This window comes from Musca autumnalis, unplaced genomic scaffold (assembly GCF_047663935.1).
Source record: "Musca autumnalis isolate F117 unplaced genomic scaffold, ASM4766393v1 scaffold_3, whole genome shotgun sequence".
In the NCBI taxonomy this organism is placed as follows: Eukaryota; Metazoa; Arthropoda; class Insecta; order Diptera; family Muscidae; genus Musca; species Musca autumnalis.
This window is the reverse complement of record NW_027411866.1, coordinates 45,481,948-46,612,532: the sequence shown is the minus strand read 5'-3', so window position 1 is coordinate 46,612,532 and position 1,130,585 is coordinate 45,481,948. Positions and strand designations below refer to the sequence as shown.

General features: G+C 35.8%; 10 protein-coding genes and 2 long non-coding RNA genes across 29 annotated transcripts in view; 9 read left to right on the top strand and 3 right to left on the bottom strand.

The window, feature by feature from the left end:
- Window positions 1-46,510, top strand: part of LOC141398162 (uncharacterized) — a 52,683-nt gene extending 6,173 nt beyond the window's left edge. The window contains exons 2-17 of the mRNA XM_073975395.1: window positions 23,690-23,849; window positions 23,913-23,994; window positions 24,065-24,370; window positions 26,323-26,459; window positions 26,527-26,566; window positions 37,727-37,733; window positions 37,788-37,947; window positions 38,008-38,089; window positions 38,165-38,476; window positions 38,554-38,690; window positions 44,797-45,056; window positions 45,404-45,563; window positions 45,624-45,705; window positions 45,777-46,088; window positions 46,152-46,288; window positions 46,357-46,510. Coding sequence (XP_073831496.1) covers window positions 23,690-23,849; window positions 23,913-23,994; window positions 24,065-24,370; window positions 26,323-26,459; window positions 26,527-26,566; window positions 37,727-37,733; window positions 37,788-37,947; window positions 38,008-38,089; window positions 38,165-38,476; window positions 38,554-38,690; window positions 44,797-45,056; window positions 45,404-45,563; window positions 45,624-45,705; window positions 45,777-46,088; window positions 46,152-46,288; window positions 46,357-46,393 — 2,411 coding nt within the window. The 3' untranslated portion in view covers window positions 46,394-46,510. The remainder of the gene's footprint in view (window positions 1-23,689; window positions 23,850-23,912; window positions 23,995-24,064; window positions 24,371-26,322; window positions 26,460-26,526; window positions 26,567-37,726; window positions 37,734-37,787; window positions 37,948-38,007; window positions 38,090-38,164; window positions 38,477-38,553; window positions 38,691-44,796; window positions 45,057-45,403; window positions 45,564-45,623; window positions 45,706-45,776; window positions 46,089-46,151; window positions 46,289-46,356) is intronic.
- On the top strand, window positions 17,586-19,671 carry LOC141397789 (uncharacterized). The gene is made up of 2 exons (XR_012411504.1): window positions 17,586-18,959; window positions 19,102-19,671. It is a non-coding gene; the product is annotated as an uncharacterized lncRNA (long non-coding RNA).
- A 31,000-nt stretch (window positions 46,511-77,510) lies between the features above and the next one.
- On the top strand, window positions 77,511-84,731 carry LOC141397788 (alpha-tocopherol transfer protein-like). Of its 2 annotated transcripts, XM_073974511.1 has the most exons (7): window positions 77,612-77,839; window positions 77,993-78,155; window positions 83,197-83,356; window positions 83,447-83,528; window positions 83,704-84,012; window positions 84,302-84,438; window positions 84,508-84,731. In XM_073974511.1, the coding sequence occupies exons 2-7, from the start codon at window positions 78,065-78,067 to the stop codon at window positions 84,551-84,553; spliced, it is 825 nt and encodes a 274-aa protein (XP_073830612.1). In that variant the 5' UTR covers window positions 77,612-77,839; window positions 77,993-78,064; the 3' UTR covers window positions 84,554-84,731. The 2 variants fall into 2 exon arrangements, with proteins under 2 accessions (XP_073830611.1, XP_073830612.1); XM_073974510.1 differs by having other exon boundaries at window positions 77,511-78,155.
- A 10,186-nt stretch (window positions 84,732-94,917) lies between these two features.
- Window positions 94,918-96,736, top strand: LOC141397359 (alpha-tocopherol transfer protein-like). The gene is made up of 5 exons (XM_073973510.1): window positions 94,918-95,072; window positions 95,145-95,226; window positions 95,731-96,039; window positions 96,329-96,465; window positions 96,537-96,736. The coding sequence occupies exons 1-5, from the start codon at window positions 94,945-94,947 to the stop codon at window positions 96,580-96,582; spliced, it is 702 nt and encodes a 233-aa protein (XP_073829611.1). The 5' UTR covers window positions 94,918-94,944; the 3' UTR covers window positions 96,583-96,736.
- A 3,598-nt stretch (window positions 96,737-100,334) lies between these two features.
- Window positions 100,335-105,985, top strand: Pis (phosphatidylinositol synthase). Its single transcript, XM_073974509.1, has 5 exons — window positions 100,335-100,690; window positions 101,090-101,224; window positions 104,718-104,871; window positions 104,944-105,104; window positions 105,169-105,985. Exons 1-5 carry the CDS (start codon window positions 100,639-100,641, stop codon window positions 105,339-105,341), a joined length of 675 nt encoding a protein of 224 aa, XP_073830610.1. The 5' UTR covers window positions 100,335-100,638; the 3' UTR covers window positions 105,342-105,985.
- Window positions 105,986-108,141: 2,156 nt separating this feature from the next.
- LOC141397385 (mitochondrial inner membrane protease subunit 1) lies at window positions 108,142-108,984 on the top strand. Its single transcript, XM_073973533.1, has 2 exons — window positions 108,142-108,325; window positions 108,484-108,984. The coding sequence occupies exons 1-2, from the start codon at window positions 108,227-108,229 to the stop codon at window positions 108,889-108,891; spliced, it is 507 nt and encodes a 168-aa protein (XP_073829634.1). The 5' UTR covers window positions 108,142-108,226; the 3' UTR covers window positions 108,892-108,984.
- A 5,574-nt stretch (window positions 108,985-114,558) lies between these two features.
- CCT6 (chaperonin containing TCP1 subunit 6) lies at window positions 114,559-120,619 on the top strand. Its single transcript, XM_073974496.1, has 2 exons — window positions 114,559-114,886; window positions 118,881-120,619. The coding sequence occupies exons 1-2, from the start codon at window positions 114,750-114,752 to the stop codon at window positions 120,337-120,339; spliced, it is 1,596 nt and encodes a 531-aa protein (XP_073830597.1). The 5' UTR covers window positions 114,559-114,749; the 3' UTR covers window positions 120,340-120,619.
- Window positions 120,620-130,103: 9,484 nt separating this feature from the next.
- Hap40 (Huntingtin-associated protein 40 kDa) lies at window positions 130,104-131,299 on the top strand. The gene is made up of 2 exons (XM_073973121.1): window positions 130,104-130,261; window positions 130,321-131,299. The coding sequence occupies exons 1-2, from the start codon at window positions 130,176-130,178 to the stop codon at window positions 131,210-131,212; spliced, it is 978 nt and encodes a 325-aa protein (XP_073829222.1). The 5' UTR covers window positions 130,104-130,175; the 3' UTR covers window positions 131,213-131,299.
- A 2,188-nt stretch (window positions 131,300-133,487) lies between these two features.
- Window positions 133,488-135,880, bottom strand: Ns3 (nucleostemin 3). The gene is made up of 4 exons (XM_073974476.1): window positions 135,671-135,880; window positions 134,210-135,605; window positions 133,944-134,149; window positions 133,488-133,884 (listed from the first exon to the last, which is right to left on the bottom strand). Exons 1-4 carry the CDS (start codon window positions 135,767-135,769, stop codon window positions 133,666-133,668), a joined length of 1,920 nt encoding a protein of 639 aa, XP_073830577.1. The 5' UTR covers window positions 135,770-135,880; the 3' UTR covers window positions 133,488-133,665.
- Window positions 135,881-136,983: 1,103 nt separating this feature from the next.
- On the bottom strand, window positions 136,984-137,819 carry LOC141398161 (lamin-C-like). Its single transcript, XM_073975394.1, has 2 exons — window positions 137,231-137,819; window positions 136,984-137,159 (listed from the first exon to the last, which is right to left on the bottom strand). Exons 1-2 carry the CDS (start codon window positions 137,817-137,819, stop codon window positions 136,984-136,986), a joined length of 765 nt encoding a protein of 254 aa, XP_073831495.1.
- A 17,857-nt stretch (window positions 137,820-155,676) lies between these two features.
- Window positions 155,677-820,332, bottom strand: LOC141397778 (uncharacterized protein CG43867). Of its 17 annotated transcripts, XM_073974479.1 has the most exons (16): window positions 819,911-820,242; window positions 742,153-742,550; window positions 737,669-737,716; window positions 697,948-699,071; window positions 697,791-697,883; window positions 304,336-304,398; window positions 184,612-185,826; window positions 179,744-179,981; window positions 176,429-176,955; window positions 175,942-176,364; window positions 175,599-175,878; window positions 175,422-175,534; window positions 175,136-175,345; window positions 165,993-166,088; window positions 165,461-165,802; window positions 155,677-158,758 (listed from the first exon to the last, which is right to left on the bottom strand). In XM_073974479.1, the coding sequence occupies exons 4-16, from the start codon at window positions 698,932-698,934 to the stop codon at window positions 157,445-157,447; spliced, it is 5,901 nt and encodes a 1,966-aa protein (XP_073830580.1). In that variant the 5' UTR covers window positions 698,935-699,071; window positions 737,669-737,716; window positions 742,153-742,550; window positions 819,911-820,242; the 3' UTR covers window positions 155,677-157,444. The 17 variants fall into 17 exon arrangements, with proteins under 17 accessions (XP_073830580.1, XP_073830579.1, XP_073830582.1 ...); XM_073974478.1 differs by lacking the exon at window positions 742,153-742,550 and having other exon boundaries at window positions 818,613-820,332; XM_073974481.1 differs by lacking the exon at window positions 742,153-742,550 and having other exon boundaries at window positions 175,166-175,345; window positions 818,613-820,332.
- A 52,457-nt stretch (window positions 820,333-872,789) lies between these two features.
- Window positions 872,790-894,206, top strand: LOC141397777 (uncharacterized). The gene is made up of 3 exons (XR_012411500.1): window positions 872,790-873,053; window positions 893,809-893,913; window positions 893,988-894,206. It is a non-coding gene; the product is annotated as an uncharacterized lncRNA (long non-coding RNA).
- The last annotated feature ends 236,379 nt before the right edge of the window (window positions 894,207-1,130,585 follow it).

Here is a 1,130,585-nt window from a genome sequence, read left to right as displayed (position 1 = left end):
AGTAAATGAGCGATATAGTCTTGATCATCATAAATTTCTAAGTCGAAATAGTCATGTCCGTCTGTCCGTCCTTCTGTTGAAATCATGATACAGCTCGCAATTTTTTAGATAGAGCTTTATAATTTGGTCTCGAAGTTTCTATTACTCCTAGGATGTTTGGTATTGAAAAAATGCTATATCGGTCCACGTTTTAATATAGCCCCCTTAAACGGTACCTCCCGATTTTTCATATTTTGTATGTTGTGACCTGATTATCCCACCGAGCTGGCTGAAATTTGGTATTTAGCCTTCGTTGGGGGTATAACACTTCCCACCTGAATTTTTCGGTATATGTCCACGTCTTCATATAGCCCCCATAGAGCAGTACCTCCCGATTTTCGGTATTTTGAAGGATTTGGTCTCAATATACCACTGCGATGATTGAAATTTGGTATTTAGTCTTCGATGGAGGTACAAAACTTTCCATCTGAAATTTGTAGGTACAGTCCACGACCTCATATAGTCCCCATATAACGGTACCTTCCGATTTTTGGCATTTTGAAGGTTGCGGCTTCAACATCCCATCGAAATGTCTTAAATTTGGTATTTATATACAAGAAATTTGTCGGCATAGGTCATTATATGGCGCCCATAGAACGGCACTCACGGATTTTCGGTATTTTTTTAGCCAGGGTTACAAAACATTATAAACACGGTTGCCACAATTGGTAGAATATTACCAAATTTGGTGACTTTTTATAGGGTTGGTAACTTCGTTTTTGGTTTGGTAATGCCCGTAATTTCTAGCCCTAGGTAACCGGGTAGGTTGCTATCTATTAGTTATCTTTGCCTACGCGTTTGCTAATTTCTACGTGCCATTTACCGAGGCGTGTAAATTTTGAATACATGTGGTAACATTGGTGATTTTCATTCATGATTTCGTAAAAACATTGCCACATATAAGTGTTTTCAAATTTTTAACACATTGGCAACGATAAACCAGGCAAAATCCTTGGAGTAAGTAACACGGCCGTTTGACCCGGTAACGTTACCTATGGATTGAAATTATGAAATTTTGCTTAGACGGGGGATATCTATAACTTCGCGTAGAAATTACGGGCATAAGTCTTATGCCAAACTATGAAAATTTTCATTAACACGAAAATGAGTATAGGTAAGATGTGTGAAGGGAGTGAAACTCTGTAATTCTGTAATCTGAAATTATTCTTTGTTTTTAAATTCGTAACTCTCAAACCAATAAAAATATCAAAATTTTCATATGAGTTCATATATGTGTGTGAACGTCAATTAAAATTTAAAAGAGAATAACAAAGAATTTTTCTAATGAAAATTTTCATAGTCTGGCATAAGACTAACTTTTTTAAAGTTTGATTGAACAAACTATATATGCTCTGTTCCAGAACCTGCAAAAAGCTAATATTTTTACTACGATAATATTTTTTCCTTTATGTTATCGAAAAAATAATAAAAATTAGTAGATTCTTGCAGTACTGGAACATACCAAATATTTTTACTTTTCTTTTATTATTTTTCGCATGTAAATGTGCGTCAAATTGGTCAACGGCGAGATATGCAAATATCATAGTACGGGTCTTTCTTCACATCGGTTATGTTCCTGTTTTTTTTTTTTTGCACGATATTTCCTACCATCCGCCTAAAACCTTAGGAATAGCTAAAATAGTGAAATTATAGAATTGGTAAAATCCTTCAAAATATGTACCGAAAGTAGAGCGGCATCCTTCTAAGGGTGCAATATCAAACGATTTTCGAAAGAAATGCTTTATACACAGTAACTACCAAATTTGAGCAACTTCAGTTGGATATTTGAAAAAATTAGAAGGTACCGTTCTATGGTGGCTCAGTAGAAATAATTTAAAACAACAGCGAAAACTAATTACCAAATTACCAATGAAAGGTCATGAGTTCCTTTTCTAAATAAACTTTCGGGGGAACATATCTTCAAGTAATAAAGATATAGTCATTATACTAAAAATTTTACCATTTTTCCCGCAAAACTGTTGGTTCTATTATCTGATCATCACGTTAAGGCAGGCTTCTTCTACGTCGTAATCCCAAACTATGGATCAGACCATCATTGCGACTTACATAGCCGCTACAAAATCGGATTAAAAGCTTGTTTTTGGTCCCTAAATATTTCATGATCATCCCCAAAAACTAATCTTTTTATTCTGGTGGGAGCACGACGTCCATATAATTCGTAACGATTGGTCCAATATTGCAGCCTGCAGTTTGATTAAAATTTTTAGTGGACGGACACACATCTCAGAATCGCTTTATCTCGTCGAGATATGAATTTTGGTGTACTATGTCTACGTTTGCGACGAATATTTCGCGGAGTTACATGCATTTTATGAAATTCTGGATCTAAAAATGTTTTGTTTGTATACCCAACAGAGACCAAACACTAAATTTCAGCCATTTCGTAAAGATGCTGTGGCTATAACTTAAAAATGTCGAAAAACGGGAGGTACGTTCTATGGGGGTTACAGTCAAAAATATTCGATTTACAATTTTAGCAAATTTTTTGTTGCTGTGGCATTTAAAAAAATATATATAATGGATTCATGCAACCCTATAATCGAGAATAATAAATATCTATTTTGATTTCAATATTTCATGCTAATCTAGAAAAAGGCACATTTATATAAGGTAGAAATGACAATCAGCTGTATTTTTACTCTTTTTTGTAAATTTGTGATCTGTTCCAGAACCTGCAAGAAGCTACTATTTGTTGGTAACTTTTTGGTAATATTTTCGGAAAATGTTGGTAGACCATGTTTTTACCCGGTGGCAACCGTGATTATAACAGCTACAAAACATTCCTTGCAAAAAATCAGACAACATAGGCCCACGTTTGGCCAAAGGCCGCATGTAAGAGTATCACTCAATTTAGGATGTTTTGAAGATTTTAGTCACATTTCCCTATCGAATTGGGTGTTAATTGGAATTTTGTGTTCCCAAGAGATAGAAAACTAACTCGCAAAAACTATCCATATACATATATTTAGGTTCTAATCTAGCCACATGGACCGGCATTGCCCACTTTTGGGTCTATTCCAGAACTGCGAGAATCTACTAATATTTACTATTTTTTCAAAAAAAAAAAAAAACATAAAGGAAAAAATGTTATCGTAGTAAAAATTAGCAGAGGTTATCTCGAACCGATATTGGTTATACCCTACTCCACAAGGAAGAAGCTTGCAATATGAGATGGCGATCAGATAATATTTGGAGGGTTAAATGGGCCACAACTTTTGTGTGAAAATTGTGAAAATTTTTAATATACAGCTTATATCTTTATTCCTGGAAGAGACATTCCGATCAAGTAGGCTACAGTTGGAAGACGATCTTTTGACCTTTCCATTGATGTCAATTATGTTGATTCACATGATCAGATAACAGAGTTACAGCCAATTATATCCAGTTTTTTGTTTGTAGTGTTATCATAAACACAAATTTCGTGACTATTGCGACCTCTAGCAATTATAGTTCAATAGTGACGAAATTTTGCACGAGGTAAGATTTTAGGTTGAAGAAAATGCCTATAATTTTGCATGATGATCTGATATTATTAAGCGGGTGACATAGACCATTACTTTTGCATGAAAAATATCAATCAATCTTTTAAATCAGTTGCAATCTTTTAAAGTTAACAGTTCTGTGATTTAGATTTAAGTGCTGCAATATTTTTATTTACATTATTATTGATTATTTTATTAAATTATAAAAATTTGTGGTGTCCAGTTTTTATATTTTAATGGCAATATTTAATAACAATGTAACTAAAACTAATTGATTTTCATAATAAAGAACTCCTGTAGGCCTATTCTGTAACTTTTATCGATTGAAAAGTCGTTAAAATGTCTTTTGTTTTTGTAACAACTACAAAACAAACAAATGAAATTGTTGTAAAATAAACAATGAGTAAAGTTGTTAAAAAGTTACAGAATAGGCCTACTGAAGAAGTTGGAAACAGACCAACGAAACGTTGAGTTGAAAAATGAAATAAATTAGTTTTATTTTATAAAATACTCTGACCGAATCAGCCCGGTCGAAACACTTACCTGGAAATATCAAAATTTTATTTTAGTCCATATTTTAATTCCTGGGGCATATACCGGCAAAGTAGCTTATATATGGAAAATAACTACTGACATTTCCCCTGATGCAAATTGCAACAATGTGTCTACTAGATAACGGGCCTACTGCCTAATATATAATGGGTTTTGTTTAGAGAACCACAATTTCCTCCCATGCTACAAATTGTCTCGATCATGACAGAGATATTTTCAGTTCTGTTGTCCAATTGGATTTTTTATACAAATATTGCAGCATGGGGTCGCGTCGCCTATTTTATACCCTCAGCCTTAGGTAAAGGGAATATATACAAAATACGACCAAATATGTGCCTTATCGAAAAAATGGTTTTAGACCCGAAGTCGAGTCGATTTAGCCTTGCCCGTTCATCTGTCTCTCTTACTCACACGATAACTCCCGAACGGATCTACCGATACGGAAAAAAATTAAATTTAAAATATTCTCTGCATTTTGGCCCAAAAGATGTGTTAGCCCATACTTCGCTGCTTCATATCCAGGGCTTGCTTTCTCATTTTTTGACAAGTAATTTCTTGATGGTAAAATATACCTGTTTCTTCGACATTCATAATCTGATTAGCAGAATACCCTACTTTTACAATTAGGCCTTTCACCTAAGCTTAAACTTTTCTGGCTTTCCTTTTAATGCCACTTTATAAAAGTTTGCCCGTGCTTTAAAGATATCCACGTAGATATTTTCAAAAAATAAAAATAATAATATATTCAAAAAATAATTGTAAGGCTGCTATTAGATTAACCCCCATTATTTTAAGTCTACTGTTGTTATAGATGATTGGATTCGAACAGATTTAAAACGTTCCGGTTAACTTAAAAGTTAAAAGTGATAATTAAATTTGAAAGAAGACCTTCTTAGCATTTACATTTAATATGAAAATAAAATTAGTTCTTAAGGAAAAATATTTCTAAATAAAAATAAAATTGGTATTACAAACGTAACGTTTTACAATATTTTTACAGTGTTTTATTTAACTTGCTTTGGTGTCCGTTTATTTATATTTAACTTGGTTTCTTTCCTGTCTGTTTAGTTTAAATCTAATAACAGATTTGGACAATACATGAATATGAAACCAAAACCAATATGGGTCCATTTTTTTGATATAGCCCCCATATATCGGTACCATCCGATTTCAGGTATTTTGAGGATTTGATCTTCATTCTTAGCCCGAATTGACTTAACTTGGCATTTGGAGTTACAAATGATACAGACAATTCCACACCAAAAATAGTAGACATAGGTCCAGGTTTTGGTATTACCCCCATATAACGGTCATTTCAAAGTAGTTTTAAAGATTTTATCTACATTTTCGGCCAACATTGGCTGTAATTTGGTTATGAGTAGAGTATTGAGGAGGATTCAAAATCCATTAAAAAACTCAAATTACAAGTCATATAGTAATTAAAAGTATCAAATTACATATCTTAAGTAAACAAATGGGGTAAAAAGGGTCGCAGACTCATTTATAAAGTAAACAAACAGCATACCATGAGATGGGGTGACCGTGGGAAATTCTTGGAATTCCTTATGCTGGGGGAAGCATGTCCACTATCAACGTGGGCGGCTTCGTTTGTCCGTCCGTCTGTCCGTAAGCATGCTGGATCGTGTCCATGATCAATGTGGGTGGTCTCGTTTGTCCGTCTGTCCGTTGATTGATCTAATTATGATGCATTGACCATTGTTGAGGCATTGTGTTTATTATATGTTTGTGTGTATGTCGTTTGGTTCCTTTTGCTTTGCATTGGATCAGCAGCCACGATAGCTTCATTGTATGTTTGTGTGTATGTCGTTTGGTTCTTTTGCTTTACTTTAAGTCAGAGGACAAGTGTACTGAGTATTTACTGAGTGTTTGAATATGAATTCGATCGATCTTCTCGATTTGTTTATTATTATTATTCGATGAAGGCGACAAAGTCTTTAATATTTAATTGAAGGGTGGATTGAATTTTTGGTTGCTTCAAATTGATCTTGTCAATGGATATGGATATGAATGCAAATATGATTGGGAGAGTTAAGGGGGAAAGGGGGACCAATGTGTACAAATGAGAAATCGATGACCATTGTTGATGCATAGCGTTTTTGGTGGTACACTGGAAAAATATGTATGCATGTGTGACCGTGGGAAATTCTTGGAATTCAGTCTGTCTGTCCGTAATGTAACAAATAACACGTGTTACCATGGGGCAATCCTTGGAATTCCGTCCGTCCGTCCTCGGGAAATATTTGGAATTCCGTATATCCGTAAGCATGCTAAATCGTATCCATGATCAACGTGGGTGGTCCTGTTTGTCCGTCCGTCTCTCCGTCCGTTTGCCAGTTCATTGATATATTTTCCTAATGTTATGAAATAAATGACGTCATCATCAGTTGGGTTTAAATAATTTTGATTGAAACTGTACGAAACAAGAATTTCTTTGAGTGCGTAAATCGAAACGATCCAAATGAATTCATTTGGATCTTTTCGATTTGTTTATTTCAGAAGTTAAGTAAAGAATTGGCAAAGACTTGAATATTGGATTGAAGTTATGGTTTGGGATATTAAAGTATATGTGGGTGCGTGTGTATGTTTGATTCTTTGCAGTTATGAGGAATGTATTGGCATTATGTTGTAGCAATTTTTATGAGTAAGAGGTGGAAAGCGGAAAGCAAGCATCGAATGTTTTAAGATTAGCTAGAGCATTAACCATATGTTTGTATGAATGTTGCCCTTCGATTGAAGCAGTGACCATTGGTGAAGCATTGAGTTTATATGTACATATGTTTGTGTGTATGCCGTATGTTTCCTTTGCTTTGCATTGGATCAGCAGCCACGATCTCTTTATTGTATGTTTGTGTGTATGTCGTTTGGTTCTTTTTCCTTTGCTTTAATTGTCGCTTTGATTAGGGAAGTTAAGGGGGATGGGGGAACCAATGTGTACAAATAACAAATCGATGACCATTGTTGAGGCATAGCGTTTATATGTACGTCAGTCCAACTTCCTTTAAATTTATGCTGTGTATGTTTGCATTAAACCAAAAGAAGGAATCATTGAACTTTCATTCAGTATTACACAATATCGGATTTGTTTTGATTAAATGTTATGAAACTAGGTTATTGGACTTTTTTTAAGACGACACCACGTCTGGTTCTTTAAACCCTGTATGTATGTATAAATGTATGTATATTTGTGGTTATATTGACCTTGAAAATGAATATATTTAGATTATGACGTTTATTTCCTTACCTCTCTGTATGGAAAAGTGAAGATAGGTTTATTTTAGAGAGTGAAGGGGGAAAGGGGAATAGCGAAAAAAGAAATCAATCTTTACAAATAAGAAATCGACAAGAACTTTTAGTTGGCTTAACATATGTATGCTTAATGAATTCCACAATATTGTGAAATTCATGTTCGATTTGTTTATTTCAAAAGTCAAACTAGGAATCGTCAAAGACTTGGATATGGAATTGTAGGGGTGGTTTGGATATAAGTGGATCTTTGCAGTTGTGAAGAATGTATGGCATTAATGCTCCACATGAATTCGTTAGATTTTTTAGATATGTTTGTTTTGGAAGTCAAATAAAGATTCGGGTTATTGGAACCATACAAATGTGGGTGCGTGTGTATGTTTTATTCTTTACAGTTATAAGGAAAGTATGGAATTATGCTGCAACACTATGGTTTAAATTATGATTAAGAGATTTGAAGGGGGAATGCAGGGAAAGAATAGAATTTGCTTTAAGCTTTGTTCTGCGACTATTCGATTGAAGCAATGATCATTGTTGAGGCATTATTATGAATGACCATCAACTTTATGTTGATATATGTTTGCATTAAAACAAAAGGAGAAATCATTGAACTTTCATTCAGTATTACTCAATATCCAATTTGTTATTATTGAATGTTCAATAATATGGATTATTGGACCTTTTTTAAAGATATGAAATGTGGCTGGAACATCAAATAGAAGCAAAAGTATGCTTCAACTTAACCTTGAAATAACATTTGATAAATATGCTTATGTTGCTTTTCATCACAACATCTAAATGTCACCCCATTTCTCTGCAATTTAATACACAAATTATGAAAAACATAAATCTCACTCATCATTCAAATTTTCGATCTATAAATGCACACCTATATTATAATAATTTTATTAGTCAGAAACATACTTTCAAACTGTTACAATATGGATTCTCAATATATACTTCCTGAAATCTTCAAGGAAAGCACATTAAGGGAGTCGAAGGGTATCGAAGTTGACAAATATTTGTTAAGAATAACGGATGAAATTCAGGCGGAATTCTATATAACACATGGTTTGAAAACGGACAGAAACAGAATCCTTAAGCTTTTCAAAAGGATGGAGAAAATCACAAATGTCAATAATAATTGAATTTAAATGATTATTAATAAAAAAAAAACAAACAAATATTTTTGTTGCATATTTTTGGGGGAAGAGAATGCAATGGTTTATGTCTAATTTCCATCTTTTTATCTATAATTTTTCCCTGTGTTTAACAAAAATATGGCAACACTATACACAGTCACTATTTCGTGCTACAGCTCGATTTTCGTTTCAACAACTTATTATTATAGCTCACCCTATCCCTAATTTGGTTCAACAGCTCTCTCTTAGTGTTCAACCACTTCATATTATAACTCAAGAGCTCCCTAATCTTATTCAACAGATCCCTCAACCCTCTTCACTTAAAATCGAACCTCTTCATACAAGGAACACATTTTGATAGTTCTCAAGCATACCATTTGCTTCAAATTTATGAAAGTTTCAAAAATTACAAAGCGTACAGATATGATATTTTCAAGAATATTTATTTCAAGCAAATAAATATTAGTGTACCTAACTCAAATTGAAAATTCGAAGGAAAAGAAACTTAAACAATGCCATCTAGGGGTTGAGCTATCGATTCCTAAATTATTACAAAGATATTATAAATGCTGACTTATGTACATAACTGTACCATATTACTCATTAAAACAAAACAAAAATGAAATAAAAAACAATGATATTCAGAAGACCATAGATTGCATTTATTATATAGGACAGTCATTTCTTTTGATGTATTCCTTTTATATTTAATATAAACATTAAAACTCTATAAAAGTTGAGTTAGACTCGGAAACTATATTCAGTTTTCAAAATTCCTTTAATGGAGTGAGACATTTCTTCAAGAAAAGTAAGAAAACTAAAAATGGTCAATAATATCAACGGAGAGATTGGAGTTGAGTTCGAGAATGATGCAGAGTTCGAAAAGATTTGTTACAATATGTTAGACCATTACGAGGCAACACAAAATACACCACAACAAATTGAATTATTTGAAATGGACTATGAGTTCGAGGCTGCTTGCGTAAAAGCTGTAAATCAATTCGAGGCAAAGTATAATGAGTCTCTGCGAGTGGAAACCGATGCTGAAGGAAAGGAGAACGAAACCCGAACAAACCAATCTTTGGAGAATTCAGAAGAAGATTATCCTTATATACCAGAAGCACAAAACGTATGGGCATTGGATGAAAACGATCCATGGTTTATAGTTTAGCCGACGACACTCAAGCTTTTGATATGTATATTAGAGGTGCCTATAGCACCACTCTTTGTTTACTTCTGCATTTGTTTCTTCTTGAAAAATGTTGACATTTAAATAAATGAATAATATTGTTTGTCTACAAAAATATATCTTTATTCTGGGATAATAAACAATAGAAAAGGTGAATACACATCTGTGGGACTGTAAGTTTTAATAATCTACCACTGTTAATCATGCAATTATGACCGTCTAAGCAAAGTTATAAAATATTAAAGATTGAACAAATGTATACGCTGTTGAGTTGGGTTCAGGTTAGGTTGGGTTCAGGTTAGGTTGGGTTCAGGTTAGGTTGGGTTCAGGTTAGGTTGGGTTGGGTTCGGGTTACGTTGGGTTCGGGCTAGGTTGGGTTCGGGTTAGGTTGGGTTCGGGTTAGGTTGGGTTCGGGTTAGGTTGGGTTCAGGTTAGGTTGGGCTTAGATCAAGGGATACACTATTTATATTGTGACAATGTCCCACATTTAACAGTAGAACTCTAACTATGGAAGAAGAAATGTTGAAACGATTGGTTCAATCCCGCAATGTTTTGAAAAGAAAATTTCAAAACATTAAAAGGGGAGAACAAGCAAGAACAACCCAATTGGAAAATACCTTCAAACCTATAACAGATGAATTAAACAAATTAGTTAAAACAACAAGTGAAAATACGTCCAAATACGTCCAATACAAAAAATATGCATGAATATGATAAATCACCGTTTTCCAGTATGAAGAAACATAAGGAAGATATTAAAAACGAAATCACTGCAAACGATGAAGAGTACAAAGAAGATAATAATCAAGATGAGTCAAGCAACGATGAGGGTGGAGAAGAATCTTTTTATTCTGATTATGATTATGAAAACAATCTTCTTCAATTGAAAATCAATAATAATCTGGACACTGTATACGGTCCACATAAAGATGTTAATGGGGAATGGAAATTTGGAGATAAACCTTTAGAAATAAATAATGAAAAAATTATCGTAGGAAACCAGAATTGGGCACTCACACCCGGCTTATTTGAACTCCTATTTCATCAAAAACCCAAAAACTACGAAGAATCAGAGTTGGAGATATATAAGAAAATTTTATTGGGCTCAAATGCACATAAAGTAAACTACAGCCATAATGAACGAGTGAAATCTAACAAAGGATATAAATACACCAATATAATAAAGAAGATAATCGATGGTACTCATACTGGTAAAGGCCTAATGAGAGTAAATTCCGAAAAACCTCAATATGTATATTGGAACGACCCCAATGTTCTTGTTGAACGACTAAAGCGGTTGGTGGAATCAAATCAAAATGGAAAATATGATCATACAAATGACATGGTTTCTATAATTGAAGAACTACGAGAGGCAGATATTATATATTAATTATTCAAATGTGTACATTGAGGTTATATAATAAATGCAATCTATGGTCTTCTGAATATCATTGTTTTTTATTTCATTTTTGTTTTGTTTTAATGAGTAATATGGTACAGTTATGTACATAAGTCAGCATTTATAATATCTTTGTAATAATTTAGGAATCGATAGCTCAACCCCTAGATGGCATTGTTTAAGTTTCTTTTCCTTCGAATTTTCAATTTGAGTTAGGTACACTAATATTTATTTGCTTGAAATAAATATTCTTGAAAATATCATATCTGTACGCTTTGTAATTTTTGAAACTTTCATAAATTTGAAGCAAATGGTATGCTTGAGAACTATCAAAATGTGTTCCTTGTATGAAGAGGTTCGATTTTAAGTGAAGAGGGTTGAGGGATCTGTTGAATAAGATTAGGGAGCTCTTGAGTTATAATATGAAGTGGTTGAACACTAAGAGAGAGCTGTTGAACCAAATTAGGGATAGGGTGAGCTATAATAATAAGTTGTTGAAACGAAAATCGAGCTGTAGCACGAAATAGTGACTGTGTATAGTGTTGCCATATTTTTGTTAAACACAGGGAAAAATTATAGATAAAAAGATGGAAATTAGACATAAACCATTGCATTCTCTTCCCCCAAAAATATGCAACAAAAATATTTGTTTGTTTTTTATTTATTAATAATCATTTAAATTCAATTATTATTGACATTTGTGATTTTCTCCATCCTTTTGAAAAGCTTAAGGATTCTGTTTCTGTCCGTTTTCAAACCATGTGTTATATAGAATTCCGCCTGAATTTCATCCGTTATTCTTAACAAATATTTGTCAACTTCGATACCCTTCGACTCCCTTAATGTGCTTTCCTTGAAGATTTCAGGAAGTATATATTGAGAATCCATATTGTAACAGTTTGAAAGTATGTTTCTGACTAATAAAATTATTATAATATAGGTGTGCATTTATAGATCGAAAATTTGAATGATGAGTGAGATTTATGTTTTTCATAATTTGTGTATTAAATTGCAGAGAAATGGGGTGACATTTAGATGTTGTGATGAAAAGCAACATAAGCATATTTATCAAATGTTATTTCAAGGTTAAGTTGAAGCATACTTTTGCTTCTATTTGATGTTCCAGCCACATTTCATATCTTTAAAAAAGGTCCAATAATCCATATTATTGAACATTCAATAATAACAAATTGGATATTGAGTAATACTGAATGAAAGTTCAATGATTTCTCCTTTTGTTTTAATGCAAACATATATCAACATAAAGTTGATGGTCATTCATAATAATGCCTCAACAATGATCATTGCTTCAATCGAATAGTCGCAGAACAAAGCTTAAAGCAAATTCTATTCTTTCCCTGCATTCCCCCTTCAAATCTCTTAATCATAATTTAAACCATAGTGTTGCAGCATAATTCCATACTTTCCTTATAACTGTAAAGAATAAAACATACACACGCACCCACATTTGTATGGTTCCAATAACCCGAATCTTTATTTGACTTCCAAAACAAACATATCTAAAAAATCTAACGAATTCATGTGGAGCATTAATGCCATACATTCTTCACAACTGCAAAGATCCACTTATATCCAAACCACCCCTACAATTCCATATCCAAGTCTTTGACGATTCCTAGTTTGACTTTTGAAATAAACAAATCGAACATGAATTTCACAATATTGTGGAATTCATTAAGCATACATATGTTAAGCCAACTAAAAGTTCTTGTCGATTTCTTATTTGTAAAGATTGATTTCTTTTTTCGCTATTCCCCTTTCCCCCTTCACTCTCTAAAATAAACCTATCTTCACTTTTCCATACAGAGAGGTAAGGAAATAAACGTCATAATCTAAATATATTCATTTTCAAGGTCAATATAACCACAAATATACATACATTTATACATACATACAGGGTTTAAAGAACCAGACGTGGTGTCGTCTTAAAAAAAGTCCAATAACCTAGTTTCATAACATTTAATCAAAACAAATCCGATATTGTGTAATACTGAATGAAAGTTCAATGATTCCTTCTTTTGGTTTAATGCAAACATACACAGCATAAATTTAAAGGAAGTTGGACTGACGTACATATAAACGCTATGCCTCAACAATGGTCATCGATTTGTTATTTGTACACATTGGTTCCCCCATCCCCCTTAACTTCCCTAATCAAAGCGACAATTAAAGCAAAGGAAAAAGAACCAAACGACATACACACAAACATACAATAAAGAGATCGTGGCTGCTGATCCAATGCAAAGGAAACATACGGCATACACACAAACATATGTACATATAAACTCAATGCTTCACCAATGGTCACTGCTTCAATCGAAGGGCAACATTCATACAAACATATGGTTAATGCTCTAGCTAATCTTAAAACATTCGATGCTTGCTTTCCGCTTTCCACCTCTTACTCATAAAAATTGCTACAACATAATGCCAATACATTCCTCATAACTGCAAAGAATCAAACATACACACGCACCCACATATACTTTAATATCCCAAACCATAACTTCAATCCAATATTCAAGTCTTTGCCAATTCTTTACTTAACTTCTGAAATAAACAAATCGAAAAGATCCAAATGAATTCATTTGGATCGTTTCGATTTACGCACTCAAAGAAATTCTTGTTTCGTACAGTTTCAATCAAAATTATTTAAACCCAACTGATGATGACGTCATTTATTTCATAACATTAGGAAAATATATCAATGAACTGGCAAACGGACGGAGAGACGGACGGACAAACAGGACCACCCACGTTGATCATGGATACGATTTAGCATGCTTACGGATATACGGAATTCCAAATATTTCCCGAGGACGGACGGACGGAATTCCAAGGATTGCCCCATGGTAACACGTGTTATTTGTTACATTACGGACAGACAGACTGAATTCAAAGAATTTCCCACGGTCACACATGCATACATATTTTTCCAGTGTACCACCAAAAACGCTATGCATCAACAATGGTCATCGATTTCTCATTTGTACACATTGGTCCCCCTTTCCCCCTTAACTCTCCCAATCATATTTGCATTCATATCCATATCCATTGACAAGATCAATTTGAAGCAACCAAAAATTCAATCCACCCTTCAATTAAATATTAAAGACTTTGTCGCCTTCATCGAATAATAATAATAAACAAATCGAGAAGATCGATCGAATTCATATTCAAACACTCAGTAAATACTCAGTACACTTGTCCTCTGACTTAAAGTAAAGCAAAAGAACCAAACGACATACACACAAACATACAATGAAGCTATCGTGGCTGCTGATCCAATGCAAAGCAAAAGGAACCAAACGACATACACACAAACATATAATAAACACAATGCCTCAACAATGGTCAATGCATCATAATTAGATCAATCAACGGACAGACGGACAAACGAGACCACCCACATTGATCATGGACACGATCCAGCATGCTTACGGACAGACGGACGGACAAACGAAGCCGCCCACGTTGATAGTGGACATGCTTCCCCCAGCATAAGGAATTCCAAGAATTTCCCACGGTCACCCCATCTCATGGTATGCTGTTTGTTTACTTTATAAATGAGTCTGCGACCCTTTTTACCCCATTTGTTTACTTAAGATATGTAATTTGATACTTTTAATTACTATATGACTTGTAATTTGAGTTTTTTAATGGATTTTGAATCCTCCTCAATACTCTACTGTTATGGAGAAGACTAAATACCAAATGTCAGCAAGTTCAGCAAAACAATGTGGCTAACCTTCAAAATACCGAAATTCGGGAGGTACCGTTCCATGGGGGCTATATCAAAACGTCAATCGTCAATAAATACTAAATTTCTGATATTTCGGTAAAACCTGCAAAATACAAAAAAATGATACGCTTTTATTGGGGATATAGGAACCCGCACACAGTGGAACAAATGTGTACAGAAAATAAAAGTCGATGTTTTATTGTATGTTTATCCATAATTGTGATAAGAATAGCTTTAGATTGACAATTTTACTTAATTTATTGATATATTTGGCAGATTTGTATTATTTATATATTTTTTATATAACTCCTATAGGGCGGTACCTCCCGATTTATGTAATTTTGTTGGTTTTAGCCACATTATCCAACTGAAAAGGCTGAAATTTGGTATTTAGTCTTCGTTAAGGGTATACAATATTCCGACAGAGAAATTTCGGTACAAGTCCACTTTTTGATATAGCCCCTATAGGAAGGTACCGCACGATTTTGGAAATTTTGAAGTTTTTATCCGCATTATCCAACTGAAATGGCTGAAATTTGGCATTTAGTCTTCGCTGGGGTTATAAAATATTTCAGCAGAGAATTGTCGGTACAGGTCCACTTTTTGATATAGCCCCCATAGGAAGGTAGCACCCGATTTTGGTTATTTTGATGATTTTAGCCGCATTATCCAACTGAAATGGCTAAAATTTGGTATATAGTCTTCGTTGGGGGTATAAAATATTCCAACAGAGAATTGTCGGTACAGGTCCACTTTTTGATATAGCCCCTATAGGAAGGTAACGCACGATTTTCGGTATTTTTAAAATTTCACCCACATCATCCAAACAAAATTGCTGAAATCTGATTTGAATATACATAATTTATGGTGGAGGATGTAAAAAGAGTTCAAAATCAACCCATTCTGCACTTTTTGGTAATGAAAATTTGTATTTAACAGTTGGTTTGGAGACGCATCACTGCATTAATTTTCCTACTTCCACCCGTATCGCTGGAACCGACGGACGGAGTTTCATAGTTTCCTTCAAGTCCCATTTTGATTTTCTACATGCTAGATCAGTATTTTTCCCACTGTGCCGCGGATCTATACTGATAATTCTCTCTTGGAATAATTTATAACCCCATGGAAGACTAAATAACAAATTTCAGTCTTTCTGTGGGATATTGACGTCACAACCGTCAGAATTACGAAAATCTGGAGGTACCGTTCTATGGGGGCTATATCGAAACGTTAACCTATACCGATGAATTTCCGTCAGAATGATGTGATAATAAGGCTACTCCAATAAAGACTAATTTCCAAAATTCACCCATTTCGGTGGGTTAATGTGACCACAACCTTCAAAATACCGAAAATCAGGAGGTAAGTTCTATGGGGGCTATATGAATGCGTGGACCTTATACCGACAAATTTCCGGGAAAAACGGAAAACGAAGACTAAGTACCAAATTTCAGCCATTTCGGTGGAATATTGAGGCGACAACCTTCAAAATACCGAAAATTGGGTGGTACCGGGTGGCGTGGACCTATACCGACATATTGCATATGGAACGTTTAATACCCTAAATGAAGACCAAATACTAAATTTCAGCCATTTCGGTGGAATATTGAGGCCACAACAACGGAAATAGGAATGTACCTTTCTATGGGGGCTATACTAAGGCGCGGACCTGTACCGACAAGTTGCTGGGGGAAAGTTTGTACTCCCGCTGAAGACTCAATACCAAATTTCAGCCATTTCTGAGGAATATTGAGGCCACAAGCTTCAAAACATCGAAAATCGGGAGGTACATTCTATGGGGGCTATATGAAGACATGGACCTATACCGAAGAATTTTTGAGTGTAAGTTTTATACCCCCAACCAAGACTAAGTACCAAATTTCAGCCATTTCGGTGGAATACTGAGACCACAACCTTCAAAACACAGAAAATCTGGAGGAATGTTCTATGGGGGCTATATGAAGGCGTGGACCTATACCGACAAATTTCTGGGCAAAGTTGTTTACCGCCAACGAAGACTAATTACCAAATTTAGCCATTTCGTGTGATAATGAGGCTAAAATCTTGAAAACACCGAAAATCGAGTGATACCGTTCTATGGGGGCTATATCAAAACGTGGACAGATATAGCCTATTTGCAATACCAAACATCCTAGGAGTAATAGAAACTTCTATACCAAATTACAAAGTTCTATCAAAAAATTGCGAGCTGTATCTTGATTTCATCAGACGGACGGACAGACGGACGAGGTTATATAGACTTAGAATTTTACCCTGATCAAGAATTCATACACTTTATAGGGTCTCCGATGAATATTTCGATAGGTTACAAACAGAATGGCAAATTTAAATATACCCCCCATATTACGGTGGAGGGTATAATTAAGCTACAGTGTTTTATTTATAAATGCACTAAAAGCTAGAAAATAATTGTTCGTTTTAGCATCAAACAGTACATTCTTCATGATGGAATCTCTCAAATAAAACACTTGAATTTAAATTAAAAATGGTGACAAAATTAAACGGCATGCGTTTTATTTGAGAGATTCCATCGCGAAGAAGATACATCCCATTTAACCCAATTTTTTGTAAAAATTACGTTTTAATTATCTTTTAAGAATTTTTTTCCATATACATATGTATATAGTTTTGGCATTGTTACTGCTTTAAAATACAGCCCACTGCCACAATAGGGTTAATTATTTCTTATCGCATCAATGCTAAAAATGCATTTTATATGAAAACCTGTGTGGTTTGCACTCTTGTACCTATGAGTCAATAAATCCATCTAATGTAAACCCATAGGCATGGAATGCACACACAAATATTTCTTACTTGTATAATTATCGATTTGTGCTTTGTTTTTTTCTTATCGGCGTTGTATAAATAATAAATGTTATTTGAATTTTTACTACGTATTTATTTTGCAAATACAGTTGCGGATTTTATTGCAAAATAACGGCAATGAATTGACAAAATTTGAACTTAATAATTATATTGACGTTGTTTTTTATTTATTTTTTTGTTATTGTTTAATAGCATGACTGACATTTAAACAATGCAGCTTAATCTTCAAGTACAGTGGTAGTAAATAGACAAAAATACAAATCAAAAGTGAAATTTATAATACGAATGAAAAAAGCGATGTTCAAAGAATGCCAAAACTTTATTCTCCTAAAAAATTCACGTAAAATATTTGATGAGCATTAAATATTTTTAAAAAAAATACATTTTTGTAGAGCATCCGACCCTGAATAACCTATAAACGATACCTTCAGCATCTATAATTTAAGCAGACAAACGCAGTTCGTTTGTATAAAAAAGTGACGCAGACATCTTTACTATGCGAGTGGTTGCAAGACGCTGACTTTTTTTTCAATAATATATTGCTTAGCTATAATAATAAATTAAATTTCTTAGGCTACCCTTTATATAACAATTCTTATCAATTAACTCTATGTTCTAAAAATAGAAACATGAAATATCTTAGTGGTGCACAAGCAGAATACACAGAAACAACTAGCTCAACTAACACTGCATTTGGAAATATAAAATTCTGTTCAAGCAAGCTAGTTTGAAAATGCTGCTAGGGTTAGCTGGGCAGATAAAAAAAATTCAGCATGAAGGCATGTGCCATCAGTATGAATTGAGGCGACTGCATCGTCCAGATATTAAGTGGCGTAAAACCACTCGTGTTCGTCTTTGCAGCTGTCGTTCTTCTGCTGTGATGGATGGGACGTGGTCACCGAGTTCGGCATTCAACTTTATACTGCCTGCACAACTGTATCAGAGTGACTGCCATTCAAGCCTGCCTAATAGGCTCGTTGATCTAAAGGTTCTCCCAATTGTCCCTTTGGACCTCTCTCCCAAGATCATGGAGATCTCTCCTGTCGTGCCTGAACGTGACATGGGTGTTCTCGGCGATAATGTCCAAGCAGATACTACACCGACAACATCGTGATTAATTGATCTTCGTCTCCTCATGAAGAAGGGCTACTGATATCATGTCACCTATGTAGACATTTAACCTATCACATATGTCATCGACGATATGATACGATCTCCTTACGATCTTCATGCCGTCAGGAGGGTGAGGAATTCCAGAAAGGTAGAGCTTAAACAGCTCCGGACATATCAGCCCGTCTTGGGGAACTACCTAAAGGGCGTTTTTTAAGCTAGATAGAACTTTAAATTGTAAAAAGTAACACAAAAAAATTAAATTTTGATGAAACTTTTTTTATTTGTTTCAGTATACTCTGACAAATCATCATGAATAGACTCACGCTTGAACAACGCTACGAAATTATCCAAATTTACTTTGAAAATCAGTCGTCGATTCCGGAGCTCGCGTTACGGTCAATGGAGATCGTTACCGCACCATGATCAATGATTTTTTGTTTGAAAATATGGATGACATTGATCCGGAGGAGATGTGGTTTCAACAGGATGGCGCTACGTGCCATACGGCGAACGCAACCATCGACTTATTGAAATCAAAATTTGGCGATAAGTTGATTTCGAGAAGTGGACCTGTCAATTGGCCTCCAAGGTCGTGCGATTTGACACCTCTCGATTATTTCCTGTGGGGCTACGTGAAGTCACTGATATGCTGATAAACCAGCAACAATTGATGCCTTGGAGGCCAGCATTGTTCGTGTTATTCGTGACATACGGCCAGCAGTGCTCGAAAAAGTGGCCAAAAATTGGACGTCCAGAATGCACTTCGTCAAGAACAGACGCGGTGCCCATATGCCCGAAATCATTCTCAAATGTTAATGTCACGTATTGATCTTTCGAATAAAAAAAATTTGATTACAATTTAATTTTTTGTGTTATTTTTTACAATTTCAAGTTCTATCGGGCTTAAAAAAACACCCTTTATTTCACTCTATGGGTCTTAGGCTTCAAACAACTGTCGTTTTCAACGTTTTAGACACGGCTGAAAGAAAGTCTTTTCTATGTCCTCGAACAGCTTGGTATAGTTGACGATATTAAATAACTACGAATTTCGCGCGACATGGCCTTGTTAAGATAATTTGTGGGGGGTTTTGTAATGAGTATTTTTGCTGGGAGATGTTCTATCATTCTTCCTTCCCGGATACGAAAGTGATTTATCAGTTGCCCACAACTTACTCAAAATTGTACGAATTTTGCATTGCTTCAGGTGGCTTAACCGCTTTTTATACCCTCCACCATAATATGGAGGGTATAATTAAATTTGTCATTCCGTTTGTAACACATCGAAATATTCGAAATATATATATATTCTTGATCAAGCTAAAATTCTAAGTCGATATAACCAGGTCCGTATGTCCGTCCGTCTGTTGAAATCAAGAAACAGCTCGCAATTTTTAAGATAGAGCTTTATAATTTTGTATAGAAGTTTCTATTACTCCTAGGATGTTTGGTATTGCAAATGGGCTATATCGGTTCACGTTTTGATACAGCCCCCATGGAATGGTACCACCTGATTTTCGGTATTTTGAAGGTTTTAGCCTCATTATCACACCAAAATAGCTGAAATTTGGTACTTAGTCTTCGTTGGGGTATAAAACTTTCCCCCAGACATTTGTCGGTATAGGTCCACGACTGCTCACACAGAACGGTACCTCCCGATTTTAGGTATTTTGAAGGTTGTGGCCACAACAATCCACCGAAATGGCTGAAATTTGGTATTTGGTCTTCGCTGGAGATATACAATTTTTCCCAGAAACTTGTCGGTGCAGCTCCACGCCTTAGTATAGCACCCATAGAACGCTACCTCCCTTATTCCGGTATTTTAAAGGTTGTGGCCTCAATATTCCACCGACATGGCTGAAATTTAGTATTTGGTCTTCATTTGGGGAATTAACATTCCATATGAAATTTGTCGGTATAGGTCCACGCCTTAGTATAGCCACCTTAGAACGGTACCTCCATATTTCCGGTATGGTAAAGGTTGTGGCCTCAATATTCCCCAGAAATGACTGAAATTTGGTATTTAGTCTTCATTTGTGGCATTAAAGGTTCCATATGAAATTTGTCGGATATGTCCACGCCTTCATATAGCCCCCATAGAACGGTACTACCCGATTTTCGGTATTTTGAAGGTTTTAGCCTCATCACACCAAAATATATTGTTAAACGTATCGAGATGCAACGATTGCGTTGGCTAGGCCATATCATAAGAATGAGCGATGCTGAACCCACTAAAAAGGCATATAAATACGAGCCGCTTGGCGGTGCACGCAGAATTGGCAGGCCAAGGAATAGATGTCACAAACAAATGGATGAAGAGATGAAAAGGCGCGGTATCCCGGAAAGCGAAGCAATAAACAGAGAGAATTAGAGATCTTTTCTTAGTTCGGCCTATGGAACAATGTTCTGTAATGGGCCAGCTAAGTAAGTATCACACCAAAGTGACTAAAATATGGTACTTAGTCTTCGTTGGGGGTATTAAACTCTTCCCCAGAATTTTGTCGACATAGGCCACGCCTTCATATAGCCCCATAGAACGGTACGTCTCTATTTCCGGTATTTTGAAGGTTTTAACCTCATTATTCCTCAGAAATGGCTGAAATTTGGTATTTAGTCTTCATTTGTGGTATTTAGTCTTCATTTGTGGTATTTAGTCTTCATTGTCGGTATAAGTCCACGCCTTCATATAGCCCCCATAGAACGGTACCACCCGATTTTCGGTATTTTGAAGGGTTTAGCCTCATTATCACGGCGAAATGGGTGTAATTTGGAACTTAGTCTTCGTTGGGGGTATAAAACTTTCCCCCAGAAATGTGTCGGTATATGTCCACGCCTTCATATAGACCCCATAGAATGATACCTCCCGAATTTCGGTATTTTGAAGGTTGTTGCCACAGCAACCCACCGAAATGGCTGAAATTTGGTATTAAGTTTTTGTTGGAGGTAAAATACTTTCTGACTGAAATTCGTCGGCATAGGTCAAGGTTTCGATATGGCCCCCATATAACGGTACCTCCCGATTTTCGTAATTCTGATGGTTGCGACGTCAATATCCCACCGAAATACTGCAATTTGTTATTTAGTCTTCTATGGGGTTATAAAATACTCCAGAAGAGAATTATCAGTATAGATCCGCGGGTTCCTATATTCCCCATAGAAGCGTATCTCTTTATTTTCGGGTTTTTTAAGGTTTTACCGAAATATCGGACATTTCGTATTTAGTCTTCTTTGAGTGTAAAAACTTTCTGCCAGAAATTTGCACGTATAGATTGACGTTTTGATATAGCCCCCATGGAACGGTACCTCCCGAATTTCGGTATTTCGAAGGTTAGCCACATTGTTTTACCGAACTTGCTGAAATTTAGTATTTAGTCTTCTTCATAAACGAAAGGAAACTAATTGTTCCATTTTACTTCAATACAACCCGTGGTGGAGGATATAACAAGTTCGGCCTGGCCGCTAGTCCCGTCGGTTCTGTTGCGTAATTGGTCTAATTTCGGGTATTCGACCAGCAGGTATGTAGCGACCGGTTGCAGCTGTGATTATGTCCCGGAAAAATATCTAAAGCGGTGATTGCTAAATTCTCTGAATCCTTGCCAATCAGTTTTTCCATGGTTCAGAAAAGTACTGCGGTCGGGTGGTATGTTAATGGAAACGATAATCGGAAGATGGTCGGAGCAAAGGGAAGTAACGGCTTGCCAAAACACGTCATTTATCAGACCAAGGTGCCACAATGGTGATATATGGCAAACGCAATTATGTGTTTGTGTTCCTAGGCACTTGACTTCGACTTGGTTGAAGCATTACAGAAAAAAATATGGTTGAAGAGAGCGACTGGAAAGTCTAAGGTAAACAATACCGAAAGAGTGATCGCGACCAGAAAAGGTTCCTAAACCAGGATATATAAATATGTGATCAGCAGGATGTAATTTCAATTCCTAGTTTCGATTTCGCTTTGCAGAAGCAGACTTTATGGCCAAAACTCAATCAGTCCTTCGCTTTTCGAAGCCAAATTATATAGGACAACGACTGTGCAACGCAAAGATGCTCTGACATTTCTTTAAAATTTGTCATTTGGAAGGCGAAAAAATGAAGCGAAGGGCTGACTAAGTTTTAACCTTTACACTCAAATGTTGTTCACATAAATCGTGGTAATTAAAATGTTTTCAGAGGTCTTCAACATTATGGCTCCGGCACATACGGTCCGTTGTGAGTCGCGTCACGCGTTAAAAACAACAACCACATGAAAAATGTGTAAGTGATGCCAAGTCTGTTCTTCAATTTTCAATGTGGTTGTTGTAAGGCGGTGCTCAATGGACTGTATGTGCCAGGCCTTTAGGTTGGTTAGTGATATTAATGTTAATAGGCCTGTTCGATAACTTCGCAAGTAAAAAGTATTTGCAAGTGCTTGCAACTACTTCTCATTTCTCTTTTATTGAACAAGTGTGTTATCGAACAGCATTCTGTAAAAGTTTGTACAAATTTGTACAAACTTTTGGGTTATCGAACAGACCTAATATCGCAACCACACAAAGTAAAGAAAACAATACATACGGTCCTTTGTGAGTCGCGTCACGCGTTAAAAACAACAACCACATGAAAAATGTGTAATTGATGCCAAGTTTGTTCTTGAAGTTTCATGTGGTTGTTGTAAGGCGGCGCTCAACGGACCTATGTGCAGATCCCTTTAGATGCGCTTCTTGAAATAATCAATACAGCAAGATTGACACACAAAGACCCGATATTTACGAAATTAACAAACAGATGAAATATGGACTAATGAACAAATATGTCGATCGAACTAGTTCATTGAAAAGGGCTGAAGAAATTAAATGCAAAATATTACCGAGCCTTAGTGAACATAATACATTTCATTTTCAGATCGTGTTTTATTGACCCGCTTCTACTTTTGCATGCACAAAGATGAGGAGAAGACGAAGAAGTTGCTAGAAACCAATTACACAATGAGGCTAGCCAATCCATATATTTTTACCAAACGTGATCCAACAGATCAAGATACTAAAAACACCCTCGCCATAGCGTAAGTCGTTCACAACAACCATCCTTGATTTCATTCCATTTTAAAAGAGGTCAATTTTTTCAGAGATATAGTACCCCTACCTGGATTAACAAAGGAAAATTATCGCATAGTTGTACATCGTTTAAATAATCCCGATGCAAATTTGGTAAGCGTTTTTTCTCCCTCTCTGCTACATTTTTCATTTTCATCATATTTTTCTCTGGTTTCGCCCTTAGATGCATCATGCAGAAGATACTAAAACCTATATAATGCTAAATGATTGCCGCTTCAGTCTTCCAGATGCAGTCGTCAATGGCATGCCTGTCCTTTCTGCCGGTGATGTACACATTAGTGATATGTCCTGTCACAGTATGGCTCACATGAGACGCATGTCATTGCGTATTTTACGCACCATGCTTAAATTTGTACAAGAAGCATATCCGGTGCGAATAAAGGCCATACATATGGTCAACTGTCCGTCGTATATGAACAAAATATTGGCATTTGTAAGACCATTTGTCAGTAAGCGGGTTTTTGAATTGGTAAGTTAATAGTCTGAAGTATTTGCGGAACGTGCGAAGGTACCCAACGACGACAAAAATTTCTAGGACATAGAGTCTAGGACATAGAGACTCGAAAGCTTTTCGATCACAACAAACAAGATAAAAGCCGATTTTCATTATTTCCCACCTACACAAAGTTAAAGTCGACTAAAACCATCACAAAATCGGTTTTATTGCATTTTTATACCCTCCACCATAATATGGAGGGTATAATTAAATTTGTCATTCCGTTTGTAACACATCGAAATATTCGTCGGAGACCCTATAAAGTATATATATTCTTGATCAGGGTAAGCCGATATAACCATGTCCGTCAGTCCGTCTGTTGAAATCAAGATACAGCTCGCAATTAGCTTTCAGATAGTGCTTTGTAATTTGGTATAGAAGCTTCTATTACTACTAGGATGTTTGGTATTGCAAACGGGCTATATCGGTCCACGTTTTGATACAGCCCCATAGAACGGTATTTTGAAGGTTTTAGCTTCATTATCACACCGAAATGGCTGAAATTGGGTACTTAGTCTTTGTTGGGGTCATAAAACTTTTCCCCAGAAACTTTTCGGTACAGGTCCACGCCTTAGTGTAGCCGTCATAGAACGGTTCCTCCCGATTTTCGATATTTTGAAGGTTTTAGCCTCATTATCACACTGAAATGGCTGAAATTTGGTTCCTAGTCTTCGTTGGGAGTTTAGAACTTTCTCCCAGAAATTTATCGGTATACGTCCACGCCTTCATATAGCCTCCATAGAACCTCCTCCTCCCGATTTTGGGTAGTTTGAAGGTCGTGGCTACAGCAACCCACCGAAATAGCTGAAATTTGGTATTTAGTCTTTAAAAGCCTTTCTGACTGAAATTCTTCCATATAGGTCCACGTATCGCTCCATACCTCCCATAGAACGATACCTCCCGATTTTCGTAATTCTGAAGTATCCTACCGAAAGACTGAAATTAGTTATTTAGTCTTCGATTGGGCTACAAAATATCCCAGAAGAGAATTATGAGTATAAGTCCGCGGGTTCCTATATCCCCCATAGAAACATTCCTCTTGATTTTCGGCATTTTTAAGGTTTTAACGAAATATCGGAAATTTGGTATTTAGTCTTCTTTGAGCCTAGAAACTTTCCGCCATAAAAGGAAACTAATTGTTCCATTTTACTTCAATACAACTCGTGGTGGAGGGTAAAACAAGTTCGGCCCGGCCGAACTTAATGCCATTGTTGTAAATATTGTTGACGTAAGATGGCGGCTTTTCAAAACGTTTTTTATAAGAAAATAGTTGGGAGGAAAATCGAAACCCGATCATAAAAATTCGGTTTTTTCCATAACCAAAAGTCGACTTCGATATTTAAGGCCTCGGTACATAAGATGCATTGCCTTCTTGCTTAAGCCATTTCTGATAAAAAATAAAGAACGGCCGAGCGAAATTCAAACTAGGTTGACCTTTGCCTTTTAGTCTTTTACCAGAAATTATTTAAACAAGAAAGCCAGCCGATTATGTTCCGAGACCTTTACGGGCTGAGTACATAAGCTGCCTTGCCTGCTTACCTTGCTTACTTCTGATAAAAGAATAAAAAAGAAAAGGGCAACCCAGTTCGAAACTTCCTCTGCCTTCTTTATTCTTTTATTTTTATTATGTCAAAAATGAAGCAGGAAAGCAAGGCAATCAGGCAAGGCAGCTTATGTACCCAGACCTTTAGACTTCTCAACGCAAGTCGAAAGTCGATGCATATACGTATTCCTACTACCGCAGCTATGGCCTCGGTACATAAAAAGCCTAGCATTGTTGCTTTAGTCAAAGAATGACCGAACAAAACACGAGCTAAGCTGTCCTTTGCCTTTTAGAATTTTACCACACTGTCCCGACATTATCACTCCCACACTGTACCGACATTATCACTCCAAATATGCAAATTAATTTTATTTCTTCACAGATGCATTTCCACACCTCCGGAATAGAAAGTCTTTATGAATTTATACCCCAAGTTATGTTGCCTGAAGAATATGGTGGAACAGCTGGAAAATTGGATGATTTGAAAGCTCAGTTTATTGAAGCAGTTTTAAGCAAAAAGTAATGGAAACTATAAACATAAATGTAAACTACTACAACTTAATTTCTTATTTATGTTTTTTTGCAGGGATTATCTTATGGATCCACAATATTGGGAACTTGAAGAGGCCTAATGGCCAGTTTACCTAGAAGCTTATGGTACTCTGTGCTTCCTGTATATTTTAGCATGTTATCTAGTAAAAAAATATTATAAATATGTTCTATGATTTAGATAAATACATACAAACAGCTTTAAGTTTAACTGTGCCAAACCTTGTTTTTTTTAATATTTAGATAAGGCCAATATTTAAATGACAACTCTTGAATTTTCTTCAAATATGAATAGGTCTTAAGATCTCGCTTAAGATCTCTCCTCCCGGAAATGATTTACTGACCGTGACCTGTAAAAAGAATGTGCGGAGTGTTTATATATGATCTATGTCCACCATTTTTGGTAGAGGATTTTTTTACAAATTTGAACCTCAAGTGCCAAATTACATCCAATATGAGGCCAACAGGCTGAAGACATCTGCGCCGAGAAAATTTGTCGGTGGCGGCTTTAAGCCGGATGTGAACCGATGTTTACACATGGTAAGGGGTTTGGTTAGGTTTGAGGTGACTGCTTCAGTCGTAGACCGTTGGTCCATTGTGTCCATCCTAGGTAGGTCGTAGATGATGAAGGTAGTGTAAATATTTAAAATAATGATATGCTAAAATGATGATGACTTTAAGATGCAGATCAGGTGAAGTTGTAGGGGTTGATGATGTGGTGAAATGATGGAGTAGAGATGAAAATGTGCATCGTTGGCCAATTGATGTAATGGAAGTAGAAAGAAGAGAATTAGCATAGAATTATGTTAGTTGGGGACCACGATAGGTGCTTGGCAAAGTTGAGTAGGACAATGGGATCTATGTTAGATAGGAAGGTCAGAGTTTCTATCTCATATCTAACCAGTACTCGAAGTATTCTTGTTTGCAACCTGGGACACCTGCAGTCTCTATCTCCTCCGCATCTTCACAATGTCTGCAGTAGTCAATGTTACTGTCATCCCATTTTGTAGTTAGGGATCTCACTCTGCAGTGACCTGTTATAAGTCCAACCGCGATTGACTATCGACATATCGTCGGTGTCATGCTTAAGTGAAATGAACTTAAGCTTTCGGATCGAAAGGTGGATATCTTGGAAACTAGAGCAAATAGGAAAAAGTCTACCAAAAATTCAGAAAGAGCATACGCAAAAACTCTGGTATCCACGTATATCTCAAATAGTCAAAAATGGCGTATGGAACACTTGCGGATGACACCGACAATATATAGTCACCGGTCCTACAAAACTACCTTCAAATCTTTTCACCAGTTCTGCTGCTTTCCTGAGAGCAAGAATCTCCGCCTGAAAAACGCTGCAGCTATCGTCAAGCTTTTATGAGTATTTGACTAATGGGTTCTCGATGGCACCAGTACATTCCTACATCTTTGAACCATCTGTGTATATTGCCAGATCGTCCAGAGGAGAATTGCTCTCATCTCATGCATCCCTGCTTGGAAAAATAACGGATAGGCCGTCAAACTTGAACGAATTCGGCATATAATTGCTTACGCTACACCTGTCATTTGATTCAAGTCGACTGTCAATTATTTTAAAACTTTTCAATGTCCGAAATGTGAACGACCCGGACTCCGGGAATCTAAATGCCGTTTTGCCACCAGATATCAAGAGGTTGGATATCAAGAATGACGTTTGAAAACACCCGTAATCAGCAATGACGCGGTCCTTTGCACACTTGATAATTTAGAAAGCAAATGCTTGCCACCACACCACGATAGTATCCATTATTTTTTAAAAATTCAATATCTATTGATATTTTCGGATTAAAAACTCCTAACCAACAATCTATTAAAATGAATAGTAATTACACGTTTTTCGGTTTTGTCGAAGTAAGTCCGTTGTCACACGTACAAAGTTTTCAGAAAAGTAAATTGTATTTTTGTGCATAGTTTTATTTTCAAATTAATGGTGATGACAAATTAACGATAATATCGATGCAATCGATTTTTTGAAATGAAATATCGAAAGTATCTAATGTTTGGAGTATCTATAGTTTGCCAAAGTCAGTTCTCTTACCAACAGCAATATTCTACTAAATACCAAATTGTAGCTGAAAATGTACCTAAAAATGTCAAAATGCAGGAAATCGAGCGCTACGGTATATGTAGCTAAAATCTTCAAAATTCCGAAAATCGGAAGAGGTAAAGAGGTTCTGTGACCTCTCGGAGGTAGTTCGATCGAAAAATGTAGCTGAAATCCTCAGAATGCCGAAAATAAGGCGCTACCGTTGTACGGAGGCTACACCAAAACATAGACCTATGTAGACAATTTTTAGTGGAGAAGTTTTGTGACCACTGGGTATCTCAAATGTCAAATTTCAGGTAGTTCAGTCAAAAAATCAGCTAAAATCGTGAAAATACCGCAAATTGAGAGGTACCGTTTTGTGGGGGGCTACACCAAACATGGACCTATGTTAACAATTTTTGGTGAAGATGTTTTGTGAGCACTGGGAAACTGAAATGTGAAATTACAGGTAGTTCGGTCGAAAAATGTAATTACAGCTAGACCAGTTAAAAATTTTAGCTAAAATCCTAAAAATACCTGAAATTACAAAAATTCGGGAGGTGCCATTATATAAACAAAAACATGGACCTGTGTTGACAATTTTTGGTGAAGAAGTTCTATGACCTCTCGGAATCCGGAGTGTCCGGAGTGAAACTTTCATCATGATTTTATAAACTTTTGTCGTCAAAACTGAAAATTTTCAGAAGAAATGCGGATATCATGTAGTAGCAGCCATATTATACAGTGGTAAGTATTACCTTAAATATACGGGAATGACTTATGCGTAAAAATATACTTGTTGAAAAACAATTGCAAGCCTTGTTAGGCATTACACTTGATTGTAACAAGAATCCTTACCAAAGCAGGATATACGGTTGTATGCTTAGGCAGGAGGGATATACTTTTACTGAATGTTACTGAAAGTACTTCGTCTTCAATATAGAGTGACTATGTCCCAATTTACATTAGGCGAGTTTACTTGCGGCAATTGTCAGTTTGTAGGTGAGAGAGGGTGCTGAGAGGCAAAGGGTTACCATATGCCTCACCTCTCTCTCCTACAAAATGACAATTGCCGCAAGTAAACTCGCCCAATGTAAATTGGGACTATGCGTCGATATTCTAATACAGCCTTTCTGGGTTATATTCAAATAAGCCATTTTTTTATTCCAATTTGTCTACTTTATTTTGTTTTCGTTTTATAAATCTTATATAAATAGGATTTGAATACGAATGAATGACTGAGTTTACTCCAAGTACACGAAACAAAATATAATAAAACTTCAACACTTCATATCTTGCATAAATCGGGTAAAAATGGATGTTGAAAAAATTTTGTAGTGGGTTCAATTCAAGTGAGCGGCAGTGTATGTATATAACAATTATATGAGGATTTTCACCATTCTATTGATTTCAGTATACATAGAAACAGAAGTGTGATTCTTTAATTAATTTTTTGAGTTACCGAAAAAAATCGGTAGAATTAAAATGTTTATAATTTCGGTAATTAAAGATTTTAAGTTAGCGGCGAATAAAAAGTAGTAGACCCGCACTTATATATACCAAAATGAATGTCCCGACGGGATGAATCGATCTGGATATGTGTGCCATTCCCCCACTCTCTGCATCTAAAACCATCCATCACGCTACAGATCGCAATTTTGATCCGATCGTAGTCATCGGAGTTGCTGGAGTTGGGTACCCCAAAGAGAAAGATGAATATTGCCATATATTACGAGTAGTTTATTAACATAATTGCAGTAACTTTTAACAGAACAAGTAAAAAAGTATCAGTCGGCTTTGCCGACAGAGATATACCCTCAGCCTGTGTATATTGAAAAAAATTTTTCCCAAAATGCGTATGTATTCAGGGGGTTTTAAATATTTTGGGCGTTTGAACTGACAAAAATTTTGATTAGGATTAAAGATAAAAAGTTTTGCGGAGGAGATACTATAAGGAATGGATCGACATTGACCGTTATGTAAGTGGATCTCCAGCCACAACATATAGTGCCATAGGCGGTTTTGTACACTCTTCGGGCTGCTTGCTCAAGAAGTATGGACTTGCCCCTAAAAAACTTTTACCATCGAAATTGAGGCAGCGAATGCAAGTTGCTTCAACAAAAATTAAAGTGATTCGATAGCAGCTCTTCAAGTGAACTTATCCGAAATTTTGTGTGGGAGGTACCGGATGGAGTGGACAAATATAGTCCATATTTGAATCAGATCTATATCTGGTAGATATATTAGGATGTGTAAAGTATAGACAAATTCGGCCACTCCCTTCAAGAGTTACCGTACGAACAATTTTTCCGAACATTTTTTAACATTTGTGGGGGAGGTACCTGAAGGAGTGGACCGATATGGCTTATCTTCAAACTTAAACTATGTTTGGACAAAATATTACTAAGGCCATATTTTGGACCGAATCGGCAGATCCGTTCGAGAGTTATCTTGCGCTCCAACCACCTCACACGGTGTCATAGGGGTTTTTTGCAACTTTCCTGCTATTTTCTCAGGAAGTATGGACTTGCCCCTGATGATACTTGTACCGCCGTATGGAGGGCAGTGAATACAAGTTGATAAATCAAAAATCAAAGCGATTCGAAAGATGGTCCTAAACTGAACTTTTCTCAAATTTTGTGTGGGAGGTACCCGAAGCAGTGGAACTATTAAGACCACATTGGAACCTCATATTACTCTGGTAGAAAGTTTACGCTATACAATGTATGAACCAAATCGGTTACTCCCTTCAAGAGTTATCGTGCGCACAATTTTTCCGAACATTTTCGAACTTTTGTGGGGGAGGTACCGGAAGGATTGGACCGATGTAGCTCACCTTCGAACTTAAACTAAGTTTGGGCAAAATATTACGAAAGCCAAAATTTGAACCGAATCGGTTCATCCGTTCGAGAGTTATCGTGCGCTCCAGCCAGCAGGACAGACAGACAGACGGACGGACATGGCTAGATCGACTCCAAATTGTCTGAAACACATTTCGTCCAAACATACTTGGGGTCTAAAACCATTATTTCGATGAGGCACATTTTCATCGTATCAAAGTGTATATACCCTTCATAGCCTAAAGGCTGAGGGTATAAAAATGTTTTTGTAATACTATTTATTGGCCTTGAGGGCTTTAGTATTATTAAATGGATAAATAAATAAATATTATTACTTTTAGTGCTATAAAAACTTCAGTGTTTACTATTTCCATATAAAACATTGTTTATTTGCATACGCAAACTAGTAAAAATTGATTAATTAATGAATTCAGTATAACAAAACAGGATTGATTTTATCGTCGAGAAATTCAAGAAACTAATATGCGAATCCAGAAACAATTCGAGTGATCTCTGTTTGAATTTTAATGCCAAATAAAAAAATGTTGCTGTTAGTCATTAAAAATCCGTTCGCTGATTAACTTGTTTCCTTTATTTGTTAGGGAATCATTGCCGATTTTTTTAATGGAAGAAATGGGAGACCTAGAACAAGAATTAATTATTGATGAATTAGAAAAATGGTTTGAAAATAATCCTAAATTACCGAAGAAAATAAGTAAGTAAAAAATAAATATTAAAATTCCGCTTACGTTAAATGAAATGAACTTAGTATTTCATAAGAAAATAGAATAGGACACCAAACAAATTAACCATGTTCTGACACCGCTGCGTGGAAGAAAACAAAATAAACTAGTAAAAAAGTGTTAAGTTCGGCCGGGGCGAACTTTTTATACCCTCCACCACAAAACATTCTGAACTAAAACGGAATAATTATTTTCTAACCTGTCCACAATTTGAGGCGGAGATATTCTGTGACCACTGATACCTAAATACGGTAAAAATGCATATAGAAATGTCTTCACTCGGCTGGCAACCTTATATGGGGATAAATCAAAGTGTGGACCTATGTTGATAACTGTTGGAGGAGATGTTTTGTGACCACTGTCAAATTACAGCTAGTTAGGCTAAAAATTTTAGCTAAATTCTCAAAATATCGAAAATCGGGAGGTACCGCTATAGCAAAACATGGACCTATGTTGACGATTTTTGGTGAAGAAGTTTCATGACCGCTGAGAACCTTAAATGTCAAATTACAGCTAGTTCGGTTAAAAATTGTAGGTAAAATTCTCAAAATACCGAAAATCGGGAGGTACCGTTATATGGGGGGCTATACCAAAACATAGATTTATAGAAGTTTCATGGCTATTGAGATCCTCAAATGTCAAATTACAGGCTATTGACAACCTCAAATGTCAAATTACAGGAAGTATGGTTAAAAATTGAAGCTAAATTTCTCAAAATACCGAAAATCGGGAGGTACCGTTATATGGGGGCTATACCAAAACGTGTACCTATGCTCATATCTTTTGGAATATAAGTTTGTTGATCACTAGGAACCCTAAAGCTAATTCGGTTTGAAAATGTGACTAAAAACGTAAAAATACCTGAAATCGGGCGGTACCATTATATGAGGGCTACACCAATACGTGGACCGATATAGCCCACCATCGAACTTGACCTGCCTGCAAACAAAAGATGCATTTTTTCAAAATGTCAGCGTCCTATCTCCATTTTTTTTGGATGCTAGAGTGATTACCACAGACGGACGGACAAGCATGGATCGACTCAGAATTTTACGCTGATCAAGAATATATAGAGTCGCAAATTATTATTTCAATGCGTTACAAACGGAAAAACAAACTTAATATAACTTAATATACCCTCCATACTATGGTGGAGGATATAAAGAGGTCAAAATAGCAAAAAACTTAAAAAATATGAATTTTTAGAGAATCCAACTAAAGAACGTGGACCTATACCGACAAATCTCTGAAGAAATGTTTGACACCCCTATTGAAGATTAAATACAATATTTCCCATGTACATCTCCGAAGGGGGAACGTTGCCATACGATGGGGGCATATAAAGTAGTGGTACGAAGCTGTTGTCTACAAAAGGCGCATTCCAGAAATGAGATTATAAAAATCTTTGGTAGCAAAAAGGAATATCCGATTGCGTTTTCGATTTCTACATAACTAAAATTCAACTTCAACATAAGTTGTGTTCTACGGCCTAGAAGTATCCACACGATCAGTGCCACCGTGATGCAATGGTATGCTCACCAGCCTTGTACGCTGACTTCTATTCTTAGGCCATGCAACATCAAATTTTCAACGGTGACAAAATACCCTTAATATTGGCGACATTTCCTGAGTATTTCAGCCATGTTAGACTCCTAGTAAGCCGTTCGCACTCCGCGATAAACAGTAGATGACATATCATTGAGCTAATATGAATCGTGGTGCGCTCATCGATATGGGAGAAGTGTCCCTTGTTCCTTCCTTCAATTTCAAGATTTTACTCATGGTGTTGAATATAAAAGAGTATACACGGGTGCCACCGTGGTGCAATGGTATGCACGCCCGCCTTGCACGCAGAAGGTCGGGGGTTCGATTCCCCGCCAAGCAACATCGAACATTTTTCAACGGTGGCAAAATACCCCTCAGTAATGTTGGCGACATTTCCTGAGTATTTCAGCCTTGAAAAACTTCTCAACAAGTGGTGTCGTAAGACACGCCGTTCGGACTCGGCGATAAACAGTAGGTCCCATATCATTGAGCTAAATATGAATCGGGCTGCACTCATTGATATGAGAGAAGTCTCCCTCGTCCCGTATGGGATGTTGTGGAACAATGTTTTTTGTTTTTTGTTATATACATTTTTATAGGACCAGAAATGTGCCTCATCGAAATAATGGTTTTAGCAGCGTACGTAAAAATACTTTATGAAACATTTCCAATGGTTTCGTTTCGTATTTTCCATAGGTTACCGTCCTCAGCGTCCCTCCCACACAAAATTTGGGAAAAGTTCAGTTTGAGGACTCGTCTCGGATCTATTTGAAAATTTTTGCAGAAGGTTGTTTTCAGGTTCCCTATTACAAGGGAAACATTTTTCCATACATCCTGAGATAATTAGCCAAAAGTTCAAAAAACACCCTGCATGCACATATTAAAATGCAAGATAACTCTCAACATTTTCGAAAATTTCTTCAAAAGTTAGTTTAACGTAATTTAAAATTTCGAGTTCTCTATAAGTCAGAAGTTGGCTTTCTAAAATTTTTAGGATTATACGATGTCAATGATTTGGTATAGCCGCACTTCACATTACACAGCAAAAATTCGGATCCGTTAGTCATTGTGTAACCCATTACAAAGTGATGTAAACAAAAATAACTATGTACTTATATTACCCCTTACTAAGTTATGAGTACGGTGGCACAGAGCGTGTGTGTCCGACTACAAATCAGAGGATTGTGTGTTCAACGCTCACCGCCGGCCAAGTCCTTTTTGTTAAAAAAAAAAAACAAACAAACAAAACAAAGAACAGTTGGTGGTGCACATGCATGCTCTTAAGCAACCCTTAATATTCGTGTGCGTGGCCTAGTGTGTAGTGCGTTCGGCTACAAATCAAAAGTTCGCAAGATCAAATCCAGCAGGGGGCGAAATGAAAACATAAAATAAACAAGTAAAAAAGCATTTCATACCCTCCACCATAAAATATTCATTCCTGTCCCCAACTTTAAGTGAGTACGTTAATATGTCAGATAATGTACATAAAATGCTTCATTCGGGAGGTCCTTTTTTATGGTGCCTATATTAACTGTTGACAATTTTTGGTGGGCTAGAAATTGGGAGGTACTGTTATATAGGGGTTATAATAAAACATGGGCCTATGTTGACAGTTTTTGATGGGAGCCTTTAATGTCAAATAGCTCCTAATTCGGTTAAAAAATTTAGCTAGAATCCTCAAAATATCGAAAATCGGTACATAACGTGGGAACTTCAAATGTCATTAACAGCTAGTTCGGAGGTATCTGGGCTATACGAAAATATGAACTTAAATGAACAAATTACAGAAAGTTCGTCCAAAAAATAAAGCTAAGGTACGGAAAATCGGGAGGTTTGTTTTGTGGCTATACAAAAACATGGACCTACGTTCGGTTAAACATTTTAAGTAAAATCCTCAAAGTACCGAAAATCGGGAAGTATCGTTATATTGGGGCTATGTTGAAAATTGTTGATGCAGATGTGTGGTGACCACTACAACCTTCAAATGTCAAATTACAGTTAGTTCTGTTAAAAATTGTAGCTAAAATTGCCAAATTACTGAAAATTGGGAGGTACCGTTACGTGGGAGCTATATCCGAACATCGACCTATGTTGACAATTTTTGATGGAGAGGTGTTGTGACCACTAAGAACTTCAAATGTCAAATTACTGCTAGTTCGGTTTTATATTGTAGGTAAAATCATCAAATTACTGAAAATCGGGAGGTACCGTTATATGGGGGCTTTCTTGACAATTTTTGGTGGAGAGGTGTGGTGACCACTAAGAATTTCAAATGTCAAATGTTCAAATTACAGATAATTCGGTTAAAACTTGTAGGTAAAATTCTCAAAATACCTGAAATCGGGCGGTAACGTTATATGGGGGCTATTCCAAAACATGGACCTATGTTCACTAGTTATAAAGGTTTATTGACATTTAAGAACCCTAAATGTCAATTGATAGCTAAATCGGTCTGAAAATGTAGATAAAAACGTCAAAATGCCGTAAATCGGGGGTACCGTTATATGGGGGCTATACCAAAACGTGGACCTAGGTCCACAACTTTTGTTATATAAGTTTAGTTACACTTAAGAACCCTAAATGTCAAATTATAGCTATATCGGTCTGAAAATGTAGCTAAAAACTTCAAAATACCGTAAATCGGGGGTACCGTTATATGGGGGCTATACCAAAACGTGGACCTATGTCCACAAGTTTTGTCACATAAGTTTATTGACATTTAAGAACTTCAAATTTTAAATTATAGCTTCATCGGTCTGAAAATGTAGCTAAAAACGTCAAAATACCGTAAATCGGGGGGTACCATTATATGGGGGCTATACCAAAACGTGGACCTATGTCCACAACTTTTGTTATATAAGTTTATTGATACTTAAGAACCCTAAATGTCAAATTATAGCAAAATCGGTCTGAAAATGTAGCTAAAACCGTCAAAATACCGCAAATCGGGGGGTACCGTTATATGGGGGCTATACCAAACCGTGGACCTATGTCCACAAGTTTTGTTAAATAAGTTTAATGAGACTTAAGAACCCTAAATGTCAAATTATAGCTACATCGGTCTGATAATGTAGCTAAAAACGTCAAAATACCGTATATCGGGGGGTACCGTTATATGGGGGCTATACCAAAACGTGGACCTATGTCCACAACTTTTGTTATATAAGTTTATTGATACTTAAGAACCCTAAATGTCAAATTATAGCTAAATGGGTCTAAAAATGTAGCTAAAAACGTCAAAATACCGCAAATCGGGGGGTACCGTTATATGGGGGCTGTACCAAAACGTGGACCTATGTCCACAAGTTTTGTTATATATGTTTATTGGCACTTAAGAACCCTAAATGTCAAATTATAGCCAAATCGGTCTGAAAATGTAGCTAAAAACGTCAAAATACCGTAAATCGGGGGGTACCGTTATATGGGGGCTATACCAAAACGTGGACCGATATAGCCCATCATCGAACTTGACCTGCCTGCACACAAAAGACGCATTTTCCCAAAATTTCAGCGTCCTATCTCCATTTTTGTGGATGCTAGAGTGATTACCACAGACGGACGGACGGACGGACGGACGGACGTGCTCAGATCGACTTAGAATTTTACCCTGATCAAGAATATATATACTTTATAGGGTCGCAAATGAGTATTTCAATGCGTTACAAACGGAAAAACAAACTTAATATACCCTCCATACTATGGTGGAGGGTATAAAAATATAAAGTGTGTGTTGAAATTGAAAACAATTCCACCTCAACTGTTCTACAAATAGAAAAAAAATTGTTGCTTATAGCTTATTTTCCAACTTCCAGTGGTCATGGAATAACTAGTAATTCAGTGCGACATCCCTTGTTAAAATAATGGGATAGTAGGGGGATTTGTAAGTAGATGCGGCTGCCAAAAATCCCTTGTAAAACCCATTATTTGGTGAGGATTACTTTTTGCTGGGTACCTACACATTCCACCGATTTTGAAGCAAACTCGTGATACAAAACCAATATATTTTAATCACGGCATAATTACTGTGTTTGCTTCTTTTTTTGATCAGAGGCTGACGGTATAACCCTGCTAGCACTGCTGACTGATACTTTCTAAATTGTTTTCAATACAGATCGCACACTTTTGACACGCTTCTACTACCGCACGTGTAAGGATGTCAAGGAAACTAAGAAACTAATCGAAATTAATTATAATATGAGACAGAATGCACCCGATGTTTTCATACATCGTGATCCAATGGACTGTGACACCCAAGCTTCTGCTGCCTATGCGTAAGTATTTCTAAACTACTTATAATATCCCTCGGACGATATTCATTTCTTATTTTTAAGGGAGGAGGCATATCTTCCCGGTCTAACTCCAGATAAATATCGGGTATCAATATTTCGTATGACAAACCCAGATCCAAAAATGGTAAATTTTTCGTTAAATTGTTAACAAATTCTGAACCGTTCGCATTTCACTCATTCATTCATTCTTTAATTCCAGATGAATCACTTGAGAGATTTAAAACCTCATATAATGGCGTCTGATTGCCGTTGTGCACTACCCGATGTAGAGGATCCGACTACAGGCAAAGGTCTGCTGGCCAAGGGGGAAATTATGATTTTCGATATGGGAAATTTTACCATGAAACATATGACACGAGTTTCAATCAAAGCTTTTCGTATTTCCACCAACTATTTTCAACGAGCCTATCCTGTGCCCATAAAGAGCGTACATTACATTAATTGTCCGTCATATATGAACAAAATTGTTGCTATTGTAAGACCGTTAATGTGCAAGTCTGTCTTTGATTTGGTAAGAATGATTGGAATTCGTTTTTGTAGAGCAATCCATAAAAATATCTATGTATGTATGTATTTGTTTTATCTTAGTTCCATTTTCACAATGAGAATTTAGAATTGCTGTACAATTATGTTCCCAAAGAAATGTTAACCGAAGAATATGGAGGTCCGGTTGGCAAAATGAGCGAACATAAAGAACAGTCGATACAAGCGCTGCTAAGTTCAAGGTAGTTTAAGTAAAGATACATGTACCTGGGTATAGTAAGTAACATTTTTTTTCTTTTGGCCCCTAGGAATTATCTTATGGATCATGATTACTGGAAAGTGTGAAATAATTCTACTTGTTATGAATTTTTTTTTTTTGAAAAGAAATAAATTTTTTTTAATGTACAATAAACATAACACAACTTATAGTTTTAATTGATAGAGAAAGAAAATACAAACAAGGCAAAGACAAAGTTAAAAAAAAAAAAAACACGAAAACTGCAAAAAAATGCCCAAAGGTAGTGCATGGACCTTTGTACATGAAGTGAATAAACACACAAAAAGTTGAACTTTAATACCCTGCATGCCTTCACAGATTAATAGCGAGCCACCACGAGCTGGCCAAGACTTATTCCCTGGACAAGTCGATAACCAATGAGTGATCGATGTTTTCTACCCATTCAGCATCCGAAATATTCGGGTATGTTCTGAGACACACCTCACCTCTCACTTCACGCCTCTGGCATTTTGTTTACCCCATTTACTCCTATGTTTTGTGAATTTCTTGGGGCTAAGATTCATTAGGGTATTTAAAAAGAAGAGTACATCTTAGTCCGTGCATAAAATACTCGAAAAATAAGCGTAATTGGGGTGAACAAAATGCTTGAGGCGTAAAGTGAGAGGTGAAGTGTGTCTCAGAATATACCCGATTATGTTACAGCTATAACCACACAAATAGCGTGTGGGGAATATTGTGCTGACAACGAAAACGCGTTTTTATGGTCTATTAGAAACGTCTGAAATTAGAATTTTGAAAGGCGTCAGATAAGGCTGAGTTTTTGTAAATTCGAACTAGAACGACACGAAAAGTACTATAAGTTACTAAATATGGTAACATTTGTATTGGACAAACGAATGAGGATCACTGATGGAGTGTAGTGGAGTTGAGAAATTCAAATTATAAGTGTACGAAAAGTACTGACTAAAGTTTTGTACTAAATTGGATACCATTTGGTATTATTTGAAAGGGTAGGGCTAAAAAAATCGCACTTATGTGTACGAAAAGTACTGAAAGGTACTAAAGTTCGTACAATTTGTTCTTGGTTGAATTAATAGAGCTAAAATACTGGAATTTGGAAATATAGTTAAAGTTTGAGTGTAGGATTGGAATGTGGAGATAGCTTTGGAAATTCGTACTTATGTGAACTAAATGGTACTAAATTTAGTATAATTCGGATTTGGGTGAACGGTTAGAGCGGTAATTCTGTAATTTGGAATTAAGATTGCTATTGGAGTGAAGGATTAAGATGTGGAGATAGTTTTGGAAGTTCGTACTTATGTGTACTAAATGGTACTAAATTTTGTATAATTCGGATTTGGGCGAACGGCTAGATCGGGAATTCTGTAATTTGGAATTAAGATTACTGTTGGAGTGAAGGATTGAGATGTGGAGTTAGTTTTGGAAATTCTTACTTATGTGTACCAAAGATACTAAATGGTACTGAATTTAGCAAAGGTTTAAGAATAGAGTTGTAATTCTGAAATTTGTAATAAAGGTCGCTCTTGTTGTAAAGGGTTGATATATGGAGATGGTGGTACGAAAAGTTCTAAACGGTACCAAATTGGTATTGGACTTAGGAAAAGAAGTGGAAATTTTGGGGGACTGATGTGAGTCCCAGAGAGGTTCTTCCTATAGAGATATTGGTGAGAGTCAAATAATATTCAAGTGTCGGAATCTGCTAAAACTTAATGTGGAGAAAAATTCAAAGCTTTGTTCCGCTTCTAGTACACGTATTCCAAAAGCAAAGCCTGTCAATAGAAGATGAAGAGTTTACCTTTACAAAAATGCAATGAAGGTTTGCATAGATGGTAAAATAATGGAGATATCACAATAGTCGATAATATATCCCATAATCACACTACGGGTCTCAATTTTGATCGGATCATCACGAGGGTTGATGGAAGTACTTGAGGGAAAGAAGCCTGTTAATTTTGATGGTTGTTGTTGTAACAGTGTTTGTTATAATGTTTGTATGTTCGTTCTTTTGTTCAATCTGGCTCTGGGTCTATCTCCAGTTCCAGAAAAGTGGCTGCTTTGATGGGATGTAACCACAGATCCACTGGAGTCAGATGAGTATTGTTGGCTGGGCAGTTGAAAAAGTGTTTTGTGTCGTGCGGGCCCATGCCACATACTGGGCAAATGTCTTGCACGGCGCGGTCGATTTCCGCCCAATAAGAATTTAGACGACTGCAATATCCCGAGCGTAGTTGAGCCAAAACTACTCTAGTTTGTCGTGGCAGTTGACGCTCCTCAGCTGCAATAGATGGGGGATGTATTTCGAGGACTTTATTCACACTACAACTGCTTAAGGCCTTGGCAACTGCATCCGTGTGAATACTATTTAAACCTGCTTGATACGCTTGTTGATCTAGGGGTTCTCTCCAGTATCGTTGGACCTCTCCCTCTAGAGCATGGATATCCTTCCTGATCTGCCTGTATGTGCCGGGCCCACCCACAACATGGTGATTGGGATGGCTCACACGGTAACATCCAAGCAGGTACTGCAACGAAAGCATCTCATTGTGTTGCTTTACTGGAAGAATCTTTGCCTCTTCATGTAGATGGTCCACTGAAGATTTGCTGTTCTCAGGGCGGCATTCTGGCAATTCCAATTCGTATCACATAATCTCGGGGACCAGACTGGCGCCGCATAGCTTACCACAGACCGACCTATCGTGTTATATGTGGTCAACAAGGTTTCTTTATCTGCACCCCAAGTGCTGCCGGCTAGGGACTTGAGGACCTTGTTCCTACTTTTCAGTTTGTCGCAGATAGCTGTGGCGTGCACGCACGACGTGAAAGTAGTGTCGAATGTGACCCCTAAAATTTTGGGGCAGTTTGTGGCCGGAATTCTGCTACCGTCGACCACGACATTCAATTCTCTTCCAAACTGCGCTGTCCATGTGGTGAACAGAGTGGCTGTTGATTTTGTGGCGGAAATCTGCATATTTCTCGAATGGAAAAATGTGGTAAGATCGGTTAAATAGTTGTTCAGTCTCTCACAGATGTCATCAGGATAGGTACCCGACGCCAGGATCGTGCAATCATCCGCATACGTTACGATCTCCATGCCGTCTGGAGGGGGCGGAATACAGAAGAGGTACCATCACTGTTCTATCGCACGGCCGTCTCTGGTTGAGTCCTTGACAAATATGTGTGGTAATGGCGTACAGAGCAGTTGTCGTGCTGTGCTGCTTGCGAAATCCATGCTGATGATCGGCAACTTGATAGCTACTTGTGATACTGGAGAGGACTAAGGCCTCAAGGGTCTTTGCTACGGGCGACAAAAGCGAAATCGGCCTGTACGATTCACTTTTGCTGACATCCTTGCCGGGCTTCCGTAGTGGGACCACCCTGCCCATTTTCCACACGTCGGGAACAATGAGGGTGGATAGCGACAAGTTGAGAACTTTAGTAAGATACTCCACTTCAGCATTACCATGGAGATTCCATCAGGGCCCAACGCTTTGGTGGATTAAGCGTTCCTGATGGCATTGGCAACATCATCCATTGTAAACTGTGGTGGTTCCTCCTCGGCAGGAAGAGATCTGATGCGACGTAATACTCTTCTCTTCGCCCTGTCACTCTCGGGGTGCTCGACAAACTGTCGATTGAAATAACTTGCGCACCTCTTCGGGTAAGTCAACGTAACGTCGCCAAACGAGACTGAGGTCCTATCTTCCCTTCTTCCAGGGTTCGAGAGCGACTTAACCGTTGTCCACAATTCACCTATACCGGCTCCAATGTTGCAACTCTTCAGATGATTTAACCACTTGTTCCGCTTGTGCTCGCCGACCAGCCTGTTAACTTCCAGTGTCAGCTCCCTGACTCTGGGGTCATTGGGGTTGGTTCGGCGAAGCTCATCACGCTCATTTGCTAATCCCGTCGCCTCTGCTGGGAAGTTTGGTCTTACTTCGGGTATTCGACCAGCAGGGATATGGCGAGCGGCTGCAGCAGTGATGATGTCTCGGAACTTCCTTTCCGCTACCCGAACATCAGAAGGAACCATGAAGCGGTGATTGGTGAGCTCTCTGAAACCCGGCCAATCAGCTTTCTTATAATTGACGAATGTGCGGCGTTCAGAGGTAATGAAATCGGGTGGTCTGCTAATGGAGACAATTATGGGGAGATGGTCTGATCCAAGGGAAATGACGGGTTGCCAAGTAACGTCATTTGTCAGACCAGGTGACACGATGGTTATGTCTGGCGAGCTGTGACAATCTCCTCTAATTCTGGTAGGGGCGTCCTCATTGACAGTGCAAAACGTAGAGCTGTCAGTCTGCTCAGCTAGCGCTGTACTTCTCTGGTCGTTTCCGAGGGCCGAATGCCCCATCTCATGATGCACATTAAAGTCCCTCAAGACCAGACGATTATGACCTTCCAAAAGCGGGCTAATGTTAGGCACGTAATCTGAGATACAGCTATTTCTCGGCGGGATGTATACGTTCAGCAACTCTATCTCGGCAGTTCCACACCTGACAGCTACCTCCATACATTCCATGTACGGGTCATTAGAGACAGGCTCAAGTGAGATATGTCTGTATTGGACAGACTGGTGCAATAGGAAAGCTAATCCCCACGATCTTTCCTTAGCACATTGTAACCATCACAATGTTGTAAGCTACAGTTGTTGTTGAGCTTGGTTTCTTGGACCGCAGCGACCTTGATGTTCTTCCGACTCATGAAATCTATTATTTCCTCGATCTTACCTCGGAGTTCATTGCAATTAAATTACAAAAAGGATGCATTCTCTGGGATTGGGACAACAACGGCTGGTGTTAAAGGCTGCGCGTGCGGTTGTTGTCGAGGGGAGTGCGGGGGAGTTTCGTAGTCAGACGACGACGGAGTTTCGTAATCCGACGACGACTCACTGGGGACTGTGTCCACGCAGCATGCAGCAACATAGTCTCTGTCGTAGTCCCTCACGTGGACAAGTCCAGAGCAACCCCTTAGATGCACCCACTTTTGACATCTATTGCATCTCACCGAAGGTTGGATGTGGGTGAAGATGCGGATGTGACAAACTGAGCACAGATATATTGGTCCTGGGTTTTCCTCCGTCCCGGCACGGACCAAAAGAATTCGGAGCAGACATTCCAGGATATGATACTCCCAACACAGAAAAACGAAACAAATACAAACATATGTACACTGAGGTGGCAGCCGCTGGCCGGAACGATGATTTTGTGTTGTTCCGGGTCAATCCGGTACGAAAGAACCCGCTGCCCTGGGATTTAATTGATTTTGAATGAATTTTGATGGTGGTCGAATAATATTCATAGATCGGAATGTGCGAAAAACTTCTGTGAAGAAAAAAGACAAGGTATTATTACTACATATGTGAATATCTGCGCTTTAATACTGTATCGTATAAATTCGCAATAACTCATGTTTGTATTCTAGTATAATATAGAGTGACATTTGTATGTTTAGGAAGAAACCCATGATGATGAAGGGAACATGCTGCAATGCACCATGATTAGCAAATAACAAACTAGTTTGTTTAGTGGTTACATACATATATATGAATATATATACAAGATATTAAATAAATTCATCGGAGAGTTTGGGACTCTTTTTCCTGAGCTTCTCTTTCAAACGTAATTACAATAATACGTAATTAGAACTGCGATTATACATTCATAAATTAACATAATATATGTACATTAGGCTGTTCCAACAAAAGCACAGACTGATTTTATACATGCGCTTTTACATGAAACAAAGTGTACCAAACACAAAACAATTTCATCTTCTATTGTTTGCCTCTAAAAAGTTTTAACATTTAACTTCTACCTATCGACTGTGTTAGTGCCTGCGTTTAGCATGTATTCCATCTAATTTAATGTTTTCGCCTCTCCAGAGCCGTATTATACATGGAATATGTGAATTTTTATTTTAATATATCATTTTTACCTTTTCTTTTAAAATCAATGGTATGCAATTTGGTAGTCATTTCAATAAAAATATTGTTTTCATGGGCTACCCTAATGTAAATGTAAATAATATAACTATTATAAGAGTATATACAACATTTTAATGATCTCTGCATCGAACCGGGATTGATATTATCATCGACAAATTCAACAAATTAAGATGAGAATCAATGCAAAGAGAATTAAAAAACAATTCGAATGTATTGTGTTTGAATTTGTCATTCAAAAAAATTGCTGCCAGTCATTACAAATCTGTTCACTCATTTACTTGTTTCGTTTATTGTCGGTTTGTTTTTTTTTAATGGAAGTAAAAGGAGACCTAGAACAAGAATTAGTTATTGATGAATTACAAAAATGGTTTGAAAACAATCCTAAATTACCCAAGAAAATAAGTAAGTAAAAAATAAGTGGTACATTAAATTTGTATTCCATAATGAAAAGTAAACAAGTAACAAGTACTGGCCGAACTATTTATACCCTCCACCAGAAAATATTCTGAACTTAAGAGGAGTAATTACATCCTGTATCGAAAGTACCTATGTAGTGGTGGGGAAGTCTACTGGCAAAGGAAACTCCAATTGACAGCTAATTTGGTTAGAAAATGTAGCTCTGAAATACCTAAAATCGGGCTGTGCAGTTATATATACCAAAACGTGTAAACAATTTTCGGTGGAGAAGTTTTTGAAAAATATGGTTGCATATAATACGATTCCATTTTATTTGTTAACTTTCATTACAGATCGCACACTTTTGACACGCTTCTACTACTGTATGTACAAGGATGTCGAGGAAACTAAGAAACTAATCGAAGTTAATTATAATACGAGACAAAATGCTGCCGATGTTTTCATACACCGTGATCCAATGGATAGCGACACCCAAGCTTCTGCTGCCTATGCGTAAGTATTTTGCAATTATTTATAATATCCCTCGAACGATTTTCATTTGTTATTTTTAAGGGACATGGTATTTCTACCCGGACTAACCCCAGATAAATATCGGGCATCAATAATGCGTATAACAAACCCAGATCCAAAAATGGTAAACGTTTCTTTCAATTGTTAACAAATTCTGGATTTATATAACAAACTTACTCCTATCCTCATTCACAGATGGATCACTTGAGAGATATTAAAGCATATTTAATGGTATCTGATTATCGTTTTGCACTACCTGATGTAGAGGAACCGACTACAGGCAAGAGTCTGCTGGCCGAGGGTGAAATTATAATTATCGATATGGCAAATTTTACCATGAAACATATGACACGAGTTTCAATCAGAGCTTTACGTATTTCCATAAACTATTTTCAACGGGCCTATCCGGTGCGCATAAAGAGCATACATTTGATTAATTGTCCGCCGTATATGAACAAAATTCTTTCTATTGTAAGACCGTTTATCAGCAAGCATATTTTTGATTTGGTAAGAGGGTTTTTGGGCTTGGGTTTCGTAGAGCAATCCACTAAAATATATATTTTGTTCTAGTTACACTTTCATAATGAGAATTTGGAATTGCTTTACAATTATGTTCCCAAGGAAATGTTAACGGAAGAATATGGAGGCTCAGTTCGCAAAATGAGCGAACATAAAGAACAAATGGTAGAAGCTTTGCTAGATACAAGGTAGGATAAGTTAGATAATTGTTTTTTCATTGATATAATGATGTGCGTTTTTTTCTTTTGCCCCTTAGGAATTATCTTATGGATCACGATTACTGGAAAGTTTGAAATAATCCAGCCTATTGTGAAATATTTTAAGGAGAAAAATGATTACCTTTTTTAATTTAGAATAAAATAAACAAGTTTTGGCTATTGAATGGTCCGTTCCAGAACTGCAAGAATCTACCAACTTTTACTATTTTTTTACATCATACAGGAAACAGGTAAGAACGGCGTTAAGTTCGGCCGGCCCGAACTTGTTATACCCTCCACCACGAGTTGTATTGAAGTAAAATGGAATAATAAGTTTTCTGTCGTTTATGAAGAACACCAAATACCAAATTTCAGCAATTTCGGTAAAACAATGAGGCTAATCTTCAAAATATCGAAATTCGGAAGGTACCGTTATATGGGGGCAATATGAAGGCGTGGACCTATGCCTAGAAATTTCAGGTGGAAAGTTTTGTACCCCCAACCAATACCAAATTTCAGCCATTTCGTTGGATTCGATTGTAACCGTAACCTTCAAAACAACGGAAATCGGGTGGTACCGTTCTATGGGGGCTTTATTAAGGCGTGGACCTGTACCCACAAATTTCAGCCATCATGGAGAAATATTGAGACCACGACCCTCAAAATACTGAAATTCGAGAGGTACCGTTCTATGGGGGTTATATGAAGTCGTGGACCTATTCCGATAAATTTCATATGGAAAGTTTTATACTCCAAACGAAGACTAAATACCAAATTTTAGCCATTTCGGTCGAATATTTAGGCCACATCCTTCAAAATACAGCAAATCGGGAGATACCTTTCTATGGGGGCTATATGAAGGCATGGACCCATACCGACAAATGTCTGGGGGAAAGTTTTATCCCCCCAACGAAGACTAAGTACCAAGTTTCAGCCATTTTGGTGTGATAGTGAGGCTAAAACCTTCAAAATACCGAAAATCCGATGATATTCTATGGGGGCTATATTAAGGCGTGGACCTGTACCGACATATTTGTAGAGGAAAGTTGTATACCCAAAATGAAGACTAAATACCAAATTTCAGCCACAACCTTCAAAATACCGAAATTCGGGAGGTACCGTTCTATGGGGGTTATATGAAGGCGTGGACCTATTGCGATAAATTTCATATGGAAAGTTTTTTGCCAAAAACGAAGACTAAATGCCAAATGTCAGCCATTTCGGTTAGTTGTTGTGGCCACAACCTTCAAAACACCGAAAATCGAGAGGTTCCGTTCTATGGGCCTATATTAAGGCGTTTACCTGTACCGGCAGGTTCACAAGCTTCTTAATTTATCCTCTTAGGGGTCAATACTCACGCTAAACAATATCTAAAATATCTGGGTAACCATAGAATCTACATTCATAAGTAACATAAAAAGGGACATCGCTGGACCAGTGACTATCTATGTGGATAGTCAAGTGGCCCTTAAATCAATTAAATCCTACTATTTCCTGAAGTCGACAACTCGACCAATCCACCCTTGTGCCGTTTCATGCCGCTGATGTCAGTCTCCAAGTGAAGAACTACATCCCTACTCTACGTGAAAAAATCGAAATGAAATTAACGGTAGGAATTCTTGCCAATGGTCTAAAAAGGCTTCAGCGAGAACAAAATATTGTACCATAAAATGACAAACTCTCTCTCTCCTCTACGCCTAAATCTTCAATGTCTTTCAAAACTCTGTTATACATTTTTTTCCTTCTTTCCATAACACCTGTTTTTCTCTATAACTTTATTTTTAAGCATTTCATCAGGATAAATGAACACAATGGACCACAAGATCTCCGAGTAAAGTTTCGGTCAACCATGACAGCTGCGGGTCCTTTAAACTAACCTACAATCATTTATTTTGTAGATCAAGTTCAATAACACAATCCGTATAAATTTCATAAAGATTGGAAGTTTGGAAGAACTAAATCTCATAGAAAATCTAAGAAAAGCTACGCAATTTTTATTATTTTCCTATTTAAATGAAAATATCTTGAGATTCGTTCTGGGCTTGGTACTTTGGATATTTCCTACATTATGAATTCTATTTATGTATAAATTCGGTGATAGTAAAAAGCTTCAGTTTTAGGCTTTCACATAAATCACTGATTCCGGGAAATAACGTGCGAACGATTGTACGAGCCCATACCACAGTAGATCCACACATAGGCCAAAAATAAAAAAATGAATTTCAAAATTTTGGTACAACATCTGGCAAATCTGACAGCTATGACAAGGACCTTTTTAAAAATATATTAGTTTTTGTTTCATTCGAACGCGATCTTCTTAAGAATAGCTTCAAAAGTCGGAACATTTGACTAATATTTTTTGTGAGTACAACCTATATTTTAAGTGCAAGTAAATATATTCAAAATATCGCGAAACTAATATGTATAGCAAAATATTATAGTGGATTTTGAAGAAGAAAGTAATAACTTAATTTTCATTAAAAAATAGTGTTTTAGCGTGTTGTGGAATTCTAGCTAGCCGCATATTTTCTTAGTGTATTTTGTAAATGTGACCCAAGGTTTTAGTCATGATGCCCACCAGTGCCCTCTTAGGGAATAATTTTCCAAATTAGGCCATGGATTTAAGATTATTCAGTATTAAAATCAGCTGCCATCTAGTGGCAGACTATAAATGGTGAGTCGTTGACTAAAGCTGCCCTAGAATAGGGTTTCTATGAACATATTAGCGTATACCTCTGTTATCTGAACACGTACATTAACATAATTGGCATCAGTGGCAAGATGAAGAAATCTTCTTTCAAATTTGTCTTACGCTGACGGTACGTGCCTTCCAGGAAGAACGCTATAAGATCTATATTAAAAAATTTACCAATTTTCAGACAAAAATTTTGATTTTGTCAATACGCTAAATTGGTTGGATTTTATGTTGTTTTGGAGATTGTTTTGTTTCCCCAAGCCTATTTTTGCATCATAAGATAATCGGGAGCTTTGTTCATGTCATTTTGGATTAACAGCATAAAACAATTCTTACCGTATACTTCCTCCACTGGGGGAAAGGGGGAGAAGTTACGCTCATGGTTTATTAAAACACTCTTCGCAGCAGCACAAGGCTGTAACCGGTGCATTGGCTTGATTTTTACACTCTAAATATTTTTGTGGATCCACTGTGCATACGGAATTTCTTATTCACCCAATATAATGTCTGCTTCCAACCTTTTTCATTATAATTTTATATGGGAGACTCCACAGATGATTTTCAACTTCCCATTCCCATGAACACCCATCATCCTAGTGGCCACTCGTTTTGCTTAAGGATATTTATACTCTCAGCCTTCAGGATAATATGAGGGTATATAGACTTTAATACCTCATCGAAATAATGGTTTTAGACCACAAGTATGTTTGGACGAAATTCGTTCCAGACAATTTGGAGCCGATTTAGCCATGTTTGTCAGTCTGTCTGTCCGTTTGTCTGGTTGGCTGGTGCGCGCATGGATTAACCGATTCAATCCAATTTTTTTACTAAGTAATTAATATTTTGTCCTTACTTAGTTTAAGTACCTCCCCCACAAAAGTTCAAAATTGTTCTGTAACTATCGATGGGAGCAAACGATTTCGTCCAAATTTTGCTCATCGTATTATTGCTTCCAGAAATATATGAGTCCACTCCCACATGAAATTGGGAAAAAGTGAAGTTTAAGAGCTCCTCTCGCATAGTTTTTAAATTGTTTGCAGACGATTGTTTTCATGGTCTCTATTACGACGGTACATTTTTTTTTTTGCAAGTCCATACTTCCTGACGGCACCATCTAAACTGGCAAATCCACAACGCAACTCTCGCAGGGATTTTCTGATTGGTCCAAACTTTGTACTTCGTATTATTTTATCCAGTCATGTATCAGGTTGGAATATGGACTAGTAGCAGCAGTATTTATTAGTTTAATTCATGTTTACATAGTAGATAGCAGTACAAATAAAGCAAACTGAAGAATAATTGGTTGAAAATATCTATGACATTGACCTTTGGTCGTCTGTCCAATAAATTATAGTTATGATGTTCATTTCAGAGATATTGTAATTCAAAAAGTTGTTACAAATTATATTCTGAGAGTAAATTATTTCTATATTGATAAAAATTTTTCACGAAACTTGCAAAACATTTCCAGTTAATAATATGTCCATTAAGTTGATCTATTAGTTCTGGTTCAGAGAGAAATGACTTCTGGAAAAACATAAGACGGAATTCTTTGAGAACTGGACATCGTCCTAAAAAATGGTGACGGTTTTCCGTTTCATTGAAGTTACACATTAAACACGTAGGGTCCACGTTTGCTCCGAATCTGTTGGAATTTACTGAGAACATATCACTTCGGGCTTTCAAAATCCACATAATTTCGTTCTGTATTAGTGATTAAATGAAATACGATCCACCGAGAGCAGGCTGTAGCTTATTGTAGAAACGAAGTGAACTGTTAGCGCTTGTCCGTGCATCATTCATTTGCTTTGAACGTAGATTTAGAAGGAGACATTGTATGTAACCATTCTTGCTTTGTTAGACTGGTATTGAAATTTGTCCATATTGTTTTGTGATGTTAAAGTATTTATCTGTGATTTCCAAAATATCTCAAGACTCATAGTATTATTGCTAGTATAGTATATTGCTCATACAGTACTCGATTTATGTAATTTAAATTACTGTTTAAGGTATAGATATGGCCGTTGTCAACGCCAGTTTCCAGCTTCAGTATATATGTAGGGGTAAAACTTGGTATTTATACCCAACTCTACAATGTGGGAAGGGTATTATAAGTTTGTTTTGCTAAAAATTCATGTAACACCGCGAAATATTAGACGGAGACCCCCAATCTTCATATCTCGGCGAGATAAAGCGATTTTGAGATGTGTGTCCGTCCGTCTGTCCATTATAAATTGTAACTCCAGGCCGCAATTATGGACCGATCGTCACGAAATTTGGTATGGAGGTCGGTTTCATATCAGAATAGATCGCTATTTTAATTGGTGATAATTTTTATCCGGTTTTGTAGCTGCTCTGTAGGTCGCAATAAAAGTCCGATCGCCTCGATATTTTAAATAAGGTAAGAGGATATGACAAAGAAGGAGCTTGCAATTTTAGATGACGATCAGATATTATTTAGAGGGCTAAATGGACCACAACTTTTGTGTGAAATTTTTAAATATACAGCTTACATATATCTTTTTTCCTGGAATATACATTCCTGGAATATACATTCCAGTGTAAAATCCAAGATAAGTATATTCAGGGGTGATTGTGATCTCACTGCCATTATGATACCATTTTTCGTTTTGAAATATCTTTCCTCCTTTGCGAAATATCATTATTTTTGATTTTTCCATATTCAACTCCATGTTCCACATTTTACAATATTCTTCTAGCCTTTGGATCATATTTTGTAACACATACATATATTTCGTCTGGCAAGAGAACGATGTCGTCGGCATACATAAGAAGCCTAATATTTTGTTCATCAATACAGGTACCGCCACCAATAAAATCATGCAGGTCGTTTAGGTACAAAGTAAACAGAAGTGGTGATAGTAAGCATCCCTGTTTTACACCAATCTCTGTGTTAAACTCTCCCGATAGTTCATTTCCTGTCGATACATTTCCTGTTGATACACCAATGCTATGGAGCTTAGTCCCGGTCCACACTAGCGTGCATTTCATTAAAAAATTTCATGAAATTAGGCGTTCTATATCGAATTTCCCACTACAGCAATTTTATGATTTTACTCTACTATGGAAGTCGATCTAGAGACGCATAATTTCATGCAATTTTTTCAATGAAATCACTCTAGTGTGGACCGGGACTTATAGATCATTGCTTTTCGTGAGACGCGGTCGAAGGCTGCTCTAAAGTCCACGAAAAAAGGCATAGGTTTTCTTGTTTCTGTACCAGTTCAGGTGTGTAATTGAGGATAGATTAAATAAATTGTCAGCAGTAGAATAGTTTTTCCGAAAACCGGCTTGGTACTCATTAATCTTTCCATGCTTTTCTGCCCAATTAGACAATCTATCGGTGATAATACCCATCATAACTTTTGGTAGGCAGTTCATAAATGGTATACCACGATAGTTTTATGGTTGTGTGGTTTTTTTAAAGATTGGGTAAATAATGCTTTTTACGAAAGATGCGTCAACTTCTGGCATTTGGAGATAAATGCTGCAAGTGTGCACTAATTCATTAAAACAGTCATCGCCAGCGTATTTGTAGAATTCGTATGGGATACGATCTTCTCCCGGGGCTTTATTAAGCTTAGCCTTATTTAGTGCCTTTTTAACTTCCAATAAACTATTTTCTTTATCCAAATCATCATCTTCTATGTACATAAAAGCAGTCTTGGGAAATTTGCGTTTGATTAAGAAGTTTTTGAAAATATGACATTAAATCATTCACTTTCACATGTAGATCACAACCTTTTTCGTCGTTTCTCAGCTCTTTTACGAAGTTCCACCAATCACAAGAGTTGTTCACATTGTCTATCTTCGTTTAAAGTGAGTGTTCATATTCGATTTTAGACTTTTGACAAATTTCTTTATACTGTTTGTTAAATCTTAATTAGTTTTGCCGGTTCTCAATACTGGGGTGTTTTCTGAATATATTAAAATGCTGATATGATTTTTTCCTTGCATTGAAGCAAGTAGTGTTAAACCACTTTTCATGTTTTTGAAAACGCATGTTCCTTGTAGATACAGTTCGCTGTGCTTTATAGATTATGTTAGCTATTTCGTTAAAATGTAAGTGTGATTGCTGGTTAAGAGTTGTGAGAATTCTTGACACGTTATTTTGATACTGAATACATTTCCGATTATCCCACCTCAACTTTGGTAGCAGAGTGTTAGTTTCTTCCGGTCTGTTGGTTATTCTAAGCATCATCTATAAGACTATTGGCATATGTTCGGACCATGGTTTATTATTGACTTCAAATGTATGTATTTCCCATAGAATTTCTTGTGATATCGCACATATATCATTGACAGAAGTTCCAACACCGCTAACGAAAGTATGTTCGCCAAATGCATCCCCTTTTGTCATGCCATTTGTAAATATCCTTACGGAGAGCAAAGCAGCCACTAAAGCTATATCAACCAAGACAGTGAAATCTAGAACTGTCTTGGAATGTATTAAATCTATAAATAATTACTCCTAACACGGTAAGGTAAACATTATATGGGTACCAGGGCATACCGGGATTAGGGGTAATGAAATAGCAAACTCCTTGGCAAAACAAGTCAAGGAGCAACCCATGGTAAGTCTAGAAAACGCTAAGCGTTTAAAGCTACGCGACTAGAACTAAAGACATGGGCAAAAAATGCACATATATCCCTCTGGAGTAGTGAAGAGAAGGGAAAAAACACAAAAATCCTATGGGGAAACCCAGACGAGGACAAAACAAAAGAATTACTTTTACTAAGTAAAAAAGATATTAGTAGACTGATAGGAATCCTTACAGGTCACCTAGGTCTAAAAGCGCACCTGCACAAAATAGGTTGTGCAGAAAACAGTGAATGCAGAGCATGCGCAGAGGACGACGAAACGTTGGAACATTACCTCTGTCATTGTCAAGCCTTCACAAATCTGAGAACCCAGTTACTAGGGAATGACATTATACCAGGACTCGACCAAATAAGGACAATCGAGTTGAAAGAGATCAGAGACTATGTAAATAGGACAGAGATCCTAGACTAAGTCAAAAAAAAGATAATCTTCCATAACCCAAAATTAGAGCGCACAACAGGCCTACTTATGGCTTAAGTGTATGTCCACATGGGCATGTGGTGATCTAGTATCACCCCTCTTTTCAACCTAACCTAACCTAACCTAATGCCATTTGCAATCACCAAACCATGGTCGTAGCAGAAATTCAAAAAATCACATCCCTTTGTATTTATTTCCGCATCTTTGGATCTTCTTTCTTCAGTTCCAGCATGGAATTTTTCTTTAAATAAACCATCAATGTCTTTTTGCATATTTCCAATTCTCACATTCAAATCTCCTATTATTATAGGATTTTCTATGTCTAGTTCTCTGAGTATGGCACCGACTTTCGAAATATCTTGTTTCCATGTTGGGACCCTTGCGTACATTGGTATGAAATTTAATTTTAATACAGATGTGACAATATTAATTATACTCAATCCATTTTGAGTTTCATGTGTATACTGTATGTCGTGTTTTCTCAAACTTTTCCTTACTCCAATTAAGCAACCACCAATCCCTCTGCCAAAACGAGAATTTCTTGTAGCATATTGCCAAAATTTCTCAAAGTTTCCAAAGTACTTGTCGAATATATCGGATTTGTTAGCGCAAACGTGTGTTTTCAAGAGAAAAATTATATCAAAGCCGTTTATATGGAATATGGACTACTTGGACCACGTTTTGATATAGCCCCATAGAAGGGTGCCTCCAGATTTTCGGTATTTTGAAGTTTTTAACCTCATTATCACGCCGGCTGAAATTTGGCATTTATTCTCAAAACGTTCCTCAGAAATTTGTCAGTGTAGTTCCAAGATTTGACATAACCCCAAAAGAACGATACCTCCCGGTTTTCAGTATCTTTAAGGTTTTATCTTCATTATCATATGGAAATGGCTGAAGTTTGGTACTTAGTCCTCTTTGAAACCAAAAAACTTTCTCCGCAAAAATTTATCAGTACAGGTCCATGTTTTGATATAGCGCCCGAGAAGAGCACTGCTTGATTTTTGGTATTTTCAGGGTTTAGCCGCATTATCCTACAGAAATGTCTTCAGTTAAGCAGTTAGTCTTCCTTAGGGCCCCCATATAACGGTTCCGCCCGATTTGCGGTATTTTTAAGGTTTTAGCTTCATTATTACACCGAAATGGCTGTAATATTGTATTAACATATTGTATTTACAACACATTGCCCCCCATAACGGTACCGATATGATCACACATTATCTAACCGAAATAACTTAAATTTAATATCACTGTGAAACAAAATTATTTTTTTTTTTCAAAATGATGGGAAACCCCTTGTAGATTATGAAAGTAGAGGTACAAAATATGAGACACGTGTATCGGCGATTTCTGTGTGGTCTTAAATAATATAATGATGGGAGCAACACCTGCTTTAGAGAAATTTACGGAACTAACCCTTAAAATTGTATCATTAATGATTACAACAAATCCAGTTAGGACATACCTAGTTTTGTAAATTTCAAGGGTTAATTCCCTAAATTTCCCCAAAGCACGCAAAAATCGTGCATCTTAGGGCCCATATGTCACATATATTTCCACCAGACCATAGCCGTTGACCTCCCACTCATTTTCACGTGCAATATAAGAAACCCATGGTTTATCCTGATTACGTAATTTTAGTTTAAAGTACTAAAAATAAGCAAATTTTACAAAGTTCGATCTGGGTTTTCTATATTTTTGAAATATAAATTCAACACAAATATTAAAAAACTGTTTAGAAGGAGCGCGCAATATCTTTCGTGTTCTTTCGTTAAACTTCGTTAAAGGACCAAAAAGACCCCTTAGGTGAACCGTATGAGGGTTAATGATTTTAATAAAAATGTTCCCAACATCCTCCTGAGTAAAGTTGCCAAAGACACCATATATGTACCTAAAATGCAAAGGTTCCAAGAAATCTTAACTCGAATATTCCAAAAAAAAAAATATATATTAAAAATTGGCTTAACTTGCCCCTATTTAGGCTATTAACTTGCCGTCTATTTAGGCTACTTCCCGACGTAAACTTTAAAAACGCCGATACACGTGTCTCATATTTTTAGCCGTACTTTCATAATCTGCTCAGTTTTCCTCGTCATTTTTTTGTCGCACAGTATTTTTAGACCCAATCGGTAGTGTGAAACACTCTAGCAGAGAATTGTCGGTATAGCTCCACGTTTTGATATACATTTAAAGTTCCAAGAGGTCTTAAAATTATCTATGAAAATTGGCGGCATATGTCCACTAGGTTTATGAATTTTTGAAATTTTTCTAAAAAATGATTTCCTGTAGCGAGAAAGAATGAACTTTTGCCTATTAATGTCAAAAATAACGTTCATTCCATTTAATTATAAAAAAGGTCACGCACAAACCACTTCAGAAAAAAACCTTTTTTTGTAATGTGAAATGAAAAAATTGATATCGTTTTTTTGTTGACCTATGATCTCTATGTTTTTCTTTGTAATCTTTGTTCGGCTTGAGGTCATTATAATAAAACAAAGAAAGAAAGAAAAAAAAGAAAGAAAGAAGTTTGGAGTAGTCATTTATAGACATCTAACAATAAAAATATCCCTTATTATGATCGTCGAAGACTTACCGAAATATCGGAAATAAATTCAATTATAAAACAAAATAAAAGTTTGTTTTATTATAATGACCTCAAGCCGAACAAATATTACACAGTATAACATTAAAAAATTGCTCAAAAAATTATTTTCTGTTGTACAAATGAATGACCTTTTGCCTAAAATAACTTTTATTCCATTTAAACATTGAAAAAAGTTAAGCACAAACCAATTTCACTTGATATGATATATGGAATAAAGTTATATATGGGTATGTTCAAGTACTGCAAGAATCCACTAATTTTTACTATTTTTTCGATATCATAAAGGAAAAATTGTTATCGTAGTAAAAATTTGTAGATTCTTGCAGGTTCTGGAACAGACATTATGATATAAATGGATATATATGTAATGACATGGTGAGAAACAAAATCGTATGTCATTTTCGTTATGTCGTGTGGCTTTAAAGCTTGTTTTGAGTTATACATATACAGTGGCGGTAAGCTAATTAGGGACAAAAAATTCAGTTTAATATATTACTCGATTTCATTCAAAAATGTGAAGATTTTAGATTTTTAAGGATAAATGTACACCCAGTATTGAGCGGTAATTGCAATGTATGGTACGGAATGATATCTAAGGTTACTAGAAATATCATTTTTGTTTAAAGAACCAAATAAATCTGCATATTCGTGGTGTATTAATGGAAAATAAGGCCAAAAACACATTATTATAGATTATAGATTTGTAATAATTCGGCCCTTTAAAGGACTTGCGGTGGGGATAAAGCATGAAATCATCTGAATACACTATTAACTAACTAAATACAAACAATTCTGGCATAAAAGTGTGTTCCAATTAACGTTAAGTTGATTTTAATTAGCTGGCCAGGCTAATATGGACCATTTTTAGAAAAGTGGGATGTCCTTCCCCCACATATGGGGAGTCTCACAATGTTTTGACATCATTCGATAGTGCTTATACCAATACCTTATATACACAATTTATTTCATAAAAACCTTCACATTTTTGAATGAAATCGAGTAATCTATTAAACTGAATTTATTGTTCCTAATTAGCTGGACGCCACTGTATGTGCTTAAAGTGACCCCAAAAAATGTTCAAAAAAACTGATATATGAAAACTTTAAAAGTTTTTTGTGCGTGAGCTTTAATTAATTAAGATTTTATCTAATCTTAGGTAAAAGCTCATCAAAATATGATACAGGGATACGAGGTTGGAAAAAAGTCATAACCCTAATGTCCACATTTTCGTATAAGCCTAATGCATAGGTTCCTCCCTACCGAAGATGCTTGCATTTCATACAACAGGTTCACAGATTGAAAGGTAAGCGATACCGCCCCGTTTTAGGTATTTAAAGTTGTACACTAGGGTGGGGAGATTTTTATGGAAGGAAACAAATCCTAATGGCCGCTTCGCGTTTCTGATTTTTGGGATTGTATTGAGCATAAAAGTCGACCAGACTATATGTCTACGGCGAAAATCGACATTCCCGATCTTGACTTGACTATATACGTGTCGGCTAAAACTAAAGCACCCCCCTTGTAAAAATTTTCAAAATGATATTTTTTATTTTCAGAAAATAAAGTTATAAATTTATTTTTTATTTTTCTTTTTATTTATTTATATGGTTACTAGCAAAGTGCCCGCTACTTCGTATGCGTTAAATATACAAAACAAATAAACAATATATAATATAGAATGGTGGAAACATGTTGTGTACAAATACGTACCACTTTAGTTCGATTTTCGTTACGCCTACATATCAAGAGCAATCCACATTTTTTGAGATATTTTAATTGAGGTTCTCAGCGCAAATACGGCCTAACCTAACAACCGCCATCTTCATTTCCAACTCTATCTGTTCCCCCAAAACCAATTACAGAACTATTTAGTACTTTACATGCAAATACATAAATACGAACCTCTTCCTATTATTTCAAAATTCCCTTTACACAATAACAAATTGTACCAAATTCTGTGCCATTTACAACTTTTCTTCTATTTATGGCACATATTTCTTAAATCGGACGTTATAAGCAAATGATAACAGTAATCTTAATTCCAAATCTCCCGAATCCAGACCTATCCGTTCATCCAATACAAAATTGTACCATACATGGAACCATCTCGTACCCCTAAGTGTACCTAATTCCACATTTTAGGATTCGAGCGCTATAATTTCACCCAAATCCTAATTGTACAAAATGTAGTACTTTTTGTAAGCATAAGTACGCATTTCCAAAACTAACCCCAACAGTAATATCAACTCCAAAATTCAAGATTCGAGCTCTAACCGTTCGCTCAAATCCAAGTTGTACCAAATATAGTACCGTTTAGTACTTTTCGTACATATAAGTACGAATTTCCAAAACTTCCTCAATCCTACACCCCAACAGTAATCTTAATTCCAAACTTCAAGATTCCAGCTCTAGCCGTTCGCTCAAATCCAAATTGAACCAAATTTAGTACTTTTCGTACTCATAAGTACGAATTTCCAAAACTACTTCCATATCTCAATCCTACACTCCAACAGTAATATTAATTCCAAATTTCTTGATTCCAGCTCTACCCGTTCGCTCAAATCCAAGTTGTACCAAATTTAGTACTATTTAGTACTTTTCCTAACAGTAATATCAACTCCAAAATTCAAGATTCGAGCTCTAACCGTTCGCTCAAATCCAAGTTGTACCAAATATAGTACCGTTTAGTACTTTTCGTACATATAAGTACGAATTTCCAAAACTTCCTCAATCCTACACCCCAACAGTAATCTTAATTCCAAACATCAAGATTCCAGCTCTAGCCGTTCGCTCAAATCCAAATTGAACCAAATTTAGTACTTTTCGTACTCATAAGTACGAATTTCCAAAACTACTTCCATATCTCAATCCTACACTCCAACAGTAATATTAATTCCAAATTTCTTGATTCCAGCTCTACCCGTTCGCTCAAATCCAAGTTGTACCAAATTTAGTACTATTTAGTACTTTTCCTACCCATAACTAAAAATTTCCAAAACTTTAACAATCCCACAATGCAACAGGTATTTTAATTCCAAACTTGAGGATGGCAGCTACATCGGATCACCGAAATCCAAATTGTACCAAATTTAGTACTATTTAGTACTTTTCGTACCCATAAGTACAAATTTTCAAAACTACCTCAGTGCTATGTTCAAACAATAAGCTTAATTCCGAATTTCAGGATTCCATATATATCCGATAACGCAAATCCAAATTTAGTACCATTTAGTACTATTCGTATCCATAGTACGAATTTCTAAACCAACACACCAACATCAATTTTAATTCCGAATTTCACTATTCCAAATGTATCCTATCACTGAAATCCAAATTGTACCAAATTTAGTACTATTTAGTATTTTTCCTACCCATAACTCCAAATTTCCAAAACTTTATCAATCCTACATTACAACAGTACTCCTTATTCCAAATCTCGGGTTTCCAGCTATATCCGTTCACCCAAATGCAAACTGTACCAAATTTGGTACCATTTAGTACTTTCGTACCCATGAGTACGAATTTCTACAACTACCTCAATCCTACACGCCAACAGTAATCTTAATTCCAAATTTCAGGATTACAGCTGCATCCGATCACCGTAATCCAAATTGTACCAAATTTGATACCATTTAGTACTTTTCGTATCCAAAGTACGATTTTACAAACCTACCTCTATCAACACTCTAACAGCAATTTTAATTCCGAATTTCACGATTCCAAATGAATCCCATCATTGAAATCTAAATTGTACCAAATTTAGTACTATTTAGTACTTTTCCTACCCATAACTAAAAATTTCCAAAACTTTATCAATCCTACACTCCATTAGTACTCCTTATTTTAAATCTCGGAATTTCAGCTATATCCGTTCACCCAAATCCAAATTGTACCAAATTTGGTACTATTTAGTACTATTCGTACCCAAGAGTACGAATATCCACAACTACCTCAATCCTACACGCCAACAGTAATCTTAATTCCAAATTTCACAATTACAGCTGCATCAGATTACCGTAATCCAAATTGTACCAAATTTAGTACCATTTAGTACTTTTTGTTCCCATATTACTTTTGTTCCGAATTTCCAAACCTACCTCTATCCAGCACTCCAAAAGTAATCTTAATTTCGAATTTAAGGATCCCAAATGTATCTGATCACCCAAATCTAAATTGTACCAAATTTGGTACCATTTAGTATTTTTCGTTGCCATAAGTACGAATTTTCAAAAGTATCCCAATCCCACGCTCCAATAGTAATCTTAATTCCAAATTTCACTATTCCAGCTCTATCCGATCACTTAAATTCATATTGTACCAATTTTGGTATCATTTAGTACTTTTCGTACCCAAAAGTACGAATTTCCAAAATACCTCTATCCTACACCCCGACTGTAATCCTAATTCTAAATTTCAGGATTCCAGCTCCATCCGTTCCCCCAAATCCAAATTGTACCTTATTTGGTACTATTTAGTACCTTTCGTACCTATATGTACGAATTTCGAAAACTACCTCCATATCTCAAACCTACGCTCCAATAGTAATAGTAATTCCAAATTTCAGAATTCCAACTTTATCGGTTCGCCCAAATTCAAATTGTACCAAATTTAGTACCATTTAGTACTATTCGTACACATGAGTACACATTTTCAAAACCACCTCCTTATATCAACTCATCTTCTAAACCTTGATTTTCATTCCAAATTTCAAGATTTTAGCTCTATCCGTTCACGTAATACCAAATAGTACTAAATTTAGTAACTCTTAGTACTTTTCGTACACTTATAGTTCGAATTTCCAAAAACCATTTGGTACACCTTTCTAACTCTCCATCAATGAACCTCATTCAAAATTTCAGAATTCTAGCTCTTCGCGTTTGCCTAATACAAAGGGTACCATATTTAGTACCTTTTAGTACTTTTAGTACAGTTCTAGTTCGAATTTCCAAAAATCCAGCCTTATCTGACACCTTCGGACCAAGAGTGACCCTCACCCAAAATTTCAAGATTCTAGCTTTAGCCGTTTAGTCTGGGCGTTGATTATCAGTCAGTCAGTCAGTCAGTGAGTCAGTGAGTCATCATTACTGAACTCTTTTATAAGTATAGATTGTTGGAAACACAAAAATAAGGAATTCAGAATTCAATAAACAAAAGTTAAAATTCAAAACACATTTTAGGTCGCAAATACACTCCACGTCAGTAGAATAGAACACCTAAATTGTTGTTAATGTTAGCTTATTTATCTCAAAACGAATGTATCTACGTTTTTATTCTTGTAGGTATTTAAAGTCTATGATGTTCCGTATCAAACACAGAAAAAATTATGTTTCTAGCTCTTCGCGAAATTATTTTCTGATCCATTTTCCGATAGCAGTATGAAAAATAGGCATTTATTTTTGGTCATCAGGATAGAACAGTCATTTTATTTTCGCGAATTTTTGAGATATTAACGCCGAATGTTCTTTCAGTCGATAAAGCAAGGCTTTCTAATTATTTTTCACCAAAGAAAGCCTATAAATAATTCCGCGAACACCGAAATAACAGCGTAAAAGGGTTTAAAATTACAGATAATTGAAACATCTCGGAATATCAATAGGAGTCGCGCAGTAATGTCATATTTCTGCACAATAAGATAGAATATGACACAGACAACCTCCACGGATACAATCGAGTGCATTGGATGCTGATAATATTGAATATTTCCCAGATAATTATGAAAAACTTCAAAATTTCTTATAAAAATCTAGATGTTTTCTCCAATAAAATGATTTTTCCGCGAACAAGTCCGCCGTTTAAAGGTTTGGAAATATGCTCCAGATTTAGAGGAAGATAATCTGACATGAAAACAACCGCTATTTTAATACACTGAGGGAAATTTAATTACTTTTTGAAAGCAACATACGAAACCTAAAACCTCAATTTCAATGACTGTGTTTTTTCCGCGAAAACGGGGCTTTTACATATGCGAATTCAGTTAAAAAACTACTAAATCGTAAAATCCGGTATGGAGAGCATAACCTAGTCCATTTATATTGTAACATAACGCTGTTGAGAACAATCGCGGACACCGAAATAAGAACACATATAAAATTCAAAGTCCAAAAGTTGTGTTCAATTTGAAAAATGTGCTAAAATTTCCCACAGTGTATTAAAATAGCGGTTGTTTTCATTTCAGATTATCTTCCTCTTAATCTGGAGCATATGTCCAAACCTTTAAACGGCGGACTTGTTCGCGGAAAAATCATTTTATTGAAGAAAACATCTAGATTTTTATAAGAAACTAGCAAAGTGCCCGCCACTTCGTTTGCGGAAAGGAAATAAAAACAACAACAAACAATACTTAATACCGAAATGGTGAACACTGATTGTTTTGTTGTACTACTACCTAAAATCGGTCCATCTCACCCCTGCAAATCAGCAGCGAAGTATTTTAATTTATGGCTTTCTGTCCTCAGGGTGCAAAAAAAATTGTCGCATAGGTCTACGTTTCCAAATGAACTTTCTAATGCGTTCAGAATAAAAATACAATATTCAATACAATTTTTCTAACCCACGACCTTATCTAAAATTTTACAGTTTTATCCCTCCTTGTTCGCCCAATGCCTATTTCATTACATGTAGAAACATGCCATTTACATATTTAATGTGCGAATTTTTATAACCATTGTGATCTAAACCCAACAGTGACTCGTAAAACAAATTTCTTAACGCTGGATTTACCACTTCATTCATATCGGTGTTCCAATGTGTAGTAAAATTTAGTAATTCAAAAACATTTATTGTATATTACCCTTGAGTGCTATGCGTACACTAATATTAGTATTCCAAATTATATGATTTCGGCTTTAATCCTACATCCAAGACCAAATTTAATACTTATGGTAGCCTTATAGGAGGTATTTCCAATACCACCTCCACAGCTCAGTGCACAGAGACCTTCGTACCAAACTTCAGAATATCAAAATGGTACCAAAAATGCTACTTTTCGTACACTTGGGTATAAACTTCAAAAATTACTCCGTCTATAAACGCTATACACCAACCGTGATTCTCATTGCCAGCTCTAGCTGTTCACCTACTAAATTACCCCCTCACACCAACAGTGGCTCTAGTTTTTGAATTCGAACTCAGCCCCCGAATACCAAATTTAGCACTTTTCTTGTTTTAGTACTTTTCTTGTATTTATGGAACGTATTTCTACAAAATTGAGTACCACCCGATGTCAAATTTATTACAGCATAAGCATTAATTTCCGAGATTTCTTCCTCATCCCCATTCAACACACCAACAGGGATTCTAATACTAAAATTAAGAAATTTAGTTTTATATTTTAACAAATATCAAAAAGTTAAAAATTTTTGTTCCACTTAACACTTCTGAAACACATAAGTACGCATTTCCAAAACTACCTCTATATCCTACACACTAATCTAAATTTCACGATTCCAGGTATATCCGTCCACCAAAATTGTAATTGTACCAAATGTAGTACCATTACGTACTCTTCATACCCATAAGTCCGAAATTTCAAAATTACCTCAACTCTACACATGAACAGAAATCCGTTCAACCATTCAAAATTGTACCCATAAGTACAAATTTCTAAAACTAACTCAATCCTGCACTACAAAAGAAACATCAATTTAAATTGCAGCTTTCTAGATCTATCCGTTCAATCAAATCCGAATTGTACCAAATTTAGTACTTTTCGTACTTATGAGTACAAATTTCCAAAACTACCTCAATCCTATACTCCAACAGCAATCTTTATTCCAATTTTCAGCAAATCCAAATTGTGCCAAAATTAGTACTTTTGTACTCATAACTACTTCCATTCTACACTTCAACCGTAACCTTATTTTAAATTTCAGGATTCCAGGTCTATCCGTTCGCCCAAATCCAAACTGTACTAAATATAGTACCATTTAGTTCTTTTCGTATTCATTATAACAAATTTCCAAAACTACCTCAATCCTATACTCTATCAGGAATTTTTATTCCAAAATTCAGGATTCAATCTCTATCCGTTCACCCAAATCCAAATTGTACCAAATTTAGTACCATTTAGTACTTTTCGTATCCATAAGTACGAATTTTCCATACTACTTCCATTCTACACTCCAAGAGTAAAAATCGTTCAAACTTTCAGGATTACATCTCTATCCGTTAGACCAAAGTCTAATTGTACTACATTTAGTACTTTTTGTACCCATAAGTACGATTTTCAAAACTACTTCCATTCTACACTTCCACCGTAACCTTAATTCCAAATCTCAGGATTCCAAGTGTATCCGTTCACCCAATTCCTAATTGTACTAAATTTAGTACGATTTAGTACTTTTCGTATCCATAAGTACACATTTCCAAAACTACCTTCATATCTCAAACCTACATCACAAAAATATTCTTATTTCAAAATTTCAGGATTCCAGCTTTATCCGTTCATCCAAATTGTACCAAATATAGTACTTTTCGTACACATGAGTACACGTTTCCAAAGCTACCTCATTTTATGAACCCTTCTTCTCAATATTGATTCTCATTCCAAATTTCAAAGTTTTGACTCTACCCGTTTGCATAATACGAAGTGGTACCAAATTTAGTATATTTTAGTACTGTTCGCACAATTATAGTTAAACATAAGTACGAATTTTTAGAAGTACCCCCATATTTAAATCCTACACTCCAACAGTAATCTCAATTCCGAATTTCTGCATTCCAGCTCTATCCGTTCGTTTCAAATCCAAATTGTACCAAATGTAGTACTTTTAATAAACATAAGTACGAATTTCCAAAAATACCCCTATATCTCAAGCCTTCACTTCAACAATAATCTTAATTCCAAATTTCTGGATTCCAGCTCTATCCGTTCCGTAAAATCCAAATTGTACCAAATTTAGTACTTTTCGTACACAAAAGGACGAATTTCTAAAACTTCCACCATATCGCAATCCTATACTTCAACGGTAATCTTAATTCCAAACTTCAAGTTTCCAGCTGTATCCGTTCACACAAATCCAAATTTACTACCATTTAGTACTTTTCGTACACATAAGTACGGATTTCCAAAAGTACACCCATATTTAAATCCTACACTCCAACAGTAACGTTAATTCCAAATTTTTGGATTCCAGCTCTATCCGTTTGGTCAAATCCAAATTGTACCAAATTTAGTACCATTTAGTACTTTTCGTACACATAAGTATGAATTTCCAAAAGTACCCCCCATATTTAAATCCTACACTCCCACAGTAATCTTAATTCCAAATTTCTGGATTCCAGCTCTATCCGTTCGGTCAAATCCAAATTGTACCAAATTTAGTACCATTTAGTACTTTTCGTACACATAAGTACGAATTGCCAAAAGTATCCCCATACTTTAATCATACACTTCAACAGTAATCATAATTCCAAATTCAGGTTTCTAGCTCTATCTGTTCACCCAAAGCCAAGTTGTACTAAATTTAGTACCATTTAGTGCTTCATACACATAAGTACGAATTTCCAAAACCATTTCCTTATATCAACACCACTTCCCAAACTTGACTCCCATACCACATTTCAAGATTCTAGCTTTATCCATTAAAAATATGCAATTGGTACCAAATTTAGTAACTTTTAGTACTTTTCGTACACTTATAGATTGAATTTCCAAAAACCCTTGGGTACATCCTTCTAATTCACCATCAGTGACCCACGTTCCATCTGTTCACGCAAATACAACTTGTATCGAATTTAGTACCATTTAGTACTGCTTCGTGCACATTAGAACGATTTTCCAAAGCTACCTCCTCCTCAATTCTAGATTCCAACAGTAATCTTAATTCCAAATTTCAGGATTCCAGCTCTATCCGTTCACCCAAATCCAAAGTGTACTAAATTTAGTACGTTTCGTGTACTTATAGTTAGAATTTCCAAAAACTTTTCTTTGTTACTTTCCATTTGTGACCCTCGTTCCAAATTTCAGGATTCCAACTCAATCCGTTCACCTAATTTCAAACTGTACTAAATTTAGTACTTTTCGTACCCTTATAGTTCGAATTTCCAAAAACCTTTCATTGTTACTTTTCATCAGTAATCCTCATTCCAAATTTCGGGATTCCAGCTCTATCTGTTCACCCAAATCCAAATTGTACTAAATTTAGTATCATTTATTATTTTTCGTGCACATATAGTTCGAATTTCCAAAAACTTTTCCTTTCCTTACTTTCCATTAGTGATCCTCTTTCCAAATTTCAGGATTCCAACCCAATCCGTTCACCCAAATTAAAATTGTACAATATTGAGTACCATTTCGTACTTTTCGTACCCTTATAGTTCGGCCCTCATTAAAAATTTCAGGATTCCAGCTCTATCCGTTCACCCAAATCCAAATTGTACTAAATTTGGTACCATTTAGTACTTTTCGTACATTTATAGTTCGAATTTCCAAAAACCTTTCATAGCTACTCTTCATCAGTGACCCTCATTCCAAATTTCGGGATTCCAGCTCTATCTGTTCACCCAAATCCAATTTGTACTAAATTTAGTACCATTTCGTACTTTTCGTACCCTAATAGTTCGAATTTCCAAAAACCTTTCATTGTTACTCTTCATCAGTGGCCCTCATTTCAAATTTCAGGATTCCAGCTCTATCCGTTCACCCAAATCCAAGTTGTACTTCATTTAGTACCATTTAGTACTTTTCATACACATTAGTACGATTTTCCAAAACCATTTAATTACATCAACACCACTTCCCAACCTTGATTTCAATACCAAATTCCATGGTTCTAGCTATATCCGTTCAAAATATACAATTGGTACTAAATTTTAGTACTTTTCGTACACTTATAGTTCGAAATTCCAATAACCCTTTGGTACATCTTTCTAACTCTCCATCAGTGACCCTCATTCCAAATTTCAGAATTCTAGGTCTTACCGTTTGCCTAATACAAAGGGTACCATATTTAGTACCTTTTAGTACTTTTCGTACACTTCTAGGTCGAATTTCCAAAAACCCAGCCTTATCTCACCCCTACACACCAACAGCAACCTACACCCAAAATTTCAACTTTCTAGCTTCAGCGGTTTCGTCTGGGCGCTGATGAATCAGTCAGTCAGTCAATCAGTCAGTCAGTGAATACCTCACCTCACTGTTCTTTTATATATATATATATAGATTATTTATTATTTATTATTTACTATTTATTATAATTTCCGGATTCCAGCGCTTTTTCTCCATACAAATGCAATTTATACCAAATTTAGTATTTTCCGTACTTATAAGTACGAATTTCAGAATTACCTCAATCCTACACTTCAAAAGTAGTTGTAATTCCAAAGTTCAGTATTCCATCTCTATGCGTTAACTCACATCCAAATTGTACCAAATTTAGTACGTTTAGTACCCATAAGTACGAATTTCCAAAACTTCCTCAATCCTACACTGCAACAGTAACCTTAATTCGAAATTTCAGGATTCCAACTCTATCCGTTCACCCAAATATAAATTGTACCAAATTTAGTACATTTAGTACTTTCCGTTCCCATAAATATGAATTTCCAAAACTACCTCAATCCTATACTCCATCAGTAACCTTAATTCGAAATTTCAGGTTTCCATGTCTATCTAAATCCAAATTGCACCAAATTTGGTACCATTTAGTACTTTTCGTACACATAAGTATGAACTTCCAAAACTACCTCAATCCTACACTCCATAAGTAATCTTATTTCCAAATTTCAGGATTCCAACTCTATCCGTTCACCCAAATATAAATTGTACCAAATTTAGTACATTTAGTACTTTCCGTTCCCATAAGTATGAATTTCCAAAAATACCTCAATCCTACACTCCATCAGTAACCTTAATTCGAAATTTCAGGATTCCAACTCTATCCGTTCAACTAAATTTAAATTGTACCAAATTTAGTACCATTTAGTACTTTCCGTACCCATAAGTATAAATTTCCAAGACTAACTCAATCCTACACTCCAAAAGTAATTAAATTCCAAATTTCAGGATTCCAGCTCTATCCGTTCACCCAAATTCAATTTGTACCAAATTTAGTACCGTTTACTACTTTTCGTACCCATAAGTAAGAATTTTCAAAACTACCTCAATCCTTCACTCCATCAGTAATCTTAATTCCAAATTTCAGGTTTCCATGTCTATCTAAATCCAAATTGTACCAAATTTGGTACCATTTAGTACTTTTCGTACACATAAGTATGAATTTCCAAAAGTACACCCATATCTCAATCGTACGCTTCAACGGTAATCCAAATTCCAAATTTCAGGTTTTCAGCTCTATCCGTTCACCCAAATACAAATTGTACCAAATTTAGTACCATTTAGTACTACTCGTACACATAAGTACGAACTTCAAAAATAATTTCCTTATATCAACACCACTTCCCAACCTTGATTTCCATACCAAATATGAACATTGTAGCTATATCCGCTCAAAATATACAATTGGTACCAAATTTAGTAACTTTTCGTACACTTATAAGTCGAATTTCCAAAAACCCTTTGGTATATCTTTCTAAATCTCCATCAGTTGCCCTCATTCCAAATTTCAGAATTCTAGCTCTTCCCGTTTGCCTAATACAAAGGGTACCATATTTAGTACCTTTTAGTACTTTTCGTACACTTCTAGGTCGAATTTCCAAAAACCCAGCCTTATCTCACCCCTACACACCGACAGCAACCCACAGTCAAAATTTCAGCTTTCTAGCTTCAGCGGTTTCGTCTGGGCGATGATATGTCAGTCACTCAGTCACTCACTCACTCACTAAGCTCTTTTATATATATAGATTTTGAAGTTTTTCATAATTATCTTGAAAATATTCCATATTATCAGCATCCAATGCACTCGATTGTATCCGTGGAGGTTGTCTGTGTCATAGTCTATCTTATTGTGCAGAAATATGACATTACTGCTCGACTCCTATTGATATTCCGAGATGTTTCAATTATCTGTCATTTTAAACCCTTTTACGCTGTTATTTTGGTGTTCGCGGAATTATTTATAGGTTTTCTTTGGTGAAAAATAATTAGAAAGCCTTGCCTTATCGACTGAAAGAAAATCCGGCGTGAATATCTCAAAAATTCGCGAAAATAAAATGACTGTTCTATCCTGATGACCAAAAATAAATGCCTATTTTTCATAGTAATATCGGAAAATTGATCAGAAAATCATTTCGCGAAGAGCTAGAAACATCATTTTTTCTGTGTTTGATACGGAACATCGTAGACTTTAAATCCCCACAAGATTAAAAACGCAGATTCATTCGTTTTGGGATAAATAGGCTAACATTAACAAAAATTTAGGTGTTCTATTCTACTGACGTGGAGTGTATAAGCGGACAAAACTAAAGCATCTCAAATGGGTACAACAAAAAGTATTGAAATCAATATTTCGTTGCGTATCCTCTATTCTGGATGACACAATCACATCTTTTAGGCATAGAGGATAATAAATTATTAATTATTGCAGGAGAAATAATTGATTTTCGGAGAATTTAGCTTAAATCCTAAAAATACTGAGAATTGGGAGGTACCGTTATATGGGGGGTTATACCCAAACGTGGACCCAGGTCCACAAATTTGTTAGAAATATTTTGTGACTACTAGGAACCCTATGTACCAAATTACACCTAATTTAGTAGGAAAATGTGGCTTAAATACTCAAAACACCGAAGATCGGAAGGGGGCTATACCAAACCGATATTGTTCATATTCATCCAAAAATTATGCTACAGCCTCTTCTGGTCAAATACAAAATCGCTTAGATTGAAAAATTAGCAAAAGAACGATTTACAGAAGAACGGTAGACGACAGCTTATTCAGTCGACGACCAGCAAAAAAAAACTATCATATCGACAAAAAGTGAAGGTGCCGGACTGGAAATCGCCCAGACCCATCTGAAGCGGGGTATCCAAAAATGGAGAACTGTGCTGTTTTCTAATTAATCTAAGTTGTTTTTAAACGATTCGGATGGCATAAGGCATAGATCAAATAGGCAACGGTTAAATCCTAAATATTGTAAGGGCACTGTATAACATGGGGGCGGAACACAATGGTCTGGGATTTTTTTTCGGGGCAAGGGATTGGACCAATTCATAAAATTAATGGAATTAGGGAACGTTTCAAGTATCGTAACGTATTAAAAGACGTGATGTTGCCTTATGCTGAAGAAGAAATGCCACTTAGATGGATATTCCAGGACGATATCGAGTCAAACATGTATCGAAAGTGGTTAAAGAGTGATTTCAAAACAATTGGACAGAAGTTCTCCATTGGCCCACACAATACCATTATCTTAGCTCTCAAAAATCATCCGAAAAAAATTGAAAAACCAAAGAAAATTTATTTGAAACCGCAAAAATAGCTTGGGAAGCAATATCGCCTGTAATATTTAATTATTTGATATCCTCTATGCCTAAACGATGTGCTTGTCTCATCCAGAATAGAGGATACGCAACGAAATATTGATTTCAATACTTTTTGTTGTACCTCGAATTGGGGGGTGCTTTAGTTTTGTCCTTAAAATGTTTTTTTAAATTTTAACTTTTGTTTATTAAATCCTGAATTCCTTGTTTTTGTATAATAATATATGTATATATAATTGTTCCACAAATAAATAAATAAAAAGAACAATTTTACAATTTTGCTTTAGTTTTGGCCGACACTGTACGTATTTTATATGTCCTTTATAGGTTTTCCAAGGATTCCAATGAATTCTGATGAATAAAACCGTTACAAAATTATAAAAGTTAGAAGCAAATTAAGGAGTTGTGGCCACTAATTCAGCAAAAAAATATTTTTTATGAATTTTTACAAGAAATCTACCAAATTTTTTAGAAATTTTGTTTTTATCTGGAAGGTCACACCTTGAGCTACTTTCGGAAATTTTTTTGTTGAAAAAATGGTGAACTTTCAAAGTAAAATTTTGATTTTAACTAAAACAGGTAAGAAAAGCGTTAAGTTCGGACGGGCCGAACTTTTTATACCCTCCATACTGTATTTCAATCATTTCGGTGGGAAATTGAGTTCACAACCTTCAAATACCGAAAATCAGAGGTACTGTTCTATGGGGGCTATATGAGGGCGTGGACCTATACCTACAAATTTCTGGGGAAAAGTTTTGTACCCCCAACGAAGACTAAATACCACATTTTAGCCATTTCGGTGTGAAAACAAAACAAAAAATACAAAGTTACAACTGATTCTGTGGTCAAATGGGACTAATACATTCAAAATATCGTAAAGTGACGCGTACTATATACAAGGTGTTATTTGGGGGCTATACCAAAACGTGGACCTATATAAACAAACTTTGGTAGAAATATTTTTTAGTCTCTGAAAACACATAATACAAAATAACAACCAATTCGGTGGTCAAATGGAACAAATATCTTAAACATTTCTTAAAACGACGACGCGTCACGCGTCACTTTGTATGGTGGCTATACGAAAACGTGGACCTACATAGCCCGCTTTCAATACCAAAAGTCCTACGTACATATAATAGATTTTACCAAAATTTCATCCACCTACTTCAATCTGTTCGGACGCTAGAGTGATTTCCACAGACGGACGGACATCGCTATACCGATCTAGAATTGCACGCTGATCAAGAATATATATAGTTTGTGGGGCCTACAATGATTATTTCGAGTAGTTACAATCGGAATGGCAAACTTAATATACCCCCCATTTTATGGTGGAGGGTATAAAAATTTATAGTTTGATAGGCCTGTACACACAACTTCATATATATTTTGAGATTGTGTTTGCTTGAAAATACAAACATTTCCCATAATTTCCCAACATACAATTTTGTGTAATTTTATAAAACATCAAAACAAAAAAAATATTTATAAAAATATTCTACATCCACAGGATAAGCCTACAATAGGCGTGAATATTAAATATTTTCCATGGGATGCCGTTAAGATCATTTTCTAGTTATTACATTGCATTTAAAACATTTTTGTAATACGAGGGCGGTTCAGAAACTTCTTAGCCTATCAATGAAAGAGAATAGTTAGTTTTTTAAAAATATTTTTATTTTTCAATATCATCTCCTGAAACTTCAATACACTTAGTCCAACGCTTTTCTAGCAATTCTATCCCTTGATTAAAATAGTTTTCCTCAAGGTCTTCAAAATAGTGGTTTACAACTGTAATTGCATCTTCATTTGAGGTAAAACGCTTGTCAGCAAGGAATTTTTTTTAGATTTGGGAACAAGTAAAAGTCATTGGGAGCTAAATCAGGAGAATAAGATGGGTGGTCAAGCAACTCGTACTTTAATTCGTTGATTTTAGCCATTGTTAAAACACTGTTTTGCGCTGGTGCGTTGTCCTGATGAAAAATTATTTTTTTGTGTTGTAAGCCAGGACGTTTTTCTCGAATTTGTACATTTAATTGATCCAAAAGGTTGTCAATCAATAAAATACCTTTGAAGTCCCAAAAAACCGTTGCAATAACCTTACCAGCCGATTGAATTGTTTTTGCCTTCTTTGGGCCACTTCCTCCAGCTTCAGTCCATTGTTTGGATTGTTCTTTTGTCCCTGGAGTATAGTGGTGGATCCATGTCTCATCAACAGTTATGAAACGACGCTTAAAATCCATTTTATTTCGCTTAAAACGACACAAACAAGCTTGAGAAATGTTCATTCTTATGCGTTTTTGATCGACTGTTAACAAATGCGGCACCCATCTTGCAGAAAGCTTTTTCATCTGTAGTTCTTCATGCAAAATTAAATGGACTCGATCATTTGAGATGCCCATGATATTAGCAATTTCACGCACTTTTATACGTCGATCATTTAATACCATATCATGCACTTTGGCTACAATTTCTGTTGTTGTTGCTCTTTTTGGACGTCCACTACGTGGTTCATCTTCAATGCTTGTACGACCGCGTTTAAATTCAGCAACCCAATTTTTTACTGTTGCATATGAAGTAGCACTTTCACCTAACACATTCACCATATCATTATGAATTTCTTGTCCCGATAAACCTTTTTTATGTAAATATTTAATGACAGCACGCATTTCTAATTTTTCCATTGTAAAAAAAATTGCGGATGCGTCTTTTTTGAACACCGGTTTCTATATGAAGGAGTTGCCAGATCGAAACAAAATTTAACATGTGTTCATAACAGAGATGGAAGTTTCCAAAACACTTAACTTTTTTCTGTTTATACCGCGCTTTTGTGCTAGGCTAAGATGTTTCCGAACTGCCCTCGTACTATCTCAAGTACTTTTAGACAGGGGTGCCAAGTTGGTGGTTTTCCCGCTACTTGTGATGATTTTTGACGTACAAAAACCACTGTTTAAGCAGGAATGTCAACTGTTTTAAGGCAAAAATCGCTACAGACCTATGGTGCGTATGTGGCTGTAGCGATTTTTACCTCGGAACAGTTGACAACCCTGCTTTTAGTATGTTGGGTTTTCTTTTGCCATAGAAAGAATTTGTGTTCTGAAAATTTTCTCGCTTAAGGACAACCTTTTTATGTGTATAAAAATCCCACAAAAACATATGAAGATCGGATAATCTTTTTTCGAGCTATTGTGGACACCGTATACAAAAAGGCTATTTCGAGAAAACAGCTTTTAAAACTTCGATATTACATACAAATCACAATGAATTTTTCCTTTGCAACGCTCATATCTCAGCCAATTTTTGTCCGATCGTCCGGAAAAAATTTTGCAACATATTCTTTTCTATTTGTACTTTAAAATGGGTCAATAAAAATTTTTTCGATTTTGTAAAATTTGCAAGTGGCCATAACCCCTTAATAATAGTTATACCCCCTAGCGTATAACTATCATGCCATATATAACATAATTTTTATAAATCATACGCCGCACAATGTCGCGAGTTCATATTAATTGTGGCCAAAAATAGAAGGAGTTGTCGTAGGTGCATCAATTTTGGTACACGTACCTATTATTGACTTACAATCTTCAGGACAAAATATTGGGTTGGTCGGTCCACGTTTTGATATAGCCCCCATAGAACCGTACCTCCCGATTTTCGGTATTTTGAATGTTTTAGACACAATAACCAACCGAAAGTATTCAAATTTTGTGGTTAGTCTTCGGCAGAGGTATCAAACATTCCAACAGAGAATTGTGGGCTTAGGTCCACGTTTTGATATAGCCCCCATACAACGGTACCTCCCGATTATCGGTATTTTGAAGATTTTAGCCTCATTATTACACCGAAATTGATAAAATTTAGTATTTAGTCTTCGTAGGGGGCATTATATCTTCACCTTGAAATTTGTCTGCATAGGTCCACGCCTTCATATAGCCCCCATAGGACGGTACCTCCCGATTTTCGGTATTTTGGAGGTTTTAGCCTGATTATCACACCGACATGGCTGAAAATTGGTATTAAGTCTCCGTTGGGTGACTTATAACCTTCCACCAGAAATATGTCGGTATAGGTCCTCGTCTTCCTATAGCCCCCATAGAACCGTGCCTCCTCATTTTCGGTATTTTGAGTGTTGTGGCCTCAATATCCACCCGATATGACTGAAATTTGGTGTTTAGTCTTCATATTGTTTGTGAGCATATTGAATATATCAAACTCTTGTCTATATATATGAGAAATTTTAAAATATTTTTGACCGATTAGTGGTCAAAGAAACGGTCAATTTGTTGTAAAAAATCGAATTTTGATTTTCGCTGTTCACAATATTTTTAAAAATTGATATTTTTAAAATTCTCTCGTTTTAAAGCAAGATTATTAGGTACTTAATAAGCCCACAAAAGTATATGATGATCGGTTCATTCGTTTTCGCGCTATGGTCAAAACCGCGAAACGATTTGTTAAAAAAGGGGGTATCCTCTCAGTGAGGTGGTCGCTGAAAAAGAGAAATGACACATTCGTCTGCAAACCTCTGCAGCTGGGACCTTTAGATATTTGAAGTACTCATTTTTTACTACTCATGCAGCAAAAAATATCGATATACACTTTTATACCATATTTTTCCCAGTCCACTCAATTTAAAATTTGCTTCAGAAAATTAATAAACTAAGTAATACATGTTTGGGTAAATGTAAACACCATATGATTAATATTTACATGCAAACAAAAGTGTAGCCAAGTTTATTACATCCCAAGAGAACTTAGGAACAATTTTTGCAGCGACCGTTACTTTTAAATTTTAAGTATTAACGCATAATATAATTTATTAATTTTAGAAAAAAAAAACAGAAAAATACGTATTAACTAAAATTGTCGGATTTAAATCCTCATATAGCAAAAACTACTTGACGTATCAACACCAAAATTCAGATTCTTCTTAATTAATATGTTTTCTATCACTCCCCATCAATAAATTTGTTCAACGAAGTATTTTGTTTTTACCATTTTTGGCCACGGTCGTGACACTGTGCGCCGCACACTGGTCGAAACCACTGATCTAGCGGCGCGAAAGTCAAAAAATGCAACTATACAATTGCGAAATGTTTTCCATTACATCGATTACAGACACTCTGCTGACTAAAATTTTGTTTTTACTTTGTTGTTGTTGTAAATATTCATTCAGTTATTTACTGTCAAATGCAAGAAATTTTTCTGCTCAGATTTTAACAAAATTTTTGAAAAATATCTAACTTCATATTTGTTTAATTGTTAAACAAATTCGTAATAAAACTAAACTAAGCTCATTTTTATATGATAGGGGAGGGTGTAAGTTACTTTAAACAAAATTGTTTGGGGCCTGGAGGTACATACATACATAGTTATATAGCAATAAATTTTCAAAAATTATAATTTTTCTTATGTCTTTTAGTGTAATATACTTCTGTTGAATGAGGTAAAGTTCTCTAATGTCCAGCCCAATTTTTGTTTTACTGATTTATTTAGACTTCCAAGATTCCGAATAACCACAATTTAGCTGCAAAAAGCTGCAAATCTTACAGATAAATGGTCTGAAAAAATAGCTTAAATCGCCAAAATACCCAAAATCTGGCGGTACAGTTATATAAGGGATATATCAAAACGTAGACCTATGCTCGCAACAAGAGCCTCCTATACCAAAATTCAGCTCATTTGATCTGAAAATGTGGACAACATCAAAACATAGACCTACGTCCACAATTTTTGGTGGAGAATGTTTGTGTCGATTGGGAACCCCAAAAACCAAATTACACCTAATTTGGCCGGCAAATGTAGCTTTAAACCCCCAAATTTCAAAAATATATGACAATAAAATAACAAATAAAGGATGAACAATGTCCAAAAAATGCTTTTACAATGTAGTATAAAGTTCCTAATTATTGTCTTGGCTAAAATTTTTATCTTAGTATTGTATCAAAAATCTCAATAGTAATATGCTAAAATATCAAAAAAAAAAAATCATGACAAAAGTCTGATAAAAAATTTGAAGCCAAAATCAGGAGGCTCGATTTTCACCGGAGACGTATGGTCTAGTGGAATAGCATATTCCACTTCTACTAGGAATAACCCTTGACAAGACAGAACGGATTAGTACATTCCACTTCACTTCAATAAAACTCGTAATGAAGGGTATTAACGCCGTACTTACTTGTTCTTGTGTTTACTTAAACATTTTAATTCAAAACAAAACATTGATTTTAGAGTCTTTTCATCATATTAACTGTTATTTCTATCAAAGTAAGTCGAATTTGAAATAAGTGTATAACATTTGTATACAAAAAATTAGCTTGAGGTTACTGTTGATTTTTTCCAGTAACATTTATTATGTACATACAAAGACACGTCTAATAGTGTTGGTGTACGCATAATTACTTCACTTCAATACTATTTTGGACTTTGTATAGCTTTTTAAATTCATATTAGTGGAAATTATCATCATTACGAACAATGAACGAACGCAGACACGCAATCATTCAAGCGCATCTGGCTGTTGTTTTATAATGCCGGTAATAGTTGCAGAAAATTTATGAAATATTATTAACAATACAGCTGATTCGGTGATTCGGGACATTAAAGTTCGAACATGTGTGTTCGCAAGTTTGTCAAAACAAACTAATTACAGCTGTGCAAGCAGACCACCAACTAAAACTGAGTCTTGATTAAGTCCGAGAGAGAGAAGGAGAGTGTAATTCCGTTGTCATTGGAAATTGCCACAATGAGAGCTGCATGCGCGCGTTGACGATTTCAAGTGATTCAGTTTCAAAAGACATTCCTTTGCAGAAATAGGTACACAAAGAACCGCAACAAAGCGGAAAATCCCCAATACAGAAAAATAACAATAACATAAAACGTGCAAAATAAACAAATGAAATAAAGAATAAATATATAATTTTAAACTCAGCTTTGTAGTTGTAGAAATTTGTGGCTTTAGATTTACAGTATTTATGTGCGGACATTCTGTGCTTAAGAAATTCTAAAACAGGAAGTAAAAAACAAACCCCCAAAAACGCTATGCAAGCTAAGGGCGATGAAGAACAAGAAAAAAACATTGATTATTTGCAAAAATGGTTCGAAGACAATCCAAAGTTGCCAAATAAAATTGGTAAGTGAAAATTTATTTTAAATTGAAAGCGTTAACAAACAGAAAACAAATATTTGTTCTGGATATGTTGACCTTTTGGTCTGTATGAACTGTTTTTACTGCTAATTCTAGCTCATACAACGCGTTGACCCTAATAACCGCCAAAATGTGTATGTTAACGATAAAATATTAATTTATTCTCTAATGACATCGATAACGATAACAAGTGACATGATATTGGATGCCTTAAGTTTTATTTAATTTTTTAAAGATACATAATCTCTATGTTGGTAAATTGTTAACGAGAAGTTCGTAATGTGATAACTAAAATGTAGTATTTAGAATTCTTTTGTGGCTACAAAACCTTCCCCCAGAAATTTGTCAGTACAGGTCCACGTTTTGATAATAGGCCCCGTAGAATGGTACCTCCAATTTTATAGGTTTTAGCTTCATTATAGCACCGAAGTGGCTGAAATTTAGTATTTAGTCTTCTTTAGGGCTACAAAACCTTCCCCAGAAATTTGTCAGCACAAGTCCATGTATTGGTATAGCCCCCATAGAAAGGTACCACATACGATTCTGACATTAGCCCGCTTTTGGAAGGTCATAATCGTCTGGTCCTGGGGGACTTTAATGCGCATCATGAGATGTGGCAATCGGCCCTCGGAAACGACAGCGCTGGCTAGATAGCTCTACATTTTGCACGGTCAATGAGGACGCACCTACCAGAATTAGAGGAGAGTGTCACAGTTCGCCAGACATAACCATCGTGTCACCTGGTCTGACAAATGACGTTACCTGGCAACCCGTCATTTCCCTTGGATCAGACCATTTCCCCATAATTGTCTCCATTAGAAGACCACCCGATTTCATCACCTCGGAACGCCGCACGTTCTTCAGTCATAGGAAAGCTGATTGGCCGAGTTTCAGAGAGTTGACCAATCACCGCTTCAGAGAACTGCCCAATCCTGCTGATGTTCGAGTAGCGGAAAGGACGTTCCGAGACATCATCACTGCTGCAGCCGCTCGCCATATCCCTGCTGGTCGAATACCTGAAGTAATACCAAACATCCCAGCCGAGGCGACGCGATTAGCAAATGGGCGTAATGAGCTTTGTCGAGCCAACCCCAATGACCCCAGAGTCAGGGAACTGACACTGGAAGTTAACAGGATGGTCGGCGAACATAAGCGGAACAAGTGGTTAAATCATCTGAAGAGTTGCAACATTGAAACCGGTATAAGTGAATTGTGGGCAACGGTTAAGTCACTCTCGAACCCTGGAATGATGGAAGATAGGACCTCAGTCACGTTTGGCGACGTTACGTTGAATGACCCGAAGAAGTGCGCAACTTATTTCAATCGGCAGTTTGTCGAGCACCCCGAGAGTGACAGGGCGAAGAGGAGAGTATTACGTCGCATCAGATCTCTTCCTGCCGAGGATGTAACCGCCACAGTTTACAATGGACGATGTTGCAAATGCCATCAGGAACGCTAAATCATCCAAAGCGTTGCGCCCTGATGCAATCTCCATGGTAATGCTGAAGCATTGTTCCCGAAGTCTGGAAAATGGGAAGTGTGTCCCCGCTACGGAAGGCAGGCAAGTATGCTAGCAAAAGTGAATCGTACAGGCCGATTTCGCTGTTGTCACCCATAGCAAAGACCATTAAGGCTTAAGTCCTCCCCAGTATCAGGAATAGCTACCAAGTTGCCGATCATCAGCATGGATTCCGTAAGCAGTACGGCACGACAACAGCGCTGCACGTCATCTCCACATATATTTTTCAAAGACTCAACCAGTGACCACCGTGTGATAGAACAGTGATGGTGGCGCTTGACTTATCAAAAGCCTTTGATACAGTCAGGCACTCCACGCTGAGGACATTGGGCAGACAACCCTCCGGCCAAGCATGAAACGTTGGATAGTCAACTATATGTGTGGACGCCAGTCGTACGTGGAATTCAGGAACAAAAAATCCAAACCCCTTAGAATGAAACAGGGAGTTGCCCAAGGTGGGGTGATATCTCCGGAACTGTTTAACCTCAACCTCTCCTGTATTCCGCCCACTCCAGACGGCATCGAGATCGTAATGTATGCGGATGATTGCACGATCCTGGCGTCAGGTCGTGGTCGACGGTAGCAGAATTCCGACCACAAACTGTCCCAAAATTTTGGGGGTCACATTCGACACTACTTTAAAGTCATGCGCGCACGCCACAGCTATCTGCGACAAACTGAAAAGTAGGAACAAAGTCCACAAGTCCCTAGCCGGCAGCACTTGGGGTTCAGATAAAGAAACCTTGTTGACCACATATAACGCGATAGGTCGGTCTGTGGTAAGCTATGCGGCGCCAGTCTGGTCCCCGAGATTATGTGATACGAATTGGAAAAAGATTAAAACCTGTTAGAATGCCGTACTGAAAACAGCAACAGAGTGCCTCCTCAAGTCTTCAGTGGACCATCTACAGGAGGAGGCAAATATTCTTCCAGTAAAGCAACACAATGAGATGATTTCGTTGCAGTACCTGCTTGGATGTTAGCGTGTGAGCCATCCCAATCACCATCTTGTGGGTAGGCCCGACACATTCAGGGATATCAGGAAGGATATTCATGCTCTAGAGAGGGAGGTCCAAAAATATAGGGGCGGACCTCCAAGATCAACAGGCTTATCAACAAGGTTTATATACGGCACCACACGGATGCAGTTGCTAAGGCCATAAGCAAATATAGTGTGAATAAAGTACATCTCCCATATATTGCAGCTAAGGAGCGTCGCTGCCATGACAAACCAGAGTAGTTTTGGCTCAAATACGTTCGGGATATTGCAGTCGTCTTAATTCTTATTGGGCGGAAATCTACCGTCCCGTGCAAGACATCTGCCCAGTATGCGGCATGGGCCGGCACGACACAAAACACCTTTTCAACTGTCCCGCCAAACCTACTCATCTAACTCCAGTGGATCCCTGGTTACATCCCATTGAAGCAGCCAGTTTCCTGGAACTGGAGGTTAAAATAGAATCCACAGTATTTATGACGATTAGTTTTTTGACGTATACGCAACGTAATTTACATTTGAAATCCATTGGATTTCGTAAATCTAAACGTACTATTAGAATTTAATTCCAATTTAAATCTACATACTATTTTTAGATATGAGTCAGATTTGAAAAGCAATTGTGTGTCTGTCTAAATTGTATTCGATCAATGTCTGATTGGCTATAAATATGCAAAATATCGTCTCTCTGTTGTAATTAAAAGAATATTACTGAAAGCTGAATTGCGTAATAACGTCCGAAAACAAATATAAAGTGTGTTTTTTACAGTTATCTAAATATGGACATCGAAATGGAATAGATTACGCGTTTCTGTCATTAACTGGAATGACAATATAAATGAAAACTGTTAAAATCGATTTAAATGTAGCTGAACCAGTACTTTTTTTAATAGCAAAATTGTCAAACCATGTAGGGGAACGGAAAATGGCAGAAACGTCAAAATAACTGGAACAAATGTCAAAGTCGGCGTAGAAGCCGGCAAACATGTTGCACATTTTTGCTCGCCCAAATTTGTCGCGTAAAAAGTATATGCTCAGTATTTACATGCCAAAAAAGTGTAGCCAAGTTTATTATACCCCAGACAACAGAGAAATTATTTTTGTAGCGACCCATTGTGCAATGAAAACAGGAACCTTGTGCAATCATAGCTTTGTTCCTTTACTTTTTTAATAGTAAAAGTAGCAAAAGAGTGAAGTGTTCTCTTCTCTCAGAGAACTGTTACCCCCCGTTTACACATGCAAGTGGCAGTTCGAAAAACACAAATACACTCACACATATTCATTGCCACACCAACTAACAACCTCACTGCCGACAAAATTTTCTTGTCAGTAATCAATGTAAGTGCTTTGAAAGTAACTTCAATTTTTTTCCGAACGTCTACACATGCAAGTGTCAGTTCGAAAAAATTGAAGTTTCGACTATAATATGTATACACAACTGTCTGTAAGTTACTTGCATGTGTAATCATTGGGTTAAACAAGTTTTGCACAAAAGTAAGGAATCGGACAAATAGTAGACCCGGCAGCAATGTCAAAAAAAAAAACAAACATGGCTGCATAAAAAATTAACAAACAAAATAAATTTCAATGTTTTTTTATTTTTTTTTTCATTTCACTGGTTTAAATTTTTATTATTTTATTTTATTTCTTTTTATTTTGCTTTGACAACGCGCGTGGTTTTATTTTTTCCTTTTGCCTTAATTGTCAAATCTGCAGTTTGACAGGTTTTCCACTTTTTACACAACGAAATTTGTCGAGCAGAAAGTAGTAAAGGCCAGAACAGAATCAATCGTCGCTTGCTTTGCTTGCTTCCCAAATGTCAAATTATAATGGAATGCCAAAGCCTCCTAAAGGTAGAATTAGACGTGAAATTACCATAACGCCATAACCATAAAAAACCAAAACCCAATTGGTTTCTTATGGTTATGGCTATGGCATTATGTTATGTTACTACTAAACGAATGCATTGATTTCCATAGGTTTGGTTGAATCAGCTGATTGATATGGCCTTATGGCTTTATGGTTATGTCACGTCTAATTCTACCTTATAGGGGAACGCAGGCGGATTAAATTTTTACTACGAGGTACTCGGTTTTTACCATTTTTGGCCATCGCTAAAATTATGGACATAGGTCCATGTTTTGGAATACCCCCCATATAACGGTACCGTCCGATTTGCGGTATTTTTACGTTTCAGCTACATTTTCAGATCAAATTATCTATAATTTGGCATTTAGGGTTCCTGGAGGTCAAAAAACGCATCTAGTAAATTTCAGGTATTTCAGGGTTTTTTTCTACATTTTCGGAATAAATTTTCCGTAATTTTACATTAAAGGTTCGCAGTGATCAAAACAGTTTCCACAAAAAGTTGTGGTCATTGCCCCACCACGATTTTGGGTATTTTCAAAATTTTAGCTGACCGAATTAACTGACATTGGGTATAGGGAACATTATCTACTTCAATGAGGAATGGCGGTTTGACGTTTCTAATAAATGTACTTTCCTTCCAGATCGCATACTTTTAACTCGATTTTACTATTGCATGTACAAAGATGTTGAAGAGACCAAAAAACTTTTAGAAATTAATTATGCCATACGTAATGACTATCCACATATCTTTATTGATCGTGATCCAACGGACGAAGATACGGTCAATACATTTGCCTATGCGTAAGTAGAATAGAGGCGCAAAGAGAAGCAGCAAAGATGACAGTAAATCAATTTCTTTTTTTTATTAAAACACTACTTCAATTTCCACAGGGACATGGTACCGTTGCCTGGCTTAACTCCTGAAAATTATCGCATAACATTTTTGCGATTGTGTAATCCAGATCCGAAAATGGTAAATATCCTAAATGAGTTTTGAGTTTTATACAAGGTATATGTATTTTTTTTTACTTAACAACTACCTTTATAAATTAAAATACGAAATAGCAGAGCTATATATCACTTTGGTGCTCTGTGAAAGAATATCCTTCCCGGTTGATAAAAATGTAAATCACTTATTTTTCTTACAGATGCATCATACCGAAGATACCAAAGCATTTCTAATGATCACCGATTGTCGCTTCGCAATGCCAGACGTAATTAACGCTGACAGTAATCCATTGTTATCCGAAGGAGAAGTACAAATATTCGATATGAATGGTTACACCATGAAACATGTTACCCGTTTGTCAATTAGAACTTTGCGAACTTATTTGAAGTTTTTGCAGCAAGCATTTCCAGTGCGCATTAAGGCCATGCATATGATAAACTGCCCCTCATATTTGGATAAAATGTTAAGGGTGGTTAAGCCATTTATTAACAAGGAAGTCTTCGAATTGGTATGATATGAAAATCTTCAGATGATAGAACGAAAAGTTTTAATTGCATATGGGGCTTGACCGAGTCTACCTACTGAGAGTAGGGAGAAAAATACATTTTTTTCTCATTGCTCCTAACCATAAACACAGTTAATCAACCGTATTTCGAACGTAAATTTCCTGTAAGTTTTGTTTCTTTGCCGTTATTTTATTTAAAGGAGAGAGTGAGGAAACTCACAGGGGAATTTATGTTCAGAATAAGGCTGAATATCTTTTTGCACTATTTTTTAAAACAATTTCTGATTTTTAGATTCATTTTCACACTACCGGCTTGGAAACATTGTACGATCACGTACCCAAAGATATGCTACCCAACGAATATGGTGGCAAGGCGGGAAACTTAAGTGATTTAAAGAGCGAGTTTACAAAAACCCTTTTGGAAAAGCGGTAATTATCCGTATCTTATAAAGCAATTAAAAAAAAAACTAAAATTTTTCTTATTTTCTTTCTATCCAGGGACTATCTTATGGACGCCAACCAATGGCGAACAGAAAATGTTTAAATGTTATTTCTTAATTCTAAAAGTATTAAATGTTACATTTTTTCTGTATTAATTGTTGTTAACTGTATTATAAATGTTATTAAAGGTGTATATTTTTTATACAAGTTATATTAAAATAAAAATATGCTCAAACCAAATTTGAGGGGGTTCCAACATCCACATCTACTTTATATTGAAATCATTCGTGTTGTTATTCTAAATATACATATGTTTCCGTTCCGTTGCGTTAGCAGGTAAGCAAAATGTCAGCAACTTAAAAAGCGTTATGTTCGGCCAGGCCGAACTTTTTATATCTCCACCATGAAATATTCTGAAATAAAATATAATAATTATTTTTATTTCTGTTGCAAAAGTATTGTGGTGGGGAAGTTGTATGATCAATAGAAACACTAAATGCCAACTGGCTGCAAATTTAGAACGAATATATACATACATACATACTGTTTGTAAAGTAATTGTTTTCGAACCAAGAAAACTAATATTTTTCTGTATTAATTTATGAAAAATGACTGATAATTGTGATAAAAATGTCGGGTTTTTTGCAAAAAATAGTTGGTCGACTTATTTAAAGTGGAGTACACACCATCAGTCAAAACTGACAGTCAACGAACTTTTGCTACAATTTTCTGGCAAATAAAAACTTTTGTTTAGGTAGTAATGTTTGATATACAATGCGTAAAGTATTATTTAGAGGTTGGGAAAGTAATTATTCAGCTAGACTTTGACATTAACAAAATAGACCCCGATGACTGTCAGTTTTGTTGGCCGGTGTGTACTATGCTTAAGACAAGATAGGATGAATGTAATGCAAGTTGTCAAAAAAATGTTTTCGAAATGTAGTGAAGTTTCGAAATATCCCATATTTTTGGTAAATTCTTGAAAATCAGGACATTTTATGAATGTTATTCTTAAAAAGGGCTAACTACTAACAAGTATCAACAATATTAGGAATAGAATAACCCTACTAGGAGGGTTACCATGTGGAAAGCACTAATATTTATTAAAAACGCGTCTGTTTTTAAAAAAAGAATTTTAATGAATATTTATTGTTGAAACAAAATTACGAGTGAAAGTTCTGATGAGACTGAAAAAATTATGTTTAAAAAACAAAAAGTGTGTATACTATTTTCAACAAATGAAAACTAAAAATTCAATGGTTGCTTCGCCACATTACCCCCCTTCCAGTGCGAAACGCACCTTGAGCTTTCGTCTTGAGGACGTTTCGGACGATGTTGGTTGCGTCCGCTGCTATATAGGCAGGTTTGAGTCGATCAATGCTCACAGTATCTTCTCTTAACCCAATGCGAATCTTGAAATATTTAGCCTTTCGATCAATAACTGCATATGGTCCTGAGTATTTCGGTTGTAAAGGTTTCTGCACTTTATCACACCTTATCCATACATGAGAACAGTTTTGCAATTCCTTTTGTACAAACGGTTTATTCTTCGAGTGATTTGAAGCCTTAACAGGCCGTAACTTAGATAAATTATTTCTTAAGTTATTGCTTACTTGCTTAGCTGGCCCATTACAGAACATTTGTTCTATAGGCCGAACTAAGAAGAGATCTCTATTCCTCTCTATTTGTTGCTTTGCACTCTGGAATACCGCGCCTTTTCATCTCACCATCCACTTATTTGCGCCATCTATTCCTTGGCCTGCCAATTCTGCGTGCACCGCCATGTGGCATGTATTCATACGCCTTTTTAGCGGGTTCATCATCGCTCATTCTTATGATATGGCCTAGCCAACGCAATCGCTGCATCTCGATACGTTTAACTATATTGATGTCGTTGTATAGCAGATACAGCTCGTGGTTCATGCGACGTCGATATTCACCGTCAACGCAGATTGGTCCGTAGATCTTTCGAAGAATTTTTCTCTCAAACACACCAAGCACTGCCATGTCTGCTTGCGCAAGTACCCACGCTTCGGAGCCATACATCAGCACGGGTAGTATCAGTGTTTTGTAGAGCGTTATTTTTGTTTGATGAGATGTGGCTTTGTTTTTAAACTGTTTACTTAAACCAAAGTAGCATCTGTTGACCAATACAATTCTTCTTTTTATTTCACAACTGATGTCGTTTGTTGTGTTTACGGAGGTGCCGAGGTAGACGAAGTCTTTTACTACCTCAAAATTATAGGAGCCAACTTCCACAGTTGGTCCGAGCTCAATGGACGCATTGCGCGTCGACACCATTAACTTTGTCTTCTCATCGTTTACCGCCAGACCCCCTTTAGCAGATTCTCCTTCGACCTTCATAAAGATATCAGTTACTTCTTTTACTGATCGCCCCATGATGCCTATATCATCAGCATAAGCAAGTAACATGTGGCTATTGGTGCAGATTGTGCCACTTCCTTTAGCGTTTGCCTCTCGTATAACCTTTTCCAGCAGGATATTGAAGAGATCACACGAAAGGCTGTCTCCTTGTCTGAAACCTCTTTTGGTACTAAATTTACAAAGCCGGATGAGCTTTGCGGGGATACCAAATTCAGACATGGCTGGGAATACCTTTGAACGCAGAGGGCTGTTGAAGGCGGCTTTATAATCGACAAAAAGGTGGTACGTGTCGATCTGCATCTCTTGGGTCTTCTCCAGGATTTGCCGTAGGGTAAATATCTGGTCAATGGTGGACTTGCCAGGTCTAAAGCCGCATTGGTATGGTCCAATTGTCTCGTTGACCATAGGCTTTAGTCGTTCGCACAATATCCCTGACGCGATCTTGTAGGCAATAGGGAGTAGACTTATGCCCCTATAGTTAGAGCATACAGTCTTATCTCCCTTCTTGTGGACTGGGCACAGGATACTCAGGTTCCAATCGTCGGGTACTCGTGGTGCTAACTAGCTGATGAATACACCTTATCAGCGTGTCGCCTCCGGTTTTGAACAGCTCGGCTGGTAACCCAACGGCTCCTGCAGCCTTATTATTCTTCAGCCGGTTGATTGCTGTTTTTACCTCATCTTGGCCGGGCGGTATACATTCTATACCCTCTTCTGGGATTGGATCTGTGGTATCATCGTCTTCGCTACTATTGGATACCAGCAGATTGGAGAAATGTTCCTTCCATATCCTGAGCACGCTATCTGTATCGTTACCAGATTACCTTGCTGGTCTCTACAGGAGGATGTGACTGCACCAAAGCCATTTGCTTGGTGTTTCACTCTTTGGTAGAATTTTCGGACTTCATTCTGGCTCCTGTACATCTCGATTTTTTCACACTCCCGCTTTTCCATTTCTCTCTTTTTCCTACGGAAAATACGTTTCTCCTCCCTCCTTTTCTCCCGACAAGGTAGTGGTCCGAGTCTATGTTTGCTCCTCGGAACGAACGCACATCCAACACGCTCGATGAATGTCTTCCATCTATCACAACGTGATCAATTTGATTTCTTGTTTTCTGATCTGGAGACAGCCAGGTGCCCTTTTGGATGTCGAGATGTTGAAATCTGGTGCTGCTAACTACCATGTTTTTTGCCGCTTCGAAGTCTATCAGCCTCATACCATTGTCAGATGTTTCACTGTGGAGACTAAATTTTCCGACTGTTGGGCCAAAGATATTTTCCTTTCCAATTTTGGCATTAAAATCGCCTAGAATAATTTTAATGTCATAGGCAGGACAACGGTCATATGTTTCTTCTAAGCGCTCATAAAATATATCTTTGGTCAGTACGTCCTTGTCTTCAGTGGGTGCATGAGCGCAAATAAAGCTGATGATGAAGAATTTTGATTTTATTCGAATTGTAGCAAGTCTTTCAATCGCTGGTGTGAAGCTGGAGACCAGGTGTTTTAACCTCCGACCAACTACAAATCCGCAACCAAACTCATGCTTTATGTCATGGCAGCTATAATACAGTGCGTCACCTTTAGGTGTTGTTATGACGCCTTTCCCATTCCATCGTATTTCCTGTATGGTAACGTCGGCTTTGTACTTTTCCAGTACATCTGCCAATGCGTAAACTGCACCTTCTCTATAAAGAGTGCGAACATTTCAGGTGCAGATTCGCAGATCATGGTCCTTAAAACGTTTGCGGGGTCGTCAACTTTAGAGGGATTTGTTTTTTTTTTCTTTTGTTTTTTCATAGTAAGTTGCTTTTTTCTAGGGGAGAGTTACTTACCCTGCGCCCAAACCCAAGTTTTTAACGTTCTTATGGGTGAACGCGCGGCACATTTTAGCTCACTACCTTTAACGGGTGTTAAAGGCAGCTACCCCAGGTGACACCCCGGGGAGGTCAGTGTCCAATTGAGATTAAAGAAGGACCAATATAAATCCTAGACTTTGCCATGTTAAAGCCGGTCAGGACCGTTCCTTGGTATCTTTCATCCCCTACGTCACCCAATCGATAAAATATACAAAATTTTACATAATTGCTGAAATTCTGGTGAGTATCAGCTAAACTATTAGGAGTTGAACCAAGTAACCCTTTGCAAAAATATTCCAAATAAAGTTCTCAGCAATTTCAGAACATTCTTAAAATCTAAAATGCTTGAAAAATTTACTGAAAACATTGTGATAGAGACATTTTACAACAATGACATGTTCTGAAGAGTTGAGTATTCCAGCGAATATTTTTCCAGAAGAAAACATTATGAAAATATTAACGGTTTTGGAGATATGGTACAAAATATATACAAATTATTTTATATATAAATAGTTTCGATATTTTATAAAATTTGAGACAATAAATGTAGTTTTCGAGTTCTTTATTTCTACAAATATTTTACTCTTGCCCTTTTCCACAGATTTACTTCGGAGGTGAGATGAAGATTCACATAGGTTTCAGAGATATAGAATTTCTTTAAGAAGTCAATATTTAACCATGTTTAGATTTGGCCATAAAATGCAAGCTGGATCTGACACAACAAAACCCAACTAGGGTTTTTGTCGTTTGGGTCTGTACTTTCAAAAAATCCTCGGCTCAAATTATGCCCGTTCGTGTACTCGATAATTTGTAATAATAGCTGTGTCTTTTTACGTGATAATATGCCTGTCTGCGTACTCGATAATCTTTATATATAAAACTCAATTGTCGTTTGTTGGTAATTGAATCAGTTGAAAACGGCTGGAGCGATTTGGATAATTTTTTTGTGGAAATGTTAGTCATAGTCCAGTTGCAAAGATGCAAAGAAAAATTGGCTACGCCCATTTTTCCGCCCACTTTTATAAATATGTTATATCTACGAAACTACTCAACAGATTTTCCTGAAATTTTCAGGGAACGTAGAGTGATGGTTGAATTTCGGATCGGATGTAAAAATGCAATATTTGCAACAATTACAAATGTATCGCTTTGAAAATTAATTTCCGAGTCAATGGCGATTGTGTCTCCGACCTTACGTGCTTATTTGGGGCATTAAGGCTGGACAACGCCCACTTTTTTAAATATGTTATATCTACGAAACTACTGAATCGATTTTTCTGAAACTAGCGAATGTACAGGGTTAGTCCCCGATAAAAATAGGCGACATATTTTTTGACTTTCGGATCGGGTGGGTACTTCCCCTATGCCATATTTTTGTAAAAATATTTGCAAATATTTGTTGCAAATACGAATGTATCGGTTTCGGAATTTATTTGCGAGTCAATGGCGATTGTGTTTCCAACCTTACGTACTTATTTTGGGACTTAAGATCCCACCACGCCCACTTTCTAATTAGGTTATATCTACAAAACTACTGAAGGGATTTTCAAGGAAATCGCGATTTGTCTAAACTTTTAAATCTTTAAAAATAAAAATCAAATGTCGTTCGTTGTTCATGGCATCAGTTGAGAACGGCTGGACCGATTTCAGCATTTTTTATGCAAAGAAAATGTACGCCCACTTTTTTCAATTTTCAATTTTTATCATTTCTACAAAAACTACTGAACCGATTTTCCTGAAATTGCCAGGGAATGTACAAGGATGGCCCCCGCTTAAAATAGGCTACAAATTCATTTGAATTTCGGAAGGGGCGGGATACTTCCCCTATACCCTACTTTTTTAAAAATGTTATATTTACAATAATTACGTATGTATCTATTTCGGAAGACCTTACCCACTTTTTTAGGATCCAATGACTTAACCTTTAAAATATGTTACATCTACAAAACTGCTGAACCGATTTTCCTGAAAATGTCAGGGAATGTACGGGGATATTTTTTTTTTTTTGAATTTTGAAGGGGGCATATTTGAAATAAACGCCTTACCTTTATGAATAAAAATCAATAGCAGTCACAACCCAACTTAGGTTTTTTGAAAAGAAAAGTTTACCACGCCCCCCCCGAAAACAGGTTAAATATGCTATATTTAAAAAAAATAAAACGTTATATTTGCAAAAGTTAATAAAAATTTACGAATTAATCTACAATCTAGGTACTTCTTTAGGGCCTATAGGCCCGACCACGCTTTTTTTAATATGTCATAACTCCAATACTACTGAAGGGATTTCCATAAAATTGGCGACAGAAGCTCAATGTTTGCCGTTGTTATGTATATATTATGAATTTCGGAAGAGGTGGGGTACCTTCCCCATGCCTTTCTGTTAAACGCTATATATAAGCCAAATGTATGATTATATCGGTTTCAGCATACATTTTGGTAGGCAATGAAGGCCTACTTTTTTTAATATGTTATATCTTGAAAACTGATGACCACGCTCACTCTTTTCAAAAAATTATTTTTCCAAAACTACTGAACCTAATATTCAGAAAATGTTCAGGAATGTCCCGTGGTCCAAAATGCGTTATATTTGTAGACGAATTTCGGGGCCTATTATTTTATAATCGCTATATTTGCTAAACTTATGAGTGCATCGGGTTGCAAATTAATTTTCGAGACAACGGTGGTTGCGCCCCCGATCAAGAAAAACTATATATGTATTTACAAATTTACTTGAATGGTGAGGTGCAACGGTCCATCAGCCATGAAAAGTCTCAATAAGCGGGAGAATTCGACTTAACCACTTTTTAACCTTTAAAATTAGATCGCTTTAGGATAAAGACATGGACGATAATAAATCCTAAAAAGCATAAATTGGCGAAAAAATCCGACAAAGTCCGTAAGAGAAAAGAAAGGTTACAGACAAAAAATCCTTCTCGGTTTGACAATAGACCGAAGAAGTGAGGTAGAAAATACCTATTTTTGAATTTTCAAGCATAAAGTCGATAAAAAGTTGTCATTAAAACTCATTACGACGGGCCAGCAACGCGGACCGAGGTCTGCTAGTTTGTAATAATTATTACAAATGTTTCAAATTTTGACAGTTGTATAAAGGAAAAGTTGCTGAAAAAATTGTTTCAGCAACATTTAGTAAGTAAAAAAGACACACCAAATTAGTAATAATTATTACTAATGTTTCGAATTTTGACAGTTGTATAAAGGAAAAGTTGCTGAAAAAAGTGTTTCAGCAACATTTAGTCCCAATTTACATTAGGCGAGTGTAAGATCGAGGAGAAAACGATTAAAGGGGTGTTTACACTATCTATCAATATCATATGAGCTGTCACTTCTTTTATTCATTCGACATCCTTTATGTTTGTCAAAGTCCATACCACTTTTAGTTGTTGCCTTCACACTAGCATATAATTTCATATGACCACAAAATATAAATCACGCAAATAACACAATTTATATTGTTAAAAACTTTAAGGGGAGTACACATTGACAGTCAACGTACTTTTAGGACAATTTTCTGCCAAATAAAAACTTTTAATTAACAACAAATGTTTGCAATATAATATGTAAAGTATTATTTAGAGGTTAAGAAAGTAATAATTCAGATAGACTTTGATATTGACGAAATAGACTTCGATGAATGTCGGTTTTGTTGGCCAATGTGTACTAGGCTTTAATCGCAGTCACATTTTCGTTTTATTTACCTATTTCCTTAATTTTTTGGTAAAATTGTTTTCTTCTAACAATTAATTTCTCAACTGCATACGAAAACACATGGCCGAATAGAGCGCTCCCTAATGGCCCCGGCACATACGGTCCGTTTTGTGACACGTTGCGCGTTGAAAACAACAACCACATGTAAAATGTGTAAGTGATGCCAAGTTTGTTCTTGCAGTTTTCATGTGGTTGTTGTAACGCAACGCTCAACTCGCCGTATGTGCCGGGGCCTTAAAGGTCTCGGCACATACGGCGCGTTGAGCGTTGTGTTACAACAACCACATGAAAACTTCAAGAACAAACTTGGCATCACTTACACATTTTTCATGTGGTTGTTGTTTTCAACGCGCAACGCGTCGCACAACGGACCGTATGTATTTGGCCCATAAATGAAAAATGTACATATGAGTTGCCACATCATTTTTATAGATGAAAATTTTCATAGTGGTCACACTTGGTCTGTTCCTTTACTTTTGAAAATGGTGAAACCGGCAAAAGTAGTAAAAGTTGTAAACTGCTCACATGTGAATTGTATGGTGTCAGAAGTAAAGGAACGCTTTTCGAGTAAAAAGTGGCAAAACTTGAAGATTCTTGCACGTAAAGGAACAGAGCTACTATGTGTACAACATTCACAGGTAGCAAATTTGACATCTCATATGACATTCATAGATAGTGTAAACACCCCTAAGGCCTCGGCACATACGGCACGTTGAGCGTTGCGTTACAACAACCACATGAAAAAAGGGTAAGTGGCTGACGCATTAAAGTAAAAACAACAACCACATGAAAAAAGTGTAAGTGATGCCAAGTTTGTGCTTAAAGTTTTCATGTGGTTGTTGTAACACGACGCTCAATGCGTCGTATGTGCCGGGGCCATAATTTAACTGTTTTGGGACAACGCGTGTCCCAACGTGTCACTAAACGGACCGTATGTGTCGAGGGCTTAAAGAGTAAAATATATAAAATTAAAAAACTTGGCATCACTTACACTTTTTTCATGTGGTTGTTGTACCGCGACGCTCAACGCGTCGTTTGTGCCGGGGCCATAATTTAACTGTTTTGGGACAACGCGTGTCCCAACGTGTCACTAAACGGACCGTATGTGTCGAGGGCTTAAAGAGTAAAATATATAAAATTAAAAAACTTGGCATCACTTACACTTTTTTCATGTGGTTGTTGTACCGCTACGCTCAACGCATCGTATGTGCCGAGCGCTTTAAGGCCTCGGCACATACGGCACGTTGAGCGTTCCGTTACCACAACCACATGAAAACTTTAAGAACAAACTTGGCATCACTTACACATATTTCATATGGACCGTATTTATTTGGCCCTTTAGGTGTGTATTTTTCTGTAACACACCATAGCTCTGTTCCTTTACGTGCAAGAATCTTCAAGTTTTACCACTTTTTACTCGAAAAGCGTTCCTTTACTTCTGACACCATACAATTCATATAAGAGCAGTGCACAACTTTTGCTACTTTTGCTGGTTTTACCATTTTCAAAAGTAAAGGAACAGACCCCATATGATCAGTATTTACATGCCAAAAAAGTGTAGCCAAGTTTATTATACCCCAGACAACATAGAAATTATTTTTGTAGCGACCCATGGTACAATGAAAAAAGGTAACCTTGTGCAATCATAGCTTTGTTCCTTTATTTTTTTTAAAAAAAAAGTAGCAAAAGAGAGAAGTTATCTCTTCTCTCAGAGAACTGTTAAAATTGCTCTCACGAAACAAATTTTGCACAAAGGTAAGGAAACGGAAAAATAGTAGATCTGGCAGCAATGTCAAACAAAAAAACAAACATGGCTGCTTAAAAAATTAACAAACAAAATAAATGTCAGTTTTTTATTTTTTTATTTCACTGGTTTAAATTTTTATTATTTTATTTCTTTTTATTTTGCTTTGACAACGCGCGAATTTCTATTTTTTCCTTTTGCCTTAATTGTCAAATCAGCAGTTTGACAGGTTTTCCATTTTTTACACAACGAAATTTGTCGAGCAGAAAGTAGTAAAGGCCAGATCAGAATTAATCGTCGATTGCTTTGCTTGCTTCCCAAATGTCAAATTATAATGGAATGCCAGCGCCTCCTAAAGGGGAACGCAGGCGGATTAAATTTGTACTACGAGGTACTTGGTTTTTAGCAGTTTTGATTTCATTTGTAATTTCAAATAAAATAATTCGAATTACAAATGGAATAATTCGAATTACAAATGAAATAACTCCAATTACAAATGGAATAATTCGAATTTCAAATGGAATAATTCGAATTACAAATGGAATAATTCGAATTACAAATAGAATTCTCGAATTACAAATGAAATGTTACGAATTACAACTAAAATGTTTCGAATTACATCTGAAAAAGGTGTAGTAAATTTTCAAAATTTTAGCTGACCGAATTAACTGACATTGGGTATAGGGAACATTATCTACTTCAATGAGGAATGGCGGTTTGACGTTTCTGATAAATGTACTTTCCTTTCAGATCGCATACTTTTAACTCGATTTTACTATTGCATGTACAAAGATGTTGAAGAGACCAAAAAACTTTTAGAAATTAATTATGCCATACGTAATGACTATCCACATATCTTTATTGATCGTGATCCAACGGACGAAGATACGGTCAATACATTTGCCTATGCGTAAGTAGAATAGATGCGCAAAGAGAAGCAGCAAAGACGACAGTAAATCAATTTCTACTTCAATTTCCACAGGGACATGGTACCGTTGCCAGGCTTAACTCCTGAAAATTATCGCATAACATTTTTGCGATTGTGCAATCCAGATCCGAAAATGGTAAATATCCTAAATGAGTTTTGAGTTTTATATAAGGTATATGTAAAAATATTAAAATTTTAACTGGTATAATTTAATTTGTCGACCTTTTCATTCCTTATTTTAATTTTCAAGACCTTGTTTTGTTGGGCTTAAGCTGCCTCGCCTGCTTACCTTGCTTGCTTCTGATAAAAGAATAAAAAAGAAAAGGGCAACCCAGTTCGAAATTTGCTCGGCCTTCTTTATTCTTTTATTTTTATTATGTCAGAAATGAAGCAGGAAAGGAAGGCAATCAGGCGAGGCAGCTTATGCACCCAGGCCTTTAAGGTCTTTGTTTGTTAATGAAAAATAATGAATTATCCCTGAAGACGTTGAGAAACACCAACGAAACGTCGGATAAAAAACGAAATAAAATAATCTTTATTTTTCATTAACAAACAAGGACCTTGAAGCCCAATAAGACAAAGTCTTGAAAGAATATCCTTCCCGGTTGATAAAAATGTAAATGACTTATTTTTCTTACAGATGCATCATACCGAAGATACCAAAGCATTTCTAATGATCACCGATTGTCGTTTCGCAATGCCAGACGTAATTAACGCTGATAGTAATCCATTGTTATCCGAAGGAGAAGTACAAATATTCGATATGAATGGTTACACCATGAAACATGTTACCCGTTTGTCAATTAGAACTTTGCGAACTTATTTGAAGTTTTTGCAGCAAGCATTTCCAGTGCGCATTAAGGCCATGCATATGATAAACTGCCCCTCATATTTGGATAAAATGTTAAGGGTGGTTAAGCCATTTATTAACAAGGAAGTCTTCGAATTGGTATGATATGAAAATCTTCAAATGATAGAACGAAAAGTTTTAATTGCATATGGGGCTTGACCGAGTCTACCTACTGAGAGTAGGAAGAAAAATAACATTTTTTATCATTGCTCTTAACCATAAACACAGTTAATCAACCGTATTTCGAACGTAAATTTCCTGTAAGTTTTGTTTCTTTGCCGTTATTTTATTTAAAGAAGAGAGCGAGGAAACTCACAGGGGAATTTATGTTCAGAATAAGGTTGAATATCTTTTTGCACTATTTTTTAAAACAATTTCTGATTTTTAGATTCATTTTCACACTACCGGCTTGGAAACATTGTACGATCATGTACCCAAAGATATGCTACCCAACGAATATGGTGGCAAGGCGGGGAACTTAAGTGATTTAAAGAGCGAGTTTACAAAAACCCTTTTGGAAAAGCGGTAATTATCCGTATCTTATAAAGCAATTAAAAAAAAAAAACTAAAATTTTTCTTATTTTCCTTCTATCCAGGGACTATCTTATGGACGCCAACCAATGGCGAACAGAAAATGTTTAAATGTTATTTCTTAATTCTAAAAGTATTAAATGTTACATTTTTTCTGTATTAATGTTGTTAACTGTATTATAAATGTTATTAAATGTGTATATTTTTTATACAAGTTATATTAAAATAAAAATATGCTCAAACCAAATTTGAGGGGGTTCCAACATCCACATCTACTTTATATTGAAATCATTCGTATTGTTAATCTAAATGTTTGTTTCCATTCCGTTAGCAAATAAGCAAAATGTCAACAACTTAAAAAGCGTTATGTTCGGCCAGCCCGAACTTTTTATATCTCCACCTTGAAATATTCTAAAATAAAATATAATAATTATTTTTATTTCTGTTGCGAAAGTATTTTGGTGGGGAAGTTGTATGACCAATAGAAACACTAAATGCCAACTGGCTGCAAATTTAGAACGAATATATACATACAGTTTGTAAAGTAATTGTTTTCGAACCAAGAAAACTAACATTTTTCTGTATTAATTTATGAAAAATGACTGATAATTGTGATAAACCTTGGCAAGTATTTTTGGTGGTGGTGGAAAAAATACAGAGTGCGAGAAAACACAAGCATTAAAAAATCGAAAGGCCCAAAAAACTTGTGCGTGCACAATTGGCTTACGGGGACAAGTAACTCATTGATGATCTCTGCTTTGCAGGTTAAAAATGGTAGCAAATGGTAAAAATGGTAACCTCAGGTAAGTAAAGGCACAGCTAATGTGTGTGCTCGATAACGGGCCTACTGCCAAATGTATAATGGGTTTTGTGTATAGAACAAAATTTTCCTCCCATGATACAAATTGGATCTATTATGACAGAGAAGTACTCAGTTTTTACATTATTGCAAATGACGTGGAGCCCTACCGTGTTAATTGACTAATTGCATTTTTTATACATTCGTTGCAACATGCTTCGCTTCAAAATGTACTCAGTGTCGCTACCGTTAAACATTTATACCCTCAGCCGTTATGCTAACGAGGGTATATACACTTTCATAAGGGCAAAATGTGCATCATCGAAATAATGGTTTTATACCCCAAAATCCGTCTCAGATAATTTGGATCCGATTTAGCAATGTCCTTACGTCTGTCTGCCTGGCTGGCTGGCTTGTGCGCACGATAACTCTCGAACGGATGAGCCGATTGGGTCCAAAATATGGCGTTCGTAATATTTTGTCCAAACTTAGTTTAAGTTCGAATATGGGTCATATCGGTCCACTCCTTCAGGTACCTCCCCCACAAAAGTTCGAAAATGTTCGGAAAATTTGTGCACACTATAACTCTTGAAGGGAGTAACCGATTTGGTCCATACTTTGCACATCGTAAAATTTCTACCAGACTTAGATGAGGTTCCATTATGGACACTACCGGTCCATGTTTAAGTGAATTATCGCGATTTATTTTACTTATTGTACGTTTATGTATAACCGGATTTAACAAACCCACTGGGTTTCAAATGTCAATTCCACTGCTTATATTTCAAAAAAAATCCTTATAAATAAGTTGGTAGCCTAGACAGACGGCAGGCAGTCTTAATTTGCATTGCTTGTACAAGCCTCAATTTCTGTAAAAGAATAAAGAAATCCAGAATCGCATTTGTATTAGGTAGTACCTGGCCTTTATTCGTTTACATAAAATTGAACGTGAAGCAAGCAACAAAAGTCATTGTGTTTCTACCATTAAGTTGAGAACACAATGCGAAAATTCATGTTTATCCAAGCCTGAATTTGTGTAAAGGAATAAAGAAATCCAAAATCGTATTTGAATAAGGTAGTACCTGGTCTTCATTCATTTATTTTAAATTGATCGCGAAGCTAGCAACAAAAGTCATTGTGTTTCTACCTTTAATTCAAATTAATTTGAACATTATCCACATTTTTAATGCACAAAATCAAACTGAATTTATATTGAATTTAGCAATTTTAATATGGCAATGCTTTTAAAAATCAATTGTCTTTTGTCAAATGCCCATGTTTATGAACTTAAAAAAGAAAAACAAATCAGCAATTTTAGCGTTTCTTTCAAATAGTAATCGTTTTTTCGCGCCTTCTATCAAATCTATTTTTTAAATTTTTATTTTAACAAACATTTCATTACCCACCATGCCAATTGTATCGAAACTAATAGGTGTGCTCGTTTACTCAACAATTAATAGATGTGTTCGTTTACTCAATAATTTATACAAATTTGAACTTCTTGTAAGCGACTAAGGACTTTCGCATTGTACTGGAGAGTAAACGAACAACATCCAGTAACAATTTGTACAAATTTTGAGTAAACGAACACACATAATAAGTAATCGGCTAAGGTCTTTAGCATTGTACTGTACGAACAACATCCAGTAACAATTTGTACGAATTTTGAGTAAACGAACACACATAATTGGTCTGTTCCAGAACTGCAAGAATCTACTAATTTTTACAATTTTTTCCGATAACATAAAGGAAAAAATGTTATCGTAGTAAAAAGTAGTAGTTTCTTGCAGGTTCTGGAACAGACTAAATATCTTCTACACATATTTCTTTACAGTTTTGCGAAAGTTGTATAATAGCTCTGTTCCTTTACGTGCAAGAATCTCCAAGTTTTACCACTTTTTTTCCTTTACTTCTGACACCACACAATTCATATGGGAGCAGTTTACAACTTTTACTACTTTTGCCAGTTCTACCATTTTCAAAAGTAAAGGAAGAGACCAAATATTAAAAAGACTCAAAATATCGCGAATAAATTAATTTTTTTGCTTTGTCGTGGTAAAATGTCAATGGTAGAAAGTATATGTATTTGTTTCGCATATTTTTGCGAACTTTTGTATAACTTTATGATATGGTCTGCTGGGTACAAACAACACAAACAGCTGTTTCATAAATGCAGAAACTATCGTCTGTCAGGGTAAAAATTAATTCAAATTAAGGAATTTTTAATGCAAATTAACCCTGCAAAAAGCGATAACAAAATAGTGGGTTTATAAATAACCGGACTTAACAAACCCACTGGGTTCCAAATGCCAATTCCTTTGCGTACGTCAAATAAATCCTCATTAAGAAGGTTAACCATGCAAAAGACTATAATTGGTCTGTTCCTTTACTATTGAAAATGGTAAAACCAGCAAAAGTAGCAAAAGTTGTAAACTGCTCTCATATGAATTGTATGGTGTCAAAAGTAAAGGAACGCTTTTCGAGTAAAAAGTGGTAAAACTTGAAGATTCTTGCACGTAAAGGAACAGTGCTAATATAAAAATCGCCTAAACATGGCCTTAGAGCTTTTTGCCGAGTTAACTTCTTTATGAGGATTTATTTGACGTTTGTGCTATGGAATTGACATTTGTAATATATTATATGATAATATGTGTGTTCGTTTTCTCAAAATTTGTACAAATTGTTACTGGATGTTGTTCGTTTACTCTACAGTACAATGCAAAAGACCTAAAGGCCTGCGTACATAAGCTGCCTTGCCTGATTGCCTTGCTTTCCTGCTTCATTTCTGACATAATAAAAATAAAAGAATAAACAAGGCCGAGCAAATTTCGAACTGGGTTGCCCTTTTCTTTTTTATTCTTTTATCAGAAGTAAGCAAGGTAGGCAGGCAAGGCAGCTTATGTACGCAGGCCTTTAGTCGTTTACAAGAAGTTACTGGACTTGTACAAATTTGTACAAATTATCGAGTAAGCGAACACACCTAATGACAACTTTAATCCAGTGAATTTTCTGAACCACGCATCGTCTAAACGAAGTATTAAACCGTTAGCTGATCAACGTTAACGGCGTCAAATGGGACTAATCGACAGAACAATGTGGTAAGAATCTCTGTTACGAATGAGGTGAGAATCTAAGGAAAAAATAATCAGTCTGTAGACCCCTATTGACAAAGAACTCAGAACGAGAATTGTGAGAATACAATTGTCAAAAAGTATTGAAACGGAGAAGTTCGGAGCAGTGAGAAGCCCAACAAAGAAAAACAAATAATTTGCAAATACCAAGTTAATAAAAAGAAAAAACAATAGTCAAGCAAATAATTAAAGCCGGTATATCTTTCAAATTCTAAATCAAGGAAAAAGGAGATTGCAATGAATGTACCACAGCACGATAATATTTTTCTCTTCGTACCAAATTTAATTGGTGAGTAATTAAATAAATAACATGCTCCCCAAGAAAAACAGCAAGCAGTTGGGTAGCAAAAAACACCTGAAGCAACCAAAACTTATTTCTTCGTCTTCACAAAGAAACATTTCATAGGAAAATTGTGAAAAATGAAAAAAAAAAAAAACTGTATAATTTAATTAACGACCAGTGGAGAAGGCTGTATACAACCACAATACATCTTGGTGGAAAAATGATGAATGACAGTAGCGATGATGGTGGTGGTGGTTACGTTTATTTTTTCTGTACATGAATATTATTAAATTTAGCTTTTGCGCCCAGAAACACGTATGGAACTATGGAATTTTCTCGATTTTGATGTTCTATTATTGATGAATATTCTTGTTTTAACCTTTGCTTTGTTTTCTTCCATTCTAGGGTATGGCCGTATTGTGCTGGCTTTAATCGCTTTTTGGTGCATGTCCACGAATTATGTTGTAGCCGGTTGGTGTTATGCAATAAGCGCCTTACTGGATGCAGTGGATGGCCATGCAGCCCGTGCTTTTAACCAGAGTAAGTACTGGAATTTGCAATCGAATATTATGTCTTATTATTTATTGCCACCGCAATGGTCTTATCTTTCCGTTGTTTATACCTGTACTATATTGCCCCCGATGATTGGCTTGTTCGTATGTTTAGCAGATGGGGTGTGAGGTGTTTTATACCGTTTTGTTCGTTTTGTTAATGTTTAATCATCATAATATTGTGCTTGTTGTTGCTTTTATTATAGGTTTGATTTGTTTACGTGCTGGTTTGTTTGTTTCTCTCTCTTATAATGCCGCGCCGGTCCGGTTAGATTAATCTTATTTGTTATTGTTGCTGTCTACCCAATAGTTCTTGATATACAAATCGTATACGGCTATAAAGTTTATCATTTAAGTTTAGAGAACAAAAATGGAAAACTTATCAATATTACAATTCAACAAAAAATATCTATGATAATGGGTCAATTAAATCAATTTCTTGCATGAGAAACCTTTGTATCTAAATTGCATGTGGGATTGATATGAAAAAGGTTATTTTATAATAACTTGTGATAACAATATTTACGTAAAACAGAACAGTTTAGAATGTCTCCTTTTTATAGTTATTATTAGCATTGCATTGAGGTTCACTAATTCTACATGGTCTACTTATCGATAGCTATCAGTGTTTGATTTCTTATATGTCTTAGACCCAATTGAGATTTATTATCTCAATAATTCTATATCAGCAAGATATGAAATAGGTAAAATGAACAAACGTTGCCGCTAGTAATTCCCTGACTTTTTTTAGTGGATTAATGTAGTGATTTTTGTATTTGATACTTAAGTATGCATATTCAAAATTATTTCTGAAATAGATCATGGTTCTTCACTTAGATTTTCGAAGGGATACGAAATAAAGGAAAGCATTTAATCAACACTGAAAACAGTGTTTGTTTGGCGATCAATTCTTGTTGGTCGGTTTTATGCAAGTTACCGCTATAAAATTGGCGTTATGCGTGGGCTTAAAGCTACAATGTCTTTCACCCAATATTCTGGAAATGTTGAACGGGGGAAATTCTGATCGACCAAAGGTTATCTACTAAATGGCTATCATTAAATCAATGATGCATTGATCAGATTAAATAAACTTAAAAACAATTCTAAAATGCAGTGATGACTACATTTTTGCAATGTCAATGAATAACCGTATTGTAAAGACCAGGACTGGAGACAGCAAGCCTAAGGTAAATGGAACAGTAGCTCTGGGAGGGGACGGACAATATAGTCTAGCTATACAAAGACAGCTTCTAGCCTTTCTGAAGCAGACGCTGGTCCTAAGTCTCGGTCATAGTAGATGGAGATTGTTTTGTTGTATCTTCGACTCTAATATACAGTGTGGTCTTAACTCCGCGCTAACAACCGATTGTGTTGTTGAAACAGTGAATTGGTTTTTTCTGTTATTCTGGTTCACTCTCCAAGTCTAGTAATGTGCTGGGCAGATATTTTACACGATTTTGTTGAATATTCATTCGTTTCCATTCGTGAATACAGTGGTGCCGCATATTTTATCAATGACCGACCTATCGGAATACATGTGACAGTTGCTCTACCGTCGATTGGACATTCAGCCGCAGTCATGTCTCCACAGTCTAGGGTGATGGACAGTGTAGACAAATGAGGAATGGTCTATTAAATAAGAATTTAACTCTTTACAAATGTCATAAATATTGTTACCTAATCCATTGGGGGTTAAATACAGGAAGGATAGGGGTTAAACACTTCCGGGCCTTGGCTTTCTTGAATAGCATTCATACTGATGCAGTGGCTCTGGCTGTAGAAAAATATGCAGTGTGAATGGTGTACTAGAAGATCCATCTCTTTTATTGACCACATAAACCCATTAATCTCTCTCTATCGATTCTTTACCAAGGCAGTCCAGGCTCCAAATTTTTAAATTTAGACGCAGAAAAGCTATTACCGGATTACTGAAATTATACGGAATCAAAAATATTTGAGTTACTACAACAACAACATCGGCAGTTACTTTTCTGGGAACGACCACTTCTAGTCTCCTGTTGTTTAAAAAAAAGTTTCTTTTCTCGTCAAAAATCTCAATAATTATGCCATCGGAACAAGTCAATTTTATGGGCAACTCTTGGATCGGACTTAATCCAATCGGGGGAAATCAAAACTTCCCGATATAAAGGTCTTGAGGACAGGTCCAGCTACGAAAACAAAAATATCTTGTAAATTGTAAGTTTTCCTTAAGAGAGTAAGTTTTCCTTTGAACATTTGCAAAAGTCGACTAAGCGACCAATTTTTTCCAAAATTGTAAGTTTTTTAAGTCACTGGCCTTCGGTCGGGGATCAAGACTTTCTCCCATAGACAGGTGCAAAAGTACTCTCAATAAGCTTTAAAACTTTACCCATATTGCCCAAGTAGCTGTTTATATTATAGCTCTTTGACGGGTTAACCTTCTTTATGAATATTTATTTGACGTATACGCGATGGAATTGATATTTGAAGACCAGTGGGTTTATTAAATCCGGTTATGTTTTATAGACTTCCACAGTAAAGCTATATAGCTATATTGTGATCAAGGTCTCAAGAACTACCTATGGTAAAAAATTTAAGGAAGATCCGAGCGGTACCCTTTAAACGAAACTTAAGCCGAAAAATATATATTTTTAATCTGGTTGGCAAAACTAAGTAATTTTGTTGACGTCTTAATTATTTAAATAGGAACATAACAAAGGTGATGATGTCAATTTTCTTTTGTTTACTTTGTTACCATTGACGTCACTCTTTGAGTGTGTATGAGTGGATGCATCTCTTCTCATTTCCCTATCTATTGCATTTTTTCTTTTGTTTTTATCTCTAATCAACAAGTGTATTTTTATGCAGCGCATTTTTTGTTGTTATTGGTGTTGACACTCTCACAATGTTTTCGGTTGATATGTTTCTGTTTTGGGCTCTCACTGTTATTTACGGTGCCAATTAGGTTACGGAATGCAAATTCATTGCCATTGACTTGTATGCACAGTTCAATGTCAATGATAAGAGAATCGGCAATTATGAGAAAATATGTATGTAAACTTCATGTTGTGATCTCATATCTATTAAAACAAATAAAATCTTCTAATGAGAGGAGTTCAAAAGTATTAGGAATTGTTTGTTGTTAGTTTTGGAATACATTCGTTAATTTTGCTACACCATGTATAGGTACATCAGAGGGAATCTCCTATCAAATCAAAGAGTCAGTACTCGGTTGTCATTGCTAACTTAATGGTATATGACATTCAGGTTACAAATTAATAGTTGAATCTGAGATGATATTTATTCGCATCCGAAAACAGGGGAACAGAATAACAACTTTTAGAAATGAACAATAAGCAAGATGTACATATGTACCATTTCTTTTCAAATTCGTATTATAAACAACAATAGTTTATTGCCATCTAAATGATATTAAACATTTGTTATTTGTTTATTTTGTTTTTTGTTGAATTGTTTATTAATGTTATAATATCTATTTTTAGGTACACGTTTTGGTGCAATGTTAGATCAGCTTACTGATCGCTGTGGTACCATGGGTTTGATGGTAACTCTCAGCTATTTCTATCCAGAATATATGTTTTGGTTCCAGTTGTCGATGGCCATTGATGTAGCCTGTCATTGGCTATATATGCAAACGTAAGTTTTATTAACGTCGGCTGCCTAAACGATTCGTTTCTTATATTTACATTTATTTTATCCAATTTGCAGGAGTGTTGTTGTTGGTAAAACTTCACACAAAGCCACCGATGTCAACGAAAATATTGTTATGCGCATCTACTATAAGAAGGATGTTTTGACTTTTATGTGTTGCGTCAATGAAGCATTTTATATAAGTCTCTATGTATTGCATTTCACCACTGGACCATTGCGTAAGTTTAAATGCAATTACCATGTAGATATTTTATTAAATCTTATTTTTTTTTCTTTTTACAGTTTTTGGCCTTTCCTTGTTCAAAATCGTTGCTGTACTTACAGCTCCTTTGGCTGTATTGAAGGCATTAATTAGTTGCATGCATGCCTATGTGGCCAGTATAGATTTGGCTGCCGTTGATAAACGCGAACGTTTGGAGAAGCGTGCCAAAGAAGCTGCCAAGCGTTCAGAATAAGCGGCCAAATTGTGTATGCAAAAATTTCCTTATTAGCTTTCTAAGATTACCAGTCCAAGACATGCATACAACATGTCAATGTTTTTGTTGTTGTAGACAACAAAATATGATAACAAACAAAGAAACAAAAACAACATATTCCAATTTTATTTATTTTTTTATTTTGTAAAACAAAATCTACAAAAGTTACTCTGATTTTATACACATGTGGTTATTTTTTCTCTATACACAACACACTGATGCTACTAATCGTTGTATATTGTTTGTAGTTTTTAGATTATTCAATTTTAATATTACGTATTTTTTAATAAGTTATTTAAATTATTATCATAATAATTACATTTGTTCTTAAATTATTTTTAAGTAGTTAAACAATTTGTTTTTATAACTGTTTTTCAAATCATTTGATATTCTGCAACCAAATTTTTATTTCATTTTTATTTTCGTTTTTTTCGAAAACAGTGTTTAAAGTTGGAGATAAAAAAAGTATTGTGCAGAACTTTGTTTTTATTTTACTTTTAAAACAAAGTCCAAATATTTTGAGAACAAAAAAAAAACAATTTTATTGTTGTAAGCATTTTAAGATAAGAATATAAAACAATAAAACGAAGAAAAATATTTAAATGTGTAAATGTCAATCAAAATCAAGTGTGTTTTATTAATATTCTTTTTAAGAGAATTGTCACTGTTGACTTCTTTCGGGGCAGACAAGAGTTGACACAGGATATTTTCTTGACGGGTTTGACTTTAGATTACAAGCCTCTAAAAAACTCTAGCTTTTGTCACATCGATTTTTTAACTAGAAAGGTTATGGACAGGAATCCTTGTGATTATTACAAAAGACAATACAAGGTCAAAAACAAGGCTGACTTCATAAATACAATCAGCCTTATTACGGTTGGCGTAGTCGTATCCAAAATTGCAAGTTGACGTGTCGAAACGACTAATTGGCATTATGACAAAAATTCATAGAAGTGTTGGTAGATCATTTTTAAACTTTTAATCCAGGAGAAAAACCAACCCTACAGTAGTTTTTACGATCGAAATAATTGTTTGTCGTAGGGCATGGCAGAACAAGTATAAGGTAAAGTAAATACTACAACAAATACAACTCAACAACAACCACATAGAAATATGTTTTTGTTTGTAACGCTAGTGTCAAAAGTATATGTAAACAAAATAAGGAAATGTCTACCTATAAATTATTGGAATTTATAAAACTAATATTTTTCACATTTGATTGAATATTTTGGAAAACATGAATGAAAATTCGTTACATTTTCAACTTGAATGTTTCCACATCATTCCACTAAATGCATAATTTCTCGCAGAAAGTAGAACTCTTGCAAAAATGTTTGGGGTAGCTGGAAATTCATTGATAAAGGAGAAGCTGTCTCCAACTTTTTTTTGAAATCAAAGAATCATTTGAATCATCTGATGAATATATTTTTTCTTAAATAATATACAGTGGTGGCCAATACATTTGCAACAAAATTGCACGTTTTAGGAATTTTTATTTAAAATATTTTTTTGAAAGTAAAATTAAGTATTTTTTTGCAATTATTAATAGTTCGTTGTCTCAAATATAAGAATATAAAAAGATTTGACACGTTATACAACAACAAAATTTAAAAAATATTAAAATACATAACACGCCTTAAAATGTAATGGTCAAAACATATGCAACTGAACTAAATCCGATACAAAAATCTTTAATATTTTGTAAAATATGATTTTTTTGTATGATTCAAATCATTTGTATTTGCTTTGGGAAGATTAAAAGTGAATAAAATTTTGTAACTGATATCAGTCATACGTACTTCTTCGGGGGAGTGGCGGGTCGTACGGGAAAAGCATGGACATGGGTCCAAGGGTCAAAATTTTCTAAACTAATGGAAATTTTTTTACATTTTAGTTGTCAATTTAATAAAATTCAAAGTTTAGAATGCAGTTGCATCATTTTTCTTGAAAAACATATAGTCGTAGGGATTTGGTCCATATCAGAATGATGGATACTGATATATTGAAGTTTTACGGGCGGTATCATTGAAAATTTTGGATTCTATAAACTTAAAAAGTTTTAGAAAGCTCATCAAATGATAACTATACACACAAATTGAGCCTATAGACACTTGCAGAAAAACGAAACGCCGGTACCACGCCTCATACTCAAAATGGACGAAAAACAGAAGAAAAAGTCGAACGCTGACAAAACTAAATTAAAAACTTTGAAATAAAAGACGAAAATTGTTTTTTTATTGCTGCCAGATCTACCATTTTTCCGTTCCTTTACTTTTCTGGTAAAAATGTTAATGAGAGAGCAATTTTGAGCAATTTTGACACTTTTCTCTTTTACCACCCTTACCATTAAAAAAGTAAAGGAACAAAGCTAATATTTAATTCGGTACCGTACTACAAATCCAACGTTTGCTTTGTCATAAAGATTAAGGTAAAAACGTATTTTAACGTAAGTCCGTGTTTACACACACGGGAAAGTAAATTCAGTTTTTAGGCAATAGGGAGTAGGAAAGAGTATTGAGGAGCTCTTTCCTCTCCGCTCTCTCCCAAAAACTCAATTTACTTTCCCGAGAAATTTGTGTGTCTAAACACAGACTAACGGCCAACATAGGAATGTTAATATTTATATATAAAAACTGAAATTTCTGAATACTTCTGATAAATTATAGCCATGTCTAAACCGTCCGATTCCTCTTGTTCCTCCTCATTTAAACAAATCCATCAGCTGATTTCATTCATTTTCACCCTTTAGTTTTGTTTTGGTTACTCATTTTTATTGGTTGTTCTCTTTCACCTTCTTGTTCGTATCTTTCGTAAATAACAAAATAAATAAAAAATAATTAAAATTAATAATAAATTAATAAACTATGAAAGTGTTATCCCATCTAAAGGATATAGTAAAATACAGCATCCAGTATATGTGTGTGACGCATTGTTTCTTTGAATATGTGGGAGATTTTGTTGTGGTATGTGAAGAAATGGATTAATACCTGTGGATTGATTCCTCTTATGTCAGACATTGAAGGCCTCCGTTAAAAAAGAAACATGAACACATGAACTGCTTCAGTGCCTGAAAAACTTACTCTATCCACCATTTTTATTTAACACTATATTTCTTTTCCAGTGCAATGGTCCTTCAATGGAGCCCACACTTTATTCCAATAACATTCTTTTGACGGAAAGAATAACAACCCGCTTTTATAAACCAAATCGTGGTGATATCGTCATTGCCGTATCTCCCACAAATCCAGACCAGTATATTTGCAAACGTGTAATTGGTCTGCCAGGGGATAAAATAATTACCGATAAACTGCCCGAAAACAAAGAAGATGAATCCTTAAGTAAAACAACAGTAGACAAATATACTCCCACTTTCAATGATGAATATATCCCAAAAGGTTTTGTATGGGTTGAAGGTGATAATAGTACAAATAGCTCTGATTCTCGTTACTATGGACCAATTCCTTTGGGGCTAATCAGAAGTAGAGCAATTTGTAGAATTTGGCCTTTGAATGAAGTAAAAACTTTATGAAACATGTCAAACCAAGAATGAATGTTCTTGGAAATAAAGATGCAAATACATATGTTAATTAAATGATAACAACTAGAACTAAATTAGCAAAATTTGTGTTTTGGGGGTTACAAAAATTTATTGATAAATATCTTAGGCTTTTCACTATTGCGAAATCCTTCCTATATAGCAAAATATTTAACGTTATATTACAAATCGTCTCCATAAATCCCGAAGATGTAAAGGCCTGCGTACATAAGCTGCTCTGCCTGATTGCCTTGCTTTCCTGCTTCATTTTTGACATAATAAAAATAAAAGAATAAAGAAGGCCGAGGAAATTTCGAACTGGGTTGCCCTTTTCTTTTTTATTCTTTTATCAGAAGTAAGCAAGGTAAGCTGCCTTGCCTGATTGCCTTGCTTTCCTGCTTCATTTCTGACATAATAAAAATAAAAGAATAAAGAAGGCCGAACAAATTTCGAACTGGGTTGCCCATTTCTTTTTTATTCTTTTATCAGAAGCAAGCAAGGTAAGCAGGCAAGGCAGCTTATGTACTCACCCCTTTACTCCAGAAATCGTAATATCACCCATAATGTCTGTTCCAGAACCTGCAAGAATCTACTAATTTTTAATACGATAATTTTTTCTTTATGTTATCGAAAAAAAAATAGTAAAAATAAGTATATTCTTTCAGTACTGGAACAGACCAATAATTTATATATGAAAGTCGTTTACTAATTTTACAACTTTTGCCACTTTTACCAGTTATCAAAGTACGGGAACAGGTCGATAATTCTGTCGTTAACTTGTTACAGAATCACACTGCATACCTTGACCTTTCTTTCAGATGTTAAGGTCAGCACGAATGCCATGCTTCTTACATATGTGTCGAGGCCTTGAAGGCGTGCGTACATAAGCTGCTCTGCCTGATTGCCTTGCTTTCCTGCTTCATTTTTGACATAATAAAAATAAAAGAATAAAGAAGGCCGAGGAAATTTCGAACTGGGTTGCCCTTTTCTTTTTTATTCTTTTATCAGAAGTAAGCAAGGTAAGCAGGCAAGGCAGCTTATGTACGCAAGCCTTAAGAAATCATTGATTTCTGTAAGTCGAAGATCAGACTAGAGAGGTTTCGTCAATGCTGCAATTTTATGATTTTACTCTAGGGTGGACGTCGATTGTGGAATGCCTAGTTAAACGCAACTTTTTCACGAAAACTCTCTAGTCTGACTATCGACTAAGTTGAAAATAACAGCTGTGTTCCTTTACTTACCTGAGGTTCCCATTTGATACCAGTTTTAACCTGCAAAGCGTTCCTTAACCCCAAAAAGTGGTAAGACTGGCAGCAATTTTTAAGAGAGTGAGAGAGGAGAGAGGGAGCACATACGCCTTTCTCTTCTGCCACAGGCTACCAGACAAATTTCTTATTTCCTGAAAACTTAGAAATTAAAACAGCGCTACTCAGAGAATAGATCGCCATTCAAAATTGTTGTACCTCAGAACATATTTGATCAGATATTATCGAGAAATTGTTGGCCTCCTAAAGCATTTATAAAAGAATTTGTTGAAAACTCAGACAACTTAGCTCACATACCTCATAGACCAGAGTCGACTCCAAAAAACTAAACAATTCTAATTCAATTTGCTATCAGAACGTTAGGGGGGGACTAAATACAAAATTGTCTCGACTGTTCACTGATAGCTTCGATTTCGACTTTCAAATTATAGTATTCTCAGAAACTTGGCTGAAACCTTCTGTTTTAAATAGCGAAATATTATGCTCAAGATATCAAATTTTTAGAAAAGATCGAGTCAATAAAAAAGTTAGCGGTATTCTAATTGCAGTCGATTCCAAAAAAATTTCTGCAGGTAAAAATGGTAGAACTGATTTTTCTACGTTTGACGATTATTTCACAATGAAGAAAAATATGAGCGAAAAACAGAAGAAAAAGTCGAACGCAGACAAAACAAAATTAAAAACTGCGAAATAAAAGAAGAAAATTGATTTTTTATGTTTCTTTTTGACATTGCTACCAGGGGCTCAATTCTGTTTCTATGAAAATGTGAAATGAAAACGTTAGTAAAGGAGAAAGCTGTCAAATAAAAAAATATAAAGGAAATATTTTTCATTTCAAATTTTCATAGAACAAGAATCCAGCCCCAGATATACCATTTTTCCGTTCCTTTACTTTTCTGGTAAAAATGTTCATGAGAGAGCAATTTTGACACTTTTCTCTTTTACCGCTTTTACCATTAAAAAGTAAAGGAACAAAGCTAACATCAACACAGTTACCTGTGAGTATGTTGTTGGAATTTATTTAAATCATGGTATAAGTAAAGAGGTAGATTTAAAGGGAAAAAATCTATAGAACCCTTGTTTTTCCTGAATTCCTAAAACATCAACATTAGTAAACACAAAAGCAACAAGTGGGTTTGTTTACAATACCAATGTTGAGCATTTTATAAAAAACACGAAAAATGAATGAAGCGGATATGATAAAATGTTTGTTTCAATGAAAAACTGACAAATTTCTTCCATACAAATGTTCAAAACCATTGAATTCGATTGCTTTTAAAATTGTTTGGCATATTATTCAAACAGCACACACACATACAAACATTGTGTATATTGTGTTTACGTTTTAGGAACAGTCGAAAGAACAAAATTAAATTGTCAGGAAGCTTTAGCTAACCTTTCTTATTAAACCATGATTTAAATTGCTTAATGCTTGGTTTATATTTACGAAATCCACTCGATTTCAACTGCCAATTCCATTGCATAAACGTCAAATAAAATCCAATGGATTTCAGATGAGATTTCATTTGACGTTTAAGCAATGGAATTGACAGTTGAAATCGAGTGGATTTCGTAAATATAAACCAAGCATAAGTCTGGAGTATTCCATTATTTATTTCAAATATTTATTATAATAAAAAAAATTACAATAAAATTAAACAGAAATAAATGTATATTAGGGCTATAACCATGGTAGAATAAGAAAAGGTAGCAGCAATACACAGCTGACTGAACTGGGTTGTAACGTTAGTGTCAAATTTCATATGACATTTTATACATTTATTTCTATTTCGATGTACATTAGGGACATATATTTTTTGAAAAAAAAAAAATATATCATTCGGAAAAAACCATTTCCCAGAAAGACTTCTTCATATCAATGATATGTAACCTCCTCCAAGTTCGAACGATAAGCCGTAAGCATAAATCCTCGCTTGTAGAGGCGATACAACGTTCGTTAATATGTGAGGTATTTTGTTAAAATTTAAAAAAATAAAGCCCTAATAAACATGTGCTTCTTTGATTTCTAAAACAAAACATTGAAACCGCTTCTCCTTTTTCTATGAATTTCCAGCGACCCCAAACTTTTCTGCAAGAATTCTACTTTCTGCGAGAATTTATGCATTTAGTGGAATGATGTGGAAACATAAAAATTGAAAATGTAACGAATTTTCATTCATGTTTCCAAAATATTCAACCAAATGTGAAAAATTATTAGTTTTTTAAATTCCAATAATTTATAGACATTTCCTTGTTTTGTTTACAAATACAACTGGCAGTAACGTTACAAACAAAAACAAATTCCTTTGTGGTTGTTGTTCGAGTTGTATTTGTTGTAGTATTAACTTTACCTTGTATTTGTTCTACCATGGGCTATAACCAAAAATACCTCGTTACTACCATGTGGGGGATTTTGTCCTGGCCTTTTGAATTTTTTTCTCCATGAAAATTCTGGTTTTAGTTTTTTAAGAAACATTTTTGTGTATGTATGTTATACATATTTCAGTTAAAATTATACGCTTAAAATATCATATGACCAGTTTTCTGTTTTCTGGGATAGGGTTTTTAATAATTTGCTATAAAATATAATATTTTTACACACAGGAACAAAGATTCTGTTCGCAATTATTAAAATGTATAGTATATTGCAGAAAAAGTTCGAAAATAAAAGTTGGCTGAAAATTTAACAAAAGTTACAAAAACCGAATATTTTTGACGAATAGAAAACAGGGTTAACAATGTTTTCTTTGTTTCATACACTCATACACTTTTTAATTGCCATAGAACCAACATATTTTTAAGTATTTGGTTTTTTTGGTGTTGGGCATGGGCTGGCATGGGCTTCTAAAATACTGAGGTGTTATTATTGGTGAAATTGACAACCGAATATTTTTGACACTCACTGTATTTGCATCCTAAACGTTTATTAAAAACGACCTACAGCGATTCTGAATAATTTATATTTAAATTTTGATTCAAATTTGTTCTATTTTAAAGGTTTTTAAAAACGTATTTATGTTTTTCCGGAGAATATTTTTAGAACGACCCTATTATTCAATATTTTCTAATATTTTTTACTATGATAACATTCTTTCCTTTATGTTGTCGGAAAAATAGTAGAGTTGGGTAATCTAGTTCCTTGTACTAGTTCCAAAACGTATGAGTAACGTCATGAAATATAACGTGTGATAGTAAGTATACGCAGTTTGTTCAAAGAAAAGATGTGGGTAATTGGAACTGCGAAGTGAACTAGATAGTTCCATATAGTTCCTTTGGCACAACTCTAAAAAATAGTAAAAATTAGTAGATTCTTACAGTTCTGGAACAGACCATTAACTTTCAATAACAACAATGTTGTTTTTGTAAAAAACCCTGCGTTTACACATGACAGGACAGTTCAGTTCATGTATTGATTGTCAAAAACCCAAAACTTGCCTTTGAGACGTAGGCGTCCCGACAACTGCAAAAACAGTTATAAAATTATGAATGAAAATTATCGATTTCTTTTTGTTTTCCGTTCACATATTTTGTTTTTGATCATATTATTTTATTTTCAACACATTTCAATTATCGTTTCACTTCTTTTTACAAAAATGTCAAAAATTTGTTAAACCTACTGTCTCTGGAAAAATTGTGGACAGCTGGGAGACAAACGACAAATGTATGTATGTGTTAGTAAATCAGAGTTGTATTTGGAGACAAACTGTCTTGTGTAAACGCCTAGTAAGTTAGTTAATTCATGTGTCTACCTTCTACAAATGTGCGTTGGTTACCCTTGTGGTGTATGGACTTTTCTTTTATATAGACGGAAAATAAAGATGAATTTGTTGTATGAACACTATTCTAATAACGGATTAAAGTTTAAATTAAAAGAAATCTCCATGGTATAAGTAAAGAGGTAGATTTAAATGAAAAAAATCTATAGAACCCTAGTTTTTCCTGAATTCATAAAACTTCAAAATTAGTAAACAAAAAGGCAACAAGTGGGTTTGTTTACAAAATACCAATTTTGAGCATTTTATAAAAACGCGAAAAATGTATGAAGGGCCAAGGTTTCTCCACATAATCGAGTTGTGGATATGATAAAATGATTGTTTCAATACTAAGCTGAAGTATTTCTTCCATAAAAATGCTCTAAAAACAATTTTGAAAATCATTGAATTCGATAGTTTTTAAAATTGTTGGCATATTATTCAAACATCACACACATATACAAAGATTGTGTATATTGTTTTGACGTTTTAGGAACAGTCGAAAGAAAAAAAATTAAATTGCCAGGAAGCTTTAGCTAACCTTTATTATTAAACCATGGAAATCTCTAAATTTTGTTTTCTAATTTAATTAAAGGCGTTCCCTTATTTTTCCTCATACAAATACAACTCTGTAACTACACACTGAACATACTCTTTGCTTTTTTAACTGTTAACCAACACTGTCGCTCAGTCATTTGACATCTGCCATTTGTCTGATTGAGTGAAGTGAATTGGTCATCGCTTTGGATTTGGAAGAAACTTCATTGGTGTTAAAATTATTAAATAAATTTCTAAAGAAAACACATTGTGAAGTAATTCTCCATAAAAATAAACCATGGCTTCAATTAGTTTATTGAATCCTAAAGCTGAATTCGCTCGTGCAGCAAATGCTTTGGCCATTAATATCTCGGCCGCAAAGGGATTGCAGGATGTCATGCGAACCAATTTGGGACCCAAAGGAACAATGAAAATGTAAGTAAAATATAAAGTTTCTGCCATAATTATGCATTAGGATTGGGTGTTATATGATTTTTTAGGATTTTATAGTTTTAAAGGGTATTTTATTGAGCATCTGTCGGCATTTGATGGCTTCGTTGAAAAGTGAGGTTAATGTAGTCAAACGAATGTGTCATCGAATGCAGCAAACATACTTTGTAGTGTTGCAAAGCGAGAATGAGATATGAACAAGCCCTACAACAAATCATGTAGGAGGAAGGATGTTAAAAATTATCCATATGACTGAAATTAAAAGGATTATGGTTGAATTATACATGCAATTAAATGGTTATTATTATTAATTTTTAATGCTAAAATGTTATCTCTCGATATGCACAGTTTGGCTATGGATTATTTACATCACAAAGAGTAATTCGTGAAATAGATTGTGCCATAATAAAAATGCTTAATTAACTCTGAATATGTTATTGTATTCGAAATATCAATATTCGTACAATTTAAGCTACAACTATGGATTTAAAAAAATGAGAATCGAATTGTACATCTCCATAAGTTTTTAGGATTCAATTTGCATATCTTGGCTATGAATTATTTAAACATATGACAAATAATTCATGAAATAGATGGTGCTAGAGTAATAGTTTAATTAACTCTGAATATGATATTGTATTTCTAATATCAATATTCGTACACTTTAAACGACAAAATTTTGTAAGTACTTGAATATGTTTATGTTGAAGGGGATACAATTCAGTAGATATGGATAACAGTTTTCAATTTGCACATCTTGGCTATGAATTATTTACACCATAAAAATAATCCATGAAATAGATAGTGCTAGAGTAATAGTTTAATTAACTCTGAATGTTATATTGTATTCCTAATATTAATATTCGTACACTTTAAACGATAAAATTCTGGAAAGGGAGCAGCTCGACTCTAGATGCGCAATAATAGTAGAGTACAACTTTATAGAGTTCTCACGGACATTGGTTATGAGAATAAGACAATTTACTGTTTGTTGGCAGTAAGGTCTCTTAGAAGCGCAATTAGCCTACGAATTGTTGTATTATTAAACAATTTGTTATAAAGCTTGCGCCAGATAAAATGTGGATTAATTAAATTTGAATTGGTGGCCAAAACTAGGTCTCAGTTCGGAACCATTAATCTACAAATGAATTTCAATTAAAGACAATACATTTGTTTACAACTCTAACAATTTGTTATAAAGCTTGCGCTAGAAAAATCTTAGGTTAATTTAATTTGAAGTGAAGACTAATTCTAGTTGTCTCATTTCGGAACCATTACCCAACAAATTTTTTACCATGAAACAAGCTTATTCTTATTAAGTACTGATTTTTGCGCAATTAGCCTATAAATTGTTGTATGACTCTAACAATTTGTTATAAAGCTTGCGCCAGATTAAGTTTGGATTAGTTTAATTTGAATTGGAGACCAAACCCGGTCCCATTTCGGAACCATTAATCTACAAATTCATAGAAATCGGTATACCATAGCAAAGTTTAACCTTAAACTTAAGCGCAATTAGCCTATAAATTGTTGTATTTCTCTAACAATTTGTTATAAAGCTTGCGCTAGAGAAATTTTAGGTTAATTTAATTTGAAGTGAAATTTAATATGAAATCTCACTTCGGAACCATTAACTAACAAAATATTTTGACTTTGAGTGTATAATTTATGCGCAATTAGCCTATAAATTGTTGTATTTCTCTGACAATTTGTTATAAAGCTTGCGCCAGATTAAAAATGGATTAATTTAATTTGAATTGATGAACAATACTTGGTCGCAGTTCGGAACCATTAACCTACAACTGCAATAGTGAAAAAATGTAAATAACTTGTCTTTTTTCGGAACCATTACCCAATAATCTGGTATGTGATGCAAACCGATTTGAGCGGATTTGTTGAATCGTAATTGCATATATTTTATTTATTGGTCCAAATTTACATTAGGCAAGTTTACTTGCGGCAAAAATTGTTCGTAACGGAAATTTTCAGGCAATTCCTTTTATATTATTCACATTTGACATTATTATTAATTTTATTAAATTGCTATAATGTGTAACTCGATTTAAGAACTATAAAATGTGAATGTTTTAAGTGCAAGTTTCAGCGTGTGGCATAGGACATAAATATGGACATTTTTAAACGCAAGAGGCAAGTTTAAAGAGGAGCGAAAAAATGCCGCAAGTAAACTCGCCAAATGTAAATCGGCACTTATTTCAAAACTTGTTACCAGGCTTATTTGTCCATTTATTTAGGTTACAAGCAAACTGTATTTTTCTTAAAAACTAAAAAAAGCAACCAGATTCAGACTACTAAAACACGATAAATTTACATTTCCCTCGAAAAATGACTTTTTTAGCAATATTTTTAATTTAATTATAATAATGAAACAGCATATATGAAATATATGATTTCAATTTAATGCAAATCTAGTCGAACTGGGGTCTAATTACGGCAAGGTATTCGATCGAATAATTGCTCGTGAATGGAAAAAATCAAACTATGAAAACCTATGCGTTCTTCAAAGAATATTAAGAAGGTACGTGATAAAAAATGTGTTTATTTTTAAGCAAAAACTAAAAAACAAAATTATTAATGAAAATATTTAATATTTGTTGAAATCGATGAATAATACATTGAGTAATAATTTCGGAATGAAGTCGTGCTAGGAAAATGTACGAAATGATTTAGTCCCAATTTACATTAGGCGAGTTTACTTGCGGCAATTGTCAGTTTGTGGGTGAGAGAGGGTGTTTGAAAGGCAAAGGGTTGCCAAATACCTCACCTCTCTCTCCATCAAACTGACAGTTGCCGCAAGTAAACTCGCCTAATGTAAATTGGGACTTATTTTTGTAAAACTTTTTGACATTGTTGTAACAAACTGCATGGTAAATGTACGGTTGGTAGCGCGAATAGGTTTTCATATTTCGATTTGTTCATTGACGAGCAAATACTCGATCGAAACGAATGTCGTAATCAGGCCCCTGTTTTTCATCCCATACCTGAATATCTTTTGCCAATAATGGTATTCTATAGTTTATTGATTTTGAGCGCAATTAGCCTATAAATTGTTTTATTTATCTGACAATTTATTATAAAGCTTGTGCCAGATTAAATATGGGTGAATTTAATTTGAATTGATGTCCAATACTTGGTCGCAGTTCGGAACCATTAATCTACAATCGCTAAAATTGAAATCTGAAAAAAGTATATGTTGCATTAAATTATTCATAGCAATCATGAATACTCACGTAGGGAGCTTCTCACGAGTGAGTTGCGGCTCACTTCTCACGTCTCGACCTATCACAAATGACAAGGGAGGAGCGAAAAAAGTGAAGAAGGGTTCACAAGTTGGAAAATTGAAAATAGTGCCGCATTTTGTGAACCCTTGAAAATATAATTTGTGTTGCCATATCGTTATTTTATTTACAAATGATTTTGCAATATCTAAAAATAATCGTAATTTTTTATAAAACACTACTATATTTTAAATTAAATTAATATTTCTAAAACAAAATACTTTAAAAATACCTGGTAATTGATAAAAAATTACTAAATGTTTGACATGTGGCAGCATCTGTAACAGCTGTTTTTTTGTTTTGACAAATATGTAAAAATTGTTTATTTATGCCCGAAGAATTTCTGCAATTTTCAAAAAGTGATCAAACATCGTTTCCAAGGCTTTTTGACCCATTCTATTTGAAAAAAAGTCTGGATTAAGGCAACATTGTAGATTCGGAAAGATTTGCCATAAATAGCGCTTAAGACATTTGAGTGATAAAAAGGTCAGTCTTTTAAAGATTCACGTTTATTTTTTATTTATTTTTATGTTGCGAGTCTATTCAGCACTTATCCATAGTTCTTGTTTAAGGCTAGTATTGGGACAATTAGCAAATTATAAAATCTTTTGTTATCCTAGAATACTTATATTCTCTTGATGTTTTTTACGTATGTATCTAACTCGCTTTCTTTTCATTCGCAGGTTGGTTTCGGGAGCTGGAGACATTAAAATCACCAAGGACGGTAATGTTCTTTTGCATGAAATGCAAATTCAACATCCTACCGCTTCCATGATTGCTCGTGCCAGCACCGCTCAAGATGATTCAACTGGTGATGGCACCACTTCGACCGTTCTCCTCATTGGTGAACTTCTCAAACAAGCCGATATCTTTTTGGCTGAAGGTCTTCATCCTCGCATTGTCACTGAAGGTTTTGAAAAGGCACGTGAACAAGCCTTGGCCGTATTGGATACCATGAAAGTACCAGTTGAGGTGAATAAGAAAAGTTTAACCGATGTTGCTAGAACTAGTTTGAAAACTAAGGTCCACGCTGCCTTGGCTGATTTGTTGACTGATGTCTGTGTAGATGCTGTCTTGGCCATTCGTCATGATGAAAAGCCTGTTGATTTGCACATGATTGAAATTATGGAAATGCAGCACAAAACCGCCACTGATACTACTTTGATTAAGGGTTTGGTTTTGGATCACGGTGCCAGACATCCCGATATGCCCAAGCGTTTGGAAAATGCCTACATCTTGACATGCAATGTCTCATTGGAATATGAAAAGTCTGAAGTAAACTCTGGTTTCTTCTATAAAACTGCCGAAGAACGTGAAAAATTTGTAAAGGCTGAACGTGATTTCATTGACCAGAGAGTCAAGAAAATCATCGAATTGAAACGCAAAGTTTGCGATGGTACCGAAAAGTCATTTGTTGTCATCAATCAAAAGGGTATTGACCCCATGTCTTTGGATGCCCTTGCCAAGGAAGGTATTATGGCTTTGCGTCGTGCCAAGCGCCGTAACATGGAACGTTTAGCCTTGGCCTGTGGTGGTACTGCCATGAACTCCGTTGATGATTTGGAAGAATCTCACTTGGGTTATGCTGGTCTGGTCTATGAACATGTATTGGGTGAAAACAAATTCACTTTTGTAGAGGAATGTAAAAATCCCCAGTCGGTAACCATTTTGGTTAAGGGCCCCAACAAACACACCATTGTTCAAATCAAGGACGCCATTCGTGATGGTTTGAGAGCCATTAATAATGCCATCAATGATAAGTGCGTCATTCCTGGTGCTAGTGCTTTTGAAATACGTGCATTCAACAAATTGATGAAATACAAAGATACCGTCAAGGGTAAAGTACGCTTGGGTATTCAAGCATTTGCCGAAGCTCTCTTGGTTATACCCAAAAATCTGGCCATCAACAGTGGTTACGATGCCCAGGATACAATTGTTAAACTGACTGAAGAAGATCGCCTCAATCCTGATCCCGTTGGCTTGGACTTGTCCACTGGTGAACCTATGAAACCTGTTGATTTGGGTGTTTACGATAATTATGTTGTTAAAAAACAAATTTTGAATTCCTGCTCTGTCATTGCCAGTAATCTGTTACTGGTCGACGAGGTTATGCGTGCTGGTATGACCAGTCTAAAGGGTTAATTGTGCCATACGCAAAAAAAGCCCAATGAAATGAAATAAATACTACCCGCTTTTCTAACCATATATTGTATTAGTTTTTCTTTATTAAATTAAAAACCCTTTATCTCCTTTTTTAAAATTGTATTCTTTGCTAACATCAACACTCATCGTTTATTTTGCGGCACGCAACACCATTTTTGTTTTTAAAACACTAAACAACTCATTTTTTGATCGTCTCTAATCTCTTTATATGTATTACCGAAATAAAATAATAATGAAAAAAGTGATGCATTTAAAATAATTAACAATGAGTTTTGTTGAAAATAGAAAAGATAGTAAATGGGCAATTTTATAAAGTACTAGCAGACCCCGGTCCGCGTTGCTGGCCCGTAGTAATGAGTTTTAATGACAACTTTTTATCGACTTTATACTTGAAAATTAAAAAATAGGTATTTTCTACCTCACTTCTTCGGTCTATTGTCAAACCGAGAAAGATTGTTTGTCTGTAACCTTTCTTTTCTCTTACGGACTTTGTCGGATTTTTTCGCCAATTTATGCTTTTTAGGATTTATTATCGTCCATGTCCCTGTCTTTATCCTAAAACGATCTAATTTTAAAGGTTAAGAAGTGGTTAAATCGATTTCTCTCGCTTATTGAGACTTATATGTTTTAGCTTTTCATGGCTGATGGACCGTTGAACCTCACCATAATTTGTAAATATATAGTTTTTCTTGATCGGGGGCGCAAAGTACCCCACCTCTTCCGAAATTAATAAAATATAGACAACAACGGCAAACATTGAGCTTTTGTCGCAAATTTTATGGAAATCCCTTCAGTAGTATTGGAGTTATGACATATTAAAAAAAAACAGGCGTGGTCGGGCCTATATACATTCGTAATTATTGTAAATATAACATTTTTAAAAAAGTAGGGTATAGGGGAAGTTCCCCGCCCCTTCCGAAATTTAACTGCATTTGTAGCCTAATTTAAGCGGGGGCCATCCTTGTACATTCCCTGGCAATTTTAGGAAAATCGGTTCAGTAGTTTTTGTAGAAATGATAAAAATTTAAAATTGAAAAAAGTGGGCGTACATTTTCTTTGCATAAAAAATATCGAAATCGGTCCAGCCGTTCTCAACTGATGCCATGACCAACGAACGACATTAGATTTTTATTTTTAAAGATTTAAAAGTTTAGACAAATCGCGATTTCCGTGAAAATCCCTTCAGTAGTTTTGTAGATATAACCTAATTAGAAAGTGAGTGTGGTTGGATCTTAAGTCCCAAAATAAGTACGTAAGGTTGGAGACACAATCGCCATTGACTCGTAAATAAATTCCGAAACCGATACATTCGTATTTGTTGCAAATATTGCATTTTCACAAAAATAGGGCATAGGGGAAGTACCCGCCCGATCCGAAAGTCAAAAAATATGTAGCCTATTTTTATCGGGGACCAACCCTGTACATTCGCTGAAAGTTTCAGAAAAATCGATTCAGTAGTTTCGTAGATATAACATATTTAAAAAAGTGGGCGTTGTCCAGTCTTATTGCCCCAAATAAGCACGTAAGGTCGGAGACACAATCGCCATTGACTCGGAAATTAATTTTCAAAGCGATACATTTGTAATTGTTGCAAATATTGCATTTTTACAAAAATAGGGCATAGGGGAGGTACCCCGCCCGATCCGAAATTCAACCAAATGTGTAGCCTATTCCAACAGGGGGCCATCACTCTACGTTCCCTGAAAATTTCAGGAAAATCTGTTGAGTAGTTTCGTAGATATAACATATTTATAAAAGTGGGCGGAAAAGTGGGCGTGGCCAATTTTTCTTTGCATAAAAACCTAAACTGGACTATGACTAACATTTCCACAAAAAATTATCCAAATCGCTCCAGCCGTTTTCAACTGATTCAATTACCAACAAACGACAATTGAGTTTTATATATAAAGATTCGGGTGTACTTCTTTACGAGGGCAGATCGGAAACTTCTTAGCCTAGCACAAAAAGCGCGGCATAAACAGAAAAAAGTTAAGTGTTTTGGAAACTTCCGTCTCTGTTATGAACACATGTTAAATTTTGTTTCGATCTGGCAACTCCTTCATATAAAAACAGGTGTTCAAAAAAGACGCATCCGCAATTTTTTTACAATGGAAAAATTAGAAATGCGTGGTGTCATTAAATATTTACATAAAAAAGGTTTATCGGGACAAGAAATTCATAATGATATGTTGAATGTGTTAGGTGAAAGTGCTCCTTCATATGCAACAGTAAAAAATTGGGTTGCTGAATTTAAACGTGGTCGTACAAGTATTGAAGATGAACCACGTAGTGGACGTCCAAAAACAGCAACAACAACAACAGAAATTGTAGCCCAAAGTGCATGATATGGTATTAAATGATCGACGAATAAAAGTGCGTGAAATTGCTAATATCATGGGCATCTCAAATGATCGAGTCCATTTAATTTTGCATGAAGAACTACAGATGAAAAAGCTTTCTGCAAGATGGGGTGCCGCATTTGTTAAAAGTCGATCAAAAACGCATAAGAATGAACATTTCTCAAGCTTGTTTGGATCGTTTTAAGCGAAATAAAATGGATGTTAAGCGTCGTTTCATAACTATTGATGAGACATGGATCCACCACTATACTGCAGACAAAAGAACAATCCAAACAATGGACTGAAGCTGGAGGAAGTGCCCCAAAGAAGGCAAAAACAATTCAATCGGCTGGTAAGGTTATGGCAACGGTTTTTTGGGACTTCAAAGGTATTTTATTGCTTGACTATCTGCAAAAGGGTAAAACAATAAATTCAGAGTACTATTGCAAACTTTTGGATCAATTAAATGTACAAATTCGAGAAAAACGTCCTGGCGTACAACACAAAAAAATAATTTTTCATCAGGACAACGCACCAGCGCACAAGAGTGTTTTAACAATGGCTAAAATCAACGAATTAAAGTACGAGTTGCTTGACCACCCACCTTATTCTCCTGATTTAGCTCCCAGTGACTTTTACTTGTTTCCAAATCTAAAAAAAATCCTTGCTGGCAAGCGTTTTACCTCAAATGAAGATGCAATTACAGTTGTAAACCACTATTTTGAAGACCTTGAGGAAAACTATTTTAATCAAGGGATAGAATTGCTAGAAAAGCGTTGGACTAAGTGTATTGAAGTTTCAGGAGATTATATTGAAAAAATAAAAATATTTTTGAAAAACTAACTATTTTCTTTCATTGATAGGCCAAGAAGTTTCCGAACCGCCCTCGTATTATCTCACGGCATTTACATACTGGTGCATTGGTAATGGGTACTTTACGCGATATGTTTTTTTACATATGAGTTGTCAATTTTTATATGCAAAGTATAATACCCCGGGTACACTGAACCGGTTTAATCCAGTGGGTTTGAAATGTCAATTCCATAGCCAAAATGTCAAATAAATCCTCAAACAGTGGGTTAACGCGGTAAAAAAAACTATAGTGTAACCGTACTAAAACACAGAAACCATGTGCATGGGTTTCACTACTTCATACCCCTCGCCTAAAAACTTGACGTCGCCATGTTGAAATCGTGCTAGTCTGACCATCGACTTAGAAAATTCTTTGTTATTCTCTTTTAAATTTTCATTGACGTCCACACACATATATGAAATCATATGAAAATTTTGATATTTGCATTGGTTTGAGAGTTACTCTTGTGCCAGACACTGAAAATAATACATGAAAATATTATAGCTTTTAGGAGAGAGCGGAGGTGAAGGAGCTCCCTTCTTACCCATAAGCTCAAAACATTTTCATGAAAATTTTCATAGTCTGGCACAAGACTTAGTCCCAATTTACATTAGGCGAGTTTGCTTGTGGCAATTGTCAGTTTGTGGGTGTGAGAGGGTGTTGAGAGGCAAAGGGTTACCATATACCTCACCTCTCTCTCCATCAAACTGGCAATTGCCGCAAGTAAACTCGCCTAATGTAAATTTAAACACTAAGAATAATTTCAGATTACAGAACCTTGTGTACAGAGTTTCACCCCATTCACACCTCTTCCCTATAAACTCATTATTATTTTAATAAAAATTTTTCATAGTCTGCACCAAGGCAAATTTATCAGGCCTGTCACAGAAACCAATTCCTATCGAAAGTGGAATTGATTCCGTATTTAGCTTCTTCAGAAACCGAAAAACGAAAAATTCTTTCGGAATGAAACCACTTTTGGTTTATCAAGTGGAATTGCATTTTTTTGATAATATATCAAATTAAAACACTCCAAAAGCACTTAAAAATAATAAAAATATTGTTTTATTAACAAAACCACATTTAATTTCATATTTTTATCATTTTATTGAAAAAAATTTCAAATTTTCATTATTTCTCAATCAACAAAACCAATTATTAACAAAGTGTTGCCACATAATTTTTTTCGTGAAAATCACGTTTTTCTTCGAACAAAGATTTATCGTTTCTAAAAACTAAACAATCTGGCATTACGAGTGATAACTTAAAACAAACATAAAGAAGAACAAAATAAGAAAGAACTCAAGCACGGTATTTTTCAATGTAATAAAAGGGCACTGATTGCTCAAAACATTTTCATGAAAATTTTCATAGTCTGGCACTAGACTTACGAATTTAAACACAAAAAATAATTTCAGATTACAGAACCTTGTGTACAGAGTTTCACCCCCTTCATACCTCTTCCCTATAAATTCATTTTAATAAAAAGTTTTCATAGTCTGGCATAAGACTTACTATATGTGTGTTCGTTTACTCAAAACTTGTACAAATTGTTACTGGATGTTGTTCGTTTACTCTGCAATACAATGCAAAATATCTTAGTCGAATTCAAGAAGTTACTGGACTTGTGCACATTTGTACAAATTGTTGAGTAAACGAACACACCTTATATCACCTTCTTTCTTGCACCCAAGGCAGATTTATATAAGGTAGAAGTGACAATCAGCTTTACTTTTTTGTAAAATGGGGTTTCAAATTTAATAGGGTCTACTAAAATTTTAAAAATTAGAAACTTTCATCCAGAAAATTTCAAACGTGTAATAAAAGGGCACTAATTGGTTTAAATTTACATTTTGATTCAAATTTGTTCTATTTTAGAGGATTTTCAAAATGTATATATGTATGTTTTTCCTGAGAAAAATTTTAAGAACGACCCTATTATTCATTTTGAGTTATTTTATCAATCTTCATTTATTTCATAATTTAGTCCCAATTTACATTAGGCGAGTTTACTAGCGGCAATTGCCAGTTTGTAGGTGAGAGAGGGTGCTGAGAGGCAAAGGGTTACCATATGCCTCACCTCTCTCTCCTACAAAATGACAATTGCCGCAAGTAAACTCGCCCAATGTAAATTGGGACTAAGTTTATGCGTGGTACAATAATACAGGTAGCATTATCATGCCAGCTGATGGGAACATAATGTGTCAATTGCATTGAATTGATGTCAAATTTTGACATCTTATGTTGCCAACAATTGCCGATGCGGCTACCTGTGTATTTGTACCATGAGTTTATGCAAGGTCTAATATTTTCTGGATTCTAATTCACCACTAAACCCTTAAAAAACTGCATTTACATACAGTGAGTGTCAAAAATATTCGGTTTTAAATTTCACCAATAATAACTCCTCAGTATTTTAGAAGCCCATACCCAATATTCAAAAAACCAAATACTTAAAAAAATGTTGGACCTGTGGCAATTAAAAAATGTATGTAACATGGATCCATGGCAACCCTATAAGCGAGAATAACAAAGAAGAAGTTGTTAACCCTGTTTTCTATGCGTCAAAAATATTCGGTTTTTGTAACTTTTGTTAAATATTTTGGCAAAAAACCGGTCAATATCGAACTTTTTCTGCAATATTAGCTTAAATTTCAATAATTGCGAACAGAATCTTTGTTCCTGTGTGCAAAAATATCATATTTCATAGCAAATTATCAAAATTTAGGGCTAAGGAAAAACGCTATCCCAGAAAAGAGAAAACTGTTTATATTTTATTATAAAAACGGCAGAAACAAAGGGAATTTTTGCTTATTTTTGAATAATTAGCCGAATATTGTTGAAATAATGTGCAAAAGTCACGAAAATACAGAAATAATCGATTTCATGAAACACATAAGCCAGCCAAACCATGGACTGGGAGGGAAGGTAGAGGAATCTCCTGGAAAATTACGGCTAAACCGCCCTTTATTTCTGCCGTTTTATAATAAAATATAAACAGTTTTCTCTTTTCTGGTATAGCGTTTTTCCTTAGCCCTAAATTTTGATAATTGAAAACCGAATATTTTTGACACTCACTGTATATTTTATATTTGTCGATGGTCAGACTAGCACGATTTCAACATGGCGACGTCAAGTTTATAGGCGAGGGGTATGAAGTAGTGAAACCCATGTACATGGTTTTCTGTGTTTGTTGTGTTGCCTCCTCTTGTTCTTCGTGGCAAGATTTTTTCTTGAATTTTCTTTCATTTTTATTTTCTCAAGCAAACGTTAACAACAAAACAAACATAAATATATTTAATAAAAACATTTAATAAATGAAATAGTGAAAATTTAACTATTAATATTAATTTAATTATTAATGTTAATTATTTTGTGTTGTTTTTGGTTTATTTATGTCTTTTTTTGCAATTTTTTCAATGAAATCACTCTAGTGTGGACCGGGACTAAATGAGATTTGTTCCTCTGTTGATTGGGTTACATCTGGTCATGGTGGAATAAGAAGATGTTACATTAAATCATGTCAAACGTCAAATTTGCTCACAATAATGCATTACTGTGAATTGCTTGTTTACATTTTGTATGTGATTTTATTCACAATAACGCATTTTGACAACTGGTATGAAGATCAGCTGTTTTTGGCGTTACACCTTATTATTCCACCATGCATCTGGTGTACCTCAAGGGTCACTATTGGACCCAATACTATTTCTTATCTACATAAACGACATTATTACTAATATTTGCTCTGTTCCAGAACCTGCAAGAAGTTACTATTTTTTACTACGATAACATTTTTTCCCTTATGTTATCGGAAAAAATAGTAGAAATTGGTAGATTCTTGCAGTTCTGGAACAGACCAATTAAGAATCAGTTTTGTCAACCTTTTGTTTTTGCAGATGATTTCTTTTTACTATTTAAATCACAATCTTCACAAGAGTCCATAAATTCTCATCTGATTATTATATCAAAGTTAATGGAAGATAACAAGCTTAAAGTAAATCCTCTAAAAACTAAAGTTATAATTTTCCACAATAGAAATTGTGAGATTTGTTATACCAAATGTTCGTCTAAACGATATTCAAATTAATTCTGTTGACTCTATTAAATGTCTCGATGTTATACTGGATCAGAATCTGAGTTTTGATAAACATATTATGGGGTTTCTACACGGTATGTACGGTATGTTTTATACATAACGACTGTCACTTTTTACAAATCTGAATTTTGTACACGTGGTGTGAACCACACAGAAATTTCAACGTATGAAAGTGTTATGTGCATACATATGTATATTTTTCGAATAGAACGCGCTCTATTCTCGTCTGTACAACCAATGGTAAACAGCTGTTTTGTTTGTACGCGATATAAATAAAGAAAACAACAGAAAACGAATGAAAAATAAAAGTTTGCCGTGCAGAAGGAATTACATATGGTCGAAAAAAATTACAGATGCTATGCATGAATATGTAAAAAACATACCGTGTAGAAACCCCATTAGCTGTTGCTTTGTTTCAGAACTAAAAAGTTTTTACAATTTTTACGACTTTTACACATTTTACCCAAAAACCCGTTCCCGTACAGAAAAAAGTTGTAAAATGTTCACTTCTCTTTAAACAAAAATGGCGCTGAATGACGCTCTCTTTAAAAACTTTTTACTCGATAAATTTTACCGTGTAAAAAATAGTAACATGAATGCCGGCGTCTGATTGACTGGTACGCCGACTTTGACATTTGTTCCAGTTTTTTTGACGTTTTTTCCATTTTTGCGTTCCCGAACTTTTTGAAAAAACTGTTGGCCCTAACAGGCAAAATTTCAAAAAATAAAAAACAGGCTGAGACGGCTGGGATTTGAACCTACGTCCTTGAAAACATATCTAAAAATGTTGTCACGGCGTGTTAACGTTCAAAGCCAAAATTCATAACTTCAAAGGCAGCGCACAAAAAAGCGTTTGTCGTGAAGAAAATACATTTCAGCGGCCAAATATCCGCGTAACTGTATAAAACACATTTGCATTTGAAAAACGAAAAGTTCTAGGACAGAGAAGCCATTACATAGTCGATACGTTTGAAGATCTGCTTTACCACCAGTGAAACCAGGTAACGTAATTTGGTGACTATGTGGGTTCGAGTCCTTGGCTTTCCTTTTTCACTTGCAAATATTTTCCGATCATCAACCTTAACTCTAAACGAGAAAATTACTAACAAATCATTAAAAATGATCTTCGCCCTAACAGGCAAAATTTCAAAAAATAAAATATTTTAGCTTTTAGGAGAGAGCGGAGGTGAAGGAGCTCCCTTTCTCCCTTCTTACCCATGGTAGAACAAGAAAAGGTAGCAGCAATACCCAGCTGACTGAACTGGGTTGTAGTGTTAGTGTCAAATTTCATATGACATTTTATACATTCATTTCTATTTCGATGTACATTAGGGACATATATTTTTTGAGAAAAAAATATATTATTCGGAAAAAACCATTTCCCAGAAAGACTTCTTCATATCAATGATATGTAACCTCCTCCAAGTTCAAACGATAAGCCGCGCAGTAAATCACCGCTTGTAGAGGCGATACAACGTTTGTTAATATGTGAGGTATTTTGTTAAAATTTAAAAAAATAAAGCCCTAATAAACATGTGCTTCTTTGATTTCTAAAACAAAATATTGAAACAGCTTCTCCTTTTTCTATGAATTTCCAGCGACCCCAAACTTTTCTGCAAGAATTCTACTTTCTGCGAGAATTTATGCATTTAGTGGAATGATGTGGAACCATAAAAATTGAAAATGTAACGAATTTTCATTCATGTTTTCCAAAATATTCAACCAAATGTGAAAAATTATTAGTTTTTTAAATTCCAATAATTTATAGACATTTCCTTGTTTTGTTTACAAATACAACTGGCAGTAACGTTACAAACAAAAACAAATTCCTTTGTGGTTGTTGTTCGAGTTGTATTTGTTGTAGTATTAACTTTACCTTGTATTTGTTCTACCATGCTTCTTACCCATGGTATAAGTAAAGAGGTAGATTTAAATGAAAACAATCTATAGAACCCTTGTTTTTCCTGAATTCCTAAAACGTCAAAATTAGTAAACTCAAATGCAACAAGTGGGTTTGTTTACGATACCATTTTTGAGCATTTTATAAAAAACGCGAAAAATGAATGAAGTGTCAAGGTTTCTCTACATAATCGAGTTGTGGATATTATAAAATGTGTGTTTCAAAGCAAAGCTAACGAATTTCTTCCATACAAATGTTCTAAACACAATTCTAAAAACCATTGAATTCGATTGTTTTTAAAATTGTTTGGCATGTTTTTCAAACAGCACACACACACATACCCAGATTGTGTATTTTGTTTTGACGTTTTAGGAACGGTCGAAAGAAAAAATTTAAATTCACAGAAAGCTTTAGCTAACCTTTCTTATTAAACCATGTTCTTACCCATAAACTCAAAACTTTTTAATGAAAAGTTTCATAGTCTGGCACAAAACTTAGTTGTTGTAATTTTTACAGCTACCTTATATAAATGTGCCAAGCAGAACAAAAATCGATTTTTAAAACCCTATATTTTCAACAGGACAATATTTCTGAGAACAGAGACTTTTTTAAAAATCAGCGGAAATGGATAACAGTTACCCCAAGAATTTGGTGGACCATTATCTCAAAACGTCCGCCAAATTAAAGAAAATCGAGAAGGCTATGTTCAAGTAAGGTACAATGGGTTTATTCGTGAATAATTTTTTCTTAACAAAGCTTTTTCTCGCAGACGTTTCGGGCCCAATGTTTCTGAAGTTATGGATGACTATGCTCGCTTAGCCATAAAATTTGATGAGGCCGGAATTTATCAATACGCTGCTATGTGTCAGTTGGGTGTTGCTAAATGTGAAAATTATCTCCAAAACTCTATGGCAGAATGTCAAGCATTACTAAAAGCTGCCCGTTTGTTTCTTAAGGCCCATGAAGAAATGGAATCTTTGTTATTGAGATCAAATCGTCTGGAATATCGCGAAACTGCATTGCACTGCTTTACACAGGCCATCGACAAGTCTCCCGATGATAGTGTAATCAAAGCCGCCATAATCAGAGAAATGTCACCATTACAACCTCACTATGAAGGAACAAGTACCTTCAATTCACCGGCTCATCGTATATACGAATTGGAATTGGCCACAGAACAGAGTGTAAAGAACCGTGATTATTTAACTGCTTTGCAACAATTGGATGACATTGTGGATAACATTTATGAACGTAAAAGACAACAGCTCTATGAAGAGGTATTGGCGAGGTCAGAAATATATCGCGTTCTACTATTAGTTGCATTGACATTGCCACCCGCCCGACAAACTCCTGCTCATATAAAGTTAATAGAGTACTATACACAGTTGGCAGAATTTCAGCAAGAAGAAGATATTAGTCCCAGTCCATCTCAATCTCCTCGCAAGAATGTACCACAATTGTTTGCATATTGGCGGCCAGGTCTATTTTTAACACAATTCCAGAAATATGCATTAGCTGAAATTGTTTTGGCATGGCATCTGTCTAAACCACGAGAGCTTAGAGTGGCTCTGCAAGAGTTTCGCCATAGTTTTAGTTCCCTCAGCGATACCCAGAGATATCTTATTAATTGTATACTCGAGAAAGTTGATAAAATGTGTTGAAAGTATTAACTATGAACTATGTTTATATTAGATGATTTATTTATTAGTATGTTTATATGTATATAAATACAACATTCCCAATATAAATGTTTAGTTCTTTTCTGTTTTTTTCGAAATTGCAATTGCTTGGAGGAAGTTATCAGATTGAAGACATCTATGAGAGAAGTCTTCTTTGTTCCTTCGGGGATTTTGGAGGAACATATGTACACTAGGGTTATGACTTTTTGACATTTTTTCTCAAAAATGATTTCCTGTAGCAGGGATGAATGACTTTTGCCTAATAATCACTACGCTACCGTTTATTCCATTGAAATATAAAAAAAAAAGGTTCACGCACAAAACGATTTTAAAAATATAATTTTTTGAAAAAATGTATGAAATGAAAAAAAAAATTTTCAAGCCTTTACCTAATTAACTGCGTGTTGCGTGTGCGTTCAAAAATACAAAAACAAAATACATGTATTTCAAATTGAAAACAAAAACAAATACATGTATTTTGTTTTTGTATTTTTGAACGCACACTCAACACGCAGTTAATTAGGTAAAGGCTTCAAAAATTATTTTTTGTTGCACGAATGAATAATTATAAGCCTACTAATAACTATAATAATTGCTCTGTTCCAGAACCTGCAAGAAGCTACTATTTTTTACTACGATAACATTTTTTCCTTTATGTTTTCGAAAAAAATAGTAAAAATTAGTAGATTCCTGCAGTACTGGAACAGACCATAAATGTTTTGTTTTTTGTTAAAAAATTATATGCTAAGGTAAAAGCATTTACAATATTTTTACGATTGTTAGAATTGAAGAAAATTAGTGAGAAATAAATGTTATGTCAGTATAATTTAGTCCAGCATCCGGCAGAAAGGGGCACACGTGCCCTTGATGAGAATAACAACAGAATAACCACCACTCAGTCTTCGTTCAGAAGTCAATGAAGAAGGTTCTGCTGTCGCTTGTTTCAATGATTTTTAGTTGTAGCAATGCATTAACGCACACGCTGTTTGTGGAGAGAGCGAGAGAGAGTCGTATGCGTGAGACCGAAAACAATGCGTTTGTATTAGTGCCGATACCTGATTTAGTCTGTTCCAGTACTACAAGAATCTACTAATTTTTACTATTTATTTCGATAACACAAAGGAAAAAATGTTATCGTAGTAAAAAATAGTAGCTTCTTGCGGGTTCTGGAACAGAGCAATAATCTCATGTGACTCTTAATTTTATTTTCAATTGTATATCTGCTTACAGTGACTTCAAAAAATTGTCCATAATTTTGATAAATTCAAATTTTAAAATCATTTTGTGCGTGAGGTTTTTTCACCGAATCACCTTATAATTATGATTTTATGTAATCTTATGGCAAAACTCATCACGCTATGATTCAGGGATATGAGGTTGTAAAAAAAATTAATCCTAATGTACACTGCACCCCGGTTCAAAAAAATGAGGCAGTTATGCGGGAAGGGCAGTTACGAAAATCCGCATAGCTACCTCATGTGGGTAGTTATAAATATCTCATCTCAACCTTACAAAAAGTGACAACAACAATCGTCAAAATGCAAAACGGTGTATAGTAGAATAGTTCATTTCAAGTCTAAAAATATGTTATATTATTTAACCAATAAGAAATTTAGTAATCAGTGAGCATAAAATAGCACTGGACATCTTCATCACAATTCAGGTAGTCATCGAAATTGATTATCTCAGAAATACACCAGGGCGGGTAATAAACCAATAAAAGTATTATTAAATATATATGACGGGCAAATATCCGAACCGATATGTCGTTATAAGCGATAGGGCTATAAAGGGCCCCAGAGATTTTGGACTTTTGGATGTCGTCGTTATAACCGATATGACGTTATAAGCGATTTCGACTGTAGTTAATCGAGACAGTTTGAACTCATTTATATGAAAGAGGTAGATAACCGGGGAGCAGTGTATGTATGTGGTGACTTTCGATATTCAAACATACGCGTTATGGGCAGGTAATAAATAGTTTTGAATTGTTTCCGGGAATGGCGATACAATGTTATCATGACAGCCTTTCACACAGAAAATAGTGGGTTCGAGTCTACGACAAAACATCACTTCATTGCACCTCTCCTTCAAATGTATTAGTGACGAATTCTAACCAGTTGTAGTAGCGATGTTCCCTGGTCCACAAGCTTTAGGGTCTGCTTTAACTTAATTCGCTGTGAACAATTCTTGTTGATACATACATAGGCATTATTAAATTGATGGAAATTTTGCTATATGAAGAGAGTTTGCCAGGTTTATGTTATATAGATGTATTTATGTATTAAGGTTTCATTTCATTTATGTACATTTTCATTGAAGTCATTCCAGCTTAATTATTTTTAACTTTTAGCCCTTAAATATAATTTCATGTGGATAAAGATATTCAAAAACTACTTCAGAATTTTAAAATGTAGCAGCAAAAGACTATATTTTTAATGTTGATCCAAGTGTCCAAATTTTTTACGCAATTTTTCACGTCTTTCTTTTTTCACACTGCGCCATGGTTTCGCTGAAGGGTCTGTTTCTACGAGACTGCCATCATTGGCCAGTCTGATATGAGGGAAATTTGCTCGACCCTTGACATGGGCAGCGGAGCTCTGACCAGAGAAAAATTTGCTATCCAATTCGTTTGAAGAGGTGTTGGTTTTAACCTGGAAGCAAATATGCTCGATTATAAAGTCAACATATTTTCACTTTCACAGTTACTTACCCTCATAGCCCTTTGCTGTTGATGGGGCAAGGATTTTTCTTCCACTTCTTTGCGTACACGTTCCGGAAATGTGTGATACACTGATTGTTCAACAGTTGGAGGTGCCACACAATACAAAAGTTTACCATTAACATAATCTTTGCACACATAACGGGCAGATCTAGATTGATCGGGTTGGCCATTAGATGTCATGAAGCCACGATTATCTGAAAACCAAGCATGAAAATTATACCAGATTACGAGTTCAAAGTTTATCTACTACTCACATCCATATGCCAATAAAAGTTCTTCAGAATGCGGACAACGATTGGGATCTTCACCCTCAATGGGTTTGGCTATAATTATACCATATTTATCCTCAAGGACATGGCGTGGAATACGTGAACACAAAAGATTTACAGCTGGAACGTGATCTCTCATCTGATCTATAGGCAATATGCCATTCAGTATCATATCAGCTTTGGTTAGAACAAAACTTGGCATTACTAAACCGGGACAATCGCACAAAAGCAAATCCTTGTCCAAATATAATGTTTGGAAATGCTTTGTTTTTCCTGGCGTGGCTGACACGGAAACCTTTTTCTCTGTCATTAAAGCATTAATTGTACTACTTTTACCAACATTTGGATAACCTACTAAACCAATAGTAGTTACATTGGCAGTATATGTGGTTGGTCCATCGTAAACATTTTTGAAAAGTTCAATTAGCTCTTCGCGTGTTAGCAGCTTAGAACTGTTTTTCTTAAATACTTTTACAGAATTTTGTTCTTCCTTTGTGGGTAGTATTTGCTCAATTTTCTCCAATTTGGCTTCCAAGTTGTCCAGGGTGTCATTAATTTCTGAGGCTGCTTTTTTAAGTTCCTTCAAGGAAAGATCGGCAGCAGTATCTTCATTTTCTTCCTCAGATGTTGTTTCATTTTCCTCTTCGCGATCTTCCTCATTATCTTTCTCCTGGGCTTTTCTTTCCTTAATTTCCGTCTTTGCTGGTTTCTCTTCTTTGTTTTTGGCTTCCTCCTTTAATTCCTCTGTGGCCAAAGCTGCTGAAAAGAAGGCTGTCCTTATACCTTGCTGATCAAAATATTCCGCCCAATGTCTTCGTTGTTCTTCCGTAAGTAAATCCGATTTATTGACCAAAATCATGTTCATCTTTTGTGGATTCACTTCTTTGACATACTTTTCCAAATCTTCACTTCTGAAGAGCAATGGATTACGGGCATCTACAATTTGCACAATAACATCGGATCTTTCAACAACACGCCATAATTGTCGCCAAAATTCCAAATTCTTTTCGTATGGAGTCAAAATGATATCTTCATCTTCCTGTAGTAGAGCCAAATTACGTCTCCAGTCCAGGAAACTATCACGTTCAGCTTTTTGCAAATCTTCCGCCGATGTTTCGGGTGTCCATTTAGGTCTTCGCGGAATTTTTAATAAATCCTTATTATCTTTGTGCTTTTTCTCAATATTCAATCTCTCGTTTCTGGACAAAAGACCCACACCTTGCTTGGGGTTAATGAATTGTATATTCAATTTTTCAGCTTGAAATTCTGTTCCAGCCAATTCGGCTGTTCTCAAAAATTCTTGAAATGAAGATTCTTCAGTAACGGAGCTAAGATTAAGACGTCCCCAATCATAGCCATCCTGGACTTCGGTTGTGTGCAACTGAAAGAAAATTAGATTGTGGTGGAATATAATTCCGGAAGCGAAATGCACATTTTTTACTTTACCATAGAATCATTATCGACTTTTCGCCTGGGGGTATGCCCAAAACGATCCTTGATTAAAGTGCGTCCCAAATTACTTCCACCTTTACCTTTCTTACTCATTTTGTGTGAAGTTCTTTTATTACCACAATAGTTAATTGTTGTGCATATACTTTACACGTTTTTTCAACTGTCAACAGGAAAGTCAAAACAAAATCAGCTGAAAAGGGTTCTGAAACCTAATAATCGCTAATCGATTATTTTTGAAAAAATCATTTATCGAACTTGAAATTCAAGTGCAGGGTGGAGTAGAGCTGGCAAACTATCGATATTCCCATCAACAGATATTTTCGATATTTAATTTCAAAAAATCGATTGCTATCGATATTATCGTCAATTTGTCATAACCATTAATTTGGAATTGAAAATGGCAAAATGTCTGCTTTTTTGACATTTTGCACAAGTTGTTCAAAGAAATAGATATAAAGGAGAAAAAATTGATTTTATTTAATAAAAATATACAAAAATAAATTTTATTTTTCAGAAAAATTACATGTGACTATGGGCTTACTTTCTTACATCCACCAAACCGAAAGGCCGCTGATGAGGTCGACTCCTCAACCTCATCACTAAAAATGCAGCCCAAGAAAAACGAAGGAAAAATCCAAGAATAGAAAACACGCGGGCGGGCTGATGTTGTCTGTTTGATGGTTTTAGAGAGACTCAATTTTATTTTACTACTTTGTTACAACTAGACTAATGCACGATGTGCCTAAAGGTATATGCACTCCACGCAGTGCGTGCGTTGCGGGTGATAAGGAACAAAGATATTTTATTACCGACCCTTTCTATTTATGGCCGACAGCTGTTATGTGTAAAGATAAACAATTCTACAAAATTGTCCATACTCCCCGCCGTGAAAAGATCCTAATCTTTTAACAATTGTATTAGTATCTTATCTTTTACAACTAAATTTTTTTTTTAATATTACAATTACATTTCATTTTGTAACTGCTGAAGGCATAACTTAGATTCTAAACTAATAATATGAATGCAAACAATTATTATAACTTAATTCTAGGTGATGGCACCCAACACCTTCAGCAACCAGCTAGGACGGGCACTTCTTTTCCATTGCTTAATTACATGGTAAATCCATTTTCTTCGTAGAGGATGTTTCTCGCACCTAAAAATTTCTTCATTACATATACGATGACCTGACACATGACGTATAGTTGTACGCTTGACACGATCTGCACCGGCAACTTCTTCTTCATTGGCATTATATAGCGTTGTCTTTATGTTTTCTCCACTTTTCCATTTTCGTGGCTTCATCATTATTTTTGTTGTGGTTCTTGTGCTGTATCCGTTACAAACCTTTGAGATACGGTAGCACCGCCATCGATTTGCACTTCATTGGTACCTTTCTGTTGTACCCTTGCCTTAGGATCACCCTTGGAAATTTCGCTGTCATCCTCTCTGCTGTTGACAACCCATTCCGTTTGGCTACTATCTTCTTCGACACACAGTAGTTTGTCGTAAGCAGCACTTTCTTGTAGCTGCTGTGCCATTTCATCACGGCACCGTTGCGTTCAGCTTCCATATTGGCGAAATCAGTAACACGCCGTGCACGTTCATTGTCGAGCAATTTTTCTAAATCATAATTGCGGGCATTCAATGTAGCATTTGTAGCTTCCAACTCAATAATGCGATTCTTCAGGCTCCCAATACGTGTACGAGTGGCACGTAATTCTTCTATAGCACTTGGAGCTACAACGGACTCACGATTGGCTGCTGCTTGAAGATTGTTATTCTCTTGTTTGTATACAGTTTCCATTTTGCGCATTACTCCTACGTGTTGTTCACGCAACTCTTGCAGCGACTGTTGTAATTTGGTCTCATATTGTTTAGAGAGACCAGTGCGTAATTCATTAATTTCTTCTGAATGAAATTTTTCCTTGAAGGTCAGTTCGTAACGCAGACGTTGTATGTTGCCTTCCAACTCAATACGTGCCCGTGCTTCATCTTGCAAACGTTTATGAGCCTCTTTCATTTGTTTGCGTAGAAGCACCAATTCTGCATGCACCTCACAGAGTTCATCACCGGCTTCCTTGGTATAAGCATTTACAGCATCGTATTTGGCGTTAAGGTCAGCAGCTCGTGACTCGTACATACGAGCCTTCTTCTCAGCAATTTGCCAGTCCGCAGTTGGTTGACATCAATCTTTAATTTCCGCGAAACATCAACGCGAACGTTTTCATTCTGAGTTTCCGTAGTTTCCGAGTTCCTAACAACTTCCTGTGTAGACCCTACTCTACCTGAAAACTGTACATCATTATTTATGTTCACCTTTTTTGGTGCTATTCTTGAAATGCTCCCACTTCGCACTAATGTATAGTACACATTGACAAGCAAAACTGACAGTCATCGAGGTCTATTTCGTGAATATCAAAGCCTAACTGAAAAATTTATTTTGTAATCTCTAAATAATACCGTAAATATTGTATTTCAAACGTTTTTAGCTAAATAAAAGTTGTTATTTGCCGGAAAATTGTCCTAAAAGTACGTTGACTGTCAGTTTTGACTGTTAGCGTGTACTCCCCTTAAGTTGTCACAAATCTTTAAAAAATGGTAATGACTTGTGTAGTCATCCTCTTTCCCTACTACCTCTAAATATCGCACGTAATGTGACGATAATGACTGATAACTTTTTTCGAAATTTTCTTGAGAAAAGCGCACTTCTAATCTCCCCCAAAAACTCAAAAGAGGCATCTACTAAGTTAATTGTTTCCCTAATATTTGGCGGGTCTGTATGGAGCAGTACGGATTTCTTTCCAAACTGTTCCGATGAACTTAAGCTGTTCACCTCAGCTATAAAATCTACATTATCTAGAAGTGGCACTTCTATGGGCACAAACAAACCCATAGCTTCCATGCTTTCCTCTATTCTTTTTACCGCATATTGCACTCCCACAGCGAATATGCAATGATCGTATGGTACTCCATACGTCGGAGCTCCCTTTCGTTACCTAAAAAATTCTTTCTTGCTTCCGTGAAAGAACTAACCATTTTTGAACACTTTTCCCTAGTTTCTCTTACTACACTTATTTGAGCAATTTTGCTCATTCCTAAATATAGCGACACAATATATTCGCCCAACATCTTTTGATGTTGAATGAATTCTCCAAAATTCATCTTGACGAAATAATATATATAGCGGATAAATCCAACGCAGTAACTTTTTACTACGCGCTTATTCCGCTACTAACTTACGGATAGACTACAGCACTTTTCTTTTTTTTTTAATGTGAGCCTACCACGTCACTACACTAAACACGGATAGGCCTAACGAGTGATAAGAAACAAAGATATTTTATTTCTATTTATGGCCGACAGCTGTTATGTGTAAAGATAAACAATTCTACAAAATTGTCCAGCCGCTAAATTTATATTTATTTCAATGAATTTTAGGTTAGCGGTTTTAAGTCCGATAATATCGATAGAAAAAACTATCTATCGATATTGAATTTTTAAAAACATAATCGATATTATCGATAGTGCCATCGATTTTTTGCCAGCTCTAGGGTAGAGCTTAGATCTGGAAAACAATCGATGGCTCTATAGATAAAATCGATTATTTTTTAAACACGATCAGTTTTGACTGTCAGTTTTGCTCAAATAATCGGTTGCTTGCCAGTGTGGCCTCTCACTTTTGTCAGTCATCAGGCAACCAAAAAATATTTTGTGGTTGCTGGACTGTTTGACAGTAATCGATAATTCCGAAAAATCGACAGTCAAAACTGATCGTGTGTACCCCGCTTAAGAAAGTAAGTCCGTAGTCACATGCACTCATTTTTTTGGTAAAATAAAATGTATTTTTTACTTTTTTATAAAATAAAAGCAGTTGTTTATGCTCATTTACATTTCTGTAAACTACTTTTGCATAATTTCAAGAAAATAGCAATCGATATTTTAAAACATTACCCTGCAAAAAGTTTGCATCCGCGGATGCAGTTAAATCACTAGAACAATTGCCGCTGGAGTACATCTTTTCCTATGAATTTTACAAGAGAGCGCGCAGCTAGGATGCACTCCATTTTGCTTCCACGGCACACAGCTAGGATGCACTCCATTTTCGATCCAAATCACAGTCTTTGATGTAGTGTTTTGGATTGAATTTAAATGCGGTCTAAAGATGCTATAAAATGCAAGCCATTGCAAATATCCCAAAATAAATAAAATACATTGCTTATTCGTGTAAAACAAGAATATTAACTTTATTACATTAACACAAATTATAAAAACTCTCCATTAAATTTGTTCGTAACTTAGTTTATAGCACGGTTACACTACAGCTTTTTGCCGGGTTAACCCACTTCATGAGGATTTATTGCTTAATCTGGTCAAATCTGACCAGATTTGCCATACAAAAATTAAATCCTCTCACGACTGGGTTTATTTTAAATCTGACACAAATCCACCAAAAATACAGTGTTGTATTCGGTATTTGTGCAAAAAAATCCAACTCTACTCAAAAAGTACCAAAAGTTGCAACTGTCTTTGCAACAGAGTTAGTCGTGTTTTACACGTTTACGATTGGTCGCATGAGATTTTATGGAGTTAATAAATCTAAAGTTATTTGAAAATCATAAAATTATTTATTTTTTTACATTAGACACTTTTTTAACAAAAAGTACGCTTGATACCATGATACAAAAATGTATCCCTGTGTGTAAAATATACCAATATTAGCAAAGAGGGGACGATATCTCATACGAGAAATTGTAAAAGTGTAAAACACGACTTTATTAGTTATTTTGTATGTATACTTAAACAAACATCAGCTGACAGTTTATGTCCTCGAAAAGCTAAGTGTAACCAGCAAAGATTAACCCACTTGATCTATTAAACCCAGTGGGTTAACCTTCAATAGTGTAACCGGGGTATTACTTCCTCTACTCTGCTTTTTATGACATCGAAATTGATATTGCTTCATCATCCAAATGGTTTTTCATTTTTCCTCCTATTTCAGTTCAGATTTCCAAAAAACTCCAACTCCACTTCAAAAGTAATTTGCGTCTCGTGAATTACAGCAATGTTCATAACATTAGTTTGTATTTCTTTATTTTTTATAAAACAAATCCTTCGAATTTTAACACTCTTTCTTGTGTTCAGAAAAAAGACTGCGACTGTAGGGATCAAAAAATTGGCTTGCTTGGCTAGGGATCTATAAGCGAATGCTTCTAAAATGTATCGAGCGGAGTGCATTCTTCATAACTCCGTGTGGACTGCATCGAAATATGTATTGAAATCATAACTCTGCATTGCACTACTTCCAAACTTTTTTGCTGGGTTACATGGTACAATGAAGTAGAGGTAGGCCAGGTATGAAAATCACTGAGAAATGTTACCCTGCAGCCATGGCTTAAAACGTCAAATGGCATGGTAAAATAATAATGGTAGATGTACCTGCATAGCTATTCGTATTACAAAAACATATATCACTTTTTATATGTTAAAAGTGCCACATAGTGTAAAAACATTTCTTTAGCTAGGCTCCAGAATATTCTTGTTGGAAAAGTGTTCCAAAAATAGCAAAAGTTCTTCCCAAACTTATGACAATGAAAAAATGTCATTCACTTATTTTCTACTTGACAAGTTTGGCTAATCTGACATCGTGATTGCTGGCATCCGATTTACTGATAAATGTCAGCAGAATTTTTACAAAAATTTTAATTTTTACATTCCCGTACTTTTGGAACAAATTTAAATTAATATCAATATTTGATAAATTGTTCATTCGTAAGTTTTGCTAAAAAATCAACAATTTTATTTTGCCACGCGAATACACATTATTTGTCCTTGTTGTCAATTTTAAGATATAGTGTTACAGCCATGGTAGAATTACTTAGGTAGATGCCTCAGCCCAGCTGATCGAATCTAAAACGTCAAAAAACTAGGAATTCGCTATGAAAAATCAAAACAAACAACCATATGATTCGGTAAGTAAGAGATAGCATGTGTTCACTTCATTGTAAAAAGAGACAACAAGAAACCATTCGGCGAAAATTTTGACAGTTTACATTACAAAAAAAGTTGCTTTGTTGTAGCAATTCGCCGATGTTACTACCTAAGTAATTGTACCATGGTTACAGCAGAATTTTTTTGTTGGAACAATTCAGCGATACATCTACCTTTATGATTGCATAATGTCAAAAACAGTACAAAATGACAACCCTGCTTTTGACAGATGAGGCCATAAAAAGAAAAAAATTGTAATCAGCTGTTAGCTGTGGCCTACCTTTACTTTATTCTACCATGCTGGGTTATATCGAAAATATCAAATGTTGGGAATATCGATGGTTTGCGAGCTCTAGCCTGGATTCTTGTTCTATGAAAATTTGAAATGGAAAATATTTCCTTTATAATATTTTTATTTGACACTTTTCTCCTTTATAAAGGTTTTCATTTCACACTTTCATAGAAACCATGGCACAATTATGCCAAGTTTACACTTGCGCTCCAAAATCCACTGAATTTCACGAAATCCTGAAGTACACCCGGGTGTTTACACTTATTTTTTGTTGATTTCAAATATATCACAATGATCAAGGTAGATGCATATGCGCAACTGATCGAACATGAATTTTCAAAACAAGTTGTTGTAAATTGAATTAATCATCAAAAAATATACGACAATATAGTACTTTACAACTTTATTTGGAAAATTATCGTAAAATTTGGTCTGTTCCAGTACTGCAAGAATCTACTAATTTTTACTATTTTTTTCGATAACATAAAGGAAAAAATGTTATCTTAGTAAAAAGTAGTAGCTTCTTGCAGGTTCTGGAACAGAGCAATTATCTATATATATGGTATTAATTGTGTATAGTACTAACAAATGAAAAAATAAAAAAATGATTTTATCGTTAAGATATCATAATAATATTTTTTTTAAAGTTGTGCTCAGAACCTGCACAAGATTAGTACTTGCAGTAGTTTTCCCGTTTAGTGCTAAAAATGCGCTCCCGTAATTCGAAATCTAGCAAGACTTGCACTTCTCTTTAAACAAAAATAGCACCCTCTTCTTCTGTTTTCTGCCATACAATTTTGGCCTAGTAGAATTTTGGCAATCATGTTCATTGGCATCTAATATGATAGCTGATACGTTGATTTTGACATGTATGCTGGAGTTTTTGCAATTTCCGTCATTTTTCCGTTCCCGTATTTTTTAAGAAATTTGTATGGGGAAGCAATTTTTGACTATTTGCTCTTTCTTCCAACATTACCATTAAAAAAGAACACAATGAAAAATAGCATTCCAACAAAGTAATTTAATAGCTTTGTTCCTTTACTTTTTTAATGGTAAGGGTGGTAAAAGAGAAAAGTGTCAAAATTGCTCAGAATTGCTCTCTCATGAACATTTTTACCAGAAAAGTAAAGGAACGGAAAATGGTAGATCTGGCAGCAATGTCAAAAAGAAACATAAAAAAATCAATTTCGTCTTTTATTTCACAGTTTTTAATTTAGTTTTGTCAGCGTTTTCGGCCATTTTCTTTTTTATTGTGAAATAATCGTCAAACAAAAGTCGATAAATCAGTTCTGCCATTTGCTGGTAGCCTGTGGTAGAAGATAAAGCCATTTTCGCCCTCTCTCCACTGTCACTCTCTTAAAAATTTCTTCCAGTTTTGAAACTTTTCGGGGTTAAGGAACGCTTTGCAGGTTAAAAATGGTAACAAATGGTAACCTCAGGTAAGTAAAGGAACACAGCTAATATTTTTTCACATTGTTTACAAATTTTGATACTAAATTTTTTTGTTTATTGTGATACGTATAAAGTTGCAACACTTTTCACGTATCACAAGTCTGTTCCAGTACTGCAAGAATCTACTAATTTGTACTATTTTTTCCGATAACATAAAGGAAAAAATGTTATCGTAGTAAAAATAGTAGCTTGTTGCAGGTTCTGGAACAGAGCATTTTGTACTTTTTTAGGCAAAAGCAGGGTTGTATATCATGTGTACTGTGATTTCGATGTTGATTTCGCTGAAATCACGAAATGAGATGATTTCATTTTTGTATGCGAAATCATGATAAATTTTGAATGATTCCGCGCGAAATCACGAAACGCCTTCGAAATCACGAAACGACGCCGAATGTAAACCAAGCATTACCCAGGTAGTGGTATCGTAAAATTTTGAATATGTTATGTCAAAATTTTCTTTATGTTGTTGGGGAAATTACAAAAAAAAAAAAACAAGTAAAAAAGCGTTAAGTTCGGCCGGGCCGAACTTTTCATACCCTCCACCATAAAATATTCTGAACTAAAATGAAATAACTAGTTTTCATTCCTGTCCCCAACTTTAAGTGGGTACGTTAAAATGTCAGATAATGTACATAAAATGCTTCATTCGGGAGGCCCTTTTTTATGGTACCTATATCTAACTATGTATGTTGACAATTATTGGAGGGCTAGAAATTGGGAGGTACCGTTATATAGGGGTTATAATAAAACATGGACCAATGTTGACAGTTTTTGATGGGAGCCTTCAACGTCAAATAACTCCTAATTCGGTTAAAAATTGCAGCTAGAATCCTCAAAATACCGAAAATCGGTACATAACGTGGGAACTTCAAATGTCATTAACAGCTTGTTCGGAGGTATGTGGGCTATACGAAAATATGAACATAAATTAACAATTTTTGTTGGCTTTTAAATTTCAAATTACAGAAAGTTCGTCCAAAAAAAAAAGCTAATACGCCGTTTATATTATAGTTTTTTGCAGGGTTAACCTTCTTTATGAGGATTTATTTGAAGTATACACAATGGAAATGGCATTTGAAACCCAGACCCACTGGGTTAACCCGGTTATATGTAAACGGCCTATAAGGTACGAAAAATCGGGGGTTTGTTTTGGGGCTATACCAAAACATGGACTTACGTTCGGTTAAACATTTTAAGTAAAATCCTCAAAGTACCGAAAATCGGGAAGTATCGTTGTATTGGGGCTATGTTGAAAATTGTTGATGCAGATGTGTGGTGACCACTACAACCTTCAAATGTCAAATTACAGTTAGTTCGGTTAAACATTGTAGCTAAAATTGCAAAATTACTGAAAATTGGGTGGTACCGTTATATGGGACGAACATGGACCTATGTTGACAATTTTTGATGGAGAGGTGTTGTGGCCACTAAGAACTTCAAATGTCAAATTACTGCTAGTTCGGTTTAATATTGTAGCTAAAATTATCAAATTACTGAAAATCGGGAGCTACCGTTATATGGGAGCTTTATCAATACATCGACCTTTCTAGACAATTACTGGTGGAGAGGTGTGGTGACCACTAGGAATTTCAAATGTCAAATGTTCAAATTACAGATAATTCGGTTAAAACTTGTAGGTAAAATTCTCAAAATACCGAAAATCGGGAGGTACCGTTATATGGGGCTATACCAAAACGTGGACCTATGTCCACAACTTTTGTTATAAAAGTTTATTTACACTAAAGAACCCTAAATGTCATTTTATAGCTAAATCGGTCTGAAAATGTAGCTAAAAACGTCAAAATAACGTAAGTCGAGGGGCACCATTATATGGGGGCTATAGCAAAACGTGGACATATGTACACAAGTTTTGTTATATAAGTTTATTGACATTTAAGAACCCTAAATGTCAACTTATAGCCACATCGGTCTGAAAATGTAGCTAAAAACATCAAAATACCGTAAACCGGGGGTACCGTTATATGGGGGCTATACCAAAACGTGGACCTATGTCCTCAACTTTTGTTATATAAGTTTATTGACTCTTAAGTATCCTTAATGCCAAATTATAGCGAAATCGGTCTGAAAATGTAGCTAAAAACGTCAAAATACCGTTAATCGGGGGTACCGTTATATGGTGGCTATACCAAAACGTGGACCTATGTCCACAAGTTTTCTTATATATGTTTATTGGCACTTAAGAACCATAAATGTCAGATTATAGCTAAATCGGTCTGAAAATTTAGCTGAAAACGCCAAAATACCGTAAATCGGGGGGTACCGTTATATGGGGGCTATACCAAAATGTGGAACTATGTCCACAACTTTTGTTATATAAGTTTATTGGCACTTATATATTATAGCTAAATCGGTCTGAAAATGTAGCTAAAAACGTCAAAATACCGTAAATCGGGGGGTACCGTTATATGGGGGCTATATCAAAACGTGGACCTATGTCCACAACTTTTTTTATATAAGTTTATTGGTACTTAAAAACCCTAAATGTCAAATTATAGCTAAATCGGTCTGAAAATGTAGCTAAAAACGTCAAAATACCGTAAATCGGGGGGTACCGTTATATGGGGGCTATACCAAAACGTGGACCTATGTCCACAAGTTTTTTTTATATAAGTTTATTGACACTTAAGAACCTTAAATGTCAAATTATAGCTAAATCGGCCTGAAAATGTAGCTAAAAACGTCAAAATACCGTAAATCGGGGGTATCGTTATATGGGGGCTATACCAAAACGTGGACCTTTGTCCACAAGTTTTCTTATATAAGTTTATTGGCACTTAAGAACCCTAAATGTTAAATTATAGCTAAATCGGTCTGAAAATGTAGCTAAAAACGCCAAAATACCGTAAATCGGGGGGTACCGTTATATGGGGGCTATACCAAAACATGGACCTATGTCCACAAATTTTGTTATATAAGTTTATTGACACTTAAGAACCCTAAATGTCAAATTATAGCTAAATCGGTCTGAAAATGTAGCTAAAAACGTGAAAATATCGTAAATCGGGAGGTACCTTATATGGGGGCTATATCAAAACGTGGACCTATGTCCACAACTTTTGTTATATAAGTGTATTGACACTTAAAAACCATAAATGTCAAATTATAGCTAAATCGGTCTGAAAATGTAGCTAAAAACGTCAAAATACCGTAAATCGGGGGGTACCGTTATATGGGGGCTATACCAAAACGTAGACCTATGTCCACAAGTTTTGTTATATAAGTTTATTGACACTTAAGAACCCTAAATGTCAAATTATAGCTACATCGGTCTGAAAATGTAGCTAAAAACGTCAAAATACCGTAAATCGGGGGGTACCGTTATATGGGGGCTATATCAAAACGTGGACCTATGTCCACAACTTTTGTTATATAAGTTTATTGGTACTTAAAAACCCTAAATGTCAAATTATAGCTAAATCGGTCTGAAAATGTAGCTAAAAACGTCAAAATACCGTAAATCGGGGGTACCGTTATATGGGGGCTATACCAAAACGTAGACCTATGTCCACAAGTTTTGTTATATAAGTTTATTGACACTTAAGAACCTTAAATGTCAAATTATAGCTAAATCGGCCTGAAAATGTAGCTAAAAACGTCAAAATACCGTAAATCGGGGGTATCGTTATATGGGGGCTATACCAAAACATAGACCTATGTGCACAAGTTTTGTTATATAAGTTTATTGACACTTAAGAACCCTAAATGTCAAATTATAGCTAAATCGGTCTGAAAATGTAGCTAAAAACGTGAAAATATCGTAAATCGGGGGGTACCGTTATATGGGGGCTATATCAAAACGTGGACCTATGTCCACAACTTTTGTTATATAAGTTTATTGACACTTAAAAACCATAAATGTCAAATTATAGCTAAATCGGTCTGAAAATGTAGCTAAAAACGTCAAAATACCGTAAATCGGGGGGTACCGTTATATGGGGGCTATACCAAAACGTGGACCTATGTCCACACGTTTTGTTATATAAGTTTATTGACACTTAAGAACCTTAAATGTCAAATTATAGCTACATCGGTCTGAAAATGTAGCTAAAAACGTCAAAATACCGTAAATCGGGGGGTACCGTTATATGGGGGCTATATCAAAACGTGGACCTATGTCCACAACTTTTGGTATATAAGTTTATTGGTACTTAGAAACCATAAATGTCAAATTATAGCTAAATCGGTTTGAAAATGTAGCTAAAAACGTCAAAATACCGTAAATCGGGGGGTACCGTTATATGGGGGCTATACCAAAACGTGGACCTATGTCCACAAGTTTTGTTATATAAGTTTATTGACACTTAAGAACCTTAAATGTCAAATTATAGCTACATCGGTTTGAAAATGTAGCTAAAAACGTCAAAATACCGTAAATCGGGGGGTACCGTTATATGGGGGCTATACCAAAACATGGACCTATGTCCACAACTTTTGTTATATAAGTTGATTGACACTTAAGAACCCTAAATGTCAAATTATAGCTAAATCGGTCCGAAAATGTAGCTAAAAACGTGAAAATATCGTAAATCGGGGGGGTACCGTTATATGGGGGCTATATCAAAACGTGGACCTATGTCCACAACTTTTGTTATATAAGTTTATTGACACTTAAAAACCATAAATGTCAAATTATAGCTAAATCGGTCTGAAAATGTAGCTAAAAACGTCAAAATACCGTAAATCGGGGGGTACCGTTATATGGGGGCTATACCAAAACGTGGACCTATGTCCACAAGTTTTGTTATATAAGTTTATTGACACTTAAGAACCCTAAATGTCAAATTATAGCTACATCGGTCTGAAAATGTAGCTAAAAACGTCAAAATACCGTAAATCGGGGGGTACCGTTATATGGGGGCTATATCAAAACGTGGACCTATGTCCACAACTTTTGGTATATAAGTTTATTGGTACTTAAAAACCATAAATGTCAAATTATAGCTAAATCGGTTTGAAAATGTAGCTAAAAACGTCAAAATACCGTAAATCGGGGGTACCGTTATATGGGGGCTATACCAGAACGTGGACCTATGTCCACAAGTTTTGTTATATAAGTTTATTGACACTTAAGAACCTTAAATGTCAAATTATAGCTAAATCGGCCTGAAAATGTAGCTAAAAACGTCAAAATACCGTAAATCGGGGGGTACCGTTATATGGGGGCTATACCAAAACGTGGACCGATATAGCCCATCATCGAACTTGACCTGCCTGCAAACAAAAGACGCATTTTCCCAAAATTTCAGCGTCCTATCTTAATTTTTGTGGATGCTAGAGTGATTACCACAGACGGACGGACGGACGGACGTGCACAGATCGACTCAGAATTTTACCCTGATCAAGAATATATATACTTTATAGGGTCGCAAATGAGTATTTCAATGCGTTACAAACGGAAAAACAAACTTAATATACCCTCCATACTATGGTGGAGGGCATGGTACAATAAAGTAGAGGTAGGCCAGGTATGAAAATCACTGAGAAATGGCACCCTGCAGCCATTGCTTAAAGCGTCAAATGGCATGGTACAATAATAATGGTAGATGTACCTGCATAGCTATCCCGTATTACAAAAACATATGGAACTTAAAGCTTCACTTTTTACATGTTAAAAGTGCCATATAGTGTAAAAACATTTCTTTAGCTAGGCTCCAGAATGTTCTTGTTGGAAAACTGTTCCAAAAATAGCAAAAGTTCTTCCCAAACTTATGACAGTGAAAAATGTCATTCACTTATTTTCTACTTGACAAGTTTGGCTAATCTGACATCGTGATTGCTGATATCCGATTTGCAGATAAATGTCAGCAGAATTTTTACAAAAATTGTAATTTTTACATTCCCATACTTTTGAAACAAATTTTAATTAATATCAATATTTGATAAATTGTTCATTCGGAAGTTTTGCTAAAAAAAATCAACAATTTTATTTTCCACGCGAATACATATTTTTTGTCCTTGTTTTCTATTTTAAGATATAGTGTTACAGCAGAAGTTTTTTGCTGGAACAATTCAGCGATACATCTACCTTTATGATTGCATAATGTCAAAAACAGTACAAAATGTCAACCCTGCTTTTGACAGATTAGGCCTTAAAAAGAAAAAAATTGTAATCAGCTGTTAGCTGTGGCCTACCTTTACTTTATTCTACCATGGTGGAGGGTATAAAAACTAATTTTGTTATAAATTGAATTGACTTTTCATATTCGAAGCTGGTGTGACACCACTACCTTGGTATTTGTGCCATGATAGAAACAGAACTGAACCCCAGAACTCCAAGAATCTACAACTTTTTACTATTTTTTCGATAACATAAAGAAAAAATTGTTATCGTAGTAAATATTTGTAGATTCTTGCAGGTTCTGGAACAGGCATTTTATTAAAAATTAACAATTGTTTTTTTTTTCTCCTTTTTATTTCTGTGAAGTACTTATGCAAAAAGTAAACAAAAACATAGACATTACCTCAATTTTTATTTTGAAATTAATGGTGATGACAAATTAACGATACTATCGATTTTTTGAAGTGAAATATCGGACATATCTAATGTTGGAAATATCGATAGTTTGCCAGGGGCTGGATTCTTGTTCTGTGAAAATTTGAAATTAAAAATATATTTCCTTTATAATTTTTTTCATTTGACAGTTTTCTTCTTTATAAAAGTTTTCATTTCGAATTTTCATAGAAACAGAATTGAGATCCAGGTCTACCTTGCACTAGAGCTGGCAAGCCATCGATATTCCCAACATTAGTGGTCTGTTCCAGAACTGCAAGAATCTACTAATTTTTACTATTTTCTTCGATAACATAATGGGAAAATTGTTATCGTAGTAAAAATTAGTAGATTCTTGCAGGTTCTGGAACAGAGCATAGATATTTTCGATTAATGTTTTAAAGTATCGATTGCTATCGATATTATCGTTAAGTTGTCATCGCCATTAATTTGGAGATGAAAATGGCGGAAATGTCAAGGATTTTCTTGAAATTATGCAAAAGTAGTTCACAGAAATGTAAAGGAGAATAAACAATTGCTTTTGTTCTTTAAAAATATGTATATTAACCCCCTGTTTTTGTAAAAAATTTTATTGTTCTCACACGAATTGTCAAATTTTGTAGATCGATTTACTCGCCTTAGCGCAAATGCGAAACGCTGATTTTTGAATGAGGAATTCTTAACTATATATAGAACGTGTCTACGAAGAATTAGGTCTTTATGTCATCTAGGGGCTGAGCTATGGATGGCCAAATTATTACGAATATAGACGAACGAACAGAAAATAGTTACAAAAACAGGGGGTTAATTTTTTTCCAATTTTCACACAAAAGTTTCGGTCCATTTCATCCGCTGAAAACTTTCAGATTATCATGTAAAATTGCAAGCTTATTTTCTGTCATAAGCTCACACACTATTCAAAATTTTGCGCTGATCGGACTATGACCTACAGAGCAGATACAAATTCGGATAAAAATTTGGTTTTTGGTCCATTTCACCCCCTAAACATTTCACGATCATCACGAATAAAAATAGCGATCTATTCTGATGTGGAGTTTGATTACAATTTATAATGGACAGTCGGACACACGGACGGACGGATACACATCACTATATCGCTTTATCTCGTCGAGATATGAAAAATGGTATATAACATTGAGGGTCTACGACGAATATTTCGCGGTGTTACATGACTTTTTAGCAAAACAAACTTATAATACACTTCCCACATTTTGGAGTAGGGTATAATCATATGGTGTAATATAGCAATTAGCTGTCTTATCCTGCTCATTTTGCAGTACCTTTAGGTGTAGCAGGTGTCCTAGAACACTGCTAGCTTTTTCCATCCAGCCCTATTCTGGGGCTCAATTATTGTATGAAAATTTTAAATGAAAACTTTTATAAAGGAAATAAATGTCATATGAACAATTTTATAAAGAAAATATTTTTCATTTCAAATTTTCATAGAACAAGAATTCAGCCCTGAATTTCTTTTATTATGATTTTCACCCCTCATCCTTGGCTTTTGTTGCAAAAGAAAAACAACTGCTATTATTTTTATTTTATATATATTTTTTCTTTATTACGGTCTTTTTTATTGATTTGTTTTTATTGAATTGTGTATAATTTCCATTTCGAGTTATTGCCTACAAAATAAGAAAAAAATATGTGGCGTTGTTTTTTTTAATAATTCTTTGTTTTTGGTTTTCTTCCGAGTTTTTCTTCTTATTACGAAATATCATCATATAATAATATTTTTAATGAGTATATAATAAGTAAATTGTATAAACATTATATACTATATAATAAATATATGTTTACTTAGATTAGATGCATATATAGGAGAGGGGAATTTTGTTTGAGGAGAAAGATACTTATGTATACATAGAGATAGAGTCACATACAACATTTATATCACTAGGGGGTTATTAGGAAACAAAAAGAGAACATAAATAATAAAAGAAATAATATATTTTTTTATAATTGCATAAAAATAAAACTAAATATTGTGATTATAATTTAATACTAATGAAATAAATAAATAATATATGTATAATTTGTTGAGTGGTTATAACTTTGCGTGGAAAATAGGTGTTTTAAGGATTTAGTATTTATTTGTTTTTATTTTCTTTTGTAATTAAATATTTTATTTTTAGGTTTTGTTTTTAAGCGAAATCAGTTGTTTATTGTTTCAAATAAATAGGAATCTTTGAAGTGATTGTTTAACGAGTTTAATTTGCATTTCATTACTTGCTGTTGCTGTCTTCTTGTCTGTCTTTCGGTTTAAAAGCGAAATTTAGTTTAATGTGTCCTGCAGTGTGAATTTTGTTTTGTGTCTTTTGCATTTGGGAATTGTTCTCTTTTGAAGTAGATACATATATAATTTTATACTTTTTTTTTGATTTCTACCTGATAATTTTTTGTTTTGTTCTAAATTCAGCATTTTTGTTTTAAATACGTTTGAGTTTTTCTAATGAACAGTTTTGCTTTGTGTTTTTTAAACTTTGTCTGCTTTTGTAAATTTATCAAAAAATGTTTTTGGTTTTTTCTCTATGTGTATTTCCTTAAAGTTAAGATTTATTGTTAGAAAATCGTTTCCGTTTATTTAGTTGTTAATAATTTGTTTTAAGTTTTAATATTGTTTTTACTTAATTTCGTTCTGTGCGTTGTTTTTTAATTGAAGAAGACAACTCTTTTTTAAATTGTTTGGTACAATTAGCCAATCCAAGTAAAGTTTACATTGGTAACGTGATTGTACGAATATTTCCAGAATATGAGAAAAAAATTGCAGTCATCATTAGAGTATATTTGAAATACGTATCAAAGACATAGAACAACTAACACCTCGTTTTTGTAAAAGTTTTTATTCTACTCACGAATTGTCAAATTTTGTAGATCGATTTACTCTCCTCAGCGCAAATGTAGAGCTCTGATTTTAAAGAGGATTTCTTAACTATATATGGAACGCGTCTACGAAAAATTAGCATTTAGTAAGTAAATGGACTCACCTAATGCATGCAACAGAAAAAAAATGTTTAAGAAACAATGTATAGATACATTACCCTTAACAGAAACAATGCAGGTTGCAGGTAATTTAAAATCGCAACCTAGGAGAAAAATTTCATGTAATGGGTTCAGAAACAAAATTTATGAATACAATGATCTGTGCCAGAAGAACTCCATGTCATTTGAATCGTTAAATTCGGTTAAATACGTACAAAACGTAGAAAAGAAAATAATAGGTGTGTATTTTTACTTACTAAATGTTGCGGAAACATTTTTCAGCAACTTTTCCATTATACAACTGTCAAAATCTGAAACATTAGTAATAATTATTACAAATTATCACGTAAAAAGACACAACTAATTATTATTAGGTGTGTTTGTTTACACAACAATTTGTACACATTTGTACAAGCTCAGTAACTTCTTGTAATCGGCTAAGGTCTTTTGCATTGTACTGTAGAGTAAACGAACAACATCCAGTAACAATTTGTAGAAATTTTGATTAAACGAACACACACATTCTAATTATCACGTAAAAAGAAACACCTAATTTTATTTAACCATATCGTATAATTGCATTAAACGCAGTTTACACTTGCACTTAAAACAGGTATTTTGGGAGTTTACGTCATTTATTTGACAGAAATGCTTGGTTTACATTACGAAATCCTCTCGATTTCAACTGTCAATTGCTTTGCGTATACGTCAAATGAAAACTCACCTGAAATCCATTGGATTTCGTTTGACGTTTAATCAATGGAGTTGACAGTTGAAATCGAGTGGATTTCGTAAATGTAAACCAAGCAATAGTGTGTTAAATTAACAACTTAAATGATGCATGTTTTATAAAACATGCTAAATGTAAAATGCGTTCTATGTTAAATTCAAAAGCCATTCACTGATGAATAAATAACAATGAAATTGCCTATGTCCCGGGCCACACTAGAGAAATTTCAATGAAATTTTGACATTAAACTTTGCATTTTTTGGAAAAAACACATAATTTCAAGACACGGTTTCATGTGTTCTGCAATTTTGCTTTGTCCCGGGCCACACTACAGTAATTTCACTGAAATTTTGGCACGAAATTATTCGTCTCTAGATCGAGTTCCATAGTAGAGTAAAATCATAAAAATGCTGTGGTGGGAAATTCGAGCTAAGAACGCCTAATTTCATGAAATTTTTTAATGAAATTCATGCTAGTGTGGACCGGGACTTTGTTGCAATATTCGTATGAAACAAACAGACCGTTTTCTTTTACTTTCATGTTAAAATTTCAGTGAAATTATTCTTAGTGTGGCCCGGGACTATCTTGTTATATTTGTCTTTCTACGTATGTAACGCCATGTTTATATATTGTTTACAATTGAAACCAATTCCATTTATATGTAAACGTACTGTCAGTTCAGCTGTACGGATAATACCACAGTGGAATAAGAAGGTGTTACATCAATCAAATCAAACCAAACGTCAAAATTGTTCACAATAACGCAATACTGTGAATTGCTTTTTTACATTCAGTATGTGATTTTATTCACAATAATGCATTTTGACAACTAGTGTGATAATCTGCTGTTTTTCCCGTTGTATCTGTATTATTGTGCCATGGATAATACATTAGAAAATACGAATACATATAAGCTTTGTTCCTGTACTTTTTAATAGTAAAAGTAGCAAAAGAGAGAAGTTCTCTCGTCTCTCAGAAAACTGTGAAAATTACTCTCACGTAACAAGTTTTGCACAAAAGTAAAGAAACGGAAAAATAGTAGATCTGTAGTGGAATTCTCTAACGCATTTTTTGATTATCGACAAAAATCGTTAAAATTAAAATGCTTATAATTTCGGTAATAAAGGGCTGTTTACACCATCTATCAATGTCATATGAGCTGTCATTTCTTTCACCCATTCGACATTCTCTATGCTTGTCAAAATTGACGTCATCCATACAACTTTCAATTTGTGCGTTCATACCTACAAGTGTTATTTTCGCATGACATAACCTATAAATATAAAAACAGCTGTTTTTGTCATTGTTTACATTTATTGTTGAGTTACAAATTTGCGCAAATTTTTAATTTTGGTTGAAGGAAAATGAATATCTAGCATGTTTGTTGTGGTAGAATAGGTTTTTGGGGTTAAAGAGGCATTCATGTTTTGCCACAAAGCAATAATTTCCAACACTGCTCCTTTCGACCAATCGATCTGAAAATAACATTATAAACACCCTTTATTTACTTTTCTAAATACTTAAATATACATAACTTTCCATTTTCTTTTTTAAAAGATATTGTTTTTCAATTTTTTTGAGAATGCCAGAAAACAGCTGATAAATTTATGTTTACATACGAGAATGTCGTATCAAATAGAGCGCTCCCTAAATGAAAAATTTACATATGAGTTGCCAAATCATTTTGATAGATGAAAATTTTCATAGTGGTCACACTATGTGTACAACATTCGCAGGTAGAAAATTTGACATCTCATACGACATTGATAGATGGTGTAAACAACCCTTTAACGATATTATTCGGTATGTTAGCGACCTATAAAAATTACGCGCAAAGTTCTACCGATAGCAACAGTGATGTCAACATTTATTTGAACTTTTCAGTCATAAGTTTGCGTTTTAATTTGACCGATTTTAGTCGGTAACCAAAAAATGCCCTAGAGAATTCCACTACTGGCAGCAATGTCAAAAAACAAACATGGCTGCTTAAAAAATATAACAAACAAAATAAATTTCACTGCTTTTTATTTTTTTTATTTCGCTGGTTTAAATTTTTATTATTTAATTTTATTTCTTTTTATTTTCCTTTGACAAAGCGCGTAGTTTTCTTTTTTCCTTTTGCCTTAATTGTCAAATAAATATCAAATCAGCAGTTTGACAGATTTTCCACTTTTTACATAACGAAATTTGTCGAGCAGAAAGCCATTTTGGCTCTCTCTCCTCTCTTAAAAATTGCTTTCATTTTTACTACTTTTTGGGGTTAGAGCTTTCAAGGTTAACCTTCATTTTGAGGATTTATTTGCAATGTTATTGACATTTGAAATCCAGTGGATTTATTAAATCCGGTTATATGCAAACGTACTATTAGTTTTGGATGGTCGCTTTGAAAGAATCGTGGATTGATAAACATCATCATTATAATAGACAATAATGGCTCTGTTCCTTTACGTGCAAGAATCTTCAAGTTGTACCACTTTTTACTCGAAAAGCGTTCCTTTACTTTAGACACCGTACAATTCATATGGGAGCAGTTTACAACTTTTACTACTTTTGCCGGTTTTACTATTTTCAAAAGTAAAGGAACGGATCAAATATAAACCATTTAAGTTGTCAATTCCATATCTGTAAAATGAATGACGTATTAGCCCAAATACTTGTTTTGGGTGAAAATGTAAAGTGTTCTTCCAATGATGACTACAATTTTCTTCATTTGAAAACAAGCAATTAGTAACATTTTTTTGTTGCTAAAAACTGCTATGAAATTTCAACTGAAACCTTAGCGTTGTGGTATTCGTTCTATATTCTTAGTTCGTTAATTTCCTTAGGAAAACATCTCTTAACAATTTCTGCTTATATTTTATTTGCCATTTGTTTCACTTTCTATATTAATTACAATTACAAAAAAACTAAAGCCTACTTTTTTGGTGCTTTGCCTTGGTTTGTGGTTTGTTTTTGAAGTAAGCTGGTATTACTTTTCTTTTGCTTGTATAGATAGATTTTTGGCTTCATTTTATGTAAGCTTTAAGCTATGTGGTATAGATAGTTATTGGGAGGGTGTTGTTTTTATAAATGTGTGTGTGGGCGAGAGAGTTCTATACAATTGGGGGACAGGGGATATTCGAGTTTTCTGTTAAACATTTTACATACAAATAACAAAATCTATTTAAAAATATCAAATAATTATAAATTGAGCTTTCTTATACATACTAACACGATAGATTACAAAAATTAAAAAGAAGAAATACAAATTAAGACAAAATTGAAATTTACATAAAAATTACAAAAATAAAATAATTTTAACAAAACATAATTTAAAAAAAAAAGCAAAAATTTTGAAATAAAATATATTAAAAAACTATGTTTACAAAGCTTTGTGAAAACTATATTCCTTAGCCTACTTTCATTTGCAAATTATTACATTGCCTTAGCCTAATTTTAGGCTTCATTTCAATTTCTTCCTATTGTCTTTAATATTAAAAAATTAAATTTTGTGTCAATCTTAAAATCGTGTAACAAAAAATTATTCTAACTTAGGTTGCGGTTTGGAAAGAACTTAGATTCTTACGTAGTTCTTACATTTCGAATTTAGTTTTCTTCGAATCACTTGCCGATTTTTACTTAAAACTATTTATATACAGGGTGTTTGGGTTATAAAAAAGATTTATCGCTTTTGTTTTTGGTTGTTTTTTGATGCCTATTTGTCTAGGCATTTTATGTTTTGAAAAAAGTCTCTTTGTTTGTAACTTATATCTGCTGCTGTCGCTGCTATTTACAATTTTACCTTCTCTTCTATTTTATCCTTTGATGATCTGGCGTACTTTTCAAAATATCCGGTTGATGGGGATTGTGATGATGGTGATGATTTTGACTGTGAAGAGAATTTAATGTACCTTGATGTGAACCACCTTGGGATCTTGTACCGCCGCCGCCACCATGATCGCCACCACTATAGTGTGAGGAACTTAAGGTATGTGAGTGATTTGAATTCAATGTGTGGGTAGCATGTGAGTTGAGAGTATTGTGAGCCGTTGTGGTAGCATTTGTAGACATGCCAGCCGTGGTATTACCACACAGTGTTCCTCCAACTGTAGTGGCTCCCGTGCCACCTGGTGGTCTTGATCTTATAGATCTATGGGAACCATTGCGCGTCAAAGAATTCATGTGTGGGGTTCCGGGCACAGTGTGGCCCAATGCATTCATGTAATCAGCAATAAGTAATGTTATTTCCAATATCTTTGGTTTTGACATGGCAAACAGTAGCTTCTGTTCATGTGAACCACAAGAAGCCAAAGTATCTTCATTTGATACCACCAACATAAAATCATCCTGGCAACCACCAAATGTCATAACGGATGTATAAGGATACCTGGCCAATGGAGCCATCGTGGATAATTCCAAAACATTTAAAGCATCTTCTGACACCGCCAACCAAGCCATGGCTTGATCTGAATGTCTGGGTTTAGCTTGAAAGAGGCTGGCACCAAAATATGGCCACTTGCGACAACAGGTCAAATAGATGCGTACACAATCCAAAGTGCTGCGTCCCTTTAGCAATATCCATTTCGTTATTAACGACTCTTGTATATCCTTCAATTGGTCCGGATTCAAAGCGTCTCTATAACGATATGGATAGAATTTATCCAATGCTTTAATGCCCACATTTGTGGTGGCACTCTTGGACTTTTCATGCGAATAATCGCCCATATCGATTTGGGCCATTAGTGAAGCCAATTCCAAAGCTAAATCACGAGAGAGAGGAAAACGCCCTTGGACAATTTGACTATTGGTTTGATAGCATAACAGCAGGCGTTCCTTATCTGTTTCAAATTTAACAGTATGTTTCCAATACAGGCGATTTTTGTAGGTTAGTTGTATGACACGGGTATTTTCAAATTTGCCCGATCCTTTTTCGCGTAGAGCTGTTTCCCATTTTGAAATAACATCACATAGTTTGGCCATTGGATCGAGATAATGTTCCAAGTCTTTTTCAATGGGATCATCACTGAAGAGGCAAAAACCATTGGACGCGTCTCGGGTGCCAATTTCTTGAGCCAAAGTACTTTGGAATTCTTCGATTGTTGTGGAACCATCAAATGACACGACCTGGAATGGAAAGAAAGAAGGGGAAAATAATAATTAGAATATATGAAAGTAAAATATCCCAAATACGCAAACTGTTTGCCAACAACAACACCGATCACCTAATCATAATACCAACGCATAATGGGCAGGGGAATAGTGAAATAAATAAGAACTGAACATATTAGCAAATCAACCCCAGCCCGAAGTAGTGCGAAAGTGACGAACTATTGTTTCGTTGAGTCCATTAAAAAGGCGAAATATTTAGTATAGTTAGTAATATCTATCGATGAAAAGTTATCGAGTCTGTGTTAAAAAGTGAACGCGACTTAACCCAAAAACTTAAGAATAAAGAGGAGGTCATTGATCTAACTCTCTCCAATCTAGATGATTCTGTCATCAGAATCTGGGTGGTAGCTGAAAAATGTTAATTTTCGAAACATATGAAGATTCTTTTCGAGATCTCCTTTGTTGGAGTCCGCAAAATTCCTTATAGAAACCCGAGAAGAACAAATTGGGATAGATATACAGAATTAAGAAGCTCCCAGCTGACATCTATTGGAAATACAGAAACAGTGGAAGAGCTTAATAGAACTGTAAACAATCTTACTGCCGTTCTTTTCCGCTGTCATAAGGATGCCTATCCACTATCTAGCCCTGGTAACAAATCCCAACCGGAGTTGTGCAACAAGGATCTTGGCGAACTGAGGAAAATCACCAGAAGGTTATCAGGGCAATCATGAATGCGGAATTTTTTCCCTTTCCCCAATTTCATAATTTTTTATTCCCATATTTATATCCTAAAAGGGAATATTTTTGTGAATTCGGCTAAAATATTCCATAACTAAGTGATTCTAGTAGTCTTCAACTTTTTGAAATTATTTTCTGTACGGAAAATTCCGAGGGAAATATTCATGATTGCCCTGTATATAATAGGGCGCTTGAGACTAAACTCGATATTTATTGGGAATTAGATAACACTTCTCACCACAATAGTTATCATATAATAGTTGACCCACCGTAAATTGTCCACCTCAATTTACAGTGTATATCTAATTTTATTAAGACAAAAAAGGAATATGTCTTGTTCAAAGTCTAAGGCCCATTATTACATCCCTTCTGTACTTAAATTTTGGCCGGTATCGGACAGATAACCCTTTTTTTTGTTCTTACATGTTTCCTTTAATAATAAGTGTCAGATAAATTAAAAGGAGGTTTGTGTTCCAATCAGATTTGAGTAAATTTGAGGTGTACAGTCATTTTTGCTTGATATTGCCATACTTTTACAAAATATAACATTAAGTTTAAATGGAAGATGTAATAACAAATCACTGGTAATGCGAACTTTATTCCCTACTTTTCTTAAAGTAAGGGATAACAAAAATGGACTTTTTTGTTCTTACATGTTGCCTTTAATAATAAGTGTCAGATATATTAAAAGGAACTTTGTGTTCCTTTTAAAATTAAACTGCGCCCGAGAGTATGCTGCACCAAAAGTAAGAAAAATGGTCAGCAAATTGAAATCAACCAATCAGATTTGAGTAAATTTTATGTATACGTACTTTTTTGCTTGATATTGCCATATTTTTTTTTTTTTACAAAATTTAACATTTATATTTAGATGTAATAACAAATCCCTGGTAATGCGAACTTTATTCTTTAATTTTCTTAAAGTAAAGTATAACTAAAATGGACTTTAAAGACAAGATGTAAGAACGAGCATAACTGTAAAATAGATCCCGCCGACTTTAAAGAGTAAATTGTGACATGTTGGATCTGTTTTTCTAGCTATCATGCTAAGAGCGTTGAACTTGCCCCTCGAACAGCGGACAACCTAAGAGAAAATAAAGGACTGTAAAATTTATGGTGAGTAATTTTATTCGTTCTTCAGAAAAACACGTAATTTACTTCATTACGAAATGATCTACTATTTTTTCCTTTATTTATTTTACTTGGAAACATAGGGTATCTACAAGTTCATTCCATTTTACTTTATCCTGACAAATATTTCTTATTTCATTAAATGACAATCGGCAATTCAATCAATGAAAAATAAAAAAGCCGCCGGCCCTGATGAAGTACCCGCTGAAATTAATAGAAGATAATAACATTCAGCTACTGTTGAAACTCTGCAATCCTATTTATGACACAGGACAATACCCAAATGACTGGCTAAAGTCCACGTTTATAGCTATACCAAAAAAAGCAAATGCATGCGGTGATTACAGACTCATTAGTCTAATGTGCCATGTCCTAAAAATATTCGTTAAAATACTACACAAAAGAATATACCCCAAGTGTGAGCCATATATGGGGAAGACACAATTCGGCATGGGCACGCGAGAAGCACTGTTAAGTATTCAAATCCTTATCGAAAAATGCAGAGATGTCCAAAAAGATATTTTCTTATGTTTCGTCAACTACGAAAAATCCTTCGACACGGTCAGGCATGAAAAACTGATGGAAATCTTGGTTGAAACCGGTATAGCAGAAAAGGAAATAAGATGCATAAAGAACCTTTATTGGCAGCCAAATGCAAATATTCAAGTCGATGTAGAACTTAGTGACACTGTAATAATATCCAAAGGCGTTAGACAAGGATGCATCCTTTCACCATTATTATTCAACGTAATTCCAATAAAATATTTTACACAACTAACAGTAGTCTACATGGCCTACAGAGACTAGTTACCTTACTCAATGAAAAAAAGCGAATTATACGGTCTAAAAATAAATATTAAGACGACGAAATATATGGTAATAAGTGGAAGAAATAACCAAAACAGCACATCGCTCATAATAAAAAATGATGAAATAGAACGGGTAAGGAACTTTAAATACCTCGGGGTCCTCATAAATGACCAATGGGATCCGTCAAAGGAAATAATGTGCCGAATTGAAGTAGCCAGACTATCTTTTTTCAAATATTACAAACCTTAACATGTCATGACATTAACATTGCAACGAAAATGCGATTTATTAAATGTTACATATGGTCCACTTTACTTTATGCTGCCGCAACATGAACAATAAAATCAACGGACGAAAATAGATTGAACGCGTCTGACGCAGACATTGAATGTGCATACTTTAGTTTGGATGGATATTTGCGGAGATTTCCATATTTTATTTAAACGTCCAAAGGCCGATCTAGGTAAATGTGAGCGGCACACTGACAAGCAACCGATTATTTGAGTAAACATGACAGTCAAAACTGATCGTGTGTACCCCGCTTTACGGATGTTGACTTCTAAGCCGATATGTTTGCAGAGTGCTGTTAAACCGTTGATTTTATTATACATGTCGCTATGTTTGTGGGATATTAGCCATATGTCGTCTAGAAGTCTAAGTCTTCAAGATGACGTTGAAATCCCCCTACAATTCCTCTTTTTCTTTTATTATGTTAATTCGATGGATGAGGTCTAAATCCGGCTTGTTAGTCGCGTAATGAGAGCTCAATCGCCTGCAGCCTATTGTTGATGATTACTGAAAATACTTTATATTATAAATCGAGTTTAGAGGGATGATTCTCCGCGTCCAACTGTTTGGTAGTCTTTCTACCTGCCAAACTTCCATCAAATATGGATGTAAGATTGCCGCTGATGTCCTCGGTTCGATCTGTACCATTTCTGTTGGTATGTTGTCTTCTTTTGGTGATTTGTTCCTTTTAAGTGCCATAATCGCGTTTGAGATTTCATCTATTGAGGGAGGGTTCTAATTTATATCCGTGTTAACTGCTAATGCTTTCAAAAAAATGTTGCTTCAACCTTTCTGTTTGCAAGTCACCAATAGTTATTATATCACCGTTTGCATCCTTGATTTCTCTGTTCCTGTTGAATGATTTGTAAGATATTTGGCCAATGATTTTGGTATAATTTGCGCATGTTGTGCGCATCTGCTGCGTGTTCGGCATCTTTTGCCATTTCTTCCAGATATTTCCTCTTGTCTGTACTTGCTGGCCGTTTCACTTGCTCTGCAACGTTTTGATAGTAGACAATATATTAGCATTGTGGAGTGATTGAATTTTAGACGATTTCTGTCTTGGATCAAATTCCGGGTATTAATTGATATCCAGGCTTTCCTTTCTCTGTTACTGACATATCCAATTGGCGTTTGTTAATTTTTGGACATCAAAACGTTTCCTTGTTCTCTGAGTGTTGTGACTTCTAGAGAATCTCTTCAACTTAAGTCGGGCTATGGGCTATGACCAGTTCATGGTCGCTGTGTATATCTGCGCTTCGTTTTGTCCTGACATTCGTTTAAGAACTTCTCCATTGCTTCCGGATACAAATGTGGTCTATTTGATTTTTGTGTTACCATCCGGCGATGTCTAAGTATATTTATGGATTTCCTTGTGTGGAAATAGCGAGCCACCAATGATCAGATTGAAGGCTTGGCACATCGTGATAAAACGCTATCTACTATCCCTTACCGAAAAGTTTTCCGAGTATAAGGGGTTTTTCGACAAATCATCATGTTTACAACCATTTCTTCAGTCTCCTTCTGATACTCGTAAGTCGAAGGAACACTCAAGTGTGACCTTCGACTAAGAGAATATTATTTTTGAACTTCCTTCAAAAACTCGATTATTCGAGATCAAGTGATGCTATGCCTTCGGGGTCAATTCACATACCTCTAGGTTTACCCCCGCCATCTACTACTCCCTCAAATTCATCGAAGAATACATTAAAAATCGTACCTAAGACGAAAACTATTTTTGCCGACCGTTTTGATTTTGAAACCACACCACAGCAACTGAATATGTTAAATCCAGATTGAACCATGATATCAATATTCAAGGTTTCAAATTCAATCATGCAATGAAGAGAAGAAAAGTATAATTTAAGGTAGTTATCCCTGTGGAAGTATTTGAAACCGTTGAAAATCCTGAATTCTGCCATCGAATTCAATAATTCAAGAGTCTATAGAGATCGTCCTATTACAGATGCCGAGAGGATTAATCGCACTCTATTCGTGCAAGAATTCTATCAGAAAAGGCTTCAGTCTCATCGATGATATACTAGATGTTTAACACTGTGCACGGTGCTCTTGAAACTATTTTAAATGGAAGGTGCTTACACCTCGGAAGTTTTTGCGGATTCTGAAACTACAATGTTTATAGATGAGAAAAATCAAAAAACAAAAAAAAATCGCCGGAGCTCTTTTTAAATAAATCGCGATTTAAGTTGACATTTTTAGGGGTTGTTTAGGTTTTCACGATTTTGCTTAGAAACCGCAAGTCCTATCAAAATGAGTCTAAAGAAAATGTTGTAGCTATGAAAATTCTCTACAGGAGTGAACTTTATAGTATTCTCGTCGGTTTTACTGTTTCTGAGATATAGAAGTTCAAATTGGGACAATTCAAATTCAATTCAATTTTGTATCGCCCCCTCATAAATAAATGTCATGACTGTAAATTCCCAACTTAAACTTATATATCTACAAAAATGGTACAACTTAGGACAAGTTACTTAAGCCAGTCTTGTAGAGAATTTTTACAGCTTTAAGATTTTTCCCATATCGATAAGACTTGCCGTTTTCAAGCAAAATCGCGAAACCCTAACAAAAAAACCTAAAAATGTAAACTGAGCTTCTTTATCTCAAAAATGGTACCGGCTGGGAACAAATGACAAACGTCAGTCCTCTAGAGAATTTTACAGCTACAACATTTTCTTTAGCTCCATTTCGATTGGACTTGCGGTTTCCAAGTAAAATCGTGAAAACCTAAAAAACACCTAAAAGTGTGAATTTTGACCGCGATTTATTTCAAAATCCCTACAGCGATTTTTTCTTGTTTTTGGGTTTTTTCTCATCTATGAACATTGCTGTTTCAGAATTCACAAAAACTTCCCTGTGTAAGCGGTTTTCATCAAAAGTTAGTTAAGGCGCACCCTTCATGATATTGTTTTATAAGGGGGCGATACAGTCAGTGCATTGTCCCAATTTGAACTTCTATATCTCAAAAATGGTAAAAACTACGAAAATACCATAAAGATCGGTCTTGCAGAGAATTTTCATAGCTACAACATTTTCTTTAGTCTGATTTTGATAGGCCTTGCGGTTTCTAAGCAAAACCGTGAAAACCTAAACAACCCCTAAAAATTTCAACTTAAATCGCGATTTATTTAAAAAGCGCTCCGGCGATTTTTTTGTTTTTTGATTTTTTTCATCTATGAACATTGTAGTTTCAGAATCCGCAAAAACTTCCACTTCCTTCCATTTAAAATTGTTTCAAGAGCACCGTGTGTGGTAAGGTCCATCCTATGTATCTCTGTCTCTTGAACATAACGATGATTTTTCGTGTAGCGGAACATTTAATAGATGAATGTGACTGTGAGTCAAATAAATTAGAGAATATGTCAACGTACGAAATTGGGGTTGACACATTAAAGGCGATGTACATACATATGTATGTACATATATGGAGTTATTACAATTTTTCCATTTGTTATTTGAATAATTATAATTATGACAGCATTCGATACACTTACCCAGGTAGTGGCATCGTAAAATTTTGAATATGTTATGTCAAAACTTTCTTTATGTTGTTGGGGAAATTACAACAAAAATAATTTTTTATAAAGGGATTTGACTTTTCATATTCGATCAGCTGGTGTGATACCACTACCTGGTAGTTCTGCCATGATATCAAGTAAAGTTTATTGAAATATCGAATACAACCTTGTGAGTTTTAAGCTATAATAATCTTCTCTTATTCTCACTTACCTGATAAGTTGAGTTCATCATGTGTACGGGTATGGCATGTGGCAATGAATGATGATAGGGATTCTTTAATAAAATCGATAAAACTTCCATGCGTGAAGGTTTCGTTTCACGGCCACCATTCTTCAGAGTTCTTTCCAAAGCTCGTTCACAATAGGCAGCATATTTACCAGTTTCGGTTTTTGTATCAGCATTGCGAGACAAATGTAATTTTAAATACCACAATAAACGGCTGGACTTGGGCACAAACAAAGAGACAGCTAAGGCCAATAGTTGCCAGCCTTGGACGAAGGAATAGGCGGGTGGATTGGATTTGCAGTCTATTATAGGAGGAGGTACAGGAGCCTAAAATTAAACGAAAGAAATGGTGGTGATATAACGTAGAAATATTTTGCGAATACAGTTGCCAAAGAGAAATTGAAATTTGGGGATTAAAAATTACATGCATTTTGGATTAAGGTATTGGGGGGTTAGCTTATTTGATATTGTATTTGACTTAAACAAAAATAAAACTAAAACAACTCCTTTTCAATACCTGCAAGGATGTTGGTGAACTGCCATTTGCTTGAGCATTACCACTTTGCTGAGTATCACAGGCAAATAGACTTTGCGTGGCACATAATAGTAGTTGCTGTAAATTTGTATTGTTTGTTTTCGATTTTGTTTTGGAACCGAATTTTTCGTTCATGGTAACAACAATTTGGACATTCAATTTCGAAAACGTTACGATCGATTGTTCAGTTTGTTTTTTTTTTTTTATTTGGAATAAAATAGTAAAACAAGAATTGGCCAAAGAAACAAAAGAAGAGAATAGGAAAAAGTGCATTAAAATTTTGTTTTCATTTCAAAGAGAATTTTGAATAACAACAATTTTTTACAGTGTACACAATTTCCTTATATTATAATTTATGATTAATGGGCACAGTTTTTTATTTCTTGAAACAAATTGTTTTGGAGTAACTTATAAAACAAAATTAAATAATTATTGAATAAAGAAGCGCCAAAATGTTAATAAAATTCATAACACAACGAAAAAAAGAACAACAATAAATAATATTTGTATTTAAAGAAAATCCAAAACAACTTCATAAAACAAAGAAATAGAAGAAATGCACTGAGAAAAAATATTATGCTGAATGCTATTGTAAAAAGTATGTAAGTAGTGGCAAAAAAACGAGAGCAACACAGAAATAGTTTTCCTATAGTATATTAATTTTGTTATAGTCATAAAATATTTATTTTATACATAAACAATAAATAAAATATCTATTTATATATATTTTGCATAGAAAGCCGTAAACAGACATAGATATTGATAATAGTTGTTGCTAATATTGTTGCTTAATAATGAGTTATGAATAAATTTATTTGTTTGGTATAATTAAATAAACTATGTTGCTATATTTTTACAGTCTTGTATTTTTTTGTTCGTTTTTCGCTTTATAGAAAATCTGGAAATTTACAGCAATTACATGTATGTACGTGGTGTATGTAACTTGTTCATCTATTGAAGTTTTCTTCACTGTGAGTTTTTGTAAAATGTATGCAGTTTATTTAAAAATAGTTTATATTAAAAATATGTGGTAACGACAAGTTTAAACGGCATCAATCAAAGAACTATGTGTAAAGACTTAATTAATTTTTAAGAAATATACAAAACATTTTGTGCAGTCAAATAAATTCTCAATCTCAATATAAATCCAGCGGATTTTTTTTTCACGTATATGTTAGTCCGTGTTTAGACACACAAATTTCTCGGGAAAGTAAATTCACTTTTTAGGCAATAGGGGGTAGGAAAGAGTATTGAGGAGCTCTTTCCTCTCCGCTCTCTCCCAAAAAAGTCAATTTACTTTCCCGAGAAATTTGTGTGTCTAAACACAGAATTATGGAGTTTACATTTCAAATCAGCATATCGTTCGGCAAGAGGCGCCGACGACATCAAAATCATGAGTAGAATATTGCAATAAATCGTTGAACTACTCCAAAAATAATCATCGGTTAAGTAGATCAGCTAACTAACAGGTGAAGGCCACACTCCTGTCCACAGTATATAGGTGTGTTCGTTTACTTGATAATTTGTACAAGTCCAGTAGCTTCTTGTAAAGGACTAAGGTCTTTGGCATTGTACTGTAGAGTAAACAACAGTAACAATTGGTCTGTTCCTTTACTTCTGAAAATGGTAAAACCGGCAAAAGTAGTAAAAGTTGAAAACTGCTCCCATATGAATTGTATTGTGTCTGAAGTAAAGGAACGCTTTTCGAGTAAAAAATTGTAAAACTTGAAGATTCTTGAACGTAAAGGAACAGAGCTAATTTTACAAATTATTGAGTAAACGAACACACATAATGTCACTTGAAACCTGGGTATACGCAAAATGTTGGACGAAAAGATAAGCGTGAGCAACGTAAAGCTGAAAACACATCCAACGTTTGAGTAAAGTTTTGTGTCATTTCTGGCAGATGAATATAAAGTGCTACCAAGTTTGCCAAGTTAAAATTTTTCTTTATTCTTCTACCAGAAATGACACAACACTTTACTCAAACGTTGGATGTGTTTTCAGTTTTATTTTGCTATGCGACACAAATGTCCATAATTTTCTAAGGGGTAATAAGGACACCAACTACAGAGGTGAGTCAATATTCGATTTTATTTTATCAAATACATAATTTACACAAGCAAAACTGACAGTCATCGAGGTCTATTTCGTGAATATCAAAGCCTAACTGAAAAATTTCTTTTGTAATCTCTAAATAATACCATATATATTGTATTTCAAAAGTTTTTAGCTAAATAAAAGTTGTTATTTGCCGGAAAATTGTCCTAAAAGTACGCTGACTGTCAGTTTTGAATGATAATGTGTACTCCCCTTTACTTAAAGCAATAATCCTATCCACAACGCTTTAAAATCTAATCTCTTCAAACTCGCTTTTTTTGCTGGACAATTTTGTTATCGAACACATTCAATAAAAATTTGTACGAATTTGTACAAATCTTTGGGTTATCGTACAGACCTTATATATCTAACACTCTCCAATCTAGGTGACATCAGAAACTGTAAAGGTAGAAACACAATTAGTCTGTTCCCGTACTTTATAAAGAGGTAAAAGTCGTAAAAGTTGTAAAAGTCGTAAACGATTTTCATATAAATTTTGTGTACGGGAAAAAACTTTTTAGTTCTGGAACAAAGCTAATGACTTTTGTTGTTTCACGCTCAATTTCATGTAAATGAACAAAGGCCAAGTACTACCTAATACAAATGCGATCTTGGATTTCTTTATCCATTTGCAGAAATTCATGCTTGGATAAGCATGCATTTCTCATTGTGTTCTCACCTTAAAGGTAGAAACACAATCAGATTGTTGCTTGCTTTGCTCCAGTAAAAGATTAAAGGAAAAAAGCAACCTAATTCAAATTCGTCTTGGCCGTTCTTTATTCCTTAACCCAAAATGAAGCAACGCAAACAAGAAAAATCCATTGTGTTTCTATCCTAAGTTATTTGACAATAACGATACATTTCGAAATCCCTTTTGAGGAAGCTTGCCAAAATTCTTATAGGAACCTGAGAAGAACAAACTAGGATAGGTACACAGAACTAACGAACTCTCAGTTGACGATTACTGGAGAAAGCAGAAGAGCTTAATAGATCAAACCGCAGTTCTTCTTCGCTGTCAGAAGGATTCCAGTTCATTCCTGTAAAATCCCAACCGTTGTGGTGCATGGTAGAACAAATACAAGGTAAAGTTAATACTACAACAAATACAACTCGAACAACAACCACAAAGGAATTTGTTTTTGTTTGTAAACCTTAGTGTCAACGTAAATGTAAACAAAACAAGGAAATGTCTATAAATTATTGGAATTTAAAAAACTAATAATTTTTCACATTTGATTGAATATTTTGGAAAACATGAATGAAAACTCGTTAGATTTTCAATTTGAATGTTTCCATATCATTCCACTAAATGCATAATTTCTCGCAGAAAGTAGAATACTTGCAAAAATGTTTCGGGTCGCTGGTAATTCATTGAAAAAGAGAATATGTTTCAATCATTTGCTTTTGAAAACAAAAAAACACATGTTTATTAGGGCTTCATTATTTTCAAGTTTAACAAAACACCACACATATTCACAAATATTGTACCGCCTCTATATGCGGTGTTTTAGTGTGCGGCATGTCGTTCGGACCTGTAGGAGGTTACATGTCAATGATATGAAGCCGTCTTTATGGGAAATAGTTTTTTTTTCTGATGAATAGATTTGTTCTTCAAAAATATATATCCCTAATATACATCGAACATAGAAATAAATACATAAAATGTCGAATGGAATTTGACACTAACACTACAACCCAGTTCAGTCAGCTGGGTATTGCTGCTACCTTTTCTTGTTCTACCATGGTTGTGGTGGAACAAAAATCTTGGCGAATTGACGAAAATCGTCAGAAGATGGTCGCACACGACAAAACTCTACATTGATTGGGACTCGTATAAGGCTAGCTTCAATATAAGGGCCAGACAAACGCGCCGAGAAAAAGTCGTAGGTCTGCTTCTGCGAAGAATACTCCCCAAGGACCCTAAATCCTTTGGGAGCATCAATAAATCGGATGGTACGTGGATAGGTTATACTCTCGAGACTCTAAGCCTCCCAGCGGAGATCCATTTTTCCCAGGCTGCAAGGACGTTGGTACCGTCCGCACAGAGTGTGACGATTTCCAAAACCAAACGGATGTGGATATGGATCTTATTGAAAAGGTTGTAGGCAGAAACAAGATGAAATGGGCAGTCAACTCATTCAGCCGTAGAAATCACCTGATTCAGATGGAAATACACCGGCGATGCTCCAATTTGCCTCACCACGAATATACCAGATCATGTAGGAGTTTTATAGGGCTTGGAAAGGGAAAGACTGCATACTATCAGCTTATCCTCCTTTCTCCTCAAGACTCATCAATCTGGAGATTAGAAGCCATGTGGACACCGCTTCTTTTAGCAAGTCCCAACATGCCTTCATTAAAGACAAATCTGTAGAAACAGCTCTTCATGAGGTGGTTGGTTATACTGAAGGGGATATGGAAAATTCAAACTTTACCTTGGCTGCTTTTTTGACATAAAAGGAGCTTCAATACTGTGCCTTAACAACAACAACCAAATTTCATTCATAATTTTGCGTTTTAAATTTGCCGATTTTTTTCGGTAACCAAAAAATGCGTTCGAGAATCCCACTACTGGGCACTAAAATTGTCGCTTACGCAGATGATGAAGTTCTGCTACCTTATCAAAGTTGTCTCGATGGGCCACAGCAAATTGCCTTCGAGTTAATCTAGCAAAAATAGAACTGGTAGTGTTCACGAGATAGCGCGTAAATTCGGTAATTTTGCTACCAGTCCTGGATGGAGTACAACTACATCTTCCCCTCGAAGGTAGGTACCTACGTACAATTCTGGACTTTCAAGTACGATGTAAAAGGAACGTTGAGGAGCTGACGAAGAGAGTATTAATCGCACTGTAAGGACCCATAGATTATACACAGGATGTCTACCACTGTGGTAAGGCCCATCCTATTCCATGGACTTTGGTCCATATAGTACCCATTATGCCACAAATCGAAATCCAGCGAGTTGGAGAAGGCTGCATGAATTAAATCTTTTGCGCGCCAGCACCTATGGGCATGGATGTATCCTAAGGGAGTTACGAGACTTTAATGTGGAATCTCGTGGGAAATTTGGCGACTATGTATCACCAGTCTTGAGAATTGAAGATGTTGAGGTAGTTATCGCAACTGTGTCTTAAATACACATACAAGGTGGACAACGACTGTAGTATGTTCCAATCATTCCAAGCTGAATGATGTCAGCTGAATCGAAAAAAAGTCTGGATGCTAAGATCTTTGGATCTGTGTCTATCATTGTGAATGGCCAAGCAGCTTTTAAGCATCAAATCTGAGGCCACCTTGAGTGCAGGACTGCTTTGAAAAACTTAGCAAATGCTTTCCGACTATGCTGGGTACCAGGACATAATGGGAAACACGATGGCAGATGAACTAGCTGGCCAAGGATCACAATCAAATTGAAACCCCCGACTCCATTAAACCACCTACATATATGTCACTTTTTACGAAACGTTGGAACATTCTTTGATGAAAGATCTATGGCATAATGAACATAGGTCCCTGATGACCAAGACATTGCTCTTACGCAATACACAGCAGACAAAAAGCCATCAGCACTAGGGGCCAAATACATACGTCGCGTTACAACAACCACATGAAAACTTCCAGAACAAACTTGACATCACTTACACATTTTTCATGTGGTTGTTGTTTTTAACGCGCAACGTCGCTCGACGGACCGTATGTGCCGAGGCCTTTAGTTTTACACACCAACTCTATCTGCGCATTGTTCTTGTGCCGTATGAGATATGCTGACATCACGAATGAAATGTGGTTATGTGTTTTGTATATTTCTTTTTTATATAATGTTTACTACATTGTTATATAATAAACTTTTAATTAAGTTAATGATGGTTAGGTTTACTTCAAATTGAGGCATGCATTAAAACGTTTCTTACATTTCAACAAATACAGGATTTATTACAATAAAATAAAATAGGAAAAAGATTGTGTGTAAACATTTGTTAAATATTAAAACAACATCAAATCGGTAAAATAGTGAAAGCTACATAAAAGCTGTACGTAATTTAAAGAGAAGCTTTGCCGAATTTAATAAAATACATTGAGTATTACAGTTCAAAATTTGTAATTTTGTAGGTATGGTAATAATAAAGAAAAAACATACGATTCGAAAGATACAACTGTTGAGAGCAGATTTTTATTATTTTATTTATTAGAATATGCTCTTAATGAAATAATAATGGTCCTGTGAAGGTCCTTAAGTAACTTTTATGGACCTGATGTTGATGTTGATTTGAAAATGAAGGAAAAAGGCAACATTTTTACCGTTCGTAGTTCGAAGGTCGACACTGAAAATTTCAATACAAACAAATGCCACTGTAAAAACTGACTTTGGCAATATAGGTATGTTCCTCTGGTTAAACTATTGGTCTGTTCCCTTACTTTTTTAAACGGTAAAGGTTGCAAAAAGTTGTAAAGGTTGTGTATTGCTCTGATATAATTTGTACATTTTTTGGAGTAAGGCAACACTTTTCGTAATAAATGGTCAAGACTGGAAGATTCTGGCACTTAAAGAGCATATGATGCAGGTAGGACGTCGTTACGATACCACACGTGATTAAGTAATTGAAATATTACGAACTTCAGTAATTAGAGCATATGACAATAAAGCACAAACATCAGAATGTACGTTTGTACTTTATCCAGACCATGGCCCAATTATAAAGGTCCTCTCTCAAAAACAAATGATTTTGGTTTGAGCTGTCAAAATTCATATTTGTCATTTGAATTCGCTGTGAGGTAGAGAAATGTCAAACTGTAGAGGAACAGGTAGATGTATATCGAAAAAAGAAAACAAATCAACTTTATGTTGTACACGTAAAACGTCAACATTTGTTGTGGTTTGTATTAGAATTTAATTTACAATAACTTATTTTGGCAGCTAAAGATCGATCAGCTGGTATTTTCTGTTACGCCAAACAAAAATAACTGCGTCAACAACTTTTTCTCGGAAAATGTTATGCATGCATCTACCTTAATTGACAATAAAGAAATTCGCTTCAAACATATTCCGTGTCGGCGAAAACAAACTTTTCGCCTTTGTTTATGAATTTTGACATTTCAAATCTTTGTTTTTGTTTGAATTCGCTTGAGAGAGGACCTGTATAATTGGGCCATGATCCAGACGTACTATTATCCCCTTCTCCTTCATACTAAGTTTACATTTACGAAATTCTCTCGATTTCAACTGTCAATTCCATTGCTTATACTTCAAATGAAATCTCATCTGAAATCCATTGGATTTTATTTGACGTTTAAGCAATGGAACTGACAGTTGAAATCGAGTGGATTTCGTAAATATAAATTTTGCATTAGTGCCGGTCCACAATAGCGTGATTTCATAGAAAAAGATCATGAAATTATGCGTCCCTAGATCTAGTTCCATAGTAGAGTAATATCACGGAATTTGTTGTAGTGGGGAACTCGATCTAGGAACGCCAAATTTCATGAAACTTTTTCAATGAAATCAAGCTATTGTGGACCGGGACTAACTTTTTTAAATGACAAAAGTAGAAGTAAGGTCTCCACTCACCTATCAGTCATGCTGTCGGGCCGATTAACCCTTTTTGTATGTGTGTGTATGACAAGTGTGTAGCAAAGTCGATTCTCCAAATCTTGAAAGTTTCCTCAGAAAATGAATTCATTTTAAATTTTTCGTTGTTCCTTCACAAAGTCCCAATTTACATTAGGCGAGTTTACTTGCGGCAATTGTCAGTTTGTTGGTGAGAGAGGGTGCTGAGAGGCAAAGGGTTACCATATACCTCACCTCTCTCTCCATCAAATTGACAATTGCCGCAAGGAAAATTGCCTAATGTAAATTGGGACAAACATTATTATTTGTTTTTGAAAATTGTATGTTGACAATTTGAAAATAAACACAATTCACTCAGACTGATGGGGGTCATTTTGAAATCAAAACTCACACATACATATGTATGTACATTCTCAAATTTTCGAGAATTTACACATACTAGGCCTGTTCGATAACTTCGCAAGTAAAAATTATTTGCAAGTACTTGCAACTACTACTCATTTCTCTTTTACTATACAAGTATCTTGGCACAATGACATAGCCTTTTTCTTTATAATTAGCTTGTAATTTTTTTAGTTATAAGTTAATTTACTAATAAATAAATAATCTTGGCACAATAAAACAATTGTCAAAATACATTTTTGTGAATGAAATTACATACAAAAAGTAAACAAGCAATTCACAGTAATGCGATATTTTGACGTTTGGTGTGGTAAATGGTCCGATTATTGCGATGTAACATCTTATTCCGCCATGATAAATATGTTATCGAACAGCATTATGTAAAACTTTGTACAAACTTTTGAGTTATCGAACAGACCTACTATCACAAATGCTGTCGGGCAGATTGATAGGTGAGTGGGCGCCTGTACACAAATTGTGTATGGGAACGCTTTTTAAATGGCAAAACTTGCAGAGTTTTGTGAACGCAGGCGCTGAACACGTGCAAAATTTCGAATTAAATACGGCAGTTAGACCAATAAGGAAATAGGGTTTATCCTGTCACCAAAAAGTGTCTTCGTCAGTTTGACATACAATGACATTTACTATTTAAAACCTATTTCGTGCAAATACGGTTATAGTCTCTGATTAAAGTTGTATAGAAAATAAGTTCCATTTAAATATCGATTGAACCAAATAATCAAATTATCCAAATAATGTCTGCTCAGAATTTCTTCATTGGTGCTTTGTGTATTCGTAGTTGGCTTGATTCGCTTTCACTAGTTGTGATGTTTGCTAGGTTGTTTGTTAGGTTAGTGTTCTCTAAACTTTCTAATAGAGAAGTGGGTGGAGGTGTAATTGTTATTGGTTGGTAGTTTGTTCTCTAATAAAACACAAAACTAAACTAAAACAACACAACACAAAACATAAGACAATCTAAAACTAAATCGAAACTAAACGTTGAACTAAAAACAAAACTAAGAAACAAGAAGCAATTTGCAACTTAAAAAACTTACGCGCGTCTGCTTGCCCAGTTTCTTGTTTACCTGGACGCCAACACTAAGCTTTTGGCCCGTGTGCCGGGATGTTTGTTTGATTAAAATGCAAAACATTTCCGAATGCAATTCGGGCATATCCAGGCAATGTTGTAAAGCATTTTGGGCCAAAACGACATGATAATCGATGCCAGGTTGATTCACGGCCACGGACATGAATAATTGAATGCTCTGTGTGTGAGTGGGAAAAAGAAGATTTAATTTTCAATTTTTATTGCCGGAAGAAGAAGGGATATAAATTACATACCTTAAATAGTTTAATGGCTTCCTGATGCATGCTTTCGGTGTGCAGAGTACACATGGGTGCGGAAATTGTGTCTTTGGTGTGCAACAAAATGGGATGGCGCCAAATAACACAGTCTGTAAGAATAAGAAGAGGAAACATTATTACACGTATAAGAGATTTGATATCTCTATAACTTACTAGGATCTCCATCAGTTTCCATGAGTTTTTGCACCAATTGTTCATATTGGGTGCCAGCACTTGGTCCACCACCCGAAACCACAGTTAGATTGTATAACCAATTATCTCTTTCGGCTTTGTTGGGCAATATCAAATATGTGGGACCCTGATGGGCAGGATATATGGCCACCGTTAAATGGGCCTGACTTTGGGGATCTTCTCTTTCCTCAGAATCAGAATCAGAGACATGTTCTACTTCCTCTACACGGGCATCACGCATATTTATTTGACCCAAGGGATTCTGAAAGAAATCAAACACATTTAATATATCTTCATACCATTTTTAGGTTATGCTTATACGTACTGTTTCATTGGGCGCCTTAAAGTACAGAAACATTTTGCCTAATAGTACACACCAACACTTCTTGGCATGACCATTTTTAACTTTGGTTACCCATCCCTGTAGCGTGGGCTTTTGATCTTCTCTACTCAGCAGTAGTTTGGTTGCATTCCGTCTTTGAACATTTTGCAATACTCTTATCCAATCATCCATTGTGGCATTGGAATCGGCAGTGAGATAATAGACTTTTTTACCAGTATCAATTTCAAATGTTGAGGCACCCTCCGCCTTACTAATGCGACATGCCTCATCGAGCATTATTTGTCCTTGGGGTTTGCGATTTATGTCATGTTGACTCTTCCAATAGGTCAAGGTGCCATTTTTCAAAACAAACCAACGTTTGCGCCAGGTTTTTAGCTTACCACCCAATTTGGCCAAGTGACCAGCCTAAGGGAAAATAATAGATTAAGAAAGGTTTTTATGGGCGATATTGAGGAATTTTTCATTTTACCTTTTCTAATGACTCCAATTTCTTACTAGGAGAATCTACATAGGATTGCCTCATCAGCAGCGAGGGCATGCTAGCATCCATGGGGCACGTCGACTCGGATACAGCATCGGGCGGCAAAGCATAATCATCGGATAGGCCTGATTCAAATGAAATATCTGAAATTACTGTGCCACGCATTTGATGAGGGATACGTAGATGATGATTGTTGGCAGACGTCGATGTTTTCTGATATTGTGCCGGATTGGTTTGTGATGGTGATTTGCGCATGAGAGCATTTGTGTTATTTGGACTCAAATGGGAATTGTGGTTATGACTGTTGAGATGTGTATAGGGTAGGGGCATGGTATTGTGATGATGATTATTTTGTTGATGTTGATTATTGGTAATGGTGTTTTGGAGTGTGGTTTGTTTTTTACGTTGATGGAGTTTGGGACTAGGACTTTGATTGCGAATATGATGTTGTTGTTGTTGTTGGTCATGACGTTGATGATCATCTGCATGTTTGTAATGATGAATAATACGATTGACTATATATATTTACAGTGCAGAATAGGTTTTGTTATGATTTTAGAAGTTGTAGTTCATGATATGGAAGTTAGGGGAAGTTTTGAATGAGATTTCAATAGAGAGGGAGATTTGTCATGCATTGAAGACAGTTGTGCCAAGTGAAGGCGTAGTTTCACAATATGAAACAAGGTTTGGAGGGAGGAGTTTGAAGTTGTAAAAAAAATGCAATAGTATGAGAGAGAGAGAGAGTCATGCATCGATAGGGTGGGGTTATGTCAGGTCGCATTTGAGCGGGAAATGTAGTTTGTGTAAAGTGTTAGAATTTAAAAGTTTTGTTTTAGTATTCCAGTTTTTTGAGATTTGTTTTAAAAAGGTATTTTAGTTTTCATAATATGTAAGAAGTTTGTTGGATAGGATCGTGGGGAAATTTTAGGAATTTGAAAATCATAAAAAGTTTACTTAAATGAAAAGATAACTAGCAATTGGGATATATAATAAGAGATGACGTAGCACAAAAATTCGGGGAATACAAATATTAAAAATGTGGCAAAACTTTATAAATAGGAATAAATTTGTCTGCACTCCTACTGTATTGAAATTTGTAAGCAATCGACTAACTACGCTTAAGGCCAATACTCCGACAGCTCTTGCTTGGTTTACATTTACGAAATACTCTCGATTTCAACTCTCAATTCCATTGCTTAAACGTCAAATGAAATCCAATGGATTTCAGATGAGTTTTCATTTGACGTATACGCAAAGGAATTGACAGTTGAAATCGAGTGGATTTCGTAAATGTAAACCAAGCATAAGATTTCAAAAATTAAGTCCGCCATTGAATATCCGTCAAACAAAGTACGTATTTAGCCAAAACAACTATTTTAGGTCGAATGAGATGAACTAAAAGCCTCAGCACATACGGTCCGTTGAGTGGTTCGTTACAACAACCACATGAACACTTCAAGAACAAACTTGGCATCACTTACACATTTTTCATGTGGTTGTTGTTTTGACGCGTAAAACGACATTCAACGGATTGTATGTATTTGGCCCCCAAAGGCCTTGGCACATACTGTCCGTTGAAAGCCGCGTTACAACAACCACTTGAAAACTTCAAGAACAAACTTGACATCTCTTAAACATTTTTCATGTGGTTGTTGTTTTCGAGGCGTGATGCGACTCACAACGGGTCGTATGTGCCTAGGACTTAACATTGCTAAAACTTGAAATGACGATTGGTATCTTCCTTTACTTCTAAAAAGGTAAAAACTGACCAAAACTGGTAAAAGAGCAGATATATGAACAGTCAGAGTGTGAGAATGGATGAATATAATCCTTTTAATCAAATGTATCCAAAAACATCCCAGAAGGGATACGTAAGTTCATCCCGATTCATATTAACTCAATGATCTGGTATCTATTTTTCGGATGGTTTGTGACTTAGACACCTCCCGTGGAGAAATTTACATGGCTAAATAAATGTTAAACGGCGTTTGCTCTAAAGCTTTTTGCCGGATTCATCTTCTTTATGAGGATTTATTTGACGTTTGCGCTATGGAATTGACATTTGAAATCCAGTGAGCTTATTAAATCCGGTAAAGTGCAAACGGGGTATTAAGCCGAAAACAAAATCAACGTTTGATTTTTTAATAAAAGAATAAGGAAAAAATCGAACTTTGTTTCCCTTGCACTTAATATAAAAATGTTTATAATTTCGGTAATTAACGACACTTTTCGGAAAGTTTGCGATAAAAAGTAGTCGACAGCAACAGTGCTGTCAACTTTTATTTAAACTTTTTACTCATCATTTGGGTGCCACCGTGGTGCAATGGTATGTACACCCGCCTTGCACGCCAGGTGGTGGGTTCGATTCCCCGGCCACGCAACATCAAATTTTCAACGGTGGCAAAATACACCTTAGTAATGTTTGGCGACATTTCTTGAGTATTTCAGCCATGTAAAACTTCTCTACAAACGGTGTCTTAAGACACGTCGTTCAGACTCGGCGACAAACATTAGGTCCCATATCATTGAGCTAATATGAATCAGGATGTACTCATTGACAGAAGTCTCCCTTGTCCCGTCTGGGATGTTTGTGGAAGAATTATTACTCATCATTTGCTTCTTAATTTTAAAGATTTTTGTGGGTCACCAAACAAAGAGTATTGGGATTCCGCTACAGATCAGCTGATTTCAGTGAAACTGACAAAACATAAATTATGCATTTTATTAAAAAATTGTTTTATATAAATGCGCTATAACAAGTATGATTTTAATTGTTTTTAATACGTTTTATATAAAAGAGAAAGTTTTAAAATATTTTTTGAGAAAAAAAATCATTAACAAAAATAATTTAGCTGGGTAATGTATTAGGTAGAGGTATTTAAAAAAAAAACTAAACTATTTTACAAAAATAGTTTTTAAAACATATTTACGGGCTACTAAAAAATTAAGAGCACACTATAGGGGATAAATATTTTTTGGGTGTTTTTGGGATATGGGGAAATTCACAAACTTCATTTAGGATTTCGTTTCTTTAATTTTCAAATTTTTATTACCATTGCATCCACAGACTATATATGTACAAGCGAATAGAAGGGTACATATATATCAAAACTATGGAATTGCATGTGTATTCTGGGAGGACACTACCAACAAATCATTAACTACGCAGGCAAGTTTTATTTTATAAAGAAAAAAAAAAACAAAAATAACTCATAACTTGGAAAAAAATAGAAGTTATACTCTAGAAAACTTTGGAAAGAGATATACAATTAATTGGGGTTGGGGGTTTTTAATACTACAAACCTCGAGCTTTAGTATTTTTAGGACTCTCAGAACCACTACGTTTTGCAGGGCTTAGCGATGAAGAAGTTTTACAACTTTTCGATGGACTGGAAGCACTACCGGAAGTTGATGTTTCCGTATTGTCGGTACTCGATGAATTATGTGAATTGTGTGTTAGCATTACGGCATGATCTTCCCCATCACTGGAATCATCCGATGAATCGCCAGTAAATGGCATGGAACGTATTTGAGAAGCGCGCTGTAAATAAGAAATGAAAAAATTTTTAAATAAAAGTATGAGTTTGTGGGTTCTCATTATTCTAATAACGATATTTAAAATCCCATTCAAGATTCCGATTGTGTAGTAAAATATTTTGCCTTTCTTGGTGTTAAAACTCTAGGTTATCATAATTTATTTAACCTTTCAAACACATACGTGCTTTTCATTCGCCCCTCTTTTATTTCACAGCATACATTTAGGCTTTATCCTAATATCACGTATAAGGTTAACTGAAGCACCTAAACTTTAAAAATCTTTTAATTTTATGGCCAATATAATAAAACTTTCACCACCCATCACTTAACATTACCCATCATCTTAAACTTTCAAAAGTTACAATGACTTTTAAACTTTATTAAAATTCTGAAATGTAGCATACCTATAGGAGGCGGCAGCGGATGTAATAAAAAGTCCACTTGCCTTTATTGTTAAGTTTATTAACACAACTTAAGCATACTTATGACCAACTAACTCAATAGAAACTTCATCACGTTTTGGCATTTGAACAATAATTTCAACAATACCGGAAATGATGCGATGGGATAATTCATTTGAATTACACAAAATGTTAAAAGGGCCTACGGCGAGGGGTCAGCAACAAAAAAAGGAATAAAAAAGTTTTTCATAAGAAAAATGAAGAAATTGGAAAATTGAAGGCAAATGGAATGGTGTGGACAAAAGAAAAATACTTTTTACAAAATATTATTTGTTTGGGTCAACAGAATGTATACAAACACAACAAAATTTACATTTTTTTAAATGAGGCTCGAAATTATTTCCACAAAGGAAACTTTCATGAATTTCATGGTGTTATTTTGCATAATTTTCAGGGACATGCCATATTTTTAGAGGAACAAATTAATAAAGTGAAAAAAGTTTTTTGCTGATGTGGTATAAAGATGAATCATACACAACAGATAAAACGTTGCATATTTTTAGGAGTATTTGATATTCTTAGGATATTTAACGCACATAATTGGCCGGTTTAAATATGAGAAGGTATATATATATATATATATATATATATATATATATATATATATATATATATATATATATATTGTGCTAGAAAATAACAAAAAAAGCTAAAGTTGCTCCTCTCTTTAAACAAAAATGGGTTAACCCACTTCATGAGGATTTATTTGACGTTTGCGATATGGAATTGACATTTGAAACCCAAACCCACTGGGTTAATCCGGTTAAGTGTACCGGAGTATTACCAATCATATACGAATGTGAGTAAGTAATGAAACCAAAACCGCGGAAACGCTTGGTTTTAGGATCCTTCATTACACCAAAATCTGCAATGTTATCTCATTTTCCGAAATGCCTTCTCTTCAATAGGATCGTTATTTTTGAATGTAGAAGCTTGAAATGCATGTAAGAGCATGTATTAAATTCAATCAAAAAACGAATTTTAATTTTTTTTGGGTATTTATGGCGACGATATTTTTGACATAAATACGATTTATTTGACATAAATCGAAATAATGCACGTAATCATCGTATAAATGTCTACACCAAATTTAAAGTTTGTTTTTGAGTTTGCCGTTTTTAAAGTCGCCGAAAAGAAACTTTTCGTCTCTAATGCTTCGAGAAAATTGTATCATGTTCCTCTCAATATAGTCTATCTCGATAATCCTGTCTTATCTGCTGTCGAACTCAGCAAATAAGAAAAGAAACGATTGAGAGAAGGCTGCCTGACACGAAAAGTTTGCCGGGAAGCTTTACCATACAATAAGGCCGAAAGTTTAAATTAAACTGCAAAACAGTTGTATCCAGCCATATGAACCTAAGGAAAACTCTCGATGTTGAAGTGGTGAGAACAAAATTCTATGAAGATGCCGCAGAAGAACCTTTCGTTTCTAAAAAAAACTGAGAATAACTCCTCTCAAAGAGTATTTCTGAATATTTTAAGTTACTGCACCGAAAGCCCTCGTCTGATCTGTCCGATCAACAGGACAGTAAAGGAAACGAAGAGAGCTACAAATGACAGTATGGAGCCGCCATAATATTTTCTAAAATATAATATTTTCTAAAATCATGAAATTAGGTATGTTCGATAACCCAAAAGTTTGTACAAACTTTTGCAAAATGCTGTTCGATAGCAACTTGTTCAGTAAACGAGAAATGAGAAGTAGGTGCAAGTACTTTAAGCTATCGAACAGACTCATTATCGCTTAGTATTAATTTCCACTGTTTATTTTGTTATTGTTTTTGTTGTAATCCCTCCCATATTTGTTTTGATCATTCAGTTTTAGCTAAAATTTTTCTCCTATATTGTGACGTCATTCATTTTTACCCATTCTACACTCCGGATTTTATTACCTCTGTCCCATTTATTTTTTACATTCATCCGTCTGTTTGTATATGTATATTTGTGAATCTACTGTCATTATGCCTGACGATTCTAGAACATCCTAGATTAAGTATTCTAGAACAGTCTATGCATCAGAAAGCGGACATAAATACGGGAGAATAGCAGGTAGCTGATCCAGTTGTAAGTCTGCCGCGATGTTAGTGAGAAAGTAGAGTAAAGCTGTGTGCTTAGTAAAGTCTTGTGCGAATAAGTGATGTAACGTTAATAAAACATTGTAGAATCGAAGTCTAAACGAAGCCGAGTATTTTTGGTACAAACCGTGTCGGAGAATAAAACAACACAACATCTATATGGAATTAAGTTAAACCCAATTCCGTAACAAAATTTATATTCTTTAGTATGGCAAGTACAAGGATTAGCAGAAGCGAGAAAGTATCAGAAAATGCCAACGATTTTAAGTCATTGAACAAAAAAATCGAGTTTTTGCGAGACCAGAAAATCTTGGCAAAGTTAAAAAATGGTATGGGGACTAAAGCATTTATATAATGTTGATGTTTGGGAATTTCTGAGCTGCAAAACCATATTCTGAACGTAAATTCCCGGTGATTTTTGTCACTCTCACCTTTAAGTTGAAACGGAAGAGAGACAAAACTTACGATGAGTTTACATTCAGAATAAGACTGATGCAAAATAAATGAGTGAGAATATTGTGGCAGGTATATTGCATAGTTTTAGGGTCATTAATGTATTAATTTTTCAGAAACATATTGTTACGGAATTAGGTTTAACTAATCTCCGTGTAGACATTGTTTTATTCCCCGATAGGATTTGTACCAAATAAAACAAGGTTCGTTTTAGATTACGGTTCCATAATGCTTTATTACTCTTATTTCCAACCGACTTTAATTACTAAGCACGCAGCTTTCCTTTACTTCTGTAATCGTATGATCATTTTGACGTCTCAAACTGAATACCTAAAAATTCCCTTGTATTTATAGCCCAATAGCTTCTCGTTGCCGATTCCTCTAGAACATCTGGCAACATCTAGAGATCAACCGTGCAACAAACACACATACGTACACACACACAAACGGGCTAGAGGGCGACCAATGCAATAGACATTGACGTCACAAGTATCAGAAACAAACATGAAAGGGTACAACAAAAACAATAACAAATTAAGCGATAATTGCATGACTGTAGCAAAACAAACGTGAATAAATGTACATCAATAACATGAAATGTAAGAACTAGAATGATTGAGACAATTCTATTCATTACTAGGCGTTTACACCAGACAGTTTGTCTTCAAATACAACTCTGATTTACTAACACATACATACATTTGTCCATGGTACAATAATTCTTAGGTAGGCCACAGCTAACAGCTGATTACAATTTTTTTTTTGTTATGGCTTAATCTGTCAAAACCGTGCTGACATGCAGAGTTGATATTTATTATTGATCAAAAAATTCAACTCTGTTTTGTTTTCATTTCAACATTTCGTTCGTTCTTCTTCTTTGTTTACTCATCCGTTATCATTCATCAAAACAATTTTGACGTTTTAAGCCATAGCGACAGGGTTGTACTTTTTTGGCGATTCTCATACCTGGCCTACCTATGAATTATTGTACCATGCATTTGTCGTTTGTCTCCCAGCTGTCCATCATTTTTTCACAGACAGTCGTGTCGACAAATTTTTGACATTTTTGTGAAAAAGAAGTGAGATGCTAATTCAAATGTGCTGAAAACAAAAGAATATGTATAAAAACAAAATATGTGAACGGAAAACGAAAAGGAATCGATGATTTTCATTCATAATTTTACAACTGTTTTTGAAGTTGCCTGGACGCCTACGTCACACAGGCAAGTTTTGGGTTTTTGACAATCAATACATGAACTCAACTGTCCTGTCATTTGTAAACGCAGGGTAATGCCTGATTTAGACTATGCTGGATTTAGCAAATCCAGTGGATTTAAGCTGTCATTTTCATACAACATATGTCAAATAAAGCCAGATAATTGCTAAATCCAGCGTAGTCTAAATGAACTTTTAGTTGTTGTTGTAAAAATATTTAAACAAAGTAACTGTTCAATAAAAATGTACGTTAATGTTCAAATTAACGGAAATTCAACTGAATCAACTTAAAACTATCATTTACATTCGTAGCAATATTTTAATGCTGCACGCGACAAAAATGTCATTGGTTTAAGCTTCGAAATGATTTTGTACTAATTTTTTTCAAAGTGAAAGTCTTTAAAACATTATAAATTTCTTCAAAACTTACCCCTTTAACAGTAGCATATACGGGCACCGATATATCACAGAATCCACCACTGGCTGTTTGCTGTTGTCTCGTTGGCATTTGAGGTGTTCCCGGTGTTATGACACCGCCATCATTCAGCGAAGCAGGTGTATGGCGACCATGCCCAACATTATTTAAGGTATTCGAATGACTATTAACACCACTGGCTGATTCTTGGATATCTGGTGGTGGTGGCTGTGAATGACTGCTGGTGGCACCAACGCCACCGCTGCCATTCTCTGTACTACTAGCACCAGCCAAACCATCGTTGGCCACTTGATAAATTTTCGCTTCCCACGATGGAAAACGATGCAACGGTGGTGTTGGTGGCCTCGGCACCCCACCGATTTCACTTGTTGTCGTTGTGGTGCTTGTACCACCGCTGGCCATTAAAGCGGGATTATTTTTCATCCATGCTGGCATTTTTTCACATGATGGTGTATAAATTTCTGCATAATCATGGGCCGTATCTGTATCGGAACTATCGGGACGGCCATTTTTCACAGCCCCACCACTGGCGGCGGAAGATTGTTTTGATATGCTAGCTAAGGGGGCGAGTGTAAGGCCATCTACGGCCGCCACTAGATTACGTTCCAACTCCGTTGGCTCCATTGAAAGGTTGCGACGATGCTGGTGATGTGGATATGAGGCAGTTAGGGGACGATTTATAATCTCTTGGGTATCTAAACTTTCGCTGCGACGACGATTCTCCTTCGAGGCGGCAAACTCTTGGACATCTAAACTTAAACTATTTCGAACGGGTCCTATGACACTATGACGATTCGATTGATTGGCTATGTAATTTTTTAGCAGTTCCAATTGTTGATTGCACTTTTGATTTTGCTCACGCAATAGCTCATTTTGTTCCTCGAGATCTCGCAGTTTATTGTTGACCCACTCTTTGATTTTTGCCGCTTTCGCTTCGATTTGTCGGGCGTCCTGTAGTCGTAATTGACGTTGTTCTTCTACTTGAATTTCTAGTGAAGTTATGACTTTTTCGGCTTCAGGATGGGCTGGAAGACTTGTGGATTGTTGTTGTTGACTGGCAGTTACTGGTGATGTATTGGCTGGAGTTTGAGGTTGCTGTTGTTGAGCTTGTTGCTGTTGAAGGCCTTGTTGTTGATTGGTTGAATTTGTGGTGTTGGCTGTGGTTGGTGGTTTAGGCCATTCACTCAACCTTTGTTCCATAGCCCGCACCTGCAAAACAAAGGAGGAAAGAAAGAGAAAAAGCGTTAGTGAAATGAACCATAACAAAAATAAAAATTCTTACAGTTAAAGTTTCTAAACTTTTCGTAACGAATTCCCAGACATGAACATGTAATTTCTAAAAATATTCAACCACTCCTCCTATCTGGCGTGGAAAAGTTCTTTGCATTTGGCATTTCCGTTTCCTCTTTTGCCAGTTTCCTTCCATTTTCTACGGAAATACATTAACCATTTGTACTTAGAAAGCAGACTGCCATTGAAAATTAAGTTCTTATGTGATTTTCCACACTTGGCATTCTAAGGACTTTTTGTGTGTTTCCATTGCATACTTTAAAGGGATTTTACAAAAGTAATTAAACAATTCGCGTGTCTCCTTACAACGGTGATGGTGGTCGTGTCGTCTATGTGCACATTTCGTGATTTTATGCAGCGTGCAATTTTCAACTCATAAAATATGTTTGCACCACGGAACAACGAAAACTTTCCATCTGTTCTGTTGTTAAAGTAAACTCCCTTAGATATGTAAAACCCGGGGATGTTAGCTATTGGAAAAAATCGTTTTCTTATGTAGGATGAACATGAAAATGCCGAGATAATGTACCACCCTGGTATCCATAATTATTATGTTATCCTTAGACATCCGGAAAGTTTGTTAAGTAAAATGCGGGAAAGTATAAAGATAACCAAAATGTTAATGGCTTCGTCTTCTTCGCCTTCTTCTTGTTTCATGGCAGATTCTCATTTGTGAATAACAATGTGAAAATCAACCGGAACAATGAAGGAACAAAAACAACGTTTCAACAATTATGAATCCCCACACGTAATGTGGATAACACAAAGTATAACACACTTAAGACTCCTCCTGTTGGAAATCATAAACACCAAGAGGTAAGCGTTGCTGAAAAGTATTAAGGCGAAAAAGTTTTGAATTTATGGCTGCTAAGTGCATGCAGCATGAAATTCTAGGGGAATTGTAGAGTGTGCAAGTTATGCAAATGTTCCGCTGCCTACCTTGAATAAGAAAATGGGACGTAAGGATATTAATCCGTTCCTATTGGTGTCACAAAAACTAATATTTGGTTAATTCCCAGCAAAATGTTCGATGCCAAAGATGACATTCAATCATGGGTGCAAGTGATCTAGCATGTCATCTTTTTAGCATCTTCATCGATGAATTTTATATGAGCGTGGACCCCAAAAGATGACGTTCTTTTCTAGATCCTAAGCCTGTCATTTTAACCAATGCGTTGACATGTCATTTCCACCAATGCTTTGGCATGTCATTTCCACCAATGATTTGACATGTCATTTTCACCAATGCTTTGACAAGTCATTTTCACCCATGCTTTGACATGTCATTTTAACCAATGCTTTGGTACGTCATTTTCACCAACCCCTTGGCATGAAATTTTCATGTCTTGTTTGGAAAATGGAAATACTGTATTGAAATATGGTTTTCATGAAAAACAAAACTCTTTATTAATTCAAACGAATTCATGAAATAGCAACAATTAATTTATCAGTAGTGCGATTCTGTAACTTTTATTAATAACGAACCGACATCGGTAGTTAACAAAAATATTCGGTTGAGTTAACGAATGTGCTATTCTGTAACTTTATGTTAACGATTGTAGAAATCGTTAGCACATACCGACGAATATCGATGGAAAGACAAATTGTCAAATATTATATTTTGATATTTATTAATGTATTTTTGAATTAAAAATATTGTTTCTCCGCAAATACAGGCAAAAAACGCGTAAGGGAGGAAGAAAGGTTCGCTTTTTGAAGAAAAGCGCCTAACATAAGTATCTGCAAGTATTTCAACAATGCGTAACACAAGTCCACTTTCAACTTCTAAAGCGTCAAGTGTGTATGTATGTATGTACTGCTAGGAGGTAAATAAATCTCATAGATTTTCGTGGTTTTATTCCAGGATATGAATAAACGTGTCATTCGCATCCACGTATTAGCTCGGCAAGGCATTATAAGTTTGAAGTGGGCAGGACAGTGTAAACAGAATCATTGGTCAAAAGGTCACTTTGAAGTTATTTGTATTTTTATGAATGTACAGATAAATAAATTTTTAACACCGCAATAAAACGAAGAGTTATTTTTGCCATATGAATATATAGCTCCGAAATTTGAGATGACTTAAACCCCTACAATGATGTACGTGGATCCACGTTACCGTCATTTGAGTTTATATATTCACATATTCAATACACGCCCACATCAAATGAAATTTCTCATAGCGTAGTGTATAAAAAGTTCGGAAATCCGAACATACACGACATTTTTAGCATTCTGATTATTAGTGATGCTGAGTTTAAATCTATAATATTACCACAGAACAAAGTAGGTTGTAGGAACACCATACACGTTTTGGCCTCGTAGAAAAATAGTGTTAAGGGCATTGGTATAGGCCTTGAGTTCTTTTGAAGATTTAGCTAACGGTGTTCCTCTTTAATAATAAGGAAAGGGTAGCATGTGACAGCTTCGTCACTGTTGCGCATTCGTCAGAGCCGATTTAATTGATGCTACATGTAGATCCTCCAAGGGAAAGTTATGAGTTAATCGAAGATCTACCACTTCCTCTTTGGTGATCTTTATGCATCTTCAATAAAATCGGCGCCGGCGAAAGCACAACAGTGACGAAGCTTCCCCCTGTTATCCTACATAGTTAACCCTTATGTAAATGCCTTAAGAAGATTTTTCTCAATAAGGCGGAATTTACCTTGTGTACCGTCTTTATTGACATAGCATATGTTCATATAAAACGCCGTTGTTAAAAGAATTCAGCAAAATATTGCAATAATGTACTGTCGTTAAGACTTAACAACTACTTTTTTTTGGTTGTTAACTTAACAATAATTGTCGGTAATTAACGATAAAATTTACCGACAAAAATTGTTAAAATTGGTATACAGAATAGCACTTACCGAAAATTATCGTTAACTACCGACATTCGTCGTTAATTCTGTCGTTAAGGAGTTACAGAATCGCACTACAGTTTAGTTTTTCAAAAGTTTACATCCAAAATTGCAATGTAATCACCACCGCTGCAACGCAAAAGATTACTTCCTCCGTTCTCCGCAACTGATATTCTTTCATCTTACAAAAGGTTTTTTCAATTATCTTCCCATCACCAGTTCAGATTTCAACATGGACTCCAAATGCACTCCTTTAAGTATTTTTATTTCGTAAATTACTTTTATTTTATAATTTTGTTATTTTATAACAACATTTTGGTAATTTATACTCTTTTGTTTAGTGACGGAAATATGTAGGGATCTACAACCCGGCTTGCTTTAGGGATTTCTAAGAACAAAATGTAACGAACGGGGAGGAGAGACTTTTTATGGAAAATACCATTTATGCTTAATTAATTTAATTTTAATTGTTTCTTTCCAAAAGTAGTTTCTTCTTTATTTTCAGATTCTTGTTCCTTTTCGTTTCGGATTTTTTTCAAATTCCAAGAAGCGAGATTTGATTGATTCCATTCTATGTCAGATTTAGAACAGACAAGGGAACTTTTAAAATAGCAATGTGTGCAGTCCGATTCTATTTTTAGCTCGATAGTTGGGACTTCATATAATACCAATTGTTTAGAAGTTTTAGTTGTTTGATATGCAGGAAATGTAAGACAACATCACGGCGACAGTTCTAACAACTTTGGTCGGTTCCAGAAACTGCAAGAATCTACTTATTTTTACTACGATAACAATTTTTCCTTTATGTTATCGGAAAAAATAGTAAAAATTAGTAGATTTTTGCAGTACTGGAACATACCAAAATGAAAATAAACAGGTGTGTAAATAAAAACACAAACATCATCTCTACCCAGCAAAATGTTCGATGACAGATCATCCCAGAAAAATTAAATGGAAGTGATTCCATGTGAAATCATGATTTCACTGGTTCTTTTGCATGAGTGCGAAAGGAGTCGTGAAAGATCCCATCTTTTTCATCGAATTTTCATGAGTGCAACTGAAGTCGTGAAAGGTCCGATCTTATTCATCGAATTTTCATGAGTGCAATCGAAGTCATGAAAGATCCGATCTTTTTCATCGAATTTTCATGAGTGCAATTGAAGTCGTGAAAGATCCGATCTTTGTCACAATATTATCATGAGTTCAAATAAATTGATAAGTAACCGCACAATAAATTATCAAATACTCATATACCCGAATAATTGTGTACTTGCAAAAGTAATTGTTAAAATGAAAATAAAAGTCAGATGAAAGTGGTCGATAGTGGCAAAATTTATATATTTTAATTAAAAATACAATGTAAATTGATATAAAACAAAAGAAAAATATATTTTGTGTTTGGAAACCTGTTTCGTTTTGTGGATATTAAAAAGAAGTATGAAAAAGACCCGGTCTATAAACCACGAGCTTCCCCAGCCGACCAACACCGATATAGTAAAACATATCGAGCTGCAATTATTGGGTTGGTTGGGCCATGTTAACAGGATGGATAAAGATGCCACCGGCATATGAATACGTGCCATTTGACGTTATGCGACCCGAGGGAACAAAACTCCAATGGAAAGATCACGATATCACAAGCATGGCATGCAAAGTGAGAGAAGCAAAGTAGGAGATCGGTAAAATAAGTATAAAAGAGACCATAACGTGGTAACTATTACAGGATAAGCTTTTTCTTTTGAAATAAAATAACAGAATTCAAATTTATACTAGATTTCCCAAACGATGAGCTTGGTTCAGAGATTGACACATAATTTATCGAATAATGGAAAAACGGAACCCCCAAGTTGAAAGAAGTATCTTGCAGCCATCGGAAGAGATAAATATGAACTTGCAGATTAATATAATATATAATTTTGAAAATTACATACAAAATAAAGAAAAATAACATCTGGCGATACAAATCATCTGCGCATTGTATTCTTATTAATTCAACAAATTACATAATTGTATTGCGAATTTTATTTCTGATTGGCAAAACTCCGGATCCAAAGCATTGGTGCAAGAAGCCATGACGATGAACTGGTGCAAGAAGCCATGACAATGAACTGGTGCAAGAAGCCATGACAATGAACCGGTGCAAGATGCTATGACAATGAACTGGTGCAAGATGCTATGATAATGAACTGGTGCAAGATGCCGTGACAATGAACTGGTGCAAAATGCCATGACAATGAACTGGTGCAAAATGCCGTGACAATGAACTGGTGCAAAATGCCGTGACAATGAACTGGTGCAAAATGTCATGACAATGAACTGGTGCAAAATGCCATGACAATGAACAGGTGAAATCAGGTGTCACTCCCTTGTAAATTTCATCGGTGATTCACCTAAATTTGCACCTATGACAAGTCACTTGCACCTATGATTCAACTCATGATCTGTCATCGAACATTTTGCTGGGATGAGTTGAATCATAGGTGCAAGTTACTTGTCATAGGTGCAAATTTAGGTGAATCACCGATGAAATTTACAAGGGAGTGACACCTGATTTCACCTGTTCATTGTCATGGCATTTTGCACCAGTTCATTGTCATGACATTTTGCACCAGTTCATTGTCACGGCATTTTGCACCAGTTCATTGTCATGACATTTTGCACCAGTTCATTGTCACGGCATCTTGCACCAGTTCATTGTCATAGCATCTTGCACCGGTTCATTGTCATGGCTTCTTGCACCAGTTCATTGTCATGGCTTCTTGCACCAGTTCATCGTCATGGCTTCTTGCACCAGTTCATTGTCATGGCTTCTTGCACCAGTTCATCGTCATGGCTTCTTGCACCAGTTCATCGTCATGGCTTCTTGCACCAATGCTTTGGATCCGGATTTTTGCCAATCAGAAATAAAATTCGCAATACAATAATGTAATTTGTTGAATTAATAAGAATACAATGCGCAGATGATTTGTATCGCCAGATGTTATTTTTCTTTATTTTGTATGTAATTTTCAAAATTATATATTATATTAATCTGCAATATCATATTTATCTCTTCCGATGGCTGCAAGATACTTCTTTCAACTTGGGGGTTCCGTTTTTCCAATATTCGATAAATTATGTGTCAATCTCTGAACCAAGCTCATCGTTTGGAAAATCTAGTATAAATTTGAATTCTGTTATTTTATTTCAAAAGAAAAAGCTTATCCTGTAATAGTTACCACGTTATGGTCTCTTTTATACTTATTTTACCGATCTCCTACTTTGCTTCTCTCACTTTGCATGCCATGCTTGTGATATCGTGATCTTTCCATTGGAGTTTTGTTCCCTCGAGTCGCATAACGTCAAATGGCTCGTATTCATATGCCGGTGGCATCTTTATCCATCCTGTTAACATGGCCCAACCAACCCAATAATTGCAGCTCGATATGTTTTACTATATCGGTGTTGGTCGGCTGGGGAAGCTCGTGGTTTATAGACCGGGTCTTTTTCATACTTCTTTTTAATATCCACAAAACGAAACAGGTTTCCAAACACAAAATATATTTTTCTTTTGTTTTATATCAATTTACATTGTATTTTTAATTAAAATATATAAATTTTGCCACTATCGACCACTTTCATCTGACTTTTATTTTCATTTTAACAATTACTTTTGCAAGTACATAATTATTCGGGTATATGAGTATTTGATAATTTATTGTGCGGTTACTTATCAATTTATTTGAACTCATGATAATATTGTGACAAAGATCGGATCTTTCACGACTTCAATTGCACTCATGAAAATTCGATGACAAAAATCGGATCTTTCATGACTTCGATTGCACTCATGAAAATTCGATGAAAAAGATCGGACCTTTCACGACTTCAATTACTTACTTACTTACTTAGCTGGCCTTTTACAGAACATTTGTTCCATAAGCCGAACTAAGAAAAAATCTCCAATCCTCTCTGTTTGCTGCTGTATTTTCCCAATCTGGGATATGTAGCTTTGTGATATCTCGTTTCACTTGTTCGCTCCAACGAAGCTTTGGCCTTCCAGATCTGCGAGAACCTCCATGCGGCCCGTATTTATACGCCTTTTTAGCGGGTTCATCATCACTCATTCTTATAACATGGCCTAGCCATCGCAATCGTTGTATCTCGATTCGTTCAACTATATTGATGTCATTGTATAGTTGATACAGCTCGATGTTCATACGACGCCGATATTCGCCGTCAACACAGATTGGCCCGTAGATCTTTCGAAGAATTTTTCTCTCAAACACACAAAGCACTGCCTTATCTGCTTGAGCAAGTACCCATGCTTCGGAACCATACATTAGCACGGGTAGTATCAGTGTTTTGTACAGTGTTATTTTTGTTTGACGAGAGGTGGCTTTATTCCTAAACTGCTTACTCAGCCCAAAGTAGCATCTGTTAGCCAACAATATTCTTCTTCGTATTTCACAACTGATGTTATTTGTTGTGTTTATGGCGGTGCCGAGGTAGACGAAGTCCTTTACTACCTCAAAATTATAGGTACCAACATTCACAGATGGTGCGGTGTTTATGGACATATTACGCGTCGATACCATCAACTTGGTTTTTACGCCGTTTACTGCCAGACCAACTTTAGCAGATTCTCTTTCGACTTTTGCAAAGGTGTCAGTTACTTCCTTTACCGATCGACCCATGATGTCAATGTCGTCGGCATAAGCCAGTAACATGTGGCTGTTCGTGTATATCGTTCCATTTCTTTTGACCTTCGCGTCTCGTATGACCTTTTCCAGCAGGATGTTGAATAGATCACACGACAGGCCGTCTCCTTGTCTGAAACCTCTTTTGGTAGTAAACTCTTCGGAGAGGTTCTTTCCAATTTTAACTGAGGATCTCGTCTCAGTTAGTGTCATTCTACAAAGTCGAATGAGCTTTGCAGGAATACCAAAATCAGACATGGCTTGGAACACCTTTGAACGTATAGGGCTGTCGAATGCTGCTTTATAATCGACGAAAAGATGGAAGGTGTCTTTTCCAGGATTTGTCTCAAGGTAAATATCTGGTCAATGGTGGATTTGCCAGGTCTAAAGCCGCACTGATAGGGTCCAATAATTTCATTGACCATAGGCTTTAGTCTCTCACACAATATGCCAGATACTATCTTATATGCAATAGGGAGCAGACTTATGCCCCTATAATTGGAGCACACAGTCTTATCACCCTTCTTGTGGACTGGACATAGGATGCTCACGTTCCAATCGTCGGGTACGCGTTCTTCCTGCCAGATGGTGCTAACTAGCGGTTTTGAACAGTTCGGCTGGTAGGCCATCTGCTCCTGCCGCCTTATTATTCTTCAGCCGGTTTATTGCTGTCCTTACCTCATCTTGGCTGGGCGGTATACATTCAATACCATCATCTGGGATTGGATCTGTGGTATCTTCGCCGTCTTCACTGCTATCGGATACCAACAGTTTGGAAAAATGTTCTTTCCATATCCTGAGCACACTATCTGTATCAGTTACCAAATTACCTTGTTGATCTCTACAGGAGGATATTCCTGTACCAAAGCCATCAGTTTGATGCTTCACTCTTTGGTAGAATTTTCGGACTTCGTTCTGTCTCCTGTACATCTCCATTTGTTCACACTCCCTCTTTTCCATTTCTCTCTTTTTCCTGCGGAAAAGACGTTTCTCCTCTCTCCTTTTCTCCCGATACCTCTCTCGTGCGCTACGCGTTGCTACTGATTGTAAAGTAGCCCTATATGCCGCATTTTTTTCTTCGGTAGCAGCACGGCACTCCTGGTCATACCACGGATTCTTTGGTGGAGGTCTCTGGTATCCAAGTACTGATTTTGCGGCTGTTTGCATGGAGTGGGCAATATTTTGCCATTGTGCTGATATGTTATCGGGACAAGAAGCGCTATCATTAAGCAATTGGGTCAGTTGAGTGGAATATGCTGTGGCTATCTGTTGTGTTTGCAGCTTGGCGATGTCCAACTTTCGACTTCAATTGCACTCATGAAAATTCGATGAAAAAGATGGGATCTTTCACGACTCCTTTCGCACTCATGCAAAAGAACCAGTGAAATCATGATTTCACATGGAATCACTTCCATTTAATTTTGCTGGGTATTGGATCGATGGAATGGATACAAATGCTGATGAAAAGATCGGATCTTTCACGACTTCCTTTGCATTGGTTCAAATCCTAATGAAAAGATCGGATCTTTCACGACTTCCTTTGAACCAATGCAAAAGATGACATGAAATCACGTCATCGCAAAGAACCCCTTCCGCCAAATTTTGCTGGGTTTCCATTTAAGATCTTCCAAGGAGTGTAAACAATTTATGAAATATATCGTTGGCTCCTTCACAAAACGGATAATGTTACCTTTTTCATTGCCGAACTCTATTGATGACTAAAAGCTACCCAGCAAAATGTTCGATGCAAAAGATGACATTCAATCATGGGTGCAAGTGATCTAGCATGTCATCTTTTTAGCATCTTCATCGATGAATTTTATATGAGCGTGGACCCCAAAAGATGACGTTCTTTTCTGGATCCTAAGCATGTCATTTTAACCAATGCGTTGACATGTCATTTCCACCAATGCTTTGGCATGTCATTTCCACCAATGATTTGACATGTCATTTTCACCAATGCTTTGACACGTCATTTTCACCCATGCTTTGAAATGTCATTTTAACCAATGCTTTGGCATGTCATTTTCACCAACCCCTTGGCATGAAATTTTCACGTCTTGTTTGGAAAATGGAAATGCTGTATTGAAATATGGTTTTCATGAAAAACAAAACTCTTTATTAATTCAAACGAATTCATGAAATAGCTACAATTAATTTATCAGTTTAGTTTTTCAAAAGTTTACATCCAAAATTGCAATGTAATCACCACCGCTGCAACGCAAAAGATTACTTCCTCCGTTCTCCGCAACTGATATTCTTTCATCTTACAAAAGGTTTTTTCAATTATCTTCCCATCACCAGTTCAGATTTCAACATGGACTCCAAATGCACTCCTTTAAGTATTTTTATTTCGTAAATTACTTTTATTTTATAATTTTGTTATTTTATAACAACATTTTGGTAATTTATACTCTTTTGTTTAGTGACGGAAATATGTAGGGATCTACAACCCGGCTTGCTTTAGGGATCTCTAAGAACAAAATGTAACGAACGGGGAGGAGAGACTTTTTATGGAAAATACCATTTATGCTTAATTAATTTATTTTTAGTTGTTTCTTTTCAAAAGTAGTTTCTTCTTTATTTTCAGATTCTTGTTCCTTTTCGTTTCGGACTTTTTTTCAAATTCCAAGAAGCGAGATTTGATTGATTTCATTCTATGTCAGATTTAGAACAGACACAAGGGAACTTTTAAAATAGCAATGTGTGCAGTCCGATTCTATTTTTACCTCGATGGTTGGGACTTCATATAATACCAATTGTTTAGAAGTTTTAGTTGTTTGATATGCAGGAAATGTGAGACAACATCACGACGACAGTTCTAACAACTTTGGTCTGTTCCAGAAACTGCAAGAATCTACTTATTTTTACTACGATAACAATTTTTCCTTTATGTTATCGGAAAAAATAGTAAAAATTAGTAGATTTTTGCAGTACTGGAACATACCAAAATGAAAATAAACAGGTCTGTAAATAAAAACACAAACATCATCTCTATTGGATCGATGGAATGGGTACAAATGCTGATGAAAAGATCGGATCTTTCACGACTTCCTTTGCATTGGTTCAAATCCTAATGAAAAGATCGGATCTTTCACGACTTCCTTTGAACCAATGCAAAAGATGACATGAAATCACGTCATCGCAAAGAACCCCTTCCGTCAAATTTTGCTGGGTAGTTTATACAATAGCCTTTTACATTGATAAAGTTCATTATCTCGATTTGCTTGACGTCAAATTTATGAAAAAAAACAACTGACAAACAAATCAAGATAGAACCATTATCACTATAATAAACGCTATTATAAACGTACTTTTAGACGAATACTAAAGAAGAGTAATATCTTTATTAGTCAACGGTGGCGTATAAGTTGTGACAAAGTGTATACGTCACATAGTTTATAGCTGTAAAATTTTTTTCTCACACAAAAGTTGTTTGAAATAGTTCGGGAACGGAAAAATGGAACAAATGTCAAAGTCGGCGTATCAGCCAATCAGACGCCGGCAACTATGTTACTATTTTTTATTCGCCCAAATTTGTCGAGTAAAAATTTTTTAAAGAGAGTACCATTCAGCTCCATTTTTGTTCAAAGAGAAGTGAACATTTTACAACTTTTTTGCGTTCGGGAATGGTTTTTCGGGTAAAATGTGTAAAAGTCTTAAAAATTGTAAAAACTTTTTAGTTCTGGAACAAAGCTTATGTATACCCATATCACTTTGATGCATTACAAAATGTACTAAATTAAGATTTGTAAAAAGTGACAGGCGTTATGTATAAAACTGACGATGTAGAAGCCCCATTACACGCAGTGCTGCAGAAGTCTATTTAATTTCCCAGCAAAATTTGAAGGAAGGGGTTCTATGCGATGACGTGATTTCATGGCACATTTTGCATTGGTTCAAAGCAAGTCGTGAAAGATCCGATCTTTTCATCAGCATTTGAATCATTTGTACAGATCACTAGAAACAAACAAGTCGATTTGTACATCCCTACATGTAGCGACATCAAAACAAAAGAGTATACATTTCCAAAATTTTTGTTATAAAATTACAAAATTACAAATTAACCCCCAGTTTATGTATTTCGAAACGAAAATGTGTGCGCATGAAAGACACCCAAACTTTAGTTTTTGAAATATTATTTCATTTGCTTTTGCTTCAAAACAAAAAACAAATTTGAAATACACACTCAAATTTGGTAGTTTTTCTTCCGAATTCGTTTTCTTATCGACATACATAAACAGGCCCTTAATGTAGGTTCACGAACTAGAAATTCTTAAAGGAGTGCTATTGGAGTCCATGTCGAAATCTGAACTGGTGATGAGAAGATAATAGAAAAGCTTTTGTAAGATGAAACAAAATCAGTGGCTGAGAGTGGTCGAAGTAAACTCTGTTGCGGTGCAGCAGCGTGATAAAATTGAAATTTTGGGTGCAAACTTTATGCTGATAAATTAGTTCTAGTTATTTCATGAATTAGTTTGAATTAATAAAGAGTTTGGTTTGTCATGAAAATCTTATATCAATACAGAATTTTCCATTTTCCAAACAAGACATGAAAATGCCATGCCAAAGGGTAGGTGAAAATGACATGTCAAAGCATTGGTCAAAATGACATGCTTAGGATCCGACAATGAATATCATCTTAAGATCCGAATATGAAAGTCATCTTATGGTGGTCACGCTCATATAAAATTCATGAGTGAACATGCTGAAAAGATGACATGCAAGATCACTTGCACCCATGATTCAATAGCATCCCTGGCATCGAAGATTTTGCTGGGTTTGATCTAACCATACCGTAAAGCGATCCGCTGTTATTCCAAAAGTAACAAAATCAATCTTATAATTTTTAGGTAAAATACAACAAATAGATAAAGGCATTTAACGGGACTAACCCCCAGTTATTGTAACTAATTTTTGTTCGTTCGTCTATATTCGTAATAATTTAGGCATCCATAGCTCTTCCCCCAGATGACATACATACCTAATTTTTCGTAGACGCGTTCCATATTTAGTAAAGAGTTCCTCATATAAAAATCAGCGTTCTACATTTGCGCGAGTAGATCCATCTACAAAATTTGACAATTCGTGTGAGAAGAAAAAAAATTACAAAAACGCAACAAAACTAAGTCCTAATCAGACAATAACTGCCTCTTCAGCCTAAACTACAAGGGAACAAAAGCAGGTCTCGCAGCATCACTCTGTGATATTTCGTTTCTGACATTCTAAGAATCCATGCGGTTTTATGATTGATATGTTATTTGCTCTATAAATTTCGAGAAAGCGTTCCGGCCTTTGTTGATTCTATGGAAATTTTCACATCCATCGTGAATGCTTCATCTAATTCTATGCCTGGCTCTTGGGCCAAATAAAGATTAGATCAACTAAGGCTTTTTTTATCTAAGATTACATAAAATCTTAATTATAAAGTGATTCGACAAAAAAGCTTCCGCACAAAAAACTTTTAAATTTTTATTTTTTCCGAACTTTTGACAATTTTTGAAGTCACTGTATGCAGATATTACATAACCAAAACGACATAACCATTTGTTTCTCACTGTTTTATCATCGTATTATTTTATATATAATTTTATATTATATAACTTTATTTCATATGTCATAAAAATTAAAAGTGGTTTGTGTAGGACCTTTTTCAATATTTTAAATGCCATAAAAGTTATTTTAGTCATTAACAGGCAAAAGGTCATTCTTTCGTGCAACAGGAAATAATTCTTGGAGAATAAATATTTTTAATTTCATAGTATTTAAAAAAAATCAAAGTGGTTGCGTGATTTTGAAATTTTAAGGTTGCCAAGTGATATTTCCTGTAATATAAAAATTGAGTTGATTGCCCGCCATTTTATCTTTTGACAAATCAATGATATTTGAGATGTAAGCAATTGTCATCATGAACATATTATTTTGTATTACAAACTATAACACTCAAACATTTGCCCCATTTTCTCACAATAACGTTATATCATACTTTCGCACCCCTCTAAAATACTAACAATTTATTCATGTTTATTCATTGGCCAAAGAGAAATCAATTAAGTTAAGACAAAGGGGCTAGAGATTCTTTGATTTGTACTAGGAACAACTTGATACCGAAACTTCTGCTGGGAGTGGGAACAACGTTGATTTGTGTGTGGGGGAAGAAAATAAATTACAATGTGACTTAACTTCCCCGACCATTTATGACACTCTTATTGGGAACAAACATAATTTCATTTGATACTTTTCACTATCTGTAGTTATTTATTTAATTTCTCAAATATGGTTATATTGTGATTGTTGTTGTTTTTCGCCGAAAAAAAGAAAGAAAATTTAGAACTTCCCCTTTATTTTAAAGGCTTCTGCAGTTGTTTTGTGCAGACTTTGCTGTGTAAGCATCCGCAACAAATAAATTATTTTGAGTGTATCTGACTTAAATACATATATGTACTGGTATACATGAGCACAGTGTTCAGAAAATTCCTCTTTTATAAGAGGATGGGGAAAAATATTGCTGAAGTTAATCCACCAAAATTGCTTTAGATAACCAGCAACTACAAGAAAGCAACGTTGGGCGCCATTTCTGATTTTAAAAAGTAACTGCAAAGTCTCCGAGAAGTAGTTCTCGTAAAAATGTCTTATCATTTTGCAAGCACTGTGCCAATATCTTTGGAGGGGAGTCTGACAGATGTGCTATGGAAAGCCTTATCAATGTGTTTGTTTATATTTACATCACTCCGTCACCCTTACCACCACCACAACCACGACATTTAAACGTCATTGTTTGCCTTTGTGGCTGCTGCTGCTGCTGCTCATGTTGCCGATATTAATGGCACGCGTTCTGTCATTTTCAATGTTCAACATAATAAAAGTCTCAAGTGTTTTTGGGGCAGTGCGTGTGTCATTACAATTCATACTTCTTAAAGATTTCTGTTTCTTATTGTTTTTTTTTCTTTCTTTATGTTTTTCGAACTTCATATTTACTTCAATCCATTATGTTAGATTTCAAAGAACAGAAATAACAACAAATATGGAAGGAGGAAAATAAATGGTGTGGAATACACTCTGCATTGTGGTAAGAACCCCTTCCACCCCTTGAACGATACAAAAAATGTTTGTTTCATATTTAGAAGTTTAGTCTAGAGAAACGAACCTAAAATGCTACTAAAATTGTAAAAAGAAGTAAGTTCATATATTATTTAGGGAAATTACCCCTGGGGTCCCAAAACTATTTACTCCCACGAAAAAGTGGATTTTTCTACTTGGCAAATAAATAAACTAAACCAAAAACTTAACATTTCAGAAGATTTATTGTGGCTTTTAGCTTAAAAATTGATTACAATTTGTGCTAAGCCAAGGGGTATGCCCATAATAAATAACACCACATTTATACAGTGTATACTTTCAGGAGGGTTAGTAATAAAACAAATGTTACAAGTCAGGCAGGTGTATGTAGGTGGCATTATAACATATTATAGAGGCAAATAAATCAACTTAAAGGTTAAATTTCAATTTGATATATTGAGGGATGTTGTTTATGCAAAAGTAAAGCATACTTCTAGGAAAATGTTATAAATAAAAAATAAATCCCAAAATATAAAATGAGTAACATGGAAGTAAATTGTAAACGATTTGATTTGATTTTCACGAACATCCCAAAAAGGAAGAGGGGAGACTTATTTTCATATGTGCAGTCCGTTTCTATTTTAGCCTTCAATATAGGAGTCCTCTTTCTTATCGCTATATGCTATCGGCGTATCGAACATAATACGACACGTATGATGTTGTGTTGCCAATGTTTCAAAGGCGCGACTATGTGTATGCAATGCGGATATACTAAGCATTGCTTGAAGGAAGTCACACTCAATATATCCTACTAGTAACAAAAAAGAAATCTCTTAGCTTAAGGCCTCAGTAGTAAGAGCTATCATATTTGTAATTGCTACTTATAAATATAATTACTAATAAATAAAGATAAATCGTGATCTAAAGCGTATTTTTGCAAACATTAAATTTTATTTAAATAGCAAAGAAAGTCTCTGCAATAATTTTGGGGTTTTGAACTACACTATGCCGCACTTTGTCATAATCATCCTACACATTTCCCCACATTTTGTCAAAACCGCCATAATCACCCTATACAATTTTAGCATGCCATGCCAAATATTTAAGCAAAAATTCATAGCATACTTTTTGGTATAACCATTTACATATTACTTCCATACACACCATTTATTTAATGGCATCTCATCATGAAATTGCATATTTACAAAACGCCAGAGAACAAATCACTTTACTCATGACTTAATTTTAAGTTCATAACACAAACCCGACCACATAATCTTTTAATAGCATAAAAGAATTTTAATACAATATCCAAATTATATACTGCCTACATATGTACATACATATGTATATAGAGAGATTGTAGAAATGAAGAAAAGTATGGAAATAATTTTCATGTCGTGTTTGTTTTAAGTAATTATACTTTGGACAGGAAATAAAAAATACTTAAAGTTATGTAGTTAATTAAGGTTAGCAATTACAATAAAGTAGTGTTCTGATCTAAGATGGCTTAGGGAGGGATCATCTAGAATTTGTATAATGTACAGACAATCTAGAGTAACAACAAAGTTTCCCACTGAGCTACAGACAATATTGAAACCCAAAAATACCTTAAGACAGTCAATATTATTGTTTATTTAATTTTTTTAATATTATAAGCATAAATATTTTTCTACATTGTGACGCCCCTTCCACTTTGTCTCGTATTTATTACCTCTGCCGCATTTGTTGCTCACATTCATGATCAGAGATTCCAACCATAATTATCTATTGCATACTGTAGGGGTGTCATTGTGTGAGTGCATGCTTTTTCAATGGATTGAATTGTGTATATGAAGAGAGAAACGTTCAATGAGCGCACGTGTGCGCTCTCTTGTGCAACCCTGGAATGGATTGTCATTTCTATTGACCATTGTAGAACATCCTAGATTGAGGATGCCAGTATAAATATGGAAGAGTAGCAGTTGGGTGAGTGAGTTGTAAATCAGACCGCGAATTAAAACCGTCAGTTAGCACATAAGGCAGTTAGAAGTAAAGTGTAAGTTACAGTGCTGCTCAAAACATTTGCAACTGAAATGACTAGTTCATATTTTACATAGTTCTGAGTTAGTTTGTGGATTTGAAATGCGAATATTTTTGTACGTTGATTATTTATTGGTTCCCTTTTAAAGATTTAAAAAATTATTTAAAAAAATTGAAATTGTTTTACAAAAATGTACAAAACACAGCTTGAGCTCATTTTTGGTTCTGTTCAAAACATTTGCAACTGAGAAAATTTGATTCAAAATCTGAAGAAATTATTTTTGTTTTATTTATTATATGGATACATCGTAAGGGGAACCAGTTAACTAAATAAATTAGCATATCCTTTGGAATCCTGTGCTCTAGGGATAATTGTTAAATACCAAGGTTTTATTCGATATTCAATAGTCTAGAGTCCAGATTAGAGTCCCGGAACCTCCTACATGAATTTAGATTACTTACGCTGATCGGGTCCGATAAGAGCTTCAACATATTTGCAAAAATTACTAGTTTTACGTTGTTATATACGCATTTAGTGGCGGCATTATGCCAAAGCATCCTGTTATACGACACTTCTGATGTGTACCTGGTGCGATTTCGACATAATATCTCTCTGGTTAATCATTGAGTCTAATAAATATCTCGACCTCATGCCTCCAGTACCATTTCTAACCATAAAAATACCTCCAGGTTAATATAAAACACATTCTACGTTTTGAGTCAACTTTTACGTATAAGGAGACAAATTCTATTATCTTTCGACCAGGTGATCAACTAAATTTTTTGCCTATTTTGGTATACCGGTATCCTTGGTATGTATCGGAGGGGTTTGTATAGATTTGTCGGTGTCAAGTCTTATTTTAACATCTGTTGATGACCTCTGAGAAATCTGCTCAATAATTCGTACAATTATTTGATCATCCCCTGCAGGAGATGTTGTTGTCCTTACACCTCCTTCCCATCTTATGGCGATTTAAGAACTTTTTACGCGGTATCCAGCACTGTGTTAGATATTGTGATGTTCCTATGTTTATTTTTGGACTTCGTTGAATCCACAATTTTCCAAAATTACCATTGTAGCAGAGCTTTGATATAAATTTCTGGTATAAATTTTCTTAAAAAATTAGACATGTCTTGTTTTCGGCATATTTGTCTGTCAAAAGTAAACATAGGTGGGATAAAATGTACTCCTAATGAAAGCTTTTTGTCCCCTTCTTCTGATTAAAAACTATCTGATGCCAATCAATACGAAAAACTCGTCAAAAATGAAATAATAGATATTCGACTTGAAAATGTTTTGATCAGGGTAAACCATGTGTTTCTCCGATATTTCGCACATTTTTGCAACATATGTGTTCATAACTGAATAATCATTTTTAAATCTTGAAAATAGGCCAATAAAGAATCAAATAACAAAAAACAAATATATTTCAGAACTCAAAATGTCCCTAAAAATAAATTGAATGTGATATTGGCATCTGAGTTGCAAATGTTTTGAGCAGGACTGTAGTTAACGTTAATAATGCATTGTAAAATCGTAATCTAAAGAACCGTCATTTTATTTGGTATAAATCGTATAGGCGATTAAAACAACGTCTACTCGGGGTTAAGTTAAACCTAATTGCGTAACAATATGTATCTATGTGTAAAGGGATCTATATACAAAAGCCAGTCATATCGCGAAATGTCTGATATGTCGGAGAGAAAGCGAAGGTAAGTATATAATTATCGACCTAAACCATCTTGGTTATACTGAGATTACTAGAGACTCCTAATGGAACAGCATCTGTTTAATATCCCGTTTATATTTTAAACATTAAATTTACCCAAAAGTTTGCCTCACCTTTCACCTAACGAGCATAATTTTTTTTCCTTTACATTTTTAACCTTTACTGCATTGGTTAACCTCATGGCTAAGCCAAATTGTTTCGTTTTTTATTTGTTTCTATTCCTTGTTTTTTTTTTTTTTGATAATATTCTTAAAAGTGGTTAACCTATAAAATGTTTCTGCAAATTTTTATGGTCTGGTGAAGTTTTTATTTTCCAAAGGTTTTTTTCGAAAACAGGGTCACTTTAATAAATTATGCCCGGCCAACAACTCTGGATGATGGTGGTGTTGAAAACGATTCTAAATTAACTTGAAGTTGGTATGCCTTGATTTTTGTTTCTTCACTCTCAAATTTATAGCCTACATCTAGGTGTTGTATTGAATTCAAATGCATGGCATACATTTAGGATGAAAACAGATTTATAGGCTCAAAGTTTTTGTTAGATTGCTTTGTGTAAAATACTAAATTAACTTGGTGGATGTTGAAAGTTTATTATACTGAATTTTGTAGTTTTGGGTTTTGCAATAAAAAGTTTTCAATACCATTACTTTTTAACTGATATGGAGAGCTATAAATAATTTCCATTTCATTTTTATAGACGTAACATAACCCAGAGAAATGAAAAACGCTTATCACCAACTTTCAACAATTTGCATTAAATACCTTTAAACGTTATGAGATTTCCTTGTTCTTTATTGGTACTTTTATCTTTTGTCTATCATGGAAAATTTAATATTTCTGATCACATACAATTTGTTTGATTTCCTTTCTTCAATGTACCGGCAGTTGCCATGAAAACGCTGGCCTCAGCTGCTTTTCTCAGCAATAAAAGTAATAAACATTAAATAGATTTTTGTAGCTAACAGCGGTATTTGGGATTTAAGCATCAGTAGGATAAGAATACAAAGGCAATAAGAACACTCTTCGCTAAAAAAACATATACCATTGGGCACCAGGTGAGTAGGGTAAAATTATTTAAAATATTTTTTAAATCTTAAAATAGATATTTCGAGGCTTACGTATTTTTTTTTATAAAATTTTCAATATGTTTAAGAAATTTGTTTCGTTTTTTTTTTGCCCCCATGGGTTAATATTAAGGAAGATTATCCTTTTTATTAAAAGCTTACGCACATGAAAATATTTTTTTGCTTTTTATGAGAAATTCAACATAAACACAATACAATCAATGCCCCAAGTATAACTTTTTGCCAAAAAGAGACAAAAAGGAATGAGGAAGGAGTAAAGAAGACATACAATAAACTCAACCTTTTATTGAGGAAAGCAACACCTACAACGAAACATGGTTATGGGGTGGTTATAAATATGACCATAATACCATACCGATAAAGTTGTATCAAATGGATTTGCCAAAAAAATGCCAACGATATCTAAAAGTATTAACACTTTGTTATTCCCCAAAATTTATGAGCAATTTATAGCCTGTGAGCAAACTGATAAAACCAAAATAAATTGGCAAAATGATATGGACTTTAATAAAAAATATTAAATATTGGCATTAAGGAGTCATTGATTTGGGAAAATATACATATAATTTTTCTACATAATTTTTATTTTAACTTATGCCTTAGAGTAGACTTTGATTTCTTTCAAGTTATTCCAACATTAATGGCCTGTTTCAGTAAGACGATTCGAATACGAATTTGTTCGAACTACTACTAAACTTCTGTTTTTTGAATAATATTTGAATTGTTTTTATTTTCAATCAAGCAAACATTCCCTACAACAACAGGAGTTTGGTAGTAATTCGAACGAATTTGAATTCGAATCGTCTTAGAGAAACAGGCCATAAATATCAATGAAGAATGATTATTGGCCTGTTTCACTAAAACGATTCGAATACAAATTCTTTCGAACTACTACCAAACTTCTGTTTTTTTAAAAATATTTGAATTGCTTTTATTTTGGATCAAGCAAACATTTCCTACAACAACATGAGTTTGGTACTAGTTCGAACGAATTTGAGAAACAGGCCATATATATCATGTTTTAGTAGACGTTGAAAAGTCAAGCCTGTTAATAAAAAATATAAACAATTCTAAAATCTTCTTCTCTATTCATAATCTCTTGACTTCAACAGCTCTATGGTATAAAAACCAAATATAATCCATTTTAATTTATGCAACTGCATGGCCAGCATATTTTCAATACATAAAATTTCCATATGCTCTGCGCTAAAGTTTATTTATTATGGAAATTTTGCTACATCATAAAAAACTCATAAAAATGTTGGTTTACTCGCCCCTCTTATAAAAAAAAAAACCAAAATGGAAAAGAACAAGAACAAAATACATAAGCACTTATTCCAGCATTTAAGGAATCCCAAAAACTTCCACTGCACACTCAAAGTACGTGCTTTTGCATGAATTTTGGATTGGCGTTTTGGTGTTGTTTTGTTGCTTTAATATACACATTCTTCTTTTTCATGGAAATCCCCAATGCAGTCGAAAATAAACGCATAACCTCATTTCATTCAAAATTTATCATTTATCAGCGGTGAATTATTCTCTGATTTTTTTTTTGTGTGTACTGAGATTGACTGTATTTGTGAATGAATTGCATCGTATGTATGGAGTTGTGTGGTTTGACGTTATTTTTTTTTTGTTCGTAAATTAACATAATTTATGTTTATCAATGTTTTATGTTTTTAGTTTTGGTTTGAATGGTCTATGAATGATACAAAAAATAGCAGAGATATTATCTGAAATGAACAATACAATTTATGGCAGGAATATATCATAAAATATGACAGTGAACATTATTTGTGGTCTGGTCAGGATTTGTTCGGAAACAGAATGATATTTATTTTCGATTAATTCAAGGAGATTATCATGGATTTTAAATTAAATTTTTTTGCACAAATTTGATTTTTTGTGTGTTTTGAATGCAATAATCTTTCAGTAATGAAGAGGAGATATAAGTGACCATTTCTTCCTGCTGCTGCAAATTCAATCAGCCAAATCATGAATATTCCCGAGGAATTCAATTCCCACGGAAAAAAAAAACATTTACTCGAGAGAATATGCCTATAACCACGAATAGTTTGGTACATTTAATAAGTGAATTTGGCAGCACTGAAGATTCTATGTTTCAAGGAGGTATTATTAAACGCATTTTTATGAAAATCTATATACCTGAGGAATCCATTTCCATTTCACAGAAAACATTTTATCGAGAGAACATTCCTCCAATCATGCATAACTTGGGAAAAATAATGAGTGAATTTGGCAGAAGTGAAGAGTCTTTTGCTTATTTTTGTATCCTTATGGGCCAAAAATATACGGTCCGTTGCGTGATGCGTTGTGCGTTGAAAACAACAACCACATGAAAAATGTGTAAGTGATGCCAAGTTTGTTCTTGAAGTTGTCATGTGGTTGTTGTAACGCAACGCTCAACGCGCCGTATGTTCAACGGCCTTTAAGCGCTCGGCACATACGATGTGTTGAGCGTCGCGGTACAACAACCACATGAAAAAAGTGTAAATGATGCCAAGTTTTATGAAAAACAATATGGTTGCCGCATTAAAGTTAAACATAATTTAACTTTTTTTAGGACAACGTGTGTCCCAACGTGTTACAAAACGGACCGCATGTGCCGAGGGCTTAAGCCCCCGGCACATACGGTCCGTTGTGCGTCGCGTCACGCGTTATAAACAACAACCACATGAAAAAAGTGTAAGTGATGCCAAGTTTGTTCTTAAAGTTTTCATGTGGTTGTTGTAACGCGACGCACAACGGACCGTATGTATTTGGCCCTTTAAAGCTGCAACGCTCAACGCATCGTATGTGACGATCGCTTTAGGGCTAAATAGCACATACGGTCCGTTAAGTGCAGCGTTACAACAAACACATGTACACCGTTGAGTGTTGCGTTACAACAGGTCAGTCTGGTTACTTTCCCAGCCAGAATTGTCCAGCAAGAACTTTCTCAGAGAGTAAGGAGTTTTTATTCTCTTTTGCAAGAAAATTGTAAAAAGTAAACAGACACCTTCCCAGCAAGCAATTAGCTGAGTTGCCAAAACAGAACAATTTGTCCGCCAATAAAGGAAAAAACGAAGCAAAAATGTTGTATTTTATTTAAAATAAAGAAGAAAATGACCCAAAAAGGAATTTTTCACATTGCAACTTTGTTCTCCGAAGAAACAATACAATTAGGCTTGCTATTTCCACAATAAAATTGTTTTTAATTTTCACAGTTTTCACAAACATAAATCACCGAATAATTAAAAACATCTGATTGATTGTTTTCAGTAAGAAGAAGAGTTTGCAAGTGCTTGCTAGTAGAAATTTGTCCAGCAAGAATTTGCAAACTCTCAGTAAAAGAACTGTCAAAATGTCTCTCTCGATTCGCCCTCTTTTGCTAGCTTTTTTCCTTTACTTGTTAATGGTAAAAGTGGTAAAAGAGAAAAGTGTCTAAATTGCTCAAAATTGCTCTCTCATAAACATTTTTACCAGAAAAGTAAAGGAACGGAAATATGGTAGATCTGGTAGCAATGTCAAAAACAAACATAAAAAAATTAATTTTCTTCTTTTATTTCAACTTTTTCTTTTGCTTTTCGTTCATTTTTTCTTCATTGTGAAATAATAGTCAAACAAAAGTCGAAAAATCAGTTCTACCATTTTTTACACTTTTTGAGGTTAAGGAACGCTTTGCAGGTTAAAAATGGTAACAAATGGTAAAAATGTTAACCTCAGGCAAGTAAAGGAACACAGCTATTGTTACAAGTTTTAGAGTAACCAGACAGACCTAACAACCATTCGAAGAAATATAAGTAATGCCAAGTTTTTTTGGAAAACAACAATATGGCGTTAAATTTAAAAATAATTTAACTTTTTGGGATAACGCGTGTCCCAACGTGCCACTAAACGGACCGTATGTGCCGAGGGCTTAAAGGCCCCAGCACATAATTTAACTTTTTTGGGACAACGCATGTCCCAACGTGTCACTAAACGGACCGTATGTGCCGAGCGCTTTATTGTTCAGAAAATGTTGTCTATCGCCAGTTTGCCGATTTATCGGCGTTTTGACGATTTTTAGACCAAAAAGATTTTACCCCTAAAATGTCGATTTTTAGTTATGGCAACTTTTTCACATAAAATCTGAAAGACAACTATGCATAAATCTTTCGCCTTAGTATAGTACGTTTATATATAACCGAATTTAATAAAGCCACTGGATTTTAAATGTCAATTCTATTGTGTATACGTCAAATAAATACTCATAAAGAAAGTTAAAACTACGTTTGCACTGGAACATTTTGCTGGGTTAACCTTCTTTATGAGGATTTATTGGATGTTTTCGCTCTATAATTGACGTCTGAACCCCAGTCGGTTTATTAAATCCGATTAAGTGCAAACGGAATATAACCCGCTATTAATTAACCTCTTAAAATATATTTGTATTAGTTTTGTTTAAAGGGTCACACCTAGTCGTGCAGTTCAAAATACAATGATTTTTTTCCAAGAAAAGTACCAGTCTTTTTTAACAGCTATTTTTTATGTGCAAAAACACATTTTGATCTACCTTCGGTAATTTTTTTGTTGAAAAATATTGAATAGTTTTGTGGCAAATGGCCATCTACGAGACACTGTTTTTTAAAAAAGCTCATCACATTTCTATTGGCTTATTAAGACGACGGAATTTAAAAATTGTCAATGTACCTCTTAGGTCATAACAACTCAATACGAAATAGAATTAATTAAAATATCACTATAAAATGACTTTCGCCTTAATAAGGCAAAACAAAAAGTAAAAATATTAATTTTCAAAAAATGGTGGATTGTCAAAGTCAAAGTTTGTTAAAAAAATTTGGTAGTTTTGTTTGCCAAAAAAATTTTCAAAATTTAAAAAAAAATCGCTTTTTTAAAGAAAAAATGTTTATGTACTTAATAAAATAGTATAATTGTTCCACAAACATCCCGGAAGCGGCAAGTGAGGGTTGGTGTGGTATTGTTCTCAAGAAGCCCACAAAAAATATGATGATCGGTACAGTCCTTCTCTACCTATAGTGAACACCGCTTTGAAAAACAAAAATAAAAACTGTGTTTCGTGGGTGGTAATTTGTCACAAAACTGTTTTGTTTTATGAATTGGTTATTGTTTTCTTTACTGAACATTTACCCCCATTATTACAAGTCTTCTTTTGTTATATTTTGGATTTACCGAACAGATTTAGAGCGTTCCGCTTAACTTAAAGTTAAAAGTGATGATTGAATTTCAATGAGGAGCTTCTTGGCATTAACTTTCAATGTAAAAATTATATTTTAATGCCTCCAAATTGTTTTATTTTGCGTTTTCAAATTCATCAGATAGTAAAAGAGCACATATAATAATGGCCCTTAATCTTTTAACTTATATAGTAATAATTTGACGATTTGAAATACTATTTTGCAGATATTGGCTCCCGAAAACTTATCTGGCATCACTGACTTCAACCATTAAATAACCATTAAAAAATTAATTACCTTCTTTTTGAATTTTTATTTATTTTATAACAAAACGTGGGTAATTTATACCCAATATTTTTGTCTTTGGAACAAATGTTGTCGCTGCTTGTAGGGATTTAAAAACTGTCTTACTTGTAGTGATCTCTAAACAAATGCTAATAAACTGTTTTTTCACGACTCCGTATGAACTGCATAGAAGAAATTTTTTCCTGCGAAATTATGTCCCAATAATAGGGTTGTACAAAATAGAATGGTGTTTTCGTATGTTGCTTTAAACAAATTACGATTCTATTGTTATTAATCTTTGTCTGGTAAATGAAGTAAACTTGTTCGAGTTTTAGTAAATAAATGACTCAACAGCTCTAAAGCCTGAATTATTTTCTAATGTAAATATGTACTTAGCACTTTGCAGGCAACAACGTCGGCCTTCAAAACTTATCCAAGCTCCAGTAGAGACAAAGGAGACATCTCTCGTATAAAAGGTGGCTGGTCAATTCAATTTTATGCAAAATGATATGAAACTTTCTGCTTGTCATCTAATCCAAAAAACCGTAAGATGTAAATTTTAGCCTAAAATCGCACTACATTATTTGGAAATAACATCTTTAGTTTTTTTTAATATTTTTCTAAATTCCATTACCCGCTAAACAATATTTCAAATATTTCATTAAAAGCGATTTATTACTAATTGAGTTAGCAATTTGTATAACAATAAAACACAATTCATTTCAAACGCCTAAGGTTATACTATAAATTAAGAAGACCATCTTGTTTGTGAAAAGTTAACATAATTTATGACCTTCATTATTGTTGTAATTACCATCATTCATTTTGAATAAAATTCAAAGTTAAAATTACCTCCCCCAACCTTCAAGTATAGCTAATTAGTATGTAACGCACATAGGTATGCAATACGTAATTGAAGTGGGCGTTTTGAACACGAAGAGAAGCGAATGAGAAATTTGTAAGAATAACCTTGGTATTTATTTTACTTGTTGGCAATTTGTTTAGAAGTAAGAAGCAAGTTATTGGAAGTAATTTAGTGGAATGTGCAAGTTTATAGAAAAGTAATTTCATTCAAATATGACGCCTAGATGTATGCTAATTAAGAAAATATTATAGAAATTTGGATACATAAGAGGAAAAATGAAGTTAAATTGAAGCATGGTGAAAAAAATTAGATATGATTAAATATATTGGAAATAACATAGCAGAATGTACATGTTTATTGACAAATAATGTCATTGAAGTATGACGCCTAAATGTAGTCTAATTAAGAAAATATTTTACTGCAGAAATTGTACAAAAAATGAAAAAAGGGGAGTAAAATTAAAACATGGTAAAGATGAGAATGGCAAATATAATTGAATTTAAAAACTGCAACTACTAACAATGGTAGAACTCAGCATAATTCTCCAGATTGTCATTGTCTGTCATATTGACATATATTGAATGAAAGTGACAACTTAAATCCACTGGATTTTCTAAATCAAGCATACGTACTGTGTTTTACCTATCCCTACAATAAACCACAGTGACGCATGCAAATTAATCATCAAAATTAAAGCTTCGTCTAAGAAAACTTAAACTGTCTCATTGTTTTGTACACAATTCGTTTACAAGTTTTTCCGATAATATATACAATTCACCAAATGCTTTTGTTTTAAAAATTTATAAAATTTTTAGACTCATTGTCTTCCGAGAAGCCTTATAACATTTTATAAAACTTAAGTAATAGAAAAAATGTTATATTATTGGTACAAAATGATAAAAACTACATTTCATTGTGACTATTATCACTCTTTTTTAACATTTCCATGTAAACTAAATGTATCTTTTTCTCTGAACAAACCACAGTTCTTCTTATCTTAATGTCATTCATGCAAAACCAGACACAATAAATTTCTTCTTCAGCTTTGTCAATAGCAAATAAATTAATTGAATAAGAATAACTAACTAAAATACATATCTAAACTCCTATATCACCAGACAACAATGCCAACAAAAATATTGTTTCCTAACGCCTGACTGGCTCTTTACATTCCATAAAATCCGCTGGCTAGCCAAATTTATCGAAAACCCCAAACTAGACGTTTTTGGCGTATTTTCAAGTATTATCTTACAAACCGTATTTTAAAATATAATCTCTTTGTGCAAAAAACCCCTTAAGTTAGATATATGTAATTATATGCACAAATGTATGCAATAATTCTTGTTTAAAACGAAACGAAAAACTTGGCGCTTCCGTATATGCAGTTTTTTCTCGTTTCTTCTTCTCAACAAAGTTTGCCAGCTAAACTTAAGCCATTAAAAAAATTCGAAAATAACATTAAAATCTTCTTGGAAAAAAGTTCTCACTTTATTTGCTCAGGGATTTCTCACGGAATCACAAGAAACAAAAGAAACAATCAAAATATTCTTGCATATTTTAAGGAGCAACCATTAAGGACTAAATGCGAGAGGGAAGTTTTTAATGTTATTTTTCTTCTATTTCTTTGTTATAAAACTCGATTTTGTATGTTTGAATTTTAAAATGACAATTTCTTTTCTACATTACATTTTTCTCAACAAATTTGTAGCATATGTTGTGGCGTGGAACATGACTTTTTTCCTTGTTGTCTGTCACAAATCCACCTTTTCTCTGTTTTCGTTTACCGAAGTTTATATTTGTTTCTCAGAAAAGTTTCTAATCGAATCGTTTTAATGTTTGTGGAAAATTTGAAAACTTTTTTTATTGACAAATTAATAAAAAAAGAAGTGCAGCATATGTATTGGGACTTTTTATAAAGGAAAATTTTGTGGAAGTTGTTTGAGGTCAAATAACTCAATTCATCAAACTAGATTTCGCCATAAATTTAAATTTGAAATGTTTAACAAAAAACAAAATTGAAAGAACTGTGTAAAATTGTATTGAAGCAAAATGGAACAAATGGTTTTCTTTTGTTTGTGAAAATACTAAGCTCTTCCGAAGAATTTCGCTTTCTTTTAAAGAAGGTGTAATACTAACGAGACTTCGATGTTTTCTACCCATTCAATATCCGAAATGCCATTTTACAGTCATTCCATTTGGACGATGTATGTATACATATCAAAATACGTAAAATCTAGAGGTACCTTTATATTGGGAATACATCAACAGTTCAGCTCTTTTAACATAGTTCATTATCCAGTCCAATCATTCGGATCAGAATCGTTCACCGGCTCTTAATCGTTCCCTTAATGAAAACGCATACATACACCAACTAAACAAACACATCACATTACGAAGGCATCACAAAACACAGATGACGGCGTCACTTTATGCATTTGTGAACGACATGTTGAACTAGAATGTGAATCGTTCGTTGATCGTATGGCCACCGACTGATTTTAGTTCAGTGAACTATTGAACTATAAGGAACTATATGGACTGATCTAGTTCATACTCTTGAAGCAATCCATATTTCAATAATTACACTTTAATGTCCTCTACATTTCAATAGTAACAATATTCATAGTTTTGTACCTTTGTCATTGTGAGTTTGTAAATATTCCAATTTCCCATTGTGATTGATTCATTGTATTTTAAAATTAACTGACAGAATGCAACTATGTAAATAATTGATTCTACTACTCTTGTAATACAAGTCATTATTTACTACTTTCGATATACCATTTTATGCAACTGTAAACTACTACTAATATATTTAAGCCCTACTATTTCTTCTCACGATTAGTACTTAGGCTAGAACAAAATTCAATAAAATCGCTCAGTTTGTGATCTACAATCTAACGTGTTACATAACCATCAGATAAGATCACAAGGGGTGATCTCCATTCTAACACGTTATGTAACTATCAGATAATATCACAATGAGACAATTTGTCTGTCCGGAAGTCTACATCAATCCTCGCTTGTGTTTTCCTGTACAATCTAAACAAGATTGTTATACTCTCTTTTAAATGAATCGTTCAATTGAACTAGCTCGTTCATGAACTACACAACTCTACAACAAATTAGAAAATACTGAAAATAATAAGGCATATTTATGTAAGGTAGATGCATGAATCACAACAAACAAATTTACAAAAACAACATTGTTGTTATTGAAAATTAAATTTCAAAGAAAATATCGAATAAAATGGTTGTTCTAAAAATTTCTCAGCAAAAGCATAAAGACATTTTGAAAATCCTTTAAAATAGAATAAATTTGAATCAAAATGTAAAAATATAGCATTCAGAACTGACGTAGGTCATTTTTTTGCACGTTTAGGACGAAACTAAGTATTTTCTAGCAGCAAATTTCGAAGTTCCAAATTTCATAAGTTGACCCTATCACATTGACCCTACATTAGTAACAATACAGGTGATTGTCACTTCTATCTTATATAAAAGTGTTTTGGAAAATAGGAAGGTACTGTTCTATGGGGCTATATCAAAACGTGGATATATACACACAGAGAAGAGATATTGGAAGAGCAATCATATTCTATGAACAAAATAGTGTATTGTAAAAATCTGAAAATATATATTGTTGGTACAACAATATATTTTGTGTCATTATGATGCCTGACACAAAATATATGGTTGAAACAACAATACATATTTTCCGATTTTTACAATACACTATTTTATTCTTAGAATATGCTTGATCCTACAATATCTCTTCTCTGCGTGTACTAATAAATTTTTGAGGGAACATTTTGTAACTCCAAAGAAGACTAAAAATCAAATTTCAGCCATTGCGGTGAAAAAATGTGGCTAAAGTGGTGTGTGGCTAAAGTCTTTTAAATATCGAAAACCGGGAGGCATAGTTCTATGGGGGGCTATATCAGCACGTGGACCAATATAGCCCATTTTCAATACCAAACATACTAAGAGTAATAGAAACTTCTATACCGAATTAGCTCTATACTCTATACTAGCTCGCAATTTTTCAAAAAGTGGTGTTTGAATTCCTTAATTTTTTGATGTTGTGATGCCAGCATCTTCTGGCGACGAAAATCGTTGACCACACCTTTTTTTCTTGATGTGCTGGAATCAAATGAAGTCATAGTATCCCGACTGTACGGCGCACGACCAATCAATTCCACGTTTTGTTCGCCCAAACAGGCGCTGGTTTCAACCGATGTGTGAGAGCTCGCATTGTCGTCTTCTCTTTATCGTTTTTCGAATTTCTCAGGAGACTTCAGGCAAACAAATTGTAGAATTAACCGTCCTACATTTCTCAAGCCGTATAGTCGCCATACGGTCAGTTTTCCCGATGAAACAGGCGACAATTTGCTTTTGAAAGTCTTCTCCCATGAACAACTTTTGTTGGATTTGGCTCGCTTCCGAAGACCCAAACAGCCGATTCTTGCTTTGTTTTGGGCTCCGAAGCGTAGATCCTATATTCGTCGTCAGTGACGATCTTACAAACGTCGTTTGAAGCACCGCGATCGATTTGTTGCACTATTTCTTTGAACCAATCCACAAAAGCCTTTTTTGAGCGATTGTCCAATTTTGCTGAATCTAACGAGAAAAATCCATTTTTGCTGCCAGGTGTTTATGCAATATCAAATGTCAGTTGTTGAAAGAAATGCACAACGTTGCCCTATCTCACGGTATATAAAATGGCGATCTTGCATTATCCGTTCAGGCACGGATTTGTTTTTTTCTGGCACAACGTCCGATTTTGGGCGACCCTCATCAACCTTCATTTTTTGGCGAGTGTCTGGCCACAATTGAATGGATGGTCCTTTATGGACATACATACAACGATTTTATTCGATCGATGCACTCTTGTCGTGATTATCCACGTCGAAAGTTGTGAAAAATTATCGGACAAAAATGTAAATTAAGTAAAGTGATTTTTTTCAAGTCACTGTAAACAACCCAACACATGGACATTAGGGTTAGTCATTTTTTCATTTTTTTTCGAATATCAAAATTCTGTGGAAATGGCATGTAGGGCAGGCAAAAATAGTAAGAATTGCGTTTTTACTTTTTCGAAATTGTAAAAAAACCTTCCGCACAAAATGCAATTACTTTAGCTAAAAACAAACTTTTTTAGTTTACTTTTTTTTTAAATTTTTAAATTTGAGAAATTTTTTTCTGCAATAGTTGTTCTTGGAAATAATTTTTTTTAGTTGGTTTTAGTGCATCGATATCAAATATGCAATTTGATCAAAAATCTGTCAGTTAGTTTTTAAGCTACATCGATTTTAAAATTTGCAACTCGGTTTCATTTCCCAGTTTTAAAAATTTTAAACGAGTTGCTCTAATAAAAGTTTGACAATACAGAAGTAATGTCATAATACATAATTTATATCGTTTTGAGTTTTAAATTATGTTTTCATAGTTTGTGTTCACATCGCCATGTCGTTTAAAAAAAGTTGCAAAAATGTCCAAAAGAAACAGTGATAACTGGGTCAAAAATTTTAAAGCAAAAATACCGAATGAAATAAAAAAGCTGTTTTGTTTTTATACGAATTTCCGAAAGAAATTTGAGAATTTTAGCTACAATTTTTAACCGAACTAGCTGTAATGATCGGTATTTTATTTAAAAAAAAATATTATCAAATTTTAAAAATCACAAAAAAAATTCAAATAAAAATGTTGGTTTTGAGCTAAAGTAATTGCATTTTGTGCGGAACGTTTTTTTCACAATTTCGAAAAAGTAAAAACGCAATTCTGCTTGTTTTTGCCTGCCCTATATGCTATTTCCACAGATTTTGAATCTAAAAAAAAATGACTAACCCTAATGGACATATACCAAACTGACCTGAGTACGGTTAGGCTAAAAACTGTCAAACTTTCCAAAAAACACTGCCAGTTGCCTAGGCCAGAAGGTTTTCGTATCTCTGGAACCGTTAGTAAAAAAAAACTCTGAAAATATACTGAAATATTTTGCAGATGAGCAGCATCCCCATAGCAAAAAAAAAAAATAAAATAACTAAATAAAAAATAAAGTAAATCAAGTACCACTTTTTGAAAAAGTGTCCGATTTCACCCAGAAATCCCCATATATACTTTATACCACGAATATTTCCACAGAATGCGTTTAACTTCAGTCCAAAGCACTACATCAAAAGAAGTGATATTATTCCACAATGGACTGCTTCCTAGCCGAGCGCTCTCTAGTAAAAGGCATTAATAAATTCATTGAAAAAGATGTAGTGCAACGGCACTTGTACTAGTGATTAAACTGCATTCATGGATGCAAACTTTTTGCTGGGATAGAGAGTAGAGAAGGTAAACTCAGTTGCGCTCGAATTTAATGGGGACAATTTATAATTTGTTTTAATGTAATGGAGTTCTTAATAATCGCGTTTTAGACAAATAATAAATGAATTTTATTTATTCTGGGATATTTCATTGTGGCTGGCATTTATATTCCATATCTAGACTAGCAGACAAAGCTCTACGAGATATTGTATGTGCCGGGAGCAAGCACATTTACAAAATCACGTTTTATACGTACACTGACGTTATTTCAATTTGTTAACATTCGCACATTATGGATATTAAAATAGTACCTTATAGTTTTAAGTTTCATTATTTATGTATTTGTTTCCCAATACCATGTGTAATCTTTGTTGTATGAGTATCAATAAACTTAAATCTTAAACTGATTAAGAACTCATTCCGGAAAAGGTCTTTAAATTTAATTCCAAACACTCAAGCAAAAGGCGTGCAGAAGGAGCAAAAAATGGACTGCATTACAGCCGGACCCTCTTATTTAAGTTTTTTGGGTTATCGAACAGACCTAGTATGTTAAGTATTATTCCTACTTGTTGCTCTGTTCCAGAACCTGCAAGAAGCTACAACTTTTTACTACGATAACATTTTTTCCTTTATATTATCGGAAAAAAATAGTACAAATTAGTAGATTCTTGCAGTTCTGGAACAGACCATGTATTTGTCTTCTACATATATTCAAAGATTTGATCATTAATTTAAAAGCTCCTTAGTTCCTTGAATTTATCACTTTAATTAACTTCTGCGTGTGCTGTGTGCTGTTTGAAACCCGTTCAGCTTAACAGGAAAAACAGCAGCTGCTGCTATTGACTAAAGCAGAACCCATTCAATGACAGAACAATGGATACGGATACTGAGGCTGACCCATCCATACCTTACTTGCTTTGGAATTATAAGTGTAACCAATGTTTAGAGAATTGTAATGATGCCACATTTCTGTATTTGTCACCTTCCATATTTCGAACTTTTTTTCCAAGTTGATGGTGTTTTTTTCGAGACATGCTAATAGGCGAACTTTGGGCTGTGAAATTCCTTTTTTCTAAATTTTAAAATTATTGTGGATGTGTAAGTTAATACGTGTAAATATGTAAGGAAACACCAGCTGGCGATTATTTTAAATGATCTCAAACCCGGTGAAAACGAACTTAATATATTTTAAAGATTTCTTCTAAGTTTAAACATTATATTTTGTTTTATAAGGACATCTTTTCTACAATGCAAATACTATTTTTATAATATAAAACAACCCTAAAATTATAGCTTAAATTGGGGGGGCAAATAACAGCCTAAATATATGTATGTATGCCATAAAAGGGTCACAATAAATTTAAATAAGGATATAATGAAAATTTGCTCTCCACTGTTTCTAATAAAACTTAATACATATTTTGCCTTTCGATGTTGAAATAAAGAATAATTTAGTAAATTTATTTATGTGGGGTATACTTTTAGGTGTTGAATGACATCAAGGGTTCTTTGCCCTTTTCTTTACCCTTTCTTAATCGATAATTTATTATAAAACAATAAAAAAGGTTTGGGTAAAACAAAATTTCAAAGCAATTCTCTGGAGACATTGAGTGAAATTTAAATTTCCATTATTTGGTTTCATCTTGTCACAACTCTCAACTGGAGAATAGACAGACATCAAACCAATCTTCAATTTGTTATAAATTATTTGTAATATAAGCTTATAGAAAATTCCTTTTGAACCATTAAATTTGTCATTTTCCAACTACTGCCATTATTTGTTAAGATGGTTTTCTTTACAAAAGCCCCAAAAAGAAGTAGAAGAATAAAGTGTTGTCCATGGGACAAGAAGATAGATCCTTTTTTGACATTTTTATTGTACCTTTAAGCCATCAGTGAAAATTGGAAAAAAATAAATACATTCTGCCAAGCATACATTCAACTAAGTAGATATATGTTAGAGGTAGTGTAAAAAGAAGAAGCTGAATATGTTTGCTTTTGTGATTTAGCTTGAAAACGTGTTTGTGTCCATTGTTCCGGTCATAAAAGATATATAATATGTTACCATATTTATTTTACTAGTCTAACCCGCGGGTTTTTCCTTCTTTTGTATTTATTTTTCTATAGTTGGTACTTTAGAAACATTTGGTGGTTATTGTGTGTGAATCATCTACTTAACTATACGTACATATGTACGTACGTACGTACATATGTTCACTAGGGCTATAACCAAAAAAATACCACCACATAGCCGTGTAGAGCATGGAAAACTATTATGAAATACGGCGTCAATTTTTCTCTATCGCGAAAAAAGTTTCCGCACCAAATGCATTGAAGTTCAGTAATGCATTTTTTAATTTTAGCTGTTATGACAACATATTTGCTTTTAATTAAAATTTTTATTTTTTTGTAATCTAATTTAAAATCATTAACAAAGCCTTCTGGACCAATTTGTTCCCAAATCGCGCCATTTCGGAGCATATTAGGAACTTTTGATACTATTGCAATTTTTGTTTTTTCTTTATAAACTCGTGAATTTTATGTTTATATATTTTGTACCTACCGGACAGAAGAATATGGGGTCATTTGCAACGAAGTCGCGAAAGTTACAGGCTGTTTTTGTTGACTTTGCCTGTGAGAATCGTATATGATTTTTACAAAAATACAACACCAGTACCACGTGGGGAATTTTGTCCTAATAATGAAAACGCGTTTCTAAGATCGATTCGGTGAAAAAAGTTTCCGCGCCTACTGCAATTACTAAAACCCTTTTGATATTTTTTCTACTTATAATTTTAAATTTGCTTTGTTTGAATAAATATTCATAGAAAAAAATACAATTCTCACATTCAAAATCATTAAAAACTGTCTGTAACTTTCGCGAATTTGTTGCAAATGACACCATATTCTCTTGTGCAATAGGTACAATAAATATAGACATAAAATTCGCGAGTTTATAAAGAAAAAACAAAAATTGCAATAGTGTCAAAAAGTCCTAAAATGCCCCGAAATGGCGCGATTTGAGAACAAATTGGTCCAGAACGCTTTGATAATGATTTTAAATTAGATTACAAAAAAATAAAAATTTTAATTAAAAGCAAATATGTTGTCATAACAGCTAAAATTAAAAAATGCATTACTGAACTTCAATGCATTTGGTGCGGAAACTTTTTTCGCGATAGAGAAAAATTGACGCCGTACTTCATAATAGTTTTCCATGCTCTACACGGCTATGTGGTGGTATTTTTGATATTTGCAAAAAAGTGCAAAAAGTTATAACCCTAATGTTCACATTTCTTCAAGTGTTTTATGTGTAAATGTGTGCTTACATTTGTATATGTCCTTTATCGTATTGTACGTATAATAGGTTTTCTCCATACTTAGCCCCTGGTTTAGGGATAAATTATCAATTTAAGTCTGTTGTGGACCATAAAATATATTTCGTCTGCTTAGGGGGGCGTATAAGTGTTAGAGGGTGTTTACATTCTTTGTTTGAATTGTACTCTAGTCTTTGATATAGCATTAATCATCAAACATATGTGTCTAACCACAGTAGGCGTTTTCCTTGTGGGTAGTGGTTTGCCCAGACATTTAGGAAGGGTAAGAACATGTTTCCGAAAGAATGCCGAAAATGCACTAATCATCTGAGTATGTATAACCCACTCTAATAGTACGTTTAGATTTCCGAAATCCACAAGATTTCAAATGTCAGCTGCATGGCGTATACGTAAAATAAAATCGAGTGGATTTATTAATACGAGTAAGTTTTGTTTGAGTTATATGAAATCTAGTGGAGATTTAAATCTAAACGTACTATAACCAAATATATACCCTAATATCATAATATATATACCCAAATATCATAATAATAGGGTGCCACCGTGGCGCAATGGTATGCACACCCGCCTTGCACGCTGAAGGTCGTGGTTTCGATTCCCCAGCCAAGCAACATCAAACAATTTTCAACTGTGGCAAAATACACCTCAGTAATGTTGGCGACATTTCCTGAGTATTTCAGCCATGTAAAACTTCTCTACAAGTGGTGTCTTAAGACACGCCGTTCGGACTCGGCGATAAACAGTAGGTCCCATATCATTGAGCTAATATGAATCGGGGTGCACTCATTGATATGAGAGAAGTCTCCCTTGTCCCATCTGGGATGTTTGTGGAACAATTATATTATACCCTAATATCGCATTTACATCAATAAACAAAATGTGTCATTTAAGTTGTAAATTTTATTGAATATCTGTCAAAAAATTGTTTTAGGTGTTAGTGTAAATTAGGACTAACCAGCTCTATTTTCTTTTTCGTATTTTGGCCTCAATGGGCTTTTTCGAATATAAACCTTTTATAGTGAGTGCAGGATAAATGCAATTAATAAGGACCTATAGCACTAAAAAATGTCCAAATAGGGATATGTAAGTGGACTTTCGATAAATAGATTAGTCGACTTTTTGCAATCAAAAGACTACAAATTGTAGTCGACTTTTGTCTGGAGGGAAAATCGCATAATCGATTGTCTTGTGATAGATTTTCGAGTTTGCCCATAGACTGTTGACTTGGCGGTTTTGGCGGCTTTACAGTTTCAAAAGAAAACTCGAAAATCGACGAATAATCGCTTTTCTGCGGTTATGAAAAGTCGAGATTTAATACAAATGAAATAATCGCCAGACCGAAAAATCGCGTTTTTAGTTTTACATTTGTTGTTATTTGCATTTGTTGTTATAAAGTACAGCTGATCAAATCAGCAGATCATAACGGCTGGTCAACAAGCTGATGATTGAGATTTATAGGGATCTAGAAATGTATGTATCGAATAAATCGATAACACCACAGTATGTACCTCGCTTAATCCTCTTAGCGCCGAAATTTTGTTTGTGAGGAAACTTAGAATTGTATAAGAAATTGATATTTTTGAGCATTTTTAACAAATAACTTTTTCTCTAAAACGTATAGTTTTCCTGCAATCGGGCCGTCTTTTAAAAGTCCCAAAAACTTTAGAGGGTAATATAGGTGTATTCTCATATGTCAATCCCCTGGTTTTTGATTGAGAAAATACTCTTACTATATTCCTAACAAATCCCTGACTTTATATGAATTTAAAATTTATGATTAAACGTTTAACGCATTTTTAAATTTTTCATCAAAAGTCGAAAATTACAAAAAATACTTTTTTTGAATAACATGAGTTTAAGGGCAATTGCGAAAAAATTAGAGTTTACGTCACTTTTTGGAACCATTTTGTGTGGCGTTTAAACGACCAGTGGCTTTATGTGGGTTAAGAGATTATAGTGTGATGCTATCGATTTCTTCAATATACACACTTCTAGATCCCTATAGATTCCAATCATCAGCTCGTTGACCAGCTGACTTGATCAGCTGTACTTTATAACAACGAATACTGCTTACACTTAAGGAAAAAGATTAAGAAAATACCGTTATGTTAAATATATAAGTCTCTTTAGACTGTTGATTTTTGCTCAAATATCGGCAATCAATTCTTCCGAAAAATCGACAGTCAAAGCTGATGGTGTGTACCCCGCTTTACTGGATTAAAGGTCCCGGCACACACGGTCAGTTGTGGGACGCGTCACGCGTTAAAAACAACAACCACAAGAAAAAAGGGTAAGTGCTGCCGAGTTTTTTTCTTGAAGTTTCCATGTGGCTGTTGTAGCGCGGCACTCAACGGACCTATGTGCCGGGGCCTTTAGCTTTTTGGTCGGAATACTTTATTTGCATTTCCTTGGAATTTCTTTTTAGAATTTCAATTAAAGATGTGACTTCAGTGCTTTCTAAAATCGTATTTGATTATCTTCAGGGACATTAAAAGCATACATTTTCCCTCAATTAATCTTCCGCAGTCATTCATCATTTCTCCCCTTTGTAATTTCCTTTATGCTGTCAATTTAAAACTTGTTTATTTGTTTGGTTTCTTTCTCAGCGGTATTTACTTTGATATCTCATTCCATCCCATGGCATTATTCTCATCATTGTCTAATCGATTAAAGTTTTCTCCTTTGTTGTTTTTTTGCACTGACTACCCTAAGCTATTTAATATCCTTTAAAACCCAAACTCATTAAAAAAATTGTTGATATGTTGTCTCTTAATTAAAAGCAAATAACTGTTTTCTCAACTTGTGGGGCTATTGAAAAAGTTTGTTTTCATTTCCGAGGAGTTTAGTGAATAACTTTGTTTTGAAATTAAAACGTAGTTTCCAATTAATTTAGAAGACCGTAACTTCCAAATGAAATGAGATGAGGCTTCAGTTGTCTGACTGACAATTTCCCTGTTGTCCGTTTGTTTATTTAGAAGCTCTTTAATGCCTTGAACTGTTTCCCTTTAATTAACTTCTGTGTGTGTTGTGCGGGATGCTGTTTGCAATCCGCTTTGCTTAACAGGAACTCCCCTTTTATGGCCAAAACAACAGCTGCTACTATTGACTAAGCCAGCAGAACCCATTCAGAAGGAGGGAGACGGATATGGAGTCTGACGATTCTAACCCCATTCATACCTTACTTGCTTTCGAATTATGAATGTAACCAATGTTTAGAGAATTGTAATGATGCCGGAGTTTGTTGGGGTTGGGGAGCAGCTATATAATGCCGGCAATAGCTTCTTAGTCAAGCAGAAAATACTTGACTTTAGCACTGAAGAGGTCTCATATGTTGTCATTTCTTGCATTGTTTGGATTAGCATCAAGCACTGAAAAAATGCTCTTACACCCACACATGTTAAACCAGAGTAGAGCAGCATCCAATCCTACAAAACATTCTGATAATGTCTCTTCTGTCGCTTCATTGCTGTTTATTTAGTGGCCTGCCTGCCCAACCCAAAAGTTGTCACCTCTTTTTTGCTTTTCCATTCTGTTTAAATATACCCACATCCGTTGGTTCGCCATTTAAATGCATGAGGATAATAAAGGATAATTCTCACACACAAACTTTTTCCAACATATTCTCTTGTTCTCTTGCAATGTGGATAGAATAGACTAGGCTCTGTACTTTCTGTTGATAGCATGTTTAATTAATCCACTGTCACCAACATTTACTTGAGCTGAGCAGTTTTTACAATGAAAATTAATGAAAATATTCCTTTAAACTCTGCCTCGTCTTTGTTGCGGCACTCCTGCTTGGAGCTCTAATTAAATGATGACAGCTAGTTAAAGTGAGACACATGCAGCTTCTGTGCCAGGACGGACATTACCTGTAAAGGAATTATGCTTTTCTGGCTTCACCACAAGATTTGCCGGCATTTTGCGGTCTGACTATGACAATGTGTTATTTTATGGTCGTTTGGAAATTAATTATCCTTAGATAATGTTGGGTAAAAGAGGAACAAAGGACAATTTAAGTTTAAAATTTAATTTATTAAGAGGGAGTTTTGAAAAGGATGTTAAGTGAAAAGTTTTTGTTTAATTTGAGCCAGTTTAAATTCGCAGTTGCACTTCAGCATATTAAAAGCGTTTACTAAGCTATCACAAATATTTGTCAAAAGTATATACTCGTGTTAACTTGATAATGACAGCTAATGTATTATTTATTTCCGAACAAGTAAGAACAGCGTTAAGTTCGGCCTGGACGAACTTGTTATTCCCTCCACCACGAGTTGTATTGAAGTAAAATGGAACAATTAGTTTCCTTTCGTTTATGAACAAGACTAAATACCAAATTTCAGCAATTTCGGTAAGATAATGTGGCTAAAACTAAAAAATACCAAAAGTCAAGAGGTATACAATTTTTTCTGTAATATTTTATAACCTACAAATTTCATATGGAAAGTTTTGTACTCCAAATAAAGACAAAACACCGAATTTCAGCCAGTTCGGTGGAATATTGAGGCAACAACCTTCAAAATACCGAAAATCAGGAGGCACCGTTCAACGGGGGCTATATGAAGGCGTGGACCTATACCAACAAAATTAGAGGGAATAGTTAAATACCCCCACCGAACACCAAATTTCAGCCACTTCGATGGATTATTGTTGCCGTAACCTTCAAAATACCAAAAATCTGGATGTACCGTTCTATGGGGGCTATATTATGGCGTGGACAATGGTGGCTATATGAAGGCGTGGACCTATAAGGACGAAATAAGAGGGGAAAGCTAAATACCTGCACCGAACACTAAATACCAAATTTCAGCCATTTCGGTGGAATATTGAGGCCACAACCTTCAAAATACCGAAAATCGGGATGTACCGTTCTATGGGGGCGTGGCCCCATACCAATTCTGGGGGATAGTTTTATACCCCAAATGAAGACTAAATACCAAATTTCAACGATTTAAGTGAAATATGGAGACCACAACCTTCAAAATATCGAAAATCGGGAGGTACCGTTCTATTGGGGCTAAATGAAGGCGTAGGCCTATACCGACAAAATTCAAGGGGAAAGGTTTATACCTCCAGCGAAGACTAAATACCAAATTTCAGCCATTTCGGTGGAATATTGAGGCGTGGACATACCCCGACAAAATTCTGTGGCAAAGTTATATACCCCCAACGGATACTAAGTACCAAATTTCAGTCATGCCGGTGTGATAATGAAGCTAAAACCTTTAAAATACCGAAAATCGGGTGGTACCGTTATATGGGGGCTATATCAAAACGTGGACCGATATAGCGCATTTACAATACCAAACATCCTATGAGTAATAGAAACTTCTATACCAAATTACAAAGCTCTATCTTAAAAATGCGAGCTGTATCTTGATTTCAACAGACGGACGGACAGACGGACATGGTTATATCGACTTAGAATTTTACTCTGATCAAGAATATATATACTATATAGGGTTTTATATGGTGGAGGGTATAAAAATAGCGCATTTACATCAAATTGGTTTTAGTAAAAAGTTTCATTTAAATTATTAACTCAATGGAATATCTGTCAATTCCCAGAAAGGAAACAGGAAGTCGTACGAACAAATTTTTCTGTAAAGTAAATTGAGTTTTTGGGAGAGAGCGGGATGAAAGCGCTTTTTCCTCCCCGCTCTCACACTAATACTCAATTTACTTTATCGAAAAATTTGTACGTGTGAATTCATACAAAGTAGAGTCGAGATTTCAATGCATGTTGCATTTGACTATCAGCTGTTTGGAGATCCCTATAAGCAGCGACATCATTTCCTTCAAAAACAATAGGTCTGTCGATAACCCACAAGTTTGTTCGATAACAAACTTGTTCAGTAAAGGAGAACTGAAAAGTACTTGCAAGTACTTTTTACTGGCGAAGTTATCGAACAGACCTAATGAACAGTGTATAAATATGATCTATAATATAATCCAAAAACTCACTTGAATTCAGTCCATTCGCGGATTTAATTATGAATCGTGTATCAGGCTGATTATAAAGGGATTTAGCAAATAAATCCAGATAATGAACTCATATCTAAGTGGCATATACTGTTACAGTATGTTTACATATAACTGGATTAAGTAAACCCAGTCGATTTAAATTGCAAAATCCATTCCGCATAAAAAATCCTCATAAAGGAGGCTAAAACGGGGTTTGCATCAGAGCTTTTTGCCGGGTTAACCTTGCTTATGAAGATTTATTTGACGTTGCGCTATGGAATTGACATTTGAAACCCAGTGAGTTTATTGAATCCGGTTATGTTCAAACGGGGTATAACACGGCAAAAATCTTTAATATAAACATGGCGTATGCTTAGTATTAAACAGCTGGTTTATATTAGGGTACTCTAGGTTGATGTATTGGTTCAAATCCATGATGATATTAGGCCTGTTCGATATCTTCGCAAGCAAAAATTACTTGTAAGTTCTTGCAACTACTTCTTATTTCTCTTTAACTGAAAAAGTTTGTTATCGAACAGGATTTTGTAAAAGTTTGTACAAATTTGGGCTCTAATTTAGCAGTTGTAACACTTATACCATTATATTCGTAATAGTAATGTATTTTCTGGAGTTTTTTTTATTCTTGTACTAAAGAGTGCGAATGAAAATTTTATGAAAGAAAAACTGTTCTCATTTACCCATTTATGTAATGTTTTTGTTTCTTTTTTGAAAACCGCCGATTTTGGGCGACTTAACCAAGTCACTATTGATATTGAAATGCCTGTATTTTTTTATCAGCTAGGTATTTTGTTAGTAATCATTTACTGGGATACGAAAGCATGTAAACTTTATCGTCATTGAAGATTTTCGAAGTACAGAGAAATCAAGCAATTAAGGCTTAAGAACAATGAAAATGACAAAAAAGAAATCCGAAAGCAACACTCAAAACATATTCTCGTTATGCTTAATTGGCGTTGTTAAAAAATAAAGCACGTTTCCAAAAAAAAGATTATGAAGTGCAGCCATTGAATGTTAACGGTAACTATGGAGAATACCCTTGATTATTTTTTTTGACAAAGAAATTTAAAACTTCATAACATGCACACAACAGAGTAAAAGAAGATACCAAAACAAAATATTAATGCCGAAGACAGTGGCCGCCTCTATGGCTAAAGAAAGAGTTCTCTCCGTGTGCGTTTGTTCACAGAACAAGATTCATTGCTCCCTTGTCAGACATTGTGTGAATGTGTGGTTAGTTGCCCGGGTAACAATATAACGTTTTGACATTGAACTCACTTAAATGAGGGGAAATGGGTGGGTGGCTGCTTAAGTAGCATAAAGAGTCGTATTAATTTTAATAACTTTTTGTTTTTAAAGCCGCTTATACTTATTACGCTCTTTACTGTCTTGGTTTCATTTCAACAGTTCCTTGGCATTCATTCATACAAATTGAGAAATACTAGTATAAGGGGGAAGACGAACAACTGAAACCGGAAACTTTCATTTACTATGCGCAAGGGGATTTTAAAGAAAGAAAACAGAGTTGAATTGAGTAACGTTGCTAGGGTCATGATTTTCGTTGATAGGAAAGAAATAGGATTGGTTTAGAAAAAAATTTCGATGTTTTAAGGCAAGTTTGTGATTATTTTTGCAATTGATAAACGCTTTAAGGTAGATAATAATACGAACGCGGAAGGACAGTTACGCCGTAGGTCAAACTACAGAGTTATGACGCGATCAAATTTCGCTTGTTTTTTTGTCATGTAAGTATGTATAGTTTGTCAAGAACGAATTCATTTCGCTATAACTCAGAAGTTTGACCTACGGCGTAACTGTCCTTCCGCGTTCGTATTATTATCTTCATCGACTTTCATCGCCAAAAGGAATTGTTAGCCCCCCAGCCTTTGATCTCCATATTTGCGCGTACTGATATTTTTCCTTAAAAACGGTTTTAAGAAATCGGTTTTTTTGTTCTAGAACTGCAACTAACAAAGTTTTCAGAAAGAAATTAATTTAATTTGATTGACAATTCTATAAGCTTTTTAGCGGTAGTCATATAAGTTCAATCGGATACTTAAAACCGGTTCAAAAATCCGTTTTAATGTCGGAATATCCGGATCAAAAATTGAGATAACCGGATCTATCCTCCAAGAAAATTTGTTATTAACGTGTTCACCATTACAAGAGCTATTTGTGGTAAATATTTCAGAAGCACCCCTGATGTCTACATAAGCAATAACCAACTGTTATGTCTACATACCAATAAATACCCAATGACGAATATACAGAAAAACAAAACATAGTTTATTTCTGAACCAAAACCGATTAAATGTCAAAAAGGACAATGAAAATGTGACAGAATCGATTAGCTGTCAAAGAGAACCGTAGCTAAAATCTTCTGATCAACATTTTTGTAGAATATTTGGATGCTGAAAAATCCCATCTTGTGGTACTTTCACTACGGTTCAAGAAATAAAGGACGAAAAGGACATGGAAGGCATTGAGTTAGAAGAATGAAATGTTCTACAAAAAGATTCGCCAATCGATTTGACTGAAGACATGTCACCTCAAAATGAAGCTACAACAACGCCAAATAGAGATATGGAGCTATTTTACCAAGTATTATAGGGAAAAAATCAAAAACTTCATCGCGCGATATCTCAGAAACTTGACCTATGGCGAAAATTTCCTTTTGGGTTCTTAGTATACTCATCAAGTGCTTTCATATTCAAAAGAAATTTTCCACCCCCCAGACTTTGAGTTCCATTTTGTGTCACAGTGTTATCATTCTAGTTGTCAAAATTAATTATTGTGAATAATATCACATACTAAACGTAAACAAGCAAGCAGTGATGCGTTATTGTGAACAAATTTTAACGTTTGGGCTGACTTTGAGCAACTGAAGTAACGCGCTCTTAAGGCCTAGGCACATACGATCCGTTGCGTGACGTTGAAAACAACAACCACATGAACAATTTTTAAGTGATGCCAAGTTTGATCTTGAAGTTTTCATGTGGTTGTTGTAACTCGACATTCAACGACCGTATTTTCCGAGGCCTTTATTCCGAATTGGCCATCATTTACTTCAAATGAACGCCGTTGAATTTGAATGTCTCTAATCTCAGATTTACTATAAGGGGATTCTTATGCTAAATATATTCTATATTCATATTCCATTAAATGGCATACAACGTTACTGTATTACATCTGCCTTTCCGTGTCATCTGTTACTGACTACCTCCACGGCTTATGCAAGCAGTAAAGTGCCTTTTGGAGTCGCGTCATGTTTAATTTACACTTGAATGCACATTTTGTCATAACTTTGTTTCTTCCTACTTCTCCCATTGCTTGTGTCTAACATTGGCGACAACACTTGGATTCTTTCACCCCATTCATAATAAAATTTAAAAATGTTTACATTATGGTGTCGTTGCTAGACAGAGTCCTAAGAAACGTTTACACCACGGTAGGGAGTTTGAAACATAAACAATCTCTCCCAACTCCTCTATCCTTCTTGGAGCTGGTATTGCATGTAAACCAATCCTGTTTTATTTTCTGTCTTACATTTAAAGTGTCAAATGAACGTTGGTGTACGTTGTGTGTGTTTTACTTGACAAATAACAGGCGCTTAATGCTAAAACAATATGACATTGTTTTAAAATTGTTGAAAAAAGAGGTGGCAGAGCATAAAAACGCTGAAAAAATATGAAAGCTATCACAACAATAGGACAGATTTTTAAGGAGCGTTGGCACTTAAGCAAAAGTATTACAATGGATGGAAAAGGGAAGTTTTAAACAGTGGAGGAAAAGTCGAGATAACATGACACAATGGCCTTAACTAACATTTTGATACCCCGACCATCGCGGATCCGGGATGACTGCGCCAGTGGATCCTAAACACATACCATAGTGGGAGAACAAAACCTCATTCTCCAGACCAGCCCCCATATTCAAGGCCTGTTTCTCTATGCCGAAAGAAAATGATTGCGAACGAAAGACAACTAAACTTTGGTCTTCATAGCAATATTGACTTTGTGTTTGCTTTAAAACAACTACAAAAGTTGGAAATCATACACGAGTTTAGTTGTTTTTCTTTCGTTTTCATTTTCGTTCGGCATAGTGAAACAGGCTGTCAGTAACTTTTTAACAACTTTACTCATTGTTTATTTTACACCAATTTCATTTGTTTGTTTTGTATTTGTTACAAAAACAAAATAAATTTTAAAGATAAGAGTTACAGAAACCATGGAGAAACCATGACACTTCATTCAATTTTCGATTTTTTTAGAAAATTTGTTGCTTTTGTTTTTAGTAATTTTGAAGTTTTAGGAATTCAGGAAAAACCAGGGCTCTATAGATTATTTTCATTTAGATCTACTTCTTTACTTATACCATGAGTATAAGTATACTCATGGTCGGCCACTTATACTTTCTGAAATAATAAAATGCTGAATACTCAAAATATTGTTAGGAATTTATTTTCACCCACTGTGCCTTCCTTCAAATGCAACTTATTTTCAAATCCTTCATGTTTTTTAAAAGGGAAAACTTTTAAGATCAATGAACTGTAACAATTTGAAAATCCAATATGTAACGAGAAGGTAGGTATAAGGGAACCATGTAACAAAACTTTTACTGTGGAATATTAAAAATGTTTTTCCAAAATGACGGATACGTTCCAAGTTTGCTAACAACTTTAATTGTCTGTAGTTTTTTTTTATTAAATCTAGATGGTTTATTAAGAGGGGAATGGGAATGAAAGGGATGTCAAGTTATATGAGTTTGAGATTGATGACCAAGAGAAGACACTCTGCAAAAAAAATAATCAAATTATTTTGTTATCTTAAATTGTACACAAAAAATAATTTGATATGATTTTTAAGTTAAGTGATTAAGTTATTTCTGGTAAAAGAGTAAAAGACAAAGGGCTACCTAGTTCGAATTTGGTTGTGACGTTCTTTATTCTCTTAATAGAAATAACATAATTGGGAATACCATACCCATAAGCAAGAAAGCCAGCCGCTTGTCACTTTGGATATACTAATATACAGAACAGCTGATGTCATACATATGAAAAAGAAGATGGTCTGATGACGGCCTAAAGGTCGGAACATAAGGGGCTGGCTTTCTTGCTTATGTTATCTCTAGTAAAAGACTAAAAGCGAATCGGTAACCTATCTCGTTCTTATTCTTTTATGACTCAAGCAGGAATACCATGCTTCTTATTTACCGAGGTTTTTATAAACCGTAAAGGCCAAATGGATTTTTCTTGCTTGCTTCGCTTCAAACTAGACTATCCTTTGCCTTTTATTCTTTTACCAGAAATAATTGACGCGAAGCAGAAAATTAAGCGAAGATCTGAATATACTTGCTTTGCTTGATAATAGAATCTTCAAGGCCTCGGCACATTAGGTGCGTTTAGTGTCGCGTTACAACAACCACATGCAAAAAGTGGAAGTGATGCCAAGTTTTTTTGAAAAACAAAAATATAGCGGCCGCATTAATGGGCCAAATACATACGGTGCGTTGTGCGACGCGTTGCGCGTTGAAAACAACAACCACATGGAAAATGTGTAAGTGATGCCAAGTTTGTTCTTGAAGTTTTCATGTGGTTGTAACGCAACGCTCAAAGCGCCGTATGTGCAGCGGACGTAAGGCCCCGCCCATTAGAGTTAAACATAATTTAACTTTTTTTGGGACAACGCGTGTCCCAACGTGTCACTCAACGGACCGTATATGCCGAGGCCGTTTCTCTTAAGCGCTCGGCACATACGGTGCGTTGAGCGTCGCGCTACAACAACCACATGAAAAATGTGTAAGTGATGCCAAGTTTTTTGAAAAACAACAATATGGCTGACGCATTAAAGGCTTTAAGCGCTCGGCACATACGGTGCGTTGTGCGTCGCGCTACAACAACCACATGAAAAATGTGTAAGTGATGCCAAGTTTTTTGAAAAACAACAACATGGCTGGCGCATTAAAGTTAAACATAATTTAACTGTTTTGGGACAACGGGCTTAAAGCCCTCGGCATATACGGTCCGTTTAGTGACACGTTGGGACACGCGTTGTCCCAAAACAGTTAAATTATGTTTAACTTTAATGCGTCAACCATATTGTTGTTTTTTAAAAAAAACTTGGCTTCACTTTTGTCATGTGGTTGTTGTACCGCAACGCTCAACGCACCGTATGTGCCGAGCGCTTTACATTGCAATATTTTGACTTGAACCTTGAATTGTTTTTGCTTATTTTTTTTAAATCCTTTGGACATTTTCATTTTCCGGCATATTACACTTAAAATCCTCTCAAAATTACTTTTTTCCTTTCCAACATCCAAAAAAGAAACTATCAAATCCGCTAACAAACAAACTTCAAATATTGACACTTATCGGTGTTGCCATGTTAATCTTTTCTCTAGTTTTTTTTTTTTTTTTCGTTTGTCACATTCGATATCAGCATCATAAGGCATTGACATAATATGCTGCAACAATGTTGCATACAATTTGCCAATATGTCAACCGCATTATGTGCGGTTAAGAAGAAAAAGAAAAAAAAACTGAGTGTCTGGAATTTTGTAGGAATATCAAAGAAGACGACAATGTGAAAATCATGTAAATGTAATACGAAACTTTGAACAAACAAATTGACATTGAAATGTGAAAGGTTTAGCAATGTAAAAGGATGGAGGAGAAGATACATTCACATGTCATGATATGCAAGAAAAAGATGGCACAGATATAATACCAAATAATTGGAATTTGCAATATGAAAAAATGGAGATGCAAAGTAACTTTTTTTAGAGAAGAGATTTGAGAAAGCACATTAAGGTGACAGAGTATATTATCATTTCTATAGTCATGCAGTCCATTACTCTGATTTTATTCAGAATATTTTAAAGCTACATATCTATATTTTGAGATTTATAACTATTGATTTTTATATTTTGAATTCAGATTTCTTTATTGTAGAGCAATAGTCCCAAGTCCAAAGTATGATCGCAGAACCCATATTTTGAAAGAATAATAGTTATGGAAACCTCTATATAGTTACTGTCAACATTGTTCATTCCAAATAAGAATGACGTGGTAAATATTTATCTCTGCGTCTGAGTTTTTAGTACACAATTTTAAACTTTGAGATTTAAACCATAATTTACATTGGAACCTAAAATGAGTAGTTGGGGCAAATGCGACATTTGTTTGACAGAAATTCAATGGAATTGACGTTTTTTTTAATTAAACCCGTTTAGATGTAAATGCGACTTAACTGTAATAGTGCAGGCAACCACTTCAACGCGCTGTGTGGCCATTCCAATTAGCATATTGTTGTAACAGTTTAACATGTTTCGTATTTCCGTTTCCTCCGATGACCTTCCAAATAACAACGGTTTACCAAATTTCAATTAGTTTGTTTATTTTTTAATTGCAATAATTTAAATAATTTGTTAATTTTCATTTCCTCTCCCCCTGTCTATTCAATTTCATGTAAATTAAGAATATTATTAGTTAATTGCCACTTAATTGGAAAATACATAAAAATACTCAAATTATATACGTACATGGTGAATAAATGTTCTTGCTCTTCATGGTGCAGGTGGTAAAATATATAAATTCCATTTTTGTTGTTGCTGTTGTGATTTGAATAAAAAAGTTCGTTTTTCAAATTGAAATTTTATGTTCAAGTGCAGACGCGTGTTTGTTTTTCCTTTTTTTTTCATAAATGTTTATAAACAGTAATGTTTATTTGTTGGTGTAGTTATTAAAATTTATGAGAACTCTTGAAACACTTAAAAAGTTTATTTGGTTTAATTTTTCAATATGTCTGTTCTAAACATTGATGTTATTAAATATGTGGCGTTCGGTATAAATGTTATTATTATCACTTTAGTGGTGTTCAATAATTTAAAGATCTAAAAGAGAATTAAATGTTTTAATTAGGCAACTGCATATTTAAACAATTAAAAGCTCAAAAGGGCAGAACCCAATGAATTTTTCTTGCTTGCTTCTTTCAGGCTTGGCATTTCTGGTAAAAGAATAAAGAACGACAGAGACAAATTCAAACTAGGTTGCCCTTTGCATTTTATTGTTTTACCAGAAATAATTTAAGCAAAGCTGAAAAATTATGCGAAGAGCTGAATGAGTTTTGGCCGTTAAAGCCTCGGTACATAATCCACACATTACTCTTTCTAAGGTCATTTTTGGTAAACAAATAAAGAACGAGCGAACTCGAGTCGGACTCGGTTGCCCTTTGCCTTTTAGTCTTATACCAGAAATGATTTAAGCGAGAAAGCCAGCCGCTTATGTACAAAGACATAATGACCTAATGTGTTGCCCGAGAATTAAACATTTTTTGCGGGAAAATATTTTTATTCACTGAAATCCAAAACTCAAAATTACAACGCAGTTATAGCACGGTTACACTACAGCTTTTTGCCGGGTTAACCCACTTCATGAGGATTTATTTGCTTAATCTGCTCAAATCTGACCAGATTTGCCATACAAAAATTAAATCCTCTCATGGCTGGGTTTATTTTAAATCCGGCACAAATCCACCAAAAATACAGTGTTGTATTCGGTATTTGTGCAAAAAAATCCAACTCTACTCAAAAAGTACCAAAAGTTGCAACTGTTTTTGCAACAGAGTTTGCCGTGTTTTACACGTTTACGATTGGTCGCATGAGATTTTATGGAGAAAATAAATCTAAAGTTATTTGGAAATCATAAAATTATTTATTTTTTTACTTTAGACACTTTTTTAACAAAAAGTACGCCTTATACCATGATACAAAAATGTATCCCTGTGGGGAGGGGACGATATCTCATACGAGAAATTGTAAAAGTGTAAAACACGACTTCATTAGTTATTTCATATGTATACGTAAACAAACATCAGCTGACAGTTTATATCCTCGAAAAGCTAAGTGTAACCAGAAAAGATTAACCCACTGGATCTATTAAACCCAGTGGGTTAACCTTCAATAGTGTAACCGGGGTATTACTATGAAAGCTCAAACCGTAATAAGGCGTTTACACCAGACAGTTTGCCTTCAAATGCAACTCTGATTTACTAACACATACATACATTTGTCGGCTATCTTCCAGCTTTCCATCATATTTTCACAGACAGTCGAGTTAACAAATTTTTGAATTTTTTATGAAAAAGAAGTGAGATGACATTTCAAATGTGTTGAAAATAAAAGAATATGTACAACATCAAAATGTGTGAACGGAAAACATAAAGAAATCGATGATTTTCATTCATAATTTTACAACTGTTTTTGCAGTTGTCTGGACGCCTACGTCACATAGGCAAGTTGTAGGATTTTGACAATCACTGTCACTTTTAAACGCAGGGTAAGGTAAGGAGCCAAACCAGAGCTTCGTTCCCGTACTTTTTAATACTAAAACTCGTAAAAGAGAGAACCGTAAAAAATTTTTTCTCACACAAAAGTTTTTTGAAATATTTCGGGAACGGAAAAATGGAAAATACAACAGAAAATCTGGAACAAATGTCAAAGTCGGCGTATCAGCCAATCAGACGCCGGCAATCATGTTACTATTATTTACACGCTCAAATTAGTCGAGTAAAAAGTTTTTAAAGAGAGCGCCAGTCAGCGCCATTTTTGTTTAAAGAGAAGTGAAGATTTTACAACTTTTTTGTGTACGGGAACGGGTTTTCGGGTAAAATGTGTAAAAGTCGTAAAAATTGTAAAAACTTTTTCTAGAACAAGGCTCAGTTGTATATAAAGGAATAGATTTGAAATAGCTCTCTTCCTTTACTTTTTCAATAGTTGGAAATTGTCAAATTGCTCTCTCATGACCAGTTTTACCACAAAAGTAAAGGAACGGAAGGAATGATAGATCTGGTAACAATGTAAAAAAAAATTCAATTTTCATTTTTATTTCACTGTTTTTAAATTTGTTTTGTCAGCGTTCGCTTTTTTCTTTTTCTTTTGTTTTTGTTATTGTTTTTTCTTCATTGCCAAATAATCGTCAAAAAATGTCGAAAAATCATTTTTACCATTCTTCACCCGAAGAAATTTGTCTGGTAGCCTATGGTAGAAGAGAACGCCGTTTTTGTTCCCTCTATTTTTTAAAAATTGCTTCCAGTTATACCATTTTTTGGGGTTAAGGAACGCTTTGCAGGTTAAAAATGGTAACCCCAGGCAAGTAAAGGAACGCAACTAATATCAAACTATAAAGAAATGTCAAAGCCAGACAGCGGCTACGGCGGGAAATAGTTCATTTTTACGATTCACTAAAAGGAGCGCCAAAATTATTTCCAACGAACCTATTGAAAGGGCCAAGGAAGGATATAGTGAGATTATTATAACATAGGCAGGATGAAATAATAAGGTGGCGTAAAATGACCAGATGATTGGTTTCAATCTGTCAAATTTTTTGTTATTGTGAATAAATTGTATGAAAACGTAAACAAACGTTTTGACATATTGAAGAATTTTTGGCAAAAACAGAGTTGTATTTGTGCTACTTACGTGACCTGTTAAATAGATCTTGCACATAGGTCACATTAGGCAAACATCTGCTCCAGCGACCGGCAGTGTGCGCTTACTGAGAGCAAGTGACCATAAATTTCAATGCATTATTTTCGCTCAATTGGTCTCAGTAAGCGCACACTGCCGGTCGATGGAGCAAATGTTTGCCTAATGTGACCTTACCTTAAGTAATATTTAAACGCGGGCCAATAATATATGTCCAATATGTATTTGAAAATAAGATACATACGGCATTTAGTCCCGGTCCACACTAGAGTAATTTCAATGAAAACAAATTTATGAAATTATGCGTCTCTAGATCACAGCCGACCAAGAAGAGGGCACACAAAATTCTCAATATTGGCAACTTTTGACAGTGTGTTAGTAACGTTGTATGCACGCATGTTGCAAAACAAAAACAAATCAAAACATTTGTGTGCTCTTTCGTTGCGTTCGGGTCGTGTGTGTGTGAATTGCTGAAAAACTTCGTAACTTTAACAATATCAAAGCACGACATTGCTCTAGATCTTGTTTCTAAGTAAAGTAAAATCATAAAAATGCTGTAGTGGAGAATTCGATCTAAGAGCGCCTTATTTCATTAATTTTTTTAACGAAATAACGAAATTCACTTAGCAAACATCTAAGATTTGTACAAGACCGGCTTGCACAAGGAGACTATGAAGCGCTGCATGAGATGGAAAACATTTTGAGTCAAATAAGTGGAAACTTATAAGGATCGACTCGAAGTTCGTTTTTTTTGTTAGTACAACATATTTCCAATCTATTGAAATTGTATATTTCAGTCATTTCAAGGAGCAGATTTGATTAGGACAATGTTGGTTTAGGTCAAATTTAACGTTTTTAAATTGCAAGAACATAGATTATTTCTAAAACAGTTGACAACTTTCTTGATTTTCCTAGTAGAAAAAACGACTTCTAAGTAATTGAATAATATTTTACCAATTGGAGGAAAAACAACCCCTAATATTTAATTTCCAAATAAGAATTGCCGTTTAAGAAAAAACACCCCAATTACGGCATGGGTCATTTTTCAAAAATATTGTTCAAACATGTGTATAGAAATTAAGGAAATCTTGTGGTGGTCTAAATAATATCCAAGATTATGAGTGATTTCCAATTAGAAGAAAGAATTAAAATTCTCGTTCAAAGTTCATTGCCTGGCGCAATAGTCATAGACCCCCTTCTTGCAAATTCATTTAAGGGATGTGAGGGGGTAGTTTCCACATACCCATAACACACAACACAAACATTCACAATCGTCAATAGTGACTAATGTTTCTTGGCATTATATTTAATGGTGTATTTTTTCCTATTCAATTCAGGTTCATGTTTGCCGCATTTAGTCTTCGGTATGGGGTGACAAAAAATAAATTCCATTTCAAACAACAATTCCGTCAACACAATTTGCAATGGAAAAGGGGGTTTGTTTTTTTCTGGGCTTCTGATTGTGACATTGTTTTGTTGTCGTCTGGTCTGGTTATTGTGAAACGTGTCCCATGAAATGGTGGTGGTTATACCTATTTACCAGCGAAGGGTTTTTTGGGTTTTATTTCAGCTAAATCATGTGTTTAAAGCCTATTTTCCATAAAAGTAAGAAAAAAAAACAAAGGGTGAGTTTAGTTGTTCATTGTTTTGCTGCTTTTGGCATGTTGTTTATTTTGGAAAGTTTATCCTGTGTGTGTTTAGACGAGTGTGCAAGGACTCGAAACGTGTTTCTTGTATTGAATTTAATTAAAATTATTGTTTGAGGTTGAAAACTAAGGAAAATGGTAAGGCTGGTTATGGTTAGAATGGAGATGATTGACATTGAAACTTGAAGACATTTAATAGGACATACCTGAAAAGGTATATTTTTTATATTTTCTGAAGGAATAATTTTCAAGTGAACAGAAAGTATCCAAGTAGTATACTTTCTGTTCAAAATAAATAATTAGACAAAGTAGATTCAAAATAAGAATAAGTACGTCACTGGATTTTCATAGCTTGTATTAATTAATATAAATGTTTAAAGGGAGAAATGGATAAAGAAGCGACCATGGAGAGCTTTTCAGATCTACTTCTCCGACCTACGACACGTTTTCCACTGTTATGTGCACCATTTTCTTGAAGACGAAATTCCCCATTTCAATTTTCTATAACTATTTATTGGGGCTCTTTCCAAAAATTTTGGATTAATGAAATACTAGTTTTTCGGCTGAAAACTTTGTATGGTTTGTACTTCACAAACTAGTCAGTCAAAAATACTACGACATCTACAACCATCTTTGAAGACTTGGTCGAGATAAATCTTAATTCCTGCACCTTTTCGTATTGATCACGTTCTTGTAATATAACATTCAGATTGCTACCACGGGATAAGCGGCTGACGCCAGCACATTAATTGTGGAAGTATAAAGGATCCGAGTTATTGAAGCCGTGCCCTATAACGATGTTCATTTTTTCGGCTGACAAAAAATATTGACGCATATGAGCCCGTTTGCAAACAGGTTTAGTAAAGTCCTAACTTCCAAGTGCCAATTCCATATACATTGGATAAAGCACATGTAAATTTGGTTATATGTACGCTTATAAAGTATTCGAAACCATGCCTGAGTTTAGTATCTTTGTAAACTTAAATTGTCGTATCAATTTAGCGCCTCTCCGATCATTATTAATGAAGTGCTTTGCGATTAGAATTGCTCATCTTGCGTTACACCTGTCCTGCATTACCGTATCTATCTGTATTTGTCTTTAGACTAATGAGGATATATATGGGAAATTCTGAGTGAAATCGGACATTGATAATTTTTTTTTAATATTAAATCGCGAAAATTGTATCCAAGCCCACTGTGCAATTTTATATTTTTATTAGATATCTGGTACAAAACAAAAAAAGATATTTACTATTTGGACCAATATTAAAGAAGTTCTGAGAATTTACAGTTTTTACAGAATTCGACTTTCTCAAGAGGCAATATCTCTAGAACTGGAATGTTTTGTTGATGAGAAGCATCAACACAGTAATAAATAAAGGAAATCAAAATGCACTTTTTGAAAAAGTGTCCAATTTCACTCAGAAATGCCGATATACTTTCATACGGGTAAAATGTGACTCATCGAAATATGGAGTCGACTTAGCAATGTCCATCCGTCTGTCTGGGTGGAGCTCACGCTAAGTCTCTAATGGATGAACCGATTTGGTCCAAAATTTGACCTTCGTAATATTTTGTCCAATCTTAGTTCGGGTACTTCCTCCACAAAAATTTCAAAACGGAGGCAGTTGGTCCATACTTTGCACATCATAAAATTTGTACCAGACGTAGATGAGGTCGCAATATGGACTCTATCGGTCCACTCCCTCGGGTACCTCCCACAAAAAATTAGGGAAAATTGCAGTTCAAGGCGTGCTCTCGAATCGCTTTGATTCTTCTTGCAAAAACTTGTATACGCTGACCCATTACAAAGGTACAAGTTTTTTCAGGGGCAAGTTTATATTTGCTGAGAAAATGGCCCGAAAGCTGTGAAAAGCCCTACGCACCAAGTGTAGTGACAGAAGCGTACGATAACTCTTGAACAGTTCAGCCGATTTGGTCTAAAATTTGGCCTACTAAAGTTCTGCCGATTCCTTCCGGCAAAAAATTCACTAAAATGGTATGCACGATTATTTTGAACGGAGCAACCGATTCGGTCCAAACTTTGGATCTCCTAATATTTTGTCCCAATTTAGTTTAACTTCAAAAATGGTCCGTATTAGTTTTCTCCTTAGGGTACCTTTCCCAGTGGAGTTGCCAATCTCCTACTGGGCGCGTGTTCCCGGGTGGCGGAAAAGGAAAGGGGTTTCTTAGTTATGTGGAGCCGGTTCTGCCTTTACATATATAAAAACTCTGGAGGTTTATTCTCTAACTTAACCTATGGTGACCAACTGAAATGACTGGCGGGCGCGATATCAATCGAAAAATGACTGCTAAAATAAGATGCATTTCCGATCCATTCTTCAGGTACCTACTCTGCAACACGTCTGAGCTTTAATTCAAATATATATTTTTTTCGGCAAGTTCATACGTCACGGTGCTCTTTAAACAATTTTAAATGGAAGGTGCTTACACCTCGGAAAAAATCGACGGAGCGCTTTTTAAATAAATCGCGATTTAAGTTGACATGTTTAGGGGTTGTTTAGGTTTTCGCGATTTTGCTTAGTAACCACATTTCCTATCAAAATGGGACTAAAATATGATATGAGATATGAAAATTCTCTACAAGATTGACCTTTATGTTATTCTCGTCGGTTTTACCGTTTTTGAGATATAGAAGTTCAAATTGGGACAATTCAAATACAAGCTGGGAACAAATGATAAACGTCAATCCTCTAGAGAATTTTGACAGCTACAACATTTTCTTTAGCTCCATATCGATTGGACTTGCGGTTTTCAAGCAAAATCGTAAAAACCTAAAAAACACCTAAAAATGTGAATTTTGACCGCGATTTATTTAAAAATCCCTACAGCGATTTTTTCTTGTTTTTGGATTTTTCTCATCTATGAACACTGCTGATTCAGAATTTACAAAAACTTTCCCTGTGTAAGCGGTTTTCATCAAAAGTTACCCAGCAAAAAGTTTGCCTCCAAAGAGGCAGTTAAATGATATGTACAAGTGATCTGGATGTGCATCAAATTATGCATTTTCACTCATGATTTTTACAAGAGCGTGACTACGGAAAGAAGCACTCCATTGCACTGCATTTTAACTGACCCTTTGGCACTGCATTTTAACTGACCCTCTGGCACTGCATTTTAACTGACCCTTTGGCACTGCATTTTAACTGACCCTCTGGCACTGCATTTTAACTAACTCTTTGGGGTAGAATAGGAGGCAGTCCAAAGCACGTGTTTTGATACAGGCATTCTGCGGGAATTGTGCAAGCCATTACAAAACATGCCAGAACAAATAAAATGCATTATTTGTGTAAAACAAAAATTTTAAGAACTTTATTACATTAACACAAATTATGAAAATTCTCCATTGAATTCAATCGCAAACATGCGTGTTTCCTCTGCTCTCCATTTAATCCAAGCTGAACTGTTTTTGCTTCATCTGCTAAATGGGTTGTCTTCCCATCACCAGTTAAGATTTCGACATGTACTCCATCTGCACTCCATTCGGAAATTTTCTTCTCGTGAGTTACCGGAAAAATGTTCACAAATTAAATATTATTTAGTTTGTATTAACAAATGTTTGGAAATGTTAACACGCTTATCTCTTTTTGGAAAATGTATGCCGCTACCTGTAGAGATGTACAAACTGATTTATGTACATGTAGGGATCTCTAACAACTGCTAATAAAATGTAGCGAACGGAGTGCCTTTTTCACGACTCCGTTTGGACTGCATCCGGATGCTGTTAAATTCTGAGGAATTGGAGTGCCTTTTTCACGACTCCGCTGAACTGCATCCGGATGTTGTTAAAATGTGACAAGTGGATGTGATTCTTTGGATTGCATCCAAATGTGGTTAAAATGTGAGGACTGGAGTGCCTTTTTCACGACTCCGTTTGAACTGCATCAACACATGCCGTGACAGAACTAGTCCACATTGCACTACTTCCAATTTATTTTGCTGGGTAGTTAAGGCGCACCCTACATGACATTGTTTTATAAGGGGGCGATACAGTCAGTGCATTGTCCCAAGTTGAACTTCTATATCTCAAAAATGGTAAAAACTACGAAAATACCATAAAGGTCGATCTTGTAGAGAATTTTCATAGCTACAATATTTGTTTTAGTCCCATTTTGATAGGAAATGCGGTTTCTAAGCAAAATCGCGAAAACCTAAACAACCCCTAAAAATGTCAACTTAATTCGCGATTAATTTAAAAAGCGCTCCGGCGATTTTTTTTGTTTTTTGATTGTTCTCATCTATGAACATTGTAGTTTCAGAATCCGCAACAACTTCAGAGGTGTAAGCACCTTCCATTTAAAATTGTTTCAAGAGCACCGTGACGTCTAAAAAGGGCCACTAAATCTGAAAAAACCCCTAATACGATATATGATTCCATATTTTCAATAAATGAAGGTTGAAATTCATACAGGCTGAGGTTATATCTCTGTCTGCAAAGCCGACTGATACTTTCTTACTTGTTTCATTGCAGCTTCAAACTTCTTCACACTCCAAACTTATTAACTCTTTCTAAAGTAGTTAGTTCGTTCAATGCACTTAAACAAGAGACCAGATAAGAAACAAGACCGATTGCATCCCAGCCGGACATCTACTTCCAAAAATCATGAGTGGACGTGAAAAGATGCAGTGATGGGACATATGTATTGTACTGGTGATTGAACAGCAGTTTTATATGCTATATTTTTGCTGGGTTATTATGATGTTTTCGCTATGAAGCTCATTTAAACCTTTCAATTTCAAAGATCAGCGATGGTATGACTGAGAACTGAGATTCCCCAATTTACCATCGAGATTCTTCCAGTTTATGCTGCAGGCTGATCACTACATGGGCGTAGCTTTCTCACTGCGATTAGAGCTAGAGTTGGGTAATCTAGTTCCTAGTTCCTTGTACTAGTTCGAAAACATATGAGTAACATCATGAAATGTAACGTGTGATATTAAGTATACGCAGTTTGTTCAAAGAAGAAATGTGGGCCATTGGCACTGTTCTTTTGGCACAATTCTAATAAGAGGTACGTATTCTTCTCTTCCGCTCTAAAACTAGTGAACGGCAACGTATTTTTGGGTGAAGGAAGGAGAGAGTTCAGATTCTTCCATTCTATGTTTTACTTGCGATACCACATGAAGGATCTTCGGGGCATCTCGTAACCGAATTAATTCTAGTTTACACTATTGGTATGTCAGTATGCACCTAATGGAACAGTTTAATTACCACCACAACAGTTTAATCACCACAGAACGTCAGTGGTTCCGTCCCTTTTTCCACATAGTGGAAAGATTCAATTATACCACTCTAAAACTTATGAGGGATTTAAAATTATATCTTGTTGAATCTCATAACCGATATACTTCCAGTTTCAGTGCCATGTGACCAGACGAGTGGAAAATCGCTGACAAGAATTGCAATATATGCCACCTTATTAGTAGAGCTTCCACATATCGTTATCAGAAAGTAGACAGCTTCCAATTAACATTACAGATCGCTCCACATTTTGTGGATGATTATTTTTTATATTTATATTTTGGATATTCAGTGAATAAAATACTTATTTGCAAAGGGGTTTCATTCTAGAATCACACAGGTCGTTCATGGCGTTCATGCTTATTTTAAAGAACATTATTTCTATAAAAATATTATTGTTATTATTATTATTATTATTATTATTATTATTATTATTATTATTATTATTATTATTATTATTGTTATTATGATTATTATTATTTGCTGTAATATGTTTCCTTAGAAATACCGATTCGTACATTTTGTTGTGTTTGTTGTAATCCGCATTTTTCATTAAATAGTTGTCACACAAATGTTTGATATTTCAAATATTTGTCAATATTTTTTTGAAACATCAGTCTTTTGACACTCCAAGAAAGATTATTGACATTTGTTTTTATTAATTATGGTTTATTTAAAATTTTATTTTTTCAGAGACATTTAACAATTTATTTAAAATTTTTTTCACATATTCTTCTCAAAACAATGTATTTTTGTGAGCTTTTTTGAGTTTGGTACCAAAAATAATCTTTAAAATTCCACTTCAGATTTTCTCCTTCACAAAACTATTTCCACCATACTTTGAATATTTTCAGTATATTTTTTCCATCCACTTCTTCTTTAGCTTCTTTAACACTTCGTTTTTTATTTTTAGAACATTTTTATTTTGAATATTCAAAATTCATTTTTTTGGTTTTGTTTTGAAAACCGAATATGGCCGATTGAGAATTTTGTTTTCCCATGCACACAACACAAATTGTATCCGGTGTTTATGTGGAACCCGTTATGCACCATTCGAACGTTTATTTAATACTAAAACTCTATGATTTCCCATTGAAGCTACAACCAATATTGTAAGGGAACACTCACGCACAGCACACACGGCCATACAAATAATACATGCTGCGCTCTCTATGTCGGCGCGGACACCACAAAAAAAACTTTACAACTTCCCCCGTTTGAAATGAACTGGCAGGGAATATGACAAGAATCTGAAGTGAGGAACAGCACACAGTGAGGAACAAGAATTTTTGGGGACAGACATTGACAATGTATAACGATAATGACGACGGCGAAGACGCATGCCTTATGTACTTTGTAAGAGAGAATAAGTGTAGCAGTGAGTGGGTTCCCATAGAACAGCCATGCACGCGTCTTTACGAAAAAGTTAACTACAACTCTCTTTCCCATACAAAAAACCAAATAAGCATTCTCTTCTTGTGCACCATTGCCATAGAAGCAGTGAGTGCTCCATATATTGTGCGTGGAGAGGAGCCAGGAATAAGGTTGCCATTTTAAACTGGGCGGAATATTGCTTTTTGTAATAGCTGTGTCTTTTTACGTGATAATTTGTAATAATTATTACGAAATATTACTAAATGTTGTCTTTTTAAACAAAAGTTCAGTAAAAGAGAGCGAAATGAGAGAACAATTTTGACAGTTGTTTGCTGAGAAATGGCTAAAAGTTGCTAAAAGAATTTTTCCCACCAACATTTAGCAAGTTCGATCAGATGTTTTTTAATCATCTGCTAATGATCAGCTGTTCAATGTTTATCTAATTTTTGTAATTATTTTATTAATATATTAATTATTTTTTATTTATTTTGCTTAAAATTGAAGAACTTTTTCATTGCTTTCATACAATGTTTTGCCAATGCCAATGTTTTTGTTTGGTAATCACCTGTTACCTTGCTAAAGTTTATTAAATGCTGTCTTTCTACTTTTTTATCTATTTTCGTATCAAAGTGTAAAATTTCTCTTACTCTCTGAAAAGAAGTGACTGAATAATTATTACTGAAAAAGTAAAAAGACACAACTAATGTTATTTTCCCATCAATTTATAGGACAATAATTTTGTGCATTATTTGGTCTGTTATAGAACTGCAAGAATGTACTATTTTTTACTATTTTTTTCGATAACATAAAGGAAAAGATGTTATCGTAGTAAAAAATAGTAGTATCTTGCAGATTCTGGAAGCGAGCTATTGATTGCATTGTAGTGGTAAAAGTTTACTACAGCATAGTAAAAGTTTACTTCAGCGTCGTATTATGCCCCACACGGCTTTCGGACTTTGTGAAGTAGATGCCGTATAATGGTGATAAGACTGGAATCAGAGAGCTCTGTTATGTTATTCTTAGGAGGATGGGGAAATAGTATTTTCCCCAATTGCGTTTTTGGTCGCTTATCACAAAGAGCAGTTGTACATAAAGGAAGATAAAATTTAATATGGCAACATTGTAATCCCTTTTACAATGAGGGTTGCAATTTGTTTCACAGCTGTCACAGAGAACCATAATATGAAGTGTCCGATTTTGCTACATATTTCATCTCTAAAGGGATATTTATTTTTTCGTTTGAGTTATTTTTGTTATGGGATTCCTGTTGGGATGTGAGTCGAATTTTCCATGGCATAAAGAGAAGTGAGTGTAAAGGAAACGAGTGGAAATGAAATCGAAAAGAAGGAAATTGTGTAAAATTCAGGATGCAAATAAGTGAGAGAAATTCTTTTAATGAATCAAAGGAAAACTTTTTCAGTGTTGGAAAGTGTTTCTTGAAAGAACAGGTTACAATAAATTTGGAGTGCATTCTAATAGAGAAGTAATCCATTCATTTGTGAAAAATCCCAAACAACTGCATTAATTTTTCATAGTATGGATATTGTTAAATTCCATCCTTATGCTAAGTTTACATTTACGACATCCACTCGATTTCAACTGTCAATTTCATAGCTCAAACGTCAAATGAAATCTCATCTGGATTTCATTTGACGTTTAACCGAGTGGATTTCGTAAATGTAAACCAAGCATTAGACTTTAAAAAATGTCGAAAATAGTAACGATTTATGTGAATATAACGAAATTTGGACCTTAAGGAGAGTATTATACGAAAAAATATTTTATTAACTGAGAATTCTTAAATGTCAGTCAAATTGGTAACTTACATAAGATATAGGTTACCCTACTTTGTGAGGATTTATTTGACGTACACGCAATGGAATTGACGTTTAAAACCCAGTGGGTTTATTAAATCCGGTTAAACATTTGAGTAAAGCTTTGCGGCATTTCTGGTAAAAGAATGAAGCACAAAGGGCAACCAAGTTCGAATTTCGCTTGGCAGTTCTTTTTGTATTCTTGCTTAAGTCCCTTCTGATAAAAAAACAAGTATAAAAAACCGACAGAGATATATCCTCAGCCTTAGTAAAGTGAAGGTTTCATTTATGGACAAATCGAATACCGAAGAATTTCAGAATTTTGCGCCTCTTTTTGGGCGTATGAAATTGTCGACGAAAATATGAATTTAGATTAAAAATTAAAAGTGTTGCGGAGGGGGAACCTGAAGGAATGAAACACATTGTCTAATGGGAAGTGAAACTTATTTTGGGAGTCATTCCATTATATCAGGAAGCATGGACTAGCCCACGAAAAACATAAAATCGTTATAAACAGGACTGCAAGATGTACCTTCGTTAAAAGTTTACAAAGGATCATCAAACAGACCCTAAACCTCACTTAAACCCAAATGTTTAACTTTTGTGAGGGAGGGTCTCTAAGTAGTGGACCGATATGGCCCACTTTCGAACGTAAGTTTGGACAAAAAAAATTGAGATTGAGGGAAATCGGTTGTTCCGGCACCGGAGGGAGTGGAGCAATAAGCACCATCTTCGAATTTTATCCAATATCCGAAGAAATATTGCGATATGCATAGTATCCGGTTCGAGAGTTGTCGCGCGCACCAGTCACTACACATGGTGATCGTAGGGTTTTTTTACAGCTTTAGAGTAATTTTCTCAAGAAGCATGGACTTGCCCCCAAAAAACTTGTACTATCGTAATAGGGGCCTCAAAAGGATTCGATGAGAGGATTTAAACCGCACTTTTCCTAAATTTTGTGTGGAAGATAGCCGAAGGAGTGGACCGGTATACATAGACCCTATTCGAACATGATCTATGTCTGGTTACGTACGATGTGCAAAGTATGGACCAAATTGATTACTACCTTCGAGAGTGCGCACCATTATAGAGAAAAATTTTGAACTTTTGTGATCTTCGAACTTGATCTAAGTTTGGACACAATATTACGACTGTCAAATTTTGGACCGAATCGGTTGATCCGTTCGCCAGCGAGACATATAGATGGGCGAACATTGCTAAATCGACAACAAATTATCTGAAAGGGATTTCGTCCAAACATACTAGGGGTCTAAAACTATTATTCTGATGAGGCTCATTTTGGTCGTATGAACGTGTAGGTTAACGTTTGAGTATATACGGACATCGCTCCATGTTTTAGAGTAGACCCCCTATATGTCCAAAATACCTGATATAGGGGCGTACCATATCAGGTATTTAGAACTCTATTTATCGATGTTTTCGGCCCAATTAAATAAAGTTTGACATTTTGCATTAGAAGTGGTAAAAATCTTTTTTTTTACCAAAAATTATCAACATCGGCCCACGTTTTAGAATATCACCCATCCATATAAAGGTACCGCCCGATATCAGGTATTTTGAAGTTTTTATCGACGTTTTTAGCCCAATTTGGATGTAGTTAGGCATTTAGAGTTCTTAGTGATTAAAAAACTTCTCCAACAAAAATTATGGACATCGATCCAGGTTTGGGAAAAGCCAACCCCTCTCCCCCTAAAACGGTGCAGCCCGATTTGAGGTATTTTTTTTTTTAATTTTTTGTCGATGCTTTGGAGTCCTTAGTGGTTAAAAAAAATTATCCACCAAAAATAATCGATCCACGTCTTAGAATAGCCCCCATATAACGGTACCGTCCGATTTCTGATATTTTGAAGTTTTTATCGACGTTTTCGGTCAAAATTGCACATTATTTAGCAGTTAGCGTTCGAAGTGGTCAAAAACTTCCATTTCAAAAACTATCAATGTTTGAGAATAGCTCCACTCTAACGGTATCGACCGATTTAGGGTATTTTGGAGTTTTTTTATCAACGCCTTCTGCCCAATTTGGATGTAGTTTGGCATTTAGGGTTCCTAGTGGTCAAAAAACTTTTAATTTTTTTCGGCCCTTCTTTATTTTTTTACTAGAATTGAAGTAACGCAAATAAGACGAATCTATTGACTTTGTGCTTTAGGGTTCGAAAAATATGGATTAAAAAATTTAAAAACTTCTGCACCAAAATGTGGACATAGGTCCACGTTTTGGAAAACGACATTTCGGCCCAAATTTGGTGTAGGTTAGTTCACTATCTAGTTTAATGGACTCCGGTATGTACGAGTATGTGTGAGCAATATCATCTCCTTGTTTGTGTGAAATAACTCATAGCCAACGAACTATGGTACTGAACTAGTTCACTAGATTTAACAACTCTAATTTGGTCTAATTTTGCATTTAGGTTTCCCAGTAGTCGGACAACTTCTCCATCAAAAATCGTATAATGGTGCCACCTGACTTCTGGTATTACGAAGTTTTCGGCAAAATTTGGTGTACATAACTGATAACTAGGATTCCCAGTGGTCAGTGGGTACCACAAATTGTGAACATTGGTTCTTTCCTAACAAAAAGAAAGCTAATTATTTAATTTTATTTCAGAATATTTCATAAAAATGTCAGCCCAGTCGAACTTAACGTCACGGTATCTCCCGATTTTCGGTATTTTGAGGGTATTAGCTACAATTATTAACCGAACTAGCTGTCATTTGACACAACACTACCTCACCAAAAATTGTCAACATATGTATGCCCATGTTTAACTGTAGCCGCCATATAACGGTACCTCCGGATGTTCGGTATTTTGAGGATTTTAGTTACAATAATTAACCGAACCGAGCTCTTAGACGTCACAGCACTTCTTCACCAAAAACTGTCAACATATGTCCATGTTTAGGTATAGCCCCCATATAACAGTACATCCCGATTTTTTGAGGGTTTTAGCTACTATTTTTATCCGGATCAGCTATGATTTGACATTTGAGGTTCTCAGTGGTCACGATACTTCTTCACTAAAAATCGTCAATATAGGTCCATGTTTTGCTATAGCCACCATATAACGGTACCTCCCGATTTTCGATATTTGAGGGTCTTAGCTGACGGAAGTAAACATTATTTGCAGTTACAAAACTTTTCCACCAAAAATTGTCAAGATAGGTCCACACTTTGATAAGCCCCATAGGTGGTACCTTTCACCTGGTTGAACACATTTTTAGATTAGATTAGATAATTTAGGCATTTGGGGTATTCGTGGCTGAAAATTGTTTGCACCTAACATTTAGGGCAGGAAAGGAAACTAATTATTCCATTTTAATTAGGAATATTGTTGGTGGAGGGTATAAAAAGTTCGGCCTGGCCGAACTTAAGGACTTTTAACTTGTTTTACTTTTCTTCATTAGAATTTCAAATGGAACGCATTGAACTGAAATTATCGAATTAGAATGTTTGGAATTAAGCCTGAATAAGGTGTAGTTTTAATAAGTTTCTACAAACCTGGTGGTGTATTTCTATAAAATTCTGTTTTACAAACCTGGAAGAAGAGGAAAAAAATATTTTATTTAGATTTATAGCAATATACTAAAAAAATTGAATGAAATCGAAAAAATTATTTATTAAGTCGAAGGTCACACTAGCTGGTTTCATTGAAAGAATTTCATGAAATCTAGGCTTCCTGGGTCGATTTCCATACTAGAGTAAAATCATACAGTTGTTGTAGTGGGGAACTCGATTTAAGAATCCCTAAAAGTTTCAATGAAACCACTCTAGTGTGACCTTCGACTAGACAGACATTATGTAAATCTACTACAAAGATATTGAGATGCATTTTCATTTTTGCAAGGATTTTAATAATAATCTGCCTACTTTTATCTTCCTGCATTACGCATATTAAGTAGACAAAATGTAAAGAGACAACTTCAAATGACGTCTGATTAATGAAAAACTGTCATTTGCAAGTCTCTTACGTATCCACAACAATATGACTTCAATATTTATTTCGTTAACATTTCCAATTTTGTAATGAAAATGAAAAAACGACACCAAAAGCACTTTAAAGGAGTGCATGAGTAATGATCTCGCATCATCTATACTTGTAGAGACATGCGAGCGAGACGCCAAGCCATAATGGCAAACAAATAAAATGAAATACGCTTAATAGCCACAATAATGATGCTGTTCATATGCCCAAGAAGGATGAAAAAAAAAAACAGAGGGGAAAAGAAGTTCTCCACCAGAAAAAGGGAAGTCTATGACAAAGACCACAATAAGAATAATACCGCTCTGACGACGATGATGATGACGATAATGTCATAGTAGCTGCTAAAATGCCACAACATAAACCATTTCATTCAGACAATTGGCTGCCATCCAGTCTAGGCGTCTGGCTTCAATACTAACAGCAGCAGCACCAGCAGACCAATAATAACAAAAACTCACCCAAATTGACAATTACGGCAAAAAAACCCCGACAAGAAAGGAAAAGGGCGTAAGTTACAACAAACAAACAAGGAAAAAGTTGAAAGAATTTTGAAAAATATGAAGTGTTGCAATACAGTGTAGATTTTTTTGTTGGATTGTAAAACAAGTATAAGTGTGCAGTTCTTATTTTTATTGAAAAAGATAAGAATTGACCATGTAATGTATGAAATTCAGTGTCAATGCAAATAAAAGTTTAGTGATTTTATTTGGTGTTTTGTTTTTGTTACAAGCACCGAAACATGGAAAGGAGTTTCCTGTGACATGTAGTTGTAGTATTTGTTTGTTTCAAAGACATTCTATAGGAAGGAAGAACGAATGGAATAAATGAATTATTCGAGCCGCGTAAACCTTCCTGGAGTGGAATTCTGTAACTCATTTTTAGAGTTACGGACAAAAATCGGTAAAATTAAAATGCAAATTTATGAATGAAAAGTTTTAATAAAAATTGACGGTACTATGTATTGATATCGGAGGACTTAACGACTACTATATTTTGATTGTTATGTTACCGAAATTATAAGCATTTTTATTTTACTGATTTTTGTCGTTAACTCGAAAATGAGTTACAGAATTCCACTACTCGTAGCTATCTATAGTTAAATGCAGCACGGTGGGTACTGGTTTTTGTGTCTGTATTGGTCTATTAGTTCTTAATGACATTACCCGTCTGACTGACTGAATGACACGATAACTCTTTAATATTTGACCAATAAATGGCGGGTGAGCACCATAGATATCGAAGGGAATGACTCCCAGCCATAGATCAAGTTTTAAGATGCTATTTGCTAGCTTAAGCGATAACAGCCATTCGCCACATCCAACGGTGATAACTTGTAGAGTTGTGTAGTTCCAAGGAACTATTCCGAACAAGGAACTATTGGAACTATATCCAGCTCTTGCGTTTATATAGTTCCTTTAGTTCATATAGTTCCTTTCGTTTTTCTGGTTCCTTCAATTTAACGCCTCCGTCGATCTTACGTTGTTGCTGTTTGTTCGCTGCAATTTATTTATTTTTATGTCAATTCATCCACCAAACCATCAAAACATTTCGGTCTCGGAACTATTTGGAACGAAGGAAACAAAACGAGCGACAAATGAGAAGGATTCCTTGAACTATTTCAATCTCGGAACTATTTGGAACAAAAGTAACGACGAAAGAGACAAATTCGATGAACCATTTCGGTCTCGGAACTATTTGGAATGAAAGGAACGATGAAAGAGATTCGTTGAACTATATCGGTCTCGGAACTATATTAAGGAACTAGTTCCTTTTGGGAAAAGGAACTAGAAGGATCGATCCGTTCCGGGAACTAGATTGCCCAACTCTAATAACTTGTATAGTAGTAGTAGGAACTTGTATAGTTGCCAACTTCTTATCTTATGTGGAGAGGATCGTAAAAGAAATGGGAAGAACATACCTTTCTTTCAAAATAGAATCAATGGGGCTATTATTGATAAAACTCTCGTAAACAAAGACGAATCCCTTATTACCTTTCCAGGCGGGATTCGTCTTTGTATCTGAAAAGTTCTCATTTTCGAATAACCGGACTTTGGCAAGTCTCCATTGACGGAATTCGGCAACCACCACATAGGTGTTCAAGGAAAACAGTTGGAACAAATTCACTGAACTGGTAAACTCTAAGATGAGGGTATCTCATTAACCTACAACAGCCATCGCTGTTAATGGCGCAGTTTACTGTTATTGTCTGCCGGCTGATTTAATATGTAGCCGGTCATCCCATCATTCTACTAACCCTCATAGTCCGGTCTATGGGGTGTACGAGTTCCCTACGATATAGGGAGGTGCCCCCCTCGGTCGGGTGTGAGTGGCGTGGGACTGAACGAAGCATTTAATACTGCAAACATACGTCTCCAGGCCAAGGTCCAGATGGTATCATTCCTGCAATGCTACATAAAGCATGGGATGTATTGATTCCACATGTGGAACACATTTTCAGAGCTTGTGTGTGTCTATCGTTCATTCCGGTTCTATAGGCTTTTTATAGAAAACCTTAGAAAGACTGCTAGACCTTGGCATCAGGGTCAGGCTTTCAAGTACTGTTATATGTCCTTCCCAACAAGTATACATTAAAGGTAAATCGGTGGAAACTGCACTAAATGAGGTCGTAGCTTTTATCGAGATGAATATGGAAGGCTCAAACTACACGCTAGCAGGCTTTCTTGACATAGAAGGTGCCTTCAATAACGTTAAACTTGAATCCATTCATAATTCACTCTCTAATCTAGATGTTTCCTCTACACTGATCAATTGGATTGACGAAATGCTTAGCAGCAGGGTAATGAACTCAACCATTGGTGAGTGGTTAACAGGTAGAGTTCAATTCGGAAATCTGTCGCCAGGGGCACACCACAAGGAGGTGTTCTAGAATTGTGGCTTCTAGAATTACTTAAAGATTTTTTTAAATAATTACGAATAAAAACGATTGCTTATGCTGACAAGATGTCATAATGATCAGCGGAAAGCTCACACAAACACAAGCGGAACTCACGAAAGGAACTCTAGTCAAACTATCGAGTTTGGGACCCAACAATGGCCTTGAAGTAAACCCATCAAAGACAGAGCTTGTTCTGTTTACAAACAAAAGGAAAGCCAAGCCATTCACCCTACCAACCCTAGATGGGGTCACCCTAGAGCTCTCTTTAGAAGCCAAATACCTCGGTGTGATTTTGGACCACCAATTAATGCGTAAAATCAATGTCGAGGAACGTGTCAAGAGAGGCCTACGAGTAGTAGCCACATATTCATGCAAAAATTCTATTGGTAAGAGCTAGCGACTGAGACCATAGGCCATCCATTGGATTTTTACGATCATAGTATGCCCAGTTGGGGGTAAGTTAAACACCATCCAAAGTGCGGGAGTAATACTAATTACTGGACCCATATATACCGATGACCCTATATGGAAACGGATACAGGTTGAACAAAATTGTAGTGTCTTCGAAGCCCAGATCAGTACAATCAAAAAAGCCGCAGAACTAAAGGTGGGCTGCAGGAATGCCTTGGTGACACTAAATCAATCGTTTCCTTGTGTTGGGTCATTGCAAAATCGAAGGAAATTATATAGCGAACTGGTGCGTTGGTGACAACCGATATGGAAGTCGGCAAATGAATCAAACCACCCTGGTACCTTTTCCTGTGGCACAATTAACCTAGATGTTAGGAATCCATGAAGAAATCTGACTTGAAACTGATGGTGGCAATAACCACGGGAAACTGCAGAATAAGATCAATGTCCTGCAAATGAAAAATAGATGATATTGCAGACTACTGCAGAGTAACCGAAGACGAAACGGAGACAATCGAGTTCTTATTGTGTTGCTGTTCAATGCTCACGACCCGAAAAACTGTGAATTTTAGGTGAACACACGGTCCAATCCGAGCCAACAAGTCAGCTTTTTCTTGCCAAGATTCTAAAGTGAATGCAGTTTGAATGAAGAAATCTGATCTGAAACGGATGGTGGGAATAAATTGTAGAATAAGATCAATGTCCTGTAAATGGGAAAGCTATGATATTGTTATGCAAAGATGGAAAAGAAACAGAGACAATAGAGCACTTATTATGTCGTTGAGACTGCGAATCATGGCTGAACACACGATCTAATTTCTAACAACCTTCTGCAAACCGAGCCAACAACTCCGCTTTTCCTTGTCAAGTGGCTGAAGTTACTGCAGTGAGAATGAACTACCGCGCTATAAAGCTTGACTCAAACTCTTTCTCTTTTAACATCTAAAATCTTAAATATTTTAAATACATTTTATTGTCATTCTTAAAATTTCTGTAATTTCCTCCTTTTGACCACAATATCTATTTTTCTTTAAATATATTTTCAATATATTTTATTATCTTTTTTAAAATTTCTGTCATTTCCTCCATCTGTCTACATTATCAATTTATCTTTAGGTTCAAATGTGAACCTCTTTTAGGATGATTACAATGGACCAGAAGGTCTTCGAGGAGGAATATGTCAGAACAACCATATTGTTACGGAATCAGTTTAATTTAATTCCGTGTAGATGATACGATTTATACCAAATAAGAAGAATGTTCGTTTAGATTACGATTCTACAATGATTTGTTAACGTCATTCACTTTATTTCTCTGCTAAGAACACAGCTTAACTCTTGCAAGCACACAGTTTTACTCTATTCATTCGCGGTGTGAATTACAACTCAATTCGCCTACCTGCTACTCTCCCGTGTTTATACTCGCTTGCTGATGCATAGAGTGTTCTAGCCTCCTCAATTTAGAAGGTTCTCCAATGTTCAGGTGAAATGCTAAATACACATACACATTCGTAAATACACATACAAAAAGACGAATGAATGTAAACAGCCAATAGGGAAGACGTAATAAATAAGAGATAGTAGAAGGGATCACAAGGAATGACGTCACAAAGTAGAAAGATAATTATGAGAGAAAAAGAGAGTTCAACAAAAACAGTAACAAAATAAACTTGAAAAATAATGAGTGGAATTCTATACAGTGGTTGTTGTTGTAAATTTGATTTAAAGTAAATGCTTAATAAAAATTTAATAAAGTTACAATTCAGATTTTTATATTAAAGGAAATTCATTCAAATTACTTAAACAACTTTCGCAACAATGTTTTGCGATCAAAATAAAGAATTATTTAAATTTAAAAAATATAACGTTGCTGCAACCATTACATTAATATCATTTTCAGACAAAAGAAATGCATGTTAATCCTACCATATACATTAGAGTGGCCCAAAAAAACAATTTTTTGGATTTCTTACCCCCCAATTTTTTTCCATTTGATTCAAAAACATTATATGTGAAATTTTATGGCGATCGGTTAAGGTTAACCCGTTTGTTTCCATAGTAATTTGTATGGGGCCAATGGCGCATTTTTAAAAAAATTCGAAAATCGGATCTGATTTTGATATGTGCAACACTAGCAACACTGAAAATGCAAACAACTTCTAGTATGCATTTTTTGAAAGTACATATTGAGACTACAAAAACCCTACTAGGGTTCTGTCCTGTCAGATCCAGTTCGGATTTTATGGCCTCATCTAACCCGGGCTAAAACTACAGTTTTTTGCATTTATCGGGCCTTTATCTCAAAAATGAAAAGAAGTTTGGCCCTGCAGTTTTTGGCAAAATTGTAGTCCTTAACTTGCTGAATTTATCTTTTGAACAGACCACATAAGAAAAACTCCATCTAGGGCATTAAAATCGATAAAATATAGAAACATTTGCATAATTGCTGAAATTCTGATCAGTATCAGCAAAACTATTAGGAGTTGAACCAAGTAACTTATACCAAAAATCTTCAAAGTAATGTTCTCAGCAATTCTTTAGAACATTCTGAAACTCTATCTTTTACAACACGTATTTCAAACACAGTTCACACCAACAGTTTATCCTCGCATTTCGGATTTCACCACATTATTGACATATTTATAATATCGCCGCTGACAAATATACTGAAAACAACTTGATATTAGCTGTGTCTTTTTACGTGATAATTTGTAATAATTATTACTAATGTTGCTGATTTTGACAGTTGTATAAAGGAAAAGTTGATGAAAAAATTGTTTCAGCAACATTAAGTAAGTAAAAAGACACCCCTATTGTTTGCCCAATATTACCTTAAAAATATTGCACAGTGCAATATTGCAATTTTTGGTTGAATTTTATGAATTTTTTGAATTTCATGTTTGTGTTTATTGTACATATCGGACAAGAGAATATGTGGTCATTTGCAACGAATTCGCGAAAGTTACAGTCAGCTTTTAATGACTTTGCCTGTGAGAATCATATTTGTTTTCTATAAATATTTATTAAAACAATAGAAAAAATATCAAAACGGCTTTAGTAATCGCAGTCAGCGGAAATTTTTTTCACCGAATGAACTTAAAAATCGCGTTTTCGTTGTCGGCACAATTTTCCCCACATGGTACTTAGGAGGTATTTTTTGGTTATAACCCTAATATACATATGTTTTCAAAATTTCTTAACTCAAGACGCTCTAATAGTCTACTATGTTTAGAAATTTTATTTATATTTCTTTGACAATACGAATAAATAATATAAATTAAGACATATTTATAAATAAATAGTATGTTTGTAATTGTATGTACACAATATGTGTATACTGTAAATTACGTACATATACGTAGATTTAGTATGTGTTTGCTAAATATAAACAAAGTGCTAAGAAAAAGACATACATCTCAATATAAACGAATTCACACGCACTTCCTTTTTAGCTGGAGCTTATTCAAGAGGGTAGTGAAGACAATTTTGGTAAGAAATAATAATTCAAAGGAATTGGTATGGCAATATGAATACAACACTTCACGAAATAGTTTTTAAAAAAATATATATATTCCCAGCAAAAAAATTGGAAGTTGTGCAATGTGGAGTCAGGATTTCACTACATCTTTCGATGCAGTCCAACAGAGTTATGATATATTGTAGTAGCAGTTGCTTAGAGATCCCTAAAAGATAGCCAGTTTGTTGATCCCTTCAAGCAGCGACATAATTTTTTGCAAAGACAAAAAAGAGTCTTAAGGGAGTTGAGTTGGATTCTGCGACGAAATCTGAACCGGAGTGGGAGGACAATATAAAAACCCTTTGACCGATATAGAAAAATCAGATGGGCTGGTATAAAATGCACGACGGAGGAAGTTAAGTCAGTTGCGATTAAATTTAAAGGATTTAAAGAGTTTGTTATAAAATAAAGAAATATAAGCTAAACATGAAAATTTTTGAACATTTAAAAGCAATGTCAGATGCGCTGGTATAAAATGCTCAGCGGGGGAAGTAAAGTCAGTTGCGATAAAATTTAAAGAGGACGTGTTAATTTGTACTGAACACATATACTGATTTAACAGAAACCGTGGACGGAAACTTTTTGAAGGGTTAAATCAGGAAAATATAACCATAAACCATATTCTAGAATCATCAGTCGTCCGATTCTCTAGCTCATTTTGCAGTACAGTACAATCGTAGTGCTATACGGTACCGTTGGTACAGTGCCAAAGAAGTTAAGCTAATGTCCACAGTGCATACTTTTAGGAGTCAAAAAGTCTAAGGAATATTTAAATAATGATAAATGTAGTACTACTTGTTTCGCATGAAGAGATGAAAATAGAGCTGAATTTTAAATGAACCCAAAAATAGTCCCTTAATTTTTGTGATCCGATATCTTTTACTTTTATAAGTTTTGCGCAATTTCGAATGCAATTTTCATAACACAAATTCCATTTCATCAAAGAACGATTTAAATTTCTATTCCCACGAACGATTTAAATTTCTATTCCCAAAATCTTGGAAGATACCAAGCAACGGTCCTGACCGGACCAGGATTTATCTTGGTCCCTCTTTCATCTCAAGTGGACACTGACCTCCCCGTGGTGTCACCTGGGGAACTGTCTTTAACACCCGTTAAAGGTAGTGAGCTAACATGTGCCGCGCGTTCACCCATAATAACGTTAAAAACTTGGGTTTGGGCGTCGGGCTAGTAACCCTCCCCTAGAAAAAACAGCCTATGTACTATGAAAAAACGAAAGAAAAGAAAAACAACCCCCTCTAAAGTTGACGAACCCCGCAAACGTTTTAAGGACCATGATCTGCGAATCTGCACCTGGAATGTTCGCACTCTTTATAGAGAAGGTGCAGTCTTTGCATTGGCAGACGTACTTGAAAAGTACAAGGCGCAATGTATTTTAGCTGCCTTGACGTAAAGCATGAGTTTGGTTGCGGATTCGTAGTCGGAGACTAAAACATCTGATATCAAGCTTCACCCCAGTGAATGAAAGACTTGCTGCAATTCGAATAAAAGCTAAATTCTTCAACATCAGCTTTATTTGCGCTCATGCTCCCACTGAAGAAAAGGACGAACAGACCAAAGATATATTTTACGAGAGCTTAGAAGAAACATATGACCGTTGCCCTGCCCATGATTTTAATTGCCAAATTTTAATGCCAAAATTGGAAAGGAGAATATCTTTGATCCAACAGTCGGGAAATTCAGCCCCCACAGTGAAACATCTGACAATGGTATGAGGCTGATAGACTTTGCAGCTGCAAAAAACATGGTAGTTAGCAGTTAGTTAGCAAAGCATTGCCCACTCCAAGCAAACAGCCGCAAAATCCATACTTGGATACCAGAGGCCTCCACCAAGGAATCCATGGTATGATGGAGTGTCGTGCTGCCACCGAAGAGAAAAATGCGGCATATAGGGCTACTTTACAATCCGTAGCAACGCGTAGCGCACGAGAGAGATACATGGAGAAAAGGAGAGAGGAGAAACGTCTTTTCCGCAGGAAAAAGAGAGAGATGGAAAAGCGGGAGTGTGAAAAAATCGAGATGTACAGGAGCCAGAATGAAGTCCGAAAATTCTACCAAAGAGTCAAGCATCAAACTGATGGCTTTGGTACAGGCACATCCTCCTGTAGAGACCAGCAAGGTAATTTGGTAACTGATACAGATAGTGTACTCAGGATATGGAAAGAACATTTTTCAAAACTGTTGGTATCCAATAGCAGCGAAGACGACGAAAATACCACAGTCCCAATCCCAGAAGATGGTATTGAATGTATACCGCCCAGCCAAGATGAGGTAAAGACAGCAATAAATCGGCTGAAGAATAATAAGGCAGCAGGAGCCGATGGCTTACCAGCCGAGCTGTTCAAAACCGGAGGCGACACGCTGATAAGGTGTATTCATCAGCTAGTTAGCACCATCTTGCAGGAAGAACGAGTACCCGACGATTGGAACCTGAGTATCCTGTGCCCCGTCCACAAGAAGGGAGTTAAGACTGTATGCTCCAACTATAGGGACATAAGTCTACTCCCTATTGCCTACAAGATCGTGTCAGGGATATTGTGCGAACGACTCAAGCCAATGGTCAACGAGATAATTGGACCATACCAATGCGGCTTTAGACCTGGCAAGTCCACCATTGAGCAGATATTTACCCTGCGGCAAATCCTGGAGAAGACCCAAGAGATGCAGATCGACACCTACCACCTTTTTGTCGATTATAAAGCAGCATTCGACAGCCCGCTGCGTTCAAAGGTATTCCAAGCCATGTCTGAATTTGGTATCCCCGCAAAGCTCATCCGTCTTTGCAAAATGACTTTAACTGAAACGAGGTCCTCAGTTAAAATAGGAAAGAACCTCTCCGAAGAGTTTGGTACCAAAAGAGGTTTCAGACAAGGAGACAGCCTTTCGTGTGATCTCTTTAACATCCTGCTGAAAAAGGTTATACGGGAAGCAAACGTCAAAAGAAGTGGCACAATCTACACCAATAGTCACATGTTACTTGCTTATGCTGATGATATAGACATCATGGGACGATCAGTAAAGGAAGTAACTGATACCTTTATGAAGGTCGAAGGAGAATCTGCTAAAGTGGGTCTGGCGGTAAACGGTGAGAAGACCAAGTTGATGGTGTCGACGCGCAATGCGTCCATTGAGCTCGGGCCGACTGTGGAAGTTGGTTCCTATAATATTGAGGTAGTAAAAGACTTCGTCTAGCTCGGCACCTCCGTAAACACAACAAACGACATCAGTTGTGAAATAAAAAGAAGAATTGTATTGGCCAACAGATGCTACTTTGGTTTAAGTAAGCAGTTTAAAAACAAAGCCACATCTCGTCAAACAAAAATAACGCTCTACAAAACACTGATACTACCCGTGCTGATGTATGGCTCCGAAGCCTGGGTAGTTGCGCAAGCAGACATGGTAGTGCTTGGTGTGTTTGAGAGAAAAATTCTTCGAAAGATCTACGGACCAATCTGCGTTGATGGTGAATATCGACGTCGCATGAACCACGAGCTGTATCTGCTGTACAACGACATCAATATTGTTAAACGTATCGAGATGCAGCGATTGCGTTGGCTAGGCCATATCATAAGAATGAGCGATGATGACCCCGCTAAAAAGGTGTATAAACACGGACCGCTTGGCGGTGCACGCAGAATTGGCAGGCCAAGGAATAGATGGCGCAAACAAGTGGATGATGAGATGAAAAGGCGCGGTATTCCAGAAAGCGAAGCAACAAATAGAGAGAATTGGATATCTTTTCTTAGTTCGGCCTATAGAACATATGTTCTGTAATGGGCCAGCTAAGTAAGTAAGTAAAATCTTTTCACTTCCTCCCTCGTTATCTTTATTTCTTTTACGAACTTCCATTAAAACAGTTTGATTCATCTTCTCGTCTTGGATTCATGTTAAAGAAAACATGAAAAATGACAATAGCATTTCTGGTTGTTGTCTTTTTTGTTTCGTTTGAAAAATTACAGACGTTCTGATGGATACCCTACCCCTTAGATCCACAATTTCCTGTAACTTTTATTTCATATCCAAGCTAAATTTCTGCCTTGTCATTGCGTGTGTGTGCGTGAGTCTGTCGCATGCATAAACATGAAAGAAAAACAACGAAGAGTTGTTTCGAAGAAAAGTTTAAGGTTTTTAGGTAGATATTTCATTGTTGCAACTTTTATAAAAAGAGGCAAAAGAAATGTAAGAATGTATTGTTTATCTTGCTGGCGTGTCGTGCCAAAGGGGGAGAGAATAACAATTAGCATTGCAGCAGATAAGTATCTGCGAATAGGAAGATGATGATTCATAAATTACTTTCCCGGTTGTTCGACTGGCGTCTAAAAGTATGCTACAAATTGTTGAATGTCTGTGGTAAAACAATACACAAAAACTAATCAATTAAAGCGTCATGGATCAGGAATTACTTGTAAAATGTCTTGTATTTATGTACATATATCTTAGATAAGGGAAATAAAAAGTTTTCTTATATAAAACCGGCAGACTAATTTAATTAAATTGTGGTAAAATATTCCCCTAAAAGGTATGTAATAGATATGTTTTAATAGGATACTGGCAATATAAAGGAGTGTATGCGAAGTGAATTGAAAGCCAAGCAAGCTAATCAAAATCAGTGAATGCTTATGACGTAAAAGTCAATAGAATGACGATTTTTGCATCAAGACGATTTATCATTAGTTGATTTTTTGACTGAAAAATAGAAGTCGACATTTGTTATTGGAATATTGAAAATCGATTTTAAGTTTATCGATGGACTAAAAGTAGGTAAATCAATATACATATCGTCACCTGAAATACCCAAAGACTTTTAAGGCCCGAATGGCGAAAAGCAAGTTTCTCTCATCAAGCAATGCTTACCTGGCATATTCTTTTCATCTAAAAATATCGGTGCGTTAAAGAGTAAAAAAACATGGACACATTTTAAGCAATACAATCAATTTCACAATTAATGATATGTTATATGATTTTAGTAGAAGTTTTCCCTTTTCAGTCGTCTTCTAAAATATCATTAATATTTCAATATTTGTATAACTTAATGTCCCCTCTTACAAATATTTATAGCTTTTCCTGCTAGTCAAAGACAACTTTTTTCTAACCGCTCATTAGTCTTCATAAATGTTTTTAATCATCAACGTCCCACACAATGTTGCATGAACACATCTATTCGTTTTTTTTCGTTACAATTTATAAGAAAAAACATAACTCAAAAAAATTGGAATTGAAATTTGAACAAACAAAAAAACAACAACAGAAAAATAGCTTCATTAAATTATTTCGACAAATGTTAATGAAGCGTGCATCCGTCATTACAGTGATATAAATGTGTCGACTAGAATACATAGAATACATTGAGACATAAACATGCAATAGAAAGATGGATGGATGGATGGATGGCTAGAGAGCTGGTTGGTTGGTTGATTCGAAGAATGAACAACTGACTGGACAGATAGGCAAAAGTTTACATTCAAAAGTACTTGGAAATGTTAATACAATACGGGCGCCTAATAATCTAAACAGAAATTTGAAATACTTGAGTATTTTTCTGCTTCTATTGTTGTTGTTTTGTATTTTTTTGCAGTAATAGTTAAATAATGAGATTGTTTGTTTTAAAAGCCAATTGGAAATAAACATTAATCTAAATTATGTGAAAAATGGAAAACAAAAGGAATAGCAACTAGAAACAAATGACATTTTGAAAAATGTGCTTTTGATTTATTTTTCGAAAATATGCTATTCTATATGAAAGAGAAAATTAAAAATTACCAAACATGTTTTGAATGGAATATGTGAAATATCGATGCCTTACTTTCACAATGTCGTAGGAGAAATTAATGAATTTTTTTTTGATAAATCGGTGATTGCATTTAAACTTTACGTAAATTCAGATGTACAAATTGCTTTTTATCACTCTTAAAATTTTTTAAGATACGAGGTTGAGAAAGTTATTCATCGATATTTCATATGTTCCATACAAAAAAAAAAAAAAAAAAAAAACTATTGTAATTTTTATACCCTTACCCTCTAGGCTAGATAAACTTTGATACGACCAAAAATGTGCCTTATCGAAATAACGGTTTTAGAAATTCGTTTCAGACAATTTGGAGTCGATTTGGCCTCGTCCGTCCGTCTGCCTGTCTGGCTGTTGCTCACGATAACTCTCGAATGGATCAACCGCTTCAAACCAATTTTTGGGTATCGTAATATTTTGTCCAAATTTAGTTTAAGTTCGAAGATGGACCATATCGGTCCACTCCTTCGGGTACCTCCCCACAAAAGTTCAAAATTCGTCCGTAAAATGGTGTGAACGATAACTCTCGAAGGAAGCAATCGATTTGGTCCAAACTTTGTATTATTCCTTCCAGGTATAGATCGGGTTAGAATATGGACTATATCGGTACACTACTTCTTGTACCTCCCACACAAAATTCGGATAAAGTGAAGTTTAAGACCTCCCCTCGGATCGTTATGATTTTTTTCAGTAACTTGTCCCTGCGGCTCACTTTACGACGATATATTTTTTTTCTTGCGCTGGTCTATACTTCCTGAGATATTGTCATGAAAACTCCAAGAAACCCCGACGCCACCAACCAAAATGGCAAATACGCAAGATAAATCTGACAGGAAATTTCTGATCGGTGCAAACTTTGCACATCGTATTATTTCATCCAGTCATGCATTAGGTTGGAATATGGAGTGGTATCGGTCCACTCCTTCGGGTAGTTCCCACACAAAATTCGGATATAAGTTTAAGAGCTCCTCTCGGATCGTTTTGAAATTATTTTCAGTGAGTTTTCTTTGTGGACATGGGTCAGATTTTGCTGTAGCCCCTTTATAACGGTACCACCCGATTTCAGGCAATTTAAAGTTTTTATCTACATTTTCGGCCTAAATTTGCTGTAATTTGGTTGCGGACTTCTTCAGTGGCAAAAAAAAAATTATTTACTAAAAAGTTAAAAATATAAAAATAATTAAAAACATAAGTTTCAGTGTTTTATTTATAAATGCACTTAAAACTAGAAAATAATTTGTCGTTTAGCCTCAATAAGTATATTCTTCCTCATAATGGAATCTCTCAAATAAAACGCTTGTATTTGAATTAAAAATGGTGGCAAAATTAAACGGCAAGCGTTTTATTTGGGAGGTTCCATCACGAGGAAGAATATACTTATTGAGGCTAAGCGACAAATTATTCTCTAGTTTTAAATGCATTTTTAAATAAAGCACTGAAACTTAATTATTTTTTTCTAAAGTTTGTTTTTTTTTTTAAATTAAATTACCGTTGGAGTCGAACTTAATGACCGATGAATTTTTGCAAGTGAAAAGGGAAAGTCAAAAGATTCAAGCGGATTTTTATTTATTTAAAAATTTTGCCTATTAGGGCGAAGATCATTTCTAATATTAATTTTAATTAATTCTCGTTAGAGTCGAGCTTAATGATGTTTTTTTGAAAGTGATAAATGAAAAGCCGAAGATTCAAATCAACACAATCACCATTATGTGACCGGTTTCGCCGTTGGTAGCGGCTCATCAGACATATCGGCTGTGGAGTGGCTTCTTTGTCATCGAACTTTTCTTCTCTCTAAATAAGTTTTATTTATATAGAACTGTTTTGATGTTTTATTTTGGAAACGATCTTAAAAATTTCTTCTTTTGTATTGTATAATAATTACTTTTTTCTGAAGTTTTTAAACTTTGTCAGTACAATTTTTTCCTTTATACCAGTGTGAAACATTTGTTATTTTACCAAAAAATAAAAAGTTTCTTTTTTAATTAATTTCCCGTTGGAGGCGAGTCAAGTGAAAAGGAAAAGCCCAAGATTTAAGCTGATTTTTATTTATTTAAAAATTTTGCCTATTAGGTCGAAAATCATTTCTAATAATAATTTTAATTAATTTCTCTTTGGAGCCGAGCTTAATGACCGACGATTTTTTGAAAGTGATAAATGGAAGCCGAAGATTCAAATCCACGCAACTGCCATTAGGTTTCGCCGTTGGTAGCGGCTCATCAGACATATCGGCTGTGGAGTGGTTTCTCTGTCATCGAACTTTTCTTCTCTCAAAAAGTGTTATTTATAAAGAATTTATTTGATTCTTTATTTTGGAAACAATCTTAAAAATCATAAAACTTCTTTTTTTTGTATTATTGAATGAAGTTTTTGTGCGCTCTCGATAGGTTTAGCCTTTGTGTATCTTAAATTCAAATCTTCTTTCGTATTTAAATAATCCTGTTCTGAGAAAATACCACTTTGCAAAGTTTCGGCCAAATCATATACTCACTTCGTAAGATATAGTGCTCATTAGTTATTTTAGTTCGTGTCGGCAGCAGTTTTTAACAACTTTTGCGGGGTTGGTACCTGAAGGAATGGACCGATATAGTTCATTTTCAACTTAATTTGAAGAAGATATAATTTTCGATAGAATTGGTATGGTGGGTAATGATATTTTTTGTGAAAATAAAAAATTTAAAAAGAGATTTGTTAGAAGGCGTGAAAAACGATCAGCTGCTATTCTACTCACGAAAGACCACTACTTATTTTGAAGAAACGCGAAAATTGCTGATTTTTTTCCATTTTTATTTTCTCAAACATGGAAATTTGACAAAAGACCGTTGATTTTCAACAGCATTGCCATATTGAAATTGCTAAATTCAGTTTAAATTTCCTTTGATTTTGTGCATTAAGAATGTGGATAATGCACGAATTATTTTGAATTAAGGCAGTTAATGCAAATTAACGCTGCCGTCTGTCTAGAGTATAAAACCATTATTTTTTTTTAATTTTCCTCAATTTACGTTAAAACAAATTTTCGAAATATTTCTTTGTAATTTGGTAAATTTTGTTTCTAGGTGACAAAAACCTCCTTCCTTAGGGAAAACTAGGGTGCATAAACTACACCTTTTTCACATGTAACTCGAAACATTCTAGTTGTAATTCGTAACATTTCATTTGTAATTCGATTATTCTATTTGTAATTCGTAATATTTTATTTGTAATTCGATAATTCAATTTTTAATTCGAATTATTCCAATAGCAATTCGAATTATTCCTTTTGTAATTAGAATTATTCCATTTGAAATTCGAATTGTTTTATTTGTAATCCGAATTATTTCATTTGTAATTCGAATTATTCCATTTACAACTAAAATTCACTCTTTATATACAATAATTTAAAACCTTTTCATTTGTGTTTCTCAAAATCGTTTAATATTTCCATTAATGCAATGACTGAATTCTTTATTAACGCCCTTATAATGTGGCTCTTTAAAATTTCAATTCGAATTGAAAAATAAAAATGTTTGATGAAAATAACTTAAGAATAAACCATTATAACATTTCATTAAAAAATTAATTTGATATTCAATGAAACAAAAAAAAAAAAAAAAAAAAAAAAAAACGTTCAACGATTTTGTATCATTTTTTATTTATACATATTGAATTTAATAGACTGTTATTATTTTGTTGCAGCTACGCTGAATGTGTGGCACTGGTGGTAATCAATCATGGAAATGCATTCATCATCAGTATCAATGGCAGCAGCAGCAGCAGAGAACAACTCTTTTGTGCTACAAAATCTGATAGGAATCCAAACAATTGCAGCGGTCGCATTGTGCCCCCAAAGAATCTGTGCACAATATTCATTAGGGAGTCAAGCAAACAACAACAAAACAACAACTGGCAGATTGTGAACTTTTGCATGGAGGAGTGGAAAATATAATGAAATGTTTTGAGGGGCAATAATCAATCAACACTTGATGAGAAGTGCAGTCAATTGTTTTTGTTTCTGTTTTGTTTAGATTGATTGTTAATTGAAAATGAAAAAAAAACGACTTGGCCCCAAAACGCTTATATAAAGTGGGGCACAGCCGTATACAAAACATTAATAACTGGCCAAGTGTGTGTGCGGGTAGCCTGAATGTGCGTAGGCTGTTTATTGTTATAGTTGGAAATATGAAATTGATAGTTAGCTGAATTACCACATGTGGGGTGATGGAGAGTTAAAATGTTCGTAATTGATCCTTAAGCTTCGCCATAGTGGCAGACTATAGATTTGGGTTAACATATGGTAAGATGGTGAAAAAGAGTTATTAGTACGTCAAAAATCCATGTGGGCGGTCCTTATGGCAATATTGAATATTGCAGCAGCAGAACAGTTTTCTCTTAAAATAATAATTTTATGCTATTTATATTAACATTATAGTCTCAGCCACACCCCACAACCATTAACTTTATTAAATTTTTGAAAATTTTCATATTTCGACAATTGCTTGTCTTATTTTATTAAAGTCATAAAATGGAGAATAGCTGTGAATGATGAGCATCACTTCAACTTTTTATGATGAGCAGCAGCATCACTTCATAAAATGCAATTTTGGAATTTCCACAATTCTAATGGCTTCTCAAGCCATTCGTTTTTTGGCTCGTTTTTTTTGTAAACTATTTTCAGCGTATTATGGCTCCGAAGAAGCTATTTTTAAACTGCAACCATGACAAAAAATGTTTTCAACAAATCCCTAAGAATTTACAAAAATAACAACATTAACATCAGCCATCAGCAATGGGGATAGAAGGAATGAAAAGAAAATCCCCAAGAAAATGCAAAGTGCATCCAAAGAAGCTCATCTCCGCACTCCGCACTCTTCGACTGAAAAATGAAAATCTATTTTCGTTTTTCATAAAACGACAACACACAAATGAATTATGGCCTCATCGAATGAAGTGAATGAAATAAGTGATGAAAATAATAAAAAGAAAGGCAAGAAGCACTTTATGTCTGTTTGTTTTCTTTTCTGTTGAATGGAAGAGGTGACAATGCACTTTGCTGCAACAGAACAGTAAAAAAGAAGAAATAGAAGAAGATGCCGAATATGGCCGCCGAAGCGTAAAGATGTGTAGGCCCATAGCTTAATTTATTTAATTTGTGTACTATAGTGCTGAAAACAGGATGTATGGAAGTGCAAATGAGTGGCATGGGTTATTTGGAAAATATTTGAACTTTCGATAATTAAGACATAAGGCAGAGGTTGTGAAGAAGAATGGCGAATTTTATGTGTTTTGTTTGGTTAAGACGAAGAGGAAAGTGAGATATAAACATTTAGAAGATGTGTATGTATGTCAGTATCATGGTCAATCGGTCAAGCTAATCAAAGGTCCGAAACGAATTTTTAGTGTAAGCAAATAACAAACAAAACTGAAGCAAAATATCCCTAGAGATTATATAAGGGGATTTCTGAGTGAAATCGGACACTTTTTCAAGATGAGGTTTTTGATTTCCTTTATACTTTGCTGTGGCGATGCTGCTGATTAACAAAACATTTTAGTATATTTTAAAATTTTTTTGACTAACGGTTCCAGAGATATCGCGCCTTGAAAAAGTCAAATTCTGTAAAAACTACATGCAAAGAAATACTCATAACTTCTTTAATATTGGTCCAAATTGGACCATCTTTTTTTGATTTGTTTGTTTTTTTATCAGCTATCGAAAGACATATTTAAAAGAAAAATGCACAGTGGGCTTCAATGCAATTTTCGGGATTTATTATTTAAAATCAATTTTTAAACATGATTGCACCCTTCGATTTTTTCAAAAAAATTTTATGTTAAACTACGTTCAATTACAAAAATTTTAAGCCCTATGTGGTAATGGGATTCGGAAGATTACTATTTTTTCTGAATTTTTTAAAATTTGTCAATACAACTTTTCCTTTATACCTTTGTCCAAAATTTATTATTTTATTAAAAAAATTAAAAGTTTCATTTATAAATATTTGTTTTGATTTTATATTTATGAATTTATCTCAAACATCTTAAAAACTGCGTCATTTTTCGATTTTGAAAATGCATCAGCGAAAATTCCATTAAAGTCCACTGTGGATTTTTTTCTATTCTTTATGATAAATATATAATATATAATGATAAATATGTATTCTTAGCTTCAAAAATACAGGAAATACAAATTTTGGACAAAGGTATTAAGGAAAAATTGTATTGACAAATTTTAAAAAATTCAGAAAAAATAGTAATCGTCCGAATCCCATTACCACATAGGGCTTAAAATTTTTGTAATTGAACGTAGTTTAACATAATTTTTTTTTGAAAAAATCGAAGGGTGCAATCATGTTTAAAAATTGATTTTAAATATTAAATCCCAAAAATTGCATTGAAGCCCACTGTGCATTTTTCTTTAAAATATTTCTTTCGAAAGCTGATAAAAAAAGAAGCAAATCAAAAAAAAGATGGTCCCATTTGGACCAATATTAAAGAAGTTATGAGTATTTATTTGAACATAGTTCTTTAAAAATGCGATAATTTCAATAGGCGATATCTCTGTACCGTTGGTCAAAAAATAATTTTAAAATATACTAAAATGTTCTGTTGGCTAGGAGCATAAATTGAACCAAAAACAATTGAAATCAAAAATTACTTTTCTCCGAACTGTCCGATTTCACTTGGAATTCCCCATAAACATTTTTAATATACAACAAGTAAGAAAATATCAGTCAGCTGTGCTGACGGAGATATACCCTCAGCCAATAACAAAAAAAAAAAAAAAAAAAAAAAAAACAAGAACAACAACAAAACCAAACCAAACACAATAATTATGTCGTATATAAAATATATTGATATAAAGGACTCGAAATATTAAATTACGTTAAACTAGGTTTGGAAGAAATTTTTGAAAAAAGTTTTAGGGTTATCAGGCAAGATTTTGGAGCTTTTGGGCCATTATCTCAGGAAGTATTGACTTACTCCGGAAATTGTACCGTTGCAAATAAGGTCGCTAGAACAATCTACTGAAAAAAAGAATCGAAACCATGCGAGAGGAGTTCTTAAACTTCACTTTTTCCGAGTGGACCAATATACTCCATATTCTACCAGGTACATGACTGAATGAAATAGTACGATATGAAGTATCTGCGCCAATCAGAAACTTCATGTGAGAATTATCTTGCGGATTTGCCATTTTAGTTGGTGCCGTCTGGATTTGTTGAAGCTTTTAGGCCAATATCTCAGGAAGTATGGACTTGCGCAACAAAAAAATTGTACCGTAATGGAAGCCGCAAGGACAACCTACTGAAAAAAAACGATCCGAAACTTAATTTTTTCCGAATTTTGTGTGGGAGGTACCCGAAGGAGGGGACCGATATAGTCCATATTCGAACACGATCTTTATCTGGAAGAAACAATACGATATGCAATAGTCCATATTCGAATCCGATCTATCTGGAAGAGATAATACGATATGCAAAGTTTGGACCAAATCGATTGCTCCATTCGAGAGTCATCGTTAACACCATTTTACAGAAAATTTTTGAACTCTTGTGGTTGATGTACCCGAAAGAGTGGACCGATATGGTCCATCTTCGAACTTAAACTAAGTTTGGACAAAATATTACGATACTCAAAATTTGGTTCGAATCGGTTGATCCGTTCGAGAGTTATCGTGCGCACCAGCCAGATAGACAGACGGACGGACGGGGCCAAGTCGACTCCAAATTGTCTGAAACGAATTTCGTCCAGACATATTTGGGGGTCTAAAACCGTTATTTCGATGAGGCATATTTTTGGTCGTATCAAAGTGTATATACCCTTTCTAGCCTAAAGGCTGAGGGTATAAACACTCTTCGTGAATAGGCTGGCTGATACCCATCCTGCCAAAAAATTGCTTGAAGCCATCCCATATGTTATTGCCTCCAATGCCAGCATATTGACCACCGCTTAGCACGATAAAGAAGATTATCCTATAGCAGGTACTAGGCGATGTTAAGGGCCAAAATTACAGTAATTTCCGTATTACTGATTTTGACGAACTTTAACGCAAAGATAAAGAAGGATCGACCTCTAGAGTAAGAAAGTAGCAGTCTATGGCAGTAAAAACTTTGACCAATAGGCAGATCCAACATTTACGACGCGAACAATTTTTTCTCTAAATAAAATCAATAATTTGGTTCGTAGCAGTAGGGATTTGTTGGAATATATCTCGGGAGTATGCCGTCGAGGATAACGATGATGACGCGATGCGGTTGCCTCTGTCACAATTTTCTCCATTCAAATCCAAATAATGAATAAGGGAAAATATGGCTGGAATAAAGATTAAGCCATTCCGGGATGTTAGCAAACTTTACAGTACAGTAACGACTATATTAGAATAATGTTTATATCCGCGCGACTCAAGAAGTTGCGGAATTCCTGTAATGTCAGTGGAGGGTTATGCCATGGATGATCTTAGCCCCTTTTAACAACAATTTTTTTTGTATGGAAGATAACAGTTTTATTAACAGAAAAAAACAACAAATTCTCTTGATATAATGACCATAGCAAATCCTTTGGACAACGCAGCACTCAGCGCAAAAACAACAAACAAAACAAATCTGGGCGGGAACGACAGTACCACATTGACAATGGGTGTCCTTACGGACGCAATATACTAGCAAAAGAAGATTTGCTCGAGTTCCCAAAGAAAAGTGCTATCATAGGGCTGGTAATGTTCATCCGAGAGCTACTGGTAAGACATTTCCTGCCTGACAGCGATGGATATACCATAGACATTACATCGCAGTTGTAGGCTGTGAATTATTCACAGCAGTGGTTTTGAAGAGTATCATACCAAGCAATCAGCAATAGCCGATAGGTAGTCTACAAGCGGATAGGTAATACGACTTCCCAATTATCCTTGAAAAATCTGAAAATCGAATTAAATTTTTAGTTTATCAAACATGATGGATTTTCGATTTTCCTGGAAACATTTATTAATTTTTGGACTGACGCCCCCGCCCTTGGCAATAATATTTATTAACAAGTAAGAACGGTGTTAAGTTCGGACGGGCCGAACTTTTTATACCATCCACCACGAACTGTATTTAAGTGAATAGAAACAATTAGTATTATTTCGTTTATGAAAGTACTAACCTCTTCATTTTATTCCTACAGGAGCAGAATATCCTAACTGACAATACTCGTTTTTTTTTCCAAAACATGGACCAATATTTGTAATTTTTGAATGGAGCTTTAGTATCCTCTGGTAACACACAGTATTAAATTTCAACTGATAAACGACGAAAGTTCAAGCAAAAAAGGACAGCAGGATGTTCTTAAGGTCAAAAGCACTCCCTCCACTTTTTCGAAAGCAGCAAGGGGAAAAATCTCTTGAAGGACATAGCACTGTTAAACCATTCAAGATGAAAAGAGCTTCCCACCTTCAAATGACCTGAGTAAACCTCGTCAAGACCAAAGAAGAGGAGACTGTCCCCAGTATCCTTTAACAGCGACCACAGAATCTTTAGGAAAATAAATACTGGGCCTTCCAGAAAAGAAAGACATGCGTGACGGAATCGCCATCCACTTATGCCAATGTACCCAAATAGCAGTGCACACGCAGAGAAAAAATATTTTTCGGTTTTGTTGGAACAAAAATATTTATTTTGGTTCCAAAAATGTGTTTGTTTTGTACAAATATTGTAATCCAAAAATACCATCTTTTGTTCCGAACATAGAAAACAAAAACAACTTTCGAATTTCCGCAATATTGTAAAAATCGTTAACAATACCGATTGTAGGAACAATCATAATCTAAATTTTTTACAAAACATATTGTCAGCCCTGAAGACCAGATACTAAATTTTTTGATTTGAGTGTATATACTTCTCATATACACTTTCCACACAACTTAGATGTAAATATCGCGTATAATATTACGAGCATTGATGAACGCAATACATGGTTTGCTACTTTAGTTGACAACAAAGACAAACAAAAAGCCACAAGCAGCCACCACAACATAAGGAATAATTAAACACCATAACAAACATGAAAAGGAAAGAAGAATGAAACAAAACAGAAACAAATAAAAACAAGAGTCTCACAAGTACATACACACAAAAACAAAGGTAAAGGCAGCATGTCATACAAACACACCACAACTCGCCAAAATTGTTTTTTCAACACGGCATCGAATAGCGAGAGAAGAGAAACAAATTTTCGAAGAAAAGAGAGAAATATTGTTCAGTTGACACAAACTATTTTTGGATTTACAATACTACATGAGGAATCCAACAATATGTTAACAATACATATTTTGCTCTTGGAATATTGTTGGATCAAACATATTTTTTCTCTGCGTGCAGAGATGAGGCTATGGCGATCGACACCAGTATCCGTCGATAAAATGGTCAACAACAAATTGTTGGTTCACATCCTTCAATAAACAATAAAAATAATCATCAGTGAGTTTAAGGTGGACATCATAACATATCACATGGACCCGTACGTGAACTCTGCCGCCATTGGGGATGTAGTTAGCAATATAGTAACTCCTTAGGAAAGTTGTAAAATTAAGCTGGTGGGAAAGGACGAAATACCTCACCTGACCAAAGCGGCGGTATACATCTATCACTTGATGCAAACACGAGACGAAGGACATGTTCGAGGTTTTTGGCGAACTAAACTAGATAAGAAGAAGTGAGGGGATTTCACTTTCCTTCTGGTGGGACTTGATGATCTCTCACTGCCCAGTCTGACAAAGGCAAAGGGCAGAGCTTACTGCATCTCCAATGCTGTCAACTTCAATATTGGAATGGCAAAAATCGGTGAGGAGGATGCCAAATAGGACAGTCAGGAGGTTAAACATTCGAGCGACACACAAGAGGGAGCCGAAACCATCAGCGAGTCCCAATAAGTCCTTTTATTGGAGCATCTAAGTCAATATGAACTTTTTTCAAATTTCGTAACGTTTTCTTCTCATCGAAGAGAATGCAATCTCAGCTCACGTGGTCGCCACAAAGAATGTGCTGACCAAAAACGTTTCTAAAAAACTTTGCGAACACCAGTTGTGTATGTGGCAATCGCCCGACGGCGGAACCATGACTGACACCGTCTTGTTGAACCCATTGAAGCCAAATGGACAGATGCCGAAGAATTAGTCAAACAAAACCTTTTGGGGTGAGAATGCTTCGTACACAGCTGTCACTAAGGCAGTAGGGCAAAAGATGAGCGGGAAAGGGGTTAGGAGCTCTAGCCGTGCAGAGAACTGCCAAAGAAGTCACTGCAGGGCCGCAATTTTCGTGTAACGCGATACTTAATATTCAACGTATGAATGGATTGAGGTGTATTGAGCTTCAAGGCGTGGCTCGCGGACTGCGCAAGCAATTGAACTGTAAGTAGTCAAGCTGATCTAAGGAACAGAGGAAAGAAAACTGACTAAATGTCACTGACTCTGGACTTCTTCATTGTTAGGATAGATGGAGAAGGGAATTTAATATCAAACGCTAACATTAACTGAATAATACACAGAAAAAATAATTAATTTTGTCTTTGTTCTGTGAAGTAATAATTGTTCCACAAACATCCCATACGGGACAAGGGAAACTTCTCTCACATCAATCAGTGCACCTCGATTCATATTAGCTCAATGATATGGAATTACTGATGGAATTACTGTTTATTGCCGAGTCCGAACGGCGTGTCTTAAGACACCACTTGTAGAGACGTTTTACATGGCTGAAATACTCAGGAAATGTCGCCAACATTACTGAGGGTATTTTGCCACCGTTGAAATTGTTGATGTTGCCTGGCCTGGGAATTGAACCCACGACCTTCTGTGTGTAAGGCGGGTGTGCATACCATTGCACCACGGTGGCACCCGGTGGTGTTCTGTGAAGATAAGGTGGAAACCGAGACTTTTGAGTATCACTTCTGTCGTTGCAAGCCTTACGGACATGCTGTTTGGTGCTATCTAGATCGTATCTCCTTCCTACTTCCATTGAACCTATAGTTTAAATTAAATACTCCAACAACTTAAAATGTATATGGGCAGAGTCTGGCTAACACTGTTTAACATTCGTACTCTACATATTTAATAATCGATTAAATTTTGTATATCAATAAATATTTATTTTAAACAAATCAAAGCTTCTCCATTCACTCACTTAACATTCCAAAATATGTAGAATTGCTTTCTTTCTTTCATACTTCTTCCATTTAGCTTTTCACAAACAAACAATTTCGCTTTTCCTTTTCGTTTTTTTAACAGTTTGTTTTCGTATATTTTCTATGTTGTGTGTATGTACTTTTGTTTGGCAAGTTGTTGCTATTTTTTCAGTTTCTTTGTTATTGTAATTCCATGACAAATTATATGTTCGGTTCAACGCAATGTCATTCAACTTTAACACACAAATGGCATTTTTATTGATCGATTTATGTGTGGTGATTCTTTTGTTGGTGTTTATCGAGTATTTCTTTTTTATACTATATTTCTTTGTGAAATAAAAAAAAATAATATTAAAAGAAAAAGGGTATGGGGAACGTAAACAAAATAGTAGCAAGTTTTGTGGCCTAAATGTATGCTATAATCTATAAAATAATTTTTAATATTTTACCTTTTTCCTATAGTTATCCATTCATGTAGCTTTTTCCTTGAACTTGTGGGAGATAATCAAAATATGCCTTTGTTGAGGATTGAACACAAAATTTGTGTCGTTGTTGTTATTGGTATTTGCAATAAAATAAATTCAAAACAAAAATATTTTTCTTTCGTTTGATATTACCATGAAATACTTTTACACGCACATATACACACGCCTGTCGCCAGTAAAGTGTGAACCATAACACACATTTACCCAAGCATATAGACACCACTACAATTGCATTTTTTTACACTGTATGAAGAGGATATCTTTTTTGGGAAACTAGAGTTGCGTTTCGTTATTTGGTGGTTTTGTTTGTCAAGGTTCACATTTTTTCCTTGAATTTTTCATTGTGATTTAGTTGGGGAATTTACAAATTTATTTATTATTTTTATTTAAATACATTTTGTTTGCTTCGTTTTCGCCTACAAATTGAAAGAAATTTACAATTTAATTTTTTTTCAATTTACTTTTTAAAATGAATTTCTTCTTTCATTCACACGTCTGTACAGAGGTTTTATTCGCGTAAATGGTGTCAAGAAGAATTTCTATTCAATAGTTGGTGTTGTTGTTGTTATTTTTCTTTCAGTCATGTTAAACCAAACATCAAATATTATTTGATGCTGGCAATGCCAATGGGAAAAGACATGCGCCAAAAGAAATCAGCAACCATCAAAAAATCAAAAATTATAAAAATATTTTTTATTTTTTCTTTTAAAATTGAAATGAAATGTATTTCTTATTTTCGTGATAGAAATTTAAAATAAAACTGTTTCCCTAGACATTTTTTTTTTATTTTATTAAGTCTACAAATGTTTATAGTTTTATTAAACTGTCAAAAACAGCTGTCAGTTTCCGTTTATTGCTTTCCCACCATTTCTTAATATGTGTGTAGAACAACATTTCATTGTGTATAAGAATTTGTTATGCTCTCGCTGGGCTCTTTACTAAGCTGTATTTTCTCTGTATAAGGCATTGTGTTGAATGTAATGTAAACGTATTTGTATTCTAACCCCTCATTTTTGTTGTTATTGCAAGTGCAGACAAATGAAGCGGTTTAAAGTTCGTTCAAGCCGAATTTTAAGTTCACTATATGATAAAGAAAAAATAAGTTCAATGTTTCACACTCATACCCACAAAACACATTACCTTATGATGTTTGCTGCATATTATTAGGCGTTGGTGGTAAACCGTAAAATAGGTCGCTCAGCAAGAACAGCTGATCAACATTCACGCTGTAAATATATAATTGAACACTATATAGCGAAGTACTTGGCAAGAACTTCTTTCAATGAGTAAATCCTATTCTAGGTTTGGGTAATTTATATAATAAAATACGATTCCACAATAGAAGAGTTTGGTGTGAAGTGTTGATTTTACCCATTTTATTGAAGAAGTTCAAATAAAGGCCTGCGTACATAAGCTGCTCTGCCTGGTTGCCTTGCTTTCCTGCTTCATTTTTGACATAATAAAAATAAAAGAATAAAGAAGGCCTAGGAAATTTCGAACTGGGTTGCCCTTTTCTTTTTTATTCTTTTATCAGAAGTAAGCAAGGTAAGCAGGCAAGGCAGCTTATGTACGCAGGCCTTAAGTTCTTTAAGCTTTCATTACAAGGAATTAACGAAAACTATAAGGCATTGATAGGAGACCTCAAAGGATGCCCTCTATTGAACATGTGGTCCTTTGTTGGTATCTTTTATTCAAATAAGAAACCTCAATATGAGGTCTCACAATAGGTATTGCATTCATAGGAGACCTCATAGGATTTCCTTTGTTGAATATTGGGCTTCGTAGAACTTTTAATTGCATTATAAGACCCTTAAGATATCAATCATTTGAATAAGACACCTCATAAGCGATCATTTGGTGAATGTGAGACCTCATAAGAGGTCTTGTGTTAGTAGAAGACCTCATACCATGCCCTCTTTTGAATATGAGTCTTCGAAAAAACTTCCAATTACATTAGAAACCCCTTAAGATATCTTTTATTCAAATGAGAGGCCTCATAAGAGGACCTTTGTTGAATATAGGGCCTCATAAAATTATCTATCACTGGGGACTTAATTGTGGTTCCCCTGTAGAAAATGAGAGTTGTTCTATTGAATTGGAGATATCATAAGATGTTTTTGTGGAATATGCGACCTCATGAAAGGTCGACAATTGAATCTAAATCAATGGTCTTCAGCACGGGGTTCGCGAGCTTTTACTGTGTGAACACACACAATCTCACTTGTGGTGAGTTCGTAAAGCTCTCCACCGATCATCTTCTTTGTTTTCTAACAAGAAAGCAATGAATTAACGCCCACAATGTTTATCGAGAGAGGGAGAGATTATGTCGTGTTTGTGCCCAACACAAACGAAGCGGTTGCATTTGTAGTTGTTGGTGGGCTCTGATTTAAATCCTCATTAGACCCTTGGTTGCAGTAAAGATATTATAAGAAGCGTACGGAAATAAACTTTATGAAACGTTTGCAATCGTTTTGTTTCGAATTTTCCATAGCAACAAAACGAAACATAACCCAAGTTGACCGAACTCGTTGTTTAGTTTTGTTTTGTTTATATTAGAGAGTGCAAACAAAACGAAAAATTAAAAGCTCTTCAACTTCACAACAACTTATAGAAAACGAAACAGTACAATACACATTGCAAACGTTTGCAAACGATTGGTGGTTGATTGCAACATCCACCGCAATATGTTCCAAGTATGTGATGTTTGGTTTGCTTATTGGGTTGTTAAACAATCAAATGTGAGTGTGTGCCTGAATTGATAATTTCACACAGCAAACGTTTGCAAACGATTCATTTTTTTCGTTCGTGAATGAAACAACTAGGAACAGCATAACCGAAGCAATCGTACCGTTTTGTTCTTCTTCAGTTGTAAAGTTTGTGTTTTTGTTTTGTTTTGAGAACGAAGCGATTCAGAAAAAATTAAAAGTTTGTGACTGTTTGTGAATGGTACGGGAATAGTTTCGTTTGTTTGCGTTCATTGATTTAAAGAGGTTCTCTGTTGAATATGAGGCTTCACAACACCGTCTACTGCATTGCAGATACCATAAGAGGTCTTTATTTTATAACAAAAATTCATATGGGGTCATCTGTTGAAAATGTGGTCACATCAGATGTCTTCTATTGAACTACAGACTCCTTAAGAGTTCCTTTGTTGAATATTGGTTCTTCTGTTAAATATGAAATCTCATAAATGGCATTTTATTGAATAAGAGGACATCTAAGAAGACCTCTCAGGCTTCCAAGACCAAGAAATGAGATTTCAAAAGAGGTCTTCTTTGTTGAATATGAGGCTATGATAGTTACGGATCATTCATAAGGGATCCTCCGCTGAAATTCATTTTCTTAAGAAGTCTAAGTTGACGACAAGGCCTCATAAATATGCATTGAAACTCTCATTAGAGTTCCTGTGTTAAATTTGATACATTAGTATAGCTGTATAGTTCACGAACGAAGTACAAGTTCAATTGAACGATTCATTCAAAAGATGGTAAGAACTTGATCAGTCGCGGCAGTTCATTATAGTAGTTCACTGAACATCAACCGAAAGATAAACGAACAATTACCTCTTAGGTCATAACAGCTCAACTCGAAAGATAATTAATTCAAATATCACTATAAAAATGACCTTCGTCTTAATAAGGCAAACAAAAAAAAAAAAAAGAAAACAATCTAGTTCATCACGTCATTCACGTACCCAGAAAGAACAATGGAACCAAAAGACATATGACTGGCTGAGCTTATTGACGAACGATAAAACTGCTGAAATAGTTCACTTAAAAAGGCTGAACTAAAAGCAGTGATCACTAAATGAACTAGAAAGTATAAAGGCCTAGGTACATAAGCTGCCTCGCCGGGTTGCCTTGCTTGCTTCTGATAAAAGAATAAAAAAGAAAAGGGCAACCCAGTTCGAAATTTGCTCGACCTCCTTTATTCTTTTATTTTTATTATGTCAAAAATGAAGCAGGAAAGCAAGGCAACCAGGCAAAGCAGCTTATGTACGCAGGCCTTAACTCTATTCATTAGTAATTCTGTGTTGTATGTGAGACTTTTCATTGCATTTTATTTCTATGTGGAATATAAGATCATATAAGCGGTCTCTAATAAGAAGTCTGACGTGCAATAGCAGACGTCATAAGATGTTTTCTATTGAGCAAGAGTCTCATTGAAGGTCATCTTATGCTAGAAAGAACCTTTCAATAAAATAGCCCCACCTAATAAGAGGTTCTTTATGGAATTTTAAGCGGCGTTTTATTGAATAGGAGGCCTCATAACAGGTGTTCTATGGAACACCAATCATTTTAAGGTCATCTAAGCACATAAGAAGAGCTACATACATCTGTGTCCACCAGGGTGTAAGGACCTGGGTACATAAGCTGCCTCGCCTGGTTGCCTTGCTTTCCTGCTTCATTTCTGACATAACAATAATAAAAGCATAAAGAAGAAAAGGGCAACCTAGTTCGAAATTGGCTCGGCCTTGTTTATTCTTTTATTTTATGTTATGTCAGAAATGAAGCAGGAAAGCAATGCAACCAGGCGAGGCAGCTTATGTACCCAGGCCTTAAATGGGATACTTGCATCGTACATTGCTCCCTGTACAATTATTTTATGATTTCTTTAGTGGTTCGTTGCCTAGTTCGCATAAGGTAATTTCTTCGGATACGACTACTATGTGTTTGATTTCGGTCAAATACAGGTCTCAATTTACACCGGCAATGGATACCGGCATATTGCATTATTCATCTAATGTCTACCATTACCGCCATTTTTATGCCTTCAGAGCATTTGCTTGGTTTAACAGAAACTGAAACTATTTCAACAAAATTCTTTTTGACACCGTTTTGTGACATGCGCATGACATGATAAGTAGTTCAGTTCGTATACAAATGACAGATATTTACGTACAACAAAACAAACACACAGCTACAATCCGCTCTAGTTTGTGGAATGTGGATGATATTTGTAAGATGATGATGGTGAAGAAGAAGACGGCGATAAAATTAACTTTTAATTTTATTATCCTTTAAGATGTTGTTTTTGCTCAATTCAATTTTCATTTGTTAGGAACTTCTTTCTAAATTCGTTGTAGTTATTTCGTTTCATTTATTTCATTTTGCTAATTGTAGAAAATGTAATAAATATTTTCACTGTAATTCCTTTGTGGTTTACATTTCTTCACTTCAAATGCTTCTTTCACTGCTTCATTTTTTTCTTGTCGATTTTTCACATTTCCTTTAAATATTTATAATTTTTCTAATTTGCTTCAACGCGTTTGTATTCATTTATTCACTAGTTATTTAATTATTGCTATTTGATTTTGGTTTAAAATATTATTTACAAAAAAAAACTTTCAAAAATATTCAACTTGTCGAACACACGTCGCGTCTCTACTCGATTCGTTGCTTGATTTGTTTCCTGTATTTTTTTTTCGTTTCGTTTTCTTTAAGTCCTGTAATTTCTGGATTTGCCGCTGTGTTTGTATTTTTAATATCAGTGGTAGTAGTTGTTGTTGTTATTAAGTTTTTTTCTATATCCTTTGATTCATTCTCCTTTTTGATATTACTTCTTGTTATCCCTAAATTGAACTTTACTTCCCTGTTTTTTTTTTGCTCTCTATAACAAAACCCACCCCATATACATTCCTGTTTTACTACAACTCCTTTGTATCCCTTTTCTATCTACATTCTTTGTTATTGTTGTTTTATTTTGCTTTGTTCCTTTTCATAACTCCACATTTGATGAATGAAATCTACTCAAATAAACATGGATTTTTGAGTCTCTCTCTCTCGGGAATGAGCTTCGTTGAAGCTCATTTTCGTATTTTCTTATTGGAGTACAGTGCTCATATCGTTTGGGGACACACATAGAGTTTTGCTCAAGAGGTTGGAGTGAAGATATATTTATGCAATTGAGAGAGACATGGGTTTTTTTTATAAACTCGAGAGAAAAGTTTTTAATACAAAAGGACCTTATCTCCGTCTGCTTGTGTTTAGGGTTACCACTTATTTTCATATCAGACCGGCATAAAATATTTAATGAACCACTTGTGGATATCTGTCTGCTGTTTTTTCGGTTTACTGTGGGCTGAAATGATGCAGACTTTTCCTCTCCCAAACAGATGGCGTTAGGTATGTTTTTGCAATGGACTCTGATAGAGGAAATCACAATTTTTATTTATTAGTCGGGCGAATATCTTGTTCGCGGCTGTGTTGGAAACCAAGCTCATCAACAACTGCTTCTAATAGCGTTGCGATAGTTAGAACGTACTAAGGAAACAGATGATTTCAAGCTTTCATATACCATCTTTCTGTTCTATACATTACTATCGCGTCTGAGCTTGACTTTGAAGTTTCGTGGTAGAGGTGCTTAACGAAGTTCTTATAAAAAGTCTTATATTGGATATGAGACTTTTTACATTTATTTTATTGACTATAAGAATTTATATTGTATTGAAGATCTCATTAGACCATTTCTAATAATAGGAGGTCTTCTATGAAAAAATAGGCTGCCTTTTAAATTTAAGGTATCTAAGATATTCTATTACCTATTATATCTCATTGCACACTTCCTCTACAGTTCTCTCTACAGGTCCCTTGTTGAATAACAAACTTTATAACCACTTTAATTTTAGTGGATATCTTACAAGAGGTTTTCTGTTGAATATATTCCCCTGTTGAACATAAGACCTCGTAAGAGATCATTTGTTGAGTATGATACCTTCTGTCGCTTTATATACCTCATAAAGGGTTGTATCGTGACCGAGAGATAACAAAACTACACGCACTTGTGTTACCTTCCTGAATTGTACTACCATTACTAAGAGATTTATAGGCGTCAGTGTATTTCCTGGCCCGTCTTACAACTAATTCTCGTTCACTCCGTAAACCCAGACGGATAAGATGTTTAGTTTTCGTCACTGAATTTGTTGAGTGCTGACGGTAAACGAAGTATAAGATAAGACGTGTGGCATAGAGTCACTTAAACCGAATCAGCCGTCAGCCCTGTAATCAGTTTGCTCCACCGATTCGTTTCTTGCGATTCGTCCGCTCCTTGCGATCCGTTCGCTCCTGCCGATTCGTTCGCTCCTCGCGATTCGTTCTCTCCTTGTGATTTGTTCGCTTCTTGTCGATTCGTTCGCTCTGTTGTCTAACCATTCCCGACTCTTCTCTTTACAGAGTGGTATTGCCGATCACCCATAGCCGAGCGACACTCACGGCGATGGCCAATGAGCCGACAGGCGAGCATCAACCCGATTACCCCAGAGCCGTGTAACGCACCCGGCGACTGCCGAGAGCATCAGCCCGAAGCTGCTCCCGGACTTACACCTGTCAAGCCAAAATACACTACCACACACCTAACTGCAAATACATTTAACCATGATATTTACTGAATTCTATCACTAAAGCCGTGAAGTAAAACTAATCGTTTTCCTTACTTAAGGTCTGAGGGTCCTTAATTCGACCCTGGCAGCGGCTGAGCGGGCTAAGGTTATTAGCCTTGATAAAACCACACGAAGTCTCTTTGCGGTTTCTCTGCTGAATATGAGACCTTCTATAGACTATGCTACCTTAAAACCTAAGCTATATTTTAGCTGGGTCTTATTAAATAGGATATATATCATAGGAGATATATAGAATCGGAATCATGTTAGATCCACCTAAGCAAAGAAGAGGCATAAAATAAAGAGATATAGACAAGGAAATGCTGAAGGTCAAGCAGGGTCAAGTAAATCAAACCGGAAACCAGATTTTAGTATTTTTTGAAAGGTCTGGAAGGTGCGGTTTCATTATTTATGGAAAAGTCCTCATCAGTCTTTGTCTATTGTGAAACATTGAGGTTTAGAAGTAAGTAAGGAAAAGAAGATTTAAAAGCTTCAATATGGTTGTCCAGGTACTTAGGCCAGGAAAAGAGGAATCAAACATACCGATTCCATTCCTGTTGTTGTCCATTCCCAGCAAAAAATTGCTTCTCAGTTGTCGATCACCTTTAAAGGATTTCATAAGGAAATTGTACAACGGCGACACTATTTGCCCCAAGAGTCAGTGAACTTACTCTTGAAGCCAACACGCTAGTAGGCGAGCATAAGCGGAAAAGTGGCTAGACCACCAGAAGCAAAGCTAAATTGGTACAGGATTAAGTAAATTGTGGGCAATGGCAGAACTGATGATACTTTCAAAGGCGTGACAAATCCGAAAAGGTGAGCGTTGTATTTTAACAGGCAATTTATAGAGCACATCGAGAGTAATAGGGCGAAGAGGAGTGTGCCTCGCCTCGCCTCTCTATGTTGCAGATGTCATCCTAAACACGAAACCATCCGAAGTGTTGGACCCACACGGAACCTCAATGATATTGCTTAAGATCCGAATTTGAGAAGTGTCCTCAAATTGTTCTTTGGTACCAGAAGCCTGAAAATTTAGTATAGACCGACCTCTTTTCGACCAAAATCAGCACGGATTCTGGAAAATACACAGCCATATCCACATGTCAGTTGAGGACTGAACCAGAACAGGCCGATAATCACCAGATAAACAGGAATTCAGAAATAAAAATCTACGACTCGTAGAATGAAACAGAGAGTTTCCTAAGGCAGATTGATATTTCCGGTACTGCTTGACCTCAACTTTTCTGTAATTCCACACCACCAGACGGCATATGGATGGTAATGTATGCTAATGACTGTACGATATTGGCGGTGGGGCCTATCGTCGATAACATATTGTCACCTGAAAGTGCATTTAAGGTGACAATATGTAATAGGCTAAATGACTTAGTGCAGTTCTTCCATCTGAGGAATACAATCCAATGCCACACTTGTTGCAACATGTGCGGCTGAAATGAGCCTAACCCTAAACGTATTGGTCGATGATGTCAGCGCAAGCTACAGCTAGCAAGATCAGAAGTTAACTCACTGGCCGGCAGGACTTGGTGTACTGGCAAAGAAACCTTGTTGACCTATTACAAAGCTTGGATAGCAGTTATACTGATTCAGTTGCGCAGGCAATACAAGATAAAGTGTAAATGCTTATTCGAACACCGATAGGGTCCAAAATGTCCTCGTTATATTTTGTCCAAACTCAGTTTAAGTTTGAAGATATCGGTCCATTTCTTTGAATTCCTCCCCAACAAAACTTCGACATTTTTCGCTAAAATGGTGCGCATGAGGGAGTAAACGACTTAGTCCAAACTATGTATATCGCAAATTTATCTTCCGGTCGGTCCACTCATTCAAGTACCTCCTCCACAAAATTTCAAAACTTTTCGCAAAAGTTCAGTGTTAAGATATTTCTTGGAGTGTTTTCATATTTTTTGCAGTATGTTGTCCTCGCGACGACTATTACCACGATACATTTTTTTTCTGGGGGTCATTATTTGCAATAATGGACCAAAAGCTCTAAAAAGCTCTCATTAGCTTGGAAGTCATTATTTGAAATAATGGACCAAATGCTCTAAAAAATCTGTCGGCACAAACTAATATGTCTGAGGACGATATCTTACGAATTGAGTATTTGATTTGATCAAGATTCAAGAAAGTCTATACCACAATAAGGCTGCACATATTCGGGTACCTCTCTCACAAAAATTCAGGATCCTTTTGGAAATTGTTACCGTATTTACCCTTTGTGGTTTTGTTTACATCAATATTACTATTTTTCGCGGGCGAGTCCATGCTAAATCCTGCCGTGATCATCTGAAATGAAAATGAATTAAATGTCTATCGAATGCCATGACTCTCAAAATAAGATGACTTCAATATCAACCCTCATAGGGAATACCAAGCCTCACCCTAAACCGATAGGTTGAGTCCAGCTTTTCGTTGGTATCACATTTTCACGAGTTCAATTGAACTCCAACCAAAGGAAAATTAATAATTGGCCTGGTAGACCTAGGGATGGAGACCAAACATTGCGAGCGCTAACTACCGCATTTGAAACAAAAAAGAAAGGCTGCGGCCATATTAGACTGGTTATAAAACCTATTTAACAACCTCGTGGAGAAGAAATAAAACCTTTGGGCTGAATTGCAGAAAATGAATAATATTGATGAAAAAATCCTTTCTTTTAATTTTAAATTTTTTGTTAAATTCATATCTTCTTCTTTTACGTTCACATTCGCTATACAGCTTTCCCTTTCATTTTGGTAATTATTATCCTTCATGTTCGTGGAATACTTTCATTTGAAATTTCAATTAGTATGCGTTTCCTGTTTTGTGAGTTTTCTGTCTTTTGTCGGAATTGTTTTGTAAGACTTCTTTAAGTTTTGTGATTTTTTAGGAGTTTTTTAATTTTCAATTATACCCTCAATTAATAGGAATGAGTATAGGGGTTTTGGTAATGAACGACCGCTTCTTTTCAGAAATTATCTGAATGGGGTGAAACTAGGAAGACATTTCAACAAGAATTTTACGTTACGCCTGCAATATATGCGTCTATAGTTTCGTACTTGTAGAGAACCAAACAAAGGACTATTGAAAACAGAAAGTAATTATTTTGCTACCAATTGGTTTGAAATAAAAAAAAAACACAATAATAGCTTTTATGCGGTCTAATGATTACGAATTCTGTGGTTTGCGTCACAATTATTAAATGGAAAAATTTCATCTTTATCTAAATGTTCTCTTAAATTAAACTATACCAAGATTTTTGGTAATAACGTTATTATTATTATTCGGAATATATTCTAGTATCTCTAGGTGATATTCTTTAGCTATTCTGAATTTTGTTTGAAATCAACACCTAACTTAAATTTAACGGACTTTATTTGAACATTAAAGTTTGATTAAAAACACATTATCGCCAGACCTTTGCCTTCAAACTCAAACTGAAAAAAAAACAAATCCAAATGAAAATCACACAAACCGTCCAGACTCATATATAATCACTTGAATGCACTAATACGAAAGGAGCATCATTATCATATTCACTGCTCATCTTCTTCATCATCATCATTATTACAATCATAATTATCACCAACAACAACATTTAACCATGACAACATTCATTTATCTTCCAACACATACTCCAACATTATGACACTTTGGCCGTTGTGCCACAGTGTCATTAACACCCTTTCCTTGAATTTGGTGAAAGGTCCTTTAACATGAAACTGAAAAGCCCACACACACTCACCCGCACAACATAACTCGTTGGCTGTAAATGAAAACATTTACTTTTTCACTTTGTTGCTGCCGTTGTTATTATTTATGGGGAAAACATTGGTTGCAGGACTAACACAAAAGTCAATAGGGGAGCAGCTTTACCCTTTTTAGAGGCAGGATGTTGAAAATATAAGAGCAAATAGTATGGTTTGAGTTGGTGTTACCGATTTCAGATGTTGTCACATGGGAAAACAACCCTGGCATTTGAGGCTTTCCTTATTCAATATCATTTCCGTTTGCCAGATGCTTTTTAGCTGCCATATTTGCTTAGAGCCGTTCCATTACCACCGCCTTTTTTAATGGCTTAAGCTTATTTGTTTGTTTGTTAATGAAAGCCAAACCGGAAATAAGCATTAAACACAAAATTGTTGCATATCCTTAATAGCACAAAATCACGTCCAAACCAACCAACCATTCGTTCTTTACATTAAATAGCCTCTGCAGCATTAGCTGTTAAATATTTGTACATGATGGAATATGATACGTAATTGGAAATTGACTGAAATGGAATGCTTTCAGTGGAATATTTGCAAACTTAATATGCCTAATAAAATTACCAGGGCTCATCAAATTTTGATTAATGGACAATTTCCCTAAGAGCGTTGTAACGTTATTGAATGTCAAACCTTAAGTGTTTCGTTTAAGTGGACTCAGTTGTAATTTATTTAAGATATAAAATTAATTTTATGTCTCGGAAGATAAAAAAAATTGTTCATTTGATCTAAAAATTCTAAATACGAAACATTATTGCTTTTGAACTTGTAAAATTGCCTATATACTAATATAATACTTGTTCCCATAAAGCATCCCAGAAGGGACAAGGGAGACTTCTCTCATATCAATGAGTGTGAGTACTTAAGACACCACTTGTAGAGAAGTTGTTTCAAGACTTCCTCGAAAAATAACATCACCGAAAATACTCCATCAGGCGGCTGTACACAAAAACGCCACATGGTGAGCTACAATAACAACTATTAAATAAGCAATGAAAGCAACCGTCACAATAAATCAAGTATGCCGAAACGAGTAATTCGGTACCGATAATATGTAAGCAACATGACGATTTCCGAGAAACGTGAAACGAGGACTTGTCTTTCTGAGATGCAATACGTGACGGCTTTGGGTGCATTAACTTGGGACAGTTGACATCCCTGCTTAAACCGTGTTTTTTTGTACGTCGAAAATAACCACAAGTAGGTGGAAAGCACCAAGTTAGCATCCCTGTATATACCAGGTAGCGATCTCCTACCTAAAAAGAAATCACCTGATACTGGTGCTTCAGGTTTGCAGTCTTATAAAACTCAAAAATACACCCAAAACAAAATAAAGCACCACCTGACAAATCTAAGACGACAATGGACGCTGTCAGACACGCCATACACTCCAAAGCAGGGAATTGCTCGATCTCATGAGAGAGAGTGACGCTCTTAAATTGAGCCAGGAGAGTTTCCCCTAAGTAACTGGGAAGCCATCCTCCTGTCAGATGATGAAATGGATACTATAATTATCCCATCCAGGTCCAGAGAGCTGCCTTCCTCGGCTGCCCAGAGAAGAACAGTAATACCAGGGAGAGGAAAGACGAGCAATTCTACAAAAGGACAGTGCAGTACTCCACAAAGATCATTGGCAGAAACACGACAAACAGTGATGTCATCCGAGCGGAATTCCGGGAGATTGGGTAGAAAATTCGATTCGTGCGGCGTTTTTAAAGGAAATGCCCTTACGCTGAAAAGTGTTTCCTCCCGATTGATCCTACAAAAGGGCAGTGCAGTACTGAACAAAGTTTGTTGGCAGGAACCCGAATGTTGTCATGCAAGCGGAATTCCGGAAGATCGGATTGAAAATGCTATCCCTGGGGTGTTTCTGAAGCAAATACCTTCATGCTGAGATGTGTCTCCAGGGAATTCTCGTTTTTTTGGGCTACGGGATTTTCCAGGGAAACAAAATCCTCTTTCCTGGAAAATCAGGAAGTATATATTTACATTTATCACAATTGATATTTAATGAATGTATAAACTATGTGCCCGGCTCTTTTATACCATAGGACCAAAATTCGACTAGCTTTTACAGAACCAAATCCAGAAGATTTGGAAAAAACGTTAACCGACAAAAGTTTTTTTCAGAGAAAAGTTTTAAGGGCCGCACCAAAAACTTGAACTATAATGACGCATTTTGGTTCTGCTTCATATAAGTGCGGGCTAAATCCGGACAAAATTCGTAATCCAATCCATTCATTTTTCCACAATTTTTGTCGGAAGCATTGATCCACCTTCGTATTTTAAAATTTCCCGGGAAATTCTGTGTTACCTGAAATCGCGATTTTGTGATTCCCGTTCCCCGGGAATGATAAAAACTGGGAAAACCCAAAATCCTAATCTCGATTGATCATATTCTGACTCGTGGTACGATCTCCAGCCCACTAGCTGCGTACCGTGGTACCAGTGCGGGCTAAATCCGGACAAAATTTGTAATCCAATCCATTCATTTTTCCACAATTTTTGTCGGAAGCATTGATCCACCTTCGTATTTTAAAATTTCCCGGGAAATTCTGTGTTACCTGAAATCGCGATTTTGTGATTCCCGTTCCCCGGGAATGATAAAAACTGGAAAAACCTAAAACCTTAATCCCGATTGATCACATTCTGATTCGTTGTACGATCTCCAGTCTCCAGGCCACTTGCTGCGTACAGTGGTACCAGTACCCTTCGAGGCAGGGCGCTCTGATAAATGAGGCTGTGGAGGAGAGTGTGGGCCGAAATACCCAACCACTAAGATCAGTAAGGCCAGGGAGAAGAAAGACAAACAATCCCACAAAAGAGGGAAGTGCAGTACTGTGGCTAAGTTCATTAAGTTTATTGGCAGAAACCCGTCATCCTAGCCGAATTCCGGAAATCGAGTTGAAAATTCTATTCGTAAGGCGTTTCTAAAGGAAATGCCCTCACGAAATGACAAGGCGCACATAAACCAGGATACAAGGTCTTAACCAGGGCGACTGCTTCATCTGCAACTGTTCCTAAGGCCGTAGGAGAAATAAGTCCTAGAACTGTTCAGGAGCCTCGAACTTGCAGAGGACAGGCCCACAGACCACTGCAATGTCGGCAGCTTTTGACAGTTCTAGGCCTTCAGGGAAATTCGAAGCTGGAAGGTGCAGCTGGAAAGAGGAGAAGGGAGGGTAAGGCGAAAAGTCAAGTGGCTGAAGCGACTGACGGTCCATCCACTTCAGACAGCAGCAGGCATGTGAGAACTAATCTTTTGAGGGTCCACAGCCTGATGCCAATATGATGGTGATGCTGCATCACCTGCAACTGTTCCTAAGGCAGTAGGGGAAAGAAGACCTAGATCTGTTCAGGAGCCTCAAACTTGCAGAGGACAGTCCCACAGACCACTGCAATGTCGGCAGCTTTTAACAGTTCTAGGCCCTCAGGTAAATTTGAAGCTGGAAGATGGAGCTGGAAAGAGGAGAAGGGAGAGTAAGGCAAAAAGTCAAGTGGCTGAAGCGACTGACGGTCCATCCACTTCAAGGCAGGCTATGGGAATATCGAAGAACTGTTCGCAGCAGGCATGTGGGAACAAATCTTTTGAGGGTCAACAGCCTGATGCCAATATGATGGTGCTGCTGCCTCACCTGCAACTGTTCCTAAGGCAGTAGGTGAATGAAGACCTAGAACTGCTCAGGAGCCTCGAACTTGCAGAGGACAGGCCCGCAGACCATTGCAATGTCGGCAGCTTTTAACAGTTCTAGGCCTTCTGGGAAATTTGAAGCTGGAAGATGGAGCTGGAAAGGGGGAAAAGGAGGGTGAGGCGAAAAGTCAAGTGGCTGAAGCGACTGACGGTCTATCCACTTCAAGAGGGGCTATGGGAATATCGAGGAACTGTTTGCAGCAGGCATGTGAGAACAAATCTTTTGAGGGTCCACAGCCTGATGCCAATATGACGGTGGAACGTCAGGCGGGCAAGGAGTCTGCTAAGCCTGGGAAGGCCAGCTAAGATAACCCGGGAAAAAACCAAAACCTTCTGGTAAGAAGCCACATGAGCCATCCAGACCGGCGGGGATGATCGCCCCAGACCATCACTGATAAGTCTGATCCCCTTGGTGGGATAAGTGAGGCTCATTGGTTGTTAGTAGAAAGTCGTCTGAGGGAGGTCAGAACAGCTTTAAGGATTGTAGGCATGGTATCTGATTGCTGCAAAAAAACCTGCATCATTGTAAAGCGGCGGCTGCGGAACTCCTTCTCTCCACTACAAAATCCGAAGTCGACATTGATTTGGTTCAGTACCCAATTTCTACTCTAAATTGGGGAGACTTTCCGAGAGTTATCGTGCCAACCAGTCATTTCTTATGGCTTTTGAGTCATTGTGTCAGTAAGCATGGACTTGGAAGAACTAGGTACCGGGTACCGGAGAGAGTTGTCCGGTCCAATATAGTCATGGAAACCAATCGGTTTATCCGTTCGAGCATTATGGTGCGCACCAGCCAGTCAGACATGCTATTGGCAGAACTAAATCGACTCCAAAGTGTCCGAAACAGATTTCGACAAACATTTTTGTGGTCGAAAACCATTATTTCGACTTGGTGCAGTTTAATCTAATAGACGATACGATACGTTAGCCAAAAGGCTGGAGATGTAAAAATATAATGATGGGATTTCAGTCACGAAGGCGACGCCATGTAGAGATGAATTGGAAGTTGTGGGAAATTGAAAGACTTTATTTTCTTCTTCTCCGTGAAAAGAATCAACGCCGGTCACGCCAAGGTGAATTTGACTAGAGCACCTTGCTTGAGTTCCAATATATGTACTCCTAGTATGTAAGAACTTTCTATTAATTATGATGACGATGACCTTGAGGCGTGCCCCTGGTATGCTACTTCCGAATGGAACTCTCAGTAATATGCAGACGCTATCATATGCCTTTGATGAGTCTTTCCCAACACACTATTGGAAAAATCGAAATCCGTATTTACTACCCTCTGCCCAAGTTGGATGTGGAATTAATGCAGAGGGTTTAGACCATTGTCGAACAGCCATTTGTCGCTGGTTACGAAGTTTTTTCGGCAATTTACACATACACGACCCGAACGCAAAGAAAGGGCAAATGTTTTGATTTGTTTTTGTTTTTTTAGCTTACGTGCATACAAACTTACAAACACACTGTCATATCATGCCAATGTATTGAATACACTCACATTTTTGGCTGTCCTCTTCTTGGTCGGCACTGGTTTAGACTTTAGTGTCGCTAGTCAGCAGAGCGAAATATTGGAAACAATAGTTAAAACCCCTGATACTGAGACAGGAAACGTACGGCGACCTGGCATAAAACACAACGGTAAAGCCCCGTTGGCTGTTTTGTCGGAAATGTAAACCTTTATTTTTTGATTTATCAAATTTTTAATACGGAATACAGTTCTTCAGACCACATTGACTTAGCATTTTAATTTCTTTTGTAATCGACTTACAACATTAACCTTCGTTGAAAAATTTAAAACATACGGCTGTGAAATACAGCGGAATCATCACCGGTACCTTGATAATTCGAAAACCTCAATAATTCGTAATAAGCTGGCAATACCTTAGAGCGGTTTCATTCGAATTTTAAGAGCGATATTTCGTAAAAATTGCCGGTGGCTTGGATTACAAATTAACGATTCTAAGAACATTTTAAATTAAGAATATTTTTTTCCACAAAATCTTACAATTTTTACTTTTTTTGTATAAATGGCGCCCAACGCGAGGTGAAGTCATAAAATTTATTACATTTCTTTTAACAAAAAAAAAAAATTAAAATATATAGAATAGGGTATCGAAAAGACCATAACGAACTGATGAACGAACTAATTCACATGTCATTTGGCACGTGTAGTCATTGCAAAATGAGATATTATTTTCAATCAGAAAAAAGAGGTGTGAGTTATCCAAGTGTTCGCAACGAATGAAATGAAAGGGAATTTAAACTGGATGATGAGATGTTGCGACAACGATGACTGTTGTTATGGATACGTGTACTGGCTTAATGCTCAGGGATTTTACAATACATCACTGCTAACAACGTGAGACAACAACACCACCCACCACCTTTGCCGTTCGATACCTTCAACCACCAAGCAGTGGTACAGCACAGCAGCAGTCGAGGAAAAGAACACAAATGTTTAAAACTTTTAAAGTCAGTTCGAGAATAAACACGAGATCCGAATTGATGCTAGCCGACTGTTTGTTTGTAGAAACATGCCAGATACCTTTAATGCCAAACGCAATGATATCCTTTCTACAAGGATATCATATCATATCCTACCTATTACAGTGCGAAAAGGAAAAACAAACGAACAAAATGTATAACACAACTTGAAGCTGTAAGAGTATGGAGTATGAATTTGTAGCTTACGTTTATTAACACGTCCCAGGGGTATGTTTTGAGCAAACAACAGCAACAACAACACCAGTGGCCAGCAAGCAACATAGGCAAATTATGCAAAACGATAAGAGTTAGGGTATTAAATACTGTATGGTTAGCTACAAATTTCAAATCCAACTTCTGTATTAAATAAGTGTATACTTTTAGGAGGAGTAATGTTTGAATGAGATTTACTTGAAGTAGTTAAGGTAGCGAGATTGAGTGTAGTTTTAGGGCTTAAGGTAACAACGTACAGCTGTTTCGACATGAATTGGGAGTAATGAGTGTGAGTACGTGTGTATGTTTGTGTGGGTGTTAACAAATATTCCCCTTTTTAATCCGTACAACATTGAGGTATGTTCAACGGATATGATTTAATCAGAAAAAATTGTAATGCAAATCCTGGCCTATCAGTCATGCTGACCCGGTGTGTGCGTGTGTGTCTCTTTCTCCACATTTGCAACACCCCATTGTCTTTCGAACAACAGCTCTTTGTGTTAGCCTGCGGACTGTGCCCAAAGAACATCAGTCATACAACCACCGTAACAAATTCAATTTCATCATGATTTAAAAGTATTTAGAAAATGTTCGAAACCTTTGTACGTTTTCATCTCCTCACACATCTCCTCTTACCACTTGTGCAACCATGGAAAGTCATGAATATTTTTTGCTTTTATATGAAAATGGAGAAAAATGCGTTACTGGCTGACTGGCTTGTTGGCGATGAGATAGTGATGTCAGGTATATAGAGACTTATTTACATTTATGCTGATTCAAGGATTATTGAAATTGTAGATTTAGTCCTCTTCCCACTCTAGCGAATTTTTTTAGAAAGAATTTATATTAAATTTACTTAGATTTACATTTAATGTGGAGAGAGGGATCAGCAAAAAGTTAAGTATGTTTAAAATATTTACATATCTGCATATTTTGCTGTGTAGTTGTTGGAAGAATATGAGGCCAGAGAAGTTAATATTAATAAAAAGATTCAATTTCTTAAAGTGATCTCATTAATATATATAAAGCATGTTGATTTATGGGAGTTTGTGTAAGTGGCGCCCAACGTGGAAAACTATGGCGACAATTATTATGTATTAGAGAGCAAAACAGTTTTTAAATTTGTATGGAAAGAAGAATAATCAAAAAGTTAAATTTGTTTAAAAGTTTCCATATCTGAATATTTTTCAGGAATATTATGAGCTCAGAGGGGTGAATATAAATGTGAAGATTCAGTTTCTTAAAGTAATTTCATTTATAATTGTATTGCAAATATGCAAAGCATGCTCATTTATAGAATCATTGTGTAAGTGGCGCCCAACGTGGAAAATCTATAAATACAGTTATTATGTAATTGAACGAATAAGTGAACAAACGTTTAAGTCTTTGAAATTTTCATATCTTGACATATTTTTCTGATTGTTTTTTTGGTGTCAATAATATGAGGTTGAAATGTAGGAGTCGAAGTCACGGTGATCTAGGAACAACATCTGCAGCCTTCCATGTTGTGTTGGATTAACATATTGCAAAAGGATCGGTTTGAGCTTGACCATACATTGAGTTATAAGAATTCTTATGGAATGTAATAATCGCCAGGACCTAGGGGACTTTAATGTCCATCACATGTTTCCACTTTACACCAACACCAGCTATTCGGATTAAAGGTATTTGTACACAGATTTACGAAACAAAAATCTATTTTTTGCGAAAAATTTAGCAAGAGAATCTGAAGTTGCGCAACATTGATCGGCTTTGTTATAACAAATTTCTTTCTCCCATCCGCACATAATTAATTCTTGGTTAGTGCACATCTACAGTATATGTATATCCCTTAACTACGTACTAATGATTTGGAGAGAGGTCTTTACATTGTCTTCATACCGAAAGTAGGGAAACGAACATGCTAAAGACTCTCGAACCGAAAGCCTTTCATAATTTCTGCTTAAAATTCTCTAAACACATCGACTTATATTCGTGAAAAGACGGATAATTCAAACAACGACATGCTTATCTTAAAGAGTGATTCACAGAAGCAACCCTACACGAAGTCGTTAGGACTATTATAACACAAACAATACATATTATCTGATTTCGTTCAACAAGTTTAATACCTCAATAAAAGAAGAAGTTCTAGGTAACTTTGGCTCAGAATCATTCATGCGTAGCTAGATAACCACGATACTGCAAGTAGACCCATTAATATACTCTAGGACATATCATACTGTCGAAGCACGTAAATGTAGGAACTCTACAGGGTAATGGCTTGGCTAAACAGGGAAACGTAGTCAGGGAAATGCTAAAAATAACAGACCCATAAGCCTTTCATAATACGAGGGCAGTTCGGAAACTTCTTTGCCTAGCACAAAAAGCGCGGTATAAACAGAAACAAGTAAAAAGTCGTTAAGTTCGGCCGGGCCGAACTTTTTATACCCTCCACCATAAAATAGTCTTAATTAAAATGGAATAATTAGTGTCCTTTTACAATTTTAGGTGGAACAACTTTTCGAAAATGGTTAGACTCCTACTGCCTCCCACTATTGCTTAAATTACACTGTGAACACAAATGTTGAGACAGAGATAATTCCTTTTGGAGATGAAAGCCCTTGGTGTGTGTATATTAAAAACCACGAAGGACAGATGCGCCGTGAATCGAACTTCCGCGTTATGGCGTGAGGAAATTTTTGGAAGAGACCCTGTAAGCCATCATGAATTAGCATTATATCTTTGTTTGTTGTTTTTGTAGAGCACTTAAGCAACAGTGAACAAAGATATAACGCTAATTCCTGATGGCCCACAGGGTCTCTAACAAAAATTTCATCACGCCATAACGCGGAAGTTCGACTCACGGCGGATCTGTCCTTCGGGGTTCATAATATACTCACCAAGGCCTTTCTTCCCCAAGAGGAATTTTCCGTGCCCCAGATTTTCACCTCCATTTTGTTGCACAGTGTTATCTGATCTAATCTAAAAAAATGTGTTCAGCTAGGTGAAAGGTACCACCTACGGGGCTATATCAAAGAATCAACCTATCTTTAAATTTTTTGGCAGAAAAGTTTTATAGCTGCAGGGAACTTCAAGAGTCAAATTGAGGGTAGTTTCATCAAAACAATGTAGACCCTCAAAAATGGACCCATGTTGACGAATTTTTGTGAAGAAATTTCGTGACCACTGAAAATTCCCGAAAATCGGGAGGTACAGTTATATGGGGGGATATACCAAAAAATGGACTTATATTGACGATTATTTTTGAATAGACAAAATTGTAGCTAAAATTCTCAAAATACCGATCATTACAGCTAGTTCGGTTAAAAATTGCAGCTAAAATTCTCAAAATACCGAAAATCGGGAGATACCGTTATATGGGGGCTATACCAAAACATGGACCTATGTTGACGATGTTTCGTTGGAGATGTTTTATGACCATTGAGAACTTCAAATGTCAAATTACAGCTATTTCGGTTAAAACTGTAGCTAAAATTCTCAAAATACGGAAATTGGGAGGTACCGTTATATGGGGGCTATACCAAAACATGGACCTATGTTGACGATGTTTGGTGGAGATGTTTCATGATCACTGAGAACCTCAAATGTCAAATTGCAGATATTTCGGTTACAAATTGTGGCTAAAATTCTCAAAATACCGAAAATCGGGAGGTACCGTTATATGGGGGCTATACCAAAACATGGACCTATATTGACGATGCTTGGTGGAGATATTTCATGACCACTGAGAACCTCAAATGACAAATTACAGCTAGTTCGGTAAAAAATTGTAGCTAAAATTCTCAAAATACCGAAAATCGGGAGGTACCGTTATATGGGGGCTATACCAAAACATGGACCTATGTTGACGATGTTTCGTGTAGATATTTCATGCCCACTGAGAACCTCAAATGTTAAATTGCAGATAGTTTGGTTAAAAATTGTGGCTAAAATTCTCAAAATACCGAAAATCGGGAGGTACCGTTGTATGGGGGCTATACCAAAAAGTGGACCGATATAGCCCATCTTCGAACTTGACCTGCCTATGGAAAAAGGACCTTCGGGTGCAAAATTTCAGCACTCTATCTCAATTATTGCGGACGAGTGATTACAACAGACGGACAGACGGACATGGCTAGATCGTCTTAGAATTTTATCCTGATCAAGAATATATATACTTTATAGGGTCGCAAATGATTAGTTCGATGTGTTACAAACAGAATGACAAACTTAATATACCCTCCATACTATGGTATAAAGTGTTTTGGAAACTTCCATTTCTGTTATGAACACATGTTAAATTTTGTTTCGATCTGGCAACTCCTTTATATAGAAACAGGTGTTCAAAAAAGACGCATCCGCAATTTTTTTACAATGGAAAAATTAGAAATGCGTGCTGTCATTAAATATTTACATAAAAAAGGTTTACCGGGACAAGAAATTCATAATGATATGGTGAATGTGTTAGGTGAAAGTGCTCCTTCATATGCAACAGTTAAAAATTGGGTTGCTGAATTTAAACGTGTTCGTACAAGCATTGAAGATGAACCACGTAGTGGACGTCCAAAAACAGCAACAAGAACAGAAATTGTAGCCAAAGTGCATGATATGGTATTAAATGATCGACGAATAAAAGTGCGTGAAATTGCTAATATCATGGGCATCTCAAATGATCGAGTCCATTTGAGTTTGCATGAAGAACTACAGATGAAAAAGCTTTCTGCAAGATGGGTGCCGCATTTGTTAACAGTTGATCAAAAACGCATAAGAATGAACATTTCACAAGCTTGTTTGGATCGTTTTAAGCGAAATAAAATGGATTTTAAGCGTCGTTTCATAACTGTTGATGAGACATGGATCCACCACTATACTCCAGAGACAAAAGAACAATCCAAACAATGGACTGGAGGAAGTGCCCCAAAGAAGGCAAAAACAATTCAATCGTCTGGTAAGGTTATGGCAACGGTTTTTTGGGACTTCAAAGGTATTTTATTGATTGACTATCTGCAAAAGGGTAAAACAATAAATTCAGAGTACTATTGCAACCTTTTGGATCAATTAAATGTACAAATTCGAGAAAAACGTCCTGGCTTACAACACAAAAAAATTATTTTTCATCAAGACAACGCACCAGCGCACAAGAGTGTTTTAGCAATGGCTAAAATCAACGAATTAAAGTACGAGTTGCTTGACCACCCACCTTATTCTCCTGATTTAGCTCCCAGTGACTTTTACTTGTTTCCAAATCTAAAAAAAATCCTTGCTGGCAAGCGTTTTACCTCAAATGAAGATGCAATTACAGTTGTAAACCACTATTTTGAAGACCTTGAGGAAAACTATTTTAATCAAGGGATAGAATTGCTAGAAAAGCGTTGGACTAAGTGTATTGAAGTTTCAGGAGATTATATTGAAAAATAAAAATATTTTTGAAAAACTAACTATTCTCTTTCATTGATAGGCTAAAAAGTTTCCGAACCGCCCTCGTATGGATAACTCAAACAACAAATCTTCCAGTCAACACACTAAACTTAAAGAGCGCTAAACACTTTAAACGCCTACCTGGATATATGTAGAAGGCGTCTTCCACAGCGGGAACACTTAGTAACTTCTGGATAACCACCGTCCTGTAGAGCACGGGCACGGAAATCGAGGAACTCCACAGGAAGGGATGATCTTGGATCCTTGTCGTTAATGAAATCTTATGCACTGAAAGCACTGGTCAACAAGAAGTGTCTTGGGGGTGAATCCGGGATAAACTGACATGGTGTTATTCACTACAAAAACAAAATATGCAATTCTCAATCTTCCGCGAATATGAGGCCAAGAAATAGCCTTTTCGAATCGAGCCAAATGCCTAGCCCTGATCCTAGACTCAGAATTGTCATGGAAACGAAACATTGTGTCGCAAAATGTTTGGAAAGTATACAAAGTTGTAAACGCCTCAAATATTTAAAATATTGTGATATTCAAAAGAAATCATTTTAAAGTGAGTGGAACGTAAAAACAAAGACATAAATACAACAAGATAAGACATTTCTTTTGCTATCATTCTTCAGTGAATGGCTTTTGAATTTAACATAATGTTATGTTACGATATGGTGATATAACATTTTTTTCTTTTGTACATTTTTACGTATTTAACCGAATTTACCGATCCACTTGACATGGAATTATTCTTGAATAGATCCTTGAATATATAAATTTCGTTTCTGATACCATTACATGAAATGTTCCTCCTTGGTGGCGATTTTGAATTAACTGCAACCTGTTAAGGGTAATGTTTCTATACAAAGTATCGTAAACATTTTTTTGTTGCATGCATTTTGTCAGGTCTTTATTACTTTATGTCTTTGGTAAAAATGGAAATTATCGGCATATTAGGTGAAACAGCTTTGTTGCAAATCTTCGGGCCGAAGTTTTTGGGCAACAATCTTTAATCATTTGTTGATCAGAATTAATGTTTGTTTACCTTCACTATGGGCCCAATGGCCGGTTTCTGTGAAAAAGTCTACTTTTCAAGTCATATATTTGAGTTGTAGATGTAGACGTGTGATGTATTTTTTATTTAGTTTGTATGGTAGTTTATACGTATTTTGGAATAGAACTCTCGTTATCGCTACGTATCCGCGAAACTATATATGTGTACGTAACTTAAAGAGCGCTAAACACTTTAAACGCCTACCTGGATATATGTAGAAGGCGTCTTCCACAGCGGGAACACTTAGTAACTTCTGGATAACCACCATCCTGTAGAGCACGGGCACGGAAATCGAGGAACTCCACAGGAAGGGATGATCTTGGATCCTTGTCGTTAATGAAATCTTATGCACTGAAAGCACTGGTCTACAAGAAGTGTCTTGGGGGTGAATCCGGGATAAACTGACATGGTGTTATTCACTACAAAAACAAAATATGCAATTCTCAATCTTCCGCGAATATGAGGCCAAGAAATAGCCTTTTCAAATCGAGCCAAATGCCTAGCCCTGATCCTAGACTCAGAATTGTCATGGAAACGAAACATTGTGTCGCAAAATATTTGGAAAGTATTTATACAAAGTAAAGTAAGTATACAAAGTTGTAAACGCCTCAAATATTTAAAATATTGTGATATTCAAAAGAAATCATTTTAAAGTGAGTGGAACGTAAAAATGGAAATTATCGGCATATTAGGTGAAACAGATTTGTTGCAAATCTTCGGGCCGAAGTTTTTGGGCAACAATCTTTAATCATTTGTTGATCAGAATTAATGTTTGTTTACCTTCACTATGGGCCCAATGGCCGGTTTCTGTGAAAAAGTCTATTTTTCAAGTCATATATTTGAGTTGTAGATGTAGACGTGTGATGTATTTTTTGTTTAGTTTGTATTGTAGTTTATACGTATTTTGGAATAGAACTCTCGTTATCGTACGTATCCGCGAAACTATCCATATGGACCCAAGAACTTATAGAATATTGCTTGCAGATAGCGTGACGCTTGAAAATTGGATATTTTTAAGTATTGGATTAGGCTGGGAGTGGGACTTGTAAATATGACACAAATTTGATAGTTATCTAAATCGAGTTATACCAAGCATTGACATCCATTATGTTCAACATCTTTAAATTCAGTAAGTGGCACCTTAAACCCTTGGTAAATTTAAAAATCTTAACCAGTAATTATAAAGTTTTCCAAAATCGGACGCGATCTCGGTATTCTACTTCCAAATCATCAATTAATGATAGAGGTCACAATTACCAATGTATTGTATACCAATACGTCCAATAATCTCTGGGATTTCGCGTTTGGCTATTGTGCAATTCATAGGGCCAATTCAAATACAATATAATCAATTCTAGCGTAAACAGCCACGGTCACGGGGCTATTGGTAACCATGCAAAGCATTTGAATCTACCACATACGAGTAAAGACCGCTGTGACAGCTGCAGAAACGAAGAAAAGCAGGTAACGGTTGAGCATCTCCAGTGTCCCTGCCCTACACAAATGCAACGAATATTTAAAGTCCTAGAGAACCGTCCCTTTATGATCTCACTGAGATAAACGTACGTAAATCGATCAAAAAAAAAAAAAAAGCAGTTCATTCTCTTGTGAGCGGTGAGCAAAAACAGCAAATTGACAAAATACCTCTCAGGGGGTTGGGCGAATTTTGGATTCCTTAGAATAATGCAATAGCGGTGCTGAGGTCAAGCCGAAACTCCAGTGTGGCAGGAGCTTTTTCATAACATAAAGCAAGGTCCTGATTTCAAATCTTTACCTTCCTGCAAACGTTTCGTTTCGATCAAAAAACGTTAAGCATATAAAAAATAGAAGACTTGCTGAAAACTCATATCATTTTTATTTGGCTTCTTATTATGAAAAATATTGCGTTTCATTTTTCAAGTTCTAAAAAAAAATAAATAAAACTTCCCAAAAACACATCCTTTAATCACGTCAAAACAAATTATGTTTGCACAGCGGGATGAACAAAAACTTTTTCAAATTTATGTTCACCACAAATATCTGAGACGGTGGCCAGCACGGGCTACAAAGGAATACATGTTTAAAAAAAAGAAAACTTGAACATGATGCTGCATGTGTACATAACTTGTTTCGTCCTCAACAAACATGATACCGTTAATAGTCTTAAAAATTGATATTTATTTATCTCTAGGCTCTCTCTCTCTTAACAAATCCTGTTTGAATGACGCTTTTAATAATTTCTACTTCGTTAAAGGAGGGGAAATATTGTGAAACATTGCCACAAATGTAAAATTTGAAATATTTAATGTCCTCGCCACGTGTGTGTCCTTGATTTTATTACTTTTCCCCCATCTATTTCTAACGGAGGCATACATTTTCGTTATTTAGCCCGTTGTTACTTATTTTTGGACTAGGCACAATTGCGCATCTTTATTGTGGCGTATTGCCATCATCATAAATAAGCTCATAAATGCAGATTTTTTTGTTTTGTGTGTTTTTGAAAAGATAAAGATTGAAATCTATGCTTAAGGGTAAGTAAGTAAAAAAATTAACTACGATACAAAGTTAACAATGCAGAGCCATATCTGCGTGTGTTAAGGGTTCGTAAACCCAGCAAAGAATGTGAATAGTAGAGGGAAATCAAATCAAAAACTCTTTTGTACTTCCCTCCTATATTGTAATATAAAAACAGAAAAAAACTGTCTAGCTAAAAACCTACCACTGTATATGTGCGCTGTGAAAGTGGTTTTAGCTAAGTCTATAAAGTGTAGCTTTAGTATTCGAAGTCTAGGCCGCAGTCGCTTTGTACTTCTTATTAAGAGCAGCGATGCGCCAAATGTCTCACCGTTGCTCTCATAAAAATCCAAAAATCATTGGTCAAAATTTTGTTGAGTTATGCATTTTAATGCGCCCTAATTTGTGGCTCTATAAATCTATAACAAATTTGTTTTCTGGGTTTTTTCCATTTTTATCGCTTTTCTTTGTTTAATTTTTACGTCATTATTTGGTTAATAATCCCATGTTCATATTTCGCTATTATATTGTTAATACAAAGTTGTTTGCCCAAACATTTTTAACGAAATACTTTTTTGGGGGTTCTGAACATTCATCCCTGGTCACGTCTATTGACTTTGATTTTCTTTTCAATTCGATTTTTTCTTCGTTTTCACTTATTAACAACCGTTAATGTTCCAGACATCATTGTACTTACCTTATCTTCAGCTTCTTCGGCTCGTTCCTCGGCTTCTATCACACGTTGTTCCAACTCCAACAGCTGTAAGTCAAGCGGCAAGGCATTGTTAGAAAGGGGAAGAAAGGAAAAAAGAATGAAAGAAAAGTTCAATGTTAATGATGACAGATATTCATGAGGAAGCAGTCATGTGGAAAGTTTAGATAAAATGGTTAATAAATGAAGAGAAAATTGTTTATGATGGTTTTTTGGACTTTTGTTTAAATGAAAGAAATATGAATAAAAACAAAGATTTGGGTTTTTTTTTGCAAATTTCAGTAATTGGAAGCCATATGTACCAATTTCTTAGGAATGTCCCGAAAAAAAAAAATTGTGAAACTTCTTTCGTCCCAACTGATACGGATTTTTTTATATTGTTGTCCGTTAGCGTATAGCGCTGAAATACTCAGAAATGTCGTTACCATTACCAGTACCAAACATTTATTCTATGAAAAAAGTAATAGTTCGAAGTCAGGCTCAGTCTGTTTATTTCCATATTTAACAATACAATATCACTGTGCAACACTGAAAATGCAAACAACTTCTAATGGGCATTTTCTGAAAGTACATATTGAGACTACAAAAACCTTAGTTGGGTTATGTGTTGTTAGATCGGGTCTGGATTTTATGGCCTCATCTAAACCGAGCTAAAATGAGCCATTTTCCACTGATCGGAAGTCCATCTCAGAAACTAATAAGAATTTAGCTTTGCAGTCTTCAGTAATATTGTAGCCCTAAAGTAGATAAACTACGAAAAACTGCAACTAGCGCATCAAAATCGTTAAAACCTAGTTTGACGTGTGATTCTGTAGAAGATTAATACAAGCTTTCGTTATGACCAGCATCTCCGCATATAAGTCACCCGAGCCGACTTTACTATTTAACTTAGAGCCGCCCGCGTACAGCTTGATGACCCTGATAATCGGTTATTTCAGTTATTCCTGCTTGGAAATTTGACTTAAAAAGTCTTATAAAACGCCATTGCAGGGGTGCAGTAACCAGCATTAACTGCTATCTGCCTCGGAAGTTTGAGAAGCACCTGCGGGTATGAACGCATGCTATATCTCTCCACATTTCTAGAAAACGTAGCCTTGCAGCATTACATTGATGTGTACATCTGTTGGCAGAATATGCATCACTATGTTGAGGGTTTTAGCCGGCCAAGTCCTCATTGCCTCTGTTATTCCGATGCATGGGGATCTTTAAATATTGTGTAGTTTATTCTGTATTGCTTTTCTGTGCATTCTTGGTCGCCACACTATTGATCCATAGTATAGGTCTACTTACGCTGGTGTACATCCAAATACACAATTTTAAAGGTTAAAGTCCCAATAGGTTCTAAACATTTTACGTCATGGATTTCGTTAATAGCAAACAGCCAAAACAGTAGCTAAATCACTCCATCCAGTGAATTTAGCTCGATTTAGGTGCTTTGACAGCATGTTATTTATCAGTGTGACCTTAAACATCGATGTTATCTAGAGCTTGTTCTATTGCTGAAGTACAAAATTTCTTCAAGGCTCCTTCTATACACTGGAAAGCGGCGAGATAATATTGTGTGTGCTCTTATCACTTCTCAATAATCCTAACAACATAAAATCATCTTATAAAGGGTGAACTCTTTAGCTTTGCTATGGATAGCTCTCAAAGAAATGTACTCTGATACATGAGCCCAATAACCCAAAATTATATGAGTCGTTTTAAGCTTTTTACTCAGAACACAAATGATTTCATCTCTATACGTGTGTTGATTAAATATATTCCTTTTGAACATGGCTTGTTAAGTTTGTAAATTGTTATACAGAAGGACAACTAAACATAATATATAGCACAATTTGTTCTTTCCCATTATTTTATTTTTAACTGTCATACATTACATACTTCATTTCATCATCTATTATATTTACCATCTTATTAATCTATATAACAGAAACATATAACAGTTAACTGTAAAAATGGGATATTTTATAAGAGTAAGTGACAAATGGCAACACCAAACAACATATGCTTTTACCAAAGACAACAATCTAAACGATATATTTCGGCTACTTGTCTCTAGGTGGCGCACATCTACCAGAAATACTCAGAGATGGAAAACTTAAATTGGCAAAACCCATATAGAAGTCATGATACAACTAAGCAATATAGTAAATGATATCAATCACAAAATATTTAGTCGGAAGTCTGGATTTGTGTTAACGTAGTATTCACCTTATTTAAACAACTCCAGACATAAATATAAAAGGGAATTGATATTACTGTATTGACCATGAACACAGCGGAATGGAAATATTACTCATTGTACTGAAATGAATGATTGTGGTCCTCTGAAACAGAAACCAATGCGTATCTCCGAAAATAAACCTGATACAGCAATTGGGAAACATCGATTAAATCCATGTTACATGATCTTTGTTTTGGCGGTGGGAATCTTGTATGCTCTTTGAACATGCAATGTCGCCCATGAAAACATTAAAACCCTCGTGAATTAAAGCATTGGTAAAAATGGTTACTAAGTTGTGAGTACGGTGGCACAGAGCGTGTGTGTCCGACTACAAATTCGAAGGTTGTGTGTTCAACACTCATCGTCGGCCGGGTACTTTTTGTTAAAAAAAAACAAAGAACTGTTGGTGGTGCACATGTAAGCGTTTAAACAACCCTTAATTTTCGTTTGCGTGGCCTAGTGCGTCTTGTGTTGGCTACAAATCAAAAGTTCGCATGATCAAATCCCATAGAGAGCAATTTAAACAAAATTCCCACCTCAACAGTTCTAAAAATAGAATATGTTTTTTAGCATATTTTTCTACTTCCAGTGGCCATAAAATAACTAGTTATTCTAGTGGTCGTATAATAACTAGTTATTTAGTGCGACATGCCCATGCTGCTGGATGAAAGACTAGCGACTATTCGGATTAAAGCTGAATTCATCAACGTCTGGAACTTTCCATTTTAATATACAGAGGTTTGGTCTTGTGGCAGGTACTTCAGTGGAAATAAATTTCCCTTCCGAATTTTCCAAAGATTTTCTTTCAATTTCGCTTCGACATTTCGTTCCAATATTATGTCAACCACTCCATATAACTTTCGTCTAATTTCGGATCCGAAATCGAACGTAGTATCCGAAATTCTTACCGATTTCGGAGTGATAGGCAAGCTGGGAGGTAAAGGCGGGCATACTGTGAAAATCTAATATTTAGGATCTTCTACAATCTTTGCGATAACTATAGCGTCTTTCAAGTGGGAATTTTAGCTATCAGAATGGTATACATATTTTTGGAGGATCTATTCCCAGTTGCAAAATGGTTTTGTGCGATATACACTGCCGCTCACTTGAATAGAACCCCCCTGCAAAATTTTTGTCAACCTCCATTTTTTCCGAATTATACAAGATATGAAGTTTTTAAGTTTTATTATATTTTGCTTCATGTGTTGGGAGTAAACTTAGTCATTCATTTGCATTCAAATCCAATTTATATAAGAATTATACAAGGAAAACAAAATAAAGTCAAAAATTGAAGTAAAAAATTTGGCTCATTTGAATAGAACCCCCCTTTTAAAAATTTGGAATAAAGAAAGATTGTATTAGAACATCGATGCATATTCACTCTATATTGAAAACGAAGTACTTTCAGTAATATTCAGTAAAAGTATATCCCTCCTGATTAAGGATACACCCGTATATTCTGCTTAAGCAAGGATTCTTTTAATAATCAGGTGTAATGCCTATCAAAGCTTGTTTTTTTCTTTCAACATGTTTAGTTTTGGAAGCGTACTGTCTCCTTTAGGCCTTTAGTTTACGCATAAGTCATTTGTATAATTCGGAAAAAATTAAGGTTGAAAAAAATTTTGCAGGGGGGTTCTATTCAAGTGAGCGGCAGTGTACGAATCTTCGTCAGTCTTTGATGCACTTGCTTTGGGTGGCTCTCTGTCGATGTATTTAAAGAAGAATCTGTTAAACTGCCGATTAGCTACTACATCGCCAAACTTTATAAGGCCCACTTTGAAAAGGCGCGTTGCAGGAGGCTTTTGAAATCTGAATGCAGACAATCCAGGTCAATTTGGTCTGCTATCTCTTATATTCTATCGACAAGCCAGATGTGAAAATCACAGTTGTTATCGTAACAGGCCCTTTGTGGTTAGATGTCTGCTTCAAAACGACTGTGTGGCAGAAGTACTATAGACTATAGGAAATCCACTTTGCAGCTGCTTATGTTTATGACAAAATTGGGCAGATTGCTTGGTAGATAGAATACAGATATTCCTGACAGACTTGGATTCCGTTAACCTTTAAAGCTCTGTTAAAGCCCTCTTGCGGCTTAGCTAAAGGACATAATCTCCTTCCTTTTAAGACCAACACGACCTCTAAATTTCATTCTTCACTATACTCGATATGAACTCAGTGTCTGGTAGTGGAGAGGCTGCTGCTATTCCCGGTCTGCACATCATTAAACATATGCCGAAATAAACACATCTATAAAAACGGAAACAACTAATTACCCCAAATGACATGAATAAATGTGGCCAAAACTGTAGGCTCCACTCGTTAATGGTTTGCTTCTATGTTTGCTACTGATGTTTTTATTTTGCCATTTCACTGATTCTCTCCATGACGTGACATTTCAAATGATTAATTGTTAGAATTGTGCTGGCTAAGCTTCAGCCAATATAACTGGTGCCAGATTGTTGTGATAGACATACAACTTCCGAAAAAGAAAAAACTTCCTTTCCAAAGGTTCAAGAGTACACACAAATAAAACTCATTTCCTTTATTGACTTGCTAATGGCAAAGTTTCGATACAAAATACCCTCAAATAATAGCAACACAAAAAAATGTATGTCAATCTTTATTGAACTATGTCAAAATAATATTGGAGCAGTCATTCCGACGCCTTCACCTTAAATTTCATTTCATGAACCCCAAAAAGACACAGAAGTCATTGTAGCGTGTAGACAGACGAAAATGGAAAATAACTTGCCATCAAGACATTTAAGAGGATTAGAGAAAAGTGTGTTAAACATGCATTTTAGCCATAAAGAGAACGTTCAACATGAAATTTAAATTAAAACAAATTTCCGTTAAGCATGTAAATGCTTGTCTCTGGGTCGTCGTCTGCGTCGCGCACAATGCGGAGACTACTTTAAGGCAAATGGCAAAAGAACACCACGTCATAACAAAAACAAACAACCCAAATGCCTATACTACAGTACTGGGTATTTTGGTTTGCCGATTTAGTTTGCTTTGGCAAGTTATTTACAATTTGCGTGAGCTGCAAACGGCTGGAATATGCTTTCACTTCAACGAGTTTTGATGATTATCGTGATAGCGATAATAACCAAAAGCGTGGGTGGGTGGAGCTGTATTAAATGTTGCCTGACCCCGCCAGGCCCAAACACACTAGCTGGATTGGTTTTTGTTTAAACATCTAAAAGTATGCTATTATATCAATGGGCCAATGAAATTGGAATTTTGTAGGCTTTCATGTTAAAGGTTATCAAACAATTTAGAACTATGATTGATTATTGAAAATTAAAATGTGGGAGTGAATATTAAACATATTTAAATAAATTTCAGGGAACAAATACTTTTGGGCTTATGCAAATACAAAATATGTAAAGTTTTTTTATAATCTAAGAATATGTTTGGTTTGCTTTGAGTTTATAAAAGACAGAGTATCAATTAGGCTCCTTCTAACTAAATTTAAAAATAATAACTAAGAGTATCTATTAAAACAATGTACCAACGATATTCAAATTATGCTGGCTTTCATGTTAAAACTTATCGAAACAATTTAAAATAAATGGTTCACAGATTGATTATTTAAAATGGAAATTTGGGATAAAAAATGAAACTTATTTAACCTAATTTTAATATGTTTGAGAACTCAAAGTATGCTTTCAGGCTTATGTTCAGAAAATATTAAATCTTGTATATACCTATAATCTAAGAAAAAGTTTTGTTTGCCGAAGATGTAAAAGACATGGTATACTTTTAGACTTCCTATAGCTACATCACAAATCTATGCAAATTTCATAACAAAAAAATCAATTTGTTTCAAATGTCATTTACAAAACCAATTTAATTCCCTGGGAGTTATCCAAATCATCCCTACACCCTCTTTGTGTAAAGTTAAAATGTGAAAAACGTGTTTCATTTAAATCACAAAATACAATTTCACGGAAATTCCTAGAAACAATTGTAGCAAAATTGTAACTTATTCAAATGAAGTGGAACATTTCACCAGAGACAATATTTTCATATTGTTGATTGTTACAATTTTCACGGAAACAATTTACTTTTTCCTTCAATATTGAATTTATTGTTGTTATTCAAATTATTTGAAACTTGCAGGGGAAATGATTTCATAAAACTAGGTTTGAATTAAGGATTTAGTGGCAAAAGTGCAAAAGCTTCATTTGGAAAATTTGGTATTAAGAATATTTTAATAAAATGAAATAGGTTCAATGAGAAACATCTTAAGGATATGGTAAGAATATTAAAAGTTCGCAACATTCATTCATACTTATTACAAGAAATTGGATTCGCAACATTCATACTATTTTCGCATCATTTCTGTTGGTAATATCAACCAATTTGGATTGCGAGTTTGTTTTTGACAGAAAAAAGGTTAGTCGTGTTTTGGTGTGCTCTTCGATTTTTGAGCAATTCTTGAGAAGTTTGTGAAAAACAAAGTCGCATGGACATCACTAAGGAGCTTTTGAACATCGGCAACGACTATCTCGATTACCTTAAAAAGGTAATAACTGGTGACGAATCATGAATGTATGGCTATGACATTGAAACCAAAGCACAATCATCCCAGTGGAAACATCCAGAAGACCCAACATCGAAAAAAGCAAGTAAACTTGAATGGAGGGGTGCATCGTAGTTCGTACCACAATGTCGTACGGTCAATAAAGAATACTACCATGAAGTTAGTAACGTTTGTTCAAAAAACGCACAGAATTTTGGAAAACCCAATCATGGATTTTGCATCATTATAACGCACCAACTCACACATCGATGGTTTTGCGGGGGTTTTGGCCAAAAACAAAATTGTTATTATACATTAACCCCCATATTCGCCGGACGTGGCTCACGCTGAATTTTTCCTCTTCCAAAAAGTGAAGACACCGTTGAAAGGAAAGCGTTTTGCTACGATTGAGAAGATAAAAGGAAAATCGAAACAGGAGCTAAAAATATTTTTTGAAAAACAAAATAAAATAACGGTTATTTTTTATTAGACCTCGCATATACACTTTGATACGATAAAAAATCTGCTCATTGAAATAATGGTAACAGATTATTTGGTTTCGACATAACCCTGTCCGCCTTAAATTCGGACTCCGAATATCTGTCTGTCTCTGAGATCTGTCTGTTAACATTCGAAAGGATCAACCGATTTGGCCCAATCTTTGCACATCGTAATATTTTGTCCAGATCAAGTTGGAAGATGGGCCATATCGGTCCACTCCATTGGGTAAATCCACCACAAAATTGTTCGCTTAAATAGTGAGTTATTGTAACTCTCGGTTCACACCTTCGGGTACCTTTCAAAAAAAATTTCAACTTTTTAAGCAAAAGTTCTGTTTAAGTGCATGTCTCGATCTTTTTGAAATTCTTTGTATTAGTTTGTCCTTGCGGACCATAAAAGAACGTTCTAACGGTCGGCGACATGTCCATACATCCTGAGATGAGGGCCTAAAAGTTCTAAAATCTTTGCCGAAATGAATTTAGTATCCGATTTGGCAAAAACTTGGCACATCGCACATACACACATATGTACACCAAGTTCTAAGATGTTATATATCAGGCAATACCTTCAAATACCTCCCTCACAAAAGTTCAACATTTAATTTAGATCCTTGTGACCCTGTTTACAGCGATTTGGTGTTTTTTTTTGTAGGTAAGTCTATGCTCCATGACATAATGGTCCAAAAGCTATAAACAAAATACTACCATGATAAACACAAATGGCTGGTGGTCATAGCCGATAATCGAAGGCTATCGGCTATAGCTAGTGCTATTTATACCCTACACCACCCTGTGGTAAGGGTATTATGTGTTAGTGCATTTGTATGTAACATGTCTAAGGAAAAGAGATAGAACCATAGTTCCATCTATGGATATGCGTAGAATCACTTTCTGAGTCGATGTATCCATGTCCGTCCGTCCGTTCGCAACGTACAGGTCGCATTTATTGTTCGATTTGGCTGAAAATTGGGGAAAATCATTTTTTTAGCCTTATGAAGAACGCTATTGCTTTTGGTGAAAATCGGTTCAGATTTGGATATAGCTCCCATATATATTTTCGGCCGATTTGAGGTATTTGATGCACCAAACACGCTGTATCTGTCCAATTTTGATGAAATTTGGAATGTGTGATGGAATTAGGTCTATAGATAAATGTGCCAAATTATATCGAAATCGGTTCAGATTTGGATGTAGCTCCCATATATATTTTCGGCCGATTTGAAGTATTTGATGCACCAAACACGCTGTATCTGTCAAATTTTGATGAAATTTGGAAGTGTGCCAAATTTTATCGAAATCGGTTCGGATTTGGATATAGCTCCCATATATATTTTCGCCCGATTTAAGGTATTTGATGCACCAAAGACGCTATGTATGTCTAATTTTGATGAAATTTGTAATGTGTGGTGGTGTTTGGTCTAGAAATATATGTGCCAAATTATATCGTAATATGTTCACATTTGGATTTAGCTCCCATATATATTTTACCTATTCACAGTGGTGTAGGGTATCATATAGTCGGCCCGCCCGACTTTGATCTTTTCCTTACTGGTTTTTATATAATTTTATTGTAAAATGTTATCATAATACAAATTTTAAATAAATAAATAAAAACCAGCAAGGAAAGGATCAAAGGCCGACTATATTATACCCTACACCACTGTGAATATGTAAAATATATATGGGAGATATATATAAATCTGAACTGATTTCGATTCCGTCACACATTCAAAATTTCATCAAAGTTGGACATATATAGGGTGCTTGGTGCAGCAAATACGTGAAATTGGGATTAAATATATATGGGAGCTGTATCCAAATCTTTTGATAGAGGTTCGCTTTAGTTGATCTTATATTCATAAAGGATATGTAAGGGGTCTCATATCTGTAGAACACCCCTCTAGCAGGTCATCTATCCACAGAAGACCTTTCCATCTATACAATACTCCTATAGAAGTTTTTATATCTACCCAGCAAAATAAATTGGAAATAGTGTAATGTGGATTAGTTCTTTCACGGCATGTTTTGATGCAGTTCAAACGGAGTCGTGAAAAAGGCACTCCAGTCCTCACATTTTAACCGCACTTGGATGCAATCCAAGGAATCACATCCAATTGTCACATTTTAACAACATCCAGATGCAGTTCAACGGAGTCGTGAAAAAGGCACTCCAATTCCTCACAATTTAACAGCATCCGGATGCAGTGCAAACGGAGTCGTGAAAAAGGCACTCCGTTCACTACATTTTATTAGCAGTTGTTAGAGATCCCTACAAGTTCATAAATCAGTGTGTACATCTCTACAGACAGGGGTATACATTTTACAAAAATAGATAAGCGTGTTAAAATTTCCAAAAAATTGCTAATACAAACTACAGAATATTTAATTTGTGAACATTTTTCCGGTAACTCACGAGAAGAAAATTTCCCAATGGAGTGCTGTTGGAGTACATGTCGAAATCTTAACTGGTGATGGCAAGACAAAATCAAACCCAAATATCAGATGAAGCATAAACAATTCAGCTTGAATTAAATAGAGAGTGGAGGAAACACGCATGTTTGCGATTGAATTCAATGGAGAATTTTCATAATTTGTGTTAATGTAATAAAGTTCTTAATATTTTTGTTCTCCACAAATAATAAATGCATTTTATTTGTTCTGGGATATTTTGTAATGGCTTGCACAAAAACACGTGCTTTGGACTGCATCCTATTCTACCCCAAAGGGTTAGTTAAAATGCAATGCCAAAGGGTCAGTTAAAATGCAGTGCCAAAGGGTCAGTTAAAATGCAGTGCCAGAGGTTCAGTTAAAATGCAGTGCAATGGAGTGCCTCTTTCAGTAGTCACGCTCTTGTAAAAATCATGAGTGAAAATGCATAATTTGATGCACTTCCAGATCACTTGTACATATCATTTAACTGCCTCTTTGGAGGCAAACTTTTTGCTGGGTATAGAACAAACGTTTTGCGAACCTTCTATCTACAGACGACCCTTTTAGGATGTCTTTTATTCATGGAAGATCGCCTTAGGATGTCTTCTATCTATAGAAGGCTCCTTTAGAAAGTTGTTTGTCTATTGAAGACTCCATTTAAAAGTATGCTATATACCCTATGGAAGGGTCCTTTCAAAGGTCGCCTATGTATAATTTTTTGGGAGGTTCCTCTATTTGTGGAAGAGCCATCATTGTGACAATGACTGCATTTTTGCTAGAGGAAGCCAATACTTTCTGAGAAATGGGTCCCGAAATGTACCGATTTTTAGGCAGTGTTTGTTACAACGCTATAATTTTACTCTCCATACTTTCCTCGATAATGGTTCCAAACACCACGCCCAAGTGGTACTTTTGGTAAGAGGGATTTTGTGTTTGTTTGGGGTAGACAGTGTTAATTGGGCCTATTAGTGGAATAATTCATCCCACTGTTTATCATATACACATATGGCCAAAATAATAAGTACATACACTAGTATGCATTTTTTTTCGTTCAATTCAAGAAATTTTCGTTCAATTCAGGAAATGTATTCACTGTAAAACCAATTTCAGTTTAAAAAAGTTTTGCAACATAAATGAGATTCAAAGCATAATTTTTGTGTAGAACTTTTAAATAAACGAACTTCTAAGTGCGAAATTAAGAAAAAAGTCATAAAAATTGATGGACAAAATAATAAGTACATTTTGGAAATCGTTAATTAAAATTAGTATATTCAATTGTTTTAGATTAGATTGTAATTTAGGATGTTTTTATTACTAATATTTGTTGATTCCACCTTTATTTTGAGCTACTTTTTGAATCCTTTTTGCTTATTGCTTAGAAATTTGCTGTAATTTTCAAAAGTAATTTAATACCACATTTTTTGCATAAAATTCCAAAATTTATATTTATTTTGGAAGGATTGTGTACCAAATCACTATTTTAAGTGTCCGCAAAGGTTTACTATTGGATTCTCTTCCGATAACTGCCTAGGCGAGGTAAGTAACTTCATTATAATGTCCTGGAACCAATCCTTATCATATGGGGATGCATGTTTTTGGAGCGTTGTTCTGCTGAAAAATCCATATAATAAGCATATTTTCTTCTGTTTGTAACAACATTCCGTTGTACAATAGGTTTTTGTATTCGAAATGGGTCCCAGTATCTGTAATGTGTTATATTGGATGAGGCTGATTGATTTTCCTGATATGGTCTTCTATCAGGAAAATCAATCAGCCTCACAACATTAGGTTGCCACCTCCGTTTTTAATTCGATTTTTGTAACCATTATATGAAATTCCTTTTCCTTAAGCTTGAAATTCACCTTGCCGGAATTGTTACCGAAGAAATTTATTTTATTTATTTTCATTTTATTGCTCTAAAAGAAATTTCGCCAATTTTTTCATCTACGTCTTTCCGAACCAACCTATATGATTGTTAGTGAAGGAGGACCTCATCAATATTTTTTCCGAAATAGTTGAACGCCTTTTGTTAATTATTCTAATAATTTGGTAGTCCTTAGTATTTTCCGAACAATTCGGGTTTCGGATGAATTTAATAGGTTTCTTTACCAAGAGCAACTATCGATGGTTTTTTGTTGTTTTTTTTTTGGCTTCAATGTGTTTTAGACAAAACCCATCGTCCTTTCCAGGGATTTGGCTGTAACCGAAGATTTTTTTCCCTCATTTCTTATTTTTGACCAATCTCCTTTCTTCAGGGTAATAGTTCTTATTTCGACCCATCCATCAATTAATTTTTATTTTATTTTTGTTTTATATTATTAGCACGGTTAAATTTCTAACCAACCTTTATTAAAATGTACTCGATTTTAGGTAAATAATAAAAAATCCAAAACGTACTTATTTTTTTGCCAACAAAATTTAGTAGAGTTGTACCAAAGGTACTATATGCGTATACTTAATAGCACACGTTACATTTCATGATGTTACTCATTCGTTTTGGAACTAGTGAAAGGAACTAGGAACTATAAAATTTAGGACTTTTAGACAAAAGTGACAAAGAAAAATATGTTACCAATTTTTTTTTTCGTTTTTTTGCTTGTTGCATCATTTACTGCAAATAGAAGTTTCGAAATGTAACGAAATTCACATCTTTCTCGAGAAAAGACTGATGATGAAGCACAACATCCAACATAAACTACGATGTACTTATTATTTTGGCCATATGTATATGTACAAATAACCCAATGATATCTACGACTAACACGCTGGAAACTTCCCCAACTTCTTATGTCGTCTATGAAAATGCTTTTTAATTTTAAAATTAGAAAACTGTTCATACTCGTAGTACATTTAGTACAATTCGAAGTCTGCATGTTATTCGCAATTTAAGTTTATTTTACTTAAGTCGCAATATACAAAGTCTTTCTTCTATCCTTCCTTCCTTCCTTGCATACCATTAACAATTAACGACTAATGATGTAAACATCGACATACGAGTGTTTAACTCTATTAAACAATATGTACACAACAAAATCCATCTCTCACATGTTGAACTCTTTTAATTTGAATATGTTTACCTTCTCTTTCAGGGCATGAAAAGCAATCTGTGTTCAACAATAACAACATGACAGCAACACAAACAATACCTTAAGCAATATTTACGAACATTTATCAAATTACAAAGTAAGCATATCACATGACTCTTCTTCAAGCTGTTGGAGAAGAAGATTTCTCATTAACAACAAACAGGCAACAATTTTTAATTTATAAATTCTACTTTTAGGGGTGAAATATCAAGAACAGAAATGTTAAGAAGCATTGGTTGTGTGTAGACCTTAAGGGGGGATATGATTATATTCTGTAAAATGTAAACAATATAAATATAAACACACAGTTTTCTCATATTACTTGATAAACAGTAGAGCCAAGCACTGGGATATGTCAGACTACATACTACCTACAACAAACATATGTTTTGGTTCTACAAATAAATGTTGTTGCATACTTTAAGGTCCTGGAAATTAATTTCTAGAAAGTAAAGCCTCTCAATGAATTTTGAATGCTATGGGAATGAAAGCAAATGTTTCTCTCTATGGAAGGGGGCGTGTTACAAAATATTAACATTTGTAAACCTTTTGATGAAATCAATTTCTAGAATAATAGAGTATTTTAAACCGTATTATACAGAAGAAATTGCCCGTAACTTAATAACAAAAATGTCTATGATTCTGGCTGTCTTATTAATGGTATTTTTATAAGGAACAATCGAAAATATTCCAATTTAAATCAACCGATTAATGTTATGACAATAAATACTCTGACAGAAAAGAACCATACTCATTTCTCATTTCCTTGAATTATTTTAAAGAGATCGCAAGTCATGGTTACCGCAAATCAATGAAATTGTATTAAATTGAGTTCTTGGAAATAAATTACATTATTTTCACGTTTGCATTGTGGCTTCTTTCATTAAATCAATTAGAGTTGATTGAAAATTTGTGAGAATTTCTAAGAAATATTAATTTTCTATTAAATAACTTGAACGTATTTTGAGCTGCACGCAAAACATTGCATACCTTTGGGAGTTAGGAAATAATTAAATGATAGAAATATTATGGTATATAATTGAGGAAACATTTGTAAATTTTCTGAATTGTATTATTATTTAAGGTACAAAAATGTACTGTTAAACTTGAATATGGGTAAAAATTTGTAAAATTGAGTTTTCCTTTTTAAAAAAATCAAAAAATTTTTTTGATGCTACATCAATGATTTTTGGTACATAGATAAAGAAAAAAATCGTCATTCCAAATATATTTTTGTTAATAACCTTGACCTTTGCACGCAAATGATATGACCGTTTTAATTTTAATATTTAGAAAAAAATCCTAAAATAATCGTGGTTTGATATAAATAAGCTGTTATATCTTATTACTGTTAATTAAATTTGTGCCCTTTACGATGGATGATGTCAAAATACTTCTAAGATTTTAATTTGAATATGTTGCCTTCTCTTTCAGGACATGAAAAGCAATCTGTGTTCAACAATAACAACATGACAGCAACACAAAAAATACCTTAAGCAATATTTACGAACATTTATCAAATTACAAAGCAAGTATATCACATGACTCTTCTTCAAGCAAAAGCTGTTGAAGAAGAAGATTTCCCATTAACAACAAAAGGCAAAAATTTTTAATTTATAAATTCTACTTTTAGGGGTGAAATATCAAGAACAGAAATGTTAAGAAGCATTGGTTGTGTGTACGCCTTAAAGTAAACAATATAAATATAAACCAGCCAAGATCATCCATATACGTTAACGTATATGAGAATAACAATCAGTCGTCGTTGAGCAGCCGACAAGTAAACATGTGCATGGATGTACGCATAATTTTAGTGGGGACACTGAATAAAACCGCACACACCCGCCTCATGTTTACTGGTTGCAGTTCTAACAACCACTGAATGCTGATACAAACTTTCTTGTGATTCTCTCACTACTTTACTCTCTTTTTTAGTTTGAGCATCAATGATATAAACACAAAATTTTCTCATATTACTTGATAAACAGTAAAGCCAAGCAAGGCACTGGGATATGTCAGACTACTACCTACAACAAACATATGTTTTGGTTCTACAAATAAATGTTGTTGCATACTTTAAGGTCCTAAAAATTAATTTCTAGAATGTAAAGCCTCTCAATGAATTGTGAGTGCTATGGGAATGAAAGCAAATGGTTCTTTCTATGGTAGGGGACGTGTTACAAAATATTAACATTTCTAAAGCTTTTGATGAAATCAATTCCTAGAATAATAGAATATTTTAAAACGTATTATACAGAAGAAATTCTGGCTGTCAATTGAAAATATTTCAAGTTATATCAACCAATTAATGTTATGACAATAAATACTCTGACAGAAAAGAAACATTCACTCATTTCTCATTTCCTTGAATTATTTTAAATAGGTCGCAAGTCACGATTACCGCAAATCAAAGAAATTGTATTAAATTGAGTTCTTGGAAATAAATTTCATTATTTTCACGTTTGCATTGTGGCTTCTTTCATTAAATCAATTAGAGTTGATTGCAAATTTGTGAGAATTTCTAAGAAATATTAATTTTCTAATTAATAACTTGAACGTATTTTGAGCTGCTTAGATACCCACGCAAACCATTGCATACCTTTGGGAGTTAGGAAATAATCAAATGATAGAAATATTATGGTACTTAATTGAGGTAAATATTTGTTAATTTTCTGAATTGTTTTATTATTTACGGTACAAAAATGTACTGTTAAACTTGAATATGTAAAATTTGTAAAATTGAGTTTTCCTTTAAAAAAAAAAATCAAAAAAAAAAAAAAATGTTTATGCTGCATCAATGATTTTTGGTACATAGATAAAGAAAAAATCTTCATTCCAAATATATTTTTGTTAACAACCCTTACCGTTGCGAGCAAAAGGTATGACCGTTTTAATTTTAATATTTAGAAAAAAAATCCTAAAATAATCCTGGTTTGATATAATAAGCTGTTATATCTTATTATTGTTAATTGAATTTGTGCCCTTTACGATGATGTCAAAATATTTCTAAGATGTTTCAGTGGATTCGCGAAAAATCAAATTTATTACATGTTGAACTCTTTTAATTTGAATATGTTTACCTTATCTTTCAGGACATGAAAAGCAATCTGTGTTCAACAATAACAACATGACAGCAACACAAGCAATACCTTAAGCAATATTTACTAACATTTATCAAATTACAAAGCAAGTATATCACATGACTCTTTTTCAAGCAAAAACTGTTGAAGAAGAAGATTTCTCATTAACAACAAACAGACAACAATTTTTAATTTATAAATTCTACTTTTAGGCGTGAAATATCAAGAACAGAAATGTTAAGAAACATTGGTTGTGTGTAGGCCTTAAAGTAAACAATATAAATATAAACACAAAATTTTCTCATATTACTTGATAAACAGTAAAGCCAAGCAAGGCACTGGGATATGTCAGACTACTACCTACAACAAACATATGTTTTGGTTCTACAAATAAATGTTGTTGCATACTTTAAGGTCCTGGAAATTAATTTCTAGAATGTAAAGCCTCTCAATGAATTTTGAATGCTATGGGAATGAAAGCAAATGTTTCTTTCTATGGTAGGGGACGTGTTACCAAATATTAACATTTCTAAAGCTTTTGATGAAATCAATGCCTAGAATAATAGAGTATTTTAAACCGTATTATATTATAATTGGCCGTAACTTAATAACAAAAATTTCTATGATTCTGGCTGTCTTATAATTGGTATTTTTATAAGGAACAATTGAAAATATTTCAAGTTAAATCAACCAATTAATGTTATGACAATAAATACTCTGAGAGAAAAGAACCATTCACTCATTTCTCATTTCCTTGAATTATTTTAAAGAGGTCGCAAGTCATGGTTACAGCAGAACAATGAAATTGTATTAAATTGAGTTCTTGGAAATAAATTTCATTATTTCCACGTTTGCGTTGTGGCTTCTTTCATTAACTCAATTAGAGTTGATTGAAAATTTGTGAGAATTTCTAAGAAATATTAATTTTCTAATTAATAACTTGAACGTATTTTGAGCTGCTTAGATACCCACTCAAACCATTGCATACCTTTGGGAGTTAGGAAATAATCAAATGATAGAAATATTATGGTACTTAATTGAGGTAAATATTTGTTAATTTTCTGAATTGTTTTATTATTTACGGTACAAAAATGTACTGTTAGACTTGAATATACATTATATACATAAATGCAGGTCAGTCTACGGTTGTAAGGAGTGTATATTCGGGAGAGCACGACATAGAGGTTAAATGAAATTCTCTACAATCTGGCAGAACAAAGTAGGCAACTATTAGCTCTTTTTGATAAGACTCTGGATCTGCGACTCACTCAGGGCAGCTCTCATCGGAACACAAAATATATGTGACTGGCATTCAAACGCAATTAGATGAGAGCGTGTTGTAGAAAAGTAAAGATGTGACTTCTAACCACATTAGTCCAGCATCGTAGTCTATGGAGAAGAGCAGTTTGTCACACCTCAGTTGGTAGGCCCGGTCTCCCTATACAAGATGCGGTCGACGCATGAAAGCGAGCCGATAATACATCATACTGCTCGTCCACGGAAATTCTCTATCTTCAGAGGCGAAGTATCTACGCGCAATTCTAGCCCATCAGATAACATAGAAAATAGATGTCGAAGCACACGCCAAGAGGAGGTTGATAGCGCCATATACATGCAAGAACTCCACTCTCAAATCTTGCTTATGGATTAATTAAACAGAGTCCAAAGGGCGGCAACATTAATCATCACCGTTGATACTAAGAGCACTCCGAAGGCTGCCCTGAACGTGCTTCATCCATTATATATTGTTGTAGAGGAGCAAGCATATAAGAGTGTCCTTCAGCTCACGGAAGTTAACTCAATACAGCCACGCTGCGATTCTATGTCGAACAAAAGTGAAATGAACACGAAGAGTTTAAGGGATTATATATCACTACAAATGAACTTCGAGGAAACAGCTGGGCACATCACCTCGGAACGGTTTAGATATATTTACAGATGGCTTTAAATTAAAAAAATGCAACAGGTGCAGGGGTATACAACGATACCCTGACCTACGATTCTGTTTTCGAAATTCAGAGGCAACAAGTCGAAGAGACGTAAATTAAATGGCGGAGCCATATCTCTCCTACTCTTCAACTTCTCTCTTTCCAAATTCTGTGATCCTCCAGCAGGCATAAAATAAACTCATCACGTAGGCGGATGATTGTATTACAGAAATACTCTGCAACCTTATACACTTCATACAGGTGAAACAGCACTTCAAAATCAAGATCGGAGATGGGACAATTTCCACAGCCTGTTTATATTCTCCGAGCATTCGTCACAGAAACGGAACAAGCTGGACAAAGTCATATCTGATACAGATAAGGTTATTCTTCTGGTTACTTACCTACCTTAATTACGCTGCACCTGTATGGACTTGCACACAACGCAAAATAATGCTCTGAGAACCGCAACAGGATGTGTCCAGATGATGAGTGTGGTTCATATTCATCAGGAGAACAGGATTGGATCAATATTATTCGAAAATCATCGAACTCAATAGGCTTCTTCCTCCCTAGGACCTCCATTAACCAACAAAATTTCGTGATGATCCGATAAAAATTGCGACCTGTAGCGTAAGCTGTCCGGGTCCCCTGGAAATCAGTGATTACATCACATCAAAGCTTAACTTCAGAGCGGCTAACATCTTGATTCCAACTAGTGTGAGTGACTGGAACCATGGAAGACCACTTCCACAAAGCTTTGCCATCTATACGGATGAATACAAAATAGAAGAGGACACTCTGGCCGGGCTTTTTTTACGAGGAGCTCGATGTCAGGCGATTATATAAGTTGAATCACGTCTTCTAAGTGGAAATGCTAGCCATTTTAAAGGCCCTGGAGCTGTCAGCTCTTTGCTAGCTCTATAACTGTAGCCAGCTATGTATAGCCTGCTATCCGATTTTTGCAAGCACCCCCGCTCTCTATCAGCTCTATAACTGTAGCCAGCTATTTATAGCCAGTTAACCCCTCTTTGACTGTAGCCAGCAATTTTTAGCCAGCTACCCGCTCTTAGCCAGTATACCCGCTCTTTGTCATCTCACCCGCTCGTTGCCAGCTCACCCGCTGGTTGCTAGCTCACCTGCTCGTTGCCAGCTCACCCGCTCTTTGCCAGCTCTTGACCAAATCCGGCTGCCCAGCTATTCGCTCGCCAATCAACGCTCGTAGCCCGCTGCTCGCCCTATTCACCTCTCAGCACCGTCAACGCTCGTAACCCGCTACGGCCAACTACTCGTTCATCAGTCAACGCACATAGTCGGCTGCTCGCCCGTAACAAAGCCACCGTCAACGCTTGCTGCCAGCTACTAGCTCACCAGTCAACGCTCGTAGCCCGCTGCTCGCCCAAGTCGAGTGGTAGAATTTCTTCCTTACTTCTACTCAACAAGGCAGAGATGAGAATTGCTGTAGGAGAGGACACTGCAAAAGATCGAAAACTTGTTGGTGGGATGAAAGCAATGCTGATTACTAAAGATATCTACTATGCCGCTATATAATCTTAAACAGCACTAGATTCAGACTCCTCGGCGCTAATGAGTTCTCGTCTGTGTCACACTTCGCAGTCATTTTTCTTTTTTTAAGAAGTCTCAGATGGCTCTGGTCGTCTTCAAACTTCTTCGTTGAAATCCCATCTATCCTTTCTAACTACTCAACATCTAACTTTATTTATTTATCTATTTTATACCACTCTTCCTTTTTATCTTTTCTCTTCTACTTACAGGATGAATACAATGAACGTTTGGTCTCCGAGTGGAGCGGCTGTATTTATTACAGTCGCGCTTCCTTAAACCTAAACATAAGGCCCTACCTGAAACATTGTTGGATTGTTATCGTCAGACACTAACGAAGTGTACAGGAGGTAACCTTCAGCCGGCCACGTAAGTGGATATCTTCATGTTCTATAGGGAGAAGAGAGTGATAAACACAAAACAGTGTGAATGCAGAACATAGATACCATTGACTTATTAGCTTCCTCTAGAGACAAGTTTAGTACTTCAGTATTTGTACTATGGGTGCAATACTGGACTAGTAGTGACAGCGGGACTACCAACATCTGTCTAGCCTGTGGCAATGTTCCGAAGGATAAGATACAATTTTTTTAACTACTGCGAGTTAAATTACTGAAATTTAATAAGCACTTGGATATTACAGAATAAAAAATTCTTTTACACCTGTTGCATTTGGAAACTTCATTCGATTATAATGCAGCTTTAAATTTGCTAAAATATTATTTAGATAATTTTTGTAAAAAATGTTCTTCACAGTTTAGGATTTGCAATATTTAAACACTCCTTGGTTGTCACTTTCAGCCCCATATGAACAAATATATAAAAATAACTTTTAGACAACTATATATCATTAACCTCAATCTTTTTGTAGTTAACTGAAAATATTTACAAAATACCACAAGACACACATATACACCACACTCAGTAAGTGTCAACAACGGATGTATGTTTTTTCTGTAATATCCTTTAAAAACCCCGTTAGTATATTTTTCATACATTGTTATTTTCAAAAAGAGACAGCCTAAAAGTAGGCAAATAAAAACACATTCTCTATGAAGACATTGCCTAGGGCCAAGTGCAATTTCTTAAGAAATGAAAATAGTTTTTCGTTGTTGTTAGTCTTTGCTGTTCTCATTCCGACATGTTATTTAGATTGTTGTTGTTGCTGTTACAACTGACATCCTTTTGTGAGGCGCAAAGTAAAGAAAAACACAACACATCCTAAAGGCAAAACTAAAGGAGGGGGACGGAAATCGTGTCAATTGTTTGTGTCTTCTTCTGTCAAGTGACAAAAGTAGATTCAAACATTTCAACCTTTATGCAAATGAAAATAGTTGCTCATGTTTTCTAAAAAACCTGCAATGTTATAAGGCAAAACGGTAGAACTAAAAAATAAAAATAAATAAATAATTGCTATTTGATCAAAAGAAAAAAATAAATAAATGGAGAAGAGTAGTATTAGATTCAATGTGATGTACAATGCTTCAAAGAGAGAGATTTTTAAAAACTAAAATACTAATTAAATAGAATAACAATAACTTGGAAGTCTTCGATGACTATTGTTCCCCAAATTGATTCCATTCCCTTTAAATGGAATTGGGAGGAGCTTCTTGTTTAATTCTGTTTACTGGCAATAATTGTAGTAAAGCCTAAAGGGTGCTGGGGCAATATTTAAGATAGGTAAAGAAATATTAATAAATAAAATAAGAAAATATCTCGTAATGTACCTCTTTATATCGAACATACAGAAACCATTCTCTTTTGATATTTCATAGAAGGAATCAACAGGGAAGGAAAATTCAATACAATAGTACTTTTTCAGTACCATTTAATTATGAAAAGTACCGAATACCCCCGCGCCCAATTCAGTATCATTTCATATGCTCTAGTCCCACAGGTTGAACAATGTTATGTGCAACTAAAAATGCAAAATCACACTTTTCTTTCAAGATTAAAAATTGTATATATGCAAAATGTATTGGAATATACCAAAATATAAACCTATATTGATCATTTTCTTCGTGGGGCTCTTCCACCCATTGATAAACCGAAATACCTAGTTACAGTTTCTAAAGTAGACTAGTCATTTAAAAGACTTCAAATCGAGCGGTATACCTCCTCTAAGAGGGCTAAATTAGTACTGGCAAACTATCGATAGTCCGACTATTGCTTTGATTACTGACGTAAAACAAAGTTAACATCGGCCACCAAAACAGGTTTGTGGACTATCTGTTACGAATTATTTAAAAAAATAATTTGATTAGAGTTCAATATGAACGAGGATTTACGACAGCGATCAAAACGATAGTGGGACTATCGATAGTATGCCAGCACTAGGCTATATTAAAACATGCATATATACAGGCACCATACTTTTCTATTGCATACTTTACGGGCCGTCATTGTGTGAGTGCATGATTTTTCAATGGGTTGAATTGGGTGTGTGGAGAGAGCAACTTTAAGTGAGCGCACACGGACGCCTAGTCGCCTGACGCTGATCTATACCAGCACAATGACAGCCCGAAAAGTATGCAATAAAAATTGTTTGAATTGTATGTGTGGAGAGAGCAACGTCCAATGAGCGCCCGTGGGCGCTCTCTCGCCTGACGTTGATCTATACTAGGCCTGTGCACACCAATACATACATTTTTTGTGGTTGTGTTTGTTTGAAAAGACAAATATTTTTGTAACTTCCCATAATGCCATTTTTTCAAAACAAAAACAAATGTTCTCTTGTCTAATTGTGTGAGTGAGCACATTGACACACACCGACAGTACGTGGGACCCCAATTGAACACTGCTAATCTATAACAGGGTCGTGCTTCTTTGCTTAGACCGTATAGTGAGGGCGCCCACTGAGTTGTTTTTGCATTTGCTTCTCTCTCTCTCACGTACAGTGTAAATGAATGAAAACAAACAAAAACATAATGTGGTTGTTGCTTTTTTTCACTCATACGTTCATACATGTCTTCGCTTTGGCTGTATTTCTGTGGTCGTCGCTGATCTATAACCACAATTCTCTATAGCAGAGGAGGGATTCTTTGCAAAGCAGTATAGTGAGGACGCCCACTGAGTTGTTTTTGCATTTGCTTCTCTCTCTCACTTACAGTGTACGTGAATAAAAACAAACGATAAACATTATGTAGTTGTTTTTTTTTCACCCATACATACACACATACTGAAACATTAATGGAAATAACTTGGGCGAAGCTGCTCTATAGCAATGTGAGGCATTGTGAGTTTCGCTCACAACTTGTGTAGACTCTAAGTCGGCTTTCACTCAGAGTAAATTTCTCACGACACTCACAATGCCTCTCACTGCTCTATACCCTGCAGGCAAAAAATATCGCAGAAGTGACATAGGCGTGTCGCCCAGGGCGATGAAAACAGTCGCGGCGATAGTCGCGGAAGTCACCCTGAAGTGACCTCCATTGTGAAGAAATGAACCACATCGGCGTGTCGTCTTGGAAGTTACTCCAGCGACACTTCTGGAAGATCATTTCCGCGATAGTTCTTAGAATTAAAAAAATATTTTAAAATACCGAAAATCGGATGTTACCGTTCTGTGGGGCTATATCAGAAGGTGGACCTGCACTGCGCGAAGACTAAATACCTAATTTCAACAAGTTTGGATAAAATGGTTCAAACCTTCAAAATATCGAAAATCGACAAGAACCGGAAGGGTCTCCAACGAATATTTTGATGTGTTATAAATGGGAACATAGTTAATTACACCCTCCAGGAAAGTATAAAAATATATGCGATATGCAACATTCCTCAAATTTCATAATAAAAGTCTTTGTTGTTGTTTTTGACTAAGTAAAATTTTTTTTTAAATAATTAAAAAAGTACATTTTCAATGAAAAATTACCTATTTGTACTTTTTGGAATTTTCCATCCCTGGGAATCAATACAGAAAGATTATGAATTGTGTGTGATATTTCCAATATTTAAAACTCCTCCCTCTCTCTCTCTCTCTCTTATATGTATATACATATATATATATACCATACCATCCTCCACTTTTTTTAATAGCGTAGCCACTGTACTCTCCATGTAAACCATGTTTGTATTTTGTACACAAATACTTGACTTGTTTAAAAAACATGTTCTAATTGAGGCTGGTTGTTGACACATGACCGCATGTAATACTCAAAAGAAAAAAACCATGGCGTAACAAATGTGTTCAACCCAAATTCTAACAACATTTTACGCTTGAAATATTTCTGTAATGTTGATTTGGTACAAACCGAAGAACTAGTTTTATAAAAGGGTTACATAAATTATGCATTTGTTGAGAGTAGAAAACTTGTCGCACAAACTAAACTTTTAAGGAGCTTTTGACAAATTGTGCGTATAAACAAAATATAAAGTATACTTTTAGAAGCAAATTAAAAACTATGAACTTTATGCTATTAGTTGATTTTGAGGATCAAACACTGTGCCACACAAATATTTATTACAAAAGAATCGGTCAGGTTATGAAAGAGGCGCAAAAAGCAGACACATGTATCTGCAGTTAACCTAAACAGGAGGGCCAATATTCTCCATGTTATTTTTTTTTTTTTGTGGAAATACTCGTAACCATGGTCGTCGTCAGTACTACTAATAACATCCCAGCAAAATAAATTGGAAGTAGTGCAATGTAGACTAGTTCTTTCACGGCATGTTTTTATGCAGTTCAAACGGAGTCGTGAAAAAGGCACTCCATTCCTCACATTTTAACCGCATTTGGATGCAATCCAAAGAATCACATCCATTTGTCACATTTTAAGAACATCCGGAGGCAGTTCAACGGAATCGTGAAAAAGGCACTCCAATTGCTCACAATTTAACAGCATCCGGATGCAGTGCAAACGGAGTCGTGAAAAAGGCACTCCGTTCACTACATTTTATTAGCAGTTGTTAGAGATCACTACATGTACATAAATCAGTTTGTTCATCTCTACAGGCAGCGGAATACATTTCCAAAAAGAGATAATCGTGTTAACATTTCCAAACAGTTGTTAATACAAACTAAATAATATTTAATTTGTGAACATTTTTCCGGTAACTCACGAGAAGAAAATTTCCCAATGGAGTGCTGTTGGACTACATGTCGAAATCTTAACTGGTGATGGGAAGACAATATCAAACCCATTTAGCAGATGAAGCAAAAGCACTTAAGTTTGGATTAAATGAAAAGCGGAGGAAACACACATGTTTGCGATTGAATTCAATAGAGAATTTTCATAATTTGTGTTAATTTAATAAAGTTATTAATATTTTTGTTTTACACAAATAATAAATGCATTTTATTTTGTTATTCAAAACACGTGCTCTAGACTGCCTCCTATTCTACCCCAAAGGGTTAGTTAAAATGCAATGCCAAAGGGTCAGTTAAACTGCGGTGCCAAAGGTTCAGTTAAAATGCGGTGCCAAAGGTTCAGTTAAAATGCAATGCCAAAGGGTCAGTAAAAATGCGGTGCAATGGAGTACCTCTTTCCGGGGTCACTCCCTTGTAAAAATCATGAGTGAAAATGCATAATTTGATGCACTTCCAAATCACTTGTACATATCATTTAACTGCCTCTTTGGAGGCAAACTTTTCGCTGGGATTTTATGGAATATTTTTCTGAAAAGCGTTTCATTGATGGGGACTTTTTTGGCTCATTTTAAAAAGGGTTCAAAACTTCTTCAAAAGTTAGTTCATATATTCTACAACTATTAAGAAAGAATCGGTCGTTTTTTAACAGCTAAATACCATCACCCTGTGACCACACAAAAAACCAATAGCAGCAGTAAAAGTAAATTTTCGTATGGGAAAGAAGTTTTGGAAGTCCCCAGCGTAAATTGTTAGTGACAGACCCAATCAAAAGAAAGAAGTGAAGGGTATTATCATTACGGAACCGACTGTGCGATAGCCTACGTCACTTCCTCTGTGCATAAGCCTTTTACGGATCAACATTTATTTTAGAGCGACACTAAAATTTTTCGCCACCCTGGATTATAATTCCAGATGACTTGAGACAAACTAAAGAAAAATTATTATAGTTTGTCTTCTTGATTAACGGTTTGTCTTCTTGATTAACGGGTTGTCTTCTTGATTAACGGGTTACATGTTTTTCGCCACTCTGGATTATAATTTCAGATGACTTTAGACAAACTAAAGAACAAATATTATAGTTTGTCTTCTTGATTAACAGTTTGTCTTCTTGATTAACGGGTTACATGTTTTTAATACACCAAATAGAAACAGCTATATTTTCTATTTAAATATACATAGATTTCAAAATATTAAAATTGGGATAACAGTGATATCCCAGCTAACAATTTTTCCGAATTCGAAACGAAACTCCACAAGTTTCCAATTCTGATACCGAAATCTGGACAAAATAGTGTTAATGTGACATTATTGAATGTTTGATCCGAAATTCGGAAAATTATCGCATGCATCTGGTGTCAGATCTCTCGGCAGGGAATGTTAGCTGGGATTTGAACACCAAGACCTACGCATTTATATTGATTTTTAGCTCCTGTCTACTTTCATTATGAGTTTTTTTTTTTTTGGAATAACACCAATACTCGTGGAGATATACATCAGAAATAAAATTCCACAAATTGGGATAGCTGAGCGTATTTTTCTGTATCTCCAGAATTAGACTACGTTTGGAACAAATTTAAAGTTCTGAAGGTTCTCTTTAATATTAGTCACTTCTATTTAAAAGTCCCCAACAAACGTTTAAATATCCATCTATACCATTAATGGTATGGAATAGAGACTACTGCGACATGTCCGTAGTAGACCCACCTACGTCTCATTGTAACGGTGAAATTTTGTACTTTGATTTCTTTTGGAGTATTGGCTGACCATCACCAAAATCAATCGTCTTATTCTTCTTTGAGATACAAGGTTTTACAAGGTTCAGGTAGACCGACCGAAGGACGGACACTCATAGCCAGATCTACGGAGCTCGTCGAGACATTCATTTTCCTTTAATCGTATATAAAAGCAAAGTTTTTGGAGCATTTGGACCGTTATCGAAAGATGCATACAGAATAAAATATGGACAAAAAGACTACTAACCTTAGTGCGAGAGCTGTATGAAGGAGTGGTTCTAAATAAAATCTCAGGAAGTATTGGCTTTCCTTGACAAACATGGAAAACACGATCCGAGAAGTGGCCTTAAACCAACGGTGTTCACTCACACAATTAGAAAAAAACATAATTCGAAAAGAGAGGGAAATGGTATGTTGGAAAACCATAAAAATGATTTTGTTTCCAACCATACACACAATCACAAAAAAAGTATGCATGTATGCATTAAACTAATTTGAAAAGCAAAATCTTCTGTTTCTTCTGGAAGTGGATCTTTCTTGGGAGTTATTCATCTCGATTGTTATAGTGACCACTAGCAATTTAGTTGGTTACCTACCCTAGAATATTTTAAGAGCTTTTAGGTAATTATATCAACAAGTATGCCTACTAAAAAATATATCGTTGTAAGCAGAATCACATATGGAAATTAAAAAAAATCGAACAGCCCAGTATGAGAATTCAGTAACTTTTATCGTAATCTTTTGTTTTTGTAACAACAACAAAACAAACAAATGAAATTGTTTTTAAAAAATAAATAATGAGTAGTGTTGTTAAAAATTTACTTTCACGTAAAGCTGGGTACACATTGTTAGTTTTGAATGTCGATATTTCGAAATTATCGATAACTGTCGAACCGTCCAGCAACCACAAAACATTTTGCGTTTGCATGATGAATGACAAAAATGAACGGCCACATTGGCAAGCAACAACAAAGCTGTCATTCAAAAGTGACAATGTGTACCGAACTTAAGCAATCATTTAGAATTTTTGTGAGGGAGGTACAGGAAGGATTTGTCCGATATAGTCCACTTGGAACTTGATTTATGATGTACAAAGGTTGGGCCAAAGTCAGTTACTCCCGGACTACAGGGAGTACCTTCTGTAAGAAGTGATCGCCGAACAGTCCTCAAACTGCGCTAAGGCGAAAATTTTAAACTTTTGTGGGGGAGCTTTAGGAAGGAGAAGGAGTTTGAGTGGTACCCCGCCAGTTACTTTAGGTAGTTATCGTGACCACCATAGGTTTTTAAAGGTTCTGGATTAGAGATGGGAGCGTGCCAAAAAAATTAGGCACGAACATGCACGAACACGGAACAAAATTTTTATGCACATTCACGCACAAACACGGCGTTTTTCAAGAAGGCACGAACATTATTTGTTAAAAAAATATTCATATATACTTCGAAAATATACATATTACTTATAAACTAATATTTACATATTCTTATTTTAAAACATTATTTCCAGATGTGGAAACAAAATCTCTTGCTCGTTGCTGAGTTGACGGTTATAGCCAAAATTTGCCTGGCTAATTGTTTTAAAAATTTTAGATTAGACTCTTTCCAAAAGTTTAAAACATCAGTCTGGCTAGATACGGCACCCGCTAAATATGTATAAAAGTGGTAATTTCCTGCTCATACTTAGAACACTCTATGTTCTCACTTTGTACATCAATTAACATTGTTTTTACATTAGATATTACGTCATTTCTTCTAATAAAAAAAATCATCTCCTTACATGGCGGAAATAAAAAAAACCGTATAAGATATGCCATGGGTGCAACCGTGGTGCAATGGTATGCACAACCGCCCTGCCAGGCAACATCAAAACACTTTTCAACCGTGGCAACAACATTTCCTGAGTATTTCAGCCATGTAAAACTTCTCTACAAAAGTGGTGTCTTAGACACGCCGTTCGGACTCGGCGATAAACTGTAGGTCCCATATCATTGAGCTAATATGAATCGGGGTGCACTCATTGATATGAGAGAAGTCTCCCTTGTCCATTATGGGATGTTTGTGGAACAATTATTATTATATAAGGTCTGCCATTGCTGATACAAAGCGTTTAAGCAATGTAAACAATCATTGCTTTCAAATCTTTAATTAATAGAGAGTCAATGGTATCAATTAAGCAAACTTTCAAAAGTTTTTCAGACCAAACGGCAAAAATGTGCATAGTAGGGTATTTTTCCGAGCTTAATTTTTCGGAACACTCTTTGCATATTTTGAGAAAACCCAATAGAGGTTCTAGCTTTAAGTCAGATATACGATCCAACTCATTCTTTTCTAGCAAAATACTCTTAATCTCATTTATGCTCTCAAGCATAATATATGTTGAATTTCAACGTGTTCTTATATATTGTTTTAACGTTTTCGACAATTTGTTGTATAGCTCTAAGTGTTTAAAATATCTAGCAAACTTTTTTGAGCAGTCAATCAGCTTTCTCAATTCGGGATGAGGATGTTTCTCAACAACATCATCCGTAATTAAGTTAAAATTGTGGCAAGCGCAAGGTATACGTTTAAATCTTTTAAAATCCGAAACAACGTTGGAACCATTGTCAGTTACAAATACAGAGTTTCCCAACTTGTCTTCAATATCAAATTTAGCAACATAAACAACTTATTTTCAAAGACAGTACGAGTATATTGCGTTAACCCGCTGAGTAGTTTTTGTAGTTGCTTCTCTCTCATGAACAAAACAAATGGCAAACAAACATAATTTTGTTGTTCTGTAGTACCGACAAAAACCGTAAAATTAAAATGCTAATAAATTCGGTAATTACCGATAGTTTTCGGTAAGTTAGCGACCAAAAGAAAGCAGTCGTAAAGTTCTTCCGATACCAACTGTGTTGTCAACTTTTATTAGAACTTTTCATTGACAATTTAGCGTTTTAACTCCAAAAATGAGTTAGAGAATCGCACTACTGGCCTCTCCATAACAAAACGGCAAAAAGTACCAGACTACATTTTCAAGAAGGCACGAACACGCACTACTCACAGCACGACACGCGCCCACCTCTATTCTGGATCATTATGTCAGAAAGCGTGGACTCGGAAAACGTTAGATCGCTGTAAAAATGAGGACAGTAATTAGTAGGTGCTCACAGGATTATCAGTATAGAAGTATAGACCTACCCCGATTCGACTTGTACCGCAAACAAATTCAAGACGATCTGAGAAATTTTGTGTGAGAGGTAGCCGAAGGAATGGACCGTTATAGATCATATTCGACCTCGGTCTATGTCTGGAAGAAATATTACGATTTGCAAAGTTTGAACCCAATTGGTTGGTTACTCCCATTAGAGAACAAAATTGAATTGAAATTTTCGAATTTAATTTAGGTTTGGAAAATATTACGAGTAGCAAAGTTTGGAACAAATCGGTTGTCTGACAGACAACGGGAAAATTTAAATCGACTCAAAATTGTCTGAAATGAATTTATTTCACATATACTTAGGGACTGAAACCATTATTTCGATATTTTTACGGCATTTATATCGCATTTTTTCCTAGGTGCATCATGAAATTTACATGGAAGTTCATTGTACGGGTATCGTGTCCAGGGCTGCCAGATTATTTTTTTGGAAAATCGTCAAAATGACGATTTTTATTTTAGAAATCGTCAAATCTATTTTATAAAATCGTCAAAAATTAAAATACGCACTTTTAGATATATATTAATATATTTCTTATTAAAAGAAACATAAAATGGGTATTCAAGAATGTGAACAAACATTTCGCCATTAAGTTATTTATTTTGTAAATATTTTAGTTTATCATCTTTAAGAGATCGGGCTTAATAAATATGTCATAACAATTGGTTTGTTCCAGTACTGCACATTTCTACACATTTTTACTATTTTTTTTCGATAACATAAAGGAAAAATCGGTTATCGGAGTAAAAATGTGTAGAAATGTGTAGTACTGGAACAAACCAATTATGTTTTGTTAAGTTTTAAATCATCTTTGGTATAAAGTATACCCTCCATTGAATCACTATGAAGAGAATTTTGATATTTTATTTTTTTTTTAAGATTTACTTGGCTGAGAACGCATTCAACATTTTCTGACGAATGACGTAATACCTATCATTAACTCCCACCAAAACTACCCCTTACAAAACCCCTTACTAACCCTTTATTTTAACAAGGGCATGTCGCGCCAAATAAGTAGTTATTGTTTGACCATTGAAATAAGTAGTTAAAAAAGTAGTCGCTTAAAGTCGTGACTACTTATTTAACTACTTATTTTAGTGGTCAAAAATAACCAATAATTTCGCGCGACATGCCCTTCTTAAAATAAAGGGTTAAAGATATTTTTGGTAGGTTTCCTTACAAATTTTGTTCTTATAGGAAATACATATGAGACATCACCACGTTTCAAATTGAATATTGCATTCCAAAAGCGAAATAAATCCGTTTCATTATTTTCAAACATTTCCATAATATCCAAAAATCTTAGTTCACGAAAGTTTGAATCCATTTTTTGTATTTCCTCCATGTTTACGAAATGTGTAAATTCTTTAAAGATTTCGAAAAACTAATAAAATTGCTTTCACAATTTTAAAACTTTCAGTTAATTGCTCTGTTCCAGAACTTGCAAGAGTCTACTATTATTGAAACTTTTGCCAATTTTCCTTCATAAATTTTCCAAAAAATTCAAAAATAATAGATTTTTGCAGGCTCTGAAGCCTAGCAATTGTATATTTTGCTTGGTTCACTTGAATCCTGTTTTGTTTTTTGTTAACAATTCCTTTGTGTATACACATAACTATATTAAATTATTGTCTACGAATTATTTATTAAAATCAACTAAGAATATTTGAGCAGTTTTTAGAAAATCGTATTTTAAAAAATTAATTATGACTTAATTAGCAAAATAACAAAAAATCGTCATTTTTTGGGCAAAAATCGTCAAATCGTCATTTATGAATTTTTGACCAAAAAATCGTCAAAATGATGATAAATCGTCAAATCTGGCAGCCATGATCGTGTCAAAGAAAAAAGAAATATTTTATATCAAAATTGACTAAAGCTTCAAAATTTCACTAAAAACAGCTCAATTTTTTCGGAACAGATTTTTTATGGATGATTTTCAAATAATTTCCATATTTCCAAATTTGTAGCCGAAAGTTGTGCAATTATTCACGTTAATATAAGTCAATGGATGAAATCTTCTACTCGATATAACTAAGTTGTTAGCCACATTTGCGCATTTGTGACGTATGGTTGTGGATGGACATCATACGCCACTGTGCCGCAATTGATTTTATGCTTCGAATTTTCTTTTTTTTTCCTAATAAAGGTGTAATGTGAATCTATAGAATTGCTTTTATTTATAGCAACATTCATATGATAATATGTTTTTAAGAGTATTGATATACCGTAATTAACAAATATAAATTGCAGAGTTATGCTATGTGCTTAAACATATTGTAAATACTAACCAGTTTAATTTGTTATAAACGGATTATATATTTAAGAGGGAAACAAATAATCTTTTTTAATTAATTTTTTTCTGCCTTAGTTGCTGTTGTAATACTCGTATGTGGTTTTTGTGTTAATCTCGAATTTTTACAACCAAATGTAAATATGTTGTAATTACATGCTACAGAGTTTGTTTTTTGAAGCTTTTTTTGCTTCTTACTCACAGTAGAATATTTCAATAGCTTAAGTGAGAACAGGTGGCGTATACATTATGATGTACATAATACCCTACAATGTTTTATGTTACCTTAAATTCATCGATGTAAATGAGTTAAGAGTTTATTTTACATAATAAAACATTTATTCTTACCGCCACATTTTATAACGCATATTCAGAATGTTAAAACAGTTCCAAAACGTTCATTGCCTTTGCAGCCTGAATTATTCATCTGCATTGTTGTAATAGAGTAAAATAGAAATAATTTACACTATGAGATTATTGAAGGAAATTAAATTCAAGCTTCAAGGTAATTTGAATAAGCATACATTGACGCATCTCTTAGGGGGTAAAGAACTTTAACTTATTATACTTGATTTGCAAATTTTAATTTCCTTTGGAGTTCGAGCACAGAAAGCAGGCATAAATATGTAGATAATTTTAAAATATTTCTTCAAAAATTATATGCCACAGACCAAAACATATTCATCTTCGAGTATAATTTCTTCCAGGTGAATAACCTATTTATTAATACTTAGGTTTGTCTATTAGGAGTCTTATAAAATATTCAGCCATAGTTTAGTGTATGAGAAAACTTAATTATATTTATTTTAGGAAAATGACAAAATTTAGAAATGAGAATTTTCTAGAGCTTGTCGAGAATAAAAGAGAGGGAGATTTAGGTGCACATGAGTTCCTTTCCAACTATATGTATACTGCAAGATATGTCACTACTTGCGGCTAACATTTTGGTTTGAATTTTCCATTTAAAAATCACACCCCTTATAGAGATTTTGTTCTTTAGATGTGATACAGCAGATAGTAGTAGGTTTCCAGTAATAAAATGTGTTATTTTTCTTTAATTGTTTAAAGGCTACAAGTATTATTTCTACACAATTTATTATGCAATTTAAATTAATTTTTTTTTGATTTGTATGGAGTGGCCACTTGAAAATTTTCATTTAAAGCTCCTTCTTGTGCATGTTAATTGGAAATTTAAAAACAGATTTATGTTAACACAGTTTTCCAACTCTCAAATAAAGTGGTAATTTCATTTAGTTTACCAGTCTGTATTTCAAAGAACATGCATTCATATGGAGCAATCAAGTGGCTTGTGAATATGGTTTCCATGTGATTTATATTAAAAGAAAAATATTTTTTTGCACATGAATGGATATATTAAGTGGTGAAAAAATAAAGTTGCCGCGTTGAAATATTGTACAGCAGTTTTAAATCAACAATTCTCAATACGGTTGATTGTTCATAAAAATAAAAAATACGCACACTTATTACACTGTGCAACACGAAAATTATTAACCATATTCTGACCATATTATTAACCATATGAAGACATGTGTCTCGCCGTTTTTTTCCTATCTCAACAAATTTCGAGGTTATAGGCCTCCATAAGTTTGAGGCTTTGATGTAGAAAAGGGGCATTTAGTCAGGACTATATCTTCTAAACCATTAGGAAATTTTAATTTATCTCAGAGGCAAAGTTGTAGCTGTTGTCTTAAAGAACAAAAGTTGTAAACACATATAATCCATCGAGCTTCATCTACAAGGTCAAAATCGCAAAGGTCAAATTTATTTTAAAATTTTTTCTCGGGTTTTGGTCTATAGCTATCAAACCGATCAAATTTGAAGCAAACAAGCAACTACAAAAATGTGCTTCAGATCTCAATAAACATCTTTTTAGAATATACGAACTCTGTATAGACGGTTCTTAATGGTCATAATATAAAGCAAATATGATTTGTATCCTGTTTTCTCTGGTTCTGGTCTACAGATACTAAACCGTTCAATATTCAAGAAAACAACCAGCAACAATAATGTTGCAAAGGCATCAATAAACAACTTTCTGGAACAATGCTAAATTTCTGTGCAAGATCAAGCATGATTTGAAGTGTTTTAGTGCTTCATAAACTCAAAAAACCTTTTTAGGAGGGTTGGCGTTTTTTATTTGGATTGACGACTTCTATTTTGTTTTTTAGGTAGTGCCAAAGAAATTCTCGATCAGAGTATTTCTTTGCACACGTATCTATTTGAGCGGGCAATTGACACTTGGGTATAAAAAGTTTCTTGTTGAAAAACAAAAAACAAGGGAACTGAAGAAGATCTGTGGCGAGATCTGAGACTATAATCTTCCCTGCCTTACCCCTTGGTAAACATCGCCAATTTTTTCCCACTAATAAATTAAAGTTGTTTTAATAAAATATTAAAACAACGACTATGGGATTAAGCCTGACTATTTTGAAAAACAAAAAAAAAACTTTTTTGTTGAATTATACCAAACCCGTAGTAAATGAGCTGTAACTCGATGAGTTTTAGAGATATCACTATGAAAATTTGATATAATATAAAGTAGAAGTCGTAGAAAAAAGAAATTGCTAACTTAAAAAACGCATTTTTGAGTTATGCCACTCTTTGAGTAAATGAGCGATATGTGTTCACAATTTTTGTTCTTTAAGACAAGAGCTACAACTTTGCCTCTGAGATTAATTAAAATTTCCTAACGGCTTGGAAGATATAGTCCTGACTAAATGACCCCTTTTTACATCAAAGCCTTAAACCTTAGGAGGCCTGTAACCGCGAAAGTTGATGAGATAGGTAAAAACTGCGAGACACACGTCTTCCCTTTTCATTGTTCTATCACACTGTGGAGACAGAATATGGTTAATAAAACATGGCTCCAAAAATTACACACAGTGTTATTAATCTGTTTTTAATAACTTTAGTAAATATTGATTCACTTTTCACCAAATATACGATTTATATCAAATTAATTTCCAAATATGACAAATATTTTAAAATGAATTTTAGATATCCTGCTCATCATTGGCCTTAGATTCCATGAGATTTCGTAAATGTAATATGTTTTTATACAAATTCAAACAATTAATTTAATTTGCCAGATTTTATTTCACTTTCAACTTGAATAATTGCATTTAACTTCCAACCTATAGATCATTTTATAGCAAAACATTTACTATTTTATAAACTAATTAATCATGCAACAAAATAACCATTATACAATTATTACCAACACACACAATGTGTATATTACAACACAATTAAATATTTAAATGCGTGCTTGTATTAAATAACAAATTGGTTTGTTTCACACAATCCAATGCAATGTGGCATTTTTATCCAGCATTTTTCAATACTACATAGTCATTTGACATTAAGTGCTGAATGTGCAGTGAATAAATCTGTGAATAAAAACGACGTTAGAAAGAGATTATAAATTTGTAATTAATTTCACCATTTGTTCACACTCATGGACACACACACAGGCAACATTTTAATCATAATCATATTTTAATTAAATTTGACAGGATAATATATTAATAACGAACATATATTGTAATATGTTGTTGTTTGAAATACAAAAGTGTAGGTGTTAAAAACCATTAAAAATACCACAAAATATTTTCAGGGATTTGTGTTGTGTTTTATGGGTGGCGTCTGATTATTATTATTATTACCTGGGAAGTTTTTTGCGGATTCTGAAACTACAATATTCATAGATGAGAAAAATTAAAAAAAAACAAAAAAATCGCCGGGCGCTTTTTAAATAAACCGCGATTCAAGTTCACATTTTTAGGGGTTTTTTTTTGGTTTTCTCGTTTTGTAAAGAAAATATTGTAGCAATGAAAATTCTGTACAAGATTGTCCTTTGTGATATTTTCGTAGGTTTTACCATTTTTGAGATATAGAAGTTAAAATTGGGAAAATGCCATCTACTTAGTACTTATTTAATGCTTTGCTGCTTTTCTTGATTAGCAGATTACACGTTTTTTTTTATTTGTATGACCATATACACCAAACTACAATGGTATGAGGCTGATAGACTTTGCAGCTGCAAAAAACATGGTAGTTAGCAGTACCAGATTTAATCATCTCGATATTCATAAGGGCACCTGGCTGTCTCCAGATCAGAAAACAAGAAACCAAATTGATCATGTTGTGATAGATGGAAGACATTCACCGAGCGTGTTGGATGTACGATCGTTCCGAGGCGCAAACATTGATTCGGACCACTACCTTGTTGCAGCAAAGGTACGCACGATGAGGAGTGTCGTGCTGCCACCGAAGAGAAAAATGCGGCATATAAGGCTACTTTACAATCCGTAGCAACACGTAGCGCACGAGAGAGATACAGGGAGAAAAGGAGAGAGGAGAAACGTCTTTTCCGCAGGAAAAAGAGAGAGAGATGGAAAAGCGGGAGTGTGAAAAAATCGAGATGTACAGGAGCAAGAATGAAGTCCGAAAATTCTACCAAAGAGTCAAGCATCAAACTGATGGCTTTGGTACAAGCACATCCTCCTGTAGAGACCAGGAAGGTAATTTGGTAACTGATACAGATAGTGTACTCAGGATATGGAAAGAACATTTTTCAAATCTGTTGGTATCCAACAGCAGCGAAGACGACGAAGATACCACAGTCCCAATCCCAGAAGATGGTATTGAATGTATACCGCCCAGCCAAGATGAGGTAAAGACAGCAATAAATCGGCTGAAGAATAATAAGGCAATAGGGGCCGATGGCTTACCAGCCGAGCTGTTCAAAACCGGAGGCGACACGCTGATAAGGTGTATTCATCAGCTAGTTAGCACCATCTGGCAGGAAGAACGAGTACCCGAGTAAGAACGAGTACCCGAGAACCTGAGTATCCTGTGCCCCGTCCACAAGAAGGGAGATAAGACTGTATGCTCTAACTATAGGGGCATAAGTCTACTCCCTATTGCCTACAAGATCGTGTCAGGGATATTGTGCGAACGACTAAAGCCTATGGTCAACGAGATAATTGGACCATACCAATGCGGCTTTAGACCTGGCAAGTCCACCATTGACCAGATATTTACCCTGCGGCAAATCCTGGAGAAGACCCAAGAGATGCAGATCGACACCTACCACCTTTTTGTCGATTATAAAGCAGCCTTCGACAGCCCGCTGCGCTCCAAGGCATTCCAAGCCATGTCTGAATTTGGTATCCCCGCAAAGCTCATCCGGCTTTGTAAAATGACTCTAACTGACACAAGATCTTCAGTTGAAATAGGAAAGAAGCTCTCCGAGGAGTTTTGTACCAAAAGAGGTTTCAGGCAAGGAGACAGCCTTTCGTGTGACCTTTTCAACATCCTGCTAGAAAAGGTTATACGAGAGGCAAACGTCAAGAGAAGTGGCACAATCTACACCAATAGTCACATGTTACTTGCTTATGCTGATGATATAGACATCATGGGCGGATCAGTAAAAGAAGTAACTGATACCTTTATAAAGGTCGAAGGAGAATCTGCTAAAGTGGGTCTGGCGGTAAACGGTGAGAAGACCAAGTTGATGGTGTCGACGCGCAATGCGTCCATTGAGCTCGGACCGACTGTGGAAGTTGGTTCCTATAATATTGAGGTAGTAAAAGACTTCGTCTACCTCGGCACCTCCGTAAACACAACAAACGACATCAGTTGTGAAATAAAAAGAAGAATTGTATTGGCCAACAGATGCTACTTTGGTTTAAGTAAGCAGTTTAAAAACAAAGCCACATCTCGTCAAACAAAAATAACGCTCTACAAAACACTGATACTACCCGTGCTGATGTATGGCTCCGAAGCCTGGGTACTTGCGCAAGCAGACATGGCAGTGCTTGGTGTGTTTGAGAGAAAAATTCTTCGAAAGATCTACGGACCAATCTGCGTTGACGGTGAATATCGACGTCGCATGAACCACGAGCTGTATCTGCTATACAACGACATCAATATAGTTAAACGTATCGAGATGCAGCGATTGCGTTGGCTAGGCCATATCATAAGAATGAGTGATGATGAACCCGCTAAAAAGGCGTATAAATTCGAGCCACATGGCGGTGCACGCAGAATTGGCAGGCCAAAGAATAGATGGCGCAAACAAGTGGATGATGAGCTGACAAGGCGCGGTATTCCAAAAAGCGAAGCACGAAACAGAGAGAATTGGAGATCTTTTCTTAGTTCGGTCTATAAAAAATGTTCTGTAATGGGCCAGCTAAGTAAGTAAGTACACCAAACTACTGTGCATCATTGTAAAGGCTAAATTATCAGCTTTTGCTTTTTGATATACTCTAAATAGAAGCGAAGATATTCTTTCGCATAAGAAAAAAACTTTGACTTTTTGTCCATTCCCACTAATGAATATGATCCTACTATTACCAAAATTACCCCCATCAACACCCAAAATTCCCGATCAAAATTGCGATCTGAAGCGTGCATTTGTTTGTTACATGCAAAAGGAAACGAAATAGATCCATAGTTCAGTTTAATGATCCTCACTTTCACGCTCTGATCGATTTACGATTTACGTATGTCCGTCTGTCCATGTATTTTTGATTCGCATAAAATTTATTTTCTGAGTCGCATAAAAATTGGGGAACTTAAGTTTCTTAAGTTTATTTTGGTAAAAATCGGTTCAGATTTGGGTATAGCTCTCATATATATTTTTGGCCGATTTTAGTTATTTGATGCACCAAACTCGCTATATATGTCTAATAGGGTTATGACTTTTTTACAACCTCATATCCCTGTATCATAGCGTGATGAGTTTTGCCATAAGATTACATAAAATCATAATTATAAGGTGATTCGGTGAAAAAACCTCACGCACAAAATGATTTTAAAATTTGAATTTATCAAAATTATGGACAATTTTTTGAAGTCACTGTAAGCAGATATACAATTGAAATTAAACTTTAAAGTCACATGAGATATTTAAACTGACATAACATTTATTTCTCACTAATTTTCTTTAATTCTGAGAATCTTAAAAATGTTGTAAACGCTTTTATTTAAAGATATAATTTTTTAACAAAAAACAAAAAATTTAAAATTTTTTCAAAGTGGTTTGTGCATGACCTTTTTCAATATTTGAATGAAATAAACATTATCATAGTTATTAGTAGGCTTATATTTATTCATTGGTGCAACAAAAAATAATTTTTTTTAAAAAAAAAAATTTTTTTCATTTCATACATTTTTTCAAAAAAATTATATTTTTAAAATCAATTTGTGCGTGAACTTTTTTTATATTTCAATGGAATAAACGATAGCGTAGTGATTATTAGGCAAAAGTTCATTCATCCCTGCTACAGGAAATCATTTTTGAGAAAAAATGTCAAAAAGTCATAACCCTAATGTCTAATTGTGATGCAATTTGGAATAGGTGACGGAATTTGGTCTAGAAGTGCATGTTCCAAATTATTTCGAAATCGGTTCAGATTTGGATATAGCTCTATATATATTTTCGGGCGGTTTGAGGTATTTGATGCATGCTATATATGTCCAATTGTGATGAAATTTAGCGTAGAAATAAGTCAAATAATTTGTGGGCTTATCATCAAAATAAGTCAAATAATTTGTGGGCAAGGACATCAAAATCTAGTCTTTCATCGATCGTTTTTATACCCTCCAACATTGTATGAAGGGTATAATAAGTTTTTCCATTATATTAAGTTTCTCTTTCCATTTGTGTCGCATTGAAATGATCATTTCCGGTCCTATAAAGTATGTACATATATTCTTGATCAGGATAAAATTCTGACACGATCTAGCCATGCCCGTCTATCCGTCTGTTGTCATCACTCTAGCGTACGGAAAAATTGAGCTAGAGCACTATATATTTGCACCTTACTATCTTTTTGCCATAGGCAGGTCAAGTTCGAAAATGGGCTAATGGACCCTTGTTTTGGTATAGTAGTATAGCAGTACCTCTCGATTTTCGGCATATTGAAAATTTTAGTTCCAATTTTTAACCGAACCAGCTGTAATTTGACATTCGAGGTTCTTAGGAGTCACAACGCTTCTTCACCAAAACTTGTCGACATAGGTTCATGCTTATGCATAGCCTCCATATAACGGTACTTCCCGATTTTCGGGTTATTGAGGGTTTTAGCTACAATTTTTAACCGAACTGCCTGTAATTTGGGATTTGTGGTTCTAAGGGGTCATAACACTTCTTTACCAAACATTGTGATTATAGGACCATGTTTAGGTATAGCCTCCATATAAAAGTAGCTCCCGATTTTCGGTATTTTGAGTATTTTGACTATAATTTAAACCGAACTAGCTGTAATTTTCCATTTAACGTTCACAACACTTCTTCACTAAAAATTGCCAACATAGTCCATGTTTTGGAACAGCCCCCTTAAGCTAAATTTTTTTGAACTACCGTAACATGAACTACCTTTAACATTTAAGATTCCCCGCAGTCACGAAATTTTGCCACTAAAATTGTTTAACATAGGTCCACGTTTATGTATAGCCCCCGTACCTCCCGATTTTCAGTATTTTGAGGGTTTAAGCATAATTTTTCGACTGTTTGACATTTCATTCATTCACGAAAATTATTGACCAGAATTTGTCAATATGGGGTTTTATCTAAATTTTCGGGCAAGATTCGATGTCTTTTGGCACATTTGATTCCCAGTGGTTAAAAACTTCTCTATCAAAAATTGTGAACATTTGTCCACGTTGTGGTTTAGCCCCCATATAACGAACCCCCTGCTTTTACCTAACCGAATTAGCTAAAATAAGGTATTTGAGGTTCTCTTTTGCGGTCCACCATAAAACTTAATATTTTTAAAAAATCGATCGATGAAGGACTAGATCTTAATGTTCTATATAAACTCTCCAAAATATATATGACGATCGGCTTATTAGACTTTAAGCTAGAAAGCCTCGTAATTTTCTTGGAAAAATCCCTAACCTATCTGCACTTTTGTACGGGAAGTATGTATTGGGACTTTTTGGGACCTATATTTCGAGAGGTATTGGTATCTCCTAAAAACATAAATACTATAGTAGTCATAATCACAAGGACTACCCGCAATGAAAACTTAAACAGAATTTTAAAAGTGTATCACTATTAAAATTTCAACCTTATCCGAGAAATTAGCTCGAGCTGGATTTAAGCGCAAATTTAATGAATATTTGAACAGAAGAAATAGAGCGTCATATTCCATGTTGGAACTTGATCTAAGTTTGGAACTTACTCTATTTGATAGTTGTCGTGCCGACCAGCCAATTTAGAGCTATAGATATTTTTACTTAAACTCATTACATTGGAAGTAAATTTATTTAAAAATTTATCTTAACCCCTTAAGGCCAAAAAACTAATCATTTTATATGAAAACAAGTAAGCAAAGGCTATAGTCGGACAGGGCCGACAATACGATACCCTACACCACTACCCTGCGAGTTAGCTTTCAGCAAATCAAAGTTTCTTTTAGACAAATAAGCTCATTGTAAGAAATAAATTTTTGGAGTCTGCAACCTTATCACATTAAGCAATAGTATGGGGCCTACTGTTTATCGCCGAGTCCGAAAGGCATGTCTTAAAACATCACCTGTAGAGAAGTTGTACATGGTTGAAATACTCATAAAATGTCGCCAACTTTACTGAGGGGTATTTTGCCATCGTTGGAAATTTGATGTTTGGTGGCCGGGAATCGAACGCCCGACCTTCAGCGTACAAGGCGGGTGTGCAAACAATTGTACCATGGTGGCACCAATAAGTAACTTATCGGTATAGGTCCAGGTCTTCATATAGCTTCCATAGATCCGTACCTCCCGATATCCGGTATTTTGAAGGTTGTGGCCTCAATATCAAACTGAAATGGCTGACATTTTGTATTCAGTCTTCATTGGAGGTAAAAAACGTTCCACCTGAGATTTGTCGTTATATGTCCACGTCTTCATATAGCTCCCATAACCAGAACCTACAGATTTTCTGTACTGTGAAGGTTATGGTCTCAATATCCCTCCGAATTGGCTAAAATTTGGTATTAAGTCTTCATTGGGGGTATTAAACTGAGATAAGGCTCCCTTGTCCCTACTGGGATGTTTGTGGAACATTTATATACAGTACATTTTAAGAAATATTCCTAAATTTGAAAATTGGCGTTGTTTAGCAATTTCTGCTACATCTTTAAATTTTAGACAATTGGACAGGTAATATGATAGGGTTCCACGCAATTTGTAAGAACTGGGAATTTGTCTGTTATGATAGAGACAATTCGTAGGATGGGAGGAAGATGTGGTTCTCTTCACAAAACTCATTATATCTTAGGTAGTAGGTCCGTTACCAAGCACAAGCGGTAGTTAATTTTTCATATATAGGCGACTTTGCCGGTATATGGCCTCCAGGGATTCAAATATGGACCAAAAATAAAATGTTTTTATTTAGCATACAAAAGTAATGGTCCATTGCCTCTCTAAATAATATTAGACCATCATCAACAATTGTAGGCATCTTCTTCGACCTAAACCCCTACCTCGTGCAAAATTTCGTGACTATTGATCTATAATTGCGACCTCTAGTATGCTTTTGATTACATTATAAGCAAAACACTGGATATATTAGGCTGTAACTCTGTTATCTGACCACATAAATCAACATAATTGGCATTAATTGAAAGGGCAAGAGTTGTCCTTCCAAGTATTATTTATGTGGGCGGAATGTGTGGTCTAGGAATAAAGATATTACCGGTATATTAAAAATTTTCACAATTTTCACACAAAAGTTGTGGTCCATTTAACCCTCTAAACATCATCCGATCACCATCTCAAATTGCAAGCTTCTTCTTTGTCATATAATCTTACATTATTTAAAATTTCAAGGCGATCGGACTATAATTGCGACATACAGAGCCGCTACAAAATCGGATAAAAATTTTGTTTTTGGCCCATTTCAGCCGCTAAATATTTCTCGATCATCACCAATAAGAATATGGATCTATTCTGACCTGAACCCGACCTCCACACAATTTCGTGACGATCGGTCCATAATTGCGGCCTGGAGCGTGTTTACAATTTATAGTGGACAGACGGACGGACACACATCTCAAAATCGCTTTATCTCGTCGAGATATGGAGATTTGTATACCACATTCGGGGTCTCCGACGAATATTTCGCGGTGTTACATTATTTTTTACCAAAACAAAGTTATAATACCACATTGTGGTATAGGGTATAATTAATGTTTGAGACTTTTTACTCTAAAACGTATAGTTTTCCCGCAATTAAATTTATTACATTTATATTTCATATTTAAGTTTCCAAAATGGAAAATTACAGAAAAATTAAAATTTTTAAATTGCTTGCATTATAGGCCGAATGCACAGCCAAAAAAACTCACAAAAATATATGAAAATAGCCGAGTTTTTTGTGGCGTTTAAACAACCAGTGGCATTAAGTGGGTTAAAGTTCATTGTTTAAATCCATCCCCTGTCGACTTTCCTACATAAAACTCAATTAAAATGTCAAATTGCAACTTTTCACCTGCAATGTTGGAAATTGTAGATACGGCTTGCCTACAGCTTTAGCAAAAACCAGAACAACTAATTACTTCCTGTCATTGCTGAGGGTGTTGACTTTTGCAATTAACTTGTTGGTCATTGCAATGTCCTGTTAATTGCAACGAGAAACATAGTTGTCTATGTTTGAAACCAGAAGCTCAAATGTTCTGTAGGAAACTGAATAATACCCTTTGTGATATTCCATGAAAGATATGTACTACATTTCTTCCAAAAGTCTTCGACTTAATTGATAATTTGGCTTATAATATGTAGACTGTTTTGGAAGTAGTTGCAAACAGGATAACAATTAAAACATTTAAATAATCCCATTCAATTGATATCGGAAACGAAAACACTGTACAGAGATCACATGACTCAACGTTTTTTCAAAAAGTCTTTAAATTTATATTTTTACAAATTGTTGCACATTTTGTGGTTTTATATTTATTTCATCATACACTTAATGGCTTTTCACAAAATGTATGTTTATATCGCTACATTACCACCTAATAGTTTTCACATCGTTGCTTCAAATTCAAACATTTGCATTGATTGGAATGTGGTAATTGTAACTGATGAAGGACCATCATCGTCGTCGCAATATTCAAAGGGAAAACTGTTTCATTTATAATAAATTTTTGTAGTTTCCATTGAAAATGTAAACCAAATTTATTTCACAGATATACATACATATGTACGACCTCCCAATCCGCCAAAATGAAACTGAATTCTAACTCTCTCCTTTTTTTGGCGATCAATTAAACAAACCGAACAAACAACAAATTTCAATCAAATCTCCATCAAATCAGTGACAAAATCAATTTTTGTTCTTTTTTACACATTTACACATGCCGACGACGGAACCACGACGAATCATCGAACCAAAAGGTAACCAAGCAATCAAAAACACTCACTTTGGTACATTTAAAATGGGCATACATTATCCAATGACATTGTATGTTTGCATGGCTTTCAGACATGGTCATTGTCCATGTGGTGGGGTATTTCAAATGCATTCCAGCCATAACAACAAAAACAAAAATGTGTGTGAGATTATTTGAATGAACATACATTGTGCGGCTAACCGAATGCCCTGAATGCATCGGAAAGGAGGATATGGTGTGGGAGAGATTTCAAATTACATTTTCTAGCCACAAATTGCAAAAGACACAACAGGCAAATTGAAAAATGACTTTGTTGATGAGGATATGGTGACACACAGAGAATTGCTAAAGGACCATTAACTAGGGGTATAAGGTATTGTTACTGCTGTCGAATGGATTAAGTGCGAGACTAGCTCAATTGCAATTTGAACACCAAGGAATCCTTTACCAAAGAGGTTGGCAGTAATAAACACAAAATAAGCAATTCCAGTTTTTTGTAGTAAATAAGCGACTATTCAAAAGGTTTTAAGGAATAAGTTTAGAAAACACGGAGAGGGATTTCCTTATGCCCTAAACACATCCAACATTCGAATAAAGTTTTGGTAGAAGAATAAAGAAAAATTGAAACTTGACAGCACTTTGTCTTTTATTCATCTACCAGAAACGACCCAAAACTTTACTCAAACGTTGGATGTGTTTAGGGCATAATAGCCAACCACATTTACAAACTAACAAGTCTGCGGTGATGAAGACGAATCCTACTAATAAAACCGTTATCAAGGTATTTGTAATTAATAACATTTTTTTACATGGAAACGGAAAGATAAATCTTACTACTTTGATTTTCTCATTAACGATCGCCTTTTGGATGACTTAATATTAATCATACGCCTTAATTACCAACACAAAGGGAAATCAAAATACATAAATGCTGGGTAATTAATTATATTTTAATACAACAAAAGAGTTTATTTCTCCGGCAACAAGCAAATAATTGTTCTTTTTGTGGGAAGCAATGGTTTGTTTGTTCGGAAAATTCTTCCAAATGTTACGTGACAAAAGCAACAGTCAACACTAATGATAATGATGATGCTTCTTTTGCATTTTCATTTCACTGCATTTACATTTCCTGTAGTAATGGAGAAAAAAGCAACTGCGCACATTAATGATTTGCTTTGTTTTTCACGATGTCCTGGAAGCCATAAAAATGCATGAATATGAACAATTGTTAGTATGAGAGAATACAGATAGCAAACATTAATTAAAAATTAAATGCCCCTGAGTAGTTTTTTTTATTGTGGTACAACACTAACTATAATGTTACATCAATAATGATGATTGTTGTTGCTTACTAGCGGGGGTTCTTTTGATAGCCAGGATAATTGTTGAAGAGCTTGTTATTTACACAACAGTCTGTGTAAGTTTTTGTTGTGCTAAGAGAAGTCATTTTGTGTTTTATTATCTCTTAACACACCAAAAATGCCAATGGAACGGTTGTCATGGCAATTGAAGTTATTGACAGCATTGAATTGCCAGCCACAAACAGGATATTGGCATGAGACTGTGACAACAGGATTAAGTGCGAAATACAGTCATACACGCATAACTAGAGCAGCTTTTAATCAATTTGTCAACAGCGATCACCAATGGGGTAAGGGAAGACAGTTTTTATCATTAAAAAGTGGTACCAGATTCCAGGGAACCATTTATATAGAACTTTACAGAGCAGACGTTTTTAGGAACGATATGTTGTCAACTTGTTGACTCCAGTAATTGGAATATAAATAATACAATATACATATGGATGGTAAAACCTAAAACTGTTTTACAATCGAGGAATCCGAGTTTCATCCTTTCAGAATTTATATTGCATATAATATAATTGAAATTCTTTAAAATGAAGTGTTTTAGGAGGGATCCCATAATGTCGACAATTAACATTAATTTACGTGAAAGCTGTGTTGGCATCCATGTAGAAAATTGGGTAAAAAATGGTTGATGCCAACAAGTTTTTTTATGTTCCCTTCCGATTTCTGGCTTAACCTTACATTTTATAGACCTATGCACAAAGAAAGAATCACAAAATACTCAATGGGCAATCTGATACTAGTGTATGATTTTTCGATATATCCACTGCATCCACCTAAAATTGATGCTGACATTTTGAAGCCGGAATTTCGGGATTTTTTGAATTTGTTTAACAACCCGGACGCGCAACAAGATAATATTCCAAACTCATAATAGGATTATAGAACTCGTGATTTTACGTCGTTTAATGTATATCTCATTAGTGTGCCCCTTACAGTATTCTAGTAATTAGAGTCTAAAGGCCTAAATTTGATGCGTAAATTTTCTTAAAAAACCTATATTTTGAGTGTAAAAAATACAAGTGTCAATTAATTTCCTTTGAACCCCGCGTGAATTTAGTTTTTTACGCGACGGATCTAATGAGCTTTTCCGCGTTCGAATCCATCCACTAAAATGGTGGATATTATATACCTTGAAAATCTGCAAAAATATATTTTGACAAACCCGCGTACTAAACCGCGTTTTTCTTTAAAGATTTTTACATAAATCCTTTATACGCGATAAATCACAGAGGTATGCGAGTAATATGGATCTTTTTCGTAAAACAGAATGTGGAGACACATCCGCGGTTCTTGAAGAATCTATTTGAAATAGGTGTATTTTGAAGTCTACTACTGAAATCATATGCATATTGCGCGACTTTTACCCACTTTAAGGTTTGTGGCATTGTGAGATGCAACTGACTGCACAAAATAAATATTGAAAGATATTGATTCGAAGCATCGAAAATCGGATGCTCATCAACTGATTCCAACAAATTCTCGAATCACAGGCTTTTTAATTTTCATATTTTTTTGAATGGTTGTAATTTCAATAATACTTTTAATATCCTATCCTTATAAGTTATCACAGTAAGCAGTTAAGCTTTCGCGATGGTAAACCATATTTCTTGATGAAGTATTAGCAGCATACATTAGTTATTGTATGTGATTTTAGAGAAATAGTTGGAGAACTCCCAATTTTCTAATTTTTCTAATCGAACCGAAAAATACATTGGCAAAAATTTAACATAGCTGAAGCCAAGGTTCACCCTTTCAGAACACGTGACTTGTGATTGTATATTATACAAATTAAATATATTTGGATAAAATGAAATGTTTTAAAAGACAATTGCGTGGAAGCTGACAATATTTATTTTAAAAAATGGGTAACAATGGGTTGAAGCCAATACGTTTTTTTTTTTGTTTTCTCTCGATTTGTGAGTAAACTACATTTCTCTCGTTTTTCCTGTCAAAGTAGAAGTAGAAGCAAACTAAATAGGGATCATCTCACTAATGTATTACTTTTCAATATTTGAACTACTCATACCATTAAATGATGCTGCCATTTTGAAGCCAGATTTATAGTGTTTATTGAAATGTTCATCTAATTTCATTCCGCGAACAGGTTTTTCAAAAAATCATATATAGGATTGTAGTGCTCGCTATTCTGAGTTATTTGTAGACAGCGGAATTTTATGCAACCCCTATTTTTGGTCCGATTCATGCCAAATTTTGGGACTGGGCATATTTTTGGCTTCTGATTGCATTGCAATCGAAACATATGACATATGCAAAATTATGCAAAATGCATAAATTTTTGCATATGCAAAATTTATGCATTTTACATATTTTCTTATGCAACAAATATTTCAATAATAGGTACAAAAATGTCTATGTGTACAATTTTTCTGTTTAAAATTCTCTTCAGACAAGTCAATAAAATAGAGAAATGTATAACCACAGCCACAACCTTCAAAATACCGAAAATCGGGAGGTATCGTTCTATGGGGGCTATATGAAGGCCTGAACCTAAGCCGATAAATTTTAGGTGGAAAGTTTTATACCCCCAACGAAGACTTAATACCGAATTTCAGTCATTTTGGAGGGATTTTGAGGGCACATCCTTCAAAATACCAGAAATAGGGAGGTACCGTTCTATGGGGGCTATATGAAGACGTGGACCTATACCAACAAATTTCAGGTGAAAAGTTTTATACCCACAACGAAGACAAAATGACAAATTTCAGCAATTTCGGTGGGATATTGAGGCCACAACCTTTAAAATACCGAAAATCGGGCGGTACCATTCTATGGGGGCTATATGAAGACGTGGACCAATACCGATAAATTTCAGTTGGAAAGTTTTATACCCCCAACGAAGACTTAATACCGAATTTCAGCTATATCGGGTGGATATTGAGGGCACATCCTTCAAAATACCAGAAATTCTGAGGTGCCGTTCTATGGGGCTACATGAAGACGTGGACCTATACCGAAAAAATTCTGGGAGAAAGTTTAATACTGCAAATGAAGACTAAGTACTAAATTTCAGCCATTTCGGTGTAATATTAAGGCCACAACCTTCAAAATGCCGAAAATCGGGAGGTACCGTTCTATGGGGGCTATATGAAGACGTGGACCTATACCGACAAATTTCAGGTGGAAAGTTTTATACCCCCAACGAAACTCAAATACCAAATTTTAATCATTTCGGTGGGATATTGAGGCCACAACCTTCAAAATACCGAAAATCGGGAGGTGCCATTCTATGGGGTCTATGTGAAGACGTGGACCTATGCCGACAAATTTCAGGTGGAGTGTTTTATACCCCCAACGAAGACTAAATACCAATTTTCAGTCATTTCGGTGGCATATTGAGGCTACAACTTTCAAAATACCGAATATCGGTAGTTACCGTTCTATGGGGCCTATATGAAGACGTGGACCTATGCGGACAGATTTCAGTTGTAAAGTTGCATACCCCTAACGAAGACTTAATACCAAATTTCAGCCATTTTGGTAGGATATTTAGACCACAAATCCTTGAATATATTTGTGCATATGGTTTTGCATATGCTCTTTTTATGCAGATATGTACAAATATGTCAATATATGCACGATATGCAGAATATGCAAAATATGTAAAAATTTCTGGACCTAATTCGTTTTATTTTGTAATAAAACGAGTTTCTGTCTAATCAGATTTTCTCTACGACCATCCTAACCATATATGCATTTGCATAGGATTCCGCAGTCTAGTTATTTGATACGTACATATATTGTGAATGTAGTCTGCACACCTTCATAGAAATCTGCATCCAAATTCGGAAATTTTGTGTGAAAATTTTTCTAAAAATCATATTTTTCGGGTCTAATATTTGCAATTGTCTCTAGAATACCTCGCACTCCATTGTACATTTTAGTTTTTTACGTTCCGGATCCAATAAATCATTCCTCGTGAAAATCCATCTACTAAAACGCGAGTTACGAGAAATTCCAAAGTAGAAAAATCACGTAAAACTGTTTTTGAATATATCGCGTATTTTATCGCGTTTTCTGCGAATCGTTTCCACTGAAATGAAAAAACTAGTGCAGCATCTTCGTTTTAGCGGAAACAGAGATTGACAAACTTCCCCAAAAATAGTGTGTGATGCTACATCCACGGTTCTTGATTGATCGCCTTCAAATAGATATATATCGATGAAGATTTTAATGGTGGACACTGAAATCGGATGCGGACAAAAATTGTATGCACTTTATGCAAATTAGCGATATTTTATAGGTTTTCTAATGGTAAGATGCAGCCGATGCTACTTCTAAGAGTCCAACTTATATTTAAGCAAAATAAAGGAAGTATTCCTATAGATTTTTACAATATTTTCTACTTGACCAAAATATGTTTTTATTTTGGCTGTAACATCGAAACTATAACACCAATCTGTATGATTGTAGTCTCATTTGATTCGCCGTGAAGTTTTGATCCACAACAAATTTTTATGTAATTTTATGACCACTAAATTGGCCTTAAAGTTGACTTATATTCAATAAATTATGAATTTTATGTACATTCCGCGAATTCTGTGTAACATTTTGCAGGTATTATGCAATCTACTCGCTGAAGTCGTTTTGAGATAAATTTTTTGTAACAATTGTGCTCATTAAAATAATTAGCATTTTTATAATATTTTCTTTCTTAGAAAGCGAAATAAAAGCGCCATAACTTTTGTCCTTAACAACCAAAAATTGGCTCGCGACCAGATTCGTACTGGGAATTTTTTTCTTAACCTATGTACATATCGAAAATCGTTGATGTAGCGCGAAAAAAAATTATCCTTTTTTTCTGAAATGGAATATGAAATAATTGACAATATTCGTGATATGTATTTGGAATAATATTTTAACAATAATGACGATTCGAATACAAATTCGTGCGAAATATTACCAAACTTCTGTTTTTTGAAAAATATATGATTCATTTCTGTGTTTAATCAAATAAATATTTTTCCTCAGCGGTAGGAGTTCGGAGTAATTAGAACGTATTTGAATTCGAATCGTCTCACGGTGGTCGAAAGCAGTGATCCAGCGGCGCGAAATTAATAACTTGCAAACGAATTGAAGTACGTCACTGAAATTTTCCACAAACTCAGATTGTACCTGTGGGTATTAATGGGCCAAATATGAACAATATCGGCTAATGTTTTGGTATAGCCCCCATATAACGGTACCTTTTTTCGGTATTTTGAGCATTTAAGCCACAATTTCGTAGCAAATTAGCTGTAATTTGGTACTTAGGGTTCACAAAATATTTCCACCAATAATTATGGACATAGGTGCACGTTTTAATATAGGCCAATGTAATCGTACCTCCCAATTAAAGGTATTTTGAATATCATGACCACATTTTTAAACCAACTTTGCTGTAATTTTGCATTCTGGTTTTCACTGCGTATAAAATCTTCTTACAAAACATTTTCAATACGGATTTATGTTTCGATGTAGCCCCTTTTATGGTACTCCCGATTCGTTGAATTTTTACTTGTTATCCCATATTTAATAACATATTTAGCTATAACATGGTATTATAGTGTCTCCGGGGGTAGAACTCCTCCTTGCAAATATTTCTCAAGATAGTTCCATATTTTGATTTACCTCCCATACAAATGCAGTCATCAAAAGATTTGCAGATATTTGCAGCCATAATGTGGTTATTCCGTATCCATAGAGTCCAATTTCATTCCCCAAAAAATAATCGAACCCAAGTTCGGCCAAGTTTACAAGATGCACTCTATAGAACAGGCGCGTACAACCCATAAAAGCACTAAAAAAATTTTATTTTTTGAAAATTTTTTGCTATATAACTAAGTACCTCCAGACCCCAAACTAATTTTTATAATTTAAATCACACCCTCTGCTATTAATTAAAAATAAATCTTGTCCAGTTTCATTACGAATTTATTTTACTTTTAAACAAATATGAAATTAATTTTTTTGCAAACAATTTTTTAAAATCTGATGCAACAAAAACTCTTTACTCGTATTTGATAGTGAATAACTGAGTGAATATTTACAACAACAAAAATGAAAAAACAAAATCTTTGCCTGCAAAGTGTCTGTAATCGATACAATGGAAAATAGTTCGCAATTTTTAAGTTCGACTTTTTTATTTTCGCGCCGCTAAATCAGTGGTTTCGACCAGTGTGCGTCTTAGAGAAACAGGCCATAAGTTTTTTCTCTTTTATTGTTGCTATAATATGCAATTTATAAAGCCAATGTTTATAACTTTGGTTTAATATTTTTTACGCGTTGTCTAGATTCTGTTCGTATTTTTAATATAATTTTTAATTAAATTTTTTAATTTAATTTAGATTTGCTCCCAGATTTTTTTTAATTTTTTTGATTTTCCGCGAAAGTAAAAACAAATTTTCGAAATTATGGTGCATCTACAGAGGGATATCAAATGCTGTTACATATATATGCATACATTTTCTCAATACAACAAATAGACATTTTTCAATATTTTTTCTTTATAAGAGAATAAAAACCGCTATAACTTTTGCGCTTATCGGTCAATTTTGTGAAACCAGAATTTTTGCTTAACCTCTGTACCAAAAAACGTAGATGTGCTCGCAAAATTTTTTTAATTTTTCAAATGGAATTGTAAAGGAATGGTTTTTATGGTTTTTACCATATACACAGACAGTATACAAACACATATCGCTATTTCACTTAAGAGTGTCCTATAGATTCTGCTGAAAATACGACTATTTAAGTATCACACAGACATAAATCTTTGACACAATATGAAGTACGATGTGCAAAATTTTTTTTTTTTTTTTGATTTTGGTTGCAGCAGCAACATACACTTGTATATCGTTAAAATAGTTAAAATACCAATTACGTTCCAAATATATGTTCCGATGAACATATTTTTTCTCTGCGTGTAGAATAATAATATATCTTATAAAAGTTATACTGTATATTATTTTGTTTATATTACAATAACAATTTAAAATATATTAATTTTAATTCACTTTGAATAATAAATAACTTAAAATACAATGAAACCAATTAATATAATTTTAAAACTTCTCCAAGTCCTTAAAATTAAAGAGACATTATGCAAAGAGTGCACATGTCCAGAGTTCAAAACACATCCGACAGAGACAAAACACAAGTGACCACACAATATTCTCAATATTTGGCTTGGTATATCGCCTACATTCCTCGAGGACACAGCAAACAAAAGGCATATCAATTACTCTCATATCATGTCTCTCTCTCCTCTATCAAATGCATGTTTGTAATAATTTATCAATGTCAACTACATTTTTTGCCCATGTATTGGGAAGATATCCATAGACAAACCTACATGTGTGACTAACTATCTGCATATGATACCTGATGCATGGAAGTTCCCACAAAACTCATTCATTATGAGAATTTGTGTAATTTTATTTAAACCCTTATCATGAATTTGCGCCAGGGACACAAATAATTTTTAATACGTCCTGGAGACTTAAGATGCCTCCATGCATTTTATAAATTAAGTGATTTTCGACGGCAAACAAGCAAAGGTACCTTCTTCACATGTATATGCGTCCAAAGTAAATATGTATGTTGTCATTGACGTCAAAGGAAGAGGATCCCTATGGGAGCACACAATAAACTAAACTATCGTTTCTAGAAGAATTCATAGAAAAAGTTAATCGTTTTGAAATATCAATATCAATCAAATTGCGTTCAATACTGGGGGGAGACAATGATTCCTTATCTACCCAGCTGGTTTACATTCCGAATCAGCAGTTATTTCCAAGGGGTTCTTCGTAATATTTTAAATTGGCTTCAAAAATAAACTTACCAATTAGTTTAATTTTTGAAAGAGGTCCTAATTTACATACCTGAAATGGAAAGAAAACAGTTTCGGAGATACGTATAAGTGTATTTGAATGAAAAAGAAATAAAAAATAAGTAAGAAGGCTTATTGTTACAAGGAAAATAGAGAGTTTGGTGCTCGTCACCCATTAAAAAAAAAACATTGTTTAGAAAAGAATCATTCCATAGAGGAGGAAAAATTCATAAAGTTTCACTTTTTCCTCAAACGTTATAAATCGAGTTATACTGTTAACTTAATTCACTGCATTGATTCAAAGCCATGTCAAAGCAGGACCCTCAATTGTTATATACTACAAAAACATCTGAGACTTTAAGTCTAAAAGTGTACTATGGATGTACACAATCAAAATTATTTTCGACATAAACCCATGTTTTTTTATCATAAACCCTTTAAATAGATGCGTCCAATCTAGGGTATTTTGAAATTTATAGCTATATTATATATATATTTTTTTCCTTTATTGTTCCTCTTGGGAGCATAGGGCTTCTACAAGAAAGTTATATCTTATTTTATCGATACATATTGTTTTTAAGTCATTGATTGATATATTAATTCTCGATAATTCATTTTGGATTGTTCTGCGCCATGTATTTTTTGGACGTCCTGGACGTCGAGATCCTTGAGGGTTCCATTCAAGAGCCGCACGAGAAATACTGGTGACCGGCTTTCTTAAAGTGTGCCCAATCCATCTCCACTTCCGTCTAGCGATTTGCTTTGTAATAGATTCTTCTCTCATCCTGGTATGTAAATCTATGTTTGAAATAGTGTTTGGCCAAAATATGCCACAGATTATTCGGAGACATTTGTTGATGAAGGTTTGCAGTTTTTGGGCTAACGTTTTTGACATGAGCCATGTTTCACTGCCATAAAGAAGTGTTGACTTCACGCATGAGTTGAAGATTTTTAATTTAGTATTCTGGGATATTTGTGTTGCTCTCCAGATTTTGTTTAAGCGGCCAAATGCTGACCTGGCTTTTTTCAGCCGGTTGTCAATATCGTCGTCAACACCGTTGTCAGTCGACATCATGCTACCCAGGTAACAAAAATTTTTGACAAACTCGATAGGATGGTTTGAGATCGTAAAGCTGCATTCGGACGAGTTGTTTATTCGCATTGCAAAAGTTTTACCAATATTAATATCCAGCCCTGCTTGTTTTGCCATTACAGCTAAGTCGTTTAATTTTAGTCGCATATCAGAAAATTTGTGAGATAATAAGCAAATATCATCTGCATATGCTAGGTATTCTAGGTGTTTATGCATGCCCCATATTATTCCCCTTTTCCTGTGGGACAGCTTCAACATGATATCATCTAGTACTACGGCGAAGAGTAGTGGTGAAAGAGGGCATCCCTGTTTTACCCCAACATTGGTGTAAAAGGGGTCACTTATGGTTCCGTTGTGTAGTACGTATAGGGCTGTGTTGTCGTACATTGCTTTTATTAAGCGGATAAGCTTCATCGGCGTTCCTTTGTTTTTCAAAGCTTTCCATATAGCGCCTCTTTTTATGGAATCAAAAGCTTGTTTAAAGTCAATAAAGACGAGGTAAAGTGGTGATCGCCATTCAATGGATTGTTCGATTACAATGCGGAGAGTGTTGGTCTGGTCTAAACAGCTTCTATGTGGTCTGAAGCCTGCTTGCTCTTCTTGAAGTGATTGCTCAATACACTGTAACCTATTATTGATTATTATAGCCAGTATTTTGTATATTGTGTTTAGAAGAGTTATCCCTCTCCAGTTATTGCAGTCCTTGAGGTCGTTTTTCTTTCGGAGTTTTACTATGGTCCCTTTTGTCCACGCTTCTGGTAGTTATTCTAATAACCATGCTTTTTGTATATGCGGCGCTAGAATTTCTGCCGATGCTTGAGTGTTTGTTTGTAAGAGTTCAGGTGGAATGCCGTCTTCTCCAGGAGCTTTGTTTGCTTTTAATTTGTCGATTGCGCTTTTTATTTCAGTTATGCTGGGCTCTTCAACGTTTATGTTGTGGTTTATTGATTCACTTCCGTAGCTGTTCGTAGTTATGTTTTCGTCTTCAACATCGTTTACGTTGCTTATCGCTTCGAAGTGTTGTCTCCACCTGCGAGTTGTGTCCACCTGCGAGATATTATATATTATTCCATAGATTTTTCTGTATTTTGGCCAATTTGAACACCGAATAAATTGCGGTTAAAGTTCACATTTTTATGTTTTCACGATTTCGCTTGGAAACCGCAAGTTTTGTGGAAATGGGACTAAAGAAAATGTTGTAGCAGTGAAAGTTTTCTACACCTTTTTCAGATGTAATTCGAATCATTTTAGTTGTAATTCGAGAATTCCATTTGTAATCCGTAAAATTTTATTTGTAATTCAAGAATGCCTTTTGTGATTGGAATTATTCCATTTGTAATTCGAATATATCCATTTGTAGTTCTAATTTTTCTGTTTGTAATTCGAATTATTTCATTTGTATTTCGAAACATTTCATTTGTAATTCGAAACTTTTTGTTTCAAATTTCAAATGGAATAATTCGGATTACAAATAGAAAAATACGAATTTCAAATTCAGTAATTCGCATTACAAACAAAATAATTTGAATTATAAAAAAAATAATTCGAATTACAAATGAAATAATTCGAATTACATATAGTATAATTCAAATTACAAATGAAATTATTCGAACTACAAATGGATAAATTCGAATTACAAATGAAATTATTCGAATTCCAAATGGATAAATTCGAATTACAAATGGAATAATTTGAATTACAATTAAAATGTTTCGATTTACAAATGGAATTCTCGAATTACAAATAATATGTTACGAATTACAAATGGAATAATCGAATTACAAATAAAATGTTACGAATTACAGATGGAATGTTTCGAATTACATCTGAAGAAGGTGTAAAAGATTAAACTTTAATATATACCTTAGGTTTTACCGCTTTTAAGCTACAGAAGTATCGAAATCCTATCGAAATGGGACTAAAAATGTTGTAGAAAATTTTCACTGCTACAACATTTTCTTTAATAACATTCTGATTCCAAGCAAAAAAAATTAAAATGTGAACTTTGAACGCGATTTATTTATTTCAGACATGTAAAACTTTTCTGCAAGTGGTGTCTTAGGACACGCCGTTCTGATTCGGCGATAAACTATAGGTCCCATATCATTAAGCTAATATGAATCGTGGTGCACACATTGATCTGAGAGAAGTCTCCTTTGTCGCTTCCGGTGTGTTTGTGGAACAATTATTATATATCGAAAAAAGTTTCCAAGTAATTACTATTTCTTTCTCCAGAAATTTACAAAAATTACACATTTTCCGAAATAATACAAAAAAATGTTAACTTTATGTACTAAAAGTTATGCAAAAAATGTCCTCTTTACTAAGGCGTCAACTCCCAAAGAAAACAAAAGTAAATACGATTTAATAAATAACGTCCATATCCTGGGCGATTTCCTAACTAAACCATGATTGCTTCAGTTACATTTGTTAGGCAATTAAAGGATTAACATAACAACATCATAGCAACAATAACAGAAGGAAAAAAACAACATGTAATACATTGGGTGGTAACAACTTAGTTGGCAGATTAGTTCCTTCTTCCCTTTGTCTGTTGTTATAATTGTTTTTTATCTTCATTAATTCAAAGGCATATCTCAAAATCCTACAACATACATATATGTATGTATCTACAAACAAACAAAATCGTAAGGGATACTGTATATGTTGTAGTAAAACAAAAGAAACATTTCTTTAACATTAGCGCCACATCCTATTTTTTGGTTTAAGCAGAGAATTGTGAACCGTAATGTTGTTGTTTTGTTTGGTACTAAAGTGAATTGTAAATGAAATGAAAATCCGTTTGTAACTGTCAACCCATTTCTTTCTTTAATTTGCCTTTCGGTTCTGTTTGAGGGGGTGGTGGTACAACAAATGACTGAAAATACGATTTCGTTCTTAATTTCGTTAAAAATTATCCGAAAACAGAAAGTAAATGTCATCTTAATGAGGTAGGAATAATATGACAAAAAGAAATCTTAATCTGTAGGAAAGGAAGAAGTAATTTATTGGGGAGGGGGGGGGATATTTAAGAAAATGCTAGAGGCGAAGTCAATGAGGGGGAGTGTTATTTTAATTTCAAGGACCGGATTGTTATTTTTATAATAAAAATAAATTAAATAGGTTTTCCTTTTAATGAAGAGGGGCAGATAATGAGAACTTATATTTTTTGTTTTCCTCTTTTTGTATCCGAGATTAGCGTGGCCATTAAAATATTTAATTGCGTTCAAATCTAATGAGAGTTTGAGTTTGATTGTGTGATGTTGATGGCAGCCTTTTTGTTTCAAAGCAACTTATGGCCAAGTGGGCTTGAAAGAGCATGGAATTAAGACAAGTTAATTTACTTGCATTTTCCTACACACCTGAATATGTACAAATATATATTTGTATTCTATGTATGTATCAAATATTAAATAACAAACAAGAGACATATTCACTGACAAGGTCATGCCATTCTAGGAAGCATATTTGCCTTCTAGACTTTAAGCTTTAAACTGTCATTGTGCTGAGCTTTGTTGTTGTTTTCTTTTTGTGTCATTTCTCACGAAAAATATCAAGAATTACAAATGACAAGATAATATGCCAACTGACATTTCACTTTTCTGCCTTTTTGGTCTGATTACGTAACAGACTTGGCGCGTGTTTATGCGTATAAATCATGATGTCCTTAAAGGTCATACAAAGATATATGCAAAAATGTTAATGGACAAGATGAGAGGGAAGCGTGCGTCCCAAAAGTAGACTATATACTTGGAGAGCCATAAAAAATATGAAGAAAAAGATAAGAATGAAAATGTAAGACATACCCCAAAGGCCCAAAAATAAGTATAACATTATTATCTCAAATAAAGAAGTTTTCCTTTTTAAATTTATTTTAAGATTAGGAGATTTGCTTGTTACAAAATTACATTTAAATATGTTAAATGTTGGCGAAACGAATTTGGTGCTTATCTACACAAAATTAAGAAAATGTGGCCCCTTTTGCATAAATCACAGCACAATTTTGGTCGTTTTCCCAACTTTCTTCCAATTAGCAAAAGATAAAACACTGCGAAATTTCTAACTTATTTAATAATATTTATTGCCTCAATTAATTTAATTAGGTGGACTAAGAAAATAACGATTAATTTTATGCGAAACGTAGCAGAAAAGGTTAATAAGAGAGTTAATCTCTTTTTTTGTCGAATACTCCCACTTGAAGATAACAAGTTCTATTGCCAAAAGCAAGGACATGACTTCACAGAGTGGATTTCGTTCGAAACTGTGTAAAAACTAAAATTATCGTTAATCGTTGTTGTCCAAGTAATGTTTTCGTTTCTTGTCTATGCAGCATCCAATTGCTGCCTATAATACTATTATGGCTTCATGAATACCAGACAGACAATGATGCTACTGCCGCTACTATTGCTGATGATGTTTGGGTTTTCCAGTTCGTTTCATAAATAAGTTGCATGTTCAAGGCAATATCTGTAGTTTCAATTAACCTAATTGCCCGCAGTTAAGGTTAATTAGACGTTAGAGTTTAACGGTACTTAAGTTATTAACTTGTTTTGTCTATAAAAATCTTAAAACATACCAGGGCACTGTGGATGCCCCCAACAACAAAAATCAAAAAAATGTCATCATTTTAAAAATTTGAAGATCCAATTCGTTCAAAACATTCCAAATTTTTCAGCGGCTCTTTAAAAGAGCAAGTCTTATAAACATGACTAATTTTGGAGAAAAAAATATTTTAAAATGAGAATAAATGGTTATATTTTAAACGAGTTTCTGAAACAAAGGACTATTATTCAAGCCTTAACTTAACTTGAATGATTAAGGAGATTTCCTAAGCTTCGTTTTCGTACTTATAACAATTCCTATAATTTGCAAGGGTTACCAAATATTTCAGTAATAATATTGGTCAAAACAAGTAAAAAAGTATCAGTCGGCTTTGCTGACAGAGATATACCCTCAGCCTGTGCAAATTGAAACACTTTTTTTTCACAAAAAACGTATGTATTTAGGGGGTTTAAAAATTTTGGTCTCATATGAACCGACAAAAATGTTGATTTGGATTAAAGTTCAAAAATGTTGCTGAAAAGGTACTTAAAGGAATGGACCGACATAGACCATGGGGGTGCCATAGGGGGTTTTTACACCCTTCGGGCTGTTTTCTCAAGAAGTATGGGCTTGCCCCTGAAACAACTTTTACCATCGTAATTGAGGCAGCGAATGAAAGTTGCTTCAACAAAAATCAAAGTGATTCAATAGCAGGTCTTAAAGTGAACTTATTCAAAATTTTGTGTGGGAGGTACCAGATGGAGTGAACAAATATAGTCCATATTCGAACCTGATCTATATTTGGTAGATATTATGAGAATGTGTAAAGTATGGACCAAATCGGTCACTCTCATAAAGAGTTACCGTGCCAAAATTTTTTCCGAATATTTTTGAAGTTTTGTGGGTAGGTACCTGAAGGAGTGGACCGATATGGCTTATCTACGAACTTAAACCAAGTTTGGAAACAATATTACGAAGGCCAAATTTTGGCCGGAACCGGCAATTCCGTTCGAGAATTATCTTGCGCTTCCAACCATAAACATGGTGTCATAGGGTTTGTTTTTCAACTTTCAGGGTATTTTTTCAGGAAGTATGGACTTGCCCCTGAGGAAACTTGTACCTTCGTATAGGGGACAGTGAATACAAGATGGTACAACAAAAACCAAGACGATTCGAGAGCAGGTCCTTAACTGAACTTTTCCGAAATTTTGTGTGGGAGGTACTCGAAGGAGTTTACCGATTGAGTCCATATTGGAACCTCATCTAAGTCTGGTAGAAATTTCATAATGTGCAAAGTATGGACCAAATCGGTTACTCCCTTCAAGAGTTATCGTACGCACAAATTTTCCGAACATTTTCGAACTTCTGTGGGGGAGGTACCGGAAGAAGTGGACCGATATAATCCATCTTTGAACTTGAACTAAGTTTGGACAAAATATTACGAAAGCCAAATTTTGGACCGAGTCGGCAGATCCGTTCGAGAGTTATCTTGCGCTCCAACCACTACACACCGTGTCATAGGGTTTTTTGTAACTTCCAGCCTATTTTCTCAGGAAGTATGGACTTGCCCCTAATGAAACTTACAGCGTCGTATAGAGGACAGCGAATACAACTTGCATAAACAAAAATCAAGGCGATTCGAGACCAGGTCCTAAACTGAACTTTTCCGAAATTTTGTGTGGGAGGTAACCGAAGAAGTGGACCGATTGAGTCCATATTGGAACCTAATCTAAGCTTGTTAGAAATTACACGATGTACAAAGTATGGACCAAATCGGTTATTCCCTACAAGAGTTATCGTGCGCACAAGTTTTGCGAGAATTTTTGAAAATTTGTGGGGGAAGTACCTGAAGGAGTGGAACTATATGGCCCATCTTCGAACTTAAATCGAATCTGGACAAAATATTTCGATACCCAAAATTTGAACCGAATCGATTGATCCGTTCGAGAGTTATCGTGCGCACCAGCCAGCCAGCCAGACATACAGACAGACGGACGGACATTGCTAGATCGACTCAAAATTGTCTGAAACGGATATCGTACAAACATACTTGGGGTCTAAAACCATTATTTCGATGAGGCACATTTTTGGTCGTATCAAAGTGTAAATACCCTCTCTAGCCTAAAGGCTGAGGGTATAATGAAAATATTTAATATCCTTAAGATTTGAGTTACATTCCAAGCATATGCAAGAATCGCCACCAGCACCAAAATAAACCCAAGCGTCTGTAGATTTCAAAACTGTTTAGACATTTTGCGGTTTTAGCAGTTATGGCCAAAAATTTAGCCTATGTGGAACTGTGGTCAAAAGTTGATCGATATCACATTTCATTATAATGTGATTTTCTGAACTCTGAGTTCATTATTAGAACCCATTGGGTTTGAATGTTTGGCGGGTAGGCTTACTATGCAATAAGAACTCCAAGTACCGGATTACAGCAAATTTGATTGAACAATGTGTTGGTAACAATAAAATATTTAAATTTCGCATGATTCGTTACATGGGAACTACGCGAAAGCTTGGACCTAGGACTACAATATTTTTGTTAGGGTGTTTTTGGGCCACTAGAAGTATTTTTGTCACACCTTCCCATGTAAGTGCCACCGCTGTGCGGGGGTAGTAATCAAGTGTTTACGCACAATCAAGTTGGAAGCCACCGTGGTGCACTGGTAAGCCCGTCCGCCTTGCACTCAGAAGGTCAGCGGTTCAATCCGTGACAAGAACATCAACATTTTCGGCAGAGGCAAATTCTCTCAGCGTATTGTTGGCTTCATTTTCTGTTTATTTTAACCATTAAAAAACTTCTTCTCTTTCGGACTCGGCCATAAAATGTTGGTCCCATATCATTGAGCTAATATGACTCGACGTGCACCCATTGATATGAGAGTAGTTTCCCTTGTCCCTTCAGAGATGTTGTGGGAACTAAGTTCTCGTTTTGATATTGCTTCCATAGAACGGTACAGCATGAATTTTGGTATTTTGAAGGATTTAGGTATATATTTAATATTGTCCCCATATACTACACGATCTTACCGTGTTGGCAAACAAGACAAACTTCTCCAATAAGTATATAACTTTTTTGTTGAAGAAGTTAATGATGATACTATCGATAATATCGATTATTTTTTAATAATTCAATATCGATAGATAGTTTTGCCTATCGATATTATCGGATTAAAATCCCTTAAACTAAAATTCATTGACATAAATAGAAATTTCGCGGCTTTTTGGTTTTGTGGATGTGAGTAGTAAGTCTGTAGTCACACGTAAAAATTTTTCGGAAAAGTAAATTGTATTTTTGTGGCTTTTTATTAAATAAAAGCAATTGTTTTTTTTTTCTCCTGTATACTTATGTAAAGTACTTGTGCAAAATTTCAACAGAAACATAGACATTATGTCATTTTTATTTCCGAATTAATGGTGATGACAAATTAACGATGATATCGATAGCTATCAATTTCTTGAAATGAAATATCGAAAATATCTAATGTTGGGAATATCGGTAGTTTGCCACCTCTACTCTGACGGGCTTTAACATTGCAAAGCCTGGGACTTATTTAGGTACCTCTTTCATCTCAAGTGGACCCAGGCCTCCTCCTGGTGTCACCTGGGAGCTACCTTAAACACCTGCTGAAGGTAGTGATCTAACATGAACCGCGCGTCCTGTCATGAAAGAGTTCTGTCTAAAAAGCAACACTATGAAAAAGAAAGGAAAATAAAAACAAAGGTGAAGGATCATGATATGCGAATCTGCTACTGATATGTTCGCACTCTGTATAGAGAAGGTGCAGTTTAAGCATTTGTAGATGTATGTACTTTAAAAATACAAGGATAATATTACTGCCATACAGTGTTGGTTGTACGACCGTTCCGAGTAGCAAACATAAATTCGTACCACCTCCCCGCTGCAGCAAAGGTACGTATCTGATTAAACGTAGCAATTAAAGTACGGACACAACACGGAAATTGGAAATCTGTAAGCTGCAATCACAACAGATAGCCACAGCATAAGCCCAATTGCTTAGAGCTACTCTACAATCAGTATCAAAGTGTAACACCCCAGAGACGTATTTGGAGAAAAGGAGAGAAGAAAAAGGTCTCTTCCGCAGCGGGAGTGTGAATAATCGAGATATACAGGAGCCAGAATGAAGACCGAAGATTTTATCAAAGAGTGAAACATCATGCTGATGCCTTTATTACAGGCACATCCTCCTGTAGAGTCCAGCAAGGTGATTTAGTAACTGATACGGATAATGTGATCAGGATATGGAAAGATCATTTTTCCAAACTATTGGTATTCAATACTAGCGAACACCGCCAGACTAGGTGATGTAAAGACAGCAATAAGCCGACTGAAGAATAATAAGGTCACTGGATGGTTGTTTACCAGTCGAGATCTTCAAGGCTGGAGGCGACACGCTTTTAGGGTGTATGCATCAACTATTTGGCACCATCTGACAAGAAGAATACGCACCCAACGATTGGAACTTGAGCCACTATGTCATGCCACAAGAAAGGAGAGAAGACAGTGTGCTCTAACTATAGGGGCACAAGTCGACAGTCCTCTCCGCTCCAACTTATTCCAAGCCATGTATGAATTTGGTAAAGGTTATACGAGAAGCAAACGTCAAAATAAATGGCACAATATACTTGCTTATGCTAACGATAATGACATCATGGGTCGATCAGAAACTGATACCTTTAAGAAAATCGAAAGAAAATCTGCTGAAGTGGGTCTGGCTGTTATGAGGTGTTGTAGCTCTTGTCATAAAGAACAAAAATTGTGAATACATAAAATCCATCAAACTTAATCATCAAGATTAAAATCGACGATATAAAATTTTAATGAAAAATTGTTTTTGCGTTCTATCCTATAAATAGTATTAAACCGTTCACAATCCCAGCCAAATGTATGTAAGATATCAATTAACAACTTTCTAGATATCACGAACTCTTTTGGAATGATCCCTTAAGGTAAAAACAGCAAAATATCCTCAAACTAAAGAAATAACTCATATTGGTTTTCGTAAGTACAAGTGTACGATAACTGGTCTGTTCCAGAACTGCAAGAATCTACTAACTTTTACTAGTTTTTCGGATATCATAAAGGAAAAATTCAGCGGCCAAATATCCGCGTAAATGTATAAAACACATTTGCATTTGAAAAACGAAAAGTTCTAGGACAGAGAAGCCACTACATAGTCGATACGTCCGAAGATCTGCTTTACCACCAGTGAAACCAGGTAACGTAATTTGGTGACTATGTGGGTTCGAGTCCTTGGCTTTCCTTTTTCACTTGCAAATAATTTCCGATCATCAAGCTTAACTCTAAACGAGAAAATTAATAAAAAATCATTAAAAATGATCTTCGCCCTAAAAGGCAAAATTTCAAAAAATGAAAAATTGTTATCGTTGTATAAATTTGTAGATTTTTGCAGGTTCTGGAACCAGCTTAAATTCAGCCGTCTATGTAACTATAATAAAATACTTAACATAGAATCGTTCCATTGTTGCTAGCAAATGTATTTTGTATTTCTTTACACCGAATATTTGTATTCTATTATGTGTTGTGAATTCCGCGAACAATCAAAACAATACAACTCCACGTAAGTATGTGTTTGTACGTTTATCAGGAATAATAAAACATGTTAAATCTAACAGCAAAACAAAAAACAGCAGCTATACAAAATACATATAAACTTACAACTTTCAGGCAGGTAAAATTAACAGAGCGTAGAAATGTTGAATTGCTAGACGCGATGCAAAACTACCATAACTTGATTAACAACTACATGGGAATTTTGCTAAGTTAAACTGAACATAGGGATATAATGTGCCTTTAGGTTATACAAGGTATAATTTCATTATGGTAATAGAATGTTCAGCTATAAGTTTGTATGCGAGATAAATTTGCACGCAATAAATTGTAGCATGTTTTTAGGAAAAAATAAATAAACATGCCACAGTGCTTTTCCCCACAAATGTACGCAAGTAGTATGAGAAAAAATGGAAAAAATGTAAAACAGCCATATTACAGTTTTTTTCTAATATATCCGACCAAAAATTGATCGAATAAATGTATATGGGGATAATATATGTTAACATTGGGTGCCTTCGCCACATTTTTTGTAAATCATATATTTTCAACACCGTTATTATACCCTCCACCATAGTATGGAGGGTATATTAAGTTTGTCATTCTGTTTGTAACACATCGAACTAATCATTTGCGACCCTATAAAGTATATATATTCTTGATCAGGATGAAATTCTAAGACGATCTAGCCATGTCCGTCTGTCCGTCTGTCCGTCTGTTGTAATCACTCTAGCGTCCGCAATAATTAAGATAGAGTGCTGAAATGTTGCTCCCGAGGATCTTTTCTCCATAGGCAGGTCAAGTTCGAAGATGGGCTATATCGGTCCACTTTTTGGTATAGCCCCCATATAACGGTACCTCCGGATTTGAGGTATTTTGACGTTCTTCGCCACATTTGCAGACCGAATTAGCTATAATTTGGCACTTAGGGTTCCTAGTGATCAACAAACTTATATCTCAAAGGATATGGGAATAGGTCCATGTTTTGGTATAGTCCCCATATAACGGTACCTCCCGATTTTCGGTATTTTGAGAATTTTAGCCACAATTTGTAACCGAACTATCTGCAATTTGACATTTGAGGTTCACAGTGGTCATGAAACATCTCCACCAAGCATCGTCCACATAAGTCCATGTTTTGGTATAGCCCCCATATAACGGTACCTCCCGATTTTCGGTATTTTGCGAATTTTAGCCACAATTTGTAACCGAACTATCTGAAATTTGACATTTGAGGTTCTCAGTGGTCATGAAATATCTCCACCAAACATCGTCAACATAGGTCCCTGTTTTGGTATAGCCCCCATATAATGGTACCTCCCGATTTTCGGTATTTTGAGAATTTTAGCTACAATTTTTAACCCAACTAGCTGTAATTTGCCATTTGAGGTTTTCAGTGGCCATGAAATATCTCCACCAAGCATCGTCAACATAGGTCCATGTTTTGGTATAGCCCCCATATAACGGTACCTCCCGATTTTCGGTATTTTGAGAATTTTAGCCACAATTTGTAACCGAACTATCTGCAATTTGACATTTGAGGTTCTCAGTGGTCATAAAATATCTCCACTAAACATCGTCAACATAGGTCCATGTTTTGGTATAGCCCCCATATAACGGTACCTCCCGATTTTCAGTATTTTGAGCATTTTAGTTACAATTTTTAACCGAACTAGCTGTAATTTGCCATTTGAGGTTCTCAGTGGTCATAAAACATCTCCAACGAAACATCGTCAACATAGGTCCATGTTTTGGTATAGCCCCCATATAACGGTATCTCCCGATTTTCGGTACTTTGAGAATTTTAGCTGCAATTTTTAACCGAACTAGCTGTAATGATCGGTATTTTGAGAATTTTAGCTACAATTTTGTCTATTCAAAAATAATCGTCAATATAGGTCCATGTTTTGGTATATCCCCCCATATAACTGTACCTCCCGATTTTCGGGAATTTTCAGTGGTCACAAAATTTCTTCACTAAAATTCGTCGACATGGGTCCATTTTTGAGGGTCTACATTGTTTTGATGAAACTACCCTCAATTTGACTCTTGAAGTTCCCTGCAGCTATAAATTTTTCCGCCCCGTAGGTGGTACCTTTCACCTAGCTGAACCCATTTTTTTAAATTAGATAAGATAACACTGTGCAACAAAATGGAGGTGAAAGTCTGGGGCACGGAAAATTCCTCTTGGGGAAGGAAGACCTTGGTGAGTATATTATAAACCCCGGAGGACAGACGCGCCGTGAGTCGAACTTCCGCGTTATGGCGTGATGAAATTTTTGTTAGAGACCCTGTGGGCCATCAGGAATTAGCGTTATATCTTTGTTCACTGTTGCTTAAGTGCTCTACAAAAACAACAAACAAAGATATAATGCTAATTCAAGGGCTTACAGGGTCCTTCGGGGTTTTTATCTCTGCCCCAACATTTGTGTTCACAGTGTAATTCAAGCAATATTGGGAGGCAGTAGGAGTCTATCCATTGCTGTTCCACCTAAAATTGTGAAAGGACCCTAATTATTCCATTTTAATTAAGACTATTTTATGGTGGAGGGTATAAAAGGTTCGGCCCGGCCGAACTTAACGACTTTTTACTTGTTTAATTTATTTTTTTTATAAAATGTGCATGCATGTATACTATTAATGTTAAAGAAAGCATTATTAATTTTATTTATTTTTTCAATAATTTTCCAAGTGTCCGAAAATGGCAAAGCTGCCCCACCAATGAAAAAATTGTGTTTCTTGGTTTTTAATGTTTTTTATTCAATAACAAAAATAAAACATATTACAGAAGTGAGTCCATAACAAAATATTTTATTTTTGTAATTATTATATGTTTAGAAATATTCGAGTTAAGATACCAAGGAATCCTTGCATTTTAGGTATATAGTGTCCTTGACAACTTTACTGACAGAATGTGGGGAATATTTTTCTTAAAAATATTAACCCTCATGTAGGTCATCAAAGGCATATTTTTTATATTCATGTTCAGACCAAAATATTTTACAAAATTGTTCGTCATATAATTTTACTATAGGTCTCCGAAAAAAGCAAATTTGTAAATCTTATTTAAACGTCAGGAATCTCTAAAAATTAAAATTACTTTTTAGGGTCAAGTCATACTGTGTTTAGAGAGATAACGTTAAAGACAATCATATTCTCCATCGAATTTCACTATAGGTCACCAAAGAAATAAAGTTTCTATTTATATTATATATCGTGAAATAGCGAAAATAGTTCCTAATTTTCTTAAATTTATTTCATTCTTTTCGAGTTTATGCATGCAAGTTTTCTTGATGAAAACAAAAATTCTTCACAAAATTTTACAATACATCTCGGAATAAACCTTATACCTGGAATAATATTTTTGTAAGAAAATTACATTATACTCGTAATGTATACGAATATTTTCTGGGATCAAATTATTTGTTTAAATTTTTAACTGTTAATTTTACATGGTTCCATAAAGAGTCAAGATCTCATAAAATCCTTTATTTTTTGGGAATATTGTTAAGAGATTAAATGTTCCAAATAAAATGTCACTATGCACATAGGTTTCAATCAGGAAATTTTTGGCCAAACCCCTAGTTTTGAAGTTTCGAAATTTTAATTTTTTTTTGCACAGAATAATAAATAACACATCAAGTCATTTGAAAATAATTAGTTTGTGTAAATAACGTTAGTATTCGTTTATTGGCGCAGTAAAACTTGACACTTTCTTATGTAAAAATATTGTATTGCGTCGCTGCATAAATATACAGAAATGAGATCAAAGTTATTATGAAATCAATGTTTTTATATATATTTAAAATTATTTTTTACAATTATTTTTTAAATATACTTAAACTTTTTAAAAAATGTCCAAATATGTCCACCTCCAAATCGAATTTGAAAGATAGCAGGGGGTCTGTACTAATAAATTCAGAAGTCAAATCGTGCTCAAATTTGCCGCAGTTAAAATAAAGTGGATTCTTCTATTTTAAGATGGGAGAATTTTTTGTAAATGCCTGTTGTGACTGTACGTAGTATCCAATTGAAATAGAACGGTAATACCCACATCTATCAACAGATTTTCCTTAAAATTCATATTTAAGGGTTTCAGAGTGTAGAAAACATGTTTTTTTTTTTTTTTTTTTTTTTTTTTTGAAAATTGGTCCATTTTTTTGTCATAGCCCCGTAAAAAAAGTACCGTCCGATTTTAGATATTTTGTGGATTTTAGCGACACTTTATGACCGATTCGGCTGAAATTTTGTAGTTTTATATGAATCCTTCGTACCAAAAATTATTAACATAGGTCAATGTTTTGGTTTACACCCCACACAACGGACCCCTGTTCGACAAATTTTGTCTGTTATTGGTCATTTTGGATGATAAAACGTAAGAATTGCTGTTTGTACACATGTATAAATAACAATTAATTTCAATACAAAGTGGACGTTGAAATAGTTTTGGCCAGAAAATTTGGATTTGGGACCATTGTGCTATGATGGGAGCAATACCTGTTTTGGCAAATATAGGGAATGGTGAACCCTACTACTTCCCCTTGATCCAAAAAATCAATGGATATTAGAATAATTGTAAAACCTTCATTTTGATTTTAAATTTCCCAGCAAAATCCGGAGCATTACCATGACGATCAATCTATTTAAAGAATGTTTATGGTGTTACCTGTCGAACAAAAAAGAATTACTAAAATATGTCTATTTGTTCAAAAGTTACAACATTTTGACAAGGAAATAAGGTGGCGAAGGCTGCCCCACCTAGGTGGTGGCGAAAGTGCCCCATGGGTAACACTTTTAATAAATTTGAAAATGCTGGTCATTATTAATTATTTATTAAAACAAACACTTTATATTCGTATTCACAACTAAAGATATTTGAAAATTATAATAAATCTTTTAAATGTTTCGAAAGGTAAAAAAATATATCACACAACACGGTGCTCTTGAACCAATTTTAAATGGAAGGTGCTTACACCTGGGAAGTTTTTGAGGATTCTGAAACCACAATGTTCACAGATTAGAAAAATAAAAAAAAAAAAAAAATCGCCGGAGCGCTTTTTAAATAAATCGCGATTGAAGTTTACATTTTTAGCGTTTTTTTAGGGTTTCACGATTTGGAAACCACAAGTCCTATCGAAATAAGACTGAAGAAAATGTTGTAGCTGTGAAAATTCTCTACAAGATTGACTTTTATGACTTTTCCAAGGTTTTTATCATTTTTGAGATATAATATAATTGTTCCACAAACACCCCATAAGGGACAAGGGAGACTTCTCTCATATCAATGAGTGCACCCCAATTCATATTAGCTGAATGATATGGGACCTACAGTTTATCGCCGAGTCCGAACGGCATGTCTAAGACACCTCTTTTGTAGAGAAGTTTTACATGGCAAAAATACTCAGGAAATGTCGCCAACATTACTGAGAGGTATTTTACCACCGTTGAAAGATGTTTCGATATTGCCTGGCCGCGGAATCGAACCCACGACCTTATGTATGCAAGGCGGGTGTGCATACCATTGCACCACGGTGGCAATGAAATTGGGACAATGCATTGACTGTATCGCTTCCTAATAAAACAATGACATACATGGGGCGCCTTAACTAACTTTAAGTGAAAATCGCTTACACCTGGGACGTTTTTTTGGATTTTGAAACAGCAATGTTCATAGATGAAAAAAATCTGAAAACAAGAAAAAAATCGCCCCAGGAATTTTTAAATAAATCGCGGTCAAAATTCACATTTTTAGGTTCATTTTGGGTTTTTCGCGATTTTGCTTGGAAACCGCAAGTCTTATCAAAATGGGTCTAAAGAAAAAGTTGTATCTGTGAAATTCATCTAGAGAACTGACCGTTATGATTTATTCCTAGCTTTTACCATTTTTGAGATATAGAAGTTCATGTCACATTTGTAGGTTTTTTTTTGAAAACGGTAAGTCTTATCGAACTGTGACTAGATAAAATCTTATAGCTATGAAAATTCTGTACAAGACTGGCTTTGGTAACATTTTCTTAGGCTATACCATTTTTGAGATATATTAGTTTAAGTAGGGAAATTGCAGTCGTGACATTGTTTTATAAGGAGACGATATAGCCAATGCATTGTCCCAATTTGAACTTCTATTTCTCAATAACGGTAAAATCTACGAAAATATCAAAAAGGTCAATCTTGTAGAGAATTTTCATAGCTACAATATTTTTTTAGTACTATTTCGATAGAACTTGCGGTTGCCAGGCGAAATCGTGAAAAGTTAAAACCCCCCTAAAAAAGTCAACATGAATCGCGATTTATTTAAAAAGAGCTCCGACATTTTTTTTGCTTTTTGATTTTTCTCATCTATGAACATTGTAGTTTCAGAATCCGCAAAAACTTCACAGGTGTAAGCACCTTCCATTTAAAGTTGTTTCTAGAGCACCGTGACAATTTACTTACAGTAAAATATTTGTTAAGAGTTATAAAAAATATTACAGCATGTCATTTTTTGTTCACGGTTATATTAAAGCTGAATACACAATTTATCTATTAATAATGTTTAAAAATAAGATAGAGTTTTTAAGATAATTGCTGTTGGCGAAGGCGCCTCAGAAGCGAAGCCGCTCCAGATGAGAAGCCGCCCCATGTTACTAACTCTAAGGGGGAGTATTTTAAAAAAGTTAAGGGAACTAATGAGGATTTGTGACGAGATCAGAAATTATTTATATTTTTCGACAACAGCACAGAAATCAATCTATCAAAACCACTTGGGCACTACAAACCCCTTCAACCTGTTTCAACAACAACTTGCGGAGAAGTTATACATGACTGAAGTACTTCAGAATTAGGCTAAAGTACAAGTACAATGTTTTTGAACACGAACTCAGAAATTCAAATCCACATGAACTTGGACAGAACCTATTAAAATTTGGTCGTTTTCTAAATTTAAAATCCGTCGCACTGCAACACTTATACTTCCAACAGAGATGAATTGTATGATATTACACAACCCCCAATACAGCATCCTGTGAATCATTGGCAATGCTACTACTGAAATATAACAAGGTATTGCAAGGTATTTTTGTTATTGTTATTTTATAATGATGGTATTTGTGTTGTTCGTGGTTACGCTTACAAAACGTTTCAAAGGTATATTTGTTCACGTGCGCATAGATAATGTCTTGCCCAGATTAATGTAAAGCTTTTGTTTGTGCTGTTTCGCTAATGCCAAAACAGTTTCCGCATCCTTTGTTGTGTTCGGCAGCCACGTATTTGCTTTTTCCTATTATTTGTTACAAAAAAGAAAAAAACTCCATTACATTGCTCTAAGCTACCTAGCTGGATTGCGGGCTGACGACTGGTTGTATTGTATCATGATTGTGCTCGCACACAAAAATTGTGTCGAGTTGAGTTAGTTAGTTGTTCATTTTATTTGCAGATTGGGCGGGTCGAATATAAGAATCTGAGATTATTTCGTGGTTTCATGCCATTATTACATGTCTCTAGGGTGGGATGGGGATGTTGTTCGTGTTAGCTTGAGTAACACAATGAAGCAGTTTTGTTGGAAGCATGGAGGTTGGTGTGTAAGGTTTTCTTTTTTTTTTTTGCAACTGAAAAATTAAGCCTAGCATTTTCTTTGTGTGCTTCTATTCTCATCAATTTGCTGTTTTTGTCTTTTGTTTCAACTTATTCCATAATTCCAGAGGATTTAAATGTAATTTTTCTACCAAGCCTCTTGACTTTTTAATAAACTATAAATATTCCGCTTTATGAAGTGTATCATAATTCTGAAGTTGTTCTACTTTATAAATGTTGTAATTTATATTTGTTGGAATTATAATTTCTAATCCACAGAGTAATGAGGAGATTTTGCGAAGTATTTATAGTGTAAGGCGCTTCTCAAGGGGATGCAATAAGAGGAGTTCTAATTTGTATGCAAACAGGCGACGATTTTTTTAATGAAGGACATCATTTCTTAAGGAAGAAACGCATACAATGATTTCATACCTTACTTTGCTTTCTAAGCGGGTCATCTAGCCGTTTGGTATAAAAGTAAACCAAGAAAAACCAACAAGCAAAGTGAGCATACCAATCACCGTTTCATAGAACTGCCAATGAAAGTTATCAGAGTGGTCGATGGTCATAAGCGGACAATCTGGTTAAATCTGAAGTATTCCAATATTGTAGGAAGTATTAAATTGTAGCAACAGTTACGTTCCCCTCACATACTAGGAAAAAAGAGCTTTATATACAATTATCTTAAAAAAACGCAGATTTTTGACAAAATCCGTTTCAGACTTTGGAGCCAATTAATCCCTGTCTGTCCATCTGCCTGATGTCTGGCTGGCGCCCATAATAACTCTGAAAAACTCTGCTGGCACCAACATAAATGACGGATGAACACTATGAGGATACATAATTATGCTTTAAATTTTGCATGCAAATATTAATTACGCTTTTAATGTTTATATTTATCATGCTCTTTTTTAATACTTGCTTTGCTAATTTCCCTCTCTTTTTTTGTATAACATTTGTTTATTATGATATCCAAGCTGTTGTGGTTGTAATTTTCTGCTGTTTTTTTATTTTAATTATAATATTACAAATAATTACCATCAACATTACTATCAGCGACATCAACGCTCAGGGTCTTTTTCACTTTTTTTCTGGATAATTTTTACATTAAATAAAAGGATGCAGTTGTTTTTTGTCTTTACTCGAATTGCATTAATGAAATTAAATTTTTAATTTTGATGAAAATGCTTTACTATATAGTTCTAATTAAAGTACTTTTAAAAGGATATTAACTAATTATGCAATTTTTTATAAAAATTGAATTACAAAAAAAGAAATGGAATAGGAAATTTTTGTCTAATTGACAAAGACATGGCAATATAACGATAGGAAGACTCAATTGTTAACATTTTTAATAGATGGAGTTAAACTCTGTAGTTACGATATCATAACAACATTGTTAGCGACAGCAGCTAAATCAATATCTAGTGGACTGGGAACTACTATGGAATACAATTATGAGTTCAAAATTTTCCCTTTTAATGTTTTTTCTTCATGTTGTCCTTTTATTATGTTTATTCTTGGTTTTTATACCTTCCACCATAGCACCGTGTGGCCAAAGTCAGGATTTTGAGGCAAAAAATCACAGGGGCAAGTTGGACCTTCAAAATTTCGTGTAGATGTTTATAATCGGCCTAGAAACGAATCTGCCAAATTTGGTTGATATCGTTTCATATATAGATATAGCTCTTACATATACGTTCGCCCGATTTCAAGTAATTGGTGGACCAATCACGTAAATTCTGTCCAATTTTATTAAATTTGGGTAATGTTATCGAATTCTGACGACAAATAAGTTTACCAAGTTATATTGAAATCGTTTCAGAATTGGATATAGTTCCCATATACATATTCGCCCGATTTTAGGTATTTCGTTATGTTTGTCCAATTTTGATGAAATTTAAAACGTATGACGGAATTTGCACTAGAAAAAAGTTTGCCAAATTATACTAAAATCGGTTCAGATTTGGATATAGCTCCCATATATTCGCCCGATTTGAGGTATTCGGTGACCAAATACGCAAATTATGTCTAATTTTGATGCAAATTGGGAAATGTCGCGGAATTCGGACAATAAATAAGTTTGCCAAGTTATATCTAAATCGGTTCAGATTTGAATATATCTCTCATATAAACTTTTCATCCAATTTGATGTTTATTGTAATCTAAATTGATAAAATATGTCCGATCCGGAATTCGGTACTTCTGGCCGAAATCAGCCAAGAGTAGAGTCAATTTTTATTATATTAAGTTCAGAGATAACTATAGCCCCCTTATATATCTGTATCCTATTTAATGTAAAGTTGATAAGATATTGTATCACATAGTCTGCCCCGTCCAACTTTGTTCTTTTCCTGCACACAGAAGTTTTTTATTTGGTTAAGGCGTGCACAAATGTTATTAATTTTTTTTTTATCTCCCGTCATGGAGTTTTCTTTGGTAGCTCTATTAAATTTCGCAGAAATCCAGTCTATAACATATTTAGGTTGTCGCTGGTTTTCCAACCAAAAATTAAAAATATCCAAAATTTTAAGTTTTACGAAATCTGGAAATTGATTTCTTTTTAATTCGCAAGTACACGCAAAATTTCGTTTTAGAAACTGTTAGCCGATATCGTCACTTTTTACCAAATATATATTTACAAGAATGCGCCCCGATACCGAAAGTTCTGCTCCAAAGAACACATGGACGATACCACAGACTACATCAAAAAACATCACTTACTGACACAGCAATTTATTGACCACATTTAATATAACATTTACATTTTTAATAATAATCTTAATTTACATATCATTACCCTTATTTTCCATTATTAAAAAAATATATAATATCAACAGATCAGGTTTTGGTCCCAAAATACCTAAATTATTTAATTACGACTGAATGTCAGAAATAAACGGAATGAAAACAAGTAAGAACGGCGTTAGGTTCGGCCGGGACGAACTTGTTATACCCTCCACCACAAGTTGTATTGAAGTAAAATGGAATAATTAGTTTCCTTTCGTGTATGAAGAAGACTTAATACTAAATTTCAGCAATTTCGGTAAAACAATGTGAGGCACCATTCTATGGGGGCTATTTCAAAACGTCGATCTATACCGACAAATTTCTGATGGAAAGTTTTTAGACTTAAAGAAGACAAAATACCAAATTTCCTATATTTCGGTAAGAGAATGTGGCTAAAACTAAAAAAATACCGAAAATCAAGAAGTAAGATTCTATGGGGATATAGGAAGACGTGGACCTATACTGATAATACTCTTCTGGAATATTTTATAACTCTTGGAAGACGAAATAACGAATTTCAGCCATTTGGGTTGGATATTGACGTCACAATCTTCAGTATTACGAAAATCCGGAGGTACCGTTTATGGGGGCTATATCGAAACGTGGACCTATACCGACGAATTTTAGTCAGAAATGGGTCAATATGAAAGCTTGGACCTGTACAGACATATTTCTGGCGAACAGTTTTATCTCACATTGAAGATTAAATACCAAATTTCAGGCATTTTGGTGGAATATTGAAGACGCAACCTTCAAAATACGAAAAATCGGGAGGTACTTTTTCATGGGGGTATATGAAGGCGTGGACCTATAGCGACAAATTTAAAGGGAAAGTTTGAGTACCCCCAACGAAGTCTAAATACCAAATTTCAGCCATTTCGGTGGAATATTGAGGCCACAACGTTCAAAATACCGAAAATCGGGAGGTACCGTTCTCAGAGTGGTGGGGGGAGGCATGGACCGACATCGAAAAAGTTCGGGGGAAAGTTTTATACCACCAACGTAGACTAAGTACCAAATTTTAGCCATTTCGGTGTGATAATGAAGCTAAAACCCTCAAAATACCGAAAATCGGGAGGTACCGTTCTATGGGGTCTATATGAATGTGTGGACCGATACCGACAAAATTCTGGGGAAAAGTTTTATACCCCTAAAGAAGACTGCATACCAAATTTAAGCCATTTTGGTAGGATAATGAAGCTAAACCCTTAAAAATACCGAAAATCGGGAGGTACCGTCCTATGGGGGCTATATCAAAACGTGGACCGATATATCCCATTTTCAATACCAACCATCCTGCAAGTAAAAAAAACTTCTGTACCAAATTTTGACTCTCTATCTTTAAAATTGCGAGCTGTATCTTGATTTCAACAGACAGACGGACGGACGGACAGACTGACATGGTCAAATCGACATAGAATTTTATGCTGATCAATAATATATATACTTTATAGGGTCTCCGACGAATATTTCGAAATGTTACAAACGAAATGACAAATTTAATTATGCCATCCATATGGTGGAGGGTATAAATTATGCCATCTTTGACAGCTTGGCATGTCGCCGTGGGCCGTTTGTGGGTGGGCCAGATTGTAATTTTTTGGTTTTGGAGGTTTGAAAGTGTTAAGAATATAATTTCGTTATTATTTGACTTCACTGACTTGAAAAAATGACTTTTTGCCTCAAAAACCTGCCAATGGCCCCATCGTGCATAGTATGGAGGGTATATTAAGTTTGTTTTTTGGTTTGTAACACATCCAACTAATCATTTGCAACCAAATAAAGTAAATATATTCTTGATCAGCGTACAATTCTAAGATAATCTAGCCATATCCGTCTATTGTAATCACTCTAGCGTTCGCAATAATTGAGTAAGAGCGGTATATTTTTGTATCCGAGCGTATTTTTTCCATAGGCAGGTCAAGTTCGAAGATGAGCTATATCGGAACACTTTTTGGTATAGACCCCATATAACGGTACCTCCAGATTTTCGGTATTTTGTAGATTTTAACTAAATTTTTTGACCGAACTACCTGTAATTGCACGTTTGGGGTTCCCAGTGGTCACAAAACATCTCCATAAAAAACCGTCAACATAGGTCCATGTGTTGGTAATCCCCCATATAACGGTACCTCCCGATTATCGATATTTTGAGGATATTAGTTAAAATTTTTGACCGAACTACCTGCAATTTGGCTGTTGAGGTTCCTAGTAATCACAAAATATCTTCACCAAAAACTGTCAACATAGGTCCATGTTTTGGTAGAGCCCCTATATAACTGTACCTCCCGATTTACGTTATATTGTGGGTTTTAACTACATCTTTTGACCGAACTATCTATAATTTAAGGTTTGGGGTTCCCAGTGGCCACAAAGTATATCCAATTTGATTTTTTTTTGAGAAAATACTATGAACTGAAACATTTTTTTCCCCAAAATTGTCAAAAGTTCTGAAAAATAAAAAAATTTAAAGCTTTTTGTGCGGAAGCTTTTTTATCGAATCACTTTATAATTAAGATTTTATGTAATTTTAGGCAAAGAACTCATCAAAAACTCATCGAGGTTGTAAAAAAGTCATAACCCTTGTGTCCATCTCCTTTCTTGAATGTTCTATTATGTTGTATTCTAAATATTACTGTTAACATCTACATTCACCACATAAACGCTTGTCCAGTATTATCCGTAATATTTGTGAAACTATTTTCCCTTTGTGATAATAAATTATGTTTATGTCATAATATATTATTTTCCATATTAAAGTAACCTCCAACTGAATAACAGCACCTTTATGTGCAAATACATATGTATGTAAGTATGCATATGAGGTTTCATTCAAAGAGTACACTAAATACACACATGAAATACCTATAAAACTATTCGAGTGAATTGCAGTAAATGGAATGTCATAAACAGAATATTTCGCATTTTATATCGTGAACATTTCCACTGAATATAACGTGTGGTGTAAATTCATTGTTATATGGGAACACAGCCAGAAGCAAATGAATGTAAAAAGTAAAGGTTATTTTGTTGTGGTGCTATAAATTAATTTTTATTTGTTTTTGTATTTTGCTATTTGTGTCGCATTAAAAGATAATATGCAAATATAATGCGTATCCACCTTTTGATGGTGTGGAAAAATAAATAGAAACAAGTTGAAACAGAATATATCGATTAGATCGAATTTGTTTACCCTATACTAGGAAGAACAAGTAAGAAAAGCGTTAAGTTCGGTCGGGCCGAACTTTGTATACCCTCCACCACAAATTTCAGCCATTTCGGTGGATTAATGTAGCCACAACCTTCAAAATACCGAAATTCGGAAGGTACCGTTTTATGGGGGCTATATGATGGCGTGACATTAAAATCATTCTAGGCGATTTTAATGCCAAAATTGGAAAGGAGAATATCTTTGGCCCAACAGTCGGGAAATTCAGTCTCCACAGTGAAACATCTGACAATGGTATGAGGCTGATAGACTTTGCAGCTGCAAAGAACATGGTAGTTAGCAGTACCAGATTTAATCATCTCGATATTCATAAGGGCACCTGGCTGTCTCCAGATCAAAGAACAAGTAATCAAATTGATCATGTTGTAATAGATGGAAGACATACATCCAGCGTGTTGGATGTACGATCGTTCCGAGGCGCAAACATTGATTCGGACCACTACCTTGTTGCAGCAAAGGTACGTACCCGTCTAAACGTTGCAAATAAAGCGAAGACTCAACGCGGAAGTTGGACATCGATAGGCTGCAAACACAACAGATAGCCACAGCATATTCCACTCAACTAGCCCAATTGCTTAACGCGAGCACTCCTTGTCCCGATAACATAACAACACAATGGCAACATATTGCCCACTCCATGCAAACAGCCGCAAAATCCATACTTGAAAATTCTACCAAAGAATGAAACAGCAAACAGATGGTTTTGGTACAGGCACATCCTCCTATAGAGACCAGCTAGGTAATCTGGTAACAGATACAGATAGCGTGCTCAGGATATGGAAGGAACATTTCTCCAATCTGCTGGTATCCAATAGTAGCGAAGACGATGATACCACAGATCCAATCCCAGAAGATGGTATAGAATGTATACCGCCCGGCCAAGATGAGGTAAAAACAGCAATCAACCGGCTGAAAAATAATAAAGCAGCAGGAGCCGATGGCTCACCAGCCGAGCTGTTTAAGGAGGCGACGCGCTGATAAGGTGTATGCATCAGCTAGTTAGCACCATCTGGCAGGAAGAACGCGTACCCGATGATTGGAACCTGAGCATCCTGTGTCCCGTCCACAAGAAAGGAGATAAGACTGTATGCTCCAACTATAGGGGCATAAGTCTTCTCCCTATTGCCTATAAGAACGACTAAAGCCAATGGTCAACGAAATAATTGGACCATACCAATGTGGCTTTAGACCTGGCAAGTCCACTATTGACCAGATATTTACCCTGCGGAAAATCCTAGACAAGACCCAAGATATGCAGATCGACACATTTCACCTTTTTGTCGATTATAAAACAGCATTCGACAGTCCCCTCCGATCAAAGGTATTCCACGCAATGTCTGAATTTGGTATCCCCGCAAAGCTCATCCGGCTTTCTAAGATGACTTTAACTGATACTAGGTCCTCAGTTAAAATTGGAAAGAACCTCTCCGAAGAATTTTGTACCAAAAGAGGTTTCAGACAAGGAGACAGCCTTTCGTGTGACCTATTCAACATTTTGCTGGAAAAGGTAATACGAGATGCAAATGTCAAAAGAAATGGCACAATTTACACCAATAGCCACATGTTACTTGCCTATGCTGATGACATAGAGATCATGGGACGATAAGTAAAGGAAGTAACTGATACCTTTAGGAAGGTCGAAGCAGAATCTGCGAAAGTGGGTCTGGCGGTAAACGGCGAAAAGACCAAATTGATGGTGTCGACGCGCAATAGAGCTCGGACCAACTGTGGAAGTTGGTACCTACAATTTTGAGGTAGTTAAAGACTTCGTCTACCTCGGCACTGCCATAAACACAACAAACAACATCAGTTGTGAAATGAGAAGAAGAATTGTATTGGCCAACAGATGCTACTATGGTCTAAGTAAGCAATTTAAAAACAAAGCCACATCTCGTCAAACAAAAATAACACTATACAAAACGCTGATACTACCCGTGCTAATGTATGGCTCCGAAGCATGGGTACTTGCGCAAGCAGATAAGGCAGTGCTTGGTGTGTTTGAGAGGAAAATTCTTCGAAAGATCTACGGGCCTATTTGCGTTGACGGTGAATATCGACGTCGTATCCCAGCAAAATAAATTGGAAGTAGTGCAATGTGGACTAGTTCTGTCACGGCATGTTTTGATGCAGTTCAACTGGAGTCGTGAAAAAGGCACTCCAGTCCTCACATTTTAACCTCATTTGGATGCAATCCAAAGAATCACATCCACTTGTCACATTTTAACAACATCCGGATGCAGTTCAACGGAGTCGTGAAAAAGGCACTCCAATTCCCCACAATTAACAGCATCCGGATGCAGTCCAAACGGAGTCGTGAAAAAGGCACTCCGTTCGCTACATTTTATTAGCAGTTGTTAGAGATCCCTATATGTACATAAATCAGATTGTACATCTCTACAGGCAGCGGCTTTCATTTTCCAAAAAGAGATAAGCGTGTTAACATGTCCAAACATTTGTTAATACAAACTAAAGAATATTTAATATTTAAATAATATTTAATTTGTGAACATTTTTCCGGCAACTCACCAGAAGAAAATTTCCGAATGGAGTGCTGTTGGAGTACGTGTCGAAATCTTAACTGGTGATGGGAAGACAACCCAATTAGCAAATGAAGCAAAAACAGTTCAGCTTGGAACAAATGCAAGCGGAGGAAACACGCATGTTTGCGATTGAATTCAATGGAGAATTTTCATAATTTGTGTTAATGTAATAAAGTTGTTAATATTTTTGTTTTGCACAAATAATAAATGCATTTTATTTGTTCTGGCATATTTTGTAATGGCTTGCACAATTTCCGCAGAATGCCTGTACCAAACACGTGCTTTGGACTGCCTCCTATTCTACCCCAAAGGGTTAGTTAAAATGCAATGCCAAAGGGTCAGTTAAAATGCAGTGCCAAAGGGTTAGTTAAAATGCAGTGCTTTGGAGTGCATCTTTCAGTAGTCACGCTCTTGTAAAAATCATCAGTGAAAATGCATAATTTGATGCACATCCAGATCACTTGTACATATCATTTAACTGCATCTTTGGAGGCAAACATTTTGCTGGGATGAACCACGAGCTATATAAGCTATACAAAGACATGGCTAGGCCATATCATGAGAATGAGCGATGATGAACCCGCTAAAAAGGCGTATGAATACATGCCACATGGCGGTGCACGCAGAATCGGCAGGCCTAAGCTTCGATGGAGCAAACAAGTGGATGAAGAAATGGAAAGGCGCGGTATTCCAAAAAGTCAAGCGAAAAACAGAGAGGAATGGAGATCTTTTCTTAGTTCGGTCTATGGAACAAATGTTCTGTAATGGGCCAACTAAGTAAGTAAGTAATATGATGGCGTGGACCTATACGCCTAAAGAAGACTAAATACCAAATTTCTCGGTGTGATAATGAGGCTAAAACGTTCAAAATATCGAAAATCGGGAGTTATTGTATTATGGGGGCTATATCAACACGTGGACCTATATAAACATTTTATGGTAAAAATGTTTCTTAGCCTCTGGAAACACAAAATACAAAGTTACAACCGATTCTATGGTCAAATGGGTCTAATACATTCAAAATATATTAAAATGACGCGTACTTTATAAGGGGCCTTATGTGGGGGCTATACCAAAACGTGGACCTATATAACCCAACTTTGGTAGGAATGTTTTCTGGCCTCTGAAGACACAAAATACCAAATTACAACCAATTCTGTGGTCAAATGGGTCTAATACATTCAAAATATATTAAAATGGCGCGTACTTTATATGGGGCCTTATATGGGGGCTATACCAAAACGTGGACCTATATAACCCAACTTTGGTAGGAATATGTTTTGGCCTCTGGAGACACAAAGTACCAAATTACAACCAATTCGATGGTAAAATGGGCCAAATATCTAAAAAATTCCTTAAAACGACGACGCGTCATGCGTCATTTTGTATGGGGGCTATACGAAAGCGTGGACCTACATAGCCCGCTTTCAATACCAGAAGTCCTACGTGAATATAACACATTTTCCCAAAATTTCATCAACCTACGTCAATCCGTTCGGACGCTAGAGTGATTTCCACAGACGGACAGACGGACGGACATGGCTATATCTGATCAAGAATATATATACTTTGTGGGGTCTACAATAATTATTTCGAGTAGTTACAAACGTAGTGACAAACTTAATATACCCCCATCCTATGGTGCAGGGTATAAAAATTATAACCATGAAAATGTGGAGCGATAAGCACAAAACAACGAATATATACATAAATGCTGAGGCCCTAATTGTAGGGCCTCGGGGGATTGGAAAACACTCCCAGTCTTCTCAATAGAAGCTTACAGCGCACCCCATGTTGCAGATCAGCGTTCCTAAAATTCAGTATTCCTGAACAATTTAGCGAGATTGTAGAGAAACATCATGGTACCATCTTCACCTGCTACGTTGCAATGGTTACAATGTTTTGCGGAAGGACATACAACATGAGGAGTATCAGTAACGTGTGGACATGTCGAGGTAGTAGTGCTTAATCGTCATAATACCGTAGAATAGCTGTGCCTAGCGTTATTTGATTGACATAAATTCGCTTTAGGAGAGCAATGACCATCAGGAACAAAGGGGTTTCAATGTGTGAGTTTTGCCTAGGACAATGCCCGAAGGGATACAGTGTTGGTCTAGCAAATTGTTAGCTCCACACTTTCCTAGTTGAACCAAGGCGTTCCTACAATTTCAAAGTAACTTATCGTTAGCCACCCATATTGTACCATAAGCTCTGAAAGTAGGCAGAGTGGTTCCTCTAATGAAGCCAGGCAAGGATGCCACTAAGCGCGAATAGAATAGGCCGATTTCCGTTGTATGTTTTTTAGTATTAGTACAAATTTAAGAAGTGTGATTCGCGATTCGTCGGTTTTAAAGACTAATTTTTGGTCGTTGAAACTCTATTCTGGTAGTCTTAAAAGTACAAATTCTGGCCTTCTTCAAAACTAATTTTAAATTGTCTATAAAAATTCGAATCTCCTCGCCTATAAAGACTTGCTTCTGTTTGTCAAATAAGGCTCAGAACTAGGTACAAGGTCTTCAAACCTCTGGCCGAAAACACTAGGTGCGCTGAGAAAGAAACCATAAAAAACAATCGGTCTACATCAGTAAGCTACGCGTAGCCAGTGTGGTGCAGAGTATAGCAGTGATGACAATTTAACGGGAAACACTATACACGATGCGACTAACTAATATTAAATGAAAGGTCCTTACACCTGGGAAGTTTTTGCGGATCCTGAAACTACGATGTTCATAGATGAGAAAAATTAAAAAACAAAAAAAAAAAACATCGCCGGATGGATTTTCAAATAAATCGCGGTCAAAGCTCACGGTGAGCCTTAACTAATTTTAAATGGAAGGTGCTTACACCTCGGAAGTTTTTGCTGATTCTGAAACTACAATGCTCATAGATGAGAAATATCATGAAACAAAAAAATCGCCGGAGGGATTTTCAAATAAATCGCGATTTATTTTCACATTTTTAGGGGTTCTTTAGGTTTTCACGATTTTGCTTAGAAACCGCGAGTCCTATGTAAATGGGACTAAAGAAAATGTTGTAGATGTGAAAATTCGCCACAAGATTGCCCTTTATGATATTTTAGTAGGTTTTACCGTTTTTGAGATATAGATGTCAAATTGAGACAATGCACTGACTGTATCGTCTCCTTATAAAACAATGTCATTACTGCAATTTTTCAAATAAAACTTATATAACTTGAAAATGGTACAGCCTAGAAAAAAATATTTTTCACATTTTTAGGGGTTCTTTAGGTTTTCACGATTTTGCTTAGAAACCGCGAGTCCTATGTAAATGGGACTAAAGAAAATGTTGTAGATGTGAAAATTCGCCACAAGATTGCCCTTTATGATATTTTAGTAGGTTTTACCGTTTTTGAGATATAGATGTCAAATTGAGACAATGCACTGACTGTATCGTCTCCTTATAAAACAATGTCATTACTGCAATTTTTCAAATAAAACTTATATAACTTGAAAATGGTACAGCCTAGAAAAAAATAAATCATCCAGTCTTGTAGAGAATTTTCACAACTTTAACATTTTCTTTAGTCCCATTTTGATATGACATGCGGTTTCCAAGCAAAATCTTGGAGACTTAAGACAAAAACCTAAATATTTGAACTGAACCTCTATATCTCAAAAATGGTAAAACCTAAGAAAAAACCTAAAGGTCAGTCTTGTAGAGAATTTTCACAGCTACAACATTCTCTTTAGATTCATTTCGATACGAATTGCGGTTTTCAAGCAAAATCGTGAAAACCTAAAAAAACCCTAAAATTGTGAATTTTGATCGCGATTTATTTAGTAATCCCTCCGGCGATTTTGTCTCTTTTTTTATTTTTCTCATCTATGAACATTGCTGTTTCAGAATCCGCAAAAACATCCCATGTGTAAGCCGTTTTCATTAAAAGTTAGTTAAGGGACACTGTGCATGATATTGTTTTATAAGGGGGCGATACAGTCAGTGCATTGTCCCAATTTGAACTTCCATATCTTAAAAACGGTAAAATATACGAAAATATCATAAAGGCCAATCTTGTGGAGAATTTTCTCTGCTACAACATTTGCTTTAGTGCCATTTACATAGAACTCGCGGTTTCCTAGCAAAACCGTGAAAACCTAAAGAACCCCTAAAAATGTGAAAATAAATCGCGATTTATTTTAAAATCCCTCCGGCGATTTTTTTTTTGTTTCATGATATTTCTCATCTATGAGCATTGTAGTTTCAGAATCAGCAAAAACTTCCGAGGTGTAAGCACCTTCCATTTAAAATTAGTTAAGGCTCACCGTGAGTTCACATGTTTAGGGTTTTTTATGCTTTCACGTTTTTCACGCACGTTCTACGGTAATAGGGCTAAAAAAAATGTTGTAGCAGTGAAAACTCTACAAGATTGGCCTTAATTGTATTTTCGTAGGTTTTACCATTTTTGAGATATAGAAACAATGTTATGCAAGATGTGTCTTAGCTAACTTTAAACGGATTTTGCGGATTCTGAAACAGCAATGTTCATAGATAAGAAAAATCCAAAAAGAAGAAAAAATCGCTGGAGGGATTTTTAAAAAATTGCGGTTGGTTTGTGTTTGGTTTGGTTTTTTTGATTTTTCTCATCAATGAACATTGTAGTTTCAGAATCCGCAAAAACTTCCCAGGTGTAAGCATATTTCATTTTAATTTAGTTAAGGCGCACCGTGTATACAAGTAGCGCATTACTATGAGTAGAAAATTGTCGCTTATACTATTTGGAAATGATGATATGTGAATATAAATTATGATAGTATGTATGGTAACATGGGGCGCCTTCGCCACGTTTTTGTTCAAAATGTTCTCATACCGACACCGTTAAAGATTTTTCAAATATTATTTTTGGTACAAATATTAGCGTATCTTGACTATAAGTTTTGATATATAAGTGGTTATAATTTTGTTTCTAAAATATTATTTTTGAGAACTTACAAAATGTCTAAAACGTGGCGAAGCCTCCCCACCCATGGGGCAGCTTCGCCATCGAAATTGAACATTTTCCAACGGACTCTAAAACTGTAATTTACCATACTTTTTCCTTAAATATCAACATTATGTGAAAAAGGAACATGTTTTCTAATGAATAATCAAAAATGATTCTAAAATTCACAAATAGTAACCGATTCTAGCGGTTAATTGAAATAGGTTCCTTGAATTTAGGTACAAAAATCATAATATAACCAAAACAAGATACGTTTATGATACTATTTGATTTTAACTTCACATTATAGTGTGGTATATCTATGGCATAAAGAATTCAAGTTAAACATCAAAAATTTCTGACAATAACCCACCACACCCCTATCATGGCGTAAGCGCCCCACCCCCAACATATCTCATAATATGAATATATTGACATTTGTTATTGTTTTTTTCATGCAAATTATTGGGATTTCTATTCTTCAGTAGTTGTCTTCTAACGGTATAAAAATATGTTTTTGATATCACAAAAGGTAAAGAAGATATCACAAAAAACATCTACCATAATTATTTTTCCCAATACCCTCAAGACACAAAACCGCGTGCGTCCGCTATCATACTTATGACACAACTGCCAACTTTTGGGATATGATAGATCTTCATTAAATTCACAATTTTGCCTTTAACGGATTTTTTCTAGCACTTGTATTTTGCGAGAAAATCGGCGATGGCGTACCCGCCCCAGTGGCGAAGGCGCCCCATGTTACCATATATGCTAATGTAAAGTAAATGCACATGTGAAAGGATTGTGTGATTGCGTGCACATTCATGCATACCATGAAATACGCGATTTAATACCGTTACTGCAGATGATTATGTTATTTAAATTTTAAATTTTAATTAATAATATGACGTCGTCATTGTCATAATGTTTAGCATAAATACCCGAGGGCACCCAAAAACGTTGGTAAAGTTGGAATCGGAGATTCACAACTGAACACATAGTTTGATATGACATCCGTTAAGTCCGTCAATGTGTATTGTAATGGACAATAACATGTATTGCCAGTAGAATTTGTAATTGTCTGTTTTTATTTTCAGGGCAGTAATTCTCTTTAAATTTAATGAGAAAACAAATATTTAAATGTGGGCCTTTTTAATGAATATAAATTGAATGTCTGAATGAATTGAAACGAACCCATTTTATTATTGCAAATTATTGTTATTGTATATTCAATCATAGCTTGGATGGTATATATTATAAACAGAAAGGCAGATATCCAGGTTTTACCAGGTAGGAGCTGTCAATTCTAATAACCCTGATTGGTCTAGAAGAACAAATTCTTGGGGAATTGAAACTTCCACTGAATGATGGTAAAAAAATCAGTATGCACTAAATGAAGGGATCTACATATTCAAGCAGGAGCAGAGTCTTTATTGGCAAGCAGAAATTGACCTTTATACCAATTTTTATAGAGGAGCTGAAGGGAGTTTTTTTAAGAAAGAAGTCTTTAAAGACGACGTGGAAGGATCAGAAGCAGAAATTGACCTTTATACCAATTTTTATAAATGAGCTGAAGGGAGTTTTTAAGAAAGAAGTCTTTAAAGACGACGCGGAAGGCTCAGAAAGGTGTCTTTTTAGATGACCTGAAGGGAGTCTTTTTAAACAGTCGATTTGAAGTGAGCTTTAACAAAAAAATCAATCAACTACATCTTAATACTTCATCATTTTACTCAATAAGAAAAGAAAGGAACACGGAAGTGTAAAATAAGAAAAATTTTTTGCATTCTTCCTTTCGAGAATAAAATGTCTTTGTTTTGTCTTAGCTTTCTGGTAATTCAACTGCAAGTCCTTAAACCACAAAATGTTCTTAGTTTTAATTTTGTTTGAATTTTTGCTTTCTTTATTTAGCACTTTTTGGGCTTTTGTGTGGCTTATATATGATCTTAACTTTTGACGCCATTTCTTTCGTTTTCCACCATGAAGAACACTTATTTACCTTGGTGAATGAGCCAAAGTAATATTCCCTACTTGTTACCGGCTAAAAAGTAGATTAAGTTTGAAATTAATGTTTACCTGCTTTGCGTGGATTTCCGCCACCTGAGTTTTGCCATAACACCAACATCAAAAGAAAGAAAATTACTTTTTTGAAAACAGATTTAAACGTTGTTGAGCTTGTTGTTGTTGTTGGGGTCAAGTAAACTTTAATTTGTTCTTTGCCTCTTAAATGGTTTGGAGTTTGGTTTCTTACTGCGTCATAGTTATTACTTCTACTTTTGTTTGACATGACTTTTTTGGCAAGGAAATAGGAGTAAAGTTGGTTTGAGGTAAATTTAACAGGGAATTTTTAATTTAAATTAATGATAATTGGAAATTAAAATAAGGTCACCGAACTTTCCTTAAGCATGGAAAAGTTAGTTGTAATGGCTTTAGAGTTAAGATAATTATAGGCTTTATAGTATTTTTTGTTCAGGAGTTGCTAGGAAATTTATAAGCGAAGCTTGTGATAAAACTAAGAATATAATACTTATCAGCGGAAGTTCTAGAAAAAGGTACATGATTTGCGAAATTGAGGAAAGCTTGAAAAAATCGTGGTAGAAAATATGCCATATTATATCTGTTCCCAGATTTCTTTATTCATCTCTACAAGAGGATGTGTCTGACCCAAAGCTATGGTTTTTTTCGGTTGCAGCACGACACTACTGGATGTAATATCCCAGCAAACCAAATGTCGTATGTCCGACACATCTGAACAATTTCGGAAGCAAAATTTCGTTTTCGATTTCATTCCGATTTCTATACGATTTTTCGCAGGAGATTTCGTTCCGAGTTCGGAGAAAATGTCGGAAATAAATTTCCCTTCGAATATACCAATATTTTTCTTCAGATGTCGGTACGAATTCGGATCGATATGTCGGAAACTCTAACTCCTTGCTGTTAGATATATACAAAAGGCGGTTGCTTTCATTTTAGTTTGTTGTCGAAAAGCAAAATGACTGGTTATAAAATTCGCATATACAATTTTTAAATATTTTAAATATAAATGCAACATATAATAATTCAAAATAATAACAACAGTGAAAATCATTAGAACGTTTGAAATTACAATTTACCAATAAAAACATAACAAAGATCAATTAATAAAACAGAGGCGTCAGAGAAAAGTTTTTTCCATCGATATTCATACGACATTATTCCAAAAACTTTCAGAAATCTTTACGAAGATTCGGAAGGTACTTCCGACTTTCATACGACATTATTATTTTGTTCCGATTTCGTTACGATGTAGGTACGATTGGTTTGCTAGGATGAGACACGTATTCGCCACATGTCAACTTGGTGACATTAATGGATGTATGGAATAGGTGCAATTCTGACCCTGGTTACCAGGATTAAGAAATTTTTTAGGCATTTTTGTTATGGCATCTCTATGTGGTTTCGCTGGAAGGCGAGGCCTTAAATATGTCTGTTTTGGAGTTTGCCTCGTTGATGATGTTCGGACTTGTTTTGTTTTTCCTAACTAAGAAGCTTGTAATATTACTTAAAAAATTTTTCACCGATTCGGAGAGAAGAATCGTTCGATCGAGTTGACCCCATAATAAAATATAATTGTTCCACAAACATCCCAGATGGAACAGGGGAGAATGCACTCATATCAATGAGTGCATCCCGATTCATATTAGCTCAATGATATGGGAGCTACAGTTTATCGCCGAGTCCGAACAGCGCGTCTTAAGACACCACTTGTAGAGAAGTTTTACATGGCTGAAATGCTCAGATACCTTCCAGGTTATTTTCCTAACATGGCTGAAATGCTCAGATACCTTCCAGGTTATTTTCCTATTGATTTTGGTCGGAAAGGAAATGTATATCATATATATCGGAAAAGTTTCAACGTTTTCAACGCGGATGGGTCATACAAAAGGGAGGAGTGAGGGAGACATGCTTCTATGTTCAGACCTATCTCTTTTAAGCTTGACTCTAATGACCCATTCATGGAATGGAATTGCCAAGGGAGAAATGGTTTGCACAACATATAGAAGACCTTCGTTACCTTCAACCATCCCTGAACATTATTAGTCTAAGATGTAGTGTGTGATGATGAATATCTTATTTAAGTCGTCCACACAAGCTACTAATATTTGGGATATGATCAGAAGTAGGAACAAGATCCTCAAGTGGCTGAGTGGCAGCACTTGGGTTGCTGAGGCGGAGGAGGCAGAGATTTTTCCAATAAGATATTGTCGATGCAATACCTGCTTGGGTACTATCGTCACGAGCATCCCTGCCACAATCGTGTGGAAACGTTGGACGGATTGGATCTTTACAATACCCAGTACATGCATCATGTATGCAGTGGTATGCACATCCGTCTTTCACTCAGAAGGTCTTCGGTTCGATTTCCAGGCTAGGGTACATCACAGTTTTAACGGTGAGAAACCCCACAGTGTAATTTTGGCGACATATCCCAAGAACTTCAGCCATGTACATCTTCTCTACAAATGGTGTCTTAAGATACGCTGTTAATAAATAGTAGGTCCCAAATTACTGAGCTAATGAAACGGAGTGTACTCCTCGATATGAGAAAATGTTTGTCTGTAATGTTTGTTGGAGCATATACGAACATATTTGAGTTGCTACAACAACAATTAGATTGCTGCTGTAAGTGCTGTGCAATGTAAGAATATCCAAACATGTCAGAATGCAGACCAGAAAACTGCAACAGGGTGTCTCAGCATGTCCTCAATAGACTTGCAAAAGGAGACTAATATCTTGTCGGGACAGTTTCTGTGGTGGACAGTTAAACAAACATGTTGAGTTTCTCTATCATGCTCTTGATCAAACTTAAAAAAAAGCAGGTAATAAAGTATCTGTCGGCTTTGCGACAGAGATATACCCTCAGCCTGTGTGAATTGATACTTTCATCTATGTACAATATAGAATAGAAAACCGGTTTTCAGATTTTGTGGTCCTTTTTAGACGCATAAACTTGCCGACACAAAATATATTTGGATTGAAGCTTAAAAGTGTTGCGGAGGAAATATGTATCGACATAGTCCATTTTGGAAGTGGGTTATTTTGGGCGTCCTTTCTTTTCGATAGAAAGCGCGCCCTCCAGTCATTTCAGTTGGTCAACGTATAACTTAAAGCCTTTGGACTTTCCAGGAAGCATGGACTTTCCCATGAAAAACACAATATCTCTCTAACCAGGACCACAAAAAATAGCATCAATATGAATTTCCAAAGAATTTTCGAACAGACCTTAAACTGCACTTAAGCAAAAATGTTGAACTTTTGTGGGCGAGGTACCCTAAAGAGAAGGCCGATATGGACGGTTTTCGAAGTTAAACTACATTTGGACAAAATATTAGGAGATACAAAGCTTGGACCGTTCAAGAGATATAGCGCGTACCATTTTAGTTCATACGTTTTTACAGAAAAATGTTAAACTTCTGTGGTGGAGGTATCCGAAGGAGTGGACCGATATGGCTCACCTTGAACTTAAACTAAGTTTGGACAAAATATTACGAAGGCCAAACTTTGGACCGAATCAGCTGATCCGTTCGAAAGTTACCGTGCTCTTCAGATACTACACCAGGTGCCGTAGGGGGTTTTACAGCTTTCGGGTCATTTTCTCATTAACTATGGACTTGCCCCTGATGAAATTTGTACCATCGTAGTGGGTGTAGCGAATACAAACTGCTACAACAAAATGGGATTCAAGAGCACTTTTCGGAAATTTTATGTGGGAGCTACCTGAAGGAGTTGACATATACAGTATGGACCAACTCGGTTACTGCCTTCGAAGGTTATCTTTTGTGAGGGAGGTACCCGAAGAAGTGGACCGATATGGTTCATCTTCGAACTTAAACTAAGTATGGAAAAAATATTATGAAGGTCCGAATCTGTTGATTCTTTCGAGAGTTATCGTGGGCTCCAGCCACTACACATGGTGTCGTAGGGTTTTTTACAGCTTTCTAGCCATTTTGGAAGTATGAACTTGCCAGGAAGTATGAACTTGCCCTGAAAAAACTTGTACCATTCTAATGAGGGCAGCGAATACAATTTGTTGCAGAAAAATCAAAACGATTCGCAAGGAGGTCTTAAACTGCACTTTTCCAAAATTTTGTGTGGGAGTTACCCAAAGAAGTGGACCGATATAGTCCATATTCGAACCTGATCTATGTCTGGTAGAAATATTAGGATGTGCAAAGTTTGGATCAAATCGATTACTGCCTTTGAGAGTTATCGTTCACACCATTTTACAGAAAAATGTTGAATTTCGGTGGGAGGTACCCGAAGGAATCGACCGATAAGGCCCATTTTCGAACATCAACTAAGTTTGAGCAAAATACTACGAAGTACAAAATATGGTTCGAATCGGGCTATCCGTTCGAGAGTTATCGTGTCCACCAGACGGACATGGCTAAATCGACTACAAATTGTCTGAAACAAATTTCGTCCAAACATGCTTGGGGTCTAAAACCATTATTTCGATGAGGCTCAGTTTTGGTCTTATCAAAGTGTATATACCCTCGTTAGCATAAATGCTGAGGTTATAATTACAAAGTAATTTAAAAATATTCAGTTATTTGGCTGAAAGACAAAAGAAAGAAAAAGGTGTAATGACGCATTCTTTTGACCAGGGCTGTTTTAGATCCCATTAGTTACATATTTTAATACTCACATTTTCATATTTTGAGTTCCCAAAAATAAACTGAATCACAATCTTACCTGCAAGAAAAGATGAAAATATAGAGAACAAAATTAATTTTCCGGCTTGTACAAATAGAGAATAGCATAAATGTGGAATAATAATACATTTTTTTTTCTTATTTACGAGTATTAGCAAAGCTTTATGCGCTACAAAAATAATTAAACTTGAGGAATCCTTATTTTTCATTAGAGCAAAAAGGATGAAAGCCAGAGGCACATTGCCAACAGAACAAGTCAAAGATCATGAATTGAAATGATTGAAACACATTTGTGTGTTTATTTCAGCTCGGGCCTTGTACAGCTGTATATAAAAGGGTACATTTATAAAGGATGCTAATCATATCAACAACATCCTATTTACAATCAACTACATATGGTGTCAGTTGAATGGTTTCAAAGTTTATGGCTCGTGTTTTTTGAGGTCATCATTACCATCCGGATCATCAGCATGGTCGTCTGTATGGACACATCGTTTCGAAGCCTTTGGGAAATGTGCCATTTGAACTGTACATACTGCTTGCTATCAGTCAGTTGTGTATATTAAAAGGAAGGATTTGTATGTTATGTATTTGTTGTTTTTGTTATTCGTGTATGTTGAATATATTTTTGTAATAAAATAAAATTCCAAATTGTTGTGTTTTACAAAGTTCACCAACCGCCCCCACTCTCACCCAAACGCCCTCTATCAAAAGGCATATCAAAATAAAAATTACCAAAGGTCATAAAACCCATACAAACTATAAAGTCCTTTTTTGGTTATGTGCTCAGGGTGTTGTTTTATGTGGATGGATAGAAAATAAAATACCAAATCCAAAATTTACTAAATAAATGGCAAAATTACTGTTGGTTAGGATATAATTGGTAGGCATTTTTGTTCAAAGAAACAGAAAAATGTCTTTTGGCATTTCCTCGAGCAAGAAAAGTCCTTTTGTTTAGCATTCTACACAATGAGGGATTGAGAATTACAAGTACAAGTTATGGAGCGTAGTGCTGAATTACCCACCAGCGAAATGATCGTAGCATATTGTTTGATTGTGTGCGGACTTCGCTAGATATCACTTTTTTAATATAAACTCCTTAGATCATGATAGCTCATAGGGATAAGCAGTGAAATGCTATAATCGGGTTTTCGATCATTCGGTTTTTGTGAAAAACATAAAACTCGATTTTCGGTTAGTCGATTATTTGAGAGTGTTCAAAGTGTAGACTTTCGATTAATCGTTAACCACGGAAAACCGATTATAATCGACCATTTTCGTTGATGCGATCGGTGATGGCTATATGTATAAAAAAGTACCATCGCGTAAGCGGTTTTAGCGCGCCCAATAGTCAACTAGGACTAATAGTCTACCACGATTAATAGTCGACTACGAATAATAATAATAGACTACAACTAATGGTTGACTACGAATAATAGTTGACTCAGTCTTCCGAAAGTCGATTAAGAATAATCGATTATCCGGTTTTCGCACAACTGCAAATTTACAATAAGTTTAGTATAAATACAAGTTTTCAAACTCAACCTTTGTCTAGCAACTGCAAAACAAACAAATGAAATTGTTGTAAAATAAACAATGAGTAAAGTTGTTAAAAAGTTACTGAATAGAGGGGCTGATATGCCCGATGAGCTGAATTAACCACCAGCGAAACGGTCGTAGCATATTGGTTGAATGTGTGTGGACTTCACTAGATATCACTTTTTAGATACAAAATATTTAGGTCATGATAGCTCAATTAATTCAATTAAATAAAACTTTCACAAATAAATGTCCTTCGTCCTAATAAGACAACTATAAATGAAAAATATTTTCTTTATAATTTCCTTTATAATATTTTTCATTTCACATTTTCATAGAAACAGAATTGATCCCCAGTATTGGAATTTTGTAACACACTGTCGACAAAAATCGATAAAATTAAAATGCAAAATTATGAATGAAAATTAGCAAATAAAAGTTGATAACACAATTGCTATCGGTAGAACGACAAAATTCGTTAATCAGCAAAATTATAAGCATTTATTTTTGTCGGGAACCCAAAAAACTAGTTACAGAATTCCATTATTAAACTAATGGTGTTGTGTATAAATTAAAAACAATTTTATGGCTAATAAAATATTGTTAACACATAATTGTAAGAATGTTCTTTTTTCGAAATTTTTAGTATTATTTTTTTTTTTGTAAATTTGAAAACTTATTTAAGTTATGGTGTACGGGAACACATACACTTTAATTTAAAATAGCAAAAAATATTAACAGAATCTTTATAGCCTCCAACATAATATGGAGTGTATAATTAAATTTGTCATTCCGTTTTGTAACACATTGAAATATTCATCGGAGACCCTATAAAGTATATATATTCTTGATCAGGGTAAAATTCTAAGTCGATATAACCATGTCCGTCTGTTGAAATCAAGATACAGCTCGCAATTTTGAAGATTGAGGTTTGTAATTTGGTATAGAAGTTTCTATTACTCCTGGATGTTTGGTACTGCAAATGGGCTATATCGGTCAACGTTTTGATATAGCCCCCATAGCACGGTACCACCCGATTTTCGGTATTTTGAAGGTATTAGCCTCATTATCAAACCGAAATCGCCTTAATTTGGTACTTAGTCTTACTTGGCAGAAATTTGGTCTTCATTTGTGGTATTAAAGGTTCCATATGAAATTTGTCGGTACAGGTCCACGCTTTCACATAGGTCCACATAGAACACCCGATTTACGGTATTTTGAAGGTTGTAGCCTCTTTATCTCACCGAAATGACTGAAATTTTGTACTTAGTCTTCGTTGGGGGTATAAAACTTTCTCCCGGAAGTTTGTCGGTAAAGGTCCACGCCTTCATGAAGGTTGTGGCCACAGCAACCAACCGAAATGGCTGAAATTTGGTATTTAGTCTTTTTTGGATGTACATTAGCACGGGTAGTATCAGCGTTTTGTATAGTGTTAATTTTGTTTGACGAGATGTGGCTTTGTTTTTAAATTGCTTACTTAGACCATAGTAGCATCTGTTGGCCAATACAATTATTCTTCTTATTTCACAACTGATGTTGTTTGTTGTGCTTATGGCAGTGCCGAGGTAGACGAAGTCTTTAACTACCTCAAAATTGTAGGTACCAACTTCCACGGTTGGTCCGAGCTCTATGGACGCTTTGCGCGTCGACACCATCAATTTGGTCTTTTCGCCGTTTACCGCCAGACCCACTTTCGCAGATTCTGCTTCGACCTTCCTAAAGGTATCAGTTACTTCCTTTACTGATCGTCCCATGATGTCTATGTCATCAGCATAGGCAAGTAACATGTGGCTATTGGTGTAAATTGTGCCATTTCTTTTGACATTTGCATCTTGTATTACCTTTTCCAGCAAAATGTTGAATAGGTCACACGAAAGGCTGTCTCCTTGTTTTAAACCTCTTTTGGTACAAAATTCTTCGGAGAGGTTCTTTCCAATTTTAACTGAGGACCTAGTATCAGTTTAACTCATCTTACAAAGCCGGATGAGCTTTGCGGGGATACCAAATTCAGACATTGCGTGGAATACCTTTGATCGGAGGGGACTGTCGAATGCTGCTTTATAATCGACAAAAAGGTGAAATGTGTCGATCTGCATCTCTTGGGTCTTCTCTAGGATTTGCCGCAGGGTAAATATCTGGTCAATGGTGGACTTGCCAGGTCTAAAGCCACATTGGTATGATCCAATTATTTCGTTGACCATTGGCTTTAGTCGTTCGCACAATATCCCTGACACTATCTTATAGGCAATAGGGAGAAGACTTATGCCCCTATAGTTGGAGCATACAGTCTTATCTCCTTTCTTGTGGACGGGACATAGGATGCTCAGGTTCCAATCGTCGGGTACGCGTTCTTCCTGCCAGATGGTGCTAACTAGCTGATGCATACACCTTATCAGCGCGTGGCCTCCGGTTTTAAACAGCTCGGCTGGTAAGCCATCGGCTCCTGCTGCTTTATTATTCTTTAGCCGGTTGATTGCTGTTTTTACCTCATCTTGGCCGGGCGGTATACATTTTATACCATCTTCTGGGATTGGATCTGTGGTATCATCGTCTTCGCTACTATTGGATACCAGCAGATTGGAGAAATGTTCCTTCCATATCATGAGCACGCTATCTGTATCTGTTACCAGATTACCTTGCTGGTCTCTACAGGAGGATGTGCCTGTACCAAAGCCATCTGTTTGATGTTTCACTCTTTGGTAGAATTTTCGGACTTCATTCTGGCTCCTGTACATCTCGATTTTTTCACGCTCCCGCTTTTCCATTTCTCTCTTTTTCTTGCGGGAGACGTTTCTCTTCTCTCCCTTTCTCCCGATATCTCTCTCGTGCGCTACGCGTTGCTACTGATTGTAAAGTAGCTCTATATGCCGCATTTTTCTCTTCGGTAGCAACACGACACTCCTGACCATACCATGAATTCCTTTATGGAGGTCTCTGGAATCCAAGTATGGATTTTGCGGCTGTTTGCATGGAGTGGGCAATATTTGGCCATTGTGTTGTTATGTTATCGGGACAAGGAGTGCTCGCGTTAAGCAATTGGGCTAGTTGAGTGGAATATGCTGTGGCTATCTGTTGTGTTTACAGCCTATCGATGTCCAACTTCCGCGTTGTGTCTGTTCGTGCTTTATTTGCAACGTTTAGACGGGTACGTACCTTTGCTGCAACAAGGTAGTGGTCCGAATCAATGTTTGCGCCTCGGAACGATCGTACATCCAACACGCTGGACGAATGTATTCCATCTATTACAACATGATCAATTTGATTACTTGTTCTTTGATCTGGAGACAGCCAGGTGCCCTTATGAATATCGAGATGATTAAATCTGGTACTGCTAATTACCATATTTTTTGCAGCTGTAAAGTCTATCAGCCTCATGCCATTGTCAGATGTTTCACTGTGGAGACTGAATTTCCCGACTGTTGGGCCAACGATATTCTCTTTTCCAATTTTGGCATTAAAATCGCCTAGAATGATTTTAATGTCATGGGCAAAGCAACGGTCATATGATTCTTCTAAGCGCTCGTAAAAAATATATGTTTGGTCTGTTCGTCCTTTTCTTCAGTGGGAGCATGAGCGCAAATAAAGCTGATGTTGAAGAATTTAGCTTTTATTCGAATTGCAGCAAGTCTTTCATTTACTGGGGTGAAGCTGGATACCAGATGTTTTAGTCTCCGACTAACTACGAATCTGCAACCAAACTCATGCTTTACGTCATGGCAGCTATAATACAGTGCGTCACCTTTAGGTGTTGTTGTGACGCTTTTCCCAATCCATCGTATTTCCTGTATGGCAGTAATATCGGCCTTGTACTTTTCAAGTACGTCTGCCCATATCGCCCAAAGAAACGTACCCCTTGATTTTCGTTATTTTCAAGGTTTTACCGAGATATCGGAAATTTGGCATTTAGTCTTCTTTGAGTCTTAAAACTTTCCGCCAGATATTTTTAGGTATAGATCGACGTTTTTATATAGCCCCGATGGAACGGTACATCCCGAATTTCGGTATTTTGAAGGTTTGTTTTACGAAAATAAACTAGCTGTTCGGCCTGGCCGAACATAACGGCGTTCTTACTTGTTTAAATACTATTCAAAGCAGCGCGTGAGCGGAGCTGATATGACTTCATACGAAAGAACGACACGATTGATTTTAAATAAACTTTTACTCTTGTTTAGATATTACTTCCAGCTTTAGATTTGAGTCCGTCAACTTGGGCAAGCTTGGTAATTGATCATAAGCCTTCAATGATTGCTAAACGAATGAGAGTGACTTTATTGAAATTTGGTTTTACTTAAGTACTTCATATGAGAAGCGAGTTTCTCATCTACACGCAGAAAAATATATATTAGAAATATGTTTGCATCCAAACAAATATATGTTTGGGACTGGTTGTAAACAAGTATATGTTTGGATCCAAACATATTATATAACAACATATTTTTTATGGGTGGAGAGAGGATGTTTGTCAAAGACAACAGGGAAATCGAGAGTCCTGTATAATAAAGAGCTGTGTGTATGGTACAATAGAAGATGTAGAAGCGACGAAGGGAGGGTGAAGACTTGATCTAAGCTCAGACGAAAAACACATGTATACAAAATTTTAGCAATGCACAAAATTTCAACAGACGGACGGACAGACTGACTGCTAAATATTCTTAGAATTTCACGCTGATCAAGAATATATACTTTATAGGGTCACATATAATTATTTCGATGAGTTACAAATGGAATGACAAACTTAATATACCCTCCATTATGGTGGAGGGTATAGAAAACCCAGCAAAATGTTCGATGCCAAAGATGCCATTCAATCATGGGTGCAATTCATCTTTATTGGATCAATGGAATGGGTTTAAATGCTGATGAAAATATCGGATCTTTCACTATTTCCTTTGCATGGGTTCAAATGCTGATAAAAAGATCAGATCTTTTACGACTTCCTTTACATTGATTCAAATGCTAATGAAAAGATCAGGTCTTTTACGACTTCGTTTGAACCAATGTAAAAGATGCCATGAAATCACGTCATCGTATGGAACCCCTACCTTCAAATTTTGCTGGGAATAGTTCATGGAATTAAAAGTTGATCCGCTTCATATTTAAATATTTTCAAATTTCTCAACATACCATTTTCAAGTTATTTTTATTTTAAATTATTTTACTTTCATTTAAAAATGAAATAAGTTTCTTATATGTTTTTTTTTTTTCAAATATTATATGTATTTTCCCAAATAATCAGCCTTGTGAAAAAATTAATCGACTTAATGGATCATCTTGAGTTGTCGATGAGTACATTTCCACCTGTGTTATCCTAAAATGTTGTTAAAAGTGGATATTTTTATTTTTAGGGTGGTAAGGTTTCTTTTCTCTTTGCTATTAACGAACATATTATTTTCGTAGTATACAAAGCATTCAGTTTTTGAACAATAAATTTTGAAGACAACAATTTTTGGCTCATCATCATCATCACTGACGACATTACCATCCATCTTTCGCTGTAAATAAATGCAGTTTTGCGAAACACAAGTCCTGTTAAAATGTAATTAAAATGCACTTTTGCTGCGAAAGTGGAAACTTTACTTTTCGTTACAATTAAACACACAGCAGCTGTTGGCTGTAAAACTTTTCCAATGTTTGACGATGTAATGGCAACAATGCACAAAGGAAACAACGTTTAAGATACACTTAAAATGTAATTAGTAAACAGTAAAATTTGCAAGCATTTTTGACAGCTGATGTTTTAATTTGTTTTGGAGATAGAAACATGATGTATACTTTTTGGGGAATTTGTTCCTAATTATTTAAATGGAATGTAATGCGAGTATTTTAGTATAGGAAATAAATTGTTATAATGAAATATATGATATATTTTAGGTTTGAAACTTGTTACCCCAAATATGCTATGGCAAAGAATACTTTTCTATAAGGTATAATATCGTATACCAGGGAATTGCTCAGGATAATTTTCAGGGAGTTTGACCCCACCACAAATGGCTCAATTTTCATACACTTCTTGAACACTTTTCCCTACATTTGAACATCTTATTTATTTATCTTTTTTTGAAATACTAATTAAAACGTAGAATAACTTATGTGTTCAAAATATCTACGTCGAAAACATTTCAAATTCTGCACTTAACATTTATATTTGCTCTTTTAACATATGATTTCCTCTCTTCACCACCCGCAAAGTATGCAACAAACTTTATTTCTTTGTTTTCTTCCCATCCTATTGTTGCCATTAAATAAAGACAACATTAAAAAGTTAAGTCATTAAGCAACAATGTAACTGTGCTCTCTTCTCATTAAGAGCCGTATACATGTGCGAAGCTCACACGTACATCTACATATTACGAATTCCAAAACTTAATCTACAATTTAAACAAACAATTAAAATAACAATTAAATGTTTATAGCAGGCAAAACCTCAGCTGGATAGAAGCACATATTAAATGAAAACTCGAAACAATGAATAGTTAAATGAAACAAAGGCGACAGAGGGAAGTGAAACCACATTTCAAATCCACTCAAATACATAATGAAGACGAAATTAACCATGGGACGCTCTATTGTGTAATGAATGCTTTATTAGGTTCGTAATTGTCTTCACTCAGTAATTTGATCACTTGAACTATAAGTGAAAAAAACACTAATATATGGAAAAATGTAATAAATTAATTCACAATTATTTATAAAATTAATATTTTATTAAAACAACTGTTATCAGGAAGGGCATGGACGACTATTTATTCGGTTCATGCCACATATTCTTATCTGTTCACTTATTACATATGTTCCTGCATGCTGCGTGAACACAGCCCCCAGTGAGTGGAAAAGAAAATTGTCTAGCTTCAGAGAATTCACTAATCACCTCTTCAGATATCTGCCCAAACTTTCTCGATGTTCGAGTAATAGAGAGGACGTTCCGAGGTATCATCACTGCTGCAGCCGATCGGTACATACATGCTGGTCGTGTACCCGAAGTGAGACCAAATTTCCCAGTAGAGGCAGCGGTAAGGTACGCCACGATCGTGTAAACATCCGCATACGTTGCCATCTCAATGGTGGTGGAATAGTGTAGAGATAGAGGTTAAACAGTTCCAGAGTTATCGCTTTACCTTGGGGAATTACCTGTTTCACTCCTGAATTCCGCATATGAATGGCGTTCACGCATATAATTGATTATGCAACGTTTCAAACTTATGGTAGAATTAGACGTGACCAATCAGCTGATTGAACCAAACCTATGGAAATCAATGTATTCGATCAGTAGTGACATAATATAATGTTATAGCCATAACCATAAGGAACCAATTGGGTTTTGGTTTTCTATGGCTATGTAACGTCTAATTCTACCTTTAGCCGGAGGGTAATCTGCTCAATGTCCTTAAACAGCGTGGAGTGCTCATAATTGAAGCGCCACCAACACTGTCCTATCGCACGGCTTACTCTGGTTGAATCCTCGACTAATATGTGAGCAGCGCTGCTTACGAAATCCATGATGATGATGATCGGCAACTGGATAGCTATTTCTGACGCTCCTCATCAAGAGTCTTTGCGCCGGGCGACGAAAGCGAATCTTCAGGCACGATATGAGTAGCTAGCGATAGGTTGAGAACTGTGATAGATATTGAACCCCCGGCTCATCCAGCTGTTTCAGCATTATCATGGAGATTCCAACAGGGTCCAATGCTTTGAATGATTTAGCGTTCCTGATGGCATTGGCATCATCATCCATGGCAAATTGTGGTCTGAGATCTAATGCGAAGTAGTAGTCTTCTTTTCGCACTGTCTTTCCCGGAAAGCTCGATAAACGTTCGATTAAAAGAACTTGCACACCTCTACGTATGCGTCAGCGTAACGTCGTAAAATTTGGCTGAGGTCCTGTTTTCCATCACGGACGTCATTTGTGAAAGGCTCCTATATGACTGATCTTACCATGGTCGATGGTAGCAGACTTCCCACCACCAACTACCCTAAATGTTCAGAGGCCACGTTCGACAGCCTGCTCACTTCGTCCGCGCATCCTACAGCTATCTGCGACAATCTGAGATGAAGGAGCAAGGTCATCTAGTCGAGAAACCTTGTTGACCACATATAACGTGATAGGTCGGCGCCAATGTGGTCCGAGAATATAAGTACAAAGCAGTGGAAAAATATCCATACCTATAAGAATGCCGCCCTGAGATAACATGTCTTTACTTCACCATCTACATGAGGATACCGAAATTCTTCCAGTACAGCAACACAGTATAGCATGCCCTCGTTGCAGTACTTGTTCGGGTGTTACTATAAGAGCCGTCCTAATCACCATATGATGGATAGGACCAGTCATTAGAAGTTCTTCGTGAGCCGATTTTACCCGAATGGCAGTTAACAAAGAGAGATTCATTGGTTACTATTAAAATCCGACGCCAAGTAGCAGTCACTAATATTTGACGGATTGGGAACATTCATGCTGTTCTTCTCCGGTTCTGGGGTAGGGGCAGATTTTTATTTAATCATTGGATCGACTTTTTGGAACTATCTAGTTCACTGCGCAGTTCCAATGACCCACATAATTTGTTCCAGCAAACTGCTTACACGTAATATCACACGTTAGATTTTATGACGTTATGCATAGGTTTTGGAACTAGTGCAATGAACTAGGAACTAGATTACTCAACTCTACCTAATACTAGCTTTGACTTGTGACATTGGCAGTCACTAATTTTTCGTTCAGAATAAGTCCCGGAGGTGTTTGTCACTCGTAATTTGTGCTGGAGTGTCATTGGAACTGGCCATTTATATACCTTCTCCCAAACAAAGGCCATTTTCAGCAAATTTGTACACAAAATTCATTAAATATTTTTTGACCTTACCCCCTGCTGGAATTTTATTAAGGCAAATCCAATAATCCTGCACAAATTTATCTGCGGTTTCATATATTTAAACTGTCTTTCCCATGGATTTTTTTCCAGTAAAAATAAGTGTTAAAATTATGAATTTAATGCCGCTGGCAGACACATAAATAGCAGATTTTTGTAATGAGGTCCATGACTGAAGACAATGAACACAAACACCAACATCAATTACTGAATGAAAGAAGACAGTACGTCAGGACAATCAACTCAAAGGAATGTGCTGCTTGCATCTTCGGCCAAGATAAAATGGGGGAAACATAAAACTGCGTAGGGAGAATATTTTTTAATTAAAACAGTTTTTTATTGTACATTCCCCCGTCCAAGAAGTTCGCAAATACTGCTGCATGTATTTTCCAGGCAGATAATTAAATTTGTTTGCTTTCTTTTCTTTCTTTATTTCATATTTTTGTTTCTCAATAAGATTTTCTTTAGTTGTCTTCTGCACAGCACTTCCTTAAATGACAAGAACAGCTCTGATCCCAGTGCTAATAATTTGCTACATTTTCATTAAGCAAGAAAAATTCTGCTACATCAGCATAACAAGGAGGATAACGCCGCATGAAATCGTGTACCTTCAATCAAAATTTCTTTTAATTTCCTTAATATGTTCTTCCTTGGAAGTCTGAGATGGTTGATGGCGGAAATTAAAAAGGAAATGCGGTGGTTATATTTTAATGCGTTCTCATCATCGGTGGCATCATTTTAATACGTCGAATGTATTTGTTTTAATTTGCTTCTTTCTCTCTTTCTTTGTTTGTCATAATGATAATAATGGAAATCATTATAAATGGTTTTTTCTTATATAAGGTAAACCGCCTGAAAGTATGCACGTTTTTTCCTTTCAAGAAAATGTGTATCTAGAACAGCGAGCCGCATCCATGCTTTTGTAAATGATCGATTTAAAGGTATATCATTATGATAATCTTAACCCGATATGCCTGATGAGTCGCTACCCACGACGAAACAGGTCACGTAGTGGTGGTGGTGTGGGTTTGAATCTTCGGCTTTCCTTTTTCACTTGCAAAAATCGTCAGTCATTAAGCTCGATTCCAACGAGAAATTAATTAAAAATTATACTCTAAAGTTTTTGACGAAGGTCATATATGGTAGGAATTAACTAACAAATTTATATACAATGTTGTTTATCCTGCAAAATATTGTGTTTGGCATAAAAACTTTAATATTATTGCTGTATCATGATACCCCCTACACACAAAGAAACGAAATTCTAACAACAAAGCTAAAAAAAAACAATCAAATCCAATTAAAACTTTCTATGAAAACAAAACATATTTATATTAAAAATGTATAAAGTTTTTGTTTCGTTGCCATTGTTCTTCTTACCCATGCCAGCCAATTTCTCTTTTGCGTGTTTGTGTGTGTTATAAGAACAATGAAAAAATCGAATGAAACTTTAAAACGATTGCCCCTGAATCTCTTAACCAGCAACCTTCTTGGAAAATTCTATAATTTTCTAGAATCAATTGAAACTTGTTAATTGAATGATGGTAAACTGAAAACCAAAACCTGTACCGTTGTTTAAAACAACAAATAAATAACTCCCATTAAGCGCTACAGATGCGTGGTTTGACATACTGAGACCTTGACTAAATAACAAGCAAACAAATATAACTACAAAGGAAACAAACAATTAAAAAAAAACTTTAGAACGGAAATATCATCAGCTGACATCAGCGACATGGCACACATGCGAAAAGAACACGTCCTAGCTGTTATTCGCACGTTTGCCTTAAGCAACTGGAAAAATCACAAAATTCTCAAAACGATTTTGAAGTACAGCTAATATGCAAACTTTTGTTTGCACGGTTGTATCTTAAGTTTACTAAAGAAAGTTAGGGAACATATGGAAAATTTAGCAATACGTGCGATTCTAAGTTAAAGTCTTTTAATTCATGGATAGGAAGGGTAAGGTCAGGCAAATATAATTATTTTTACCTAAGCTATGGTTGTTGTTGTTGTAGCAACGCATATATGTTCGTTCGTGTATTATTTCAGTTATCAAGTTCCTCTGTATCCAGACTCAAGAATTCTGCAACCTGGACTGGTTTCGCCCATAAAGAATGAGGAGACAGGTGAGTGGGGTTAACTGGGCAGTTGAATAAATGCAGAGTATCGTGTGGTCCCAATCCACATGCTGGGCATATGTTGGGTATCGTGGCGTCAATTCTGGCCCAATACGAATTGAGGCGGCTGCATCGTCCGGATCTTAACTGATCTAAAACCAGTCGTGTTTGCCTTGGTAGCTGGCGTTCTTCTGCTGCGATGGATGGGGGATGGTTTCCAAGTACGGCATTCACACTGTATCTTCGTACTGCTTGCGCAACCATGTTGGTGTGAATGCGATTGAAGCCTGCCTGATAAGCTCTTTGATCTAGCGGTTCTCTTTTATACCTTTGGACCTCTCTCTAGATCATGAAGGTCTCTCTCAGGGCGGCATTCTGGCAGGTTTGGATCTTCTTCCACTGCGATGCGCTAACCTTTGCGGACCACGCTGGTGCCGCATAGCTTACCACAGACCGGCCTATTGCATTGTAGGTGGTCAACAAGGTTTCGTTATCAGCACCCCAAGTGCTGCCGGCCAGCGACTTGAGAACCTTGTTCCTACTTCTGATCTTATTGCAAATAGCTGTGGCATGCGCGGACGACTTGAACATGCTATCGAACGTTACACCCAGTATTTTAGGGTTAGTGGTCGGAATCAGTGCACAATTGACCAATATGTTCAGTGGGAGCCTCATCTCAGCCGTCCATGTGGTGAACAGCGTGGCTGTGGATTTAGCGGCGGATATTTTCATATTCCTCAGATGGAAGAACTGCACTAGGTCAGCTATGTAGACATTTAACCTATCACATATGTCATCAACGATAGGACCCGACGCCAAGATAGTACAATCATCCGCATACATCACGATCTCTATGCCGTCTGGAGGGTGTAGAATTTCAGAAAGGTAGAGGTTAAACAGTTCCGAAGATATCACCCATCCTTGGGGAACTCCCTGTTTCAATCTACGGGTTTTGGACTTCTTGTTTCTGAATTCTACAAACGACTGGCGTCCACACATATAATTGATTACCCAACGTTTCAAACATGTCTGGAACAGCTTGGCATGGTTGACGGTATCGAAGGCCTTCGATAGGTCAAGAGCCACCATGCCTGTTCGGTCACACGGCCTTTTCTGGTTCAGTCCTCTACTATGGCGTCTAATGCTGTTGTAGTACTATGCATTTTCCGAAATCCATGTTGATGTTGGGCAACTGGAAAACACCTTCTCATCGTGGGGAGAAGTAGCGCCTCTAGGATCTTTGCTACTGGCGACAGGAGTGAAATCGGCCTGTACGATTCACCTCTGCTGGCATCCTTGTCAGGCTCAGTAGCGGGCCCACCCTGCCAACTTTCCAGGCATCCGGTACAACATGGGTGGCTAACGATAGGTTGAGAACACTTGTTAAATACTCAACTCCAGGTTCATCCAGCTGCTTAAGCATTACCGTCGATATTCGGTGCGGGCCCAACGCTTTAGATGATTTAGCGTTTCGGATGACATCTAAAACATCGCTCATCGCTCATCGTAAATTATGGTGGTACCTCCTCGGCTGGAAGAGCTCTTCATATACGGCGTAGCACACTTCTCTTCGCCCTATCACTCTCGGGGTGCTCTATGAACTGCCGGTTAAAATAACACGCGCACCTCTTTGGGTCTGTTACTGTCACGCCGTTGAAAGTAACAGCCGTTCTGTCATCCTTCTTTTCCGGACTCGAGAGTGATTTAACCGTTGCCCACAATTTACTTATTCCTGCACCAATGTTGCATTGCTTCAGATGGTCTAGCCACTTTTTCCGCTTATGTTCGCCTACTAGCCTGTTGACTTCAAGAGTAAGTTCTTTAACTCTTGGGTCTTCGGGGTTCGTACGACGAAGCTCATCACGTTCATTTGCTAGTCCCGTCGCCTCTGCTGGGAAATTTGGTCTTATTTCGGGTATTCGACCAGCAGGTATGTATCGAGCGGCTGCTTTAGTGATGATGTCTCTGAAAGTTCTCTCAGCTACCCGTGGATCTGAGGGGGTGGGCAATTGTCTGAAGCGGTGATTGGCAAATTCCCTGAAACCTTGCCAATCAGCTTTCCCATGGTTCAGGAAAGTACGGCGTTCAGAGGTTATGAAGTCGGGTGGTCTGTTTACGGAGACGATGATAGGGAGGTGGTCCGCAGTTCCCTTTAATCCTCGTAGGAGCGTCTTCATTCACCGCGCAAAAGGTGGAGCTATCGATTTGCTCTGCCAGCGCTGTACCCCTCTGGTCATTACCTAGGACGGAGTGCCAATGCTCATGATGAGCATTGAAGTCCCCTAGCACCAGACGGTTATCGCCCTCTAAAAGCAAACTAATATTGGGCATATAACGCCGGCACAGCTATTCATCGGCGGTATGTACACATTAAGCAGCTCTACCTCGACAGTACCACACTTTACTGCTACCCCCATACACTCCATGTATGGGTCACTAGAGCCAAGCTCAAGCGAGATAGGTCTGTACTGGACAGACTGGTGTATTAGGAAGGCAAGTCCTCCTCCTCCGCTTCTTGTGCGATCCTTCCGTAAAACGTTGTAACCATCACAACGTAAGCTACAGGTGGCGGTGAGCTTTGTTTCCTGGATCGCGGCGACAGGAACCAATGTTGATCATTAACAAAGGAAGTTTCAGCCTGTGAACATGTGACTTGTGAAAAGTGAAAAACGGAATGATGTATGCAGAAAGCGCCAAGAGAAAGAGAATGCGAGATGACGTATTGTTTGTTAACAAGTACAACGGCTGATCGGATGATGAGGGTGATCACAAAGAATTGTTATTGTAACAATGGTATCACAATTTGTTGTTGCGAATTTGGCAAACGATTTGTTGTTGCAAAAACTATGCACAAAGCAAAGCACAAGATATGAAAGTTATTCTTTATTTTTTTGTTTTGCTCAAATATTAAACACAGAGACTATAATGTATGATTATTCGAATGTTTACGATATGTGAACACTATGCTATGTTGGTTATTGTATCGTTTAGGTAATACAGGGAGGTGAATAATTGAGTTTTAACGAGGAGCGATTGAAAACAGGTCCGAATTGCAAGAGAAATCGGTTTTCTTTGCATAACTGATGCTGCATTTGTTGTTGTTGTTGTTGGGGGGACTGCGGGGGCGTCTCGTATTCCGACGACGACGAAGAGTCAGACGACGACGATGTAGAAGACGCACTGGGTGATGTGCTGACTCAGCAAGCAGCAACATACCTGTCGCTGTAATCCCGGGTGCTACTAAGGCCAGAGCACCCACGAAAATGCACCCATTTAATACATCCATTACCTCTCAACATTGTTGATCCATACTGGCCCGGGGTTCATTTCTATCCCGGCACGGAGCAGTAGAGCTCAGAGCAGGCATTCCGGGATAAATTTACGCTCCCATGGTGAAAAAAATACACGAACACAAACACATAATTGTTGCGATGACGGCCCCTGGTCGAAGATTCCCCCGAGTCAATCCGGTGCATAGAACCGGCCGTCGTGGGATTGCTAAGCTATGGTCACCATGTGGCCTTGATAAGATGTTTATTGCATTTGCTTTATTTACCAAAGCAACATTTTTAGTCCGGTCAAAATAGACATTGCAATAGCAAAAATTCCCACAAAGCTTAATTTAGGTGGAAAGCTAGGGTTTGCCATTAGAAGCAACGTCCTAAAAGTCCTCATCGATCCCATGTGTGCAAAATAAATTATTCGGGGTCAAAGGTAAACATTTAAGGGTTTTTAAGATTTCGGATTTATTATTTGAAAACGGCTGATCTAATCGGAAAGTGACTAAAGTAAATATTGCAGACAGAAAAATTATCGACAAGTTTGATCCTTATAATTTTTTTCTTAGAAGGAACCGTTCTTGAGATATAGCTGTTCTAAAAAACACATTATTTTTATGCACTTATAAGGGAAATATGCACATATTCAGACGAACCGGCTAAAATAAGCGAAGTAATTGGGTCTGTCGCCCCAAAAAAAATATATTTTCTTGAAGAGCGACGGTTTAAAAACCGGGTTAGACCCGGTTCTACTGAACCGATTACTGCAAGGTGGATATCGTTTGAAAGCTTACGGAAATATCTAACACATAGTGTCGTTACTTTAACCGGTTCGCCTCATAATGTACTTACGCGGCTAATTTTTTATTTGATCTTTAGATCGAGATATCTCGAAAATGGTATGTCTTTTTTAAGAATCATGAAGACCAATCTTGTAGACAATTATTGAATCTACAACTATTACTTTAGCGGGCTTTTGCTTAGTATTACCGTTTTTGAGAAAAATTAAAAAAACTGAATAATGCCTCCAAAAATGACCTTTGACCCCGAATAACTTGTTTTGCACACATGGGATCGATGGGGGCTTTCAGGACGTTGCTTCTAATGGCCAACCCTAGCTCTCCACCAAAATTCAGCTTTGTGGGAATTTTTGCTATTTCCTCCTTATACGCATGTCTATTTTGACCGGACTATTTTAGGTGTTTGTGAGGTAGGCGTAACAATCAACCCACAAAAAAAACATATATTGCAACAATGACACTTGGGCGCGGAATAAAGTTCCATATTCTGTAAAAAAAAAAAATTATAACAAATTGTGTATTTATATACAACTTTGTATACCCTCCACTACGAGTTGTTTTCAAGTGAAATGGAACAATGGAAAATGGTCCTGTACCGACAATTCTGTGCAGGAATGATGTAGGAGGCTATACCAAAACGTGGATCAATGCAGATAGATTTCTGAGATAATGTTGTATATCCCCAACGAAGACTCTTTTACCCATTTCTGAAGGAAAATATTGTGTTTACTTCTATTATTTAGGGTATATCTCTGTCGGCACAGCTGACAGATACTTTCTTACTTGTTGATTAAAATACCGCTATCCGTTCATAACTGCAGCATTTTGCAAATAAAAAATCATTCTGAATCACTGTACAACATCGGAATGAGGCTAACGGATTTGGTTTAAGCATATTGTCACAAAAAATACAAGAAAATTGATCTGGCGTTGCATACAGTTTTCATTCGCTTTTTTACGTGTATTCAACTAAAGTTCTTATGCTCGTTTTTGGCTACCATTCCACTTATATGGTTCCCTTTACCAACAAAACTGCAGCTTTCTTGCTTTTCAAACCATTTCACATGCATATAAAGGCTATGTTTTTGTTTGGCTTTTGTTTGTTTCCCTCCTTTGCAATTGGCAAATATGTGACTATTTGAAAATAGAAAAATAGAATTTCTAGCAATTTTTGGTTAGCATTCAAATAGAATTTCGCTTCGTTTTTTCTTTTATCTTTTGACCAAGGTCCAGCTAGGATTGGCATTCGATTTCAAACAAATGGCCAGCAAAAAACCCATTCGACAAATAAAACAATACGCTTGAATGGATCCACATACCTGTAAGTAGTTAGGTTGCAAAAAAAATTGAGGTAAAGAATGCAAACAGTAGATACCACTCACACCACCACTTAGATTATTGCAATGGGCTAGGAAAACAAAAGAACCATGAAGTAGGGACACAGACAGAGATACATTGTAATGAAATTGCTTGATTGGAATTTTATGAGTGTCATTTGGTGTTAGTTTGTGTTCGAATATCGATTACAATTGTATTTTTTCTATCCACAACTTCAGAATAAGTTGAATGCAATGTATGCAAAGAATTCCTTTGAAACGCTATGCAAATATTTGCATTGGAATGAAATGCAAAGAAATTTTTTTCTTTGGAAAATTGAAAATTTGAAATAAATGGTCATTCTAAAAATAATAGGACGTAATGTTACAGAAGAGAGGATTTTACTCGGATTAATGCTGCTGGGATACACACGCAACGGGATGTAGATAACGGACAATTTTAAGCAACGATGGATTCGGCACAGCTACATCATTTTGCAAGGAAAAGTAAGGGAGTTTAAATACGTATTGTAAAAGAAAGAAATACGAAATCAGGCCTATAAATTCAACCAAATGATGGGCTGGAACGGCGGCATCTTCATGGAATGTTGTTGAACTGCGGAAAGCCGTTTGGCCAGAAAGCGAACGGAAGAAAGGGTGAATGTGGTGCATAAGACCATAGTTGAGCAAAATGTTGGAAACTAAATATTTAAAGGAAAATGAAGAATGCACTGAAAACTGGAGAACAATTTTTCTCTTAGCCTCAATAAGTGTAGTCTTCTTTATCTCTTAAATAAAAAGCTTGCCGTTTATTGCCATTTAATTTTGTCACCACTTTTAAATGCAAACGTTTTATTTGAGAGATCTCATTATAAAGTTTAGTATACTTATTGAGGCTAAGAGAAAAATATTTTGTAGTTTTCAGTGCATTTCTAAATAAAATACTGTAACATAATTTTTAAATTATTTTTTTTTTTATTTTTAATTTTTTAGTAAATACATTTTTTGACCACTGAGAACCCCATAACCAAATTTCAGCCAATTCGGGCCAAAAATGTAGATAAAAACTCAATATACCTCAAATCGGGTGGTAGAGGCTATACCAAAACCTAGACCTAGTCTGCAATTTTTGGTGGGGAAGTTTCTGTACCATTGGGAACTTCAAATGCCAAGTTACAGCCAATTCGGGCTAAAAATTAAGGTTAAATCCTCAAAATACCTAAAATTGGGTGACACCGCTATATGGGGGCTATAGGAAAAAATTTACCCATATTGGTTTTCGTTTCATAGGTATGTATTGTCATCCAAATCTGCAAAGTGCTCAAAGTTTCAATTCGATTGGTCAACTACAACTGTGTAAAAAATTGGTTACTAGATTTGAGCTGAACAGACAGACAACAAAGCAAGTTAAATAAAACACTGTAAAAAAACATTCCTTAGTCCCGGCCCACACTAAGAGTAATTTCACTGAAATTTTGACATGAAAGTAAAACGGTCTGTTTGTTTCATACGAATATTGCAACAAAGCAAAATTGCAGAACTCATGAAACCGTGTACACTAGTTTCTTGAAATTATGCATTTTTCCCCAAAAAATGCAAAGTTTCATGTCAAAATTTCATTGAAATTACTCTAGTGTGGCCCGGGACTTATGATAACAGAAGTATTTTTTACTAAGTCAACATCGAGACACGTGACGCACCGATGCGTGTACTGTGTTCGGACCTACATTGTGCAAGACATACTCCCACCTGGAGTATACGGATTACCATTGTTGAACGGTGATATGTATGTCGTACATACATTTCTTTAGAATTGGACACTGATATACTGCTCCTGCTACATGATTTTCGAAATACAGAAACTCCTTCATACATACATTTCAATTGCGGGCATTTTGAGAACAAAATGTGAAAGCCTTTTTGGTATTCAAAACGATTCCCATGTGCCTGTTTTGATTTCTATTTCACCAAATGTATATTCTGATGATGAGGATGATACCTGCTATGATACTTTGTAATGGATTGTGAATGTATGAAACCAAAGACACACACACACATACATTTCGTTGCATGTACCATAACTATTCAAGTGTATAACTAAAAATACTACAAGGATTGCATGTTAAGGTGTGCCGTTGGAATTGAATATTGAGGCACGTAGCAAGCTGTATCTCCTTTTGTTTGGGGAACTGCTAAACCGGTGCTATAATACTCCTTTTTGTAGCTATTCTTTTCTATTGAAGAAAGAGGACGTATGCCTTTTTTATGTTGCATCAAGGTGAATGTGCAGCAGCTTTGTACTTTTTTGTTTTATTGTTGAAAATACTTTGCCTGGTTTGATTTCTCTGCATCCTGGTTGTGCATTCTTCTGGTGTCTTTTATATTTAAACATACCCCAAACGAAAATCAACACAAATTCCACATAGACTTACTACAAAATATCCAAGGGGAAAAATAATACAAGCCAGTTTAAATCTAAGTTATGACCAGTTTTTTTGCGTCTTAGGCAAACTTAAAGGAGATTTCAATGGAGTTTTAAACAAAATGTTTTCAATTTATGTGAATATAGTAAGGAGAAGATAATCGTAAATAAATTTGGAAATAAATCTCAACAATAATTCATAAATTTCCTTTAGCAGACATTGCATGTCTATGAAGTTTTGGGAATAATAATTAAGCATACTTTTCGGTATTTTTGTAAAATAATTTAGTGACTGAATTGACTGAATTGAGTATTTATCTTTACTAAGCGCTTTAAAATTATTCTGTACTCAAACAAAATCTTGGTGATAATAAAATGAGGAACCAAAAATAATTTTCACAAGGGGGGATCTCGAAAAGATGAAAAAGTAATGCAGAGCATAAAGTAAAAAATCATAAATAGAATTAAATACATCGAAAAGACAAATGACCGGTTTCCCTAAGCCGATGCGAAACCAAATTCGTTAAAATTACTTCACTTATGTTTTTGGAAAATTTTTTTTCATTTTGTAAAACAAAAAAATCACTTAATAATATGCAAAAAGTTGCAAAAAGACCAAGTCCAACTAAAAATTGAGTCAATCCGGTTCATAGAACCGACGGCCAAAATTCTGTAGCTTTTAGCGGATAGATATTTTTTCATAATTATTTTTTTGTTAGACAGATAATAACAATCAGCTTTCAGTTAAATAAAGATTCAGTCTAGTGGGTGCAGAGGAATTCAAGGTCAAAGTTAGACTTATGTAAAAAATTTAATAATTATGGGAAACGGTATGGAAAAACACACGTTTTTACGCATGTAAATTCAATAAATTTAAACAGTGTTAAACGGACGGAACAGTACGGGTAAAAAGTATATATGGGCTGAAAGAGGACACTCTCGGGCATCTTCCTGTGACTACCAAATCTTGTTCCGTATTGTTCCCTAAAAGTTCTACACCACTACTTGGAATTTCAGTAAAATTTAGTACATGGGGAAAAATAAAATAGCTCACTTCGTGTAAACGCTACGGTAATTTATTTAAATTGTTATCAAAATGCAACAATTCTGCCTACCTAACAAAAAACAATAAACACAATATATGTTATAGTTTCCGAGAAGTACCTATTTTTTTCTCCAGAAATTAGCAAAAATTACGTATTTTCAAAAATTTTGAAAAATGGTCGATTAGCGATTTTGCAGGTGTCATTCGAAATGCGAAAACACCCAAAGCGTAGGTCACACACCGAATCTTAGTGGTATTGCTTAAGCAACTGGATGAACTATTAGCGATGTTGCAGATGTCACCCAAAACGCGAAATCATCAAAAACGAATGTTCCACACCGAACCGGGAAGTTGAGTATTTGACAAGTGTCCTCCATCTGTCGTTAGCTCTCTATACTGTACCAAAAACCTGGATGGGTGGCAGTGAACCGATTTCCTTCTATCACCAGTAGCGAAGATTATAGAAGCAGTGCTCCTTCTCATTATGAGAAGCAGTCTCCAATTTTCCAGAATCGAACAGTCCGATTTCTTACTACCGACGCGTCGGTGGTCGCACTGATCTAGCGGCGCGAAATTAATAACTTGCAAACGAATTGAGATACATCAATGAATTTTGCACAAACTCAGCTTGTACCTGTGGCTAATAATGGGCCAAATATGAACAATATCGGCTAATGTTTTGGTATAGCCCCCATATAACGGTACCTTCCAATTTTCGGTATTTTGATGATTTATGCCACAATTTCTTAGCAAATTAGCTGTAATTTGGTACTTAGGGTTCCTAGTGGTCACAAAATATTTCCACCAAAAATTATGAACATAGGTCCACGTTTTGATATAGCCCCCATGTAACCGTACCTCCCAATTTAAGGTATTTTGAATATAATGACCACATTTTTAAACCAACTTGGCTGTAATTTTGCATTCCGTGTTCTCACTGCGTATAAAATCTTCTTACAAAACATTTTCAATACGGATTTATGTTTCGATGTAGCCTCTTTTATGGTACCCCCGATTCGTTTAATTTTTACTTGTTATCCCATATTTCATAACATATTTAGCTATAATATGTTATTATTGTGTCTCCGGGGGTAGAACTCCTCCTGGCAAACATTCTTCAAGATATGTCCATATTTTGATTTAGCTCCCATACAAATGCACAGCTAAATTTGTATGAATTTCATGCAAAATCCCTTATTTTGAAAGTGCAGTCATCAAAAGATTTGCAAATATTTGCAGCCCTAATGTGGTTATTCCGTATCCAGAGAGTCCAATTTCATTCCCCAAAAAATAATGGAACCCAAGTTCGGCCAAGTTTACAAAATGCAATCTATGGAACAAGCGCGTACAACCCATAAAAACACAAAAAAATTGAATTTATTGAAAATTTATTGCTATATAACTAAGTACCTCCAGACCCCAAACTAATTTTTATAATTTAAATCATACCCACTGCTATTAATTAAAAATAAATCTTGTCCAGTCTCATTACGAATTTATTTTAAATATAAACAAATATGGAGTTGATTTTTTGCTAAAATTTTTTAAAATCTGGTGCAACAAAAAATCTTGTCTTTGATAGTGAATAACTTAGTGAATATTTACAACAACAAAAATAAAAAACGAAATCTTTGCCTGCAAAGTGTCGGTAATCGATACAATGGAAAATATTTCGCAATTTTAAAGTTCGATTCTTTGACTTTCGACGGTAGGGACTATCATAGAGGCAGTGCTCCCGAGTGCTCCTTCTCCCGTTTCCGATCAAGCAGTATGCCACAACAACATTACGTGTCGTATCCACAAATATTAATCGAGGGCTGAACCAGACCAGGCCGTGCGACCGAGCAATCATAGTGGCTTTTGACCTATCGAAGGCTTTAGATACCGTGAACCATGCCAAGTTGTTCGGGGAAAGAGAGAAGACTTCCCTTTAGCCGTGTGTAAAATGCTGTATAATCAACTGCATGTGTGGACGCCAGTCATTTGTGGAATTCAGAAATAAGACGACTAAGACCCGGCAGCTATTTGCGACAAGATCAGAAGTAGGAACAATATCCTTAAGTTGGTAGACGGCAGCACTTGAGGCGCTGACGAAAAAACTTTTTTGACCTCTTACAGGTTACAGCATTTTTGAATGTGGACACAGAGAAACCGGAACCATATAACTGAAAGCATTACGAACAAACATACCCAGCGAAAAGTTTGCCTCCAAAGAGGCAGTTAAATGATATGTACAAGTGATTTGGAAGTGCATCAAATTATGCATTTTCACTCATGATTTTTACAAGGGAGTGACCCCGGAAAGAGACACTCCATTGCACCGCATTTTAACTGACCCTTTGGCATTACATTTTAACTGAACCTTTGGCACTGCATTTTAACTGACCCTTTGGCACTGCATTTTAACTAACCCTTTGGGGTAGAATAGGAGGCAGTCCAGAGCACATGTTTTGAATAACAAAATAAAATACATTTATTATTTGTGTAAAACAAAAATATTAAAACTTTATTAAATTAACACAAATTATGAAAATTCTCTATTGAATTCAATCGCAAACATGTGCGTTTCCTCCGCTCTTCATTTAATCCAAGCTGAACTGTTTTTGCTTCATCTGCTAAATGGGTTGTCTTCCCATCACCAGTTAAGATTTCGACATGTACTCCAACAGCACTCCATTGGGAAATTTTCTTCTCGTGAGTTACCGGAAAAATGTTCACAAATTAAATATTATTTAGTTTGTATTAACAAATGTTTGAAAATGTTAACACGATTATCTCTTTTTGGAAATGTATTCCGCTGCCTGTAGAGATGTACAAACTGATTTATGTACATGTAGGGATCTCTAACAACTGCTAATAAAATGTAGTGAACGGAGTGCCTTGCACTGCATCCGGATGCTGTTAAATTGTGAGGAATTAGAGTGCCTTTTTTACGACTCCGTTGAACTGCCTCCGAATGTTGTTAAAATGTGACAAATGGATGTGATTCTTTGGATTGCATCCAAATTCGGTTAAAATGTGAGGAATGGAGTGCCTTTTTCACGACTCCGTTTGGACTGTATAAAAACATGCCGTGAAAGTTCTTGTCTACATTGCACTACTTCCAATTTATTTTGCTGGGTATTTGCGTTGCTACAACAACAACTGTCCGAAACTTCGCAAAATGTTATAATTCCAACCCAAACGTACATAAAGTTTCAAGATAATCTAAATAGAAAAATTCATTGTGGGACCTCCCTAGAAAAGTTCAAAATATTGGGTTAAGTGCAGTTTGGGGGCTGTAAGTGGGTCGGCTTAAAATTTTCAACAGCGATACAAATTGTTTGGTGGGCAAGTCCAAGCTTCCTGGCATAATTACCCAATAGCTCTAATAAATCATAATGTGACGAACAAAATGGGTGATTGGCACGATCCAGACATTGGTCCAACCTTTGCACATCGTAACATTTCTCTCTAACCTAAGCCATGTTCTCAAATAGACAATACTTATTCGACTATCTACCCTACAAAGCTATTGCTTAAGTGGTGTGTAAGGGATGTTCGAGGACGTAGTGCTTTGGTCCCGTTTACAACGATGGTATGTTTTTCGTGGGAAGTCCGTACTTTAGTTAATTCTCTAGTTTAAGGTCACTTCTCTCCAAAACTTCTCTGGATAGGGTCTATAAAATATTTAGGGTCACTACTTCATACAATAAAGCAGGTATTTTATTATCCGCATTTCTCTCTATAATGGCCCGATTGTTATGAAACCCCGCCAGGTGGTAAGTATTTTATTCGTGTAGATTTTGTTGAATATTTTTTTTCAGTGAAATAAATAAGTTCACTGTAAGCCTAAAAATATACTTGTTTTTATTCATTTGATGGAGCACTACAGGATAACTGTGCTGATACTGAAATTGCTAGGTGAGTCTCCCTCATAGTTTTTAAAGTCGAAGAAAAGGGCAAGATGCTTCTGCTACTGAACCAGGCAAGAATGCCAAAAAAGATTAATAGTACAGATTGATAACAGTTTTGTTGCTACATCTAACACCCTTGTTGCATTTATCCTCTTCATCATAGAATAGAGCTATGCAGATGGAAAAATTACTTGACCGGTTGACCATCAAAAGTCGTTAAAGATAATAATATTTATATTTTGAACCAAAATTTTGACTAAATGTTTATTTATTTTTGGCCACGCTGTCCGAACTCGGCGATTAAAATTGGGTCAAAATCGGCTTTTGCCTCCTACTCCACATTCGTGGGAAATTGTTCGTATCCATTGAAATGTTCCCAAAGCCAACTTATTTAACATTAAATATTACCATCCAAAGATAACGATTCAATAATTGAGTCATTGCTTTGAAACCCTTAGAGTATGCTTCAGATTTTAAATTTCTACTTATATTTTATTCCCTTTTCTAAAAGCATTAAGAACACCGTTTTGTTGAAATTCTGTGATATTTTCACAGTTCCTTAACCTCTTCATTATTTCATTCATATTATTCTCTTCCTAAGATATAAACTAAAAGTATGCCATTATTTTTGTTGAGCTTTAATGAAGGAACCTGTAGTTCATTTAACGATGTTTTGCACATTCAAACATTGAAAATTGTGACTGGCTGATGTTGTTGCTGATGAAATGATGATGATGCTGCTGCTGTTGATGATTTCTAGTTGTATATTGATGTTTCCTATTGTGATGATGTTGATGACGATAAGGTGGAGAATGTAGGATGCTATTACTGGTGAAATGGCATAAACAAAAGGAAGATGAACAACAACGAACGACTGGTACAAGGACCATTACCCTCTCTCTACCTCTCACTGTTAACAATCAAATACAATGATTGTCGACAATAAAACTTAACGGTTATATTATGAGTTTATCTTTTCTCCTACAGAAAGAACAAAATGTTTATCTCAGTGAGGAAAAGCGTGGCATATCACAGTGAAATTGAATTGGGGGATGGGGGGCAGGACGAGGCACGAAGCTACAATGGTAAGCAACTCAATGATATTTGTTAAAAAAGGTGTTTACGATAGTGTTCTGTTTTGGAGTTCTTCTAGCTGTAGTCTGTGTTATGGCAGGGTATTCTTGTTGCCTGTTACTAGTTATAGCTGTAAATGTTTAATGACATCATTTGTTGAAATGAAAGGAAACAGTAAATGTAAGGGAACAGAGACCGAAATACATTTATAACTGGTTGTAGTCTTTCAGTATTCCATTCGTTACATACTTTTTTGGTCATTTTGTAGCCAAAAAATGGAAACGGAATAGAAACAAAATAGAAAAATGCTTGAATTGAATTTATATTCCAATTGCTTTTAAAATGGGGAAACTGGAATATAGAAAACAGCAAGCTGAGTAAATGATTTTTATTTTCAATATATTTTCATAAAATTGTTTTTTAAGTGGCATCTGGGATTTTTCTCTAAATATTTATATTGACTTAAGGGGGTAACAAAATGGTCGAAACAAAAAAGTATAAATGTTCGGTCATGGAAACGGTTATAATGGCAGCATTGAGAATATTGAAAAGAGCAAATGAACCAATACAATAGTATTTTATAACAATAAGAAGAAATTAAGAAATCATTTTGAAGAGGATAGCCCGGATTTAAGGAAAGAGTCAACATCGCCTATTGCCGTTGTGCTGCCTCAGACTACTATTCCTCTGTAACCAAATCGAAAAATACCTTAATTCGGCAACCTCATAAAAATCGGTGGGATTTCTAAAAATATAACATGAAGTTAAACATCAAAAAGGTTTTAACAACTTCTGCGTGTTCAAGAATATGACGGATATAACTTCTAAAATATGACTGGTGACTGACACTCGTGGACGGTCATATTTGTAAGTAATCATTCACAACTAAGGCATCCTAGTGGTAGGCACCACACCATAAGGATGCCAAAAAATGTGTATATGCGAAAGCATGCCTAATTAAAAATAATTTTTAACTTAAAACTTCTCTTTAAATGAACAGTGATAGTTTTAATTAAGCCTCGCATCATTGTTCATTTTAAGAAGAGACCCCAAAAATGCTGACTTGCAAAAAACAAAACCAAAACAACAACAAGAAACAGAAAAAATATATATAAATTGTTTATGACTCGTGTAATCTGTGCTACGAACGTGTTCTTCACATACACCAAAAAAGTGCACATATACGTGCAGGCAAATACATTTATATGGTGAGTAGCTGCTCGGTTCAACGAAAAATCCTTGCCAAACTTTTTTCCTTTTTCACCAGTTTTTATTTCATATTTTGCTGTTGTATTTTTTGCCTTTGTTTCAAGATATTGTTCGAGTAATAAAAAAGTCTAACGATATAAGCAGCATACCGAATTTATATCCGCCTGCCTGCCAAAGGATAACAGCCCGAAAATGTCATAAAACAAAAACAGAAACTTAATAAACACCATAAAATGCAGTATGAATATGAGATAACCGAGCAGAAAAACAGCATAACTATGCAAAAAAAAAAAAAATACAGATACCAGCTACAGGCTATTAAGATTTATATGTTAAAAAAAATGAAAGAAAACGGCGCACAAAATATGAATTTATATGCCTAAAATGCGGATAAGCGTAACGTGGCAAAAAATTTAAGTAGCACACCAGCAAAATGGATGTATAAAAAGAGAAGTATGAAAAGTGGTAAAGATTTTGGGTAATTATAAAACCCTGTGCAGTTGTTTAAAAGAACAATGCCTAATATTATGCAACATTAATAAATATTTTGAGAGTCAGCTGTTTTTAAATGTTAGTTTTATGCTGTCTACTTTTAGTATGATTTTTATGATAATCCAAGCATAAAGGGTAATCTGTTAAGATTTTGATTCTGAAGTCAATTGGCATAATAATTTTGAAACCCCGAGAAAAGCTTTATCAGAAGCAATCCAATGACTACTTATCTCATACCAGTAAGTATGAAAAGTATTGCATGTTTCGCATTGCGATAATATAGAAGATATTAATATTTCCGAATTCGAACTGTCGCAAAAAAAAAAAAAAACAAAGGAACATAATGAAACTTGTGAAATATTAATGAGTGAATCTTATACAATGCTCAAAGGTACAGAATCTCAGACCATTCCAAATCATTGGCGTAGAGTAGCAAAAGTGAAAAAATCATCCAACTATAAAATTGAGAAAAGAGGTGAGGTACCTAGAGAGGAAGAAGTCTATTGGCGATGTTCACATAATATTTAAAGGTCGGAAAAGACAAAATACTTTTTTGGGAAAATCTAGGACCGTGGATTTAGCCTCGCACTTAATTTTTAGAAAAAATATCTATTTTTGTACATTTTAAGCAGGCGTATCGCCATTTATCGCTCTATTTATAACACGCGATATTTTCAAAAACATTTTTTCAGATTTTCGAAATTTTAGGGTTATCATATCGGCCATGGCTTATTAGATTCAGAATTTACGCGGGTTGCAACGGAAATCGATTGACATTTGTAAATTTTGAATAAAAAAAACAACTTTTTATTAGAAAAAATTTACGCACAAAAAATTCGACTTTGAGCGCAGATTGCCGTGATCTTTTGAAGGTTACACGCGCATCCCGAATAGAGCAAAAATTCAAAAAACCCCATTTTTCAGTCTTCAAAATGTCAGCATACGTTTTAGGTACATACAGCGGATATTCTAAACAAGTAAGAAAGGCGTTTGGTTCGGCCCGGCCGAACTTGTTATACCCTCCACCGCGCGTTGTATTGAAGTAAAATGTTTTCCTTCGTTTATGAAGAAGACTAAATACCGAATTTCAGAAATTTCGCTAAAACATGGGGGCTATATCAACAGGTCGATTTGTACCGACAAATTTCCGGCGGAAAGTTTTTAGACTCAAAGAAGACTAAATACCAAATTTCTGATATTTCGGTAAGATAATGTGGCTAATATATAAAAATACCGAAAATCAAGAGGTACGCTTCTATGGGGGATATATAAAGACGCGGACTTATACTCATAATTCTCTTCTGGAATATTTTATAACCCCATGAAAGACTAAATAATAAATTTCATTTATTTCGGTGGGATATTGAATTCACAATCTTCAGACTTACGAAAATCGGGAGGTTCCGTTCTATGGGGCTGTATCGAAACGTGGAACTATACCGAAGAATTTCAGTCGGAAAAGTTTTTACCTCTAACGTTGACTAAATACCGAATTTCAGTAATTTCGGTAGGTTGTTGTGGACACAACCTTAAAAATACCGAAAATCGAGAGGTAGCCACAACCTTCAAAATACTGGAAATTGGGAGGTACCGATCTATGGAGGCTATATGAAGGCGTGGACTAATATCGGCAAAATTTTGGGGGAAAGTTTTATACCACCAACGAAGACTAATCAGCCATTTCCGTGCGATAAATAAGCTAAAGCCTTTAAAATACCGAAAATACCGTTCTATGGGGGATACATCAAAACGTGGACCGTTATAGCCCATTTGCAATACCAAGCTTCCTAGGAGTAATAGAAACTTCTATACCCAATTGCAAAACTCAATCTTGAAAATTGCGAGCTGTATCTTGATTTCAACAGACGAACGGACGGACATGGTTTTATCGTCTTAGAATTTCAACCTGATGAAAAATATATTTACTTTATATGGTCTCTGGTGAATATTTCGTTGTGTTACAAACGGAATGACAAATTTAACAAGTCAGAAAAGGCTATAGTCGGTACGGGGCCGACTATGTGATACCCTACACCACTACCTATGTGAATAATCTTTTCACTCGAAAGCATTTCTTTTATGGAGATACGAAAGTTTTCACCTATCTGGTCCTTAAAGCAAATGACTTAAGGCGAACTGAACCAAAATAATTAATATTTAATTTTATATTTGACCACTGTCGACATCACCAACATCAATAGGCTTCTATCTCTGTTAGAAAATTTCGTGATGATCCGATCAAAATTCCGACCTGTAGTGTGATTGCAGAAAAAGTGGAAAAAGGGATGCATTAACGACTATTGCGATATCTCTATTATTTGACTACCTACGCAAACCTACTTTGCATAATTTCAAAGATGGGATTTTCTACTTTCTTAGTCAGGCTTTGCTTTTAGAAGGTCCCCAACCAAAGGTGTGATATCTGTCATTATCATTAAAATCGCAAAAATGAGAAGTTGGGTTTTATTAGCGACTATTGCGATATCTTCGTTGTTAGACCACCTACGATAACCTACGTTACATTGTTGTAAAGGTGATATTTTATATATATTGACTTCTTCTCCAAATAAAGTTTTTGCTCATTCCGACCCCTAAATATTATCCGACCATCATAAAAATCAATAAGCTTCTTCCTCTGTGACACCCTAATTAACCTTCGAAATTTCGCGACGATGTGATCAAAATTGCGCCCAATACGTGATTTCAAAAAAAAAAAAAAAAAAAAAATGGAAAAATGAGATGTATTATCGAATATTGCGATATCTCCGCTATTTGGTCACCTACGCCGACCTAGTTTGCATCATTGTAAAGGTGGAATCTTATACTTTGCTTTTGGAAAGTCCCCAGCCAAAGCTGTGTATCTTCGTTGTTTGATCACCTACAGGAACCTACTTTACATCGTTAGAAAGGTGATATTTTCTACTTTCATTGTCAGGTTTTGCTTTTGGTATACCCCTTATAGAAGCTGAGATATTAGCTTTGAAAAAACGTTGACTTTTTATCCAAATAAGTTTTTTGCTCATTCCGACCCCTAAATATTATTCGACCCTCACCAAAATCAATGGTCTTCTTCCTCTTTAATATCCCCATTAACTCTCAAAATTTCGTGACGATCCGATCAAAATTGCGGCCTGTAGCGTGATTTCCAAAAAAATGGAAAAATGGGATGAATTACCGACTATTGTGATATCTCCGCTATTTGGTCATCTACGCCGACCTAGTTTGCATCATTGTAAAGGTGGAATCTTCTACTTTCATAGTCAGGCTTTGCTTTTGGAAAGTCCCCAGCCAAAGCTGTGATATTCGTCATTATAACTAAAATCGCAAACATGAAAATTTGGGGTTTATTTGCGACTATTGTGATATCTTCGTTGTTTGATCACCTACAAGAACCTACTTCTTGTCATTAGAAAGGTGATATTTTCTACTTTCATTATCAGGTTTTGCTTTTGGTATACCCCGTATAGAAGCTGAGATACTCGCTTTGGAAAAAAACGTTGTCTTTTTATCCACATAAGTTTTTTGCCCATTCTGACCCCTAAATATTATCTGACCATCACCAAAATCAATAGGCCTCTTCCCCTCTGGGACCCCCTTCAACACCCAAAATTTCGTGACGATCCGATCAAAATTGCGACCTGTAGCGTGATTACAAGTTTAGATGGACAGACGGACAGACGGACTGACGGACGAACACGCATAGACAGATCGACTCAGCTCGTCGAGACATTCATTTTGATATATATAAGTATGGGTCTACGACCATTATTTCGATGCGTTACAAACTTTTTGGCAAAAACCAACTTATAATACCCTCCCCACATAGTGGTGTAGGGTATAATTATACCCTCCATATTATGGTGGAGGGTATAAAAATCATTCATCTCTGAAGTGTATTCTTTAACATTTTCTTTGAGCATTAAGTTCTATATTGTGTTGAAAAGCCACTAATTGGAAATTGACACAAAAAAACGTTTCTTTCAACGCTTTTCCTATTGTTTTGCATTGATACGACCACAGCTTTCGCTCGAATTATGTAAAAAAAAACACGGTGAATCGGTCTAAAACAGTTTACAGTTTTGGGGGGATATAACTTCACGATTGCGGGCTGGCTCTTCTCTGCGTACGTCCCTGTCTCGTAATATTCTGTCCAACCAAGATGGGTTATATAGGCCCACTCATTCTTGTATCTGCCCGACGAAAATTAAATTCTTCATGAAGATTCGTTCTAGGAAGATATATGTATATATACAAAAATTATGATCATTTTTATTTGTTTTTTTTATATTACTTGCAAATTTTAAATGTTTTATATTGACTCTGGATTTCACTTAGTGAAGGAAAAAATAATATTCCAACACATTAGCAATTTTTATAAACAAAATAATAGTCTTCATCAATGATTTGACTCCCTTTCCACAGTTCTCCGAAGCAGCAAACAAATCTAAATGGGTTTAATTCATTGTTGTCTGTTTGTGAGAAGGGTCAAATATTGTTAAAGTTGTTTTGGCAGTTTGCAAATGTTTTCGAAAAATTGTTTTTGACAGTTAGTTTGTTATTTATTTCTTTACGCAAAGCAACACAATAAAGTACAAACAAAATATATGTATGTATGTATTTCTTGTTTAAATATAGCTGTTGAAAAGTTTGCCATTATATGCAAAAAAAAGAAGGGAAATTGACAAAAAAATCGCAAACAATATTATATATGATATTCGTCATGAAATTTTATAGCATACTTTTTTGGGAAGATGTAAAGGACCACTTCAAAAATTTATGAATTTTTTATGTTAAAATATAGTAGAAAATATGTAAAATAGATTTACAACAACACAAAAAGCACAGTAATATGACTTGGCTTTTGCATCAAATGGGGTATGAAGAAAACAGTGAAAGGGAGACTGAGATTTTCGTTATAATGGAATATATTAAAAATTTACTGTATATTTTAGGGGATGTATGGAATGGGTGCTGCTTCGCTTGAATGAGGGATGATTTGAGTGAATGACAAAGATATACCCTGAATATGTGAATATGACATTATTAATGGTTTATGACATAATGTAGAAATACTTGTAAAAGTTGGAGAGAGAACAAATGGAGCCCGAAAATATGTAATGAAATTTAATAACTCCTTTTCGTAAGGACTCTTATTGCAAATGTATGTTTCTATGAAAATATAAGTAGAATTTTTGAGTGACACTTTGTCTACATCGTTTGTAAAAAGTTGAAAGACAAACTGAGCACAGCTTTAATTGAATTATGTTCAATAAGCTATTGTTTGGCTGTAAACTAAGATAAAATCTATTGCATACTTTTCTCTGTTGAGGAATAAATAAAACTACGGAAAACGATTTTTTAATTTCCCATTTAGCTTTTATTGAGCATTTCTAGTATTAACACTATATAATTTATTTTTTTTCGCTGTACATAAAATCATATTAGCTACGCATTAAAAAAGCCTTAGGTTTTTAAAACAATGTCAAATAATGACTACATTACTCCCCTAACTATTTTAACATTTTCAGCATTATGACCACTGATGGCGGTGGCAGGAGGTTTCGTCAACTAATCTATAAAAATGCAAATATAATTATTTTAACTTCCACAATACATCTGTTTTTGTTCCAAATCAATGAGCCAATAAACGATTTTCCCAAAACAATTTTAATGCAAATTTTTATATTGACACCAGACAATGTTATACTGTCACCGCAACAACAACAGCAAATGCTTGCTGAAAATCTCCATGGCCATCAAAAAGTCAATACACCTCCGCTTTATTGGCTCGAAGCCTGAGGAAACCATAAAAAACGCACATAAAAAGTCACCGAAGCAAAACAAAAAACATTTGAGAAATAAATAAGAAAATTGTGGCAACTTGTTCTGCATAGAAATGCCATTAAAAACAGAAACCAATGTTGCCATAACATTATCCCCTTTCCAAAATCTCTCCATACAAATGATTAACGACAACCAACAACCATGCATAGAAGCGATGTAACGCCGAGAACAATTGGCAGATGACGCTGCCAGTTGCCATACATCCATAGATAGAAAACTAATTTTCCACAAATGGTTATGGCTTGCCAACATCATTGCTTGGGAAGAAACTAGCAAAATAATGATGATGATGGTGGCGGTGATAAAACGTGCGTAACCACAAGTAATTTAGATAATTTTTCCAAATCATGCCACAGGCAAAAGTAAAAAGACTGCTTTCCTTTTTTATATAACAGAAACTGTTAGTTAAATGGAAAATATTTTTAGAATTGTTTTACAATACATTGAAAATTACAAAATGTCAAAGTTCAATTGTTTTACGGTTTTAGAATAGAAAAATACGAGGAAAAAACACAGAAGCAGTACATTTAGGCTTCTCCATTGATTTCTTTTATTGTCTACTTCAGGGAGTTCATGGCTTTTAAATGAGCTAACATCACTATTTGTGAACGGAAAACTAAAATATTCTGTGAAACTTAATGTGAAATTTAAAGGAAATGCTAAGATTTTTGGAATAATGAATAATTCTCTGAAATGAAATAAAAATATTAATTCTCACACATAAAAGTCTATTCTTAATAAAAAGTTATCTGTAAAGTAGTATAGTCGAACTTCTTTATTACGTAGCTAAGGGCCTGTTCATGTATGTCGATAAGAAAATTAATGCGCAAGAAAAACTACCAAATTTGAGTGTGTTTTTCAAATTTGTTTTTTGTTTTGAAGGAAAAGCAAAGGCAATAATATTTCCAAAACTGAAGTTTGGGTGTGTTTCATGCGCACACATTTTCGTTTCGAAATACATAAACTGGGGGTAAATGTTCGATGCCAAAGATGACATTCAATCATGGGTGCAAGTGAGCTGGCATGTCATCTTTTTAGCATCTTCATCGATAAATTTTATATGAACATGGACCCCAAAAGATGCTATTCATTTTTGGATCCAAAGCATGTCATTTACACCAATGCTTTGGCATGTCATTTCCACCAATGGTTAGGCATGTCATTTTCACCAACCTTTTGCAATAACATTATCATTGCGAAGAGAGTTTTAACAACGTTGGTAGTGATTTCGAGTCTCCGACAACATTAAGCATATTGTAAATAATTAATCTTATAAATTTTGAAAAAATTGTATAAATAAAAACACAACATTCATTTCTATTGGATCGATGGAATGGGTTCAAATGCTGATGAAAAGATCGGATCTTTCACGGATTCTTTTTTTTTATTTACTTATGTCTATAGATACAAGATCCTTACAGACTATGTTAATTATATATATACTAGCAAAATGCCCGCTACTTCGTATGCGGAAAGGATATAAAAAAACAAATAAACAATATATAATATGGAAATGACAAACAATGACAATTTGGTCGCACTAATACAAATTTTAATCAATATTTATTTTTATCTTAGTACTGTACGTACCCCTTAAGTTCGATTTTCAAAAAGATAAGCCGTATCTCACCCTTACACATTAACAGCGAGATCAACGTTGCACACCAATACACACCCTAACTCCAAAAAATAAAAATTCCAGCACTGTCCCTACACCCAAAAACAAATTGAGTACCATTAAGTAATTTTCGTATACTTATGGTACGTATTTCGACGACATATCTCAGCCATACACGGACATTAATACAAAATAATTACAGTAAATTCCATAATAATTACAGTAATTCCAAATCTCAAGATTCCAGCTGTATCCGTTCGTCCAATTCCAAATTGTACCAAACTTAGTATCAAGTCGAACTCTTCGTACCCATAAGTAAGATTTTCCAAAACTACCTCAATCCTTCACTTTAGTAGTAATCTTACTTCCAAATTTCAGGATTCAAACTCTATCCGTTAAACCAAATTAAAATTGTACTAAATTTAGAACAATTTAGAATTTTCGTACCAATTTTCAAAACTTCCTCAACGCAACAGGGCTACAATAATCATACTTTCAAATTGCAAGATTCCACCGCTATCCGTTCACCTACATACAAATTGTACTAAATTTAGTACCATTTAGTGTTTTTCTTAACCATAAGTTTGCTTTTTCAAAACAATCTGAATCCTACTCTTCGACTGTAATCGTAATTCCAAATTTCAGGATTCCAGCTCTATTAATTCACCCGAATCCAAATTGTATCAAATTTAGTACCATTTCTTTCCCAAACAAAAATTTCATGATTCCAGCTCTACCCGTTCACCCAAATCCATATTGTACCATATTTAGTACCATTTAGTACTTCTCGTACCCATACGTACGACTTTTCAAAATTTCCTCAATACTACACTCCTACAGTAATCTTAATTCCTAATTCCAACACTATCCGTTTACTAAAATTCTAATTGTACCAAATTTAGTGCTTTCTGTACCCATAAGTACGAATTTCCAAAACTACCTCAATGCTACTGTCCGGCAGTAATCTTAGTTCCAAATTTCAGAATTCCAGCTCTACCCGTTCATCCAAATCCAAATTGTACCAAATTTAGTACCATTTAGTACTTTTCGTACCCAAAGGTACGAATTTCCAAAACTATCTCAATCCTACACCCCTACAGTAATCTTAATTCAAAACTTTAGGATTCCAGCTCTATCCGTTCACCCAAATCCAAATTTATTACTGCTCGTAATCATAAATATGAACTTCCAAAACCATTTCCTTATTTCAACGCCATTTCCCAACCTTGATTCCCATACCAAATTTGAAGATTCTAGCTTTATCTATTAAAAATATGCAATTGGTACCAAATTTAGAAACTTTTAGTACTTTTCGTACACTTATAGGTCGAGTTTCTAAATACCCTTTGGTACATCTTCCTAACTCTCCATCAATGACCACTCGTTCAAAATTTCAGAATTCTAGCTCTTCGCGTTTGCCTAATACAATGGATTCCATATTTAGTACACTTTAGCACTTTTCGTACCTTTCTACGACGAATTTCCAAAAACCCCTTTACACAAAAACAAATTATACCAAATTCTGTACAATTCGATTTTCCAAAACAACCTTAATCCTTCACTTCAACAGTAACCATAATTCCAAATAACAGGATTCCAGCGCTATCCGTGCACTCAAATCCAAGTTGTACCATTTGGTACATTTCGTACCCACAAGTACGAATTTCAAAAACTACTTCCATCTCAATCCTATACTCCAACAGCAGTCTGACCAAATGCCAGGATTCCAGCTCTATCCGTTCCCCCAAATCCAAATTGTACCACAGGTAGTACCACTTAGTAATTTTCGTACCCTTACTACCTCAGTCCTACACTCCAATAGTAATCCTAATTTCAAATTTCAGGACTCAAACACTATCCGTCACCCAAATCCAAATTCTTCCTCTGTAGCCTACCGCGAACGGGTTGCACATTCTAACTCTTTCCGTTTACTAAAATTCATACTTTAAATTAAAATAAATAAAATTAGAATACTTAAAATTCAGGATTCTAGTTCTATCTGTTCACCCAAATCCAAATTGTAATAAATTTAGTACCATTTAGTACTTTTCGTACACATAAATACGAATTTCCAAAATTTCCCCAATCCTATGCTCCAACAATAATCTCAATTTCAAATTTCAGGCTTCCAGCTCTGTCCGTTCACTCGAATCCCTATTGTACCAAATTGAGTACTTTTCGAACACATAAGTACGAATTTCCAAAACCATCCTCATATCTCAGTCCTACACTTCACAGTAATCTTAATTCCAAATTTCAGGTTTCCAGCTACATACATACGCTCACCCAAATCCAAATTGTACTAAATTTAATACCATTTAGTACTTTTCGTACCCATAAGTACGAATTTTCAAAACTACCTCAATTCTACACCCCACCAGTAATCTCAATTCCAATTTTCGAGATTCCAACTATATCCGTTCACCCAAATCCCCATTGTCCCAAATTTAGTACCATTTAGTACTTTTCATTCACATAAGTAAGAATTTCCAAAACTTCCCCAAGTCCTACACTCCAACAGTAATATCAATTCCAAATTTCAAGAATCCAGCTCTATCCGTTCACCCAAATCCAAATTGTACTAAATCTAGTACCATTTAGTACTTTTCGTACACTCAAGTTTCCAAAAACCCTTTGGTGAATCTTTCTTACTCTTCATCAGTGATCCTCAGTCCAAATTTGAGGAATCAAGCTCTATCCGTTCACCCAAATCGAAACTGTACCAAATTTAGTGCTATTTAGTATTTTTCGTACCCTATGTACGAATTTCCAAAACTTCCACAATACTAAACTCCACCAGTAATCTCAGTTCCAAATTTGGAGATTCCAGCGCTATCCGTTCACCCAAATCCCCATTATACAAAATTTAGTTCCATTTAGTACTTTCCGTACACATAAGTACTAATTTCCAAAACCACCCTCATATCTCAATCCTACACTTCAACAGTAATATTAATTCCAAATTTCAGGTTTCCAGCTCTATCCGTTCATTCAAATCCAAATTGTACTAAATTTAGTACCATTTAGTACTTTCCGTACCCATAAGTACGAATTTTCAAAACTACCTCAATCCTACACCCCACCAGTAATCTCAATTCCAAATTTCGAGATTCCAGCTATTATCCGTTCACCCAAATCCCCATTGTATCAAATTTAGTACCATTTAGTACTTTTCATACACATAAGTACGAATTTCCAAAAGTTCTTCAATCCTACACTCCAACAGTAATCTCAATTCCAAATATCAGGATTTCAGCTCTATCCGTTCACCCAAGTTCCTATTGTACCAAATTTAGTACTATTTAGTACTTTTCGTACACATAAGCACGAATTTCCAAAACTACCCTCATATCTCAATCCTACACTACAACAGTAACCTTAATTCCAAATTTCAGGTTTCCAGCTCTTTACGTTCACCCAAATCTAAATTGTACTAAATTTAGTACCATTTAGTACTTTTCGTACACATGATTGGTAATTGCAAACCATTTCCTTTTAGAAGCACCACTTCCCAACCTTGATTTCCATACCAAATTCCTATATTCCTGGGGACTATTATTGATTTCATTAAGTATTTAGCGATTTCTTCAAATTACAGATTTTGAAATTGAATAGTTATAACTGTACATCTCCATTTACGATAAAATTCTTAATTGCAAATAAATCGTGGTAATATGCACAATTTTATTGCACTTTCATTGATTTGCAAACATTTAGTTATTACCAAAAAGTGAGGTCCATACTGTTTTTAGTTGTTGTTATTTCTGGCCGATTTCTGCATTTATTCCCCTAATGTTGTCTTCAACAGCAACTCATTTGTTCAACAAACCCAACATCATTTATTGAAAGAATTTTTGTTTTAATTTTAAATTGAAAATCAAAATTTTTACAAATGCATCGTTTGTAATCATTTTTTCTAACTGTATTTTAAGGAATGAAAATCTTTTGTGCGACACCTGTTATGTGAAATCTAAATCAGGATCGGTTTGTATTTTTCGCGTAATTGATGTTTATATCATCATCACCAACTGCGACATCTGTTGCAATGGAAGATAACAAATGTCTTGTCTTTCTATTATTTAGTGGTTTACGATAAAATAAGTGCGCCTAGAAGTAAACTACAAAATTTGAAATTATGTGTGATCGTTTACGGTATCATGAAGTTATAGCATTGTTAATTTGACACATCTCTTGCAGAGGGCCAACTAAGTAAATAAGTACGTAATAGTAATGAAAAATAAGGATTTTTGTTGTTGTTATTTTTTGTGGTTCCAGGACGAATTTTCTAAAACCCGGCCTTATCTCGCACATTTGCATCAACAGTGACCCACTGGTAAAATTTCAAGCTCCTAGCTTTAGCCGTTTTGGCTGGGCGTTGATGATGAGTCAGTCAGTCAGTCAGTCAGTCAATCACTTATCACCAAGCTCATTTATATATATAGATTTACAAATATTAGGAGTGCCAAGGGATTATATTCATTGTGATCCATTTAAGTATAATATTATTTTCCTCTTCAATACATCACGGTTTTCAGACAGATCAATCAGATGGTATAGTTTGTTGAATTCAATTAGTAGTCGGCGTAGTGGATTGTTATTGGCATAGCTTCTATTGAAGTACTCAATGTGAAGTAGCTGATAATTGCGCGTTAATCTAACCGGAACATTTATACAAATTCGTTCTAATACAAAATCAGATACAATTTTTCCTTGTATGAGATTTAAGAGAAAGGTCACATTAAGCATAGATCGTCTGCTTTTTAGGGTAGGCAGTTTAATTAAACTTAATCTGGACTCATAAGACGGCAGTGACGGTAAACTCCAGCCTCTATGTCGGAGACAGAACAATAAAAATTGTTTTTGTACCGATTCTATTGAGTTAGAGTGGATGTTATATGCTGGATTCCAAATAATTGAACCATATTCTAAAATGCAACGCACAAATGATATGTATAGTTGTTTAGTTATAAGTGGATCAGAAAATTCTTTACTCCATCTCTTTATAAAACCCATACTTTTATATGCTTTGTTAGTAGTAAATGAAATGTGATCTCTAAAGTCTAGCCTGTGATCTAAAAGGATTCCTAGATCATTAATGGAATTTACAGATTCAACTGGTCGTTCATTAAGGTAGTAGTTTGTGTCGATCTTCTGTAATCTGAAAAATGATATGTGTTTACATTTTAAGATATTTAGCTCCAACAAGTTAACTTTACACCATTGATAAAAAATGTCTAGGTCTGATTGCAATTTGAGTTGATCTGAATACATTAAAACTTTAGAATAACATATCACGTTCGGTAAATCATTAATGAATAAGGTAAATTGCACTGGGCCTAGATGGCTTCCCTGAGGAACACCAGAAGGTATGGAGATTTTATTGGAAATAGCTGATTCAAACTTGACCCGTTGTACTCTGCCAGTTAAATATGATGCAGCAATGATTGACTAAATCCAATTTTATTCAGTTTTTCTAACAGTAATTTTATATTAACTTTATCGAAAGCTTTGCTGAAATCGGTATAGATACAATCAGTTTGATACTTATTTCGAAAACCATCATTAACTAAAGTTGTTAGTTCCAAAAGATTTGTTACAGTGGAATGGCGTTTTCGAAATCCATGTTGGAATTTCGATAATACAGACGATACCTGAAATGATACCAAGTCAGTGACTATTTTTTCAAACAATTTTGGGATACTATTTAGTTTAGCAATACCTCCATAATTACAGACATCGTTTCTATTTCCCGATTTAAAAAGAGGGATAATATACGATTCTTTGCATTTTCCTGGAAAATAGCCCAAGGTAAGCGATTTGTTAAACATTATAGATAATGGAAGAGCTAGGTTCTCTGCGCAGTGCTTTAAAATACAGGCAGGGACTCCATCTGGACCAGGCGTAGTTACACTTTTCAGGCTTTTAAGGCCGGTTAGCACAGAATAAGTATCAATATTATGTACATGTATAGATGTGTACTCTGAAATATTGTAGGGATATTGGGATGTGTCATCATATGAGTTATTGGAATATGTTGTTTTGAAGAAGGAAGCAAAAATGTTTGCGATGCCCACTCGTCGTCGGCAACCGAAGTTCCATACTTTAGAATTTTTGGATAAGTTTTTGTTCGGCGCTTTGTATTAATAAAGCGATAGAAATTTTTAGGATTGCTTCTTACTTCTTTCTTTGCATTACAGATGTAGTTCTGGTAGAGTCGTTTGTTTAAGATAGTATATTCTGATCTAGCAATAGTATAAGCAGCATAGTTAGTTGTTGTGCTACTTTTTTTTAAATTTTTTATATAGTTTGTTTTTGCGATTCTTTAACCTCGACAAAGCAGAATTATTCCATGGAGGACCAGTGTTATTGAAGAGAACTGTTTTTGGAACTGCTTGTGATATAAAATTATCTAAAGTATGATAAAAAATGTCTAACATTTCATCCAGGGTTTTTAATGAATAGAGCTTATTCCAGTCAAAAGGACTTAAAAGTGAGTTCAATTGAACATAATTTGTTTTCGAAAAACTGTATTTACAAATATTATTCTTATTTCGATTTATATTAGTGCTGTGTAATGGAATTTGGATGTTTATAGTGGGACGGTATTTGTCTTCAGGGCGAACAATTGGCTCGCACTGACAGATTACAATATCATTAGGATGGTTTACAAAAATCAAATCAAGTAGTCTGTCCAAGGAATTTAAGATTTTATTTATTTGGGACAGGCCAACACTTATTAAAGGGGTTACGCATTTACTACTTACTTCACATGTTGTTGTGGGTAAAAGGTCATTTTCAGAATTTTCAGTCCATTTTAAATTAGGTAGATTAAAATCTCCTAGAACAACTAAGATATCATTGGATTTTGCAGTTTGAAAGGCATAAAGAATTAATTCTACATGTTTAATATATAAGTCTATATCCGAGCAAGGAGGAATGTATGAGCATGTAATAAATATTGACAGGTGGGACAGACGAATTCTTACAGCGACTATTTCAATGTCAACCGGTGATTGAAAAGAAATTTCCATCAAAACTCCACCGCCTCTACTTTTCACTTTACTATCGCGATCATGTCTGAAAACTTGATAATTCTGACAAAAAACTTCATTATCATAGATGTTGCTGTTTAGCCATGTTTCAAGAAAAGCAATGATATCATAATCTAAATCGAAACTATCATTGAATAATGTGGATAACATTGAATTCAAACCTCTGACATTTTGGTATGTTAAAGACAATTTGTTAATAGAAGGTAAGACATTTAGTTTTTTGATGGGTTTTTTGGTAGACGTACAATATCTGTTTCAGGAGCTTCTCTGTAAATATATTCGTGTATGATTGCTTTTTCGGGCCAGAATGATGGGTTAACAATTGTTTCATATACATCCTCAGGAACTATGATTTGGAATCAAGTCTTGCGTCGTCTTTCAGCGTATTTAAATTTAACGACTGTAATGTCAAGGTTAGCTTTTAATTTGGCCATTATATATGAACTTATATCATCAGTAGATGTATCAGCAGCGAATCGAGCAGCGAAAATAGCACGTTTTGGGGTAACTACTCTTAAATTCAACGGATTTGGAGACGGCGTGTTTAAATTGTTTGGAGATTTTGGTGTCGCTTGCGGTGAAAAAAATGTTTTTGAACCTGAAGGAGTGGTCAAGGTTTTGTTTTCTACTGGAAAATGTGAAGATGGACCTTTTGATGGCGTATCATTGATTAAAATTGATGGAATTGATTGCGAAGAGGCTTTATTCTTAGAATTGTCACTCGTAATGGAAGATGGTTTTTTCCTTTTTCGGATAGAATCAAGTGGAGATTCAAGAAAATGGTCTAAGGACGATGCCTTATCGAAAAAATCCTTGTATTTTAAAAACTTGTCCATTAAAGAGTTCAATTCAAGGCTCATTTCATTAAACGCAGTTCGAGTTGTTTTGAAGAATGTGTAATAATGTCATAATGTCGACACTAACTGCAGCTCCATCGTAAACCTTTATCTTCTCTGAGATTATCGGCAGTTTTTGCAGCTAATTCCACACATTTTATATGATATGCATCAAGGCAAAGCCAACATGATACCATTATTTGATGTATATCATCTATCTTACAGTTTAATTTAGTACAGCCCATTTTAGAAGAAATTAGTAGCTTTGCCAACCAGGTATTTCAGTATTTATAAGCTTAGCAAGTGTTGCAATATGATCTGGTACGAAGCTTTAGTAGAGACAGGAACCAACGTGTATACAAATGTTATTTGAAAGATTTTATGTTAAGCAAGCTTTTTTAGGCAACAGCAAGAAACGGGGAATGACAGATTGTTTATGACAACAGCTATTAAAGCTTTATTATGGCAATTGTGGTTGTTATTTACGAAACACGTACAAAAGGAAATGTGAAAAACAAGATTAATGTAACTTTCTTGATCGTTTTTTGTTTTGTTTATAACAGCTCAACGGCGCCGAGTAATGCGAAAACTCGAAAGCACACAGTGTGGGTAGGGTCACAAGAGTTAGATTCTTCAAGTTTATAACGTTTAAGCGGCAACGGCGAAGAGAATTTGTTATTTTTTTCAGAGCGAATTAAGATTCCTTTGCATTGGTTCAAAGTCTAATAAAAAGATCGGATCTTTCACCACATCGGTTGAACCAATGCAAAAGATGCCATGAAATCACGTCATCGCATTGAACCCCTTCCTTCAAATTTTGCTGGGTGGTGGTGACGAAGAATTACTAAAGAGAAAATTCATTATAAATCGGTATTTTTAAACCGATACGTTATATAGGCGTTTGTTTAAGCGAAATTCGAGTGTAAATCTACGTTACGTTATAGAAGTCGGCTAAACAAGTACAAGTTTTACAGACCAATCAAGAAATTGATCTGCCTTAAACCCCGACCAAAGGTCGATCGTCACTAAATAGCTTTTAGGGACTACCTCCTTAGGCAAAGAAACCAACATTGAGTTGGGGTGCCGAATCCCCTACCCACTGGGTCAGCTATGCGAAGACCGATGTCCGTAAAGAAGGTTACCGCAGTCAAAGCGGAAGAAACCTTCTAGGTCTTATTTTATTTTTGGTGATGTCGATATGCAAAGCGTCCCACCGTCAATGGTCCAGAGAATCGTGAGACTGTCGTAAATTAATTCGCACTTTGGCAGTGTCGCTTTTTACGAGGTTATCCAGATGTTTAAGTTAAGGTACAAAATAAGTAAAAAGAATAAGTGACTGTAAAAAAACACGAACGCATCCCTAATTTTAAAAGTATGTATCATTTTCGTAGATGCTGCTTAAGAATTTTTCACTTCAAGGCGTGGATTTATTAAAGAATATTTCTACTTGGCCCTCCAAGGCGTGGACTTATTAAAGAATACTTTTACTTGGCTCTTCAAGGCGTGGATTTTTTAAAGAACATTTTTACTTGGCCCTCCTAGGCGTGGACTAATTAAAGAACATTTTTACTTGGCCCTCCTGGGCGTGGACTAATTAAAGAACATTTTTACTTGGTCCTCCTAGGCGTGGACTTATTAAAGAATAATTTTACTTGGCTTATTAAAGAATACTTTTACTTGGCCCTCCTAGGCGTGGATTTATTAATCAATACTTTTACTTGGCCCTTCAAAGCGTGGATTTATTAAAGAATATTTTTACTTGGCCTTCCTAGGCGTGGACCTATAAAAGAATACTTTTACTTGGCCCTTCAAAGCGTGGATTTATTAAAGAATATTTTTACTTGGCCCTTCAAAGCGTGGATTTATTAAAGAATATTTTTACTTGGCCTTCCTAGGCGTGGACCTATAAAATAATACTTTTACTTGGCCCTTCAAAGCGTGGATTTATTAAAGAATACTTTTACTTGGCCCTTCAAAGCGTGGATTTATTAAAGAATATTTTTACTTGGCCTTCCTATGCGTGGACCTATAAAAGAATACTTTTACTTGGCCCTTCAACGCGTGGATTTATCAAAGAATATTTTTACTTGGCCCTTCAACGCGTGGATTTATTAAAGAATATTTTTACTTGGCCCTTCAACGCGTGGATTTATTAAAGAATATTTTTACTTGGCCTTTCAACGCGTGGATTTATTAAAGAATATTTTTACTTGGCCCTTCAACGCGTGGATTTATTAAAGAATAATTTTACTTGGCCTTTCAACGCGTGGATTTATTAAAGAATATTTTTACTTGGCCCTTCAACGCGTGGATTTATTAAAGAATATTTTTACTTGGCCCTTCAACGCGTGGATTTATTAAAGAATATTTTTACTTGGCCCTTCAACGCGTGGATTTATTAAAGAATATTTTTACTTGGCCCTTCAACGCGTGGATTTATTAAAGAATATTTTTACTTGGCCCTTCAACGCGTGGATTTATTAAAGAATATTTTTACTTGGCCCTTCAACGCGTGGATTTATTAAAGAATATTTTTACTTGGCCCTTCAACGCGTGGATTTATTAAAGAATATTTTTAGTTGGCCCTTCAACGCGTGGATTTATTAAAGAATATTTTTACTTGGCCCTTCAACGCGTGGATTTTTTAAAGAATATTTTTACTTGGCCTTTCAACGCGTTGATTTATTAAAGAATATCTTTACTTGGCCCTTCAACGCGTGGATTTATTAAAGAATATTTTTACTTGGCCCTTCAACGCGTGGATTTATTAAAGAATATTTTTACTTGGCTCTTCAACGCGTGGATTTATTAAAGAATATTTTTACTTGGCCCTTCAACGCGTGGATTTATTAAAGAATATTTTTACTTGGCCCTTCAACGCGTGGATTTATTAAAGAATATTTTTACTTGGCCCTTCAACGCGTGGATTTATTAAAGAATATTTTTACTTGGCGCTTCAACGCGTGGATTTATTAAAGAATATTTTTACTTGGCCCTTCAACGCGTGGATTTATTAAAGAATATTTTTACTTGGCCCTTCAACGCGTGGATTTATTAAAGAATATTTTTACTTGGCCCTTCAACGCGTGGATTTATTAAAGAATATTTTTACTTGGCCCTTCAACGCGTGGATTTATTAAAGAATATTTTTACTTGGCCCTTCAACGCGTGGATTTATTAAAGAATATTTTTACTTGGCCCTTCAACGCATGGATTTATTAAAGAATATTTTTACTTGGCCCTTCAACGCGTGGATTTATTAAAGAATATTTTTACTTGGCCCTTCAACGCGTGGATTTATTAAAGAATACTTTTACTTGGCCCTTCAAAGCGTGGATTTATTAAAGAATACTTTTACTTGGCCCTTCAAAGCGTGGATTTATTAAAGAATATTTTTACTTGGCCTTCCTATGCGTGGACCTATAAAAGAATACTTTTACTTGGCCCTTCAACGCGTGGATTTATCAAAGAATATTTTTACTTGGCCCTTCAACGCGTGGATTTATTAAAGAATATTTTTACTTGGCCCTTCAACGCGTGGATTTATTAAAGAATATTTCTACTTGGCCTTTCAACGCGTGGATTTATTAAAGAATATTTTTACTTGGCCCTTCAACGCGTGGATTTATTAAAGAATATTTTTACTTGGCCTTTCAACGCGTGGATTTATTAAAGAATATTTTTACTTGGCCCTTCAACGCGTGGATTTATTAAAGAATATTTTTACTTGGCCCTTCAACGCGTGGATTTATTAAAGAATATTTTTACTTGGCCCTTCAACGCGTGGATTTATTAAAGAATATTTTTACTTGGCCCTTCAATGCGTGGATTTATTAAAGAATATTTTTACTTGGCCCTTCAACGCGTGGATTTATTAAAGAATATTTTTACTTGGCCCTTCAACGCGTGGATTTATTAAAGAATATTTTTACTTGGCCCTTCAACGCGTGGATTTATTAAAGAATATTTTTACTTGGCCTTTCAACGCGTTGATTTATTAAAGAATATCTTTACTTGGCCTTTCAACGCGTTGATTTATTAAAGAATATCTTTACTTGGCCCTTCAACGCGTGGATTTATTAAAGAATATTTTTACTTGGCCCTTCAACGCGTGGATTTATTAAAGAATATTTTTACTTGGCCCTTCAACGCGTGGATTTATTAAAGAATATTTTAACCTGGCCCTTCAACGCGTGGATTTATTAAAGAATATTTTTACTTGGCCCTTCAACGCGTGGATTTATTAAAGAATATTTTTACCTGGCCCTTCAACGCGTGGATTTATTAAAGAATATTTTTACTTGGCCCTTCAACGCGTGGATTTATTAAAGAATATTTTTACTTGGCCCTTCAACGCGTGGATTTATTAAAGAATATTTTTACTTGGCCCTTCAACGCGTGGATTTATTAAAGAATATTTTTACTTGGCCCTTCAACGCGTGGATTTATTAAAGAATATTTTTACTTGGCCCTTCAACGCGTGGATTTATTAAAGAATATTTTTACTTGGCCCTTCAACGCGTGGATTTATTAAAGAATATTTTTACTTGGCCCTTCAACGCGTGGATTTATTAAAGAATATTTTTACTTGGCCCTTCAACGCGTGGATTTATTAAAGAATATTTTTACTTGGCCCTTCAACGCGTGGATTTATTAAAGAATATTTTTACTTGGCCCTTCAACGCGTGGATTTATTAAAGAATATTTTTACTTGGCCCTTCAACGCGTGGATTTATTAAAGAATATTTTTACTTGGCCCTTCAAGGCAGGGATTTTGGAAAATTGGGGATGTTATCGAAAGAATTATGGTGGATATTTAATTGAACTATAATAACCCAGCAAAAATTCGGATACGTTAGTCATTATGTAACACATAACAAAGTAATGTATACAAAAATAACTACTTATATTATCACTTACTAAGTATTTAGTACGGTGGCACAGATCGTGTGTGACTGACTACAAATCCGAGGGCTGTGGGTTCAACGCTCACCTTCGGCCGGGTACTTTTTTTAACAAAGAACAGTTGCTGGTGCACATGTAAACACATGTACGCATTCAAACAACCCTTAATGTTCGTACGTAGCCGAGTGTGTAGTGTGTTAGGCTATAAAGCAGAGGTTCGTGTGTTCAAATCCAGCAGAGGACGAAATAAAGAAAATAAAAAATATGAAGTGTGTTGAAATTGAAAACAAATTCTACCTCAACTGTTCTAAAAATAGAAAATATATTGTTTTAACTTATAGCTTAACTTATAGCTTATTTCAACACGAGAAGTGGTCTTATACTTGGCTTTTGGGTAATTATGCGTAGAAGCATGGACTTGCCCTACGAAATAAAATATATCGCTGTAGTTAGAATTACAAGGACCTTCGAAGAAAATTTCAAAGCAGTTCTCGAACAGCCCCTTTACCGAAAGAAGTTCGTTATTGTCTATCTTCGAATATAATTTAAGTTCGAGAAGAATATTACGATGGACCAATGTCAGTCACTCCTTCCGAAAGTTATCGTGTCAAACACCGTAGAATTTTTAGAGGTTTTGTAACATTATGTCAGAAAGCATGAATTTGCCCACGAAAAACATTTTTTTAGCTATAAACAGGACCACAAAGAGTATCTTCGGTAAACAATTTTAAAACTATCCTCAAACAGATCTTAAACGGCACATAAGCGCAAATTTTGAACTTTTGTAGGGGAGGTAGCCAAAAGTGTTGTTCGTTATAAACCTTCTTGGTACGTTTGGGAAAAATGTTACGATGTGAAAGTCTCGGCGGAAACATTAATTCGGAAATTATGGTGGTAATCAATTATTATGAGCAGGGTTTTTTTTTTTGAAGATTTTGTTCCATTATCTCAGGAAGTATGGACTGACAGAATATATGGAATAATGTAATATTTAAATAATTTTTTGAAATCATGGGGATTTTATGAATACTTCGGCCTGGTTTGTCACTTAAGCATTCTCAAATGTACAATTACGATTTAATTCTAAAATTTATAATGGTTCTTTTCTGGATCAATAGAAAATAATAATAATTTTTAAAATTAAGCAAGAAAATAATTTTGAAATGAAAAAAAAACCATTGGGAGTTATGTCCGCGTTTTTTGGGGGGTTATGTCCGCTTTGTTTCACTTGAATTTTTGGAGTTATGTCCCTGGGAGTTACGTCCGGAACATCGTTACAATACATATTTTGATCTTCAATTTTTTTTCCATTCGAAATCGTGTACTAGAGCCGTGACATATGCCGTCTTCTAGTGAAAAACTTAAAGAGTTGCATGAACATTTTTCTGCACTTTTTACTTACATTTAAGAAGAATATATGACCATTTCTTACCTAAAATGAAACAAAGGAAACACAAAAGTTAATTATTTATTTTATAACACAAAAAACTTTTCCTTAATAAAGGAAGCTATAGCTTTAATTAAATGAAATGTTTATTGCAATTATTATGAAACTTTATCTTTTCATTCCTTGACCATAGGATTTTCGTCATCTTCTTGAGCTTATGGCCATCACCACACACTCGAAAAAACACAAAAGGCGACCTCATAATCTTTACATGTTAAGTTTAGCTCTTAAAACTACCTTTATGACTTTTGGTCAGTATTTTTATGGCCCAGCTAAGAAATAAAACAACAGCATAAGAAGGATACAACAAAGGAAGATAATAGATTTTTTTTCTGGAAAGGAAGGACAGACAAAATGAAAGATTTCTATCAAACATTTCTAATTTCTTGGGTCAAGAAGAGGGGAGACAACAGAAAGAAGACGATCCAGAAAAGAAATGGCCAAAGGTTGGGGTGGGTGAGCTGGTCATAACGATAAAGATTGTTGGGTGAAATACCTTATGATGGATTTGTTTTCTCATTTATTTATCTTTCTAAGCCAACAAATGTTATGGGAGATGAAGATGATGATGACGATAAGGAAAATGATGAAGATAAAATATCTAGGTTAAGCAAACAGACTGTATGGCATTGTTTTAGACAATTTCAAGGAATTTACAGCACAGATGTATCTATTTAGGAAAATATGGATGGAGGTTTATATTGTTTGACAGCCTTAAGGTATGCTTGGTTTAATTTGTAAAGGTAATTGAAGGATAACTTAATATTTCAAGGCATGTTGAATATTTTAAAATAAATTAAAACTGAAGGAAGGAAGGAAGGTATGGAAATAAGAATATTTTATTGAGTCTTACTTTTTCAATGAATATTAAAACAATTTAATAGGACAAGACATGGATTTACCTTTGGGGGTCAAATTCGTTTCACGCCAATCCATATAAAATTGAATTAAAAGTAGCTATGTTCCATGTTTCTCCTTTGAGTTTTATTTACTCTACGGTAAAATGTTACAAAATTGGCCAACCCAGCTAATGGTATATCGTAAATAAAGCAACGATGCTTGTTGGCATACCATAAAGTAGGCAATGTTCGGTTTCCAACTCATTAATTTGCATGTTCATGTAGTGGTTTTTAATACATATAAAATCATTACAGAAACATCATTTCCGGCAAACAGTTTGTATGGTAGCCAAGAGAAAAATCAACCAATGTTCGAAGAAATGAAACCTTACATCCCTTTGGGGCCTACATACCTCATTTCTCCCCCCGGCGTTTGTTCGAATGAAATTTTTATTTAATTAGAAAATTCAATGGTTTATGACCCATAAAAATGATGGTAATTTGATTTTGTTAAAAGCCATCACAAAAATTCCATCATAAAACTCGGCATTTGCATGTATTTTGAATACTTAGCAAAATTTCCAATTTTATGACTTTTGTATTTTGATACATCTGAGAACAGAGTAGGGAACTAAAGCCAAACAAACCTCCATGGACTATAAACATTTGTTTTATTAGATTTGTGAAAATCATAACTGCCATTAAACATATTGCCATGTATTTTGATGTTTTGTAGCATACTTTTAGACAATGAAATATATGTAGATGTGGAATGTGTAGTGGTTGAATTTTTACGAGCCGATTACAGGCATTTCTCACTGCCATCATTTTTATTGTTTAAAGTATGCATTTCATGGATAATGGGTATGATGTGCAATATGACTAGCATACCAACACATTTCCATAAGAACATATAAATTCAGCCAGGCTGAATTAAAGTTTTCCAATGGAAACTTCAATTCAGCCAAGCTGAGTTCAAGTTTTCGTATGGAAACTTCAACTCAGCCAGGCTGAATTCAAGTTTTCCTCTGGAAACTTCAATTCAGCCAAGCTGAATTCAAGTTTTCCTATGGAAACTTCTATTCAGCCAAGCTGAATTCAAGTTTTCCTATGGAAACTTTAATTCAGCCAGGCTGAATTCAAGTTTTCCTAAGAATTGAAGTTTCCATAGGAAACTTCCTGAATTAAAGTTTTCCTACGGAAACTTCAATTCAGCCTGGCTGAATTAAAGTTTTCCTACGGAAACTTCAATTCAGCCTGGCTGAATTAAAGTTTTCCTGTGGAAACTTAAATTCAGCCTGGCTGAATTAATGTTTTCCTATGGAAACTTCAATTCAGCCTGGCTGAATTAAAGTTTTCCTATGGAAACTTCAATTCAGCCAGGCTGAATTAAAGTTTTCCTATGGAAACTTCAATTCAGCCAGGCTGAATTAAAGTTTTCCTATGAAAACTTCAATTCAGCCAGGCTAAATTAAAGTTTTCCTATGGAAACTTCAATTCAGCCAGACTGAATTAAAGTTTTCCCATGGAAACTTCAATTCAGTTTTCCTATGGAAACTTCAATTCAGCCAGACTGAATTAAAGTTTTCCCATGGAAACTTCAATTCAGCCAGGCTGAACTCCATTCGGCCGGGCTGAATTAAAGTTTACCTTTGAAAAAGTTCAATTCAGCCCGGCTGTATTAAAGTTTTCCCATGGAAAATTCAATTCATCCAGTCATCAGCTCTTTAAATATCTTTTGTTGATAAATGTGACTGCATAAAATTAGGCATAAATAAATAGTTATTGTTGAAATTCTATAGAGTATGAATTTCGAATGCGTAATGTGAAGTGTATTGATTTTGACAAATTATGACAAATCCTTGTCCTTGTTCCCCCCAAAAACGGCGTTTGCATGTTTTTTGAATACTTAGCAAATTTTCTAATTTTATGACTTTTGTATTTTGATACAAACAAACCTCCATGGACTATAAACATTTGTTTTATTAGATTTGTGAAAATCATAACTGCCATTAAACATATTGCCATGTATTTTGATGTTTTGTAGCATACTTTTAGACAATGAAATATATGTAGATGTGGAATGTGTAGTGGTTGAATTTTTACGAGCCGATTACAGGCATTTCTCACTGCCATCATTTTTATTGTTTAAAGTATGCATTTCATGGATAATGGGTATGATGTGCAATATGACTAGCATACCAACACATTTCCATAAGAACATATAAATTCAGCCAGGCTGAATTAAAGTTTTCCAATGGAAACTTCAACTCAGCCAGGCTGAATTCAAGTTTTCCTCTGGAAACTTCAATTCAGCCAAGCTGAATTCAAGTTTTCCTGTGGAAACTTCTATTCAGCCAAGCTGAATTCAAGTTTTCCTATGGAAACTTCTATTCAGCCAGGCTGAATTCAAGTTTTCCTATGGAAACTTCAATTCAGCCAGGCTGAATTCAAGTTTTCCTATGGAAACTTCAATTCAGCCAGGCTGAATTAAAGTTTTCCTACGGAAACTTCAATTCAGCCTGGCTGAATTAAAGTTTTCCTGTGGAAACTTCAATTCAGCCTGGCTGAATTAAAGTTTTCCTGTGGAAACTTCAATTCAGCCTGGCTGAATTAAAGTTTTCCTATGGAAATTTCAATTCAGCCTGGCTGAATTAAAGTTTTCCTATGGAAACTTCAATTCAGCCAGGCTGAATTCAAGTTTTCCTATGGAAACTTCAATTCAGCCAGGCTGAATTCAAGTTTTCCTATGGAAACTTCAATTCAGCCAGGCTGAATTCAAGTTTTCCTATGGAAACTTCAATTCAGCCAGGCTGAATTCAAGTTTTCCTATGGAAACTTCAATTCAGCCAGGCTGAATTCAAGTTTTCCTATGGAAACTTCAATTCAGCCAGGCTGAATTCAAGTTTTCCTATGGAAACTTCAATTCAGCCAGGCTGAATTCAAGTTTTCCTATGGAAACTTCAATTCAGCCAGGCTGAATTCAAGTTTTCCTATGGAAACTTCAATTCAGCCAGGCTGAATTCAAGTTTTCCTATGGAAACTTCAATTCAGCCAGGCTGAATTCAAGTTTTCCTATGGAAACTTCAATTCAGCCAGGCTGAATTCAAGTTTTCCTATGGAAACTTCAATTCAGCCAGGCTGAATTCAAGTTTTCCTATGGAAACTTCAATTCAGCCAGGCTGAATTCAAGTTTTCCTATGGAAACTTCAATTCAGCCAGGCTGAATTCAAGTTTTCCTATGGAAACTTCAATTCAGCCAGGCTGAATTCAAGTTTTCCTATGGAAACTTCAATTCAGCCAGGCTGAATTAAAGTTTACCTTTGAAAAAGTTCAATTCAGCCCGGCTGTATTAAAGTTTTCCCCATGGAAAACTCAATTCATCCAGCCATCAGCTGTTTAAATATCTTTTGTTTACAAATGTGACTGCATAAAATTAGGCATAAATAAATAGTTATTATTGAAATTATATAGAGTATAAATTTCGAATGCGTAATGTGAAGTGTATTGATTTTGACAAATTATGACAAATCCTTGTCCTTGTTCCCCCGAAAACTGACGCAAACATCAATTAGTGATGTTATTTATGACCATTAATAATGAATACAGCTGCAAGTAATTATCTCTACCACTCAGCTCTTTTCAATAAAGCTGGTTTTGATGGCTACTTTCATGCTCATACTCAACAAATGTCAATCAATTTCAATATTAATGACCTTTTGTTAAATACCTGTCATATTAATACGGTCTGTCATTGATATGTGTATGTAAGTGAATTTATATCAATGAATGTGCATACACATACATTCATATAGATATTGAAGCAAGCGTCTAAACCCTGCAAACATTTTTTCAAATTTTTAATCGCTTAAAGATAATCTGCGATTCGCGGGGAAGATCAATTCAATCGCGGAAGAGCGCGCCTAATGATAACCTGCGAATCGCCGACATAAAGTAACTGTGTCCGGGAAGCGAATCGCGAGGAAGAATCGCAGATTAATCATCTGGAAGATCTTCAGAAGATCAACATGTAAAGAAAAATTAAAAAAAGAATAGAACTTTTTTTGTTTCTTTTATTTGTTGTTTAGTTTTCTGCTTTTGTTTTTTTTCTGCTTTGTTATGGTTTTTAATTATTCCTTTATGTTGTGGTTATTTGTTTAGGCACTGTACTCAGTACTGTTTCCTCAGTCACTATGTTGTCTTTTGGTTAAACTTGGCAAAACCTGGACATGTGTGGTTTGTCAATACTCATAATTTTATACGTGCCATTTATATCAAAGTTCTGTAGAAAGTGTATATGAGAATTATATGCAACAAAATCAAAAATGTTAGTAACAATCATCTTTTGCTCTTCCAGAAGAGTCTTCTGTGATTCCCAACGGCGATCATTTGAAAAATGTAAGAAAAAATGTAAACAATCACCCAATGATCGCCGCGGGGAATCACAGAAGATTAATCTAGGCGAACAATCTTCCAAAAATTGAAAAAATGTTGGCAGGGAAAGGGACGTTATAACTGTGCGCCTGTATTTAATTCATCTTTTGTAATATTACTTCATTTTATCTGATCGAGAAGGACACGAGGCGTGCCTGTCTTCATAATTGAACACAATTTGTAGTTTATTACATTATATCAATAGTTCATTTATTTTAGATGTTCATAAAACCATATCCAATAAATGCCCAAAGACAATACTTGGGCAGCATACTTTGCGCATTTGTGTGTGTGTAAATTCATATTTCTGAAAATGATTCAAATGTTGTTGTCTGCATGTGTGCAAGTGAAGATTTTATATCTCAGATATCTCTATGCGTGTATGTGTGTGTAAAGACGAAGACAGTAAGTTGTACATTTACTTGTATTATTTATGGTTTCGTATATAATTTGAAATGTGAACTCTTTTATTGTATAGTTGTGCCAGCCGTAAACAGAAGATTTGTGCTTTACACAGTGGTTTAAGCGGGAAAATATATGATAAATAATAAAGGGGCCTGTGAGAAGAATAAAAATAATTGAGGAGGATCATATTTCGATAGTCAATCACATTTGCCACATTTTACAGCAGTGGGACCTCCTGCTGTAATTTCGTTATAATGCATGGTAGCAGATGGTGTGCCACTTAAGAATGCAAAATTTAAATTTTTCAAATCTTTTGAAAAATTATAAAATGATTATTTCACTGTCTACCCAACAAATATTGTGTCCTAAGTACTTGTTATGGTATATAGCCGTTGGAATGCTACGACAATTGTCAGTGCCATGGCTATCGCTGTTGTTGTTGTTGTTAGTGTCATAGCAATAGTTGCTTTTCCTCATGTCCGTAACGTTAGGTTCCGGTACTGTTGCATTGGTTTCTTGTCCAGGGCGATATTAAATTCTTGTTGTTATGGCTGCTGTTGTTACTACAATTGCTGTCGTTGTTTTTGTTCTTGACGTCGATGATGATGATGATGATGCATTGGTCACGTTTTTCAAGTTTCGTGTGGCATCACGTACTTCTGCTCAATTTAACAAAGTATGAAGGATGAAACGTAGACATCAACAGTGGCATACAATGATTGTAAATGTATGTAGGTATAGATGTTTGCACAATACAAACGGAATTGTTTATCCCTTTTGTTGTTTTTGTCGGGTGGTGATGTTGTCAATTGGATAGAGAAAAGGATACGGAAGGAAAGGATTGTTAGAAAGGGGTGTAACGCCACAGCATACGTTTTGTAACATAATGGCGGTAAAGCCTTAAATTAAACAATTGGCACTTGTTACTGTTCTGTGCGGGAGTCACTCGCACACTTCCTTTATATACATACATACGTGTGTACGTGTGCTATAAAACTATAAATAACAACACACTTGGTGTCTCAAGAAATCCCAAAGAAATACAATACTGATTGCTAAAGTACATGTCTAGCAAACGTGGTCCAACACCATTATGGTTACATAAAACACGGATGATAGTAATTTTAAAATTTTATAGTATAATTTAAGGCGCCTTATTGTGAATAAACAATGGTTTCCATAATAAATACATGGCAAGGAAAATAAAAGACACATTGCTGTTGTAGTTAAATGGGCCAACTGTAACATCCAACTGGCGTAAGAACCCAAAATGATTTTTGGCCGTGCAAATTGCTCCCGGTGAGGCCAATGTAAATTTAACAATTTTAAAGACAGAAATATATGCCAGTCAGTTAAATTTTTAAAATAAATTCAAAGTTTACTTTCGTATCGATACAAGACTTGGCTTCATACCCTATCCCTAAAATATTCTGAGAGATGAACTAGCTGGCTGCAGAAAAGTAGAAGCTGTGTAGACCAGAGCAATACCTCTATCTATATTTGCAATATGGGAAGCGTTAAGGAAAAAGGGAGAACCCCCGAAAATAATCCGATTAATAAAAATGATGTACGAGGATCAGAACTCTCAGTTCTACACAACGAGAACATAAGCCAACCGTTCCTCACAAACGCGGTAGTAAATCAAGGATGCACTATGTCACCCCTACTGTTCACAATTGTACTTTATGAAATAATGAAAGAAGTCTGCTATCAGAGAAGAGGCATAACGTGGAGTCTCTCGCGACATCTCGAAGACTTAGGCTATGTGGATCATAACTGTCTCCTCTCTCACAAGATATCCAACATGCAGTCAAAATTAGAAGACCTGGAGAGACTTGTATTGGCCACACCAAAAGGAAAAATGTTCATAGCATAACCAGGATGTGCTTGAATGGAATCCCAAGATCCTGGCGACGAGCAATAACCTAATAACTAAGGCAAGGAAGATGCAAAAACAATAGCAAGTAACCATGTAAGATGGCGATGCTTTGTGGAAGCTCTATGTACCCAAGAGGAGTAACACGGGCACCCAATTATGCGACGCTGTTTTAGACCAGCTATGCTCGCCCATATACGTTATCGGATGTACAACATCACAGCATCATTGTTTTAGACTATAAATATTAGGCAAGATAGCGCCCATGTTTTCTCAGTGAACGTTTCTCTCTCCACACAGCTCAGCTATAAAATCAGGGTCAGGCACCATACTTTTCTATTGCATACTTTACAGGGTGTCATTGTGTGAGTGCATGCTTTTTCAACTGGTTGAATTGTGTGTGTGGAGAGAGCAACGTACAATGAGCGCCCGTGGGCGCTCGCTCGCCGGAGCTGCTATTGTGTGTCATGGTTTTTAATTAGTTAAATTCTGTGTATGTGTGTGTGGACATAGAGGAACTCTCTCTGAGGGCACGTGTGCTCCTTTTTGCCGATAGATATTTTAAGGTAGAATTAGACATGACATAACCATAACGCCATAAGGCCATATCAATCAGCTGATTGAACCAAACCTATGGTAATCAGCGTATTCGATTAGTAGTGACATAACATAACGCGAACTGTTGTACATCAACACAAACTCTGAACGTATATCGGTAAAATGAACTGTTTTAGCACGATTCACCAAGGGATTTTTTAAAATAATTATTTGTATGAAAGCTGTGACCACATTAATGTAAAACAATAGGGAAAAATGTGTTGAAGCAATGCACAGCTTAAAGAATACACTTCAGACATTAAGCTTCCTATGTAGTATCATTTTTTCGAATTTTCACTTTAACCGCGTCAAAAGGATGCTGACAATTTGAAGCTAAAAAACAGGTGGTGTTGGAATTTTTTGCTCTAATTCGGACGCGCAACTAGATTTGTCTAAAAGCTTATTATGTGATTGTAGTACTCGTGAATTCCCATTTTTTATGTATAAGTCAACATTCATTTTTGTGCGTAAATTTTTCTAAAAAAAACTATTTTTTTTTGGTAAAAATTGTACAACTGTCATACAATTTTCGTGGAAACCCGCGTAAAATTATTTTCTTTTCGGTCTGAATCGAATAAGCCGCAACGCGTCCAAACCAGTCCACTAGATCGGCGGATATGATAACCCTCAAATTTCGAAAATTTGCAAAAAACGTATTTGTTAAAACGAGTTTTGGATGTGTCAGTTCTTCTTAAATGAATAGATCGATACACGTGTTTAAAATTTGCGAAAATAGATATTTAAAAACTATCGCGACTCCAGAGATATAATAGATTTTTCCTAAAAATTGAGTGCGATGCTACATCGACGGTTCTCGATGGATCGCCTTGAAACGGCATAGAATGATGTTTTTTTTAATGGTGATCATTGAAATCGGATGCGCATAAAATGTAAATGTACTTCGTGGAAATCATAGCCATTTTACTGTTTTTTACAGCCTAATATGCAACAGTTGCTACATCGTGGTCACCAAATAGAATTTCAGAAAGTGTATATCAAATAAAAGGGATTGATACGCTGTTTTGGAAAATCGGATGCGCATCATGTCATTTCCACTACTACGCGGATTCTATGAGCTTCTAAAAGTTGTAATATTTACTTTAACTTTATTTTAATTTTATGCCCAAAATCCGAAGTTCTTGTGATTTAATCTAACGATCTAATCACTTTCGCCAATAGGTAAACTATAAAGCAAAAATTGGTTGCAACGGAATATATTCATTATTGCACGAAATTTTGACGAAAAAGAGAAAGAACTCTAACATGTTTTTCTTCAACTTTTCCTTTAAAATCATACAACAACAAAATTAGAATAATATATTTTTTTTATTTTTTTCTCATATTTTCTTCGCATTTTTGCAAATAACATGAATATTACAGCTCCGACCTTTACGCCATGGGCTTCATTTTATTTCTCACAATGTCTGGATGCTTTTGTATTTTTTTTACATATTTGAAAAATGTTTGAAAGCCGTTATGGCCTGCGTGTTTCAGAAACTGCAATTTATGTTGATTAACACCACACGGACGTAGTGGCGGAGATACTGCCCATAAAGAAGAACACAATAAGAATTTTGTTGACAATTCAAAGCCAGTGAAAGATTGAACTTGCTAAGTTAGGGCGCCTGACTAGTGTCGAACTTACATGGATCTCAGATCATAAGATACTTGTTTGTAACCAAAATGCTGACGAACTAGTCAAACCAGGAGGCGTTTCTAGTGGTTTTATCTGAAGGGTTGCACAGTGCTTTATCATTTATGAAATTGAGACGTTCGGTCGAGCATATATGTATTTCTTTCTCGTCCCTGTCCCTTATGGTGTGGCAATTAAGATTTTAGTCGGCGTTACTGGACTCCTTATACGTTGCACACAAATCCTTTTACTTCACCTTCAAAAAAAAAAAAACATAAATATTTGTTTCTCTTTGCGGTGTCAGGAAGAAAATGAACCGATATTGGAACCATAACCACGGTACCTCTCCTCTCGGGTCCCCTCCTTGCGGGATCACTCCTCAAATCCATTATATGAGTACGTTAGCATTTTGGGTTTTTATGTTGTGGAGGGGAAAAGGGCTGCTTCTCACTTATATTTCTAAATTTTTCTTTCGAACGCAGAAAACTAAATACCATAAATTTCTCACCAAAGACTGGACTTATTTTGATGGTATTCTAATTGAAGGAAACCTTGTTGAACGTAGAAAAAATACCTTTGACCGTTCTTAAGCTACACAAGTTTGGCTATGTGTGATAAATCCATTGTGGACTATGGAACCCAGGATTTCTTTTTATTTAACGGCGTATAAATTCTTTTCTCTTAGTATCTATGTCAGCATTGATGAATATATTCTTCCTAGATGAATAGATTGTGCCATAAATAATTAAATTTTGTTTCCTTATCCATTTTTTTTAAATTCACTATGATTTATATGACTAAGCAGTACAATGCAGCTGTTGCCAACTTTCCCTCTTTCAACATTTGGCAATAAAACAGAATAGGAAATAAACCTCATTAAGAAAAGTAAAAGATTAATTTTTTTGTTTCCCCCATTTGGAATAGGAAGAAACTCACTTTCAAATTCTCCCAGAACAAATCTTAAGATTTCAGTTCACAAAAACAATGTGAACAAAAAATGAATGTCTAACGCGTGCCTGGGATTTTTGGGTTGTTGAAATGGCAAATACAATTAACATTAATTAAATAACCATCAAGTAGGCATGACCACCACAACTCCACCGCCACCAACCATCATTGCCAAAATAAATACCGTAACAACAAACATTCCCTTTTCCGAAAAGGAACACTTGAAAAAATATTTGGACAAAAAGGTGTATGTTTGTTTTAATATGTGCTATGTATGTACGCAACATCACTCCCCCAAAAAGTTTGCCAACAAAATTGAAAATAACTTGCGCCTCAACACAATACCACTACCATGGCTAAAATAAACAATAATATTTTTCTGAAGGGTAATAATGACCAGAAGTTTGAGAGAGTAACCAATTGAAGGTATGATTGTGAGGGGGGGATACGCAAGAAATATCATTCAAATCTGCGTAAAAACCACAGAACCCCTCCGCACTGTACAGGGAGTTATACTTCCCATGTGATGTCATTTATTTAAAGCCTTGCTTTCCTCTTTCTTTTAAAAAGAGGAAAACATTGTCAGAACGTCCTCCTTTTGCCTTTGGCAAATTGCTATAATATTGCGTTAATGTAATGAATGATTTTCATCCCTTTTAGAATTGGAAAACAGGTCTATTATTTGGGGTTTGTTAAAATAAAATATTTGAAGTTTACTTTGGTTGGTGAGTATGTATTCCACGGAAATAAATTGAGTTGTTTATTTAAGGGCAGTCTTAATTCAATTTATGAGAGTAAAACGTTTCGGTTTTGTCGGTGTTTTTTGTTAAAGCCAAAAAAAAAAAAAAAAGAAAAACACCGACGAAAACCGAGTACACTGATTTATATCAACGAATAAAATAGAAGTTTAGTAGTAAATCAAAATGAAATTTTGTGTCCAAATTCAAATGTCTGCAGTGTAGCAGTCTTTGGTAAAACATTAATGAAAAAATGTCAACAACCTCTCACATACGAGGACAGGAAACTTCTTAGCCTAGCACAAAAAGCGCGGTATAAACAGAAAAAAGTTAAGTGTTTTGGAAACTTCCATCTCTGTTATGAACACATGTTCAATTTTGTTTCGATCTGGCAACATGGAAAAATTAGGAATGCGTGCTGTCATTAAATATTTACATAAAAAAGTTTTATCGGGACAAGAAATTCATAATGATATGGTGAATGTGTTAGGTGAAAGTGCTTCTTCATATGCAATAGTAAAAAATTGGGTTGCTGAAGATAAACGTGGTCGTACAAGCATTGAAGATGAACCACGTAGTGGACGTCCAAAAACAGCAACAACAACAGAAATTGTAGCCAAAGTGCATGATATACTATTAAATGATCGACGAATAAAAGTGTGTGAAACTGCTAATATCATGGGCATCATCTCAAATGATCGAGTCCATTTAATTTTGCATGAAGAACTACAAAAAGCTTTCTGCAAGATGGGTGCCGCATTTGTTATTTGTTAACAGTCGATCAAAAGCGCATAAGAATGAACATTTCTCAAGCTTGTTTGGATCGTTTTAAGCGAAATAAAATGGATTTTATGCTTCGTTTCATAACTGTTGATGAGACATGGATCCACCACTATACTCCAAAGACAAAAGAACAATCCAAACAATGGACTGAAGCTGGAGGAAGTGCCCCAAGGAAGGCAAAAACAATTCAATCGGCTGGTAAGGTTATGGCAACGGTTTTTTGGGACTTCAAAGGTATTTTATTGATTGACTATCTGCAAAAGGGTAAAACAATAAATTCATAGTACTATTGCAACCTTTTGGATCAATTAAATGTACAAATTCGAGAAAAAACGTCCTGGTTTACAACACAACGCACCAGCGCACAAGAGTGTTTTAACAATGGCTAAAATCAACGAATTAAAGTACGAGTTGCTTGACCACCCACCTTATTCTCCTGATTTAGCTCCCAGTGGTTTTTACTTGTTCCCAAATCTAAAAATTCCTTTCTGGCAGGCGTTTTACCTCAAATGAAGATGCAATTACAGGTGTAAACCACTATTTTGAAGACCTTGAGGAAAACTATTTTAATCAAGGGATAGAATTGCTAGAAAAGCGTTGGACTAAGTGTATTGAAGTTTCAGGAGATTATATTGAAAAATAAAAATATTTTTGAAAAACTAACTATTCTCTTTCATTGATAGGCTAAGAAGTTTCCGAACCGCCCTCGTAAAGCTGAGAATTGTGGAAATTGTAATTGCCTAGTATAACTGAAAACTTATAATCTTTGGCCTACAATAAACTGAACAGCTAATATTCCGTAAGCACAAAATGTTTCGGTTATGTGACTGACTTTGGCCAAACCTTGGCACATCGTAGCTCCAAAGATTTAATATAGCGGACAACTCCTTCGCAAAATTTCCCGTTTAATGCTGTTTAATGGCTGTTCGCGAATTGCTATTAAAATATCATAAACGTCAGCCTTTCGCCTGCTACGCACGAAAAGGTCGTAAGTCCATTTTTTTTAAAATCGTGTTTTATTACAGGATGATAGTACACAAACAATTAAAACTTTTAATCCCGTTATATATTTGGATGAAACTCTCTGAGCATGTATATCAACATATTTGGAATCAATGGGGTTCCTCTTCTAAATATAATTGAACTAGCTGACCCGGTCCGCGTTGCTGGCCCGTTGTTTGGGTTCTCCGTGTAAACTTTAGTTATCTATCCAGCATTGATACAGCCATAATTAGGCATCCCTCTAGAAACTTCATAATATAAATCAATGTTTTGACATAAATTCCATGTAATGGTATCCCCCAAATTTAAGATATAAAATCTCTTTTATTATACCCTTCACCAAAAATTGACAGTTTAAAGCACTTTGTGACCCACATATAATGATCGGTTCACGTCAATTAACATTGCTATATATTGGATTGTTGGTCTCGGTTGGGTCGTAATTATTACTGCAGAGAATTGTCAGTATAGGTCCACGTTTTGATATAGCTCCAATAGAACGGTACCGGCTGATTTTCGCTATTTTTGAGGATTTAACATCATTATCACACCGAAATGGCTAAAATTTGGTTTTAATGTAATTTAAAGAGGAGAGCATAAATGTTCGTATCGACCGAAAGACACGCCTTTTTATTTGCGGTCGGTATGCAACAGTTATAGGTTCACTTTTTGATATAGCTCCCATAAAGCAGTACCTCCCGATTTTCAATAGTTTGGAGATATAGTCACTTTTGGGGGTCGTAAACAGCCTTGCAGAGAATTTTCAGTATACGTCCTCGTTTTGATATAGCTCCCATAGAAGGGTGGCGCCTGATTTTCGCTATTTTTGGTGGATTTAACCTCTGGATAGTGACATCTCAAGTTATCGGGATTTTACTGTATTCGAAAATGTGGAGTTGATCGCGCTATCCCACTTATTGTTTAGTGTTCAGCGTTTATAGCATTTTTTAGGCAGGCAAAATTATGTATATTATCTGAAAAAATAAATGTTTGAACATTTTGTGATGACCGCGATATTTCACTTCCGCGAAGACCATTCAGGGTCAAGACGATAATTACTGTAGTATTGCAAACAATATTTAAACAAAGCGTTCAAAAATATCATGGACTTTAAAAAAAATTAAAGGAGAACCTCCGGTCACTAAACTTAGCCATATTAAAATAGCTCACGACCGCGCTATCCCACTTGTTCAAGCTAGTGTTCATATCATTTTTGTGTCACGCTTACTAAAATTATGTATATTATTTGAAATAATACATTTTTGAAAACTTAGTGATGACTGCGATCATTCAGGGAAAACAATCTGTAAACAATACGTTCAAAAATATCAAAGATTTCTGATTTTCTTAAAAACAATGTGGGGAGGACCACCGGTCACTCTTCTTAGCAGTAAAAAACAGCTTACGACCGTTCTAATTAATTGAAATAATACATTTTTGAAAATTTTGGGATGAACGCGATATTTCACTTCCGCAACGACCATTCAGGGTCAAGACAGTAATTACCATAGCAATGCAAACAATTTGTAAACAATATATTAAAAAGTATCTTGAATTTCGCGGTTTTCTTAAACAATTTGTGGGTTGGACCACCGGTCACTACACTTAGCGGGATAAAAAAAATTGATTACGACCTATTCTCAGGCCTAAAATTTCATAAGATTTCCCAATCGATTTTTCGGAATTTCTATATAGTGACATCTCATGTTATCGGGATTTTACTGTATTCCAAACTATGGCGTTGACCGCGTTATCCCACATATTGAAGCCAGTGTTATAGCGGTTTTGTAGTCACGCGTACTAAAAGTAGGTATATTATCTGGAATAATACATTTTTGAATAATTTGGGATGACCGCGATATTTCACTTCAGCGACGACCATTCAAAAAAATATATAGCCTATTTTCATCACCGGTGTTCCAAGTACATTATCTGAAATTTTCAAGAAAATCAATTCAGCCGTTTTTGAGTCTATTCGGAACATACAAACATACAAACATACAAACAAACAAACATACTAACATACACACATTGCCTTTTATATATTAGATAATACTAATATACTCATTATACTAAAAATTTACCAATTTTCACACAAAAGTTTCGGTCCATTTAAAACGCTTATTATTATCTGATCATAGACAGCGGAATCCTATGCAAATGCATATATGGTTAGGATGGTCGTAGAGAAAATCTGATTAGACAGAAACTCGTTTTATTACAAAATAAAACGAATTAGGCCCAGAAATTATTGCATATTTTGCATATCGTGCATATTTTGACATATTTGTACATATCTGCATAAAATGAGCATATGCAAAACCATATGCAAAAATATATTCAAGAATTTATGGTCTAAATATCCCACCGAAATGGCTGAAATTTCGTATTAAGTCTTCGTTAGGGGCATGCAACTTTACAACTGAAACCTGTCCGAATAGGTCCACGTCTTCATATAGCCCCCATAGAACGGTGCTTACGGATTTGTGGTAGTTTGAAGGTTGTGCCCTCAATATCCCTCCGAAATGGCTGAAATTTGGTATTACGTCTTCGTTGGGGGTACACAACTGTCCACCTGAAATTTGTCAGTATAGGTCCACGTTTTCATATAGCCCCCATAGAACGGCACCTCCCGATTTTCGGTATTTTGAAAGTTGTAGCCTGAAAATCCCACCGAAATGACTGAAATTTTATATTTATTCTTCGTTGAGGGTATAAAACTTTCCACCAGAAATTTGTCGGTATAGGTCCACGCCTTCATATAGCCCCCATAGAAAGGTACCTCCGGATTTCTTGTATTTTGAAGGTTGTGCCCTCAATATCCCTCCGAAATGGCTGAAATTTGGTATTAAGTCTTCGTTGGGGGTATAAAACTTTCCACCTGAAATTTGTCAGTATAGGTCCACGTCTTCATATAGCCTCATAGAACGGTACCTCCCGATTTTCGGTATTTTGAAAGTTGTAGCCTCAAAATCCCACCGAAATTACTGAAATTTGATATTTAGTCTTCGTTGAGGGTATAAAACTTTCCACCTGAAATTTCTCGGTATAGGTCCACGTCTTCATATAGCCCCCATAGAACGGTACCTACGGATTTCTGGTATTTTTAAGGTTGTGGCCACAGCAACCCACCAAAATGGCTGAAATTTGGTATTAAGTCTTCGTTGGGGGTATACAACTTTCCACCTGAAATTTCTCGGTATAGGCCCACGTCTTCATATAGACCCCATATAAGGGTACCTCCCGATTTCCGGTATTTTGAAGGTTGTGGCCTCAATATCCCACCAAAATGGCTGAAAGTTGGTATTAAGTCTTCCTTGGGGGTAAAAAACTTTCCACCTAAATTTGTTGGTTTAGGTTCAGGCCTTCATATAGCCCCCACAGAACGATACCTCCCGATTTTCGGTATTTTGAAGTTGTGGCTGTGGTTATACATTTCTCTATTTTATTGACTTGTCTGAAGAGAATTTTAAACAGAAAAATTTTACACACAAACATTTTTGTACCTATAATTGAAATATTTGTTGCATAAGAAAATATGTAAAATGAATAAATTTTGCATATGCAAAAATTTATGCATTTTGCATATGTCAAATGTTTCGATTGCAATGGAATCAAAAGTCAAAAATATGCCCAGTCCCAAAATTTGACATATGTCGGACCAAAACTAGGGGTTGCATAAAATTCCGCTGTCTACTGATCATCGTGAAATTGCAAGCACCTCTTCGTCGTAAACTCTTACTTAAAATTTCGCGCCGATCAAAGCATCATTGCGACCTTCAAAGCCGCTGCAAAATAAGATAACAATTTTGTTTTTTGTCCATTTCACATTTTGCGATCATCACCAACAAATAATGGCGCCTCTTCTGGTCTAAACATGACCTCTCCACAAAATTTTGTGACGTTCGGTGCATAATTGAGGCCTGGAGTTTTTATTAAAATTTTTAATGGACGAACGCAAATACATAGTTTGTTCGCTTTATCTCGCGGGGATATGAAAAATGGCAAAGTCGCAGACCGACTAATATTTCGCGATGTTACATGAGTATTGGGCAAAAGAAACTTATAATACCCTTTCTAACTTATTGAGTGAAGTATAATTTTTTATTTTAAACACTACCACTGGAAATTAGCTTTTCATAAATCAACATTTCTTTATGGAACAAATAAACTTATTTTAATAAATAACTTTGCGGATTCTCGTAGCGTATCACACCAAGCATAAATAATATAATAATTGTTTCACAAACATCTCAGAAGGGACAAGAGAGACTTCTCTCACATCAACAAGTGAGTGTACCCCGATTCATATTCGCTCAATGATATGGGAACCACAGCTTATCCCCGAGTCCGAACGGCGTGCCCTAAGACACCACTTGTAGACAAGTTTTATATGGCTGAAATACTCAGAAAATGTCGCAAACCTTACTGAAGGATATTTTGCCACCCTTTCCACATAGTGGTGTAGGGTATAAAAATCCGTAAATTGAAGCAAAAGGTCGTAAGTCTCAACAAAAATTCAAAACTATACCAGGAAGCGGAAAAATAAAAGAAGAATACTGTTTTTACAACCATGATAAAATCTTAATGCAGAAAGCGGCAGAATGTTTTTTGTCCTCCTGAAAATTTTCTAAAAATGGACTTACGCCCTTTTCGTGCGTGGCAGACGCCTTGCGATTCTGATTACAATGATATAATATTTTCGTTTCAATTCCATGTTTCCCGACGTAATGACCCAAAAGCTCTAAAATCTCCCACGATGAACAAATAAAATGGCTGGGTGAAACGATAACTATAAAAGAAAACGACTTCCAAAACTATATTCAATCCCAGATGGACTATGTCAATCCATTCCTTCAGGTACTCCTCCGCAAAAATGAAATTTACAGTTTAAAGTCACTTCACAGATCGTGTTGAAATTTTTATAGGGAGTAGTCTTTGCGAAGTTGACTACAATTTAATATTTTTGCTGAGCCAATTCCACATGAGATGGGGGACCCGAAATTTTTAGGACCATTTTTTATATGCCTCTCGAGCTATAGTTTTTAGTAGTCACATATGAATAGGCTAAATATGACAGACGAAATTTTGCCCTGATTAAGAATGTAAACACTATGTTTTTATTGTGGTGGAGAGAGAAGGTGCAGTCTTCGCATTGGCAGACGTACTTGAAAAGTACAAAGCCGATATTACTGCCATACAGGAAATACGATGGATTGGGAAAGGCGTCACAACAACACCTAAAGGTGACGCACTGTATTATAGCTGCCATGACGTAAAGCATGAGTTTGGCTGCGGATTCGTAGTTAGTCGGAGACTAAAACATCTGGTATCCAGCTTCACCCCAGTGAATGAAAGACTTGCTGCAATTCGAATAAAAGCTAAATTCTTCAACATCAACTTTATTTTGCGCTCATGCTCCCACTGAAGAAAAGGACGAGCAGACCAAAGATATATTTTACGAGCGCTTAGAAGAAACATATGATCGTTGCCCTGCCCATGACGTTAAAATCATTCTAGGCGATTTTAATGCCAAAATTGGAAAGGAGTATATCTTTGGCCGAACAGTCGGGAAATTCAGTCTCCACAGTGAATCATCTGACAGTGGTATGAGGCTGATAGACTTTGCAGCTGCAAGAAACATGGTAGTTAGCAGTACCAGATTTAATCATCTCGATATTCATCAGGGCACCTGGCTGTCTCCAGATCAAAGAACAAGTAATCAAATTGATCATGTTGTGATAGATGGAAGACATTCATCCAGCGTGTTGGATGTACGATCGTTCCGAGGCGCAAACATTGATTCGGACCACTACCTTGTTGCAGCAAAGGTACGTACCCGTCTAAACGTTGCAAATAAAGCACGAACAGACATCGATAGGCTGCAAACACAACATATAGTTACAGAATATTCCACTCAACTAGCCCAATTGCTTTACGCGAGCACTCCTTGTCCCGATAACATAACAACACAGTGGCTAAATATTGCCCACTCCATGCAAACAGCCACAAAATCCATACTTGGATTCCAGAGATCTCCACAAAGGAATTCATGGTATGACCAGGAGTGTCGTGCTGCTACCGAAGAGAAAAATGCGGCATATAGAGCTACTTTACAATCAGTAGCAACACGTAGCGCACGAGAGAGATATCGGGAGAAAAGGAGAGAAGAGAAACGTCTTTTCCGCAAGAAAAAGAGACAAATGGAAAAGCGGGAGTGTGAAAAAATCGAGATGTACAGGAGCCAGAATGAAGTCCGAAAATTCTACCAAAGAGTGAAACATCAAACAGATGGCTTTGGTACAGGCACATCCTCCTGTAGAGACCAGCAAGGTAATCTGGTACAGAAAGCGATGGAAGGAAAATTTCTCCAATCTGCTGGTATCCAATAGTAGCGAAGACGATGATACCACAGATCGAATCCCAGAAGATGGTATAGAATGTATAACGCCCGGCCAAGATGAGGTAAAAACAGCAAGCAACCGGCTGAAGAATAATAAAGCAGCATGAGCCGATGGCTTACCAGCCGAGCTGTTTAAAACCGGAGGCGATGCGCTGATAAGGTGTATGCATCAGCTAGTTAGCACCATCTGGCAGGAAGAACGCGTACCCGACGATTGGAACCTGAGTATCCTATGTCCCGTCCACAAGAAAGGAGATAAGACTGTATGCTCCAACTATAGGGGCATAAGTCTTCTCCCTATTGCCTATAAGATAATGTCAGGGATATTGTGCGAACGACTAAAGCCAATGGTCAACGAAATAATTGGACCATACCAATGTGGCTTTAGACCTGGCAAGTCCACCATTGACCAGATATTTACACTGCGGCAAATCCTAGAGAAGGCCCAAGAAATTCAGATCGACACATATCACCTTTTTGTCGATTATAAAGCAGCATTCGACAGTCTCCTCCGATCAAAGGAATTCCATGCAATGTCTGAATTTGGTATCCCCGCAAAGCTCATCCCGCTTTGTAAGATGACTTAAACTGATACTAGGTCCTCAGTTAAAATTGGAAAGAACCTCTCCGAAGAATTTTGTACCAAAAGAGGTTTCAGACAAGGAGACAGCCTTTCGTGTGACCTATTCAACATTTTGCTGGAAAAGGTAATACGAGATGCAAATGTCAAAAGAAATGGCACAATTTACACCAATAGCCACATGTCACTTGCCTATGCTGATGACATAGACATCATGGGACGATCAGTAAAGGAAGTAACTGATACCTTTATGAAGGTCGAAGCAGAATCTGCGAAAGTGGGTCTGGCGGTAAACGGCGAAAAGACCAAATTGATGGTGTCTACGCGCAAAGCGTCCATAGAGTTCGGACCAACTGTGGAAGTTGGCACCTACAATTTTGAGGTAGTTAAAGACTTCGTCTACCCCGGCACTGCCATAAACACAACAAACAACATCAGTTGTGAAATAAGAAGAAGAATTGTATTGGCCAACAGATGCTACTATGGTCTAAGTAAGCAATTTAAGAACAAAGCCACAACTCGTCAAACAAAAATAACACTATACAAAACGCTGATACTACCCGAGCTAATGTATGGCTGCGAAGCATGGGTACTTGCGCAAGCAGATAAGATAGTGCTTGGTGTGTTTGAGAGGAAAATTCTTCGAAAGATCTACGGTGCCGATTTGCGTTGACGGTGAATATCGACGTCGTATGAACCACGAGCTATATAAGCTATACAAAGACATGAATGTAGTTAAACGTATCGAGATGCAACGATTGCGTTGGCTAGGCCATATCATAAGAATGGGCGATGATGAACCCTCTAAAAAGGCGTATGAATACATGCCACATGGCGGTGCACGCAGAATCGGCAGGCCTAAGTTTCGATGAAGCATACAAGTGGATGAAGAAATGAAAAGGCGCGGTATTCCAAAAAGTCAAGCGAAAAATAGAGAGGAATTGAGATCTTTTCTTAGTCCGGTCTATGGAACAAATGTTCTGTAATGGACCAACTAAGTAAGTAAGTAAGGAGAGTAAAAAATAACACTGAAAGAAATATTAAATATTTAAGTTCATGCTTTTGTTTATGGAATATTTTTATACAACCTATGCAAACGATATATCAATACAGATCCATTAGTTAAAAATAAATTGAAAAATATATGGTATATGTATATACATTTTACAACAGTAAAATTTTTTTAAATCGTTCACTCTTTTATAATTAATTATGTTTAAAAAGGTTTCATATCTGCGATAAAAAAATCTTCGTAGTCATTGAAGAGGACTCACCTTACCTTTTAAATAAATTAGAAAAACTACCACCATTTCCCTTCTGATTGAATAAACGGCGGCAACACTTTGAAGTTGTATCATTTTACAAAATAACCCTCAACGGTCTTAACAACGACGACTTGAGCAATACATGAAAGTGTGACAAATTATTTTACGGCATTTACTCTCGTAAAAGTTAGAAAAGGAGAAGAAGGAAAGATTTATATTTCCATTTTTAAGATAAGAAAAAATATCAAAGCAAGGTGGAAATTATATCACTTAACACTGTCGATTTTAATGCTACGCAGTACCACAGTTGCTTCACTGCTTCATTTTCGTGGAATTGAAAAATATTCTTTAGATGATTATATATCTCTTTTCCTTTTTATCCCCTTTGAAATAATATTGAACACAATTAAATTTAATTGAATTTGTGTACTTTGGCCAAAGAACAAGGGTATTAGATGTAATTCCAAGTATATAACTTTTTTCAGACTCAAGGAGATAAGAGACTAAAGTTCATTGTCATAATGTTGTGTGCAACATAACCTTAACCATCTCTTCATATATTCTGTGTAATGTAGTGTTTATCTGTCATTCATGTGTGTAATATAATGTAGTTTTTTGCTACTGTGCTTCTTTGTGTTTAACAACTATTAAGCATGACTTCGGTGTATATTTAAACACATGCATCGAAAATACTAAAGGAGTCGTGAATTCATGCACACAGTATATTTGTTAAACAATATTTATAGTATACTTGAAGGGTATACAATTCGTTGGTTATGTGGGTGGAGCAGAATACAGACGCACGGTTTGTATTTGCCCAACATACAACTAAACCAACAAGTCTACTCTTGTATATGTCTTTACAACGTTGGTTAAACTGAGTTTACTTTTTCGCTGATTGCCAAAATATTTTGTTCTTTTTGCGATGTGCATAAACATGTAATGTTGTTAATAGTACACTGCAATAGGATGTGGATGGAAATGATAGAGCATTTTCTGGAGGCCCAGCGTCATATTTAACTGTTTTGATTCATCTCAAATGTTCATTATCGGTGTGCACCTTTTTGGAGGGGTTTGTGAAAATATTTCAATCATTAAAACTGTATCCAAATAATTTCGACCATTAATGTTTGTACACGGGGGTTATGATTTTTAACAACCTCGAATCCCTGTATGATATTTTGATGAGTTTTTACCTAAGATTACATAAAATCTTAATAATAAAGTGATTCGATAAAAAAGCTTCCGCAAAAAAAGCTTTTAAAGTTTCCATTTTCTCAGAATTTTGGAAAAATTTTTGAAGTCACTGTAAGCCAATATTGATCTGAAATTATGTATGGCGGCCCATTGGGGGCACACGGCATAGCCAAAATTACATAACCGTTTGTTTCCCACTAATTATACCCTCAGCATTTATGCTAACGAGTTACTATATAGGTCTACTCCTTCCGGTACCTTCCCCACAAAAGTTCGAAAATTTCGGAAATTTTGTGCGCACGATACCTCTTGAAGGGAGTAACCGATTTGGTCCACACTTTGCACATCTTGAACTTTCTTTTAGATTTAGATGAGGTTCCAATGTGGACTCAATCGGTTCTTCCTTCGGGTACCTCCCACACAAAATTTCGGAAAAGTTCAGTTTAGGACTTGCTCTCGAATCGCTTTGATTACACTATGCAACACTGAAAATGCATTTTTTGAAAGTACATATTTAGACTATAAAAACCCTAGTAGGGTCCTAGGGTCCTAGTAGGTCCTGTCAGATCCAGTTCGGATTTTATGGCCTCATCTAAACCGGGCTAAATCTACACTTTTTTGCATTTACCAGGCCTTTATCTCAGAAACGAATATGAATTTGGCATTGCTGTCTTTAGCAATATTGTAGCCCTAAACTAGTAGAACTTATCTTTTGAAAAAACCATATAAGAAAAACTCCATCTAGGACATCAAAATCTATAAAATAGAGAAAATTTTACACAATTGCTGAAATTCTGGTCAGTATCGGCTAAACTATTGGGAGTTGAACCAAGTAACTTTTTGAAAAAATCTTCCAAATAAATTTCTCAACAATTCTTTAGAACATTCTGAAACTCTAAAATGCTTACTTCATGTTGTTTCAGCGGTATTTTGCATCATATCTTTTACAACACGTATTTCATACACAGTTCACAACAACAGTTTATTCTCGCATTTCGGATTTCACTACATTATTGGCATTTTTCTTAAATCGTCGTTGAAAAATGTACTGAAAACAACGGCATAGAGGCATTTTACAACAACGACATGTTCTGAGTTGTGTATTACATTCCAGGGAATATTTTTCCAAAACAAAATATTCAGAAACAAGTAAAAAAGTATCAGTCGGCTTTGCCGACAGAGATATACCCTCAGCCTGTGTATATTGAAACATTTTTTTTCCAAAATACGTATGTATTTAAGGGGTTTTAAAAATGTTGGGCGTTTGAACCGACAAAAATTTTGATTAGGATTAAAGATCAAAAGTTTTGCGGAAGAGATACTAAAAGGAATGGATCGACATTGACCGTTATGGAAGTGGATCTCCAACCACAACATATGGTGCCATAGGGGGTTTTTACACTCTTCGGGCTGTTTGCTCAAGAAGTATGGACTTGCCCCTAAAAAAACTTTTACCAACGTAATTGGAGCAGCGAATACAAGTTGCTTAAACAAAAATCAAAGTGATTCGATATTAGGTCTTAAAGTGAACTTATCCGAAATTTTGTGTGGGAGGTACCTGATGGAGTGAACCAATATAGTCCATATTTGAACCTGATCTATATCTGGTAGATATATTAGGATGTGTAAAGTATAGACCAATTCGGCCACTCCCTTCAAGAGTTACCGTACGAAAAATTTTTCCGAACATTTGTGGGGGAGGTACCTGAAGGAGTGCACCGATATGGCTTATCTTCAAACTTGAACTATGTTTGGACAAAATATTACAAAGGCCATATGTTGGACCGAATCGGCAGATTCGTTCGAGAGTTATCTTGCGCTCCAACCACCTCACACGGTGTCATAGGGGTTTTTTGCAACTTTCATGATATTTTCTCAGGAAGTATGGACTTGCCCATGATGAAACTTGTACCGTCGTATGGAGGGCAGTAAATACAAGTTGCTAAAACAAAAATCAAAGCGATTCGAGAGATGGCCCTAAACTGAACTTTTCCGAGATTTTGTGTGGGAGGTACCCGAAGGAGTGGACCAATTGATACCATATTGGAACCTCATATTACTCTGGTAGAAAGTTTACGCTATACAAAGTATGGACCAAATCGGTCACTCCCTTAAAGAGTTATCGTGCGCACAAACTTTCCGAACATTTTCGAACTTTTGTGGGGGAGGTACCGGAAGGAGTGGACCGATGTAGCTCATCTTCGAACTTAAACTAAGTTTGGGCAAAATATTACGAAAGCCAAAATTTAAACTGAATCGGTTCATCCGTTCGAGAGTTATCGTGCGCTCCAGCCAGCAGGACAGACAGACAGACAGACAGACGGACGGACATGGCTAGATCGACTCCAAATTGTCTGAAACACATTTCGTCCAAACATACTTGGGGTCTAAAACCATTATTTCGATGAGGCACATTTTTATCGTATCAAAGTGTATATACCCTCCTTAGCCTAAAGGCTGAGGGTATACAAATTAACGGTTTTGGAGATACGGTGTGAAATGTATAAAAATTGTAAAATTTGTGCACATATATTGAAATTTGAGGCAATAAATGTAGTTTTTCGAGATCATTATTTCTCCATGTATTTTATTCTTGTCATTATCTACAGATTTGCTTCAGAGGTCAGAAGAAGATTCGCATTGGTTTCAGAGATATAGCCCCGAATTTCTTTAAAAAACTCAATATTTAACCATGTTTAGATGGGGCCATAAAATGTGTGCTGGATCTGACACAACAAAACCAAACTAGGGTTTCTTGTCGTTTGGGTCTGTACTTTCAAAAAATCCTCAGTTCGAATTGTTTGCACAAGATCACCTTAAAAATGTTGCACAGTGTTATTGATGTACAACCTTTATTCACCGACCCGCATACGACGGTACATGTTTAATCTGGGCAAGTCCATGCTTCCTGAGAAAATAGCCTGAAAGCTTTAGAAAACCCCTATGACACCGTGTGTAGTGGTTGGAGCACAAGATAACTCTCTAACGAATCTGCCGATGCGGTCCAAAATTTGCCCTTTGTAATATACTGGTAATTCTCTTCTGGAATATTTTATAACCCTTCCATGGGGTTTCAGCCTTTTGGTGGGATGACGTCACAACCTTCAGAATTACGAAAATCGGGAGGTACCGTTCTATGGGGGATTTATCGAAACGTCGACCTATATCGAAAAGGCTTTTACCTCCAACAAAGACTAAGTACCAAACTTCAGCCATTTCGGTGGGTTGCTGGGGCCAGAACCTTCAAAATACCGTGGTCCTATACCGGCAAATTTCTGGGAGAAAGTTGTATACCCCCAATGAAGACTAAGTACTAAATTTCAGCCCTTTCGGTGTGATAATGAGGCTAAAACCTTCAAAAAACAAAAATTCGGGTGGTACCGTTTTATGAGGGCTATATAAAGGCGTGGAAATATAACGACAAATTTCATATGAAACGTTTAATGCCTTAAATGAATACCCCAACTTTCAGCCATTTCGGTGGAATATTGAGGCCACAACCCTTAAAATACCTGAAATAGGAAAGTACCGTTCTATGGGGGCAATACTAAGACGTGGACCTGTACCGAAGACTAAATACCAAATTTCAGCCATTTCCGAGGAATATTTGGGTTTTAACTTTTTGGTTTTTTGTGCATATCCGTCCCTCCGTCCGTCTGTGGTAATCACTCTAGCGTCCACAACAATTGAGATATGATGATGCAATTGAGTGAATGATGCGTCGTCTATTGTTTGAGGCAACGTCAAAAGTCTCCATATAACGGTATCAACTGATTTTAGCTATTTTGACGTTTTAAGCTAGATTTTCAGATTGAATTAGTGATCAAGAAACGTCTCCAATCAAACTTATGACTTATGTTCTCTATAGTTACCGTTATAAAATAACTTTACGAAGTGATCTGGAAAAACGATAGGTATTTTTGGAATTGGTGCATCAGAACGCCTGCATTTTTTGTCGACTTTTGTACCACAGTGTTTTTGGTGGGGAGGTTTCTTGACCACTGCGAACCTCAAATACCGAATTTAGCTAAGGAAAGTAGTAGAAGAAAGTAGTAGTAGATAGGAAAGTATAGCTTAAAACTTCATAACTGAAATTATTCTGTACCGTTATATAAGGACTATATGAAAACTATGCCCACAATCTTTGGTAGAGAAGTTTTTTGAAAAAGGAACTTTAGAAATAACTTTTGGTGTGGGAACCTTTTCACCGTATCCACTAAAAATATGACATAACAAGCTACTGAACAGATTTTCCTGATATTGTCAGGGAATGTACAGGGTGGCCCCGGTGAAAATAGGCTACAAATTTAGTTTCAGGCGGGGCGGGGCACTTCCCCTATACCCTATTTTTAAAAAAACTATGTTTAAAATAATTACGAATGTATCGGTTTGGAAATTAATTTGCGAGACAATTGTGTCTCCAACCTTACCTACGTTTTTAGGACCCAAAGACTTGAGCACGCCCACTTTTTAAAATATGTTGCACCTACAAAACTACTGAACAAATTTTCCTGAAATTTTCAGGGAATATACAGGGATGGGCTCCGGTGTAAATAGGATGCATATTTTCTTGTATTTTGAAGGGACGGGGTACTTCGCTTTGCCATATTTAATAAAATGCCATATCATTATGAATAAAAATCAAATGCCGTCATAACCAAACTTATGGAAAGAAAATTTTACCGCGCCCCCTTTTTTTCAATTTTCATTTCAATTTAATTTTTTTCTGCCAAAACTTCCGAACCGATTTTCTTAAAAAAACAGGTCACATATTTTATTGGATTCCAGAGGGGGCGGGGTACCTCCCCTATGCGATATTCGCAAAAATTACGCACGTATCGGTTTACAAATTTACGGATTAATCATTGTAGTACTTCTTTGGGCCTAAAGACTGGGCCACGCCTGTTTTTTTAAATGTTATATCTCCAATACTACAAACCGATTTCCATCAAACAGCAAAGGCTCAGTGTTTGCCGTTATTATGTATATTTTATGAATTTCGGAGGAGGTGGGGTACCTTCTCCACACCTTTCTTTTAAACGCGATATGTATCAGCCAAACTTATGATTATATCGGTTTTAGTATAAATTTTGGGAGGAAATGGGGTTGTGTGTACCCCTGGTACATATTTAGAGCTAAAATATCGGACCACACCCACATTTTTAAATATGTTATGTCTTGAAAACAGATGACAATGTCCACTCTTTTCAATACATTATTTTTTCAAAACTGTTCAGGAATATCCGGTGGTCCAAAATGCTATATATTTGTAGAAGAATGTCGGGAGCCTTTTGTTTTATAATCACTATATTTGCTAAACTTATGAGTGCATCGGTTTGCAAATTAATTTTCGAAACAATGGTGGTTGCTCTCCCGATCAAAAAAAAAAAAACGACATATTTACAAATTTCCTTAAAGGGTGAGGTTCAACGGTCTATCAGCCAGGAAAAACTAAAACATATAAGTCTCAACAAGCCGTAGAATTCGACTTAACCATTTTTTTAACTTTTAGAATTAGATTGCTTTAGTATAACTACAGTAAACATGGACTATAATAAATCCTAAACAGCATCAATGGGCGAAAAAATCCGACAGTCCCTAAGAGAAAAAAAGGTTACAGACAAAATCTATTGGTAAATTTAAAATCCTCCTCGGTTTCACCGAAGAAGTGAAGTAGAAAATATCTATTTTTGAATTGTCAAGCATAAAGTTCATAAAAAGTTGTTATTAAAACCCATTACGACGGGTCAGCAAAGCGGACCGGGGTCTGCTAGTTCATAATAACATTTACTTTTTCTGTTTTTTTTTTCTGTACTACCACTGTGTACCAGTTGTCCTTTCAATTATTATATTTCCCTTTTACTTGACATTTGCAATATTTCAACTGTGCAATCATGGCAACTATGAGAATATAATATCCTTGTTCACTACAAACGGAATGTCATGTCAGTCAAGATATTGATATTGAATTTCAGATGATTTAAAATAAGTAGGGTGGTGCATTTTCTTTTTTTTCTGGAATTGTTATGTGATGTTTGAAAGATAATACGTCTTCAAGAGCATCGTCTTCGATGAGTACTATGAAATTGAGCAAACATAAAAAATACAAAGCACAAGCACAATAATCTACCAACAAAAATTCTTAATCCTTTCATTTACCATAAAGGAATAATATATTTTTAAGGAATTATTTATTTCATTCATCTTCATTATTGGTATTCATAGTTATTGGTATATAATTAAACCGACATAAAACACGAAACGTTTTCCATTATCCTTGGACTCGAAACAAAGTTTCTTCCTCTTCGATTTCAATGCCCACCTTTTACATGGACTTAATTGAACTTATGTCGGCAATTGCCGGTGCATGGATGACAATAATCGCTTAATCAGTAAGCTTTTGTAGGCATTAAAACACTTTATTCCAGCCATCCCACCATTCTGCTTTTGTGGTTTTCTTGTTCCAAGGACAAAACTCGTAAATAAAGAACAAAAAAAAAAAAAACATTTCCAACAAATTTATCAGGTGTCAATGTATTGATGTGCTATATTTTTCCATTTGTAATTGATACGCTTGTGAATTTGTGAAAGGGTGTAGGGAAAAATAAAGCCCAATAGTCTGAAATGAGCACAAGAAAAAAACGTATCCCAACAAACGTTTGAGGACACGTGACCAATCAAGAGTGTGGCAGAAGAAAGTATTTTATTGCCATAAGGGGTTGTTGATTTCACGAACTCATGAATGATGCAAAGCAGAAAAGAAAATGGAAACAATACAAATACAAACTTAAAGCATACCTTTAGGGACACGGCAATGAAACAAAACATAAATCCTGGGTATTTATTGTTCATGGAACGTGAAAATAAATCAAAATTTTGTTTAACAAGATTTATGGTCCCTAATGAAGGGGGTTGGTTATACATAATTTACGGAACGATAGCATACAAAGTTTGGATTTTATTTTTGGCAGAAAATTGTGGAATTAAATTAGCTTAGCCGAAATTTGTGTTGTAAATCTTAAAAGGAATTTTGATTTGGATAACGAAATCGTTATTTGGTGGAATTTGTGATTGTATAATAAGCAGTTTGACTCATTACAAACTCACTAAAAATCGCATGTCAAACCTAAGCCAAACAAGTAAAAACGACGTTAAGTTCGTCCGGCCGAACTTGTTATATCCTCCACCACGTGTTGTATTGAAGTAAAATGGAACAATTAGTTTCCTTTCGTTTATGAAGAAGACTAAATACCAAATTTCAGCAAGTTCGCTAAAACAATGTGGCTAACACAATACCGAAATTCGGAAGGTACCGTTCCATAGGGGCTATATAAAAACATCGATCTATACCTACAAATTTGTGGCGGAATGTTTTTTGACTCAAAGAAGACTAAATACTAAATATCCGATATTTCGGTAAAACCTTCAAAATACCGAAAATTAAGAGGTACGCTTCTATGGGGGATATATGTAGGAACCCGCACACCTACACTGATAATTCTCTTCTGGAATATTTTATAACCCCATGAAAGAATAAACAACAAATTTCAGTCTTTCGGTGGGATATTGACGTCACAACCTTCAGAATTATGAAAATCGGGAGGTACCGTTCTATGAGGGATATATCGACAAGTGGGCCTATATGGACGAATTTCAGTCAGAAAGGACAATTTTCTGGGAGAAAGTTTTATACCCCCAACGAAGACTATGTACCATATTTCAGCCATTTCGGTGTGATAATGAGGCTAAAGCCCTCCACCTGGAACGTTTAATACCCCAATTGAAGACCACATTCCAAATGTAACATTAAAATGATTTTCGCCTTAAATTTCAAATAAAAAACGACGTGTTTGCGTTCCATATCCTTCCCATTTACATATACTGGTCTTACCTGAGATGGAAACAAGCTATAGAAATGCTTATATTGAACTGGGGCTTATAAGAGCGATATTTTCAACAACATTAAGTTTTTCGTGCCTAGGATACAGACAAAACTTTGCAATTCAGAAGTGTGAGATTTTGTGGGATTTTGTTTATTTCCTACCTACTCATATATACCTACTCATATCGGGCCAAATAATTAAATAAATTCATTTTATTATTTTACTCGATTTAACTTCCAATATTTGAAGATCTAAGTCTGAGCTGAGATGGACACACGCTATTGACCGAAACACTTAAAGAAAGTGATATGATAAGAGAAAAGGGTTTTAAACTGTATTTTCAGACATCCTGTTCTCTATTATGAATCAAATTTTACAGGTTTAAAAATTGGAAAATTCAACCCTTCTTTTATGGTTTTTTGCCGGGCCATAACCTCTAAACATAATTTGTTATAGTCTGGTTCCGAACCCCAGGGTTTCGGAGTCGGAGTCTGGAGTCGCAGTCTAGAAAATTTTTTCTAAATGGATCTGTTTGACTTCTAAGAGAAATCGTACTGAAGACCAACTAGACATGTGTCCCGTCACTATGCGCCTGAGCTAACATTAAATGAAAAGCTTACAACTGAAAAGAAAAAAATCGCCAGAAGGACTAAAGAGAATATTGTTGAGTATTTTCACTGCTACATTTTCTTTAGTTCCATTTCGATATGGCTTGCGGTTTCCAAGCAAAATCCTGAAAACCCCGAAGGACAGATGCGCCGTGAGTCGAACTTCCGCGTTATGGCGTCATGAAGTTTTTGCAAGAGACCCTGTAAGTCATCATGAATTAGCATTATATCTTTGTTAACGCTAATTTCATCACGCCATAACGCGGAAGTTCGACTCACGGCGGATCTGTCCTTCGGGGTTCATAATATACTCACCAAGGTCTTTCTTCCCCAAGAGGAATTTTCCGTGCCCCAGACTTTCACCTCCATTTTGTTGCACATTGTTATCTTATCTAATCTAAAAATATGTGTTCAGCTAAAATTCTCAAAATACCGAAAATCGGGAGATACCGTTATATGGGGGCTATACCAAAACATGGAACTATGTGGACGATGTTTCGTTGGAGATGTTTTATGACCACTGAGAACTTCAAATGTCAAATTACAGCTATTTCGGTTAAAAACTGTAGCTAAAATTCTCAAAATACCGAAAATCGGGAGGTACCGTTATATGGGGGCTATACCAAACCATCGACCAATGTGGACGATGTTTGGTGGAGAAGTTTCATGACCACTGAGAACCTCAAATAGAAAATAACAGCTAGTTCGGTTAAAAATTGTAGCTAAAATTCTCAAAATACCGAAAATCGGGAGGTACCGGTATATGGGAGCTATACCAAAACATGGACCTATGTTGACGATGTTTCGTTGGGGATGTTTTGTGACCATTGAGAACTTCAAATGCCAAATTACAGCTATTTCGGTTAAAAACTGTAGGCAAATTTCTCAAAATACCGAAAATCGGGAGGTCCCGTTATATGGGCCCTATACCAAAACATGGACCTTTGTTGACGATGTTTCATTGGAGATATTTTATGACCACTGAGAACTTCAAATGTCAAATTACAGCTATATCGGTTAAAAACTGTAGCTAAAATTCTCAAAATACCGAAAATCGGGAGGTACCGTTATAAGGGGGCTATACCAAAACATGGACCTATGTGGACGATGTTTGGTGGAGAAGTTTCATGACCACTGAGAATCTCAAATAGCAAATTACAGCTAGTTCGGTTAAAAATTGTAGCTAAAACTCTCAAAATACCGAAAATCGGGAGGTACCGTTATATGGGGGCTATACCAAAACATGGACCTATGTTGACGATGTTTCGTAGAGATGTTTCATGACCACTGAAAACCTCAAATTGCAGATAGTTAGGTGACAAATTGTGGCTAAAATTCTCAAAATACCGAAAATCGGGAGGTACCGTTATATAGGGGCTATACCAAAACATGGACCTATATCGACGATGTTTCGTGGAGATGTTTCGTGACCACTGAGAACCTCAAATGTCAAATTGCAGATAGTTTGGTAAGAAATTGTGGCTAAAAATCTCAAAATACCGAAAATCGGGAGCTACCGTTATATGGGACTATACCAAAACATGGACCTATGCTCATATCCTTTGGGATATAAGTTTGTTGATCACTAGGAACCCTAAGTGCCAAATTAAAGCTAATTCGGTCTGCAAATGTGGCGAAGAACGTCAAAATACCTCAAATCCGGAGGTACCGTTATATAGGGGCTATACCAAAGAGTGGACCGATATAGCCCATCTTCGAACTTGACCTGTCTATGGAAAAAAGGCCCTCGGGTGCTAAATTTCAGCACTCTATCTCAATTATTGTGGACGCTAGAGTGATTACAACAGACGGACAGACGGTCATGGCTAGGTCGTCTTAGAATTTAATCCTGATCAAGAATATATATACTTTATAGGGTCGCAAATGATTAGTTCGATGTGTTACAAACGGAATGACAAACTTAATATACCCTCCATACTATGGTGGAGGGTATAAAAATGTGACCTTAAACCGTGATTTATTTAAAAATCATTCCGGCGATTTGTTTGTTTTTTGATTTTTCTCATCTATGAACATTGTAGTTTTGGAATCCGCAAAAACTTCCCAGGTGTAAGCTCCTTTCACCTAAACTTAGTTCAGGCTAGAAAATTCAGATATTCTAGAAAGTTACTTAGGAAAATTTTTGTGGTTTATTTTTCTTTGAATTTTGAACGGTTTAGTATCTATGGATGGACCAGGACCCGAGAAAAAGGATTATAAATATTATTAGTTGCATTTGAAAAACGATAAGTTCTAGGACAGAGAAGCCATTACATAGTCGATACGTCCGAAGATTTGCTTTACCACCAATGAAACCAGGTAACGTAATTTGGTGACTATGTGGGTTCGAGTCCATGGCTTTCCTTTTTCACTTGCAAATAATTTCAGATCATTAAGCTTAACTCTAAACGAGAAAATTAATAAAATCATTAAAAAAATGATCTTCGCCCTAACAGGCAAAATTTCAAAAAATAAAAAATAGGCTGAGCCCGGCTGGGATTTGAACCCACGTCCTTGAAAACATATCAAAAAAATGTTGTCACGGCGTGTTAGCGTTCAAAGCCAAAACTCATAACTTCAAAGGCATCGCAAAAAGCGGTTGTTGTGAAGAAAATACATTTCAACGGCAAAATATCCGTTAATGTATAAAAACACATTTGCATTTGAAAAACGATAAGTTCTAGGACAGAGAAGCCATTACATAGTCGATACGTCCGAAGATTTGCTTTACCACCAATGAAACCAGGTAACGTAATTTGGTGACTATGTGGGTTCGAGTCCATGGCTTTCCTTTTTCACTTGCAAATAATTTCAGATCATTAAGCTTAACTCTAAACGAGAAAATTAATAAAATCATTAAAAAAATGATCTTCGCCCTAACAGGCAAAATTTCAAAAAATAAAAAATAGGCTGAGCCCGGCTGGGATTTGAACCCACGTCCTTGAAAACATATCAAAAAAATGTTGTCACGGCGTGTTAGCGTTCAAAGCCAAAACTCATAACTTCAAAGGCATCGCAAAAAGCGGTTGTTGTGAAGAAAATACATTTCAACGGTAAAATATCCGTTAATGTATAAAAACACATTTGCATTTGAAAAACGATAAGTTCTAGGACAGAGAAGCCATTACATAGTCGATACGTCCGAAGATTTGCTTTACCACCAATGAAACCAGGTAACGTAATTTGGTGACTATGTGGGTTCGAGTCCATGGCTTTCCTTTTTCACTTGCAAATAATTTCAGATCATTAAGCTTAACTCTAAACGAGAAAATTAATAAAATCATTAAAAAAATGATCTTCGCCCTAACAGGCAAAATTTCAAAAAATAAAAAATAGGCTGAGCCCGGCTGGGATTTGAACCCACGTCCTTGAAAACATATCAAAAAAATGTTGTCACGGCGTGTTAGCGTTCAAAGCCAAAACTCATAACTTCAAAGGCATCGCAAAAAGCGGTTGTTGTGAAGAAAATACATTTCAACGGCAAAATATCCGTTAATGTATAAAAACACATTTGCATTTGAAAAACGATAAGTTCTAGGACAGAGAAGCCATTACATAGTCGATACGTCCGAAGATTTGCTTTACCACCAATGAAACCAGGTAACGTAATTTGGTGACTATGTGGGTTCGAGTCCATGGCTTTCCTTTTTCACTTGCAAATAATTTCAGATCATTAAGCTTAACTCTAAACGAGAAAATTAATAAAATCATTAAAAAAATGATCTTCGCCCTAACAGGCAAAATTTCAAAAAATAAAAAATAGGCTGAGCCCGGCTGGGATTTGAACCCACGTCCTTGAAAACATATCAAAAAAATGTTGTCACGGCGTGTTAGCGTTCAAAGCCAAAACTCATAACTTCAAAGGCATCGCAAAAAGCGGTTGTTGTGAAGAAAATACATTTCAACGGCAAAATATCCGTTAATGTATAAAAACACATTTGCATTTGAAAAACGATAAGTTCTAGGACAGAGAAGCCATTACATAGTCGATACGTCCGAAGATTTGCTTTACCACCAATGAAACCAGGTAACGTAATTTGGTGACTATGTGGGTTCGAGTCCATGGCTTTCCTTTTTCACTTGCAAATAATTTCAGATCATTAAGCTTAACTCTAAACGAGAAAATTAATAAAATCATTAAAAAAATGATCTTCGCCCTAACAGGCAAAATTTCAAAAAATAAAAAATAGGCTGAGCCCGGCTGGGATTTGAACCCACGTCCTTGAAAACATATCAAAAAAATGTTGTCACGGCGTGTTAGCGTTCAAAGCCAAAACTCATAACTTCAAAGGCATCGCAAAAAGCGGTTGTTGTGAAGAAAATACATTTCAACGGCAAAATATCCGTTAATGTATAAAAACACATTTGCATTTGAAAAACGATAAGTTCTAGGACAGAGAAGCCATTACATAGTCGATACGTCCGAAGATTTGCTTTACCACCAATGAAACCAGGTAACGTAATTTGGTGACTATGTGGGTTCGAGTCCATGGCTTTCCTTTTTCACTTGCAAATAATTTCAGATCATTAAGCTTAACTCTAAACGAGAAAATTAATAATATTATTAGTTTAATTTGCTCTTTTGACCTTAAAGAACCGTTTCTACCGACCAGAACCCCAGACAAATTTTACAAGGAATTTGATATTGCCGATTTGACCTTCAAAATGAAGTAAATCAAAATTCTTAACGGTTTGGACAAAATGGTCCCTTTTGACGTAAAGGTCTCGAGTATTTTGGGCCTATAACCGCGAATGCGCATGTCATGGGGAAATTCCCCAGGACACGTGTCTTTTTTTGCGTCTTCTATTACACTGCGGTGTTAGAATATTGTTAATTTTCTATGACTCGAAAAATTACAAACAGTGTTATCGAACAGCAATTACGGTAATTTGATACTTCGGGTCTCATTGTGTACATAAGTAAAATTCAGAAAATTTTAAATATACTCGTAGGTTTTTTTTTTTTGGCAGAGAAACCTTATAGCGATACCGTCTGATATTAGTTATTTTGAAGCTTGTAGCAAGTTCATACTGAAGTTAGTGTTACTTCGTATTCCCAATTCCCCACAGATACAAAACTTCCACGAAGAAAACAAACAATATAGGTCCATGTTTTGTTATACTTTCCGATATAACGTATCTCGAAGGTTTCACACGGGAATGACTGTAGTTTGGATTTTGCATTATATAGATAACAGCAAGGTATGCCTTACTGATTAGTAAAAATTTAATACATTTTGAGTGGTGGAATTTATTTTCGGCGTCGACTCCGGGGTTGGAGTCGGAGTCGTGAAGAAAATTGGTCTGGAGTCGGAGTCTGACCAAAAATGGCTCGACCGAACCTGCCGAAACCTCAACGATGGGTTAAGGAATTTGTTTAGTATTTTAACGTATACTTACATACACAAAATTTTTTTGAATGGTTGACATACCTGGAACGGAAATAAAAACAAATTAATTAGATAAATCACAATATAATTTTGTATGATATCTATTTATATTATTTCGAAATTTATTTGTTTACATTAATTTTGAAAGTTCAAATTTTACCGCAAAAGTTTATAACTTTTTTCCTAAAGCTTAAGGACACCATCTCTGCAATTATTAATGAACATTTGGCCTTCTGTATAGGAGTAGGTATAAATTAACTTATGATTGCTTAAGGCTGGAGTATTCCCCCTTTGGCTTAACTTCATCATTACTTTCTATTATAATATAATTGTTCCACAAACATCCCATACGGGACAAGGGAGACTTCTCTCATATCAATGAGTGCACCCCGATTCATATTAGCTCAATGATATGGGACCTACTGTTTATCGCCGAGTCCGAACGGCGTGTCTTAAGAAACCACTTTATAGAGAAGTTTTACATGGCTGAAATACTCAGGAAATGTCGCCAACATTACTGAGGGGTATTTTGCCACCGTTGAAAATTTTGATGTTGACTGGCCGGGGAATCGAACCCACGACCTTCAGCGTGCAAGGCGGGTGTGCATACCATTGCACCACGGTTTACAGAGAGTAATGTTTACAAAACGTACTGACAGCCTGCAAAATGTACTGATCGCTACCAATATCCTGATTTCATCCCGGCGAAGGGAATTAAGATTGACAATAAGAAAACAAACATAACAAAGCAAACAAAAACAGCGAAGCACACATTCTCATGCAACTGTGTTGATGTTTTTCAACTTACAGCAATCAATTATTTCTTAGTTGAATCGTGCTGTTAGCTTGCAAATATTTTGTTCTGGTGTTTTTTTTTTTTTTTTTTTGGAAAATGGAAAACTGATCCTCATTCTCATTAACATGAGAATACTCGATGCGTAAGGAGTTCAGGTTTTCACTAGAAAAATCATCCAATTTTTGTAATGTGAATCTAATAAGCCAGGGTGCGTCCAAATCGATCCAGTAGATCGGCGGAAATGATTCCCCTCAACTTTCGAAAATCTGCAAAAAATGTTTTTGAAAATACCGCATATTAAAACGCGTTTTCGATGTGTCATTCCTAAGCAAATAAACGGAGCTATACATTTGCTCAAATTGTGAGAAAACAGATATTTATTCTAAAAATTGAGTACGATTCTTGATGGATTGCACGAAAACGACATAGAATGTTGGAATTTTTATTGGTGATAATTGGAATCGTATGCGCATAAAATGTAAAGGTACTTCTTAGAAATTATGGACATTTTATTGTTTTTTGCACCCTAATATGTAACTGAAGCTACATCGTGGACGCCATATAGAAAAATACCAAGAACTCAAACATTTTTTCTTCAAATTTTCCTATAAAACCATAAAAACATTAAATTTGGAATGACAATTTTTTTCTTAATCTAGGGAAAACAACCCCTGATGCTACAAAGCAGAAATTCGTGTGTACAAATCCAGCAAGGAGCAAAATAAAATAAAAATGTGAAGTGCGTTGAAATTGAAAACAAATTCCACCTCAACTGTTCTAAAAATAGAAAATATTTTTTTTAGTTTATAGCTTATTTTTATACCCTCCACCATAGTATGGAGGGTACATTAAGTTTGTCATTCCGTTTGTAACACATCGAACTAATGATTTGCGACCCTATAAAGTATATATATTCTTGATCAGGATAAAATTCTAAGACGATTTAGCAATGTCCGTCTGTCCGTCTGTTGTAATCACTCTAGCGTCCGCAATAATTGAGATAGAGTGCTGAAATTTTGCACCCGAAGGTCTTTTTTCCATAGGCAGGTCAAGTTCGAAGATGGGCTATATCGGTCCACTCTTTGTTATAGCCCCCATATAACGGTACCTCCGGATTTGAGGTATTTTGGCGTTCTTCGCCACATTTGCCGACCGCATAAGCTATAATTTGGCACTTAGGATTCCTAGTGATCAACAAACTTATATCCCTAAGAATATGAGCATAGGTCCATGTTTTGGTATAGTCCCCATATAACGGTACCTCCCGATTTTCAATATTGTGAGAATTTTAGCCACAATTTCTAACCGAACTATCTGCAATTTGACATTTGAGATTCTCAGTGGTCATGAAACATCTCCACGAAACATCGTCAACATAGGTCCATGTTTTGGTATAGCCCCCATATATCGGTACCTCCCGATTTTCGGTATTTTGAGAATTTTAGTCACAATTTGTAACCGAACTATCTGCAATTTGACATTTGAGATTCTCAGTGGTCATGAAACATCTCCACGAAACATCGTCAACATAGGTCCATGTTTTGGTATAGCCCCCATATATCGGTACCTCCCGATTTTCGGTATTTTGAGAATTTTAGTTACAATTTTTAACCGAACTAGCTGTAATTTGACATTTGAGGTTCTCAGTGGTCATGAAACATCGTCAACATATTTCCATGTTTTGGTTTAGCCCCCATACATACATATATCGGTACCTCCCGATTTTCGATATTTTGAGGATTTTAGCTACAATTTTTAACCGAACTAGCTGTAATTTGCCATTTGAGGTTCTCTGTGGTCATGGGACATCTCCACCAAACATCGTCAACATAGGTCCATGTTTTGGTAAAGCCCCCATATAACGGTACCTCCCGATTTTCGGTATTTTGAGAATTTTAACTACAATTTTTAACCGAAATAGCTGTAGTTTGACATTTGAAGTTCTCAGTGGTCATAAAACATCTCCAACGAAACATCGTCAACATAGGTCCATGTTTTGGTATAGCCCCCATATAACGGTATCTCCGGATTTCCGGTATTTTGAGAATTTTAGCTGAACACATTTTTTAGATTAGATTAGATAACACTGTGCAACAAAATGGAGGTGAAAGGAAAATTCCTCTTGGGGAAGAAAGGACTTGGTGAGTATATTATGAGCCCCGAAGGACAGGTCCGCCGTGAGTCGAACTTCCGCATTATGACGTGATGAAATTTTTGTTAGAGACCCTGTGGGCCATCAGGAATTAGCGTTATATCTTTGCTCACTGTTGCTTACGTGCTCTACAAAAACAACAAACAAAGATATAATGCTAATTTAACGCGGAAATTCGACTCACGGAGCATCTGACCTTCGGGGTTTTATTATACACACACCAAGGGCTTTCATCTCCAAAAGGAATTATCTCTGCCTCAATATTTGTGTTCACAGTGTAATTTAAGCAATAGGGGAGGCAGTAGGAATCTATCCATTGTCGAAAAGTTGTTCCACCTAAAATTGTGAAAGGAGCCTAATTATTCATTTTTAATTAAGACTATTTTATGGTGGATGGTATAAAAAGTTCGGCCCGGCCGAACTTAACGACTTTTTACTTGTTCAACTTCCAGTGGCCGTAGTATAACTAATTATTCTAGTGGTCGCAGAATAACTAGTAATTCAGTGCGACCTGTCCTTGTTAAAATAATGGTTTAGTAGGGGGTTTTGTAAGTAGTTACGATTACCAAAAAGTACTTAAATACCCCGTTATTTAGTAAGGATTTTTTTGCTGGGTACAAGTAAGTCGTGTGATGCTTTGAAATACCCACAAGTGTTGAGAATGCGAACTAAAGCGGAGATCATGTGAAACGTGATGCTGATTTAAAATTCATGTGGCCACTCAAAGGGTGCTGTAGCGGAGCAAACAACTCAACTACACCAATATACTATTCATTCATTCATTCAGTCATTCAAATGTAACATTTTAAGAAGGATGTGCAAAGATTTGTGTGAATATTCATGGTATGCTTGAGGATGAGTATGCCCATTTGTGTGTGTGAGATCTATAAACCACGACTTATTCATTTAATTCACATTTTATGTGTTTTTCCACATTTATACACACCTAGGCATTCAGTATGTCAATGTATTGTATGTGTGTGGTTTCACTTGTTTTCTCAGACTTGAGATGAATTCCTTTAAGCCTGTGAAACTTTTTTCCCTATGTACATACATATATCATGTTGTCTGCATTTCCTATGTGTACATGTAAAGTGTTCATGTGATTCTCTCGTCTTCCTCATAGATGCATGTTTGTACACAAATAAATTATAAATGAGCTGTGTGCGGCACATAAGAGTTCTCATGGTTATAAAAACCAAATTCTGTTAAATGTGTGAATTGCCCACAAAATATCAAACGGAGTAAGAAATCCTACTTTTCCCTATTTTGATTTTCGTATTTTTTCTTTTAGCCAGAAGATAATGCTTGGGATGTGATTGGGAATTTTGCGGCAAAATAAACAAAATAATAAAGAATTAAATCAAGTTGTCTGATGGCTGGAGATGCGAAAATCTAATTTCAGGCGAATAAAATTTGCACTTTATTAAAAAAGTTTAGCGTGGAAGTAGGTTTCATTGAAGACAGAAGATTTTTTTATGTAAAACATGTAGGTTATGTGATGTATTTACATGTCAGCTTAAAATTAACCTACATATACTTCTAATAAATAAAATCTAAAAATTCACTCCTAAAAATTACATGAATAAAATATAAGTCGCTTTCATAGAAATTCGCAGTCATTGAAATTTGCGTCATGGCAGCCGCTCTTCGCTTTTTCGTACCAATATTTTACAAAATTTAAGCCACAAAGTATTTAATATTCGTTTTTAAGAAAACGATATCTTTGTCTTGTAAAATATATAAAGCAGTGATGAAAATAGCGAAAGTAGGACATGTTTTGGATAGTGCACATTAGGGCTGTACAAAAACAATTACGCACAATTACCATTTTGGAAATATTGTTTTACAAAAAAAAAAAAAAAAAAAAAATTGGTGGGCGAAATCTGATACAAAAAATTTAGTATAAACTTTTTAGATCAACATCTTAAAGGCATACAAAATCTTCTTCAAGGCTAACATAAAATTAGATTAGATTTAAGAAAATCTTAGGTACATTGTGTTCATTCGAAATATAAAGAGTATAGTAGAGTGTACAGAATATGGAACAGAAAGGCATATAAATCTTCCTCAAGTCTAAAATAAAATTAGGTTAGGTTTAAGAAGATCTTTAGATCCATTGTGTTTATTTTGAAATATAAAGAGTATAGTAGAGTGTATAGAATATAGAACAGAACGACTGAAGTATAAACGGTTTTTAATGGTGGTTTTAGGAACTTGGGCGTACCCCACGCTATTTCCCCTATTGTACCCTAAAGAATTCCTAACTTTGTACCAGAGATAATTGATTTTCTAAAATTATAAATTTCAACAAATACCGACATGACATAACAATATGACCTATAGCCTTTTTCAAACATACGGGTATTGTAACCATTTGCAAATATTTTTATATGTATTTAAAGATTTTGCTTAAAATACCATTTAATGTTTATTTATGTAAACTTTTCTAGAATTTTAAATATTTTCCCCATATTTTCTCCAATGTCAAATACATTTAGGTTTATTTTCTATGGCAGCTTTTATAATCTTTGTACAAGTTGTTCAAAAAATCCATCTATCAAAGCCTTGAAATATGCAACAATTGCATATCCCTTGTGATATGTTTAAGAGCTTGATGATGAATAAAAAAAAATAGGAAAACTCAAAAAGAGAAACGCTACTCGTATTTGTGAACAAAAAACATAATGGATGGAAAATGTGAACATGAAATGAAAAGTGAAATTAATATTCAATATTCCTGGCCTAGTTTTAGGGTTGTGAAATATAGTAATATTAAAAGTGTGGGAAATGCAGATAGGCAGAACATTTTAACACATTATTTAAAATTGGAGAATCTTAAACAGTTTTTTGTTTTTAGAGGATTTTTATGATATTTCTGTGAGAATAATTATAGTATTACTAGTATTACTAGCAGTCCGCGTTGGTGGCCCGTCAAAATAAGTTTTAATGACAACTTTTTATGGACTTTATGCTTGACTGTTCAAAAATAGGTAGAAAATACACTTCTTCGATCCATTGTCAAACCGAGGAGAATTTTAATTTTATCAACAGATTTTGTGAGTAACCTTTCTTTTCTCCTACGGACTTTGTCGGATTTTCGCCCATTGATGCTGTTTAGGATTTATTGTCGTCCATGTCCCCTATCTTTATCCTAAAGCGACCTAATGATTAAGTCGAATTCTCCCACTTATTGAGACTTATGTGTTTAGTTTTTCATAGCTGATGGATCGTTGAGCCTCACCATTTAAGGACATTTGTAAATATATCGTTTTTCTTGATCAAGGACGCAACCATCGTTGTCTCGAAAATGTACCTAGGGTACACACAACCCCATTTTCTTCCAAAATTTATGCTAAAACCGATATAATCATATAGCGTTTAAAAGAAAGGCGTGGAGAAGGTACCCCATATCTTCCGAAATGCATAAAATAGGGGATGGAAGATACCAAGCAACGGTTCTGACCGGTTTTAACATGGCAAAGCCCAGGATTTATCTTGGTCCCTCTTTCATCTCATGTGAACACTGACCTCCCCGTGGTGTCACCTGGGGAACTGCCTTTAACACCCGTTAAAGGTAGTGAGCTAACATGTGCCGCGCGTTCACCCATAAGAACGTTAAAACTTGGGTTTGGGCGTCGGGTAAGTAACCCTCCCCTAGAAAAAACAGCCTACTATGAAAAAACGAAAGAAAAGAAAAACAAACCCCTCTAAAGTTGACGAACCCCGCAAACGTTTTAAGGACCATGATCTGCGAATCTGCACCTGGAATGTTCGCACTCGTTATAGACAAGGTGCAGTCTTCGCATTGGCAGACGTACTTGAAAAGTACAAGACCGATATTACTGCCATACAGGAAATACGATGGATTGGGAAAGGCGTCACAACAACACCTAAAGGTGATGCACTGTATTATAGCTGCCATGACGTAAAGCATGAATTTGGTTGCGGATTCGTAGTTAGTCGGAGGCTAAAACATCTAGTATCATGCTTCACCCCAGTGAATGAAGGACTTGCTGCAATTAGAATAAAAGCTAAATTCTTCAACATCAGCTTTATTTGCACTCATGCTCCCACTGAAGAAAAGGACGAACAGACCAAAGATATATTTTACAAGCGCTTAGAAGAAACATATGACCGTTGCCCTGCCCATGACATTAAAATCATTCTAGGCGATTTTAATGCCAAAATTGGAAAGGAGAATATCTTTGGCCCAACAGTCGGGAAATTCAGTCTCCACAGTGAAGCATCTGACAATGGTATGAGGCTGATAGACTTTGCAGCTGCAAAAAACATGGTAGTTAGCAGTACCAGATTTAATCATCTCGTTATTCATAAGGCCACCTGGCGGTCTCCAGATCAGAAAACAAGTAATCAAATTGATCATGTTGTGATAGACGGAAGACATTCATCGAGCGTGTTGGATGTACGATCGTTCCGTGGCGCAAACATTGATTCGGACCACTACCTTGTTGCAGCAAAGGTAGGTATCCGCTTAAACGTAGCAAACAAAGTACGAACAGACACAACACGAAAGTTAGACATCGGTGAGCTGCAATCACAACAGATAGCCACAGCATATTCCACTCAACTAGCCCAATTGCATAATGAAAGCACTCCTCATCCCGATAACATATCAGCGCAATGGCAAAGCATTGCCCACTCCATGCAAACAGCCGCAAAATCCATACTTGGATACCAGAGACCTCCACCAAGGAAACCATAGTATGATCAGGAATGTCGTGCTACCACCGCACGGTGGTCGAAATCACTGATCTAGCGGCGCGAAATTAATAACTTGCAAACGAATTGAGATACGTCACTGAAATTTTGCACAAACTCAGCTTGTACCTGTGGGTAATAATGGGCCAAATATCAGCAATATCGGCTAATGTTTTGATATAGCCCCCATATAACGGTACCTTCCGATTTTCGGTATTTTGAGGATTTAAGCCACAATTTCGTAGCAAATTAGCTGTAATTTGATACTTGGGGTTTCTAGTGGTCACAAAATATTTATACAAAATTGTATGGACATAGGTTTTGATATAGCCCCCATGTAACCGTACCTCCAAATTTAAGGTATTTTGAATATCATGACCACATTTGTAAACCAACTTAACTGTAATTTTGCATTCCGTGTTCTCACTGCGTATAAAATCTTCTTACAAAACATTTTCAATACGGATTTATGTTTCGAGGTAGCCCCTTTTATGGTACCCCCGATTCGTTGAATTTTTACTTGTTATCCCATATTTAATAACATATTTAGCTACAATATGGTATTATAGTGTCTCCGGGGGTAGAACTCCTCCTTGAAAACATTTCTCAAGATAGGTCCATATTTTATTTTGATTTAGCTCCCACAGCACAGCTTAATTTGTATGAATTTCATGCAAAATCCCTTATTTTAAAAGTGCAGTCATCAAAAAATTTGCAAATATTTGCAGCCCTAATGTGGTTATTCCGTATCCAGAGAGTCCAATTTCATTCCCCAAAAATTAATCGAACCCAAGTTCGGCCAAGTTTGCAAGATGCACTCTAAGAACAAGCGCGTACAACCCATAAAAACACTAAAAAATCGCATTTTTTGAAAATTTATTACTATATAACTAAGTACCTCCAGACCCCAAACTAATTTTTATAATATAAATCACACCCTCTGCTATTAATTAAAAATAAATCTTGTCCAGTTTCATTACGAATTTATTTAACATTTAAACAAATATTAAATTAATTTTTTGTAGTATTTTTTTAAAATCTGATGCAACAAAAACTCTTGTATTTGATAGGGAATAACTGAGTGAATATTTACAACAACAAAAATAAAAAAACAAAATCTTTGTCTGCAAAGTGTCTGTAATCGATACAATGGAAAATATTTCGCAATTTTATAGTTCGATTTTTTGACTTTCGCGCCGCTAGATCAGTGGTTTCGACCAGTGTGCACCGAAGAGAAAAATACGGCATATAGGGCTACTTTACAATCCGTACCAACGCGTAGCGCACGAGGGAGATACAGGGAGAAAAGGAGAGAGGAGAAACGTCTTTTCCGCAGGAAAAAGAGAGAGATGGAAAAGCGGGAGTGTGAAAAAATCGAGATGTACAGGAGCCAGAATGAAGTCCGAAAATTCTACCAAAGAGTCAAGCATCAAACTGATGGCTTTGGTACAGGCACATCCTCCTGTAGAGACCAGCGAGATAATTTGGTAACTGATACAGATATTGTACTTAGGATATGGAAAGAACATTTTTCAAAACTGTTGGTATCCAATAGCAGCGAAGACGACGAAGATACCACAGTCCCAATCCCAGAAGATGGTATTGAATGTATACCGCCCAGCCAATATGAGGTAAATACAGCAATAAATCGGCTGAAGAATAATAAGGCAGCAGGAGACGATGGCTTACCAGCCGAGCTGTTCAAAACGGAGGCGACACGCTGATAAGGTGTATTCATCAGCTAGTTAGCACCATCTGGCAGGAAGAACGAGTACCCAAAGATTGGAACCTGAGTATCATGTGCCCCGTCCACAAGAAGGAAAATAAGACTGTATGCTCTAACTATAGGGGCATAAGTCTACTCCTTATTGCCTACAAGATCGTGTCAGGGATATTGTGCGAACGACTAAAGCCTATGGTCAACGAGATAATTGGACGATACCAATGCGGCTTTAGACCTGGCAAGTCCACCATTGACCAGATATTTACCCTGCGGCAAATCCTGGAGAAGACCCAAGAGATGCAGATCGACACCTACCACCTTTTTGTCGATTATAAAACAGCCTTCGACAGTCCGCTGTATTCAAAGGTATTCCAAGACATGTCTGAATTTGGTATCCCCGCAAAGCTCATCCGGCTTTGTAAAATGACTTTAACTGACACGAGGTCCTCAGTTAAAATAGGAAAGAACCTCTCCGAAGAGTTTGGTACCAAAAGAGGTTTTAGGCAAGGAGACAGCCTTTCGTGTGATCTCTTCAATATCCTGCCGGAAAAGGTTATACGAGAGGCAAACGTCAAAAGAAGTGGCTGATGCTGATGATATAGACATCATGGGCCGATCAGTAAAAGAAGTAACGGATACCTTTATGAAGGTCGAAGGAGAATCTGCTAAAGTGGGTCTGGCGGTAAACGGTGAGAAGGCCAAGTTGATGGTGTCGACGTGCAATGCGTCCATTGAGCTCGGACCGAATGTGGAAGTTGGTTCCTATAATATTGAGGTAGTAAAAAACTTCGTCTACCTCGGCACCTCCGTAAACACAACAAACGACATCAGTTGTGAAATAAAAAGAATAATTGTATTGGCCAACAGATGCTACTTTGGTTTAAGTAAGCAGTTTAAAAGCAAAGCCACATCTCGTCAAACAAAAATAACGCTCTACAAAACACGCATGGCAGTGCTTGGTGTGTTTGAGAGAAAAATTCTTCGGAAGATCTACGGACCAATCTGCGTTGACGGTGAATATCGACGTCGCATGAACCACGAGCTGTATCTGCTATACAACGACATTAATATTGTTAAACGTATCGAGATGCAGCGATTGCGTTGGCTAGGCCATATCATAAGAATGAGCGAAGATGAACCCGCTAAAAAGGCGTATAAATACGGACCGCTTGTCGGTGCACGCCGAATTGGCAGGCCAAGGAATAGATGGCGCAAACAAGTGGATGATGAGATGAAAAGGCGCGGTATTCCAGAGTGCGAAGCAACAAATAGAGAGAAATGGAGATCTTTTCCTAGTTCGGCCTATGCAACAAATGTTCTGTAATGGGCCAGCTAAGTAAGTAAGTAGTATACATAACAACGGCAAACATTGAGCTTTTGCTGCATATTTGATGGAAATCGGTTCAGTAGTATTGGAGATATAACATTATAAAAAACAGGCTTGGTCGGATCTTTAGAGCCCAAAGAAGTACCTAGATTGTAGATTAATCTGTAAATTTTAAAACCGATACATGCGTATTTAGGGGAGGTTCCCGCCTTCTTTGGAATTCCATAAAATATGTTCGGGGGCCATCCCTGCATATTCCCTGACAATTTCAGAAAAATCGGTTCAGTAGTTTTTGTAGAAAAGATAAAAAATGAAAATTGAAAAAAGTGGGCCTGGGTCAATTTTCTTTGCCTGAAAACCTAAGGCGGATTATGGCGAACATTTCACAAAAAAAATATCCAAATCGGTCTAGCCGTTCTCAACTGATGCCATTGCCAACGAACGACATTTGATTTTTATTTATAAAGATTATAAAATTCTTAACTTGCACTTGTTTAAACTACAATTTAATTATATTTATTTCCAATTGTTATGTCTACTTTCAGGCGACCAGGTAATTGCAATGACGCCGAAATCAATACTAACATTTTCTACAAGGTGTAACACCTGATGGCACGAACCTCAGTTGTGGGACCCAATTTAAGCTATTGTGCATTGTGAATTATGAGCAGGCACACGATCTTAACACGATTTTCAGTATAGAAACGTCCAAAACTTCTTTTGTCACCGTTCTTTGTACAGTCGTAGGTCGAAGGTATTTTATTTTTAACATAAGGTATATAAACCATTTGTTTAACTTTTTGTTGGGGTCTAACAAAAAATACCATCATGATTTTTTCTTAATTTTAGATAAAGCCAAAATGCGCTTCGTATTTCAATTCAGAAGAAAGATTTAAATTTAATTCTAAATATTGATTCAAACTCAACAAATTCTGCAAAAAATGGCTTTAATTTTAATGTTAGCTTCATAAGGATTTTTAGCTTGGTTTGAAAACGGTTTTATTTTAATATATAGAATTAATTAAAGCATACTTGTAATAATATGTACGATGTTTAGTGTATGCAATGACCAACATATTTTACCAACATCTCGAGATTTTTTTATTTGTTTGTTTTGTATATCCCAATTTTGCGAACTAAAAAACTAAAAGAAAGTGTTGGTTGGCTGCATAAAAATCCACTGGCTCACATTCGAAAAGTTACCGAGTTATTTGCGTTGCATTCTAGGTAGGGCTTGATTACAAAGTGCACATGTAATTTTCTTCTTCCCGGTTAATTTACATTTTAACCAAAATACAGACTCAAAAAAACCCAGACCGGACTACAGACACAAAAGCCACAATAACTTTTTTGTTCGTTTTGTTGCCTCATTCTTAATTTCAGCATATTTTTGTTTTGGTTCCAGGGCAGTGCGGTTTTTTGTTACCGTCTCAGTCTGTAAGGATGTCTGTCACCCAGGATATGGGTATTTGTGTGTTAATGTTTCCTGGTTTTGTTTTCCATTAAATTTTTGCATAAACGGCAATGGTTTTAAGGCTTTTAAGGAATGACAAAATATTGCAGAGATCTGCAAAGACTATTATACTTTTAAGTCATACTCTGTAGGGCTTGAGTTCTGAAGATGTTGAAATTTTTATTTTTAATTTCTTTTCTGGTCATTTATTGTGGTCTTGTAGTCCTACAAGATATTTGAGATAGAAATCTGATAGCAGTGTTTCATTTAAAGCAAAGTGATTAAACCGTTTTAAAGTATTGTTAACACATATTTTTTGGGGGTAGGGTATCTAGAATTTGAGAATTGGTATTAAATATAAAGATTTATCCAAAATTTTAGAATTGGCATTAAATATAAAGATTAATCGAAACTGTGTTGAAATTTCCTTCTTTCATGTTTGAATTTCATGCAAAATAATCCAACCAGTCATGTTTCTTATCACAAATCATGACTAATCTTGTTTGTCATGTTTCTATTTTTACGCCTTTGTACTTCACCATCATCAGCATGCTACTTCTGCATCTCCATAGCAACGCTACATAACTAATAGATCTTAAGCCTAAAAGCAAATTGTAAAATGTTGGTTGTTGATTTTTCCCGTTCATATCTGTGTTGTCAGTTGTTCTTCCTTACTCTTCTGAGTAACATTGACAATTTGCGACAGTTTAGCAATTGTATGTGCTAAACTGAAAATTTTTGTCACTACCTTAGACTACGTTTATAGATCATTAGCGACGTTTTTACGAAAGAGTTGTTACTATTGCGTAAGAGGAAGCAAGTGAAATTGACGGTAAAGTGATTGTTGTCAAAAATCCCGCATTAAAATGTCACTCACAGCGAATATCTGAGTGACAAACAGGATGTAAACAGTTACACAGACCAGGAAATGTTTCTTAAAAGATGTTTAATTTTAAAGTTTGGTAGTAAAAAAATGAAGAACAAATTCCATATGATCCATAAATCTTAAATAAGTTAAGTTCGGCCGGGTCGAACTTTTTATAACCTCCACCACGAACTATGTTGAAGTAAAAAGGAACAATTAGTGGCCTCTCGTTTATGAAAGCATGTACTCTTCCTCTTATTCCTTGCAGAAGCAGAATATCTTAACTGATAATACTCCCTTTAACCGATTTCGTTCCGAGACAATTTTTTTATTTATTTTAAAAAATATATACATATTCATTTTTAGGGTAATTTCGAAACACTGATGCCAAAAATCCACACAAAAAGTTTTTCTGGTTTTTCGTTTTCCCGACAAATGGTGTTCGAAATTTCGAACACTGGCGCTAATCCTATATGTCAACTTTGTATGGATATAAAAGAAATTGATTTATTTGCTATTTTATTGATTTACTTTACTATTTTTGCATGAAAAGGTTTGTACCTTGTACAAAAATAATAAAATAATAATAAATCAATAAAATACCAAATAAATCAACATTTTTTACTTTCATACAAAGTAGATTCATAGGAACAGTCGATTTCATGTTTTTTATATATTGTGAAACGGCCACATATGTTGTATATTGGCAATAACTCCCTATTATAAATTTTTTCACCCATAAGAACATTAAAAACTTGGGTTTGGGCGTCGGGTTGGTATCCCTCCCCTAGAAAAAACAGCCTACTATGAAAAAACGAAAGAAGAGAAAAACAAACCCCTCTAAAGTTGACGAACCCCGCAAACGTTTTAAGGACCATGACCTGCGAATCTGCACCTGGAATGTTCGCACTCTTTATAGAGAAGGTGCAGTCTTCGCATTGGTAGACGTACTTGAAAAGTACAAGACCGATATTACTGCCATACAGGAAATACGATGGATTGGGAAAGGCGTCACAACAACACCTAAAGGTGACGCACTGTATTATAGCTGCCATGACGTAAAGCATGAGTTTGGTTGCGGATTCGTAGTTAGTCGGAAGCTAAAACATCTGGTATCAAGCTTCACCCCAGTGAATGAAAGACTTGCTGCAATTCGAATAAAAGCTAAATTCTTCAACATCAGCTTTATTTGCGCTCATGCTCCCACTGAAGAAAAGGACGAACAGACCAAAGATATATTTTACGAGCGCTTAGAAGAAACATATGACCGTTGCCCTGCCCATGACTTTAAAATCATTCTAGGCGATTTTAATGCCAAAATTGGAAAGGAGAATATCTTTGGCCCAACAGTCGGGAAATTCAGTCTCCACAGTGAAACATCTGACAACGGTATGAGGCTGATAGACTTTGCAGCTGCAAAAAACATGGTAGTTAGCAGTACCAGATTTAATCATCTCGATATTCATAATGGTACCTGGCTGTCTCCAGATCAGAAAACAAGAAATCAAATTGATCATGTTGTGATAGATGGAAGACATTCATCGAGCGTGTTGGATGTACGATCGTTCCGAGGCGCAAACATTTATTCGGACCACTACCTTGTTGCAGCAAAGGTACGCATCCGCTTAAACGTAGCAAACAAAGTACGAACAGACACAACACGAAAGTTAGACATCGGTAAGCTGCAATCACAACAGATAGCCACAGCATATTCCACTCATCTAGCCCAATTGCTTAATCAAAGCACTCCTCATCCCGATAACATATCAGCGCAATGACAAAGATTGCCCACTCCATGCAAACAGCCGCAAAATCCATACTTGGATACCAGAGACCTCCACCAAGGAATCCATGGTATGATAAGGAGTGTCTGCTGCCACCGAAGAGAAAAATGCGGCATATAGGGCTACTTTACAATCCGTAGCAACGCGTAGCGCACGAGAGTGATACAGGGAGAAAAGGAGAGAGGAGAAACGTCTTTTCCGCAGGAAAAAGAGAGAGATGGAAAAGCGGGAGTGTGAAAAAATCGAGATGTACAGGAGCCAGAATGAAGTCCGAAAATTCTACCAAAGATTCAAGCATCAAACTGATGGCTTTGGTACAGGCACATCCTCCTGTAGAGACCAGCAAATGTAATTTGGTAACTGATACAGATAGTGTACTCAGGATATGGAAAGAACATTTTTCAAAACTGTTGGTATCGAATAGCAGCGAAGACGACGAAGATACCACAGTCCCAATACAGAAGATGGTATTGAATGTATACCGCCCAGCCAAGATGAGGTAAGGACAGCAATAAATCGGCTGAAGAATAATAAGGCAGCAGGGGCCGATGGCTTACCAGCCGAGCTGTTCAAAACCGGAGGCGACACGCTGATAAAGTGTATTCATCAGCTAGTTAGCACCATCTGGCAGGAAGAACGAGTACCCAACGATTGGGTCCACAAGAAGGGAGATAAGACTGTATGCTCTAGCTATAGGGGCATAAGTCTACTCCCTATTGCCTACAAGATCGTGTCAGGGATAATGTGCGAATGACTAAAGTCAACGAGATAATTGAGCCATACCAATGCGGCATTAGAACTGGTAAGTCCACCATTGACCAGATAATTACCCTGCGGCAAATCCTGGAGAAGACCCAAGAGATGCAGATCGACAGCTACTACCTTTTTGTCGATTATAAGCAGCTTTCGACAGCCCACTGCGTTCAAAGGTATTCCAAGCCATGTCTGCATTTGGTATCCCCGCAAAGCTCATTCGGCTTTGTAAAATGACTTTAACTGACACTCGATCCCCAGTTAAAATAGATAAGAACCTCTCCGAATAGTTTTGTACCAAAAGAGGATTCAGGCAAGGTGACAGCCTTTCGTGTGATCTCTTCAACATCCTGCTGGAAAAAGTTAGACGAGACGCAAAAGTCAAAAGAAGTGGCACAATCTACACCAATAGGCACATGTTACTTGCTTATGCTTATGATATAGACATCATGGGACGATCAGTAAAAGAAGGAGAATATGCTAAAGTGGGTCTGGCGGTAAACGGTGAGAAGACCAAGTTGATGGTGTCGACGCGCAATGCGTCCATTGAGCTCAGACCGACAGTGGAAGTTGGTTCCTATAATATTGAGGCAGTAAAAGACTTCGTCTACCTCGGCACCTCCGTAAACACAACAAACGACATCAGTTGTGAAATAAAAAGAAGAATTGTGTTGGCCAACAGATGCTACTTTGGTTTAAATAAGCAGTTTAAAAACAAAGCCACATCTCGTCAAACAAAAAATAACGCTCTACAAAACACTGATACCACCCGTGCTGATGTATGGCTCAGAAGCCTGGGTAATTGCGCAAGCAGACATGGCTGTGCTTGGTGTGTTTGAGAGAAAAATTCTTCGAAAGATCTACGGACCAATCTGCGTTGACGGTGAATATCGACGTTGCATGAACCACGAGCTATATCTGCTATACAACGACATCAATATTGTTAAACGTATCGAGATGCAGCGATTGCGTTGGCTAGGCCATATCATAAGAATGAGCGATGATGAACCTGCTTAAAAGGCGTATAAATACGGACCGCTTGCCGGTGCACGTAGAAATGGCAGGCCAAGGAATAGATGGCGCAAACAAGTGGATGATGAGATGAAAAGACGCGGTATTCCAGAGTGCGAAGCAACAAATAGAGAGGAATTGAGATCTTGTCTTAGTTCGGCGTATGGAACAAATAGTCTGTAATGGGCCAGCTAAGTAAGTAAGTAACTTTTTTAATTTTATTTTCTAATTATTTTTTTAAAATTAACAACCAAGTGACAGGGTTACCGGCGTCTTAGCGTTCTAAGCCACCATCAACTTGTCAAAGCTTCCGGTGACAAATATTGATGATCAAATCTTCTGATGCAGATGGACATATACAAATAAAGTTGGAAAAAGCTGCCATAGTATTTCGTCTGCTCCGTCGGAAAAGGTCGTAAGTCCCTGTCAATAAATTTTTCAGGAGGAAGAAAAAACATTCCAGCGCTTTCTGTATTAAAGATTTTATTATGGTGGTAAAGGCGATATTTTTCGTTTATTTATTCCGCTTCAATACCTGTACTTTGTTTGATAAAATTCCATCGCGTTTGGGAGATAATTGGATGTATTTGGACTTACGACCTTTTCCTTGTACAGTTTTGTATTTTTGTAGGGACTTACGACCTTTTCCTACAATTTACGGACGTTTTTAAAATAAAATATTTATACTTTACAAAACAATGTGGAAAGGGTATTGTAAGTTTGTTTTGTCCAATATTCGTGTAACATCGCGAAGTATTCGTCATTGCCATTTTTTCATATATTGATGAGATAAAGCCATCTAGCTATGGGTGTCCGTCTATCCATTAACAATTGTAAAAAAACTCCAGGCCTCAATTTTGGACCGAGGACCGATCGTCACGAAATCTTGTGGAGAGGTCGGGTTAGGACCAGAAGTAACCCCATTAGATGTTGGTTATGTTCGAACGGTGTGAAATGGACCAAACCAACAATTTTTACCCGACTTTGTAGCTGTCCTGGAGATCGCAGTAATATTCCGATCGGAGCGAAATTTTAAGAATGATTTGAGTTTAGGACAAAGAAGAAGCTTGCAATTTAACATGGTGATGAGTTAATTATTAGTGGGTTTAATGGACCAAAACTTTTGTGTGAAATCTTATATATAAAAGACAAGGTGTGTATGTAGACTCAAAAACGGCTGAACCGATTTTTTTTGAAAATTTCAGAGAATATACAAGGAACAACCGAGGTGAAAATAGGCTTTATAGTTTTTGAATTTCGGAGGGGCGGGGGCAGGCCCTATTTTTTATTTTTTAAAAACGCTTTTTTGCTAAACTTATGAAAATATCGGTCAGAAAATTAATTTGCGAGGCAACTGTTGTTGAACCTCCGACCCTAAGTACTTATTCCATGTAATTTTCAGATTATGCGCAGGGGTGTCCCTTGGTGGAAGTAGGCTATATATTTTGTTGAATTTCGGAGGAGCGGCTTACACCTGTGCCCTATTTTTTAAACGCGCTATATACGAACGATTCCGTTTCTCCAATCCCTGGTACATATATTAGCAATAAGACCCGACCAGAGTAAAATTCTAAGACGGTATAAACATGACCGTCTGTCCGTCTTTTGAAATTAAGATACAGCTCGCAATTTTTAAGTTAGATCTTCGTGATTTGGTATAGAAGTTTCTATTACTTCTAGGATGTTTGGTATTGACGTCATCAGAGCTTTCAGAATCACCGTGAAAACCATAGGGAACGAGACCCATGACACCATCGTCTAATTCCATTCCAAATTCATACTGCTCTTTGTTAGCAAAAACCATGATGACTTCTTAGTTTAATAACATTTCAATCAATTATTATTTTAGAATCATTTAATAATATAAGCAATGCACTTACCCGTCCGTTAGAAGGTATTACTTTATTGAATTCTGAATTTAAACTAATCTCGTTATGTGAATGTCCTATGAATGTCCCTTGTATCAATGAAAAGGCCAGAAGTCCATCTTTCATAATCAGTTCGCTTATAGAGGAAAATAGATTTCAAATGTAAATTTTCGTTGCAATATAGAAATGATCACATTTTTGTCCAAAAGTTTGGTCCACAGGCTCCGCCAAATATCATCCGATTATCATCCAAAAGTGTAGGCTAGTTCTTTACATTGTATCCCAACCGTGGATGACGTTAAACATTATATCTGAACTACATTAGCTGTGGTATTCTTTTAAAGTATACATTTTCCTGTGGACTTACGACCTTTTCGTACTCAAATTTGTACGTTTTGTGGACTTACGACCTTTTCCGACAAGGGCAAAACATGTAGAAAAACGCGACATACTACCATTTTCTTTGTATCATACGACGTGTTTTGACTTGTACTATCATCCTGTAACAAAAACGCGATTTTCAAAAAAAGTGGACTTACGACCTTTTCCGACGGAGCAGACGATTTGTAAAAAAGCATTGAAAAATAGGGTTGAAGAATTAAATAACTGACATTAAAATAAATAATATTGTTATTTCGTATGGCTTGTCGGTCGCATAGATTCTCGTTTCGAAGGCGTTTAGAAAATGATTTTTTTCCACTTCCGAAGCGCAAAAAACCTTTCGGTCGACATACATGAACAGGCTGTTAATCCTGGATCTATATTGATAGTTTTTTTGGAGTAATTTTATCTTCCGGGAACACAAAATTCCAATTAACAACAAATTCAGTTGAAAAATGTGATTTAATCATCAACAAATCTTAAATGGGCTGCCCTTATATGGGTGCTATAAACGAAAACGTGTACCTATACTATCCATTTTTTTTTGCAAGGAATGCTTTGTACCTCTAATAATGTTTTGTATTTTTCAGAAAAAAAATCGGCAGTACCGTTCTATGGAGGCTGTGTAAAACGTTGACCTGTACCGAGAAATTTCTGGAGGAAAGTTTTGCGACTCCAACGAAGACTTAATACTAAATTTCAGTCACTTCGGTTGAAAAATGTGACTAATATGTGAGGGCAACTCTTCTATGGGGGCTATACGAAGGCAATGGCCTATACCTATACCAATTCGCTAGAATTAATTTTTTAATACAAATTCCTTAGGCAATGTTAGCTCGATTAATTGAAATAATTAATTAAAAACTTTCATAAATAATGGCCTTCGTCCTAATAAGACAATAAAAAATAAAAACTCACAGCAGAGCCCGGCTGAGGTTTGAACCTGGGTCCTCTCCAATTAACAGACAATGTCTTAGCGTTCTAAGCCACTGCCAACCTATCATATCAACACTTCTTGATATGATATCAACAAAAACTTCCGAAAAGGAGGGCAAAATCAGCCTTTGTCTTCTAGCCATTTACATTCAAAATATGCCTGATGAGCTATCTTAAATTACCAGCGAAATGATCGTAGCATAGTGGTTGAGTGTGTGGTACTTCGCTAGAATTCATTTTTCAATACAAACTCCTTAGGCCATGTTAGCTCGATTAATTCAAATAATTAATTAAAAACTTTCATAAATAATGGCCTTCGTCCTAATAAGACAATAACAAATAAATACAAAATTTTAAACATTTTGGTGGGATATTGAGGCCACAACCTTTAAAATACCGAAAACCGGTTGGTACCGTTTTATGAGGGCTATATGAAGACGTCAACATATACTGACAAACTTCTGATGGAAAGGTTCACAACTCCAACAAAGACTAAATACCAAATTTCATCCATTTTGAGGCCACAACCTTTAAAATGCCGAAAATCGGGAGGTACCGTTCCATGGGCGATATATCAAAAAGTAGACCGATATAGCTTATTTCCAATACCTAGGAGTGACAGAAATAATTGGACCATACTAATGCGGCTTTATACCTGACAAGTCCACCATTGACCAGATATTTACCCTGCGGCAAATCCTGGAGAAGACCCAAGAGATGCAGATCGATACCTACCACCTTTTTGTCGATTATAAAGCAGCCTTCGACAGCCCGCTACGTTCAAAAGTATTCCAATCAATGTCTAAATTTGGTATCCCCGCAAAGCTCATTCGGCTTTGTAAAATGAATCTAGCTGACACAAGATCTTCAGTTAAAATAGGAAAGAACCTCTCCGAAGAGTTTTGTACCAAAAGAGGTTTCAGGCAAGGAGACAGCCTTTCGTGTGATCTTTTCAACATCGTACTAGAAAAGGTTATACGAGAGGCAAACGTCAAAAGAAGTGGCACAATCTACACCAATAGCCACATGTTACTTGCTTATGCTGATGATATAGACATCATGGGACGATCAATAAAAGAAGTAACCGATAATTTTATGAAGGTCGAAGGAGAATCTGGTAAAGTAGATCTGGCGGTAAACGGAGGGAAGACCAAGCTTGTGGTGTCGACGCGCAATGCGTGCATTGAGATCGGACCAACTGTTGAAGTTGGTTTCATAATTTTGAGGTAGTAAAAGACTATACCTCGGCACCCCGTAAACACAACAAACGACATCAGTTGTGAAATAAAAAGAAGAATTGTATTGGCCAACAGATGCAACTTTGTCTTAATTAAGCACTTTAAAAACAAAGCCACAACACATCAAACAAAAATAACGCTTTACAAAACACTTATACTACCCGTGCTGATGTATGGTTCCAAAGCCTGGGTACTTGCCCAAGCAGATAATGCAGTGCTTGGTGTGTTTGAGAGAAAAATTCTTCGAAAGATCTACGGACCGATTAGCGTTGACGGTGAATATCGACGTCGTATGAACCACGAGCTGTATCTGCTTTACAACGACATCGATATTGTTAAACGTATCGAGATGCAGCGATTGCGTTGGCTAGGCCATATAATAAGAATGAGCGATGATGAACCCGCTAAAAAGCCGTATAAATTCGAGCCACATGGCGGTGCACGCAGAATTGGCAGGCCAAAGAATATATGGCGCAAACAAGTGGATGAAGAGATGACAAGGCGCGGTATTCCAAAAAGCGAAGCACTAAACAGAGAGAATTGGAGCCCTTTCTTTAGTTCGGTCTATGGATCAAATGTTCTGTAATGGGCCAGCTAAGTAAGTAAGGAGTGACAGAAACTTCTATACCAAATTATAAAGCTCTACTATTAAAAATGCGATCTGTGCCTGGATTTCAAGAGACGGACGGACAGACGGACATGGCTATTTCAAGTTAGAATGTTATGCTGATCAAGAATATATACTTTTTAAGGTCTACAACGAATATTTCGATGTGTAACAAACGGAATGACAAATTTAATTATACCACCCATATTGAAAAAGGTCCGTTAGGAGCAGTAATAAGTTATGCACACTATAATTTTATAATTTTTGGCGGATGATCAGTCTAGCTACAGATTCATTACCATATCCTTTTACTATACATATGTTTTTCGTATAGTTCCACAAATTTAAATTCCTAAATCTGTTTAAAGTTCTATGAAATTTTTAATATTTTCTTAGAAGTTCCCAACAACTCTCGACATTTGCCTTTAAAAGGCTAAAAAGTCTATCCGGAAGAAACGTGTGGCAGTTTGATTGGAAAAGTACTTTGCCACTACATCTTTGACTTTGTTTCACTCAAATCAAGTTTGAAGGATACGTGTGTTCTTTATCAATCAATAGACATTTTAATAAATGTGAGCATTTGAGTTTCGTCTCATCAATTGTTGTTGTTATCGGGTTTTCCTAATGTCTTCTTTGATGCTTTCTGTTGGCTCGGCTCATCAATACCCACTGTTGTTTAAACTGTGGCTTCGGGTTGAATAATGGAATGGGATAAATGTTACAATGACTGGTGCGTGTGAATGACATTTTGTTTTATCCAAACGATTTTATTTCTATTTTATTACACCCATTGATGTTGTTTGTCGTTGTTTGCTACTGGTACCACTCCCTTTCGTTTATCTGTTATTTTTTCGCTAGGATTTTGTAATTTTCTACCTTATCTTTTCCTTTGTGTATTTCCCTCACCATACTTTGTTGTGCCACCAAAACGTTGTCATCAACCAATGTGGTATTGAAGACATCTTCTATTGGCAAATATTTGCGATTTGTTTAAAATCAATTTGCCCAAACGCATCATTCAAAGCAGATACGTTCGAGTGATTTTTTTCCATATGAACTGAATGATATGTATCTGCTCTATTTTCTTTTGAGAAAATAAGATTGAAAATATTGAAGGTTTAAGGAACAAAAAAATCACATGCCACTATCAACTAAGGGATTGTATACGAAGGACAGTCTATTCGTTTTGGGTCTTTTATCTCCATTATTTATGGACCAGAAAAAATGTGTGTGATTTTGACAGCAACTAAGAAAAAATTATCGAAATTGCAGGATTTTATATGGGCAATCTTTTCTTGTCTTGTTAGAAAATCTATGTTTATGACGGTTTTCGATTTGTTTCTTTGGGAAAATGTCGTAAAAATAATAAATGAAATTGGATGTAATTCGTTGCTTTAACAAGATAAAGGTCATGCCAGTAACAACAAAACAAAAGTTTTAGTTATAATTCGAGTGATTTTCTAGAGAATACCATCGCTTATTAATTGCAGCTTGTGTAACATTTTGTCAAGGTTAGGTCTGTGGAGGCAAATACCCTGCCATTGACACACAAATTAATATTTTTTTCGCTGCCGCCAAAAATTATGACATTCTGCTCAGACAGAATTTCTGTGTAGGTGGCTTCCATCAGTGGATTTGCCAGGTCTAAGGTAGTATAGAGTAACTACTTACTGATACACTCTAAGAGATTCAGTTTGTGTTCAGGGAGAATCGTTTTGTTGACATTATAAATAAAATAGTACTGAAACAAAGTTATGAGTTCTGCATTTATAGATTTCAGGAAAGTGTAACAGACTCTCTCTCTGGAAGAAGTTGGAACGTCGTAGTATGCTAAAACTAACTCTCAATTTAATCAACTACACTGATTTCGCCAGTATATTTCATACTTTTCATTTATGATGTGATACGTTCGGATTAGAATGAGAGACGACGGAATCAGAGACGAACAAAATGATTTGAGCTGTTTAGTCGAATAGAGCGAATGTGAACTGACAAAGAGGAGAACAACTTCCATAAGTGTTTTTGGAAGAAACGATTCTACCAAGGTAAATCAGAGTGATATAGTCCGAATTGCAATGACTCCTATTAATAATTTTTCCATAAACATCCTAGATGGGACAGGGGAGACTTCTCTCATATCATTGAGTGCACCCCGATTCATATTAGCTCAATGATATGGGACCTACTGTTGATTGCTGAGTTTAGGACACGCCGTTCCGACTCGGCAATCAACAGTAAAACGATTTGGTCCATACTTTGAACATCGTGAAATTTCTTCCAGATATAGACGTGGTTTCAATATTGACTCTATCGGTCCACACATTCGGGTACCTCCCACACAAATTTTCGGATAAGTTCAGTTTAAGACCTCCTCTCGAACTCTCCCTTTGATCTTTGTTGAGACAACTTGTATTCACTGCCCCCTTACAATGGTACAGGGGCAAGTCCATACTTCCTGAGAAAATATCCCTACGGCACCATGTGTAGTGGCTGTAGCGCACTAAAGCACTCGAACGCAATATAGCACAACCGATTTGGTCTAAAATTTGTCGATCGTAATATTTTGTTCAAACTTAGGATAAGTTCGAAGATGGATCATGTCGATGCACTCCTTCGGGTACCTTCCCACAGAAGTTAAATATGTTCGAAAAAACTGTGCGCACGATAACTCTTGAAGGAAGTAACTGTTTGGAGTCGATTTGATTTAATGCGTTTGTGTGACCAGTGCGCTCGATAATTTTCGAAAGGAGTAACTGATTTGGTCCAAACTTTGCGCATCGTAATATTTCTCTCAACCTAGATGAACTATATCGATTCATTCCTTCGGATATTTCTTCCACAAATATTCAACACATTTTTGAGATCACTTTTCGGATCATGTAGCCACAACTAAAAATTATAATATATTTCTTGGGGAAGTCCACACTTACTGAGATATGGACCCCGAAAAACTCAAAACTCTAAAAAAGTTAAAGATTTTAGTACTTAAGGGTAGTTTAATCCTGATTTCTTCCGCAGTTAGTTTTTTAGTTTTTAAAAAAATACACCCGAGTTATGTTCTTGTAATAACTCAGGGATTGAGGATTTATTTTTTTATTGCCTGGTGTTGGATCAATTGTAGTCCTTGTGGACCCCAAAACTTCTATTGTCTCTGCTCAACTACTCATTAGATATCAAAAAATATACCAAGAACTATGAATTATTCCAAATAAATACAAAGTCTTATGAAAATGTTGTCCACTATGGCGTATACGTTTTGGCAATACGTATTCTTTCAGTTGTACCACAAGGCTTGCTCTTCTTAATTGCTCAGAAAACATTAAATCCAATGAATTATGAATGATATTCCCCTCCATTTCTCTGCCAAAACATGTGAAATCATTTCACAATCTCAGCAAGCACCATAAACTGTCTCATTTTCAAAAGCTAATAAATCCCTCGTTCGTTTTGAGCTTCTATTGAAACTGTAAATTCATTCTATTTAATATTTGTTCAACTAACACCACAATCTTATATCAACAACAACTTCTTTAAAATGCGACCTTATTGTTATTGTTTAAATAGGATAAACCAAAGTTGCTTACGGTTCTTCCAATGAAAGAGTATAACTCAAAACTCTTCTCATTAAGAAATGAATTATTAAGAGAAAATTTTAGTGTAGGTGGGAACAAGAAAAGCCAAAGTTTTATGGTAGTAATTTTTTTAAAGAAGAACGACAACAACTTTTTGCGCACTATAACTATTTGCCCATTCATAGCCAAAAGTACCAAAATTATGGTTAGAGGTTTTTTAACCGAAAATGTAATTTTTTTAATAATAGTGTTTACCAAGGAACGTTTCATATTTCCTTTGCTTATTTTCTTGTGAAAAAGGGATTTTTGGAAATATTTTAGAAGAAGTTTTTGTTTTGTCTACAAACTAACAAAGTATGAAAATGACTTTGTTTAATAAATTATTCAGACCTAACAAATATTGTAAACAAATTTTCTTGTAATGCCTTTTTGCGCGTTCGCCGAAAAATTTTAATTAACAAAATTTGGTTGCTATTATTTTCACATGAAATGAAGTCATTCGTATTGTTTGCTGTCACGGCTAGCAGAATTCTGTAATTCTTAGCCTTTTCATTATTCACACAATTTTATCCGAAAAGGATATATATTTAAAAGAAGATTTACCTTTTTCGTACTGTTTAACGAGTTCAAAAGATTCGCTTTCAAGAAACGAATACTGTCACCTACAACTTGTAAATTTTTTGAGACTTGAAAGAATTAATAACGCTTAACGATTATGGATCAAATTATTTTTTTTTTTTTGTTTTTTTCATTATTTTATGTTAATTATTTTTTATAGAAAATTTATCGGCAACCTTTGTGGTAACAATGTTTCCATTAGAAAAGTTAAATTAACATAACATAAAGCGCTGATGTTGAATATTTAAATGTTACACTCACACATGTGTATCAACAACATGTTGTGAAAACATTCCAAATCGTCCTTATCGCATTATGGAAAATATTCAATTTTATTTTAATTAAATTCACACAACAACAACATCCAATGTAATTAAATTTTCACCGTAGCTTCTGAGACCGTGTGGGATTTTTTTGTATGCCCTGACTGACATGGGACAGGCAATGTGATGATAGACAATGTGTAATGTGATTGATTGTGAATGGAATTTTTAAACAGGAGGCAGAATAATGTGGGTGCATGTGTGTGTGTGTGTGTTTTTTTTTTGCCTATGTAGCTGCTAATTTGATAAGGATTTGCAAGTAAAAAGGTGAAAATATAGGAAATACCAAAACAAAGTTTCTGTTTAAAATATGCAAATAATTTGTTAAAACATTGTTTGAGAAACAAAAAAACTGGCCTAAAAAATTAGTCATTTGAGAATTAACATATGTAGCCATGTTGGGTGGGAATCTTTCGTTAGATATTACAACAAATTTAAATTATTAGAAAAAACGCCCAAAATATTTTCAATCGTAAGCAAACTCAGGTGTTACAAACTTTAAACACTTTTCAATAGGATTACTGGTTAGAAATTGTGATTATAACATATAAGGGCAGTAACATATTTTTGTCCTTACAATAGTAAACATGCCAGTTTTGGACAAAGAGAGCCAGTGATGTTAGTCACATTATGTGAGTTTTATTTGTATAAATGGAGTCGTACTACGTTCGAATCGCCGCACAGTGATTCCAGTTTACTGGCCACAATCTCAATTTGTCATCACCGGTTTCCCAAATATTAATGGGATTTGCTAGACAACATATTTTGTTGTTTTAGAAATACATTTTTAATAGATACCTTGTTAATTATACCCTCAGCCTTTAGGCTAAAGAGGGTATTTACACTTTGATACGACCAAAATTATGCCTCATCGAAATAATGGTTTTAGACCCCAAGTATGTTTGTACGATATCCGTTTCAGACAATTTTGAGTAGATCTAGCAATGTCCGTCCGTCTGTCTGTCTGTCTGTCTGTCAGGCTGGTGCGCACGATAACTCTCGAACGGATCAATCGATTCGGTTCACATTTTGGGTATCGAAATATTTTGTCCAGATTCGATTTAAGTTCGAAGATGGGCCATATAGGTCCACTCCTTCAGGTACCTCCCCCACAAATGTTCAAAAATTGTCCCACAACTTGTGCGCACGATAACTCTTGTAGGGAATAACTGATTTGGTCCATACTTTGCACATCGTGTAATTTTTACCAAACTTAGATGAGGTTCCAATATGGACACAATCGGTCCATTCCTTCGGGTACCTCCCACACAAAATCTCGGAAAAATTCAGTTTAGGAACTGGTCTCGAATCGCATTGATTTTTATTTACGCAAGTTGTATTCGCTGTCCTCTATACGACGCTGTAAGTTTCATTAGGGGCAAGTCCATACTTCCTGAGAAAATAGCCTGAAAATTACAAAAAACCCTATGACACCGTGTCACAGTGGAAAAAACTACCGATTTAGCGCGCCAAAAGTAAAAGTCTACGTTTTGTTGTATGTTTGTCCATAAATTCGATATGAACAGCTATAGATTGGCAATTTTACTTCATTTATTAATATATTTGGTAAATTTGTATTATTACCGTAGAATGGTACCTATCGATTTTCGGTATTTTAAAGATTTCTACCACATTATCCAACCGAAACGGCTAGGATTTGGCATTTAGTCTCCGTGGGGGTTATGCATACACTCCTATAAACATTTTCGGTATAGGACCATGTTCTCATATAGCCCCCATAGACCGGTACCACCGATTTCGGTAATTTTGGAGGTTTTAGCCATATTATCCAACCGATATAGCTGAAAGTTGACATTTAGTCTTCGTTGGTGGTATAAAATATTCCGACGGAGAATTTTCGGCACAGGTACACGCATTGATATGGCCCCCATAGAAAGGTACCGCTCTAATTTCAGCATTTTTACATAAAAAAATATATTAATAAAAATAGTAATAAAATAAAATGTTGCAGTTTGTTGCAGCTAAAATTTTACAAATTAGTTAAGAACTATGTGTACTAAAAATAAAATAAAAAATCTACGCGCCATCCCGCGACACTCCCTAGTAATAGCTTTAACAAAGTGCTCAATTTGGAAAAAAATCGGATGTCACATGTTTTAACTGTAAAATCCGAGTTGCAATAAATAACATCTTATATTCAACATTTTTTAAATCAACTGCTTCACGAAATGTTAAATTCAATAAAGCTTTAAAATTACTCTGTAGGAAGAGTGCATGCGACGATCACAAATTTACTACTAAACTATATTATGAAAACTAGTTAAAAAAATGTCAACCAAAAACGGACCGTTATTCCGCTTAGACTGATGAAAAACAAATTATTTTAAATGCAGTTGCATTCTGTGGACACCTTAGATTAATACTGCAACAATCATTTTTAAATTGGCGTATGTGATTTTTTTGACTTTTGGCGCGCTAGATCGGTATTTTTTTCCACTGTGCGTTGTACATGGCTGAAATACTCAGGAAATGTCGCCAACATCACTGAGGGGTATTTTGCCACCGTTGAAAATTTAATGTTGTCTGGCCTGGGAATGGAACCCACGACCTTTAGCGTGCAATACCATTACCATTGCACCACGGTGGCACCCAATGACTCCTATTAGGCGAACGAATGTCCTGTATTCGGCAGTGGCACTCACGACTCGAACATCTAATGGTGAACAACAATAAGTATATATACCATTGCAATAACAACAACATAAATCAAGACTTCGACATACAAAAAACATTGCGAAATTCAGTCTTATGCAAGAGCTGGCATAGTATTTATGTCTTCGTCCATTGTCCTCAGTTCAATTTATTTGTAAATAAAAATGTTGAATGGGACAAAAAAATTAATACTGTTGTTATTCGTCTGAACATTGTTTTATTGTTATGACGTCCTTCTTGTGCTGTTTTGTTCTGTTCATTATAAACGTTTATTTGAGTGGTATAGCTTTATTAAAATCCCAACAAAAAGAAAAAATAAATAAATATAAAATTCATATAAAACAATAACGACGGCATTTACACAATCAGTCATTCAGCGCATTGTCAAAATATTCAACATTATGGAGGACTAAATGTTTATATGTATGTCACTGAATGTAGCAATAATATAGATGAATGAGTGTTTATAGCTATTTAGAAGTGTTTGAAGGGCAATAAAAATTTTATATGCGCGAGGTAATACATATTCCGAGCTGACGTCAAATAAATATTCTCTCTTCCTCCTGATACTCCTCTTGAAGAAATAGGGCTTCTAGAGAGCATCGCCATTTTAGGACAAAAAGGACAAAAAAATGCAAGAATGATTAAAAAATCCTGAATTCCGTAGGTATCATTAAATGCAGAAGCGTGGAATAATGTCGACCATTTTTATACCTTCCACCATAATATGGAGGGTATGATTAAGTTTTTTATTATATTTGTAACACATTGAAATGCACTGTGCAACACTGGAAATGCAAACAACTTCTAAAGGGCATTTTCTGAAAGTATATGTTAAGACTACAAAAACCTTAATTGGGTTTTGTGTTCTTAGATCGGGTTTAGATTTTATGGCCTCATCTAAACCGACCCAAAATGAGCCTTTTTTCCAGTGATCGGACCTTTATCTCCGAAGCTAATAAGAACTTTGCTTTGCAGTCTTCAGCAATATTGTAGCCCTAAAGTAGTAGAACTTATGTGTCAAACAGATGAACGAGAAAAAGCTGCATCTAGCGCATCAAACTCGTTAAAATATAGAAAAGTTTACATAATTTCTGAAATTCTGGTCAGTAACAACTAAACTGTTGGGAGTTGAAACAAGTAACCATTATAAAAATTTTCCAAATAATGTGACCATCATTTCTTCAGAACATTCTGAAACTCTAAAATGGTTATTTCACGTTGTTTAAGGGGTATTTCATAACATACCTCTTACAAAACTTATTTCAAACAATGTTCACACAGGCTGGTTATTCTCATGTTGGGTATTTCAATGAATTATTGAAATATTTACCAAATTGTATAAACAAGGCGATAGAGGCATTTTACAACAATATAATGTTCCGAAAAATTGTGTATTACATTCCAGAAAATATTTTCTCAAAAGGTAACATTAAGAAGAATTTTACATTTTGGGAGATACGCTGCGAAATATACACAAATTATATAATTTTTAGATTTATTATAAAATTTGAGGCAATAAATGCAGTTTTTCGAGTTCACTATTCCTCCAAATACTTTCTTCTTGCTCTTATCTGCAAGTTTGCTGCAGATGTCAAAACAAGATTCATATTGGACCTCTACTTTCATAAAACTGTGGACAGAAGTTGTTTGCACGCGATTGGCTCAAAAATGTTGCACAGTGATATTCGCCAGGTTCTCTATATGTATTCTTGATCAGCTTATAGTTTTAAGTCGATATAACTATGTCCGTCTGTCCGTCCGTTCGTCTGTTTAAATCAAGATACAGGTCTCAATTTCAAATATACTCGTAGAACTTTATAATTTGGTATAGAAGTTGATATGATTCTCAGCCACACACTATATCTACTGGGCATTCCACTATCCCCAAAATATAGGGTTATGACTTTTTACATCATCGTATGATATTTCGATTAGTTACAGTAAATCATTTTTAAGAAAAAAGGTCAGAAAGTCATAACCCTTGTGTAGACACGTGAGTTAGCACAAAGCTATGCTTCTCCGAAAATAATGTATTGGTATAATCATTTCATATGTCATTGTTAATTTTATTGACATACCTCACAAAGGTACATATTTCAATAGTTTGTAGAATCACCATATGTATCACATATGTATGTATGTATGTGATATTCATTAAATTATGTCAACATAAAATGTTGTCTATATTCATGTCAGACAATGAGTAAAGATTTATAGACATTATGTCCGAAACAAATTGAAAGCGGTAAATTAACTATTTGCCAAATTGATCCACAATTTAATAAAAAATTTTGCAAACTATGTAATGAAATTAAAATTATAGCAAAGCTTTAAATTTTACATAGTGTTCACTTTTAATTAAAATTTCCTATACCGAACTTTTCTCCGAAAAGTCAAACCAAGAATAGATTTCACTCCCTTCGATTTTTTTGCTTTGTTTTCCTCATCCTTATTACCAATATAATTATCAACATGCACCTATCTATGGTTAAAAGGCTAGGTTAATCCGCTTAAAATTGTATGACAAATGTTAAAACGAGCTCCAACATTTTGGTTGCAGGTGAGTCGATTTAGCCATGTCCGTCCGTCTGGTCTGGTGCGCACTCTCGAACGGATCAACCAATTCAAAATAAATTTTGGGTATCGTAATATTTTGGCCAAACTTAGTTTAAGTTCGAAGATGGAATATGGATTATATCGGCCCACTCCTTCGGGTACCTCCCACACAGAACTTTGGGAAAATGCAGTGTGAGGACTTGGGTCGTTTTGAGATTTTTTCCATATTCGATCCACTCCTTCGGGATCCAGAGCTGCGGCCTCCTTTACGACGGTAAAATTTTTTCCCCGGAGTAATTCCATATAATAATGGAATCGTGAAAAAATAAACCGGCCGGCACGTACTAAACTGGCTAGTGTGCATTAAGACAAGACAGCGGAATTCTAGGCAAATGCATATATGGTTAGGATGGTCGTAGAGAAAATCTGATTAGACCAAAAACCAAAACCATATGCAAAAATATATATACGGATTTGTGGTCTAAATATCCCACCGAAATGGCTGAAATTTGGTATTATGTCTTCATTATGGATATGAAACTTTACACCCGATATTTGTCCGCATAGGTCTACATCTTCATATAGCCCTAGAAAGGTAATTCCCGATTTCCGATATTTTGAAGGTTGTGGTCTCAAAATCACACTGAAATGGCTGACATTTTGCATTAAATCTTTGTTGGAAGTATAAACCTTTGCTCTTGAAATTTTTTGGTACAGGACCACGGCTTCTCATAGCCCCATAGAACGGTGCCTGCCGATTTTCGATATTTTGAAGGTTGTGGCCCCAATATCCCACCGACATGACTGAAATTTGGCAATTAGTCTTCGTTGGGAGTATAAAACTTTCACCTGAAATTTGTCGGTATAGGTCTACGTCTTCATATAGCCCCAATAGAACGGTGCCTGCCGATTTTCGGTGTTTTTAAGGTTGTGGCCCCAATATCCCACCGAAATGAATGAAATTTGGCATTTAGTCTTCGTTGGGGGTTTAAAACTTTCCACCTGAAATTTATCGGCATATACCCACGTCTTCATATATGCCCCATAGAACGTTATATCCCGATTTGCGGTATTTTGAAGGCTGCGGCTATGGTTATACATTTCTCTATTTTATTGACTTGTCTGAAGAGCATTTTAAACAGAAAAATTGTACACACAAACAGTTTCGTACTTATTATTGAAATATTTGTTGCATAAGAAAATATGTAAAATGCATAAATTGCATGTATCTCAAAAAGTCAAAAATGGCGTATGGAGCACTTAAGCATAATAATAATTGTTCCACAAACATCCCTTAAGGGACAAGGGAGACTCCTCTCATATCAATGAGTGCACCACGATTCATATTAGCTCAATGATATGGGACCTACTGTTTATCGCCCAGTCCGAACGGCGTGTCTAAGACACCACTTTTGTAGAGAAGTTTTACATGGCTGAAATACTCAGGAAATGCCGCCAACATTACTGAGGGGTATTTTGCCACCGTTGAAAATTGTTTTGATGTTGCCTGGCCGGGGAATCGAACCCACGACCTTATGTGTGCAAGGCGGGTGTGCGTACCATTGCACCACGGTGGCACCCTAAGCATGACACCGACGATATATCAATTATTTCGTATGGCCCCGCCCCACATTAAGGTACCTACAGATTCCAAGCATTTTGAAGCAAACTCGTGATACAAAATCCATGTGTTTTCTTCTTTCTTTAATCAAAGGCTGAGGATATATTTCCGTCAGCACAGCTGACTGATACCTCCTTACTTGTTCTTTTCAAGCTTATTTCTCTTTCCTTAACCATAAACTTTATTCCTTAAGGTACATCAGGTGACTTTTGCGGTGTTTTATATTATTACTGCCCTTGATGGATTTGTTTGTTCCTTTTTATAACAAAACATTGGTGTGTTCACCATATTGTTCAAAATCATTCCTATACATATAACAAGTTATGGTAAACATTTTGCTCCATCAACCTTTTGTCCTTATTTTGTATATTTTTGTAATTTTGCTTTAGAGTTTTCTTATAAAACCAAAACAAAAACTCATTCCTCGTTATTGAGTCGCAGGTGTGTTTCTCTACAAGGTAATGGCTACTGCTATTGTTATTTTAGAATTTAAGGCAGGGTAGTTGAAGAAAAATAGAGAAACCTTAAAATCCATTGGAGTTGTATACTCCAAGAGGTCCACTAACATACGAACAAACCAAAGAAACTCAACCATACTTCTGACAAAGACAAAATGACCTTTTAACTTTGAGTTATACTCACAGCGTAAAGCATCCGGTGTTGCAGATGAAATTCAATTTAATGGAAACCTATGGCAATAGCAACAAAGCATTTCTTAAAATTACAAATAAAACGAACCAAAAAATATATTTTGTTTTTAGGATAATTTATTAGAAAATTTAAGCTATAAAACGGGGTTTAGTCGATGACATAGGTTATACCATAGACCAAACAAGGGCCCTGATCGGTATTAACACCACACAACAATGCCCCGGATTTATTTTTGAGCCAATTTCAGGGGAATTACTTCCAACACTTTTCTTTTGACCTTCTGGGAAACATATTTTAGTACAAACGCACGCGTCCTCAATTTGCGGATGGTGGATGCCCTAGTATATTTGCTGAACAACTGCGGTGAAAATAAAATGTCGCAGACAATTCAACGAACCTGTGTGTAGAGTCACGGATCGAATATACGTCTTTGGTGCTTCTAAAATATCGTATACCCCGTTCACCAATGAAAACGTGACCAATCTGAAGAAATTCAATTTGCCTCAGAATTTTTATATAGGTTTATACTTCTTCTTTAAATTTGTGTCTCTTTTATGTTATTTTGATTTCAATATAACATTTTATATAAGTTTTTATAACTTAAAAAGCTTGAAAAAAACAGCAGTAAATGTGAATGAAAAAATGTAACATTTGTTCATAACATAAAAAGCACTTAAACCAGTAAAGAACGGCAAAATATTCAACACCATATGCCATTTTTTCATATCCAATATTTTGCACTTTTATGTTATGTATTTTCGTAACACATTTTTTGTTGTTACTTGTTTTGCTTATACTTTGACACTTTCCAATGATGTTGATGATTCCATTTAAAGAATTTTTACCCCATCATAAACGTGATTTCTATGAATCTTAACAGGGCATAAAGTCGGGAAGACGAAAAAAAAACAACAACGAATGTAAAATGTAAACAATACCATATATACTGAACTGAAGTTGAAAGGCAGAAAGAAAGAAAAAAAGACACAGCTAAAGACGTAAACAACATGTCAACAATTGTGTTTATGCGTTTCCGCTTTTTATAATGTCATTGACATGTATTTTTCCTGCTTGTACTTCCTTTCTCGCTTTTACACATTTGTCGCGATTTTTTCCTACTGCACAGGTGTGTGTATTAAAGGTGCGGGATAGAATATTTTATTTTATGAAGATGACGATGGCGACAGCACGTTCATTTATATATGAATATCTTCTGTCAAATATGTTTTCTTTGTATGTTGTCATTGGGTATCTTCTAAGTGTAAGAGGATGATTGTAACACGAAAATGTATGCGAATCATTATGTTCGTTTGCGAATATTATTTAATATCATTTACGAACGTGAAAGACTTTATTTTCATTCTTAAAAATTATAAAAAAATTTTTGTTGTTCATAGAAAATATTTATATTTATAATTTTAATTTTTTATATTTTTAGGAAGAACAATGAAAAACGTCGTTGAAGACGTGGTCATATACCGACAAATTTCAGGTTGGAAAGTTTTATACCTTCAACGAAGACTTCATGCCAAATTTCAGCCATTTTGGTTGGATGCTGAGGCCACAACTTTCAATATACCGAAACATCGGGAGGTACAGTATTTCTATGTGGGCTACATGAAGACCTGTACGGAAAAATTTCAGGTTGAAAGTTTTATACGCCCAACGAAGACTAAATGACAAATATCAGCCATTTTGGTTGGATGTTGAGCCCACAACATTGAAAATACCGAAAATCGTTTTATGAGGGCTATGTAGAGACGTGGACATATAACGAGAATTTTAAGGTGGGAAGTTTTATACCTCCAACGAAGCCTATATGCCAAATTTGGGCCATTTCGGTTAGATGTTGAGGTCGCAACCTTCAAAATACCGAAACTCGGGAGGTACCGTTGTAAGAGGGTTAAATGAAAATACCGAAGATCGGGACTTACTATTCTATTGTGGCTATATGAAAACGTGAACCCATACCGACATATTTCAAGTGGAAAGTTTTGTACTCTCAACGAAGACTATATGCCAAATTTTTGGAGATATTGAGGCTTAAACCTTGAATATACAGAAAATCAGGAGGTACTGTTCTATGGGGGTTATATGACAAAGTGGACCTATACCGACAAATTTCAGGACGAAAGTTTTATATTTTTTATATTTCGCTTAGACGTTGAACCACAACTTTCAAAATTTTGAAAAATTGGGTGGTACTGTAGTTCTATGGGAGCTATTTGAAGACCTATACCGACAAATTTCAGGTGGAAAGTTTTATCCGCCTAACCAAAACTATATGCCAAATTTCAGCCATTTCGGTCGAATATTGGGGCCGCAACCTTTAAATACCGAAAATCGAAAAGTACCGTTTTATAGGGGCTATATCAAAACATGCTATATTAATAAAAAATAGAAAAAAATGCACAGTGGTCTTGGATGCAATTTTCGCGATATAAAATATTTTTTTTTTCAAAATTGTCTGGCTTAATCCCATTGTTGTAATTTTAATATTTTAAAACAACTAATTTATTAGTGGAGAAAGTTTGGCATTGTTTGCCAAGGGGTAAGGCAAAATAGCGGCACCAATGCTCTATTTGAGAAACATTGGCACGGTTGCATGCAAATTGCATGCAAAAAACAAGTAAAAAAGCGTTAAGTTCGGCCGGGCCGAACTTTTCATACTCTCCACCATAAAATATTCATTCCTGTCCCCAACTTTAAGTTGGTACGTTAAAATGTCAGATAATGTTTATGTACATTTATGCTTCATTCGGGAGGCCCTTTTTTATGGTGCCTATATCTAACTATGTATGTTGACAATAGAAATTGGGAGGTACTGTTATATAGGGGTTATAATAAAACATGGGCCTATGTTGACAGTTTTTGATGGGAGCCTTTAATGTCAAATAACTCCTAACTCGGTTAAAAAATATAGCTAGAATCTTCAAAATATCGAAAATCGGTACATAACGTGGGAACTTCAAATGTCATTAACAGCTAGTTCGGAGGTATCTGGGCTATACGAAAATATGAACTTAAATGAACCGTTATATGGGGGCTATACCAAAACGTGGACCTATGTCCACAAGTTTTGTTATATAAGTTTATTAACACTTAAGAACCTTAAGTGTCAAAATATAGCTAAATCGGTCTGAAAATGTAGCTAAAACTGTCAAAATACCGTAAATCGGGGGGTACTGTTATATGGGGGCTATACCGAAACGTGGACCTATGTCCACAAGTTTTGTTATATAAGTTTATTAACATTTAAGAACCCTAAATGTCAAATGATAGCTACATCGGTCTGAAAATGTAGCTGAAAACGTCAAAATACCGCAAATCGGGGGGTACCGTTATATGGGGGCTATACCAAAACGGGGACCTATGTCCACAACTTTTGTTATATAAGTTTATTGACACTTAAGAACCCTAAATGTTAAATTATAGCTACATCGGTCTGAAAATGTAGCTAAAAACGCCAAAATACCGCAAATCGGAGGGTACCGTTATATGGGGGCTATACCAAAACGTGGACCTATGCCCACAACTTTTGTTATATAAGTTTATTGACACTTAAGAACCCTAAATGTTAAATTATAGCTACATCGGTCTGAAAATGTAGCTAAAAACGTCAAAATACCGTAAATGGGGGGTACCGTTATATGGGGGCTATACCAAAACGTGGACCTATGTCCACAACTTTTGTTATATAAGTTTATTGATACTTAAGAACCCTAAATGTCAAGTTATAGCTAAATCGGTCTGAAAATGTAGCTAAAAACGTCAAAATACCGCAAATCGGGGGGTACCGTTATATGGGGGCTATACCAAAACGTGGACCTATGTCCACAAGTTTTGTTATATATGTTTATTGACACTTAAGAACCCTAAATCTCAAATTATAGCCAAATCGGTCTGAAAATGTAGCTGAAAACGTCAAAATACCGTAAATCGGGGGGTACCGTTATATGGGGGCTATACCAAAACGTGGACCGATATATCCCATCTTCTAACTTGATCTTCCGACGGCTAAAAATTGGTGTTCCCCAATTTTCAGCGAAATCGGTCAACAAATGCGACCTGTATGTTGCGAACGGACGGACGGACATGCATAAATCGACTCAGAAAGTGATTCTATGTATATCCCTAGAAGGAACTATGGGTCTATCTCGCTTCCTTTTTATGTTACATACAAATGCACTAACACATAATACCCCTTACCACATAGTGGTGTAGGGTATAATAACACGGCATCCAACACATTTAATTTCGTACATTGATACTTTTCTATTCTTGTCAGGATAGTGGATATTTGCCAATCCGGCAATGCGATTTTAATGATTTTATTCCACCTTGATCCATGGGTTGTAAAACAGATGTGACATTGGGTGCAAAAATTCAAGCTTAATTTTGAACATGTTGTGCATAAGTTTGGTATTTTGTTGTTGTTTGAGTTTGAAAAAATATACTCGTACATATACATACGAATATTTAGAGAAAATTTCCTTCTTCGTATGATTCGACGTTATAACCGATAGCAACATTCAATTATTTCACAAAAAACCGACGTTACGACCGATATGACGTTATAAACGTTGACGTTATAAGCGATATTTATTTGTGTGGAATATAAAGGGCAGAAATTCGGGACTTTTGGATTTCGTCGCTATAAGCGATATGACGTTATAAACGACGACGTTATAAGCGATTTCGACTGTATAATAAATCGCACTAAAGAGCACCAATACCAACAATAAGTTTTTGAGTCGTACAAAATCAAAAATTTCATACAACGACAAATTGAATGTAGTCTACCAAATAAGATAAAAGACAGCCCTCGCGGCACATTTTTCTATAACAGGCCACACTCCGAATTTGAAATACGTTAAAATACTTAGTCAAGAGAATAACTACAAACGCCGATACATGTTGAAAATGTTCCACATAATAAATATCCCCACACAAAAAAAGATGAATTACAAAACCGACACAATTATATCGAAATGTCGTACAAAAATATCAAAAATTAAGAAAAGCTTCACTTGAACAGCGACAGTGATGGAGAATTGACACCTGATATTTGTTAAATAATATTATGTATTTTTATTAAAAATTTTATGTAATCAATGTTTTATGTTTGTTTTTTGTAAAAGATCCCTGGTGATGACCGTCGGAGACGGCCGAAATATTGAAAATAAATAATAAAAAACAAAACCAATTTTCGTTGTTTTATTTCAAGGACATACAGCCGAACTAAAGTCAAAAGAATAAATATTAAAAACCAAAGTTCGACAATAAACAAAAACAGAAGTTGTTATAAAATATTAAAACTACAACAATGGGATTAAGCCAAACTATTTTGAGAAAACAAAATTGCAACAGCTATCCCAATGAAAAGCGCCGAACCACCTTTATGCCCATAGGTAGTGTGCCCACCCCTAACACAATTTTCTCATAACCTAATTGGATATAAATTCCACTATTACCCTTTTACTCCACACCAAATTGGAATACGGTATCTTCCACCGAGAAATAAATTGCATTCATTCAACTTTACAACAAAAGATAATTAATATTTTTCCTCATCACCAACCAATAAAGACTTTTCGGCAAACACCATTATTAATTGTTCTTCAAAGATTGTAATAAGCAACTGATGATGTTGTTCGCTGGAAATATCTTTATAACAGAAAAATTAATTTTCTTCTTTGAGTGAGTTAATATCCTTGCTTAAGTGTAGAAACTTCAAATACAGCATGCTATAATGTACAGCAAAAAGTGCAGTAAAAGTACCAGCAGTGCTGCATGTTAAATCCAAATATTAATTGAACTTTCTAAGCAGCTTTTATTATTGTGAAAGTACGAAAAAAGCCAAACAAGGGAGAACATTTGAACTGAAAGAATTTGTTAGTTTAAAGTTATTAAAGTGTAAATCAGACCAAAAAACAAGACAGTTATAACTAACTATTGGAGAAAGTTTAAAGTATAGTTTTGCTATAGTTTGTGGTAGTGACAGAAAAACTTATTTTCATTTCTCCGATTTTTCTCTGTTTCTATTATAGTTTTTTTCTGCAGCTATGGCGGTCTCCTAAGGGATGTCTATGTCATGTCTCGTTTTTTTGCCACTGGTCTCTTTTTCCTTTTGCAGTACTTAAAAGTATGCATGACTCTACTCCCCTCCGGAGATATAAAAACTTTCTATAGTTTTTTGTGTGCATCATGAAAGGGTTTCTCAAGACATGCCACGTAAAAGTTTGTTTTGTATAATTTTTTTCGAGCATATGCGTTCTTTTTCTAGGCTTCTTTTTTCTAAGTTGTATTAACGGAAGAGCGCATTGCTTGTGAAAAATAAAATCAAAGTCAATAAACTTCAATGAAACGTTAAGTAGAATGCTATGTGGTTGGCAATCAGAAAAGTTGAATCACATTTAGGAGTAACAAAATTTTCTCTCTCCTTCTAGTTGTATCCTGCCAAGTTGTTTACATGTATTAGTGGGCAGCAAAACACAATCGAAATTAAATTTAAGTTTTATTTGATTTTAAAGTTTTGAAATGCACCCTAAAATAGTATTAGGAGAAGGGACATCATTTGCTGTTTTAAATTAAAAAAAAAGTTAAATAGGGTGCAATATCTTTTTGAGTTCAAATCGTTTATAAATTTTCATTGTGGAACTTACCCATAAAAAATATCTTAACTAATAAAGTAGAAAAAATTACCTGTAAAGATAAGAAAAAAAATATACGAGGATTAATATTGTAGGGCGTGACAAAAATATTTCGAAAGACTTGAAATTTTGTGCACGGGTTCCTAGTTTATTGTGTGTAGGTCAGTTATGATATGATAACAATAACTATTCTCCCCGATGTAATGCAGGGTTTATTCGGCCGAGGAAGATATATAGAATGGGTAAAAGATGTTATTGGCAAAACCCAGAACATATCTAGGACTCGTTTCAATCTCAAGGCAATCCCAGACTCCTCGTGGCTACCTGCAACGAGGGTTAAATATAGCCAGTGCTATATATTCAGCGATACGAACATTGAATAAGTTTTACTATGAAAAAGCGAAGTAGAAAAACGAATCCCTCTAATGTTGACAATCTCCTCCAAAACATTTATTGACACATATTCATGATCTGCACGTATTCATCTAAAATGTTTGGGAAGGCGTGTAGGGTTTGGTAAATCATCCAAAAAAACAAGTAAAAAAACGTTAAGTTCGGCCGGGCCGAACTTTTCATACCTTCCACCATAAAATATTCTGCACTAAAATGGAATAATTAGTTTTCATTCCTGTCCCCAACTTTAGGTGGGTACGTTAAAATGTCAGATAATGTACATAAAATGTTTCACTCGGGAGGCCCTTTTTTATGGTGCCTATATCTAACTATGTATGTTGACAATTTTTGGTAGGCTAGAAATTGGGAGGTACCGTTATATAGGGGTTATAATAAAACATGGACCTATGTTGACAGTTTTTGATGGGAGCCTTTAATGTAAAATAACTCCTAATTCGGTTAAAAATTTTAGCTAGAATCCTCAAAATACCGAAAATCGGTACACAACGTGGGAACTTCAAATGTCATTAACAGCTAGTTCGGAGGTATGTGGGCTATACGAAAATATGAACTTAAATAAACAATTTTTGTTGCAGAATTATTGTTGGCTTTTAAATTTCAAATTACAGAACGTTCGTCCAAAAAATAAAGCTAAGGTACGGAAAATCGGGAGGTTTGTTTTGGGGCTATACCAAAACATGGACATACGTTGGTTAAATCCTCAAAGTACCGAAAATCGGGAAGAATCGTTATATTGGGGCTATGTTGAAAATTGTTGATGCAGATGTGTGGTGACCGCTACAACCCTCAAATGTCAAATTACAGTTAGTTCGGTTAAAAATTGTAGCTAAAATTGCAAAATTACTGAAAATTGGGAGGAACCGTTATATGGGAGCTATATCCGAACATGGATCTATGTTGACAATTATTGATGGAGAGGTGTTGTGACCACTAAGAACTTCAAATGTCAAATTACTGCTAGTTCGGTTTAATATTGTAGCTAAAATCATCAAATTACTGAAAATCGGGAGGTACCGATATATGGGGGCTTTATCAATACATCGACCTTTCTCGACAATTTTTGGTGGAGAGGTTTGGTGACCACTAAGAACTTCAAATGTCAAATGTTCGAATTACAGCTAATTCGGTAAAAACTTGTAGGTAAAAATCTCAAAATACCGAAAATCGGGAGGTACCGTTATATGGGGCAATACCAAAACATGTACCTATGTTCATAATTTTTTCGAATGTAAGTTTTTTGTCACTAAGAAATCTAAACATCAAATTATAGCTACATCGGTCTGAAAATGTTGGAAAAAACGTCAAAATACCGTAAATCGGGGGGTACCGTTATATGGGGGCTATACCAAAACGTGGAACTATGTCAACAACTTTTGTTATATAAGTTAAGTGACACTTAAGAACCCTAAATGTCGAATTATAGCTACATCGGTCTGAAAATGTAGCTAAAAACGTCAAAATACCGTAAATCGAGGGGGTACCGTTATATGGGGGCTATACCAAAACGTGGAACTATGTCAACAACTTTTGTTATATAAGTTAAGTGACACTTAAGAACCCTAAATGTCAAATTATAGCTACATCGGTCTGAAAATGTAGCTAAAAACGTCAAAATACCGGAAATAGGGGGGTACCGTTATATGGAGGCTATACCAAAACGTGGAACTATATCAACAACTTTTGTTATATAAGTTAAGTGACACTTAAGAACCCTAAATGTCAAATTATAGCTACATCGGTCTGAAAATGTAGCTAAACACGTCAAAATACCGTAAATCGGGGGTACCGTTATATGGGGTCTACACCAAAACGTGGACCTATGTCCACAAGTTTTCCTATATAAGTTTACTGGTACTTAGGAACCCTAATTGTCAAATTATAGCTACATCGGTCTGAAAATGTAGCTAAAAACGTCAAAATGCCGTAAATCGGGGGTACCGTTATATGGGGGCTATACCAAAACGCGGACCTATGTCCACAAGTTTTCTTATATAAGTTTATTGACCCTTAAGAACCCTCAATGTCAAATTATAGCTATATCGGTCTGAAAATGTAGCTAAAAACGTCAAAATACCGTAAATCGGGGGGTACCGTTATATGGGGGCTATACCAAAACGTGGACCTATGTCCACCACTTTTGTTATATAAGTTTATTGACTCTTAAGAACCCTAAATGTCAAATTATAGCTACATCGGTCTGAAAATGTAGCTAAAAACGTCAAAATACCGTAAATCGGGGGGTACCGTTATATGGGGGTTATACCAAAACGTGGAACTATGTCCACAACTTTTGCTATATAAGTTTATTGACACTTAAGAACCCTAAATGTCAAATTATAGCTACATCGGTCTGAAAATGTAGCTAAAAACGTCAAAATACCGTAAATCGGGGGGTACCGTTATATGGGGGCTATACCAAAACGTAGACCTATGTCCACAAGTTATATTATATAAGTTTATTGACACTTAAGAACCCTCAACGTCATATTATAGCTATATCGGTCTGAAAATGTAGCTAAAAACGTCAAAATACCGTAAATCGGGGGGTACCGCTATATGGGGGCTATACCAAAACGTGGAAATAAAGGTTAATTGGCACTTAAGAACCCTAAATGTCAAACTATAGCTATATCGGTCTGAAAATGTAGCTAAAAACGTTAAAATACCGTAAATCGGGGGGTACCGTTATATGGGGTATCTATACCAAAACGTGGACCTATGTCCACAATTTTTGTTATATAAGTTTATTAACACTTAAGAACCCTAAATGTCAAATTATATCTATATCGGTCTGAAAATGTAGCTAAAAACGTAAAAATACCGTAAATCGGGGGGTACCGTTATATGGGGGCTATACCAAAACGTGGACCGATATAGCCCATTATCGAACTTGACCTGCCTGCAAACAAAAGATGCATTTTCCCAAAATTTCAGCGTCTTACCTCAATTTTTGTGGATGCTAGAGTGATTACCACAGATGGACGGACGGACGGACGGACATGCACAGATCGACTCAGAATTTTACCCTAATCAAGAATATATACTTTATAGGGTCGCAAATGAGTATTTCAATGCGTTACAAACGGAAAAACAAACTTAATATACCCTCCATACTATGGTGGAGGGTATAAAAAAAAGAAAAGATAACTAACGGACCATTGATGAAGACCTTACAAGTTCTAATTACTATGATTTGCACATCTTTGCCTGGAATTTACGAATTCTGTAAAATTTACGCAATTGCGGAAGTAAATTCTGATGTGTCATAGCTACCAAGTATGTACCTAGAAATGAGTTTTGCTGATGGTTAATTCTAAGTGGAAATGTAAAACATATTTGCTTTATATTTTCACCGACTGATGCAAAACTAGCGAACTGCATTGAATAAATTCTTCAAGATCCATTTACCCTATTATCAAACTCTAATGTAAAATCTTCCCACGGGCTGAGATACGTTCAATCGCGTCACAGGTCTCTGTAAGCGATTGGAAAAGTGGGTTTCCATCGGAAACTGTGTTGAATGAATATGGAGTTCGAATATAAACGATTATGGTTGTGGACCACGTTAGGGGACGACAACCAAAAGACGCATCTTTGCCAATTTTTAGCTTCTAATCTTAATTTGATTTGATTACCGCATACGGACGGATGGACCTGCATATATCATTCCGACATTTTACACTGATCAAGAATATATCGCTCATTTACTCAAAAAAAAAACCTTTTAATTTTCCGATTGAAATTTGACTTCCCAACTTAAAAAGATTATTACACAAAAAATAAAATAAATCCTTGGACTATCTTTTTGAATGAACTAACCAGATATCAGTGCAAAATTTCTGTGCTAGATCGAGTATTATTTGAAATGTTTTGGAGCTTCATAAACTCAAAAAACTTTTTTAAATGGTTTTATTTAGCTCACCCTGTTTGTTTTATTATTTATTCTTGGGTCAAATTTAGTAATTCAAATTTCACCCTCTTCCTGTCAACCGATTAATCTGAAATTTTGTATACACTCTGGATTTTGGTGACAATACAATTATGTTTATTCATTATCATTATATATTCAAGATGGCCGCCACTACAAAATGGCGGATAATTTATGTTTTATTAATCCCATCCAAATGGGTATCAAATGAAAGGGCTCAACAAACAAAACACAATATACTATAAAAAAATTAAATCCAAGATGGCGGCCGCTACAAAATGGCGGATATCGTAGGTTTTATCAATCCCATCAATATGGGTATCAAATGAAAGTGCTCAACCAGTAGAATACAATGTACTATATAAAATTAAAATCCAAGATGGCGGCCTCTACAAAATGGCGGATAACTTAGGTTTTATCAATCCCATCAACATGGGTATCAAATGATAGGTCTCAACAAGTAGAATACAATTTACTATGCAAAATTGAAATCTAAGATGGCCGCCGCTACCAAATGGCTGATAACAATTTTTTATCAATCCCACCAATATGGGTATCAAATAAAAGGGCTTGACAAGAAGATTACAGTGCACTATACAGTACATCTTATACACCCGAAAGCCATACAGTTTCCAGCTAAGTACAATTACGGAACGGCTGAAAGAAGAATGTTGCCTTTAATAGTATCATTGGCTTCTACAATACATAAAATGCAGGGCAGCACTGTGGATCACGCAGTCGTATACTTAGGAGCGAAACTGTTTGAAGGAGGTCAAGACTACGTGGCTCTTAATAGAGTAAAATCTTTGCAGGGACTACGTATAGAGGAGTTGGACTGCAATAAACTTACGGGCAAGAAACCTTGCAATAATGAAGCACTAAATGAATTAAACAGAATGCGAAATAAAATCTAAAAACTAGAAAATAAAAGTAGGTAAAAAAACTTTTTAAGTTAAACGGTTTTATGTTAAACATACATTGCAATGTTTAAGATAAATGTACTTAAAAACCAAAAAAATAATAAAATAGATACAGTCGTGGGAATTATAAACATATGCATAGACTAGACTAAAATAAAACCGTGGGGCACGTCAATTGTCTACAAATTATCGACTTAATGTGCGATAGAAGAATCGTTTTATTTTAGTCTAGTCTATGCATATGTTTATAATTCCCACGACTGTATCTATTTTATTATTTTTTTGGTTTTTAGTACATTTATCTTAAACATTGCAATGTATGTTTAACATAAAACCGTTTAACTTAAAAATTTTTTTTACCTATTTTTATTTTGATTTAAGTCAAGCTCCTAGCAAATATGCTGTAACTCGTTGAGTTTTAGAGATATCAACATGAAAATTTGCCAATAAGTAAAGTAGAAGTCGTAGAAAAAATAGAATTTTATAACTCAAAAAGGCGTTTTTCGATTTAAGCTACTCGTTGAGTAAATTAGCGATATATACTTTACAGGATGGCAAATGATTATGTCAATGTCAATATGGTGGAGGGTGTGAAAACAAAGTAAACCCTTATATAAAAGTTGTAAATATATCGGTTGCCTTATATAACGGTTGTCATGGAATTTTATATTTATTTGCAACAATGTAGAGGATCATTTGGACCAAAACAATTTAATGACAGGCATTTTGTAATGAAAATAGAGATGAAAAGAGTATAATTCAAATGTTAGTAAATATCCCCCTGACTATTTATAAATGACATATGTTGTCTATTTTAATACGTTAAGTATTCTAATTTATTTTTTATTTTAAATTGATGTAAATATATACAATTATTGCAGTGTAACTCCAAAAATATACATATGCTAATCTAATTCCATAACTTAAAATTAATGCTACACAAAGGGATACAATCAATTTAAATAAACGTAAAATTAAATGCATCGGACATGTATTATTTACTTAAATTTTAAAAATATAATTAGAATTGTTTGTCATTAAACTACCCGCATACCGTTCTGAACATATGAGGATTATGGCCTTAAGCATATCTGCATTGTTATAAATGGCTGTAATTAAAGTAAATACTGCACTCAATTAATATGCAAACATTGTAGATAAATCATTTAAAATAATATTACACATTTTTTGGAGGAAGGAGAATTTAATATACATATGTACAGTGACTGTCACTGTAAATGATGCAAGCTGAAATAAATAATGTAAACGTTGATAACTTGGAAACGAGTTGAGATTTTTTAACACTTCAAAAACAATTTTGTAGACTGAAAAGTTGTCTTTAAGATGGTGTACATAAATATTCCGTTTACCGAACCGTTATACTAACATTTTACCGAAAAACAAAAAATTGTCATTTTTAAATTGAGCATTGAAAATGATGCACCAGAATAATCGATTACTAATTTAAACATTTTTGCTTTTTATGCCATTTTAGTAATCAGATTGGTGGAATAATTGGTTCTCTTCCGTTTTCAATAGTTTTGACATTGATTCCGACAAAAAAATGATGTTTCTGACGTAATTTTTGCATGATTGTAATTAATGTCCCTTTGTAGGCAATTTGGCTAGAAATTTCTAGTTTTATGTTCAGAGTGCGTACAAACAATTTAATGATATATGGAAAGTTCTGTATTTGCCAGGCTTGCCCTATATTATACTAGTCTTTAACGGCGTTGCCCTGATAGAGGTAAAAATCTGGACATATAACAACATTTTTTGCACTTTTCTTTGAAATTAGTTCTCAGAAATATTGTAAACAATGCACTATGGGCCCAATGACAGGTTTTTGAGGCAACAAGTCACTGGAAGCTGCTGGACCCAAATTTCGTCCTGATGTTTATAGTGAGCATAAAAATATATCTGCAAAATTTGGAAGGAATCGGTTCAGATATAGATATAGCTTTCGTATATATGTTTCAACCGATTTTATCCGATTTTATATTTAAGCCGCACTAAGGTAACAATTTGCATTCGATGACTTTTAAAATTTGATATGGTACATCCTGATCAATTAAGAATCACGTCCAGAAAGTTTGGTTCTGATCGGTTCAGGTATATATATCTACATATATATAGAAAATTATTAAGGTCTGCCATGATGTTCGAAATATAAATCCTCCGAAATGGCTGGACCGAATTTGATAAAATTTTTACTGTAGATTCTTTAGGTCTTAAAATAGATCGTAAGGTAGTTTTTATACCGAAAAATGGAGGGGGCGGGGGACCTCCTTTACAACGGGTTTTAACCAAACGCGAAATCTCAGAGATCATTTGACGTAATGGGATACAATACAACAGTAATTGCGACCTCCATCAAGAAGTAGAATACCGCGATCGCGTTCAATTTTTGAATACTTTATAATTACATGTCAAGATTTTTAAATTTAGTAGGTTTTTGTAGCCCCATTACTAAATTAAGAGATCTTGAACATAAAAGATTTCAATGCTTGGTATAACTCGATTAAGATAACTATACAATTTCGCGACTTGTGTCATATTGACAAGTACAACTCGCAGCCCAGCCCAATTCTTAAAAATATCCAAATTTTTAAGTGTCACGCTATCTGTAAGTATTTTTCTATAAGTTTACGGATCCATACGGGGATAAAATTTTCTACACATATAGTACTCACTATTGCCTTCTACCACATATATATAGTTTCGCCAATACGTAGCAATACCGAGAGTTCTATTCCAAAAACCAAATAAACTACAATATAAACTACACAAAAAATACACCACAAGTCTACACGCAGAGAAAAAATATTTTTCGCTTTTGTTGGAACAAAACTTGATATTGATATGATAAATTGTATTTGTTTTGTTCAAGCATTGCATTGCAAATCCAAAAATACAATCGTTTGCTCCAAACATAAAAAACAAAAACAACTTTCGGAATTCCGCAATATTGTAAAAATCATTAACAATACCGATTGGTAGGAAAATCGGTCTACCTAAAAAAAAAATCGCTTTTGTTGTAGTTTTAAATACGTATTGTTATTTTGTTTTTTCAGTAGATACACAATTTTGGATTGAAAATTTCTATTATTAGTTCAAAAATACATATTTTTGACTATACTCTCACCCGTTAACTTGTTGAGTATTTGCTCTGGATTCTAGTCGCTGCATTCTTGTTTTGCTCTCTTTAGTTTATGTGTGGCAGCCGGTGAAGTTATTTGTGTTTGGGCATTCTTTGTCCCTAATTAGTTTTTGTTTGGCAGTCAAAGGAAGTGGATCAATAAATGAAAAACATTAGTCATTATAAACTCAGAAAATCAACATTCCAAGACAAAAATGCAAAAAAATCTAATAATAAAAGTGTCATACATTATTAAATCTATTGAATTCTTTTTTATTTTAAAACTGTCGGTGTTGTTTTTTTTTATGGCGTTATCTACTTTTGCCATGTAGTTTTTTTTTTGTTTTTGGTTTTCTCATGTGTTTTTGTAAAGCGGTAAATATAAAAGTGGTGGTTGAAGCAGAATTTGCGTTGCAAGGAGATATTAAAGAAGAATTCCGATAATTCATACATCTTTGACACAATAAATTAAATTTTCTTGAAAACGTCGATCCCTTTTGGGTTCTTTTTGTACTGAAATACGCGTTTGTAGTTTTGACCAAAACTATTGTAAATATAGATAATTTTACCTCAACTGTTCTGAATTCTAACAATATTTATTGTCCATTTTTACCAATACTATTTTTCATTGTTGTTTGACACCACCTCTTTTGAATCTCTTCTTCTACTATCGTATGTAAGTTATTGTGTGCGTTTTTTGTGGAGAGCTAAAAACAAAAAAGGTGGTTGAAACTTATTATACGAAGAGAAAATAGAAATAGCTTTTTTCTTAAATTTGAGTTTTTGTGAACGAATTGTCGGAATTCTATTTTAATTTTAAATATAAAGAGCGCGTTGCAACAGTCTAAAAATTTTTGCAATGCATGCTCAATGAAAACCAATGCGTAGTTTTGTGTGTCTGTTTTTAACTTCGTGATGCTATTTTTTTATTTAGCGGGTTAAGGAGTGTTTTGCTGCAGACTTTTTAAATTTAGTTAAGAAAACATAAAACTAATCAACGACAGCTGAAGTGGACATTTTTAATAAGAATGCTCTCTAAACCAGTTATATTCAGTAATTTGGTGCAACAATACATTTCTTCAACCGATTTTGTTTTGGGCTAAAATTAATTTGTAAGTATCTTCTTTTTGTACTTTTACTAAGCGATATTTCTAACATATTTTCTTTTTTTATTTAGCTTCAAATTGTACTCACGACTTGAATTCACAATTTTCCTGACCGAATAAATCACAATAAATAGTTACCAAAATGCTTTATTTGCACATCAATCATTGTTAAACTAAATAAAATTAGCGTTAATCGAAATTAAAATTATCTCATATCAGGTTTATTTAAAATGTTTAAAAATCATATATGAAATAAATAATAAAATGAAACTTTTTATATTTTTTTAAAGGTAACACATTAAAAAGGTAGGTATACAATTTTTATTCTAACCATTTCGCATTGCAACAATAAGTATTGTTACTTCTGACCAAAACTATTGTGAATTGCAAAAATTAATATTGTTACTTCTGACCGAAAATATTGTAAGTTCTAACAATATTTATTGTCTGTTTTGACCAAAACTATTGTTAATTGCAACAATAAATGTTGTTACTTCTGACCAAAACTATTGTAAGTTCTAACAATATTTATTGTCTATTCTGACCAAAACTATTGTGAATTGCAACAATAAATATTGTTAATTCTGACCAAAACAATTGTAAGCTCTAACAATATTTATTGTCCATTTGGACCAAAACTATTGTGAATTGTAACAACATATATTGTTACCTCTAACCAAAACTATCGTAATTACATGTTTGGTCCAAAGCGTTATAGTGTCAAAGTGACAATACATATTAATATTTAGAACACATAATATAGTCCAGTGTGACAATAACGATTGTTGGATTGACAATACTACATAAGGAATCCAACAATATGTTAACAATATATATTTTGCTCTTGGAATATTGTTGGATCAAACATATTTTTTCTCTGCGTGTACATCAAATATTCCTTACGGAATCTAACTTCTTTTAATTCTTAATCAGAATATTAATTTACATACCTTTACACGTGTTATCCATTAAAAAACTGGTTATTATGGTTTTTTACGGTTTTTATATGTCGAGCGAAACAAATTTGTTCTTCGTATGATAGATTTTTCTAAAACTTTACAATGTAAGATGCAATATCTTTGACAGCCCGGTATGTGGTCATGAAGCGTTGCCAGGTTGAAATGATTTTGTTTCTATGTGGCTCAAAGTGTTAAGAATCTAATCCCGTTACTATTTTATCCAAATATATGACTTCAAAAATAGACTTTTTACCTCAGAAACCTGCCATTGGGCCCATAGTGCAATGTTTTGACCATGTTTGCATTTATAAAAACTAAATTTCCAACACCATTTGTTGCCATTCAAGCCCAAACAACAATACTTTTTGATAGGGACAGTTATCTATTTAAACTCAGGTGTGTGTTAGCTTCTTCCACAAGTAAAATACAGATTTTCACTAGATATGCTGTTATTCATCTGAACTATGAATTTTATACCAACAACGCCCGCAAAAATATGACACAACTTGAAAAAACCCGTACCAAAAAAAGAATTTGCGTGATTCTATAAAACTCTTCGAAGGGAGTAGTATTGTTTGGCTTGAACGGCGACAATGGGTGTTGATATTTTTATTTTTAAAAAAACAAACATGATCACGCCATTGTTAACAATGTTTCAGAAAATTATTTTCAAAGAAAAGTACATACAATTTTGTTCTATGCCCTGATTTATACCTCCATCAGGACAACGCTGTTAAAGACTAGTATAGTATAGGGCAAGCCTGGCTAATACAGGACTTTCCATATATCATTAGATTGTTTGCACGTACTCTGGACATAACCTTTAATGATTTCTATAGTAATTTTTTGAAAAATAACTTCAAGAATTAGAAATTTCTAGCCAAGTTGCCTAAAAAGGGGCATTAATTACAATCATGCCAAAATTACGTCTGGAACATCATTTTTTCAATGGGAATCAATGACAAAACTACTGAAAATAATAGGGAACCAATTATTCCACCATTCTTATCACTAAAATGGCATAAAAAGCGACATTTTTGGAAATTATTAATCGGTTATTGTGGTGCATAATTTTTAATGCTCATTTTAAAAATGCCCATTTTCTGTTTTCCGGTAAAATTTTAGTATAACGGTACTGTAAATGGAATATTTTTGTGTGCCATCGTAAAGACATCTTTTCAGTCTACAAAATTGTTTTTTAATTCCTAAAAATCTTAATTCGTTTCCAAGTTATCAATGTTTACATTTTTTATTTCAGGTTGCATCATTTTTAGTGACACTCACTGTATGTATGTAATGAAGCACTAATTGAACTTGTAAAAGACTTCTCATTGTTTAAGTTAATGACAGCAAAGCAGAATAAAATAAACAGAGGAGAGAATTAATTACAAAATTTCCCACCATACCAGTTGCTGATATTTTTCGAATGTTCGTCACAAGTTTCGAAAACGATATTTCCTGCAAAAAATCGTTTTCAATTAATTTTGGTCTGTCGTTCTTGAAAAAAAAAATCCGCAAAACTATAGAGAAACATTCGAAAACGATATCGCTTTCGATAGCAACACTTGTTGCTTTTATTATACGTAGCATATCGAAATAATTTGAAAAATGCAAATGAGAATTTTATCCAAACAACAAAAAAATATTTTTTGAAAAAAAAAATCCAAAATGAAAACTGTTTCTCGAAACAATTTTCCTTGTTAAGAAAAGATTTCGTTTCCGAACTTTTGACGAACAAAAGAACAACACAAGAAAAAGCATTGCCAAAAGTTCGAAAATTATATCGTTTTCGAAACTTGTGGCAAGCATTCGAAAATATCAGCAACTGGTATTGTGGGAGGGACAGACATATGCGATTTTATATTTTAAATCTGAAAATGAATGGAAAATTAAGTAATATAGTTTTTTAACTACAAACGTCAGCATATACTTATTATAGGTCGTTGAAAAAATTTTCTGCAAAAACGTGAAATTATCTCATGTGAAGTTGAAGAGAGAACTTCGATTCAATTATTATTTTTCTACTTTGCATACATTGTCGACAAACAGGGACATTCGTTTCAGATTTCATCGTTAAATTAACCAAATTTCATTAAATCTCTGATTTGCTTTAAGCAACTTCACTCTATTGCTACAACTAAGTATATAGTTTATCTGGGAGCAAAATAATTACCACAAACAAAGTATGATAGCAAAAGAACGATAACAAAAACATCAGCCAAACTTTGTTTAATCCTTAAAGGTTTTTATTATTCATAGCTGTTGCGAGTTATGACTTTTGTTGTTGTTGTCGACATTGCCGTCATTGTCCTGTTTCATTCATGGATTTTGCTGTTATTATTATATTGTTTTGCAGCAAGAATGTTAAAGTATTTTATAGCATACACTTTGGGAGTCTGGTATAAGCACATTTTTCATGGCATATTTTAGGGTGGATGACTTTATTGCTATTGTTGAGCATGCTTTTACACAATGAAGAGAGAAGCTCCATAGAAAGTTTGTTGAAAAATGATGAAATCAGCCTTACTCTTTATTATTAGATGAGAAGGCGAAAAAAAAGAAAAAAAAATTGATCGAAATAATTTCCGTGGAAGTGATAGTTGTTATCAGTTTAAATGTATCAATGACTTTGATTTTTTTATCGAAAAAAAAACAAATTTTGCTGATCCTTCATTTTTTATCGTTTTTATCGATGATTGATTTTTGTTCTGCCACTTGCCATTAGCTGAATAAGGAAGATTTCATGGAAAGGAAGATGATTGATTTTCCAGCATCGATTGCTCGTAAAGTAGATGTGAACTTCTGCTTCTGAATTGTATTGGTATACAGCTGTGCTACTTTTATTGATATTATCACTAAACTTTTTTTTTATTAAATTGATTGCTGAGTTCACATGAAATGCGGTATAAACAAACACGTTTTATGACATTTCGTTATTTTCTCATCAATATTGCTGGCGTAAACAAACAGAGTGTTATTGAAGTTGAAATAATATATTAAAATATTTTTTATGAATTAAGATGATGGCTCCTAAAAGTGTGTTTCATCTATGGAATAATGTTTTCCATGAAAAAGGAAAAACAGAGTTTTATAAACGTTAGATTGTGTCCGATGTCAGTTCCGTTAGGTATTGTTACGATGTAATCTAGTTCATCGAACTAGTTGCCGTAGGATAGGGAAGAACATTTGTGGAGGTCCTCAAAGATTATTTGGAGGAATGCTTTGATCTTCTTTAGGAAACAAGAAAACATTTTACTTAAAGTTAAAAATGGTCATCAGGAATCTAATTTTTTTTTTTAATAATTTGTTGCTTTCAAAATTTAGCGAGCTTTAAGCCCATAGATAAAAATATACCGACAATTTTTGGCGTGGGTAACTCCAATTTATAGCCACTTACTAAATTATAAAATTAGTTAAATTGCTTAATATTTTTGCCTTATAGTAAATTTCTCCTCATACCCAGAAAAACACGGTATATTGGTTTGCGTTGCCATAAACTTTCTCTTGATTGTTTATATGGTAAAATTCAAATTTCCTTTACAATTCCATCGAGAAAAAAATTAAAAAATTTTTGACAAGCACATTCACGATTTTTGTTACATGGGTTAAGAAAAAAATCGTGGTTTCAAATATGTTCGCGTTCACAAAATTGGATGCTGCGCCCAAAAGTTATGGGGGGTTTTATTCCCTTATAAAGAAAAAATATTTAAAAATTCCCTTTGTGTTGCAATACCAAAATGTATATATAAATCGGTAACAACATTTAATATCTATCCGTAGACGCCTAAATATTAGCTAAATTTATTTTCATTTTCGCGGAAAATCAAAAAATAATGAAGGAATTTTCGAGTAAATTTTATTTATTCTTACTCAGAGTCCATAAAAATCTCTAAAAAATAAACTGAAAATACGTACAGAATCTTGACAATGTCCAGAAAAATGTGAGACCAAAATTTTATTGATTAGGATTTTAAATTGCATATTGCAGCTACAACAAAAGACAAAAGTTTATTGTTGGAACATTATTTCAAGAATATATTTTTTGGTTTAATACGAAAAATTTGAGAAAATTTTTTGGAGTTATTCTACTATTTCGCTAAATTTCCTAACAAAACCTGAATTATTTTGCTAAAACCTCTTCAAGGAAAATAGTTTATCATCGTGAAAGTATATTTGCATAGTGTGATAAGCAATAGAATTAGGAAATAAAGAGTGATATTGATATTACAATCAAAGAAAAAACATAAAAGTTAAAAACCGTATAACGCGCGAAATAGTTAAAATCAGTTGAGGCGCATGTGCTTTTCGCATAGAGCGAGTGCATCTCTGTCAATATGTTTGCATTTTTCCATGTTTCATTTAACCGCAAAAGTGTGCCATCAGTTGCATCTTACTACACCAAAATGCTTCATGTGGGTAAAAATAACGCGATGTTCATATGATTATAAGGCGCATCCGATTTCAGTGACCCCCTGTTAAAAATACGTCAATAAGACAAATTTTATACAGATTCGTCAAGAACCGCGGATGTGCTACCTGATTCTATTTTTGGTTAAATACGAATACTACTCCCGAATCTCTGAAATTCATGACACACCTTTTTGACAAATATTATAATCGTGTATAAAGGATTCCATTTATGTAAAAAAATTTAAGGGCAATCGCGGTTAAGTATGCGGATTAGACAAAATAAAATTTTGCTTATTTTCCTATTTTCAGGGTATCTATATCAGCGGTTTTAGTGGATGGATTCGATCGCGGTAGGGCTCAGTGAATCCGGCGCGGAAAAAAACTAAAATCACGCGGGGTTCAAGGGTACATGAGTCATAGTTGTAAATTTTGAAGCCAAAAAAAAGGTTTTTAAAGAAAAATTACGCACCAAAAATTCGAATTTGGACTCCTATTACTAGGGAGCTGTGGGGAGCACACTCATGAGATATACATCAAACGACGTGGAATCACGAGTTCTACAATCCAATAAATAGATTAGGTCATTATCTGGTTGCGCCCTCCAATTATAAGAAAAATTCAAAAAACCCCGATTTCAAAACTTCAAAATGTCAGCATCGTTTTAAGAGGGATGCACTGTATATATCGAGTAGTCACACATTAGCATCATGTTGCCCAAGGGGTATTCTTCAATCCTTTCTTTGAGCTCAGGTCTGAATTTTCCCTCGTTTGACCAGAAATCAAGAAAAAACACAAAAAAGCTTGCTAACTTCAACACATTTTTACCCATTTTTTATATTACCACCAACGCAGCTTCCACGAAAATTATTTGTTATGGTCCATATTATAAGATCGTGGCTAAAACACTTCAGTTCATGTAAACATATTCATATTTTATAAAATATATTAACAGTTCGCGACTTATTAAATGGTGAACCTCAACTTCAACGATTGTAAAACATTTTTGAATATTACCATATACACTTTTAAATATTTTACTTTTATCACAATATAAGCTAATAAAGTATAATGCTGGTATAAAAAGTAAAATTTTCGGCTTAAAAGTTAAGCCATAAATTAAGACTTTGTGTTTTGAAATGCTATGACTTACATGGGACATGCATGCAGGCGGCGAAGGAAGAAAAGCTGGCTCTGATGTTAATGGATATAACATTCCCATATGGTATGTTTGATATTTATAGTCAATATGTGGAAGAATTTTATGAACGTAAATTACACACAATTCTACAGATAAGTTGCTGTGGCGGCTGCTTACACTCATTCCCTATTGTAGGAGAGCATTATCGAATAATGATAAAAATAATAGGTATTTCATTTGCTTATTAGATTATACTTATATCGAAAAGGCTTATATTTTAGGTTATGTTTATAAACTATTTTTGTACTATCGCTTATAACTTTTCGATTGTGAAATAATAATGTTTTTGAAATAAATCAAATTTTTATTCAGGAGCCAAGGCCTATTACCTTGACAACATTGTACTGATCATAAATAATATTTTACTGACTTACTTAGTTGGCCCATTACAGAACATTTGTTCCATAGACCGAACTAAGAAAAGGTATCCAATCCTCTCTGTTTTTCACTTGACTTTTTGGAATACCGCGCCTTTTCATTTTTTCATCCAATTGTATGCTCCATCGAAGCTTAGGACTGCCGATTCTGCGTGCACCGCCATGTGGCCTGTATTCGTACGCCTTTTTAGCGGGTTCATCATCGCTCATTTTTATGATATAGCCTAGCCAACACAATCGCTGCATCTCGATACGTTTAACTATATTCATGTCTTTGTATAGCTAATATAGCTCGTGGTTCATACGAACGAACGCAAATCGACCCGTAGATCTTTCGAAGAATTTTCCTCTCAAACACACCAAGCACTGCCTTATATGCTTGGGCCAGTACCCATGCTTCGGAGCCATAAATTAACACGGGTAGTATCAGCGTTTTGTATAGTGTTATTTTTGTTTGACGAGATGTGGCTTTGTTTTTAAATTGCTTACTTAAACCATAGTAGCATCTGTTGGCCAATACAATTCTTCTTATTTCACAACAGATGTTGTTTGTTGTGTTTATGGCAGTGCTGAGGTAGACGAAGTCTTTAACTACCTCAAAATTGTAGGTTGGTACCCCACAGTTGGTCCGAGCTCTATGGATGCTTTGCGCGTCGACACCATCAATTTGGTCTTTTCGATGTTTACCGCTAGACCCACTTTCGTAGATTCTGCTTCGACCTTCCTAAAGGTATCAGTTACTTCCTTTACTGATCGTCCCATGACGTCATCAGTAGACATCGGATTTTTGCATATTTTTGAAATTTCAACCAATTGTAACAACGTTATTATGCAGAATTATGTGGTTCCAATTATAGAAATTGGATGTCATATTGAAAATAATCAATAATACGTACAAAGCTTCAGCTTCTATTATTTAATAAACGAATTGTTTGCATTATAATTTTCAAAAGTATGCAAAAATCCGATGTCTAGTCATCAGCATAAGCAAGTAACATGTGTCTATTGGTGTAAATTGTGCCATTTCTTTTGACATTTGCATCTCGTATTACCTATTCCAGCAAAATGTTGAATAGGTCACACGAAAGGCTGTCTCCTTGTCTGAAACCTCTTTTGGTACAAAATTCTTCGGAGATGTTCTTTCCAATTTTAACTGAGGACCTAGTATCAGTTAAAGTCATCTTACAAAGCCGGATGAGCTTTGCGGGGATACCAAATTCAGACATTGCGTGGAATACCTTTGATCGGAGGGGACTGTCGAATTCTGCTTTATAATCGACAAAAAGGTGATATTTGTCGATCTGCATCTCTTGGGTCTTCTCTAGGATTTGCCGCAGGGTAAATATCTGGTCAATGGTGGACTTTGCAGGTCTAAAGCCACATTGGTATGGTCCAATTATTTCGTTGACCATTGGCTTCAGTCGTTCGCACAATATCCCTGACACTATTTTATAGGCAATAGGGAGAAGACTTATGCCCCTATATTTGGAGCATACAGTCTTATCTCCTTTCTTGTTCACGGGACATAGGGTACGCGTTCTTCCTGCCAGAAGGTGCTAACTACCTGATGCATACACCTTATCAGCGAGTCGCCTCCGGTTTTAAACAGGTCGGCTGCTAAGCCATCGGATCCTGCTGCTTTATTATTCTTCAGCCGGTTGATTGCTGTTTTTACCTCATCTTGGCCGGGCGGTATACATTCTATATCATCTTCTGGGATTGGATCTGTGGTATCATCGTCTTCGCTACTATTGAATACCAGCAGATTGGAGAAATGTTTCTTTCATATCCTGAGCACGCTATCTGTATCTGTTACCAGATTACCTTGCTGGTCTCTACAGGAGCATGTTCCTGTACCAAAGCCATCTGTTTGATGTTTCACTATTTGGTAGAATTTTCGGACTTCATTCTGGCTCCTGTACATCTCGATTTTTTCACACTCCCGCTTTTCCATTTTTCTCTTTTTCTTGCGAAAAGGACGTTTCTCTTCTCTCCTGTTCTCCCGATATCTCTCTCGTGCGCTACGCGTTGCTACTGATTGTAAAGTAGCTCTACGAGGGCGGTTCGGAAACTTCTTAGCCTATCAATGAAAGAGAATAGTTAGTTTTTCAAAAATATTTTCATTTTTCAATATAATCTCCTGAAACTTCAATACACTTAGTCGTATATGCCGCATTTTTCTCTTCGGTAGCAGCACGACACTCCTGGTCATACCATGAATTCCTTTGTGGAGGTCTCTGGAATCCAAGTATGGATTTTTGCGGCTGTTTTCATGGAGTGGGCAATATTTTGCCATTGTGTTTTTATGTTATCGGGACAAGGAGTGCTCGCGTTAAGCAATTGGGCTAGTTGAGTGGAATATACTGTGTCTATCTGTTGTGTTTGCAGCCTATCGATGTCCAACTTCCGCGTAGTGTCTGTTCGTGCTTTATTTGCAATGTTTAGACGGGTACGTACCTTTGCTGCAACAAGGTAGTGGTCCGAATCAATGTTTCCGCCTCGGAACGATCGTACATCCAACACGCTGGATGAATGTCTTCCATCTATCACAACACGATCAATTTGATTACTTGTTCTTTGATCTGGAGACAGCCAGGTGCCCTTATGAATATCGAGATGATTAAATCTGGTACCATGTTTTTTGCAGCTGCAAAGTCTATCAGCCTCATACCATTGTCAGATGTTTCATTGCGGAAACTGAATTTCCCGACTGTTGGGCCAAAGATATTCTCCTTTCCAATTTTGGCATTAAAATCGCCTAGAATGATTTTAATGTCTAAGCGCTCGTAAAATATATCTTTGGTCTATTTGTCCTTTTCTTCAGTGGGAGCATGAGCGCAAATAAAGCTGTTGTTGAAGAATTTAGCTTTTATTCGAATTGCAGCAAGTCTTTCATATACTGAGGTGAAGCTGGATACCAGATGTTATTCTCCGACTAACTAAGAATCCGAAAACAAACTCATGCTTTACGTCATGGCAGCTATAATACAGTGCGTCTCCTTTAGGTGTTGTTGTGACGCCTTTCCCAATCCATCGTATTTCCTGTATGGCAGTAATATCGACCTTGTACTTTTCAAGTACGTCTACCAATGCGAAGACTGCACCTTCTCTATAAAGAGTGCGAACATTCCAGGTGCAGATTCGCAGATCATGGTCCTTAAAACTTTTGCGGGGTTCGTCAACTTTAGTGGGGTTCGTTTTTCTTTTCTTTCGTTTGTTTAAATAATATTTTAGTTAAAAGATATTGTAAAATAAACCACGATTCCAGGTTCAAAATAACCGTATGCTATTTCATTAACACCAAAAAGTATGCTTCAAAAAGTTAATTTTCCAAAAATTTATACCAACAAAAACTACGAGTATGCAAATATACATATCCAAAGCAAAAGTTTGGTTTTCAATTTTCATGTTTTAGCCCAAAAGTTTTAAGTTTTTGTGTGAATCCTCTGTAACTCATGAAGTTTGAGATTGTATGGTATCCAAGGTCTAGTTATTGTTGTATGTCCTATGTTGTTTTTAATAACTCTCATCATAAATAATGACCAAAGGTATTTAAACACACAACCGCATAAACAAAGGTCAGTTTATGTTTCCTAAGCTGCAAAAGGAAGAGCAGAAAAAGCATACACAATGAATCATCTAGCTTCTTTTCTATAGCAAGACGAAACTCTGGTCTTCTGTGTTTGGGAAGAGAATTTATATAGCAAATGCTTAGTGAGTACCTTGGCTAGAGATAAAATTACTCAAAGCCACACAATATTTTTAAAATAATTGTTTTTTTTAATGTTTTTCTTCTATATGCTTGTGCTCCTGGTGAGGAGCTCACAACGAGGGTGGTATTGAAAAGGTTATGTAACTACAACGATGTGAAAAATCATTAAATAAAAATCAAATTGTTGCAGTAATTGAAAAATCATTCGGCAACATTTTAAAGTCCATTGAGGTTAGGAACGTTTTCCCTCTTATAAGACAAGTTGTCGGGTGACGTAGGGGATGAATGATACCAAGCAACGGTCTTGACAGGCTTTAACATGGCAAGGCCCAGGATTTATCTTGGTCCCTCTTTCATCTCAAGTGGACACTGACCTCCCCGTGGTGTCACCTGGGGAACTGCCTTTAACACCCGTTAAAGGTAGTGAGCTAACATGTGCCGCGCGTTCACCCATAAGAACGTTAAAACCCGTGGTGTCACCTGGGGAACTGCCTTTAACACCCGTTAAAGGTAGTGAGCTAACATGTGCCGCGCGTTCACCCATAAGAACGTTAAAAACTTGGGTTTTGGGCGTCGGGTTAGTAACCCTCCCCTAGAAAAAACATCCTACTATGAAAAAACGAAAGAAAAGAAAAACAAACCCCTCAAAATTTACGAACCCCGCAAACGTTTTAAGGACCATGATCTGCGAATCTGCACCTGGAATGTTCGCACTCTTTATAGAGAAGGTGCAGTCTTCGCATTGGCAGACGTACTTGAAAAGTACAAGGCCGATATTACTGCCATACAGGAAATACGATGGATTGGGAAAGGCGTCACAACAACACCTAAAGGTGACGCACTGTATTATAGCTGCCATGACGTAAAGCATGAGTTTGGTTGCGGATTCGTAGTTAGTCGGAGACTAAAACATCTGGTATCCAGCTTCACCCCAGTGAATGAAAGACTTGCTGCAATTCGAATAAAAGCTAAATTCTTCAACATCAGCTTTATTTGCGCTCATGCTCCCACTGAAGAAAAGGACGAACAGACCAAAGATATATTTTACGAGCGCTTAGAAGAAACATATGACCGTTGCCCTGCCCATGACATTAAAATCATTCTAGGCGATTTTAATGCCAAAATTGGAAAGGAGAATATCTTTGGCCCAACAGTCGGGAAATTCAGTCTCCACAGTGAAACATCTGACAATGGTATGAGGCTGATAGACTTTGCAGCTGCAAAAAACATGGTAGTTAGCAGTACCAGATTTAATCATCTCGATATTCATAAGGGCACCTGGCTGTCTCCAGATCAAAGAACAAGTAATCAAATTGATCATGTTGTAATAGATGGAAGACATTCATCCAGCGTGTTGGATGTACGATCGTTCCGAGGCGCAAACATTGATTCGGACCACTACCTTGTTGCAGCAAAGGTACGTACCCGTCTAAAGGTTGCAAATAAAGCACGAGCAGACTCAACGCGGAAGTTGGACATCGATAGGCTGCAAACACAACAGATAGCCACAGCATATTCCACTCAACTAGCCCAATTGCTTAACGCGAGCACTCCTTGTCCCGATAACATAACAACACAATGGCAACATATTGCCCACTCCATGCAAACAGCCGCAAAATTCATACTTGGATTCCAGAGACCTCCACAAAGGAATTCATGGTATGACCAGGAGTGTCGTGCTGCTACCGAAGAGAAAAATGCGGCATATAGAGCTACTTTGCAATCAGTAGCAACGCGTAGCGCGCGAGAGAGATATCGGGAGAAGAGGAGAGAAGAGAAACGTCTTTTCCGCAAGAAAAAGAGAGAAATGGAAAAGCGGGAGTGTGAAAAAATCGAGATGTACAGGAACCAGAATGAAGTCCGAAAATTCTAGCAAAGAGTGAAACATCAAACAGATGGCTTTGTTACAGGCACATCCTCCTGTAGAGACCAGCAAGGTAATCTGGTAACAGATACAGATAGCGTGCTCAGGATATGGAAGGAACATTTCACCAATCTGCTGGTATCCAATAGTAGCGAAGACGATGATACCACAGATCCAATCCCAGAAGATGGTATAGAATGTATACCGCCCGGCCAAGATGAGGTAAAAACAGCAATCAACCGGCTGAAGAATAATAAAGCAGCAGGAGCCGATGGCTTACCAGCCGAGCTGTTTAAAACCGGAGGCGACGCAGAGATAAGGTGTATGCATCAGCTAGTTAGCCACATCTGGCAGGAAGAACGCGTACCCGACGATTGGAACCTGAGCATCCCGTCCACAAGAAAGGAGATAAGACTGTATGCTCAAACTATAGGGGCATAAGTCTTCTCCATATTGCCTATAAGATAGTGTCAGGGATATTGTGCGAAGGACTAAAGCCAATGGTCAACGAAATAATTGGACCATACCAATGTGGCTTTAGACCTGGCAAGTCCACCATTGACCAGATATTTACCCTGCGGCAAATCCTAGAGAAGACCCAAGAGATGCAGATCGACATATTTCACCTTTTTGTCGATTATAAAACAGCATTCGACAGTCCCCTCCGATCAAAGGTATTCTACGCAATGTCTGAATTTGGTATCCCCGCAAAGCTCATCCGGCTTTGTAATATGACTTTAACTGATACTAGATCCTCAGTTAGAATTGGAAAGAACCTCTCCGAAGAATTTTGTACCAAAAGAGGTTTCAGACAAGGAGACAGCCTTTCGTGTGACCTATTCAACATTTTGCTGGAAAAGGTAATACGAGATGCAAATGTCAAAAGAAATGGCACAATTTACACCAATAGCCACATGTTACTTGCCTATGCTGATGACATAGACATCATGGGACGATCAGTAAAGGAAGTAACTGATACCTTTAGGAAGGTCGAAGCAGAATCTGCGAAAGTGGGTCTGGCGGTAAACGGCGAAAATACCAAATTGATGGTGTCGACGCGCAAAGCGTCCATGGAGCTCGGACCAACTGTGGAAGTTGGTACGTACAATTTTGAGGTAGTTAAAGACTTCGTCTACCTCGTCACTACCATAAACACAACAAACAACATCAGTTGTGAAATAAGAAGAAGAATTGTATTGGCCAACATATGCTACTATGGTCTAAGTAAGCAATTTAAAAACAAAGCCACATCTCGTCAAACAAAAATAACACTATACAAAACGCTGATACTACCCGTGCTAATGTATGGTTCCGAAGCATGGGTACTTGCGCAAGCAGATAAGGCAGTGCTTGGTGTGTTTGAGAGGAAAATTCTTCGAAAGATCTACGGGCCGATTTGCGTTGACGGTGAATATCGACGTCGTATGAACCATGAGCTATATAAGCTATACAAAGACATGAATATAGTTAAACGTATCGAGATGCAACGATTGCGTTGGCTAGGCCATATCATGAGAATGAGCGATGATGAACCCGCTAAAAAGGCGTATGAATACATGCCCCATGGCGGTGCACGCAAAATCGGCAGGCCTAAGCTTCGATGGAGCAAACAAGTGGATGTAGAAATGGAAAGGCGCGGTATTCCAAAAAGTCAAGCGAAAAACAGAGAGGAATGGAGATCTTTTCTTAGTTAAGTTTCATCTGCACTAAATTTTGAAGGTCTGGCTTGGCCCTGCGATTTTCTGCCTCAGAACCCTGACTTTGGCCCCTAATTGCGTTGTGCCGAAAAAAATTAGGCCGTGCGTGAACGAATAATGCAAGATCGTCATGTTGTATACCGTGAGATAGAGGTAGCATTGGGCATTTCTTCCACCAACTAATATTTGATATTTATTGCAAGAACACCTGGCCGCAAAAATGGGTTTTTCTCGTTAGCTCCAGCAAAATTGGACAATCGCTCGAAAAAGAGTTTTATAGTTCGGTGCAAAGAAATTGTGAATAAAAACGATCGCGGTGCTTCAAACGACGTTTATAAGATCGTTACAGATGACGAATCTTGGATGTATGCTTAGTAGTCGAAACAAAACAGAAATCCACCGTATGGTTCTTCGAAAGCGAGCCAAATCCAATGAAAGTTTTCATTGTTAGGCCAGATAGTTATCGTGCAGTCCTCGTATGGTATGCACATATTCAAACCTGCAAAACAGGAGGCTTCATGAGCACAGTATATGGACAACAAAATAAGCAAATCTGTTTATTTCCCAGTAGACTTTCATTAGAAGTGGTGCAATTCATCGAACTCCCTAGATCCCAAGTTAAAACATCAATCAATATTTGAGATAACAATAACAGATATAACCTCAATAAGCATGACAAAAATTCAGAAAATAAAGGTTTTATTTCACGTCATTAAAGTGCCCTTTGAAAATGAAACTGCTGTCTAGCCTAATTGTTGTTTTCACAACATTCCTTTTCATTCTGAATTATGTATAATAACTACACCATGCCACTGTATACCATCCAGACATCTGAATCTTTTCATACAATTTGCATAAAAGTATACTACAGAATTTTTAGTATTTGTTGTGACCAAACGTAGTGTTATGCTTGTGTGTTTATTATAAAAGTTTAAACCACAAACATGAATATCCAAAAACAGAACAGAAAGAAAAAAATAAAAAGGAAAACAGGAATAGAATAAGAATTATTGCTGTTGTTTGCATAGTTCTAGGTGTAGGATTAGTCGCTAAGCTCTCGTTAAAATATGCAGCACCCATATGGTGTCAAATAACATGAAATCTAAAGAATGGATATGAAACTCTCGAGGTGGGGGTTACTTGCAGGGTGTTTATGTTACAGATATAATTTTTCGTTCTTTGAACATAGAAAGCTTTAAAGAAGGATTGATTATTAGTAATTCAATCTCGACTAGAAAATTCTTTTATATTAGTTTTGGATTACTAATTTATGGATTGTCGGAAGAGACTGTACAGTTATCTGTGGTTTTCATTGAAATCTAATTTTCTAACTTGTGTTGAAGTCTTTTTTGCAAATAAATGATAAAACTTTTCGTTTAATTGTTAATTTTCCTTTTTTTGCAAATAATTTCGTAAAAATTGCATATTTAGAATTGTTTGCATCAGAATTTAATTGAAATATGTTTAATTTTATTTTTATTTATTAATTTTTTAAAGGTGGACATTTGTCATATTAACTCATATTGTATCAGTAACGTTCAACTTTTGCCAAGGAAAGCTCCCACAGATTACATATATTTGCGTTGTACCAAAAACCCGCAATTGACCTAAGTCGACTAATGCATATTATTTACAAAAATATATTTTTTGTGGAAAATTTCCTATTTTTCAGAGTAAATTAAAGTAGTAATTTTTCTCAGAAAATCTTTTCTTTTTTTCTCTTCTTTGCAACTGTTTTGGCATCGTAGAAAAATGTTTACAAGAACAACAACATGTTTGGAAAATTTAATTAGTTACTAAAATTTATGGCACATTTTCCATATGAGGACTTTAAACTTTGGTGTGATTTTTGATGTTGTCTATTTTCCTCCAGTGAGAAATTTATCCACATCGTCACAGTCAACAAAATACCAACAAATTATCTCAATATCCCAAGAGGCTAATCTATTTTGGAACTAAATTTTTGCAAAATGATGTGAAATGCTTCTTTGTAGCAAACACAAGACTGGGACTAGGATTCTTATTGTCATTACGGCATGAAAGATATGGCGTTGTTGATAGCAGATTGAAATAGCAGGAGAGGGAGTTTACTATCTTTTGTTAGGTTGATGATTTTGTTGTTGTCTTCAACATTGTTATTATTTGTCGTTGACTTATTTTGAACTGTCATTAAACTAAAAGTAGCAATGTTTTGTGTTTCTGAATTACTTGCAAGTAAAAACATATTTTGAATTTTGTAACGTCGAAAAGATAGTCATGGTGGCAGTGGTTTGGGATGAATTTATTTTAAAAGAGGAGGAGGAGGTGATGTTTGCATAGATATATACATGGATAAGCTAGTGAATGAGTAAGCCCCCCTGTGCTAAAAAAACAAATCCACATGAGACCTCTGTAACAATTTTCTATTTTCCAGTCATTACTTTTAGATGAAAACACAGAAACGTGACAAAGAGAGCAGCAGTTCACCATGCCAAAGTGAACAATGTTGAGGAGATAAAAAATCCAACTTTTGGAACATAAAACGAAGGTTAGTTTAAACAAGTTGGTAGAAACATCCAAAATAAGGCAGTTTACTTCCTCATTTATTTAACCATCTTTTCACATAGAACATTTGAAATCCTGTTTTGGCATGTTCCCGCCACGGCGCCAAATGCCCAGAATGTCAACGGCAATGAATAATTAAAATGGTCCCCAGACAACAGTCAGTCAAACAGCCATAGACGAAAGATAGCGGTAACAACGGTGAAATTTTCTGCTTTATTTAATATTAAGGAACTGAAAAATGATTCATTCAAAAATTACATTAAAAGTGGCGCAAAATTTAACACAGTCCAAAACCAAAACTCTGATATCTTAAGTAATACTTAAACAAGTGTTTGAATTTAAACTTTTTTTCTACGAACTTTTGTATACATTAAGGTTTTTAGAAGGCTGAGTATCTTTACTGAAAAAGAAAAAAGAATCATACTTTTTAGGAAAGGTAATAAGGTAATCTTTCAAACAACTAAAACTATGTTTATATTTAGTATCGGCAAAATAAAAGACACATGATCTCAGAGAATACTCCTCCCTCCACACCAGATATCGGCAGCATTTTTTAGGGAGCTGGTATTATGTGATCAGGTAATGAGGATCCCAATTGTTTAATATTGGAAAATATAATTTGCTAAAATTAAATAAAATAAAGAAAGACTGTCATTGTTATACCCTCCAACATAGTATGGAGGGTATATTGAGTTTGTTTTTCCGTTTGTAACGTATTAAAATAATCATTTCGGAGTCGGAGTCGAGCCAAAAATACCTCGACTCCGACTCCGTGGGTAAACTCCTATACCACTAAAATTAATAAAATTTGCACAAAAGTTTAACTTTTTCCTATATTTGGTCCATATAAGCTAATTTATTGGCTTTTTCTAACATATTCTTTAGAAAGGGCATTAGTACTCAACTACGGAAAATAAATGTGAAGTAACATGCATATCTGTATTATTTCTACTGAATCTTACATTCAAAGAGGATAACAAAATACAATTTAGAAAGCTTTTGTCTGTTTTGGCGTTTTTTTTTCTTTGCACGAGTAAATCTTGGAATGTACTCTTCCCCGTGAGAAAATCTTTAATCTTCAAAATATGTGAAAATGAAGGGGCAATATAAATCATAAAAACTAAAGGGTGTTTTTTTAAGCCCGATAGAACTTGAAATTGTAAAAAATAACACAAAAAATTAAATTGTAATCAAAAATTTTTTTTTATTCGAAAGATCAATACGTGACATTAACATTTGGAAATGTTATGGCACGTAGCGCCATCCTGTTGAAACCACATCTGCTCCGGATCAATGTCATCCATATTTTCAAACAAAAAATCATTGATCATGGTGCGGTAACGATCTCCATTGACCGTAACGCGAGCTCCGGCCTCATTTTTGAAGAAATAAGGTCCGATGATGCCACCAGCGTGAAAACCGCACCATACGGTGCATTTTTCTGGATGTAATGGAGTCTGTAGGGTCTCTTGTGGATTGGTCTCACTCCATATGCGGCAATTTTGCTTATTAACAAACCCGTTAAGCCAAAAATGCGCCTCATCGCTGAACACAATTTTGCGATAAAACAACGGGTCGTTTGCCATTTGTCATTTGCGAATCGACTACTGATTTTCAAAGTAAATTTGGATAATTTCGTAGCGTTGTTCAAGCGTGAGTCTATTCATGATGATTTGTCAGAGTATACTGAAACAAATAAAAAAAAGTTTCATCAAAATTTAATTTTTTGTGTTACTTTTTACAATTTAAAGTTCTATCTAGCTTAAAAAAACGCCCTTTACATGCGTTAAAAATTATAAGCAATTCATGAAAAGGTTTTAAAATGGATGTAAGTCAACATTTTTAAATGCTTCGAGAGCCTTAAAAAGCCATTTTCATCAATTTTATCCAAGAAAACTACGAAACTTTCTTTCTCGATTTTTTTCATCTGCAAGAACATAACAAAATCGTCTATCTGAATTTTAATTTAAAAAATATCACAAAGTTTTGTGGCAAATGGCCGTATACGAAGAGGGCGTTTTTCGGCGCCAACTCAAAAACTAAACCGATTGCCATATATTTTTGTCATAAAACGGACCAACAAAATATGACAAATAAAATCGATAGATGAATTTCTAGATTCTGATGTCCTTTCTAGATTTTTATAGTCATCTAAACATTAAAATTTTATCTAATTTTATGTAAAAGCTCTTCAAAGTAGAACTTTGTGAGAAGACCAGTAGGAAGACTTGTAGAATTTGTACAGAAGACGTTAAATGTCCAATTATATTTCGAAAATCATAGAACTTTACTTTTGCTAGCAAAACATTAAAACATCAATTGGACCATAAAATATTCTCAACATGCATTTTGAAATCAAAATAGAGATGAAAAGTTGCGACTTCAAAGGATAGTAGATATCGTGTGAATCGCCCTCTAACTTAGTATAATATAAGTTTGCTTACTTTTTTTCTTATATTTATCTTTTAAAATAATGAATTTTAATGTTATATTTCTATAATGTAGAAAAAGTTGCCCGGAGTCGAGTTATTTTTTTCTACTCAGACTCCGACTCCAACAAAATTGCTCGACTCCGACTCGCAGACTCCGTCTACGAAACCCTGTTTGTGACCATATAAAGTATATGAGGAAAAGTCAAAATTTTTTAGTTTCCATGAAGCCAAGGTTTGCACTATTATAATACGCGAACTATTGTAGTTTACCAGTAACTATGACGATTGCTGGATTATTTTAGATGTTTTTGTACAAAGCTCAAAAATTTAGCAAAAAAATTTAATTTACGTGGTAGTTACGACCGCGTAAAAGAAAAAACATAGGTAAAAACACGTTGAAGCTAAACAGGTTTTTTACATTGCTATTCGATTTCTGATTAAACCATTCAAATGACGGACATCTGTCCAAAGTAAAAGTAGGAGAATACAAAATGAAGATTACACTTCTAATGTATCACTTTCCAAAATTTCCACTGCATCCACCTTTTATGGATGCTGACATTTTGAAGCCGGATTTCAGGTGTTTTTTGTATTTTTTATGTAACTGGGACGCACATTCGGATATTTCGAAAAACCAATTATAGGATTAAATAACTCGCGATTTCGCATAATCTGATATGTATATTGAGTATGTAGCCCACACAGCAGCAGAGTAATCTACTGCCAAAGGCCAAAATTTAGTGTGATATTTTTTCTAAAAAACCTATTTTTTGGGTACAGTATTTACAATATCGTTTTGAGTGTGCTGGTACCCCGCGATATTTTAGTTTTTCGACGATCCGGATCATATGAATCACAGATCATAAAAATCCATCTACTAGAACGGCGGAAGTGGCTACTGCAAAAATTGAAAAATTTGCGAAAAATGTTTTTGAAAATATCGCTGACTAATTCGCGTTTTATGTGGATCGTTTCCATTTCAATGAAGAAAGTGAAACATCACTCGCGTTTGTGCGAAAACAGCGGTTTGAAAAATTTAGTGGCGTGGGAGCTGTATCCGATTTATCCAAAAAATACTGTGTGATGCTACATCCACTGTTCTTGATGGATTTTATTGAAATATGTTTAGATCGATGTATTTTTTCACGGTTGATAGTGAAATCGGATGCGCATAAAAAGTGTATGCACTTTGTGCAAATTATAAGCGTTATACAGTTTGTTGCACACTAAACTGCAGACGATGCTACATCTTAGCGGCCAAAGTAAATCCTGGCAAATGTGTACAAATTAAAAGAGAAGAATTCGCTGTATTGGTAAACCGCATGCGCATAAAGTGATTTTGAGGATTTCGCGATTTACACGCATTTCAAAATGAACATTACCCGATACAATTTTATTTCAAGATTATACCCCATTTAAAGGAACCCAACATTTATTTGAAAGATATCCATATCTTCTGCTAGATGTTAGCGTGTTTTCGAGAAGTGATTAGAATAAAAAATGTGATTTATTGCGTGAAATTTAACTAAAATAGAAGAAAAACTCCGACCTATTTTTCTTACATTTTGTTCAACTAACTCACAAAATAAATTTTAATAAATATTTTCTCTTACAAAAATTTTATAAATTTCCTCAATATATTTTTTTGTTTTCGCTATAATATGAAAACCACTAAACGGATTTGTATAGTTTTGGTTTCATTTGAATCTTCGCGATGTATAGATTACGTACATATTTTTTATGTATTTTTCACAGGCATAAGCAGGTTGAATTTTATTAAAACAAGTTGCAAACTACCAATTGTTTGGAATTCTTTCCTAATTTCCGCGAAAATGCACAACTTTTTCACTAAAGTTATGGGACCTCAGTAAACATATAGTATGTAGGGAGCCCCTAATTAAGAGAGTTTCTCAATATAATGATTAGAGTCTTTTAAAGATTTTTTTTCTTTTTATCAGAATTGAAACCGCCATAACTTTTGCGCGCAACAACCAAAATTAGTATCACGAACAGATTTAAGAATGGCATTTTTTTCCCAATCTATGTACCAAAAATCTTTCATGTAGCTTAAAAAAAAAATTTTAATTTTTTTTATGGAAAACTAAAAAATTTTGTCTTTTCTTCATATATATTCTTGATCAGAATAGAATTCTAAGTCGCTATACCCATGCCCGTCTGGTGTAATCACTTTAATGTTCGCAATAATTGAGCAATAAGGCAATATTTTTGCACTCGATCATAGCCAGATCAAGTTTGAAGATGGGCTATAGCGGTACCTCCCGCATTCTTTGACCGAACTAATTGCAATTTAACATCTGGTCACAAAACAATTCCAAAAGATATTGTCAACATAGGTTCATGTTTCGGCATAGCTCCCATATAACGGTACCTTCCGATTTTCGGTATTTTGAGGATTTGAGGTTCCCAGAGGAAACCAAAAATTGTCAACTTAGGTCCATCTTTAGGTTTAGCCCCCATATAACGTCGGATCCCGATTTTCGGTATTTTGAGGATTTTGCTAAATTTTTTCGGGTGACGTAGGGGATGAAAGATACCAAGGAAGGGTCCTGACCGGCTTTAACATGATAAAGTCCAGGATTTATCTTGGTCCCTCTCTCATCTCAAGTGGACACTGACCTCCCCGTGGTGTCATCTGGGGAGCTGCCTTTAACACCCGTTAAAGGTAGTGAGCTAACATGTGCACCCATAAGAACGTTAAAAACTTGGGTTTGGGCGTCGGGCTAGTAATGTGAATGAAAGACTAGTGAATGAAAGACTTGCTACAATTCGATATATTCTACGAGCGCTTAGAAGAAACATATGACCGTTGTCCTGCCCATGACATTAAAATTGTTCTAGGCGATTTTAATGCCAAATTAGGAAAGGAGAATATCTTTGGACAAACAGTCGGGAAATTCAGTCTACATAGTGAAACATTAGACAATGGAATGAGGCTGATAGACTTCGCAGCGGCAAAAAACATGGTAGTTAGCAGTACCAGATTTAAGCATCTCGATATTCATAAGGGCACTTGGCTGTCTCCAGACCAAAGAACAATAAATCAAATTGATCACGTTGTGATAGATGGAAGACATTCGTCGAGCGTGTTGGATGTACGATCGTTCCGAGGAGCAAACATAGATTCGGACCATTACCTCGTTGCAGCAAAGGTACGTACCCGTCTTAACGTTGCAAATAAAGCACGGACAGACACAACACGAAAGTTGGACATCGCTAAGCTGCAAACACAACAGATAGCTACAGCATATTCCACTCAACTGACCCAATTGCTTAATGAAAGCGCTTCTCGTCCCGATAACATATCAGCACAATGGCAAAATATTGCCCACTCCATGCAAACTGCCGCAAAATCAGTACTTGGATACCAGAGACCTCCACCAAAGAATCCATGGTATGACCAGGAGTGCCGTGCTGCTACCGAAGAAAAAAATGCGGCATATAGGGCTACTTTACAATCAGTAGCAACGCGTAGCGCACGAGAGAGGTATCGGGAGAAAAGGAGAGAGGAGAAACGTCTTTTCCGCAGGAAAAAGAGAGAGATGGAAAAGAGGGAGTGTGAACAAATAGAGATGTACAGGAGACAGAATGAAGTTCGAAAATTCTACCAAAGAGTGAAGCATCAAACTGATGGCTTTGGTACAGGCATATCCTCCTGAAGATACCAACAAGGTAATTTGGAAACTGATACAGATAGTGTGCTCAGGATATGGAAAGAACATTTTTCCAAACTGTTGGTATCCGATAGCAGTGAAGACAAAGATACCACAGATCCAATCCCAGAAGATGGTATTGAATGTATACCACCCAGCCAAGGTGAGGTAAGGACAGCAATAAACCGGCTAAAAAATAATAATAAGGCAGGAGCAGATGGCCTACCAGCCGAGCTGTTCAAAGTCGGAGGCGACACGCTGCATCAGCTAGTTAGCACCATCTGGCATGAAGAACGCGTACCCGACGATTGGAACGTGAGCATCCTATGTCCAGTCCACAAGAAGGGTGATAAGACTGTGTGCTCCAATTACAGGGGCATAAGTCTGCTCCCTATTGCATATAAGATAGTATCTGGCATATTGTGTGAGAGACTAAAGCCTATGGTCAATGAAGTTATTGGACCCTATCAGTGCGGCTTTAGACCTGGAAAATCCACCATTGACCAGATATTTACCTTGAGACAAATCCTGGAAAAGACCCAAGAAATGCATATCGACACCTTCCATCTTTTCGTCGATTATAAAGCAGCATTCGAAAGCCCTATACGTTCAAAGGTGTTCCAAGCCATCTGATTTTGGTATTCCTGCAAAGCTCATTCGGCTTTGTAGAATGACATTAACTGAGACCATACCAAAAGAGGTTTCAGACAAGGAGACGGCCTGTCGTGTGATCTATTCAACATCCTGCTGGAAAAGGTCATACGGGACGCGAAGGTCAAAAGAAATGGAACGATATACACGAACAGCCATAAGTTACTGGCTTATGCCGACGACATTGACATCATGGGTCGATCGGTAAAGGAAGTAACTGACACCTTTGCAAAAGTCGAAAGAGAATCTGCTAAAGTTGGTCTGGCAGTAAACGGCGAAAAAACCAAGTTGATGGTATCGACGCGTAATATTTCCACAAACCCCGCACCATTTGTGAATGTTGGTACCTACAATTTTGAGGTAGTAAAGGACTTCGTCTACCTCGGCACCATAAACACAACAAATAACATCAGTTGTGAAATACGAAGAAGAATAGTGTTGGCTAACAGATGCTCCTTTGGGCTGAGTAAGCAGTTTAGGAATAAAGCCACCTCTCGTCAAACAAAAATAACACTTTACAAAACACTGATACTAGCCGTGCTAATGTATGGTTTCGAAGCATGGGTACTTGCTCAAGCAGATAAGACATTGCTTGGTGTGTTCGAGAGAAAAATTCTTCGAAGGATCTACGGGCCAATCTGTGTTGGCGGCGAATATCGGCGTCGTATGGACAACGAGTTGTATCAACTATGACATCAATGTAGTTGAACGAATCGAGATACAACGATTGCGATGGCTAGGCCATGTTATAAGAATGAGTGATGATGAACCCCAAGGCCAAAGCTTCGTTGGAGCGAACAAGTGAAACGAGATATCAGAAAGCTACATATCCCAGATTGGGAAAATACAGCAGCAAACAGAGAGGATTGGAGATTTTTTATTAGTTCGGCTTTTGGAACAAATGTTCTGTAAAAGGCCAGCTAAGTAAGTAAGTAGATACATTTTTTCACCGAACTACCTGCAATTAACCATTGGAGGTTCGCAGAGGTCACTAAAAATCTCAACCATATGTTGTCAACATAGGTCCTTGATTTGCTATAGCCCTCATATAACAATATCTCCTGATTTTCTGAATTTTTAGGATTTAATTACCGTTTTTGACCTGTAATTTGACGTTTTGAGGTTCCCAGTGGTCACAAAATTACTCCACTAAAAATTTTCAATATTGATTCAAGTTTTGGTATAGCCAACCTCTCGATTTAAGCTATTTTGAGAATTTTAACTGCTGTTTGATCGAACTACCTGTTATTTGACATTTGAGATGACCAGTGGTCTGTTTTGATTTGCCCCCATATAACGGTTCCTCTTGATCTTGGGGAAGTAAGCTGTTTTGGTATAGCCCCCTGATCTTTGGGATTTTAGCTAAAATTTTTAACCGAAATAGCTGTAATTTGCCATTTGAGGATCTCAGTGGTCACGAAAGTTCTCCATCAATAATTTTTAACATAGGTCCATGTTTCGGTATTAGCAAATAACGGTACGTTGACTTTATGAAGCACTAAAACATTTCAAATCATGCTTGATCTTGCACAGAAATTTAGCCGTGATATCTGGCTAGCTGTTTGCAAAATATGGTCCAAGTACTTCTTTTAGTTTTTGTGTAATAATCTTTTTAAGTTGCAAAGTCAAAATTTTAATCGCCAACTTAAAACGCGTTTTTCTCGAAACTCGATTTTTTGAAATGTGTCACTCTTTGAGTAAATGAGCGATAAGTTGTTCGAGACCCAGATTTCTAACTTTTGTTAATTTATCATATAACTCCACTCTAGATTGAGAATTTTATTAAATCGACAACTGAAATGTGAAGAAGTTTCCATTACTTCTGAAGTTTCTGACCATTGCACCCATGTCCATACTTCTCCCGTATGAACCCGTCCCCCGTCCCGTATAACTAATATCAGTTTATAAATTGTATTCACTTTTAAACTGCCCAAAAGCAAAAACAAATGATTTGAATCATATAAAAATTATATTTTGGTTCAGTCGCATATGTTTTGACCATTTAATTCTAAGGCGTGTTATGTATTTCCATATTTTTTCAAAATTTTTTTGTAAATCGTCTCCAAGCTTTTCATTTTCTTATTTTTGAAGCAATGAATTATAAATAATTTCAAAAAGTACTTAATTTTACGTTCAAAACTATATTTTAAATAAAATTTTCTAAAAAGTGAATCTGTATTGGCCACCACTGTATGTGTAGAAGGACTCTATAATATAGAAGGATAATGACACTCCCTCACACAGAAAAAAACAAAAGTATGATTTTTTTACTAATTCCGTTCATAATTTTTTTGTCCATAATTTGAACGCATCTCTTTTAATGTGAATGGACAAATTTTTGTATTCATGTACACAATACTATTTTTGCAAAAGTATGAATGCTTTTCTAAAATAAAAAATAAATTTTCTAGTTTCCCCTATATTCACCATTATTTTTTTCTGGCAAAAGTATCTACACGCACATTGACTCCGTGTCAACAAAGCACAACAGCCTAAACAACGCCAACTACCACACTGAAAAACCAAACACGTATTGATTTCGTTTGTTGTCGGAAAACACTCAATATATCAATAGCATTATTTCGCATATACAATTTTTGAATTTCTTTAATATAAATGCAACATATAATAACTCAAGCTAGTGCTGATGGACTCAATATATAAGTACATATGGTTCACATTGTTCAGATTTACAAGATACATAATTCTTTAAGAAATTCAATTAGAAGAGAAACGTTTAAAGAACAATAAACTAAAAATTAAATAAAAAACTAATTCCAAAATAAAATAAAAAACTAATTTCAAAATAAAACAAAAATACAAAATTTTTATAGAAAAAATAAATGTATAAAAATATATAAGTAACTTGTTCTTGCTGGTTCATATTTTCAAAAGAGAATAGACATATATCCCATGTTTATGTTTCATTCAAAAAAGAAACCAGTATTTATTGCTTTAAGAATTAGGTTCATACAATGTAAAAATCTGAACATTGGAAACAATTTTTGAGCACTATTCAGAAATTGAATGGATTTGTTCTTTCTGTGCACAATTATTTGAAAAATTACCTTCATAGACTTGAGATGATCACCATTCAAAATGTTAAAAATAGATCTTTATCATTCAAACATATTCGCCACGGATTTAATAGCGCTATTAGAAATATTTTATTAAAATATGTACCTCATACTTAGAATTATAACAGTAATTTTCTTAAGTGACATCCGTCCTAACAATCTAAATAAATCTTGCATAGAGAATGTCATTATTTCTTTATCGTTGCATTTTATAATAATTGTTTCATTTGAACGAAACATAGCTGCAAACATTTCCACCTTTCAGGTGAGATGTGTCGAAAATGAAGACAAAAATTCAACAACAATAGAATATCCAAAAAAGTATCCAAACACCTTCTGATTATATGTTTCCACTCAGCAAGCATACAGGCTGAGTAGCATTGAAAGCAAACAAAGTGAATGGAAAATAGAATATTTGATGAATTACGAAGACATGTAATTCAGTATTGTCATTAAAATAATGTAATGTGTTATGCAGAAGCCTTTTACATACATATGTATGTAATGATGCTACGAAATTCATTTCATATAACCTTCCCCTGTCATATGTGATGTGCTATACATTTTGTATAAGCTGGCAAGTTTACACATCGTTGCCAGTCAGCTTTTGTGATGTATGTATGGTTGTTATTGTTTGTAGCTGTTAACAAAATTATGATAAAAGCATCTAATAATTTTAATTTCATAATGGAATTCAGATTTCTATATATGAGCATACAATAGGGTAATAAATAATACAGAGTTTATTGTGTGTGTGCGATATGTAAAGTTTGAAAACTTGAAGAACATCACAGAAAGAACAAAAATATCAAAAATATACTTTTGTTGTCGCTATTTTACTCAAAAAGCACATCAAACTGAGATGGTTTACAAGCTTCGAGGTATTGTTTACAAAAATATTTTAGTTTTCAAGTCTGCAAAGCTCTTAAGATATAAAATATTCAGCAGAATTCAAAGAAGAATAACAATGACATCTTTCAAATGCCGACTGCAGGGAATACAATCTCGCAATAAAGAAAAAAACGTCAATAAGTGAATGAAAATCACTTATAAAACGTAGGTATTCAAAAGTTAAGGAATTTAAATTTGTATAATTTAATATATTGGATAACATAATAGATTTTTTTTGGTTCCATATGAACCTGACTATTTTTTTCGAAGAACGCTGCTCACTATCTCCTCAAACCAATATAGTAACATGCTTTTATATATCCAGCAAACATTTGCTGGGACCCTGAAGAAAATAACAGTATAGCTAAAATACTAAAAAGCCATGAATGAAACATAAACATGGGATATATGTCTATTCTCTTTTGCAAAATATGAACCAATTCATTTCAAAATAATCTTCTTCAAAGCAAGAAAAATGTAGTTACATATATTCAAAACTCTGTTTATATTTTTAAAAATTTATTTTTTCTATACAAATTTTATTTTGAAATTAGTTTTTTTGTTTTATTTGGAAAATAGTTTTATTATTTAATTTTGTAATTATTGTTCTTTAAACGATTCTCTCTTAATCGATTTTTCCTAATGAATTATGTATCTTGTAAATCAGATCAATGTGAACCATATGTGCATACATATTGAGTCCATCAGCACTATATTAAAGAAATTCAAAAATTGTATATGCGAAATAATTCTATTGATATAGTGAGTGTTCCCCGACAACAAACGAAATCTATACGTGTGGTTTGTTAGTGTGGTAGTGGTGGTGGCTTTGTTGAGACGGAGTCAATGTGCGTGTAGATACGATGGAGGGGAGGAAAGACAAAAACAGTAGAAGCAAAACAACGTATTGAACATAGTGGATGTTTGGAATACAACCGTATCCCCAATGGCATAAAAAATCTTCCAAGAATATCTTCTTTTAAAAGGGATATAAAATCATTTTTATTATCAAATATACAAATGCTTCTGACATAATTGTACTGATTTGATAATTTTATATATTCATACATGTGTATATATTTCACACATTTAATGTGAAAATTAAATGTTCAAACTAGTAAGCCCCAACAAAGCCTTAAAGGCGCTGGGGCAACACATAACTATTGTAAAAAATCAAATTGAAGTTTATATTAAAATAAAATAAAAAAAACACAACATCTATATAGGCAAAGCAAAAAAAACCGGTTTTTGACAGAAAAAAATAATGGTGAATGTAGGGGAAACTAGAAAATTTATTTTGGTATTTTAGGAAAGCATTCATACTTTTGCAAAAATAGTATTGTGTACATGAATACAAAAATTTGTCCATTCACTTTAAAAGAGGTGCGTTCAAATTATGGGCAAACATTTTTTGAACGGAATTAGTAAAAAATTCATCTTTTTGTTTTTTCTGTGTACAATAAAAACATTAGCTCGTATATTGAAAAAATAATTCATAAGTATTATGAGTGGTGTTTTGACAATAAGGCTAAAATACTGGTTTCTTCGGTCACATATTGAGCACCAAAAAAATCTATTTTTTCATGAATTTTTACAAGAAATCTACTTTTTTAGAAGATTTTCTTTTTATCGGAAAAAAGTTCACAACTTGAGCTACTTTCGGATTTTTTTGTTGAAAAATATTGCACAGTGTTCCGAAAAATGGTCACCTACGAAACACCATTTTTACTAAAGCAGCACGTGTTTTTTGCGGGATCATTAAAAACCTAATAATCTTGTCCTTAATCGAAAAGGAATTAAAAATACCCATTTCAAAAATAAAATATGAACGGTCGAAGTCAGAATTTCGATTTTAACTAAAAAATGAAGAGTTTTTTTTCGCCATAAATCGGTAAAAATTGTTTAAGTCTCTCGTTTAAGGACAATCTTTTTATGTGTATAATCCCACAAAAACATTTAAAGAGTAGGACAAATTGAATTTAAAGAAATATTGGATCGCGCAGCCGGTTTTAGAACATACTCAAGAGGTGAACATTTTAAGCTCGCAGGCCGTTTACGCCACGCTTTTTTGTCCAAATTTTCGGATCAAATATGCAAATTTGTTTTCAAATTAAAATGTGGCGAAGACAACCGGCTTTCGGCAGCGATTTAAGACTTCAACCCTAGGACAGATATAAATTTCGGCTACGCGTAAAAAAATCTTTTTTGCCTTATAAGCTATTTCAGTTGAGAACGGCTGGACCGATTTGAATAATTTTTTTTTGAAATCTTCGCCATAACCCAACTTTGGTTTTTATACAAAGACAATTTGACCACGCCCACTTTTACGCTCACTTTTTTATATTTTTAATTTTAGTATTTTCTACAAAAACTACTGAACTGATTTTCCTGAAATTGTCATGGAATGTACAGGTATGGCCCCCGGTGAAAATAGGCTACAAATTTAGTTTCGACTTGGGCAGGGTACATCCCCTATACGAATGTATCGGTTTGGAAATTAATTTGCGAGACAATTGTGGTTGTGTCTTCGACCTTAAGCTGGGTACACATTGTCAGTTTTGAATGTCGATATTTCGCAATTATCGATAACTGTCAAACCGTCCAACAACCACAAAAAATTTTGCGGTTGCATGATGAATGACAAAAATGAACGGCCACACCAGCAAGCAACAACAAAGCTGTCATTCAAAACTGACAATGTGTACCCAGCATAACCTACTATTTTAGGACCCATAGACTTTGCCAAGACCACTTTCCACAAATTTTCAGAGAATGTACAGAGATGGCCTCCGGTTGAAATATGACGAATATTTTCTTGAATTTCGGAGGGGCGGTGCCATATTTGCCATATTAAAACAAGTAAGAAAAGTCTATAGTCGAACGGAGCCGACCATGGGATACCCTATACCACTATCCCTGGACAATCGCTCTCCACGGAACTTCTTTTCAATGATTGTGAAAATTTAATTATCAAATATCAGATAAGTAATGTATAATACTTATGACCAAAACCAAAAAGTTATCTAACATGACAAAGATATTTTTGTAGCAGGAAAGGAAAATTTAGTTCACACAAACTAAAATGTAATGAAACCCACTTATGTAGTACTACTACTTCCGTTGTTTAACCGCTACGTTATTGAAATTTTTACCAATTTCAACAAAAGTTTCAGTCCATTTAACCCGCTAAGTATTATCTGATCTTCACGTTGGTTTGTACGCTTCTTCTCCATCATAAACTCAAACTTTGTTTAAAATTTTGCGGGTTATTATTTTGACCTACAGAGCCGCTACAAAATTGGTTAAAATTTTGTTTTTGGTCCATTTCATTCCCTGAACATTTCACGATCATCAGCAAAAACTAATCATTTCTATGCTGGCCCGAACCCAACCTCCTTAAAAAATTCGTTACAATCGGTCCATAATTGCGGCCTTAAGCTTGTTTACAATTTTTAATGGACGGACACACATCGCTTAATCGCTTTATCTCGTCGAGATATGAATAAGGGGTCTAGGAAGAATATTTCGTGGTGTTACATAAGCTTTTGGAGAGACAATATGTAGCATGGGATAAAAATGTGGTTCTCTACACAGAATCCATAATGTACACTGTGTGTAATTTTTTGAGTCATGTTTTATTAACCATATTCTGACTCCACAGTGTGATAGAACACCAAAAATGAGAAGACACGTGTCTCACCGCTTTTCCCTATCTCATTAACTTTTGCGCTTATAGGCCTCCAAAGGTTTGAGGCTTTGATGTAAAAAGGGTCATTTAGTCAGGACTATATCTTCCAAACCGTTAGGAAATTTGAATTTATCTCAGAGGCAAAGTTGTAGCTCTTGTCTTAAAGAATAAACATTGTGAACACATATAACCCATCAAACTTCATCTGCAAGGTCAAAATCGCCATGGTCAAATTTCTTTTAAAATTTTTCTCAAGTTTTGTTATACAGCTCTCAAACCGATCAAATTTGAAGCAAACAACCAACTACAAAAATGTACCTCAGATCTCAATAAACATCTTTCTAGAATATACGAACTCTGTAGAAACGGATCTTAATTGTCAAAATATAGGCAGTAGGCCCGTTATCTAGCAAACACTTTATTGCAATTTACATCAGAGGAAAGGTCAGTAGTTTTTTCCCATATGTAGTAGGGTGTCCAAAAAACCGGTTTTCAAGCAAAATGGTTTTCGGTTAACCGAAATTTTCAGTTTTTTGTTTTCAAAAATTTTCAAAACCGGTTAACCGGTTTAAACCGGTTTTGTAAAATAGGTACAAAATTGCTCATAATTGATAAATATTTGATTAAAAATGTGCGACAAGGGGTAAATTAAGTATAACTAATTCGTTATTATATCGACGCCTCCAAACAATAGTATGCTAAGTCGACTTAGCATGTTTTAAAGTTCTTTACATTTTTATATTTAAATTCTGTCAAATTTTGGTAATAATCGGACAATCCGAACAGAAGTTATAAACAAATATAGACTTAGCATAGTACTGAAGTTCAAAAAAATTTCCACACTTTGAGAGCTTCTCCTGCAAAACTCACTTTTTAGACTTAGCATACTATTATTTGGAGGTGTCGATATAATTATCTGATAATATCCTTGTTATTTAAGATTCAACCTTAAAGTGGAGACAGCAAACATAAGTCAGAAATTGTGCTCTAAGAATAGAAAAAGCCCTTATAAATATACGATTGTATACCAAAGGAATTAAATTTACATTTTATTAAGTCTGGATTCTCTTACTTGCGTTGAGAACCTCAAAATATCGTGCCAGCAAGTTCTTAGTTTACTGTAATAATTCAAAAACGTATGAATAACGTCATTCAAACAACCGTGTGATATTACGTATACGTAGTTGTTTTCATAAATCTATATTGGAGTTGTGCCATTTTACACAAAATATTTTCAAGTTTAATGGTATCTGACATTTATAATTTAGCCGTACTTTTTGCTAGTTAAGTTTAGTTTACTTTCAAGAATACAATTGTAATGAAATTTTAAAAATATTACTACCTTTTTAAAACCGGTTAACCGACACAAATAACCGGTTTTTTCGGTTAACCGAAAATGACGTTTTTGGCGAAAACCGGTTTCGGTTTTGTAATTCAAAACCGGTTAACCGGTTTCGGTTTTGGACACCCTAATATGTAGGCTACTTTGCGAAATATATATGTCCTCAAAGAATTAAAATATCGACCAAAAATAAATTTTTTATATTTTTCATACAAAAGTAATGGTCCATTTCACCCACTAAAGAATATCAGATCATCATTCAAAGTTGTAGGCATCTTTTTCGACCTATACTCTTACCCGGTGCAAAATTTCGTGACTATTGATATATAATTGCGACTTCTAGCGAGTTTATTATTACACTACAAACAAATAACGGAATATATAAGGCTGTAAGTCTGTTATCTGATCATGCACACCAACATAATTGACATCAATTGAAAGGTCAAGCGTTCCACTTTCAAGTATATCTCACTTGTCCGGAATGTCACTTCCAGGAATTAAGATATAAGCTGTATATTAAAAATTTTCACAATTTTCACACACAAGATTTGGTCCATTTAACCCTCTAAATATTATCCGACCGCCATCTCAAATTGCAAGCTTCTCCTTTGTGATATACTCTTACCTTATTTAAAATTACGCGTTGATCGGACTATTATTGAGACCTACAGAACCGCTAGAAAATTGGATAAATATTATGTTTTTGGTCCATTTCACCCGCTAAATATTTCACGATCATCACCAATAAGAATAGGGATCTATTCTGATCTGAACCCGCCCTCCATACAAAATTTCGTGACTACACCCAAAATTTATAGCTTCTTTTACACCGCAAATAAATATTTTGGGGCTTAAATGAATAATTTGGAGCCTTATTGAATTTTTGCGGTTGGGGTGATTTTTGAAACTGCACCCCAAATTCAAAAGTGCATTTTAGCCCCAATGGAATTTTGGGGCATAAATTCGATATATTTTCGAGCCCAAATTTCCTAGTTTGGGGTATTGGTATTGGGCAATTTTTCAATTTAAAAATACTCCCCAACAATTTGGGTCCATTTTCATTTTCGTTTGTGGTGTTATTTCATGGGGCCTTATCTCAGTACGCCGTTAAGCTCTTATGGACAAAGGGGGTAACGCTGGAACGTTAAATAGAGAACACAAGTCCTTGCCACTTGGCGTACTGGTAAAGTAACCTTGTTAATTTCTTAAATCGCAGATTAAGGGCAACGTTCTGGGTTCCAATAAAGTCACAACTCATTGATAACTCCATATAATTGAGGGCGAAATATAATGAGCCCCATCTTTGGCAACGTCAAGTGCATCGTTCAGGTCGTCCGCCTATGCCACAGATAACCGTAAAAAACTGGGAAGAAGTGCCTAACCAGCTGCACTTTGTTGAGTGGTAAATAGAACGGGACGGCATCGTTGACATGAGAGCAGCTTCTCCTTGTGCCTTCTGAAATGTTCGTTGTTTTATTGAAATATTGTATTTTAGTTTAATTGGCATTATATCGTATTTCATGTTAATTAAAACTTTGAAACAATTCAACCAACCTCAGTACCAAAAAATACCACAAAAAGTCACTTGCTACCGTTATAAATTTTTTGTTTCGGACGCGGTTGCGAATATTGGTTTTAGGAGTTTGTTTGCCATTTTTTAAATCTTCACATGTGTGTTTACCTTTATTAAATAGTTTGTTAGTATATTTGTCTTTTTAACTTTCTTGCAAGGCATCCTCTGTTACAGTTGTATTTCCGATATTCTGTTTTATTTTTATCTATCCTATGGTCCATGTGTAGAAGCCCTTTGCCAACATGTTTGAATTGTTACTTATTTGTTTGCGGTTAAATAAAGCTTCACCACACTTTCAACAGTCTGCCGCAAAGACCATACTTTATTATAATGATCCGAAAGACAGAAACACCACTAAAGCCAGGAAGCCATATAGTCCTGGGCATAGCCAGTCAAACTTACACTAGACCGTTGTCGTATATCTTGGAGTTTTGGTGTGAGGGTTTTTTGTTGTTTACTTGCTTGCTGGTGGTGGAGATTCTGAAACTTGTTAAAATTCATAATGTTAACGAAAGCCCAGGATACTTGTGGTGTGTACTACCAATGACGTACATATCCTACAAACATAGAGTTTATTTGAGAGGAAGTGTGTGGTGGGTGCGAGCCTATGTTGAATGCACACAAGTTAACGAAGTGGCTTTTGTGTTAAGGTTAACTAACTTTTTATACAATTCAGAATTCCTACAAAAAAGGAAAAAACATAGAAGAAAAATCAACAACTTTTTTCGCATAATTTGATTGTTGTATGTGGGTATGTATGTGTGCCCTGAAAAAAGAATATAAATGACAAATATCAACAAAAAAGAATTATTTGACCCTAGGGAATGGCAACAAGCAAACCACGTTAAATGAAAATAATGGCAATAATTTATAATGTAAAATATGAATTCATTCGAAAAATATTCATTCATCTGTGCAGACACATCACATCAATGTACCTAGGAGAAGTTCATCCTCTATCGCCAGGCAGAATTTCAATTTATGTAGACATTAAGAAGAGTTATGGGAGGGCATTTATATTGAATTTTGGAGAAAAAAAGCTGCGTTTTCGGTATTGAATGAAAATTGTTATGATATATAGACTGTGCTTAATCTTTAATGATTTTCAAGATACAATTCCATTACACAACAATACAACTTTCACTTCATAAAATTATACACATAATTCAACACTAATCCATTTTACCTCATCATCACGTACTTTATGCTTTACATACCCTTTTGATAATCCAAACACATGGAAAGTATTGTACATACCTGAAAAGAAAGAAAGGAAAACATGCATAAATACAAAATTCGTATAATTGAATTTTAAACAACAATTCAATAATTTTCAATAAAACTCCCAAACAACTTTTCACACCCCCATAAAAGCCCTTAACATAATTGTCCATCCTTAGTCGTTGAAGAACATGTTTTGTATAATTTGTTAAATCACTTTTTAAAATCCATTCATTTAGAAAAATTGTGTTGCGCCAAATAAAAATACCCTGTAGCGGTTGACATCAAAACCAGGCCAGAAAACAATAACTCATAACATGGTACAAAAATTTGCATAATATTTTCATGGGGTCCTTGTTTCGTTTTTGTATTACAAATGGAATTTCATTCATAAAGGAAGTAGTGGTGGTGGTAATTGTGGCGATTGTGGGAGGCATACCTACCCAAATACTTATGTGCCTACGCATAATGTCTTCAATGTGTTTGAAAAAGCATAACGTAACAATTCACACAATTATGCATAAATGAAAACCCTTTAGGTTAAATATCCTTTTATAAACGCAATGAAAGGAAACACAATGCCAACATAGTCTATTTCCATAAATACACAGCTATGTAAAATTTTCAAGGGACAGGAAGCTAACGGTTACTGACATCCATCCATTCGTGTATGTTGTAAAAAAGATAAAGAGTTCCCCTTTGTGAAAAACGCTGCCTGATGTTTAAAAACTGAATGGCACAGCTTGCCCTCAAATTAAAATATTCCGGTGATTTTGTCTAAGGAGTGGATTTGTGATATTAAAGCATCAACGTGGTATGTATTACCAACTCAAAATTGCTATAAGTCGACTTTCTTAACCTAACGAAGTCATACGAAGATGTTTATAGTGTCCGTGTGCTTACGTTAGTTTTTCGTATTGGTAGCCATCGCTGGTATAGATAATTATTTAAGTTTATTTATTACAAACAAAATCAATTAAATAAGAAGAGAGCGCTAATTTTCCCCAAATTTCCTTAAAATGAAAATGTGTATATTGCCTGAAAAACGCGCTTCTACTAAGTATCTGTGAAATGTTTCATTAGCTATTTTTAAGCTTCTGGAGTTCTAGTTCACTAAAGTTTGAATTTAACCTAAAAATAGTATCTGAGGAAAAATAACACGCCAAATATAAGAAGTACAGCAATAGGTTATGCAGTTTCTTAAAGACTTCTACCCTCACTACCCAATAAAGGCTATCTTAGTAAAATAGAATTCTGAATCACTGTACGGCGGATATTTGATTATTTCTCACATGGAAGAAGGCGATAAGATCGACGAAATAAGAAATCCACTTTTCACAAATTTCTTTGGCAATTTTATAATTCTTGGCATACTTAATTATATCCATGCCATCTAGAGGGAGGGAAATGCATACATGTTATTATACAACTTTTCTAAGTAATCGGGACGGTAGTTTAAAAGAAGTTCTCAAATAATGTTGAGTGGTTGAGGATTTAGTTCTACACCAATATAGCATAACCAATAAATTATCTTCTACCGGCAAAATGGTCTTCAATATCTACAATACCATCCAGTAAGGTGATTCCAACATGGGTTCCTCCACCTCGAGTTTCATCCTTACATCTGGCTGGACTAGTCAATCCCCTTGCAAGGAGGCAAAACTGAACTTCGGTTTGGGATGGATTCGGTTTAGTCAGAATCCACTTCATGCAACTCAGTAAAAGTAGGGTATCGGCAAGCACTACGCATCCTGCATCATCTGGGATGTGATGCAATTGCCAACAATTTTCAATCTAAGTGACTCTATCATCAGACACTTGAAGATATCTAACCAATGTTCATTATCTAACCAATGTTCCAATGTTCCTTCCTTCGAGCTCTATTTTGACGAAGTGCCTCAAAATCGTTATAAAAAACTGAGATAGGTACATACAACTAACGAAGTCTAAGCTGACGCTTATTGGAAATATGGACACAGCTGAAGAGCTTAATAGAACTGTGAATAACCAGAACGACGTTCTGCTTCGCTGTCGTCAGAATTCCTGTCCACACTTACCCTGGTAAGAAATCTTAACCGGTATGGTGGAACAAGGATCTTGGCGAACTGAGGAAAATCACCTGAAGATTATATAGTAGGGCGTATGCCACTAAACTCGACAATGATTGGGACTCATACAAGGCGAGTTTCAATAAATACAAAAGCAAGATCAATCACGCTAAGAAAAAGTATTGGATCAATTTTTGATGGTATAATACCAGAGATGCTTCATTTCGCAATACACCAAATTCTGCAGGGGACCTATACCAGCTTGTCTGTCTTTTTCGTGCGTACCTGGCCTGTACAAAGATGCACAAGTCACCGAAGACTATTGACCCATTAGCTAATCCTCGAAAGACTGATCGACCTTGATATAAGGAGCCATGTGGACACTAGAGTTGGGTAATCTAGTTCCTAGTTCCTTGTACTAGTTCCAAAACGTATGTGCAACATCATGAAATGTAACGTGTTCTGTTAAGTATACGCAGTTTGTTCAAAGAAAAAATGTGGGTCATTGGAACTGCGAAGTGAACGAGATAGTTCCATATAGTTCCTTTGGCACAACTCTAGTGGACACTGTTGCTTTAAGCAACTGCAAATATGCCTATATTAAAGGAGAACTGTAGAAAAAGGTCTTCATGAGTTGGTGGGTTATATTGAGAGGAACACGGGAAATTCAAACTCGCCATAAACCCTGACATGTTGGAGAAAAAAGTGGTAGAAAGCAGAATTATAAATTCGAGTATTGGGGGGACGACCATTAGGAAAACAGTTACTAGAGGTACTCCTTTGGGTGGGGTGCTCTCCCGATGCTGTGGATATCCGTGATCAACAATATACTGATGGAATTGAATAATCAGGGTTATCGCCTACGCGAATGACGTAGAACTGATTTCTGGCAAATTCCTGCTTACAATTTCGGAATTTATGCAAAAATCGACATCCAGCAAAATAGACAAGGTGGAGAGAGCAGCCTCGACTTTTATAATGGGAGACACATGAATTGCTCCACCAACGGATCTGAACGCAGAGCTGAACATCCTGCCTTATGGACCTAACATTACATGTCAGGCAGCACCTAGTACTGTAAAGCTGCATGAGCACGCAGAGAGGAGATATTGTAGGTTCAATCATATTCTAAGAGTAAAATGGTTTATTTTAAAAATCGGAAAATATATTGTTGTTTTAACCATATATTTTGTGTCAAGCGCAATAGTGTCACAAAACATATTGTTACACCAACAATATATGTTTTCAGATTTTTTTTTTTTAAATACACTATTTTACTCTTAGAATATGATTGCTTATACAATATCTCTACTCTGTGGGAACAGTACCTATGGGCATGGATGTATTCATAAGGAATTAGAGATTATACATACAGTGCTGGACATATCAAAGGAAACTTATTTCAGAAAACTATATATAATAATTTTTGACTAAATTAATTTATTCCTTAGCTAGATATACCTGCATATGTTTGCATAAAACTAAAGATGCAGGTATATTTGACTAAGGAATAAATGTACTTAGTCAAAAATTATTATATTTTGTTTTCTGAAAAAAGTTTCCATTGATATGTCCAGCACTGTATGTATATAACCAGTCTTGAGATTTGAACACGCAGAAAAATATATGTTGGAAATATGTTTGCATCCAAACAAATATTTGTTTGGGACTGATTGCAAACAAATATATGTTTGGATCCAAACATAATTTTTTTGGGTCCAAACAAATATATGTTTGCAACATTTTGTAACATATCTCAATTTTATTTGTTTGGGTACCAACATATTTTTTATGTTAGAACATATTTTGTTATGCTGGAGAGAGGATTTTTGTCAAAGAGAGTAACAACAGGGCCCTTGCGGCTGTGGAATGCTGTTTTATAATAAAGAGCTGTGTGTATGACGTAATAGGAGACGCAGAAGCTTTGGTGTGTGTATGCAGTAAAACACGTGTGTAAAGACGGTAAAGTAAGTGAATAAATCAGTGTTTTGTCTTTTCTTAATGAAGTGGTTCTTTTTAGTAAATTAAATGCCCAATACATTTTATAATTGAATCGAAAGGGTGAATGGAAATATTTTATTGGACAAGGAAGAAATGACATTTAATAATGGTAATTACATCAATACATTTTTGATATACACACATACATATGTATATTTGTAATATGGATGTACCTATTTATTACATTATATAATCATTTGATTCCAGATGCCGATTTACCGCTGATGATTTCAACTTTAAGGAAAATGTGTTTTGTTTCGCAACTAAGGAGAAGCGTTCAACAATGCTTCTATATAATTCTTTTCTTTTTAAAAGTGAAACTTTTTATAAATTATTTCATTCAGTTTTTCTGTTATTAAATGCTGTTATGTATTTCTTTGGAATTTTTATGCACCTATGTGTCTGTTTTTGCTTTTGCTTTGTCTATGGCTTTCAATAAACCACCACCATTTATAAATGTGTATATATGTTTGAGATAGCCAGTGAGCGCTTGCTGAGAGCAAGTGAGCATACATTTCAATGTGTTTCCCATTGAAATTTACGCTCCTTTGCTCTCAGAAAGCGCCCTCTGGTGCATGTGTTTGTTGTTTTTGTGGCGTTTGGGTTTGTATTTGTTTGCACCCAAACATATAATTTGTTTGCACCCAAACATATAATTTGTTTACACCCAAACATATAATTTTTTGCACCCAAACATAGCTTTGTTTGCAGGACCCAAACATATGTTATATTTGGGACTGATTGCAAGCAAATATATGTTTGCTGCAAAATATGTTTGGGACATATGTTAGAGAGGCGTTTTTTTTTCTTCCGTGAAGGAGTGGATATATTTATCTCAAATCTTCGCGAATTGATAAAAAAATGATAAAAAGTCTGGATGCTGAGATCTTTGATCTGCTGACTACCTTTGTGGATAAGAGGCTCTTTAAGTCTCCATTTAATAATACTGTCAAATATCTTTCCTTCTCCTTCAATGATTTTATTGCTGGATAATTTGAAGATAAAAATGAAAATTTCAGACTTTAAAATGTATAGTTTTCCTGCAAACAGGTCTTCTATTAAAAATGCGAAATTTTTGAAAATTTATATGGGTGTATTCCTAAATGTCAAGCCCTTTGTTTTATTCCTAACATTCCTAACAAATCCTTGAATTTATATTTTCTATCACACATTTAAGTTTTTCATTTAAAATGGAAAATTACAAAAAATCGATTTTTTAATTGCTTGCTAGGCGAAATGCTTGGAAATTATTATTAATATCCAGGTTACTAGATGGAACACGAAATGCTTGGAAATGCATAGACCAAAAAAAACTTTATAAGCGTGAAATGACGGATAATAGACAATACTATAACAAAATTCAAAAAGTCTACAAAAATACGCGGAAAATACCCAAGTCTTACGTCAATTTTTGGAACCATGTTTTTGTGGCGTATAAACAACCAGGTGCGTTATGTGTGTTAATATTTATATATTGTTGAATACCTACACAACAAAACATAAAAATCTTATAATTACAGTGCAGGATTATATAAGGAATACAATATCCAAACTTACATTATCCAAATTTAGGCGTAGGAAAATTATAAAAAAAATGTAATTACAAATATAAATATGAAAGATTATTACAAATTTAGAGAAATAAAAGATTAAAAAAAAATAATAAAACATTTTTGGAATATTTAATTATGATAAAAGACTGAAAATCCGTTTTTTAAAGAGGAAAGCGTTGCTGATGTTTTGAATGTCATATGGAAGAGTATTCCAAAGACGTATCGCAAAGATGTAGAAATGCCAATCAGATACTAAGCTCTGCCGTATGTGGGGGGTTAGTCGTCTACCTCTTAAGGAACGATTGAAACTTAATTTATCGAAAAGGGTTTTTGGGTTTTCCTTTATTATAATTTTATGTAAGAAAATTAAGGTTCGAATTCGCAGATATGTGTTAAAAGTGCAGCCGTAGAGTGATTTTGCAAAGATTGAAATGTGTTGGGATCTTCTCAAGCCATACACATAACGAGTAATATCATTAAACGTAACGTTTAATTTACCTTGCCTCAACGAGTCGCAGTTGGCAAAAAGTTCACACCCATAAATTAGACCTGGCACTAGATAAGTTTTAGCCAGTAGTAAACAAACTTTAAAAATATCTGCACATATTTTCATGCCTTAAATTCTCTAAACTGAATTTTATATACCAATTTAATTTTAAATATTCTGGCGCCTTTTAAATGTAATACTGCATTACATTTTCTTTTATTGGTTTGATAGCATATTTTTAGGAGCATTTGTAATTAAAAATTACCAACTTCATTTAGACTGTGAAATAAAAATGAGTGTGTATATGTTTGCATTTCGAAAATGCCGCAAAGTGGAAATAGGATTCCGGCATCTAAAACTTTATTCTTCTTGGCACCTATAAGCGACAATCACTTCTTTTGTCCGAAAACGAAATACAAAACCCAAACACAAATCTGGTCTTGCATAGCGGAATGACTATGGCGTATGGTTGCTGGTTTGATGTCTAACAAAAAGCATCCAGTTTTGCACGACCAGCATTGCGGTAAAAACCATTCATTTGTACCCAACCAATGAGTTTGCGATTCCTCTTATTTGTTGAAGCCGAGCTAATACAGGAGAAAAAAATACAAACAACAGCATCAGGCTGCATGGTGTTTCATTCAGGTATATGCTATTATCTCACCATTTGTTTATTGAGTTTTTGTTTTTTTTTTTCTAAAAATACATGCCGCTAAACGTTCTGGCATTTTATTTGTTCGTTTGTTGCTGCGAAATCATTGTCTATTTTGCTTTAAAATAGGCTATGGAATCTTTGGCAAAACTAGAACTTCGTTGTCATCCCATAAAAACGCAAACTAAATTTGCGTACACGTTAGTTGGTTAAGTTTAGATGGGTTTCCCGTCTGAGGTTTAGTTGCATTTTTTTCGCTGTTTTGTGGCAACCTTAATGTGTAGTTGGTTATTGGAAAAATTGCAGAATAGTTTTGCTGCTACAGCAACTATCCATAGTCACTATGCGTGGCAACATATTGTTCCAGTTGATTATCACTAATAAAATGATACGAAAAAAAAAACTTAAAAGGCAAAGTGTTCTTTTCTTTTTTTTGTAAATTTCGGTTGTTATGCATGTACCTTGGCCCAGGTGTTGCAACCCCAAATGTATTCTCAGGCAATGCTGTTGGCTGTTTACTACTTAAAATATGCAAATCTAAAAAGGGGGCACATTATGGAGCAGGTATCGGCACCATATTTTTCTATTGCATACTTTAGGGGTGTCATTGTGTGAGTGCAAACTTTTTCAATGGGTTGAATTGTATAAGTGGAGAGAAAAACTCTCTTTGCTTGCCCGCGAATAAAGGGAATGCCGATACCTGTTATAGAGCTGTCCTTTCCTACATAGTTGTTTTTGTTTATGTGTGTAAATATGCTTTGCTCTGCTGGTGAATATATAATTACAAAATAGTAGCATATTTTTGGGAAGCGTCTGAAAAAAGTTTCCTGTTAAGTTAATTCTCTTCTTTTAGGGTGGTTTGTATTTTTATAATTAGTTATGGGAATTTGCATAGCAAATTGATGACCAGTAAGTAGCATAGTTGTTTACTGTCCGTTATTACCTGTTGTATACTAAACTGTTTAAATTAATGCTGTTGGTTCTAGTAACATAGTTAAGGCTTGATAATGTTATTATACTGTGTAATCAGGTCATGGGGGAATTTAGTCTAGGAAATAATTTATTAGAAGTTTACAGCAACATTGCTTGTTTGCAATGGGGTTTTTTGGTAAGGCATTCCTTATATAAACCGAAAATCAACTGTGAATATGATTTTATAAACTAATTAATGCAGGAAATAAACCAAAAATAACTTGCCATGATATAACGAATAAAGCTTCAAAAGACGCATTTTTGGGTAGTGTTGCGTTGGGTGGTAATATTCTAAAATTCCCTTTTTATACCCTCCAACTTATAATGAAGGGTTTCTCTTTCCCTTTCTAACTCCTCGAAATATATAGTCCAATTCTGCATCGATGTAGCGATGTTCGTCCATCTATCCAATAGACCGTCTGTGGAAATCACTTTAGCATGCGAACGGATAGAAGTAGGTGCATACTATTTTAGTTAAATGTATTGTAGGTATTGATCCCATTTGCCCCTAAATTGGTTCCAATTTTGGATTTTGTGTTTCCAGAAATTAAAAACATTTCTACTAACCAGATTTCATTTCATAATTGGCTGTTATTTGGCATTTATGGTTCTTAGTACACAGGGGTCGCTGCCATTGGCCAAAATTAAAAAAAGAATGAAAATTTTTGGTACCAAATGTGTACTAACAAGTTAAATTTCTCTAAAATATTTTTTTTATGGATTACCGTACTCTTTGAGAATAACATCAAAAAAGAGAAATTTTAACAGGTTAGGTGAAAGTAAAATATTAATATCAAACTAAATGAACTCTATATTGACCGAACTTAATTCTAGTATTGAAAAAAATGTATTAACTAAATTTTTATGCAATTTTGTGTTTGTTAATTTCTGGGATTCATTATTGAATATTATTGTTGACTGAAGGACTTTTGTAATGTAATTTCTTCAGTATAATCAAATTTCATGTAAAGTTTTAGTTATGTTCCCCCTCTTTCCTCCAAACGATTTTTTTAAAGATCAGTAGTAGTCTAAATATTCTATTTTCAAAATATCAGCTGCATCTTTCCGCGTCTTTGGAAAATTTTCCCAAAATACTAAAGGTACCTTTCAGGGTGTTTTTGTAATTTTTTCAAATGTGCAGGTGATACATTTCAGCTTTTTATACCCTCCACCATAGTATGTAGGGTATATTAAGTTTGTCATTCTGTTTGTAACCCATCGAACTAATCATTTTCGTCCCTATAAAGTGTATATATTCTTGATCAGGATAAAATTCTAAGACGATCTAGCCATATCCGTCTGTTGTAATCACTCTAGCGTCCGCAATAATTGAGATAGAGTGCTGAAATTTTGCACCCAAGGGTATTTTTTCCATAGGCAGGTCAAGTTCGAAGATGGGCTATATCGGTCCACTTTTTAGTATAGCCCCCATATAACGTTACCTCCGGATTTGAGGTATTTTGACGTTCTTCGCCACATTTGCAGACCGAATTAGCTATAGTTTGGCACTTAGGGTTCCTAGTGATAAACAAACTTATATCCCAAAGGATATGAGCATAGGCCCATGTTTTGGTATAGTCCCCATATAACGGTACCTCCCGATTTTCGGTATTTTGAAAATTTTAGCCACAATTTTTAACCGAACTAGCTGTTATTTGCCATTTGAGGTACTCAGTGGCCATGAAATATCTCCACCAAGCATCGTCAACATAGGTCCATGTTTTGGTATAGCCCCCATATAACGGTACCTCCCGATTTTCGGTATTTTGAGAATTTTAGCCACAATTTGTAACCGAACTATCTGCAATTTGACATTTGAGGTTCTCAGTGGTGATGAAACACCTCCGTCGATTATCGTCAACATAGGTCCATGTTTTGGTATAGCCCCCATATAACGGTACCTCCCGATTTTCGGTATTTTGAGCATTTTAGTTACAATTTTTAAGCGAACTAGCTGTAATTTCCATTTGAGATTCTCAGTGGTCATGAAATATCCCCACCAAACATTGTCAACATAGGTCCATGTTTTGGTATAGCCCCCATATAACGGTACCTCCTAATTTTCGGTATTTTGAGAATTTTAGCTACAGTTTTTAACCGAAATAGCTGTAATTTCACATTTGAAGTTCTCAGTGGTCATAAAACATCTCCAACGAAACATCGTCAAGATAGGTCCATTTTTTGGTATAGCCCCCATATAACGGTATCTCCCGATTTTCGGTATTTTGAGAATTTTAGCTGCAATTTTCAACCGAAATAGCTGTAATTTGACATTTGAAGTTCTCAGTGGTCATAAAACATCTCCAACGAAACATCGTCAAGATAGGTCCATTTTTTGGTATAGCCCCCATATAACGGTATCTCCCGATTTTCGGTATTTTGAGAATTTTAGCTGCAATTTTCAACCGAAATAGCTGTAATGATCGGTATTTTGAGAATTTTAGCTACAATTTTGTCTATTCAAAAATAATCGTCAATATAGGTCCATGTTTTGGTATATCCCCCCATTTTACTGTACCTCAAGATTTTCGGAAATTTTCAGTGGTCACGAAATTTCTTTACTAAAATTCGTCAACATGGGTCCATTTTTGAGGGTCTACATTGTTTTGATGAAACTACCCTCAATTTGACTCTTGAAGTTCCCTGCAGATATAAAACTTTTCCACCAAAAAATTTAAAGATAGGTTGACTCTTTGATATAGCCCCGTAGGTGGTACCTTTCACCTAGCTGAACACATTTTTTAGATTAGATTAGATAATACTGTGCAACAAAATGGAGGTGAAAGTCTGGGGCACGGAAAATTCCTCTTGGGGAAGAAAGGCCTTGGTGAGTATATTATGAACCCTGAAGGACAGATCCGCCGTGAGTCGAACTTCCGCGTTATGGCGTGATGAAATTTTTGTTAGAGACCCTGTGGGCCATCAGAAATTAGCGTTATATCTTTGTTCACTGTTGCTTAAGTGCTCTACAAAAACAACAAACAAAGATATAATGCTAATTCATGATGGCTTAGAGGGTCTCTTGCAAAAACTTCATCACGCCATAACGCGGAAGTTCGAATCACGGCGCATCTGTCCTTCGGGGTTTTTAATATACACACACCAAGGGCTTTTATCTCCAAAAGGAATTACCTCTGCCCCAACATTTGTGTTCACAGTGTAATTTAAGCAATAGTGTGAGGCAGTAGCAGTCTAACCATTGTCGAAAAGTTGTTCCACCTAAAAATGTAAAAGGACCCTAATTATTCCATTTTAATTAAGACTATTTTATGGTGGAGGGTATAAAAAGTTCGGCTCGGCCGAACTTAACGACTTTTTACTTGTTAAATATATAAAAGAGACACTGTGCGGTTCAGTTATATAAGGGATACGTCAAAATTTGATTCTCAATGTAAAATTTGGAAATTTAAACCATTTTGATTGAAAATTATTACGGCTAGAACCCTAAAAACACCGAATATTGATCGGTACCGTGGTGGACCTACATTAGTCTACAATTTTCTGGGAGTAGTCTACCTCAAGGACAGATTTAGTGGCATTTCGCCCATGTCGAATTAATAATTTACATAGAACTTTCAAAATTCCGAAAATCGGCCGGTACCATTATATGGCGAAGGTTTGCTAACACTAGGGAATAGCGATAGCCAAATTTTAACCAAATTTATTGAAAGTTGTGGTCAACACCCCCAAAATGCCAGAAATCAGGGGGTACCGTTCTATGGGGCCATATCTATTGGGCCTACATATGTTGACTTTTATTTGCTTCTTCTTATTTGTGTTGTTAAACTAGCCTTTACTGAAATTTTCGTATTGATATCTGTACGGGAAGTATTTTTGGCCGCTCTTTCCATACAAGTTCGACCACACTGCAGATGTTACAAACTTCTCCGCCGCAAATAGAGGGGAGGTACCTGAAGTTTTCCTCACCACTTAAATTATTCTTTTCATTTTTTTCGCTAATAAATAAAACTTGCAAATACAAAAGAAAGCCAAAACATACCACAATAGAAATGTATAGACAAATTATAGCCTAGTTTAGAGCTCCCTTAGGTCAATATTTTAATGAGTATCATAAAAACCATTGATCAACACCTTGTATTGTCGCATGCAATTTATAACATACCACCATACCATAGTTGTGCTCCGATGGTAAGTGTGTAGTTGACAAAGGACAAATGTTGGTAATAACAATAATAACAAACGGAAATAAATGAGGGGACCGACACCAGCAGCAGTTAGACCAGCCCATAAAACACATTAATTCCCCAAATACCAATAGCTGCTATAATAAAACCAATGCAGAAGTGTGGCAGGAAGTTAAAGTGTGCGATATTTCGACAAAACTAAACAAACACATGTTACACAAACACGTAATTACATACATACACATGCATATAGGCAGATACAAATACCAGTTGTTAAATAAGCTAATAAAATGACTGCAGAATGTGAAGAATAAATAAAATTGGGTGTTTGAGAGGAGAAATTCTATTGACAACAATTGCTATGATTTTTTTGTTCTTCTGCTGGCTGGCTACCAAAACTATTAGCAGCAATTTGAGGCGTTATATTACAAAAACAAAGCAGGCAATTTAAATGGAAAATGATTATAGAAGAACGAACACCTAGAAAAGACAATACAAAATAACATTAAATTCCAATGGTATTGGACATTGTTGGTCGAAACATAACAATTAACACACAAATTCAAAGGAATCACCTGACCATTATTATTAGCGCTACAAAAAAAAGCACCACCTCCTGGGGTTTTTGGCTTTTATTCTAGAGAAAAGTATAACAATTTTAGCATATTAAGCTTTAATATTGCATGTTTTCGTTTTAGTGCCAAGAAGTATGCAATACTTTTTGTGACTGTCATTATTCTCTAGACTATGCTATGTTATTTTTTCGTTTTTTTTTTTTTTTTGTTGAGCCAGCAAGCGGTCGCGTCGTTTTTGAGATTTATGGCCTTCAAACATGTAAATGTATGCAGGACAAAAGTTTTATTAGACACACATACACAAATATAAATACACAAATGCCGACACACAGATAACTGCATATATTTTGACCCGACAGAAAAAGTAGAAAAAAAAACAACTTTATCACTTGGTGTAGTATTCATTAAAATAAATTAATTGGCATAGTTGAATATTGTTTTTTTTTTTTTTTGTTCGGGAAATAATTTATGCTTTCAGTTTTGTTTTATAAATTATTTGCTATCTTTCATGTAATATAGTACAGAATTCAAAAAATCAGAATTATTTTAACATTTTCTGGGTTTATTAAACATGAAATGTATATATTTTATATTTGTTCATGCATATGTTTTAAACATTAGACCCTAATAGCAAAATTATGTTCTATTTCGACGTCTTCTCCACATACACTATTGTCAACCAATCCTATTCACGGTGCTCTTGAAGCAACTTTAAATAGATGGTGCTTACACCTTGGAAGTTTTTGCGGGTTCTGAAACTACAATGTCCACAGATGAGAAAAATCAATAAACCAAAAAAAATCGCTTTTTAAATAAATCGCGATTCAAATTGTCATTTTTAGGGTTTTTTAGGTTTTCACGATTTTGCTTGGAAACCCCATGTCCTACCGAAATGGGATTAGATATAATATTGTAGCTGTGAAAATTCTCTACACGAGTGACCTTTATGATATTTTCGTAGGTTGTACCATTTTACCAGATATAGAAGTTTCAATTGCGACAATGCACTGACTGTATCGCCTCCTTATAAAACAATGTCATGTACGATGCGGATTCTGAAACAGCAAAGTTCAAAGATGAGAATAATCCAAAAAAATCGCTGGAGGGATTTTTAAATAAATCGCGATCAAAGTTCAAACTTTTAGGTTTATTTTAGGTTTTCGCTATTTTGCTTGGAAACCGCAAGTCCTATCGAAATGGGGCTAAGAAAAATGTTGTAGGTTTTACCATTTTTAGATATAGATGTTCAGCTCACATTTTTAGGTTTTTTGTTAGGTTTGCACGATTTGCTTGAAAACGCTATGTCCTATCGAAATGGGACTGGAGAAAATCTTATAGCTGTGAAAATTTTCTACAAGATTGGTTTTCTTAAGTTTTTCTTTTGTTGTACCATTTTTGAGATATATAAGTTTAGGTTGGGAAATTGCAGTCATGACATTTGTAGCAATCAACATTTTAATAATCACAGTTTCAACGCCATCTATATTTCAATAGTAACACTTTTAAGCTTTTATACATTTGTCATTGTGATATAACTTTTCATATTTCCTATTGTGATTGATTTTTAAATTTAAAGTTAACAGCTAAATTTATCAAGCAGTACCAGATGACAATATCGCTTCTCAAAAATAGAAGCTAAACAGAACGAACTTCAATAAATTCTTTCAATACTTTAGAACAATCTGAACTCTGTACATCAAACTCAGTGCTTCCTTAAGTGGTTGAAACTGATAGCAAAGCATCGTCCGCAATAAAGAAAATGAATCAAGAAAACAATCTCCGCCACCGTCTTTTTTTACTGGCGACGCAACGTGGGGCCAAATTAGATGACAGTTCATTCCTCTTGGGCAACTTGAACTCTGTACATCAACCTCGGTGCTACCTTAAGTAGTTGAAACTGATAGCAGAGCATCATCCGCAATACAGAGAGTGAAACAACCAAACAATCTCGGCATCGTCTTTCTTTACATTGTTTTATAAGGAGACGATACAGTCAGTGAATTGGCCCAATTTGAACTTCTATATCTCAAAAATGGTAAAATCTACGAAAATATCATAAAGAACAGTCTTGTAGAGAATTTTCAGTTCTATAATATTTCTCTTAGTTCCATTTTGACAGAGCTTGCGGCAAAATCGTGAATACCGTAAATAAAACCCTAAATATTTGAACTTTGACCGCGATTTATTTAAAATGCGCTCCGGCAATTTTTTTTTTTTTGGTTTTTTATTTTTCTCATCTATGTTAAAGTTGGTTCAAGAGCACTGTGTATTTAGTATAGGACCTCCAAATTTTGGTTGCACTAAAGTATTGATTGACTGTCATCTTCCATTGCAGGGTCTGTGCACACGTATCTATTTGAGCGGGCAATTGACACTTGGGTATAAAAAGTTTCTTGTTGAAAAACAAGAAACAAGGGAACTGATGAAGATTTGTGGCGAGATCTGAAACTATAATCTTCCCTGCCTTACCATAATCTTCCCTGCCCAACATCACAAATTTTTCCCACAAATAAATTAAAGTTGTTTTAATAAAAAATTAAAACAGCGACTATGGGATTAAGCCTGACTATTTTGGAAAAACAAAATAGAAATCGTCATCCCAAATAAAAACGCCAACCTTCCTAAATGAAAATATTTAAATTTAAAATATCGAATTAAACAAAAAATCTAACAATAAAAATATTTTCTTTATGAAAATTTCAGTATGATTTTTTTTATAAAATTTTAATTTCACTTTTTTAACAAAACAATCCTCTGAAGTTTCTGATAGTAAAAAGAAGAATTATGTCAGACCTACAAATCGTTTTTGTACCCTCAGCATTTATGCTAACGAGGGTATATACACTTTCATACGAGCAAAATGTGCCTCATCGAAATAATGATTTTAGGCCACAAGTATGTTTGGACGAAATCCGTTTTAGACATTTTGGAGTTGATTTAGCAATGTCCGTCTGTCCGTCTGGCTGGCTGGTGCGCACGATAACTCTCGAACGGATGAGCCAATTTGGTTCAAAATTTGGCTTTCGTAAAATTTTGTCCTAACTTAGTTTAAGTTCGAAGATGGACCATGTCGGTCCATTTCTTCATGTACCTCCCCCACAAAAGTTCGAAAATGTTCGTAAAATTTGTGCGCACGATAACTCTTGAAGTGAGTAACCGATTTGGACCATACTTTGCACATCGTGAAATTTCTACCAGACATAGATGAGGATCCAATATGGACTCTATCGGTTCACTCCTTCGGGTACCTCCCACACAAAATTTCGGAAAAGTTCAGTTTAGGACCAGCTCGCGGATCGTTTTGATTTTTGTTGTAGCGACTTGTATTCGCTGCCACCATTACGAGTACAAGTTTCATCAGGAGCATCTCCATACTTCCTGACAAAATAGCCAGAAAGATGTAAAAAATCCCCTATGGCACATTGTAGTGTGGTTGGAGCTCACGATAACTCTCGAACAGATTTGCCGATCCGGTCTAAAATTTGGCTAACGTAATATTTTGTCTGAACTTTGAACATCGTAATATTTCTAGGAGACATAGATCAAGCTTTAATATGCGCCGTATATGTCAACTCCTTCAGGTATATCCCACACAAATTTTCGGAAAAATGCACTTTAAGGCCTGCTTTCGAATCGCTTTTATCTTTGTTGTAACAACTTGTGTTCGCTGCGCCCATTACGACGATGCAAGTTTTTTCAGGGGCAAGTCCATACTTCATGAGAAAATAGCCCGAAAGCTGTAAAAATCCCTATGGCACTATAAGTACGATAACACTATGCAACACTGAAAATGCAAACAACTTCTAGTATGCATTTTTTGAAAGTACATATTTAGACTACAAAAACCCTAGTAGGGTTTTGTGCTGTCAGATCCAGTTCGGATTTTATGGCCTCATCTAAATCGGGCTAAATCTACACTTTTTTGCATTTATCAGGCCTTTATCTCAGAAAAGAATAGAAATTTGGCCTTGCTGTCTTTAGCAATATTGTAGCCCTAAACTAGTAGAACTTATCTCTTGAAAAAACCACATAAGAAAAACTCCATCTAGGGCATCAAAATCTATAAAATATAGAAAATTTTACATAATTGCTGAAATTCTGGTCAGTATCGGCTAAACCAAGTAACCTTTTGCAAAAATCTTCCAAATAAAGTTCCCAACAATTCGTTGGAACATTCTGAAACTCTAAAATGCTTACTTCATGCTGTTTGAGCGGTATTTTGCATCATATCTTTTACAAATCCTATTTCAAACACAGTTCACACCAACAGTTTATTCTCGCATTTCGGATTTCACTACATTATTGACATTTTTATTAAATCGTCGTTGAAAAATGTACTGAAAACAACGGCATAGAGGCTATTACAACATTGACATGCTCTGAAGAGTTGTGTATTACATTCCAGGGATTATTTTTCAAAAAGAGAATATTTTGAAAAAATTAACGGTTTTGGAGATACGGTGCGAAATGTATTAAAATTGTGGAATTTTTGCATATATTTTGAAATTTGAGGCAATAAATGTAGTTTTTCGAGATCATTATTTCTCCAAATATTTTATTTTTGTCCTTGTCTACAAATTTGCTTCAGAGGTCAGAAGAAGATTCACATTGGTTTCAGAGATATAGCCCCGAATTTCTTTAAAAACTCAATATTTAACCATGTTTAGATGGGGCCATAAAATCCGAGCTGGACCTGACACAACAAAACCCAACTAGGGTTTCTTGTCGTTTGGTTCTGTACTTTCAAAAAATCCTCAGTTCGAATTGTTTGCACAAGATCACCTTAAAAATGTTGCACAGTGTAACTCTCGAACGGATCAGCTGATTCGTTCCAAAATTTGGCCTTCGTAATATTTAATGCTAACTAAGTTTGAAGATTGACACTATAGGTGCGCACCTACCGGTACCTCTCCCCAACCCGAAAAGTGAAAAAAACGTCACTATAATAGTACGCGCAATATCTGCTGAACTTAGCAACCGTCCAAACCGTGGATCTCCTAATATTTTGTCCAAATGTAGTTTAACTTCAGAAATCGGTCTTCTCCTTAGGGTACCTCCTACAAAAGTTCAACATTTTTGTTTAAGCGAAGTTTAGGATTTGTTCGAAGAACCTTGGGAAAATTATACCGATGCTATTCTTTGTGATCCTGTTTAAGCGATTTTATGTTTTTCGTGGCCAAGACCCTATTTCCTGGCATCGTGGCCTAAAACTGAAATAACTGGTGGGCACAAAATCTATAAAAAGGAATGAATCCCAAAATAAGATCTACTTCCAAAATGGACTATGTCGGTCTATTCCTTCAAGTTCACCCTCCGCAACGCTTTTGAGCTTTAAACCAAATATATTTTTTGCGGCAAATTTCAAAAAGGACTACAAAATCTGTAATCCGTAGATTCGATATTGTCAATAGATGGACGTTTCAATTCACACAGGCTGAGGGTATAACTCTGTCGGCAAAGCCGACTGATACTTTTTTATTTGTTCATTCTGCAAAGTCCCTTAAATAATATGTTTTATAAATTAATGGTGGCAAAAAATATGCAACCTCAAACTCGAATAACAAATTCCATTTGGATAAAATTTAATAAATCTTTTTTCTTACTTTCTTTTCAGCTTATCTCAATTCTTGAAATTGAGTCATATGCCTAAATTATACAAAATTGCCAATTGCCACAATCTGGCTTGTTATTGATATTGGCCAAAAAATAATAATATCAGTTAATATTAAATTCAATTGTTCCCTTGGAGTGTTTGCTGTTAAAAAGGCCCATGAACAAAAAAAAATCAAGGTTTTTTGTTTTCCTTTTTTACTCGAGATATTTATGAGCGTATTGTAAAAACTCGATGGCGAAAAATAAAACAACATCTTTTCCAATTGCCATTGAATGAACAAAAATAAACAACAAAAAATCCGCAATCACATAAATCACAGCGGAAATGAAAAGTTCAAAATGTTACATGCAGCAAGCTAGCGTAACAGGAATTGTAGCTGTTGTGAAGGAATGTAAAGGATCAGGGAGAATGCTGCAAAGGTTGTGGGTAATAACAGCTTTGCTGTGATGCGTGGGGTACAAACATACTTATGTTAGTCCCTAAAATATGGTATAAATTATGCTATCGATTATCGCAATGTCCGTGTCGGGGCCTGCAAGAAACTGCGTTGTCATATATAAACGTAACGTATCTTGATTAGAATGTAAAAATATTCCAGTTAATAAGTACAACGAAACATTTCACTGTTTTTTGTGATTTGTTATATCTACATAATTCGCATATACATTTTCCAAATTACTTGGATAAACTCAATCAAATAACTCATGCTTGTCTTGATAGGCTCTATAGGCGCGTGTAAATATTTCGTATTGTAATATAACCACAAACAAGTAAGAAAGTATCAGTCAGCTATGATGACGGAGAAACAAGCAAACACAATGATTATGCCGTATAAAAATACATATATTGATTTTGTTTGCTTCAAAATAGGTGTTTGTGTGTAATGTAATGTGACATATAGTCCAAATCATTGACATATAGTCTAAAAATTTTTAGCAAGCAAAATTCTGATTTTTAGAGAACTTGAAATATTAAATTAAACTAAATTTGGAATAAATTTTTGATAAGGTTTGAGAGTTATCTTGCACACTAGGCATTTCAGTAATGGCCGACAGGATATTTGGGGTTTTTTGGCATTAGCTCAGGAAGTATGGACTTAACTGGAAAAAATGTACCGTTGTAATAGTCCTCAAACTGCACTTTTCCCAAATTTTGTGTGCAAGTTACCCGAAGGGCGGGAACGATATACTCCATATTCCTACATGAATAAGATAAGATAGACCAAAAAACCAAGGAAAATTTGACCGCAAATTCAGATCAACCAAACAGATTTGAGTAAATTTGATGTATACAGACCTTTTTGGTAGATACTGCCATATTTTTACAAAATATAAAATTTATTCCAAATGGAAGATGTAATCATAGGCTAGTAAAAGAATAGACAAAGAAATCCTCTCATTGGGTGTGAATGGAGTCAGTAGGCTATGCTCTCAATTTATAAAATAGCAATAACTGTAAATGTTTAAACTATTTATTCTGGTAAAAGATAATATGTGGGTAAACTTGGGCGCATCTACGTCCTCATATAAAAATTTTCAACCAAATATTGCAATTTACCCCAAAAAATTGTACAATTAATTGAAAACACTGCGCAGTTTCCGTAAGGGTGACACCTAGAAAAAACAAGCACATTACAATTTCTATGTCTATACATTTATTAGTCTATGATTATAGATGGGATTCTACCCGGTATATACCGGGTAAATTTCTTTTTTGGGTGTTTATTTGGGTAATTTTTTATACCCTCAGCCTTTAGGTCAAAGAGGGTATTTACACTTTGATACGACCAAAAATGTGCCTCATAAAAATAATGGTTTTAGACCCCAAGTATGTTTGTACGATATCCGTTTCAGACAATTTTGAGTAGATCTAGCAATGTCCGTCCGTCTGTCTGTCTGTCGGTCTGTCTGGCTGGTGCGCACGATAACTCTCGAACGGATCATTAAGGGCAAGTCGATACTTCCTGAGAAAATAGGCTGAAAGTTACAAAAAAACCCTTTGACTCCGTGTGTAGTGATTGGAGCGCAAGATAACTCTCGAACGGATCTGCCGATTCGGTCCAAAATTTGACTTTCGTAATATTTTGTCCAAACTTAGTTTAAGTTTAAATATGGATTATATCGGTCCACTCCTTCCGGTACCTCCCCCACAAAAGTTCGAAAATGTTCGGAAAATTTGTGCGTACGAGAACTCTTGAAGGGAGCAACCGATACTTTGCACATTATGAAATTTCTACCAGACTTAGATGAGGTTCCAATATGGACTCAATCGGTAAACTCCTTCGAGTACCTCCCACACAAAATTTCAGAAAAGTTCAGTTTAGGACCTGCTCTCAAAATATTGTTTCCAAACTTACTTTAAGTTCGTAGATAAGCCATATCGGTCCACTCCTTCAGGTACCTACCCCACAAAAGTTTAAAAATATTCGGAAAAATTGTGCGCACGATAACTCTTGATGGGAGTGACAGATTTGGGCTATACTTTACACATTCTCATAATATCTACCAGATATAGATCAGGTTCGAAAATGGACTATATTTGTCCACTCCATCCCGTACTTCCCACACAAAATTTTGGATAAGTTCACTTTAAGACCTGCTATTGAATCACTTTCGCTGCTTCAATTACGATGGCAATAGTTGTTTCAGGGGCAAGTCCATACTTCTTGAGAAAACAGCCCGAAGGGTGTAAAAACCCCCTATGGCACCACCATGGTATATGTCGGTCCATTCCTTTAAGTACGTTTTCCGCAAAATTTTTGAACTTTAATCCTAATCAACATTTTTGTCGGTTCATACGACCAACATTTTGAAATCCCCTAAATACATAAGTTTTTTGTGAAAAACGTTTTTCAATGTGCACAGGATGAGGGTATTTCTCTGTCGGCAAAGCCGACTGATACTTTTTTACTTGTTTTAAATCAAAATTTTGTTTTTCTTTCAGACAGAAAATTAAACAAGTAAGAAAAGTCTATAGTCGGACGGAGCCGACCATGGGATACCCTATACCACTATCCCTGGACAATCGCTCTCCACGGAACTTCTTTTCAATGATTGGGAAAATTTAATTATCAAATATCAGAGATGTAATGTATAATACCTATGACCAAAACCAAAAAGTTATCTAGCATGACAAAGACATTTTTGTAGCAGGAAAGGAAAATTTAGTTCACACAAACTAAAATGTAATGAAACCCACTTATGTAGTACTACTACTTCCGTTGTCTAACCGCTACATTATTGAAATTTTTACCAATTTCACACAAAAGTTTCAGTCATTTAACCCGCTAAGTATTATCTGATCTTCACGTTGGTTTGTACGCTTCTTCTTCATCACAAACTCAAACTTTGTTTAAAATTTTGCGGGTTATTATTTTGACCTACAGAGCCGCTACAAAATTGGTTAAAATTTTGTATTTGGTCCATTTCATCCCCTGAACATTTCACGATCATCACCAAAAACTAATCATTTCTATTCTGGCCCGAACCCAACCTCCTTAAAAATCGGTCCACAATTGCGACCTTAAGCTTGTTTACAATTTTTAATGGACGGACACACATCGCTAAATCGCTTTATCTCGTCGAGATATGAATTTTGGCATTCCGAATAAGGAGTCTAGGACGAATATTTCGTGGTGTTACATAAACTTTTGGAAAGACAATATGTAGCATGGGATAAAAATGTGGTTCTCTACACAGAACCCATTATATATTAGGCAATAGGCCCGTTATCTAGCAAACACTTTATTGCAATTTACATCAGAGGAAAGGTCAGTAGTTTTTTGTCCTCAAGGAATTAAAATATCGACCAAAAATAAAATTTTTATATTTTTCATACAAAAGTAATGGTCCATTTCACCCGCTAAAGAATATCGGATCATCATTCAAAATTGTAGGCATCTTTTTCGACCTATACTCTTACCCGGTGCAAAATTTCGTGACTATTGATGTATAATTGCGACTTCTAGCGAGTTTATTATTACACTACAAACAAATAACGGAATATATTAGACTGTAACTCTGTTATCTGATCATGCACACCAACATAATTGGCATCAATTGAAAGGTCAAGCGTTTCACTTTCAAGTATATCTCACTTGTCCGGAATGTCACTTCCAGGAATTAAGATATAAGCTGTATATTAAAAATTTTCACAATTTTCACACAAAAGTTTTGGTCCATTTAACCCTCTAAATATTATCCGTCGCCATCTCAAATTGCAAGCTTCTCCTTTGTGATATACTCTTACCTTATTTAAAATTACGCGTTGATCGGACTATTATTCAGACCTTCAGAGCCGCTAGAAAATTTGATAAATATTATGTTTTTGGTCCATTTCACCCGCTAAATATTTCACGATCATCATCAATAAGAATAGGGATCTATTCTGATCTGAACCCGACCTCCATACAAAATTTCGTGACTATCGGTCCATAATTGCGGCCTGGAGCGTGTTTACAATTTATAATGGACAGACGGACGGACGGACACACATCTCAAAATCGCTTTATCTCGTCGAGATATGAAGATTGGTATACCACATTGGGGGTCTCCGACGAATATTTCACGGTGTTACATGAATCTTTACCAAAACAAACTTATAATACCCTTTTCCACATTGTAGTGTAGGGTATAAAAAGAATACCAGAACAGCGGTTTAACCACGCGGACAAAACGTTTTATATGCCAAATCGGTCGTTGGAGTTGTTTGTGCGAAAAAGTTCATGAAGAATGCAAAAATTATAGATTTTTCGGGGAGAACTTAAATCTCAAGGTTATCCACTCAAATCGTGTGTTAATCCATCTGATATATGATAAAGTTTGGATCCCGATCCATTGGGTATTGACCCATTTCCCATCTCTATATATGATGTAATAACAAATTAATTGTAGAGCGAACTTTATTCCTTACTTTTCTTAAAGTAAGGTATAACAAAAATGGACTTTAAAGGCAAGATGTAAGAACGGACCTTGGGGTCTAAAACCATTATTTCGATGAGGTTTTTGGTCGTATACAATTGTACAATTGTTAGCCCAAAGACTGAGTATAAAAACCGAAAATAACAAGATCACAAACACTAACAGAATAACTCTTGGTGTTAATAAAAATCATAAATCGAAGACGGGCGGGTCCGTCTATATGACACCCTAGACAACCACAATTTTAATATTATTTGGCGAAATTATTTATAGACCAAATTCTTTCACACTTTCCAAGGTAGAGCAAAATGACCTAAAGGAACTTTATTCACTCGTTCAACTGAATAAACTAGAAGAGCTAAATGAACGAGATGAGCTACATGAACTAGTGTGTACTAGTTCGTTCATGAACAACAAAACTCTAAATATTTCTGTTTTCACTAATCGGTCCACGCCAGGATCACTATAGCCCATTATTATAATTTGAACATTTTCTTCACTGCATGAACCGTTGTAAGTAGAAGGAGTAATTGAATAAGATTGGATACTTAATGTAATTTTTAACCACCATTTTAACTTAATGAACTAGATAGTTCGTTTAGTTGAAAAGTTCTCCTTTCAGGTTAGCTCAGTCGCTTAGGTATCAGAAGTGGAATTCTGTAACTCATTTTTCGAGTTGGCGACGAAAATCGGAAATATTAAAATGCTTATAATTTCGTTAATGAACGAAAATTGTTGGTAAATTAACAATTAAAGTAAAGTTGTCGTAAAGTCCTGCCAATAGCAACAGTGTTGTCAAAGAAAAAGGAGATGAAAAAGGATATGAACGCTACAACAAAAAAATTTTTTGTGATAAAATAAAAACCAGACAGAGAAAATGTGTAAATAAATTCTGTATCTTTACTAAATAACTCACGCAATGAAGGAATCGTCGATGAATAACGAATGCTAAATGTCCCAAAGAATGAACGCTCTCTTTTTGGTTTGAGTTTTTTAACAACGATCACCATCTTTATTGCATGGGCATAAAAGTGAAGAAATAAATGAAAGTGATATGGTTATTTTAGTTCAAGTTGTAGAGCAATCTTATTAAATAAATTCTTTCATAGTTCACCATTTCGGGTGTAGTGCAATCGCACGTCTATAAAAACTTTCTGTTCCACACGGACAGACACAAGCCTGACATCCAATCGCATTTTATTGAAATAGAACACACTAGTATTCAGATCCCCTTAAAGGGAGAAAAATAGTCTTTTATTTCTTAAGGTTTAGTGGGTCATTATGGGCATCCACTCACCATTCACTACATACATTTACGTGCAAAGTAAGCAAAGATGTCTATGTTTCCATATGTCTCAACTATACCAACTGCTGAATACATACCTTCCTTCAATTTAGGAAAATAAACTTTTTCTTAATCCCTTCCTATGCCACAGCAATCTCAAACCAAATAACCTTTTAGCATTTCCAACTTAACACAATACACTAAACCTAAAGGAGCCTGGCAGTTTTAACTTACAATTGACATTTGCCAAGAAGAAATGTAGCTGCTTTCATGAAAATATATCCCAGCTGCGCCAAAAAAAGTTTGAAATGCTCTGGAAAAAATATAACATAACAAGCGTATGTGAATTTCAATTGCCTTACACAGCTATACTAGATACCCCAAAGGCATCAGGTTGCCTAGAGGTCACACATGCATACATCCTAACGATAATGCCAAAATGGAACATTGTGCCGCAGCAGTTAGGTTGGCTAGGATATCCCAGACAATGTCAACATGACTACAATGTACCGGAAAAATTACACTTTCTCTCTTTTGTGTGGGGCTATGGCAATGAATGCGACAATTCGGAAAATATTTGACAGCTAGGAGCAACCCACACACCTACAGGAGGAGTTCAGCACACAAACCTACCAGAATTCAAAATGGAAAAATTATGTGAAGCCAGCGTGCCTAAAAGTCATAAATCTTATAACACGGCTGGTGGTCGCCACTCCGTATCTCCCATCCTTCTCTTTTGCCGTGAACGTATAGCAAAACAACAGCCAATGGTGAGACCAAACAAAAATTATCACTGAAAAGACCAAGTAGCGAATGCCAGCACTTCAAATGCCGACAAAACTTAAATGGTTTTATTTTTAGCTGTTTTGATTTTATTCATGGTATACTCTGTCGTTCTTTCCTATATATACTCTGTCGTTCTTCCCTTCCCATCTAAATATTTGGCCATTTAACATAGAAGTCTGTCTGTCCGTTGTTTTGCTATTTCTATGGCCTGAACAAACAAAACAATTTTGTATAAAACCCACATTTCTCCCTCCCTTTGGCTTTTGGTTATGGCTCTATGACATCTACTTTGGTTTTTGGCAAATTCAATATGAATTATGATTTCCGAAAATAAGGTATTACCAACACCAGAGGGCTTGATTTCGTGTTATTTTTATCGTTTGCTTTAGGATACGACTCTTCTTACAAGCCAGACAGCTTGACGCCAAAAACATAGAAAATGTTGGGCTCCTTTTCAATTTTAGTGTTTATTTATGCATTAAAGTGATAGAAAGTGATTAAAATCTATTTTTTGAAATTTTATTTTTTGTGCATACTTTTAGGAACACTTGGAAAATAACAACTCTGGCAAATATTTGTCATAACAACCAAAATGACAAACTTTTGTCATAAATTCATGCAGGCAGAAAGTTTTGGCGTCGAAAGTGAAAGTTTTAATGAGGAGGTACAAGAAAGTATATAATTTTAGTATTAGATTGACTTATAAAAATAATAGTTTATGGCAAAACAGATGATTATTTATTGTAAAAGCGCAGTGTATTTATTATCACGGTGGCATATTGAAATATGTAAAGGGTGGTTAAATTGTAAGGGCCGATGTTGAATGTGAACCACACCTAAACGCCAGGTTTTTTTTCGAGTTTTATTTGACATTTCTCTCATATTTCAGACTTACTCAATTTGAACCATGGAGAGATACACATTCCAACAACGTGTTAAAGTTATCCAGACTTATTATGAAAATGAGCGTTCAAATCAAAATGCATATCGTGCACTTCGTGATTTTTTTGGTCAATTTGATCGTCCAAATGTGCGTACAATCGTAAAAATCGTGAAAAAATTCGAGCAAACCGGGTCTGTAGAAGATGTGAGAACACCAGTGCATGCTCGTACAGCTCGTACTGCAGAAAATCATCGGGCCGTATTTTTTCCAAAACGAGGCCGGTCAGGCAGTTGCTGTGAATGGTGTTCGCTATCGTGAGATGATAACGAACTTTTTATGGCCCGAATTATGATATGAATGTGGACGATATGTGGTTTCAGCAGGACGGTGCCACTTGCCAGACAGCTAACGAAACAATGGCTCTTTTGCGCAACAAATTCAATGGCCGTGTTATCTCACGTTATGGCGATGTCAATTGGCCGCCAAGATCATGTGATTTGACACCGTTGGACTTTTTTCTTTGGGGTTATTTGAAAGAAAAGGTTTACGTCGATAAGCCAGCAACAATTCAAGAGCTAAAGGATGAGATAATTCGGCACATTACCGGCATAGAACCTCCATTATGCCTCAGGGTCATCGAAAATTTGGACCATCGGATGGAGGTGTGCCGCCGTGGTCGCGGCGCCCATTTGGTCGATATTTTGTTCCATACATAATTGAGTAATACCAATATATCATAATAAAATAAAATTACAATAATTTCCTAAATAGTTTGTGTTTTATTCAAAATCAACATCGGCCCATACAATTTAACCACCCTTTATATCTCATTGCATTTTAGTTTACACTGCACATGATGTGATCAATAGAATTTTGAATATTCAACAAATCAAATTTAAGGGAATGAGAGAATGAGTACCATATACAGTTACGAAAACAATAATAGCACCACCATGAACAACTGTGGAACAATGTTTCACGCAGATGTGGGGCTAAATATTTATTTTTGGAGGAAAATATTTTTTTTCTCAGTTAGATGTCGTCATAAACTCGGAATAGAACCAAAAATATATATAGCAAAGCCCATTAACAGATCTGACTTTGTCGTTAGAGACTAAACCCTATACATGACAACAAAATTGTGAAGAATGAAGTTGTTTTCGTTGAAATTCTAGAAAATATGACTCTATTTCATTTAGAGGATAATTTGGCACTAGTTTGGTCCAGAAATTGTGGTATTGTGGCCATTCTCTAGGGTTGTGCGTTGTTCCTAGGATATGACAAATCAAAAAAAAATGTGGTCTAAGGTCAATAAGGCAATTACAGCATCAAACCCAACGACCAGAAAATCAAATTGTAGAGATTCTGGTATTAGTTGCAGGATTCCTCTTCAAGGAGAATCCACTTGGTACGATACCAAGCCTATCCCCAGGCGATACTAACGCCATCAACTGATGAATAAATCTATAGACACTTGATTATATTGATGTGCTTCTATTTTTGAGTGATAAAGTGTAGATATTTGTCCAATTTCTATAATTTTAAACGAATTTTTAATAATAGTGCTATTATTTTTTTCGCCAAATTTTTCCCATTTATAAATTAAAGTTGTTTTAATAAAATATTAAAACAACGACTATGGGATTAAGTCTGATTTTTTTTTGAAAAACAAAATGAAAATTGGTTTAAATTTTAAAAAAGTTTGGAATTAAACTATGATTCTTTAGAGTCGTTTAGTTGTAAATACGCATTAAAGCAAAATATAGGATCAGGGTTTTTCGTTGTAAACGGATTGGAACGAAATCGCCTTCAATGCTTTATACCATCTATAGGCAATAAAGGGGCACGCGTGCCGTCAAAGAGAGTTTCTCCCTCCACATATACCAAATTAGACTCACTGAAACCCCATGCAATCATGCAATGATACCTCCCTAAAGTATGCAACAAATATATGGTGCCAGTCTTATACACATTTTTGTTAATTTTGTAATCCGCTGTAAATTGAAAGAGTTCGTAATTTTATACAGATCAGTTTTATAAATAAAAGCTATCCTTGAACAAGTAACAAAAAAAAAATTTGTTATCATAATCCTTATTTAGTCGAAACTTTAAATCTCTACAACTTCGTTTTCCTTCAAGCCCTCCCCACCCCATTTCAAAGCTCATAAATATTCCCTTAAATATACAATGGGTTTGATGGCTAATCAACAACAAAAGCAAACAACGTTAAAGCCCAAAGCAAGAACCAAATAAGACTGAAATCTAAGAAAATTTTCTTTTCTTTTTTTGGAAAAATGGCAAAAAATAGCAATTTGCCAAAATAGTGGAAAGGGTAGAATGAAGCAGTTAAGTTTATCAGAAAAAATAACGTTCCAGTAAAGAAACTAACTAACGAACTATGAAAAAGGGTTTACATTTGAGTACCATTACTAAAATGCTTCTTCGTTCTTTTTTTTTGTTCATTTTGATTTCCAAACAAAGGGTTGAGTGAACATCCAAAAGGGATTTGACTTCAATTAGGATTAATACCCCATGATACCAACGAGAAAACAAAATTGAAGAAGAAGGAGATGAAACAGAAATTGTACTTTTCGGGAAGAAAAATCGTTTGCTATAAAATGAAAAAAAAAAACAAAAATCGAAAGAGGAAAAAATGTGCAAACAATTGCGTAACTTTGCTAAATAACTCCCGCTACGAAGGAATTGTTTTTTCTTCTTTTTTATGGAGTGATTGAAGCGTATACTCGGTTTTGTTAACTCGTTTGTAACACCAAAAATTATCGTATACAGATAATGTGTATTCTGTGGATGGACTTCTATTTCCGAAATTTCCGTTAACAATAAAGATTAGGATTTATATTAGAGATTGTCATACGCCTCCATTATTCCTCTTGTAAAGAGGATCAACTAAATAAAAAGTCTCGAATATGTTGAGGATATGGGCAAATATTACAATGGATATGACTGATACCACGGTTTATGTTCTGAAGAAATACCAGTTAACTAAAAATAATAATCAGAAATGCAAAGCAATGAAAACGTGATTATATATTTATATTATATATTACGAATACCTAAAGCTATACTAATTTGTATTATCCAGTTGTCGCAGCTAACGAACACGCTTGTGTCTAAAGTAAAAAATAGTTATCGCATTTAAGGCTTATGATAGAATCACTCGGGTGACGTAGGGGATGGAAGATTCCAAGCAACGGTCCTGACCGGTTTTAACATGGCAAAGCCCAGGATTTATCTTGGTCCCTCTTTCATCCCAAGTGAACACTGACCTCCCCGTGGTGTCACCTGGGGAACTGCCTTTAACACCCGTTAAAGGTAGTGAGCTAACATGTGCCGCGCGTTCACCCATAAGAACGTTAAAAACATGGGTTTGGGCGTCGGGTTAGTAACCCTCCCCTAGAAAGAACAGCCTACTATGAAAAAACGAAAGAAAAGAAAAACAAACCCCTCTAAAGTTGACGAACCCCGCAAACCTTTTAAGGAACATGATCTGCGAATCTGCACCTGGAATGTTCGCACTCTTTATAGAGAAGGTGCAGTCTTCGCATTGGCAGACGTACTTGAAAAGTACAAGGCCGATATTACTGCCATGGGAAAGGCGTCACAACAACACCTAAAAGTGACGCATTGCCATGACGTAAAGCATGAGTTTGGTTGTGGATTCGTAGTTAGTCGAAGACTAAAATATTAGGTATCCAGCTTCACCCCAGTGAATGAAAGACTTTCTGCAATTCGAATAAAAGCTAAATTCTTCAACATCAGCTTTATTTGCGCTCATGCTCCCACTGAAGAAAAGGACGAACAGACCGAAGATATATTTTACGAGCGTTTAGAAGAAACATATGACCGTTGCCCTTCCCATGTCATTAAAATCATTCTAGGCGATTTTAATGCCAAAATTGGAATAGGAAATTCAGCCTCCACAGTGAAACATCTGACAATGGTATGAGGCTGATAGACTTTGCAGCTGCAAAAAACATGGTAGTTAGCAGTACCAGATTTAATCATCTCGATATTCATTAGGGCACCTGGCTGTCTCCAGATCAGGAAACAAGAAACCAAATTGGTCATGTTGTGATAGATGGAAGACATCCATCGAGCGTGTTGGATGTACGATCGTTCCGAGGCGCAAACATTGATTCGGACCACTACCTTGTTGCGGCCAACGTAGCTTAAACGTAGCAAACAAAGTACGAACGGACACAACACAAAAGTTAGACATCGGTAAGCTGCAATCACAACAGATAGCCACAGCATATTCCACTCAACTAGCCCAATTGCTTAATCAAAGCACTCCTCATCCCGATAACATACCAGCGCAATGGCAAAGCATTGCCCACTCCATGCAAACAGCCGCAAAATCCATACTTGGATACCAGAGGCCTCCACCAAGGAATCCATGGTATGATCAGGAGTGTCGTGCTGCCACCGAAAAGAAAAATGCGGCAAATAGGGCTACTTTACAATCCGTATCAACGCGTAGCGCACGAGAGAGATACAGGGAGAAAAGGAGAGAGGAGAAACGTCTTTTCCGCAGGAAAAAGAGAGAGATGGAAAAGCGGGAGTGTGAAAAAATCGAGATGTACAGGAGCCAGAATGAAGTCCGAAAATTCTACCAAAGAGTCAAGCATCAAACTGATGGCTTTGGTACAGGCACATCCTCCTGTAGAGACCAGCAAGGTAATTTGGTAACTGATACAGAAAGTGTACTCAGGATATGGAAAGAACATTTTTCAAATCTGTTGGTATCCAATAGCAGTGAAGACGACGAAGATACCACAGTCCCAATCCCAGAAGATGGTATTGAATGTATACCGCCCAGCCAAGATGAGGTAAAGACAGCAATAAATCGGCTGAAGAATAATAAGGCAGTAGGGGCCGATGGCTTACCAGCCGAGCTGTTCAAAACCGGAGGCGACACGCTGATAAGGTGTATTCATCAGCTAGTTAGCACCAGCTGGCAAGAAGAACGAGTACCCGACGATTGGAACCTGAGTATCCTGTGCCCCGTCCACAAGAAGGGAGATAAGACTGTATACTCTAACTATAGGGGCATAAGTCTACTCCCTATTGCCTACAAGATCGTGTCAGGGGTATTGTGCGTATTGTACTAAAGCCTATGGTCAACGAGATAATTGGACCATACCGCGGCTTTAGACCTGGCAATTCCACCATTGACCAGATATTTACCCTGCGGCAAATCCTGGAGAAGACCCAAGAGATGTAGATCGATACCTACCACCTTTTTGTCGATTATAAAGCAGCCTTCGACAGGCCGCTGCGTTCAAAGGTATTCCAAGCCATGTCTGAATTTGGTATCCCCGCAAAGCTCATCCGGCATTGTAAAATGACTTTAACTAACACGAGGTCCTCAGTTAAAATAGGAAAGAACCTCTCCGAATAGTTTGGTACCAAAAGAGGTTTCAGACAAGGAGACAGCCTTTCGTGTGACCTCTTCAATATCCTGCTAGAAAAGGTTATACGAGAGGCAAACGTCATAAGAAGTGGCACAATCTACACCAATAATCACATGTTACTTGCTTATGCTGATGATATAGACATCATGGGCCGATCAGTAAAAGAAGTAACTGATACCTTTATAAAGGTCGAAGGAGAATCTGCTAAAGTGGGTCTGGCGGTAAACGGTGAGAAGATCAAGTTGATGGTGTCTACGCGCAATGCGTCCATTGAGCTCGGACCGACTGTGGAAGTTGGTTCCTATAATATTGAGGTAGTAAAAGACTTCGTCTACCTCGGCACCTCCGTAAACACAACAAACGACATAAGTTGTGAAATAAAAAGAAGAATTGTATTGGTCAACAGATGCTACTTTGGTTTAAGTAAGCAGTTTAAAAACAAAGCCACATCTCGTCAAACAAAAAAACGCTCTACAAAACACTGATACTACCCGTGCTGATGTATGGCTCCGAAGTTTGGGTACTTGCGTAAGCAGAAATGGTGCTTGGTGTGTTTGATAGAAAAATTCTTCAAAAGATCTACAGACCAATCTGCGTTGACGGTGAATATCTACGTCGCATGAACCACGAGCTGTATCTGCTATACAACGACATCAATATTGTTAAACGTATCGAGATGCAGCGATTGCGTTGGCTAGGCCATATCATAAGAATGAGCGATGAAGAACCCGCTAAAAAGGCGTATAAATACGGACCGCTTGGCGGTGCACGCAGAATTGGCAGGCCAAAGAATAGATGGCGCAAACAAGTGGATGATGAGATGAAAAGGCGCGGTATTCCAGAGTGCGAAGCAACAAATAGAGAGGAATGGAGATCTCTTCTTAGTTCGGCCTATAGAACAAATGTTCTGTAATGGGCCAGCTAAGTAAGTAAGTAAGTAAGTAGATAGAATCACTCATAGATACAGCACAGCAAAGTCAATATTCACACACGTTTATATCCAGATATGCAATAGGAACATACCCAGGGAATTAGGACTTTTAACTGAATTTGGGCTATAAGCCTCTGCTTATAATTGCACAAATTTTGGACAATTTGGTGAAAAATATAGAAATATGTTGCTGTAACCTGGTTCCCAGACGGATGGACGTAAATGTCTCAACCGAAATCAAATTGTCTGAATATATGAGGGCCCCAGTACCGCATATTTGATAGTTTGAACAAGTTTTGAAGACATTGACAGTGTAAAATAGCTTGAAGGAATGTGGGAACCTGATGTGTAGAAACAATGTTGCCGAATGCGTTGACGAAGTCACACCAAGTCGTCGTCAAGATGGTAAATATTGTTACGAATATAACAAGTAGATTTAATTTAGATGAAATTTCGTTAATTAACAAATTGAATTGTAATGTAAATTTTTATTAGGCTTTTACTTTATTCGAGTCAGTATCATAACAACAACTACTGTATAGAATTTACTACAATCATAGAATTATCGCTTTTTCTCACTATTTTCCAAGTTTGGTTAGCTATTGTTTTTGTTTTACTCTCTCTATTTATTTTGCTCATTTAGTTATGCTTCTACATTGTGACGTCATTCATAGTAATGCCTTCTAACTTCTCTAATTACCTCTGTCCCATTTGTTGTTAACATTCATCTGTCTGTTTGCATGCGTATTTGCGAATCGGTTAGCATTTCGACTGAACATTGGTGAAACTCCTAGATTGAGGAGGTTAGAACAGTTTGTGCATCGGCGAACGAGTATAAATGCGGGAGAGTAGCAGGCAGTTGAGTTGTAATTCAGGCCGCGAATTAAAACCGTCTCCTAGAGATGAAGGAACATTAACAACAGGTTAAAGATCCATGATGGTAGAATCGTAATTTAAACGAACCCTCGTTTTAGTTGGTACGAATCTTATCTACACGGGATTAGGTTAAAGCTGATTCCGTAACAATATAAAAGGTGGGTTTTAAATGGTTTAAATGGTAATAGTTTATTATGCATCGATCAACGCAAATTGCTTCTGGCTCTTTGCAGATTTTATCCAATCTTGCCTTTGGTATTTTAAAGACCTTACTATAGCTGGTGTTTTATTCGACTAAACCTTGTTGTTCACACTGTGTATTTATATTTTTTTCTTATAGAACAAAAAAACAACAACAAAATAAAAAACACAAGCAACAAAGTTAGTGAAAAGAAAAAAGCCAAGTCCTTTCTGTATTCCAGGAATGAAAAATGTGACTTTGCTTTAAATTGCTGACATTATTAGTGGAATAGTTTTGGGTATTATTTCCTCCAAAGAAAAGTTTTTGCCCAACAATTTCCTCTAAACTAGAAAAAGGAAAAAAGAAGATGAAGAAAATTTAACATGTCAAAGGTTATAACGAGGAAAACGGACACAAAAATATGGTGTCCCAAGAAAAGTTTATTTTTTGAGTAGATTTTTTCTTCAGTTGCCTTAAAAGTGTCGGAGAGGAAGTGTTTGGCCCATCAATTTATCACTATTGTGTTAAAGTTTTTTTTTCAAGACCAAAAGTATGTCAAGCTAGTTGGTGTTATTTATTTATAAGAAAAAAAATAAGGCAAGCATAACAAGGACTTTGTTCTTTCCTTAAAAGAAAACATTTTAGAACTCAGGGCAGAGACGTAGCTAAAAGGCCCAAAGCAGTTTGAAATAATGTCAAGCTAAATTACCAAAGCGATTTCTTAACCTAGCTTTCTACCACGACTTTGTTATATTTCTGTGATATATTCTCCAAGGAGCCTGTGAAATGAAAATGTCAAAATGATTTTTTTGTTTTCCTGCTTTTCTTAGCAGATTAAGGTCATAAAAAGTTGTTTTTTGTTGTTGTCATTTTTTATATCATTTGTTTGCTTTTTTCTGGTCCTTTGCTCTTTTTGATTCTTAGAAAAATTCCTAAGTGTTGGGATTTGGGTTTGATTGTTAGTTAGTTTTTTTCTTTCTTCTATTATAGATGGGCCAAGATATATGTTTTATTTCTTCTTCATCTCCTTTTGCTTGTTGTGGCAAAATTTATTGTTGTTCTTTGTAAAAACCAAAAATAATGGCATTTGTCAAGTGCCGACAATTTGTAGCATTTGCAAACATTATTTCTCTAGAAATGACCCGAAAGAGAGGAAGGAGCATGAAAAACAATTTCTTGAAATATAAATGGGACATCTGTCTGTACGAATTTTTATATGACCTTGAAATAAAAGGTTGTTACACAGTTTTAGAAAATACAATGTTAGCTTAGTTGAATTATTTTTTCCACACGGTAGAATCAGTAAGGAATCCAAGTCGACGTAAAACATTAATTAGGCAAGAGGTATTATATAAATAGAAATCTGGAAAGATCATAAAGAGCTCAAATGAACACATGGAAAAAAGAACCCAATCATGCGAATTTAAAACCTCCATTTTCGAATCAGGAATTAGTCCTCTATCCTTCTTTACATATCCAATTGAATGCCCGTTTTTAACAAATTGCTACCTTATCTCGCTTATTTGTGTCAAGGGCACATGATGTGTTCATTCTGCGTCCGCCAAACAGATATATAAAATAAAATAAAATAAAATAAAATAAAATAAAATAAAATAAAATAAAATAAAATAAAATAAAATAAAATAAAATAAAATAAAATAAAATAAAATAAAATAAAATAAAATAAAATAAAATAAAATAAAATAAAATAAAATAAAATAAAATAAAATAAAATAAAATAAATAAATAAATATATAAATAAATAAATAAATAAATAAATAAATAAATAAATAAATAAATAAATAAATAAATAAATAAATAAATAAATAAATAAATAAATAAATAAATAAAAATAAAAAAAAAAATAAATAAATAAATAAATAAATAAATAAATAAATAAATAAATAAATAAATAAATAAATAAATAAATAAATAAATAAATAAATAAATAAATAAATAAATAAATAAATAAATAAATAAATAAATAAATAAATAAATAAATAAATAAATAAATAAATAAATAAATAAATAAATAAATAAATAAATAAATAAATAAATAAATAAATAAATAAATAAATAAATAAATAAATAAATAAATAAATAAATAAATAAATAAATAAATAAATAAATAAATAAATAAATAAATAAATAAATAAATAAATAAATAAATAAATAAATAAATAAATAAATAAATAAATAAATAAATAAATCTATATAAATCTATATAAATGAAAATCATATGTCGTTCGTTGGTAATGGCATCAGTTGAGAACGGCTGGACCAATTCGATAATTCATCCTGTAAAATGTGCGCATAACCCTACTTGGGTTTTTATGCAAAAACATTTTGACCACACCCACTTTTACGCCCACTTTTTTCAATTTTCAATTTTTGTAATTTCTACAAAAACTACTGAACCTATTTTTCTGAAATTGCCAGGGAATGCACAGGGATGGCCCGGTTAAAATAGTCTACAAATTTTGTTGAATTTCGGAAGGGGTGGGGTACTTCCCCTATACCCTATTTCTTTAAAAATGCTATATCTATGGTGAAAATAGGCTATATATTTTTTATAATTTCGTAGAGGGCGGGGTTCCTCCTCCATGCCCTATTTATATAAAAACCCTATTTTATCACGTCCACTTTTCAAATACGTTACATACCCAAAACTACTGAACCGATATTCCTGAAAATTTCAGAGAATGTACAGGGAGGACCCGTGGTTCAGATAGGCTATACATTGTGTTGAATTTCGGAGGGGTTTGGTACCTCCACTATGTCTGATTTAATAAAACCGCTATTTTAGCAAAAATGAAACGAGTGATTGAATTAATTCTTCCGAACAACCACCCCGTTCCGAACCAACCCGCTCCGAACTTCCACCTTCCGAACCACCCCGCCCCGATCTTCCACCTTCCAATCCACGCTACTTCGACCTTCCACCCTGCTGCGGATTTCCACCCTCGGAACCAACCCGCATTGAACTTCCACCCTCCGAACCACACCCTCCCATCCACCCCGCTCCGAACTTCTACATATCGAACCACTCTGCAACGAACCACCCTGCTCCGAACATCCACCCTTCGATTCTCCGACCCTAGGTACTCATTTTGGGACCTTAAGACCCGACCACGCCCGAGGGAATTATTTGTGGCTATACACCCGGCCACGCCCACTTTTTTAAGTGTGTTATATCTTCAAAACTTCTTAACCGATTTCCATGAAATTTTCAGATGATGTACAGGGATGGTCCTTGGTGGAAAAATGCTATAAATTTTGTTAAATTTCGGTGGTGATGGTTATACCCTGCGTCCTATATATGTAAAATGTACAAACCATAAGACCCGACCACTCCTACTTTCTTAAATATGTTACAAATCAATGGAAATACCAGATGTTATGCATAGCGAAGTTTTGGTCTTATTGGACAGCAAGTATTTTAATTAGAAGGCAACATATCGATAGCTATAGCTTCATCAGGTATATAAGATGTACATTATAAGAAGGTGGAAGGACGACACAGTTGGCCCTTAAGTCACTGAACATTCATGTGAATGAAGGGCACATATGCAATATTAAATATAAGTTATCACCTGGAACGAATGTACAATGGCACATAATAATTTAAGAAGCAATTCACCTTTAAATTTCAGACAAACACTTCCAGTTATACTATTCCAGTAGATGAAATAAATGCATGCCTCAAGTCATCAGCTTCTTGGCGTAATGTTAAAATTACATATCGACACAAACAAATCTGAAGATTTTTTATTTATAATCACTTGCAGATATCGACTAACTAGCGATGCAATAAAAATACAATCGCTGATTTAAGGTAAAATAAAATTGCTTCAAGGGACAGCAACGCGGATAGTGTCGGCTAGTAATCAAATAAATATCAATCTTGTCTCTTCTACACATTAAAAAATATTCCGCCGATAAATATGCCTATCAACCAACTTGTCTTTATCAAATGTAAACCTAAATATAATGTCAAGCATAGATGACGTTAAATTACGAAGCACCCTTGTTGAACATTTCGTACCCTTACAGAAACGTTTCCACAAAAGCTCGTATCGTCGACTATCGACTACCGAGGTTCCTCATGCATGACTCCAGCTTCAGCTGTTTCAGCGCAAACGTTAATGATCAGTAACTCACTCATCAACTAATCCATTTTATAGATTGCTAAAGATACAAAAATAAACATAAATCTATAGCCTACCCTAAGGTTTCCAATCAACAAATTTCATTATTTCTTATAATAAAATAACAAATACATAGTCTCCTTACCTTTCTTAACATATCATCCAGAGATTCAACATCCAAACCGGTGTAGTTATTATTAAATTGTGTTGAACAATTGGACGATGTGCTGGTAAAACGTTTTCGTCTACCCATGGCTGGTGAATTTACAACGGAATTAGAACCGCTGGCACTGTAGCAGCCTGAACCGAGCAAAACACCCGGATATAAAGTGTGATGATGCAATGGCGGTGTAGAGGAGCCACTTACACAACCTGAACCACAACAAGAAGAACTGGCGCTGCTGCCAACAACAACAGACCCAACACCCCCGCCACCCGTAGAACATTGTTTTAAATTGACAATTGCCGGATGCTGCTGGGGCGAATGATGCATATGTTGTAAAGTGGCTGCATTCAGAGAATGATGGTTATGACCACCACCTCCAACACCATGATGTTGTAGCTGCTGCATTTGAAGTTGATGATGATATGCCGACGTTGAGGATGACGTTAAGACTTTTGAGGGTGATGAGTTTACTGATGAACAATTTGAATGGTTGGTGATATGTAAATTTTTATTTCCCATTGAGCCAATGGCACTGGAGCCACCGTTTGTATTACTACTGCCATTTCCACAGGTATTCAGGGAACCATTTGTAAGTATTTGTTGTTGGTGCTGTTGTTGCTGCTGCTGTTGTTGGCTTATTTCAAGTGTTGTATTGTTGTGAACTGTGGAATTTGGCAGGACTGTCATCATCATTGAATCTTGTTGTTGGTGTGTTGTTTGTGAATGTAGTACTTGACTTGTGGTGGGTGGAGAACAACTGTTTTTACGTAAACGTTGCTGTTGCTGCTGCTGTTGTTGGTTATCCTCACATAGCATCATGTTTGTGTCCATAATTTTGTTGTTGTTGTTGTGTTTTATTTATTTTTTACTCACAGTTGGAAAAACTCTTATTTAATTGTGATTAAATTTTCTCTTTGCTCTTTTTTGGTTTGAGATCATTGATTTATGAATGCTATTTGAAGTTTGTTTACTCGGCAATTCAGCTTTAACTTGTGGAAGGGTATTGATGATGATATGGTGAACACTATTTTTATTTAAAGGCATTTAAATTCATTTAAGCCTTTGGAAATGTTTTTAATTTAATATAAAACATATATCTTCTTTGCTTTTTTATTATTAACGGCATTTCATTTTTTAGGAAGTTTTTTTTTTGTTGCTAAAATCTTTGTTGATATTTTGTATTTTTTTTTTTTTTTTTTTTTTGTTAAAAGTGTATTAAAAACAGTTTTACACTAATTTTCTTTAGGTTTCGTTTAATTTTCTGGAAAAACACATACAATTATTTTAATAATGCATACTTTTGGGTGGCTAAGAATTCAGCAGCATGGTATAAGAGCACATATTTGCTGAGACCACACGTTTGATCGATTGCCCCAGTCTTTTTTACCGTTCATGACACTTCACTATTACTATACGCGGATTACAACTTATTAACTAACACATACATCGTTGATTCGAACAGAACTGAAATTTTCACAATTACAAATAGTCATAGCAAAAAAGCTGTGAATGCTGTTCATGTTATCATCCACTGTTTATCCACTTTGGCTGAAATATTATTTTTAGCCCAGTCATTATCTTCTTGTAACTTTTTAGAAGAAACATTTAACTTCCTTAAATTTAAAAATAACCATTACTTTATGTTGTTTTCTAAATTGTGTGATGCATACTTTCAGGCGCAGTGTATCATGCTACATATTACTAGATATGTATATTTGGGAAAAAATCCGATTCGAATTTTCGAGTAGAGCAGACGTATTTTTTTCAATCAAATTTTTTCAACAAATTTTTGGAAAAAAATAATATGTATATTAAAAAACAGGAATTTTTGAGTTCCTTTCCCCAAGCCGCGAGCGTTTCTAGTAATGGATAGTCATCTGCCCTTGGGCAGCCAAGAGCCGAAGAAACCGCCTGATAAGATTTTGGCCGGAAATGATGCTGCAAATATGCCCTTAAACCATTCCAAAGATGCTCTCAAACAAAGACAGATTTCGAAGAAAGCCGCTGATAAGGTGACGAAAAGACCAACTTCGTCTGGTAATAATCTTGGTAAAGCATTAAAGGAAGCTGTTTTTTCTGATACGTCAAGCACATCAAAAATATTATCCAAGACAGACATGCTTTTCGTTTCAAATACGGAAAAATCTGCTGCATCTATGAACGATCAAATTGACACCGATTTTAACGGAAATACTGATGGATACGAATCTTCAAGAACTAATTTTGAGGTTAGCATGGATGCTTCTGCTAGTTCAGGAGAAGATAATGATGGATTTCAGCGTGTGCAGGAAAAACGATCCAAACGAAGAAGAACCGATAGTGATGTCGATGTTTCAAAACCCCAAAATACGAAAAAACAGCTCTCTGTAAATGTCACACATAGTGAAGGTTCGCAAAACAGTTTTGCTATTTTAGGGACTTTGGATTTTGAAAAAGAACCTGAGAGTTCTAGGAAAGTTGCTGATTCAAATCATGGACGCAGAGTATTGGAACCACAACACGTAAAGTTTTGCCCACCTATTTTCCTAATCGATATAAATATCGGACGTTTGGTAAGTGAGTTGAATGCTAAAAATATTGTGTACAAAATAGTAAACAAAAATAGGCATAAAAGCAAACTGTACGTACAAGATCCTTTAGTACACGCCGAAATTATGGAGATTTTTCGTGACGGTAAATTCGAGGCTTATACTTATACACCCAAACAATTAAGACATATAAATGTTGTCCTTCGAGGCGTATATCATGCTTCAGCAATTAACGATATTGAGTTATGTTTACATGCTCAGGCACCAAATACCGTACATAAAGTCACAAAATTTAGTACTCAACACTCTAAAAAGAACAACTATGAAACAGGTCTATTCTCAGTATCGCTACTTCCGGGAAAAACTATTTCTGACATTTCACACATTAGGTACGTATTAAAGCAAAGGGCTTGGTTTGAATCACCAAAAGCTAATAGGAAGGTTCCACAATGTTGGCGTTGCCAACAATGGGGCCATATGTCAGCAAATTGCTGTAGGAAACGTGCATGTGTTAAGTGTGATAAATCCCATGAACCAGGGCAATGTGAGTATGTGCAATCAGAAAATAGCAAGCCATTCTGTGTGAACTGTAAAGAATTTGGTCACCCATCCAGTTACAGGAGATGTCCCTCTTACTTAAAATATGTGGAATTCAAAGAAAAATCTAGAGTATCATCACAACAAAGTAAATTTCAGGCTTCGAGAGCCGTTTTTAGCGCAGTTAATGGAGTTAATATGGTTCTGCCGGGTAAATCATTTGCTAACTGTCTTAATAACTCTCGAAAGCATACATCCGATACAGTCCAGGAATTCCTAAAAATCGCAAGAATTCTATGTGAGCCCGAAACGCTTTCTTTAGAGGAAAAAATGGAACGCTTTATTAAAAGGCATAAAGAAATGTCAGCCAGTGAGGCTAAGGAAGAATGCTTAAGGTTGTTAAACGAATTTAAGCATTCTTATGATCCGTAGAAATATTAATTTCTTAACCCTTAATGTTAGGTCGCTGATTGATGTCAGCCGCCGAATTGATTTATTGAATGTTTTAAATACTAACAGGATACACTGTGCATTTATTCAGGAAACACATCTGAAGGAAATGCATAGAGTATCTTTAAAAAATTATTCATTTTTGGAAAGTAAAATTGGTGTTGGAGTAGCACTTATACTTCGTGATAACATTGATTTTACTAGAGTGGAAATTCCACATATACAAGTTCCAAACGTTTTTGTTTCCATTAATATGACAATTGACGGCCAGTTAAAGAGAATTCTGCTGGGAACTGTGTATTTTGCCTCGAACTTAGGTGATTCTTATATAAATGACAGTTTGTCAAACATAAACAATTTTGCACAAAACTATGATGGTATACTCATAGGCGGCGATTTAAACAGTAAAAACACTTCATGGGGTGATATATTTACAAACATAAATGGAAGAGCGCTTCAACGCTGGTTAAATAATAACTTGCTTGTGAGATTGTGCGATTCGGTACCATCATTTCCTAATGGGTCGTCATTTTTGGATCATTTTGTAGTAAGTCCAACTTTAGTGAATGTACTCCAGCCAAATTATCGTATAGAAAGTTTATCTACATTTTCCGATCATTACGCTTTGAAATTGCAAATTACATTTGGAGATCTGGAGTTCGTCGTTAAACAACCGCAAGAATATAGATCGTTTGAAAACACTAATTGGAGTCAGTTTAAGGCCGATTTGACTGCTGAATTGGAGGCTCATTTTCCTCCTCATGATACAAATCTTTCGGACAGAGATATTGATATGTACATTGACGAATTTACTACTACAGTAAATTTTGTGTCTTCACTGCATTCAAAAAGAATACAAATGAAGAATCGGAAATATAAGGTATCTAGGGAAGTTGAAAATCTTTATAAATTAAAACACGAGTGGCAAAAGGAACTGAAACGATTATTTCACAGAAATATGAATAGGCAAAATCCACAGTATTTATTATTGTCAAAGCAAATTCAACTACTCAAAATTATAATCAAAGAAAAGGTAGAAATAGAACAGGCACAAATGGACGATAAACTTCGAAATATTAAACCTGGATTAAACGCATATAGGCAAATTTACGGGTTAATAGGAAAGGGGAGGAAGTCAGAAGACAACGATTTATCTGTAAATGGTGTGACCGTTATAAATGAAAATGAAAAAGTGAATATATTGAAAGATCATTTCTCTCAAATTTATAATGGGCCGCCTCCAAATAAAGATTTGTCTCATATAGAGAATTCAATAAGTGATTATTTGACCGATGTTCCCAATCACATAATTCAATTCAATGCCGAGTCTACTTCGTTTAATAACGAACTCGACAGCAGATTTACAACTGTGGAAGCCCTTCGTCTAACAGTGTCACGGCTAAATAATAAAAAGTCATGTGGTTTGGACGATATTTCTAATTTCCTACTACGAAAGTTTCCATTAAAGGCAATACATTACCTAGTTGTTATATTTAATAATTGTTTAAACAATTCATATTTTCCTAAATTCTGGAAGATAGGAAAGATTCTTCCCATCAAAAAGAAAAAAAAAATTCAATAGATATTAACAATTTGAGACCGATTTCACTGTTTTCAAATTTGGGCAAGTTATTTGAAAAAATTTTGCGGGATAAAATGGATGCAGGTTTACCAAACGACTATATTTCAGAATTTCAATTCGGCTTTAAAAAGGGACATTCGACTTTGGATGCGTTAACAAAATTTAATAACGATATAATTTCTAAATTGAGAGAAAGAAAATGCACGGTTGCAATCTCGCTGGATGTTGAGAAAGCATTCGATAGGACTTATCACGATGGCATTGTGTATAAAATGGCTCGTTTAGGCTTTGAACCGCATGTAGTAAAAATGTTCAGAAGCTTTTTCACTGATAGGAAGTTTTACATTCAGCTTGGAAATAAGATATCTGATACGAATAGTGTATCCTGTGGGGTTCCCCAGGGGTCTATTTTATCGCCACACTTGTTTAATATTTACATGCACGACTTTCCTCATACGCATCAAAATTCTTTGGGTGTGTTGTACGCTGACGACTGTTTTTTGTATGCACACGCGGAATCTCCAAGTGAAGCGTTAGCAATTGTATCCTGTCACTTAAGAACGGTTAATGCTTTTTATACTAAATGGGGCATAAAGAAAAATACTTCCAAGAGCAAGGCTATGTGTTTGAGAAACGCTTCCGGAAAATGCAAGAGATGGGTAGTTCCTGAAAGTAAGTCTTTGAGACTGTCTCTGAATGGTGTGGAAATACAATTTAAAGACAGATTCAAATATTTGGGAGTTTGGTTAACCAAATTGTTTAAATTTAACAAAAATGCACGGAGCAATTTTGGGGAAGGCATATGGTATTAAGGGGTCATTTGGAAGACTCCTTAATAGCAGGGTATTACCTGAAAAAACAAAGTTATTGCTATACAAAACTGCTATTAGACCCGTTCTGGTTTATGCCTTACCCATATGGTTTTCGATATCACCAACGGTAATGAAAGAGTTCGGAATACTGGAAAGGAAAATACTACGACTCTGTGTGGGAAAAAATTTTCAAGCGTATAACAAGCGTTTCTCAAATCAGTATATTTATGAGGCAGCTCATGTTACCCCAATATCAGTCTATGCCATGCAACTAATTAAGAATTATGTAAATAGACTTTATATGCATTCTAACTCACTTATGCAAAGAGTTGTTGAAGAACAAAATCAATTCGACTGGGAAAACACAAATTATGTTTCCCCACTTGGTATTGATTTGGCTATGGCCTTGGATTCTATTGAGTGTCCAGATTTCTATATCAGCACCTCTCCTGGTAAGCACAGGGGCTAGGTAACGGGGCAGATAAAAAGTTTTCTCGATAGAAATGTGTTTTATAGCTTAAAGCACATGTCTATCGTTATTACAGTTTATCTGCTTAGTTTAAGTTAGGTTAGGTTTAGGTTAAATTTAGTTGTAAGATAAATCCAAGCGAGACATGCTCTCAAAAATTGTAGTGTCGGGAGCAAACACGGGAACATATATTAAATTTAGTTTTTAACACAATCAACATTATATGGAAAAGCATGGTGCTGAACATAACACATATGACATTAAAACCAAACACTATAGTTTTAAGGACCCACTGAAACAATGTTCAAAATTGTACATGCACTCAATAAAATTTGAATTGAATTGATTGAATTGTATATTTGGGTTAAGACTTTTTTGCAACCTCGTATCCCTTTATGACATTTTGAAGAGTTTTTACGTAAGATTACATAAAATTTTAATTATAAAGTGATTCAATAAAAAAAGCTTCTACACAAAAAGCTTTTAAAGTTTTTTTCAGAATTTTTTGAAATTTTTTTGAAGTCGCTGTAAAAACAATTTATAGGGGTACACGACATAACCCAAATGACATAACCGTTTGTTTCTCACTAATTTTATCATCGTATTGTTACATATATGTATATATGGAGAAGCAGAATAGTGTATTAGTATATTATATATAACATTATTTCATACATACATATAGCATACAAATTAAAAGTGGTTTGTGCGGAATCTTTTTCAATATTTAACTAGAATAAAAGTTATTTTAGTCATTAATAGGCAAAAGGTTATTCATTCGTGTAATAGGAAATCATTTTTTGAGAAAAATATTTTCACTTAACAAAATTTTTCAATGTTTTTTTAAATTGGCTTGCGCGGAACCTTTCTTTAGAATAGAATGGAATAAATTTTATTGTAGGCATTAATAGGCAAAAGTTCATTCATTCTTACTACAAGAAAAAAATGTCAATGTACATATATATGTATCTATTACAGATTTTTTCTTTAACAAAGATTTTTCGCAGTACCACTATTTAGATTTGGCAACAATTCTATGTAGATTACAAATGTATACATTGTCAAATCTACAGGTCTTCCAGTGAAAACAGCTGATCATTATTTTTCAGTTTAAATGTCGAAATTGTGTACATATTCATTACTTTGTACTGTGATTTAATCATAGTATTGTATTTTGACAGTTCAAATAATTATCAGCTGTTATTTCTTTGCGATCTGTTATTTGGACCATTACATACATTCACATAAATGTATGGTGTGATGCATACTTTTAGGCTATTATTATATGTATATATTAGTTGAGAAAAATTATATTTATTAATTAATTTTTTCGTGGTTTTTCCGACTATTTGAACACTAAATAAAACACATAATTTCGTTTATGAAAGCACAAAGCTCTTCCTCTACGTTAAAGCTTATGCCTTGGAGAAGCAGAATATCTTTTCTGATAATAATCACTTTATATTGATCATTTTCTGTGTGGTAGTTTTCTACCCATTGACATTCGAAAATACGAAGTTTCATCCACATCAGGAGGAAAATGTAGCAACAATTTAAACAAGCTCTCATGGGGAGTCATTAGCCAATATAAACAAATTTCCGAATTTAGCTTTTGTATTATCTGACAGCACACAATACGATATTGCAGCAATATCGGTTCGAAAATTTGACAAAAAGAACTTCTTATTTTTAAAGTTGGAACAGCTTAATCACAGATTTGTTGTTTTCAAATTTTAAAAACAAAAATTTTTTAAAGTGGGTGTAGTAAAATTGGTTTACTTTAGGGAAAGGCAGAGAACACTAGTTTCGTCCAACGCCTCTTGGACTCATCAGTTCCCTTAGTTCTTTGTATTGAAACGAAGAGCTCTTCCCCAATTTTATGACGGGCAATTTTGCTAAATCGTTCATAATACCGAAAATCGGGAGTACCATTCTATAAGACTAAATACTAAATTTCTGTCATTTCGGTTGAACGATGTAGCTAAAACTTCCAAAATACCGCAAGTAGGGGGTACCGTTCTATAGGGGCTGTATGAAGACGTATACCTATACCGACAAATTTCTGGTGGAAAGTTTCGTACCCCCAGATAATATTAAATACCAAATTTCAGCCATTTCGATTGGATATTGAGATCACAACCATCAAAAATCGGGAGGTACCCTCCTACGGCGGCTATATCAAAACGTGGACATTTATTTATAATTCCCATCTGGAATATTGTATTACCCCATCGAAGACTAAATACAAAATTGTATCCATTTCGTTTTGATAATGACTCTGAGATCTTCAAAATATCGAAAGTCGGGAGGCACTGCACTATGGGGGCTATATAAAGTCGTGGACGTATACCGAAAAATATCAGGTAAGCAGGTAAGCAGTTTCGGGTATTGAAGCTACAACCTTTAAAATAATCTTAAGAACTAAATAGTACAAAATGACATAACCTACAATCTTATGGTATGTCACATGTGGCAAGGAAACTAACTACACATGGTTATCAGCAGTTTGCTGTATAGATTATATCCCGTAATCTAAGTCAAAGGGAAAGTCTTATCTCATTTTATTCAAACGACCTCTTACACGAAGACGGTCTGCCTACCACATGTTTATCATTCTTAAATATTTTATAACAAGTAAAAAAATATCAGTCGGCTTTGCCGACAGAGATATACCCTCAGCCTGTGTATATTGAAAAAGTTTTTTCCCCAAAATACGTATGTATTTAGGGGGTTTAAAAATTTTGGGCGTTTGAACCGACAAAAATGTTGATTAGTATTAAATATCAAAAGTTTTGCGGAGGAGATACTAAAAGGAATGGATCGACATTGACCGTTATGGAAGCGGATCTCCATCCACAACATATGGTGCCATAGGGGGTTTTTACACTCTTCGGGCTGTTTGCTCAAGAAGTATGGACTTGCTCCTAAAAAAACTTTTACCATCGTAATTGAGGCAGCGAATGCAAGTTGCTTTAAGAAAAATCAAAGTGATTCGATATCAGGTCATAAAGTGAACTTATCCGAAATTTTGTGTGGGAGGTACCGGATGGAGTGGACAAATATAGTCCATATTTGAACCTGATCTTTATCTGGTAGATATATTAGGATGTATAGACCAATTCGGCCACTCCCTTCAAGAGTTACCGTACGAAAAAATTTTCCGAACATTTTGGAACTTTTGTGGGGGAGGTACCTGAAGGAGTGGACCGATATGGCTTATATTCAAACTTAAACTATGTTTGGACAAAATATCACCAAGGCCAAATTTTGGACCGAATCGGCAGATCCGTTCGAGAGTTATCGTGCGCTCCAACCACCTTGGACATGCCCCTGATGGAACTTGTACCGTCGTATGGAGGGCAATGAATACAAGTTGCTAAAACAAAAATCAAAGCGATTCGAGAGATGGCCCTAAACTGAATTTTTCCGAAATTTTGTGTGGTCCGAAGGAGTGGACCTAATTAGACCATATTGGAACCTCATATTACTCTGGTACAAAGTTTACACTATACAAAGTATGGACCAAATCGGTCACTCCCTTCAAGAGTTATCGGAGCACAAACTTTCCGAACATTTTCGAACTTTTGTCGGGGAGGTACCGCAAGGAGTGTACCGATGTAGCTCATCTTCGAACTTAAACTAAGTTTGGGCAAAATATTACGAAAGCCAAAATTTGAACCGAATCGGTTCATCCGTTCGAGAGTTATCGTGCGATCCACCCAGCAGGATAGACAGAAGACAGACGGACATGGCTAGATCGACTCCAAATTGTCTGAAACACATTTCGTCCAAACATACTTGGGGTCTAAAACCATTATTTCGATGAGGCACATTTTCATCGTATCAAAGTGTATATACCCTCCTTAGCCTAAAGGCTGAGGGTATAAAAATAGGTCCCTGCTTAACTAAAAATGTCTCTACTCTACACACTCTAAATCATTTTGCTTTGCAGAAATACGAAAATAAACTTCAGAATTTTCTATATATTCTTAATACGATATTAACGAGAGTTACGTAAAGTCTCCTGATGCCTACACCTGCACATTGCCTATCCTGCTAATAATAGATAAGGCAAACAAATTTTCGGAATTTTTCGGTATACATTTTTGGAATTTACTAATGCGTTGATCGACGTAGGAAATTTGGCGGGGTTTGAAAAGTATGCTAGATTGCAAAACTCGATGAAAGATCAAATACACATCCACTGTAGAAATATAAAAAAGTTAGACCTTTGGAAATGTTAAACCGCGTTCAATAACCTAGTTTTTTAGAACAGAAATAATTTACTTACTGAATTAAATATTCTACAAACTACAGTCCAGTTACTCGGCCTACTCCTGGTTTTACACAAAATAAATAGACACGACAAGTTGATATCCTTCTTAGAACAGGACAAGTAGGCCACAGCCTAGGTAGTTCATATCCGTACTATATAAATAATGAGCGGATTATAATAGAGTTGTCCATTGATTATAACTGCAGTCTTTTTCTCGTATTTGTAGAATGCGAACCGTACTTTGGTAAACAATCCCAACTTTAAATCTGGTAAAGGTATTCGACAAAAAAATTATTTTTGAAAAGCCCACATTCTTATTACTAAGGCAAACGATACTCTCATCAAAAAAATTATATGGTGGTGAAGAGAGGGAGCTCGATAAAGTAACAGGAGTTATAATTTCCCTACGATATTATATTATTTATTTTATTTAAATAAACAAGTTACAAATAAATAATATTGAACTTTATTATATTTTCTTCCTTTAAAATAGTATTGAATTGTTTTCATATCCAAGCATTTCTCTGTTTAATTAATCATATTAAATCGCATATCAATATGTCGCGTTACTACGTAACAGAGGATACCGTCACCATATCCTGTAACGTCAATTTAAAAGACAGGATATCTGCTCCGTCTTACATACATACGTATATAGACAACAGATATTGAAAGATATTGTCATTTGGTCCATGACAAGAGGGTATTGCAATGCACAAGAAAGAGGATAACAAACTAAATTATAAATCGATTTGTGTTGCTAACCATAGACGGTGTCTCCCTTCCCAGAGCTTGGTAACCAGACTCCTGGTTTATGAACATAACAAGCAAAAAAACTAAACTTTACATAGAACATACTATAGAACTAGAACTATAGAAAAAACTATGTTGAACCTACGACACATGAACTCACACACATACACACACTGAAATAAACATTCCATTCATCTGCAAAAGAGCAAACATGAAAAATTGCTGCGAAAAACAGACGAAGAAAATGAAAACGAATGGGGAAAAATTCTTCACTTTAATCATGTCTAGCAACTGTCTGGGTATTTGTCATGAATGAATGCCATCAGAGTTTAAAGTGAAAAAAGACAGCCAACCTGAATGACAGTTTGAAAACATTGATTCTGTCCGGCCATTGCCATAAATAATGCAAGTTTTTTTGCAGCGTTTTTATCTTGTTTTATAGAAGGTATTTTTAAAATAAATTGTACATTTTTAACAAAGAGCAAAGCTTTTGTTAAATGATGTTTCCCCTACAAAAGGTTTGCTTTTTAAGGAATTTCAGATTGTAAATTGTAAAGTTCTATAAATCAGATGAATAGATATTCATACTTGTGCATATATTTTAATTTCATATTGAAATAATGTTTTTAAATTTTGTAATTTTATATATTTTAACATTTTTATTTTGCATGGTGTGCAATAGCACTTGTAGAGATGTCAAAATATCAAGATAAACAGATGTCTAGTTTTTTCAGGGATTTAATCGCTTGCGAAAACATTTAAATGTAACTCGCCGATAACATGGCACTACAAATATCTGTCCAAATGACTTCAACGAAATTTTCATGTAAATAAACATGTTCATTTAATTTTTTCACCTAAAAAATATACTCTTTCCTCTCGCTACTCAAATAGAGGATGAAAGTGATAGTGGTATATAATTATCATTAAGCCTATTATGCGCCATGTTTTATTAGCCAAGAAAAGAGGACAATAGCATACAAAGGGTGTATATTACAAAACGTGGCATACTTTTAGGTAAAACCTATGTAATTTTAGTTTGAGCCTAAACGTATAGCTTTGTTATGTTATTATTTCCTGACATGCATGCCTTTGACTTATTGGAACTAAATAAAAACGCTAATGTAAATATGCTATAGCAATGATAAATATGTAAATTAAGTTAACACTACTTATTATGAGGCAAAGAACTTTAGTCGGACTTAAACTTGTTACAAACATATTATTTCTAAAGTAATTCAGTTTAATACTACAAACAACTAGAAGATACAGGTGAAACCTTTCAAACTGTTCAAATGGGAGCTGTAGAAAACTTGGACTGTTTTATTCAAAATTCAAACCTGTTCTACATACAAACTTTTATGCCATATTCCTTTGGAATCATTATGTAACCACGGAGCGAACAGATGAGGTATTAAATAAATTAGTATTAAACGAAAAATCAAACAAAATATTTCTCTGCTAATAAGGAAGTTCTATCTCCTGGGCTAATACAAATGATATTCACATTATATATCAAATTTATAGCAAAAGGCATTGCTAACTCCATAAAAAGGATTTGGGTTAAACCAAGTAAAATTTTTGACAACAATGAATCTATTTTTGTTGCATTACATAATATTTGGATGTACAATCCAAGAACAGGAATAACAATATGTACACAACATAGACACAATCTGTACGAATCTAAAAAAATCAAGGTCCTTTGAAAACTAATTACTAAAAGTAAAATTTTTAATTTATTTGAAAATTTGGCACATTAGGGCGAAGATCATTTAAATATTAATTTTAATTAATTTCTCGTTGGGGTCGAGCTTAATGACCGAAGATTTTTTGCAAGTGAAAAATTACATTACGAAAAATTACATGAGGTAACAGCTCATCAGACATATCGGCTGTGGAGTGATTTCTCTGTCGTCGAAATTTCCATTTCCCAAATGTAAGTTGTTTTTAAAGTGATGAGCTACCACGTATGTAAGGCTCCACGAAAAACGTCTTTTTTAAAGCAGCCTTCGGAAGTAATTTAGCTTGGAACGCCAACACGCTGTGATAAAATATGAACATTTGGATAGATTAGCGCCTTTTGCAATAACTCTGAAATTTGACTATAAACACAATTGGATGTCTGCTTTCATTTTCAGATTCTCCCCTGGTGACAGAAGCACAGATATTCGCCATGGAAATAAAATTTCATAAATTGCAAATTTGGAAACCTGAGCGTCTTTTTCCATATCTCCAGAATTTGACCATTTCTTGTAATGCAATTGGGTTCAATTAAAAGCTCAGGATGTATTCTTTAATATTGACCACCTTTGTTGAAACGCCATAACTAAAGCTGAGAAATTCGTTATTACAATTAAAATCCAAAAATGGGATGAAACAGCGACTACAAAAGCAACATTTTCGTTGTTTGAAGCCTATGTCAACCTACTTTGCATCTTAAAAAAGGCAAGACTTTCTACTTACATTGTCTGGTTTTTTCTATAACAATAGAATCTGAATTATTATAAGAATAAAATCTTCATCACAGAAGTGTTTTGTCCTTACCCGGCTCTGAATATTATCCGGACATAAACAAAAACAATAGGCTTTGTTCTGTTTTGTTGAAAGCTATTTTTATAAATTGGTTCAGATAGAATTTATAATCAAAGAAAATGCTCTGCGCTCTATGACCATCACGAAGCCAGAACAAACTTTTATATACTTCCCCACATAGTGATGTAGATGTAGTGTAATGAACAAAAACAACCTCCGAAGCTTTTATTGAATAGCAAACTTTATGGCGTGGGGTGAAATTTAAGGAAAAGCATGCATCAATACCTTGCAACGCATCGTGGCAAGTTTATAATAGGTTGGTTATATCCACATAGTTTATAATAGAGATAAATATTTTTCTAGATTTTTTGATGTTCGCAAAATATTTAGCGGATGAAATAGACCAAAAACAACACTCCGGGTCTGATACAAATTATCGAATGTAATGAACCAATTTGTTCTTTTTGTAGATTTATTCCATTTAAAATATTGGATATTTGAAAATAATATGTACGGCGATGATATTAAAGCCGCTTCCTCAGCTGGGTCGGTAACATCGTACTTCTACTGGTAAGTCCCTAACAGAAGTTAAAAATTCTGTTTACAGCGATATAATGTTTTTCATAGGAAAGCTATGTTTACTGAAATATTTAAAAACTCAAAAAAAGTTTATATATTATGAAGGATACATTTTCTTGAAGACTAATATATTTTTACAGTGTTTTATTTATCTTGCTTTGGTGTCCGTTTAGTTCAAATTTAATAACTCATTTTTAACACAGTTTCAGTTAAGCAATCGAACTGATTTAAGAATTGGATGACAATACTTGAATATGAAACCATCACCAATATCCATTTTTTTCCTATAGCCCCCATATAGCGGTACCACCCGATTTCAGGTGTTTTGAGGATTTTGTCTTCATTTTTAGTCCGAATTCACTGTAACTTGGCATTTGGATTTCCCAATTGTACAGAAACTCCCTCACAAAAATTGTGGACATGGGTTAGATTTTGGTGTAGCCCCCATATAACGGTACCACCCGATTTCAGGCAATTTAAATTTGTTATCTATATTCTCGGCCTACATTGGCTGTAATTATGACATTAGGTTCTTAGTGGTCAAATAATTTAATTATTGAAAAGTTAAAAATAACTAAAAAATTAAGCTACAGTGTTTTATTTATAAATGCACTTAAAACTAGAAAATATTTTTTTATGATGGAATCTCTCAAATAAAACGCTTGCCGTTTAATATTATCACAATTTTTAATTCAAATGCAAGTGTTTTATTTGATAGATTGCATAATGAAGAAATATTTCTAGTTTTAAGTGCATTTATAAATAAAACACTGTATCTTAATTTTTAATTAGTTGGGAAAAACAACCCATATTGGGTTTGCTGCTTGCTACAGGTTGAGGTTATGTGTCTGTCTGCAAAATCACCAGGTAGATTTTTATTTTTAATCATATTTTCAGATTAAAGCGTTTAAATTATCACCTCGTAATATTAAAGTATGAATATGGATATATTAGTGAACTACTTCCTTCTCTCAAATAGATTAAATTCGAAGATGGACTATATCGGCCATTCCTTCGTGTATCTTCTCCAAACTACTTTAACACAAAATTTTAATGATAGGAATATTGCCAAAATACCTTACAGGCATAATTCCGAAATCATGTTTTTGTTAAAGTTAATGATTGTCACTTTTGAAAAAAAAACGAAAATCTTCTGATACAGAAGAACAAATAAAATAAAGGTGGAAAAAAGCTGCCTTAGTATTTGTAATAAAGCATTGAAAAATAGGGTTACCAGCCAAGTCGGACTATAGGAAAGGTTTGGAATTAAAATGACTAACATTAAAATAAATAAATAATTCGAATATACAAATTTCGAATGATTTGTGATATAAATGCTAGTCTCCAAGCTTAGCCTTTGTCCACCCACTAAAAAACACCATTCAATATGCCTGATGATCGGTCTAACCACCCGTGAAACGTAGCATAGTGGTTGAATGTGTGGGACTTCGGTGGATTCCTAATTTTTCAATGTACCTATTAGGTCTAAATAGCTCAACTCGAAAGAGAATTAATTCAAATATCACTCTAAAAATGACCTTCGCCTTAATAAGGCAAAAAAAAAATATAAAATTTTAGAACATCTTGACGTTGAGTAGGCATTTTAAAAATTCCTTGTTGAAAGACAAGATCATTAGGTTCTTAATAAGCCCAAAAAATTATCGGTCCATTTATTTCCGAGTTTGAATGGGCACCGCAAAACGCATTTAAAAGAGGTGATATTTTAATATAAATTCGTTGAACTTTTCATTAAAAATCACTTGTTTAGTTATGTTGGAGGCCTGAAGGTATGCAACACTGGTATTTATGAACTAGCCCGTTTGAAAAAAACATTACATGTACTTTTATCTGAGCTTACTTATAATTTTTATTTGCAATAACTAAACCATATAGGAAGAGTGCTGAAATTAAAATTGAGTGAACTTTACATTTTAAATCATTTGTTTAGTTTGGTTGGACGCCTAAAAAAAAGCAGCGGAGAGAAAAATATTTTCACTTTTTTCAAGGATGAAGAATTCAATATTTCCAAAAAAGTATTTTACTTTAACCCCCAGTTTAATTCGAAACGAAAATGTGTGCGCATGAAACACACCCAAACTTTAGTTTTGGAAATATTATTGCCTTTGCTTTTCCTTCAAAACAAAAAACAAATTTGAAAAACACACTCAAATTTGGTAGTTTTTCTTGCGCATTCATTTTCTTATCGACATACATGAACAGGCCCTAACTCCCAGTTTATGTATTTCGAAACGAAAATGTGTGCGCATGAAACACACCCAAACTTTAGTTTTGGAAATATTATTGCCTTTGCTTTTCCTTCAAAACAAAAAACAAATTTGAAAAACACACTCAAATTTGGTAGTTTTTCTTGCGCATTCATTTTCTTATCGACATACATGAACAGGCCCTTAATGTAGGTTTTTTATTTTGTAAATAATCGCAGTTTTCGTACATACAATTTTTTTCCAACTCCCCAACTATTGAATTTTAGTTGGAGGTCTAATAAGCACGAATATATTAAACTTAACTCATAGGTATGCCTAATAATACGCACTTTAGAACTATTGGTTTTGTTTGTTTTCTATTTTATAGGGATTTTTATTCAGATTTCTTCCAACATTAAAGCGAAATTATTTCGGTTTATTTGACTTGGTTGGATAACGTGGACTAGGTTTTTCTTTAATTTTCTCTGTCACTATACAGGGATTAATTTTGAGACATTAATGGATTTAATTTTTATTTAAATAAACAATGTAGAGTATTTACTGAATTCACATTTTAAGTCATTTGTTTAGTCATGTTGAAGGCCTAAAAATATGCAACATACTATTGCTTACACCGCATATTACGAATCGACCTAGTTGAAAAAATCACGAACTTTTGTCACTTGTTTTCCATAAATTCTTGAAAAATATTGGATTGAATGATGAAATTAACGTTGCCTTAAATCGAAAGACTTTTAATTTTTGACAGAACAAAAATAACAAACATGTATTCAACTCAATTTACACGGACGCCTAATGGTATGCACTATATGACAAGGGCGTACACAAAACAAAAACTTGTGGTTTTTCTTTTTTAATATTATATGATTTATTTCAGATTTTTTCCACTGTTATTGCCACTTCTTTACCCTACACCACCCTGTGGTAAGGGGTATTAAGTCTTTGTGCATTTGTATGTAACATACAAAAGGAAACGAAATAGACCCATAGTTTCTTTTGGGGATATACATATAATCACTTTCTGAGTCGATTTATGCATGTCCGTCCGTCTGTCCATGTATTTTTGTTCGCAACGTATATGTCGCATTTTTTGTAAAATTCAGCTGAAAATTGGGGACTACCATTTTTTTAGCCATAGGAAGAACGTTGTTGTTTTTGGTGAAAATCGGTTCAGATTTAGATATAGCTCCCATATATATTTTCGCCCGATTTCACGTATTAGCTGCACCGAACACGCTATATACGTCCAATTTTGATGAAATTTGGAATGTGTGACTGAATTCGGTCTGGAAATATATGTGCCAAATTATATCTAAATCGGTTAAGATCTGGATATAGCACCTATATATATTTTCGGCCGATTTCGTGTATTTTCTGCTCCAAACACGCTATATAAGTCCTATTTCAATGATATTTGGAATGTGTGACTGAATTCGGTCTGGAAATATATGTGCCAAATTATATCTAAATCGGTTAAGATCTGGATATAGCTCCGATTTATATTTAACGTATTCACAGTGGTGTAGGGTATCATATAGTCGGCCCCGCCCGACTTTGATCCTTTCCTTACTGGTTATTTAAAACATTTTTTTTTAATTCATTCGGCTTGTTTGAATTTCTTTAACTAGGGTTTTAAATTTTCCTCTGTCTCTTTGCAAGAATTTGATGAGTTAATTTTTGTTTGTAACTGCTAAATAATGTAGAGAGAGTATTTTAATTAAAATTCATTTTATTTTACATCGGAAATCATTTGTTTAGTATGAATGTATGCCTAAAAGTACGCAGCACATAATTGATCACACAGTTAATTACGAAGTGAGCTTATATCCACTTTTATTTATAGACATGGGACTTCGAAGTTGGCTATATCGTAGTCGGTTCCTTTCGATAGGGCCTTTTGTCATTTGGTTTTACAAAAATTTTGGATTGGATTGGAGATTAACGTTCCCTCCTCGGAGGATTTGTCATTTTGCTGTAGATTGAAAAATATTTTAAGAATTTTAATTTTTTTATAGAAGAATTTAAACGTACAAAAAATATGTTACTTAAAATGTTGTTTTTTATTTTTCAAATAATCAGAATTTTTATAGAAAAAATACTTTTATTCCAACTGCCCAATTGTTCGATTTTATGTGGTGGTCTAAAAGCCACGAATATAATTTATAGGAACGCCTAATAGTATGCAGTTTATAGATATTTCATACACTATCCTAATGCTTGTAGTTTTGTTTGTTTTTTATATTATATAGAATTTTATTTAGATTTCTTCCTATTACTAAATTAATATTTTATTATATGAATGTTTTTTCAGATTTTTTCCATTGTTATTTTTACATTTTTCATTTAAAATAATTTGTTTTGTTCATTCGACTGACTAAGTGTTTTAATTTTTCTCTGAAACTTTGCACGGATTTTTTCACATTGGAGAAGTTAATTTAGTTAATTTCGGTTTGCAATAACTAAATAATGTAGGAAGAGTATGTTAATAAAAATTAATTGAACTTTACATTGAAAATCATTTGGTTAGTTGGATTGGATGTCTGAAGGTATGCAGCACACACATGGACACACAGTTAATTCCGAAATGGCCTAACATACATATATTCACTTTTATCAGAGATTGGTTATAATTGGATACAACATTCATTGCATTACGGCGATAGGGCTATTACATGCGATTCACATTTTATTTGGATCAAAATTTTACAACTTTTTTTATACATATGTAAATGTACACAAAATCAGAGAACACATTTTTTTCTGAATTTTTTTAACACAACAGAATTTTCTGAAGGCATTATGTTTCAGTAGGCATATCCTGGTAATATGGGGTTTCGAAGTTCGGTTCCGTTCGAGATGAACTTTTTGGCACTTGGTTTTTTCATAAATTCTTGATTGATACAATGGAGCAAAGAAATTAACATTCCCTCAACTTTATGATTGTATAACCTTTTTTATTAAATAATTCTAATCTTTAGATTCACTTTAAAGTTATTTACGAAATGGCATAATTGAAAAAAACACTTGTTCACTTTTATCATTTTGTTTGTATTTGAATTTTAAACTAATTTTAAAATGTTGATTTTACACTAATGAGAAATGTAAATTAAATCGTAGAACACAAATGTTCCTGAAGTCGTTTAAGAAGCAAATTAATTTACTACAATCTTTAAAAATATTCTGTTTAAACACCCAAAAGTATGCATCTTTTTATAATAAAACATTTAATTCACATTCACATTTACTAAATGTTGTTCCTTGTTTTTTTCTTCACACACAGAATAAATATCTCTATAATATAAATTTTTCACAACATCTGTTTTAGTGCCCAAAAGTATGCAGCACTTAAGTACGCATCATTTACATTCATTTATTCACAAAATTTTCATTCCTCATTTGTTTATCACACACTGAATCAATTATCTTTAGAAGATATATTTTTCACAGAAAATCTATTAAACCAAATAATTTCTGATTTAATTTTTTCATTGAAATTTGAGGCTTATTCTTTTGTTTAATTTTATATATATTTTTTTAATTTTATTATTTTTTAATTTTAAATTATTTGTTTTAAATTATCATTTTTGCTTTTAATTGAATATTCATTGCATTAACACGTGCAACTATTTTCTTTGTATTTTCAAACATTGATCAACTTGTGAACAGCCAACAGTTCCGCCTCCTGTTTTTATTGATTTAATTTAGTTGTGCTTTAATTTATGCACTGTTTGAACATATTTCCAGAATACATTCAGTTTTCATTAAAAACGTTTCCATTTAAATTTATTCCATATAAAACTTCATTTTAAATTCACCATTCTATTTTCAGTAAAAACAAAACGAAAAGATATTCCATGGATGTCAGATAATACGACAAGAGCAAAAATATTCTTTCATTTGATATTCACTGTTTGGGTAGCGCCAAAAAGTATGCTTTCATTAAAAAACAAACGGAGAAAATATAGAGCCCCAGTAAAATAAACAACACTGATGGAGTGAGGTCTAAGGCAAACAAATTAAAAGTAAACAAAACTAAGAATGCTTACAAAGGCATTCGGCAGAAAAACACTCAACACAGACGTAACACGAACATAGATATTTTCGTATCAAACACATGTAGACGGAAATGAAAACTAGGAAGAATTTTCCTTAGTTTTTATTTAAAACTTTATATATATTATAGGGGCATTTCATCAACAAAATTTTCCAAGATTTTTGTTATTAATTTAAATATTCCTTCTTTAATGAGGATTTCTTCACTAAGTATATATTGTTTCACTAAGATTTCGTGTAGTTTTAATTTAAAACTTCGTGGGTATTTAAAAAATATATTTTAAGGGCATTACATTAAGCACAAATTTCCCAGCATTTGGTTTAAATTCACATATTCACTTTAATGGGATGTTTTCCTTCACTAAGTAAATCTTTATTGCACTAAGATTTCGTTTTTGATTTCAATTTTTTTTGTGCAAAATAATACCGCTTATTTTGCTACCGAATCGTTCTCATCACGTGCGGCTACTCACGATTTTAGCCTTCCGTTGGCATTACAATGCGTTACGCAGCAAAATATCAACTGATGGCTGTGATGAAATATTGGTTGTGATTTTTGTCGTTCACACGACGCACTCACTCTTCGGACAAACAAGAAAAAAACTCCATAACCAAGAAAATATATCACTGGCAGAGATTAAGGTAAAAGGAAAACATGCGCAGAAATATGGGGAAATTTATTACCAAAAAAAGTTAAAAGAACGAGAGAGAAAGGACAACAGAGAAGGGAAATTTGGGAAATTGTTTGAAACCGTTGACATAACGAGAGAAAGGAAAATATTTTGACTCAGAGAAACAATCATCTCTTGGCATGTAAAAGTTTGTTTAGTAACTTGTTTAAAGGGGATGTGGAGGGTAAAGTTTGTCCAACTAGCAAGTAAAAATGAAAGTCATTAATAACACAAACATGCCTTGGCTTTCTTTGTGTTTTGTTGTTTTTGATAGGGTGCAAATGAACATCAACATTAAATCCCCAATGAAAAATTCCTTTGCATACTTGCAGGCAGATTTTAGCCTTTATAGCTGATAAGAATGTTTTATTTCTCTAAACTTTGTTTTATGCTAAAACATTAACCAAACAATTTCCTGCCAAATCCCAAAAAAGGATTAAAGAAATCTCACGGAAATGTTTTTGTGAGGGTGGAATCACAGGTAAAATGTTGTAATTTTAGATTGAGTATTGAAGAAATCGGTCACGTAAAACACTTCAGGCTAAAATGTTTAAGTTAAGTTCGGTCAGGTTGAAGCTGTTTTTATCTTTCGGAAAATCTTAATAATAGGCGTGTAAAAATTTTGTGAATAAATTTAAAAATTCTTCAACACTGGTGTTCTGGTGACAAAGAACTGAAGTCAATAGTGGGAAAGTGTATGACGTCCTGTGGACAACATCGGTGAGGACAAAATCTTTGAATGATAGCGTTACAAAGACATTTTCAAATGTGCACATAAGGCTGATTCTAGATGAAAGTATGGCTTCGAATGATTGCCTTCCTTAAACAAGGACTCGCATCAGATTGAATAATCGAAAAGTACTGCTCACTAAACGTAAACAGAATATCAAAATAAACTGAACTTATATGAAACGAAATCGGAAATTATTATGGATGCTTCTGCTAAGGAACCCATCGTACAACTTGTGTGAGAAGAAAGAAATTGTAAAACACCAGGTGTACAAATGAGATCTACAGTAGTGAATGTATTTCGAAAAATTTACCAATGAGTGGAACATCAAACTTATAGCTTTTATGTAGAAACATTTCTAAAAAGGGTTTGCTAAGGTAGTTTGTGGTAGTGTATAGTAGTGTTGATAGGTAATCCAATATGACGTTATTTAATGTGTAACACCAAGGGTAAAGTCAATGCGGAATTAAACCAACCAAAGAATAATATAGGGGCAGAACATTATGCTTAAAGGGGTTATATTCATTAGATACGGCAATCCCACTATGATTGGTTTTAAATAATTGACTCGAGGAAACATCATCTCGGTCAGGGGTAGTCCAGGGATACCTGCTGCGGATTCTTCTGGTCCGTGTTGGTATAGCGACTAACCCCCGACCATGGTTATGGTCCATAAGTCGATATCAGTTAAATGCAACGGGTGCCGTGAAGGGATAAATTTCAGGAATTGTTCAGGCCTGAACTCAGTTTTATGTTGCATTTTGCTACATAATCTCCACTGATTCTTCGTCGTCATCAGAAAATGAAACTTCCCCACAATCTCCCCAACAGCAGTACCAACCACAGCCACTAAAACCAAGTACTGCTGTTCCAGTTCCTGACAATGTGACATTTCGGCAGTTTAACTACCATGGCCTTCGTGGGAAGATCAATGACATTGTGACATTTTATGAGTCGTAGAAGGATCGCTGCCATTCAAGAAACGAAGCTGAACAACATATGTAGTCTTTGGAGTAGTGATGAATACAAAGTACTGTGCTTGGATTGTACGAGAAGTGGAGGTGGTGGACTTGCAATCATATTGCACCAGTCTATCCACTACCGACCTATATTGCTTGAGCTTAACTTTACTGCTAAGTATGGGTTACTAGAGTCAAGCTCAAGCAAGTGCGAAATCGTTGAACTGATGAATGTGTGTACCCCTATTATCAGCTGTGCCCAGCGTTATTCGCCTGACATCAGACCAAGGCAATAGCCCTTGTCCTACGAGATTTTAATGCGAATCATAAGCCATGTCATTTAATATTAGGAAATGATTAGAGATGAATAGCACTGGCTGAGCAAATAGATGCAGGTTTTGCAACGTTGACGCTTACATCAGGATTCATCGTATCACCTGGTGTGACAAATGACATGATGTGGAAAACAGTAATATACCACACGACTTCATAACCTCTGAATGGCGTACTTTCCTTAACTATGGAAAAGCCAGTTGGCAAGGATTCAGCAAATTTACCAACCAATGCTTTATAGAAATGTCCAATCCCCATAATGTTCGGGTATCATAGAGAAATTTACGAAACATCATCGCTGCTCGCTATACTTCTGCTTGTCGAATACCGAAAAGAAGACCTAATGTCCCAGCTTAGGCGCTAGGACTATCGAATGAGCGTGAAGAGCTATCGACTATCGACCCAATCGATTACAGAGTCAGAGATCTGAAATTGGATATCAATAGATTAGTCGATGAGCACAAGCGAAAAAGGGGACAGAGGGGAATACAATAAAAGACATTTTAACGTCTTCTCTAGTAGACATAAGACCTTTTAAGGTCTTCCCCTGTACACAGAAGACCTTCTAAAGTCTTCGCTGGTAGACAGAACACCTTTTATGGTATTCTCTAGTAGAAGAAATACCTTTTATGGGTTTCTCTTTAGTCGAAGGAAGAACTTTTAAGGTCTTCTATATCAGACCGAAGTAGACAGAAGACCTTTTAAGGTCTTTTATAGTAGGGTATTCTATTGTAGACAGAAGGCCTTTTATGGTACTATTCAGGTCTTCTGTTTTAGACCAAAGACCTTTAAAGGTATTCCCTAGTAGACATATTACATAGTAGACCTTCCCTAGTAGACAGAAGACCTTCTGAGGACTCCTCTAGTAGACAGAAAACCGTTTATGGTATTCTCTAGTAGACAGAAGACCTTTTAGGGTTCCTTCTAGTATACAGATTACAATTTATGGTCTTTCCTAATAGACAGAATACCGTTTAAGGACCTCCCTAGAAGACATATAACTTTTTAGGGTCTTCTATATTAGACAGAAAAACTTTTAAGATCTTCTCTAGTCGACAGAAGACTTTTTAAGGCCTTCCCTAGTAGACAGACGACCTTCTGAGGTCTTCGATAGTAGACAGAATACATTTTATGTTATTCTCTAGTAGACAGAAAAACCGATAGTTGATAGAAGACCTTTGGTAGTATTCTCTAGTGGACAGAAGACCTTTTAGGGTCATATCTAGTATACAGATTACAATTTAAGGTATTCCCTAATAGACAGAATACCGTTTAAGGTCCTCTCTAAAAAACAGAAAATCTTTTTAGACAGAAAACCTTTTAAGATCTTCTCTAGTAGACAGAAGACTTTTTAAGGTGTTCCCTAGTAGACAGAAGCCCTTTAAAGTCTTTCCTAGTAGACAGGAGACCTTCTGAGGTCTTTGCTAGTCGACAGAATAGCTTTTATGTTATTCTCTAGTAGACAGATAGAAGACCTTTTGTGGTATTGTCTAGTAGTCAGAAGGCCTATGTGTTGCATCTTTGGAATCGGTTGTAGTAAATTGTGGATAACGGTAAAGGCGTTATCGAATCCTGAGAAACACGATGATCGGACATTTGTCATATTTAACAGCGTGGTTCAGATAGATTTGAAGAGGTGCGCAGGTTAAATTAAGCCGACAATTCATTGAGCTCCTCGATATCTACTGGTTAAAAATATGTGTATTACGTTGTTTGCAATCTCTTTCAGCAGAGGAGGAAGCAACACAGTTCACAATAGGTGATGTTGCAGATGGAGCCACCCTAATAGTCCTCGAAGCCTGACAAATGGGCAGGGTGATACAAGTACTGAAGTCACGGATACGACCAGTAGTAAGTTAGCGACCAATAAAAAGTAGTCGTAAAGTTCTACCGATAGAAACAATGCTGTCAACTTTAATGTGAACATTACCGATTTCTGTCGGTAACTCAAAATATGAGTTATAGAATCCCCTTAGAGACGCGTATCATACAGGCCGATGCCACATTTGTTATCAATAGCTAAGATTCTTAAGGCATTACTCCACTTCAGAATCAGAGCGTGCTATCCGGCGCAGCATAGTACGACAACCGCACCTTCCCTAGTAGACAGAAGACCTTCTGAGGTCTTCTCTAGTAGACAGAGGACCTTTTAGGGTCCTCTCTAGTAGACAGAGGACCTTTTAGGGTCCTCTTTAGTATGAAGATTACAATTTAAGGTCATCCCTAATAAACAGAATACCGTCTAAGGTCCTCCCTAGAAGATTGTATGGTATTCTCTAGTAGAAGGAAGACCTTTTATGGTATTTTCCAGTCAACAAAAGAACATTAAAGGACTTCTATTTCAGACCGATGTAGACAGAATACCTTTTAAAGTCTTTTATAGTAGGGTATTCTATAGTAGACAGAAGATCTCTTACGGTATTATCCAGGTCTTCTGTTTTAGACAGAAGATCCTTTAAGATATTCCCTAGTAGACAGAAGACCTTCCCTAGTAGACAGAAGACCTTATGAGGTCTTCTCTTTAGTATAAAGATTACAATTTAAGGTCTTCCTTAATAAAAAGAATACCGTCTAAGGTCCTCCCTAGAAGATTGTATGGTATTCTCTAGTAGAAGGAAGACCTTTTATGGTATTCTCCAGTCAACAGAAGAACATTAAAGGTCTTCTATTTCAGACCAAAGTAGAAAGAAGACCTTCTAAAGTCTTCGCTGGTAGACAGAACACCTTTTATGGTATTCTCTAGTAGAAGAAAAACCTTTTATGGTTTTCTCTTTAGTCGAAGGAAGAACTTTTAAAGTCTTCTATTTCAGACCGAAGTAGACAGAATACCTTTTAAAGTCTTTTATAGTAGGGTATTCTATAGTAGACAGAAGATCTTTTATGGTATTATCCAGGTCTTCTGTTTTAGACAGAAGATCCTTAAAGATATACCCTAGTAGACAGAAGACCTTATTAGGTCTTCTCTAGTAGACAGAGGACCTTTTAGGGTCCTCTCTAGTAGATAGGGGACATTTTAGGTCCTCTTTAGTATAAAGATTACAATTTAAGGTCTTCCCTAATAAACAGAATACCGTCTAAGGTCCTCCCTAGAAGATTGTGTGGTATTCTCTAGTAGAAGGAAGACCTTTTATGGTATTCTTGAGTCAACAGAAGAACTTTTAAGGTCTTCTATTTCAGACCGAAGTAGACAGAAGACCTTTTAAGGTCTTTTATAGTAGGGTATTCTATAGTAGACAGAAGATATTTTATGGTATTATCCAGGTCTTCTGTTTTAGACCGAAGATCCTTAAAGGTATTCCCTAGTAGACATAAGACCTTCTTAAGACTTTCCCTAGTAGACAGAAGACCTTCTGAGGTCTTCTCTAGTAGAGAGAGGACTTTTATGGTATTCTCTAGTAGACAGAAGACCTTTTTAGGTTCTCTCTAGTATGAGGATTACAATTTAAGGTCTTTTCTAATAGACAGAATACTTTCACTTATGTTCAGGTTTCTAATTTAGATAGTCCTTGTGGTCACGATTACAATGGTCAAATTATTTCATGTCCTTCTAATACATTAAGGATTGTAGATTGTGTGAAATAGTAAGGATCTCTCTTTCTGATGTCCCCACGTCCTAGTAGTTTCGTCTTCTTACGGTTTGTAATCTTCTATATTAGACAGAAAACCTTTTAAGATCTTCTCTAGTCGACAGAAGACTTTTTAAGGCCTTCCCTAGTAGACAGAAGACCTTTAAAGTCTTCCCTAGTAGACAGAAGACCTTCTGAGGTCTTCGATAGTAGACAGAATACCTTTTATGTTATTCTCTAGTAGACAGAAAAACCGATAGTTGATAGAAGACCTTTGGTGGTATTCTCTAGTAGACAGAAGGCCTAGAATGCTGCAACTTTTGAATCTGTAGTAGTAAATTGTGGATAACGGTTAAGGTTTATCGAATACTGAAAAACACGATGATCGGAAATTTGTCATATTTATCAGCGTGGTTGAGACAGATTAAAAGAGGTGCGCAAGGTGTTTAAGCCGACAATTCATTGAGCACCTCGATATCTTCTGCGTAAAAAGAAGTGTATTACGTTCTTTGTAATTCCTTTCAACAGAGGAGGAAGCAACACACTTTTGGAAATACCGACAAAAATCGTTGAAATTAAAATGCTTTTAATTTTGGTAATTAACGATATTATTCGGTAAGTTAACGACCAATAAAAAGTAGTCGTAAAGTTCTACCGATGGAAACAATGTCGTCAACTTTAATTTGAACGTTTCATTCAAATTTTGCGTTGTAATTTTATCCGATTTTTGTCGGTAACTCAAAATATGAGTTATAGAATCCCCTTACAGAGGCGTTTCATACAGGCCGATGCCACTTTTGTTATCAATAGCTAAGATTCTTAAGGCATTACTCTACTTCAGAATCAGTACGTGCTATCCGGCGCAGCATAGTACCATAACCGCACTTCACGCCATTTTCAAGCATATTAACCGATGTCGCAACCAGAACAGGCCGTCCCAAAAAAATGGGAATATCTAAATCAGACTAGTAGCTGATAGTCATTGCTGTTAATGCTGGAAATGTTGGATCACCAAATGCATGTGTGGTAGCCAGTCATACGTGAAATTAATAAATAAAAAGTACAAATCCCATAGAGAGAAACAGGACGTCATCCAAGGAGGGGTGGTATCTGCGAATCAGTTTATCCTTTATCTTTCTGCGATTCCACGACCTCTCGTCGGTATTGATAACGTTTGTGTCAGGCATATCTCGTAGATCTTGTTGTGTCCCTCACTGAAACTTTCACCAACAATTACCCCAAGGTCTTGTGGGTCACATTCAATAGTTAATATAAGTCTTTCGTTCATGTCACAGGCTGTGACATACACAGCGTGTTTTCAAGGAAGCCCCAGGTGGCTTGCCTGCGCGTCGGCACAACAATATGTTGGCGATAAATGTGTGCTATAGGCAAAACCATCCAAGTCACCAGCTAGTGGCTAGGTACTCCCTGCCCAGACATGTCAGGAAAGATCATCAAGATCTAGATAGAGAGAGGTCCAAAGATACAGAAGAGAACCTCTGGATTAACAGGCATATCAAGCCAGTTTCAATACCGCCCTCGAAGCGTATTTTGTAAATAGTTATTAAATTATATGCGCTGTGGGACATATTTAGAGCCATTTCTAATCAAATTTTTTGCACAAAAAATGCTGGTGTTTGCATTTATGTTCAGGTTTCTAATTCAGGTGGTCACGATTACAATGGTCAAATTATTTCACGTCCTTGTAATACATTAAGAATTGTAGATTGTGTGAAATAGTAAGGATCTCTCTTTCTGATGTCCCCACAAACGTCCTAGAATTTTCGTCTTCTTGCAGTTTGTAGTCTGGTCTTGGATAGCTTTGAAAAGTTGATCGTCTATGGTCCCGAAACCTCAATTATCACCTACAAAAGGCAAACCAACAACGAACCATGCATTGGAACAAAACACTTGACATCTAAATTAGTTTCTGGTAGTTCTTAAATTTGTTTTGATTTTTTAAATTGCTTAAAGTTAATTTTCATCCTTTCACAATTTAAGATTTTGCCGAATAATGCTGAAAGCAGTTGGAGATGAATAAACACGAAACAAAAACGACGACGCCGAATTACTCTCGGGCTCTCCATTATACTCTTGAAATAAATATTGCCTCTCACTTCCCAACCTAAACATCTCTCACCAATTTCCCCATATTTTGCATGAGAGAAAATAACGGGTCTATTAAAAATTTTCTGGTCTCGTGTAAACAATAAACAATCAGTTATTACATTTTAAAATCAAAATATTAAAAATCTAATATATACATTTCTAGATTTGCAGAATAAAAACAAGTAAGAGCAGGCTATAGTCGGACAGGGCCGACCATGTGATACCCTATACCACTATAGATTTGCAATATCTTTCCTCCATGGATAAATATAACCTGTACATTACAAATTTTACCAATTTTCACACAAAAGTTTTGGTCCATTTAACCCGCTAAATATTATCCGATATTCATGTTGCTTTTCACACGCCTTCTCCATCATAAACTTAACTTTTGTGTAAAATTTCGCGGCGATCGAACTATTATTGCGACCTACAGAGCGGCTACAAAATCGACCAAAAATTTTGTTTTTGGTCCATTTCATCCCTTTAATATTTCACGATCATCGCCAAAAACTAATCAGTTCTATTCTGGTACAACCCCGACCTTCATACTAAATTTCGTGACAATCGGTCCATAATTGCGGCCTGTAGCTTGATTACAATTTTTAATGGACGGACAGACGGACGGACGGACGGACGGACACACATAGCTAAATCGCTTTATCTCGTCGAGATATGAAGTTTGGTATACCACATGAGGGGTCTACGACGAATATTTCGCGGCGTTACATGAATTTTTGGGAAAACAAACTTATTATACCCTTTTCCACATTGTGGTATAGGGTATAATAAAAAAATCACATGAATACTTTTAGGAGTTCCATGTGATTGTTGTCGTTTTATAGGGGGTTCTGTGACAAAAAATCTAAGTATTTAAGATTTGGTCATAACGATTCAGATTTATTACTTGATTATAAAATGTCTCTACCCGTATCGACTTCCAATGATTTCGGTCATCAACATTTTACCCTATCCTTCAACCTCCTTCCTTTCCTTTCAACATTTTCTAATTTCCGCACACACATTTTATGTTTAATATTTTGCTTCTTTGTTATTGGTGTTGTTGTGTTAACATTGCAAGGTATTGATTTTTGCTTTGGTTTTATTTCGTCCTTTTTTACTCGTCAGGCACTTAGACAAGCTGTCGTATTGCCATCGTCATTGCTATTGTTGTTGTTGGCATTATTTCCCACAACAAAAACAGAAAATGAGATACTGTCACTCGTTGAAGTCGTCGTCGTCGTATACATCAACAGCACACCAACAAAAAGCTACATCAACATGTACATATACGAACCACAAACGTAGCGGAAATGCCAGGATACGAAGAAAGGAAGTTAAAACAACAGCAACAAAAACAACAACAACAAACGTATGCGAAATTGTCTACAGGCTTAATGTACACCAAACATTCAAAAGGCTGGTAAGGATTTTGACCTTAAAAAATATATGTTAACTGTCACGGCATACATAGTGACTGACTTACGCATACATACAGACATAAATACAACAATAAATGAACAGCAAACTTGAATGAAGTTTTTTCTTTATGGATTTTTTCATTGCTTTGATTATTGCTGTTGTTGGGTTTTCTTTTGTAGAAATGACTTTAGGTTATATTTTTGTTATAAAGTTCATACAATGTCTGGGGGGGGGGGGGGGGGGAATTTTTTGCTTTAGCTTTAGAAAGGATTGAAGAAAAATTGAGATAATTAATACTGGAATAGCTTCGAGGTCATTGGAACGAAATTAATTTATGAAAAAAGGAAAAGAAAATAAGGTAATTATATTCAGTCAATGGAGCTCATAATCTGATACCCTAAAGCACTGGGAAAACAGGAAAGATGTAAATAATAGGTGATACAAATAAGGTAAAAATATTTGAAGATGTAGCGTGGGGTGCTCCAGAATAGAAAACTTTTTTGAGGACATGAACAAATAAAACTTTAAGGTTATTCTTTCAACTTTGCCACAAAATGGTATCTAATCCAATGGATTCCTAATGGCTAAAGAGCATCCTTTAATAAAGTAATTCATTTTAATCTCAGTGTTGGTGTTTTAAATTTAAAAACTTGTTGTTCTTAATGTGGGATCTATTTGGAATTGATTTGCTTTGGGTGTATTCTCATTCAAATGAATTTACCAATCACACTTATTCTTAAGCTCGGATCGTTATAAAAATGGCAAAGAGTTTTTTGTTTCAATTCAAACAAGTAAAAAGCGTTAAGCTCGGCCAAGCCGAACTTTTTGTACCCTATGAAGTTTTCTGAACTAATATAACAAGTGATCCAACTGAAGGTAATTTTTTCAATAACCCTTTTTTGAGAGATCGTGTGTGAGTCGTGACATGTTATTTTTGTTCACTATTATTTGGGATTTCATCATGGAAAGACTTACACCCGAACAACGTTTACAAATCGTTCAACTTATTTAGGAAAATTCAATTTTTTTGAGGCAGGGCTGCTGAGTCTAGCCATTTTTCCTTCGACTCCGACTCCAGGCCAGTTCTGTTCACCACTCCGACTCCGGAGTTGACTCCGAGTGTATACCGCTAAAAACGAATAAAACATGCACCATTTTTAACATTTTCCTATACATACTTGGATCATATCTGCTTATATGTTGTATTACCTAAGGTATTTTGTAATGCATGTTCTATATTGATTCTGCTGTATCTTACATCAAAAAGTAGCAACAGAAACAAGTTAGAAAGTTTGAGTCGGCTTTGCCCAAATATACGCTCAGATTCTCATTTTTAAATTCAGTTGGATAAAACTTCTGTGTTAAAATTGAATAACCTACCTTAAAGCTCTATATCGATTTCACAGATTGATGGTGGACGGCGAATGAAGGCAATGCCGATAACACTGTACAACATAAAAAATAATTACAAGATAATTCGGCCAGATTATGAAAGAAGACCGAAAAAAAGAAGACACGTGTATCGGCGTTTTTAAAGTTTGCGCCTGGAAGTAACCTACATAGGCCTGGCAAGTTCTACAGGATTTGAAATACTCGGCATGAGATTCCTTGGAATCCTTGCATTTTAGGTATAAAGTGTCTTTGGCAATATTACTGACAACAATGCGTGGTATCTTTTTATGAAAAAAATTAACCCTCATGCGAGTCACTAAACGGGTCGTTTTGGTCCCTTTTGTCAAAAACGTCTAAAAACTTCTTTAAAATGTGATCGTATCATATTCTACAAAATTTTTTGTCGTAAAATTTTACTATAGGTCCCCAAATACACCGAAACTCTAAATCGTACCAAACCCCAGGAATATGCCAAAAGTAAAATCACGTTTTAGGGTTAATGTTGTACTTTATCTGAGTTTATTATGTTTTGTCTCACAAAACTTCATTCTAGATAGAAGACGTCAAAGACAAAATTAGCAACAACAACATCTAATATGCCTGAGGATGTTAGCCTTACCGGCTAACGAAACGATCTTCGCATAGCGGTTGATGTGTGTGTAGGACTTCTCTACGAGTAGATATCAATTTTTCAATGTAATCTCCTTAGGTCATAAAGATCGATTAATTAATCGATAATGGCAAAAACTTAAAAATAAAATAAAAATTCTTTTGATAAATTTAGAAAAAAAGAATTTTGCCCGAAGTCGGTGCCGAGATTTTTTCACGACTCCGACTCCAGCAAAATGTGCTAGACTCTGACTCTAGACTCCGACTGCGAAACCCTGCTTTGAGGAATGTGTTTCTAGCCAATTATTGTTCAGCAATGATACCCATTTCTGGATTCATGGGTATGTAAGCCAGGAAAATAACAGCATTTGGCATAAAGAGAAATCTAAAGAGATTCAAGAGCTGTCACTTCATCCAGAAAAAACAACGGTTTTGTGTGGTTCATCGCATGGAGGAATATCTGTCCGTATTTTTTTTAATGAAGTCGGTGAGAAATTAACTTTCAATGGTCACCGTTATCATGCCATGATAGCCGCCTATTTGACGCCTGAAAATTAAGCTCGTGATCTCTGTGAAATTTGGTTTCAACAAGATGGCGCCATTTCCCCACATGATATCAATCAATAGATTTATTAAGAGAACATTGGGGTGAGCAGACAACTTCATGTTTTGGCCCGGTCGATTGGCCACCCAAGATTGTGTGATACTACACCGTTAGACTTTTTCCTGTGGGTATATGTAAGGTCTAAAGTTTATGCGGATATAACAGCTTCGTTTCAGCTTCAGAAGCAAAACATCATGAGTGTCATTCGTCAGTTACCTTCAAAATGCTCGAAACAGTAATCGAAAATTTGACTTTAAGGGCAATCCATCTGAGATGTAGACGCGGTCAATATTATGAATGAAAATGAATGAATGTTCTATAAAATGGTAATACATATTTTCCATTCAGTTTGAATTTTCTGTAATAAAAGTTGAAAACCTGGAAATGGATCACCCTTTAGAATAATTAGGTTTGCTTCTGTTACGAAAGTAAAGTACCAATGCCCACAATTTTAGGTGGAGAAGTTTTTTGACAACTCGGAAAACGTTTTTTTTTTGGTCACTACGAAACCTAAATGCCAAATTGCTGCAAATTTGGCCGAAAATGTAGATAATGCAGAAGTTTTTTAACCCAATTGAACACAAAATTCACAATTACATCCAAATAGCTGAAATGGGGGCCCAGCAAAATAAATTGCAATGTGGACTAGTTCTTTCACGGCATGTTTTGATGCAGTTCAAAAGGAGTCATGAAAAATGCACCCCATTCCTTACATTTTAACCGCATTTCGATGCAATCCAAAGATTCACATCCATTTGTCACATTTTAACAACATCCGCATGCAGCTCAACGGTGTCGTTAAAAAGGGCACTCCAATTTCTCACAATTTAACAGCACCCGGATGAAGTCCAAACGGATTCGTGAAAAAGGCACACCGTTCGCTATATTTTATTAGCTGTTATTAGAGATCCCTAAATGTACATAAAACAGTTTGTACATCTCTACAGGCAGCGGCATAAAATTTCCAAAAAATTTAACATTTCCAAAATTTTGTTATAAAATAAAATTATTGCGAACATTTTTGTGGTAAGGTCAAATTTATATTATAGCCTTTGGCAGGGTTAGCCTTCTTAATGAGGATTTATTTGACGTATACGCAAAGGAATTGACATTTAAAACCCAGTGGGTTTGTTAAATCCGGTTATACATAAACGTACTATAACTCACGACAAGAAAATTTCCCAATGGAGTGCTCTACTGTCGAAATCTTAGATGGCGATAGGAAGACAATATCAAACCCATTTGGCAGATGAAGCAAAAGCAGTTCAGGTTGTATTAAATGGAGAGCGGAGGAAACACGCATGGTTGCGTTTGAATTCCATGGAGACTTTTCATAATTTGTGTTAATGTAATAAAGTTCTTAATATTTTTCCTTCTTAATTTAGTTTGGCTTGAGGTCAGTGCAATAAAAACAATTTATAATTTTTGTTTTTATATCTTTTTATTTTCCAATATTTCGATCGACGTCGTCGATCATCATCAGAGATTGTACTTTAAAAGAACAAATAACAATAATTTTATAATTATAAAAACCGTTTATATTTTATGACAATAATTACATTTCTTTTTGTTCTCGAAAAACAGACTTTACTTCCACATCGATTCACAGGTATTTTCCAACTAAACTTTTTGGTGTTTTTCTACTATGATTCTATAAATTTGTGCACAGTGTTCTGTGTCTGATTTAAAATTCATTCTGTTTTCAGCTGGGACATTGATAATGTGAAGCATCTCTAACATATATCTTCGCTTATAATTGTTTTCTTGGGTTAAAATGTCAACATTTTTAAAATCAGGTGCATGTCCTGTTGTTGCACAGTGTGCGGCAAGTGCTGTTTTCTGTTCCAAAGGTTTGCCTTTAGCTTTCTGGTCAGATTTATGGGCGCTTAACCTAGTTTTTAGTTTTGATTTAGTTGTCCCAACATATACTTTTTGGCATATGTTGGACCCGTCACCATTGCATTTTATTTTGTATACGACGTTGGATTTGTCGTCTCGAGGAATTTTGGACTTCATTCTACTAAAGAGGTTGTTATTTGTGTTTGTACTTCTCAATGCCAATTGATATTGTTCCTTATTGTATAGGTTTGAGTTAGATAGTCTTTCAGAAAAACCAGGTATATAGGTTGAACGCTTATAAATTTTAGCTGGCTTTTGTTCAATGTTTTCCCTTCTTTTGTGTCTAACATGTCTGATAAGTTCATCAACCGTACGTGTTGGAAAATCATTCATCTTTAGAATATTTTTGATTTTGTTTATATTTTTGGTGTGAAATTTATCGTTCACTGATATTTAGTACCTTTTGTATGAAATTGGTGGCCGTATTTATCTTAATTCTGCGTGGATGTTTAGAACGATAATTAATTAATCTACCTGAGGAAGTAGGCTTTTGGTACCAATCTATTAATAGTACGTTGTCTTGTCTTAGAACAACAGCATCAAGGTAAGGTATTTGGAGGTCTGATTCACATTCCATTGTAAATCGTATGTGATTGTTGTACATATTTAGTGTCTTCAATGTGTTATCTATTTGATCCTTCTTTATTATGCAAAATAAGTCATCAACATATTTTGTTAATAACCTTGGTTTTACAGGTAACATTTTCATCGTTTCATCTAGTAACTCTTCCATCACGATATCAGCAATAATAGGGGAAATTGGTGAGCCCATTGGCATCCCTTTTAATTGCTCAAATATTCTGTCGTTGTATACAAAGTAGCTTGAGTCTTTTATGCATATTATTAAAATCTCTATAAATAGATTCATGGGGATTTCAGTGGGTTCCTTGATAATATGCCACTTTTCTTTTATAGTGTTTATTGCCAAGTTCACAGGAATACTGGGAAACAAGGATATAACATCAAAGGATATTAGCATCTCACTATCGTCAATGTGTTGGTTGTTTATCCTCGATTTAAATTCCACAGCATCTTTTATGTTATAGCTAGATTCCATAGTTAGGCATTTTAGAATAGATGCCATATATCTAGACAACTCGTAGGTTGGTGAGTTCGTGAATGAACATATTGGGCGCAATGGGATCCCTTCTTTGTGGATTTTTGGTAATCCATATATTTTTTTGGGGGGAACAGCAGTTCTTGGTAATAACCGATTTTTGTCCGTTTGAGAAATTACGTTTAGTTCGAACAATTTCATAACCATCCTGTTGTTCTTAATATTTTTGTTTTACACAAATAAAACATTTATTTTATTTGTTCAGAATGCATCATATTCTACCCCAAAGGGTTAGTTAAAATGTAGTGCAATGGAGTGCCTCTTTCCGGGGTCACGCTCTTGTAAAAAGATTGAGTGAAGATGCATAATTTGATGCATATCATTTGTAAATTTTACATTTAATTTAACTGCTTCTTTGGAGGCAAACTTTTTGCTGGGGGAGTAAACTGTCCAAAATGTTAGTGACGTTTGTCCACAATTTTGTGTAGATTAGTTTCTTGACCACTATGAACTCTAAATACCAAATTACAGCTTATTCGTTCAGAAAATGTAGTTAAAAACTTCAAAAGTTCTGAAATCGGGAGGTACCGGTATATGCGGTCAAATAATTTTTGGTACAGAAGTTGCTTGACCACTTCGAACCATAAATGCTAAATTATGGCAATTTCGGCTTAAAATGTCGTAAAAATACTTGAAATCTGGTGACACCTTTATATGGGGGCTATACCAAGACTTGAAACTATGGCTACAATTTTTGGTTGAGAAGTTTACCGATATATCGCTATATATATGGCGTGATGAAGTTTTTGCTAGAGACCCTGTAAGCCATCAGGAATTAGCGTTATATCTTTTTTCACTGTTGCTTTAGCTTATTTTTGAGATGACATGTCTTCAGTCAAATCGAATGAGGATTATTTTCGTATAGCACTTCGACTTTCTAACTCGCTTCCTCCAATGTCCTTTTCGTCCTTTATTTTAAGAGCCGCTATAAAAGTACCACAAGATGACGTTTTTCAGCTTCGAAATGATCTGCAAAAATGTCGGCCAGAAAATTTTAGGTACGGCTCTCATGACGTTTTTCAGCTTCGAAATGATCTGCAAAAATGTCGGCCAGAAAATTTTAGGTACGGCTCTCATTGACAACAAATCGATTTTGTCGAGTTTTCGTGGTCGTTTTGTGCATTTACACTGTTTTTGTTCAGAAAAAGACTATATTTTGTTTTTTGTATATTCGTCACAGCACATACAAAAACACAAAACACAGTTTTTTTTCTGAGCAAACAGGAGTAAATGCACAAAACGACCACGAAAACGCTACAAAATTGATTTGTTGTCAATGAGAGCCGTACCTAAAATTTTCTGGCCGACAGAACATTTCGAAGCTGAAAAACTTCATCTTGTGGTACTTTTATAGCGGCTCTTAAAATAAAGGACGAAAAGGACATTGAAGGAAGCGAGTTAGAAAGTCGAAGTGCTCTACGAAAATAATCCTCATTCGATTTGACTGAAGACATGTCATCTCAAAAATAAGCTAAAGCAAAAGTGAAAAAAGATATAACGCTAATTCCTGATGGCTTACAGGGTCTCTAGCAAAAACTTCATCACGCCATATCGCGAAAGTTCGACTCACGGCGAATCTGTCCTTCGGGGTTCTGTATATACTCACCAAGGGCTTTGATCTCCAATTGGAATTTTCCACTCCCAAAAATTTCGGTTCACAGTGTTATAAAGTTTGAACGTTGACATTTTATGTGAAACACTACATCATTTAAATGACCTTTACACGAACTGTTGCAAGCATGGAATTTTTGAGGTCGTTTTCGACCACTTTTTTACAAATATTGGGCGGTATCTCAGTCATAACTTGACGAATGTTGGTTTTTAAGTGCTCAAGAGTTGAAAGTATGCATAAACACGGTCCCTAAAAAAGTCTAATGGAGTCAAATCACATGATCTTGGTGGCCAGTTGATATCGCAACGAGAGAAATAACGCGGCCAGAAAATCTCTCCTGCAATAAAGCCATATACGCTCGAGTTGTGTGGCACGTGGCACCGTCTTGTTGAAACCACATATTCTCCAAGTCATATTCTTCATTAGCAGGCAAAAAAAGTCGGTTATCGTATGGCCATTCCGCTCCGAATTGACCGTGACAGTCGTTTTCGAAGAAGGAAGGTCCAATCACACTTTCGGACCAAAGACCGCACCAAACAGTGACTTTTTCTGGATGTAATGGCCTCTCTTCAATTACCTCAGAAACCAAAATACGACATTTTTGTTTATTAACATACTCGCCGAGCGGGAAATGTGCTTCAAAATCAGAAAATTTAGCATGATTTTAGTTGCGGATTTGTAGTTGGTCGAAGACTAAAATATCTGGTCTCCAGCTTTAACCCAGAGAATAAAAGACTTGCTACAATATGGATAAAGGCAAAATTATTCAGCTTTATTTGCGCTCATGCTCCCGTTGAAGACAGTGACGAACATACCAAATGTATATTTTACGAGCTCTTAGAAGAAACACATGACCGTTATCCTGTCCATGACACAAAAACAATTCTAGGCGATTTTAATAGCAATAATGGAAAGGATAATATGTTTGGCCAAATAGTTCGGAAATTAAGTCCCCACAGTAAATCACATGACGATGGAATGAGGCTGATAGACTTGGCAGCGGAAAAAACAGTGCCAGATTTAAGCATCTCGATATTCATAAAGGCACTACTTTTGACATATTTTTCACTTTATGTGATTCATAGACTACTTTGTTTGGCAACGCAATTAGGGGATGCGAGCAACCATGGAATAATTCGAATAACAACTGGAACAATTCGAATTACAATCGGAATAATTCAAATTTCAAAGGGAATTATTCGAAATACAAATTGAATATTTCAAATTACAAATGAAATGTTATGAATTACAAATATAATTATCGAATTACAATTAACATAATTCGAATTACATCTGAAAAAGGGGTAATAACATTCTCGTTTTCTTACACGTATTTATCTGGTATTTCAAAGTTTCATATTATTTCCTTAATTTTAAATAGAGCCAAACACAAAGGGATTTTCTGTCTGCATTCTTTCACGACAATGTCTACAAAAGATTTAACAATTTAATGAAATTCTACAAAAAAATTAGAAAATATTTGCACGTAAAATGTTCTTTAATTAAAAAACCCGCATTAAAGCGCAAACAGAAAGGGTTGTTCAGCACTTTTTTGGCTTGAAGGAAAAATTAATTTGAAAATTAAAATGTGATCTGTAAGACAATTGAATTTTGTGGATAAACTATAAGAAAGACGTATTTGATGTGAATTTCAGTTCATTGCGGAATATAATTTTTTTTTTGTAATGATTGAGCAAATATTCTATGGAGTCATAATAGTCGCTCAACATAAATGTCTTTTGAATATATACCAGGAATTTAAATGGCAAGAAATTTTAACGCATTCATCAAATTCATCTTATTTCATAGCATCCTTGAATGATACAAAATGTAATGTGTCTATGTTAAATAAGCAATTTCTTTCCTATATATGTATGGTTCAGCTCTTCCTGTTGACTAACACTGGCCAGACTATTTGACTTTTGTGGTTTGCAGTGTTGACATGGGAAAAGTGTAATATTTACACCCTCATTTGAAAATATTTCAATTTGAATCTCCTTTTCCTAGAATATACACAACATTAATGAAAAACTCAAATAACAAAAGGTCATGCAAAACTTCACAGGTTATTTGAAAGGAAAAACAACTACTCTTGTGTAAAAGAACAACCAACCACAATACCATGGTGACTCCACACAACTAATTGACTTTAAACCCGAAAACCCGCCTGGGACCATAATGAGGATACCACACAATGCAAAATACACACACACACTCATATGTGAGCACATACTTCCGTTTACCATACACATTTCTTGTGCATACTTTGAGAAGATATTTTTAAGGGGTTTCGAAATAGTTGTTGAGTTTTCATAATTAACATGTATGTACGTGTTTGCATTAAGAAGAAATTATAAAGGTTTAGTTTTGCTCCAAAAGTCGCAAACATAGTTTTGGTTTTGAAAAAGATTCTTCGAATAATTGAAACAGAAAAATAAAAATGTTTAATTAAATTGCATCAGTGTGTGTATTATAATGAAGAATTTATTAGTGTAGTCACTTATTTGCGTCTAAGGAAATATTAAAAAGTTATTTCATGAGAATCTTTCCTTAGTAAATCCAGTTCGGTTATAGAACAGTAGAATGTGCGGTTAAGTGCGGGTAGGCCACAAGTAAGTCCTTATATGTGGTCAACTCGGATGGAGGGTTTACTTTTGTAAGTCTTAATGAAGAAGTTGTACTCGCAGTCTACACAAATTATTATAAGAGAGGCAAAATAGACTACAACAATTGGTATAAAGTCTTTTAGAAGTAGGGGATGAAAGGTACGAAACCTAAACCTGAAAGGTACGGACCTAACTGGCTCTTGCGGGTTAAAGTCCAGAATTAATCTAGGTCCTATTTCCATCTCCGTGGTGTCGCCAGGATAATTGGCTTAAACGCCTGTTAAATGGGTTAAGGTAACATAAGAGTTATATACGCTTGATATAAGCTTCGGGTAAGTAACCCAGCCTATAAGAAAGATCTTACTATAAAAACAAGTAAGAACGGTGTTAAGTTCGGCCGGGCAAAACTTGTTATACTCTCCACCACGAGCTGTATTGAAGTAAAATTGAACAATTAGTTTCCCTTCGTTTATGAAGTAGACTAAATACAAAATTTCAGAAATTTCAGTAAAACAATGTGGCAAACTTTCAAAATACCGAAATTCGGGAGGTACCGTTCTATGGGGAATATATCAACACTTCGATCTATACCAACAAATTTCCGGCGGAAAGTTTTTAGACCCAAAGAAGACTAAATACCCAATGTTTCGGTAAGATAATGTGGCTAAAATCTAAAAATACCGAAAATCAAGAGGTACGCTTTTATGGGGGGATATAGAAAAACGTGGACCTATACTCATAATTCTCTTCTAGAATGGAAGACTAAATAACAAATGTCAGTCATTTGGGTGGGATACTGACTTCACAAACTTCAGAATTACGAAAATCGGGAGGAAACGTTCTATGGGGCTGTATCGAAACGTGGACATATACCGACGAATTTCAATCGGAAAGGTCGTTGACTAAATACCAAATCTTAAAAATATTGAAAATCGGGACGTACCGTTCTATGGGGGCAATACGAAGGCGTCGAGCTGTACGGACAAATTTCAGGTGGAAAGTTTAATACCACCAACGAATTTTCAGCCATTTCGGTGGAATATTGAGACCAAAAACTTCAAAATATCGTAAATTGGGATGCACCGTTCTATGGGGACAATATGAAGGCGAGTACCTATACCGACAAATTTAGAGTGGAAAGTTGAACACCCCCAACGAAGACTAAGTACCAAATTTTATCCATTTCGATGGATTTTGTGGTCATAACCTTCAAAATACCGGAAATTGGGAGGTACCGTTCTATGGGGGCTATATTAAGGCGTGGACCTGTACTGACAAATTTCCGGGGGAAAGTTATGTACCCTTTAAGAAGACTTGATACCAAATTTCCAGCATTTTGCAATATTGAAGCCATAACCTTCAAAATACCGAAAATGTGAAGGTACCGTCCTATGGTGGCTACATAAAGGCGTGGACCTATATGGAATGTTTAAAATCCCATATGAAGACTAAAAACGAACTTTCAGCCATGTCGGTGAAATATTGGAGACACAACCTTCAAATTACTTGAAATTAGGAGGTACCGTTCTATGGGGGCTATAAGAAGGCGTGGACCTATACCGACAAATTTCATATGGAATGTTTTGAACCCCATATGAAGACTAAATACTAAAGTTCAGCCATTTCGGTGGAATATTGAGGCCACAACCTTCAAAATACTGGAAATCGAGAGGAATCGTTCTATGGGAGCTATATGAAGGCGTGAATCTATACCGACAAAATTCTGGGAGAAAGTTTTATACCTCCAACGAAGAATAAGTACCAAATTTTAGTCATTTCGGTGTGATAATTAAGCTAACACCTTCAAAATACTGAAAATCGGTGGTACCGTTCTATGGGGGCTATATCAAAACGTGGACCGAAATAGCCCATTTGTAAAAGTATCCCTTACAAAACCGCTTACTAACCCATTATTTTAACAAGGGAGCCTCGCGCGGTTTAAGTGGTGATTTTTGGGCCACTAAAGTACGTATTTAAATAAACATGCCCTTGTTAAAATAATGGTTTAGTAAGAATTTTTAAGGTGTATTTTTGTAGGTCCACGTGTTGGTATAGCCCCCATAAAACGGTAGCTAAAATATGTATTTGGGATTCCCAGTTGTCAAAAAACGTCATTAATATCTGAAATTGGGAGGTATTGGCATTTGAGTGCCATACCAAAACATAAACCTTATGTCTACCATTTTCTAGTGAAGAAGTTTTTACAGTGTTTTATTTTGATTACTTTCAAACCTAACAAACCTAAGCTATCGTTTGCATCAGCCCTATCGATATATGGGAGCTTTTCCAAAACATGGGCTTATGAATGAATCTAATAATATGAAAATAATTCAGTTAGAAATGTAGCCTAGAACGCCAAAATACATGAAATCGGGCGGTTGCGTTATATGGGGACTTTTTCAAAAATGGACGTATGTCCACAATTTTTCAAAGATGTTTTTTACCACTAGGAACCCTTTATGGCAAATTATGGCTAATTCGGTCTGAAAATGTAGCTAAAAACGGAAATATACCAGAAATCGGGTGGTATCGTTATATGTGGGCTATACCAACATCGTTATAGCCATCTTAGAACATGACCTGCCTACCTGGGCGGACGGACATGCATAGACCGACTCAGAATTTTACCCTGATTATTTGAATGCGTTACAAATGGAAAAATATCGTAATATAACCTCCATGCTATGATGGCGGTTATAACATTAGAAAAGCGAGATGTGAAACCAGTAAGGAAATTATCAAAGTCGGGCGGGGCTGACTATATGATACCCTACACCACTGTGAATATGTAAAATATAAATCGGAGCTATATCCAGATCTTATCCGACTTTTATATAATTTGGCACATTTATTTCTAGACTGAATTCAGTCACACATTCCAAATTTCATCGAAATCGGAAATATATAGCGTGTTTGGTACAGAAAATACGCGAAATCGGCCGAAAATATATATGGGAGCTATATCCAAATCTGAACCGATTTCTATATAATTTGGCACATTTATTTCTAGACTGAAAATAGTTACACATTCCAAATTTCATCGAAATCGGAAATATATAGCGTGTTTGGTACAGAAAATACGTGAAATCGGCCGAAAATATATATGGGAGCTATATCCAAATATGAACCGATTTCTATATAATTTGGCACACTTATTTCTAGACCGAATTCAGTTAAACATTCCAAATTTCATCAAAATCGGACGTATATAGCGTGTTTGGTGCAGCAAATTCGAGAAGTCGGGCGAACATATATATGGGAGCTATATCCAAATCTTAACCGATTTCTATATAATTTGGCATACTTATTTTAGCAAATTCAGTGCCACATTCAAAATTTCATCAAAAATGGACGTACATATATAGCGTGTTTGGTGCAGCAAAAACGTGAAATCGGGCGAAAATATATATGGGAGCTATATCCAAATCTGAACCGATTTTCACCAAAAGCAATAGCGTTCTTCCTATGGCTAAAAAAGTTGTAGTCCCCAATTTTCAGCTGAATCGGACAAAAAATGCGACCTGTACGTTGCGAACAAAAATACATGGACAGACGGACAGACGGACGGACATGCATAAATCGACTCAGAAAGTGATTATATGTATATCCCCAAAAGGAACTATGGGTCTATTTCGTTTCCTTTTGTATGTTACATACAAATGCACAAAGACATAATACCCCTTACCACATAGTGGTGTAGGGTATAAAAATCGAGATGTGCTTTATTTAGATTGATTTTACTTTGGAGAGAAAAATATTAAACCTGTGACTTCGGAGCAGGTGCAACCTACTGCAGATATATCTGGTTACTAATAGTGTGCTCAGGTAGCGGAAAAATACCATACAAGGTCAGCAATAAGAATAACATGGCAGCAGGAACCGATGGTGATCAAAACCTTTGTCGACACGCTGCAAGAGTGCATTGATCAAACTAAATCATTGCATGTCCTTTATCGCGACTCTATGGTACTATAAAAAATTGGTTTAATGAATTCAATCGGGGCCGACTCTCGTTAAAAACGAAGTTCGTTAGCGTCGCCCAAAATCGCCCGTTGTGCCAGAAGAGAATTAAGCCGCGCGTGAACGGATAATGCAAGATCGCCATGTTATGTACCGTGAGATAGAGGCATCCTTGGCATTTCTTCCAGCAACTAAAATTTGATATTGCCTGAATACATGGCCGCAAAGTGGATTTTTCTCGTTAGCTCTAGCAAAATTGGACAGTCGCTCAAAAAAGGGTTGGTGCAAACAAATTGTGAATAAAATCGATCGCGGTGCTTCAAGCGATGTTTATAAGATCGTCACTGACGACGAATCTTGGATCTGTGCTTAAAAGCCAGAACCAAAGCGGAAATCGACAATCGAGCCAACAAAAGTTGTTTATGTAAGAGGCACTCTGAAGCAAATGGTTGCCTGACCGTGTGGCGACTATACGGCTTGAGAAGCGTAGGACGGTTAATTCTGAGTAATACACAATTATTTGTTTACCTGAAGTCTTCTGAGAAATTCGAAAAACCAACAAGAGAAGACGAATCATTCTCCATCATGACAATTGAGCGCCTGTTTGACCGGACAATATGGGGAATTGGTGGTTCATCCGCCATACAGCCTTAACTGGGGATCTACTGACTTGTTTTGATTCCAGCATATTAAGAAAAAAGGCGTGGTCAACGATTTTGGTCTCCAGAATATGCTGTAAAAGCCTTCAATAACCATGTTTTGGAGGTGTCTCAATCGGAGTGGAAAAAGCGATTAAACAATTGGATTGAACGCACGCAAAAATGTATAAATCATGCTGGAGACTACTGAAGATACTACTTAAGTTATCGTACAGGCCTCGTACGCTCGTCAGTGGAAATATGAAAGATTTTCTCCGAACAGTTTAATACCAATTGAGGTTTCAGACAGGGAGACAACCTTTCGTTGGAACTTTTTAAGGCTATACATGAGCACATGATATTTGCTTATGCTGACGACATTGAGATGATGGGTCGTACCATATATGAGAATTAAGAAAGAGAATCTACCAATGTAGGTCTGGAAGTAACCGCCTATACGACTTAATTGATGATATCGACCAGCAATGTTCCGTTAAATTCGAAAGAGAGAAATTCTTCGATAGACTTACGGGCCAATCTCCGTTGATAGTGAATATCGGCATCGTATGAACAGTAAAAACGACTTTATCGAGTTACAACCACTTCGTTGGATTCTTTGTCTTGAGAAGGAGAAATCGGGGCAAGGCCAATGAGCAAGTGGTATTCGAAATTGGGAAGATACAACAAAAGATCTAGAAGAGTGGATATATATTCTAAGCTTACGGGAGTGTTATAAAGAGTCCTACCTTCCTTCTGGTAGCCTACAAGGTATCAGTTCTACCGTTTATTACGATTTCCTTGTGGGTGTCTATAAAGATTCCCTTCTGGTCGTATCTACAGACTTCATTTTTGGTTATTTATTAAGACTCCCTTCCGGCTGTCCACATTATTGACATGTACATTTTACGTTTGTATATATTTAAATGTTTATATTTCCATACACTAAAATGCTTAGTTTAATTTAGGATGTAATAAAAAAGTATAGTAGTCTTTATCCTAGTCTACGTTTCATGCAAATTATAAAAAGCTACCTACTGTCTCCAAACTATTTGATTCTCGAAAGTATGCACAATAATGTTGTCTTTTGGTTAACAACAAATGTCCACATGTGTATACTATGTACGTTGTGATATCCTCATTATGTCCCTACAGATGCGGGTTAAAGTCAATTAGTTATGTAGAGACATCATTAATGAAAAACTAACAAACAAACTTATGATGGTTGCATGCTCTTGCACCAGGCGTGGTTGTTATACAGATAAACTATCTGTGCAGTTCATAAGGCATTTTCTTATGTGATTTTGTGACACTCAATGGTGAAGCAAAATTATTTTCAGGTTTAAATGTTTTACAATATTTACTGAATGCTGTTCTCGCTGAAGTTCGTATCGGAAACCACAAAATTTGTCTTTTATAAAACAATCTCTTGAGAGACTTGTTTTTACTACTATTTCCGAACTTCTGTTCTTTTATAAATGTTGGTTTATGTTTGTTTTTAATCAAAAAAAAAAAAAAAAAAATGTTCTACGAAAATAGGTTTTTGCCCGTAATTCGAAAGAAAATTTGAATTCGTATCGTCTAAGAGAAAGAGGCCATACCCCCAGTTTTTGTAACTTATTTTTGATCGTTCGTCTATATTCGTAATAATTTAGGCACCCATAGCTCAGCCCACAGATGACATACAGATTTAATTTTTCGTAGATTAGTTCCATATATAGTTATGAATTCCTCATTTAAAAATCAGGGCTCTACATTTGAGCTAAGGAGAGTAAATCGATCTACAAAATTTGACAATTCGTGTGAGAAGAATAACAATTTAACAAAAACAGGCGGATAAAAACATAGTAAAAAATATTGAGCTAATGTGAATCGGGGTGCACTCATTGATATGAGAGAAGTCTTCCTTGTCCCATCTGTAATGTTAAAACTAAAAGAAATCAAACACAATATGCATTTACAATTACACACACCATTGACCTTTAAAATGTCTCTTAATTGCATTTTTACTGTGCTAAATATTTTTCTTATTTCTTACGCCAACACTGGGTAGACATTGCTGTGAAAGATTTCAAATAGTATACCCTTTCCAATGGAATCAAAACACATCGTTAATAGCTGTTACAAGCCAATACTGTCATGGAACTGTCATTTAAATCGACAAAAAATGTAACCCTTTGCCGAAAAGTTAAAAATATCTGAACCGCATCAACCATTGACACAATGCGAAAGGGTACAATAATGTTGTAAGAACGCGAATGTTGTCATGCGTAATTAAAATTAACTGGGCTTGGGGGAGCAATCGTTGTGGTAAATGACCGCGTTCATAGATACGTAGGCAATATATGTACATTCAGCTTACAGAACTTGACCATTTTCATTATTGTCCTCGTTGTCCTCCATGCTTTCCAAGAAGTTGGCAACAGAATGTAAACATTCATCCCGAAAAAATATTTGTGTTTCTTTGCCAATGAATAAAGAATGTAATTTCACAGTGACTTCACAAAATGAAAGTGCATTGGCCTAAGAATAATGTAGACAATATTTGGAAACAAAAAATCTACCGAAATGGAATTCCACTTCTGACAGTCCAACAGAAAGCTGGGACCACTATTAAGTCTCTGTTCTAATCGCCTATAAATGGTCTCTTGTGGACTTCTATAAATAATATGTCTACATCTTTCTTGTCAACAGACTACCTTCAGGTTGCCAATAAAAACATCGATGTGTGTTGGCGGGCATATAGTATTTATACACTTCACCATAGTATAGAGGGTATAATAAGTTTGGTTTTTCGTTTTTAACACATTGATATAATGATTTGCGAACCTATAAATTATTCGTATATATACTCTTGATCAGAGTAAAATTCTGAGTCGATCTATGCATGTCCGTTCGTCTGTGATAGTGTGGGCGTCAGAGTGAACTTCACAAACATTTAGAAAATTGAGATGCAATTTTGTAAAAATGCGTCTTTTGTTTGCAGGCAGGTAAAGTTCGAAGATGGGCTATATCGGTACCCGTCTTGGTATAGCCCCCCAAATAACAGTACCGATTTCAGGTATTGTTACGTTTTTAACTACTAGTGGTCAAAAAACATATCTACTAATAAAAATGTTGGACACATATCCATCTTATGGAATAGCCCCCATACAACTGTACTACCCGATTTCGGGTATTTAAACATTTTTAGCTACGTTTTCAGACCAAATTAGCAGTAATATAGCATTAGTGATCAAAAAAACTTCTCCACCAAAAATTGTAGACATAGATCTTCGTTTTGGTAACGGTACTGCCCGATTTCTGGCATTTGGAAGTTATAATCTACATTTTCGGTCTAAAGTTGATCGAATTTGGCATTTAGGGCTACTAGTGGTCAATATACTTCTCCATTAAAAATAATGGACATGGGTCTACGTTTTAGTATAGTCCAAGTATTCCGGCGCCGGTATTTTAAAATTTTTGACTGCATTAACTAAATTATCCGCATACATTCGATCTCTATGCCGTCTGGATGGTGTGGAATTTCAGAAATGTAGAGGTTAAACAGTTCCAGAGATTTCACCCCACCTTGGGGAACTCACTGTTAAACACTACGGAGCTTGGATTTCTTGTTTCTGAATTCCACAAACGACTGGCGTCCGCACATAGGGTTGATTACTAGAGAGCGGAATCCTATGCAAATGCATATATGGTTAGGATGGTCGGAGAGAAAATCTGATTAGACAGAAACTCGTCTTATCACAAAACAAAACGAATTAGGCCCAGAAATTTTTGCATATCGTGCATATTTTGACATATTTTTATATATTTGCATAAAATGAGCTTATGCAAAAATATATACAAGGATTTGTGCTCTAAAAATCCCACCGAAATGGCTGAAATGAGGTATTAAATCTTCGTTAGGGGTATGAAACTTTACACGTGAAAATTGTCCGAATGGGCCCACGTCTTCATATAGCCCCTACACGCAGAGAAAAATATTTTTCACTTTTGTTGGAACAAAAATATCTGTTTTGGCAGCTTTCGAATTTCCGCAATATTGTAAAAATCGTTAACAATACCGATTGTAGGAACTATAATAATCTAATTTTGTTTACAAAAAGTATGGTCAACCCAGAAAACCAGCCCAGAAAATTTTGATTTCAGTGTATATACTTCTCATATACACTTTTCACATAATTTGGATATAAATGTCGCGTATAATATTGCAATCATTGATGAACACAATACATGGTTTGCTGAAATGGCAGACTAGACAAACAAAAAGCCACAAGCACCCACCACAACATAAGGAATAATTAAACACCATAACAAACTCCGGTATAACACCAAACCTCAAAGCACAATGAAGATAGAAGAATGAAACAAAACAGAAACAAATAAAAACAAGAGTCTCATTGTTGGTATACATACACACATAAACAAAGATAAAGGCATCATGTCATACAAACAAAACTCACCATAATTGTTTTTTTCTACATGGCATCGAATAGCGAGAGAAGAGAAAAAATTGTCGAAGAAAAGAGAGAACTATTGTCCAGTTGACAAAAACTATTTTTGGATTTAACAAAACCCAATTGTTGGAATCACAATACTACATTTGGAATTTAACAATATCTTTACAATACATATTTTGCTCTTCGAATATTGTTGGATCAATCATATTTTTTTCTCTGCGTGTATAGAACGGTACTTCCCAATTTCCGATATTTTGAAGGTTGTGGCCTTAACATCACACTTAAATGGCTGACACTTTGTATAAAGTCTTCCTTGGGAGTATAAAACTTTCCACCTGAAATTTGTCAGTATACTTCCACGTCTTCATATAGCCCCCATGGAACGGTACCTCCCGATTTTCGGCATTTTGATAGTTGTAGCCTCAATATCCCACCGAAATTGCTGAAATTTAGTATTTAGTCTTCGTTGGGGGTATAAAGCTTTCCACCTGAAATTTCTCGGTATAGGTCCACGTCTTCATATAGCCCCCATAGAATGGTACCTCCGGATTTCTGGTATTTAGAAGGTTGTGGCCTCAATATACCTCCGAAATTGGTGAAATTTGGTATTACGTCTTCCTTGGGGGTATAAAAATATCCACCTGAAATTTGTCGGTATTGGTCCATGTCTTCATATAGCCCCCATAGTACGGTACCTCCCGATTTCCGGTATTTTGAAGGTTGTGGCCTCAATATCCAGCCGAAGTGGCTGAAATTTGGTATTAAGTCTTCCTTGTGGGTAAAAAACTTTCCACTTAAAATTTGTCGGTTTAGGTTCAGGCCCCCATAGAACTATACCTCCCGATTTTCGGTATTTTGAAGGTTGAGGCTGTGGTTATACATTTCTCTATTTTATTGACTTGTCTAGAAGAATTTTAAACAAAACAGTTTTGTAAAAAAAATTGCAGAAGCAAAAATTTATGCATTTTGCATTATTTTGCATATGTCATATGTTTTGTAATTGCAATCAATCAGAAATCAGAATCAATCAGAAACCAAAATTATGCCCAGTCCCAAAATTTGACATGAATCGGACCAAAAATAGGGGTTGCATAAAATTACACTGTCTATTGATTACCCAACGTTTTAAACATGGTTGGAGTGTACTCTTCTCTATATCCTCGAACAGCTTGGCATGGTTGACGGTATCGGAAGCTTTCGATAGATCAAGTGCTACTGGCGACAGGAGGAAAATCGGTCTGTACGGTTCACCTCTTCCTTAATGCCATCCATAGCCGCCAAAGAATATAGCCTATGAAGAGTCTCTGCTACCTTCTGGTCGTCTATAAAGACTTTCTTCTGGGTGTCCATAAAGACTGTCTATTGTTTATCTACAAAAACTGCATTCCAGATTGGCCCTTACTTTGCCTTCTGCTCTCCTACGAAGACTCTCTTCTGGACGTCTATAAGTATCCTCTGGACATCTAAAGAAGCTCCATTCTTGGTTTGGCGCTTCGCTACCCCGACAAGATATATTGGGAACTATATCCAAATCTAAACCAATTTCAAAATAATTTGGCAAATTTATTTGTAGACCCAACTCCGTCACTCATTCCAAATTTTATTAAAATCGGGCATATGTAGCGTGTTTGGTGCATAAAATATATGAAATAGGCCGAAAATATATATGGGATATATATTTTGACACATTTAGTTGTAGGCCAAATTCCGTCACACATTCCGAATTTGGAGACTGTATCTGTGACCGTTCAATAGATATTTGCATACAAAATCTAATTTTTTTGCAGGTACATCCGATTCTGATGCTATATCTTCGGATCAACACTGAATTTTAAAACTTGTTATAGCCTATGTTACTTTAAGGCCATGTAGTGATTTATTCTAAAAATTTCAGGAAGATCGGTTCAGTGGATTTTGAGTCTATAAACTTCAAATAAACAAACAAATGTACAAACATTTTTCTACTTTATATATGAGGCGCTCAGCGCCAAAGCGGACTAACCCACATGCCCAAAAAAATCAAACTGACTATAAAGATCTAATCGCAACTTTTTGAAATAACTACAAAAAATCTCCATATTGCATAGTATAACAGTAGGTTAAATTACTTTCTAAAATAATGCAATATTGAATTTTATTTCAAAAGGCTCCGGTTAAATCTTTATAGTCAGTTTGATTTTCTTGAGCATGTGGGTTAGGCCGTTTTGGCGCTGAGCGCCTCATAATAGAAGATATATTTTGGTCGTCTATAAAGACTCCCTTCTGGTCGTCTAAAAACCCCCCGACTGGTTTATCTATAGAGACTCCAACCTAACCGTCTTCAAAGACTTCCTTCTGGTCGCCTCTAAGGACTCCCTTGTTGTCGCCTTTTAAGACTTTCTTGTGGTCGCCTATAGTCTTTATTCTGGCCCTTCTTAACGACTTCCTTCTGGTCGTCTATAAAGACTTTCTTCTGGTCGCCTATGAATACTCCACTCCGGGACTGTAAAGATTCCCTTGTGACCGTTTCGAAAAACAACTTTTGTCCGTCTTTATTGACCCCCTGCTGTGTCGAATAAAAACTGTCTTCTGTACTTCTATGAGGACATTATAATAGATCCCAATGTGCAAAGCTGATGTTCTGGAAATAGGTTCAGCTTCCATGATTCTCATCTGTCCAACATCAGCACATTGCACTTAACTCCTTTCACTTCCATTTATTATGCCTGTGATGAACATTAATTACATACGTATCTTTGTGTATACGTGGAGCATGTCAAATAGCCAAACATTCCGCCCTGATATTATGCTGTGCAACAAGAACACCACTAACTCTTATTCGCAACACCTGATTTCACTATCTGGTTATGCTATTCCTCAGCATTAAAATGGTTTACATTTCCTGCCACCACCACCATTTCCCCCCATTTAAGAATTCTCATTTTGCTTTTGCTTTACCACATGAAGCTGAAAACATGTTAATCTTTATATGAATCTTATTAACATTAAACACATGTACTCACATATGGTTGTGATGATTGTGGTGGTGGTGGTCGGTCATGTTGTGACACACATACATACATACATTCATAAGCATAGGTTTACAACTGATGCCGCTGCTTACCTTTAGTATTTTTCATGCCACACATAACGGGAAATGAAAAACATGAAAATATTCTTAAGCCCAAATGGTATGCAACGAAATGCTTTCAACACTAATTACACGCAAATTAAATACATATTTTAAGGCTTTAACAGAGAGAGGTAAAGGCTTATTCAACACCGAGAAACAGCATTTTGCGTGTCTAATGAAATCTTTGGGGGATTAAACCCGTTTTGTTTATCAACAACAAAAAAAATTAATTAAACAAAAAAACACCGAAAACCGGAAACAATAAAGTTAGGTTAAGACTTATTAACAAGTGGTGGCTTAGAGTTTTAATTTTTTGTTTAATGTTTTGTCACGTATGGTGCTGAAAAATGTCACGTGTAATGGATGCATATTCTAGGCTTCAATTATTCATTAAAATGTTCGTCAACATATGAAATATAATATTTTTCTGTTATATTATTTTGAATACTTGATATACAATATTAGTACAACAATTGGAATTAATGTTTTAAATAAAATAATTTAAATTTAATTAATTTAATTAAAACTTAAAATATTGCAGGTTTTTTCTTGTATACACGGAGGAAAAGGAGGCCTCTCTAACATATGTCCCAAAAATATTTTGCAGCAAACATATATTTGTTTGCAATCAGCCCCAACATAACATATGTTTGGGTGCAAACAAATATATGTTTGGGTGCAAACAAATACAAACTCACATGCACCAGTGGGTGCTTACTGAGAACAAGGGAGCGTAAATTTCAATGTAAAACTCATTGAAATGTATGCTCACTTGCTCTCAATAAGCGTTCACTGGCCATCTCTAACATATACACACATTTATAAATGGTGTTGGTTTATTATCACAAAAGCAACAACAGACACATAGGTACATAAAAAATTCCAAAGAAATACATAACAGACGTTAATGAAAGAAAAACTGAATGAAATAATTTATAAAAAGTCACACTTTTAAAAAGAAAACAATATATAGAAACATCGTTGAATGCTTCTCCTTAGTTGTGAAATAAAACACATTTTTCTCAACGTTGAAATCATCAGCGGGAAATCGGCATCAGGAATCAAATGATTATATAATGTAATAAATAGGTACATCCATATTTCAAATATACATATGTATGTATGTATATGAAAAATGTATTGAGGTAATCACCAATATTAAAATATTTCCATTCACCTTTTTTATTCAATTATAAAATTTCCAATTATAAAATGTATTGGGCATTTAATTTATTAAAATCACCGTTTCTTTAAGAAAACACAAAACACTGATTTATTCACTCACTTTACCGTCTTTGCTCAACGATTGTATTTAGAAAACTGAAGAAAAAAAGAACAACATAATTAATACCAATTTTTTCCTTTTCGCTTTCTACGTTGGTTAACAACAAAAAAGCACGAAACACACGTGTTAGGCCAAAGCTTCTGCGTTTCCTATTACACCATACACACAGTCGCGAGAGTCCTGTTGTTACTTGCTTTGACAAAAATCCTCTCTCTCTTTCTCCACCCATAAAAAATATGTTCTAACATAAAAAATATGTTGGTACACAAACAAATAAAATTGAGATATGTTACAAACTGTTGCAAACATATATTTGATTGGACAAAAACAAATTATGTGTGGATCCAAACAAATATTTGTTTGGATCCAAACATATTTCTTACATATATTTTTTCTGTGTATGTACTTAAAGTTAGAATATTAACAGGCAACTACTATAAAAAATACAAATCCGTCCCAAATATAAGTCTGGGGCGTATGATCCTTATTTAAAGAGCAGAATCTGATTAACTGATCGATACCTCTGATCGTGAGAATTTAATTATATCTTTTTACCTCAGATGTGCATGAATAAAAGAGGCATATATCTTAAACCTACCTCAATAATCTAATATCAATATCTAACTAACATAGCAACATTATTGTGTCGGGATGAAAATAATATGGGATATTTCCCTGCCATTTCGTAAGGCGCCCATGTTCAAAAGCACCCACCCTCGTTTAACACCACTGTAAGTCCATTACTGTAACCACGATTTATTGTATGGATAGTTTACTTACTTGAATCCCCGACTGACCATTGAAACGCCAAAACAGGCCATGCTTTTGGCACTCTGATTGTCCGTAAGGGATTAAAATTTTTGTGCAATCCTCTTAGGTTCAAATTAAATTGTGGTTTTGTGACACAGCACACGACGAATGGCTGGCTAACTGTCAGTCATACATTGTATTCTATAATAAACACTTCAATAAGACCACAATTGTGTAAAGGACTGTTATGAAAAAATATGACAGCATTGAAGGACAATACAAATGGTAAGCTTTTAAGTAGGTAACGTAGCTATGATCCGAGCAAGGTCTATAGTCATGGGGATGATTAATAGGTAACAGGATTATATAAGCTAGACAAATACGTAAATTAAGAGAAATGTAAGAGACGAGAAATGTAAAGTTAATGTTAAACTAAAATACATAACTAGGAAGATTTGTGGTTATCCGGCTCTTGCATTTCATATACATATGTATGTATGTGCACAAACTCACCCAGATGTATTTAACTGTTGTAGAAATTTACATACCTGTAAAGAAAGGAATAAACGATTACTTAAAACACGTAAAAAAGCAGTCGGCTTTGCTGAAAGCTACGCAAATTCATTCTTTGGCTGAACAAAGAAAAATATCTCCAATTTAAAAAAGCAAACTGCATTTTTGTATATGATAAAAGAAGTTATGAATGACGTAATTTTAGTGGGAATGTTGGTGGCTATCGCTAAAGTGGACCTAATTTTTCCACAGACAGACCCAATTAACAAAGTCGACAAGAAAAAGTAAGAACGTTGTTAAGTTCGGCCGAGCCGAACTTGTTATACCCTCCACCATGAGTTGTATTGAAGTAAAATGGAACAATTAGTTTCCTTTCGTTTATGAAGAAGACTAAATACCAAATTTCAGCAATTACGGTAAAACAATGTAGCTAACCTTCAAAACACCGAAATTCGGGAGGTACCGTTCTATGAGGGCTATATGAAGGCGTAAACCTATACCGACAAAATTCTGGGGGAAGTTGTATACCGCCAACGAAGACTAAGTACCAAATTTCAGCCATTTCGGTGGAATATTGGGCAACAACTTTCAAATTATCGGGAATCGGGAGGTACCGTTCTGTTGGGGCTATATGAAGGCTTAAACCTATACAGACAAAATTCTGGTGGAAAGCTTTATACCCCAATGAAGACTAAGTACCAAATTTCAGCCATTTCCGTGAAATAATGAAGCGTAAACAAGTAAAAAGTCGTTAAGTTCGGCCGGGCCGAACTTTTTATACCCTCCACCATAAAATAGTCTTAATTAAAATGGAATAATTAGAGTCAATGGTTAGACTCCTACTGCCTCCCACTATTGCTTAAATTACACTGTGAACACAAATGTTGGGGCAGAGATAATTCCTTTTGGAGATGAAAGCTCTTGGTGTGTGTATATTAAAAACCCCGAAGGACAGATGCGCCGTGTTTCGAACTTCCGCTTTATGGCGTGATGAAGTTTTTGCAAGAGACCCTGTAAGCCATCATGAATTAGCATTATATCTTTGTTTGTTGTTTTTGTAGAGCACCTAAGCAACAGTGAACAAAGATATAACGCTAATTCCTGATGGCCCACAGGGTCTTTAACAAAAATTTCATCACGCCATAACGCGGAAGTTCGACTCACGGCGGATCTGTCCTTCGGGGTTTATAATATACTCACCAAGGCCTTTCTTCCCCAAGAGGAATTTTCCGCGCCCCAGACTTTCACCTCCATTTTGTTGCACAGTGTTATCTAATCTAATCTAAAAAAATGTGTTCAGCTAGGTGAAAGGTACCACCTACGGGGCTATATCAAAGAGTCAACCTATCTTTAAATTTTTTGGCGAAAAGTTTTATAGAGGTACAGTTATATGGGGGGATATACCAAAACATGGACCTATATTGACGATTATTTTTGAATAGACAAAATTGTAGCTAAAATTCTCAAAATACCGATCATTACAGCTAGTTTGGTTACAAATTGTAGCTAAAATTCTCAAAATACCGAAAATCGGGAGATACCGTTATATGGGGGCTATACCAAAACATAGACCTATGTTAACGATGCTTAATGGAGATATTTCATGTCCACTGAGAACCTCAAATGGCAAATTACAGCTAGTTCGGTTAAAAATTGTAGATAAAATTCTCAAAATACCGAAAATCGGAGGTACCGTTATATGGGGGCTATACCAAAACATGGACCTATGTTGACGATGTTTCGTGGAGATGTTTCATGACCACTGAGAACCTCAAATGTCAATTTGCAAATAGTTCGGTTAAAAATTGTGGATTAAATTTTCAAAAACCGGAAATAGGGAGGTACTGTTATATGGGGACTATACCAAAACATGGACCTATGCAAATATCCTTTGGGATATAAGTTTTTTGATCACTAGGAACCCTAAGTGCCAAATTATAGCTAATTCGGTCTGCAAATGTGGCGAAGAACGTCAAAATGCTTCAAATCCGGAGGTACCGTTATATGGGGGCTATACCAAAAAGTGGACCGATATAGCCCATCTTCGAACTTGACTTGCCTATGGAAAAAATACCCTCGATTGCAAAATTTTAGCACTCTATCTCAATTATTGCGGACGCTAGAGTGATTACAACAGACGGACAGACGGACATGGCTAGATAGTCTTAGAATTTTATCCTGATCAAGAATATATATACTTTATAGGGTCGCAAATGGTTAGTTCGATGTGTTACAAACAGAATGACAAACTTAATATACCCTCCATACTATGGTGGAGGGTATAAAAAATCGGGAGGTACCGTTCTATGGGGACTATATTAAGGCCTATATAGACAAATTTATGGGAGAAAGTTGTTTATCCCAAATGAAGAATAAATACCAAATTTCAGCCATTTCGGAGGAATATTGATGCCACAACCTTTAAAATACCGAAAATCGGGAGGTACAGTTCTGTGGGGGTTATACATATGAAGGCGTGGACCTATACAGACAAAATTCGGGGAGAAAGTTTTATGCCCCCAACGATGACTAAATACAAAACTTCAGCCATTTCGGTGGGATAATGAAGCTAAAAACCTTGAAAATAAAAATTTCAACAGACGGACGGACAGACGGACATGGTTATATCGACTTATTTATTTTATCCTGATTAAGAATATATATTAGGCCGGTGGATTGTGGAAGAAAAAAACCTTAATATGCCCTTTGTGTTTTTGATTCCTGGGATTGAACTGAGCAAAAAAGTCTGCTGGACCATATGTCTACGATGAAAATCGAGCCTCCCGATTTTGACTTTAAGTTTTTTATCTACGTTTTTTTTGACATCTTGGCATATAACAGCCAAACCATTGAGATTTTCGATCCATCACAAAGACAAAAATTTTAGCCAAGGCAGTAGTTAAGAACTCTCTAATACGTCGCAAAAGCATTAGGACACTTTTTCAGGCAGTTTTGGTCTTGAGAAGGTGCAAACTTTTCGGAAAATGTCGATAAATGGCAAGTGGAAAAATTTTACTACAATTTCGTCATTTTTTGCCCGCCCAACTATTAATATGCTCTCCCAGTAGTGGTGTAGGCTATAGAAATAAAATCAATGGTACTGTTATATGGGTGGCCTATAAAAATATGATATTCTATTTTTTATAGGAATTTGTCTTTCTTGATGCATTCGTCATAGGTGTTAACATTAAAACACATCCCAAATCATGTATCTTAATTTTTGCTCTACTTAATATTAAGGCTAATATTAGATTTTGAACCATTTCGCCATGCTCTATGGGAAATCCCATAAATTAATATTAGCAAAGATTATTATACCAAGAAAATGAAGTTATCTGCATAATCCAGAGCAAATTATTCACATTTTCTAATTAAATTCCATTTTTTCCCAGCCGGAATAATGATTTCCGGTTTAGTTCGTCATCTCATTTCTTTGCTTTTGTACTCACTTTCCTACTATTATTTAGCATTAGTGTCTAATTAGTTGTGTGGACATTGCTAATGTATAACGAACAATACATGACGAATATGACACATTTTCAGGCCATTCTGCTTAGCAGCATTTGTTGTTGCCGTCCTGTAATGAGTCTCATTACACAAATGATGTTGATAATGAGCATCCAGAGGGAAGGGGATAAAGTAATAATGAATATGACGGGCTTCGTGGTTTCATTTGTTACCATTCCATTCATAGTTTTATGTACAACTAATGTCACTGCATACATAGTTATGTATGTATGTGAATGAATGTATGTTGAAAGTTGACGAAAAAATGCCTTTATGAATGTCTGTATTGTGCCACTTATTAACTCATTTCGTTGCTTTCATAATGTATTCCCCAAAGACTTTAGGGTATTTGCACAGAAGGACCATATGACCCCGTCTGCTAGTTTCGATTCAGCATTTCTTAGTATAGAATATAATATTCACAAAGGAAAAAAGTATTATCTTTGTTTCCACTATGATTTTTAAGGTTAGTATTTCAAACATTGCGGATTCTGTCAAAACAGAATAAAGAAGGGACGTAAAATCTTTAATATGCACCTACTAAAAATTACCTGCAAAACATGATTATTTAACACACTAATGATCTGTTGTAATTATGATAATAATTAAAATTAAGTAACTAAATAATAATCTGACAAATGACATACAAACTTTTTTGCTTTTTACTTATGTACAAGTTGGTCACAACACACACAGCCGAAACATAACTATTAGATCAAGCAAAAATAAAGTATTTGGCAAGTCCATTAGGAAAACTTTGAAATGAGATCATTATTGACAGAAAACAGACATTCAGATGACAAGGCATCCAACGGAGTAAAATGTGGACACCGTGGCACAAGATGTGGAATATAGTTTGACACATTGACCCACATTGAAATTAAATTTATAAGGTTACTAGCAGATCCCGGTTCGCGTTTCTGGCCCGTCGTAATGAGTTTTAATGACAACTTTTAGCTTTTATGCTTGACAATTCAAATAGGTATTTTCTACCTCACTACGTCGGTCCATTGTCAAACCGAGGAGGATTTTTTAATTCATCAACAATTTTTTTTCTGTAACCTTTCTTTTCTCTTACGGATTTTGTCGGATTTTTGATGCTGTTTAGGTTTTATTATCGTCCATGTCCCCTATATTTATCCTAAAGCGATCAAATTATAAAATGGTTAAGTTGAATTCTTGGAATTTTCATGGCTGACCGTTGAACCTCACCATTTATGTAAATTTGTAAAAATATCGTTTTTCTTGATCGGGGGCCCAACCACAGTTGTTTCGAAAATTAATTTCTAAGCCGATGCACTCATAATTTTAGCAAACAATAGGCCACCGAAGGTCTACAAACATATAGCATTTTGGACCACAGGACATTCCTAAACATTTGGAAAAATAATGTATTGAAAAAAGTGGGCGTGATCATCCGTGTTCAAGATATAATATATTTAAAAAAGTAGGCGTGGTCCGATATTGTGGTTTCAAATATGTATCTAATGTCGGAGACACAAACCCATTGCTTCCCAAAATTTATGCTGCAACCAATATAATCATAAGTTTGGCATATGCATACATAAAGCGTTTAAAAGAAAAGCGTGGGAAGATACTTCACCTCCTCTGGAGTTCATAGAGTATATATTGAGCATTTGCTGCAAATTTCATGGAAATCTGTTCAGTAGTATTTGAGATATAACATATTTAAAAAAGAAGGCGTGGTCGGGTCTTTAGGCCTCAAAGAAGTACCTAAATTGTAGATAAATTCGTAAATGTTTAAACCGATAAATTCGTAAGTTTTGCAAATATAGCGTTTATTTTTTAAATATCGCATAGGGGAGGTACCCCGCCCCTCTGGAATTCAATAACATATATAGTCTGTTTTCGGGGGCCATTCAGGAAAAATTTTCAGGAAAATCGGTTCAATAGTTGTTGTGGAAAATTTTTAAATTGAAAATTGAAAAAAGTGGGCGCACAAATCTAAGTTGAGTTATGTTGAACATTTAAAAAAAGAATTATCCAAATCGGTACAGCCGTTCTCAACTGATGCAATAACCAACGAACGGCATTTGATTTTTATTTGTAAATATATTGCATTTTTATACCCTCCACCATAGTATGGAGGGTATATTAAGTTTGTCATTCCGTTTGTAGTACATCGAACTAATCATTTGCGACCCTATAAAATATATATATTCTTGATAAGGATAAAATTCTAAGACGATCTAGCCATGTCCGTCTGTTGTAATCACTCTAGCGTCCGCAATAATTGAGATAGAGTGCTGAAATTTTGCACCCGAGGGTCTTTTTTCCATAGGCAGGTCAAGTTCGAGAATGGGCTATATCGGTCCACTCTTTGGTATAGCCCCCATATAACTGTACATCCGGATTTGAGGTATTTTGACGTTCTTCGCCACATTTGCAGACCGAATTAGCTATAATTTGGCACTTAGGGTTCCAAGTGATCAACAAACTTATATCCCAAAGGATATGGGCATAGGTCCATGTTTTGGTATAGTCCCCATATAACGGTACCTCCCGATTTTCGGTATTTTGAGAATTTTAGCCACAATTTTTAACCGAACTATCTGCAATTTGACATTTGACAATACCGATTTTCGGTATTTTGAGAATTTTAGCTACAAATTTTAATCGAACTAGCTGTAATTTGCCATTTGAGGTTCTCAGTGGTCATGAAATATCTCCACCAAGCATCGTTAACATAGGTCCATGGTTTGTATAGCCCCCATATAACGATACCTCCCGATTTTCAGTATTTTGAGAATTTTAGCCACAATTTGTAACCAAACTATCTGCAATTTGACATTTGAGGTTTTCAGTGGTCATAAAATATCCCCACGAAACATCGTCAACATAGGTTCATGTTTTGGTATAGCCCCCATATATCGGTACCTCCCGATTTTCGGTATTTTGGGAATTTTAGCTACAAATTTTAACCGGACTAGCTGTAATTTGCCATTTGAGGTTCTCAGTGATCATGAAATATCTCCACCAAGCATCGTCAACATAGGTCCATGTTTTGGTATAGCCCCCATATAATGGTACCTCCCGATTTTCGGTATTTTGAGCATTTTAGTTACAATTTTTAACCGAACTAGCTGTAATTTGCCATTTGAGGTTCTCAGTGGTCATAAAACATCCCCACCAAACATCGTCAACATAGGTCCATGTTTTGGTATAGCCCCTATATAACGGTACCTCCCAATTTCCGTATTTTGGGAATTTTAGCTACAGTTTTTAACCGAAATAGCTGTAATTTGACATTTGAAGTTCTCAGTGGTCATAAAACATCTCCAACGAAACATCGTCAACATAGGTCCATGTTTTGGTATAGCCCCCATGTAACGGTATATCCCGATTTTCGGTATTTTGAGAATTTTAGCTGCATTTTTTAACCGAAATAGCTGTAATGATGGGTATTTTGAGAATTTTAGCTACAATTTTGTCTATTCAAAAATAATCGTACCTCCCCCATATAACTGTTCCTCCCGATTTTCGGGAATTTTCAGTGGTCACAAAATTTCATCACTAAAATTCGTCAACATGGGTCCATTTTTGAGGGTCTACATTGTTTTGATGAAACTACCCTCAATTTGACTCTTGAAGATCCCTGAAGCTATAAAACTTTTCCGCCAAAAAATTTAAAGATAGGTTGACTCTTTGATATAGCCCCGTATGTGGTACCTTTCACCTCGCTGAACACATTTTTTTAGATTAGATTAGATTAGATAACACTATGCAAAAAATGGAGAAGAACGTCTGGGGCACGGAAAATTCCTTTTGGGGAAGAAAGGCCTTGGTGAGTATATTATGAACCCCGAAGGACAGATCCGCCGTTAGTCGAACTTCCGCGTTATGGCGTAATGAAATTTTTGTTAGAGACCCTGTGGTCCATCAGGAATTAGCGTTATATCTTTGTTCGCTGTTGCTTAAGTGCTCTACAAAAACAACAAACAAAGATATAATGCTAATTCATGGTGGCTTACAGGATCTCCTGCAAAAACTTCATCACGCCATAACGCCGAAGTTCGACTCACGGCGCATCTGTCCTTCGGGGTTTTTAATATACACACACCAAGGGCTTTCATCTCCAAAAGGAATTATCTCTGCCCCGACATTTGTGTTCACAGTGTAATTTAAGCAATAGTGGGAGACAGTATGAGTCTACCCATTGTCGAAAAGTTGTTCCACCTAAAATTGTAAAAGGACCTTAATTATTCCATTTTAATTAAGACTATTTTATGGTGGAGGGTATAAAAAATTCGGCCCGGCCGAACTTAACGACTTTTTACTTGTTAAAGAAATAGGGTATAGGGGAAGTATCACGCCTCTTCCGAAATTCAACAAAATATGTAGCCTATTTTCAGTGGGGGCCATCCTTGTACATTCCATGACAATTAAAGGCAAATCAGTTCAGTAGTTTTTGTAGAAAAGATTAAGATTGGAATTGGAACATTCAAACGCCGATACACACGTTTTCTATTATCGCCCTTTATATAGTCCTTACCATAAAATGGAGGATATAATTAAATTTGTCATTCGATTTGCTGACCACGATGGTTTTTGTCAAATTTTCTTACTTCTTCTTCTTATTGTAATTTGGTATTGCGTGTTGTCAGAGCTCAATTCGGAAAATTGTAAATATTAGTCCATGGTTTGTAAAGAACAACGATGACGCATCATGTGAGCTCTTTTAATACATTTTCCTTCTGAATTTGATTTAACTCCTCTCAGAAAATCGTCAATATAAAGCGATTTTCATCAGCTAAGACATCCTACTCCTCCAAAGAATGATCCCTAACGTGGAGGAAGAGTTTAGTACTTTCATAAACAAGAGTATAAAAAGTTCGACCCGGGCGAACCTAATACCGTTCCTACTTGTTGATGTTGCAACGATCTGTAGCTTCAACACAGAAAATGGCCTATATAGGTCCATATATTAGTATATAAGCCATATGGAGTCACTTCCCGATTTGACGTATGTATATATTTTGAAAATTGTACACGCATCGTCGAAACAGAAACAGATATTCATCAGTCATCTTATTCCTCCTAAGTGTAAGTCATCCACAAGGAATAATAGAAAGCAATAATAATAGAAGCAAAAAAAAAACATTAAGTTTGACCGGGCCGGACTTTTTATACCCTCCACCGGTAAACATGCCTACATTTGGTCAAAAAATTTATCTAAAAATTCTTCAATCTGTTGGTATCTGTTTTGGGGGGTATACCAAAAAGTGGACCTATGTGGACGGTTTTTGGTGGAGAAGTTTCGAGATCGTAATATTAAACCAAACAATCCAGTAGAGACGAATGTGCGCGATGAGTTGAAAGAATGACTTGCAGTCCTACAGGGCAATGCTTAAGTGAGAAGTGATGTGTAGGCTATTTTAAGCGACAATTTGTAGAGTACCCCGATACCGACAGGCCGAAAACACTGCTCTCTAACAAATGTTATCCGAGTTTAAACTCATATAAAGGTTTTAAGTCTGACAGAATTTCAATGGTAATGTTAAACTATTTGAATGAACCAGGAGTCGAGATCTAATTAATGTCCTGAACTAATAGTCCGGAAGCCTGCAAAAAGGGCAGGGTTGTCCTGCTACTAGTTGAAGTGTTATTCCGTTGCGTATCATCAACACGGTTCGGGGTTTTGGTCTCAACCACAACATAATAGTAATGGACCTATGTACCTATTAGTGCATGTCGAAAAAAACTAACTTCCGAGTTAGTTTGGAAATTTGGGCAATCCTAAAGTGTTAAATTTTTGTGTGGATGTACCTGTATGAATGTACCAATGTAGTCTATTTTTGAACTTAATTTGAATTTGGGACAAATATTATGATGTGTAACGCTTGGACGACGTAATTTACTCCCTTCAAGGGTTGTAGCGTGTGCCAATAATTTAGTTGATGGATATTTAGAGCTTTCAGGCCATTACCTCAGGAAGTATGTATTTCCTTAAGGGAATTTTTCTGTTGTAATCACTACCACAATAACTACCACCCAGCAAAAAAAGTCCACCCAAAATCATGGGTTTTGTAAGGGATTTTTGGCAGCCGTAACTACTCGCAAACCCCCTTTCTTCCCCATTATTTTTACAAGGGCATGTCGCACTCAGTTTGTAGTTATTTTATGACCACTAGAATAACTAGTTATTCTGGGGTCACTAGAAGTTGAAAAAAATTATATTTTTAGAACAATTGATGTAGAGTTTTTTTAATTTCATCACACTTCTTACTTTTATTTTATTTCGCTCGTTGTGCGAGTTGAACGCACGAACCCTCTGATTGCTAGCCAAAGACACTACATACTATGCCACGCACACGAACATTAAGGGTTGCTTAAGAACTTAAATGTGCAGTGCACATGTGAACCACGAACTCTTATTTTTTAATTAAAAAAAAACTCGCTTGCCGACAGTGAGCGTTGAACACACAACCCTAGGATTTATAGTCGGACACTCACTCACTGTGCCACCGTCCTCATTGCTTAGTGAGGAGCAAATATTTCAAATATTTTTCCGACATCGTTTGTTGGGTAAGCAAGATTTGAACCTTTCAAAGCCCAGATGTCAGACAATTTTTTCCGACTATTTCTACATCAAAATAAGGCAATAAAACATCGAAGTAAAAAAATTAAGTGGCGGTAAGCCCTTAATGTGGCATCGCTGACAATTGCGTCCATGCATCCCATGGTTCAGTAATAGAAAAGGGTACATAGACTCAGGTCCCATGGATTTCAAATACACGTGTTGAGAGATTAAAAGGCGTACAGGGAATAAATTGACGCCTTACCCACATCTGCCTTCAAAACTATGTCTTTAAAAAATTTAATTGTACATCCGCAAAGAGTAGGCTTCGCTTCCACTTCAACTGTTGATGCGCCTTTTGGTAATGCACTCACGATACAAAGATAAACAACACAAAAGTACAGTACTTACAACAATAGTTCTTTGTATTCACTATCGCTGTATTGTTCTTAAGTTTTCCCATTGTTATGGTTTTGCCTTTTTTTAGCTTAAACCTTCATTTACTATGAATGAGTGTTTACGGAGAAACTACAAAAGGGATATAATGGTGAATCAGATGTATTATGTTGGAATAAAGGAGGCCGATAGCTTCAACAGAATTTAGGGCAGTTTTATGGAAACCAAAAATGAAGAGCAGTTATGTTAACTAAATGTTTTTTTAAGCATCAACAAGTCACAAACCTGTGTATATGCAGTGTCGGCCAAAACAAAAGCTCTTCTCTCCATCAGTTCATTTTTATACCATACACCACTATGTGGGAAGGATATTATAATTTGGTTTTGGCCAAAAAGTTTGTAACGCATCGAAATAATGGTCGTAGACCCAACTTATATATACCAAAATGATTGTCTCGACGAGCTATGTGTATCCGTCCGTCTGTCCATCTAAACTTTGTAATCACGCTACAGGTCGCAATTATGATCGGACCGTCACCAAATTTTGGGTGTTGATGGGCGTCCCGGAGGGGAAGAAGCCTATTGAAGAAGAAAAGTTCTCTGTTACATTGATGTAAAGAAGGTTGGCGTAAGTGGTCAAACAACGGGAATATCGTAAAAGTGCGGTATTATGCATTCCATTTTTCAAGTTTTTGCAATCACACTACAGGTCGGAATTTTGATCGGATAATCACGAAATCACGTCTCACAGAGGAAGAAGCCTATTGATTTTGGTGATGCCAAATTTTCAGGAGTCGAAAAGGGTAAGCAACTTATGTGGAGAAAATTTAAAGTTATATTCATATGCGAATATCTCCGATGAAGGAAAGTTCTCCTTTACATTGATGCAAACTAGGTTGGCGTAGGTAGTAAAAATATGGAGATATCGCAAAAGTCGGTAATGAATTTAATTTTTCCATTTTTTAATCACGCTATAGTTTGCAATTTTGATCGAATCATCACGAAATTTCGGGAGTTGATGCGAGTGCCACAGAGGAAGAAGCCTATTGGTGATGGTCGGCTAATATTCAGAGGATGGACAAAATGTCATGTGGAGAAGAATTCAAAGTTTTATAATGTTGCGAATATCACGGCTTCTAGTAGGGTATTCCAACGGCAAAACCTATCAATGCAAAGTAGGTTGGCGAAGGTGGTCAAACAGGAGAGATACATACCACAATAGTCCGTAAAGCATACAATTTACGATCTTTTTTTGTAATTACGCTACATCTAGCAATTTTTATCGGATCGACACGAAATTTTGGTGCCCTAAGGAAGGGGATCCCAGAGAGGAAGAAGCATATTGAATATGCTGATAGTCGGATAATATTACCTAAAATAAATGTTTAGCAGTGAAAAGCTTATGCACAGTGGAATTGGTGTAGGGTATCACATAGTCGGCCCCGTCCCGACTATAGCCTTTGCTCACTTGTTTTAAAATGTTGATTTTTTTAAGAAAACAAGGTTGGTTTATTGCCTATTTCTTTTTATTTATTTATATCTTTATTATTAAAAAACAAGTAAAAAGTCGTTAAGTTCGGCCGGGCCGAACTTTTTATACCCTCCACCATAAAATAGTCTTAATTAAAATGGAATAATTAGGGTCCTTTCACAATTTTAGGTGGAACAATTTTTCGACAATGGATAGACTCCTACTGCCTCCCACTATTGCTTAAATTACACTGTGAACACAAATGTTGTGACAGAGATAATTCCTTTTGGAGATGAAAGCCCTTGGTGTGTGTATGTTAAAAACCCCGAAGGACAGATGCGCCGTGAGTCGAACTTCCGCCTTATGGCGTGATGAAGTTTTTGCAAGAGACCCTGTAAGCTATCATGAATTAGCATTATATCTATGTTTGTCGTTTTTGTAGAGCACTTAAGCAACAGTGAACAGAGATATAGCGCTAATTGCTGATGGCCCACAGGGTCTCTAACAAAAACTTCATCACGCCATAACGCGGAAGTTCGACTCACGGCGGATCTGTCCTTCGGGGTTCATAATATACTTACCAAAGCCTTTCTTCCCCAAGAGGAATATTCCGCGCCCAGATTTTCACCTTCATTTTGTTGCACAGTATTATCTAATCTAAAAAAATGTGTTCAGCTAGATGAAAGGTACCACCTACTGGGCTATATCAAAGAGTCAACCTATCTTTAATTTTTTTGGCGGAAAAGTTTTATAGCTTCAGGGATCTTCAAGAGTCAAATTGAGGGTAGTTTCATCAATACAATGTAGACCCTCAAAAATGGACCCATGTTGACGAATTTTAGTGAAGAAATTTCGTGACCACTGAAAATTCCCGAAAATCGGGAGGTATAGTTATATGGGGGGATATACCAAAACATGGACCTATATTGACGATTATTTTTGAATAGACAAATTTGTAGCTAACATTTTCAAAATACCGATCATTACAGCTAGTTCAGTTAAAAATTGCAGCTAGAATTCTCAAAATACCGAAAATATGGGGGCTATACCAAAACATGGACCTATGTTTACGATGTTTCGTTGGAGATGTTTTATGACCACTGGGAACTTCAAAATTTCATTTTGGAGATGAAAACCCAAAGGTGAGTATATTATGAACTCAAAAGGAAAGGTCAAGATTCTGAGATATCGCGTGATGAACTTTTTTAATTTTACCCCTATAATTACGGTGACCAATATTTTTGGACGAAAATAGAGTACATGTACTAGGGCTACTATATAAGTTTTTGGCCTAGGCAACAATTCGTATCGCCAGGCTTCATTTCACTTCAATACGATTTGTCGTACTACCATGTGTTGCGTTGTTCACATTGACCTAAAAAATCAATTTGGTGGGGTCATTTTCACAACTTTCGACATGGCAAGAATGCATCGATGAAATTAAATCTTAGTATGGCGATGAAGCACCATCCTATAGCACTGTGAAAAACTAATTTAATGAATTCAATCGTGGCCGACGCTCGCTTAAATACAAAGGTCGACCAAAAACGGCCGTTGTGCCAGATAATGCCGTTGTGCCATGCTATATACAGTGGCGGCCATATAATTAAGAACGACATCATATTAAAAAGTATTTGACTTGCTACGTTCCAAATATTTGAATATTTATATGGAACAAGATTGGTAAATAAAGTACAGGGTAAGCACTTTCAAATAAATACGAAAGATACCACGATTTATTAAAATAGTCATAAATCGACCTGGTCACATAATTAAGAACGATATAAGTAAATTTTACTTTAAGGTAATTTTCATACACAATATGTGAATATAACGTTATATATTTTATAAATCGGTTATTTTGATTCATTTTTAGTATCAAATGTCCTTCAATGGTACATATTATTGAGTCTAAGTTTGATAATTAGGACATACCTAAGGTTTTACAAAATTTGCTCATAATTTGACGAATTTATTTTATTTTTGGGATCTAAAGCCACAGTTTTGGCTTCCTCTCATTCCTTCGACGATGCTCTGAACGATACCTTGTGATTTTCGTTCCATAATCGGCGCTAAATTACCCTTAAGTTGGCTTTTAACCCACTTCTTTGAGTCCTTTACTAGGGAATTGTCTGGGAAGTAGTTTCGTATGAGCCATTTCCACCTTATAAATCGGTGGGATTGTTGTCTGCAGGTAGTAGACAGGAAATAAAAAAATAATTTCGTTTTGTACAAAAATTTGGCTAACGGTACACCAAACAAAAATGAAAGGTTTAATATTTTGAAAGCCTTCATTGCACAAAGTCTTTGTGGGTGTGGTAGGCATAGTTATGTAAGACTTTTTAATCAATGAAGCTCATATTAATATCAAAACTAGTGAAACCAATAATTTTTATGGATGAAAATACAATGTTTGTATAAACTAATGTCTGATGTACATACACAAAATTTTTGTGGAATTCGAGCTTTCAAAACATTATGTTAATAAATGTTATATTCGGTGTGAAATTCTTCCAATTTTTGTGTAGACGTTATATTATTGTTTCATTTCCTGTCTTCTACCTGCAGACAAAAATCCTACCGCTTTATAAGGTGGAAATGACTCTTATGAAACTATTTCCCAGACAATTCCCTCGTAAAGGACTCAAAGAAGTGGGATAAAAGCCAATTTAAGGGTAATTTAGCGCCGATTATGGAACAACAATCACAAGGTATCGTTCAGAGCATCGTCGAAGGAATGAGAGGAAGCCAAAACTGTGGCTTTAGATCCCAAAAATAAAATAAATTCGTCAATTATGGGCAAATTTTGGAAAACCTTAGGTATGCCCTAATTATCAAACTTAGACTCAATAATATTTGAAGGACATTTGATACTAAAAATGAATCAGAATAACCGATTTCTAAAATACATAACGATATATTCACATATTGTGTATGAAAATTACCTTAAAGTAACTTTTATTTATATCGTTCTTAATTATGTGGCCAGGTCGATTTATGACTATTTTACTAAATCGTGGTATCTTTCGTATAAACGAGGGAGAATTAAAACATGTTTTCGCTTTATTTAAAAGTGCTTACCGCGTACTTTATTTACAAATTTTGTTCCATATAAATATTCAAATATTTGGAACGTAGCAAGTCAAATACTTTTTAATACGATGTCGTTCTTAATTATATGGCCGCCACTGTATGCTGAGAAAGAGGTATCAACCAGCTTGCATTCGATATTGCATGTACACCTCGCCTCAAAAATGGTTTGACTCGTTTGATTCCGTGCCCATCGGTTCAAGCGATTTCGAAAGAATGCGATCACAGTTCTTCAAAAGACGTTTATAAGATCGTCGCAGGTGACAAATCATGAATCTATGCGTATGAAACCGAAGCATAACAGCAATCGGCAGAATATGCTGTCGAAGCGTTTCAAGAGGAGTCGAAAAGGGGCTTCAACAATTGGTTTGAGCACATGCAAAAGTACATAAATGAGCTGGAGAATACTTCAAACCACAATAAATTCATTTTTGTTGATAAATATTCGCGTTTTCATTACTAGGCCAGAAAATTAGATAGTTGCCCTCGTATCCATTGAAGAAAATTTGCAGGCCAAAAAGTGGACGAGTAATTCCCCATAAGTATTTGTGAAATAAATCAAAAATAGAGGACATAGAGTGCGCTCAATGAAAATAGAGGACAAATAGAGTACGTTAAAAAAATAGAGTACGGACGCCTAAAATAGAGTACTGTACTCTATAATAGAGTACGGTTGGTCACCGTACCTATAATGCCTGAGAAAATAGTTTTATAATTTTGTTCGGCGTTACATTAACGTTGTTGTGAGATTACATGTCTTCAGACAAAGCGAATGTCAGATCTTTTCGTAGTAACATTTCATCCTTGTAACTCAATTGTTTAATGTCCTTTTGGTCCTTTATTTCTCGAACCGTAGTAAAAGTACCACAAGATGAGATTTTTCAGCATCCAAATATTCTACAAAAATGTTGCTCAGAAGACATTAGGTACGGTTCCCATTGGCATCTAATCAATATTGTCCCGTTTTCATTGGCCTTTTTGACCTTTAATCGGTTGTGGTTTACCAATAAACTATGTCTTGTTTTTTTGTATATTCGTCATTGGTTATTCATTGATATGTGGGCTTACCAATTGGTTATTGCTTATGTAAACATCTGGGTTAGGCCGGGCGATTTGAGAACCTTAATGGGCCCTTCGGACCTTGGGTGTCACCGTGGTGCAATGGTATGCACGCCCGCCTTGTACGCTGAAGGTCGTGGGTTCGATTTCCCGGCCAGATTCCCCCTCAGTAATGTTGGCGACATTTCCTGAGTATTTCAGCCTTGAAAAACTTCTCCACAAGTGGTGTCTTAAGACACGCCGTTCGGACTCGGCGATAAACAGTAGGTCCCATATTATTGAGCTAATATGAATCTGGATGCACTCATTGATATGAGAGAAGTCTCCCTTGTCTCTTCAGGGATGTTGGTGGAACAATTATAATTATTGTTGTTGGCGTTTTTTATTGTTGGACTGCAGAATTTTACATCTTTGTGTTTATTTCAGCTCGAGTCCATATTTTGTTGCAATTCAATTGTTTGAATAACAACAAAATATTTTAAAGTGGATATGAAATTGCTTAGTTGTGGGCGAAGGGTAGAGAATACTATAGTTTCAGCTGTCACCAAACAACTTCATCAGTTCCCTTTTTCACCGACTCTGTATCGATAAACAGGTCAATAAAGCCATCTAGCAAATTAAATAAAATGAGAAATTTGCTGTATGGCCCTAAAGCTGTTTACCCTACAATTTGAGTCGAACTAAAGAATTTCATATCCACCACTGTTTTTATGTCGTCTTTGCTTCGCAAAGAATACGAACATAGGAGTGTTGCTTCAATAAGCGGGGGTAAAAACAACAAGAAAGTTGTTTTTGCATTACGCATTGGTCAACAAGGCCGTGCTGATGCCTATTATTGTTGTTGGCGTTTTTTATTGTTGGGCTGCAGAATTTTACATCTTTGTGTTTATTTCAGCTCGAGTCCATATTTTGTTGCAATTCAATTGTTTGAATAACAACAAAATATTTTAAAGTGGATATGAAATTGCTTAGTTGTGGGCGAAGGGTAGGGAATACTACAGTTTCAGCTGTCACCAAACAACTTCATCAGTTCCCTTTTTCGCCGACTCTGTATCGATAAACCTACCCTTCGCCCACAACTAAGCAATTTCATATCCACTTTAAAATATTTTGTTGTTATTCAAACAATTGAATTGCAACAAAATATGGACTCGAGCTGAAATAAACACAAAGATGTAATTATAATTATTATTATTATTATAAATTAATGGGCCCTTCGCGTTTCTGATTTCTGGGATCGAACTGAGCAAAAAAGTCCACTGAACCATTTGTCTATGATGAAAATCAGAAATGCAAAATTTCAATAGACAACTTAAATGTGTCACTCTTTGAGTAAATGAGCGATATGTATACCTTTAAAAAGCTTATCGAGTTGTCAATCAAATAAAATTAACTCGCTGATTAAAACTTTGCTAGTTGCAGTTCTAGAACAAAAATCCTGTATTCTTAAACGGGTTTTAAGGAAAAATATCAGTACGCGCAAATATGGAGGTCAAAGGCTGGGGGGTGAAAAATTCCTTTTGGCGATGAAAGTCGATGAAGATACTATTACGAAGCCGGAAGGACAGTTATGCCAAAGGTCAATGAGTTATGTATGTAAAAATCAAAAATCCCTCTCAACAATACTGTAGGCTGATACAAAAGCTCTCGACCTAACATCTGCACCAGCTGGTGAGACACAATTATTATAGGCATTCGCACACTGCAAGGTCTTGTTTCTCCCCTCAGCTACTGTCAGTTTCGGGAGAGTCTAGGAGTTGTTCTTTACCTCCATGTGATACCTGGTAATAGTTTATCATGCCAGTACACGGTTTATTGTCCGCTCTTCACTGATAAAGCTTCTAGAGAGCAATGACAATTTCATGGTTAGGATTTTCTTGAAGCCAAGCTTGATTCTTTTCGGGACAGATGGTTCTTCAGATTCTACGATGCGTTTAGCATCAAAACCTAACCTTGACCTCATTGAAAATCTATTGAAATACGAAAACATTGATAAACTAATATCAGAAAAAGGAAATAAAAGATGATAAATAATCTGTGTAATCTTTGTCCTGAACTTGTTGACCTGGCATTGTTTGATCCGACAGTGCAAAACACCGTAAAGAGCCAAAAGGCGACAAAAATCTTACAAAGCAAAAATGGAAATTTCTCCAAATTTACAAAAGGTCTACCTGGCATAATTAATAGTGGGACTTCTTGTGGTTCTAGAGATTAAATATTAACTCCGAATTTCCAGGAGGCGCAAAGGATGGTAAACAACTTAAAAGTTGAGAACGATATAGAATAGCGAGGAGTCGAGCTCGTCACAGATTACAACCAATTAATTACAAAGGACGGGCAACTAAAACAATGCGTTCTTTAAGTAGTTAGCTGTACCCAGATAGCTCCAAAACCACATGTTGTCAGACACTTGAATAAATTTAAATAAGAATAAAATGTAAATGCCATTTGTTTTCATTCCAAACATTGATAAAACAAGTAAAAAAGCGTTAAGTTCGGCCGGGCCGAACTTTTCATACCCTCCACCATAAAATATTTTGCACTAAAATGGAATAATTAGTTTTCATTCCTGTCCCCAACTTTAAGTGGGTACGTTAAAATGTCAATTCCGGAGGCCCTTTTTTATGGTGCCTATATCTAACTATGTATGTTGACAATTTTTGGTGGGCTAGAAATTGGGAGGTACCGTTATATAGGGGTTATAATAAAACATGGAATGTCAAATAACTCCTAATTCGGTTAAAAATTGCAGCTAGAATCCTCAAAATACCGAAAATCGGTACACAACGTGGGAACTTCAAATGTCATTAACAGCTAGTTCGGAGGTATGTGGGCTATACGAAAATATGAACTTAAATGAACAATTTTTGTTGCAGAATTTTTGTTGGCTTTTAAATTTCAAATTACAGAAAGTTCGTCCAAAAAATAAAGCTAAGGTACGGAAAATCGGGAGGTTTGTTTTGGGGCTATACCAAAACATGGACCTACGTTCGGTTAAACATTTTAAGTAAAATCCTCAAAGTACCGAAAATCGGGAAGTATCGTTATATTGGGGCTATGTTGAAAATTGTTGATGCAGATGTGTGGTGACCACTACAACCTTCAAATGTCAAATTACAGTTAGTTCGGTTAAAAATTGTAGCTAAAATTGCAAAATTACTGAAAATTGGGAAGTACCGTTTTATGGGAGCTATATCCGAACATGGATCTATGTTGACAATTATTGATGGACAGGTGTTGTGACCACTAAGAACTTCAAATGTCAAATTACTGCTAGTTCGGTTTAATATTGTAGCTAAAATCATCAAATTACTGAAAATCGGGAGGTACCGTTATATGGGGGCTTTATCAATACATCGACCTTTCTCGACAATTTTTGGTGGAGAGGTTTGGTCACCAAGGAATTTTAAATGTCAAATGTTCAAATTACAGAAAATTCGGTTAAAACTTGTAGGTAAAATTCTCAAAATACCGAAAATCGGGAGGTACCGTTATATGGGGCTATACCAAAACATGGACCTATATTCATAATTTTTTCGAATATAAGTTGCTTGGTCACTAAGAACCCTAAATATCAAATTATAGCTAATTCGGTCTAGAAATACGACTTAAAACGTCAAAATACCTGAAATCGGGCGGTAACGTTATATGGGGGCTATTCCAAAACATGGACCTATGTCCACTAGTCGTATAAGTTTATTGACATTTAAGAACCCTAAATGTCAATTTATAGCTAAATCGGTCTGAAAATGTAGCTAAAAACGTCAAAATGCCGTAAATCGGGGGTACCATTATATGGGGGCTATACCAAAACGTGGACCTATGTCCACAACTTTTGTTATATACGTTTATTTACACTTAAGAACCCTAAATGTCAAATTATAGCTAAATCGGTCTGAAAATGTAGCTAAAAACGTCAAAATACCGTAAATCGAGGGGCACCGTTATATGGGGGCTATACCAAAACGTGGACCTATGTCCACAAGTTTTGTTATATAAGCTTAATAACATTTAAGAACTCTAAATGTCAAATTTTAGCCACATCGGTCTGAAAGTGTAGCTAAAAACGTCAAAATACCGTAAATCGGGGGGTACCGTTATATGCGGGCTATACCAAAATGTGGACCGATATAGCCCATCATCGAACTTGACCTGCCTGCAAACAAAAGATGCATTTTCCCAAAATTTCAGAGAATGTTGGTGGAGAGGTGTGGTGACCACTAAGAACTTCAAATGTTGAATTATATGTTCGAATTACAGCTAATTCGGTTAAAACTTGTAGGTAAAAATCTCAAAATACCGAAAATCGGGAGGTACCGTTATATGGGGCTATACCAAAACATGTAGCTATGTTCATAATTTTTTCGAATATAAGTTTTTTTTGTCACTAAGAACTCTAAATATCAAATTATAGCTAATTCGGTCTGAAAATGTGGCTAAATACGTCAAAATACCGTAAATCGGGGGTACCGTTATATGGGGGCTATACCAAAGCGTCGACCAATGTCCACAAGTTTTCTGATATAAGTTTATTGGCACTTAAGAACCCTAAATGTCAAATTATATCTAAATCGGTCTGAAAATGTAGCTAAAAACGTCAAAATACCGTAAATCGCGGGGTACCGTTATATGGGGGCTATACCAAAACGTGGAACTATGTCCAGAATTTTTGTTATATAAGTTTTTTGACACTTAATAACCCTAAATGTCAAATTATAGCTACATCAGTCTGAAAATGTAGCTAAAAACGTCAAAATACCGTAAATCGGGGGTACCGTTATATGGGGGCTATACCAAAACGTGGACCTATGTCCACAACTTTTGTTATATAAGTTTATTGATACCTAAGAACCCTAAATGTCAAATTATAGCTAAATCGGTCTGAAAATGTAGCTAAAAACATCAAAATATCGCAAATCGGGGGGTACCGTTATATGGGGGCTATACCAAAACGTGGACCGATATAGCCCATCATCCAACTTGACCGGCCTGCAAACAAAAGACACATTTTCCCAAACTTTCAGCGTCCTATCTCCATTTTTGTGGATGCTAGAGTGATTACCACAGACGGACGGACGGACATGCACCGATCGACTCAGAATTTTACCCTGATCAAGAATATATATACTTTATAGGGTCTCAAATGAGTATTTCAATGCGTTACAAACGGAAAAACAAACTTAATATACCCTCCATACTATGGTGGAGGAAATGGTTTTTTTATATACTCTATTTTCGCCCAAAGGCGTGCCTAGTGACGTTTTTCGGGACATTGGCTTTATTATCTCGAATTCAGTAATACTTACGTATTTTGTTTTTTAACATAAAATGAACAGAAAGGCCTTTAATTTAATGCATAATGCGGTCAAATAGCTTTAACCGTTCTACAGATATGAGTCGCCGAACTCGCCAATTAGTAACATATTCCATATTCGCCACGTGTTAACATATTCCAATTGTGCTCAAACTTTGTCAATCTTAAAATCTACGACTTTTATGACGATTTTCGACCAAAAACTGTTTGCATATTTTTTACATATTTTTTTGCACAGTTCGCATATTTTTTTGCACATTTCGCATATTTTTTGCATATGGTTTTTGATATGGCCCAAAATATCCAAAAATTGACCCTAAAACGCCTAGATCCAAAATTTGATTCCAATCGGATAATAAATAAAAAACATGCAAAAATTCGATGTCTAGTAATTTAGAGAATATTAAGGATGCCTCCAAGATGTATCACGCAGAATAAAGCATATGCAACGAAATATTGATTTCACTAGTTTTTTTTTTGTTCCTTAAATTGGGGTGCTTTAATTTTGACAACTTATATTTGCCATTTAAAATGTTTTTATTAAATTCAGAATCCCTTAAGTTTTTGTTTTATCAAGATTTACAAGATCTACAACCTAGTTTTCTTATAAAAAATGATCATTTTAAAAAATTGTTCTGAGGGGGTGCTTTAGTTTTGGCCGACACTGTATATTAATATGATTGTCCCATTTGTGTTAAATATTAAATGAGTATGTTCCCTGTACATACTCATTTAATATTTAAAATATTGCATGTTTCTAGTACATCCCTTATATTTCAGCTTTTATTTATAGTTTGTTTTCCGGAAATTTTTGTTTCCATTATTTTCATATAAAAAAAACCAACAAAAGTACACATACCTTCCGGTTAAAAGACAATCAGTTGCACCGGAGGTGAAGCATTGTTCAGTGAATGAAAGCGTTTTCGCAATAAACCCAGTGATGAAAAAACGCGTTGGGCTTTTTATTAGTGTGTACAATGAAGAGTATCGGAATATATTACTAACTCAGTGCCCGGATAAGTTTGCGTTTACCGTAGGAAAACTAGGCTTATATGATGTTATTTTGGAACTTAGAATCAAATCGATTGGGTTGTGATGGAATTAAGAAAACGATTTTCAACATTGCACAGACCTTGGAAAGAATTTTCTTATAAATCGTATCATTAAAATTGTTTCGGAAAAAATGCACTCCTCCCTAATACGCATAGGTATGCAGATATTCTTTACAGTCGACATAAATGAATGACATTTAACTTAAAAAATGTATGAATGGCACATGTACGCATATGAAAACATACTTCAACTACCGATTGTCATTCTTCCCTGCAGTCATTGTCCCATGGAATTCATGCCACAGGACCATATTATTCTGCATATTCTACATAATAGCAACTTTCACGAAACCATTACATATTTGCTGAACAGCACATTATATTGTAAAAGACAAAGAGGAAACATTCATCAGAGCGATCTAAAAAAGTAACGGAAACTTATGAATGTTATTAAAGTATTTATACTGATAGGAATATGTAGGACAGGAAATGACATGGAAAGATAAAAGGAGGAATAATTTTTAACATAGATGTTATAATTATCCTTCTTCAGTACATATTGCTTTAACTTCACGATGTATTCGTAACACATGCAACAGTCGATTTGGTTAGCATGTACTAACAAGTGTTAAAAATCTTGAAAACAAATCAGTACAAGCAGACATATAACTGAAAATAACCTTTTGGGAAAAACGGCATAATCGAAATGGCGTAACCTTTTGTTGCTTACAAAATTTATAATTTAATATCATATACATTTTTTTCATATATCATATGACTTACAACCGATTTGTGTGGGATCCTTTTCAATATTTAAATGCTATAAATGTTATCATAGTCAATAACAAGTAAAATGTCATTCATTAGTGCAAAAAAAATATTTTTTTTCAAAAATGTGAATAAAATCGTTCATCCACAGATAGTATTTAGGGCCTTTTCAGAATTTTGTGGCCATTTTTGGACATTTGAACTTGCCGACAAAAATCTTGCATAGGAGGTACTTAAAGGAATTGACCAGCATAGTCCATTAGGGAAGTGGATTTTATTTTGATAGTCATATCTTTTCGATAGAAATCGCTCCCACTAGTAATTTCAGGGAGTCATCATATAACTTCTAGACCCATATATCAGGAAGCATGGGCTTGTCCACGGAAACCAAAATATCTCTGTAAACAGGACCATGACAAACAGAGTCGGTATACATTTCCAAAGGATCTTCGAACAGACTCTAAACTGCACTTAGAGACCAAGGCCAAATGCCAAAATTTTGACCAAATTGGTTGATCAGTCCGAGAATTATCGTGCTCTCCATCCACTGCATATGGTGAAATACGGGTTTTGTATACCTTTCCGGTTGTTTTCTCAAGAACTATGGACTGGCAAAAAAAAACTTTTACCGTCGCAATTGAGGCAGCGAATGCAAGTTGCTTCAACAAAATTCAAAGTGAACTTATCGGACATTTTGTATGGGAGGTACCCGAATGAGTGGACAAATATATTCCGAACCTATTCGTTACCTACTAGATATATTAGGATATGTAAAGTATAGACCAAATCGGCCACTCCCTTCAAGTGTTATGGTGTGCACAATTTTTCGAACATTTTTGAAGTTTTGTGGGGGAGGTACCGGAAGGAGTGGACCGATTGAACCATCTTCGAACTTTAACTAAGTTTGGAAAAAACATTACGAAAGCCAAATATTGGAACGAATCGGTTGATCCGTTCGAGATTTATCTTACGCTCCAGACAGCCAGACAGACGGACATGCCTAAATCAACTCCAAATTGTCTATTATTTCGATTAGGCACATTTAGCCCGTATTAAAGTGCATATACCCTCGTTAGCATAAATGCTGAGGGTATAAAAAACCAAAATGGTTTGTGCCTGACCTTTATTAATACCTTAATAGAATAAACGTCCTTTACTCATTAGTAGGCAAAGGTTCATTCATTCCGCCTACAGTAGGCCTTTTATCGAAATTTCTTTCTTTTGTTTTTGTAACAACTACAAAACAAACAAATGAATTTGTTGTAAAATAAACAATGTGTAAAGTTGTTAAAAAGTTACTGAATATGGACGTTGGAAATCATTTTTGAGAAAAACAGTCAAAGAGTGATAACCCTAGTGTGCAAACTTCAAAATGCGTAAAATCTGGCGGTACTTTCAAAACGTTGCATATAATCAACAAGATTGACATTTATGATTTTTTCTTAGGTTTTACCATTTTTGAGATATAGAAGATTAAATTAGGACATTACACTGCCTGCTACCAGAAAATGCTAGCCATGACATTGTATTATAAGCAGGCGATGGAGTCAGTGAAATGTCCCAATTTGATTTTCTATGTCTCAAAAATGGTAAAACCTAGGAAAAACTTATAAAAGTAAATCTTGTAGATTTCATAGCTATAACATTATCTCTAAATCTCCGTTTCAGGCAAAATCGTGAAAACCTAAAAACTCTAAAAATGTGACTTGAATTCATTTCTACATCTCAATAAGTATATAATTAAAAAAAATATGTAACAGTGTTTTATTTATAAATGCACTTTAAAGTAGAAAATAATTTTTCATGATGGAATCTCTCAAATAAAACGCTTGCATTTGAATTAAAAATTGTGATAATATTGAACGGCAAGCGTTTTATTTGAGAGATTCCATCATGAAAAATTATTTTCTACTTTTAAGTGCATTTATAAATAAAACACTGTTACATAATTTTTTAATTATATACATATTTTCTAGTTTTTAGTGCATTTAAAAATAGAACACTGAAACTTATTAATTTTATAATTATTTTTAATTTTTTTGTAAATACATTTTTAAGATTTTCAATTTTATTTGCATATACTTGAGATTATAAATGATATTTAATTATGGTGCTTATTTATATAGCGGTACTACCCGATTTAAGTTGTTTTGAGGATTTTGTCTCCATTTTTAGTCCGAATTGGCAGTAACTTGGCATTTCGAGTTCCCAGTTGTACAGAAACTTCCCCACCAAAATTGTGTACAAACAACCCCATCCAAAATCTCCTCCGGACAGTCTCATCCGAACTTTCAAACAAACTCCTCGGAACTTCCGAACAACATTCACTTTAACTCCGAACAACTTCCACCGAACCTCCGAAAAACCACCGCCGAACAACCTCCTCCGAACTTTCCCCTCTCAACATGCTCTTTCCATTTTCAACGGAACCCCATAACCAATTTAGGCCGAAAATGTAGATACAAACTTTAAAATGCCTGAAATTGGGTGGTACCATTTATAGGGGCTATATCAAAACCTGGACCTATGTCCACAATTTTTGGTGGAGAAGTTGGGAAATCGAAATCAAAGTTTCATCCATTTCGGCCCAAAAATTAAGACAAAAAACACTTGAAATCGGGTGGAGCCGTAATATGGGCGCTATACCAAGACCTGGACCTATGTCAAAATTTTTGGTGGAAAAATTTCTGTACTACTGGGATCTCCAAATGCCAAGTTACACGCAATTCAGTATAAAAATTAATATAAAATCCTTAAAACACTTGAAATCGGGCGGTACCGCTATATGGGGGCTATACCAAAACCTGGTATATTATTTTTAATGGGTACGTTCCTGTACTATTGGAAACCCAAGTTGTCAAAAAACAGCCAATACGGGCTTAAAATTACGATAAAATACCTTAAATCGAGTGGTACCGCTGGATGGGAGCTACAGGTTTCAGTTTCATATTCATGTATTGTCATACAAATCTGAAAAGCGTACAAAGTTTTAGTTCGATTGGTCCACTACAACTGTGTGAAAAATGAGTTACCAGATTTAAAAAGCAAATTAGATAAAAAACTGTAAGACAGTGTAAAAATGGACCAATGTTGTTTTTGATTTCATATTCATGTATTGTCATCCATATCTGAAAAGTGTGCAAAGTTTTAGTTCGCTTGATCAATTATGACTGTGTTAAAAATGAGTTACCAGATTTGAAAAGCATGTAAAATTGAACACTGTACAACACTGTAAAAATGGATAATGTTGGTTTTGATTTCACATTCTTGTATTGTCATACAAATCTGAAAAGCGTACAAAGTTTTAGTTCGATTGGTCAACTGCAACTGTGTGAAAAATGAGTTACCAGATTTGAAAAGCAAAATACCGGAAATCGGGTGGTACCGTTATATGGGGGCCATAGGAAAAAATGGACCCATATTGATTTTGGTTTCATATTCACGTATTGTCATCTAAATCTGAAAAGTGTGCAAAGTTTTACTTCGATTGGTCAACTGCAACCGTTTTAAAAATCAGTTACCAGATTTGAAAAGGGGGTTAAGTTAGACACCGTAAAAACACTGTAAGAATGGACCAATATTTGTTTTGATTTCATCTACATGTATTGTCATCCAAATCTGAAATGTGTGCCAATTTTAAGTTCGATTGGTCAACTGCAACTGTGTGAAAAATTGGTTACCAGATTTGAAAAGCAAATTAGATAAAACAGTGTAAAAATGGACCAATATTGGTTTTGATTTCATATTTGTGTATTGTCATCCAAATCTGAAAAGTGTGCAAAGTTTTAGTTCGATTGGTCAACTGCAACCGTGTTAAAAATGAGTTACCAGATTTGAACTAAACACACACCAAAGCAAGTTAAATAAAACACTGTAATAATAAAAACACTGTAAAAAAAATTATAAAATCTATAGAAAAAGCATAAAGGTAGATCTTGTAGAAAATTTTCACAACATTATTCAACATTTTCAATAGTCCCATTTCGATAAGACTTGCCATTTTCCAGCAGAATCGTGAAAGCCTAAAAAAGCAGAACCGGTAAAAAACTAAAAATGTGACCTTTGACCGCGATTTATTTAAAAATCCCTCCACCGAATTTTTTTGTTTTTTATTATTCTCATCTATGAACATTGTAGTTTCACAATTCGTAAAAGAAGACTAAATGCGGTGGTGCTCAAAATATTTTGTGCATTAGTCTCTCTGAGCGAGTCTTTTTTTTGCTTAACCACGACAGATTAGAATAAGGAGAAAATATGTTGTTGTTGCAGTCACGTTAACGTATATCTTGTGATCTTGGCTGCCAAATGTCAAATTTCAACCATTTTGCTGTCGCCAAAACATTTAAAATACCGAAAATCGGGAGGCACGGTTCTATGGGGGCATATCAAAACGTGCACCTACCAAAGAAGACTAAATACCAAATGTGAACCATTTTGGTGAGATGATGTGGCTAAAAAAAAGTGTCTGCTTGACTGCTTGTTTGCAGGGATGCCAACTGTTCCGAGGTAAAAATCGCTACAGCCACATACGCACCATAGGCCTGTAGCGATTTTTACCTTAAAACAGTTGACATTCCTGCTTAAACAGTGGTTTTTGTACGTCAGAAATCACCACAAGTAGCGGGAAAACCACCAACTTGGCACCCTGCTTGTTTGTACGGTTGGTGCAATGGATCCTCCTGCAAACACACTCTGCGCGAAGTGTTTCAATTCACTTAAATCTAAATTTATTGCCTGCCATTTATGCAGAGCAAAGTATCATTTAATCTGTGCCAAAATTGAAGATAAATTCGCTGAAGCTTTTATGAATAACTCTAATATCGTCTTTAACTGCAATGATTGCCTTAAAGTGACATCAAGTCTTATTTCTGCAGTCTCATCCTTAACAAATGAAGTGAGAGAAATGCGAGAATTTATCAAAACAACAGTATCTGCTCAGTTGCTTGAAATGAAGCAAACTATGATGGAAAGTAATAAGCAAGATCGTCAAAGAAACCAAACAAATGTTGGTACTCATTTAAATAGTGTTGTTGCATCTAATGTAGCATCAAAAACTCAACATAGAATGGTCGAACAGAATAAAAAAGTAATTCTTCCCGCGTTGTCTTGTTCATCTTTGTCATCAACACATACTGCAGTGACTGAAGGTGATAATAATGCTGACATGTGTGAAGCTAACATGTATGGTAACGAACATGTTGCTAATGAAGTATCTGAAACAGCACAACAGCCGGTAGCTAACACGTCTGATTGGGTTGGTGTTCAGAGGCGTAAACGCAAAAGGCGTAATGTTGTATTTGGTTCTAATCCCGAGCCAAATGACTTAGAAATAATTAAATCCAAAAAAATGGATTCACCTGTCTTCGTTTAAGCCAAGTGTAACTGCAGAACAAATTATAATAAAAAAGATGCTGAGACTGCCAATCTAAAGAGAGTTAACTTTAAATTTGGAGTAACATCATGCTTTTACAATCGTATTTTGGATCCAAATTTGTGGCCAATGGATATTAAGGTGCGTCCATTTATAAATTTTCACAAAAATCCAGCACCGAGTCATCAAAGTTAGCTAACTCCATCAATGGTTTAAGAGTATACTACCAGAATGTATCAGGGTTGCGTACTAAATCTAAAGATGTATATCAATTTTCTTCACAATGCGATTTTGACATCATTGTACTTGTTGAAACGTGGCTGAATGATGATTTTTCTAATGCCGAATTTTTTGATGCTAAATTATACAATGTCAATAGAAAAGACAGAAATGCTGTACTTACTGGTTGTACAAGAGGTGGTGGAGTGCTTGTAGCTGTGAGAAATAAGTATAAATCATCGCTATGTATTATTAATGACCATAACGGTCTTCTAGATCAACTTATTATATGTATTTTTGGCTTAAAGGTTAAACTATATTTATGTGTATCATATATACCCCCTGGTAGCGTAGGCGATTTGTATGATGAACATTTAGCTAATATCTCAAAATGAGATGGGGATTCCCGTAATGACATAATGTGTATATTGGGTGATTTTAATTTGGAAAATATCTCATGGGTTCAGTTCGTACGCAATGAGGCTCTGTCTCCTATTAACGTTATAAAAGAATATGAAATTAATTTTATTGATGCTCTTTTGTCAATGAATTTAAATCAAATTAATCACGTTTCTAATAAACTGAACAGATTCCTTGATCTGGTTTTTGTTTCCGATGACATTATATATAGATTGTATGAGTCATTAACGCCCTTATCTCCATCTAAAGTTCATCATAATCAACTCTCACTGGGAATTAATGCCTTTGAATTCATTAAATGTCATTCTAATAATATCACGCCAGCCTTTAATTTCAACAGTTGTAATTTTGAAATGCTAAACTCTAATTTGCTCTTGGTTAATTGGGAAACCTTGTTTGCGCAACGTTCTACAGAACAATGCTATAATATTTTCATTGATAACGTTTTAACTATACTTAATGAGCACGTGCCACGTAAGAAAGATAAGCATTATAGGCAGCCTTGGTACAATAAAAATCTTAAAAAAATTAAAAATCTTCGAAATAAATTTCAGAAAAGATTTGTAAAATCGAACTCTCCTGATGATAGGGAAATGTTTCTTCATTACCAACGTGAATTTAATTTCTTAAATAAGTATTTATACAAACAATACTTATTTAATAAAGAAAGTGAAATTAAATCTAACCCAAAAGCTTTTTGGTCTTACATAAAGTCCAAAAAGAGCCAGACTGACATCCCTTCCTCTGTAACATTCAATGGAATAATGTCACAAACAGAAAATGAAGTAGCCAATTTGTTTGCCGATTATTTCAAATCAAATTTTGAGATTTCTTCAAACGCCAATGTTAATGTTGATGTTCTTGAGACTAATTTAAATGTTGGTTTCGTCAGTATTACTAAAGATGATGTTTATGAATGAAATGAAAAATGGCACCAAAGTAGATTCAGATGGGCTCTGTGCTCATTTTTTGAAAAAGTGTAATGTTAGTCTTAGTTTTGCTATTTCTTACATTTTTAATTTATCCCTCACAGAAGGTACATTTATTGACCGTTGGAAGTCCGCGTTAATTACCCCCGTGTTTAAAGATGGCAATAAACATGATGTTACGGCGACCAATTTGAAAATTATGTTCAATTTCTAAAGTATTTGAGCATATCATATACAACAAATATTTTTTCTAACCAAATCGATAATATCGCCTAATCAACATGGTTTCTTTTCGGGCAGATCAACCGTTTCTAATGTGGCAACATTCAGTGAATTTTGTTTATAATCGTTGGAACAGGGAAGTCAGTTGGAAACTCTCTGTACTGACTTTTCTAAAGCCTTTGATAAGGTATCGCACACAATTTTATTACTTAAACTGAAAAGTATGGGTTTTCATTAAATCTTCTTAAAGTGGATTGAGTCCTATTTATCTAACAGAATTTGTCAAGTTATTGTTGGGGACTATTTATCATATTCATATAAACAAACATCTGGTGTGTTAGGTCCTCTCCTCTGTAATTTATTCATTAATGATGTTTCAATATGTTTTCATAGGTCAAAGTTTTTACTTTATGTGGATGATCTTAAGATTTTCTCAAAAGTAAATTCTGTACTTGGCGCTGTTTATATTCAATCAGACTTGAATAATTTCTGTGATTGGTGTCGGAAAAATAAATTACCATTAAATGCGTCCAAATGCTTTCATTTATCTTATAATAAATTACGTCATCCTATTCATTGCTCTTTTACATTGGGTGAGAATACAATTACAACTGTCACTTCAATTCGTGATCTTGGGGTCATCTTTGATTCAGCAATGACATTTTTACCCCACATTGATTACATACTCCCTAAAACATATAAAATGCTAGCTTTCATAAAGCGAAACGGTAAAGATTTTACAGATCCTCATACCGGCGTATGTCAGATCTAATATTGAATATGCCTCAATAATATGGAATCCACATAGTAAAAACCATATTTCTCGTATTGAGAGAGTTCAGCGGGTATTTGTCAAATATGCTTTAAGATCATTTCAGTTCGTTGGTTCCTCCACTTACTTACTTACTTAGTTGGCCCATTACAGAACATTTGTTCCATAGACCGAACTAAGAAAAGATCTCCATTCCTCTCTGTTTTTCGCTTGACTTTTTGGAATACCGCGCCTTTCCATTTCTTCATCCACTTGTGTGCTCCATCGAAGCTTAGGCCTGCCGATTCTGCGTGCACCGCCATGTGGCATGTATTCGTACGCCTTTTTAGCGGGTTCATCATCGCTCATTCTCATGATATGGCCTGGCCAACGCAATCGTTGCATCTCGATACGTTTAACTATATGCATGTCTTTGTATAGCTTATATAGCTCGTGGTTCATACGACGTCGATATTCACCGTCAACGCAAATCGGCCCGTAGATCTTTCGAAGAATTTTCCTCTCAAACACACCAAGCACTGCCTTATCTGCTTGCGCAAGTACCCATGCTTCGGAGCCATACATTAGCACGGGTAGTATCAGCGTTTTGTATAGTGTTATTTTTGTTTGACGAGATGTGGCTTTGTTTTTAAATTGCTTACTTAATCCATAGTAGCATCTGTTGGCCAATACAATTCTTCTTCTTATTTCACAACTGATGTTGTTTGTTGTGTTTATGGCAGTGCCGAGGTAGACGAAGTCTTTAACTACCTCAAAATTGTAGGTACCAACTTCTACGGTTGGTCCGAGCTCTATGGACGCTTTGCGCGTCGACACCATCAATTTGGTCTTTTCGCCGTTTACCGCCAGACCCACTTTCGCAGATTCTGCTTCGACCTTCCTAAAGGTATCAGTTACTTCCTTTACTGATCGTCCCATGATGTCTATGTCATCAGCATAGGCAAGTAACATGTGGCTATTGGTGTAAATTGTGCCATTTCTTTTGACATTTGCATCTTGTATTACCTTTTCCAGCAAAATGTTGTATAGGTCACACGAAAGGCTGTCTCCTTGTCTGAAACCTCTTTTGGTACAAAATTCTTCGGAGAGGTTGTTTCCAATTTTAACTGAGGACCTAGTATCAGTTAGAGTCATCTTACAAAGCCGGATGAGCTTTGCGGGAATACCAAATTCAGACATTGCATGGAATACCTTTGATCGGAGGGGACTGTCGAATGCTGCTTTATAATCGACAAAAAGATGAAATGTGTCGATCTGCATCTCTTAGGTCTTCTCTAGGATTTGCCGCAGGATAAATATCTGGTCAATGGTGGACTTGCCATGTCTAAAGCCACATTGGTATGGTCCAATTATCTCGTTGACCATAGGCTTTATTAGTTCGCACAGTATCCCTGACACTATCTTATAGGCAATAGGGAGTAGACTTATGCCCCTATAGTTGGAGAATACAGTCTTATCTCCTTTTTTGTGGACGGGACATAGGATGCTCAGGTTCCAATCGTCGGGTACGCGTTCTTCCTGCCAGATGGTGCTAACTAGCTGATGCATACACCTTATCAGCGCGTCGCCTCCGGTTTTAAACAGCTCGGCTGGTAAGCCATCGGCTCCTGCTGCTTTATTATTCTTCAGCCGGTTGATTGCTGTTTTTACCTCATCTTGGCCGGGTGGTATACATTCTATACCATCTTCTGGGATTGGATCTGCGGTATCATCGTCTTCGCCACTATTGGACACCAGCAGATTGGAGAAATGTTCCTTCCATATCCTGAGCACGCTATCTGTATCTGTTACCAGATTACCTTGCTGGTCTCTACAGGAGGATGTGCCTGTACCAAAGCCATCTGTTTGATGTTTCACTCTTTGGTAGAATTTTCGGACTTCATTCTGGCTCCTGTACATCTCGATTTTTTCACACTCCCGCTTTTCCATCTCTCTCTTTTTCTTGCGGAAAAGACGTTTCTCTTCTCTCCTTTTCTCCCGATATCTCTCTCGTGCGCTACGCGTTGCTACTGATTGTAAAGTAGCTCTATATGCCGCATTTTTATCTTCGGTAGCACCACGGCACTCCTGGTCATACCATGAATTCCTTTGTGGAGGTCTCTGGAATCCAAGTATGGATTTTGCGGCTTTTTGCATGGAGTGGGCAATATTTTGCCATTGTGTTGTTATGTTATCGGGACAAGGAGTGCTCGCGTTAAGCAATTGGGCTAGTTGAGTGGAATATGCTGTGGCTATCTGTTGTGTTTGCAGCCTATCGATGTCCAACTTCCGCGTTGTGTCTGTTCGTGCTTTATTTGCAACGTTTAGACGGGTACGTACCTTGCTGCAACAAGATAGTGGTCCGAATCAATGTTTGCGCCTCGGAACGATCGTACATCCAACACGCTGGATGAATGTCTTCCATCTATCACAACATGATCAATTTGATTGCTTGTTCTTTGATCTGGGGACAGCCAGGTGCCCTTATGAATATCGAGATGATTAAATCTGGTACTGCTAACTACCATGTTTTTTGCAGCTGCAAAGTCTATCAGCCTCATACCATTGTCAGATGTTTCACTGTGGAGACTGAATTTCCCGACTGTTGGGCCAAAGATATTCTCCTTTCCAATTTTGGCATTAAAATCGCCTAGAATGATTTTAATGTCATGGGCAGGGCAACGGTCATATGTTTCTTCTAAGCGCTCGTAAAATATATCTTTGGTCTGTTCGTCCTTTTCTTCAGTGGGAGCATGAGCGCAAATAAAGCTGATGTTGAAGAATTTTTATTCGAATTGCAGCAAGTCTTTCATTCACTGGGGTGAAGCTCCACTTACATATCAAAATGTCTGTTGCTTCTTGGGTTGCAAACCCTTGAGCATAGACGAAAAATTCAATCGGCTTTGTTTATTTTTGATTTATTGAATGATACGATTAATTCTTCTGAATTATTATCATTGATACCAATGGATGCTCCTCCGAGGCAAATGAGGTACGTTGACGTTTTTAATATACCAATGCATCGAACAAATTATGTTCGACATAGTCCCTTAACGCGTGCTTTTTATTATATTAATGAGATTAGTATGAACTACCAAAGGAAATATAATCAACATTTAGAGTTTTGCATTTCGAAAGTCCCAATTTACATTAGGCGAGTTTACTTGCGGCAATTGTCAGTTTGTAGGTAAGAGAGGGGGCTGAGAGGCAAAGGGTTACCATATGCCTCACCTCTCTCTCCAGCAAACTGACACTTGCCGCAAGTAAACTCGCCTAATGTAAATTGGGACAAAGAGAACTTTAAATTGTATTTTATTACTGTATTTAATTAAATATAACTTTGTTATCATAGTCTGTAAGGAATTTATGTTCTAAAGACTGAAATAAATAAATAAAAAACCTTCAAACTACCCGAATATCTGAAGGTACCGTTCTATGGGAGCTACATCATAAGGGAATGTTTTGAAGTCATAGAGGATTAAATACCAAAGTTCAATCATTTTGTTGAGATGATGTGACTTAAACCTTCAAAATACCGAAAATGGGGAAGTGCCGTTCGGTATTGCCTTGACAATATTTTGGGGGAAGGTTTTGTTGGCCCAGAGAAGCTTAAATGCATAATTCTAGCCAGTTCGGTGAGATAGAGTGGCTAAAACCATCAAACTACAAAGACAAAATTCTGGGGGAAAGTTGTGTAGCCCCAGAATGACTAAATGGCAAACTTCAGCCGTTTCGGTGAGATGATGTGGCTAAAACCTTCAAAAACCGGAAAGTCGGGAGGTACCATTTCAAAACGGGAGGGGACCATTTCAAAACGTGGACCTACCTATATTCACAAATTTTCTTTGGAAAACTTGTAGCTATAAGGAAGATTAAATATCGAATATCTCGGCCGTTTCGGTACAATAATTTGGCTACAACTTTCAAAATACAGAAAATTGAGAGGATCATTTTCAATACCTAACATTCTAGATGTAGTTGAAACTTCTGTACCAAATTATAAAGCTATATCTTAACTATTGCGAGCAGTATCTTGATTTCGACGATATTCTCTGACGAATATTGCGATGTTTTATAAACATAATGAAAAAGTTAATTATACCTTCCATATAATGGTAGAGAATATAATAGGGAAACCGTTTGCTCTGATTTATATTGTTTTAGAGCGATTATGAAAAATACTGAAATCATTCAGATTTACATACTTTCCGAGCAAAATCTCATTACAAATGTCCTAAATAACCCGACCCGATAGCCGTAGTCGCTAGTGCTTTAAGCTATTAGTTTATTATAATTTTTAATTGTAATAAATATTTAAATAAAAAATAATAATAATTAACCCATTATTTTAATAAGTGCATGTTGCGAGAAATTTGTATTTGTTTTTTGGTCACTAAAATAAGTAGTTACTAATTATAGTAGCCAAAGTTTAACTGTTTATTATTGTGGTGAAAAATAGCTGATTATTTCACGCGACATGTCCTTGTTAAAATAATGGGATAGTAAGGACATTTGTAATAAGTTTTTTTTATTTCCTCTGTGCCTTATCTGCGGCAAGTAACATACACTTAAGTATTCAGCATCCCAAAAACTATGTGTGGGACTTAACTCATTTCCTAGATATATCCGATCTATACCTACAATCTTCTGGAAATTTTTGGACTCAAAGAAAACTAAATACCAAATTTCCAATATTTCGGTAAAAAAATACCGAAAATCCAGAGGTACGTTTCTATGTGGGATATAGGAACACGCGGACCTATACTGATAATTTTCTTCTTGAATATTTTATAACCACAAATAACAAATTTCAGTCATTCTGTGGGATATTGATGTCTCAACCTTCAGAATTACGGAAATCGGGAGGTACCGTTCTATGGGGGCTATATACCGACAAATATAAGTCAGAAAGGCTTTTACCTCCAACAAAGACTAAATACCAAATTTCAGCCATTTCGGTGGGTTGCTGTGGCCACAACCTTCATAATACCGAAAATCAGGAGGTACCGTTCTATGGATGCTATATGAGGGCGTGAATCTGTACCGAGACATTTCTCGTAGAAAGTTTTATACCCCCAATGAAGACCAAGTACCAAATTTCAGCCATTTCAGTGTGATAATGAGGCTAAAACCTTCAAAATACCAGAAATAGGGAGGTACCGTTCTATGGGGGCTATACTAAGGCGAGGACCTATACCGACAAGTTTCTGGGGGGACTTTTAATACCCCCAACGAAAACTAAATACCAAATATAAGCCATTTCGGTGTGATAATGAGGCTAAAACCTTCAAAATACCGAAAATCGGGTGGTGCCGTTCTATGGGGGCTATATCAAGACGTGAACCGATATGGCCCATTTGCAATGCCATACATTCTAGGATTAATAGAAACTTCTATACTCTATCTTAAAACTTGCGTTTTATCTTGATTTCAACAGACGGACGGACGGGCAGACGGACATAGTTATTGACTTAGAATATATATATTTTGTAGGATCCACGATGTATATTTCGATGTATTACAAACGGAATGACAAATTTAATTATACCCTTCGTATTATGGTGGAGGGTATAAAAATAGTTTTCATTTCAAACTTTCCGAGACCAACAATGCAACCCCAGCTCAAAAAAACCTTTGCATCCTGGAAATTGTATACTGAAAAAAATCCTTGATTCTGAGCTGTCCCTTAACACCAAAGTTTACCTAGAGGCTCATAATGTGACTAAAAACTCAGATTTAAAATTTCAACTCAACCGAGGTGGAGGTGGAAAGACACCATCACCAGTGGGGTAATGAAAAGAAATTGCAAATAATTTATAATAAAAGTGTATCCCACTTTTGAATGCCAACTACAAAATATCCTGGGCTTACCTTTTCTCTTAGCATATCTCGTATACGGCCAGCTTGATTTTTTGAACGATGTAATTCCAATTGAAGCTCTAGACAACGTTCTTGCCAGTTGATCTGAAAGAAAACCACATACATATAAACACAAACTCCAAGACAAATATCCCAAAAAAAAACCTACCTCTGGCACACCTTGTGTATAATTATTGACCTGATGAACATCCAAGTATTCCGTTAGTGATGAAAAATGAGGCCAGGGTGCATCAGCACCGTCGAGTGATGCAGCAGGATTGACTTGATTTTGTTGATCTTTTAGTGATGCATTTTGATTTGAGGCACTGGGAAGTGATGGAGGTTGTGGTGGTGGCCCAGCTGCTGATGCCGTTCCGCTACTGTTGGGCTTTGCTGGTATGGGTGGTGGTTTTTGTGTCCGTCTAGGCATTAGACGTGGACTGTTTGGTGTAGATTGGGCAGTAGCTTGGCTACGTTGAAAAGCGGCTGCCGGACTGTTAAAGCCCGTTTCCATTTGCTGGCGACTCAGAGGCATGTTACCGCTAAAGGAGATGGCCCGCTTGGTAAGCAATGGTGAAGAATTCAATGAATGTGAAGTGGCATAAAGTGGTGGCAAAGAATGTTGCTGTTGTTGTTGCTGTTGATGCTGCTGTTGCACATAGGGAGACATCAAATACGGCTGTTGATGATGTGTAGCATATTGGGCTTGATAGTGTTGTTGTTGCTGCTGGAAATAATGACTTTGATTTGCAGCCGAGGGGAAAGTGTGCAAATAATTGTGCCCCACCGCACCCCCACTACTGCTGGTCGCAGCATCTTGAGAACGTAAAAAATAGTTGTGAGTTTGGGTGAGGTATTGGTAATTTTGTTGAAATGCCTGATGTTGCTGCTGTTGATGATGATGCGAAGAACTACCGCTACTGCCCGCACTACCCGCACTTGCAGCACCCAATGATGCTGGTGTTGCTCGACCAGAAGTTGAGGGTGATGGTGAGGAAGAGTTGGATCTACTTCTAAGTAGGGTACGCTGCTGCTGCTGCTGTTGATAATGCTGGTGATGATGATGTTGGCTGCTATTGCTGCTGCTGGGTTGCTGCAAATTTGTAAGCGGATCAAAAATTTGAGATAATCTCCCCGAAGGCACTTCGTCGGACATTTAGGTGGATTTTTGCTTGTCTTTGTTGTACGATATAAAATACGCGGTTATAAAAAGTATAGTTCTAATGACTTTGTATAAATCAATGGTGATTTCGCATTTGGGCCTGCTTCTAATGCGACGTGTACATTTTGTTGCTGAAAGTGAAACAAATTGTATAATCTGTGTTATTTTTTGAAAAGGTAAAATTGACATTAAAATCTTATTATTATAGTAATTGAGAAAACCAGGGGTATAAAATGATAAAATAAATTACTGCCCTTACTCCCCTTCGATTATAATCATCTCTGGCGAAATATGTTACTAAACGCCCAATCCTTACCCTCTGATCCCTCTTCAACAACTTTATCATTTAACAGATACCCCACATCGCCTCGTTGCGGCAGGATGTACCTGTACAAAAACCACCATAATTTTGGTGTTTAATATTCTCTCCACAGTGGGCAGTGGTGTAGGTTAAAACATATCCAAATTCCCATAAATGTCACAAGATATTTGTCTCAAACAACTTTATTAGGCATTGTTCTGGCTGCAACTTTTCTTCTTCTTCTTCTGGTGACATTAAATTATGTTCACATTCATGTTCTTTACATATGAAAGTACCTGACATTATTTATGACATAACTTCCTTTTCATTCAGTGAAGCGGTGGAGGTGAAGAAGGAGAATACGAAGAAGGCACCATGTCCATAGGTTTTAAACATACACCCAATGTTGGACTCATAGACAACAATTTGAGGATGCCTTGTCTTGCAGTCTGTACTTAGTATTCGGTTACTTTTGCATGTTATGTTATGTGTTGTAACCAAAACGATGAGTAAATTATGCATTACTGCCTGCAAATTTATGGCCACACGTTACCATGTAGTGAACATGTGTCCATATTAATGGTAGTCCCCATTGGTAATGTATGCACAATGCAGTTACTGCTACTGGTGCTGTACATTCGAAGACAGACAGTTTGTGGCATTTTGGGGCTACAAACATACATGGCACATTGCCTTCAGGAGAAGTCTTTGCCAATTGCCTGAAGAAGACACTCAAATAAACGAACTCAAGCGGAAATGTCAAATCACAGAATAATATTTATTGGGAAAAGACCATATCGTAGTAGTTTGAAGTCGTCGTGTATAGCTCTCTCTACGGACAGAGTAACAAGAACCCATGTTGAATCGGTGTTTGAGTTCGTGCGTACATTGCAGTTTGGCCAACAGTGCAATTATTGCATATTTAATGTATGACCTGACTCTCTGGGTAGTGTCATTGTCATGCCCAGTGAATGCCAGCCAATATGCAATTGGTTAATAATGAGGAGTGTGCACACATGTAAATTATTACCAAGAATTGAAATTGTAATTAACAAAAGGTAAAATGCAAAGACAAATTATACTCGAGAAGCAAATTTAACGCCATGTTGCTTTTTGTTGATTTACAACAGAATGCAAATCCGTTATTTTGATGCATAGATAATTAGCTCTGGTCCTTATTCAGTATAACTTGGTAAAATTCTGGACTAGTCCCGCCAAAAATTCGGATGTGTTAGTCATTATGTAACCCATTACAAAGTAATGTAACTAGTTAAAACTATTTACTTTACTACTTCCTAACTAATGAGTGCGGTGGCACAGAGTGTGTGTATCCGACTACAAATCCTAGAGTTGTGTGTTCGTCGCTCACCGTCGGCTCACGAGTCCTTTGTTTACAAAATAAAGAACAGATGGTGGAACACATGTAAGCTTTTACAACCATTAATGCAACATCCGGCAAAATTGGGCACACGTGCTCTTGATGAGAGTAACAGCAAAACACCCACCATTTAAACTTCGCTCAGAAGTCAACGAAGAAGGTTATGCCGTCGCTTTTTTCAATGATTCTTAATTTTAGCAATGCAATAACCCACACGATGTTTGTGGACAGAGCGAAATTTACGCTCTCGATGTCGTATGCGTGTGACCGCACATACTTCATTTGTATGGGTGCCGATACCTGCCTTAATGTTTGTACGCGTAGCACATTGTGTTCGGCTACAAATCAGAAGTTCGAATGTACTCGATAATTTGTAATAGTTATTACCAATTTTGACAATTGTATAATGGAAAAGTTGTTAAAAAACGTGTTTCAGCAACATTTAGTAAAAACGATCGAGTACAAGGACATATCTATTATTTGGTTTGTCCTTTTACTTAATAATTTTGACTAAATATTGACTAATACTGTCAAAATTCAAACAATTGGTAATAATTTCTACAAATTATCGGGTACACGGAAATGCATATTTTCAATCGTTTGCTAACCTAATGATTGAACAACTAGTTTCTCAGTCCGTAAGCTTTAGTGGAGACTTATTCAAGCTTTGCACAGTCATAGAGAGGCTAATTGGCCAACATTTTATTAATTCTTGCTTCTGGGAATTTATTAATCCCTTTGATGTTCCGGTACCAAAATCAACCTCTCTACATATGTACTTGGTTGTAGAATAGCTGAGATAAGAGCGAATTGCCCAGCGTGTCCTTATAATCGATTCCGATTGTATCCTGAAATCGCACACAATCCCTACATGCCCTATAACCATACTTGGTGAATCTGTAATGTAACAGCATTTCCAATCCTCAGTCATCACACAACCACATAGCACAGTCCGGCGTAGGCCGCTTTGATGCAGGAACAGTGTTAAAGAGTAATACCCGTTCACAAAAACGCAAGGCTTCGGCGATACTCTACCATATCATCTAATCATACTCAGAAAACTGCAACCCATGCTTCAAGTTCAAGTTCATGTCAAGGGGCATGGCGCCAAACCGCGCCTGTGATTCATCCGTGGACATAGTCAGACAAACCGGCAAAATTTTTTGTTTTGGCCAAAGGACGAGCTCTATTTATTTTGGAAACATCTATTCAGATGTGAATATAGCTCCTATATATATTTTTCGCCCGATTTTAGGCATTTGGTGCACCAATCACGCTACGTATGTTTAATTTTGATGAAATTGGAAATATGTAACGGAAATTGGTATACAAATATATACTACTACTTAGCTGGCCCATTACAGAACGTTTGTTCCATTCCTATCTATTTGTTGCTACCGCGCCTTTTCATCTCATCATCCACTTGTTTGCGCCATCTATTCCTTGGCCTGCCAATTCTGCGTGCACCGCCAAGCGGTCCGTATTTATACGCCTTTTTAGCTGGTTCATCATCGGTCATTCTTATGATATGGCCTAGCCAACGCAATCGCTGCATCTCGATACGTTTAACAATATTGATGTCGTTGTATAGCAGATACAGTTCGTGGTTCATGCGACGTCGATATTCACCGTCAACGCAAATTGGTCCGTAGATCTTTCGAAGAATTTTTCTCTCAAACACACCAAGCACTGCCATGTCTGCTTGCGCAAGTACCCAGGCTTCGGAGCCATACATCATCACGGGTAGTATCAGCGTTTTGTAGAGCGTTATTTTTGTTTGACGAGATGTGGCTTTGTTTTTAAATTGCTTACTTAAACCAAAGTTGCATCCGTTGGCCAATACAATTCTTCTTTTTATTTCACAACTGTAGTGCGATTCTCTAACTCATTTTTTGAGTTACCGACAAATATCGGTAAAATTAAAACGCAAAATTTTGAAGGAAAATTTTAAATAAAAGTTGACAACGTCTTGCTATCGGTAAAACTTTACGACAGCTTTTTATTCGTCGCTAACTTATCGAAAAACATCGGTAATTAACGAAATTATAAGCATTTTAATTTTACCGACAATTGTCGGTAACTCAAAAAATGAGTTAGAGAATCGCACTACTGATGTCGTTTGTTGTGTTTACGGAGCTGCCGAGGTAGACGAAGTCTTTTACTACCTCAATATTATAGGAACCAACTTCCACAGTCGGTCCGAGCTCAATGGACGCATTGCGCGTCGACACCATCAACTTGGTTTCCTATTTTAACTGAGGACCTCGTGTCAGTTAAAGTCATTTCACAAATCCGGATGAGCTTTGCGGGGATACCAAATTCAAATATGGCTTGGAATACCTTTGAACGCAGCGGGCTGTCGAAGGCTGCTTTATAATCGACAAAAAGGTGGTAGGTGTCGATCTGCATCTCTTGGGTCTTCTCCAGGATTTACCACAGGGTAAATATCTGGTCAATGGTGGACTTGCCAGGTCTAAAGCCGCATTGGTATGGTCCAATTATCTCGTTGACCATAGGGTTTAGTCGTTCGCACAATATCCCTGACAGGATCTAGTAGGCAATAGGGAGTATATACAGTCTTATAGCATACAGTCTTATCTCCCTTCTTGTGGACGGGGCACAGGATACTCAGGTTCCAATCGTCGGGTACTCGTTCTTCCTGCCAGATGGTGCTAACTAGCTGATGAATACACCTTATCAGCGTGTCGCCTCCGGTTTTGAACAGCTCGGCTGGTAAGCCATCGGCCCCTACTGCCTTATTATTGTTCAGCCGATTTATTGCTGTCCTTACCTCATCTTGGCTGGGCGGTATACATTCAATACCATCTTCTGGGATTGGGACTGTGGTATCTTCGTCGTCTTCGCTGCTATTGGATACCAACAGATTTGAAAAATGTTCTTTCCATATCCTGAGAACACTATATGTATCAGTTACCAAATTATCTTGCTGGTCTCTACAGGAGGATGTGCCTGTACCAAAGCCATCAGTTTGATGCTTGACTCTTTGGTAGAATTTTCGGACTTCATTCTGGCTCCTGTACATCTCGATTTTTTCACACTCCCGCTTTTCCATCTCTCTCTTTTTCCTGCGGAAAAGACGTTTCTCCTCTCTCCTTTTCTCCCTGTATCTCTCTCGTGCGCTACGCGTTGTTACGTATTGTAAAGTAGCCCTATATGCCGCATTTTTCTCTTCGGTGGCAGCACGACACTCCTGATCATACCATGGATTCCTTGGAGGTATCCAAATATGGATTTTGCGGCTGTTTGCATGGATTGGGCAATGCTTTGCCATTGCGCTGATATATTATGGGGATGAGGAGTGCTTTGATTAAGCAATTGGGCTAGTTGAGTGGAATATGCTGTGGCTATCTGTTGTGATTGCAGCTTACCAATGTCTAACTTTCGTATTGTGTCTGTTCGTACTTTGTTTGCTACGTTTAAGCGGGTGCGTACCTTTGCTGCAACAAGGCAGTGGTCCGAATCAATGTTTGCGCCTCGGAACGATCGTACATCCAACACGCTCGATGAATGTCTTCCATCTATCACAACATGATCAATTTGATTTCTTGTTTTCTGATCTGGAGACAGCCAGGTGCCCTTATGAATATCGAGATGATTAAATCTGGTACTGCTAACTACCATGTTTCTTGCAGCTGCAAAGTCTATCAGCCTCATACCATTGTCAGATGTTTCACTGTGGAGACTGAATTTCCCGACTGTTGGGCCAAAGATATTCTCCTTTCCAATTTTGGCATTAAAATTGCCTAGAATGATTTTAATGTCACGGGCAGGGCAACGCTCATATGTTTCTTCTAAGCGCTCGTAAAATATATCTTTGGTCTGTTCGTCCTTTTCTTCAGTGAGAGCATGAGCGCAAATAAAGCTTATGTTGAAGAATTCAGCTTTTATTCGAATTGCAGCAAGTCTTTCATTTACTGGGGTGAAGCTTGATACCAGATGTTTTAGCCTCCGACTAACTACGAATCCGCAACCAAACTCATGCTTTACGTCATGGCAGCTATAATACAGTGGGTTACCTTTAGGTGTTGTTGTGACGCCTTTCCCAATCCATCGTATTTCCTGTATGGCAGTAATATCGGCCTTGTACTTTTCAAGTACGTCTGCCAATGCGAAGACTGCACCTTCTCTATAAAGAGTGCGAACATTCCAGGTGCATATTCGAAGATCATGGTTCTTAAAACGTTTGCGGTGTTCGTCAACTTTAGAGGGGTTTGTTTTTCTTTTCTTTCGTTTTTTCATAGTAGGCTGTTTTTTCTAGGGGAGGGTTACTAACCCGGCGCCCAAACCCAAGTTTTTAACGTTCTTATGGGTGAACGCGCGGCACATGTTAGCTCACTACCTTTAACGGGTGTTAAAGGCAGTTCCGCAGGTGACACCACGGGGAGCTCAGTGTCCGCTTGGGATGAAAGAGGGACCAAGATATATCCTGGGCTTAAAACCGGTCAGGACCGTTGCTTGGTATCTTCCATCCCATCCTCTACAAAAATATACCAAATCATATCTAAATCCGTTCTGATTTGAATATAGCTCCCATATAAATTCGTTCATGTTTAATAAGCTCATAAGCATGAAAGGAGGAAACATGAAATGAAGCCTATCAATCCACGGTGACGGCGGAATAGAAGCAAGCTTAGCGCTTCTTTACTAGTACTACTTCAAAACTGGCTGATAGTGGCTGAAATTTTTGCAAGTTCCAAGTCCGTGCATGTCCAAGCATTGACTCAGTACATTTGGGAATGATCTTCGAGATAAAATAGTGCATCCTTCCAGGCATACATGTGATACTGGACGATATTATATTTCTAATCTGAAGATACTGCCTGACATCTTTGCACGTTTCATGTCCAGCGGCTCACCGACAAGCGGAGGAATTATTTGAATGTACAACCTTGTTAACCTTTAGTTACCACCATAAACAGTCAAATACACAGAGAATTTCCGACAATACACACCAGAATATACCTTCGGACTTTTTACTATATGTTTTTAAAATAATCTAGAAAATATTTAAATGCCAGATCACGTTTCCACAAAACGAAACACAAAATATGAAAGGACTCCCCATTTATAGTTATTCAAGGGGTTTTATGTCGTGGTAATAGTTTTAACTAGTTGCATACAAAGTACAATTCACAATTGCTCGACGTCGCTACCCTCCTCTCAAAACTATTTATATTTTACAATTGTACTTCGTGTTATCAGAGATGGTTAAAGAACCCTACATGCTGAATTTCCCAGCAACAGCAACCAATGGTTACAATAAAAAGTTGTGTTTTCCAGTGTTCGAAAATAAACAAAACTAAAATTTTGCTGTTGATTTCTTTCATAATCTGAAGTAAAAACAAAATAAATTAAATCTTATGTTGATAGGACGTGGTTTTCTGGTTTCGTACTGTTTGTATACCAAAGTGGAAACTAAACCTAAACTAAAAAGTTCTCAGTTGAATAACAAAATCTGAAAAATGTGTTTGGTTTTGCTGTACAAAACTTGTCAAAATTCGAGTTTGATGAAAGACAGCATCAGATTTTTTTCTTCAGTGGTAAACTCTTTATCGTAATATTATTGGTCTGTTCCAGAACTGTAAGAATCTACTAATTTTTAATTTTTTTTTCCAAAACATAAAGGAAAAAATGTTATCGTAGTAAATAATAGTAGCTTCTTGCAGGTTCTGGAACAGAGCATATATTGCATATCCTTACTATTTCAGCAAAACATCTTTTATGCAAGTGGTATCTATGTTATGTAATCGAAACGTACGTACGTACATACATATATAGAAAGGAGGTCCAATACTATAAATCTAAATTTAAATCATCGGTAAGATAAAAGTCGAGCATGTTCGTGGGGAATACTTTTTTAATATGATGAATCCTTTCATTCCGTTTCGCTTTTTGTAATTGGGTACGGGAATCGTTTCGTTAGTTTCGTACATTGGTATTTGAAGCCATTGTTATGTACCACAATAATGCGCGCCACAATACAGTATTCATGGGTTTTGTGCTTTCCTGTCTAGCATACAACAAAAACAACGACAACTACAACAATTGTTACAACAACGACGACGACGTTAACTTGTCTAAATTCATGTAAAATATGCAAGCATGTGTCGCACATTTTAATTAGATTCTATCGATATGACACCAAAGCACTCCCGTTGAACGAATGATAAAGAGCAACGCAAGCAAACGTTGAATGTAATATTAGTGAAAAATTCTAAAACGTACCACTCTAACGCTTTTTATATTATGTATGGAAACGTTTAATAGTATTACATATTAAGTAGTTGTTCCACTCGTGGTGTAAAGTGGATATGTAGTTCGATGCACAATGGGTTATTAACAAATGTGTAACATAATTTAATAGTAATAAATATAGGAATTTGGGAATATAAAGATCCTCTCTTTAACATACCTACCGATAAGAAAACTAACTCAGAGTTATCACCAACTATTCAAACTCCAGTTGACGAAATGTTAGTGGTGGTTAATCAATCGTTTTAGAGCTGATTTACCTAGAAATCACCGAAGGCTTTTTCAACTGGAACATAGCTTAGAATGAAGAAGAAGACACAACAAACTGCAACACAGATATAAATGGCAATCTGTATCGGTTGTAGTATCTAACCAGTCTCAATATCACGTGGATTTGCTTCAAAACCATTTATATAGACTTTTTCAGTGGTATAGTATAAACTGTATGAATTTGAACTTAAAAAAGTGTAAGCACATGTGCTTTTTTCAATCTACTCCTTTATTATATTAATGGACATACATTATCATCATCAGGGTCATACGTTGATCTTGGACTTTTGACGAATCCGAAGTTGAACTTTATAACCACATTATTACTATGGTTAATAAGGCGCATGGTGTTTTGGGTTTCATAAAACTTTGGGCGAAAGAATTTTCTGACCCATATGTAACTAAACAATTATACACATCTCTTGTTATGCCAAAATTAAAGTATGGTTCTGTGGTATGGGATCCTCATTATGCAATCTATTCTGATAAAATTTAATCTGTACAGAAACAGTTTTCACTTTTTGCATTACGAAATCTACATTGGAGTAGTGACTTTGAATTGCCGTCTTATACTAGTAGACTAAAGCTTATCCGGTTACCTACGTTAAAAAGTAGACGTATAATGTTTAATGCTATTACAACTCTGAAAATATTATATGACCCTGTACCATCTGATTTTTATACCCTCCACCATAGTATGTAGGGAATATTAAGTTTGTTTTTTTGTTTGTAACACATCGAACTAATCATTGGCGACCCTATAAAGTATATATATTTTTGATCAGGATAAAATTCTAAGACGACCACCCATGTCCGTTTGTTGTAATCACTCTGGCGTCCGCAATAATTGAGATAGAACGTTAACATTTTGCAACCGAGTGTCTTTCCCAATAGGCAGGTCAAGTTCGAAGATGGGCTATATTGGTCCCCCCTTTATTGTAGACGAATACATAACGGTACCGACCGATCAGAACCGAACTTACCGTTTTTTACTTGTTTAATATCATCTTTTCGGTCGGAAGGGGAAGGTGTGAGTGGCGTTGGGAACGTTCGATACAAAATACATCCACTGGTCAAAAAGTCCTAATTACAAAAACCGTGGCTACAAGATGTTCATCATGCTTCTTCTAAAATAGTCCCAGAAACCTTAGTTTTAGCAGTTAACCTTAGTTTTTTGTTATGAGAGATAGATGTGTGTCAAATATCTCCTGAGGCATTTGAAACCCAGTGGGTCAATTAAATCCGATTAAGTGCAAACGGGGTATAACCCCTAATCTTTTAAGGATTGCAATAGGATATTGACAGTATCGAAACGGAGTCCTGTTGATACATGAAGAAAATCATTGCAAAATTTCTTGATTGTTTGGGAGAGAACGAAGGCGAAGGTGAATTCAAGCGTTTCACATGAAAAATTTCCAACTTATGGAACAAGAGCAAGTCCTTATTGTGGCAAGGTATGCACCACAGGATTGATCTCAGCACATGGAATTTGAGTACAAGTCAATCTGGGCTGCGAAACCGCTTCACTTGATATGCGAAAGTGGGGATCATTAGTGGTTACTGCAGGGTTATGTGTCTGCATGTATACTTGTAGCAATCTACTCTAGACTTGTTACTATCTTTATTAATCTAGTTCTACTTCCATTGCCTAGTTCAAATTTAGGTGAGTTGTTTGGCTGGGTAGTTTTACAGGTACAGCGTATCATGCGGTCCGTTATTGCATGTGGTGCAGATGTTCTACGTTAAGCCATCAATCTAGTCCAAATAGAAGTTGAATCGGCTGCAAAAACCGAATCATAATTGAGCCAAAAAGACTGTCGTTTGTTGAGGCAACTCTTGTTCATTCACACCCAAGGATGGTGTGTGATCTTAAAAGATGGTATCCATAGGATTCGCTCTTATAGCATCCGCTAATTCATTAGTATAACAACTACTTAAACCTGCTTGATATGCCTGGTGATCTAGGGGTTGTCTTTTATTCTTTGGACTTGTATCTCGATCATGAACATCTATCTTGACATAGGGTGCCTGTCTATAGCACCCAAGCAGATATTGTATCGACAATATTTTGTCGTGCCGACACAACGACATGATCTTAGTCTCCTCATGTAAGTGGTCCATCGAAGATGTGAAGAGAAACCCTGTTCCAGTTGTCAAGGCTGAATCTAATAGATTTGTAAATTCTTCTACTCTTGTTGCGACGAACCAAATGCTGCCGAATAGGGACTTATCACAGATAGCTGTGGCATACACGGACGATTTATATAAATATCGAATGTAATTCATAGGACTTTGGGGTATTTACTTGTCAGAATTATTGACCCATCGACATACACCTTCAGTAGGAGCTTCATTTCGGCAGTCCCTGTTGTGAACAATGTGCCTGTTGGCTTTCCGCTAGATATTTTCATATTCAATCAGATGAATTAAATAGCTCTTCAACGAGGTCCTTTCTTCAGGCTCGTGGAAAATACCCACGACGAATACAACCGTCAAAGATTGACTAAATATAATCGCGAGTGATCTTTCCAAGAAAAATGCCTATTAACCTTCTGCAGATACCACCACATATATTTATCTCAGCACCTAACCTGCAGACAACCTACACAACGGTAAAATCGAAAACTATTCTTGTGGAGTTATGCTGCTTTCAGAAGCCGCAACTGTATAGCACGCTCTGGTGCTGAGGAGAAGTAATGCCTCACAAATCTTCGCTACTGGTGACAAAAATAAGATTCATCTTTGCTCGCATCCTTGCCTGGCCTCAGTAGCGAAACCATACTGCCCATTTTCAAGAATGGCTAACAATAAGTTGAGGACTCTGTTCAAATACTAAACTCTTGGTTCATCCAGCTGCTTTAGCACCACCATGGGAATTTAGCCAGTTCCAAGCGCTTTGAGCCTCGGCAGGAAGAGATCGCAAACGACGAAAAACACTTTTTTACCCAATCGCTAACGGGGTGCTCAATAAATTGTTGGCCAAAAGAATTTGTGCATCTGTCACAACCACGCCATTAAACATAAAAGAAGTCCGATAGTCCTCCGTCCCATACCGGTTCCAATGTTGAAGCATTTCAGGTGCTCTAGCCACTTTTTCCGTTTGTGTGTGCATTGACAAGATCTCGGAAATTCCTTTCTGTTATCCGATTGCCAATTGGTTTTCCCATGGTTAAGGAAAGAACGCCATTCAGAGGTTATGAAGTTGGATGGTTCATTGATGAATATTAGGTTAGGGATATGGTTCGAACCAAGTCAAATAATGGGTTGTCCTTTCACATGATTCGTCAGACAAGTTGGCACGGTGGATATGCCAGGCGGACTATGAAATTTTCCTCTAATACTGAAACGTCCTGGTTGACTATCAATCATCTCACCCAGCGCAATGTCTCTCTGGAAATTTCTTAGGACATGATCAGAGCAGGGCTCTTATCGCCTGGTGTCAGGCGAACAACGCGAGAAATAGTTGTTAATCAGCGGATATACACATTCCATAATTCAAACCTGGTGGTTCCACACTTGACCGCTACCTACTGGGTATGGGACCCAATCGCACTACGCTGTATTCGTCACAAATCCGAAGACAGCAGGGGTTGTTTAGCTTCATTTTCTGAATCGTCTCGACATTTTACTTCACCGACTTTTTAAATCCACAATCTTATTTAGTGGCAGTATCAATAAGATTGGCAGTTAAACTGCAGGAATATCACATTATCCCCCGCCGGGGATTACAATCTTGGCGCGATGCGGGGGCTTGAAGCCACAATCCGTTCATTCAACTTCGTTTAGTGTTGACTTGGGGGATTGTGACCGACCAAATGTTATCCACGTTTTCTTATCGCGAACCGGCACAATGCACTGAAACCTCACAGTGTATTCTTGGTCAAGCGACATAGATTTGGTATTGATCTCCTACCAATATAATTTGAGATCCCCTAACACCGGGGTTGTTAAGCGCCCTCGTGCCTATCGGTGTTTTTAGGTTTGTTGTCAGGGCACCGACTGTATTATAACGGAGCCTCGTTGATACCTGGGCACCTCAACGAGTAGTTGTCAAGCCGTAATCATGTTAGTGGAGGGCTATGTCATGATTGTCCTCAGCTCCCCCAGTCACAAATTTTTCTTATGGATGATCAAAAAATAAATAAAAACAAAAATAACAACAACAACCAAATCCCCTTGATAACGACCACTGGTACGACCACGGACATCGCTGCACCCAGTGTAACTAACGAAATTATGGGCGGGGACAACTGTTCCACTCCGACTCTGGACAGAGTTACCGACTCTATAAACTCACAGAGAAAGCTCTCCTATTAGCAACTGGGAGGACATTCCCCTGTCGGATGACAAGATGGATTCCACGGTTATCCCATCCCAGACGAACAGGGCGGTGTCCCCCTCGGTTGCTTCGAGGAGTGCTAACCAGGAAGAGTAGGGAGTAACTCCCTAAAGGGATGGAATGTCGGTCGGTACCGACAGGCCGATTCTTCCCAGGCAGGACGCCTTGATGGAGGGGGCTACTGGTGAAGAGATTGAACAATCTCTCACTTCCCCCTCCATCAAGAGTAGTAAGGCCAGGGAAAGAAAGCATAAGCATGGCTACAAGAGAGCAGTAAATTACTGCTCTAGGTTTGTAGACAAATCACCACATGAAGTCTCTCAGGCGGATTGAGAGGAAATACCCTCACATTGAGAAGCTTACACTGCCTATCGAGCGGATTTCGCTGCCTGAACCGGAGATAGTCGCGAGCCCAACGACCGGGTTGATTACTCCAGCAGGGAAGGCTTCATCTGCCCCACCGACACGTTCCCCGAAGTCGGAGAAGCCAAAGGACATGCACGGGCGGAGTTGCCACACAAGCCCCAGCTACTGCGACAGCCCCGCCGGTGAATGCCACTAAAGCTGCTGGGGAAATCAGGGGCGGGAAATGCTCTGAAGCCACCGATTTGCGGACGTAACCGAAAGATATAAGTATGAAAGAAAAAACAAGTGAGCAAAGGCTATAGTCGGGACGGGGCCGACCATGTGATACCCTACACCACTACCCCTGTGCATAAGGTTTTCACTGGTAAACATTTCTTTTAGGGAATATAATCCGACTACCACCAAAAATAATATGCCTCTTTTTCTCTGGGACCCCCATAAGCAACCAAACTTTCGTGACCATCCGATCAAAATTACGACCTGTAGCTTGATTGCAAAAAATGGAAGAATTGGATGCATTACCGACTATTGTGGTATCTCCCTTGTTTGACCACCTTCGCCAACCTGCTTTACGCCAATGTAAAGGTAATATTTTCTTCTTCCATTGACAGGTTTTGCCGTTGGAATACCCCTACTAAAAGCCAATATATTCACAAAGAATAAAACTTTGAATTTGTCTCCAAATGATTTTTTGCCCATTCCGACCCCTAAATATTATCCGACCATCATTAAAATCAGTAGGCTTCTTTCTCTGTGAGACCCCCATTAACCCCTAAAATTTCGTGACGATCCGATCAAAATTGCAACCTGTGGCGTGATTACAAAATAATCGGAAAATGGGATGCATTATCGACTATTGCCATATCTCTGCTATTTGACCACCTACGACAACCTACTTTACATCGTTGTAAAGGTGATATTTTCTACTTTCCTGGCCAGGTTTTGGTTTTGATATACCTCTTAAAGAAACAGAGATATTGGTTTTGAAATAAAATGTTGACTTTTCTCCAAATAAGTGTTTGCCCATTCCGACCCCTAAATATTATCCGACCATCACCAAAATCAATAGGCTTCTTCATCTGTGAGACCCCCATTAACCCTCAAATTTTCGTAACGATCCGATCAAAATTGCGACCTGTAGCGTGATTTCCAAAAAAATTGAAAAATGGGATGTATTAACGACTATTGCCATATCTCTGCTATTTGACCACCTACGACAACCTACTTTACATCGTTGTAAAGGTGATATTTTCTACTTTCCTGGCCAGGTTTTGGTTTTGATATACCTCTTAAAGAAACAGAGATATTGGCTTTGAAATAAAACGTTGACCTTTCTCCAAATAAGTGTTTGCCCATTCCGACCCCTGAATATTATCCAACCATCATCAATATCAATAGGCTTCTTTCCCTTTGGGACCCCCATTAACCCACAAAATTTCGTGACGATCCTATCAAAATTGCGACCTGTAGCGTGATTACAAAAAAATCGGAAAATGGGATGCATTATCGACTATTGCCATATCTCTGCTATTTGACCACCTACGACAACCTACTTTACATCGTTGTAAAGGTGATATTTTCTACTTTCCTGGCCAGGTTTTGGTTTTGATATACCTCTTAAAGAAACAGAGATATTGGCTTTGAAATAAAACGTTGACCTTTCTCCAAATAAGTGTTTGCCCATTCCGACCCCTGAATATTATCCAACCATCATCAATATCAATAGGCTTCTTTCCCTTTGGGACCCCCATTAACCCACAAAATTTCGTGACGATCCTATCAAAATTGCGACCTGTAGCGTGATTACAAAAAAATCGGAAAATGGGATGCATTATCGACTATTGCCATATCTCTGCTATTTGACCACCTACGACAACCTACTTTACATCGTTGTAAAGGTGATATTTTCTACTTTCCTGGCCAGGTTTTGGTTTTGATATACCTCTTAAAGAAACAGAGATATTGGCTTTGAAATAAAACGTTGACCTTTCTCCAAATAAGTGTTTGCCCATTCCGACCCCTGAATATTATCCAACCATCATCAATATCAATAGGCTTCTTCATCTGTGAGACCCCCATTAACCCCTAAAATTTCGTGACGATCCGATCAAAATTGCAACCTGTGGCGTGATTACAAAATAATCGGAAAATGGGATGCATTATCGACTATTGCCATATCTCTGCTATTTGACCACCTACGACAACCTACTTTACATCGTTGTAAAGGTGATATTTTCTACTTTCCTGGCCAGGTTTTGGTTTTGATATACCTCTTAAAGAAACAGAGATATTGGCTTTGAAATAAAACGTTGACCTTTCTCCAAATAAGTGTTTGCCCATTCCGACCCCTGAATATTATCCAACCATCATCAATATCAATAGGCTTCTTCATCTGTGAGACCCCCATTAACCCCTAAAATTTCGTGACGATCCGATCAAAATTGCAACCTGTGGCGTGATTACAAAATAATCGGAAAATGGGATGCATTATCGACTATTGCCATATCTCTGCTATTTGACCACCTACGACAACCTACTTTACATCGTTGTAAAGGTGATATTTTCTACTTTCCTGGCCAGGTTTTGGTTTTGATATACCTCTTAAAGAAACAGAGATATTGGCTTTGAAATAAAACGTTGACCTTTCTCCAAATAAGTGTTTGCCCATTCCGACCCCTGAATATTATCCAACCATCATCAATATCAATAGGCTTCTTTCCCTTTGGGACCCCCATTAACCCACAAAATTTCGTGACGATCCTATCAAAATTGCGACCTGTAGCGTGATTACAAAAAAATCGGAAAATGGGATGCATTATCGACTATTGCCATATCTCTGCTATTTGACCACCTACGACAACCTACTTTACATCGTTGTAAAGGTGGTATTTTCTACTTTCCTGGCCAGGTTTTGGTTTTGATACACCTCTTAAAGAAACAGAGATATTGGCTTTGAAATAAAATGTTGACTTTTCTCCAAATAAGTGTTTGCCCATTCCGACCCCTAAATATTATCCGACCATCACCAAAATCAATAGGCTTCTTCATCTGTGAGACCCCCATTAACCCTCAAATTTTCGTAACGATCCGATCAAAATTGCGACCTGTAGCGTGATTTCCAAAAAAATTAAAAATGGGATGTATTAACGACTATTGCAATATCTCCGTTATTTGGTTACCTACGCCGACCTAGTTTGCACCGTTGTAAAGACGGGATCTTCTACTTTCATAGTCAGGCTTTGCTTTTGGAAAATTTTCAACCAAAGCTGTGATATTCGTCAATATAATTAAATTGCAAAATTAAAATTGGGGTTTTATTTGCTACTATTGTGATATCTTTGTTGTTTGATCACCTACGAGCACCTACTTTACATCATTCGAAAGGTGATATTTTCTGCTTTCATTGTCAGGTTTTGCTTTTGGTATACCCCATATAGAAGCTGAGATATTCGCTTTGGAAAAAAACGTTGTCTTTTTATCCACCTAAGTTTTTTGCCCTTTCCGACCCCTAAATATTATTCGACCATCACCAAAATCAATAGGCTTCTTCCCCTCCGGGACCCCCATCAACATCCAAAATTTCGTGACGATCCGATCAAAATTGCGACCTGTAGCGTGATTACAAGGTTTAGATGGACAGACGGACAGACGGACGGACGGACTGACGGACGGACACACATAGCCAGATCGACTCAGCTCGTCGAGACATTCATTTTGGTATATACAAGTATGGGTCTACGACCATTATTTCGATGCGTTACAAACTTTTTGGCCAAAACCAACTTATAATACCCTCCCCACATAGTGGTGTAGGGTATAATTACGATGCACAAAGGTTGAACTAATGCCAATCACTCCCTTCTATTGTTATTTGAAGAAAAATTCAACGTTTTTCAAAGCGAATATCTCAGCTTCAGGGGTATACCAAAAGCAAAACCTGACAACCTTGCTTTGCGTAGGTGACCAAGTAACGGAGATATCGTATTAGTCGGTAATACATTCCATTTTTGCATCTTTTTTTGAAATCACGCTATAGGAAGCAATTTTGATCGGATTGTCACGAAATTTTGAGGGTTAATGGGGGTCCTAAAGAGGACGCAGCCTATTGATTTTGGTGATGGTCGGATAATATGGTCGGAATGTCCAAAAAACGTATTTAGAGAAAAAGTCAACATTTTTTCATATGCGAATATCTCCGCTTCTAGTAGGCGTATTCAAAAAAAAAAAACCGTCAATGGAAGAAGATATGATTTCCTTTACATTGTTGCGAAGGAGGTTGGGGTAGGTGGTCAAAAAAACGGAGATATCGCAAATTCGGCAATGCATTCTCCTCCACCATACGATGGGTTGTATATTATGTTTGATATTCCTCAAAATAATCACACAAAGTATATATATTCTGGATCAGCGTGCCATGTCCGTCCGTCTCTGTCTCCGTCTGTGGAAATCACTCTAGCATCTGAACGGATTGAAGTAGGTGGATAAAATGTTGTTAAAATCTATTGTTGGTATGTAGAACTTTCAGTACTGAAAATGGGCTATATAGGTCCACGTTTTAGTATAGCCCGCATTCAACTAAGGCATGAAACATCGACGTTTTTAGGTATTTTGAAGAAATTAGTCCATTTGACCACCGAGTTGGTTGTAATTTGGTATTTTGTGTTCCTAGAGCCTAAAAATCATTTTTACCAAATATTGTTTATATATAAAATACGCATCATTTTAATGAATTTTTAATGTATTAGGCCCATTTGACCATGAGTTGATTGCAATTTGATATTTTGTGTTTTCATAGGCTAAAAGAAATTTCCACCAAAAATTGTTTATATAGGTCCACGTTTTAATATAGCCCCTATGGAACAGTTTTAGCCACATTATCTAACCGGTCTTCCGTATTTTGAAGGTTTCAGCTTTATTTTCCTACCGAAATTTGGTAATTGGGGCTACAAAAAGTTCCTTTTCTCAATGTATGTCTACGTTTTAATATAGCCCTCATAGATTTTCGGTATTTTTACGTTTTTAGCTACAAATAAACGTATCTACTAAAAATCATGGAAGTAGGTCCATGTTTTGGTGTAGCCGCTATATAACGGAACCGCTCGATTTGAGGTACTCGGGCGTTTTTAGTCACATTTACTGACCGAATTAGCTATGATACCTTACCTACAAAGAATTTTTATATATCCGCCATATAACATTTCAGATTTCAGGATATTTCGCGTTTTTATCTACATTTTCATACCGATTTTTTTTTATTTCGCGTTTTTATCTACATTTTCATACCGAATTAGATATAATCGGCATTTAGCATTCTTAGAGGCCAAGAAATTACCTTCCAAAAAGAGTGGACATAAATATGTCCATGATTTGGTATGGCTGCCCGAGTTGGGGTATTTTGGTGTGTGTTTTTCAGACCGAATAAGCCACATTTGCAGACCGTATTAGCTGTAATTTGTAATTTTGCTATAAAAAAATTACCTACCAAAAATTTTGGACATAGGCCCATGTTTTGGAATAGCTCCATATAACGGTACCGCCAGATTAAAGGTAATATGCAGTTTTTAGATATACTTTCCGACCGAATTAGCAATAATTTGCCATTTAGGGTTCCTTGTCGTACGTCCATATTTTGGTATAGCCCCCATATAACGGTACCGCCTGATTTCAGGTATTTAGGAATTATTCTCTACATTTTCGACTTAATTGGCTGTAGTTTGGCATTTACTTTTTTACTTGTTTCATTTCATGTAATCACGCTACAGGTCGCAATTTTGATAGGATCGTCACGAAATTTTGATGGCTAATAGGGCTCCCAGAGAGGAAGAAGCATATTTGGTAATGGTCGGATAATATTCATGAGTCGGAATGACCAAAAAACTTCTGTGGACAACAATTTAAAGTTTTCTTCTTACGCGAACATCTCCGCTTTTAGTAGTCGTATTCCAGAAAGAAAGCCCGTCAATGGATGAGGAAAATATCACCTTTATTATTATGCAAAATAGGGTGGCGCACATCCCAATTACCCATTTTTATTTGAATTGTACTGACAAGTATCTTAGCTTTGGTTGGATGCTTTTCAACAATGAAGATATGTTCCCAATTGCTTTAGCAAAATTGGTGAAATGCTTGCGATGTTAAAAACGACGCTGGGATATCCCAATTTCCAAATTTAAAGAATTTTATTTCCATGTCAGATAATTCTGCTTCTGTTGGACATATTCTATTTGGTTTATAAAAGACATATAAATTGCTAATCAAAAAGACTAGCATAGCTTACAATCACTACCAAGTAGATGTCGACAGTAGTCTTATATAAAATTAAATATTAATTATTTTGGTTCAGTTCGCCTGAAGTCATTTGGGTTAAAACTTTAGTATCTCCATAAAAGACATTTTTACGAATGAAAAGCTTGTGTACAGTAATAGTGGTGTAGGGTATCACATAATCGGCTCCGTCTCGACTATGGCCTTTGCTCACTTTTTAGTATATAACATTTTTCCGAGAAATATATATGATGGACTTCAGCATGTCCGAAGTTAAAAACTAGCTGGAAATGAGGAAATTCAATGGACGGGAATTCCCGATGGAAAATTAGAACAAAATCGGTTGATCTGTTCAAAAGTTATCGTGTGCTCTAGCAATCCAGGCGGACATGGCTAAATCGACTCCAAATAGCCTGAAACGGATTTCGTACAAACATACTCGTGCCTAAAACCATTATTTCGATTAGGCACATTTTCACCGCAGCAATGTGTATATACGTGCCTCATTAGCCTTAAGGCTGAGAGTATAATCATCATTAATAATGTCTATGCTGACTTTAACTGAACATCCCTTAAGGGACAACTTTTTTCATATCGATGAGTGCAGCCAGAATTAAAGTCATTCAATCATATGGTATCTCCTTTTTATGACCTAGCTAACGAACGGTGTGTTTCACGGAGCACTTCACTAATTGATGAAAAATTTTATATTGCTTAAAAATTGTAATGTTTGCGAGCCAATTGTCAAATTTTTGCAAGCTAAAAGTAACGAACCTTTGCATACAATTCGGAACTGCCTCACTTTTTATACCACTGTTTAAAAAATGTATGTATATTTGAGAAAATATTTACTTTAATTTCTCTCATCATCCGTTTACCAAAAATCCTGCCATGTCTTTGTTCTATAGTGTCATTATGTTGTCGTGTATGTATATCACCCTGACATACTCATCCTATGGCACTACTAAAGTTCATGAAAATATTTTATTAAAAAATTCCACATTCACATCCATGTTAAGCACCCGTACTTGAACCCGCTCATAACAACTGTTGGTAAGGGCACCAGCAAACGCAGCACTATGATGTGAACTATGTATTAAACAGCAGCTGCACTACTACAACTAGTGCTTAGCGGAGGTTGAGTACCGTTGAGTGAGTGTTAAAAAGTGTGTATAGTTGGCTGAATATCTTTATGTTTTTTCTTCTTCTTCTTTTTGTAAATCGTTGGGGTTTACGTGACATAAATGCGCGCTCACGTTCTCCATTAACACACAAATTCATACAATGATTTTGGTATCATAAGCTCTGAAGTAACATGATGCTGCTGTTATACACTAATATCTGTGAATTCCCTTCTTTGCTGTGCTGGGTTATGTTTAAGTTTGCCATGATTAACTGACTGTTTAACCTCATGTCTGTCATGTTCCGTTTGTTTACTCTATTGTCTACTCTATGTTATGGATATTTTTGTGGTTTGAAAAATTCTGAAAAACTAATTAATTCTGAAACATAGTTTGGTTAATAATTTTATTTAATTTATGGAATTTATTCCATGTACACCACCACCGCACACCATACTCACTCGCACTCCATAAAATATGAGAACATTGTTGTGGTTCAGGGAGTGGCTCATGTGTTCAGCGCGCGTTCATATTGTTTTGTGGTTATTTTTAATATGAAACACAGACACAGTTGAACTGTCACTGTGTGTCACTATTAAAATTGATTTGTTATTTTTGACATTTAAAGACACTGAAAGGAGTGATCAAATTCAAATGAATTAAAAACGAAAATCAATTTGATATTTGAACATTTGTGTTTTAGGTGGGGTTATCAATTGAACAGAGGGTAAACTAATGAAAAAACAACGTTCATGAAATCCATAAATCCCGACTTATTTGAATGCTTGGCCTATTAGTGAGGCCTTAGTGGTAAAAGAGCAACATTTTGGAAAAAAGTTGAGCTAGTCGGCCGCACTCATTCTCTGCTATTTCACTTTTTTTTAAAACTTCAAAATTTTGCACAGAATCCCTCAACAGTATGCAAATTTATCATATATGTAATAGGTTATTTACACAAATTTAAACAAACAGACAAACACAAATACCCATACTCATATGCAAATATTGGAGTAGCATAAAAATCTATATATAGCCACTGCATTGTCCTTATTGTTATATGAAAATAAAAATAAGTGTGTCACTTTAGTGAAAATCCATCAGGTTACACACAGACACAATGAGGTTTCAGCTGTTGTGCTGCTCCAGCACTATTGAATCAAAAGAGGAACTCAAAAGAGGGGAGCTATGACAGCCAGAGGTAAATCGAAACTATCTCATCTACCCTTTTGCAGGGACGTTATATGACAAAATGCAAATAAATCTTTACAAATGTGCATCATAATGCAACAAAATATAATTCATAGCGAACATGACAGCTTTCACAACATTTTCAAAGGGTGAACAACGACAACGTGGCAGCTGTGAAGGGTAAACCATAGCTACTATTGAAACAGATGGGTCCTGTATTCTGACATTTATTCGTTTTTTGTTTTTCATTTTTGCAACAGTAGGATTTGCCCAGAATTGCTCTCGTAATCCAAATCCTTGAGAACGTCAAAAATGTTGCGCTTGCAAAATGAAAATATTCATTCATAGCGGTAACATGAGCAACAATCCGTTTTGTGGTCTCAATAACACAGTGGTTTTCATTCAATCCATTACTGTTGGACTCGTTTGTCAACATAAATGTATGATTGATTTATGACAGAGATTTTAATGAAGCAATGTGAACCACATTTATGTGGCTATCCCACGGCGTACAGTGGTTCAGAATCGTTTTTTCGTGGTCAAAACTCTGTAACTTTTGAACGGATAGATATATTTTTATTAAAATAAAATCCACCAAATTCGGTCTAGCGGTTGCAGAGAAATTCAAGGTCAAAGGTTAAAATTTCAATTGCGTATTTTCCAAAATTGGGAAACATATTTTGTCCTTAGGAGCACGCCACGTCCACACCTTCCATCATTTTGATCTAATTTTTTGGTTTCCATAGTTTCAATGTGTTTACTATCGAATCCCATATAGAAATTAACAATCGGTGACAACACAAATGGAGGTTTTGGCCAAGAAAATCAATTTCTGAACCACTATGCACCGGATTGACTCGGAGGATCTTCGACCAGGAGCTTTCACCTCAATAATTATTTATTTGTGTATTTTTTTCACCATGAGAGTTGCAATTAATCCCCCGATGTGTGGAATAGGTGCACTTCCGAGGCTATTCTGCCTTAGTGACCTCCAGAGTTACTGCGATGGGAGTGTTTTTTCAACTTCGTCGTCGTCGGAATACGAGACACTCCTGTAGACTCCCCAACAACAACAAACGCAGTTGTATTTCAGCGCCCCGGAAATGCATCGTTCCTGCAATTCAAATGCAATGGTCCGCACAACAAGGTCAGCGTAGTTGTGGATTTTATGAGTCGCAAAAACATCATGGTGGCCACGATACAGGAAACAAAGCTTACCGTCACCTGCAACGTTGTGATGGTGACATTTTCTGCAAGGATCGTACATGAAGCGGAGGAGGAGAAACAGTCTTTCTAATACACCAGTCTGTCCAGTGCAGACCTATCCCACTTGAGGTTGACTCTAGTGACCCATATATGGAATGTATGTAAAGAGTGGTACTGCCGAGGTAGAGCTGCTCAATGTGTACATAAGGGAGGTTGTACAAAAATCGATGTGGCATTTTTTAGCCGGCAACCCCTAAAGTGTTTAGTTTTCTCAGATTTTAAGATTGCCAAGGTTTTAGCACAATCGGGTGTAAAACCCTTTTTGCAAAACATAGATCTACCTTTTCAAATGAACTTACTATAACATTCAGAATAGACTTCAAAAATAAAAACAATTTTGTTGAAAAGGTACGAGGGCAGTTCGGAAACTTCTTAGCCTAGCACAAAAAGCGCCGTGTAAACAGAAAAAAGTTAAGTGTTTTGGAAACTTCCATCTCTGTTATGAACACCTGTTAAATTTTGTTTCTTTCTGGCAACTGGTGTTCAAAAAAGACGCATCCGCATTTTTTTTACAATGGAAAAATTAGAAATGCGTGCTGTCATTAAATATTTACATGAAAAAGGTTTATCGGGACAAGAAATTCATAATGATATGGTGAATGTGTTAGGTGAAAGTGCTCCTTCATATGCAACAGTAAAAAATTGGGTTGCTGAATTTAAACGTGGTCGTACAAGCATTGAAGATGAACCACGTAGTGGACGTCCAAAACAGCAACAACAACAGAAATTGTAGCCAAAGTTCATGATATGGTATTATATGATCGACGAATAAAAGTGCGTGAAATTGCTAATATCATGGGCATCTCAAATGATCGAGTCCATTTAATTTTGCATGAAGAACTACAGATGAAAAAGCTTTCTGCAAGATGGGTGCCGCATTTGTTAACAGTCGATCAAAATCGCATAAGAATGAACATTTCTCAAGCTTGTTTGGATCGTTTTAAGCGAAATAAAATGGATTTTAAGCGTCGTTTCATAACTGTTGATGAGACATGGACCACCACTATACTCCAGAGACAAAAGAACAATCCAAACAATGCACGATGGGGCCAATAGCAGGTTTTCGAGGCAAAAAATCAATTTTTGAAGTGAACAATTTGAAAAAAGTAATAACGGATTTCGATTGCCAACACTCTGAATCACTAAAAATAAAAAATAAATCAATCTGGTAACATCACATAGCGACATACGGATCTGGCAATGGTGACATATTTTCTTATGCATCATTTTCCGACATTCATTATAAATAAGTAGTGAAAGCATTTTAGGCGCCAAAAAGAACATTTCAACATTTTTATATTTTTTAAACATGGAAATCTCTTCAATGGGTATGTAAAATAAGATAGTGTTAACAAATAACAAAAATGTTATGTGCGGTAAATGTATTTTTGAGTTAAGATGTTATGTCTTTTTTGGAGTATTTTGCTTTGTTATCCATGTGTTCTCTGGAGTATAACTTTTGAGATCTAGGTAGATCTAGGATATTATATATATGTGGTGAAATGTATTAATGTGTACTATCATTTTGTGAAAAAATTAGCTGCGCCTATCTGCGCCTTTTCATAAAAATCTGATTTCAGATGTCGTAATACTTAAAAATATGGACATTTTTATGTTTTGTTTGGCGAATAATCGGAAACCCATTAATGTTACCAATTGGATTTCGGAAAAATTTAATAGACGTATATAATAATATATAATTTCGAAGATATCGCAAACTTTGGCTTTTGTGGCGGAATCTTAGCCGATTTTTACTAAATTTGGAACCTTTTTTTATTAACTTATAACAAAGCACAGACAAAACCATGAAATTTGAACATATGTATATAGGGGAGCTATTTCTATATCTGAACCGATTTCAATATAACTTGACAAACTTATTTGTAGTCCGAATTCCGTAACATTTTCCAAATTTTATTGTAATTTGAATGAATTTGCATGCTTGGTCAATCATTTTCCTGAAATCGGGCGAACATATATATGGGAGCTATATCCAATTCTGAACCGATTTCAATATGATTTGCCAAAAATGTTTCTAGACCTAAATCCGTCACACATTTCAAATTTCATCAAGATTGGACATACATAGCGGGATTGGTGCACCAAATACCTAAAATCGGGCGAAAATATATATGGGAGCAATATCAAAATCTGAACCGATTTCAATATAACTTGGCAAACTTATTTGTAGTCGTAATTCCGTGGTATTTTCCAAATCACATAAAAATTGAGCAGAATTTGCGTGTTTGGTCCATCAGTTGCTTGAAATCGGGCGAACATATATACGGCAGCTATATGTATATATGAACCGATATGAACCAAATTTGGCATATTAGTTTCTAAGCCCATTAAAAGCATATGTACAAAATTTGGAAGGTCTAGCTTGCCCCAGTTATTTGTTGCCTCGAAAACCTGTCATTGGCCCCATCGTGCAATGGACTGAAGCTGGAGGAAGTGCCCCAAAGAAGGCAAAAACAATTTAATCGGCTGGTAAGGTTATGGCAACGGTTTTTTGGGACTTCAAAGGTATTTTATTGATTGACTATCTGCAAAAGGGTAAAACAATAACCCCCAGTTTATGTATTTCGAAACGAAAATGTGTGCGCATGAAAGACTCCCAAACTTTAGTTTTTGAAATATTATTTCATTTGCTTTTGCTTCAAAACAAAGAACAAATTTGAAATACACACTCAAATTTGGTAGTTTTTCTTCCGCATTCGTTTTCTTATCGACATACATAAACAGGCCCTAAATTCGGAGTACTATTGCAACCTTTTGGATCAATTAAATGTACAAATTCGTGAAAAACGTCCTGGCTTACAACACAAAAAAATAATTTTTCGTCAAGACAACGCACCAGCGCACAAGAGTGTTTTAACAATGGCTAAAATCAACGAATTAAAGTACGAGTTGCTTGACCACCCACCTTATTCTCCTGATTTAGCTCCCAGTGACTTTTACTTGTTCCCAAATCTAAAAAATTCCTTACTGGCAAGCGTTTTACCTCAAATGAAGATGCAATTACAGTTGTAAACCACTATTTTGAAGACCTTGAGGAAAACTATTTTAATCAAGGGATAGAATTGCTAGAAAAGCGTTGGACTAAGTGTATTGAAGTTTCAGGAGATTATATTGAAAAATAAAAATATTTTTGAAAAACTAACTATTCTCTTTCATTGATAGGCTAAGAAGTTTCCGAACCGCCCTCGTACGTTTGACTTTTTGATTTCAGTACATTATTTAGAAACTGAATTCGTGTTAACATAGAAACAATAGTACATTATTCAGTACAATTTTTAAAATCCAGGACTTTAGCTCAAATGCTACAGTTTAGCTCTACTTGTTCTCCCAATGCCAATGGTTTTACATGTAGAAACCTTTCATACATTTAAAGGCGGATTTTAATAAACATTCTGATCCTATCCCAACAGTGATCTTCATAACAAATTTAATTTCATTTCAATATTTAGTATTATTTAATACTTCTAGTGCACTTATTGTACTAGGACCACCTCTAACAATGAACCTGACAAATAAATAATATATCAGAATTCCACTTCTATTCCTTAGCCCAATTTATTGCAATTTTGTACTTTTCACACACTAATTATATAATTCCAGCTTCACACAACGTCAAATTTAATACCATTTAGTGCATTTCGTATTTCTCAATAAGTCAGCCACCCCTCAGGCTAATTTCAGAATTTGTATGCATTTCAAAAAGTCATTATCTAAACGCCCACACAAACCCTCATACAACAATTCAAATTCCACCTACATCCCTTCATGGTAACAAATTTAGTACTTATAATATGTATAAGTTTCGAAAATTACTTCCTTTTATCCAAAACTATATCCCAACCGCGATTCAGTATTTTTCGAATACATAAGTACGAATTTCCAAAACTTCCCCTCCCCCTCCCCTCCCCCTCTACCCTTTTACACAATAACAATTTGAACCAAATTCTGTGCCATTTAGTAATTTTCGTACAAATACCATTAATACTTTTCCTATGAAAGTAAGACTCTGTCCGTCCAAACAAATCTAAATTGTACCAAATTTAGTACCATTTAGTACTTTTCGTAACCATAAGTATGAACTTCTAAAACTATCTCAGTCATACACTCGAACAGTAATCTAAATTTCAGGATTCCAGCTCTTTCCGTTCACCCAAAACCAAATTGAACCAAATTTAGTACCATTTAGTACTTTCGTACACATAAGTACGAATTTCCAAAACCACCTCAAACCTATACGTCAACAGCAATCATAATTTTAAATATCAGGATTCCAGCGCTATCCGTTCACAAAACTCTACATTGTACCAAATTTAGTACTTTTCATGCCCATAAGTAAGAATTTCCAAAACTTCCTCAATCCTACACTCCACCAATAAGCTTAACTCGGTTCCAGCTCTATCCGTTCACCCAAATATATATTATACCAAATTTAGTACCATTTAGTATTTTCCGTTACCATAAGTACGAATTTCCGAAACTACCTAAGTCCTACACACCACAAGTAATCTTAATTCCAAATTTTGGGATGCCAGCTCTATCCGTCCACCTAAATTTAAATTGTACCACATTTAGTACCATTTAGTACTTTCCGTATCCATTATTACGAATTTCCAAGACTAAGGCAATCCTACATTCCAACAGTAATCTTAATTCCAAATTTCAGGATTCCAGCTCTATATGTTCCCCCAAATCCAAACTGTAGTATTTTCCGTTACCATAAGTACGCATTTCCGAAACTACCTCAGTCCTACACACCACAAGTAATCTTAATTCCAAATTTTAGGATGTTCGCCCAAATCCAAACTGTACCAAATTTAGTACTTTTCGTACACATAAGTACGACTTTCCAAAACCATTTTTTTACATCAAAACTACTTCCCAACCTTGATTCCCATACCGAATATCAAGATTCTAGCTATATCCGTTAAAAATATACAATTTATACAAAACTTAGTAACTTTCAGTACTTTTCGTACACTTATAGGGCGAATTTCCAAAAACCTTTCGGTACATCTTCCTAACTCGCCATCAGTGACATTCATTCCAAATTTCAGAATTCTAGCTCTTCCCGTTTGTCTAATACAAAGGGTACCATATTTAGTACCTTTTAGTACTTTTCGTACCCTTCCAGTTCGAATTTCCAAAAACCCAGCCTTATCATACACCTACACTTACACACCAACAGCAACCCACACTCAAAATTTGAAGCTTCTAGCTTCAGCCGTTTCGTCTGGGCGATGATCTGTCACTCATTCACTCACTTATCACTAAGCTCTTTTATATAATAAGATATTGCGCGTTATATGCCGGATATTTGTTTACTTTTAGAGGGCAATAACCATCTGGTGCTAGAGGATTTCAATGCCCATCATAAGCTTTGGCATACCACTTTAGGACATCTGAACGCCGTACTTTCTTGAATCATGGGAAAGCTCATTGTCAAGGGTTCAGATAATTTACCAATCACCGCTTCAAAGAACTGCTCATTCCCTTAGATCCTCGAGTAGCTGAGAGAACTTTCAGGGACATCCTCACTGCAGCAGCCGCTCATTATATACTAGCAAATCGAATACCCGAAATGAAACCAAGCACAGGCGATGGGACTACCAAATCAACGTAATGAGTTTCGTCGTAGGAATCCTGAAGACCCGAGAGTTAGACAACTTACTCTTGAAGTCAACAGGCTAGTAGGCTAATATATGTAAGCGGAAAAAGTGGTTAGACCACTTGAATCAATGCAACAATGGTACAGGATTAAGTAAGTTGTGGGCAACGGTTACTTTGGATCCGCATGGAATATCAATGGTAATCCCTAAGCAACTGGATGAATTCGGAGTTGAGTATTTAACAAGTGTCCTCAATCTATCGTTATCCACCCATATTGTACCAGAATCCTGGAAAAATGGCAAGGTGGTGCCGCTACTGAAGCCACGCAAGGATGCCAGCAGAGGTGAATCGTAGATATCGATTTCTCTCCTGACGCCAGTGGCAAAGATTCTAGAGCCACTACTCCTCCTAATTATGAGAAGCTGTTTTCCAGTTGCCCAACATCAGTTGATTCCTTAATCAGCACAGAACGACAACAGCGCTACACGCCATCTCCACACATACTAGTAGAGGACTCTACCAGTGCGATAGAACAGTGATCTTGACGCTCGAATATAATCGATAGCCTTCGATACTCTCAAACACTCTACGCTGTTCGACGATATAGATAAATGTTGGATAATCAACTCTATGTGTGGACCCAAGTCGTACTTGGAATTCAGGAACAAGAAATCCAAGCCCCGTAGAGTAAAACAGGGAGAACTTCTACCTCCCCTGTATTCCTCCTCCAGTCGGCATTTTTACGATCTTGGCGTTAAGTACCTTCCCTGATGTCATTTGTGGATGGCTGAACCCCTAATGAAATGAGCTTACCAACTATATTCACGCGAGGAATATGCAAATATCCGCCACTAAATCTACGTCCACTCTGTTCACCACATGGACCAACTATAACCCCAAGATTAATCAGTTGGCAATTCAATAAAAGCTTTCTTAATAAGAGAATGTGATGATTGGGACAGATCTGCCAAAAATGGAAAAGATCTTTCAACATACGTCTAAAAGAATTATGGAATTTAAATAGCCATGCATTTCTTCAAGAACGACCGTTGTTGTCGGACGCAAGGGCGTCATAATTGGCTAAAAATTTTTCGTTTTAGGTGTCTGGGGATACACAAAGGTTATCTTTTATTTTCAAAATGGGACCAATTAAAGAAAAAATTCACACTCTGAGGAAATGTATAGTCGGGAAGTAGCTTAGGTAATTAGTAATCCCATAAATCAGATTTCAAAATAATTATAACTTATATTTATACCCTCCACCATACTATGGAGGGTATAATTAAATTTGTCATTCCGTTTGTAACACATTGAAATATTAATCAGAGACCCTATAAAGTATATAAATTCTTGATCAGGGTAAAATTATAAGTCCATATAAACATGTTCGTCTGTCCGTCCGTCACTCCGTCTGTTGGAATCAAGATACAGCTCGCAATTTTTAAGATATAGCTTTGTATAGAAGTTTCTACTACTCCTGGGATGTTTGGTATTGCAAATGGGCTATATCGGTCCACGTTTTGATATAGCCCCAATAGGACGGTACCACATGATTTTCGGCAGTTTTAAGGTTTTAGCCTCATAACCACACCGAAATGGCTGAAATTTGGTACTTAGTCTTCGTCGGGGGTACAAAACTATCCCCCAGAAATGTGTCGGCATAGGTCCAAGCCTTCATATAGCCCCCATAGAACGATATTTCCCGATTTTCGACATTTTGAAGGTTGTGTCCAAAATAATCCACCGAAATGGCTAAAATTTGGTATTTGGTCTTCATTTGGTGTATTAAACGTTTCATATGAAACTTGTCCCCTTAGAACGGTACCACTCGATTTTCGGTATTTTGAAAGATTAGGCCTCATTGTCACCCCGAAATGGCTGAAATTTGGTACTTAGTCTTCGTTGGGGTATAAAACACTCTTCCAGAAATTTGTCGGTTTAGGTCCACGCCTTCATAAGCTTCCATAGAGCGGTACGTCCCGATTTTTTTGAATGTTGTGGCCACAGCAACCCACCGAAATGGCTGAAATTTGGTATTAAGTCTTTGTTGGAGGTAAAAGCCTATATGACTGAAATTCATCGGTATAGCTCTACGTTTCGATATAGACCCAATAGAACGGTACCTCCCGATTTTCGTAATTCTGAAGGTTGTGACGTCAATATCCCACCGAATGACTGAAATTTGTTATTTAGTCTGCAATGGGGATCTAGATCAACGTTTTGATATAGCCCCAATGGAACGGTACCTCCCGAATTTCGTTATTTTGAAGGTAAGCCACATTGTTTTACAGAACTTGTTGAAATTTGGTATTTAGTCTTCTTCATAAACGAAAGGAAACTAATTATCCCATTTTACTTCAATACAACTCGTGGTAGAGGGTATAACAAGTACGGCCATGCCAAACTTAACGCCGTTCTTACTTGTTTTTTATATTTTTATTGCAGATGCTGAACATTTTATAAACGCAACAATTGTAATCAAATAATCCCCATTCCATAGCTTGGAAAAACTTTGTAAAGGTCCAATGCTCCCCAAGGAGTTAATTGGAAATAAAGAGAAAGATTTCATTATATCTTACTTTAATTTATTTTATATACATTAACTTATTATTTTATTTATATTATATGTATGTAATTTTAATTGTTTCGTATAATAAAACACATCTTTAAATAATATCGATTTTAATTGTTTTTACTAAGGGAATGAATAAAAACGGATACGCATAATAATGATACCGATTGGTGACATTTTGAGCACATACGGTGTCAATCCGACACCGTATAGGGTCAATCTGACACCAGCCGTGCTCAATTCGACCACCCTTGTGGTCGAAACCGTTGACAAAATCTCGTTGTCGAATTGACCACGGCGTGCTCAATTCGAGCACAAACGTTGTTGCTACCCTATCGACAACGGATGTGCTCAGTTTGACCACGTTTGATGTCATTTTTTTTCTCTGGGTGTAGTTGCGCTCCATGAAGGCTTTATATCGATACTTTGCTACGGTATACCTGTGAAATAAATGCTTTATTACATTTTTGCATTTGTCTCCCTTGGGTATTATTGCTTTTTTTCTCTCCATTTGTCCTTTTGTAGTTTTTCATTTAAATGGCGACATTGATGCTGCAATTTACATGTAGCATTTGCCAATGGTTCACCTTCCAGCAGCAGATGAACAAACAGCAATAATAATGCAATAGGTTATTGGAGCCATAGCATTAGGGAAAGACAGATGGGTCACAGTGTAGAATTTTCACAATAAAATCAAATACACGTGTCCTACCACACAAAATCCCTTCAAGCCAAAGGAAAATAACAACAACAAAATAAAATGGCAATAAGCAACGTTTTATTATTTCCACACTGTTGTCATTGCAATCCGTAAAGATCAAAAGGCCAAGCTTCTGGCAGTTCAATCTCACCTGCATTACGCTATTTGTTGATGACACCATTTGGCAATTTGTTTGTTGCAGTGGTGCATCCATCTATTTTTACTTTTGCCAGCAAGCCAATAATGACGATAGCAGGGGGTCTCCTGTCATTGCCAATGGTAATCAATAAAGCCAAATGTTGGCTGGTTGTTGTATTCATGTGTCACTTTAAGGTATTTGCAATTGTTAAATAAAATGGGATGCAACGGCTGCATTGGAAAATGTTACATTTAATTGAAAAAAGAAAGGGCTTACCAAAATTGAATATAATTTAAAAATTTAATAAAATAACAAAATTTTGGCCATGTCTGGAATCAGATAGCATCAATATGTTAGTTCAAAAAGCCATACCTCTAAATTCATATTTCTGGCGATCTAGAACTACGGAAACATTAGTCAGGGCCCTTTTTTAATGGTAACAAGTAAAAAAGCATTAAGTTCGGCCGGGCCGAACTTTTAATACCCTCCACCATAAAATATTCATTCCTGTCCCCAACTTTAAGTGAGTACGTTAAAATGTCAGATAATGTACATAAAATGCTTCATTCGGGAGGCCTTTTTTATGGTGCCTATATCTAACTGTTGACAATTTTTGGTGGGCTAGAAATTGGGAGGTACTGTTATATAGGGGTTACAATAAAACATGGGCCTATGTTGACAGTTTTTGATGGGAGCCTTTAATGTCAAATAACTCCTAATTCGGTTAAAAAATTTAGCTAGAATCCTCAAAATATCGAAAATCGGTACATAACGTGGGAACTTCAAATGTCATTAACAGCTAGTTCGGAGGTATCTGGGCTATACGAAAATATGAACTTAAATGAACAATTTTTGTTGCAGAATTTTTGTTGACTTTTAAATTTCAAATTACAGAAAGTTCGTCCAAAAAATAAAGCTAAGGTACGGAAAATCGGGAGGTTTGTTTTGGGGCTATACAAAAATATGGACCTACGTTCGGTTAAACATTTTAAGTAAAATCCTCAAAGTACCGAAAATTGGGAAGTATCGTTATATTGGGGCTATGTTGAAAATTGTTGATGCAGATGTGTGGTGACCACTACAACCTTCAAATGTCAAATTACAGTTAGTTCTGTTAAAAATTGTAGCTAAAATTGCCAAATTACTGAAAATTGGGAGGTACCGTTATATGGGAGCTATATCCGAACATGGACCTATGTTGACAATTTTTGATGGAGAGGTGTTGTGACCACTAAGAACTTCAAATGTCAAATTACTGCTAGTTCGGTTTAATATTGGAGATAAAATCATCAAATTACTGAAATTCGGGAGGTACCGTTATATGGGGGCTTTCTTGACAATTTTTGGTGGAGAGGTGTGGTGACCACTAAGAATTTCAAATGTCAAATGTTCAAATTACAGATAATTCGGTTAAAACTTGTTGGTAAAATTCTCAAAATACCTGAAATCGGGCGGTAACGTTATATGGGGGCTATTCCAAAACATGGACCTATGTCCACTAGTTATATAAGTTTATTGACATTTAAGAACCCTAAATGTCAATTGATAGCTAAATCGGTCTGAAAATGTAGATAAAAACGTCAAAATGCCGTAAATCGGGGGTACCGTTATATGGGGGCTATACCAAAACGTGGACCTAGGTCCACAACTTTTGTTATATAAGTTTAGTTGCACTTAAGAACCCTAAATGTCAAATTATAGCCATATCGGTCTGAAAATGTAGCTAAAAACGTCAAAATACCGTAAATCGGGGGTACCGTTATATGGGGGCTATACCAAAACGTGGACCTATGTCCACAACTTTTGTTCTATAAGTTTATTGATACTTAAGAACCCTAAATGTCAAATTATAGCTAAATCGGTCTGAAAATGTAGCTAAACCCGTCAAAATACCGTAAATCGGGGGTACCGTTATATGGGGGCTATACCAATACGTGGACCTATGTCCACAATTTTTGTTATATAAGTTTATTGACTTTTAAGAACCCTAAATGTCAAATTATAGCTACATCGGTCTGAAAATGTAGCTAAAAACGTCAAAATACCGCAAATCGGGGGGTACCGTTATATGGGGGCTATACCAAAACGTGGACCTATGTCCACAACTTCTAATATATAAGTTTATTAACACTTAAGAACCCTAAATGTCAAATTATAGCTACATCGGTCTGATAATGTAGCTAAACACGTCAAAATACCGTATATCGGGAGGTACCGTTATATGGGGGCTATACCAAAACGTGGACCTATGCACACAACTTTTGTTATATAAGTTTATTGATACTTAAGAACCCCAAATGTCAAATTATAGCTAAATCGGTGTAAAAATGTAGCTAAAAACGTCAAAATACCGCAAATCGGGTGGTACCGTTATATGGGGGCTATACCAAAACGTGGACCTATGCCCACAAGTTTTGTTATATATGTTTGTTGACACTTAAGAACCCTAAATGTCAAATTATAGCCAAATCGGTCTGAAAATGTAGCTAAAAACGTCAAAATACCGTAAATCGGGGGGTACCGTTATATGGGGGCTATACCAAAACGTGGACCGATATAGCCCATCATCGAACTTGACCTGCCTGCAAACAAAAGACGCACTTTCCCAAAATTTCAGCGTCCTATCTCCATTTTTGTGGATGCTAGAGTGATTACCACAGACGGACGGACGGACGGACGGACGGACGGACGTGCTCAGATCGACTTAGAATTTTACCCTGATCAAGAATATATATACTTTATAGGGTCGCAAATGAGTATTTCAATGCGTTACAAACGGAAAAACAAACTTAATATACCCTCCATACTATGGTGGAGGGTATAAAAATAATTGCCTTTAATCTTAACTTATCGTAAACAAAGGTTATCTCTCGAAAATGGAAATGCATGATTTGAAGTGTTTTAGAGCCTGTTTTTGTATGTCGATAAGAAAATGAATGCACAAGAAAAACTACCAAATTTGAGTGTGTTTTTCAAGCAAAAGCAAAGGCAATAATTGGTCTGTTCCAGAACTGCAAGAATCTACTAATTTTTAATTTTTTCCGATAACATAAAGGAAAAAATGTTATCGTAGTAAAAAATAGTAGCTTCTTGCAGGTTCTGGAACAGAGCAAATGTGTATTTCTAAAACTAAAGCTTGGGTGTGTTTCATGCGCACACATTTTCGCTTCGAAATACATAAACAGGGGGTAAGTGCTTCATAAACTCCGAAAACTTTTTTGTTGATTTATGCCCAAATCTTAGTAAATAACCTGTAACTCGTTGAGTTTTAGAGATATCGACATGAAAATTTCACACAAGATAAAGTAGAAGTCGCAGAAAAAATAGAAATTGCTAACTCAGAAAACGCATTTTTTGAGTTATGTCACTCTTTGAGTAAATGAGCGATATGGGTTAATCTCAAACATTTTCGTTAGACCTGACGTATGCCTTCCTTTATAACGAAAACAATAGTGTTCATGTGTTCTTCTACAGTTTTAAATTGCATAGCATTACCGAACTCCTATACTGTCATTCTTCTAGGGAAAGGATATCTACTCTTGTTTCGTGGACTGCATTTTATGGTATGTACATGAATTGTCCTGTAGTTTCCCCACCCATTAGGCTATCAGATACTTTGCTAACATTATACTCTCAACGGGACATCTGCACTCATGGACTTGTATAGGATTTATCGTTCGCTGTTTGAACATCTTCCATTTCATTTCGAATGAAATTGACAGAGTACAACCATGAGAGTTCAATACTTCATTGGACAGAATAATGAATTTTTAATTACGCATAGAGGGTGCTGACTACCATTTAATGGTTGGCTGGATTTAATTGATTTTGTAAAATGACACTAACGTTGTTGAATGCCAATAGTCAAACGAATGGTTGGTTTTAATTTAGTTAATGTTTAATGGAGGAATTAAATTGTGAATTTTTATAAAAACAAGTAAGAAAGTATCAATCAGTCGGCTGTGTTGACGAAAATATACCTTCAGACTCTGACCAAAAAAGGAGTAAGCAAAATAATTATGCCGTATATAAAATATATTGATTTTGTATCTCGAGTTTGCTTCAAAATACGTAGAATCTCTAGGTATCGTAATGTGGGGGACCATGCCAAATCATTGGCTTATACCAAAAAGGGCCTATGAAAGCACCATTTTTTCAGAAAGGGCATATGAAGCACCTTTTCTTTCGGAAAGGGTCAATCTATGGAAGCACCTTTTCTTTCGGAAAGGGTCAATCTATGGAAGCACCTTTTCTTTCGGAAAGGGTCAATCTATGGAAGCACCTTTTCTTTCGGAAAGGGTCAATCTATGGAAGCACCTTTTCTTTCGGAAAGGGTCAATCTATGGAAGCACCTTTTCTTTCGGAAAGGGTCAATCTATGGAAGCACCCTTTCCCTCAGAAAGAGTCTATGGGAGCAACCTTTCTTTCAGAAAGGGACTACTGAAGCACCCTTTCCCTCAGAAAGAGTCTATGGGAGCAACCTTTCTTTCAGAAAGGGACTACTGAAGCACCCTTTCTTTCAGAAAGGGACTACTGAAGCACCCTTTCTTTCAGAAAGGAACTAATGAAGCACCCTTTCTTTCAGAAAGGGACTTGGCAAGCACCCTTTTTTCGGAAAGGAAGAAATTTGGAGTTGTCTTGCACACTAGTATTTTAGTATGTGCCCGAAGTCACATTATCTCAGGAAGTATGGATTTACTCTGGAAAATTGTACCGTTGTAATAAGGACAGTGAAAACAAACAACACGAATTTTCAAATAGATCCCTGACAAGCCCTCAAACTGCAATTTTCCCAAATTTTGTGCAGGTACACGAAAGATTGATACATGGCTGGATGAAATAATACGATGTTGTCTTGCGGATTTGCCATTTTAGTTGGTGCTGTCAGGGTTTCTTGGAGCTTTTTGGCCGTTATCTCGGGAAGTATGGACTACCCCAGAAAAAAAATTGTACCGTTTGCCATTTTAATTGGTGCTGTCAGGGTTTCCTGAAGCTTTTTGGCCTTTATATCTGGAAGTATGGACTTGCCCCAGAAAAAAATTGTACCGCGTTGTAAAGCGGGCCGCATGCACAACCAGCTGAAAAATTTCAAAACGATCCGAGGGAAGGTCTTAAGCATCACTTTTTCCCAAATTTTGTGTGGGAGCTACCCTAAGGAGTGGACCGATATGTTTCATATTCGAACCCGATCTATATCCACAAGTTATAATACGATGGGCAAAGTTTGGATCAAATCGATTACTCCCTTCCCTTTGTGAGTAAAGTAGTGAACACATTTCTTCTCTTAGTTTACGTAAGTAACCCTCAATTTCGGTACTTGGAGGATTTTAGCTACAATTTTTGCCTAAACTAACTGTAATTCGACTTTTGAGTTCACAACGCTTCTTCGCCGAAAATTGTCTATATATGTAGGTCCATGTTTCGGTATAGACCCCATAAAACGGTACCTAACTATCTGTTATAACGATACCTCACGATTTTGGATATTTGAGAGTCTTAGCCACATTGTTGGACGTAACTTGTCATTTGAGGTTCCTAGTGGTCACAAAATTTTTCCACCAAAAATTGTCAAGAAAGGTCAACACTTTGATATAGCTCTTTTATATATAGTTACCACCTGGTTGAACACAATTCTGCTCCGTCTATTGAAATCAAGATACAGCTCGCAATTTAGAGCTTTAAAATTTGGTACAGAAGTTTCTATTATCCTCAGGAAGCTTGGTATTAAAAATGGGTTATATCGGTCCACTTTCTGATATAGATCCCATAGAACGGTACCTCCCGATTTTGAAGTTGGTGAAATATGGTATTTGGGCTTAGTTTGGGGTATAAAACTTTCCACCTTAAATTTGTCGGTATAGGTCCACGTCTACATATAGCCCCTATAGAACGGTACCACCCGATTTTCGGTGTTTTGAAGGTTTTAGCTTCATATTTAGTCTACGTTGTAGGTATAAAACTTTCTACCTTACTTTTGTCGGTATAGGTCCACGTCTACATATAGCCCCCATAGAACGGTACCTTCCGATTTTCGGTACTTTGAAGGTTGTGGCCTCAACATCCCACAGAAATGGCTGAAGTTTGGTATTTTATCTTTGTTGGGGGTATAAAACTTTCCACCATATATTTTTCTGTATAGGCCTTTTATGTAGCCCCATAGGGCTGCACTCGCGGATTTTCGATAGGATGAAAGTTTTAGCCAGGGGTAAAAACATGCCTTGCAAAAAATCAGATAGCATACGTCCACGTTTTGCTAAAGGCCCCATGTAAGTGGTACCACCCAATTCAAGATTTTTTTTTAAGATTTTAGTCACATTTGCCTACCGAATTGGTTCTTATTTGGACTATTGTGCTCCCAGAAGATAGAAAACTTACTCGCAAAAACTACCAATATAAATATATATAGGTTTTAGTCTAACCCCCATGGACCGGTATTGCCCAAGTGTATGTATTTCGAGTAGTTTTTGTCAAATTTTCGAACCGAGATTGCTGTAATTTTGTACTGTGTTTAGTCAGAGTATAGAAAGAACAACGACGATCTCTTTTAAAGAGTGTTGCAACATGTTCCTTCTGAAGTGGATGTAAACTAAGATTTTGGAATTTCAATGAGTAGAAAACCTCCGCACAGAAAATTATCAGTTAAGATATTATTCTCCTCCAAGGAATTATACTTAAAGTAGAGAAAGAGCTTAATAGTTACAAATTGTTCGTAAGTATGAACTGGCCGAACTTAACGTCGTTCTTTCTTGTTTGAGTTACCGATGCTTATAAATTCGGCAATTAAAGATATTATTGGTATGTTTGTGAGCAAAAAAAGTAGTAGTAAAGTTCTACCGATAGTTTTTTGCCTTTTAATTTTAACGAGTTTTCTGGTAACTCAAAAGACGGATTACAGAATCGCACTGCAGTACTAAAAGTCTTACCTTTGTAATAATTTTTACATCCTAAGTCAGCTTCTCAATGTCTGTTATCTGAAAATAGAAGATAAAAACTCTTTAAATAAATGTGTGGTATGTTTATACTGTAGCCAAAATATATATCTAACCGAAAATATAATTTCTTCAACAGAGCTTATTCATAAAAACATGATTCTCCACAACAAAGCTTTTAATAAGACTCAATTATTAGTAACCCCAATTCAATAGAAATCTTATACCAAATTGAAACTGTCAAGTACACTGTTGCTGGTAAGATGATCTAAATTTGAAATCGAAAACTACTAGGGTGTATTCAACTCACAATTAAATTGTTTGTTTGTAGTTTTCCTATTAAATTAGCTTTTGTACATTCACCTTCACTGCCCACCCCACAACTGAACACCCAGGTAGTTTGTTTTCAGATAGCTTGTTGTTGTCACTTGTTGACTGACTTGTGTTATGACTTAAGGTGCTTAGAGCACCGGCAGCAAAAGCAACCCACCAAGCAACATTGCAGCCATAATAGAAATTCCCAGGCGGCTAATGTTACCACAGACAAGTGTAATTGTTGAAAGTACACTAAGGTCGGCCTGCAATACTACATACGAATCTCGATAACAAGAGACAACAGCAAAAACAGTGTTAATTATTTTTGCTGAAGAAAAATGCATTTCGTTGAAAAGATTTCTTTTGCACATTTTGTTGCCGGTTTAGTATTGAATTTCCGATATGTAACAATACAAAAGAAAAAATATATGAAATAAGTTAAATATAATGATATGTCCAACCTGAACGAAATTAGTGCACTCTCCAGGTCATGATTTAATCGCCTCTTGCTCGTTTCAACACAACATTAACATATGTATTACTTGTAGAAATGGATTTAATTTATTTTTTAATTTTTCAAATCCTTAACCTCGATGAAAACCTTGAATCTATGAAACAACTGATATCTGCATCAGCTGTTCTACAGCTACGGTTTTTAAATGGATCAGCTGTTTTATGTATCTGCTGTTGTACAGTTCACCGCTATAATGAATCACCTGTTCTTTACATCAAGTATTCCATGGGTAAGCTGTCATGTGCATCAACTATGCATTTAATCGATTCATTTAGCTTTAAAGATATGCTCCTCATAGTCAAATAACCTATAAATCAGCTGTTCCAAAAATTGATTTTAGGTTATTCCACAACAAAGTAATCAAAAGAGGATTACGTTGTTGTGGAATTTGAAAGCTTTATTTTAAACTTATTTTAAGAGTATTTTTTTGTTATCTGGAAAATCTCTCTTCAGATCAAACCCCGACCTGTATTAAAAACAACTGATCTATAACTCAGGGATCCAACATTTTAAATTTTCTTTAGATCATCTATGGTAAGTATCAGGTGGAGTGTGGTCTCCTGTTCTATCTACCAACGGTTCTATATGTCAGTTTTTCTATAGAAATATTGTTGTATGGATCAGTTAATGAAAAGATCGGTTGACGCTTATTGGTAATGGTGAATTCTTAAATTATGTTCGTTGGTTTTCTATGGATAGTCTATTTTGATCCTGTTTGGTCGCCTTTGAGGATTGAATTGTGGGCTTATGTGAAGACTTTAATATTTAAAATAAATTTTCAGCAATGATTGTACTCTTCGATTTTCTTATTTTTTTGTATTAAACTATGATTAATTACAACAATTTTAAGTCCTATTTGGTATTGGGATTCGAATAACTACTATTTTTTCTTAATTTTTTAAAATTTTTCAATACAAATTTTCCTTTATACCAGTATGAAACATTTGTTATTTTACCAAAAAAAATACAAAATTAAATTTTTTAACATTTGTTTTGTTGTTTTATTTAGGAATTTTTCATAAATATCTTAAAAGTCTCTTCATTTTGCGATTTTGAAATGGATTAGCAATTATTGCACCGGCTGAACAATGAACTAACAGCTTGGGAATTATATGACTGGGCATTCGAGCCGAACAATCTACCAAATATTAAAGTGATATTTTTTCAGAAGAAGATTATTTAAATGCGACAGAGGATTTGAATTTCAAATATGCAATGGCTAAAACTATCGCGGGAACAAAAAAATTAATTCAGTAATATCCACTTATGCTGGTACACTAATTGCTAAACCATTCTTAAAATCGCAAAATGAAGAAATTTTTAAGATTTTTAAGATAAATTAATAAATAAAACAACAAAACAAGTATAAAAAAAATAATTTCGTATTTGCTTGGTAAAATAACAGATGTTTCACACTGCACTATAGGTAATTTGGTCAAGTTTTTAGACAAAAGGGGTTTTTGCAGTTTTAATAACGCGAGTTTTCTAATTTCTAATTTGAAGAAAAAACTTGTGAAAATATTGGGATATGCAATTTATTCTCAAAACTATTCAAAATTTCGAAGGCAAAATAAAAATATTAAAAAAGATAAAAACTCAGAGCAGAATTTAAACTCAAATTGTAAGAGTTTGGTAATAAACAAATACATATGACAAAAACCAAAAATCCTTGGCAATTCCATTTGAAAAATATTAAAAAAATTTTTTGCGAGCACACTTACAATTTTTGGCATATAAGTTAAGAAAAACAAGTAAAAAAGTATCAGTCGGCTTAGCCGACAGAGATATACCCTCAGCCTGGGCAAATTGAAACACTTTTTTCACAAAAAACTTATGTATTTAGGGGGTTTCAACATTTTAGTCGTATGAACCGACAAAAATGTTGATTAGGATTAAAGTTCAAAATTTTTGCGGAAAAGGTACTTAAAGGAATGGACCGACATAGACCATGGGGGTGCCATAGGGGGTTTTTACACCCTTCGGGCTGTTTTCTCAAGAAGTATGGACTTGCCCCTGAAATAACTTTTACCATCGTAATTGAGGCAGCGAATGTAAGTTGCTTCAACAAAGTGATTCAATAGCAGGTCTTAAAGTGAACTTATCCAAAATTTTGTGTGGGAGGTACGGGATGGAGTGGACAAATATAGTCCATATTCGAACCTGATCTATATCTGGTAGATATTATGAGAATGTGTAAAGTATGGACCAAATCGGTCACTCCTATCAAGAGTTATCGTGCGCACAATTTTTCCGAATATTTTTGAACTTTTGTGGGGTAGGTACCTGAAGGAGTGGACCGATATGGCTTATCTACGAACTTAAACTATGTTTGGAAACAATATTACGAAGGCCAAATTTTGGCCGGAATCGACATTTCCGTTCGAGAATTATCTTGCGCTTCCACCCATAAACATGGTGTCATAGGGTTTGTTTTTCAACTTTCAGGATATTTTTTCAGGAAGTATGGAGTTGCCCCTGAGAAAACTTGTACCTTCGTATAGGGGACAGTGAATACAAGATGTTACAACGAAAACCAAGGCTATTCGTGAGCAGGTCCTAAACTGAACTTTTCCGAAATTTTGTGTGGGAGGTACTCGAAGGAGTTTACCGATTGAGTCCATATTGGAACCTCATCTAAGTCTGGTAGAAATTTCATAATGTGCAAAGTATTGACCAAATCGGTTACTTCCTTCAAGAGTTGTCGTACGCACAAATTTTACGAACATTTTCGAACTTTTGTGGGGGAGGTACCGGAAGGAGTGGACCGATATAATTCATCTTTGAACTTGAACTAAGTTTGGACAAAATATTACGAAAGCCAAATTTTGGGCCGAATCGGCAGATCCGTTCGAGAGTTATCTTGCGCCAACCACTACACACGGTGTCATAGGGTTTTTTTGTAACTTTCGGGCTATTTCCTCAGGAAGTATGGACTTGCCCCTAATGAAACTTACAGCGTCGTATAGAGGACAGCGAATACAACTTGCGTAAACAAAAATCAAAGCGATTCGAGACCAGGTCCTAAACTGAACTTTTCCGAAATTTTGTGTGGGAGGTACCCGAAGGAGTGGACCGATTGAGTCCATGTTGAAACCTCATCTAAGTTTGGTAGAAATTACACGATGTGCAAAGTATGGACCAAATCGGTTATTCCCTACAAGAGTTATCGTGCGTACAAGTTTTGCGACAATTTTTGAACATTTGTGGGGGAGGTACCTGAAGGAGTGGACCTATATGGCCCATCTTCGAACTTAAATCGAATCTGGAAAAAATAATTCCATACCCAAAATTTGAACCGAATCGATTGATCCGTTCGAGAGTTATCGTGCGCACCAGCCAGCCAGACAGACAGACGGACAGACAGACAGACAGACGGACGGACATTGCTAGATCTACTCAAAATTGTCTGAAACGGATATCGTACAAACATACTTGGGGTCTAAAACCATTATTTCGATGAAGCACATTTTTGGTCGTATCAAAGTGTAAATACCCTCTTTAGCCTAAAGGCTGAGGGTATAAAAATCTGGTTTCAAATCTTTTCGCGTTCTCAAAATTGGACGATGCGCGCAAAAGTTATAGCAGTTTCTATTCTCATATAAAGAAAAATATTTAAAAATATCTTATTTGTTGTTGTTCGGGAGCTTACCGAATTTCAAAAGTCGACCACGACGGCACAAGATGCCCTGGCCGGCTTTGCTCACCTTTTCCCTGCTGATGGGCGAGTTACGATGTTGTTGGCTGGGTTGACCCACTCGACGGGCAGCGTTCCTTGTAGGCTCAGCTGGCGCACACGGGCAGATATCCAGATGACACTAACCGCACAATTGAGACAGTTCTGGAATTGACGCACTCCAAGGGCAAGATTTGATCACACGCTAGTTCGACGAACGTACAGACTGATTTCGCCGTGTTCCAATGTTTTCCTCTATAGGAATAAAGTGCCTTGCACTTGATTTTTGTTTGACCCACGAAAACACTTTTAGTTAATATTTACATAAATACAAATTCACTTTATTGTCTATTTTGACGATCTTGCCTTTGTGGCTTTACAAAACGAAAGAAAAAAGTTCTAACAATGTTCCAAAAAAGGTAAACAGTAGACTTTTGCATTCGCTCTTCTTCTTCCCTCAAAACTGGTTTTCTATGTTTTCGCATCGAGAGAGTGAGAAGGAGAGCGAAAGCAGAAGGAAGGAATTGAAAACAAATAGTGTAATTCAGGAAGGTATAAATCAAAAACAAATAGAGCAATTCACCTTAGGGTGGGACGACATTTATGGGACAACTGCAGTAATGCTAACTTAGCGTGTTTCTCCCATAAACAGTTGTTATGAGAAAATGTATGCATAAATCGTTAAAAGCATTCCAAATCTATTCGTAGATGTTTAAATAGTTATTAAATTTATTATTATTTTCGCGGAAAATCAACAAATAATAAAAAAAATTTTGAAGTAAATCCAAATTATCCTGTCCCAGAGTCCGTAAAAACCCTCAAAAAATAAATAAATAAATACAGTTAGCCAACTATATTATTGCAAACGATGAATTTTTAAAAATTTAGATGTTTAATTAAGAATTTTTACAAGAAATTATTTCAATAATGTTGGACTTTTTTTTAATATCGGTTGATTTACCTGTTGTTGATGTTGTCAGATCAAGCCAATAAATCCAGAATCGGTTGGAAATTACAAAAACAACGGGAAAAAGGATAGGTACCTGGTTTTCGTGGTGTCAACTAAATAATTGCAAAATGAATTAATGTGCAATAAAATCCTGGGGTTTTTGCATTTAAAGATTTTTAAGACTTTTATGGTATGTGGACATGTAGATCCATAAATTTTGATCATAAATTAATTTTTGTGTGTGTAACATAGACGGTATATTCAGAAAAAGAAAAAGCAAGGTAAACAGTTTCGGAAAATATGCTACTTTTGGTCTATTCCAACTATACTAATTGTAAATCTGAAACAGAAATCCCTAAAATCACCTCTCGTAAGCTGAGAAGTGTATAAAACATCATATACCGAACCGAGAAAGAAGCCAGGATCAAACTGAGGGCGTTACATGGCAGGTCCAAAATAGTAACCACACGAATTGACTGTAGAATGATTAAAGAAATTAACGAAATAGCCCAAAGCAGCACTAGAAAATAGCTTTTGCTAATTAAAAGTGAGTAAGTGTGGAGTCACATGGAAAAGTCAGAAAAGTGCTATATAACAACAAGCACTCATCACGAGTGACTAGGTAAAAACCATTGCCCTTCCATCATAATATATAGAAACTATTCAGACTTGTTATAGACAACTTTTCACGCCATCTTTAGTATTGGGATGGCGTTATATTTTCTGATGAGACTAAAATTATGTTGTACTATCACAATGGACCTCGAAAAGTATTGGGAAAACTCTTGAAATCCATGGAAAACAAAAATTTTAAATATACCGTAAATTTCGGAAAACTGTCAGTTATGGTATGGGGTTGTATACCATGCAGTGAAGTTGGTAAAATCCTGACTTTGGAAGAAGCAATGACATAGGAGGTTTATTTAGATGTTTTAAGAAAATATGTAACCAAAAGCGTCAAGAAATTTGGGCCTGTTGGGCCTGAAAATTGAAACAAATTCCAATATAAGTACTACCAAGACAAGGACCCTAAGCATAAAGCTAATTTATGTAGGACTTGGTTGTTATACAACTGCACCAAAGTCATTTACATCCCGTTCCAGTGTCTAGATATTAACCCAATCGAAAATTCATAGGTAGACTAAATAAAATGCAATAAAGAAGAATTTTGGTTTTGCAATAATTATGTTGACTAACTGTATATGCGGAATCTAGACAATGCGTAGAAAAATATGATACCAAATTTATAGAGATTGGGTACATAAATTGCATATTATAGCAACAACAAAAGTGAAAAACGTATTGTTGGAAAATATTGTTGCAAATATATTTTTTGGTTTGATTCGAACAATTAGAAAAAAATATTTGGGAGTCCTCCAACTATTTCGCTAAAATCTCATACAACAATTAATGTGTGCTGCTGAAACTTCATCAAGAAATATGGTTTACCATCGTGAAAGCTTATTTGCTTGCTGTGATAACTTATAATGTTAGGAAATTAAGAGTAATATTGAAATTACAATCATTCAAAAAACGTGGAAATTAAAAAGCCTATTATTCGCGAATTGTATCACCGTGGTGCAATGGTATGCACACCCGCCTTGCACGCTAAAGGTCGTGGGTTCGATTCCCCGGCCAGGCAACATCAAAAATTTCAACGGTGGAAAAATACCCCTCATTTCCTGAGCATTTCAGCCATGTAAAACTTCTCTACAAGTGGTGTCTTAGTACACACCGTTCGGACTCGGCAATAAACAGTAGGCTAATATGAATCGGATGCACTCATTGATACGAGAGAAGTCTCCCTTGCCCCGTATAGGATGTTTCTGGAACAATTTCGTTTTTCCAAGGTATCTACATCCGCGGTTTTAGTGGATGGATTCGATCGCGGAAGGTCTCATTTGATCCGTCGCGTAAAAAAACTAAATTCACGCGGGGTACAAAGGAATTTGAATGACACTTGTAAATTTTAAATGCAAAAAATAGGTTTTTTAAAACAATTCACGCATCAAATATTGGCTTTTAGACTCCAATTACTAGGATGTTGTAAGGAACACACTCATTAGATATGCATTAAACGACGTAAAATCACGAGCTCTATAATCCTATTATGAGTTTTGAATATTATATTGTTGCTCGTCCGAATTATTAAAAAATTCAAAAAACCCCGAAATTCCGGCTTCAAAATGTCAGCATCAATTTTAGGTGGAGGCAGTGGATATATCGAAAAATGATGCACTAGTGTCATGTTACCCATGGAGTATTCTGTGATTCCTGATGAAATTTGTGCCGTCGTATGGGGGGCAGTGAAAGCGATTCGAGAGCAGTTCCAAAACTGCACTTTTGCTAAATTTTGTGTGGGAGGTACCCGAAGGAGTGGATCGATTGAGTCTATATTGGAACCTCATCTAAGTCTGGTAGAAATTTCATGATGTGCAAAGTAGGGACCAAATCGGTTTCTCCCTTCGGGAGTAATCGTGCGCACAAATTTTCTGAACATTTTCGAACTTTCGTGGGAGAGGTACCGGAAGGAGTGGACCGATATATCCCATCTTCGAACTTAAACTAAGTTTGGACAAAATATTACGAAAGCCAAATTTTGGACATAATCGGTTTATCCGTTCGAGAGTTATCGTGCGCTCCAGCCAGCCAGCCAGACAGACAGAAGGACATTGCTATATCGACTCAAAATTGTCTGAAACGGATTTCGTCCAAACATACATGGGGTCTAAAACCATTATTTCGATGAGGCACATTTTGCCCGTATGAAAGTGTATATTAGGGTTATGACTTTTTGACATTTTTCCTCAAAAATGATTTCCTGTAGCAGGGATGAATGAACTTTTGCCTATTAATCACTATGCTATCGTTTATTCCATTAAAATATAAAAAAGTTCACGCACAAATCGATTTAAAAAAAATAATTTTTTGAAAAAATATATGAAATGAAAAAAAAAACTTTCAAGGAATTATTTTGTCTTGCACGAATGAATAAATATAATCCTACTAATAACTATAATAACGTTTATTTCATTCCAACATTCAAATATCAAAAAAGTCGCGAAAAAAGAGGTTTATTCTCCGAATCACCTTATAATTAAGATTTTATGTAATCTTATGGCAAAACTCATCACGCTATGATACAGGGATATGAGGTTGTAAAAAAGTCATAACCCTAGTGTATATACCCTCGTTAACATAAATGCTGAGGGTATAAAAATGGTAATCATTCGAATTACACTACCAAATATGACTTAACGTTTTTGTAACTGATCGTAGTTTAATACAAAAAAAAAATCAAGAAAATCGGAGAGTACAATCTTTATTAAAAATTGATTTTAAATATTAAATAGCGAAAATTGCATCCAAGCCCACTGTCCAATTTTTTTCTATTTTTTATTAAATATCTAATAAAACAACAAAACATACAAAAAATATGTTTTCAAATTGGACCAATTTAAAAAAATTATGAGTATTTCTTTGCATATAGTTTTTACAGAATACGACAGAATTCCCTTAGTCAAAAAAAAATCTGAAAATATACTGAAATGTTTTGCTGATAAGCAGCATCACCACAGCAAAAAATAAAGGAAATCAAATACTTAATCCCATATACACTTCGGTACAAAAATGTGTGCTTTATCGAAATAATGTCTTTGCACCTGAAGTATGTTTGGATTAATTCTCTTACAGATAATTTGAAATCTAATTAGCCTTGACCGCCTATTAGCCTTGTTGTGTGGATTAATTGCTTCGGCCCACTTCAATCCAGCTTAAGGCCACTTCTCAGATCCCCCTTTAAATGTTAATAGCGGGTAGTACTTGTGATTATGACTACGACATTACAATTTTTCTATGGGAAGCTTATAGTTCCATAGATAAGGAGCAATAAATGTCCTAAGATTTAGTTCACTCCTTCATTAACCTTCCGCATAATTCGCACATCAACAACTTCCATCACTTCAACTGACTTCTAATATTGGCTTTAAAGTTTTGAGTTGGTGGTCGAAGAACTTCAAAAAATCAATTACTAAAAAATGGTCCGTATGTATCTTTAATATTTAACTGTTGTAACAGCCATAATTCATTCTCTAAAAACTCATCATTTATTTTGCTGGCGTTTTTTGTGCTGTTTTTATTTTTCGCAATTTTTCATTGTTGAATAAATCTACAGACAAGAGTCACTTGCGAAAACACAGTTTGGACATTTTGTTTTCATTTATTGCTGCAACAATTATTATTACTCTCATGTTTTGTTGTTACATCAATGAATCAAAAATATAAACAAAGGCGCAAAAAGTGGAAACTTTAAATTCATTGACCCCAATTGTTTGTACGTTAAAAGCTGGCAAAATTGCTTCAAGTGGATATGGCACTCACTAGACGCTTACAATTTCTGCCACAGGTACATTTCCAATGTTGATGGTTGATTGGCGGTGTGTTCATCTGTTCAAACGACAGTTGTTTTCAGTTTGTTGCTGGTGTTTTTAAGCGATCAAGTGATGCGCTTTTTGGCGGGCTTTTGTTTTTTGTTTTGTGTTTGGTTAATTTGAACACATGTCGGATGCAACAGGTGTTAATCGAACGAAGTATGTGGGGCAAAATAATTGCTTGGCAAAAAGCGGGTAACTCGTTCAAGTGAATATTCAATGTTGTCTTAAATATACAATAAGCTCGAAAAAAAAATACTAATGTTTTCACAGACTCTTTTATAATTTATGAAATATTCATTTTATCACGCGGTATTCAATAAATCCAATAATGTAGGATGACATTGTGATATCTATCTATTCATCCGTCTTGTCGAATTAGAATTGTCAATATTTTAAAGCATATGGTTGCAAATTTGTATCTTAATAAAAAAAACTATCGCCAAATCAACAAAATAGTCTTAATCATAATAAATTTGTTAACCACAATATTGAATTTATTTATATTCCTCAACTCAATCGTTACAATCATTATATGTTCCACAAACGCCAATATACAAATAAATGTACATTAGTAGATAATCAGCATGATATCAATTTAAGACAATGCTTGTAGGCAACAAAATAAATGGCTAATCGGAAGACTTGCCATGATGTTAATTCACACCATTTGGTCAGATGGGGTCAAAGACAGTGTAAACATTGCCGCAAATCTCAATTAAGTAGCCCGTTATATTTTTGTAAAAAAAAAAACTATAGGAAGCTAGAAAGTAACACTAGGAAAAGGGCAAAAAACTCTTGCTAAAACAAAGACAAAAGGATCAGAGCTATTGCATTTATCTGGCCCTACACTCACATATTATTCTCGCCTCAAACTTTTATTAGTTAACCAACGCTTTCAGACTAGCATGCTGTCATTTTCTTTTCATATACAGAACACCATGCTGTGTGGCGACATAAAAAATTGTAATATTAAATAGATTTTAATTAAGTTTAATTTAAGAGAACTCCATGACTAATAACAAAGTACCGAGAATTGCCCCCCAAACACACTGGGATAGATATGACATGTTTGTTTAAAGCTTGGGGCAAGGGTGTGCGTTTAGTTAGTCTACATTGGGGCATTATTTGTCATATCCAATTAAAATGCAAGAAAAAAACATGAAATGAAAGTGATACAAATTCTCCAGAGATTTTATGTGTGCTAGACAGACAGGCCTTTTGTGTAACTTTCTATGTAACGAATTGAGGTAGTATGAAATGAGAACATTTTGCAATTATGTCTGAAATATTGTAAATAAAAAACGAAAACGTAAGGAACAAAAAATTAAGAATTTAATTTTATACACTACTAGCTGAACCCGGTGCGCTTCACAACCCCGGCTTAGGTTAAATCTATATATATATAAAAATGGTGTAAAAAATGTATAGTAATTCATAAAATGAGAACGGCTAGGCCGATTTCTGTAAAATTTTATGTCAGTTATTCGTATTTTCGAGGAGAAGGTCTTTACGGAAGAAAATTTTGGAAAATCTCTCTGGAAAAGTCGGAAAATTGGAAAAATCGAAAATTGAGTCCGCTAGTATTCCATAAAAATGTGGCACTATGAAGTAACTTCTCCATCTAAGCCCTCGCGCTTATTATAATGATGACTTTGACTTACCGCCAAGTTTTCCATTTAAATAATGAAACAGAAATTTGATATTGGTGTCTTATAGGATATACTTCTGTCTTCTGCCCCCGGGTGACCTCTAACATCATTAAACGATTAAAAAATACTGTATACATACAAATTGCAACTCTGATATACTACAATTATTAATTGCATTCGTAAGGAACCTTCCCCATGCGATTATCTGCTTATCTTGTAGGGATATTATAGACCAGCTCTTGTTTCGAATCATCTATTCAATTTTGTGGTTGGAACCTACTGAGGTTATTTGTCCCCCTCCGAGTAACCGCCTTTTTTACTTGTGATTGTATTAGATTGCTTTTTGCGTTACTTCTAATAAATTTAAAAACGCTCAAGCTAATAATGATTTAAGTATATATTCGATATCAGCAACTCAATGGGTGATGTGTTCCTATTTGGATACTTCCCCTGAGCCTACTCGTCTTATTTTATGGCGACTTCATATGCATATTGCTATAATATTGACTTTTATTAAGGTAGATATTTCAAAAACTTATAGTGAGTCTTGTATACTATACTTATTATTTACATGTAATATGGGATACCTTCCCTATGTGACCACCCGCTTCCATTTTATTTAGTGACATTATAGATTATAACATGGTGATGACTCATACATGTGAAAATTCTCAATCCGATATTAAAGCAAAAATATTAATTTTTGTAGTTTGATCCTATGGGGTTACTTCCCCGCCATTGCCTACTCCCATTTTTTTTCGTGGCACATTTGATTGGTTTGACCATAGTTTCTAATGAGTTAAAAGCTTTTCAATCTTATAGGGTTTAAAATAGATGATATGTGTATTAGCGGCTCAAAGGGGAAAACTTATCCCCTTGCCCCAACCTATTGTGACAAAATTTGGAGACTATATCTGTTATCATTCTATAGATATTCGCGTACAAAATCTACATTTTTTGGAGATACCTCCGATTCTGATGCTATATCTCCAGATCAACGCGGAATTTCAAAAATTAAGATAGCCTATTTTATTTTCAGGCGATGCAGTAATAAGCTCTGAAATTTTCAAGAAGATCTGTTCAGCTGTTTTTGAGTCTATAAGGCACAAACAAACAAACGTACAAACAAACACTTTTCTATTTTATATATAGACTAGCTGAACCCGGTGCGCTTTGCTACCCCATCTAAGATAAAATATAATGGAATGCTATAATTAAATTAACCTTTTTTAGTATTTTAACGTACCCAGCAAAATGTTCGATGCCAAGGATGCTATTGAATCATGGGTGCAGTAATCTGGCATATCATATTTTTAGCATTTTCACTCATGAATTTTATATGAGCGTGACCACCATAAGATGACATTCATTTTCGGATCTTAAGATGACATTCATTGTAGCATCCTAAGCATGTCATTTTCACCAAACCTTTGGCATGACATTTTCAATGGAAAATTCTGTATTGAAATATGATTTTCATGAAAACCAAACTCTTTATTAATTCAAACTAATTCGTGAAAAAACTAGAACTAATTTATCAGCACAAAGTTTACACCCAAAATTTCAATTTAATCACCGCCGCTGCACCGCAACAGAGTTTACTTCGCCCACTCTCAGCCACTGATTTTGTTTCATCTTACAAAAGCTTTTCTATTATCTTCTCATCACCAGTTCAGATTTCGAAATGGACTCCAACAGCACTCCTTTAAGAATTTCTAGTTCGTGAACCTACATTTAATTTGTAATTTTGTAATTTTATAACAAAAATTTTGGAAATGTATACTCTTTTGCTTTGATGTCGCTACTTGTAGGGATATACAAATCAACCTGTTTGTTTGTAGTGATCTGTACAAATGATTCAAATGCTGATGAAAAGATCGGATCTTTCACGACCTCCTTCGCCTGGGTTTAAATGCTAATGAAACAAGTAAAAAAGTGTCAGTCGACAAAGCCGACTGATATATACGCTCAGCCAATGTGAAGTGAAACTTTCACCTACGGACAGATCGAATGTATTTAAGATCTCTTCAGAATCTTGTGGCCCTTTTTGGACATTTGAACTTGCCGAAAAAATGTGGATTAGGAATTAACTGCACTAAGACACAAATGTTGAACTTTTGTGGGGGAGGCACCCTTAGGGAGGACCGATATGGGTCATTTTAGAAGTTCAACTAAATTTTGACAAAATATTAGGAGATGCAATGTTTGGACCAAATTGGTTGCCCCATTCAAGTGATATCGTCCTACCAATTTAGTGACATGAAAGTTAGTTGGGATATAATATGACGAAGACCAAATGTGTTAGACCAAATCGGTTGAACAGTTCGAGAGTTATCTTGCTCTCCGACCGCCACATATGGTGACATAGGGATTTTTTACACCTTTCGGGCTGTTTTCCTAAGAAATATGGGCTTGCCCCTGGAAAAACTTTTACCGTCGTAATGGAGGTAGCGAATGCAAATCGCTTTAACAAAACTCAAAGTAATTCGAGAGCAGGTCTTAAAGTGAACTTATCCGAAATTTTGTGTGAGAGATACCAGAAGGAGTAGACAAATATAGTCCATATTCGAACCTGAGCTATATCTGGTAGATATATTAGGGTGTGCAAAGTTTGGATTACATCGGTCACTCCCTTCAAGAGTTATCGTGCGCACAATTTTTTGAATATTTTTGAACTGTTGTGGGGGAGGTACCTGAAGGAGTGGACCGATATGGCTTATCTTCGAATTTAAACTATGTTTGGACAAAATATTACGAAGGCCAAATTTTGGACCGAATCGGCAGATCCGATCGAGAGTTATCTTGCGCTCCATCCACTACACCCGGTGACATAGGGACTTTTCGCAACTTTCAGGTTATTTTCTCGGGAAGTATGGACTTGTCCTGATGAAACTTGTGCCGTCGTATGGAGGGCAATGAATACAAGTTGTTGCAACAAAAAACAACGCGATTCGTGAGCAGGTCCTAATCTGAGCTTATTCGAAATTTTGTGTGGGAGGTACTCGAAGGAGTGGACCGATTGTGTCCATAATGGAACCTCATCTAAGTCTAGTAGAAATTTCACTATGTGCAAAGTATGGATCAAATCGGTTACTTCCTTCAAGAGTTATCGTGCGCACAAATTTTCCGAACATTTTCGAACTTTTGTGGAGGAGGTACCGGAATGAGTGGACCGATATAGCCCATCTTCGAACTTAAACTAAGTTTGGGCAAAATATTACGGAAGCCAACTTTTGGACCGAATCGGTTAATCCATTCGAGAGTTATCGTGCGCTCCAGCCAGCCAGACAGACAGACAGACGGACGGACATTGCTTAATCGACTCTAAATTGTCTAAAACACATTTCGTCCAAACATTCTTGGGGTCTAAAACCATTATTTCGATGAGGCACATTTTGCCCGTATGAAAGTGTATTTACCCTCGTTAGCATAAATGCTGAGGGTATAAAGATCGGATCTTTCACGACTTGCTTTAAACCAATGCAAAATATGCCATGAAATCACGTCATCGCATAGAACCCCTTCCTTCAAATGTTGCTGGGGTATTAATATACCCATTCAGGGCTGTTATGGAGCTACTATTGTATTTTTGTATGTTTAGGGGGTAACACTCCTCCTGAAGCTTGTTGACTATAAGTATTTCTACGTAGGTTATATGCTCACACACTATTAATTTTTCTTTATTTCTACAGATTAGGGTTAGATCTACCTAAGTGAAATAAATTAAGAATAGAACTAGGTTTGAGAACCTTAAGCTTGAGGATAGTTGTAATTTATTTTATATGAAATCGACCGAAAATATTTATGGGAGCTATATTCCAATATGAACTGATCTCGATATAATTTGGCACATTTAGTTTTAGACCAAATCCCGTCTCACAAATTCAAATTTCATAGAAATTGAACATACATAGGATGTTTGGTGCATAAAATACAGGAAATCGGCCGAAAACATATATGGGAGCTATATTAAAATCTGAACAGATTTCAAAATAATTTGGCACATTTATTTCTAGAACGCATTCCAAATTTCAGTAAAATTGGAAATATATAGCGTGTTGGTGCATAAAATACAGGAAATTTGGCACATTTATGTCTAGACCAAATTCTTTCTCCCATTCCAAATTTCATTGAAATTGGACATAAATAGCGTTTTTGGTGCATAAAATAAGAAAGTCGACCGAAAATATATGCATATGGGAGCTATATCCAAATCTAAATCGATTTCGATATAATTTGGCACATTTATGCCTAGACCAAGTTTCGTCACACATTTCAAATGTTATTGAAATTGGACATAAATAGCGTTTTTGGTGCATAAAATAAGGAAGTCGACCGAAAATATATGTATATTGGAGCTATATCCAAATCTGAACCGATTTCGATATAATTTGGTAAATTTATTTCTACATCAAATTCCGTCAAACATACATTTTCATATAAAATCTAATTTTTTTGGAGGTACCTCCGGTTTGAATGCTATACCTCCAGATCAACGCGGAATTTCAAAAAATGATATAGCCTATTTTCATTCCAGGCGATGTAGCAATGTACCCTAAAAATTTCAGAAAGATCTGTTAAGCAGTTTTTGACTCCATAAGGCACAAACAAACAATCGTACAAAGAAACATTTTCTATTTTATATATAGATAGTTTGAGAATATGGGTTAATTTTTAGCCACAGGAATCATGATGAAAGGAAATTGTTATAGCCACCTTCAAACATTTCCATTTACTGAAAAACATAATCGGCAAAATACATACATACATATCGTCGGTGCCATGGTTAACTGTTCCATACACCATTTGTCTGAATCGAGAAAATCTCAAGATAATGTTTGAGTCCATACAGGCTAACAGTGCACATTGGTTCCGCACGTGGACAAAAACCGAAAATTCTATGGCGTTTGAAATAAATATTCTCTAAACACATCAAATTATTAACATCAGGTATTATTTCTGCCTACTTACAGCGGTAATACACCTGGTTAAGTCGAATAAGTTCAGATTTGTATGAGGTGCCATAAAAACGTAAAACACACCCACAAAGCATTAGTAGATTATACGTGAAATAATAAAAATTGGAGGTGTAAATGTTCAATTTCCAAAATGCAACTTATACATAGTTGATGGCATTTACAATGTTCTTACAAAAAATAATTCATAATTCGTTTTCTACCTTCTTTAAAAATAAATTCTTTGCTAATATCCTTTTGTATGTTGAGTTTTACCGATGTTGGTCTCATTTGGCCAACTCCACAAAGTCACTAGTTTACTACAAACAAAAAGCCAGCTGCCCCCATCTGCCACCCGATAAGTTATTCCCCTTTGTTCCACACCTGTAAAATCGACAAAATTCCGAAAATCGGGAGGTATTTTTATATGGGAGCTATCCTAAACTTGAACCTATATTGAACATTTTTTGCAAGGAGGCACTTTGTTCACTGAGAACTCAAAATGCAAAATTTCAGCCAAATTGGGTCGAAAATTTGGCTATAATAGTTGAAACCACCGAAGATCGGGTAGTACCTTCATATGAGAGCTATACCTAAACGTGGGCCTATATTGCAAATTTTTTGCACTGAGGTGTTTTGTTCACTGAGAACTCAATTACAGCCAAATCGGTTAGGAAATTTGGCTAAAATCGTCAACATACCGAACATCAGGCGGTACCTTTATATGGGGTCTATACCTTGATGGGATATACCCAAATGTGGATTTCTTTAAAATTTGTATGGGGCCAAAGGCGAATTTGTATGAGACCAAATGCGAATTTTCACAAAATCACTCTACAGACCACATTTATTGTCCAATCGATGAAAACAGTTTACCAGTTCTTTGTAGTGGCTAAACAAGTAATCCTACAAAAAATGTTGAAATGGAAATGTTAAGGTCCCAGTGGCACGTGTTAACATATTCCGATGTAGCTCAAACTTTGGCAATCTTAATTTTTAACAAAATTAAACATTTTAGGAGTGTGCCGCATAAAAAAATCGGACATCGATTTTTTAAAACCATTCTAGTGTATACGTCAAAGGAAATCTCATCTGAAATCCATTGGATTTCATTTGAAGTTTAAGCAATGAAATTGACAGATGAAATCGAGTGGATTTCGTAACTGCAACCCAAGCATAAGATAATTTGAAATTTTTTTGGCAGATTGCAAAACATATGAAACTTTCTCCAAGAAATTTGTCGGTATAGAAATTTGGTATTTAGTCTTCTTTGAGTCTAAAAACTTTCCGCCAGAAATTTGTAGGTATAGATCGACGTTTTGATATAGCTCCCATGGAACGGTGTCTCCCGAATTTCGGTATTTTGGAGGTTAGCCACACTGTTTTAACAAACTTGCTGAAATTTGGTATTTAGTCTTCTTCATAAACGAAAGGAAAGTAATTGTTCCATTTTACACTCGGCCGAATGAATAACATTCTACTGAAAAATTAAATGTTAAGTGCATTGCCCTGTTTTAACATCTTCTGTAAAGAAATCAACAAACAGCAATGTTTAACTTCAGAGATGTACAATGTACATCTTAACATAGTTTCCTCTTGCAGTCGTATGTTAAGCAAAACTTTAACAGCTAAAGAGTTTTTCTCTTTAGATTTGGGGGCGCCAATGTATGTACTATATAAATATGTACTCTGTTCTTTTCTGCTTGCCACAGCGATTATGCAGTTCATTCGTTTTTATATCTCTTAAAACAACACCCTCTAATTTAGTTTAGTATTGTTGTTTTGCTGTTGTTTATATTTGTTGTTCTTCTCATCATAGTTATGATAATGATTGTAGTGTTGTTTTCGTACTTCAACGATGGATGGAGTATGTGGTGTTGTTGTTTTTGCAAAATTTGTTGATTGACTCTTTTGTCTCGTTTGTCTATTCGCCTCTATGTCAGTTAGTGCAACGAACTTTTGTTCCAATTTGTTCAGTTTTCTAGTTCGTCTTCTTCTCCGTTTTGCAAATGCAAATATAGGTACATTTTTCTGTACATACATACAGTATGTATTTACTAAAATTTTTTCCGACATACATACATATCGCTCATTTCTCAAAGAATGTCACATCTCAAAAAATGCAGTTTCGAGAATAACGCGTTTTAAGTAATTTAACTTCCCAACATAAAAAGATGGTTACACAAAAAATAAAGTAACTACTTGGACCATCTTTTGCACAGAGCTAGCCAGATATCAGAGTTAAACTTTTGTGCAATAGGTATTAGGCGTGATTTTACGTGTGTTTGTGCCTCATTAACTCAAAAAATTTTTTTTTGATTTATGCCAAATTCCTGGTAAATACGCTGTAACTCGTTGAGTTTTCAAGATACCAATATGAAATTTTGGCACAAGATGAAGTAAAAGTCGTAGAAGAAATAGAAATTACTATCTCAGAAAAAACAATTTTTGAGTTATGCCACTCTTTGAGTAAATGAGCATTCATTCACATGTTTGTCTATATTTAATGTTCATTATGTTTTGTATGTTTGATCATTCTATTGAATGACTTACAGACGGCATTTCATTATAGTAGGAACATTTCTGATAACACAAATTTACATATTTTTGAGAAATAAACACTGCAGCTCTGATAGGATTCTCTTATATAGATTATATGTAGTAAGTTAAGAATCATGAAACCAGCTGGATTTCATATGTCCACTAGGGCTGTAAAAATTTCAAAGCTATCCAAGGCCTGGCCTTGCTTACACTGCACTTTTGCGAAAATGTTGACATTTCGTGTTGTTTTTATACCCTCCAGCATAATATGGTCGTAACAAAATTTTAATCGGAGACCCTATAAAGTATATATATTCTTGATCAGGGTAAAATTATAAGTCGATGTAAACATATCCGTCTGTCCGTCGGTCTGTTGAAATTAAGATGCATCTCGCAATTTTTAAGATAGAGCTTTGTATAGAAGTTTCTACTACTCCTGGGATGTTTGGTATTTGGTATTACAAATGGGCTATATCGGTCCACGTTTGGATATAAACCCCATAGAACGGTTCCACCCGATTTTCAGTATCTTGAAGGTTTTAGGCTCATTATCACACCGAAGTGGCTGAAATTTGATACTTAGTCTTTACTTGGGCTATAAACCTTTCCATATGAAATTTGTTGTTATAGGTCCAAACCTTCAGATAGCCCCCATAGACCGGTACCTCCCGATTTGCAGTATTTTGAAAGTTGTGACCAAATGGCTGAAATTTGGTAGTTATTAGTCTTCATTTGGGGTATTAAACTTTCCCCTAGAAATTTGTCGGTATAGGTGCACACTTTCATATAGTCCCCAAAGAACGGTACCTTTGGTATTTAGTCTTTGTTTAGGGTATAAAATAGGGATACGTATTACCAAACAAAAATCGATCTTTCGATCTTTTGATTCTTACTTAGAACTCAAGAATCGATCCTTCGATCTTTTGATTCGTTCTTAGAACTCAAAAATCGGTTTTACGATTCTTACGTTGGAATCAAAAATCGATCCTTTGATTCTTACTTAGAACTAACTTGGATAAAAGAATCGTTCGATCGAGATGACTCCTTAGTTGAAAATGTGAACGTTTTAGTGTACAATGCTTCGCGTTTAACACTGTCCTACCGTTAGATTAACTTTGTTCATCAGTACAACAAATAATATAATATTGTTGTCTTGCTCTTACCAATGAAATCTGTATATTTCATTTTCGTGGTACATCAAAAAGTCAAAACAGAATTGATCAATCGATTCCCACTGCAAGAATCGAAGAATCATAATAGAGAATCGATCTTTCGATTCTCTATGAAGTCAAAACTCGATTCCGATTTTTCGATTCTTTAAATCAAAGAATCGAGGAATCGATTACTCGAGAATCGACTTGCGTATCCCTAGTATAAAACTTTCTCCTAGATATATGCCATTACAGGCCCACGCCTTCATATAGCCCCCATAGTATGGTACCACCCGATTTTCGGTATTGTGAAGATTGTGGCCACAATAATCCACCAAAATGGTATTAAGTCTTCATTTGGGCCACACAACTTTCCATATGAAACTTGTTGGTATATGTCCACGCCTTCACATAGCCCCCATATAACGGTACCTCCCGATTTTCGGTATTTTGAAGATTGTGACCACAATATTCCTCCGAAATGGCTGAAATTTTGTATTCAGCTTTGGAGTATTCATCTTTCCCCTCCAAGTTTGTCGCTGTAGGTCCACGCCTTCATATAGCCCCTATAGAACTGTTCCTCCCGACTTTCGGTATTTTGAAGGTAGTTAATATTCGTTGCGACTATAAATCTTCCCCCTGAAATTTGACTTTATATTGTCCCCATACAACGGAACCTCCTGATTTTCGATATTTTTAAGGTTGTGTCTTCAATATTCCACCGAAATGACTGGAATTTGCTATTTAGTCTTCGTTGGTGGTATAAAACTTTCCCCCAGAAATTTGTCCGTACAGGCCCAAGCCTTCATGTATACAAGTACCATATACTTCCCGATTTTCGGTATTTTGAAAGTTGTGCCCACAACAAGCCTTCGATATGGCTGAAAGTTGGTATTTAACCTACGTTGAAGGTAAAAATCTTTCCGAGTGAAATTCGTCAGTATGGGTCCACGTTTCGATGTAGCCCCCATAGAACGGTACCTCCCGATTTTCGGTGTTTTGAAGATTGTGGCACAATATTCCTCCGAAATGGCTGACATTTGGTATTTAGTCTTCGTTGCGGTTATAAAACTTTCCACCTGAAATCTTTAGGTATAGGTCTACACCTTCACATTGTCCCCATAGAAGGGTACCTCCCGACTTTCGGTATTTTGAAGGTGGTTGGCACAATAACCCACCGAAATGGTTGAAATTTGTTATTTACTCTTCGTTGCGTTTATAAAACATTCCACCTTCTAAGCCTTCATATTGCCCCCACAGAACTGTACCTCGTGATTTTCAGTATTCTGAAGGTTTTTTTGCTTAATCTGGCTCTGGGTCTATCTCCAGTTCAAGTAATGTGGCTGCTTCGATGGGTTGTAGCCACAAAGCTGCTGGCTTTAGTTGAGTAGATTTGGCAGGGCAGTTGAAGAGGTCCAGTGTGTCGTGCGGGTCTGTGCTGTATGCTGGGCAGGTGTTTTGCACGGTGTATTTGATTGTTTCCCTAAGAGAATGCATACGGCTGCAACATCCCGAGCGTAGTTGAGCCAAAACTACTCTGGTTTGTTGGACAAACCAGAAGAAGGCATTCACGTGATTGTTGTTTATGGCATCTGCAACTGCATCTGTGCGAATGCTATTTAAAAATGCTCGATGGCTTGTTCGTCTAGGGGTTCTCTTTTGTAACGTTGGACCTCTCTTTCTACGTCATGAAGATGTCTCTTGACATGCCAGGGAGGGGACCTATCCATCATGTGATCATTAGGATAGCTTTCAAGGTAACACCCGAGCAAATACCGCAACGAAAGCATGCCATTGTGTTGCTGTACTGGAAGAATCTTTGTCTCGTAGTGTAGATGGTCCACTGAAGACATAAGGGGGCACCTGTTGCATTTCTCATGGTGGCATTCCTGCATAGCTTACCACAAACCGACCTTTCGGGTTATATGTGGTCAACAAGGTTTCTTTATCTGCACTCCAATTGCTAAGGACTTGAGGACCTTCTTCCAACATCTCAGCTTGTCGCAGATAGCTGTAACTTGCGCCACAAATAGAAGGAATTGGCTTAGGTGAAAGTACTTATTGTTGGCTGACAACGTCGATGGCAAAAATATTTTGAATATTTTATCTAAACTTATCGACCAGATTTGCCGAATTTTAGGACACAGGATTCCGAGTTGACAAAAAACTTTCCCGATAAAAATTAGGGACATAGTTCCACTTTTTGATATGGACCCCATATAACGGTGCCTCCCGGTTTTCAGTATTTTGAAGATTTTACCTAAGTTTATCGACTAAATTGTCTGAATTTTTGCGTTGAGGGTTCCCAGTGGACAAAAAACTTTTCTGATAAAAATTATGTGCATAGGTCCACGTTTTGATATAGCCCTCATAGAACGGTACCGCCAGATGTTTGCTATTTTTAAGATTTAAGACACATTATCCAACCGAAGTATTTAATATTTGGTATTTAGTCTTCGCCAGGGCTGCGAAATATTCCAACAGAAAATTGTCGGTATTAGTCCACGTTATGATATATCTGCCCGATTTTCGGTATTTTGAAGTTTTTAGCCACATTATCCACCCGCAATGACTGAAATTTGGTGTTCAGTCTTCATATATTTTTGTGGGCTTATTGAATACATCAAAATTTTGTCTTTGTTTTGTTGGCCGATTAATGACAAAAGACTGCCCATTGTTAGTCTATATTTACATTAGGCAATTTTCCTTGCGGCAATGGCCAGTTTTATGGAGAGCGGGTGAGGCATTTGGCAACCCTTTGCCTCTCAACACCCTCTCTCAACTACAAACTGACAATTGCCGCAAGGAAAATCGACTAATGTAAATATGGAAGTAACAGTTGGTCTTTTTTAATTTTTTTAAATTCCCTAGTTTAAAGACAATATTATTATGTACTTAATAAACCCACAAAACGCATTGTTAAAAAATCGGTATCCCTTTAATGAAGTGGTCACTGAAATCACTGATGTGACCCCTAGACTTTTGGAGTAGTTTGTGGTCGGAATTCTGCTACCAGCGACCATGATATTCAACTCAGTCCTCACCTCTACAGTGACCATAGATTTAGTGGCGGATATTTGCATATTCCTCGCGTGGAAAAATGTAGAAAAATCAGCCAAATAGGAGTTCAGTCTTTAACAAATTACATCTCAATGCCGTCTTGGTGGCGGAATATAGGAGAGGCAGAGGTTAAACAGTTCCGGAGATATCACCCAACCTTGGAAACTCCCTGTTTCACTTAACGCGGCTTGGACGTCTTGTTCCTGAATTCCACGTACGACTGGCGTCCACACATATAATTGATTATCCAATGTTTTATACGTGGCCGGAGGGTTGTCTGCTAGATGTTATTTAACAGCATAGAGTGCTTGACTGTATCAAAGGTTTTTGATAAGTCAAGCACCACCATCACTGCTCTGTCACACGGCTTATTCCGGTTCCGGTTGAGGCGTGCAGCGTACTTTTCGTGCTGTTCTGCTTACGGAACCCATCGGGAAGTAGTAAACCTCCATGGCCTTTGCTACGGGCGACAAAAGCTAAATCTGTATGTACGATTCATCTTTGCTGGCAACCTTGGCTGGCTTCGGTAGCAGGACCATCCTTCCCATTTTACAGGCTGAGAACTTTAGTGATATACTCGACCTTGGCTGGCTTCGGTATCAGGACCATCCTTCCCATTTTACAGGCTGAGAACTTTAGTGAGATACTCGACTCCCGGCTCATCTAGCTGTTTCAGTATTACGATAGAGATTTCATCAGGGCACAATGCTTTGGATGATTTATTTATTTCATCCATTGTAAATTGTGGTGGTTCATCCGCTGCAGAAAGAGGTCTAATGCGACGTAGTACTCTCATCTTCGTCATTCCGGGATTGCTTGACAACCGTGACTCAGGCCCTGCCTTCCTTCTTTACAGTGTTCGAGAGTGACTTAACCGTAACACACAATTCACCTGTTCCGGCTCCAATGCTGCAACTCTTCAGGTGATTTAGCCACTTGTTCTGCTTCTGCTCATCGACCAAGCTGTTAACTTCCTGTGTCAGCTGCCTGAATCTGGGGTCACTGGGGTTGGCACGGCAAAGCTCATCGCGCGAATTTGCTAATCCCCTCGCTTCTGCTGGGAAATTTGTTTTCACTGCGGATATTTAACAAGCATGCCAGCGGCTGCAGCAGTGATGACGTCTCGGTGGTTTCCGGTGACCAAATGTCACAACTCATAGTGAGCATTAAAGTTCTTCAAATGGTAGATCACAAAACATTACAAACAAATGCGCCAAAACCACAGCGTGATGTAGGGTGCAAAATAAAAACTCTGTACATCCATTTAATGATTTTCAACTATTGAGTCATCATAAATATAGCACGCTGTTATCTGTTATTCATTTTACAAATATGCAAATACTTGGGTGCCCAGCAGAAATTGTGGTAATGCTGCTCTTGCCGATACAATTCGTTGTTGCTGCCACAGCAGCAGACAGCAGAGTGTGTACCACAAACATAAATAAACATCTCGCTTTATTTCCACATTTGATTATTATTTTATTTTTGGTTTTCTTTGGTGTTTGTTTATCTTACGATTTTGAGCTTTAATGAAGGTCATGTTTGTTTATGATTTTTAATAAACGTCTGGTTTATTTGCGGTTTCAGATTTGGCATGTGCTGCTCTTTGTGCAGTGATGGGTTGGGCAACTACTATAGGGTTGCCAGGGAAAAAGTTAATAGTATAAATTTTTAGGTAATAAGATTTTGGCCCTCAGATAATCTGAAAACGAATAAAGTATAAAAAGTATGCAATAATCAGTGTAATATCCAGAAGAGATGGTCAAAATGGGACACCAAAACAAGATGTGTCCCTTTATAAAAAATTTTCAACAATTTTCACCAACTGTATCGGCTAAGTTTCACACATCATGCCGAGTTTTCTTATGGTTTACGATCATATTGAACAGCATGGTAACCCTTTCTCGCAGTTTGTTTACTTAACGCGAATAGTTGTCACAACATTTGTGCTTCGTTGCCACCACCTCTTCCTTGTAGTGCACGTTGTGATTTTTACTTCAACTATAGCTGCTGGATTTGTTTTTTCTTTTACAAAATTAGCATTTCAAATATGAATCGGTTATTTGCATAAAAAAGGCAAATTTATTCTGATTGTAGGCTCTTGTGTCACGAAAATGAAATTATTTATATTTTCCATATTTTTGTTTATTTATTTTAAGAAAACAGATAAATCATTTTGCACGCTATTTCAATGAATCACAAATTAATGAAAACTAAATGGAAATTACTGTTCAGAGTAGCTGAATAAACTTTGGCGTGGAGTGACACGAATCACGAAATCTAAATTAGAGATATATGTATATTTACGAGTAGTGAGGAAAATATATAAGGGGAAGGCTTCTGGTGGGGAAAGTCACCACACAGCTGAGTGTTAGTTGAAGTAGAGCAGAAAATCGTAAGCCTGGCAAGTCTCCTATACGTTCATGATCAGTATAAATCGACGCAACGACGGACGTCCACTGTGACCTACAGTTTACAAGTCAAAATTAGAAGCACTGAAGAGCATGAAAAGTGATTCTGACGTGGCAGAGCAGTAGGAAGATCCAACGTATTGTTACGAATGTACCTGGTAGATTTAAGTACATTTATATGAATTTCTGCTAATTTAAGAATTTGAATTGTAACTTAAATTTTTATACCCTCCACCATAGAATGGGAGGTATATTAAGTTTGCCATTCCGTTTGTAACTACTCGAAATAATCATTGTAGACCCCACAAACTATATATGTATATTCTTGATCAGCGTGCAATTCTACATCGATATAGCCTGTCCGTCTGTGGAAATCACTCTAGCGTCCGAACGGATGGTAGTAGGTGAATGAAATTTTTGTAAAATATATTATATTTATGTAGGACTTTTGGTATTGAAAGCGGGCTATGTAGCTCCATGTTTTCGTATAGCTCCCATAAAAAGTGACGCGTCGTCGTTTTAAGGAAATTTTAGGATATTTGTCCCATTTGACCACCGAATTGGTTGTAATTTGTTATTTTCTGTATCCAGAGGCTATAAAATTCTACCAAATTTTGTCTATATGGGTCCGCGTTTTGGTGTAGCCCCCATATAAGTCCCCATATATAGTACGCGTCATTTTAAGATATTTTGAATGTATTGGTCCAATTTGACCACAGAATCGTTTGTAACATTACATTTTGCGTTTCAAGAGGCTAAGAATCATATCTACCATAAAATGTTTACATAGGTCCACGTTTTGGTACAGCCCCCATATAATATATAGTAAGCTATTTTGAATGTATTAGTCACATTTGAGCACCGAATTGGTTGTAATTTGGTAGTTTGTGTCTTCATAGGCTAAAACACATTTCTACCAAAGTTTGTTTATATAGGTCCAGATTTTGATATACACCCCATAGGACGATATCTTCCGATTTTCGGTATTTTGAAGGTTTTAGCCTCATTATCGCAGCGAAATGGCTGAAATTTGGTATTTAGTCTTCGTTGGGGGTATAAAACTTTCCCCCGGAAATTTGTCGGTAGAGGTCCACTCCTTCATATTGCCCCCATAGGACGATATCTCTCAATTTTCGGTATTTTTGGAGGTTTTAGCTATACTACCACAATGCACGAAATTTAGTATTTCGTCCTCTTTTGGTATGCAAAACTTTCTCCCAGAAATGTGTCTGTATCGGTCCTCATTATAACACCGAAATTTCTAAAATGTGGTACATAGTGTTCGTTGTGGATATAAAACTTTCCATCTGAAATTAGCAGGTATAGGTCAACGTCTTCATATAGCTCCTATAGAACGGCACCGCCCGATTTTCGGTATTTTGAAGGTTTTAGCCTCATTATTCCACCGAAGTGGCTGAAATTTGGTATTTAGTTTTTTCCGGGCTACAAAAATTTCTTTCAGAAATTTGTCGGTACAGGTCATCGTTTTGAAAGAACGGTACCTCCCGATTATCGGTATTTTGAATTTTGTAGCCTCATTATTTCATCGAAGTAGCTGTAATTTGGTATTTAGTCTTTTTCTGGGCTACAAAATTTTCCTCAGAAATTTGTCGGTATACGTGCACGTTTTGGGGGGTACCCCCATAGAACGGTATTTCCCAATTTTCGGTATATTGAAGGATTTAGCCTCATTATAACACGGCTGCAAGATGGTACTTAGTCTTCGTTGAGGGTATAAAACTTTCCATCTGAAATTTGTAGGTATAGGTCCATGTCTTCATATAGCTCCCATAGAACGGTATCTCCCCATTTTCTACATTTAGCTCGTTCTCCACCAAAATAGCTGATATTTGGTATTAAGTTTTTGATAGAGGTATAAAACATTCCAGCCGAAATGTGTCGGTATAGGCCGACGTCCTCAAATACCCCCATAGGACCGTATCTTCCGATTTATGGTATTTTGAAAGTTGTGGCCTCAATATACGACCGATATGACTGAAATTTAGTATTTAAATTGCCATGGGTGTATAAAATATTGCAGAAGAGAATTATCAGTGTAAGCCCTTTTCTTCAAATGACCCCATAGAAGCGTACTTCCCGATTTTCGGTACTTTAAGGTTGTGTCATCAATATCCTATCGAAACGGATGAAGTTTAATTTTTAATCTCCGTTGGTGGTATAAAACTTCCCACCTGAAAATTGTCGGTATTGTTTCATGTTTTTATATACCCCCAATAGAAAGATCCCTCCCAATTTTCGGTAATTTGAATGTTTTAGCCACAATATTCAATGGGAATGACTGAAATTTGGTATTTAAGTTACGAAACTCAGCTCCAGAAATTTATCGGTATAGGTTAAGGTTTTATACAGCCTCCATAGAACGGCGCTCCCGATGTTGTTAACTATCCAAATCCAGAATATCTACGTTTAGGTCTAGTCGGTTTTGCCCAATTTTATGTATTTCACTCAATTCGGAAAATTGTAAATACTGGTCCATGTTGTGGAAAGAACAAAAATGTCGCCCCATAATAACTGTTTTGAAGGGAGTATTATCAGTTGAAATATATGTACTACTCCTGCAATAAAAGGAAGACTTTAGTACTTTCATAAACGAAATAAAACTAATTGTTCCTATTCACTTCAATACAGTTCGTGGTGGAGGGTATAAAAAGTTCGGCCCGGCCGAACTTAATGCTTTTCTTACTTGTTATTAAGCACTACGGTCCGCGTTGATGGCCCTTGAAACACTTTTATGTTCCATTTTCTTAAGTTATTTATAATTTTCTTTCATTGCTAATTAGTCGGGATCTGCAAGTGACTATAAATAAAAAATCTTCAGAAATGATGATAATTTTCATTTAATATTACATGTGTGCAATTAAATCAATAGAATGTCCAGTCCTTGCACCTTCTTATAATGTATACCTGATGAAGCTATAGCTATCGATATGTTGCCTTCTAATCTAAAGACTTGCTTTCCAATAAGACCAAAGCTTCGTTTTGCACAACATCTGTTATTTCCATTGATTTGTAACATATTTCAGAAATCGGGAGTGGTCGGGTCTTACGGCTAAAATATGTACCCAGGGTTGGGGATACGGACACGTTCGTAAGTTTATATGACATATTTCCACCAGGGACTATCTCTGTACATGATCTGAAAATGACATGGAAATCGGTTCAGAAGTTTTGGAGATATAACGTATTTAAAAAATGGGCGTGCTAAAATGATATAAAAAAAGGAGAGCATGGGGGAGGTACACCGTTCCCTCCAAAATTCAAAAAAAAAAAAATATATAGCCTATTTTCCTCACTGTGTTCATTATGGTCATCGCTGTAAATTCTCTGAAATTTTAAAGAAAATCGGCTCAGTAGTTTCAGAGAGGTCTTTAAGCCCTAAATAAGTACCTAGGGTCGAAGATTCAACCACCGTTGTCTCGCAAATTTATTTTCTAACCCATACGTTAGTAAGTTATGCAAAGACATAGTTTTAATAAAATAGTTCAAAGAGGAGGTACCCCGCCCCCTTTAGAAATTCAACAAAATATATAGCCTATTTTCACCAGGGGTCATCCCTATCCATTCTCTGAAATTTTCAAGAAAATCAGCTTCGTAGTTTTGGATGTATAAGATATTTCGAAAGTGGGCGTGGTTTGGTTCCAAATGAGTACATAGGGTCGGAGACACAATCACCATTGTCCCCAAATTTTTTTCTCTCCGATACGTTCTTCAGTTTTGTTATAATATCGTTTTCAAAAAATAGGGCAGGGAGGAGGTTCCCAGGTCCCTCCGAAATTCAAAAAAATATATAAACTATTTTCACCACCTGTGTTCCCTGTACATTATCTGAAATTTTCAAGAAAATCCGTTCAGCCCTTTTTGAGTCCCTTCGGAACATACAAACAAACAAACATACTAACATACACACATTGTCTTTTATATATTAGATAACATTTTTAAAGAAATGGGGTATAGGGGAAATATCCCGCCCCTTCCGAAATTCAACAAAATGTGTACCCTATTTTTCCCGGGGGCCATCCCTGTTCATTCCATGACAATTTCAGGAAAATAAGTTCAGTACTTTTTGTAGAAAATACTAAAAGTGAGAATTGAAAAAAGTGGGTGTGGGCAAATTTTCTTTGCATAAAACCTAAATTGGATTATGAAGAACATTTCAAAAAAAGAATTATCCAAATCAGTCCTCCCGTTCCACTGAAGCCATTACCAACGAACGACATTTAATTATACCTTCAGCCTTTAGGCTAAAGAGGGTATTTACACTTTGATACGACCAAAAATGTGCCTCATCGAAATAACGGTTTTAGACCCCAAGTATGTTTGTACGATATCCGTTTCAGACAATTTTGAGTAGATCTAGCAATGTCCGTCCGTCAGTCTGTCTGTCTGTCTGGCTGGCTGGTGCGCACGATAACTCTCGAACGGATCAATCGATTCGGTTAAAATTTTGGGTATCGAAATATTTTGCCCAGATTCGATTTGAGTTCGAAGATGAGCCATATTGGTCCACTCCTTCAGGTACCTCCCCCACAAATGTTCAAAAATTGTCGCAAAACTTGTGCGCACGATAACTCTTGTAGGGAATAACCGATTTGATCCATACTTTGCACATCGTGTAATTTCTACCAAACTTAGATGAGGTTCCAATATGGACTCAATCGGTCCACTCCTTCGGGTACCTCCCACACAAAATTTCGGAAAAGTTCAGTTTAGGACCTGGTCTCGAATCGCTTTGATTTTTGTTTTCGCAAGTTGTATTCGCTGTCCTCTATACGACGCTGTAAGTTTCATTAGGGGCAAGTCCATACTTCCTGAGAAAATAGCCTGAAAGTTACAAAAAACTTTATGACACCGTGTGTAGTGGTTGGAGCGCAAGATAACTCTCGAACGGATCTGCCGATTCGGTTCAAAATTTGGCTTTCGTAATATTTTAATCAAACTAAGTTCAAGTTCAAAGATGGATTATATCGGTCCACTCCTTCCGGTACCTCCCCCACAAAAGTTCGAAAATGATCGGAAAATTTGTGCGTACGATAACTCTTGAATGAAGTAACCGATTTGGTCCATACTTTGGACATTATGAAATTTTTACCAGACTTAGATGAGGTTCCAATATGGACTCAATCGGTAAACTCCTTCGAGTACCTCCCACACAAAATTTTGGAAAAGTTCAGTTTAGGACCTGCTCTCGAATCGCCTTGGTTTTTGTTGTAAGCTCTTGTATTCACTGTCCCCTATACGAAGGTACAAGTTTCCTCAGGGGCAAGTCCATACCTCCTGAAAAAGTAGACTGAAAGTTGAAAAACAAACCCTATGACAACATGTTTATGGGTGGAAGCGGAAATGCCGATTCCGGCCAAAATTTGGTATTCCTAATATTGTTTCCAAACTTAGTTTAAGTTCGTAGATAAGCCATATCGGTCCACTCCTTCAGGTACCTACCCCACAAAAGTTCAAAAATATTCGGAAAAATTTTTCGCACGATAACTCTTGATGGGAGTGACCGATATGGTCCATACTTTACACATTCTCATAATATCTACCAGATATAGATCAGGTTCGAATATGGAATATGGAGTGGACAAATATCCACTCCATCCCGTACCCCCCACACAAAATTTTGGATAAGTTCACTTTAAGACCTGCTATTGAATCACTTTGATTTTTGTTGAATCAACTTACATTCGCTGCCTCAATTACGATGGTAAAAGTTGTTTTATGGGCAAGTACATACTTCTTGAGAAAACAGCCCGAAGGGTGTAAAAACCCCCTATGGCACCCCCATGGTCTATGTCGGTCCATTCCTTTAAGAACCTTTTCCGCAACATTTTTGAACTTTAATCCTAATCAACATTTTTGTCGGTTCATACGACCAAAATATTTAAACCCCCTAAATACATAAGTTTTTTGTGAAAACAGTGTTTCAATTTGCACAGGCTGAGGGTATATCTCTGTCGGCAAAGCCGACTGATACTTTCTTACTTGTTTTATTTATATTTATATAGATTTAGTCTATTTGTATCGGTTTTGCAACAACAACTACTGTATGGAGTTTACTGCAATCATGAAATTATCGCCTAGTCTTAATTTGACATGTTTACTTAGCTTAGTCTGTTTGTATACGAATATGCGTGTATGTGCATCTGGATCTCGTTTAAACATTGGAGAACCTCCCAGATGAAAGAGGCTAGAGCATGCATATGCATGCGAGTATAAATACGAGAGCGTATCGGGTGGGTGATTGAGTTGTAATTCAAACCGCGACTTAAAACCGTCAGTGTGAGCTTAGTAAAGAGTACTCTGAATAGAGTAAAACTGTGTGCTTACCAAATTTAAGCTATGTGCTATGTACCGCCAGACCGGTATGAGGTAAAGGCAGCAATAATGAAGGTATCCGAGCTGTTCAAAGCCGACATGCTGATAGGGTGTACATATCAGTTAGTTAGCACTTTCTGGCAGGTTGCTTTTGCCTATGGAAAATTTATTGAAAATCAGTCTTGCAACTAAACAGATTGGCTTACTGTTACGAGGGACACTAAAAAACCTTCTGTTCTAGGCAACACGAAGTGTCGCCAGGCGTCGTTTTAAATTTTTTTGGAAAGTTTTACATTTTTTACGCTAAGCGTAATCAGGACAATTTGATATACGACTATGTGTTGTGTTGCTTACAGTGACTTGAAAAAAAATCACTTTGCAAAAAAAGAAATTTAATTGTGAACATTTTCGTCCTATCATTTTTCACAAATTTCGACGTGGATTATCACGGTAAGAGTGCATCGATCAAATTAAATCTTTGTATGTCGATAAAGGGCCATCCTATGTTACTATGAAAAACTGGTTTAATGAATTCAATCGTAGCCGACACTCGCAAAAAAAACGAAGATTATGAGGGCCGCCCAAAATCGGCCGTTGTATCAGAAATAAATAAAACCGTGCGAGAACGGTTAATGCACGATCGCCATGTTATATACCGTGAGATAGAGGCATCCTTGAACATTTCTTCCACCAACTAACATTTGATATTGCACAAACACCTGGCCGAAAAAATGGATTTTTCTCGCTAGATCCAGCAAAATTGGTCAATCGCTCAAAAAAGGCCCTTGTGGATTTATGCCAAGAAATTGTGAAGAAAAACAATCGCGTTGCTTCAAACGACATTTATAAGATCGTCACAGACGACGAAACTTGGATCTATGCTTAGGAGCCTGAAACAAAACAGGAACCGACCGTTTGGTTGGGTCTTCGAAAGCAAGCCAAATCCAACGAAAGTTGTTCAGGGAAGTAGACCTTCGAAGCAAATGGTGGCCTGTTTCTTCGACAAAACTGATCGTGTGGCGACTTTACGGCTTGAGAAATGTAGGACGGTTAATTCTGAGTGGTACACTACAATTTGTTTACAAGAGAACACGAATAATTCGGCATCACGACAACGCGAGCTCTCACACATCGATTCAAACCAGCGCCTGTTTAACCAGATAAAATGTGGAATTGATCCGTCATGCGCCGTACAGCCCTGACTGGGGATCCAATGACTTCATTTGATTGTAGCACATCAAGAAAAAAGGCGTGGTCAACGTGGTCGTCGCCAGAAGGTGCTGTAAAAGCGTTCAAAAACCATGTTTTGGGGGTGTCTCAATCCAGCCGCTGAAAACAACCCAACACATGGCCGCATGTCAAAATGTCCTGAGTACCCTTAGGCTACAAACTGTCAAACTTTCCAAAAAAAGTCAAAGTCAATGTCAAGTGTTGCCTAGGCCAGAAGGTTTTTAGTGCCCCTTGTAGAACTATATAGATAAACATATATAGCTGTGTGGGCTTGACATCTCCCACCATCTGGCACCTGAGCATCCTGTGTCCTGTCCACAAGAAAGGAGATAAGACTGAGTGCTTTAACTATAGGCTCATAAATATGCTCCAAATTTTTTATAAGGTAGTGTCAGAAATATTGTGCGAACGACTCAAGCCTATGATCAACGAAATAATTGGGCCATACCAATGCGACCAAGAGATGCAGATCGACACTCACCATCTTTTTGTCGATAATAGAGCAGCCATTATGTTCAAAGGCATTCCATATCATATCTGAATTTGGTATCCCCACAAAGCTCATTCAGCTTTGAAAGATGACTTTAACTGATACCCGGTCCTCAGTTGAAATAGGGAATGACCTCTATAAACTTTTGTTGGAGTTGAGCTAATTGATCGAAAATGTTTGCATATGAAAAAGTAAAGTCGAAGAGATTCCCACACAACTGCTTTTAGGTACGCAGATCATCACGCACATCGGCATATCAAAAGTGGTTTCGGGTAGGAGACATCCTTTCAGTAAAAAAATAACAAATATGTACCTTTAAAAAGTCGAAATAAAATGTGCTGAAGTGGGTCGGACAATTAACAGCGACAAGTCTACGAAATGCGTCCAAAGAACTCGGACCAACACTGGTAGTTGGTACTTTTGAAGCAAGTGAAAGTTTCGTCTACCTCGGCACCGCCATAAACACAATAAACAACATAAGTTGTGAAATAATAAGAATAGTATTGGATGCTACTTTGGCTTAAGAAAGCAGTTTAAAAACAAACAAAAATACAACTTTAAAAAACACTGACACTAGCCGTGCTAATGTACGGTTCTTACGCAAGCAGATAAGGCAGTGCTTGGCGTGTTTGAGAGAAAAAATCTTCAAAACAACTACGGGCCTATCCGCGTGGCGATGAATATCAACGACGTATGAATGCTGTAAAATTATCTTAGGGAAGGTAAAGGTCGCAATTCTCAATGAGAATCCGTGAGAAACACAGTGCGGCCGAAGATTTAGTGGTAAATTTTTTTGCATATTCCTGGCGTGATATATTTCCCATACCTACGCATCTCCCGTAATTTACTATCCAACGTTATAAACTAGACTGGAGGGTGGTTTAGTTGGACACTTTAGCAACTCGGTTTTCCATGGTTAAGTTCTCTACTAATATGTGTGGAAAGACATACAATTCCGTCGTTGAACAGCGCAGCTTACGAAATCCATACTGATTATATACAATTGGAAAGCTAACTCTGAAGATATGGATGAATCAAACCTTGAGGGATTTCTTATTGGCAATGAGACTGCAATTAGTCTGTACCATTCACCTTTGCATATTTTGCCATGCCAGACTTCAGCAGTAGGATTACTCTGTCCTTTCTATACCCTTATTGAAATAATGGTTTTAGATCCCAAAAAATCCAGTTCCGAGAAAAACGCGTTTTAAGTTTCCTATTGAAATGTGACTTACCTACTTAAAAAGATTATTACACAAAAATAAAATAACTACTTGCACAATATTTTGTAACCTGCTGGCGAGATATCATCGCTAAATTTCTGTGCAAGGTCACGCATAATTTGAAGTGTTTTAGTGCTTTACAAACTCAAAAATATGTAGTAAATGAGCTGCAACTCGCTGAGTTTTAGAGGTATCAACAACAAATTTGACACAAGATAAAATAGGAGTCGTAATAAAATAGAAATTGCTAACTTAGAAAACCCATTTTTGAGTTATGTCACCCTTTGGTTAAATGAGCGCTATGTTTGGATGAAATCCGTTTCAGATAATTTCTAGTCGATTTAGTACTGGCTATCTGACGGGCTGGTATGCACAAAAACTGTCAAGTGAAACAAAATTGGCATCTAGTAATATTTTCTCCAAACTTAGATCAAGTTCGAAACTGAACCATATCGGTCCACTTCTTCAGGTAATTCCCCCAAGAATTCAACATTCTTTTTTTTTAAATAAAATGTAAAAAGCAACCAATTTGGTCCAAACTTTGCGCATCATAATATTTCATCGAGGGATACATATGTATATCAAGTTCGTATATCGATGGAGTGGACCGATGGAATGGTAATACACTCCATCAGGTAAATTCTATAAATTTTTTTTCACAAAATTGTAGTCTAAAACTGCTTAGGGCGATTCCATACTTCCAGAGTTAATGCCACAATAGAACTCATGAGCACGATAACATACGAATTGCATGTCTTCGAGTTCCTTCCTCAAAAAAGTTCAAAATTTCAGCTTGAGTACATTTTGAACATTGTTTGAGGATCATTTCGAAATGTTTACTGAAGTTAAAATTTATGGTTCTGAATACAACAATGTAATGTAGTTCGTGGACAAGTCTACGCTTCCTGACACTAAAAACTGTTTGGCACGAAAACTATTGAAATGGATGACGCTCAAAATTAGATTTACTTTCCAGATGGACATGACAATACGTCTACATTCATTCGGAACGTCCAAATCGTATAGATATTCCAAAAATTCGAAAAAAACACTATATATTTTTGACTTAACCCCCAGTTTTTGTAACTTATTTTTGTTCGTTCGTCTATATTCGTAATAATTTAGGCATTCATAGCTTAGCCCCCAGATGACATACACATCTAATTTTTCGTATACCCGTTCCATATATCGTTAAGGATTCCTCATTTAAAAATCAGCGCTCTGCATTTGCGCTAAAGCGAGTAAATCGACATACAAAATTGGACAATTCGTGTGAGAAGAATAAAAATTTTTACAAAAACTGGGGGTAAATTTCATACTTTTAAAAACACGAAATGCTGAAATACCCTTGAAGCACTTGCTAAGACAACTTGCGGATTCTCTTCATCCCAAATGCGGCAATTTTGTAGTTGAGTTAACCATTGAGCTGGAAATGGGCTTCGTCGACGAAGGTTATTTTCTCAAAAACTTAATCGTTTTCTTCTGTATATCCGAGGTCCCAAGAAACGAAATGCTGAGTTAATTCCTGGCTTAACTGAGAAAAATCTTGAATAGCTCTTACATTGGATATTAAACACCAAACGTTTTCAAAAATAATGACACTTCCACTTAAAATCTTATCTTATAGGTATGAAACGTAAATGACATAAATATATGTACATATATGCAAACCGTACTGTTTGCGTAATTTCCCTCTGAGCTTCTTATCCTTTGAAGTATGCAACAATTGGCTGTGTTGTGTGACAAAGGCCCTACTCTTAATTTACGCCTTTTTAAACATTGAATAATCAATTGTTGGAGCTGTTCAAGCAGCAAAATTCTCTTGACTTTCTGCACATTTCACCTTTTTTCTGTAGATGTGTTTATGTGAGAAAACAAAAGAAAAGGGAACAAAGAGTAAAACAAATAAAAAAGAAGAAAGAAAAACACAATTGGTTCTTAAGCTCAATAATTGGCACTTGATGAATTCACTTGTTTTCCCTCATCCTTTTTGACTGTGTTGGCTGTATCAGCTGTTTTCTTTTGATATACGAAAAAATAAAGGCATACTTTTAGGCACTTGAAATTTCTATAAGGCATTAAGAGCATCAAACAGATGAGAGAAACAAGGTATTTCAGATGTGTTATTTAGAAAGGAAGAAGAAAGGGAAGGATACTTTGAACTACAAAATTGGCCTCTCAAGTTGACCATCCCTTTTTTGTTTTTTATTCCCAATGGATTGCCAACAGAATGTGGAATAACACGAAAAGATAAAGACAAAAAGGAGAGTAGGAAATACTCTCCGGTCTCTAGGGGCATATTATAAAAGCACTCCAGACGGTTTTCTTTTGTTTTGCTGTGTTAGAAGTGTCTAGGAAACTAAAAGCCCTTTAAGAACCAACATCTCTTCTTCTTATTCTGGAGAAAAATCTTTTCATTCCGCTTCACTGATTTCCTTATTCAACACCTTATAAAAGTTTCAGTCAGTGGATGTGAATTTTATTTGTCATATATGATTTTCACCTACGTTCGTTCGTTTTGCTTGCCAATTCATTAATTATTAATGCAGTCAATGGTAGTTTCCTGTTGCCAGACTTTGCCGGCCGGCATGCTTGAATAGCGGTTGATGAGTTGCTTGGTTATAACAAGGGGTTATTTCTGTCTGTCGGTCTGACTGTATATGGTAACTGCCTTAAAGTTACGTGTTGCATGGTTTTTCCCTATCACCTTTATATATTCTCACCTCTTTCTCCGGTAAATTCACTCACCTGCACGTAAATAGAATTTGTTGGAATGGTAATATAAACCAAAGACTAACAACAAACCGTTGAATAGCTTGGTGAAGTGATACGACATAGCATTGTTGTACCTTTGTGGGAGATTGTGCTCTCTGCATTACGGGAAAATATTCTTGAATAATTGATTAAATGGTTGCCTATAATCTGAATGGAGAATGATGTTTCAATGCCCCAGCAGCATCACAAGGAAGAAGGTAATAAATGCTTGACCTTTTTTCTTGTTTTTTTTTACTTGTACCATTTTCAATGATTGTAGTGGAGTAAGAATAATTTCAAGTCAGACGAAGTCTTCCATATCATTGTCGATATCTTCACAGCATTAAACTGTTAGGTGGAGTCGTCGTAAAAGTTGTAATTTGTGAACGAATCTAATGAATAATAAAATTGATGCTTGGCAAATGGTTAGCATTATTTTTTTTTTCTTTTCTCATAATCACCGTGATAAAAGTAATGGTTACTCCACTCAAAGCGATGAAAGTGCCATCATCGCCTGTATTATTAATCCCCGTTTAGTGTTTTTAAGGCGGTTCGGATGTTAGAGATCCGCTGATAATAATGACGATGATGGTGGTGTGTCTTAAACATAAATTTTAAATGATAATGACAAACTTTATACCGAGAATCGTGGTAGGAAAATGATGATTGTTCATGTGCAAACATAAAAAGTATTGTGGGATTCATGGTCATGGTGGAGAATAAAATCCTCAAACTGTGGATATTGTAGACATTCCATCCGTTTGTCTTTATGTTGTTATTTAAGAGGTTTCCTTCAGAGTTGTACATTTTCGCTTTTAATAAGATAAAGAGGAAGTAAATTCTAAAAAAAAATAATGATTTTCCTACCAACACGTTTAACGAATTAATCAAACACGGAATAAACACAAGAACCGACAGCAAAGAGCAACAAGTAAGAACGGCGTTAGGTTCGCCCGGCCGAACATGTTATACCCTCCACCATGATTTGTATTGAAGTAAAATGGAACAATTTCCCTTCGTTTATGAAGAAGACTAAATTCCAAATTTCAGAGATTTCGGTAAAACAATGTGGCTAACTTTCAAAATAACGAAAATCGGGAGGTACCGCTCTATGCGGACTATATTAACACATGGATCTTTACCGAAAAATTTCTGGGCGAAACTTTTATACCACTAATGAAGACCAAATACCAAATTTCAGCCATTTCGGTGGATTATTGAGGCCACAACCTTCAAAATACCAAAAATCAGGAGGTACCGTTATATTGGGGCTTTATAAAGGCATGGATCTATACCGACAGATTTCTGGAGGAAAGTTTTATACTCCCAACGACGACTAAGTACCAAATTTCAGCCATTTTGGTGTGATAATAAGGCTAAAACCTTCAAAATACCGAAAATCGGTTGGTACCATTCTATGGGGTCTATATCAAAACGTGGAGTAATAGAAACTTCCATACCAAATTACAAAGCTCTATCTTAGAAATTGCGAGTTGTATCTCGATTTCAACAGACGGACGGACGGACAGACGGACATGGTTAAATCGATCTAGAATTTTATCCTGATCAAGAATATATATATTTGACAGGGTCTCTAATTTTGGCGAGTTGACTAATAACCACCACACACCACCAACCAAACCAGAAACAAATTTTGCTGATTATTATTAATGCTTTTATTTTGTGTTATTGTAATTTACCGTTTCTTCTAATGATTTTCACAGTAGTTGTTATCGTTATCTGAGCATAGCAGAACAATACGAACCATATTTACGTATGTACATGTTGAGTCTATCAGCTCTAGGTTGAGATATTCGATGTTGTCTTTATATTAAAGAAATTAAAAAATGTTAAATGCGAACTATATCGTACAGCCAATCACTTCGTTTTTTTTTCGACAACAAACGTATTGTAGTTGTTTGGTTTGTCAGTATACTGAAAATTTTTAGGACGGTGGTAGATTAGCGTAAAGCGTTTAGTTGTAGTCAGGTTGTGTGTTGTTGTTTGTTGATATAGTCCCAATGTGATAGTGAGACGATGGTGGGGATTGTGTTGTGGTTGATAATTGTGTTGTGGTTGTCAATCTGATGGTGAGAGCATTTACCAAACAAAAGAGGAAATAATGGGAATGTAGGGAAAATAGGAGAGTGATATTTCATCTCATAAAAATCATACATATTTTTGAAAAAATAGTGGCTTTCGTATGGGTATAAGAAACTCCACACGTATCTAGGTACCTGTACAGTATGAAACAAGTGAGAAAAGGCTATAACACTGTGCAACAAAATAGAGCTCAAAGTCTGGGGGGTGGAAAATTCCTATTGGAGATGAAAGCCCTTGGTGAGTATATACAGAACCCCGAAGGACAGATTCGCCGTGAGTCGAACTTTCGCGATATGGCGTGATGAATATTTTGCTGGAGACCCTAAAAGCCATCTGGAATCAGCGTTATATCTTTGTTCGCTGTTGTTTAAGCTTATATTTAAGATGACATGTCTTCAGTCAAATCAAATGAGGATTTTTTTCGTAGAACATTTCGACCTTCTAACTCGCTTCCTTCAATGTCCTTTTCGTCCTTTATTTCAAGAACCGCAATGAAAGTGGCACAAGATGACATTTTTCAGCTTCGGAATATTCTACGAAAATGTCGCTCGGAAGATTTTAGCTACGGTTCCCAAAGACATAAACTCGATAAAATCTTGTTTAAGCGGTCGTTTTTCACTTTTACCCGAATCTTGCTCAGACAGCCCTATATCTATTTATTTCAATATATTATTGTTAACCTATTGATGAACTAGAATTCTCGGAGTCATTAAAACAGTTGTATCTTGTTTTGTTAAGCACGTTAATTTCATTATTTTTTGGAATAAAGATCCGGATATCCGAATTATGGAACCGGTTATTCTGATATTAAAACCGAATTTTTAACCGGTTTTTATGAACCGATTAACCGTATATGTATATCATTAGAAAGCTATTAAAATTGACAATCTGATATGACTAATATGCATTAGACGTTTTAAGCGGTTATGATGGTGGAACAAAAAAACCGTATTTTTGAACCGTTTCTTAACGTGTGTGAGGATACATTTCCGTGCGTGAAAAAAATTATGATCATGACCTGGGGTGTGGAAAATTCTTCTTGGAGGTGAAAGCCCTTGGTGTGGACATACAGAACCCTGAAGGGAAGATCCGCCGTGAGTCGAACCTTTGTGTTATGGCGGGTTGAATTCTGCGATGGTGATCCATAATTACAAGTGTTAAAAGTTACGTAACTGAATTTCAATTTAGGGTTCTACTGGGACAATATGTGCTATGTCGGCGTAAGATTATTTTCGTGATATGCCCTAGCCAAATCGGCTGAGGATTTTTTTGTTTTAATATTTTAACCCCGAAATTGTACCTTTCCTTTTCTTTAAGGTATATTTTTATACCTTCTTCAACAAAAAGGACATAAACAACAAGGCAGGATAATAGTAAGACAATAAATGTTCTACAGAAATCGTCTTAAATCGATTTGACTTAGCACACACTCTCCCATTAGCACCTTAAACCCACTTGAAATTCAGTTACGTAACTTTTAACACTTGTAATTATGGATCACCATCCCAGAATTCAACCCGCCATAACACAAAGGGTTCTGTATGTCCACACCAAGGGCTTTCACCTCCAAAAAGAATTTTCCACCCCCCAGGTCATGATCATAATTTTTTTCACGCACGGAAATGTATCCTCACAAACGTTAAGAAACGGTTCAAAAATACGGTTTTTTTGTTCCACCATCATAACCGCTTAAAACGTCTAATGCATATTAGTCATATCTGATTGTCAATTTTAATAGCTTTCTAATGATATACATATACGGTTAATCGGTTCATAAAAACCGGTTAAAAATTCGGTTTTAATATCAGAATAACCGGTTCCATAATTCGGATATCCGGATCTTTATTCCAAAAAATGATGAAATTAACGTGCTCCAAAACGATATCCAACTCCGAGAATTCTAGGTCATCAATAGGTTAACAATAATATATTGAAATAAATAGATATAGGGCTGTCTGAGCAAGATTCGGATAAAAGTGAAAAACGACCGCTTAAACAAGTTTTTATCGATTTTATGTCGTTGGGAACCGTACCTAAAATCTTCCGAGCGACATTTTTGTAGAATATTCCGAAGCTGAAAAATGTCATCTTGCGCCACTTTTATTACGGTTCTTGAAATAAAGGACGAAAAGGACATTGAAGGAAGCGAGTTAGAAGGTCGAAATGTTCTACGAAAAAAATCCTCATTTGATTTGACTGCAGACATGTCATCTTAAATATAAGCTTAAACAACAGCGAACAAAGATATAACGCTGATTCCAGATGGCTTTTAGGGTCTCCAGCAAAATATTCATCACGCCATATCGCGAAAGTTCGACTCACGGCGAATCTGTCCTTCGGGGTTCTGTATATACTCACCAAGGGCTTTCATCTCCAATAGGAATTTTCCACCCCCCAAAATTTCGGTTCACAGTGTAATCAGTACGGGGCCGACTATGTGATACCCTACACCATAGCCCCTGTGTATGAGCTTTTCACCCGTAAACATTTCTTTTAGGGAGATACTAAAGTTTTCACCTATCTGGCTTTTATACCAAATGACTTATGACGAACTTAACCAAAGTGGAAAGTCCCCAACCAAAGCTGTGATATTCGTTATTATAATTAAAATCGCAAAATGAAAAGTTGGGTTTCATTAGCGACTATTTCGATATATTCGTTGTTTGACCACCTACAGCAACCTACTTCACATCGTTATAAAGGTGGTATTTTCTACTTTCATTGTCAGGTTTTGCTTTTGGTTACCCCTTTCAGACGCTGAGATATTTGCTTTGGAATAAAACGTTGACTTTTTCTCCATATAAGTTTTTTGCCCATTCCGAACCCTAAAGATTACCCGATCATCACCAAAATCAATAGGCTTTTTCCCCTCCGGGATCCCCATTTACATCCAAAATGTGGTGACAATTCGATCAAAATTGCGACCTGTAGCGTGATTACAAGGTTTAGATGGACAGACGGACACACATAGCCAGATGGACTCAGCTCGTCGAGTCATTAATTTTGGTATACACACTTTTTGGCCAACCAACCCTTATATAATACCCACATTGTGGTGTAGCGTATAAAAACTACACAACGAACGAAAATATGTAAAAATTCTTGAAATATTTTTTTCTGTGTAGGACGTAATCGAAGATTACGACAATGAATCGAACTTCGTATATAAGATAAACTGTAGTGGTGACCAGAGATGGTCTGTATGACGATTTTTTAGGTTTTCGACGGTCAGAAAGTTGTAAACGTCGGAAACGTCATATACCCGTAGAAAACGTATAAAAAGTAGTAAACGTCATAAACCTCTAAAAATGTATGTTACCACCATATTTTTCAATTAATACTAATTCTAAAAGCCTGTCTTTTTTATTGCAGAGCCTACGTACTTTTTTGAAAATTTAAAGACATTTTTATTAATATTTTATTTTTCTGAATGTGTTTTTGTCGACCTTTGATCTTTTTATTATTTATGTTGGCACAACAAAAACAAAACTAAAGACCAGACTCAGCGGCCATAATTCTGACCAAAAGGCCAACAACAAACCAATAGAACAAAAAACTGCTCTAGCAGCACATTGTTGCAAAACAGGTCACACTCCAAATTTTAAGGATGTGAAAATATTATGTCAAGAAGACAATTATAAACGACGGTATATGTTGGAAATGCTTCACATAGATGTTACTACAGAAAAAAGAATAAATTATAAGTCGGACACGGAACACTGTGCGCAAATATATCGAAACGTCATCCAAAAACATCAAAACCAAAGAAGAAACATCAGTTCAACATCAACAGTGACAAAGGATGAAAGTTGTGTATTAGTTGAATAATACAAAAAAATGTAAATATCTATTGTTTTTTGTATTTTTGTTTGTTAATTTATATAATTAATGTTTATGTTTATCTTTATTTCAAAAAAGATCCCTGATGATGACCGTCAAAGACGGCCGAAATATTGGAAATAAAAAACCAATAAAACAAACATAACTTTGTTTTATTAAAAAGAGAACTATAGCCGAACAAACCTCAAAAATAATATTTTATTTTTTAAAATAACTGAATTGATTTAACAAGAAATTGGATGGAGCACTAAAGGCCTGCGTACATAAGCTGCTCTGCCTGATTGCCTTGCTTTCCTGCTTCATTTTTGACATAATAAAAAAAATTTCGAACTGGGTTGCCCTTTTCTTTTTTATTCTTTTATCAGAAGTAAGCAAGGTAAGCAGGCAAGGCAGCTTATGTACGCAGGCCTTTAAGGCCTGGGTACGTAAGCTGCCTCGCATAGTTGCCTTGTTTTCCTGCTTCATTTCTGACATAACCAAAATAAAAGAATAAAGAAGAAAAGCTCAACCTAGTTCGAAATTGGCTCGGCCATCTTTATTCTTTTATTTTATGTTATGTCAGAAATGAAGCAGGAAAGCAAGACAACCATGCGAGGTAGCTTATGTACCCAGGCCTTTAGCACGCCATCTACAATGCATTCTGAACACTAGGTGTGATAATGCCCATATAATATAAAACATATATGGGCAAAACTGCCAATTATTTCATATTCCATTTCCAAAAAATTGAATTTTTTCTTTTCGCGCTACATTAACGATTTTTGGTACATAGGTTAAGAAAAAATTCCCCAGTACAAATCCGCTCGCGAGCAAATTTTTGGTTGTTGCGGACAAATGTTATCGCGGTTTTACTTTTGCTTTTAAGAAAAAATTATTATAAAAACGCTAATTATTTTATTGAGCACAATTGTCACTAAAAAGTTATCACGAAGTGACGTCATTAAGTAGATTGCATAATATTTGTAAAATGTTACTCGGCATTCGCGGAATTTACAAAAAATCGACAAAATGTTAAATGTAATCCGAATTTTTTGAAAATATAGGTGCATTTACCCGTCAAATATTACAAAAAAGTAACAGTTTTAAAGAAAGACTTAACGGGGAATCAAATGAGACCAAACTTATAATCATCGGGATAGTAGTTAGGATATTATAGCCAAAATAAGCACATATTTGTGTTACAAAAAACTAATTGTGTTTTGGAATAATGGTTTTCACATGCATTCTAGAGTCGAAAATATTGGAAAAATTCTATAGGAGTACTTCTTTTATTTTTCTTGAAACTCCCAAGGAAATTGGCGGATTTTGCTTTATCTACATTCACATAGAAGGTTTCCCATTGAGGAAAGTTATCGGGTTGTTGAAATAAATCATTAGACTTCTTAAACGGAAATAGAATTCAAATAAACCGCTTTAACTTATATGCATTATTAAAATATGTGTAAATCGCGTAATTATGAAAATCGTTTTGTCCGCATGTGATTTTCATGTACAGCAAGACCATATCTTTTAATTTGTATATATTTTTCGAAATATAATTTGGACGCTAAGATGTAGCATTGGCTGCATCTTAGCATTAAAAAACCTATAAAACATCGCTAATTTGCGCAAAGTTCATACAATTTCGTTCCGCATCCGGTTTTAGTGTCACCATGAAAATCTGCATCTATATATACCTATTTCAAGGCAATCAGTCAAGAACCATGGATGTAGCATCACACACTATTTTTGGGATAAAATGAATGTAGTTCCCTTATCAGTGAAGTTTTTAAATCTCTGTTTCCGCAAAAAGGAAGATGCTGCACTAGTTTTTTCATAGTAGTGCAAGCGGCCGACAGAATACGCAATAAAATGCGCGATATTTTCAAAAACAATATTAGCTGATTTTCCTACCTTGGAATTTCTCCTATCTTGCGTTTTAGTAGATGGGTTTTAACGAATAATGATTTATTAGATCCGCAACGTAAAAATCCAAAATTTGCAAACATGCACGAGTAAATCGATTGCCAATTGTACAAATTAAACCCGAAATATATGATTTTTAGAAATTTGTTCGCACAAAATTTTCGTATTTGGATACAGATTTCTCTGAAGCTGTGTAGGCTACATTCACGACACATATATCAAATAAATCAGAATCGTGAGTTCTTCATTCCTATATATGATTTTTTGAAAAACCTGTTTGCGGAACAAAATTATAAGAAAATTTCAAAAAACACTTAAAATCTGGCTTCAAAATGTCAGCATCATTTAATGGTAGACGCAGATCAAATTTTGAAAAGTTATATATTGGTGAGATGATCCTTATTTAGTTGCCTTCTACTTTTACTTTAACGGGAAAATCGTGAAAAGTGTGGTTTAATCAAAAATCGAGAGAAAACAAAAAAATACACGTTGGCTTCAACCCATTTTTACCCATTTTTTAACATAAATATAGCCACAGCTTCCACGCAAATCAACTTTGAAGGCCAATATTTTTTGCCAAGTCTAAAAACATTTCATTTTATCCGAAAGCATGTAAATTGTACAATATACAACCACTATTCGCGAGTTATAAACGGGTAAGCCTTGGCTTCAACGATGTTAAATTTTCAATAATATTGCCCATATATAATGTATATTTTTAAATCAACTCTTTTTATGTTCGTTTCTTTTTTACTAATACGGGATCTCAAAATAATAAAATGAGTTTTGTTATTATAAAAAACAACGATTTTTGGTTATAAAATTATATTGTTTATGCTGTAAAAAACCTTGTTTTTTGGCAAGGTTTACGACGTTTCTGACGTATGTAATATATCAGAAATGTATGTCATATACGTCATAATTTCCGACAGACCATCTATGGCGGTGACTCTCGTCCAATGTATGCCCTCAGGAATATGTTGGTCACAAGTCAGACCAAAAGAACAAAACTAAACATATTGAACAGAAAAAAAAACTGCTCTTGCGGCACACTATGCAACCACAGGACACACACCGAACTTCAGGGAAGTAAAAATCTTGGCACAGGAAAGATATTATAAGCGCAGATTCATGTATGAAATGCTACATATTATAAATGTGCCAGTGGAAAATCGAATAAACTACAAAATGGATACAGAACACTGTGCAAAGATCTACAGAAATGCAATAGAAAACAAGTAAAAGAGTATGAGTCACCTTAGCCTATGTGAATTGAAATTTTCATCTACAGACAGATTGAATGTGTTTACCCAGCAAAAATTCGGATCCATTAGTCATTACGTAACCCATTACAAAGTAATGTAAACAAGCTTCTTTTCCCATTACAAGTAATCTGAAAAGTAATGGGATACTTCTTAAAAAAATTACAAGGCAAACCCACTTATTTTGCTCCTCACTAAGTAATGAGGACGGTGGCACAGTGAGTGTGTGTCCGACTATAAATCCTAGGGTTGTGTGTTACGCTCACTGTCGGCACGCGAGTTTTTTTTAATTAAAAAATAACAGTTCGTGGTGCACTGCACATTTAAGTTCTTAAGCAACCCTTAATGTTCGTGTGCGTGGCATAGTATTTAGTGTCTTTGGTAGAGATGGACAGTGGGTAAATACCCGGTAAATTGGGTAAATACCGGGTATTTATTTGGGTATTTACTATATTGAATCGCTAATACAACATCTTAGACCCTATTTCTGGGTTTAGGCTATTAAATCGATTCAAAATGGATAGTTTTACAATACTTTTAACAAGTGGGTAAATACTTGGGTACACGCAAAAAAAAATCGGCCTCTCTAACATATGTCCCAAACATATTTTGCAGCAAACATATATATGTTTGCAACAGTCCCAAACATAATATATGTTTGGGTGGAAACAAATATATGTTTGAGTGCAAACATATATATGTTTGGGTGCAAAGATATTTATGTTTGGGTGCAAACAATTTTATGTTTGGGTGGAAACAATTTTATGTTTGGGTGCAAACATTTTACATGTTTGGGTGCAAAAAAAATACAAACCCAAAAGGCACAAAAAAAACAAACACATGCACCAGTGAGCGCTAACTAAGAGCAAGGGAGCGTAAAATTCAATGTAAAACACTTTAAAATGTGTGCTCACTTGCTCTCAGTAAGAACTCACTGGCTATCTCCATAGTATACACACAAATGTTGAGGTTGTTTATTGGAAGGCAAAAGAACAACAAACACATAGGTACATACAAAATTCCAAAGAAATACATAACACAATTTAATAAAAGAATAAAAGAAAAACTGATTGAAATAATTTGTAAATAGTCACACTTTTAAAAAGAAAAAATATATAGAAACGTAGTTGAACGCTTCTCCTTTGTTGTGAAATAAAACAAATTGTCCTCATAGTTGAAATCATCAGCGGGGAATCGGCATCTAGAATCAAATGATTATGTAATGTAATAAATAAATATGGATATGCCATATTTCAAATATATATAAGTATGTATGTAATTACCAATATTAAATGCGATTTCTTCCTTGTCCAATAAAATAATTCCATTCAACTTTCCGATTCAATTATAAAATGTATTGGGCATTTAATTTACTAAAAAGCACAATTTCTTTAAGAAAACACAAAACACTGATTTATTCACTCGCTTTACCGTCTTGACTCTACAAAGGCATCTAAAACACTGAAGAAAGAAATAAAATATAATTCATATCATTTCTTCTTTTCTTCTTCTTCTCCTAAGTTGGTTAACAACAACAAAACAAGAAACACACGAGTTTGTCGCATACACGCCACCAAAGCCCCCTTCTTCGCTTCTACGTCTTCTATTATACAATACACACAACTCTTCATTATAAAACAGCAATCCACAGCCGCGAGAGCACTGTTATTACTCTCGTTGACAAACATCCTCTCTCCACCCATGAAAAAAATGTTCTAACATAAAAAATATGTTGGTACCCAAACATATCAAATTGAGATATGTTACAAAATGTTGCAAACATATTATGTTTGGATCCAAACATTAATTTGTTTGCAACCGGTCCCAAACATATATTTGTTTGGATCCAAGCATATTTCTAACATAAATTTTTCTGCGTGTAAATACCCGAGTATTTACCCAAGTGTTGGGTAAAAACTCATTAATTGCCGAACCACTTGACGTAGGCTGACAAAGCTTGGCGTAAATCTTTCTTATGTCAAAAAAACTTCTGGTACTGAACATGGGGTCTCTAGGTCCATGTTTTGATATAGCCCCCATATAGCCGTACCTCCCGATTTAAGGTATTTTTCATCTATTAGCCACATTTTACAACCAAATTGGCTGTAAATTGGCACAGTGAGTCCTCAATGAGTATAAAATATCCTTGCAAACATTTGTCAACGTAGGTCCACGCTTTCTTATAGCCCCCATATATGGGTACCCCGATTTCAAGTATTTACCCAAATATTGGGTAAAAACTCTTTATTTGCAGAACCATTGGCGTAGGCTCACAAAATTTGGCTAAAAACTTTCTTATATCAATAGTATTAAAGGTATTGAAAATGGAGTCCCTGGGTCCACTTCTTGATATAGCCGTACCTCCCGATTTCAGAAACCCATATTGGGGCTACAAGAAAACGTGGACCTACGCCGACAATTTCTTGCAAGGATATTTTATACTTATTGGGAACTCACTGTACCAAATTACAGTCAGTATGATTGTAAAATGTGGCTAATAGTTAAAAATACCTTAAATTGGGAGGTACGGCTATATGGGGGCTGTATCAAAACATGGACACAGCGACTCCATTTTCAGGTACGGCTATATGGGGGCTATATTAAAACATGGACCTAGAGACCCCATGTTCAGTACCAGAAGTTCTTTTGACATAAGAAAGATTTATGCCAAGTTTTGTCAGCCTACGTAGTGGTTCGGCAGTTAAAGAGTTTTTACCCAAAATTTGGGTAAATACTCGAAATCGGGGTACCCTTATATGGGGGACCTATGTTGACAAGTTTTTGCAAGGGTATTTTCTACATATTGAGAACTCACTATGCCAAATTTCAGCCACTATGATTGTACAATGAGGCTAATAGACAAAAAATACCTTAAATCGGGAGGTACGGTTATATGGGGGCTATATTAAAACATGGACCTAGAGACCCCATTTTCAATACTAGATATTCTCTTGATATAAGTAAGATTTGAGCCAAATTTCGTCAGCCAACGTCAAGTGGTTCAGCAATTAAAGAATTTTTACCCAAAATTTGGGTAAATACTCGAAATCGGGGTACCCTTATATGGGGGCTATTAGAAAACGTGGACCTATATTGACAAATTTTGGCAAGGATATTTTCTACTTCTTGAGGACTTACTGTGCCAAATTACAGCCAATGTGGTTGTAAAATGTGGCTAATAGATGAAAAATACCTTAAATCGGAAGGTACGGCTATATGGGGGCTATATCAAAACATGGAACCAGAGGCCCCATGTTCAGTACCAGAAGTTCTGTTGACATAAGAAAGATGTAAGCCAAATTTTGTCAGCCTACGTCAAGTGGTTCGGCAGTTAATGAGTTTTTACCCAACACTTGGGTAAATACTCGGGTATTTACCCAAGTATTTACCCACTAGTTTAAAGTATTGTAAAACTATCCATTTTGAAACGAATTTACAACATAAACCCAGGAATAGGGTGTAAAATGTTGTATTTGCCATTCAATATAGTAAATACCCAAATAAATACCCACAAATGGGTATTTAACCACCGTGTGGGTATTTACCGGGTAAATACCCGGTAAATACCATCTCTAGTCTTTGGCTAGAAATCAGAGGGTACGTGTGTTCAACTCGCACAGCGAGCGAAATAAAATAAAGTAAAATAACAGTAAGAAGTGTGATGAAATTAAAAAAAATCTCTACATCAACTGTTCTAAAAATAGAATTTTTTTCAACTTACTTTTCAACTTCTAGTTGCCACAGAATAATTAGTTATTCTAGTGGTCATAAAATAACTACAAACTGAGCGCGACATGCCCTTGTTAAAATAATGGGTGGGAAAGGAGGTTTGTAATGAGGATTTTTGCTGGGTAAGGAGATGACTGAAATGGGCCATTTTAGAAGTTAAACTAAATTTGGACAAAATATTAGGAGATCCAAAGTTTGGACCAAGTTGCTTTTGCCGTAGATTTTAAATTACTTCAACAAAAATCAAAGTGATTCGAGAGCAGGTCTTAAAGTGAATTTATCCGAAATTTTGTGTGGAAGGTACACGAATGAGTGCATAAATATTCGAACCTGATCTGTATCTGGTAGATATATTAGGATGTGTAAAGTATGGACAAAATCGGTCACACCATTCAAGCATGAGCACAATTTTTCCGAACATTTTTGAACCTGAAGGAGTGGACCTATATGGCCAATCTTTGAACTTAAACTAAGTTTGGACAAAATATTACGAAGGCAAAATTTTGGATCGAATCGGCAGATCCGTTCGAGAGTTATCTTGCGCTCCAACCACTACATATGTTGTCATAGCGGTTTTTTCAACTTTCAGGCTATTTTCTCAGGAAGTATAGACTTATCCCTGATGAAGCTTGTACCGCCATATGTCGGGCAGTGAATACAAGTTGCTACAACAAAAATATTTCGAGAAGTTATAAATGGAATGACAACCTTAATATACCCTCAATTACTAAAATCTAACACTTAATGTGATCCAATCAATGGCAGGGGACTTTTATATGCGATAGAATTATTCAATCACGCAATAAATTGGAATGTGTATTGAAATGCCCTAATAACCCATGCCTATTGAGACTACTAATTGCAATTATCCGTTGCAGAACAAAAGAAAATTCTGTGCTAAAGTTTAAGCTGCTTAAAAGGTTAAGTGACACTAAACTTAATCTATGTATTTGTTGTTGCTGCTGTTGTGTTCCAGTTTTAATAACGTATCAAACGACACAGGGTGAGAGAGAAAATAAAATTGTGTCATATCACTGTCACAGTCTTCGCTATTGAATTGAAAAAAAAAAATGCCCTAATACCATATTTGGTAGACGTGTTTCTAGCAATCACCGTCATTCGTCGTTGCCTTCATCAGCGACAGATTAAAGTCATTTCGTGTGTTCGTATTGGTTTGGGGTTTTTGTTTCTAGGACACACTAATAACAATTGCAAAGCTTCCATAAAGCATCAGCATCAAATGCTTCCATTGTGTTCTGGTGAAACAAAGAAGAAATGAATTCTCGTCATACGATTGTCTTTAGGTATTGTTTTTTTTTTTAATTTGGTTCATTTCTTTTTGAGGTCTTTGTATACTTGGGTTTATAAATATTTAAAAAACGAAAAGTGTTATGTTGTAGGCTTCGCTTAAGTAAAGTTTTCTGAAAAAATATCTTAAATTGGCTTTATCTTTATGGTCGTCGAATCTCAAAAAGTTCTATGTTTGAAATGGTAACCCTACCATCAAGAAAATACGAAAACTCCAACAACACCAATACACAATTCAAAACTGATGAAATGCATTGAATAAACAATCACAAAGAATTTCGCAGCAGAGAATAAAGACATCAAAATTGTTCCCTGCTGTAACTCACAACTGGAATTAAAGGAACAAGAGAAAAAACTGAAATTGTTAAGCTCAGCAGTTGATGGCCCATATTTTCTTTTCTTTGCCGCCACACAAAAATGTACTAAACAATTTCGCCATTGATTTTCCCAAGGTGTCAATCATGAAAAGTAAAAGAAAAGGAAATTGAAATAGTGTTTTGTTACTGCTGCTATCATAAATTTCATGACAAAACAAATATGAAAAAGTGTAGTGGGCGAGTAGATAGGTTACACTGACAACAAAATTAAAAAAGTTGGATGTTTAATTTCTGCGTTTTCTGTTTTTTTCTGTGTTTTTAACTGAAAAGTGCAAGTTATTTTCGAATCAGCTCAGTAGCACACCGAAATGCCTGAAATTTAGTATTTAGTCTTTGTTGAGAGTATACAAATTTCCACCTGAAATTTATCGTTATAGCTCCACGCCTTCATATAGCTCCTACATGCAGAAATATATATCTTAGAAATATGCTTGGATTCAAACAAAAATTTGTTTGGGACTAATTGCAAACAAATATATGTTTGGATCCAAACATAATTTGTTTGTGTCCAAACAAATGTATGTTTGCAACATATCTCAATTTTATTTGTTTGGTTACCAACATATTTTTATTTTAGAATATATTTTTTTTGGATGTAGAGAGGATTTTTGTCAAATAGAGTAGCAACAGGGCTCTGCGAAATGTTGTTTTATAATAAAGAGCTGTGTGTATTGTGTGATAGAAGACGCAGAAGCGAAGACAGGAGTGTAGAAAAGTTTGGTTTTTGGTGGATTGTATGCGTTAAAACATGTGTGTTTAGTGCTTTGTTTATGCTAACCAAGGTAGCAAGCGAAGAGGAAAATAATGGTATTAATTATGTTGTACTTTCTTTCTCAGTGTTCTAAATACAATCGTTGAGTAAAGACGGTAAAGTGAGTGAATATATCAGTGTTTTTTGTTTTCTTAAAGAAATTGTGCTTTTTAGTAAATTAAATGTCCAATACATTTTATAATTTCAAATTCATAATTGAATCAAAAAGGTGAATGGAAATATTTTATTGGACAAGGAAGAAATCGCATTTAATATTGGTAATTACATCAATGCATTTTTCATATACATACATACATATGTATATTTGAAATATGGATGTACCTACCCAGCAAACCAATCGTACCGATATCGTAACGAAATCGGAACAAATTTCGGACGTTACGTCCGATATCTGATCCGAAATCGTAACGATATCTTAACGAAAGTTGTATGAAGTGGTTGACATAATTTCGGAACGAAATGTCTGAGCTAAATCGGATCGATTTCGGTCAGAATTCGCAACGAAATCGGAAGAAAATCCTTGGGAAATTCGGAATTCGAATTTCTTCCTCCGAATTTTCGTACAGATTTCTGAACGATTTCGGAATAATGTCGTATGAAAATCTGAGGTACCTTCCGAACTTTCGTAAAGGTTTCTGAACAATTTTGGAATAATTTCGTATGATTATCGAAGGAAAAAATTTTTCTCTGATGCCTCTTTTTTATTGATAAATTTTTTTATTGGAAGATTATAATTTCAAAGATATCTAATGATTTTCACTGTTGTTATCATTTTGTAGTTATAGTAGAACAATGTAAACTTTGTGTACGAATATGTTGAGTCTATCAGCACTAGCTTGAATTATTATATGTTGCATTTATATTTAAAATATATAAAAAATGTATATGCGAATTTTATAACCAACCATTTTGTTTTTCGACAACAAACTAAAATGTTACTTGTTAGATATATACAAAAGGTGGTTGTTGTGCGAAGGAAAAATTGTTTCCGACATATCGATCCGAATTCGTAACGAAATCGGAAGAAAAACATTAGCAAATTCGAAGGGAAATTTACTGCCGACATTTTCTCCGAAATCGGAACGAAATCTGAACAAATTTCCCTACGAAAAATCGTATAGAAATCGATACGAAATCTGAACGATTTTGCTTCCGAAATTGTTTCGATATGTCGGACATCCGACATTTGGTTTGCTGGGTATTTATTACATTATATAATCATTTGATTCCAGATGCCGATTTCCCGCTGATGATTTCAACTTTGAGGAAATTGTGTTTTATTTCACAACTAAGGAGAAGCTTTCAACGATGTTTCTATATATTTTTTCTTTTTAAAAGTGCGACATTTTTCAGTTTTTCTTTTATTGAAATCTGTTATGTATTTCATTGGCATTTTTTATGTACCTATGTGCCAGATGTTGCTTTTCTTTTTCTCTATGCCTTTCAATAAACCACTACCATTTATAAATGTGTGTATATATTTGAGATAGCCAGTGAGCGTTTACTGAGGGCAAGTGTGCATACACTTCAATGTGTTTCACATTGAAATTTACACTCTCTTGCTCTCAAATAGCTCCCATTGGTGCATGTGTTTGTTTTTTGTGGCTTTTGGGTTTGTATTTATTTGCATCCAAACATATAATTAATTTGCACCCAAACATATAATTTGTTTGCACCAAACATATAATCTGTTTGCACCCAAACATATGTCATGTTTGGGACTGACTGCAAACAAATATATGTTTGCTGCAAAATATGTTTGGGACATATGTCAGAAGGGCCTTTTTTCCTCCGTGTATAGAACGGTACATTCCGATTTTCGGTGTTTTGAAGGTTGCGGCCTCAATATCCTACCAAAATGGCTGAATTTGGTATTTATAATAGCATCTTTAACTTTGTATTTAATAGAAACCTACATCGGCTGTTATATGCTAAAATATCCAAAAAACTTGGATAAAAAACTTCAACTCAAAATTGGGAGGCTCGATTTTCACCGTAGACATATGCTCTAGCAGACTTTTTTGCTCAATACAATACCAGGAATCAGAAACGCAAGGCGCCATTAAGGCTAATATATACCTCCCACCATAATATGAAGGGTATAATTAAATTTGACATTCCGTTTGTAATACATCGAAATCTTCGTCGGAGACCCTATAAAGTACATATATTCTTGATCAGATTAAAATTCTAAGTCGAAATAGCCATTTCCGTCGGTCCGTCCGTCACTCCGTCTGTTGGAATCAAGATACAGCTCGCAATTTTTCAGATAGAACTTTATAATTTGTTGTAGATCTTTTTATTGCTCCTAGGATGTTTGGTATTTAAAATGGGCTATATCGGTCCATGTTTTGATATAGCCCCCATAGAACGGTACTTCGCGATTTCCGTTATTTTGAAGGGTTTAGAAACATCATCCCCCCTAAATGCCTAAAATGTGTTACTTAGACTTTCCACCTGGAATTTGTCGGTAAAGGTGCACGTCTTCATATAGTCACCATAGAGCGGTATGTCCAGATTTTCGGTATTTTGTTGGTTTTAGCCTCATTATTAGACCGAAATGACTGAAATTTGGTATTTAGTCTTCAGTGAGGGTATAAAACTTTCCGCCTGAAACTTGTTGGTATAGGTCCACACCTTCATATAGCCCCTATAGAGCGGTATCTCCCGATTTTCGGTATTTTGAAGGGTTTAGCCTCAGTAACACACCGAATTAGCTGTTCAACCAGATTAACTTCAAATTGGTATTTAGTCTTCGCTAAAGGAACAAGACATTTATACAGGCACAAAACATACGTTGCCAAAAATCAGACAGTTTAGATCCAGGTTTCGATTTTTTTGAGCATTTAGTCACATTTTTCTGATTGGGTTTTTGTGTTCTCAGAAGATAGAAAACTTACTCGCACACGAACTGTCCATATACATATATCCAGGTATAAGTCTAGGATCTGTGCCAGATGCGTTCAAGTCTAACCGACATTGCCCAATTTTGTATATTTCGAGCGTTTTTTTATACCCTACACTACTATGAGGAAAGGGTATTATAAGTTTGTTTTGGAAAAAATGCATGTAACACCGCGAAATATTCGTCGGAGACCCCTAATGTGGTATACCAATCTTCATATCTCGGCGAGATAAAGCGATTTTGAGATGTGTGTCCGTCCGTCTGTCCATTATAAATTGTAATCAAACTCCAGGCTGCAACTATGGACCGATCGTCATGAAATTTTGCATGGAGGTCGGGTTATGACCAGAATAGACACATATTTTTATTGGTGATGATCGTGAAATATTTAGCGGATGAAATGGACCAAAAACATAATTTTTATCAGATTTTGTAGCTGCTCTGTTGGTCGCAATAATAGCCCGGTCGCCTCGAAAAGTCGAACAAGGTAACTATATATGACAAAAAAGATGCTTGCAATTTGAGATGGTGATCGGAAGATGTATAGACTTTTGTGTGAAAATTGTGAACATTTTTAATATACCGGTTATATCTTTGTTCCTGGAAGACACATTCCGCCCACGTAAATAATATTTGGAAGGCCAGCTCTTGCCCTTTCCATTGATGCCAATTATGTAGATTTACGCGGTCAGATAACAGAGTTACAGCCTAATATATCGAGTTTATTGCTTGTAGTGTAATCATAAGTACACTAGAGGTCGCAATTATAGCTCAATAGTCACGAAATTTGGTAAGGGTTTTGGTCGAAGAAGATGCCTAAAATTTTGGATGATGATCTGATATTATTTAGCGGGTGAAATGGAATTTTGTATGAAAAATAAAACCATTTTATTTTTGGTCCATATTAGAATTGCTGGAGGGCATAAACCGGCAAAGTCGCTTATATGTGGAAAAATTACTACTGACCTTGATAACGGACCTACTGCCTAATATATAGTGAGTTCTGTGAAGAGAACCACATTTTCCTCGCATGCTACAAATTGTCTCTATCAAGATAGAGACATTCTCAGTTTTTGCAAATTGCGTGGAGCCCTAGCGTATTACTTGTCCAATTGTCCAAAATTTAAAGATGTAGCAGAAGGGGTTAAACACTGCCAATTTTCCAATTTAAGAATATTTATTAGAAATGTATAATATATAATTGTTCCACAAACATCCCAGTAGGGACAAAGGAGCCTTCTCTTATATCAATGAATGCACCCCTCAATGCAACCCCTATTTTTGTGAAATGAATGAATGCACCCCTCAATGCAACCCCTACCCAGCAAAATTTTATGGGAGTGGTTCCATGAGATGCCATGATTTCACTGGATCTTTTGCATTGGTTCAAATGAAGTCGTGAAAGATCCGATCTTTTCATCAGCATTTGGACCCATTCGAAGGAAGTCGTGAAAGATCCGATCGTTTCATCAGCATTTGAACCAATTCAAAGGAAGTCGTGATAGATCCGATCTTTTCCTTAGCATTTGAACCCATTCCATCGATCCAATAGAGATGAATTTTGTATTTTTATATTAACATATGTATATGAAGAAAGGACAAAATTTTTTAGTTTTCCATAAAAAAAAAATTAAAAAATTTTTTTTAAGCTACATGAAAGATTTTTGGTACATAGATTGGGAAAAAAATCCCATTCTTAAATCTGTTCGAGATACTAATTTTGGTTGTTGCGCGCAAAAGTTATGGCGGTTTCAATTCTGATAAAAAGAAAAAAATCTTTAAAAGACTCTAATCATTATATTGAGAAACTCTCTTAATTAGGAGCTCCCTACATTCTATATGTTTACTGAGGTCCCATAACTTTAGTGAAAAAGTTGTAAATTTTCGCGGAAATTAGGAAAGCATCCAAAACAATTGGTAGTTTACAACTTGTTCTAATAAAATTCAAGCTGTTTATGCATCTGAAAATATATATAAAAAATATGTACGCAATCTAAACATCGCGAAGATTCAAATGAAACCAAAACTATACAAATCCGTTTAGCGGTTTGCATATTATAGCAAAAAAAACAAAAAATATATTGATGAAATTTATAAAATTTTTGTAAGAGAAAATATTTATTAAAATTTATTTTGTGAGTTAGTTGAACAAAATGTAAGAAAAATAGGTCGGAGTTTTCCATCTATTTTAGTTAAATTTCACGCAATAAATCACATTTTTTATTCTAATCACTTCTCGAAAACACGCTAACATCTAGCAGAAGATACGGATATCTTTCAAATAAATGTTGGGTTCCTTTAAATGGGGTATAATCTTGAAATAAAATTGTATCGGGTAATGTTCATTTTGAAATGCGTGTAAATCGCGAAATCCTTAAAATCACTTGATGCGCATGCGGTTTACCAATACAGCGAATTCTTCTCTTTTAATTTGTACACATTTGGCAGGATTTACTTTGGGCGCTAAGATGTAGCATCGTCTGCAGTTTAGTGTGCTTCAAACTGTATAACGCTTATATTTTGCACAAAGTACATACACTTTTTATGCGCATCCGATTTCACTATCAACCGTGAAAAAATACATCGATCTAAACATATTTTAATAAAATCCATCAAGAACCGTGGATGTAGCATCACACAGTATTTTTTGGATAAATCGGATACAGCTCCCACGCCACTAAATTTTTCAAACCGCTGTTTTCACACAAACGCGAGTGATCATTCACTTTCTTCATTGAAATGGAAACGATCCACATAACACGCGAATTAGTCAGCGATATTTTGAAAAACATTTTTCGCACATTTTTCAATTTTTGCAGTAGCCATTTCCGCCGTTCTAGTGGATGGATTTTTACGATCTGTGATTCATATGATCCGGATCGTCGAAAAACTAAAATATCGTGGGGTACCAGCACACTCAAAACGATATTGTAAATACTGTACCCAAAAAATTGGTTTTTTAGAAAAAATATCACACTAAATTTTGGCCTTTGGAAGTAGATTACTCTGCTGCTGTGTGGGCTACATACTCAATACACATATCAGATTATGCGAAATCGCGAGTTCTTTAATCCTATAATTGGTTTTTCGAAATATCCGAATGCGCGTCCCAGTTACATAAAAAATACAAAAAACACCTGAAATCCGGCTTCAAAATGTCAGCATCCATAAAAGGTGGATGCAGTGGAAATTTTGGAAAGTGATACATTAGAAGTGTAATCTTCATTTTGTATTCTCCTACTTTTACTTTGGACAGATGTCCGTCATTTGAATGGTTTAATTAGAAATCGAATAGCAATGTTAAAAACCTGTTTAGCTTCAACGTGTTTTTACCTATGTTTTTTCCTTTACGCGGTCGTAACTACCACGTAAATTAAATTTTTTTGCTAAATTTTTGAGCTTTGTACAAAAACATCTAAATTAATCCGGCAATAGTCATAGTTACTGGTAAACTACAATATTTCGCGTATTATAATAGTGCAAATCTTGGCTTCATGGAAACTAAAAAATTTTGACTTTTCCTCATATATTCTTTTATTTATCTAAATATGTACGTTTAAAGCAATGTAAGATTTATTATGCTAGGAAGTCCCAACCATTGAGCTAAAAGTAGACTCGGACTGCACTCTTTGATATTAGTTGTGTTCCCTTACGTGCCTGAGGTTACCAATTTTTTACCCGCAAAGTGTTTCCTTACTTTTAAAAGCATACAATTTATATGAGAACAGTTCACCACTTTTACCATTTTTGCAATAATTACCATTTTTAAAGTAAAGGAACAGGCCAATTATAAAAGTTTCCTTGCCTGCTCTAGAGAACCCTGCTCAACAAGTCGATTTGTAGATCCCTACAAAACAACAAACATTTCCAAAACGGCGTTGTTTAGACTGCAACAGCTGGGACGGCCGGAAGTAAAGTTTCTCACTTAAATTTACAACCTGTTGCTTGCCAAACACAGTTCTTCCAGCATCAGAAATAACTTTACAGGATTCGTAAGCAGCACAACAACTGCGCTGAAGGCCATCTCCGTATTAGCAGAGGACTCACTCAGAGCAAGCCGTGCTCATAATCTATAAAGAGAAGTCTAACGTTACAAGAGAGAACCTCTAGATCAACAAGCCTTTCAACCAGGTTTAAGTAGCATTCACACGAATGCAGTCACAGATGCAGTAAACAGTTATCGTGTGAATGCGGTCCTTGGAGAACATCCACCATCTATCGCAGCTGAGAAGCGCCAGCTGTCAGGACAAACCAGAGTAGTTTTGCGTCAGTACGCTCGGGATGGTGCAGCCGTCAAAATTCCTATAGGGCAAGTACTGATGACACGACACACTGCTCCTTTTCAATTGTCCTACCAATCCTGCTAAGAAACTTCAGTTTGCAGCTTTGTGGTTACAAACCATACAAATAGCGAAATAGCCACATTCTTACGACTGATAGACCCAGAGTCAGATTAAGCAGAAAAATGAGAAAACAAACATATTAACTACTGTTACAACATCGATAACAAACTGCAATTATAGATATAAACTTTATGATGATAAATAAATTATAGTTATTTCATTAATTCCTTTGAATTAATAAAATGAAATAAAAATGAAAATCATTTTTCAATACAGCATTTTCCATTTTCCGAACAAGACGTGAAAATTACATGCCAAAGGGTTGGTGAAAATGACATGCCAAAGATTAGTGAAAATGCTATTCTTGGGAATTGGTTAAGATGCCATGCCAAAGAATTGTTGATGATGCCATTCCATCGAGTTAGTAAAGATGACATGCTTAGGATCTGAAAATGAATTGCATCTTTTGGGGGTCACGCTCTTGTAAAAAGAATGAGTGAAGATGCTGAAAAAATGACATTCCATTTCACTTGCACCCATTCTTGAATAGCATCTTTGGCATCGAACATTTTGCTGGGTATTTTTGTCAAATTATTTTTGGCTTCTGATCAAATTCTAAACGAAATATATCACATATGCAAAATGTATAAATTATGCATATGCAAATATTATTTTTTGCGTATGTAAAATTTATTTATTTGACATATTTTCGTATGCAATAAATATTTCAATAATATCTTATAAAATGTTTATGTGTAAATTTTTTTAAATTTCAGACAACCTTCAAAATGTCGAAAGTGGGGAGCTATCTGAAAGCCTAGACCTATACCCATAAATTTCAGATGGAAAGTTTAGTACCCCGAACGAAGACTTAATTCCAAATTTCAGTTATTTCGGAGGGATATAGAGACCATAACCTTCAAAATACAGAAAATCGGTAGGTACTGTTCTCTGGGAGCTATATGAAGACGTGGACCTATACCAACAAATTTCAAGTCGAAAGTTGTATACCCCCAACGAAGACTTATTACAAAAGTTCAGTCAATTCGGTGGGATATTAGGCCACAAATCCTTGCATATGGTTCTGCATATGCTCACTTTATGCAAATATGTCTACATATGCAAAAAATTAGGTCTAATCACATTGCCTCTACGACATTCCTAACCATATATGCATTTGCATAGGATTCCGCTGTCTAAGGATATGGGACCTACTGTTTATCGCCGAGTCCGAACGGCGTGTCCTGACACACCACTTGTAGAGAAGTTTTTGATGACTGAGATACTCAGGAAATGTCGCCAACATTACTGAAAGGTATTTTGCCACCATTGAAAATTTGATACCATTGCACCACGCTGGCACCCCATTAGAAATGTAATAACATGGAAATTTTACATATTCTGATTTTTAAAGACTAGACGTCCTATACATTTAATATGATCAATACCAAAAAAAAATCATAAAGAATCTTTGTTTCTAATATTATGCCATAGAGTGGAGCTATATTTCAACTTCCTCAAATTTCCATGGTAAAATTATTTATTGGTGCCACCGTGGTACAATTGTATGCACACCCGCCTTGCCTTGCACGCTGAAGGTCGGGGGTTCGATTTCCGACCAGCCAACATCAAATTTCTAACGATGGCAAAATACCCCTCAGTAAAGTTGGCGACATTTTCTGAGTATTTCAACCATGACACGCCTTTCGGACTCGGCGATAAACTGTAGGTCCCGTATCATTGATGTAATATGAATCGTGGTGCACTCCCTGTCCCTTCTTCGGTGATGTTTGTGGAACAATTCTTATATTGTTAATTAAACTTGATGTGATAAGGTGGCAGACTCCACAAAGTAATTTCTTACAATAACTTTATTTGTCCAAAAGGAATTTTGATTTGCTGAAAGCTAATTCGCAGGGTAGTGATGTAGGGTATCGCATGGTCGGCCCTGTCCGACTATAGCCTTTGCTTACTTGTTTTTTTGTTAATTTTTCATACCGAGATTGCTGTAAAGTAATATTGTGTGCTCCCAGGGAATACAAAAGCCCAATTCGGAAAATTGTAAATATTGGTCCATGTTTTGGAAAGAACGACAATGACGTCACATGATGACTCTTATAAAAGGAGTATTTATTACCACTTAAGATATTTTGTTCCTTTCCTTTCATAAACGATGCGAAACTAATTGTTCCTATTTACTTAAATACACTTCGTGGTGAAGGGTATAAAATGTTCTGCCCGACCGAACTTAACGTCATTCTTACTTGTTTTTTTAATGCCAAGCTTTTCAACCAACTCATCTTCATTCGCCTGAATAACATTCTCCTTTCATCCTTTGCTTCACTGTACTTTGATCCAACAGATGGAAACTTATTTCCGTTCCATTTGTAATATAGGTTGGATACTCCTACTGTATTGTCTACTTATTTCCTGTTTCTTGGCAACCGGAATTTATGTTAAACAATTGTTGTACAGCATTTATAGCTGATTTAGCTCAGCATCTCTTCTCTTGGATCATTCATGTGGCAACAGCTATGCCTCTTCTTTCTTGCTTTGAATACTTTCAGAATGTACAATGTATGATGACTGGATGGATACCCACAAACAGTTTCCTACTAAGAGAAGAATGTTACTTCATTCCATTCAAGAAACAGAGGCGCGAGTAGAAATCTTTTGGGGGTTACTTTATTCTCTTTGCAACAAAGATAACTTTGCATTAAAACCAATAATATTTTATATCGGTGAAACTTATGGCCTTTCACCAGGTGTCCAACGCCTGAAGAAAAAATTCCCTAGCCACGCCAATGTCCACGAAGCTGTCGTCAGTTGTCATAGCAGTAGAGTAGCATTGTGAATTGGTGATGACGTTATCCTTATTGTTGCTATGCTATTGTTGTCATTGCAACATATCAGCAAACTATGTGCGCATTGTCTCTCCGGATACCAGAGGGGCTTTAACATGTACAATGTATTTCCCTTTACAAGCTAAACGTAAGCCTTGGTATTTTGCATAAAATATTGATATTATCGTCAAGTGACAGAATGTAAACGAAGATGTGTGTGTGTGCGAGTGTGTTCACTCCTTTTCAACTCATTTCAATAGATGGTTTGTTTGCTTGCTAGTGCTTGTCGTCCATGGTGTCAGCAAAAATTTCAACACAGAATGCCGTTGATTCTTTTAAGTTCTCAGTTTTGTATTTCCCTCCTTCGAATTGAAAAGCAAGTTTTTATGCTAATAAGTTCTGAAGATAAATACCCTTTACCGCTAATTGCCTCTCTCCAGGAATTGTGTTTCTCATACATAAATACATTTATTTATGGTTTCTTAAGAAGTCCTGTTTATAAATGTCTTTAAAGCGGAAATGCGTCTTCCACAGATCCAAATGGTGGGGTGCGAAAATTTCACGTTTTAGTCAAAATAAGAAAGGGACTAAAAATTCTTTAAAAATTCAAGCATTAGTGCAAATGGTGCATCATAAAAATTCAATTAAAACACATAGTTTTATTTTGAATGAGAATTCTACCAAAAATATAGGCTAAACACTTTCTTTAACAAACCTATGTTTCTTTAATGAAAAACAAATTTAATTTTTATAAAAGCTCTTAAAATAAAACTTTTTATGAAAAAATTCTTAAAAATTCCACGTTATATTTGTATTTTTTTCAAAATCCTTGTTTCCGTTTTATTTAAAAAGGTATTCAAAAAAATAAGTTATTAATTTGTAATTATTTGTAAAAATACACTATTAACCTTTATTTTTCTTCAAAGTTAAAGTTTTTGGTTTTTCATAAATATTTCAATAATATCCAGGTTTATTTTTATCTAACTTATAATTTTTATTAACATTTTTTAAAAATTTACGTTTAAATTTCTTTTACTTTTATTAAAATTTTTTAAAACATCTACTTTTAACTATATTTTATTTTTATAAAAATTCCTAAAAAAAATATTTATTTTTATAACGAATTTTTATAAATATTCTTTGAAAAATCGCATTATATTTTTATTCATTTTTATAAAATTTTTTTAAAAAATCGCGTTGTATTTTTATTAATTTTTAGGAAAATCCCTTAAAAATTCCTTAATTTTGTTCATTTTTTAAAAGTTCCTTAAAACATTCACGTTATATTCTATTTATTTTTATAAAAAATCTTTAACAAATGCAAGTTTTTTCTTTTTTACAAATTCATTAAAATCCCGAGTTATATTTTTATAAAAAATCTTTAAAAAATATACGTTCTTTTTTTAAAAATCCAAGTTATATTTTTATATAAAAATCTTTACAAAATCCACCTTATATTTTTACTAAAAGTCTTTAAAAAATACACCTTTTTTTTATTTTTTTTTAGTTCTTTAAAAATCTAAGTTATATTTTTATGAAAAATCTTTAAAAAAATCTACATTTGAATTTTATTTATTTACAAAAATATCTTTAAAAAATCTACGCTATAACTTTACATATTTATATTAAAAATGTTTGAAAAATTCACTTTATATTTTTATTTATTTTTATAAAAATTTTACTTTATATTTTTATATATTTTTATAAAAAGTTCATCGTTAAGTTTTAATTTATGTTTATAAAGAATCCACGTTATATTTTTATTTATTTCTATAAAAATCCACTTTACATTTTTATAAAAAAGCTTTAAAAAATCCACATTATATATTCATTTATTTTTATAAAAAAAAATTATTTATTTTCATAAAAATCCTTAAAAAAATCCACGTTATAACTTTATTTATTTACATAAAAAATCTTTAAAAATTCCACTTTATATTTGTATTTATTTTTATCGAAAATCCACGTTTTATTTTTATTAATTTTTATAAAAAATCCACGATATATTTTTATTTATCGAAAATGAGATTGAACTTCAACAAAAAAACAAAACAAACAAAAAACAGCCGAGGCACGGGCGAATTGGAGCTTTGTTAAAAACAAAAAAACAAAATTCCAATAAACAACCTCACAGGCAACTGTGTTGGTGTTCTTTTCAACTCACAGAATTCGAAGAATTCTTAGTTGATAAGTGCTGACATGTTGCAAAATATTTTGATTTTGGTGTTTCTTTGGAAAAGCCGAAAAGTGAGTGTGATTCTCATTCATATGGGAATACTAGACACTTAAAGAGTTCGGTTTTTCGCTAAAAAGGCATCATTTCTAAAACTGAGAAGCCAATTGATAATTCCCTTCGCCGGGATGAAATCATGATATTGGTAGCGATCAGTAAAATTTTGCAAAACTGTTAGTTCGTTTTGAAAAACATTACTCTCTGTAATAGAGGGTAATAAATGAAGTTGAGCCAATGGGGGAATACTCCACTCAAACAATCGAAAATTTATTTATTTTTTTAAAAGATCCACGTCATATATTTGTAAAAATTATTTTAAAAATCCAAGTTATATAGTATTTATTTTGTTAAAGTTCTTTAAAGAATCCACGTTATATTTGTATTTATTTTTATAAAAATTCATTAAAAAGTCCAAGTTATATTTGTATTAATTATAAAAAATCTTAAAAAAATTCAAGTTGTATTTGTGTTTTTTTTTTATAAAAATTCTTTTAAAAATCGACGTTATATTTTTATTTATTAGGAGAGTTGGCGTTTTTTATTTGGGATGACGACTTTTATTTTGTTTTCCAAAAAAGTCAGGCTTAATCCCATAGTCGTTGTTTTAAATTTTTTATAAAAACAACTTTAATTTATTAGTGGAAAAAATTGGTGATGTTTACCAAGGGGTAAGGCAGGGAAGACTATAGTTTCAGATCTCGATACAGATCTTCATCAGTTCCCTTGTCTCTTGTTTTTCAACAAGAAACTTTTTATACCCAAGTGTCAATTGCCCGCTCAAATAGATACGTGTGCAAAGAAACACTCTGATCGAGAATTTCTTTGGCACTACCTAAACTCGAGCAACTTCACTTGCAAACTATATCTTTATCACTGCTATGCGTTCGTCGATTCTCGACGAAAAAACACATTTCGACGGTGCCCGGTCTCACAATTATTTATTTTTATAAACATTCTTTAAAAATTCGCGTTATATTTTTATTTATTTAAAATAAATGCTTTACAAACTCCATTTTATATTTTAATTTGTTTTTATAAAAATTCTCTAAAAAGTTCATGTTATGTATTAATTTTTTTTATAATAATTCTTTAAAAATCCAAGTTTGATTTTAATATATTTTTATAAAAATTCTTTAAAAAATCCACGTTGTATTTGTATTTATTTTTATAAAAATTCTTTAAAATACAAGTTATATTTTAATTTATTTTTATAAAAATTCTTCAAAAAATCCACGTTATATTCGCATTTATTTGGTAAAAAATTCTTTAAAAAACTATCCACGATATATTTGTATTTATTTTTATAAAAATGCTTTAAAAAATCCATGTTATATTTGAATATATTTTTATAAAAATTCTTTAAAAAATTCTCGTTATATTTGTATTTGTTTTTTTTAAATGCTTTAAAAATACACGTTATATTTGTATTTATTTTTATAAAAATTCTTTAAAAAATATATGTTAAGTTTTAATTTATTTTAAAAAAAAAATTCTTTAAAAAATCAACGTTATATTTTTTGTTTTTCTAAAAATTCTTTAAAACATATACAAATCCTTTGAAAAATCCACGTTATATTTTTGATTTTTCTAAAATTCTTTAGAAAAATCCACGTTATATTTTTATTTAAAAAAAAAATTCACGTTATATTTTTATTTTTAAAAAAAATTCACGTTATATTTTTATTTTTAAAAAATCCACGTTATATTGTTATTTAAAAAAAAAAAAACATATTTTTATTTTTTAAAAAATCCACGTTATATTTTTATTTTTAAAAAAATCCACGTTATATTTTTATTTTTAAAAAAATCCACGTTATATTTTTATTTTTAAAAAAAACCACGTTATATTTTTATTTTTAAAAAAAACCACGTTATATTTTTATTTTTAAAAAAATCCACGTCATATTTTTATTTTTAAAAAATCCACGTTATATTTTTATTTAAAAATATCCACGTTATATTTTTATTTTTAAAAAAATACACGTTATATTTTTTTTAAATCCACGTTATTTTTTTTAAATCCACGTTATTTTTTTTTAAATCCACATTATTTTTTTTTTTAAATCCACGTTATATTTTTATTTTTAAAAAATCCACGTCATATTTTTATTTTTAAAAAAATCCACGTTGTATTTTTATTTAAAAAAATCCACGTTATATTTTTATTTTTAAAAAATCCACGTCACATTTTTATTTTTAAAAAAAATCCACGTTATATTTTTATTTAAATCCACGTTATATTTTTTTTAAATCCACGTTATATTTTTATTTTTAAAAAGAATCCACGTCATATTTTTATTTTTAAAAAGAATCCACGTTATATTTTTATTTTTAAAAAGAATCCACGTTATATTTTTATTTTTAAAAAGAATCCACGTTATATTTTTATTTTTAAAAAGAATCCACGTTATATTTTTATTTTTAAAAAGAATCCACGTAATTATTTTTATAAAAAAAATCAACGTTTTATTTTTATAAAAACACTTTAACAATCCACGTTATATTTTTATAAAAATTCTTTAAAAAAATCGACGTTATATTTTAAATTATTTTTATAAATATATTTTAAAAAATCTTCATTATATTTAAATTTTTTTAACATCTATACTCGTATATACATAAAATAGAAAAATGTTTGTACGTTTGTTTGTAATTTATGGACTCGAAAACCGCTGAAGCGATCTTCCCGAAAATTTGAGGGTATATTGCAATATCGCCTGAAAGTAAAAAAGTTGTATAAGAATTTTTGAAATTCCGCGCCGATCTGGAGATAAAGCCTTAGAATCCGTAGTACCTTCAAACAATATAGATTTTGTATGCTGATATCTAATGAAAGGTTACAGATACAGTCTCCAAATTTGGAATAAGTAACGAAATTTGGTCTAGAAATAAGTATGCCAAATTATATTGAAATCGATTCAAATTTGGATATAGCTGCCACATATATTTTCGGCCGATTTCATGTATTTTATGCACTAAACACGCTATGTATGTCCAATTTCCATGAAATTTAATGGAATTTGACACATCAAAAAGGAATTTTAAAAATTTTTTGATAGATAATTTAATTTAATCTTATTATTGTAAATTAATAATAATAATTTTGTAATATTAATAGTCTGTAAGAACGTTGTTCATTAGACTCAATAAATAAATAAGTAAATTTGGAATGTGTGATAGAATTTGGTCTAGAAATAAGTATGCCAAATTATATTGAAATCGGTTCAGATTTGGATATAGCTCTAAAATATATATTTTCGGCTGATTTCATGCACCATACACAGCACTGAACGGGTAGAGAACGCATTCTTACCTCCTTTATTTGTCCATTAAAGTATTAAAAATTGTGGCATTTAAATTTAATATAATTATAGTTATTTCTTTATATCTTATATTAGTTCGGCTAGTTCTTTATAAAATTCATGTTGCACTTTTATTTTAATAAAAAATTCTTTCAAAAATCAATATTTTATTTTTAATAAGTTTTATGTTTACTTACTTAAAAACAATTGTTTAAAAAAATCAACATTTTATTTTTATTTAATTTTATAAAAATCTTTAAAAATCCAAGTTTTTAAAAAAAAATCTTTATAAAGATCCAAGTTTTATTTTTATAGAAATGTTGCAAAAATTCCAAGTTATAATTTTATGTATACAATTAAATGTATGCAAAATTCTTTTTTCATTTCATATTTATACTTACAACTAAATTTCAAGTATAAAGGGGAGTGAAACCATTACCGCAGAGATCTTAGGCTTCAGGTTATAACTAAAATTATATAAAATTTCTTTTAAAATATACACGTTTTGTTTTTAGAAAAAATTAACGGTATATTAAAAAAAAATCTTAAAAGGTCCACGTTATATTTTTATTTCTTTTTATTATAAAATATTTTTTTATAAATGTTCTTTAAAAAATCCACGTTGTATAACTAAAATTATATAAAATTTCTTTTAAAATATACACGTTTTGTTTTTAGAAAAAATTAACGGTATATTAAAAAAAAATCTTAAAAGGTCCACGTTATATTTTTATTTCTTTTTATTATAAAATATTTTTTTATAAATGTTCTTTAAAAAATCCACGTTGTATAACTAAAATTATATAAAATTTCTTTTAAAATATACACGTTTTGTTTTTAGAAAAAATTAACGGTATATTAAAAAAAAATCTTAAAAGGTCCACGTTATATTTTTATTTCTTTTTATTATAAAATATTTTTTATAAATGTTCTTTAAAAAATCCACGTTGTAGTATATTAATCTTTTAAAAATTATTTATAAATAAATAAATGTTTGTTTTTCCTGTCAAAGTTTCTTTTTCTTTGATTTCCTTTCAAACATTCCCTTTAAACTTCCGTTTAAACCGCAAAATAAATATTTGGATAGATACCAACATGACACTATCTAGTTGTGTTCATGTATACCATTAAATCCCTCTGCCAAGGCGACAAGATTTCTAGTTTTCAAGTAAATCATTTAAGCATTGGACTCCATATGGTATTCTTGGTGTTTAGATGACGTTGCTGGTCAAAGACAACTCCCATTCTTAACTCTATTCATTATGACCTTTATGTGCTGCTTTACTACAATGGCCAAGAGGGAGTGTGAGAGAGTGTTTGGCTAAAAGCAGCAGCCAGCTATGGCAATTTGGCAAATGTAATTCACCAACTGAATTCATGTCTGCCTCGCTGGACGGTAAAAACTTTTACATTTTTAAGGCAAACACTCAATGTGAGACACCTAGCGGATCTCTCACTCAGACTCACTTCAATCGTTGATATTACAATGATGATGGTGATGAGAACAATTATGAGGGTGATGGTCCTTATAAAGGACACTTTTTCACATGAACACCCTAAAGAGGACATCAAACAACAAACAAACACCTTTTCGGCTTTATGGTCTAGAATGGAATATTTGCAGTTGTTGTGTAGGTGCCAGTAGCCAGCCATCATGTTCACGATAATCTCATTGCTATAGCCGAAGTGATTCATAGTGACATTTTGTAATACAGGCCAGTACTTACAGAGTAGTACACATAACCATTTAACTTTATGTCTGTCTCATCGTCCAGACGGTCTTTACGTGCATTCAACCAACCATTGAATCCAGCTATTGGTGGATTGCATTTGAATGTAAGTCTGTTTTTTGTTGGAAACCAAACGTCAGTCACATAGTCTTATGCTTTTACAAGGTCAGAACGCCAGTCAGTCAGCCAGCTAGCCAACCATATACACAACATGCAACCATGCAGAAATCTTTTCGCACATGCATATAGACATTGTCAATGTCTCCACCCACTCGCATACGTAGTGCAAACTAATTTTATTACATTGAGAGACTTTTTCGATGCGGCTGCATATGGCCCAGCTTGGCCGGGAGGTAATAAGCATGGTCAACTTTTGCCAAGAGCAACAAATTGTATCACAAACTTACGCGGCGGAATGGCCAGCAATCGTCCAAACTGTCTGCATTTTGTAGACAAACAAAATGTGTACTATATACATACATACATATGTATGTGAATATCACTGTGACGTCTACGGCTGACAATGTACATATTAGCAAACAGAATTACGTAGTATCACTACGTAAATGGTCAAAGACCTAAACCAGCAAACAATTTAAGAAGAAGAGTTCTAATGAAGTGCTATTCACAATTACGAAATGTATAATATTGGAAATTTCTAAGCAAACACTTCCTAAGCCTATATCTATAAATATGTCTAGATATCTCAGTTCTTCCACACACAGAAAAATATATGTTAGAAATGCATATGTTTGGATCCAAACAAATCTATGATTGCCGCATTTTGTAACATATCTCAATTTTATTTGTTTGGGTACCAACATATTTTTATGTTAGAACATATTTTTTATTGGTGGAGAGAGGATTATCTGCAAAGAGAGTAACAACAAGGCTCGCTTATTTTATAATAAAGAGCTGTGTGCATGGTGTAACAGAAGACGCAGAAGTGCAGACGGGAGGGTAAACAATTTGTTTTTGCTTTAGTGGTGTGTTGTTCTTTGTTGTTGTTTCAATTTATTCTCCCTCAAGCAATCATGTTTTTCTGTAACTAACAGTTAACCAACCTAGCAAGCGAAGAGGAAAATAAAAAATGGTATGAATTATTTTTGTTTTCTTTTTTGGCGAGAAAGGCAGAGAGCATTTTTTCTTAAGCATCTTCAAGACAATCGTTAATTAAAGAGGGTAAATTGAGTAAATAAATGAGTATTTCGTGTTTTCTTAAAGAAATTGCGCTTTGTAGAAAATGAAATGCCAAATACATTTTATAATTGAATCAAAAAGGTGAATGGAAATATTTTATTGGACAAAGAAGAAATCGCATTTAATACTGGTAATAACATTCATACAGTTTTCATATACATGCATACATATGTATATTTGAAATATGGATGTACCTATTTATTACAACTAACGACAAGCGTCCTATATTTTATAATTAATAGTTTTTATTTGTTTTTCTTTCTAAATGTGTGACACTATTCTTATTTACTTTTTTATAACATATTCTATTCCGCTTTTTTTTCATTAAAGTCTGTTATGCATTTCTTGTATTTGGAATTTCGTATGTACCTATGCGTCTGTTGTTGATTTTGTGTTTGGTATTTCTACGCATTTCAACAAAAGAAACAACCACCACCATTTATAAATGTGTGTGTATGTATATGTTTTTTGTGGCTTTTGGGTTTGTATTTATATTTCATCCAAACAAATATTTGTTTGCACCCGAACAAATATTTGCTTGTATCCAAACATATATTTGTTTGCAGATCCCCTATATATGTTATGTTTGCAACTTATATACGTTTGCTGCAAAATATATTTGGGACATATGTTAGAAAGGCCTTTGTTTCCTTCGTGCATATTAGACGCATGCAACGCTAGGGTTTATAACATTTTACGGAAGGCTCTAATTAATTGGAATGCCTTCAGTGAAGTGACTAATTGCTGAAGAGGTGGTAATGCTGTGTTTATAAAATTTAATAGTCAGGATTTCTTCCCTGAGATGATTGACAGTGTATCCATGCGAATAATTTTATTAAATACGATGTGAATTAATTTTAGTCCGGTGAAAAGTGTAATTTAATTTGCGATTGGTGGTACTTTTCTTCAACGAAGGTTAAGAAAGGTCTATGACCATAAGTCTGAGTATATGATCACTTATACCGAGTTAATATTCTTTAAGCCGCCGTCCGTAATCGTCAGAGTTTTTCGAAATCAATGAACTTATATCCCTAGACAATGATCTAAATTCAATGTCAATGAACTCGGATTTTGTATCAATGACCTCCAATCCAAAGTAACTGATCTTTAATCCGAGGTCGTTGACCTTATTCTTCAAAGACTGTCTTACTAAACTAAAGAATTTTAAATGATAACAATATTGGAATAAAAATCGTAAAATTTTTTTTTGAAATTTTGCCTTTTTAGGGCGAAGATAATTTTTTTATGATTTTTGTTAATTTTCTCGTTTAGAGTTAAGCTTGATGATCTGAAATTATTTGCAAGTGAAAAAGGAAAGTCAAGGACTCGAACCCACATAGTCACCAAATTACGTTACCTGGTTTCATTGGTGGTAAAGCAAATCTTCGGACGTATCGACTATGTAATGGCTTCTCTGTCCTAGAACTTATCGTTTTTCAAATGCAAATGTGTTTTTGTACATTAACGCGGATACTTGGCCACAGAAATGTATTTTCTTCATGACAAACGCTTTTTTGCCTTAGTTTCTTCGCTGGGTTTTAATTCTAGACAGGCGTAAGCGTTGAAATCCCTTTAAAATCATTACACTGTTATAGTTTTCGTATTTTGTTGTGTCTTCTTTTTTTTTGTTTGAGAAAATTGTGTTTTACATTTTTGTTGCAAAATATGTACTACGGAATTCTTTGCCAACAGATGTTTGAGGCGGGACCCCCTATTTTTTCCCTTTCTCCACAGGAAAGTTTTCTAAGTTTAAATAGAAACAACATTGCACTTGACATGTTTACATATTTTTGGTGCAATGGGTTCTGTTGCAAAGTTCTCTGCTGCGTAGTTAGTGTTGTTTTTGTTATTGTCAATTATTGCCATAGTTGGCATATTTTTTCTAGTTTTCTTCAGTTATGTCAGGGCAATAAATTGTACATTTCATTCTGTCTGTCAACCCCCCGGATTGTGTTTTGGTGACGGCGTCTGCTGTCAAAAGCAATTCGCATTCCGCTAAATGTGTTCGGGTTGTCTGTTATGTAGGAGATTGGGAAAGATTGTAGCGTGATTTCTATCTAGACAGCTGAGGAGACTAGACATGATATGATTGTTGAGGTCATGAATAACAGTTGCCCCACCTAAATATGATCTAAGTTAAGAAAAATTTAGTTTAAAACATGCAGTTATTAAAAATTATATAGGTTTTGGTTTCTATTTTTGTTATTTTGTATTTTTAAAGGGATAACTGTATGTCGATGTGTATCCCAGGTTTTGTAGAAGCATTTAAACAAGTTCGTTTCGAATTCTTTGATGTTCTGTTCAATTTATATTTATAGACGCAATAAATTGCTCTAATTGCATCTATTCTATATATCTAGACAATAAGAATTCATTTTTTAATTACAATGGAATGTATTGTAGAAATGCAATTGTCACTACTGTGAATTTAGGCATGATAATGCATCCCACAAACAATCTGATAGCTCCACGCTATGTATGCTAAAATACAAGTAGTGTCCCCAATGATATAAAGATTCTTATGCTTCGATTCTTCATGTTTCTTGATTTAGATTGTTTTTCTACGTATAAAAAAAAAAACATGACACTATCATCTCTGGACTGTAAACCATGGAACATTCTATTTGCAAGGCTTCAGTGGTTGCAGTTACGAATATTTTAATGCGGAGAACTTCCCCTGATATCATTGTTGCTGCATCAAATCGCTATTTTAAAGTTTCCACATGAATAGTTTTGGACAAGACCGGAGAGTTAAAGAAATGGTCGGCTTTCCTTTTTCACTTGCATTATAGATCATAAAGCTCGATTAAAAAATAATAGTAAAAAGATTATCTTCGCCTAAAAAAAGGCAAAATTTCCAAATAAATAAAATATCTAATATTTGCTAGAGAGAAACGGCTTTTCCACAGGAAAAAGAGAGAAATGGAAAGGCGGGAGAGTAATAAAAAAGCGTGATGGCTTCGGTACAGGCTCAGGATATGGAAAGAACATTTTTCCAAACTGTTGGTATTCGATAGTAGCGAATACGGCGAAGATACCACTGATCCAATGTATTTAATGTATACCGCCCAGTCAAGATGAGGTAAAGACAGCAATAAACCGGCTGAAGAATAATAAGGCAGCAAGAGCCGATGACTTACCTGTCGAGCTGTTCAAACCGGAGGCGACACGCTGATAAGGTGTATTCAACAGCTAGTTAGCACCATCTGGCAGGAAGAACGAGTACCTGACGATTGGAACCTGAGTATCCTGTGCCCCGTCCACAAGAAGGGAGATAAGACTGTATGTTCTAGTTATAGGGCATAGGTCTTCTCCCTATTGCCTACAAGATAATGTCAGGGATACTGTGCGAACGACTAAAGCCTATGGTCAACGAAATAATTGTGCCATACTAATGCGGCTTTAGATCTGGCAAATCCACCATTGACAAGATATTTACCCTGCTGCAAATCCTGGAGAAGATTCAATAGATGCAGATTCAAGAGATGAAGATCCAAGAGATCGACCCCTACCACCTTTTTGTCGATTATAAAGCAGCCTTCGACGGCCCCCTACAATCAAAGGTATTCCAAGCCATGTCTGAATTTGGTATCCCTGCAAAGCTCATACGGCTTTGTAGAATGACATTAACTGATACTCGGTCCCCAGTTAAAATAGGAAAGAACCTCTCCGAAAAGTTTAGGACCAAAAGAGGTTTCAGACAAGAGACGACCTCTCGTGCGCCTCATTCAACATTCTGCTGGAAAAGGTTGTACGAGATGCGAAGGTCAAAAAGAGTGGCACAATGTATATTGGCCAACAGATGCTACTTTGGCTTAAGAAAGCAGTTTAAGAACAAAGCCACACCTCGTCAAACAAAAATATCGCTTTACAAAACACTGATACTACCCGTGACAGGGCGGTGCTTGGTGCGATTGAGAGAAAAAATTTTTCGAAAAATCTATGGACCAATCTGCGTTAACGGTGAATATTGACGTCGTATGAACCACGAGCTGTATCTGCTATACAACGACATCAGTATAGATAAACGTATCGAGATGCAACGATTGCGTTGGCTAGGCCATATCATAAGAATGAGCGATGATGAACACCCTAAGCCCGTATAAATACGTGGTGGCGCAAAAGTAATCTTCCGATGTTTTTTGGTTGTAATTTAAAAAAAAAAAAAATGAAAAAGTTTGATTCTTCTTGTGTATTATTTTTATTTGGTCTTTTAATTTTTTTTACATCAACTCGAGAAGATGATATCAGATAAATGGCCGCCTCCACAGTTTATTGTCATTTGAGCCCTTTTTATGGCATTTTCCATCACTTTGGCCAAAACTTCCGGCGATAGGTCCTCACATTTTTGGCGGAACTGTCTTTAAGAGCTGAAAGAGTCTGATGATTGTTGACATAAACCCGCGACTTCAAAAAGCCCCACAAAAAGAAGTCTGGAGCGCCTCATCACTCATGATTATTTTTGATGAAAAATCATCTTCCTCTTGGTTGTGATTAAGGATGGCTTGATCGTATGTTAGACGCGATTGGCGGTCAGCATCTAACAGCTGATGCACCGTCTGGACTTTGTACGGAAACATCTTCAAATCTTGTACCAAAATTCGCTGTAAAGACCGTCAACTGATACCCATTTGCGTGACACGTCGTCTGATCGATGTCGACGGAGCTTCCATGACATACTCGGCTACAGCAGCAATATTCTCTGCAGAACGGATACTCCGGGGTCTGCCTGGCAGCATCTCGTGTTGTGCCAGTCTCTTCGAGGCGAGCGGCTAAACGTCTGCGGCGAAATTCACGTTGTGCCAAAGTCACCGACCGATTATTGGTCAAATAAATAGTGACCAATATTCCGCGTTCTGGAGCAGTGAAGCGTAACATTGTTTATTAACGTGTATTTTGCATGTGTTTACTACACAAATGTCAAAACAGAACTGACATTAGGGGCCAATCGCAAAAATTATAGCATTTTCTGATAGGAAGATTACTTTTGCGTCGCCTTGTATAATTAATCATGGTATTTTCAATACCCTCGCCAAAATTACAATGTTGCGACTTATTTGACTTCTTAATTTTCACTGGACTATAGTCGTGGATATCCCACGCATTTTGAGGTACAATATGAGACACCGTTTACATATCCTGATGACGTAATTATAGTTAAAGTACTCAAAATATTGAATTTTTACAGTCCGATATGGCTCTTATTTATTTTCCAATGTATATTTACGATGAATACACGCATAGAAAAAAATATGTTTGATCCAACAATATTCCAAGAGCAAAATATGTATTGTTAACATATTGTTGGATTCCTTATGTAGTATTGTGAATCCAACAATCGTTTTTGTTAAATCCAAAAATAGTTTGTGTCAACTGAACAATATTTCTCTCTTTTCTTCGAATTTTTTTTTCTCTTCTCTCGCTATTCGATGCCGTGTTGAAAAAACAATTTTGGTGAGTTGTGATGTTTGTATGACATGCTGCCTTTATCTTTGTTTGTATGTATACCAACAATGAGACTTTTGTTTTTATTTGTTTCTGTTTTGTTTCATTCTTCTTTCCTTTTCATGTTTGTTATGGTGTTTAATTAATCCTTATGTTGTTGTGGTGGCTGCTTGTGGCTTTTTGTTTGTCTTTGTTGTCAGCTAAAGTAGCAAACCATGTATTGCGTTCAGCAATGCTCGTAATATTATACGCGATATTTATATCAAAGTTGTGTGGAAAGTGTATATGGGAAGTATATACACTCAAATCAAAAAATTTAGTATCTGGTTTTCAGGGCTGACAATATGTTTTGTAAAAAATTTAGATTATGATTGTTCCTACAATCGGTATTGTTAACGATTTTTACAATATTGCGGAAATTCGAAAGTTGTTTTTGTTTTCTATGTTCGGAACAAAAGATGGTATTTTTGGATTTGTACAAAACAAACACATTTTTGGAACCAAAATATATATATTTGTTCCAACAAAACCGAAAAATATTTTTTCTCTGCGTGTATAAAAAACTGTTTGGATCGAGCACACTACATCTTCTTACTAATCTCATGTTTAAAGAAGTGAGCAAAGGCTACAGTCGGGAAAACACTTCTTTTAGGGAGATACTAAAATGTTCACCAACTTGAATTTTACACCAAATGACTTATGGCTAAAGGAACTAAAATGTTAATAATTTTATATTTGACCCTTGTCGACAATTTAATGATTGAAAGCTTTGCAGAAGAGAAGTAGAAGAGAAGCAAATGTTTTGTCATTAAAATAGTGGGATAGTTTAGCGCATTTTGCAATAACTCTGACATTTTAATTTTACCAATGCCAACACTTTTGGTATTAATTTAAAACTCAGGTCATGCTCTCCCCTTGAAATATGTCCAAAAGGAGCAGATATATCTACATTTATTCTTATGCTTTGTCGACTATGAAAAAGCGTTCGACAAGGTACAACACGACAAACTAATTGATATCCTGAAATCAATTGGTATTGACAGCAAAGAAATCAGATGTATCAAAAATCTATATTGGTACCAATCCGCACAAATTGAAGTCGATGGAGATATAACGGAACCTATTCTTATATCAAGAGGCGTAAGACAAGGATGTATATTGTCTCCACTGTTATTCAATATCTACTCCGAAAAATTTTTTGAAGAATCCATCAACAAAACGTCCAAAGGCATATTCATTGGTGGTAGATACATTAATAACATACGATATGCTGATGATACTACAATATTAGCTGACAGTATCTCACAACTACAAGAATTAATGGACAAATTGGTAACATGCAGTAACAAATATGGCCTAAATATAAACACAAAGAAACAAAATATATGATTGTGAGCAGGAGAAATAGCCACAACAACATTTCCCTAAAAATACAAAACTTCTCAATTGAAAGAGTCCAAAACATTAAATATCTTGGAATAGACATAAATGACGAATGGGATTGCTCCAAAGAAATAAGAAGGCGTATTGAAATTGCACGAGACTCATTCTTTAAATACAAGAAAGTTCTGAATATCCATGATATTAACCTGGAAACAAAATGTAGATTTGTAAAAGCATATATATGGTCAACATTATTATATGCTATGGAAACATGGACAATAAAAGCAGTAGATGTGAAGAAATTAGAATCCTTCGAAATGTGGGTATACCGCCGAATTTTAAAAATTCCATGGACGGCCTTAATTACAAACAATGAAGTGATGCGAAAAATGAATCGAAGTAGAGAGATCATGATAAACATCAAGAGACGAAAAACAGCTTACCTTGGTCATATCAAGAGAAATTCAAAATACAAAATACTGCAAGATATCTTAAAATCAAAAATAGAAGGTAAAAATCCTAAAGGCCGAAAAGAATTATGTTGGATTGCGAATATTCAAGAATGGACAGGATTTCGAGATGTTGGATACCTACTAAGTGCTGCCAGAAGTAGAGACATATTTGCCGATATTGTGAACAATTTATGAATTTATCTAATATTGTTATTTAAAATCGATTTTTTATTGTAATTGTATTGATCGCTAAAATTCGTATGACGAATAGGCAAATAAAGAAGAATTTAATTTAAATTAATTTAATTTAAAACTCAGGTCATGCTCTCCCCTTGAAATATGTCCAAAAGGAGCAGATATATCTACATTTATACCAAAGTTTGTTTATTTAGGTCCACGTTTTGGTATAACCCCCATATAAAGCCCCATATATAGTACGCGTCACTTTAAGATATTTTGAATGTATTGGTCCCATTTGACCACAGAATCGTTTGTTACCTTGTATATTGTGTTCCCAGAGGCTAAGAAACATTTCTGCCATAAAATGTTTATATAGGTCCACGTTTTGATATAGCCCCCATAGGACGATATCTCTCGATTTTTGTCATTTTGAAAGTTTTAGCCTCATTATCACACCGAAATGGCTGAAATTTGGTATTGAATCTTCGTTGGGGGTATAAAACATTCCCCCAGAAATTTGTAGGTATAGGTCCACGCCTTCATATAGCCCCCATAGAACGGATCCTCCCGATTTTCGGTAATTTGAAGGTTGTGGCCACTTTAATACACCGAAATGGCTGAAATTTGGTATTTGGTCCTCATTTGGGGTATTAAACGTTCCATATAAAATTTGTCGGTATATGTCCACGCCCTCATATAGCCCCCATAGGACAATATCTCTCAATTAGTTCGAGGTGGAGGGTATAATAAGTTCGGCCCGCCCGAACTTAACGCTTTTCTTACTTGTTTAGCAACATTTTTCATCCGAAATAGCTGAAACTTGGTTCATAGTTTTCACTTGGGTATAAAAGAAGAGAATTGTCGATATGGGTCCACGATTTAATAAAGTCCCCCATAATGGTACCACAAGAATAGGTATTTTGAAAGTTTTAGCCTATAGGCTAAAGAGGTAGTCGACCAAAATCGAAATAATGTTTTTAGACACCAAGTATTTTTGGACGAGTCGATTTAGCCACGTCCTTCTGTCTGTCTGGCTCGCTGGAGCTAGATCAACCGATTCTGTTCAACATTTGCCCTAGTAATATATGACCACGACTACAATGTGCAGTGGCTTGTGAGCACGGCAACTTTCGAAGTTTTAAATTGCGCCATATCAGTTTGAAAATATGCCATATCTGTCCACTCCACATGCAACGGTACCGCCCGATTTAAGGTATTTTGACGTTTATAGCTACATTTTCAGATCTAATTAGCTATAATTTGGCATTTAAGCTTCCTAGTGTTTAAACTAAAATTATGGACATACGTTTTGGTATAGCCCCCATATAAGGGTATCGCAAGATTTGAGGTATTTGGAAGTTATTACCTACGTTAATTGGCTTTATTTTAAGATTTAGGATTCCGAGTGGTTACAAACTTATCTACCAAACAGGCCTACGTTGTGGTATAGCCACTATATAGCGGTACCGCCTAATATCAGGTACTTTTAAATTTTTCACTGAACGAATTAACCAAACGATTTGGTATTTGAGTTTCCAGTGACCTAAAACTTCTCCACAAGTTGTGGGAATTTTCTGTAACGAAGGTACAGAAAACTAATTATAAAAAATAATTTTATCAGCTAAAATTGCGTGAAAGTAACGTGATTGTGCTATACTGATTACCACAAAAATTTCATAGCAATTTCGGAAAAATTATCAAAAAATCATTGAGCGAAATGTTACAACAACATTCGCCACAAAATGTAAGTTCTAGATTCATCCATACTAGGATAAATAAGCTAGAATTAACAAGAATTTTCGATTATAATGTCTCTATTCCTAGCGCGTAATTATAAACTGCTCCATTTCAACTGAAATTCTAAAAGCATCGATATTGTGTTTAATCTAGTAACAATTTTCGAAATTGTCTTATGTTATTTTGACAAAAACTAAAATCTACTTACTTCTCTCTGTATGTTGTTTTACTTGTATAAATATAAGTAAATTGCGCCACCCTAATGTTATATCCTTCAAAACCCTGCTGTTCGTATTTTGTCTACGCCGTAAAACGGAAATGCATTTCAGCCATAAATTGCAGTCCGTTAAAAAGCCGGAAATAACCGAAGACTGTGAATGGTGTGGGAGACGTAATTTTTATGTTTTCTTGTGGTGTGGTTTCGTACTTTGGTTTTGCCAAGACACGCCAAAATCCGTCGCAATAAGGACACGTTTTGCAAAAGGCAAATTATTCTTTTCCTTTCTTATTTTCTGCGCTAATAGACCAACGTTAGAATTAAGGATGTCGAAGAAAAAATATTATGTTAAAATGACTTTGTAGTGCCGACTTTTTTGCATTTTTTATTCACTGTCAAAGGAAATTCTTTCACACATTTTTACACTGCATTATGGAACATATTTTCACTTTATTTTATTTTCACACTTATCTTCTTTGGTTGGGGCATTCGTTGGAAAACATATGTTTTCGGTTTACTTTTGCGGTTAAGGAATTTTTTGTTTTGATTTTGAATTTCGTCGTTGTTTACAGCACACAAAAATTCTCTCCATTCATTGAGAGTACAAATTGGAGCACAAAGAGTATTGTATTTAAAGATGAGAATCCCATTTAGCGAAGTTTTGTTTTGATTATTTTCTTGTTGTTTCCTCTTTTGCTTCTCTTTGGCAACTCTTATGACAGCTGGCACACTCTTGGGCGCATGTTAAAAAGTTTGTTTTGACGTTTGTCGTGATGCCTTTTGGGGTTTTAGCACAACCACCCACTGCACACCTCTTTAGTAGCTGCCAAACCACAATGAAGAATAACAACAAACATAAACACTTTGGGTTTTCTGAAAGGGGCACGCGTCAGGGAGTGACGGCATGGACTACATGAACTGCAGGATGAGGGAGCCACACCAAAGTAGCTATGGATGTAAGTATGACAACTAAAGCGATGAAAAACGAAGAAATCGCACAAAAGGGAGTTGGTTTTTAAGGCAAATTTAAGAATTTTTCTTTAAACCAATATTGGCCACAAGTATTAGGATACACCAGCAATATATAGAACTTGACCAACGTAAAATTCGACACAAAACAATTTCATTCATTTAAATTTCTTCTAAACTTATTAGCATTCGATTTTTCATTAAATTCTTTTAAACATATTTTAGGGATTTTTATTATTTTTCCTTCATTATAAATCGCTTTGCGGTAATTTATTACTTCTCCTCAATATTCAATTGATATCTTCATATTTTTTTCAAACCTTTATTTTCGTAGAATTTTTAATTATTCAGGCCTTGGTATAGCATAACGAAATTTTTTTTTTTTCAAATTATTTTTTTCATTTAATATTTTTTCTTTTCTTCCTTCTTTTTCTGGTATTTAATATTCCAAGCACATAAACACACGAACGCACATTGAGTAACACACACTCATTATAAACACGGAGAAAAAGAATAACACAACACACACGATACGAATTCGTACGAATGCCGTCTTCACGTTTAGGCCTGTGTTTATCCTAAGATAACAGACGAAAAACTGCTCTTACTCAATAAAAAATTCACTGAACTACGGCGGCTGTTGGCTGTCGCTGCTGTCAAACAGTTGTCGTGGACAACAAATGCAATTGGTGGGGCTGGCTCACCGCAACAACAAACATCAACAGTTGTTCATTGGCATTGGACTGAGTCTCTTATTTGAAAAATATAACACTCTTTTGAATACGATGAGACAAACTGTTATTCGCTCGGCAATCTGGTATCCAACATTGGGCACCCCACATAACAGATATGTAAAGTAAACACAACGGTATTTTACAGAGGGCACTACCAAGGCATAACACTGTCACTGTTGAACATGACACAAGAAATACACACACGGCAACAGTAAACATTAACAGTTGTTTGCTAACATTCGGTGACTTATAACCAGGTTGCTTGATGTATAATAAACATTGTCCATGTATAAATTAAAGAGCTCCCTATTTAACAAATAATAGTTGTGTCTTCTTACTTTTCTAAGTGAAATTTATTCAGTAATTTAATTTCTGAGAGATTTTACTCTTTTTACCGAAATAGAGAAAAACATAAAATATTCTTAACTAAATTAAATAATTATTTCCTGTTCACAATTTTAGGTGCAAAAAATTTTCGACTACGGATTCGTTGTGTACAGTCCAAATCATTCTAATATTTTCTAAATCAAAATTTATGTTAATTTTAGTTTTGATTCTTCAAAAGTAAGTTTAAGAGAACACATTTTTATTTACAAAATTTCACAAAATAATGCCAGCAAAATTTTATGGAAGTGGTTCCATGAGATGCCATGATTTCACTGGATCGCACAGTGCGAAATATGAGTACTTTAGCGGAACTTTATTAATAACTTATAAAGTAAAGGGCGTAGATTCCTAAAATTTTGCAAAAATGTTTCTTATATTAGAGGATATTGTGGAGCTCAAATTGGGCCACATAGGCCCGCGGTTTCCCGTAGCGTTCATGTAACGGCCGCTGTCGTTTTTACGTTTTACATTTATTTTAATCGATTTTGCTGCAAATTGGTATATTGAGCTTTCAGCGGATAGGAAACTTATGTACAAAATATTTGCAATATAGGTTCGCGTTTTGGTATAGACCCCATTGAACTGTACCGGTCGATAGGACATATTTTAAATGTTACAGACACATTTTCCAACGTATTTGGTTGTATTTTGGCATTTTATATTCTTACTAGATAGAAAAACTCTGTGCGAAATATTAATATCATAGCCCCTATATGAAGGGTTCCCTCATATTAGGTATTTTAAATGTTGAGGACTAAAATTGCAACAGATTTTGATGCAAATGTAAATTTTAAGATGTTAGCGAATAAAAATCCTCCTCACATAAAAGCTGTCTGGGTGAAGCCCTACACATCCATTAAGGTGTAAAATGTCAATAACTGTTTGTTTTCATTTGTATCTTTAATGATTATCGGTCTCTTTAGCAGGTCTGTGCCATTAATTTTATTAATAATGTCTCTCAGATCAAGTTCAGGTTGGAACTGCATTACTATTTTTAACGTATATTAGTATTTGCACCACAGCATTCAAAAATGTTTCACTATACAAGGTGGCGCAAAAGTAAACTTCCGATGTTTATTGGCTGTAATTAAAAAAAAAATGAGAAACTTTGATTCTTCTTGTGGATTATTTTATTTTGTTTTTTAATTTTTTTTTACATCAAGTCTGGAATATGATGTCAGATAAATGGCTGCCGCCACAGTTTATTGTCATTTGACCCCTTTTTATGGCATTTTCCATCACTTTGGCCAAAACTTCCGGCGATAGGTCCACACATTCTTGACGGATATTGTCTTTATGAGCTGAAAGAGTCTGAGGCTTGTTGACATAAACCCGCGACTTCAAAAAGCCCCACAAAAAGAAGTCTGGAGCGGTCAAATCAGGCGATCTTCACCAACATTTACAGGTCAAAACTATTAAAAATTGCGAGAGGATTCTTAATTTAACAGAAATCATCATTTATTAAAATTAGTGAGTCCATTTCTTCAAAACACAGTCAACAACAGCGTTCATCGCCGCGTTTACCTTCCACTTTCGAAAATTCAATCAAATGTAGTTTCCGAGGTTATTTTAAAAAAACTTGAATTTCTCCGAAGACCGCACGTTACCGCAGCTGTTTTATGGCTTTGCGAACAGACGAGACCCCAATCTTTCAGATCATATATATTTTAAAACGTGAATGTACGGGAATCACTTTTGAAATATCCACGGAAAATAAAAAAAAATATTTTGAAAACTTGAAAAAAGCACTTCTTTCTGATTAAAATTGCACGAAAACAAAAAGAGTTTTTTGCATTTTTTTAAGAGTAAAATATTATAATAGTTTTGTAAAATATTAATAAAAATAAAGCATGGAATACTGACTTACCATTTCGACACCTCCAAATAATAGCATGCTAAGTCTAAAAAGTGAGTTTTGCAGGAGAAGCTCTCAAAGTGTGGAAATTTTTTTGAACTTCAGTACTATGCTAAGTCAATATTTGTTTATAACTTCTGTTCGGATTGACCGATCATTACCAAAATTTGACAGAATTTATGTTAAAGGACGTTCGACACTTCCAAATAATAGTTTGCTAATTCTGAACAGTGAGTTTTGCAGGACAAGCTCTAAAAGTTCGGAAATTTCTTTGACCTTCAGTACTATGCTAAGTAAATATTTGTTTATAACTTCTGTTTGGATTGTCCGATTATTACCAAAATTTGACAGAATTTGAGTAAAAGGACGTTAAATATAAAAATGTAAAGAACTTGAAAACATGCTAAGTCGACTTAGCATACTATTGTTTGGAAGCGTCGATTTGTCCGCGCCACGCTATTTTTTTAATGAATCCAAATTATATTTTTTAGAAAAAAAAAATATGAAACAAAAGTGCAACTTTAAGTGCATTTTTAAGTCGTTTCGCGGAGTAAATCGCCAAACTGAGTGTGGGTCATTTGCGGTGGAGTACTTAGCTAACGAATTCAATTAAAATTTAATTAATTCTATGTACTTTCAAAGTTCCACTAAACTTCCCATATTTCAAATGAAGTCGTGAAAGATCCGATCTTCTCATCAGCATTTGAACCCAATCCATCGATCCAATAGAGATGAATTTTGTGTTTTTATTTATACACATGTATATATTTTTTCTTTTACTTATCTAAGATTTATTAAAGCTATGTAAGATTTATTACGCTAGGAAGTCCCAATCATTGAGCAAAATATAGAGTCGGACTGCAATCTTTGGTATTATAAAATTTTCCTTGTCTGCTCTAGAGAGCCCTGCTCTACAAGTCGATTTGTAGATCCCCAAATTTCCAAAATGTTCGTAAAATAAAATTCACGAAATAGTAATTTGCAGTTAGAGTCCATGTCAAAATCTGTACTGGTGATGGGAACTGAAAAACCTTTTGTAAGATGAATCAATCAATCAGTTGCGGAGGAATAAAACTATGTTGCGAGTAGCGGCGGTGCTTAACTGCAACAGCTGGACGGCCGAATGTCAAGTATGTCAATAAAGTTCTCAACCTGTCGCTAGCCAAACACATCGTTCCCGAAGTCTGGAAAATATACCAGCTACTGAAGCCGAGCAAGTATGCCAGCAAAAGTAAATCGTGCAGACCAATTTCGCTTTAGTCGCCCGTAACAGAGACCCCAGCATCAGAAATAACTGTCTAGTTGCCGATAAATAACATGAGATCCGCAAGCAGCACAACAACTGCGCTACACGCCATCTCTACTCATATTAGTAGAGGACTCAATCAAAGTAAGCCGTGCGATAGAACAGTGATAGTAGTGATAGTAACCCTTTGTGATTGTCAAGCACTCCACGCTGTTTGAGTTGATCGAGCAGACTACGCTCCGACCAAGTTTGAAACGTTGGATAATAAATTATATGTTTGGACGCCTGTCGTGCGTAGAATTTAGGATCAAGATGTCCGAGACCCGTAGAGTGAAACTTGGAGTTGTCCGAGGTGATATTGCAGGAACTGTCTAACCTATAACGTATGCGGATGATTGTCCGATCTTGGTGTTAGGTGCCTTCCCTGATGAAATTTGTGAATGGCTGAACTCATTTTTGTCTGATCTTACCACCCTTTTCCACGCGAGGAATATACAAATATCAGCTAATAAATCTACGGCCACTTTGTTCACCACCTGGGCTGCAGAGTTGAGACCAATAGAGTTGAATGTCATGGTCGCTGGGAGCAGAACCAAGATCAACAAGCAGAACCAGCATCAACAAGCCTATCAAGCAGGTTTAAGAAGTATTCACATGAATGCAGGGTCATATTCAATAAACAACTATCTATCGTCTGCATGCGGTCCTCGGAGAATGTCGACCATTTATCTCAGCTGAGGAGCGTCAGCTGTCAGGACAAAGCAGAGTACTTTTGGCTCAATACGCTCGGGATGGTACTGCCGTTTAAATTTCTATAGAGCAAGGTTTCATGACACAAAAGATCTGCTCAGCATCAAATCTACTAACAAACTTCAATATGTAGCCACATTCATTAAGCAGAAAAATGAGTATATAAACTACTGTTACAACAACAAACTGCAATTATAATTTTGATGATAATTAAATTATAGTTATTTCATAAATTGCTTTGAATAAATAAAAAACCATGAAAATCATATTTCAATACAGCATTTTCCGAACAAGACGTGAAAAATTCATGCCAAAGGGTTGGTGGAAATGACATGCCAAAGATGAGCAAAAGTGCTGTTCTAAGGAATTAATTAAGATGGCATGCCAAAGAATTGTTGAAGATGTCATTCCACCGAGTTAGTGGAGATGACATGCTTAGGGTCTGAAAATGAATTGCATCTTTTGGGGGTCACGCTCTTGTAAAAAGAATGAGTGAAGATGCTAAAAAAATGACATTCCATTTCACTTGCACCCATTCTTGAATAGCACCTTTGGCATCGAACATTTTGCTGGGATGGCAAAAAAATTTCAGAAATAATGTACTTTATCTCCCGAAACAGGTGGTGTAACGCCCCGAAATTCGTGTAATAACATAGTTTTAACATATAACATGTGATCCAACTAGAGGTACTTTTTTCAACAGCCTTTTTGGCTGATCACGTGAAAGTCGTGTCATACTGTCATATTATTTTGTTTAATATTGTTTGGCATTTCATCGTGGAAAGATTTGCGACTGAACAATGTTTCCAAATCGTTCGAGCTCATTCACGTACTTTGAGGAATGTGTTTCGAGTCAGGCTTAATGGTTATGTAAACAAAGTAGCCGCTTTTGGGCAAGGAGCAATAGGCCTTTTCGATAACTTCGCAAGAAAAAGTATTTATAAGTTCTTGCAAGTACTTGCACCTACTTCTCATTTCTCTTTAACTGAACAAGTTTGCTATCGAACAGCATTTTGTAAAAGTTTGTACAAATTTGTACAAACTTTTGGGTTACCGAACAGAGCTAATCCAAAGAGATTCAAGAGCTGTCCCTTCACTCAGAAAAAAAACGGTTTCGTGCTTCATCAGCGAATAATTGTTCATAATCACATGTTCATATCACACCGTTAGACTTTTTCCTGTATGGATATGTAAAGTCTAAAGTGTATGTGCACAACCTCGTTTCAAGTCATGCCTTAGCACTATAAGTAATTTGCCCAGTTTTTGAGGCAAAAAGTCGATTTTGCAACTTTTAATAATAATAATTTTTTAGTTGGCATTGAAAAAAGAACATGTCAAAATGTATTAATATGAATGATATTTTTCAAAATAGCGTCATTATCGCGGTTTAAATTGCAGTCAAAGTGAGAATTTCGAAAAGAACTAAAAAAAAATTATATATTGTAAGGCATATTTCAATGTATTTAAAACCGCGAAAAAATAAACCAAATATAAATATATGTAAAATGGAATAGATTGGCAATTGCGAGAGGAATTTATTTAATATAAAATATAGCTTAAACATTTTGGGTAGCGACCAAAAAACACAAAAAGTCAGAAATAAATATTTTATTTTTCTTAAACTCACTTCATATAGACTTATACTAAATTGGCCGTGTTTGGCCGTGATTTCGCCACCTAGAACACATTACTGAAAGTCTTCTACATTGGAATTACTAGGTTTCAAAACCCGATTTTGCCCGTTTTTTGATATTTATGAAATTTTATTAGATTACTTCTCAATAAAAAGTCTTAAAATTGTGCATGTTTGGTTTGAGGAAATAGATAATAAATGTAAAAAATATTGTTGTTTACAATTTCATTGCAAATAAAATAAGTAATGGCGACAAATTGTTCGGTATATCCGTGTTTTTCTATAAACGGTGCGGCAGTAGAAAGCTTTATTTTATCTCTCTTTTACATATTAATCATTGATACGGTTTAAAGGAGTACTAAACTTGTATTTATTAATGTATATTCAAAAAATATACAAAACTGTAGTAACAATTCGTTGGAAAATCTACTCGCGGGGCAAAATTTTTTTTACTTACTATCCTGATCGTTTTCAGCGGTTTATTGTTTATAAAAAAACTTATGAAAATTCGATTTTAAGAAATTGCTTTGTTACTTATATGCGTAGTTGCTTATAACCGTTGTTCGTTTTATCCGAATTTCACTGTAGAAATCTTCGTTTTAGCCCAGTTTTACATATAAATAATTTAAAAAGTTAAAAAATTGTTTAATTCCGCCGTTATTAATTTTTGACTAAAAAACAGGGCAAATTACCTATAGTGCTTAGGTCAAAACATCAGGCATGTCATTATCCAGTTACCAGTGAAAATGTTCGAACGATAGACATAAACTTAAAAAAATAAATGTCAAAGAATGCTCTTTCAAATGATAATAAACACTTCCCACTCAATTAATTTTTTTTGTATTTTCTTTTTAAAAAAGTTGGGAACCTCCAGTTGGATCACCCTTTTCTCACAATGTTTTCAAAATAACTGATGGCGCAAGGAACCAAATTTGGTTTAATTACGGCAATCTCGGTTCGTAAATTGAACAAAAAATCCTCGAAATAGATGAAATTGGCAACACCGGCTAGACTTAATCCTGGGAAGACAAAATTCCAATAAAAATCAATTCGGAAAAAAATTGTGATAAAAATCTTCAAAAAATCTTAAGTATGGCAAATCTTATGTTTTGTATCATTAGGGAAGAAAATCGGGAGTACCGTTCTATGGAGGCTATATAAAACGTTGACCTGTACCAAGAAATTTGTGGAGGAAAGTTTTATAATTCCAAGACTACCGTTCTATGGGGGCCACATGAAGACATGGGTCTATGTCAACAAATTTCAGGTGGAAGGTTTTATACCTTCAACGAAAAATAAATACCACATTTCAGCCATTTCGGTGGGATATTGAAGACATAACCCTATAAATACCGAAAATCTGGAGGAACCATTCTATGGGTGCTATATGAAGACGTGAACCTATACCTACAACTTTCTGTTCTATGGGTGTTATATGAAGACGTGGACCTATACCTACAACTTTCTAGAAGAAAGTTTAGCACCTCTAACGAAGACGAAATAAAAAATTTCAGCCGTTTCGGTGTGATATTAAGGCTAAAAACTTCAAAATACAGAAAATCGGGAGGTACTGTTCTATGGGTGTTATATGAAGATGTGGACCTATACCGACAAATTTCAGTTGGAAAGTCTTATATCCCCAACGAAGACTAAATATCAAATTTCAGCCATCTCGGTGGCCTATTGAGAACACAACCTTCAAAGTACCGAAAATCGGGAGGTACTGTTCTATGGGGTCTATATGAAGACATGGACCTATACCGACAAAGTTCAGGTGGAAAGTTTAATACCCCCAGTGAAGACTAAATAACAAATTTCAGTCGGCTCGGTGTGATAAGAAGGAGAAAATCTTCAAAATACCGATGGGTGCTATATCAAAACGTGGACCGATATAGCCCATTTTCAATACCAAACGTTCTATACCAAATTATTAAGCTCTTTAAAATGGCTGTATTTTGATTTCAACAACAGACGGACGGTGGGACAGACAGACACGGTTATATCGACCTAGAATTTTGTGCTGATCAAGAATGTTTATACTTTATAGGGTCTGCGACGAATATTTGGATGTGTTACAAACGGAATGACAAATTTAATTATACCCTCCATATTATGGTGAAGGGTATAAAAATATGTTCCATCAATGTGTGGATCAATGTTGACAATTTTTGGTGGAGAGAAGTGTGGCGGCCAATAGGAATTTCGAATGTCGAATTCCAGCAATTTCTCTCAAGAAATACAGCTAAAATTCTCAAAATACGGAAAATCGGGAGGTACGCTTAGATGGAGCCTATACCAAAAAGTGGAACGTTATTGAACATTTTAGTGAAAACGTTTTGTGACCACTGGCAATTATAAATGTCAAATATCGGTTAGTTCCGCCAAACAAAGAAGCTAAAACTATCAAAATACCGAAAATTGGGATGTGCCGTTATATGGGGGCTATATAAAAACTTGGACCTATGTTGACGATTTTTGTTGGAGAAGTTTCGTGACCACTGATAACACCTAATGTCAAATTACAGTAAGTTCGATTATAAATTGTAGATAAAATTCACAAAATACTGAAAATCGGGAGGTACGCTTAAATGGGCCCAATACAATAGCTATACCAAAACATAGACCTATGTTGACGATTTTCGGTGGAGAACTTTCAACTTAAAAGTTCATATTGCAACGAGTTCGGTTAAAATTTGTAGCTAAAATTAAATTAATTATTCAAAAAACCGAAAATCAGGAGGTACCGTTATATGGGGGCTGTACCAAAACATGAACCTATGTTGACGATTTTCAGTGAAGAAGTTTCGTGACCACTGAGAACCTCAACTGTCAAATTACAGCTATGTCGGTTAAAAATTGTTTCTAAAATCCTCAAAATACTTTCAATCGGGAGGTACCGTTATATAGGCCAGAAATCAAAACGTGGACCTATCTCCACCTCTTGAAACTCCAAGTGCTAAAATAGAGCCAATTTGAGCGGAAAATGTAGCTAAAATCTTCAAATACTTTAAATCGGGAGGTACCGTTATATTGGGGCTATAGCAAAACGTGGACCTATATAGTCTATCATCGAACTTGACCTGCCTGCAAACAAAAGACGCATCTTCCTACTTTTATGGATGGTAGCGTGATTACAACAGACGGATCGACTCAGAGTTTAACCCTGATCAAGAATACATACTTTTAGGCAAATAATAATTTCAATGCGTTGCAAACGGAAAACAAACTTAATATATCCTCCATACTATGGTGGAGGATATATAAAAAGATAAGATTGAAAAACAGCTGATAGAAGTTGCAAAATACTGCTGGCAATTTCTTCAGCAAACTTTAGCAAGTTGCCGACCACTGAACTGTCAAAATTGTTTTCATATATCTTCTCTTTTGCTGATAGTTTGTTTAAAAAGTCACACCTAATATATGTACATAACATTATCAAAAATGTAAGGCATGTATAATTGCTGCAGTTACGATGTTATACAAATCGGTTGACGCTATCAACAGTTGTTTACTGGTATTTTGTGATTCTCTTATTAGAATTGACTCCAATTGGTACAAGGCGTTCCCCATTCAACATTGATATGTTGTACTAACGGAGAACTGTGTATTTAACAGAGATTTTTATTCCCAAATGCCAGACTATTTCTGTTATAAAAATATTTGTATGCCTTCCACCATAGTATGGAGGGGATATTAAGTTTGGTTTTTCGTTTGTAACGCATTGCAATAATCATTAACGACCCTTTAAAATATATACAGTGTTGGACAAATAGCAAACCCCACTACCATAATTTATTTTTGCCTAAAAAGACTTTCAAAATTAGTTCTGTGTAACAAAGTATTTGTATTAATATATTTTCAGTAGTATGTCTAAAAATACAAAGCAATATAGAAACTGGCACAAAACTGTTAATTTAAATAACCACAAAAAAAGTCGAGCCGAACTTTTTATACCCTCCACCATAAAATAATCTTAATTAAAATAGAATAATTAGTTTTCTTTCAAAAATTTAAGATAATTTTTCGACAACTGATACCCCAAATGCCTAATTTATCTAATCTTATCTTATCAGCAAGGTGAGAGGTACCACCTACGCGACTATATCAAAGTGTGGACCTCTCTTTACAATTTTTTGTGGGAACGTTTTATAACTGCAAGGAACGTCAAAAGTCAAATTTGTGATAGTTCCTGCAAACAATTACGGATAGTTCCTTCAAATTACAGTTAATTAGATTTTTGGTGAAGAAGTTTCGTAGTTTCGTGACCACAGAGAACCTCAAATGTCAAATTACAGCTTGTTTGGTTAAAAATGGTGGCTAATACCCTCAAAATACCGAAAATCGGGAGGTACCGTTGTATGGGGGCTATACCAAAACATAAGCCTACGTTGACGATTTTTGGTGGAGAAGTTTCTTGATCACTGAGAACCTCAAGTGTCAAATTACAGCTTGTTCGGTTAAAAATTGTAGCTAAAATCCTCAAAATACCTTAAATCGGGAGTTACCGCTACATGGTGGCTATACCAAAACATGGACCTATATTGACGATTTATGGTGGAGAAGTTTCGTGTCTGCTGAGAACATCAAGGGTCAAATTACAGCTAGTTCGGTTGAAAATTGTAGCTAAAATCCTAAAAATACCGAAAATTTGGGAGGTACCATTATATGGGGGCTATACCAAACCATGGACCTATGCCCATAATTTTTGGAATATAAGTTTGCTGATCACTTAGTACTCTAAATAAATATAAAATATAATCAATTTATAGCTGATTCGGTTTGAAAATGTGACTAAACAGCAAAGTACCTGAAATCGGGCGGTACTGTTCTGTGGGGGTTATACCAAAACGTGGACTCATATAGCCCATCATCGAACTTGACATGCCTGCAAACAAAAGACGCATCTTCCCAAATTGTCAGCGTCCTATCTCCATTTTTGTGGGTGCTAGAGTGATTACCACAGACGGACGGACAAGCATTGATCGACTCAGAATTTTCCCCTGATCAAGAATATATATACTTTATAGGGTCGCAAATGATTACTTCAATGCATTATAAACGAAAAACAAACTTAATACCCTCCATAATATGGTGGAGGGAACACAGAAAAAAATTTTAGCCATTTGATAAAGAAATTCAAAGATTCAATAAAAAATTTATCGAATTTCCGGCGATAAAAAAAATTTTCATATTCAATTTCATATTCCATTAATAGAAAAAAAAATAAACAATGTCCTAGATTCATTGGACACATAATCAAAACTTCACTAATTTCATGATAATTTCAATATTTTCGTCCATATTCAGTTTTTAATCCCTTTCGTTTGGGAATATGTTCCAATCTGCTTGTTATACTCTCCACCCGTCACCAAAATTTCAGTGACAGAAGGGAATTATATGGGTTACAAATCGGATCCCAAGGACTGATGCAAATTTCAGATTTTTTATTGTTTTTTATTGATCTTTCCACATTTATACAAATTGATTGTGGCAAGCAGTTTACAGTGATATATGTAAAACATCATAATCTTGTTCCTATAAGTAGTTTATACCCTAGACAGACGGCAGCGTTAATTTGCATTAATAACTGTATTTAATTTTGGCCTGACAGACGACAGTTTCTGCATTTACGAAATAGCTGATTGCTGTTTTGTTGTTGTTTGCAATGTATTTTTTGTTTTCCTTGTGTCTCAGAGCATGAATATGCTCTCTCCTCCATATGAATATGGGCTCTCTTCTACGGCATTGCCATATTGAAATACCTAAATGCCTTTGAAATGCAGCTCGATTTTGTGCATTAAGAATGTGGATAATGCACGAATTAATTTGAATTAAGGCAGTTAATGCAAATTAACGCTACCGTCTGTCTAGGGTATTAGGCAAAGTTAGGTGTATCCACCAGCAGTGTGGATCAGTAAAGTCCGTTTGACCTCAAAATTGTTATTATAGCTTTAAAACTTTAAACTGATTTTGTAAATTCTGATCCATTTGGACTGAATTTTAACGAAATATCATGCTGTATATCACGAAAAGTCTATATTCATCTCTATGGGACCTAAGTCTATTTTAAGAACTTTCAAAACATAAAGCGAATTGGAGATAGATTAGTAAGACCTCAAAATAATATTTTTTCGTGGAGTTTAAAGTGATTACATTTAAAATCATTACTCCAGAAATCAATTTTCTTGTATGGAGTATGCCTGTTTTCACCCATTCTAACCAACATCAGAAAATTCCCAAATCCTCTTTGGAATTACAGATGGTGTTATAAACTGACTTTTCTTCAAATAGGGTGCATTTTAGTGGTCTTCTTTCTATAAAGACCTTGCACAATTGAGAATTTCCTTGAATGAATTCACGACCTTAAACAAATTTTGAAGTTTTTAGACTTTATGTTAAAATGATACAGGTATACACATAAAAAGACACAATTGTGTATTTTTATACCCTCCACCATAATATGGAGGGTATAATTAAATTTATCATTCCGTTTGTAACACATCGACATATTCATCGGAGACCCTGTAAAGTATATATCAGGAATATTGTCAATTATTTCATATTCCATTTCAGAAAAAAAGGATAAATTTTTTGTCGCGCTACATCAACGATTTTTGATATGTAGGTTGAGAAAAAAATTCCCAGTAAGAATCTGGTCGCGAGCCAATTTTTGGTTGTTGCGGACAAAAGTTATGGCGCTTTTATTTCGCTTTTTAAGAAAGAAAATATTATAAAAACGCTAATTATTTTAATGAGCACAATTGTCACAAAAAAGTTCCCTCGAAGTGACTTCAGCAAGTAGATTTCATAATACCTGCAAAATGTTACACAGAATTCGCGGAATGTACATAAAATTGATAAATTATTGAATATAAGTAAATTTTTTTCAAAATTAAGGCCCATTTACTGGTCATAAAATTACATAAAAATTTGTTGTGGATCAAAACTTCACGGCGAATCAAATGAGACTACAATCATACAGATTGGTGTTATAGTTTCGATGTTACAGCCAAAATAAGCACATATTTTGGTCAAAAAAATATTTTTTTGTTTGAAAAAATATTTTTTCACATGCATTGTGTAGTAGAAAATATTGTAAAAATCTGTAGGAATACTTCCTTCATTTTGCTTAAATCTCCCAATAAAATAGACGGATTTTGCTTTCCCATTAGGGAAGGTAATTGGGTTGATGAGGATATATCTCAAAGCTTCTGAAATGGAAATAGAGATCAAATAATCCATTTTAATTTATATGCATTTTAAAATACGTGTAAATCGCGTAATTATCAAAATCGTTTTGTCCGCATGTGATTTTCATGTACAGCAAGGCCATATCTATTAAGTTGTATATATTTTTCGAAATATAATTTGGACTCTAAGATGTAGCATCGGCTGCATCTTAGCATTAAAAAACCTATAAAATATCGCTAATTTGCGCAAAGTGCATACAATTTTTGTCCGCATCCGATTTCAGTGTTCACCATGAAAATCTACATCGATATATATCTGTTTGAAGGCGATCAATCAAGAACCGTGGATGTAGCATCACACATTATTTTTTGGGATAAAATGAATGTAGCTCCCTTATCAGTGAAGTTTTCAAATCTCTGTTTCCGCTAAAACGAAGATGCTGCACTAGTGTTTTCATTGCAGTGGAAACGATCCGCAGAAAACGCGATAAAACACGCGATATTTTCAAAAACAATTTTAGGTGATTTTTCTACTTTGGAATTTCTCGTAACTCGCGTTTTAGTAGATGGATTTTCACGAGGAATGATTAATTGTATCCGGAACGTAAAAAACTAAAATGTGCAATGGAGTACGAGGTATTCTAGAGACAATTGCAAATATAAGACCCGAAAAATATGATTTTTAGAAAAATGTGCACACAAAATTTCCGCATTTGGATGCAGATTTCTATGAAGCTGCGCAGACTACATTCACAATATATGTATCAAACAACTCAGAATCGCAAGTACTACAATCCTATATATGATTTTTTGAAAAACCTGTTTGCGGAATGAAATTAGGACAAAATTTCAAAAAACACTGTAAATCTGGCTTCAAAATGTCAGCGTCATTTAATGGTAGAAGCAGTTCAAATTTTGAAAAGTAATACATAGGTGAGATGATCCTTATTTAGTTTGCTTCTACTTTTACTTTGACAGGAAAATCGAGAGAAGTGTGGTTTACTCACAAATCGAGAGAAAACAAAAAAAGACATGGTGGCTTCAACCCATTTTTACCCATTTTTTAACATAAATATAGCCACAGCTTCCACGCATATTATCTTTTAAGGGTAATATTTTTGCCACGTCCAAAAACATTTCATTTTATCCAAAAATATTTAATTTGTATAATATACAATCACAAGTCGCGTGTTCTAAAAGGGTAAACCTTGGCTTCAGCTATGTTAAATTTTCAAAAATATTGGTGATATATTCTTCCTCAGGGTAAAATTCTAAGTCGATATAACCATGTCCGTCCGTCTGTTCAAATCAAGATACAGCTCGCAATTTATAAGATAGAGTTTTGTAATTTGGCATAGAAATTTCTAGGATATTTGGTGTTGCAAATGGGCTACACCGGTCCACGTTTTGATATAGCCTCCATAGAACGGACCCACCCGATTTTCGGTATTTTGAAGGTCACACCGAAATGGCTAAAATTTGGTACTTAGTCTTCGTTGGGGTTATAAAACTTTCCCCCAGAAATTTGTTTGCCTTCATATTGCTCCTTAGAACGGTACCTCCCGATTATCGCTATTTTTAAGGTTGTTTTCACAAAAATCCACCGAAATGGCTGAAAGTTGGTATTTAGTCTTCGTTGGGTGCATAAAACTTTCCCTTAGAAACTTGTTGATACAGATCCACGGCTTAGTATAGCCCCCATAGAACGGTACCTCCCTACATATGGAATTTGAAGGTTGTGGCCTCAATAGTCCGCTGAAATAACTGAAAATTTGTGTTTGGTCTTAATTTAGGGTATTAAACTTTCCATATGAAATTTGTCGGTATAGGTCCACGTCTTAATATAGCGCCCATAGAACGGTACCTCTCTATTTCCCGTATTTTGAAGGTTGTGGCCTCAATATTCCACCGTAATGGCTGAAATTTGGTATTTTGCTTTCCTTGGGGGTATAAAACTTTCTCACAGAAATTTGCCGGTATAGGTCCACGCCTTTATATAGCCCCCATAGAACGGTAGCTCTCAATTTTTGATATTTCGAAGGTTGTGGCCACAGCAAACCACCGAAATGGCTAACATTTGGTATTTAGTTTGTATTGGAGGTAAAAGCCTTTCTGATTGAAATTCGTCGGTGTAGGTCCACGTTTCGATATAGCCCCCATAGAATGGTACCTCCCGATTTTCCGTATTTTGAAGGTTGTGGCCACAATAATCCACCGACATGGCTGAAATTTGGTATTTAGTCTTCGTTGGTCGTACAAAATTTTTCCCATGAAATTTGTCCGTACAGGTCCACGCCTTCATATAGCGACCATATAACGGTACCTCCCGAATTTCGGTATTTTGAAAGTTAGCCCCTTTTTTTTTGCCGAAATTGCTGGAATTTGGTATTTAGTCTTCTTCATAAACGAAAGAATACTAATTAATCAGTTTTACTTCAATACAACTCGTGGTGGAGGGTATAACAAGTTCGGCCCGACAGAACTTAACGCCGTTCTTACTTGTTTAAAATTCCAAGACTATACGGAATTTTTTTTTGAGATTTAGGGTTGATGACACTGTGACACAAAATGGAACTCAAAGTCTGGGGGGTGGAAAATTTCTTTTGAATATGAAAGCCCTTGATGAGTATACTAGGAACCCAAAAGGAAGGTTTTCGCCATAGGTCAAGTTTCTGAGATATCGCGCGATGAAGTTTTTGATTTTTTCCCTGTAGTACTTTGGAAAATAGCTCCATATCTCTTTTTGGCGTTATTGTAGCTTCGTTTTGTGGTGACATGTCTTCAGTCAAATCGATTGGCCAATCTTTTTGTGGAACATTTTATTCTTCTAACTCAATGCCTTTCATGTCCTTTTCGTCCTTTATTTCTTGAACCGTAGTGAAAGTACCACAAGATGAGATTTTTCAGCATCCCAATATTCTACAAAAATGTTGCTCAGAAGATTTTAGGTACGGTTCCGTTTGACAACTAATCAATTTTGTCCCGTTTTTATTGTCCTTTTTGACATTTAATCGGTTTTGGTTCAGAAATAAACTATGTTTTGTTTTTCTGTATATTCGTCATTGGGTATTTATTGGTATGTACACATAACTATTGGTTATTGCTAATGTAGGCATCTGGGGTGCTTCTGAAATATTTACCACAAATAGCTATTGTAATGATGAACACGTTAATAACAAATTTTCTTGGAGGATAGATCCGGTTATCTCAATTTTGGAACCGGATATTCCGACAGTAAAGCCGATTTTTGAACCGGTTTTAAGTAACCGATTAAACTAATATTTATACCGTTAAAAAGCTTATAGAGTTGTCAATCAAATTAAATGAATTCGCTTCTGAAAACTTTGTTAGTTGCAATTCTAGAACAAAAAAAACCGTTTTCTTAAACCGTTTTTAAGGAAAAATATCAATACGCGCAAATATGGAGATCAAAGGCTGGGGGGCGAAAAATTCTTTTTGACGCTTTATTAGGCACCAAATATCAATGAGTGCACCCCGATTCAATGATTTGGGACCTACAGTTTATCGCCGAGTCCGAACGGCGTGTCTAAGTCACCACTTTTGTAGAGAAGTTTTACATGACTGAAATACTCAGGAAATGTCGCCAACTTTACTGAGTGGTAATTTGCCACCGTTGAGAAGTGTTTTGAAATAGATATATGACGCTGAAAAAGATGCGCACGGTGCTCTTGAAGCAACTTTAAATGGAAGGTGCTTACACCTGGGAAGTTTTTGCAGATTCTGAAACTACAATGTTCATAGATGAGAAAAAAAACAAAAAACAAAAAAAAAACGCCGGAGCGCTTTTTAATTAAATCGCGATTCAAGTCGACCTTTTTAGGGGTTCTTTACATTTTCACGATTTTGCTTGGAAACCGCAAGTATTGTCGAAACGGCCCTAAAGAAAATTTTGTAGCTATGAAAATTGTTTACAAGATTGACTTTTATGACAATTTCGTAGGTTTTACCGTTATTGAGACATACCCCCATTATTATAAGTATTCTTTTGTTATAGTTTGGATTTACCGTACAGATTTATAGCGTTCCGGTTAACTTACATTTAAAAGTGATGATTGAATTTCAAGGAGGAGCTTCTTGGAGTTAATTTTCAATGTAAAAATTATATTTTTTACGCCTCTAAATTGGTTTATTTTGCGTTTTCAAATCCATCAGATAGTAAAAGAACACATGTAATAATGGTCCATAGAAGTTCAAATTGGGACAATGCATTGACTGTATCGCCTCCTTATAAAACAATTTCATGACTGCGAAAGTGGTACAACCTAGGAAAAAAAATTGAAAGCCAATCTTGTAGAGTATTTTCACAGCTAAAAGATTCTTTCTAGTCCAATTTCGATAAGACTTACCGTTTTCAAGCAAATCGTGAAAACCTAACAAAAAAAGCTAAAATAGTGACCTGAACATCTATATATAAATAAAATGGTAAAACCTAGGAACAAATCATAATGGTCAATCCTCTAGAGAAAGCAAAATCGCGAAAACCTAAAATAAACCTATAAATGTGAATTTTGACCGTGATTTATTTAGAAATCCCTCCAGCGATTTTTTCTTATTTTTGGATTTTTCTCATCTATGAACATTGCTTTTTCAAAATCCGGAAAAAAATTCCCAGGTGTAAGCGGTTTATGACATTGTTTTATAAGGTAGCAATACAGTCAATTGCCAAATTGAACTTCTATATCTCACTAACGGTAAAACCTACGAAAATATCATAAAGGTCAATCTTGTAGAGAATTTAGCTACAACATTTTCTTTAGTGCCATTTCCATAGGACTTGCCGATTCTAACCAAAATCGTGAAAATCTAAATATTTTTTTGTTTTTTCTCATCTATAAACATTGTAGTTTCAGAATCCGCAAAAACTGCCCAGGTGTAAGCACTTTCCATTTAAAGTTGCTTCTAGAGCACCGTGTGCGTCCTTTGTTTCGGGGCAGGTCAAGTTCGAAGATGGACTACATCGGTCCATGCTTTGGAATAGCCCCCATATAACGGTACCACCCGATGTCAGGTATTTGGACATTTAAGATACATTTCCTGACCGAATTAGCTGTAATGTGACATTTGGAGAACCTTCTCCACCAAAAATTATGGACATTAGTTCACATTTTGGTATAGCCCCCATATAACGGTACAGCCCGATTTCAGGTATGTTGTCGTTTTTTACCTACATTTTCTGTCCGAATTAGATATAATTTTTTTGTTTAATTTTCAGGTCGAATTAGCTATAATTTGGCAGTTAAGATTTGATGTGGTCAATAAAATTCTCCACAAAAGAGTGCGGACAAGGTAGATGTTTTGAACGACGGTTCCACCCGATTTCAGATATTTTCACGTTTTTGCTACCGAGTTAGCATTTGGGGTTTGATTAGTGGCCCGAAAAGTTCTCCATTTGGCTATAGCCGCCATATACTAGTACCGCCCGATTTAAGGTATTTGGATGTTACTATCTAAATTTTCGGCCTAATTTGGCTGTAATTTGACATTTAGGGTTCCGAATTGTTAACAAACTTCTCCATAGGTTCACTTTTTGTTTTAGCTATTCCGGTAGCGTCAAATTTCAGGTATTTTCAAGCTTTTAGCTGAGCGAATTAGCCAAAGTTAGGTATTTGGGGTTCAAAGAAGTCAAAAAAATTTTCCACCCAAAATTGTGGATATTGATACTTTCGTAACAGAAAGCAAACTAATTGTATACTAGTTCCACAGTTTATACAGTTGGACACATTATTGTGATTTAAAATACAAAGAAACTCAAAACACAATAATATAATATCTATTATGTTTGTTGTTAAAAGTTGTTTACAGAACTTTGAATGGCGGACCTTCTATAGGCCTTGACTTGTTCTGAATATTTCATGGTGAAGGGTATGAAAAGTTCGGCCAGGCCGAACATAAAGTTTTTTATTTGTTTTTTTCATTTCTTGTCTTAAATGAGGAACATGCAACTTTCTGATATTTAAAGGAAACGACGAAGAAAAACTAAAAACGGAAATGGGTTCATACAGTTGTTGTAATGAAACAGAAGCGGATACATACATCATATCTCTCCGTATGGCCTTCAGTTTCACTATCATCATGTATCAGAGATGGCACATATATCAGAGATGAATAGATGGAAGCGGAAGGTGGATGTTACCATTTTCAGGGTGACAATGTGCTGACATTTTACTTGATTTGACATATGTTTTGTATTAATGTTTGAGTGGACATTCCATGACACATTTCATACTTTTGACATAAGAGGATATGACATTCATACTAGTGATTATAATTATCGTTGTTATGTGTTATTGAAAAGGCTCTGTACTGGAAACATACAAATTTAAACAAGTAAGAACGGCGTTAAATTCGGCTCGGCCAAACTTGTTATACCCTCCACCATGAGTTGTATTGAAGTAAAACTGAACAATTCGTTTTCTTTCTTTAATGAAGAAGACCGAATACCAAGTGTCTGCCATTTCGACGGATTATTGTGGCCACAACCTTGAATATACCGAAAATCGGGAAGTACCGTTCTATGAGGGCTATATTAAGGCGTTGACCTGTACCGACACATTTCTTTGGGGAAGTTTTATACCACCAACGAAGACTAAATAAAAAATAACACCCATTTCGGGGGAATGTTGAGGCCACAACCTTCAAATGCCGAAAATCGGGAGGTACCGTTCTATGGGGGCGATATTAAGGCTTGGACCTATACCGACAAATTTCATATGGAAAGTTTTGTGGCCCAAATGTAGACTAAATACCAAATTTCAGCCATTTCGGAGGAATATTGAGGCCACAACCTTCAAAATATTGAAAATCGGGAGGTAACATTCTATGGGGGCTATATGAAAGCGTGAACCTATACCGAAAAATTTCATATGGAAAGTTTTATACCCAAAATGATCACCAAATACTAAATTTCAGCCATTTCGGAAGAATATTGAGGCCACAACCTTCAAAATACCGCCAAACGGGATGTACCGTTCCACGTTCCACCACGGTGGCACTCTTACTCTCTTATAAAAAAGGTACAATATCGCAATGCATGTCCTGTCTCAAAGCATTTATAACGACGTTTTTTTTGTGACGCCTCTCCCTTTCTATTGTCCATCCTGTAAGTTGGTAGTATTGAATATTTCCCTTTTTAAAGTAAATGTAATGTCATGGGGAAGGCATGCATCTACAGAAGACACTACAATACAACAGACTACAAACTATTTTCCGCCAACATTCCTCAAAGAACAAAAAGAGATTTCTCTCCCATCAATTATTGCAGTCCGATTCTATTTTTAGTTTCATTATCTCCTTTTTATCTCCGAATCCGAACAGCGCGTCTTAAAACACCTCTTTTAGATAAGTTGTTCATGGCTAAAATACTAAGGACATAAAGGTCAACATTATGCCGGCTTTGAAAAAAAATATTGTCGTGATGTGTACATATGTATCATAACTTGTCCACGCATCTTTTTATTTTTGACCAACGCCGACCATAGGAATACAAACAAAACGAATGCATATCGTCACCATAAATGCCGGAAGACGTGACCCACAAAAATAAAACTTTATAGGAGAAGCAAAAAACGTTATAAAATGAAAACGGTGCACAGAGCGGAAACATCCCAGCAAAAATCCTCATTACAAACCTCCTTTCCCACCCATTATTTTAACAAGGGCATGTCGCGCGAAATATCTGGTTATTTTGTAACCACTGAAATAGGTAGATGGTAACCACTGAAATAAGTAGATACTGAGTAGATTCTGACTACCTATTTCAGTGGTTACAAAATAACCAGATATTTCGCGCGACATGCCCTTGTTAAAATAATGGGTGGGAAAGGAGGTTTGTAATGAGGATTTTTGCTGGGATAGGCCTAAAGTTGCTCAAAACTCAAAATATGAAAATCGTTTTTTAATGAAAAAAATGTTGATAAACGGCAACCGGACTCTTTTCTACATTTGCTATAACCATCCTTGACTTTGTAAGATTAACCATTCCAATGCAGCAGTCGATTGAACTCAGCCATACTGAAAACAAAAAGTAAATTTTCGAAAACTAAGAAATTAGGTGAACATTAAAATTACATTATTTTTAGGAAAATTTATATTTTTCAAGATTTAGTGTTTTTGTACAGTCTCCGAACAAGATTAGCATTTAATATTTTCAGATTGATTTTACATCTTTGATCTCTAATAATGGTGATACATATCCTCCTTATGAAAATTTTTTATGCTAATTTTTAAAATTACTACAATTTCAATATTGAAAAATCTATTTCCCCGTCGCTTTTGCTTTTGTTCAACTTTTAACACAAATTTCCCTCTGTGCGGTGTTATAAAATGTCGAAAACTTTTAGTATCGTGTTTTAAGACAGAGAAGAAATATATATTTTGAAAAAAAATTTTTTTCCAGAATGTTAGAAGCTGTGTGGATTACGTCTTTTGGTATTGTATTTTTCTGAAATGCCAAAAGACGTAACCCACAATTTATTGATTATACATTTGAAAAGTTTAGTTTAAATGAAAAATTATAAACAAATGAGAACTGGTTTATTGGCCAACGCGGTTGAGCGAACTTTAAACTGACAATCTGACTGTGTTGGGTTCTATTCCCAGTCTTGACGGATTACTTATAATTTTAAGTGTATTAGACGATATTTAAAACATCAGATCCAGAATATTATATTTGTTGTAGTATTTAAGTCAATTTGTTGACAAAATATAGTTAATATAAATTAAGTGATGTGAAACAATTTAAATTTAACATTTAATTCTCATTAGGAATGATGCCATAAATGTAATGACAATCACTTGGAACACATACAAAACATTGTTCCACAACATCCCATACGGGACAAGGGAGACTTCTCTCATATCAATGAGTGCACCCCGATTCATATTTAGCTAAATAAACCTACTGTTTATCGCCGAGTCCGAACGGCGTGTCTTAAGACACCACTTCTGGAGAAGTTTTTCAAGGCTGAAATACTCAGGAAATGTCGCCAACATTACTGAGGGGTATTTTGCCACCGTTGAAAAATGTTTGATGTTGACTGGCCAAGGAATCGAACCACCGACCTTCTGCGTGCAAGGCGGGCGTGCATACCATTGCACCACGGTGGCACCCAATCACTTGGAAGTCTGTTGTAGAATCTGGCAGTTATCTTTTATATCACTTTAAAAATAGATTATACCGCTAAGATCAAACGCCAATAATTGCAGTTTATTGGATCTCCTGTCCATTTGCATAAGTAAACAATACAGAAAAGTGAATATCATTAAAATCAATCTCAAGCCATTATATATGCAATACCACGGGTTAATAAGAACATTGTTCGGCAAACTAACACTATAACCGTAGTTGTCTTTAAAAAAAAACATATTTGTGTTAGACCGACGAGAATTTTGAGCAGTTTTTGTTGCCATTTGTCTTCAAAATAACCACTTACTTTTGTCCGTTTACTTTATATTGTTTTCACGTTTTTTGTTGTTCTTGGGAGGTTTATTCAAACCAGGCCATTGGTCGGTCTTCAGACATCATATTCAATTAGACACTTCAATCACTTTTTTATTAAAACTTTCGACATTTTACCAAACCTGGGTTTTGGCTATGACATGCGTATAAGGGGAAATAACAAAAATTGCCACAAATCTGAATTTTGGTGCTAATGTAAAAGTTGTAGATTTAAAAATTAGCAACAAGAATGGTCTTTATAATTTTTAAAACGGAATCACCATTCATGAGATATCGTCATCTGAGAGTCAAATTAAACATATGGAGAAATAAGCCGCATAAGAGGCGAACCGGTTAAACATGTGATAGGTATTTCTTTAGGCTTTCAAACGACACCCACTTTGTAGTAATAGGTTCAGTAGAACCGGGTCTAACACGGTTTTTGAATCTGGACTTTCGGGTCAAATAACCGGATAACCGTATCCGCTCCAAAGGAAATTATACGTTTCCGTAATCAGCTCAATATACCCTCCCTCTGGCATTGTAATTGCTACTAAAATCAAGAACTAAGTTGTTTGAAATGCTGTTATATTTTCAAATAATGTGGGTTACGCCTTTTGTGTTTTATGAATATTACAGTATGATGTTACGTCTTTTGGCATTTCTTAAACAGGATCGTTATTCTTAAACGTAGACACTTGAAATTTTGCCAGAGCATGTATTTTAGCTTAATTTATCAGATTCCAACAAAAAACGAATTTCGATTTTCATGTCGGTTAAGTCTTCCGGCATTTATGGTGACGATATGTGAATGTAGGAGTGAAAAAAGCAATAACCAAATGATGTTTTTTGTTTGTTTGGTTCACGCATTGTGTGCGTGAGGGAGAAAAGCAAATGTCTTTGCAGCTCTGTTTTAGACTATCAAAAATATCTCTCATCGATAGGCTGATGGGCACAATAACATTCGAATTGAATATGTACTGCATTTAGCGGAAGCTTTGCACATTTTCTGCTTCACAAAAATTCAGCATTTTCATTTAAGTGCAGTTTAATGGCTGTCCGATGATAGTTTTGAAATTTTTACCGAAGGTACTACTTGTAGTCATTTTACAGCGATATAGTGTTTTGCGTAGGCAGGTTCATGCTCCTGACATAATGACCCAAATGCTCTAAAAATCCTAGTGTGACCAACTAAAATGACTGTTGGATGCGATAATTATTGAAAGGAGCTGCCGTTAGTGGTACAACCTTTACACTAGGGTATCTAAAAACCGGAATTTCCAAACAAAACGGTTTTCGGTTAACAGAAATTTTATTTTTTTTCAAAATCCGGTTTTCGGGGTTCAAAAATTTTCAAACCCGGATAACCGGTTTAAACCGCTTTTGTAAAATAAGCACAAAATTGTTCATAATTGATATATGTATATTCGAGTAAAAATGTGCGGCAAGGGGTATTATATAATTATCTCATAATATTCCTGTTATTTGACATTCAACCATGAAGTGGGGACAGCCAAATCAAGACTAAACTTGTGCTCTAAGAATAGTAAAAACCCTTATTACATATATAAAATTGTGTAACAAAAGAATTAAGTTTACATTTTATTAAGTCTGGATTATTGTGCCGGAATCAAACATGCATTTTGTTATCGTTACCCTTTACGACCTTAAATTCGTTAAGTTTTTAGTATACTGTACTAATTCAAAAACGTATGAGTAACGTCATTCAGACTACCGTGTGATATTACGTAAAAGCTGTTTTTCATAGATCGTTCAACTGAACTAGATTGGCACTACTATACATTTTACAAAAAATATTTTTCAAATTTAAAGGTATCTTACAATTACAACTTTGCCTTGTGTTAGTTAAGTTTAGTTTACTTTCAAGAATTAAATATTAAAAATATTACTATTTTTAAAACCGTTTAACCGACAAAAATAACCGGTTTTTCGGTTATCCGAAAATGACGTTTTTGGCGAAAACCGGTTCCGATTTTGTAACTCAAAACTCGGTTTTGGCCACCCCCCCTTTTGATTTTGGTCACCCCACTTTACCAAACTTTACACATTTCTCTTACACATTTCTCTTAAACTTAAATCATGTTCGAAGATGGACTACAAAAGTTAACAAGTAAAAAAGTATCAGTCGGCTTGGCCGACAGAGATATACCCTCAGCCTGTGTATATTGAAACAATATTTTCCCAAAAAAACGCATGTATTTAAGGAATTTTGAACTGACAAAATGTTGATTAGGATTAGAGATCAAAAGTTTTGCGGAGGAGATACTAAAAAGAATGGATCTCCAGCCACTACATATGGTACCATAGGGGTTTTTTACAACTTCAGGGATGTTTGCTCAAGAAGTATGGACTTGCCCCTGAAACAACTTTTACCATCGCAATTGAGGCAGCGAATGCAAGTTGCTTCAACAAAAATCAAAGTGATTCGAAAGCAGGTCTTAAAGTGAACATGTATCCGAAATTTTGTGTGGGAGGTACCGGATGGAGTGGACAAACATAGTCCATATTTGAACCTGATCTATATCTGGTAGATATATTAAGATGTGTAAAGTATGGTCCAATTCGCCCACTCTCTTCAAGAGTTATCGTACGCACAATTTTACCGAACATTTTTGAACTTTTGTGGGGGAGGTACCTGAAGGAGTGGACCGATATGGCTTATCTTCGAACTTAAACTATGTTTGGACAAAATATTACTAAGACCAAACTTTGGACCGAATCGGCAGACCTGTTCGAGAGTTATTTTGCCCTCCAACCTCCTCACACGGTGTCATAGGGGTTTTTTGCAACTTTCAGGCTATTTTCTCAGGAAGTATGGACTTGCCCCTGATGAAACTTATACCGTCGTATGGAGGGCAGTGAATACAAGTTGCTAAAGCAAAAATCAAAGCGATTCGAGAGATGATCCTAAACTGAACTTTTCCAAATTTTTGTGTGGGAGGTACCCGACGGAGTGGACCAATTGAGTCCATATTAAAACCTGATCTAAGTCTGGTACACGCTCCACGATGGGCAAAGTATGGACCATATCGGTTACTCCCTTCAAGAGTTATCGTGCGCACAAATTTTCCGAACATTTTCGAACTTTTGTGGGGGAGGTACCGGAAGGAGTGGACCGATATAGCTCATCTTCGAACTTAAACTAAGTTTGGGCAAAATATTACGAAAGCCAAAATTTGAACCGAATCGGTTCATCCGTTCGAGAGTTATCGTGCGCTCCAGCCAGCCAGACAGACAGACGGACGGACATTGCTCAATCGACTCCAAATTGTCTGAAACACATTTCGTCCAAACATACTTGGGGTCTAAAACCATTATTTCGATGAGGCACATTTTGCCCGTATGAAAGTGTATATCGGCAAAAATGTCTAAAATCGTCTTTTCCATTTCAAAAAAATCAAAAAAAAAAATTTGATACTACATCTATGATTTTTGGTACATGAATTAAGAAAAAAATCGTCATTCCAAATCTGTTTTCGTTACCAACTTTGATCGTTGCGCGCAAAAAATATGACCGATTTAATTATGCTAATTAGAAAAAATTCTAAAAAAATCGCGGCTTAATACAGTAAGCTGTTATATCCTATTATCGTTAACTGAATTCGCAACCTTTGCGAGTATGCAAAAAAAATGCGAAAAGTTTTAATGGATTCGCGAAAAATGAAATTTGTTAAATAATTTCACGTATTTACAAACATATTTTTCAAACAATAGCGCTTATACTTACAAAAAAAAAATATATAAAAAAAATATAGCAGCATCCAGACATTGTGAGGAATAAAATGAAACCTATGTCGTGAAGTTTTGAGCTATAGTATTCGTGTTATTTGCAAAAATACAATGAAAATATGACGAAAAAAATAACAATCATGTTATTCTAATTTTATTATTTTATGGTTTTATAGGAAAGGTTGAAGAAAAAATGTTTAAGTTCTTCGCCATTTTCGTCCAAATTTCACGCATTAATGAAGATATTCCGTTGCAACAAATTTTTCTCTTATAGTTTTCCTATTGGCGAATATTTTTAGAACATTATATTAAATCACAAGAAATTCCAATTGTGGCATAACATTAAAATAAAGTAAAAGTAAAAATTACAAAACTTGAAACGCATAGAAACCGCGTAATAGTGGAAATCACCAGATGCGCATCCGATTTTCCAAAACAGCGAATCAATCCCTCTTATGTGATATACACTTTGTGAAATTCCATTTGGCGACCACGATGTAGCATCAGTTGCATGTTAGGGTTCAAAAAACAGTAAAATGCCCATAATTTCCACGAAGTACATTTGCATTTTATGCGCATCCGATTTCAATGATCACCATTAAAAAATACATCATCCTATGTCATTTCAATGCGATCCATCAAGAACCGTGGATGTAGCATCGCACTCAGTTTTTAGAAAAAATCTATTATATCTCCGGATTCGCGAATGTTTTTCAATATCTGTTCTCGCACATTTTAAATATGCGTTTCGCTCTATTTATCTAAGTAGGAATAACACATCTAAAACACGTTTAAATACGCGATATTTTCAAAAACATTTTTTGCAGATTTTCAAAATTTGAGGGGTATCATATCTGTCGATCTAGTTGATGGATTTAGACGCGCAAAGGCTTGTTAGATTCAGAACGTAAAAAAACTAAATTCACGCGGGTTTCCACTGAAATCGAATGGCATTTGTAAATTTTGAATCCAAAAAACTGGTTTTTTAGAAAAAATTACGCACAAAAATTTCGACTTTAAGCTGAGATTGTTGTGAACCTTTGAAGGCTACATGCCCGAGTTATACATCAAAAAATGTGTAATTGCGAGTACTACAATCTCATAATCAGTTTTTAAACGAGTACAGTTGCGCGTCCCGATTATAGCAAAAATTCAAAAAACCCAATTTTTCAGTCTTCAAAATGTCAGCATCCGTTTGAGATTGATGCATTGGTTATATTAAAAAATCATACATTAGAAACTTCATCTCTGAAGTGTATTCTTTAACTTCTTCTTTGAACATTATACTCTACATTGTATTGTAAAGCCGCTAATTGAAAATTGACTTAAAAAAACTCGCTTCCTTCAACGATTTTTTCCTATTTTTTTACATTAAAAGGACCACAGCTTCCGCTCAAATTATTATTTTAAGAAACCCATCGGTGAATCGGGCTAAAACAGTTTATTTTACCGAAATGCGTTCAAAAGTTATGGTATAGTACAACTGTTCGCGAGTTACAGTTCCCCATACCTCAGTTTCAACATAAGTTAATTTTCTACAAAAAGGTCGATATACCCTTCATAGCCTAAAGGCTGAGGGTATAAAAATTTATGTACAGTTTAGGAGGATTGTTTTGATTTTTCATCGAAAGTAGTAATTGTGATTCGGATTACAGCCATGTTTACTGACTTAAATGTCTAAAAAATCTTACGGTGATAAACTAAAATGGTTTGTTGACACGTAAGCTCTTATTGAGTTGTGTACTGCCATCGGCTGAGTGTTTAGTTGCCTCAAAACCGACAAATAAATTTTTACTTATTCAGCTCAATATCGGCTTTGTTGTTTTAAACTTTAAAACAACAAATTCTTTACAGCGGGAGGTAGTTAATACTGATACTGTCCGTGGCTCCAAGGCATAGATATAAACAGATTTATCGGTCAGTCTAGGTTGGCGGTCAATATGGGCGTCGAATGAACCACGAGTGATAACAGATATAAACTGATTTCGATGTAGTTAAACATATTGAGTGACTCCGTTTGTGTAGGCTTGGTCATGTCATGAGAATGAACGATTATTCCCCCGCCAAGAATACATGAATCACAAAGTAGAAAACGAAGAGTTGGTAGGCCAATACTTTGATTGAAAGAAAAGGTGGACGGTAGCATCGAAGAATGTGAGAAAGTAGAAGCCAACTAAATAAGGATCATCCCACCAATGTATAACTTTTCAAAATTTGATCTGCGTCTACCATTAAATGATGCTGACATTTTGAAGCCAGATTTACAGTGTTTTTTGAAATTTTCTTATAATTTCGTTCCACAAACTGGTTTTTCAATAAATCATATATAGGAATGAAGAACTCACGATTCTGATTTATTTGATATATGTGTCGTGAATGTAGCATACACAGCTTCAGAGAAATCTGTATCCAAACACGAAAATTTTGTGCGAACAAATTTCTAAAAATCATATATTTCGCGTCTAATTTGTACAATTGGCATTCGATTTACTCGTGCATGATTGCAAATTTTGGATTTTTACTTTGCGGATCTAATAAATCATTACTCGTTAAAATCCATCTACTAAAACGCGAGAAATTCCAAGGTAGGAAAACCACCTAATATTGTTTTTGAAAATACCGCGCATTTTATCGCGTATTCTGTCGGCCGGTTGCACTGCTATGAAAAAACTAGTGCAGCATCTTCGATGCAGATTTTCATGGTGACACTAAAACCGGATGCGGAACGAAATTGTATGAACTTTGCGCAAATTAGCGATGTTTTATAGGTTTTTTAATGCTAAGATGCAGCCGATGCTACATCTTAGCGTCCAAATTGTATTTCGAAAAATATATAGAAATTAAAAGATATGGTCTTGCTGTACATGAAAATCACATGCGGACAAAACGATTTTGATAATTACGCGATTTACACATATTTTAATAATGCATTTAAGTATTTGAACTCTATTTCCGTTTAAGAAGTCTAATGATTTATTTCAACAACCCGATAACTTTCCTCAATAGGAAACCTTCTATGTGAATATAGATAAAGAAAAAACCGCCCATTTTCTTGGGAGTTTCAAGAAAAATAAAAGGAGTACTCCTATAGAATTTTTCCAATATTTTCAACTCTAGAATGCATGTGAAAACTATTATTTCAAACCAAAATTAGTCTTTTGTAGCACAAATATGTGCTTATTTTGGCTATAATATCCTAACTACTATCCCGATGATTATAAGTTTGGTCTCATTTGATTCCCCGTGAAGTCTTTCTTTAAAACTGTTACTTTTTGTAATTTTTGACGGGTAAATGGACCTATATTTTCAAAAAATTCGGATTACATTTAAAATTTTGTCAATTTTTTGTAAATTCCGCGAATGCTGAGTAACAATCTACTTAATGACGTCACTTCGTGATAACTTTTTAGTGACAATTGTGCTCAATAAAATAATTAGCGTTTTTATAATAATTTTTTCTTAAAAGCAGAAGTAAAACCGCGATAACATTTGTCCGCAACAACCAAAAATTTGCTCGCGAGCGGATTTGTACTGGGGAATTTTTTCTTAACCTATGTACCAAAAATCGTTAATGTAGCGCGACAAGAAAAAATTCAATTTTTTGGATATGGAAAATGAAATAATTGGCAACATTTCCCATATATACATATGTATATGTGAATCACTTAGCTTTTACGATGTCTCGGCAAAAATATAATATTTCCCTTCAAGTCTTCGGTCTCAAATCATGCTAACTTCTCCATACATCTTTCGTTCAGAAATCGGTTTAACCCACTTAGCGCCGAGATTTTTTTTTTTTGCGAGAAAACTTAGAATTTTTAATATATTTTTGAGATTTTTTAAGCATTTTTTAATAAATAACTTTTTTCTCTAAAACGTATAGTTTTCCTGCAATCGGGCCTTCTTTTAAAAGTTCCAAAAACTTTGGAGGGTAATATAGGTGTATTCTTACATGCCAATCCCTTGGTTTTTGATTGAGAAAATACTCTTACTATATTCCTAACAAATCCCTGACTTTATATGATTCTAAAAGTCGAAAATTACAAAAAAGTCGATTTTTTTAATAGCTTGGATTTTTGGCCAATTGCGTGGAAATGCGTAGGTCAAATGAAGCGTTATCAGCGTGAAATTACAGATAACAGACAATACTATAACAAATGCAAAAAAAAAAAAACCACAAAAATGTTTGAAAAACCAGAGTTTTACGTCAATTTTTGCAACCATTTTTTGTGGCGTTTAAACGACCAGTGGCTTTATCTGGGTTAAATCCTATAAAGAATTTGAATCTATTTCGGACAGTTTGGTTTGCTGGGTACATATTGTATCTGACAATTTGTCTTTATGAAAATGTGTTTGTGTGTAATATTTTATTAATGAATTGAATGGCTGCTTAATAGGTCATTTTCTGCAAACGCATTGATTTCTGTAGTATGCTCGTGTATACTTACATTATGGAATATACATAAGTGCTTGTTAAATATGGAAATTGTCATCTTATATTCCTAAGATGACAGATTTCGTTTGCTCCAGTAGTGGAGAGAATAAAGTGGAAGTGCTTTATGTGGTTACTATTAAAAGGATTACAAATATTTGTATAAATACTTGACAAAGACCATTTGAAGAATGATCAAAAAGAGAGGAAGGGGTTTTCTATTTAATAACAAGTGAGCAAAGGCTGTAGTCGGGACGGGGCGAACTATGTGATACCTTACAATACTACCCCTGTACATAAGCTTTTTCACTGGTAAACATTTATTTTAGGGATATACTAAAGTTTTCACATATCTTTTATACCAAATGATTTAAGGCGAACTGAACCAAAATAATTAATATTTAATTTTATAGTTGACCCCAGTCGACATCTACTTGGTACTGGTTGAAAACTTTGCTGGTCTTCATGATTAGCATATTACATATCTTTAAAACAACGAATAGAAGCAGAGGTAGTTGGCATTAAAGTAAAAAACTTCAAAATATTAAAATTATGATAGCCAAGCGCCCTTTGCAATATCTCTGATATTTACCATAAATGCCATATTTTGTATTAATTTAAAGCTTACTTGGTTTAGTTTCATTATCAATCTCTCCCTCTTTGGAATATGCCAAACAGATATTTGGAATATAACACAGACATATCCCAGCGTCTTTTTCAATATCACAAGCATTTTACAAATTTTGGTAACACAATTAGGAACATTCAGAATGTCTTAAACCAACCAAATTTTAGCAATTTCGTTAAGACAATGTGGCTATCTTTCAAAATACCGACATTCGGGAAGTAACGTTCCATGGAGGCCATATCAAACGTGGATCTATACCTAAAAATTCCGGGTGGAATGTTTTTAGACTCAAAGAAGACTAAAGGATATTCACATTACAACCTTCAGAATTACGAAAATCGGGAGGTACCGTTCTATGAGGGGCAATATCGAAACGTGGAGCTATACAGACGAACTGATGAGATCCAGTGGCGTGGATCGAAACTATAGTATTCCCTGCCTTACCCCTTGGCGAACAATGTCAAATCTTTTCCACTAATAAAATAGTTGTTTTAAAATATTAAAACAACAACAATGGGATTAAGCCAGACTATTTTGAAAAAACAAAATTGCAAACGCTATCCCAATAATAAAAAAAAACTCCACAATGCTTCAAATTGAAGACACTGGCACGACGTGTGTTGTTTTTGCTGTAAAGCAGTCCAACCAAATTTTGGTGTGTGCATTCGTCAAAATTCGACGACACATACAAGTGGAAGAGGTTTGAATTGTTTTCGCAGACACTTTCGTCGGAGTTGTATGAGGTTGCCAAGGAAAAACTTCTCATTGAACTTTTTTCTTTGCTTACCTTTATACTTCGAGCTGACGATTGATGTTTGGGTATAAAAAGTTTCTTGTTGAAGAAGTTATTGAAAAATAACTTCGGTGGAGAATATCCACAAACAAGAAACAAGGGAACTTATGAGATCCAGTGGCGTGGATCGAAACTATAGTCTTCCCTGCCTTACCCCTTGGCGAACAATGCCAAATCTTTTCCACTAATAAAATAGTTTTTTTAAAATATTAAAACAACAACAATGGGATTAAGCCAGACTATTTTGAAAAAACAAAATTGCAAACGCTATCCCAAAAAAAAAAAAAAAAAACGCCGCAATGCTTCAGACGAATTTTAGTTAGAAAGGCTTTTACTTCTAACAATAACTTAATACCAAATTTCAATAACTTAATACCAAATACCGAAAATCGGGAGGTACCATTCTATGGGGCTACACTAAGGCGTGAACCTATACCGACACATTTCTCGGAGAAAGTTGTAATCCCCCAACGAAGACTATGTACCAAATTTCAGCCATTTCGTAGTGATCATGGGCCTAAAACCTTTAAAATACCGGAATAAGGAAGGACCTACATATACCGACTGGGGGAAAGTTGTATACCCCTAACGAAGATTAAATTTCTGCCATTTCTGAGGAATATTGAAGCCACAACCTTCAAAACACCAAAAATTGGGAGGTACGTTCTATATGAAGGCGTGGACCTATACCGACAAATTAGATATGGAACGTTCAATACCCCAAATGAGGACCAAGTATCAAATTTCAGGACTATTGGTGCCACAACCTTCAAAATACCGAAAATCGGGAGGTACCGTTCTATGAGGGCTAAGCCTTCACCTATGCCGACACATTTCTGGGGGATAGTTTTGTACCCCCGACGAAGACTAAGTACCAAATTTCAGCCATCTGGGTGTGGTAATGAGGCTAAAATAATTAAAACTATGAAACTGGGGCTATATCAAAACGTGGACCGATATAGCCCATTTGCAATACCGAACATTCTAGGAGTAATAGAAACTTCTATACCAAATTACAAAGGCTCTATCTTAAAACAGACGGACGGACAGACGGACATGGTTATATCGACTTAGAATTTTACCCTGATCAAGAATGTGTATACTTTATTGGCAGTCTTTAGTACCAGAATAAAAAGAAAAAATCCAGAAAATATATTACTATTATGAAGATAACGGTATAAAAGTGTTACAACTGCTAAATTAGAGCCCCACAAAGTCTGCGTTCACTTTGTACGTTGTAATAATACCGTTAGTTTTTTTTGAAATTGTTTGCAGTTTTCTCCCATTTTTAATCAATATTGTCCCAACTGGTCATTTTATGAGCTCGTTTGCACAAATAACTTAAAAAAGTAAATTATTTCAAGAATGGAAAACAAGGGCAAAGAAATTAGCATTGATAAAAGGAAAATTCTAGGTTAATAATGGAAAAAGCTATCGAAATATTGGTGAAACTGTGGGTAGAACACATTGGTCCATACAGAGAGTGATAATTAACTAAAAACAACCAGAATGTTTAAGTCAAAGCCCTAATCTGGACGGTCAAAGCACAGATTTGGACAGTCAAAAATATTATCAGAACGGGAGGAGCGTAACATAATTACTATAGTTAAAACAAACCGTCCCATAACTACTTCGAAAATTGTTGAAAATGTGAAAGTGGCATCCCAAAAAAGTATTTATGCAGGAACCGCCAGATAAGTACTGCATAAAGCTGGATATCACGGTAGAGTCGCACGGCGAAAACCATACATATCACTAGTGAACGGGCAGAAGCGTATTGAATTTGCTAACGAATACATAAACAAGCCTCCAAAATTCCGGAATCAAGTCATATTTTCGGACGAAAGCGTGTTCTGTATGTTTGCAATGAAAGGACTTCACATTGTTTGGAGAAATGCTGGAACAGCGCTTGAAAAACTAAATTTTGTTTTGCACTGCAAAACATGGTGGGGGTGCTGTTATGGTTTGGGGGTGTTTAGCAGCTTCTGGAGTGTGCCAACTTATATTTACTGAATCGACAATGGACAAGTATGGTTACCTAAACATCATGAAACATAATTTGAACAAAAATGCAGGCTTTGGCTTATATATAATGTCCAGATCTGCGTTTTGACGTAAAAATTCCGGTTTGTCCATAGTTAATTATCACTCTCTTTATGGACTAGTGCGCTCTATCTACAGTTTCACCAATATTTCGATAGCATGTTCCTTAATTTACCTAGAATTTTCCTTTTATCAATGCTAATTTCTTTGCCCTTGTTTTCCTTTCTTGAAATAATTAATTTTTTTTAAGTTAAGTGCGCAAACGAGCTCACATAATCATCAGTTGCGACAATATTGATTAAAAATGGGAGACAAATGCAAAAAATGTAAAAAAATAATGGTACTATTACAACATACAAAGTGAACGCAGACTTTTTGGGGCTCTAATTTAACAGTTGCAACACCTTATCGTTATCTTCGTAATAGTGATATATTTTCTGGAATTTTTTTTTATTCTGGTACTAAAGAGTGCCAATAACATATTTATAATAGAAAAACTGTTCTCATTTACCCATTTATTAATGTTTTACTATCATTTCTGAAAAGTATTAAAGTGAACGCAGACTCCTAAATATTTTTTTTCTAATTTTTCTAATCGGATAAAAAAATGTATTTTGAATAATATTTTAACAATAAGTTTTTATACTCTACACCACTATGTGGGGAGGGTATTTATTATAAGTTGGTTTTAGACAACAAGTTTTTAACGCATCGAAATCCGACCATCACCAAAATCAGTAGGCTTCTTCCCCTCCGGGACCTTCATTAATACCCAAAATTTCGTGACGGTCGGATTAAAATTGCGACCTGTAGCGTGATTTCAAGGTTTAGATGGATAGACGGACAGAGGGACGGACGGACACGCATAGCCAGATCGAGTCAGCTTATCGAGACATTCATTTTGGTATATATATATATATATATACTAACGGACCCGGCGAACTTCGTCTCGCTATTAAGGAATAAAATTTCATACAAAAACTCAATTTTCGATTTTTCCAATTTTCCGACTTTTCCAGAGAGATTTTCCAAAATTTTCTTCCGTAAAGACCTTCTCCTCACAAATACGAATAACTGACAAAAAATTTTACAGAAATCGGCCTAGCCGTTCTCATTTTATGAATTACTATACATTTTTTACACCATTTTTATATATATAGATATATATATATATATATATATATATATATATATATATATATATATATATATATATATATATATATATATATCTATATATATATATATAAAATAGAAAAATGTTTGTATGTTTGTTTGTTTGTTTGTTTGAAATTTATAGACTCAAAAACCGCTGAACCGATCTTGCTGAAATTTTCAGGGTATATTACTACATCGCCTGAAAGTAACATAGGCCATAAAAAGTTTCGAAATTCCGCTCTGATCCGGAGATATAGCATCAGAATCGGAGGTACCTCCAAAAAATTTAAACTTTGTATGCAAATATCTATAGAACGGTTACAGATACAGACTCCAAATTTGAAATGTGTGATGGATTTTAGCCTAAAAATAAATGTGCCAAAATATATCGAAATCGGTCCAGATTTGGATATAGCTCCCATATATATTTTCGTCCGATTTCAAGTATTTGATGTACCAAACACGCTATATATGTCCGATTTCCATGAAATTTGGAATGCGTAACGGAACGTAGCTTATAACAAAATATGCCGAACTATATCGAAATCGGTTCAGATTTGGATATGATCCCATATATATTTTCGTCCGATTTCAAGTATTTGATATACCAAACACGCTACATATGTCCGATTTCAATGAAATTTGGAATGTGTGACTAAATTTGTTGCAGAAATGAGTATGCCAAATTATGTTGAAATCGGTTCAGATTTGGATATAGCTCCTATATATATTTTCGGCCGATTTCATGTATTTGATGCACCCAACCCACTATGTATGTCCAATTTCAATGAAATTAGGAATGTGTGACTAAATTTGTGGCAGAAATGAGTATGCCGAATTATGTTGAAATCGGTTCAGATTTGGATATAGCTCCTATATATATTTTCGGCCGATTTCATGTATTTGATGCACCCAACCCACTATGTATGTCCAATTTCAATGAAATTTGGAATGTGTGACTAAATTTGATGTAGAAATGAGTATGCCGAATTATATTGAAATCGGTTCAGATTTGGATATAGCTCCTATATATATTTTCGGCCGATTTCATGTATTTGATGCACCCAACCCACTATGTATGTCCAATTTCAATGAAATTTGGAATGTGTGACTAAATTTGATGTAGAAATGAGTATGCCGAATTATATTGAAATCGGTTCAGATTTGGATATAGCTCCTATATATATTTTCGGCCGATTTCATGTATTTGATGCACCCAACCCACTATGTATGTCCAATTTCAATGAAATTAGGAATGTGTGACTAAATTTGTGGTAGAAATGAGTATGCCGAATTATGTTGAAATCGGTTCAGATTTGGATATAGCTCCTATATATATTTTCGGCCGATTTCATGTATTTGATGCACCCAACCAACTATGTATGTCCAATTTCAATGAAATTTTGAATGTGTGACTAAATTTGTTGTAGAAATGAGTATGCCGAATTATATTGAAATCGGTTCAGATTTGGATATAGCTCCTATATATATTTTCGGCCGATTTCATGTATTTGATGCACCCAACCAACTATGTATGTCCAATTTCAATGAAATTTTGAATGTGTGACTAAATTTGTTGTAGAAATGAGTATGCCGAATTATATTGAAATCGGTTCAGATTTGGATATAGCTCCTATATATATTTTCGGCCGATTTCATGTATTTGATGCCCCAAACACGCTATGTATGTCCAATGTGTAACTAAATTTGGTGTAGAAATAAGTATTGAAATCGGTGTTGATTTGGCTATAGCTCCCATGTTTATTTCTGTGAAATTTGGGCGGTATCTACGAGTATATCTATAACGGAGGAAAATGTTTGTACGTTTGTTTGTTTGAAGTTTATGGACTCAAAAACCGCTGAACTGATCTTCCTGAAACTTTCAGAGTATATTACCACACGGCCTGAAAGTGTCACAGGCTATATAAATTTTAAAAATTCCGCCCCGATCTGGAGATATAGCCTCAGGATCGGAAGTACCTCCAAAAACTGTAGACTTTGTATGCTGATATCTAACGAACGATTATCGATACAGTCTTCAAATTTGGTATGTGTGGCGGAATTTGGTCTAAAAATTAATTTGCCAAAGTAATTTGAAATCGGCTCAGATTTGGATATATATTGTCGGAAGATTTAATGCATTTGATGCATAAAACACGTTTTGTATGCCCAATTCCAATGAAATTTGGAATCTGTGACGGAATTTATTGCAGAAATAAATGTTCCAAACTATTTTGAAATCGGTTCAGATTGGGATATAGCTCCCATATATATTTTCGGCCGATTTCATGTATTTTCTACACCAAACACGCCATGTATGTTCAATTTTGACGAAATTTGGAATCTTTGACGGAATTGATCCTAGAAATTAGTTTGCCAAATTATATTGAAATCGGATCAGATTTGGATATACTTCCAATATATATTTTTGGCCGATTTCATGTATTTTATGCAATAAACACCTTATGTTTGTCCAATTTCAATGAAATTTGAAATATGTGGCGGAAATTGATCTACAAAAAAATTTGTCAAATTATATTGAAATCGGTTCAGATTTACATATAGCTCCCATATATATTTTCGGCCGATTTCATGTATTTGATGCACCAAACACGCCCATTTCAATGAAATTTGGAATATGTGGCGGGAATTGGTCTACAAAGCAAATTGGTAAATTATATTGAAAGAATTTCAGTCAATAGAATTTCAGGTAATGCACGAACGTACAAATCCATTGATACTGTGGCAACTGAAGACGACGCGGTTAACTATCCAGTTGAATTCCTAAGTTCGTTGGACCTTCAGGCTTTCCACCACATAATTTAGTGCTAAAAGTTGGTGTTCCTATTATTTTATTAAGAAACATAGACCCACCTCGCCTTTGCAATGGTACAAGGTTAACAGTAAAAAAACTACATATCAAAACAACATATCAACTATCAAAATAGTTATGTGCATTCTCTGCAATGTGGAGACACATGACAGTGGGAGTAGTTAACTTACATACAAATAGTAAGTAAAACTACATAACTATTTAATTGAGACAACCATTATTACTGGGAAGTATATAGGTTCAGATGTAATTCTACCTCGAATCCCTCTAATAGCAACAGAAACGCCCTTCAATTTTAAAAGATTGCAGTTTCCTGTACGTTTGACATTTGCATTGACTATAAATAAATCCCAAGGACAGACTCTTCGTGTATGCGGCCTAAATTTAGCATGTTCTTGCTTTTCTCATGGTCAGCTCTACATTGCATGTTCACGTGTTGGTAGGCCGGCCGATTTGTTTGTTTACGCTCCTGAAGGAAAAACAAAAAACATTGTATATCCTAAAGCATTACAATAAATACTTTACTTTAAATTTTTGAATTTATTTCTATCTGATTTTAATAAATCCGTAAAATTTCAAATGCATATCAATCTAAAGGGGTAGCGAAACGCACCGGGTTCAGCTAGTATATATATATACTATCTATAGTATATATATATACTATCTGAACCCGGTGCGTTTCGCTACCCCTTTAGATTGATATGCATTTGAAATTTTACGGATTTATTAAAATCAGATAGAAATAAATTCAAAAATTTAAAGTAAAGTATTTATTGTAATGCTTTAGGATATACAATGTTTTTTGTTTTTCCTTCAGGAGCGTAAACAAACAAATCGGCCGGCCTACCAACACGTGAACATGCAATGTAGAGCTGACCATGAGAAAAGCAAGAACATGCTAAATTTAGGCCGCATACACGAAGAGTCTGTCCTTGGGATTTATTTATAGTCAATGCAAATGTCAAACGTACAGGAAACTGCAATCTTTTAAAATTGAAGGGCGTTTCTGTTGCTATTAGAGGGATTCGAGGTAGAATTACATCTGAACCTATATACTTCCCAGTAATAATGGTTGTCTCAATTAAATAGTTATGTAGTTTTACTTACTATTTGTATGTAAGTTAACTACTCCCACTGTCATGTGTCTCCACATTGCAGAGAATGCACATAACTATTTTGATAGTTGATATGTTGTTTTGATATGTAGTTTTTTTACTGTTAACCTTGTACCATTGCAAAGGCGAGGTGGGTCTATGTTTCTTAATAAAATAATAGGAACACCAACTTTTAGCACTAAATTATGTGGTGGAAAGCCTGAAGGTCCAACGAACTTAGGAATTCAACTGGATAGTTAACCGCGTCGTCTTCAGTTGCCACAGTATCAATGGATTTGTACGTTCGTGCATTACCTGAAATTCTATTGACTGAAATTCTTTCAATATAATTTACCAATTTGCTTTGTAGACCAATTCCCGCCACATATTCCAAATTTCATTGAAATGGGCGTGTTTGGTGCATCAAATACATGAAATCGGCCGAAAATATATATGGGAGCTATATGTAAATCTGAACCGATTTCAATATAATTTGACAAATTTTTTTGTAGATCAATTTCCGCCACATATTTCAAATTTCATTGAAATTGGACAAACATAAGGTGTTTATTGCATAAAATACATGAAATCGGCCAAAAATATATATTGGAAGTATATCCAAATCTGATCCGATTTCAATATAATTTGGCAAACTAATTTCTAGGATCAATTCCGTCAAAGATTCCAAATTTCGTCAAAATTGAACATACATGGCGTGTTTGGTGTAGAAAATACATGAAATCGGCCGAAAATATATATGGGAGCTATATCCCAATCTGAACCGATTTCAAAATAGTTTGGAACATTTATTTCTGCAATAAATTCCGTCACAGATTCCAAATTTCATTGGAATTGGGCATACAAAACGTGTTTTATGCATCAAATGCATTAAATCTTCCGACAATATATATCCAAATCTGAGCCGATTTCAAATTACTTTGGCAAATTAATTTTTAGACCAAATTCCGCCACACATACCAAATTTGAAGACTGTATCGATAATCGTTCGTTAGATATCAGCATACAAAGTCTACAGTTTTTGGAGGTACTTCCGATCCTGAGGCTATATCTCCAGATCGGGGCGGAATTTTTAAAATTTATATAGCCTGTGACACTTTCAGGCCGTGTGGTAATATACTCTGAAAGTTTCAGGAAGATCAGTTCAGCGGTTTTTGAGTCCATAAACTTCAAACAAACAAACGTACAAACATTTTCCTCCGTTATAGATATACTCGTAGATACCGCCCAAATTTCACAGAAATAAACATGGGAGCTATAGCCAAATCAACACCGATTTCAATACTTATTTCTACACCAAATTTAGTTACACATTGGACATACATAGCGTGTTTGGGGCATCAAATACATGAAATCGGCCGAAAATATATATAGGAGCTATATCCAAATCTGAACCGATTTCAATATAATTCGGCATACTCATTTCTACAACAAATTTAGTCACACATTCAAAATTTCATTGAAATTGGACATACATAGTTGGTTGGGTGCATCAAATACATGAAATCGGCCGAAAATATATATAGGAGCTATATCCAAATCTGAACCGATTTCAACATAATTCGGCATACTCATTTCTACCACAAATTTAGTCACACATTCCTAATTTCATTGAAATTGGACATACATAGTGGGTTGGGTGCATCAAATACATGAAATCGGCCGAAAATATATATAGGAGCTATATCCAAATCTGAACCGATTTCAATATAATTCGGCATACTCATTTCTACATCAAATTTAGTCACACATTCCAAATTTCATTGAAATTGGACATACATAGTGGGTTGGGTGCATCAAATACATGAAATCGGCCGAAAATATATATAGGAGCTATATCCAAATCTGAACCGATTTCAACATAATTCGGCATACTCATTTCTGCCACAAATTTAGTCACACATTCCTAATTTCATTGAAATTGGACATACATAGTGGGTTGGGTGCATCAAATACATGAAATCGGCCGAAAATATATATAGGAGCTATATCCAAATCTGAACCGATTTCAACATAATTTGGCATACTCATTTCTGCAACAAATTTAGTCACACATTCCAAATTTCATTGAAATCGGACATATGTAGCGTGTTTGGTATATCAAATACTTGAAATCGGACGAAAATATATATGGGATCATATCCAAATCTGAACCGATTTCGATATAGTTCGGCATATTTTGTTATAAGCTACGTTCCGTTACGCATTCCAAATTTCATGGAAATCGGACATATATAGCGTGTTTGGTACATCAAATACTTGAAATCGGACGAAAATATATATGGGAGCTATATCCAAATCTGGACCGATTTCGATATATTTTGGCACATTTATTTTTAGGCTAAAATCCATCACACATTTCAAATTTGGAGTCTGTATCTGTAACCGTTCTATAGATATTTGCATACAAAGTTTAAATTTTTTGGAGGTACCTCCGATTCTGATGCTATATCTCCGGATCAGAGCGGAATTTCGAAACTTTTTATGGCCTATGTTACTTTCAGGCGATGTAGTAATATACCCTGAAAATTTCAGCAAGATCGGTTCAGCAGTTTTTGAGTCTATAAATTTCAAACAAACAAACAAACAAACAAACATACAAACATTTTTCTATTTTATATATATGGGGAATTCCAAGTGAAATCGGACAGTTCGGAGAAAAGTAATTTTTGATTTCAATTGTTTTTGGTTCAATTTATGCTCCTAGCCAACAGAACATTTTAGTATATTTTAAAATTATTTTTTGACCAACGGTACAGAGATATCGCTTATTGAAGTTATCGCATTTTTAAAGAACTATGTTCAAATAAATACTCATAACTTCTTTAATATTGGTCCAAATGGGACCATCTTTTTTTGGATTTGTTTGTTTTTTTATCAGCTATCGAAAGAAATATTTAAAAGAAAAATGCACAGTGGGCTTCAATGCAATTTTCGGGATTTAATATTTAAAATCAATTTTTAAACATGATTGCACCCTTCGATTTTTTCAAAAAAATTTTATGTTAAACTACGTTCAATTACAAAAATTTTAAGCCCTATGTGGTAATGGGATTCGGACGATTACTATTTTTTCTGAATTTTTTAAAATTTGTCAATACAATTTTTCCTTAATACCTTTGTCCAAAATTTGTATTTCCTGTATTTTTGAAGCTAAGAGTACATATTTATCATTATATATTATATATTTATCATAAAAAAATAGAAAAAATCCACAGTGGACTTTAATGGAATTTTCGCTGATGCATTTTCAAAATCGAAAAATGACGCAGTTTTTAAGATATTTGAGATAAATTCATAAATATAAAATCAAAACAAATATTTATAAATGAACCTTTTAATTTTTTTAATAAAATAATAAATTTTGGACAAAGGTATAAAGGAAAAATTGTATTGACAAACTTTAAAAAAATCAGAAAAAGTAGTAATCGTCCGAATCCCATTACCACATAGGGCTTAAAATTTTTGTAATTGAACGTAGTTTAACATAATTTTTTTTTGAAAAAATCGAAGGGTGCAATCATGTTTAAAAATTTATTTTAAATATTAAATCCCGAAAATTGCATTGAAGCCCAATGTGCATTTTTTTTTTAAATATTTCTTTCGATAGCTGATAAAAAAACAAACAAATCAAAAAAAAGATGGTCCCATTTGGACCAATATTAAAGAAGTTATGAGTATTTCTTTGCATGTAGTTTTTACAGAATTTGACTTTTTCAAGGCGCGATATCTCTGGAACCGTTAGTATAAAAAAATTTGAAAGTATACTAAAATGTTTTGTTAATCAGCAGCATCGCCACAGCAAAAAATAAAGAAAATCAAAAACCTCATCTTGAAAAAGTGTCCGATTTCACTCAGAAATCCCCATATAGATATATACCAAAATGTCTGTCCGTCTATCCATCTAAACCTTGAAATAATGCTACAGGTCGCAATTTTAATCCGACCGTCACGAAATTTTGGGTGTTAATGAAGGTCCCGGAGGGGAAGAAGCCTACTGATTTTGGTGATGGTCGGATAATATTGAGGGGTCGGAATGGCCAAAAAAAACTTATTTGGAGAAAAAGTCAACATTTTATTTCAAAGCGAATATCTCTCTTCTGGAAGAGGTATATCGAAAGCAAAACCTGAAAATAGAAAAATATCACCTTGCAACGATGTAACGTAGGTTGCCCTAGGTGGTCAAACAACGAAGATTTCGCAATAGCCGCTAATAGAACACTACTTTTCATTTTTGTGATTTTAATAATAATGACGAATATCACAGCTTTGGTTGGGGACTTTCCAAAAGCAAAGTCTGACTATGAAAGTAGAAAATACCATCTTTACAATGATGTAAAGCAGGTTGGCGTAGGTGACCAAATAACGGAGATATCGTAATAGTCGGTAATACATCCCATTTTTTATTTTTTTTTTTTTTGTAATCACGCCACACGTCGCAATATTGGTTGGACCGTCTCGAAATTTTGGGTGTTTATGGGGGTCCCACAGACGAAAAAACTTGTTGATTTTGGTAATGGTCGGATATTATTCAGGGGTCGGAATGTAAAAAAAACTTATTTGGAGAAAAAGGCCAACGTTTTATTTCAAAGCGAATATCTCTCTTCTGGAAGAGGTATATCGAAAGCAAAACCTGACAAGTAAAGTAGAAAATATCACCTTTACAACGATGTGAAGTAGGTTGTCATAGGTGGTCAACCAACAGAGATATCGCAATAGTCGGTAATGCATCCCTTTTTCCATTTTTTTTGCAATAACACTACAGGTCAGAATTTTGATCGGATCTTTACGAAATTTGGGGGGTTGATGGGGGTGTCACAGAGGAAGAAGCCTATTGATGGTTTTCCATTTTTTATGTAGGTGTTGGGTATCACATAGTCGGCCCCGACCCGATTATAGCCTTGGCTCGCTTTTTTTCTTTTTTGTTGTTGCTAATTTTGGTTTCATATTTTTTACGCGTTGTCTAGATTCTGTACGTATTTTTAATTTATTTTTTAGAGGTTTATACGGACTCTGAGGTAGTATAGCTTAGATTTGATCCCAGATTTTTCTAAGTTTTTTGATTTTCAGCGAAAATAAAAGCAAATTTTAGAAGTTATGATGCATCTACGGATGGATGTCAAATGCTGTTACTGATATATGCATACATTTTCTCAATGCAACTAGTAAGAAATTTTATAACTTTTGCGCGCATCGACCAATTTTGTGAACGCGAACAGATTTTTCCTTAACCTCGTATTTCCCTTCGAGTCATCGGTTTCAAATCATATCAAGCTCTCTTTATAACTCTAAAATCGGTTCGATTTTAAATCCGAAACCGAAAGCAACATCAAAAATTCGAACCTATTTCGAATAATTTGTCTTTATGAAAATGTATTTGTGTGCAATATTTTGTTAATGAATTGTGTTCATCTTAATATGTCATTCATTATGTATTCCCTGCAAACGTATTGATTTCTTGCTATTGAAGTGTCCCGTAGTATGCTCATGGATATATTAAGGAATATACATAAGTGCTTGTTAAATATGAAAATGGTCATCTTATATTCCTAAGATTACAGATTTCATTTCTTTAAGTAGTGGAGAGTATAATGTGGAAGTGCTTTATGTGGTTATTACTAACAGCATTACAAACACTTGTGAAAACACTCGATAAACGCCATTTAGAGAATTATCAAAAAGAGAGGAAAATGATTGATATTCCGAAATGCGTTAATAATAACTATGTATGTATATTTATTTAAGATCTTTTTATACCCTACACCACCTTGTGTCTTTGTGCATTAGTTTGTAACATGCAAAAGAATTAGTTTGTAGCATGCATAGTTCCTTTTAGGGATATACATAGAATCACTTTCTGAGTCGATTTACGCATGTCCGTCTGTCTGTCCGTCTGTCCATGTATTTTTGTAAACAAAGTACAGGTCGCATTTATTGTCCGATTCGCATGAAAATTGGGGAAGATAGTTTTTTTGGCCAAAGGACGAACGCTATTTATTTTGGTAAAAATCGGTTCAGATTTGGATATAGCCCCCATATATATCTTCGCCCGATTTAAGGCATTTGGTGCACGAGACACGCTATATATGTCCGATTTCAATGAAATTTTGGAATGCGAGATCGAATTTAGTCTAGAAATAAGTGTGCCAAATTATATAGAAATCGGTTCAGATTTGGATATAGCCCCCATATATATTTTCGCCCGATTTAAGGAATTTGGTGAACGAAACACGCTATATTTGTTCTATTTCAATTAAATTTGGAATGTGCGACGGTATTTAGTCTAGAAATAAGTGTTCAAAATTATTTAGAAATCGGTTCAAATTTGGCTATAGCTCCTATATATATTCTCGGCCGATTTTAGGTATTTCATGCACGAAACACGCTATATTTGTCCGATTTCAATGAAATTTGGACTATGTGACGGAATTTGGTCTACAAATAAATGTGAAAAATTATATCAAAATCTGTTCTGATTTGGATTTAGCTCCCATATATTTTTTACATATTCACAGTGGTGTAGGGTATCATATAGTCGGCCCCGCCCGACGTTGATCCTTTCCTTACTGGTTTTTAATAGAATTCGAAAGCAAATTCGTCCAAATAACTGCAGAAATTTTGTTTTATTTAACTTGCTTTGTCGTCTATCGGTCTGTATTTTTCAAATCTAGTAACTCATTTTTAACACAGTTGAAGTTGACAAATCGAACTAAAACCTTGCACACTTTTTAGAATTGGAAGACAATACATAAATATAAAATCAAAACCAATATGGTTCTATTTTTCCTATAGCCCCCATACAGCGGTACCACCCAATTTCAGGAATTTTGAGGATTTTATCTTCATTTTTAGCCCGAATTGGCTGTAACTTGGCATTTGGCGTTCCCAAAGGTCCACAGACTACCCCACCAAAAATTGTGGAAGTATGTTCAGGTTTTGGTATAGCCCCATATAGCGGTACCACTCAATTTTAGGTATTTTGAGGATTTTATCTTCATTCTTAGCCCAAATTGGCCGAGGTGGTTTGAATTTGGTATTTAGTCTTCCTTGTGGGCAAGGCACATTTATATAGAGTAGATTCATAAATTACAACAACTAGCAAATTTACAAAAACAACATTGCTGTTATTGAACATTAAATCTCAAAGAAGACATTGAATAATAGGGTCGTTCTAAAATTGTCTCAGGAAAAAAATAAATACATTTTGAAAATCCTCTAAAATAGAACAAATTTGAATCAAAATGTTAATATAAAGCATTCAGAACTGTCGTAGGTCATTTTTATTACAGGTTTAGGATGAAAATAAGTATTTTATGGTAGCAAATTTCGAAGTTTCAAATTTCATGAGTAGACCCAATTACATTTTGAAAACCAAATTTACAAAAAAATTAAATATAAAGCTGATTGTCACTTCTACCTTCTACAGATGTCAAATTACAGTTAAAAATTTAAAATTCAATTAAAAATTGTAGATAAAATTCTCAAAATACAGGAAATCGGGGGTTCTGTTGTACGGGGGTTATATTAAACCATACACGTATGATGACGATTTTTGGGGCAGAAGTTTCGCGACCACTGAGAACCTCAAATGTCAAATTACATCTAGTTTTTTTTTATTTATTAAGCTTTTTATACAAAGACAGCTTAACTAATACTACAACTAGTCTCTAATAACTAAAGTGGCTAACTAGTAGTTCATATAGTGCAGGTATTAAAAACAAAAGTATTCAACTTAAAATTAGTTAATAAGTTAAATAAGGTTTATTATCATCATATAATTAGAGTATCAAATCGGGAAAGTAAATCATACGGTTTATATCTGCGGAGTCTTCTCCGCAGATTTGATGTGTGTAACAGCTTCGTTGCTTCAATATTTTCATGTTCTTGAAGTCTTGAGTAGTATTTTTCAGCATGCAAGCATATTTCTTCCTTGACAGTTTTCATTTTCAGGTCGCGATGCAAGTCGCTATTGCGGACATACCAAGGTGCGTTAACAGAATTTCTTAAAACTTTATTTTGAAAACGTTGGATTTTTTCCAGATGATTATCTTTAGCACAGCCGCAGAGCTGAATACCATAGAGCCAGACCGGTTTTAATGCTTGTTTGTATATCATTACTTTGTTGTCGGTTGAAAGGACTGCGTTTCTTCCCAACAGCCAATTTAAACTGCGGTATTTAATATTCAATTCTTCCCGCTTATTGTTGATGTGTTCCTTCCAGCTGAGTTTTGAATCTAGGGTTATCCCTAAATATTTAGCTGAGGATTCATGTGGAACCTCATTGGTATTTATATACAATGGTTTGTATTGTATCGGCCTTGTCGAAAAGTCAACGTGAACAGATTTATTGCTATTTAGTTTTAGGCCCCATTTATCGGTCCATTGGACTACATTATTTAGCGCCGATTGGAGTTTTTTTGTTGATTCGGTGGAATTTCGACCAGTTGACATTAGCTCCGTGTCATCCGCGAAAGTTCCAATGAAACAATTATCGTGTAAAGGCATATCATAGGTGTATATGAGGTAGAGAAGGGGTCCCAGAATACTGCCCTGTGGGACACCGGATTTTATTGGATATAATTTTGTAAAATCATTGTCGTATCTGACTCTGAAATATCTATCGTCCAGGTAAGATGATAAGATGTCGACGTACTTCTGAGGTAGTAAAGTTTTAATTTTTTCAATAAGTTCGCTATGCCATACCCCGTCGAAAGCTTGGGAAATGTCCAGAAAGACGGCGGTACATACCTGCTTGTTTTCAAATGCATTTTCTATTGTGTGAACAACTCTGTGTACTTGCTCAACGGTTGAGTGTTTTTTCCGGAATCCAAATTGGTGGTCCGGTATGATTCGCTTTGAAGTCACAATGGTTTCAAGGCGTTTGCAAAGTAATTTTTCAAAAAACTTTCCAATTAGAGGTAGTAAAGATATTGGTCTGTATGATTTGATTGCGTTTGGGGGTTTACCAGGTTTGTGTATCATTATTATCTCAGCAACTTTCCAGTAACTGGGGACGTATCTAAGTTTGAAAGCAGCATTCATTATAAAATACAACTTTGCGATGCCGTGGTAAGGTAGGTGCTTAAGAACATCTCCTCTTATTAAGTCAAACCCAGGGGTCTTTTTGTTATCGAGATTTTTCACTGAGTTACAGATTTCTTTGAATGTAATTCTTTCGAATTCAGTGTCATTATTGTATTCTTGACACGTTTGTGGTTAATGATTTCCCTGTCTTCAGTAGAGGTTATCGGATTACTTGAAACGCTAGAAAATTGTTTTTGTAGATATTCTGCAAATGTATTAGCCTTTTCTGCACTACTCTTTGCCCATTGGCCGTTTTCTTGTAAAATAGGAGCCTTTTGAGATATTGGCTTGTTCTTTTGCTTTACTGCTTTCCACAAGGAATAGTTGGTTTTACTGTCGTAGGTAAGATTGGAAAGATAATTGTTGAGATTTTGCTCATTGTGCCTCTTTATTTCTCTGCTTAATCTTTGAGTGATGTTGTTCAGGGCTCTCTTATGCTCTGGCGATCGAGAGTGTTGCCATTTCTTACGCATCTTTCGTTTATTTTTCACTAACTCCCTAATGTGATTTGGGTACGATGGTGTAGTTTTAGGTTCCTTCTGTGGAGGCGTGCTATCCCAGGCTGCTTGTTGAATGATGTTTGTGAACGAATTTACTTCTTTTTCTATATCCTCTTCGGTCTCTATATATTTATATTTGATTGACTCATTGATTAAGATTTTAAATTTACACCAATCTGTTCTTCTGTTAGTTAGTCCAGAACTTGGATAATACATTGAGGGCTACTGATTGCGATATGTTAGGTAGATAGGTGAGTGGTCAGAGGTGGGACCATACCCATCATGCACTGAAATCCTGTTTGTATTAATTTTACACGTGACAAAGAAGTCTATAAGATCAGGGGTTTTAGCTGCATCAGATGGCCAATAAGTAGGCGTTCCTGTTGATAGAACTTGGTACCCTTTGCTTTTTATTGCCTTGTATAATTCTCTTCCTTTGCTTGTTGTTAATCTGGAGCCGCATGTAGTATGTTTGGCATTGAAATCCCCACCCATAATGAATCTATGGTTGTGAGAGGTTATTAGGTTCTCGTATTGGTCTTGTTTAATATTGTGGCGTGGTGGACTATATACTGATGTAACCGACAGCGGCATGCCGTTTTCAACTATGGTTATGGTGGTGGCTTGAAATTCCTCTAAACTGATTATGTTTTCTCTCCAATGTTCAATAGATTTTCTGATGATCACTGCACTACCTCCACGAGCGTTATTACTGGGGTGAATTGAGTGATATGTATCGTAATTTTTGAAGTGAATATAGGAATGTTTTACAAAATGAGTTTCACTGATAAGACATATATCAATATTTTCTTCTTCCATAATCAGGGAGAGTTCATCTTTGTGCTTGAGGAGGCCATTTGCGTTCCATTGCATTATTTTTAAACTTTTAATCATTGATACAACTAAAGAAACTCTCTTCCAGCAAGCTTAGACGAACGTCTAATGCTTTATTAAAGGATTCTATAGCTTCCATGGATAGTATTTTAACTAATGGGTTTTCGTTCGGTATGTTGTTATTGGCGGATTGTTGTGTTTTGGTTTGTTTTGCAACTTCTGAGAATTGCGTATGACGTTTGTTTTGTGCGATATTATTATTATCTAGTTTTTGAGTGTTAATAATGTTTCTCACTACATTCGAACTTGAAGATTTGACAGTCTTGTCACTAGAGTATGTGACATTTGATTGTTTATTCTTCTTATTTCTCAACTTCTGCAACTCCTTTGCCACAATGCATCCTCTGTAGGTAGCGGGATGCTGTTCTCCGCAATTGCAGCACTTCGGGAGGAAAACTGTTGGTTTCTCGCAAGATTTAGTTTCGTGCTTTCCTGCACATCTAGCACATCGTGCTTGTTTATTGCAATAATTTTTTGTATGGTTGTATCCTAGACAGTTTTTACACTGGGGGATATGTTTGGGTAACTTTAGTTCCTGAATTTTAACGCTGGCTCCCAGTATATTTTTGATACCATAAATTTTGTTGATGTCTTCCGAAGAATCAAATGTTAGAACAAACAAGTTAAGCGGTTCTTTGGATATAAAATTTGGTTTGTTATATGCGTTCATTATTTTAAATCCTTGCTCTTCCAAGTCCGAAATTATTAATGGTGGTTCGCAACTGTGGTGTAGATCTTTAACAACAACGCGTATTGGACGTTCCTGTTTATTTTCGTAGGAGTGCCATTCTATACTCGCTTCATTTAAAGCTTTCGTGACTTCTCTATAATCATTCGCATCAAATGTTGAGACCTTTTGAGATGTATTATCCAAAATACTAGTTAGAAATCCATTTTTGGTTTTTTCTTTTAATATGTGATAGAGCGTTGCATATTTTTCAGTAGATTTGACGATAATTGGTGGTGGCCTTGGTGGTTGCATTGGCTGCTTTGGTGCATTAATAATATTTTCGGATTCAGTAGAAATCGGTGGTGCTGTAGCTTCGATTTCTATCAAAGATTTATTAGTATTGCTTTTGCTTTTTTTGTTGCGCTTCCCTTTTTTAAGGATCCATTCAGTTTCTTTGGCTAACTCTTCCTCATCAGTCATATACACTATATTTTGTGCATTGCCGTTTTTATCTTTTTTGCTCGTGCTGTTTTCTTCCACAGGGGGATGCACATTTTTACCCCTTTTTTGAGTGCTGTCATTTTTGCTTGTGCTGTTTTTATCCGTAGAGGGTTGCACGTTTTTGCCCTTTATTTGAGTACTAAGATCATCGCACCGTTTTCGCAGTTCTTCGTTTTCATCATGCAATTGGGTGCAAATATTTTCCAATGTTTTTATTCTCTCAATTAGTTGAATATTAGTTTGTTCCAACTCTTTGAGTTTAGTAACACGAAACAGGCTTAAACTGTTTCTTGGAGTATTGGTGGACACAACGTCCTCCATCTCCGGCTAAAATCAATGTAATGCTTGGTTTACATTCGGCCTCGTTTCGTGATTTCGAAGGCGTTTCGTGATTTCGTGCGGAATCAAGCAAAATTTATCATGATTTCGCATACAAAAATGAAATCATCGCATTTCGTGATTTCAGCGAAATCAACATCGAAATCACAGTACACATGATATACAACCTTGCTTTTGCCTAAAAAAGTACCAAAAGTTGCAACACTTTTCACGTATGACAATAAAGAAGGTAGATGTGCGAATTGCTGTAACAAAAAATGTTAGTATGTTAATATGTAACATGTTAATATGTAAACAATGTGAAAACATATTAAATTGGGACTATGGGACTTAGCCTGACTATTTTGAAAAACAAAATAGAAGTCGTCATCCCAAACAAAAACGCCAACCCTCCTAAAATATTAAATTACTTTGTTACAATGCTATTTTTCATTGTGTTCCCGTATTTTTTTAATGGTAATTTTAGAAAATAGAGCGAATTGTCAAAAATTGTTTCCCCATACAAATTTCCTAAAAAATACGGGAACGGAAAAATGACGGAAATTGCGAAAACTCCAGCAGAAATGTCAAAATCAACGTATCAGTTATAATATTAGATACCAATGAACATATGAACATGCTTGCTCCTGGTTTCTCCTAGGCCAAAATTTTATGGCAGAAAACAGGAGAAGAGGGTGTTATTCGTCGCTATTTGGTTTAAAGAGAATTGCAAGTCTTGCTAGATTTCGGTGTACGGGAACGCATTTTTAGCACTTAACGGGAAAACTACTGCAAGTACTAATATTTTGCAGGTTTTGAGCACAACTTTTATCTATCACAATTTATTATTATGATGTCTCAACGATAAAATCATTATTTTTTTTATTTTTTGGTACTATACACAATTAATACGATATATAGATAATTTTACGATAATTCTCGAAATAAAGTTGTAAAGTTCTATATTGTCGTATATTTTTGATGTTTAATTCAATTTACAACAACTAGTTTTGAAAATTCATGTTCGCTCAGCTGCGCATATGCATCTACCTTGATCATTGCAATATGTTTGAAATCAAGAAAAAATAAGTGTAAACACCGGGGTGTATTTCAGGATTTCGTGAAATCCAGTGGATTTTGGAGCGCAAGTGTAAACTTGGCATAACGGACAGTTTTTAGCAGAGACTGTTTGTAGGCAATGCTATAAACAGTAACGTAATTCACGTTAATACTTAAACTTGGCAGCACTTTTATTGCCACTATTTTGAGTGACACGCACAGCTGTTTTTTGTTTTGGTAAATATTGTTTATCTGTCTCTATCAGAAAATTAATATCGTATTTTTGTGTTTTTTTGAGAAAATTTTTATGATTTTATTAAAAAGTGTTTTAATTCTTAACACACTACACAATGTGCACATCCTCGCGACCGTATGTTCCGCTCGCGGCGCGCTACAATGTTGTTGGGTGGATTTCGGTGATTTATTCCTTGATCCGGTAATTTTTGTGATCGCAACGAGAGCAAATTACTACACGTCTGTACGGAGTGAAACAGTTTGAATGAAAACCTATTACATTACATCTAGTGCGGTTAAAAATTGTGGCTAAAATCCTCAAAATACCGACAATATATCAAAACGTAGACCGATATAGGCCATTATCGAACTTGACCTGCCTGCAAACAAAAGTCGCATCTTCCCAAAATTTCAGCGCTCCATTTCCACTTTTGTGGACGCTAGAGTGATTACAACCGACGGACGGACATGCATTGATCGAATTTCACCAAGATCAAGAATATAAATAATTTATAGGGCCGGAAATGATTATTTCAACGCGTTACAAATGGAAAAATATACTTGATATACCCTTCATACGATAGTAGAGGGTATAAAAATATACCTTTTTCCAAAACTCGGCCAAAACAATTGTCTCGCTTAAAAACAAGATTTGTATGTATTAAATAACACTGTGCAACATTTTTAAGGTAATCTTGTGCAAACAATTTGAGCTGAGGATTTTTTGAAAGTACAGACTCAAACGGCAAAAAACCCTAGTTGGATTTTGTTGTGCCAGATCCAGCTTGGAATTTTTGGCCCCATCCAAACATGGTTAAATATTGACTTTTTAAAGCAATTCTGGGCTATATCTCTGAAACCTATTTGAATCTCTATCTGACCCCTGAAGCAAATTTGAAGATAAGGGCAAGAATAAAAAATTTGGAGAACTAATGAACTCAAAAAATACATTTATTGCCTCAAATTTTATAAAATATCGAAAATTTCCATAATTTGCACCATATCTCCAAAACCGTAAATTTTTTCTTAATGTTTTCTTTTTCACTGGAATGTAATACACAATTCTTCAGAACATGCCATTCTTGTATCACTATTGTTGTAAAATGTCACTTTTCCGTACATTTCAACGAAGATTTAATAAATATTTAAGTAATGTGGTGAAATCCGAAATGCGAGAATAAACTGTTGGTGAGAACTGTGTTTGATATACGCGTTGTAAAAAATATGATGCAAAATAAAGCTGAAACAACATGAAGTAAGTAATCGGTCCATTCGTTTCCGAGCTATCGTTGTCACCGACATGAAAATTGCCATTTCGAGAAGCACGCGTTTAAAGTTTCTATGCTACATACAAATCACAATCAATATTTTCCTTCCAATGCTCATATCTTTGCCAATTGCTACGACCAACTTTAATTTTTTTGCGGTATACTCTGTACTACTAACACATTTTTTTCGATTTTCTGAAAGTGACAAGTTGGTGTAACCCCTTAAAGAAACAGGCCGTTAATATATTTTACGTACACTTTAATCAGAATGAATATCTACAACAACTTATTTGATTACAATGTGTGTGAGCACTTATCATAAACCAACCCAACCTATGTCACTTTTATCTATCTAATAATATTTCCGTTTTAATTTTTTTCTTCGCTTTCTCAGTCTAATGAAGAAAGCATGCAAGCGAAAGCCAAATTTATGGATTTTGACATCTAATAACAACGTTAACATTTATAGAATAAATATAAACTTTTCTCGAATAGGTCCAATAAATACAGTGGACACAATATAAGATAAACTGATAAGAAATTTGAAATAGATACAAGGCGAGATATGAAGAAAGGTTAAAGGGTCGAAAACAGTGTTGTATAATAGCGGTTATTATTTGTTGTGCACACAAGTCCTGTCAAATGAAAAGCGATATGGTGTATATTTTGGAAAAGGGTTAAATCTAGGAAGTTCTGCTGAAATGCAGAAAAAAATTTGCAAATTATCTTTTGACGTTGACAAGGGATAATGGGCAGTTTTTTTATTGACACATGGAAATTAAATGGATTTCATGTATATTTTTTCTTTATAGGCAAAATATGGGTCAAAGGGGATCAATGAATATTATTGTGAAATAAAAAAGTACGAACTTCCATTCAAAATTCCAGTGGACAGGCAAATATTAAATGCATATGACAAGTCGGACAAGAAAGAGGAAGTATGTATATGTGAAACATTTTAAAAGAAAGTACAGTCGAAATCGCTTATAACGTCGGTCAAGGGACCGATAGACGATATTCGTCATAAACGATTTTAATGAAATATGTTGTCGTTTTTAACTAAATAAAACTTTAATCCATTTTTTTACTTTTTCATTTTATATCTTCTTGGTCGATAACGGCTGGACCGATTTGAACAATTTTCTTAATGTTCTTCATAGTCCAACTTAGGTTTTTACAGAAAGAAAAAGTGACCACGTCCATTTTAACGCCCAGTTTTTTAAATATGTTTCCAGAAATTTTAAGGAAATTCGCAAAATTACCCCTCATACACTATTTTTTAAAAAAGCTATATATGCAAAAATTACGAATGTATCGGTTTGAAACTTAATTTGCGAGATAACGGTGGTTGTGTCTTCGACCTTACGTACATATTTGGCGGCTAAAGACCCGACCTCGCCATAATATGGAGGGTATAATTAAATTTGCCATTCCGTTTGTAACACATCTAAATATTTGGCGGACCCTATAATTATATATATTCTTGATCAGCATAAAATTCTAAGTCGATATGACCTGTCCGTTTGTCCTTCCATCTGTTTAAATCAAAATACAATTTTTAAGATAGAGCTTTGTAATTTGGTAAGGAAGTTTCTATTTCTCCTAGGATGTTTGGTATAGAAAATGGGCCGTTCCAGTCCACGTCTTCATATAGCCCCCCACAAAACAGTACCTCCCGATTTTCGGTATTTTTAAGGATGTGTCTTCAATATCACACCGAAATGGCTGAAATTTGGTATTTAGTATCCCAGCAAAAATTCGGATCCATTAGTCATTACGTAACCCATTACAAAGTAATGTAAACAAGCTTCTTTTCCCATTACCAAAAATTACAAGGCAAACCTACTTACTTTGCTCCTCACTAAGTAATGAGGACGGTGGCACAGTGAGTATGTGTCCGACTATAAATCCTAGAGTTGTGTGTTCAACGCTCACTGTTGGCACGTGAGTTTTTTTTAAATAAAAAATAACAGTTCGTGGTGCACATGTGCACTGCACATTTAAGTTCTTAAGCAACTCTTAATGTTCGTGTGCGTGGCATAGTATGTATTGTCTTTGGCCGGAAATCAGAGGGTTCGTGTGTTCAACTCCCACAGCGAGCGAAATAAAATAAAGTAAAATAAAAGTAAGAAGTGTGATGAAATTAAAAAAATCTCTACATCAACTGTTCTAAAATTAGAATTTTTTTCAACTTCCTTTTCAACTTCTAGTGGCCACATAATAACTAATTATTCTAGTGGTCATAAAATAACTAAAAACTGAGTGCGACATGCCCTTGTAAAAATAATGGGGAAGAAAGGGGGTTTGCGAGTAGTTACGGCTGCCAAAAATCCCTTACAAAACCCATGATTTTGGGAGGACTATTTTTGCTGGGATTCTTTGAGGGTACGCAGCTTTACACCTGAAATTTGTCGGTATAGATCCACGTCTTTATATAGCCCCCATAGAATGGACCTCCCGATTTTCGGTATTTTGAACGTTGTGTCCTCAATATCCCACCGAAATGACTAAAACTTCGTATTTAAGCTTCGATGAAGGTAATTTCCACCTGAAATTTGCCGGTATAGATATTTGTTGGGATATGTCCCCGCCTTCATAGAACAGTAGCTCCTGATTTTCTATATTTTGAAGGTTGTGGCCTCAATATCCAGAAATTTGGTATTTAGTTTTCGCTGAGGCTATAAGACATTCCACCTGAAAATTGTCGGTATAGGTCTACGCCTTCGTATAGCCCCATAGAACGGTACCTCCCATTTTTCGGTATTTTTTATTAGCTTCATTAGCATACCGAAATAGCTTCATTAACACACCGAAATGGCTGATGGTGGTGTAACACTTTCCACCTGAAATTTGTCGGTATAGGTCCACGTTTTTATATAGCCACCATAGAACAGTACCTCCCGATTTTCGGTATTTTGATGGTGGTGGCCTCAATATCACACCAAAATGCCTGAAATTTGGTATTTAGTCTTCGTTGGGGGTATGTAACTTTCCACCTGAAATTTGTCAGTATAAGTCCAGGTCTTTATATAGCCCCCGTAGAAGTATCCCGCAAAATGTTCTGTATTTTGAAAATTTACTTTTTTTATTGATTTATTTGTTAATACCTGTACAGTATAGGTCCAGGTCTTTATATAGCCCCCGTAGAACTATCCCGCAAAATGTTCTGTATTTTGAAGATTTACTTTATTTTATTGATTTATTTGTTAATACCTGTACAACAAGATTAATTCTTATAATTAGAGTACAGGTTTGGTTGTGTTATGAAATATCCAATTAATGTTTAACAATAATATCCCACTGAAATGGCTTAAATTCGGTATTTAGTCTGTCTTGGTGTGGGCATAAAACTTTTCCACCAGAAATTTGTTGGTACAGGCCCACTTCTTCATATAGCTCCCATAGAACCCCAATTTTCGGTATTTTGAAAGTGTTAGCAGTATTATTCAAACGGAATAACTGGTATTTAGGGTTTTAGTCTAGCAGGTATTTCCCAATATTTTGTATTTCGCTGGTTTTTCGTCAAATTTTCGAACTGAGGTCGCTGTAATTTAATACTGTGTGTTGCCAGTGGATACAAAGCTCCATTCGGGAAATGGTAAATATTGGTCTATGTTTTGGAGAGAACGCTAATGGCGCTCCATATGACCTCTTTTAAAGGGCGTATTATCAGTTAAGATATTCTGCTCCTGCAAGGAATAAAGGGAGGAATGCCGTGGAGGAAACGCCATTCTTGTTTGTTTTTAATTTATTGTTGTATAATATTATTAGCACAGTCAAATTACACTGTGCAACATTTTTAAGGTGATCTTGTGCAAACAATTCGAACTGAGGATTTTTTGAAAGTACAGACCCAAACGACAAAAAACCCTAGTTTGGTTTTGTTGTGTTAGATCCAGCTCGGATTTTATGGCCCCATCTAAACATGGTTAAATATTCAGCTTTTGAAGAAATTTGGGGCTATATCTCTGAAACCAATGCGAATCTTCTTCTGACCTCTGAAGCAAATTTGGAGATAAGGACAAGAACAAAATATTTGGAGAAATAATGAACTCGAAAAACTACATTTATTGCCTCAAATTTCAAAATATATGAAAAAATTACACAATTTTTATACATTTCGCACCGTATCTCCAAAACCGTTAATATTTTCTTATGGAAAAATATTCCCTGGGATGTAATACACAACTCTTCAGAACATGTCATTGCTGTAAAATGCCTCTATGCCGTTGTTTTCAGTACATATTTCAACGACGATTTAATAAAAATGTCAATTATTTAGTGAAATCCGAAATGCGAGAATAAACTTTTGGTGTGAACTGTGTTTGAAATACGCGTTGTAAAAGATAAGATGCAAAATACCGCTGAAACAACATGAAGTAAGCATTTTAGAGTTTCAGAATGTTCTAAAAAATTGTTCAGAACTTTATTTGGAAGATTTTTGCAGAAGGTTACTTGGTTCAACTTTCAATAGTTTAGCCGATACTGACAAGAATTTCAGCAATTATGTAAAATTTTCTATATTTTATAGATTTTGATGATCTAGATGGAGTTTTTCTTATGTGGTTTTCTCAAAAGATAAGTTCTACTAGTTTAGTGCTACAATATTGTTAAAGGCCTGATAAATGCAAAAAAGTGTAGATTTAGCCCGGTTTAAATGAGGCCATAAAATCCGGACTGGATCTGACAGGGCAAAACCCTACTAGGGTTTTTATAGTCTAAATATGTACTTTAAAAAATTCATACTAGAAGGTGTTTGCATTTTCAGTGTTGCATAGTAATTACTATTCAACCTCTATAAAAATAGACTCGACTATAGACAGATATTAAAACAATGAAAAATTTACTTATTTCTTGGGCAAATCAATTTATAACTTTAGAACAAAAGTAAAACAGAAACAAAATGTTACACTTTTCGTTTTTGTTGTTGTTGCATCAATGATTTCAAATGGGGTTTCGAAATGTAACGTAGTTCACATGTTTCTCGGGAAAAAATTGATGGTGAAACACAACATCAAACACGAACTATGATGTACTTATTATATTAGCCATGTGTGTACATTCTAATGAGATCAAAAAAGTGTCCCATCGAAATCATTGATTTCACCCAGATTTGGACGAAATGCGTTTCAGACAATTTGGAATCGATTTAGCTCTGTCCGTCCGTCCGTCTGCCTGACTGGCTTGTGTACACGATAACTCTCGAGCGGATCAATCGACCAAAACTTTGCACCTCGCAATATATTTCCCAACTTAGATCAAGTTCAAAGTTAGACCATATCAATCCACTCTTACGGCTACCCCCCACACAAAAGTTCAAAGTTGTTCTCTAAAATGGTGCGTATGACCAATTTGGTCAAAACTGTGAACATCGTAATATGTATTTCATTCAGGTCTACTCCTTCGGGTGCCTACCACATAAATTGTAATAAAGTGAAGTTTGAAGACATGTTTCGGATCGTTTTGAAGTTTTTGCAGCAGGCTGTCCTCCCGACTTTAATAAAACTGTATACACCTCTGCCTGCGAATTTGTCCGCAAATTTCTATAGAGATACAATTTTTACAAAAATAAAATTTATTTCAAAGTGCATTATGTTCTAAGAAGTTCTACATAGTGCAACTCCATCGGGTACCTACCTCACAAAAGTTTAAAATATTCGCCCGAGTGCAGTGCAAGAGCCAGTTGTAAACATCGAAAACGTCATATACTTGTAACAAGTTAGAAAGTATCATTCAGCTGTGCTGACGGAGATACACCTACACCACAACCTCTAGGAATTAGCTATGTGCAACCGACTTGTACGCTGAATGTCCGGGTTCGATTCCCCGGTCTGGCCACATCAAAGAGAAGCCTCCCTTGTCCCTACTGGGATGTTTGTGGAACAATCATATAAATTATACATTTCTAAAAAATATTCGAAAATTGGAAAATTGATTGATTGATTGGCCCCTCCTGCTACTTCTTCAAACTGTCTTTGAGTATCAGGTTCCTTTTTGGAATAACCTAAAATAAATAAATATATACAATGGAATTTGCTATATCTGTGATATTTGATATGTCGGAAAATTGTGAGTTTATTGAAGATCTATCATCCAAAAATTGTGCACTTGTACCTCACATATGCTTGATAATGCACGTAGTTTTGTGCTTTTCAGGGTATTTCGAAAATAGTTAATTGTGGGTTCATATTGTGGTATCAAAAATATATTTTTTACCGGTAGAAATAACTAATAATGAATAGAAATTCAAATAATTTGCTTGCAAAAAATTATAAATCCCAAAATTATTCGTATTCATATTTATTCAAAAAAGATAGTATAGACATTTATTCAAAAAAGATAGTTCAGCTGCGCTAACGGTGATATACCCTCAGCCTCTGACCAAAAAAAGAAACAATCACTATAATTATGCCGTATAAAAATATATTGATATTGTATTACGAGTTTGCTTCAAAATACGTGAAATCTGTAGGTATCGTAATGTGGGGCTATACCAAATCAATTTTAGTAAGCTAATTTCTGATTTTTGGAAAAATTTGAGAATTATTTTTCGGATTTGCAATTTTAGTTGGATTCGAGAGGACTCTTAAATTTCACTTTTCCGAATATTGTGTGGGACGTACCCGAAGCTGTAGACCGATATAGTTTTACCCGATCTATCGTTCGATTGCTCATTTCGCCAGAGACCGTTCACACAATTTTTCGAAAAAAAAATTTGAACTTTTGTAGGAAACGAATTTCGTCCAAACATACTTGGGGTCTAAAACGATTATTTCGATGAGACACATCTTTGGTCGTATTTTGTATGTAACCCCTTTTCTGTAAATCCTGAGGTGTAAAATAGGTGGCGAGGCGACCCCATGCTGCAATATTGGTATAAAACATCCAATTGCATAATTGAACAGAAAACTTTTCTGTCATGATAGAGTCAATTTGTAGCATGGGAGGAAATTTTGGTTCTCTACACAAAACCCATAATATATTAGGCAGTAGGTCAGTTATCTAGCAGACACATTACTGCAATATGCATCAGGGGAAATATCAGTATTTATTTTTCCATATGTAGGATTCTTTGCCGGTATGTGCCCTCCAGGAATTAAAATATGAACCAAAAATAAAATTTGTGTATTTTTATACAAAAGTAATGGTCTGTGTCACCCGCTTAATAATATCAGATCATCATGCACGATTATAGGCATTTTCTTCAACCTAAAGTCTTACCTCGTGCAAAATTTCGTGAATATTGAGCTATAATTGCGACCTCTAGTGTGCTTATGATTACAATTCAAGCAAAAACCTGGATATATTAGGCTGTAACTCTGTTATCTGACCGCGTAAATCAATATAATTGGCATCAATGGAAAGGGCAGGAGTTGGCCTTCCGAATATTATTTACATGGGAGGAATGTGTTTTCCAGGAATAAAGATATAACCGGTATATAAAAAATTTTCACAATTTTCACACAATAGTTATGGTCCATTTAACACTCTAAACATCATCCGATCACCATCTCAAATTGCAAGCATCATCTTTGTCATGCACTGTTACCTTGTTCGAATTTTCGCGGTCATCGGGCTATTTTTGCGACCTACAGAGGAGCTACAAAATTGGATAAAAATTATGTTTTTGGTCCATTTCACTCGCTAAATATTTTACGATCATCACCAATTAAAATAGCGATCTATTCTGATGTGAAACCGACCTCGATACCAAATTTCGTGACGATCAGTCCATAATTGCGACCTGGAGTTTGATTACAATTTATAATGGACAGACGGACACACGGACGGACGGACGGACACACATCTCAAAAATGCTTTATCTCGCCGAGATATTAAGATTGGTATACCACATTGGGGGTCTCCGACGAATATTTCGCGGTGTTACATGATTTTTTTCCAAAACAAACTTATAATACCTTTCCACATAGTGGTGTAGGGTATAATTACGTTAAATTACCTTAAACAAAGTTTGGCAGAAATTTTTGAAAAAGTTTTAGAGTTATCTTGCTTAATAGCCTCTTTAGTATGTGCGAGCAGGGTTTTGGAGCTTTTGGGCCATTATCTCAGGAAGTATTGACTTACTCCGAAAAAAGTGTACCATTGTAAATGAGGCCGCTAAAACAACCTACTGAAAAAATAATCAAAACAATGCGGGAGGAGCTCTTACACTTCACTTTTTCCGAATTTTGTGTAGGAGGTACCCGAAGGAGTGGACCGATATAGTCCTAACCTGATACATGACAGCATCAAATAATACGATGTGCAGAGTCTGTCAGTCAGAAACTTCCTGCTGGAATTATCTTGGCGGTTTGCTATTTTGGTTGGTGCCGTTAGGGTTTCATAGAGCTTTTAGGCTAATATCTCAAGAAGTGTGGACCTGCACAAGAAAAAAATTGTACCGTTGGGAAGGGAGCCGCAAGGACAACCTACTGAAAAAAATTCAAACCGATCAGAGAGGTGCTCTCAAAATTCACTTTATCCGAATTTTGTGTTGGAGGTGCCCGAAGGAGTGGACCGATATAGTCCATATTCGAGTCCTATATATATATAAAATTTTTGAACTTTTGTGTGGGAGGTACCCCAGGTAGTGGACCGATTTGGCCCATCTTTGAACTTAAACTAAGTTTGGACAAAATATTTGGTTCGAATCGGTTGATCCTTTCGAGAATTATTGTGCGCACCAGCCAGACGGACGAATATGGCTGAATCGACTCCAAATTGTCTGAAGAGAATTTCGTCCAAACATAATAAAACCGTTATTTCGATGAGGCATATTTTTGGTCGTATCAAAGTGTATACACCCTTTCTAGCCTAAAGGCTAAGGGTATAACAAGTAAAATGTAATACCCTACAACACTTCCTCTAGCGACTAGTTTTCCTCGGAATTTGTTGCACAAATACATAGTTTTTCAATTAAGTAAAAATTAGAAGCGGATTAACTCTATTTTAATGAACTATTTTACTGAATTCCACTTATGTACATATTTTGTTTAAGCTTATGTTTATTTTTCACTAATTTATCTTATTATGTATTACGCAACCTACATTTTAATATTTGAATTGAACGGTTAAAAATGCAACCATGTACATATTTTGTAAATATTACTGTCAATTTACATCTTAGATCTTAATACCTTTTCTATACATCTAATATTAGATGAAAAACTCGCTTCTCATATGGAGTACTTAACAAACCCAAATTTCAATAAAATCGCTCTCATTCGTTAGGAATCGTTGAAGTCTTTTAAGAAAGGCCAGCCAATATTTCGGTATTACATTAATTTTTAACCAAGGGTAGCACAAAAACTTCAAGGCGCCGCACAGTGTTGCCGCTTCCATACAAAAGTGGACAAAAATAGAAGGCATTGACCTAGGTTTATGAATTTTTGCCCAAGTACTTATGAGGGCACAGGAATGAAAAATATCAACTATGAGCCTAAGAAAACAACTCATATTAAATTTGAAGGCTATTCATCGAAAATTGAGCGAATTATAGCAAAATCTGGGAAAAATATATGTTGCGGCTATATCCAAAACTGAACCGATTTTCGTAGAAATTGGTGTAGCTACTCAGGGGCCTAAAATATAACACATATTAAATCGGGAAAAGATGTGTATCCAAATCTGAACCTATATATCTCAGAAGGTTACAGGGATGGGCAGAATGTTTTTACACATTCCGCTTCGGAAGAGATGTCCAATTAATGGAAATCAAGAGCCAAAATTGCAATAAGTGGAAATCAAAAGATTTTCCCAACGAAATATTAAGAAATTTTTATTTTGTATCAAATTTAAATTTTTAATTCTTGATAACGGTATTTTGCCAATGTGCAGTTGTTGTCATCTTATTGTACTAAAATTGTATATTTATAGCCCCCCCAGAAAAAAATATTTTAATGGTCGTCTAATTTTCATATGATTATCGCTTTAGATAACCTCGGAAATATTTTTGATATTTAAAGAGCTATAACTTTCTTATGAATGCACAATGTTTACTGTAAGAAATCATCACATTTTTCGATTTTTGTCCAATGCGGCAACACTGTGCGGCGTACTGAGTTGCAATTAGCATCAATTTAAAAATGGGAATTTATGTATCAAGAATTCAAAAATTCTATATCATGGTTACGACATTTTGTAGCATGGAAGTAGAGTTGTGCAATCTAGTTCATAGTTTACTGTCTTATTTCAAAAAAATATGAGTAACGTCACACAAACTACCGTGTGAAATTATGCATACACAGTTTTTTTCTTAAAAGACCAGAGTCCATTCAACTAGATAGTGAAATGTGTCGTTCAATTAAATTAGATTGGTACAACACTACATGGAAGAAAAATGTAGTTCTTTACAAAGAAACCACAAGGATAAAGGAAATCCACTTACGAGTATATGTTAGACAGTAGCGCCGTTATGTAAGCGCTTTTTTATAAGTTGCATGAAGGGAGATGTTAAGAGTTGGTTTTCACGTTTCGCTTTCGTAACTTGTCGGAATATGTGCCCCAGAATTTAAAATATGGAATTAAATTTAGATATTTTTCCCACAAAAATGATGGTCAATTTCAACCGCTAAGTACTATCCGACCATTATCCAAAGATATTGACATATTCCTTGATCAAAACTCTTACCTTGGGCCAAAACTTTACAATATGAACTATAACTGTGACCTCTAGCTTGATTATGATTACACTACACCCAATTAAAACACTGAGATCCCTGACCACGTACATGAACATACTTAGCATCAATGGAAAAGTCAAGAGTTCTTCTTCTAAATACAACTTACGTGGGTGGAACATATCTTCGAGGAATAAGGATATAGTCACTATACTAAAAATTTTACCAATTTTCACACAAAAGTGACCGCTAAAAATAATCATCATCATGGTTACTTGCAAACTTCTTCCTTGTCGTAAACCCAAACCTTACTTAAAATTTCGCTGCAAAATCAGATAAACATTTTGTTTTTGGTCAATTTCACGGACGAACACAAATCTCAAAATCGCTTTATCTGGTCGAGATATGATATTTGGTATACCACATGGGGGGTCTACGACGAATATTTCGCGGTGTTACATGCATTTTCAGAAAAACAAACTTATAATACCCTTTTCCACATAGTGGTATATTTAGTGAACGTTGAAAGCATAAAAATTGTGTATTCAAACGAGTATGTCTAAAGTTGGCAGAAAAGATATATTTAAATTCTCGCTGACCACATTGGGTTGATTCCCTAGATAAATAAGCAGAATATGTATCAGTAATAAGCAGTGTTGGGTGCCACCGTGGTGCAATGGTATGCACACCCGCCTTGCACGCAGAAGGTCGTGCGTTCGTGGCAAAATACCCCTCAGGTATGTTGGCGACATTTTCTGAGTATTGCAGCCATGTAAAATTTCTCTACAAGTGGTGTCTTAGGACACGCCGTTCGGAATCGGCGATAAACTGTAGGTCCCATATCATTGAGCTAATATGAATCGGAGTCACTCGTCTATATGAGAGAAGTCTCCCTTGTCCCGCCTGGGATGTTTGTGGAACAATTATATTATTATTACATATATTATAATAAGCAGTGTTGTTGATATTGCTACACGCAGAAAAATATATGTTAGAAATATGTTTGAATCCAAACAAATATTTGTTTGGGACTGGTTGCAAAGAAATATATATTTGGATCAAAACATAATTTGGTTGTGTCCAAACAAATATATGTTTGCAACATTTTGTAACATATCTCAATTTTATTTGTTTGGGTACCAACATATTTTTTATGTTAGAACATATTTCTTTATGGGTGGAGAGAGGATTTTTGTCAGAGAGAATAACAACAGGGCTCTGGCGGCTGCGGAATGCTGTTTTATAATAAAGAGCTGTGTGTATGGTGTAATAGGAGACGCAGAAGCTTTGGTGCTGTGTATGCGGTTAACCAACGTAGCTAGCGAAAAGGAAAAGAAAACAAATGGTATTATTTATGTTGTTCTTTTTTCTTCAGTTTTCTAAATACAATCGTTGAGTAAAGACGGCAAATTGAGTGAATAAATCAGTGTTTTGTGTTTTCTTTAAGAAAATGTAAATGTGTAAATGTAAAAATGCAAATGGAAATATTTTATTGGACAAGGAAGAAATCGCATTTAATATTGGTAATTACATCAATACATTTGTCATATACATATGTACATACTGATGTATATTTGAAATATGAGTGTACCAATTGTTTCCATTATATAATTATTTTATTCTAAATGCCAATTTCCCGCTGATGATTTCAACTTTGAGGAAAATGTGTTTTATTTCATAACTATGGAGAAGCGTTCAACGATGTTTCTATATATATTTTTTTAAGTGTTACTTTTTATAAATTATTTCATTCAGTTTTACTTTTATTAGAGTCTGTTATGTATTTCTTTGGAACTTTTTATGTACAACGCTAAGCGGTTGTCATGGAAACCATACAATGAACGAATAAATATTCAGCGTTGTAAAAAAAACTAATTGCATTTGAAAGAGGAAAAGTTAGATGATAGCGAAGCCGCTCCACAGCCGATATGTCTGATGAGCCTCTACCAAAGGCGAAACATGTCACATAGTGGTGTTTGTATGGGTTCGAATCTTCGGCTTTCCTTTTTCACTTGCAAAACTCATTGGTCATTTAGCTCGACTCTAACGATAAATTATTTAAAATAAATATCCTCGCTGCATCTGAAACCTCCCACTCTTTAATCATTTTACTTTTGTCAATAAACCTATTGATTTTAATAGGCATACTACGTTTTCGTATGTCTTATACCTCACATTTTCCGACAAACCATCTCTGGTAAGGACTGTTCGAAGATCCTTTTTATATTTTTACCGTAGGTACTACTTTTCGTGGGCAATTTAGTCCATGTTGTCCTGATTACAACGGTATATAAAAACAATACACCCAGAATACATAGTAAGAAGGGTATATTAAGTAATTTTTCCGTTTGTAACGCATTGAAATAATCATTTGCGAAAGTCTATACATATATTCTTGATCAGTGTAATATTCTAAGTGGATATATGCATTTCCGTCTGTCCCTCTGTTTGTTACAATTACTCTAGTATCCAAAAAAATTTGAATGGGAACCTGAAATTTTGAAAAATTCATGTTTCCAGGCCAATCTATACTGCCAGGATAGTTAAATAATGAAACTTAACCAAAATACCAAATATTTTCAATAACCATTGTAGTTTATCGATCCTAATATTATGGCTCACCCTTACTATTTGCTCTAAGACAATTTTCGAAGCTCGGGAGGGGCCTTACAGAATTAACAAGTTATTTTAGGCACAGTTTCAAAAAAAAAAATGTTTGTTGGAAGATTTCTTGATTTTATATGAACGTTCTTGGTAACTTTTCCAGGTTTAAATTTGAACCCACGTACTAATAAAATGGGTCAAACTCTTTGTAGGATTTACTGGAATGTTCAATTTTACTAAATTAAAGCAAATAAGTGGACAAAATGTGCACAGATAGTACCTTTTTATACTCTCCACCATAATATGGAGGGTATAATTAAATTTGTCATTCCGTGTGTACTACATCGAAATATTCATCGGAGATCCTATAATGTGTATATCGACACCTCCAAATAATAGTATGCTAAGTCTAAAAAGTGAGTTTTGCAGGAGAAGCTCTCAAAGTTTTGAAATTTTTTTGAACTTCAGTACTATGCTAAGTCAATATTTGTTTATAACTTCTGTTCGGATTGACCGATCATTACCAAAATTAGACAGAATTTAAGTTAAAGGACGTTCGACACCTCCAAATAATAGTTTGCTAATTCTGAAAAGCGAGTTTTGCAGGACAAGCTCTAAAAGTTTGGAAATTTCTTTGACCTTCAGTACTATGCTAAGTAAATATTTGTTTATAACTTCTGTTCGGATTGTCCGATCATTACCAAAATTTGACAGAATTTAAGTTAAAGGACGTTAAATATAAAAATGTAAAGAACTTGAAAACATGCTAAGTCGACTTAGCATACTATTGTTTGGAGGCGTCGATATATTCTTGATCAGGGTAAAATTCTGAGTCGGTATAACCATGTCCGTCTGTCCGTCCGTCTGTTGAAATCAAGATACAGCTCGAAATTTTTAAGATAGAATTTTGTTATTTGGTTGGAAGTTTCTATTGCTCCTAGGATCTTTGGTGTTGCAATTGGGCTATATCGGTCCACCTTTTGATATAGCCCCCATAGTACAGTACCACCAGATTTTCGGTATTTTGAAGGTTTTTGCCTCATTATCACACCGAAATGGCTGAAATTGTGTACTTAGCTTTCTTTGGGGATATAAAACATTCTACGAGAAATTTGTCGATATAGGTCCACGCCTTAGTATAGCCCCCATAGAAAGGTTCCTCCCTATTTCCGGTTTTTTGAAGGTTGTGGCCTCAATATTCCACCGAAATGGCTGAAATTCGATATTTGGTCTTCATTTGGTGTATTAAACGTTCCATATGAAATTTGTTTGTATAGGTCCATGCCTTATTATTGCCTCCATAGAATGGTACCTCCCTATTTCCATCATTTTGAAGGTTGTGGCCTCAAAATTTCACCGAAATCGCTGTAATTTGGTATTCGTCTTCGTTAGGGGTATAAAACTTTCCTTATAGGTTCACGGCTTAGTATAGCCCAATAAAATGGTACCTCCCGATTTTAGGTATTTTGAAGGTTGTGGCCACAGCAACCCACCGAAATGGCTGAAATTTGGTATTTAGTCGGTAAAAGCCTTTCCGACTGAAATTCGTCGGTACAGGTCAACGCGTTCATATAACCCCCATAGAACGGTACCACCCGATTTTCGTAATGCTGAAGGTTGTGACGTCAATATCCCACCGAAAGACTGAGATTTGTCTTCCATGGTGTTATCAAATATTCCAGAAGATAATTATCAGTATAGGTCCGCGGGTCCTATATCCCCTATAGAAGCGCACCTCTTGATTTTCGGTATTTTGAATGTTTCGCCGAAAATTGAAAATTTGGTATTTAGCCTTCTTTGAGTCTAAAAACTTTTAGCAAGAAATTTGTAGATATAGATCGACATTTTGGTATTGCCCCCATGGAACAGTACCTCCCGAATTTCGGTATTTTGAAGGTTAGCCACATTGTTTTACCGAGCGAAACTAATTGTTCCATTTTACTCCATTACAACTCTTGGTGGAGGGTGTAACAAGTTCGGTCTGGACCAAATTAACGCCGTTCTTACTTTTTTAAATTTTATTCGAGTCAAACCTATTCAGACCAGCCAAAACATTGAGCACTTTTTAGGACATGTTTGTTATAACAGGGATATTTTCCGAAAATATGACAACATCGTTATGATTTTTATTGTGAAAACTACATAGTATGGACCTGTAATCCAAACACAGCTGAAGAGACCTTAACATATAAAAAGAACAATTGTTAAACCTATTCAGATGACGGGAGTGTATAACGGTACCACCCGATTTTCGTTTAAACTACATTTTCTGGCCGACTTAGTCATAGAATGGCATTTAGGTTTCCCAGTAATCACGAAACTTCTCCAACAAATATTATGGGCATAGATCGAGTTTTTTTGATACCTGTACTGCCCGATTACAGATATTTTTTAAGTTTTCTGTTCATTTGCGGTCTAAATTGGGTGTAATTTAGCATTTAGGTTTCGTAGTGATCGAAACACGTTTCCGCCAAAAATGTTGTACAAATGTTCACGCCCGATTTAAGGTATTTGGATGTTATTTGGCAGGGTTCAAAGTGGTGAAAACTTGTGATCATAGACCCACGTTGTGGTATAAAAGTACCCCCCGATTTCAGTTATTTTTTTTTCCATTAGTTCAGAATATTTCATGGTGGAGGGTATAAAAAGTTCGGCGCGGCCGAACTTAATATTTTTTATTTATTTAAATTATTAAAAAATTCACATTTTTGAATTCGCCGTTTAATAAATCAGTCTGACTGATATATCCTGATTTCGCTTTAATTTTAATTAATAATTCAAATACCTTAAATCTGTAGGTACCGTTTTGTGGGGGCGATAGCGTACCGTGGACCCATTTCTACAAATTTTCTCTACCTAGAAAATGAAAAATAAATATTAAAGTTAAAATTTTTGTTCATGGCTACAGGTTATTGCAAGTGTGCAATAATAATATTATAATCGCAAAACATAATTAGGTTTTTATACTCTCCACCATATTTAGGGTATAATTAAATTTGTCATTCCGTTTGTAACACATTGAAATATTCGTCGGAGACCCTATACAGAATATATATTATTGATCAGCATAAAATTCTATGTCGATTTAATTATGTACGTCTGTCCGTCCGTCTGTCTGTCTGCATGTTGAAATCAAGATACAGCTCGCAATTTTAAAGATAGAGAGTCAATATTTGGTACAGAAGTTTTTATTACTTGCAGGATGGTTGGTATTGAAAATGGGATATATCGGTCCACGTTTTGTTATAGCCCCCATAGAACGGTACCTTCCGATATTCGGTATTTTGGAGGTTTTAGCTTCATTATCCCACCAAAATGGCTGAAATTTGGTATTTAGTTATCGTTGGGTGTATAGAACTTTCCACCGGAAATTTGTTGGTATAGGTTCACGCCTTCATATAGCCCCCATAGAACGGTACCTCCCGATATTCGGTATTTTGATTGTTTTAGCTTCATTATCACACCGAAATGGCTGAAATTTGGTATATAACCTTCTTTTGGGAATATAAAACTTCCCCCTCTAAATTTGTCGGTAAGGTCCACACCTTCATGTAGCCCCTATAGAACTGTACCTCCCAATTTTCGGTATTTTGAAGGTTGTGGCCTAAATATTACTCCAAAATAGCTGAAATTTGGTATTGAAACTTCGTTTGGGGTACCCTTTACATTTGTGAATATAGGTCCACGCCTTCCTATAGCCCCATAGGACGGTACCTCTCGATTTTCGGTATTTTGAACTTTGTGGCCTCAATATTCCACCGAAATGGTGATATAAAACTGTTCCCCAGGTATATGTCTGTACAGGTCCACGCCTTCGGTATAGGTACACGTTTCGATCAATATCCCACCGAAATGACTGAAATTCGTTATTTAGTCTTCCAAGAGGTTATAAAATATTCCAGAAGTGTATAACAAGTTCGGCTCGGCCGAACTTAACACCGTTCTTACTTGTTTTAGTTTTCTGTGTTTTCTTCTCAAGTAATTATAATTTTAATTGGGTTTGTTTTTAATATCAGTTTTATTCTCGTTTGTTCTTGGCATTACATTGGTTTGCGTGTATGGTAAGCACCATCATTACAATATACATTAATGACTTAATTTCGACAAACATGTTTATGATTTTTTTAAATTACCTTAGCATTTGTTTTCATTTAAGTGAAAAGTGGCGGAAAGAATTGAAAAGTATTGAAAATAGGTACATTTTAAAACAGCTAAAAGCTTTAGACATTGATCTGCGTACTTTTGATATCGCGGATGAAGAGAATAGTGGGTTCATCATCACACATTCTCATGATATGGTCCACACCAGTGCCGAACATCCATTTGTCGCTGGTTACAACGATTTTCGGTAATTCACACACATACGATCTGAACGCAAAGAAAGAGCGTTAAAGAGAGAGCAAATGTTTTGATTTGTTTTTGTTTTGTAGCTTGTGTGCATACAGTCTTACTAACACACTGTCATAAATTACCAATGTTTTAATACATCCACATTTGTGGCTTTGCTCTTCTTGGTCGGCATTGGTCTGCACAGTGCAAACGTGTTAGCTCGATAAGTTTAACAATGCCTTCGTTGTATAGCACAGCTTGTGCTAACTCAACTCCCTTAGACATATAAGTTTTTAGCAATTTCTGTGGCTAATTTTGGCGACAACCTTCAAAATACCGTAAAACGGGAAGCAACGTTCTATGAGGGCTATATGAAGGCATGGACCTATACCGACACATTTAGGGGGAAAGGACGAATACCCCCAGCGAAAACTAAATGCTAAATTTCAGCCATTTCCGTGGATATTTTGACCACAATCTTCAAAATACCGTAAAACGGGAGGTACCGTTCTATGGGGGCTATATGAATGCCGACAAATTTATGGGGGAAAGTTGAATACCCCCAACCAAGTCAAAATGCCAAGTTTCGATGGAATATTGAGGCCACAATCTTCAAACTACCGAAAATCGGGAAGTACCGTTGTGTGGGGGCTATATGAAGGCGTGGACCGATGCCGACAAATTTAGGAGGGAAAGTTGAGTACCCCAACGAAGACTAAATACCAAATTTCAACCATTTTGGTGGATTATTGTGGCCACAACCTTCCAAATACCGAAAATCGGGAGGTACCGTACTATGGGTCAAAACGTTGACCGATATAGCCCATTTGCAATACCAAACAATCTAGGAGCAATGGAAACTTCTATGCCAAATTACAGAGCTCTATCTTAAAAATTGCCAGCTGTATCTTGATTTCAACAGACGGCCGGACGGACAGACAGATGGACATGATAATATCGACTTAGAATTTTACCCTGATCAAGAATATATACAGTTTGACAGAAAATGTATTGCAAAGGCCAAAATTTTAAAAAATTTCATATTACTTGTTCGCTTTTGGCAACAAATTATGTAAAAACAAGTGAGCCCAAGCTGTAGTCGGACGGGGCCGAGCAGTAGGCCCTTCAACTAGCAGACACGTGATTGCAATTTGCATCAGGGGGAAGATCAGTTCTATTTCCATATGTAGTCTACTTTGCCGAAATATGCCCTCCAGGAAATAAAATATAGACCAAAAAATATTTTTTGTATTTTTTATATAATGAGTAATGGTCCATTTCAACTGCTAAATAATATCAGATCATCATCCAAATACTATGAGAATACTGCAAACAAATAACTGGGTATATTAGGCTGTAACTCTGTATCTTATCATGTACACCAACACAATTGACATCAATAGAAAGGTCAAGCGTTCCTTTTCCAAGTATAGCTTACTTGCCCGGAATGTCTCTTCCATGAATAAAGAAATAATATGTATATTAAAAATTTCACTATTTTCACACAATTTAACCCTATGGTCTATTAACCCTGTGGTCTATTTAACCTTATATTGCAAGCTTCTTCTTTGTCATATACTCTTACCTTATTCAAAATTTCGTTGATCGGGCTATTATTGCGACCTACAGAGCCGCTACAAAATTGGATAAATATCATGTTTTTGGTCTCGTCGAGATATGAAGATCGGTATACCATATTGGGGGTCTCCGACGAATATTTCGCAGTGTTACATGAATTTTTACCAAAACAAACTTATAATACCCTTTCCACATACTAGTGTAGGGCATAAAAACCCAGTTGTTCAATAAATAGCAATTGTCTACTTTTACATAGGCATGTAACTAGTTACTCATTGATCCTAGTTACTTTACACCCAAAAATGGCAAATAAAATAGCCTATAGCTTGCTTTTCTCACTGGAAAAGGGCGTCCCTGCCTATCATGTCAATTCACTAGTTACAGGTAATGCGGTGTGTAATATATTGACTATTTTATAGACTACCGATGGATAGTGCAATCGACAATGTTTCTCTCTCGTAATCTCTTTTCAACATTATTTCTCTTTTCGAAAACAAAATAGAATAAATGTATTGTCATTTTGTATAAAATTTATTTTTTATTCTGAATTTTGAAAAAGTTTTTGGTGCGTTTGATGTGCAAAAACTTATTGTTAAATAAAGATGCAACAAACATGTTATTGGGCTAAATTAAAAAAGGATGATTATTTTTAGAAGAATATTTGGTAAGTATAGGTACTTTTTGGGACAATACATTTTTTTTAATTATCTCATTAAACTTTTATACATTTTATTTCAGGTACATCTGAATTATATGAAGCGCACTTGAGATGCACATTCCCAGGACCAAATAAACATAAGCAACATAAGTCCCAGTATCAAGGATTCACGCATAAGTTTCAATATTAAGGAATTTAAAGATTAAGATTAAATTGTCCTTTATAATATATGTATGTATGTATGTCCTTTATGTATATATGTAATTAAATAAAGCGTGGTTAGCGCATATTCGAAATATACAGATTAACTGTTATAAGTGTGTTGTTTAAACTGGTATTCTGATTACAACTTACTAGTGATTTGGCTATCATTTCTGACCACCGAATTGACTGGTTACTGGTAATGCACTGAGGAGACAATTGCCTTTCAAATGACTATCGAATTGGGTGGTTACTGGTAATGCAGTGAGGGGACAATTGCCTTTCAAATCACTATCGAATTGGGTGGTTACTGGTAATGCAGTGAGGGGACAATAGACCCCTTCCTATGACATCCCCATGTTAAATTCACCAGTCTATAGCATTGCGAGTAGATTGGGTGGTAACTAGGGGTGTTTACCAGTAGCCAGCAAAATTGCTAATTATTCCCTAGTTACCCGAACAACTGGGAACATTAAATGTCATTTGAAATTTTTGTCCTATCATTTGATTATAATTTTTGAACAAAAATGTGAGGTATATTTAAGTCAACTAACTTAAAGTAAACACGGTTAGTTACAAAATTTAACTTCTGCTTATGTAGAATGGTCCCGTATTGAAGACTATATTAAAATCTATAAAAAACAGTTTATATTAACTGCAATGGAAAACTTCCTTGCAACGATATGGGGAAAGTGACAACACATTTCTTAATATGTTAATCCATGCTTTATGTAATGGTGTTTTTGATGTTTGCACAAAATACCAAAACCCTACTTATTCATAATCAGCATAAAATGCTAAATCTACCAAACATAACGATGTCCGCCATCAGTCTGCTCACAACATTTAAGATAGATCTTTCAAAGAACATTATATAAGATGGATTATATCGGTCCATGTTTTGAAATAGGCCCTATAGAACGACACTGCCATATTTTCGGTAGTTTGGTGCTACTTGGTCATTTGTGGGAGTACAAACCTTTCTTGCATCCATTTTTTCGGTAAAGCTCCACGTTTCGATAAAGCACCAATATAATGACATTTGTTCGATATTATGTATACATATGTATTTGTGGTTTAAATTTTTTTCTTCGCTAACCTTTTTTCAGAAAATTTTTGGTCCAGTTTTTGAAGCACGAAATCTGGCGAATCTTGCCATCCATATACAGATAATATATGTAATTTCGAATTTTCCGACACGTGGGACTGGAATATATGAACTCATACCACAACAACATAAAATACAGTTTCATCATTACTTACGGTTACAGCATATGAAATTAACACCAACATGTTTTTAGTTTCCCAATAATCCACCAACAATCATTGCATTACCCGAAACCACTAGTAATCTTTTCAATGCAGATTAAATTGATTGTTGTAAATAAACAGTTTTTTGCTAACTTTCATATATTGAAGCATAAAATATGTTTGTGCATATATGTACATTTTCACTAAGAAATTAAATAAAACAAATGCAAAAACACAAATCAACAATAAAAGATCCGAAGCAATGTTTGGAGACAATTCATTTTCCTCATTTTTTTTGCAAATTTTCGCGAATTTTTCGTAAGTTTTTTAGGGTTTTTACTATATAGATTCTATATAGATTGGTGAAAAAGGTTTGTATTGTCTGTCCAAAACTGTCTTTTGTAAACGCCGGGTTAGACAAATCCATACATACAATTTTAAACTTTTCAAAGCATACTTTGAGGATGAACGAGATACATCCAAGGCAATCTTTGTGTATGTATTGCAGTGGAAGGCATTGTGACTCACAAGAGAGAATTTGCTCTAAGTGATCGTAAATCCAGGTCAGGCACCATACTTTTCTATTGCATAAGTTAACACCTAACACATTCATAGTTGCAAAACTATACCAAATAATAACAAACAATGTAAAACAGAATTTAAAATTATAAAGTTGCTGACGATATGTCTGCAACATTTTGGCAGGTGGAACTTCCGTTCCCATAATGCTACAAATTTCGTAACAGAATTAAAAATTAATAAAGTTGATGACTATAGGTTTGCAATATTTTAGCTTTTGGAACTTCCGTTCCCATAATGCAACAAATTCCGGGAAGAAGATCAGGTGATATGACTGACTAGTGCATAGTTGTAAGAATTCATAAAATTGTATTTAATTTTAAGTCAGTTCTACTTTGCTACTTAATCAATAAACACGGAGGTCGCTCCGTATAAAAAAATAAAAAAATATTTTTTTAATTAAACAAATAGTAGTGAAGTTAATTCATACTTTACGGGGCGTCATTGTGTGAGTGCATGCTTTTTCAATGGGTTAAATTGTGTGTGTGGAGAGAGCAACGCTAAATGAGCGCACACGGGCGCCTAATTGCCTGACCTGGTCGTAAATTGGTTATCGCTCACAGCCTGTGTAGATGCTAACACGTTCAACAAATTTAGGCTCATTGAGAGCACAAGGGAGATCCAAAAAATTTCTCTGCCTCACTCTGATGTATTGGGAAAAAACTGAATACACTTACATACCGGAAACGTACCACAAGCGCCACTACAATTGGTTGCCTTTGGTTTTGCATCTTACCATGTAAGATTGTTTTGTCTTAGTCATTAGATCCATGGTAGGCAATATATTTTATTATTGCATACTCTAGGGGATGTCATTGTGTGAGTGCTATGTTTTTTCAATAAGTTGAATTGTGTGTGTGAGACATTTTTACACACACAACTACAAATGGGAGCCCCATTGCCTACCATTGCACAGTGTCCGATTTTCCAAAAAACCTGACCAAAAATCGAAAAAAAAATTATCAATTTACACTAAAAAGGGTCAGATATTGTTTATAGGATACCAGTGCGTGTAGTTATGAAAAATATATACATTTCTTGTTTAATAAGTGGGTATAAAAACAGGTCGAAGTGACCCTATTTGGAATTTTTTTTTTTTCAATATTTAAGTTGTTTATATCTAAATCTATGATAATATGCTAAATAAACAACGGTTATTAAATATTTTCTTTTTGTAATTGTAATGAAAGGTATGTGAAACGTATTTAAGATGTTTAGTGTCGCCAATGAATTGTGCGTTCTTTAATAATTGATGTCCGTACTTGTTATTTTTTTAAAAATCAATTTTCGCAATATATTATGAAAATAGTTATGAGTAAGATCGAGTTGGGCTGCGTAACTTATCATTTCATAAAAAGGGAACAGTTTTTTACCAATTTCCATCGAAACATCCTGCACATATTTGCACTTTTCGTTTTTATGTGATATTTTTTCTTGCAGATATGTACAGATTTTCTTTGATTCAGAATGTCAGAATATAGGATAGGGTCACTTTCTGGCGTTTGGTTACAATTTAGAGTTTTGATGTATTCTAAGACCTATAGTAAAATTTTATGGCGAACAAATTTCTAGAATATTTTGATCTGATTCCATTACATTTTATGGGAGATTTTGAAGATTTTTAGAAAAAGGGATCAAAAAGACCCTTTTATGACTCGCACGAGGGTTAATTTTTTTAAGAAAAATATTCCTCGCATTCTTGTCAGTAAAGTTGCCAAAGACATTATACACCTAAAGTGCAAGGATTCCAAGTGATCTTAGCTCAAACATTTCCAAAACTGTAGAAATGGTAGAAGCTTGCAACCCTGTATTAGTTTCTTGGTATTTTGGCAAAATTGATACCGATATTTCCTTTGTATGTAATGGAAATAGAGATTTCATTTCCTTAATGACTTATAGTGAAATTTAGCGGAGAACATTTTTGTCTTTGATGCCATTCTTCTAGAATGATGCTTTGTATGACAATTTTGCCAAAATCCATATAAATTACGTCATTAACCCTAAAATGTGTTTATAATTTTGCATATTTCTGGTGTTTAGGTAAGATATAGAGTTTTGGTGTATTCTAGGACCCATAGTAGAAATTGATGACGAACAAATTTGTAGAATATTTTGATCCGATAAGATCACATTTTATAGGAGGAGGGACCAAAAAGACCCCTTAAATGACCGCCTGAGGGTTAAATAATATCAAAAATGTAATCAGCGGCCGGAAAAACATAAGAACCAAAGGTTAGGTCAAAATCCATTCATTTTTAGAGTTTTGGCCAGGTTTTTCGGAAAATCGGACACTGTGCATTGCATTAGATTCCCAGTAGCAAATGTCTTGAAGACCCGAAGACACCTTGCAGACAGCAATGTGAAATCATGGACGAAATTTTCACACAAATGTCCAAGTATTCGTATAAGACAACTTGAGCGACAGGGTAAGCGAAGCTGTCACTGACGACAACTTCGGTGACTAAACTCCCTACTTTTCGTTGATTACATCTTCGACGACTAAAACCCCCATATTTCCTTGACGACTATTCCACAGACCCTGTCCTGCTATTAGTCATTCATGACCCAAATAAAGACTATTTCATTTATATTGTCGTGTGTCAAATTTTTATTGTATTATAAAATAAAATATTTTTACAAATTTTATCTCAAATGAATAATACTTAAGTCCCATATGTTCTGCAAGGCATTATTTTTTTCTGCTTTACCTCGCCGATTTTGTAAATATAAACTAATATACTCTAAAATCTTACCACCAAGCGTCATATTGGGATTTTCAAATTAACTTAAATTAACTTACCCTTTTCTAGTTAATTCACATTTTATAAACACTAAATTAAACAGTTGTTAATTCGAGACGCGGCTTAGGATTTTTATAAGATTTCATTTATTACATAAAGAAAACGTACATTTGCATAAAAATGTGTACAATTATTTCAGAGCACACTTTTTAAGCATTTATTGGCTTTGTTGCCAAGACACAATGCAAGATATGGTGATGCAACTTGTCGTACATGATAATTTCGGAAATTTCGTCAATGTATCGTCGATGAAAATGGCATCGAAGAGTCGATTTTCTACTGGATTGATTTGTTCGTCTCTCAATGTGAGGATATACCAATACAAATCCAACAATTTTATGCTTCAATATTCGGTTACATTACATGGGTCTTCATTCTGACTCCAGAATATATTGATTTTGCGTTTTACCATTTTTATACCCTCCACCATAGTATAGAGGGTACACTAAGTTTGTTTTTCCGTTTGTAACGCATTGAAATAATCATTTGCGATCGAATAAAGTATATATATTCCTGATCAGCGTAAAATTCTGCGCCGATCTATGCATGTCCGTCCGTCCGTCTGTGGTAATCACTCTAGCATCCACAAAAATGAAGATAGGACGCTGACATTTTGGGAAGATGCGTCTGTTGTTTGCAGTCAGTCCACGTTTTGGTATAGCCCCTATATAACGGTATCGCCCGATTTCAGGTTTTTTTGCCGTTTTTAGTCACAATTTCAAACCGAATTAGCTATAAATTGACATTTAGGGTTCCCAGTGATCAACAAACTTATACTTTAGAAGATATGGTCCATGTTTTGGTATAGGCCCCATATAACGGTACCTCCCGATTTTCGGTATTTTTAAGATTATAGCTAAATTTTTTGGCCGAACTAGCTGTAATTTAACATTTGAGGTTCTCAGTAGTTATAAAACTTCTCCACCAAAATCATTAATATAAGTCCATGTTTTGGTATAGGCCCCATATAACGGTACCTCCCGACTTTAGGCATTTGGGGGAGTTTAACTACAGTTTTTGACCGAACTAGCTATAATTTGACAGTTGAGTTTTCTAGTGATCACAAAACATATCCACCAAAAATTTTCAACATAAGTCCACGCCCTGTTTTCAGTATTTTGAGGATTTTAGCTACATTTTTTTTACCGAATTACCTGTAATTTAACATTTGATGTTCCCAATGGCCACAAAACCTCTCCACCAACTATTGTTAACAGAGGTCCAAATTTTGGTATAGCCCCCATATAACGGTACCTCCCGATTTTCGGTATTTTGAAGATTTTAGCTTAATTTTTTTACCGAATTACCTGTAATTTAAAATTTGATGTTCTCAAAATCCATCTTCGCCAAAAATTGTTAACAATTTTTAGGTGTTTTGGGGATTCTATCCACATTTTTTGACCGAACTACCTGTAGTTTGACATTTGACCAACAATTGTCAACATAGATCCATGTTTTTGTAAAGCTCTATATAACGGCACGTTCCGATTTTAGGTATTTTCAGCGAGCTATCTGCATTTTGAAGTTTGAGTTTCCCAATGGTCACAGAACTTCTCCCCCTAATATTATCAACATTATCAACACTTGTTAACCGAACTATCTGTGATTCGACATTTGAGGTTCTCAGTGGTCACATAACTTCTCCACCAAAAATGTTCAACATAGGTCCACACTTTTATATAGCCATATATAAAGGTGCCGTCAGGTTGAAGACATTTTAAGATGCATTTTTTACCTTAGTTAGGTGTCAGTGGTCACAAAATATTTCCACCTAATATTGTGGACAGGAAAGAAAATAATATTCCATAGTTTGTATCAGAATATTTTATGGTGGATCTTAACTTTTTTACTTGTTAAAATTTTCTTTAAGTTTTGTTTAATGTCATCAATATTTTTTCATAATATGAATATGTGAAGAAATAAAGTTCAATAATTAAAATAACTTATTTATTTAATAATAAAAATACCACAATAAATTGGTTTTGACTAAATTGGATAAATCTGTGTACTAAAGAGTGAAACCGAACTAACCTCACTAATTTAATGACTAAAATTTGTATTAAGTTGTATGTTGATTAGTTACGCCATAATCAAATGACAAATGACATTTTATGGCTTTATGAATTTTTCGAAAAAGCTTAATCAAACATTTAATAAAGAAAAAATAAATCTGATGAGTAAAATGTTGTAATTAACATCATATTAATACTAAATAATCCTGCAATAAAAAATTATTGTCCGTAAAAATCATTAAATATGTAATAACAATTTGATTTACAATAATCTCAAAAAAAAAAACAATCCGCAACATACAATGTTACATGCATATTTATGCAAAATTCCAATTTATAATGCTTATTTAAAATTACCGAACAAATAAGGTATTACGTAAATAACTCTTGAGTGAGGTTACAAATTGTTTGCACACAGTATTTTAATCATAATCATATTTAAATTACTTTTGATAACACAATTTATTACAACAAGATCACTATATTGTATTATTAGTATTATAGTTTTTTATATATAGTAATTGAAGGATAAGTGTTAACACATAACAACCCAGCAAAATATGTTGGAAGTAGTGCAATGTGGGCTAGTTCTTTCACGGGACACTCCTTTCTCACATTTTGACCGCATTTGGATGCAATCCAAAGAATCACATCCATTTGTCACATTTTAACAACACCCGCATGCAGTTCAACGGAGTCGTGAAAAAGGCATTCCAATTCCTCAAAATTTAACAGCATCCGGATGCAGTCCAAACGGAGTCTTAAAAAGGGCACTCCGTTCGCTACATTTTATTAGCAGTTGTTAGAGTCCCTACAAGTACAATGTATTTACTACATAAATCAGTTTGTACCTCTCTACAGGCAGCGGCATAAAATTTCCAAAATTTTGTTATAAAATTAAATTATTGCGAACATTTTTGCGGTAGCTCACGATAAGAAAATTTCCCAATGGAGTGCTCTTGGAGTACATGTCGAAATCTTAGCTGGTGATAGGAAGACAACTTCAAACCCATTTGGCAAATGAAGCAAAAACAGCTCAGCTTGGATTAAATGGAGAGCGGAGGAAACACGCATGGTTGCGATTGAATTCCATGGAGAATTTTCATAATTTGTGTTAATGTAATAAAGTTCTTAATATTTTTGTTTTACACAAATGATAAATGCATTTTATTTGCTCTGTACACATTCCGTAGAATGCCTGTATCAAAACACGTTCTTTGGACTGCATCCTATTCTACCCCAAAAGGTTAGTTAAAATGCAATGCAAAAGGGATAGTTAAAATGCAGTGCCAAAGGGTCAGTTAAAGTGCAATGCCAAAGGGTTAGTTAAAATGTAGTGCAATGGAGTGCCTCTGTCCGGGGTCACGCTCTTGTAAAAAGAATGTGTGAAAATGCATAATTTGATGAACTTCCAAATCACTTGTCCATATGATTCAACTGCCTCATTGGAGGCAAACTTTTTACTGGGAACAATTGCCGCAAATTGCTAAACAAACAGCTCCGTGCGCTTCATCTAATATTATATGAAAGGTGCTTACACCGAAAAAAAAACGACGAAGGGATTTTCAAATAAATCGCGGTCAAAGTTCACATTTTAGGGGTTTTTTATGTTTTCACGCTTTTACTTGGAAACCGCAAGTCCCATCATAATGGGACTGAAGGAAGTGTTGTAGCAGTGAAAATTCTCTACATGGTTGATCTCAATGGTATTTTCGTAGGTTTTACCACTTTTGAGATATAGAATTTCAAATTGGGACAATGGCCAGACTGTATCGCCTCCTTATAAAACAATGTCATGCACGATGCCCATTAACTAACTTCAAGTTAGTTTTTGTGGATTCTGAAACAGCAATTTCCATAGATGAAAAAAAATCCGAAAATAAGAAAAAATCGCTGGAGGGATTTTTAAGAAAATCGCTGTCAAAGTTCCCAATTTTTGGTTTATTTTAGGTTTTCAGGCTTTTTCCTGTCGAAATGGGACTAATGAATATGTTGTGAAAGCACCTTTCATTTAAATATATTGAGCAATTCAACTTTTAGCATTTACTTTATTTATAACATGGATTTAGGTTAAAGTTCTTATGTGGCTATAGGAAAATATAAAGGGTTTGGCTTTTATGCTCGTTAAAATTCCAAATGATATCTATATCCTACGTTGGCTACAGACGTATCCTTGTAAGTTTACAAAAAATATATGTTTTCTTCACGTAAGTTGAAAAAATATAAACAGGTTCTTATCGAAATAACATTTTTGAAATTGTAGATTTTTGATGTGTCCACTGTAGCTGCTAAACGGATGAACCTATCTTCGGATTTTCGAATTGTAAAATATGCATTTTGAAAAACAAATTGTGAACTGTCATGTTAAAAATATAATCTGGTAGAATAACGATGTGTAAAGTATTGACAAAATCGATTGCTCCTTTCCAGAGTTATCGTGCTACCATTTCAACGAAAACAAATAAGCAAAGGCTATAGACGGAAAGGGCCGAATAGACGAGGAGTGCACCACGATTCATATTACATCAATGATATGGGGCCTACAATTTATCGCCGAGTCCGAAAGGCGTGTCTGAAGACACCACCTGTAGAGAAGTTGTACATGGCTGAAAATTTCGCCAACTTTACTGAGGGGTATTTTGCCATCGTTGGAAATTTGATATTGGCTGGCCGGGAATCGAACCCCCGACCTTCAGCGTGCAAGGCGGGTGTGCATACAATTGTACCACGGTGGTACCAATAAATAATTTTACAATGGAAATTTGAAGAAGTTGAAATATAGCTCCACTCTTTAGCATAATATTAGAAACGAAGATACGTAATGTTTTTTTTGTATTGATCATACATATTTATGTATAGGACGTCTATTCTTTACAAATCAGACAATGTAAAATTTCCATGTGATGACATTTCTAATAGGGTGCCAGCGTGGTGCAATGGTATCAAATTTTCAACGGAGACCTCTCAATAATGTTGGCGACATTTCCTGAGTATCTCAATCATGAAAAACTTCTCTTCTAGGACACGCCGGTCGGACTCGGCGATAAACAGTAGGTCTCATATCATTAGACAGCGAAATCCTATGCACATGCGTATATGGTTAGGAATGTGATTAAAGGTTGTGGCCTCAATATCCCACTCAAATGGCTGAAATGTTGTATTACGTGTTCGTTGGGGGTATAAAACTTTTGACCTGAAATTTGTCGGTATAGGTCTAGGCCTTCATATAGCTCCCATAGAACGTTAGCTCCACATTTTCGATATTTTGAAGGTTGTGGCTGTGGTTACAGATTTCTCTATTTTATTGACATGTCAGAAGAGAATTTTAAGCAGGAAAGATGTACACATAAACATTTTAGAAGATATTATTGAAATATTTATTGCATACGAAAATATGTAAAATACATAAATTTTGCGTATGCAAAAAAATAATATTTGCATATTCATAATTTATACATTTTGCATATTTTTGCATATGTGATATATTTCGATTGAAATTTAATCAGAAGCCAAAAATATGCCCAGTCTCAAAATTTTACAAAAATAGGGGTTGCATAAAATTCTACTGTCTACATAACATTGAGCAAATATTAATAGGGTGCACTCATTGAATGAGAGAAGGCTTCCTTGTCCCTGCTGGGATGTTTGTGAAACAATTATATATTATACATTTCTAATAAATGTTCTTAAATTGGAAAAATTGTCGTTGCTTAGCCCCTTCTGCTACATCTTTAATTTTTGAACAATTGGACAAGTAACACGCTAGGGTTCCACGCAATTTGCAAACACTGAGAATTTCTCTGTCATGATAGAGACAATTTGTAGCATGGGAGGAATATGTGGTTCTCTTCACAAAACTCATTATATATTAGGCAGTAGGCCCGCTATTAAGCACACATATTATTGCAATTTTCATCAGAGGAAAGGTCAATAGTTACTTACTTACTTAGCTGGCCCATTACAGAACATTTGTTCCATAGACCGAACTAAGAAAACATCTCCAATTCTCTCTGTTTCGTGCTTCGTTTTTTGGAATACCGTGCCTTGTCATCTCTTCATCCACTTGTTTGCGCCATCTATTCTTTGGCCTGCCAATTCTGCGTGCATCGCCATGTGGCTCGAATTTATACGCTGCATCTCGATACGTTTAACTATATTGATGTCGTTGTATAGCAGATACAGCTCGTGGTTCATACGACGTCGATATTCACCGTCAACGCAGATCGGTCCGTTGATCTTTCGAAGAATTTTTCTCTCAAACATGCCAAGCACTGTCTTATCTGCTTGCGCAAGTACCCAGGCTTCGGAACCATACATCAGCACGGGTAGTATCAGTGTTTTGTAAAGCGTTATTTTTGTTTAACGAGTTGTGGCTTTGCGTTTAAAGTGCTTACTTAAGCCAAAGTAGCATCTGTTGACCAATACAATTCTTCTTTTTATTTCACAACTGATGTCGTTTGTTGTGTTTACGGCGGTGCCGAGGTATACGAAGTCTTTTACTACCTCAACAGTTGGTCCGATTTCAATGGACGCATTGCGCGTCGACACCATCAACTTGGCCTTCTCGCCGTTTACCGCCAGACCCACTTTAGCAGATTCTCCTTCGACCTTCATGAAGGACTTGGAAAAAAATCCACAGAAAAGTATTATAAAAATGTGATTTCCGGCACATTTTGTGCGAACAGTGTGTACTAATTTTTTGTAAAGTTAATAAGAAAACTTTATACTAAAACTTTCATTTCGAAAAAAAAGAATTTTATCCTTTCAATTTTGAGTTACTTGCTATGTAAGAAGTCACAACCTTACTGATGTTTTTAAAGTTTTTAAGAGATCATACGTAAATGTCAACTTCTTCTGTTTTGTTAAATACCGTTATAAATTACAACAAGTAAAAAAGCATTAAGTTCGGCCGGGCCGAACTTTTCATACCCTCCACCATAAAATATTCATTCCTGTCCCCAACTTTAAGTGAGTACGTTAAAATGTCAGATAATGTACATAAAATGCTTCATTCGGGAGGCCCTTTTTTATGGTGCCTATATCTAACTGTTGACAATTTTTGGTGGGCTAGAAACTGGGAGGTACCGTTATATAGAGGTTATAATAAAACATGGACCCATGTTGACAATTTTTGATGGGAGCCTTTAATGTCAAATAACTCCTAATTCGGTTAAAAAATTAGCTAGAATCCTCAAAATATCGAAAATCGGTACATAACGTGGGAACTTCAAATGTCATTAACAGCTGGGCTATACGCAAATATGAACTTAAATGAACAATTTTTGTTGCAAAATTTTTGTTGACTTTTAAATTTCAAATTACAGAAAGTTCGTCCAAAAAATAAAGCTAAGGTACGGAAAATCGGGAGGTTTGTTTTGGGGCTATACAAAAACATGGACCTACGTTCGGTTAAACATTTTAAGTAAAATCCTCAAGGTACCGAAAATCGGGAAGTATCGTTATATTGGGGCTATGTTGAAAATTGTTGATGCAGATGTGTTGTGACCACTACAACCTTCAAATGTCAACTTACAGTTAGTTATGTTAAAAATTGTAGCTAAAATTGCCAAATTACTGAAAATCGGGAGGAACTGTTACATGGGAGCTATATCCGAACATGGACCTATGTTGACAATTTTGATGGAGAGGTGTTGTGACCACTAAGAACTTCAAATGTCAAATTACTGCTAGTTCGGTTTAATATTGTAGCTAAAATCATCAAATTACTGAAAATCGGGAGGTACCGTTATATGGGGGCTTTCTTGACAATTTTTGGTGGAGAGGTGTGGTGACCACTAAGAATTTCAAATGTCAAATGTTCAAATTACAGAAAATTCGGTTAAAACTTGTTGGTAAAATTCTCAAAATACCTGAAATCGGGCGGTAACGTTATATAGGGGCTATTCCAAAACATGGACTTATGTCCACTAGTTATATAAGTTTATTCACATTTAAGAACCCTAAAAGTCAATTGATAGCTAAATCGGTGTGAAAATGTAGATAAAAACGTCAAAATGCCGTAAATCGGGGGTACCGTAATATGGGGGCTATACCAAAACGTGGACCTAGGTCCACAACTTTTGTTATATAACTTTAGTTACACTTAAGAACCCTAAATGTCAAATTATAGCTATATCGGTCTGAAAATGTAGCTAAAAGCGTCAAAATACCGTAAATCGGGGGGTACCGTTATATGGGGGCTATACCAAAACGTGGACCTATGTTCACAACTTTTGTTATATAAGTTTATTGATATTTAAGAACCCTAAATGTCAAATTATAGCTACATCGGTCTGAAAATGTAGCTAAAAACGTCAAAATACCGTAAATCGGGGGCTACCGTTATATGGGGGCTATACCAAAGCGTGGACCTATGTCCACAAATTTTGTTATATAAGTTTACTGACACTTGAGAACCCTAAATGTCAAATTATAGCTAAATCGGTCTGAAAATGTAGCTACAAACGTCAAAATACCGCAAATCGGGGGGTACCGTTATATGGGGGGTATACCAAAACGTGGACCTACGTCCACAAGTTTTGTTAAATAAGTTTAGTGACACTTAAGAACCCTAAATGTCAAATAATAGCTACATCGGTCTGATAATGTAGCTAAAAACGTCAAAATACCGTATATCGGGGGGTACCGTTATATGGGGGCTATACCAAAACGTGGACCTATGTTCACAACTTTTGTTATATAAGTTTATTGATACTTAAGAACCCTAAATGTCAAATTATAGTTAAATCGGCCTGAAAATTTAGCTAAAACCATCAAAATGCCGTAAATGGGGGTACCGTTATATGGGGGCTATATCAAAACGTGGACCTATGTCCACAACTTTTGTTATATAAGTTTATTGATATTTAAGAACCCTAAATGTCAAATTATAGCTACATCGGTCTGAAAATGTAGCTAAAAACGTCAAAATACCGTAAATCGGGGGCTACCGTTATATGGGGGCTATACCAAAGCGTGGACCTATGTCCACAAATTTTGTTATATAAGTTTACTGACACTTGAGAACCCTAAATGTCAAATTATAGCTAAATCGGTCTGAAAATGTAGCTACAAACGTCAAAATACCGCAAATCGGGGGGTACCGTTATATGGGGGGTATACCAAAACGTGGACCTACGTCCACAAGTTTTGTTAAATAAGTTTAGTGACACTTAAGAACCCTAAATGTCAAATAATAGCTACATCGGTCTGATAATGTAGCTAAAAACGTCAAAATACCGTATATCGGGGGGTACCGTTATATGGGGGCTATACCAAAACGTGGACCTATGTTCACAACTTTTGTTATATAAGTTTATTGATACTTAAGAACCCTAAATGTCAAATTATAGTTAAATCGGCCTGAAAATTTAGCTAAAACCATCAAAATGCCGTAAATGGGGGTACCGTTATATGGGGGCTATATCAAAACGTGGACCTATGTCCACAACTTTTGTTATATAAGTTTATTGATATTTAAGAACCCTAAATGTCAAATTATAGCTACATCGGTCTGAAAATGTAGCTAAAAACGTCAAAATACCGTAAATCGGGGGCTACCGTTATATGGGGGCTATACCAAAGCGTGGACCTATGTCCACAAATTTTGTTATATAAGTTTACTGACACTTGAGAACCCTAAATGTCAAATTATAGCTAAATCGGTCTGAAAATGTAGCTACAAACGTCAAAATACCGCAAATCGGGGGGTACCGTTATATGGGGGGTATACCAAAACGTGGACATACGTCCACAAGTTTTGTTAAATAAGTTTAGTGACACTTAAGAACCCTAAATGTCAAATAATAGCTACATCGGTCTGATAATGTAGCTAAAAACGTCAAAATACCGTATATCGGGGGGTACCGTTATATGGGGGCTATACCAAAACGTGGACCTATGTTCACAACTTTTGTTATATAAGTTTATTGATACTTAAGAACCCTAAATGTCAAATTATAGTTAAATCGGCCTGAAAATTTAGCTAAAACCATCAAAATGCCGTAAATGGGGGTACCGTTATATGGGGGCTATATCAAAACGTGGACCTATGTCCACAACTTTTGTTATATAAGTTTATTGATATTTAAGAACCCTAAATGTCAAATTATAGCTACATCGGTCTGAAAATGTAGCTAAAAACGTCAAAATACCGTAAATCGGGGGCTACCGTTATATGGGGGCTATACCAAAGCGTGGACCTATGTCCACAAATTTTGTTATATAAGTTTACTGACACTTGAGAACCCTAAATGTCAAATTATAGCTAAATCGGTCTGAAAATGTAGCTACAAACGTCAAAATACCGCAAATCGGGGGGTACCGTTATATGGGGGGTATACCAAAACGTGGACATACGTCCACAAGTTTTGTTAAATAAGTTTAGTGACACTTAAGAACCCTAAATGTCAAATAATAGCTACATCGGTCTGATAATGTAGCTAAAAACGTCAAAATACCGTATATCGGGGGGTACCGTTATATGGGGGCTATACCAAAACGTGGACCTATGTTCACAACTTTTGTTATATAAGTTTATTGATACTTAAGAACCCTAAATGTCAAATTATAGTTAAATCGGCCTGAAAATTTAGCTAAAACCATCAAAATGCCGTAAATGGGGGTACCGTTATATGGGGGCTATATCAAAACGTGGACCTATGTCCACAACTTTTGTTATATAAGTTTATTGATATTTAAGAACCCTAAATGTCAAATTATAGCTACATCGGTCTGAAAATGTAGCTAAAAACGTCAAAATACCGTAAATCGGGGGCTACCGTTATATGGGGGCTATACCAAAGCGTGGACCTATGTCCACAAATTTTGTTATATAAGTTTACTGACACTTGAGAACCCTAAATGTCAAATTATAGCTAAATCGGTCTGAAAATGTAGCTACAAACGTCAAAATACCGCAAATCGGGGGGTACCGTTATATGGGGGGTATACCAAAACGTGGACCTACGTCCACAAGTTTTGTTAAATAAGTTTAGTGACACTTAAGAACCCTAAATGTCAAATAATAGCTACATCGGTCTGATAATGTAGCTAAAAACGTCAAAATACCGTATATCGGGGGGTACCGTTATATGGGGGCTATACCAAAACGTGGACCTATGTTCACAACTTTTGTTATATAAGTTTATTGATACTTAAGAACCCTAAATGTCAAATTATAGTTAAATCGGCCTGAAAATTTAGCTAAAACCATCAAAATGCCGTAAATGGGGGTACCGTTATATGGGGGCTATATCAAAACGTGGACCTATGTCCACAACTTTTGTTATATAAGTTTATTGATATTTAAGAACCCTAAATGTCAAATTATAGCTACATCGGTCTGAAAATGTAGCTAAAAACGTCAAAATACCGTAAATCGGGGGCTACCGTTATATGGGGGCTATACCAAAGCGTGGACCTATGTCCACAAATTTTGTTATATAAGTTTACTGACACTTGAGAACCCTAAATGTCAAATTATAGCTAAATCGGTCTGAAAATGTAGCTACAAACGTCAAAATACCGCAAATCGGGGGGTACCGTTATATGGGGGGTATACCAAAACGTGGACATACGTCCACAAGTTTTGTTAAATAAGTTTAGTGACACTTAAGAACCCTAAATGTCAAATAATAGCTACATCGGTCTGATAATGTAGCTAAAAACGTCAAAATACCGTATATCGGGGGGTACCGTTATATGGGGGCTATACCAAAACGTGGACCTATGTCCACAACTTTTGTTATATATGTTTATTGATACTTAAGAACCCTAAAGGTCAAATTATAGCTAAATCGGTCTAAAAATGTAGCTAAAAACGTCAAAATACCGCAAATCGGGGGGTACCGTTATATGGGGGCTATACCAAAACGTGGACCTATGTCCACAACTTCTAATATATAAGTTTACTAACACTTAAGAACCCTAAATGTCAAATTATAGCTACATCGGTCTGATAATGTAGCTAAAAACGTCAAAATACCGTATATCGGGGGGTACCGTTATATGGGGGCTATACCAAAACGTGGACCTATGTCCACAACTTTTTTTATGTATGTTTATTGATACTTAAGAACCCTAAATGTCAAATTATAGCTTAATCGGTCTAAAAATGTAGCTAAAAACGTCAAAATACCGTATATCGGGGGGTACCGTTATACCGGGGCTATACCAAAACGTGGACCTATGTCCACAACTTTTGTTATATAAGTTTATTGATACTTAAGAACCCTAAATGTCAAATTATAGCTAAATCGGTCTTAAAATGTAGCTAAAAACGTCAAAATACCGTATATCGGGGGGTACCGTTATATGGGGGCTAAACCAAAACGTGGACCTATGTCCACAACTTTTGTTATATAAGTTTATTTATACTTAAGAACCCTAAATGTCAAATTATAGCCAAATCGGTCTGAAAACGTAGCTAAAAACGTCAAAATACCGTAAATCGGGGGGTACCGTTATATGGGGGCTATACCAAAACGTGGACCGATATAGCCCATCATCGAACTTGACCTGCCTGCAAACAAAAGACGCATTTTCCCAAAATTTCAGCGTCCTATCTCCATTTTTGTGGATGCTAGAGTGATTACCACAGACGGACGGACGGACGGACGGACGGACGGACGGACGGACGGACGTGCTCAGATCGACTTAGAATTTTACCCTGATCAAGAATATATATACTTTATAGGGTCGCAAATGAGTATTTCAATGCGTTACAAACGGAAAAACAAACTTAATATACCCTCCATACTATGGTGGAGGGTATAAAAACAGTGCTGGAATATTGAAATATGATATTTTTAGAGACAATTTGCTAAATTGTCGCAGAGATTTGCTGATATCGATCTTTCGATTTTTGTCGCAGGTTGGGACCGTGTGCATTATTGCGACCAACAGAGCATCTACACAATCGAATAACAATTATGTTTTTGATCCTTTTCACCCGCTAAATATTTCACGATCATCACCAATAAGAATAGGTGTCTATTCTGGTCTGAACACGACCTCCGTGCAGAATTTCGTGACGACCGGTTCATAATTGCCGCCTGGAGTTTGATTCCAATTTATAATGGACAGACGGACGGACACACATCTCAAAATCGCTTTATCTCGCCGAGATATGAAGATTGGTATACCACATTGGGGGTCTCCGACGAATATTTCGCGGTGTTACATGATTTTTTTTCCAAAACACACTTATTATACCCTTTCCACATAGTGGTGTAGGGTATAAAAATTAAACTTAGGGCTTAAAGAAATCATAAGTTCAGTCATTTGAAAAGATGCAGTGCAGCGGCACCTGTTCTGACGATAGAACTGCATTTTGTGATTCAAACGTTTTGCAGGCTAAGAAATCTGGCGACGGACACATACCACAATCTATCGTAAAATTTTTTTCCTGATGCTCAAAAATTAATATTAATGCAGTTTGATGGCTTAATTTTAAAACTTAAAGTATTAAATAAATCTGTTCTGCTATTGTATAACAAAAATAATAAGAACATTAAATTTAGATAATCCGAAAGCAATAGAAAAATCTAATAAAGTCTTGCAACATGTTTTGTAATTTTTTTTGAGTTTTGGCCAGATAACATTATTGAGTCGTACAAAAACTGTGAATTCGTTGTAATGCCAATGGAACGTTAAATTAATGGTGTGGTGAAGGATGATGGAGGCAGGAAACATGTGTGGCGTTCTTTACACAACGTTCTGATTTGTTTCTATTGGAAACAATTTAATATTACATTAACACAAAATATTTGAAAACACATTTGTCGGAAATATATAAATGTTGTATTGGGGATTACGAACATCAACAAATGTTGCATACTTTGGGAATTTGTTTTTCCATGGATTCAATTGTTCGTGTTAATAATATTCTTATGCTAATAAAGGGTGTGGGATGAATATGTGATAATCGAAGAGAAAAAATAAAGTATTTGAAATGGATAAAAAAAAAATAAATTACATTGTATAACACTGTGCAACACGAAAATTACTAACAATATTCTGACACCGCAGTGTGATAGAAGACCAAAAAAGAGAGGACACGTGTCTCGCAGTTTTTTCGTATCTCATCAACTTTCGCGGTTATAGGCCTCCAAAGGTTTGAGGTTTTGATGTAAAAAGGGTCATTTAGTCAGGACTATATCTTCCAAACCGTTATGAAATTTGAATTTATCTCAGAGGCAAAGTTTTAGCTCTTGTCTTAAAGAACAAACATTTTGAACAAATTTAATCCATCAAACTTCATCTGCAAGGTCAAAATCGCCATGGTCAAATTTCTTTTAAAAATTTTTCTCAAGTTTTGTTATACAGCTATAAAACCGATCAAATTTGAATCAAACAACCAACTACAAAAATGTACCACAGATCTGTGACTACTTTGTAGCAGAACTACTTCTACTGAAAACATATTTTTTATTGAAAAGAAAATTTTGGACTTTGTTTTGGGTGTCAGAAAGTTTTGGGGATTCGACTTCTGGCTTTCGTTTTGAAAAGAACATATCAAGAGATTTTTAAAAAAAAAATATATATATATATATATATATATATATATATATATATGTATGTCCAGAGGCAATATTAAAGACGGTAAAATAATTCCACTTTGACCCCATTTTTAAAATTATTTAGACCTGACTTAAGCATATTACTCGAAAATCGGTCTTTTCCTCAAGCAATATTACGTCTGCAATGAATTTTGTACATACCGATTAAATCAAGTACTTCATAAAAGCTGCGGCAATTTCGAAGCACTGTTCTCAAAATTTTCGCAACATAAAACGCAAAAAGGGTTGCCACCACTTTGCTTAATTTTTAATCGAATCCAACAATCAATTGATCCGCGTCTCTTTCGTATTAATCCATTCATTTACCAAATCATTTACCCAAATGTGCCTAAAAAGGGTAAACAAAGTGTTTGGTCAAAATATAAAAAGAAACCTATGGTGATAAAATAAAACATATACACTCCACGTCAGTATCATAGAACACCTACATTTTTGTTAATGTTCGCTTATTTATCCCAAAACAAATGAATCTTCGTTTTTAATTTTGTGGGGATTTAAAGTCTATAATGTTCCGTATCAAACACAGAAAAAATTCTGTTTCTAGCTCTTCGCGAAATGATTTTCTGATCAATTTTCAGATAGTACTATGAAAAATAGACATTTATTTTTGGTCATCAGGATAGAACAGTCACTTTATTTTCGCGAATTTTTGAGATATTAACGCCGAAATTTCTTTCAGTCGATAAAACAAGGCTTTCTTATCATTTTCCACCAAAGAAAACCTAACAATTATTCCGCGGACACCGAAATAACAGCGTTATAAGGTTTAATTTGACAGATATTTGAAACACCTCGGAATATCAATAGGAGTAGCGCAGTATGTCATATTTCTTCACAATAAGATAGAATATGACACAGACAAGCTCGACGGACACAATCGATTGCTTCGGATGCTGATAAGATGGAACATTTTCAAAATAATTATGAAAATCGCCAAAATTTCTCATAAAAACCGTGACGTTTTGTTCAATAAAACGGTTTTTCCGCGAACAAGTCTGCCGTTCAACGGTTTGGAAATATGCTCCAGATTTAAAGGAAGATAATCTGATACGAAAAAAAAACCACTATTTTCATACATTGAGAGAAATTTTAGTATTTTTTAAAACAACATACGAAACCTAAAACCTCAATTTCCATGACTGTGTTTTTCCGCGAAAAGAGGTCTTTTAAATTTGCGAGTTCAGTTAAAAAAAATACTAATTCGTAAAATCCGGTATGGAGAGCATAACCTGGTCCATTTATATTGGAGCATAACACTGTTGAGAACAGTCGCGGACACCGAAATAAGAACACATATAAAATTCAAAGTCAAAAGGGTGTGTTCAATTTGAAAATGAGCTAAAATTTCCCTCAGTGTATTAAAATAGCGGTTGTTTTTATATCAGATTATTTTCCCCTAAATGTGGAGCATTTTTCCAACCCTTTAAACGGCAGACTTGTTCGCGGAAAACCTGTTTTATTGAGCAAAACATCATTGTTTTTATGAAAAATTTTGACGTTTTCATAATTATTTTGAAAATGTTCCATCTTATCAGCATCCGAGGCATTCGATTGTATCCGTCGAGCTTGTCTGTTTCATATTCTATCTTATTGTGAAGAAATATGACATAACTGCGCGACTCCTTTTGATATTCCGAGATGTTTAAAATATCTGTCAATTTAAACACTTTAACGCTGTTATTTCGGTGTCCGCGGAATTATTTATATGGTTTTATTGGTGAAAAACGATTAGAAAGCCCGGCTTTATCGACTGAAAGAAAATTCGGCGTCAATATCTCCACAATTCACGAAAATAAAATGATTGTTCTATCCTGATGACCGAAAATAAATGCCTATTTTTCATAGTACTATCGGAAAAATGATCAGAAAATCATTTCGCTAAAAGCTAGAAATATAATTTTTTCTGTGTTTGAAACGGAACATCATAGGTTTTAAATCCCTACAAGATTAAAATCGTAGATTCATTCGTTTTGGGATAAATACGCTAACATTAAGAAAAATTGAGGTGTTCTATTCTACTGACGTGGAGTGTATGACAAAGTAAAGAACCATGTCAAAAGAAGTATGGACTTTCCCCCGAAAATAAAATAGCGTTGAGATTAGGGTACCAAGGACTACCTTTGCCAAATTTTAACATTAAAAATTTCGTTGACCAGGTAAAATGGCTGGGCAAATCTATGCTTCCTTACATAATGCCCAAAAGCTCAAAAAACTATACGTTTAAAAGCAAAACGTCTGTTTCACACCATAACTATAGAAAGGACAATGGTCTTTATCTATTTATTTAAGAATCTTCTAATAAAAAGTTCAATACTTTTGCGGTCTAATGCTAAGTTTACATTTACGAAATCCACTCGATTTCAACTGTCAATTCCATAGCACAAACGTCAAATGAAATCTCATCTGGATTTCATTTGACGTTTAACCTATGGATTTGACAGTTGAAAACGAGTGGATTTCGTAAATGTAAACCAAGCACAATGCGGTTAAAGCCTATCGTTTTCAACAATTTAAGAGTGGAAGAATAGAAGACGACTCATGTTGTCTTCTATAGGATAGAAGACGACTCATGTTGTCTTCTCTAGAATGAAAGACGACACATGTTGTCTTCTATAGAATGGAAGACGACAGATGTTGTCTTCTATAGAATGGAAGACGTCTCATGTTTTCTTCTCTAGAATAGAAGACGAAAAATGTCGTCTTCTATAGAATAGAAGACGAGACATGTTGTCTTCTGTAGAATAGAAGACGACAGATGTTGCCTTCCATAGAATAGAAGACGACACATGTTGTCTTCCATAGAAAAGAAGACGACACATGTTGTGTTTTACAGAATAGAAGACACAGGTTATCTTCTATGGAATAGAAGACGACATATGTCGTCTTCTATAGAATGGAAGACGACATATGTTTCTTCTATAGAATAGAAGATGACACATGTTGTCTTCTATACAATAGAAGACGACATATGTTGTCTTCTATAGAATAGAAGACGACACATGTTGTCTTCTATAGAATGGAAGACGACATATGTTGTTTTCTACAGAATAGAATGCGGCATATGTTGTCTTCTATAGAATAGAAGACGACACATGTTTCTTCTATAGGATAGAAGATAACACATGTTGTCTTCTATAGAATAGAATGCGGCATATGTTGTCTTCTATAGAATACAAGACGACATATGTTGTTTTCTACAGAATAGAATACGGCATATGTTGTCTTCTATAGAATAGAAGACGACACATGTTGTCTTCTATAGAATAGAAGACGACACATGTTGTCTTCTATAGAATAGAAGACGACATATGTTGTTTTCTACAGAATGGAATACGGCATATGTTGTCTTCTATAGAATAGAAGACGACACACGTTTCTTCTATAGAATAGAAGACGACACATGTTGTCTTCTATAGAATGGACGACGAATTATGTTGTCTTCTATAGAATGAAAGACGACTTATGTTGTTTTCTACAGAAAAGAATACGGCATATGTTGTCTTCTATAGAATAGAAGACGACACATGTTTCTTCTATAGAATAGAAGATAACACATGTTGTCTTCTATAGAATAGAAGACTAGACATGTGGTATTCTATAGAGTAGAAATCGACACATGTTGTCTTCTATAGAATGGAAGACGACATATGTTGTTTTCTACAGAATAGAATACGGCATATGTTGTCTTCTATAAAATAGAAGACGACACATGTTGTCTTCTATAGAATAGAAGACGAAAAATGTTGTCTTCTATAGAATAGAAGACGACGCATATTTTCTTCTGTAGAATAGAAGACGACACATGTTGTCTTCTATTGAATGGAATACGACACATGTTTTCTTCTACAGAACAGAAGACGACACATGTTGTCTTCTATAGAATAGAAGACGAGATATGTTGTCTTCTATAGAATAGACACATGTTGTCTTCTACAGAATAGAAGACGACACATGACACAAATGAAAACTCATCTGAAATCTATTGGATTTCAGTTGAATTCAAGTGGATTTCGTAAATTTAAACGTACTATAAAAGAGGTTTAAACGCCTGTTAGACTTACACTTATAACATGTTTAAGTGCATTATCTCGATTTATTTGACATATATTGTATGAAAATGGCAATTTATATCGACTGGATTTGCTAAATCCAGCATAGTCCAAATGAGTTATTAAGGTGAAGAATCGTTTCACCCAATCTCTCAAATTCATTGTACACAACAATTCTTTTGCGTATACACCAAATGAAAACTGATCTGAAATCCATTGGATTTCATTTGACGTACACGCAATGGAGCTGACACTTCAAACCAAATGGGTTTATTAAGTCCGGTTATATGTAAACGTACTATAATATGATATTGTAAAACATGACGTTTAATTTATTTTTACGTTTGTAGCGGATTTACATAAAACGTATTTTAATAAATCACGCAATTTATGATGTCAACTGCATTGAAAATCTGTCAAATGACGAAAAACGTGTTCTCATTAATTTAACGTCAGATAAATCGAGATATGCCTGTTTACCGGGATAATTAGCTAAAGTAAAAATTTGACGTTTAATTTATTTTACCTTTTGTAGCAGAAATAATACCGCGGTTACACTATTGAAGGTTAACCCACTGGGTTTCATAGATCCAGTAGGTTAATCTTTGCTGGTTACACTTAGCTTTTCGAGGATATAAACTGTCGGCTGATGTTGGTTTACGTATACATACAAAGTAACACATAAGTATCAAAAAAATACTTCCCAAAATTTAAAATGGTAACTACTAAGATGGCAACTGCGTTGAAAATCCGTCAAATAAATTACGAAGAAAAGTATTTTTGAACATTTTAGGTCATATAAATAAATATATAATGTTTGGTTTACATTCGGCGTCTTTTCGTGATTTCGAAGGCGTTTCGTGATTTCGCGCGGAATCAAGCAAAAATTATCATGATTTCGCATACAAAAATGAAATCATCTCATTTCGTGATTTCAGCGAAATCAACATCGAAATCACAGTACACATGATATACAACCCTGTTTGTGACTGAAAAAGTACCAAAAGTTGCAACACTCTTCACGTATCACAATAAACAAGGTAGATGGTCAATTGCTGCAACAAAAAATTTTAGAATCAAAATTTTTAAACAATGTGAAAAAAATATTAGATTACTTTGTTACAGTGCTATTTTTCATTGCGTTCTCGTACTTTTTTAACGGTAATGTTAGAAAAAAGAGCGAAATGTCTAAAATTGCTTCCCCATACAAATTTCTTAAAAAATACGGGAACGAAAAAATGACGGAAATTGCAAAAACTGCAGCAAATCAACGTATCAGCTATCGTATTTAGATGATAATGAACATGTTGCTAGTTTCTACTATGCCAAAATTGTATGGCAGAAAACAGGAGAATAGGGTGTTATTCGGTGTTATTTTTGTTTAAAGAGAAGTGTAAGTCTTGCTAGACTTCGGAGTACGGGAACGGGTTCTATACACAATTAATACGATATATAGATAGTTTTACGATAATTTTCGAAATAAAGTTGTAAAGTTCTATATTGTCGTATATTTTTGATGACTAATTCAATTTGCAACAACTTGTTTTGAAAATTCATGTTCGATCAGCTGCGCGTATGCATCTACCTTGATCATTGTGATATGTTTGAAATCAACAAAAAATAAGTGTAAACACCGGGGTGTATTTTAGGATTTCGTGAAATCCAGTGGATTTTAGAGCGCAAGCGTAAACTTGGCATAACTATTTATAGAGAAAAAATGACGTTTAATTTATGTTAACATATGTAGCGGATTAACATAAACCGGATTTAAAAAAATCTCGTCATTTAAGACTGCACCTGCGTAGAAAATCTGTCAAAGAAATTGTGAAGAAATGTGTTTTCGTATATTTTAAGTCTTATAGTGCGTTTATTTATAACCGGATTTAACAAACCCAAACCCTCATAAAGAAGGTTAACCCAGCAAAAACCAATAATATAAACCACCTATTATAAATAGGTATATCTATTTAAGTGTGTTCTACACGGTATGTTTTTTACATATTTGTGCATACCAACTGTCACTTTTTACAATTCTGAATTTTGTACATATGGTGTGAACCATTCAGAAATTTCAATACATCAAAGTGTTATGTGCATACATATGTATATTTTTCGAATAGAACGCGCTCTATTCTCTGTCTGTACAACCAAAGGTAAGCAGCTGTTTTGTTTGTACGCGATATAAATAAGGAAAACAACAGAAAACGAATGAAAAATAAAATTTTGCCGTGCAGAAGGAATTACATATGGGCGAAAAAAGTGACAATTGCTATGCATGAATATGTAAAAAACGTACCGTGTAGAAACCCCATTACCGATATAATTAGCTACGATAAAAACATGACTTTTAATATATGTTAACATTCGTAGCGGATTTTTGTGAAACGGATTTTAATAAAACACATCATTAAAGGCGTCAACTGAATTGAAAAACTGTCAAATAAATTACCAAATTCCTGTTTACATACATTTTACATCAGATAAATCGAGATATACCTGTTTATCGGATAATTACCTGCAGTTGAAGCATGGCGTTTTATTTATTTTGACATTTGTAGCGGGTTTACATAAAACGGTTTTGAATAAATCGCGTCATTTAGGATGTCAAGTGCATTGAAAATCTGTCGAATAAATAACGAAGAAACGTGTTTTCGTAAATCGACACATACCTGTTTATTGAGATAATTAGCTACGATAAAAACATGTCTTTCAATTTATGTTAACATTTGTAGCGGATTTATGTGAAACGGATTTTAATAAAACATATCATTAAAGACGTCAACTGCATTGAAATTCTGTCAAATAAATTACCAAACCTCTGATTACATACAAAATACATGACGTTTAATTTATTTTAACATTTGTAGAGGTTTACTTCAAACGGATTTGAATAAATCGCGCCATTTAGGATGTCAAGAGCTTTGAAAATATGTCAAATAAATTATGATGAAACGTTTTTTCATTCATTCTACGTCAGATAAATAGAACTATACCGGGGTAATTAGTTAAAGCAAAACATGACGTTTAATTTGTTTTTACTTATATAGCGGATTTACATAAATCGAATTTTAATAAATCTCGTCATTTAAGATGGCAACTGCATTGAAAATGTGTCAAATTAATTGTGAAGAAACTTGTTTTCGTATATTTTAAGTCTTATAAATCAAGATAAACCTGTTTATCGAGATAATTAGTTACGGTAAAAACGTGACTTTTAATATATTTTAACATTTGTAGGGATTTTGATAAGACGAATTTTAATAAATCGCGTCATTTAGGATATCAAGTGCATTGAAATTCTGTCGAATAAATAACGAAGAAACGTGTTTTCGTAAATCGATACATACCTGTTTATTAAGATAAAAACATGTCTTTTGATTTATGTTAACATTCGTAGCGGATTTATGTGAAACGGATTTTAATAAAACACATCATTAAAGACGTCAACTGCATTGACAATCTATCAAATAAATAACCAAATTTCTGTTTACATACATTTTACATCAGATAAATCGAGATATGCCTGTTTATCGGATAATTAACTGCAGTTGAAGCATGACGTTTGATTTATTTTAACATTTGTAGCGGGTTTACATAAAACGGTTTTGAATAAACAGCGTCATTTAGGATGTCAAGTGCATTGAAAATCTGTCGAATAAATAACGAAGAATAAATAAATCGCGTCATTTAGGATGTCAAGTGCATTGAAAATATGTCAAATAAATGATGAAGAAACGTGTTTTCATTCATTCTACGTCAGATAAATCGAACTATACCTGTTTACCGGGGTAATTAGTTAAAGTAAAAACATGACGTTTAATTTGTTTTAACTAAAGCTGAAAACACATCCAACGTTTGGATAATGTTTTGTGTCGTTTTCGCCGTTTTTACCTTGTTCGGCATGATGCCGAAAAATTCAAATTCATTTGAAATATATGCCGGCAAACATATCAACGCTGGACTTTGGTGTCGGCGTCGCCCTGTTGTTGTTTTTTCTCAACGCCCAACGCAAAACTTTACTCAAACGTTGGATGTGTTTTCAGCTTTATATACCGGATTTACATAAATCGAATTTTAATAAATCTCGTCATTTAAGATGGCAACTGCGTTGAAAATGTGTCAAATTAATTGCGAAGAAACGTGTTTTCGTATATTTTAAGTCTTATAAATCAAGATAAACCTATTTATCGAGATAATTAGTTACGGTAAAAACATGACTTTTTAATATATTTTAACATTTGTAGGGATTTAGATAAGACGAATTTTAATAAATCGCGTCATTTAGGATATCAAGTTCATTTAAATTATGTCGAATAAATAACGAAGAAAGGTGTTTTCGTAAATCGTGACATACCTGTTTATTGAGATAATTAGCTACGATAAAACATGTCTTTTAATTTATTTTAACATCAGTAGCCGATTTATGTGAAAGGGATTTTAATAAAACACATCATTAAAGACGTCAACTGCAATGAAAACCTATCAAATAAATTACCAAACCTCTGCTTACATGCAAAAAACATGAGGTTTAATTTATTTTAACATTTGTAGCGGATTTACAGCAAACGGATTTGAATAAAGCATTGAAAATATGTCAAATAAATAATGAAGAAACGTGTTTTCATTCCTTCTACGTCAGATTAATCGAGATATACCTGTTTACCGGGGTAATTAACTAAAGTAAAAAACATGACGTTTAATTTATTTTAAGTAATGTAGCGGATTTACATAAACCGGATTTGAATAAATCTCGTCATTTAAGATGGCAACTGCGTTGAAAATCTGTCAAATAAATTACGAATAAAGATAAACCTATTTATCGAGATAATTAGCTACGGTAAAAACATGAATTTTATTTATGTTAACATTCGTAGCGGATTTAAATAAGACGGATTTTTAGCACGGTTACACTACAGCTTTTTGCCGGGTTAACCCACTTCATGAGGATTAATTGATAATTTGTAATAATTATTACGAAATGTTACTAAATGCTGTCTTTTTACACAAAAGTTCAGTAAAATAGAGCGAAGTGAGAGAACAATTTTGACAGTTGTTTGCTGAGAAATTGCTAAAAGTTACTGAAAGAATTTTTCCCAGCAACATTTAGCAAGTTCGATCAGTTGATTTCCAATCATCTGCTAATGGTCAGCTGCGCAATGTTTATTTTTTTTTTTGTGTAGAAAAATACAATAAATATTACGATTCAGCTATATTTATTGATAATTTTATTAATATTGTTAAGAATGTAACTGATAGATTTATGTTAAATTACCCAGCAAAAAAGTTTGGAAGTAGTGCAATGCAGAGTTATGATTTCGATGCAGTCCACACGGAGTTATGAAAAATGCACTCCTCTCGATAAATTTTAGAAGCACTCGCTTATTGATCCCTAGCCAAGCACGCCAATTTTTTGATCCCTACTGTCGCAGTCTTTTTTTCTGAACACAAGAAAGAGTGTGTAAAATTATAAGAATTTGTTAAAAAAATAAAGAAAAACAAACTAAAGATACGAACATTGCTGTAATTCACGAGACGCAAATTATTTTTGAAGTGGAGTTAGAATTTTTTTGGAAATCTGAACTGGAGTTGGAGGAAAAATGAAAAACCATTTGGATGATGAAGCAATATCAGTTGCGGTGTCACAAAAAGCAGAACAGAGGAAGTAAACTCAGTTATGGTCAAATATAATGGAGAGTTTTTATAATTTGTATTGTATTAGTGTAATAAAGTTAATATTCTTGTTTACACGAATAAGCAATGTATTTTATTTATTTTGAGATATTTGCAATGGCTTGCATTTTATAGCATCTTTAGACTGCATTTAAATTCAATCCAAAATACTACATCAAAGGCTGTGATTTGATCGAAAATTGAGTGCACCCTAGCTGTGTGCCGTGGAAGCAAAATGGAGTGCATCCTAGCTGCGCGCTTTCTTGTAAAATTCATAGGTGAATTCATAGGAAAAGATGTACTCCAGCGGCAATTGTTCTAGTGGTTTAACTGCATCCGCGGATGCAACGAGTTCTCGTAAATCGAGACATATCTGTTTATTGAGATAATTAGACTATGTTTACATTTACGAAATCCACTCGATTTCAACTGTCAACTGTCCAGATAAATAGAGCTATACATGTTTATTGAGATAATTATAGTACGTTTACACATAATTGGATTTAGTAAACTAGGGATGTCCACGCCTGCACGTTGTCGTAACAACAGAGAGTAACGAATTCAAATGAGAGCATGTCAGCAATTGTTTAATAAAGGTACATTACTCTCCCATCAATTTTCTCTTATTTATTTTGGACACCGATGTAGTAAACCCACTGATTTTCAAATGCCTATTCCGTTGCATACACGTCAAATAAATCCTCATATCCCGGCAAAAAGCTGTAATATAAATATGCTATTACAGTACGTTTAGAATTATAAATCCACTCGATTTCTAAAGTCAATTCCATAGTATATACGTCAAATAAATCGAAGTTCTAAATGCACTGAATTTTATTTGACTTATATTCTATGGGATTGAAAGTTTAAATCATAGACAAGTTCATACTCTAATGCTTGTACTATGTTTACATTTACGAAATCCACTCGATTTCAACTGTCAATTCCATTGCCCAAACGTCAAATGAAATCCAATCGATTTCAGATGAGTTTTCATTTGACGTATATACAAAGGAATTGACAGATGAAATCGAGTGGATTTCGTAAATGTCAATAAACAGGTATATCTCGATTTATTTTTATCTCTCGAAAACACGTTATTTCGTTATTTGTTCGGCAGATTTTCAATGCACTTGACATCCTAAATGACGCGATTTATTAAATTTCGTCTTATGCTTGGTTTACATTTACGAAATCCACTTGATTTCAACTGTCAAATCCATAGGTTAAACGTCAAATGAAATCCAGATGAGATTTCATTTGACGTTTGGGCTATGAAATTGACAGTTGAAATCGAGTGGATTTCGCAAATGTAAACTTAGCATTACATTATATTTACATTCGGCGGCGTTTCGTGATTTCGCGCGGAATCATGCAAAATTTATCATGATTTCGCATACAAAAATGATATTATCTCATTTCGTGATTTCAGCGAAATCAACATCGAAATCACAGTACAAATGACATACAACCCTGTTTTTGCCTAAAAAAGTACCAAAAGTTGCAACATTTTTCACGCATTAAGCTGAAAACACATACAACGTTTGGGTAAAGTTTTGTGTCGTTTTGGCCGTTTCTACACTGTTGGGCATGATGCCGAAAAAGTCAAATTCATTTGAAATATATGCCGGCAAACACATCAACGCCGGACTTTGGTGTCGGCGTCGACCTGTTGTTGTTGTTTTTTGTCAACGCCCAACGCAAAACTTTACTCAAACGTTGTATGTGTTTTCAGCTTTACAATAAACAAGGTAGATGGTCAATTGCTGCAACAAAAATCTTTAGTATCAAAATTTGTAAACAATGTAAAAAAAATATTAAATTACTTTGTTACAATGCTATTTTTCATTGTACTCAGGTATTTTTTTAATGGTAATGTTAGAAAAAGAGCGAATTATCAAAAATTGCTTCCCCATACAAATTTCTTAAAAAAATACGGGAATGGAAAAAATGACGGAAGTTGCAAAAACTCCGGCAGAAATGTCAAAATCAACGTATCAGCTATCGTATTTAGATGCCACTGAACTAGTTGCTAGTGTCTACTAGGCCAAAATTGTATGACAGAAAACAGGAGAAGAGGGTGTTATTCGGCGCAATTTTTGTTTAAAAAGAAGTGCAAGTCTTGCTAGATTTGGGAGTACGAGAACGCATTTTTAATACTAAACGGGAAAACTACTGCAAGTAGTAATATTTTACAGGTTCTGAAGACAATTTTTATCTATCAAAATTTATTATTACGATGTCTCAACGATAAAATCATTTTTTATTTTATCATTTGTTAGTACTATACACAATAAGATATATACATAGATAATCTTACGATAATTTTCGAAATAATGTTTTAAAGTTCTATAATGTCGTATATTTTTGATGACTAATTCAGTTTACAAGAACTAGTTTTGAAAATTCATGTTCGATCAGCTGCGCATATGCATCTACCTTGATTATTTTAATATGTTTGAAATCAACAAAAAAATAAGTGTAAACACCGGGGTGTATTTCAGGATTTCGTGAAATCCAGTGGATTTTGGAGCGCAAGTGTAAGCTTGACATTATTTAAATCCGCTACAAATGTTAAAATAAATTTAAAGACATGTTTTTAGTGTAGATAATTATCTCGAAAAATAGGTATATTTTGATTTATAATGTGCTTTTTACACTACCAGGAAAACAGGTTTTAAGGCTGTTTCGTCATTTATTTGCTAAAACAGGCAATATAAAATTTAGAGGAATTAATCTCTAAACAACGCACGAAAACACCATACTATTATAAGAAACCCTGTTTTTTGTCATAAACTACCGAAAAATGCAACTGTTTTATGTTGTCGTTTTATGGTGGGGCAAAACAAAAATAATCAAGCAACTAAAAAATGGAAATAAATTACTAAATAAACTTGCAACAATGATGTTTTTGTTTTAGAATTAAGCTGATAAGTCCCGGCCCACACTAAGAAAACTTTCCCTGAAATCTTGACATGAAAGTAAAGGAAAATGTCAAATAAAACTGTCTGATTTTTTCATACGAATATTGCAACAAAGCAAAATTGCAAAACACATGAAACCGTGTAAAATAGTTTCTTGAAATTATGCGTTTATGCAAATTTCCTATCTAAACTTCAGGAACAAACTTGGCATCACTTACACATTTTTCATGTGGACCGACTCATAACGGACAGTATTTGCCGAGGCCTTAAGACTTAAAATATACGAAAAAAAGTTTCTTTTACCGTAGCTAATTATCTCAATAAACAGGTATATCTCGATTTACGAAAACACGTTTCTTCGTTATTTATTCTAAAGATTTTTAATGCACTTCACATCCTAAATGACGCTATTTATTAAAATTTGCCTTATCTAAATCCCTACAAATGTTAAAATATATATATTAACAGCCTGCTTCTGTATGTCGAAAGAAGAATGTGTGCGAAAGAAACACGTCCAAACTCTTGTGTGTTTTTCAAATTTGTTTTTTGTTTTGAAGCAAAGGTAAAGGTAAAATTATTTCGAAAACTAAAGTTCGGGCGTGTTTCATTCGCACATATTCTTCTTTCGACATACAGAAACTGGCTGTAAAAGTCATGTTTTTACCGTAGCTAATTATCTCGATAAATAGGTTTATCTTGATTTATAAGACTTAAAATATACGAAAACACTTTTCTTCGCAATTTATTTGACAGATTTTCAACGCAGTTGCCATCTTAAATGACGAGATTTATTAAAATCCGCTACATAAGTTAAAATAATTTAAACGTCATGTTTTTACTTTATCTAATTACCCCCGTTAAACAGGTATAGCTCGATTTATCTGAGTAGAATCAATGAAAACACCTTTCTTCATCATACATTTGAAATATATTTTCAATGCACTTGACATCCTAAATGACGCTATATATTTAAATCCGTTTGATGTAAATCCACTAAAAATGTTAAAATAAATTAACCCTCATGTTTTTTGTATGTAATACCCCTGTTACACTTAACCGGATTAACATAGTGGGTTTGGGTCTCTAATGTCAATTCCATAGCGCAAACGTCAAATAAATCGTCATCAAGTGGGTTAATCGGCAAAAACTCTAGTGTAACCGCGCTATAAGCCGGGGTTTGGTAATTTACTTGACAGATTTTCAATGCACTTGACATCCTAAATGACGCGATTTATTCAAATCCGTAAACCCGCTACAAATGTTAAAATAAATTTATCGACATGTCTCAACTGCAGGTAATTATCCCGATAGACAGGTATATCTCGATTTATCTGACGTAAAATGTATGTAAACAGAAATTTGGTCATTTATTTAACAGATTTTCAATGCAGTTGACTTTTTAATGATGTGTTTTATAAAAATCCGTTTCACATAAATCCGCTACGAATGATAAAATATATTGAAAGTTATGTTTTTATCGTAAATAATTATAATAGGTTGTTTATATTATAGGCTTTTGCAGGGTTAACCTTCTTTATAAAGATTTAGTTGACGTGTACGTAATGGAATTGACATTTAAAACCCATTGGGTTTGTTAAATCCGCTTATATATAAACGTACTATAATTGCACGGTTACACTACAGCTTTTTGCCGGTTTAACCCACTTCATGAGGATTTATTGCTTAATCTGGTCAAATCTGACCAGATTTGCCATACAAAAATTAAAACCTCTCACGACTGGGTTTATTTTAAATCCGGCACAAATCCACCAAAAATACAGTGTTGTATTCGGTATTTGTGCAAAAAATTCCAACTCTACTCAAAAAGTACCAAAAGTTGCAACTGTTTTTGCAGCAGAGTTTGTCGTGTTTTACACTTTTACGATTGGTCGCATGAGATTTTATGAAGTTAATAAATCTAAAGTTATTTGAAAATCATAAAATTATTTATTTTTTTACATTAGACACTTTTTCAACAAAAAGTACGCTTGATAACATGATACATGTGTGTAAAGTATACAAATATGAGCAAAGAGGGGACGATATCTAATACGAGAAATTGTAAAAGTGTAAAACACGACTTTATTAGTTATTTTGTATGTATACGTAAACAAACATCAGCTGACAGTTTATATCCTCGAAAAGCTAAGTGTAACCAGCAAAGATTAACCCACTGGATCTATTAAACCCAGTGGGTTAACCTTCAATAGTGAATTAGAATATACACGTTTCTTCGCAATTTAAGCTGAAAACACATACAACGTTTGGGTAAAGTTTTGTGTCGTTTTGGCCCTTTTTACACTGTTGGGCATGATGCCGAAAAATTCAAATTCATTTGAAATATATGCCGGCAAAAACATCAACGCCAGACTTTGATGTCGGCGTCGCCCTGTTGTTGTTGTTTTCTTGTCAACGCCCAACGCGAAACTTTACTCAAACGTTGTATATGCTTTCAGCTTTATTTGACAGATTTTCTACGCAGGTGCAGTCTTAAATGACGAGATTTATTAAAATCCGGTTTATGTAAATCCGCTACATAAGCTAAAATAAATTAAACGTCGTGTTTTTACTTTAGCTAATTACCCCGGTAAACAGGTATAACTCGATTTATCTGCCTAGAATGAATGAAAACACGTTTCTTCGTCATTTATTTGACATATTTTCAACGCACTTGACATCTTAAATGACACGGTTTATTCAAATCCGTTTGAAGTAAATCCGCTACAAATATTAAAATAAATTAAACGTCATGTTTTCTGTATGTAATCAGGGGTTTGATAATTTATTTGACAGATTTTCAATGCTGTTGGCGTCTTTAATGATGTGTTTTATTAAAATCCCTTTCACTTAAATCCGCTACGAACGTTAACATAAATTGAAAGACATGTTTTTTATCGTAGCTAATTATCTCAACAACAGGTATGTCTCGATTTACGAAACACGTTTCTTCGTTATTTATTCGACAGATTTTCAATGCACTTGACATCCTAAATGACGCGATTTATTCAAAACCGTTTTATGTAAACCCGCTACAAATGTTAAAATAAATCAAACGTCATGTTTCAACTGCAGGTAAACAGGTATATCTCGATTTATCTGATGTAAAATTTATGTAAACAGGAATTTGGTCATTTATTTGACAGATTTTCAATGCAGTTGAAGCCTTTAATGATGTGTTTTATTAAAATCCGTGTTACATAAATCCGCTAAGAATGTTAACATATATTAAAAGTCATGTTTTTATCGTAGCTAATAATATCGGTAAATAGGTATATCATGATTTATAATATGTTGTTTATATTATAGCTGTTTGCATTGTTAACCTTCTTTATGAGGATTTACTTGACGTGTATGTAATGGAATTGATATTTAAAACTCAGTGGGTTTGTTAAATCCGGTTATAAATAAACGTACTATAAGACGTACTATAAGACTTTCTACACAGGTGCAGTCTTAAATGATGAGATTTATTAAAATCCGGTTTATGTAAATCCGCTACATAAATCAAAATAAATTAAATGTCATGTTTTCTCGATAAATAGTTATATATTTATTTATATGACCTAAAATGTTCGAAAATACTTTTCTTCGTAATTTATTTGACAGATTTTCAACACAGTTGCCATCTTAAATCACGAGAATTATCAAATCCGGTTTGTAGCACGGCTACACTACAGCTTTTTGCCGGGTTAACCCACTTCTTGGTGATTTACAGCCAGTTTCTGTATGTCGAAAGAAGAATCTGTGCGAATAAAACACGCCAGAACTTTAGTTTTCGAAATGATTTTACCTTTGCTTTTGCATCACAACAAAAAACAAATTTGAAAAACACACAAGAGTTTGGACGTGTTTCTTTCGCACACATTCTTCTTTCGACATACAGAAACAGGCAGTTAGTTGCTTAATCTGGTAAAATCTGACCAGATTTGCCATACAAACATTAAATACCTTTCACGGCTGGGATTATTTTAAATCCGGCACAAATCCACCAAAAATACAGTGTTGTATTCGATGTATGTGCAAAAAATGCAACTATGCACAAAAGTACGAAAAGTTGCAACTGTTTTTACAACAGGGTTTGTCGTTTTTACACATTTACGATTGGTCTTATGAGATATTATGGCCTTTATAAATCTAGAGTTATTTGAAAATCATAAAATTATTTATTTTTTTACATTAGACACTTTTTTAACAAAATGTACCCTTGATACCATGATACATAAATGTATCCCTGCGAGTAAAATATACGAATACGAGCAAAGAGGGGAGAGAAATCGTAGAAGTGTAAAACACGACTTTATTACATTTGCGGTAAATGTTTTCTTTGCTCATTGTTTATGCATTTTGTCCCATATTTTTTGTTTTCCAATCAATCACAATACATTTTAAATACTTGTTGTAATGCATCAATAGTTACCATTTTAATTTTTGGGAAGTATTTTTTTGATACTTATGTGTTACTTTGTATGTATACGTAAACCAACATCAGCCGACAGTTTATATCCTCGAAAAGCTAAGTGTAACCAGCAAAGATTAACCTACTGGATCTATTAAACCCAGTGGGTTAACCTTCAATAGTGTAAGCGCGGTATTATTTCTGCTACAAAAGGTAAAATAAATTAAACGTCAAATTTTTTACTTTAGCTAATTATCCCAGTAAACAGGCATATCTCGATTTATCTGACGTTAAATAAATGAGAACACGTTTCTTTGTCATTTGACTGATTTTCAATGCAGTTGACATCATACGTTTCATGTAAATCCGCTACAAACGTTAAAATAAACGCCACGTTTTTACTATATCATATTATAGTACGTTTATATGTATATAACCGGACTTAATAATAGAGTTGGGCAATTGAACGACCTAGTTCACTGTCCTAGTTCAAAAACGTATGAGGAACATCACACAAACTAACGTGAAGTAATAAGTATACGCATTTTGTTCTAATAGCTCATTTAGACTAGCCATAAATCCTCGACTGGATTTAATAAATCCAGTACAAATCTCATTGCATTTAGATATACATTTTGGAGGATTTAAACGGCAGTCAGCTGATTTTTGTTCATAGCACGATTACCAAGGTAGATGCTTCAGCCTATTTGATCGAATTTGAAACGTCAAAAGAATTTTTTGTAAATTGCAAAATTTATTGTTTAATACTGAAAATGTTAGCACATTATGCTACTAATGCTAACTAAAGAGCATATAAAGAATTATTTTATCGCAGTTTGCCCATCTAAAATAAATAAACGAATTATTTTATCGTTTAGACATCGTAAATATTAGTCTTTGTTGATTAAAATCAACTTTGTACATCAAAACAAATTTAATTTTCCGCCTTGTTTACAAATTTTTATATTTTAAATTATTTTTAGTGTAAAAATTCACCGATGCATCTACCTTGTTTCTTGTGCCAGCTTGCAACTTTTTGTTTTTTCTAGCAACATGTTGCAAAAAACAGAGTTGTATACGAGGATTTATGCCAGATTTAAAACAAATCCACTCAATAGGAGGATTTATTTTTGTATGGGAAATCTGGTAGATTTTGGCTGGATTTAGCAAATAAATCCTGATAATGTGCTAAATCCGGCTAATGGTGTCATATCTAAATGGCATATAAGAAACGACCGGTGTCTATTGAACTAGATAGTGAACTAGGTAGTTCAATATAGTTCAATTTGCACAACTCCATTGCGTGTACGTCAAATGAAATCCAATGGATTTCAGATCAGTTTTCATTTGGTTTATACGCAAAAGAATTGTTGAAATCCACTCAATTTCGTAAATGTAAACGGACTATGCAATGAATTTGAGAGATTGGGTGAAATGAGGTGGTCGACGGAATTCTTCACCTTAATAGCCCATTTAGACTATGCTGGATTTAGCAAATCCAGTCGATATAAATTGCCATTTTCATACAATATATGTCAAATAAATCGAGATAATGCACTTAAACATGTTGTAAGTGTATAGTCTTACAGGCGTTTAAACCTCTTTTATAGTACGTTTAAATTTACGAAATCCACTTGAATTCGAGAATGGAAGACGACAAATGTTGTCTTCTGTAGAATAGAAGATGACACATGATGTCTTCTATATAATAGAAGACGACACATGTAGTCTTCTATAGAATAGAAGACGACACGTGTTGTCTTTTATAGAATGAAAGATGACACATGTTTTCTTCTATAAAATAGAACACAACACATGCTGTCTTCTATAGACTAGAAGACTCATTAAAAAAATGGAACCAAAAATTCTTTAAAGGTTTAAGTTTTTCTTAATTAATCCTGCCAACAACGATAACCTCTCCTTTTTTAAAGAGTCCATAAGCGAAAGTCTTAAAATCCCGGCCGAAGGCCGTCCACACCAAAAACTCATCCACCCTCATCACAAATTTTCAAATTATACCAATAATGCCTTGGTTGGCTTACTAAGCCAATAAAATTTTCAAGGGTTCTGATGCAAAATTCTATCGTGTTGGTCCATGAACAACGAAAATACCTTTGGTTTTTTTGGGCCAATTTTCTTTTTCTTTTATAACGGTAAATGTAGTAAACAATTTGGTTTTTGAAATTTTCAAATTTAAACGGGCGTAACTTCTATTTTTCACAATGGGTTTATTATGAAGGTATGAATAATATTTTTCGAACAAGCCATTATGTTTTGAAATCGGATAATAAATTGCAAAGTTATAGTGGTCGAAGTGCGAAAAAACGCATCAAAAAACGGGAAAATGCTTTTCCGCTTGCTCTAGTTTGCTTAGAAGATTCTCGACGTTGTTACGGTTTATAGATACCAAAAGGAAATTAAGTTAGCTTCCAAAAACGGGAAAAACTAATGAAATCGGTTGAAAAATAAATAAGTTATGCAATTTGTTGTGTTTTTACTTTTTGGTTTTTTATGCAAGTCCGTCCGTCTGTTGTAATCACTCTAGCATCAACCAAAATTGAGATAGGACGCTGAAATTTTGGAAAAATGGGTCTTTAGTTTCGGTGCACGTCTAGTTCAAAGATGGACTATATAGGTCCACGTTTTGGAATAGCTCCCATATAACGGTACATCCCGATTTCATGCATTTTGAAGATTTTTACCATATTTTCGGACCGAATTAGCTATAGTTTGACATTTAAGGTTCAAATTGACCAAGAAATTTCTACACCACAAATTATTGACCTAGGTCCTCGTTTTTATATAGCCCCCATAAATTGATGCCTCCCGATTTCTGGTATTTTAACGTTTTAGGCTACGTTTTTAGACGAATCATCTTTAATGTAGCACATAGTGTTCTCCATGATCCATAATTCTTTATATGCTTATAATTTGTTTTCGGTCTGAAAATGTAGCTAAAATCGTCAAACAACCTGAAATCGGGCGGTACCTTCATATGGGGGCTATACCAAAACGAGGACTGATCAATCTTCTAGCTTGACCTGCCCCGAAACAAAATTCCCATCGTTGCCAACATTCAGCGTCCTATCTCAATTTTTGTGGATGCTAGAGTGATTACCACAGACTGACGGAGGGACGGCCTTGCATAAAAAACCAAAAAGTAACAACACCAAAAAATTACATAACTTATTTATTTTTCAACCGATTTCATTAATTTTTCACATTTTTGAAAGCTAACTTAATTTCCTTTTTGGTAAAAATAAATTATTATACTGTTTGGTATCTTCTGTGCCGACAAAAGCACGCGGAAATGTATTTTCCCGTTTTTTGATGCGTTTTTATTCGCACTTCAACAACTATAACTTAGCCATTTATTAACCAATTTTAAAAATTAATGGCTTTTTTGAAAGATATTACTCGCCCCTTTTAAATAAATTCAAATCCGTTGTGACAAATAGAAGTTATTATCGTTTAAAATTGAAAATCTTAGAAATCCAGTTTTTCACTACAATTTCCGTTATAAAACACAAAAACGAAGCGACCTAAAGAAATCAAAGGTATTTTCGTTGTCCATGGACCCCAATACGATAGAAATTTTACATCCGAACGCTTGAATATGTTTTTAGTTAAATTTTGTTGCACAAGACTTGACAGAATATTTATAAGACACGGCAACCCTGTCAGAAATAAAAATTTTATTTTTAATCAAAATTCGAATTTTTAGGCTGTGTATATCAAAATATGAATAACAAATTGATTTAGACAATCGAAATGTTCATATTTAACATGTTAGCTCATATTGTAAATTTAAAGTTTCCAATATTCTCAAGTCTTTAAAATTATCACTGGACATATACAATTTCGAAAACCGTCGTCATAAAACGAAAATGTCGTCAAAATTCTCACTGTATCCAAATTTCGTCTTTAATATTGCCGGTGGACATATATATATATATATATATATATATATATATATATATATATATATATATAAAATTGAATTTTCAATATCCCTGCCGAAGGATTCCTATTAATTTTATTGGATTTCAAGGACTGCAAAAATTTAAATATCCTCTGATTGTTATTTCTGCTGAATAATTTGGTAAAAAGGATTGCAACAAATAATTTACATCGCTCAAAGAACGTGTCTCTTTTTATACGTTTGTAGAAGATTTTAATTTATACGATTTTGCAATGTTCTGCCTTGGCAGAACGAATCCTTGATTTAATATTAAATAATTGGAGAAGAAGATTAATACAAAATTTCATATGAATTTGCAATTTTCAATCTTGGCTGGACATATTAATATCCTGAAGCTGGGATCTATTCAAAATTCTTGAGATATCTGGCCTAATGTTTAAGTTGCCATTAATTACAACATAAACTCAATATTTTCATCTGGGGAAAAGTTCATGAAGCTAATATCTATTCATTCAACATATTCCTTGCATACACCCAATTATTTTAAATAAGTATCCTGTCAATTATCTATATGGTTTTAGCAAATCTAATAAAATTTTGCAGAATTCTTTTATAATCCACACATTTATTATATTCAACTAAAACAGCTGAACTACGCTCAACAAGCGCTTGTCGACGCAGCTTCCACTTTTATCTTTGTGAGTATTTAATGAACTTTAATGTATTTTTTTATTATAGTATTTAAAATCTATCAGAAATGGTACTCTGTTCCCACAGATAAAACACAGAATTTACGTTAGAAGTCTTAATCATTAGTATAACACTTTTGTCGTATATTCATAATCCATACACTTTTACATATCTTAAATAACATTTTTTCTTTCGAAATATCGTTATAATATAATTTATATTGATGTTAAATATAGATCATATTGAAAATTAAGATACTAGTTATGTGCTGTTATTCAAATTAAGCTTAAACATTAGTTCCACGAAATTGAGGGCATGGCCATTTAAAATGATTAATGGGCTAACAGAAATACAGTCGGCATGGAAGGGTGGGTATTCCGACAACACGGTAGAATCTTCAATACCTATGGTTCTATTGCTTATTGATCCGTTATGTTAGTTTGGTCCATCGCTGCGTATGATTAATATATATATAGCTACCAACATTTTTAATTTTTCCTGTAACTGATTGGGGCCTATTCCTTCTGACAAGAACACCCCCCAGCCCTGAGCACGGCCGGTTTAAATGGTAGCATGGGTCAAGAAGGAATGTGGTCTCGTGGGGATCGTTACAGATCTCAATAAACATCTTTCTAGAATATACGAACTCTATATAAACGGATCTTAATGGTCAAAATAGCAAAACAATTGCGATTTTTATCCTCTTTTCTCGGCTTCTGCTCCACAGATACTAAACCGTTCAAAATTCAAGAAAACAATTAACCACAGTAGTGTAGCAAAGGCTTCAATAAAAAACTTTCTGGAAATGTCGAAATCTCTATATACGGTTCTTAATGGTAAAAATGTCAAAAATCTTTTGAAAATATCCAATTTTTATACTTTTTTCTCCGACTCTGGTCCAAAGATACGCAACCGCCCAAAAATTAAGGATACAGTCAACTACAGAAATGTACCTTAGATTTCAACAAACAAGTTTTTAGAACAAATGAAGATTCTAGGAACGATTCTTCAAGCTTAAAATTCGATTATTTTAGATGATTTTTTCCTGTTCAGGTCCGTAAATACCAAACCTTTCAAATTTCCTTGAGTTTTTAACAGTTTGTTATTTCCAAACCTGAGCAGAATCATTGGTAGAATCTTCATAGTATGTTCTAAAAAGTTGTTTATTGAAATCTTAGGTACATTTTTGTGGTTGACGGTATCCTTAATTGTTGGCCGGTTGTATCTTTGGATCAGAGTCGGAGAAAATAGTATAAAAATTGGATATTTTCAAAAAAATTTTGCTATTTTTACCATTAAGAACCGTTCATAGACATTTCGCATATTCCAGAAAGTTGTTTATTGATGCCTTTGCTACGCTATTGTGATTGATTGTTTTCTCGAATTTTGAGCGGTTTAGTATCTATGGAGCAGAATCCTAGAAAAGAGGATAAAAATCACAATTGTTTTACTATTTTAATCATTAAGATCCGTTTCTGCAGATGAAGGTTCATGGATTATATGTGTTCACAATTGTTGTTCTTTGAGACAAGAGCTACAACTTTGCCTCCGAGATAAATTCAAATTTTCGAATGGTTTGGAAGATATAGTCCTGAATTAATGACCCTTTCTACATCAAAGCCTGAAACCTTTGGAGGCCTATAACCGCGAAAGTTGATGAGATAGGGAAAAACGGCGAGGCACCTGTCTTCTCATTTTTGGTGTTAATAATTTTCGTTTTGCACAGTGTTATCAATTTAGTTAGTTTATTGTCCGACCAGTACAATAATTGTTTATCCATTTTCAAAATCGAAAAATTAAGCAGGTTTTAAGATGTTTAAGTTAGCTCCTAAATAAAACAACAAAACAAATGATAAAAATTATAATCTTTATTTTCTTTTTTGTAAAAACAGTTTATTAACAAATTAAAAAAAAAAAAACTAAAAAAAATAGTAAGTTAGTTATACAATCATTGATAAAAATTGATTTTAAATATTAAGTTCAAAAAATGAACCCAAGCCCACTGTGCAATTTTTTCTATTTTTTTTCTATTTGGACCAATATTAAAGAATTTGATTTTTGCAAAACGCTATAAATCTGGAACCGTTAGTAAAAAAAATCTGAAAATATACTGAAATGTTTTGCTGTTTTGCTGTGGGGTTACCCAGCAAAAAATGAAAGAAAACAAAAACCACTTTTTGAAAAATTGTCTGATTTCACTCAGAATTACCTATATATTTATATTATATTGTCACAAATTATCATTTAAATGAGTTACAAACTTAATATACCCTCAATACTATGGTGGAGCAATCAAAGTGGAAAATTGGAATTCGTCGAAACCACCCAACAAATTTTAAACAACCATAATTACCATTAAATTCAAACAACAAAGCACAATAACAGATTGAAATAAGTATTCGGAAATTAATAAGTGTGGAGAAAACCTAATCTTTGGGAATGGGTGTCGTATAATAAATGTTTTCTCAACGCCGTAAATCATGCGCTAACCTATGACGGCGTCTATTCCAATTAGAAATACATACATATGTACATATAATAGCTTTTTTCGGGTTAATCTTCTTTATGATGATTTATTTGACGTATACACAATGAAATTGACATTTGAAACCCTGTGGGTTTGTTAAATCCGGTTATATGTAAACGAACTATATGGTTGTAGAGATCCGCATAAGATTGTAAAGTTTGCCAACTGCAAACAATATAACGACTAAGCGACCACCAAATGTGAAAATTGTCGGCAATGTAACATTCGCATGAAAGGAAGAAATTACACAAAAAGCAATTAAACTGTAAAGTGCATAAAATTGGACAAATGAAAATAAGAGATAAAGAAATGTTAAATCTTCGCAAAAATATAATATTTTATAGAATTAAAAATAATATGTAGTTTAATAAATAATAATTAAATTAATAAATAAAACAATGTTAACAAATAAATGTTAACTTGGTTAACAAACAATGGTAACGCCGAAGGTAAAAGTTATGTTATTAAAAATGTTGTTGTTTAAATTCAAAACTTTAAACAAAAGACTGACACGTCATGCCATAGCATTAGTGACGGTGACATAACCTTTTAAAGTCGTGGCTGTTGTTTCAGTAATTATCTGCTTGATGAAACATCGAAACTTTATGGTTCAAACATGTTCAAATTAATTCTCACACCTATCATTTGTTTTATATTTGTTGTTTAAGGAGTGTAGCATTCGAAATGTTTTACCACTTGTCACTGAGGTAAGCATTGGTTTAATCATAAAATGTCCTTGTAACGGCACGGTACACGGCAATCACGCACTGAACATAAACAACGTGGCATCATAATATATGTATGTATGCTTTATTATAATAATCTAACACAGTGGAAATAAAGCAAGAAAATAAGCTTTTAAAACTTCTCAACTAAATAAGAAAACTACGTCATTGAAGCGTTATATTTTTGCACCCTAGTATTTTTTTGCCATAGGAAAGTCAAGTCGAGGATCATGTTTTGGTATATCGCCCACCGATATGGTGGCTCTCGATTTTCGGTATTTTGGTGACTTAAGCAACGTTTTTGGATCGAACTATCTGTAATTCAACATTTGAGGTTGAAGTGGTCACAAAACATCTCCACAAAAAATCGTCAGCCTAAGTCCATGTTTTGGTATAACCCCCACATAACGGTAGCTCCCGATTTTCGGTATTTTGAGAATTTTAGTTACCATTTTTGGCCGAACTACATGTAAATTAACGTTTGAGGTTCCAAGTGGTCACAGAACATTTCCACCAAAAATTGTCAACAAAGGTCCATGTTTTTATATAGCCAACATATAACTATACCTCCCGATTTTGATATTGTGAGGATTTTTACAGAAACTTTTAACCCAACTAGTTGTAATTTGCCATTTGAGTTCCTAGCGGTCGCGACACGTCTCCACTAAAAATTGTCAAGATAGGTTCATGTTTTTGTAATTGCCCCCACACAATGGCACCTCCCGGCATTTGGTATTTTCAAAATGTTAACTACTATTTGACCGAACTACCTGTTATTTGACGTTTGAGGTTCCCAGTGAGGTATCCCCTATAAATGGAAAGGCCGGGGCGATTTCAATGGAAGGGAGAACACTTTGTTGTGCCCTTCGCATTTACAGAATTTTCCAACAAAAATTATCAACATAGGTCCATATTTTGGTATAGCCCCTATTAATGGATAGGCCGGGGCGATTTGAATTGAAGGAAGAACACTTTATTGCGCTCTTCGCGTTTCTGATTCCTGCGATTGTACTGAGCAAAAAGTCAACTCGACCATATGGCTACGGTGAAAATCGGGCCTCCCGATTTTGACTTGAAGTTTTTTATCCACAAGGCCAAAACTGCCTGAAGTAGCGTTCCAATGCTTTTGCGATGTACTAGAGAAATCTTAATGATTGTCTTGGCTACAATTTTGTCTTTAAGTTTGATCGAAAATGGCTTGGCTGTTATATGTCAAAATATCTTAAAAACGTGTATGAAAAAATTCAAAAGGGATGTTTGGTTTTCACCGCTGACAAATGGTCTAATGGACTTTTTTGCTCAAATCGCCCGACCCTAATAATGGTACCTCTTATTTTTTTGATTTTCCCGAATTAGCTGCAATTTGCCATTTGAGGTTCCCAGTGGTTACAAAACTTCTATAAGAAAGTTCTGCCCGGCCGAACTTTTTTATACTGTAAATGGATTTATTATTGGGAAAAATCTTAGTTATTCTTCTTGGTTATGTTCTATCATTCGCAGATATGCAAAAGTCGACTTCCATATTCCATTGTAATGTATCAGACATTTTGGTACGTCTTTTCAAGATTCGTTTGCTCGTTCATGATCTTTAAAGCTATACAATGCATCACATTTGACAAAGCCGTAAAAATTAAATTATTTATTGTGGCAGGCTGAATTACATCCCTAAACTGCTATCCACTAGGTTAAAAAATTCTATACCTCTAGAATAAAATTGTCAGCCTATCGACAATCCGCATTTAAATTTGCTCTATAATCGATTCCCTTCACACTGTTCAAACCCATATGTCGTACTTGCTTACATGACAAATAACATACACGGACAAGAAAGAAGTGATAAAACAAATCATACACCAACATTACAATTCAACACCTTAACGGCCAACGTGAAAATAAGATTTAAATGAAAATGTTCAGATGGTGCTTCAAAGCAAATACAAATATTGCGGTCGTGCTGATGTTTTTTGTGGTGATGGTGTTCTTCGTATAAAGAAATAACACAACAACATGCTGATATTGGATTTTTTATTTATGTTTGAGTATGTGTGGATGACATAGAATTGTTACGTGTGTATTACATCGGGGTGATAAATTTCATTATTTCTCAGTTATAAAACACCTGTGTGCTAGATATTTCATTTATATTTCGTTTCGTTTCATTTCTTTTTTTCTCTACTTAATTTTGGATGGTTTTTTTGATGGGTAAAGTGAATGTTAAGCTCTTCAAAGCTAATACACAAGTCACAAAGGTATTTAAACGTATTCACACGGAAATTGTTTTTCTTCATTCGTTCTACACTACGCCATCTGACAGATACAGCTTCTTCCTTGATGTGACAAGGAAATGGAAAGACATTAAACACATCATACGAAAATGGTCATACAGAATTTGTTACTTCAGAAGGAAATAGTGCAGTATGCTCACACATGTCATCAGAGAGTGATGAATGTGTTTGACTGTTGACTGCTGGGCTTAATGTATTAATTCATACATGTGTGACCTTTTTAGCTGTTGTACATGTCTTAGATATGACATAGGGGAATATGACTTTCAGTCCAAGGAATATAATAACCGGAAATAAAGTAACACTGACACATTAGATCCTGAATGAGAATAGAATATTATGCGATTATTTGCCGTTGTTCTTTCACAGATAAGAATATTTATGTCAGAAAATGGTTTTAGACGAATTTGACTTTTATCCGATGCGTAGGACATTTATTCGTCTATAGTGGGGGTTGTTACTGTGATTCTTTGCGAATCTTTGGGAATGTAGTTTTTCTAAACAGACGTCATACGTTAAAAGTGCACGGTGCGCCTTAACCAACTCCAAATGAAAGGTGCTTACACCTGGGAAGTTTTAGCGGATTCTGAAACTACAATGTTCATAGATGAGAAAAATCAAAAAAACAAAAAAATATCGCCGGATGGATTTTTAAATAAATCGAGGTCAAAGTTCGCATTTTTAAGGTTTTTCTTAGGTTTACGCGATAGTTCCCCATATCAGGAAATATGAATCGGGGTGTACTCATTGATATGAGAGAAGTCTCCTTTGTCCCTTATGGGATGTTTGTGGAACAATTATTATATTATTATTTAAGCGTGATGTGATAAGATGACAGAATTCACCAAGTTAAGTAAGTTTATTTGTTCCATATATGATTTTTGATTTGCTGAAAGCTAATTTCCAGAGGTAGTGGTGTAGGGTATCACATGGTCGGCCCCGTCCGTCTATAGTGTTTGCTTATTATTTGCTTCACGGACACAACTCCCAACGAATTTTGGGAGTTATATTCGTGTGTGTTATGCCCGGGCTCCGAATTTTTTTCTTGTTTGTTCTTAATAAAATTTATGAAATTACACCCTAATTTTTGTTCGTTTTCTTCATAATAACATTAAAAAATTCACCCCATCTGTTTTTTTTCTGTTAAACATTGGATTGCATTTGGGTCCTAAACATGTGCAAAAAGGCCTCAATGACAAATTCAATTGGATATTTAGACCCCAATTTGATTTTCAAATTTTCGATTTACTTGATGTGAAGACAAATTGGCCCAAACAGCTGAATGAAACAAGTAAAAAGTGTCAGTCGGCTTTGCCGACAGATATATACCCTCAGCCAATGTGAAATGAAACTTTCACCTACGGACAGATCGAAGGTACTTAAGTATCTTTAGAATTGTGTAGCCCTTTTAAGACATTTGAACTTGTGGACAAAAATGTGGATTAGGAATCAACTGCACTAAGACACAAATGTAGAACTATTGTGGGGTGGGGGGGTACCCTTAGGGAGGACCGATATGGGCCATTTTAGAAGTTAAACAAATTTTTACAAAGTATTAGGAGATCCAAAGTCTGGACAAAATCGGTTGCCCCATTCAAGTGATATTGTCCTAGCATTTCAATGACATTTTTTTTTAAATATTGGGGAGAAGTACCGAAAGTTGTGGACCGGTATTGTCCCATGAAACTAAGTTCTGATATAATATGACGAAGACCAAATGTTGAACCAAATCGGTTGAACAGTTCGAGAGTTATCGTGCTCTCCGACCGCCACATATGGTGACATAGGGGGTTTTTACTCCTTTCGGGCTGTTTACCCAAGAAATATGGACTTGCCCCTGAAAAAAAATTGTATCGTCGTAATGGAGGTAGCGAATGCATATCGCTTCAACAAAAATCAAAGTGATTCGAGAGTAGGTCTTAAAGTGAACATATCCGAAATTTTGTGTGAGAGGTACCAAAAGGAGTAGGCAGTATAGTCCATATTCGAACCTGATCTATAACTGGTAGATATACTAGGATGTGCAAAGTATAGATTATATCGGTCATTCCCTTCAAGAGTTGTCGTGCGCACAATTTTTTCGAACAGTTTTGAACTTTTGTGGGGGAGGTACCTGACTCCAGACTCCGAATCCGCAACCCTGGATCGAACTATCTGTAATTCAACATTTGAGGTTAAAGTGGTCACAAAACATCGCCAAAAAAAATCGTCAGCCTAAGTCCATGATTTGGTAGCCCTAATATAACGGTAGCTCCCAGTTTTCCGTAGTGATTCGAGAGCAGGTCTTAAAGTGAACATATCCGAAATTTTGTGTGAGAGGTACCAAAAGGAGTAGGCAGTATAGTCCATATTCGAACCTGATCTATAACTGGTAGATATATTAGGATGTGCAAAGTATGGATTATATCGGTCATTCCCTTCAAGAGTTGTCGTGCGCACAATTTTTCCGAACAGTTTTGAACTTTTGTGGGGGAGGTACCTGAAGGAGTGGACCGATATGGCTTATCTTCGAATTCAAACTATGTTTGGACAAAATATTACGAAGGCCAAATTTTGGACCGAATCGGCAGATCCACGGTGTCATAGTGGCTTTTTGCAACTTTCAGGCTACTTTCTCAGGAAGTATGGACTTGCCACTGATGGAACTTGTACCGTCGTATGGGGGCAGTGAATACAACTGAACTTTTCCGAAATTTTGTGTGGGAGGTACCCGAAGGAGTGGACCGATTGAGTCCATTGAGGTTCTACCTCATTTAAGTCTGGTTGAAATTTCACGATATGCGGAGTATGGATCAAATCGGCTACTTCCTTTAAGAGTTATAGTGCGCACAAACTTTCCGAACATTTTCGAGCTTTTGTGGGGGAGGTACCGGAAGGAGTAGACCGATATAGCCCATCTTCAAACATAAACTAAATTTGGGCAAAATACTACGAAAGGCAAATTTTGGACCGAATCGTTTCATCCGATTGAGAGTTATCTTGCGCTCCAGCTAGCCAGCCAGACAGACAGACGGACAGACATTGCTAAATCAACCCGAAATTGTCTGAAACGGATTTCGTCCAAACATACTTGGGCTCTAAAACCATTATTTCGATAAAGCAGATTTTGCCCGTATGAACGTGTATATACCCTCGTTAGCATAAATGCTGAGGGTATAAAAAGGTCCCAAAAAGACGAAAATAGGCCCCAAAAGTTTTGTTGTTGTTTTCCACATACCTGTTTGGGCCTATTTTCATTTTAATTGGGGGGTGTTATTTCATGGGGCGTTATTTCTGTACGCCAATATAACCATGTCCGTATGTCCGTCTGTTGAAATCAAGATACAGTTCGCAATTTTTAAGATAAAGATTTGTAATTTGGTATAAAATTTTCTATTACTTCTAGGATGTTTGGTATTGAAAGCGCTCATAGAACAGTGCCACCAGATTTTCGGTATTTTGAAAATTTTAGATTCACTATCACACGGAACTGGCTGAAATTTGATACTAAATCTTCGTTGAGGATACAAAACTTTCCCCAAGAAATTTGTCAGTATAGGTCCACGCCTTTATATACCACCATAGAACGGTACTTCCCGATTTTCGGTATTTTGAAGGTTGTGGCCACAATAATCCACCGAAAGGGCTGAAATTTGGTATTTGGTCTTCATTTGAGTTATTAAACGTTCCATATAAAACTATCACAATTCTGTACTCCAGCAGTATTCATAATCATGAAATTTGTAAAATTATTGCATCTCTATCTGTTTAAGCAAAACCAAATACAGTATAGTCTCGATAATCCGGAGACTCATTAATCCGGACACTAGAATTTTTTACGTTGTAGACTCGGTAATCCGCACATCAATATTTTTTGTTAGCTTGAGCATTCGATTCTTATTTATTTCATTGACGTTTTCGTTCTTAACAATAGCAATTGGTGTATAAATAAGAAAAATTAAGTTTTTCAAAGTTTTCGGTCTACATCTCGGCTTTCTGGCTAGCCACCGTTGACACAGTTATACAGTCAATATTGAATTAACTATATTAATCTGTCGAATGATTTTTCTACCCTTCAACCATCTATGTCTAACTATGATAAGAAACAGTATTTTCAGCCTAGTGTTGGGTAGCCTAGTTCCCTTAAAAATCGATGTGTTGGTGTTCCTTTCCTCTAAAGGAATTAATCCTTTAGGCCTCTGATTAGTGAGAAGTTCCGTTGGAACTGTGTAATGTATTCCGATGATATTTTATCTAGAAATGTTTAAAACATTTAACTTACTGAAAAATATCGTTAGTTACCGAAATTATAAACAATTTAATTTTACCGAGTTTTTTGGTAACGCCAAAAATGAGTTGGAGAATCGCTCTTCTTGTATAGAAATTGCAATAAATTTTTTAAAAACGCATAACTCCTTTTACATATTCATAGAAAAGGCTTAAATATATTCCCCATAATGAGATGAGTGCATTTGAATTCTGAAGCTATATTTCAAGTCTTTTTTTCAAGTACTGAAAATCAATATGTGTACATGGGCTACGAAGTTTATATCCTTAAATAAAACTATGAATAAATATACACCAATTGTAAAGAAGTTTTAGACTACAAAAATACACAGGAAATGTCACCTTAAATTAAGAAGTAAATTTGGCAGGAAAGCTGCTTAAAATGGTCGCAACCCGTGATACATATTTGCTTAATATGAATTTGGTTACCTAGATAATAAGTACACGCAGAGAAAAAAATATGTTTGATCCAACAATATTCCAAGAGCAAAATATATATTGTTAACATATTGTTGGATTCCTTATGAAGTATTGTCAATCCAACAATCGTTATTGTCACACTGGACTACACCGACGTAGCCAGGGGGGGGGGCCCGGGGGGCCCGGGCCCCCCCTGAAATGATTTTCGATCCCATAAGATATTAGCTTATGGTACACATATTTTTAATTTTTGAATAAAATTTTAAAATGTTTTAAGAAATATATAAAGTATCTGGAGGAAGTATTACAGAGAATTATTTAAATACATTGGTATACTTATTGTCCAACATATTTGAAAGTATAAAGACTAATGAACACGTTAGGCTCTTTGAGCAATTTTCCGCATAATTGTTGTTAAGTTTTAAGGTGTTGTTTAACCGTTTATTCGTAATTTTAGGCTGACTGCAAGTGTTACTGATTTCAGAACAAGATGTTTATTTGTATTTGTTGAACGTTTGTTGCATATTACGTCCAATAATTTGGTTTATAAACAGCATCTAGAAAAAACATTCTTGCGATCTTTTGTTTTTTTTTTTTTTAATTTTTAATAAATCAGTTCAACAATAAAAGATAAAATCGTTGCTTAATTTTGTGGTTTTAAATTTTTGTATATAGTTTCTAACACGTTTTTGTAATGAACTATTTTGAACATCATAACAATTACAAATTCTTTATTATGTTTGAAATTTGCAAAAAAAAACTATATCAACCATTTTCTTATGATATAATTCTTTTTCACCGCAGGGTCGCCCGTTGATATTATTTGAAATTGGTCTCTTGCTAAACATTAGTAAATGCCTATTGTACAAAAAGGATTTTCTGTCCTATTTTTCAGGGTGATTATGAATGTAAACTCCTGTTGATATTCATAATTGGGCTGTTTATGTTTGGTTCGTGAGTTTTCTCACGGGGAGTTGATATTCATAATTGGGCTGTTTATGTTTGGTTCGACCTTTCGAATGACAATAAAATCAAGATTATTGAGGCTAAAGTTTATATTTTATTTATTGCATATTATTTCTAATATTTCAAAATTACATTGAATTGAATTGTATTTTGGGACGTACTTTCAATGGAAACACATTTCTAGAAATGTTCCTTTTTCCTTCTTCGGCAAAGGACTTTGTGACGACAAACGAAATCAAACAAGTGAGCAAAGGCTATAGTCGGGACGGGGCTGACCATGTGATACCCTACACCACTACCCCTGTGCATAAGCTTTTCACTGGTAAACATTTCTTTAGGGAATATAATCCGACTACCATAAGCAACCAAAATTTCGTGACTATCCGATCAAAATTACGACCTGTAGCGCAATTAAAAGGTTTAGATGGACAGACAGACGGACGGACACACATAGCCAGATCAACTCAGCTCGTCGAGACCAACTTATATTACCCTCCCCACATAGTGGTGTAGGGTATAAAAAAACTGGTCGGAAACAGATTCTTCTTCGTCAAAATCTCAACAAGTATCAGTCGGCTTTGCGGACAGGAATATACCCTGAGCCTGTGTGAACTGAAACTTTCATCTATGGAGAGATTGAATAGCGGCTTCATAACCAAAATCCTTTAAGCCGAAGCTATGTATTAGGAGGTTTTCAGAATTGTGTAGCCATTTGCGGACGTATGAACTTGCCAACAAAATATAGATTTTATCATTGATCACAAGTGTTGCGAAGTAGATATTATTTTGGGGGTCATTCCTTTTAAAAGATATTGCGGCCACCAGTAATTTCAGTTCTTCACCAATGTGGTTCATTTTCGAGCTAAAACTAAGTTGGACAAAATATTACTAAATCCAAAATTTGGCCCAAATCTGTTGCTCCATTCAAGAAAAATCGCACATAACGCTTTAGCTAAAATTCTTGAAATTTGAGGGGAAATACCAGAAGGAGTAGACCGAAAATCACCATCTTCGAACTTCATATAAGGCTCGCAGAAATATGGCGCTAACAAAGTTTGAACCAACCTAATATCCGGTTCGAAAATTGTTGTGGGCACATGGTAGGTGCCGTAAGTGTTCTTTACAGCTTTCGAGCCATTTTCTCTGGAAGTATGGACTTGCCCCTGAAAAAACTTGTACTGTAGTAATAGTGGACCCGAGAACGCTTGTTGCAAAAAAGCAAAGCGTATATTTATTTCATGTTTTTACTTATAACTAAATTATTAGCATAAAGGAAGTGAAACCATATTTACTAATTATCCAGGGAGGTCTTAAACTGCACTTTTCTGAAAACTTTAGAAATACTCTGTGGAAGGATATCGAAAGAGTGGATCGATATTGTCCATATTCGAAGTTGATCAAAATTTGGACAAAATATCACAAAGGCCAAATTTTGGACAGAATCGGTTGATCTGTTCGAGAATTATCGTGTTCTCCAGGCAGCCACCCAGATGGATGGGCATATATAAGTGGACTCCAAATTTTCTGAAACACATTTCTTCCAAACACTCTTTGCCCTTAAAACCATTATTTCGATGAGGCACATTTTTAATAAATGCTAAGAGTATAAAAAATGTAGGTTGGGGAAAATTGTGTTTATGGATTTGTATACATGTATAGACCTTGGATTGGCGCCAGAATTTCATTTTAAACGAATTCAAGACTGGTTGCCAGAGTTTTCCTAGTTCCTAATCAACTTATGAGAAGATCCACGATAGGAAACCAGAATTTCTATAAGAGAAGCCCGACGATTGTCCCGCGATTGGGTGCTAGAATTTCATCATGGATAGACTCACTATTGCTCAGCATTAGTTCTCTATCAAGAAAACCACTATCAGCCTTCAGAAATTCTTTGCGATAAGATCTACGATTGAACACCAAAATATACTTAGGGAAATAACTACAATTGGTTTCTTTATGACAATAGCAACGATTGAATTTCCGAAATTGACCATATTCTGACACGGCAGCGTGATAAAAGACAAAAAAGAAGACGCGTGTCTCGGCGTTTTTTCCTTTATTTATACAACTGCTAAATAGACCTGTAAATATAAAAAATACTACTGGATAACGTCATGATATCCGCACGCATAAATCAATTCTCTACTAATCTCATTTTCCTTCCACAAATTACTCAATAAAATTGGAGTGGAAAATTAAAGCCGTGATTTTGAACTTTTGTGAAGTAGGAGACAAAGGAAAGGTCCTCAATATTCCATGTAAACAAAAAAGTTAAATCTTAAGATATTTCTAAGGGTTTCCGATTGTATACTCCTTATTTTGATCTTACCGAAGTGATATCACTGAATTACATAACATTCACTGTAGTTGTGAGTTATTTGATAAATGATACACCCAAAAATATATGCGATGATTAATATATCTATTGTTTTGAACATATATTAACTCTGATATATTGTCAAAAAGACAAGGGACTTTGGCCAAGAAGACTTACGTCATTTTATTTAAAATATAGTAATGAACATCAGTAATATAAGTGTAAAATAAGGTTCACGTCTTTGCTAAATAAGAAATTTTCGCTAACATGAACTTTCAAAATTTTGGTCAGGTGGGCCCCCCCCCCCGAAATGAAATCCTGGCTACGTCCCTGCTGGACTATATTATGTGTTCTAAATATAAATATGTATTGTCACTTTGACACTATAACGCTTTGGACCAAACATGTAAGTACGATAGTTTTGGTTAGAGGTAACAATATATGTTGTTACAATTCACAATAGTTTTGGTCCAAGTGGACAATAAATATTGTTAGAACTTACATTTGTTTTGGTCAGAATTAACAATATTTATTGTTGCAATTTACAATAGTTTTGCTCAGAATAGACAATAAATATTGTTAGAACTTACAATAGTTTTGGTCAGAAGTAACAATATTTATTGTTGCAATTAACAATAGTTTTTGTCAAAATGGACAATAAATATTGTTAGAACTTACAATATTTTCGGTCAGAAGTAACAATATTTATTTTTGCAATTCACAATAGTTTTAGTCAAAATGGACAATAAATATTGTTAGAACTTACAATAGTTTCGGTCAGAAGTAAGAATATTTATTTTTGCAAATCATAATAGTTTTGGTCAGAAGTAACAAAATTTATTTTTGCAATTCACAATAGTTTTGGTCAGAAGTAACAATACTTATTGTTGCAATGCGAAATGGTTGGAATAAAAATTGCATACCTACCTTTTTAATGTGTTACATTTAAAAAAATATAAAAAGTTTCATTTTATTATTTATTTCATATATGATTTTTAAAAATTTTAAATAAACCTGATATGAGATAATTTTAATTTCAATTGACGCTAATTTTATTTAGTTTAACAAAGATTGATGTGTGATTTATTCGGTCAGGAAAATTGTGAATCTAAGTCGTTAGTACAATTTGAAGCTAAATAAAAAAAGAAAATATGTTAGAAATATCGCTTAGTAAAAGTATAAAAAGAAGATACTTACTAATTAATTTTATGCCCAAAACAAAATCAGTTGAAGAAATATATTGTTGCACCAAATTACTGAATATAACTGGTTTAGAGAGTGTTCTTATTAAAAATGTCCACTTCAGCTGTCGTTGATTAGTTTTATGTTTTCTTAACTAAATTTGAAAAGTCTGCACTCCTTAACCCGCTAAATAAAAAAAATAGCATCATGAAGTTAGTTAAAAACAGACACACAAAACTACGCACTAAAATACAAGTGTCAGCAATAGTCTTTTCTTTGGTTTTCATTGAGCATGCATTGCAAAAATTATTAGACTGTTGCAAGTCGCTCTTTATATTTTAAATTAAAATAGAATTCCGACAATTCGTTCACAAAAACTCAAATTTAGGAAAAACAAAAACTATTTCTATTTTCTCTTCGTATAATAAGTTTCAACCACCTTTTTTGTTTTTAGCTCTCCACAAAACACACACACACATAACAACTTACATACGATAGTAGAAGAAGAGATTCAAAAGAGGTGGTGTCAAACAACAATGAAAAATAGTATTGGTAAAATGGACAATAAATATTGTTAGAATTCAGAACAGTTGAGGTAAAATTATCTATATTTACAATAGTTTTGGTCAAAACTACAAACGCGTGTTGTAAACATTATTCAGTACAAAAAGAACCCAAAAGGGATCGACGTTTTCAAGAAAATTTAATTTATCGTGTCAAAGATGTATGAATTATCGGAATTCTTCTTTAATATCTCCATGCAACGCAAATTCTGCTTCAACCACCACTTTTATATTTACCGCTTCACAAAAACACATGAGAAAACCAAAAACAAAACAAAAACTACATGACAAAAGTAGATAACGCCATAAAAAAAAGAAAACACCGACAGTTTTAAAATAATAAAGAATTCAATAGATTTAATAATGTATGACACTTTTATTATTAGATTTTTTTTTTTTGCATTTTTGTCTTGGAATGTTGTGTTTCTGAATTTATAATCACTAATGTTTTACATTTTTTTATCCACTTTCTTTGACTGCCAAACAAAAACTAATTAGGGACAAAGAACGCGCAAACACAAATAACTTCACCGGCTGCCACACATAAACTAAAGAGAGCAAAACAAGAATGCAGCGACTAGAATCCAGAGTAAATACTCAACAAGTTAACGGGAGAGAGTATAGTCAAAAATATGTATTTTTGAACTAATAATAGACATTTTCAATCCAAAATTGTGTATCTACTGAAAAAACAAAATAACAATACGTATTTAAAACTACAACAAAAGCGATTTTTTAAAAGACAATATTTTTTGTAAAAATTCTAGATTGTGATAGTTCCTATCAATCGGTATTGTTAATGATTTTTACAATATTGCAGAATTCCGAAAGTTGTTTTTGTTTCTTATGTTTGGAGCAAAAGATTGTATTTTTTGGATTTGCAATGCAATGCTTGAACAAAACAAATACAATTTTGGAACAAAAATTTATATTTTTGTTCCAACAAAAGCGAAAAATATTTTTTCTCTGCGTGTAAACCTCCGATATTAATAATTTTAACTTACAAAATTATGTATTTTTGTGACTACTCGGTAACATATCAGGTAACATATCTCAATTTAATATGTTTGGGTACCAACATATTTTTTATGTTAGAACATATTTGTTATGGGTGGAGAGGATGTTGGTCATAGAGAGTAACAACAGGGCTCTCGCAGCTGCGGAATGCTGGTTTATAATAAAGAGCTGAGTGCATGTGCCTTGTTCCCATTTCGTTACGATGTCGGTACGATTGGTTTGCTGGGCTGTTATTCCCTACATTTTCATCGGTCTCATCGTCTCACCATCACATTGACAATGTATCAACAATCAAATCTAATATCTCAACCTAGCGCCAGGGATGCCAGATAAGTTTGGTCGAAAATCGGCACTTTTCGGGTGCCAAAATTATCGCTTTATTTAATAAGCATAAGTTTAAAAAATAACATTTTAAGTACAACAAAACAATTAACAATTCATAAAACAAGGCAACAATTCAAAATATGTATGAATATAAATGGTTTTACCATATACATATGAAGTATATATTTATGAGTACGTGAGATCAATATATTTTCAATTCAGTCAAGCTAAACAAAACTTATACAAATATTATCTTAAAAGGTTAACTAATAAGGTGATCGTTTGTGTATTGCAATTTTGAAATGTTGATTTACAATTAAATTCAATTTCATTCATATATATTTGAATTAAAGTTTCGTAACAAATCATTTTCAATGACAACATCATAACAGTTGGACTTATTTAATTTTAAGTAGTCTTTAGTAAAGAGAATTCCATCCATCGATTCCCTAGCTAATCGATTTCGACACTTGTTTTTATTTAAATTCACTTGGCTAAAAACTCTTTCCACATTTGCTGAAGAATGTGGCAAGACTAAAATATGTTTAATAAATTTGGACAAAATAGGAAATAATGGTTCAGAATTTGCACATCATAATTCACATACTGTTTTCCAAAACTCTAGCAACTCTAATTTTTTACCTTGAAACAAATTTTGGAAATTTAAACGTGAAAGTTCGCGTAGTTCTGAGTCAAAGTCTTGCTTTTCGTTGATGTTTATAAAGCATTCGTATTCCTTCATAATGTCGAAAAATTAATCTTCTGCGCCATTTATTATAAAACTTGGATTTATTGAAGCTAGACACTTAAATTTGTTTTCAAAATCAAACAGCTTCAAAATCTGATCACAACGTTCAAAGTAAAAGTTTGTGCAGCTTTTAATTATTTACACTAACTCACATTTCGACAATTTCGTTTTTTGTACACGTTTTGGTAATCAAGGAAATTCAAACTGTTTTTATAATCTGTTAAAAAAAGTTATTATTATTAATCAAACTGCTCTTGACGATATAAGCTCTGTTCCTTTACGTGCAAGAATCTTCAAGTTTTACCGCTTTTTACTCGAAAAGCGTTAATTTACTTCGGACACCATACAATTCATATGGGAACAGTTTACAACTTTTACTACTTTTGCCGATTTTACCATTTTCAAAAGTAAAGGAACAGACCAATAGTTGTCTTTGTTATTGTACCAAATCAATGCTAGCAACAACAAGTTGCCTTAACTAAAAATCGGCATTTTAGGGGTAAAAATCGGCAAATCGGCATTTCTATTTTTTTGGACTTAAAATCGGCAAAATGCCGATAAATCGGCAAATCTGGCATCACTGCCTAGCGCTGATAGACCAGCGTCGGGCGAGAGAGCTCCCACGTGCGCTCATTTAACGTTGCTCTCTCCACACACACACAATTCAACCCATTGAAAAATCATGCACTCACACAATGACACCCCCTAAAGTACGCAATAGAAAAGTATGGTGCCTGACGCTGTGATAGACTCAACATGTGCCCAGCTAACAATTTTTTCCGATTTTTTTCCGAATTCGGAACGAAACTCTGCACAAGTATGCGATTCTGATGTCGAATTCGTTCAGAAATCGGAACAAAATTGTGTGAAGGTGCCCACGAATTCGGAAAGTTTTATCGGAAAAAAATCGGAAGGAATATTAGAGTTTCTTTCCGAATTCTGAACGAATTCGCAAAAAAACTCGAATGAAAAAAAGGGAAATTTTAAGGGAATTTTCGATTATCTGCACAATTTCGGAAAAAACTCGGAAGGAACATTCGAAAATCGGAAAAAATTCGGAAGATTATCGGATGTTTGATCCGATATTCGGAAAAAAATCGGAAAATTATCGGATGTTTGATCCGATGTTCGGAAAAAAATCGGAAGATTATCGGATGTTTGATCCGATATTCGGAAAAAAATCGGAAGATTATCGGATATTTGATCCGATATTCGGAAAAAAATCGGAAGATTATCGGATATTTTATCCGATATATGGAAAAAAATCGGAAGATTATCGTAAGGTTTTATCCGAAAATCGGAAAAAATTCCGGTGATTTATATTTCTGAAAATGTTTGGATGTTTAATGCGAATTTTTTTATTATTTATTTCATCATCTTCACAAGTTGGATTTAATAGTATTCATTGCTGCTGCCCGCTGATATTGTGTGTTTGCAAAATTATAAAACACAACTTTTCCTAATAAAGTTTCCATGTGTCATCACGATGTTGTTCTTTATTCGGCGTATCTAAAATAGAATTAACAATATTTGTTATTATAAACAGCTTTTTATAAAATGTGTATGCAAACTTCCAACTTTAATTTGTTTTAAAACACACAATAATTTGTTCCGCTACGTCTTACTCACTTAACTGCTGCGAAATAACTAAAAAACAAGGTACAGCATGCAAACAAAGCAAAGAAATTTCCCTTGCCGCTGGCGTTGTTTGTATACAATTAACTCTCAACCAGAGTTTGGGATTTTTGCTCGCGAGAAAAATACACAGATCAAAAATTCTTTCAGATTATGTGCAGAGTACTCGGAAACTAATCGGAAAGAAAACAAATCAAAATTTCCCTTCCGAGATTGTGCAGAGCACTCGGAAAATAATCGGAAAGAAAACAAATCAAAATTTCCCTTCCGAGATTGTGCAGAGCACTCGGAAAATAATCGGAAAGAAAGGTTACGAAATCTCGGAAAAAAATCTGATATCAGAGCCATCGGCAAAAATTGTTGGCTGGGTGTGTACATATGATTCATATAGTTCTGCTATGCTTACAAGACGATAACAACTACGGTGAAAATCTTTAGAAGAACGGTAAGTTACAATATTAAAAAAATTTTTTGCTGTGTGTAAGTATGAATTTCCAAAACTACCTCCATAACTCAATCCTACATCCGAAATCTTTGTTCAATATTTTAGGATTCCAGCCCAATATATTCTCCAAAATCAAATTTGTACCAAATCTAGCATAATTTTGTCCTTCTCTTACATGAAAGTACGTATTTCCAAAACTACCTCAAGCTAGCTCTTCCCGTTTGCGGAATACCATATTTAGTATCTTCTAGTACTTTTCGTACTCTTATAAGAACAATTTCCAAAAACCCTGCCTACATACCAACAGCAACCCACAGTCAAAATTTAAACTTTCTAACTTCAGCGGTTTCGTCATCACCCATCAGACTGTCACTTACTTATCACTAAGCTCTTATATATATAAAAGATAAATCCATTTGGTTTCATATGTATGTAATATGTACCGGATACATGAAAAGGAGGAATAGGCCATGACATGACAGTGGAGATAAGTACTTCCATTACTGAAGGGAAACTATGTATTTATTCTATGTTATATAAATATTCACTGTGGTGTAGGGTATCATATAGTCGGCTCTGCCCGACTTTGATCTTTTCCATATTGGTTTTTTATTGACAAAGTGTGTTGGTAATATTTTATTTGGCAACAAAAAAGAAGACAATATATTTTCAATTTGATTCAATTTTTTAAACGTCAACTGCTATTAGTTGTGCTGACAGATTAAACGAAATTGGCCTGTGCTCACCTTTTTGTGTGAGGAATGGATACTATGAAAATGTTAGTGACCGTGTTCTTGAAAAATCTGTATCACTGAATAGCTAGCATTCGGAAGAAGAAAAAAAACATAAGTAACTAAATAATGTTTTTACATTTATTACGATTTTCACATATGGATTTAACAACTGTCACGATTACACCCTAACATGCACATCTGCATACGATTTCAATTTACCACCCTCGTCTATAATGTGCAAGTGTGTACTTTTTAAATGACATAAATTTATGGACGATTGAGAGCCCACTTTTTTTCCCTTCCTAAATTTTAGCACAAAGTGTTTGTAGTAAAAAGACAAAGTACAACAGACATTATGTCTGTTCCAGAACCTGCAATAATCTACTAATTTTTACTACGATAACAATTTTTTCTTTATGTTATCAGAAAAAATAGTAAAAATTAGTAGAGTCTTGCAGTTCTAGAACAGACCAATTGTTAGCAATTTATCGTCAATAGTGTTCGGAATGTGCACCAAAGGTATGGAAATATAAAGATAGGCAAATTCAATTTTTAACATGTTTCAATAGACGGAGTTAAACACTGTTTTTACAATATCATAAGTACATTGTTAGCGACTTTAACCGATAAAGCAATATCTAATGAAATACAAACAGCTGTGTAAGGCCACCTAATGCATTTTCTTGTTGTCAAAATACACATTTTTTGTAACATAATAAGAAATATTTCAGTTTCAGTAATATTTTGTAATTTTATTCCGGCGCATACCGCGTTGCAAAAAACCTTGACAACAAGGGGAGAATAAGGCCTGAATTCACCTCTAGTGTAACCTTCATAAATGAACTTTAGCCATAGAAAATACCTTTCCTTCCTCCTTTATATCAGACATTTTATAAACGGGCATAGAAATTACAAGTATTTGTTTTTTGTTATTTTTTAAGCAAACTTTATAATTTCGTTTTTACTTCTATCCAGCGTTTTATTTATACACCAAAGGAAAGATGAAGTGTTTATTTAACAACCAAGACTTGAAAATATTTATGAAGAATCACTAAGTTTCGTACAAAGTTCTTATGTTTGCGGTAAGAACTGTTCGAAACTTCAGAGGATGTTGCTTGTTTAATAAAAGATGCAATTTATACCACAAAACTTTTGGATGAAAAACTTTTCATTTTTTGTTTGTTTTTGGAAATCATAAATATGATTTCTTTTCATATCTCTTGGAAATTTGATTAACCAAAAGCTTGTGGCAAAAACGAATCATATGCATTTTGTTGGTAACGAAGTTTAAGAGCATATACGAACTAGAAAATGGGAAGAATAAATCCTGTTGACAAAGGAAAAAACAGATCTTTATTTATAAGAAATGTGTTGGGAAAACAAGTGCGAATTACACTTATGGTAAGCGGTAGCGAGTTAATGCATTACAGCGATATCAGGCGATGGTGGTGCATATAATTGTACTGAGATGATTGATGATTCAAAAAACTGTACAGATTGGCGGCACATGTTATGGTCCTTGATATAACTAATTGCAATACGTGTGAGTTTAGTTCGCCTTTGTTAGAGAAAAATATTTATATATTCGTCAATAAAAATACAATCAATATAAATATCCTATCAACAGATCCTAAAATTAAACAAGCGTTAGGTTCGGTGGGCCGTTTATTTTTATACCCTTCACCATAAAATATTTTGAACTAGATTATAATAATTGGATTTCTTTTTGTTACGGATGTACCTATGTCCAAACTTTGTGGTGGGGGAAATATAGGTAAACATTTAGAATTTTTTTTACCAATTTAAAGCCAAATTACATCCATTTTGGGCTGAAAATTCCGACCGCTGCACGGAGGGGAAATGTATGTTAAAAATTGATTAAAACTCCTAAGAAACTCATTTGTAGTCTGATTGACGTAAATGTTGGCACATATCATATTTACGGCATAAAGATTAATACTACAGACAATAGTGAGAATTGGTCCAGATTGAGATACAGCTCCCATATATATTGGCATCCGAGTTTAGATAAATCATACACAAAAACGCTATATACACTTAAAAGAAGCGGAAAACATCCAAACTTAGCCGATGTAAAGCATGCTTAATTTGGACCAAATCAGTTCAGATTTATTTGTAGTCCCAACATATATATTTTTTATACCCTCAGCCTTTAGGTTAAAGAGGGTATTTACACTTTGATACGACCAAAAATGTGACTCATCGAAATAATAGTTTTAGACCCCAAGTATGTTTGTACGATATCCGTTTCAGACAATTTTGAGTAGATCTAGCAATGTCCGTCCGTCTGTCTGTCTGGCTGGCTGGTGCGCACTATAACTCTCGAACGGATCAATGGATTCGGTTCAAATTTTGGGTGTCGAAATATTTTGTCCAGATTCGATTTAAGTTCGAAGATGGACCATATAGGTTCACTCCTTCAGATACCTCCCCCACAAATGTTCAAAAATTGTCGCAAAACTTGTGCGCACGATAACTCTTGTAGGAAATAACCGATTTGGTCCATACTTTGCACATCGTGTAATTTCTAGCAAACTTAGATGAGGTTCCAATATGGACTCAATCGGGGCACTCCTTCGGGTACCTCCCACACGAAATTTCGGAAAAGTTCAGTTTAGGACCTGGTCTCGAATCGCTTTGATTTTTGTTTACGCAAGTTGTATTCGTTGTCCTCTATACGACACTGTAAGTTTCATTAGGGGCAAGTCCATACTTCCTGAGAAAATAGCCTGAAAGTTACAAAAAAACCCTATGACACCGTGTGCAGTGGTTGGAGCGCAAGATAACTCTCGAACGGATCTGCCGATTCGGTCCAAAATTTGGCTTTCGTAATATTTTGACCAAACTTGATTCAAGTTCAAAGATGGATTATATCGGTCCACTCCTTCCGGTACCTCCACCACAAAAGTTCGAAAATGTTCGGAAAATTTGTGCGTACGATAACTCTAGATGGGAGTAACCGATTTGGTACATACTTTGCACATTATGAAATTTCTACCAGACTTAGATGGACTCAATAAACTCCTTCGAGTACCTCCCACACAAAATTTCGGAAAAGTTCAGTTTAGGATCTGCTCTCGAATCGCCTTGATTTTTGTTGTAACATCTTGTATTCACTGTCCCCTATACGAAGGTACAAGTTTCCTTAGGGGTCAGTCCATACTTCCTGAAAAAATAGCCTGCAATTTGAAAAACAAACCCTATGACACCATGTGTATGGGTGGAAGCGCAAGATAATTCTAGAACGGATATGCCGATTCCGGCCAAAATTTGGCCTTCGTAATATTGTTTCCTAACTTAGTTTAAGTTCGTAAATAAGCTATATCGGTCCACTCCTTCAGGCACCTACCCCATAAAAGTTCACAAATATTCGGAAAATTGTGCGCACGATAACTCCTGATGGGAGTGGCCGATTTGGTCCATACTTTACACATTCTCATAATATCTACCAGATATAGATCAGGTTCGAATATGGACTATATTTGTCCACTCCATTCCGTACCTCCCACACAAAATGTTGGATAAGTTCACTTTAAGACCTGATATTGAATCACTTAGATTTTTTTTGAAGCGATTTGCATTCGCTACCTCCATTACAAAGGTAATAGTTTTGTCAGGGGCAAGTATATATTTCTTGGGAATACAGCCCGAAAGGTGTAAAAACCCCTATGTCACCATATGTGGCGGTCGGAGAGCACGATAACTCTCAAACTGTTTAACCGATTTGTCCAACATTTAGTCTTCGTCATATTATATCCAAACTTAGTTTCATGGGCAATACCGGTCCACAACTATCGGTACATCTCCCCAATATTTAAAAAATTTCACTAAAATGCTAGGACGATATCACTTGAATGGGGCAACCAATTTGGTCTAAACTTTGGATCTCCTAATATTTTAACAAAATTTAGTTTAACTTCTAAAATGGTCAATATCGGTCCTCCCTTAGGGTACCTGCCCTACAAAAGTTCAACATTTGTGTCTTAGTGCAGTTAATTCCTAATCCACATTTTTGTCGGCAAGTTCATATGTCCAAAAAGGGACACCAAATTTTGAAGAGACCTTAAATACATTCGATCTGTCCGGAGGTGGAAGTTTCGCTTCACATTGGCTGAGGGTATATATCTGTCGGCAAAGCCGACTGACACTTTTTTACTTGTTTATTTTACACTTTGTTAAAGTTGCACAAAAGTCACAATATACCTCAGATCACGATTATATTTGATGAAATGTAGCCTAGATTTTCACTAGGACTATGTAGATGGGATTTATACAAAATAGGTTCAGATGTACACGAAGCTTCCATATAAAGTAAAAACCAAAAATGTTTTGAATCCGAGTTTCACCCTTTAAGAATTCGCGAACTGTTAATATGTTGTACATATCGACACCTCCAAATAATAGTATGCTAAGTCTAAAAAGTGAGTTTTGCAGGAGAAGCTATCAAAGTTTGGAAATTTTTTTGAACTTCAGTACTATGCTAAGTCAATATTTGTTTATAACTTCTATTCGGATTGACCGATCATTACCAAAATTAGACAGAATTTAAGTTAAAGGACGTTCGACACCTCCAAATAATAGTTTGCTAATTCTGAAAAGTGAGTTTTGCAGGACAAGCTCTTAAAATTTGGAAATTTCTTTGACCTTCAGTACTATTCTAAGGAAATATTTGTTTATAACTTCTGTTCGGGTTGTCCGATCATTACCAAAAGTTGACAGAATTTAAGTAAAAGGACGTTAAATATAAAAATGTAAAGAACTTGAAAACATGCTAAGTCGACTTAGCATACTATTGTTTGGAGGCGTCGATATATAGTATGACTGAAATTCTTTAAAATTAAGTGTTTTAGGAGGATTCCCATAATGACCATTCCATTTACGTGGAAGCTGTGTTGACATCAATGTAGAAAAATGGGTAAACATGGGTTGACCAGTTTTTTTTTATTTTCTCTTCCGATTTCTGGCTTAGACATATGCCCAAAGAAAGACCCAATGAATACTCCATGGTTAACGTGATACTAGTGTATGATTTTCCGATATAGTCACTGCCGGAATTTCGTTTTTTAATTGTTTTAATAATGCGAGAATTTTCTTAAAAAAAACCTATCTGTTGCATGTAAAATTTACAAGTCTCATTAAATTTCCCTTGAACCCAGCGTGAATTTAGTTTTTTTACGCGACGGATCTAATGAAATTAGGAAAATCTGCAAAAAATATATTCTGACAATTCCTCGTACTAAGCCGCGATTTTTCTTTGAAAAATTTTAAATATATTTTTAAATATTTGTACATGTCATAAATTACCGAGATACACGAAGATTCGAGCCCATACAGCCACCACTATGTGACATTCATGTTTCGCCTTTGATAGAGGCTCTTCAGACATATCGGCTGTGGAGCGGATTCTCTGTCATCGAACTTTTCTTCTTTCAAATTATTTTTTTTTTGTTTTTTACAACAACAATGGGTATTTGGCAATTTAGTTGTGCTTTCACGACAAACGCTTAGCGCTGCCTTTTTAATTTTCATATTTTTTCAATTATTGTAAGTGGAATATTACTCTTAATTTCCTATCCTATTATCGCAGTAAGCAACAAAGCTTTTATTCTGAATGTCGCAAACATATATACAAATTTAGTTTTTATGGTGAATATGACAAAGAACAAACAAAATAAGAAGTCCTCGCGAACGCTTAAACCAAAATCTTTTTACATTTTGAAAAAATATATTGCCTTAAAATTTTCATATTTTGAGCCTAAGTTGAGAAAAATAGATTTCTTCGGAATGGCGCAAATATGCACAATTTTTTATAATTGAATCTGATATTTAAGATTTAAGCGTATAAAACATCAGAAGAAACTATGGTCGGGAAACGACGGGGAAATAGACTTTTTCAATATTGAAATTTTAGTTATCTTAAAAATTATCATAAAAAATATGCATGAAAGAGGATATGTACCACCATTGTTAAAGAATAAACATGCAAAAGTGATCTGAAAAATGTAAAAGCCTATCTTGTTTGGTGACTGTACAAAACAATCAATTTTGGAAAATATACATTTTCTCGAAAATAATATCCCTTTAATGTTCACCTAATTTCTTAGTATTCGAACATGTACTTTTTATTTTCAGTATGGCTGAGTTCAATCGTCTACTGCATTGGATTGGTTAATCTTACAAAGTTGCGGATGATTATAGCAAATGTAGAAAAGAGCCAGGTTGCTGTTTATCAATACTTTTTTAATAAAAAAAACCATTTTAATATTTTGAGTTTTGAGCAACTTTAGGCCTATGTTTCTCCTATGTGCACTGCATCAAAATACCTGAAATTGGGCGGAACCGTTATGGAATATCCCCCTCCAAAACATGGACCAATGTCCACAATTTTTGGTGTAGAAGTTTCTTGCCCATTATGGACTCTAAATACCTTTTTTTAGCCAAACCCAGCAAACTGTTTGTAGCCAAAGAAGTAGTTGAATCATGAGTGCAAGTAATTTCGGACTACATATTTTTACGTGAAAGAAGTCATGAATTTTACAAGGGTATTGTGCAGGGAGGATACTATCTAATTTGCTTCTAAAGCGCACATTTTGCATTAGTTCTTTGTAGTCAATAAATATACATTCCATGGAATGTATTTTGAATGGATTTTTCGATTCAAGCAAGCATTTTGAGGATATGGGAGAAGTTAACAGCTATTAAGCGGGAATTTTTCACTGATTTGAGACCTCAGGGCCATTTGGAAAAATTATTTAAAATAAAAACCAAATACTTTTATTTTAGAAATACCCAAAAACATCGTAAAATGCTTCTTGCACAGGGTCAGGCAAAAGAGGTGATAAACATCTAAAATTGATTGCATCCTAGCTGCACTATGCCCTTGTAAAAATCATGACTTCTTTCACGTAAAAAGCGTTGTCACTTGAACTCATGATTCAACTACTTTTTTGGCTACAAACAAAGATGCAGTCCGACATGTCTTGCACCCATGATTATCTTGTTGGATACAAACATTTTGCTGAGTAATTAAAATACCATAAAATAAATTGTTTCTTGTATTCTTAAGAATTTTATTTGCAAAAAGTTATTATAAATGTAAACATTGCTAAAATGTGAAAATTTTATGAAATGGATTCAAATCGGACATTGTCAAAATGTGAAGAACGGAATGCATTTTCATGACTCTGCGTGGACTGCTTCTAAAAAAGCTATTCAATCTCTACTTCACATAGAACAACTTCAAATAAATTTTGCTGGGAATCATTCAGAAAATGTAGCTTACAGCTCCAAAATATGTACAGTAGAGTCGCGATAATTCATAATTCAAGGTACCAGTAAATTTTTACGAATTATCTAGGTTTATAAAAAAATACGAATTATTCAGGTTTTTTATTTACATATTGGAAAACTATTATAAAAATTCTGAAATCAAAAAAGTAAAGCCTACCCTACATCGGCATATCGATGCCTTACTTCCTCAACCTCGTATCTTAAAAAATACAACTTCTCAGTAGAGACAAAAAACTATCTATCTTCTGATACAGCGGTGTATACGTAAAAGTTCAAATGAAATTGTTAGGGAAGTGAGAACATCTATGCATATCAGTAGGAATAATGTGCTAATATTTTTTAATTTAAGCATTAAACGCAATTATTGAGATACGAGGTTGCGGCGGTAAATCAAATCTAATCTTTGGGGCCCATAACTGCAAAAGTGCATGTGATAGCGACAAACGCCACAACAAGTATCATTGGCGTAGATAAAAATGTCATTATTCCACTTTTATTGTCCACTTACCTAAGACTGCCTGCTTGTATGGTAACTATTGCATAGGTATTGAAAACCGTTGGTGCAGTGGTAAGCACACAGATAGTCTGCAGTTCAGTCCCTGAGCAGAACATCAGTCGGCTTACATTTTCTCAGTATTTCAGCTATGAAAAACTTCACCAAAAAGTGGTGTCGTAAAACACGCCGTTCGGGCGATAAGAAGTAGGTCCCACACCATTGAGCCAATATTAATTGGCGTGCACTCATTTATAGGAGAGAAGTCTCCCTTGTCATTTCGAGGGCGTTGTGGAACCATATGTATCTATTCCAATTTTTTCCGTTCACTCAATGCCAAATAGTACCATTAAGTACTTTTCGTATATATTTTTACACATTTAAAATCACCTCCTTACATAAACAAAATATCTCAACCGGTATTACCGTAACAATTTTAAAGATTTTATCTTTATTCGTTCACATAATACTAAACACACTTTTAGGACTTTTCGTAAACTTATTATCGGAGTTTCCAAAAACCCTTTAATACAACTATCTTGCACTTCGTTCGTGCCACAATTTTCCGCATTTTTCTCATAATTTTTGGACCGTAATCTCCAGAAGTACGAGTATGGACTTCTCCTCGAAAATAAATTGTATCGTCATCAAATTTTGTGTGAGAGGAACCCGAAGGTGTGGACCGTTACAATCCATATTAATACCTGATATATGTCTGGAAGAAATATTAGGACGTGCAAAATTTGGATCAATTCGGTTACCAATTGTCTGAAACAGATTTACCATTAGATGTAGTGCCATCTAAAACATGTTATAGGTGTCAACGGTAATTTTTCCGGTCTTTGTAAGTTTAAATAATGTTCCTAATGTATATAGCAAATAGATGTCATAACGAAATCTTGTTAAGATTTACAGAACACAACAATTTTGTCTCCAAAGACTGCACAGCAGACACATGAAAATGGCAATGACCATCAAAGAAGTCAAATGTCTATATACATTTCAAATAAACAATTGTTGGAGATGGCTTTTGCAAAAATCCTTTATGCTCAGTACAAATTCACATACATATAAACACTTTTACAAACATACAAATGCCCAGACGTTCGTACACACTTCAACCCGCAGGGTGCCTACAATATGAAATTATTCAATTAGTTTTGTAAATGAATGTTTTCAGAAAAATGTGTATTAATCTAAGTAAAAGGGATATGGGATTGCGAAATGGCATCCATATAGGCAGTACGGTTTTAAACAACATTAGATATGCTGATGACACAACTCTAATGGCACATAACATATCCCAACTTCAGAACCTTGTGGATACACTCTCAACTTGCAGTGAAAAATATGGCTTAAAAATTAATATCCAGAAGACAAAATTTATGATTATAAGCAAAAAAGAAGAACACAATAACGCTATATTAAAAATACACAATTCAAACATACAGAGAGTTAAGACTTTTAAATATCTTGGAGCTACAATTACCGAACAATGGGACTCCTCGAAGGAAATAAGATGCCGAATAGAGTTGGCGAGAGATGCATTTCTGAAATACAAGCGAGTTTTTACCAGCCATGACGTCAATCTTGAAACGAAGACTCGATTTGTCAAAGCATATGTGTGGTCAGTCCTACTGTACGCAATGGAGGTGTGGACAGTGAAATCTGCCGATATTAAAAAGTTAGAAGCCTTTGAAATATGGATATACCGGCGAATATTAAAAATTCCCTGGACTGCTCATGTTTCAAATGCTGAAGTATTGAGGAAAATGCATTGCGAAAGAGAACTCATCACAGCCATAAAGAGAAGAAAAACTGCTTATATGGGACATATTATGAGGAATCAAAAATATAAATTATTACAAAATATAACCCGCATAAAAATTGAAGGAAACCCCATTAGAGGAAGAAAAGAGTTAACATGGATTGATAACATCACGGAATGGACTGGTATTCGAGATGTCACAAATCTATTAAGCATGGCGAGAGACAGAGAGGGATTTGCAGATTTGATAAATAATGTATGAAAACAAATAATGTAGATATGATAATTGTAATTAAATTGTATTGGTCGCTAATATTCGGAAAACGAATGTGCAAATAAAGAAGAAGAAAAAGGGATCTGAAAGGCTGAATCATTTTGAGTTTTGATTTCTGCTTGAGTATTTAATTTATTTAAGTCGTATAAAGAGGCAACAGGAAATACAAATTTACTTTCTGTCCATAATTTGTTGCCAATTGCACAAAACAATTTTGTTAAAATAAAACAGAAATGAACATTCTTGTTTATTAAATGCCTTTCTTGTTTATTATATGTTCAACAAAAGGGATTGTATACCCAAATATGCAGAAAAGCTAACAACTTTACAAAGGTATGGTCAAGGCATATTTATAGGAGGTAGTTGCATGAATTACTGCAACTAACAATTTACTCGCTTAAAGACAAGCTTTTTATGCATTTAATAAGCTCACCATATCGTATGAAGATCGGTCAAGTCGTTTTCAAGCTACCGTTGGTACCGCATCAAAAATACCATTTCGAGAAAAACGCGTTTTAAGTTTCTCACAATAAATTGTTTCATTCCAATGCTTATATCTCAATGAAATGTTTGCGGCGTACGCTACACTGCCTGTACTTTGAAATAGGCCATTCCATTTCTTCGATTTTTTTAAATTGATAAGTAGAGGTAAACCCTTAAGACAAATTCTTTAATAAAACAACAAAACAAATGTTAATAAATGCAACGTGTTATTTTGTTGGCAAAATAACACATTTTGACAACTGGTATACACCAATTTTTATAACCTATAATTACACTATATTCCGAATGATTTGAGATAGAGGGCTGAAATTTACACATATGTGTATTTGCTTGAACTTAGATCATGTTCGAAGATGAGTTACATCAGTCCACGTTTTAGTATAGCCCCAATATAACGGTACGGCCTGATTTCCCGTATTTTGACAATTTACCCTACATTTTCAGACCGAATTAGCTATAATTTGATGTAGGAACTTTTCCACCAAAAGTGATGAACACGTTTTGTTATCTTCTTCTTCTTTTCCGTTTAACTCCTTGAGGAGCATAGGGCCTCTACAAACAACCTCCAGGATGTTCTGTCATTTGCTAGTGCTTTTATTTCGCTCCATGATTTTCCGGTGCTTTCTAACTCCATCATAAGACTTCTTTTCCAGGAGTTTTTAGGTCTTCCTTTTTTCAGCTACCTTGGGGATTTCAATCTAGGGCTTGCCGGCATAGTTCTTCGATATTTTTCCTCAACGTGTGCCCTATCCACTTCCATTTTCTCCTTTGTATGATGGTTGTTAATGGATCGATACTGCACCTTTGGTAGAGATCGGAATTGGTTATGACATTTGGCCACCAAATTTTTAATACGTATCGAAGACATCGATGTGTAAATGACTGTAGCTTGTTGTCAACCAGGTTTCACATCCGTAAAGCATGACTGATAGAATGTTCGACTTGAATATAGTTATTTTGGTATTCGTGAATATAACTGAGGAGTTGCAGATACATGGTAATTGAATGAAAGCTCCGTTAGCTTTGCCAATTCTACTTGCTCCGCCTTCGATTGCAATTATACTTCCGAGATAACAGAATTTTTCCACGAATTCAATCGGTTAGTCTCCAATAAAAAAGGGGTTGGGTTTATGGATTTCGTGTTTATTGCTTTTGTTTTACTTATATTGATCTTAAGTCCTGCTTTAGCTGACTCTGATACTAAGTCATTAAATTTTGACTGCATATCGCTGTGTTTTGTGGACAAAAGACATATGTCATCTGCATCGTCCAGGTCCTCTATTTTCTCCGTTAAAACCCACTGAATTCCTCGATTTTTATGATTAATTGTGTCAGTAAGGACTTTGTCGATGACCAGAAGGAATAAAATGGGTGAAAGTAAGCAGCCTTGTCTTACACCCGACATAGGAGTGAACGGTTCAGAGAGGCGACCATTGTGTAGAACTCTGCATTTAAAGTCTTCGTATTGCGCTTTTATGAGATTGGTAAATTTCTTGGGGATGGCAAGCGAGTTAAGAATACTCCAAATTTTTTGACGGTAAACACGGTCGAAAGCAGTAGTATAATCAATGAAGGCTAGATATATGTGGGTTTGCCATTCTTTTGTCTGCTCCATTATGATTCGGAGTGTATTTATGTGATCAACGCATGATTTATTTGCTCGAAATCCTGCCTGCTGCTTACGAAGTTAAGATTCAATTGTTGCGCTTATCCTGTTTAAAAGGATTTGTGTCAGAATTTTTGATGGTATTGATAGCAGTGATATTCCCCTGTAGTTCTTATACTGAGAAAGATCTCCTTTTTTTGGGATTTTTATTATTATTCCTTCTAGCCAGTCTTCTGGTAGTTTTTCTTCTTCTCAGATTTTTTTTTATGAGTGAGTGGAATATTTTTGCCATTTTGTCGGAACAGCATTTTAATATTTCTGGAGGTATGCGATCGTAACCTGGTGATTTATTATTTTTTAGTTTCCTAATAGCATTTTCAATGTCAAGGACATCGAGACAACTGTTGTTTATATCGAGGGGTGGTGGCGCTATAATTTCTGTTGAGTCGAGAATAGAAGAGGTATTGGGATAGTTGTTCAGAGTTTCCATGAAGTGGTCTCGCCATCTTATTAGTTGATCGTCGGTATTCGAAATGAGAGTTCCATCTTTAGTCTTAATTGGCCGATCTGATGAAATATCCTTTCCAATAAGCTTCTTAGTAAGTTAATAAACGGTTTTAGTGTAATTTTTACTAGCAGCGTCGTTAGCTAGAGTGGCAAGTTCGTCTATGAATAACCTTTTGTCCTTTACGCACTTCTTTGTTCGAGCATGGCTCATCATTTTTTAGTTTCTTTAGATTTATCCTTTCTTCAATTAGGTTCCACGTAGTAATAAATATCCATTCTCGTTTTTCTTTTGGATATTGTCCTATTTTTTCTTTGCATATGCACAGAATTTTCTCTTTTATATGTTTCCACATCTCTTCGATTCCGTCGGTTTCCGGATATTGATCCTCCGAAAATTTAATTATTTCATTTGTTACAGTTTGTTTATGATGAGGCTCAGAGAGTTTAGCCACGTCGAATTTTTTAGATGGACATGTTTGGTGGATTTTCTTGCAGGCATTCACTTTCATTTGTAGTACGGCTAGTACGAGGTGATGATCGGATCCAATATCTGCACTTCGTTTGACTCGAACATCGCATATATTGTGTTTCCATTTGCGACTCATACAGAAATGATCTATTTGGTTTTCTGTTTTGCCATCGGGAGAGACCTATGTGGCTTTATGGCTACGTTTGTGTTTGAATAGGGTTCTACCAATAATTATATCGTGGCGACTACATGTTTCTAACAGAAGTTCACCATTTTCATTCTTCTTTCCGAGTCCGTGGCTTCCTATAACATGTTCAAATCCCGTATAATCCTTTCAAACTTTAGCATTTAGATCGCCCATGCAAATCAGTATATCACCTTTTGGAGTTTCCGATAGAGTACGGTCCAATTCGCTATAGAATTTCGTTTTACTGTCGATTGTGGATGTTTCTGAACAATCGTAATATTTCTAATCTTGGAATGGAAACGAGCAAACATTATACGGTGATTGATGGGACGCCAATTTATTAGAGAGGCGGTTGCCGAACGGCTAAGTAGGATTGCCACTCCATCGCAGTGGAAATAATTCTCTTCAAGACCAGAATATAAAAGTTTCTCTCCTGATTGAGTTGTGAACAGCCATTCCACCGGCATTCGCTTATGCCCAATATACCTATCCCCAGTTTTCTTCGTTCTTTACATAGTTGTTTTGTTATAGCCCGCATATAACGGTACCGCCCGATTTCAGGTATTTTGACTGTTTTAGTCACATTTTCTGGCCAGAATAGTTATAATTTGGCATTTAGGGTTCCTAGAAAAAATAATTTTTTTTTGGCCCCTGAAAATATCCTCGAACTTTACATGTTTTTCTATAGAAAATCTCAATTCGATTTGTGTCGTTTCACTTTGAGTCGTATTTTTTTGTACGTATCAACGACGCAAAGCGAAGTCCTGGTGTATAGGAAAAACATTATTGACACATTTAAAAAAAAATTAAAAAAAATAGTAATTATTTAAATCCCACTACCATATCGGAATTAAAATTTCTGCAATTAATCGTAGTTTAAGCGAAAATCGAAGACAAATCGTTACCAAATTTCCCCTGGGGAACACGAAAATGCCAAATTACAGAAAATCTAAAACAACTTCACATCTTTGTGTTTATTTCAGCTTGAGTCCATATTTTGTTGTAATTCAATTGTTTGAATAACAACAAAATATTTTGAAGTGGATATGAAATTGATTAGTTGCAAGCGAAGGGTAGGGAATACTATAGTTTCAGTTGTCACCAAACAACTTCATCAGTTCCCTTTTTCGCCGACTCTGTATCGATAAACAGATCAATAAAGCCATCTAGCAAATTAAACAAAATGAGAAATTTGCTGTATGGCCCTAAAGCTGTTTACCCTACAATTTGAGTCGAACTAAGGAATTTCATATCCACCACTGTTTTTATGTCGTCTTTGCTTCGCAAAGAATACGAACATAGGAATGTTGCTTCAATAAGCGGGGGTAAAAACAACAAGAAAGTTGTTTTTGCATTACGCATTGGTCAACGAGGCCGTGCTGATGCCTATTATTGTTGTTGGCGTTTTTTATTGTTGGACTGCATATAAAAATCCTAATATATAAATCCTGAATGAAGAAGTTCGGTTGCACATGTTTTGAGCGACACTGTATGTATGTATAACTGTGTGAAAGGAACATCTGGTCACATTATTACTATATTCATTAACTGTAATTATTACGGCAATTACCATAGCATCAAAAATGATACACAGCATACGTTTTGTTCTGCTTCTACTTGCTGCTTTCCTTATTCTTCTCAAAAAGTTGTTCTTATTAGGAGAATTGTTAAACTAAAGTTTTAGTTACATTGTACATACACCCCACACCACATCATATGCAGTGATGATCATCTGCATTGCTAAAGCTAAGGTACTATAATAACATAAACTAAATTGATGGCTCTGGTCAACATCACCACATGTCCTTGTGCTTGAATTCCTAAGAACACTACTAATTAACCGTCTCATAAACTAAACACTGCAACGTTTACTCTGACAACAAGCATTAAGGCATTCATTTATCCTTACAAGGAACGAAACTAAACTAGGTGCCATGATGTGCTAAGGTTATGGGCATCTTAACTTTTGTGCCGTCATAATATGCTTGGAAACTAACTATTCATATGAAAAGGGAGTATTTATACCTGTTCCTTGTAGAATTTGCATACATGGATATTAATTTTCCTTCTAAGCTTATTATCTCTATTCTAAAGGATTCAATTTCATTTGTGACGCAACATCTGTGCGCACAATTTAGAATTCTCTTCTAAAGTTTCCCTTATGTTTAAGCTTAAGGATTTATCTTCAGGTGTCGTTAAGAAAATCTTCTTAAGGATGCAAAATATAACCATTTTTGAAAACGTTTCAATGCATATGATGTTTATAGATTATTTAATGTATACAAACAACATTAGAAAGTAGAAGGAGGCCTACTCTGGTACATATAAGTGTATGTCCACCAGGACATATGGCATTCCTCGCCTCTCATTTGTAAAAAATAAACAATGTCTTCTACGAACATCTCAAAGTTACAAACCTTTGAGCATAGCCAATCATGTAGCCCCGTTGTTCTCGTAGCAACTCTGGATGCCTCACACTGGGCATGGATATCGAGTGGTTGAAAATTCAGTACAGCATTTAAGGCCGCCACAGGTGTTGTTGTTATTGCTGTAACAGGATTTCATTTGGTATTTGGCAGAAATCCACATAGTGAGCACGGCCATACAAAAGGTGAGGACGCCCCTTGAATCTTTTGAAAAGTTGCATCAATCGAAGATGGGGAAAACAACGGGACTATGTGGTGAAAGGTCACTGGATTTTCGGTGGAGTAGATCGAGTGACGAACCGACGCAGCCTCCTTTTAAGAAATATAATAACTCTCTTGATGAACAACATATTCACACGATAGAAGATTTATGACGCCAACTAAAAAGATGTTTTAGGTCAAAATAGCAATATAAAATGGATTGTTCTGAACATTCTGTTGTATACAGTTCAGAGAGTTCAGAGATGGTGACAATTTCTGCTCAGGAAGTAAAAAAGCTATGAGAAGAATGATAGCTGTTCACTGCCTATTAGAAGAAGGAGCATTTGAACTCTTTCTAAAAGAAAGTAAGACATCTCCAGTTCAGAATATATTCACCGGAGCAAAAAAATACTTAAATAATAACCATTTATGTCAACTTTAACAAGTAAGCACGGCGTTAAGTTCGGCCGGGCCGAACTTTTTATACCCTCCACCACCACTCTATTGAAGTATATACATATGTATGAACAATTAGTAACTACTAAGCTCTTTTTCAACGTTAAGTATAATTCGTTGGAGGAGAATAATATCTTAAATGATCATAATTTGATACTGATAATTATCTGTGTGGATTTTTCTGCCAATTGAGATGCCAAAATACCTAGTTACATCCACTTCAGAGGGAAAATGTAGCAACACACATCCTCTAAGCACAATATTAAATTACACTAATCTCGATTCGAAAATTTGACAAAAAACCCCTCGAAATACATAAAATTGGGCAAAACCGGTCAATGGGGTTAGACTAAAACCTACATACATATGGTAAAAACCAAAAATGTTTTACAATCGATGAATCCTAGTTTCACCCACACAGAATTCGCGAGCTGTTAACATATTCTATATAGTATGAGTGAAATTCTTCAAAATGAAGTGTTTTAGGAGGGATTCCAAAATGTCGACCATTAAAATTAATATTCGTTGAAGCTGTGTTAGCAACAATGTAGAAACATGGGTAATAATGGGTTGAAGCCAACAAGTTTTTTATGTTCCCTTCCGATTTATGGCTTAACCTTACATTTTATAGACGTATGCCCAAAGATAGATTCAACGAATACTCCATGGGCAACATGGTTGTAGTGTATGATTTTTCGATAATGGACTGCATCCACCTAAAATTGAATTTGAAGCCGGAATTTCGGCGTTTTTTGAATTTTTTAACGTTGAAAATAGGAAAATCAGCAAAAATATATTTTGACAAATGCGCGTACTAAACCGCGATTTTCTTTGAAAATATGAACATAAATGGAATCTTTTATACGCGGTTATAATACTTGCTAAAACGCGTGTCATAAGCCTGTAGGAAATTTCAATAGTGAATCTATACTGACTTACTACTGACATTGTCGACAGTACTACTGACAAACTGTAGACAACTCATGTAATTTCCTATTGACATTTTGTATGAACGTGTCATTTGAAAGTCAGTAGGGACATTGGAACTAGTATGTTAGTAGTAAGTCAGTAGTTGCTGAGGAACCATGTGTTGACATTGGAGGTAGTGAGTCAGTATAGGCATTGGAGGTAGTGAGTCAATAAAACATAAGGGCTCATATGGAGACATTGGTACCAAATTTTTCACTATTAAGTTTTTGGGTCTATTTGGAAATTTTTATAGATTAAAAAGCTATATAGTATGCTTAATAGGACGATGAACTTATACTTTTGTTTAGATAGTATATTTTATTACACTGTGAACCGAAATTTTGGGGGGTGGAAAATTCCTATTGGAGATGAAAGCCCTTGGTGAGTATATACAGAACCCCGAAGGACAGATTCGCCGTGAGTCGAACTTTCGCGATATGGCGTGATGAAGTTTTTGCTAGAGACCCTGTAAGCCATTAGGAATTAGCGTTATATCTTTGTTCACTGTTGCTTTAGCTTATTTTTGAGATGACATGTCTTCAGTTAAATCGAATGAGGATTATTTTCGTAGAACACTTCGACCTTCTAACTCGCTTCCTTCAATGTCCTTTTCGTCCTTTATTTTAAGAGCCGCTATAAAAGTACCACAAGATGACGTTTTTCAGCTTCGAAATGTTCTGCAAAAATGTCGGCCAGAAAATTTTAGGTACGGCTCCCATTGACAACAAATCGATTTTGTAGAGTTTTCGTGGTCGTTTTGTGCATTTACCCAGTTTTTGTTCAGAAAAAGAATATATTTTGTTTTTTTTGTATATTCGTTACAGAACATACAAAAACACAAAACACAGTTTTTTTCTGAGCAAACAGGGGTAAATGCACAAAACGACCACGAATGAGAGCCGTACCTAAAATTTTCTGGCCGACATTTTTGCAGAACATTTCGAAGCTGAAAAGCGTCATCTTGGGGTACTTTTATAGCGGCTCTTAAAATAAAGGACGAAAAGGACATTGAAGGAAGCGAGTTTGGAGGTCGAAGTGCTCTACGAAAAAAATCCTCATTCGATTTAACTGGAGACATGTCATCTCAAAAACAAGCTAAAGCAACAGTGAACAAAGATATAACGCTAATTCCTGATGGCTTACAGGGTCTTTAGCAAAAACTTCATCACGCCATATCGCGAAAGTTCGACTCACGGCGAATCTGTCCTTCGGGGTTCTGTATATACTCACCAAGGACTTTCATCTCCAATAGGAATTTTCCACCCCCCAGACTTTGAGCTCCATTTTGTTGCACAGTGTTATAGAAAAAATATAATTATGAAAATACTAAAAAAGTACAAATTGCGTATTACAGTCTTTTTTATCTTTATAAAGGGCTAAGCCCAACATTCACATAAGCAAAAAATTAGTAAATAAAGCCAATGTTTTCAAGGATGTCTAACCAATAATAAAACAAGTAAGAAAAGTCTATAGTCGGACGGAGCCGACCATGGGATACCCTATACCACTATCCCTGGACAAACGCTCTCCAAGGAACTTCTTTTCGATGATTGTGAAAATTTAATTATCAAATATCAGAGATGTAATGTATAATACTTATGACCAAAACCAAAAAGTTATCTAGCATGACAAATACATTTTTGTAGCAGGAAAGGAAAATTTAGTTCACACAAACTAAAATGTAATGAAACCCACTTATGTAGTACTACTACTTCCGTTGTTTAACCGCTACGTTATTGAAAATTTTACCAATTTCACACAAAAGTTTCAGTGCATTTAACCCGCTAAGTATTATCTGATCTTCACGTTGGTTTGTACGCTTCTTCATCATAAACTCAAACTTTGTTTAAAATTTTGCGGGTTATTATTTGACCTACAGATCCCCTACAAAATTGGTTAACATTTTGTTTTTGGTCCATTTCATCCCCTGAACATTTCAAGATCATCACCAAAAACTAATCAATTCTATTCTGGCCCGAACCCAAAAATTCGTTACAATCGGTCCATAATTGAGGCCTTAAGCTTGTTTACAATTTTTAATGGACGGACATACATCGCTAAATCGCTTTATCTCGTCGAGATATGAATTTCGGCATACCAAATAAGTGCCAGGGAAGACTTCTTCAAAGACCAGTGGTACCTCAAGGATAAACTCCACCGAACCCGTAGTGGTGAAGAGGATGAGGTCCTCTGAGGAGCAACCACCGGCTGCGAAGAAGTCATCCCTGTCACGACCGATCATCTCGCAGACCTCTGCTACACCGGTAATCAAGGTCAGTGCAGGTGCTAGTAACTGTGGGGCTACACACTCCGCAGCTACCGCCACCACGCAAAAACCTTGCGAGCCGAAGGTGATCAAGGAGAGTGTGAAGGACAACACAGGGAAGAGTAATACTTCCACAATCGTTGTCCCTTCACAAAAACCTTGTGAACCAGCCAGCGGGTCTCAAGAGAAACCTTGCACATCCAAGCAGGGTGACAGTGCGTTGCGACGGACAGTTCCGGATGACCTGAGAGTGGCCATCATTGACAAGGCTGACCCCAATGGGAGGATCAGCACAAGTCATTGGTTGCAAATCGAGGGTCATCTTAGAGACGTCCTCATCTCAGACGAGGTGGATCGCAGTAAAGTGAGACTCGGTCAGTCTGCCCCCTATAAGGGGGTCATGGTTGTTAACTGCGAGAATAAGGAATCTGCAGATTTCCTTAGATCTACGGTTAACAACCTTGATCCTCTTTGGGAGGGGAGTGATTTGGCTGCTGTCAGCATTGTTGAGATTCCGTGTGGGATGGTGACTTCAGTATGGGTCCCCCCTCCATCTATGGAGCTGGACAAAATACTGAAGTTAGTCGAGAGGCAGAACGTCGGTCTTCAGATGGAGAACTGGAGAATTCTCAGCTCCTATTCGAAGAACGGCGGTCTTGTCATTCGCTTTGCAACGGATGTTAGCGGGGAAGCCTATTTACGTAGTCGAGAGGGGTTGCTTAATTTTGGATTGGGAAGGTTATGCTTCAAAATCCCAACAAAGCAACAATAGGAGGTAGGCGACAGCAGCTCAGTGTGGTGCAGATTAATCTGCATCATTGTAAAGCTGCTGCTACCGAACTCCTACTTACTCTCTCGACTTCCAAGATTGATATTGCTCTAGTCTAGGAGCCTTATTTATACAATAATAAGGTTGCTGGACTAAGTAATAACAACTACACTGTCCTCGCTGCCTCGAACGGAGACAAGGTGAGAACATGTGTAGTCGCAAAAAAGAACCTAAAACTAATGCTTCTCTCTAATTTCAGCAGAGGAGATATCACCACTTTATAATGGCCTCTGTCTACATGCACTATGAAGCCCCCGACCCACCCGGCGGTATCGTAAATAATCTAATGGACGAAATGGGGAGCACAGGCCACATCATTCTTGGATGCGATGCAAATGCTCATCACTTCCACTGGGGAAGCAGCGATACCAACACTAGGGATGAGTCAATTTTTAAATTCATTTTGCAAAATAATTTAAGAATCTGCAATAGGGGCACCACACCCACTTTCCAAAATAGAGTTAGAGGCGAAGTAATTGACATCACCCTAACCAATTTGGAAGACTCCGAAGTTATGGACTGGAAGGTATCCGAAAAGTGCTCTTTTTCAGATCACAAGATGATACTCTTCAAAGTCCCCATAAGTTCGGAGAAACAAAAACCATACAGGAATCCCAGGAGGACAGACTGGAACAAGTACAGCTTACAAGCGACTTCGGTGTTAGGCAATCCTCAAAGACTGTCTACATCAAAGGAAGTCGAGGTTGCTGTAAAAGATCTAAGTAAGTCCCTCCTGAGGTGTTACGAGGATTCCTGCCCAGTAACCTACCCTGGGAAGAAATCTCAGCCGGTATGGTGGAGTAAAGACCTGGCCAGTCTTCGCAAGGCGGCCAGGAAATCATACAACAAAGCCAGCAAATCTTCTCTAAGTACAGATTGGGATACCTACAGGGTTAATTTCAATAAGTACAAGAGTGAAATTAAAAAGGCTAAACAGAGATCTTGGGCTTGCTCCGCCGAATCTATAGAAGGAGTAAACGAAACTGCCAGGTTTCGTAAGATTCTATCCAAGGATCCCAAGCCCATGGGTAGCATCAAACGAGAAAACGGCACGTGGACTAACTCTGGTCTAGAGACTCTAAATCTGCTGTCTGAAGTGCACTTTCCAGGCTGTACAGACCTAGAGAGTGACTCGCTGCGAACGAGTCACAATCAGGGCTGCACGGCACAGGACGAGCAACTGATTGACAGCTTAACTAGCATACCAAGAATAAAATGGGCGATAGACAGCTTCCAACCCTATACGTCTCCTGGACCGGATGGCATTATCCCGGCTATGTTGCAGAATGAAGCTGACTCGGTACTGGCAACCATAAAGGAAATTTACAGGGCCTGCCTGCGTCTGTCGTACATACCTAACTCATGGAAGGAGGTAACGGTGACTTACATTCCCAAAGCTGGGAAGCCTAGTCACACACTACCTAAAGACTATAGACCTATTAGTCTTTCTTCCTTCCTCCTTAAAACTCTAGAGAGACTACTCGACCACGACATACGGTCTCATCTAGATTCCAATACTATAAGCAACTCGCAGCACGCCTATATTAAAGGCAAGTCGGTGGACACCGCCTTACACGAGGTGGTTGGATATATTGAGAGGAATATGGAGGGTTCGTGCTTCACACTTGCAGCCTTCCTTGATATTGAGGGAGCCTTCAACAATGTGAAGCTGGAATCCATTCATAATTCGCTCACTAACGCAGGAGTTTCCTCTATCCTTGTTAGGTGGGTTGATGAAATGCTGAAGAGCAGAATCATCAACTCCCATCTAGGAGAGAGTTCCGTAAGGAAAAAGGTTTGCAGGGGTACGCCTCAAGGAGGAGTTTTATCACCCCTCCTCTGGCTCCTTGTAATAAACGAAATTCCTGTGAATTTCAACCAACTAAGGACGAAGGTGGTAGCCTATGCTGACGATGTTGTTATCCTTATAAGCGGCAAATTCTTGTCGACCGTATCAGACCTTATGCGGCGTGCTTTAGTGCAGCTGTCTAGCTGGGCTCGCACCAATGGACTTGGTGTGAATCCAACGAAGACCGAGCTCGTACTCTACACGAAGAAGCGCAAAATTCCCGATTTCCCGCTACCAGAGCTGAATGGTGTTGCCCTAAATTTCTCATCAGAAGCCAAATACCTCGGTGTTATCCTGGACCAACGCTTAAATTGGACAGAAGTGCACTGTTCCCGAGTGCATGCCACCAGACAAGCCCACCATAGGTAAGAATTGGGAGAACCACGGTATCATACAACCAGTGTATGATCTTTGGTTTGAGACCCCAACTTTTACCAATGGAGTTCTTACAGGAATAGAGTGCCATAAAACCTCTCTTGACCCTCTCCTCAGTATTCCTGAGGAGAGGGTCAAGAGAGGTTTTATGGCACTCTATTCCTGTAAGAACTCCATTGGTAAAAGTTGGGGTCTCAAACCAAAGATCATACACTGGTTGTATGATACCGTGGTTCTCCCAATTCTTACCTATGGTGGGCTTGTCTGGTGGCATGCACTCGGGAACAGTGCACTTCTGTCCAAATTATCTAGTGTTCAAAGAGCTGCATCTCTGCTAATCTCTGGGGCCATTAGAAGTACACCTCAAGCTGCACTGAATGTGATACTGGGTCTCCAACCTCTGGACACTACTATCAACTTTCAGGCGGCGAGGACGGCTTTCAGGCTTAGAGAGGCAGGTATGTGGCAGTGTTCACGATTTGGACATGCAAAGGTCCTTTTCCACTTCACCGATTTAGTTGAGTCCAGTGGATCCGATCACATCAGTGATTATATACCCACTGTGCTCAACTTCAACCAAATTAACGTCACAATCCCAAGCAGAGATGCCTGGTCTAGTGGTAGCCCTCCTCTTAGCGGTCTGGCCATCTACACAGACGGTTCAAAGATGGAGGTTGGCACAGGTGCCGGGGTCTTCTGCGAAAACCCACAAATTAAGCAATCCTTCAAACTCAACGATAACTGCAGCGTCTTTCAGGCAGAGATTTTTGCAATTAGGAAAGCAGCGGAGATGATCAAAGAACTTGGGAGTGTCCTTAAAGGACCGGTGACTATTTTTGTCGATAGTCAAGCGGCCCTTAAGGCTCTCAAGTCATGGACCATAAACTCAAAAGCTATCCTCGATTGCAAAAACGCTCTGCTTGAAGTACGCGACTTCGTTGATCTTTGCTGGGTTCCAGGACACAGTGATATAAAGGGAAACGAAGAGGCGGATGAACCAGCACGGGGTGGATCTCAGTCGACTGACTTACCAGTTGAGTCATCTATCAGACCATCAAAGTGCTACTACATCCGGAAACTTCGCGGTTACTTCTTTGAGAAGGCGGGGCAAAGATGGCAAATGGAAACTGGCTGTAAGGTATCCAAGGCAATCTGGCCCAACTATTCTCAAATTAGAACCAACTCTCTTTTCTCACTAAATAAGTTAGGGATAAAACCACTGTAGGTCTCATTACCGGTCACAACATGGTCAGGTCCCTAACTTCTAGATGGGACAACAGTAGTGTAGACTACTGTAGGCTATGTCAAGATCCGGAAGAAACAGAGACGGTCGAACATCTACTATGTATATGCCCCTCTTTACTCACGTGGAGACATCGATTCTTCGGTAGATATGAGATAAATACTCTGACTTTCTTCTCCGACATAGACCCCATCTACTTGTACCAATTTGCCAGAAATCTCACATGGCTGGCAAACAAAACTAATTAATCATTGTTTTTTCTCTCTCCTTCACACAGGGGGATAGAAATCGGCTCAACACTGAACAACACCCTCAGCGGCAATACACCCACATCACATTCACTACATCAACAGCTTTGCCACAATCACAGCAGTCGCGCAACCATATCCATTAATCACCACACCCATCACACCAAGCCACTTTACATCAACAAAGCGACAATAGCCCAACCACCTCATATTACTTCAGAATAAACCAGTCACCACTTTCACCACCCACCATATAAATCAGCATCCATCATCATCACATCCAACCCATCTAAACTTACATCCACCATCACAACCTCAGCAACAACCTATAAACACACATCCATCATGACATCATCACCTACACACTCAACTTCACAACAAATCCGCAATAATCCAGCATCTATCATCATTACATATAGTCCAACCACAACACACAGTTCCTTTAAGGATGATCACAATGGACCTCAAGGTCTCCGAGTGAAGTAGCTGCCAACAACGGTAGCTGCGCGTCCTAAAACCAAACCAAACCAAAATAAGGGGGCTAGGACGAATATTTCGTGGTGTTACATAAACTTTTGGAGAAACAATAAGTAGCATGGGATAAAAATGTAGTTCTCTACACAGAACCCATTATATATTAGGCAGTAGGCCCGTTAATTGGCAAGCACTTTATTGCAATTTACATCAGATACTTTGCGTAATATATATCAGGAAAAATGTCTAAAATTGTCTTTTTAATTTCAAAAAAATCAAAAAAAAATTTGATACTACATCAATGACACATAGATTAAGAAAAAAATCAGCATTCCAAATCTGTTTTCGTTACTAACTTTGATCGTTGCGCGCAAAAGATATGACTGTTTTAATTATGATAATTAGAAAAAATTCTAAAAAAATCGCGGCTTAATATTGTTAGCTGTTATATCCTATTATCGTGAACTGAATTCGTAACCTTTGCGATGATGCAAAAAAATAATCGCAAAGTCTCAATGGATTCGCGAAAAATCAAATTTGTTAAATAATTTCACGTATTTACAAACATATTTTTGAAACAATAGCGCTCATACTTACGAAAAATATATAAAAAAAATTATAACAGCATCCAGACATTTTGAGGAGTAAAATGAAACCTCAGTTGTGAAGGTTGGAGCTATAGTATTCAAGTTATTTGCAAAAATACGAAGAAAATATTACGAAAAAATTAAAATCATATTATTCTAATTTTATTTTTTTATGGTTTTCTAGGAAAAGTTGGAGAAAAAATGTTTGAGTTCTTCGGTATTTTCGTCAAAATTTCACGCAATAATGATGATATTTCGTTGTAACAAATTTTTCGCTTATAGTTTTCCTATTGGATAATATTATTAGAACCTTATATCAAATCACAAGGAATTCCAATGGTGGCATAACGTTAAAATAATGTTATATTGAATATTACAACATTTGAGATGCATATAAACCGCGCAATTGTGAAAATGACGTGATGCGCATCCGATTTTCCAACACAGCGAATCAATCCCTCTTATTTGATGTACAGTTTGTCAAATTCTATTTGGCGACCACGATGTAGCATCTGCTGCATATTAGGGTGCAAAACACAGTAAAATGGTCATAATTTCCGCGAAGTTCATTTACATTTTATGCGCATCCGATTTCAATAATCACCATTAAAAAATACATCATTCTATGCCGTTTCAATGCGATCCATCAAGAACCGTGGATGTAGCATCGCACTCAATTTTTAGAAAAAATCTATTATATCTCTGGATTTACGAGAGTTTTTAAATATCTTTTTTCGCGCAGTTTAAACACGCGTATCGATCTATATATTTGAGTAGAACTGACACATCCAAAACGCGTTTTAATATGCGATATTTTCAAAATAATTTTTTGCAAATTTTCAAAATTTGAGGGGTATCATATCCGCCGATCTAGTGGGTGGATTTTTACGCGTCGTGGCTTGTTCGATTCAGAACGCAAAAAAACTAAATTTACGCGGGTTTCCACGGAAATCGATTGACGTTTGTAAATTTTAAACCAAAAAAATAGGTTTTTGAGAAAAATTTACGCACAAAAATTTCGTGTTTGGGCGCAGATTACTGTGATCCTGTGAGGGCTACACCCTCGTGTTATACATTAAAAAATGCGAAATCGTGAGTACTATAATCAAATAATATGCTTTTAGTGAAATCCAGCTGCGCGTCCCGATTAGAACAAAAATTCAAAAAACCCAATTTTTCTGGTTTCAAAATGTCAGCATCCGTTTGAGGTAGATACAGTGGATATATTAAAAAATCATACTTTAGAAACTTCAACTCTGAAGTGTACTCTTTAACTTCTCCTTTGAGCTTTAAGCTCTACATTGTGTTGTAAAACCACTAATTGGAAAATAACATAATGAAACTCGTTTTTTTTCAACGTTTTTTTCCGATTTTTTTCCATTAGTACGACCACAGCTTCCGCTCAAAATATTATTTTAAGAAACCCCTCGGTGAATCGGGCTAAAACAGTTTATTTTACCGAAGTGCGGTCAAAAGTTATGGTATAGTAAAACTGATCGCGAGTTACAATACCTCATACCTCAGTTTCAACATAAGTTAATTTTCTACAAAAAGCTTGATATGCCTCAAGGAATTAAAATATCGACCAAAAATATTTTTTTTATATTTTTCATACAAAAGTAATGGTCCATTCACCCGCTAAAGAACATCAGATCATCATTCAAAATTGTAGGCATCTTTTTCGACCTATACTCTTACCCGGTGCAAAATTTCGTGACTATTGATGTATAATTGCGACTTCTAGCGGGTTTATTATTAGCGGGTATATTATTACACTACAAACAAATAACGGAATATATTAGGCTGTAACTCTGTTATCTGATCATGCACACCAACATAATTGGCATCAATTGAAAGGTCAAGCGTTCCACTTTCAAGTATATCTCACTTGTTCGGAATGTCACATCCAGGAATTAAGATATAAGCTGTATATTAAAAATTTTCACAATTTTCACACAAAAGTTTTGGTCCATTTAACCCTCTAAATATTATCCGATCGCCATCTCAAATTGCAAGCTTCACCTTTGTGGCATACTCTTACCTTATTTAAAATTACGCGTTGATCGGACTATTATTGAGACCTACAGAACCGGTAGAAAATTGGATAAATATTATGTTTTTAGTCCATTTCACCCGCTAAATATTTCACGATCAACACCAATAAGAATAGGGATCTATTCTGATCTGAACCCGACCTCCATACAAAATTTCGTGACGATCGGTTCATAATTGCGGCTTGGAGCGTGTTTACAATTTATAATGGACAGACGGACAGACGGACGGACGGACACACATCTCAAAATCGCTTTATCTCGTCGAGATATGAAGATTGGTATACCACATTGGGGGTCTCCGACGAATATTTCGCAGTGTTACATGAATTTTTACCAAAACAAACTTATAATACCCTTTTCCACATTGTGGTATAGGGTATAAAAAAACACAATCAAATAGATCCGATACGGGTCCTCAAACTGCACTTTTCCGAAATTTTGTGTGGGAGGTACTCAAAGGACGGACCGATATAGTCCATATTCCAACCTGACACATGACTGGATGAAATAACACATCACATAAAGTTTCGACCAATCTGCTGAAAAAAATTCAAAACTATTCGAGGGGACTCTTAAATTTCCCTTTTCCGAATTTTGTGTGAAGATGTAGACCGGCATAGTCTTAGCAGATCTATATCTAAAAGGAATAATAATATATGGAAAGTTTGGAGCAAGTCGATTGCTCACTTCACCAGTTATCGTTCACATAATTTTGAACTTTTTTGGGGGAGGTGTGGACCGACACAGCCTATATTCGAACTTAAACAAAGTTTGGGCAAAATATTACGATGTACAACATTTGGTTCTAATCGGTAGATCCGTTTGAGGGTTATAGTGCGCACCAGCCAGCTAGACATTTAGAGAGACAGATGAACGGACAGGTTTAAATAGACTCCAAATTGTCTGAAACGAATTCCGTCCAAACATGCCTGGGGTCTAAAACCAATATTTCGATGAGACACATCTTTGGTCGTATGGTGTTTGTATCCCCTTTACCCTAAATCCTGAGGTAAAAAATAGGTGGCGAGGCAACCCCATGTTGCAATATTTGTATAAAAAATCCAATTTGACAACTGAACTGAAAATTGCTGTGTCATGATAGAGACAATTTGTAGCATGGGAGAAAATTTTTGTTCTCTACACAAAACCCATTATATATTAGGTAGTAGACCCGTTATATAGCAGACACATTATTGCAATTTGCATCAGGGGAAAGGTCGGTAGTTATTATTCCATATGTAGGCTACATTGCCGGTATATGGCCTCCAGGAATTAAAATATGGACCAAAAATAAAATTTGTATATTTTTCATACAAAAGTAATGGTCTATGTCAGGGACGTAATGTTTTGATCTGACTACATTAACAAATTTTAACAAATTTTTACGTTTTTTCTCTAAAATAATTTTTTGTTTTTGAAATTTCAAATGAAAACTTATATTGTTCTGAAGTTTATGTACTGAAAATGTACTTTATTAACAAGTTGCACTGTGCAACACGAAAATTATTAACCATATTTTGACACCGCAGTGTGATAGAACACCAAAAATAAGAAGACACGTGTCTCGCCGTTTTTCTCTATCTCATCAACTTTCGCGGTTATAGGCCTCCAAAGGTTTGAGGCTTTGATGTAAAAAGGGTCATTTAGTCAGGACTATATCTTCCCAACCGTTAGGAAATTTGAATATATCTCAGAGGCATAGTTGTATCTCTTGTCTTAAAGAACAAAATTTGTGAACACATATAACCCATCAAACTTTATCTGCAAGGTCAAAATCGCCATGGTCAAATTTCTTTTAAAATTTTTCTCAAGTTTTGTTATACAGCTACCAAACCGATCAAATTTGAAGCAAACAACCCACTACGAAAATGTACCTCAGATCTCAATAAACATCTTTCTAGAATATACGAACCCTGAAGGAACAGGTCTTAATGGTCAAAATAGCAAAACAATTGCGATTTTTATCCTCTTTTCTAGGATTCTGCTCCATAGATATTAAACCGCTCAAAATTCAAGAAAACAATCAATCACAATAGCGTAGCAAAGGCATCAATAAACAACTTTCTGGAATATGCGAAATGTCTATGAACGGTTCATAACGGTAAAAATAGCAAAAATCTTTTGAAAATATCCAATTTTTATACTTTTTTCTCGAACTCTGGTCCAAAGACACGCAACCGCCCAAAAATTAAGGATACATTCAACCACAAAAATGTACCTAAGATTTCAATAAACAACTTTTTAGAACATATGAATTTTCTTGGAATGATTCTTAGGGCTGAAATTCACGAACAATTAAATTTTTTTAGCATTCCCCCTGCTCAGGTTTGGAAATAACAAACTGTTAAAAACTCAAGGAAATTTGAAAGGTTTGTTATTTACGGATCTGAACAGGAAAGAATGATCTAAAATAATCGAATTTTGAGCTTGAAGAATCATTCCTAGAATCTTCATATGTTCTAAAAAGTTGTTTATTGAAATCTTAGGTACATTTTTGTGGTTGAATGTATCCTTAATTTTTGGGCGGTTGCGTATCTTTGGACCAGAGTTCGAGAAAAAAGTATAAAAATTGGATATTTTCAAAAGATTTTTGCTATTTTTACCGTTAAGAACCGTTCATAGACTTTTCGCATATTCCAGGAAGTTGTTTATTGATGCCTTTGCTGCGCTATTGTGACTGATTGTTTTCTTGAATTTTGAGCGGTTTAATATCTATGAAGCAGAATCCTAGAAAAGAGGATAAAAATCGCAATTGTTTTGCTATTTTGACCATTAAGACCTGTTCCTTCAGGGTTCGTATATTCTAGAAAGATGTTTATTGAGATCTGAGGTACATTTTTGTAGTTGGTTGTTTGCTTCAAATTTGATCGGTTTGGTAGCTGTATAACAAAACTTGAGAAAAATTTTAAAAGAAATTTGACCATGGCGATTTTGACCTTGCAGATGAAGTTTGATGGGTTATATGTGTTCACAAATTTTGTTCTTTAAGACAAGAGCTACAACTATGCCTCTGAGATATATTCAAATTTCCTAACGGTTTGGAAGATATAGTCCTGACTAAATGACCCTTTTTACATCAAAGCCTCAAAACTTTGGAGGCCTATAACCGCGAATGTTGATGAGATAGAGAAAAACGGCGAGACACGTGTCTTCTTATTTTTGGTATTCTATCACACTGCGGTGTCAAAAAATGGTTAATAAAACATGACTCAAAAAATTACACACAGTGTTGTCTAAGAAATATTTAATAATTTTTTCTTTAAATACTCTTTTTCAGAGAAACTTCCAGTAAAACTGAATTCCTTCTTTATGCCAAGTCAGTGTTGTGGAATTCTGTAATGAATATAAAGGCCTTGAGGCTTTAAACTCATTGTGTATTCAAAACGATTACAAATTCAGTATTGTACGGATTAGATGTACATAAAATGTAATGACTATTGGACACTATGCACGACATATCAAGGTTTCTTTGTGGAGTATATCTCGAAAAACAAATTACTGTCTTAATCAAAATTTTGTATTCCTATTTTATATCAACTTATTGCTAAATATTGTGAGAAAGTAATGCAGAAAAATTTATTAATTATTAATTTATTGTTGTGTATCATAAAGTGATAATATCTGCTATAAATAGCATGCACATCTGATTTTTTCCAATTTGCAATTTGTATTGTATTTCATGGCGCTCTTGAACCAACTTTAAATGAAAAAGTTACACCTGGGTTTATTGGTGGTTCAAAGATGAGACAAATAAAAAAACAAGTAAAAAAGTATCAGTCGGCTTTGCCAACAGAGATATACCCTCAGCCTGTGCAAATTGAAACACTTTTTTCACAAAATACTTATGTATTTAGGGGGTTTCAAAATTTTGGTCGTATGAACCGACAAAAATGTTGATTAGGATTAAAGTTCAAAATTTTTGCGGAAACGGTACTTAAAGGAATGGACCGACATAGACCATGGGGGTGCCATAGGGGGTTTTTACACCCATCGGGCTGTTTTCTCAAGAAGTATGGACTTGCCCCTGAAACAACTTTTACCATCGTAATTGAGGCAGCGAATGTAAGTTGCTTCAACAAAAATCAAAGTGCTTCAATAGCAGGTCTTAAAGTGAACTTATCCAAAATTTTGTGTGCGAGGTATTCGAAGGAGTTTACCGATTGAGTCCATATTGCAACCTGATCTAAGTCTGGTAGAAATTTCATAATGTGCAAAGTATGGACCAAATCGGTTACTCCCTTCAAGAGTTGTCGTACGCACAAATTTTCCGAACATTTTCGAACTTTTGTGGGGGAGGTAACGGAAGGAGTGGACCGATATAATCCATCTTTGGACTTGAACTAAGTTTGGACAAAATATTACGAAAGCCAAATTTTGGACCGAATCGGCAGATCCGTTCGAGATTTATCTTGCGCTCCAACCACTACACACGGTGTCATAGGGTTTTTTGTAACTTTCAGACTATTTTCTCAGGAAGTATGGACTTGCCCCTAATGAAACTTACAGCGTCGTATAGAGGACAGCGAATACAACTTGCGTAAACAAAAATCAAAGCGATTCGAGACCAGGTCCTAAACTGAACTTTTCCAAAATTTTGTGTGGGAGGTACCCAAAGGAGTGGACCGTTTGAGTCCATATTGGAACCTTATATAGGTTTGGTAGAAATTACGCGATGCGCAAAGTATAGACCAAATCGGTTATTCCCTACAAGAGTTATCGTGCGCACAAGATTTGCGATAATTTTTGAACATTTGTGGGGGAGGTACCTGAAGGGGTGGACCTATATGGCCCATCTTCGAACTTATATCGAATCTGGACAAAATATTTCAATACCTAAAATTTGAACCGAATCGATTGATCCGTTCGAGAGTTATCGTGCGCACCAGCCTGCCAGACAGACAGACGGACGGACATTGCTAGATCAACTCAAAATTGTCTGAAACGGATATCGTACAAACATACTTGGGGTCTAAAACCATTATTTCGATGAGGCACATTTTTGGTCGTATCAAAGTGTAACTACCCTCTTTAGCCTAAATAAATCGTGGTCAAAGTTCACATTTTTAGGGTTTTTTTTAGTTTTTTTTTATGATTTTGCTGTGAAATGGAACTAAAGAAAATGTTGTAGCAGTGAAAATTCTCTACAATATTGTCCTTTATGATATTTTCGTAGGTTTCATTTCACTGACTGTATAGTCTTAAACTTATATATCTCAAAAATGGTACTACCTAGGAAAAAATTACGAATGCCAATCTTGTAGAGAATCTTAGCAGCTATAAGATTTTTTCTAGTCCCATTTCGATAAGACTTGCGGTTTCAAAATCGCGAAAACTTAAAAACTTTGGCCGTGATTTATTTAAAAATCCCTACAGCGATTATTTCTTATTTTTTGATTTTCTCATTTATGAACATTGCTGTTTCAGAACCCGCAGAAATTCACAGTTGTAAGCTCCTTTCATTTAACGTTGGTTCAAGAGCACCGTGATATTGTACCCTCAGCCGTTAGGCTAATGATAAAAATGTACCTCAGCGAAATAATGATTTGACGAAACCCGCGTCAAACAATTTGGAGTTGATTTATTCCAGTTCATCCGAACAGATCAATAGATATGGTCCAAATTTTGGATCTCCCAATATTTTATCCAAACTTTAAGTCATATCGGTCCTCTCCTTGGACATATTCCCCGCAAGACTTCAAAATGTTTCCCTATAATCTTGAGCGCAATAACTCTCGAAAGTCCAACTCGATTTTTGTGAGACATAGATTAGGTTTGAATATGGATTACGAGTATATCGATCAACTCTTTCAGGTTCCTCCAACACAACATTTCAATTATCAGATTTGACCGAAACTTTGAACATCCTAAAATTACTTCCTTACGTACATATACCAGGACCAAGAGAGTCAATTCGGGACAACATCATCGGATACATCCCTCACAAAATTCCACATAAGTGTAGTTTAAGGGATATTCGAAGAGTCATTGCACATTTTGACCAATGGTACTCCTTGCTTTCTTGTTTACAGCGATATTGTATTTTTCGTGGGTAGGTCCATGGTTATGTCAGGGTTGGTCTAAAAGCTCTAAATCTTACGGCGACCAACTAAATTGACGGCTTGACACCATAACTATCAAAAGGAATGACTTCCAAAATTGACTATATCAGTCGATTCCTGTTAGTATCTTCTGTACAAAAGTGCAAAACATTTGGGCTTTCTTTAAGCCAAATTTTTGAGCACAACATAAGCATTTATTCGCAACGCCAACAATCGTGAAATTGTATACCCCAAATATTATCCATATTATCTGAAACTTCCTGGATATACAATTTATAGAAAAAATGTTGGCTGTGTAGGCCGATTCGATTCGATATTGAAGTATCAGCTCACATAGGCTGTCACTTTTTAATTGTTTTCCGGAAAACAAAAGTTATGAATTTTCATAAGTTTGCCTCTGATGTGCCGACAGAAGTGATTGGTCTTTGGAAAGTTTTTAATGTCATCGAGTCCATAAACTTCTAGTTGTACAATTAAGATATTAATAAGCGGGAACAACAACCATTGAGGTATCAGATGGAGTTTTTCGACTTAACCCATTTTTTCAGGACTCTCAAACAGTACTGCGTGTTGGATTCGGCGTCTATGAGTCGTAGATTGTATCGCCCGGCTCTTGATAAAAATGTTTTCTTTTTTAATGTAATTTTCTGAGTTTTTAGCTTGATTTTACGGACTCTATCGCTTTTGGTAAAATAGTAAAGTTTTGGTGTCATTAAAGAAAATTATTTTCTTAAATAATAAAAAAACTTTTTTTAATGTGACTGAAATTAGTGTGTGATATCTGGATATGTACTTTAAAGAAGAAAAGGCTTTCGGGCCGAACTGTTTATATCCTCTAACCACTTTTTATCTCTATTCGACATATTCGCGATTGCAATCCCTGTATTCGAAGGTGGCAATATTGCATATACATACATATTGCATATACATACATAAAATCAACTAAAAACCCTTTAAAATAGCTTTATGTATAGATACACAACATTTTTAATTTTCATGATTTTTGGTCAAGTTGGGCCCCCCCCCCGAAATGAAATCCTGCGTACGTCCCTGGTCTATGTCACCCCCTAAATAATATCAGATCATCATGCAAACTTATAGACATTTTCTTCTACCTAAACTCTTACCTCGTGCAAAGTTTCGTGACTATTGAGCTATAATTGCGACCTCTACAGTGTAAATTACTACACTACAAACAAAAAACTGGATATATTAGGCTGTATCTCTGTTATCTGATCACTTACATCAACGTAATCGACATCAGTGCAAAGGTCAAGAGATCGTCTTCCAAATATAACTCAAAAGGGAAGTATGTGTCTTTAAGGAACAAAGATATAAGCTGTATATTAAAATTTTTGACAATTTTCACACAAAAGTTCTGGTCCATTTAACCATCTAAATATTATCTGATCGGCATCTCAAATTGCAAGCTACTTCTTTGTCATATACTCTTACCATATTTAAAATTTCGGGTTGATCGGACTGTTATTGCGACTTACAGAGCCGCTACAAAATTGGACAAAAATTATGTTTTTGGTCCATTTCACCCGCTAAATATTTCTCGATCATCACCAATATGAATAGGGATCTATTCTGGCCTGAACCCGACCTCCATACAAAATTTCGTGACGATCGGTCCATAATTGCGGCCTGGAGCGTGTTTACAATTTATAATGCACAGACGGACGGACGGACGGAGGGACGGACGGACACACATCTCAAAATCGCTTTATCTCGTCGAGATATGAAGATTGGTATACCACATTGGGGGTCTCCGACGAATATTTCGCGGTGTTACATGAATTTTTACCAAAACAAACTTATAATACCCTTTTCCACATTGTGGTATAGGGTATAAAAATCGTTTTCATTGTCAGAAATATCATCGCCTTTTTATTTTCATAAGGATTGGTGAGATTTATCTGCTAAAAATATTTCTTCTTCCGCTGCACTTAACGTTTTATCAGGCGATTCGCTGAATATTGATATAACATCTAGGAATTGAAAAGAATAAACATGTATAAATAAGCATAAATAAACAAAATGTTCTTAAATTTGCTCACACATTACATTTGTATAAACATTGGAAAAATCACGCAATCGATTTTTGCCAAAAAACCCTTCAACATTTTAACTCATTATTATGCCGTGTCCAAATATCATATGTAAGTTGCGTTCATCATTTCCAGCGAGAGGGGACAGTATATTCGTCAGGCTCCACAATATTCTCTAAAGATTCCATAAAATGTCTAGTTGCCGAAGTTTCAGCCGCCTCAGAATTTGTATTTTGATATAGAATTGTCTATTTCTTCACTTGTCTGTGATTTTCTTTTCATAATTTCCTTTGCTCATACTTGTTGTTATTAAAATTATATATTTTATTGATTTACTAAAACACTTTTTTTAAACGAACCGTCAAAATTATTTTACGTCAAATAATTAAGAAAATAAAGAAAAAATAAGAAGATACCTTGTTGGGCTATCAGTTTTCAATATAAACTATGCTTCTTCTTATTAAATAAAAGTATCAATTGTTGACAACATGTACACAAAGTGTTGACTTTGTCACCATAATAGTAGACAAAGTGGTGACATGTCGACACATGACCCCATACTTCCTATAGATGTGTATATTGACGTATTTTTGATGGGCGCTAATGAAACCGGGTGCGCATCAAAATCGTATGCACATTGCGCGACTTTTACCCACTTTAAGGTTTTTGGCATTGTGTGAAGGTAGAATTAGACGTGACATTGCCTAAAGCCATAACCATAGAAAACCAAAATCCAATTGGTTTCTTATGGTTATGGCTATGGCATTATGTTATGTTACTACATTGATGTCCATAGGTTTGGTTCAATCAGCTGATTGATATGGCCTTATGGCGTTATGGTTATGTCACGTCTAATTCTACCTTTATGCATCTGAAGGCACACTTTGGCCGATGAGTGAAACATCGAAATATGAATAGATATTGAAAGAGATTGATTCGTTGTATCTAAAATCGGATGCGCATCAACCTACTTTAACTAATTCGCCAATAACAGTCTTTTTAATTTTCATATTTTTTGAATGATTGTAATTTCAATATTACTCTTAATTTCCTTTTCTTATAAGTTATCACAGTAAGCAGTTATGATTTCGCTTAGGTAAAGCTTGTTTCTTGATGAAGTCTTAGCAGTATACATTAATTATTGTATGAGATTTTAGCAAATAATTGGAGAACTCTAATTTTTCGAATTGAACCAAAAAAATATATTTGGAATAATATTTTAACAATAAGTTTTTCTCTGTTTTGTTGTTGCAATAATATGCTATTTATAATGCCAATTTATTTTATTTTGTATTATTGTTGACCTTTGGACTCATTCTTCTTGGAGTATTGGTTTGGCTTGAGGTCATGGAACATAAAAACAACAATTTGTAGTTGGTTTTAATGTATCACTTTATTTTCAGGGTTTTTGAATTTTGTCGTTTTACGTTAATAAATTGGCGAAATTTCCACTTCCACTCATGTTCCTAGGTATTTTCCAACTGATTTTTAATTTATTTTTTAAAGGTTTATGCGGACTCTGAGATTTACTCCCAGATTTTTTTAATTTTTTTGATTTTCCGCGAAAATGATAACAAATTTTAGAAATTATGGTGCATCTATGGATGGATATCAAATGCTGTTACTGGTATATGCATACATTTTCTCAATACAACAAATAAGAAATTTTAAAATATTTTTTCTTTATAAGAGAATAAAAACCGCTATAACTTTTGCGCGCATCGGCCAATTTTGTGAACGCGAACAGATTTGAAAGCAGAATTTTTTCCTTAACCTCTATACCAAAAATCGTAGATGTGCTCGCAGAAATTTTTTTTTAATATTTTTCAAATGGAATTGTAAAGGAATTTTGGTTTTTGCCATATGTATATAGGGATAGTTTTTTGGTAAGGTTTTCTATCTTCTGGGAACACAAAATTCCAGTTAACAACCAATTCGGTTGAAAAATGTGACCGTTTATCTTAAATCGGGAGGAGGCAAAACGGCAAAACGTGCACGTATGCTGTCTGATTTTTAAAACTTTATGGGGCCTATATGTAGACCTATACCGGCAAATTTCTGGTGGAAAATTTTGTACCCCCAACGAAGACAATATACCAAATTTCAGTCATTTCTGTGGGATGTTTAGGCACAACTTTCAAAATACCGAAAATCGGGGGGTCCCGTCCTATAGCGACTATATGAAAAAATGGGTCTATACCGGCAAATTTCAGGTACCGACCAATGTAAAATATATTGAAAGCATTAAGTTACACTAGCGGTCATCTGAATAGGTTTGATATTTTTTCTTTATATATGTTAAGGTATCTTCTGATGTGTTCGTATTACAGATCCATACTATTTAGTTTTTGAGAGTCCTATATTATGCCAACATTCCCAAGAAAAAACTTGACGGTGTTGCCATATTTTCGGAAAATATCCCAATTATAATAAAAAATGTACAAAAAAGTGTCGAATTTTTGCGATCATCAGAATAGGTTTGAATCAAATAAAATTGAAAAATTGTACTACCCATGCAAATATTGCGCAATTTTTTGGTTTAGTTTAGTAAAATGGAACATTCTGATAAATCCTACAACAAATTTGACCCGCTTTATTTGGAACGTGGGTTCAATTCTCAACATGAAAAAGTTACCAAGAACTTTCAGATAAAATCAAGAAATATTCCAACAAAAACGTTTTATAAACCTGCTTTAAATGACTTTTTGATTTCGTTAGATCTCTTCTGAGCTTCGAAAATTGTCTGAAAGCAAATAACAAGTGTTAGCCATATTATTAGGATGGATAAATTAGGAAGGTCATTGAAAATAGTTGGTATTTTAGCTCAGGATTAATTTTTAACTATCCTTGCAGTACAAAGTTAAGTATTATCATGCTTACAAATCCACCATAGTTGACCACATGTATCATTAATGTTCGAAAATTGGTCTGGAAGAATGTCTCTTCGACGATAATAAAGTAGAAGAATGTAAATCAAGTTTAAGTCAAAGGGGCATGATATCGCCGAATTTTATAGTGCTGTAATACCTATGTAGTCAGGTCAAAAGGTTTTTTTCTGTTCACAAGTCATAAAACAAACACGAATAAGTACAAAAGAATGGACTACTGAGGTTATACAGCACTATAAAAGTCGGCGATATCATGCCCCCTTGCGTTAAATTTGAATTACAATTTTCTACTTTATTGTCGTCGAAGAAACATTCTTCCAGACCAATTTTCGAACATTTATGATACATGTGGTCAACTATGGTGGATTTGTGAGCATGATAATACTTAAATTTGTACTGCAAGGATAGTTAAAAAACTAAATTTGAACTAAAATACCAACTATTTTCAATGACCTTTCTAATTTATCGATCCTACTAATATGGCTACACTTGGTATTTGCTTCCAGACAATTTTCGAAGCTCAGAAGAGATCTAACGAAATCAAAAAGTCATTTAAAGCAGGTTTATAAAACGTTTTTGTTGGAATATTTCTTGATTTTATCTGAAAGTTCTTGGTAACTTTTCCATGTTGAGAATTGAACCCACGTTCCAAATAAAGCGGTTCGAATTTGTTGTAGGATTTTTCAGAATGTTCCATTTTACTAAACTAAAGCAAAAAAAATTGCGCAATATTTGCATGGGTAGTACAATTTTTCAATTTTATTTGATTCAAACCTATTCTGATGATCGCAAAAATTTGACACTTTTTTGTACATTTTTTATTATAATTGGGATATTTTCCGAAAATATGGCAACACCGTCAAGTTTTTTCTTGGGAATGTTGGCATAGTATAGGACTCTCAAAAACTAAATAGTATGGATCTGTAATACGAACACATCAGAAGATAGCTTAACATATATAAAGAAAAAAATCAAACCTATTCAGACGACCGCTAGTGTATATAACTGCTTTCACATCGACTTAACTGTAGTGTGACAGTGATTATAATCTTTCCTTAATTTTGCTTTGTCCCCCGGGCCTCCCCCCTAGCTACGTCGGTGACTGCCATTACTATTCTATTGACGGCAGCTAACAATAAATTGTCTACAAATAAATCTAAAGTGATTTGTATTTGTCAGAGATTTTATTTTCACTTCAGTGAATTTCTCGTTTATTCTTCGTCAAAAGTTTAAAAGAACGATGTGCGTATGTAGGAGCGTTCGCCGAAATAACAACATAAACAAAGGTAATGTACGGAAGTTTAAAAGTTCTTTTCTATTGTTCGCGGAAAAAGTATGGTAATAATGGTGTATCGAGTAGGAAAACCCCTTTAACTAGAAGCAAAACTGTCGTACACACAAATAAATACAACAAACAATTTCGTTGATACGGAGAAAATGTTGGCTGACATGTAAAAAAAAAGTTTGCAACACATTGCCAGTACAAACAGTTTTTATAGTTGTGTAGTACAAAAGTTGTAAATACAACATTTCTAACTCACATCACTATGGCATATACATATTTTTAAACTGTCCTTTTTATACACAAGTATGCACTAAGTTCACTACATCTAACATCGGAAATGGGAATCGTTGACATCAAAATGTCTTTGCACAAACATCGTAATGCACTTTTTATAGAGCAAAGAAACAAATCACAAAATAACCGAACTTGAAATAAATAAATGTTAATGCAGCCTTCAAATGACAGCCTTTAGCAACTTTAACATTTACTATGCTGGCAGAATAAGATATTGATGAAGAAACTAAACTTCTACGAAATATGCGTTTTAGAGATATTAACTTGAAAATTTGACACAAGACAAAGTAGAAGTCGTAGAAAATCTCAAAAACACTATTTTTTGAAACACTTTGTAAAGAACTAGCTAATTTTCTGTGCAAGGTCAGGCATGACTTGAAGTGTTTTATTGCTTTACAAACTCAAAAAACTGGTTTGATGATTTATGCCAAACTCCTACAAAATATGCGTTTTAGAGATATTAACTTGAAAATTTGACACAGGATAAAGTTTTTCTACGACTTCTACTTTATCTTGTGTCAAATTTTCAAGCTAATATCTCTAAATCTAGATACACAATCCATCTTTGTATTGATGTTATATTAAGATGTGAGAAACTTGAACCAAATCGGCTCAATCTTCTCACCATTTCATTTCGTACTCACAAGACATTTTCATTGGTGACCTTTGGTTTTTTGAGCTTTAGGGGTTAATAAATCCGGATGTATGTATATTTTTCACAAAAAAAGTTTATCATAGAAATCAGGAAAATAAGTACTTCCGGCAATAAATAAATTTCGAGACAATCTGTGAACAGTCTTAATCTGTACTTAGTCAACATGCAATAGTGCGATATCAAAAGTTAGGACCAAATGGGTTACTCTCTTCGGGACAGACAGACATCTTCTCCTGAATATAAAGGTTTTTTAGTCTTCGAAATAATAGTTTTAAACTAAGCATATGTTTTGACCAAACCCGCTTCAAACAATTTGGAGTCGATTTAAATCAGTTCGTACGTCTCTCAACAGATGAGGTCCAAATTTTGGATCTCGCAATATTTTGTCCAAACTTAGTTAAAGTTCGAAGATGGGCTATATCGGTCCACTCCTTCCGGTACCTCCCCCACAAAAGTTCGAAAATTTTCGGAAAATTTGTGAGCACCCTAACTCTTGAAGGGAGAAACCGATTTGATCCAAACTTTGCACATCGTGAAATTTCTTCCAACTTAGATGAGGTTCCCATATGAACTCAATCGGTCCACTCCTTCTTGTACTCACACACAAAATTTCGGATAAGTTGAGATTAGGACCTGCTCTCGAATCGCTTTGATTTTTGTTGTAACAACTTGTATTCGCCGACCCCCATACGACGGTACAAGTTTCATCTGGGGCAAGTCAATACTTCCTGAGAAAATAGCCTGAAAAGTGCAAAAAACCCGTATGACACCGTGTTTAGTGGTTGGAGCGCAAGATAACTCGCAGACTCGGCTCAAAATTTGGCCTTCGTAATATTTTGTCCAAACTTAGTATAAGTTCAAAGATAAGCCATATCTGTCCACGCCTTCATGTACCTCCCCCACAAAAGTTCGAAAATGTTCGGAAAAATTGTGCGCACGATAACTCTTGAAGGGAGTGACCGATTTGGTCCATACTTTACACATCCTAATACATATCAGGTTTGAATATGGACGATATTTGTCCACTCATTCGGGTACCTCCCACACAAAATTTTGTATAAATTCACTTTAAGAACTGCTCTCGAATCACTTTGATTTCTATTGAAGTAACTTGCATTCGCAGCCTCAATTACGACGGTAAATGCTTTTTCAGGGGCAAGTCCATACTTCTTGAGAAAACAGCCCAAAAGGTGTCCAAACTTAGTTTCAGTTCGGAGATTGGCAACAACTTTCTGTACTTCCCTCCAATATTTAAAAAATTTCACTAAAATGGTATGCACGATATCCCTTGAACGGAGCAACCAAAATTTATCCAAACGTTGGATCTCTTAATATTTTGTCCAAATTTAGTTTTTTTCAGTATCTCTGTAACAGTCATTCTGTACAGACATACCTTTACTGTGCTAGCAAAATCGTTGCAAATTTAAAAAGTCAAATCATTAAAATTGTTAGTGCCACTAAACAGTTTGTTTAAACTGTGCATGGTAATATTACCAACAAAACAAAAATTATTTTTCGGTACCCAAACAAGCAGACACATTCTGCAACAACACCGCCTACCCACACTCAACTGCTGAACCAGCAGCATGAGTGCTGGAAACAACATTACACCAAATGCTGGTACCCCAAGCACAAACAATGTTAGAGACATCAACTGGCAAATTGTAACATCACAAAAACGTCGTAGTGAAGACTCACCAAAACGCGACAACATCAAACGCATTGCCGGTAATGATGGACAATCAACAAGCACCAATAAGTTTAGCTTACTTCAGAACAATGATGTTGAAGAAATAGAAGAAATAGAAATCAATGATCCAAAACCACCACCTATCAAAAAAATGATTGAGGATATTTCAATGGTAATTATGCCTCAAGAATTTACATACAAGTCAATAAAAGACGGCCATGTTAGGCTAATGACAAAATCTACGAACGCGTATCGAACTTTAGTCAAATATCTTGATGTAAAGAAAAAAATATTCCATACATATCAATTGAAACAAGAAAGAGCATACAGAGTAATTGTCAAAAATTTACATCATACAACACCCTTAGCTGACATTAAAGATTCCATTAATAAGGAAGGTCATAAAGTCAGAAATGTTATGAATCTTAAAAGTAAAATAACTAAAAAAACCCATGTCTATTTTCATTGTGGATTTAGAACCCCAACCAAACAATGCTGACATTTATAAAATGAAATATATATGTAGCTGCTGCATCAATAAAAATTGAACCCCCCATAAAATCGAATGATATTGTACAATGCCACAGGTGCCAACAATTCGGTCACACGAAGACATATTGTAGAAACACTTATAAATGCGTTAAATGTGGATTAAGTCACCCAACTAATGAATGTACAAAAGACAAAAACGAACCACCTCAATGCATTAATTGTCTTGATAAACACCCTGCAAACTACCGAGGATGTCCTGCTTACAAAAAACTAATACAAGTGAGTTCACAATATAAACGTCACAATATGCGTCCCGTTATTGACCGAGAAACGCACAGAGTTGCCAATGAAGACTTCCATGAATCTTCACCAAATTCTTATGCAGGCATTTTGAAAACTAACGATCAAGCCACATTTGGTAGGATAGAAGAATTATTGAACAAACAAATAGAAATAACAAACACACTTCTTAATATGATGTCATTACTAATCACAAAACTATGCAAGTAAACCTAAGAATAGCTTTATGGAATGCCAATGGGCTTCCAAACCATACAAGAGAAGTAGAAATATTCATTCAAATTAACTATATTGATGTGTTTCTAGTCTCGGAAACACATTTTACAAGTTCTACCTATTTTAATATAAGGGATTACGACCTTATTAAAACAAACCATCCCGATAACCGGGCTCATGGTGGATCCTGCATTCTGGTGAGGAGTGCCATAAAATATGAAATATTAGATGAAGTCAGAGAATGTTTTGTTCAAGCAGCAAGCATTAAAGTCAAATGCAACGATGGAGATTTAGTAATCTCATCAATCTACTTTCCACCTCGCCACCAAGTCTTGTATCAACAACATGTAGAATTCTTCAATAAGATGGGTCACAAATTTATTGTTAGAGGTGACTATAACGCTAAACATCATTGATGGGGCTCACGTTTGGTTAACCCCAAAGGAAGGGAATTGTACAAATGTATACAAGACAAAAACTTATCAGTACTTTCATCTGGTTCACCAACTTATTGGCCATCTGATCCATGCAAAATTCCTGACCTATTAGATTTTGCTGTATATCGAGGAATTTCAAGCAACAATCTCAATATTTCTAGCGTGGACGACCTGAGTTCGGATCATATTCCTATATTAATAAACATCTCTACATCCTTTAATCGTATAAATTTAAATACTCAACTAATAAAGACTGAAACTGACCTTGTTGCCTTCAAAACATTTGTTGACGGCAAAATAAATCTAAACACTAGTCTTAAAACAAAATGTGAAATAGATGATGCTATAGAACATCTCACCAGAGCAATCCATGAATCGGCTCTCTAAGCAACGCCAACACAACCGGTCATTCAGCGAAGCAATTTAAAAGTATCATACGAAATAAGACAGCTAATAAGTGAAAAAAGAAGACTTCGAAAAATCTGGCAAACTAGCAGACAAACCGTCGATCGCATACGATTCAATAGGTCATGTAGAGAGTTGAAAAGGATTCTCTCTGAATTTAAAAATGAGTCTACAGCTACTTTTCTGGAGAAAATAAATAACTCAAAATATGATGAACACTTATTGTGGAAAGCAACAAAATATCCAAAAAGGCCCGCCAAAAGAAATTACGTAATCAAGAACGTCGATGGAACATGGTGTAAGTCCAATAAAAACAAATATTTCAACCTTTCGATTTCGCAAATCGAGAAGACTATGCGGAAACATATCAATTCTTGGATTCAGCTTGTCAAATGGATCACCCTATAAAACATATATTTCCGAATCAAGTAGCAACTGAAATTAAAAATTTAAATAAAGGTAAATCACCAGGGTATGACATGAAAGCCTCAAAAGTCGTAAAAAATCTTTCCAGGAAATGTGTAACTTTCTTAACATACATATATAACTCAATGTTGCGACTGGACTACTTTCCAACTAAATGGAAAATCGCAGAGGTAGTCATGATTCCGAAACCTGAGCACATGCTGTCTTCATTTAGGCCGATATCTCTTTTACCAACATTTTCAAAAATATTTGAGAGACTTTTTATAAGAAGGCTACTTCCCGTGCTAGAAAATAAAAGAATTATCCCTGATCACCAATTTGGTTTTAGGCAAAATCACGGCACGCCTGAACAATGTCATAGAATTGTCAACACTATAATAGACACATTGGAAACTAAACAATATTGTTCGGCTGTATTCCTCGATGTACAACAAGCTTTTGATCGTGTGTGGCACGAAGGACTGTTGTACAAAATAAAACAACTCCTACCAGCTCCATATTACTTATTTTTCAAACGTTATCTTTCGCAGAGAAGCATTTACGTGAGAGTTAAAGATGAAAAATCGGCCACAATTGAAATTAAATCGGGAATCCCACAAGGCAGTGTACTAGGCCCAATTTTATACACACTATACACTGCAGATATGTCAATATCCTCTAGCGCGACTGTTGCTACCTACGCTGATGACACAGCTATTGTCGCTGTTAATGAATGTCCTCAACAAGCATCCATAATTATACAACGGGAATTGAATGATCTTGAAAAATGGTATAAACGATGGAATATAAAAGTGAATTCTGAAAAATCTAGTCATGTCACATTTTCCCTACGAAGAGGAGATTGCCCTACAGCTATCATCAACAATTAACCAATTCCCAAGCAAAATACGGTCAAGTACCTGGGAATGATATTAGATCGCCGCCTCACATGGAAGCCACATATAAAGGCCAAACACAACATGTTGAAAATTAAAAGTCGAAAACTTTATTGGTTATTAGGACCAAAATCAAAACTAAATCTAAAGAACAAAATTAGAATTTATAATGCAATACTTAAACCAGTTTCGACTTATGGGATCCAATTGTGGGGCACGTCCTGCAAGTCCAACATTAACATTATAAAAAGGTTTCAATCAAAGATGTTAAGATTAATAACTAATGCTCCCTGGTATGTAAGAAATACCACAATCTCAAGAGATCTGGAAGTGCGCTCAGTTGAAGAAGACATAAAGAGGCTTAGCAGAAACTATATAGGAAGACTTGAACTCCATCCAAACCCTCTGGCACATTCTCTGCTAGATAAAAGTAATGAAACAAGAAGACTTAAACGAAAACACGTATTAGATTTAAGTAACTAATTTCTTTTTTATTTTTAATGTAAACATTATTAAACTCATCACCATGTAAATGCTATTTATAATTATGTACCTTACTGAAGTTGCATAATTCCTGATATGTATATCAGCCTATGTGAAAATTGCGTAAAATATTTGCTTATTGTCTAATGAAAAAGATAGATTGCAAATAATGAATTAAATAAAAAAAATAGTTTAACTTCTAAAATGGCCGATATCGATCTTCTCTTTATGTTACCTCCCCCACAAAAGTGCAACAATTGTGTCGATCTGTCTGTAGATGAAAGTTTTAATTCACATAGGCTGAGGGTATATCTCTGTCGGCAAAGCCGACTGATACTTTTTTGCTTGTTTCATATAACATCACTACAATTTGACTACAATTCGGCCTTTCGCACTATGCTGCAAAAAGTAGTTTCCATATCATAGAGCTAATGTGAATCGGGGTGCACTTATTGATAGGAGAGAAGTCTCCTCCTTCGAGGATGTTTGTGTATGTGTGTCTGGCTGGTGCGCACGATAACTCTAGAAGGGGAATGCGATTATGTCAAAAGTGTAGTTTAAGGACATTTTTCAATCCTTTTAAAATTCTAGTTTGCAGATTTTCCTCTCATCATAAAGCCATCAATTTGACCTGTCAAACAAAACCAATGAGCACAATATCTATTATAGTTTCCGAGAAATAGCAGTTTCTTTCTCCAGAAATTTGCAAAAATTACATATGTTCCAAAATGGTTGAAAATTATCATATTTAGGAGCACGCCGCGCTCACGTCCTATAATATCTTGACCTAGTTTATTGGTTTCCTTAGTTGCAATGTGTTTACTATTGAATTCTGTATAGAAATTAACAATCGTTGACGACAAAAAAAAATTGGGATTTTGGCCAGGAAAATAAATTTCTGAACCATTGTGCGCTGGTAACTTCCAAAACTTACAGATGACCAATTTTTTCTGGTTTTAAGTAGTATAGTTGCCAATAAAACTAGACTTAGTTTTATGTTGTTCTATTTACGAACAAGAGAAAAGTCAAACCATTCACCCTACCAACGCTGGATAGAGTGGCCCTAAAGCTCTCCCTCGAGACCAAGTACCTTGCCAAGGGAGGCCTTATAGCCCTTTATTCTTGCAAGACTCCATTGGTAAGAGTTGGGGTTTGAAACCACAGGTCATACACTAGATTTTTACGGCCACAGTTCGCCCTATTCTGACTTATGGTTCATTGGTATGGTGGAATGCACTAAGTAAGACATCCCTTCTCCATAAGATTAATGTCGTTCAAAGAGCGGCATCTCTCCTAATTACCGGTGCCATGAAAAGCACTCCACAGGCTGCTCTCAATGTATTACTGGATCTTCATCCGATGAATCTCGTGGTGCAGGAGTTGGTAGCAAATTGTGTTCTCCGACTCAAGGAGTTAAGTTCATGGCGTAACTTCGACTACGGCCATGCTGCTATCTTACGACAATCTGGACTATCGGTGGGATTGGAGGTAATCAGTGACTATATATCACCACAATTACACTTCGACGATATTGAAGTTCGGATACCTGATAGAGAAGCCTGGACCCACAACTCCCCACCTCAACCCGGTACAAAGGTTTATACCGACGGATCCAAGATGGAAAAGGGAACAGGAGCGGGCGTTTACAGCGATACCCTCAACTTACGGATCTCGTACAAGCTAAGCGAAAATTGTAGCGTCTTCCAAGCTGAAATCTTTGCGGTCACGAAAGCAGCAGAATTGATTAAAACATGGAAGGGGATATAGCCGGACCGGTGATCCCATTCAATCAAATCTGCTGCGGTTTTGCACTGCAGGAAAGCTTTGGAGGCCCTACGATCAACCGTTACCTTGTGCTGGGTCCCGGGGCATTGCGACATCGAGGGAAATGAAAAGGCGGATGAACTGGCACGTCACGGATCTGAGTCAAACGACATCGAAATCGATAACTCAATCAGGCCACCCTTGTGTCAATTCATGCGGCTCCAAGAACAAGCATACAGGGAGAAGGCTGGTCAGATTTGGAACAACGAACCTGGCTGCAAGGTATCAAAGGCTGCAAATGGGATAGAGATGACCCCACGGACTACTGCAGATTATGCGAAGACGAAGAAGAAACTGAGACGATTGAGCACTTATTATGCCGTTGTCCAATGCTCAGGACCAGGAGAATTCAAACAATGGGTGAACATACGTTATCATCTCTGACAACATTCTGCCAAGCCGAGCCGACAACACAGGTTCTTCTCGCCAAGGGTCTGAAGTGGCTTCAACATGAACAAACTACAGCATCTTAATACGGCAAAACCTCCTTACTCGCTATCTCTTTACAAATAATTTCTCAATCCGTAGCACTTACTTAATCATTCTCAACTATTTTCTAATTTACTTAATTATTCCTTTTTATTACTTCTAAACTCGATACCTCCTATGCTATTATTTCTTTTCTCCTACCCTTACTATAGGATGAACACAATGGACCATAAGGTCTCCGAGTGGAGTGGCTGTCCAACACGACAGCTGCGCGTCCTTTAACCTTACCTAACCTAACCTATGTTGTTCAAAAATATCAAGAATTTTTCACACAGTTCCACAAGGGTTCTGCGGTGCATATTAACTTTTGCGATATAAATTTTGGGCTTTTTGGGACTCGAACCGTACATTTTCTAATGAATGCAAATATTGCTCACTTTTCATAGTTATCACCGAAGACTACCTTCGTGCCTAGCAAATAAAACTGATTTGTTGTTGTTTTCAATAAATTATAGTGCTTTTTATCCCCAATACATTTTGATTTCAATGCTGCATACTAACTTTTGCGACAGACTGTATCAAGAAAAAAGGCATGGCCAATGATCTTTGCCTGAACATGTTGCTGAAACTTTCAAAAGCAGATTTTGAAGGTGTCTCAATGGGAGTGAAAAAGTGCTTCAACAATTGGTTTGAGCGCATGCAAAAGTGTATAAATCATGCTGCAGAATACTTTAGAAACCAATAAAACTATTTTTGATGATAAATATTCAGGTATTCATTACATGGCACGAAACTTATAATGTAACTCTCGTAATTGATGTTTTCTTTCTCATCCTCCATATTGAATTAATGTAGCCATAAATTGTTCCTAGCATTGTTTTCCTCATCCACCTAATATCTCAGTTCTGTGCATGGTCATTTTGAGAATGTGTATACCATTGCAAATATTTGAAGGTGTCTCAATGGGAGTGAAAAAAGTGCTTCAACAATTGGTTTGAGCGCATGCAAAAGTGTATAAATCAGCTGCAGAATACTTTAGAAACCAATAAAACTATTTTTGATGAGAAATATTCAGGTATTCATTACATGGCACGAAACTTATAATGTAACCCTCGTAATTGATGTTTTCTTTCTCATCCTCCATACTGAGTTAATGTAGCCATAAATTGTTCCACGCAATATCCTTCATCCTTTTGTTTCATTGCATTGTTTTCCTCATCCACCTCATCTCTCAGTTCTGTACATGGTCATTTTGTGAATGTGTATAACATTGCAAATATTTGACCAATTTCCTAATTAAATATTGAATAACATATAATTTTTAAACAAACAAAAATTGGAATAACAAATACATTAAAAATAAATTGAATTACAATAGAAATAATAACAACAATAGGAAAGGGAAAACCCTTGCACCCTTTCTATTATTTCTATTGTAATTCCACACAATTATTTGTTTGTTGATGATATTGTAAAGGATACAATTTGCTAACCATGTTCGATAGAAAGGATGGGCGCATAGGGTTTCTATTAACTGTGTACAGAAATAAAATGCCACAAGCAAATAAATAAATTCGACAACATACAGCTTCCAACTTCCGAATTGTCTGCCATAACATAAACTACTGTAGGAAACATATGGAATTCTATCAAAATACATTAGTAAAAGCAAATATTAAAATAAATATCTAACGCCTGTTACTATATCTCTGGACTGAATATATGTATGTAATAACACTTTATATGTGCCATTGACTTGTACGAAAGTAAAACAGAATCAATTGGCAGCTAAATATCCTCAGCCTATAACTGTACGAAAAACAGTAACTGAAGAAGTCGACTTAAATAACATACGAACATTAGGGTTATAACTTTTCTGCATTTTTTATCAAAAATACCACCACAAAGCCGTTTAGAGCATGGACAAATATTAAGAAATGCATTAATACTTTTCGCTTACCGTTAAAAAAGTTTCCGCGCCGATTGTATACAATTTTTTCGTTGCTGTTTTTGTCAGAATCATATCTTCCAAATACTTAAGAAACTTGACTTACACTCAGAGGCAACGTTATAGCTCGGTGCCGTGACATAACTCCCAACGGACAAATTCCCAAAACAAATTTGGGATTTATGTCCGCCTTGGTTTGCGGACATACGTCCCAAAATTTTTGGGAGATGCGTCCGATCGCCCCTAGCGGACATAACACCCAATGGGAATTATGTCCGTTTTTAAAATTGTTTTTTAATACAATTTTTATTTCAAATGTATAAGAAAATTAAAAAATAACTTTAATTTCATTAACATTTTTCATTTCCTGAAACAATTTATAATTGACTTAATTAAAAACAAAAATAATAATAATCGAACTACATGAAATATTTCAACAAGTTTTTGCCTGTCGGATGTGTATATGGTAATATTCAAAAAAGTTTTACAATTGTTGAAGTTGAGGTTTACCATTTAATAAATCGCGAACTGTAAATACATTTTATACAATATGCATATATTTCTGTTGATAGAAAAGTTATAGCCACGATCTCATAATATGGACCATAACAAACAATTTACGTGGAAGTAGTAATACAGAAACATGGGCAACAATTAACCCTTTCGGTGCTTCTTTTTTGTTTTTGATCTGAAAAATATATTTTTCCAATTTTATATATACTTAAGCCCACTATATGAATAATCAAAACTAATTTTTTAACATTTTGTTTGGAAAAGTGGTTTTTGGACACTATGCCATATGGCATAGAATGTATTTAAAGGAAAAAAAAAAAAAAAACAAAACTAAAATATTCAATATTTAATTAAATATTTAATTAAACTTCATCTTATAGAAGACCAGGAGGCCTTATAGAAGAGGAAGAGGTCTTCTTTTAGAAGAGCAGGACATCTTCTCATAAAAGAGCAGAAGGTTCTCTCATAGAAGGGCAGGATGTCTTCTCCTGGAAAAGCAAAAGGTCGTCTCATAGAAGGACATGATGTTTTCACATAGAAGAGCAGGACGTTCGCATATAGAAGGGCAGGAGGTCTTCTTATAGAAGAACAGGAGGTCTTCATATAGTAGAACAAGAGGTCTTTTTTTAGAAGAGCAGGAGGTGCTCTCCTTGAAGAGCAGGAGGTCCTCTTCTTGAAGAGCAGGACGTCTTTTCATAGAAAAGCAGGACGTTTGCATATAGAAGGGCAGGACGTCTTCTGATAGAAGAGCGGGAAGTCTTTTCATATAAGAGCAGGACGTTTGCATATAGAAGGGCAGGAGGTCTTCTTATAGAAGAGAAGGAGGACTTCTTATACAAGAGCAGGAGGTCTGCTCATAGAAGAGCAGGGCGTCTTCTCGTAGAAGAGAAGGTCGTTTGTATATAGAAGGGCAGGAGGTATTCTTATAGAAGAGAAGGAGGTCTTCTTATATAAGAGCAGGAGGTCTGCTCATAGAAGAGCAGGACGTCTTTTCATAGAAGAGCAGGACGTTCGCATATAGAAGGCGGGAGGTATTCTTATAGAAGAGAAGGGGGTCTTCTTATACAAGAGCAGGAGGTCTGCTCATAGAAGAGCGGGACGTCTTCTCATAGAAGATAAGGACGTTTGCATATAGAAGGGCAGTAGGTATTCTTATAGAAGAGAAGGATGTCTGCTCATAGAAGAGCAGGAAGTCTGCTCATAGAAGAGCAGGACGTCTTCTCATAGAAGAGCAGGAGACCTTCTTATAAAAACCAGATGGTCTTCTCATAGAAGAGCAGGGGCCCTTCTTATAGAAAAGCATAAGATCTTCTCATTGAAGACCAGGAGGTCTACTTATAGAAGACATGAAGGTTTTTCATAGAATATCTGGAGGTCTACTATTAGAAGATTTGGGCGTCTTCACATAGAAGGTCTTCTTATAGAATATCTGGAGGTCTTCTTTTAGAACATTTAAAGCCTCTTATAGAAGACCTAGGGCCTTCTTATAGAAAACCTAGGGTCTTCTTATAGAAAACCTAGGGTCTTCTTATAGAAAACCTAGGGTCTTCTTATGGAAGATTTGAGGCCTTCTTATAGAAAAACTGGAGAACTTCTTATAGAAGACCTGAATGTCTTCATATAGCAGATCTGAAGGACTTCTTATAGAACACCTGAATGTCATCCTATAGAAGGGCTGGAGGTCAGCTTGTAGAAGACGTGGGGGCCATCTTATATAATATCTGGAGGAGTTATTTTAGAAAATCTGCAAGAATTGTTATACATCATCTGAAGGTTTTCCTATGGTGGATCTGGAGGTTTCCTTATAGAAGACCTGGAAGTCTTCGTATAGAAGACCTGGAGGTCTACTTATACAAGATCTGGAGGTCTTCTTATAGAAGATCTAGGGGTTTTACAATAGAAGATCTGGGAGTCAAACAAAGTGAAACCTTTCCGTTGGGAAAAATCTATGCCATATGGCATAGTATGAAATATAAAAAATCTGGCAGCTCCATTGAACTATATTTCGGATCTTTTTTTCGTTTTAATTATTAAGGCAAAGATTATCTACTAAATTAAATACAAAAAGTTAACAAACAAAATATTTTTGTTAATAAAATATATAAAGTTATAAGATGGTATTTTCATGCAAATTTTAAATCGAACGAGGAGCGCTTGCTCTTTGGGACATAACAATGTATAGGGTCCACCAATCAAACATTTTTGTCGAATAATTTTTAGATAACACTTCAGGGAAAAATACAAAATTATTAAAAAAAGAGTGCCCATAAGTATTTTGCCTTAAAACGGGCTTCAAAAACTGGTTGTGCCATATGGCATAGAATCACCGAAAGGGTTAAGCAAAGGCTATAGTCGGACAGGGCAGACCATGTGATACCCTACAACACAACCTATAGGAATTAGCTATGCGCAATCGCCTTGCACGCTGAATGTCCGTGTTCGATTCCCAGGCCTGGCCACATCAAATTTTCAACGGTGGCAAAATACCCCTTAGTAATATCTCTACTAGTTACAACTTAGGACACGCCGTTCGGAATCGGCGATAAAAACGAGGTCATATATCAATAACTTAATATGAATAAATTGTTATAAGAGAAGCCTCCCTTGTCCCTACTGGGATGTTTGTGGTATAATTATATAAATTATAACCCCTGTTTATGTATGTCGATCGAAAGCTTTCTTGCTCTTTCGAAATGGAAAAAAAATAATTTTCTGTTCATGCAAACACCTTCGAAAAGAAAATCTAGCCATACGAAATAACACGTAAACGTACACTTTTCCATGTAAATTTGGGTTTATGTATTTCGAAAGGACTGTCTTTGTAGAAAGAGAATGTCAAAATCACTCACTTGCTTTGTAGCTGTCGAGTAGAACGTAAACTCGCGAATAACACCGAGAATCTTGAAACAAACCTATGCAACACATTCTTGAAACAAAATAAAAATTTTATAACACGTTTTAAAGGCTGTTTCATTCATTATTTTCAAGAAGTCAATCAAATAAGATAATTCAAAATACCGATACATTTTATTTTCTCAAAAAAACAAAGCACACATATTCCAATGTTTGTATGTATGTATATGTGGATTTTGTTTTTATTTCTCATTTGGCTCTCATTTATGGAACATAGTTGTACAAATGTACATTCAAATTAGTAGTATTTCTCATTGGATACGTAACGACAGTCGCACGATAGTTTGCGAAATACATGAACGCCTTTTTAGACGGAATTGGGTGACTGCTTTCCCTGCGTACAAGTTTTCGTGCGACATACATGAACAGTCCGTAAGTCTTCTTTATAAACGAAAGGAAACTAATTGTTCAATTTTACTTAAATACCATTCGTGGTGGAGGGTATAACAAGTCCGGCTCGGCCAAACTTAAAGCCGTTCTTACTTGTTATACCCTACACCACACTGTGGTAAGGGGTATTATGTGTTAGTGCATTTGTATGTAACATACATAAGGAAAAGAGATAGACCCATAGTTCCTTCTAGTGATATGCATCGAATCTCTTTCTGAGTCGATTTATGCATGTCCGTCTGTCCGTTCGCAACGTACAGGTCACATTTGTTGTCCGATTTGGCTGAGAATTGGGCAAGATCATTTTTTTAGCCGTCGGAAGAACGCTATTGCTTTTGGTGAAAATCGGTTCAGATTTGAATATAGCTTCTATGTATATTTTCGTCCGATTTGAGGTATTTGATGCACCAAACACGCTATATACGACCGAATTTGATGAAATTTGGTTTGTGTGACTTCGGTCTAAAAATAAATGTGCCAAATTATATCGAAATCGGTTCAGATTTGGATATAGCACCCATATATATTTTCGCCCGATTTCACGTATTTGCTGCACCAAACACCCTATATGTGCAAATTTTGGTGAACTATGGAATGTGTGACAGCATTTTGTCTAGTAATAAGTGTACTATATTATATAGAACTCAGTTCCAATTGATATACATATGTATATCTCCTATATTTTACATATTCACAGTGGTGTAGGGTATCATGTAGTCGGCCCCGCCCGACTATGATCCTTTCCTTACTGGTTTTAAGATATTTATTCTCCAAATCAGTGATGTTTGTAAGCCTTTTTCTCCTTAATAACCGCGAAAAAATGGCAAAAACAATTTGAGTTTCGAAAAATTTGAAATTTTCTGAAACGATTTCCATCTTTAAATTTTTAAAATGCTGACATGGATTTTTTGTCCACTGTACGTCTGAGGCAAAGATAAGGAGACATTCATATCGGCATATAAGGCCGTTGTCAAGATTCAAGATTTTATTTCCCATATAATTCTTTACAAAGTTTAGTAACTTAAGACTATCATATTATAATATTTGCTCCTAACAGATTTACTCTTTTTCTAGGAATATTTAGTTGAAATTTAAGGTAGGCCAGCCCATATATTTAACCAATTTAAATTTGACTATGTCATTCATTTTCATTTAGAAAGAAAAGGGAATAAAACTTTCTATGCTGTTTTGGTTACATGTATGATCTTACAAACTAAGAAAACTAAAAGAATTCAAATATAATCTTACAGTCTACTATTTACATATATACATATTTACAAAGGTTTTAAATAAAGTCATTTTTACTACATTAATATTGTTCAGTACTATATACTAAATTATTTTCATCCATATTCATTGTTCCATATCTTCGGTTATAGAAGACAATTTTTCCATTATTATTAAAAATCATTTCATTATTTTTTAAATGCATCAAGCACATAGGAGAAAGATGTCCATCATTTTGTATGTAACGCACAAAGTCTGTTTCTTCAATTTTACAGCTTTCAACTAATGCATTGATATGAGTTGTACAACTTTCTATGAATTTAAGTGCTAAATTCATCATGAACTTGTCTATCTGTTCAAGTTTACTGGCAAGATATAATGCTCTTCTGGATGGCGATTTAAATCTTCCGTCCTCTGTCTTTTTAGTTCTCATATTTAGACAATACCCAAGCATTCTTCGTTCGAACACTCTTATTCTTTCCATTTGTCGGGAAGATATGCCATACCAGATAGGGAATGAGTAAGCCATTATCAATCGTATTAATTGTTTATATAGACACAACTTTGTTTTAGTGCTCAAGCCTCTTTTACGACTTAAAACTTGCATTACATTATTAAATGCCACTTTTGCTTTTCTTAATGTGTTATCTACATGTGTGATAAATGAATATTTTTCATCAAATGTTACCCCCAAATATTTTAGTTCTTTAACGTTTTCAATTTGGTTATTATTAATTTTAACTTTTGGAGCAAATTTTCTTCCATTATTATATAAACTAGATTTTTTACCTTTAATTATTATTGTTTTACATTTATTAATATTTAGATTAAGCTTCCATGTCATAAAATATTCATTAAGTTCTTCTAAGTAATTATTTAATTTAGTTTGTGCAAGTTTTGCCTTAGGATGGGTGGCCGCTAATAATATATCATCAACAAATATCAATAGTAATATGTGATTTTCTGGCTGAGGGATGTCAGCTAAGTAAAGGTTATAAAGGACCGGTCCAAGTACCGAGCCCTGCGGAACTCCTAAACATATATTATGTATACTAGAATTTGCATTTTCTATGGAAACTGAAAATGTTCTGTTACATAAATAGTTCTTTATTAGTCTAACTATAGTTGGATTGAATCCAAATTTGTCAGTCATTTTTGTTATTATGCCGGCTTGCCATACCGTGTCAAAAGCCTTTTGAAAATCCAGGCTTACCGCAATGGTGGCGCTTCTATTATTAAAACCATTTGAAACTTTATTGGATAATGCAATAAGTGCATGCGTCGTTGAATGTCCCTTGCGGAACCCAAACTGACAGTCTCTTAATACATTATTATTATCTATATGTTCTTTTATTTTTTCTAAGATAAATATTTCTAATAATTTGCCTAAATTTGCTAACAGTGATATTGGTCTGTAGCTATTTGGTTTCGTAGGATCTTTTCCAGGTTTTAGCACGGGTACAACCCTAGCATGCTTCCATTTTCTTGGAAAATAACCTATGTTAATACACTGGTTAAAAATAATAGCAATCCTATTCCAAAAATTGCTATTAATTTTTTTGAGAATAAAATTTGGTAATCCATCTCCACCACTACTTTTTTTATTTTTTAGATTCTTTAAGGCTGAGCCTATATCATTACTTGTTATTAATTTGGTACCTTCTCTTTCGATGTATGACAAACTACCATCAGCTAAAATGTAGTCACTAAAATTATAGATCGGCGTATGCTGTTCTGTGTTGATTTCTATTTCAGGAAGTTGCAATTCGCTTGTACCTTGGAAAATTCATCAGCTATTAGGCAGGCCTTGTCTAAATTATTTGTTTTATTGACACCATGTTCATCCACTAAATCATGTATCTTTCTTCTTTCTGAACTGCAAAATTGTTTTACCTTTTTATACATGTCACCATTGCATCGAATACTGACCAACTTATCTTTCTTCGAAAATACTGATCTTTTCCTGTATTATTTTATCCAAACACCTTAAAATATTACTAAGAGTGTTGTATTCACTTATGTCAAGGACTCTATATCTTCTTCTTCTCACAGTTTTTTCTGCTTTAATAATTCCAATATGTCTTGAGTTAATTCTGCAAGCATACCATGCTTAGCTTTAAATTTTTTCATACTATTATCCATAGCACCCCCAATTATTTCTGACAATATATCTACATCATTATCAATTTCTTCCAAAGTTGCATTTCTATTTGTAGACATAGTCTATGTTTATGTTCGTCCATTGAATTATTGAATACATTTTATTAAAACTTTTAAAGTCAAAGAATTCTTCTTCTATTCTCCTTTCTAGTGTACTAGATACAACATTTATCATTATGGCCTTATGATCCGAATTATAGTCCAGCGTCTCGACACATCTGGTTGGGTCATTAGCCGATATTCCTATATTAGTTGTTGTCATGAATATATCTATAAATGATTGAGTATTAAATGTACATCTAGTTAGTAGGTTGATTTGTAGGTCTTATTAAGATATTGGGTGATGTGTCGAGCCATTCAGCCAATACCCTGCCACTTGCATTGTATTTGATTCCCCTCCAAAGCGGATTCTTAGCATTTAAATCGGCACCAATTACCGCCTCCTTGTTCCCTATTAAGTTGCCAGTATTCATTAGATCGGCTTCAGCAATTGTTCCTTGAGGTCTCTTGTAAAGCGACATGACCAGCATGTTGTTACAGAGTCCCTTAAGTTCAACTACGGTTCCCTCTATCTCTCCTAAGTTGGCTTCGATACGTTCGGCCTCAATCCAGTCATTTAAGGCCGTTGTTCGCTTTGTCCCTAATTATACTTCCGGCTGACGTGTTTTCAGCAAAGTCGCCCTAAGCATTACGTTGTGATAGAAAACCTACCACTTAGACGCATTCGCAAGGACTTCAGGTGCCACCCGACTTCAGGTGTTTTGAAGTTTTTATCAACGTTTTCGGCCAAATTGGATGTAATTTGACATTTATAGTTCCTAGTGATCAAAACAACGTCTCCACCAAAAATATGGACATTGGACTTCCTTTGACGAGGGAGCTAGAAAAGTTTTTGATCTATCAATGAAAAAGCAAATATTTACCTTAAAAAAAAAATTTTTATGTTTTCTTAAGTAGTCTTCTGCATGATTTATACACTTTTTCATGCACTCAAACCAATTATTTCCACTTTTTTCACTCCGATTGAGACACCTCCGAAATAGGGTCTTTGAACGCTTCAACAACATCTTCTGGTGACTAAAATTGTTGACCATGCCTTTTCTTGATGTGCGGGAATCAAATGAAGTCATTGGGTGCCAAGTCAGGGTTGTATGGCGGATGACCAATCAATTCCACGTTTTGTCCGTTAAAATTGCACTGGTTTGAATCGATGTGTGAGAGCTCATATTATCATGTTGTATAATGAATCTCTTGTTCGTTTTTTTGAATTTCTCAGGAGAATTCAGAAAAACAAATTGTAGTGTACCACTCAGAATTAGCAGCGCTATTTTCATGGTAAGTTTAGCCGAAGAAACAGGGGACCATTTACTTTGAAGTGCTTTTTCTGTGAACAACTTTTGTTGGATTTGGCTCGCCTTCGGAGACCCCAATGGTAGCTTAATTTCAGGTAAATTTCGGGCTCATACGTATAGATCTAAGATTCGTCATCTGTGACGATCTCATAAACGCCGTGTGAAGCACCGCGATCGTATTTATTCACATTTATTTTTGCACCAATCGACAAGAGCCTCTTTTGAGTAATTCTCAAATTGAGAAAAGTCCATTTTTGCGTCCAGGTATTCATGCAATATTAAATGTTAGTAGCTAAAAGAAATGCCCAAGATGCCTCTATTTCATGGTATATAACATGGCGATCTTACATTATACTGTGCAACACTGAAAATGCAAACAACTTCTAGTATGCATTTTTTGAAAGTACATATTTAGACTACAAAAACCCTAGTAGGGTTTTGTACTGTCAGATCCAGTTCGGATTTTATGGCCCCATCTAACCCGGGCTAAATCTACATTTTTTGCATTTATCAGGCCTTTATCTCAGAAACGAATAGGAATTTGGCCTTGCTGTCTTTAGCAATATTGTAGCCCTAAACTAGTAGAACTTATCTCTTGAAAAAACCACATCAGAAAAACTCCATATAGGGCATCAAAATCTATAAAATATAGAAAATTTTACATAATTGCTGAAATTCTGGTCAGTATGGGCTAAACTTTTGGGAGTTGAACCTAGTAACCTTTTTGCAAAAATCGTCCAAATAAAGTTCTCAACAATTCTTTAGAACATTCTGAAACTCTAAAATGCTTACTTTATGTTGTTTCAGCGGTATTTTGCATCATATCTTTTACAACAACTATTTCAAACACAGTTCACACCAACAGTTTATTCTCGCATTTCGGATTTCACTACATTATTGACATTTTTATTAAATCGTCGTTGAAAAATGTACTGAAAACGACGGCATAGAGGCATTTTACAACAATGACATGTTCCGAAGACTTGTGTATTACATTCCAGGGAATATTTTCCCAAAAGAAAATATTCAGAAAAATTAACGGTTTTGGAGATACGATGCGAAATGTATAAAAATTGTGGAATTTTTGCATATATTTTAAAATTAGAGGCAATAAATGTAGTTTTTCGAGTTCATTATTCTTCCATTTATTTTATTCTTGTCCTTATCTGCAAATTTGCTTCTCTTGGGCCTTCTCCAGGATTTGCCGCAGGGTAAATATCTGGTCAATGGTGGACTTGCCAGGTCTAAAGCTAATTTTTTCGTTGACCATGGGCTTTAGTCGTTCGCACAATATTCCAGACACTATCTTGTAGGCGATAGGGAGAAGACTTATGCCCCTATAGTTGGAGCATAAAGTCTTATCTCCTTTCTTATGGACAGGACACACAAATTTGCTTCAGAGGTCAGAAGAAGATTCGCATTGGTTTCAGAGATATAGCCCCGAATTTCTTTAAAATCTCAATATTTAACCATGTTTAGCTGGGGCCATAAGTTCCGAGCTGGATCTGACACAACAAAACCCAACTAGAGTTTCTTGTCGTTTGGGTCTGTACTTTAAAAAGAAACCTCAGTTCGAATTGTTTGCACAAGATCACCTTAAAAATGTTGCACAGTGTTATCCATTCGCGCACGGCTTATTTTTTTTTTTCTGTTACAACGCGATTTTTTGGACGACCTTCGTCGGCCACGAATGAATTCATTAAACCAGTTTTTAAAAGTGCTATAGGATGATTCTTTATCGACAAACAAAGATTTAATTTCAACGATGTACTCTTGCCGTGATTATCCATGTCGAAAGTTGTGAAAAATGATCGGACGAAACAACACAACACATGTTCGTATGTCAATCTCTCCTGAGTACGTTTAGGCAAAAAACTGTAAAACTTTCCAAAACATTTCAAATGGCGTCTGGCATTACTACTTGCTGCCTAGGCCAGAAACTTTTCTAGTTCCCTATGTATTAAGAGACTCACGAAAAACATTCATCATATCTGCTAGATGAGTCATTGTTGATCAATGTTTTCAAAAGACAAAAAGTTTGCGAAAAATAATCTCCCACTTTTTTGTTTTACAAATTTAATCTTTTATTTGACATAATGAAGTATCATCTGCTACAACCTTTTCCGAATATTTGCCACAAGGAATAAGAACATTGTGCAAAAATTCATTTACTTCATAAATATTTTGAAGTCAGTCGTAGAGTAAGTAAGTAAATAAAAACTTTTTCTTCCCTGGCGAGTTTTCATCTACTAAATATTGTTTTAGTGCGAATCCTTCAGCTGCTGCTGTAAAAATAACCAATTTTTCACACATATAATAGTGGTTGTGGAATGGCTAAAGAAAATATTTATGTTTCCCTAGAAGAAAACATGTGATAATTAAAAATTCTCTCAGTTTATGTTATCTATGGACTTTTTGAAGTTGTGTGGTGTTTACTGAATCTCTTTACATACAATCCACGCTGCTACAACTATGAAATATCATCGACATACATCGTCTGAATAATACTTAAAAGTAATGAAAATAACTAAACGAAATTTCAGATCACCTGTGTGGAAATTTCTGTAAATCAATTGCAACGATGTATTTATAAGGCAAGCACATCAAACGTAGGTATCTTTAAATTATGTTCTTCTTTCAAACAATTTTTTTGGAAGGTGTCTTTTAAATTTAAATTGTAATTCGCTCAAGTATAAACGGCATTGCAATTTGTCAAATGCATTAGTTTGATATATTTCTTACACATCTGCCTATAGCTCATCTCAGCATTTACCTATTATAACTATACAGCCCCATAGCAGAGCAGGTTTTCAATTCCAAACTAAGTATGTACCTCCTCATAAATATATAACTGCTTGTCACAGCAGGATAAAAAATTAACAGCCATAACTTACAGCACAGGTATGCTAAGGAAAAAATACTTTTGTTGGTTAGCCATAAATGTTTTTGACGTTTTAACTTTTTAATTGGCTGCCTTGCATGCAAAGTTTGAGTCGGAAAAGGAACTGTTCACAATTTGTGAAATTTATAACTGTTTTACAACAATTTACAAATGTTACACAACGCCTCAGGAAATGTAAATGTGGATGGCTGACGACGGAAAATAGCGGAGTGTTTCTGGACAAATGGTTTCATATTTTACAAATGTTTACGACAAAGAACGACTTATTGCTTTTGTCGCAGAAATCAATAATAAATTGATTTTGGAGTAGCATTTAACAAGAAATAATAAAAAAAATCATGGAAATTATGATGTGAAAATTGGAAATTATGAAATATAAAAATATACTTGAATAGATTGATTCTATTTAAAACAAAACATAAGAATAGATTTGCAAACGCACCGATCTTCTAATTTATTCTCCAATTTTATACGCCACGTTAATATGTAGGCCTTTTCATCTGAGTTTTTGCAGTCAATTAGGGTGTATACCAAAATATTCATATGCCTTTCGGACGGACGTGACTTTATCCATCCTGTTGGAGTACTTTGCAGGAGAATGTGCTTAAGCCAGACTGGTGTTTTACATTCTGGCACACATTTTGGGATTTCATTCCGATACTTAATATCTCGAGTTTATCATACTTAAATTTTCTTACTCTTTCTTTTTATATCCTCCACAACATAATGAAAGGTATATTAAGTTTGTGGTTCCGTTTGTAACAATATTACTCTGAAAAAACATTATAGGCTCATTGGAACTATAACATATTTCTACAGAATTGTCGGTATCAGTCCAGATATTAGTATAACCCCTGTAGAACGGTAGCGCCCAGATTAGACTGAAATCTGTTTCCAATATAATTTATAGTGGAGGGTGTACAAAGTTCGGTCCGACGAACTTAACGAAATTTCCAATTAAGACGAGTTCGTACATTGGTTGATACAAGGGAATGACCCAAATCAGTGTTCGCTCCTCGAATCGTGCGGACATTTAATACACTGGAAGAGTGTCATCCGTCTATCACAACATAATCGATCTGGTTTCTGTCCCCCATCTGGGGACATCCACGTGGGCTTGTGCACGTCGAGGTTTGGAACCTGGTGATGCTCACCGAAATATTTCCGCTCCCAATTTTAGAATTAAAATCTCCGAGAACAATCTTAATGTGTTAATATCGGCGCTTGGGCGCAGTTAAGACTGATGTTAAAGAACTTTGCTTTTATATGGATTGGGGCAATTGTCTTATCTACCGGAGTGAATATGGAGACCAGTTTTAAGGTCTCCCACGGGCCAACACCAAGCTCGTGTTTCCATTCAGGGCAGATTCCAGGAGCAGATTTGTAGATCATGCCCCTTAAAATGTTTGCGATGATCAACAACTTTATGGGGTTTGTTTTTTTGTATACCCCACACCACTATGTGGGGAGGGTATTATAAGTTGGCTTTTCACCAAAAGTTTGTAACACATCGAAATTAAGGTCGTGGGCCTATTAATGTATCCACGAGCTGAATCGATCTGACTATGTGTTTCCGTCTGTCCGTCTGTCAATCATAACCTTGTAATCAAGCCGATAGCCGTAGTCGCTAGTGCTTTTAGCTATAAGTTTATTATAATTTTTAATTGTAATAAATATTTAAATAAATAAATAACCTTGTAATCAAGCAACAGGTCGTAATTTGTGATCGGATCGCAGTTTTGGATGTGATGGTGGTGCCAGAGATGAAGACGCCTGTCGGTTTTGGTGATAGTAGTATCATATTCAGGGGTCCGAATGGGCGAAAAACTTATGTGGACAAAAAATACAACGTTTTATTCTTATGCGAATGTCTCCGCATCTCGTAGGGGTATTCCAAAAGCAAATCCTGTAAATGGAAGAAGAAAAGATAACCTTTACAATGTAGATTGGTGTAAGTGGTCAAACAACGAAGATATAGCAAGAGTCGGTAATACATCGCATTTATCTATTTTTATTGATTTTAATTGTATGACAACTATGGTTGTACGTTTTTCAGCAAAAGTGATCAATATTAAAGAAGACATTTTAAAATTTCAGTTGGTCCAAGTTGCGTTAACAAAAGTGGTCAAATGCTAAATATATAGAAAAATGTGCTTAGGTATCCCAATTTCCTTTGTGGAATTTCATTTCCAAGACGGAAAAGGCGTCAAGTTATCCAATATTAAATTTTTGGACTTTTCTGTGGGTGATACTAAAGCTATCTCCATAAAAGAATAATAGAAAATGTGTTTCAATTAGGTCACTTGTTGATATAGCCTCCATAGAATGGTTCCACTCGATTTCCGGTATTTTAAAGATGCAGCCTTTATACGGCAGAAATTTCGAATTTAGTCTTCTTTGGGAGTACAAAACATTCCCCCTGAAATTTGTCTCTATAGATCCACCTTTTAATATAGTCCCCATATAACGGTACCTCCCGATTTTCAATATTTTTATCCATTTATACACATTATCACACCGACACCGCTGAAATTGGGTATTCAGCCTTCGCTAGGGTTATAAAACATTCCCACAGAGAATTGTCGAAATAGATGAACGATTTAATATAGCCCCCATGTTGCGATACCGCCCGATTTTTTATACCCTCCACCATAATAAGGAGGGTATAATTGAATTTGTCATTCCGTTTGTAACACATCGAAATATTCATCGGAGACCCTATAAAGTATATATATTCTTGATCAGAGTAACATTTAATTTTTAAGATAGAGTTTTGAAATTTGGTATAGAAGTTTCTATTACTCCACGATTTGATATAGCATTTTGAAGGTTTTAGCTTCATTATCACACCGAAATTGCTGAAATTTGGTACTTAGTCTTCATTGGGGGTATAAAACTTTCCCCCAGAATTTTGTCGGTATATCTCCACGCCCTCATATAGCCCCAATAGAACTGCACCTTCGGATTTCCGGTATTTTGAAGGTTTTGCCCTCAATATTTCACCGAAATGGCTGAAATTTGGTATTTAGTCTTCATTTGGGGAACAAAATTTTGCTCCATAAATTTGTCGGTACAGGCCCACGTCAGGTGACGTAGGGGATGAAAGATTCCAAGGAATAGTCCTGACAGGCTTTTTAACATGACAACGTCCAAGATTTATCTTGGTCCCTCTTGTATTTCAAGTGGACACTGACCACCCCGTGGTGTGGTCAGGGGTAGCTGCCTTTAACACCCGTTAAAGGTAGTGAGCTAAAATGTGCCTCGCTTTCACCCATAAGAACTTTAAAAACTTTGGTTTGGGAGCCGGGCTAGTAACACTTTCCTAGAAAAAATCAGCCTACTATGAAAAAAGAAAAGAAAAAAAAACCAAATCCCTCTAAAGTTTGCGACCCCCGCAAACGTTTTAAGGACCATGATCTGCGAATCTGCACCTGAAATGTTCGCACTCTTTATAGAGAAGGGGAAGTTTAGGCATTGGCAGATGTACTTGAAAAGTCGACATTACTGCCATACAAGAAATACGATGGAATGGGAAAGGCGTCACAACAACACCTAAACGTTACGCACTGTATTATAGCTGCCATGACATAAAGCATGTGTTGTTGCGGCTTGTCGTTGGTTTGATGTTAAAACACCTGGTCTCCAGCTTCACACCAGTGAATGAAAGATTTGCCGATAAAAGTAAAATTCTTCAACATCAGCTTTATTTGCGCTCATGCTCCCACTGAAGGCAAGGACGAACAGACCAAAGATATATTTTACGTGCGCTTAGAAAAAAACTTATGACCGTTATCCTGCTCATGACATTAAAATTATTCTAGGCCAAAATTGGAAAGGAAAATATCTTTGGCCCAACAGTCGGAAAATTCAGTCTACACAGTGAAACATCTGACAATGGTATGAGGCTGATAGACTTCGCAGGGGCAAAAAAAACATGGTAATTGGCAGCACCAGATTTAAGCATCTCGACATCCATAAGGGCATATGGCTGTCTCCAGATCAGAAAACAAGAAATCAATTTGATCACGTTGTGATAGATGGAAGACATTTATCGAGCGTGTTGGATGTGCGTTCGTTTCGAAGAGCAAACATAGACTCGGACCACTACCTTGTTGCAGCAAAGGTACGCACCCGGTTAAACGTAACAAAGTACGAACACGAAAGTTAGACATCGGTAAGCTGCAATCACAACAGAAAGCCACAGCATACTCCACTCAACTAGTCCAATTGTTTAATCAAAGCACTCCTCATCGCGATAACATATCAGCGCAATGGCAAAGCATTGTCGACTCCATGTAACCAGCCGCAAAATCCATACTTGGATACCAGAAACCTCCACCAAGGAGAGTCGTGCTGCTACCGATGAGAAAAATGCGGCATGTAGGGCTATACTACATTCAGTAGCAACGCGTAGGTACCGGGAGAGACCCAGCAAAATTTGAATGAGGGGTTTCATGCGATGACGTGATTTCATGGCATCTTTTGCATTGGTTCAAATGAAGTCTTGAAAGATCCGATCTTTTTCATTAGCATTTGAACAAATGCACGAAAGTCGTGAAAGATCCGATCTTTTCAACAGCATTTGAACCCATGCAAAGGAAGTCGTGAAAGATCCGATCTTTTCATCAGCATTTGAACCCATTCCATCGATCCAATAGAGAAGAATTTTGTGTTTTTATTTATACACATTTTTCTAAATATATAATATTAATTATTGATGTTGTCGGACTCTCGAAATCACAACCAACGTTGTTAAAACTCTCGCCGTAATGATAATGTCATGTCAAAGGGTTGGTGAAAATGACATGCCAAAGCATTGGTGGAAATGACATGCTAAAGCATTGATGAAAATGAAATGTCAAAGCGTTGGTGTAAATGACATGCTTTGGATCCAAAAATGAATAGCATCTTTTGGGGTCCACGCTCATATAAAATTCATCGATGAAGATGCTAAAAAGATGACATGCCAGATCACTTGCACCCATGTTTGAATGGAATATTTGGGGTCGAACATTTTGCTGGGGAGGTATCGGGAGAAAAGGAAGAAGAGAAACGTCTTTTCCGCAGGAAATAGAGAGAGATGGAAAAGCGGGAGTGTGAAAAAATCGAGATGTACAGGAGCCAGAATGAAGTCCGAAAATTCTACCAAAGGGTGAAGCATCAAACTGATGGCTTTTGTACTGGCACCTCCTCCTGTAGAGACCAGCAAGGTAATTTGGTAACTGATACAGATAGTGTACTCAGGATATAGAAAGAACATTTTTCAAACCTGTTGGTTTCCAATAGCAGCGAAGACGAATAATAAAGCAGCAGGAGCTGATGGCTTACCAGCCGAGCTGTTTTAAACCGGAGACAAAACGCTGATAAGGTGTATGCATCAGCTAGTTAGCTCCATCTGGCAGTAAGAACGAGTATCCGACGATTGGAACCTGAGTATCCTGTGCCACGTCCACAAGAAAGGATATAAGACTGTATGCTCTAACTATAGGGGCATAAGTCTCCTCCCTATTGCCTACAAGATCGTGTCGGGGATAATGTGCGAACGACTAAATCCTATGGTCAACGAGATAATTGGGCCATACCAATGCGGCTTTAGACCTGGCAAGTCCACCATTGACCAGATATTTACCCTGCGGCAAATCCTGAAAAAAGACCCAAGAGATGCAGATCGGCACCTACCACCTTTTGTCGATTATAAAGCAGCTTTCGACAGCCCACTGCGTTCAAAGGTATTCCAAGCCATGTGTGAATTTGGTATCCCCGCAAAGATCATTCGGCTTTGTAAAATTACTTTAACTGATACTCGATTCTCAGTTAAAATAGGAAAGAACCTCTCCGAAGAGTTTTGTACCAAAAGAGGTCGAAGGAGAATCTACTAAACAAAAAGCCACAAGCACCCACCACAACATAAGGAATAATTAAACACCATAACAAACTCCGGTATAACACCAAACCTCAAAGCACAATGAAAATAGAAGAATGAAACAAAACAGAAACAAATAAAAATAAGAGTCGCCTTGTTGGTATACATACACACAAAAACAAAGATAAAGGAATTATGTCATACAAACAAAACTCACCATAATTGTTTTTTTCAACACGTTATCGAATAGCGAGAGAAGAGAAAAAATTGTCGAAGAAAAGAGAGAACTTAGTCCAGTTGACAAAAACAATTTTTGGATTTAACAAAACCCAATTGTTGGAATCACAATACTACATTTGAAATTTAACAATATCTTTACAATACATATTTTGCTCTTCGAATATTGTTGGATCAATCATATTTTTTTCTCTGCGTGTAGGTCCGTGTCTTCATACCGAAATATCGGAAATTTGGTATTTAGTCTCTAGTCTAAAAATTTCCGCTAGAAATTTGTCGATATAGATCGACCTTTTGTTGTAGCCCCCATAGAACGGTAAATCCCGAATTTCGGTATTTTGAAGGTTAGCCACATTGTTTTACCGAAATTGCGGAAATTTGGTATTTAGTCTTCTTTATAATCGAAAGGAAACTAATTGTTCCATTTTACTTCAATACAACTCGTTATGGAGGGTATAAAAAGTTCGTCCCGGCCGAACTAAACGCGTGTACCACCACAACAGACCGATTTGGAAAACATTTAAACGCCTTTGCTTCATTTAATTCATTTAACTTACTAAAATATGCAGTATTAAGTTTATTTCTCATCATTGTCGTGAATCATTTGGATAAGTTATTTATTTTTTGTTAACTTTCAATATTGATTGACACTTAAGAAAAATATTTGATTCCATCGTGTGTGAGAATGTGTTTGGTCATCTGTATGGTAATCTTCTTTGCTAAGATGGTAAATGTCATTTGTGATATTTGTTCTATGTAATGGACTTGACAACTTGACCCTTTGACCACCCAAAGTGGTTACTTCATAAATGAGTTGCAAATATTTGTGAAGCCAACTTGGCAACTTCCATTAAGGAAATTAAAAACAAACAGGAACATACATATGCGGTATATATGTATGTATGTGTGTGTTTAAGAATGTCATCGAAATGATGAAGTAGAACGATAATGGATATAAGGCATACGAGTATTTTTCAATAGAATTTTTGAAAATATTTGCAATAGGAAATGGATTCCGGGGTCTGCTGTTTTCATCCTTTCAAGTCACTCTTCCGATACGATTAGATTTATAGACGACAACCGTTATGGTACAACAACAGACAACAAGACAATTTTTCACTCATGATTGTAAATCACTCATTTGCTGTAATTTACGGCCATGGCAATGAGTAAAGTCAAGTAACAGTTGGCAGCATGGCTGCCGTGCTAATTATGTACCGGAAACATTTTGATATATCGTCGGTGTCATGCTTAAGTGTTCCATACGCCATTTTTGACTTTTTGAGGTATAGGTGGTTTCCAGGGTTTTCGCGTATGCTCTTTCTGAATAGTCGGCTTTTTTCTATCTGCTCTAGTTTCCGAGATATCCACCTTTCGGCCCGAAAGCTTAAGTTTATTTCAGGTATGAAATTAATATTTTAATAACTTACGAATTTAAAAATACATTCCAGAAATCAGAACTTTAATTTTAGATTTAGAAGGTTTGAATTTATTGAGGCAAAAATGCGAAAATTTATTTGTCACTTTGTTCCTTGTGATTTACGATATTTTGCATTTGTGTCGTATGTGTGGATATGGAACAATTCGACAAAAATTCAGTTTTTAAATTCCAACAGACATTTCTCTTACTTTCGGCAAATATGTTCTATATACCATTTCTAATAATTCTTGTTAAACATTTAAATATTTCCTTTAGTCAGCTCTAAGCAGTGGTGGCGCAAACATTAAATAGCGATTATCTCAAAACGGGAAAATGGCGTATGGAACATTTAACATGACACCGACGATATGTTGGTCGGTTAGTTATGTGGTTATACGTTGTGTACACGTTAGAGCAATATTTTCTTTTCATTTCAGACTATTTGAACACACAACTGTACATAAATTTACAATGGATTCTGTCCAAACTATATGATGTTTGGACAAAAATTGGTATGTCCTTATATATTTTAATCAAACTTCAGAATCGATCGTTAGAAATTTTGACTGTAGTTTGGATTTGGACCGGAACGATAACTATCTGGCCTAACAATGAAAACGCGAATATTTGCCATCAAAAACGGTTTTATTGTTTTCTTTTTCTTTTCTTAAGTAGTCTCCAGCATCATTTATACACTTTTTAGTGCACTCAAACCTACTCCGATTGAGACACCTCCAAAACATGGTTTTTTGAACGCTTTTACAGCATCTTCTTGCAACAAAAATCGTTGACGACGCCTTTTTTCTTGATGTGCGGGAATCAAATGAAGTCATTGGATCCCCAGTCAGTGCTGTACGGCGGATGAACCATCAATTCCACGGTTTGTTCGGTCAAGCAGGCGCTGGTTTGAATCGATGTGGGAGAGCCCACATTGTCATGATGCAGAATGATTTGTCTTCTCTTGTTCCGAATTACTCATGAGACTTCAGGAAAACAAATTATAGTGTACCACTCAGAATTAACCGTCCTATATTTCTGAAGCCATATAGTCGCCGCACGGTCAGTTTTTCGAAGTGCTTCTTACATGAACAATTTTCGTTTGATTTGGCTCGTTTTCGAAGACCCAAACGAGCGATTCCTGCTTTGTTTCAGGCTCCTAAGCATAGATCCTAAATTCGTCGTCTGTGGCGATCTTATAAACGTCGTTTTAAGCACATCGATTGATTTTATGCACAATTTCTTTGAAGCAATTACATGAGCCATTAAACCAGTTTTTCATATTCCTATAGGATGGTCCTTTATCGATATACAAATATTTAATTTGATCGATTTATTCTTTGCGGTGATTATCCACGTCGAAAGTTGTGGAAAATTCTTGGACGAAAATGTTCACAAGTAAATTCCATTTTTGTGCATAGTTATTTTTTAAGTCCCTGTAAACAACACATAACATGGTTGTACGACAAACTGTCCTGAATAAGTCTAGGCAAGAAAGTGTCAAACTTTCCAAAATTTTTAATGTCGCCTTTTAATACGCGGTGTTGCCTAGGCCAGGTAGTTTTCGTGCAGCCCTCGTATAGCTTTTGGTGATGATAGCGAAATGATCTTCGCTTTATATATCACAATTATTCAGCATGAAATGTAAAAAGAAACAAGTAAAAAGCGCTAAGTTCGAAATTGGTATTCCCTCCTCCATGAACTTTTCTGAAAAAATATGAAATAAAAAGTTTTCTTTCTGTTACGAATGTACCAATGCCCACAATTTTAAGTGGAGAAATTTTCGAACACTGGGAACAGTTAAAAATCTGAAAATGGCTGTCCACAAACAAAAAGGCGATACTTTTTTATGGGACTACTAGCAGACCCGGGACCGCGTTGCTGGCCCGTCGTTTTGTTTTTTAAGGGCTACTTTTTTGGCCTTTTATACTTTACATTTAAAAATAGGTATTTTGTACCCCATTTATTCGTGTCCATTGCCAAACCCAGTTATTATTTGACGATTATTAATTTAATAACATAATTCATCTGAAATCTACCCTCTCTCTTACGGACTTTGTCAGATTTCACTACCCAATGGTAATGATTAACGCGATCTGTTTATAAAAGTTTTTAAATAAGTCGAATTCTTTTTCTTATTGAGACTTATATGCTTTAAGATGTTCATAGCTGATGGGCAGATCTACGATTTTTTTGTACCTTTGAACCTCATCATTTGAGGAAATTTGTAAAGATAACGTTTTTTCTTAATAGGGAAGATACCGAGTCACCTCCGAAATTTATGCCTACGTGTACCACGGTACATTTCAAATAAGTACTAAGTGTAGGGTGCCACCGTGGTGCAATGGTATGCACGCCCGCCTTGCACGCAGAAGGTCGTGGGTTCGATTCCCCGGCCAGGCAACATCAAAAATTTTCAACGGTGGCAAACTACCCCTCAGTAATGTTGGCGACATTTCCTGAATATTTCAGCCTTGAAAAACCTCTCCACAAGTGGTGTCTTAAGACACGCCGTTCGGACTCGGCGATAAACAGTAGGTCCCATATAATTGAGCTAAATTTGAATCGGGGTGCAGTCATTGATATGAGAGAAGTCTCCCTTGTCCCGTATGGGATGTTGTGGAAAAATGTTTTTTTTTTTTTGTTTTTTTTTTACTAAGTGTAGGAGATTCAGCCACCGTTGCCACGCAAATTAATTTGTTAGCCGATACGATCGTAGATTTTGAAGAAATAGCGTTTTTATAAAGATAGGGTCTAGAGGATGTACCCCGCCTCCTCCGAAGTTCAAGAAAATATATAGCCTACTTTCGCCACGGTCCTCCCTACTCGAGTCTATACGGAACATATAAACATACTAACTTTTATATATAAGATTTAAAACATGTCCTACGTCTATAATTGCTGGTAGATAAGTTTCTGGAAACTATAACTAGAAACTCTAAATAACAAAATATAGCTAATTCGGTCTAAACATGTGGATAAAAATGTAAAAAATGGCTATACAAACACGTGGACCGATATAGCCCATCTTTGAACTTCTCGTTTGTAGCTAAAGACCCTATATACTGTGCAACGCTTCCAACATTAGGAGTTATTTAACGCTTACATATGTATTCATCGACAACTCTTCGTATTTGTTTACCCTCCACCAATATGGAGAGTATAATTAAATTTGTTATTGCGTTTGTAACACATCAAAATATTCATCGGAGGCCCTACGCAGTATATATATTCCTGATCAGCATAAAATTCTAAGTCGATATAGCCATGCCCGTTTGTCCGTCCACCCGTCTGTTTTTCTGCCTGTCTGTTAAAATCAAGATCCAGTTTCAAGATACAATATTTAAGATAGAGCTCTCCAATTCGGTATTGAAGTTTCTATTAGTAATGAAAAAGGGCTATATCAGTGCACGTTTTGATATAACTTCCTTAGAATAGTACCTCCCGATTGTCGGTATTTTCAAGGATGCGCCTCATTTTAGGTACGGCTCTCATTGACAACTAATCGATTTTGTCGCGTTTTCATAGTCATTTTTTACATTTACCCCTGTTTGCTCAGAAAAAACTGTGTTTTGCGTTTTTGTATGTTCTGTAACGAATATACAAAAAGCAAAATATAGTCTTTTTCTGAACAAAAACAGGGTAAATGCGCAAAGCGACCACGAAAACGCAACAAAATCGATTAGTTGTCAATGAGAGCCGTACCTAAAATTGTCTGAGCGACATTTTTGCAGAACATTTCGAAGCTGAAAAACGTCATCTTGTGGTACTTTTATAGCGTCTCTTAAAATAAAGGACGAAAAGGACATTGAAGGAAGCGAGTTAGAAGGTCGAAGTGCCCTACGGAAATAATCCTCATTTGATTTGGCTGGAGAAATGTGATCGCAAAAATAAGCTAAAACAACAGCGGACAAAGATATAACGCTAATATCTGAGGGCTTATAGAGTCTCTAGCAAAAACTTCATCACGCCATAACGCGGAAGTTCGACTCACGGCGGATCTGTTCTTCTGGGTTCTGTATATACTCACCAAGAGCTTTCATCCCCAAAAGGAATTTTCCACCCCCCAAAATTTCGGTTCACAGTGTTTTCGGTATTTTGGAAGTTTTAGCAACATTATTCAAATGGAATAGTTGAATTTTGGTATGTAGTAGTCTTAGGGTGATTTGAAACATTATAACAGGTACAAAACATTCCTTGCAAACAATCAGACCGTATAGGGTATCACCCGATATAAGATTTTTTTAATAGTTTAGTCACAGTTGTCTACCGAATTGGTTGTTAATTGGAATTTTGCGTTCCCAGAAAATAGGAAACATACTCGTAAAAAACTATCCATATGCATACATATATCCAGGTTTTCGTGTAACTTTCATGAATTGGTGTTGCCCAATTTTATGCATTACGAGGGATTTGTTTTGACAAATTTTCGAGCCAAGGCTGTGTTGTCATATGATGTATAAGCTCAATTTAGAAGATTGTCCATGGTTTGAAAAAAAAAAAAAACAATATAATTTCTTCTGAAGTGAATGTAACTTTGTATTTTGGAATCTCAATTTCTTATTTTTAGCTTTCTGGCCGCAACGATATTTGCCATCATTGGTTGCTTTATTTCAAGAAAACAAAGAAAATCAGTCATTTCTGGGAAAAACTTTAATTGGCTTTCAATTGTTTAACTTATTTCTCTATGATAAAGGATACTTCATCCCACAAAGGAGTAAAGTATATGTATATACAGTATATGTATATTAGGGCGGCCCAAAAAATGAAATTTTTTTTTTAATGCATTCCCCCTAATGTTGTCCATTTGATCCAAAAATCTTATATTTGAAATTTTATCGCAATCGGTTAACGATCATTGTTTCCATAGTAATGTGTACCAAAGGGACCAAAGGTTAATTTTTACGAAAATGATCTAAAAGCCTCATTTATGGTCCCATCGATAAAAAACTTTACCAGTTCATTGTTACGACTAAAAAACGATTTCTACAATTTATAAATGGTGATCGGTACCATAGTACTTTGTACGGGCGCCAAAGGCGAATTTTCATAAAATCGTTCTACAAGCTACAATTACTTTTCAAACGATGAAGTGAGCGTAAAAAAGGCATTGATGTTTATTCTCACTTGCTCTCAGTAAGCGCACAGTGCCGGTAGCTAGAGCAAATATTTGCCTAATGTGACCTTACCTTTAGCGACATTATTCTAATGGAATAGTTGAATTTTCGTATTTAGTAGTCTTCGATAGGGGCAAACAACATTATAACAGGTACAAAACATCCGTTTCAAAAAATCTGACAGTACAGGCTCATATAAGGGTATCACCCGATATAAGATTTTTTTTATAGTTTAGTCACAATTTTCTACCGAATTGGATGATTCGGTGTTGCCCAATTTTATGCATTTCGAGGTAAATAATGGTCCATGTTTTGAAAAGACCCATACAATGGTCGCTACGATATTTGCCATTATTGGTTGCTTTATTTCAAGAAAACAAAGAAAATCAGTCATTTGTTGGAAAACTTTAATTGGCTTTCAATTGTTTGACTTATTTCTCTATGATAAAGGATACTTCATTCAATAAGAGAGTAAAGTATATGTATATATGTATGTATATATGTACATACATATACCAGAGTACATGTTGCAGTGGATGGATTTCAAATGCAAAAAGTTATGATTAGTTTTTAGTTCAAATTTCTTCCATTGAAACACTGGAAATTTTCCCCTGTGAATGGCCTTACCTTTATCAGTTATTAATGAATATACGTACGTATGTCAGAATTTTGCGAAACAAAGTTTTAATTGTATTTCTAATTTGTTATCCGTTTGCACATTGATTTATTTGCTTTTGTCGCAGTACTGGAAATAGTTTTTGAACGAAAATTTCATTTGATTTATTATTCCATTTAATAATGAATTTCTATAAATACTTTGGAATACATATTCAATTTACACACTTGATTGAATTTGTAAAATGTTCTGGGTAACAGCTATTCTCTATGCCGAAAACTAATTTCAAATGCAGTTTATTTCCATTATATTTTATGTACTAAAGATATGTACTAATTTATGGGAATATTAAATGATTGTACAAATTAAAATACGACACATAAAGTGTGCTGTGTTTTCCTTTAGTCTAGACAAAATTAAAATAAAATACATTTTTCAAATTCAACAAATTCACGGTATATAAAAAGATGCCCAATGACGGGGTAGGCCATGTGTATGTAGTAAGTCTATAACTGCACTTATTAGTGAGAGTAAATATCACGAAAATAAAATGGTTACACCAACTCTTGAATTCACGTCAACATTTTATTCCAAAGAGACTTCCTATCTACTCTGAACTTTTGATGCAAGTATTTCTGTATCACCAAAATCTAGAAACACCAAAACGTTCCTTGATATATGACAATATGGCTACTTTTACACGATCTGCATAACAAAAAACTATTAGGACCAAGCAGAGTCCTCCTTGACAAAGGTATTTTAGCAAAAAACACAAGACTTATAGTGGTTAAACACTAAACTTTTGCAGAAGCTTTACAAGTTTGAAGACATGTAGATACGGCTATTTTTTCAGATATATCAGGAAAAATGTCTAAAATTGTCTTTTCCATTTCAAAAAAATCAAAAAAAAATTTTGATACTACATCAATGATTTTTGGTTCACAGATTAAGAAAAAAAATCTGCATTCCAAATCTGTTTTCGTTACTAACTTTGATCGTTGCGCGCAAAAGATATTACCGTTTTAATTATGATAATTAGAAAAAATTCTAAAAAAAATCGCGGCTTAATATATTTAGCTGTTATATCCTATTATCGTTAACTGAATTCGTAACCTTTGCAATGATGCAAAAAATAATTGCAAAGTCTCAATGGATTCGCGAAAAATCAAATTTGTTAAATAATTTCACGTATTTACAAACATATTTTTAAAACAATAGCGCTCATACTTACGAAAAATATATAAAAAAAATTATAACAGCATCCAGACATTTTGAGGAATAAAATGAAACCTAAGTTGTGAAGGTTGGAGCTATAGTATTCATGTTATTTGCAAAAATACGAAGAAAATATTAGGAAAAAATTAAAATCATATTATTCTAATTTTATTATACCCTATACCACAATGTGGAAAAGGGTATTATAAGTTTGTTTTGGTAAAAATTCATGTAACACCGCGAAATATTCGTCGGAGACCCCCAATGTGGTATACCAATCTTCATATCTCGACGAGATAAAGCGATTTTGAGATGTGTGTCTGTCCGTCCGTCCGTCCGTCCGTCCGTCTGTCCATTATAAATTGTAAACACGCTCCAGGCCGCAATTATGGACCGATCGTCACGAAATTTTGTATGGAGGAATAGATCCCTATTCTTATTGGTGATGATCGAGAAATATTAAGCGGGTGAAATGGACCAAAAACTAAATTTTTATCCGATTTTGTAGCGGCTCTGTATGTCGCAATTATAGTCCGATCGCCTCGAAATTTTAAATAATGTAAGATTATATGACAAAGAAGAAGCTTGCAATTTGAGATGGTGATCGGATGATGTTTAGAGGGTTAAATGGACCACAACTTTTGTGTGAAAATTGTGAAAATTTTTAATATACCGGTAATATCTTTATTCCTGGACCACACATTCCGCCCATATAAATAATATTTGGAAGGACAACTCTTGCCCTTTCAATTAATGCCAATAATGTTGATTTATGTAGTCAGATAACAGAGTTACAGCCTAATATATCGAGTGTTTTGCTTGTAATGTAATCAAAATCATACTAGAGGTCGCAATTATAGATCAATAGTCACGAAATTTTGCACGAGGTAGGGGCTTAAGTCGAAGAAGATGCCTACAATTTTTGATGATGACCTGATATTATTTAGCGGGTGCAATGGACCATTACTTTTGTATGCTAAATAAAAACATTTTATTTTTGGTCCATATTTGAATCCCTGGAGGCCATATACCGGCAAAGTCGCCTATATATGAACTATTAACTACCGATCTTTCCTCTGATGAAAATTGCAATAATATGTGTGCTTGGTAACGGACCTACTACCTAAGATATAATGAGTTTTGTGAAGAGAACCACATCTTCCTCCCATGCTACAAATTTCCTCTATCATGACAGAAAAATTCCCAGTTCTTACAAATTGCGTGGAACCTGTCCAATTGTTCAAAATTTAAAGATGTAGCAGAAATTGCTAAACAACGCCAATTTTCAAATTTAAGAATATTTCTTAAAATGTACTGTATATAATTGTTCCACAAACATCCCAGTAGGGACAAGGGAGCCTTCTCTCATATCAATCAGAGCACCCCTATTAATATCAGCTCAATGATATGTCGACAGCGGAATTTTATGCAACACCTATTTTTGTAAAACTTGCATATTTTTGGCTTCTAATTAAATTCCAATCGAAATATATCACATATGCAAAAATATGCGAAATGTATAAATTATGCATATGCAAATATTATTTTTGCATATGGAAAATTTCTGTATTTCACATATTTTCGTGTGCTACATATATTTCAATAATATCTTCTAAAATATTTATGTGTACATTTTTCTGTTTGAAATTCACTTCAGACAAGTCAATAAAATAGAGAAATCTCTAACCAGAGCCACAATCTTCAAAATGTCGAAAATGGTGAGCTTTCGTTGTATGGGAGCTATATGAACGCTTAGACCTATACCGACAAATTTCAGATGGAAAGTTGAATACCCCCAATGAAGACTTAATACCAAATTTTAGCCAATTCGGAGGGATATTGAGACCATAACCTTCAAAGTACAGAAAATCGGTAGGTTCTGGTTATGGGAGCTATATGAAGACGTGGACATATGACGACAAATTTCAGGTGGAAAGTTTTTTTACTTCCAACGAAGACTGAATACAAAATGTCAGCCACTTCAGTTTGATATTGAGGCCACAACCTTCAAAATACCGGGTATCGGGAGATACGGTTCTATGGGAGCTATATGAAGACCTGGACCTATACCGATCAATTTCAGGTCGAAAATTGTGATGAACGAATACTTAATACAAACTTTCAGCCAATTCGATGGGATACTTAGGGCACAAAGTCTTGCATATGGTTTAGCATATATGTCAAATTTTGCAAAAAATTAGGTCCAGTCCGTTCTAAAATTACTTATTGGTGCCACCATAGTACAATTGTTTGCACACCCGCCTTGCACGCTGAAGGTCGGGCGTTTGATTCCCGGCCAGCAAACATCAAATTTCCAACGATGGCAAAATACCCCTCAGTAAAGTTGGCGACATTTTCTGAGTATTTCAACCATGTACTCAACTACAGGTGGTGTTTTAAGACATGCCTTTCGGACTCGGCGATAAACAGTAGGCCCCATACTATTGCTGTAATATGAATCGTGGTACACGCCCTGTCCCTTCTGTGATGTTTGTGGAACAATTATTATATTGTTATTTAAACTTAATGTGATAAGGTTGCAGACTCCAAAAATGTATTTCTTACAATGAGCTTATTTGTCCAAAAGAAACTTTGATTTGCTGAAAGCTAACTCGCAGGGTAGTGGTGTAGGGTATCGTATGGTTGGCCCTGTCCGACTATAGCCTTTGCTTACTTGTTTTTTTATGGTTTTATAGGAAAAGTTGGAGAAAAATGTTTGAGTTCTTCGGCATTTTCGTGAAAATTTCACGCAATAATGATGATATTCCGTTGTAAAAAATGTTTCGCTTATAGTTTTCCTATTGGATAATATTATTAGAACCTTATATTAAATCACAAGGAATTCCAATTGTGGCATAACGTTAAAATAATGTTATATTGAATATTATAACATTTGAGACGCATATAATCTGCGTAATTATGAAAATGACATGATGCGCATCCGATTTTCCAATACAGCGAATCAAACCCTCTTATTTGATGTACAGTTTGTCAAATTCTATTTGGCGGCCACGATGTAGCATCTGCTGCATATTAGAGTGCAAAATATTGTAAAATGGTCATAATTTCCGCGAAGTTCATTTACATTTTATGCGCATCCGATTTCAATAATCACCATTAAAAAATACATCATTCTATGCCGTTTCAATGCGATCCTTCAAGTACCGTGGATGTAGCATCGCACTCAATTTTTAGAAAAAATCTAGTATATCTGTGGATTTACGAGAGTTTTTAAATATCTGTTTTCGTACAGTTTTAACACGCGTATCGATCTATTTATTTAAGTAGAACTGACACATCCAAAACGCATTTCAATATGCGATATTTTCAAAATAATTTTTTGCAAATTTTCAAAATTTGAGGGGTATCATATCCGCCGATCTAGTGGGTGGATTTTTACGCGTCGTGGCTTGTAAGATTCAGAACGTAAAAAAAAAAACTAAATTTACGCGGGTTTCCACGGAAATCGAATGACGTTTGTAAATTTTAAACCAAAAAAATAGGTTTTTGAGAAAAATTTACGCACAAAAATTTCGTGTTTGGGCGCAGATTACTGTAATCCTGTGAGGGCTACACCCTCATGTTATACATTAAAAAATGCGAAATCGCGAGTACTACAATCAGATAATAAGATTTTAGAGAAATCCAGCTGCGCGTCCCGATTAGAGCAAAAATTCAAAAAGCACAATTTTTCAGGTTTCAAAATGTCAGCATCCGTTTGAGGTAGATACTGTATATATATTAAAAATCATACATTAGAAACTTCAACTCTGAAGCGTACTCCTTAACTTCTTTGAGCATTAAGCTCTACATTGTGTTGTAAAACCACTAATTGGAAAATAACATAATGAAACTCGTTTAATTCAACGATTTTTTCCGATTTTTTTACATTAGTACGACCACAGCTTCCGCTCAAATTATTATTTTAAGAAACCCCTCGGTGAATCGGGCTAAAACAGTTTATTTTACCGAAATGCGGTCAAAAGTTATGGTATAGTAAAATCGATAGCGAGTTACAATACCCCATACCTCAGTTTCAACATAAGTTAATTTTCTACAAAAAGCTTGATATAGAAGTTTCCAAAGAAAGTATACTGCAAATAATGCGTAAGTTTGTTTTCAATTGTCGAACATTCGAACTTTAAATTTCAATACAAACATGAAGTAATAACAATCTTTTTCATATCATAAAATATTTTCTTGTAAGTACATCTTTCATTTTGAAAGACATAATGAATATTGGTATTAAAGGGGCCCGGGTTACTTTAGCCCTCCGGTTTTTACGCCCTTTACCAAAGTAAAGGGTTTGTTTTTCCCCGTTTACACCGCACTGTCGAGTTTAGAATAGAGGCGGTGCATGATACTTCTCCGTTAGGTAAAATAGTTCCAACACAGAACTTTATATTTTATATCATACAATCTCAAGACCTGTTCGCTTATTTAAATCATAAGGAACTATTTGTATGCCTAAGAATGTTGGTTCAAAAAGTTGGGTTTTTATTATAAGGACAATATTACCAAATATGTATTGATGTGGTGTTTTGTATTATAATCCTAATATGCATTCAAATATTTGTATGCACTATGTACTTATTACATGAAATACAGAATATCTATAACATCGCATGTTATGACGGAACATATTAGCCTGCATAAATTTACCTTTTGGGGAGCCATACATCTCAAATGGTTTTCAAATTTCTGGCAAGCGAAAAACAATGGCATAAAATGGAAACTTTACCATTCATACAAAATTATTGCATGCAACATAAATTTATTTAGATTGAGATTGCATGGAAATACAGAGACTTTAGAAAAATAATTTTTATTTGTATCATGTGAACCCTGAATCAAAATAAAAGTCTAAACAACAGTTATTTCACAATAGCTCTCAATCATATTTGTTCGATACCAAAAGTTTCTATTGGCAATTATTACTTATTGCTTATTGCTATTCGTTAATGTCATTGCAAAACTTAGTTTATCATAGGACATAGTAATACAAAGCATCAATTTACGTTCAGCAACTGATATTGCTAGCCTTTGGGCAAACGAAGAACAAACAAAGGAACTCCATCAATGATATCGACGTTTTTAATTTACAGTTTGTTTATGTATGTCGATACAAAATGTATGTGAATGAAACACATCCAAATATTAGTTTCATTATTATTTCCTTTGCGTAAACAGGCTGTTATAGTTCTTTGTTTTCAAACTCTCTTTCATTGATGTTATAGCCAAGGTTGCAACAAAAAATTAACATCATTGATTTGAACATGACAAGTTGTTACAGGAAATCATAACAAAGTCTATTGACGTTTTGCGCTAGATTTGAACTTGAATAGTTGAATTAATAGGAAGTTGCAGTTGTCATTTGTTTTTGTGGCACCTGCTTATTGTGTACTTTACATATCAACAAAAAAGACCAGTATTCAAGCCATTCGGCGCTCTTAATTGGACCTAATTTCCTTACTAGAATTTGTGGAATTTTATTTCCATGGCGAATATCTCTGTTTATTCTAAGGAAGACGTTCTAAGGAAACCCCTAATACTGAAAGTGGACTTGATTGTGAATTGGAACTTGGAGTGTTTATTCGTTTTTGTGGCAACTGCCTATACATAGACTCTACTAGAAAACAAGTAAGAACGGTGTTAAGTTCGGCCGGGCCGAACTTGTTATACCGTCCACCACGAGTTGTATTGAAGTAAAATGGAACAATTACTTTCCCTTCGTTTATGAAGAAGACTAAATACAGAATTTCAGAAATTTCGGTAAAACAATGTGGCTAACCTTCAAAATACCGAAATTCGGGAGGTACCGTTCTATGGGGAATATATCAACACTTCGATCTATACTGACAAATTTCCGGCGGAAAGTTTTTAGACTCAATAAAGACTAAACACCAAATTTCCGATGTTTCGGTAAGATAATGTGGCTAAAATCTAAAAATATCGAACATCAAGAGGTACGCTTCTATGGGGGATATAGAAAGGCGTGTACCTTTACTCATAATTCTTTTCTGGAATATTTTATAACCCCAAGGAAGACTAAATAACAAATTTCAGTAATTTCGGTGGGATATTGACTTTACAACCTTCAGAATTACGAAAATCGGGAGATACCGTCCTATGGGGGCTACATTAAGGCGTGGACCTCCAACGTTGACTAAATACCAAATTTCAGTCATTTGGGTGGGTTGTTGTGGACACAACCTTAAAAATATTGAAAATCTGGAGGTACCGTTCTATGGGGTCTATGTGAAGGCGTCGACCTGTACGGACAAATTTCAAGTCGAAAGTTTAACACCACCAACGAAGACTATTACAAATTTTCAGCCATTTCGGTGGAATATTGAGACCACAAACTTCAAAATACTGAAACATTGGGATGTACCATTCTATGGGGGCTGTATGAAGGCGAGTATCTATACTGACAAATTTTAACGTTCAGCCATTTCGGTGGAACATTGAGGCCACAACTTTCAAAATACTGGAAATCGGGATGTATCGTTTTATGGGGGCTATATGAAGCCGTGGACCTATACCGACAAAATTCTGAGGGAAAGTTTAATACCTCCAACGAAGAATAAGTACCAAATTTCAATCATTTCGGTGTGATAATTAAGCTAACACCTTCAAAATACCGAAAATCGGGTGGTACCGTTCTATGGGGGCTATATCAAAACGTGGACACATTTGCAATACCAAATATCCTAGGAGTAATAGAAATTTCTATACCAAATTACAGAGCCCTATCTTAAAAATTGCGAGCTGTATCTTGATTTCAACAAACGGACGGACAGACGGACATGGTTATATCCACTTAGAACTTTATAGGGTCTCTGACGAATATTTCGAAGTGCTACAAACGGAATGATAAATTCAATTATACCCTCCATATTATGGTGGAGGGTATAAAAAGTGCAAAAGTTAACTGAAAAGTAACATCGTTTGAAGATTTTCTTCATTTTGTTGATTGACTTCCAAACTAGGTAACTTTTCAGTTATCTTTCACTTTTCTCTAGAAGAGTCTATGGATCCATATTTTTGTTTTCAGTCATTAAACGTGCCAAAGTTTCACAGCCAGAGACTTTTAGCATTTACGAAAGAACGTCAACCTTGGAGGTAATACCTCTGCTTTCTTTTCCAGTAGACTTTCGGCTTCGAAGATTTCTTTCTATTTTCTGTCCCCAAAAGAGACTTCCATATATTTTGTTGTGGCTACTTATCTATATACTCCCGCCATCTTGGTGCAAAGAAATGTTGAGAAAATACGATCACAGTGCTGCAAAAGATCGTTACATGTGACGAATCATGGATATATGCGCATTAGCCCGAAACAAAACAGCAATCGACCATGTGGGTCGTAGTCAATACCAAACATCGTAGGAGTAAATGTTTGGTATTGAAAATGGACTATATCGGCCCACGTTTTGATATAGCCCCCATATTTTAAAGGGTTTAGCTTCATTATCGCACCGAAATGGCTGAAATTTGATACTTAGTCTTCATTGGGGGTATAAAACTGTCCCCCAGAATTTTGTCGGTATAGGTCCACGCCTTCATATAGCCCCATAGAACAATACCTACCGATTTTCGGTACTTTGAAGGTTGTGGCCTCAATATTCCTCCGAAATGGGTGAAATTTGGAACTTGGTTTTCGTTAGGGGTATAAAATTTTCTCCCAGAATTTCATCGGTATAGGTCCACACCTTCATATAGCCCCATAGAACAGTACATCTCAATTTTCGATATTTTGAAGGCCACAGGCTGGAATTTGCTATTTAGTCTTCGTGGGGGGTACAAAACTTTTCGCTTGAAATTTTTAGATATAGGTCCACGCCTGCATATTGCCCTTATATTTTACATATATTTTGAAGGCTGAAATTTGGTATACGTTGGAAGTAAAAACCTTTTCGACTGAAATTCATCGGTAAAGGTCCACGTTTCGACATAGCCCCCATAGAACTGTACCTTTCGATTTTCGTAATTCTGAGGATTGCGACGTCAATATCCAACCGAAATTACTGAAATTTGTCATTTAGTCTTCCATGGGGTTGTAAAATATTGCAGAAGAGAATTGTCAGTATAGGTTTACGTCTTCTTATATCCCCATAGAAGTGTACCTCTTGATTTTCGCTATTTTGAAGGTTTTAGCCACATTATCTTACCGAAGTATGGGAACTGGTATTAAGTCTTCTTTGAGTCTAAAAACTTTCCGCCAGGAATTTTTCGGTATAGATCGAAGTTTTGATATATTCCCCATAGGACGGTACCTTGCGATTTTTTTTATTTTGAAATTGCTGAAATTTCATAAACGAAAGGAAACTAATTGTTCTATTTTAATTCAATACAACTCGTGGTGGAGGGTACAACAAATTCGGCCCGGCCGAACTTAACGCCGTTCTTACTTGTTTACCAGACAAAACGTTTACTTGATGAGTCATACGCTGTACAGCCCTGATTTGGCATACAATGACTTCTTTTTATTCCCGACTTTCTTTGCCATAACATGCTGTTAAAGCGCACGTTAAAGCACGTCATGCTGAAGTATACTTTAGAAAACAGTAAAACTATTTTTTATGATAAATATTCACGTTTAAAGCAAGGTAAAAAAATATAAGGTATACCTCGTAATTGATGGTTTCTTTCTCAGCCTCCATATTAAAGTAATTTAGCCATAAATTGGTTCACAAAATATCCTTTATCTTTTTGTTACTTTGCATTGGTTTCCTCATCTACCTCTCCTCCCAGGGCTATGCATGGTCATTTAGTGAATGTGTATAACATTGCAAAATTTGTCGAATTTCCTAATTAAATATTGAATAACATATGATTATTAAACAAACAACAATTATAATAACAAATACATTAATGATAATGGTATTACAATAGAAATAACAACAACAATAGGAAAGTGATAACCCTTGCACCCTTGTTATTACTTCTATTGTAATTCCACACAATTATTTGTTATTTAATATTTATGTTGGTAATATTGAAAAGGATACAATTTGCTAAATGCTAACCGTGTTCGATAGAAGGGAAGGGCGCAAGGGATTCAATTTACTGTTTATAGAAATAAAATGCCACAAGCAAATAAATAAATTAAACAACATCCAGCTTCCAACTTCCGAATTGTCTGCCATAACATAAACAACTGTTGGAAACATATTGAATTCTATCTAAATACATTAGTAAAGGCAAATAGTGAAGTAAATATCTATCGCCCGTTACTATATCAGCGATGCTAGCCACAAAAAAAACATTGTTCCACAACATCCCATACGGGACAAGGGAGACTTCTCTCATATCAATGAGTGCACCCCGATTCATATTTAGCTCAATGACATGGGACCTACTGTTTATCGCCGAGTCCGAACGGCGTGTCATAAGACACCTCTTGTGGAGAAGTTTTTCAAGGCTGAAATACTCACGAAATGTCGCCAACATTACTGAGGGGTATTTTGCCACCGTTGAAAAAATGTTTGATGTTGCCTGGTCGGGGAATCGAACCACCGACCTTCTGCGTGCAAGGCGGGCGTGCATACCATTGCACCACGGTGGCACCGTGGCGATGCTAGCCCTCATACTTAAAAGTGTAAACAAACCACACGTATTCTCTATTTATTTTTGAGATTCCATTGTTTAGCAATGGAAAGAGTATATTACCACTACTAATACACAAACATTTCTGAGCGCCAATGTCTTGAATTCACGTCAACATTTTATTCCAAAGAAACTTCCTACCTACTCTGAACTTTTGATGCAACTATTTCTATATCACCAAAACCTAGAAACACTAAAACGTTCCGGATATATGACAATGTGGCTACTTTTACACTATCTGCATAACAAAAAACTACTTGGATTAAGCCGATCAAGTCCTCCTTGACAAAGGTATTTTACCAAAAAAAACAAGACTCATGCTTAAACACTGAACTTTTGCAGAAGCTTTACAAGTTGGAAGACATGTAGAAACGGCTATTTCATCAGATATACACTATGCAACACTGAAAATGCAAACAACTTCTAGTATGCATTTTTTGAAAGTACATATTTAGACTACAAAAACCCTAGTAGGGTTTTGTCCTGTCAGATCCAGTTCGGATTTTATGGCCTCATCTAAACTGGGCTAAATCTACACTTTTTTGCATTTATCTGGCATTTATCTCAGAAACGAATAGGAATTGGGCCTTGCTGTCTTTAGCAATATTGTAGCTCTTAACTAGTAGAACTTGTCTTTTGAAGAAACCACATAAGAAAAACTCCAGCTAGGGCATCAAAATCTATCAAATATAGAAAAATTTACATAATTGCTGAAATTCTGGTCAGTATCGGCTAAACTATTGGGAGTTGAACCAAGTAAACTTTTGCAAAAATCTTCCAAATAAAGTTCTCAACAATTCTTTAGAATACTCAGAAACTCTAAAATGCTTACTTCATGTTGTTTCAGCGGTAGTTTGCATCATATCTTTTACAACACAGTTCACACCAACTGTTTATTCTCGCATTTCGGATTTCACTGCATTATTGACATTTTTATTAAATCGTCGTTGAAAAATGTACTGAAAACAACGGGATAGAGGCATTCTACAACAATGACATGTTCTGAAGAGTTGTGTATTACATTACAGGGAATATTTTTCCAAAAGAAAATATTCAGAAAAAATTAACGGTTCTGGAGACACGGCGCGAAATGTATAAAAATTGTGGAATTTTTGCATATATTTTGAAATTTGAGGCAATAAATGTAGTTTTTCGAGTTCATTATTTCTCCAAATATTTTATTCTTGTCCTTATCTACAAATTTGCTTCAGAGGTAAGAAGAAGATTAGCATTGGTTTCAGAGATATAGCCCAGAATTTCTTTGAAAACTCAATATTTAACCATGTTTAGATGGGGCCATAAAATCTGAGCTGGATCTGACACAACAAAACCCAACTAGGGTTTCTTGTCGTTTGGGTCTGTACTTTCAAAAAATCCTGAGTTCGAATTGTTTGCACAAAATCACCTCAAAAATGTTGCACAGTGATATAGAAGTTTCCAAAGAAAGTATACTGCATTTAACCCTCTAAATATTATCTGATCGCCATCTCAAACTGCCAGCTTCTTCTTTGTCATATACTCTTACCTTATTTAAAATTTCGCCTTTATCGGACTATTATTGCGACCTACAGAAGAGCTAAATATTTTACTATCATCACCAATAAAAATTTCGTGGCGATCGGTCCATAAGTGCGGCCTGGAGTTTGATTAAAATTTATAATGGACAGACGGTCGGACACACATCTCAAAATCGTTTTATATCGTCGAGATAAAAAATTTCGTGACGATCGGTCCACAATTGCGGCCTGGAGTTTTATTACAATTTATAATGGACAGACGCACAGACACACATCTCAAATCGCTTTATTTCGTCGAGATAAAGAGAACACAACAACTGTTTCATACCATAAAATATTTTCTCGCAAGTACATCTTTCATTTTAAACGATTAAGGGGTTCCGGGTTACTGATTACTTTTTCTTTGGTCCTCTGGATTTTACGCCCTTTACCAGAGTAATTAGTTTTTTTTCGTTTGTACCGCATTGTTGAGTTTGGAATAGAGGCGGTGAAGGATACTTCTCCTCTAGGTAAAATACAGTGCCCGAAAAAAAGATAGGTTCACATGTAAATTTCTAATATATTCGTAATTCAGATGATTTTTATCGAATTTTATAATTTTGTGATATGGAGTTGGGCACTCCACACGATGTCAATATAGCAATTATTTGGTGAAATACGTCAATTCGAGCTTACTAGTGTTGTTTACATCGCATTTTTGCATTTTAACTGAAGATCACGTTGACCTTTCTGTTGAAATGTAAAATTATTTTAACTTGAATAAATGTGAAAAATAAGCGATTCTTGCTTGTACTTTTAATGCTCTATCTCTTCTAGTTTCGGGGATATCTCGACTTTTTATAGGTGTCTTTTAATGATCTATCTCTTCTGGTTTCGGAGATATCACGACTTTTCTATAAGTGTACTTTTAATGCTCTATCTCTTCTAGTTTCGGACATATCACGACATTTTAATGGTGTACTTTTAATGCTCTATCTCTTCTAGTTTCGCAGATATCACGACTTTTTTATAGGTGTACTTTTAATGATCTATTTCTCCTAGTTTCGGAGATATCAAGACTTTTCTATAAGTGTACTTTTAATGCTCTGCCTCTTCTAGTTTCGAATTTTCTATAAGTGTATTTTTAATGCTGTATCTCTTTTATTTTCGGAGATATCACGACATTTTTAATGGTGTACTTTTAATGCTCTATCTCTTCTAGTTTCGGAGATATCACGACTTTTTTATGGGTGTACTTTTAATGCTCTATCTCTTCTAGTTTCGGAGATATCACGACTTTTCAATAAGTGTACTTTTTATGCTCTATCGCTTCTATTTTCAGAGATATCACGACTTTTAATAAGTGTACTTTTAATGCTCTATCTCTTCTAATTTCGGAAATATCACGACTTTTCTATAAGTGTACTTTTAATGCTCTGTCTCTTCTAGTTTCGGAGATATTACGACCTTTTTATAGGTGTAATTTTAATGCTCTATCTCTTCTAGTGACGGAGATATCACGACTTTTTATAGGTTTACTTTTAATGCTCTATCTCTTCTAGTTTCGGAGATATCACGACTTTTCTATAAGTGTACTTTTAACGCTCTATCTCTTCTAGTTTCGGAGAAATCACGACATTTTTATAGGTGTACTTTTAATGCTCTATCTCTTCTAGTTTCGGAGATATCATGAGTTTTCTATAAGTGTACTTTCAATGCTCTATCTCTATAGGTGTACTTTTAATGCTCTATCTCTCCTAGTTTCGGAAATATCACGACTTTTCTGTAAGTATACTTTTAAAGCTCTATCTCTTCTAGTTTCGGAGATATCACGACTTTTCTATAAGTGTACTTTTAATGCTGTATCTCTTTTAGTTTTGTAGATATCACGACTATTCTATAAGTGTACTTTTAATGCTCTATCTGTTCTAGTTTCGGAGATATCACGACTTTTCTATAAGTGTACTTTTAATGCTCTATCTCTTCAAGTTTCTTAGATATCACGACTTTTTATAGGTGTACTTTTAATGCTCTATCTCTTATAGTTTCGAAGATACCACGACCTTTTTATAGGTGTACTTTTAATGTTCTATTTCTTATAGTTTCGGAGATATCACGATTTTTCTATAAGAGTACTTTTAATGCTCTACCTCTTCTAGTTTCGGAGATATCACGACTTTTTTATAGGTATATTTTAATGCTCTATCTCTTCTAGTTTCGGATATATCACGACTTTTTTATAGGTGTACTGTTAATGCTCTGCCTCTTCTAGTTTCGGAGATATCACGAATTTTCTATAAGTGTACTTTTAATGCTCTATCTCTTCTAGTTTCGGAGATATCACGACTTTTTATAGGTGTACTTTTAATGCTCTATCTCTTCTAGTTTCGGAGATATCACGACTTTTCTATAAGTGTACTTTTAATGCTCTATCTCTTCTAGTTTCGGACATATCACGACATTTTAATGGTGTACTTTTAATGCTCTATCTCTTCTAGTTTCGCAGATATCACGACTTTTTTATAGGTGTACTTTTAATGATCTATTTCTCCTAGTTTCGGAGATATCAAGACTTTTCTATAAGTGTACTTTTAATGCTCTGCCTCTTCTAGTTTCGAATTTTCTATAAGTGTATTTTTAATGCTGTATCTCTTTTATTTTCGGAGATATCACGACATTTTTAATGGTGTACTTTTAATGCTCTATCTCTTCTAGTTTCGGAGATATCACGACTTTTTTATGGGTGTACTTTTAATGCTCTATCTCTTCTAGTTTCGGAGATATCACGACTTTTCAATAAGTGTACTTTTTATGCTCTATCGCTTCTATTTTCAGAGATATCACGACTTTTAATAAGTGTACTTTTAATGCTCTATCTCTTCTAATTTCGGAAATATCACGACTTTTCTATAAGTGTACTTTTAATGCTCTGTATCTTCTAGTTTCGGAGATATTACGACCTTTTTATAGGTGTAATTTTAATGCTCTATCTCTTCTAGTGACGGAGATATCACGACTTTTTATAGGTTTACTTTTAATGCTCTATCTCTTCTAGTTTCGGAGATATCACGACTTTTCTATAAGTGTACTTTTAACGCTCTATCTCTTCTAGTTTCGGAGAAATCACGACATTTTTATAGGTGTACTTTTAATGCTCTATCTCTTCTAGTTTCGGAGATATCATGAGTTTTCTATAAGTGTACTTTCAATGCTCTATCTCTATAGGTGTACTTTTAATGCTCTATCTCTCCTAGTTTCGGAAATATCACGACTTTTCTGTAAGTATACTTTTAAAGCTCTATCTCTTCTAGTTTCGGAGATATCACGACTTTTCTATAAGTGTACTTTTAATGCTGTATCTCTTTTAGTTTTGTAGATATCACGACTATTCTATAAGTGTACTTTTAATGCTCTATCTGTTCTAGTTTCGGAGATATCACGACTTTTCTATAAGTGTACTTTTAATGCTCTATCTCTTCAAGTTTCTTAGATATCACGACTTTTTATAGGTGTACTTTTAATGCTCTATCTCTTATAGTTTCGAAGATACCACGACCTTTTTATAGGTGTACTTTTAATGTTCTATTTCTTATAGTTTCGGAGATATCACGATTTTTCTATAAGAGTACTTTTAATGCTCTACCTCTTCTAGTTTCGGAGATATCACGACTTTTTTATAGGTATATTTTAATGCTCTATCTCTTCTAGTTTCGGATATATCACGACTTTTTTATAGGTGTACTGTTAATGCTCTGCCTCTTCTAGTTTCGGAGATATCACGAATTTTCTATAAGTGTACTTTTAATGCTCTATCTCTTCTAGTTTCGGAGATATCACGACTTTTTATAGGTGTACTTTTAATGCTCTATCTCTTCTAGTTTCGGAGATATCACGACTTTTCTATAAGTGTACTTTTAATGCTCTATCTCGTCTAGTTTCGGAGATATCACGAATTTTCTATGATTGTACTTTTTATCTCTATCTCTTCTAGTTTTGGAGATATCACGACTTTTTTATAGGCGTACTTTTAATGCTCTATCTCTCCTCGTTTCGGAGATATCACGAGTTTTCTATAAGCGTACTTTTAATGATCTATCTTTTCTGGTTTCGGAGATATCACAACTCTTTTATAGGTGTACTTTTAATGCTCTATCTCTTCTAGTTTCAGAGATATCACGACTTTTCTATTAGTGTACTTTTATTGCTCTATCTTTTCTAGTTTCGGAGATATCACGAATTTTCTATGAGTGTATTTTTATGCTCTACCTCTTCTATGCTCTACCTCACGACTTTTTTATAGGTGTACTTTTAATGCTCTATCTCTTCTAGTTTCGGAGATATCACGACTTTTTTATAAGTGTACTTCTAATGCTATATTTCTTCTAGTTTCGGAGATATCACGACTTTTTATAGGTGTACTTTTAATGCTCTATCTCTTCTAGATTCGGAGATATCACGACTTTTTTATAGGTGTACTTTTAATGCTCTATCTCTTCTAGTTTCGGAGATATCACGACTTTTCTGTAAGTTTACTTTTAATGCTCTATCTCTTCTAGTTTCGGAGATATCACGACTTTTCTATAAGTGTACTTTTAACGCTGTATCTCTTTTAGTTTCGGAGATATCACGACTTTTTATAAGTGTACATTTAATGCTCTATCTCTTCTAGTTTCGGAGATATCACGACTTTTCTATAAGTGTACTTTTTATGCTCTATCCCTTCTAGTTTCAGAGATATTACCAATTTTTTTTAAGTGTACTTTTAATGCTCTATCTCTTCTAATTTCTGAAATATCACGACTTTTCTATAAGTGTACTTTTAATGATCTGTCTCTTCTAGTTTCGGAGATATTACGACCTTTTTATAGGTGTAATTTTAATGCTCTATCTCTTCTAGTGACGGAGATATCACGACTTTTTATAGGTTTACTTTTAATGCTCTATCTCTTCTAGTTTCGGAGATATCACGACTTTTCTATAAGTGTACTTTTAACGCTCTATCTCTTCTAGTTTCGGAGAAATCACGACATTTTTATAGGTGTACTTTTAATGCTCTATCTCTTCTAGTTTCGGAGATATCATGAGTTTTCTATAAGTGTACTTTCAATGCTCTATCTCTATAGGTGTACTTTTAATGCTCTATCTCTCCTAGTTTCGGAAATATCACGACTTTTCTGTAAGTATACTTTTAAAGCTCTATCTCTTCTAGTTTCGGAGATATCACGACTTTTCTATAAGTGTACTTTTAATGCTGTATCTCTTTTAGTTTTGTAGATATCACGACTATTCTATAAGTGTACTTTTAATGCTCTATCTGTTCTAGTTTCGGAGATATCACGACTTTTCTATAAGTGTACTTTTAATGCTCTATCTCTTCAAGTTTCTTAGATATCACGACTTTTTATAGGTGTACTTTTAATGCTCTATCTCTTATAGTTTCGAAGATACCACGACCTTTTTATAGGTGTACTTTTAATGTTCTATTTCTTATAGTTTCGGAGATATCACGATTTTTCTATAAGAGTACTTTTAATGCTCTACCTCTTCTAGTTTCGGAGATATCACGACTTTTTTATAGGTATATTTTAATGCTCTATCTCTTCTAGTTTCGGATATATCACGACTTTTTTATAGGTGTACTGTTAATGCTCTGCCTCTTCTAGTTTCGGAGATATCACGAATTTTCTATAAGTGTACTTTTAATGCTCTATCTCTTCTAGTTTCGGAGATATCACGACTTTTTATAGGTGTACTTTTAATGCTCTATCTCTTCTAGTTTCGGAGATATCACGACTTTTCTATAAGTGTACTTTTAATGCTCTATCTCGTCTAGTTTCGGAGATATCACGAATTTTCTATGATTGTACTTTTTATCTCTATCTCTTCTAGTTTTGGAGATATCACGACTTTTTTATAGGCGTACTTTTAATGCTCTATCTCTCCTCGTTTCGGAGATATCACGAGTTTTCTATAAGCGTACTTTTAATGATCTATCTTTTCTGGTTTCGGAGATATCACAACTCTTTTATAGGTGTACTTTTAATGCTCTATCTCTTCTAGTTTCAGAGATATCACGACTTTTCTATTAGTGTACTTTTATTGCTCTATCTTTTCTAGTTTCGGAGATATCACGAATTTTCTATGAGTGTATTTTTATGCTCTACCTCTTCTATGCTCTACCTCACGACTTTTTTATAGGTGTACTTTTAATGCTCTATCTCTTCTAGTTTCGGAGATATCACGACTTTTTTATAAGTGTACTTCTAATGCTATATTTCTTCTAGTTTCGGAGATATCACGACTTTTTATAGGTGTACTTTTAATGCTCTATCTCTTCTAGATTCGGAGATATCACGACTTTTTTATAGGTGTACTTTTAATGCTCTATCTCTTCTAGTTTCGGAGATATCACGACTTTTCTGTAAGTTTACTTTTAATGCTCTATCTCTTCTAGTTTCGGAGATATCACGACTTTTCTATAAGTGTACTTTTAACGCTGTATCTCTTTTAGTTTCGGAGATATCACGACTTTTTATAAGTGTACATTTAATGCTCTATCTCTTCTAGTTTCGGAGATATCACGACTTTTCTATAAGTGTACTTTTTATGCTCTATCCCTTCTAGTTTCAGAGATATTACCAATTTTTTTTAAGTGTACTTTTAATGCTCTATCTCTTCTAATTTCTGAAATATCACGACTTTTCTATAAGTGTACTTTTAATGATCTGTCTCTTCTAGTTTCGGAGATATTACGACCTTTTTATAGGTGTAATTTTAATGCTCTATCTCTTCTAGTGTCGGAGATATCACGACTTTTTTATAGGTGTACTTTTAATGCTCTATCTCTTCTAGTTTCGGATATATCCGACTTTTCTATAAGTGTACTTTTAATGCTCTATCTCTTCTAGTTTCGGAGAAATCACGACTTTTTTATAGGTGTACTTTTAAACCTCTATCTCTTCTAGTTTTGGAGATATCATGAGTTTTCTATAAGTGTACTTTCAATGCTCTATCTCTTCTAGTTTTGGAGATATCACGACTTTTCTATAAGTGTACTTTAATGCTCTATCTCTTCTAGTTTCGGAGATATCACGACCTTTTTATAGGTGTACTTTTAATTCTCTATCTCTTCTAGTTTCGGAGATATCACGACTTTTCTATAAGTGTACTTTTAATGTTCTATCTATTCTAGTTTCGGAGATATCACGACTTTTTTATATGTGTACTTTTAATGCTCTATCTCTTCTAATTTTGGAGATATTACGACTTTTTTATAGGTGTACTTTTAATGCTCTATCTCTTCTAGTTTCGGAGATATCACGACTTTTCTATAAGTGTACTTTTAATGTTCTATCTATTCTAGTTTCGGAGATATCACGACTTTTCTATAAGTTTACTTTTAATGCTCTATCTCTTCTAATTTTGGAGATATTACGACTTTTTTATAGGTGTACTTTTAATGCTCTATCTCTTCTAGTTTCGGAGATATCACGACTTTTTTATAGGTGTAATTTTAATGTTCTATCTCTTCTAGTTTCGGAGATATCACGACTTTTCTATAAGTGTACTGTTAATGCTCTATCTATTCTAGTTTCGGAGATATCACTACCTTTTTATAGGTGTACTTTTAATGCTCTATCTCTTCTAATTTTGGAGATATCACGACTTTTCTATAAGTGTACTTTTAATGCTCTATCTCTTCCAGTTTCGGAGATATCACGACTTTTCTATAAGTGTACTTTTAATGCTCTATCTCTTCTAGTTTCGGAGGTATCACTTCCTTTTTATAGGTGTACTTTTAATGCTCTATCTCTTCTAGTTTTGGAGATATTATGACTTTTCTATAAGTGTACTTTTAATGCTCTATCTCTTCTAGTTTAGACTTTTCTATAAATGTACTTTTAATGCTCTATCTCTTCTAGTTTTGGAGATATCACGACTTTTCTATAAGTGTACTTTTAATGCTCTATCTTTTCTAGTTTCGGAGATATCACGACTTTTCTATAAGTATACTTTAATGCTATATCTCTTCTAGTTTCAGAGATATCACGACTTTTCTATAAGTGTACTTTTGATGCTCTATCTCTTCTAGTTCCGGAGATATCACGACTTTTCTATAAGGGTACTTTTAATGCTCTATCTCTTCTAGTTTCGGAGATATCACGACTTTTTTATAGGTGTACTTTTCGGAGATGACTTTCCCAATACAAAATGTTACCGGGCATGACTTTCCCAATACAAAAGTTCACCGGGCATGACTTTCCCAATACGAAAGTTCACCGGGCATGACTTTCCCAATACAAATGTTCACCGGGCATGACTTTCCCAATACAAAAGTTCACCGGGCATGACTTTCCCAATACAAAAGTTCACCGGGCATGACTTTCCCAATACAAAAGTTCAGCGGGCATGACTTTCCCAATACAAAAGTTCACCGAGCATGACTTTTCCCATACAAAAGTTCACCAGACATAACTTTCCCAATACAAAAGTTCACCGGAGACGACTTTCCCAATACAAAAGTTCACCGGAGATGATTTTCCCGATACAAAAGTTGACCAGAGATGACTTTTCCAATAAAAATGTTCACCGGGCATGACTTTCCCAATACTAAAGTTCACCGGAGATGACATTTCCCATACAAAAGTTCACCGGAGATGACTTTCCCAATACAAAAGTTCACCGGAGATGGCTTTTCCCATACATGACTTTCCCAATACAAAAGTTCACCGAAGATGACTTTCCCAATACAAAAGTTCACCGGGCATGACTTTCCTAATACAAAAGTTCACCGAAGATGATTTTCCAATACAAAAGTTCACCGGGCATGACTTTCCCAATACAAAAGTTCACAGGGCATGACTTTCCCAATACAAAAGTTCACCGGGCATGACTTTCCCAATACAAAAGTTCACCGGAGATGACTTTTCCAATACAAAAGTTCACCGGGCATGACTTTCCCAATACAAAATTTCACCGGACATGACTTTTCCAATACACAAGTTCACCGGGCATGACTTTCCCAATACAAAAGTTCACCGGAGATGACTTTTCCAATACAAAAGTTCACCGGGCACGACTTTCCCAATACAAAAGTTCACCGGGCATGTCTTTCCCAATACAAAAGTTCACCGGGCATGACTTTCCCAATACAAAAGTTCACCGGGCATGTCTTTCCCAATAAAAAAGTTCACCGGGCATGACTTTCCTAATACAAAAGTTCACCGGGCATGACATTCCCAATACAAAAGTTCACCGGAGATGACTTTCCCAATACAAAAGTTCACCGGGCATGATTTTCCCAATACAAAAGTTCACCGGAGATGACTTTTCCAATACAAAAGTTAACCGGGCATGACTTTCCCAATACAAAAGTTCACCGAAGATGACTTTCCTAATACAAAAGTTCACCGTAGATGACTTTCCCAATACAAAAGTTCACCGGGCATGTCATTCCCAATACAAAAGTTCACCGGAGATGACAATTTCAATATAAAAGTTCACCGGGCATGACTTTCCAATACAAAAGTTCACCGGGCATGAATTTCCCAATACAAAAGTTCACCGGGCATGACTTTCCCAATACAAAAGTTAACCGGACATTACTTTCACAATACAAAAGTTCACCGGGCATGACTTTCCCAATACAAAAGTTCACCGGGCATGACTTTCCAAATACAAAAGTTCACCGGAGATGACTTTCCCAATACAAAAGTTCACCGGGCATGACTTTCCCAATACAAACGTTCACCGGAGATGACTTTTCCAATACAAAAGTTCACGGGGCATGACTTTCCCAATACAAAAGTTCACCGGAGATGACTTTCCCAATACAAAAGTTACCGGGCATGACTTCCTCAATACAAAAGTTCACCGGAGATGACTTTCCCAATACAAAAGTTCACCGGAGACGACTTAAGCAATACAAAATTCTCCGGAGATGACTTTTCCAATACAAAAATTCACCGGAGATGACTTTCTCAATACAAAACTTCACCGGGCATGACTTTCCCAATACGAAAGTTCACCGGGCATGATTTTCCCAATACAAAAGTTCACCGGGCATGACTTTCCCAATACAAAAGTTCACCGGGCATGACTTTCTCAATACAAAAGTTCACCGGGCACGACTTTCGCAATACAAAAGTTCACCGGAGATGACTTTTCCAATACAAAAGTTCACAGGAGATGACTTTCCCAATACAAAAGTTCACCGGGCATGACTTTACCAATACAAAAGTTCACCGGAGATGACTTTCCCAATACAAAAGTTCACCGGAGATGACTTTTCCAATACAAAAGTTCACCGGGCACGACTTTCCCAATACAAAAGTTCACCGGAGATGACTTTTCCAATACAAAAGTTCACCGGGCATGACTTTCCCAATACAAAAGTTCACCGGAGATGACTTTCCCAATACGAAAGTTCACCGGGCATGATTTTCCCAATACAAAAGTTCACCGGAGATGACTTTTCCAATACAAAAGTTCACCGGGCATGACTTTCCCAATACAAAAGTTCACCGGAGATGACTTTCCCAATACAAAAATTCACCGGGCATGACTTTCCCAATACAAAATTTCACCGGAGATGATTTTCCCAATACAAAAGTTCACCGGAAATGACTTTCCCAATACAAAAGTTCACCGGAGATGACTTTTCCAATACAAAAGTTCACCGGAGATGACTTTTCCCATACAAAAGTTCACCGGACATGACTTTCCCAATACAAAAGTTCACCGGGCATGACTTTCCCAATACATAAGTTCACCGGGCATGACTTTCCCAATACAAAAGTTCACCGGAGATGACTTTTCCAATACAAAAGTTCACCGGGCATGACTTTTCCAATACAAAAGTTCACCGGGCATGACTTTCCCAATACAAAACTTCACCGGGCATGACTTTCCCAATACAAAAGTTCACCGGAGATGACTTTCCCAATACAAAAGTTCACCGGGCATGACTTTTCCCATACAAAAGTTCACCGGAGATGACTTTCCCAATACAAAAGTTCCACGGGCATGACTTTCCCAATACAAAAGTTCACCGGAGATGACTTTCCCAATACAAAAGTTCACCGGAGATGACTTTCCCAATGCAAAAGTTCACCGGAGATGACTTTTCCCATACAAAATTCACCGGAGATGACTTTCCCAATACAAAAGTTCACCGGGCATGGCTTTCCCAATACAAATGTTCACCGGAGATGACTTTCCCAATACAGAGTTTACCGGAGATGACTTTCCCAATGCAAAAGTTCACCGGAGATGACTTTTCCCATACAAAATTCACCGGAGATGACTTTTCCAATACAAAAGTTTACCGGGCATGACTTTCCCAATACAGAGTTTACCGGAGATGACTTTTCCAATACAAAAGTTCACCGGGACGACTTTCCCAATACAAAAGTTCACCGGGCATGACTTTCCCAATACAAAAGTTCGCCGGAGATGACTTTTCCAATACAAAAGTTCACCGGGCACGACTTTCCCAATACAAAAGTTCACCGGGCATGCCTTTCCCAATACAAAAGTTCCCCGGAGATGACTTTCCCAATACAAAGGTTCACCGGGCATGACTTTCCCAATACAAAAGTTCACCGGAGATAACTTTTCCAATACAAAAGTTCACCGGGCACTACTTTCCCAATACAAAAGTTCACCAGGCATGTCTTTCCCAATACAAAAGTTCACCGAAGATGACTTTCCCAATACAAAAGTTCACAGGGCATGACTTTCCCAATACAAAAGTTCACCGGGCATGTCTTTCCCAATACAAAAGTTCACCACAGATGACTTTTCGAATACAAAAGTTCACCGGGCATGACTTTCCCAATACAAAAGTTCACCGGGCATGACTTTCCCAATACAAAAGTTCACCGGAGATGACTTTCCCAATACAAAAGTTCACCGGGCATGACTTTCCCAATACAAAAGTTCACCGGAGATGACTTTTCCAATACAAAAGTTCACCGGAGATGACTTTTCCAATACAAAAGTTCACCGGGCATGACTTTCCCAATACAAAAGTTCACAGGAGATGTCTTTCCCAATACAAAAGTTCACCGGAGATGATTTTCCAATACAAAAGTTCACCGGGCATGACTTTCCCAATAAAAAAGTTCACCGGAGATGACTTTCCCAATACAAAAGTTCACCGGAGATGACTTTCCCAATACAAAAGTTCACCGGAGATGACTTTTCCAATACAAAAGTTCACCGGGCACGACTTTCCCAATACAAAAGTTCACCGGAGATGACTTTTCCAATACAAAAGTTCACCGGGCATGACTTTCCCAATACAAAAGTTCACCGGAGATGACTTTCCCAATACGAAAGTTCACCGGGCATGATTTTCCCAATACAAAAGTTCACCGGAGATGACTTTTCCAATACAAAAGTTCACCGGGCATGACTTTCCCAATACAAAAGTTCACCGGAGATGACTTTCCCAATACAAAAATTCACCGGACATGACTTTCCCAATACAAAATTTCACCGGAGATGATTTTCCCAATACAAAAGTTCACCGGAAATGACTTTCCCAATACAAAAGTTCACCGGAGATGACTTTTCCAATACAAAAGTTCACCGGAGATGACTTTTCCCATACAAAAGTTCACCGGACATGACTTTCCCAATACAAAAGTTCACCGGGCATGACTTTCCCAATACATAAGTTCACCGGGCATGACTTTCCCAATACAAAAGTTCACCGGAGATGACTTTTCCAATACAAAAGTTCACCGGGCATGACTTTTCCAATACAAAAGTTCACCGGGCATGACTTTCCCAATACAAAACTTCACCGGGCATGACTTTCCCAATACAAAAGTTCACCGGAGATGACTTTCCCAATACAAAAGTTCACCGGGCATGACTTTTCCCATACAAAAGTTCACCGGAGATGACTTTCCCAATACAAAAGTTCCACGGGCATGACTTTCCCAATACAAAAGTTCACCGGAGATGACTTTCCCAATACAAAAGTTCACCGGAGATGACTTTCCCAATGCAAAAGTTCACCGGAGATGACTTTTCCCATACAAAATTCACCGGAGATGACTTTCCCAATACAAAAGTTCACCGGGCATGGCTTTCCCAATACAAATGTTCACCGGAGATGACTTTCCCAATACAGAGTTTACCGGAGATGACTTTCCCAATGCAAAAGTTCACCGGAGATGACTTTTCCCATACAAAATTCACCGGAGATGACTTTTCCAATACAAAAGTTTACCGGGCATGACTTTCCCAATACAGAGTTTACCGGAGATGACTTTTCCAATACAAAAGTTCACCGGGACGACTTTCCCAATACAAAAGTTCACCGGGCATGACTTTCCCAATACAAAAGTTCGCCGGAGATGACTTTTCCAATACAAAAGTTCACCGGGCACGACTTTCCCAATACAAAAGTTCACCGGGCATGCCTTTCCCAATACAAAAGTTCACCGGAGATGACTTTCCCAATACAAAGGTTCACCGGGCATGACTTTCCCAATACAAAAGTTCACCGGAGATAACTTTTCCAATACAAAAGTTCACCGGGCACTACTTTCCCAATACAAAAGTTCACCAGGCATGTCTTTCCCAATACAAAAGTTCACCGAAGATGACTTTCCCAATACAAAAGTTCACAGGGCATGACTTTCCCAATACAAAAGTTCACCGGGCATGTCTTTCCCAATACAAAAGTTCACCACAGATGACTTTTCGAATACAAAAGTTCACCGGGCATGACTTTCCCAATACAAAAGTTCACCGGGCATGACTTTCCCAATACAAAAGTTCACCGGAGATGACTTTCCCAATACAAAAGTTCACCGGGCATGACTTTCCCAATACAAAAGTTCACCGGAGATGACTTTTCCAATACAAAAGTTCACCGGGCATGACTTTCCCAATACAAAAGTTCACCGGAGATGACTTTCCCAATACGAAAGTTCACCGGGCATGATTTTCCCAATACAAAAGTTCACCGGAGATGACTTTTCCAATACAAAAGTTCACCGGGCATGACTTTCCCAATACAAAAGTTCACCGGAGATGACTTTCCCAATACAAAAATTCACCGGGCATGACTTTCCCAATACGAAATTTCACCGGAGATGATTTTCCCAATACAAAAGTTCACCGGAAATGACTTTCCCAATACAAAAGTTCACCGGAGATGACTTTTCCAATACAAAAGTTCACCGGAGATGACTTTTCCCATACAAAAGTTCACCGGACATGACTTTCCCAATACAAAAGTTCACCGGGCATGACTTTCCCAATACATAAGTTCACCGGGCATGACTTTCCCAATACAAAAGTTCACCGGAGATGACTTTTCCAATACAAAAGTTCACCGGGCATGACTTTTCCAATACAAAAGTTCACCGGGCATGACTTTCCCAATACAAAACTTCACCGGGCATGACTTTCCCAATACAAAAGTTCACCGGAGATGACTTTCCCAATACAAAAGTTCACCGGGCATGACTTTTCCCATACAAAAGTTCACCGGAGATGACTTTCCCAATACAAAAGTTCCACGGGCATGACTTTCCCAATACAAAAGTTCACCGGAGATGACTTTCCCAATACAAAAGTTCACCGGAGATGACTTTCCCAATGCAAAAGTTCACCGGAGATGACTTTTCCCATACAAAATTCACCGGAGATGACTTTCCCAATACAAAAGTTCACCGGGCATGGCTTTCCCAATACAAATGTTCACCGGAGATGACTTTCCCAATACAGAGTTTACCGGAGATGACTTTCCCAATGCAAAAGTTCACCGGAGATGACTTTTCCCATACAAAATTCACCGGAGATGACTTTTCCAATACAAAAGTTTACCGGGCATGACTTTCCCAATACAGAGTTTACCGGAGATGACTTTTCCAATACAAAAGTTCACCGGGACGACTTTCCCAATACAAAAGTTCACCGGGCATGACTTTCCCAATACAAAAGTTCGCCGGAGATGACTTTTCCAATACAAAAGTTCACCGGGCACGACTTTCCCAATACAAAAGTTCACCGGGCATGCCTTTCCCAATACAAAAGTTCACCGGAGATGACTTTCCCAATACAAAGGTTCACCGGGCATGACTTTCCCAATACAAAAGTTCACCGGAGATAACTTTTCCAATACAAAAGTTCACCGGGCACTACTTTCCCAATACAAAAGTTCACCAGGCATGTCTTTCCCAATACAAAAGTTCACCGAAGATGACTTTCCCAATACAAAAGTTCACAGGGCATGACTTTCCCAATACAAAAGTTCACCGGGCATGTCTTTCCCAATACAAAAGTTCACCACAGATGACTTTTCGAATACAAAAGTTCACCGGGCATGACTTTCCCAATACAAAAGTTCACCGGGCATGACTTTCCCAATACAAAAGTTCACCGGAGATGACTTTCCCAATACAAAAGTTCACCGGGCATGACTTTCCCAATACAAAAGTTCACCGGAGATGACTTTTCCAATACAAAAGTTCACCGGAGATGACTTTTCCAATACAAAAGTTCACCGGGCATGACTTTCCCAATACAAAAGTTCACAGGAGATGTCTTTCCCAATACAAAAGTTCACCGGAGATGATTTTCCAATACAAAAGTTCACCGGGCATGACTTTCCCAATAAAAAAGTTCACCGGAGATGACTTTCCCAATATAAAATTTCACCGGAGATGACTTTCCCAATACAAAAGTTCACCGGGCATGACTTTCCCAATACAAAAGTTCACCGGGCATGACCTTCCCAATACAAAAGTTCACCGGGCATGACTTTTCCAATACAAAAGTTCACCGGGCACGACTTTCACAATACAAAAGTTCACCGGGCATGACTTTCCCAATACAAAAGTTCACCGGGCATGTCTTTCCAATACAAAAGTTCACCGGAGATGACTTTTCCAATACAAAAGTTTACCAGGCATGACTTTCCCAATACAAAAGTTCACCGGAGATTACTTTCCCAATACAAAAGTTCACCGGATATGATTTTTCCAATACAAAATTCACCGGCCATGAATTTCCCAATACAAAAGTTCACCGGGCATGACATTCCCAATACAAAAGTTCACCGGAGGTGAATTTTCCAATACAAAAGTTCACCGGGCATGACTTTTCCCATACAAAAGTTCACCGGAGATGACTTTCCCTATACAAAAGTTCACCGGAGATGACTTTTCTTAATACAAAAGTTCACCGGGCATGACTTTCCCAATACAAAAGTTCACCGGAGACGACTTTTCCAATACAAAAGTTCACCGGGCATGACTTTCCCAATACAAAAGTTCACCGGACATGACTTTTCCAATACAAAAGTTCACCGGGCACGACTTTCCCAATACAAAAGTTCACCGGGCATGTCTTTCCCAATACAAAAGTTCACCGGAGATGACTTTCCCAATACAAAAGTTCACCGGGCATGACTTTCCCAATACAAAAGTTCACCGGGCATGTCTTTCCCAATACAAAAGTTCACCGGAGATGACTTTTCCAATACAAAAGTTCACCTGGCATGACTTTCCCAATACAAAAGTTCACCGGGCATGACTTTCCCAATACAAAAGTTCACCGGAGATGACTTTCCCAATACAAAAGTTCAACGGGCATGACTTTCCCAATACAAAAGTTCACCGGAGATGACTTTTCCAATACAAAAGTTCACCGGGCATAACTTTCCCAATACAAAAGTTCACCGGGCATGACTTTCCCAATACAAAAGTTCACCGAAGATGACTTTCGCAATACAAAAGTTCACCGGGCATGACTTTCCCAATACAAAAGTTCACCGGGCATGTCTTTCCCAATACAAAAGTTCACCGGAGATGACTTTTCCAATACAAAAGTTCACCTGGCATGACTTTCCCAATACGAACGTTCACCGGGCATGACTTTCCCAATACAAAAGTTCACCGGAGATGACTTTCCCAATACAAAAGTTCAACGGGCATGACTTTCCCAATACAAAAGTTCACCGGAGATGACTTTTCCAATACAAAAGTTCACCGGGCATGACTTTCCCAATACAAAAGTTCACCGGAGATGACTTTCCCAATACAAAAGTTCACCGGAGATGACTTTCCCAATACAAAAGTTCACCGGGCATGTCTTTCCCAATACAAAAGTTCACCGGAGATGACTTTTCCAATACAAAAGTTCACCGGGCATGATTTTCCAATACAAAAGTTCACCGCGCATGAATTTCCCACTACAAAAGTTCACCGGGCATGACTTTCCCAATACAAAAGTTCACCGGGTATGACTTTCCCAATACAAAAGTTCACCGGGCATGACTTTCCCAATACAAAAGTGCACCGGGCATGACTTTCCCAATACAAAAGTTCACCGGAGATGACTTTCCCAATACAAAAGTTCACCGGGCATGACTTTCCCAATACAAAAGTTCACCGGGCATGACTTTTCCAATACAAAAGTTCACCGGGCATGACTTTCCCAATACAAACGTTCACCGGAGATGACTTTCCCAATACAAAAGTTCACCGGGCATGACTCTTCCAATACAAAAGTTCACCGGAGATGACTTTCCCAATACAAAAGTTCACCGGAGATGACTTTCCCAATACAAAAGTGCACCGGGCATGACTTTCCCAATACAAAACTTCACCGGGCATGACTTTCCCAATACAAAAGTTCACCGGGCATGACTTTCCCGATACAAAAGTTCACCGGGCATGACTTTCCCAATACAAAAGTTCACCGGCCATGACTTTCTCAATACAAAAGTTCACCGGGCACGACTTTCCCAATACAAAAGTTTACAGGAGATGACTTTTCCAATACAAAAGTTCACCGGAGATGACTTTTCCCATACAAAAGTTCACCGGAGATGACTTTCCCAATACAAAAGTTCACCGGTCATGACTTTCCCAATACAAAAGTTCACCGAGCGTGACTTTCCCAATACAAAAGTTCACCGGAGATGACTTTTCCCATACAAAAGTTCACCGGAGATGACTTTTCCCAATACAAAAGTTCACCGGAGATGACTTTTCCCATACAAAAGTTCACCGGAGATGACTTTCCCAATACAAAAGTTCACCGGAGATGACTTTCCCAATACAAAAGTTCACCGGGCTTGACTTTCTCAATACTAAAGTTCACCGGGCATGACTTTCCCAATACAAAAGTTCATCGGGCATGACTTTCCCAATACAAAAGTTCAATGCGCATGACTTTCCCAATACAAAAGTTCACCGGGCATGACTTTCCCAATACAAAAGTTCACCGGGCATGACTTTCCCAATACAAAAGTTCACCGGGCATGACTTTCCCAATACAAAAGTTCACCGGGCATGACTTTCCCAATACAAAAGTTCACCAGAGATGACTTTTCCCATACAAAAGTTCACCGGAGATGACTTTCCCAATACAAAAGTTCACCAGGCATGACTTTCCCAATACAAAAGTTCACCGGGCATGACTTTCCCAATACAAAAGTTCACCGGGCATGACTTTCCCAATACAAAAGTTCACCGGAGATGACTTTCCCAATACAAAAGTTCACCGGGCATGACTTTCCCAATACAAAAGTTCACCGGACATGACTTTCCCCATTCAAAAGTTCACCGGAGATGACTTTTCCCATAGAAAAGTTCACCGGAGATGACTTTCGCAATACAGAAGTTCATTGGGCATGACTTTCCCAATACAAAAGTTCACCGGGCATGACTTTCCCAATATAAAAGTTCACCGGAGATGACTTTTCCCGTACAAAAGTTCACCGGAGATGACTTTCCCAATACAAAAGGTCACCGGGCATGACTTTCCCAATACAAAAGTTCACCGGAGATGGCTTTTCCCATAGAAAAGTTCACCGGAGATGACTTTCCCAATACAGAAGTTCACCGGGCATGACTTTCCCAATACAAAAGTTCACCGGGCATGACTTTCCCAATACAAAAGTTCACCGGAGATGACTTTTCCCATACAAAAGTTCACCGGGCATGACTTTCCCAATACAAAAGTTCACCGGGCATGATTTTCCCAATACAAAAGTTCACCGGGCATGACTTTCCCAATACAAAAGTTCACCGGGCATGACTTTCCCAATACAAAAGTTCACCGGGCATGACTTTTCCAATACAAAAGTTCACCGGAGATGACTTTCCCAATACAAAAGTTCACCGGGCATGACTTTCCCAATACAAAAGTTCACCGGGCATGACTTTCCCAATACAAAAGTTCACCGGGCATGACTTTCCCAATACAAAAGTTCACCGGGCATGACTTTCCCCATACAAAAGTTCACCGGAGATGACTTTCCCAATACAAAAGTTCACCGGGCATGACTTTCCCAATACAAAAACTCACAGGAGATGACTTTTCCCATAGAAAAGTTCACCGGAGATGAATTTCCCAATACAAAAGTTCACCGGGCATGACTTTCCCAATACAAAAGTTCACCGGGCATGACTTTCCCAGTATAAAAGTTCACCGGAGATGACTTTTCCCATACAAAAGTTCACCGGAGATGACATTCACAATACAAAAGTTCACCGGGCATGACTTTCCCAATACAAAAGTTCACCGGAGATGGCTTTTCCCAAAAGTTCACCGGAGATGACTTTCCCAATACAAAAGTTCACCGGGCATGACTTTCCCAATAGAAAAGTTCACCGGGCATGACTTTCCCAATACAAAAGTTCACCGGAGATGACTTTCCCAATACAAAAGTTCACCGGAGATGACTTTCCCAATACAAAAGTTCACCGGAGATGACTTTCCCAATAAAAAAGTTCACCGGAGATGACTTTCCCAATACAAAAGTTCACCGAAGATGACTTTCCCAATACAAAAGTTCACCGGGCATGACTTTTCCAATACAAAAGTTCACCGGGCATGACTTTCCCAATACAAAAGTTCACCGGAGATGACTTTCCCAATACAAAAGTTCACCGGGCATGACTCTTCCAATACAAAAGTTCACCGGAGATGACTTTCTCAATACAAAAGTTCACCGGAGATGACTTTCCCAATACAAAAGTGCACCGGGCATGACTTTCCCAATACAAAACTTCACCGGGCATGACTTTCCCAATACAAAAGTTCACCGGGCATGACTTTCCCGATACAAAAGTTCACCGGGCATGACTTTCCCAATACAAAAGTTCACCGGGCATGACTTTCTCAATACAAAAGTTCACCGGGCACGACTTTCCCAATACAAAAGTTTACAGGAGATGACTTTTCCAATACAAAAGTTCACCGGAGATGACTTTTCCCATACAAAAGTTCACCGGAGATGACTTTCCCAATACAAAAGTTCACCGGTCATGACTTTCCCAATACAAAAGTTCACCGAGCGTGACTTTCGTAATACAAAACTTCACCGGAGATGACTTTTCCCATACAAAAGTTCACCGGAGATGACTTTTCCCAATACAAAAGTTCACCAAAGATGACTTTTCCCATACAAAAGTTCACCGGAGATGACTTTCCCAATGCAAAAGTTCACCGGAGATGACTTTCCCAATACAAAAGTTCACCGGGCTTGACTTTCCCAATACAAAAGTTCACCGGGCATGACTTTCCCAATACAAAAGTTCATCGGGCATGACTTTCCCAATACAAAAATTCACCGCGGATGACTTTCCCAATACAAAAGTTCACCGGGCATGACTTTCCCAATACAAAAGTTCACCGGGCATGACTTTCCCAATACAAAAGTTCACCGGGCATGACTTTACCAATACAAAAGTTCACCGGGCATGACTTTCCCAATACAAAAGTTCACCGGAGATGACTTTTCCCATACAAAAGTTCACCGGAGATGACTTTCCCAATACAAAAGTTCACCAGGCATGACTTTCCCAATACAAAAGTTCACCGGGCATGACTTTCCCAATACAAAAGTTCACCGGGCATGACTTTCCCAATACAAAAGTTCACCGGAGATGACTTTCCCAATACAAAAGTTCACCGGGCATGACTTTCCCAATACAAAAGTTCACCGGGCATGACTTTCCCCATTCAAAAGTTCACCGGAGATGACTTTCCCAATACAAAAGTTCACCGGGCATGACTTTCCCAATACAAAAGTTCACCGGAGATGACTTTTCCCATAGAAAAGTTCACCGGAGATGACTTTCACCGGGCATGACTTTCCCAATACAAAAGTTCACCGGGCATGACTTTCCCAATATAAAAGTTCACCGGAGATGACTTTTCCCGTACAAAAGTTCACCGGAGATGACTTTCCCAATACAAAAGGTCACCGGGCATGACTTTCCCAATACAAAAGTTCACCGGAGATGGCTTTTCCCATAGAAAAGTTCACCGGAGATGACTTTCCCAATACAAAAGTTCACCGGGCATGACTTTCCCAATACAAAAGTTCACCGGGCATGACTTTCCCAATACAAAAGTTCACCGGAGATGACTTTTCCCATACAAAAGTTCACCGGGCATGACTTTCCCAATACAAAAGTTCACCGGGCATGACTTTCCCAATACAAAAGTTCACCGGGCATGACTTTCCCAATACAAAAGTTCACCGGGCATGACTTTCCCAATACAAAAGTTCACCGGGCATGACTTTCCCAATACAAAAGTTCACCGGGCATGACTTTTCCAATACAAAAGTTCACCGGAGATGACTTTCCCAATACAAAAGTTCACCGGGCATGACTTTCCCAATACAAAAGTTCACCGGGCATGACTTTCCCAATACAAAAGTTCACCGGGCTTGACTTTCCCAATACAAAAGTTCACCGGGCATGACTTTCCCAATACAAAAGTTCATCGGGCATGACTTTCCCAATACAAAAGTTCACCGCGCATGACTTTCCCAATACAAAAGTTCACCGGGCATGACTTTCCCAATACAAAAGTTCACCGGGCATGACTTTCCCAATACAAAAGTTCACCGGGCATGACTTTCCCAATACAAAAGTTCACCGGGCATGACTTTCCCAATACAAAAGTTCACCGGAGATGACTTTTCCCATACAAAAGTTCACCGGAGATGACTTTCCCAATACAAAAGTTCACCAGGCATGACTTTCCCAATACAAAAGTTCACCGGGCATGACTTTCCCAATACAAAAGTTCACCGGGCATGACTTTCCCAATACAAAAGTTCACCGGAGATGACTTTCCCAATACAAAAGTTCACCGGGCATGACTTTCCCAATACAAAAGTTCACCGGGCATGACTTTCCCCATTCAAAAGTTCACCGGAGATGACTTTCCCAATACAAAAGTTCACCGGGCATGACTTTCCCAATACAAAAGTTCACCGGAGATGACTTTTCCCATAGAAAAGTTCACCGGAGATGACTTTCCCAATACAGAAGTTCACCGGGCATGACTTTCCCAATACAAAAGTTCACCGGGCATGACTTTCCCAATATAAAAGTTCACCGGAGATGACTTTTCCCGTACAAAAGTTCACCGGAGATGACTTTCCCAATACAAAAGGTCACCGGGCATGACTTTCCCAATACAAAAGTTCACCGGAGATGGCTTTTCCCATAGAAAAGTTCACCGGAGATGACTTTCCCAATACAAAAGTTCACCGGGCATGACTTTCCCAATACAAAAGTTCACCGGGCATGACTTTCCCAATACAAAAGTTCACCGGAGATGACTTTTCCCATACAAAAGTTCACCGGGCATGACTTTCCCAATACAAAAGTTCACCGGGCATGACTTTCCCAATACAAAAGTTCACCGGGCATGACTTTCCCAATACAAAAGTTCACCGGGCATGACTTTCCCAATACAAAAGTTCACCGGGCATGACTTTCCCAATACAAAAGTTCACCGGGCATGACTTTTCCAATACAAAAGTTCACCGGAGATGACTTTCCCAATACAAAAGTTCACCGGGCATGACTTTCCCAATACAAAAGTTCACCGGGCATGACTTTCCCAATACAAAAGTTCACCGGGCATGACTTTCCCAATACAAAAGTTCACCGGGCATGACTTTCCCCATACAAAAGTTCACCGGAGATGACTTTTCCAATACAAAAGTTCACCGGGCATGACTTTCCCAATACAAAAACTCACAGGAGATGACTTTTCCCATAGAAAAGTTCACCGGAGATGAATTTCCCAATACAAAAGTTCACCGGGCATGACTTTCCCAATACAAAAGTTCACCGGGCATGACTTTCCCAGTATAAAAGTTCACCGGAGATGACTTTTCCCATACAAAAGTTCACCGGAGATGACTTTCCCAATACAAAAGTTCACCGGGCATGACTTTCCCAATACAAAAGTTCACCGGAGATGGCTTTTCCCAAAAGTTCACCGGAGATGACTTTCCCAATACAAAAGTTCACCGGGCATGACTTTCCCAATACAAAAGTTCACCGGGCATGACTTTCCCAATACAAAAGTTCACCGGAGATGACTTTTCCCATACAAAAGTTCACCGGGCATGACTTTCCCAATACAAAAGTTCACCGGAGATGACTTTCCCAATACAAAAGTTCACCGGGCATGACTTTCCCAATACAAAAGTTCACCGGGCATGACTGTCCCAATACAAAAGTTCACCGGGCATGACTTTCCCAATACAAAAGTTCACCGGGCATGACTTTCCCCATACAAAAGTTCACCGGAGAAGACTTTCCCAATACAAAAGTTCACCGGGCATGACTTTCCCAATACAAAAGTTCACCACAGATGACTTTTCGAATACAAAAGTTCACCGGGCATGTCATTTCCAATACAAAATTTCACCGGGCATGACTTTCCCAATACAAAAGTTCACCGGAGATGACTTTCCCAATACGAAAGTTCACCGGGCATGACTTTCCCAATACAAAAGTTCACCGGAGATGACTTTTCCAATACAAAAGTTCACCGGAGATGACTTTTCCAATACAAAACTTCACCGGGCATGACTTTCCCAATACAAAAGTTCACAGGAGATGTCTTTCCCAATACAAAAGTTCACCGGAGATGACTTTTCCAATACAAAAGTTCACCGGGCATGACTTTCCCAATAAAAAAGTTCACCGGAGATGACTTTCCCTATACAAAAGTTCACCGGAGATGACTTTCCCAATACAAAAGTTCACCGGAGATGACTTTCCCAATAAAAAAGTTCACCGGGCATGACCTTCCCAATACAAAAGTTCACCGGGCATGACTTTTCCAATACAAAAGTTCACCGGGCACGACTTTCCCAATACAAAAGTTCACCGGGCATGACTTTCCCAATACAAAAGTTCACCGGGCATGTCTTTCCCAATGCAAAAGTTCACCGGAGATGACTTTTCCAATACAAAAGTTTACCAGGCATGACTTTCCCAATACAAAAGTTCACCGGAGATTACTTTCCCAATACAAAAGTTCACCGGATATGATTTTTCCAATACAAAATTCACCGGCCATGAATTTCCCAATACAAAAGTTCACCGGGCATGACATTCCCAATACAAAAGTTCACCGGAGGTGAATTTTCCAATACAAAAGTTCACCGGAGATGATTTTTCCCATACAAAAGTACACCGGATATGACTTTCCCAATACAAAAGTTCACCGGAGATGACTTTTCCCAATACAAAAGTTCACCGGGCATGACTTTCCCAATACAAAAGTTCACCGGAGACGACTTTTCCAATACAAAAGTTCACCGGGCATGACTTTCCCAATACAAAAGTTCACCGGACATGACTTTTCCAATACAAAAGTTCACCGGGCACGACTTTCCCAATACAAAAGTTCACCGGGCATGTCTTTCCCAATACAAAAGTTCACCGGAGATGACTTTCCCAATACAAAAGTTCACCGGGCATGACTTTCCCAATACAAAAGTTCACCGGGCATGTCTTTCCCAATACAAAAGTTCACCGGAGATGACTTTTCCAATACAAAAGTTCACCTGGCATGACTTTCCCAATACAAAAGTTCACCGGGCATGACTTTCCCAATACAAAAGTTCACCGGAGATGACTTTCCCAATACAAAAGTTCAACGGGCATGACTTTCCCAATACAAAAGTTCACCGGAGATGACTTTTCCAATACAAAAGTTCACCGGGCATGACTTTCCAAATACAAAAGTTCACCGGGCATGACTTTCCCAATACAAAAGTTCACCGGAGATGACTTTCGCAATACAAAAGTTCACCGGGCATGACTTTCCCAATACAAAAGTTCACCGGGCATGTCTTTCCCAATACAAAAGTTCACCGGAGATGACTTTTCCAATACAAAAGTTCACCGGAGATGACTTTCCCAATACAAAAGTTCACCGGGCATGTCTTTCCCAATACAAAAGTTCACCGGAGATGACTTTCCCAATACAAAAGTTCAACGGGCATGACTTTCCCAATACAAAAGTTCACCGGAGATGACTTTTCCAATACAAAAGTTCACCGGGCATGACTTTCCCAATACAAAAGTTCACCGGAGATGACTTTCCCAATACAAAAGTTCACCGGGCATGACTTTCCCAATACAAAAGTTCACCGGAGATGACTTTCCCAATACAAAAGTTCACCGGAGATGACTTTTCCAATACAAAAGTTCACCGGAGATGACTTTCCCAATACAAACGTTCACCGGGCATGTCTTTCCCAATACAAAAGTTCACCGGAGATGACTTTCCCAATACAAAAGTTCAACGGGCATGACTTTCCCAATACAAAAGTTCACCGGAGATGACTTTTCCAATACAAAAGTTCACCGGGCATGACTTTCCCAATACAAAAGTTCACCGGAGATGACTTTCCCAATACAAAAGTTCACCGGAGATGACTTTCCCAATACAAAGGTTCACCGGAGATGACTTTCCCAATACAAAAGTTCACCGGGCATGTCTTTCCCAATACAAAAGTTCACCGGAGATGACTTTTCCAATACAAAAGTTCACCGGGCATGATTTTCCAATACAAAAATTCACCGGGCATGAATTTCCCACTACAAAAGTTCACCGGGCATGACTTTCCCAATACAAAAGTTCACCGGGTATGACTTTCCCAATACAAAAGTTCACCGGGCATGACTTTCCCAATACAAAAGTGCACCGGGCATGACTTTCCCAATACAAAAGTTCACCGGAGATGACTTTCCCAATACAAAAGTTCACCGGGCATGACTTTCCCAATACAAAAGTTCACCGGAGATGACTTTTCCAATACAAAAGTTCACCGGGCATGACTTTCCCAATACAAAAGTTCACCGGAGATGACTTTCCCAATACAAAAGTTCACTGGGCATGACTCTCCCAATACAAAAGTTCACCGGGGATGACTTTCCCAATACAAAAGTTCACCGGAGATGACTTTCCCAATACAAAAGTTCACCGGAGATGACTTTCCCAATACAAAAGTTCACCGGGCATGACTTTCCCAATACAAAAGTTCACCGGAGATTACTTTTCCAATACAAAAGTTCACCGGAGATGACTTTCCCAATACAAAACTTCACCGGGCATGACTTTCCCAATACAAAAGTTCACCGGGCATGACTTTCCCGATACAAAAGTTCACCGGGCATGACTTTCCCAACACAAAAGTTCACCGGGCATGACTTTCTCAATACAAAAGTTCACCGGGCACGACTTTCCCAATACAAAAGTTTACAGGAGATGACTTTTCCAATACAAAAGTTCACCGGAGATGACTTTTCCCATACAAAAGTTCACCGGAGATGACTTTCCCAATACAAAAGTTCACCGGTCATGACTTTCCCAATACAAAAGTTCACCGGGCATGACTTTCCCAATACAAAAGTTCACCGGAGATGACTTTTCCCATACAAAAGTTCACCGGAGATGACTTTTCCCAATACAAAAGTTCACCGGAGATGACTTTTCCCATACAAAAGTTCACCGGAGATGACTTTCCCAAAACAAAAGTTCACCGGGCATGACTTTCCCAATACAAAAGTTCACCGGGCATGACTTTTCCAATACAAAAGTTCACCGGGCATGACTTTCCCAATACCAAAGTTCATCGGGCATGACTTTCCGAATACAAAAGTTCACCGGGCATGACTTTCCCAATACAAAATTTCACCGGGCATGACTTTCCCAATACAAAAGTTCACCGGGCATGACTTTCCCAATACAAAAGTTCACCGGGCATGACTTTCCCAATACAAAAGTTCACCGGGCATGACTTTCCCAATACAAAAGTTCACCGGAGATGACTTTTCCCATACAAAAGTTCACCGGAGATGACTTTCCCAATACAAAAGTTCACCAGGCATGACTTTTCCAATACAAAAGTTCACCGGGCACGACTTTCCCAATACAAAAGTTCACCGGGCATGACTTTCCCAATACAAAAGTTCACCGGGCATGTCTTTCCCAATGCAAAAGTTCACCGGAGATGACTTTTCCAATACAAAAGTTTACCAGGCATGACTTTCCCAATACAAAAGTTCACCGGAGATTACTTTCCCAATACAAAAGTTCACCGGATATGATTTTTCCAATACAAAATTCACCGGCCATGAATTTCCCAATACAAAAGTTCACCGGGCATGACATTCCCAATACAAAAGTTCACCGGAGGTGAATTTTCCAATACAAAAGTTCACCGGAGATGATTTTTCCCATACAAAAGTTCACCGGAGATGACTTTCCCAATACAAAAGTTCACCGGAGATGACTTTTCCCAATACAAAAGTTCACCGGGCATGACTTTCCCAATACAAAAGTTCACCGGAGACGACTTTTCCAATACAAAAGTTCACCGGGCATGACTTTCCCAATACAAAAGTTCACCGGACATGACTTTTCCAGTACAAAAGTTCACCGGGCACGACTTTCCCAATACAAAAGTTCACCGGGCATGTCTTTCCCAATACAAAAGTTCACCGGAGATGATTTTTCCAATACAAAATTCACCGGCCATGAATTTCCCAATACAAAAGTTCACCGGGCATGACATTCCCAATACAAAAGTTCACCGGAGGTGAATTTTCCAATACAAAAGTTCACCGGAGATGATTTTTCCCATACAAAAGTACACCGGATATGACTTTCCCAATACAAAAGTTCACCGGAGATGACTTTTCCCAATACAAAAGTTCACCGGGCATGACTTTCCCAATACAAAAGTTCACCGGAGACGACTTTTCCAATACAAAAGTTCACCGGGCATGACTTTCCCAATACAAAAGTTCACCGGACATGACTTTTCCAATACAAAAGTTCACCGGGCACGACTTTCCCAATACAAAAGTTCACCGGGCATGTCTTTCCCAATACAAAAGTTCACCGGAGATGACTTTCCCAATACAAAAGTTCACCGGGCATGACTTTCCCAATACAAAAGTTCACCGGGCATGTCTTTCCCAATACAAAAGTTCACCGGAGATGACTTTTCCAATACAAAAGTTCACCTGGCATGACTTTCCCAATACAAAAGTTCACCGGGCATGACTTTCCCAATACAAAAGTTCACCGGAGATGACTTTCCCAATACAAAAGTTCAACGGGCATGACTTTCCCAATACAAAAGTTCACCGGAGATGACTTTTCCAATACAAAAGTTCACCGGGCATGACTTTCCAAATACAAAAGTTCACCGGGCATGACTTTCCCAATACAAAAGTTCACCGGAGATGACTTTCGCAATACAAAAGTTCACCGGGCATGACTTTCCCAATACAAAAGTTCACCGGGCATGTCTTTCCCAATACAAAAGTTCACCGGAGATGACTTTTCCAATACAAAAGTTCACCGGAGATGACTTTCCCAATACAAAAGTTCACCGGGCATGTCTTTCCCAATACAAAAGTTCACCGGAGATGACTTTCCCAATACAAAAGTTCAACGGGCATGACTTTCCCAATACAAAAGTTCACCGGAGATGACTTTTCCAATACAAAAGTTCACCGGGCATGACTTTCCCAATACAAAAGTTCACCGGAGATGACTTTCCCAATACAAAAGTTCACCGGGCATGACTTTCCCAATACAAAAGTTCACCGGAGATGACTTTCCCAATACAAAAGTTCACCGGAGATGACTTTTCCAATACAAAAGTTCACCGGAGATGACTTTCCCAATACAAACGTTCACCGGGCATGTCTTTCCCAATACAAAAGTTCACCGGAGATGACTTTCCCAATACAAAAGTTCAACGGGCATGACTTTCCCAATACAAAAGTTCACCGGAGATGACTTTTCCAATACAAAAGTTCACCGGGCATGACTTTCCCAATACAAAAGTTCACCGGAGATGACTTTCCCAATACAAAAGTTCACCGGAGATGACTTTCCCAATACAAAGGTTCACCGGAGATGACTTTCCCAATACAAAAGTTCACCGGGCATGTCTTTCCCAATACAAAAGTTCACCGGAGATGACTTTTCCAATACAAAAGTTCACCGGGCATGATTTTCCAATACAAAAATTCACCGGGCATGAATTTCCCACTACAAAAGTTCACCGGGCATGACTTTCCCAATACAAAAGTTCACCGGGTATGACTTTCCCAATACAAAAGTTCACCGGGCATGACTTTCCCAATACAAAAGTGCACCGGGCATGACTTTCCCAATACAAAAGTTCACCGGAGATGACTTTCCCAATACAAAAGTTCACCGGGCATGACTTTCCCAATACAAAAGTTCACCGGAGATGACTTTTCCAATACAAAAGTTCACCGGGCATGACTTTCCCAATACAAAAGTTCACCGGAGATGACTTTCCCAATACAAAAGTTCACTGGGCATGACTCTCCCAATACAAAAGTTCACCGGGGATGACTTTCCCAATACAAAAGTTCACCGGAGATGACTTTCCCAATACAAAAGTTCACCGGAGATGACTTTCCCAATACAAAAGTTCACCGGGCATGACTTTCCCAATACAAAAGTTCACCGGAGATTACTTTTCCAATACAAAAGTTCACCGGAGATGACTTTCCCAATACAAAACTTCACCGGGCATGACTTTCCCAATACAAAAGTTCACCGGGCATGACTTTCCCGATACAAAAGTTCACCGGGCATGACTTTCCCAACACAAAAGTTCACCGGGCATGACTTTCTCAATACAAAAGTTCACCGGGCACGACTTTCCCAATACAAAAGTTTACAGGAGATGACTTTTCCAATACAAAAGTTCACCGGAGATGACTTTTCCCATACAAAAGTTCACCGGAGATGACTTTCCCAATACAAAAGTTCACCGGTCATGACTTTCCCAATACAAAAGTTCACCGGGCATGACTTTCCCAATACAAAAGTTCACCGGAGATGACTTTTCCCATACAAAAGTTCACCGGAGATGACTTTTCCCAATACAAAAGTTCACCGGAGATGACTTTTCCCATACAAAAGTTCACCGGAGATGACTTTCCCAAAACAAAAGTTCACCGGGCATGACTTTCCCAATACAAAAGTTCACCGGGCATGACTTTTCCAATACAAAAGTTCACCGGGCATGACTTTCCCAATACCAAAGTTCATCGGGCATGACTTTCCGAATACAAAAGTTCACCGGGCATGACTTTCCCAATACAAAATTTCACCGGGCATGACTTTCCCAATACAAAAGTTCACCGGGCATGACTTTCCCAATACAAAAGTTCACCGGGCATGACTTTCCCAATACAAAAGTTCACCGGGCATGACTTTCCCAATACAAAAGTTCACCGGAGATGACTTTTCCCATACAAAAGTTCACCGGAGATGACTTTCCCAATACAAAAGTTCACCAGGCATGACTTTTCCAATACAAAAGTTCACCGGGCACGACTTTCCCAATACAAAAGTTCACCGGGCATGACTTTCCCAATACAAAAGTTCACCGGGCATGTCTTTCCCAATGCAAAAGTTCACCGGAGATGACTTTTCCAATACAAAAGTTTACCAGGCATGACTTTCCCAATACAAAAGTTCACCGGAGATTACTTTCCCAATACAAAAGTTCACCGGATATGATTTTTCCAATACAAAATTCACCGGCCATGAATTTCCCAATACAAAAGTTCACCGGGCATGACATTCCCAATACAAAAGTTCACCGGAGGTGAATTTTCCAATACAAAAGTTCACCGGAGATGATTTTTCCCATACAAAAGTTCACCGGAGATGACTTTCCCAATACAAAAGTTCACCGGAGATGACTTTTCCCAATACAAAAGTTCACCGGGCATGACTTTCCCAATACAAAAGTTCACCGGAGACGACTTTTCCAATACAAAAGTTCACCGGGCATGACTTTCCCAATACAAAAGTTCACCGGACATGACTTTTCCAGTACAAAAGTTCACCGGGCACGACTTTCCCAATACAAAAGTTCACCGGGCATGTCTTTCCCAATACAAAAGTTCACCGGAGATGACTTTCCCAATACAAAAGTTCACCGGGCATGACTTTCCCAATACAAAAGTTCACCGGGCATGTCTTTCCCAATACAAAAGTTCACCGGAGATGACTTTTCCAATACAAAAGTTCACCTGGCATGACTTTCCCAATACAAAAGTTCACCGGGCATGACTTTCCCAATACAAAAGTTCACCGGTGATGACTTTCCCAATACAAAAGTTCAACGGGCATGACTTTCCCAATACAAAAGTTCACCGGAGATGACTTTTCCAATACAAAAGTTCACCGGGCATGACTTTCCAAATACAAAAGTTCACCGGGCATGACTTTCCCAATACAAAAGTTCACCGGAGATGACTTTCGCAATACAAAAGTTCACCGGGCATGACTTTCCCAATACAAAAGTTCACCGGGCATGTCTTTCCCAATACAAAAGTTCACCGGAGATGACTTTTCCAATACAAAAGTTCACCTGGCATGACTTTCCAATACAAACGTTCACCGGGCATGACTTTCCCAATACAAAAGTTCACCGGAGATGACTTTCCCAATACAAAAGTTCAACGGGCATGACTTTCCCAATACAAAAGTTCACCGGAGATGACTTTTCCAATACAAAAGTTCACCGGGCATGACTTTCCCAATACAAAAGTTCACCGGAGATGACTTTCCCAATACAAAAGTTCACCGGAGATGACTTTCCCAATACAAAGGTTCACCGGAGATGACTTTCCCAATACAAAAGTTCACCGGGCATGTCTTTCCCAATACAAAAGTTCACCGGAGATGACTTTTCCAATACAAAAGTTCACCGGGCATGATTTTCCAATACAAAAATTCACCGGGCATGAATTTCCCACTGCAAAAGTTCACCGGGCATGACTTTCCCAATACAAAAGTTCACCGGGTATGACTTTCCCAATACAAAAGTTCACCGGGCATGACTTTCCCAATACAAAAGTGCACCGGGCATGACTTTCCCAATACAAAAGTTCACCGGAGATGACTTTCCCAATACAAAAGTTCACCGGGCATGACTTTCCCAATACAAAAGTTCACCGGAGATGACTTTTCCAATACAAAAGTTCACCGGGCATGACTTTCCCAATACAAAAGTTCACCGGAGATGACTTTCCCAATACAAAAGTTCACCGGGCATGACCCTCCCAATACAAAAGTTCACCGGAGATGACTTTCACAATACAAAAGTTCACCGGAGATGACTTTCCCAATACAAAAGTTCACCGGAGATGACTTTCCCAATACAAAAGTTCACCGGGCATGACTTTCCCAATACAAAAGTTCACCGGAGATTACTTTTCCAATACAAAAGTTCACCGGAGATGACTTTCCCAATACAAAACTTCACCGGGCATGACTTTCCCAATACAAAAGTTCACCGGGCATGACTTTCCCGATACAAAAGTTCACCGGGCATGACTTTCCCAATACAAAAGTTCACCGGGCATGACTTTCTCAATACAAAAGTTCACCGGGCACGACTTTCCCAATACAAAAGTTTACAGGAGATGACTTTTCCAATACAAAAGTTCACCGGAGATGACTTTTCCCATACAAAAGTTCACCGGAGATGACTTTCCCAATACAAAAGTTCACCGGTCATGACTTTCCCAATACAAAAGTTCACCGGGCATGACTTTCCCAATACAAAAGTTCACCGGAGATGACTTTTCCCATACAAAAGTTCACCGGAGATGACTTTTCCCAATACAAAAGTTCACCGGAGATGACTTTTCCCATACAAAAGTTCACCGGAGATGACTTTCCCAATACAAAAGTTCACCGGGCATGACTTTCCCAATACAAAAGTTCACCGGGCATGACTTTTCCAATACAAAAGTTCACCGGGCATGACTTTCCCAATACCAAAGTTCATCGGGCATGACTTTCCCAATACAAAAGTTCACCGGGCATGACTTTCCCAATACAAAAGTTCACCGGGCATGACTTTCCCAATACAAAAGTTCACCGGGCATGACTTTCCCAATACAAAAGTTCACCGGGCATGACTTTCCCAATACAAAAGTTCACCGGGCATAACTTTCCCAATACAAAAGTTCACCGGGCGTGACTTTCCCAATACAAAAGTTCACCGGGCATGACTTTCCCAATACAAAAGTTCACCGGGCATGACTTTCCCAATACAAAAGTTCACTGGGCATGACTTTCCCAATACAAAAGTTCACTGGGCATGAATTTCCCAGTACAAAAGTTCACCGGGCATGAATTTCCCAATACAAAAGTTCACCGGGCATGACTTTCCCAATACAAAAGTTAACCGGGCATGACTTTCCCAATACAAAAGTTCACCGGGCATGACTTTCCCAATACAAAAGTTCACCGGGCATGACTTTCCCAATACAAAAGTTCATCGGGCATGACTTTCCCAATACAAAAGTTCACCGGGCATGACTTTCCCAATACAAAAGTTCACCGGGCGTGACTTTCCCAATACAAAAGTTCACCGGGCATGACTTTCCCAATACAAAAGTTCACCGGGCATGACTTTCCCAATACAAAAGTTCACTGGGCATGACTTTCCCAATACAAAAGTTCACTGGGCATGAATTTCCCAGTACAAAAGTTCACCGGGCATGAATTTCCCAATACAAAAATTCACCGGGCATGACTTTCCCAATACAAAAGTTCACCGGGCATGACTTTCCCAATACAAAAGTTCACCGGGCATGACTTTCCCAATACAAAAGTTCACCGGAGATGACTTTTCCCAAACAAAAGTTCACCGGAGATGACTTTCCCAATACAAAAGTTCACCGGGCATGACTTTCCCAATACAAAAGTTCACCGGGCATGACTTTCCCAATACAAAAGTTCACCGGGCACGACTTTCCCAATACAAAAGTTCACCGGACATGACTTTCTCAATTCAAAAGTTCACCGGGCATGACTTTCCCAATACAAAAGTTCACCGGGCATGACTTTCCCAATACAAAAGTTCACCGGAGATGACTTTTCCCATACAAAAGTTCACCGGGCATGACTTTCCCAATACAAAAGTTCACCGGGCATGACTTTCCCAATACAAAAGTTCACCGGGCATGACTTTCCCAATACAAAAGTTCACCGGAGATGACTTTTCCCATACAAAAGTTCACCGGAGATGACTTTCCCAATACAAAAGTTCACCGGGCATGACTTTCCCAATACAAAAGTTCACCGGGCATGACTTTCCCAATACAAAAGTTCACCGGGCATGACTTTCCCATAGAAAAGTTCACCGGAGATGACTTTCCCAATACAAAAGTTACCGGGCATGAATTTCCCAATACAAAAGTTCACCGGGCATGACTTTCCCAATACAAAAGTTCACCGGGCATGACTTTCCCAATACAAAAGTTCACCGGGCATGACTTTCCCAATACAAAAGTTCCCCGGGCATGACATTCCCAATACAAAAGTTCACCGGGCATGACTATCCCAATGCAAAAGTTCACCGGGCATGACTTTCCCAATACAAAAGTTCACCGGGCATGACTTTCCCAATACAAAAGTTCACCGGGCATGACTTTCCCAATACAAAAGTTCACCGGGCATGACTTTCCCAATACAAAAGTTCACCGGACATGACTTTCCCAATACAAAAGTTCACCGGGCATGACTTTCCCAATACAAAAGTTCCCCGGAGATGACTTTCCCAATACAAAAGTTCACCGGGCATGACTTTCCCAATACAAAAGTTCACCGGGCATGACTTTCCCAATACAAAAGTTCACCGGGCATGACTTTCCCAATACAAAAGTACACCGGAGATGACTTTTCCCATACAAAACTTCACCGGAGATGACTTTTCCCATAGAAAAGTTCACCGGAGATGACTTTCCCAGTACAAAAGTTCACCGGGCATGACATTCCCAATACAAAAGTTCCCCGGAGATGACTTTCCCAATACAAAAGTTCACCGGGCATGACTTTCCCAATACAAAAGTTCACCGGGCATGACTTTCCCAATACAAAAGTTCACCGGACATGACTTTCCCAATACAAAAGTTTACCGGGCATGACTTCCCCAATACAAAAGTTCCCCGGAGATGACTTTCCCAATACAAAAGTTCACCGGGCATGACTTTCCCAATACAAAAGTTCACCGGGCATGACTTTCCCAATACAAAAGTTCACCGGGCATGACTTTCCCAATACAAAAGTACACCGGAGATGACTTTTCCCATACAAAACTTCACCGGAGATGACTTTTCCCATAGAAAAGTTCACCGGAGATGACTTTCCCAATACAAAAGTTCACCGGGCATGACTTTCCCAATACAAAAGTTCCCCGGAGATGACTTTCCCAATACAAATGTTCACCGGGCATGACTTTCCCAATACAAAAGTTCACCGGGCATGACTTTCCCAATACAAAAGTTCACCGGACATGACTTTCCCAATACAAAAGTTCACCGGGCATGACTTTCCCAATACAAAAGTTCCCCGGAGATGACTTTCCCAATACAAAAGTTCACCGGGCATGACTTTCCCAATACAAAAGTTCACCGGGCATGACTTTCCCAATACAAAAGTTCACCGGGCATGACTTTCCCAATACAAAAGTACACCGGAGATGACTTTTCCCATACAAAACTTCACCGGAGATGACTTTTCCCATAGAAAAGTTCACCGGAGATGACTTTCCCAATACAAAAGTTCACCGGGCATGACTTTCCCAATACAAAAGTTCCCCGGAGATGACTTTCCCAATACAAAAGTTCACCGGGCATGACTTTCCCAATACAAAAGTTCACCGGGCATGACTTTCCCAATACAAAAGTTCACCGGGCATGACTTTCCCAATACAAAAGTACACCGGAGATGACTTTTCCCATACAAAACTTCACCGGAGATGACTTTTCCCATAGAAAAGTTCACCGGAGATGACTTTCCCAATACAAAAGTTCACCGGGCATGACTTTCCCAATACAAAAGTTCACCGGGCATGACTTTCCCAATACAAAAGTTCACCGGGCATGACTTTCCCAATACAAAAGTTCACCGGAGATGACTTTTCACATACAAAAGTTCACCGGAGATGACTTTTCCCATACAAAAGTTCACCGGATATGACTTTCCCAATATAAAAGTTCACCGGGCATGACTTTCCCAATACAAAAGTTCACCGGGCATGACTTTCCCAATACAAAAGTTCACCGGGCATGACTTTCCCAATACAAAAGTTCACCGGGCATGACTTTCCCAATACAAAAGTACACCGGAGATGACTTTTCCCATACAAAAGTTCACCAGAGATGACTTTTCCCATAGAAAAGTTCACCGGAGATGACTTTCCCAATACAAAAGTTCACCGGGCATGACTTTCCCAATACAAAAGTTCACCGGGCATGACTTTCCCAATACAAAAGTTCACCGGGCATGACTTTCCCAATACAAAAGTTCATCGGAGATGACTTTTCCCATACAAAAGTTCACCGGAGATGACTTTGCCCATACAAAACTTCACCGGAGATGACTTTTCCCATAGAAAAGTTCACCGGAGATGACTTTCCCAATACAAAAGTTCACCGGGCATGACTTTCCCAATACAAAAGTTCACCGGGCATGACTTTCCCAATACAAAAGTTCACCGGGCATGACTTTCCCAATACAAAAGTTCACCGGAGATGACTTTTCCCATACAATAGTTCACCGGAGATGACTTTTCCCATACAAAAGTTCACCGGATATGACTTTCCCAATATAAAAGTTCACCGGGCATGACTTTCCCAATACAAAAGTTCACCGGGCATGACTTTCCCAATACAAAAGTTCACCGGGCATGACTTTCCCAATACAAAAGTTCACCGGGCATGACTTTCCCAATACAAAAGTACACCGGAGATGACTTTTCCCATACAAAAGTTCACCAGAGATGACTTTTCCCATAGAAAAGTTCACCGGAGATGACTTTCCCAATACAAAAGTTCACCGGGCATGACTTTCCCAATACAAAAGTTCACCGGGCATGACTTTCCCAATACAAAAGTTCACCGGGCATGACTTTCCCAATACAAAAGTTCACCGGAGATGACTTTTCCCATACAAAAGTTCACCGGAGATGACTTTTCCCATACAAAAGTTCACCGGAGATGACTTTCGCAATACAAAAGTTCACCGGGCATGACTTTCCCAATACAAAAGTTCACCGGGCATGACTTTCCCAATACAAAAGTTCACCGGGCATGACTTTCCCAATACAAAAGTTCACCGGGCATGACTTTCCCAATACAAAAGTTCACCGGGCATGACTTTCCCAATACAAAAGTTCACCGGGCATGACTTTCCCAATACAAAAGTTCACCGGAGATGACTTTTCCCATACAAAAGTTCACCGGAGAAGACTTTCCCAATACAAAAGTTCACCGGCGATGACTTTCCCAATACAAAAGTTCACCGGAGATGAATTTTCCCATACAAAAGTTCACCGGGCATGACTTTCCCAATACAAAAGTTCACCGGGCATGACTTTTCCCATACAAAAGTTCACCGGGCATGACTTTCCCAATACAAAAGTTCACCGGGCACGACTTTCCCAATACAAAAGTACACCGGAGATGACTTTTCCCATACAAAACTTCACCGGAGATGACTTTTCCCATAGAAAAGTTCACCGGAGATGACTTTCCCAATACAAAAGTTCACCGGGCATGACATTCCCAATACAAAAGTTCCCCGGAGATGACTTTCCCAATACAAAAGTTCACCGGGCATGACTTTCCCAATACAAAAGTTCACCGGGCATGACTTTCCCAATACAAAAGTTCACCGGACATGACTTTCCCAATACAAAAGTTTACCGGGCATGACTTTCCCAATACAAAAGTTCCCCGGAGATGACTTTCCCAATACAAAAGTTCACCGGGCATGACTTTCCCAATACAAAAGTTCACCGGGCATGACTTTCCCAATACAAAAGTTCACCGGGCATGACTTTCCCAATACAAAAGTACACCGGAGATGACTTTTCCCATACAAAACTTCACTGGAGATGACTTTTCCCATAGAAAAGTTCACCGGAGATGACTTTCCCAATACAAAAGTTCACCGGGCATGACTTTCCCAATACAAAAGTTCCCCGGAGATGACTTTCCCAATACAAAAGTTCACCGGGCATGACTTTCCCAATACAAAAGTTCACCGGGCATGACTTTCCCAATACAAAAGTTCACCGGACATGACTTTCCCAATACAAAAGTTCACCGGGCATGACTTTCCCAATACAAAAGTTCCCCGGAGATGACTTTCCCAATACAAAAGTTCACCGGGCATGACTTTCCCAATACAAAAGTTCACCGGGCATGACTTTCCCAATACAAAAGTTCACCGGGCATGACTTTCCCAATACAAAAGTACACCGGAGATGACTTTTCCCATACAAAACTTCACCGGAGATGACTTTTCCCATAGAAAAGTTCACCGGAGATGACTTTCCCAATACAAAAGTTCACCGGGCATGACTTTCCCAATACAAAAGTTCCCCGGAGATGACTTTCCCAATACAAAAGTTCACCGGGCATGACTTTCCCAATACAAAAGTTCACCGGGCATGACTTTCCCAATACAAAAGTTCACCGGGCATGACTTTCCCAATACAAAAGTACACCGGAGATGACTTTTTCCATACAAAACTTCACCGGAGATGACTTTTCCCATAGAAAAGTTCACCGGAGATGACTTTCCCAATACAAAAGTTCACCGGGCATGACTTTCCCAATACAAAAGTTCACCGGGCATGACTTTCCCAATACAAAAGTTCACCGGGCATGACTTTCCCAATACAAAAGTTCACCGGAGATGACTTTTCACATACAAAAGTTCACCGGAGATGACTTTTCCCATACAAAAGTTCACCGGATATGACTTTCCCAATATAAAAGTTCACCGGGCATGACTTTCCCAATACAAAAGTTCACCGGGCATGACTTTCCCAATACAAAAGTTCACCGGGCATGACTTTCCCAATACAAAAGTTCACCGGGCATGACTTTCCCAATACAAAAGTACACCGGAGATGACTTTTCCCACACAAAAGTTCACCAGAGATGACTTTTCCCATAGAAAAGTTCACCGGAGATGACTTTCCCAATACAAAAGTTCACCGGCGATGACTTTCCCAATACAAAACTTCACCTTAGATGACTTTTCCCATAGAAAAGTTCACCGGAGATGACTTTCCCAATACAAAAGTTCACCGGGCATGACATTCCCAATACAAAAGTTCCCCGGAGATGACTTTCCCAATACAAAAGTTCACCGGGCATGACTTTCCCAATACAAAAGTTCACCGGGCATGACTTTCCCAATACAAAAGTTCACCGGACATGACTTTCCCAATACAAAAGTTTACCGGGCATGACTTTCCCAATACAAAAGTTCCCCGGAGATGACTTTCCCAATACAAAAGTTCACCGGGCATGACTTTCCCAATACAAAAGTTCACCGGGCATGACTTTCCCAATACAAAAGTTCACCGGGCATGACTTTCCCAATACAAAAGTACACCGGAGATGACTTTTCCCATACAAAACTTCACCGGAGATGACTTTTCCCATAGAAAAGTTCACCGGAGATGACTTTCCCAATACAAAAGTTCACCGGGCATGACTTTCCCAATACAAAAGTTCCCCGGAGATGACTTTCCCAATACAAAAGTTCACCGGGCATGACTTTCCCAATACAAAAGTTCACCGGGCATGACTTTCCCAATACAAAAGTTCAACGGACATGACTTTCCCAATACAAAAGTTCACCGGGCATGACTTTCCCAATACAAAAGTTCCCCGGAGATGACTTTCCCAATACAAAAGTTCACCGGGCATGACTTTCCCAATACAAAAGTTCACCGGGCATGACTTTCCCAATACAAAAGTTCACCGGGCATGACTTTCCCAATACAAAAGTACACCGGAGATGACTTTTCCCATACAAAACTTCACCGGAGATGACTTTTCCCATAGAAAAGTTCACCGGAGATGACTTTCCCAATACAAAAGTTCACCGGGCATGACTTTCCCAATACAAAAGTTCCCCGGAGATGACTTTCCCAATACAAAAGTTCACCGGGCATGACTTTCCCAATACAAAAGTTCACCGGGCATGACTTTCCCAATACAAAAGTTCACCGGGCATGACTTTCCCAATACAAAAGTACACCGGAGATGACTTTTCCCATACAAAACTTCACCGGAGATGACTTTTCCCATAGAAAAGTTCACCGGAGATGACTTTCCCAATACAAAAGTTCACCGGGCATGACTTTCCCAATACAAAAGTTCACCGGGCATGACTTTCCCAATACAAAAGTTCACCGGGCATGACTTTCCCAATACAAAAGTTCACCGGAGATGACTTTTCACATACAAAAGTTCACCGGAGATGACTTTTCCCATACAAAAGTTCACCGGATATGACTTTCCCAATATAAAAGTTCACCGGGCATGACTTTCCCAATACAAAAGTTCACCGGGCATGACTTTCCCAATACAAAAGTTCACCGGGCATGACTTTCCCAATACAAAAGTTCACCGGGCATGACTTTCCCAATACAAAAGTACACCGGAGATGACTTTTCCCATACAAAAGTTCACCAGAGATGACTTTTCCCATAGAAAAGTTCACCGGAGATGACTTTCCCAATACAAAAGTTCACCGGGCATGACTTTCCCAATACAAAAGTTCACCGGGCATGACTTTCCCAATACAAAAGTTCACCGGGCATGACTTTCCCAATACAAAAGTTCACCGGAGATGACTTTTCCCATACAAAACTTCACCGGAGATGACTTTTCCCATAGAAAAGTTCACCGGAGATGACTTTCCCAATACAAAAGTTCACCGGGCATGACTTTCCCAATACAAAAGTTCACCGGGCATGACTTTCCCAATACAAAAGTTCACCGGGCATGACTTTCCCAATACAAAAGTTCACCGGAGATGACTTTTCCCATACAATAGTTCACCGGAGATGACTTTTCCCATACAAAAGTTCACCGGATATGACTTTTCCAATATAAAAGTTCACCGGGCATGACTTTCCCAATACAAAAGTTCACCGCGCATGACTTTCCCAATACAAAAGTTCACCGGGCATGACTTTCCCAATACAAAAGTTCACCGGGCATGACTTTCCCAATACAAAAGTACACCGGAGATGACTTTTCCCATACAAAAGTTCACCAGAGATGACTTTTCCCATAGAAAAGTTCACCGGAGATGACTTTCCCAATACAAAAGTTCACCGGGCATGACTTTCCCAATACAAAAGTTCACCGGGCATGACTTTCCCAATACAAAAGTTCACCGGGCATGACTTTCCCAATACAAAAGTTCACCGGAGATGACTTTTCCCATACAAAAGTTCACCGGAGATGACTTTTCCCATACAAAAGTTCACCGGAGATGACTTTCGCAATACAAAAGTTCACCGGGCATGACTTTCCCAATACAAAAGTTCACCGGGCATGACTTTCCCAATACAAAAGTTCACCGGGCATGACTTTCCCAATACAAAAGTTCACCGGGCATGACTTTCCCAATACAAAAGTTCACCGGGCATGACTTTCCCAATACAAAAGTTCACCGGGCATGACTTTCCCAATACAAAAGTTCACCGGAGATGACTTTTCCCATACAAAAGTTCACCGGAGATGACTTTCCCAATACAAAAGTTCACCGGCGATGACTTTCCCAATACAAAAGTTCACCGGAGATGAATTTTCCCATACAAAAGTTCACCGGGCATGACTTTCCCAATACAAAAGTTCACCGGGCATGACTTTTCCCATACAAAAGTTCACCGGGCATGACTTTCCCAATACAAAAGTTCACCGGGCACGACTTTCCCAATACAAAAGTTCACCGGGCATGACTTTCCCAATACAAAAGTTCACCGGGCATGACTTTCCCAATACAAAAGTTCACCGGGCATGACTTTCCCAATACAAAAGTTCACCGGGCATGACTTTCCCAATACATAAGTTCACCGGGCATGACTTTCCCAATCCAAAGTTCACCGGGCATGACTTTCCCAATACAAAAGTTCACCGGGCATGACTTTCCGAATACAAAAGTTCACCGGGCATGACTTTCCCAATACAAAAGTTCACCGGGCATGACTTTCCCAATACAAAAGTTCACCGGGCATGACTTTCCCAATACAAAAGTTCACCGGGCATGACTTTCCCAATACAAAAGTTCACCGGGCATGACTTTCCCAATACAAAAGTTCACCGGGCATGACTTTCCCAATACAAAAGTTCACCGGGCATGACTTTCCCAATACAAATTTCACCGGGCATGACTTTCCCAATACAAAAGTTCACCGGACATGACTTTCCCAATACAAAAGTTCACCGGGCATGACTTTCCCAATACAAAAGTTCCCCGGAGATGACTTTCCCAATACAAAAGTTCACCGGGCATGACTTTCCCAATACAAAAGTTCACCGGGCATGACTTTCCCAATACAAAAGTTCATCGGGCATGACTTTCCCAATACAAAAGTTCACCGGGCATGACTTTCCCAATACAAAAGTTCACCGGGCGTGACTTTCCCAATACAAAAGTTCACCGGGCATGACTTTCCCAATACAAAAGTTCACCGGGCATGACTTTCCCAAAACAAAAGTTCACTGGGCATGACTTTCCCAATACAAAAGTTCACTGGGCATGAATTTCCCAGTACAAAAGTTCACCGGGCATGAATTTCCCAATACAAAAGTTCACCGGGCATGAATTTCCTAATACAAAAGTTCACCGGGCATGATTTTCCCAATACAAAAGTTCACCGGGCATGACTTTCCCAATACAAAAGTTCACCGGAGATGACTTTTCCCAAACAAAAGTTCACCGGAGATGACTTTCCCAATACAAAAGTTCACCGGGCATGACTTTCCCAATACAAAAGTTCACCGGGCATGACTTTCCCAATACAAAAGTTCACCGGGCACGACTTTCCCAATACAAAAGTTCACCGGACATGACTTTCTCGATTCAAAAGTTCACCGGGCATGACTTTCCCAATACAAAAATTCACCGGGCATGACTTTCCCAATACAAAAGTTCACCGGAGATGACTTTTCCCATACAAAAGTTCACCGGGCATGACTTTCCCAATACAAAAGTTCACCGGGCATGACTTTCCCAATAAAAAGTTCACCGGGCATGACTTTCCCAATACAAAAGTTCACCGGAGATAACTTTTCCCATACAAAAGTTCACCGGAGATGACTTTCCCAATACAAAAGTTCACCGGGCATGACTTTCCCAATACAAAAGTTCACCGGGCATGACTTTCCCAATACAAAAGTTCACCGGGCATGACTTTCCCATAGAAAAGTTCACCGGAGATGACTTTCCCAATACAAAAGTTACCGGGCATGAATTTCCCAATACAAAAGTTCACCGGGCATGACTTTCCCAATACAAAAGTTCACCGGGCATGACTTTCCCAATACAAAAGTTCACCTGGCATGACTTTCCCAATACAAAAGTTCCCCGGGCATGTCATTCCCAATACAAAAGTTCACCGGGCGTGAATTTCCCAATACAAAAGTTCACCGGGCATGAATTTCCCAATACAAAGGTTCACCGGAGATGACTTTCCCAATACAAAAGTTCACCGGGCATGACTTTCCCAATACAAAAGTTCCCCGGAGGTGACTTTCCCAATACAAAAGTTCACCGGGGATGACTTTTCCCATACAAAAGTTCACCGGAGATGACTTTTCCCATAGAAAACTTCACCGGAGATGACTTTCCCAATACAAAAGTTACCGGGCATGAATTTCCCAATACAAAAGTTCACCGGGCACGACTTTCCCAATACAAAAGTTCACCGGGCATGACTTTCCCAATACAAAAGTTCACCGGGCATGACTTTCCCAATACAAAAGTTCACCGGGCATGACTTTCCCAATACAAAAGTTCACCGGGCATGACTTTCCCAATACAAAAGTTCACCGGGCATGAATTTCCCAATACAAAAGTTCACCGGGCATGACTTTCCGAATACAAAAGTTCACCGGGCATGACTTTCCCAATACAAAAGTTCACCGGGCATGACTTTCCCAATACAAAAGTTCACCGGGCATGACTTTCCCAATACAAAAGTTCACCGGGCATGACTTTCCCAATACAAAAGTTCACCGGGCATGACTTTCCCAATACAAAAGTTCCCCGGAGATGACTTTCCCAATACAAAAGTTCACCGGGCATGACTTTCCAAATACAAAAGTTCACCGGGCATGACTTTCCCAATACAAAAGTTCACCGGGCATGACTTTCCCAATACAAATGTTCACCGGGCATGACTTTCCCAATACAAAAGTTCACCGGGCATGACTTTCCCAATACAAAAGTTCAACGGGCACGACTTTCCCAATACAAAAGTTCACCGGGCATGACTTTCCCAATACAAAAGTTCACCGGGCATGACTTTCCCAATACAAAAGTTCACCGGGCATGACTTTCCGAATACAAAAGTTCACCGGGCATGACTTTCCCAATACAAAAGTTCACCGGGCATGACTTTCCCAATACAAAAGTGCACCGGGCATGACTTTCCCAATACAAAAGTTCACCGGGCATGACTTTCCCAATACAAATGTTCCCCGGAGATGACTTTCCCAATACAAAAGTTCACCGAGCATGACTTTCCAAATACAAAAGTTCACCGGGCATGACTTTCCCAATACAAAAGTTCACCGGGCATGACTTTCCCAATACAAAAGTTCACCGGGCATGACTTTCCCAATACAAATGTTCCCCGGAGATGACTTTCCCAATACAAAAGTTCACCGGGCATGACTTTCCCAATACAAAAGTTCACCGGGCATGACTTTCCCACTACAAAAGTTCACCGGGCATGACTTTTCCAATACAAAAGTTCACCGGGCATGACTTTCCCAAAACAAAAGTTCACCGGAGATGACTTTTCCCATACAAAAGTTCACCGGGCATGACTTTCCCAATACAAAAGTTCACCGGACATGACTTTCCCAATACAAAAGTTCACCGGGCATGACTTTCCCAATACAAAAGTTCACCGGGCATGACTTTCCCAATACAAAAGTTCACCGGGCATGACTTTCCCAATACAAAAGTTCACCGGGCATGACTTTCCCACTACAAAAGTTCACCTTGCATGACTTTTCCAATACAAAAGTTCACCGGGCATGACTTTCCCAATACAAAAGTTCACCGGAGATGACTTTTCCCATACAAAAGTTCACCGGGCATGACTTTCCCAATACAAAAGTTCACCGGACATGACTTTCCCAATACAAAAGTTCACCGGGCATGACTTTCCCAATACAAAAGTTCACCGGGCATGACTTTCCCAATACAAAAGTTCACCGGGCATGACTTTCCCAATACAAAAGTTCACCGGGCATGACTTTCCCAATACAAAAGTTCACCGGGCATGACTTTCCCAATACAAAAGTGCACCGGGCATGACTTTCCGAATACAAAAGTTCACCGGGCATGACTTTCCCAATACAAAAGTTCACCGGGCATGACTTTCCCAATACAAAAGTTCACCGGGCATGACTTTCCCAATACAAAAGTTCACCGGGCATGACTTTCCCAATACAAAAGTTCACCGGGCATGACTTTCCCAATACAAATGTTCCCCGGAGATGACTTTCCCAATACAAAAGTTCACCGGGCATGACTTTCCCAATACAAAAGTTCACCGGGCATGACTTTCCACTACAAAAGTTCACCGGGCATGACTTTTCCAATACAAAAGTTCACCGGGCATGACTTTCCCAATACAAAAGTTCACCGGAGATGACTTTTCCCATACAAAAGTTCACCGGGCATGACTTTCCCAATACAAAAGTTCACCGGACATGACTTTCCCAATACAAAAGTTCACCGGGCATGACTTTCCCAATACAAAAGTTCACCGGGCATGACTTTCCCAATACAAAAGTTCACCGGGCATGACTTTCCCAATACAAAAGTTCACCGGAGATGACTTTTCCCATACAAAAGTTCACCGGGCATGACTTTCCCAATACAAAAGTTCACCGGGCATGACTTTTCCAATACAAAAGTTCACCGGGCATGACTTTCCCAATACAAAAGTTCACCGGGCATGACTTTCCCATAGAAAAGTTCACCGGAGATGACTTTCCCAATACAAAAGTTCACCGGGCATGAATTTCCCAATACATAAGTTCACCGGGCATGATTTTCCCAATACAAAAGTTCACCGGGCATGACTTTCCCAATACAAAAGTTCACCGGGCATGACTTTCCCAATACAAAAGTTCGCCGGGCATGACATTCCCAATACAAAAGTTCACCGGGCATGACTTTCCCAATACAAAAGTTCACCGGGCATGACTTTCCCAATACAAAAGTTCACTGGGCATGACTTTCCCAATACAAAAGTTCACTGGGCATGAATTTCCCAATAAAAAAGTTCACCGGGCATGAATTTCCCAATACAAAAGTTCACCGGAGATGACTTTCCCAATACAAAAGTTCACCGGGCATGACTTTCCCAATACAAAAGTTCCCCGGAGATGACTTTCCCAATACAAAAGTTCACCGGGCATGACTTTCCCAATACAAAAGTTCACCGGGCATGACTTTCCCAACACATAAGTTCACCGGGCATGACTTTCCCAATACAAAAGTTCACCGGGCATGACTTTCCCAATACAAAAGTTCACCGGGCATGACTTTCCCAATACAAAAGTTCACCGGAGATGACTTTTCCCATACAAAAGTTCACCGGAGATGACTTTTCCCATAGAAAAGTTCACCGGAGATGACTTTCCCAATACAAAAGTTCACCGGGCATGACTTTCCCAATACAAAAGTTCACCGGGCATGACTTTCCCAATACAAAAGTTCACCGGGCATGACTTTCCCAATACAAAAGTTCTCCGGAGATGACATTTCCCATACAAAAGTTCTCCGGAGATGACTTTTCCCATACAAAAGTTCACCGAAGATGACTTTCCCAATACAAAAGTTCACCGGGCATGACTTTCCCAATACAAAAGTTCTCCGGAGATGACTTTTCATATAGAAAAGTTCACCGGAGATGACTTTAACAATACAAAAGTTCACCGGGCATGACTTTCCCAATACAAAAGTTCTCCGGAGATGACTTTTCATATAGAAAAGTTCACCGAAGATGACTTTCCCAATACAAAAGTTCACCGGGCATGACTTTCCCAATACAAAAGTTCTCCGGAGATGACTTTTCCCATACAAAAGTTCTCCGGAGATGACTTTTCCCATACAAAAGTTCACCGGAGATGACTTTCCCAATACAAAAGTTCACCGGGCATGACTTTCCCAATACAAAAGTTCACCGGAGATGACTTTTCATATAGAAAAGTTCACCGGAGATGACTTTAACAATACAAAAGTTCACCGGGCTTGACTTTTCCCATACAAAAGTTCACCGGGCATGACTCTCCCAATACAAAAGTTCACCGGGCATGACTTTCCCAATACAAAAGTTCACCGGGCATGACTTTCCAAATACAAAAGTTCACCGGGCATGACTTTCCCAATACAAAAGTTCACCGGGCATGACTTTCCCAATACAAAAGTTCACCGGGCATGAATCTCCCAATACAAAAGTTCACCGGGCATGACTTTCCCAATACAAAAGTTCACCGGGCATGACTTTCCCAATACAAAATTTCACCGGGCATGACTTTCCCAATACAAAAGTTCACCGGGCATGACTTTCCCAATACAAAAGTTCACCGGGCATGACTTTCCAAATACAAAAGTTCACCGGGCATGACTTTCCCAATGCAAAAGTTCACCGGGCATGACTTTCCCAATACAAATGTTCACCGGGCATGACTTTCCCAATACAAAAGTTCACCGGGCATGACTTTCCCAATAGAAAAGTTCACCGGGCACGACTTTCCCAATACAAAAGTTCACCGGGCATGACTTTCCCAATACAAAAGTTCACCGGGCATGACTTTCCCAATACAAAAGTTCACCGGGCATGACTTTCCCAATACAAAAGTTCACCGGGCATGACTTTCCCAATACAAAAGTTCACCGGGCATGACTTTCCCAATACAAAAGTGCACCGGGCATGACTTTCCGAATACAAGAGTTCACCGGGCATGACTTTCCCAATACAAAAGTTCACCGGGCATGACTTTCCCAATACAAAAGTTCACCGGGCATGACTTTCCCAATACAAAAGTTCACCGGGCATGACTTTCCCAATACAAAAGTTCACCGGGCATGACTTTCCCAATACAAATGTTCCCCGGAGATGACTTTCCCAATACAAAAGTTCACCGGGCATGACTTTCCCAATACAAAAGTTCACCGGACATGACTTTCCCACTACAAAAGTTAACCGGGCATGACTTTTCCAATACAAAAGTTCACCGGGCATGACTTTCCCAATACAAAAGTTCACCGGGCATGACTTTCCCAATACAAAAGTTCACCGGGCATGACTTTCCCAATACAAAAGTTCACCGGACATGACTTTCCCAATACAAAAGTTCACCGGGCATGACTTTCCCAATGCAAAAGTTCCCCGGAGATGACTTTCCCAATACAAAAGTTCACCGGGCATGACTTTCCCAATACAAAAGTTCACCGGGCATGACTTTCCCAATACAAAAGTTCACCGGGCATGACTTTCCCAATACAAAAGTTCAGCGGGCATGACTTTCCCAATACAAAAGTTCACCGGGCATGACTTTCCCAATACAAAAGTTCACCGGGCATGACTTTCCCAATACAAAAGTTCACCGGGCATGACTTTCCCAATACAAAAGTTCACCGGACATGACTTTCCCAATACAAAAGTTCACCGGGCATGACTTTTCCAATGCAAAAGTTCCCCGGAGATGGCTTTCCCAATACAAAAGTTCACCGGGCATGACTTTCCCAATACAAAAGTTCACCGGGCATGACTTTCCCAATACAAAAGTTCATCGGGCATGACTTTCCCAATACAAAAGTTCACCGGAGATGACTTTCCCAATACAAAAGTTCACCGGGCATGACTTTCCCAATACAAAAGTTCACCGGGCATGACTTTCCCAATACAAAAGTTCACCGGGCAAGACTTTCCCAATACAAAAGTTCAAAGGACATGACTTTCCCAATTCAAAATTTCACCGGGCATGACTTTCCCAATACAAAAGTTCACCGGGCATGACTTTCCCAATACAAAAGTTCACCGGAGATGACTTTTCCCATACAAAAGTTCACCGGGCATGACTTTCCCAATACAAAAGTTCACCGGGCATGACTTTCCCAATACAAAAGTTCACCGGGCATGACTTTCCCAATACAAAAGTGCACCGGGCATGACTTTCCCAATACAAAAGTTCACCGGGCATGACTTTCCCAATACAAAAGTTCACCGGGCATGACTTTCCCAATACAAAAGTTCACCGGGCATGACTTTCCCAATACAAAAGTTCACCGGGCATGACCTTCCCAATACAAAAGTGCACCGGGCATGACTTTCGAATACAAAAGTTCACCGGGCATGACTTTCCCAATACAAAAGTTCACCGGGCATGACTTTCCCAATACAAAAGTTCACCGGGCATGACTTTCCCAATACAAAAGTTCACCGGGCATGACTTTCCCAATACAAATGTTCCCCGGAGATGACTTTCCACATACAAAAGTTCACCGGGCATGACTTTCCCAATACAAAAGTTCACCGGGCATGACTTTCCCACTACAAAAGTTCACCGGGCATGACTTTTCCAATACAAAAGTTCACCGGGCATGACTTTCCCAATACAAAAGTTCACCGGAGATGACTTTTCCCATACAAAAGTTCACCGGGCATGACTTTCCCAATACAAAAGTTCACCGGACATGACTTTCCCAATACAAAAGTTCACCAGGCATGACTTTCCCAATGCAAAAGTTCCCCGGAGATTACTTTCCCAATACAAAAGTTCACCGGGCATGACTTTCCCAATACAAAAGTTCACCGGGCATGACTTTCCCAATACAAAAGTTCACCGGAGATGACTTTTCCCATACAAAAGTTCACCGGGCATGACTTTCCCAATACAAAAGTTCACCGGGCATGACTTTTCCAATACAAAAGTTCACCGGGCATGACTTTCCCAATACAAAAGTTCACCGGGCATGACTTTCCCATAGAAAAGTTCACCGGGCATGACTTTCCCAATACAAAATTTCACCGGGCATGACTTTCCCAATACAAAAGTTCACCGGGCTTGACTTTCCCAATACAAAAGTTCCCCGGAGATGACTTTCCCAATACAAAAGTTCACCGGGTATGACTTTCCCAATACAAAAGTTCACCGGGCATGACTTTCCCAATACAAAAGTTCACCGGGCATGACTTTCCCAATACAAAAGTTCCCCGGAGATGACTTTCCCAATACAAAAGTTCACCGGGCATGACTTTCCCAATACAAAAGTTCACCGGGCATGACTTTCCCAATACAAAAGTTCACCGGGCATGACTTTCCCAATACAAAAGTTCACCAGGCATGACTTTCCCAATACAAAAGTTCACCGGAGATGACTTTTCCCACACAAAAGTTCACCGGAGATGACTTTCCCAATACAAGAGTTCACCGGGCACGACTTTCCCAATACAAAAGTTCACCGGGCATGACTTTCCCAATACAAAAGTTCACCGGGCATGACTTTCCCAATACAAAAGTTCACCGGAGATGACTTTTCCCATACAAAAGTTCACCGGAGATGACTTTTCCCATACAAAAGTTCACCGTGCATGACTTTCCCAATACAAGAGTTCACCGGGCATGACTTTCCCAATACAAAAGTTCACCGGGCATGACTTTCCCAATACAAAAGTTCACCTGGCATGACTTTCCCAATACAAAAGTTCACCGGAGATGACTTTTCCCATACAAAAGTTCACCGGAGATGACTTTCCCAATACAAAAGTTCCCCGGAGATGACTTTCCCAATACAAAAGTTCACCGGGCATGACTTTCCCAATACCAAAGTTCACCGGGCATGACTTTCCCAATACAAAAGTTCACAGGGCATCACTTTCCCAATACAAAAGTTCACCGGGCACGACCTTCCCAATACAAAAGTTCACCGGGCATGACTTTCCCAATACAAAAGTTCACAGGGCATGACTTTTCCAATACAAAAGTTCACCGGAGATTACTTTCCCTATACAAAAGTTCACCGGGCATGACTTTCCCAATACAAAAGTTCACCGGGCATGACTTTCCCAATACAAAAGTTCACCGGAGATGACTTTTCCCATAGAAAAGTTCACCGGAGATGACTTTCCCAATACAAAAGTTCACCGGGCATGACTTTCCCAATACAAAAGTTCACCGGGCATGACTTTCCCAATACAAAAGTTCACCGGCGATGACTTTTCCCATACAAAAGTTCACCGGAGATGACTTTCCCAATACAAAAGTTCCCCGGAGATGAATTTCCCAATACAAATGTTCACCGGGCATGACTTTCCCAATACAAAAGTTCACCGGCCATGACTTTCCCAATACAAAAGTTCACCGGGCATGACTTTCCCAATACAAAAGTTCACCGGGCACGACTTTCCCAATACAAAAGTTCACCGGGCATGACTTTCCCAATACAAAAGTTCACCAGGCATGACTTTCCCAATACAAAAGTTCACCGGGCATGACTTTCCCAATACAAAAGTTCACCGGAGATGACATTCCCAATACAAAAGTTCACCGGGCATGACTTTCCCAATACAAAAGTTCACCGGGCATGACTTTCCCAATACAAAAGTTCACCGGGCATGACTTTCCCAATACAAACGTTTACCGGGCATGACTTTCCCAATACAAAAGTTCACCGGGCATGACTTTCCCAATACAAAAGTTCACCGGGCATGACTTTCCCAATACAAAAGTTCACCGGGCATGACTTTCCCAATACAAAAGTTCACCGGGCATGACTTTCCCAATACAAAAGTTCACCGGGAATGACTTTCCCAATACAAAAGTTCACCGGGCATGACTTTCCCAATACAAAAGTTCACCGGGCATGACTTTCCCAATACAAAAATTCACCGGAGATGACTTTCCCAATACAAAAGTTCACCGGGAATGACATTCCCAATACAAAAGTTCACCGGGCATGACTTTCCCAATACAAAAGTTCACCGGAGATGACTTTTCCCATACAAAAATTCACCGGAGATGACTTTCCCAATACAAAAGTTCACCGAGCATGACTTTCCCAAAACAAAAGTTCACCGGGCATGACTTTCCCAATACAAAAGTTCACCGGGCACGACTTTCCCCATACAAAAGTTCACCGGGCATGACTGTCCCAATACAAAAGTTCACCGGGCATGACTTTCCCAATACAAAAGTTGACCGGGCATGACTTTCCCAATACAAAAGTTCACCGGGCATGACTTTTCCAATACAAAAGTTCACCGGGCATGATTTTCCCAATACAAAAGTTCACCGGAGATGACTTTCCCAATACAAAAGTTCACCGGGCATGACTTTTCCAATACAAAAGTTCACCGGGCATGACTTTCCCAATACAAAAGTTCACCGGAGATGACTTTTCCCATACAAAAGTTCACCGGATATGACTTTCAAAATACAAAAGTTCACCGGGCATGACTTTCCCAATACAAAAGTTCACCGGGCATGACTTTCCCAATACAAAAGTTCACCGGGCACGACTTTCCCAATACAAAAGTTCACCGGGCATGACTTTCCCAATACAAAAGTTCACCGGGAATGACTTTCCCAATACAAAAGTTCACCGGGCATGACTTTCCCAATACAAAAGTTCACCGGGCATGACTTTCCCAATACAAATATTCACCGGAGATGACTTTTCCCATAAAAAAGTTCACCGGAGATGACTTTCCCAATACAAAAGTTCACCGGGCATGACTTTCCCAATACTAAAGTTTACCGGGCATGACTTTCCCAATACAAAAGTTCACCGGGCACGACTTTCCCAATACAAAAGTTCACCGGGCATGACTTTCCCAATACAAAAGTTCACCGGAGATGACTTTTCCCATACAAAAGTTCACCGGAGATGACTTTTCCCATACAAAAGTTCACCGGAGATGACTTTTCCCATAGAAAAGTTCACCGGAGATGACTTTCCCAATACAAAAGTTCACCGGGCATGACTTTTCCAATACAAAAGTTCACCGGGCATGACTTTCCCAATACAAAAGTTCACCGGAGATGACTTTTCCCATACAAAAGTTCACCGGATATGACTTTCAAAATACAAAAGTTCACCGGGCATGACTTTCCCAATACAAAAGTTCACCGGGCATGACTTTCCCAATACAAAAGTTCACCGGGCACGACTTTCCCAATACAAAAGTTCACCGGGCATGACTTTCCCAATACAAATATTCACCGGAGATGACTTTTCCCATACAAAAGTTCACCGGAGATGACTTTCCCAATACAAAAGTTCACCGGGCATGACTTTCCCAATACAAAAGTTCACCGGGCATGACTTTCCCAATACAAAAGTTCACAGGGCATGACTTTCCCAATACAAAAGTTCACGGGGCATGACTTTCCCAATACAAAAGTTCACCGGAGATGACTTTTCCCATACAAAAGTTCACCGGAGATGACTTTTCCCATAGAAAAGTTCACCGGAGATGACTTTCCCAATACAAAAGTTCACCGGGCATGACTTTTCCAATACAAAAGTTCACCGGGCATGACTTTCCCAATACAAAAGTTCACCGGAGATGACTTTTCCCATACAAAAGTTCACCGGATATGACTTTCAAAATACAAAAGTTCACCGGGCATGACTTTCCCAATACAAAAGTTCACCGGGCATGACTTTCCCAATACAAAAGTTCACCGGGCACGACTTTCCCAATACAAAAGTTCACCGGGCATGACTTTCCCAATACAAAAGTTCACCGGGAATGACTTTCCCAATACAAAAGTTCACCGGGCATGACTTTCCCAATACAAAAGTTCACCGGGCATGACTTTCCCAATACAAATATTCACCGGAGATGACTTTTCCCATACAAAAGTTCACCGGAGATGACTTTCCCAATACAAAAGTTCACCGGGCATGACTTTCCCAATACAAAAGTTCACCGGGCATGACTTTCCCAATACAAAAGTTCACCGGGCACGACTTTCCCAATACAAAAGTTCACCGGGCATGACTTTCCCAATACAAAAGTTCACCGGGCATGACTTTCCCAATACAAAAGTTCCCCGGAGATGACTTTCCCAATACAAAAGTTCACCGGGCATGACTTTCGCAATACAAAAGTTCACCGGGAATGACTTTCCCAATACAAAAGTTCACCGGGCATGACTTTCCCAATACAAAAGTTCACCGGGCATGACTTTCCCAATACAAAAGTTCACCGGGCATGACTTTCCCAATACAAAAGTTCACCAGGCATGACTTTCCCAATACAAAAGTTCACCAGGCATGATTTTCCCAATACAAAAGTTCACCGGGCATGACTTTCCCAATACAAAAGTTCACCGGGCATGACTTTCCCAATACAAAAGTTCACCGGAGATGACTTTTCCCATACAAAAGTTTACCGGAGATGACTTTCCCAACACAAAAGTTCACCGGGCATGACTTTCCCAATACAAAAGTTTACCGGGCATGACTTTCCCAATACAAAAGTTCACCGGGCACGACTTTCCCAATACAAAAGTTCACCGAGCATGACTTTCCCAATACAAAAGTTCACCGGAAATGACTTTCCCAATACAAAAGTTCACCGGGCATGACTTTCCCAATACAAAAGTTCACCGGGCATGACTTTCCCAATACAAAAGTTCACCGGAGATGACTTTTCCCATACAAAAGTTCACCGGAGATGACTTTCCCAATACAAAAGTTCACCGGGCATGACTTTCCCAATACAAAAGTTCACCGGGCATGACTTTCCCAATACAAAAGTTCACCGGGCATGACTTTCCCAATACAAAAGTTCCCCGAAGATGACTTTCCCAATACAAAAGTTCACCGGGCAAGACTTTCCCAATACAAAAGTTCACCGGGCATGACATTCTCAATACAAAAATTCCCCGGAGATGACTTTCCCAATACAAAAGTTCACCGGGCATGACTTTCCCAATACAAAAGTTCACCAAAAGTTACCCGGAGATGACTTTCCCAATACAAAAGTTCACCGGGCATGACTTTCCCAATACAAAAGTTCACCGGGCATGACTTTCCCAATACAAAAGTTCACCGGAGATGACTTTCCCAATACAAAAGTTCACCGGGCATGACTTTCCCAATACAAAAGTTCACCGGGCATGACTTTCCCAATACAAAAGTTCACCGGGCATGACTTTCCCAATACAAAAGTTCACCGGAGATGACTTTTCCCATACAAAAGTTCACCGGAGATGACTTTCCCAATACAAAAGTTCACCGGGCATGACTTTTCCAATACAAAAGTTCACCGGGCATGACTTTCCCAATACAAACGTTCAACGGGCACGACTTTCCCAATACAAAAGTTCCCCGGGCACGACTTTCCCAATACAAAAGTTCACCGGGCATGACTTTCCCAATACAAAAGTTCACCGGACATGACTTTCCCAATACAAAAGTTCACCGGGCATGACTTTCCCAATACAAAAGTTCACCGGGCATGACTTTCCCAATACAAAAGTTCCCCGGAGATGACTTTCCCAATACAAAAGTTCACCGGGCATAACTTTCCCAATACAAAAGTTCACCGGCCATGACTTTCCCAATACAAAAGTTCACCGGGCATGACTTTCCCAATACAAAAGTTCACTGGAGATGACTTTTCCCATACATAAGTTCACCGGAGATGACTTTCCCAATACAAAAGTTCACCGGGCATGACCTTCCCAATACAAAAGTTCACCGGGCATGACTTTCCCAATACAAAAGTTCACCGGGCATGATTTTCCCAATACAAAAGTTCACCGGGCATGACTTTCCCAATACAAAAGTTCACCGGGCATGACTTTCTCAATACAAAAATTCCCCGGAGATGACTTTCCCAATACAAAAGTTCACCGGGCATGACTTTCCCAATACAAAAGTTCACCAGGCATGACTTTCCCAATACAAAAGTTCACCAAAAGTTCCCCGGATATGACTTTCCCAATACAAAAGTTCACCGGGCATGACTTTCCCAATACAAAAGTTCACCGGGCATGACTTTCCCAATACAAAAGTTCACCGGAGATGACTTTCCCAATACAAAAGTTCACCGGGCACGACTTTCCCAATACAAAAGTTCACCGGGCATGACTTTCCCAATACAAAAGTTCACCGGGCATGACTTTCCCAATACAAAAGTTCACCAGGCATGACTTTCCCAATACAAAAGTTCCCCGAAGATGACTTTCCCAATACAAAAGTTCACCGGGCAAGACTTTCCCAATACAAAAGTTCACCGGGCATGACTTTCTCAATACAAAAATTCCCCGGAGATGACTTTCCCAATACAAAAGTTCACCGGGCATGACTTTCCCAATACAAAAGTTCACCAAAAGTTCCCCGGAGATGACTTTCCCAATACAAACGTTCACCGGGCATGACTTTCCCAATACAAAAGTTCACCGGAGATGACCTCCCAATACAAAAGTTCACCGGGCATGACTTTCCCAATACAAAAGTTCACCGGGCATGACTTTCCCAATACAAAAGTTCACCGGGCATGACTTTCCCAATACAAAAGTTCACCGGAGATGACTTTTCCCATACAAAAGTTCACCGGAGATGACTTTCCCAATACAAAAGTTCACCGGGCATGACTTTTCCAATACAAAAGTTCACCGGGCATGACTTTCCCAATACAAACGTCCAACGGGCACGACTTTCCCAATACAAAAGTTCCCCGGGCTCGACTTTCCCAATACAAAAGTTCACCGGGCATGACTTTCCCAATACAAAAGTTCACCGGACATGACTTTCCCAATACAAAAGTTCACCGGGCATGACTTTCCCAATACAAAAGTTCCCCGGAGATGACTTTAACGATACAAAAGTTCACCGGGCATAACTTTCCCAATACAAACGTTCACCGGGCATGACTTTCCCAATACAAAAGTTCACCGGACATGACTTTCCCAATACAAAAGTTCACCGGCCATGACTTTCCAATACAAAAGTTCACCGGGCATGACTTTCCCAATACAAAAGTTCACCGGAGATGACTTTTCCCATACAAAAGTTCACCGGAGATGACTTTCCCAATACAAAAGTTCACCGGGCATGACTTTCCCAATACAAAAGTTCACCGGGCATGACTTTCCCAATACAAAAGTTCACCGGGCACGACTTTCCCAATACAAAAGTTCACCGGGCATGACTTTCCCAATACAAAAGTTCACCGGAAATGACTTTCCCAATACAAAAGTTCACCGGGCATGACTTTCCCAATACAAAAGTTCACCGGGCATGACTTTCCCAATACAAAAGTTCACCGGAGATGACTTTTCCCAATCAAAAGTTCACCGGTGATGACTTTCCCAATACAAGAGTTCACCGGGCATGACTTTCACAATACAAAAGTTCACCGGGCATGACTTTCCCAATACAAAAGTTCACCGGGCACGACTTTTCCAATACAAAAGTTCAACGGACATGACTTTCCCAATACAAAAGTTCACCGGGCATGACTTTCCCAATACAAAAGTTCACCGGGCATGACTTTCCCAATACAAAAGTTCACCGGGCATGACTTTCCCAATACAAAAGTTCACCGGGCATGACTTTCCCAATACAAAAGTTCATCGGGCATGACTTTCCCAATACAAAAGTTCACCGGGCATGACTTTCCCAATACAAAAGTTCACCGGCATGACTTTCCCAATACAAAAGTTCACCGGGCATGACTTTCCCAATACAAAAGTTCACCGGGCATGACTTTCCCAATACAAAAGTTCATCGGGCATGACTTTCCCAATACAAAAGTTCCCCGAAGATGACTTTCCCAATACAAAAGTTCAACGGGCATGACTTTCCCAATACAAAAGTTCACCGGGCATGACTTTCCCAATACAAAAGTTCACCGGGCATGACTTTCCCAATACAAAAGTTCACCGGGCATGACTTTCCCAATACAAAAGTTCACAGGGCACGACTTTCCCAATACAAAAGTTCACCGGGCATGACTTTCCCAATACAAAAGTTCACCGGGCATGACTTTCCCAATACAAAAGTTCACCGGGCATGACTTTCCCAATACAAAAGTTCCCCGAAGATGACTTTCCCAATACAAAAGTTCACCGGTCATGACTTTCCCAATACAAAAGTTCACCGGGCATGACTTTCCCAATACAAAAGTTCACCGGGCATGACTTTCCCAATACAAAAGTTCACCGGGCATGACTTTCCCAATACAAAAGTTCACCGGGCATGACTTTCCCAATACAAAAGTTCACCGGGCATGACTTTCCCAATACAAAAGTTCACCGGGCATGACTTTCCCAATACAAAAGTTCCCCGAAGATGACTTTCCCAAAACAAAAGTTCACCGGGCATGACTTTCCCAATACAAAAGTTCACCGGGCATGACTTTCCCAATACAAAAGTTCACCGGGCATGACTTTCCCAATACAAAAGTTCACCGGGCATGACTTTCCCAATACAAAAGTTCACCGGGCATGACTTTCCCAATACAAAAGTTCACCGGGCATGACTTTCCCAATACAAAAATTCACAGGGCACGACTTTCCCAATACAAAAGTTCACCGGGTGTTGACGCACCTGCCAACGATTCTAATTGACCACCAAGGAATGAGTTGCCCCTGGTCAACGTCGATTACCTGCACACTGAATATCCAGATGATTCCTCGGCTGTTCTTGGGCAAGACGAAAACCTTCTTTCTACCGCCTTTTGTTGCTGGTACCGCTGCGTAGTTCAACAGTGAGCAAGTTTGGATAGTTTCCCCTCCGGGTAAAGATAATATTAATACTGTTTCGGGATGGAACAGCACACACCATTAAACGAATTGACACACAATTAGATTTCTTTGCTTTTTCTTTTATTATAAGTCTTATTCAATGGGTTTTTAAAAGAAATACAATTCACTTTCAATTCAAATGACTTTAATAAATTTGACACAAAACAAAGTTTCTTATGCGAGTGATTTTATATATGTTTTGATGTGGACGTCTTTCTCTCAAGGCAGGTTTTTTTTTGGAATGAGAAATGCAATGACAATTTTTACTTTGGTTTGTCGAAAATACTGGTTTTACCAGCCGGTAGAAAAAAAGGAACAAAGAGAGAACAAAAGGTAAACAAAAGTAGACAAACTACTAGAAAGGAGAATGGAAGACCGACGTTCATGCGAGATGTTCACAGATAGTGTGACGTTACTAATATGATGTAAACGTAACGTCCTCGCATGAACACCGGGCATGACTTTCCCAATACAAAAGTTCACCGGGCATGACTTTCCCAATACAAAAGTTCCCCGAAGATGACTTTCCCAATACAAAAGTTCACCGGGCATGACTTTCCCAATACAAAAGTTCACCGGGCATGACTTTCCCAATACAAAAGTTCACCGGGCATGACTTTCCCAATACAAAAGTTCACCGGGCATGACTCTCCCAATACAAAAGTTCACCGGAGATGACTTTTCCCATACAAAATTTCACCGGAGATGACTTTCCCAATACAAAGGTTCACCGGGCACGACTTTCCCAATACAAAAGTTCACCGGGCATGACTTTCCCAATACAAAATTTCACCGGGGATGACTTTCCCAATACAAAAGTTCACCGGGCATGACTTTCCCAATACAAAAGTTCACCGGGCATGACTTTCCCAATACAAAAGTTCACCGGAGATGACTTTTCCCATACAAAAGTTCACCGGAGATGACTTTTCCAATACAAAAGTTCACCGGGCATGATTTTCCCAATACAAAAGTTCACCGGGCATGACTTTCCCAATACAAAAGTTCACCGGGCATGACTTTCCCAATACAAAAGTTCACCGGGCACGACTTTCCCAATACAAAAGTTCACCGGGCATGACTTTCCCAATACAAAAGTTCACCGGGCATGACTTTCCCAATACAAATGTTCACCGGAGATGACTTTTCCCATACAAAAGTTCACCGGGCATTACTTTCCCAATACAAAAGTTCACCGGGCATGACTTTCCCAATACAAAAGTTCACCGGGCATGACTTTCCCAATACAAAAGTTCACAGGGCATGACTTTCCCAATACAAAAGTTCACCGGGCATGACTTTCCCATACAAAAGTTCACCGGGCATGACTTTCCCAATACAAAAGTTCACCGGGCACGACTTTCCCAATACAAAAGTTCACCGGGCATGACTTTCCCAATACAAAAGTTCACCGGACATGACTTTCCCAATACAAAAGTTCACCGGAGATGACTTTTCCCATACAAAAGTTCACCGGAGATGACTTTCCCAATACAAAAGTTCACCGGGCATGACTTTCCCAATACAAAAGTTCACCGGGCATGACTTTCCCAATACAAAAGTTCACCGGGCACGACTTTCCCAATACAAAAGTTCACCGGGCATGACTTTCCCAATACAAAAGTTCACCGGAAATGACTTTCCCAATACAAAAGTTCACCGGGCATGACTTTCCCAATACAAAAGTTCACCGGGCATGACTTTCCCAACACAAAAGTTCACCGGAGATGACTTTTCCCAATCAAAAGTTCACCGGAGATGACTTTCCCAATACAAGAGTTCACCGGGCATGACTTTCACAATACAAAAGTTCACCGGGCATGACTTTCCCAATACAAAAGTTCACCGGGCACGACTTTTCCAATACAAAATTTCACCGGGGACGACTTTCCCAATACAAATGTTCACCGGGCATGACTTTCCCAATACAAATTTCACCGGGTGTACAGTTTTGTAGATAGACTGTACTGTGAGAAAACAGCCATGGAAAGTATGGTTGTTTGTTTCTTTATCGTAGTCTATTTCGGTTGATAGAAGATCATATTGTTTACCTAGAATGCAGGCACTTAGCTTGGGTCGGTCATAAATAATGTGGTGCCGAAAATAGTAATGATAAGAAAATGTGTATATTTAAGATAGAAAGGTTGACGGCCATAAATTATGTATTTTTATTACCCACAGCACTTAGACCTGCTGTGTGGTAATGCACAAAGGGTCGATCGCCTGCAGCGCATTGTGTGCGTGAGTGCAGCAGAATGTTATGTACTGCGTACATAAGTGATATGTATTGTGGTCTATGTGTAGATTGTAAGGTGTAGAGTTAAGAATTAATACTAAATAAAATCAGTCTCTTTAGAACATTACAAAAAACAACATCGTGTTTTTATTTCATCACGCAACCCCCCCGATCATTGGTGACCCCTAGATGTGAACGCGAGCCGAAAAAAAAAAAAAAAAAAAAAAAAAAAGTAAAGTGGAGTGGAGTGAAATTAAAAGTGTAAAAAAAAAAAAATATAAAGATAAAATAAGTATTCTTATACTTATAGTGAAAAATTATAGTTCAAATAGAAAAAGAGCTGAAATAAGAAAAAATCAAGAAAAAAGAAAAGAATATACAAAAAGCTACACAGGAAAAATAGTGAAATAAGAAGAAAATTTTTCCAAAAGTAACAAATAAAAAATAAATAAATAATAATATAACGGCAAATCGCGACGTGTAACGAAAAATAATAATATTAATAATATTAAAAAATTAATAATATTAAAAAATTCCATAGTAGCAGTTTGAAATCGGTAAGTCCACTTTTATTTTTATTTATAATAAAACCAAATAAAGAATAGTTCACTCGCTGAAAAAAAAAAAAAAAAAAAGATAAATAAAAATATGGAAAGTTTAAAAACTATTGAAAGACAACAGGTCTTAGGCCATGACTTGACCGAATTATATAACGAATTACAAATTTTGTTAAAGAAAACATTATGGGGGGATAGTGTAGGACAGCGAGTGAAAGAAATTTGTTCGACTTTCTTTAAATATAGCGCGGAGTTTGAAGCAAACGACAAGGGACTCCAATCACCATCCCATGTAATGAGTAAGAATGAGTACTATACAGGTCCGTTCGTAACTCAAGTAAAGGATGTGATTGAAAAGTTTGGGATTCAATATAGGGAAATTAGTAGTAAATTAGAAGAACTGAAAAGAGCTTCTACATTAACCTTGAATGAATTTCCTGGCGCAACGGCTCCTCCTTCGGATTCCGATACAAAGCGTTCATTACCTTTAAAGCCATCAGGATCGAAACAGAGCACTGATAATAAAGGAAACGAGGGAGAGAAAAATGCATCGTCAGGGAAACAAAATAATTTTTTGTCCCGTCTGGTGTCACACTTTCAGTACACCTTAAATGATTTAGATGCGATTTTGAATGAGGCCTTGGAAAAGGAAATTCCACGAGAAGAAATTCGTGAGCGGTTCATCAAAGCCGAAACCTTTTATTTTAAATATTTTGACGAGTTTGGTGACGATGATTTAACCGACCTCTTTTTTAATCTAAAAGACAAGTACCAGGCGATTCCTAGGAACGAGAACAAACCGCTGTCTCTTCCATTTAAGCTTCCAACCATTGAAATTCCAGTCTTTAATGGAAAAATGGAAGAATGGGAATCGTTCAGGGAATTATTCGAGCAACTTGTACTCGATCAGCCAATAACTAAAACACAAAAAATGTGTATGTTAAAGGCAAAAGTAAGTGGCGAGGCACGTAGAAAAATATCAAAATTGCCCGCTACGGAAGAATATTTCGAAACAGCATGGAATATACTGAAAGATCATTACTCAAACAAAAGAGCTACGACTTCAGTTTATTTTAGATCGATTTTAGATGCTCCTTATGTGTCATACAATGCATACAGTGTGAAAAAATTTGTAGACACGGTAGGGGAAAGTTTGCAAGCGTTAGAAGCAACACGAATTGATGCAGAAGAAATGTATCAAGGATTCGTGTGCTATTTACTGCAAAGAAAACTGGATGAACAGTTAAGAATCCAGTTTGAGCAGTCTGTAGGAGCACAGCGAAAGCTTCCAAAAGTTGACGACCTAATGAAGTTTCTAAAGCAAATGCAGTACTCATTAGAAGCGAGTCAACAATTTTCTGGGTATTACGGTAAGCAAAAACTCGTAGACTCAGCAAATAAATGGGGGGATATGTCAAAGACGCAATCACAAAATGTGAAAGAGGGGCGTTTTGACAGAAAGACGAAAGGGCAATACGTACCAAAGGAAAAATGTCCTCTTGGGTGCCCTGTGGCGCATGTATTAAACAAATGTTCCAAATTTCGTAGCCTTCCAGTGAATGAAAAGTGGGACATTGTTGTAGAAAACAACATTTGTTCTCGATGCTTAGCTAGTGGGCATTACAAAAAAATATGCACTAGTTCCATAAATTGTAGAAGTTGTCAAGGCGAACACAACTCCCTGTTACATAAGGAAAAAGTTTGCTCTAAAAGTACGGTCGTTAACAATAGGCATATGGAAAATACATGTGTATTGTTAGCAACTGCTATTGTCCTGATAAAGGACAAGGAAAATAAATGGAGAACTTGTAGAGCGTTATTAGACAGTGGCTCTCAAGTTTGTCTGATAACGAAAGCGTTAAAAGACAAATTAAAATTGAATGGAACTAAATCTCAAATTGAAATTGAGGGTTTATCCAAAAATAAAAGCATCTGCCAAGAAAAGGTGGATATACAAATGAAGTCAAGAACTTCGGAATATAGTGTCAATATGGAGATGTTGGTAATACCAACCATATTGTCAAACGTGCCAGAAACTAAAGTTGTTGCAGAAAAGTTTCCCCAGGAAATGGCACTAGCAGACCCTAAATACAACATACCAAATGGAATAGATATGTTGTTGGGGGCTGAAATATTTTATGAGGTACTGGTGGATGGAAAGGTAAGATCGGGTACTAGTATCCTGAAAAATTCAAAATTAGGATGGCTAGTCAGTGGTCCTGCGATTATTGATACATCTACCAATGTCAGGAAAGTTGTAGCAACTGTGCAAACTCCGTGCGATGAATTGTTGCAAAAATTTTGGGAGATTGAAGAGATCCCCAAAAAGGCAAAACTCACATTAGATGAAAAAAGATGTGAGGAGTTGTTTGAAAAAGGTGTAAAAAGAGCACCTGATGGTAAATTCGAGGTTCGATTGCCTTTCAAAGAAGCTGTAGAGAAATTAGGAGATTCAGGAATGGTGGCAAAGAGAAGGTTCTTGGCACTAGAAAGAAAATTAAGCAAAAATGCCGAACTTAAAGATGAATACCATGATTTTCTTAGGAAGTATTGGCAATTAGGTCACATGGATATTGTGAAGAATTTGAAAAGTGTGGAAGGGGGATACTTTCTGCCCCATCATTGTGTCCTAAGACCAGAAAGTTCCACGACTAAGTTGAGGGTAGTTTTTGACGCATCCTGTAAAACAACAACTGGGTCGTCATTAAACGCGGTCTTACATACGGGGCCTAGAATACAAGATGAGTTATTTAGCATTCTGCTAAGATTTAGAAAACATAAATATGTTTTTTCTGCAGATATTGAAAAAATGTATCGGCAAATATGGGTTGCCAATGCTGACAGGAAGTTCCAATTAATCTATTGGAGGTTTAATGCAAATGACGAAATCAAAACATTTGCATTAAATACGGTTACATATGGAACGGCATCTGCACCATACTTAGCCGTAAAATGTCTGCAAAAAATAGCAGACATAAAAGAAAATATACATCCACGCGAATCACTGGCAATAAGAAGTGATTTCTATATGGATGATCTCATGACGGGTGGAGATAGTCTTAATCACGTAATACAAATGAGGAGGAATATAGAAAAGATATTATTAGAATTTGGCATGCCGTTAAGGAAATGGTGTGCCAATAATAAACAAATTTTAGAAGGAATATGTGAGAAAAATGTAGAGGAATGTCTCAACATAGAAAAGGAGGAACCATCAGTGAAAACACTAGGGGTTAGGTGGTCTCCAGGAAGTGATGTATTTTATCTTAAATATAGGTCCTCAGAGGATACAAGAATTTCGAAACGATCGATATTAAGTGAGATCGCGAAATTATTTGATCCTCTAGGATTCGTGGGTCCAGTCATAGTGACTGCGAAAATTTTGCTTCAAGACCTTTGGAAGCAAAAAATTGACTGGGATGATGAAGTACCCCAGGGTATATGTGCAACCTGGGCAAAGATACGAATGGAGTTAAATGAGCTCAATATTGTAAAGGTAGATCGCCATATTATCTGCAATGAGCCATTACGAGTGGAACTAGTAGGTTTCGCAGATGCTTCAATGAGAGCATATGGAGCGGTGGTGTATTTACGATCATTAAATAGTACAGGCGACTTCACAGTACGGTTGGTGTCTTCCAAATCAAGGGTAGCACCAACAAAGGTCGTCACGCTTCCAAGACTGGAGTTGTGTGCTGCGGTACTGTTAGTTGACCTAATGGCTAAAATTAGGGAGAGCTTACAGATGCAGTTTGATAAGATTCTGTATTATACCGATTCAGCAATAGTTCTGAGTTGGATTAAAATTGATCCAGGTAGGCTGCAGATATTTGTCTCCAATAGAGTAAATGAGATACAAACCAAAAGTATGGTAGAAAATTGGAGACATGTATCTTCAGACAAGAACCCGGCAGACTTATTGTCGAGAGGGGTGTTTCCTAAAGAAATAATTGGGAATAAACTCTGGTATGAAGGTCCTGATTTCTTAAGAGAGGACTCGTTGATTGTGGGAGAACCGGAACCTTTAATGGATATACCGGAGATAAAAAAGGCGGCTAAAGTTAACGTGGGGTTAAAAAGAACACCTGTGTGGGAAATTATAAATCACCGAAATAAATTTTCATTTTTAAGGAATGTGATGGCATGGGTGTTGAAGTTTATCAACACAACAAGAAGAGGTTCCTCGAAGTCGTATGTGACTTATAGAAAAGAGGCTCTTCAATTAATAGTGAAAGATATTCAGAAGGACTGCTTTTCCCACGAAATATCTTGCTTAGAAAAACAAGAGAAAATTGCGAAATCATCCAAGATAAGGACGTTGTGTCCATTTGTGGATGAAGAAGGAATGTTAAGAGTAGGTGGAAGACTACGAAACAGTAATTTGTCTTTCGAGGCCAAACATCCCATGTTGCTGCCATACAAAAATAAGGTAGTCGAGTTAATGATGGAAGAATTACATCATGAAAAGCTACATATCGGACCTCAAGGATTGCTAGCCATATTTAGGCAACAATTTTGGCCACTTCGTGGTAGGCAGCTGGCCAAAAAAGTGGTGAGCAAATGCTATAGATGTTTTAGGGCAGAGCCTAGGAATTTACATCAATTGATGGGGAATCTGCCTGAGGACAGAGTTATTAGAACCCGACCATTTTTAAACACAGGGATTGACTTTTTAGGACCTGTGACGATACATCACAAAATTAGAGGGAAGCGAACGGACAAGGCATATGTGTGTGTGTTCGTGTGTTTCGCAACAAAAGCCGTACATTTAGAGGTAGTATCCGATATGACAGCGGCAGCGTTCATTGGGGCGTTGAAAAGGTTTGTGGCCAGAAGAGGTTGTCCACTAAAAATTTATTCGGACAACGGAACAAATTTTGTTGGGGCTGCAAACAGTTTGCATGAGGTATATAAGGCATTTAAGAGTAGCAACCTGACAAAAGATATTGACAGGTTTTGTACACCAAGGGATATTGAGTGGGTTAATATTCCGGCTAGGTCTCCGCATGTAGGAGGTCTGTGGGAAAGCTGCGTAAAATCAGTAAAACGGCATTTAAATAGGGTAGCGGATGGGATATTGACGTTTGAAGAAATGTGCACCCTCATGGCACAAATAGAGTCCGTATTAAATTCTCGTCCGTTAATACCGCTGTCAGATGACCCAAATGATTTTAATGTTTTGACACCGGCCCATTTTTTGATAGGAGAATGTTTTTCAACGTTCATTGACACAGATAAGAATAGAAGCTATCAAGGGCTGCGTGGACATTGGAAAGACGTGCAGGCTAGAACAGAGGAATTTTGGAGACGATGGTCCGATGAATATTTATGCGAACTTCAGAGAAGGTATAAATGGGCGGATAAATGTGAAAACATAAAACCTGGAACTCTGGTTTTATTAAAGGAAGATAACCTTCCACCTCTGTCCTGGAGGCGCGGCAGGGTCATCCGAACTATAATGGGTTCGGATGGATTGTGCCGTATGATAGACGTAAGGACAAGCAATGGAGAAACGAAAAGGTCGGTTCACAATGTTTGTCCTTTTCCTATCGACGACAATGATATTGATCATGAAAATGAGGGGTCGGTCAAAACGGCTCCCGTACTTAAGAATAATTGTGGCTCGGTCGATTCGGCCACATCAATTAAGAATAATAATAATAAAAGATTTAAAGCGAAAAATGTATTTGTATATGTATTATTTATGCTCACAATATTTAACCCAGTTAAAAGTCAAATAGATGTAAGTAATTTTGAAGATAGGGCTGGCGTGTTTTTTGAGGAAATTGCTGATGTTGGTCTGACTAAAACATCGTGGAACATTGTGGCGCACGTGAACATGACGCAGTATATGGCTGGGATAAAAGCGTTGGATGAAGCAGTGGATAAATTCAATGGCGATTGGCTAACACTACCCGAAATGAAGCAGTTGAAGTTAGTTCAGCGGTTGCAAGAAGCCCATGACCGCATGAGGAATCAACATGACGTTATAATGTCGTCAGCTCCAGTTCGAAGAATTAAAAGGTCAGCGTTGCCGTTTGTTGGAAGTCTGTTTCGCTCACTATTTGGTTTGATGGACGAAGAGCATGCTGACGTTCTGGTGAAGAGAATCACAAGGGTCGAAGCTAACCAACAATCCTTGGTAGAGTTGTTTAACAATCAGACATCTCTCCAGGATATTACTAGCAAAATAATAAAGGAGCAGAATCAGGCGGTGTTTACAAACATTGCCAAATTAGATGAATCTCTTGGAGAGTTGAGCAAAGAAATCGACATCATCAAGAGGAGAGAGAGCGTGGTTCTGAAGGCGAATGAAGTGTTGTCGGCTATTCAAGATGTGAAGATCGTACAAAGAGATCTTATTGATGTTATGGTCAACATTCGGGGTAGTTTTCTTCATGAAATTCTTCCCGTGAAAGTATTCAAGCAGCAGATCCAAGTTATCAAATCATCTGTTGGAAGAAGGTTACATCTGCCAACCGAGTCCCCGATCGAACTAGCAAAGATTGCTGAAGTGACTACGAGAACAACTGAAGAATATATGCTGTTCAATATCCGTCTACCTTTGGTGAACACTGATCAGTTTATCGCTTATGCAATCCAGTCCTATCCAATCGTACACGATGGGTTGTCTGTTCAGTTAAAGGCTCATAGCAATTATCTACTAATCGATGAAAAGAGAACATCATTTTACACCCTCACAGAAGAAGAATTCGCCAGATGTCATAAAATGGAAACCCAAATTATATGCCAGCAATTGCATCCCATTTATAATACGAGAGAAGCAACTGAATGTGAAGTAAGCTTGTTTTTAAAGCCAAAGCAAGTGCCAGATAGCTGTGAATTCGCCATTAGAAAGTTTCACAACTTCTGGAAGCAGCTTCGAACACCGAATACGTGGGTATTCTCTGTTACGAAAGGTATAGTCACCGAAGTGAAATGTGGTGGTAAACGGCAAAATACTAGAATCCGTAATCAAGGATTACTAAGAATGCAGCCGGGTTGTACGCTAGAGACTGAAGAGATGATGTTATGGGCGCATGAGAACTATCACAGTGAAGTCAATTACGTATTGCCAAAGTTCAACATTTCCGCTTCCCTCCCAACGCTCACTCACTTAACGCTAAAGAAGGAAGTCGAAATCTACAAACTTCCAGATATACCGCAATTTAAACGATTTCTGGGTTTTCCTGTTCAGCTAGATTCACACCATCTAACGCACTACAGCCTCAGCTTTACAACTTGCCTTGTCATCATTGGTATCATCGCTGCATTGTGCTTGGTTATCCGGAAGTTGTATCATCTGTCCAGCCGTTACCTGCCAGTATCTATCGCCCTTCCTCAAATTAGATAGGGTAGTTGTACATAATTATAAAATAGTTATTATAAAATAGTTACGCTAGGATATTTAAAAAAAAAACCGTAAGCTATACTATAAAAGAAAGATCGCTAAAATTAAATTGAATATTAGCATTTAAGAATGTTGATAAAGTCACTTTCGTATTGAAATGTTCATTTGTCAGATGTTTTAAAATATAATGTCGTTGCTCACAATATTAAGTTGCTTTGAATTGTTTAAAAATAATATATTGACAACTATAATAATTGTTTTAAGTAATACATGGCATATTTACATTAAATTATCTATTGAAAGATTAGAATCTTCCAAGGCCGGGAGCCTGTACAGTTTTGTAGATAGACTGTACTGTGAGAAAACAGCCATGGAAAGTATGGTTGTTTGTTTCTTTATCGTAGTCTATTTCGGTTGATAGAAGATCATATTGTTTACCTAGAATGCAGGCACTTAGCTTGGGTCGGTCATAAATAATGTGGTGCCGAAAATAGTAATGATAAGAAAATGTGTATATTTAAGATAGAAAGGTTGACGGCCATAAATTATGTATTTTTATTACCCACAGCACTTAGACCTGCTGTGTGGTAATGCACAAAGGGTCGATCGCCTGCAGCGCATTGTGTGCGTGAGTGCAGCAGAATGTTATGTACTGCGTACATAAGTGATATGTATTGTGGTCTATGTGTAGATTGTAAGGTGTAGAGTTAAGAATTAATACTAAATAAAATCAGTCTCTTTAGAACATTACAAAAAACAACATCGTGTTTTTATTTCATCACGCAACCCCCCCGATCACCGGGCATGAATTTCCTAATACAAAAGTTCACCGGAGATGACTTTTCCCATACAAAAGTTCACCGGAGATGACTTTCCCAATACAAAAGTTCACCGGGCACGACTTTCCCAATACAAAAGTTCACCGGGCATGACTTTCCCAATACAAAAGTTCACCGGAAATGACTTTCCCAATACAAAAGTTCACCGGGCATGACTTTCCCAATACAAAAGTTCACCGGGCATGACTTTCCCAACACAAAAGTTCACCGGAGATGACTTTTCCCAATCAAAAGTTCACCGGAGATGACTTTCCCAATACAAGAGTTCACCGGGCATGACTTTCACAATACAAAAGTTCACCGGGCATGACTTTCCCAATACAAAAGTTCACCGGTCACGACTTTTCCAATACAAAAGTTCAACGGACATGACTTTCCCAATACAAAAGTTCACCGGGCATGACTTTCCCAATACAAAAGTTCACCGGGCATGACTTTCCCAATACAAAAGTTCACCGGGCATGACTTTCCCAATACAAAAGTTCACCGGGCATGACTTTCCCAATACAAAAGTACACCGGGCATGACTTTCCCAATACAAAAGTTCACCGGGCATGACTTTCCCAATACAAAAGTTCACCGGGCATGACTTTCCCAATACAAAAGTTCCCCTGACATGACTTTCCCAATACAAAAGTTCACCGGGCATGACTTTCCCAATACAAAAGTTCACCGGGCATGACTTTCCCAATACAAAAGTTCACCGGACATGACTTTCCCAATACAAAAGTTCACCGGGCATGACTTTCCCAATACAGAAGTTCACCGGGCATGACTTTCCCAATACAAAAGTTCACCGGGCATGACTTTCCCAATACAAAAGTTCACCGGGCATGACTTTCCCAATACAAAAGTTCACCGGGCATGACTTTCCCAATACAAAAGTTCCCCGAAGATGACTTTCCCAATACAAAAGTTCACCGGGCATGACTTTCCCAATACAAAAGTTCACCGGGCATGACTTTCCCAATACAAAAGTTCACCGGGCATGACTTTCCCAATACAAAAGTTCACCGGGCATGACTTTCCCAATACAAATATTCACCGGGCATGACTTTCCCAATACAAAAGTTCACCGGGCACGACTTTCCCAATACAAAAGTTCACCGGGCATGACTTTCCCAATACAAAAGTTCACCGGGCATGATTTTCCCAATACAAAAGTTTCCCGAAGATGACTTTCTCAATACAAAAGTTCACCGGGCATGACTTTCCCAATACAAAAGTTCACCGGGCATGACTTTCCCAATACAAAAGTTCACCGGGCATGACTTTCCCAATACAAAAGTTCACCGGGCACGACTTTCCCAATACAAAAGTTCACCGGGCATGACTTTCCCAATACAAAAGTTCACCGGGCATGACTTTCCCAATACAAAGGTTCACCGGGCACGACTTTCCCAATACAAAAGTTCACCGGGCATGACTTTCCCAATACAAAATTTCACCGGAGATGACTTTCCCAATACAAAACTTCACCGGGCATGACTTTCCCAATACAAAAGTTTACCGGAGATGACATTCCCAATACAAAAGTTCACCGGGCATGACTTTCCCAATACAAAAGTTCACCGGGCATGACTTTCCCAATACAAAAGTTCACCGGGCATGACTTTCCCAATACAAAAGTTCACCAGGCATGACTTTCCCAATACAAAAGTTCACCGGGCATGACTTTCCCAATACAAAAGTTTACCGGAGATGACATTCCCAATACAAAAGTTCACCGGGCATGACTTTCCCAATACAAAAGTTCACCGGAGATGACTTTTCATATACAAAAGTTTACCGGAGATGACTTTCCCAATACAAAAGTTCACCGGGCATGATTTTCCCAATACAAAAGTTCACCGGGCATGTCTTTCCCAATACAAAAGTTCACCGGACATGACTTTCCAAATACAAAAGTTCACCGGGCATGACTTTCAAAATACAAAAGTTCACCGGGCATGACTTTCCCAATAAAAAAGTTCACCGGGCATGACTTTCCCAATACAAAAGTTCACCGGAAATGACTTTCCCAATACAGAAGATCACCGGGCATGACTTTCCCAATACAAAAGTTCACCGGGCATGACTTTCCCAATACAAAAGTTCACCGGAGATGACTTTTCCCATACAAAAGTTCACCGGAGATGATTTTCCCAATACAAAAGTTCATCGTGCATGACTTTCCCAATACAAAAGTTCACCGGGCATGACTTTCCCAATACAAAAGTTCACCGGAGATGACTTTTCCCATACAAAAGTTCACCGGAGATGATTTTCCCAATACAAAAGTTCATCGTGCATGACTTTCCCAATACAAAAGTTCACCGGGCATGACTTTCCCAATACAAAAGTTCACCGGGCATGACTTTCCCAATACAAAAGTTCACCGGAGATGACTTTTCCCATACAAAAGTTCATCGGAGATGACTTTCCCAATACAAAAGTTCACCAGACATGACTTTCCCAATACAAAAGTTCACCGGAGATGACTTTTCCCATACAAAAGTTCACCGGGCATGACTTTCCCAATACAAAAGTTCACCGGAGATGACTTTCCCAATACAAAAGTTCACCGGACATGACTTTCCCAATACAAAAGTTCACCGGGCATGACTTTCCCAATACAAAAGTTCACCGGGCATGACTTTCCCAATACAAAAGTTCACCGGAGATGACTTTCCCAATACAAAAGTTCAGCGGGCATGACTTTACCAATACAAAAGTTCACCGGGCATGACTTTCCCAATACAAAAGTTCACCGGGCATGACTTTCCCAATACAAAAGTTCACCGGGCATGACTTTCATAATACAAAAGTTCACCGGGCATGGCTTTCCCAATACAAAAGTTCACCGGGCATGACTTTCCCAATACAAAAGTTCACCGGGCATGACTTTCCCCATACAAAAGTTCACCGGGCATGACTTTCCCTATACAAAAGTTCACCGGGCATGACTTTCCCAATACAAATGTTCACCGGGCATGACATTCCCAATACAAAAGTTCACCGGAGATGACTTTTCCAATACAAAAGTTCACCGGGCATGACTTTCCCAATACAAATGTTCACCGGGCATGACTTTCCCAATACAAAAGTTCACCGGGCATGACATTCCCAATACAAAAGTTCACCGGAGATGACTTTTCCCATACAAAAGTTCACCGGAGATGACTTTCCCAATACAAAAGTTCACCGGGCATGACTTTCCCAATACAAAAGTTCACCGGGCACGACTTTCCCAATACAAAAGTTCACCGGGCATGACTTTCCCAATACAAAAGTTCACCGGAGATGACTTTCCCAATACAAAAGTTCACCGGGCATGACTTTTCCCATACAAAAGTTCACCGGGCATGACTTTTCCCATACAAAAGTTCACCGGAGATGACTTTCCCAATACAAAAGTTCACCGGGCATGTCTTTCCCAATACAAAAGTTCACCGGGCATGCCTTTTCCAATACAAAAGTTCACCGGAGATGACTTTCCCAATACAAAAGTTCACCGGGCATGCCTTTTTCAATACAAAAGTTCACCGGAGATGACTTTTCCCATACAAAAGTTCACCGGAGATGACTTTCCCAATACAAAAGTTCACCGGGCATGACTTTCCCAATACAAAAGTTCACCGGAGATGACTTTTCCCATACAAAAGTTTACCGGAGATGACTTTCCCAATACAAAAGTTCACCGGGCATGACTTTCCCAATACAAAAGTTCACCGGGCATGACTTTCCCAATACAAAAGTTCACCGGGCATGACTTTCCCAATACAAGAGTTCACCGGGCATGACTTTCTCAATACAAAAGTTCACCGGGCATGACTTTCCCAATACAAAAGTTCACCGGGCATGACTTTCCCAATACAAAAGTTCACCGGGCATGACTTTCCCAATACAAAAGTTCACCGGGCATGACTTTCCCAATACAAAAGTTCACCGGGCATGACTTTCCCAATACAAAAGTTCACCTGGCATGACTTTCCCAATACAAAAGTTCACCGGGCATGACTTTCCCAATACAAAAGTTCACCGGGCATGACTTTCCCAATACAAAAGTTCACCGGGCATGACTTTCCCAATACAAAAGTTCACCGGGCATGACTTTCCCAATACAAAAGTTCACCGTGCATGTCTTTCCCAATACAAAGGTTCACCGGGCATGACTTTCACAATACAAAAGTTCACCGGAGATGACTTTTCCCATACAAAAGTTCACCGGAGTTGACTTTCCCAATACAAAAGTTCACCGGAGATGACTTTTCCCATACAAAAGTTCGCCGGAGATGACTTTCGCAATACAAAAGTTCACCGGGCATGACTTTCCTAATACAAAAGTTCACCGGGCATGACTTTCCCAATACAAAAGTTCACCGGAGATGACTTTCCCAATACAAAAGTTCACCGGGCATGACTTTTCCCATACAAAATTCACCGGAGATGACTTTCCCAATACAAAAGTTCACCGGGCATGACTTTCCCAATACAAAAGTTCACCGGGCATGACTTTCCCAATACAAAAGTTCACCGGGCATGACTTTCCCAATACAAAAGTTTACCGGGCATGACTTTCCCAATACAAAAGTTCGCCTGGCATGATTTTCCCAATACAAAAGTTCACCGGAGATGACTTTTCCAATACAAAAGTTCACCGGAGATGACTTTCCCAATACAAAAGTTCACCTTGCATGACTTTCCCAATACAAAAGTTCACCGGGCATGAATTTCCCAATACAAAAGTTCACCATGCACGACTTTCCCAATACAAAAGTTCACCGGGCATGACTTTCCCAATACAAAAGTTCACCGGGCATGACTTTCCCAATACAAAAGTTCACCGGAGATGACTTTCCCAATACAAAAGTTCACCGGGCATGACTTTCCCAATACAAAAGTTCACCGGGCATGACTTTCCCAATACAAAAGTTCACCGGGCATGACTTTCCCAATACAAAAGTTCACCGGGCATGACTTTCCCAATACAAAAGTTCACCGGGCATGTCTTTCCCAATACAAAAGTTCACCGGGCATGACTTTCCCAATACAAAAGTTCACCGGAGATGATTTTTACCATACAAAAGTTCACCGGAGATGACTTTCCCAATACAAAAGTTCACCTGAGATGACTTTTCCCATACAAAAGTTCACCGGGCATGACTTTCCTAATACAATAGTTCACCGGGCATGACCTTCCCAATACAAAAGTTCACCGGAGATGACTTTCCCAATACAAAAGTTCACCGGGCATGACTTTTCCCATACAAAATTCACCGGAGATGACTTTTCCCATACAAAAGTTCACCGGAGATGACTTTCCCAACACAAAAGTTCACCGGGCATGACTTTCCCAATACAAAAGTTCACCGGGCATGCCTTTCCCAATACAAAAGTTCACCGGGCACGACTTTCCCAGTACAAAAGTTCACCGGGCATGACTTTCCCAATACAAAAGTTCACCGGAGATGACTTTCCCAATACAAAAGTTCACCGGACATGACTTTCCCAATACAAAAGTTCACCGGGCATGACTTTCCCAATACAAAAGTTCACCGGGCATGACTTTCCCAATACAAAAGTTCACCGGGCATGACTTTCCCAATACAAAAGTTCACCGGGCATGACTTTCCCAATACAAAAGTTCACCGGGCATGACTTTCCCAATACAAAAGTTCACCGGGCATGACTTTTCCCATACAAAAGTTCACCGGAGATGACTTTCCCAATACAAAAGTTCACCGGGCATGACTTTCCCAATACAAAAGTTCACCGGGCATGACTTTCACAATACAAAAGTTCACCGGGCACGACTTTCCCAATACAAAAGTTCACCGGGCATGACTTTCCCAATACAAAAGTTCACCGGGCATGACTTTCCCAATACAAAAGTTCACCGGGCACGACTTTCCCAATACAAAAGTTCACCGGGCATGACTTTCCCAATACAAAATTTCACCGGAGATGATTTTCCCAATACAAAAGTTCAACGGGCATGACTTTCCCAATACAAAAGTTCACCGGGCATGACTTTCCCAATACAAAAGTTCACCGGAGATGACTTTTCCCATACAAAAGTTCAACGGAGATGACTTTCCCAATACAAAAGTTCACCGGGCATGACTTTCCCAATACAAAAGTTCACCGGGCATGACTTTCCCAATACAAAAGTTCACCGGGCATGACTTTCCCAATACAAAAGTTCACCGGGCACGACTTTCCCAATACAAAAGTTCACCGGGCATGACTTTCCCAATACAAAAGTTCACCGGGCATGACTTTCCCAATACAAAAGTTCACCGGAGATGACTTTTCCCATACAAAAGTTCACCGGCCATGACTTTCCCAATACAAAAGTTCACCGGAGATGACTTTCCCAATACAAAAGTTCACCGGGCATGACTTTCCTAATACAAAAGTTCACCGGGCATGACTTTCCCAATACAAAAGTTCACCGGAGATGACTTTCCCAATACAAAAGTTCACCGGGCATGACTTTTCCCATACAAAATTCACCGGAGATGACTTTCCCAATACAAAAGTTCACCGGGCATGACTTTCCCAATACAAAAGTTCACCGGGCATGACTTTCCCAATACAAAAGTTCACCGGGCATGACTTTCCCAATACAAAAGTTCACCGGGCATGACTTTCCCAATACAAAAGTTCACCGGAGATGACTTTTCCCATACAAAAGTTCACCGGAGATGACTTTCCCAATACAAAAGTTCACCGGAGATGAATCTCCCAATACAAAAGTTCACCGGGCATGACTTTCCCAATACAAAAGTTCACCGGGCATGACTTTCCCAATACAAAAGTTCACCGGGCATGACTTTCCCAATACAAAAGTTCACCGGGCATGTCTTTCCCAATACAAAAGTTCACCGGGCATGACTTTTCCCATACAAAAGTTCACCGGAGATGACTTTCCCAATACAAAAGTTCACCGGAGATGACTTTTCCCATACAAAAGTTCGCCGGGCATGACTTTCCCAATACAAAAGTTCACCGGGCATGACTTTCCCAATACAAAAGTTCACCGGAGATGACTTTCCCAATACAAAAGTTCACCGGGCATGACTTTCCCAATACAAAATTCACCGGGCATGACTTTCCCAATACAAAAGTTCACCGGGCATGACTTTCCCAATACAAAAGTTCACCGGGCATGACTTTCCCAAAACAAAAGTTCACCGGTCATTACTTTCCCAATACAAAAGTTCCCCGGAGATGACTTTCCCAATACAAAAGTTCACCGGGCATGACTTTCCCAATACAAAAGTTCACCGGGCATGACTTTCCCAATACAAAAGTTCACCGGGCATGACTTTCCCAATACAAAAGTTCACCGTGCATGACTTTCCCAATACAAAAGTTCACCAGGCATGACTTTCCCAATACAAAAGTTCACCGGGCATGACTTTTCCAATACAAAAGTTCACCGGAGATGATTTTTCCCATACAAAAGTTCACCGGAGATGACTTTCCCAACACAAAAGTTCACCGGAGATGACTTTCCCAATACAAAAGTTCACCGGGCATGACTTTCCTAATACAAAAGTTCACCGGGCATGACTTTCCCAATACAAAAGTTCACCGGGCATGACTTTCCTAATACAAAAGTTCACCGGGCACGACTTTCCCAATACAAAAGTTCACCGGGCATGACTTTCCCAATACAAAATTTCACCGGAGATGACTTTCCCAATACAAAAGTTCAACGGGCATGACTTTCCCAATACAAAAGTTCACCGGGTATGACTTTCCCAATACAAAAGTTCACCGGAGATGACTTTTCCCATACAAAAGTTCACCGGAGATGACTTTCCCAATACAAAAGTTCACCGGGCATGACTTTCCCAATACAAAAGTTCACCGGGCATGACTTTCCCAATACAAAAGTTCACCGGGCATGACTTTCCCAATACAAAAGTTCACCGGGCATGACTTTCCCAATACAAAAGTTCACCGGAGATGACTTTTCCCATACAAAAGTTCACCGGGCATGACTTTCCCAATACAAAAGTTCACCGGAGATGACTTTCCCAATACAAAAGTTCACCGGACATGACTTTCCTAATACAAAAGTTCACTGGGCATGACTTTCCCAATACAAAAGTTCACCGGGCATGACTTTTCCCATACAAAATTCACCGGAGATGACTTTCCCAATACAAAAGTTCACCGGGCATGACTTTCACAATACAAAAGCTCACCGGGCATGACTTTCCCAATACAAAAGTTCACCGGGCATGACTTTCCCAATACAAAAGTTCACCGGGCATGACTTTCGCAATACAAAAGTTCACCGGAGATGACTTTTCCCATACAAAAGTTCACCGGAGATGACTTTCCCAATACAAAAGTTCACCGGGCATGACTTTCCCAATACAAAAGTTCACCGGGCATGAATCTCCCAATACAAAAGTTCACCGGGCATGACTTTCCCAATACAAAAGTTCACCGGGCATGACTTTCCCAATACAAAAGTTCACCGGGCATGACTTTCCCAATACAAATGTTCACCGGGCATGTCTTTCCCAATACAAAAGTTCACCGGGCATGACTTTCCCAATACAAAAGTTCACCGGAGAAGACTTTTCCCATACAAAAGTTCACCGGAGATGACTTTCCCAATACAAAAGTTCACCGGAGATGACTTTTCCCATACAAAAGTTCCCCGGGCAAGACTTTCCCAATACAAAAGTTCACCGGGCACGACTTTCCCAATACAAAAGTTCACCGGGCATGACTTTCCCAATACAAAAGTTCACCGGAGATGACTTTCCCAATACAAAAGTTCACCGGGCATGACTTTCCCAATACAAAATTCACCGGGCATGACTTTTCCAATACAAAAGTTCACCGGGCATGACTTTCCCAATACAAAAGTTCACCGGGCATGACTTTCCCAATACAAAAGTTCACCGGTCATGACTTTCCCAATACAAAAGTTCACCGGGCATGACTTTCCCAATACAAAAGTTCACCGGAGATGACTTTTCCCATACAAAAGTTCACCGGGCATGACTTTCCCAATACAAAAGTTCATCGGGCATGACTTTCCCAATACAAAAGTTCACCGGGCATGACTTTCCCAATACAAAAGTTCACCAGGCATGACTTTCCCAATACAAAAGTTCACCGGGCATGACTTTCCCAATACAAAAGCTCACCGGAGATGATTTTTCCCATACAAAAGTTCACCGGAGATGACTTTCCCAATACAAAAGTTCACCGGAGATGACTTTCCCAATACAAAAGTTCACCGGGCATGACTTTCCTAATACAAAAGTTCACCGGGCATGACTTTCCCAATACAAAAGTTCACCGGAGATGACTTTCCCAATACAAAAGTTCACCGGGCATGACTTTTCCCATACAAAATTCACCGGAGATGACTTTCCCAATACAAAAGTTCACCGGTCATGACTTTCCCAATACAAAAGTTCACCGGGCATGACTTTCCCAATACAAAAGTTCACCCGGCATGACTTTCCCAATACAAAAGTTCACCGTGCATGACTTTCCCAATACAAAAGTTCACCGGAGATGACTTTTCCCATACAAAAGTTCACCGGAGACGACTTTCCCAATACAAAAGTTCACCGGGCATGACTTTCCCAATACAAAAGTTCACCGGGCATGAATTTCCCAATACAAAAGTTCACCGGGCATGACTTTCCCAATACAAAAGTTCACCGGGCATGACTTTCCCAATACAAAAGTTCACCGGGCATGACTTTCCCAATACAAAAGTTCACCGGGCATGTCTTTTCCAATACAAAAGTTCACCGGGCATGACTTTCCCAATACAAAAGTTCACCGGAGATGACTTTTCCCATACAAAAGTTTACCGGAGATGACTTTCCCAATACAAAAGTTCACCGGAGATGACTTTTCCCATACAAAAGTTCGCCGGGCATGACTTTCCCAATACAAAAGTTCACCGGGCATGACTTTCCCAATACAAAAGTTCACCGGAGATGACTTTCCCAATACAAAAGTTCACCGGGCATGACTTTCCCAATACAAAATTCACCGGGCATGACTTTCCCAATACAAAAGTTCACCGGGCATGACTTTCCCAATACAAAAGTTCACCGGGCATGACTTTCCCAATACAAAAGTTCACCGGTCATGACTTTCCCAATACAAAAGTTCCCCGGAGATGACTTTCCCAATACAAAAGTTCACCGGGCATGACTTTCCCAATACAAAAGTTCACCGGGCATGACTTTCCCAATACAAAAGTTCACCGGGCATGACTTTCCCAATACAAAAGTTCACCGGGCATGACTTTCCCAATACAAAAGTTCACCGGAGATGACTTTCCCAATACAAAAGTTCACCGGGCATGACTTTCCCAATACAAAAGTTGACCGGAGATGACTTTCCCAATACAAAAGTTCACCGGGCATGACTTTCCCAATACAAAATTCACCGGGCATGACTTTCCCAATACAAAAGTTCACCGGGCATGACTTTCCCAATACAAAAGTTCACCGGGCATGACTTTCCCAATACAAAAGTTCACCGGGCATGACTTTCCCAATACAAAAGTTCACCGGGCATGACTTTCCCAATACAAAAGTTCACCGGGCATGACTTTCCCAATACAAAAGTTCACCGGGCATGACTTTCCCAATACAAAAGTTCACCGGGCATGACTTTCCCAATACAAAAGTTCACCGGGGATGACTTTTCCCATACAAAAGTTCACCGGGCATGACTTTCCCAATACAAAAGTTCACCGGAGATGACTTTCCCAATACAAAAGTTCACCGGGCATGACTTTCCTAATACAAAAGTTCACCGGGCATGACTTTCCCAATACAAAAGTTCACCGGAGATGACTTTCCCAATACAAAAGTTCACCGGGCATGACTTTTCCCATACAAAATTCACCGGAGATGACTTTCCCAATACAAAAGTTCACCGGGCATGACTTTCCCAATACAAAAGTTCACCGGGCATGACTTTCCCAATACAAAAGTTCACCGGGCATGACTTTCCCAATACAAAAGTTCACCGGGCATGACTTTCCCAATACAAAAGTTCACCGGAGATGACTTTTCCCATACAAAAGTTCACCGGAGATGACTTTCCCAATACAAAAGTTCACCGGGCATGACTTTCCCAATACAAAAGTTCACCGGGCATGAATCTCCCAATACAAAAGTTCACCGGGCATGACTTTCCCAATACAAAAGTTCACCGGGCATGACTTTCCCAATACAAAAGTACACCGGGCATGACTTTCCCAATACAAAAGTTCACCGGGCATGTCTTTCCCAATACAAAAGTTCACCGGGCATGACTTTCCCAATACAAAAGTTCACCGGAGATGACTTTTCCCATACAAAAGTTTACCGGAGATGACTTTCCCAATACAAAAGTTCACCGGAGATGACTTTTCCCATACAAAAGTTCGCCGGGCATGACTTTCCCAATACAAAAGTTCACCGGGCATGACTTTCCCAATACAAAAGTTCACCGGGCATGACTTTCCCAATACAAAAGTTCACCGGAGATGACTTTCCCAATACAAAAGTTCACCGGGCATGACTTTCCCAATACAAAATTCACCGGGCATGACTTTCCCAATACAAAAGTTCACCGGGCATGACTTTCCCAATACAAAAGTTCACCGGGCATGACTTTCCCAATACAAAAGTTCACCGGTCATGACTTTCCCAATACAAAAGTTCCCCGGAGATGACTTTCCCAATACAAAAGTTCACCGGGCATGACTTTCCCAATACAAAAGTTCACCGGGCATGACTTTCCCAATACAAAAGTTCACCGGGCATGACTTTCCCAATACAAAAGTTCACCGGGCATGACTTTCCCAATACAAAAGTTCACCAGGCATGACTTTCCCAATACAAAAGTTCACCGGGCATGACTTTCCCAATACAAAAGGTCACCGGAGATGATTTTTCCCATACAAAAGTTCACCGGAGATGACTTTCCCAATACAAAAGTTCACCGGAGATGACTTTCCCAATACAAAAGTTCACCGGGCATGACTTTCCTAATACAAAAGTTCACCGGGCATGACTTTCCCAATACAAAAGTTCATCGGAGATGACTTTCCCAATACAAAAGTTCACCGGGCATGACTTTTCCCACACAAAATTCACCGGAGATGACTTTCCCAATACAAAAGTTCACCGGGCATGACTTTCCCAATACAAAAGTTCACCGGGCATGACTTTCCCAATACAAAAGTTCACCGGGCATGACTTTCCCAATACAAAAGTTCACCGGGCATGACTTTCCCAATACAAAAGTTCACCGGAGATGACTTTTCCCATACAAAAGTTCACCGGAGACGACTTTCCCAATACAAAAGTTCACCGGGCATGACTTTCCCAATACAAAAGTTCACCGGGCATGAATTTCCCAATACAAAAGTTCACCGGGCATGACTTTCCCAATACAAAAGTTCACCGGGCATGACTTTCCCAATACAAAAGTTCACCGGGCATGACTTTCCCAATACAAAAGTTCACCGGGCATGTCTTTCCCAATACAAAAGTTCACCGGGCATGACTTTCCCAATACAAAAGTTCACCGGAGATGACTTTTCCCATACAAAAGTTTACCGGAGATGACTTTCCCAATACAAAAGTTCACCGGAGATGACTTTTCCCATACAAAAGTTCGCCGGGCATGACTTTCCCAATACAAAAGTTCACCGGGCATGACTTTCCCAATACAAAAGTTCACCGGAGATGACTTTCCCAATACAAAAGTTCACCGGGCATGACTTTCCCAATACAAAATTCACCGGGCATGACTTTCCCAATACAAAAGTTCACCGGGCATGACTTTCCCAATACAAAAGTTCACCGGGCATGACTTTCCCAATACAAAAGTTCACCGGTCATGACTTTCCCAATACAAAAGTTCCCCGAGATGACTTTCCCAATACAAAAGTTCACCGGGCATGACTTTCCCAATACAAAAGTTCACCGGGCATGACTTTCCTAATACAAAAGTTCACCGGGCATGACTTTCCCAATACAAAAATTCACCGGGCATGACTTTCCCAATACAAAAGTTCACCGGGCATGACTTTCCCAATACAAAAGTTCACCGGAGATGACTTTCCCAATACAAAAGTTCACCGGGCATGACTTTCCCAATACAAAAGTTGACCGGAGATGACTTTCCCAATACAAAAGTTCACCGGGCATGACTTTCCCAATACAAAATTCACCGGGCATGACTTTCCCAATACAAAAGTTCACCGGGCATGACTTTCCCAATACAAAAGTTCACCGGGCATGTCTTTCCCAATACAAAAGTTCACCGGGCATGACTTTCCCAATACAAAAGTTCACCGGAGATGACTTTTCCCATACAAAAGTTCACCGGAGATGACTTTCCCTATACAAAAGTTCACCGGAGATGACTTTTCCCATACAAAAGTTCGCCGGAGATGACTTTCCCAATACAAAAGTTCACCGGGCATGACTTTCCTAATACAAAAGTTCACCGGGCATGACTTTCCCAATACAAAAGTTCACCGGAGATGACTTTTCCAATACAAAAGTTCACCGGGCATGACTTTTCCCATACAAAATTCACCGGAGATGACTTTCCCAATACAAAAGTTCACCGGGCATGACTTTCCCAATACAAAAGTTCCCCGGGCATGACTTTCCCAATACAAAAGTTCACCGGGCATGATTTTCCCAATACAAAAGTTCACCGGGCATGACTTTCCCAATACAAAAGTTCACCGAGCATGACTTTCCCAATACAAAAGTTCGCCGGGCATGACTTTCCCAATACAAAAGTTCACCGGAGATGACTTTTTCCATAGAAAAGTTCACCGGAGATGACTTTCCCAATACAAAAGTTCACCGGGCATGACTTTTCCCATACAAAAGTTCACCAGGCATGACTTTCCCAATATAAGAGTTCACCGGGCATGACTTTCCTAATACAAAAGTTCACCGGAGATGACTTTCCCAATACAAAAGTTCACCGGGCATGACTTTCCCAATACAAAAGTTCACCGGGCATGACTTTCCCAATACAAAAGTTCCCCGGAGATGACTTTCCCAATACAAAAGTTCACCGGGCATGACTTTCCCAATACAAAAGTTCACCGGGCATGACTTTCCCAATACAAAAGTTCACCGGGCACGACTTTCCCAATACAAAAGTTCACCGGGCATGACTTTCCCAATACAAAAGTTCACCGGGCATGACTTTCCCAATACAAAAGTTCACCGGAGATGACTTTTCCCATACAAAAGTTCACCGGAGATGACTTTCCCAATACAAAAGTTCACCGGTCATGACTTTCCCAATACAAAAGTTCCCCGGAGATGACTTTCCCAATACAAAAGTTCACCGGGCATGACTTTCCCAATACAAAAGTTCACCGGGCATGACTTTCCCAATACAAAAGTTCACCGGGCATGACTTTCCCAATACAAAAGTTCACCGGGCATGACTTTCCCAATACAAAAGTTCCCCGGAGATGACTTTCCGAATACAAAAGTTCAACGGGCATGACTTTCCCAATACAAAAGTTCACCGGAGATGACTTTTCCCATACAAAAGTTTACCGGAGATGACTTTCCCAATACAAAAGTTCACCGGAGATGACTTTTCCCATACAAAAGTTCGCCGGACATGACTTTCCCAATACAAAAGTTCACCGGGCATGACTTTCCCAATACAAAAGTTCACCGGAGATGACTTTCCCAATACAAAAGTTCACCGGGCATGACTTTCCCAATACAAAATTCACCGGGCATGACTTTCCCAATACAAAAGTTCACCGGGCATGACTTTCCCAATACAAAAGTTCACCGGCATGACTTTCCCAATACAAAAGTTCACCGGAGATGACTTTTCCCATACAAAAGTTCACCGGAGATGACTTTCCCAATACAAAAGTTCACCGGTCATGACTTTCCCAATACAAAAGTTCCCCGGAGATGACTTTCCCAATACAAAAGTTCACCGGGCATGACTTTCCCAATACAAAAGTTCACCGGGCATGACTTTCCCAATACAAAAGTTCACCGGGCATGACTTTCCCAATACAAAAGTTCACCGGGCATGACTTTCCCAATACAAAAGTTCCCCGGAGATGACTTTCCGAATACAAAAGTTCAACGGGCATGACTTTCCCAATACAAAAGTTCACCGGAGATGACTTTTCCCATACAAAAGTTTACCGGAGATGACTTTCCCAATACAAAAGTTCACCGGAGATGACTTTTCCCATACAAAAGTTCGCCGGACATGACTTTCCCAATACAAAAGTTCACCGGGCATGACTTTCCCAATACAAAAGTTCACCGGAGATGACTTTCCCAATACAAAAGTTCACCGGGCATGACTTTCCCAATACAAAATTCACCGGGCATGACTTTCCCAATACAAAAGTTCACCGGGCATGACTTTCCCAATACAAAAGTTCACCGGGCATGACTTTCCCAATACAAAAGTTCACCGGTCATGACTTTCCCAATACAAAAGTTCCCCGGAGATGACTTTCCCAATACAAAAGTTCACCGGGCATGACTTTCCCAATACAAAAGTTCACCGGGCATGACTTTCCCAATACAAAAGTTCACCGGGCATGACTTTCCCAATACAAAAGTTCACCGGGCATGACTTTCCCAATACAAAAGTTAACCGGGCATGACTTTCCCAATACAAAAGTTCACCGGAGATGACTTTCCCAATACAAAATTTCACCGGGCATGACTTTCCCAATACAAAAGTTCACCGGAGATGACTTTCGCAATACAAAAGTTCACCGGGCATGACTTTCCCAATACAAAAGTTGACCGGAGATGACTTTCCCAATACAAAAGTTCACCGGGCATGACTTTCCCAATACAAAATTCACCGGGCATGATTTTCCCAATACAAAAGTTCACCGGGCATGACTTTCCCAATACAAAAGTTCACCGGGCATGACTTTCCCAATACAAAAGTTCACCGGGCATGTCTTTCCCAATACAAAAGTTCACCGGGCATGACTTTCCCAATACAAAAGTTCACCGGAGATGACTTTTCCCATACAAAAGTTCACCGGAGATGACTTTCCCTATACAAAAGTTCACCGGAGATGACTTTTCCCATACAAAAGTTCGCCGGAGATGACTTTCCCAATACAAAAGTTCACCGGGCATGACTTTCCTAATACAGAAGTTCACCGGGCATGACTTTCCCAATACAAAAGTTCACCGGAGATGACTTTCCCAATACAAAAGTTCACCGGGCATGACTTTTCCTATACAAAATTCACCGGAGATGACTTTCCCAATACAAAAGTTCACCGGGCATGACTTTCCCAATACAAAAGTTCACCGGGCATGATTTTCCCAATACAAAAGTTCACCGGGCATGACTTTCCCAATACAAAAGTTCACCGAGCATGACTTTCCCAATACAAAAGTTCGCCGGGCATGACTTTCCCAATACAAAAGTTCACCGGAGATGACTTTTCCCATAGAAAAGTTCACCGGAGATGACTTTCCCAATACAAAAGTTCACCGGGCATAACTTTTCCCATACAAAAGTTCACCGGGCATGACTTTCCCAATACAAGAGTTCACCGGGCATGACTTTCCCAATACAAAAGTTCACTTGGCATGACTTTCCTAATACAAAAGTTCACCGGAGATGACTTTCCCAATACAAAAGTTCACCGGGCATGACTTTCCCAATACAAAAGTTCACCGGGCATGACTTTCCCAATACAAAAGTTCTCCGGAGATGACTTTCCCAATACAAAAGTTCACCGGGCATGACTTTCCCAATACAAAAGTTCACCGGGCACGACTTTCCCAATACAAAAGTTCACCGGGCATGACTTTCCCAATACAAAAGTTCACCAGGCATGACTTTCCCAATACAAAAGTACACCGGAGATGACTTTCCCAATACAAAAGTTCACCGGGCATGACTTTCCCAATACAAAAGTTCACCGGGAATGACTTTCCCAATACAAAAGTTCACCGGAGATGACTTTTCCCATACAAAAGTTCACCGGAGATGACTTTCCCAATACAAAAGTTCACCGGTCATGACTTTCCCAATACAAAAGTTCCCCGGAGATGACTTTCCCAATACAAAAGTTCACCGGGCATGACTTTCCCAATACAAAAGTTCACCGGGCATGACTTTCCCAATACAAAAGTTCACCGGGCATGACTCTCCCAATACAAAAGTTCCCCGGAGATGACTTTCCGAATACAAAAGTTCAACGGGCATGACTTTCCCAATACAAAAGTTCACCGGGCATGACTTTCCCAATACAAAAGTTCACCGGAGATGACTTTCCCAATACAAAAGTTCACCGGAGATGACTTTCCCAATACAAAAGTTCACCGGGCATGACTTTCCCAATACAAAAGTTCACCGGAGATGACTTTCCCAATACAAAAGTTCACCGGGCATGACTCTCCCAATACAAAAGTTCCCCGGAGATGACTTTCCGAATACAAAAGTTCACCGGGCATGACTTTCCCAATACAAAAGTTCACCGGAGATGACTTTTCCAATACAAAAGTTCCCCGGGCATGACTTTCCCAATACAAAAGTTCACCGTGCATGACTTTCCCAATACAAAAGTTCACCGGAGATGACTTTCCCAATACAAAAGTTCACCGGGCATGACTTTCCCAATACAAAAGTTCACCGGAAATGACTTTTCCCATACAAGAGTTCACCGGAGATGACTTTCCCAATACAAAAGTTCACCGGGCATGACTTTCCCAATACAAAAGTTCACCGGTGATGACTTTTCCCATAGAAAAGTTCACCGGAGATGACATTCCCAATACAAAAGTTCACCGGGCATGACTTTTCCCATACAAAAGTTCACCGGGCATGACTTTCCCAATACAAGAGTTCAGCGGGCATGACTTTCCCAATACAAAAGTTCACCGGGCATGACTTTCCCAATACAAAAGTTCACCGGAGATGACTTTCCCAATACAAAAGTTCACCGGGCATGACTTTCCCAATACAAAAGTTCACCGGGCATGACTTTCCCAATACAAAAGTTCACCGGGCATGACTTTCCCAATACAAAAGTTCACCGGGCATGACTTTCCCAATACAAAAGTTCCCCGGAGATGACATTCCGAATACAAAAGTTCAACGGGCATGACTTTCCCAATTCAAAAGTTCACCGGGCATGACTTTCCCAATACAAAAGTTCAGCGGACACGACTTTCCCAATACAAAAGTTCCCCGGGCATGACTTTCCCAATACAAAAGTTCACCGTGCATGACTTTCCCAATACAAAAGTTCACCGGAGATGACTTTCCCAATACAAAAGTTCACCGGGCATGACTTTCCCAATACAAAAGTTCACC

Bases quoted from the DNA above. Each gene is read 5' to 3' on its own strand.
- Pis (XM_073974509.1), top strand. From the start codon at position 100,639: ATGAATGTACCACAGCACGATAATATTTTTCTCTTCGTACCAAATTTA. The intron at 101,225-104,717 runs GTAAGTACTGGA...ATCTATTTTTAG, and splicing joins AGCCCGTGCTTTTAACCAGA to GTACACGTTTTGGTGCAATG. The intron at 105,105-105,168 runs GTAAGTTTAAAT...TTCTTTTTACAG, and splicing joins TTTCACCACTGGACCATTGC to TTTTTGGCCTTTCCTTGTTC.
- Hap40 (XM_073973121.1), top strand. From the start codon at position 130,176: ATGGATAACAGTTACCCCAAGAATTTGGTGGACCATTATCTCAAAACG. The intron at 130,262-130,320 runs GTAAGGTACAAT...TTTTTCTCGCAG, and splicing joins ATCGAGAAGGCTATGTTCAA to ACGTTTCGGGCCCAATGTTT.
- LOC141397359 (XM_073973510.1), top strand. From the start codon at position 94,945: ATGTACAAAGATGTTGAAGAGACCAAAAAACTTTTAGAAATTAATTAT. The intron at 95,073-95,144 runs GTAAGTAGAATA...CAATTTCCACAG, and splicing joins GTCAATACATTTGCCTATGC to GGACATGGTACCGTTGCCAG. The intron at 96,466-96,536 runs GTAATTATCCGT...CCTTCTATCCAG, and splicing joins AAAACCCTTTTGGAAAAGCG to GGACTATCTTATGGACGCCA.
- Ns3 (XM_073974476.1), bottom strand. From the start codon at position 135,769: ATGAGTAAGAAAGGTAAAGGTGGAAGTAATTTGGGACGCACTTTAATC. The intron at 135,606-135,670 runs GTAAAGTAAAAA...ATTTTCTTTCAG, and splicing joins AAGTCGATAATGATTCTATG to TTGCACACAACCGAAGTCCA. The intron at 133,885-133,943 runs GTAAGTAACTGT...ATTTGCTTCCAG, and splicing joins AACAGCAAAGGGCTATGAGG to GTTAAAACCAACACCTCTTC.
- LOC141398161 (XM_073975394.1), bottom strand. From the start codon at position 137,819: ATGTACGAGTCACGAGCTGCTGACCTTAACGCCAAATACGATGCTGTA. The intron at 137,160-137,230 runs GTGCCGTGATGA...GTGTCGAAGAAG, and splicing joins TATGGAAGCTGAACGCAACG to ATAGTAGCCAAACGGAATGG.
- LOC141397778 (XM_073974478.1), bottom strand. From the start codon at position 698,934: ATGTCCGACGAAGTGCCTTCGGGGAGATTATCTCAAATTTTTGATCCG. The intron at 179,982-184,611 runs GTAAGTTTTGAA...TCTTATTTACAG, and splicing joins TATATGCTACTGTTAAAGGG to CGCGCTTCTCAAATACGTTC. The intron at 165,803-165,992 runs GTATTGAAAAGG...GTTTAATTTTAG, and splicing joins GTTCACCAACATCCTTGCAG to GCTCCTGTACCTCCTCCTAT.
- CCT6 (XM_073974496.1), top strand. From the start codon at position 114,750: ATGGCTTCAATTAGTTTATTGAATCCTAAAGCTGAATTCGCTCGTGCA. The intron at 114,887-118,880 runs GTAAGTAAAATA...TTTCATTCGCAG, and splicing joins CCCAAAGGAACAATGAAAAT to GTTGGTTTCGGGAGCTGGAG.
- LOC141397385 (XM_073973533.1), top strand. From the start codon at position 108,227: ATGAAAGTGTTATCCCATCTAAAGGATATAGTAAAATACAGCATCCAG. The intron at 108,326-108,483 runs GTATGTGAAGAA...TTTCTTTTCCAG, and splicing joins ATGTGGGAGATTTTGTTGTG to TGCAATGGTCCTTCAATGGA.
- LOC141397788 (XM_073974510.1), top strand. From the start codon at position 78,065: ATGCAAGCTAAGGGCGATGAAGAACAAGAAAAAAACATTGATTATTTG. The intron at 83,357-83,446 runs GTAAGTAGAATA...CAATTTCCACAG, and splicing joins GTCAATACATTTGCCTATGC to GGACATGGTACCGTTGCCTG. The intron at 84,439-84,507 runs GTAATTATCCGT...CTTTCTATCCAG, and splicing joins AAAACCCTTTTGGAAAAGCG to GGACTATCTTATGGACGCCA.